Source organism: Manis javanica, chromosome 6, assembly GCF_040802235.1.
Source record: "Manis javanica isolate MJ-LG chromosome 6, MJ_LKY, whole genome shotgun sequence".
NCBI classification, from domain to species: domain Eukaryota; kingdom Metazoa; phylum Chordata; class Mammalia; order Pholidota; family Manidae; genus Manis; species Manis javanica.
In genome coordinates, this window is record NC_133161.1 from 73,969,258 (window position 1) to 75,122,690 (window position 1,153,433).

Here is a 1,153,433-nt window from a genome sequence, read left to right on the forward strand (position 1 = left end):
CATGAGTTAAGAGATTATCCTTACTTTTCTGCAACAAGAATTTTAGATAAGATTTGCATTTGGTGTGTTTATATTGACATTTGAGAGCTAAACAAGAAGGATTAAAGTTTCTTGGAAGAAATTATCAGCCACCAAATCAAAAACATTTTAAACTAATAAAAACAATAAAAGCAAAAGAGATGGATTAAGCTTTATGAGTCAAACTTTTTCTCAGATTTAGACCACCTATTAAAGATATAACAATTTGCCAACCAGGAAGTGAAAAGTGTACATAAATGTTAGCACATGGCAAATGTGTATACCTTAATCCAAAATATTTGGGTTTTCAATCTAGGCTACATGACTATTAAAATGCTGACCCAAGGTAATTATTCATTTACTTCCTTATCCCTGAGATGTATCCATCAATAATGGGTTTTAATGAAAGATATGCCACATTCATAGAGATACAAATAAGTGAAATAGTATATGGAAACTTCTTTGAAGTAAATGAATGGAAGAAACAGTGTGAATCATGATATAAATATCAACAATATAGTTTATCATTTCCATTTTGGGAGACTGGAAAAATAAATCCAATACAGGTGAAATGAGTTAGTCTGAAGACTGCTACCAAATAAGCAGAGAACTATAAACCAGTGGCCACGCCATAAGCCATCCCCCACTTGCACCTCCATTTATATCACTCCTGTCTCTCTTTTTTTTAAGCATATTGTTCTTCCTCAGATTTCTTGGATGTAGGACTAGCACAAGTCAAAATTTCCCTGGTTTCTGCCCCTCTTTTAAAATCAAATTCTTAGGTTGAACATAATAAAATGACTTCTTTATCCACTAGCCATTTTGGGCTAGATGGACAAAAAAAAAGCTTAGGAGACAAGTGAGCTGGACTTGACATTCCCCTGTCTACACCTCCAGGTGGAGTGGTGTTGGAGTGGGCAGGCAATGTGGCAACTAAAACCTCAGATACCAGAAGATGCTTAGTTTTCTTATACAAAATTTTAAGTTTGAGTAATTCTGGCTCTGGGTATCAGTTAGTTTCCTACTTCTCATTGGCTTGGTTATTTTGTTCAACACTGGAAGCATCTAACAGTCACTGTGCAAGTATATCCACTAATTAATTTAGAGGTGTGATCTGCAAAGCAATGTTTAATATTTTTGTATCTACAGTCATAGGCAAGGTCCTTTAAAAAGTACCTGACATTGTTCTGGAATACCTGGCCATGCCATATAAGTCATGCAAAGTCAGAGTTGCCCCTGTCTAAACAGACCATTCAGTAAGAAAAGTAAGTTTTCTTATTATCTCTTCATACACACAGATATAGTGGATACAGGGGGTGCAACCCAAGTCTCTCTTCAAGAAAGAACCTGCTCCCCCGGCTGCTGGGAGTGCTGACAGCAGACAGCTTCCATGGCAGCTCCTTCAGGGATGGTCACAGCTGCAAAGAGCCACCGAGTCTTAGGTCACGCACCTCTTGGGGGTGACCTATGTGCAGTCACCAAACACCATGCGTACAGAAAAGCACGGTCAGGCCAGCTCAACACAGCTCTGAAGGACCTTCCAAACTCTCAGACTCTCCAGGCTGATGCAGCTGGAAGTGCCCAGTAGCTCACTCCTACCCCTGCCCAACTCTGCCTTCTTCCCTTTCGTCCCACCCATGTTAGAGGATGCTCAACTGCACGCTCAGCTCTGCTCAGGTCTGCTTCCTGGGCATACCTGTCTGTGACAGGATCTCGCCATTTTTTTACTTACCTCAAGGTCCTCAGGCTAAAACGTCATTCTAATCAAATAGTTACAATGAGATCTCAATCTGAGAACACATGTCTAGGCATCTCTGCCCACTGCCTTAAGATGATCCAAATAACATCTAGTAGAATATAAAATTCAGGGAAAATGTGCACCATAGCTAGATTGCCGAGATTATTGGCACGTAAAAATTGTTAGCTTAATATAAAATAATAATAAAGTAATTATAATCTGGAAATGCAAGGAAGATTTAGTATAAGAAAATTTAACCTAACATGCTAACATTCAGAGTTCCATACTAAGAAACACCATATATTATAGTGACAGGAAAAAGCCATTAAATATATTTCCATGTTGATTTTTTTAAAATCATAAATGAGAAACTGAAAGGAACCTCCTTAATTTGACAAAATGTATTTGCTAAGACTATAAAGAAAACATCTTACATAATTGTAGCGCTTTAGACATTATTTGCATGAGACCTAAGAACAAATAAATTCTATTTTCTAATCAATTATATTAAGTAAAAAAGGTGAGCTACAATAGTAAATATATATGTATATATTTAATATTTATATATTTATGTCTATAAATATTATATTTTATATTATATAACATGTATATGCTAGTATATTTGTATTTACTATTATATATATATTTTTGATTATATATTTATTATTTTGTATATATATATATATAAATGTGTGTGTGTGTGTGTGTGTGTGTTGTGTGTGAAAACTGGGAAAAAATAAAACCTGGAGAAGTGTTCAAAAATACTACTTTATTAATATGAAAAAAATCTGTAATTTGAGACATGTATGATTTTTATTGATGAGTTTCAAATAGCTTCAATTTATTTATATTTTTATGAAACTAGGATCAAATCTTTAGTTTTTCATTGAATATGGAAAATTTATTTTAAAATCTACCTAGAGAATTCAAGTTCAAACATCATTAAAGATTGGACTCACTATACTGTGAGCATAGGACTATACCACCTCCTTGGACAAACATAGTATAAGCATATCTTTTAATGAGAAATGGTAAATGTTTCAGTAGAAAAATAGCAGGTAATTAAAATAAGGAAACAAGACTGGTCAATAAAAATGAGTTATATATACAACCGTGTAAGGAGATACAAATTAAACCATAAATGAGATAACTACTTTATACCCACTGAATTATCTGGAAAGTATAGAAACCTAATAATACTAAGTATAGTCAAGGAAGTAGGGAAAGTTGTCATTGCATATATAAGATAATGCATACTTGTATATAAATACTGAAATTCACTTTAGAGAGCAATTTGACATTAGCTAATGTTTAAGCATGCATAAATGATTGCCTAGCAATTCCATTTCTTAGAGTAGACCAGCACTTTATAATATAGTAGCTACTAGCCACATGTGACTGTTTAAACTATTTGTATTAATTTAAAACCAATAAAATTTAGTTCCTCAGTCCCACTAGATGCATTTCAAGTGCTAGTGGCTATGTTATTTGGCAGGACAGATTATACAATAGTTCCATTATCACAGAAATTTCTTACTTGACAGTCCTGGTTTAGACCCTAAAGAAACTAACACGTGTATTGGGAGGTAGAGATATATGTTTTATATTGTTTCTATGGCTGTAACTACACAAGAGGAGGGTGGAGAGGAAGGTAGAGAGAGATAAAAGAAAAGAGGGAAAAGAGAAAAGAAAAGGGAGAGAGAAAAATGGATCAAGGAAGGAAGGAAGAGAGTATGAGAGGGAGGGAAGGAGAAAGCAAAGGAGGATAGAAAAAGTGGTCAGTGCTCAGAGTAAAGTCAATATGGAGAGGAAGAAGGTAGATACCAAGATTCCAGGTAGGGTCACATTAAAGTTCATATGACCATAAACTTCTCCAGCAGGCATGCTGAGCAGGAATTACACAAGGTTGGAACTCAGGCCAATGTATTTAAGGCCACAATCCACTTGTTAATTGAACTTGTTGAATTGTTCGACTTGTTAAATTACCTTTGACAAACCGTTGTTTAACTTGTTAAATAACTTTTGACAACAAGGAAGTTTCACTGGAAAAACAACATGTAGTTTTTCCAGTAAAATGAAATAAAGGGTTAGATATTTATGACTTGCTTCCATCACTAACACTATCAAGAGTTAAGGGTGTGCGTGTGTGTGTGTGTGTGTGTGTGTGTGTGTGTGTGTGTGCAGGGGGAGGGGGAGGGGGAGTGCAGCACATGTGTGCATTGGGAAGGAATGGAAACAAAATTTTTAATGAGTATATAAAGATTTTTTGAAGATATACTTTTATCTACTTTTAAAATAAGAGTAGAAAATAATCTGAACTTTACACATAGCAAACTTGCTCAAATGCCATATCCACAAAATGAAAGGGCCTGTTCCTGTTGTACACTCTTCCCAAACATCAGATAAGTAGAAATATTTGTTCTTTTTTTATGAATGTGAGGTGGATGAAAGTGATGAGATTATTCCCATACTCAGTTATTTTCAAACATATAGGCAAGACTCAGGAGTCCATTTCTATGAGGTATATATTATTGAAATAAAGCATAAATCACTTTTAACCCTGTTTCAAAGACAACCTAGAATTTGATATCTCTTCATAAGGTAATGTTAAAAGGCATGCTGGCAGTGCATCTAAATAACATGAGAAATTCTGATAAGAGGCTTAAAGATGATTTTTCTTTTGACTATGCATGTTTTATATTGAGTAATAGTTGAATAAAATATAAACCTCTGATGTTTTACAATGTAACCAGAATTTGTTAGTACTTTTGCTGATGTATTCCTCAGTAAACATCTTCCAGAAATGAGTTCCCTTAGGCTAGATACCACTGTTTCCCCCTCTTTCTCTAATGAAAAATATATAAATAAACAAAATATCAGGCAAAATTCTGTATCCCTTTTTCTTATCTAGCTTCAGCCTGATGGAAATTTTGAAAATTTTTATTTAAAGAGATTATTTTTTTTTTGTCACTGCAGTCAAATATCTATTAGCATTTCCATTCAAAAGTGCTTATGCTTAGAGAAATCTTCTGCATCCGTGGATGTTTTGCTGCCCTTGTCTAGCTCGGATTAATACTTAGTCCATAGGCACACACCTGATCATCTAACATTTGCCCTCTGACAGCACTAAACTATGTTTTCTACCTTTATCTTGCATCTACCTACCACTTCAGCATTTTATTAAAAATAAAAATAATAATAATAATAAAGGGAGAAATGTGGGATCAACATATAAATCAAGTACAAAAATCAAACGAATATTCATATTTGACCTGATTGTTTATAGTTCATAATGCGTGATCAAAACCGAAAGTTTCTGTGATGACTGCCCTTGTACTGTTCACCATGTAAGAATTTATTCACTATGTAAGAATTCGTTCACCATGTAAGAACTTGTTCGTTATGCTTCAGAAGATTGGAGACTGACGAGAATTAGGCTTGGGGTGGATTGATGATTGTGCATTGAGCATTGACCCCCCTATACAGAATTTTATTGTTGTTAACAACCATTTGATCAATAAATATGAGAGATGCCCTCTCAAAAAAAAAACCAAAAAAACAAAAAAAGCAAAAAAAAAAGTGCTTATGCTTATGGATTTTAAATTTAGGTATACACATGTTGTGGCAAGGGCCTAGCAAAAGACTGTCCTGATTTTCTTCAGATACTTAGATCTCATTAAGAACCGGTTGATGCTAAATATAGTAAATATGCATAATTATATGTTATACACAATCCATTATATATTTTCATTTTGAAATATTAATTAACAAAACAATGTGCTTTCTCAAAGGAATTTGCCATCTGCACTTTGCGCTCTAAATTGGGAAGAGTATTAAAGGTGGTATGATGCTAATGAGAATGAGAGCTGTTCTAGACCTAATAGATTACTGAAATTATCCTTTGGCATCATAGCATTGATGCTTGTATATACCATCCTCAGAACTGAGACCAGGGAAGATGGGTGTGTACAACTAGAGAAGCAGAGACAGTCACAAAACATGGGCTCACCCTCCCATTTGCTTGTTTTTGCACATTTCCCTTTTCCTTTTTCTCCCCTTCTGTTCGCCTTCTCTTTCTGCAATTTCCTTCCATCCCCCTCCCCGTCTTCCTCAAACACAAAAACGGTATGTATTAGGAGGTTTGGGAGTAAATAATTATTGCTCTATTTTCCACCCTGACTGGAAGTCTTGGGTCATTGCTGGTCATGATTTTATAGCTATATATTTGTTCTTAAATGTCCATCATCTTGCAGCATCCCAAAATTCACATGTTGAAACTACTTCCAGAAATCAGTTTCAACTGGAGGAAACCTCATTTTTGCATTGTAACTGTTACTTGGCAGACCCCTGGTTAATGAATGGGCAGCATGCCCCTTTTGTTTTAGTCTCCCCTTTGGAGAGCTGGGATTGAAAGCTTTAGCTTTACTGTGAGCATAAATTACAGAAATAATTGAGAAGAGATTTTCAGAACTAAGAGTCCTTCTGCCCATGAAGTCATCAGTTATAACTCATTCTCTTATTTTTTGAATAATAATTTGATTAATAAATTTAAGGCCCATGAAGCTAACAGCATGGAAGTCTAAATACAGCTGTTTTTTAAGTCTTGTTTCTATGAGTTATTAGAACTTTTCAGAATGTATGATCTTTCATAGTGTGCATTGCAGGTAGCTGTTTCCTACATGTTTCTGGAACATGGCATTATAAACAGTTTTGTCGCAGACAAAAGTGGTGGAAGCAAGTTGTGATTAGGTCATTTTTCAAATTTTAAAATACAACCTTTCACTCTTACTCTTCACCTCCCAGATGTCTCTCATCCTGCCAGCCAGTCTACTTTATTGCTTTTGGGGAAGGAAAGCCAGATTTTGTATCATTACATAAACTAATTTGTTGTCTATGCATTACCTACTGACCCATATCTTTTAATACTCAAAGCTAACCTTTTTACACCAGAAAACTTCTTTTCTCCTTCAAAAATATCTATGATTTAAAATCAGAAAATATTTTAAAAATGATATCTTGCTATGAGTTATAAGAAATATATTTAGATTCTCAGCTAGCTTTCTTATTTTTACTGGATTATCTCAAATCTCCCTATTACTGGGGCAAATATGTGCTTCCTGAAGTAAAGAAGACTTTTAATACAATGAATCATGGTTTGTGAGCCAATGGTAAAAATCCATGAAAGAATAGCTTATGAACTCAGTATCACATCTCCTGTCCCATTTTAACATTGTTATAACCCATAGAAATAAATAATGGAATCATCCTTCAGAAGGTCTCTTTGCTATTCTGAGAGCCAAAAATTCTATCAATTAGGTAAAGTGATCTCTAAGAATTTGGTGGCAAATAATAGCTTAATTTCCAACTTAATTCTTCTTTGTATTATAAATAGCAGTGCTTTTCAAACAAACTACATTATTTTTATTACAAATAATCCATTAAGAAAAGTAAAAATTACATAGTAAATGCTTAATTGATTTGTAAACTATAATTGTGTTATGATAATGAATATAATGTTTAAAAATATATACATGCCTGTGAATATTCTAATATTTCTCCTGAGGTTAGACATAATTTTCAGATGAGATCTATCACAAAAGGATAGAATCTGAAGAATAATTTCACATTTTACATATATAAATGAGCAATGGTGTGTTTTCTAAGTTCTCATGGTTGTTAATGTTGAAATTTTAAGTTCAGGTGAACAAAAGTCTTGGTTGTGAAGATTTCTCAAGATCAAATACAATAGGTCTCCTATTTATATTCACTTCTTAATTGTATATTAATGGAGCATATACATTAAACCCTATTTTTAATCTACACTTCATTAGCTTTTTTTCCCCCCAGAATATTGCTGGTAAGTAACAAAGGTAACTAACTTGACTCCCATTTTACCACCCTTTCTCTTTCCATCTGGTGGACACAATCATGACTAATCAAATTACTCAAACACTGGTAGTTCACCAGGACAAAACAGCCTGGGATCTTTGGAATGTTGTTTAATTTCTGATGAATTTCATTCCCTCCCCAAAGGGCGACTACCCACCTTCCCATGGTTTTTCTGTTTTCAGACTCTATTCATTCTACCTTTGTAGTGTTCATTTCTGTCTCCTCTTTTTATTTCTACCACAAAACTCATTCTTTTCTCTCTTGCGGACAAACTATTGCAGTAGCTTCTTAACTAGATACCCTTTTTCCATGTTCTTACCACTGCCATCTCTTCCCTTTATCATTATCAACATCTTTCTGAAATAGATGCCAGATGAATTCCCTACTTAAAAAAGAAAAAAGGAAAAAAAATTACATTTTCCCCATTAGCTGTTGACTAAAGTCCAAACTTATTAGTAGGGGAACTTAAGAGCTCTTTGCAATATCTACTTGATATGTAAACTTTTCCAAAAAGATTTCTGCAGTCCCCCTTTGTTATAAAACATTATTAATTTTATCTCTTATTTAGCATTTTCATTTGTGCTTCACTTTTGTCAAGAATCATAAGATACTTTGTATTATAACCACTTCAGTTATTATATATCATGCCCACTAAACATAACCTATTTAGGGACAGATATTTCTGAATCTGCCAAATCACATATTGAAGGTACTAAAATAAGATTTAATTTGTGTGTGTGTGTGTGTGTGTGTGTCTGTGTATCACAAAGGATGAGATGAAAAGTTTCATCTTTGTAACTTTAACTTTGCCTTTCTATATTTCCCAGAATTGGATTGACTTATCATAAATGTTCATGTTTTATTTATATAATTGCCTAAATATCTCTTTTTTTTGTCACTGACAATGAGGTTGTTCCCCATGGTGATGTTATAGTTAATTTGTATAAAAAGAATTACCTACCAAAATTATAGGATTTAATTTCTCTACCTAGTCATTAAGGCTCTGCTCACCATTTATTTATTAATGTCTAATAATCCATTTCCAGCACTGAGCAACCAAAATGTACCAGACTTTAAATTACATTTTATATATAATATTTTGCTTTATATATTGTAATATATATAATTACATATATATATATACACACATATATATAATATATACACATATGTGTGTGTGTGTGTGTGTGTGTATATATATGTATATATTCCCAAACAGGTATTATTTCCATTTACAGATAATGAAGTTGAAGCTTGGAGAGGATAATTAACTGCATCAAGTCACAGGAGTGGAATTTGAACCTCCGTTTTTCTGTCTTCAAAGCTTATGCTCTCTATATTGTCCATACATTCTCTTATTTTCTGCTACTTTGTCCACCTTCCTTTCCTTAACACACACAGATCATGCTTATTTTCAGATTTCTACCTTCTCCCATTCTATTGTCAGTACTTCAAATTTCATTTCTTGTGGCTAAGTCCTTCATTAAAACCCATTTTCTGCAGAAACTTTCTCTGATTCTCTTAATGCACTCAGTGATGGAAATGATGGCTACCTCTCCTTCACATTGTTTGTTCAGTGCTTCTTGTGGGCTAAGAACTTTATATCCTTTATATCTTAATTTTTCTTAGGGCTTTGAGGATATAAAAATTTTATCTCGACGGGTGAGAAAACTGAGGCTTAGGGTGATTTTGTCACCAGCCAATCACCAACAGACACTATCTCTTATCTGACCACAAAACCTATATCTACATACTGTTCATTTTATCCCTCCTTTAAACTTGATTAAAAAAAACTAGACAGAATTGTTATCAAATTGTTTGGGGGTAATTTCAGCTTGGTTTCCCAAAATGAATTATAAATTTTTTTGGTGTCTAGCTGCTCTATTCAAACAACAAAATAGATACTACACAATTAAAAAAAAAGCTAGTTAAAAATTCCTACTTATAGACACATTTGGACACAGACTTAACCAATACAGATAATTAAAAATTGTAATCAATAAAAATGGTTGAGTTTTTAGATTTAAAAAAATAAGACTGTGTATTTCTAGGGTCTAATAACATAAAGGTCTGGTGACTTAATGTCAGATTTGATTAATTATTTGACCTCAGAGTACAGGCAATATAAACCATGAGACCCTCAGTGATAGTTTTCCTTTAAAACTATAACTGATGCTTCCACCTGCCATAGGTGGTGTTTCTTCTTTGTTACTTCAGAAAGAAGACATCATTTATTTTTTCAGTTAGATCTTCAGTAGTGGGAGTAGGGGTGTATTTGTAAAAGGTCTAAATGTGCCAACAGTAAAACATCTTGTTTCCCTCGTTGCCAATCTAAGGGGTGATTTATTAGTTCAAAACACATTATTAGCATTTGCATACTTTAATAAGGCATTATCAAAACTGATTTCAATATCTATAAAAATGGTAAATTATGATACAGCAGCAATTAAACCCTAGACTTCAGGGGCTTATCAAACACAGGTTTCTTTCCTGGTCATGTTAACATTTAATGTGGATCAAGAAGCTCTCCTAAATGATTCCCCTTCAAGTGGTGGTTCCTGAGGCCAAGCTTCTCCCATCTGCAGCTATGCTACCTGGCTCATGGGGCCACAAAAGTCACAGCAACAGAGAAAGAGAGGTGGGAGATGGGATGGGATGTTTCAGATGGGCATACGTGGAACTGGTTTATATTATTTCCTCCCACAAACCTTTGGTTATGACAAAGTAGAGCAGTTCTAACAAATTTTAGAGGGTGAAAACTCCCATGACAGACTGTATTAGTTTATTATTTAGTGCTCTAATAAATCATCATACACTTAATGGTTTAAACAACACAAATGGACTATCTTACAATTCTGGATATCAAACTCTGAAATGGGTTTCAATGGGTTTAAATAAAAGCCTGTATTCCTTCTAGATATTCTAGAGGAGAATCCATATCCTTCCCTTTCCCAGGTTATAGAGGCTACCCATACTCCTTAGCTCCTGACCCCTTTCTTCCATCACATTGGGCCAAGTCCACATGCTTCCCTCTCTCTCTTCCACCTCTTCTAGTTTTCAGAATTCTGTGGTTACATCAAGCGTACCCAGATAACCTAGGTTAACCTCCTTATTTTAGGATCAGTTGATTAGCAACCTCAAATCCATCTGCAATCTTACACATGTAACCTAACACATTCACAGGTCCTGTGAATTATGATGTGGACATCTTTCGGGCCATTATTTTGCCTACCACATATATCTTTTTACCTTAAATCTCTACGGTTTAAATATTGCAATTAAATGAAAGATAATGTCAAGTTGCCTTAAAAAAAAGTAAAACCAAAAATGTGCTTCAATAAGAAATTCAATTTTTAAATGTAAAAATATAGAAAGATTAAAAGTAAAATAAGAAAATGATATACCACACATATACTAAATAAAAGGGAGCTGGTAAGCAAAGAAGTGAAAGACCTATACCCTAAAAACTACAAGATACCTTAAGAGAAATTAAAGAGGACACTAACAAATGGAAACTCATCCCATGCTCTTGGCTGGTAACAATTAATACTGTCAAAATGGCCATCCTGCCCAAAGCAATCTACAGATTCAATGCAATCCCTACAAAATTACCAACAGCATTCTTCAATGAACTGGAACAAATAGTTCTAAAATTCATATGGAAATGCCAAAGACCCCGAATAGCCAAAGAATTCCTGAGAAGGAAGAATAAAGTGGGGCGGGGATCTTGCTCTCCAACTTCAAGCTCTACTACAAAGCCACAGTAATCAAGATAATTTGGTACTGGCACAAGAACACACCCACAGACCAGTGGAACAGAATAGAGACTCCAGACATTAACCCAAACATATATGGTCAATTAATACATGATAAAGGAGCCATGGACATATAATGGGGAAATGACAGCCATTTCAACAGATGGTGCTGGCAAAACTGGATAGCTACATGTAAGAGAATGAAACTGGATCACTGTCTAACCCCATACACAAAAGTAAATTTGAAATGGATCAAACACCTGAATGTAAGTCATGAAACCATAAAACTCTTAGAAAAAAACATAGGCAAAAATCTCTTGGACATAAACATGAATGATTTCTTCATGAACATATCTCCCCAGGCAAGGGAAACAAAAGCATAAATGAACAAGTGGGACTATATCAAGCTGAAAAGCTTTTGTACAGCAAAGGACACCATCAATAGAACAAAAAGGCATCCTACAGTATGGGAGAATATATTCATAAATGACAGATCCGATAAAGGGTTGACATCCAAAATATATAAAGAGCTCACCCACCTCAACAATCAAAAAGCAAATAATCTAATTAAAAAATGGTCAGAGGAGCTGAACAGACAGGTCTCCAAAGAAGAAATTCAGATGGCCAACAGACACATGAAAAAAAGCTCCACATCACTAGTCATCAGAGAAATGCAAATTAAAACCACAATGAGATATCACCTCACACCAGAAAGGAACACCACTATTCAAAAGACAAACAACAAATGTTGGGGAGATTGTGGAGAAAGGGGAACCCTCCTACACTGCTGGTGGGAATGTAAATTAGTTCAACCATGTGGAAAGCCGTATGGAGGTTCCTCTAAAAGCTCAAAATAGAAATACTATTTGACCCAGGAATTCCACTTATAGGAATTTACCCTAAGAATACAGCAGCCCAGTTTGAAAAAGACAGATGCCCCCCTATGTTTATTGCAGCACTATTTATAATAGCCAAGAAATGGAATCAACCTAAGAGTCCATCAGTATATCAGTAGATGAATGGATAAAGAAAAGGTGGTACATATACACACTGGAATATTATTCAGCCATAAGAAGAAAACAAATCCTACCATTTGCAACCACATGGATGGAGCTAAAGGGTATTATGCTCAGTGAAATAAGCCAGGTGGAGAAAGACAAGTACCAAATGGTTTTACTCATCTGTGGAGTATAAGAATAAAGAAAAAACTGAAGGAACAAAACAGCAGCAGAATCACAGAACCCAAGAATGGACTAACAGTTATCATAGGAAAAGGGACTGGGCAGGATGGGTGGGAAAAGAGGGATAAGGGGTGGGAGAAAAGAAAGGGGGTATTATGATTAGCATGTATAATGTGGTGATGGTGGGGGTTACGGGGAGGGCTATGCAACACAGAGAAGACAAGTAGTGATTCCACAGCATCCTACTATGCTGATGGACAGTGACTGTAATGGGCTTTGTGGTACCTGGTGATGTGGGGTACCTGATGATGTGGGGAGGTGTCTAGTAAACATAATGTTCCTCATGTAATTGTAGATTAATGATAACAAAAAAAAAAAAAGAGAGAGCTGGGAGACTATATTAATATCAGGTGAAGCATACCTGAAGATAGACTATTACATGGCATAAAGAAAAATTTCTAATGATAAAAGATCTATTTCAAGAAGACAAAAATATAAAATTGTGAGGAACTAATAATAGAGCTTCAAAATACATTAAAAATCTGACAGAACTAAAATAAAAATAGACAAATCTATAGTTGCATTTGAAGAATTCAATACTCCTTTTGCAATAATTGAAAGAAAAGAAAAGGCAAACAAAAATCTCTGTGTATAGAAGACTCAAACAATAGTATCAACCAAAATGTTCAAATTGAAATCTATAGCAAACTGTATCCAAAAAAATTCAGAATATACATTCTTTCCAAGGGCACATGAAGCATTAAAAATGATAGATCATATTCTGTGCCATAAAACAAGCCTCAGAAAAGGTTAAAAATAGAAGTCATACAAAGTATGATCTATTAATATAATAGAATTCAAATATAAATAAAAAATAAAGATATCTGGGAATCTTCAAATGTTTGGCAAAGTCACAATATAAGTCACCAGAGAAACTGTTTATTTATCTGAAATAAATCAAAATATCTGGCTACAAAAAGATATGTACTCAAGTGTTCACAACATCTATAGCAGATTTATTAATTATAGCAAAACTGAAAAGAAACAATGTCCATCAACTGACAAATGTATAAGCCACACAATGGAAATGTTGCAGGTTGAGTTTGTTCTTTGTTCTTATCCCTGCGGAAACAAAGAATTGAAAGGCAGTGGTGCACAATGAAGAAGAGTGAAAGTTTTATTTGAATACACTCCAAGGGAGGAGTGGAGCAGAGTAAAGGTAGACAAAGGCCCAGATCCTTTAGGCAGGAGGCCTTTTATTATATTCTTGCTAGGAGGTGCCTCTTTGACAAGGTAAGGTCATTTGATTGACAGGTCCATTTATATAGCTATCCCTTAAATTTTGTAAGAAATTTTGGTACTAACTAGATGTTTATGCAATTTTCCCTATGCTCTGATACAGAATATTCTTCTCAAATGCTTGGTTTCCTTTTCTGCTTCTCCTGACCAACCAAGAAAAATATATTATTTTCCTTCAAATTTTCTCTCAACATGTCTTTCCCCAGAATGCACACAGAAGGTGGCAGGTGCAAAACTGTAATTTTATTTTAATGAGATATGGTGAGGTGTGGTTGGGTGGTTCTCAGTTTTGTTAGATTACAGCCATGTTGGGATCTGGTTGGGACTGATTTGGCCTGGTCCCGACAGGCAAGGAAATAATCTCCCTGCAATGCCTTTGTTGTCTTCAAGTGAGACCCTATAATAGGCAGTTTTTTCCCCTGGATCCATATCCTTCCCATCCCCAGCTGTTCACATCTATCTTTCTACCTAACAGGAACATTAAAAAACATAAGAAGAAATGAACTTTTCATACATGCAACGACCTGACTGGATCTCAAAATCACTACGTTGAATCAAAGAAGACAGATGCAAGGAGAGTGCACATGTATGATTCCATCCACCTGAAATTCTAGAAAAGACAAATCTAATGTATTATTTCAGAAAGCAGATCAGATGTTGCCTAGGACTGGGATTGAGCAGGGGTCACTAGATGATTTATCACAGAACTTTTTGTGGTCATGGAAATGTTCTGTGGTGGTGGCTTTATAAATTTATGTGTTGACTGTGGTGGTGGCTATATAAATGTATGTGTTGGTTATATACAAAATTTATTGAACTGCATACTTAAAATGGGTACATACATATATGTAGACTGCATTTCAATAAAGTTGATTTAAATAAGTGTTTTTAAAATGAAGCTATAGCATCTCTCAAAATGGCAATATGGATAAACCAGAAATTACATTTGGCTTTATGAAAACATTTGCAAATAGACCTCTTGAATATATTGGTGTATAAAGAGATCTGTATAATAAATAAATCTGAAGCATCAAATTGGCAACAGAATTGAGAAAGAATTGTTATTTAAAAATCTCTTAGGATAGATGCCCATTATCTCACAGTAGGCTAGCGGACTCAGTATGCATATTTTGATACTTACAGTACTAACAAATACAACTGGGAAGGTAAATATGCTATTAAACAACACATAGTGAATTCCAAAGCAATAGCATTAGAGAGAGAGAGACAGATTGAAGAGAGAGGCTGTGGATATTTGTGTGTTTGTGGAGAAGGAGGAAGTTGGAAACTATTTGCTTTGGTTACTATTTTTTAACAAATTTTGCTACTAACTAGATGTTATGCAATTTTCCCTACACTCTGATACAGAATATTCTTCTCAAATGCTTGGTTTCCTTTTCTGTTTCTCCCAACCAACCAAGAAAAATATATTATTTTCCTTAAAATTTTCTCTCAACTGGAACTTTACAATTTCATTTTCAAAAACGCATTTGTGTATGAGTGGGGTTTCATCAGCTCTGTTTTCAACCTGCTACTAAGTCTATAGACATCAGCTTAATGGACTGGGAGTTGCAGCAAGTTCTAGCTCAAGTCACCCATGGCAAATTGAAAGTCATTCTTGTCCCCATCAGATGATTGCTTACATTTATGAGAGCCCTTGTGATGTTTGCTAAGAAAGAAAATGATTGTTTATTTTATATGGGGACTGTTTGTGAAAACTGGGCACTTTGGAGGGTACCTTTAGATTCTGAGGAGCCACTAGGGAAACAGTGTATGAGGGCCAATGACTGACAAGATTCCTCCCCAGGAAGGTAGGAGCTGAGTTTCCATTCCTCCACCTTTGTTTTTGGTTGTCATGTATTCACTGAGGGCTATTTTTAAGCTGCTTTAACATTTTATTATCTGGAAAATTTATAATTTCCTCAATGTATTTGCAACACCACTTAGAATTAAATAGTGGATTTATTTCAAGATTTCCTTTTCTTTGGAACTCATGAATTCCTTTTACCTTTTCATTAGTCTTTCACACAAAGTGGTCGAACGCCACATGAAAATATTGCAGTCCCAGTAATTAAGGTGCAAGGATTTTGAAGTCATTTACAGTTTAAAATATGCACACACATATACACAAACACATACATCATGGTCACTAGCACAGTCAGAAACAACAACAAAAACCTTGGGTTTTGAAAGCTGAAATGGATTTGCTTATTCAATATTTGTGGTTTGTTTTATGAAAATCTTTTAAGCATAGGGTTTTTTCTTTCCTGTTCTCAATGTTCTCTGGGTTTCTTTGGCATAAATAACACATTTAAAAACTCTTTCCAAACATTCACAAATTGTTGCCAATTTATGAAATAAACAAACTGGTGAAGTGATTTTTTTTCTGTTGAACTTTCTGCCCAACATCCTTACCATGTTCTCCAGAAGGCCCATAGGGCCACAAGCTGGGTCACAGACACACACACACACAAACACAATTTTTCCCTGCCAATTGATACTTGAGTTCCCTTATCTCAGAATCCTTTACAACAACCCTATGATATTATATCCTTATCCTATCTCTTTTAGTATCCCTAACCCACAATTCCCTAATTAGAAATAAGACCTCAAATATCAACATATCTGAGAATGATAGTATAAAAGGATTAGGAAAATTCTAAGAATTGTTGGGAGAGTCTAATCTGAAGTGAGAAATAACACTATTTTGGAGTCCCGAGGATCTTGAAAACAAAATTTAATTATTATCAAATCTGATCAAGATACAGACTCATGTAGGCATGAATAAAATTCGTAGAGGCTACTTATGTGTCTTGAAGAGGTGAAGTGCCCAAATAGCAGGTCACATGAAATGTTCCAGAGAGGAGCCATCTTCACGTCTCTTCCTCTTTCTTTTCATCCTCCTCAACTTCTTCCTCCTCTTATTTTTATTCCAGGCAGAAGGACCATTTTACCTAGAGGTATAAGGTTAGAAATACAGTAAAATCTTGCTCTATCCATTTTTAAATCGCAAGTAATAATGGTCATTTTTAAAGAAATATATGTGAGAAAATTTTGAAATAGTAATAATAGTTATCACTTATTGAATATCTGCCATTTTGCATTCTTTAAATTGATGAATCAAATTAAATATCTAAACAACCTTGCCAGTTAAGTATTAGTACATCCATTTTAAGGGTAAGGCAGCTGAGGCTGAGAGACTATGTGATTCACTGAAGCCACATAGCTAGACCAGGATTCAACTTGAAACAAATACCCTTGTCTCTAAACACCATACTTTTTCCACTTTAGATTTTAACTACTTTTTCTCAGTAAATAAAAGACAAGGTTCATTCTTCTCTACTGCAAGTATACATATTTTACCAGGGAGTTAGACATTGGTATTTTCATTCCGTCAACTTGTAAGGATTAGTATTGACCAGTGACACTTCTCTGGAAATCTCTCCCCATTCACAGGATTCCTTGTCTGTTAATACTCACAATCAAATTCTGGTATTTCCTTTTACTGTGCTTGAATGTCAATGGGTTGTGTAACCCAGAAAGAGGGAAATGAGGACACTGAAGCATTATAAATGAAAACCTTTGGGTTTTTGAAGGAATGAGAAAATATTCCACTTAAGAAACAATTCTTTTCTAGTTGGAACAGGTGGTGTGTGAAACTTACTAAAATGATGAATAATGAGTCCTTTTCCATCTGTACATATTAAAATAACTAACTTATCTGAGATTAATATTATCAATTTCGTTTGACCAGCCTTATACCTTAAAGTAGAAATAACTGTACTCTTGATAAAAATGTATTACTATTATATTTCTTTCCAATTACCATAGGTTATAAAAAAGTCTTACATGAAGAAGTGGCAGAAGAGAAGAAAGAGAGAAACAAGAATGATGAAAAAGAAAAAGGAGCAGCTATAATTATCATACTTAATAGCATTGGATTTTTTGTATTTTTTTAGGTCTGAGGATCATTGAAAAGGTGCTGGCTGACTTTGAAATGATATTTAAGTTTGGCTTACTTGCAGGAATTAATTCTTATCCTTCTTAAAGAGGCGAGAAATATGTGCTGGGAGTGCGTGAAAGCCGGCTTGTGAGTCACATGAAGTCTTGGCTCCAGACGCCCTCCTGGCCTCCACAGCTAATCTCTCTCCATTGCCATGCAGGGCTGAAACAGGAAAAGCACGGAAGCCTCGACACTACTTTTCCTCCATTTTCAAGCACCTAAAAATGAGCGATAGACTACTGATTTTATCTTGTTTGACTATCAAGGACAAAATATATTTTCAGCAGTGAATAGAATAAAGACAGAATATAAATCTGACTTCTAGTTTTAGCCCAAACACGTAAAGAGCTCAGAAGCTGTCACTCCTATCCTTACAAGAAATAGTTGAACAAAGTGGAAATCATTGACTTTTCTTGGATTCATCTGAGAACTGATTTTCTAAGGCAAAGCATCACCCCAAACCTGGAAGGACAGGCCAATTCAGAGTCCCAGGAGAGAACCACTCACCTGGAATAAAAGCTCCTGAGGCCACAAACTGATAGAAACACTTAAGTGCTAATTCTGAGAAACTTCTGGAGCCTGAATGTGAGCTAACCTGACGGTGAGAAATTCCCGAGGCCCAGTCTTTAGCGTGTTAACTCGAGGAAGCAAAGATTCCCTCCTGGTTCAGGCAGTAGGGGAGGAAGAGTAATCACCGCGAAACATGCCCAAAGCATTCTGTTTCATGTCTATTTTCACTCAGGGTGTATTTTGAAGTTGGAGTTGGGTTCCCTACCTCTTAAAGGCAATAGTGACTGTGAAGCCCACGGTAGGGGGGAAGAGGGTGGGAGCTCCTGGTGTTCAGAGACAACACTGCTCTGGCCTGCGGCCCACTGGGACTGAGTGTGAGTGGAGGGCAAGGTATTGGAAGATCAAGGGGGATGCTCCATCGATCAAGGGGGCAGTGATAACTGAGCTTTTGATAACATTGGAAACTGAGAAAAATCAAAATGATGGGCTTAGAGCAGGTATTTCTGATGAAAACAAAGGAATTTCATGGCAGCTTTCAAAAAGTCCCTCACATATTATTCCTCTTATAGATTGTAGTGAAAATCAAGCCTAAAATCTGAATATAGGATGGCAAATCTGGAAAGAAGATTAAATGGGTCATCAAGTCTCAAATGTTAAACTAGGGTCTTGATCAGGGTCCTAAATAAATGGGACCCTAAAACCTGGGATTGTTATATGTTTATAAATAAACCTGAGAATGTCAACTTGATGAATTTTCTTTAATCTTCTTGGTTAGTAAAGAAACCCCTAAAAAATGTGTCAAAAGGGAAAAACCTGCCCTTTCTGAGGAGCTATGTACCAACTTGACCTAAAGTAGAGGTCTTAAAAGATAATGTCTGCTCTTAAAAGACAAAATCTGCTCCTAATATGTCTCACAGGCTCCAGGCCAATCATAGTCTCATCACAGCCCGAGAAGAGAATCCACTCCGCTCTCGGAAGAAAAGACCTAAATGTCAAAGAAGGTCTGATTAACATATGCCAGCAGAAACCAGGAACTAAATGTGGGAGTGGATAGGAACAAAGGTTATAGACCAGGAATATAACGCTGGATATGCTCATCAGTACACAGTGGAGGCAGGGTGGAGTACGTGTCCTAGTATATTCACAGGTGTGTCTTTTGATGCTTCTCTGCCCATTGATAATTGTGAATGAAAAATTTCAGCAGCCATAATCCAACAAAGGCAAATTAAGTTCTCAAATCCATTAAGAATGAATTCTGTGTCACCTCTTGAAACAAGCAACCTTGACCTGTTGAAGTGCTGGGAGAGAGGAAGGGAAAACCGAAAAGTGTCAGTGAAGAAAGAGGACGAGAAATATCAGTGCCATACCATTGCAACAGTTTGAATATGCCTTTGTTTGCCTAACCTCATTAAGTCTTTTTAGGAGAATACACTGACTATCACCTCGGAGGATCAGATACATATCTCTCTTCCCATGGAAAAATGAAATGCAAAGGGTTCTCATGTGAGCTCTGAAGATCATTATGGGCTGTGTGTGAATATGAATTTTTGCCTTCTCTTAACCTCACCCCATCGTCATGTCTCAGCAGTTTACTCTGTTTCCTGGCCAGAATGGCCTTAGCGACGACCCACACCATTACCTCAGTCATAAAGGTCACACAATTTTCACAGGCCAAGTGTCCTCCATACCTTCACAAAACCTTGGTGGAGTCCACTGTGCCAAACACTGGCTGGGCTGGGCTGGGCTGGGCAGGGCTGGGATTTTGGGAGCCCAGAGAGCCCAGGAGAGACAACCTAGAAGTACAAGAGAGCTAACTCATGAGCTAGGCCACAACCTAGAAGTACAAGAGAGCTAACTCATGAGCTAGGCTTTGGCAACAGGAAGCAAGTGCCAAGGTTGAGTCAGCATGTATTCACTATCCTCTCCTCCCTACCTCAGCCGCTGATAGATCCACCCAAGCAGAGTCCCTTACAGCTTCTCCGAACAACTCACACAATGAGTCATGGACTATGCTGCTCTTGAAGCTGTGGTCTGTATGGTTACAAACCAATTTTCATATGTTCTCCTTCCATTATTGTCTCTCTTCCTTTTATCATTCACCTTTGCTTCTAGGGATTCCCCATTTTCTGTCCCTATTAAAACACCAGGAAATAAATTTTTGCTTCAGATTCTGTTTTCCAGAGAACTTAGACCAGCATGGTCTTCTTCTAACTTTGGCCTGGTGAATATTAAATCAATGTCAGGTTTTCAGTGGAGATAGGTGATACATCTAGAATAATGCAAATTAATTCACAATACCATTTTACTTATTTCTCAAAATTCTTGATATTACATAATTTAGTACATTTTAAGTTTTATAATATTTGTATATTTTCATTCTATTTTCTGGCCAGTAGTATATCCTGATTTAGCTATCTATGTAGACACAAATATATGTAGATTTATATGTCTGTATATTTATTGTTATATACTTATATATAAGCACTTTTCTTAACTTTTTCTGTTTTTAAAAATATTCTTATGGAACAGTGAAATCTTGCCATTTTCAACAACGTGGATCAACCTGGAGAGTATTATGTTAAGTGAAATAAGACAAAGAAAGACAAATACTATACAATTTCACTTATATGTGGAATCTAAAAAAACAAAACAAAAAAAAACTAAATACAACACAAAACTCTCAAATACAGAAAACAAATTGGTGGTTTTCATAGGGGATGAGGGTGGAGGAATGGGCAAAATAGGAAAAGGGATAAAAAGGTACAAACTTCCAAGTATAAAATAGGTAACTCACAGGGATGAAAAATACAGCATAGGGAATATAGTCAATAATATTGAAGTAACTTTGTATGATGGCAGATGGTAACTACACTTACCATGGGGAGCATTTCATAGTGTATAGAATTGTCAAATCCCTATGTTGTACACCTAAAACTAATTATTATGTTTTATATCAACTTTATGTCAATGAAAAAAAAATACAATTATTTTCTGTCATTGGAGTGTAAGTGAACTATTAATTCATGTTAGTGTAATATGAAAATAGATTTTTTAAAAGATAAAGATGGACTCAAGGTTAATAAAAGTTTGAAAACCACAGAACTTCCAAAATGTAAGATGTTATGTTTCTTGTACATACACAGGTGATCAAAGTATAATAGAGAACTCATGAGATTTTTGTAGCTGAAAAGGAATGTTGATGCCATTTTAACTTAGGCCCAGAAATATAACTAGGGGTCAGGATGGGAGCCCCACTTTTAGTTTGTTTTTCCCACTTATTGCCTTGGTACAGTTCATGCCCATACATTTTTGTTGCCGTTCTTTATTTCTTCTTAAAAAGAGAAAGAACAGGAGGGTCATTGATTCACTGAAGTCTGAGACTAGGAAATTGCTCTAATCTGTCCTTGGTAAAATGGCCATCATTAAGGTAAAGCAGAAATGAACAGCTTTTCTTTGTGGCAGCCTTTATTAGGAATATTTAAATAAAGGGCAAATTCAAGGGGCAAGTAATGGGGAATTCTTGGAAACATGTCAAGAAATAAACTTTCCGACTAACATAAAAACAGTCCTCACATCTGCTATGCACTAATGATTATTGGATAATTGAATAACATAAAGTCCACCCATTAGGTTATCAGTATGCATCTGCTCATGAGAGAAGATCGTTGCCCAATGCTAAAGCCAAGAATCTTCAGATTTTTCAAAGTGTGTGGACTACTTAGGCAGTATCTGACAGTACATTTTAGGCTGTTTCTTGAACCTTCTCTCAATTTTTTATTTCAGTTTGTTACCTGAAGTAGATTAGAGAATGAATGATGATGTCAAAGCATGGTGAAAGCTTTGCAAAATGTTTTATATCAGAGTCTTTCTTTTTATGAGCATTCCTATCTAATTTCCTTGAGTTCAGTGGTTGGTAAATTTTGGATATTTCAACTAAATTTTTAAAGCTGCTTATTCAAACTATGCCACCTTCCTCTCGCCTGGCAAGTTCATTTTCCCCTGGCCATGAAGCTGGGGGAGATCCTAACATATTATCCTAATTTAAAATCCATGCAGCATACACTATGACTACTGCACAACTTGGCAGCTTTCAAAATGCAGAGAGCATGGTGACACACACCCTGAAAAAGGTACGCAAAGGAATAACTTTAACGCTTGTCTTTCCACCCTCACCTTGATGTCTAGACTTCATTCTTCCCATGAGCAGTGCTATCCAAAGGCAATCTGTTATGAAATCTACCCATTCTGCAAAATGGAAGAATTGAAATGATTACATAATATTTTAGAAAACACCTTTAAAATTATTATTTTGTGGAAGCTGGGTCAACAAAGCCAAATAAAGCCGCCCTAACTGTTCCTCTTTTCTTTGTCTGTGGCTGTTCTCAATTTCTTCCCCAGCACGAGGCCTTATAGTTTGATGTTCTTGATGCTTCTTATTTCAGTTAGAAACAAAAACAGCTAACAGTATGATAATATGATATCTTGATCTTGAACATCTCCCTTGCTCCTGAAAAGTGGGTAGGAGGATATAGTATCATCTAACAATGTATATTATTTTAAAGTTTGAGAAAGACATGCAGAGAGACCTAATTTGAATATGTATAAGATTATGTGTATATATGTGTAGAGGATTATGGAAAGAGTTTAAACTGACTTTTAAAAATATCAATAACAAAATGATAATGCTAACAATATTACTACAAGTACCCGTGGTGTATGAACAAATGTATCAGTTATTTCATTATGTGCTATGAGATAGGAATTATTATTTCCACTAACAGATGTATCATCTTTGCTTGACGCTACCCTCACAGTGAAGCAGAAGAGGCTAATTTGAACCCATACATGTAGTGATGCCAACAAATTGTAAATCCTGCATTGCAGCATAGGTTCACTCAGTATTGCACTTTGTTAACTGAAAATGGAACAAATTCTCATGCCTTTTGGATGCTTAGATATGCATGCCGTGCCCCTAAGTCTACCACCAATTTATTCAATAGTGCTGTGTTAGGCTTATGAATTGTTTGCATCATGAGCCCTTTTGGCCCATTATCAAAGTCTATGTCTCTCCACAAGTCCTCCTTGGCTAGTAACGTTCTCCATTTGATGTGAAAAATCCACCAATCACACTATTTTACCCAATGCCTCCTCTATTTAATAGTCCTTCACATTTCCTCTATTGTGAAGTAATATGAAAGTAATTAAATTTCAATTTTTCACATTTCTGATTGTGACCTCTTCTCTACACGTCTATGTAGATCCTCTGCATTCTTAACAGTTGCATCTTTAGATTGGTTTATTGTTGACCCCAGCTCTGGATGGCCAACATATTATGTTTCTTAGCTTATTCCAGAGTACTCTATGTCCTTGATGTTAGCTTCTGAACTTTTCCCTCAATGGTATTTTCCAAAAATTTATAATGTCTACTACACTAAGTACCAATTGTATTAACAGCCACTATCTTGAGTTTATTCCCATGATATGTTCCAGTGAGGGAAGTGTACTGATTTATCCCTATCAGCTTTTCTATCTCCAGGTGCTCTGAGGAGATAGGGAGAACTAAGGTAATGGTTAAGTTCAACACACTCAAAACCTATGGATTTATCAACAGGCATGAAGCTCTCAAAATATATTATGATACGGAAACTCATAGAAAGGTTTCCTGTTAAACAACTTGTTTTTATTGCTGTTGTTAAGATAAAATACTCTTCTAAGCACTGTTTTCTCCTTGTACTTCTCTTCCAGCTCTGGAACTGTGCTGTGAAACTAACTGGATAACAAACAAAAACAAAAAAAAATTTTTAAAGAAAATTAACATATAAAATTGTGTAATTTATGGGAAATATCTTTGTTCCTTAGAGATGTTGCCTAATTTAATATTTATAACAATTTTATAATATGTTTTATTTTCCCTAATTTTACAGATAGGGAAATGAAAGTACTGAGCATTAAAATGATTTTTCCATGATCATATAGGTACTAAAGGGCAGAACAAAATTTGAAACTAGGATTGAGTGACTTGAAAATCCATGCTCTTTAACCAAATCATATTGTTTTAAATAGAAGATGAATTTTGTAAATGTCCAATTAATTCAAATTTTGATTCACTCTTCTGATTGCACACGGTTTATCAGTGTAGTTCTCAAACTTTTCCTTGTAAGTATACCTAATTGCAGAAGATATTAACATGAAACCCGTACAAAAAAGAAAGTTGGGACACTTAACTCCAAATTGCCCACAAACTAAAACTATCTTTAGTGCCTCCTACTATAACTTTAAAATTCATGCAAAATTTGCATCACATTATATAATTACCTCTTTATTTTAATGTAAAATTTATTTTAACGTTCTATTAACTCATAAACATACAAAAACTAAAATTTCTAACTTGTCACATTGGTTAATAGGCATGATTAGATTTATTCTAAGGGTTTTATGAAATAGGTTGAGTAAAGACTCCATGGCATACCTCCATGTTATATGTATGTACAAGTGTGTGTGTGTTTGTGTATGCCCTCCTCCCTTGGTCCTTAACACAGTCCACAAGGGCTTATATATGTTCATCTCTGACTATTCCTCAGACTTCATTTCCTCCAAATTTCTCAACTGAGTTGAGCCACCTTACTTTCTTGCTGTTCTTCAAATGTTCTAAGCAAGCTTCCACTGTAGCAACTTTGCATTTACAATTTCTCTGCCTGATATTCACATGGCTCACTTCCTCTGTTCAGTTAGACTTTACTTAGGTTTAAATGCCACCTTCTCTGGGAGTTCTGCCCTTACCATGCCTTCTAAAATAGTATCTCCTCTTCTTCTACCCATGCCATTTTTTTCAAAAAAATAGCCTCATCTTATATTTTATGTTGATCAGTTTATTAATTTATCTGTGGTCAGATTATTATTTATATGAGGTTAAGGACTTCTTTTCATTGTGTATATGAATCATGGTTGGTAACTGCAAAAGAACCTAACCCATAGCTACTAGAAAAAGTAATACATTTATTAAAAGCTGGTAGGTTGCTCAAGGACTCTCCAGAAGTTGAGATTACCAGGGTTGGAGGTTAAACCACCAGAAACACTGCCAAAGGGGCCCTGTGGGGATGCCAAGACAAAAACCTACCACTGCTTCCACCTGAGTCAGAAAACACAGTTTTCGTGCTGCTCATCTGCTTATCTGCTTTCCCTGGAAACCCAACTCTTTGCCTATGGGCTTTGACTTAACAAGTAAAACATTTGGAAAAGTATCCCTTCAGCACACACTTCTTCTAGCTGTTTCCTTAGGGCCAAAGTCTTGAGTAAGTGCATCTGATGAGCAAATTCTGAATCACAGAGTGGAGCTCTAGCTCAAGGGTAGCAGGAAAAGTGAGTTTCAGGCTTCTAACTTGAAAAAAAATACTTTCTTAACAGAGGAAATGCCCTAGATGCTTATAAGAATGCTGTTCAAAACATGCTGCATGGGCCAAAAACAGAAAGCAAATATCCACATCACTACTGCATTCCCACCACCCAGAACAGTACAGGCATCCTGGAATGAAGGAACATAAAAGGTCATGTTATAGGTAATGTATGTTTTTGCCTTAGTGTCATAATATTCAGAAAACTGAATTTATACAACTTTGTAGATACATGCAGCAACTGCTCTTTTTTTTTTCAGCGTTATGGAGATCCAAAGCACTGTCAAAAAATAGAAAAGTGGCATTTTCAGAGTTCTTGTTGGTGAACACAGTGTTAAGTGTCACCTTCTTACTGAGTTCAAATGAATTGCATCATCTGATGGCTGATGCGGTCCCAAATTTGCCAGTCTGGCTTTTTTAATCATTTTAGACAAACCCAGATCAAAGTTCTTTTTAGTACAGAAAGATGGCTCGTGATTCCTGTGATTTATTTTACATTAATAATCTGAGCAAGTGAACAGTTTCTTTTCTAAATCCTGTGGAGATATTTTGAGATACAGAATTTTTAGATATTGGAATGTTTATGAGTACCTATGCCATATATTACATAACAACTCCAGCTGAGTCTAGGGTAGCACCCTATAATCAAACCTATTACAATTTCTATAATGAAACATGTAATAACATATCATACCCAGTAAGATAAAGACTATAAATAGCCTCAAATCTGTTCACATCAGGTTTTGTTCCCAATTAAGTTATACAACTGTTTTAGTTTTCAAAAGATCTTGGATGTTGGAATTAAGGAAAAGTTCATAGATCTGTAAATTTATCGAAAACCAATGAATGAAGATACCCACAAGCTTATTGTTGCTGTGAATAACATTAATCATTCAACTTTTCAATTTTTTTTTAATATCTGATCTTGACACAGAAATTAAACACATTCACTTTTTTGGCTGCTTTTTGATTAAAAATATTCAGCTTAGGAAAATATCGTATGTATATATTTATTTCCTATACTTACTTCCTCTCCATAAATAAAAAATTCACATCTTACTAAAGCTTCTGACTACATTCTTCACTTTTCAGATTGACCTGTTCTGGTTTCCTTCACTAGTTCCCAGTGAGTTCCTCACTGACAACATCATTAACACTAGGATTTTTCAGATCTACTTAGATTCTCATGTTACCTTACTCTATTTATTATGTTAAGATGATATTTTCATTACTATTTTTCAGTATTTACTAAAGTTTCCAGTTGACACATAATGTAAAGAGATTGTTAAGAAAAATAGCATTCCCAAAATAAAATAAGGTTTGAAGTATATGAATGAGCAGTAAATCATTCTTGTTCCTGATCATTGCCCATCCAGCCAGAATCAACTCAAATGACACTAAGTGTTCTGAAAAAGCTCTCTATTAGGATATTGATTGTCAAGACCTGTATACCACACCATAATTAATGCCAATTTTCTCCCCTGTACACGTGAATATACATTATTAACTGACAATGATTGACAATATCCCTGGATCTTCAGTACCCAAAGTATTTATCTTTCCTTTATAGCAATTTTTGTCAAAATGTATTAACCAATGTTCCCTGCTATTATTTGATCTCTACAAAGTATAGTACTTTATGAATAAGAGAAACCATTTTTAATTGCAACAACAGGCTTGTTGTCTAACATTTTTAAACTATCAATAGTAAAAGGCATGGAGAGACACAAAGCCTAATACAGGTTTTAATGCCTTGATTAAAGGAGGCCTTTCAACACTAAAATTAGAATTGTCACTTTGTTCCCTAGAATATTTTGCACTCTACCACAATGGGAAGGTTCTGACAGTCATGGAAAAAATTCCTTTTCTAGACTGAGGAAAGAGTAGTTTGGAAAGGAGAAAGGAGAAAAGTGAACCAACTAGAGACATAGACTACAACTGTATATTTGAAGGAGTAAATATGGAAAATTGAAACTTGAATATTATTATTTAGTATTTATGCCTATGCTGCTCTCTTGTAAAGGTTTTATGTAACTCATAGTATGTGTACGCTAATTTGAAAACCAGGCTCTAGGATGACATTTATCCTACATCTTAATCTATTCTCACCCACACAAAGCCAACTCTTAAGTTCTCTGATTGGAAATCCTGCATTTAGATTTTTGACACGAGTGAAGTGTATTTCCAAACTACCTGAGCAAGGCTTGTTATGTGTGTGTATCCCAGATATCATTTGCCTAGAAAGCCTCAGGTCCTCCAACCACATAAAGTCACATTCTTTTTAAAATTCAAAATGAAATAAAATGAAATGGCTAAGGACTCCTAATTGTGGGTTTGTATAACCCTCATTCCACCTTGATGTGATGGTCTTTCCACTGCATTTAGCCATTCTCTTAGTTCTCTTCAAGGACAAATCAAATATTACCACCCTCGTTCCTCACACCATTTCTGGCATTCTATTATGTTACTGAGGTTTTTCTTCCCATGATTCCTTAAGGTTGCTCCAAAAAACTAAAAATTCCTCAACTTTAATCAGAGTAATCCAATTGTCTCTTTATCCTCCTTCTGGCAATGGAGACAGATCACATTAACACTCAAAAAGGTTCTCCAAAAAATTTTCCTAACAAACAAGGGTTATCTTCCTAAAAGGAATTTTTACATTAGCATATTGTTTAAATCTTATGCTCAATATTAGTTTTCCTATCATGTCTTCTTTTTCTTATGACTCTTCATGTTTTGGCTTTTATTTTTTAGCTGAAATGATATAGACCCTATTATCCACAGAATTTTCCCTTTTTCAATTTTGAATTACATAAACTTGGTCTTATGTTGATAATTTTAAAACATTTTCTAAGAACATTTTTAAAGTCATTAAGACCATTCAAAAGATTTGTTTTTCTCTCAATGGATATTTTAATGTTTTCCATTGTATACTAGCTAATGACTTTGCTTTATACATCCATTGGTCTCAAAATACTTTATCCTCATTTGTTTTAATTCAAGTATAGTTGACATGCAATATTATCTTAGTTTCAAGTGCGTAACATAGTGATTTGACATTTAGATACCTTACAAAATGATCACAATAAATCTGGCTACCTTCTGTCTCTATAGGTAGTTAATATATTATTGAAAATATTCCTTATGCTGTACTTTATATCCTCGTGACTTATTTATTTTGTAACTGAAAACCTGTATCTCTTAATCTCTTTTACTATTTTGATAGGGATTGCATTGAGTATGTAGATTGTTGTGGATAGTATGGACATTTTGACAATACTAACTCTTCCAATCCATGAATATGGTGTGGTACATCTTTCCATTTATTTGTGTCTTCTTCAATTTCTTTTATCAGTGTCATAGTTTTCAGGGTACAGGTCTTTCACCTTCTTGGTTAAATTTATTCCTAGGTATTCAATTATTTTTGATACAATTGTAAATGGGATTGTTTCCTTAATTTCTCTTTTCGATAGTTTATTACTGTATAGAAGTACAACAGATTTCTGTGCATTAATTTTTTTATCCTGTAACTTTTCTGAATTCATTATTAGTTCTAACAGTTTTTTGGTGGACTCTTTAGGGTTATTTATAAGAAGTATCATGGCATCTGCAAATAGTTACAGTTCTACTTCTTCCTCACCAATTTGGAGGCCATGTTGGTATAGCCAATTTCTTGCCTGATTGCTGTGGCTAAGATTCCAGAATAAAAGAAGTGAGTGTGGACATCTTTGCCTTTGTCCTAATTTTAGAGGAAAAGCTGTCAGCTTTTTACCATTGAACAAAAATGAGTTAGCTGTGGGTTTGTCATATATGGCCTTTATTATTTAGAGGTATATTCCCTCTATACTCACTTTGTTGAGAATTTTTATCATAAATGGATGTTGAATTTTCTCAGTTCCTTTTCCTACATCTACTGAGATGATCATATGATTTTCACCCTTCCTTTTGTTAACATGGTATATCACATTGATTGATTTGTGGATATTGATCCATACTTGCATCCCTGGAATAAATTGCATTTGATCATGGTGTATAATCCTTTAAATGTATTGTTGAATTAAGTTTGCTAATATTTTGTTGAGGAATTTTTGCATTTACCTTCATCGGGGATATTGACTTGTAATTTGTTTTTTAGTAATGTCATTGGTTTGGGTATCAGAACAATGCTGGCCTCACAGAATGAATTTGGAAACATTCTTTCTTCTATTTTTTGGAGTAGTTTGAGAAGGAAAGCTATTAAATTTTCTCTAAATATTTGGTAGGATTCACTTATAAAACTGTCTGGTCCTGGAATTTTATTTGTTGAGAATTTTGATTCCTGATTCAATTTAATTGGTCTGCCGGGGAATGCCCTGGCAGGGTGAGCAGTGCTAGCAATTTACATGGAGAGTGTCTCAATATGCCCACCAGCATCAAGTAAACTAGGCAGAAGGAGAGGGCAAGTAAAATGGTGTCCATCAACACCTCTGCTCCCAGAGAAAGTTCCTACAGATCTCTATCCCTCTGCACATGAACTAAAGTTAGTCAATAAATCTCTTCTACATATAACCAATGCACTTTTCAAATCATGGCCTCAGTGTTGCATCTCAAAGTGACCCTGTGTGTGGGCCTTTTAAGATCAGAATTTCAGTTTCTTATAGCCTTCTGGCTCTTTTGGAGTAAAGCCCCACTGATTTTCAAAGCCTTTTTCAGACATTACATGGCTCATCTTCTCTGTCCAGGACCCCAGGGAAGGGGATGCCTGATGTGGGGCTTGAACTCATTGCTCCTTAGGAGGGACCTCTGTGCCTGCAATACCTCTCCTGCTTGTGGGTCTCTACACTGGGCGTGTGGATGCTGCCCAGACCACATCTCTGACCTTCCTTGCCTTCTCCATGTGGCTTTTTCTTTATATCTTTAGCTGTGGAAGAGCTGTTCTGCTAGTCTTCCAGTTGTTCTCAGGGAAAGTTGTTCTATATGTAATTGCAGCTTTGGTGTGTCCATGGGAGATGACTCAGAACCCTTCTAGTCCACATCTTTATCCCAGTCCCCTTTTTCCACTTTTAAAAAATTGAGAACTGAAATTATGTTTTCTTTCTTTGTATACATTTAAAGACCTATTATGGTAAGTTAATAGTGAAATATAATGTTTGACCTTTTAATTAGCCATGGAATGTGGAGTTTCTAAATGCAAGAATATATAGAAATTAAAGATTGGGCCTTCAATATATTAATTATTACCTAATAGTGTTGCCTGTTAACACATTCTTCTAAATATCTTTTGATTACTGATTCAATTTAATTGGTCTGCTGGGGTATACCCCAGCAGGGTGAGCAGTGCTAGCAATTTACATGGAGAGTCTCTCAATATGCCCACCAGCATCAGGCAAACTAGGCAGAAGGAGGGCATCTAAACATCTAAAGATGTAGTTTCCTAAAACAGTGTATTTCAATACTGGCTGCTTATTAGAATCACTTAGGGAAGATTAAAAAATATATATAACTATCTGAGGACTACCCCAAGAGATTCCAAATTAATTGATGTTGGACAGAGCACAGTTTTGTTTTGTTTTGTTTTAATTATGAGTTTCTAATGTGCAAGAGAGCTGAAAACAACTATCCTGAAATGAGGCTTTGTTTCTAATTTATTTCCCTTCACAACAACTTCTAATTTTAAAACTATCATTCACAATAACAATGAATATATAATGAATTTAAGAAACAAACCAATAAAATATCTTCAAGAACTTTATGCACAAAATTGTAAAATGTTTTTGAAGGCAATAAGACCTAAACAAAGGGAAAGAAAATAATATTTTTGGAGAATAAGATTTGATTTCAGTTTCTCCAAAGTTGGCATGTTGACTTAATACTAACCCCCCCAAACAGTATTTTTTAGTAGTTCTGAAATAGAAAATTATATATGAGCTCTCTTAGATATATTATTTTTTCAAAATAAAAGATAATCATTCACTGTATCTCTACAACGAACCAGATGTGTTCAGACATTATTCTCATTTAATCCTTCATTCTAAATATAAGAGCAATCATAAGCTGAAAAAATTAAGTAGACAGAAGTCTCAGTGGTATAGGGTTTGAGAGCAGGGTAGCTATTGTGCCTAAGAAAGGCCTTTCCTCCTTAGAAACATGAGAAACTTTGGGGGAAGACCAAGCAAATGGCCAACGCAAAGGCACTGAGGCTGCAGTGAGCGTGTTCTTTCCAGGAAGAGCAGAATGGTCATCGCTCTGGAGCAGAGTGAAATGGGGTAAGTAGGGAGGAGATGTAATAGGGTGGCATCAGAAAAGATTAAATAGGGCCCGTAAGATATCAGGAAGACATTACCTTACTCCACCAAAAAGTATGAGCAAAGGAGTGATGTAATCGGACATGTGCTTTACCAGCACAGGCTGAATAGTTTCTTTTTTGAGCACATTCTCTAGGAGAGTCACAGCAGAGGTAGTATAATTACTTGGGAGATGCCCAGCACTACTGTTGTAGCCATGGAAATAATAATAAGTAATCTAATTCTGAAGTACTGGATATGGTATATTAGGGAAAGTAGAGTTCAGAGTGATTCCAAGGTTTTTAGCTTGAACACCTGGAAGATAATAAACTGAAACCTGGCTACATAATGCCAACCATGCATTTTCCTTTAGCATTTTCTTCCATATTGTCTAGTAGATGAGAACCCATCTGTGTTTATTCCATAATGTAAAGATCAGTACATTATTTCAATGTTCACCTTAATAACACTGGTGATTAAATTTTAAAATTTCTCTAAATGTATGAGAACATGTGGAAGTGTAGATACCCACTGCTAAAATTGCTGATAACCCTTTTCTAACCTTGAGGATATACCAAGCAGAGTTAAGGAGAAAGAAGAAAAATGTCTTGTTCTGCTTTGCTTTTAGGTCTCCCTTTCCAGACATTTCTCTTACCAAAGAGGAGGACCAATATTCGGAAATTGTTTTCTGCTGCTACAGGGAACAGTGATTTTCTTCACTTGTTGCAAAAAGGTCAAGATTACTGCAGGAAAGACCCAGCATGACAACTAATATAATTAGGAGAGAAACTGCACATACTCTGGAAAATTCCACATCCCTTTGGGTATTGTATTATAATGTTTATGCCAAGAAGTTAAGACCAATAGAGGGCATGAACTGATAGTGAAGAGGGCAATTTGTACTTGTGGCAGTTTATTTTGTCTCTAATAGGTGTATTTCAAGGGAGAAAAGGATTAGAACCAAGGAGAAAATGCAGTTGACTTGTTAGAAGATAAGTATTTTACTGTTTACTGTCTGCAGTTTTTTTCCTAATTTTTGCAGTAGTAAATTGTATCAGAATGGGATGCTGTAATATTTTCTTTTATAAAAATAAAACCTTTTCAATAAATGTGAAATCAGTATTTACTAGGAGTGCAACCATACTGTGAGTGCTGTAGGTTGGTATTTTGCCAGGGATATTTATTAAGTCATCATTGCTGATTAGTGCTGTTATGGGCCTCATTAAAAAAAAACAACTAGCTTTTAGGCCCTCTGTACTTGGTGAAGCCTCATTTTCACAAATCACTGCTGACTCCACTGCCCTTAAGTTCCCTGATTGCTGTCTGAGCTTCCTTCCTTACTTTCTTCAGTCCTTCCCCATCCATTTTCTACTATGGATTAAGGCTCTACTCATTGCCACTGTATTTATAACATTGGGTATGTAAGTGTGTGTGTGTGTGTGTGTGTGTGTGTGTAGGAGAGAGACAGAGGAGAAAGATTGCCATCTTATTTTATATGCTTCATATGCAACAACTCATGCCAAATTTCTCACTACTTAAACACTAATCCTTACTGGCTAAAAGTCTCTTTATCTTGTTTACTTTTAACAATAAGCAACTGCCTTTTCTCTCTTAATACTGGATGTTCTCTCAATCCCTTATGAATAAAATAACATAAATCCCATTTCTGGGTGGTCCAGACACAGGAGAAAAGGAAGCTGTGGGGATCCAAGTCAGCAAGGGGTTTTTCCACAAAGGGGAATGGGGATTTTTTAGGAAGAAGAACACCAAACCTTTTGGAAATGATGGAAATGTTCTTTATCTTGTTTTGAGTGGTAACCACATAGGTGTATATGACTGTAAAACTCATTGAATCAAACAGTTAACATCTGAACACTTTAATGTAGATAAATTATACTCCAATGTAATAAATGTTGATTACTTTCCTTCTTCATCCTTCTGCTTGTCAATCCCTGCCTCTTTAGTAACACAATCACTTCTTCAGCTGTCTCTGTTATTTTAAACACATTTCTGGTTTCTAATTCCTTCAGAAACATACTTACTATGTGGCAAATATAAGAAATAATAAGTAGATAACTTAAAAGTAATTGTTAGGGGTCAAATGTCTGGAAAAAAATTAATAATGAACTTTCAAAATACATTTCATAATACCATCTGAGTATCATCACATATGGAAATAAAAACCAGCAGTAGGAAAAATGTTTTTATAACAATTATATAGGGAAGTTTGAAGGATCATGTGGCACCTTCGAAGAGGTAAGTAAGCACAACTATCATCCCCTAGAAATGCCCAGTGCCCTTGATGGTGGATCAGAGAAGAAGTCCTCAAAATGTTTCTTCTAAATCTCTACCTCTCTATGTTTAGATCTGTACCTGTATCTGTGTTTTTATCTGTACCTATATCTAACAAAAGTCTTATGTAAGTATAGAGACTTCAGAGTTCAGAAAAATAATTAGGAATTAAATCTAAGGTTATAAACATTGAAATGAGTAACAGAGATGGACAGGAAGTCAAGATCATTGGAGAAGAGAAGGTAATGGAACTGAGAGGCCAGGTTATTGGCAGTATCTTCTAAATGAATGTGGAAAAAATTTTGACATGAAGATACAAGTATCTTTGATAATAGGGGGTTCAGATTCTAAAGAAGGGCATTCTTTAGACCTCACACCATTTAATAATCTGCTAGATGAATAAATAGGAATTTTCATAGCAATATGTTTCCAATGGCAAGAGCTAAATTTGATGAATCATATTACAATGAGACAAGAATCAAAATCACCAAGGAATGAACCAACAAAGGTTTGTAGAAAACTGCAGCAGGATGAGTAGTCAGTACACAGTTCAGGGGGTGATAGAGAAACAAGGGCAATGAGGCGCCAGGGACACATCCAGACTCAAACACAGTGAGATTAGAAATGTGAAAGAACCCTAATGGGGTGTGACTCTCAGAAGAAAACAAGGTTGCTGTTAAAACAAGATACTTTGAGAAACATTTAGAAAAAGTATTGGAGAAACACAGGATTATAATCTCTAAGGAGTAGGGACATGGTAGAAGTATTTGGAATTTCAGGAGGGGGTGTAAAATGAGATCAGGTAAGATGTTATTAGAGCTCTATGGGGTTGAGAGTCTGGTTAAAGGGTGATGGCATCAGAATTGGGGGCTTCTTGTGGTGCTATGGGGTAAGGTTTACCAAAGGAGACTAGTTGTGAGACTGAGTTTGGAAGAAGGCTTGCTACTGACAGTGTCCCAAGAGGGCTGATACAATGCATGACCAAGCTATTACAAAGGTCAAATTCTCAAATCAGACTTATACGAATAACAGATACTACCCAGAAGCATAATTTGCTGGTTAACTCGAGGATACACTCAATCAAGATACACAAGCAAAACAAAGAGTGGTTTGGAAAATCAAGGACAGTTCCCCAAATCTCATTAGACCTGCACTCTGATAGATTTATATAGATAGGATCCCTAATGAAGCATAAGAGTTACCTTATGGAGCAGAGAGTGTATGAATTATAAGATAAACATTTTATATCCAGATAGCCACATAGCTTATGTAACATTTTCCATGGAGCCGTCTCCAGAATGCATTGATTATACTTACCATAAGGAATCCTAAACCAGGAGCATCCTACTAAAAATGTTGCATAGACAGGGATGCTCCTCTTACCAAACCAGTTAACATCACATTTAAGACGTTACTAGACTGGGCCACCTTCCTTTTTTCTTACCCAGAAAAATTATCATCAGTAATGCAAAATAAATTGATCATAAGCAGTTGTTTTAATGCCTTTCTCTGAGATAGTTATTATTTTATTGGCACTTTTTCATATTAAATTTCAAGTCTTTTTATTATTTTTCCAAAAAAGAGAAATCATGAACAAATATCTGAGAGTTTGTCTAATTACCTCAGTGTAATCCCAAGTGAGATCAACACAAAAGCATTATTTGGCATCTTCTGATTTGAAGATAAATGAGTGTGTTGTCTCTGCTTACAGTTGAGTTATCATGAATGATTTGCATTAGAATCTTTGGGGAAAATAAAGCTAATTTCACATCAGTTAATAGCTCCATGTTAAGTTTTTGAGTGTTCATTTGAAGTTTTCTAAAGACAAATGCATATTGACTTTCCTTTTATAGAAGGATCTGTAAAATTTCGGCAAATGACAGTGTTGTATTTTGTTGAATATATAGAACTGAGGGAATAAAGTTTCATGTACTAAACCATGTTGGACATTTCAGTATTTAAAAAATTTGCTAAATGTGGTTGAAGTGCTAGAAATGCTTCTCTAATTTTTGGCCATGCGTTTATATTCTGGTTTAGTTTATGGTAAATCAGATGCCTGCTGGATTATCTTTGGCTGAATGTGTATATACGTGTGTGTGCATGCATTATAACAAGTTTTAAAACTTGCATCTACTTATCTTAGTCATTTTATTACTATAGGAATAACTTGAAACACAAAAGTGGCCACTTATTTTAATAATGCATATATTATATAGAGATAAATACAAACTTTAAATAGTTTTACTTGAGAGCATAACCAATGCATATTTTTAACCTCACCATTAATTTCCTGCTTCTATACAAATACACACACACAAACTTATCAAAATATTTCCCTAAACGTAATAAACTTTTAGATACCATATAACCAAAGTTGCAGTTTAAAAATCACATTTTCTACTTTTAAAGTTCCCATGTACAAAGAATATCTAGATAACATTGAGGTGTGACATCAAAAAATGTAGAATACCAAAGAATGAATGAAGACGTGGGGAAATATTCCCTGAGAATATAAGGAGAGAACACTTGAGTTTTTATTTTAGTTTTGATGCTGGACAGTTGTGGTTGGCATCAGTCAAGCACCTTTATCCCTTTGCACCTCAGATTTTTAGTTGCTGTTGTGGTTTTGTATTTAATCTACAATTTGAGAGGCTTGAGCAAGTTTACTCTGATTTCCTCAAGCACTAATATTCTGTACTTTGATAACAGGGAAAATGCTATCGCCAGTACAGAGGCACAGGCCCGGTTGATCTTAGAATATCCTGAGGTCAGGCCTGGTGAGCCGCATAACAGCAGACCCAAAAATGGCCTCTTTAGACTCCCTTGGTTTGTATTCTCTGGGTGAAGTCTTTGGGTGCTTTTAAAATATAAATATCCACCAAAACTTTAGTATGTATAAGTATCTCAGCTTTCTTCTTCAGAAAGATGTTGATAAGGGAGGGTAGAGTGCTTTTAGAGTTTCTGGACACAAGGATCAAAGGATCATATGTGAAAGCAGCAGAAATGAGTACTAAACAGGAAGGCAGGAAAGTCTTTCTCCCCATCTGATACGTATCAGGGTTTTCACAGGGATTTCAGGAGGTGCTGAACCTTAGCCAGACTTGGCTATCATCTCTGGCTGTGGAGCTGCTGCCCTTGACCTTCCATGACCCACAGCTTAAGGTGTGAAATTCTCGGGTGAAGAAGCCAAGGCTTGCTGAGCAAGCCGTCTGTCAGAGGCCGAACAGTGGGAGCCACTAACTCATTCAAAGAAAAAAGATAGCATCTTGTGATCTGCTGAAATGTACTGATCTATATGTAACAGGCTATCTGTAAATAGTAATTTCATCTTTAAAAAAGACACATTAGATCTATTGACTTTTAGAACTCCTGCCATCCATTAAATGATTATGTAATTCCTTTTGTCCAAGCAAAATCTCATATGTGCCATCTGCTCCAAGCCCACATAATTGTTGATTCTCTCATTATATTCTAAAATGAAGACTCCAGTCATAAGATGCTATATTAGTGATATGATATTCTGTACCCTGAAGAACTTCCTCAATGCAGAAAATTTCTGCTATCTTATGCAAAGCACAGCGCAACAGCAGAAATTTAACTTGCTTAGACCTACTAATGGTGCAACCCTAATGGGAGGCAAATGTTAAACTTACTCTCCTGGAACTCTAGCTAAAGAGAGAGCTGATCAAATGAAAACAGAACAATAAAAGCTATATAAATTTTGGCAATATCTTACTGAGTTCTTTTTTTAATTTACTTAGAATTCATAAAAATGTAATTTAGGGGAAGAAAGCATATATTTAGTATTTCTTTTCTGGCAACTTTTGGGAACTCATTTTTAGCCAGCTAACTGAACTGTCTGGGCAAAAGTCTCTCTGCAACATAAGGAACCATAGAGATGCCTGAAATGTTACTAAAGTTGATATTTTAGATTAATGACATTGCATAGAATCTTAAATTCAAAATTATCTTTCATATCATCTTGTGGGTATCTCTCAGATTAGAAATTTCTTTTCTGAAATCCTGCTGGAATCCCCCATGTAAAAAAGAACTCCCCATGTAGTAAGGCAATCTATTTTGTTTTAGACAATCCATTTCATTTTTAGAATTTAGTACTTAAAACTATAACTAGAAACATGTTTTCTACATCAAAACGAAGTTGCTTTCTGACCATTTTTTTGTATTGGTCTCAGTTTTGTCCATTGCAATTAAACAAGGGAAGTTTCATTCTAATACCAGATGCTACCAGTTTTTTTTCCTCTTCCTGGATAATTATCTCCAATTTTTCATAGTTGCACAGGTTTCCCAGAACCTTACATTTTACATGTGGTTTTCTCTGGACACGCACATGTTCGCCAATCACCCTTTAAAATTATAGCCTCTAGAAAATACCCTAAAGTGATCAGCAGAGTATGATGGGTTTTTCAGGTAAATTTAAGTTAAAAGACATTTAGTTACTGATTATAAGATTACCTTAGAACATTCACCAAGCTTTGTCTCTATTTCCCATTTCATCTTGTACTTTTCCTTCATTTTCATTCCCACTACTTCTCCATGAGCCCCATTGTATGAAAGGCCACTGGGACACTTTATCTGATTTCCATGAGCAAATGACATGTCCACACAGTACTTAGTATGCTGAAGCTGCATTGAGTGCTCTAGATCCTACTTGTCAGCAAAAGGGACAAGGCGTTCAACACGGAGAAAGGCATACTAACATGGATATTGTCTTTCACCTGTTTGTTAAAACTATGCTGCTAGGTTTATCCTAAGACTGCTATTTCCTTAACTGCATGCTATAGTGAAGTAACTAGTCTGGGAATCAAGAACCCAGAGTTCTAGTTTGATGGTAGTGTGGCCCTTTTCAGACCACTTCAGCCCTTACTTATTTCCAATAACATTGTTCCCTCTCTCATTCACCTTGCCATTGACACCTAAAAAAATAATGGTTTTTCACTGTTGCTGGTCTTGTACCTAATAAGTTCCCTTAACTCTCCCATGCTTCTGTAAATAGTTCCTTCAGCTATCTTATTATTACTGATTTCCTAACAGGGCCTGACTGATAACTTTTCTAAGCTACAGTTTTCTTGTCTGTGAAATGGGGAGGACAATAGTATGTATTTACAGCATTACCCTGAAAGTTAGTGAAATAATACCAACATTTAGTATAGAGATTGGTAATTGTATAATAAATGTGACATATTTTCATTATTATTGTTACTTTTGTTGTTAAGAATAGAGATTATGATTATTTTGCCCATGAGAAATTCTGTTGAATAATCTGTATAGTCCTTTCAGTACAATGATTAGACATCTCACTTCTCAATAGCAAACAGAGTACTTAGTGATGACTGTTACATCATCACCCATAGTTTGCAATAACACTAGAATATAGAATTTTTGAGAAAAAAATTACAATTTCTGTTCTTGGAAAAATAAGTATGAATGTTTAATCAGCTTCACAGTCAAGTTTAATGGAAAAATGGGAGAGTATTGTTGGTTATGGTAATGAGTCTACTAAGTATGTGCATTTACAGTCTTCTCAAAATCCCAATCAATGCTTTGGGTCCACGTTTCCCAATGGATAGCTTAATTAGACTCCTGGCATTATTATAGATCTGATGATGCTTTCCTATGTGTTGAGGCTGGTTTCTCACTTTGCTCATGGTTTCTTTACCTGTACAGAAGCATTTCAATTTGATATATTCCCACTTATTTTTTTTTTTTACTTTGTTGCTTGAGCTTCAGGTGCCATATCCAAAATATCGTTACCAAGACCTATATCAAGAAGCTTTATTCTTATGTTTTCATCAAGAAATTTCATGGTTTCAGGCATTACAGTTAAGTATTCAATCCATTTCAAGTTTATTTTTCTGACTGGTATTAGATATGGGTCCAGTTTCATTATTTTACATGATAATAGCCAGTTACTCCAGCACCATTTATTAAAGAGACTGTCTTTTCTCCATTGAGTATTCTTAACACCCTTGTCAAATATTAGTTGACCATGTATGTCTGGGCTTATTTCTGGGCTCTCAATTATGTTCCATTTGTCTATTTGTCTGTTTTTATAGTAGTACCATGCTTTTCCAATGACTATAGCTTTATAGTATAGCTTGAAATCAGGAAATGTGATATATCTTGCTTTGTTTTTTCTCAGGGTTTCTTAGGCTATACAAGGTCTTTGTGTTTTTGTATAAATTTTAGGAGGGTTTTTTCCTATTTCTGTAAAATATGCCACTAGGATCTTGATAGAGATTCTTTCCCATAAATGGTTTTCAGTGGTATTGACATTTTAACCAGGTTAATTCTTCCAATCCATGAACATGGGGTACCATTCCATTTATTTGTGTCTTCTTTAATTTCTTCCATCAATGTCTTGTAGTTTTCAGAGGATAAATCTTTTTCTTCTTGGTTAAAATTATTCTTAAGTATTTTATTGCTTTTGATGCTATTTTAAATGGGATAATTATCCAGGAAGAGGAAAACTTTTTCAGAAAAGTTGTTTTTGGTGTACAGAGATGATTATTGTATGTTAATTTTGTGCCCTTCATCTTTACTGGATTCATTGGTTTAATCTAACAATTAGTTGTTAGTCTTTTAGGTTTTAGGATTTTTTACATATAAAATCATATCATCAGAAAATAGAAACAATGTTAAACCTTCTTTTACAAATCTGAAAACTTTTATTTCTTTTTCTACCTGATTGCTCTAGCTAGGACTTCCAGTACTCTGTTGAGTAGGAGTGGTGAATGGACACACTAGTCTTGTTACTGATCTTGGAGAAAAAGCTTTCAAACTTTTAGCATTGAGTATGATGTTAGCTATGGCCTTCTTACATATGGCTTTTATTCTATTGAGAAATGTTCCTTTTTTGCCTAATTTATCAAGTTTTTTTTTATCATGAATGGATATTTAACTTTGTGAAATGCTTTCTCTGCACCTACTGAGATCATCATAGGATTCTTTTCTTTCATTCTATTAATGTGATGCATCACACTGATCAGAGATAAATACCACTCGATCATAGTGAATGATCTTTTTTATGTGTTGCTGAATTAAGTTTGCTTGTATTTTATTGAGAATTTTTGTGTCTATATTTATCAGGCATATTGGCCTATAGGTTTCTTTCCTAGTAGTATCCTTTTCTGGTTTTGAGAACAGGATAATGCTGGCTTATAAAATGAGTTTGGGAGTGTTCTCTTCTCCTTGATTTTTTGGAAAAGTCTGAGAAGGATTGGCATTAAATTTTTGTATTTGGTAAAATTCATCAGTGAAGCCATCTAGTTCTGGAATTTTCTTTGTTGAGAGATTTTTTATTATAGATTCAATATCTTTACCAGTAAATGGTCTATTCAGATTTTCTATTTCTTCCTGAGTCCATCTTGGTAAGTTCTATATTTCCAAGAATTTTTCCATTTCTCCTAAGTTGTCCAGTTTGCTGGCCTATAGTTCACTGTAGTCTTTTATGATTCTTTGAATTTCTATGATATCAGTTTTAATATCTCCTTTCCCATTTATAATTTTATTGATTTGGTTCCTTTTTTTCCCCTGGTTAGTTTAGCTATGGTTTTTTGAATTTTGTTTATCTTTTTGAAGAATTAAGTCTTAGTTTGGTTAACCTTTTGTATTTTTTTTCTGTTCTACATTTCATTTCTTTCTGCTTAACCTTTATTATTTCCTTCCTTCTGCTAACTTTGGACAGTTTGTTTTCTAGTTCCTTAAAGCACAGAGCTAAGTTGTTTATCTGGGATCATTCTTCCTTCTTAATGTAGGAGTTTATTGCTATGAATTTCCCTGTTAGATCTGCTTTTGCTGCATTCCGTAACTTCTGGTATGCTGTGTTTCCATATTTGTCTCAAGGAACTGTTATTTCCCCTTTAATTTCTTCTTCAATCCATTGGTCGTTCAGGACAGTGTTGTTTAGTTTCCAAGTGTTCATGAATTCTCCCATTTTCTCTTTATTTCTAGTTTCATGCCAACATAGTTAGAGAAGATTCCTGGTTTGATTTCAATTTTCTTTAATTTGCTAAAAATTGTTTTTTGGCCTAACATATGGTCTATCCTTGAAAATGTTCCATTTGAGAAGAATGTATATACTCTGCTATTGATGCATAGAGTGTACTGTATATATGTCAGTTTAGTTTGGTCTATAGTGTTGTTCAAATTTGCTGTTTTCTTTTTGACTCTACTTAGATGATCTATCTATTATTGAGAATGGGGTGTTAAAGTTCCCAACTATTTTTGTATTACTGTTTATTTGTCCTTTTAACTCTGTTAGTTTTTACTTTATATACTTAGGTACTCTGAAGTTGGGCGCATAAATATTTACAGTTGCTATATCTTCTTGATATATTGATGCCTTTTTCATTATATAATGGTCTTTTCTTCTATTTTTAGTCTATTTTGTCTTATGTAAGTATAGTTACCTCCCTTTTCATGGTTACCATTTGTTTTCAATGTCTTTTTCCATCCCATCAGTCTCAGTATATGTGTATCTTTAAGGCTAATGTGTGTTTCTTACAGGGAGCATATTGTTGGATCTTCAGGGTGTTTTTTAATTCATCCAGCCATGGAGATATTTTATGCATATATAAACAAATAGTGCTTAGCTCACACAATGTTAACATAAAATAGTGCTATATTATGTACATTGATTTGTACTTTGCTTTTTCTCCTTAATATATCTTAGAAGTTATTCCATGGTGATACATAAAGAGCTTCCCCATTCATTTTATGGCTGGCACTCCACATATTGGTTACTTAAACAACTTACTGATGGACATTTTGATTTTTTTCATTCTTTAGGAATCGTAAACACTATTCATATATTCAGTTTATGCCTAAGCTATGCCCATTTGTAATACTGATGGATATTACTAAATTGCCCTCTACAGAGGCTACATCAATTTACTGTCTAACCACAAGTGTGTGATTCCATTTTCCCGTAGTTACTCATAGCACATTATCTTTTTAACCATCTATCTATGTATATTACATTATATATATTACTAAATATATTGTTATTAGATTATAAAGTTATCAGATATAAATTTCATTATTATATTATCTTTGCTAATATGAGAGGTAAAGCATTGAAGATTTTCTGTTTTTATTGAGGCTTATTTCATATATAATAAAAATTTCCAACCCAATTATTATTACATATGTATATACCTATGTAACTGCCACCCAAATCATGACATACAACATAACAAGTACCCCAGAATCTCTTATTTTCAAGTAAATATCCAACATTCAGAGATAAATAACATTCTGACTTTTATCAAAATGGTTTTGCTTATTCTTGAATATAAATTTTGAACATAAAATCATATAATATAAAGGTCTTTGTTTCTGATATTTTTATGCAATACAATGTTCATGCAAACATTGGCAATTCATTCATTTTTGTTGTATATATTAGTACATTGGTCAAATATATCACATCTGTTTTTTTAATTGTGTTTTTGAAGTTTCAGAATGAATTTCTATTTAAGTGCAATTCCTTTTTACATTTTAAAAAGACCATTTGCATTTTTAATGAACTTTTTATGGGTATATTTTGCTCCTTTTTCTATTAGGAATAGATAATTAGACATTATTTTTGTCACAACTATTTTTTCCTGTTTGCCAATTATCTTTTAATTTTCTGTGTAGCATCCAAATATCTCACCTTTCTTGTATAACATTCATCAATATCTAACACTCAGAAATATTTTTCCTATCTAAGATTATAACAAAATTTATGTTTTCAATGATTTTATGGTGCAATCTTCTATATTTAATTATCTGATCAATTTAAACTGTATCCTAGTGAAAAGTGTAAAGTATGTGTTCTACCCTATCTCCTTGGTAATTCTCTTCTTTTGGACTTTGCCTTTCAGATCTTACCATTTTAGAAAGTCATGTGGATCCTTTCCTCTGTGTTGATTACTCATCACATGAAAGCAAAATAGAGTCTGAACATAAGAGGCAGGCAGGAAAAAGGCACCTCTTTTCCTCAAGTGGATGTCAAAACTGTGTAATGCTGTGTAATTAGACCACAAACTATGTAGAAGATAATCCCTTCTAAATATTTTTTGCACAAGTCCAACCAAACTAAACTGGTAATGAGCTTTCAGTAAAATATATTTCTCCTTGAAATAGAGTCTGTCCTCATCCCTGAGTCACCTCCCTTACAGACAGGGAAGATTTAAAGGAGCAAAACTATCCCTGGTAATAAACAGCAGTGTCTTTATCATGCAGTGTAACACTAAGTTCATCAATTTTCATTCCAACAAATATGTTCTCAGTTATTTCAGAACAGAGCCAGCCAGAAAAAATAAATCTATACAAGCTTCTCGGTAGTAGGAAAAGTCTTCCATAATCATTCTATTTTCCACAGACACCACAGAGGTGGAGGAAAGGAAAAGAGATGTAAATCTAAAATTGCAAGAGCATAACTCTGATGTGGTTTATCTGGTTTAAAACAGAATAAAAATGATACATTGTTTTAACATTTAATAGCAGTATTACTCAATTTCTCCAAGCTGCTCTGTCATATTTAAGTAAGATGTACTTTTGGGAAGGTATCATATTGTCTAAAATCATTCTGTGAGCATATTGGCCACTGGTCTGTGGCCAGTATTTTATAGAATGCACAGTGTTTTTAAGAAGAATGAGCCTAGAAATACAAAGAATGCGACTATTTTAAGAGCTGGAAGAAGTACTTGACCGGGTCTTTAAAATATGGTTTCAAGATTTGCAAATGAAGTTAAGCTTTTCCTTACTGTATGATCTCTCCTCTCTGTGGTTCGTACTAGAGGAAAGATCAATCTACCTATGAGAGGAATAGTAATATCTGCCTTTCTATGAGAAAGCCCAATATATAATACTAAATTATTCAGACAACTGAAAAAATGATTACCTTTATATAAGGCTAACCAGAGTCCATCTCAAAAGCAAAACTTCTTTAGTTTATCTTCCGGTTAAATTCTATTACTTTTGGGCAAAGTCTGATATAGAACTTAGGGAGCGAGAGGCAATCATCAGAACAAGCTACCAAGTCAAGTGAATTTCTGACAATGGGCATCTATAACATTTCAGGTTATACCGTAAATAATATCAGAAGAAAAATCCCTCCCCATTGTCAAGTAAATATCAGTTTTTAAATTTTCAATATCTAATTGTGATTTTTGAGAAAGTAAGTGAAAGAAGACATATATTAAACAGTTATATATTTTTCAGTGTAATGGATAAATTACTTGTGAAAGCAATAATTAATGAATGCTAGTTAGAACTTCTATTTAAAGGGCATGTATATAATGGGCCTAGATTCTGTACCTAGAAGGATGTACTGTATTCTGTGATTTAGTAAAGTAAATAAATGGCTTTGTTTTAGTATAAAAGTGTGTATGGTCTGGAAATGAATAGTGATAAAGGACTGTTTGATTTTGAAAAAGATAAATTTCATTAATCATCAAGATCTATGCTTATTAAATTTAATTTTCTGGAACTATAAAATTTGATTCAATTTAACATTTACAAACACTGTATAGACACTTTAAACTTCAAAAAATTTTTTCATTATAAAAGTAGTATGTTAATTTTGCACTTTTAGATAGTGACCTAGTGTTCAAATCTCCCTTACCTGCATATAACCTGAAAATCACAGAAAATATATGAAGAAAGCTTCGTGATACAGACACAGAGTCCTGAAGAGTAAGAGGGATTCACAGCAGATGGAAGCTATAGGGCAAGTGATATTACAGGGTAAGCCCAGAGCTTGCCACCATGCAAGGCCATCTCAATAGGTGGCATTGTCCCACCTGGGAGCACTTAGAGGTCAATCACTCCAGGAGGTCACTCTCTTATGGCCACAGAGGAAGCAGCTATAGCTGCCAGGAGACAGGCTGGTAAGGATTCACAGAAACTGAAGAGGGGAAATCTGAGGAAGGCCAATATTATGACAGAGTCACAACAATAAGGAGGTCTTATTTTGAAAGAGATCAGAAAAATATCAGAAAAGAGCTTTAAAATGAGTATATGAGGCAATTAAAAGAATCATCACTGAAATTAAAACAGGATGCTATAAAATAAAATAAAAAAAAGAGATCTAATGAAGAATTTAGTTCTTGATATGAAAATAAAATAAATGCGTAAAGAGTAGATTTTTACATAGTTGAAAAATAAATCACTGAACCAGATCAAAACCTACATATTCTTTCAGAGTCCAGCAAAAAGAAAAAAATTCCAACATTCAAGTTAGAAATTATATAATAAAAAAGGAGCAGAAAATTACAGATAAAATTAAAGGTTGTTATTTGAAAAGAAGAATAATCTTTATATTTTGCAATTTAATCAGTAAAGGAGAAAAAAGACACCAGGAGTAATTATAAAAACATCAACAAAAAAACAGTAATTATGAACCAGTACAAAAAAGAACTAAGAATTATAAGAGAGTAATGTTGGTAAGTTTATACCAGTAAAACTGAATATTTTAAACAGATAAAATGACAAAGTAGACAAATTTCTACAGGAATAATACCAAAAATTATTGAAAACAAATTTAAAATATCATTAAAACACACACATATACAAAATTACCAAAAGCTCAGGTATCTTTAAAATCTTCAAGGAAAAGATAATTCTCATCTTACACAAACTGTTTTAAAGCAAAGAGTTAGATGGTGACTGAGCAATTATTTTACAAGACATTATCTGTGATATAGTACTAACACCAAAAAGAAGCAGAGACTGAATAAAAGACTGAATTCTTTTCTATAAATGTAAGTGAAGTAAATCAACAAAATCAAAATGCATAGAAGTAATACATTTTAACAAGATGGTTGCAAGCAATATCAACATAAAAATTCAGTATTTTTCTAGATGAAACCAACAAACAAAACTTATGATAGAAAAATAATGGATGTCATCACAGCAATAAAACTAGTGTATTTTACATTTGTAAATGTAAAATAAGTTTTATTATTTATAATACTTAGCAAGAATTTCAATGGAGACAATATAAGAAGATTTGTAGAAAGACAAAAAGATTCTTAAAGTCTAGAGTTTTGCTATTGTGGGGTGAAAGTGCCAGTGTTAAATAGTTATTAATTCATTTTAAATAATTCTATAAATCCAAATTAACACCTTCAAAATCTCATCATACTTTCATGGAACCTTTCAACCTAGTTATAAAAATAATTAAAAGAATGTGTAAAAATAAGAGTTGTTATTTAAAACTATGAGGTGTTTTACATAAAATCATGTAATATAAAAATCAAGGTATCATACTGTAGTAATTAAAACCATGTAAGAGCAAGAGTAGGAGAATGATCAATGCAACAGAGTAGAAAACCCATATATAAATCAAATGTAAACAGTAAAGTAACATGATAGAGGAGCCATGAAAATACAGTGGGGAAAAGACAGTCTCTTCAATACCTGGTGGTAGGAAAACTAGACAGCTTTATGCAAGAGAATGAAACTGGATTATTATCTAACTTGATACACAAAAGTAAACTAGAAATGAATTAAAGACTTCAATGTAAGACTTGAAAGCATTAAACTCTTAGAAGAAAACATAGGCAAAAATCTCTTGAACATAAGCATGAGCAGTTTTTTCCTGCTCAGGCAAGGGAAACAAAATAAAAAATGAATAAGTGGAACTACAACAGACTAAAATGCTTTTGTACAGCAAAGGACACCATCAGCAGAACAAAAGGCAACCTACAGTATAGGAGAATATATTCATAAATTATTTATCTGAAAGGGGTTAACATCCAAAATATATAAAGAACTCGGATGCTTCAACACCCAAAAAACAAATAACCCAATTAAAAAATGGGCAGAGGACTTGAACAGACACCTCTCCAGAGAAGAAATACAGATAGTCAACAGGCACATGAAAAGATGCTCCACATCACTTATCATCAGGGAGATGCAAATCAAAACCACAATGAGGTATCACCTCACACCAGTCAGAATGGCCACTATCCTAGAAACAAGAAATAACACATGTTGATGAGGATGTAGAGAAATGGAAACTCTCCTATACTGTTGGTGGGAATGTAAACTGGAATAGCCACTGTGGAAAGCAGTATGGAGGTTTCTCTAAAAACTGAAAATAGAAATACCATATCACCTACTAACTCTACTTCTAAGAACTTACCCAAAGAAAACAAAATCTCTGATTCAAAAAGATATATACAACCCTATGATTATCACTGCATTATTTACAATAGCCAACATATGGAAGCAACCTAAGTCTCCATCAATAGATGAATGGAAAAAAGAAGATGTAGTACATATACACAATGGAATATTATTCAATCATAAAAAAGAAATAAATTCTGCCATTTGCAACAACATGAATGGACCTAGAGGGATTTACACTAAATGAAATAAGCCATGTGGAGCAAGACAGACACCATATGACTTCAATTATTTGTGGAATATAAAAATTAAACCAAACAAAATAAATAAACTATCAGTAGACTAATAGGCACTGAGAATTAACTGGTGTAACCATGGGAGAGGGGTTGGACTGGGGGGTGGGAAAGCGAAGGGAGATAGTTGGGCACAAAATTCCTCAATCATACTATAAGTCGGTCATGAGCATGGTAGTATAGCTTGAAGAATACAGCCAATAATTCTGTAACATCTTTTAATGTTGACAGACAGTAATGGCACTAGTTGGGGTAAGGATTTAATAATGGAGGTAACTGGTGAGCCAATGTGTTGTATACTTGAAACTAATATAAGATTGTATATCAAAAATATAATTAAGTAAAAATTTTTAAAAAAGAGTAGGAGAATGAACTTTGCTTAGATTGTTATTACTATTGATGTGGAATATATATTTATGTATATTCATAAACAATCATGTGTAGGTATAATTACAATTTATATATATCTAAACCACTATCATATACTATTGATAATTTACCTTATTTCACCCCTTTAGAAAATACTGCAGCACTCTTGTATGTACCCATAGTTCTATTTCATTCCTTTTCATGAAAGTATAATATTCCATTGCATGGATGCAACTTTAGATTAGATAATTTCATTATTTTATCACAGTTCTGTTATTTTTAGTGAGCCGTCTTATCCCAAACTTTCTACCTAATACTAGGATATGAATGAGGAAAATTCCCCTGTTTGGCAATTCAGGAATACAGGAATATGCAAATTTTATGGAGGAGTGTCACATTTTCCTTGTAGATGGTTGTATTTACTATCCCACTACCAGCTGTGTCTATTATAGTATCTATTTAAGGCCAGATATTTAAAATATCTACAATTGAGTTATACAAGGATATTAAGAATTATATATACATATACATATATATACTTGAATACATATATATGTATAGGTACATATACATTTTTTTCTGAAGCATCTAGGCATTTACTCAAAAACAATTTGCTAAGTAGTGATTAATTTTTCCACTGGCATGAAATACCACTACTCTCATATTACAATAGCCTTGGAATTTTGAGCTGTACCTTATATCTGCCTAATTTTCTAGTATCAAACTCTATTATGTAATAAAGTATTTTTTGTGCCTAATATTTTATTATTTAAAACAATGCAATATGTACTTTGCTCATATATCAAACATGTGTGGATATTTTTTAAGATAAATTTCAAGAGGCACGATTGTTAGATCAAATGTTATGAGTATGTCACAATTGGCAATGAAGATATAATAGTTGTAAATTTCTACATAACAAGGACTGTAACAGCACTCAGGAAGTGAGAAATAGAAGAGATACAAAGCAAAATAGACAAAACATCTTAAAAAGTAGAAGACTTCATTCACCTTTCTCAGTTCAGATCAGGCCGAGGTATAGGTTTTGAATACTTGTAGAAGAGATTTCCAACACATCAGTTTCCTCTACTTCTCTGGGACTGCTTCAGCCTCAGTGTTCACAACCAATTCGTCACCACCCCTGCTGACTCCTGTCTCTTCCATTGCTATTCCAAATAAGCTCTCCTTAGGTCTTCAAAGAGTCTGGCTTCATTGAGACTCTATACCCCCATCTATCACACTCTTGTTGTTAACTCGTGGACACACCCTTTATTCACTTAGCAAGTGAAGATCTCAGCTTTTCCCTTCTACACTGTCTGTCATCATTTTGTGTCTTCATTCTCATTGCACATGCCATGTTTGACATTCTGACATTAATCATGATACTCGCCAGCCCAAGTTATAATTTCTTTTTGACTGGCCTATAGTTTCATGGGAGTGGAACCCTCCTTTGAAACTGTTTTTATCTAACAACCACCTAACAGATACTGTTGAGTGGTGTTTCATATTTGTTGAACAAGTGATTAAATGAATGAGCAAATAGTACATTGATGGTGTGGCAGAATTACAGAATTAAAGGTGTTTCATGTGTATTTTTGTTTATAATGGGAATTCAAAATGTACAAAAAGAGAAAAAGAGCTGTAGCAGAGGATGAGTGATTTCATGAAGCAGCCAGTAGAATGGTGAATGGCATATCAGGACATGACTGGCAAGTTGCTTCTGGCTATTGGCAATCTGGCTGTTCCCCTCTACTGTTGACTATCCTTATAATAAAGTTTTATTTCATGTATTTCAATAACAGGTACGGCTAATGCGTGAGTATGTTCTTTTCCTATACATACACACACACACATACACACACACACACACACACATATATATATATATATATAAAACAATATAATATTGTATATAACAATAACAGTTTTATACACAGCAGTAATAGTTGTGTACCTCCATTAGGGTTCTGGGACTCGATTCCAATATCTCTAAGTATGTAGAATAGGGTTTTCCCACATGTAACATCAAGCAATTCTTGAGCACTAGTAGGGGGCTCAAGAATTAAACTCAATTCTCATGCTCTCTGCCTGAAGACAGCACCGAGTTCCCCAGGTTAAGGGCTCCATCCTACAAGACTGCCTTCCACCCCCGACTCCAGGCACCAGTCGCAAGCCGCAGGCAGTTACCTCTGCTTCTGACCTACTGGCTACAGATTGGAGGTTTCAACGACCTCCCTGTTGGGTTTGATTAATTTGCTAAAGTGTCTCAAAGAACTCAGGAAAACACATTTACCAAAGGATACCATAAAAGATACAAGTTAATAACCAGAAGAAGAGATACATAGGGCAAGGTCCCAAATAAAGGGGCTTCTATCCTCGTGGGGTTTGGGACTTGGTTTGGTAGCATGTGGAGGTGTTCTGGTTCCCAAAGTATAGAAGCTCTTCCTGACTGAGCAGCAGGATCCAACAGAGCAGAGAGCAATAAGCCCTTCTCAGGGTTTTTTGTGAGACTTCATTGCATAGTCATGATTGACTCAATTACTGGCCATTGGCTGATTCAGCCTCCAGCCCCTGCCCTTGAGTGGGGGTCCAAAAGTCTCTCATTAACATCATGAGATGCCCATTTCACCTTTAAGACTCTGCAATGTTTTTAGGAACTGTGAATGAAGACCACATATACCTGGGAAATATATATTTAATCATATGAATGACCAAATATACATTTCTTATGACTCATTACATTGCAGCTACAATATCCTCTCCATTTCCATACTAATTACCAGATTTTTTAAGAGTGTCTTTTTTATTTGTGTGTATGTTATTCTATAACTACTTTAAAATCATTTGTCAGAGTAAAAATACCTATTGGCTCATTGACTGGAGGTGGAAATGAATTTATTCATTGATGTGTAAATAACTGATATAGTAATATTGGTGTTTCTACCTAAGAAAAACATGCCTTTCCATTTCCTTAAGTTGCTTTAATACACTTCAATAGAGTTTTAAAGTTTTTCTAACATGGGTTTTGAAAATTTTATTCAGTTTATTCTGAGGCATATTTTTAACAATGTAAATAACATTTATTCATCATATATTCTTAATTAGTAATACTTTCTGAAAACATAGCATTGGATTTAAATATGTTAATCTTATACCTGTTAAACTTAATTCTCATTTTGTTTCTAATGGATATTTTAGTTGATGTTCTTGGATTTGGTATTTATAAAATTAAAACTCCTGTAAATAAAAATTGTTTGAGGTCTGCTTTTCCAATATTTATGTCTTACTTAATTCTTCTTGCTAGTATTTTTTTTGAGGATTTTTGCTACATTCATAAGTTATATCAGTCATCATTTCCTGTGGTGTCTGTCTGATTTTGGAATCAAGGTAGTATTAGCCTTATAGAATGGGTTGGGAACTTTTCCCTGTCTTCTATTTTTTGGAAGAGTTTGTGAAGGATTGGTATTAATTCTTTAAGTGTTGGTAGATTACAGTGAAGCTGAGATTTTGGTTGGTGCAGGGGGCAGCTTTGAAATTGCTAGTTGAATTTCTATTATTTGTTATAGGTTTGTTTAGGTTTTCTATTTAGATTTCTAGGAATTGTCTTATTAGGAATTTACCCATTTCATCTAAGTTATCAAATTTGTTTGTAATATTCCATTATAATTCCTTAAATGTTTCTTTAAAGTAGCACATGGTGTTGAGGGTATATAAACTGAATTGAGGGGCTGAATAGAATGAGGGCCCTATAAACATTCACCTTTTCCATTGGGATCCTTAACAAGTAAACAGAAGACCCAGAGTTAGAAAAACTGCAAGACATACTCAAGACAGTTCAGCCCTGCTTGAGGTTAATGAGATTTTCCCTAACTCATTCCAAAGAGAGGACAAAAGTAAACTTGCTCTGGAAGAAAATAAATCATTCAAAGTTTCTACAGTTTTTCCTAGTTTTGCATCATTAAATCAAAAATTGCCAGGCATTCCAACAAATATGGGCAAGAGAAAAGCAGACATCAGTAGTCAACATACAGATACCCTAGTGTTGGGTATTACCTGCTTGGAGTTTAAAGTGAACATGATTGCAATATTCAAGAAAACAAGTGACAATATAGGAAATTTCACCGTAGAGCTAGAATCTATTTCAAAATTAAAATTAAAATTCTAGAATGGAAAAATGTAATAAAGGATATAAAGATATCAAGAATTCATTATAGTGGTTTAACATAGCAGATGGGAGTATTAGAATTAATGACAAGCAGATAGGAAAATATTCAAGTTGTATCTTAAAGAATAACAGGATAGAAAACAGAGATAAGAATAGTTCTTTTATATGTATATTGGAGTTCCAGAGGGGAGAAGAAAAAAAGACTGAACACAGCAATGACCAATAACTGTCCAAAGTAACTGAAAGGCACTAAGGCACATATTCAAGAAGTCTTTCAAAATATAAACAAAATAAATACAGAGAAAAACAAACTAGGCATACCACCAGAAAACTTCTAAAAAGAGAAGACAAGGAGAAAATCTTGAAATCATTCAGAGGAAAACACAGATAGACTAACAAACACACACATACACACAACGCTAACAACAAAAGGCAGACAAATGCAATTACATTAAAACAAAAGTATTCATAAGGTAGTTTCTGCAAGATGGCAGGATAGGGTGTTTCTCCCTTGTATCCTGCCTCAGCAGCAATAATTTGGCAGCTATTCTCAAACAAGAGTAACTGTGGGAACTCTGGAATCTGTGTTTCCAATTGCAAAACCCAAGTGTAGTACAAGACTACAGTGGTTGCTTTGACACTGCAGGCCCATCCCAGATGGCAGGCTTACTGACGGTGGTCCTGGCGACAGGCTCAGAAACAGCCCTGACCCTTGTAGATTTCACTACAGACTGTTTGACCTTGGTCCTGCCAACAGCAATACCTGCTGGGGACCTGGAAAGAGTCACTCATGGTGCCCATATCCTCCTGTGCCATAGGTAAGAGCACACCAACCTCTGTCCTGACTGTGGGCCTTTGGGATAACCAAGACCCACCTCTAGCTCCTCTCAGCCATGGTCCAGGAGCAGTCCTGGCCTCCCACGGACAAGGTGGGAGATGCTCACACCCATGCCCAGGAGGCAGGCCTATCAAATTTTCTCTTAAATTTGAGGGAAGTTTTAACACAGCTCCACTGGAGTTTCTCCACTGGAAACTGAGAATAGTCCTGGGACCATTCAGGAACAGGACAAGAGACACACCTGTTGGTGCCTTGAGAGGCAGGCCTGCTGACTGCAGTTAGACAGCAGATCCTGAAATGGCCCCATATGTAGCTCCAGCCCCTTTCAGCCATGGTCTAGGAGCAGTACTGCCCTCTCAGAGACAGGGTGGGAGACATGCTCCTCTAGACCCCTGAAGGCAGGCACTCTGAACTCAGTATGACTTCAGGTCCTGACACAGCGCTGCGACCTGACTCCAGCCCCACGTAGCTATGGTTAACGGCATTCTTGCCCACCCAGGAACCTTGCAGGAGGTATGCCTATTTGTTCTCCCAGCAGGCAAGCCTGCAGACATTCAGGAGAGGGTGAAGCAGCCCTATGACTCTTTTCCTCTGCTCTCAGCTGAGGTCTAGAGCCAGTTCTGCCTATTCAGGGGCCTACCCAGTAACCTGGAGGGAATCCTTCCACAGATCAGGCAGGAACCAACCCTGTCTGTGCACCTGATTGTGGATGTGGGTATATTTGCTGAAGTGAACCCTTGTTCCAGGGCCAGCCCTACTGGCCAGGGTCATAGAAGGAGCCTCATCCATCTAGGGACTGGACAGAATCTATGCCCCCTGAGTCCCTGGTGACAGGCTCACCAGCCACAGACCCCACAACAGACAAAGAAGAGATCTATATGATAGTATCATCAAGATGACATGAAAATTCTAAACATATATGCAACCAAGATTGGAGCACCTCATAATATAAAACAAATTCTCATAATTGAGAATATAAAAATTATAAAAAATGAGAAAATAATTCTGAAAGACTAAGTAACAGTCTAGGAGTAAGTAGAAGAATCTAATTATATCCCTCTGCATTAATGCATATATATTACATAGAAAAAGTTGTTCCAATATTTGCCTTAGTTCTAGATGCTCTTTTCCATGACCCTTATCTTAATTCCAAACCCATCTTAATCCTTTCCAGTGTTACTTCTTCAAAAAAGGAAAAGTTGACAGCAGGCCTTAAAGAGGGCATTAAGAAAATAGCAATCAATTCTGAAGTCAAAGAACTGAAAATATATAGGTTTACCAACTGGTAGAACACTTATCAATGAATTACATTTCCTTATTTAAAAGTAACATTTATTCCCATCAAAAGATTAGAAACAAGCTATATATATATACTAAAAAACTATATATATATATTTATATATGAAGCCATATATATTAAAAAACCATGAAATGTTAAAGATGTCATGTAATTTGGTGGTCATTACTATTAGCATCCTTGGAATAACTCTTGAGCAAAAAAAGTGACGTTATTATACACAAAGAGATGATATTTTATGCCATTAATATATGCTATTTTTTTCCTTAAATTGTGTCTTTTTAATGGTCAAATTTAAAGCCTCACCAATTTAGGAAAAGTTCAAATGAGATAATTGTGGAAGTGCTTTAAAATTCACTAAAAACAACTTGATTCATGAAAATTAATAACGTCTAATGAATTTAGAACGACCACACCATATAGTTTGCTCTCATTTATGAACAAACACACCCCATCAGTTCTGTGGACAGTGAGCCACAGATACTGCCCATGACAGGCTCATTTACCCTGGCTTCCAACACAATTCAGGATCCACTCTCAAAGGGGAAACTGACACATTTCAGTGTCAGCCTCAACCAAGCTGAACCAGAAAAATCAACATGCCTTAGAAAGTACAGGTCTCTTGGAGGCAAATCTGTATGACGGGATTGTGCCTGTTTCTCTGGATTGTCTCTGCTATCGCTCCTCTCTAATTAGCAAAGGGAAAGGAGAGTTCACTGAAATCACATCTTGCCCACAGACCATGTTTTATATAATATTTCTCAAGGGCCTTTGCAAAGTTATCTTTGGAAATTGGCAGGCATGTTAATTTATATTCAAATGTGAAGCTATATTCAATGATTAACTATCTATCCAGTGCTGACAGGAACACTGAGTTTGTATGTAAGCAAATTAGTAAGAAAATAGCCCAGTAATAGGAAAAAGCCAGCTGCAACAGTTTACTAAATGTGCCGTACCCTTGCCAGTTTAGTTTATTTATTTATTTATTATTTTTTTACTTTTTACAAAGACTATATGATTTTATTTATATGTGGAATCCAGAAAAAACCCAAACTCATAGAAACAGAAAACAAACTGGTAGTGGCCAAGAGTGGGAAAAATGGGTAAAGGTGGTCAGAGGGTAGAAACTCCCAGATGGGGATATAATGTACCCCATGGTGACTATGGTTAATAATAATACATTGTATATTTGAAAGTTGCTAAGAGAGTAGATTTTAAAGGTTCTCACCGCACAAATAAATTTTAACTATGTGAGGTGATGGATATGTGCTAACTAACCTTATTGTGGCAAACATTTTGAAATATATGCAGATACAAAATCACTACATTGTACACTTACACTTATACACTGTTATGTATCAATTATATCTCAATAACTCTGGGGAAAAGGGCATATTGTCTTGGATTCTTTTTTTTAATATTTTTTTTATTTTGGTATCATTAATCTACAATTATAGAAAGAACATTATGTTTACTAGGTTCTCCCCCTTCACCAAGTCCCCCCACATACACCTTCACAGTCACTGTCCATCTGTGTAGTAAGAAGCTATAAAATCACTACTTGTCTTCTCTGTGTTGCGCAGCACTCTCCGTATCCCCCATGCACTATACATGCTAATCGTAATGCCCTCTTTCTTTTTCCTCGCCCTTATCCCTCCCTTCCCACCCATAGTCCCCAGTCCCTTTCCCTTGGAAACTATTAGTCCATTCTTGGGTTCTGTGATTCTGCTGCTATTTTGTTCCTTCAGTTTTCCTTTGTTCTCGTACTCCACATATGAGTGAAATCATTTGGTACTTGTCCTTCTCTGCTTGGCTTATTTCACTGAGCATAATACCCTCTAGCTCCATCCATGTTGCTGCGAATGGTAGGATCTGTATTTTTCTTATGTCTGTGTAATATTCCATTGTGTATATGTACAACTCCTTCTTTATCCATTTATCTACTGATGGAAATTTAGGTTGCTTCCATGTCTTGTCTATTGTAAACAGTGCAGGGATAAACATAGGGGTGCATCTGTCTTTTTCAAACTGGAGTACTGCATTCTTAGGGTAAATTCCTAGGAGTGGAATTCCTGGGTCAAATGGTATTTCTATTTTGAGCATTCTGAGGAACCTCCATACTGCTTTCCACAATGGTTGAACTAGTTTACATTCCCACCAGCAGTGTAGGAGGGTTCCCCTTTCTCCACAACCTTGCCAACATTTGTTGTTGTTTGTCTTTTGGATGGTAGCCATCCATACTGGTGTGAGGTGATATCTCATTGTGGTTTTAATTTGCATTTCTCTGATGATTAATGATGTGGAGCATCTTCTCATGTGCCTGTTGGGCATCTGGATTTCTTCTTTAGAGAACTGTCTGCTCAGTTCCTCTGGCCATTTTTTAATTGGGTTATTTGTTTTTTGTTTGTTGAGGCATGTGAGCTCTTTATATATTCTGGATGTCAAGCCTTTATCGGATCTGTCATTTTCAAATATATTCTCCCATACTGTAGGGTTCCTTTTTGTTCTATTGATGGTGTCTTTTGCTGTACAGAAGATTTTCAGCTTAATATAGTCCCACTTGTTCGTTTTTGCTGTTATTTTCCTTGCCCGGGGAGATATGTTCAAGAAGAGGTCACTCATGTTTATGTCTAAGAGGTTTTTGCCTATGTTTTTTTCAAAGAGTTTTATGGTTTCATGACTTACATTCAGGTCTTTGATCCATTTGGAGTTTAGTTTTGTGTATGCGGTTAGACAGTGATCCAGTTTCATTCACTTACATGTAGCTGTCCAGTTTTGCCAGCACCAACTGTTGAAGAGACTGTCATTTCGCCATTGTATGTCCATGGCTCCTTTATCAAATATTAATTGGCCATATATGTTTGGGTTAATGTCTGGAGTCTCTAATCTGTTCCACTGGTCTGTGGCTCTGTTCTTGTGCCAGTACTAAATTGTCTTGATTACTGTGGCTTTGTAGCAGAGCTTGAAGTTGGGAAGCGAGATACCCCCCACTTTATTCTTCCTTCTCAGGATTGCATTGGCTATTCGGGGTCTTTGACGGTTCCATATGAATTTTTGAACTATTTGTTCCAATTCCTTGAAGAATGCTGTTGGTAATTTGATAGGGATTGCATCGAATCTGTATATTGCTTTGGGCAGGATGGCCATTTTGACGATATTAATTCTTCCTAGCCATGAGCATGGGATGAGTTTCCATCTGTTAGTGACCTCTTTAACTTCTCTTAAGAGTGTCTTGTAGTTTTCAGGGTATAGGTCTTTCACTTCCTTGGTTAGGTTTATTCCTAGGTATTTTATTCTTTTTGATGCTATTGTGAATGGAATTGTTTTCCTTATTTCTCTTTCTATTAGTTCATTGTTAGTGTGTAGGAAAGCTACAGATTTCTGTGTGTTAATTTTGTATCCTGCAACTTTGCTGAATTCCGATATTATTTCTAGTAGTTTTGCAGTGGAGTCTTTAGGGTTTTTTATGTACAATATCATATCATCTGCAAATAGTGACAGTTTGACTTCTTCTTTACCAATCTGGATTCCTTGTATTCCTTTGTTTTGTCTGATTGCCATGGCTAGGACCTCCAGTACCATGTTGAATAACAGTGGGGAGAGTGGGCATCCCTGTCTTGCTCCTGATCTCAGAGGAAAAGCTTTCAGCCTCTCGCTGTTCAGTATGATGTTGTCTGTGGGTTTATCATATATGGCCTTTATTATGTTGAGGTACTTGCCCTCTACGCCTTTTTGATGAGAGTTTTTATCATGAATGGATGTTGAATTTTGTCGAATGCTTTTTCAGCATCTGTGGAGATTATCATGTGGTTTTCTACTTCTTTTTGTTGATGAGGTGGATGATGTTGATGGATTTTCAAATGTTGTACCATCCTTGCATCCCTGGAATGAATCCCACTTGGTCATGGTGTATGATCCTCTTGATGTATTTTTGAATTCAGTTTGCTAATATTTTGTTAAGTATTTTTGCATCTACATTCATCAGGGGTATTGGATTGTAGTTTTCTTTTTTTGGTGGGGTCTTTTCCTGGTTTTGGTATTAGGGTGATGTGGGCTTCATAGAATGAGTTTGGGAGTATTCCCTCCTCTTCTATTTTTGGGAAAATTTTAAGGAGAATGGGTGTTATGTCTTCTCTGTATGTCTGATAAAATTCCGAGGTAAATCCATCTGGCCCAGGGGTTTTGTTCTTGGGTAGTTTTTTGATTACCGAATCAATTTCGTTGCTTGTAATTGGTCTGTTTAGATTTTCTGTTTCTTTCTGGGTCAGCCTTGGAAGGTTGTATTTTTCTAGGAAGTTGTCCATTTCTCCTAGGTTTTCCAGCTTGTTGGCATATAGATTTTCATAGTATTCTCTAATAATTCTTTGTATTTCTGTGGGGTCCATCATGATTTTTCACTTTTCATTTCTAATTCTGTTGATGTCTGTTGACTCTCTTTTTCTCTTAATAAGTCTGGCTAGAGGCTTATCTATCTTGTTTATTTGCTCAAAGAACCAGCTCTTGGTTTCATTGATTTTTTCTATTGTTTTATTCTTCTCAATTTTATTTATTTCTTCTCTGATCTTTATTATGTCCCTCCATCTGCTGACCTGAGGCCTCATTTGTTCTTCTTTTTCCAATTTCGATAATTGTGACATTAGACTATTCATTTGGGATTGTTCTTCCTTCTTTAAATATGCCTGGTTTTCTATATACTTTCCTCATAAGACTGCTTTTGCTGCGTCCCACAGAAGTTGGGGCTTTGTGTTATTGTTGTTATTTGTTTGCATATATTGCTGGATCTCCATTTTAATTTGACCATTGATCCATTGATTACTTAGGAGCATGTTGTTAAGCCTCCATGTGTTTGTGAGCCTTTTTGCTTTCTTTGTGCAATTTATTTCTAGTTTTATACCTTTGTGGTCTGAAAAGTTGGCTGGTAGGATTTCAATCTTTTGGAATTTACTGAGGTTCTTTTTGTGGCCTAGTATGTGGTCTATTCTGGAGAATGTTCCATGTGCACTTGAGGAGAATGTGTATCCTGTTGCTTTTGGATGTAGAGTTCTATAGATGTCTATTAGGTTCATCTGTTCTAGCGTGTTGTTCAGTGCCTCTGTGTCCTTACTTATTTTCTGTCTGGTGGATCTGTCCTTTGGGGTGAGCCGTGTGTTAAAGTCTCCCAAAATGAATGCATTGCATTCTATTTCCTCCTTTAATTCTGTTAGTATTTGTTTCACATATATTGGTGCTCCTGTATTGGGTGCATATATGTTTATAATGGTTATATCCTCTTGTTGGACTGAGCCCTTTATCATTATGTAATATCCTTCTTTATCTCTTGTTACTTTCTTTATTTTGTGGTCTATTTTGTCTGATACTAGTACTGCAACACCTGCTTTTTTCTCTCTGTAGTTTGCATGAAATATATTTCTCCAACCCTTGACTTTTAATCTGTGCATGTCTTTGGGTTTGAGGTGAGTCTCTTGTAAGCAGCATATAGATGGGTCTTGCTTTTTTATCCATTCTATTAGTCTGTGTCTTTTGATGGCTTCTTTCAGTCCATTTACATTTAGGGTGATTATTGAAAGATATGTACTTATTGCCATTGCAGGCTTTAGATTTGTGGTTACCAAAGGTTCAAGGTTAGCTAGTTTACTACCTTACTGTCTGACCTCACTCACTTATTGAGCTATTATAAACACAGTCTGATGATTATTTCTTTCCCTTCTTTTTCCTCCTCCTCCATTCTTTATATGTTGGGTGTTTTTTTTTTGTGCTCCTTTTAGGAGTGCTCCCATCTAGAGCAGTCCCTCTAAGATACCCTGTCGAGGTGGTTTGTAGGAGGCAAATTCCCTCAACTTTTGCTTGTCTGGGAATTGTTTAATCGCTCTTTCATATTTAAATTATAAACGTGCTGGATACCGTATCCTTGGTTCAAGGCCCTTCTGTTGCATTGCATTAAATATAACATGCCATTCTCTTCTGGCCTGTAAGGTTTCTGTTGAGAAGTCTGATGATAGCCTGATGGGTTTTCATTTGTAGGTGACCTTTTTACTCTCTCTGGCTGCCTTTAATACTCTGTCCCTGTCCTTGATCTTTGATCATTTTAATTATTATGTGTCTTGGTGTTGACCTCTTTGGATCCCATCTCTCATGAGTTCTGTGTGCCTCCGTACTCTGAGCAACTATTTCCTTCCCCAGTTTGGGAAAGTTCTCAGCAATTATTTCTTCAAAGACACTTTCTATCCTTTTTTCTCTCTTCTTCCTCTGATACCCCTATAATGCAGATATTGTTCCTTTTGGATTGGTCACACAGTTCTCTTAATATTGTTTCATTCCTGGAGATCCTTTTATCTCTCTCTGCATCAGCTTCTATGCTTTCCTGTTCTCTGGTTTCTATTTCATCAATGGCCTCTTGCATCTTATCCATTCTGCTTATAAATCCTTCCAGAGTTTGTTTCACTTCTGTAATCTCCCTCCGGACATATGTAATCTCCCTCCAGAGTTCATCCCTTAGCTCTTGCATATTTCTCTACAGCTTTGTCAGCATGTTTATGATTTTTATTTTGAATTCTTTTTCAGGGAGACTGGTTAGGTCTGCCTCTGCAGATCCTTTATCAGGTGTAACTATCTTGGTCTGGACCAGATTTTTTTGCCTTTTCATGGTGATAGCAGTGGCTGTAGGCAGGTTGCAGGTATGTCAGCTGGGAGAAGAAAGTCCTTTCCTCCTTGCTGGATGCCTTGCCCATTTCTGTTGCCTGTGACAGCTACCTGCACTCCTGGAGCAGCCACCAGGTTAATCTCCTAAGCTGCTGTGGGCGGGGTGTCTGTCAGAGCAGTGTGGAGCCCTGCGGGGAGTGGCAGGCATGCCAGGTGAGCTCCTCCGTGCTAGCAGCGACCCTGCCGGGCAGCTTTGTGGCAGCAGCGGCCTTTGGGTCTAGCCTGGGTGGCTGTGCATTGGGCTGGGATTCCGGTTGGCTCCTGGGAGTGCGCCTGCTCCCTCTGGCTCCACTGCCAGTGTGTGTGGGGCTTTTCCGCACAGAATTCTACCGGGCTCTGGCTTCACTGCCGCCGGTGCGCACGAGCTGCGCCTGGGCTGTTTCTTTGCGCTGCTGTGGGCTAGCCCTGTGGTGCAAGGATCTGCTCTCGGATCCTTCTAGCGCTTCCGCCCCCGGCGTGCGCTCCCACTCTCCTGCTACTGGGCCCATGTGTCGGGGCCCGTGCCAGTTGGAGGAATGCCTGGCAAGCTGCCTAGTCCTGTGAGGGGCTTCAGAGCTGTACTGCCTCCATTTAGGGTGCCTAAGTTTCCTGGGTGTTCCCAGCTGCCGGGACAACTTCTTCCAGCTATGGGGTCCCTGTCTCTTTTAGACTTACAGAAAGCACTCACTTTTATTTTGTCTCAGGGTTGCCGGTTGCGGGAACCTGCCCACAGGTTTTCCTTTTCTGTTTCTCTAATATCCAGTACCCCGTGCACCGTGTGGCTGCGTTCCAGGTGCGGATTTCTAGCGCTGGTTGTTTAGCAGTCCTGGGCTTTCACTTCCTCCCCATTCTGACTCCTTTCTTCCCGCCGGGTTTTGGGATAGGGGAACGTTCAGGTCCCGCCTGCTCATGGCATGTTTCTTACCCCCTTCGTGTGATACCGAGTTCTCAAGGATGTAGATGTATCCTGGCTGTTGTAATGCATCCACTGGTGTCTCTTTTAGGAATAGTTGTATTTATTGTATTTTCATAAATATATATGTTTTGGGGAGGTGATTTTCTCTGAACTACTCACACCGCCATCTTTCCGTGATCCCCCAGTTTATTTTATTTTTATGGAAATGTTAATGTTAATCTACTGGGGATCACATTTCAAAGAAGTTTTTACCTCTCATTAAGAGTATTAAACATATTGACTTTTTTATTCATTATTTATTTGTATCACTTCATGTAAGATATATAAAAAGTTGGTCATTTCAAGATTCTAAGTTAGGGGAGGAGGAGGCAGCGGTGGTGGAAGGGGGGACCGAACACAAACCCTGCAAGGTTTTTTTTTTCTTTTGCATTTAATTTAAAAAAAAATTTTGTTTTCTTCCCAAACCCGATGGGTCCTCCCCGGAGCGGGCATGGGTCCGGAGCCTGGCAGAGGCTGACAGGCGGTTCCCATGCGACCAGGCAGTGTGCTGAGTGGCCTGGCCGGTCGGCCTCTTCTGGGTCCCTGCTCTGCAGCCCATGAGGGGCCATCTCCGAGATGCCACGCTGATGGCTGCTTGAACATCAGGGTTTTGGAGCCAGGATGGCAACATGAGTAGAGCAGCAGAACTCTCCTCCCAAAACCACATAGAATTATGAAAATATAACAAAGACAACTCTTCCTAAAAAAGAGACCAGAGGACACAGGACAACATCCAGACCACATCCACACACACCTGTGAGAACCCAGCACCTCACGAAGGGGGTAAGATACAAGCCCCGGCCCGGCGGGACCCGAACGCCCCTCCCCACGGCTCCCAGTGGGTGGAAAGAAACTGGAGCATTTTTTTTTTTTTTTTTTTGCAAGTGCTTTTTGGAAGCCTTAAAGGGACAGGGACCCCAATAACAGGGAAACAGGGCAGTAAGACCGGTGAGTGGGCACCTGAGACCAGCGCCTGTGGACAAAGAAAATCGCGTGTTTTTCCCTTTTTTTTGGCAAGTGCTTTTTGGAAGCCTTAAAGGGACAGGGACCCCAATACTAGAGAAACAGGGCAGCAAGACTGGTGAGCAGGTGCCTGAGACCGGCGCCTGAGGACAAACAATATCGCACGTTTCTCCCTTTTTCTTTTTTGGTGAGTGCTTTTTGGAAGCCTTAAAGGGACAGGGACCCCAATACTAGGGAAACAAAGCAGGAAGACCGGTGAGCGTGTGCCTGAGACCGGTGCCTGAGAACGAAAAAAATCATGCATTTTTTCCTTTTTTATTTCCTCTTTCATTGTTGCTGTTGTTGTTTTGGTTTGGAGAGTGTTTTTTGGAAGTCTTAAAGGGGCAGGACAGGACACTTAGCCCAGAGCCAGGGAATCTGGGGATCTCTGGGCACTCTAGCCCCCTGGGCAACAGGGAGCACAGAGGACCATTATGGAGATAAATAGCCTCCCGGCCGCGCCCCCTCCCACAGGGCTCCACCATTTTGGAGGACTAGCCCCAGCCAGGCCAAGCTCACAGCAACAGCAGAGATAAACTCCATAGCAACCGGGCAGGTAGCAGAAGCCCTGTCTGTGCACAGCTGCCAAGCACAAGCCACTAGAGGTCGCTATACTCCCAGGAGAGGAAGGCCACGAACCAACAAGAAGGAAAGCTCTTCCAGCTGTCACTTGTACCAGCTCTGCAAACTATCTCTATCACCATGAAAAGGCAAAACTACACACAGACAAAGATCACAGAGACAACACATGAGAAGGAGACAGACCTAACCAGTCCTCCTGAAAAAGAATTCAAAATAAAAATCATGAACATGCTGACAGAGATGCAGAGAAAAATGCAAGAGCAATGGGAAGAAGTCCGGAGGGAGATCACAGATGTCAGGAAGGAGATCACAGAAGTGAAACAATCCCTGGAAGGATTTATAAGCAGAATGGATAAGATGCAAGAGGCCATTGAAGGAATAGATACCAGAGAACAGGAACGTATAGAAGCTGACATAGAGAGAGATAAAAGGATCTCCAGGAATAAAACAACACGAAGAGAACTATGTGACCAATCCAAAAGGAATAATATTCGTATTATAGGAGTACCAGAAGAAGAAGAAAGAGGAAAAGGGATAGAGAGTCTCTTTGAAGAAATAACTGCTGAAAACTTCCCCAAATTTAGGGAGGAAATAATCGAACAGACCACAGAAATACACAGAAATACAAAAGAAAGAATCCAAGGAGGACAACACCAAGACACATAATAATTAAAATGGCAAGGATCAAGGACAAGGAAAGAGTTTTAAAGGCTGCTAGAGAGAAAAAGGTCACCCATAAAGGAAAACCCATCAGTCTAACATCAGACATCTCAACAGAAACCCTACAGGCCAGAAGAGAATGGCATGATATATTTAATGCAATGAAACAGAAGGGCCTTGAACCAAAGATACTGTATCCAGCACGACTATCATTTAAATATGATGGCAGGATTAAACAATTCCGAGACAAGCAAAAGCAGAGGGAATTTGCTTCCCACAAACCACCTCTACAGGGCATCTTACAGGGACTTCTCTAGATGGGAGCACTCCTAAAAAGAGCACAGAACAAAACACACAACATATGAAGAATGGAGGAGGAGGAATAAGAAGGGAGAGAAGAAAAGAATTTCCAGACAGTGTATATAACAGCTCAATAAGTGAGCTAAGTTAGGCAGTAAGATACTAAAGAAGCTAACCATGAACCTTTGGTAACCACGAATCTAAAGCCTGCAATGGCAATAAGTACATATCTCTCAATAGTCACCCTAAATGTAAAAGGGCTTAATGCACCAATCAAAAGACACAGAGTAATAGAATGGATAAAAAAGCAAGACCCATCTATATGCTGCTTACAAGAAACTCACCTCAAACCCAAAGACATGCACAGACTAAAAGTCAAGGGATGGAAAAACATATTTCAGGCAAACAACAGTGAGAAGAAAGCAGGGGTTGCAGTACTAATATCAGACAAAATAGACTTCAAAACAAAGAAAGTAACAAGAGATAAAGAAGGACACTATATAATGATAAAGGGCTCAGTCCAACAAGAGGATATAACCATTCTAAATATATATGCACCCAACACAGGAGCACCAGCATTTGTGAAACAAATACTAACAGAACTAAAGAGGGAAATAGACTGCAATGCATTCATTTTAGGAGACTTCAACACACCACTCACCCCGAAGGATAGATCCACCGGGCAGAAAATAAGTAAGGATATACAGGCATTGAACAACACACTAGAACAGATGGACCAAACAGACATCTATAGAACTCTACATCCAAAAGCAACAGGATATACATTATTCTCATGTGCACATGGAACATTCTCCAGAATAGACCACATCCTACACCACAAAAAGAGCCTCAGTGAATTCCAAAATACTGAAATTCTATCAACCAATTTTTCAGAACACAAAGGTATAAAACTAGAAATAAATTCTACGAAGAAAACAAAAAAGGCTCACAAACACATGGAGGCTTAACAACATGCTTCTAAATAATCAATGGATCAATGAGCAAATCAAAATAGAGATCAAGGAATATATAGAAACAAATGACAATGAAAACACAAAGCTCCAACTTCTGTGGGATGCAGCAAAAGCAGTCTTAAGAGGAAAGTATATAGCAATCCAGGCACACTTGAAGAAGGAAGAACAATCCCAAATGAATAGTCTAACATCACAATTATTAAAACTGGAAAAAGAAGAACAAATGAGGCCTAAAGTCAGCAGAAGGAGGGATATAATAAAGATCAGAGAAGAAATAAACAAAATTGAGAAGAATAAAACAATAGCAAAAATCATCGAAACCAAGAGCTGGTTCTTTGAGAAAATAAACAAAATAGATAATCCTCAAGCCCAACTTATTAAGAGAAAAAGAGAGTCAACACAAATCAACATAATCAGAAATGAGAATGGAAAAATCATGACAGACCCCACAGAAATACAAAGAATTATTAAAGCCTACCATGAAAACCTATATGCCAACAAGCTGGAAAACCTAGAAGAAATGGACAACTTCCTAGAAAAATACAACCTCCCAAGACTGTCAAAGGAAGAAACACAAAAGTTTAACAAAACAATTACGAGCAAAGAAATTGAAATGGTAATCAAAAAACTACCCAAGAACAAAACCCGGGGGCCGAACGGATTTTCCTCGGAATTTTATCAGACACACAGGGAAGACATAATACCCATTCTCCTTAAAGTGTTCCAAAAAATAGAAGAGGAGGGAATACTCCCAAACTCATTCTATGAAGCCAACATCACCCTAATACCAAAACCAGGCAAAGACCCCACCAATAGAGAAAATTACAGACCAATATCCCTGATGAATGTAGATGCAAAAATACTCAACAAAATATTAGCAAACAGAATTCAACAGTATATCAAAAGGATCATACACCATGACCAAGTGGGATTCATCCCAGGGATGCAAGGATGGTACAACATTCGAAAATCCATCAACATCATCCACCACATCAACAAAAAGAAAGACAAAAACCACATGATCATCTCCATAGATGCTGAAAAAGCATTTGACAAAATTCAACATCCATTCATGATAAAAACTCTCAGCAAAATGGGAATAGAGGGCAAGTACCTCAACATAATAAAGGCCATATATGATAAACCCACAGCCAACATTATACTGAACAGCGAGAAGCTGAAAGCATTTCCTCTGAGATCGGGAACCAGACAGGGATGCCCACCCTCCCCACTGTTATTTAACATAGTACTGGAGGTCCTAGCCATGGCAATCAGACAAAACAAAGAAATACAAGGGATCCAGATTGGTAAAGAAGAAGTTAAACTGTCACTATTTGCAGATGATATGATACTGTACATAAAAAACCCTAAAGACTCCACTCCAAAACTACTACAACTGATATCAGAATACAGCAAAGTTGCAGGATACAAAATTAACACACAGAAATCTGTAGCTTTCCTATACACTAACAATGAATCAATAGAAAGAGAAATCAGGAAAACAATTCCATTCACCATTGCATCAAAAAGAATAAAATACCTAGGAATAAACCTAACCAAAGAAGTGAAAGACTTATACTCTGAAAACTACAAGTCACTCTTAAGAGAAATTAAAGGGGACACTAATAAATGGAAACTCATCCCATGCTCATGGCTAGGAAGAATTAATATCGTCAAAATGGCCATCCTGCCCAAAGCAATATACAGATTTGATGCAATCCCTCTCAAATTACCAGCAACATTCTTCAATGAATTGGAACAAATAATTCAAAAATTCATATGGAAACACCAAAGACCCCGAATAGCCAAAGCAATCCTGAGAAAGAAGAATAAAGTAGGGGGGATCTCACTCCCCAACTTTAAGCTCTACTACAAAGCCACAGTAATCAAGACAATTTGGTACTGGCACAAGAACAGAGCCACAGATCAGTGGAACAGATTAGACACTCCAAAATTAACCCAAACATATATGGTCAATTAATATTTGATAAAGGAGCCATGGACATACAATGGCAAAATGACAGTCTCTTCAACAGATGGTGCTGGCAAAACTGGACAGCTACATGTAGGAGAATGAAACTGGACCTTTGTCTAACCCCATATACAAAGGTAAACTCAAAATGGATCAAAGACCTGAATGTAAGTCATGAAACCATTAACCTCTTGGAAAAAAACATAGGCAAAAACCTCTTAGACATAAACATGAGTGACCTCTTCTTGAAAATATCTCCCTGGGCAAGGAAAACAACAGCAAAAATGAACAAGTGGGACTACATTAAGCTGAAAAGCTTCTGTACAGCCATAGACACCATCAATAGAACAAAAAGGAACCCTACAGTATGGGAGAATATATTAGAAAATGACAGATCTGATAAAGGCTTGATGTCCAGAATGTATAAAGAGCTCACACGCCTCAACAAACAAAAAACACAAATAATCCAATTAAAAAATGGGCAGAGGAACTGAACAGACAGTTCTCCAAAAATGAAATACAGATGGCCAACAGACACATGAAAAGAATCTCCACATCGCTAATTATCAGAGAAATGCAAATTAAAACTACAATGAGATATCACCTCACACCAGTAAGGATGGCTGCCATCCAAAAGACAAACAACAACAAATGTTGGCGAGGCTGTGGAGAAAGGGGAACCCTCCTACATTGCTGGTGGGAATGTAAATTAGTTCAACCATTGTGGAAAGCAGTATGGAGGTTCATCAAAATGCTCAAAACAGACCTACCATTTGACCCAGGAATTGCACTCCTAGGAATTTACCCTAAGAACGCAGCAATCAAGTTTGAGAAAGACAGATGCACCCCTATGTTTATCGCAGCACTATTCACAATAGCCAAGAATTGGAAGCAACCTAAATGTCCATCGGTAGATGAATGGATAAAGAAGATGTGGTACATATACACAGTGGAATACTACTCCTCCATAAGAAGAGGAAAAATCCTACCATTTGCAGCAACATGGATGGAACTGGAGAGTATTATGCTCAGTGAAATAAGCCAAGTGGAGAAACAGAAATACCAAATGATTTCACTCATCTGAGGAGTACAAGTACAAAGGAAAAACTGAAGGAACAAAACAGCAGCGGAATTACAGAACCCAAAAATGGACTAACAGGTACCAAAGGGAAAGGAACTGGGTAGGATGGGTGGGCAGGGGTGGATAAGGGGGGAAATAAGAAGGGGGGTATTAAATTAGCATGCATGGGGGGGAGGGAGAAAGGGGAGGGAGGGCTGTACAACACAGAGAGAACAAGTAGTGATTCTATATTTTACTATGCTGATGGACAGTGACCATAATGTGGTTTTTTGGGGGGAACCTGATATATGGGAGAGCATTGTTAACATAGTATTCTTCATGTAAGTGTAGATTAAAGATTAAAAAAGAAATAAAGAAAGAAAGAAAGAAGGAAAGAAAGAGAGAAAGAAAGAAAGAAGGAAAGAAAGAGAGAAAGAAAGAAAGAAAGAAAGAAAGAAAGAGAAAGAAAGAAAGAGAGAAAGAAAGAAAGAAAGAAAGAAAGAGAGAAACAAAGAAAGAGAGAAAGAAAAGGGGGATTACTCCTTGATAGGATAAAATAATTGGTAAATCAAAGATTAATGCATGCTTTAAATATCCTTAATGTTGATCACTTAAGGGTGTCAGATGATCAGCTATGGAGGTACTCTTTTCTGATAATATTCCTTTCTCTTAATAAAAATTAAAATTAAAATTTAAAAAAAAGGCAGTTACTGTGTGCTGACCTCCAATGAGTTCTACACAGTGGTATAGAGGGCATGCCAAAGTGTGGGCAAAGGGTCTGTTTGTTTCTATGCAGAAGATCAAGGCCTAGCTTGGCTACCCAGAAAATGAACTAAGATACGATATGAGGAGGAGCTTCCGGCATCAGCACTCTCTGGAGGACTCGTGCCAGTGGATGATCATCAAAAAGCCTACACAGGGATCCGGGCGATGCTGCGGTTGTGGGTGCGTCCACCCCACCATTTCCTGGACTTGCCATAGGAATGAGGAGGGAGATGTCTAGGCTGGCATGTGCATACAGTGAGACAACGAATTTGACCGGATCTGTACTGTTGGAACTCAATCAGGAGTTGGGAGGGGTGCAAGTTGTAGCGCTCCAAAATCTTACGACTACAGACTATCTGCGGTTAAAAGAACATATGTGATGTGAACAGATCCCAGAAATGGGTTGCTTTAATTTGTCTGATTTCTCTCAGACTGTTCAAGTACAGTTGGACAATATCCATCATATCATAGACAAATTTTCACAAATGCCTAGGGTGCCTAACTGGTTTTCTTGGCTTCACTGGAGATGGTTGGTAATTATAGATTTGCTTTGTTTATGTCACCGTATTCCTATTATGTTAATATGTGTGCGCAAGTTAGTTAGTAGTTTAAAACCTATACATACTTAAGGTACTCTACAAGAAGATATGTCAAAGAAATAATCAATCCTCCCATGTTTTCTTCCATATGCTACCTCTATAACTTTTCTTCTTCCTTCCTAATTACAACCCTTAAATAGAATTTGTGCCTCATATCGAATTTACCGAGTATCATAATTCCTCCAGGTGGTAAAGATACCTCGAGACAAGTGCTGGGCATAGAAGCCACAGGGCATAAATCTGCAAAGAAGTAAAGAGCTAACCTTTTCAAACAATATGGCTTCTCTTTCACTTACCAACTTTACATTTCCCTGTATGGCTCCGGAAGAGGACTGGTTAGCCAGAGACGGGTAAGATTCCTCAAGGGAGGAACAACCTAAGAAAGGCACAGTCGCAGGGGGGCCATCAGGTGAGAAATTGGGGAACAACAGTGGTGAAGCTTAGAACCTCACCTTCCCCAGTGTTGAGAGAAAGCTTCTGCATCCATGAATGTTTTATTGCCCTTGTCTAGCTTAGATTAGCACATAGTCTACAGGCACACACCTGATCATCTACAATTGCTCTCTTAAAACACTAAACTATGTTTTCTACCTTTATCTTACATCTACCTACCACTTCAGCAGTTTATTAAAAATAAAAATAATAATAATAATAAAGGGAGAAATGTGGGATCCACATATAAATCAAGTATAAAAATCAAATGAATATTCATAGTTGACCTGATTATTTATAGTTCATAATGCGTGATCAAAACCGAAAGTTTCTGTGATGAATGCCCTTGTACTGTTCACCATGTAAGAACTTATGCACTATGTAAGAATTCGTTCACCATGTAAGAACTTGTTCGTTATGCTTCAGAAGATTGGAGACTGACAAGAATTAGGCTTGAGGTGGATTAATGATTGTGCATTGAGCATTGAGTCCCCTATACAGAATTTTATTGTTGTTAACAACCATTTGACCATTTGATCAATAAATATGAGAGATGTCCTCCCAAAAAAAAAAAAGATTCTAAGTTAGTATCCAAATGGTAATAATTTCTGATATTTACTGGAGTGCATGAAATCAACATGTAAAAATATAATCAAAATACTATAAAATATTCTGGCCATAAAGACTTGCAAAAGAGATGTTAAAAGCAAGAGAATATGCAATTAAGTGTAGAGCTGCATGAAAATCTATTAATAAAAATTAATCTATGAGCTCTGTACTAAGATAAAAGATTGATCATAATTAGCTACTGCTTCTCCTAAATTAATTTTGCAAATTGAAAAAAAAAAACAATTTGTGCTGGGAAGTCCTTTTGTCACTACTCATTGTGTTACTAGTTAAAAGAATTGTTATGTCATTCAAAAATCCTGGCAGCTAATCCATCACTTGCTCAGCTGTAGCCTGAAGAGGTATATAAGGATAACATCATGGGCTTTGAAAACCTTCTCCATGAGTTGGAAGCATCCCACGAAATACAGGTATACAGTCTCATTTGGAACCAGAAGAAAACTTATTCCACCCAAACAAAGGTTTCTCAGACATGACCTTTGTGTTGGCAGGATGAAAAAAGTTTAAACAGCAACTGTACTCTGTAATTGGCCCAGCCTTAATGGAAGGCATTCACCAACAGGGCAGAATACCAGACAGGATTTTAGTAAATGGCATGTTATTTCATAAAGAGCTCTGCTCAAGGTAATTTACAAGTAAGAGAAGGCTTAAAGCCACCACTTGAGACTGTATGAAATTAAATCAATTTAATAATTCCTTTCAATTTTATTGATTTTTCTTGAGCTTTTGTATTTCATAGAGTTGAAATAACAAAAACATCTCTGAGATGTCTCAATTTTATTCCACTTTAAACTCAATTTTTATCTTCTTAATTTTTGTCTTAAAACGTTTGTTTCCATTTCAGACTCTCTGAATATAGCAAAAGAAACAATTTTACTAAAAAAGTATTCTGACAACTTTTGGTATTTAACTAGAGTGTGGGCAGAAAGCCAAAGAACTTGCTCTCCCTATGAAGGGGAAGATGATTAAAATATTTTGTGCTTCTGTTTAGGCTGAAGAGTAGAGAAGAAAGGAGGCCTCAACACATTGTCTTGGGCAAACTGCAGCAAATCATAGGATGGGGCCTGTCACCAGACCTGTTCTCGCTAGGCCTTGGGACCTGATTACCTTTGCAGCTCAAATTTTTCCTCCTATCTGTTAACGTTGGACAATTATTGTCCTGCAACTGATATTTCACTCATTTTCTTCACTTACAGCTTCAGGATATTTCTTGTTAATCATTGTATTTCTTGCAGCAATAAAAGAAGAACATTTTGCCTTGTTACAGCCTACCCTCACCAAATAATAGCTGATGAGGGTTTTAACCACCTCATTCCTTTCCTGGTGGAGTCAAAACTCAGAGAAGCAAAGCATCAGGGACCATTTCCAAAAGTCGACTATCACTGCTCTGTATGAACAACACTGCTAGCCCAGGAGACCAGTGGGAGACACTCTTGTCCTTGTACCCAGAGAGCATGAAAAAGCCCATTATTCAATTCCAGCCCCTCCCAACCACAGCCCATGAGCAACCTATTGGCACAAGGACCATGTGGGAGACAACTGACATCTGCACCTCAGGAAATTCTGAAATGGACCTATTATTCTCAGTTTCAGCCACACCATAATTTTCTGATTGATGTACAATGTGAAAAAATATAAAGTGAGGCCTCAATAGCACAAAGTATGGGGGATGGTGAAGTACAAGTGTCATTTTTGTATATATTTAAAGATAAACTGTCATTAGCTTAAAATAGATTGATACCTACAAGATGTTTCAAGGAAGCCTCATGGTATACACCAAGAAAAACCTACAGCAGTCACACAAAAGGTAGAAAGGAATGAAAGTGTGCTCAACAAATCATAAATCACAAAAGAAATCAGTAAGAGAGGAAGAAAAAAACAAAATACAGACATTAACAAAAAATTTTCTATATTAACAAAATGGCAAGTTTAAGTACTTACCTATAATTAATGAGTGTAAATGTAAATGACCAAATTTTCCAATCAAAAGATACAAAGTAGCTAAATGGATAAAAAATGATATCCAAGAACATGCTACCTATTAAAAGACACATAGAAAAAAGGTGAAGGAATACAAAAAGGTAGTCCATGCAAATGGTAAATAAAGAGAGTGGGGGGACTACAGTTATATCAGATAAAATAGAGTTTTGGTCAAAATCAGTCACAAGAAACTATGAAGGTCACTATATAGTGAAAAATGGGTCAACTCTTCAAGAGAATATAATAATATACATGCCCCAACATTGGAGCAACTAAATATTTAAAGCAGATATTAGCAGAACAGAAAAGGAAAATGAGACAGGGACCTTGGGTGTAGTCAGAGTAGGGTGAGGGCCTCTGGAAAACACAAGGCAGGATATTTGCAGTCAGAGCAATGTAACTACATTCAAGGAAACTCCCTACTAAAACTGTGTTAAACATTCAGCTCTAGAGTCATTCTTCAGTGAGATCAGTTAATATTTCCCAGGTAAAGAAGAGTAGCACATATTTTTATTATGCTAATCATTTATAATCATGTGTAAGATTCACCTTAGCATGCTAAAAGGCCCAGGCCTATGTGCTGTCTTTCCTCCTTCAGATCTGATGAGGTGATATTACAAACTGGGCAACTAATTTACCAGTTAAGCCCAGGAATAAACAACACAGTAAAAGGCAAGAAGTATTCCACCTTAAAGATAAAATTGCATTTTAATACCCAAGAAGTTAAGATGTTAGAAATTCTTAACTTAACTCTTTAGCAAACAATACCTCAGCCCACCTTGGGGGCTGAGCAGGTGGCCTTGTTTCATATGCCCCCAGACCAAGACACTGGTATCTCAGAAAGAAATCATCAGAGGAAATTGCTTGTGTTAAGTTAATTCTAAATATTCAGGGACCACTTAGTAAGTCCACACCCCTAAGCTTTTTTTCATGTTCTCAAAAAATCCTCTTCTGCCTATAAAACTCCAAGACAACACACCACCCGGACTCTCTTGTCCCCTCCTGCCCTGAGCCAGGAGCTCTGTCCTTTCACTTTATCTCTAAAAAACAGCCTGCACCTTGCTCTCCTACGCTGACTGTTTGTGAAGCTAATTCTTCAGCTTTGTGAACTAAAACCCTGGCATCAAAAATCGACAGCAATACAATAATAGTAGGTGACTTCAACAGTCCATTTTAACATTGGATAGGTCATCCAGACAGAGAATTAAAAAGGAAACTGCAGACCTGAATAATACTATAGGCCAAATGGACCTAAGAGACATAGAACATTCCATCCAACAGCACTAGAATACACATTCTTCTCAAGCACACACAGAATCTTTCCCAGATGTTGGGACACAATTCTACCAAACATTTAAAGAGAAATTAATACCAATCCTTGCCAAATTCCTTCAGAAAACTGAAGAGGAGGAACTACTCCCAAACTCTTTTTATGAGGCCAGCAATACCCCAATACCAAAGCCAGATAAATACATTATAAGAAAAAGAATATCACAGGCCAATATTTCCTGTAGAGTGTAAATACAAAACTTCTCAGCTAAATTCTAGCAAACCAAATTCAATAGCACATTAAAAGGATTCTACATCATGATCAACTGGGATATTTCCCTGCAACTGAAGGACAATTCAATTTATGCAAATCAATAAACATGATATACCACACTAATTGATTGAAGGATAAAAATCACATTCTTTTGATAGTTGTAGAAAAGCATTTGACAAAATTCAACACCCTTTCATGATAAAAGCTATCTATGATTGGATATAGAAGTAATATATATCAACATAAAAAGTCCACATATGACAAACCCATAGTTAACATTACAGTCAATGATAAAAGTAAGTTTTTCCTCCAAGATTAGGAACAAGACAAGTGTGGCCACTCTCACAACTCCTTTTCAACATAGTAGTGGAAGTTCTAACCAGACCAAACAAGCAAGAAGAATAAATAAAAGCCATCCAGTTAGAAAAGTAAAATGGTCTCTGTTCACAGATGACACAGTCTCATATAAAAAAAATACTGTCTACACCAAAACATTGTTATAATAAGTGAACTCAGTGAAATTACAGGATACAAAAATCAACATACAAAAGTAAGTTGCATTTCTGTACCTGAGAAAGAAACAAGAACACAGCCCTATTTATAATAGCATCAAAAGTAATAAAATACTTAGGAATAAATTTAACCAAGGAAGTGAAAGATCTCTACACTGAAAACTGACACTGATGAAAGATACTGAAGAAGACACAAATGGAAACATATGTTGTGCTCATAGATTGGTAGACTTAATATTATTAAAATGTCCATACAATAGAAAGCCATCTATAGATTTAATGCAATCCCTATCAAAATGCCAGTGGCATTTTTCACACAAATACAAATGACCCTAAAATTCATATGGAACCACAAAAACTCTGAAGCCAGAACAATACTGAGAATGAAGGGCGAAGCTGGAGGCTGCATTATTCACAATAGTCAAGATATGGAAACAACCTAGCTGTTGGTCAATATGGATGGATAAAGATGATATTGTAAAGATGATGCAATATATATGCACAATGGAATATTATTCAGCCATAAAAAAGAAGAAAGTCCTGCAATTTCCAACAACATGGATGCAACATTAGGTTATTATGCAAATTGGGTTAAGTCAGACAAAGAAAGAAAGAAGACATTGACTTAAAAGTGGAATCTAAAGAAAAAAAGCCAAGCTCCTAAGAACATCCAACTATGGGCTTCTCATATGTGGACTTTTTATGTTGATATATATTACTTCTATATCCAAACAGCAAAGACCTTGAAATGTTCAAGAGAAATATTTCAAACACAAAAGAACACATATGAGGTCATTCCATTCATATAAAGTTTAAGATCTTGCCAAGTCAATCTTTGGTAAGTAACTTTTAACAGGTATTAGTGATCAAGACAGTGAGGCAATGAATGTAGCATCCGTGGTGCTAGAAATATTCTATACCTTGATATCTTGTTTTGTATGGTAACTACATGGATATCTTCCATTTGTAAAAAATTTTATTGACCTATCAGTCATGGATGATTTGTGCAATTTATGTATTATACTTTATTATATAATTTATTAAATATTGGAATGTTCAACACTATCAAATATTATAACTAGTAAAGCAATACAGTAACAGCTAAATGGTGATTTATATATTGCATCAAGGACAACTTTGGTGACAGTTTCATTAGCCATTTGAAAGAAGTAGTGAGAATGGATGCATTTGAGGAATGAAATGAGGACAGAAGCTATTGAGGAGTTAGGTAGAGCAATGTAGGTGGGGACTGCTAAGGTCAATACCAAATACAAGAGAAGTTTCCACTGGAAGTTTATATTAAAGGCACTTAAGGCTTAAGATATGGCAAAAGCATCCTTGAGGAGATGATATTTAAACTTAGTCTTGAAGGTTAAGTAAGAGTTAGTCAGGAGAGGAAGTAAGAAGGTAGCATAGGAAAGGTAGAAATTTCCAGCAGCATGAGTAGAAGCATTGTGGGCTGTGTGGATTCAAGCGACTGCTGGGGTTAATACACTGTTAAGAGTGAAGTGGAGGGCTTGGAGAATTTGGCAAAACACCAGCAGGGTGGACCTTATGTGCCAGGTTTAGAGAGTCAGCCTTTTTCTACCGAATCTAGGTACCTATTACCAGGTTATAAGCAGAGAAGAGTCACAGCTGATCTGTCTTTCAAAGAGACACCACAGAATGGAAGAGGAGGTTTGAGAGCCACGTGCTAAAAACAACATATGGGGATAAATTATTTTTTTCTTAAGTTTTACAAGCTAATATGGGGAAGTCATAAGAGATTAAGAGATCTATGTACAACATCGAGCTCTTAAATATCCAAAAAGATGATTTTGCTCTGAGTGACTTTTTCGCTGACACCTGCCATTTGTTGCGATGTTTACACTGACTCGTCCCTACTTTACCAAGTTTCCTGTTTGGCCAGTGATACATATTGCAAATAATTTTCAACATCAACACCTAACACATTAGGTGCTCGATGATTATATTGTTGATTTTTTGTGCTTGCAGCACAGGGTTAAGAGTAAGACATGGAGCCATGTAATATTTGTTGTTCTTTTTTTCCCTCTGTGTGAAGTTAATTGGACTATGTAGAAACTCAATTCTCAACCTGGCCTGAAAAAACCCTTTTTATCATCTCAGTAGGAAACTCATTTCAGGTCTTTTAAACATACTTTCATGATCTTGATGAGATTATCATTATCATAATCATTATTATTATCCCTCATTACATTCCTGGAATACAAGGACATAGCATCTCAAGACAGGATGCTTTTTAATAGCCTTCACTTTTTTTGTTAACTGCAATAATTACAGCAAATTCTGAATTCCGAGACTCTTTATACTGTCTGGGTTAAAATGCTTCGATCCTTTAGTTGTCTTCATTTTTATAAAAACATGTTGATAGCCTTAAGCAACCAAGTAAGACTTGGTTAAAAAAAAACACACAAAGCTAATAGCTGCTGTGGGAAATATGTACAATATATGATGTTTAACAGGTCGTAAAAAATAGATTTCCTTTAGTTTAAAACTGTAGGATCTGAAGAATCAAAAGTTAGCATAAGTACAGCCATCTTAAGGCCTAAATACCACCCCCTAACCCAGAAGAAGGAAAATCATTAGAATCTTGAAAAACAAGTTAGTTAGCCTGTGTCAATTGTAGTGACCTTTAGTTAGCCAACCGTAAATCAGTTAATCATACATGCCTAGCTTATCTTGCTAGAACCACCCTAGACATTCCGAAGGTGATCTCATCTAACCAGACCCCAGGATGTGGCGCCAGCAAAAGATTTATGAGCCTATAGAAAAAACCCTGTATTGTAATTATGGAAAATTTTACCCCTTTTGAAAATGCTATAAAACCTTCTGGCTTTGTGTGCTCTGGGTCCTCGTTGAGACCCGCTGCGACGGGCTGACTTGGACCCCAACTAGTTGGCTTCCGAATAAATTCCTCTTGCTTGTTGCATCAAGGAACGTCTTTGGTGAGTGATTTGGGGCGGCGCCTTCCTCAGGGGAATCCAACAAAACCTGTTTCTAGTCTAAATAGCTACTAAATCATACAAAGAAATATAACTTAAAGTAATATTAGCCACATCATATGTGAAAAACAAATCTAATATTTGTACTGAACTCTGTGCCAGGATATTTGTTTTCCAATCCAGACGACTGTTGCCACCAATCAATGTAATTACTCTGAGGCACATTTCTGGACATGTACCCTCCATAGGGAAGAAATTCCAATAGATCCCTTTTGTCCACTGGAAAAAGTCTGGCATTCAAATCCCTGTCTGTCAGTTACCAATGGCCAGGCACTAGTCTAGGAGCTATGGATATAACAGTGAAGAGGCATGATCAGAAAGAATGTGCATGTTGTGGCATAAACAGATCACAAACATGAAGAAACATAAAATATTGTTCAGTGCTATGAAGACCATAAAACAAGCTAATGTTATAAAATGACAAGGGAGGTGCTTTAGTTAGTCAGGGAAGGATCTCTGAAGAGAGGAAATTTGAGCTGTGTATGGAAGTTGTGAAGGAAAAATTCATGAAATGATACAGGTACATGGCATTCTGAAGAGAAGAAACAGCAAAGACTTTGATATGCGATGATCTCACTGTGTTTAAAGGATAGGAAGAAGATTGGTTTGCCCAAACCTATCCTTCCAGACATCGTTTCTTCCTTCACTGAAAACTCCAGCCCCAAACTGAAATACATTTTTCATCTTTCTCTAAATAAGTCATATGTTTCCCTCTGGAATTTACTCCTGAGCAACTGCCACATGATGCAGTTGCTCTCGGCCCTGAGAAGCCTTCCTTGTTTTCAGAATCCAGTGTGGCCTGGCATCAATCAGAAGGATTCAAAATGTCTCTAGGGGGAATATGGACTTAATTCTGTGTCTGGATACATCAGTGAGCTTGGATAAAAGACCAAAAAAAACAAAAAAATGTGTAGCAGTGGAGAATTAGCAGAGGTGGAATCTCCCATGTTCTTCCAATGCTGAAGTTATGCTCACTCCACTAGAGAGAGAGGAGGAAACAGATCACCCCAACGAAGACAAGTCACACACGTGTGCTCAGGAAGCTGGGTGCAGCACGGTGTCCCACCTGGCATGCCATGCTGGAGGGAAAATTATCCTCATGGCCATGATTTTCAAGAGACTGGGTGGTAAGGGTTGTATTTAAGAGAATGTGGTATTTTGAGATTTTTCATATTTATATGTTTATGATGTGTTGTTTCATATATATTCCAGTGTTTATATATCCTGTTTTTGTAACTTCATCTGGATGGAAAATATGTAAAATAAGGGAATGTTGGCTTGCAGGATTTCCCAAATGTGCTTGGAAGTGAAGAGAATTCAAACAAAGTGTCATCTATGATTCCATAAGGGCAAAGATTGCAAGAGGTGTAATGTTTTCTTTTTCTCCAAGACAGTTCACATGCCATTTTTTAATTCACTTACTTATTCGTTCATTCATTTGATAAACACTGAGAGCTCACTATATGCCAAAATCAAGTATTTTCTGGAGATACAATGCTGACAATAACAATGGTGGCCTACTATCTTTACTTCTGGATGACAAAGGCCTTAACATTAAGAATATAATTTCATACCTCATTATAATTCTCTTTTGAACCTGTCCATCACATTCATTCAGCAAGAACCTAGTAAGTACTTGGAGAATATCTGAATTTAAAATGAAAGAACCAGAGTTTATACCTGCCTGAATGCAAATGCTGTACAGAAGCAATAGGGAAAGGGGCAGCCTTGCAACTGCTGCGGGAAAGGCTGGGCTGTTCTTTGACAAGTGCGAGGGATGTGGGGCAAGAAAAAGGACAACTGTTCTCAACTGGATTGCTGAGGAAGGAAGGCCTCAGCCAGGGGGAACAGTGATAGCACATCAATGCTTTGATTCTTAGATGCTTTATTGGCATTCTTGTTGGATACACATTTTGACGCCCAGAGAATATTTACTTAGAAGGAATGTTTTCAAAATCAAAGAAAGAGGCATTTGGGCAATTTGTTTAATTTGCAGAAAGACGCCTTCCACCTTACAGAGTCTTATGCTGACTTTTGGGTTTCTAGTCCTGGGGAGTTAGTAAGTTCCACTGCCATTTTGGTAGAACCACTCCCTACCCCCTCAAAAAATTATACAGCCCCTATACTAAAAAGCTAAGACTCACTACAACTCAACAGGTTATGGTGTTACCCTTCACCAACCCAACTGAGATGTCCCACACTGCACATGTCTTACTTCTATTTTCTATAAGCCACATCAAGAAAATGCAGAGAATACTTTGCCACAAAGAATAATTCCCCAATCTCTAAGCATAGATTTTTCTTCATGGAAAAAAAAAATGCAAGTGATACAGGGAAGGGTTGACCATTGTTGTTAACAGCAAGGAGTAAAGGGAAATGCAGGAACACTCTGAGAAAGCTTCACTGCAGCAGCCCTGGAGTGCGGGGCCCCAGCAAGCCCGCGGCTGCCGCAGACCTCTGCATCTTTTATATCGGGACTTGTGCCCTTCTCAGGGCCTTGGTGGTGCCCAGGATTACACTGGGCTCCTGAATGCTTCTGAGGGGTATGACTGCTGCAGATGCCCCCACTGCACCTTGTGTTTCTCATTACACGTCAAGGTGACATAGAAGCCCTGTCATCCTGCAAGAAGTAACTGTGATTTTGCCGGTAGGATTGTCCTTTGAGGTCACTGGTATTCTGAACTGGAATCAGGTGGTATGGATATTGGTCTCACTAGCTGCTTCATATACATGTTATCTCACTATGAACAGAATTATTTCAGTTATTTCAATTTTTGCATAATTTGCACTTACCTACTTTGCAGAGGTAAATGGTGAAAGATTACAAGTGCCTTACCACTGACAATGAACTTACTGATAAGTCATAGATAAGATAGTAATAAAGACATATTGCATTTGGATAGTATTTTATGATCTACAAAGCCCTTTTCATCACTTGTACCATTACAGATCATTCACATGCCAACCCAGAGAAAAGAAGATATTATTTTCTCCATTTTGCAGATAAACACTAAAGTTCAAGAATGTTAGATGTGCACAGTAATACAATAAGACTTTGAAAAGGACTCAGATTCAGACTCTGAATCATAAACTCTGAAGTCTCCCCATTTACATGTGCTGTAGCTTCTTCTTCCTAATATGGGTAGAGCTGCATGGGATCCCTCATTACACTGTACCAAGCAGCACCCTTCTTCCTCTTGGGAGCAAAAGGAGACACCCAGCCCTACACTCCTGGAGCAAGGTCAGGAGGGGCGCAGGGGTGGGCTGGGTGTTTTCCCTGCAGCAGGACACACAGAACCGCCAAGCATGCCATCACCAGAGCAGCCCTGGGGAAATACTGACACCCGGGACTAGCAATTCTACATGAATTCACCTCTGAGAAGCAGTTTGAATGTAAGTTTGGCTTTTTAAAATCAAATGCTGATGGAGCGCCCATCGTGTCTCAGGACTTGCGAGGTGCTCTGGATAAGAGGATGTGGTCTCTGCTCTGGAGGAACCATGAGTTTAGGAAATGAGAGCAACATGTCAACTATGAAACCAGTTCCTAGTGTGGCATGAGGGAGAGAGACCAAGAGACAGCAAGAGTGACAGAGTAAAGCTTTTTGAGAGTGGGGATCAGTTAAACTTTCATGCCACTGTATCCATGGACTTGCTGCTGTGGCTAGGGGCTGTGGGCCTCCCACAGTCTGTGCATCCTCTTTCCCAAAGACTTGAATGTGAGAATTTATTTTTTTCATGTTAGGAAATAAAGCTTTGAGGAAGCCAATGTGATACAAACTTCAGATTCCCAAGAGATGTGATATAACCCAGCTTTAATTTCAGAGCTGAGTTTTTTAAGATAAATTAGACTACCTAGAAAATAAATTCAGCATCAACTGAGTACAAATGGGAAAAGTTCACAACAACCTCCTGATTAATGTTAAAGAAATGCCAATGGTTCAGGAGGTAGAAATCACACTGAAGATGGAAATGCAACACTAAGCTTTATAACAAGAGCCTGGTGAAACTAGCCACATTTTATTTTAAGCGTTAGGTACTGAAGAGTGGTTCTCCTGCTAGACCCTTCTCACTGAGTACCATGCTTCATGGGGCAGGGGCCAAGGGTGCAGTGGGCTGGCTGCTCTTCCTCAGGCCCCTCATCCCCAGACTTCCAGTTAGCTCTCAGCCCCTTGCTGGGCCTCACACCTTGGAGGAACTTTAGAGCCTGGGCACTGAGCAGGGATGCAATGCTCCCTCAAATACTAGGGAGACGCACCACAAAAGTAAGGTCCTCAGGAGCTCAGATACCTGCCTGTGGGTATCCATCACCTGGGGAGAATTGTTTAAGGGTCAGACCTAATGATTCTAAGAGTTGCAGTATTTCAGCCCAAGACTGAGGTAGTGGAAAGCACACATTAGAAGTGTCATGACTTTTATCCCATTGTTCTTCACCTTATAAAATAGCATGAACATACTATATTATGTCAGAGGAAAGAAGTCTAGAATATTGAGGCTGTTCTCCCACAGCAATGAGGTCTGCAATGGGACCCTGTTATTGTTAGCTTTTGGTTCATAAAATACAATGTCTTTCTCATATTAACATTTCAGAGTAAAAACCCACATCTATCCTTCTATTTTCTGTTTATGTTGATATAAGGCATGTACCCATTTCATTACAAAGAAGGGACCAGCAGGAACTTGAAGCTGATGGCCTCATACCCACTTTGTCGATAGATTCTGTCCTTTCTCTCTGGAATATACATGAATTGAAATCTACGGATTTAAACAGTAAAAGCCTATAAGCCATACAGAGATAAAAGGCCAGTGACGCCTTTGAGGTAAAATTAAACATAAGGGAAGAAGAGTATGGTCTTGTGCTTAACACTCTGCACCTGCTGAATATTGGGGCGGAGGTAGTTCAGGCCCTGCATGGAAAGAACCGCTGATATTACTCCATCTTGGTGAGGAAACTGTGTGTGTGTGTGTTTGTGTGTGTGTGTTGTACAAGTGTAACAGTCTGGATGGTAAGAGCTGTACCATGTGGGTTTTGCTGTAGGATTTCGCTGACTGACCTGAACATGCCGGCTGTTCACGGAGTCCTGGGAGAATCAGCAGGGACTTCCGTTAGCACCACAGGGGCAGCAAGACGGCACTGTGCTACACCTGGGGCATTGCTTCATGTTGTCGTGGTTCCATCAGTAACTCTAAGCTCTCGTTTTGGCTACAGTGGTCCTGGAAGTAACCAAGACCTGCAGACCAGGAGGTCCCTGTTGTGGTAAATGGCTTTGAGGAGCACACCTGAACCCCAATTTCACAAAAGATGACTTTCAGTACACAGGAGGAATAAAATATCTATCTTTGTACAGACCCCGGAGGATCCATGGGAGATTTTGCACACAGTGCAAAAGGAGGAGGATGTGGCCCCAACTAACCCGATGGGTATCACCCCTTCATCATGCTGCGCATTTATGCTGAGATCTGAGGCTACAGCAATTATAAAAGTTACCAGTCTAAGTTATGGACTATATGTTCTGCGCCCCCATCCCCCAACCAAATCAATATACTGAAGCTCTCACGTCCAGTGCAATGAATGGTATGTGGAAATGGAGCATTTGGGAGATGATCAGTGTAAGACGAGGTCACAAAGGGCCCCCATGATGGGATTAATGCCCCAATAAGAAGAGAACCAGAAAGCTTACTCTGTCTCCCCACGTGCACACAAAAGGAGGTCCTGTGAGCACCCAGCGAGACAGCAATTGCCTACAAGCCCAAAAGAGGCTTCAGAATGAAAACTACCTTGCTGACACTTTGATTTTAGACTTCCTCATCTTTAGAACTGGGAGAAATAAATTTCTGTTGTGTAAACTGCCCAATCTATGGTATTTTGTTATGGCAGCCGGAGCTAAAACAGGAGGAAAAAAAAAAGTGATTTTTTTTACCTTTTTGGGGCAAATAGAACTAGCAAAACTAATGCCACAAAATTCCACCACATTTGAATGTTTCTAAACGTTAATGAGAAGAATGTGGCCCACGTACATTTGGAAGCTTGGTAAACAGATTATTGTCACTAATTTTAAGCTCAATGCTCTTTTCTATAAAGTCAGTTTTGTGACTGACTTTATCACCATCATTGCTCATCATTTTTCATCATTATCTAAATTAGTAGTAAACACTGATGAAAGCAGAAACAAAACTAAAAGGAAGGTGTTGTTTATGGATTTGGGAAGATTGAGAATATTTGAATGTTCATTTGATTTTATAGATTCCAAGCCACAAGAATAATCAAAGCATAATATTAACGTAGCCTACTGCCCACCCCCTGCTCCAGCACTCTGATCTGCCTCCCCAGTCTGTAACATCTCACATAATTAGTCCTCTATGCTTTATCAGCAAAGATTAACAGTAACTGGGGACTGCGCTTACTTTGGGAATTGTTATTTACGTTCTGTATTGTTAGCATTTGGCTGATAGTTAGCCTAAGCAGAAAAGAATGTAAACATCACAGTTGCTGTCTCTGGGGTTTATTGTAATACTCATGATTGAAGGCATATGGGGTATTCTGAAAATCATTTGGAATAAAAGAAAAAGCAGAGAGGGCAAGTGGAGGATGGGTAAGGAGCCAAATTAGCATCTAAACAAAGGAGATGTTGAAATTGCAGCCCTGCAGAGAGGAGATCCTGTAGAGGAAGAGACACAAGCATCAGGCAGTTTGGTGGCCACGAAGTACCTTCTCACATATCTCACGGTAGGACAGACCCAGGTGATGTACTCAGAAAGCCACTGATGTGTCTGCTTAGGGGCCATGCTTCCTACCAGGTACTCACAGCCTGTGACTGAAGGCATCAGGGATACGGAGCCAGGCCAATTCCTGGGAGACGGGAGACTCCTGTGACTCGCGAGTTTGGCTCAAGAGCTCGGTGGTGTGGCTAAAACTTTCTTTGAACTGCATTGACTTTTCCGACTCAACCTTCCTTACTTTTTTGTCTTCTTCATAAGAATTAGACCTGCACCTTGGTCTAACTATTCTCCCAATCTCTTCTGACTCTCTCCTGATTTCTTGTCACAGTTATTTTCTCCAATAAATTTCTTGAACAGCAAATCCCAATTTGGCATCTGCTTCTTACAAGATGCTAACTCACCCAGCTGGGAAATTGGAGGTCAATAAAATGTTTAATAATAAAATTTAGTAATCTTTGCCAGTATCAATAATTTGGATAGCAAGTTGCCCATTTAGGAATTTTCTCCAAGATAATCAAGGCTTAACCTCCAGGATAGGCCAGATGCTGTGTTTATGTATTTATCCAGTGGGATGTATGACTTAAAGCAGTAACTATGTTTAGGGTCTGGCCAACCTCGGCAATGAGGACGGCCAGAGTTCCATTCTCACCTTCTCTGGAGATAAGCTCAAGGATGGAATAAGTGATCAGTTGAGTCCATCTATAGGGCCAGTGAGGCTCACGGTCTCTCTCTTTTATGCCAAACCCAAACTGATGGCTTTCTCCCCCATCCTTACTACCTTGCTTAAATATTTCGCTTTTCATTGGAAGGTAAGCAGTCACACCAACAGCCAGTTCTTAACTAAACCCTTCTACGTGTCAGACACTTACTAGATGCCTTAAGCTACAACCTCATGAGGTAGAAGTGGTCATTATTACTTTCTAGTAGAGAAAATTGAGGCACAGAGAGGTCAGGTAGTTTCCCACATTTCCATAGCTTGTAAAAGATAGAGCTGGAAACCGGAACCGAGGCTGTACGAGCACAGAGTTCTTCACACTTACAGAATGTCTCTCAGAAGTGACGCTTGCTAAGATAATAAATTTTGGGGGCAAAACAAATTAGAATTTTCTCACATAGCAATTTACTTTAGTCACATTGTGTATAAAACATCCAAGACAATTCACTGTTATCTGGAGCTTTCTTTGAACTGCACTGACTTTTCCAGCTCAGCCTTCTTTGTCTTCTTCATAGGAGCTGTGAGACTCCTGTGACTGGTGAGTTTGGCAGACAAACACCGGCAGGCCCACTAGTCCCTAGAAATACTGCAGAGCCACTTCCCCGAGGACAAAACCCACGGCACAGGTCACTCAGTTTTGAAAGCAGCATGACTTCGCCTGAATGCATCCATTTTTACGTGCTTATATGCTATTAGCATATTATGCTAATTTTCCTGGTTCAGAACTAGTGGGTTTTTTTTTCTGATGTGGTCCAAAGTCATTGTTTTGCTTTATTTTTTAGTAATGCTCAAATGAACCAGAATAAAGTAAAAGTGCTGTATTAGAAAACAGACACAACATCAAAATATTCTCTGAACTGATCTGAACCTGTTCAATTCAAATTCCTTAAAAAAATAATCTTAGTTTTCCTCCCATTGGTCCTTAACTCTCCTTCCATCTTTATTTCTGGCTGAAAACAAGCCTATTATGAAAGATTATATGCCTTATGGTATATGTCTGCATGTGTACATATGTTTATGTTGATATGAGCAACAAAATAAATGCATAAGGAATGGAAGAAATATTTGGGGATTATGTATGATGGATCAGTATACTTAAAATGTATACTTTTTCTTTGAGCAAAAAATATCAATGTGAAATTTCATTGCCTTAAATTCCTACCCCCGCTCTTTTTATGTAACTACCCATCTATTAGTTTTTGTTTTATTGCAATTCTAAGCCACTATTTAAGAATATTCTGAAAAAGCAGTGGCAATGTCTGAGTCTCATCACCTAAGAACACACCACCTTCCTGGAAACCACTGATGTGAAAGAATTCTCCTTCCTCCTCCCTCCCTTCCTGTTCTTCCCCTTTATTCCACATCTATAAACTTGGCTCCTGGGTATAAGAGATCTGAAATGAAGGCTGTGAATAAGATTCTGCTGACAATATGCTTACCTCCAGGATGGGCCACATGCTGTAAGGGGTCCAGTGTAGCTGTGACATCCTAAGTGCCTATTTTGGTGACTTTTCCCTTACTCAGTTCAAGAGAGATGAAATAGTTGTTGAAAAGGCCTTCAGCCTGACCATATCTGCTCATTTGCCAGGACTTTATCAAGCAAAAAGTGCTATAACTATATATAATGGTTGTTAGTCATAAATATGTAATTTCATAGCTCAACTGGACATCACTGGGCACCTACAGGTAAGAACTTATGCCTGTTACCCCTTCTCCCATTAACAGTGGGGCTCACAGCCCTCCTGGGAGCTGTAGGGGCAGCCACTTGAGGTTCCTGCCTAGGGATTCAATACCAGTTATCCCAGGAAACAGCTGAGGACTTCCGGCAAAGGGCTGCTACCCTGATAGGGCTGCAGAGACAACTAGGCTCACTTGCTGGGGTGGCTTTTCAAAACCACAGAGCATTAGATCTCCTCACTGCAAGCAAGGGGAGGAACCTGTCTATATCTAAGGGAAGAATACTGTTTCTATCAGTCAGTCAGGCCAAGTACAGGAAGACATTGCCAGATTCTAGAATCTGCAGATAAGATTCAAACTTTGGGCACAACAGCCTCAAGCTGAAAACTATGGCTAACATCTCTCCTTCTACCCTTAGCATTTCCCCTCATTTTACTGGTTATAGCCTTTGCTGCTGGACCTCCTTTACTTAAATTAACCTGTTTATTCGATTTATCTCTTCCAGGATTCTTGTTCTACATCTGCAAATGGTGATTCAAGATGGCTACCAGCCAGTTCAGACATCTTTACCCACATCAATATAGGACTCTGAATTGACCAGAACCTTCACCTGGTCATGATATCCCAGATCCCAGGCCCCATCGGACTTAACCAGCCATACACTCCAAACCCCAACTCTCAGAGAAAGCACTGGGACCCGGTCTATATACACAGCTCCTACACCAGGAAGCAGCCACAGTGGCTGCTGACTAATAATGCAAAGAATTGGGTCCCAACTACTTGAGGGGGGAAATGTAAGGCAGAAAGATAGACATGAGCAACCAGGGGAATGAGATAAGGTTCAAGGAAAAACGGCCCAAACTCTGCCCAGGTAGGGAGTCCCATGTTAAGAAAACCAAGGCTTTACAGGGAAATAATTTCTTTGCCTATAGGGACCAGGCCAGACTGGTACCAACCTGATCCCAACATGGGCTCAATCAAACAAAATGAAGGACTGCCAGAAACACACCTCATCATAGGAAAGGACATGTGCACTGAGAAGGATGGCTCTACAGGTAGCCCCGTCAATCAAATAACCCCACCTTGTCAGTCAAAGAGGCACTGCCTAGCCAGAATGCAACATACAGGCCACCCACCTAACAGACCTAAGCCTCTGTATACCTAGACTCTGGCCTGCTCCTCCCTTGGAGTGTATTCAAATACAGCTTTCCATCTGCTTGGCTACTGTGCCTCTGCCCTTCAATTCTTTGTTGCAGTGGGAACAAGGACCAAGGAGAATGAACTCAATCCATAAGAACAATGTTATATTGAAGAGCTAAACTGTTTTATTCACTACCAGTTTACCTTGGCAAAGTCATTTGTATTTTTGGGACACATATTAAAGTAAAAGAACATTTTTCACAAATGAAAGCACAATACCAGATACATTCATGCATTCAAAAAATTTTACATCGTTCTTAGTTTACACAGTTACACTGTTATGGGCCCTAAATGAGTTCAAAATCTCCTTAACTATAAGAATCTGTAATTCTTCATTACATGGGAAGAACATTTTACCATGACAGATAGCTCTGAAATGGCTAGTCAACATTTATTTTTTGTTTAAAGAAATATGAAGAATGCAATGACAAGAGACAAGCTCCTAGAGGAGGGCACTAGCTTGATGCTTAGGCAGTTAGATGCTTTGTAGGGGTATATAGGCTTGCAAGTAAAGGAATAAAAACATGATGCATGATGATTAAGGCATGGCATTATTTGTAGCTCATTAAAGAACATGAGCAAGAAACTCACATTCTCATTTTATGCAAATTCCCAAATGTATAACTATATAGTAGATGATAGATGGATAGAAAAATAGATGATAGAAAAATAGATAGATGATACATAGATAGATAGATGATAGATAGATAACTTTTATATGTAAAAAGTAGGAAGTATAGCTAGGAGAATTTCCAAAATTTCTAAGGAGGGAAATGACATCAGCAAATGGCTACATAGGTCTTTTCTGACTTCGTTCCTCCCTCCATAAATATTCATGGACAAGACACCCCTGGGAAAATCCTAAAATACAGGGCTAAGGCTGAAGCACCCCTCTGCACCACAGAGACCACATTAGCTGGGTGAGAGTAGCACCACATTAGCTGGGTGAGAGTAGCAGCTGCATGCTGACCACACGCCCTCCCCTTGCCAGCGCACCACCAAGCCGGGAGGGCTCCCAGAGCCGAGCTTGCGGAGCCCCTGAGCTCCCCACTGGGAGAACCCAGGGTGCACAGCCCTCTCCCCCAGCATCCTGGGTTGATTTTGGGGGTGCCCCATCTGGTCTTGCCCCCTGGGGATTGCTGGGGAATCTCCGGGACTCAGAGGAAATCACTTTGCGAGGGAGAAGGGGGAAGGGATTTGCAGTAACCAGCCTGCGGATCTTGACAGACCGACCTCCTACCTGCAGTGCTGGAGTGGTGACCCCGACCAGCGGCTCCCCTCATCTGAAGTACCAAGGTGGTGGTTCAGTCTGACCAGGGAACGTGTCCGGGTGGCGTGATTTCGGTCCTCAAATACTTTGCCAGCCCCAGAGGCTGTTTGGTCTCCTGCCCAGGCAAGGTTGCTGAGTCATAGCCAGGCACCCACGCCCCCTGCTGCTTGTGTAGCTCCAACCCTAGGTGCATTCTCGCAACCCTAAAGCCTAATAGGAACACCTGGAAGCTGCATAGCCCAGCAGCACGTGAGCAGAGTGTTCTGCAGGCAGAGCTGATAGCTGGCAGTGCAAAGTCAGGCCACGATTTGGCCAAGGGAACTTGGGGAGCAAGTCAGCTTGAGTGAAGACCACAATCAAAAAGGCTTGCTTGCCTTGGAGGGTTCCCTTGCTGCACGGGCAGAAAAGCTAACCCATAGCCCCACTCAGCTCAGTGTGTAGCTCCTGGCCGCTCCCAGCTAGAAGACCTCACTGGGAACACCTGGGAGGCTGCTGGAGCTCTTCTCCTGATTCTGTGGTTAAACCTGATCAACTCATTCAGTAGTGTGTGATTCAAAATGAACATACAGTGAAGAAGAAATGTTAATAATACGGGCTTCTGAGCAGTGCCTGGTCTCAATGCCTGGGTTATCTATAACACAGACCTGATTTATGGTCTGTATGGCAAACATTCTATACCTGCTTTAGGTCTGAAGAGTTTAACAAAATTACTCTGTGCCTAGGTAATGATCAAAGAAATACTGCAAAGCATCAATTTCTGTGTGTACTAATCTGAAGACTGTAGCTTTTGACATCATGACTTAACATCGTTTCATTAGAAAGGGTGTGTCACCTTGTAAGACAGCTCTCATCTCTGGAGCACTTTTCTTTTTCAGAAGGACTTTTTCTATCAGGCAGCTCTCCTAAACCTGTGATCAGATAAAATTTTTATATCTCTTTCCTGCAGTTTTATTCCAGTATTTTCTTATTGTTGGCAATACAAAAAACAGGAGTATTTTTATATACTAACAATGAGATCTGAAAAAGAAATAAAATCATCATCCCATTTATAATAGCATGAAAAACAGTAAGTTAAGAATAACATTAATCCAGGAGATGAAAGATCCTTATACTTTATCTTTTCTTTTTTCAGATGCATGGGAAATATTTTATAATTAATTCTTAAAAATCCTAGCCATCTAGTATGGTAGGAAAAAATTATATGGCGGAACACATCAGTATTTTTAAACAATATAAAACATATTTCACTAGAGTATAACAGTAAGAATTTAACAAGTGTAAACTTAAACTTCCTCACATTTTTTCCTAGAGCAATTAAACAATAAAAATATATCAAGAAAGAGATGAAAGAATACCTCAAATGCAGAATTCCAAAGTCAAATAGCCACTTACGTTAAGAGATGTACCAAAACTGAAAAATTAAAAAATAACAGCAAAAGGTCACAAAAAGCCTATTTCTTTGATAGCATCACAGCTGATTATTTAAGCAGGTAAGGAAGGTACTGTAAAGAATGGTTAAAACTTGGCCTGAACTGTCTCCTGGTCATTAATAATCCCATTGTTTGTAGTTTGTTGTCCAGGGACATATGCTCCATGCCACCAACTTCTGCTGACACTTTTAGAGAAGAGTCTGCTGCCCAAAGATGTTGGTGAAAGAAACTGAAGAACATATAAATGAGTAGGAAGGTATCCTCTGTTCATGGATTGAAAGAATTAATATTGCTAAAATGTCCATACTACCCAAAGCTACCTACAGACTCAAAGCAATTCCTGTCAGGATTCCAATGGCAATTTTAAAGAAGTAGAAAAACAATCCTAAAATTTATATGAATCCACAAAAGACCACAAATTGCCAAAGCAATCCTGAGAAAGAACACAGCAAGAGGTCTCACATTTCCTGATTTTAAGCTACATTATAAAATGAGAGTAATTAAAACAGTAATTTAAACAGCACTGGCATAAAAATGGATACATAGACCAATGGCACAGAATTGAGAGCCCAGAAATAAGCCCAAGCATACACTGTCAACTAGTATTTGACAAGAGTGCCAGGACCACTCAGTGGAGAAAAGGCAGTCTCTTAATAAATGGTGCTGAGATAATTCAATATATATGGAAAAGAATAAAACTAGACTCCTATCTTACATCACTCATAATAGTTAACTCAAAGTGAACTAAAGATTTAAATGTAACACTGGAGACCATAAAACTCCTAGAAGAAAACAGGAAAAAAAACTCCTTGACATGGGTTTTGGCAATGCTTCTTTTGACACCTAAAACATAAACAACAAAATAAAAAAAATAAGTGAGTGGGATCTTACCAAACTGAAAAGCTTCTGTGCAGAAAAAGAAAGGATTAGTGAAATGGAAAGACAAACTACAGAATGGGAAAAAAATATTTATGAACTATAGTCTTGCCAGTGGGTTTCAGCCATGGGCAAGTTCACTATGGAGTCAATGTGACCAAAGAAATGACAGTAGAACGTTCTTGGGGTGAAAGGGTTATACCCAACTTGATTCCCATGGTGGCAGGTCAATCACTAGAATCCTGTTCACTCGGAGCGAGTCTGAATGCAGCAAGATGGTCTGTGCCTCTGGGCCTCTCTGTCCTCGGTGCTGCCACCACTCCAGCTTTTGCTCTGGTCTCCTGCAGCCTTGCCAGCCATGCCACCACGTTGCCCAGAGCACTAGGAGGGGCTCTTTATATAGAGTAAATAACGATGTATTGCCCACACATGTGTAGTCAGCTAGCCAACTAGGGCCAGGTGAGAATCCTGGCCATAGAAATCTTCATTTTATCCACAATTAAATATCTAAAAAGAGGTTAACATCCAAAGTATATGAAACTCATACAACTCAACAACAAAAACAATAAGTAATCCAATTAAAGAATAGGCAAAAGACCTTATTATACATTTTTTCCAAAGAAGATATACTATTGGCCAACAGACACATGAAAAGATGCCCAACATCACTAATCATTAGGGAAATGGAAAACAAAACCACAATGAAATAGCACCTTATTACTGTTCGAATGGCTATCATGAAAAAGACAAGAGATAACAAATGCTGGCATGGATATGGAAGAAAGGGGACCCTGTGCACTATTGGTGGGATTGTAAATTGGTACAGCCACTGTGGAAAACATTATGGAGCTTCCTCAAAAGATTAAAGAGAGAACTACCATATGATCCAGCAATTCTACTTCTGAGAATGTATCTGAAGGAGAGGAAAACACTGTGTCACAGAGATATTGGCGTTCCCAGGTTCAGAGCAGCATTATTTACAATACCCAAGACATGATGGATGAATGGATAAAGAAGATGGGATATTTACATACATATGTATGTATATATATTCCATTTAATATATATATGTTTTATTCCATTCATTACAAAAAAGAAAACTCACCATTAGCAACATGGGTGCAACTTGAAAACATTAAGCTAAGAGAAATGTCAGAGAAAGCCACATACTGTATGATATCACTTATATGTGGAATACAAAAAAAAAAAGAAAAAACAAACTCACAGATAAAGAGATCAGATTTGTGGTTACACCAGGCAGAAGGATAGGAGGAATGGGAATTGGAGGAAAGTACAAACTTCCAGTTCTAAGATTAAGAAGCAGTCGGAATATAATATACTACATGATGGCTATAGTCAACACTGCTGTACGGTCTGTGTGAAAATTGTTAAGAGAATAAATTTTAAAAGTGCTCATCACAAGGAAATAAAAAGATTTTTTTCTATTTACATGAGATGATGCATGTTAACTAAACTTATTGTGGTAGTCATTTTATAATATATGCATATCCAATCATTATGCTGTACATTTTACACTTGTATGTCAGTGTTATCTCAAAAAACTGGAAGAACAAACAAAAATAAAATAAAAATTTATTAGGAAAAAACATATAATATCTTTTTGTCTTAAGTTGCCATATAATTATATTATAATAATAGTATATATGGCATAGTAACAATGATAATAATAATAATCATAATCATCATAATTGACAAAGAAGGAGTTGCATGAATTACTGGGAAGATTTTTAATGCATTTCTGACCATGATAAAATTCATTGGAATACAATTTGGTGGTGTAAAGAAAACATTAATATATGTGTGATTTAATCTCAAATTCCAAGAATCAAATTTAGATCCCAGTAAAGGTAAGAGAAAAACTATACATATGAAAATATGTATGGAAACATTGGAATTAACAAAAAGCTGGGGAAGAGTCTAAGTAACAATAAAATGAGAATGATAGCGTGACTTATGATATATTCACTTCATGCAATTTTCTGTGTAATTAAAATGCCAATTAAGAAACAATGCAGCATGAAAGAGTTACAATAGTTAGTTAAATAAAAATAGAATGCAAAAATCACCAGTACACCATTGCTCTAGATGCCTGACCATCCTGGCAAAGCCAAGTAATGTCTGTATCATTCTTGTAGGTCTAAATGAGATACTTGTGACTATTGTCTTTCAACCTGCTGTCAACTGTGGTTACTATGTTCTTTCCTGCTGTATATCTGCACATCTTGATGGAGGAAACATGAATAACACTGGCAACTTCAGGATTAGCTAACTATTTAAATGCCCTTTTCTCTGAAATCTTCAATAAGGACAGGCCCGTCTCACTGGTACATACACTCATTGTCTTTTAATAAACACTATCCCTGGCTCTGTATCACACATGAAGACTCAAGGAGAAAAAGTAATGGTGGAGTGCCTAACACTCAGTTTAGAATTTTTCTCTGTGTCACAGCTGGTTATGGAAATCAAATGTAAATACCACCCCTACAACTTCAGCAGGCAGAATAAAATCCCCACTGGTCAGGGTTCAGGATGCATTTGCTTCTTCAAATTTGACAGAATGATTATGAAAACTCAACTCTGACAGGACTGGCATGTGAGGAAAATTGATGGAGGCAAAACATCTATGACCCAAGAGAAGAGGCATGTCCAGGATGGGCAGTGGGATGCTTCAAGGACATGCCAGAAAAAAGCCTGAAGCACTGAATCATCTTTGTTAAGTATCAACAGCCCCAAACCTCATGCTCCCATCAAGGTGGGACTGCTCCAACTGAAACAAAGGAACCAAGGCTGACCCTGCTGTGATTTACAGTATGATCTTCCCAAGAGGAGCACTGGCTATGGACCCAAAAGACACCTCTGTCTGCATAACAGTGTTGCCAAAAGGACATATTTATCTGCCAGACTTTATTGATAAACTTATTTGTCATTGGCAAAAGCAACCAATCAGAAATCATATAGAGACCTTTCCCAGGTAGTTCAGGTTTTATACTGATGGTTTTATTATTTTCATTCTATCCTAGACTTAGGATAAAAAGGAATCTGGCTCTTACTTAAGTTAGGAAAAAAGTTAACAGTTGGGATAACAAACCGAATAGCCTAGTAAAGGGCTGCTGGCTATATAACAAAATGGCTACACCTCAAAGACATATGAAACATCCTAATAAATACAGCAACTAGTTAAACTGAATGGCAACAGATCCTGGAGTGCCTACCCTCTTTATGAAATGCAATTTCCCTGCAAGTATGCAAAAAACTAGAAGTTTGCCTCATCCATAATTGCTTTCCTAAAACATAGATCTCAAAAGACTACTTCACCCATCATTCTCTGAAATCAGAGTTTTCCCTTTCTGGACATGCATTAGTGGCTGACAAATGCAGGGGGACTCTAACCATAGCACACTCCTACCTATGTAAATATGTCATCAGCCCATATGTCATTATTCTCTCTCTTATGCAGTTTCAGAGTCAAGATATGCTTGACATGGTTGACACTAGGACAACTTTTATAAAGCTTCTCTGTAGGCCATTCAAAAGAGATGGGTTTTCCTCAACTTACCTTCCTTCTTTGAAGAAAGTCACCAAACAGACAAGCATCATTACTTAACTGATCATAATTTCTATCTTATGTATGTCACATAAGAGAGCAAACATGGTTTGGGGAACAAAACAAGAGACCTGAGTACAAATACAGGCTCTTCCGTTATGCACAGACTCCCATTAATTTCTTTAGCACTATTATTATTTATCCTACCACATAGTTTGCTTATTATTTTGTTTTTCCTCTTCTTAAAAGTGATTGGTATACTCAAGATTGTAATTAAGTCAAGTTAAAGGAAATTTGAGCTTCGACTGGATGATGTAAAATTCATTATCCTAAACTGAGAGTTTGGTAGTTAGTGTCGGTGCATACAGATAAGGGTGAATGTCCAGATGAAAGAATGAGCCAAGAGGACTAGACTCCTTGCTTACTTTTTCCACTCATCACTTAATTTTTCCTTTGTTTTAATCAACACTGAATGATCCCCCAATGACTATTTAAATACTTTAAATAGGACGTGAGCTGAATGAGTGACTTAATGAGGGAAAAGTTATGTCCCAGTTATTTCCTAATGACCTATCTATACAAAACATTTTCTTTACTCTTAAAGTCTCAGAAATATGGAGGAAATCTATGTAGCCACAAAATATGAATAACTAATGACAAAGGACAAATGTCTATTCAATGTCTTGATCATGAATGAAACAATGCTATGAAGAGACACTGGTGTGTCATCCCTTCTCCGAAGATGCCATGCTTTAAATCAGGCCAAATAATTGAAATACCATGTCTTTAAACATCCCCTCTAATGAAATGGATGTAAAGAAAATGTTTAATTTGTGAGTTCACCTGATGATTCTGTAAACAGCATAGCATTCTCATGAGTGTGCCCGGCTGCTGAAGAGCTTTCATTTATTTGTTGCTGAGTAACTTCACAAAGTTCTGCTAAGTTTCATCTCTAAGATTCAAACCATAAACAAATGCCACTTGGGAACTGGCTCAATTCTACCATCTGCAATAAGAAAATACAACCTCAAGAATATGTGACACTTATTTTATGTCAGTGTCCAAAATTTCCCTGATGAGCCAAAAATTATACAAAAGGTTTACGAAGCTCAGACCTTGCAGAAGATCCACACATCATGGAGGGACAGGCATTGAGTACACAGACTATACATCACTATTTGCTTCTGTGTGTCAGTGTAATTAGTAATATATCATCTTTCCCTTTCAAGATAAACTTACTTTCCTGCTCAGAGGAAACACAGGAACAAATCTAGTGGGAAGGACATAAGCTGGACAATAATATGTAGTCAATAAATGGCAAGAATTTAATTAAAAAATGAGAGATTCTGTCATGTTCTGCCGACAGTGTGTGAGTGCACACATGTCTTATGTGAAAGGTACTTCTTGGTTACCTAGCATACTAACGTAGAAATAGAGAATCTAGGATAGAAGTTTTGGGAGGCAGGTGATTGGCATCTGAAACATTTCTCCATTGAAAGCTTGGGTTCGACCACTCGTTAGAGCACAAGGCCAAGTCCCATTCCATGAGTGCACGGGTAGTGACAGGGCATCCTATTAAAACTCAGAAGCAAGGAGCTCTTGGGCTTGATTAAATCTTGTTGAAGGGTAAAGGGAAGAGTAAGGACAGATGAGATTAAAAAACAGGAGAGCATCTAGTGATCGTTTCTAGGCACACCTGGTCTGAGATTATGTATTATGTCATACTGAGACCCAGCAGATGAGGGCGCTATACTGTCGTCCTGAGGAGTGCAAAGACAAACATACATGAGGAGTGACAGCTAAGTGGGATCTCAAGTCATATTGTCACATCGTTGGCTGTGCTTGATTAAAGAGATTTCCTAGTGAGCTGAGTCCTTCTGAGAATAACAGCTTATTGGAGTTAATAATTATTTTCAGAGTTTACAATGAAATTATTTCAGAATGCCACCATGTCATATTATGTTATCAGTTAGAGAATACATTCTGGAAACGATTTACACTACTCTACAAAGCACTACAAAGTACTAGATCACAGTTTATAAAGCAATCAAATAGAAACAGAGGACTTCTCACAGTATGTGTGTAATATGCTTCAACAAATAATACTTTTAAAAGTCATATTTATTTTCGGTTTGAGGAAACAACTTTATTTTATAACACTGACATTTTAAGAAACAGTCTAAGAAATCCCAGCCTTTAAATATATAATATAAATATATACAGTAATAAATAAAATGTTAAGTGGATTTTAATTTCAGCAGTGTAAAATACAGAATAGTTCCATACCATTTTGACTTTGATTTTGTTCTAATATTTTGGTATGCTTTTTGTTAGAAATACATGACTAACAAACACTCTGATATACCATTAAGCTTTTTATTGAAAAAAATATTATTGCATTGAACTACAGTCCAAGTAATTTATTGAACAACTTAAAAAAGCTGCTTTGCGTGTACAATAGTGCAATTTACTTAGCCACAGTATAATAAAAAAAGACATTTGTACAGAGAATACAAAACAAAATTATTAGATTATGTATCATATTGCCGAACTATCAACCAGTTTAATTACAAAGTAAGTACTTCAAATAAAATCAAGGTGGGAATTTGTTTTAAACAGCTATAAAACCAATTTACATTATGAAGTATTTTATAATCTCTCACAAAGAGAAAGAACAGACAATTTGGCATGGTGGAAAGGAAGTCTTTCTTGAAGTTGATTGTTTCAATATGTGAATATGGTTTGAAAAACACTATTTTGAACAAAGATCAAGGTCTACAACTAAAAACTAGAGAGTATATTAAGAATACACACTCATTTGAACACACTTATTTTGTACATTTCCAATTTGCCTGATTTATGCTTCTGATGAGATGCTCTCACTATTTAAGAAAAATGGTGGGGTTTGAAAGAAGGCAGTGACTTTGGGAAGGGAATTAGGAAAGTGGATTAAGAGCGTCCATCTGATACAAAGCTGCGCAAAATGAAAGAAAAAAAATGACCAAACTTTGGCCAATCTCTCTAACATTGGCTTATTCTAAACCCTACCATTACAGCCACTGCCTCCATTTTAATAAAGCTTACTCCAAAGCAATACAACAATCACCTTCAAATGTCTACCTAATGGAAGAAGTGGATCACATTTCTGCTAGAATTAAATGGTAACCTTGGAAAATCCTCTAGAGCCAGGCTTATTGGCAAGAAAGAAGTCACATTTTAGTAGAAAATGCCCATTTTATCAAAGTAGTTTCAGTCCGAGACACAAAGTAAACCGTTTTCCTGACTGCTGTATGAAAAGGGTCACTAACTTGCTTTTCAATAACGTGTTTATTTTCCAATGATAGCTCTTCAGGAGTTCATTAAAGAATCAAAATTAAACCTCTTCAGGAGTCCTGCTAGGCCATAGAGAGGCACTAGGTCAATTTCACCCTTAGTGTGTTAGCTATGGGCACTAATGTGTGAGATTTGGGTTCTATAATTGTGATTTTGGAAAATTAGATCTCATATTTACATTTTTTTTTCTTCATAATGTTTAACCATTCTTCTGAAAACACATGGGGAAATTTTCAGGGGAGATTGAGAAATATGCTGCTGGTTTGAGATGCTCAGCCACGTTTTTCCACCAGCAAGGAAGCAGTGAAGTCTCCCATACAGCCTGAGGAGGGCATCTGGATATTTCATTCATATACATCTAAACCACAGGGTTAACCAGTGGTACCTTAGAGGGTAGAGCCATCTCCATATCACCAATTATTGTCACAAATGCTGGAAATGTGTGCTGTTTGGGGGATTGGTGTGAAAGTGTTATGGTAAAATTCAGAAGCTGTGCTGCTGTCATCATCAGGAACTTTGTAAGCAACAACTTCATGCATTAAAGAGACAACCAGGCCTGGCAATATGATCCTTCAATAGTTTTACTGATTAAGTATTCCATTTAATGGGAAAGCTTTATAGGATTAGTTTCTTTGAATGTATTCCTATACAGAGATAACAGAGAGATTCCATTAAGTCCTGGCAGAAACTGAGAAGAAGGAATTACTGTCAAATCGATTTTCTGTAAGTGAAATAGAAATTTCAGGGGATCCTTCTGTGAAATGTCTGTCTGAGGTGGGGAAAAACTCTGGGAACTGAGAACTTTCCAAATTACTCCCTATATTTCAATAATTTCTCATATTTTATAGTTACAACGCACAGAAATGTTAATGCACAGAGTACACTGAAGTATAGTTTTTAAATCTCGTTGTAATTTTTCTTGCTGAATTTGGTAGGGAATGATTAAGAAGATGAACTTTCCTAAATTTCCAGTTCTTCATACAAAGCACTATTTTGTGTAACTATACCCTGCTTCCAGGGAGGCTATCTGATAGTGGACTAGTTCTTTATCTCTAAGAAAAATGTATAGATTGTGTCTGTGTGCATGTGTGTGTAAGGATCTCACAGCCTTAGAACATTTTTAGTTTTTAATTGACTATTAAAAGTTTAAGACAGATACAAAAACATACCTCAATGAGCTAAGTGTGGAAGAGTAATTTCATAAAGAAAATTACTAAATGAATATCAAACAATGGGCATAAAAGAGTTTAATGCTGAAAATCAACTGTCAATTATGTAAATGGAAGGAAACAGGCACTGAAACTATAATCAATCACAGTGGCAATTTTTAAAAAGATCTATTTCAGAATTCAGTATGTATTTAGAATTCTATTTTATTTTTTTTCAGAGTATGTTTCACTTAAGTAACATAAAAAATAAGTGTTTGAGCTCACACTCACGAATTTTGGGAGAGGATGGCTCAGAATGTCCTCCACAGAAGGAAAGGAATTCTGAGTATTATCAGAAAAAAAAAGTTAATCCAAAACTAAACCCTATAAACCAAATCATCTGAAATTTGGAAATTATCCTAGAGAATAATTAGATATGTTATTGATCACAAGTAGAATACTAATAAAACTGTTCTGAAAATCTCTTAAGATTTTTTGCTCTAATGTCCAACTGTTCTTGCATATTTCAGTGATGAAGACTTTATACAAACAACTCAATCTGTCAAAGTCTTCTGCATGTTGAGTCAAATCTACAGATTTCTTTCAAGTGTCTACCCTCTCTGCCCTAAAGAGAATAGATATGATCTCCCACAGTAGACAGTGCCATACTAGTATGCAGACATTTAAAGTTAGAAAGTTATTCCCATTTTTTTCTTTCCTCGCTCAGCAAGTGTTCTTTTCTTCGAAAAACATGTAGTTTATTTTTCACATGGTACTTAACAGAGTCTATTCTACAGAGCATTAGTTCTATAAGGTGGTCCATGGGAAGAAAATGTTTGTCATAATTACTTTTGGAAATTCAGTACATTCTATCCTCTTTCCTGGAAATGTCTGGTAAATATAGTTTGTCAAGTGTTCTTGATTTTTGCTGAAGTAATGAAATGAACCTATTTAACCCAACACTGCCTGGGTATTTGAAAATGGAACTTTTCAGTTAATTTTTCTAATTTTGGTTAATTTGTCTAATTTTCTCCAAGTTGTAAAAGAAATCGTTTTTCCAGTTCTGTGTAATTCCTTCTCTATAACCTAATAGTTCATTACTTTTCATCAGCTTCTTTACATCATTAGGTCATATGAATTTGTAATCTACTAAACTCATTTTATTGATGAACTGGGACTAGGCTCTATCTCTCCATCAATCTATGTGCACAAAATATTTTAAGTTAAAAATAAGTGTAAGATTTGGCATTTATTCATACTAAATTTTGCCTTTCAAATTTTGCCCCATTTTTATGCTTTTTGGATTTTTTGCACGTTGTATTTTGCTCATCACTATATTTGCTAATCCTCTTGGGTTTTGGTATTCCTCCAGTTGATAGACATGTCTTTTATGACATTTTCCTTGTCTTATGAAAGGTTGGCTGTAATAGGGTACAACACAAAGTCTCATAACCATTCTCTACAACCTTCCCTCCAATTTGAAATTACTTAGTCCAGGTTTCAATACTCTTTAGGCATAGTTGTTTAACAAGCTATAAAAACACATTCACCACGGAGTGCTGACTATTATCCATAGGATATTTATGAGAATCATAAAATGACTCTATAAAATTTCCCAGGTATTTTACTACCTTTTGCCCCAGTCTCTCCACCGCAATGTCTCTGGTCAGGTAATGAGCACTATCTAACCAAAGGGAACAGTTGATTGTCCATCTTGTTCTTACCTGACACAGCAACATGTGACAGAGGTTATCGCCCCCACTTTGGACCACTTTCTTGCCTTACAAGGCACACACTGTGCTGATTTTTCCCTCTGTAACTCGAAAGTTCATCATGGGTCTCATTTCTTGATTTCTTCCCTGGTGTCTACTTTTAGAGTCATCTGGGGCTCAGTCTGAAACTTTTAGCTACCCCCTGACGATACTATCCAGGCTAAGAACTTTATATGCTTTCTATACATTGCTGATTCCCCCAAATGTATGTCCTTTTCACACCTCTACTCAAACTTCAGACTCGTATTTCCAACTTGTTCAACTCAGTATCCCCACTTCACTGTTTAATAGGCATCTCAAACAGAATACTTAAACTGATCATCCTCCTCTCCTGTGCCTCCCACACTGCTCCCCACTTCAGTTAAAAGTAAATTCAGCCTTCCAGTTACTTGTGCAAAAACCATTGTGTCATCTCTGATTCCTTGTACCTTACATTCAAGAAAGCACATTTTCTCAGCCCTGCCGCGTCCCAGCTCGGCCACTAGATGGTCACTGGGCAAGCCACTGCATTTTTTGTCTGAAACAGTCTGCTAGCTGGCCTTCCTATTCTTACCTATACCCCTAGAGATTGTTCACAGTGCAATCACTGCACGACCCTGGTAAAATCTAAGACGAATCATGCTCCTCCTCTGCCAAATTATCCAATAGTTTCTCATCTCACAATAAAAGCCAGTTGTTAGAATAGTCAACAGGAGCCTACATGATCTTGCTTCACTGTTACTTCTCTGGCCTTACCTCATATTTCTCCCCCTGATGCCTTCTTTCCCAGTAGTCTTGGGCTAATTTTTGAGCATGGCAAGCACACCCAACAGATTGGTGAAACCTGCTCTTCTCTTAGCCTAGAATGCTCACTCCCTCACTGATTTCAGGTCTTTGCCAAAACGCCACTTGTGTAGTGAAGTACAAAATTGTATTTGAATCATAACCTCCTTCCACACCCCTTTTGTTGCCCTGTTATTTTCCTCAGTAGTGTTTCTTATCATCTGACATGGTATGTATTTCACTTTTCTGTCCTCATTTTTGTCTGCATGACTCAACTAGAATTAAATTATAGTGTGGCATTATTTTTGTTACTTTTGATCATTATTATATTTCTGGAAGTTAGATTACTGCCTAGCATATATCCCTTAACAAATATTTGTTGAATGAGAATGAAAATAAAGTATATAAATGAGAAATAAAATACTTTTATTTTTGTACTATTTGTTTTCAAAGTACCTGCTATAGTTACCAGGTACTTCTTTTCATTAACCTTTCTCCTTAAAATTTTATTTATAAATATACTAACTTTTGAATCAGTAATATTTCCATTTAATACTTCTCCTTTTATTAAAGTAGAGATGTTTATTCAAATTTCTGTTCTGCTTGTTTTCTCAAGGACAATTGATGTCATTAGGCCCTCTTTAGGCAAATCTAATACTCTGTGGTACAGTTCTTCTAAACACAGGGATTCAAATTTACTTGAAGTGGCCTGGAAATAATTTTCTTTGTATGTTCCAAATTTCTTATCTATATTGGTTCTACAATTTCCACTTTGAAAAACTTCGCTCTTAGGGAAAACAAGATGAAATCAGATATAAGTAACACTGCCTTTCCTTTTCTTTTTTCATTAGATCTGCCCCTAGCAGTAAGCAGGAAACAGAAGCAAGAGATTTTCTTTTGATTTTCCCAATAAATGGGCTATTAAAAAAACATTCACCTATTTTCTTTTCATTTTGATCCATGGCTACTGTGCTATTGTTTATGCATGGATAAATGGCACTTTAATTACTCTGAATGTTTTCCTGCTTCAGTTTATATTGGACTGTTCAAACGGCTACATTTTTCCTTCTTATTGGACTCTTTTATAATTGTAGCTTTCTTCTGCTGCTGCTAACTTTTACAATTTCTCACCCTGCAGTACAAACTGCTATTTACTTAAAATGGTGAAGTCTGCTTTCTCATAGTCCAAAATAGTATATCCAGTGAGCATTTCATCACTGATAATACAAGACAGTCATTTCCACATCATCTACTCTCGTCAATCAAAATTAACTGTCCAGTAGAGGTTCTCTGGTCAAACCTTTTGAGAGATTAAATTGCCACAAAGACAATTATAAAAATTAGTTAGGTGCTTTCTTTTTCATAATGGAGCTTTTAGTGAGTGTCCATAATTACTGTATCATGGACCTTGGTCAACTCTGTAATCTGTTTTAGGAAACAGACATCTGTATTACTTTTTTTAATCTTCTGGGCGATTTGTCATTTATTTTTTATAAGAAATATCCTCTTTATTTCACTTCTTTTGACTTACTCGATGTGTATACATGTTTTTTATAATGCCTTCTATGGAGCTCCATGCAAGTATACAGTTTCTTGCTATTTGAAGCCTTTCCTCCATTTCTCTGTTACTGTTAGATGACCTAGACATTCTCACTGCCTATTCCACACGTTTCTGGTGATACATAGGAAACAACATCTTTTCTTTATATTAAAATTTCAAATTCACTTTATCTCCATTCTCTCTGCCTCTGTCTTTCTCTCCCACCAGAATCAAAGATACCCTTTTTTACTGTTTTCCAAATGTAAAGAATTTAATCTTTCAATTGCATTTTCTTCATCTGACAATATTGATTCAAAATACAGCTATTAAGATTAAATGAAACAATGTGGGCCAGGTGCTTAATCTGTCTCTCTACCTGACACATAATAGGCCTTCCATAAGTACAGCTCTCTTTCCTGTGAAGCCAGGGCCGAGTAAGATATCCACCTCATTTTCTAATGATAGAGAAGTTCACATAATCATACACACAGCAGTGGATGGCTGATTACCTCCATTTCTGTTTAGTGTGATTTTCTCTGAAACTAATGTTTGTGAAGAATATGCAGTCATACAAATTTTATTTCATTTAAAAAATATAGAGCATTAATCCTAACTGGAAGTCCACTCAGAATATTACTGTAAGAAATGTGGATTCTGTGAGCTGGAAAACATTTTGAATGAATGTTTAAAATCATTTGCAAAATTCCATGAGTGATGATTTTATTCATCACTCACTGTTTTATTAATATCTAGTATATTGAATAAAACACACCAAATAATTTATAAGATTTTCTCAATGAATATCATGTAAAAATTCTGAATTTCCAAAACTTTACCTTTCCACTTACTCATATATTGGCTGAACACAGTAAGATTTCTGTGTAGAAGAATAAAGAAAACTTAGGATTTCAGTTCTTGTAATATTCGAAAGATTGATGAATATATTCAAAATGTTGAGTGTATTTCATTTTGTATTACCAAATGCTAAAGATGGTTTATATGTTTTCTTATACAAAAATTAAACATTCTTAATTTTAGATATGGTTGCTTCTTACAATTACAGACTTCTCAACATAAATGTGTGTGAAATGATGATAACCCGATTTTTCACAAAAACTCATCAAAACAATCTGTGTAAAGATTGTTTTTCACTGAAGAGTAGTTTTCAACTTGAATTAATCAGAAAATTTCTTGCCATCTCTTATATCCTATGAAAATATAGGGTATATTGATGGAAACAGATTACATTGATTGAAAGCTTAGTCAATAGTTACCCATAGGAATTACTTCCAATAATTAGTTCATTTCACTGTTATCATCCGATGAATAAAATCAAATGTGCATTCATTCACTCAACAAATACCTGAAACATACAGTATTACGTTCCATTTGATTTTCTCTGTAATATTAATGACCAGCTTGCATATTTTATATCATTTATGATGTTATAAATTATAACATTATATGAGAACTCATCCCAAACAGACCTTTAACACTTCTCCCTTTACTTTTCCATAAAATTATTTATAATTTGCTTTATTATTTATGCAAATTAAAAGAAATTCTTGAAATGCTCCTATTTCAATATTGGCAATTCAGTTCATAATTATATATCACATTTTGACCTGGCACCAACATTTAAAATCTTGTAACAATCAAATAGACCACTTTAAATACATCATTTTGTAGGTAGTGACAATTTGTTTTACTATCCACAAGAGGGGCATTAACACCTGTTAGTTCAACTGTGCTGATACATTTAAGGCCTCTTTCACTCCATTTAATTGTTGCATCTGACTGGAGCAAGTATGGTGGCAAAGATCTTGACCTTGAAACACTGGCTGGATTAAAGGATTCAAGTGGATGATAGAAGCTGTGGCTGGGTTTAAGTGAGGACCAAACAATGTGGGAATAAAAGCTGCAGGGGGCAGGGGCTGAAGTGTTATGTGAGGTGAGTGTAAGGGGGCGGTTGTCACTAAATGCAGGGGGTGACCTGCTAAGAAAGTGGGGTGTGCAGGGATGATGGCTGGAGTCAGAGGTGAAAATGTGAATGGAGTAAAATGTGGCTGAGAAAGAGGATGTAGATGAGCTACAGGGAGGTGGCTACTGTGTGAATTTATGGATGCAGAAACAGCAAAATGCTGCAGGAATGTGTGGCGGATGGTGGTGATAGAAGTGTGCTGGTGACCCGGGACCGTCTGTACAGCTGAGGCCGGAGAGAAGGCAGTGGGCCCTGCAGGGGGCAAAACCCGAAGATGCTTTGACAGGAGCTGTTTCTGCATATGCTGCTGAGCTTGTAGCTGTAGGAGCTTATATTTATCTATTTCATCAGGAGAAAATGTTATTGGCTGTTGAGTTAAAGGGGGAGAGACAGATTTAGGACACAGTTCTAATTCATCTTCCACTGGGTCATGTTTCTGCATAGCTCTGTCATAGTAAGAGTGGATATTTCCCTCTACATGATGCCTGTGCATGCTTACATCCTGTAAGGCTAGATCTATGTGGTCCTCTTTGGTCTCTGTAGAATCAGTAACACCAGGGTATCTATTAGATGGAAGAGCACCGGGGAGATCATCTGATACTGGGTCACAGTTTTGAATAAAATGTTGAACTTCACTAATGAAAGGTTTTACTTGTTTTTTTCCTGGGTTCTTTTTTGTGTTTGGTGACTGAGACTCTGTTACTACATGAATTATACCTTTAGCAAGATGGTTATCACAATCAGGATCTACTAAAACAGTAAAATTATTTGTCTGTGAACTTTTGACTCCGTCTTTCTCAGGAGTTCTTTGAACTGCACTGCCTTTATCATTTCTTGTTTTATTTGTGTTCTGCATTTTTTCTGACAAAGGCAATGCTGGTCTGTTGCAGCCCAGTGGGGCAAACTGAATTGTGCTCTGAATTTGTGAATGAGTCTCTGAGTCATCTCTACAACTGCCTGAAGAGACCTCAAGATTAGCTGATTGTTCCTGACACCTCTTGGCTTGTACTCTTTCTAAGAGGCTTTTGGCTGTCAGGGGGGTCTTCTCTCCTTCTGCCATATTCACCTCTGTGGTTTCTGAAGGGATGCTGGAACCATTGCTCAGCAGGCAGCTGATATTCCCAGAGTTATGCTGCCTGGATTTTACTTTGCCCAGATCACTAATTTGAGGGCTGTCCAAACACTCTTGATTTCTTTCATTTTTATTTAAATAATAAATTCGCTCTCTTGAGTAAAAGCCCAACCTACTGTGCTGAGGTCCCTGGTGATTAGGTGTTTTACTGTTCCCAGCATAGGACACTTGTGAGCTAGAATCACACTGCACGATTCTCCTGGTTTTCAGCCCTGAAAGTTGTTGATTTTTGCCCAGTTGATATTTTTCTCTGCAGTGGCCATATCTATGTTTTGAGTGCTTTTTATTTTTGAATGACTCCCATACTTGGCAGTTCTCATCTCTCTGTGTATCAGACGGCAGGCAGCTGTTCTTTGCTATCTCCCCAGACAAGCAGAGGCAGCTGCATTTTCGGCGTTTCCCTTTGTGCCCTTCATCTGAATTGCACTCTCTTCTACAGAAGTAGAGCAAATTACCTCCGCCATCTGAACTGGACCTATAAGCGGAACAAGTACTTCTTAAGCTGGACAGACTGCCAGGAGATGTGTCTGAAGGGCTAGAACTTCTATTCAGGGACAACTTTGGAGAACTCCTTTTGTAACTTCGGTTTCTACATGCAGAAGCGCTGCTGGTCATGCCGATGTGGTTACTATTCAAGATTACATGAAAGTCCTTCTCATGATCTCGGTGACCTCTTACTGTGAAAGGCCTAGAATTCCAGGTGAAGTGATTTCCATCTTCAAAATCCGAATGAGGGCTGCAAGGAATCAGTTTATGCTTTTTAGTCCTGGAGATGTAAGGAGAAAAATACAGGTCCTCATTTGCATCATTTAGAATGACCGTACGGCAATTTTGCTGATGGGTCCTTGAAGGGTTCTTAAATTCATTACCACTATTATTATTGTTTCCTACCCAATTCTTTAGAGAGAAATCAAGGTAAGCAGGCACTTCAGGATTTTTCCTTTCCAAATCACTTGCACTGAAATTATGTCGACTTGTATTTGGCTCAGAATCATTGTAGCCCAAATTATATTTCCTCTGGAAATTACCCCAATCTGGATTAGCTTTCATTATCTTTGGTTTCAGAGATAGAGTATCATCTTTGATCAATTTTTGTTGGTCTTTGATTAAACCTGAGACTTTGCTCTCTTTCGTAGTCTTCATTTCTGAGGGCTCCTTAATCGATTCTGTTTTTAAGTCCTCTGGATCACAGCCATCCTTTGCATTCCGAGAAAGTTTAAAATCAAAATATAATGGGTTACAGCCGTAAGAGATGGAGGGCTCTGTTTTTGTGAAGAGCAGAAGTTCTGTAGGCCATTGGAGAGTGGTGTGGCCATCCTTGCCCTGCACATGGAGGAAAGGCAATGGTTTGGGCTTTGCATCATGGGAATATGTTTCTCTTACAAGTCTTTGCTTGTTTTTGCTCACTTTTTCTGTTTCAACCAAAGATTTTTCTTTTTTTTCCATACTGGAGTTGTGATTCAGATGCATTGTACTGTATAGTTTACTTGGCTTTAGTGATGGAAACGCATCCAGACACTCAAATATCCTGGCATCACTGTGCTTGTAAATGTTTGGTGGGCTGGAGGGAGCATTCGCTTGGTTTAAGCGATTAACGCAGTGTTCTGAAATGTTCTTCAATGTATTTCTAGTTTCTTTTTCTCTACTGGAAGGAGTAAAATCTACATTTGAAAGATGAATGTTAGATTTAGAGAATGAAGCATGAATGCCAATAGAATCTTCTAGTGTCTCATCAACAGAGTCATTTTTATCTTGCATAACTTGAGAGCTTATGGAGAAAGTATTGTGTAAAACACTTTCCACATGGCTTGGTGGGATGTTTTTATCTCTTTCCTTAGTGAGGTGTGTAGCCTCATTTGCTAACCTGCGGCACTTGCATTTCTCCACAGTTTGTTTTGTCTTACAGATGGGTGACTTGTTACAATCATAGGTTTCCTCTGTGTTCTCACTGAAAACTGATGCTGAAGATTCTAGCTTGAGATGCACTTTCTTGGAAAAAGAAAATGATACACCTGTCCTGTGATTTGTATTGCCGAGATCAGAAGATGTCTGTGATACCCGATTTCCAAACAAATAATGCCTGTCCATTTGTAACTGGTGTCGATTTGGCATGGTGGACCTCTGTTTATCAGAAATGCTTCTGGAGAGGTTCTTTCCTTTAAGGAGAAGAGCACTCTTCGTGCATGATACCTTTCTGCCATTCTTAACTGGGAAAATTCCTTGTTGGAGTTGCTTTTCTATGGCTATCCTGGGGGCTTTGTATGCTGGTCCATTTCCAGAAATGCTGTAAATACAACAAATATTTCAATAATTAAGACATTAGATTTGAAGTTTCATCTACTGTGAACATTTCATAGTGTTTCTATGATGGGTTATGCTACTATTTATGAACTATGTCTACTGTAATTCAACCATTTCATTGTGCTTATATAATTCAGTTTATCTGTGTTTCCCAGCAGTTATTTCTAAAATTTATCATTTAAGTGTGTTCTTTTGAAATTAGCAAAAAGAAATAGCAGGTGAACATATTAAGCTAGTGCTGCAAAACAAAACAAAGTATTGTATTTACATTGCAATATATATACCCCAGAACCTACCAATTGTTTGGAATATACATTTAACATTTTTTGACAAAGAGTTTTTCAATCAGTGCTTTCACATAAAATAAGAAATTAAATAGAATTAAAAGTCACTTCCAAAGTATACAAATATATCACTAATGTTTTTTGTGTGTAAAAAATTTTTCTTTCCTTAGTTTTAATATTCCTTCATGTTTGCTTCTTTTTGAAAAAGGGTGGTTAGTTTTTCATGACTTGTCGATATCCTAATTATAATAAATGCATAATAAAGTAACACACACAAGCCATCTCAGTGTCTTGAATCATTTCAAAATTCTTTCTTTTGTTCCTTACTCACTGAGATACTTTTTTTCTACCTTGTGTGTATATATAGTTTTATCTTTTAACAGTTTTTTAAAGATTGTTCTTTTTACTGAGCTTAATTAGTATTTCAGTCAGAAAAAATGAAAACAGAATACATATGAGATGAAAATATAGATTAAAATTGTCTCTTTAATGTTTCACCTATAAAACCTCTTTCAGGCCTTACTGGGGGGAAGACAATACAAATCATGCCATTTATCTGTTTATGTTGAGCTGGCTTTCTTTTACTTTTCCCATGTGCTTACATGTGTTTGCTGTTTTCTAGCTTCGATTTTTAATCATTTTTTATTCAGTCATTTGTCACTTAAGTATATAATACTAAAGTAACTGATATCTTTGCCACATGCAGCATAAATTCTAATGGAGTAGAGTGCTTTCTGAGCCCTTGATCTGAGAAATTCTTTGTTGTTGTCTTTATGACTATTTGGCCAATTAGCATAGAATTCTGAAGTTCTTTTGTCCACCAAACTTATGTACTTTGCTTCGTTGTCTTTACATGTTTAATATTGCACATATCTAACTAGCCTCTTTTCCACTTATGAAATGAATCTGCGCATTGGTATGATTTTGTAATTTTTATTTTTATCTATATTTTTATTATATTCATATTTTTATTTATATTTTCTATATTATATATAATATATAACATACTAAATTATATATATATATTTTTTTTTTTTTTTTAAACCAGACCATACTTACACATTGATTTCTTTCTTCTGGTTAATTTTTGCTAGGTTTTCTTCACACTTTCAATTTAACTTTCTTCAACTCACTCAGAAACATTTTCTTCTCTGATTTCTCTGATTATTATTTCTTCCCAATCCTAGCATTTTGTCCTGGAATTTATATGTTAAACTTATTGGCTCTCCTGATTATTTCCTTTAGGTCTTATTATTTATCTCAATATTCTATAATCTTCATTTTCTCTAATCCAGAAAGAATTTGCTTTTAATTTTTTTATGAATTCAGTTTTTTGCACTGTCCAATTGGTTTGCTATGCCCATATGGATTTTAACTTTCAGACAATAATTTTAGCCACCGTTCAGTCTTTAATAATTTCATATTGTCCCCTCTTCATAAACTAACATATGTAGTTTAAGAATTATTGTGTTCCCCTTACTCTTGTGAGAACTAAATTTAGAAATTTTCTAAAAGTATATTCTGTTCTGTCAGTAACTGTTTCATAATGAAAACTCTCCTCTTATTCATCACATTAGTCTCCTTTTTTGAATCATTTTTAATATTCTTTAGAGAGGGTGTTAGGCATATTTAATATGAAGAATGGCAGGAACTCTCTAAGACAGTGTATGGTGACTAAACATTTCCTTCAAACATAATGGAAAATAAGAAATATAGCGGTTTACTATAAATTTTAGTCTTTTAAAGTGCCTGCAGTCTGGAGAATAGAAGGATGAGGTCCAGAAACATCTGCATTGCTGTATTTTGCCTCAGTGCCAAAGATTCTTTTCCATATTTGTAGCCACACTTCAAATGAAATAGCTATACTTCTGTATTAAGTTACCTTCTCTGGGCATTTCAATCAATCTGTGCTAAACTTAGCAGAAATTATTCCAAAAGCCTGGTGTATGGATATTACCATTCTACCCCTCTTGATTCCATTATGAGGCAGATTTTTACTATTCTTATGTTCAATATTTTTTCCTTAATATGCTTGTTATCTCGGCATTGTTTTGTGTATATTCCTGCTTTGATTTATGTAAGCCTAAATATTATTTTACTGTATTGCTGTTTTATTTTACCATTTATCTCTGAATGTTCCTTCTACATTCTTTTAGATATTTCCTATCATTTTTATTTTATATTTTGCTCTTCTTGTCCTCAATTCTTGTTCTCACTTTACAATCTAATCTGCATTTACAATTATATTTTTTCAAAAGTTTTAACATTTTACCCTCATTATTAATCTTTTATACATGTTATTTTCATGCTTTAAACTTTTTATCTCATTACTTTATGACCTGATTTTGAACCTAATTTATTTTTACAATTTTGGTAAATTCTAATTTTCTTTGTAGTTTTAAATTCTATTATTTTAATACAAGTTTATACCTTATAACGTAAAGGTTTAATTTTTATAGTTGTATCCTCATTTATGATGTCACTACTTCCTCTGTAACTTTTTTTAGTTCCTTTCTGTATATTTCTACCTAATTATTTTTATTCATAATAAAATTGTGACTATACAGGTAACCCTTTAATGCTTATTAATGGACTTGTTCCTTACAATAGTTGTCCAAAAATTCTAATTCTTGGCAACTGAACATATGCACAATTTAATTCTCTTCTGTGCAAAAGTATACTTTCCAAACAGAAAACCAAACATGTCAAAACATTTTTTAAGTGATATAATTCCCTAATGTTCCACATATATAGCTCTTATATGAGGAACGTCATATGTTCAGAGTCAATGGTCCTACAATTTTTGAAATTTGGAAAAATATCCAGATCAAGATGCACCATACTTGACTTACATATAGTAGAAGTTTACAGATGGACTCCCTGAACCCCTCACAATAACTGATCTTGCTGAGGACCAAGGTTGGTTTGAGCTACCCCAGGAGTGGTCAAAGTTGATTGCCCTTTATAAGGTCTGATAACAGTTTTCTGCCATCATTTGTTTAATCAGTCTGATGCAAATATTCTTAGTACTAGTAATTCACCTCTTTTCTCCATTGGTCATAGAAGAATCTTCTTGTTATATGCATCATCCTACTCAGAAGCCCTCATTATGAGAATAAAGGACAAAGAAATGTTGTCCAATAACAGGGTAATACAGATGCTTTTTTCTGTTTCATGTTATTTCTTATTTTCATTTGTCAATTCACCTGCTAAAATGAAAATACTTATAATTCTATTAAGTAACTTCCCTTAGGTCATGAGACTGCTTAAGCAGAGAACTGTCTGGAGGGCAGATGGTGGGTAGTAAAAATGAATGAAATCATTTTCACAGTTCCAAGTTCTGTATCTGGAAAACAGAACACCTATCATTTTCCCAACAACAGGGATAGGTTAGAACCTACAGACCCAGTCACTTTTTAAACGATGTGCTTAGTTTTTGTTTGCTTAGTTAATATGATTTCCGGAGGGACAACTTGACTCTGATAGTGTGGATCTTTACATTTTTTTAAATTGGGAAGACATTTAATGGGTTGCTCTACAAACCTTGAATCTTTAAACCAAACATCACACCATTATCATCAAGACTTCTCTGATCCTTTGCCTGTTTCTCCTGAAGGAAGATAGGGAACGAGTGAGGAGGAATGCAGAAGTGTGGCAACTTTCATAACAAAGAACCAAAGTTATGTTTAGTAAGATTACTCAGATTTTCTGTTGCGTTATCTTACAGGATCTGTCTGAAGAGTAACTCACTATGGTGAGGTTTGCCCTATTTTGTATAATCTGATTTATTTCACCTCATAGTGCACGAGCATATTAACCATTAGACTTTTCCTTTTAAGTCCTGCTTTGACAGGACTGTCTGATATCTTACTGACATGTGTTCTAATAACATATTACAAGATTCTTGTGCTGGCAGGTAAAAAGCTCAGTACAAATGTGTTCCTGTTTCTATGATTGTACGGGACCTCAGAACATGCATTTTGTATTAATCTCACCTCTGGCTGCATGTTTTTTCAACCTTTATTTTTTTTCTTTATACCAATTTCTCACTAATTTTCAACATGATTATTTTTATGCATTTTCATATGTTAAATTATTCTAAGATAGTGGTACAAATACATGAATGTATACAAGCTGAATACTAACTAGGATTTTACTCATAATTGAACCTAAAAAATACATATTTTCCTAGAATAAAATTTGAGGTCTAACATTTTATGGTCCTATAATTGAGTCATTCTTTCCAAAGTTTACTGTATAGTCTTTCTCATTTAAACAACAGGGGTTTAAAATCTGGCATAGAGCTATAAATTTCACAATTCACCAGGTTGCTGTCAACTACATTAATTAGCTACATTAGTGTTCTACATTATGATTCATATGAACACAAATCACAATCTGCAAATGTAATTGAGTTCCAGGTAACCATCTCCTCAATTTGAAACATTTAGCAGTTTCAAGCTTGTGCAAAATTGCTGTTTTCAGCTACAGGAATGTATTAGTGTAATGCTTGTTATAATTATCAGTTTAAATGGCACTGCGCAGTAAATTTAACTGCATTAATTACATCTTGTTTGGTATCCAGACAATGATAGTGTCATTTATTCTAGCTTCAGGTGTGTACAGGGGACTATAGAAAAGATTGAATTCTTCCCAGAAAAGATGCATTCTTATTTATGGTTTTAAAATTATTATTACAAAACTTAACAATAATTATTAAAAAGCTATACAGGTCCATTTAAATCGGCTTTAAGGAATAAATGTTATTTATTCTATCTAATAGTATATTAGAATCATTCTTATTTCATTAAAGAGCACATTAAAGTAACAATGTTGGGAAGGAAAAAAAATTGGATGCCAAAGTAATTTATGAACCTTTAACTATTAGAAACATTTGTCCTCAGATATATGTTGGCTAGTTATAATTTGTTTACATTGTTATAGTGAACAAAGTAAGCTTATGGCTGAAATTTCCCCAGAGGCTGACAAGTTTTGACCCCCCCAGAACACCTCTAATTCTTACCATTCAGACTGTTGCCTTAACTCAGCCAGTTGGTGCAGTCGTTTAAGAGCTTTTTCTTGTTTCTTTTCATCTTTCCATGACTTGGAAGCTACGTTCCGAGCAAATTCCCGTTGCTTTAATTCTTTCAGTCTCTGTGGACAAAGAAGAAAAACAGAAAGAATACTATAAATAAGTAACATATTCTTTTCCATCCACAAGGCTCCTTGTTCGTTTGTTGAGTGCAGAGGTGACTTTCTGGATATGGAAAGTAAAAGCACCTGCTCCAATGATATTATTTTCTGCTCCAGTATAAATTTAGTCATCAACTGGGTAATTCATCAAAGTTGTCATAATCACTACAGAAATGCTCTGCAAAGCTGGCACCCCCCCCCACCGTCCTTGTGGGGACCACCCTAACTTCCTAACTGCTATCATCTGCATGCCTGTGAAAGTAGTAACGATGTGCGGTATATGAATCGGTAGACAGGGTGAAGACGTTATAGGATGTGTTCTACCCACTGCTTTACTTTTTTCACATCTAAAACACACTTATTCTTATTCATGAAAATTGATATTATTAAATACACTGGGTGAAATGAGCTTACTTCAGTAAACAGCATCTGTTATTGTGGAAGATTTAGTTCAAAGCTCCAAATGTGATTCTTCACTTACTTTTTTCTGATGGATATATTCATCCAATGCAGATTTGTATATTATATCCAGCAGGACAATAATGGGTCAAGTGTTTAAAGTCAGGGTAAAGGTTTGGCCTTGCTTGATTTAAATTAACCTACCACTTCTTCCAGTTAATCTTTTCTCTAAAATAATTGGCTTACATGCAAATTGGATGCTACCCAATTACCTGTTTAGATTTCTACTTCAGAATCTGCCACTAAGTACACCTAATAATATTGAACAAACTAAAAAATGGCTACAATCCAATGAGCATCTTAAAGTTTGGGGCTTAATCCTGAGTTGAGAGTATATTTGAAGATTAGCCTCTCTTAACCCACACAAACTGGTTTTAAACTGCTTGAAATCTATATCCATTTAATTTGTTTTCATTTCCAAAATCAAGTACTAAAAATGTTTCCCAGACCTGGCAAAAACCATACAGCTATCAAGTGAGGTAATAGCACTATAATAGACTATTTTCCACCCATAGAGCAAGGGCCAAGACCTTTGATGATCACTGGCTTCATCAAGGTGGTGGCCAGATAACCGCACCTGGGCTAAGTATCTGATGAAGAAGGCAGACCATCCTTTCAAAGAGAGAATATTCTGAGCATAAAGAACAAGAGTTTTGCAGATCTAGAAACAGCTACAGGGAGAAGAGTGGAGTCTATCAGAATTCAATTTTTGACAAACATTTCAAAGCCTTTTAAAAAATTGTAAATTTCAAGAAATAAAGTTATGGCCCCTGTGTTAACAGAATAAAAAAAAAGGATCAACAGTCCTCTAGGGCTGATAAACAGCAGAGGCTTAAAGCCTTAAAATCTCCATTTCTATGTATCTTCCTACTTATACTTACTCAACCCCTATACATAATAATCTAGTTCTTGTGAACAGATACTTTTATAAGATAGTGTTGAGTTTCTTAACAGGAGTGGAAACAAGATGCTTTGGAAGCACATGGGAAAAGTTAAGAAAGGCTGGCAAATGGGAGTGGTCTGTGATGAGGAAGTCAGCAAAGTTAAAATGCTTTTGAGGAACCGGAAGAAAAGAGTTTGTTTACAGACTCTAGCCACAGATTTGGCTTAGCCAATGCTGAGTGCTCAAGACAGCACAGAGAAAAATCTCCAGTGATCTGTGGAGGGATCTCCACACGTTTTCAACAGACTAGCAGTGCAGGTGTGTGAGGGAACTACTCTAACTCAAGAGCCACTTGAAAGTATCAAAGGCAACCATGACGAGCATTCATACAGGATCCAGAATAGTGTCTATTCTCACCAGCAAAACTGGAAAATGTCATGGGATATTTGGTACGGAATTCAGGGAGGTCTCCCTTCCTTAGAGAATAATTAGCTATACTATTATTAATGCTACTTTGGATTTACCTAACAAATCATGAAAATAAGAAATAAAAGGATACACATGATTCCAAGTAACTGCATTTCAGAATCAAATTCAAGAATATTTATAGAAATACAAAAATATTTAGCAAAAACAAGTAAGTGATACCTAATATCCAATGAAAGGTTATCAGACATAGAGAGCAGGAAAACACAGCTAAAAATAAAGAAAATAATCAACCAATCCAAACCAATGCAGAACTGACATAGATGCTAGAATTAGCACACACGTGCATTAAGAGAGTTCTAATTGTATCCCATATGTTCAAGAAGTAAAGAATAGGTGGTGATCTATTGGACAGATGCATACTTAGAGGTTCTGAAGAAGGGGGAGGGAATATTTGTGAATATAATGGGTGAAAAATCCCCAAATTTCCTGAAAACTATAAACCCCTATATATCCCTCAAATGCCTCAAGTAAAGAAAACCATACGAAAGCTTATCATAATAAAAATTTTCAAAATCAGGAAAAAAGTGAAATTTTTAACAGCATCCAGAGAGAAGTGACATATTTTTGTACACAAGAATAAATAATAGAATGGTAGAAGAATTATCACCAGAAACAATACAAGTGACAATACAGTGGAGCAACATCTTTAAATTCCTGGGAGAAAATGAAAAACTTATTAAAATAAAATGTTATACCTAGTGAAAATACCTTTTTAAAAAGTTGGTGAAATAAGATGTGAAAATCTGAAATAATTTAACAGCAGCATGCCCACATAATAAGGAATGTTAAAGAATATCGTTGGGTAAAAAAAAAATAATATCAGATAGAAATATGTGTTTACACAAAAAAATGAACACCAGAGATGATAACTACAGGATAAATAAGACATATTTCTTATTATTTAAATGTATTTAGACTGTTTTTTAAAAAACCAAAAACTATGTTTTTGACTTTTATAACAAATTTATAAATAAAATGTTTGATGACAGTATAAAGCCTAGGGAGGAGAAATGACAAATAGAATATTTTACGCTATACAGGCACACCTCATTTTATTGGGTTTCACTTTATTGCACTTTGCAGATATTGCACTCTGTATAAATTGAAGGTTTGTGGCAAACCTGCATTAAGCATCTCTATCAGTGCCATATTTCCAACAGCATTTGCTCACTTTGTATCTCTGTATCACATTTTAGTAGTTCTCATATTTCAAATTTTTCCATTATCATTATATTTGTTCTGGTGATCTACAGTCACTGACCACAGTGACCACAACTCACTGAAAATTTAGATGATGGTTAGCATTTTTTAGCAGTAAAGTATTTTTAGTTAACTTACATACATTGGGTTTTTTTATACGCAATGCAACTGCACACTTAATAGACTACAGTATAGCTTAAATGTAACTTTAATACATACTGGGAAACCAAAAAAATCATTTGAGTTTTCATTTTATTGTAATAGTCTGGAACTGAACCTGCAATATCTACAAAACTCTGCCTGTCCAGGAAATGGTGTGTAACAATTGGAGGTAGACTGTATAGTTTAAAAAGTATACTATATACACTACAGCAAACATGAAAACAATATAACAAAGTGTTTTAGTCAATAGGACAATAAAGAATATAAATGGAAATCACTAAATTCATTAAATACAAAAGAAGGCAGAAAAAAGTGAAAATGCACATATACTAGGTGGGACAATTACAAAACAGCACGATAACGACTAAAATGTAAACATATCACTAATCAAATGTAAATATTCTGAGCAGTAGAATTCAAAGTTAGAGTGTGTCCATTTGGATAAAAAAGCAAGTTCCAACTATATGTTGACTCCAAAAACAAACTTTAAAATAAAGACACATTTGGGTTAAAAGAATAGAATGAAAAGGATACACTATGTCAACACCAGTCAAAAGCAAACTATAAACAGGAGATTTTAGAGCAAAGATGTATTACTAGGAATAAAGAAAGTTATTTTATAATGATAATGGAGTAAATTAATCAAGCTAACAAAATAAGCCTCAATGTTTATGTACCTAATAACAGCACTTCAAAGTACACAAAGCAAAAATGGAAAAAACTGCAAGGAGAAAAAGTTAAATCCATAATTTTCTAGGAGTTTTCAATGCTCCTCCATCAAACAACAAAATGTTAATAGCAAATATACTTCTGGATAAGGTTACACTTAAGTGATCATGCCTATTATAAAAGACCCATCAGTTTATTTGACTAATGGAAAAAGGGCTCTTTGAAACTGGAGAGAGAAGGAAAACTTCCAAGAATCCAGAGGTCAGATTTTACCAATTTCATATTTTAGCTTGGGTTTTCCTGATTTTCTACTTTTCTTGTCCTCTTCTGATAAAAATACATTTATTTAAACAATGGCATTAACTATAATTGTCAGTAATCTTTTCCAGTTTAAATAAAAATAAACCAGTCAGAAAAAAAATAAAAGTTCTTTGAGGATACATAGTACATGAGCTCTTATAGAGAACAGTTAAAAAAACATATTTCAGAAAAAAAAATGCTACCTCACACATTTACAAAGACCTGTGGAAAACTCAATAATCGATTTCTTTTTAGCAGGGTCTCAGGGTAAACAGGTTAGGCAAGTGAGAGGTTGAACTGTTAGGGTCCAGGCTTCCGAGGCTTCCCCAGAGAACAAACTACACAGGCATAGAGATGTAAATTCAAGCAAAGTCTTTATTCAGCTAGCTAGCTGAGGTCCAAGTCAGCCCGATGCAGCAGGTCTCAACAAGGACCCCGAGCACTCAAAGCCAAGGGTTTATATAGCATTTTCAAAACACTCAACTCATAGTAATTTTCCACAGCTGCACATTATTCTTGCAAGACATACATCCTGGGGTTAGGCAGGAGCAAGATAAGACCACTCCTCAATTGTCAGGGAGGTTCTGCACGATAAGCTTGGTATGTAGGATTAGCTGACCAAGGTTAGCTGACTAAAGGCCACAGCTGCCCACCATCTGGTGTTTATGATTAGCTTGTTTTTCAAGGCCTTACCTAGTTCCAGTTTTTCTTTCTAAGTCACATACTCAGAAAATGGCTTCTAGGCCTTTAAGATGGCTATGCTTATGCTAACCTATTTCTATTCTTACAGAACTTCACTGGGATGGGGTGTTGAAGAAAACAAAGAACAGTAATAAATGTAGGGAGGAAATAAAGTGACTGTTTCCAGAGGTGTTTGGGTGGTAGACAACATAGTAAAGAGGTTAAGAGAAGGATTCTGAAATCAGACAAATTTAAGTTTGTATCTTGTCTCTGTCACTCACTAACTTTGAGACTCAGGTAAAGTTACTCAACATTTCCTAGTTTCAGTTTACACATTTGTAACTTGGTAGACTATCAGTATGTATCAAGTACAGTTCTTGGAATTATTGGAGCTGAGAAAAATAAAACACTGAGCACATGATCAGATATACAGCAATTGCTCAATCAGGGTGAACTACTACCACTTTGAGAGGTAAGGTATGGTCAGATTTTATAGAACTTTGGGAAGCAGGATGAATAAGAAACGCTTGGGTAATGGGGAGCCATTAAGAACAATTGATTCATATTCTTACTGAAAATAGAGTGAGTAGTTTTCATCTGGATAGTTTTTCTAAAGAAGAAAAAAGGAATCATTCTGGGTACATTCATCATCCTTGTCTTGAATAATTTATAATGTTTAATCAAAACAATTCTAATTTCTATAAATCTAAAATCATATATTACTACTGAAGAAAATTATAAATTTTGGGTTATAGCATGATTTATTGTCAGACATTTCTTTGATACATCTTATTTGAAGTTTGCTTTGGGTATTGAAATCCTAAATGGACCTTATTCAGGAAAGAGGGTAGAAGACTGGACATCTAATATTTCCTTGAGGGAAATAGGGACATCTAATTCATGTCCTTGTATTTTCTAAAGGAATTAAAAGAGAAATTGCAAAGCAGATGGTTGGTCTTCATGGTCCTAATGGGAGGCCATCTGCAATGGTCTTTGCCCAGATCCAAAATAATGCAATGGCAGAGGTCAAGTTAAAGAAAGAAAAGTAGTCCTCCTATAGCCTCTCCAATTTTCACAGTGCATTTCATTTTTCTCTCAGCAATAAGTGAAATAAAACTTATAGACATAGATTTGCTAAAATATATTTATGAAATATCTGGAATTTGATTTTCTTCCCAGGTTCATTTTAAAAGCACAAACTAGGCAATCTTTATTTCCCTATTTTTCCACATGCATTATAAATGGAATTCAACTGTGAATAAATAAATGAAGAGGCAAATCGATCAGATCAGTTAGGCTCTACATGTTTGGAAGAGCAGTACTCTCAGTATCATTGCTTACCAGCCTGAACACGCATGTGAGCATCTGCCCACCTGGTAACCACTCTCCACTCAACCTCACTGAAGCAGAATGGACATGTGAGACGAATTTACTCAAGTGTATCTACTTTTTCTTCTCTTAAATAGAATAACTCCTTCCATCCCTGCACTTTCATCCGTAGATCTCAGTGTACTTTGTAGGCACTGATGTTTTTCTTTACAGCAGAGTAAAACCCCAATGCAAAAGGTCAAAATTATTAAACTCGTTTTAGAGACAAAGAAACAAACATATAGAAGGTTAAATGACATGCCCCATCCCAAAGGAGGGACCAAAAAAAGAACAGTGACTTGAAAACAAAATGTCTGATCTTTCTAAGACCAAGGAAAAAATCATAAGAACATATGTAAAATTCTAGACGTATATAATAGTTTCATTTTGTGAAATCAAAAGTTTATCCAGTTTTGAGATATTATTGTGTGTAAATGTTTTTGTCAAAATGATTTGGAAGACATTTACTGCTCATTAGCAATAATTTAGAATAGGAGAGGGTATAATTGAACAACAATATGATCAATACATAAGAATTAAACTATATAAAAATACTTATTATTTCTCAGAAGAATTCCTCACATTGAAATGAGACTTTTCTTATTTTTCTGCTTTCTTTGCATGTCACTATTTTTATGTGATCTAGTAACCATACAAACACAGATACTGATATGAACTAAAATATTTTTATAAGATCTCCCACCTTAGAAGCTACAGTTGGAACTACCAATCAGGATGAGTTTCCTGCTGTGTTCTGAAATGAATGCATCTTAACATATTTCCTCTGATAGCATTTCCTGCTCCATGGAAGAGCAGGAACAAGCTAAGAATGGGTGAGAAGAAATGAACCTGGGGTTAATACTCTGCCCTCATCCTTCTCTTCACAATTGCTAAGTTCAATGCTTTACCGCAGGATCTGGAGGATTCTTCCTACACATGCTGGACTCTGCTGGACTCCAAATCGCATTGCTTGTGGTCAGTCTGCTGTGCTTTGAAAATCTAGACCTAGAGATTCTTCGTTGGACTCATTTCTGGACTCTCTAACTGGCTGAGCCCAATGTTCAGGAGAGATATAGCCAGGCCTGAAGACACCAGTGTTTATGTGCTAGTTTGGGGATGTTTCTAGATTCTAGGACAACCTGACAATGTGGTGAATGTAAAAGGCATTTCTTTTTCATACCCAGAGGTAGCCTGAGACCCCTCTGGCTTAAGGATGGTCCTATACTCAGGGGCTTAAGGTATGTGTCCCAGGCAAGCCACCATACCATCCTCATTCAAGGCCCAGGACTCCCAGAGAAGTCCTCAAAGGGCAAATGGAAAGCTCTAGAGTTCCCATTACTTCCGAGAACCTACCCAGACCCTTCTAACCTCTAGCGGTTATGATCGAGACCCCAGCTGCGATACAAGGCACAGATCTTTATTTGGTTTTAACTGCAAGGTTATTATTTTCTGCATGTTGATACACCCAGAGCTAAAATTGGTAGTACATTTGTAAGAATATAGGCAAGAATATAGCCAATACTATATCAATATCAGTATCTCCAGTGACTTATTATGAAAGAATTAACAGCATTAAAAAGGAAGGGCTTTGGTGATGAAAGGAATTGCTTTTCAGACTGGTTGAGCAGTAGAAGTCCAGAGCTTTCAATCTCCACCCTCCTCCATGTTTGCAGTGTGGTAAGAACACACCTTCCACAATCGAATGATACTGGTTTCCACAAAGTATCTGCACAGAGTATGTTCAGGTTGGGAGAATTCCAGCATTTGTGGAATAGTCAAATGTAAATTCATTAATTAAAGATTATGACTTGAGTAAATATTTGATTAGATTAATAGTTAATTAAACCTCAGAAAAATTAATTTTGCATTTCATCATAGTCTAGACTATGGACAATTAAGTTCATTATGAGAAACTTAAGAAAAATTCTAGACCAGGAAAATCCAGACACTTTTCCTCATGTAACAGGGTTTCAAAATTATCACTATTTCCTTAGAGAAAAAGTAGAGTGTAAGAATGTTTCACACATTCTTTAAAATCTAGTATGTAAATTACTTTAAAAAATTATTTTGAGAAGTGCCCTTCATGACCAAAAATGTCCAAGTAAATGTCAAAAATCTCTGTCTTTTAGAAATACTTCTAAGTTATAAAATTGGAGTTAAAATGGGTATCAAAAAGAACTGCTGAGGATATTTTTCTGTGTGAGGTTCATCTCTATGTCTAGTGCTCTGAGTCACATGTGAATGAGACCTAGGCCTTAAGGGAATCCTTTGTTAATAATTTTAACCCTCAAGAGAATTAATCACAGTCTTTGTGGGAAGTGGATGTCTTTGCACTAGGCCCTACGAGTCTAACACAGAAATCTCGGGAATCTCATGTCAAATTCCTGCACTCCTGGAAGACTGTGTGGTCACTGTCAGGAGGCCATTTTCGGCAGGTTCCTAATCTGCAGCATTGATTCCCAGCTGTGGGACTCCTCCTGGGGCACTTCCTACCCACTCTGTTCCTAAGGGAAACTTGACTTACTGCATTCTGACCCAGCTATCCAGCTGTTTATTTAAGAGCAATTTCTTGTATTTCAGAATCTTGTACAACCTAACATTATATTGATTCCTAAAAGCTCTTTCAATTTCCACTTCATCCTCGCACTCTTTTATACCCTAGTTTAGGGTTAGCAATGCCTACTGAGAATGTTGCATTCAGAAGGATTTAATCTGAACATATCTGCACACTAACACTGTCTTAGTATAGGGAAAGTATTTCTGAGATTTTCTCAACTTTCTACCTAAATGTTGTTCTGAAATAGAACTGTCTTTGAGAGGAAGTCATTAAATAGAGACAGGAACAGAAATGAGACATTAATGAAATTAAACTCTGGTGTAAAATTGAATTTTGGGATCATGTTACTCCCAATAAATAAAAAGGGATTATATTTTAAAGCTACACATATCAGTTAATATTGAATTGAGCTACTTGTATCAGAAACTCAGCTGCAGTGGCTTAATCAAATGAAGTTCATTTTACTCTTAACCAAGAATCTATATTCAAGAACACCACCTTCTTAAGGAAATCCAGAGCCCAATCTTCTCTCAGCTTTCAGTGTCCTCCAAGTTAGACCTGTAGCTTTATCATACTCGTTGTAAAACTTTAAGAAATGGCAGGTAGCAAAATGGCATTCCAGGAAGGAAGAAAGGAGAGCAGACCTAAGGGCAAAAGCTGATTCTGTATTCTTTTTCAACCTTAAAAGCAACAACCTTTTGGAAGCTGCTCTAGGTAGACTTCACTTGCATATCATTCATATCATTTGCTAATGGGAAGTCATATGCTATTGACATAAAAGTAAGGAGGTTAGTAACTGCTGACTTTTAGCTAGGCATATGGCCGCCCCTCAAAGAAATTAGAGAGAGGGTGGAATGGACTGTTGAGCAGGTAACCAGCAATGTCTGCTTACTGAAGATGCTTCATGTTGCCAAAAGGGATGGCTGCAATTCATGTTCAGCCAACTGCACTGCTTCTTTCAGATACAAAATTCCTCTGTACAAGCTCTAAGCTAACTGGGCTGCAAAACAGAAAGTGAAGTTTCCAGATCATCTTACTCTACATCCTCATAAAGGCCTTAATTAAAAATTACTAATTCTATTAAAAGATTTTGAATTGATTGTCTACTTAGGTAGATTGTAGTAGAAGTAGAGGTCGGCAAACCAAAGCCCATAGGTCAGTTTTGGCCTTCAGCCTGTTTTTATAAATAAAGTTTATTGGAACACAGCTATGTACATGTGTTTACATCTCCTCTCTGGCTACTTTCAGGCTAAAATGACAGTTAAATCCTTGCAACAGAGACCATATGACTCCTAAAGTAAAATACGGGAGTTTTTTAGTTTAGTTTGTAGCTTACAATCTCACCCTTTCCAGAAAGTTTGCTAACCCCAATGAGAGAAACAGCCCTGTTCTTGTTAGGATGAGGGAGATAGTTAGTTCCAAATTTACACACCACAGTGGATAATCTCGCAGAGAGAAGTAGCCAGATCAAAGGAAAAACTAAAAAAAGCAGAGAGTGGTGGGAGAAAGACATAATGGTATTTGGAGGAAAATGCCAGGCTTCTTTAACTGATAGTAGTAAATCTGAGACTCCAAAACAGAACTACCAGTGCTTACAAGGTAACATTTAATATTCCCGTGAAGATGTTGACCTATCTTACTTTAACATTCCCAACTTCCTGTAGAAATTCTGAGTGGATCAAGCCTGACTTTGTTAACAGATCAAGCCCCGAGTGCTTTCACTAAACAGAATCCCATAGAGCTATTAAATGCACAACTAATTTCTGAACTCAACAGATTAATTCATTTCTTATTGCAAGTGTTGCACTGGTTTTGCTCACAGAAAACATTAGGCAGATAGGAGATTTGTGGTCTTTTCTATGTTTTGCCTGTCCTTGCATGGAGGTATCTCTGAGCAAAGAAATAAGGAAAATATAGGTAAGGGTGTCTGGATGGTCCTAGAATAAGAAGTGCTGCATTTGAGGAATACTGAAAGGACTCACTGGTTTAGGGTGTTTTGTTTTTGTTTTTTCCAAGTGAGACTTATGAGTAGTCTCAAATATCTTTATTCTGTCTTTGATTTTCAAAGTATAATTCCATTTATTAAGTGTGTGTCAAATGCTCACTGCTAATTGCAAGAGCCTGGGAAAGTAGAGTTTTAGTTGAGAAAAAATGGATTTTAGGGAAGGCTGTGCCAAAATCTACCCTAATTTGACTCTTGATTTCTTTATCTCCTTAAATAAATTGCATTTTATTTATTGTTGAAGAATTCATTTTCAAATTTTTCATTTCCTAGACTATAAAAACAAATTTTTCTATAAGCTCACTTTAGTTATTTTGTCAATGATTAGTGCCTCTTTGACAAGCAAGTATTGCACTGGAAATGTATCATTTTTAAAATTAAAATTATTTGAACAAAACTTTATCAATACCCATTGCTGTTACTATTCAAAAAATAATTTCATGCTTTTTTCTTTCAGTGGTTGAAAAAGCATCTTGGAAAAATATTCCAAGTGAGTATGTTATCACTAAGATCAAATTTCTACTTTAATTTGTAGTGGCAAGATACTTCATAAATCTTAAAATTCCTAAATACTGAAAGAGTTGCTTTATTTCAAAATTAGCCACTCTCAGATTATTCAGTAAAATATGGCATTTAAGCAGAATATAAACATATGTATGCATTTATAACATTTGTATAAAATTTACCCAGTGTTTGACATACAATTTGATGAATGATACTTACTATTCTTAAAATTTATTAAAACAAAGGCTATTTTTATTTATGTCTATAGTTTTTTAACATATTATTCATTGTGTTTTGTATCTTCAAATATATTTATTACATAAAACTTTTACTTTGAAATGCAGAAATACTAAGAAAGGTTGCTTAGATTTACTTTGACTTTTAAAAATAAATCTCATTTAGAAAGAAATATAACCATCAAGAGTCTCATGTTTTTCACTTATTAAACTAACAAAGTCATAATGTTTTATAATACCAAGTAGCACCAGGCATATGAAGAAACAAGTACATTCATTCACTCTTGGTGTGAATATAAACAGATGCAACCCCTTCAGAGGGCAATTTGGCAACATAAATTACATTTCTACATGTACCATTGCCCTGACTTGGCAATTCTACTTCTAGAGTGCATCTCTCAGAAAGAATTACACAACTGAACAAAGGCTGTTCCTTGTAATAGTGATGGAATTAAGTGTAGGTGGGAATAAAAGCTTCTAATTCCTGGGTCCCTGTTCTTAAGAACTATCCAAATTGCCTGTGATGGCTTCTTTTTTGGAAATGATACACAAGTTATAACATGCCTACAAGCTGTATTATTTTGTATTCCTTTGTATGTAAGTCTCTTCTTTGCCTTTGGTTCTGGAAGTAGCCAAAGTAAAATAAAAAGAGAAAGTCTACCACATTACTTTTGCTGTTTTTTTGTGGCCTTAAGAAATATTTGAATATAGAGAAAAAGTCATTAAACTTGGTACCTAGAAAATCAGTGGCCTCAAAGTGTTACCTTCTCAAGGCCAGTCACATAATACCTCAGCTTTTAACACTTCTAGAAAAAGATGAAATGAAGTAAAATAATAGTGCATCAGTTGGAATGAGGGTGTTTTAAGCAATTAAAAATTAAACGTCACAAATTGTAAGTCAAAGAAAAGTGGAAATAAGATTTGCAAAGTTGGGTGGAGTAAGAGCACAGCAAGATACAGGCAAGGCAAAGGCAGGGTCCTTGGCCTTGGAGAAAATATCACAGGGTCTTTCCTGTTCCTTCCCTATGAAGTATTCAACTCGTTACATTAAAATCTCCAAAAAAAAATGATAAAGACCCAACTATAATGGAATAAAATATTTAATGTGATTATGCAATTAACTAAATTTGTAATTCAAATTAAAACTATCCACTTCGACATCTGAATTGGTTGTTGATTGCAGACAAATTATGCCTGGAGATAAAATCTGTTTTCAGCTATTAACAGCTATTTCGTGGTGCTCTTTATTTACCACTGTTTCATTTAGCCTATTTTAATCAAATTGCCTAAAACATATTTCATTTAGCCTATTTTTAATCAAATTGCCTAAAACTTATTAATTATGGTAATTCAAAATTTGGACAAAAATGATTAAATCTATTAGAAGTGGTAACATCAAAAGGTCATACATTTTAATTTTCTTATAAAGTGTTAAAATAAACGTGGAGATCATAAATAAGCACACATCATTAAGGTATAAGTAAATAGGTATGAAATTGTGAATTAATAACTTATATGAATCTTAAAATAAATATAAGTGGGCTGAAAAACATCTCCCTTGAAAAATTAATACCAGAAATAAAAAAATATGACAAGTGTATTAATTCCTTTAATCTTCACAACAGATCTATGATATAAATGCTGTTATTATCATTCCCATTTTTTTTACAGATGAGGTGAAGACAGCAGGGACAGAACCTGGCAGCCTGATCAACATAGAGTGTGGCTCTAACCAGCCACAATATCTGTCTCTAATGCAAATCTGACCCTTTCTGAAGTTAGATTCCTATTCTTCCACAGAGACTGAGATAGGAGCTTTCTGTCCTTCAATGATTACATTTCAAAGATATGACTCCCATGTCTTGACAAAAACACTTCTGGATTGCAGAAGATTTACATCTCAAACTGGCAGAGAGAGAATTTACAGTTTCAAATTTTCTAAAGTAAATACTCTAAGAAAATGGAGTTCAGGGGCCTCTAGTCAGGAAGAGACCTATCTATAGTTTAATCAAGCTGAGGGGAACAGTTAGGCCATCTTGGTCAGTAGAGTTTGGGAAATGAATCTACACCAGTAGAAAGAATTAAAAATATTCATTAACCTTATTTATTATTAAAGATTCCTGCCAACATTTGGTGTTTGCGCTTTCAATTTTTTTATATCACTTCTTAACAAATATAAAATATGCCATACAGGCAATTTTATTATTATTTCCATTCAATTCTTATCAGAGCTATGAAATAAGTGGAATCAGATGAAAATCTGTCTATAATGACTACAATAAACCAAGCACATACCCTGAATAATGAGATTGTTACATGTCAGGCATTATGCTAAGCCCTTTACTTAAGTAATCTGGTTTAGTTTTCCCAAAAACCCTCTAAGTACTGTTCGTACCCACATCCTACTTTTTTAGGTGAGGAAATTGAAACTAAGAGGTATTGAGTAACTTGTTCAGAATTATACAACTAACAATCAGTTTTACAGAATTTATTTGAAGTCCAAACTGCCTGACTCCCAGGTCCTAGTTTGCACACTCTATTTTCTCTGATAGATTCATTACATACTTTGCGATTCATTATTACTCTCCCTTAGAATCATACACACACACACAAAGAACTGTAATACATAACATCATATTCAAATGATAGCTCAAACTGATGTCATGAATTTTTCACATATAGTTATAGGATTTGAAGTAAGAATTAATAGATATATTGACACCTATCATTAACTTAGTGCTTAATTTATGCCAAACACTGTTACAAAATTTGTTAAAGCATTATATTACTTAATTTTTAGAGCAGCACTACAAAGTAGATACTATTATTTTCCCCATTTCAGAAAAATTGCAATTATTTATTGGTAATTATGAAAAAAAAAGGTAAGAACTTGCAGGAGATCAAACATCTAATAAATTAAGAGAGGCAAGATTCTAACGCATATTTCTTTAACTAATTCTCTTAACCACTATGCATTACTGTCATTCCAAGCCCTGATGATGTAGGAATTTTGTTAGAGAGATAGGATTCTAATATTTCTTGTGGAAGAGTACAAGAGCAAAGCGAGAGGATGGTAAAATTCTAGATATTTAAGCAACACGGAGGATCTATGTTTCGTGTGATGGCAGGGCATAGAGCTTACACAGTGGGTTGGGAGGGGAAATGAGGAATCATAAGAATGTGGCTAGGAGACTATTGCACTATCCTGTCAAGATCATCTACTGCATTCCATCTTACTTAACTAATATAAATAATAAGAATCTTGCAGCCTTTCATGGATGAACTTGGATAGCCAAGAAATCAGCTAAACAAGGCAGAAAGCTGTCAAAAGTGAGTGGTAAGCTTTGGGTCTCTTACTGTTTCTTGTGTATCAGCTGTAATCATTTCAGAAAAAAAAAAATGCAGAAAAATACCCATCTTTGAAATTCTCTGCTTAAATGCAAGACAATTTTTCTCAATTCCATATCCATCAAGAGCCCTATTTGACTCTACCTTCTAAATTATAGCCTACAGTTAATAGGTTTTTTGGTCTCCAGTGCTTCTACCCTAACCCAGTCATTATCATATCCTTCCTAGATACCATAATAACTTTCTGTCTGGTCACCTGCTAATTTCAACTTCTCTCATATCTACTCACTGTTCACAAAGCCAACAGAATAATAAATTGAAAATACCATTCAGATTAAGCATTTAACCTGATTAAAACTTATAAGTAATCTGAGACTAAAATTCAAAATCTGTGGAATGGTCTGTAACGCTGCGATATTATGTTTCATAAGAAATATATTTGGGTCATCTGAATGACCCAACTATACTTCTCATATATATATTTGGTCTTGCTTTGTTCCTGGCTCACAGCTCCCCAAACTCTTGGAATGTCTTGTGTTGAGAAGATAAGGTATCTTTTGTTATGTGAACGAAGTGACTTTTCTATCCCATTTAAGGATGGAGGGTGGTTTCTACGAGAATTAACTTTGTGATTAAAGGGTTGGATTTTCAGTACCATCCCGACGACCTCCAAGGGAGAGGAAGGAGCTGGAGGTCGAATCAATTGCCAGTGGCCTATGATTTAATCAGTCTTGCCTATGTAATGAAGCCTCCATAAAAACACAAAAGGACAGGATTTGGAGATCATCTGGGGTGGTGAACACATGGAGACTGGGAAAAGTGGCATTCCTGAGAGGGCATGGAAGTTCTGCACCCTTTCTCCATACCTTGCCCTATGTATTTTTTCCATCTGGCTGTTCTGAGTTACATTCTTCTATGTAAACCATTTTTCTAGTAGGTCAGATGTTTTACTGAGTTCTATGAGCCTCTCTAGAAAATAAATTGACCCTGAGGAAGAGGTGGAGGGAACCCCTGATTTGTAGCCAGTTGGCCAGAAGTATAGGCAGCAATCTAGGAATGCAAATGGCTGTTGTTATCTTTGGTTGGGGGTGGGAGCAGTCTCGTAGGACTGAACCCCTTACCTGTGGAATCTGATGCTCTCTCTGGGTAGATACGGTCAGAATGGAGTCAAATTGTAGGACACCTAGGTAGTTTCCAGAGCATTGCTTGTTGGAGGTGTGGGGAAATCTCCACCAACCCTGCACTGAAATTTGGTCCAAGAACACTAATGCAATTTACACACTCCGTACCTCTCCAGGCTCATTTTCTATCATTTTCCTTACCTGGTCCCCCCATTCTATTGCTCTTCAGCTTAGTGATTTATTTCTATTTCTTAGATACTCCATAATCTTTCCCAACTCAGGAACCATGCCCTTGCTGGACTAACCTCATTTGTTCTTAGAAAGCCAGTATATTCTCCTCTTTGAAATCTATGACCTGTCATCAGAAAGGCTTAACCTAACCACTAATTAAAAACAGCTTGCACTTCCTTCCCCTAGTCAGTAGCACATTATGAAAGAGTATTAACTGGTAAAGGGCAAAAGCTGCTGGAGAAGTATTTCGGATCAAGGAAAGAACATGAACAAAAATCCACACACAAGAGAAGTGCACCCGTAAGACTAGAATCTACGTTCAAGTAGAGATGAAAAGTGCAGAAAGGTAAGAGATGAGATAGGAAAAGTAAGTGGGATATGCAGGGCTTTTTAAGTAACATAAGGATGTTGGGCTTTAATTTGAACTACAGTTTATTAGAAGGAAGATGGTGAAATGTTTTAAACAGAAGAGTGATATGGCCATAACTACAGTTTAGAAAGATGAAGGGTACTACTGTAGATAAGGGTGGGGTGGAAAGGAGGCAAGACTGGAGGCAAGGAAACTAACCAAGCAGGAGATGAGGGTAGCTTAAACCTAAATTCAGAGGCAGTTCTGGGGAGGGGTTAGCAGAGGGTAATACTTTAGCAGCAGAATTAACTGTTAGGAAATTACTCATCAATTAGAGATCTATTTGCACTCTTGACACTACTATTACCAAAATAATTCATTTATTTCAGTAAGATGTTTTCCTTTGGTTAAAGCTATTAGTGGTTTAATTAAACAAGTAGTTCTTTTCTTATCATCATGAGAAGAAGATGTTGTAAATAGACTGATATCTTGTATTTTTAAGAACTAAAAGGGAGGAAGCAGTGAACCCTCAAACCCTTAGGGAAAATAAAACAAAGTATTATATCAGATGCTGGGGATTTTAGCAACAAGTCAGGGCAGAAGTGTTGAATCCACAATGACCACTAGATGATTCCCAAATGAACAAATAACTAAAAAATACTTATAATGACACAACTGGGTTTTGTTGTTATTGTTGTTTCAGAATGTTTTTTACATTTGTTTTTGAAGGTTTACAAATACGGTATCTCACTGCTTCCAAAAATGTTTTCAATTGCCATGGACGAATAAAACTTAAAGCAGAATGAGAAATCAGAATTCTAGGAAGCAGCAAGAATTCCCATTGTAAAGATCAATGCAGATTTCAGGAGCAATGTCACTGAGGTGGCCACATAGGAAACATTATCCTTGAACCCCTCTACTAAGATGAACAATTAGACAGCTATCCATGAACAAAAACAGCTCTTGGGGAGCTCTTGAGTCCATTTAAGAAACTTCAGCAACATGGTAGAACAAAACATTTGAGAATGTCTGCATAAAAATGGAACAAAGATAACTACATTTTGCTTGCATCATCCCATCTGCCAAGCTGCCACTGCTCAGTACCAAGAGGGAACTCACCAGCCAGAAAGTTTCACTCACAGGGAAAGGGACAGTGGGATGAGTAAACAGCCTCCCCAGCACAGCACCAGGCCCTATTCCAATTTCACCCCACCAAGACCCAGGAAGGCAAGACATATAGAACCAGACAGGAACAAGAAAGAAAACTAGAGGCTACGAATAACAGGCACAAAATGAGTGACTTATATACCAAACACTTTAAGATATTTAGGGAAGAAATGAAGAAGACACAAATAAATGGAAAGATACTATATGTCCATGAATTGTGAGATTAATATCATTAAAATGCTCGCCATCTATAGATTCAATGCAATCTCCATAAAAATTCCAGTGGCATTTTTCATGGAGATAAGAAAAACAATTTCAAAATTCATATAGAACCACAAAGACCCTGAATTGCCAAAATATCCTTGAGAAGGAACAAAGCTGGAAACATCACACTTCTTGATTTCACACTATATTACAATGTATAATATATAAAACAGTATGGGACTGGCATAAAAACAGTCACCTAGACTACTGGGACAGAATCAGGAATCCCAAAGTACACCCACACAGATGGTGAACCAATATTTGATGAAGGAGTTAACACTAAATGGTGAAAGAATAGTCTCCTTGATAAATGGTGTCAGCAAACCAGATATTCACATGCAAAGTAATAAAATTGTACTCCTTACACCACTCAAAAAAATTAACTTGAATGGATTGAGACATAAATGTAAAACCTGAAACCACCACTCCTAGAAGAAAACATAAGGGGTGAGGTCTTGGTGATGATTTTTTGAGTATGACACCAAAACACAAGCAACACATGCAAAAGTCAACAAGTGAGCACATCAAACTAAAATGCTTCTGCACAGCAAAAGGAACAGTCAACAAAATGAAAAAGCAACCTATGGAATTGGGGAAAATATTTGCAAACCATATAGTTGGCAAAGAGTTAATATCCAAAATATATAAGAAACATAAAACTCAATAGCAAACAAATCAACAATCCATTCAAAAAATGGGCAGAGTACTTGAATAGATATTTTTTGAAAGATATGCAAATGGCCAACACATATGAAAAGGTGCTCAACATCACTAATTATCAGGAGTTACAAATCAAAAGTACAATAGGATATCACTTCATACCTGTAAGAATGACTATTATCAAAAAGATTAACAAGTGCTGGCAAGGATGTGGAGAAAAGGGAACTCATGTATATTGTTGGTGTGAATGTGAATTGGTATAGCAACTATGAAATACAGTATGGAGTTTCCTCAAAACTTAAACACAGAAGTGCTATATAATCCAGTATTATCAATTCTCGGTATATACCCAAAGAACTTGCAGTCCTTATCTATGAATGGATAAAGAAAATGTGGTGTATACAGATAATGGATATTATTCAGCTGCATAAAAGAAAGAAATCATTTGCGACAATGTGGATGTACCTTAAGGGCATTATGTTAAGTAAAATAAGTCAGGCAGAGAAAGACAAATGTTGTATGACCCTACTTATATATGGAATCTAAAAATACTGAAGTTACAGAAACAGAACGGTGGTTGCTGTGGGTGGACAAGTAGATTAGAGAGATGTTGGTTAAAGTATACAAACTTTCAGTTATAAGATGAAAAAGTTCCGGGGACCTAATGTACAGCATGGGGATTATAGTTACTACTACTGTATCACATACTTGAAAGTTGATACTGAGTAGAGCTTTAATGTTCTTACCACAGCAGCAAAAACAAGCTGGTAGTTAGGTGAGGTGAAGAATGTATTAACTAACTTTTTTGTGGTAAACATTTGACAATATGTATGTGTATCAAATTCACATTCTACACCTTAAATTTATACAATGTTATATGTCAAATTTCTCTAAAAAAAGCTGGATAAAAAAGATGAATAAAGTTTCAATCTTGAAATAACAACAACAAAAATGAGGTCTTCATTTAAATTTCAAATGAAAAACCAGATGAAATCTATGAGTAGCAAAAAAAATATGTTCCAGATAAATGGTATGTGGGCTGTCTAACCTGCTAATAGAACATAACATACAACTCCTGGAGCATTGCATGAATTGTTGGTCAAATGGACCCTGTTCCCTAAATGTCAATTGTCTCAGATAAGCTTGTGATAAAAACTGGAAAGCAAACAATTAACTCTTAAGATCTTAAGACAAGAATTTACAATTTTAACAATCTGTAAATAGGTAGATGATAAGCTTTGGAAAACAGGTAGAAAGAAGAGCTAAATATTTTTTACAAAATTTGAGAAATTTGACTAGTACTGTTATCAAGGTATTGGTGTGTTTTCTGTGAAAATGGGCCATAAGGGTATCTAGGTCTAATCCATCATTTTTTTGGTATCATTAATATACAATCACATGAGTAACATTGTGGTTACTAGATTCCCCCCATTATCAAGTCCCCACCACACACCCCATTACAGTTACTGTCCATTAGCATAGCAAGATGCTATAGAGTCACTCCTTGTCTTCTCTGTGTGATACTGCCTTCCCTGTGCCCCTCCCCCCACCTTATGTGGGCTAATCATAATGCCCCTTTTTCCCCTTATCCCTCCCTTCCCACCCATCCTCCCAGTCCCTTTCCCTTTGGTAACTGTTAGTCCATTCTTGGGTTCTGTGAGTCTGCTGCTGTTTTGTTCCTTTAGTTTTTGCTTTGTTGTTATACTCCACAGATGAGTGAAATCATTTGGTGCTTGTCTTTCTCTGCCTGCCTTATTTCACTGAGCATAATACTCTCTAGCTCCTTCCATGTTGTTGCAAATGGTAGTAATCCATCATTTTCTTAAGTAGTTGTGTGGAATTATCCCAATTCTAAAACAAACCACTTCTTAGAATTTTTTTAACCTGTTCTAGAGGTGAGAACTCTCACACATAGCATGTAGGAAAGTAAAGTGAACCAATCGCTTTGGAAACAGTTTTGTCAAGTCTTTGAAAAATTAAACATACTTTTACCCTATGATATAGCAATCACATTCCTAAGTATTTACTCAAAAGAAAGAAAAATACATGTGCACAAAATATAATAAAATTTGTGCAAAAAGTTTTAAAGTAGTTTTACCACAACAATTCAAAAGAAGAGCACTTTCCAAACAATTCGAACTGCTGTCAACAAGAGAATGTATATACAGATTGCTATATATGCAATATATACTCAGTCATACAAAGTATGACTATGCCTGCAAAATCATGGACAAAGTCATGCTGAGCCAAAACAGCACATACTATATATAAGTTTCTACTTATCAGGAGATCTGAGATGATGGAAATGTTCTATATCTTAACAGTAGTCCTGATTACGTAGGTATAGGCATTTGTCAAACTCATTAAATATGTGCAGTTCACTATATGGAAATGTTACCTAAAAAAACATATAGGGCATGGGCTAGCAGTATTTCAGTATTTCGCACTAAAGACATACAAGGTGATTAGAAAATAGTGGTATCTCAGTCTTAGATTTCCTGACTTTGTAACTCTCCTGTTTTATGTAAAATAACAGCCTTACTCTTAGAAAATGCACACTGAAGTATGTAGAGGTAAAGAGGGATGGGGACTTCAACTTATCCTCGAAAGGTTAGAAAAAAATTACTTCTATATTTCTACAGAGACAATATGATAAAGAGTATAGGGAAAATACAAACAACTGATGAATCTAGGATATATGGGAATTTTTTGTACTATTTTTGTAAATTTCAAATTACATAAAAATGAGAAATATCCCCTACACCCACCAGAAAAAAAAAGAGAGATAAATGTGCTACTGAAATTTCAAAGTTCTACACAATATATAAAATATGGCAGAGTTGATTTCAGCCTAACCTCTTTCAGAAACAAAATTTCTCTGTCATGGATACAGCAGAATTTCAGACAAGCCTCTATGGATCATGCTTAATCATAAGCTTGGGTTTCCAGAATTGATGTATAGGGAGGAAACTTCATTTTGGAGAATAGCTTTCAAGGGTGATGATTATAACTTAGCATAATTAATATTAAGTGATTCTTACCTATTTAGATACCAAGATCAGTTGCCTCTGGGAATGACATAGTCCCTAAAGAAAAAGCATTTCATCAGCACAAGAACACATGTATTTTTAATTTTATTACTCCAGGATAGCATGCGTCCAATTAACTGAACTTAGTAAGAGGCCATTAAAAATGAATTCTAGAGGAGGGAAATTAAAACCTATTTCTAGTATACGCTATTTGAAGCTGTGACTTGGTTAGTCAGAGCAATTTTACTTATACTAATTCACTTATACTGATAAAAGATTTAGATTACATGAAAATATTTAGAACTTAAAAGCTATGTTAAGTGTATACTGCTTGGCTCTTAGCCCAATTCTGTGCACATAGTTATTGGCTACTGCAAAGCAATAAAAGCTACAAGCCTTCATATTTGACTCTTCATCGTTTTTTAACCAAGTGAGTTTACAAGTCAGTATTATATAGCTGAGAGGGAAACCTATGCTTTCCACATGAATGGCAGGAGATAGGCTTTGGCCAATAGCTCCTTAAGGAGAAAGTTGTGGGCTCTAAAAAGTTAAGAGTACTGTGCATACCCTAACTAAAAATACACGTTAAGCAAGTACACCTTAAAATATCCCTTCTTTTTTAGCTCTTGACTCTCACCAAGAGGAAAGCTTCAGAACACTGAAAATTAGATGAAAAGAAAAAGGTCAAGAAAAAAACAACATAAATCTAGATAAACTAAGAAAGGTCCAGAGTTCTCTTTTATCCTGAATAGTGCAATTTCAAAATACTAATTGATTTACTAAACAAGGAAGTTGAGTGTTTAAAAATATTTTTTATCTTTATAAAAATTGTTTTTTTTAGAACACTCAACTTCCTTGTTTATTAAATCAATTAGTATTTTTTAAACTGTGAGACTAATTCAAATTTGCATACTATTTACAGAAAATTAATCTGTATTTTTCAATCTCCCAAAATCCAATGAAATGAGAGAAGATATAATTTCATAAAATACTAAGTTACTGATAAAACTGGAAAACAAATAAAAAAAAATATCATTAAGGGTCTGATTATTTTGACCATTTCAGGAAGATGGAAAACAGAGAAACTCCTTAGTAGGAAATAGAAACAAAATATTTGCAGAAAAAGACCTTCAAGGTGAGAAAATTTCCAGGTAAAATGCAAAGTCAGAGTCAACAGAAGAGATGTAAGGCAATCCAAAGAGTGAGTCTCTGCAGAATTTCATGTTAAGCAACTGTACTATCCAGCATCTTGTACAAAATGGTGGGCGGCAGTGATATTTGCTCAAACAGCAGGGATGGGTACAGGCATGGAGAATGAGCACAGGTGTAAAAATGAGCCCAGGTAGTTACTTGCTCCTAGGTCAAAGGAAGCAGCCCTCACTTTCAAAATAGAAAGTATCAGAATTCTCTTATCAGAATCATAGTACATTTTTTTCTACATAATTACCAGAGGCAGGATAACATACTCTGAACTACTATCCTTAGATCGGTCAGCAGGAATTCTCAAATCAAAAGTGACATACTGCTAAGAAGAGTCAAATAGTTGAGGAAAATTAGTACCATGAAACTCTTCACACAGATGAACTGAGGAAACACACTTCTCATTATCAAAATTGGGTACTAGGCTACAAGGCAACAGGACTATAATTGATCTGAAGAAAAATGATTTTGAAGCTCAAATTTGCACTTGGTTAAATTAGAAATTGCATGTGGAAGCAAAATCCAACTGTTTTCAAAAACATTTGGTGTAAATCTAAAATAGACTTCTGGCTTCTGTTTAGAATGTAGAAATCTGGCAAGCTTACTTTGCCCACTAACCATAAGAAAAAGCCAGAAAAATCTCAGTAAAGTTAATTTCCTTTAAGTCCATGTTCTAATTAATTCTGTTAGTTGTATCTCTTATTAGTTCTCTACAGTTGCTGTAACAAACCACTACAAAGTTGGTAGCTTAAAACAATAGAAGTTTATTCTCATGTAATTCTGGCAGCAGAAATCTGTTTCACTGGCTGAATTCATGGTATCGATAGGGCCGAACTCCCTCTAGAAGGCCTAGGGGAGAATGTGTTCCTTGCCTCTTCCAGTTTCTGGTGGCTGCCAGCATTCCTTAGTTTGTGGCTACATCACTCCTGTCTCACCTCTGTGATGACACAGAAGAAGCTCTTCTTTGTGTCTTCATATCTCCCTTTTATATATGATTGCATTTAGGGCAGTCCTGATAATCCAGGTTAATGTCCCCATCTCAAGATACTTAATCATGTCTACAAAGACCTTTTATCCAAATAAGCTAGCAATGACAGGTTATGGGGATTAGGGCTGATGCTTTTGGGAGACCATTATTCAGCCTACACTTTTATTTGATTTCTTCCTTGTTTTGTATTTTATTTTAAGGCTCACTTTGAGAGGAAAGTCTTTATTTTTGCTATTGTTTTCTTCTTTATTTTTGTCAACTATTCATTTTCATCACTTTTTAAGTTATCTGTCCCTGGGTTTTCCATCCTAATCAGGTCTCAGGGTAGCAACTGGCTTTTCCCCTTATGATGTTTGCAGTATTAGAAGCACATGCACTGTTCCTAGTCATACAGGTAGTCTCCCTGGCTGGTAGCTTTGGTCAAAAGCAATAGCCAGTCTATGGTTTGCTCCTATTAGTTATATTTTTCTTGTTTTTCTTGTGTGAGAAAACCTATCCTAGGGCCATATTTCAAGCAGAGAGCTTAGACGCCATCTGAGCGGATCATATTTATTATTCTTTACAATTATGGAAATAATTTTGCTTGCTTGGAATCCACAGCCTAGCAAGACTATGCCATCTTCATGTTTCTGAGCGATTTCTAGTCTACAGAGATATTTATTCATTAGGAATCCTACAATATCATTTGTTTTTATTTTGTTTTGTTTTCTGGTTGTTGTCTATATTCATATTGTCCTTGGTTTGCCATGTGTTTGTAGCACAGGGTTAAGTGATAACCTACTATAACATCAGGGCCAGAAATCCAAGTTGTTTTAATTATACTGTCTTCTTTAATTGTATTAATTGGAAAAAAATTGATATTTTAAATTTTACAAATTATCCTAAATGATCCTGGTTGGTATATATCCATGTTAATGTCATATATATATATATATATCTCCTTAGGTGTTCCACTGTAAATTAGCATTAGTTGTGACATATAAAATGTTATCATAACATTTGAGAGAATACTGGTGAAAACCCAGTTCTCCAGATGTTACTAAGACTCTTACATAAATCAATTAATATAGAGCTGTTGTTTTTGTCCCCTGGGAGCCAAATAAAAGATTATTATTTGACATTTGAAACCCAACTTTGATAATAAATTTATAACCATGCCAACCTATCACTTACAGCTTTCATGATATGCAGATATTACAGAAACATCCCTTGAAGAAATATTCACCAAAACAAATCCAAGAGCACCAGGACATTTGATTAGCTCCACAGGACACAATTAATGCTGCTAAATTCTCACCATCAATCATGAAGTGAAAGGTGCAGAGGATCATGGTATTTTTAAAATTTACTGTAAGATACTAATGGTTGACCAAAATTAGGTATTATTTAACAGATCATAAGATATAAGCATCTTGAAAAAATTCTTCTTTGTTTTTGATGGTGTATCTTAACATCAAATATGATTGATAAGCTAGATTTACTTACACCATACACACACATTAGTACTAAACTGAAAAAGTCAATTAAATTTGATCAGCAACCAACACTGTTTTGAATTATCTGTGTGTACATTTCTTCGTACCTATGCAAGCAAGTTCAGGATATACACACATTCCAAAAACCATAAACATATGCACTAAAACACAGATGTAATGTTTTTCTGGAAAAAGGAAAATATAACTTCTTAACATAGCTTTTGTGATTTACAGCATGCTTTCTACATTGTTCAACACACTGAAGTGATAAAAAGACTATGAGGGCTTTTGCAACACCCGTGGTTCCATACTTAGTACAAATACATGATAAAATTTTTAAATGATAAATTCTACAGTTAATTTCAAAATTAATTTAAATATGCTGTAATGTCCAGTTAAAAAAGTATTGTGATTATAATCCTATCTTATCAAAGAGTCTCATATTCAATTATAATTACTGGATTAAATTTTTATGATTTTATTTGATTTATATTTAAATCTTGCCTCTTGAAACATGCATAAATAGCTTTTAAAATATATCTTTATTTTAACTTATCTAACTTATCTCAGAATTTTCAATTCTACTGTATTCCCAAAAATAAACATTTTGTTGTAAATTTGAAATTAAGCTAGTGTTTATGTTTTACTGAATCTCCCCCATAAAAATACAATAGATATTCTGAGAATTTGCATTATAGACCTATTTATCACTCAACCTATATACAGTAGATGTAGGCATATCTAAAGTCTTTTATGTAAACAAGCTACCTTTGTAACTATACATTAGGCAATTTATGTAAAGCCACGAGGTCACTTTTTTTTTTCTGAAGGACATTATGTTTACTAGGCTCCCCCCTTCACCAAGTCCCCCTAGGTCACTTTTAAAATGTAGAGTGGGTGCCAGTAAACTTTCTAGATGGAGGAGATATATTAATAACAGGAACAAAGAATAATCTTCATCCTCATGGACCTTACTTTTTGGTTGTAGGAAGACAAAAAATAATAATTAAAATATATAATATAACAGGTTAAAAATCTGTAAAAAACAATATGGTAGGAAATGGGAGATGTGAAATTACAAAGGAATAGGTTGCAAATTGAACAGGTACTCATGAAAGGCCCTTGAGAAAGATGGAATTGGAGAGAAGATATGAAATAAATAGAAGAACTAGCTATGTAGATATCAGGGCAAGAACATTCCAAGCAGAAAAAGAACTGCAAGTGCAGGAGCCAAGAGGGCAAGTAGCTAGAAGGCTGATGTGTCTAGAGAGCAATGAGTTAGAGGAAACAGTATGTGGCCGTGAGTCTTTGTTAGCTTTGGCTTCTAGTTTAAGAGAGATGCATAAGAGTTGGAGGGTTTTGGTCCAATAATAGGAATTATTTGACTATTTATTATAAATAGATGAAAAGGGGCATGGTCAAGAGCAAAAGTAGATAGACTTGTTCTAAGGCTCTTGCAGCTATTTGGACAAGACCAGAGTGGTAGTCAACAAGGTGGTAAGTAGTTGCTATATTTTTAAAGTGATAACGTGTTTTCCTGATTTTATGAGCAAGGAGAAAGAGAAAAGTCAAAGTTTCTGACCTAAAAAACTGGAAGGCTGGACTTGCTACTTTTTGGTAAGAGAAAGACTCAAGGAAAAGTAGGTTTTTGAAGAGATGAAGAGTAAGGTTTTTCATGAGATACCAGATTATTAATTCATATAAAAGACTGGAATGAGGAGAGAGATTCTTGTAGCACTGTGTATTTGGAAGAGCGACATAAAGATAGAAGACATAAGACCCGTCTTGACCCAGGACATTCCAGCACCAAGAGCTGGGAGACTAGAAGGGATCCACAGGTGAGCGTGACAAGGAGAGGGAGGGGAGCAGGGGTGAAAATCAGGGCAGAGTGGGGTTCTGGAAGGGAAACTTGAATAAGTAAGTAGATGAGAAGGAAAGAATTGAAAACAGAAGAGTGTATAGAAGGCTTTCAATGCATGCACAGACTTTTTCATAATAACTGCAGTGAAGGCAGAAGAGCTGATCACAGAAGCAGGTAGGTGAGCTGTGTGGTGTTGGGAGTTTGGAAAATTTCTCTCCTTTAAGTGCCTGTATTCTCACTTAAATAGGAAAAATGTCATCAGCTGAGAATGAAGATTGGAGAAGTAGTGCTGGAACTTTTAGTAGAGAGAAGATGATGATGTGAAAGAGTCACATGAAGGATGGATATCTCGTTATGACTGCTCTTTATGACCAAGGCACAGATTTGGAAAACTCCTCTTAGGAATATTAGGTACAGAATGTGGTGAATGATTTGAGAAAAAGGGAAAATCTTTTATCAGATTAATGTGCAACCTTACTGATACAGAAAATAACTGCCCCAAATATGTAAAGAAATTTTGTTACCAAGTCCAAGCTCAAAGCTGTTGCGGCAAGGAAAATGTATTTATTAGGAAAACCAGCAGACTGAGAAGATAGTGGACTAATATCCTAAAGGACCATCTTAACTGAAGGGTTGATTTCCAGCTTCTTTTGTGTTAGGGGAAAGGGGAGCACGATAGGGAGCAGGTTAGGGAGTGCCTGAAGGTGGCAGACATCTGGGTGCCAGCGAGGGTCCCAGCTGAGCTGAGAAACCCCATGCCTTCATCTTTGGTTAGGTGACTCTCTCTGACCTAGGTCTGGTCATGATGTTCCTAGAATTCTGACAGAATGATCATTATTTTCATACATATTTCCCTATTTCAAGCTTCAGGTAAGAAGCTATTTGCAGAAATCTCAAATGGTAAGCAAAATTTCTTATGATGATTAACAAGCCTAAGTGCAGCGCTAAAGGGCTAAGCTGAAGCTTTCTGACTCAAAGGTTAAGCAGCAAGGGAGACAGATACAATATGAAGGCAGAGATGCCAACTTTTTCACTCGGTTACAATTTTTATCATTCTTCAGAGAGATGCTCGTATTTTGTTTTGTGTCCCCTTCAGTGTTTTATTTGTTGGAAATACTAATGACTTAAGAAATGAGAATTAAATGGGAATTTTGGGGAAAATTTAAATCTACCATCCAAAACATCATGCAATGGCAGATCAATAAAATATTAAGTATTTGAGCATCTAATATGTGCTATGTATCAAAGTGAGATTTGCAAAGGGAGCTTCATAAATAGGAAAAATATTCCAGAAATAGAAGATGAAGTCCCATCTTGATGAAGTCAGTTATCAATTTCCTAATCACATCTGCAAATGGAAAATATGAAACTGAGCTTGTTTGAGAGCTTCTGGTAGTAAATATTTATAAATTGGCTTAATATGAATAAAATTCTAATACTGAATTAGAACCTTATCACCTTCAATAATTTTAAGTTGGACATTAAGTAATAAAATGAAATATTTAACCAATAAACCCACTTCACCATTTACACTTGCCTTTCATCTGTAACCCAGGAGATGCCATTACATTTTCTAATAAAAGCATTCTCTGAAAGAAAGAAGATATTTCATGACTTCTTTTCATTTGACTTGGCATGGTTCCCAATTTGATGGCCCTAATATTTAATGCTGCCTCTTTGTAGTGAGTAGCAGAGGTCACTGCTTTAGTCTGTCAATTGAAGTTGAATTTTTCCTTTAAACTCTGGTTTTAATAAAATACCCTCAAAATTATGTGTAGGGCTATGCATGCTTATGGGGACATGGTGATTAAAGTTGCTATAAAAATTGATTGATTATTATTTTGTAATTACGTGCAAGAACAAGTCTTTTATTCAGTTAAAATATTTTTTAGAATCACAAGAAAGCACTGCTATTTTTTAAACCTGAAGCTACAAAAACATTTGAAAACCAATTTAATAGTATTTGCTTTTCTCTGCTTCACAAACACTGTCAAAAACATGAAGGCAGTATAAATGCAATGTCTGTCCAAAACCTGGGGAGTAGATAAACAGGTCTGGAGTTGGCCTTTCCAATGTTCTGTCTGAGAAAGTTAATTAAAGGCTTGTTTGGTTTACTTGATCTGATGGTGGGTGGTACATATATTGTTTCTTTATGAAAAAAATAACTTTCCACCTATAAATCCAAGATAGGGAGAGAGATGAAGTTGAAATAATTTTTTTTCCTTCTACAACTCTTAGAGAATTGCCATGCTAAAAAAAAAATTCAAAGGATCATTTTAAGAAGTGACAGGAACATAAAGGGATAACACAAAACTCAATAGTTATTCTGTGGAGTGTACTAAAAAATAATGCTCTGAGAAGGTATCTGTTGTTTTGAACCCTGCATTCAACCTCAATTACTTTTATTATAATTATTAAGAATGCCTCTCCAATAATTAACCCATAGATGTGTACATTAGTTTTTTGGCTCCTATTTCATTTGTTTTTATGGAACAGGTTTACCACTTTAGGCATCATATTATCATTATCACATGATTAAGATATGCAGTGCTCCCCCTTATCTGCCAGGGATATGATCCAAGACCCCCAGTGGAAGCCTGATCACAGATAGTACTGAACTGATCACAGTAGTAAAAAACAAACACTATGGTTTTTTTCCTGTACATATATACCTATAATAAAGTTTAACTTATAAATTAAGCACAGTAAGAGATAAACAATAACTAATAATAAAAAAAAGTTTAGTGAATCTGCTCTCTCTCAAAATATCTTATTGTACTATGTGCAGCCTTCTTCTTCTTGTGATGATGTGAGATAATAAAATGCCTGCATGATGAGATGAAGCAAGGTGAATGATATGGGCATGGTAATGCACTGTTAGGCTACTAGTGACCTTCTGACAATATGTCAAAAGAGGAACCATCTTCTTCCAGACCATAGCTGACCACAGTTGGCTGAAACTGTGGAAAGTGAAACCACATAGAATGGAGAATGTTATACATTTTAATTAACAAATTTTAATTAATTTTCAAAAAAGCCACCTTTATTTTGCCTGTGAGGTACTCAAGGCATACATCTTATCCCAAGTTAGAAAATATGAAACTAAAGATAAACTAAGAACCATCTAATTCATTCATTCGTAGATACATTCAATACATATTTATTGAGTATCTGCTATGTGCCAGGTACTTTCTAGGCCTTATGGCCTAGGAGATTGAGTATAAGTTCAGTGTGGAAGGGTGCTCCCAGTAGAATGAACAGTATGAGTAAAGATGTGGAGATGTTAAAAAGCATGGCATGCTGGAAGAATGGCAAATACCTCAATGTGACTGAAATATGGAATGTGCAATTGTAGAACTATTACAAGAAAAGACAATTAATCGAAGACTTTGATCATAAGGAGTTTGAATCTTATCCTAAAGGCAGCAGTTTTAAAAGATTTTCAGTTTCCTAAAAGATGGATTTGTCTGGTAGAAAAAACAAATCAGGTAGAATTACATATGCCACGTGGAATGGAGGAGACTGGAGACTGCAGACAAATTAGGAAGCTACTGGGATAGTTTAGGGAAGTTCTGATGATTGAAGCTGTCTCAGTGTTGACGGAGAGTAGAGAACGGACTCTAGACGCATCTGAGACATGAGCAGGATTTGTTGACATTGAATATGCAGAAGAGAAAGGGAGAAATCAGTGTTGGCTCTGAGCTTTGTAGGGGCTTTAACTGAGAATCTGGTAAAGTGATTAGACAGAAACATAGGAAGAGGAAGAGATTTTGGAGTGATTATAAAAAGATAGATTTTTTAATTTATTCTGTTTGTGTGTATGTGTGTGTATGCCTATTGATAGGTGGTTTGAAATGCAGGTGTGCCACAGGATAATATTGTGGGCAAAAGATAAAGAAGTTCCTCTTACTGTCATTTAGATATAATCAAAAAAGAAATAAAACATGAAGGGAGATTGCCTATTGGAATAAAAGAATAGAACTCTAGGGAAAATTTATTTAATAAATAGCAGAAAAGCAAAGGAAAGGAATTCAAAACAGGAACGAGTTAGAAAGATATGAAGGACTGTGTTATAAAGGCTAAGGAAGGAGACAGCTTTAAGGCAGATGCAAGGCTGAACAATGCCAGTGACAATGTGGTCAAGTACTATGAAGAAAGAAAAGCAGCCACTAATTCTAGGAGGATAGTGTCTTTAATCTACTTAGGAGGAAAACTTTCAGCAGACTATTGAGCCAAAAGGTCTATCACAGCAAAGTGAAATGTGGGCAACCACAAAGAGAGAGAGAAGGTAACGTGAGGAAAAAATGAATAATTAATTAGGGGATAATACAGGAATGTTAAGAAACAAACATATTTAGAGGACTCATGTTACTTGTATATTCTTTCCCTTTTTTCCTTCTAATGAAGAAACATCTTTCTATTGGTAAATGAGTCCTTTCCTTCTACCCTTCTGTTTGAATCTGGCAGTAGTTCCATCCCAAGGCATATGGGCTGGCTCTGGACAACCTAAAATCTTGTCTTTTCTGCAATTACTGGCTTGGAGGATAAGGTCTGAAGCTACTTAGGTCCACACCAGATCCCATGTGGACTTAGACCATAGTTGGTAGAAGCAAGTTTGACCAACACACAGAGAGAGGTAGAGAGTGAAGATAGGGAAGAAAGGTGTTCTCATTTGAGCCCCTGGATACAGTCTAGGATGAGCTCTTTCTTTAGTGTTCAAATTTGTGAACCAATTTATCCTTTTTTTTTCACACTACTTTGACTTGCCATTTATAACCACCAGATTCCTGATACTATAGCCCGATGTCAAATAGCTACCACAAAGAAGGTAAAATATACAAAAGAGGGAACTTCTGAGGATAGAATAGAACCATAAAAGAGGAGAGAGGATATCAACTCACCAGCAGGTGGGAAATATAACCTTGAAAAGAAGCAGGGACATTTCATAGTTCAAGGGAAAAAAATAAACAAAATATCTATATCAACAAAATGAAGGGAAGGAATACAAGAATATAAAATAGGCTTTAAATCAAGATCTGAAGAATGATAAATTAGCCAAATTACTCCAAGCAGTCAACTCCTCAATTCTGAGAAAACTTCCTTTCAATCGAATAATCTTTCCAATTTAGTACTATATATCTATTCCAAATGAATACAATTCAATACATGAAACTTTAAAAAAGTTCTTTCCACTGTACATACAGCCATAACAAATAAACACACACATACATATGATAGTATTACTAAATTTTTTAGCCATTTTCACAACTTATTTATTTCCTAAGAAGAACTAAATATTTTTTAATAATATGCCTGATGAAAACCTTACATTTCAAACCAAATAAGGAAACATAGTGAGAAAAGATATATGGATAAGGATATGTGGATAAAGTAACAAATTAAATACAAAGTCTGATTCCTCAGGGTGAAAACAAAGCTCACCTTGAAGTTAAATGAGAGGTCAGTGTTAGGATAACATCTGTGGGATGATCCATGCAAGAGGAACTTTAGAATTACTGGGACTATACTTGCTATTTTGGCTTCATATGTAGAACTGTATATTAGAGAAAAAAATGGTATAATTATTAAATCTGCATCATTGTAAATGGAAAGGACCACTGATATGCAGCCCTTATATAAGTCTTGCTGAAGTATATTTATTTACAATGAAGGCTACTTGAAAATTGAGAGCCCATATTATTTATAATATACATTATTTATAATACACAGATTATTTATAATATAAATTATAATATAAATTTTGAGTGGCAGTGCAGTCCCTCAAATTCTGAAATGTAAATATGACCTTCATCATGAGCTGTCTGAAGATGGAAAAAGAGAAAAAATAAGTCAATCTTGGTGCTAGACTGGCAGTATCAGAAATAGCAACAGCAGGAGTGTTAGGGCAGCTATTCTGGTGGCTTGTTAAAAACAAATAGGCAAGTTACTCAAAAGAGAAATGAGAAATGGCCCTGTTGCTGAGGTCAGTGAAAGCCCTGAATGACATTTTCAAGAGTCAATTTGCAAACTTTTAATCATCTGACAAATACTGGAAGGAAAATCTAAGCATAGACAATAGTAGAATACTTGCATCAATTATTCGTGCTTATGGCTGTAGAGAATCCATAATACTGTCACTTCTTCCATCAGCCGAGATGCCTGCAGTGAAGTGGAGTGACCAGAGGTCTCTCCCTACAAGGACTGCAGTGTGGCACTTACACTGTGGCACTAGTGGAAACTAACATGGCTGCACCCACTCCAGAGTTGGGTTCCATCTCTGCCTGGAACTATTTCCAGGGGTCAAGGAACAGATAGATAGTGAATGACATTGCAGAAAAAAGATGTATTACTCCTGTTATTCCTATTTCTTAATTAAAGTGGAAAAAAATCTGTATTTTTACAAATGTTTCTAGTTTCTTAGCATAACTAATACAGTTCAACATTGTATTATTTTGCTCTTTCCAATTACTCTCTAAGATAAGTTTTTGTTTTATGTAAACATAATGGAATAAAACAAATTCAATCAGTACAAGAAAAGATAGGATTCTATCTTTTTGTATTATCCTAAATACAGACTGTGTCACTTTGAGACAGGGACCATGGATGTAGTCAGAGTAGGGTGAGGGCCTCTGGAGGGGGCAGGGAGGGATATTTGCAGTCAGAGCAATGTAACTACATGCAAGGAAACTCCCCTACTCAAACTCTGTGTTAAACATTGAGCTCTAGAATCATTCTTCAGTGAGATCAGTTAATGTTCCCCAGATAAAGAGTAGCACATGTTTTATTATGCTAGTCATTTGTAACCATGTGTAAGATTCACTTTAGCATGCTACAAGGCCCAGGCCTATGTGCTGTCTTTCTTCCGTCAGATCTGACAAGGTGATTTTGTAAACTGAGCAACTAACTTAGCATGCAGATGCAGCTGTAAACAACATGGTAAAAGGCAGGAAGAATTCCATCTTAAAGATAAGATTGCATTTTAACACCCAGGAAGTTCAAGAGGCAAGATTCTTTATCAAGTAGACAATACCTGAGCCCACTTTGGGGGCTGGGCAGGCAGCCTTTTGATATGCTCCCAGACCAAGGTACCGGTGTCCCAGAGAGATATCAAGGAAGGAAATTCCTTACAGTTAAGTTAATTTTTAATATTCAGGGACCACTTAACAAGTTCCCACCCCTAAGTTTTTTCATGTTCTCGAAAAATCTTCAACTGCCTATAAAACCCCCTAGACAACACACCACTACGGACTCTCTTGTCCCCTCCTGGCATGAGCCGGGAGCTCTGTCCTTTCACTTTATCTCTAAATAAAAGCCTGTACCTTGCTCTCCTACCTTGACTGTTTGTGAAGCTCATTCTTCGGCTCCGCAAACAAAAACCCTGGCATCAACTTGGCATGAATGTTCTTAACTAATTAGGGCCCAACTTAAATTTCTCCTATCAGCTACATTTTAACACAAGTTTGAGCTCTATGAAAATTAAGTTTTCAGCTTTTTTTTAGTTTTCCCTCAGTTTCCTTCCATTTCTTTCTGATTTTGTTCCCATTGCCTAAAACATCCTTTTTGTGCTCATCCATTTTCTTTCCCTATAAAAATGTATCACAAATCACAAACACAACTTGTCCTGTGACTTTTATACTGCATGATCCTGGGAAATAAATTCAGGGTCAGATGCTGCTACACTCCCCCACCCTTGCCCCTTAGTCTATCGCTCATCAATCACAGCAGTCTTTCTTCTGACTCTGGAGGGGACCTCACTCTCCCAGCCCTGTACTTCAGGCAGCCTCTACAAATCAATAGGACATGGTGCTTGAGATAAAAACAGTTGATCATTCTACATTCTATTTTACATCCCATACACCAAAATAAAATAATTGCTTAATCAGTTACAAAGATATAATATGGGGGGGCACACAAAGAGTTCTGGGTGCTGACCGTATTCTGTTTTCTAATTGTTTGAATGGAGAGTGTGATCACAAAAATGGGTAACACAGAGTCCAGGTTCAGTGTAGAGATGGGAGGACACCGAAGATAAAGGTTAAAGTCTGAAATGCCTTTGGCAGTTGGATGTTCAGGACTGAAGCCCCCAAATAAGTTCTAAGTTAGGATATATTTGGGAGTCCCTAGTGTAAAAACTGAGGAAAAATTATGGATATGACCATGTAAAACGAGAAGAAGAGAGGGACAAAGACAGAACCTTGGATGATGCTCCTGGTATTTAAAGGGTGTCTGGGGGAAAAAAAGCCTGTATATGATCAAAAAGGGACAGTTAGCCAATCAGAAGACATATGAGAGACTGAGTAGAAACTGGATCTCCATGCAAGGGCAGGGGTCAAAGTGAAATGCCAAAGTGAGGTCAACTGAAATAATAATTGAAAGTGTATTTATGCTTTGGAAATGTGAAGGGCATTGGCACTGTAAGCTTCCAGAGGCATGCCAGGCTCCAGAGCGAGACTGCATTCGGTTGAGAGAGATGATTCAGAATGCAGACTGAGTGTAGGCTCACAAAGACAGAGTGTAGGGCAGAAATTGGAGGATGATGTGTTAAACCTGAAGGATTTTTTATTTGGCTTGGCCATGTTCATATGTAAAAGAAGAATTTCTTTTAGATCATAAACTGGGCTCAGTTGGTAGAGCAGAGGCAGTAATAGAATAAGGTCACTAATATAAAGTTAGCTTTCAATAGTAAGAGGGATGAGGTAGGTAGGTATGGATGTAGATAAAAAATACATTTTTAAGTTATGAGGAGGAAATTAAGGAAACTTTCATGTACCGGTGCCAATTTTCTGTTAAGTTGGAGGCAATATTTTCTGCTGATCTTTACATTGTGGGTATTCATGGAGGAGGATAACTGTATTTGTTTCCTAGGGCTTCCATGACAAATAGGACCTTGGTACCTTGAAACGATAGAAATTTCTTCTCTCACAGTCTAGTAACCAGAAGTCTGATACCAAGTGTCAGCGGGGCAGCCCTCCCTCTGAGAGCTTAGCAGGTGTCCTTCCTTGCCTCTTCTGGTCCTGTGGTGCCGAGTGTTCCTGGCTTGTGGCTGCAGAACTCCAGTCTTTGCCTCCATCTTTGCAGGGCCTTCCCTTCCTTCTTCCTGCATGTCTCTTAAAAGGACATTAACGGATTTAGGGCCTATCCAGATAATCCAGGATGATCTGCTCTCAAGATCCTTAACTTAATGACATTCACAGAGATATATTTTTTTTTAACAAAATAGGTCATATTCACAGGATCCAAGAGTTAGGACAGAGACATATATTTTGGGGGTTACCAATTCAACCTACTATATCTATAGAATTCTGCTTCAAGGAAGAAGGCTTGAATATATGATACAATATTCTCTTTCTGCTTCAAATTCATAAATAATTGTCTTACATAAAAATAAACACATAGCTCCCTTCTAAAACAAAAAGAGTCATTCCAGATAGCTGAAAAATCTAGAGGTTCCTTGACAAGCAGAAAGCAAAAAGAAAAAAGCCATAGAGCCAACCAGAGCAGCAAAATATAGAGGCAGCATCATGATGCTCTACCCTAGGAGATGTGGAGGTGTGAGTAGGAGGGGACTGAGAGGGAGTGAGCAGTTACTAGTTCTGGCACCACAGCAGGGGTAGGAGCAGTCAGGCAGGTCACCATTGGCGAGTGATGGAAAATACTCCAGGTAGAAAGGGTTAAGTACAAGAGTTTAGAAAAGGGGAGGCATAAAATATCCCAAATGGCTAACAACATTTGGTTGAGAGTACCCACTCTCAGAAAACCAGCTACTGAGGGATGCTGCTATCAGTCCCTATAAAAGAAAACAGCCACAGAGGGGCCAGCATGCACACTACCAAGAGAAGAGCACACATAGCAACAAATATTAAACAGAATCCGGAAAGGGACAGATCATTTAATTAATAGAAAACTTACACGTGTCAAAAGATTTAAGAACAATTGAGTTTTTAAAATATATTCTTGCTATATATTAATACCTATGGAGAGATAGCAAATATCACACCCATAAGAATAGGTAATTGTGCAACAAGAAATTATTAGACATTTTTGAGATGTAAAAAACACAGTTATTTAAGGCAACAAAAAAAGACAGAATAAATGATTATACAAACTAAAAAGGAAGATGGATACTCAGCTGATGAGCACCTAAGTGCCTTGAAGCACCAACTCAAGGAATGAACTCATAATGTAATTCCAAAGGTTATATAGATGGAAAGCATTAAAGAGGCATGGAAAATGGATGAAATATTTACACATCTATATAAAACTAAATTTAGTTGTAAAATGAGGACAAGCACATACATACAACTTAAAATATACCAAGCGGTCTTCTAAGCAGCTGACATTATACTAATTAGTTTAATCCTCACCACAGGCCTTTGAAGAAGAGAAGTTAGTAAATCACCTTCTAAGGTCACATAGCCAATAGAAAAGCTGGGAATATAGATTTTAGCAACCAGGCTCCGAGGACAGCACTTAACCGTCTTGCTAAACTGCCAGAGCATGAGTATTATAAGCATGGACAGGAGGCATAATTCAATAAGTGATAGTAAAGAAAACTCCCATAATTGAGAAAGACATGGAGCTTTTCTGAGAAGAAAAACAATTAAGCAAAGCAAAACAAAACTAATGACAAATGATCTGCCTCTATTCAATACTTTTCTTCTTTTTTTTAGGGTTCCAGGCTATCAACAAAGTTGACAAGCAGGGAAGAATGTCGTTTTGGTAACTCATAAAGTGTTTTCATTCTTTTAAAAATTTTCAAAAGCCACCTTCTTTAAATTCATGGTTAATGAGGGAGAGGTTCTTAAGTCCTAGAGTTGTATTTTCCAAAAATATTTCTGGTTAATCAACATGAAAACATAAATACAAGCATTATAATGGATCCAGAGTGACTCAGAGGAAAGGATTCCCACATCTCAGCTATAGAATACCATACCCCGAAACAAATATGCCTATAAAGTTTCTTATTGTCTTCACCTATATCTGATTCTCCACTGACAAGCAGCATTGCCTTGACTATGGAATAATCATTTTTCATCCTAGCTTATTTTTCCCAACTTATTCTGTTACAATGCAGCTACGTAGTCAACATTAATTATGCTACAATGCCGTTATTACACACAGCTTCACTGGTGTGTCTAAATGTTCATTAAGTAGCACAGGAGAGTAGGATCCTAAGAAATTAAGGGATTTGATGGGGTATTGTTCAACGTCAGCAAATTTGGATGGGAGAATTTCATGAGATATCGAGGTCTAAATAATACACCTCAAAAATGTGTAGAACTTCTCACTGAAGAAATGTGATTAAAAATGAGGAGTTTAATTCCTTTCATATGTAAAGGGAATTACTATTAGTATAATTTGATATGACTATTCACACAACATAACAAAGCATGGGCATTAAACACATGATGAAATTAGTATTCAGAGATTAGGTTTATAAAGAGACAAAACCAACATGAACTGATACCGTGATTCCTCTCCTAGTATTCTTTCCACTACATTATCAAATATAGCATTTTATTTGGGAACAACTATCCAGAATTTATACATGATACATGAATTTTAAAGCAAATTTTAAAAGAATTCATATGAATATATTTGATAGTTTACTTAGGAATTAATTCTAGTATTTAATGTCACTGTGTAATTGCGGGAAATTTCTCCTGCTACAGGAGATAACCCAGCCTCTTAGTTCAGGTTGTTATGTGAATGTTTAATTAAACTCAGCACAGTTGATGAGAAGGAAACATCCTAAAATTTGCTCTTTAATGAGCCGTTTTATAGAGTAGCAACACTGTAGGAGCAGCAGCAACTTGTCTACCTCAATCCCCTGACCCTCAATGACATTTTAAGTTTCGTACAAATGCTATCTATTTTCAAAAGACAATTCTTACATCTATCATAAATTAAAAATAAACTAAAATTAAATATATTCAGCTTAGAGGATAATAATTTTAAAAACACCTACATAATCACTGTCAGATTTCAGACAGCGAATATCATCAGCTGCCAGCTCTATAAAAGGCCTCTGTTCTACCGACCTGCATCACCATCCTGAAGAGAGTGTAAATCATGCACTTAACTGTCATTATAATGTTACCACCTATGTATGTAGGCCCGTGTGCGTATGTAGGACAGCATGCTGTTGCTTCATATGTTTTGGAGGCTTATGTGAATAGAATCATATCCTACACATTCTCCCATTGTTTGCTCAGTATTATGTTTTGAGGTTCATCCATCTGGGTGTAGTAATGATAGAATGTTTATTTTTGAAGCTTTATAGTGTTTCACAGTGTAACTCTTCCTCATTTTGCCAACCAGTTTTGATAGCTTATTTGGGTTGTCTCCGATTGCTTGCTATTACAAACAATTTTGATAAGAGTATACTCTTGTAAACCTCTCCTCAGGCAAAGTGTAAGAGGTACTTTAGTCTATATGCATGGGAATGGATTTGCTTGGTCATAAAGCATATCTATGCAGAATTTTTGTAGTATAAGTCACCAAACTGTTTTTTATCTTTTATACTTGTCCTAACATTAATACTGAGAACATTTTTAATTTTTGTAATATAGTGACTGTGTTTTGGAATTAGGTTGTACTTTAATTTCAAGTTCCCTGATACTATTAAAGGTTTAGATTTTTAAAAAATAAAGTTATGGAAGGTCTATATTTTCTCCAAGGAATATTGACTTGTTCCTTGTTCCTAATTTTAATAAAGGGAGAGTTTTCAACATTTGTTATTAATACGATGCTCATTTTATTTCAATAAGAATTATTTACCATGCTAAAGTAGTTCCCTTTTGTTTTTATTTTCTCAGGGTTTTTTATCATGAATGGATATTGAATGTTAAATTTTTGCCCTACATCTTCTGTAGGAAAAATGAGATGAATTATACTAATTCATTTACTAGCAATAAACGGATATTGCATTCCTGAGATAAATCCAAATTAGGTTAATTTATGTATTTTGATTTCATAAATTGCTGGATTTAGATGCAAATAATATATTCAGCATTCTTTTTTATCTGTTCATGAATTACTTTGGCCTGTAATTTTCCTTTTCTCCTTTTTATTTTTTATACTATTCTGTTTTTGCTGTTGGCCTTTCTTACTTCCATGGTGTGGAAAGGAGTTTGTGTAATATCAGAATTACCTGAAAAAAACTTACTTTTGAAACTGCCTGAACCTGACATTTCCATGATGAGAAGACTTTTTTTTAATGTGTTGGTTATTTTGATGGTGATAGAACTACTCAGACTTAGCATATTTTCTGGAGTCAGTTTGGATGAGTTGAGTTATTATAAGAAATAAGAATTTATTTCATTTAATTTTCTATGTATAAAGTTTTCAAAATATTACTTTACTACTGCATAATACCAATAGCATTTCTACTCATTCCTATCTTGTCTTTCAAATTAGTGTATTCATTGGTCTCTTTTTGCTTATATATTTAATTAGTTTATTCAAATAACACTCTTTGTTGATACTCTGTTGCACTGTTTATTAACTTTCAACTGTTTCTTTTTTCTACTTTCTGCAAATTGCTTTCTCTAAAAAATTGAATTTCTTAAGGTGGATACCTGGCGTATTAACTTTTAGCCTTATTTCTGTTCTAAATTAAGCTCTTAAACAATAAATTTCCTTTTAAGGACTATCTTAGTACATGCCAGAGCTTTGAAATGCAGTTATTTCATATTACTTAATTACAAATATTTCCTAACTGCCTTTATTAGTTCTGATGTTTTCTTTGCTTCAGAATTCAGATTTTTTAAATTTCCAAATATGTTTTCTAGTTGAAACTTACAAATGATTTCTAATTTAATTCCCTCACAATCAAAGACTAGCCATTTTAATGTTATACTATTTAAAATTATACTTTTCACCTTATTCTTTTAGTGATTAACTTAGCTATTTTGACATGTACTCCAATGAATCACTAAGTTAATTAGTATATTTTCTCTTCTACTGAACAAAGACTTTATATATATTTCAATTTTACTCATATCTTCCTACTTTACATGTTGCTTTTGCCCTGTGCTTTAATTCTGTTGTTTTCTTTCGACATTTGGAATGTATAATTACTATTTTAGACAGTGATTTTCTTTTAGAATGTATGCACACATATTTGAACACCTTTTTTCCAATTTTTTGTTATGCAGACTCTACTTTTGTTATCATTTTTGTTATTCCTGAAATTCATTCATTGGAATTTAATTTAGTAAGAGTCTATAGGCAGTAAATTTTCTCAATGTTTATTTTTTTACTAAAAAATTGCCTTCATCTGACCCTTATTCTTGGTAGTTTAATTGCATCTAAAATTCTAGATTGACATTTATTTTTTTCAACCTATTAATACTTTTTCATTGCCTTCAGCCTCTATTATTGTTTCTGAGAAGCCAGCCATGTCAAATTGCTGCTTCTTTTTTGGGTAAATTATCTTTTTCCCCTGCTTGCTTTTATGATCTCTCTTCCTCTCTGATCATTTTGATTATTTTAAATGTGGATTTCTTTTTGTTTTTTACTTGGATTTGCTTTGCTTTACTTTGAAACATGTCTTTCAATAAAGTTGGAAAATTCTCAGCTATCATTTCTTCGTACATGGACATTCCCCTACTACCTATTTTAATTCTTTCTAGAATTCCTATTAGATACACCTTAGGAGATATCTCTATGTCTCTTACTCCTTTTTTCTATTATACAGAGAAAAGTTGCTATGATGAATTCTGAGTAATTTCTTCAAGTCTATCTTTTCAAATTCTTTCTTCAGCCATAGCTAATTATTAATTGAGTTTATTTTATTTTAATGTGTTTCATTTCTAAAACTTAGTTCATTATTTTCCAAATATTCCTGAGCCTCTTTTTACTTCCTTGTATTTCTAGGCTTCTCTTGCGTTACAAAAATCTTCATCAGAATTAAGTTTAAGATTTTGATATTGCATTTGATGTGTGATATTTTCAGCTTTATATCCTTGTGGGTATGATTTTAATATTTTACTCATGCTCATTGAAGGAGACTATTTTCCTGTTCCACTTCATGACTTTTGTCCATTAGTCATTCATCATCCTTAGAAATTTAACTTGAGTATTATGTGAGGCCAAAGTTTAAGTTGCGGTTCCTCTGGAGAAGAGTCACATTTACTTCTGCAAGTTGTCTGACATGAATTTTTTTAATTTATGTATAATTGAGATACAACATCCTATTACTTTCAGATGTAAATCATATGATTCAGTATTTTTATGCATTACAAAATGATCCCTGATATAACTCTAGTTATCATCTATCACATGGTTATTACAATATTATTGACTATATTCCCTCTGCTGTACATTACATCCCATGACTTCTTTATTATATAACTGAAAGTTTGTACTTCTTAATTCCCTTCACCTATCTTGCCTGCTTTCTAGCCACTACCCACTTTGGTAACAAACAGTTTGTTTCCTGTATCTATGAATCTGTTTCTGTTTTATTTTGTGTGTTTTTTATTTTTTATATTCCACATATAAGTGAAATCATATGGTATTTGTCTTGCTCTGTCTGATTTATCTTACTTGGCTTAATACCCTCTAGGTCCATCAATATTGTCACAAATGGCAAGACTGAATTCTTTTTTCATGACTGAGAAATATTACATTGCATATATATCTCCACATCTTCTTCATGCATTCATCTATCCATGGATACTTAGGTTGCTTCCATATCTTAGCTATTGTAAATAATGCTGCAATGAACATAGGAGCACATAAGTCTCTTTGAACTGCTGTTTTTATTTTCTCTGGATAAATACCCAAAAATGGAGTTGCTGGGTCATATGATAGCTCTTTTTTTAATTTATTAAAGAACCTCCATTATGTTTTCCATAGTGACTGCACCAACTGACATTCCCACCAACAGTGTACGAGGGTTCCCTTTTCTCCATATTCTTGCTAACACTTGTTATTTCTTGCCTGTTTGAGAACAGTCAATCTGACAGGTATGAGGTGATATCTCACTGAGGTTTTGATTTGCATTTCCCTAATGTTTAGTAATATTGAGCATTTTGTCATGCGCCTGTTGGCCATCTGTATGTCTTTGGAAAAACATCTATTCAAATCCTTTGCCCATTTTTTAATCAGGTTGCTAGTTTTTGTTTTCTGTTTTTGATATTAAGTCATAAAAGTTCTTTATATATTTGGGATATTAACCCATTATTAAATGTATGATGTGCAAATATGTTCTCTCATTCAATAAGTTGTCTTTTCATTTTATTGATCTGACATGATTTTACAATAAGTAAATTTGAGGTTCTTCTTGTCAGAACAACTGTGAATTACAATCTGCTGATGTAGAAGACTTAATTTTCAGTTATTTATTTATTTATTTAACTTTTTCCTCCTGGTATCAAGATATAATGGACTAATTTCTTTGGAAAGTTTTTGTCCATACTTTTTGATACTTTCATTTTGTCCCCTTCTTTCCACCCTCTTCCTCTGCTGCCCCCTCCACCACCACACTGAGGATGGAAACATTATGTCCCAGGTTTGTATTCTAGACTCCGTACTCTGGGCACTCCTCAGTCTTTAACTTTTGTCCCCAGGTCCCACAAAACTGCTTTTAGCAAGATCAAAGGCTCAAAGATGCCACAAAGTTCTTCAGCTTAAGATTATTTTTGGTCCTTACTTTCCACTCAGTCTAGCTTTCTTCATATTTTGCCTTTGTGGATTTCTTATTTTTGTGCTATTTCAGCAATGGAATTTTATTTTATCCAGCATTATCATCAGGAGGGTTACACTGAATATCTAACAAAACATACTATCTGAAAAGGAAGTGCTTATTGCATTTTCAAACATATTAATATCTTAAAGCATATGTAATATTAAAATAGATGATGTTTGGAAATCAGTAAGCAGAGCGCCTCACATGGACTAAGTTTTGAAACGTTTTATCCATGTGTGATCACTATAATTGAACTATGGTATGTATCGTCCTCTATTCACAAGCTATGTAGGAAATACACAAAGATCACATCCATCACTCCAGATTTCACAGCTACTAAATATTACGAGAGCTACAATGTTGAAAACAGCATTATTATGAATGCAGACTTGTGTTATATTTACATTACTTACAAAATTGAAACAATTTGATTAGATAATATTGTCAATTCTGATTTTCCTCATTTCAGTTACATTATAGAAAAATCAAAACAGTGCAGAATTTCTAAAATGGTGGTGAAATAGGAACAGTAATGTCTTCTTCTTTGAATTTATTACAAAATAGATATATTAAAGCTAATTAATATATAAACATTTTCGAATTTACATCCAATTTAGAAATGTAAGAACCCACCATGACATGTTATGCTAAATAAACTTCCTTTTGCAGCCTTGTTCCCTGGTTTACATTTACAGTGTTTATTTACCATGTGAATATTTTTTTAGATCGTACAACATTATATTAGCTTCATGTGTACAGCTACCATGTGAATTTTGACCCCCAAATAAATACACTTTGTATGTTCAATGACAATAGAAAATTGAAGTTAGCAATAAGCAAAATTATTACTTTTTTTCCCTGTTTAACTTAACACAGTGGCTAAAACTACATTCTAAGCTTCCCTTGAAAATATCTCAGAAATATTTCTTCCTTTATGCTTCCTTAAATGCAGAGTAATCAAATTATTAGAATAATCAGCTTTTTAAATAATTCATACAACTTCCTTTTCCACGATGTAGGATTGCCAGATAAAACAGAATATCCAATTATATTTGAATTTCAGATAAAAAAATTAACTTTTTTCTAGCATAAGTATGACCCATGCAATATTTTGAATATTCTATACAAAATAGGATTTGTTTCTCTGAAATTCAAATATAGCTGAGCACCCTTTTTTTCTTAGTTTGCTAAAAATACCAACCCTACCATTATGGCAGCATCCTGTATTACATAATATGTACACCTGGAGAGCAGCCCTATTATTTCTATTTTTTCTAAAGTACCAATAAATTATGCTCCCATATGCTTTCTTAAATGCTTAGCTGGTTCCAAATGATTAATTTTCTTCTTTGTAACAGCCTGACCTCATTTATGTTTTAGTTAATATATTTAAGTATATTTAGAGAGGCCAATTTCTATAATATTGATAATGAGAGGGATTCTTTTAATTACATTAATAATTTTACAAAAGACCAGGTGTTTACATAGAAGATTAAAGCCAAGTGGGGAGAAGCTATCCAAGCACATTTTATAATCCTGCAATCCCAGCAAATAAGATTCTCAAGCATTTGTCTCAGCATCTGTTAAAAAGAAAGCAAAACTTCTCTCATAGATATCACTTAAATATATATCATAGATTCTAAATACCCCATATACATCATGTATCATATACCACATATATATACCATATACATTGTATGCACCATATATATCTTACATACCATATATACCATATATATATATATATATATAATCATCCTGATGCTGAATCTCCTAATACATATGTTTGATTTTTTTTAAAAGATAATTGTTACATTCAAAATACCAAAATGTATGGCAGATTTTACCTGTGATCTTTAACACAGATACACAGGTAGATTCAATAAAAATCAAGGATAGTAGCAACTTTACATATTGTCCAGGAAATTTCATATATGTGTCTCTTCTCAACATTCAGATTATGCCTAAATGTCAATCATACCAACAGAACTCTTTTGAAAAGCATTTGAAGGGGGTGTGTACATGAACACACTGCCAATGCTTTTATTATTTTTTTAAAGAATTGAGCAGATCAACAGTCATTTAGTCATCAGGAAAACATATCTACTTTGGTGGTGGTTTGCAATTATAAATATATTTATAGAACACAAATCTAAGTGCTACCTCATTTTCTTGACAAGGAACTGAAGCCCTGTGAAGTCAGTAACGTCTGTGAGGCCTCACAGCTATCCCACAGAACCTGGGCTGCTGACTGCCGTGTAGGTAGTTTCTTCCTCTTATGAAGCTTTTTTCTCAGCACCCGCCTAGTAGTTCATTAAATATAGGAAGATTTGTGAGAAAAGATGAAAATGTACTTTTCAAGTTATTTCAGCAGATGAAAAAACTCTGCCTTTTGGCTTCCAAATTTGTTCACTGCATTTTCACTTGAGAACAAAATAAGTATTATCAGGTTGTTCAAAGGTAGCAGGACATTTCAGAGATGGCCTATAAAGGCTGAAAATGTTAGTTAACTATATTACATCCCTGACTGACACATGCAAAGCTGCTGGATATTTTTAAAAATCATTTGATGAGAAGGAGTGTGGTTTTTTCAAAAGCACGCAGAATTGTGGATGGACATAAGTGGGTTTGAATCCCAGCTCTCCCTCTCTACTTTTTGGTTTTGATGATCTTTTCCTTTGGGTTGAATAGCTCTCTGCCTTACACACTGCTGGCATTTTTCCATCTACTCTGGTTGCTCCATATAAAGATTGATGCTGACCCTTCCTTCTTTATCTAAGCTTAAAGGGTCAGAATTCCTCAGGGATGGGTTGTAGCCATCTTTTGATTCAACAGTTTCTCCCAAGTGATCTTATCCAGTCTTGTGACTCAACTCATATTCTAAGTGGATTACTTCCAGGAGTCCTGACCTCTCTTTCTAGGAGTCATCACACATGTCCACACAGATATCGAGCTGCATTGATTGCTGCCCTTGCTCTATGATGCACTCCCTGCACAACCTCACATGGAAGTCCCCTCTGGAGATCTGGACCTGCCTATGTAAGTGTGAACTTAGATCTACATGACTGGTTGGTACTTAGATCTTTAACTCTTCTCTTAGGGTGAGAGTCATGGCTTAGTAAGGATTCACCAAACACAGCTCCCTACTCACACACCCTCCTCAGTTACCTTGGTAAAGTATAACCATCTTCTGCATATAGTTGATATTCAAGGAAGAATCTTCTAGTGTCAGTATACAATGATCACTCAGAATGTGCATTGGCATTAGTTATCAGTTTAAGTTACATCTTCTCACTGAGACTAAAAGTGGACTAAAAGTATTTGAAATATTGTAAGTGCATAATAAGTATGTGATGAAAGAAATATTTAGCAAATGAACAACTGACCAGGTCAGGGTTCTAGACCCTGCATGTAAATTGAGAGATCAATACCTGAGACACTGACAGAGTGGACCTCACTGGCATCTCAGATTTTCTAACCCTTTCTAATGCTAAAAATGTAATGTTGGTCAACATCAGAATACCAAGAGACTTTGTTAGCTGGAGATATAGCTACAAAACCCCAAAAAGCCAAGGAGCAGGGCAGGCCTGACTTTCAAATTTGGAGTAGAAAAGCATTTGGTGCAAAATCTCAGTGTTCTGGGTAAACTCTGTTACCCGAATTTACCCAAATCTGAACTTAACTGGTGTAAAGAAAGGTATTGCAAAAACCCTTTCTCTGGTACCATCCCACCTAACACAGCCAGTTTCCAGATCTGGATGTTACTGTTTTGACTCTTCTGGCAGAATTAAAACATCAGTATGTAGACAAAAGAATAAAATGTTCTCTGCCAGAAAGATCTGGTATTCATTCTGTTTTAAATACAAAAGTCTGATAATGCGTTTCTGTAATTTCTTATATAATGAAATATGAAGAGTCATCCTATAATGATTTGGCCATTGCCAAACAACTATGAAATTAACTGTCAAGGATTTTTTACAATTTAAAGAGGGTTATGTTGCTCATTTGCATGTTGATTAGCATTCAGTTTAAAAAGTGGCAAATGTGATTCCTCTGTATTCAACATTTACTGACAAATTTAACTCAACTAACCATTAAATTTAAAGGGATAACTGCTCTGTTTGCTGGATAGTTTTAGAGTACTTGGTAATGATTAAAATAAATTCATTATTCCAAATATATTGTTTCCAAGTATTTCAACCACTGATTTATTTGCTCTCCTTGCCATTAAAAAAACATCTTTCCCAGTGTAGCAGGTACAGCATCTATTAATAAAGTCAAACTGTCTTCACAAATGTGTATGTTTAAAATAAAGAATTACATAAGCTGACATTTAAAACTGGAATTTGTTGCCGTAAGACAAAAGCAGTCACTGGCCTGTGTTCAGTGGCATTTGATAATTCAAGTTTTTTCTCCTGCAGCTCATACAGTTATTTAATGAGCAAGTCAAGAACATTATTTAACCTTCTATCAAAGTAAGAAGTTCTATGTTCCAACATTTAGAAGATCAATACATAATAAAGTGAAAAATTATTACAAACATAACAATGAAATTATTAAATGTTTATGTCATATATGCTTTCAAAATAGTATGTATTTTGATATCAAGGTTTTTCTGCTTTTAGCTAAGCAGAAATTAAAGGAAATTAAAATATTGTATAGTTTTTAGTTGTTTTAATATATTTATTTATCTTTCTATGGAAAAGGCTTCTTTATACCTAGAGTCAAAAATATTAACAGATTAACCACCAGAAGAAAGTTCAATATTACTCAGATGCTGGAAGCAGGGTAATACAGTTAAATGAATAATTTCATAAAAGTAGGAATGATAAATGAGAAAGCAGGTAATCAAATATGTTCATTTGAAGCAATGGGATGATAAATATTATGAAAATAACTAAAACCATTTCAATATATCTAGCAATAACTTACTTATTTCCAGCAATATTCATACATTTAATCATTATCTAACAGTTCAGTGTCTGTGCTAAATTCTGTTGTAGGTGCTAGAGTTTCAATAATAAATCCAGTTCTAGTGATTCAGTGTCTTGCTAACAGGATAAACAGGAAGTTAACAGTTCAGTAGATTATATGCTCAGATAGGAACAAATATTGGGAGCTATGTCAGCTTGTAAGAAAAGGTAACCAAGAAGCTTTGAAGGATCAGGACAAGCTTTGTAGAAGACCTGTAAACTGAGTTTTACAAGATGAACAGGAAATAGACTGGTGAAGAAAAGGTGGTGGGAAGTGTGAAAGAGCATAGTGTATTGCTCTTCTAGGGGGAAAAACAAGAGAAAAAAGAAATTGGCTCATCCACCATCTTTCATGAATATTATCCCTCTCTGTAGTGTTTGTAGTGATTCAAATAGTGCTTCCGGAAAAGACTGTTCTCACTGCAGGAAAATATGTGATGATGGAATCACAGGCATCAGTGACAGAGCGATATGTGAACTCTTCATATGCAACCCTCAAATTCTGTCACCGTGGTGACCGCTGGCATGGCCCTGTCCGCGCAGTATAAAATGGCTCATCCTACTGAATTTAGAGGAAACAAAACTGTACCTGGGAGAGTATTCAGCAGTAATACCAAAGAAAAGATACCAAAGAAAAGATAACTTTTCTTTTAACTAGATTCAATGGCATTAGAGTACGTACTATGAGTCAGAATATGTACATTTATTTAATTCTCACAAAATTTAAGTGTCTTTACTTGTTTATAAATGAGAGAACTATAACTCCAAGAATATTAGTGAAACCAACTCTTGAGACAAGGATTGGAGGGCAAGTAGTGTACAGGGGACAGCCAGGAAAAACTGTCAGGGAGTGGGGGGTGGCACAGAGAAGGGAAGAAGTCCCATCAAGGGCGGGCTACGGAACTAGCTACTCCAGCGGGCAACCGAAGCTCGTGTCACAGGAAGTATAGGGTGAGGGGTGAAATCCATGTCTCAGAGTTCTCCTGTCTGTGGAGAAAGGGATCTTTACACTTGGTAGAGCAATCGCTTTGGGATTCCTGGGGGTGGGGTAGGCTTATGCCAGCCTCTTATCTCTTATACATAAGAACAGGATGGCCTTTTGTGGTTTTAGGTAGAAAAACAAAATCAAAAAAGTCAGGGACAGAGGTGTAGGTACAATAGTTGGGAGAAAGCCAGGAAATAGGTCTGAGTGATGAGGCTGGTCAATGTCAGCACCTGTGGTGCACACTGTACCATTTGGCATAGTAATTAAAATCCACACAAAGGATAAAGCATGGTGAGGAATGCGCTAAAATGAGGTCCATCTATCATGTCTTTGAAACAACATACTAAGCATATTTTGAAATACTGAAGACCTATCTTCTTAAAACCAGAGAATAAAGCAATTAGAGATGACAATGACATAGGAAAATTTTAAGGGCTGAGCAAGAAATTATGCTCTGCCCCCAGGGTTTGAAACTATGGTCTAATATTAATACTTGGAATGTAGAGTTGAAGAAGAATATGAAAGTAAAAAAAGAATCTAAAGTAAATTTAAAAAGCAGTTGAGATACACCAGATATAAAATGAAGAGTATAGGCAGAATGTCTAAGAACTATTTCAATTATAAATGAAGTTAGAGGTCAGTGAGAAGAAAATTCATTTCTAAATTATAAATAGCAGAGATTATTTAGGGAGAGACAAGATACATGGCCAACTATATAATGATTTTTCACTTAAAAGAAATAGCCATAAGACTTCATGCCAGTGGCACAAAAACACTTTTTTACAGAGAAAGAAGAGAGGGCAAAGGCCTTTCACCCCACCGTGGGCTTTGTAAACAAATATAGGCAAAGCTCACATAACCATGAGGGAGTTTATAGACACAACTCTTCTAAAAATACTTCAGAATTAACTCGCAAAAATTGAAGGGAGATAAAGTATATATCTAAACTAGAAATAAAAGCTAGGTTTTACCAGAGCTAACTAGCAAAATTACTTTGGAAAATCATTAAACATCTAGAGACCCCAGTTTCCTACTTACAGACAGTTTGCCTATGATAATTTATAAGCTAATACGTTTAAAAGGCTTCCTTTTCAAATATATTAGTAATTAGAAACCAGAACATTTTGTTCAACATATTTATAATTAATGAAATTTTATGTCAACCCTACTAATGAGTAATACAGTCACAATGATGGAGAAGCATTCATTTTACTTTAGAGTTTAGATATGATTTACCAGTGTGAGAATGTGCTTGCCCCATATCGAATACTCACTGAAGAAGATAACATGTGTCATGACAGTAATCTCAATAAATCTTTGGGTATTTTTAATAAGATTCTTGAAACTAGAATAAAAAGTCAATCTGTTAAATTCTATATGTATCAAGAAACTCTGCATTGTTAAAAAATTAGAAAAAGTATAAGCAAAACTTCTATTCTTCATGTCAGCATTATCTACAAGTATAAATAAACTGATGTATGTACAGGAGCCCCCATGGATGGATGGGTCTATCCCTATTACCAACTACAGAATCAGCCACTCCAAATCAATTTGCATATCAGAATACTTTTAAAGTGCTTAATTTGAAATTCAGCTGATAAGTACCTTACATGTTTACAAGCACAACAAACCAGGCAGTGATATACATCTGAGGCACTTTAAAGAGAGCAATATTGAGAACTGGATTTAGAAGAGACATGTTAAAGTGTTACACTGTTCTGAGGATAATGAAAGGGCTAAAAAACCATGGCTGAGAAAAAGCTGAATATAAAGGAGGAGTAAGGATGTCAGAGGTCATGCTCCTGACCTCCAGAACATGAGGCTCTCTCTCAAGGCCTAGTGGCATTCCAAAGAGAGGGTGGAAGAGTTCAGACAATGACTCCATGATTTCCACTTTGTTTCATGATTTGCATTTACACTTACGTTCTGGCCTCTGCTGATCCACATGCCTATTCCATACACTTTGGGCATCCTCAAGCTCACTTAACTCTGTCCTGCACAAACCAACCCTTTACCATGCTCAGAGCTTCAACTAATTTCTTGTACCTGTCTCTACCAGTATCTGGGCCTCAGGGGCTATCAGATTAAGCCTCTACATTTAGACCCAAATAGATCCAAGTGACAACAGCTGTTTTCAAATATATAAAAATCCTAATTATACAGAAGTGATTAGATTACAGTGTGGAACCAGAGAGAACCATAGATATTACAGTAGACATTAACAGAAGGTAAACTTGAGTCTCAATGGAAAGGATATTTTCCAACAGCTAAAGCTGTTTAAAAACAGACGATCACCCTGCAACAGTCTGGAATAGCCTCAACAACCACCAGGACATCTTCACTTCCCTACATTTTACCTCCACTTGAAGAAAGGCAGAGCATTGTACTGACTGGCTCAATATACATCTAAATCAGCAAACTATCCCAGCTCTATTTGTCTCCAGGCAACATTTTTATTCAGTTCATAGAGATTCTCCAGTTTAGTGCCTTTTGGATTTTTTTCATTACACTCTGCAGAAAGAAATTCATTTTATGTCATGACCCAAGATATTCATATATATATATATATATATATATATATATATATATATATATATATATTTAACTGCAACAAAATTTCATGAAACAATGTTTACCCTTACAAAATACAGTATACTCTGGCATTTTCCATCCTATTCTATTTTCGAATATACTAGCTGCAACCCAATGAAGTGATTTTTATGACCAAATAGTGAGCCTTGAACCACAAATGGATCATAACCCTCTGTCTGGAAAACCAGTAGTTTCATGACTTAGGCATGTATGTTCAGTAACTAACTTCTAAGTCAATATGATAAGACACAAATTTCTTCAACTTCTTCTACATTTCAAAATATGCATTTCTATAAACATTCTTTAACTAATGCCTTGTTCTCAGAGTTCCACCCCTCTCCTTTCAAAATCTGCTTTGCTTGTGCTTTGATCTAATCCCACTTCGCCTACTGAAAATTTGTCGCTCCATTATCCCCACTCTCCTTTACCCAGACCCACCTTTTCATCCTGAGTGACCTTTCCTTCCACTTGATTCTCCCCCTCTATGGACAGATCTGCTCAGGTCAAGCCTCTCATATTTTGCAAACAAAAACCAGCTTCCTTGAGTCAGCCTCCTAGGAAAAGTACCTGTTTTCATGACTCATCATTTGTCAACTAACAGCGTATTCTTTAAAACTTGATACATGGTTTTAAAATCCTTTATTCTTATTATGATTTTCTGCCTTCATTTATTATTTCTCTGCCTGGATTGTAGATACCTTGAGAGCAGCAATTGCATATTACAGTTTTTAGGTACGTACTTTCCCTGAATTATATAGTGTTGTGTTGCCAGCAATCAGCATACACTAAATAATTGGAATAGTTGGAAAACGGCATGACAAGGTGGTTCTATAGTCAAGCTTCTCTAAAACTAGTATTCTAGGGTCAGGCTTGGAAGCCAAAGACAATCTCACCCCAGCTTTTCCGGACTTTTCTCATCACTGCAACTTCCTACCTTGTGTCAGGACAACATACACATGGATTTCTTTAGGAAAGTCAGGATGAAGAAAATTAAGTTTTGTTTGTTGAATATTTATTGAGTACTTTAACATGTATGTTCTTATCATTGTCACATCAGCCTTTTCAGGTAGACAGGGCAGGTCTATGAGCTCCACTTTATGTCTGAGGAAACCAAGAATTTGCTAAGCTCTAAAGACTTGGCTGAAATAACAAAGCAAAAAAGTGATTGAGCCAGGGCTCCAATCTAAGTCTTTTGACTGTGAAAGCATGGCCTTTACACTTTCAGGCTTCTTCTATAGTCAAGAGTCAATTATACACCTATTTACTTCCAACCAACTAAGTATGTATGTATACATTTTGAAATTTACAAGTTCCACATAAATGCTGAGTTATGAATGTTTTTGTTAGTCATATTTACATAACATCCTATATTTTTTGAGCTCTAAGTTTTTTTCACAATTACTTTTCCCTATGGGATAAGTGAGACAGGTATTATTATCAGAGTTTTTAGATGAAAAACTGAAACTCAGAGAAACTTTCCCAAATTCTCACTGCTCATTAGTGGTGGAGTCAATTTTAAATTCCAGTCTGGCATTCTGCCCACCCTTCCATATTCCTTTTAAGTCCTTACCCATGTTAAAATCCTTCATGATATTTAACAGATAAAATTTGAAAAACATATTTGGATTGAAAGAATTAATTAATTAGAAAACAATATTCTAACCCTAAAAACAAGACTGGGATTCTAAAATTAGTGACAAGACCATTTCAATGGCACTGCCAAAAATGTATTATGAGATATAATTTACTAATATAAGCTATATTCATTTCCTTATGTAATAGTACCACCTCCAAATTCCAAGAAAATTATTTTATAAAACTAAATGGCTGTGTGGTTTTATATATTTTATTTTCATATACATGAATTTTAAATCTCACTACAAATAACAAAATGCTTATTTCTAATAACACTAAATGTCATATATGCTTTAGACATATTGGAAAGTTCTACTTTTAATTATCTTGAAATCGAGTCAATTCTTCTCTGTGTGTTTGAATGGAACTTCATTGTACATTAGTCAACTGCATATTGATCTTCTCCTCTTTACTTTCAATCACCATGGAAATTTTTGTAACTCTCATAATACTTGGTCCAGTATTTACTCTCCTCTTCTCACATCTCTTCTCTAGGCATCTTTACAAATTGTCCAAGACTTCACCAGTTTCCAAAATGAAACCAGGACAGTTCATCAGCATGCGTGTGTAAGCTTCCCGAAGACCAGAGACACATCTTACTACAGTTTCCCCTTGAATCACTTTGGATAGATCTTTGCAAATGGTATGGGCTAAATAAATAGTAGTTGAATTTAGTTACATTAGAAGGCTGAACAATAATAAGAATTTACCTGTTATGGTCAATGGCAAATGCAATTAGATGCACTACACACTATAATATGATTTGAATTTAAGGATCTCCAAAAACTTGGGAATAGGCTTTAAAATAGATACCTGGTGCATAATTAAACATTTAGAAAGTATTTTGCACTCAAAACCACTTTCTTTCTGATTTGTTCAACATACTTTAAAAACATTATTTTTAACATTTATTTAATATCCATTATTAAACATTTGTTCTGGATGCAAAGACTGTAGAAAGTGTTAAAAGAAAACCATTTCATTTCAGTTTAGCCAATTATTCAATTCTTCCAAAAGACTAGTTTGGCCTAAATTAAAGTGGTCATCAGGTTTTTCCTGCACAAGAAGATACATTTGATATCAATTATTGTATTTTTAAAAACTCTCCTAAAGATTAGGTGACTGGCACTATTTAGTATTATGGCCAATTAACTCATTTTTTCAATTATATACCAGAATATTTTTTGTAAAAGGCAGCTTTTAAACTGCTCAAATTTTATAGACAGTAGCTCATTCAAAACTGGATTGCAAATATGTTTCAGTTTTCTTAATGCTGCATTAAGCATATGGAGTTACAAAGTCTGAGTATCACTCAGACTTTCAATATAGATTTAGTTCGTATTTATCTTTGCTTTTGTGGGAAAATATCTTTTTTTTTTTTTACTTGCTTTTAGCTTTCAACTCTGTGAGGAAGACTTGGTTATTGTGTAAGAAATGAAAACTCAATATACTACTCTGTCTGCTAACGCTCATGCAAGTTTTATATCTTAAGAGTCTTTAAGATTTAGATCCTTCTGTATTTCTCTGGACAGATCAGATAGCAATTTCTACTAGTATGAAGAAGCGCTTGATTGTTTTTTTAATGTTTAGTTTATCAGTTGATGATATTTGATGAGCTAGAAAACTGACACTCCCTCTAAGAAATAGGACTATAAGAATTCTATTATATATAGACTTTTTAAAGAGATTTTATTACAGAAGTAATATTTATTGGGTCAAGCACTACACTGAGCAATTTCATGATGGCATTTAATTTCATGGAACTCCTATGAAGGAGGTAATCATTTACTGCTCAAAGAGGTTACGTAGATTATTAGATTTAGAGTTAGAACCTAGTCTGATGACAAAGAGTCCTAACTACTCTGGCCTTGGAGTCATGTCATTTCAATATAATTCCTCCCATGGAGTCATGTCATTTCAATATAATTCCTCCCATTAAGCTGATTATTACGAAACAAATTACTTACCACAATTAAACAAAAGAAAATAATAATAATTACATACAAAAGGAATGATTTAAGGAATGGTTTTACATAAACCATTAATTGGCTTATATTCATTTAACAATTCCATTTTGAGAACAACCTTATATTATCTGGTATGTGTTGTTTTATACTTTATGTTGGGGTATAAGTCAGAAAGTCTTACCACTTGAGTTAAAAATTCTAATGGTTATTTACTAAGTTATCATCAATTGACAACTTATGTCTAAGTTAAAGATACAATTAACTTTTTACAAAAGATATAACCTCATTTGTAACAGTCTTCTGTCTAAAATTAAGACTCTCCACTATAAAATATTGTAGAGGTTTTTACTCTACAGTGGAGTAGACACAAAACTACTTCTTAAGAAAATCTTGGCTCAGTTTTTCAATTGTTCCTCCAACTGACCCCCCCAAACAGAAGCCCATCTCCACACTGAGATTAACTTGGGCTTACTTTCTTTTGTAGCAAGAACAAAGCACAGGGGTATGACTTTAAACTGGAAATGAAATGGCCATATTCATACTTACTAAGAAATCCTCAAATTCATGGTTACGTCATACTTATTAAAGGAGTATTTTACTATGTGTTAATTTTTCAGCTCAGAATTACTTTCTGAGTAAGTCATACAACTACAAGACTACAAGTCTGTATCCTGGCAAAATTTTATTGGTTCTCCCATGGAATTACCTTTAAGAAAGCCATTAGTAAAAAATCTTTTAGAAAAAAAGGTTATCAAATTTGTGGCCATAGAGTTGTTGATAGTATGCCTTTATTAGCCTTTTCATGTCCATGGGATCAGTATTGATGACTCCTCTTCAATTTATAATAGTAAACTTTGTTTTTTGTTTTTTTTCCTGTTTTTAAGTTAGCCTGGCTAGAGGTCTATAATTTATTTGTCTTTTTTAAAACCCAGCTTCAGGTTTTACTTTCTCTATTGCCTTCCTGTTTTCAATTTCATTGATTCTGCTCTAATTTTCATTTATTTCCTTCTGTTTAATTATATTTGCTTTTTTCCCTGTAGTTTCCTAAAGTAGAAACTTAGATTACTGATTTTAGATCCTTCTTCTCTTCTAAGACGACATTCAATGATATAAATATTCTTTCTAAGCTCTTAGTTGGTTGCATCCCACCGATTTTAATAAATTCTTATATTATTTTCATTTAGTTCAAAAATATTTCTAAATTTCTCTTTTAGATCTTTCTCTTTGATTCATATTATTTAGAAATATGTTGTTTAATTTCCAATTAATTTAGAGGTTTCTAATGATCTTTCCATTATTGATTTCTAATTTAATTTCATTTTAGTCTGAGGGAATATTTTGTATTATTTATATATTTTTAATTTGTTAAGGTGTGTTTTATGATCAGAATATATTCTATTTTGGTGAATATTTTATGTGAATTGAGAAGAATATGTATTCTGATTCTGTTGAATGAAGTATTCTGTGGATGGCAATTGATCAAGTTGATTAACAGTACTGTTGAGTTAAATTATGTTCTTACTTATTTTCTGCTTGCTGAATGTGCCAATTACTAATAGAGAAGTGTTGGTATCTTCAAGTTAATAGTGGATTTTTCTATTTCTCCTTGCAGTTCTATCAAATTTTGTCTCACATATTCTGATGCTATGTTATTAGGCACATACGTATAAAGTACTGTTATGTCTTCTTGATTTGACCTCTTAATCATTATGTAACACCTATCTTAACTCCTGATAATTTTCCTGGTTCTGAAATACATATAGCTACTCTGGCTTTCTTTTTTATTATTATTAGCATGGTATGTGTTTCTCCATCACTGTAGTTTTAAGCACGCTGGGTCTTCAAATTTAAATGGGTGTCTTCTGAACAAAATACGGTTCATTTTCTTTCTCGTAATAAACTCTGGAAGTTTCTAACTTTTAGTTAATGAATTTAGGTCATTAACATGATCTAAATTACTTTTACAGATAACTGATATACTTGGATTAACATTTATAGGACTTACTATTTTCTACTCATTGCTTTTATTCTTTTATTTCGTTTTAATCTTTCTCTGTCTTCTATGACTTTAATTGGACATTTTACATGATTCTATTTTTTCTCCTCTGTGCATATCAATTATACTTCATTTTTACTTCTTTTAGCAGTTGCCCTTGCATTTTCAAAAAGCATTTACAACTTAGCCATATCCAGTCTATTGATGACCCCCTCGAAAGCAATTTTCATTTCCACTACAGTGTTTTTCCCTAACATTTCCTTTAATTCTTTATTAGAGTCTCCATCTCCCTACTTACATTACCCATCTATTCTTGTATATTGTCCACTTTTTCCATAATAGTCATTAGCATATTAATCATAGTTGTTTTAAATTCTCAGTCTGATGATTCTACATTTCTGCCAAGTCTTCTTTCAAATAGCACTGTAACACTTAATGGGTAGTGCAAGTATCTTAGGACATAGTATTTCCAATGCCTTTTTCCTGTCTTTTTAAACACTGCTGTCATTCATTTTTCTTATCTGTAAGCTATAATCACTGAATACACTGATGATATTGTTATTTTGAACAAATTGTTATCTGTTAGATCAAGGAAGAATAAAAAAATAAGGCTTTATTTTACCTTCACTATTCCTTCTTTAATGCTTTTCCTTTATGTAGATAGAGTTTCTGACATGTATTTTCCTTCAGTCTGAATAATTTCTTTTAACATTTCTTGTAAGGCAGCTCTACTGGTGATGATTCCCTCAATTTTGTTTGTCTGCAACAGTCTTTATTTAGCCAACACTTTTAAAGGACAATTTCACTGAATACAGAATTCTGGACTGGTATTTTTTTTCTTTCAACATTTCAATATTTCATTCCATACTTCTTGCTTGTATGGTTTTTGAAGAGAAGTTCAATGTAATTTTTTCCTTGTTCCTCTAAGGCATTAAGCTAAAGTGCCCTAACACTCAGTTTCTTTCAAGAGCTGCTCTTTGTCTTTGATATTTTGCAGTTTGAATATGCTATGCATACATGTGGACTTTTTATATTTTTGTCTCTGAGCTTCCTGGATCTGTAGTTCATTGTCTATAATTAATTTTGGGAAATTATCAGTCATTATTACTTCAAAATTTCTTTTTTTTCCTCTTTTTTTCTTTTCCTTCTGGTAATACTATTACATGTATGTTACACCTTTTGTAACTGTCCCACAATTATTGGATATTCTGTTCTGTCCTTTTGATTATATTTTTTCTCTTTGTCTTTCATTTTGGAAGTTTCTACTGACATTTTTTCAAACTCAGTGATTCATTCCTTAGCCATATCCAGTCTATTGATGACCCCCTCAAAAGCAATCTTCATTTCCCCTAGTTTTTTTTTCCTAACATTTCCTTAAATTCTTTATTAGAGTTTCCATCTCCCTACTTATATGACTTTAATCATAGTTGTTTTAAATTCACAGTCTGATAATTCTACATTTCTGCCATATTTGAGTCTTGTTCTGGTTCTTGTTCTATTTCTTCAAACTGTGTTTTTTGTCTTTTAGTATGTCTTGCAAATATTTTCTTGAAAGCCAGACATGATGTACTGGGTAAATGGAACTGAAGCAAATAGGCCTTTAGTGTAGGGTTTTATTTACATGACTAGGGGTTTGGCTGTGTTTAGTATTTGCTGTATCTTAATTGCCACTAAAATTTCATCTGGTGTCCATTTTTTTAGCTCCTCTGTTGACTTTAGTTTTCCCTAGAGGCTTCTTAAATACAGCTGCAGATTTGCTCTTTTTTCTGTTGTATTCCCCCATTATTTTTCAGGAGCCCCACTGATGTCGTGGTAAGTGATCAACAGGAAGAGGTAGTTCTGTAGGTCTATGATTAAGTCTCAGTCTCTAGTGATACCCTACGACTTTCACAATTATTTCTCAGGGCTGATTTTTCCCTTTCCCACTGCATTAATTGAGAGAGAAAGGCTAGAATTAAGGAAGGATATTTCCATTCCCCGAGGTTGATTAAGCTCTGACAATAGTTTTTCTTGAGGGAGGTCCTGCTAAGAAAACCAGCATGTCCAACACATTTTTAAATGGCTACTTTTCCTTTCCCCCTGCCAAAAACACAAGGAGACTTTTTTTCTCCTATCATCACTAAAAGAAGATAGAACTTCCACAGGTAAAATTAATAAAAGTATGGTGGCCTGCCTAAGAGTTCCCTCTCCCTGGACTTTAAATCAAAGTTGTTCACACTGAGCCTCTAGTAATTCTCCACTTATTGTTTAGGTTTTCCTGTACAATTCCTATACAACTGATTCCCTCATAATTTCTGCACTTCAGCTTAGGTAAATTGAAATTCTCTGTATTCACTGGTTTGTCTCTCCAATTTGCAGGAAAACAATTTGCCCTGTAACCTCATTTCTCTGATGACTCTAAGAAGATTTGTTGATTTTCATCATGTTCATTTTTTTGTTGAGTTATGTGGGTAGGAGTGACAGTATTCAAGTTCTATACATAATGGACCAGAAACTGGAAGTGTTTACTTATTTATAGAATCTATAGAATACACAGTACTTAGCACAAATGATTTTTGAACAAAGGACAGAAAGAGTGAATTACTGAATAAATGACAAATATGACTGGAAGAATTAGATGGAAATAGGAGAGAAATAATGAATTAAAGCTGATTTACATGTAAAGTATTGCTCTCCTTTCTATCCTTTGGCCTTATCATTAACATGTGTGGGCAGTGAGCTCAAGCCTGACCTACAACTCTGCAATAACTGCCTATTTGACTTAAATGGTTATAATTTTATTACTTAAATTTACTGGTTGATTTATATTGTTATATGGAGAACTCCTCTAGTGCCAGATACTCAACAGATAATAATACTTAATAGATAAGGAGAATAATATTGCCATTTGTAAATCTTGAATGAGATAATAAAAGCTGTCTTTAAACATTGCAGGATTAATTTCATGCACAATTCACTCAGTATAGAGCTGTCATAACATGCTGAAATATTGTTTTAAGAAGCTAGAATATAAGTTGGAAGAATTAAAAAATAGGCTAGGAAAAGTAAACCTATGGATCTGCAAATGGAAAAAGCATACACCTGGTAAAGAATCAAGACTCTGCTGTGTAGTTTTTCAAGCTGTCTGACATCTGATATATATCAAAGTGAAGTCACTAAATTGTGTTCAGGAAGCAAAAGGACAACTAGATGTTATAGCTCCAGGGATCTAACATCAGCAGCAATTTTTTTTTCTTCCTCACTGCCAAGTCTAGGCCTAAGAAAAAATTAAATGAGGGAAAGTTATATTTAACTACAAATTTATACAATCACAATTTCAGAGATGAAAGATTTATTAGTAGTCCTTCAGTTCAGCTTCTCACTTCATGAAAGACTCCCTCACCCAATATTCTAGAGAGTGGCCCTCTACCTCCCTTGGAAGGTACACCTTGGGAAAAAAATGCCTCCAGCAGCTCTACTGAGTTCTTACTGTATGTTAGGGAAAGGATTTATTCATTCAATTATCACAATAACACTCTAAGGAAGGTAGCATTGGTCCTATTTTATTGAGAAATAAAAGAGGGAGGGAGGGAGGGAGGGAAAAGTAGAGGGAAAGAGGAAAGATAAACAACATAACAGACAAGGCAGACCAAACTGCGTAGGAGAGGATAAGCTGATGTTAGTCTGGCAAACTCCTGCTAGAGTCCGGCAAACTGACAAGTGAAGGCTGGGACTACAAAAAGCAGACTGGGCTAAAGTATACAAAAGAGGAGATGGGCCAGCAGGTCTCTTAGCCTACTCTGTAGAAGACAGAGGCTTGCTCTCTGGAAAAACCAAACCAGGTAGGATCTAGGTTTAGGAGCATCTGATACAGCTTAGGGGTAAGCCATTAAATTACTTAAAGTAAGGAGATTAAATGAAAATGTTCATACTGGTGGGACTCCAATTTTCCTTTTCTGTTCACATCTTCCAAAAGATCTCTAGATGTTGACATTTGGAGGTCACCCAATTAGGATGAATTACTATCCTATCACACCATGTTGAAAGTTGTTGTGCACCAAACTCAATTCATGCACATAACCTTCCAATCAAATTTTAGTCCCTCCATTATAAATAAGAATGTCAGTCAAGTGCTACAAGGTATTTGGGGAATGCCTCTAGAATCTACAACCATAGAAAAAAACAAATGTGCGTTCACTTTCTCTCTCTCTCTCTCTCCTCATATACACAAATATACATATAATGTTTAAAAATGTTCAGTAGAAAAGTTGGAAGATAAAATTATGAAAATCTCCTAGAACACTGATATGAAGACAATGAAAATAGTAAGAAAATGAGAAATTTGGAAGACTTATTCTGGAATTCTAATATCCAAATAAGAGGATTTTGAAAGAGAAGAAGGAGTAGAGGAGGAAATTGTCAAATAAATAATTTTTAGAAAACTCCCCAAACAAATGACGTGACTTTCCAAACTAAGTCCATGGAATGCCCTATATAGTAATTGAAAAGTAACTTACATAAAATTGAATCACTTTGGAATATTAGACTCTTAGGAGTCTGTGGAACACTGTGCATGGCCCTATTTTCCAGACTTTGTGCTTGGCATTCCCTCTGCCTGAAACACTCCGATAGACCACTGTGATCTATGGTGCCCTTACAGCTTTACAACTTTTGTTTATTACTGCCTTTTGTTTAAAGTCTTCACTGAAATCTCTAATTAAAAATATATTTGCCCCACAGCATTCCTTATACACTGCACTTCTTAATTTTCCTCCATAGTATGCAAAATCATCCAATGTTCTATATATTTTATTATTTATATCTTCATTTTCTGTTTTCCCACATTCTATGGTGTCAACTCCCAAAGAGGGAGGTGATTATGACAGGTTGGTTTTATACTGTATCCCCAGTATTTGGAACAGTGTCTGGCACATAGCAAGCAATAAATAAATATATGTTGTAAGAAGAAATGATGAAAAGGAAAGTCTAAAAGTTTCCAGAATAAAAGTATTAGGACTGAAAATGACATATAACTTTTTAATAGCAATACTAAAAGCTGAAGTCCTTCAATTGTGAGGGTAGAGTAAACAGGGTCGCACTTACTGATAGAAGCTTGCACTTTCTTGAAAAGCTTCTGGAGAATAGGTACCACCAAAAGGAGGAAATAAAATAAGATACAGAAGTCAAGAGTTCAAGAAAATAAAGAATATAACCTGGAGAAAAGCAAAAGCATTTACAGGATGATGATGAAAAAAGTTCCAGAACAACAGCTGTGCAACCAGCCTGGAATGCAACCTGCCCAGGCTGGAGCAGAGAGACAGAGGACTCTACCAGATACGTCTTTAAAGAAAGAGGCAAAGCACAAAACTGACCTGTTATCTCACTTATCTGTTGTTTTGTAATGAGACTTTTGTTTTCTTATATGGTAGATAGCTCAGAGTTGAATTAATGATAGGTAATTATATAAAATAAAGCAAATAGGAATTAGGCAATATCTAGCTCTAGGAAAAAATAGCTGTACAAGAAAGAAAATATAATCATAGTTATAGTAACTATGAGGCTCAGATGAAAAAAATTTTACAAGTCACAATGATATAAATTTTGAGAATTGACAATGACACAATAAAATGTAAATCAATATGAACTGACAAGATATGTGAATACATAAAAGGCAGAATATATGCACAATATAATCACATTTTACATTTATGTTTTATATAAAAGTTTATGATTTGATAATAAATGCTTACAAACTTATCCAAAAAGATATGGACCAAATTGTTATTATTTTTGTAAATTTCTAATTTAAATATTAAAATTTTAATTGTTAAAAAAATAGATCCCAAACATATTTTTAATTTTTACATAGTATTCAAGTTGATGTGCATCATAAGTTAGCCACCACCTTTTCATTGTATGTTTAGATTGCTGCCAGTATATTTCTATTTTAAGCATACTTATATATACATGTTTGGAATTCATTTGATGATTTTTCTATAATACTTGCCAGATGGAATTTTTGAATGAAAAAATTCACATTTAAGGCTTTTGATAAATAATCCAAAGTGGAACATCAAAAGATCAAAACAATTTATATTCCCACAAGCAATGTTTAACACAAGAAAGTGTCTATTTTCTTACATCTTGTCAACACTGGGTAGTAAACTTCTCTTTTCATATTTGACAACCTTGAAAAAAAAAAACCTCCAAGTGTGTATTTAGTTGATAGTGATGTGGACCATGTGTTCTTATGTTGTAAGCCACTGACAATCTTTTGAATATAATACCTCTCACTTCCTTCCTCGTCATGCTATAAAAACTCTGATCATCTATTTTGGATTTTTAGCCTCCCCTCTGAATGCAGAGTCAACACTCCTCCTGGTGTATCAATCCTTTAACTGCTTTTAGCTTTATTCTTCTGAATCACAAATCTGATCATACCACTTGCTTGCTTAAAAGTCCTTGAAGACTAGCAATTTCTCATGAAGTAAAGCCTAAAATTCTGAGAGTGGCATAACACATCAGCATTAGTATGGACTCAAGTATTTTCTTCAACTATAAAAATGAGTTTTCTTGACAGCCTTTGTCAGTACTTACAAAGAACTTGGTTCAGGGTTCCCACATTGTTTACTACAGTATTCACTCTATCTGCTTAAATGATTAAGGAGTGACATCATCAAGATGGTAACACAGGTTGTTCCTGAATTTGTTCCCCATCATAAAAAGAACAGCTAACAACTATTCAAGAACAAGGTACCACTGAGAGAATCCTAGAATACTGGAGTGAGTTTGAAGCAGCCCCCCGTACCCCCTCAATACCACAGAGACCAGGACGAACTGCACTAGACGGGTGAGAGAAGCCCCTGATCTTTGACTGCTTTGCCCTCCCTGAGGCCAGTGCAGTGCCACCCAAGCTCTCCCCTGAGCCTCCAGTTCCTCCAATGGGGAAAACCAGCTCCCGACAGCATTGTGGGTGAATCTGTGGGAACCCTTACTCTGATATCACTCTACAGGGACTGCAGGGGAAATCTGTGGTGCTCATGTACTGGGAAGCCGACTGTGACAGAAAAGGGAGCAGGAGCTTCCAACGACCAATAGGTAGATGTTGGCTGACTGAGTTCTTATCTGCAGTACCCAAGCAATAATCTCAACCAGCAGCTTTGCTAACGTGTAAAACCAAGTTGGTGATGCACTCTGATCAGAGAACTCAGCAGGGTGCAAGTCTGCTTGATAAGGGTCCTCAAAATTAGAAATTTTGCTGGTCCTAGGGCCTGATTTGCCCACACTCAGGAAAGGAGCTGAGTCACAGCCCCACTCACTATCAAGAGTGTCTCCCCGCTATATCTGACCAGAGGGGCTTCTGAGAACACATGGAAGCTATGCAGCCCAGCACTGCTTAAGCAGAGAGGCAGGCAGACAGAGCAGGTTGTGCCCAAAGCAAAGCCAGAACCAGGTTTGGAAGGATCTCATGCCGTTTACAAGCAGGAGAATTCATGCCAATGGAGAAAACCTGCTTGGGAAATTGAGAGTAGCCTGGCATGATTCCTCCCTTTCTTGCCAGGCCCACAGCCCCACCCACTATGGAGAGTATCTTCCTGCCCCATCTGAACAGAAGGGCTGGTGAGAAGATCTGTAAGCTATGCAGCTCAGTAGCACTACAGCTGAGAATAAGGCAGGCAGGGCTAAGAGCTGCAGGGCAAAGCCAGTGGGCCTGTTTGGCTAGGGAACTTGGAGTGTGGGTCAGCTTGAATTAAGACAAGTAGGGAACTTTAATATTCCACTCTGAACAACGGATAGATCACCCAGGCAGAGAATCAGTAAGGAAACTGGATTTGAACAACACTACTGATCAAATGCACCAGAACATTCTTTCTAACAGCAGAATTCACATTCTTCTCAAGTGTATATGGAACTTTTTGTAGAATATACCATATGTTAGGGCACAAAACAAGTGTTGGCAAATTCAAGAAGATTGTAATCATACCAAGTATCTTCTCTGAACACTATGGCATGACACTAGAAATCCACAAGAGGAAAAGTGGAAAATTCATGAACATTTGGAATTGAAACAACACTCTTCTGAAAAAATGGATGGATCAAAGAAGAAATTAAAGGGCAAAAAATTTCTTTAGACAAACATAATAAAACTATAACGTAACAGAACTTACGGGATACAGCAAAAGCATTCTAAGAAAAGCTCATAGCACTAAATGTCTACGTTAGCAGCAAGAACAATCCCAATAAACTAACTCTCCACCTTAAGGAACTAGAAGAACAAACTTAGCACAAAGTTAGCAGAAAAAAGGAAATAATAAGATTAGGGCAGAAATAAATGAAATAGAGAAAAGAAAAACAATAGATAATATTAACCAAACTAAGAGTTGGTTCTTTTTAAAGACATACAAAATTGGCAAATCCTTAGCTAGACTAACCAAAGAAAAAGAAAAGGACCCAAATCAACATAATTATAAATGAAGAAAGAAACAACACAACTGATATCACAGAAATACAAAGGATCATAAGATGTTACTATGAACAATTATAAGCCAACAAATTGGATGACCTAGAAGAAATGGAAAAATACTTGGAAACATACAACTTATCAAGACTGAATCAGAGAGAAACAAAATCTGTATAGACCAATGATTAGTAAGGAAATTGAATCAGAATTTAAAATCTCCCAATGAAGAAAACTGTAGAACTAGATGGCTTCACTGATGAATTACACAAACATTTAAAAAATAATTAATACCAATCCTTCTCAAACTCTTCCAAAAAGTCAAAGGCAGGGGAACATTCCCAAATTCACTTTATAAGGCCAGCATCATCCTAATACAGAAACCAGGCAAGGACACCACAAGAAAAAAAAACTATAGGCCAATATCCCTAATGAATACAGATGGAAATATTCTCAATAAAATACTAGCAAACCTAATTCAGCAGCACATTAAAAAGATCATTCACTATTATCAAGTGGGATTTATCCCTGGAGTGCAAAATATTCCAATATATGCAAATCAGCCAATGTAATATATAACGTTAATTAAATGAAAGATAAATTAGGCATAGAAGGAACATATCTCAACATAATAAAGGCCACATGTGAGAAGCTCACAGCTAACATCACACTCAATGGTGAAAAGTTGAACGCTTTTCCTCTAAGATTAGGAGCAAGACAAGATGCCCACCCTCAGCACTCTTATGCATCATAGTACTGGAAGTCCGAGCTAAAGCAAACAGGGAAGAAAAAGAAATAACAGTTTTCAGATTTGTAAAGGAAGAAGCAAAACTGTCTCAATTTGCAGATGACATGATTTTTATACTTAGATAATCCCAAAGATTCAACCAAGAAAACTTTTAGACCTAATCAATAAATTCAGTGAAGTTACAGAATAAGATTAACATAAAAAACTGTTGCACTTCTATATACTAACAACAATTTTCCTGCAAGAGAAATAAAGAAATTTATCTAACTTTTAATAGCATCAAAACCAATAAGAAACTTAGGGCTAAATTAAACCAAGGATGTGAATGATCTGCTCTTACAACTATAAAACATTGATGAAAAAATTCAAAGAAAACAAAAGTAAATAAAAGTGTTTTGTGTTCACAGATTGGAAAAATTAATACTGTTAAAATGTAAATTCTACTGAAAATCAGCAATAGATTCAATGGAATCCCTATCAAGATTCCAATGGCATTTTTTATAGACATAGAAAAAAGCAGTCCTAAAATGCATATGGAAACACAAATTTAGCTAGATATCCTAAGAAGAACAAAGCAGGAGGTATCACACTTCCTGACTTAAAGCTATACTATAAAGCTAGAGTCATCAAAACAGTATACCACTGGCATTATTACAGACAAATAACCAGTGGAAGAGAGTTGAGGGCCCCAAAATAAACCAAAGCCTGTTCAATCAACTAATATTTGACAAGAGAGGCAGAATACTCAATGGAGAAAAGACAGTCTCTTGAATACATGGTGCTGGGATAGTTAAATACTCACATGTAAAAGAATCATACTGGACTCCTGCCTTATACCACTTATAAAAATTAACTTGAGATGGGTCAAAGACTTAAAAAGAAAATCTAAAATCATGAAATTCCTGGAAGAAAACACAGGAATAAAGTTCTTTGACATGGCTTTTGGCAATGACTTTTTTTGGATATGACACCTAAAGCACAAGCAATAAAACTAAAAATAAACGAGTGGGACTACATCAAATTAAAAAGCTTTTACATAGCAAAAGAAACCATCATCAAAATGAGAAGACAAACTAAGGAATGGGGAAAATTATTTACAAACCATATATCTGATAAGGTGTTAAAGATAAAAAAAACCAAATAACCCAACCAAAAAATGGACAAAGAACCTGAATAGATATTTTTTCAAAGAAGATGACCAACAGGTACATGAAAAGATGTTCAACATTACTAATCATTAGGGAAATGCAAATTAAAACCAGTGAGATAGCACCTCATATCTTGTAGAATAGCTATCATCAAAAAGATGAGAGATGATAAATTCTGGCATGGATATGTAGCAAAGGGAACCCTTGTGCACTGTTGGGGGGATTGTACACTGGTACAGCCACTAGGGGAAATAGTATGGTGGATCCTCCAAAAATTTAAATTAGAACTACCATATGATCCAGCAATTCACTTCTGGGAATATATCCAAAGGAAATGAAAAAACTAACTCAAAAATATATCTGCATTGCCATGTTCATAGCAGATTTATTTACAATAGTCAGGACATGGAAACTTTTAAATGCTAATCAGAGGATGAATAGATAAAGAAATTATGGTATATATATATATATATATATATATATAATGAAATATTATTTAGCAATTAAAAAGTGAGTAAATCGTACTATTTGTGAAAATATGGATTTTGAAAGCATTATGTTAAGTGACATCAGTCAGATGGAGGAAGACAAATACTGTATAACCTCACTTGCATATGAAGTCTAAAAAAAACAAACTCACTCATTGAAAAGACATCAGACTTGTGTTTACCAGAAGTAGAGATTCAGGAGAAGGGGAACTGGAGGAAGGTGGTCAAAAGGTACAAACTTCTAGTTATATGATAATTAGTATTAGGGATGTAATGTACAACACAAAGGCTACGTTAACTCTGATATGTGATACACAGGGAAGTTGTTAAGAGAGTAAATCCTCAAAGTTTTCATTGCATGAGAAATTATTTTTCTTCTTTCTATTCTTTTTAGAATAGAAATGGACAAAGAACTCTATATATATGAGACAGTGGGTGTTACTCAATCCTTCTGTTGCAATCATTTCACAATATATGTAAATTATACCTTCATGATGTATGCCTTAAACTTATAGAGCAATGTATATCAGTTATTTCTCAAAATGAGAAAAAAGGTAGTGAATAATTAATTATGGATGAGTTTGTTGATGTAGGACAGAGTGTCATGGTCAATTCTAGAAACTCACTTATTCAGTTATTCATTCTTAAAAGTATTTATTGAGTCATTACTATATGCCAGACATTGCTCTAAGTTTTAGGGACAGAGGGACATATGGCCAACAGACGATGCCCTGCTCTTCTCTTCTGAGCTAATAGCAGGGAGGCAGTGGAGGCAAACAATTCAAGAAGTAAGCACAAGAACACTTTGTTGTTGTTTTAAGGATAATAATCAATGATGTGCTGGTGTACCAACACTCTGGAAAAATAAAATAAAACATAAGAAGCCCTATTTGTAGTGTTTGTGGATCCCCATTATGGCTGATTTCAAGCTACCAATGCTTTACCAACCAGCTCATGGAATTCTCATATATTGAACTGTCTCTGGAGAGCCAGTACACATTGACTCTGGACACCACTGAGAGTGCCAAGAGGATATTAGGGATTTGGAGAACTAACAGCTGACTTGGGTTAGAGTGCAAAGGAAAGATCCTGAAGAAAAGGCAACATTGAGCTAAGACACAGATGAAGAGAAGTACCAGCAAGTTGAAGGTCAGATGGAAGAAAATTACAGAGAGAGATTGAAAATGCCCTAAAGTGGGAAAGCACTTGACACATCTGAGAGACAGAGGCAGAATCTAGATTTTTAATTTATTTTTCATTTGGGAAACAATCTTGAGCTACAAGTGTCTCTTCGCCAGGGTAAAAGCTGTATTTTAGGAAAGCTGAATTATGAGCTAAAAGGTGTTAACAGTTCGGGGTCCTTTGTAGTTCATTGATGATAGAAGTTCCAATTACTACTGAGTAATTTCAGAGGGGGGGACACACATATGTATATATAAAACCATCAGAAAAGTACATTTACAGAATGAAAACATAGTGGGAGAATTATTTTATCTTACCAACATTTGTGGTTTGAGGGTTTTCATTCCTGATACTCATGTCTGTATTTTTTCAATACAGCTGACCCTACAGATCAACAAGACTTTGAAGTTTTGTCACCATGTTAAGAGTACTTGTAACTTAAACACAGTACACTGAAATATATTATTGGGCCAATTTGTGCACTATTTGGAGAAAATAAATATCAGATTGTAGGAACAAAACATGAAGTAACTGGACTGAATTCATTTAACAGTTTTTGGAGTCTTTTCCTCTTGGGGGACAAGATGACAAAGATAGTTCTGTTCTGTTATTTTATCCTAAGCAGGGAGAAATGGGAGAAACCAAAGCAGTATTTTAAGCATGAATCAGTTGGAGTTCAAATCCAGGCTTAACAACTGAACAGCTCCTCCTGAGTGAAAATAAATCCTATTGTGAAGCCAATGACGATTAGGAGGATTAAGTGTCACATGTGGAGGATCTGAAAGTGGATTTGTTTTTTATTATTGAAGATACTTTTATGGGTTAATTGTATGAGGATCCAGCTCATTTGTGTTTTCTAAAGTGAGATAAACTAGAATGTCTCTGGGGCAGGAGAGACTTCTAATGCTTGTGAGGATGTGTATATTTTGCTCCAGTTTTATACATTTGCAACTAACCATCTTGGGAAAGGAATTATGACTCCCTAGGTAGTCTCAAAAGGAATCAGTTGTTACTGACATATTAGCTATATTTGTAGTAGTTACAGTGCTGTCTTTATCCAAGTGATTGTAATTTCTATACACAGTCAAATTGCTTTCACAGTAGTGCTCAACACTTGCAAAGAATTAAAAGAAGTTCAAAGCAATAGCTAAACAAATTGAATTATTTCCCCAAACCCAAGTTTATATAGAATGGGTTGTCAAAGCTAGAAATTCGTTTTTTCTCCTTGTTGAAGAAATACAAAAAATTCAGTTTTTTTACTGATAAGCTATCTTTCTCTATAAAAAATACTTAAGAAAAATATCTCAATTTTTGATCAAATTATAGAAAAAATATTAAATGACCAATGGAATTAATGTAAAGCTATGAATCTCAGACTATTTTACTTTGTTCTTTAAAGTTATGTATTGACTTATTTCTCTAGAGTTGTAATAAATTTATGAAAACAATCTTTATAATAAAATAAACTAAACATCTGATACCATTATTTACATACAAGGTAATATAAAAGATTTAGAAAACACATACTAAATGAAGGATCCTGCATAATTATGAATCAGAGAAGGAAAAGCAGAAAGGAGAATTCCTATTACCTTCTTTCTAGTTTTAAGCTGTTCTATTAGTGAATAATAGAATTAATTCCATGTGAATTTGGATTCACTTCTAAGTGTACCAAAAAGACCATATTATTAGAAGTTCAACAGAGGAAGCCAGATATTTTTTCTGAATCCACATAGAAAATAAAATTAGGGGAACTGTTCATATTACTCAGGCCAAAAAATACTCAGCCAGATCCTCACAACCATCATTATAATCATCATTGCAAGAAGAACCCTTACTAAAGCAATAACCAAATAGATATATTTAGCTTCAGAATTTGAGTGAAAAAAGATTTTTGCCTGTTTCACTTTAATGAATATTTAATGCATATTTAAAGTGCACTTTAATGCATAAAGTCATTTAATATGATTTTTTCTATAATTTGATCAAAAATTAAGATATTTTTCTTAGGTATTATTTATAGAGAAAGATAGCTTATCAGTTAAAAATGTTGAATTTTTTGTATTTCTTCAACAAGGAGAAAAAACAAATGTATATCTGTATGTAAATTCAGTTTCATTTGAAAGGGAAATTGTTAGCTTAACTTCATTTAAAATTCAGGTAATTTTCAAAATATTTTGGGCCAAAATAAATCTTTAGACAGCAATATTTCAACATCATCCAAAAAAAGCAGTCATACAAGTCTATAGCAAATTGAATTATTCCATTGTTTTCTAAAGTGGGCATGTATAAAATTCTGCACAATTTTATAAGTTTTGCTAAAAGGGAATTGGGAAAATGCTGTTAAATCAGCTTACCATGAGATCTTAGCTCTTTTAATATCCAGATATAAGTTGTCAGTCTATGCATTAAATATGCAGAAGTATATGTTAAAATACATAAACAAGATGGGAGGGTTTCCCAGGCAGAGCGAAGGTCATGAGCCAAGATGAGCAGGTGGGAACGCACAAGGTATCTTTTGAGAAATTGTAGGGAAATTCTGGAGTTGCAAGAGATAAATCTGGAAATGGAAGGGCCAGACTGTGGATGGTTTGAATGACAAAGTAGTTGAAACTCTAAAACATCAGTCATCACCACTGAAGATTTCCAAGTAGGGGAGTGATAGCGACGTGGTAGTATGGCAAGATTAATCTGGCCATAAATGGATAGGTTGGTTTGAAGCAGGGAAAATACAGGAGGCAGGCCATCCAGTAGAAGGCACTAGCAAAATTTCAAGAGTGGGATTAAATACGAATGGGGAAGAATGAATGCAAAAATGAAAAATGAGAGCAAGATCTATTGCAAAAGAATGAGAGATATGAATACAAAGATTTTTTAAGGAGCTCCCTAGGAGATTGATGGTAACTTTAGTGGCCACGGTGAATCTTTTGCAATTTCTCTGTGTTTAGGTCATGCTTTATAACTGCCCCCATGCCTTGGTATAGGATTTCTACCTATCATTCTTGACCACATGGTTAATTTCAATTCATTCTTTAAGAATCCCAGCTTACTTGTCATCTCTTCTTTATTAAATCAGTTATACATGTTCTTTTGGTGTCCTAAGGATACACTTTCTACATTTAAAAAAATGTACTTTAAAGATTTATTGATGTGAATGTCTCCTCCCTTATATTACAGGCTCTTTGAGGTTAGGGACCAAATTTATCCATTTTCCACAACTAGCACAGTAGCACAGGAGGAACTAAAGCATTGATTGATGAAGCAGCACGACTAGCAATGTTAGAATGCTGGGAAGCCTAAAGAAAAACCACAATGGGTGCATCAATGAAATAGAAGAATTGAAGAAAGGCTGTTTTATCAACATGTTGGAAAGCCAATGGAAATAATTATAAAGTGATCAAAAGGGAATTGATTAGGCAGAATTCCACAGTGCAAGGAAGGATATGGTATGCAGAACAGATATGGAGAATTCACACCTCAGTTAGTCCAATCCTTTCTACAGTTTTCAAGATGTCTCAGTCTTTCATTTCCTCACCTTAGCTTCTTGTGTTTCCACTGCCAAGAACGCCATCCCATCAACACCTACTTATGCATGCTTAATGCGGGTATCCCTCTGAACCTTACCTGGACATTTATTTCTCTGAATTCTCAGTGATTTTTTTTCTTAATACACAGTCTGAAGACCACCTTTATAAAATCTCCTGGAGGTGACACTTATGAGAAACTTATCTTTATGGATATATTCCATCTAACAAATAACAAAAGCTATTTCTAAAAACAGAATTAGAAATATCACTTTAAAACTCCAAATGAAGTAACTGATTTAAGCAAATAGTCACCTATGGCTACAAAAGCCATTAGGGGAGAAACATTGGAGGGGTAGTTAGTAACGGATACATCAAGCTGATTGTACTTAAACCCACTTCCCACACTTAAATTATAAAAAGACAGACGAATAAACATCACATACCTCCTTATGTTTGGACACACTACGCCCTCTAATATATTTTTTCCAAGGAAAAAATATTTTGTATATGTGAAAGAAATAACTTGCATATGTCCTGATCTCTGTCTGTAACAAGTAGTATACAGGGAAAACAGAAGACAGAGAAAATGTGAAAAGACAACAGCAGGTTGCTTTCAGCAAAATCCTGAATGTGTGAAACATCTAGTTTTTCAACAAATAAATTGCAAGGAGTGAAATTTAAAGAGAGAATAGTTTCAATATACAACAAAAGAAACTTGAAGATGAGTCAACCAGAAATGTGGATATTTTTAGATCCTGATTTCAACAAACCCAAATTTATATATTAATAATGAAAAGAATTAATGGAACAAGACTACTAGCTGATATTATGATATTGCTGTTAATTTTTAGGTATGATAATAGCTATGATGTTTAAGAATCATTATACATCTTGAAATACTTTCAGATGAAACGATATGATGTCTTGCTTCAAAATAATGCACAGTGGTAGGGGGTGATGAGTGGTGGTGGCGTAAATGAAACAAGATTGTTATTGTTGATGACAGCCACATAGTTCATTTTTATGTTTGAAAATGTCCATTTTATATCATTCTAAAATGGAAGTTTGGGGGCCCCATCTCAGAACTATTGAATTAGAATACCTGAAAAGGAGTCTGAGAATCTGCATTATTAATAAATTCCAAAGTGACTAAGATTTGGAAATCACAGTCCTAAAACATTTCATCCCATTGTTCTTTCTTTTGTCATAGAAATAAAGTAATTTCTATACATATGATGAATCTTTAAAGATAGGAACAATGTTTTGCATCACTCAAGGCCATATATTTTATATGCACTCAAATATGAGTGATGTTAGTCAAAATTATTGTTATTCACTCTGAATAAATATTTTAGGTCCAGATTAAACAAGACTCAATGACATATTACAAAATATCAGGTCCATTTGGCATCAGGAGCATGTACCCTCTCACAGCTATTAGCAATAATCTTCTGGCCTAGTTGCATGGAATTTCCTTCTTGGTGGTATTTAACACTCCTTATTCTTAAATAGCAAGTATCTCCATACCTCATGCAGCAAAGATAGAATCTATCAGGATGAGAACAATAGCCTTCTCTTTCACTGAGAGATGGAAATATTAGCAGCCATGTATAGAATATCTACATGGATATGTTTAAGAAAAAAATGAATGTTGTCATTACCCCTCAGTTTTGTCTTTCTGAGTTTTTGTTTGTTTTCTTGCAATGGTTCATTTATTAAGTAACTTCTTTGACTCTCCTAAGAGGGTAATCTGTGGAAGACATTACGTTTCATGGATAATGATTTTCTGAAAGACCTAATACTTCCTATGCCTTGGAAGTCTTGAACAACTCTGGAATAGGTTGTGTCCTAGTACTAGTCCAGTGTTCTAGTTCTGCCACTAACTAGCTAAGGGGTTTTGAATAAGACACTATTTTTCATGGGTCCTGATTTACCCATACATATAATTCTAAAATAAATGCCAGTCTCCTCTTAGATCATTTCCAAGTCTACCCACAGTTTTATGTCACTTCTAGAAAAAAATATTTCACCTATTAAACAGAAAACACAGCCTTTCAAAAAAAAATGTTATAAAATGGTTTCACCTCAGTATCTTAGATGACAATATATAAGGCCAAATGCATATATTATGTTCTGAAGGTATAAATCCAGGAATATCAAGGACTTTTTCCACTTTGACTTACCTGCTTATGAGCATGATCGTAAGAGTTAATATGATTGTCAAACTCCTGGTGTTTGTGATACTGCTTGTCACATAATTCACAATAAAAGTTTGCGTTTACATCTTCCAGGGCCTTTGCTGTGGACTTCTCCTTTTCTGGAAAATCCTTTAAAACAAAGGCAAAAATGTTGGTTATATTCTTTAATAGCATAACCAGATCTCATTTTAATCAAGCTGGTATTTAATTTTACTATGACTGAAAGAATATGGGTAGACTTATCACTGTTTGGAAATTCATGGCACTATGGAAGTAACTTTCAGCTCAGCATTATTCTTAACTTATCAATAAACATACTGAACTCTCCCAAAGAAGCCTTCAGCTGCAGCCTGGTCATTACTCACCCTTCTTACCCCCCATTTCCAGGTTGTGGTTGTGCTGACTCACCTAACTGGAATGCTCACCACCACTTCCTCTGCCTATCCAATGACTCATCTCAAACACCATCCCCCACTATGGCCTCGGAGCACCATTACTACAAGGCCTCTCTACTTCAGTATTTTATTGGAACATTGATTACGTTACTTTATGCCATTCACTTACTGCTTCATATATTTTAGCCTCATTGAGATGGTCAGTGTTAGGATTTGCCATTGGCTCTGTACATATTGCCTTTCCCGTCTCATTAAGTGGGTGAACTCCTCCTACTCTCTCCCAGCACACAGCTCTTTGTCCTCTTACCTTACCAGACACATCTATGATCATTCCTACTTTGTCTCCTTCAGAGACATTTATTCCTCTTATATTACCTCTTACATGCTTGTGTTACACACAGTTCCATCTTCAGTCAACTGATCTATTTACTCCATTCACTTGCCCTGGGTGACCTCGTTCATACTAGAGCTAGGACTTTATTTATCCATAATCTCAAACTCTAGCCTAAACTCCTTCCACAAATATCAGTTCCTGCTAGACACTGCCAATTGATTTATTATATATTTTGCAAAAGTATTAATATTACAATTTTGGTTATGCTCTATCTCAAACAGAGTTTTGACCACATCATTCCTTTTGCTTAAAATCCTCTCTGGTCTCTCATTGCCTGTAGAATAATATCAACAAATGCTTATTGAGCACAAACAATGTACCAGGTATTAAGCTAAGTATATGAATTATCTTCATTTATTCTTCACAACAACTGTATAAAAATATGTTCTATTTTAATATACATTCTACAGATGCATCAACCAGTGCTTAGAGGGATCATACACTCATGGTTACTGAGTTTGTAAGGAGTAAGGGGATTTGAATAGAAATAACCTATGCCTAGCTCCCTTGTTAATATTAACAGCTGTGCTTTACCATCTCCCTTTAAGGTTAATTACTTTAATGTACCATACAAGCTCCTTCCTACCATGTAAGTGCCATCTTGTGCCAGTCCATGTTCCATATTACCCTCTTTAATTCTATCACCAGATCTGTCACATGATATTAAATGACTTGTTTTCATGCACAATTCTTCCATAAATCCTTTGAGGACAGGAATTGTTTTATTCATTTTAGTGTCTACAATGCCAAACATGTTGTCTAGCCCAGCACAGTTGCCTATTTAATATGCATTACATGAATTAATGGATAATGGTGGCTCACATATCCATGCCTCTTACCACTGTGCAAGTTTTCTCTATCATCCTAATGCCTAAATAAAAGAATGACTGGTACACAGAGGATACCAAATAAATATGCATAAAGAAGGATGAACAAAATGAAGGAAGGATTTTAGTTTCATTTTATATAATGACTAAACCTCTAAAGAAAGAAATCAGGCTATAAACCTAATTCATACGGGCATCACTGACCAGATGAGAAAGCAAGCACAGGGAATCTAGGCAGATTATCACAGGGCTGGGTGATCTCATGGCACAATTAATTTAGACGTGGGAACATAATGATTCAAACCCAAATACAAAAGGCTAACACACATGGCAAAAAGGCAGGAAAACATGAGTACCATTAACAAACCGCAAAACTAGACCAAATTTCTCAATTTTCCTATCTCTGAGAGTTCAGGCAGGAATTTGGTTACATTCTAAGCTAATGGGGGATTTAAAAAAAGAAAAAAAACTACTGGATAGGATATATCCAATAATAAGAATATGGACTGCAACCTAAGGACATAAACCAGTTGCCCAAAGACCTGGGATAATGGCCTGTTATTGTGATACTTGAGAATTGAGGCAGAGGTATAACACCGAGGTAGAGTTAAATCTTTTGATTTAGTAGGCTGAGAATCAGGGGGAAATCATTATTTGTCATCCAGTCCTTCTCACTAGGATTTCTTTTTTAAATATTGTTTCTTAGTATTATTTCAAGGACTGGATTGGATCTAGGGACTACTTTGGTTTATCCATAGTTTTTCTTTCTTTATTACAATATTGGAATAACATCTTAGAAAACTAACCATGTGCCTTGAATACTGAGTAACTCTGCCTCGATGCTCAGAAGTGCCTCAAACTCACTAACTGGAGCTGGAGTTGCGGTGGCTGCTGAGAACTATTCAGAGTGGCTAAAGAAGCATTCTCATATGATTCTAGCTTATGTAGGGCTTTTATGATAACAGCTCAATGTCTGGGAGTGAGGCTCCTCCAGGTACTCTTGGTATCTCCATTTAAACATCTTTTCTCTCTAAAACATGCTTTATAATGACATAACATGACTTTCAATGAAAAATTTCTGTAATTATAAGAGACTTTTACCAGCAACTTATTCATATGCCACTTCCTTTGAGTAATCTGACAAAGTCATCCTATGAAATTACATACCCCATTTCTTCCTTCATTTTTCTTGCCAGGAAATGGTGCTGATTTCCCAATTCCCTGCTCTCTAAGGGATTAATGAGATTCCCTAGGGCATTTCCTACTCCCCTTATTAAGAGAGGAAGAGTGCACAGATGGGATATAAATACCATTAGAAAGCCGTACAGAGTTCACAGTCCAGTATGTCTACCAAATCCAGAAGAAAGAGCATAAACCCAACAGTGGCAGGTGACTAGGGAACAAAAAGGGGAAGCTGAGGCCTGAGAGTAGAAATCTCAGGCAGAGGGGGAACACAGACCAAGAGTAGGGTAGGGCTAGGGGAATCACAGAGGAAAAGTAAAGACAAAAACATTCTTTAAGAATCTTTGGCAAAACTTGAAAATTGAGATTAGGGTTAGAGCTGACTTTTAGTAAAAGAACCATAACCCAGTAGCCAATGATATTACCCAGTATAAAGTAAGCCTATTCTCAGGTGTGAAATGTACCATCCACGAAGATGGGATTGAGTTGGTTCAGCTGTATATACCAGTAGGCTAGAGGGTACAGTCTCAGACCAGTACAAGAGGTATCATAGTCTAAATACAACATTTAGCAGAAGAGGCAACTGATATTTAGCAATTGCCCAATTTGTATAAAATCAGTAATGGTGAAGTAGGGGCACACTTTCATTTGCATCATTCTGCCTCATCCATGAAACCATTCATCCATTCATCTAATCATACATTCATCTGGCTAATCATTAAAGTTATATATTCAAATATCTCTTATTAAGCAACTCCTAAATGTCAATTTCTTACTCGGTCCTGGCCTCAGAAGTTCACAGTTTAGTAGGGGTGAATTACATGTAAAGAAGTAAACAACTATAAACTTAAATAGAGTGATAATCACAAGTTGCAATAGAGGGTTACCTGGCTCAGACTAGTAAACAAGTCAAGGTTTTTTCTTCTTTCTCTCATAGCATTAGATACACTATAAGCACTCAGAATTTCTTGCCTTTTTGTTGAATGGCAGGATACTTTTACTGGTCAAATAGCCTTGAAGGCAAATTAAGGTGACATTTACTCTCTCAAATAATTACAGTCTTTAAGGATATTTAGAGATGTAGAATATATATGAAAGGAGTAAAAACAGCCACCTATTCTCAGTATCAATACAAATACATTTGAAAAATGGAAAATGAATAACATTCACAGTAATACAGTAGACATACAGGATGTGACATATAACTCCATCATTGACTTGCTAGTTATTCAAATTTCTTTTCTCATAGTTTGCCTAGAAGAGGCCTCAGAAACTCATTAACAGAAAAAATAACATTTATTAAATAAAAGAAAGCTTTTTGTTAACCATTCTCAGTGATCATTAAAAGACTGAAAATGAATTATAAATTGAGATGACAGTTATCTTAAGAGTCATTTTAAAAGCATTACTTATTGTCAGTGAACATTTTATGTTGCAGTTCAATAAGAATTCTGTACTAATTACTTTTCATAATTAAGATTGTGGGTGTGAGAAGAGAATAATGTACTTTTTCACACCAATAATTTTACATTCCTGCCTATAACGGGTATGTCTGTAATGTGGCAAGTATTCTGACTAAAGTAGTTCATTTTATTAGAAATATGGGGATTTGTTACCAAATTAGCTTATTATTGTAGTGATGATTACACTAACACCTATTGAGTTCTCATAGTAAATCAGAGAACTGCCAAACACTGCATGCTTGTTAACTCTCTTAATCTCCACAGTAACCTTATATAGTGTGATCTGATATTAACCCATATAAATATAGAGAAAGCAAAGCACAAACACATTTAGAAACCCACTCAACACTAAAGAGCAGAGATTTGGATTCAGATTTGGGTTTGCCTGACTTCAGAGCTATTAATCACCAGGCTCAAGCCTAACCCAATTACTCAGCATTTATCCAGATGCCACATAATTCCGAGCCGTCTGCTAACTTCTTTGGAGACTTGGGATGAAACAGACACCAAGCTGAGAGTAAAAGGAGTAATTATAATTTAAAAAATCTACTAAGCTCTTGAATCTGAGATATAGGCACTAGGAAAATACAAGGCGGTAGTCTTGTTTCTACTGGTTGTGACTATGTGCCCTGATTCTTAAAAAGGAAGAGAAAAAATCAATTGCTGTTCTCACATCTCCTTGATGGTAATACCAGCTTGGAGCTTTGAGGATTGAATTCATATTCTTTGCATGACAGCTCGCATTTGACCTTTCACTCTATGTGTAAGAGATTGCTTTAAGAATTCTAATATTCTCTAACCTATTCTATACTACTAGTTCCAAAAAAAATTCTGCTGCAAAGAGAGTGCATTTTCCCCTCCTCTGATCAAGTGGCTGTCACTGATTCAGAAAACTCTTTAGATTCTTATTGTCTTCCTGAATCTTTGTAGCAGATTGGGTAATAGGAAACTCACTTTATCCACTACTTATTTTATTTTTATAATAGAGTAAAAAATTAGTTTCTGAAGCCTGATGAGCTTGTATCTTAGCCTCTTTCTTAAGCAGTTTGAGGTCTCAAGATTCCAGTTATTTCAGTATAAATTAAGGGGAAAAATGAGTAGCTTCCAGTATTGTTGTTAGTGAGATCATTTTTATGGAAATGCTTAGTACAGTGCATGGAAAAGTAGGAACTTGGTTTTTGGATATTGTGTGTGTGTTTCATAGTATGCATGTGACACTAGAACATTATTTAAAAATAATAGCATACTTCTATGAGCCTACAGTTCAACTTTCATGTTCTGATGGAAATTGAGCAAGTAAGAGGAACCCCATCATCTTCAGCCACCGTCTCATATGAAAGTACAAACCCTGCTAGTATATTCAAATTGGTTTAAATAACAGGGATTTTTTCAGAAGTTTTTATATCACAATATATATTTTTTTTAACTTTTGGACTCTTTCAGAATTCCACATATAGTCAAGAGAATATCATACATGCTCAATTAACATTAATATTACCATTGTTGATTTCCTTAAAGATGCAAGTGGCTTCCTTTATAAAAAGAATGGTCTTTGCATTCTATAGCATCTAGTATGGTACTTATTACTCAGAAGAAACTCAGTACTTGTTGTGTAAGTAAAATTCATGAATAAAAAGCAGAGAATGCCTATACAACCACATAACAAGTAACTTGGCCTACCAAGCAATGTAAGTGATAACACGGAGAATAAAATTGTTGAAGTGATGGTAGAATAAGTAGAAGAGTATGATTCTAAACACATGGAACTTTTAGACTTTCAGAACTGTATATCTATTTGAATGTAGATCCTGAGGTCCACGGAGAATGTTGAAGAATTAGCCCAAGTGAGGGAGGGCAGCGACTGCGCAGATTCAGAACCAGAGCTACTGATTCTTTACTTTCAGTACTTGCCCCGTCTTACCATAATCAATTGTTTCCTTACAATTTGCTGAGAATTAGGTATTGGTTTTCCAGACTTGAAATAGGACATGACCAAAGTTAGATCTTTCTATCAACAGGAAGTGTAATGCTAGCTACTTCCTGGATTGAGAGAGACCTTTCCACCTCTTATTAATAATTTATTCAAGCTGCCCAGGTTAGAAGATGAATACAACCAAATTAAATATGTGAGCTTGTTTCTGGGTGACATATTTAGGGGACCATTTAGCATCATTCTAATTTGGAAAGAATGATACATTTCTGGCTTACTGGAGAGATCCAGAGTGATGACTGCATTTTTGCTCATGAAGTAACAAGTTTGCCTGCATAACTGCTTATTTTGGAGGAGCTTCCTAATTGGCTGCATTTGAACAGACTATTTTTGAAAAATCACATGGATTTCCATCAGAATCTCTCATCAGTATCTCTCATCAGTATTCTACACCTTCCTCAGTATAAATTAATACACAGTTCCTCCACTAGAACAACACTTTAGAAAGAACATAGGGCAGTCCCAGGTGCACCCTAAGATAATCATAATAAAGCTGTTGCTTTATTGCTTAATTATATTTGTCTGCCATGAAGAAAAAACAGGGGCAGGTGTAATTTCCAGATTTCTTATCAATCGAATACAGATGCTATACTTTACAAGTTTATAAAGGTCATGGATTGATTTTCAGAATTTTTTTTTCAATACCAATGAAACAGTACAACACACAAAAACCAATCGGCCTTCCTGGACACAATATAGTATTAGGACATCAAGATGCAAGGACTAACATTCTGTAAGAGAGAGTATCCCAGCTTTCAACAATAAAACTAAATATTCTTAGCTGGGGGAGAAAAAGAGGATGCATGAAAAGATACGTAAATTTACTCAATGTCAGGAAAGTGGTTGAATCCATTAAATATCAGTCCTTGGCCTAGAGTTCATGCCTACCAAACATCAACAATTGAATGCAAGAATGAATAAATGAATGAGGGAATGAATACATTCATTTTCCTTCTTACTTTTTGCCTGATTATTTGTTATGCTAAAGAGGTGAGAACTTGGAAGCCAGAAATATCCATGGTGGTGTCAAAACCCGTATAACTGTAACTCAAACGTGAGGCTCAACAATAGACTTTAGCATTTAATTATGTATCAGTATAAGTTCAACAACTATAACACACAACTCGACTACACTAATGCAAACTGTACTTCCTGCCCTATTTTTCTGTTAACCTAAAACTGCTGTTAAAAAACAGTCTGTTATTTAGAAAAAAAAGTGTACAACTAAATCATATTTTAATAGTCCTTCTTTCATTGAAATCGGAGAAAAACAATGTATGGTGTAAGAATAATCTAATCTGTGCTGTGTCAAGCCTACAGCTGAGCTCAAGGTATGCCAGTGACAAATGAGAACTGCTGTGTATGGAGAGATCTTGAGACTCTCAGTTCTCCTTTGTCATCTTGCAGGAAACAGAGAGCAACCTACACCAACCTTTGAGGGAAGTAGGGGCTACTGATATTAGATAAACATAAACATTAGATCCACTGGAAATTCAGGTGTAGAATTTCTGTATTTGAAAGAAAGATTTTAGAATGTGTCTATGGTGTGGGTGTGTAAAATATGATAAGGAAATAGATTTTCTTTCTCCAGACTGGCAATACTGCCTCATTCATAAAGGTAGTAATTACCACCCCATCAGTTCAGCCCGCAGAGAAGTATAACAATAATGAATATAGACATACTGCATTCATCTAAATTGAATACATTTAAATGAATACATCCATTGTGCATAGACAGGAAGTACTTTCATTTAGCCACTATTCCTGCTGTAACTACTTACTGTAAAAATGCAATTAATAGTGTCTGACATTTCATTTTCTAATATAAGAGAAATCAATGAAAAATGTCAGGTAAGCTTTCTAGAAAGTTGCTAGTGATACCTGCTCAATTACAAACCATTTTTTTAAATTCAATATTTGTAACAGCCATCTAGGGGGGAAAATGGTCATTGCTTCACCTTTGCTTAAGAATTGGTTGCAAATATGTTCCCTCCAAATAGAATTAAGTGACTGCCAAGTAAGGCTTCACATGCAGAGGGCTTCTCAGGTAGTTCTGGTATTAATCTGCACAATTCCAAAGAATTGTGTTTACATTCTACATATGCAAAAAACAGGTCTGTGGACTCTTGAAGTGATGTACTACTGAAATAGCATAATGCCAACAATGGCTTTGCTTTTAAGGACATGCAAACCAGATAAATGTCAAAACTCCAAGGGCACACTCTCTGTTTTCCTGAATGTTTGCTAGCAAGTCTGATTTTTAAAAAGTCTGTTATTTTGGTTTACTTGTTCTATAACCAGAAATATTTAAAAAGTGATTGTGCTCACAGAGGTGCTTCATTATTTCAAACTGGCTGCTCCAGGCTTCTACCTATTGAAATTCTATAGGTAATTTACTTTCAAATTTAGAGAAAATTAGCAATTGTGAACCACGTATGCTATTACAGAAGCTCTCTGTCTCAAATCTGGAAATATTAACTTAAAGCTGGGAAAATGTGTCAAAGTAAGGAAAATCTATTAAGATGCTAGTTTACTTTGAGAGAAAAGTATTCATGTGGGCTTAAAGAAAAGCTATAAACTAGATTATGTTCATTTCAAAATCATGAAGTAATGTACAAAATCTTGGGTCCATTGTCATATAATTTGGAATAAATATTTTCACTTATATTTTGTCTATTAATTATTCTCATTGCACTTTGCAAAATTTGGATGACTTCAAAAATCATCAAAAAGAAAGTAGTATGCAAGTTTTATGGATACACATTTGCTTTTTTTTAATTAAAGTATCATGGATATACAATCTTATGATGGTTTCACATACACAGCACAGTGGTTCAACATTCACCCATATTATCAAGTCCCTATGCACTCCATTGAGGTCATTGTCTGTCAACGTAAGACGTTATATAGAGTTATTAATTGTATTCTCTGTGCTGTGCTACTATCCCCATGACCTACATATATAGTGATTGTGAATTGTAGTTCCCCTTAATCCCTTTCTCCCTCACCACACATCCTCCCCAATTCCTCCTCTTTGATAACCACTAGTCCCTTTTCGATGTCTGAGTCTACTGGTATTTTGTTCCTTCTGTGTTGCTTTGTTTTATACTCCACAAATGAGTGAAATCACTTGGTATTTGTCTTTCATCATTTGACTTATTTTACTGAACATAATACCCTCTAGATCTGTCCATGTTTTTGCAAACGGGAAGATTTCTTTTCTTTTTATGGATGAATGGTACTCCATGGTGTATATGTACCACTTCTTTGTCCATTCATCTATTGATGGAGATGTAGGTTGGTTCCATATCCTGACTATTGTAAATAATGCAGTAATAAACATAGGGGTGCATATGTCTTTTTGAGTCAGAGATCTTGTTTACTTTGGGTAAATTCCTAGTATTGGAAATTAATGGGTCAAATGATACTTCTATTTTAGTTTTTTGAGGCACCTCCATATTGCTTTCCACAGCTGCTGAACCAGTTTACATTCCCACTAACAGTGTAGGAGGGCTCCCTTTTCTCTGTATCCTCATCAATATTTGTTATTTCTTCTCTTTTGGATATTGGCCATTCTAACTGGTGTAAGGTGAGATCTCATTGTGGTTTTAATTTGAATTTTCCTGATGATTAGCGATGTGGAGCATCTTTTCGTGTGCCTATTGGCCATCCATATTTCCTCTTTGCAGAAGTGTCTGTTCAGGTCCTCCACACATTTTCTAATTGGGTTATTTGTTTTTTGGGTGTTGAGGCATGTGAGTTCTTTATATATTTTGGATGTTAATTCCTTATTGGATAAATCATTGATAAATATATTCTCCCATACTGTAGGATGCCTTTATGTTCTGCTGATGATGTCCTTTGCTGTATGGAAGCTTTTTAGTTTGATGTAATCTCACTTGTTCATTTTTGCTTTTGATTCCTTCACCCGAGTAGATGTGTTCAGGAAAAAGTTGTTCATATTTATATTCAAGAGATTTTTGCCTATGTTTCTATTTTAGTTTTTTGAGGAACTGTGAGTTTCTTCTATGAGTTTTATGATTTCATGACTTACATTCAGGTCTTTGATCCATTTCGAGTTTACTTTGTATATGGAGTTAGATAATCCAGTTTCATTCTCTTACATGTAGCTGTCTGGTTTTCCCAAAAGCAGTTGTTGAAAAGGCTGTCTTTTCCCATTGTATATTCATGGCTCCTTTATCATATATTAATTGACCATATATGAGTAGATTATATCTAGGATCTCTATTCTGTTCCATTGACCTATGGGTCTGTTCTTGTGCCAGTACCAAATTATCTTGACTACTGTGGCTTTGTAGTAGAGCTTGAAGTAATCTCTCAGCTTTGTACTTCTTTCTCAGGATTTCTTTGGTTATTCAGTGTCTTTGGTGGTTCCATATGAATTTTAGAACTATTTGTTCTAGTTTGTTGAAGAATGCTGTTGGTATTTGGATGAGGATTGCACTGAATCTATAGATTGCTTTAGGCAGGATGGCCATTTTGGTAATATTAATTCTTCCTGTCCACAAGCATGGGACACCTTTTATTGGTGTCTTCTTTAATTTCTCTCATGAGTGTTTCATAGTTTTCAGGGTATAGGTCTTTCCCCTCCTTGGTTAGGTTTATTCCAAAGTATTTTATTTTTTTTTGATGCAACTGTAAATGGAGCTCTTTTCCTGATTTCTTTCTGCTAATTCATTGCTAGTATATAGGAATGCAACAGATTTCTGTGCATTAATTTTGTCACATTTGCTTTTTTGAAAACAAACTAAAAACACTTGTAAACTAAAGTCAAAAAGGCTGACTAGCTGGAACTGTGGCCAAAGTTAATACATGTCAAAATGGCAGTACCAATCATGCAGCCACCCACATTGTGGTGAACAGTCTACATGTTACAGATATTCATAGCTGCTTGAGCACTTGCAGGAAACATACTTATTGTTAATACTAGTACCAGTAACCCCTATAGCTATGCCCCAATCTATTGTGTATGTGTCAATGTGTGTGTGTTCACATGCATGTATGGGTGCACCGTGTACAAAGCTAGTCTAAAAAGAAAGTGAGCTACAATAGAACGGAAGTTGTGGTTCTGTTATAAAAGAAGTGGAATACAGGCATGTACTTGGAAGGGATCTCAGAAATTCTTCTGCAGATAAAGAAATTTAATCCAGACAGTCTTTAGTTTGCTCAGATTATTGTAGGATGATAAGCAGAAGATAAAGGATGGGAATTCAAGCCCTTGACTCCTATCTTTGAGGCTTGTTTTGGAGCAATTAATTCTATGAAGTTCTCTTTTCTCATTTGGAAAATGAGGTTGATCTAAGGGACTGATTTGTGTCTCTCAAAGTCAAGAGGTATAAATGAATACCCAGAGTCTTTAAGCTAATGTAGATGATATATTGATATAGATTATAGATGACATAAATATGTACCTATACTCTTTTTCTTTTCTTAAACCACACAGTCAAAATCTGTTTAACAACACATTTAGAAATTATGCTTTTACAATTGGAATGCCAGAAATAGAAAATTTCCAGGTTTATACTATCTAAAGAAGGAGATAGAATCATCCTCAGTAGAGGACCTCCTCTTCCCTTTATTCCCCTAAACTTTAAGAAGAGCATTTAGAGGTTTACCAGTCCGTAGATTATTAGTTACGGATAGTTGTAGTAGACTGAGCACTGAACTTAGCCAGTACTAAAGACTGGCTTTAGAAAGGATGAAGCTACCTTCTTTTTGGACATTGGAGGGATATCTGAGATGAAAGGGAAGAAAAAGTGAAAGATAAAAGCATTCATACTTAAGACCTTTTTAAAAAAACTTTTATGCTGCACTTGAAAGAGTTTGGTGTAGGGTAGGGATTTAGTTGTGTTGTGAAGGTTTGGATTGCTTACTGTGTTATTCGACTGTGCAAGACAAAAGACACACAATTCCTGTTTTCAAAGACTCTCAGACCACCTGCAGGGACAGGATTAATCCACAAATTGCAATTGCCCACACAAAGGGATATATAATCGTATGATGCGGATTTAAAGTGCAGTATGTATTTAGAGAAGGGGAATAGCTGTGCTGCTCTGCAATGTGCACACAAACCTAAGCAGAATAAACCTAGCAAGGTATCATCTTATAATGAATCTAAATTAATAGTCCTGGATTTAACTCTTACATATAAACAATAAATGACACTTGATGAGCTCTTTAATTCTGGAGTTCAAGAAGGTGATGTAAAGTATTGCTGAGAATGAGTGAGCATATATTTTGTAATGAGAATCACAGATATTACTTTAGAATGCATAGTCAGCTAATGTAGGTAAAACTAATAGAGAAGAAGCCATACAATCTTCAGAGAGGATGTGATTTCTATTCCACATTTCCACTTCTATTACAGCTGGTACTATTTCTGGTTAGTAGCTAAGGTAGGAATTATCCACATTGTTCCCCTTATACTCTGTGTTATTATCTTCCCAGGATATTTCTCTTGGACTTTCCACTTATTTTACAGCCTTTACACAAAGTCTGAGCTCAGGTTGGATAGCCAAAGCACAATTAAGTAATTTTTAAAAACTGATTCCTATAGATTTTTTTGCTTCCATCTATCATGCCACAGAAAATCCTGACTGGCTGCTATCTACTTAAATACTCAGGGTTAAAATCTGTATCCTCATTAATGGCTGCATTTATCAGAAAATCTCTATACAAGCTGTAGTGATGGGAAGGGCCATTTAAACCCTTTTAGCAGAAAAAAAGTCTCTTCTGTAATATGGAAAGAGAAAAGAACCTTCATTGATAAGAAACAATGACCTGAAACTTCTAAATAAAACTAGGCACTACATAGGAGTAACAGGCAACACACAGGCAAAAGCATTTTTCTACATTTTTTACTGCATGCTCAAACATCACAATGGCCTTCACTTTGGACACTTATCTGGGGAAGAAGGCCAAGGGTCAGAGAAAAAGAGGGAAGTAAAACTTAGATGAGGAATATGAACAAAGACATGGAAGTAAAAAGAGAAAGAGATATCTGGGGTACATAGAAGAATCTGTGAATTCTCGTAGAGGTGTGGAACAGAAGGCTAAAGAGGAGGAAGGAATCAGGCATTGGGAAGTAGAGTTTAAATCATATATTGGAAGGGAGAGAAAGGATAAATCAGGAATATTTTTCTCAGTCCTTCGTAACTTTTTAGCCAAAGGTTATTGTGAGGGGAAGGGGATACATCTCTCTCAGGATTGCCCATGATTTGAAATCTACCTGAGGGAATTTGAAAGGGTAGGAAGATCAACAACATTTACATTTCATATGAATCATCTTTACCTTGACATTCTCTGGGACTGATGAAAATCATATCAATGTCCCTAAATGGGAAACCCTTTGTCATGGGACATCTTTCAATATCCTCATATTTGGTAGTAAATTTAATGTCTCAGCTGGAGATCTTACAGACCAGGACAAGAATTCAAAGATTGGAAATATATATTTATTAAGCTCTTGCTGGGTTGCTATCACTGTGTTATGCGCTGTAGGATCTGTATAGGACTTACAAGGTTTTGAGGGATTGTCCCTATACTAAAAGAATGTATAGTCAGCTAATGTAGGTAAAACATAAGGAAAATAAGGGAGAACTTTACATATAATAAAACGTTAGACATTTAGGAGGAACAGATATTTGGGTAAAAGTGAATCCTAGTTCAACTGTTTGCAATCTCCATTACATTCAGTGCAATACTTATCTTCTATAAAACAAGGATAAAAATGTCACTCTTACAGGATGCTGTAATGATTAAATAAGTTCAAACATAGAACACATGTAACACAGTTCCAGGCACCACACAACACTCAGGTAACTATAAATGCACATATAAACTATAGTCTTAAATGCTGAGAAAATGGCCGAAATGGAAAAATGCCAGCAGGAATATCATCTAGGAAGGTCTAAGTTTTGAAATTAGTTGTTAAAAATGGAGGAGGCAAGATGTTCTTATGGTTAGGGGCATAGTTCTGTCTCAGATGGCCCAAGTAAAAATCAGAACTCTGTTCTTCATGGGTGTGGGACACTTAGCAATTTGACCAGTATTGGTTCCTGCTTCGTAAAACAGGAGTGGATGGTAACAGTAACTAACTCCATGGGCCATTGTACTGACTGTGGGAAAAAATCAAATGAAATATTTGGAATAGTAGCAGTCTCACATTCCTATTTGTTCTGTTACTTTGTTTATAATTCAGATTTTGTTTTATTTCATTTTACTTTTACAGAGTTTAACAGCAAATACAAAACTATGGCATTAGATTTGAGGGTAATATTCTGCGACAGTTCAAGACAGATGTTGGATCAGTTAGAGCACAGGTGTCTGGGCTGGGAATGGAGACTGGAGGGATCATCCTTGAGGCCTGCGCAAACAATGCTGGCCCTGCCGGGAAGGGGAAGCCAAGTCTCCCATAATCAACACCTAAACCATGTAAGTAAATAAAGAACAGGTCCGCAAAGTCCAATAAAAAGAATTTCTTCTTACAGGGAAGAGATGTAGTTTTCTGTACCCAACTGAGTGATTCTTCCTACAGGTTTTTCTTCCCATAAGTTTTTTCTTCCTAAGGGACCTGTCTTTGCAAAGCAAACTAAAGGGAAAAATATTCAATGCAAAAACAAGTGGAAGCTTCAGTCAGACACTTAATCATGCCCCTCTGAGGACACTAGTGCCCTTTATTGCTGACTCTTTTATTTCTGCACTCCCCATGGTGCCATATTCTTGATAAGTTACTTGTTAGAAATAATGTTTTTTGCATTAAACATACATTTTCCTTTCTGGAAACAGGCTCTATTTGCTACTACAGATGGTGAGCTGAGCTGGCTCCTTGACCTGGCCTTTACTGTGTTTTTGGATTTCTGCTTTTGGCATGAGTACAGACAGGCTAATGTTTTTATGTTCCTTCTTTGTTATTGAAAAAAAAAAAGCTTTAGATATTTTCTGTCACATTTGTACTATCTATAAAAAACTGTAATTTTAAGGTTTATCAATTTATAACATATAGGAATCTACCTCCCAGATTAACAATAAATAATGTTTACACATTCTGCAATGGCATGCATTAATTAGTACTACATTTATGTGAAAATATTCCTTAGGTGTTATGACAAATAACCACAAGGACACTTTTTTCTTTTGGTTGAAATTCATGCTACCTTACAGTTTTTCTTTTTTTTATTGTTATAAAAAAAGTTATCTACAATATTTAAATGCTCACCTCAACCAGTGTAGTTACTGACAACATAGGAAGATGTTACAAAACTCAGTTTTTCACTAATTGCAATATGACCTAATTTATTCTATAATGTTTTCATTAAAAGAAGAAAAAATGTAGTCTTACAAAGGCTTTTAATATTGTACAGAAATAAGCACTCACTAAGGGTGACCACAAATTTGGGAGGAGATTAGAAATGACTTCGAACATTATGCACTTTATTGTTAATAACAAAATGGCAAGAATCAATTTTTAAAAGCTCTAATTCAGAAGGCTGTCCAGACCAGCACCAGTTATTTTGTCCATTTAGCAAGCAAAAGCTTTTAAAATGGCTTATGTCTGTGTAGTAGCATTCCTATAAAATATTCCCACTTAACCTATATGCCTTAAATCAATTCTTTTTATTTCCAGATTCCCCATTGTGCCATATTTTAGATAAGTTACTTATTAGAAATCATGTTCTTTGAATTAAATGTACATTTTCCTTCAAACTCATTAGTTGATCAAGCTAGTATTATGATCAACATTGATTTTAAGGGTTCAATTGTTGATGTTTGTCGGTTCTTCTGTTGTCCCTGTAGTTAATATTTTCATGGCAACATGGATAGTCTAAGGTCAGTGTTCATTTATAAATCTTTAATGATTAAATCTGTATGTCAAAACACACCAATAAGAAGGCATTATTTTAAAAGATGTTTAGTATCATCTAAGCATTCAATTTGTTAATACATTGAAGAACAATTTATTCAAATAGAAATGAGGTCATGTTTCTTCAATATTCAAAACTAAAATGTAGGAAATTTCCCACTTTCTTGAGTCTCCATTTAACTTAAATTAAATTTAACTTCACCAACCTACGTATAAACTATTATAATAATAAGGAGAAAAATTAAGACTGTGTTCTTAAGAGTTGACTATAAATTCCAATGAATTATCAAGTAACAAATATTTTAAAGACCTAAGATTCCTGTTTCCTCATAAGTAAATTTTCAAAAGTACTTTTCTTTTTTTATTATAATGCATAAGTTACAAAATGGAGATAACTAGTGAAAATTCATAACATATGCAAAATACGATTGTAATCAGATAACCAATGGAAGAAAAAAAGGAAAAAATGCAAGAGCTTTAATGCAGATATGTTCTTTGGTAGTAGACAAATTAGCAAAAAGAATCCATCAACGAATGGAGGGCTGGTGGTGTGACAAAAACTTTTGCATATTTTGCATCTCCTTTTTATCCTTTTCCTGTCGGGTTTTTGTGAGCACCTGAATTAGCTCTAAAAGAACAGTAGGGCACTGAGGACTTTTTTGTTCTATTTTATTTTGTTTTGTTTGGGCATTTGGAACTGAAGGGTATGAAGCTGAATTCTTCATTCAACAACTTCTGCACCTTACTAAAAAAGACTAACTAAAACAGTATTTTTGTCACTGTAGAAGAATTTGCATTTAAGGTTTTATATAGATGGAATCATACAGTATTTGCTTTTTTTGTCTGACTTTTCATTTAGCATTATTATTTTGAGTTTAATCCACACTGTCTCTATCATGTGTTCATTTTTATAATCGGATGGCATTCCATTGCATGGCTATATCACAAGTGTTTATTATCCATTCCCCTGTTGATGGACATCTGCGTTCTTCCCAGTGTACTGTTAACCTGAGGGAAGGATGGAAGGGGCCAAAGTATGGAACTATAAAGGATCATAAGGTAGCATTTGGTGATGATATATATGCGAAACTATCTTGATTGTAGTAATGATTATGTGGGCATATACATCTGTCATAACTGATTGAACTGTATATACTTAAAATATGTGCAGTGCTAAAATATTAATGATTAGTTTTTCTAATTTATTTCCTATACTCCTGATAAGAATTCATTAGTCTTCTACTGTTGAGCAAAGATCTGGGCAGATATTACCCCAAGTATAATAGCACCAATATTTTCTTCCAGAATATAATTATTTCTTTTTTATCCCATTCTAAAGTTAAAAGTTATTTTCATAATTTTGTATAAATGTCAAGAATAATTTTGTTGTCAGATAGAGTTTTATACACACATTTACCTTTCTGTGAGTAGGGTATAACTTCATATGGAAAATATGCTTGGTAGATGTACCTCTGAAACATCCATTTCAGATTTCTCCACTTGGCCACAGCTTTCTTATTTTCTTCCTCTATAATGTCCTTAGGCAATTATTTTTCTCTTTTTCCATGTATTCTGTTTGGTCTGATGGTATATTTTACCTTTATTTTATGGAGGTGGTAGAGAATGCTAAAGTTCATTACATAAATACTACTGGAAATCATTCAATAAAATTTTTTTTTTCCTAAACTGTCACATTTTAATAATTCTTTTTTTTTGGCAGTTCAACTTTTTTTTTTTTGAGAGGGCGTCTCTCATATTTATTGATCAAATGGTTGTTAACAACAATAAAATTCTGTATAGGGGACTTAATGCACAGTTATTAATCAACCCCAAGCCTATATATCAACAGTCTCCAATCTTCTGAAGCATAACAAACAAGTTCTTACATGGTGAACAAGGTCTTACATAGTGAATAAGTTCTTACATGGTGAACAGTGCAAGGGCAGTCATATCACAGAAACTTTGGGTTTTGATCACGCATCATGAACTATAAACAATCAAGTCAGATATGATTATTCGTTTGATTTTTATACTTGATTTAGATGTGAATCCCACATTTCTCCCTTATTATTATTATTATTTTAATAAAATGCTGAAGTGGTAGGTAGATGCAAGATAAAGGTAGAAAACATAATTTAGTGCTGTAAGAGGGCAAATGTAGATGATCAGGTCTGTAACTATAGACTAAGTATTAATCCAAGCAAGACAAGGGCAACAAAACATCCACGGATGCAGAAGATTTCTCTCAAAATAGTGGGGGTGAGATTCTAAGCCTCACCTCTGTTGATCCCCAATTTCTCACCTGATGGCACCCCTGCGACTGTGCCTGTCTTAGGTTGTTCCTCCCTTGAGGAATCTTACCCGTCTCTGGCTAACATTCAATAAAATTTTTAAAACACAGATTTCATGATTCACAGAGAGATTAAAATATTACTGAAGTGATAACAAGTGGTTCAGTTGGTGCAATTGTTAATTCATACCCTGTAGGTATAACAATATCAGTTCATGAGTTATTGAGCATTTAGTTAAAAGCAAATTCAATATTTTTTTGCATTTTATCAGCATTTATGAAGCATTAACAGTATTCAGGTGACAATTTGGTGTTATAAAGGACAATTTCTTGTATTTTATAGTCATTTAATAATGGCTGCTGAACATCATGGCTAATGAACATTGAATTATATATTGAAATCAACCTCTCACTTGCATATTTGATAGATTTATAATGAATACTGAAAATCATAATATTGATATTTACATTAAAATTCCCAAAACTTACTTTTGTGAAATACATGTGATAATTCAATGCTTAAAATGAACATTTAACATATTTCATGCAAATTTTAATTTGTGTGATTCTTGAAAACTTGGTTTCACTTAAGTTGACTTTTTAAAAAATTCTGTTTAGCCAAGATTTACCTTATCTAAATTGTACATATCATTTTAAAAAGTCATTCATATGAAGAAAATGCAATAAATGGTGTCTGTGTCCTGTTCTGAGGTAAGAAATCAAGGAGCACTTAGTTCTCTCTTTACTACTAGCTAGAGGTGGGTGCCTTCCCTCATTCTGAGCTTTCCTGTCTCAAAGAGAGGGGTTTGGTTAATTGGAAAGTTTCTTCTGAACTCTAAGACTGTGCCATTAATTTTTTCTTTTTGGAACAGGTTTCTTAAATACTAAAATGTATTTCTGAGGAGAAAAATGATTGGTTAATAGAATATTTCTGACAAAATATGAAGGTGAGGAAAGAGTTTTGGGGCCCGGATGTTGAATTATTCAGGCTCGCTGGTTTCCACAATGATTTATTCATTCGTAGAACGAATGAACATTCACTTAATTATACAACACTTGGCCACTGTAGATAAAGCTGATGGTAGAAGGCATTACACTATATGTCACCTGTCACACTTTCTTAAGAGTTAATAACATATCAAAATCTTTCAAGTATCTAGAATCTAATTATTTGTGCCAAAATGAAAGATGTCTGATTGTACAATTACAGTTTAAATGTGTGACACCCACTTATTTAGCCTGTTTTTTTACTTGATTTTTATTACGTTTGTTTGGAGTTCCCTTAGTTTCTACTCAATTAAGATAAATGACTAAAAGAAATGAATGTAATGTTTTTAGTGATGTACTTTCACATTTTCAATTTACTAGTGAGACAGAATATAGTGGATTGAAATTTCTAAGGTGGAAATATACTCTTCAATTAAATGAGCTTCTGAGTCAAAAAGACAAAAGAAAAAAATGTCTTGGGTTCCTGGAAATCATGAGTATCCATCCCAACTATTAAAAGCTAAATTCTCTGACAATGGTGGTGAATCCGCGATTAGAGTAGATACACCTTTGCATTTCCAATGTGGGGTCCCACACAACAATATCCCAAGTCTAGAGTCAAGGATCAAGCCAATTTCCAAAGAATCAAAGTACTCTGATATTTGCGCTTTTGCAAATAAAATGCTGAGAGTAACTTCGGAATTACATTCCGAGACAGTGATCAAGGTTGACAGAATCTATCGAATCTTGACTGAAAGATTTAGAATAGAAAAGCAGCGGCTAGAAAAGTTGGCTTGTCCATCAAGGCCCTTGAAATGATTATTTCCTCAGAGATATATTGCAAGTGGCTCTTATCAGTTTCAAAATAAACTAAGGAAAAGTGATTTTCTCAATTGCTGAAAAATGTATTTATATATGCCACACAACGACTAAGCCTTATCATTCAAGGCTCATGAGTGAACAAACAGATTGTTTTCTTTGTCTGAACATATTTTTTAATCAAGGAAAGATTGCAACTGGTGGGGGAGGGTATTTATTTTAATATCAGATGGCTGGCATAGGGCTTACCAGGAAGTATTCCTTAGATATGGACAAAGTTGCTTGCCCTTTTACACACAGAAGAGGAGGTGGGTGGGGGATGTAAACTTTACCAGGAACCCAAATAGAGAGAAAAATGTATTCTTAAAGTGTTTACATTAGTTGTTTGGCTTTATGCATTTGGCTGCATGACAGGAATACTTTTATTTCTTTCTATTTTTGCTCCTAATTTGGGGAGGATAGTTCTTATAAAACAGTATCATACAAATCTTACTACACCAAACAAGGAAAGATATGTCTACACAAGAATAAAAATGCTGTAATTTGTAATGAGATAACTTTTTATTCACTCAAATACTAACTTTTAGGTGGTACAAAGTAAATATACTTTTTAAATGTTCATCTAAAAAGAACATAAATTACTACTTTAGCAGTACTGTGTATAATATTTCTAAGATACTCCTATTTGTAACAAGGGTGATCTGTTTTATACAGACTTTTATCTGTTTATATATGTGTGATGGTATTTTTATGAATTTTTACTTATAAAATCATTTGATCACTACTGAAATTGACATATATTCATATTCTTATTAATTGTTAAATTTTCACATTTTCTATTCAATAGTTAACTTTTCATTGTATATGTACAAAGTTCAAATTGTCACTTTAGCATATCAACATATGTATGTAGACACTATAAATTTTAATCTAATAGAATTGCTTTACATGCCTGCCATATTTTAAATGCAATATGGCTTTTACAGCACTAACTTTAATCAAAACCAGAAATCCAGATTTTCTGGAATAGTCCTAATATCATATATCCTGCTTGGTTGTCCCTGAGGACAACCAATTTTAGTTCTAGAAAATATGTTGATTATAATATTGATATTAAATAGGCATCTAAGTTAATATTTAACTTGTGGGCTGTCTCAGAGATGGTTCTCTAGAGCAACTTCAACCTTAGCCTCTAAACATGGTAATGGGTGGGGTAGAGTAGCTTCCATAAGAAGGGTAAAAGTCATAGAAACTACAGAGCTCAAGGATGAAATCTATGTCTCTAGTAAAGGAAGAGAGTCAGCAGTATTCTTCAAATAGCAGAAAAAACAAGCATTATTTATAAATCAGAAATTATGAAACGACATGAACACAGAACTCAAAGAGAATTTAGCAAGAGAATGAACTGACATTCTCTATGTTAGTTTACATACCCTATGTTAGATATCTTTTAAGAATGCATTACATTAGTAACCATTTATTCTTCTCTAAAAACAAAGCTGGGGGAAGAAGAGATTAAAAGAAAGTCACTTATCCTTCCCGAAACTGTTACATCATCCATGAAATGAATACATAAGCTGCTGTACAGCCTGCAGTGACCATTGTCACTTATCAGGGAAAAATTCTATGCTGTATTTAAAGCAGACCAAAAAGGTACTGCTTTGATTGGAGTTTGTGTGTGTGTGTGTGTATCTGTGTCTGTGTGTCTATATGCAGGGATGGAGTCCTGCAACCCAAAGGCTTATCCAAAGTACTCCAGAGCATCTTTGTACAATGTGAATGCTCATGTAGGTCATCTCTATGGGCCCTTCACCTTACAAACTCAATGATTCTACCATCCTGTTCTGATCCTGTGCTGAACCACTTTCCATACATCCAAACTTACACCAAACCAGCCTTGTGCACAATGAAGAGTGAAGAAGCTGCCTGTTTACTGGAATTTGCTTGATTCCAACATGACAGTAGCTCATAAAAAGACTAACTGTATAAAAGATTAGAATTAAGGGCCTACAAAAAGATTTGCTGGTGCCTGTCATTCCTGCTGGCTTCCGAAAGACTCAGGCCTCCCAACAAGATCCTGAATTTGGAAGCTGCATATTCAAATGCCAGAAGGATTTAGACATGAATGTGCAGATGGCTGCATAAATAAAATGACTGTTAGTGACTTCTAATTTTTCTTCATAAAATGCATGCTATGATTCTGGCTAATCTTGTCACAGCCATTTCACCATTAAGGAAGGCATTTGAAAATTAAAAGCATTCAGTTTTTCATTCATATCTGAGATTTACTCTACCCAAGCTTACAGATGTACTCAGAAATGCAGTAAGTGGAGCTAAAGAAAAAAAAATGGCTAAGGAGTAGAGAAAAAAAGAAATATTTTTAAAAAGGAAATGAGTTTTGTATATTTTTTTCTACCAGAATTTATCTCGACTTTTCTTCTGCGTGGGTGACTACTTCTCCTGCAAGGAGGATATTCCTTTGGGGTTCTCAAGGGTCCTTTGTATGCTCCAATCTTTCTTACATATGGCCTCTAAATAAACAATGTCATTTGGGTTACTTGCCTAATGAGCAAAATACAAATGCTTAATTCTTTCATGATCTGGCTCCAGTACACTTTCCAATCTTATTCCTAATGGTGTTCCTATACATATCTTATGCTCCAGTCAAGATAAGTGACTTACTATTACAACCAATACCCATTATTTCCCCTCTTCTGTACATTTGTTCCAAATCTACTTTCTGGAATACCATTCTCATGCCTTCTTCATTTTCATGTTTATTTCAGCCAACATTCAAGACTCCACTCATCAGCTATGCCTATCCCATTAAGCCCTTTTTGGTATCATGCCAAAAGTAATCTTTGGTCACGAGCCCCCAGTGCCCTTTATTCTTTTCCTATGACCTGTAATAAATTTTTCCTTGCTTATATATCTTGTCTTTAGTGTTTATTTCTTGAAAACACAGATCATACATTCATTCGCATATTTTGCTAGGATTTATCCTTTTCCGGGTACAGAGTTAACATGCAAAGTATGTCTTTGAACAAATAAACAGGAATGTCTTTTCCTAACATGTGGGAAAAGAAACTTTAGATGTAGCCAGAATACAGTTGCAAGAAGAATCAGATAATCAGTAGATCAAATCAGAAGATATGGATCAGCAATGAAAATATTCAATTCAACTCTGATAATTTCTACTAAAGAATAAATTTCCATAATCATTGCACAGTTCTCTCTACTACACACCCATTACATAAACAGAGGCAGAGGAGTCACGCTCTCTCCCTTAGTTCTCTGGAGGAAGAGTCAAGCTTGCTTTCTACAAAGAACAAGAAAAACTGAATTTAATATTCCTTCTTTTATGTCATTTCAAAATTGTGTTTCTGATAATTAATTGTAAAAGCATATTACCAGGGAGTTTTGGTCAATAAAAGAGATTACTTCTCTCATTTTTACCTAATACATGCTTTTCATAGACAGTAGCTACAACTACAGTAGTCCTCTCTAGCCATGTCCTGACATCTATAGCACTGAATTCTTCTACTGGCATGTATAATTCTCATGAACATCATAGTATGTTGCATTTTCTGATTGCTGATAAGGTCAAGCTCAAATCATCATAGCCTTACTTAGAGAATGTGCTTTAACAATACCTCTAAGTGTCTTTTCACATGTTATCTCAGTTTTTGATTCATTAATGCTACCCACAATACCATGCTCCTTAAAAACAGAATGAATGAAAGCAAGTGGTTTAGCAAATAGTTCTAAAATTCAAATGAAACCACAAAAGACCCCGAATAGGCAAAGCAATCCTGAGAAGGAAAAATAAAGCAGTGGGAATCTCGCTTTCCAAGTTCAAGTTCAACTACAAAGCCATAGTAATCAAGATAATTTGGTACTGGCACAAGAACAGACCCATTGACCAGTGGAACAGAAGAAAGAGTCCAGATATTAACCCAAGCATATATGGTCAGTTAATATATGATAAAGGAGCCATGGATACACAATGGGGAAATGACAGCCTCTTCAACAGCTGGTGTTGGAAAAACTGGACAGCTACATGTAAGAGAATGAAACTGGATCACTGTCTAACCCCATACACAAAAGTAAACTCCAAATGGATCAAAGACCTGAATGTAAGTCATGAAACCATAAAACTATTAGAAGAAAACATATACAAAATTATCTTGAATATAAACATGAACAACTTCTTCATGAACATATCTCCATGGGCAAGGGAAACAAAAGCAAAAATGAACAAGTGGGACTATATCAAACTAAAAAGCTTCTGTACAGCAAAGGACACCATCAGTAGAACAAAAAAGCATCCTACAGAATGGAAGAATATATTCATAAATGACATATCACATAAAGGGTGGACATACAAAATACACACAGAACTCATGTACCTCAACAAACAAAAAGCAAATAATCCAATTAAAAAATGGGCAGAGGATCTGAACAGGCACTTCTCCGAAGAAGAAATTCAGATGGCCAACAGGCACATGAAAAGATGCTCCACATCACTAATCATCAGAGAAATGCAACTTAAAACCACAATGAGATATCACCTCACACGTTAGGATGGCCACCATCCAAAAGACAAACAACAACAAATGTTGGCGAGGATGTGGGGAAAAGGGAACCCTCCTACACTGCTGGTGGGAATGTAAACTAGTTCAACCATTGTGGAAAGCAGTATGGAGGTTCCTCAAAAAACTAAAAATAGAAATACCATTTGACCCAGGAATTCCACTCTCAGGAATTTACCCTAAGAATGCAGCAGCCCAGTTTGAAAAAGACATATGCACTCCTATGTTTCTCACAACACTGTTTACAATAGCCAAGAAATGGAAGCAACCTAAGTGTCCATCATACCATTTGCAACAACATGGGTGGAGCTAGAGGATATTATGCTCAGTGAAATAAGCCAAGCAGAGAAAGACAAGAATCAAATGATTTCACTCATCTGTGGAGTATAAGAACAAAGAAAAAACTGAAGGAACAAAACAGCAGCCGACTCACAGAACCCAAGACTGGACCAACAGTTACCAAAGGGAAAGGGACTGGGGAGGATGGGTGGGAAGGGAGGGATAAGGGGATAAAGGGGCATTATAATTAGCACACATAATGTAGGGGGTGGGATGCATGAGAAAGCAGTATAGCACAGAGAAGACAAGTATTGATTATATAGCCTCTTACTATGCTGATGGACAGTGACTGTAATGGGGAACATGGTGGGGACTTGATAATGGGGAGAATCTAGTAACCACAATAGTATTCATGTAAGTGTATATTAATGATACCAAAATTTAAAAAATTTAATAAAAAGCAAGTGATTTAGTATCTATAATTAGGTAGCACACCACTGTAATAGGATCTTTAAGAAAGGGCAATTTCCTATTTGATCTTGCTTGAATTAAATGTCACCTGCTCAGAGTTAATTTGTTGCAGGATTTCAATTAATCTTCAATTCAAAAAGCTTACAGGCTGATGTATTAAGAATGTATTTGATTGATTTGGTGTCTTATAGGGAATAAACTGGTACATAGCAGTCTTAAAGGAAGTTGTTAGCAAGTACATTTTTTAAAGTGCATCTTTTATTAAAACAATTTCCATAGAGCAAGAAAACAAACTTAAAACCAAAATGGACACATCCTTTTGAGCCAACACCCAGATCAAGAAATAGAACATTATCAGTGCTACATAATATCCACTGAGCCCTCCTACAGCCCTTCCCCTTCAGTGATAAACATTACTGCCTTCGAACTATTGTAGTCCAGTTTGGCCCTGATTGATTGTTTCATAGTCCATCTGGGCTGCTATAACAAAAATATGACTGAAACATTCCTTTCTCACAGTTCTGGAGGCTGGGAATGCCAATACAAAGGCACCAGCGGATTCGGTGTCTTGTGCGAGCCCACTTTCTGATCCATAGAATGCAGTCTCATGTCAGAAGATGTGTTAAAAATAGTCATAACAATTATATGAATGGTTCATGCTGTGTCTTCACATGGAAAAGAAGCAGGGGAGCTCTGTGGGCACTAATCCCATTCGTGAGGGCTATACTCTCATGACCTAATCACCTCCCAAAGGCCCCACCTCCAAAAATCATACTGGAGATTAGAACCTTAACATATGAATTTGGGGGAACAAAAATATTCAATTCATAACAGATAGGTAGGTAGATAGGTAGGTAGATGATTAGATAGGTAACAATAGATAGTTTCATCAGTAGTTGAGTGTGTGGTTTCTCTTACTCAAAATTATGGTCATCAGGTTCACTTATATTATTGCCTGTGATGATATCTTGTTTGTTTTCATTACCGTATGGTATCCCATTATAGGAATATACCATCATTTAGTTATCCATTCCATTCTTGAAACATTTGAGTTGAATTATAATTTGGGACTACATCAAATAGAACTCTTACGAATATTTGTAACATATATTCTGAAATGCAATTGCTGGGTCATAGTGTACACATTATATTCAGCTTTGTTGAAAATTTTATGTACCATTTCAATGTAACTATTTTCATACTTATATGATATTCACTAGTCTATAATACCTTATGTTAAATTACTGAAATATTAAAATTTGGGTAAATATGGAGGATACAAGTACCTCTATAATAATTAAAAAATGCAGAGAAGAAATGAGATTACTCTCCCCTTTTACTAATAAATACGAAGATGGGTGGCTGTGGGATATAAAATAAAATTCCATAACTTTGAATCACAGTTTATAGAGAGCCAGACACATGTTTCACATAGCCAGGGATTAACTTTGAGTCAAAGAAGTAATACCATTTATTTTAGGTCCTTCGTTAAGTAATGTGGAAAAGAAAGAATTCAAAGGATTAAATGATGCCCCAGGAGAATTCATTCAGCAGCCTCAGATTGCGATCAGTGCCTTGAATTGTTTCTAGAAACCGTAGGTCTCTGTGGTGCCACTGGAATCACTCATCATCTTCTGTTTACTGCCTTCTCACCAAGTACTGTGATAAAATCCATTCTACTTTTCCAAGTTTACTCATTTTGGGGTACATGAAGATGAATGTACATTATTGGTGAATTAAAATGTTTGCTTAAACTTTTATTCCAATCAAAAGCCAATTTGAAGGCTAAGACCATGTTTTATTACTTCAAAGTGAAGTGGGGTGTGGCGGGGGAAGAAGCCTGCTATAATAGTGAGATAGATACAGTTATCTGAGCTGTATTTCACCAAAATAAATTCTGGTTATTTATAATACCTCTATATCAAATATCAAGTCCCACAAATGTAAATTAAGCACATTAAATTTACTATGTTGCTATAAAACATACCAAGTTTGTTCTATTTAGGTGGCAAAAAAAAAGGTGAAACTGCTGACAAGGCAAAAGGGAAAAAAGAACACTGTAGGGAAGTAAATGAACAAGGAGTATGCTAGGTGACCTTCTATTTATAGTCTGAACTGACGGACATGGGCACAACTATTCTAGACATGATTTTTGCCTTCCTGCAGAGTCTGACTGGGCTCTCACTAACCATTCTGAAAGACAGGCTATACTAACTGCTGTCACTTTCTCACTGCCCATGTAATCTTAACTGTAAACCACTGTCCTCATCCATCTTCCGCTGATATACTCTCCAAACGTCATCAAAATATTCTATTTTCAAAATCAAATGCATCTTCTAAATCCTCATTCAGATATTCTATTTTCATTTGTTTCTTCATTTGGTCTATGAGTGTCTCAGTTACCAATCCCTAACCTATCATGCTTCCTTTCTTTGACTAGTTTTAGTTAAAATACAGTGCCAAGAACTCAAATGCCCCTTCAGCTACAGAGTTTGACAAAACCTTGAAGTCCTTCGCAGCAATCCCATACTGAAGATCAATTACACAAGTCCTGTTGTGAAAGGGTCAGAGTTTATCCTTCAAATAGATCCTTCTATGATTTCAAGACTCTACTGTCTGGCATCCCAGAATTCTTTCAAGATTGAAATGACTCAACTATTAATTAGAGGAAGAAGTATATTTTAGAATTACGTCTTTGAAGTCAGATGACTGAGGTTTGAATCCCATTTTTGCCATTACTAGCTATTGGACTTTGAGCAAATTAATCCTCATAAGACCTGGTTTCCCATGTATAATAATAAGGTGCTATTTATAGTATGTGCCTGCCACACAGAGTTACTAGAAGGAATAAGATAAAGTATATAAATACCTGAAATGATTTGCACTCTTTAGGTCCCAAATAATCTATTATTATTGTTATTTCACTTTTTCTTTTCTCATTTTAGATAGAATGGACAGCATAAGCACATCTTGTAGATTAACCAGAAACCAGAGTTCAGTTCAGGCTAGAATCAGACCAACCTTACTGACCATTCATATACACATTTTTCCTGATGTACTTTGTCCTATAGTGTTAATCTTACTATAAATAAGCCCAGGATTTGATCATATCAGATATTCCTGGGTAAATAAAAGACAACTCCCCAGAGGTGTTGACCTTTGAGCTGACTGATAAAAGATGATAAGAAATTGCTGAGTTCCTGAATGAAGGAAGTGTTGAGACAAGGGAAACCCCATCCCACAGGTATAAAGGCAGAACAGCACTGACCTGGGAGAGCAAACCCAGCTGGCTAAGTGTTGCAGGAGGTGGTGCCTATAGGAGAGAAAGTACTAAAGGCCGAGAAGAGTATTCTGTTTTGCTTTAAACAACAGAATGGGACTCATGTTAGTTTTCCTTTATAAGCCTACCACCAAAGCAAGGACCTCAGGAAAAAACTTTATCCTTGTTAAGAGCTTGAGTTACAGAGCTTGAGGACTGGAGTCCTTTAACTGAAGGAGGCGGGCTGTTCAACACTTCCTTCCCCAAGTCCATCAAGTTCTCATTCCTAGCTCACCCCAGGGTATAAACTGAAAGAAAGAAAAATTCACTCTTTCTCAGGTATTAGGTTTAATCAAAATGACCAAGCCATACTCAGGGAGGCTTAGAGGTGAAGCCACCTGCATTTTTTGCTCACTACTATAAAGAACAAGGGCAAAGATATTGGTATAGCCATAGGTTCTGCAGCCAGATGTCCATCACTAAAGGAAACGGATGGGCACATTCATTCATTAGGCAAACCATTCTGGGCCATGATGTTAAATTTAAGGTATCACTATAGCCTGAAAAAGATAAAATATCCATTTTTCTCCATTTTGAAAAGAAGAGTACATATCTGTGTTTCTGGTCATACCTAATTCAACTGCATACATGTTTTCATACAAAACTTAAAGAAAATAAAATGTTTAGTAACTTCATTTTAAAGTCAGTAAATAAAATGTAAAAAAATCAGTAATAAATAAAATTTCTAAACATCTATTTTACAGATCTGTTCAGTCTGAGTTCTAAATGTACATACAGAAAGTGAAAGTGTATCTGAAGTGCCCTAAAGGTTGGTTTCTCATTTGATCCAGAAGCCTTTGAAGTTCTTCAGTAAAAGCACTCTTCACTGATCTCTAAAGAATTGTCTTGAAGGCTTACCAGTAGCTCTCGTCCCCTCCAAACCATACTGTTGGAAGTCTAGCATGTGCTGAAGGCTTGTCCTGGTTTACTATCCTTCAGCACTTGAGCACTTGACCTCTCACCACCCAAGCTGTATGCTTACAAAAATTATTAATGTCTGTTCCCCCACCTGTTTATGGCATTTATTCTTGCTATTGCAATTATATTATTTAATTGAATATTTTATATACTGATAAAATATATGTTTTAAGTGAAAGAACTGTTTCTATAAAAACCAGGTTCAAAATCATTGGAAAAACTCAAGAACTGATGTATTTGAATTATGTGGGAGGACAATGACACTAAAATATTGGAGAAAATAGCACAAATCTAGAAAGATCAGGCATTCCTAATGTTTCACAAGTATCATGTTCTCACTCTACTGCTAATAGCCCAAAGAAATTGTGGATGATGAATTAGGTGTGTTTTATATAAGCAAAGACCCAAGTAACTCTACTCCAATGAGCAGATCCACACTCAAAGGAGAGTACTTAGCTCTACTACAGAAGATGAAGGAATATTCTAAATAAAAGTTGCCAACTGTTTGTGTCATGTCTCATAGTTTCTGGCTTTAATGGATAGATTTTTATTAACCACCAACCACCAACAATTACAGTCACATTAGTTAAGAAGGCTTCAACTGCCCATTAGGATTTCTGAAGCAGGAAGCAAAGTATATCAAATTCCCTCTTAAACTTATTTTAAAAAATAAGAGATATTAGCACAGCTACAGTTCAATCCTTTACTTTTTTCCTCCTTCAATTTAGCTCTGAGATATGCTAAAATATTGTGGGAGAACAGTTTGCCCATATATCTAAAAATAACCACAAGAGAGATTTCATTTAGCTTCATTAGGTCTGTGAACAAATATTTACTTTCACGCCATTGGTTTGTGTATTCTTAACAGGATTTAGTCCTGGAAAAGCTTACAGTAATCAGCATATAAATACTATGAAAACTACAAAATGAATAAATGAAAGAAAAAATGCCTACCTGACAGAATGTAATGGGATAGTTATTTTCTCTGTGGATAAGGCTAATGTTAAGATGGTTAGTTTCCCTAATCATTTCATTGAATGCTGTGCTTAAATACAAATTATTGGTACTCAAAGTTAAGCACATTTTACTGATTTTGTTTGATTATGTACTGTTTGTTATTATTATACCTTTGTATCTGTGCTTTAATGACTATTTTACTTTACTGTTAGTGCTAGAAAAAGGTCTTTTTGGTGGTTTCTTTAGTTTGTATTTAAGATATAATAAAAGATGAGAGATAATAAGAGAGTTTATGACAAGTTGTATAATTTAATGGTCACTACTCAGGCCCCTCATTTTTCTGTTTGAGATTCAAGCCAAGTTTAATAATGAATGCCATAATTTGCATTTTACCTGAGTTTGAAGAGGCAATGTTCAATGAACTCTAAAACAATTTTATAGCAGGACTTTTCTTTTATTCGCCTCATAAAAGTCATTCTTTAATTCTGGCAATTCTTACCCCAACTGTTCACGTCTTCTAAAAGCACTGTAAAGCAGGTACACTCTGCATATGCTTTAACTTCCTTCATTCGGAATGAGTTGCTTTGTTTAAAATACAACTTGGAGATTAAGTCCAGTGCTTTCTTCATGCATAGAAATTCATTTCATGTTAGAACCCCGAAATATAAAAAGGAATATGCAATAAAATGGCATTTCAAGCAGTATGATTTGAAAACTTAGCATTTGCTGGGACCAGAAGGTAGAATACCAGTCCAGAACCTCCTTTTAAGAATTCTGCAAACTACAATGGCATTCTGAAATCATTTCTTTAATAGCCACAATTAGTACAAAAGTCACTTAATGAACACCTGCAATGTAATTTTAAGGAATAAATTTAAATATTTTGTAAAACTACTCAAAACTCATTCTGGTAATAAACACATGGGAAGATTTGCAATAGGTCAACAGGGACTTGCAGTTACTCTATTTAGGAGCCCTCTTATTTCTCATCTAGAAGCATTTAATCACATTATTGTGTATTTGGTTTTTTTAACTCCATAGTTCCTCAGAGAAGGTGAATCAAGTTGACGTCTCTTTTTAAAACTGGGTTTCTAGAATATAAACTAGGCATTGTACTTCACAGTCACATTCTTTAAACAGATTCTGCTGTTTTGGAATGCAAAAATTCTTCACAGGCTGTATTAAAATAATTACACGTATAGTCTTTCTATTAATTTCAGGAAGACAGAGGCCAACACATAAGACATTTATTTATTTATTTATTTGTTTGTTTGTTTACTTATTTATTTTTAATTTTTATTTTGGTATCATTAATGGACAATTATATGAAGGACATTATGTTTACTAGGCTACCACCTTCACCAAGTCCCCCCCACATCCCCGTTCACAGTCAATGTCCATCAACATAGAAAGATGCTGTAAAATCACTACTTGTCTTCTCTGTGTTGCACAGCCCTCCCCGTGCCCCCCCAACACTATACATGCTAATCATAATGCCCCCTTTCTTTTCTTCCAGCCCTTATCCCTCCCTTCCCATCCATCCTCCCCAGTCCCTTTCCCTTTGGTAACTATTAGTCCATTCTTGGGTTCTGTGCTTCTGCTGCTGTTTTGTTCCTTCAGTTTTCTTTTGTTCTCATACTCCACATACGAGTGAAATCATTTGGTACTTGTCTTTCTCCACCTGGCTTATTTCACTGAGCATAATACCCTCCAGCTCCATGCATATTTTTGCGAATGGTAGGATCTGTTTTTTTCTTATGGCTGCGTAATATTCCATTGTGGATATGTACCACTTCTTCTTTATCCATTCATCTACTGATGGACATTTAGGTTGCTTCCATATCTTGGCTATTGTAAATAGTGCAGCAAAAAACATAGGGGTGCATCTGTCTTTTTGAAATTGGAGTGCTGCATTCTTGGGGTAAATTCCTAGAATTAGACTTCCTGGGTCAAATGGTATTTCTATTTTGAGCATTTTGAGGAACCTCCATACTGCTTTCCACAATGGTTGAACTAATTTACATTGCCACCAGCAGTGTAGGAGGGTTCCCCTTTCTCCACAACCTTGCCAACATTTGTTGTTGTTTCTCTTTTAGATGGTAGCCATCCTTACTGGTGTGAGGTGATATCTCATTGTGGTTTTAATTTGCATTTCTCTGATGACAAGCGATGTGAGGCATCTTTTCAGGTGTCTGTTGACCATCTGAATTTCTTCCTTAGAGAACTGTCTATTCAGCTCCTCTGCCCATTTTTTAACTGGGTTATTTGCTTTTTGTTTGTTGAGGTGTGTGAGCTCTTAATATATTTTGGATGTCAACCCTTTATCAGATATGTCATTTACGAATATATTCTCCCATACTATAGGATACCTTTTTGTTCTATTGATGGTGTCCTTTGCTGTACAGAAGCTTTTCAGCTTGATATAGCCACACTTGCTCATTTTTTCTTTTATTTCTCTTGCCTGGGGAGATATGTTCATGAAGAAGTCACTCATGTTTATGTCCAAGAGGCTTTTGCCTATGTTTTTTTCTAAGAATTTTATGGTATCATGACTTACATTCAGGTCTTTGATCCATTTTGAATTTACTTTCATGTATGGGGTTAGACAGTGATCCAGTTTTATTCTCTTACATGTAGCTGTCCAGTTTTGCCAGCACCATCTTTTGAAAAGACTGTCATTTCTCCATTGTATGTCCATGGTTCCTTTATTGTATATTAATTGGCCGTATATGTTTGGGTTAATGTCTGGAGTCTCTATTATGTTTCACTGGTCTGTGGCTCTGTTCTTGTTCCAGTACCAAATTGTCTTGATTACTATGGCTTTGTAGTAGAGCTTGAAGTTGGGGAGCGAGATACCCCCCACTTTATTCTTCCTTCTCAGGATTGCGTTGGCTATTCGGGGTCTTTGACGGTTCCATACGAACTTTTTAACTATTTGTTCCAGTTCATTGAAGAATGCTGTTGGTAATTTGATAGGGATTGCATCGAATCTGTATATTGCTTTGGGCAGGATGGCCATTTTGACGATATTAATTCTTCCTAGCCAGGAGCATGGGAAGAGTTTCCATTTTTTAGTGACCTCTTTAATTTCTCTTAAGTGTCTTATAGTTTTCAGGGTATAGGTCTTTCATTTCCTTGGGTAGGTTTATTCCTAGGTATTTTATTCTTTTTGATGCTATTGTGAATGGAATTGTCTTCCTGATTTCTCTTTCTGTTAGTTTATTGTTAGTGTATAGGAAAGCCACAGATTTCTGTGTGTTAATTTTGTATCCTGCAACTTTGCTGAATTCTGATATTAGCTCTAGTAGTTTCAGAGTGGAGTCTTTAGGGTTTTTTATGTACAATATCATGTCATCTGCAAATAGTGACAGTTTGACCTCTTCTTTACCAATCTGGATTCCTTGTATTTCTTTGTTTTGTCTGATTGCCATGGCTAGGACCTCCAGTACTATGTTGAATAACAGTGGGGAGAGTGGGCATCCCTGTCTTGTTCCCGATTGCAGAGGAAAAGCTTTCAGCTTCTCACTGTTGAGTATGATGTTGGCTGTGGGTTTATCATATATGGCCTTTATTATGTTGAGGTACTTGCCCTCTATACCCATTTTGTTGAGAGTTTTTATCATGAATGGATGTTGAATTTTGTCAAATGCTTTTTCAGCATCTATGGAGATGATCATGTGGTTTTTGTCTTTCTTTTTGTTGATGTGGTGGATAATTTTGATGGATTTTTGAATGTTGTACCATCGTTGCATCACTGGGATGAATCCCATTTGGTCATGGTGTACAATCCTTTTGATGTATTTTTGAATTTGGTTTGCTAATATTTTGTTGAGTATTTTTGCATGTATGTTCATCAGGGATATTGGTATGTAGTTTTCTTTTTTGGTGGGGTCTTTGCCTGGTTTTGGTATTAGGGTGATGTTGGCTTCATAGAATGAGTTTGGGAGTATTCCCTCCTCTTATTTTTTGGAAAACTTTAAGGAGAATGTGTATTATGTCTTCTCTGTACGTATGATAAAATTCCGAGGTAAATCCATCTGGCCCGGGGGTTTTGTTCTTTGGTAGTTTTTGATTACCGCTTCAATTTCATTGCTGATAATTGGTCTGTTTAGATTTTCTGTTTCTTTCTGGGTCAGTCTTGGAAGGTTGTATTTTTCTAGGAAGTTGTCCATTTCTCCTAGGTTTCCCAGCTTGTTAGCATATAGGTTTTCATAGTACTCTCTAATATTTCTTTGTATTTCTGTGGGGTCCGTCGTGATTTTTCCTTTCTCATTTCTGATTCTGTTGATTTGTGTTGACTCTCTTTTCTTCTTAATAAGTCTGGCTAGAGGCTTATGTATTTTGTTTATTTTCTCGAAGAACCAGCTCTTGGTTTCATTGATTTTTGCTATTGTTTTATTCTTCTCAATTTTATTTATTTCTTCTCTGATCTTTATTATGTCCCTCCTTCTGCTGACCTTAGGGCTCTTCTGTTCTTCTTTTTCCAATTTCGATAATTGTGACATTAGACCATTCATTTGGGATTGTTCTTCCTTCTTTAAATATGCCTGGATTGCTATATACTTTCCTCTTAACACTGCTTTTGCTGTATCCCACACTAGTTGGGGCTTTGTGTTGTTGTTGTCGTTTGTTTCCATATATTGCTGGATCTCCATTTTGATTTGGTCATTGATCCATTGATGATTTAGGAGCGTGTTGTTAAGCCTCCATGTGTTTGTGAGCCTTTTTGCTTTCTTTGTACAGTTTATTTCTAGTTTTATGTCTTTGTGGTCTGAAAAGTTGGTTGGTAGGATTTCAATCTTTTGGAATTTACTGAGGCTCTTTTTGTGGCCTAGTATGTGGTCTATTCTGGAGAATGTTCCATGTGTACTTGAGAAGAATGTGTATCCTGTTGCTTTTGGATGTAGAGTTCTGTAGATGTCTATTAGGTCCATCTGTTCTAGTGTATTATTCAGTGCCTCTGTGTCCTTACTTATTTTCTGTCTGGTGGATCTGTCCTTTGGAGTGAGTGCTGTGTTGAAGTCTCCTAGAATGAATGCATTGCATTCTATTTCCTCCTTTAATTCTGTTAGTATTTGTTTCACATATGTTGGTACTCCTGTATTGGGTGCATATATATTTATAATGGTTATATCCTCCTGTTGGACTGAGCCCTTTATCATTATGTAATGTTCTTCTTTGTCTTTTGTTACTTTCTTTATTTTGAAGTTTTGTCTGATACCAGAATTGCAACACCTGCTTTCTTCTCTCTGTTGTTTGCGTGAAATATCTTTTTCCATCCCTTGACTTTAAGTCTGTGCATGTCTTTGGGTTTGAGGTGAGTCTCTTGTAAGCAGCATATGGATGGGTCTTGCTTTTTTATCCATTCAATTACTCTGTGTCTTTTCATTGGTGCATTCAGTCCATTTACATTTAGGGTGATTATTGAAAGGTATGTACTTATTGCCATTGCAGGCTTTAAATTTGTGGTTACCAAAGGTTCAAGGTTAGCTTCTTTACTATCTTACTGTCTAAATTAACTCACTTATTGAGCTATTATAAACACAGTCTATGATTTTTTATTGCTCTCCCTTCTTATTCCTCCTCCTCCCTTCTTCATATGTTGGGTGTTTTGTTCTGTGCTCTTCTTAGGAGTGCTCCCATGTAGAGCAGTCCCTGTAAGATGCCCTGTAGAGGTGTTTGTAGGAGGCAAATTCCCTCAACTTTTGCTTGTCTGGGAATTGTTTAATCCCTCCTTCATATTTAAATGATAATCGTGCTGGATACAGTAATCTTGGTTTGAGGCCCTTCTTTTTCATTGCATTAAGTATATCATGCCATTCTCTTCTGGCCTGTAACGTTTCTGTTGAGAAGTCTGATGATAGCTTGATGGGTTTTCCTTTGTAGGTGACCTTTTTTTTTCCCTTTGGCTGCCTTTAATACTTTGTCCTTGTCTTTGATCTTTGCCATTTTAATTATTATGTGTTTTGGTGTTGCCCTCCTTGGATCCTTGTCATGGGACTTCTGTGTACCTCTGTGGTCTGAGAGGCCATTTCTTCTTCTAGTTTGGGGAAGTTTTCGGCAATTATTTCTTCAAAGACACTTTCTATCCCTTTTTCTCTCTCTTCTTCTTCCGCTATCCCTATAATGCGGATATTGTTCTGTTTCGATTGGTCACTCAGTTCTCTTAAAATTCTTTCATTCCTGGAGATCCTTTTATCTCTCTCTGCATCAGCTTCTCTGCGTTCCTGTTCTCTGTTTTCTAGTCCATTAATGGTCTCTTGCATCTCTTCCATTCTGTTTTGAAGTCCTTCCAGAGCTTGTTTTATTTCTGTATTCTCCTTCCTTAGTTCTTGCATATTTCTCTGCAAGTCCATCAGCATGGTTATGACTTTTGTTTTGAATTATTTTTCAGGAAGACTGGTTAAATCTATCTCCTCAGGTTCCTTCTCAGGGGAAGATGTAGAAGATGTCAAAGCTGTCTGGGTTAGTCTTGCCTGGATCAATTTTTTTGCCTTCTCATGTTGATAGGTGCAATGGTGAGCTATTGACTTTCTGTCAGCTGGGAGAGCCAAGGCTTTCCACTTTCTCCTGGCCTTTCTTTACTGGGACAACTGCAACCCCTAGTGGCTTGTGATGGGCAATTGCGTGTAGACTGGGTCTCTCTATCTTGCCCGGCCGGTATGGAGGAAGTTCCCTTGCTGTGGGCTTGGCCTGCCTCAGGCTGCTGCTCTGCTATGGAGGGACCCTGGAGTGGTAATGGACGGGGGGCTGTTTGGCTGTTTACTTCCATGAGGGGTCTCAGAGTTGTTTCCCAGGGAATTAGTGCACCCAGAGTTCCCTGGAATTTCCAGCTGCTGGACTGTGACCCGGGATGCTTCCGTCTAGCTGTGGTGTCCCTGTCCCATTAAGACTTTCAAAAAGCACTCGCTTTTTCTTTGTCACAGGGGCGACGGCTTCGGGACCCACTCGAAGATCTTGCTGCCCTGTTTCCCTAGTTTCCAGCTCCCCATGCAGGAACTGTGTCTGTGCTCTGGTGCAGATGGCTAGGGCTGGGTGATCAGCAGTCCTGAGCTCCCTCTCCCTCCCCGCTACGACTCCTGTCCTCCCGCCAGGAGTTGGGGGGAGGGGCGCTCAGGTCCCACTAAGCCGGGGCTTGTATCTTACCCCTTTCACCAGGCGCTGGGTTTTTGCTGGTGTAGATGTAGTCTAGCTGTTGTCCTGTGTCTTCTGGTCTCTCTTTTAGTTTTAGTTGTATTTGTTGTATTTTCAAAAATATTTATGTTTTTGGGAGGAGATTCCCACTGTCCTACTCATGCCGTTATCTTGGCTCCACCCTCCATAAGACAGACATTTAAACATGTCTCTACAGGTGCTTCTAGATGTTGCTTTTTGGTGTTGCCATTCAATTTAGTGAGATTACCTTTTCTTTGACTTTTTTAATAAATATGAAAACAGTATCTTCCTGTAAGTTCCATGTCAAAATTCCTGCCTTAGATCACTTTGGAACTGCAACTCAGAGGGGTTTCTAACTTAAACAAATATTATTAAAATCTCCATCACTGGAAAAACATGGTCCCCAAAACTCTCTTGTTTATTTTAATTATTTCCTCAACTTTGTACATTTTTATATTTTTATTTTTACAAAATACAATTTTACTATTATCTTCTTCAATCCAGTTTAACCCACTTACATATATCACCTTCTGAAATTATTCTCTGTACCCTCCATACCTTGTATAAACTTCAGATGTTTCACTATGTATGTAGTTTACACCTTATGAGCAGAACTCCTAAAATTCAGAGGTAGCTCAGTGGCAAACAGAGTACCCCAGTTATATGTATAATTCCAAGCTGGAGGAAAGGCAAAAAAAAGCACTATAAAAATCAAACTAATTCCTTTTGTAGCTTTCTAATAGTAGTATGAAGCAGAATAAACAGTTTTGAACACAAGCTTTGAATCTGGTAGACGTGACTTCGAATCCTGACTATTCTACCCACCAGTCATGTAATATTGGGTAAGTTATTTGATCTTAATGAATCACCATTTCCTCATGTCTAAAAGTAAGGCAGAAATACATGTCATATATACCTGATGTGAAGATTAAATGACATAACATATGTAGAACATGTGGTATAGAACCAGACACATAGAAAACACTTTATAAAGAGCCACTATTAAATTATTCTCCTTACTTAGCAGAAAGACAAATGGTCCTGAATACCTAAAGGCTATCAATGTATGGTATTAATGTTCAATATAGTAAAAGAGGATTATGCTATGCAACTAAAGCATCAAAATTATGTTTTTATAGTCTTTAAGAAAAGAGAGATGCCTGTTGGAAATTTTAGAAAGTTTGTCATCCAAATAAAAATAAAGCTAAACTTGGAATTGAATAAACACATAAAGAGAACATTCTTTTCAGGATTGTTTAAATACATGATGGAGTTTCTGGGAAAATCAACATCAAGAGTGACAAAGAGCATAAACCATGAACTTACTGTCGCCCTATGCCACACACCACACAAAGGGTGCCACTGAAACTCCCGAAACCGCCCTGGGAGCTGGCCTCTCATTCCACAACAACATAAACAGGGTTGCTTAGCATTTTGCTGGTGTCACAAAATATCCAATCTACCAAAGTTTATTTACTCATAATTTTTCCCAATTCCCCACGACATTTTCCTCAGAAATGGAAAGAAATAGGGTACTTGTAAAAGCAGATGAATCCTGACATACAACTACAAGAGGCTCTGTTCAGTGTTTCTCAGATTGCTGTCCTCAGGATCACAGTGCCACATGAGAGTAACGGTGAGAGAACCATATTGTTGTAGTTATTCTCAGGGTCACTTGTATGATATTGCCAATACATACTCTTCTAGACTCTCCTACAATAGACTATGCAATATCATGAAAACACATTTAATCACAAAATGAGTATATTGAATGATATACTTCGTTTACTTATTTTTTAATTTTTTTCCCAGTCTTACTGAGATATAATTACCATATGACATTGTACTAGTTTTAGGTATACAACATGATGATTTGATGTATGTATACATTGGGAAATGACCACAATAAATTTAGTTAAAATCCTTTACCTCCCACAGCTACAATTAATTTTTCTTGTAAAAATTTTTAAGATCTACTCTCTTAACAACTTTCAAATACATGATGCAGTATTGTTAACTCTGAGTGATATATTTTGATGCTCTTGAAGAATGCTTGAGGAAACACTGAGAAAGATTAGTTTAGTTGTAAAAAGAAATCCTCTCAAACTAAGGAAACGCAAAATGGCTATACCCTTCTGTGAAAATATCAGCTAGTATTCGCTAAGATATCCGGGGGAAAGGAAAGGAGGAAGGAAAAGAGGAAGAAAGGAAAGGAAGACGGAAGGAAGAGAGAAAGCAAGGAAGGAAAAGGGCAAGGAAAGAATAAAGGGAGGAATGGAAAAAGAAAACAGTTCTAATTGATCAAAAACACAACGTTTGCACTTAGAATCTTTTTTCTTTTTCACTTTAAGGTCTAGGGTTATGAAGCAGTTATAGATTCAATCCATTGCCCTACTGTCTACTCAACTCTGGATAATACATTGAAAACCCACAAATGATACATAAAGATACCTTTTTCTTCTACCTAGACAACACTTTCAGGTCCAGCTGCTTTTTTTTTTTAATTTTTGGTATCATTAATCTACAATTAAATGAGGAACATTATGTTTCCTAGACTCCCCCCATCACCGAGTCCCTCCCCGCCACATACCCCAGTACAATCACTGTCCATCAGCATAGTAAGATGCTAGAAAGTCACTACTTGACAGCTGCCTTTTCTTGACTAGATGTACTACTGATAGCCTAGTAGTGATGAAATAAAATAAAGAAGCAAAGGAAAGAAGGGTTACGTTAGATGATATGGAAGCATGAGCATTGATTCACTTCTGTCTCTCACAAAAAGGTATCATCTCATCGTACTGCCTGATGCTTTAACACTTTCTCTGCCTTAGAGACAACAAATTGATACATTAAACCCCGCCCTCCCCCCACAAAAAAAAGGAAAAAAGAAAGAAAAAGACAAAGAAATGTTTCTTAATTTAAAAAAGAAACATATACTAAACAAAGTTTTTAAGTTAAGGAATACTCAGTGCCTGTCTTTGTCAACTGTGATCGTCCTTAAAACCACTAGTGGCCTCTGCTGGCAGCTGTATAGTAAAAAGAAAAAGATGGTAGTAAATGAAAAGAATTAAGATATTTTTTCCCTCCAAACTAGACGGAAACTTTACCTGAGAATTGTTGCACTGATTTATTACATTGAACCAACAACTGCACTATATTTTCCTAGATTCTATTTTTGGCTCAAAGGCTAGTTAGGAGTTTGGCTTTGGCCATATAACTAAAATGCATTTGAAAAACTACAGGGATAGAAGGTATCTTCATAGTCGCTTCTGATGTTAAATTTAAAGTCCTGCGTATATTCATATGGTAAATTTACAATAAAGCTTCAGAACTATTTAGGGAGTTAAGTGATTGGAAAAAAAATTGGAGAGAGAAGAAAGCAGCTTAGAGAGAGATACGTATTTGTATTTCTTATGACTGGTTGCAGCAAATTATATTCACATTCAAAAAACTTTTCTCTTCTTCCCCAAAGGACTAAAGCACACAGACACTAATATCTGGCTCCAGAATAACAGATATTGTTAGAATGTCAAAAATAATACATCATGTGATAAATCCTAAATATATTCTTCTGATCTATGTAGGCCATTATCAATGTTATTTTTTAGAAATTACATGACATATAATAAAAGTGAATAAAATTTATTACCTCACATTGGTATAGAAATTAATCTTTTATATATTACCATCATAATACATTTTGAAGATCAGACTTTCAAGTCCTAACTATATGAATGGATGCTTTCATAATTTAATCTCTCTTCAAACTGGAATTAATGTTTACTGTTACCCAAATCTTGGGATATTTTAACTAATTTTGTAAAAAGGCAAGAAATTCTTTACAAAAACTTTTCTCTATTTAGAAAATGACACTTGTAAGCAAAAGTAATAACATTTTTCTGTTTCTTCATTAATTTCAATTCTGAATCACCACCTCCAAGTGAAATACTAATAAAATCATGAATGCTTTATATTGCATTAGCCCTTGTTCCATGTGTTTATTCCAATAACATTGTTTTTAATATGAAAGTGTACAGTTTTGAGTTCATGTCACCTAGGGAATGCTCTGTGGGCCTCAGTTTTAAAGCCAAATTCAGTATGTATATGTTCAAGAAGAGTGTTGACAGGGCTTTCTCTGGATGAATCCTGCTGGGCTTTAGAAACTGCTTGATTTCAGAAGTCATGCTGTGCTACTAATCAGAGTAAAATTGCACAATATGCTTTCACATGCTACAGAGGTCTTTCTGCACAGCTGTGGGAGTCTGGCTTCAGTTCTCAGGCAGAAATCATGAGCCCTTTCCCCCTTCCTAGTAAATGGAATTCTACCCATGAGGCAGTCTCTCCAGGAAAGGTGACTGGAGTGTCCAAGATACGGTGTCCTGGCAGGATGTTCAGCTTTGTCTAAGGGGAATGAGTATCGGGGCCTGGAAACTGCAGTGTTTATAAGAAGCACAAAATATCTGGATTCTAGTATTAGTTCTACTAGTTATTAGCTATGTGACCTTGGGCCTGCTAATTCTACTCTCTCAGCCTCAGTTTCTTTAACTAGCAAATGGAAATAATGATATAGAATGGCAGCAAAGACCAGGTGCTATAATATGCTTAGCATTAAGAGAACATTCAGTTCAGAAACCAGTTTAATAGTTGTAAAAATAATGACTCCTTCAGGAAACAGAACAGTAAAAAAAGTCAAATTTAAAAAAACCCTTATAGATTAAAGAATTTTAATTTCTGATAAATGTCTTTATTCTTTCTGATCAGTGTGTCATAGCTCCAGTCTGTTCATTCATATGACATAAGGTACCTCTTTCTTGCAATATAGCTATGTTCTATTTTATAACTCAGAGCTATTTAATGGTTACTGATAAACTTAATGTGAATTTTTCTCAGTGAATTTGGTACTATAGCCCTAAATCGATCATTTCACCTCAAGAATTTCCTTTTGTAAGGGTTACTTCAACATCTTGGAAGTACACATAAGGTTTTGAAACCACTGCAGTGCATAATTTTTGAGCATTCTCCAAGATGTCACCACATACGGTTATTCATCACCACATCCCACAGCATGTCAAATTTTATTAGTGTGACATGATGGAATGTGACAGGAGAGACACTATTGAGCCTGATTTATTGCACACATGCATACATACAAAGCATAAACAGACATCATATGAAACACTGTCTCAAAATGCAGTTGCCAAAATTATGGATTTTCTAAGCCAAATGAAACTAGAATAATTAATTATCAACTAAGAACAGCTTTAGAAATATTTTTAACAATGGGATATCCTAAAGGATAGTGTCTTCCCTGGAATCGTCATTGTTAAAAGGTATCAAGAAGAAGAGAAAGTGATGAGTAGATGTGATCGCCACAGCAATGCTGGGACACACAAACACTCTTGTAACATCACTCAGCTAGATAGCTGTATCTGCATACCAGATACTAGTTGATTTAAATTCTTTGTTTTGTGAGCTCAGAAAGGGTTCCCATGGTCCTATAGGAAAGAGAGCTGTCTGAGGAACTTTCCAAATACTCTATATTCCTCAAATTGGTTATCATTCTTAAATCTTCCCTACATAAGATTATAAACCATGGATGGAGAGCTCTTATTCTACCAAGTACATTTTTTCCTTTTAAAGGATTACTGAGCAGGTGCTATGTAAGTATTTTATTTCAAGTCAACAGAATTCTATGCTTATAGTTGAAGATTTCAGGGGTTAGGTATTAGAAGCAAGAAAGTACTCATTTATGGATTATCACCAGATGCTGACTCATGCAGTTAGAAAATCATAAGGGTTTGTAATAACAGGAGCCATCACGTTATAGATGCCCACTCTGTTCTGTGCTTTACCTTCACCATCTCATTTAATTCTCCCAAATCTCTATGGCCATTTAATCTTACAACCATTTTACATGTGAAAAACCTACAGCTCAGGCTTATTAGGTAACATGTCCAAGATCATAGAACTAGAAACTGACATAGCCAGGCTTTACGCCCTTGCTCAATTCCTTCTGCAGAATGCGCTCTTTGACACTATAAAGATCTTTGGGCCAGAGGATTTCCAACTGTTCATCCACTTTGGGGTTCAGTATACACCAGCTCAAGTTATCTCCAGGTTTAGGTTGGAGAGTAAGGTACACAGAACTTGTAGATGGTAGTGGAGGACTAAATGATTAATGGAGCTCATCTTTTCTTTGGCCAACACTTATTACTGTTCTCTTATATATAATGCACCATGCTGGTGGTTGGGAATGAAGAGATGACTAAGAAAATCCATTGCACTCAAGACATTGGGAGCCTCAGGGACCCTATACCCAAGAAAATAACTCAGAAATTTAGAGTGGAATCCTGGCATAAGTCAGTTTTGTTCACATGTTACTCAAGTGATTCTGCTAATGAGCAAGTTTAGGAACAAGCTATGTATTACATGATAAGATAAATATTTTCTAAAAGTACTGATGAAGTTCACATCAGGAAGTATTTAATCTTAGCTGAGGTTTTAGGAAATGTGTCACCAAAAATAGACATTTGAACAGTCTTGAAGAATGACTATTAATTTGCCATGTGGAGAAGGACATATGTAAAGTTGTGAAACGGAATTTTTAGTAGAGGGAAATCTTTTTCAGACATGGAGATTGAAAAGTTAGACTGGAGAAGAGAAGTAAAAAGTGTAGGAGATAAATTTAGGGAAATACTTTAGAGTCAGATTATAAGATACTTGACATACTTTAATTAATATAAACTATAATCAATTGGGGAATAAGTAGGCTTTTAAAGCAAGAGGAGAAGAATATTTACATTCTATACTATTATTTTGGTGGCAGTTAGAAGGAGAAGCAGAGTGGCTGAGAGTAGGACAAAGATACCAATTAGAAAGTCTTAGCAATTAAGTTAGAGAAGATGTCAGCAGGAACTGACATAATGGTCCTGCGAACAGAAAAGAGAAAATGATCCCAAAGGTGTTTCACAGATGATGCTGACGGAACCTGGCAACAGACTGAGTGTGGACGGTTAAAGGGGGATGCAGGAGTGCTGTGAGGGTTTTAGCTGAGAAGGTTATTTGGAGGACACTACCTTTAGTTAAAAGAATATTGTGTGATGATTTGAGAGATGAGAAATTCAGTGGCAAGTATTTTGAATTAATGAACCATGTGGAACATTTAACAGATGTTCTGGAGTTCAGCCATGAGCTCGGAGTCTGGAGCTCAGAAAAGAATTTGATGCTAGAACCAAGAGTGACTGAAACCAGAATGATACTGTGAGTTTGTTGAAATACATCCTTTTGTTAAGCCCCAAGTTAGGGTTGGGCTAAGTTAGGCTTGTTGTCATAAGAACAATTCTATGAAGCTTTCTGAAATTAACACATACATTTCATAATACTGGAAGAATAGGCTATTAATTTCCATCAACTGTATTTTATGCTATTAGTTATTACACTAAGTATATTTGGCAAGTTCATCCAAATCACAGTATCAACTTTCAGTGTATCTTCCACTTCAGTTTCAATTACTTATTCTCAGCCTTTTTTGAAAGGAATTTTTCAAATCAAACCTGCTTTCCTGGCTCAGAATCAAGTTTGCATCTGACCTGTCTTTTCCCTTCCCTACATATGTGTGCACAAAAAGTTAAGATGAAAAATATTGCTTCCCATTGGGTTAGTTAATGAGCTTCTTTCCAAGTGAGGCATACCTGGAAAGCTGGGTGAAGCCCAGTGTGGTTAAGCCTAGGAAATCCTGATGGTCATCTGCACACAATCCATTTGTGCAACAACCACACTGTCACCTGTTCATGCTGAAGGGCCAATGTCAATTCAACAGTAGACACAGGATTAAATTTTAACATCATAAAATGATTACAGGGCTGTGCTTGCTTCACTGCACACTGCCTTTCAAATATAGCTTTTTGTGTTTAAGAATCTTCACCAAACATAATGGATATTCTATTTCCCTTAACTCTATAACAACATTCACCTTTGGATTGGCTCTTCATGGACTCAGAGCAAGATGACTACCAAAGGTAATCACTCCACCGTGATTAATGAATCCTTTTCAAAACTGCAGTCCCCAGACTGGAAGTCAGATAACTTTTATAACACCAAAGAATACTTTTATCAAAAGACATTATTCTCTATCATTTAGTTGAAAAAAGATTTGATGTCCCATGACATTTTAGTAGATGACAATATGTTCATCAAAGCAGTGTTTTAGTACATGGTTTATAGCTTATAAAAAGAAAAGTGACAGCTACAACAATTAAAAGCTTTCTCACTAATTGTGGATGAAAAATAAGTCAAGAAAGATGAATCGCTAATTAGCTTAGGAGGTCTTGACATTTTTTTAAATTAAATAGAATGTGTTAACTAATTTGTATTTCAGATACCATAATTTTGCTTTAAAATGATTTGAAAGAATGAGAGAAATTTTGAATTTAACTATGCCCAACCTAAGTGTATTTCATATTTACAGGGAGCTACCCAGGTACTTGTTTTCCACAACTCATATTTTGTGTCCTTGACCTAAATATAATCAGTATCACTAGCAGAGAGCTTGCTCCACACGTTTTGTTCCTACCACTCCGCCTACATTTGTGCTAGTCTCAAGTGCATGCAACTGATCAGAGTGCCAGGTACATGGGCAAGAAAAGGCAAAAGAAAGGCAGACCCCACAACGGCTTCTCTCCCCTCCCTGGATTATCAGCTTCTGTATTAAATGCCCAGTAAATGCCATCTTTGGAGAAGAAAAATAACATAATCCCTTGAGCCTGTTCTACCTTTGACAGGTGTAAGACTTCAGTCCTTATATATGCAGGTACCCTCATTTACTACTTTCACTTTTTCCAAACCTAGGCATAACTTTCAAAAATATATTTTTTTATGTTGTCAAAGAGAGGTGGTACAAAAACAGCTACTTAATTAAAGAAATTCCTCCTCTTCCTCCTCCTCCTCCTCCTTCTCCTCTCATAAGAGGAGATAGGTTTCTACAAAGATGCAGACATAGGAGAAAAGAGTCAATGCGGGATTGAACAACCACTATGTTCCTGGCATTTGCACAGACCTTATCTCATTTTACTCTCACAGCAATGTTCATAAATCTGTGTTATTACTTCCATTTTATAGCTGTGAGGTGGATTATCAGAGAAGACTGTAATATGGCAAGTTTGCACAACTGGAAAATGTCTACTAAGATTTCAAAGTCTGGTTCTCCTGCAGGTCCATATTGTATCCTCTCAAAGAAATGTTATTTCTCATTTATTCTTTTCTTGGAGGGTGGAGAGAGTCCTGGGCAGTCAAGGGCCACTCTGTAGGTCCCTAGCACCAATGGGGGGCATGGATGAGCCTTGAAGATGGGGCTTGCTTTTCCAGATTTGTTATTTGTTTCTTTTCTTTTTCTGGGTCCGGCTAAAACACTACATTTTCCAGTCCCCTTTGCAATAAGGTATGGCCACTGAAATGAGAACTAACCACTGAGCCGGACTTTTAGAAGAGCTCTATTAAGATGGAGAGGAACACCATTTTTACCTCTTTTTTTTTCCTTCCTTAGTGGCCTATCATAGTGTATGGCACATAATAGGCCACAAATGAGGCTGAAAAAATTACAAGTATCATGCTGCTTAAATTCACTATAAATTAAGCTACTGTTTTTATTTTATTATTTTTTTTTCCATTTTCCTAGGTTGTCTAGTTAAGTGCTATCATTATGAGTTCAAATTCTCAACTCCAATATATTCCATATAAAATTGTAAAGTATTGACCTAACCTTGCCCTGATTCCACAGCATTCTTTACCTGTAATAAAGCCCCAAAACTTCTTACTTTGCCTTTCTCTATATAGACATTTTTAGCTAAATTCTGAAAAGTGGAAAAACTAGGATACTAACAAGATAGATTCCATTTCATTATTTTTAATAACACATTTAATTTTTGGTCTTGATAGAGAATTATAAAAGTAATTTGCTATTAATCTATTAAAAATATAAAGGGATAACTGAAAAACATTTTGGTATCAACTGATAAGCATCAAAGCTGATCTTGCACTCAACAGAAAAAAATGTAGAATGGATGCTATCATTTTGTTTCAATATGTGTATTTATTCATGAGCTGTGTGTATACATTATGATAAAAATGCTAGGTTAAAGATGGCAGCATGAGAGGTGAGACAGAAACCTCCTTCCAAAACCACATATAATATAAAAATCTAGCAAATACAACTAATTCTGAAAGAGCAACAGGAAAGGAGGCTGTGACTGACTGCTTACATCTGGGGAAAAGAGCAGACCCCAAGGAAAGGGGTAAAGTACCAAAGTTGAGAACTAGCAGGACCCAAGCCCTCCCCCCACCCCAGCTCACTGCAGGAGGAATGGAGTGGGGAGGCGGTAGAGGCCTAGGACTGCTGAGCACCCAGTCCTGGAGATCTACTCTGGGAGCACAAACCTATATTACATGGTGCTCTGGAGATGAGTGGGGTTGGAAAGCTAAGACAGGTGGAATACTTGGAGAAAGTGAGATTCCAGACACTTATGGAGAACAGGTACTAATAACTGGCCACTCAGGGACAAAAGAAAGGCAGGAACTCTGAGAGATTTCCCAACAGTGAGAGAGCTGCTAAAGGGGCACGGATTTTACAGGGCTTGTTGCTCAGCAGAAAGGACAAATGGATGAAATCATCCAGGTGCACTCAGCCCAGCACATTGGGAACTTTCAGGAGCTTCAGGTGCTCCATCCCCATGGCTGGCAATGCAGCTTCAAGGCCCCCACTATGATACGCAGCCTGCTGCTCCTTCCTCCCGGCCAGCACAGGCTTGCAAACCTTCTGCCCTGCCATTATGCCCAGCTTGCCAGAGGACGGCCCCACCTAAGGCAGCTATAAGTGCATAGCATAGAGGCTCCTCCCTGCAGCAGGCACTGCAGCCAGGGAGCAGGGAAGAGCTCTTTCCTCCCAGAAGGCAGCAGTACCACTCACCTGCTACCCACACCATTGCTCCAAGTGTTGAGAAGCTCCAGAGAGTACAGCTTCTGGGCACTAGAAGGCACTGCCTATACCAAGTTATTATTACAAATATGAAATGTCAAAAGAACCTAGCACAAACCAAAATCCCACAAGTACCAGAAAGAGGGCAAAGTAAAAATAAACTCACCAATCTTTCTGAAAGAGATTTCAAAATAAAAATCATGAACATGCTCAGGGAGCTACAGAAAAATAGTCAAGACCTCAGGGAGGAATTCAAAAACTAGATAAAAACTTTGAAAAATACAGTATCCAAAATGAAACATACAATGGAGGGATTTAAAAACAGGTTAGATGAAACAGAGGAAATGGTAAATGAAATCAAAATTTGAGAACAGGAATACAAAGAAGCTGAGGCACAGAGAGAATAAAGGATCCATAGGAATGAAAGAATGTTAAGAGAACATTGTGTGACCAATCCAAACAGAACAATATTTGCATTACAGGGGTACCAGAAGAAGAAGAGAGAGAAAAGGGGATATAGGTAATTGCTGAAAACTTCCGCAATCTGGGGAAGGAGATAGCCTCTCAGACTGTGAAGGTGCAGAGATGTCCCAACACAAGGGACCTAAGGAAGACAACACCAAGACATAATAATTAAAATGGCAAAGATAAAGGATAAGGACAGAATATTAAAAACAGCCAGAGAAAGAAAAAAGATCACATACAAAGGAAAACCCAACAGGCTATTATCAGACTTCTCACATGCCTCAATACCCCAAAGGCAAATAACCCAATTAAAAAATGGGCAGAGGATATGAACAGACACTTCTCCAAAGAAGAAATTCAGATACTAACAGGCACATGAAAAGATGCTCCACATAGCTAATCATCAGAGAATTGCAAATTAAAACCACAATGAGATATCACCTCACAGCAGTTAGGATGGCCAACATAGAAAAGACTAGGAACAACAAATGACAAGGATGTGGAGAAAGGGGAACCCTCCTACACTGCTGGAAGGAATGTAAATTAATCCAACCATTGTGGAAAGCAATATGGAGGTTCCTCAAAAAAACTAAATAGAAATACCATTTGACCCAGAAATTCCACTCCTAAGAATTTACCCTAAGAAAACAAGATCCCAGTTTGAAAAAGACATATTCACCCCTAGTTTATCACAGCACTATTTACAATAGCCAAGATATGGAAGCAACCTAAGTGTCCATCAGTAGATGAATGGATAAAGATGTGGTACATATACACAATGGAATATTATTCAGCCATAAGAAAAAAACAAATCCTACCATTTGCAACAACATGATGGAGCTAGAGGGTATTATACTCAGTGAAATAAGCCAGGCAGAGAAAGACAAGTACCAAATGATTTACCTCATTTGTGGAGTATAACAAGCAAAACTGAAGGAACAAAATAGCAGCAGACTCACGGACTCCAAGAAGGGACTAACAATTATCAAAGGAGAGGGGTGATGGAGGGTGGGTGGTGAGAGAGGGAGAAGGGGATTGAGGGGTACTGTGAGTGGCACACATAGTATGTGTGTGGGTCATGGAGAAGACAGTGTAGCACAGAGAAAACAAGTAGTAACTCTGTAGTATGTTAGTACACTGATTGACAATGATTACAGTGGGGTGTGGGGGGGACTTGAAAGTATGGGTGAATATAGTAACCATAATTTTTTTCATGTGAAACTTTCCTAAGAGTGTATATTAATAATATCTTAATTAAAAATTCTAGGTTAAAAATACAAAATAATATTTACTGAATGAAGTTGAATAAATCAATTGTTTTTTTATGAAATGATTCAGATTTCAGTTGAACCAACATATTCATTCATTTAACAGATTTCTTTTTAACCATTTGATTCACTTCACCCATTTCTCCTACTCCCCTGCCCCTAGTAATTACCACTTCTTTTTATCTATGAGCTTATTATTTTGTATTTTTTAATTTTTTTAGATTCCACACAGAAGAGAAATTATACAGTATTTGTCTTTCTCTGTCTGAATTATTTAACTGGCATAATACCCTTGAGGCCCATCTATGTTGTCACAAATGGTAAGATTTCATTCTTTTTTTCTGATTGAATAATATTCTATTGTATGTATATACCACCATTTCTTTCCATCACCCATTGGTGGACATTTAGGCTGTTTCCATATCCTGGCAACTGTAAATACTGCTGCAATGAACATGAGAGTACATATCTTTTTGAGTCAGTATTTTTGTTTTGGAATAAATGCCCAGAAGTGTAATTACTAGATCATATGGTAGTTCTATTTTTAAGTTTTTGAGGAACCTCCATACTGCCATAGTGTTGTCCATAGTGACTGCACCAATTTACATTCCTGCCAACAGTGTACAAGGGTTACCTTTTCTCCACCTCACCAACACTTGTCATTTCTTGCCTTTTTAATAATAGCCATTCTAACATGTGTAAGATGATATCTCATTATGGTTTTGATTTGCATTTCCATGACTCTTAGTGATGTTGAGCATCTTTTCAAGTACCTGTTGACCACCTGGATGTCCTCTTTGGGAAACTGTCTATTCAGATTTTCTGTCTATTTTTTAATCAGATTGTTTGTTTGCTTTTTGTTATTGAATTGCATAGGTTCTTTATGTATTTTGGCTATTAAACCCCTTATCAGACATTATTTACAAGTATTTTCTCCCATTCAGTAGGTTGTCTTTTCATTTTGTTAATGGTGTCTTTTACTGTGAAGAAGCTTTTTAGTTTGATGTAGTCAGCCTTGCTTATTTTTTGCATTTGTTGCTTTTTCTTTTGGTCTCATATTCAAAAATTCACTAAGACCTATGTCAAGGAGTTTACTGCTTATGTTTTCTTCCAGAAGTTTTATGGTTTCAGGTCTTACATTCAAGTCTTTAATCCATTTTGACTTAATTTTTGTATATGGAATAACACAGTGATCCAGTTTCATTCTTTTGCTCTTTGTTGTAAATTAACTGACCATATATGTATGAGTATTTCTGGGTTCTCTATTCTGTTCCACTGATAACTGTGTCTTTTTTTCTAATGCCAATGCCATACTGTTTATTTACTATAGCTTTGTAAGAGTTTGAAATCAGGGAACATGATGCCTCCAGCTTTAAGATTGCTTTGGTAATCTCTTTATTGGTACATTCTAAAAAATATATTGTTAAGTTCCTCCTATATACCTCTACAGGCGAATAGGAGTTTACAAAATGAAAAACATGATTCCTGTCTGCAAGGAGACTACAATCTAGAAGAGAGGATCGACCAAATGACCAAATAAGTGAGATAACAATGTCAGTGCTATTAAGGAAGTAATGCTATAGGACAGCAAGGGAACACACACCAAGGCAATAAATTCCTCCTTAGAAAATGGAGGTCAGGAAACTTCTTTGAAAAAGCAACATTTAAAGAAAGTTTTTTGGGGGGAAAAGCAAATGTTTATAATCAAAGGAAGTCATTCTAGACCCAGATCATAGAATGGACAATGACATACAAAGGCACAAGAGAGACTGCTCTGGTAATAAAGCTGTAAGGATTTTGGGGTGGTTGAACTAGTAACTACAGAGTAGAGCACAGGGAGAGAAAGACTGATGAGATAATTGAAAGCGAGATACTAAAGGGCCTCCAAGATATGATACAGACCCAATGCAGTAGAAAATGGAGAAAAACAGTGGCAGAGAACAAAATAATCAGGTTTGCATTTTAGAAGCTTCAATGACAGCAGAGTGAAAGACAGATTTGGAAATGCAAGGCTGTAAGCTGGGAGTCCGGGTAGTAGTCTATTGCAATTTTCCTGATGAAAGATGGTGAGATAGTCAGCTAAGACTGTAGCATGGGTTTTAGGTAAAAGATGATATTTTAGGGACGTGAAGTTGTGGAGGCATTCTGTAAAGGTAGAAATCAGGGCATACTGCTTTCTATTTTGTTGGATGATCAAATGGATGTATTGGATTTACACAGTGTGAAGTAACACAGACCAGCCAGTTAGAGACATCAAACCAAAAGCTGACGAACTCCTCCCTCTTTCCTTTCTGTGATCCCTGTTGGAAACCCAGACTCCTTTCCTCACCTCTCCTCAGTTCCTTATTCTACTAGAGCTCTTGAGTCAGGTCATCTGATTAGAGTCCTCCCCAAGATTCAAACAGCTGTATGATAAATGAACTGTTTGTGCACATATTATTTCATAGTGATGATATATAAAAAAAGATACAATATTTACAAAATAGTATGTTTTTGAGTCTTAATTTCTATTTTTTGTCATCACATCTTTTTTATTGTGGTAAAATATATGTAACATAGAACTTACCATTTAATTATTTTTAAGTGTATGGTTCAGTGGTACTAAGTATATTCATTTTATTGTACAACCATTACTACCATCCATCTCCAGAACTCTTTTCATCCTGCAAAACTAAAACTCTTTAGCCATTAAACAGTACCTCTCAATGACCCTCTTCCTCAGCCCGTCAGCCACCATTCTTCTTTCCTTTTTTCCCTCCTCTTTCTATTTCTCTCCCTCTCTTTCTTCTCCCTTTTCTCCCACACCAGGCTCTGGTAGCCACCACTGAACCCAGGGGACATTATACTAACTGAAATAACCCAAATACAGAACAACAAATATTTCATGATCTCACTTGTATGTTGAGTAGGTAAATAGATAGATATAAAACTAAATTCATGACAACAGTATAGAATGGTGGTTATCTAATAATGTTAAAATAGTTTATAATCTTCACTTAAAAATACAAATGACATTTCAGTTTTTGTTGTCAATAAATACCATGTATATACCCACAGATGATATCTAAAATGCTTAAAGATGAACAAAGACCAGTCAGAACAGATGGCCAATGATCTGGAATAGATTCCAACCTTCATTCCCTATGGGAGCTTGTCATCTGAACATTAGCCAGTATGAGCTCAAGATACATAGAAAGATGTCAATCAGCAGCAGCATTATTTAGGGTGTATTTTGGAACAAGAAAATTTACCTTGAAACAATGTAAATTTAGTTTAGTTGACATTAGCAGCAAGAAGATAAGTTACTATATCTTGTATTTTTATAAAGAATAATAGCTTTCTTGTTAAAAGAATGATGCTTATGAAAAAATCAGGCAATAGAAAAGACTAAGAGAATAAAATTTCAAATCACCTAAAACTGAGAAATAACATTTAACAATGTGTGAACATTATTTAGATACCTCTTTTCTGCATGTGTACAGACAGAATGCTCAATGGGGTAAAAAACAGGATCATATTGACACACAAATTTTAAACAAAATTGTTTTAATTTTACTTGACTTTAGCAGAAGAAAAGAAAGTACACTGAAGCTGAAGAAATTGCTGAAATTCAGACAAACGTTTTCTTAGCAAGACTTATGAGTTCCTAAAATATCTCTCTAAAGTAAGGCCCCATTTTTTGAAAAGCAAATTGGTAGTTTAAAGAAAAATGTGCTGTTGACAGCATTAGTTGACTCCTTACTATGAAAGACAAAGAAATTAGCTCCCTATCTTACTTACAAATATATGGGAACACTCTAAACAAAATACAGTAAGCTTAATCCATGTAAATATAAATAATAAAATAAGTAATGTAAATTACTTGTAAATCAAGATAAATAATAGTGCTTATTGACTAAATTGGGTTAATCCTGGGAATGTCAAGATGGTTTAACATTGATACTTCTGGTGTAATTCATATGTTAACAGTTAAAAAAGAGAAAACAATGAAAGATTATCAAAACTGATGCCAAAAAATTTCAGTAATATCCAACACCCATACATGACCCAATAGGCAAAAAAGTCAATGAACAAAACCACCTCTGCGTCCTGTCGGGTGATCCTACGCAACGTTCTCCCTTGGGGTAGATATTGAACAGCAAAGGTGGTCTGTAAGCGTGACTTCTCCTGCAGTGCCATCGTTGCCACATGCCTGTGCCAGGATTTATAGCTCTAATCAAAGACTCTAGACAGGGCTCTTGGGATAGTGCCACTTATTCTGGGGGAAATTGCTTTCTGCAGGAGGCCAGGATAGGTTTCATTTAGATGTTCATTTTCTACCACATCTTGGTCTATATTCCTAAATACTTGACAATTTGACACTTTGTAGTAAATCCATCTACCATCTTGTAGCCAGAAACACTTTATGAATGGTGAAACTTAACAGTAGTAATCACGAAAAACCTGTGGTCTCTCTACTCAATGAAACAAGTTATTTTCTGTGAGTTCAGTTCGACACTGGTGGTTAAATAATTTCTTAAGAAGAAAGACAGTAAGAGTTTTTAATGTTTTACAGCTATATTTCTAGAAGAAGTACGTGTCTTATAGGGGAATGGATGGGTGATGGTACCACTGACAGATCAATTATTAAGTAAATTAATAAAATAAATAAATGGGATCAAGGAGTTTCTAATCAAAGCAGTAAAATACTCATGTAGTTCTACTAGTAACAAAGAAGTTTTAAGGGTCAAGAAATACTACATTTTGTCTTCCCCAATTCTTACTTGAACATTAAATACAGTATTTCAAATTTCAGATTTGGTAGTGGCTGGGAAAGGAGAGATTCAATTGAGTCTTCTATTTTTTAATTTAATTACTTTGAAAAATGGATCAAAATAGGCATTTTATTTTCAGAATCTAAAATTTGATTTCCAAATCTCTTTCACCTAACCTTTTATCATAGCTACATTAGTTCTAATGTACCAGTTTCAATTGAATTTTTATAACCTGTCCTTCTCTCTTTAGACTAACACACCCTAAGCACAGAGTCCAGATTTGTATGCTAGAAGTATTTAGAAGGCACATTGTATTTGTATACTATACACACTAGGAAGACACTTACTAGAAACTAACATGATTGAATAATAACCAATCAGTAACAACAGCTAACATTTATTGGAAAGGTACTATGCATAAGGTGCCTGCTAAGCAATTTATAAGATGTAACCTTATTAACCATTTATAAAAATCCTAAGATATAGATATTATATCCCAATTGTACATCTAGGTAAACTAAAATTAACAGAGATTGACTTTTCCAAGGTTACAGGCATCAGAGGTAATAGAGATGAATATGGCTTTACAGCAACCTGACTCCTGATCATATTCTCTCTGCTCTACATTTCTTCTTGCTAAATGAATATAAAATCTGTAATAATTGCTAGTTACTGTATTCAAGAATTTTTAAATACAGCTATTTAATTCAACACAGCAATGATTTTGACATTTTGCCCCCTTAATATGGGTGACTGTCTGTATCATCTGCTAGCACTTGGTAGTAGGAAAACAAACAGAGGTGCAAGATGAATAATGGAATTATCATCATCCTTTCAATGATAACAAAATCAACAGGTATCTGGCCTTTGCTCTCCAATATCTGGGTTACAGAATCTGATGATGATTGATTGGTGGTTGGAAGCATACCCATGGCATGTCTATAATATGATAGGTTTTTTTCCAGGACTGCTTCTAGAACCACTTTGTTGTCATCTATTTTTTGTACTTTACATGTTCATATATAACAGCTTCATTATACTATTTAACACTTTTAATTTACCTAGAATTTATTTCATTGTGGTTCAACTGAGCCACAGAATACATCTGTCCCAATTACAGTTACCTTGACTCTATGGATTTCCTTAGTTTAACAAATGTACACGAATTAATTCTGAAATATTTCAAAGTATAACATTTTGAGGATTGTCTATGTATATGGAAGTCTCTAGGAAGAAAAACTGACCGCTAAAGTCTGAATGGTTTTATTTCCATAAGTCTACAGGACATCTACAGAGAAACTACGTTTGGCTTGTCAATTACAACCATTGCAATTTAGGTGGCTCATAATTTCAATACAAGCACTCTTAGAAATTCTTGACTGGCAATTTCAGTTGCCATGTTCATTATCCCGACATTTAGATTAATGTCACATCCTTACATGTTTATAAATAATTCTGTAGTTTCATGAGTACATTATTGCATCCTACAAGATGAGCTTCAGCTATAAGATCTTTTTTCTGTCTCATTACTGATAAATGTTCATTGACTTTCTTCATCATCTTTTGAGTATGTTTAAATTTACAAAAATGTGGATCCCATCAGTATCTCTGACCACGTACTTATGTTTACAGATGTTCCATGGTAATAATGTTTCTAGGGGATAATAGTTTAATGTTTCCCTGTTGGAGGATAATGAGTTTAAACATCATTTGGAAGCTCAATGATCTCTTTATTTGGAGACTGATTCAGAGCATGCTAAAGATCCCATTTCATTTTGGTATTCTGCCAAAACCTTTTTGAGAGTGGTGAATGCATCACAGAATTCAGGAAGTAAATGGAAACTCTATCAAATTTTTGTGACTTTCAATTTAAAGGTTAAGGAACAGATTTTATTTTTTAATTCCCTAACCTAAGCTTTACAGAACTAAATGAAAATGAAACAAAGAGGATTTATCCTCTGGATTAGTGCACTGATCCAGAATCAATTATAATGAATGTCTCTGAGCAACGTGGGGAAGGAAATACATTGTATTCATCATCTCTGTTCACTAACATGGAGCACAGGGTCTGGTCTACAGTAGGGAATAAGTATATGTAAGTGAAGAAATTAATATATTAATTGATTATAATTTATAGTTTTGTTTAATACTATAATTTATTTATAAAGTACAAACCACTCCTTAGATAAAAATCAGATGGTTTTAAAGGCTAAATAATACTACAACTAGAAAACCAAAGAATGGACTGTGTCTACTCTTATCTACCATAGTACTGGACACATTGTATATGTAAAGTAAACATTAATGTATGGATACATTAGGTCATCAAAGCAACTATAACATCAGTGTTTAATCTATCACGTTACTGATCACAATGTCACGCCTTTGTGAACAAACCTCTAATTGCTCAAATGATTGTGTTATCAAGAAATAACTATGGTTTCACTCCTGAATCCTGAAATACATTTATTTATTACATAAAACAGTACCTCCCTTTCCTTTTTGTTATTGTTCATTGGTGGTATTTTTGAAATGTTAAATATATAATCATGCAGTTTTAATTGAGTTTTTTTGATATTCCAATATCATTTTAGACTTTAGAGTCTTCTTGAAAATAAAACTGAAGGTTATGAATTATTTTTTAGAAGAACAGAATTATAGCAAATTCCTCCCAGCTATTATCGACTTTGATCTACTCATTACTTTAAGAGAAGATAATGCAATTAGTTCAGATCTTAAAGCTTACTCCTATTTGTGTTATATTTATTTTCTTCTTGAAATAAAATGACATGTATTTGTTATAGGATCCATGAAAAATAAAGAAAAACATAATGAGAGAATTAAGTACATGTGAAATTTCTACATCAAATAAAAAATTTTGTACTTATCTAAGCTAATTCAAATACATTTTCCCTGATGTTGGAGGATGGTGAATGATTCATAAATCCTACTGAGAGTTCAGCAAGATAAATGCCTATTTTTTTCATTTACCAGGAGTAATTTTGAATAGATACTCCTCAGAAAAGAATGAGTTGAACAGAATATATCTATCTAATGCTATTAGTAAGAATATATCTACATGGTATGACTTTTATACCAGAATCAATTTAAAACAATTTCCACAACTCATGTTAAAATAATGGGAAGAAAATGACATATTTAGTATATCAAAATTAGTAGGGAAAAAGTGTTTATGCAGTTCTCCATAAATTATTTTGGTACCTAAAATCCTTGAATTAAAAAAAAAAAGGAAAATTTCACACTGCTTAGATTAGCTATTATCCAAAAAAGAAAAAAAAAAAAAAGAAAGAAAAAGGCAGAAAGGCAGGCAAGAAAGGAGAAAAAGACAAGGATGGAGAAAAGCATAGGCGAAGATGTGGAAAAGCTGAAATGTCTGTGCATGCCACAAATAAACTCAAAGCTCATAAACTGTGAGTATGTCATGGTTAAAAATTAATACAAAAACTAAAGTGCACTTGGTATTTCTCAGTTTTCTGTATGCTGTGATATAATCCACTAATGAAGAATATTAAGCCAAATGAGAGCTTCATATTCTGTTACTTATGCCAGTATTAAATTTATGCCAGGAGAATATAAAAATCATTGATTTTGTCTTCTCTTCTGTGGTAAATAAATACACCTAAGGTGGTGAGAGGCCCATTCATGTGTCTTGTCCGAGAAAATATGTGGTAATATGTCAACAATAGATAGGCGTTATGAATATCTTTTCTCATAACTAACATATATGACAAACATTAAAATCAAGTTTGATGGTGAGACTAACATGACAATGAGCTAATAGAATGCCTTCATATTAATACCATCTCTAAGCATCAGGTTAGATACATGTTTTATGAACAATACAAGAAGAAGGTAAGAATATCTACACATCCATCTAATGGCTTGTAAAAAGAATTCACAACTAACAAAGACCTTTGTGGTATCAGTCCTGATAGGAAACAGCTACACAAGCTAAAGCAAATGTTATTCAATTATAAGGTTTCAAAGTAAAAACATGTGGTGAATCAAATTAAACCTTTATACAGACAGAAGAACACTTGACAATCAAGAGATGCTGAGGAGTAAAGGAACATATGAACGGGGTGTTCACTTTGAAAAAAAGACAGTTGCACAGACAGCTTTATGCAATATTTGGACAATACCCACAATCAGCAAATATTTCAGCTACTTTCTTGCTTATATGGCTTATATGGCTCCACACTTTATATAAACATGAACCAGAGAATACCCAACTTTCTTAGGTTTTTCAAATCAGAAACAACACCTTGGGGATCAACATTTGTAGATTTCTACTGGACGTCAGGCATGGAAAAAAAAAGTGATGAATATTTAAATTCAGTCCTCATTACTTTAGAACAGTTTGTTAATTACCAAGTCCAATCAGTGCTTTTTACCAATCACTTTGTAGCTGAGAACAAGGGCTCATATTGAATGATTTAACAGACATTTAATGTAGGGTCTTAAATCCAAACATCCTTTTCCCTACCACTGAAATATGTATCTAAAGAAATAAGGACAAGGTAATGAAGCTGTTTAAAATAACAAATCTTAATTATTGGTCAAAGATGTGTACCCATAAAAAAAGCCATATTCAATAGTTTAAAAATATTTTCCCTTTGAAGGTAGATAAACAGGAGAATAGGATGTTTAGCAATACATAAAATTAAGAGCAATGAAAATGCGAGGTATTATATCTAGGAGTAAAGATCAAACACACTGAGTTAGATGTTTTACACAGAACTGACACACAAAGATAACCAAAGAATCCAGGCATTAGAATCTTCCAAAATTATTCAGTAATTCCTGAATCTACATATCTGAGACAAGGCAAGGGGTTAGGAGAGATTGGAAGGGTTGTGTGAAAGGTGTGCAGAGAAGCAGTTAGGTCAAATTCTCTATCTGTGGTCAGTGGTATGTGAATACCTAAGAGTCAGTGGGCTCCATTGCAATATCCTTAGAAACCCTTAAGTGATCTATCATTCTTCATTCTGGTCATTTCTGGGTGCAGAGGTCACGTCCTGGTGAGGATGTCAATTTGTCATTGAGTAGGGTCAGTCTAACTGAGACATTGGAGGCCAGACAAGGGCAGCTCCATTCCCACTCTATCACATATTTGCCTATAAGCCTCTGGTTTCCTACATTCTCTCTTAAAAATTTTGTCTTTCTCACCAATAACTTTCATATAACTATGTGTGAGTTACTCTAATGGATAGTCAATAGAATATAATCTGCTCCTATTTGTATATATTAAGTTAAAACAAGTCTACAAAGTGTTGCCAAATGTGTATTGAAATATGTTAAGGGGTAATTTTGTTGGTTTGTTTTTCCCCAGGGTAGGGGTGGTGTGGGGAGTAGCGGGGACACTTGTTATATTTGTTTTTTTTTCTTAACTCAAGTACTAATTTCATAAGACAATCAGCTAATTCACTGAAACAATCCTTTCCATGAAAATGAATAATCCACTTTTATGTACTGACAAATCATACAAATTCCCTATGACTTATTTAGGTTCTTATACAAAAATTGGAGAAAATTATGCTTTTTGCATACTTCTCAGTGGTACTCAAGATAGTAATGAGATAGTATCTGTAGAGCACTTGGAGTTCCCCAAGGAGAGGTACAATATAAACTCAAATTACCACTCCATTATGATTTATCTTTGCTTTATATAAACTGTTTACTGTTAGCAGCATTTTCCTTGTAGAAATCTTTTGTACTGCCAAAGCGCATTAGCCATGAAGTTTATTTCTCCTCCTTGCTTGTAAAGGATTCGAGACTACAAAACAGAGCTCTCAACTGCATTAGGAGCAACTATTGTCTTCTAGGACTACTTTGTCCTTCCTTAAATGATATTTGTTCAGCAAGCAGCTCAGAAAATGTGAGCAAGAGCTCCCAAAGGACAAGTGAAATGCAGCACAGGGTAACAGGAAAGCTAATTTCCAATCTCATGGAAGCAATGGAAGATACATCCAGCCAACACTGTAACAAACACAGAGACAAACTACAGCAGACTCTTTCAGCCCTGGTCTTACTTGAATGGAGCCAAGGTGCATTTTGCTTTCTTTCCCTATCAGCCCTCTGAGCATCTATCATTCTCTTAGTCATTTGGACTCCTTAACCAAGAGTCATGCTTACTATCTTTCATGTTCAGGGCCCAGAAAAAAAGTCTTATCCATGTGCTTTCAGCTAAATGAATCTAGTGCACTGTTTCTTTCTTCTCAGGTCTTGGGGCTGTCATTTTAGAAAAGAAGTTCACTTGCCTCACTGTACCTAGAGTATTCAAGCTGCTGCCAACTGCCAACTGGCTGGTATTCCTGCAACTGACCTCTTCTACTTTGAGTCCATCTAGGTAAGCCTGTGTTTGATCCTTGGCTCAATCTCAGGACCCTCTAAGAGTTCATTTAAAGTATTGTAATGCAGCAACTTAAAACACTGGGGTCAAGGCCAAGAGGCCTCACTCAAACTTTTATCCATTCCTTTCTAGATGCAGAATTCTTGAGAAAATTGCTTAAGTCTCAGCTCCTCATCTGTAAAGTGAGAGAAAAGATACTTCCCTTTCTGGGCAGTGGTGGTCAAGAATAAAAGAAAATGTAGGTAAACTGTTAAGCACAGTCTTTCACTCATTCTGTAACAAGTATTAGTTGCTGTTACATAATTTGGCTCCATTCCAGCCATGAAAATTACATATTTTAACAGTGCACTACAACACTAACATAACACTAACTTTAGTTGAATGCTTTCTAGGTACTGGGTCCTAGTGTAGGTACTTAACATACGGTGACTCATTAATTTTCAAAATGTTCTCTTAAAATGGTATGATAGTTGCCTTCACTTTACTGACAATGGAAGTGCAGCACAGAATGATCCCATGATGCCTAGGATCACACCGGTGTGTGGGGAGGCTGGGGCTCAGTCCAGGCAAGTCTGGCTCCAGAGCCTGGGTTCCTAGCAACTATGGTTCACTAATCCAATGTCCTTGCCATTCTCTCCCTTGAACCTGTGGGCTGCTCTGTCTCTTTCTCAAAATTTCCTCCCTCTCAATCTCTGGATTGGATTGCCATGTTCTTTGTATCTTTCAAGCCTACTTCAAGTTCCCCCTTTTCCAGAAAACCCTTACAGTTCTCACTGCATTGATTTTCTTCTGAACTCCTATAATCTTGTGTTACGTAATGTAGTACTTACACACTGCATCATATTTAAAAATTTTTCTCAGGGATGTTATTTATCTTTTCCTGTAGTAGCCTTCTAGCACCTTGAAAGCCAGGACTTGTCAACCTTTCCATGCAGAGCACAGTATTGAGTTCATTTCAATAAATTATCAATGAATACATGGAGGTTGTTACATTTAATAATCTTGTCCATAATATCACCTTGCCTGTATAATGCTGTCTGATTCATTTTATATAACTTATTTCATTTGAAATTGTGTGTAATTATTCATACACAAAAATTACCCAACTAGGTTTTGATGAGGTTTTAGGTTAAATTCTGTGTTATTAGGCTGGAATGGAAAGCAAGTTGTATAACTCCCTGGAACCCCTTTATTAACCTAAATGAAGACAAATCCTGAGGTTTCCTTAGAAGAATGAGGAGCTATGAGAGGTAAAAAGAATTGCTCAACAGTATGAGAATACTAGGCTTAAGCTATAGAATTCTTAGTTATATCCATTTTTATTTAACACATTTTGAGAACTTACAATTTCCTAAGAAGACAATTTCCTTAATAGTCATACTTAAGTAGAGCTCTTAACCACCAAGCAATTTCCTCTGACATTTTCTTTAAAGTTTCCCATCTTTTCCCTTCATCAGATGATCCCTCCTTGCAGCTTTTGGTGTTGTGCTGAGCACGTCCTTCCCCCTTCCTCTGTGATTACTGCCTTCTTACATGGCTAGGCAGTTATGAAGTCTACCCGTTAATCAACATGTATCCATGTTTGGCATAATTGGCCTTTTCATCTTGCCTAGTTTTTTGTAGTGGTGATGAGCTGCCTATGTAGGCTGGCAATATTTTATTACTTTCCATTAATATCTGCCCTCTAAAATTAAAATAATTTAATGTTTGGATCATTTTGGCAGCCTTTCTGGTTTTCAGTAAATTGTGCTCAATATAAATCCATGTTTACTGAGAGACCTCCCACAGTGTTGAATATATTTTGATTATCTTTTAAATTAGAACAAAGCAGACTTAGATATTAGGTTTTTCTTCCATCTAATTCTGTGCTGCATAAAGTTAATTTCAGTTCTTTGTTCTCTCAAATTAAAGATCTTCACAGATATGTGAACTTGCCTCTGTCCTTTATAAGGAGGACAGACATAATTCCAAAGCCATTCTACTTTTGGCTTCTGTATTTATGACAATCCAAAGACTGGGAAACATAAAACATGCTCTCATGTGTCTATACAGAAAATAGAAATGAGTCAGATTAAAAGTAGTTGATGTAGTGGTTCTTCAAAAGTATAGGCTATATCTGGGTTCTATACATGGGCTCATGAAAGAATTTCCTAAAACTTAGTCTCTCACTTCCTAAAATACAGGAAAGTAATTATAACAAAATTTCTTTCATTTTTGTTTCTTTAGTAATGTTTAAAACATCTTATTTTCTAAGGAAAAAGATAAACATTTATGAATAGTACTCTGTGCCAAGCAGTGTTTATTTTTCACAGTCATTATATAACTTTATCTTAGATATTTTGGAGGAGTTTTCAGCCTGCTCCATGGATAGTGAAATAGGCATATCTCTCTCAGTGATATCATCAGAATCAAAATTTTTAACGTTGTTTTTTAAAGGGGCTTCAAACGATGTATACATTTGAACTGTGACATTAGTGTCACTGAGCTGCAGTTGTTGAACAAGGTCAGGGGAGCTCAGAAAGGGGCCTGTCTTCTCGCTGTCCCATTCCAACAGCTCTATAGGTGAAAATCTTTTCCACTCTGGGATGAGAACCATGTTTCTTAGTTTTTCCTATCACTCTGGGGAAATAAATAAACAGTCCTTTTGTTTTTTATTTAAAACAAAGAAGGAATCCAGTTCTTTGTCATTAAAAATGTTCAATATATTCTTTGAAGTTCTTTTTTTCCCCTCTCTCCGCTTGGGCCAGTCCCAGACTGGAAACCCTGTAGTCGGAGATGCTTCTTCTCTGTAATTCATTTCACCTCCTTCTTTCTTCATGATGCTACTGTTGACCCTGAAGGCCAGAACCAAGGAAGAGAGAAGATTCACAAAAGCCAGCAAGGCCTTAAATGGCTGGGAGAGCTGGGCATTGCACCAGAGACTTCTCCATGGCAGGGGCCTCATCTGTATTTCTTTCTTGGGTGTATCTGTGGCCTTTGGTCTTCTCAGAGATACTTTCTCTGAGTCATCTTCTGCACTGCAACTCCCTCGATGTGACCAATGCCTCCCCCAGCAAGCTGCCCCGTTTACCTGTGCTGCCTGCATGCTCCGAGGTTGCCTCTGTTTATGTCACCCTCCAGGCACATGCCCCTTCAGAGCGGCAGAGGATCCACAGTAAGCTGGTTAACATGAGTCCCTCATGTTGCCCCTAGAATAAAGGACCCCTCAGCTACATTTCAATTGGGGTGCAATTCCTCTCTCTTCACTCTGTTTCTGAGCAAACCATTCCAGTTAGTCTTTTGCTTCTTGACTTCTCCTGGGGAGATTCAGATACCAATGTAGCCCCCAAGCTGCTGGGGAAATGTATTAAAGTTTCCAAGAGGTTCTCCAGAAATCTTTTTCTTCTTTAAAGTGAGGGGGAAGACTACACAGTATTTTTCCATGAGGGGCTAAAGGGACTAATGATTTTTCTCCAAATAAGTCCTCACTGTTAATTCTCTAAACCTCTGTGTATACCCAAACACATATTTTATCTTTGTGGGATAATGCCACTGGAACTGATTTCATAAGTTCTCAGGATATAAGAAAGCTGCTATGGTTTGGTAGTTAGAGCACATGCTCTGGGGCCAGCTGACTGACTCAGGTTCAGAGGATGTCTCTGCCACCAAACTGCTAAGTAACCATATAGAAGTTCCCTAAATTCTCCGAGCCGCTATCCTCATCTGAGAAAGGGGATACTGATAGGTCTTAGTGTTTTACCTCATGAAATAATAGTGGGGGTTAATAAATAGAAAGGTCTTAGTAAGTTCTTGGAATGTAATTAGCACTCAAAAAGTGTTAGCTATTACTTCTGTAAGAGTTTGGCACTTAGCCACGTCATTCTCAGCCTTGGAAGCTTCAAGTCCAACTAGAAGGAGAGACGTTTCTGAGATTTTTGTTACATCAGGTTACCTGAGGATGGCACATTTACTATTATTTCTTTCCTGCTTCCCAAATGCTTTATGGTACCTTTAATAAGTTATAGATATGCAATAACAACATTAAAGTAAGGATGAAAGCCTTGTAACTGTCATGTAACTGACAGAGGTAGGTGATTACATCAGAAACATAAACTAATGGAATTTCCTAAAATTGAGCATTAATTTTAACTTTAGACAAATGGAAGCCATATGAGCAGAGGAAATATGATGCTCTGGAGTTCTCATCTAATAAGAGGCTCATTTCCCTGAGTTACTTGAACATCATAAAGCATTGAATGTGTAAGAGAATCTTTTCCTATAATGCCTCAAGTAAAGAGGAGAGGTCACTAAAGTGAAAAAACAAAAAAGACCTCTAAATGGTCTCTTTAATACTCATGTCTTGAATATATGCAGGGATTAATATTCAAGTATTAATGAAGTCAGGGGTTCTCAAACTTTAACATGCATAAGAAACTCTTAGGGACTCAACCCAGGTTCCTAGGCCTGCCCCTGGAACTAACAGGGCTGTAGAGCAACCAGGGATGAGCTGTGGACAAGCACTACGATTTCTGCCGCCCACTCAGAACCACTCAGCCAAACGTGGGCGTGACTGCTTTCACCGTGGCACTAGCCACTTCAGAGCTGCAGATAAGAGACAGTTAGGAAGACCTTATTGCCATGGTTCAGACTCTCAGAGTTCAGAAGGCCCAGATCCCACTCCCATAAGCTCCCCCATTATTTTCAGAGTAAAATAGGCATCTACTTTTTAATGATGCACCAAATGCCAAGGCAATGATTTCGTTATGTAGCGGGGGAAGAAAAAGACAGATGAGAAACTAGCTTAAATAACAAAGTGTTAGTATGCATTAGAGAAAAACCAATGAGTTATATAGAAAAGGGGGGAAAAGAGAAATTAACATATTCTATATAAGAGAGAAGGAATGGTCAATAAGCATAAGAAAAATGTTTGAGGCTTTGTTGTTAATAAAATACACTCAGGCTGAAATAATGAAACATCATATTTTATCCATCAGATTGGGAAGGGAAAAAACCTGTTAACACTTACTTCATAAGAGAGTATAGGGAAAAAGGCATTCTGATATATTTTTGTTAGAAAATTGCTACATTTTTCTTAAAGGAGATTTTATTAATATATATAAAATTTTACAAGTGCCAAACTTTGACTAAACTTAATAATTATAAATCTAGGGCTTGATCCTGAGGAAATAATTGTCTAATGTGCAATGATGTTCATTTAACAATGTTCATCAGAGGAGCTTTTACATGAGGAAAAAAATTAAACACCTTAAATATCTAATAAGTGGAATTGGTTCAAATTTATAATATTTATTACAATGGAATACTGTGAAAATACTAAATACTATGATGTGTAGTAATTATGTCTGTGTAAGTGATCACAAAAATATTTAAGTGCCAATATGTTACAAAAGATGGTGTATAATATGGCCTTATTTTACTGAAGAAAACTGGTCACACATGGTAGAAAAAATCTAGAGAATTTTACATCAAAATGGTAATGACAAATATTTTTAGATATCATAAAATGAATATTAGATGACTTATTTTTTATTGCCTGAATACATCATCAGAGTACAACTGTATCTTTCTTTTTAAAAATAAAACACATTATATATAATACATAGGTGAATTGATCCAATAAAATATGTGATTTGTGTGAACCTCAAAATACATTATTCAGCAGCATAACACTATAGTCTTTCTATGGAATCAAAGAGACTGCACGTCAGCTGGGTTAACAGTTCCTTCTCTTAACTACTTCCTTAGAGATCCAGCTGTTGTAGAAGTACCTGGTAGTTACATAAAAATCAAAACTGAGTGCAAAGATACATTCTGACCTGTACTTTTAAAAGTACTATGTAACGTTCCTAAAAAAGAAACATTCTGATCATTGAGGCACTTTCAGTATATTTTCTTCACTGCCTCTGAGATTTTCACTTAAAATAACTCTACCTTGAGCAACACAAAAACTTTTAAAAAAAAAAGCAAAACTGTTTTGGGATTTCTGTTCTTCCAAAAGTAAGAAGAAACAGAGTCCAAAAATAAACCCCAAACAAAAATCATCACTTTTAATTATTTTTACTTTCACAGTTTCTTGAAGAGCTGATTTCTGAATTTTTAGAAAGCTCCTGAAAATCAATAGCAGTATTTATCTCTTCCAGTATTTTCCCAAAGTGAATTATATTTCCAAGTAAACATTTACCTTGACACAATTTGTATTTGCATCAGAAAATTGTCTTTGGTTTATATTTGGTTGACTTCTAAGCTGTATTCTATATTCTGTATTTCTATATTCCAGAAACTATCAGGTACAGTTGGGAATCACGAACACGATCATTACCGAAGTTCCTTGTCTTCAATAGGCTCTTTTGCAATTTATAAAACATTTTCATACACAGTTGGTTATTTTCATTTTTATTTTCTGACATCCCTGTGAGGCAGGTAAAGCAGGTATCATTTTCTTTGAATAAATCTGAGTTACAAAAGGTAAAGCTATTGGTGTGAGATCTATTTATCTTATCACTATTTCAGCATACCTACAGTGATTTAACAGCTTAAAGGTCTTTATATGAGATCATATAGTATATCATTTACAGGAGATAGAACACCTAGTCTCAAATTATCTTGAAAAATAAATAAGCTGTGGACTTGGAGCCTGTGGAAGGAGATGAACCCTTTGATCTTTGCGTGTTCCAAAAACCAGAGGGTTGCCAGAAGAAGGTTTAACTTTAAAATGTGCAGAAAGTAAAAGTAAAAAGCCTTTCAATTCTAACAAAGAGATATAAAATTCTCAAACTACTTTTTAAAATAATCAGTGATATTCTCCTGACTGGCATTCAGGTTTTTGACATGAATAAGTTCCAAAACTTATTATTTGTAAAACAAGTAGAGCTTATTAATAAAACAGAAACTCAGTAATCTTTGTGGGGATCACTTTGTATATTGACTAAAGATTGGTTTTAATCCAAAACTGTCTTTAGCTCATCTTCTCAGAAGCCTCAAGACTCTCTAATCCAATATTTCCCAAAGGATATTATATGACCACGGAATCATCATGAAGTCCTCTTGAAAAGAGATTTGGAGCTGAGTATTTTTGGAAAACCCAGTACATGGCACTGCCTTTTACACATTCATAAAGAAAATCAGCATACTATAGACTAACATACAAAGAACTTTATTCAGTATGGATTGCATAGAACTTTTTCAATTTCCTCTCATAAAGTCTATTTATTAAATAATATGTATTAACATTTCATGGAAACAGAATACCAGCATGTTACCTGAGTGTTTTTGCCAAGACACTCAAATCACTTTTGAAATGATTGAATAAAAATATCTGCTTTAAATTACATTTTGTTCTATCATAAACATGATGTGATACTCATTTTAAAGTATCTTAGCTCATCAGAATTTCTACATAGTGCTCTAAAATTAGCAGTTGCAGTCACTTGGGAGCAAAAGAGGCAAACACAAACTACTGATTGTTGTAGTTTGTTCACTCTGTTCTGTAACAAACATATCAAGACCTATAGGCGTGCACCGAAGTGGGAAGAGGATCACGACTACACTGGAAGTAATATAAGCTTAGTCATTAAGCATTCAGAAATAGTATGCTTAATTTTTACATTTTCTTTTTACAATTAAAAAAAATTTAACCTAAAACCCATAGCCAGGTTTCTTCCCTCCTTCTTGGACTACTTCAAAATGTTTGACAGATAACCAATATTGGTTAATTAAGACTATTAGTATTATTCTCTAATGAAACTGAAAAACTCCAAATTTACCTTAGAAGCTGGTTTCTTGAACTAAAGGATCAAGGAGAATGCAAAAGCAAGAAGCTTAGAAGTCATTTCAAGCATAACTTATTTTGATCATTTCTATTCCTGACATGCTAATTAAGCACATGTTATGTATATGTCATACATATAATATACAGTGGTGTATATAAATTATATGTTGTTAATATAATATTAATATTATATACAACATGTACTTAATTGGCTTATATACATATACACACTATATATAAATATCATACATCTATTTCATATCACTATATCATACAGTAGAGCATCTTCATAAGACCACTTCAGAAATGGACTACTGCAGTTTGCAATAATCTTATTAGTACACCATTAAGTTCTAAACATCTATTTTGCTCTTCCCCTTGGTGCTACTCACAGATGCAACAGCCAGCTCATCACCAGACAGAATCAGGTCAGTTGTTAGACACCCCCTTAAGTTTAAGAGATTAAGAAGAAAGCCAAGCAGTGTCCCTGACATCTGCCATACTGACATGCCAAAATTAAGTACAGCAGGAAAGAACCAGGAACATTGTCTTTAGAGTGTTCCTCTTGAAAAGAGTGAAGGTCAATCATGATGCCAAACTTTAGTCATGGGAGCTATAAAAAACCTAATACTACCCACAAATGTGGACAAAGAGAGGAAGGATGCTTGAATGCAAGCAAGTCCTTCTGGGCTGAGACTGCTCCTAACATTTTCTTCAAGGACCTCAAAGTTATCGAAGACCAGAAATTAGAATTACCAACCAGATTGTTTTGTGCATTTGGTCTTAAATAAAACCACAAATCTCTATTGACCTTCACCTACAGACCACATCGTAAAATTATAATCACTGACTTTTGAGACAGGCTGATAGAGCTTTGTTATTTTCCCTTCACCTAAACTTTGACAAGTTGCTTATTCTCACTAAGCCTCAGTCTTCTTATCTATAAATGAGGGATCACTATCATTTCACAGAGTTGCTATGTGGTTAAAAGTTAAATATGTGAAGCCTTTAACACAATTACTAGCTTACAGTAAGCACTCCATAGGAGCTAACATTATTCTGTTATTGGCATTCAAATCTACCCCTTGTGAAGGCAGAGTATGAAGAAAACATCCTTTAGTCCTGTTATTTTGCTAAGTATGCTTTTATCCATGGATGATCACAACGCACCCCCTAAACCCTTCTCCTTGGCTTCCTCTCCTGCTTGCTTATTACCATGGCCAGTCCTTCTGTGTAGGACAGTGATTTTGCAGCTGGACTGGGAAATTGCATTTTTATTTCTGAGGATGCCTGGATACCCGGTTTTGAATCTTTCAGAACACTGGGATTTATGATTCGCTGTTTAAGTCCAGAACTCCCCAGCTAACCCCAGAACTAATTTGTTTACTAATGCTTTTCACCCAGCATAACCAGTTAGACAGCTCAGCTTAACTAATGACTAGAGGAGCATGACATACCTCACTGGGAACTTCTGCCTTAAGCTCTCCCAAAGCCAAGACTCATTGCACAGCTCTTGGCAGTTCAATCTGGAGGCAAAGTCCACATGTGTGTGAATAAGGACCTGAGGGGAATTTGTACCTACTTGTGACTCAGACCCCAGTGATTGCTTATACTTTCTCTTACTACACTACACAGCTTCTGTGTTAAAATGAAAGTAATATATAAGTATGCTCTGTGGAGTCTTACAAAATCTTACAAATATATCCAAAATTGTCAGACTACCTACATATAAGCTCAACTCCATCAGTTATCATCTATGTGACCTTTGGCAACTTATCCTCTCTGTGTCTCTGTTTCCTCACCTGTAAAATGGAAATAATGTTAATATCTGCCTCGTAGGCTCTCATAATAACTTAATGAGGAAATACATGAGAAACACATAGTGCTGGCAAATTGTGAGTGCTAAATGAACATTCACTATCATTATCATCATAATTATGTTTAATTTTTTTGTGTCTTGTTCTAACAAATTTATCTCTTAAAATATCTTTGTTAACTTGGTATCCTCCATTGCTAGCACAGTGCTTAAAACAAAGCAAGCCCTTTATTAGACTTTTTACCCCTAATTGAATAGAGCCATGAAGAGTTTCAGGATATTGATCTTTAACAGATTATCAATATATTTGTAATAATCTGAGCATTAGGGAGGATCTTGACACATGCAGAATAATTTGCTTAGTAATAATACATCTTTTTAGTGCATCTGTAATCTTCATCATGTAGCTAACATGCACACACTTTAATTGCTGGTTCTCTTGACCCTACCCCTAACTCACACCTAAGCTATTAAAAATAATGATAAACCCCTCTCTCTTCTTTCCTTCCTTTCTTCCAAAAATGCTTACTTAATAAATACTACACACAAGCACTGAACTGAGTTCTGGGGGTCAGAATTGAATAAGACTTCTTTCACATTTTCTAGGAATTGATACTCTTTTGAGCATAAGAGACAAACAAATCCACCTTTTAAGTACACTGTGAAAAGTATGGAAGCAGTATGCACCGGACATTACAGGGGCACAGAGGAGGGTCACAGATAACTTTCTGTAATCTTGGGGTGGCTATAGCCAGAGCAGGTGTGGGAAAGATAGATTATAAAAGAACAAAGAATGAATGGGACACAAGCAGGACCATGGAATATTATTTCAGGAAACTAGAATGTGAACAGAAATGTAATGGTTCAAAGTTGACAAGCAATATAAGACCAAGCCAAGGTACAAGAATGGGAGTTTATGTAAGGGTATCAGCTTGCTTAGACTCCCACAGTGACTTGCTAGTAAGTAGAGAAAAGATGGAGAACAGTTGGAGCACGGTCCCTGAGCGTGCAGCATAATCTGGCATCTAAACCATGTTCATCATGCCCTGCATAAAGCCTGAGTAAGAGGGTGAGGAGTTTCTCTGTCACCCCATACCTGCAAGAGTTTAGATGAGAGCCCCAGGAGTAGTAGAATCTGCAGGGCAGCAGCAAACCCAAGGCAGGCCAGTGGGAATGACATGACTACCCCCTGATGTAGGCACTCAGGGGTGCATGGTCTGCAGAGAATTTTTATATAATAATAATACCTACTAAAAGTCAGCCTGATCTTTATCATTCCTTTGTACTGGTAATACTAAACAATGTTAGTGATAAGTAGTTATCATCAATAAAATTTTTGGCTGATCTAAGTTTTACATCAATGCTGCCCAACAAAATATTATGAAATGATGGAAATGTCCTATATCCGTGCTGTTGAATACTGAATACCACAGTCACTAGCCACACATGGCTGATGTGACTAAGGAACTGAAATTTTAATTAAATTTTAATAAATTTAAATTTAATGTAAGTAGCCACATGCAGCCAATGGCTACCATATTGGACAGCACAGTTCAAAAGTTATGTTTAAGTACAGAAGTAAGTAAATAAATAGGTTAAATAAATTATTTAAAACGTATTTTATTATTTTTACACAATTTTACATATAAGTTAATTTATACATGTACATGTATAGATATATGTATGCATCTGTATATTTTTAAGTAGTAGGATTTTTACTTATCTTTCACTAAACATTGTATTATACATGGAAATTAAATCAGATAATTCCCAGGTATAAGCTTGACCCTCAACCCACATAGACCCAGCTACACAAAATTAGCTTTGAGAATAAGTTCATAGCTTTTCAGTAGGCACCACATAAATGGTAGCCATCATTAATTTTCAAAGTCTGGACAATCCTGATGTGCAGCCAGGATGAGAAGCCACTGTTAGTGATACTAGAGACTAGATGGCCATGTGAGATCATGTATGCTAAATGGTGGCTCTATTTTTATTGGAAAAAGCAAAGTGGATTCTCAAACTAATTCAGCATGTTGGTCATTAACATACTCAACCATCTTCCTACTTTTAAATCATAATCACTACCACCATGATTGTTATCTTCCTTTGAAATATATTTGAAGAGTCATCAAAAAATGGTATCTTCTGCCACACCAACACAATCAAAGTAAAATGAGAACAAACCTAAACTAAAATCCAACTCATTGAACTGTCGGTGCTGATGATTAAAGGTAGTTTGGTAGTGGGAGCAGGGGGTTTGTGTGCTAATCTTGTGGAAGAGTTTTTTTTTTTAATCTTTGTTTTTAAAAAGTTGGAAAAAGCTGCCTCTGAAACACTATCATTTTAAGAAAATAATTTGGTGATAATCTCTTCCGCGCCTCATGAAAGCCATTGCTTGAATCTTACCAATAAGTCTAACTTTGTTCCATTTCTTTTTTCTGTCTTTAAGATGGGAAAATAATGCTAGACATGTTAAAGGAATATAACCCACTTGGGAATAAATTTTGCTAGTAATATTGATCATGTTGGGTAAACAAACAAAAAAATTAGGGTGAAAGAACCAATAAAAACTCATATTTTAAAAATTATGTAACTTTAATTGATTTTTATGTCTTAGTAGTTTACCGTGTTAGGATTATCAAATAAGGTCAGCCCTGCCTGGGTAGTTAGCTTGCTTGACGGATATAACAGGGCACAGCTAGGTCCTATGTTTCATGTTCCCTATTCTAATTTCTAATTCTCTTCTCTGGAACTCCCCAGACCAGATACATGCTTTTGACACATAGAAGGAAACCGTAAATTGAATGCAGAGAAGACAAACTAAAGTCTGTCAGAGTTAGAGGTGAGAGTCCGTTGTGTAAGTAATTTTATGATTATTGATATATTTTGATTATGAAGAAGAATGAGGGAAAGCAAACTGGATTAATATTTCATTACTTCATACTTCATAGAGGTATTTTTGCCAGAAAGGTCACTAGGTATAGAAAGGCCTCCTGAATTTTATAAGCTGACCATTAGAGATAATACAAAATAATATTTTTACCTTGAAGCTGATGGTCCTTCCCTACCCCTGGCTTCATATTTTAACCCATTTGGGAGACTTAGAAAAATATACTAATGCTTGTCTCAGACCTCTTGAAAGATGCTGATGAGATTTCCTAGGGCGTTCCTTGGGTAGCCATCATTAATTTTCAATGTCTGGACAATCCTGATGTGCAGTCAGGATGAGAGGTCACTGTTAGTGATACTAGAGACTAGATGGCCATGTGAGATCATGTATGCTAAAGGACCCAATCCAGTGCCTGGAGCATAATAAGTATTCAAAATGCTCTATTTCCTCACTCATGCACTGAACTGAGTCTAAAGAGGATGCATTAGTTGATGCAATTGGCTTGTAAAATTTAAAAAGAGTGCGTATATTGAAAGAAATCTGACTTTGCCCCAGAAATCACTGGGAAAGGATTACAGAATTCTCCACGTTTGAGCTCTTCTTCATGCCATATGTGTCATCATTGCCTTCATCATCACCCCATCACTGACCTCCTCTCATCTTTATAGACCTCTTCCTGGCAACTCACGTTGGACAGAATTGTGACAAGGACACATTTTGCAGATCTTAATGAGGACTTAGAATTTTGTAACTTCCTGTCAAAATAAGTTTGAGCCTGCTTACATTTTATTTAACAACTGAAATAATAAAAATAAATAGCTTGTTAGTTCACTTTAGGTTGGAACTTAATTTCATAACGTTAAATGTATGAGAACCAGGTGTACTTTATGTCATTTTTCTTTTAAAGACTTCATTACACTGTATTGTAAAATTCAGGAAATAACATTCCATTTTCATTTAATCAACACTGGGCCTTATTTTATTATTGGCTATATGACAATTTTTTCCTGTAATTTCTTGGAGAAAATGAGTTTTGCTAAATGTGCAAATACTCAAAAATTCATTTCCCTTATGCAAAGTTAAATGGCCCTCAGAAATATGGGATTATTATAGTAATTGATGAAGTGACTATATTATTCAGGTAATGCTGAATGGAGAAAGGAAATAGGTAGACCTGACATCCAGTCCTGACTTATGTTCCAACGAGATGATAGTGAGATGTTCTGAGCCTTAGTTATGTGGGTTTTAAAATGGGAATATAATTACTTCATAAAATAATTGTAAGATTAAGAATTTAGTGTGTGGTACTATTGAACAAAATTTTTTCAAACTTAAAAAAGTGTTTTCAGTCTACATGTAAAAAAGGTATGTTCAATTTCCTTCCAGTCTAGGTTAAGATTGGTTGCTTTTTGAATGCAGAAACCTTCTTCCAGGCATAAAAGAATTTTCCCTATTGTACATCAAGCCTACAACACAATCAAAAGTCTGCTGACAAATGGTACATTTTCCATCATTTTTTAACAGGCAGCTGAGAAGAAGAAAAAGTATTCATGATCAACCTTGAGAGAATGTCACAAAACTCAAAACTGTAAAAACTTTACTGGAAGATTTTTAGAATTTCAAAGTATGACTTTATATTTATGTGCATACTATGAAAGAAAGCATCATGATTAAAAGCTTGTTTTTCAACAGTCACATGGTTTATGAATATGAGACTTTGAGTATGAAATTTTCTCACTGCCAAAAATACTGTAAGTTGAATATACCTACAATTCATTCAAGACAGCATCAACATTATGGCTGAAAGCATCACAATTTGAATCTTTTCAGACTTCACCCCACTGAGCAAATTACTTGAACTTATCCAACTGGGCATTATACTGGGTAATGGCTGTCTTTTGACTCATGATTGGAGAAAGTTTTCACAAGTACAATTTTAATTATCTTAAAAGATAACCAGGGGAGTTAATCAATTATGGTAAATAAGCCATAACAACACAGAATGTAGTTTAAAAAAAAGATGAACTTGGAAAATTCCCTTATCTGAGTAATATTCAATCTGAAAGAAACATTCGAGAATCACACTGGCCTAGGAACCCAGGTGCTGTCATAACATCTTTGACTCTAGACAGATGATACATGGTTCATGTATGAGAGTCCTGTGGCTGCTGTAATGTGGTGGCTTAAAGCAAGAGAAACTTGTTCTGTCACACTTCAGGAGGTCAGAAGTCTGAAATCATTATCACTGGGCCACAACCAAGTTGTCAATTGGGGCACACTTCCTCTATAGTGGAGAATATGCCCCTTGCCTCTCCCAGCTTCTGCTGAAATTTCTTGGTTTATGTCACATTCCTCCAGTCTTCAAGCCTGGCATCATCAAACCTTTCTCCTTCTTCTCTCCTTCTCCTCTCTGTGCAGCCCAGTCGCCCTCCATATCCCTCTTATAAAGATGCACGTGATTGCATTTAGGACCCACCATGATAATCCAGGATAGTATCTCCATCTCAATATCCTTCACTTAGACATATCTGCAAAGTCTCTGTCCATACAGGTAACATTTACAGGTCCTGGGCATTAGCACCTGATATCTCTGGGGTCATATTTCAGCCTACCATAGTGCTTTAATGGGATACAGTCCATTCAATAGTCTACTCCTAACAACAACAACAAAATTCTTCCAAGTGTTACCACCAAGTTTTACTGTTACAAGAAGGAGATACAGGGAACTATGCTGGTAAATAAGTTAAGAATGAAGACTATGGGTATAAATCACTAACTTTCATGAAAACAAAATATCCACACTATTAGCCAGTATATTGATGAGAAGGTTTTATTATCTCTAGAACCAAAGCTTAATCTTGGAAACCCTTAAAATGAATTTTGGGTACAATTTATTCCATTTACTTCAAAATTATACAATAAATAGTTGTAGGTAATTTCATTTTAATCACAGCAATTATGAAGATTCAAAATACCCCATATTGGGTATTTAAGGGCCAAATAAAAAAATGGAGGCTCATTCTTTTAAGGTATTTTCATATGGAACAGGAGAAGCAGAATACTGCATTATAATGAAACTACCTTATGTTTTCCAAATCTTTTAGTTAAGACAGTAATATAGATTTTTATAAGTGTTTCTGTCATAAATCATATACCTATTGAACCATAGACAGCATAATGTTTTATCTAGGAGTCATGATCTCTTTTTGCCCTCAATTAAAACAAATATTTTCCATTGACCTTTTAAATAATTGCTTCATTAATACTCACTGATAGTGATGACTATAATTAGCCAAATACTTGATTCTCCATTAGGAAATAAGGCATCTTTGCAATAGGTAAAATCCTGTAAAGGACTATTATTTCTTTCTTAAGGTCACAGTACCATTTTCTTAGACCTTTATCGTTATTTAGATATGCATATCTTCTTAATATAATCAAATATTTGTCCAATCAGTGAACTATGAAAAAGCTAAGGGAGAGAAAACACCAATATTCTAGTATCTACTGATACTCTCAAGTGTAATAGAGCTGAGACAAACAGAACACTAACAGTTTAGAAAAATAAAGAAACATGTTTCAAAAATTATTTACCTATTATTTCCTAGGATAAAAAACATATTAAAACAGTTAAAAAAACATAAAGAAAGAAATAAAACTTTTCCATGATGAAAATGCTTCACTTTTCATAGCTACTAGAGCCTAAATAATGGGGAAATTGGCCACATACTAAAAAAACAGAGATTTATTCTTTTAATCCATTCTGTACAGCATGGACAGAGGTTAAATGGGAATAGAGTTGTTTGGATTCAAAAGAAATACCTTACTCTTTTTTATCCTGAGAGGATGAACAATGAATTTGTATTAAATAGTAGGGATTTCCATGGACTTAGGATTTTTGCACGTCTGTATTGAAGGCAAATTCTGGCTCACTAAGACGTCCACCCCTTAAGATCCAATCACCAACAGCCAGATGGTTGTCCCACCCTTTAAGATCCGATCACCAATGGCCAGATGGTCATTCCACCCTACACCTGCTCCTTAAAAACAAACTTCCTCACCCACAAGCTGCTGCTCTCCACCTAGAGACAGCCATTCTTTCTTTCAGCCATTGAAATCTCTTGTGTGGGTCTGTGCCTCCCTGACTTATTTCAGGGTAGGGAGGGTCACGGCGAGATAACCTATCAATGGTGCCATGACTCAGATTGAGGCTTTCCCATTGATCTTGCTCTTCCTCCAGGAATTTGAGCTGCCTTGGGAGCCCTCACTCCCCGATCCTCCTCCACAAACCCACCTTCCATCTCCATGGTCACTTGATCTCCCGCCCAACCCCAGCCTCTGATTTGGTAAGTTTCCCTTTGGGGTTGACTTAAATGCCCCTGTGGAACCCAGGAAGTGACTGTTGAGTGTCTGGCACCCCCATGGTCTGCTCCGGGGCAGGATAACCCCCAGCCACAGCCTTCATGGCCACGGTTGATCCCATTAGTCAACCCTTCTCTGCCTCCCATAGTGAGAATCCTCATTCATTGAGTCCTGGTCTCCCTTTATCTACTCATAAACTCCTGGTACAAGGTATTGAGGCTCCTCAGCATTTTTTACCTCGATTGCCCAGTTAGAGATGGAGACAACCCCCTAGCTGTGTTCGGTCTTCTCCTCAACCTCTCCTTATCACTCTGGGATGCCTTTGCAATCTGTGAATGGTCTCATTCTCACCATGGGAACTGGCCCTGACATCCCCGTGGACTCGCCATTGGGATGTTTACTCAATAATCTCAAACCCCTCAGCCTTCCTCCTAACCTCAAACCTTTCAAACTTATTTGTTACTGTAATGAGGTCTGGCTGCAATATTCTCTAGATAATCAGTCCAAGTTGCCACCCAATGGCTCTTTAGATCCTAATGTTCTCCAAGCTTCCGAGACTTATATAACTTCTGTGAGCATACAGGCAAATGGAAAGAGATTCCTTATATCCAGGCTTTCTCCTACCTCTGAACCAAGCCCTCTCTCTGTCCCCCTGCAATCCTAAACACCTACTACTCGCCTTAAAGTCCTCACCCTCCCAGAAACCAGATCCCACTACATCCTCTGACTTTGACCCCGCTGACAAACCCCCACCCTACCAACCCCAAATCCCTATGGCACCTCCTCTTCCTCCTCCTCCTCAACCATCCGGTCTGTTCAGTGCCACCACAGAAACTTCCCAGCCTCCTCCCTCTCAACACCCACCCCCAGGTCTTCTACCACAAGCTCCCATCAGTGGCGGTATAACAATGCCACCTCCTCAGTCGTAACCAGTTCCCCTTACCAACTCCCCCAGTTACTCACTCTCGTACCCAAGTCATGGCCCCACTACTAGAGGTAGCGGGCACAGAAGGCGTTATTCAGGTCCATGTCCCTTTCTCCCTCTCCGACCTGTCTCAAATAGAGAAAAGATTGGGCTTCTTCACCTCCAACCTGGCCACTTATATAAAGGAGTTCTAGTACCTGACCCAATCATATGATCTAACCTTTCATGATATACACATGATCCTCTCCAATACCCTTCTACCGGAGGAGCGCAGGTGAGTCTGGGAACAGGCTAAAACTTATGTCAATGAAGTCCACCAAACCACACCTGCTTACCCTATCAGTGCTGAAGCAGTTCCTGATGGAGACCCAAATTGGGATTACAACACCCCCGGGGGAGTCATTAGCTGAGATCAATTTGTCACTCGTCTCATGGCAGGTCTCAAGAGGTCAGCCAATAAAGCTACTAATTATGAGAAACTCTAAGAAATTATCCAAGATAAAAATGAAAATCCCCCCATGTTCCTAGACCATCTTACTAAAGCCCTTCTACAGTATACCAGTTTAGACCCTGAGACCCCAAATGGGATACAACTACTTATGACTTACTTTTTCTCCCAGAGCTTCCCTGACATAAAAGCCAAACTTAAATGCCTGGAGAAGTGACCCTTGACTCCCCAGGCAGAGGTCCTGGCAGTAGCCTTCAAGGTGTACAATGGAAGAGATGATAAGGCCCATAAAGAAAAATACCAAATGATGGCTAAGGTCTTTCCAGCCTGCCTCACCCACTAGTACCTGGGTAACCCCACTTCTCAAGAAAGAACCAGGAGGACCTCCTGGTCCATGTTTTAGATGTGGCCTATCAGGATATTGGGCTAGAACTTGCCCAAATCCCTGGAAGTCCTCCAGTCCATGCCCAAAATGCCATCAGGAGGGACATTGGGCTGTTGACTGCTCACACCAAGAGGTGGCAGGCCATCCAGCTCTGACAACCTACCTATAGACCTTCTAGGTCTGGCCACAAATGACTGAGGGGGCCTGGGACTCCCACACCTGGCTACTAACATCACTTTGCAGGAGCCCAGGGTGGTCACTGTGGTAGCAGGCAAACCCATCTCCTTCCTAATAGACACCAGAGCTACTTACCCAATCCTGAAGGACTTCTGGGGGCCCACCTCCCTTTCACAGTCCTCTATAGTCGGGGTAGAGGGCATACCCTATCAGCCTTTACAAACTCCCATGCCTCACTGCTTCTTTAAGGGCATTGCTCTCTCTCACTCCTTTTTAGTAATTCCCCATTGTCCAGCTCCCCTTATGGGAAGGGACCTATTGTCTAAGCTAGGGGCCTCCTGTACCTTTACCCTTAGCCCACTCTTTAACCCCGACTCACCTTCGATCTCTTTTCTACTTGTTCTCCAAACCATTCCAGACCCACCTCCCTCCCTTTTCCCTTACCCACTTGCCAAGTAAACCCCATAGTATGGGATACCTCTATCTCCTCCATCGCCACCTGCCCACCCGTAACCATCAAACTCAAAGACCCTACCTCTTTCCCCTCACAATCTCAATGCCCCTTACCTCTCAAAAGCCTATTGGGTTTACAACCCATCATCCAAGAGATCCTCTGAAAGGGCCTTTTGAGACCAGCCAGTTTCCCTTACAACACCTCGATACTGGCTATAAAAAAACCTAATGGCTCCTATAGGCTAGTTCAAGATTTAAGAATTATCAGTGCAGCTGTTATTCCAATCCACCCAGTAGTCCCTAACCCCTATACTTTATTATCCACTATCCCTGCCTCTTCTACTTACTTCTCCATCCTCGACCTCAAAGATCTCAAAGATGCATTCTTCATGATTCCCCTCTATCCCAACTCTCAAGACCTTTTTGCCTTTATATGGATTGATCCCATCACCCAAACCTCTACTCAGTTAAACTGGACAGTCCTTCCTGAAGGTTTCAGGGATAGTCCCCACCTCTTTGGACAAGCCTTGGCCCAAGACCTCAAATCCTCACTTTCTCAGGCTCTACTCTTCTTCAATATGTTGATGATCTTCCCTTATGCAGCCCCTCCTTACAAACTTCTCAGCAAAATACTCTTCTCCTTCTCAACCTTCTCTCAAAACATGGGTATCAGGTCTTGCCTTCCAAAATCCAACTTTCCACCTCTGACATAACTTACTTAAGGGTTCTACTTACCCCCGTCCATAAAGCTATTACCTTGGACAGAAACTCATTCAAAATATACCTGTTCCCCATACAAATAAAATGAAATCCTCTCCTTTCTAGGACTTGCCAGGTTTCTCTGCTCATGGATTCCCAATTTCTCCCTCCTAGCCGCTCTGCTCCATTCAGCATCCCGAGGATCCACTTCAGAACCTCTCCTAACACCTGTAACCAAGCCCTTTCATACACTTCAAGCAGCTCTTTTCCAAGCCCCTGTGTCCATCTCCCTGATCTCATGCGCCCCTTCTCCCTGTTCATCTCAGAAAATCAAGGGTTTGCTCTGGGAGTCCTAGGCCACAGGTTAGGGTCCTCCTTTGTCCCCATCACCTATCTTTCAAAACAGCTGGACCCCACCATTCGGGGATGGGCCCCCGGTTTGCAGACTCTGGCTGCAGCCGCCATCCTCATCCAAGAATCAAAGAAGCTCACTTTTAGATCACCCACCACTGTTCTTTCCCCTCACCATCTTTCTGAACTCCTCACCTACAACGGCTTACAAATTCTTACCCCTTGCATGATTCTGTCATTTCAAGTCACTCTGATTGAGATACTTCCATCAAATTTGAAGTCAGCTCTCCCCTCAATCTTGCTACTCTTCTCCCATTTCCTACCAAATCACGGGAAAAAATAGAATCTTCCCCTGACTCTCATAGCTGCCTACAAATCCTAGATGAGTTACTGCCCTGTCCTTCTCATATCCAGGAGGGAGCTCTCCCTCAGGCCACACATACTTGGTTTACTAACGGTAGTTCTTTTATCCATGAGGGCATCCATCAAGCCGGTATGCCATTGTCTCCCTTGATCAAACTATTGAGGCAAAGCCCCTTCCTCCTCACACCACAAACCAACAGGCAGAATTAATTGCCCTCACCCATGCTTTTACCTTAGCACAGGGATCTTCAGTTACCATCTACACTGATTCCAAGTATGCCTTCCATATCTTACTCTCCCATGCAGCAATCTGGAAAGAAAGGGGACTCCTCAATAGAAAGGGCAGCTCCATTACCAATGCTAACTACATCATACAACTAATAGAGGCCTCACACCTACCAACTGCCACAGTCCTAGTACACTGCTGCTTTTTCATCAGTCAGATCAATCTTCCATCACTCAGGGAAATAACAGAGCAGACAAAGCAGCCAGATGGGCAGCAGTGATTTCTATAATAGGTGCTCTCACTTCTATGCCTAATGACCCCTCTCCTGCTAACTCTAAATCACCTTCTACTAAGGCCATACTCTCCTATCTACATAACCTATTTCATCCTATTCTCCAATTTTTACAACACTTTCTAAAAATCCACCTACCTCTCTCCTCTTCAGACATAACCTTTCTAAAAATGATTACCATCTCATGCGAGCTCTGCCAAAAGGTCAACCTAATTCACCTTCTTGACCTCCCTCCTTTCCCACTCATCAAGCACGGGGACTCATTCCTGGGACCAAATGGCAGCTCAACTTCACTCATATGCCCTCAGCAAAGCGCTACCGATACCTTCTAGCACTGGTAGACACATTTTCAAGTTTGGCTGAAGCCTTCCCTACAACGAACAAACAAGCTCAGACAGTCTCCACCATTTCGTTATCAGAGATCTTCCCCAGTTTTGGAGTACCTACTTCCTTACAATCAGACAATGGCCCTGAATTTATCTCCCAAGTTTCCCAGACAACCGCTAAAGCTCTTAATATCCCTTGGTATTTCCATATCCCATACCACCCACAATCCTCAGGTAAGGTGGAGAGAACCAACCAAACTCTTAAATCCATCCTTACCAAACTATCCATAGAACTCCATCTTGACTGATTAAAGCTTCTCCCTTGAGCTCCGCTCTGACTCAGGGCTCTACCTAAAAAGCCCACCTCACTTTCTCCTTTCGAGCTCATGTACAGCTGCCCTATGCTTCCATCAGGTCTTAACTCTGAAACCCCCACTCTTCCCTCTCATCTTATATCTCCACTTCTCCAACAAATCCACTCTCTACTCTGGTCCCATGTTCACCAAAACCTCATGACCCTCCCTCTCCTATTTTTTATCAACCCGGAGATTCAGTCCTCCTCTCTTCACCTAACCAGGTACCATCACCCCTAACTCCTAAATGGCAGGGACCCTATCAAGTGGCCTTACCCACTCCTACTGCAATCAAACTTACAAAATTTCCTCACTGAATCCACAATTCCCATATAAAACCGTTTGTCTCATCCTCTCCCCCTTCCTCTGAATCTCCCACAGATTCCTACTTCTCCATCCCAATGGGACCACTTAACCCTTCAACTCCACAGACTACAAATCCTCCAGTAATCTACTGTACAACCCAAACAGGACCTCTCGGAATCTGGTTTTCATCTCGGCCTACATTGAATACCACATCCCCAAAGATACAAGAGGATAAGTACAACATCTACATAATTTTACTCATTTCCTATGAGCCCAAACTTGCATAACTTTGCTCATTTCCTAGCCATCTTATTAGAAGAACTTCCCCAATACTCACCCTCTACCCCCTTACATATAATAATTCAAGATTTATGGCTGCAGGGAATCCTTCCAGACTTCTCCCCAAATGAAATCACTACCTTTCTCTCATGCATTCTCTTACTTCAAGCCTTATTCTCTTAATAACACTTACTCACTCAACCTCTAACCCTATGGCTCAAACACTTCCCACCTACGTCAATCAAACAATATCTCACACAGTCCAAATCATCCAAAACTTTAATGAAACTATCCAACCCCCTTGCTGAGTCTTTCACCTTTCTCAGTTAGCAGACTCAGCAACCCCTGCTCCCTTAACAGTCTGGGTCAATACTTCAGCAGAACTTCTCTTTGACAAAACAGCTAGCCCCAGAGGCACAGCCCTAGCTGAGGGATCTGACATCAGACCACCGGTAGCACTAAAGAGCATTAGACAAAGCTTGAAAGCCCACCAACTTCCCCAATGAGCCATTATTGGCCCATCCCAAAGTAAACTTCATATGACCCATCCTGCCCCTTTGTGCATTTCTCGAGCCCAACAAGAATACTATATTCCAGTAGGCTCTCTAGATCCTTCCCTCTGCAAACACACCATCCAAATCCTTCCACCATCAAACCACCACAATACTAACCATCTGGGAGCTCTCATAAGAGTCCCTGGATATCACTCCTTCCAAGGCAGTCTAAATGCCACCACATCCCAATATTGCCAAGACAGAAGAAAAGACCCCCTAAAGGACACTCCCCTAGCCCATTGGGGAAAACAAGAATGCAAACAACTTGACATACCCGAAGGCAGAATCTTCTTAAACCAAACATATGCAGCTCTCAACCAAGAAAGTCCAGTCAAGATACAACCAGCCTCACCTCTATCCTCTCTAACAGTTGCAGCATTAAGCTCCTCTTTTCAAATATGGCATAAATTTCAGGCAGTCCAACATTTATTCCCCAAACCACCCCAGATCACCTCCTCTTATTCTGCTTTGACCTCATAGGATGTCTATCCTTGGAAACAGGCATCTTTTGGGTATGCTGAGATAGAGCATATGTCTGCCTGCCAACCAACTGGACTGGGACTTGTACTTAAGTTTCCTTACTCCCACCCTTTCCTTAGTCACACCTGACCTACCCATTCCTGTCTCCCCTATAACCCACATCAGAGTGTGCCGTGTTGTACAGTTAGTTCCCTTAATTGCTACCCTAGGAATAATTACAGGTACTGGAACAGGAATTGGAGCTCTAGGAATATCCCTTTCAGAATTTGCTGAACTATCAAGGGAACTCACAAAAGGGCTGAAAGAAGTCTCTAACCAATTAGAACACCTACAAGATCAAATAGACTCTCTAGCCTCAGCCATTTTCCAGAACTGCTGAGGTCTAGACCCCCTTACAGCTGAGCAAGTTGGCATATGTGCCCTACTCCAAGAACAATGCTGCTTCTACACCAACAAATCCAGTCTCGTCCAGGATGGCACAAAACTCCTCCACAAACAAGCCTCCAAACTTCTAGAAAACTCCCCTAACAATCAGTTCCCTTACCCCTACAATTGGCTCCTGCTCCTCTTAGCCCCTATTATTTTTTATTATTCTTCTCTTTTTCCTTCCCTGCTTCATTAACCTATTGCAAAAATTCATTCAAAATTAAATTTCAAAAATTTCTAACCATACTGTCAAACAGTTACTCCTTCAGGACTATCAGGCCTTCTCATGAATAATAATGAAACCAGCTAGATGACATCACGAATCATCTCAAGATGCTGCCCTTCCCCAACTCTATAGCAATAGCCTTGCCAACCCCAGAATCTGGCACGCTAAGACGCCTACCTCTTATGATCCAATCACCAACAGCCAGTTGGTCGTCCCACTCATTAAGATCCAATCACCAATGCAGAACACACCCTACCCCTACTTCCTTATCCACGAGCTGCTGCTCTCTACCTAGAGACAGTCATTCTCTCTTTCAGCCATTAAAATCTCTTGCGTGGGTCCGTGCCTCCCTGAGTTATTTCAGGGTAGGGAGGTTCGCGGCAAAATACCCTTTCATGTATGCATGCTATACTTGAACAAATAAGGTAACTGAACAAAACTTTAGAAAAAAATATATAAGTTTACAATGCCTTTCAAGTCATTTAACTTCCTTTTGACATTATGTCCTTTGAGTACTTAATAAATTCATTATAGTAGTTTAAAGGAAATTTATAACTGCAATATAATTTGTTTTTTCAAATAAAATAACATTTTATAGATGTTTGACATTGTGTAAGACAGAATGATGCTATTTGGAAAGCCAAATTATGTGAAAAATAAATACTTATTTCCATTCTGCCCAAAAAATAGGTGTAAAGACAGTAATACTTTTGAAACAGTGTTCACTAGTTGATTGAATCTTTCATACATTCTATGAATGGATTTAAAATTTCAGGACTAAAACAGATAAGCCCTAGGATAAAAGGATTAATGCTTGTTTGGGTCTCAAATTAGTTTTGTTGTTACTAATGTAATTATTAAATGAGATTTTAAAAGATTGAGATGAAGAATGAGACCAAACTAACTTGCATTTCTGGACCTAAGCCTGGCATGGGGGTATGTGACTTAAGTCAAGAAGAATTGTGCCCTATTCTCATTGGGGTATTTAGCTAGACAATGCCCTATACTCTCTTGACAGGGCATTAAAATAATCAAGGCATAATGGCCAGTTGAGGTAGAAAGAAGGCTTAAGACAGTCTTTCCATTTGCTCTTGCCTATGCCAAATAATATAACAATTTACCAGAAGCCTCTAGTTAGTGATAAAGAAGACCTGAGAAGACCTGAAACTTGGAAAGATGCCAGAGGTTGAGAGGAAGAAGTCTCAGATACAAGATCTGCCAGAAAGAGATAACAAATTCACTTCACTTGCCTCAAAAATGGAAACTATCACACCAACCAACATCCCAGACACCTTCATAGGGTGAGATGGATACCTTAAGTGAAGCCAGCCATAAGTCAGAAGACAGCCACTGAACACATGCCATCACGCCAGCCTCCAAACTGTACACATGGAGACTGGAAATGGAAAACTCTTTGCAAGAGGAAAACAATTCTCAATGGACACATTAAATATTAAAATTGAATCATAGTGATCACTTCAAATTATAAAATGATGATCTTTAAATCACTGAAGGTCCATGCTACCCTCATTCACATTAATAGGATAAATAGAAGATTTTGGAGCAAGGTGAAAATATTATAGAAAATAATGTGGGTTTTTTTTGCATGCTTTATCTGAGTGTAAGATTAGACTCTCCTATACTTTCTAAAAGTTATCTATAACAGCAGTTTTCAAAATGAAACACACATACACGTAAAAGTTCAAAAAGGCTTCACAAGAGATACAGGGTTATGATATACATATTTTTTAAATTTTTTATTAAGGTATTATTGATATACAATCTTATGAAGGTTTCACATGAGAAAACAATGTGGTTACTACATTTACCCATATTATCAAGTCCCCACCCATACCCCAATGCAGTCACTGTCCATCAGTGTAGTAAGATGCCACAGATTCATGTTTCCCTTCTCTGTGTTACACTGTTTTCCCCATGACCCCCACACCATGTGTACTAAACATAATACCCCTCAATCCCCATCTCCCTCCCTCCCGACTCACCCTCCCACAACCCTCCCCTTTGGTAACCATGAGTCCCTTCTTGGAGTCCGTGAGTCTGCTGCTATTTTGTTCCTTCACTTTTTCTTTGTTGTTATACTCCACAAAAGAGGGAAGTCATTTGGTATTTGTCTTTCTCCGCTTGGCTTATTTCACTGAGCATAATATCCTCCAGCTCCATCCATGTTGTTGCAAATAGTAGGATTCATTTCTTATTGCTGAATACTATTCCACTGTGTATATGTACCACTTCTTCTTTATCCATTCATCTAGTGATGGACACTTAGGTTGCTTCCATATCTTGGCTATTGTAAATAGTGCTGTGATAAACATAGGGGGGCATATGTCTTTTTGAGTCTGAGAAGTTGTATTCTTTGGGTAAATTTCAAGGAGTGGTATTCCCAGGTCAAATGGTATTTCTATTCTTAGTTTTTTGAGGAACCTCCATATTGCTTTCCACAATGTTTGCACCAGCTTACATTCCCACCAGCAGTGTAGGAGGGTTCCCCTTTCTCTGCATCCTCACCAGCATTTGTTGTTCTTAGTCTTCACAATGCTGGCCATCCTTACTGGTGTGAGGTGATATCTCATGGTTTTTATTTGCATTTCCTTGATGATTAGCGATGTGGAGCATCTTTTCATGTGTCTGTTGGCCATCTGAATTTCTTCTTTGCAGAATTGCCTCTTCATATCCTCTGCCCATTTTTTAATAGGGTTATTTGCTTTTTGAGTGTTGAGGTATGTGAGTTCTTTATATATTTTGGATGTTAACCCCTTGTCGGATATGTCATTTACAAATATATTCTCCCATCCTGTAGGATACCTTTTCATTCTGCTGATGGTGTCCTTTGCCATACAGAAACTTTTTAGTTTGATGTAGTCCCATGTGTTCATTTTTGCTTTTGTTTCACTTGCTCAAGGAGATGCATTCAGAAAGAAGTTGCTCATGCTTATATTCAGGAGATTTTTGCCTTTGTTGTCTTCTAAGAGTTTTATGGTTTCATGACTTACATTTAGGTCTTTGATAAGTTTCGAGTTTACTTTTGTGTATGGCATTAAACAATAATCCAGTTTCATTCTCTTGCATGTAGCTGTCCAGTTTTGTGAACAACAGTTGTCAAAGAGCTGTCATTTCCCCATTGTATGTCCATGGCTCCTCTGTTGTACATTAATTGAGCATATATGGTTGGGTTTATATCAGAGCTCTCTAGTTGGTTCCATTGGTCTATGGGTCTGTTCTTGTGCCAATATCAAATTGTCTTGATTACCGTGGCTTTGTAGTAGAACTTGAAGTTGGGGAGCATAATTCCGCCAGCTTTCTTCTTCTTTCTCAGGATTTCATTGGCTATTCGGAGTCTTTTGTGGTTCCATATGAATTTTAAAACGATTTGCTCTAGTTCATTGAAGAATGCTGTTGGTATTTTCATAGGAATTGCATTGAATCTGTAGACTGCTTTAGGCAGGATGGCCATTTTGACAATATTAATTCTTCCTGTCCATGAGCACAGGATATGTTTCCATTTATTGGTATCTTCTTTAATTTTTCTCATGAGTGTCTTGTAGTTTACAAAGTATAGGTCTTTCACTTCCTTGGTTAGGTTTATTCCTAGGTATTTTATTTATTTTGATGCAACTGTGAATAGAATTGTTTTCCTCATTTCTCTTTCTGCTAGTTCATCATTAGTGTGTAGGAATGCAACAGATTTCTGTGTAGTAATTTTGTATCTGGCAACTTTGCTGAATTCAGACATTAGATCTAGTAGTTTTGGAGTGGATTCTTTAGGGTTTTTTATGTACAGTATCATGTCATCTGCAAATAGGGACAGTTTAACTTCTTCCTTGCCAATCTGGATGACTTTTATTTCTTTGTGTTGTCTGATTGCTGTGGCTAGGAACTCCAGTACTATGTTGAATGGAAGTGGGGAGAGTGGGCATCCTTGTCTTGTTCCCAATCTTAGACCAAAAGCTTTCAGCTTTTCACTCTTAAGTATAATGTTGACTGTGGGTCTGTCATATATGGCCTTTATTATGTTAAGGTACTTGCCCTCTATACCTATTTTGTTGAGAGTTTTTATCATGTATGGATGTCGAACATTGTCAAATGCTGTTTCAGCATCTATGGAGATGATCATGTGGTTTTGTTCTTTCTGTTGATGTGGTGGATAATGTTGACAGATTTTCGAATGCTGTACCATCCTTGCATACTTGAGATGAATCCCAGTTGATCATGGTGTATGATTTTCTTGACATATTTCTGAATTCGGTTTGCTGATATTTTGTTGTGTATTTCTGCATCTATGTTCATCAGGGATATTGGTCTGTAATTTTCTTTTTTTATGGTGTCTTTGCCTGGTTTTGGTATTAGAGTGATGTTGCCCTCATAGAATGAGTTTGGAAGTGTTCCCTGTTTTTTAACTCTTTGGAAAACTTTAAGGAGGATGGGTATTAGGTCTTCACTAAATGTTTGATAAAATTCAGTGGTGAAGCCATGTGGTCCAGGGGTTTTGGTCCTAGGTAGTTTTTTGATTACCACTTCAATTTCATTGCTGGTAATTGGTCTGTTCAGATTTTCTATTTCTTTCTGGGTCAGCCTTGAAAGGTTGTATTTTTCTAGAAAGTTGTCCATTTCTTCTAGGTTATCCAGTTTGTTAGCATATAATTTTTCATAGTATTATGTAATAATTCTTTGTATTTCTGTGGTGTCCGTAGTGATGTTTCCTTTCTCATTTCTGATTCTGTTTATGTGAGTAGACTCTCTTTTTTTCTTGGTAAGTCTGGCTAGGAGTTTATATATTTTGTTTATTTTCTTGAAAAACCAGGTCTTGCTTTCATTGATTCTTTCTATTGTTTCATTCTTCTCTATTTTATTTATTTATACTCTAATATTTATTATATCCCTCCTTCTACTGACTTTGGGCCTCATTTGTTCTTTTCCTAGTTTCATTAATTGTGAGTTTATACTGCTCATATAGGATTGTTTATCTTTCCTGAGGTAGACCTGTATTGCAATGTAGTTTCCTCTTAGCAAGGCCTTCACTGCATCACACAGATTTTGCCATGTTGAATTATTGTTGTTATTTGTCTCCATATATTGCTTGATCTCTGTTTTTATTTGGTCACTGAGCCATTGATTATTTAGGAGAATGTTGTGAAGCAACAATGTGTTTGTGGGATTTTTCATTTTCTTTGCATAATTTAGTTCTAGTTTTATACCTTTGTGGTCTGAGAAACTGGTTGGTAAAATTTCAGTCTTTTTAAATTTACCGAGGCTCTTTTTGTGGCCTAGTGTATGATCTATTCTTGAAAATATTCCATGTGCACTTGAGAAGAATGTGTATTCTGCTGCTTTTGGGTATAGAGTTCTGTAGATGCCTGTTAGGTCTGTCTGTTCTATTGTGTTGTTCAGTGCCTCTGTGTCCTTACTTAGATCCTGTCTGGCTGATCTGTCCTTCAGAGTGAGTGGAGTGTTGAAGTCTCTAAGAATGAATGCATTGCATTCTATTTCCCCTTTTAATTCTATTAGCATTTGTTTCACATATGTAGGTGCTCCTGTGTTGGGCACATAGATACTTGTAATGGTTATATCTTGTTGTTGGATTGACCCCCTTATCATTATGTAACATCCTTCTTTGTCTCTTGTGACTTTCTTTGTTTTGAAGTCTATTTTGTCTGACACAAGTATTGCAACTCCTTTTTCTCTCTATTAGTTGCATGAAATATCTTTTTCTGTCCCTTCATTTTATCCTGTGTATGTCTTTGGGTTTAAAGTGAGCCTCTTGTAGGCAGCATATACATGGGTCTTGTTTTTTTATGCATTCAGTGATGCTATGTCTTTTGACTGGTACATTCACTCCATTTACGTTTAGGGTAATTATCAATAGGTATGTACTTATTGCCATTGCAAGCTTTAGATTCATGGTTACCAAAGGTTCAAGGTTAACTTCCTTACTACCTAAGAGTCCAACTTAACTCACTCAATATGCTGTTACAAACACAATGTAAAGGTTCTTTTTCTCTCCTCCTTTTCCTTTCCCCTCCATTCTTTATATATTAGGTATCATATTCTGTACTCTTTGTCTATCCCTTGATTGACTTTGGGGATAGTTGATTTAATTTTGCATTTGTTAGTAAATAACTGTTCTACTTTCTTTACTGTGGTTTTATTACCTCTGGTGAAAGCTATTAAACTTTAGGAACACTTCCCTCTATAGGAATCGCTCCAAAATACATTGTAGAGATTGTTTGTGGGAGGTAAATTCTCTCAGCTTTTCCTTACCTAGAAGTCATTTAATCCCTCCTTCAAATTTAAATGATAATCTTGTCAGATAAAGTATCTTGGTTTGAGGACCTCTGCTTCATTGCATTAAATACATCATGCCACTCCTTTCTGGCCTGTAAGGTTTCTGCTGAAAAGTCTGATGATAGCGTGATGGGCTTTCCTTTCTATGTGATCTTATTTCTCTCTCTGGCTGCCTTTAATAGTCTGTCCTTATCCTTGATCTTTGCCATTTTAGTTACTATATGTCTTGGTGTTGTCTTTCTTGGGTCCCTTGTGTTGGGAGATGTGTGCACCTCCATGGCTTGAGAGACTATCTCCTTTCCAAGATTGCAGAAGTTTTCAGCAATTACCTCCTCAAGGACACTTCCTATCCCTTTTTCTCTCTCTTCTTCTTCTGGTACCCCTATAATGTAAATATTGTTCTGTTTGGATTGATCACACAGTTCTTTCAATATTCTTTCATTCTTAGAGATCCTTTATTCTCTTTGTGCCTCAGCTTCTTTGTGTTCCTCTTCTCTAATTTCTATTTCATTTATTGTCTCCTCCACTGCATCTAATTTGCTTTTAATACCCTCCATTGTGCTCTTCAATGATTGGATCTCTGCCCGAATTCATTCTTGAGTTCTTGGATATTTTTCTGTACCTCCATAAGCATGTTAATGATTTTTATTTTGAAATATCTTTCAGAAAGATTCTTGAGGTTGATTTCATTTAAATTTTCCTCAGGAGTTGTATTCATAATTTTACTTTGAACCAGGTTTCTTTGGCGTTTCTAATTTCTATATGGCGCCCTTTAGTGCCCAGAAGCTCTACTCTCTGGAGGCTCTCAGCCCCTGAAGCAATGTTGGGGGTTTGCCAGGGAGTGGTACTGGTGCCTGGGGGGAAGAAAGAGCTGTTTCCTGCTTCCTGGATGTTTTGCCTGCCTCCACTGCCAGAATTAGTGGGTCGAGCACACAAGTATAAGCCCCTATGCTTTGTGTTTGTAGTTGCTGTGGATGAGGCTTCCCTATGGCTGGCCTAATGCCAGAGTAGCGTTTGCTGGTTTCTGAGCTAGGTGGGGCTGGCTGGGAGAAAGGCACAGTAGGCTGTCTATCATGGAGGGGGTCCTTGGAGCTGTGTAGCCAGCCAGGGAGCTGGAGCACCTGAAGATTGAGAAAGCTCCCAACCTGCTGGGCAGAGTGCACCTGGACAATTTTGTCTACCTGTCCTTTCTCCTGAGCAGTAAGCTCTGTGTAATCCTTGCTCCTTTAGCAGCCCTTTTGCTGTTAGGAATTCTCTCAGACTTCCCACCTTTCTTTTGTCCCAGAAAAGCTGGATATGGATTCCTGCTTTCCACAAATGGCTGTAACGTCAGTCTCTTCAGGTATTCTGCCTGTCTTAGCTTTCCAACCCCCTAATCATGAGAGTACCATGCAAGTACCATGAAATGTAGGCTTGTGCTCCCAGAGAAGATCTCCGGAGTTAGGTATTCAGCAGTCCCAGGCCTCCACTCTCTCCCAGTTCTGTTTCTCTTCCTCCCACCAGTGAGCTGGCATGGGGGAAGGGCTTTGATCCCACTGGGCCACAGCTTTGTTACATTTCCCTGTTCCGGGAGGTTTATTCTTTTCTCCTGGTGTGTGCAGTTTGGCACCCACCTCTTTCCTGTTGCTCTTTTAGGATTAGTTATGTTAATTATATTTTTGTATTATATGCAGTTTTAGGAGGAAGCCTCTGTCTCACCTCTCACACTGCCATCTTTAATGCCAGGGTGATATTTTTACATGAATCATTTTTTAGACACTCAACTTCCATGTAGAATTTTTCTAAAACATATCTCCTTGAAAATGCATCTGTGTTCAAAAAGTCTTGCTCTTCTTCTCTCACACATTACCTCGTCTCTCACTACATGTTTCAGGCATAGTACCACCTATGCATTATCTTAATATGGTGCATCTCCATGGGGTGGGAAAAGCCCCCAGGACACCAGGCAATAGGCATGCTCAATATACCGGTCCGTGTGAATCTGAGAGAATAAGTCTGTGGTAGACTTCTTCCTTACCTTTCTGCTAAGAGTAAAGTCTGGTGTCAGAAACTGGATCTTGTGGACCATGTTTGGAAAGTCCTGAATTTAGATATACTGTTGAGTGGTTGGCAGAACTGATGGGAATTTTCATTTAAAACCCTCTTCTCCCCTAGAAGCTTGTCATAGAATGCTCTTGGTGGAAAATTCACTTTCCAGGCACAATTTTTTTTTGCCCTCAGTTCCCCTTTCCACTCCTTTGTGTACTATGCTGTGCATTTAAGGGAGCTGCTCCCAACTCCCACCCCATTCTGCCCCAGTAAACTACATTCTCCAAATTCCTTAGCCAATTTCCTTCTACTAGAAGAACTCATATTAAAAAGGAAGAGAGGAAGATAGAAAAAAGACTCTCTTACTGCCAGTCTCTATAGACATGATAAAGCTAAATGTTCAATGTGTTTTTGCAGTTTTTGTAGTTATAGCACAGAACCCCAGTTATAGCACTGAGCTCAGAGCCTCTTAGAGCTCCCCACACTTTCATGGGTTGGCCTCTTCTCTGTGCATAGACTCTAGGACACCCTCCATGGTTCTCAGCACTAGTAACTTTGAATTCTACTATTCTTCCCCAAACTGTGATCATTTATCCAGGCAATTAAAACCCAAGATGTTTTTCTGCCTTGACTTTTTGGTCTTTTTCATATCTTTATAATTAACTTCCTGCATTAAATTCCCTATGGTTGGATCCTGACTGACTGTGAAGAGAGTGTCAATGAGAAATTCTGAAACCAGAGGCAGCATATTTAATTCAGGAATAAACTCATGTCCAGATGCCACTCCTCCTCCATCCATCCATATGAGAACTGGACTATTTAAGATTTGTAAAAAGTATGCTGGAAAATATAAATTTGCAATGTCTGACATTGCTGAATTAACCATTACTCTGAGTAATGAAAAGCAGCCTGGTTGACTCATGTCTCAATTTCACCTGCATATTTTGCATGTTTTCAGTGAGAAGCTGAAAATTTCCACATTTTACCATTAAGAAACCAATGCTATGTTTTAAAGTAAAACACTGGAGGTAAGTTAGTTTAATATTTTGAACATTTATTTAGGATCAGAGGAGAAATATTGGTATTAACTTTAGTCAAATGATTATTATATTTTAAGAATTTACATTCAGTTTTTCACCAGGGCCCAAATATCATGTTTGCTACCATTCTTCAACCACTTCCCTATTTTTTTATTCATTGCGTCAGAGAAAAATGTCCTTTTTCCAGGCTCATTCTTGCATTAGTGCTTGGAATCACATTCCTTTCCATCACATTGGGAAAACATCCATGCATCTCACCTTCCAAACTTCTACTAGTTCTTTACCCTTAATATATAAACAACAGTCCAATATACTTATTGGAATATAAATATATGATGCTAAATATATGAGTTAAATTTATGAATCTAAATAATGATGATTACTACAATGATGCCAGTGTTGCCAATAGTAATAATGATGATAGAACTCTCACAGCCCCTCCATCATCACTCTTCATTTATATTGCTCCCTTTCTCAAGGTAAGCATTTTTTATGGGTTGCCTACATATATAGCTTTATTACTTTATGCCCATGAAATACGGGTTTCCCTTGCACTTTTACTCTTTATGATATTTTATGACATTTGGCACTACGAACAAGTTCCTTTCTTGAAATTCTTTCTTCTTGTGGCTTCCAAAACAATCATTTCTGCAGTTTATTGTTTCATTTCATTTTACCACTGGCATCTTCACTGTGGTTCCTTTGTGAGAAATTTTTCCTCTATCCACTCTTAAATTTATGTATTTTCTAATGGCTTGTCACATATTCTCTTCTCACATCAAATGTCCCCTGGGAACATTATGTATGCCCAGGGATTCAGTTACATATATGGTAAAGATTTCCAAATCTTTATATCCTGTCTAGTCTCCTGTTTACAGGTCCTTTTTTTCAATCATTATGTTCATTGTATTTATTTATCTGGTTTCCTTGTGGAAATTTAAATTCTAAATATCCAATATATAATTTACCACTTTAAAATCTTATGCCCGACTTAATGACATGACCCATCTACTTGCCCTAATGAGAGATCTAGGAGTAATTCCTGTATCTTTACTCTCCACTTCAAATAAACATTAATATGTTAAGATGTCAGTTCTTTCTAAATGGATCTATAGACCCAACACAATCCCAGTCAAAATTCTAGTAGTTATTTTGTATATACTGATTCTAAAGATTATAGAAAGAGGCAAAAGACCCAGACTAAGCACCATAATCTTGAAGAAAAAGAACAAAGCTGGAGGACTAATGCTACCCAACTTCAAGTCTTACTATCAAAGTATAGTAATCAGTGTGATACCAGTGGAAAAATAGACAAATAGATCAATAGAACAGAGAGCCCAGAAATAGACCACACACATATAGCCAACTGATATTTAACAAAGGAACAAAGGCAACTCAATGGAGAAAGGATAGTCTTTTCAAGAAATCGTGCTGGAGTAACTGGACATTGACATGCAAAAAAAAAAAGTATCTAAAAAATACATATTTTATGTATCTCACATCTGTTGCTGTATTAGCCCTTTATCTAGTCAATTTGCCTTTAGTTCATTCTACTTAAATCCATCCTCCACACTGCTTTCAAAGTATTTGCTCCTAAATTGAAAATTTTATCATGGTACTTTCTTGTTTCAAAGGTTTTAGTGCTTCTCCATTAGCTCACTATTTAACCCACATGGTCTTTTACCACCTGGCATTAGTGAATAACTACAATTTTGTGGTGCTATTTTGTTTGTAACAATCCTGGTTCAGCCACCCACTGGTACCTAGCACCCCAGCTACCAACTCAACCTTTCTGAAGCAATAACTTACTCTTTCATCTCTGTGCTCTTTTCCTGAATTCTACGTTGGAATCATTGGTTTATTGTCTGCTTGCCATACCAGACTGGTGTACTCCTCCAGGGCAAATGCCATGGATCTTTGTCTTTCTCCCAGTCACCTAACCATCGTTACATTACTAACATCTAGAACAGAATTTGGTCCAAATAAACATATAAAACATTTATTTTCAACATACAAATTAATTAAATATATATAAATTAAATGAGACAAGTGACTTAAGCAATGGTAAGATATATAAATTCTCTTTAGGGGCAGATGGCAAATATTATTTTTCATCTGTTAGAAGGGAAAAATAATCAACTAAGGGATAACAAAGGAGAAGCTCAGAGGTGCTAATGATTTTTTAAAAATAATGATTAAAGATGAGCTTACAGAAGATTTAGTATTGGAGTAAAGGAGAAAATGAAAGGAGGAAATGTGACAGGAGACTAATACCCTGACTTCAGCAAGAATGCAGAAATGTGGCAATGAGGGTCTGTGGAAGGGAAGTCACCTTGAAAAGAAATCAGAAGATTTCAAATTTTGTCAGAAAATTCAGTGGTTTCTGATGAATGGGTCCAAGAGACTGTTATAACCCAGATTCTGATGGGTGATCAGTAGCTAGCACTGGAAGAACTGACAGCTTGCAGGAGTATTTACAGAGCATTTTTCTCTTTAGAAAAAGAGACTTAAAATAAATTGATATCATAATAGAAAATTAAATGTAAAGGATGTTTTGGCCATTGTCACAATTTTTTAGGGAACAGACAGTTCTTTACTATCTCATAGTATTCTTATTCTTAGTTCAATGTCATGGCATAACAAAGAGGCAAAAAATACATCACAAGCATCATGTTTTCACTCCAAATAGGTAAATTAAATAGCATCACGTTGTCAAATTACTGCAATGATCCAAGTATTCTCCCAGTACTTACATCTAATGCATGATTTAGTCCAGGTCTTTTAGTAGATTAAAAATATTTTTCTCCTTTATTGATACTCTTCTACTAATTACACTGAAACATGAATTACTTCAAGGTTGTGAATAGATTATAACTATTAGTCGGGCATTTTTTCTCCTACACTAATGACACAACTCTGCAGGAAAGCCTTTACTTATAATATACTTGTTGCTTAAACTGCAGCAATTCAGAAACTATTTTTCTTCTCTCCCTTCAGTATTTTCAAGAAGTATTTCTTCATTGGCATCTTCCCCCTAGCCTACATTTTATGTAGTTTACTTTTTCTAACTCTTGCCCTTGTGCAAATCACTTTTTTGTGGGCACATTTCTTGGTCTATATCCACTTCTTACCTTCTTTTCTCACTTATTTTTATTTAACTCCCTGAAATTTGTCTTCTGCAAGCCCTTCTATAAACATGGTTCTTTAAAAAGGTCAGCATTGACCTAGATCTTGCCACATCTAATAGGATCAGTTTCCTTGACCTTCTTTGGCACTGGGTAGATTGTTAAAAGTGTTTGCTGTGTTGTTATGGCTTTCCAAGTAAGTACGATAATCTTTCCAGACATGACCTGTGAGATTGCTTAAGGAGAGTGAAATCATTCTAGAATAGGGAAAGTTTCTTAAACTGAGACCCTTTTCAGCCACGATATGGAATTACTCTATAGCACCCAAAGTATTTAAGATATTTCTTCCTTAAAATTCTTTCCTTACTTATCCTCTCACATCACAGCTCATACTTCTTTAGAAGCCACTGACCCCATTACAGCCTTATTCCTCCTCTCTCTAACTGAGGATACCCTGGAAGATCGGTGATCAAGCCTATGCTCTTCTCTCTGTGTACTTTGTTTTTGAGATGTAAGCCACCCATTCCAGCTTTTTATAGGTGGGAAGAGAAGAAAACTAATTGATTTCATAATATCATAGTTAATGCCCACTAATAGGCAAAAGGGGGGGAGACAGGTAAGCTCTTATAATCTCAAATTGTTCATGCTTATATTCCCCATTTTTCATAGAGCAACATTGCATTCTATTATCAGCTATTCATATCAGATCACATGCTTTAAGATTGCCTTCTCTTCCATCGCTGACTCAGCCCTTCTTTGACTTGTTGGCTTTGACAGTCTTTGAAAACTGAGATTCTTCTTTCTCTAGCTCCAGACATATGATCTACAACTTTCTGAAGCTTAGCTCTTGACCCTAATCAGGAAACCACCTGGGAAGACTAACTTCCCATATTCATAGGGTAGGGAAGAGAGTGCATATGACACACTGCCTCTTTCTTTCTTTCTTCTTCCCCACACTATGCACCCTCATCCCCGACTTCTCTCCAGCTCAGATGGTCAAAAATATTGTCTAACAGCAAGAAAAATGATGATTTGGTCTACTCCTATGTATCAACTTATAAATCCTGCCTTTTAAATTTAGAATCTTAAAAATGTAATGTCTTTGTTTTCAGCTATGGATACTTCCTAATGCACCAAAAATCCTAACACAGAGTTGCTAATAAGGGAGCACCAGTAGCTGAAACAAGAAAGCTAGAAAAATCTCATCAAATTCACATCACTCCACCATAGATACCTCATATATGTACAAAATATGACAAACATATTTAATGGAAATGATTAATATAGTATAAATTCATGTAAAAGAATCACTTAGTTCATCTTTTATCAGTGTATTCTCAAATCAACACTCATTAAGAGAATAATCATTATCATGTATGATGTTGAAAAGTGATTCTTAATATCAAAAGAATTGGAAATCACTGCATTAGTGAAATCCATGAACTAATGACATTAATCGTAAGTAAAAATGTTTTACTTATTAACTAATATTTAAAACTAGTACATTAATGTCTCTTTGGACTGCATTCTTGAAAGTCCAACCCATTTTCTTCAATTTATTTTCCTTTTAATAACTACACCTTTAACAATGTAGCTCCATCTCCATACATGTCTTTTATCTGAGTTACAGTACAGTATTTACAATAATCATGTTGATAATTTTTAGTAGGAGTCACACAGTCATCAAATCCCAATTTTAAACTAATCAGCTTACTCCCTCCAAAACCCTGGTGTCCTCAGTGTTTTCAATGATATTACCTGCTTCCTGCAACAGTATCATCTATCTCCTGCTTGAAAACCTGGTATGTCCTTTGTTTACCTACTGTAGTCTCTCCTCTATACTCTGTTGGTACTGTTCTCATCTTTTAAATGTAGCACTGAACTATCTCTTCATTCACAGATTTCTCCTCCCACCATCCCAGCCCAGCCATTTTAAACCTCATGCCTGCATCCCTAGAGTAATGTTCTCCCTGTCTTCCTAATTTCCAGTGCCTTTTCATAGAAGTAATGGACTTTCTTAAAATATGATGTTCTTTTCTAATTTTATTTCTCTTCAGTAGAATTTAAAATATCTTTTAACTGTATTAGCAATTATCTGTTTAGAAGTCTAATAGTCAAGCCTCTAAACAATAAGCATCCACTTTTCTAACTCTTTAGTATTTTTCTATATGAACCCTCTACCTTAGGCTAGCCTCCAAAAGCATCCATGATCATTTCCCTAATCACCCTTCTTAGTTTATGTTATATATTTTGCCTTAAAAGCATTTTCTTTGTTTTTCCTCATTCTATTACGTATTCTTAAAAACTACATTTCAATTCTCTGACTTCTAAATACTAAGTTGAGTGGTATAAAGTCTAAAATTTGAGTATTTTTCTGTCTCATCTGACTTAAAATATTGATGATATAGTACACGCTACTAAAAATCACTAGTAATGCTGTAGTATAAACACTGATACCTAGTATTTTAAATACCTATATGTAAGTTTCACAGAATACCTCAGGATAAATAGTTATGCTTTAAAATCTGCTACAGAAAAAATACATGACATTAATTTATTATAAGTATATTAAATTTGCTTTGAATTCATGCATTCAGTGAGTTTTTCTTGATTGCCTATATAAACTTGACTCCATATTAAGTACTAAGTGTAAATAGGGAATAAGACATACTATCTCTGTCATCTTGGAAGTTATATTTCATTTAGAAATTCATTTAAATAAATTTCTGACATTATATATAAACTAAATGTGAAAAGCAATATATTTTCACATTGCTTTTACACAAACTATTTAAAATCAATTATGATTTTACATTAAAAATTAGTAAATTTTTGTATTTTTTAGCTGTTGTAGGAAATTGAACTTTCACTCATTTTATAAGTGTGAGTTAAACTTTGTAGTCTTAAAAGTGAAAAATACTTACCATGTTTGATTATAGTAAATAGATATGATTTTATATTTTAAAGGGGAGTGGTTATTTATGTTCACTATTAAGACTGCACTGTTTATCAAATAGAGAATATCATGATGAGAGTTTTGTAAGTGTAGCAATATTATGATAAATGAAATATATTTGATAATAATGCAAAATATTCACTTCTGACATGTCTGTTTGAATGCCAACCTTGCCTAATTGGGCATATGCACACCAAGCAGACAGCTCAAAGATAAGCATGCCTGCTAGGGTCGCTGGTGTATATAATGAATACTGATTATTGAGTTTTGCTGTAGTGACTGTAAGGAAATGAAATGCTTTTGATTCTGTTTCTATGCACTAAAACTGCTACATTAAAGGATTTCATTCTGAAATTACATTGCGTTTTGTATTCCATTAATGAATTCTGGTTTGAAGGAAAATGATTAAAATAGGAAGAAGCTATTCATTTATTTCTGGGGTGGCTTAATATGAATCACATTTGACATTTTCTGACAGAACAGAGGTAAAATAATGTATCTAATACCAATATAAGCCTGATATACATACCATATATATCGTATATAACCTTGAAACCACCTTGATTTCCTGATGTCATTTTCCTAAGGGAAAATCTGTTAATGAAATACATATGTTTGAAATACTGGTTTGATTTGAAGTTGTTTAAATGCACATTGTTAGCTTCCACCTAGATTAAAGACTTCAGAATTTTCCTCTTCTTTCAAATGAGCTATATGGTCCAACAACTAAAGATTGAAGCCTCTTTCTCAATAAAAGAGGATAAAAATACTTTTGTGGAACTATCTGGGAATCTGCATGAGGTCATCCTTGCAGGTAATTCAGTCCAGACAACTGTCACCCCATTATTGTACCCAAGCTACTTCTGCTTTACATCTTTGGATAGTATGAGGCTTATGTCATTTAGAAAGAGCATGGAGTTTAAAGTTAGATTGGAATTTGAATCTGAAGCCATTTAATAGCTATATAACATTTGTGATATTATTTAACTACCCTGTACCTCAGTTTCTCATTAGTAGAAGTTCCTACAATGGTCTTCTGCTTTACATGAAATTTGTAAGAACACAGATTCTGAAGGTAATCCTACACTTAGATCTAGTTTCCAGGTCTTACTGCACATGCACTTGGAGAAGTTACTTAACTTCTCGGTACCCTCCCCACCTTTAAAATCAAAATAGATATTGTTCCTTGTTCTCAATTCAAAGGACTTTTGTAAAGACCTGAACTAGATAATGTATGTAAAGTGGGTGAGCCAGTGTTCATGCTAATGCCCACAAGCATTGTTACATTATTATATAACTTCTGAATGTATCTTTTAAATATTAAGCATATAGCAGCTCAGTGATATAATGAAATAAGTACAACCTGATCAAAGTAGATATTTTACTGGAATGTTTTATGAGCAGTTTACACAAAAAATAGGTGGTGCATTTGTAGTAAAACAAAACGAATTTCCTGGAAGAAGATTCATCATAAAATAAATCAGAGTTTGCATCTTTGTGGGACTTCTAAGTCAATAAAACTGTTACAAATTGAAGTGAATGAGAATATTTCTACAGGGATATAATCAGTATTTTGTGTTGTGCTTTTTTTCAGTTTTGATAGGCATTCTATCTCTTTCAAAATATAAACCATTATTATGTTTCTATTAATCTCTTGTTAGGTTTTATTTGAGCTGATAGCTTTTGTGATTTTCTTTAATAACTGTCAAACCATGTCCTGATTGGACTGCTGATTCATTATTCTATTTAACAGATAGTTTTCAGCTTGGTTCTTTGCTCCTAAATTATTTAATATTTGTCTTCATCTAAGTTGATTGGGTGCCTGTTGTCACTCTTACTCAAACCCTCTTCTCCTTGAATCAGACTTCATTGCCCTTCATTACTTTCTCTGCAACCGATTTCAACTTCATCTGCAGACTCAGAAATTTTGTTTCAACGCCTTAATCCAACTCACTTATGTATATTACAAACATCCATGCTGCTGAAATTGATCTGTGGCCCAAGTACAAGAAAATTCAGCTTCCAAGTAAAGTAAGCCAGCAAGAAAGAGACTCTCAAACAGGGTGTGTGCTTTGTTCTGAAGCAGCCACAACAGTCCTGGAAATGCTTAAAAGGGAGGCGGGGGAGGAATGAAGTGGGGGAGGAATTAAGTGAGCAAGAAGGCCAGATCCACCCAGAGATGCAGCGGCACGTTTCTCATTAATGTTGGTTGGAGACTCAGCATGAATCTGAATACAGGATTTAGCCTGAAGCTATCTGTGAGGCTTTCAGAAAGTTAGCCCTGGCGAGTAAAATGACTTTCATAATAAGCAAAGATTAAGGATCAACAATGCTAGGGATGAAACCTAGGGAGGGAATAATTCAACACTGCAGATGGGAGGATGATCTGAGAATCCGGGGACAGCATTTGCTGGGAAGCTCTACAGCTGAAGAAAGTACCAGCTTCACTGCATAATTTCAACTTGATTTCATTTTATAGACATTTCCCTAGCAAGGGCCTGTTGGCCATTTAGATTAAAATTAACTAATTAATCAACTTGGGAAAACTATGCAAAAGAAAAATAATGAAAATTATTTTGAAGAGGAGTGCAATAGGAAGCCTACATTCAAAAACATACATGGAGTAAGTTTTTTAAAGGACATAAAAAAGAATAAGGCACCTTTCTGAAATTCCACACTTATCTTTTGAACTGGATTATCTTAAAATCAAGAACTGGAAAAAACAACCATCTGAAGAGAAATTTAGGAAGTAATGATGATGAATATATGACTTCTCATGCCTCAATGCATAAATCACTTTTGGATTAAAAATAACTACAAAAAATGACTAATGGCTCTAAGCAAGGCCAGTGAAAAGGAGCATCTGCTAAGAACCATTGCTCAACTCCTGCCTAAAGATCAGTTCCCCCACTAAGCACCCCTCCAATTCATGGACAACTGTCATCTTCATGGTCCTTTGCTATCAAACTTCCTTTCAACCTTCCGCATCCTTGCCTAGTTACCCTTACATTCTGTTCCTGCCTATATCACCAGACCTGACATAGTTCTACCCAGGGCTCAATTTTGACACTCTCTGGTCCCATCGAGCCTTAGATTGATCCATTTCTCACTTGCTGGGAGACTGATTTTTAAACTTGGTTCTACAAGCATGGATTTTTGATGAGTCTTACAGAGAACTTTTGGGAAAGCTGCAAAGGTTTGACCAAAAATATTTTTGTATATGTATTTTTAAAGAGTTTAAAGACTTGTAAATGTAAATGTTTCGTGTACCAAATTTTCACGTTGGAATTCTCTGCTGACTTGATATAGTTACTTGATAAATTCAGTTTCATACAAAACTTGTAACAGTTTTTCATGTCTTCCCAGAACAGACATGCAAACTTTTATAAAGTTATAGTCAAGAAGACTGATGATTTACACTGACCTTTGTTTTAACTCACTCCTGTATGTCTATATAATCATTGTTCTAATATTAAGCAAGGATAAGATGTATCTTGGAACACATGCTCTCATTTTGGCATGATTGTCTCTTGTACAAGTATGTACAACAGAATATACTGTACTGTGATAATAGCATGTTATAAGAATTGTCATGTTGTGGGTTTTTTTGTTACTTATTTTTAAATTTTTATATTGAAAACATATAGTCCATGATTGATATGGCTAGAGACTTAACTTTGAAAAGGAAAATTGTTTACTGCTGCTCCTCCTTGATGCATCTCAATCAGTTTAAATTGTATCATGTCCTGAGACTGAAGGTGAACTGTCTTACAAAGTCTATTACCATAAGCAATGACTTTTTAATGTGAAAGTGTTATTAATACTTGTATAAGCAAAACTTTAAAAATTCAAATGATATTTAAATTGATATAAAAGTGCAATCATCATCTAGGTTTGGGGGAAGGACATAGATTCAAAACTTGTAAGTAAGTCTTTGCTATTAATAAGAACTGCATTGTGGGAAAGGAGAGTGCCCACTAATCATGTTCTGAAAACTTGCTCTTCAGCTACAAATGCACTAAAACTCCAGCCATTTTTTGAGAACCTGAGTATATCCAAGATATCCTCCAAGAACTGTTTATTATAGACAGCAGGACAGAAGTGGAGATGGTCTCTTGGGACACTAACAGTAGAAACAGACCCCTCGATGCTTAGAAGTTATGAGAAAGGTGGACCTTATCATTTAGAAAACTTGAAGAAGCAACTGGAAAGAGGTCCTGATAGGGCATATTTTAAATAAGGTCAGGCATATGTTTGTTTTTCCCCAGCTTGAGATATAATTTTCCCAGAATACTGTGTAAGTTTAAGGTTTACCACATGATGATTCAATACACATATATATTGCAAAATGTTTCCAACATAGTATTAGTTAACACATCCATCACTTCACATAATTACAACTTTTTGTGTTGTGAGAATATTAAATATCTGATTTCTTAGCAACTTTCATGGAGTGTCATTATCTATAGTCACCATGCTGAATATTAGATCACCAGAACTTATTCATCTTACTCATCTGAGAGTTTGACCTACACTTTGACCAACATCTCCCCATTTCCCCACACTCCAGCCCCAGCAGCCACCCTTCTGCTGTTTCTAAGAGTTTGACTGTTTTTTGGATTTCCCATGTAAGTAAGATCATACAGTATTTGTCTTTCTCTGGCTGACTTATTTCACTAGCATAATGGCCTCAAGGTCCATCTGTGTTGTCGCAAATGACAGGATTTCCTTCTTTTTCAGTTGAAAAGTATTCCTTTGTATGCATGTATAAACACATAGGACATCACATTTTCTTTATCCATTAATATGTCCAGAAACACTTAGGTTGTACCATGTCTACTATTGTAAATAATGCTACAATGAACATTAGGATGTAGAATTTCATCAAGATGGTGATTTCATTGCATTGGACATATTCCCAAAAGTGGAATTGCTGGATCATATGGTAGTTTTATTTTTAATTTTTAAGGGGACCTCCAATTTCCTATAGTGGCCGCACCAATTTACATACCCACTAAGAGTGCAAAAAACTTCGCAGGGAATTGCTGTCTTACTGGGTTGGAGTCAGTTATGGGTCTGTAGTTGGTGGGCATGGATCCTACCTGTTCCCCGGGTGACGGGACTACCTCCAGTGTCCTGTTTGTTCCACAGGGGCACTGCAACAGGGATCCACTTCAGCGTCCATGGATGGGACTCTGACAGTGGGCTTATTGCCAGATGTGCAGCAAGTGTGCCTCCTGCCAGTCCATGGGAAGTCTGCTGCCTGGCCACTGAATGGGTCCCGAGGTGGGCAGGACTGGCCCTAGACCATGGCTGAAAGGGGCAGGAACCAAATACACATCCTTCTCAGGGTCTCCAGGGGCACCTATGGTAGTATCTCCATGGGACCCTAGACCCTCGGGACTGTTGGCCAACTGGTATATTGTAGCCGTAAGGAAGCTGGAGCTGTGTAGAAGGCCCTTTCAGGATCTCCAGGGGAAGAGGCAGGAATAGCTCCTTCTTGGTCCTTGAGCCAGCAGGCTAGCTACGTCCTGCAGCTGGGAGGGCTCTGAGGCCTGGGAGGGGCCCTTTCAGGATTTCTAGGCACACAGATGGGAGTGTCTCCTACACAGTCCCTGGGCCAACAGGGCTCTTTGCCAACTGTGGCTGGGATGGGGTGGAGCCCAGTTATAGGGCCTTTTCAGAATGTACTTTCTGACAAAGCTTGCAGGTGTACTCCAAAGGCTCAGAGGTGGGAGAAGGGCCGGTCGTGGTTCGACCACTTTAGAATGCACAGCCAGGACTGAGGGCTGTCTGGCCATTATCCTTTGCAGTGATGGGTGTGACGCCTCCCCGGTACCTTGGCCTAGGGTGATGGTGACAGACCCAAAACCAGGTGGCACTGTAGCTGAATCCTCACGGGCACAGCACTGTTTCCGCCTCTGTGGACAGGGCCACACCTGGGAGTCACTACCTCATGCGGACCTGCCTTCCCAGGATAGCTTGCTTGATCGTGGACTGTATCACGGCTTTAGAATCTCCTACTTGGATCCCAAACTACTACAAAGCCACTTTTGTCTGTGCACAGATGCCAAATTACTGCTGTTGAGTGTGGAATACTTGTGAGGGACATTTATTCAGCCATTTTGCCAAACTCATCATATATCCATTTGAAAGAGGTAAAATACATATTTGAAAACAAAGGAAGCCACAGTACTGCTTCAGAAGAAAGAATGAAGATGGGAGTTGACAATTTGTATCTTTTTCGCGGCCAAAAAACAAAGTACCAAAGTAAAATCTTTGCTACTTGAGAGTTTCAGAACTTTTCGAATTTGTGATATGAAGAATCTGGAATTTAACAGCTCTCAATAAATACTAGCCTTGTTTTTCTTTTTCTGCTCTTCCAAATGTGTTTAATAGTACCACAGAGTGCTTGTAGTGTTCTTGACTAAAATATGTCTGTATATTTATGGAATTAAATAGCAAACAGTAAGTTGCCTACCCTAACGGACCTGTGAGTCCTGTGAACCAGAGTAAGCTGTTGACAGCAGGAAAAGGTACCACAACAGAGTGGTTTCTCAAAGCTCTAACTCAGAACTGAGGTCATTTTGGTTAAGTGCCTAGGTCCTGAGCTAAAAGATGTTTCAATACCTGAACCACTAAAAGACCAAGTTTGGACAATCAGTACCCTCTATGCCCACTGATGGGCATCCTTCCTAGAAAAACAGCAGAAACCTCAGTGGCTCCTTCACACATGCCCTACTCCTATGCATACAAGGGCATAGGTTTAATTTTTTTTCAGTCTCCCAAGAAAGAACATGTTCTCAAAAATGATAGAGTGAAATTAACAAAATACCAGTCCCTAAGACAGCCTGACAAACAAGACAATGTGAACACAAACAAGGAATTTTCAGGTCACTGAAAGTATTCTGTCTGACACTGTAATGGTGGGTACACAAAGCTCTACATTTGTCAGTACCCACAGAACCTTAAAGCATAAAAACCAAATTTTAATGTATAAAATTTAAAAAATATCATTTAAAAGTTCAAGTAGGTCATGGAATGAAAAGTTGAATGTGACAAAAGAATCTCACTAAATTACAAATTATGAAATAACCTCACTTATTACAAGAGTAGGGGAATAGTGTGCTGGCCTAAATAACTTCAGAAATGAGAGGAATCTTTAAGACTAAAGGCAAAAGCAACTATACATAGCTCTGTACTCTCACTGATGAAGTTGCTTCCCATGGAGGCAGAGATAACAGTTCTGAAATCACTTTTCGTGTATACTAGAGGTCACAGAACCAGGGAGGGGAGCAGGCTAGAACAATCCATATGGTAATGAGTAACATTGGAGATACCAGAATAAACTCCTTTTTAGTCTAATACAGACACAGATGGTTACATATAAAAAAATTTATAGACATATGTAAATGCAATGGGATAGTATACACGTATCTATTATCTTGCTGTTTCACCTGAGAAGGAAGCAAGCCATGACATGTTAGCAGTGATGAGTAAACCCAACACTCGTATCTCTAATATTATTCAATAAAAGAAACTAGGAAACCTTGGCAATATACAAGATGAGGTGAAATATCTTATAGTACAAACAAGTAAGGAAGTGCTCGAAATAATAATAACAACAATGACGACAGTGATGGGACTATGCAGAGGGGCCCAAGAGCAAACTGAAAGAGTTCCCAATAGCCAAAGCTGGGACAAATTGACCAATAAAATGAGTAATCATTGGAATATAACCCAAAGTATAAAATAAATATCAGAAGTCGATATAGACATATATAAATAGGAAGAATAGAAAAATTTCCTGTGCATAAGAATTCCACATAATTTATGTAGATTACTGTACCTCAAGGAAGTGGCACATAAGACTCTGAACAGGTATATGCTGATGAGGAAAAAGAAATTTAAAAATGACTGGAACTCACAGTTTCACTCATCTACTGAAACCCTGGCAGGGAAGCCCTGAGCCCACAGTGTGTCATGGAAGGCACTGGCTCTTTATGGATGGTTTCAGTGAGAAGGAGAATAAACCACAGAAGGGAAGTGAAAAGATAGAATCAAGCCCATTAGTCCTCTGTCTTGTCTATTTTTGCAAAATAAATTCAAAATTCCTAGGAATCAAATGAGTATTTACCTTTTGATTATGACCAAGTTTCATGCTCTCATTTTCTTTTGTTCATGCTTTCCATTTGTCTGAGGCTAATTATCTAGGCTCTATTTTCCTGAGAAACCCTCTTTAAACTCCAGTATTCATTCAAAGCTCTGAATACTCAGAACAAGAAACTAAGGCAAATCTGGCAGAAGAATCTTATAAGAAGCCATATGCTTGTATGATGAAGATGACCACACAATTGTTTCTTAGCTAGGTCTTACCATGTTTCAAAGGAAATTGTCTCTCTTTACAAGGATGTATGACTTACGACTGATTTACATCTAACTTGGCTAATCTGAAAGACTGGCTAATCTTGTCCCAACTGGCATTATCCTAGGGTTAATGGCATCCCTAAGCCATTGAAACATGCTACAAATCGGTAAAGCCAAACTTTTATATTATCTAGTGATAAAGCTACCATCAAATGATTCTGAGAAAAATGAAGTACAATTCAAAAGAAGAGGAAAATGAGATACATAATGAAAATTAAACAAAGTAATATGTAAGATCTGCTCTTCTCTCTGCTCAGTGCATATCCAAACCTGCCTAAAAAGGTGCTACTTGCTGCCTGGTCCAGATCACCCCTTTATTCTGAATTGCATATGTGAGCCCTCAGTATTTCTGCATATGACTTAGTCTTTCATACATGTGTATTTGAGTTCAGTCTACCAAAATAAATTACAAAATTCTTAAAAACCAGAATGGTATCTTTGAATTCTTTTTTTACAGGGAGGAACTGGGGAATAAGAAAGACTTTCAAAATTTATAGTTGTATTACAGAGGGCTGAGCAGCCAAAGTTCTCAAATTACCAGTCAGGTAATTTCAGGTAATTCTCTTCTTGGTAAAGTAGACAAAATGCTGAATTTTCTATTTTTCCCACCTCAACTATTTAATAGTCATCACAAGGCAACTGAATATCCAGAAGTAGTCAAGAAACCAAAGCTATACCTATATACAACCTTTCGGCTTAAATTTATTTTACCAAATTTATGTTGATAATGCTTGTTTTCTTTGTGCTAACCCATTACATTATTCACTTAGGATATAAAGAGAAATTAAGTAATCATATCCTGAAAACACATGCTGAGTACTTATCATTCTCCTCTGACACACCATCTGTTCTCACATTTTTTCCAACATGTTTAATTTTCATATTTATTCAGGCCACAAATATTTATTGAACATCTATTATATGCCAGGAAACTTTCTATGAACTGGAGATGTAGCAGTACACAAAACAGATATTCCATTATGTGGAACTTATATTCTCTTCTACTTAAATATTGAAATTTTGATGAGAAAAGGTCAGCACATGAAGCATTCATCCATTACTCAATAATGATAATAGGAAGAGAAAGCCCAATTGCCCACTACGTGTTTAAATCTTAGAATGTCCTTTGTGTTTAATTCCTTTTTGTGTTTCACAGTTGTAATGAACAGATATATTTGTTACACTTTCCCTAAATTGAGCAACTACTTTCAAAATATGAGAAAGAACTCAGGCTTTGAAATTATTTTTCTAAATAATCCAAATACACAGATTTCTGGAAGATTCTCCCCCATATGTTTCAGATAGCACAGCCTAGAATCCATTCTAAGTAAATACTGTCTAGCTGGGGATCTTTCAGTATAATTTCCATAAAAATCAGTACATGAAATGTCTTCAGAGAGTATAGTTAGCAGAAAATACAACATCTGGATGTTGAATATGCACATGTCACCTGCATATTTGCAAGTAGGATCAAATTAAAATAACACTGACCTGAGAATGAATTGAATCCATTTTAATTATATTTGAATATTTATATTCCAACATATTTAGATGTTTTCTTTGAAGGTGTTTCTATCTTTGTGGTAGGTGAGTGCATGCATGTGTGTGTACATGTGTGTATAAAAAAGATAAAGAGTTTTTTCTCTGACTCTTTGAAGCATTCTAAAATAAAAATAGTTGATTTAGAGTACCACTCATTCTCCCTTTATAAAGGGAGCTATTAGGACATTTTCCAGACATTATTTACTATCACAGCAGAAAACAGATAAAAACATATACTTAGGCATGTGATTCTATATATACCTATTTAAAGAAATAGGAAAATGTTCCCCAAGACATAGTACTCTGCATCTAAGCACAGCACATTTTTAGGTAATGAATCCAACACAATAAAACATTACATCTTGTTCCATCAATAGGATAGTAATTTTAACATTGTAGATTTCCTTGTTCAAGAATAATTACTAAGATGAGAAATACATTCTACTATATAACATATGACAAAAAATCAGTTATTGAGGAAAATTTTTGGAAACCACTGCATGTAATCATCATAGGAATCAAAGTGCATTTAGCTATTATGCTATGGAGTAGCTCTCTTTAGATTTCTCTTTTCCCCTGAGGAGAGAGCATGCGACACAAACTTATGTGACAACACTTTCCCCAGGAGCACAGGGGAGGAGTGAGCATAAAAGGGAAGAGGCAGGGGTATGGGAGGGGCAGCAAACATAATGGAGAGGATTGCTGAGCTGGCCACAGCTCTGCAACAGGTTGACTGTTCAGCCTCATCAGTCATTTTCAGAAAGGCATTATGTAGCTACTGTATCTCTAAAAAGTCTAGTTATGGGAAAAAGAAAGATGTCTGCTAGCTCTGTTCACAGTCTGCCTCCAGGAGGTGTTAGTCCCCAGTATGACTGTGCAATATGGAGCTGCTCCAGGCGACAAGGAAGCCGGAAGATAAGAAGCATGGACCAAAGTAGGATTTCGCTCCCACACAACAAAAACAACATCAGAGGCCGCAGCCATGATCTATTTCCAGATGCAGGGGTAGTGCAAATCATTAACAAGGCCAATCTGGCCAGGGAACAGGTACGTGCAAGGAACTGGGGTCCAGCCCACATTACATGGGGCCTTTGCCTGTACTCTACTTTACCATACATCTCTTTACTCTTCTTGAGAATTAACTACAATTCATTCTTTAAGTTGAGCAAAAACATGTTAGTAGATAAGCAGTAGTTTATAATAGATTTTAAGTGACTATCATATACTCTGGACTTTTAAATGATTTGATATCCATTACTGTCTCCAGTTTCTACTTTGTCTTTATTTTCCAGGTTTTCATGGTTTGAGATTTATTTATTTGTCATTTCCTTTTTAGGATTTGTCTGATTGCCTGCTCTTGTTTCCAGATATTTTTCCCTGTCTGTTTGATCTTATTTCTCATGCTTTAACATTAATAATCACCAAACCATAAATCTTACAGTGGAGACCAGCATAGAACAATGGTAGGAATATAACTTCTGAAGTCATCCTGACTGAATTGGAATGCAGGCTCTACTCTTAAAAACTATGTGATCCTCGTAAAAATTCTTTTTCCTTGTCTGTAGTATCAAATATGCTTATCCTGGGAGTTGTGGGGTGAATTAACTAAGTTAACATATAAAAAACACTTTAAGAAGGGACTGACACAATCTATGTGCTATATAAAACACTGCTATACATTTGTTGAGATCTTTATTGCTTAAGTTATGTAACTGAGCATGGCCATCTCCTCTACAGTCTCTTTTAATTTGGGTTTGGCCAAGAAGAGACGACTCTGCCCGTCATGTAGTCTGTATTTCTGGTAGTAGATAAGAAGGAGAAAGCAATAAAAGATTTGGGAAAAGGGAAAAGTGGGAAGTGAACCCCTAATTACACAGCTATGTATGTTACATGGAAGCCTAAATGGAACACTTGAGAGTAAAGGTTTATTGCCAATGTGCTCCAACTTTTAGCAAAATTTTAGTTTAGTTAACATTTAATGATCAGCAGACACTAAAATATAGAATCAAATATATGATCTTTGTGGTGAAGTCTATGAATAAAAACATTTAAATATATATCAGAACTATGTGAGTAAACAGTTACACTTGCATATTCAAATAGCTTTAATATTTGTTTTATATTGATTTTGTAGGTGGTTTTATTAGTGTTGATATTTATTGCTCCTTCTGTACCTCATTATTCAAAGGATTTGAGATGACTTTTGGGATTTTGAAGCTTGGTAGCTACATTTTTTACTTACAATTCATAACCTTGTTTAATAGTCAGAAAATACACAGTAATTAAGGTTAGTATCATGATACCATTTTGGCATAACTACGATTTAAGGGTAAAACAAGAATTGAAAATGATTACTGTTTGCCTTACTCAGTTTCATAGTTAAGCTTTAAACCTTTTAGTGGCATTACCAAAAATGGAATCCATTTAAACCTCTGAGCATACATTAATTTTGTCTTGCCACTTCACTGGTGCATTGTAAAAATCAATAAGTATACTGAGGTTTTTGAAAATTGTGTTTCTTGTCATTTTGAAAATCTGTTCTATGAACACTAAAAAGAATAATTCGGCATGAATTTCATTTTATACAAATTTCCATTATGACTGTATTGACAAATTACAAAGAAGTTTCCAGCAGAATTAACTCATAATAAAAGCCCGTAGTAGATCTCACTTTAGCAATCTTGAAACAGCATTCATAAAATTTTGCATCCTGTAATTCCACCATCTGCTGCATGGTGCAACATTAGATCACCTTTGCCCAGTATGATTGTAAAGAATCAATTATATTTACAACTAAGATAGGACAATTTTATTGCAAATGTATTAAACATAAAAAGGTCCAGACACTCTGTCTTATCTCTACCCCCATTTTTTGCATTTTCGTATCTTTGATAGTGTTCTTACATCAATAAATAATTCCCACTATCCAGACTCCTTGATTGGCATAATTGAGTAATTACAGTATACCTTATACAGGAGTTGCTTGGTAAATGCACTCACTATAGAGGAATGAGATATGGTCTCAAGATGTATATTTGTATGTAAATTGTAATTTTCATATGTATGGGGGCATATGCAAGATCTAAGAATGCTTTGTTATAGAAAAAATAATGGCTGAACATTACATTTCTATATCATGAAATGCATAATAAACCATGTTTACAAATTTACTTCATGCTATCACAAAATCCTAAAAAGGCTTAGTTTGCCAGTACCTGAATCGTCTTCTTAGGAAACTGCACAGTGAAAGCCTACTACTTGTAAATTAAAAAAAAAAAAAAATCAAATCACAGTAGGCAAGCAGAATAGGAAATGGAAATAACTTCTCACTGCCCCACCAACTATCTCATATTTATTCAGTAGATTAAGTCATGGAAGAGTAAACCAGAAGCTTGCTCAGGGCATGTGAAAATTTCAAAATACTTGATTTGCAAAAATGTAAAGTATGAAAGAGGAAAAATGGGTTGGAAAAGCAATCAATTTTAATAAGTCCCTGAAGAATCTAAATATCATTCTATTACATTTTTGAAGGATTGCCATAGTTTGAAGATAACCCATTAAATCTATCAAAATAACCAACAGGAGTACAATCCAAATGATAAAGCCATTCTAATGAAATGCAGACCAAGATTAAAAAGAATTAAAAGTGACAAAGTCCATTAGAGAATTTTACTGTAATCAGAAGATGATGATTATTTACCTTGTCAATTAGCAGCTGTGTGCCTCCTTTGCACATAGACAAAAGATCCTGCAAAGTGTCACAGAGACACTTGTAAAACACACAAAATGTGGTCATTTGAGTGGTATGCCGAGTATCCATGCTTGCAAGTAAAACATCTAAATGTCACTGAATCTACCAAAACCACAATTAACTATGCTTCAATGGGTTAATGCTCGTTTTTGCTGAGTGCACAAAGCAGATTTTGAAAGTAATTAAAAGTGAGAAAATTATTACACTTTGACTCCTCAACTCCAAGAATGTTTCTCAACAAAGAGAAAAACTCAACTTAGGTGGGGAAAAAAGTTCCAGCCCAAAATTATTCAGAAACTTTAGGTATTTAAGAGAAACAATAAATGAGATTCTCTGTTTGGAGTACTATAAAACTAAAAAGCCAGTCATTCTTTTTGCCAAACTATAGTAAACTTTAAAGCATGTAGAAAAAAAGAACTCCTCAAACACAGAAAACATATCAATTTATAAATGTTCACTAACAAAAGCAGCACTGATTTTTCAAGGAGCTTTGATTTGGACAAGCATATCGTAAACTCACAGAATGAATGCACAATAGGATTACTTGATTTGGGAAGATTAACTCAGAAGAGTTCAAGGAAAATGAAACAGTACAGAATCAATACATCGCCATGAAATGAAAAAAGATATAGGACATTTTTTCCAAAGTCTATATTTGTCTTTTCATGACAATAAAATGATAGTATAAATGATTATTTACAGAAATTGCCATGCTCTAAGTTTCACCATGATACTTACTAGAAACCACTAGAAAATAATATTTTATTAAAGAAATTTTAAAAATATGGTCTGTGAAAGAAAAATAAGAATATATAAAATAAAATCAGATAATTAGCAGTTACTTTAGAGAACCCATTTAATTTAGAGAAAGTACTTTGTTAAATATTACTACTTGCTATTATCTAAACATTTAAGGTATTTATAGAGACATTAAGAAATGAGTATCAGTTATGCATCCTGAATACCTGACCACGTTGATACAAGACACATCATTTTCAGTAATACTAAATAAATGATTAGAGTCTCAGCACTGATGGAGTAAGACTATTTTCTGGTGTCATTGAAACTGACTTCGCATGCTCAGCACTGTTAAGCCTTCCTCCTGGTGGAAAATAGGATTACCAACCATCACCTGGAAGAGCTGGCGCAGCCTGGAGTCAAAATGCCTGAGATGAGGGCCCATCTATAGATCTTCTGCTTAACCCTATAGCCTGGTTCATGCTGTGTCATCCAACATCTCTTTCAGTGTCTCAGTTTCACAACAGTTGGTTCTCCTGGGGTTTGAGCTTTCTCTTGAAATCTAATCACCTTGCTAGTGTTCTCTGATTCTGTCTCCCACTCCTTTACCATTCTCCACTCACCCACTCGTACTTTCTGAGACTGGCAAGAGGTACTCACTGGCTGTGAAAACCTCACAGAATTGTGTTTCTTCCATAATTCAGGGCATTGGACAACTGAGTTACTCCACCTTCTGTGCTCTACCTATAGAGAAAGTTTGTTTGCATAACCACCAGATTTTTGATCATAGTGATCACATCTGGACAGCTCACCAATGCCAGTCAGGCCTGCAAACTATCCAGTTATTCTTGGACTAGTCCATCTATCCCCAGCTTTTATCTTCCATTTCCCCAGGTGTTCTCACAAGGCTTTATAAGCAAACCTATGAGAGACACAAAATAGGCTGAAATCATGGTCCTTTACTGACTCTGGGCCTTGGGCATCATCACATATGCCCTACCCACATCTGAAATGCACTTGGAGTCCTTTAAAAGCTATCCTCTTGGATTCAGTATGAAGACAAACTAGAGAAATAAGTTTCTTTTTTAGATAGGAACTTTATAGGTTGTAGCTTTTAATTTCTGAAAACAAAATGATCTTCAAAGGTTAGACATCTGAATATGTGTCATTTTTATTAATATGCTTACATTAAGTTAGAGGAAACATTATTTACACTGGTTGCAATTCTTTTCAAAGTGTATTGGTTTTGGTGAGCTGGAATATGTGAGCAGGTCTTAATTAGCCATATAGTGTTAGAAGATACTTTTATTCTCAAATACATGGATATCTGAATAAATATTATAATAACCAATTTGGGGAGAAGTAGAAAACAAGAGTGTTTAGAATGTACAATAACAATTAGTGTATTTGTTCTTGATTTTGTCCTTCATTTCTTGATAACATTGCTGAGTCTCTAACATTACAAAGGCTGCCCCCGAATGATTAGAAAAATCCAGAACTAGGAGAGTTCATTTGGAAAGGAGGCAGTCAATGAACTGAAATTAATAAAAATTTTGGTTATAATTGTTAATTATAGAGCTATTTCTTATAGAGCTCACAATCTTTCAGAAGTCCAAATAATTTCACATATTCATTCAGAAAAACCTTGTAATATTGTATTTTTATTAGGGTTTGTCTGTGTGTGTTTGTGCAAGTGTGTATACATAGGCTCCATACTATACTATTCTCTTTACCTGTGCTAGGACAATTAGCTCAAATTATATGGTAGAATCCTCTTTGCTGCAAAGAGGATCTTTATGTCAAGGCTTTACAGAAATAAAATCCCCTTGGAAACTCTTAATTCCAAATAGTATTGAACAAAAAGCATCGAATAAAACATAGGTTTCTATTAAAATACTTTTTCTGTTAATAGTAGCTATCAGTCCTCAAATTGCCAATAAATGTGATTACCTACAAATTGAATATCAAGGGAATTGTCAACTGCTGCTAATTTAGTAGAAGATCTGAAATTATCTTTAGGGAGTTAATTTTCTTTACAGCCCAGAAGAATTTCCATTTTATGCTTATTCAAATCACTATGAATATTTTCCATTAAATATAGTGTACGATCCCTGAGCATCATATTTTTCCAAATAGGAACTGCATAGGAGTTTATGTATTTTATTTTTAATCACTTAGATGGGCCCTACAGCTTAGCTTAGTTAAAGGAAAATAATGATAAGCGTTCAGATCTAGGAACCTCAAACCCACTCCCACTCCCATCTGCAAAGTGATGATCAATGGCATTTCAAATGAAGGGAGCTTTTTTTTTTTTAATTTCATGTAGGTGATACAACAAATTATATAATACAGTCTTCTATTCCTTAGTGTGAGAAAGACTAAAAATATTTTATTTTGTTTTGAATTTTAGATTTAAATGGGAAATGTAAAGAGAATACTAGGACAATAGGTGCTTGTGAGCAAAAGAAATTGGTAAGGAATGCTTAAGACCATTTTTGCCTACTTTATAATTTTGTACAGTTCAAGAAAGCCTAAGAAACATGTGAATAAAATAGAGACACTCTGCATCTTATTTTTGATGATTTAATTATTTAAATTATCTATTTTGCATTTGAACATACAATTATATACAAGTTGTAAAGTAAGATTACTCATCAGTTGTCATTTTGCACTTCTTTCATTTCATCTGCTCAATATTATTATTAGTTGGCATTTACTAATAATATGTAGGGGATATTTACCAATATCCCTTCACATGACTTTGGGATGATATTTTGATTGCTCATGGAGAGATAAGTGCTGAATAGATCTTGAACAATTGATATAATTTAAGTCCCAAAACTTACCAGCAGAAAGGCAGATGAAAACTTCACTCCATACTCCATCAGGAAATAATTCTTAGAGTTGGAGAATGTTAAAGCTTCCAGAAAACTTAGAAGTCATTTAGTTAAATTTATGGAGTTTGAGGGAAGTGAAAATGGCCCTTTAGATTGGAAGAAAGGAATAAATAGTTTCAGATATAAGGAATGTATGAGAAAAGAAACTAAAGTTGAGTATAGAGTCACTTGCTTTTCACAGGTCATTGACAGATTGACCCGTAACACTAAAATGCAGCAAGATGAACAATTTGCTCAATAGAGATGGGAAAGTGAGAAGAATGAATGCAGTGAGATTTTTTGAATAGTGAGGGCATATAAGGAAAATCCCTTTCCAAAGATGATCATGTTAGACATCATGTAAATCCACAGCTGTTCCTAAGAATGGTCTTCTTTTAATTTAAAATTAAGTTGCTTAAATATTGATCCTCGGATGACCTATTTTCTTTCACCTCTCCCTCATTGCCTTCAAAAACTACATACCATATGCTGTGCTTACATATAATGTTCCTCATGGTGAACAAAATCAGCCTTGGAGGAATTTATAAACTTGTAGTGGATTAGCAGTAAGCAATATTGATAAAATAAGTAAATAAATGTAAATGTATTACTCTGATAAGGAAAGGTACAACAAGTTATGAGAAATCCAGTGGAAGGAGATACATCAAGTGGGATAGGTTGAAATCATTTCTGACTTACCCATTGCCCTGCTCAGTTCCTCCGCTGCCTAGTTGCTAACCAGGCTCAATCCTACTTCAATTTTGTATATTTTTTCTATTTTTCTGACACAAAGTTTCAAAACTCCGGCTCTGAAATTGACCAGTGTTCCTCAGGAAGGCTGATATTTTTTTCCCTCCAAAGAAGAGAAGCAACCTTAGCTCAATTTGATACACAACAGCTCATTTCTGTTACTCCAACATCCCTAGATTAACTGTTGCAGGTCCCCGAAAGTCTAGCTTTGTGAAAGCAATTGTTAGATCTCCTTGGTTAAATTTTATGTATCAAATAAACACACAAAGGATACATCAAACTTCACATTTCAGGGTAGGGAATATCATCAGTCCATTAATTTTTTGACAGATTTTCAATCTGTGGATGGATTGGAGTGTGTACTTAAGATTCTGACACTTCCCAATAAGTTTAGGGCATGTATGGGGGGATCATTTATTAAAAAACAAAAATAAAAAACCCCATAAAACCATGCTTTAGATTTGCCACAAAATGCTTAAAATGTACAGGAAAAAGAGATTTCCTCTCCCATTCCTGGCGATTTCTAGATTGAACATGTTGAAGCAGAGCTGATTTGATCTACTAGTCAAAGAAAATCTTCCTCAGAACACACAACCAAACATGTGTCTGGGAGGCAGTGGTATGAGATGGTTTCCTTGCAAGTTTTCTTCAAAAGGAAGCATTAACTTCTGAATATCTTCAAAAAGGACATATTACCTCCTAAAAGTAATGTAGCCCTGCATATACAGTCTCTGGCATAGTCTGATTATAACTAGTGCAAGGGATGCAAACAGCAGTAACTGGAATTGATTTGATTCTTAGATGTATTTCACAGCAATCCCATAGGCAAAAGAGAAAATGATATGCTCATTTATTCAGTGACTAGACTGTAAGTGCATGATTCTTCTCATTCTCTCACATGCACAATAGGTCTTTTTGCAAATTTAATCAGTTTCAATAACATTTGATTGAAGTAAATTCAAAATATATCTCCAAACTGTGACTACTTCCCACCACCGCCACCATGATCCAAGCTACCACCATACTTCCCTTCAGTTATTGTAATATCTCCTAATTGCTTTCCCTGTTTCTGGACTTGCCTACCTTCAGTCTATTCTCAACCCAGCAGCCAGAGTGATCACATAAAAATGCAAGTCAGATCATGTCATACCTATGCTCAGAGCTTCGCTGGCTTCCCACAACCTGCCAAGTACTCCATAGTCTAGCTCCCAGATGACCGTTTTCATCTCACATTCTACAACCACCCTCAACCTGTTCACTGTAAGCCAGCCAGGCTGGCCTCTTGCTGCTCCTTCAACATGCCAGTATCAATCTCATCTTAAAGCTATTGGACAAACTATTTCATCTTTTGGAACGATTTCAACCTGCATGGTTAATTTACTAAAACTCACTTCTGAAAAGGCACCTCCTCTGACCACAGTATCTAGTATGTCAGTGCTTTCACATCAGGTCTTATCCCTTTTTTATGTGTTTTCTTCTTGCATTTAACATCTAAATGCTCTGTATTTTCTTTTCTACCTTTTTAAACAACCTGTCTGTTTCAATTAGAATGTTAATACTCATAAGGGCTGAGTATTCATCAGTTGTATTCACTGCAACATCTATAGCACACATAAGAATATTTGGCAAATAGGAAGGGTTTACTCAATATTTGTTGAATAAATAAGTGAAGAGTCCAGATGTTAAACAGTTTACCAAAGGCCATATGGCTAAGAGTGAATGGATCCTTGTATTCAAATTAGGGCTTTCATATTTCATTGTGTTTTACTTATTAATGTCTGACACCCATCTAACTTCCTTAAGCTACGCTTGATACCTACTGAACAAAACTGCAGAAAGAATGAATGTCCAGATACGAAATATTTACCCTGGAGCCTGACTCTGCATAGAGAAATGACCAGGTAACATTTAATCCTTCAGTTCTAATGAGAGCACCTAAAAGCCATATTCAAAGAGGATGAAGTTTAATCACTATGTTCTCTGCTAGGAAAAACAAATCCCAAGTTTTATCTTCCTTTAGCACAGCATGAATCACTGGAAATATTCAATTAAGAATTTTAGAAACTGTTGGTCTTGCTTCTAACTTGCTTTATCCTCTAAAGATCAGTGTGCAATAGTCTTTGGAATTAATAGATTGTTGAGAAAATAGAATATTTTTTATTGGCTATTAAATATGTTGTATTTGTTTTCTTATCATTGCATTTTACTTATTAATGTCTGACACCTGTCTAACTTCCTTAAGCTACATCCTGCACTTTAACTTTATCCTCTATTCCCAAATGGTGTCTTTACACTGTGGCCTTAACAAAAATGTGTTTTTTGCTAAACAGGTATGTATATTTTGGAAACGCAATGGGGCATTGATACATTTTAATGTGAGAGTGGTGATTATGCTTTGAGCCTTTTGAAGTTGGTAGAGTTATGGGTAAAAAATTAAGGAAAATAAAGCAGAGAAAAAAGAGCAACAGGAGTTATAGCTACTCGTTTGGAATTGCCATAATTAACAGCTGGCTCCTTGCTCCATCTCTTTTCATCTCCTAAATGAATAAAGTTGGCCTTACTGAATCTCATATAACAATGGTTTAAATCCAAGGGGAATTTTTGAAAACTTTTTTTTTTTGAAGGACTATAATGGTGGAAGGAAATGGAAGTAAAGAAAGGCCAATTCTATTTCTCAGACTCCCTAGTTACTTCTTCAGTTGTCATTTTACTCCCTTTATGGAGGAACAAACAAAACTGGAGATACTTTTGGAGGCAACTGAAAAACTCTAGTTAGAAAGAAACTTAGATAGGTAAGGAACTCCTAAAAGCCAGCTTTAGCCAAATTGTAATGCTTTTGTTTTATATTGCCCTAACACCCTCTTTTGTTCATTTGATTAAAAAATATTTAGCTAATGTTGTAGGAAAAAACCCTTAGGTCTTCTGTCATTGTAAATATCCCTTATCAGTGGAAATAAAATGTCATGAAAACTTGTGTGTTAGTGGAGAATGATAAGAAAACAAATACAACACATTTTATAGCCAATAAAAAATATTCTATTTTCTCAACAATCTCTTAATTCCAAAGACTATTGCATACTGGTCTTTAGAGGATATAGTAAGTTAGAAACAAGACCAACAGTTTCTAAAATTCTTAACTGAATATTTCCAGTGAGTTCATGCTGTGCTAAAGGAAGATAAAACTTGGGATTTGTTTTTCCTAGCATAGAACATAGTTATTAAACTTCATTCCCCTCAGCACTCATATCACTGATATAATAATATACTTTGAGGGGCTGTGGAAGTCTGACAGTTAGGTTGTCTTCATGGTAAGATTCACCTTCCAAATGGGAAATTACTTAGACATTTGAGACACTGTAACTCCTTCTCCCATTACTTGGTTTGTAAACACTTAATGCTAATAAAAATCATGTTCTCTTGATTCTCTATGGTCATGGAAAGTTTGAATTAGAGAATAATTTCTTCTAAATATTGCTCTTATTAACCTACTTTTTACAGAAACTATTTTAATATAAAAATGGTTCTGGATGAGTGTGTATAGTTAGTTAACCTGAATAAATGTGAGAACAATAGTTCAACTGGATGTCATATAATAAAGCTAGTGGTATTCTCTGGAAATACTTTTAAGGTGGAAAACACTCTAGGTGCTTTTATTTATATTGATGTAGTCAAATATTTTTCATTTTTCATTCACCTTATTTCACTTGAATCCCCCCATGGATCTTAAAAAAGGGAGAACATTGGGCATACTAGTATAACAATTGTCATTAAAAAGAATTTATATGTGATTAGGAAGAAACAACATTTCTAAATAAAACTGAGAGTACAGAAATTTTTTTAAGTACCACACAATCATATTTTCATATGCAAGAATTTTAAAAAGTTATCTTTTGAAACCGAAGATAAGAATTGCTATAACACCAAGGACCACAGGGTTTTTCCTCTCTTCCTCTTTCTTTCTGTTATTCCAAAATATTACTCGAGAATAAGCCATTTCTTTAAATCACCTCTCTCAAAACAACACCCAATTAAAACACAAGTTGTTGTAATTTTTAAGTGTGTAATATTTTTCAGTGGTGAAAACATTAAGTACATTAAAAAAATTGTCAGAAACCACAAATAAAAATGAGATATCACCTCACACCAATAATTTCTATGTGACCCCCACACATTTCCACAAGGGAGGTTAATCTCCAGTACATTTTCTCCATTTACTTCCTTCAAAGAACAGAATACAATCTAAAATAATCTAGTTTACTCATTTGTTTAGCTGATAACTATCTGTGGCAATAGGTATCAGTAAACAAAAAATTCACACCCTTTAGAATCATTTTGCTTCCACCCTAGAGAAATAAACAGTTAACAACAGTTAACATGTATCAAGCACTATGTGTGGCAAGCATTACTGTTTTATTCCTAATAACTCACTTAACTCTTTCAAACCCTGCAATAGACACTATTATTTTCTTAACTTTGAGATGATGATAACTGAAAATTTGTGAGGAGAAATAATTTTCAAGATCATTCAAATAATAAGTAGCTTCAAAATGCCAATTCTAGCCCCTGTCCCTTTAAGCATAATGCTGTATACTGAAAAAAAAAGATGTTGTAGAAAAGATGTATAGCAATGATTTCCAATAGTGTAAAGATAAACTATAGCATACAGATCCAAATATAACAATCACAAAATGCAGTATTGTGCAGTCATTAAAAGAATATTTATAAAGATCAAAATGCTTATTGAATGTCAGTGTTTGAAAAGTATTGAAGGGAATGAATCAAATAGTAATAGTGTTTGAGTGACTGAACTATGCATATTTATTTTTTCTACTTTTAAAAATGTCCTTATTATCTTTAATGAACTCTTATTACTTTTCTAATGGTGTGAGTTTTTAATTTCACATACAGTCTCATCTGAGACAATTACACTCTTGATACATGAGTTTTCCTGTACCCTTCAAGCCCTTTCTACTGCTTCAACTTCTATCTAAACTGAACTGTCTGGATAAAGAGGCTTAAAGGATTTCTCTTTTACCTTGGCCACAGTCATTATGGTGCAGGCCTCCTACATGTTCACTTCTTCTGTAAACACAGATACAGGATCAAGAAATAGGCCAACTCTGGATACGCCCTCTTTTGTCTTTTGCCCAGGGGGTATTAGCAAGTCTCTGCAGGTTTAGTGACTTAGGAAAGTGCCTGCCCATCCTCTCAGTCCTCTGATCATAAGCCACGTTCAATGAAGCCTAGTCATCAGCCTTGAGCACCAGACTTAAGTCTCTTATTTCAGAGGTACTGGCCTCTTCCCTTGGGCACCAACTCAGCTCAGCTTCTAGACCTGTCTGCAGTTTCTGAAGTGTCTCTAAGCATCTTCTTCGTGATTCAAATTTCCTAAACTAGTTGGGCACAACATTGGCTCTTTCTCAATTACACATTCTTGGAAACTGTGGAATTAATTTGTTAATATAACATTTAATAGTCAGATTCTCAGTCATAATGCAGATTTTTAAATGGGAAATGACAAATTTAAAAAAATTCCAGCTAGACCTCTTACATGCTGGTACAGTAACAAATAGAGTCCATGACATTATTCTTCCTCTTCTAGTACTTTGCCTCTATCTCCAGTACAGTACAACTAAAACTTGCATAAGGCAGTAGTCAGAAAAATGTAAGGATAACTTTTTTTAAAACCAAGTGTTTCTTTTAGGTAATACACTAAAACTTCTGATCACATTCACTCTCCTTGTGAAGAGATCAGGAATAGACATATTTATAAATTATTATATAATAACCCCAGGCAAATATTTGGTTTTTAGTGGCATTGTTTCTACTTTATAAAATATTCAGATAACACACCAGAGTACTTCATTAAATAGAATATAATAAAAATAGTATCAGGTTGCAGTAATATATATCATTTTCAATCTCATACTTAATGTAATATATAGAAAGTCACAAAGTGGGGCATGTTGCTACAACTTTAAAAGGATAAGGATTGCAGTATTTTTCCTAATCACTTTACTCTCTCATTATAATTTTCCAATAATAGTTATAAAGATTAAATGAAATGGTATACATAAAGTAATTATGTATGTTATCTAGTACAAAATAGTTGATATTTAAATTCTCTTTAACACCAACATTTAAGTATGTTTTCATCCACAGTGTGTTAAACACCTTGCATGGATTATCTCACTTAAGCTTTTCCTAACTTTTAACATAAACTCTCTAAGAAGTTCTGCTGCAGTAACTTGCCTAAAGTCACACAAATGTAATGTGATGAAGCCTGGATTTCAATCTCAACTGTGTGACTTCAGAGCCCCCATTTAACAACTGGTATTAACCTGTTGCAATTTGTAAGAATTTACTGGCTGGGATATGTATGAAGCTAACAAGGTAAAGAGCCCAAATTGTAAGAGGGTGGCAGTCTTCCAAATCTCAATATTCCAAAAGGGTCAATGTTAGACTATAACTCTGAGTATTGTCATGAATTGTCAACTTGGCTAGGCAAAGCTATGGGAACAAAGGGAAGGGTAGCAGTCATTATGCACACACCTTATTCCAGTTATTCAATCAAACACTAATCTAGGTGCTGCTGTGAAGGGATGGCTACAGATATAATTAAGGTCTTAAGTAGCTTATTTTAAACAAAAGAGTTTTTCCTGGATGGACCTGACCTAACTAGCGAGTCTTTAGAAAGAGTTGAATTGAACTCTTCCTGGTGATAGACCCAACCAGCAGTTTGGTCTAAAAGAAGGCAGAAGATGAGAAGAGCAGAGATGTAAGGATGGATCCAAAGGTTAGAATGAGATGAAGGGGCCTTCAGTGGAGAAACACAGCCAGCCTCCAAAAGTTAGAAAAAGCAAGGAAACAAATCCCCTCAAGAATCCTCTAGAAGAAACACAGTCATGCCTACAGCTTGGAGTGCAGCTTCTGTGCTGAAGAACTGTAAGTGAATACATTTGAGTTCTCACCCATTAAGATTGTGTCATTTGTACAGCAGCACAAGGAAACTAACACTCATGTACATGCATTGCTGGGCCCTTTCTGGGGCTTAACAGTGAGGGATTGTGACACTATGCTGAAGTACAAGCCTTATCATACAGATACAAAAATACAAAAACAAAAACAAAACCCTGTAGACACTTCCATGGAGTAGCTCTGAGAGGTAGTGAAGGTTGAAGAGTGCCATGGGCCAGCTTGTAATGTGCCTCCCCTACAAGCAATAGATTTTTGTCAACATTCATGTGAGGAAAGCTCCGTGCTGGCTGCAGCAGACTGCCATCAGGGCTGAGCAGAAAGTCAGCCAGTGGTGATATGACTCTAATTTAGTTCTAACTCAGTGTGCCCTCTTCTAAGCACATGCTCTGCAGCTGCTTTACTGACACACCTCAGAAGGCAGCCACTCTAGCAATTTCCTCTCACAGGATTCTTCCTCTGGTCAGGTGGCTCTTCAAAGTATGCCTTCTAATCATGTGCAATACTGTTTCTGAGAGACATTGTGGTGATCCTTCTTCCCAACTCATCATGTTTCCAGCAACATTTTAGCAGCTTTTGTGACCTGGCACCCACCCCAAGCAATGGCCCTTCTGACCTGCCCCTTAATGCAACCTGTGCCAACCCTGATGTTGCCTTTTTGGATGGCCCTTGGATATGGCTCCAGTGTGATGCAGAGAGCAGAGAATCAGCTTAGGAGTCAACCAGTCTAACCCTGCTTCTGCCACTGACAGTGTGGCTGCTTTACTGCTTAACCTTCAGCAAAAATATCTTCGACTGTGACTAATAACAGGGACCACCAACATTTAGTAAGGATTAAAAATAATCATAAGGAAGCCTCTGGTTTGCTACAGGCAGCTAGTGGGTAGGGGACAGGGATGCTACCAAATGTCCTGCAGGGCACAGGGTAATCTAACCAGGAAGGAACACCAGGTTTCAGAAACTTTGAATTAAGGCAAAATTCAGTACTCTTGTTCCATGGTTGTGTGAAGAAACTTTTCTAATGAAACAATAAATGAATGAATATATGAGCAGCCAGCCATCAGATGTGAGCTCCCATCAAGCCACATTTAAAATTTACCTAGCTTGTGTTTTCAGTTAGGTGAGCCAATATTAGTTAAGCCAATTTGAACTGTTTTCAGTCATTGCTTCTAAGAGCTTCCTAACTATTGTGGTAGACATGTGGCTGTACTGGGCAGCTCCCCCTTCAAGGAGGGACTTGTTAACCCAGATGCAGGGCATGCAGTTGGCACATGGCAGCGGTCAGTACTTTAAGGATTGTTTCTGATATAGAGAACTCCCTCATCCAAAGTCATGCTTTCCTGGAGCAGGCGATATCCAGTGACTGGTTGAGGCATGGAGAGGAAAGCTCAGCCATTTGAACCCAATCTATGACAACTCCGAGAGGTTATTTAAAGTCCAGGGCTCCCTGTGGGGTCAGCCATGGCTGCTATTCTGGCCTGCACTGGGGCTCAGTCTGTCCCTCAGCTGAATCCTGCTTCCTATCCTTCCCTAACAAACATCCTAAGCACTAAACTCTTTCAAAGTCTGCTTCATGGTGGACTCAACCTGTTTTCACTGATACACCAGCAACTCTAAACTGTCCAAAGAATAAGAGTTGATAGTTTATTGAGAGCACTACACAATGCTGGTAGTCCTAAAATACAATCTTCAAAAGGACAAGACTTCATCATCTCTTTTATTCATTAGCTATAACTGACACCAAGAATAGTGCTTAGCTACTCACACATTCATTCAATAAATTGTGTGCAGTGCCTTTTATGTGCCTGGGTACTCAGTACATGCTTAGAGAATAAACAAACAAGTGAATGGATGTTCAAATGAAATGCTGTGATCTTCCTCCACCGATGCAAACAATTTTAGTGAAATCATTCAAAACCAAGGAAAATATCCAAGAATTTTTCATGGTCCTTCTTTTTCTCCACATGAAGCTATTCTCCATTCTTTTCACTTTCTATAAATCGTAACAGTTTAGGGTGGTTTACGTATAGTTCCCTGGTTGTCCACCTTGTTCACTATCAATCATCCTGCATTATAATCATCTGAACAGTGTGAAACACCCGCCTTTGATTCCCACATAGATGATACCTAACAGGTGTCTGTTGATTGATCATTTGTTCTACTGACATTTCAATTTATATTTAAGGTAGGTCTCTGTTTTGCTTCCAATGCATATTTAATAATATGAGCATTCATTTAATATTGTTTTTCAGGCAAGACTGTAGAGAAGGGGTAAAAATGGTGAGGGAAGGGAGGTGGGGGCAAAAGGCCAGAAGCTGCTGGAGAAGCATAGGTCTGACCAGGGGTGCCTGGCACTTCACATCAAGAAGTTCAAATGCTCTTTTTTCAATAATGGAGACCCATGGAAGGATTTCTAAGTAGGCAACTGACAGGACTGCATTTCAGAAAGCTCACTTTGGTGACAGTGTGAAAGATGGAACAGAATGTCCTCAGGTTGGAAGCACAGTTCATCTGGAGGTTATCATGGTGGCTCAGGCTGGACAGGACACAAATCCAACTCAGGCATTGGCAGCTGGGAAGACAAGCATGGCACTTTTGATAAGTATAGGAGGCTTAACTGCTAGACCCTCAGGCACTAATTGGATGGAATGGATTTCTGGAAGAAACCAAGGTCACTGGTGTGGATAATAGCTGGCACTGGGTATAGTGAAGAGAGAGAGAGATGACATACAATAAGTTTAGACATTTGTGAGACATCCTGGTGGGAATGTATAATAGGCAGGAAAAATAATATTAATAATAAATATTATCACTTATGCAGCACTCTTCTTGGCATTTCATATATATTAGCCCTTCTAATTCTCACCAGCCTTGTGGATCGGGGCTGGAACACAGAGAAGGAAGTAAATCACACACACTCACACATACAGCTGGTGTGTGGCACAGGGGCCAAAGCTACCTTATGCCAAAATTTTCACTTTATGGAGGGCTTTTGGAGCTTGTTGAGTCCTTGTCAACAGGGGTGTTATATTCAGATAGCTTTAAAGAAAGTGTTCTATTGCTGTGTGAAAAAATGGCTACATGGGCAATACTGATGGGAAGAGTTGTGTTACTTCACCTAAATCATCAACATAATTATAAAGTGGCAAAGCTTCTTTAAAATGGGTCTTGTGCCATTTGGTACAATGAAGCAAGGAGAATTTGAGATGGAGCTAAACACAGAGCCTGGCACAAAGCATACATGAGATGTATTTTAGTTTCTCTTCACCCATTTCTAATTTCCTTCTTTTTTTCTGCCTTATATATAAAAAAAAAGTCCTTGCTCTAACGCGCCCCATCTCAGAAATAAGTGCGATTCTCAGGAGACAGCATGGGCTGGTTTGGATATGCACATTTAGAATTATAACTTACATAGGTGGCAGGTGAATCTTTGAACACAGAAAAGCTTAAATTCACATTCTGTGATGTATTCTTTCCTCTGATATCAACACACACAAGAGTTTTCATTGTACATTCTTAATGTGTTTGCAAGGGGCAAATGCATTTGACCAAAACAGAATTATCTTGCCTTAAAAAGAATCATTCACTGAAGAGTTCTGAAGGATAATTTTGACTCCTTCCAATGAAGCACAACCTCTGTCTCTTAATCTTGCCAGACCTCCCTGTTCTTCATTTTGCATCCTCAAGGTAAGTCTGGTAAAAGCTAAAACTTTAAAATGCTTGCTTTAAATAAAAACAGAATGTTTATTTAGCAGGAATGTTGTAACATGCTACAGGGTGGATAGTATATTATAGTAAAAACACTAATCCAATGTGTGGGAAGTAAAATCCATTAAGATGTGCTTTTTGTGAATCATTTTATGGTGATAATATCAATATAAAATAATGTTAGACCATAAAGGATCTTCCTCAAGCTTGTGCTGAATTTTCTGTTTTATGATGTTTAAACAATTAAAAAGCTATAAAGGTAGAAACCCAGTGACAGTAATTATTAAGATATAACTGAAATCATTAACCTCTGCCATACTTAAGCAGTTTTGAAATGTCCACATATTTCAATACATTAGCTTATTTGTAAATCTGTAACATAAAGATTACTTTTCTAATAAATATAAGGAAACCATATCATTACCATTTAATAGGGGCAAGTAAGCATTCTGAAGGATGCAATCAAGTCAGTGAAATGGGATGCTATATTAATTTTTGATATTATTAAACCTGAAAATTGACCTCCTTGCAGAAGCTCTGCAATACTCATGACTGAGTCGTTCCCTTCTCTTGCACACCCTCAGGTAGGTTATGTCATCAGCAAGGTGAGTTTCTGCAACGATGTACTTTTCTACCCACCCTTACATTTCTTTATGTTTGAGATTGGGATCCCTTAGCCTAATCCGCCAGGTAGAATTTTCTCTCAAAGGCAGGCACTAAACTCTTCAACCTGTAAAGGAACAGAGAGGCCTTAGACCTGTAATTTAATAGCACAAGATTAAACCAGAGAATCATTCATTCATTTCATTCATTTATTTGGGTGAAAAAAATAAATTACCACTTGTCCCCATTCTAGCCCATTCCACAGACAAACTGTTTCCTTTCTTGGCCACTTAGCATCAGATTCCTTTAATTCTATTTGGGCTCATCTCTCTGCATCCCCAGTTTCACTAGGCACTCTTGCCCACCTCCATCTTCACCCTTCCTTACAAGACAAGGAGTCTCTGGAGCCAAGTATTCACACTCCCTAACAGCCCACAGCCCATTTCTATCTCCCTTTTCACATACAGGAACCATGGAATTTCCTGCCCAAATGCCCAGAGTGTTCACTGGCACATATGAGGTTTCTCACAGAGTGGAAGAAGGTCCACAGTGGGACAGGAAGGAGGTTGTTGGGCCAGGACCCTCCATTTGTTCTCTTACTCCAGGCCCAAAAATGTTCACGGTGGGCCTGGACATCCCACTGCTAATGATCATTCATTCACCCTGCCCACCAACTGATCTCTCTGCTTCCACTGCTCCCCCACAACCTTTTCTCCACACACAGCCAAACTGCAAGCCAGATCTCAGCCCTTTGCTGCTTGTAACAATCCATTTGCTTCCCATTGAATTTACAGTGGCCTTCAGGATCTAGACAACCTGAACCCACCTAATGCTCATCTTCCAACTTTCTCTCTTTTACTCTCCATGTTCTGTGCACTAGGGTTTCCTTCTCTAGCTCGGTGCTTTCTCAGTTTTCCTTCCTCAGACCAGATCTTACACAACTGCCTCTTCTCTTTTTGTTGTTCAAGTTCTGTCTCCAAATGTATCTCTCAGGTAGGTCTTCTACATCTACTCAATCTAACTTAACACTCAACAATACCCCATCATTCCATAACTTATTATTCTAATTTTTATGGCAATAATCACTACCTTAGATTTTGCATTTAAGTATTTGTTGTATTTTAACTATTCATCTCCCTGCTGTAAGATGTGAGGCTGCATGGTAGCACAGGTCTGGCCCATCGTGTTTGTGGATCTATGTCAATGCTTGTGAAGCATGGCGGACTTGACAGCAGTTGAAGAAAGGAAGGAGGTAAGGAAGAAAGAGCAGATGGGAGAGCGGGAGGGACAAAAGGACAGGGGCTGTCAGGGAAGGATGTCTGAGAGTCTGTAACTGCAGAGAGGTCAGCCTCCTGGGAAACACCTGACAGCCTCCTCATCCTCCACGGTGAAAATAGATGAATGTATGACTGCGTCTGTAAGGCTGGTCTGACTGTGAGGAGAGGCAGGACGTTTGTCTACTGGAAGATTGGGATATTCACACACAAGAGCTGCCTTTCCCTGGTGTCCTATGTCCTATGTCAGTTGAGAAATAACAAAATGAGAAAAGATTTCTTCAGTGCTTAGTTGTGCTGTCCTACTTTTCATTCCTCAGTTTCCTTCATTTCACTTCCATGCCAGCACCTCTTCCTCAGCCATGGTATGGTGCTGGAGTATCTCCAAACACTTAATCTTTAAAAGAAAACCTATTTTGTCATGATTCATGCATTCACCAATTCATCAAATATTTATCAAACTTTTTCATACTTGACACTGTACATGCAACTGATTTTTTTCTCCCCAGAAGTTCTGCGTGGTTCTATTATTACATGATAAGCATACAAAGGTAGCTATCAATTTTCTAAAAGACAGTGCGGATGGCAGGGTAAAGATAAACACTGAGGGAGAGGACCAGGCTAATAAAGACTGCTCTCTTTGGAAGGGACTTACCTGTCTCCACTTTGTGTAGGAGACAGGGTTCAGAATTCTGCATGAAACTTGGTAATAGCACATTTTAAGAAGCAACATGGGCTACAGTTGTGAAAATGTAACTGTACAGAGTAAAAAGAGGTAAAAGCCATATATGCTCTCCCTATCTATGACAGTGCTAGCAAGAGAAAACCAGTAACCAGCCAACTACCAGTTACATTGGAACTTCAATTTCTACCTTCAATTCTCATATTAGTATCTTCAGTACGAGAGATTCACTTCTCAGGTCTTGTGATTTATTTTCTGAATCAGCAAGAATATCTAATTTGTGAAATTCAAAAAAAAAAAAGAGTGAGAAAGAATAAAAGCAATGGGAGGAAGGGAGGAAGGAATTAAAAAGAATGATGGCTTTAACAGAAAAAACAATGACTAAAACTACAATAAAAATGCTAAGAAATGTAAGGCCTTGTCAAAAATAGTATCATTTATGTGAAGCTTCTATGATCCCTGTTGGAAAGTTCAATACAAATTAGTTTACTCTTTATATTATTGTTAACACTGACTTCAGTGGAAGTTCAAATGAAAACCTGAAGACAGAATTCATCCATATCAACTTGGCTGTTCAGTGATTATATAATCGCCATTATATATTGTTTTCCAGATGCTGGAGTTAAACACAGAAATGAGAGTACCTGGGGTAAAGGAAAAATGACAAGAAATACCTCCGAGCTCAGCCACAAGACTCCAAGTGTCTGTCAAATTAGAAATTATGACTATATGTTGTAGAGACAATGAGGAGATGAATACAGTAAGGGCATGGTTTTGACTAGAGTAATGTCACTCATTTCATTTGACAGACTATCCTCCTAATATATAGAAATCACAACCCAAAATGTCTTTTATAAAATTCTCCCACAAGAAATAAGTTCCATTCAATTTTATAAAAATATTATAAGTAGGGGCTCTCTTGTCCCCTCCAGGCGTGAGCCAGGAGCTCTGTCCTCTCGCTTTCTCTCTAAATAAAGCCTCTGCTTTGCTCTCCTAAAAAAAAATATATATATATATATTATAAGCTGTTATATCTAAATTTAACAGTTTGAATGAATAGATACAAAGTTTTAGTTCTGGTAATTTTTAAGATATGTTTTAATGCTACAGAAGAAACCAATGATTTTGTTAAGCACAGTTGATTTTAACTAAACCATATTATTGCAACAAGGCAATATCTATTAAATTTTAAATTCATATAACAATAACTCTACTGAGATTTCTTTTACTGTGATAAAAGCACAAACACATGCACACAACACAGCACTGCTAACAGAGGAGAAAAACACAATCCGAAGGTCTGTGAGTAGGTGAATGGCTGAAAAAATTGATACATCTGTGTTGTGAACCATTATGTAGTCATTAAGAATTAATAGAATCAGTGTCTACTGACGAGGAGTGATACACATAATATATTTTTACGTAAAATGCTAAAGTTGGAGAATAAAGTTTATGCTGTTTGTTTTTCCATCTCAGGAAAACCTCAAAATAATAAAATGTGTATTTGTATGTGTATATGTAAAGACTGGGAAGCAATGAGAAATGATGATTGTCAAAAGGTGTTAGCACAGGAAGGTAAGAAGTAAGAGGGGCAGGAGTAGGGATTATTAATTTCTTTTCTCTAGTCATCTTTATCATTTCAATTGTTATAACAAGCAAGTTTTGTTAAATGAAAAATGAGCCCTATTTTGAAAAAGAAGAAAGAGGGAGAAAATTTACTAGTTATTTCATTGAAAGCTCTTTTAATAATACCCTAGCAGATGGATGTATTTAGTACACCTTTTAAACATCAGCATTGTATTCTCTGTTAAGCCTTAAAATATCTGAAGGAAGAACTGGGTATCATATGAGTGCTGATGGATACGTGAATTAATGACCATCAGGGACATGAATCCAAGGCTCATGCACTTACATAGAGAGATAGTGGTAAAACCATTATTCACAGAGCAAGCATTGGAATTTTGCCAATTTCCCATTTGAATTTTTTATAGATTGAAAATGGTGTGACTTTGTTTTACAGGAATAATTATTTTAGACCAAGTGAGTATTGATTTATTTTAAGACTGATTTTATGGTTTCTTATGTGGCAATAAACTACAGTCCCCTTTCATCTGGGACTGGAAAAAGTCTTAAAAGTAAGTTCATGATGCTGTATTAATGTATAAAATTCCATATGTAAGTCATTTGGTAAATACACTAAAATCTTTTTGTCATCCCCACTAAAATTTTCCTAAAATTTTAATCTATCTTCTAAAATATGCTTTCAAACTGAAAGCACCAGTGCTTTTAACCTAGAAAACACAAGTTTTGGTAACCTGCTCATTATTGAAAAATGTCTATTTCTCCATATGCTTATTTTAGGCTTAGTGAGAAATTTTCAACTGCTCAAAAGGAGTTGTATTCAGACAGTGTAGTTTCAGCTGCATATTTTTACATTTCCTTCACTTGAAACTTGATAATAAAGAAAAAATATATTTATCAGGGTCCTTGTTGCTTCTGGGAATAGTTTAATTACAGAAACCAGGTTTTCTCAATCCACTCCTAAAGTTGATTCCTACACTGTAGTGATTTAATAGTGTCCTAATTCCTACCCCATAGCAGTTAAATTTAGGATTAAGTAACATTTACCTTGGCTGAGTATAGAAGTTGTGGAAGTGAACCAGACATGCTAATAAATTTGAACAATATGATTGTTTGGGGTTAGAGGCACAGAGGTATATTCCAACTTACGTGGTATAAATACACCATGGCCAGTTTAAAGCTGCCAAATATTTGAAAACCAGGTAGCAAATTTCCAAAAAATTTAACAATCAGCTTTTGCAAACTAATACAAGCTTGATGAATCAGCACATCACTGAAGTGAAACTTCAGAACATTATCATTCTCACTTTCCAACTATGAACATGCTAATAAGATAGACAATGGCACTTTCCATTTGGTGGAACATTGGCTTGGATGAGAAATATCAGTTCTTACAGTGTACCCGGCATAGCCTATGCATTGACTTTGTACTAACCAAAGCAATTCGAAATTCTCATTGTATATATGGTACCTCAAAGAGTCTCAGAATTTGGGGAGATAATTATTAGGGCTCACATGAGAATTATTAATGATATAATAATGACAGACAACAACTAGTTTGAATCCATAGAGAGGTGCTTGGGAAATTTGACTACAAATACGTTTGTCTATTTACTCATAAACTAAAAATGTATTTCTACTTTGTCGACAAGAATTTTATACAGACGTGTGCCCCTGAAACTGAAGCAAAGAGCAAGACAATTTGTCACACAAATTCCATATTTAAGACTCTATTTGCTTTCTCTAAAAGGAATCCTTATTCTGCCTTGAACTTGGTCTTGGTTCATTTCATAAAATCCACAAGCGTAGGTTAAGCAAAAACATTAAGTAATTCAAAGAAAAGAAATAATTCAGAGAAGCATTTAGGGAATGGTGAGAAGGTACTATCAACCAGTTAAATAAAGGAGATTTCTGTAATAAAAAAAACTAAGAATTTTCTATCTTTACCATCTTTACATTACAGTATTTCTTATTTCAAGATCATCTTTCAACCACGTAACAGGCTTATATTCTAATTAAATTACCTTCTTAATATAAATGAATTGAAGGCTTAATTTTTAATTATAACATATTATCACTCATAGTCATCATAATAATATATAATAAGTCATCATCATAATAATGTTACAATAATATGTAATAAGATAATCATTATTCTTGATCTTTTAATATACATTACCTCTAATATTTATGGTAAGCTTGGCAGGTGATTATTATTTTCCCTATGAGTAAGTAGAGGAAATTCGAGTTGGAGAAATTAAATAACATTTAAAATCACACAGCTAGTATGTCACTGCCAGGATATGAATTCAGCTCTGTCTATAGTGATAGTTTATGCTATATTTTCTATATGCTTCTAATAAGAGAACCTGTTTCTGCATTACTAAGATTTGCCTTTGCTTAATGGCATTTGATTATCTAAATCCCCCCAACAGTCAACATCACTTCCAATACACCATAAAGTCCAAAACATGGAGTCTTGTAAGGATGATGTTTACTGCTGTTATGGGATTATCTGTGGATGCTGGTGTGTGTCTGCAAAATGAGGGAGGTGAGGAACATGAGGCATGATCTAAAACTTGGAGTACACCATGGAAATTTAACATAATTTTATACCTTGAAACAAAGGAAAAATTCTTCTATCTGTAAAAATTACCTGCTCTAAGGAGTAGTCAGAAAACAGATAACTTTAGACATATGCACAAATTTAAGCTCATTAGTTTATTCAGGGTATAGTCTCAAGAATATATGACTATATCCAAATAATTGAAGCTATTAAAGTAAGTGAGAAATAATGATTGTAAGAAATGAGGTATTATTGATCATACTAACTAGACTAGATCTAATTACCTTCTCTCTTGTGGGTATATTTGCCTTTGAATTACCCTCTATGGTGGCTAAATAACAGCAAGTAACAGGATTTCTCCAACGTTTGGGGGAATCAAGAACTATCTGGGCAATAGCAAACTATTCTGGTTCCTTTTTTAAAAATTGTTTGAAATAGAAACAGAAATATCCAGTCAAAAATTTTCAAGGTCAAAAATATACCTTCTAAATCATTTGCAATAACAATAACTTCTTGATGCCAGCAAGCCTGAATGCTATAGAGAGATACATTTAGCTAGTCACCTATTGATACTAAAATCCAGCTAGCTAGGCATTATTTCAAACAATCATAGGAGAGAGGCCTTTATTCAGTCTATCAAAAACCCTACTGTTCAGCTTGTCACTACTGGGTATGTTAGCTGTGGGCTTGTCATATATGGCCTTTATGTTGAGGTACATTCCTTCTGTACCTGATGTGTTGAGATTTTCTATTATGGAAGAATGGCTGCATTTGACAAATGCTTTTCCTGCATCTATTGAGGTCATCACATGGTTTTTATCCTTTATTCTGTTAATGTGGTATATCATATTTATTTTATTTTCCTATGTTAAACCATTTTTCATCCTAGGGAAAAGTCCCACTTGATCATGGTGATTGATTCTTTTAATGTGCTGTTGAATCCAGTTTGCTAATATATTGTTGAGGACTTTTACATGTATGATCATCACAGTATTGGCCTGTAGTTTTCTTTTCTTGTAGCATCCTTGTCTGGGTTTGGTATCAAAATAGTAATACTGGCCTCATAAAGTGAGTTTTGAAGTGTTCCTTCCTCTTCAGGTTTTTGAAGAAATTGATGAGTTTGGCATTGATTATTCTTGTTTGGTTGAATTCACCAGCAAAGCCACCTGGTCCTAGAATTTTCTTTGTTATGATGACTTTGATTACTGACTCAACCTCATTACTTTCTGTTGGTCTGTGCAGATTTTCTAAATCTTCATGTTTCAAACATACAACTAGTAAGTTGTATGTTTCTAGAGATTTTTTCCATGTCTTCTAATTGTTCACAGGTCTATTATAATCCTTTTATTTCTGTGGTATCTGTTATAATGTCTTCTCTTTATGATTTTATTTATCTGAGTCTTCTCTTAGCCTAGCTAAAGGTTTGTCAGTTTTATGTATCTTTTCTATCATAATTGTATCCTCTACTTCATTTATTTCTACTGTAATCATCATTACTTCCTTTCTTCTGCTAACTTTGGGCTTAGTTTGGTCTTCTTTTTCTAGTTCCTTAAGTTGTAAAATTAGATTATTTGAGATTTTTCTTCATTTTTAATGTAGGCATTTATTACTATGACATAGCTTCGTAGAATTGTTTTGGCTGAATTCCATTAGGTTTTAGTATATTGTTCCTATTGAAACTTTAGTTAACTTGGCTTTAAATATGTACATACCATATATACTTATCTCATAAAGTCTGTTTAGATAAATTAATCATTCTTCAAAAGGCACAAATAAACATGCCTTTAATTAAGTAATTTAGGCAAAAGTTTTAAGGGGTCAATCTTTATGAATAAACAGATTTCAGCAGTGGATGCAACCATAACTTTTAATTTTCTAGGGAAGGTGATAGCAATTAAATTACAACAGTGGGAATTTTTTAAGAGGTAAGGCAAAATTACTTTGTAACTTATTTATACTTAAGTTATATAAATGAGTTCTGACTTTCCAAACCAGAACTCAGCCTCTGAAACAAAAATAAAAATCTACTTACATTGAACATATATAAAAGTTACCATTTAAATATAAAATAGGTACCAACATGTTATGATCCCCATCCAAACTTGATCTTAATTACTGTCACTCCCTTGAAATGAAATGAAAAGGGATTAAATAATAAACTATGCAAACTTTGTGGAAAAGCTATTTAATAGTCACTTCTCTTAATATCGACCAATAAAATATGGGTCAGATTCTCTCGTACATGATTTTAGAATGTATTAAAAACCCAGTAAAGTTTAAAAACCACTTGTCTTTTCCTACCATTCATTCTACAGAGACTTAGTAAAACTGAGTGCCCTGTTTAGAGTCCACCAATAAATTAGCAGAGTCAGAATATAATCCAGGCCACCTAACGTTCAGTTAATCTATCAATCAATAAATATGTATTAAATAGGGCAAAATCTGACTTTGCCTACGAGCTACAAAGTTGAATAATACTTATTTTAAATACAGTAAAGTAAGAAAGGCAAGTCAATAAATGATAAGACAGTGGATGACTAATACAAACAGTTGTGTAAAAGGAGCTACAAAGAACACAAAGAAGAGATTAAGTAACACTTTAAAGAGCTCCAGATGAGAAGTATAATTTGAAGTAATTTAATAATGGTTATTTTATCAGAAAGCAAAAGAGAGGAGGCCATTCAGGATGTGCAAAGATCTGGAAGCAGGGAGAGCAATAGGTAGTTGAAATGTGAGCAAAAGGGCTGAAAAGGGCTGACTTAGACAGGAAGCAGGGTTAGAACATACATTTAAGAATGCTTTCTAAACCCTTAAGCACCATGCCAAGGAAGCTGACCTTAATTTGTGAGATGGGAAGTCAATCAAATATTTAAGGAGATGTATTTGAGTGTGGTTCTAAAGTTCACTCTGGCCATAATGCAGAGAATGAACTGATGGAAGTCACAGAGATGACAGGAAAACTACAAGAGAAGAGACACAGAGCAGAAAGGACAAGGCAAGTCCAAGATCTGGATTTGTTTGGACATGGAGAAGACAGACTTTAGAAAGGACTTCAGAATGAATGAGTTTTGTAACTGAACAACTATGCAGTGACACTCCTATGTAACTGAACAACTGTGTAACTGACACCACCAACTGACAAGGCATAAGAAGAAGAAGAAATAACCGGAAGAGGAGTGGAGAGAGGGGGAAATAAGTACTTTCTAAATATGAGGCTGCTCTGAGAATATCCTGGTTGATAATAGGCAGCACAGCCACATTATTTAGATGTTTTTTCTTCTATTAACTTATTTTAGCTCCTAATATCCCTTAATATGTATTCAGTGAAGCTGGTCTTATTACAAGGAGGTGCTGACCCAGTTTAGAGGTGGCCGATGCTCTGAATTTAAGCAACAATCCTTACCGTTCGTAAGTAAATGTTGTAGCTTTGTATTCAGCGAGCACTTTCCCCCTAGCCAGATCAGCAAATAGAATGAATCATAATTGTTTTTAACTGTAAACCACATAGTGATTTTAAATATAAACCACAGTACATTTGTTAAAGTGTGTTCCCATAAAGATTTATGGATTCAAAGTGTACATTTGCAGAAGTTAATATAGAAGTCCTATGAATGGCTTTCCGTTTCTTATCAACCATGACACTTTATGGCTGATGCTATATTATGTTTCTCAATGACATCGTTTCACACACTTTCAGAGCTAAATGTACCCTATAATCCACTCAGAAATTATTCTATTTAATTAAACATAAAAATAACTAGATGTTTGTAATTAAAGTAGCACTTACTTTTATTTTGCCACATTTGAAACAATGAAGGTTGAGCATGTACAATGATATGAACACTACTGTGTTTGACTGTATTGAAGCAATTTCTGCCTCAGGCTGCAAATATTTGTAATTAAACAGTAAGACTTGGGCATGCATATCTTTAAAATGACCCTCATCTTATGTCAAGAAATTAAGTTTTTCCTTGTTTATCCTACTAGCTTGCCTCAGAGAACCCTGGTATTAATCAAGAGGAATGTCAGACAACCATGAGTAGACTTAAGTCATTTTACTTTTTCTAAAGGAGAATCCAAGTTTCTTCTTTCAGCATTTTGACTTTGATTTATTTTACAGCCATCCTTGATTTGCATTTTAGTTTTACACATACAATTCCTGGCATAGAAGTCAATAAAAAGGGCATATTTTAAATAATGGAATATAGAAATAAATATGCCATCACATTTTTTTAGAAAATATTGAATCACTAATTCAAATTGCCTTGTGTATATATTGTATGAAATATATTATTACATCTTATCAAGCTTTTAAAAACCTTCTCCTATCTCATATCCCCACAATACAGATATCATATATTCTGGTCTATGAAAAAAAATATTTGGGGGCTATTTTTTGTCTAAGAAGCAGGAGAAGATAGAACTCAGAAATGCTAGATTACAATATCAGTGATTCACTTGGGGAATCTTAGAGAGAATGAAGAACTCATTAAGTAGAACATATTCCTATCATATCCTTCAGAGAAGGGCTAGCTCTGCACTGGTCCCAATTTATTATACCTGAAATTAGAGCTCATTTCACATTGAAACCTTTTTTCCCTAAGACTTAGAAAGATAACAACTTAATTATGTAGGAAAACAAAGTATAGAAATCATTAGGAATTCAAGCCCTTAAATATTGCTCACCGTCAGCAGTGAAAAATCTCATTTGGCAAACATTTTAAGGCAAACTATTCTCTCTGTATGAATCAATACCAAGTAAGTTTGTCCTACATCTTACTCAAAGCGAGACAACTTTAACAATATTCTTGATGAAAAATCATGAAACTCCTCAAACAGGTTTCTTTCATCTGTCCAAGTTAGAGGACTTTAATCAGAACTTTCAGAAATGTTCTAACATTTCTGTATACAGCAAGTACAAAGCAAGTAAGTATTAAAGCTGAGACTAAAATCTAATTCCTTCTCTGTCTGAATCCATGGCTAGAATGTGTGTTCTTTAACCAATACTTGCTATTATCAATAGTTGACCTGAACTAGAAAAAGGATAATACATTTTTCAGCCTTCTTTGATCTTCTGTCACACTTTGACTCCACTGGTAAGAATGATTTATTCAAAAAATTACTTTGAATCTTAACTTTAAGTTCTACTTTATAATACTAATATTCTAGACACACACACAATACTTTTAAATTTATATTTAAATGTGATACGTGTGTTATCGGTTCAATTACAAAAAACACCACAATCAACAGCTTTTTCTAGTGTGATGATATTTATTATGTGCTAATAAAATACAACTAAAAGCAACAGTCTGGCATCACAGAACAATGTCAACACCATACTTGCACTATTTAGAGGACTTTTTCAATCACATTAATCTGTGCTAGTAATCTTCAATGGTCAGTTTATTTGACTTCCTACTGGTATTTTTAAGAGCCAACTCATTCTGACAGGCCAGTTTGAAAACAGTTTTACTGAAATTCAGACTTGTCTATACAACTCACACAAATATTTTTCTTTTTCTTTTTGGTGGGGGGAGTTTAAAATGCTTTATTGATAACATCTGTCCTTAAATTTTCTTTAGGTTAAAATCTCCTCATCCATGTGATATAGCAAGTAATTAAATAGATTTAAAACTCATTTTGCAGGAAAATATGAGCTATACCCATAGGCATTTTAGAGACTCACTGATGCGAGAAAACAGATTTAACCTCATAGCAAGAAAATGATTTTGGTTTCCACATCTTCACAAAGAATGCCAACTCTGACTCTTTAATTCCAGTAACTTAAGCATATATATTTCACATTAGTCAACAAACACAATAGTGCCTCTTCACTTAACAGAATTAAACTTAGAAATAACTCCAGCTATACATAGGCTACCTAAGAGTCCTAGTGATTGGAAGGGGCAGCATAATGGATTCTGTACCCCAAGTTCTCTCTCTTTACTCCTGTGTTAGAGTACCAGTAAGTCAGGTGTCCACAAAGTATTCTTTTATCAGTTGCCATGGAAAGGCATTTTCTTTGTTATGTGTTAATGCTAAGGTCTCAGTTTCTGTGGAGAGCTGGTAAAAGAAATACACTCTTGTAGAACATATTCATATTCCTCTTTTTGAACATTACATGTAAATAAGAAGCATGTCATATAAACCAATTTCCATTCCATTTACCCTGGGCATAAATGTTTTTTACTGACTTTGCTGGGAGTAAATGATGAAGAAACTCCCTATATAAGTTACTCTATTTTCATTTTCAGACAATATTATCATTATTATTCACTGCTAATATTCATTGAACTTATACTGAGCACTTGGTTTGTGGACAGCACTTTCAAAGCATCTTGTATATAGAAACACCTGCAATTCTTACTACAGCTCCATGAGTTAGGTATTATTGTTAACCCTTTTTATGCTTGATGGTTAGAGGAGAGAGAAAGTAAATACTTTGCCTACAGCTATTAAGTGGATGAGTCAAAATTTCAGCCCAAGAAGTCTAACAGCTATATACCCAAATGTGTGTCCCATTTTGCTTTCATTCCCAGGAAATTCAGATATAAAATTAAGTGTTCAACTGCAGGAAACATCATAAGTGCTTCATACTGCATTTTGTTCTGCTGCTTTTACCTAGATTCCTGTGTTTAGTTTTGCAATCCACAAACAAATGTAGAGAAGAGTTTCAAATTGTATATAAATAATGAGTCGTATGTATTTAGAATAACTGCAAAGATCCTAGTTTATTGTTTTTCCCATATGTTGTAGACCCAACACACTGACAAAAATACAGCATTTGAATGTGTCCAGTATGCTTGAATTGATGTATTCATAGATAACTGCAAACTTTCTTCCTCATTCATACGTTTTTGAAAGAGGACCATGCCTTAAGCAATGTCTGGAAGTCTAATTGACTATTAATTGGTCAAGAAATTGTCTCAGGATAAGAAACATTAATCAAAAGCTTGTCACATAAAGCCTTGCCCAGAACACATACTTTGCTCCCAGGCTTTAATTCCAAAGATTTATGTCTCACTCAACTCATCTCTTCCATCATGTCACATGTGAAACATACACACACAAATGCTCCACTATCATCAAAATAAAAAGCGAATCCAGATGATTAAAAAAATACACCATCTTGTTACTCTAATAACACAACCAGCTCCTATGGCAAGAAATCAGAATTACACCCTGAGGAGGCTTTTGAACTATCATGAAATGAAATTAAACTATTCATTGCTAGTGATGGAACCTATGAAAAGAGATTTTTATTGAATCGTTTGTGATATTCCTGCTCATGTAACATCCCCTCTGAATGGATAATTACAACAGTAATCATGTTTGCTCTTTGTCTTTGAGCAGGTGGGTCTTTTCCAAATAGACCGTATAGTAAAAAATAAGCAGTATCTGGTTTAAAACACTTATTGAAAAATTGCATAAAATTCCATCTCCTAAAATACTACTTTCACCATATTTTTCCAGTATGGTTATGTACATATACACCTACTCCCAGAATGTAATTGTCTAGGGCAGTATGAGAATATACAATGTGTGTTTGCAATGATTTGGTTCCTACAGTTCCCTCAATAGAAAACTTAGAGAGTGATAAATTATCAGCTCAGGATTTTGAATATGAAGAGAGCAGGCAGATGGCTGAATAATCAATAAATTATGCAGGGACTTTATGCTTTCATTTTTCTAGTACATGACATAAAACAAAAGAGGAAAAGATGTATTCAAAGATGCTACATTATGTTCAGAGGATGTGGTTTGATGTACTTAAGAATATTTTTCTACCTGATTATAGTACAGAAACTGAATTGTATTAATCTATAATTTCCAATGTCCACAAGATCTAATGCATGTGGTACTCAGTAAATGCTTATTGAATCGATTAAGCATAAAAATTTTGAAATTATTTGACTGGGATTTTCTGCCACCTAAACACCATGTATGAATACATAGAAAGAGATAAATTATAATTCAAAACTTATTTATTTTAACATATTTTCATATGTTTTATATATGTTTAAAAAAGAACAATGAAATGTATTTGTAAAGGCTGATGCTATACTAATGACAGATAATATTAAAATGATGCAGCCAGTGATGTTTATAATTAATTCCTTAACCAGTTAATGATTCATCTCATAAATGATATGATTGGAAAATGTGAAAGTTCAAAAGAGAAGGACCTCTCACATATTTATTAATAAATTTCTCATTATTTCCTTATTTATATTCTTAAATTTAACCCTAACTAGATTTTGAAGCAGTATTTCTTTTCCAGAACTCTAAGTTATTCATCTAAGATGACAATTTTTTTCTTTATTGGGAAAAACACTCAAATAGGTTTTCCACAAAGTCATGTTTTAAATTTCATGTTACATGTAAAAGGAATGTATTTTTTTTGTACTAAGGTAAAGGGTTCTGCATTCCCAGTAGGGTCATGTTGGGGAATTTAATAATTTCACATCTACCTTCTACACACTGATAACTTTTCTGCTTTCAAACCTATTTTCATCCTCAAGGTTGCTCAGTCTGTGAAGCCCCACTCCTTCCCCTGAATATGTACCTGCACTCCTTTTAACAGCCATCTTTATGGGTATTGTCATGTTCCTGAAAGTGACACCTTTTTAAAATGTAAACATTCCTCTTAAATAAAGGTGATCACAGAACTTTCAAAACATTCTGAAACTGAGATAAACAAAGGAAAGGAAATAAATCTGTCTTGTCTGCCTCATATAGCATGAAAACTCATTACACTTTTTTAAAAAAATTTTTTATTAAGGTATTATTGATATACACTCTTAATGAAGGTTTCACATGAGAAAACAATGTCATTACTACATTTACCCATATTATCAAGTCCCCACCCATACCCCAATGCAGTCACTGTCCATCAGTGTAGTAAGATGCCACACATTCACTATGTGCCTTCTCTGTGCTACACTGTTATCCCCGTGATCCCCCACACCATGTGTACTAAACATAATACCCCTCAATCCCAAACTCCCTCCCTCCCCACTGGCCCTCCCACAACCCTTCCCCTTTGGTAACCACTAGTCCCTTCTTGAAGTCTCTGAGTCTGCTGCTATTTTGTTCCTTTAGTTTTGCTTCATTGTTATATTCCACAAATGAGGGAAATCATTTGGCACTTGTCTCTCTCTGCCTGGCTTCTTTCACTGAGGATAATATCCTCCAGCTCCATCCATGTTGTTGCAAATGGTAGGATTTTTTTCTTTCTTATGGCTGAATAATATTTCATTGTGTATATGTACCACATCTTCTTTATCCACTCATCTACTGATGGACACTTAGGTTGTATCCATATCTTGGCTATTGTAAATAGTGCTGCAATAAACATAGGGGTGAATATGCCTTTTTCAAACTGGGATCTTGTTTTCTTTGCGTAAATTCCAAGGAGTGGGATTCCCGGGTCAAATGGTATTTCTATTTTCAGTTTTTTGACGAACCTCCATATTGTTTTCCACAATGTTTGCACTAGTTTACATTCCCACCAATAGTGTAGGAGGGTTCCTCTTTCTCCGCATCCTCACCAGCATTTGTTGTTCTTAGTCTTTTCAATGCTGGCCAACCTTACTGGTGTGAGGTGATATCTCATTGTGGTTTTAATTTGCATTTCCCTGATGATTAGTGATGTGGAGCATCTTTTCATGTGCCTGTTGGCCATCTGAATTTCCTCTTTGGAGAACCATCTCTTCATGTCCTCTGCCCATTTTTTAATTGGGTTATTTGCTTTTTGGGTGTTGAGATGTGTGAGATTTTTATATATTTTGGATGTTAACCCCTTGTCAGATTTGTCATTTACAAATATATTCTCCCATACTGTAGGATGTGTTTTCATTTGTTGATGGGGTCCTTTGACATACAGAAACTTTTTAGTTTAATGTAGTCCGATGAGTTCACTTTTACTTTTGTTTCCCTTGCTCGAGGAGATGTGTTCAGGAAGAAGCTGCTCATGCTTATATTCAGGAGGTTTTTGCTTATGTTGGCTTCTAACAGTCTTATGGTTTCATGACTTACATTCAGGTTTTTGATCCATTTCGAGTTTACTTTTGTGTATGAGGTTAAACAATAATCCAGTTTCATTCTCTTGCATGTAACTGTCCAGTTTTGCCAACACCAGCTGTTGGAAGAGGCTGGCATTCCCCCATTGTACGTCCATGGCTCCTTTATCATATATTGATTAATCATATATGGTTGGTTTTATATCAGGGCTCTCTAGTCGGTTCCATTGGTCTATGGGTCCAATGTACCAAATTGTCTTGATTATTGTGGCTTTATAGTAGAGCTTGAGACTGGGGAGCATAATCCCCCCAGCTTTATTCTTCCTTCTCAGGATTGCTTTGGCTATTCGGGGTCTTTTGTGGTTCCATATGAATTTTAGAACAATTTTCTATAGTTCATTGAAGAATGTTGTTGGTATTTTGATAGGAATTGCATTGAATATGTGGATTGCTTTAGGCAGGATGGTCATTTTGACAATATTAATTCTTCCTATACATGAGCACAGACTGTGTTTCCATTTATTGGTATTTTCTCTAATTTCTCTCATGAGAGTTTTGTAGTTTTCAAAGTATAGGTCTTTCACTTCCTTGGTCAGGTTTATTCCTAGATATTTTATTCTTTTTGATGCAACTGTGAATGGAATTGTTTTCCTCATTTCTCTCTCTGCTAGTTCATTGTTAGCATATAGGAATGCCACAGATTTTTGTGTATTAATTTTGTATCCTGCCACTTTGTTGAATTCAGAAATTAGATCTAGTAGTTTTGGAGTGGATTCTTTAGGGTTTTTTTATGTACAATATAATGTCATATGCAAACAAGGACAGTTTAACTTCTTCCTTGCCAATCTGGATGCTTTTTATTTCTTTGTGTTGTCTGATTGCTGTGGCTAGGACCTCCAGAACTATGTTGAATAGAAGTGGGGAGAGTGGGCATATTTGTCTTGTTCCCAATCTTAGACCAAAACCTTTCAGCTTCTCACCATTAAGTATATCATTGATTGTGGGTTTGTCATATATGGCCTTTATTATGGTGAGGTACTTGCCCTCTATACCCATTTTGTTGACAGTTTTTATCATGAATGGATGTTGAATTTTGTCAAATGCTTTTTCAGCATCTATAGAGATGACCATGTGGTTTTTGTCTTTCTTCTTGTTGATGTGGTGGATGATGTTGATGGATTTCTGAATATTGTACCATCCTTGCATCCCTGGGATGAATCCTATTTGATCATGACGGATGATCTTTTTGATATATTTTTGAATTCGGTTTGCTTATATTTTGTTGAGTATTTTTGCATCTATATTCATCAGGGATAATGGTCTGTAATTTTCTTTGTTTGTGGTGTCTTTGCCTGATTTTGGTATTAGAGTGATACTAGCCTCATAGAATGAATTTGTAAATATTTCCTCTTCTTCTACTCTTTGGAAGACATTGAGGATGGGTATTAGGTCTTCACTAAATAATTGATAAAATTCAGTGGTGAAGCCTTCTGGTCCAGGGGTTTTGTTCCTAGGTAGATTTTTGATTACCAGTTAAATTTTGTTGCTTGTAATTGCTCTGTTCAGATTTTCTGTTTCTTTCTGGGTCATCCTTGGAAGGTTGTATTTTTCTAGAAAGTTGTCCATTTCTTCTAGATTATTCAGTTTGTTAGCATATAGTATTTCATACTATTCTTTAATAATTCCTTGTGTTTCTGTGTTTTCTTTAGCAATTTTTCCTTTGCCATTTCTGATTTTGTTTATGTGTGTAGACTCCTTTTTTCTTGATAAGTCTTGGTAGGGATTTTTCTATTTTGTTTATTTTCTCAAAGAACCAGCTCTTGCTTTAATTGATTCTTTCTATTGTTTTATTCTTCTCGATTTTGTTTATTTCTGCTCTAATATTTATTATGTCCCTCCTACTGACTTTGGGCCTCATTTGTTCTTCCTTTTCTAGTTTCATTAATTGTGAGCTTAGACTGCTCATATGGGATTTTTCTTCTTTCCTGAGGTTTCCCTGTATTGCAATATACTTTCCTCTTAGCACAGCCTTTGTTGTGTCCCACAGATTTTGCTGTGCTGAATTATTGTTGTCATTTGTCTCCATATTTTGCTTGATCTCTGTTTTATTTGGTCATTGAGCCATTGGTTATTTAGGAGCATGTTGTGAGCCTCCATGTGTTTTTTGGGGGTTTTCATTTTCTTTGCATAATTTATTTCTAGTTTCATACCTTTGTGGTCTGAGAAACTGGTTGGTACAATTTCAATCACTTTTGAATTTACTGAGGCTGTTTTTGTAGCCCAGTATATGATCGATTTGTGAAAATGTTCCATTTGCACTTTAGAAGAATGTGTTTTTCTGCTGCTTTTGGGTGTAGAGGTCTGTAGATGTCTGTTAGGTCTATCTGTTCTTATGTGTTGTTCAGTGCCTCTGTCTCCTTATTTTCTGTTTGGTTGATCTGTCCTTCAGAGCGAGTGCAGTGTTGAAGTCTCCTAGAATGAATGCATTGCATTCTATTTCCCCTTTTAATTCTGTTAGTATTTGTTTCACATATGTACGTGCTCCTGTGTTGGCACATAGATATTTATAATGGTTATATCTTGTTGTTGGATTGACCCCTTTATCATTATGTAATGTCTTTCTTTGTCTCTTGTGACTTCCTTTGTTTTGAAGTCTATTTTGTTTGATACAAGTACTGCAACTCCTGCTTTTTTCTCCCTAATAATTGCATGAAATATCTTTTTCCATCTCTTCATTTTTAGTCTGTGTATGTCTTTGGGTTTAAAGTGAGTCTCTTGTAGGCAGCATATAGATGGGTCTTGTTGTTTTATCTGTTCAGTGACTCTGTGTCTTTTTATTGGTGCATTCAGTCCATTTACACTTAGGATGATTATCGATAGGTATGTACTCATTGCCATTGCAGGCTTCAGATTCGTGGTTACCAAAGTTTCAAGGTTAACTTCCTTACTATCTAAGAGTCTAAGTTAACTCACTTAATATGCTATTATAAACACAATCTAAAGGTTTTTTTTTTCTCCCTCTTTTTCTTCCTCCTCCATTCTTTATATATTAGGTTTCATTTCTCTACTCTGTCCCTTGATTGACTTTGGGGATAGTTGATTTAATTTTATATTTGCTTAGTAATTAGCTGTTCTACTTTCTTTACTGTGATTTTATTACCTCTGGTGACAGCTATTAAACCTTAGGAACACTTCCATCTATAGCAGTCCCTCCAAAATAGACTATAGAGATAGTTTGTGGGAGGTAAATTTTCTCAGCTTTTGCTTATCTGGAAATTGTTTAATCCCTCCTTCAAATTTAAATGATATCTTGCCAGATAAAGTGATCCTGTTTCAAGGCCCTTCTGCTTTATTGCATTAAATTCATCACTGCCACTCCCTTCTGGCCTGTAAGGTCTCTGATGAGAAGTCTTATGATAGCCCGGTGGGCTTTCCTTTGTATGTGATCTTATTTCTCTCTCTGGCTGCTTTTAATAGTCTGTCCTTATCCTTGATCTTTGCCATTTAATTACCATATGTCTTGGTGTTGTCTTCCTTGGGTCCCTTGTGTTGAGAGATCTGTGCACCTCCATGGCCTGAGATACTATCTCCTTCCCCAGATTCAGGAAGTTTCAGCATTTACCTCCTCAAAGACACTTTCTATCCCTTTCTCTCTCTGTTCTTCTTCTGCTACCTCTATAATGCGAATATTGTTCCATTTGGATTGGTCACACAGTTCTCTGAATATGCTTTCAGTCTTAGAGATCCTTTTTACTCTCTATTTCTCAGCTTCTTTATATTCCTCTTCTCTAGTTTCTTTTTCATTTATCTTCTCCTCCACCATATTTAATCTGCTTTTAATACCTCCCATTCTTCTCTGCAATAATTGTATCTCTGACCAGAATTCATTCCTGAGTTTCTGAATATTTTTCTGTACTTCCATGAGCATATTAATGATTTTTATTTTGAAATCCCTTTCAGGAGATTCATGATGTCGAATGTCACTTAAATTTTTCTCAGGAGTTGTATTCATAATTTTACTTTGAACCAGGTTTCTTTGGCATTTCAAATTTGTATATGGAACCCTCTAGTACCTAGAAGCTCTACTCTCTGGAGCTGCTCAGCCCATGAAGCAATGTTGTAGGTCGCTGGGGAGTGGTATTGGTGCCTGGCTGGAGGAAAGAGCTGTTTCCTGCTTTCCAGCTGCTATGCCTCTCTCTACTGCCTGTACCAGTGGGCCGAGCACGCAGGCATAAGCCTGTATGCTTTGCATTTGTAGTTGCTGTGGATGGGGCTTCCCTCTGGCTGGCCTAATGCCATGGTAGCGTTTGCTAGTTTGCGAGCTAGGTGGGGCTGGCTGGGAGAAAGGCGCAGTAGACTGCATATCATGGAGGGGGGTCCTTGGAGCTGTGTAGCCAGCTAGGGAGCTTGAGCATCTGAAGATCATGAAAGCTCCCAACCTGCTGGGCAGAGTGCACCTGGACAATTTTGTCTACCTGTCCTTCGTTCCTCCTGAGCAGTAAGCTCTGTGCAATCCTTGCCCCTTTAGCAGCCCTCTTGCTGCTAGGAAGTCTCTCAGACTGCCCACCTTTTTTTTGTTCCAGAGCAGCCAGATATGGATTCCTGCTTTCCACAAGCATCTGGAATCTCAGTCTCCCCTGGAATTCTGTCTGTCTTAGCTTTCCAAACCTCTAATCATGAGAGTACCATGCAAGCACCATGAAATGTAGATTTGTGCTCCCAGAGAAGATCTCTGGAGTTAGGTATTTAGTAGTCCCAGGCCTCCACTCCCTCCCCTCTCTGTTTTTCTTCCTTCCCCCAGGGAGCTGGGGTCACGGAAGGGCTTGGTTCCCACCGGGCCACGGCTTTGTTATATTACCCTATTCCATAAGGTTTATTCTTTTCTCCAGGTGTATGCAGTTTGGCGCAGTCCTCTTTCCTGTTTCTTTTTCAGGATTAGTTGTATTAATTACATTTTCATATTATATGCGGTTTTAGGAGGAAGCCTCTGTCTCACCTCTCATGCCACCATCTTTAATCCTCTTGAAATCGAAAACTCATTACTCTTTTTATTATTTTCTGACATATATTTACTTTAAAAACAAGTCAAATTTTTCCTAATCTCTCTCAATCTCTCTCTCTCTCTCTTTCCTGTCTCTCATTCTTCAGATCCCTGGAATATATTGCTAAAAAAAATTTCATGGCATCCATTTCCCACAACTGAAGCCACAAAACTTGAAATCATTTTTGGCCCTCTTTGAATACTCATATCACGATGATACAGAACTTGAGTAAAAAATCAGTGTCCTGAAAATGTTGCAGAAGATTAGCTATTCCTATCATATGTAATAGCTTGGGGTTTATTCAGTTCAAAATATTTCAATTCCATTCAATTCAGTTCAATAAACAGCTTGTGTGATCTTCGCCTGAAACTTATCTAATATATTATTCATACTCCAAAAAGTAGAGCTTGCAAACAAATGAAGTTGTAGAGTATTTGCCTCCAAGCCACAACAGGTTGTATAAGGGAAAGAAAAAACTAGTGTAGAAATATTATAAGCATTTGCCAATATGAAATCTAGCTATGCCAGACAAATCTACTCCCTTTATGTAGCTCAGCCTTGGAACCACATCTATTTTTGAAAAGGTTACCTTTTACTTAAAGATATAAATTCACCTTTAACAGCCTTTCCTAGGAGTAGCTGACTAGTCTCTGGAATTTGATATTTATACGATATGATATAAATTATTTGAAAAATAAGGTCACACTGCTATTTGAAGAGACATAAAAAGAGTTTATTCAGTTTATTTCAGTGGTTGCAATACTGCCTTAAAATTATAAGGTAATTTTTACTGAAAAGGAACTTGGATATTACCTACTCAATTCTTTCTGTAAATTTAGGGAAAACAGAAGCCCATAGAGAATATTTGCTTTTTTCATATCCTATACATTTTAATGACAGCACACAAAAAAGAAATGGGGAATATTGTTTATGCTCCCATTTATACTACCCTGTTGATGAAATTTTTTATCTACATTACATAATTTGTAAATTAAGTTAAACAAAATTTTATTTATCTTTTACCATGTCAAGTCTTTTGGAGATTAAAGAAAGGGGATTGAATGTGCTGTGCCCTTAAGGGGCTCACAGTCTACTGGTTAAGGTATTTACATAAACAAATGATGGTAAGAGAATGTAAGACCACCATAATGAAATATTGTGCATCGTGGAACAGGGGTAAGAGTAAGCAACTGAATCTAGATGAGACCTAGACAGGAAGAGTTTTATAGTGGAGGAAATATATGAGCAATTTTGAAGGAAGAACCAGCATTGGACAAGGATGAAGGCCAAAGGAAGGGCATTTCAAGAAAGGTTTATGGTATTTACAGAGGAACATCAGAAAAAAGCTGAATGATACATTTAACAGCTACAACTACAGCTGCAGCACAGTGTGGGAGGGAGAAACCACAAGTCAGTAAGAATGGAGAAGGAGTCAAGGTCAGTTCCCAGATAGCCCTTTATTAAGGGCCATTAATGTTAAGTGAACCTGGGAGCCCACAGCAGTAATTGAACAGGAGTGATGTGACTTATTTGGGTTTCAGAATGGTCTTTTGTATATACTGTGGAAAATAATTTAGGAAAAAAACAAGGGAAATGGAAAACACTTTTTAATAAAATTTAATTGAGAAGTAAGGCTGGACCAAATTTAAGGCTAGAATCATAGAACACCAGACTGATGAGTATGGGAGAAGCAGCAGAGAAAGGAGATTAGCGCAGGAAACCGTGAGTCGAATAAAGTGCAGCTGACCCCTGGACAACACAGGTTTGAACTTCATGGGTCCATTTATACTTGGGTTTTTTTCAATAAATACTGTACTATATTATAAATGTATTTTCTCTCCCTTATGATGTTCTTAATAATATTTTTTCTCTAGCTTATGTTTTTTGTAATAATACAAATATATAATACATATATCATATAAAATATGTGTTACCTGTTTGTTATAGGTAAGTTTTGTGGTCAACAGTAGGTTATTAGCAGTTAAGTTTAGTGGGAGCACAATTTTTGACTCTGTAGGAGATCGGTGCCCCTAACCCTCATATTGCTCAAGGATCAACTGTACTTATGGATCTACTTATTTTTCATCTTGTTTTCTTTGTCATAACCAACCATACATGCTAATTAATAAATCAATATACTGTCTGACCTAACAATTTGATTCAGGATGGGTAAAATGACTCCCAACACCTAACTCCCACTCTCTACCATTAACATTATTAATCCACAAGCTGGTTCACATTCCTTTGATCCTTAAAAATATACTAAAAAATTAAATAGGAAAATTAAAACTGCTTAAGTATTAATAAGGCCTCAGACGGAGCTAAATTATCTTTCTCTGGGCTTCCCATTGGTCGCGAGCTTTTTAGAGAGGCTGATGTTGCAATATAGCAACCAAAAGTCAGAACTTTTCTCAGCCCTTATGCTATTTCCTGATATGATCACAGTGACTCATCTCATCAGAAGACTGTGCTTGACTTCCTTCTGCACCTCCCTCAGCCAAATAACTTCATTAACTCTTTAATAATGCAGTCATGACTAATGGTTGCAGCTGTTAACTTAAGCATAACCCCAATATTTTTAGTTGTTTTGTTCCCAAAATAAATCTCTTATATATCTAATATATCAGATTTTATATCAAAGTTGATCCTTGTCTTTTTGTGCAGAATTGCTGTTCCTGTTACTTAGGCAAAAGTCAAAATACTACTAACATAGTACCACTTGAAATCCCTAAGCAGCACCCCCCACTCCAACTTCTACCATGCAAAGAAATTACATTACTGGATGGAGAATTTAAGCAAAATGAAAGTTACAAATAGGAGGTAGAAAAATCACTGCTACTGAGGTGCTCTGTCTTATTATTTTAAGTCTAATAAAGGAAAGATAAAAAGAGACTATGAGGATGACAACAGTAACCTCTGGAATAAAGCTGCTGATAATGGTGAGAGTAATAACCAAACATCTAACTCTTTAGTGAAAATTACATGCAATCATCACCACAACTCCATGAGCTGAGTACCATTATATTGATTTTGCAAATAAACAACTTGAAGCTCAAGTTTTTTAGTTCTTTAGCAACTTGCTCAAGATCAGCCAGCTAGAAACTCAGTCTGATTCTGACATTTGTTTCTGTTCTTTTTTTTCTTATTTACCCCACATTGCCTCTCAGAATATTCTTCATCTGTTAATAATAGCTTTCTCAAAAAAAAATCTATTAGCTTATCCATTGTCATTCATTTGTTGAACAAAGAGTTAACAAGTGTGGTGGCTCTGTGTCAAGCCCATACTAAGCTCTTGAAAATATAAAGATAACTTTGAAAAGTAATGTGCAACCTAGGAGGAGATCAATTAATGTAAATAAGTGATAATATACATTATAAATATTATAACAATAGCAATGACAATAAGTATGACTAACTTTAATTAAACACTTAAATTGTGCCACAGGCACTGCTTTAGATTCATTTTATGTGTGAACTCATTTAATCCACAAAGCAACCCTATTAAGTAGGCATTGTTATTATCCATATTTGACAGGCAAAGAAACTGAGGCAAAAAGAACATGAGAAACTCACTGTAAGAATCAACTCAAAAGAAGCACAATTTTAATCTTTTCAAGAAGTATTTATGGCATGTCTACTGTGTGCAAGCCTTGTTTGTGGATTATGATGATTATGAAAGGCCTCACAAAGAATGAAGAATATGAGTTGATTTTTGAAGGGTCAAGTTTCTCTTAATGAACAGATGAAGTCAAAAAGGGCATTCATAAACAGAGATAGCAGCACTATAAATGTACCAACAGAGATGCATATTTTACAACTGCATGCAGTCAATCATGTCCCTATATCATACTGGTTCTAATTTAGGTATTTCATTCATTATCTTGGTTAAATTTATTTCTAGGTGTTTTATTCTTTCCAATGCAATTGTAAATGGGATTATTTTCTTAATTTCTTACACCAAATATAATGCAACATTGATTAAAGAACTTGAAGTCACAAATAAATGAGAAGATATTCCATATTCATGGATTAGAAGAATTAACATTGTTCAATATTACCCAAAGCAATCTATGGAATCAATATAATCCTTATAAAAATCCAAATGGCATTTCTTCAAAAAAGCAAACCAAACAATCCTAAAATTTGTATGGAACCACAAAAGACTCTGAATAGGCAAACAATTCTTAAGAAAGAACAAAGCTGGATGCATTGCACTTCCTGATTTCAAAATATATTGCAAAGGAATAGTAATTAAAACAGTATGGCATGGCATAAAAGACATATAGATGAATGGAACAGAACAAAGAAACCAGAACTAAACCTGTGCATATACAGTCAACTTATCTTCAACAAAATTACAAGAATACACAATGGAGAAAAGACAGTCTCTTCAACAAACGGTGCTGAAAAAACTAGACATTCACAGGCAAAATAATGAAATCTGACCCTTATCTTGACACCATACAAAAAAATAAATTCAAAATAGATTAATAATTGAAATGTAAGTAAGACCTGGGTTTATAAACTCCTAGAAGAAGACATAGGTAAAAATATTCATAACATTCGACTGGGCAATAATTTTTTGGATATGACAAGCAAAAGAAGCAAAATTAGATAAGTGAGACTATATCAAACTAAAATGCTTTTTCACAGCAAAGAAAATCAACAGAGTGAACAGGCAACCTAAAGAATGGGATAAAATACTTGTAAACTATATTTGATAAAGAATTAATGTACAAAATACACAAGAAACTTCTATGACTCAATAAGAAGAAAACAAAGAATTTGATATAAAAATGGGCAAAGATCTTGGATAGACATTTCTCTAAAGACATATAAATGGCTGTACATGAAACAATGTTCAACATCACTAATCATTAGGGAAATGCAAATCAATCAAAACCACAATGAGATATCAGCTCCACATTTTAGTATGGCCATTATTATAAAAACAAAAACAAACAAACAGAAAACAGAAATTAATAAGAGCTGACCAGGATGTAGAGAAACTGGAACCCTTGTGCAATTTTGGTGGGACTGTAAAATGGTTCGGCCTTTATGGAAAACAGTATCGAATTTCCCCCCAAAATTAAAAATAGAACTACCATATGATCCAGCAATCCTACTTTAGGTATACACCCAAAAGAATTTAAATCAGGATCTCAAAGAGATAATCTGCTCTCCCATATTCATTGCAGCATCATTCAAAATAGTCACAGTATGGAACCAACCTAAATGTCCATTAACAAATGAATGAATAAAAAAAAGGAAAGTGGTATATACATAATTGTTTTTGAAGGGTAAAAAATGAAGTTTTATTTTTATAAACTACAGGGAAACAGAGCAATTAATATAATTTCTACTTTATAACAGTAGTTTGAGATTACTCCCACAGAGAATATACATACTTTTTCAAAAGTCTGTCTTACTAAACATGTGAATAACCTTAATGCAGCTTACTTTTATATATAGTGAATTAAAGTAAATCATATTTAGTTCTAGAATCATCTCCCATAGATGGCATCTTGAAAATCTAAAGAATAGCACACACACTTTAGTATAAATTATTATTAACTATAACTTACTCTGTAGCCTGTCAGTTTCCAAGATAGATAATAGTTTCATAGCAAATGACAAGCTAAGGGTTCAAATCATAACATAATTTATACTTTTGTTTTAACTAATTACAAGTAACAAGGCCTATGTCACTCAGCAAGTGCAACACACACCTACTCAAATTCCATTTAAAAGCAGAGTCTATATTTATTGCCATGACTGAGCTGACTCTGAAGGTTAACCTCTGAGTTCTATTAGTGCCAACTCAGTTTATGAGTACTTCAGTCAAGAAAATGTTTAAGACTTGTTAGATCACTTCTTGAAATTGTATAGTAAGTACTGAGAAGAAAATTGGAAAGGGTTGAGTAATAATATAAGTGGGCAAAATCACATATTATTATAGGGGGTTGTGTGATTTCCTCAATAGGCACTAGACACTTGAAAGTGTCCATCTCTTCCCTTTCCCTAAGGACCTGAAATGGGGCCTATACGTTTCTGTCTAGATGCACTTCCTAATTGGTGGGGTTAGCATAGGCCTTAGGGCCTCTTAGCATTAATCACCAAAGCATTTTGGTACTATTGATAGCAATATCAAAATATGGCACAGAAATCCGAAATATATTTTTTCCCCAAGGGACAACCTCAAGCTTAGAACCTATCCTAATTCCTCCTGTCACCAAGCTTTTAGGGCTTTCTTTGAAGGACAACTCTAAATGGATTCTGCAGTGTAGAGGCCAGAGAAAACTGAAACTAGTGAATATTTGGACATTAAAGGTAAAGCAAATGGCTTGTCTTCACAATGCTGCCTTAGAGCCATGTTTCTTGTTACTAGTGCTTGTCAGGATATCCCAATTCTCTCAAACATTGCTTGGGGTTAATTTTTTATTTACATTATAGGAAGCAGTAATAATTTCAGGTATAACTCAATATGTTTCTGTCCTGATCCAAAGGTTGATAATACCTGGAATGCATAACAGCAACTGACTTGGGAAAGTACCAACATTGCATATTTTGAAGTAGCAACTGGGAAGAAATTTGAGGCAGCATGAGTTAAGTTTTCTGGGAATAAACATTGTATATTTCACCTAATCCCAGGTGGCAACGCTGTCATTCTCCAAGCCACTTTCAAAAGGACTGTACAATGCTCCCTACTTGTGCTCTTAAAATCTCAAAAGTATCTCTGAATTCCTGCCATGACCTTGAAAGGAAAATTAGTTTGAAAAGGAAAAGAATGAGGAAGGCAGAGCTGTGAGTCCTTTCCCTACTACCTGCTTTTTTGATTAGAGGTTGTTTTGTTTCTTCTATTCTGCAGTGATTTGGGTTGACACAAAAAAGTAGCCCCAGAGACTATTCCCCATGAATACTAACATGTGGAAGTCTTCAGTGCCATATGTGACTGAGCAATGGGGAGCTGGTAGCTGGTGGGTCGTGCAGGTACATGGAAAGTGATATCAGTTGGGACTTTCAGTCTACCTTAAGGATTGGCCATGCTAATAACAGGAAAAAGAGTGATACTCTTCTCTGAGGGGACTCTGGAAACTGTAAAGAAAGTACTAGTTTTCTCAGCAAGAAAAGAGGTAGATATAGGGTCCCCAAATGACTGTGCCACTAGTTCTAAGTGAACAGTTAGATGTATGTGAAGGTGGTGATTGTCCAGACTTTGGAGTGGACAGAGCCCTAGTGACAGTCAAATGTTTACTGCAGCATGCCAAACATATTATCATCTGCATGTGTCATAATATGTACAAGTACTGGAAACCCTAAATTAGTAGGTTGCATTGTTAGTTCAACAGGGAGGGGCCAAAACTCCATAATAAAAAATTGGCAAGAACTAAGAAATGAACACACCTATCTGTGTCTTATATATTAGCCTGAAAAATATATAGCTATCTGATATTGTAAATGAAACTATAGAGTAGACTCTGCCAGAAGAAATCATGCCTGCTTTCAGCCACAAATAAATGGTTCTTCATGGTCTAGTTTCATGGGGTCTAAGTTACATCTCATCTACTCGGTGGGATAGTATTGGACATGAGAGCTCTGCAAAATCATGGTGCTTGGCAAAGAAGTCCTCACTATTTTAATGTAAAAAAGAAGCATCTAAAGACATAGCTTTGGGGTGTGAGAAGACATATGGTGAGGGTCAAAGCACAGCTCCAGACACTTCCGCTTGACAGGGTGCTGCCCACAACTTGGCAAAGTCAGGAATCCACTGTCAATGTGGTTTAATTATAATGTATTATCAGTTTAAAACTTCCTGTTCCATGAGGGAAAAAAAATGACATGAAAAATGAGAAAATGTGATGTTGCGCCACAGCCAAGAAATGTCTAGGTACATAAGCCAAGGCCTGAAACGAAGTGGCAGCTAAAATGGGAATCAAGAATGGTCAGACAAGGAACTTAATGAAAAAGCACCACATAGGAAATTACCTCTCCCTGGATTTCCTATGTCATGCAAATCTGTATGAATCCTGAATGTCTTTGGTGTGAACAAATGGATTTTTCTTTATCTACTGATCTGGGAAGACTTGAGACTTGCCCAAGACTGCATGCCTAAGGAGGAAACTATAAAATTTTGGTCAAATGTCCAAGTACATTGAAATTGCTAATAGAGGTGAATTAATCAATGTTTGGACCAAATGACATCTTTAATAAGTATTAGTTTAGCTCAACTTCATGTGTGATCTTATTTTACTTCTGAATCATCAGTAAAGAGAGCTGTTAAGGTATTTTCCCCTGAAGTGGAGGAATGGTAATCTGTGAATGTCAAGACATCCTGACCACTGTGCTCAGGAAGGGAAGATATCTATCATCTTAACACATTTTCCCACTAGAGACTTAAACACAGAGGTTCAGTTTTTCCCCAGTCGGGTATTTGAACATACTGAGCCATTAGGTTCACTAGTTAGAAAGACAAACACAGTGCAAACTCACACTACCCTGCTCGCTGTTGGGAACTGCATTTGAAAAAATATCTAAGGTGCCCACCACCCACCTAACCAAATTTTAAAGATAGGGTGGTAGAACTGGAGGATTGTATTTATTTACCTGTCTAGTTAAATTTTTCTTAGAGTGAGATTTGTTTTATGGATTAACATGGAATAATGTGGGTTATTATTTATAATACTTTATTCCCCTTCTAGTTTCTATTTCTCTCTAACCATGGTTTCCTTCTTAATTTTGCTGGGCTTTACCCACATGTAATCCATGTTCTCTTTCACTGTGGAGCAAGAAGGGGATATGAACAACTTAAGTATTTCTGTGATATCTAGCCTTTATTAAGAATTAGTTTACTAAGTAACCTACAAGATTCCTTTAAAGGAGAAACTACAATAAAAAACAATCTCCTCTTTAGGAGTCCAAAGACCTGTATACTGTTAAGTAATCCTTCAGAGCAAAAGTAAGCAGACTTATTTAAATTAGATTTGCATAAACAACTTAGAATTTTAAGAAAAACTAAACTAATTTAAAACAAAACAAAACCTTCAACAAAATTCTAAGATATGGCATGACAACTGAAACTCTCAGATATTCCAACTGAAGTACAGAAAGGCAGGTATGTTCTGCATGAACAGGGCCCTCACAGTGAACTGATGCTAGCTGTCCACCACCATGTGAAAAACAGAGATCATACTGGTAGATTCACTGCTTTGTTTTTAAGTAAACTACTCATCAGCTAGAAATTTGTTATAGTGAGTACTAGCTTTCTAATCCACTTATTTCTTCTTTTTTAATTGCTGTCAGGAATGTGATTAATTAAAAATGACTTACCTCTGATAAAATCTTACTACTCTCAGGACAAAACACTGAAATGACTATATTTTTACTTTATCAAAAACTTTTGCCCGATAACAAATTATCTGTATAGAACAGAACATCCTGGACTTTTCCTGTGAAGAAGCATAGCCATAAAAAAATCTAACATTTTATAGAAAAAAAAATCTTTCAAAGTAAGATTTTAAAAGTTCTAAACTTTATATGACCTTCAACAGCCTTAGACTCTAGTTGAAACACACAATAGTTTTAGCTCCCTCATGGTGGATGAAAAATGCAGCCCTTGAAAGAGAGAGCTTTATAAGATGTAACATTTTACAGCACAGATATCTGCTGTCCCTGTTTTGGGTGGAAAAAGAAAGCAAGTCACACTAACAAAATATTTACTTTTTCAGAGTAGAGCAAGAGAAGCCTATTAAATTCTTTTGTAGAGACTGTATTTTCAGTAAGCAAATATGGCCCAGTTAATGTACAAGCTTCTCAAGATTTCAAATCATTTTGTACTCTAAGAATCCTCTCCTTCTCCTAGGAATTTTCATGCTACCTAAATATGAAAGAAAAAGAGAAAGAGTATCACTATACTAAGAATTAGTAATTGCCAGGTTTAGTATAATAGTTAAATAGGTGTTTAAATTTTTTTTCCAGGTTGTATCATTCTGGATGACTAAGCAATTGATGAATATTGTAATGAAGCATTGAATGTAAATTCAGGCAACACAATTTCCTGTTCTGTCTCTGTCCCTTATAGGCTATAAAACCTTGAGCAATACCCCTTGACCTTTCAAAACTTTAGCCATTAGATTAAATTACAAAATAAATATTAAGATGCTCTGAAAATTATAAATTTCTGAGATATGTTATTAATAGTATTTCTTATTATTCAATAGATACTCCAAGGGTCTGAGAAAAAGAGAAATAGTCCTTTTGTTCAGGAGGCTTACATTCTAGTTGGAAAATAAAGTATGTACACACAAAAGAAATGAAAAACAGTAAGTATAATCCTACTCTAAGGATTTGCTGATGAATCTGGAGCTGAGGACAAATTTGGGAAATAAAGATTCAATAACATTGTATATAGATAATTAAATGGAAGTCTTCTTTTCCATGATATTTGGAATGATGTGTTAACATTGATTAAAACTAGAGTGGTCCAAAAGTAACTCCATTTATGAAACAATACAATGTTTTCAGTTTGAAATGTAGTAAGTTTGTCATGAGAAAATATTTTTCTTGTGAGCAATTGGAATAATGTGACTAGAATTTGAGAGTTCAGCCTAGAGACATGGTTGGATCAAGAGTTGAAACAGTGAAAGTCTGAGCATGGCTCACATTTAGAAACTGATCAAGAATCAAGGGCAGAGGTCTTAAGATAAATGTTGTAATGACTGGATGAAGAGAGTGGCATGAAGAATGTAGAGAACCAGGAAAGTGCTGTATTGCAGATGTAAGAAAGAAAACTGAAAACCAAATGCCAGTATTATATGAGTTGTCAGAGAATCCTGAGACCAGAGGATGTTTGGCAAACAGAGGTGAACCTCAAACTCCAGAATTGTTTAATAATGAAATTAGCAACAACCTTATTGAAGCAGGAAGGAATCATCCAGGAGTTCAGCAGACATAAGAAGAAAAAAAAAAACTTCATAGTGAGAAAGGTAGCTGAGCTAGGTAAAAAGTGCAATATAAGAGAAACTCAGACATGTTCAAAGGTAAAAAGGAAACAGTCACTGGAAGAGGAAAACTGAAAACACCTAAAAATGAGAGGTTAACCCAGGGATATATGCAAGGAGATGAGACTGGAAAGAATAGAAGGGTTCCCTTGAAAGAGAAAGAAAATCTTTTCCTCTTAGGTTGGATGGAATTTTGTGAGGAGTGTTCGAGTGGAAGGTGGGAATACAAGAGGAAAAGCATACCAGGTGGTCTCAATATTTCTTTTTAAGTTAAAGAGAATGTCATCTGGTAAAGGTGAAAATGTGGAGACCAAGAGAGATTGAAAGCTAATGAGAGAGACTCAAATCTGCCCACCAGCTGTACAGGCTGTGCTGGAATCAGTGAGCAATTAAAGACAAAAAAAAAAGTTATGAGCATCAGGAAATACCTGGTGAGAAATCCACATCAATAATCTGTAATTTTCATGTCAACACAGCTTTTTGTTTTCCTCAAATCCCTTACTGAGTCTCAGTAGCATGGGCAGATGTACCACCTTGCTTATAGAAAGCAAATCTTGACTGTGAAATTCCCAGTGAATGGCTGGCATACTGAGTTGGTTTGTTCCTTCCGAATTACCATAGATTAAATTTTATACCAATTTAGGGTAGGACTTTCAATAATCTTTTTTTTTAATAATTACATATATGGAAACATTGGTTTATTCTTTGTAATTTTTTTTTTTTACTTTAGAGATAGGTTTTTTAATGCAGTACATTTAGATGAGGTCAGGAAAGATTGCTGAGGACTTGGAAATTAGCAAAAGAGATTGCTGGGTGTCATTTTAATGGAGTGGTAGAAGTTGCCTAGTAGATTTTCTGCATATTATGACATTCAATAAGAATGTAGAGTAAATTCCCAGCCAGGACTCTCACCTGACACTGGTCTGCTTCCCCACTGTGCAGGTACAATGCTAGCAGGCACAGGCTTGCACACATGTGGCCCAGAGGCAGATGAAATTCTAGTGCTTAATCTGCCACTACCAGAATTAATTTGGGTATAAACCCTTTCACCCCAAGAATGTTCTGTTTTCATTCTTCAGTCTCCCCAAATCCATAGTGAACGTGCCCAGAACATGCCCTAAATTCCCATCAGGACAGACAGGGCTCAGACTCATTACCTGTAGTCCATGTTCCATTAACTAGGTAATTGCAGCAGTTGAGGTTAATTTGTACAAAACTGATTATCATGCAAATAATTATTGTCCATAGCAATGCAAATGTATTTTATCTGATCTACTTGAGATATAATTTATTTCCTGTCTCTAAAAAAACATGACATTTTAAAGGTCATTAACTAGTTTTACATTTATTAGCAAACTTATTTCAACATTCTTGACTGCCTATATCCTTTAAGTTTCTCCTTTGAGGTTATCTTAACATCTTAAGTTCTCATTAATTTATTTGCTTCTGTACAGCTGTCTTGCCAATGGGTTTCAGCCCTAGGCGAGTTCACTATGGATTCAATATGACCAAAGAAATGACAGTAGAATTTTCTTTGGGTGAAAGGGTTTATTACTCGGCTTGTTCTTCTAGCAGTAGGTTGAGCACTAGCATCTCTACCTACCCACAGAACACTGGGCCGAACTCTTTATATAGTGACTGAGTCAATAATAGCTTATTGCCTATGGGTGTGGAAGCAGTAGCCTAGCAACAGGCCAGTTACATCATTAAGTGGTTTAGGTTCAGTGAGGATCCTGGCCATAGGAACCCCAACTTTCCCAACACTCCACCCCTCCAGGATTCTCACCTCACAATCTACATGCTCTCAATCTTCCACAATGATCCCTTTGCAAGAAAGCTGGAGCACTGCAACCAGATTTCACAACAGCAACAGAGGCTAACAACAACTTAGAGATAATCACAAAAATTAAGATACAACAAGATTTTGATACAGGTAACAAAAATTATAATAATCCTCAAGCCAGAGGAGGTTCCCAATCCACAAAGACCTTAAGAGTGATAAGACACATATTTTAATGACATCAACATATGCAAATCTTCTCCACCAGGTAGGATGCATGCAAGAGTGGTCCTGTGATAGGACTGAAGAAGGAAGGGGGTCCCTTCTAGGTCTAGTACACCATACTTTTACTCCTCTCCCCATGGGAGTTACTGAAGGGTCTATATATAATAGTACCGGAGGTACATGCACTGGCCATCATGATAAAATGAAAATCCCAAGTAAGAAGCTCCTACCTTCAGGATATACTACTGTGATCTTTGGGGGCCACTCTGCTGTTACTCCAGGAATACACAGGAAGCCAGCTTCCAGGCCTTGTCCCGAAGGGGCCAGGAGAAGCAGCCATCATTGATTCATGTGTCAAAAGGTCCAAGACTACGTCCACTCAATGGAGTCTCCAGGGTTCAGTGCAGTTGGTGCTGGCAGCAAGATGTTATTCTGGTGGCCAAACCTCAGCTTCAGTGATTCTTCCCTGGTTTGTATTTGCAGTTGAATAGGGGAGGCAGCAACATGTGCTAACATGTCTGCAGGACTCAGGGCTCCCTTTTGGGGTCTCTCATTCAAATGCCATAGCACTATGCATAAGTGGACTGCCCATCCCCACAAACTATTGGTATCTGACTTCAGTCTGGATTTTAACAAGACATTGTGCCTCTTTATCATGCCTGCTATGGTAGGATTGTATGGCATATGAAACTTGAATTAGATTCCCAACTGTTGCACCCATTCTTGCAGTGCATGTCCAGTAAAATGGGAGCCCTGATCATTCTCAATTATCTGTGGTCAGCCATAGGCAGAAAAGAAGATGCTCCAGGCCTCTTTTGGTCATCTGCTGGTCTGTACAACATGTAGGAAAAGCAACCAGGTATCTGTGTCCACAAAAAGTCATGGCATACTGATATCCTTCTGACAAAAGTAGAGGCCTAATATAGTCTATCTGCCACCTGATCAGGGTTATTAGCCCCTTAGCTGTTGTCCATGCTGCTGTGGAACTTAGTGTAAGTCCATTTTAGAGCATATCACACACTCCTGCAGGGCTCTACTAACTTCTTCAAAGGTCAAAGGCAAGCCCCACCAATGGGCTACAGCCCACATTGTCTTTTTCCCTGCATGCAACAAACACTGATGTAACCATTGGGCTATATCAGGGGTAGGCTTTCATTCTACCCAATGTATCTGGGCCAATTTATCTGCTTCATCATTTCCTAGGGATACCAGTGGCAAATGACCTGTCACATGATATACTGTAACTGTTTTAGTCTGACCACAGGCTCATAAGTCTTGCCACAATTTTTGCCCCCAAAGGAGTTGGTGACCAACTAGCCAGCTGTCATGGTACAATGTTGGTAGACACAGGGTCAAGCTCCAATAGACAGCCCAGCTGTCAGTACAGACAACAAGAGGGGAGGGCTCCTGGCTTATCACAAGCCACACTGGGGAATTGAAAGAACTATGGGTGGGCTTCATAACCGAAATTTTCCAGTTCCTGGAGTGTTTCTCCAATTTCTTTATGCCCTCCATACATTTTGTATTGTTTGGTATTAGTTACCCACTGAGGTACAGGCAAAGCTAATACCTCAGGCACCTAGCATGTCCCCTCAGAACTGCTTACACCACATGTACTCTCAGTCTGAACTCATCTGCAGTAGTCTGCAATCATAGACCCTGCAGGATATCAATCCCCAAAACATACTCAGGGATGGGAGATATATACACAGTATACTCTTTCAGGGGTAGACATCCTATTCCCAAAGGGATTTGGGCTTGTTTCACTCTGATAGCCTTATCCCCATATCCATCTAAGATAGTGGGGGTCCTGGGAAACCACTCAGGGTTACCATAAATCAGTGAACATTCAGCCCCTGTGTCCACCAGAGCCAGGACACATTGTATGTTCACTGGGGACCAATGAAGAGCTATTTCCACATGTGGCATCCAGTTCTCCCCTGGTCCCTCAGGGCTGCTACTTCAACTGTCCCCTCAGTAGAACTGTGTTCTTCAATCATCTTTCTGTGTGGGCTAGAGTGAGGTTGGCTTGCTCTCCAGCAGTAAGTCTTACAAACACACAGGCTGGACTTGTGGCTCTGTCTCTGACCTCTGCCCCTTTGGTCTTAATGGTTAGAACTGCTGCTCTGGTTTCAGCTGTTGCCATAGCTCCAGTAAGATCCTATTTGACTTTCCATCTAATTTTCTTCTGTCTGCTCTCCCCATATTAAATCAACCCACATCTGGGTCCTCATAACTTTCATGGGGCCCTTTATGTTCTTCTTGTGAGTAGCAGATCTTATTTCTTTCCATGTTGTCATTGCTTCAGCCTCTCCTAAGTCTTCTACTGTATATGTAATCTCACTAATGGGCTGCCCTGAGTGAGGGGCAAGAATGGCCACTAGAGACCCAAACAGGAACGTGGGAGCTGTGTGAAGCACAATATTTCTCATCCCAGTAGTGAAAGGCTCCTTCCTGGGCCATGATTTTCTGGACTACCGATGGCATTTTTTGTGCCTAGCTCTTATAACACCTGTTGGAGTTTAGCATACATCTGCCATCTAGCAGGAGAGGATGGTAGATCACCCTGACTGGGCCTTACAGCATGAAGTGCAGTCATAAGCCAATTGAGAAGGGCATGATTACCTGGAGTCTGATGTGTATTTTGTAATTGCTGCCTCAAGGCAGGCTGCACTGTCAGGGAAGACAGCTTTCCCATCTCTGATCCAGACAGAACAATTCCATTCACCCCTAAGTCCCACGGACTCAGGAGCCAAGCTGATATTGCCTCTGAGGGCTTCTGCCTAAACAGGGAGCCCAAATCTATGAGCTCAGGCTGAGTATAGGGACAGAGCACAGAGTGCTCCACAACCTGGGGAGGGGCTACACCTCTCCTGGGGGAACTCGGCTGCTCTGTCTTTATTACATTTACAACCACTGAGCATACTTTCAATAGAGGGGTCAATGCCCACAGCACCACCCCTTCATCCTTCCCCAGCTCCTCCATTTCTGGGGCTGATGGCACCTTTCTCTCCCCTCCCCCGAGTGCCTCCTCTGCTACAACCTTTACCTTTTCTCCCATGCCTCACAGAATGCCAGCTCAGTCTTCAGCAGCTCTCTTACCTTCACCTCAATGCTTCACAGCTGGCGTTCTCATGCTGCCTCCTCCTGTGCACCCCTTAGGAGTGCATCTTTTTCCTCTATGGCCTTTTCCTCCCTCAGAGCACCTGGCAGCACTGCTGTCCTATTCTGTAAGGAATCTTTTACCTCCTCCACTGGACCTCGCAGCTCACATTCTCACACTGCCCCTTCTTGTGGTTTTGGCAGGGGTCTTTCCTTTTCCTTCACGGCCTTTTCCTCTTCAACAGCACCTCACTTCCAGCGTCCTTGTGCTGCTTCCTCTCATATCAGTGCTATTTCCTTCTTCAATGAATCCACAGAAGTTCACAGTTCACATTCTTGTGCCACCATTTCTTGTGTCTTTTTCAGAAGTATGTTCTTCTCATTTGCAGACTTTTTTAATAGTGTGAGAAGCAGTCAATCCACAGTCCCCGCTGCCTCACAGTCACTCTGCTTCTCAAAAGACCTACTTAATATACCAAGGGTCACCCCTATAGCCTCAGGTGTCACCTCCACTTGCCTCCAGTCCTGGGATGGGTCCCAGCCCTCTAGGAGGCAAGCCACCTCAGATCACATACCCACTGGGGGACAATCCACTGTCTCCCCATTCACAGGAGCAGCCCGCTGAAGCACCCCTCCCACAAGGGCAGCCTGTCTTTTTCCTTGGTCAACAGTGAATCCTACTGACTATGCCAATTGCCTTGCCAGTGGGTTTCAGCCCCAGAAAAGTTCACTATGGATTCATTGTGACTAAGGAAATGACAGTAGACCATTCTTGGGGCAAAAGGGTTTATTACCCAGCTTGTTTTCCTGGCAGTGAACTGTGAACTTGAGCACTAGCATCTCTGCCTCGTCCCAGAGCACTGGGCCAAACTCTTTATATAGTGACTCAGTCATTAATAGCTTATTGCCTATGGGTGTGGAAGCAGTAGCCTAGTAACAGGCCACTTGCATCATCAAGTGGTTTAGGTTCAGTGAGGATCCTAGACATAGGAACCCCAACTTTCTCCACAACAGCTATACTTTCTAAATATAAATATTTTAAAAATTGCAGGAACATACATATTACATTTATATATCATGAGTTATATTAAGACATATATAGTATACATATATATTTAATTGTATCATAGGCTTTTATGGAGGACCTCAGGTGAGTTGATTAGCTTGGAGAAGTCTCTCCTGAAAATGTGTCTCTTTGGAAAGCCTATGTGAACACTGCTTCCCACTTAGAAGGGTATTTTAGTAATCCAGTTACGAGTGGTGAAGGCCTGAATAATAATGGTGTTTGTGCAAAAGGGCTAAAGTTGGAAGTTTTTAGAAATCTCATAATAAAGAATAGCAAGTAACTAGTGATTACAGTGAATGTCTAGTAGAAAATTTTAAGAAATGCAAATATTACAGCCTGGGAAATAAGGAAGATGGTGGCTCCATTAATAGACACTTTTTGTTTAAACTAGAAGACTTGCCCCAGACCTTCTTTTTGTTATTTCATACCTAAGTATCTAAAAGGTGGAAACACTATAAAATCATGCAGTACTTTCATTTTAATAGCAATGACTTCTAACTTAGGTTCCACACGTTAAAAGAATAAATAATAAAACCACTAAAAATATTCAGTACTGTATAAAGAAGCAAAAATTGATTGAACAATAGTAGTAGTCATGGTTACCTGCATGCCATCACACTATGATTATACAATTCATTCCTATGAATAACACAATTATAGCCTAACATAATACAAAATAATCTTTCAACAAAGGTATGAAAAAAAACACCCAGAAACTATTTAAATCAACAAGGCCCTTAGTTTCTTAATATAAACTCACATTCCTTATGTAATTCAATTGTTCGATATGCATCATCTTAATTTTATGATCACACTTTACATAAATAATAACTAAATTATTCATGGAAGCTCAAAATCTAGAAAGTCGTTTTCTGTAAAGATAAAACCAAATTCTGAAGAGGAAAAAAAAATTCACCCTTGCCTAGATAGGCTGTTTTTAAGCATCAACTGTTTTAATTAATGATTATTAAATGTTACTTTTAGATCATTTAATTTTCATTGATATACTTTTCCTAAGCCATTTTAAAATCTCTAAATAGATATTTATCAATGCCAAGTCCACCAACCCTTGCCTACCACAAAAATAAATTTTGATTTGTTTTAATGTCTTTATCTTTAGATGATTCTGTATTGCATTTTCATATTATATTTTAAAACTTCTCTCATTTCATTAGTTACCTGGTAAACGGAACATACAAATTTATGAATAAAACTCCCTTTCACAATAGCCATAGAAAATTGCTCCTCCTGAGACTATGGTATTCACAGGTAATCAGAGTGGACTCTGTTACATGTTTAAACACAATAGATATAACTGAATTGATACCATAAAGGGACAGGTTTTCATCTTCATGGTTGATATAATGGCTATGAAAAAAGAACAATTGAATAATTGTATCACATTTGTGAAGCAGAGGCAGTTTAATATAGGAGGCAGCACGAGGTACTCAATAGAGCATGAGACTTTGAAACTGAAAACTTAGATTCCATTCTAATTCTGACACCCAGTTGACTTCAGGAAAGTCACTTAACTTCTTTGAGTCTTAGTTTTTCCATCAATAAATTGAGGGAGTTGATGCTAAATGACTCATTCTGGTATTGAAACATTATGATTGTAAGTAATTGTGTACTGGACACATAGTTCTTCAGTTTCTAGGAACTATATGTAAAACTTTTGCCAGTATCATCTCTTTGACAATTTGTCTCAGTTCTCACATGCACTGGGCCAGTTCCAAATCACAAATTATCCCACTGAGCATTTTAGACCTGGAAAAATGTAGCATACTCTTCAAAATATCTGCACATGTCCAGCAAAATAACTGGTGGTATTATTTGGGCTTTCCAAAATCACATCTGTGCTAAATTTGCAGTGACTTATTCCCACATTCAACCATGACTCTTTCTCCTAACATGTACCATATCCTACATTCCTGTATCCTAAAGAAGCGAATGAACCTCTGAATGAATCATATTCACCCTTTTTGTGCTTTTATAGTCCAAGAAAACTTCCCCAAATATGAAATAGTTAACTATTACTCTGAAATGCATGCAGTGGTATATCTGCTTACCATAACCTGGCCTTGGAAAATTTGTAAGGATTTTGAGAAAAGAACATGATAGCTGTGTGAAAGCAGTTGTTATTGGTGACCGTCTGCAATAGCCATGCCTCAAATTGCCACTGCAGACTCCTTCAGAATTATACTGAATTCACATTCAAGAATTGAATTGACTTCTATACCAGCATAGGCTCAAGTTGCACCTATAAAGAAAGCAGTTTAATCAGTTCATTTTTAACAGTTGTTGGATTTATTCACCTGTGCCTTTGTTTTTTCTTCTTTATTATATTGTTCCTAGAAACACATTTGGCTCACTTTGCTTTTTTCTTGGTCAATTGCTTATTGTACTTAAAGCTAGCTTGAGGATATACTTTAGCATGAGATGGAAAGGAAGGCTACAGCTGATTTGGGTCCCTCAATACCATTCAAGGGCTTTTAAGTCTATGAGAGGGACCATCAATAAGAGGCTAAGAACATGGTTCTTGGAGGTAAATACCCCTAATTCCAGCCCTTCTCTAAGATTTGTAACAAGGGATTCAGCTATTGCACCATCACTTTGGTCATCTACAACATGTTGCCACAAAAACTTCACCTACTCTGTTGGTTTCTGTTATAACTAAATGAGGTAATTCAACAAATATGTAAAGTGCTTAACAGAGGGCCTGCACATAGTAAGTACTCAATAATAAGGAAAGCGAGAGAAATGCAAACACATTACTGAGGAAAAATATGTTATAAAACATTAGATTTTGTTTATAAATTTCTGAAATAAGATTTGCAAGCTGTTGTTCAGTGTAAAGCTCATTACATTTTTCTATGTTTACTTTCTAACTTAACTAATTTAAGCACTAAACGCAAAGATGATGGCCCTATCTATATGTTACACTCCAAAATCATTTATATGTTAGATGCTTGAAAGTGTTTTAATTTAAATATATTATCAAACTTGTACAGTTCCAAATGTTAGTTAGGGTTCAAAGAATTTGGCTTCTGTGCCTGGTGATGGCAGCCATTTTATTTATAGAACAAGAGTTTGTACAGTACTTTTAAGTATAAAGTACTTTTGAGAACTTTATTTCACTTTGCTTGCAATTGAAATGGCTTGTTTCCAGACTACCACTTTTTCATGTCAGTGTAGATATGGTCTCCTGATAGTAATCTTTCCTGAAATTAGCTGGCAAATGGAACTCACAAAAGTAGTGATATGTTTTCAGGGACACTGTAAGTATTGTACTATTATGTGAAGGCACTGTGAGACCCTAAAGAAGAGAAGTGACTTGCCTACGGCCACAGTGGGATGGACTAGAACTGAGATCTTCAGGGTTCCATACCAGCCGCTCTCTTTACATCAGCCTCTTGTTTCCCTCACACTCACAAAAGAAAATGGGAAATGATTCATCCTTGCAGAATGTGAAGTAGTAATAACGTTCTCCTCCCATTTCATTTAAATGGACCTATGTAGAGCAGAGAAGCAGATAATTATCTCCTTTCTTTTCTCCCTCAGGTGTCTCTAGAGCATGTGAGGCTTTGCTAGAAGGGTCTTTCTTTCTTATTTCCCCTCCCTTCCCAAGAGTGTGACAGACCTAGATTTAAGCAGATCACCCAGATCACAGAGGGGCTCTTCAAAGGCCCAAAGGAGAACAAAAGTGGCCGTAGGGTCCTGTGGAATGCTCCAGGAGCACGCGACTGTGGAGTCGACTTTCCACTCACTCAGTTTCTGTGTTAGCAACAGAAGATTGCTCCCTTTATAGAAATCAATAAAAATATTAGGAAAATATTTTATAAGATATATCATGTACCCTTCATCAGTATTACAACTGTTTGAGGTTCTCAATAAATACGTGTTGAATGAATGAGCAAATGTTTTTGCACTGTTAGCATTACAGAGCTAACAGCCTACATTGAATAGAAGCTTACAGTTCCCCTTATGACAACGACACCTGCACTGAAATTTTCTTTATTGAACCTTTACCATTTGTTATGATATATGGGACTAATAGAACACCAAGGGACATACTCATTTATATTACAAGGAGAAAAATAGGAAACTGTTACCAAAAGTGAGAAAATTTGATGAGACCATTATTGATATAAAGAATTTAAAGAATTATTTAACTTTATAATTACAAATTATCTTGCCTAAAGGTAAAATGAATGTTAACAATGCACTTTTCCTCAGATTGGACACCTATATATATCACAGCATATAAAACTATATTTCTTAAAACTATACTTTAAGACAGGTATATTTTGGATAAAGATAACCTTAATCACTACCAAGAAAACTTGTCTACCCTTTTTTTTGTGTCCTATACATGAAAAGATCTTGAGTTAGGATGGATTCAGTGAAAGGATATTTAGGAACAGTGTCGCAGACCCTGATGCCCTTTAGGATCCTCTAGGGACAGCTGAATTGTGTTAAATAACCAGTGGCTTGCTAAGAGTCTTCTAGAACCTTACATTCTTTCTTAGCAAATAAGGTATTTCTAATTTTTACTCAAGGAAATTTTGTATTTAATATACAAGGGATTTCTCACTTACACTGAGTAAAAAACATATTTTACTGTTACATATCCTGGGAAATGAAACAAAGGATCTAGTTGTTAACAAACTTTCAAAGGGACTGGACTAAGCTAAATATTAATTATGTGCCTAAAAAAAACCTGGAATTATTTTATTTAGTAAGTGACTGTCAGAACATACACAGCCAAGCATCCCTTTGCATATCCCTTTGTAATTTTTTTGAACTTCTAAAAATAAAATAATCTATTTATGAAGAGAAATTTCATCTTGATGTACTGATTCATTTCATTCCCCATTCCCTACAAAATGCTATTTTTAAATTCAAACAGCTATTAATTTTTAATTAAGAAAAATATCAACTATATGAGACAGGCAATAAAAATACTTTGCTTACAATTAATTTTTATGTTCAATGAATGAGAAAGAAAAGTCTTTATTGGAGAAATAATAAAGCTGTAAATACTACAAAACAGGTTATGAAAAGTTATTTAAACATGAATTGCCCTTGTCCACACTTTTCTAACAGTCCAGATTATAAATCCAACTGAAAAAAAGCAATCATAAATGCTGAATAAGTGAATTACATTATTTTTCTAAGTTCCAAAATCCTCACTAAATAAGTAAATCTTTAGACTCAGACAGAGACAGCAATTTTACCATACCATCCATATGGGACATTACAGTACTATTAAATATGTGTTTTTTATAAGAACTTTTAGTTAAATTTTGCTGTGTTCAAATTTTATCAGTAAGGAACAATCTAGCATGAGTCTCTAAAAATAAATTTATAGTCGCTATAGCATAAACGGTTGGCTATATTGTAAAAGCTGATTGAAATTTTGTGACTTCTCCATATCATGTTACTCAATGTTTTTAAGTCCTCTCTGCTAGGCTAAGAAACTAAGATTGGGAAAATATAATATACTTATGCCTAAATACTAATAGCAAATGATTGCTTCAGAAAAGAAAACATCTCTCAGTTTTTCACGTTTTCCTTAATGGTTAAATGTATTTAACAAATCTTGGTAATCTTACTGCAAAAGCGTTTTTACTATTATTTTACTGCAAACCATTTGCAGCCGGCAGTTAATGCAGGCTCATTAAGGAAGCCACAGCAACTCTGTGCATTAGGACTCTGCTCTGCACCCCTGCTTTTAGTCCAATTATCCCATTTTGTGGGATAAGGAAGGACATTGTTCCTGCTCTCTAGTTCCCTTGACATTTTATGTCTCTGTGACATTACCATCAATTTACCCAGAATTTCTCAAAATTAACTAATCATAAGGATCACTTTGGAGCTTCTTAGAAGCAGTTTTCTATACCACTTCCTCAAGGGATAATTATTTGCTTGGCTTAAGGTGGGTCTCCTGAATCCACATTTTAACAAGTTGCTAAAGTACTTCTTATGATCAAGTAAATCTGGAATAATATCCACTTCTCTGCTTTTCTTATCTCCTGAGATGATATCTCTCAGCCCATTTGATTCCAGTCTATTGGTTATTGTTTCCTTGCACATTTCCATCCAATCTCTCTTCTGTCTTTCTTCTCATATATGCATATTTGGGGCTGGCACCTTATGCTTTCATTTTGGAGGGCAAATCTCACTTCCCCACTTTCTTCCAAACCCTCTGGGATTAGAGTATCTTCCCCCAAAGCTATGAGAATGTGAGGAGGTACTGAGTAGAGGACTAGCTAGGATTACATGGATTGGGAGAATACTAGAAACAGTAGATGCTCAAAGCAAAAAGATTGAAGGAGAAAGAGGACGAAGCAGGACATGTGCAAGAAGAGCACAAGTTTACAGAACAGGCTGGAAACATAAGGTTGTGGTCAATGACATTATATGGATGGCACAGTGAAGGGCAGATGCTCCACTCAAGCAGTAATGGGCTACAAGGGGCAAGAAGACGTGTACAGGGGCAACAGTTATTCCAGGCAGAATATAAAATAATCTCAAAAATGATTTTTAAATTACTAGCATTCTGAAGAGGGAGAGATCATAAATATTTGAGAGAACTAGGATCAACTTAATGGCAAAATGGTATTTAATCTGAGTTCTGCAAAGCGGGTCATATTTTGAAAGGTACAATAGGAGAACAAGGTGTTTTAGCAGAGTGAATTAATGAATCAATGGCTGAATGAATCAATCTGTGAACAACAGTAATTAATTTAAGCAAACATTAATAGCACAAATATTGCCCATCTCTTCTAGATAAGTGATTTTTTTCAGGTTTCTCTGTGGCTGTTACTGCCAATAGTAATGACATTCCCGAAAGACATGCAGATGCTGATGTCCTACAGACACCTTACTCAAAGCTTCTAGTAAGAATATATATCACATGTAATCCTTTGAAAGTACTATTTTGATTAAAAATGGAACTTCAATTAATATCTAAAAGCGAGAAGCAACTGCCAGCAATCTCTTTAATAAGGATTCTGTTGTTCCATGTTTAAAAAAAAAAAAAGATTGTGTAGAAGTTTAAAACTTCTTGCCTTTTAAAGAAATATTATAATTTTCTTTGAAACCCTAAGTGAGGCTAAGCCACAGCTAGGAAAATAAGACCAGCAAAATTAACATATTTGTGAAGTTCAATCATATACCTTATTAACTGGATGCAATGATAACCACAGAATAAGGTGAGCACACTTTAAATAAATAAGTGAAGATAGGCAGTAAAAAAAATGTTGATTCAATGGCTGATTAGATGACCCCTCAGATCTTGACCTCGTGCTGGGTGAAGCAAACACCTGTTAATGGTTTGGGACAGTGGCCCCAGCTCACACTTGAAACATTCCAAGGGTGTATCAGAAAACACAGTACTTTTAAAAAGTTATGCAGAACATTTCTAAGAAAACATTGCATTTAGTGTGCTACAGTAGGCTTAGTTTATGCACACGCACACACATATGTATACTCTGTGTACACATATTTTACTTCACCATCTGCTGAGTCAGATGGAAGGAAACTGCAGATGTGGATGTTTCCCACCCTAAATGTCATGGTAGGGAGGGCCTCACTCCTGGCTCAGGTTCAGTCATCTTTGTGCTTTTTATCTCACTATGTTAAAATTTTCAAATTCCCCTTGAGGCTATCCACACATTTGCTACTTAATAGAGTACAGATTCATTTTTTTCTTTGTCATTCTATGTTGTAAATTTTTTACATGACTTAATAAGAAAAAAGCCATATTACAACTTTAAAGTCAATAGTATGTGATGATCAGACTCTTAATAGAGCACAGAGTTTAAATGCTGCCAAATTTAAATTGCTACATTTAAAGGGTATTGTTCCAGAACTGCCCACTCAGAGTTATCATCCAAAAGCAAACATTGGTTCAGGTAGATGTAGTAAAGGTTACTTAATAGATGATTACTAAACCACTTGAGGCAGATAGATAACTGTGTCTGTTCAGTAAAATGTGTCAGAAGGAAACTCCAAGATCATCAAATAGAGTAAGAATTGCATCCAAGAGCCAGTAAACAAGAACATGAGAGAACCTTCTGGATGTGAACACTAGCACTGCAGTGACCCAGAAGAAATAAATGCAATGTTCTTCCCAAAGACCAAAAGGTTTAATCTTATTATACAATTACCTTTAGGCAAAATCATGTGTGATCACTAGTTCTAGGTAGAAAATAGAGAAAGGAAGTACAAGATATTTCCTTTGAAAATGCAGAGACTTTCCCTGTTTATCCTATTATTAACATCATGTTAGTATTGCACATTTATAACAATTAATGAACAAATATTGATACATATTATCTATTGAAGTCCACAGCTTATTAAGATTTTCTTAGACTGACTTAATGTTTTCTATTCAAGGATCCCATTATGTTTAGTTGTCATGTTTTCTTAGACCCTCTATGCTGTGACTGTTTAGCAGACATACTCTGCGAAATGGGATCCTCTCAACTGGCAAAACAAGGTAATATATCTGTGTATACTAGCCTGTATAAGTGTGTGTGTGTATATATATATATATATATATATATATATATATATATATATATATATATATATATGAATATATATACAAATCTAAACATATTTCTCCCCTTGCTTTTCTATTATCCCCTGCTCCAACAGTAAGAAATCTGCCTCCCACCTTTTACCATCAACGATTTTCTTAATTATTTAATTTCCTACTGATTCATCTTCAGTCAAATCTTATTGTGTGTGGTATTTTTACTCTATGTCAATAGCATCTAATATGTAAAAATAGAAATATACCTATCCCATTCTCTCAGGGTCTCGGATGACCCTGACAGTTTTGAGCACTGGTCAGGTATTCTGCACGTCTCTAACCTGGGAATTGTCTGGTGTTTTCCCCATGATCAGCCTAGGGTTATGTGGTCTGGGCAGGAAGGTCGCAAAGGTAAATAGCCAACAGCACCACATCATAGCAAAGATACGTATTACTGACATAATTTATCATTGCTAATATTAAACTTTCTCACCTGGATGAAGTAGTGTTTGTCAGGTTTCTCTACTGTAAAGTTACTCTTTTTTTCCTTCCTTTTAATATTATGCTCTTTGGAAGGAAGTCACTAGTCATGCACAGCCCAGGTTTAAGGAGTGGGCAGTTATGCAGTTATGTTCCCCCTCCTTGAGGGCTGACTATCTCTATAAATTATTTGGGATTCTACTGCACATAAGGATTGTCTATTCTCTCATTTATTTATATTGTTATGACCTCACATATATTTATGTTATGGTTTGGGTTATAATCTAAAATCACTTTATATATTTTGTTGCTCAAATTATTACAGTTTTGGACATTGAAAGATGTTTCAGTTGACTCCTGTGTCTTTTTGATATACACCTTTAAATGTGGCATTTTGTAGCACTGCCTTCTTTTCTGGCATAACAGGATAATTTTGTATATTCCCTGTCAAGTCCTAGAATCAGAAAAACATTCATTTCTCCACTGAACCTTGGTTTCTTTTTTTGAAGAATGACATGGGTTCTAAATGTGCTCATTGCTACTGTGGTGTCATTGCTTTCTAGATCCTCTCAGCTGGCAAAACAAGGTAATATATCTGTGTTTACTAGCCTGTATAAGTGTGTGTACATATATTTATACATGAACATATATACAAACCTAAACATATTTCTCTCTTTGCTCTTCTATTGTCCCGTGCTCCCACAGTAAGAAATCTGCCTCCCACCTTTTACCATCAACCATTTTCTTAATTATTCAATTTCCTACTGATTCATCTTCAGTCAAATCTTGTTGTGTGTGGTATTTTTACTCTATGTCAATAGCATCTAATATTTAAAAATAGAAATATACCTATCCCATTCTCTCATGTCCATATCACCAGCCACATGTGTTTATAAAACCAAGAAAATTTTGCTTTGAGGCTTGCTGTTGTTCTCATTTAGTTGTATAACCTGTGAAACTACAGTTCAAATAGGTTATATTCCAAATGGTTGCTCTCCAGTTAGTTATTTGGGATTTGTGACTTTTGTTTAATTGAAAAAACTTTACAAATAATGGAAGGGTTTCTAGGCTAGCCCACAAAGGCCTATGTAGCCCAGAATACAGTTGTAAGGGTGCATATTTGCAATTAAAAAGAATAGAAAGTAATATTAGTAAGTAACAAGAGGAAACATTAAAACAATTAAGTAAGTAATGTAGTATTCATCTTAGATGCAGATGTCTAGGCAAAGCAGGAGGTGCTGACAGTAAGAAGTCCATTAAATGCAGAGAAAACATCTGTAAAGGGGCAAACCAACATGGCATCTTCTGAGATTGCTGGAACATACAGGGTGTGATATAGAGTGGATTTTAATGAGGCTGGATAGGCTAGCAGTGACTTAATTATAGTAGGCTTTATATGCCATTCTAAGATTGGATTTAAGTTCAAAGGAATGGAAGTGAATAAAGAATTATATGCAAAGGCATAGAATGATCTGATTGACATCTTAGAAAAAGTCACTCTGATGCTAATCTTAAGGATGGATAGGAAAGGGGTGCCGATGGAGGCAGGATCAATTAGGAAAATACTGAAATGGAGAAAAGATGAGACGAAGGTCTGAACTAAGTCAATAAAGAGAAGACTGGTCACATATGAGAGGTGATAAAGAGATAGACACCTGTTTTCAGTGACTAGTTGCTGGCACTGGAGTGAGGAAGGAATGAACCTCTATGACTTCCCTTTCACTGGTTTGAGAAATGAGGAAGCTAAGGTGGGCATCTTTTGGTGCAATTAATCAAGACATAGAATACAGTAGGAAGAGAAGTTTGGAGTTAAATGTAGTAAGTACTTTAATATCATGATACCCACTAAAAGTATCTTATCTTTCAGTCATAATTCTGGTATTTTTGAAGTAATTATAGTGGGAGTGATTTCCTAAGATACTTGGCAGACAATGGAAAATGGAGGAAGTACAAAGGTATTATGTGGAATTCATGTGTATTTATAAGACTATTAAAGATGTACTTTCATAACTATAAGGAGTCCCAAACAGAAGAAATGAGGTGAAGGCAGCATACACTGGATCTCCCTGAGAGTGCCGAACCAGGGTAAGACAAGCCCAAGGAGTCACCTAACCAGGCTCCAGCCACAAGTTCGCACCTTCAGTCCAAATGAAGGCAGCATGTTTGGGATTTAGGGGAAGAAATGTGCAATGGATGGTCTCTTTGCACAAAATCCACCTTGAGTCAGATGCATGTTTTTATGATAGTGGAACAGCACCACAGATCATTAGTTGTGATTTCTACTCATAAGTATTTCCTAGGGATCTCTTTAGAATATAATTTGATAAAATTAAAGCCTTCATTGGCAGATCGTATATCTATAAGCTCTGTAACTATTGTGTATTCCATTTGTGATTTAAATTTCATAACTACTTATGACATAGGTTCAATTTTCTAACCACCTAACATCATCTCTGACCCATCTATTTGCCCACTTGCAAATCAAAGACCTTCCTTCTATGACACCTTTACCATCCCTCTCTCATTTATTCTTCTAGGTTTATCATACCTGTGGGTTCACAGAGAAAAGAACTAAGGTAATAGAAAAGCAGGTGATATGCCAGGATCTTTGAAAATGTGAAGTTTTCTTGAAGTACTAGTCATCAGTTAGTACCTATTTTTTCTTCCAAAAAACAAACCAGAATGAATGATATTATCCACAATTAAATCAATCTACTCCAGACCATCAGATGTTTCTTCATGTGTGTTTTAACTGATTCTAATCCAGAAACTGGCATAAACCTGGAGTTAGTTTTTATACTTTGTTTCTTCTCTATGCAAAATGCATTCAGAGGGAATTGATAAACAGACTGTTTTTACACACTTCTATATTCATTTTATTATACTAATGAATATGATGAAAATAAATGAATGTGATTAAAATGAAGCAAAAAACAATTTAATGAGTGTTTCTAAGAAATTCTGGCATCAAATTCAAATATATGACAAACCAATAAGATGAGGAATATCTTTAAATATAATTATTATTCCTGAAGGATGGTGTTAAAGACAGGAATGTTTCCATGGCAGATGTCTGAAGTATGGACTTGAGTCAGATATAATCCAATAAGTACAACAGTAATATCTTACTAAAGGTTTTAGCTAGTGAAAAATGGTAACTAAAGACTACACTGATAAAATTTTCAAATCTTCAAGGATAAAAGCTCAAAGTTTAGTTTATCACTTGGAAACTTCCATGTCAATGAATACTATCTGCTTTTTATCCTAAACACATTTATCCAAATATTTCTGAGGCCATGTATATATATTCAAACAAGCACAATAAAGGTTAAGAAATATGCATTAATTCATTAATTTATTAAAACTTTGTGAGTCCTAATCTGTTACGGGAATACCAGACAAGCAAAAACATGTGAACAATTTAACTAAAGAGACAAATGTGGACACTGATAAAATACAACACTATGTTCTCTGGTGTCAAGGAAAGATTCCCTATCTCACTGCCTTGGGTTAATTTGAAATACTGTACTGTACATAAAACTGGAATAGGAATCTGTGGAGATATAAAGATGGGCAGCGGATTCTAGATAGAATTGAGATAATACAAATGATGGAATGAGAGCCTGACGGAGCTCGGCGTGAGTGGGAGTTGTGAGAAGAGTAACAAGGCTCCTGAGCAGGACTCAGGTGACACAAACGGCAGACACAGAGCCTGGAAATGGGCTGGGCACAGATTGTGCAAACCTGTGAACACCAAATTAGTTTTCTTTTTGTCTTGGGAGATTCAAGCTCTAAAAACCTGAGAATTGATTTTACACATAACTTAATTCCTTTATAAGGTCATTATTTTTCAGTAGGTAACTGTATCAGTCAAGTGAAGGATGCACTAAAAATGGAGAAAGTGTGGGGAAAAGAAGACTTAGAAAACTTGGCAGCCATGTAACTATAGCCAATGACCTATATCCCTGAGGCTGGGATAACTGGGAAGACGGAGGAGAACAGACATTCTCTACAGTGCCAGAAAATAGCAGGGCCTCTAGCTGGTGTCATGTCAGGCTTAAACATTGCTTACACTCGGCTGTTGAAATGTATATTAGACCAGTGAAACTAAATATAGAGCAAAACATTACCTATTTTAAAAAACCATAATGCCCAATGACAAACTGTGGTCTATGAAGACTTAAGAAAACCATGGAGACACCTCAGTTGCTGCCAGAGAAACAAAGGGGAAGATTGCCGAAGGGTAGCCTCTGAGCTGTGCATGTTTGCTGGCCTTAACTTCAATCAATGCCAAGTCTTTCCTGTTGATTTTTATTTAACTTTACATATAGAGCTTCTGTTTAAGGTTTTAGTAGCATAAATATTTCCATGGTTAAAAAACAAAATTGAAAACCAATGGTGTGCAAGGTCCATATTTTCCAAAGTAGATTTTTTAAGTTTCCTTTATATATAATTCCCAAAGGATTTTTGATCCTTACAGTTTCATTTATATTATCTAAATTAGCTTCATGAAACACTTCTGAGTTGTCTTCAATTTTCTCATCCTGCCATGAAGACTTTTCCATGAACTACAAGTCTTTGGACCACCTCTGGAAATGACAGGTTTGGGATGAGCAGAAACCATATGGACCCACTTTCCCACGTGGTATTTACAGTGTATCCCAACAATGAGGGTCAGATATTTGAAGTGTGTTGCTTTCAATATCGAGATGCTTTCAGGAATGTATTCTGGACACAGAATTCTCAAGTTTATATCTTGACTTTGCCTTTATCCTAGCAAAATATGGGGATAATTTAATTAATCTGTCTTGGTTCAGTTGTCTTATCTTTAAAATGTGGGTAGTAATAGTATCTCCTACCGGGGATGACTGAGGACTGAAAGAGTTGATATGTGCAAACTACTTGGAGCAGTGCCTTTCCAGAGTAGGAGCTGTTTTATTATTTGTTTTTATTATTGGTGTTATGGTAAGCCTTGGGTCTTACTAAGAAATTGAGCCAGCTTTCGGACTTCCTTATCAGCATCTGCTCAGACTAGTACACCATCTGGCAAGTTGTTTATTTGCATATTGTTTGTCTCTTCCTACTGTAATGTATACTCCCTGAGAGTAAAGATTTTCATCTATTTTGTTTTTTGCAGTTATCTCCAGCATTTAAAAGGGCACCTAAAACTCATAAAGATTTGTTGAATTAATTAACAAACAAACAAACAAATTAATTAATTAATTCTTATTCCTCTGAACTGGAACTAATGCAAGTGTCCCTTCAATGGCTCATGTGTTGATAGTGATATATTTACAGAGCCATAAAGCAGCTACAATATACCAGATGGAAGCAAGGAGATACAAAACCTATTTATTTTATCAGAGCTCAGGGCAGGTACAGCTTTAGACTCTCACATATTAACTTGGGGAGCCACTAAAGTTTTCCAAATTGCTCATACAAGATAATCCTTGTATCACAAAGAGTGCTGAATCCAAGGGTCAAGAGGAGGAAAGAGGGTTAGTACCTTCCCTAGCAGACCGACCCCAGGATATAGATTAATATGTGCTCAACTTTTTTAGCTACTATCTTCACCCATCAAAAATTTAGGCACAGCTGTGCATACACCAGGAAATGGAGGTAAGCCATCTATATTATTTAGGTGCTACTGAGAGAGTTTAGTAGTGTGTGTGTATGTGTGTGTGTGTGTGTGTGTGTGTGGTTAGAGGAGGCAAGACAAGGGAAGAGCTCATTTTCACCATACATACAGACAGAAATGCTCAATCAAATCCTAAGACTATAACAAGAAAGGCTCTTTTCTAGTTTGTCCAATCATTCTTTTGTTGAACTGATTAGATTCAAACTTAGAGAATGAAGTAGGACAGAGAAGGGAGAGATTGTTTCCTATGAGAAGGGACATAATGACATTCCTGGAAATAGAAAATAAGCTAACGTCTGGGGAGGCGGGAGGCATGTTTGAGAAAGTCAGAGAAGATTTTGAAGTTGACTAGATGAAAGGAAACCTGGAGACAAATTTGGACGGTTTTTGAAAAGTGTGGCTGTGTACAGTGTGGTGGAATGCTCCCTTTTCCATTTTGCCAAGACACTATGGTAAAAATTAAATTACTTTTAAAGCTTTTGGAATTCCCATTGGCATAATATATTTGGAGACATGACCTTACAGAGCAGGCCATCATGGGATAGCAGCATGACTGCTTTTCTTTATCCTGGTGCACATGATTGGTTTACACTGAAATTCTACTTCAAATTGTTTGTATAATCAGTAAAATAAATAATTAGCAGCAGTAACTTCATAAGGGGGAATGTAAGTCTTGAGCTGAGGAACTTTTAAATCTTCTAGGTTTTCGACAACTTTAGTAAAATCACTATAAATTTTCTCTAAAAATTAGTTTCTAGAATTAGGCATCTAGAATCAAATTGATTGTAAATGTTATAAAGTGACTTAAAAAACAATTTCACTTGCATGTTTTAATGTCAAAAGCACGTAAAACAAATGAATAGTCATTATCATGGTATATTTAATATGAAAGAGCTACTATAGAACTAGGAAAAATATATTTATAATAAAACTGCCACTACATTTTACATAAACACCCTGTGTCATACCATATTTCAAAATTTTTCTAGAATTGATGGCATAAGGCAGAAGGCAGTTGAATAAAAGAAGTTAATGGAGAACCGTTTGCATGTGATGAAAGAATTAAATAACTCAGATTTCAAGATATTAACTCAAGCAAAATTAAATGTAATATAATATTATTTCTAATAAAATTCCTCTAAGATGAAGAATCAATGAGGCAAAACTGATTTATGAAGAAATTGTAATAGCACAGAAAAACACGTTATAATATTTAAGTGAATAAGTCAGCATATGCATATATGATCAAAACTCTGAAAGATCTGCTTAGAAAGAAAGTCTAGAATAAACCCATCCAATATTATACTGACAGTGAAATCTTTTGGCAGACAGCCTGGATGATCATTTGTTTCCTTTCAAATTTTCTAAATTTTTTCTCCATTGCTTAAAATAAGGAAAATGAATTTGTTTTATTTATAAAAGGAATAAAATCAAATACTTATTTTTAAAATGAATAAAAGTCTTGATCTGATAACGTCATTGCTTTTCTGAAAACCCTCTATGAGACAGTATAGTTCTATTTATACATATTATGTAGATGTTCAAGCATGTATGTGGATTTTCACATGTTTGAAATGAGATGTTCATCTCTGGTTACTTTATTAATACTTTTTTGCAGGGATTTGGATAGTAAGCTTTGTATGAATATTTGGGAGATGACAACAATTCCGCCATATCTTTAGTGAACACAGGAACAACTCTTCGTGGATCATTGACCTTTTCCTTATTCTTTGAATTATGTAGGCCAAGTAGCTAATACAAAGGTAGTATTTCATTTTACTGGTTCTGAATTTAATCAACTGTTCTTTTCCTCTACTTAACTTTTTTTGGTGTCAAATGTTAACCTAGCCTCACCCTCACTTTGCAAAACACCGATCTGATCCTCAAGGATTTGGGAAGGCTAACAATCTGCCTCAAATTTTCTGAACTTCAACATTTTTAGAAGGTGATTCAAATGATTTTAGGCTAATAAATAAACAAATTTATACAAAGAAAATAGTGTTACTTCTTTCATACGTTCTTAAAAATGACAAACACATTTTGAAAAAAATAAAAGCATTGTTTCCTATATTTTAAAAGCATTGGAATTAAATGCCAGATTTCATAATGTAAAAAAATGCATGTGTAAATACCAAAAACCTATGTATTTTTAAACCAGCATTTTATAAATATTTCAGGCATTTCCTTCATAGTGCTACCTTCTTTTAATAAATCATATAGCCTCTGTAACAAAATCAATAAATATAATGAAAAAAATTTATCCTCTATTTTCACAATAGTTTAAAAAGTATAAATATTTTATCACTAGATTAAAGTCACAAGTGTCTATAAACTTTGATACACACTCATATGGCTAATATAAACAAAAGAATTATACAAGTCCCAAGGGTTAGTCTTCTGATTTAAATAAGAAATTGTTTTAGCTGGAATTCTAAAAATAACTCATTAAGATTATGTGCCCTAATCCCTGGAACTCTGAATATGATATGTTTAACACATTTGACTATGTTACATGGAGATCAATTTAGGGTGGGCCTAAAATACTCACCAATGCCGCTTCTGAACAGTTTTATCCTATCAGTGACAAGAGACAGTCAGAGTTCCCGTGAGGTAGATGGGACCATGAAACAAGAGCTGAAGAACTGTAAGCCTACAGGAGCCGAGAGCAGTTCCTGGCTAACAGGCAGCAAGAACACAAAGACCTAAATCCTGCAACCACAAGGAAATGAAATCTGTCAACAACTTCAGCTTGGAAGTAGATTCTTTCCTAGAGTCTATAGGTAAGAGTCCAGCCAGGCTGACACCTTTGAAACCCTGAGCAGAGCACCCAGTTAAGCTCATCCTGATTTCTGATCTGCAGAACTTGAGATAATAATTGGGTGTTGTTTTAAGCCACTAAACTTGTGCTTCTAAGACATCATAGGAAACTAATACAGAAATTAGATTTTAAACCTGAATGGAGCCTTAAACAAGCACAGGATTCTCTCCGTAATCCAAGGTGTAAGGAAAGACAGGTAGGAAGAAGATGACAGAGAGGATTAGGGACAGAGAGCATTGCAAAGAGAAAAAAATAAATAAAAGTTAATATATAACCACTGATATTCAATATACAATTTTTAAGCAATATAATCTACTTCAAACCAAACTGTTGAAGTGGGGAAAGACTGAGGATTTTCTAGCATGCTTTGGCACTACTTAATATATCAAAGACAAGGTCTCATGCTGAACTTTCTCCCATATTGTCCATCTCAGGCTTAACCCTGAAACTGGAAGAAAGAGGAGTCTGGTGATTCCCTGGAAGTAAAATAATAGCTTAGGCCTTATTACCCCTGAGGATTATGGGAGAGTAAGGCAGAAGAGGGATATAGGTAAAAAAGAGCAATGTCAGTATTTTCATATTCCTTCTCATTTTAGAAACACCATCTCAAGGATTCTCTGTGTTTAGCTCCATATTTAAAGCTATTGAATGAGAGACTTCATGGGTTGTGGCCATACGTGAGAACGGTAGTGTGAAATGTTGAAGCAAAAGCCTTGATATTTAGCACTCTTGACCCATTCCTGTTTCCCAGGCCAGAATGAAATCCTGATCCTCTTCAAGTCTGGCTGAAGAGCCAGGTACCCCCACAGCAAGGCTGTGAGCTGGATCCCCTAGAGAAAGTCGCAGAGTCAGGCCCACATCATCCACTGAGTCCACCCTGGGAGGCTCCCAGAGGATCTCTGACTTCAACTGCAATAGCTCTATACTGTACAAGGGGACCACATCCATTTACATGGTGGTCTGTACATTTATTATGACAATTGCTTGACAGATGGAAATCAAGTGCATTGATTGAGGAAGGGGTACTTTTTCTAATATACAGAAAGGCATCATCTGGGCCAGCAGTGGTCCTAACTTCTGGGCTCTGGCCAAAATCATGAGGAAAACTAAATCAGTGTTACATCACATTTTTAAAGTTTCATTTCCTCTACACCTGAAAATTACAGAGTGAATACATTTTCAACACCGGCATTCTTAAGGAGTTTACTGGCATCACCCACTGTAGTATTTCTTAATTTTTCTAGTCCTATAAAGTTATTGACAAGTAATACTAATTTAAAATAGCTTTATGATTTTCTGTATTCTCAATATTATTTGGGCTTGATCATCCTACTTCTGAACAAAGAACAATAGGCAATTCCCTGAGAGAAATCAGAGTTTAGTTATGGAAGAATTTTTACAGTTTTCCTGTGTCCCTGATGGAAAGGCACTAATGCAAAGAGGCCAAATTACCCTATTGCAATGGTTAGCTGTTCTGGAGATACAATAAAACCTGGGGAACTTAAAATGGAATCAAATCTGAGGGTGGAACCTAGGCATCAGTATTTTATAGAAGTTCACTAGGACACTTCAAGGCACACTCAATGATGGAATGCAAGGCCTACTCATGTATATACTGAGAAAGCAGTATTGATCCTTGTTGTATGAGCCAGTGTTGAAAAATTATTTTTCTCTTCCCCAAGTTTTCTTTAATCATACTGTTGTATCAACTTTCCTTCTTCCTACAGAGATAACCTTCTTTATCTTCTGTCATTCCTATTTTCTGCAGTTGCAAAAATAACATTTTCAAGATTTAATGAATCAATTAATCAATTTCTAAAGCTCCACATCACTGTGTTTTTGTTTTTCAAGAATACTGGAAGTGGTAAAAAAAAAAAACAATTCTTTGTAGAACTGACATAATTCCTCTTAAGAGATCAGTTATGGATTTTCTATTGTTCCTGTCTGATCTCTGCTCCTTTTGTTATTGTATAAAGCTTTGCAATAACTATTGTTATAATTAAGTATTTATGCTGTATACATATCAGTTAATACATAATATCCTTTGCAACTATATGACAATGATGTTTCAACTATATGCTATTATATCAAGTATCATTATATGCAAAAGAGCAAATCTCTCTGTTGTTGACAAACAATTCAGACAGTAACTCTGAACAACCAAATCCCTAGATTTTCAAAAGAACAAATAAAGCTTTGACCTATCCCTGGTGATATTTTATTTTCATTTCACATCTCATTTGTTTGTCATTTGAATCCATACTCACATGATATAAAAAGCTTTTCTCTTTTCTTTTTTATGCGTGATTAGGTTTTTAGTGTGTTCTTACTCCTTAGGCTACAAACAAATTTTGTTCACCACACTAATAAGAAGTGTGTTTTCATAGTAATATTTAAGTACAAAAAGGAAGACTAATGATTCTTTACAAAGCCAGACTGCTGGTGTTTGCTATGTTCCTATCAGGGGGCATCCAGAAATGTGGTAGGTTTTTAAGCAACACAAACACATTATGGACATAGTTAATTTCTTTCTTGTGCTTGGAGTCAAGTGTGGGACATAAACCTTACATCTGAAAATTCTCCTCAAAACAATGTAACAATATAAGTTCCATACAGATCCAGCTCTACCATTTGCACTCTGAAATAAGTGAGGCTATGGGGTTGCTGTGGTCAAGGTACGTTGGTTGCTTTATGAAGGGAGCTGGAGCTAAAGGATGTTTTCAAAGGATTACAGAAGTTCATTGATAAAGAAGAAAACATCGTCCGAAGGTAAAAGCCAAGCAGTTGACAGTCCTGTAAATAAGTACCTTATGGGAAAATCATGGGGAAAAAAAAAAGCAGATTATATTACCTAGAGCTATTTGATGAAGGATTTTGAATAACAGACTCCAAGGAAAGGAATGACTCACTTGTTTCAAGTTAAATCATCACCGTTATTTCAAAAACAGATTTACTTGGAAATGAGGTACTATTAAAAAAAGCTCAAAGTAGTTCAGCCTTTTCAACTTTGTTCAGCTTTAGACCCACTCCTCCTTAGTAGGATGAAATAGGGCCCTGAGGTGTAGAACTAGGTTTGGGGGTAGAAGAGAGAATAGACATTCAAAGACAGAAAAAGATAATGCTGCCAGCAAATGCAGATCACAAGCTAAGGTCTGTCAGAGGTGAAGGCCAGAGGAGGTGCCTCAAAGTAAAAGGGAAACTAGGGGTGGGAGGCAAACAAAGGAAAGTATAGGACGTATGATGTCAGTGACAGGGAATAAAGTAAGCTACAGAGCAAGGCCGGGTAAAAGAGGGCTGGAATGTATGTACTGGGATCCCTGGAATTTATTTTTCCTGGGTACATGGTTTTTAAGTGTATGAGGTGGAGTGAAATGCTCAGTGTGTATGTAGGCAGTTGGCCTTGAGCACATTGGGAGGGCATTGATCAATTTTACCTCTTTGGATGAAGAGCTAAACAGAAAAAGCAAGAAACAGATTGGTATTATTTGTGCTATGGGAAAGAAAGGAGGTTCTGCTATTACTAAAAATAAAGTGAATCACAAATCGTCATTAGTCAATAGCTCCATCTTGCTCTGAAGAGGCTAGAGGTATGAAAAGAAATAAAAAACTGAGGCTGTTAGAAAATAGCTACCGTTGGACGAGGACTAGAAAAAAGCAGAAGGAACTGAAACAATTAGGCAGTCCATCTTGGCTCTGTTGGTTTGAATTTACATTGATGCATGTTATGACTATCAGAGCCTTTCTATTTGCCAGAACTTACATATGCCCTGCTAGCATTTTATAAATGGAGGATGCATCCAAAGAAATAAATTATCGGTAGTTATGTTTTCAGTTATGTGGGAATATTTGAGGCACAGGATGCATCATTTTGAAGAAATACTTAAGTTTATTGGTCCCTATTAGAAGAAAGTGTATCCTATGGAATGCCTTCCGTAATGGCATTGTTTATATCTGAATTTACTTCTGTTTCCACTCCATTAATCTTGGCAAGTATGCAATCAGTTTATCAATGAAAAAGAATCAATAGATCACCTATGGTAGGCATAGAATGTTTTAATACTGCCAAAAGGTATGTGTTTGTTAAAATCCAGCATTTCTGATTCCTGACCTATAAGGCATGCCAATTCACATCTTTCTATTAAAGGAGGAGCTAACTTTTTAGAGCTTGAATTTTGGTGTTTCTTCCACTTTTGGTAATGGAGTCTTACCAAGCCAAAGGCATGGGTAACCTAGTTCCTATAAATGAACCAATCACGAAGTTGGGAGCTAACTTGGGATGAAATAGTCAAGGATTTTTCCATTGACACTACCTAATGCTTTACACCCTTACCTGGGTTTTGACCACTCATGAAATTAGAGTAAAAAAGGGTACTAGGCATTCTGGTACAAATATTGAGGAAAGAGCCAAAGTTAGAGTCCAGTTACACAGAATGTATGTACTTCTATTAAATATTAACTATAAAAATAATAATGATACAGTATAGCCAGTGGTGCCCCAGGTCTGACAACAAAACTGAGCTGGCATATTAGCAAAAAACAGTTTAATGCATGTAAAAGTGCTAACATTTGCAATATGAAGAGTTAGGCTTCTTCATTAAGAATAAATTATTGCCTTGCTGGAAAAATAAACTGCTGCTAAACATATTTACTCTTAAGTGAAACTGCTACACACTTATGAAAACTTGAGCAGATAGGTTCCAAATAATTCATAGGAACAAACGTCTACATATCGCTGGGTTAGAGTGAAGGCTGCCTGGTGAAGGGAGTGTGGACTTGGACATCAGATAAACCTGTCCTTGGATTTCACTTGCTAGTTAGAGGTTAGGTTTCTCATTTGGAAAATGCAGATAGTAATATCATTTTCATAGTATTTTTTTATGAGGATTAAACAAGCTATCTTACATGTGTCCCAGAAGCTGAAGTTGCAATTTTCCTTGAGATGCCAAGATCTGTTGGATATGGCATACCAAAGGGGCATGACCAAAATAATAAATTTGCAATTGTAGGTTACCAAGAATAAGTTTCAGAAGTCCAGCAGGAATCCCTCAGCCAGATGGAGATCAAAATAAAGAGTACTAGACAATAGAAATACAATGTGAACCATATATGTAATTTTTTAGTCATCACATAATTGCTAGTAGTCACAGTAAAAATAGTAAAAATAAAAAAAAGTAATTTTAATAATATAACTCATTATAATTAAGATATTAGCATTCCAACCGTAATGAACTTAAAAACTATAAATGTGATTTGTTACATTTTTTTCCATACTAAGTATTTGAAATCTGGTGTGCATTCTATATTTATAGCACATCTCAATGCAGAGCACATTTCAAGTGCTTGATGGTAATAATGCCATGTGACCTTGGGTGCAATATGAGACGGTGCAAGTTTAAACACAGTGGTTCTCAAAGTGTGACTCCTAGTCAGGCAGCATGAGCAGCACCAGGAAATTTGGTTAGAAGTGCAAATTCTCAGACCCCATCCTAGATCTAATGAATCAGAAACTCTGGAGGTGAAGCCTAGCATTTTGTGTTTTAATAAGCTCCCCAGATGATTATGATGCCCACTGAAGTTTGAGCACCACTAGTGTAGAACGGCATACTTCTCAAATGTTAATGTGGATATATGTCATTTAAGGATCTTTTTAAGTGTGGAATTAGATTCAGTAGGTCTCATTTGGGACTTGAGCTGCTTCATTTCAAACAAGCTTCCAGTGATGTGGATACTTTTGGTTCAGATGATGCTCGAACAGGTAAGGGACAGAGCAGTGCTGCTCAACCCCAATGCAATCCCGAGGGTTTAGTAACACAGGTCTAGAACCCACAAGAGGGTACAGGGAATTTGATGAGATGGATTATTAGAGAGAGAGCTGAAAATCCCTTCCTCAAGGCAGCCTAGAGTGTTATTCCTTTCACCTAAAGCTTAGCTAGAGGGACTTCAAGGAGACTATGTGATATTAATTGCTTATCTTTGAATTATTGTCAGAATTAGATATTCAAACTTCATTGTTGTACTATTATTTTGACTTAAATTAAACCCAGAGCTTTATTAATTCTAAGAAAGTCCAGGAAAATCATGAACATGGCACTGTTTTTTTACAGGAAGAGGAGAAGGGACAATGAAGAATAAAGGGTATTTGGGTCAATGTCAAGATGATACCTTGTGAGTCCCACTTGTTCAATATATTTTGCTTTGTATGAAGTCCTGTACACACTATCTTCACATTTCTATTCCTCAGATAAGCAAAGGCTACATGAAAAGGAAACCACTGATCATTAAGTCAATTATAAATAAAAGTTGAATCCTAGAAGTAATGCTGAACTTATCATGGCATCATGAATAGTCAATAAAATACACATTTCCTTTCAAGATCAAGAGAGTAGGTCACTATAGCATTATAAATTATTTACTTTGAAGTCTCCTATTAACATTATATCTGCATTTTGTAACTTTGCGTCAAAAGATCTTTCCTAAAAAAGGAAAATAATTAATTCAATTTCAAAGTACTCTAGAAGAAAACACTACCTGCTAGGAAATTAAACAGCACAATTAAGTAGGTTTGAATGTCTTATTTATGCATGTTGGTCTTTGATCAAGACACATCACCCTACAGGTTTAAAACAAAAAAACATAATCAAGTAAATATACCAAAACTGACTTGATTTCCCTAAACATGTTTCTTGTGGCTTTTGATTCCTATTATTTCATGTCTTGCAAGCTTTGAAGTGAGCCACCCTGGTGATATTTATCACTAACCTTTAGTTACAAGGGCACAGAGCTCCTCCCTAGAGAAGATAACTTTACATTGCTAAAGGGCATGATGGATTACAATTAGAACAGAAAAACCCTCCACAGTGTTTCAGTGAATATCTAAAACTGAAGTTATCTGAGACACAACTGCTATGGGAGTTAAGAGTAGCAGAATGTTCTTTAAGAGAAAAGATTAAAATACTCATAATTATTTCAACATTCAATCAGTGATTTGCACAACTTTATTGCTAGAGGATATCTATATGTCAGGAACTGTCTCTGGAAGATATGAGTATATTCCTCTTAGGAATTATAAATAACTAGAGTAACACAGTCTCATATCCCATAATTAAGGCCTTGTTGCCTTAAAATTTGTAGAAACTCATTCAGTAAGTCTAATTACCCGCTCAAAATACTGTATTTACTCAAATATATTTCCTTTCTCCTACATATCTTCTATTTTCAATTTAAGGTCAGGTATACTATTAGCAAGAAGAAGTACAGAGCCTTGGAGTTCTGTCAGACACAGCAGTCTTCAAATATTGTTGATACTAAGAATCCTAACCAAAAAAATTTTAATGACTTAATAAGTTCTAACAATGATTAAGTTTTGATCTAAAAGTATTCTCTTAGATCAATATCCTCTATTTTTTCAAAAGAATATTATATTTTCTGGTTGAATGTATGTTTATGAAACAGATCATGAACGTTAGATTTCTAAAAAATCATACTCTTCCACTAATATTTATTAAGTGTTTATGCTATGCCATGTAGGCACTATGTTAGAGCCTGGGAAAAAAGAACAATGAAACACAGCTTCCTGACCTCAGAAAGCAGACAATTTAGAAAGAGAGTCTGACAAGCAAATACATAATTCATAATAAAATGTTAATTGCTGCTACCAAGAGATGACCTCTATTTCAAAACAGAGGTTAGAACAATTAGCCTTGCCTGGAGAACTTGGAAATGGTTTCAAAAGAGAAGACATTTTAAGCTGAAGAGAAATGGGACTCTACAGGCAGCTTGGAGTACATTTGTGAAATAAGAGTGATTGAAAGATGGAGAAAAAGCACACAATTCAAATTCCATGTTCACCAAAGCTCAAGGCTTGGTATTATTGATTAGCATAGTGCCAGACATGTAATAGCTTCTCAATAAATATGTGATGATTGAAATGATTCAAGAAGAAGGATAAGGAAATATTGGTTCCTCATTCTGTTCTTGCATAGGTTCACAAATTTACCCTTCTTTAGAAAAACCTGCAGCTCTGAATCCATAGCTCTGGTGAACTAGGATAGACGTCACAGATAAACCAGCTGAGAGAGTGATGAGTTCTATTTAACCACTTCTACTCCAGGCCCCCAGAATATTCCATTAATTAATGCTCATTGTGTCCTCAGAGCCAAAGTACATGCTCTAGCAGAAAAATTCTAGTGCAACACAGCTCTGTTTAAAGTAGAATAAAAATGTAATGTTTAAAAAAATGAAAAATGTGTAATTTGAGTTTAATTCAAAAAGTGTGAAAGAATACAGGAGGATGACACAAATAGAAAAGAGGGAATAATTATGTAAAAGCAACAATAATAGAAAGATTAAAGATGGCGGCATGAGAGGTGAGACAGAGACCTCCTCCTAAACCATATATAATACGAAAATATAATTAATATAACTAATCCTGAAAGAGCAACAGGAAATAAGGCTGTGCCAGACTGCATATACCTGGAAAAAAGAACAGAGCTCACAGAACAGGGTAACGCACCAAAGCCATGAACTGGCAGGACCCAAGCCCTTCCCAAATTCCAGCTCACTGGTGGGAGGAAGAGAAATGAAGCAGGGAGGGAGTGGAGGCCTGGGACTGCTGAACACCTAGCCCTGGAGATCTGCCTGGGAACATGAACTTACATTGCATTGTGCTCTGGTGATTAGTGGGGTTGGAAAACTAAGACAGGCAGAATATCTGGAGAAACTTAGATTCCAGCTGCTTGTGGAAAACAGGGATCCATATCTGGCTGCTCTGGGTGAGCAGTCTGAGAGAATTCCCAACAGCAAGAGGGCTGCTAAAGGGGCAAGGACTGACAAAAGTATCTGGGCACACTCTGCCCAGCAGGTTGGGAAACTTCTGGTGCTCCATTCCCCTGGATGGCTACTCAGCTCAAAGACCCCCCACTGTAATACACAGCCTGCTTTGTCTTCCTTCTGGACTGCCGGCACCAGCTCGCAAACCAACAACCCCTGCCCTGGCATCAGGACAGCCAGAGGGAAGCCTGGCCTACAGTAGCTCCAAAGGCAAAGCATAGAGGCATACACCTGTGTGTTTGGGCTACTGGTTCTGGGAGTGGAGACAGGCACAGCAGCCAGGAAAGAGGAAAAAGCTCTTTTCTCTCCCCAGGCACCAGCACCACTACCCTAAGACCCCCGACATCACTTCAGGGGCTGAGCAGCTCCAGAGAGTGGAGCTTCTGGGCACTAGAAGGTGCCACAAACAAATAATGAAATGTCAAAGGAAACTGGTTTGAACAAAAAACTCAAAAACACCAGAAAAATGATCAAGTGAGACTGAACAAATCAATCTTCCTGAAAGAGATTTCAAAATAAAAATCATAAACATGCTCCTGGAGGTATAGGAAAACATTCAAGAACTCAGGAATTAATTAAGGGCAGAGATCCCATCATTAAGGAACACAATGGAGGGTTTTCAAAGTAGATAAGATACGGGGAAGGAGATCATAAATGAAATAGAAATTGGAGAAGAGGAATACAAAGAAGCTGAGGCACAGAGAGAAAAAAGATCTCTAGGAATGAAAGAATATTGAGAGAACTGTGTGACCAATTCAAACAGAACAATATTCATATTATAGGGGTACCAGAAGAAGAAGAGAGAGAAAAAGGGATAGAAAGTGTCTTTGAGGAGGAAACTGGTGAAAACTTTTCTAATCTGGGGAAGGAGATAGTCTCTCAGGCCATGGAGGTACACAGATCTCCCAACACAAGGGAGCCAAGGAAGACAACATAAAGACATAATAAATAAAATGGCAAAGATAAAGGATAAGGACAGAGTATTAAGAGCAGCCAGAGACAGAAAAAAGATCACATATAAAGAAAAACCCAGAAGGGAGTTCCATGATATATTTAATGCAATGAAGCAGAAGGACCTTGAGACAAGAGCACTCTATCCTGCAAGACTATCATTTAAATTTGAAGGAGGGATTAAACAATTTCCAGATAAGCAAAAGCTGAGAGAATTTACCTCCCAAAAACCATCTCTGCAGTGTATTTTGAAGGGACTGCTAAAGATGGAAGTATTCCTAAGGCTAAATAGCTGTCACCAGAGGTAATAAAACCACAAAGAAGAAACTAGAACAGTTAAATACTAAGCAAATGCAAAATTAAATCAATTCACCCAGAAGTCAGTCAAGGGAGAAACAAAGAGTACAGAATATGATACCTAATATATAAAGAATGGAGGAAGAAGAAAAAGCAGGGGGAAAAAACCTTTAGATTGTGTTTGTAACAGCATATTGAGTTAAGTTAGACTCTTAGATAGTAAGGAAGTTACCCTTGAACCTTTGGCAACTGCAAATATAAAGCCTGCAATGGCAATAAGTACATACATATCGATAAACACCATAAATGTAAATGGTCTGAATGCACCAATCAAAAGACAGAGTCACTGAATGAATAAAAAAACAAGACCTGTCTACATGCTGCCTACAAAAGACTCACTTCAAACCCGAAGACATACACAGAATAAAAGTGAAGGGGTGGAAAAAGATATTTCATGTAACTAATAGGGAAAAAAAAGCAGGAGTTGCAGTACTTATATCATTATATAGATAAAGGGGTCAGTCCAACAAGAGGATATAACCATTATAAATATCTATGCATTCAACACAGGAGCACCTACATATGTGAAACAAATACTAACAGAATTAAAAGGGGAAATAGAATGCAGTGCATTCATTATAGGATACTTGAACACTCTACTCACTCCAAAGGAGAGAGCAACTGGACAGAAAATAAGTAAGGACACAGAGGCATGAACAAACAACACATTAGAACAGATGGACCTAACAGACATTTACAGAACTCTTAGAACAGTTGGACCTAACAGACATCTACAGAACTCTACACCCAAAAGCAGCAGGATACACATTGTTCTCAAGTGCACATGAAACATTTTTAAGACTAGATCATATACTAGGCCACAAAAAGAGCCTCAGGAAATTAAAAAGGTTGAAATTGTACCAACCAGCTTCTCAGACAACAAAGGTATGAAACTAGATTATGTAAAGTAAACAAAAAAGTCCACAAACACATGGAGGCTTAACAGCATGCTCCTAAATAACCAATGGATCAATGACCAAATAAAAAGAGAGAGATCAAGCAATATATGGAGAAAAATGACAACAATAATTCAACACCACAAAAATCTGTGGGATGTAGCAAAGGCCATGCTAAGAGGGAAGTATACCATAATACAGGCCTACCTCAGGAAAGAACAATCCCATAATAAAAGCCTAAACTCACAATTAATGAAACTCGAAAAAGAAGAACAAACGAGGCCCAAAGTCAGTAGAAGGAGGGACATAATAAAGATTACAGCAGAAACAAATAAAACTGAGTAGAATAAAACAATAGAAAGAATCAATGAAATGAGGAGTTGGTTCTTCAAGAAAATAAACAAAATAGATAAACCCCTAGCCAGAGTTATCAAGAAAAAAACAGTCTACACACAAACAGAATAAAAAATGAGAAAGGAAAAATCACTACAGACACCACAGAAATACAAAGAATTATTAGAGAATACTATGAAAAATGATATGCTAATAAACTGGATAACCTACAAGAAATGAAAAACTTTCTAGAAAAATACAACCTTCAAAGGCTGACCCAGAAAGAAACATAAAATCATAACAGATGGATTAGCAGCAATGAAATTGAATTGGTAATCAAAAAACTACCTATGAACAAAATATCTGTACCAGATGGCTTCACCGCTGAATTTTATGAAACATTTAGTGATGACCTAATATCCATGCTCATTAAAGTTTCCCAGAAACAGAAGAGGAAGGAATACTTTCAAACTCATTCTATGAGGCTAGGATAAACTTAATACCAAAACCAGGCAAAGACACCACAAAAAAGAAAATCACAGACCAATATCCCTGGTGAACACAAATACAAAAATACTCAACAAAATATTAGCATACTGAATTCAAAAATACATAAAAAAGATAATCCATCTGGATCAAGTAGAATTTATTCCAGCAATGCAAGGATGGTACCACATTTGAAAATCCATCAACATCATCCATCACATCAATAAAAAGGACAAAAACTACATGATCATCTCCACAGATACTGAAAAAGCATTCCACAAAATTCAACATCCATTCATGATAAAAACTTTCAACAAAATAGGTATATAGGGCAATACCTTAACATAATAAAGGCCATATATGACAAACCCACAGCCAACATCATAATTAAGAGTGAGAAGCTGAAAGCCTTTCCTTTAAGATGGGGAAGAAGAAAAGGATGCCCATTCTCTCCACTTCTATTCAACATAGTTCTGAAGGTCCTCACCACAGCAATCAGGCAACACAAAGAAATAAAAGGCATCCAGATTGGTAAGGAAAAAGTTAAACTGTCCCTGTTTGCAGATGACATGATATTGTACATAAAAACCCTAAAGAATCCACTGCAAAATGACTAGATCTAATATCTGAATTCAGCAAAGTTTCAGGATACAAAATTTATACATAGAAATCTGTTGCTTTCCTATACGCTAATGATGAACTAGCAGAAAGAGAAATCAGGAAAACAATTCCATTCACAATTGCATCAAAAAGAATAAAATACCTAAGAATAAACCTAACCAAGGAAGTGAAGACCTATACTCTGAAAACTACAGGACACTCATGAGAAAATTTAAAGAAGAATCCAGTAAGTGGAAACACATCCTAATCTCATAGATAGGAAAAACTAATATTGTCAAAATGGCCATCCTGCCTAAAGAAATCTAGAGAGTCAACACAATTCCTATCAAAATACATTCTTCAATGAACTAGAGCAAATGGTTCTAAAATTCATATAGAACCACAAAAGACTCCAAATAGACAAAGCAATCCTGAGAAAGAAGAATAATGCTGGGGGTATTACCCTCCCCAACTTCAAGCTCTACTACAAAGCCACAGTAATCAAGACAATTTGGTACTGGTACAAGAACAGACCCATAGACCAATGGAACAGATTAGTGAGCCCAGATAAAAACCCAAGCATATATGGTTAATTAATATAAAATAAAGGAGCCATAGACATACAATAGGGAAATGACAGCCTCTTCAACAACTGCTGTTGGCAAAACTGGACAGCTACATACAAGAGAATGAATCTCGATTATTGTCTAACCCTATACACAATAGTAAACTCAAAATGGATCAAAGACCTGAATGTAAGTCATGAAACCATTAAACTTACAGAAAACAACATAGGCAAAAATTTCATGAATATAAACATGAGCAACATTTTCCTGAACACATCTCCTTGGGCAAGAGAAACAAAAACAAAAATGAGCATGTGGACTACATCAAACTAAAAAGCTTCTGTACAGCAAACAACACCATCAACAGAACAAAAAGGCATCCTACAGCATGGGAGAATATATTTATAAATGACATATCCGACAAGGGGTTAAAAACCAAATATATAAAGAACTTAGATGCCTCAACACCCCAAAAAGCAAATAACCCAATTAACAAATGGGCAGAGCATATGAACAGACAGTTCTCCAAAGAAGAAATTCAGATGGCCAACAGGCACATGAAAAGATGCTCCACATCACTAATTATCAGGGAAATGCAAATAAAAACCACAATGTGATATTACCTCACATCAGTTAGGATGGCGAGTATCGAAAAGACTAAGAACAACAAATGCTGGCGAGGATGCAGAGTAAGGGGAACCATCCTACACTGCTGGTGGGAATGTAAGCTAGTTCAATGTTGTCGAAAGCAATATGGAGGTTCCTCAAAAAACTAAAAATAAAAATACCATTTGACCCAGGATTTCCACTCCTAGGTATTTACCTAAAGAATACAATTTCTCAGATTTAAAAAGACATATGTACCCCTATGTTTATTGAAGCACTATTTACAATAGCCAGATATGGAAGCATCCTAAGTATCCATCAGCAGATGAATGGCTAAAGAAGAGGTGGTACATATACACAATGGAATACTATTCAGCCATAAGAAAGAAACAAATCCTACCATTTGCAACAACATGGATGGAGCTAGAGGATATTATGCTCAGTGAAATAAGCCAGGTGGAAAAAGACAAGTACCAAATGATTTCCCTCATTTGTGAAGTATAAAAAAAGCAAAACTGAAGGAACAAAATAGCAACAGATTCACAGACTCCAAGGAGGGACTTGTGGTTACCAAAGGGGAGGGGTGGGGGAGGGCGAGTAGGGAGGGAGAGGAAGGGGATTGAGAGGTATTATGATTGGCACACATGGTGTGTTGGGGGGAGGGGATCATGGGGAAGACTGTAGCACAGAAAAGGCAAATAGTGACTCTGTGGCATCTTATTACACTGATGGGCAGTGATTGCAATGGGGTATGGGGGTACACAATAATATGGGTGAATGTAATAACCACATTGTTTTTTCATGTGAAACCTTCATGAGTGTATATCAATAATACCTTAATAAAAATAAATATATAAATAAATTTCAAAAACAATACTACTAGTCTTAACTTGTAGCTTTGTGGCCTGTTAGCTAGGAATTTTTTCTACATATCTCAAAAGTTTAAAGAATAGTGATTTCATACCTACTACTGCTTCATTCTTCAGAGAATTATTAATTTGGAGAACTTGAAAGGCTAAAGGTATAAGTATTATATCATAGCACACCTTATAAAATGTGAGTGATGAAATGATCATATCTCTATTAGAGTTTGGTACATTATATTAAAATCTATATCTGTATATTTCTTTATTGTCAAGAGTTAACAAGTTTTCTCTTTTCATCACCTAGTAAGGCACCTGGCACACAGGAAACAATTAAGACAGATGAATAAAGGAATAAATGTCTAAATGATTAACTATCATATATAATATGAGGCAGTCACCTTCCAATCAATGATAGAAGGTCAAAATATCAAGATCAATGTATGCTCTTGTGTAATGCTTGGCAAACTTTTGCTGTAAAAACATAGACAGTAAACATTTTAGGCTTTTAGCAGCTTCTGCAACCACTCAATTCTGCCACTGTAGTATAAAAAGAGCCATAAGGAATAAATAGGTAAAGAAACAGACATGGCTGTTTCAATAAAACTTTACCTACAAAAACAGGCACTAGGAAAAATTCCTAGCCCCAGGGCATTTTGCACATATTTTCTTAAAGACATGAGTAAGAAATAAAACTTTAAAATAATTAACTTGATATCATTAAAAATCTGCTTTGATTTTGAAAAAACAAAATATTAATTTTAGATCTACAAAATCAGAAATAATTTCAGAACTCATTCATTACGTTTAGAATATAAAGTTCTATTTCCCTGCTCCTTTGATCTAGAGGAGTATAGGAAAAGAGTGTTATGCAACATACCACTAAATTATGTGGTTAGAATATTTCCTTTCACTGAAAACAGCATAGACCTTGCACTATTACTACACTGTGGAAGAGAGCTGGAAGGAGGAAGGGCCACAGAGAGGAAGGAAGGAGAGGAGGGAAAGAGTGAGAGGAGAGGCCCGCTGAGGGCTACAGCCTCAGGTTTTATATCTGCACTCAAATGTACTTGACTGTTAAGATTAATATTTTCAGAAATAAATCTATTTAATATTCTTTTACAGTACTAAAGCTACAAGATTTTTACAACTCTGATATTTATTCAATTTATACCGAAAGTATCTGTCTTGTTTCAAAAACTGGAAGAAAGCAACTAACACCATGACACAAAACACAGCTCTAGAAAAAAAACCTCCCTTTTCTCTAAGAAATCATGTATATGGCATATAATTTTAACTAATAAATTCAAAGTGTTTCATGTGCAAAGTGCTGGCTGTGAAAATGTATTGGTTGCTTCAGCTACGTATGTGTAATGAGTTTGATTTACAGGCACCATAATTTAATGTCCAAAGTAAACACTTTATTCTCCTTTCTTCCTACCCCATGTCTTTCTGAGATTTGACTAGGGATAGAATAAAAAATGTCACTCTAATGACAGTTATTTTTGCTAATGGCAAGCGTGCTGTAAAATTAGCCTAAGTATCCATTTAAAAGCAAACTTTTATGTGTTTTGCTAAACTATTAAGGCTATTAGTTGAGACATGGAATTGATTTATTTTACCCATTGCATTAACCTCATCTTGCATACTCATCAGTTTCTAATACAGGGCAAAGTAAATGCACCTTGATGTTTTATAACATTGAGTTTAACATCAAGACATTCACTATTAAAAGCTACACATTGCTGTAACAAGAGGGTGACTAAAGCTACCAGAATCTTCATTACTAGTAACTAAATGGAGCTTCAGTAATAGAGTCCTCATGGAAAATGAATTTCATGTCACAATATACTAAATATAATTAGTAGAAAATAGGCTTTATTTTGATGGTTTTATAGATTCTTTGATCCATAAAACCAAGAGATAGTCACTTTTTAACCTAACTAAAAAAAGTCAGAGAAAGATCAGGGGCTTTAACAAAGACTCTATTTTCACTTGATAATGAGAAAGGAAATATGTGATCTGATAAAGGGTTAATATGAACACAGTGTATGGAAGACAATAATATTGTCAAAATGTAAAATGTTTATTTAATAACAAATATATACATAAAAAAGACATATGTCCAAGAAATATTGTGTATATTCAGAAATAAAATCTAACCCATGTAATACAGACCAAGGATGTACAAAGGGAATAGTCAACTACCCAATGCAGCACAGTGCTCTGGTCTCTGCTCTTGACTAGGAAGCAGTCTTTATCAGTATAGTCCTACTGCTATAATTAAATGTTATGGAGCAACATTTCCTGTTTGAAAAATCTCCTTACACTTATAAAGCAATTTATGCATCTTTCCTTTCTATAAATCCATTCATTCACTCATACATTGTTCATTCATAACCTAGCCCATACTAGATACCTCATTCATTCTAGGCACCATGTTCTAGGCACTGTGTGAACCAGTTACACAGCATGTCTGTCTAAACTAATCAAGCTTATAGATAAGGAAAGATAAGAAGCAACAATATATCAAAGTGTATCCACCTATGAAAGTGGATGGACCCAGCCAGATAATAGGAAAGCAAAGAATAGGGAACACTGGAGAGCATTTACATTTACAGAAAGGGACAAAGAATGACAAATTAGTGACAGGAGCAAAGAGATACAATTAGGAAAGGAGAGGCTGAATGAGGGTTTTTCGCATCATGGAAGGTACAATTTGAGCACTGATTCTGACCATTCAGAGCCTCCTTGCTGCTTTAACAAAACTTACTGATTAAAAAAAGCTTGATGGTGTTAGTAAACTTCAGCACAATGTTAGGTCCCTAGCAACCTAATTATTGCCTTATTAAATACCACTAGCATAATAAATATATAACATCATTTTTTGGTAATTATTACTGGTGAAAAAAATTAAGTAAACTTGAAAAAATTAAGTTAACACTAACTTAATTTATATTATTACATTTCAATTAATCTAGAAAGGACTCACCCAAAATAAACTTAAAGAGGTTAGAGTAACAGCATCATATTAATATGTTTTAAATGCTTTTATAAGGTCTAGTTAAATTAGTATTAGAGGAAGGCTACAATATTCTGCCATACTCTTCTCCAGCTTCAGAAACACTCTGGGGTAAGCGTACTTGAAAATCATTTAAAATTCTTTGTTATTAACTTCCCTATGTGTCATCCTACCTTTTCACATGGTTTTCTTAGTTTATCAATTCTAGTCACCATTCATGACTCCCCACTCAGAAAGAAAAGAACACATCCCTTATATCACTCATCAGCTGCGCTCTCCTGCCTCCTTACGTTTCTTATTCTTTTATTTTTTTGAAAATTATTTTTTATTGAAGAGTAGTTGACACACAGTATTACATTAATTTCAGGTGAGGTGGACAACACAGTGATTCAACATTTATATACATGATAATTCTAGCGACCAGCTGTCACCATACAAAGTTGTTACAATATTTTGACTATATTCCTTATGCTATACTACATTACATCCCGGTTACTTAGTATTTTACAATTGGAAGTCTGGATTTTTTTTTTTTTTTTTTGAGAAGGCATCTCTCATATTTATTGATCAAATGGTTGTTAACAACAGTAAAATTCTGTAGGGGAGTCAATGCTCAAGGCACAATCATTAATCCACCCCAAGCCTAATTTTTGTCAGTCTCCAATCTTCTGAAGCATAATGAACAAGTTCTTATATGGAGAACAAATTCTTACATAGTGAATAAGTTACATGGTGAACAGTACAAGGGCAGTCATCACAGAAACTTTCAGTTTTGCTCATGCATTATGAACTATAAACATGCGGTATGAACTATAAACAATCAGTTCAAATATAAATATTCGTTTGATTTTTATACTTGATTTATATGCGGATACCACATTTCTCTCTTTATTATTATTATTTTTAATAAAATGCTGAAGTGGTAGGTAGATGCAAGATAAAGGTAGAAAACATAGTTTAGTGTTGTAAGAGAGCAAATGTAGATGATCAGGTGTGTGCCTGTAGACTATGTGTTAATCCAAGCAAGACAACGGCAATAAAACATCCACGGATGCATATTTCTCTCAGAACAGAGGGGGGTGAGGTTCTAAGCCTCACTTCTGTTGATCCCCAATTTCTCACCTGATGGTCCCCCTGCGACTGTGCCTGTCTTAGGTTGCTCCTCCCTTGAGGAATCTTACCTGTCTCTGGCTAACCAGTCATCTTCTGGGGCCATACAGGGAGATGTAAAGTTGGTAAGTGAGAGAGAAGCCTTATTGTTCGAAAAGGTTAGCTTTTTACTTCTTTGCATATTTATGCCCTGTGGCTGCTATGCCCAGCATTTGTCTTGAGGTATCTTTACCACTTGGAAATATTATGATACTTGGTAAATTCGGTATGAGGCACGAATTCTATTTAAGGGTTGTAATTAGGAAGGAAGAAGAAAAGCTATAGAAATAGCAGACGGAAGAAAACATGGGAAGATTAATTATTTCTTTGACATATCTTCTTGTAGAGTAACTTCAGCATGTATAGGTTTTAAACTACTAATTAAATTGCGCACACACATTAATATAATAGGAATACAGTTACATAACCAAAGCAGACCTATGATTACCAGCCATCTCCAGTGAAACCAAGAAAACCAGTTAGGCACCTTAGGCATTTGTGAAAACTCACTTATCTATGATATAGTGGATATTGTCCACCTGAACTTGAACAATCTGAGAGAAATCAGACAAATTAAAACAATCCATTCCTGGGGACTGTTCACATCCCATATATTCTTTTAACAGTAGATAGTCTGTAGTTGTAAGATTATGGAGCGCTACAACTTGCACTTCTCCTAATTCTTGACTGAGTTCCAACAGTATAGATCCAGTCAAATTTGTTGTTTTACTGTATGCACAGGCCAGCTTAGATATCTCCTTCTTCATTCCCATGGCAAGTACAGGAACTGGTGGGATGAGTGCATCTACAACTGTAGCAGCGCGTGGATCTTTGTTGGGGTTTTTTGATGATCATCTTCTGGTATGAGTCTTCCAGAGAGTGCTGATGTTGGAAGTTCTTTTTCATATTGTATCTTAGTTCATTTTCTGGGTAGCCAAATTAGGCTTTGATCCTCTGTATAAACACAAACAGACCCTTTGCCTACACTTTTATATGACCTTTATACCATTCTGTAGAACTCATTGGAGGTCACCACACAGGAACTGCATTCTTTTTTTGTTATCATTAATCTACACTTACATGATGAATATTATGTTTACTATGCTCTCCCCTATACTAGGTCCCCCCTATAAACCCCTTTACAGTCACTGTCCATCAGCAGAGCAAAATGTTGTAGAATCACTACTTGTCTTCTCTGTGTTGTACAGCCCTCCACTTTCTCCCATGCCCCATTCATGCTAATCTTAGTACCCCCCTTCTACTCCCCCCCTTAAACCTCCCTACCCACCCATCCTCCCCAGTCCCTTTCCCTGTGGTACCTGTTAGTCCTTTCTTGAGTTCTGTGATTCTGCTGCTGTTTTGTTCCTTCAGTTTTTCCTTTGTTCTTATACTCCACAGATGAGTGAAATCATTTGCTATTTCTGTTTCTCTGCTTGGCTTATTTCACTGAGCATAAAACCCTCCAGCTCCATCCATGTTGCTGCAAATGATAGGATTTGCCCTTTTCTTATGGCTGAGTAGTATTCCATAGTGTATATGTACCACATCTTCTTTATCCATTCATCTATCGATGGACAGGTAAGTTGCTTCCAATTCTTGGCTATTGTAAATAGTGCTGCAATAAACATAGGGGTGCGTCTGTCTTTCTCAAACTTGATTGCTGCGTTCTTAGGGTAAATTCCTAGGAGTGGAATTCCTGGGTCAAATGGTAAGTCTGTTTTGAGCATTTTGATGTACCTCCATACTGCTTTCCACAATGGTTGAACTAATTTACATTCCCACCAGCAGTGTAGGAGGGTTCCCCTTTCTCCACAGCGTCGCCAACATTTGTTGTTGTTTGTCTTTTGGATGGCAGCCATCCTTACTGGTGTGAGGTGATAGCTCATTGTAGTTTTAATTTGCATTTCTCTGATAATTAGCAAGGTGGAACATCTTTTCATGTGTCTGTTGGCCATCTATATTTTTTTTTGGAGAACTGTCTGTTCAGTTCCTCTGCCCATTTTTTAATTGGGTTATTTGTTTTTTGTTTGTTGAGGCGTGTGAGCTCTTTATATATTCTGGATGTCAAGCCTTTATCAGATCTGTCATTTACAAATATATTCTCCCATACTGTAGGGTTCCTTTTTGTTCTATTGATGCTATCTTTTGCTGTACAGAAGCTTTTCAGCTTAATATAGTCCCACTTGTTCATTTTTGCTGTTGCTTTCCTTGCCCAGTGAGATATGTTCAAGAAGAGGTCACTCATGTTTATGTCTAAGAGGTTTTTGCCTATGTTTTTTTCCAGGAGTTTAATGGTTTCATGACTTACATTCAGGTCTTTGATCCATTTTGAATTTACTTTTGTATAGGGGGTTAGACAATAGTCCAGTTTCATTCTCCTACATGTAGCTGTCCAGTTTTGCCAGCACCATCTGTTGAAGAGACTGTCATTTTGCCATTGTATGTCCATGGCTCCTTTATCAAATATTAATTGACCATATATGTCTGGGTTAATGTCTGGATTCTCTAGTCTGTTCCATTGGTCTGTGGCTCTGTTCTTGTGCCAGTACCAAATTGTCTTGATTACTATGGCTTTATAGTAGAGCTTGAAGTTGGGGAGTGAGATCCCCCCTACTTTATTCTTCTTTCTCAGGATTGCTTTGGCTATTCGGGGTCTTTTGTGTTTCCATATGAATTTGCTCCAGTTCATTGAAGAATGTTGCTGGTAGTTTCATAGGGATTGCATCAAATCTGTATATTGCTTTGGGCAGGATGGCCATTTTGACGATATTAATTCTTCCTAGCCACGAGCATGGGATGAGTTTCCATCTGTTAGTGTCCCATTTAATTTCTCTTAAGAGTGACTTGTAGTTTTCAGAGTATAAGTCTTTCACTTCTTTGGTTAGGTTTATTCCTAGGTATTTTATTTTTTTGATGCAATTGTGAATGGAGTTGTTTTCCTGATTTCTCTTTCTGTTGGTTCATTGTTAGTGTATAGGAAAGCCACAGATTTCTGTGTCCTGATTTTTTATCCTGCAACTTTGCTGTATTCCAATATCAGTTCTAGTAGTTTTGGGGTGGAGTCTTTAGGGTTTTTTATGTACAGTATCATGTCATCTGCAAATAGTGACAGTTTAACTTCTTCTTTACCTATCTGGATTTCTTTTATTTTTTTGTTTTGTCTGATTGCCGTGGCTAGCAACTCTAGTACTATGTTAAATAACAGTGGGGAGAGTGGGCATCCCTGTCTAGTTCCCAATCTCAGAGGAAAAGCTTTCAGCTTCTTGCTGTTCAATATAATGTTGGCTGTAGGTTTATCATAAATGGCTTTTATTATGTTGAGGTACTTGCCCTCTATTCCCATTTTGCTGAGAGTTTTTATCATGAATTGATGTTGAACTTTGTCAAATGCATTTTCAGCATCTATGGAGATGATCATGTGGTTTTTGTCTTTCTTTTTGTTGATGTGGTGGATGTTGATGGACTTTCGAATGTTGTACTATCCTTGCATCCCTGGGATGAACCCCACTTGGTCATGGTGTACGATCCTTTTGATGTATTTTTGAATTCGGTTTGCTAATATTTTGTTGAGTATTTTTGCATCTATGTTCATCAGGGATATTGATCTGTAGTTTCCTTTCTTGGTGGGGTCTTTGCCTGGTTTTGGTATTAGGGTGATGTTGGCTTCATAGAATGTGTTTGGGAGTATTCCCTCCTCTTCTATTTTTTGGAAAACTTTAAGGAGAATAGGAATTGTATCTTCTCTGTATGTCTGATAAAATTCCGAGGTAAATTCGCCTGGCCCAGGGGTTTTGTTCTTGGGTAGTTTTTTGATTACCATTTCAATTGCTTTGCTCATAATTGGTTTGTTTAACTTTTGTGTTTCTTCCTTGGTCAGTCTTGGGAGGTTGTATTTTTCTAGGAAGTTGTCCATTTCTCCTAGGTTTCCCAGCTTGTTAGCATACAGGTTTTCATAGTACTCTCTAATATTTCTTTGTATTTCTGTGGGGTCCATCGTGATTTTTCCTTTCTCGTTTCTGATACTGTTGATTTGTGTTGACTCTCTTTTCCTCTTAATAAGTCTGGCTAGAGGCTTATCTATTTTATTTTCTCAAAGAACCAGTTCTTGGTTTCATTGATTTTTGCTATTGTTTTATTCTTCTCAATTTTATTTATTTCCTTCTCTGATCTTTATTATGTCCCTCCTTCTGCTGACCTTAGGCCTCATTTGTTCTTCTTTTTCAAATTTCAATAATTGTGACATTAGACCATTCATTTGGGATTGTTCTTCCTTCTTTAAATATGACTGGATTGCTTTATAATTTCCTCTTAAGACTGCTTTTGCTGTATCCCACGGTAGTTGGGGCTTTGTGTTGTTGTTGTCATTTGTTTCCATATATTGCTGGATCTCCATTTTGATTTGGTCATTGATCCATTGATTATTTAGGAGCATGTTGTTAAGCCTCCATATGTTTGTGAGCCTTTTTGCTTTCTTTGTACAGTTTATTTCTAGTTTTATGTCTTTGTGGTCTGAAAAGTTGGTTGGTAGGATTTCAATCTTTTGGAATTTACTGAGGCTCTTTTTGTGGCCTAGTATGTGGTCTATTCTGGAGAATGTTCCATGTGTACTTGAGAAGAATGTGTATCCTGTTGCTTTTGGATGTAGAGTTCTGTAGATGTCTATTAGGTCCATCTGTTCTAGTGTATTATTCAGTGCCTCTGTGTCCTTACTTATTTTCTGTCTGGTGGATCTGTCCTTTGGAGTGAGTGCTGTGTTGAAGTCTCCTAGAGTGAATGCATTGCATTCTATTTCCTCCTTTAATTCTGTTAGTATTTGTTTCACATATGTTGGTACTCCTGTATTGGGTGCATATATATTTATAATGGTTATATCCTCCTGTTGGACTGAGCCCTTTATCATTATGTAATGTTCTTCTTTGTCTTTTGTTACTTTCTTTATTTTGAAGTTTTGTCTTATACCAGAATTGCAACACCTGCTTTCTTCTCTCTGTTGTTTGCGTGAAATATCTTTTTTCATCACTTGACTTTAAGTCTGTGCATGTCTTTGCGCTTGAGGTGAGTCTCTTGTAAGCAGTATATGGATGGATCTTGCTTTTTTATCCATTCTATTACCCTGTGTCTTTTGATTGGTGCATTCAGTCCATTTACATTTAGGGTGATTATTGAAAGGTATGCACTTATTGCCATTGCAGGCTTTAAGTTTGTGGTTACCAAAGGTTCAGGGTTAGCTTCTTTACTATCTTACTGTTTAACTTATCTCGCTTGTTGAGCTATTATAAACACAGTCTGATGATTCTTTATTTCTCTACCTCTTATTCCTCCTACTCCCTTCCTCATATGTTGGGTGTTTTGTTCTTTGCTCTTTTTAGGAGTGCTCCCATCTAGAGCAGTCCCTGTAAGATGCCCTGTAGAGGTGGTTTGTGGGAGGCAAATTCCCTGAACTTGTGCTTGTCTGGGAATTGTTTAATCCCTCCTTCATATTTAAATGATATTCGTGCTGGATACAGTAGTCTTGGTTCGAGGCCCTTCTGTTTCATTGCATTAAGTATATCATGCCATTCTCTTCGGGCCTGTAGGGTTTCTGTTGAGAAGTCTGATGATAGCCTGATGGGTTTTCCTTTGTAGGTGACCTTTTTTTTCTCTCTGGCTGCCTTTAATACTTTGTCCTTGTCTTTGATCTTTGCCATTATAATTATTATGTCTCTTGGTGTTGCCCTCCTTGGATCCCTTGTCATGGGAGTTCTGTGTACCTCTGTGGTCTGAGAGGCCATTTCTTCCCCTAGTTTGGGGAAGTGTTCAGCAATTATTTCTTCAAAGACACGTTCTATCCCCTTTTCTCTCTCTTCTTCTTCTGGTACTCCTATAATGCAGATATTGTTCCATTTCGATTGGTCACTCAGCTCTCTTAGAATTCTTTCATTCCTGGAGATCCTTTTATCTCTCTCTGCATCAGCTTCTCTGCATTCCTATTGTCTGTTTTCTAGTCCATTAATGTTCTCTTGCATCTCGTCCATTCTGTTTTGAAGTCCTTCCAGAGCTTGTTTTATTTCTGTATTCTCCTTCCTTAGTTCTTACATATTTCTCTGCAAGTCCATCAGCATGGTTATGACTTTTGTTTTGAATTCTTTTTCAGGAAGACTGGTTAAATCTATCTCCCCAGGTTCCTTCTCAGGGGAAGATGTAGCAGATGCTGAAGCTGTCTGGGTTAGTCTTGTCTAGATCATATTTTTTTGCCTTTTCATGTTGACAGGTGCTATTGACTGTCAGTTGGGAGGGTCAAACTTTTCACTTGCTACTGCCTTTCTTTACTGGGACAACTGCGACCCCTAGTGGCTTGTGTTGGGTAATTGCGTGTAGACGGGTCTTTGTGTCTTGCCCGGCCGGTTTGGAGGGAATCTCCCTTTCTAAGGGCGTGGCCTGCCTTGGCCTGCTTCTCTGCTTTTGCAGCGCCTGGAGGGGTAATGGACGTGGGGGCTGTTTGGCTGTTTACCTCCATGAGGCATCTCAGAGCTGTTGCCCAGGGGTTAGTGCGCCCAGTTTTCCCTGTAATTTCCAGCCACTGGGCTGTGACCTGTGTTGTTTCAGTCCAGCTGTTATGTCCCTGTCCCTTTAAGACTTTCAAAAAGCACTCGCTTTTCTTTGTCACAGGGGCATCAGCTTCGGAACCCGCTCAGAGGTCTTGCTGCCCTGTTTCCCTAGTTTCCAGCCCTCCACGCATGCACTGTGCCTGCGCTCTGGTGCGGGTGGCTGGGGCTGGGTGTTTAGCAGTCCTGGGCTCCCTCTCCCTCCCGCCAGGAGCTGGGGTGAGAGGCGCTCGGGTCCTGCTGGGCTGGGGCTTGTATCTTACCCCTTTCACCAGGCGCCGGGCTCTCGCACATGTGGATGTAGTCTGGCTGTTGTCCTGTGTCTTCTGGTCTCTCTTTTAAGATTAGTTGTATTTGTTGTATTTTCAAAAATATATATGTTTTTGGGAGGAAATTCCCACTGTCCTACTCATGCTGCCTTGTTGGCTCCACCTCCACGTTTCTTATTCTTTTATGAGTAATTCTGTTGGTTACCTTTACAACTTGAATCATACTCTTACACCTCTACTTCTTGTACCACCGACCTTAGCCATTAGCATGAAGTTGCCTTTCCCTTGCCCATCATTCCTCAATTCTCCAACCCAAATTTATTAGCCACAGTTTTCCTTTTACACTATCGAAGCTGAAAATTTTACATTTTATATATGTAAATATATCTGTAATATATAAGTCAAATGAAAGAGGTTCCAACATGACCATTTAGAAGGTTGGTAAGTGTCCTTTTGACTTTGGAGGACACCAAGGATAGTGTTTGACTCAGACCTGAAAAACCTAGAATGCTGGATTCTGAGGACAGCTGGCTTCTCCAATATGCAACAAACAGCAAGTTCAATCACTAAACATGTGCTGGGGCAAGGCTTTAATTCTGACCAAAGCTCACTTAGAGATATTTATATTACACTTGTCTGGATATATCAATAACTGAACTGAGAATATTCTGTGTGTAGATGTAAGAGAGGGAGTGTGTATATATGTGTATGTGCATGTGTACATGTGTGTGTGACCAGATTATTACTGGAAAATGACTCTAAATGTCATGGAGACTACCCAAAACTCCCATTGTAAGAAACCAGCCTGTCAGTGTGAGTTTAGAAGGACAGGAAGGGTATAAACCCATCTTGTTTTATTTATTCTATCTATGGGTTACAATAACACGTATGTTAGAGAATATTATCTAATACAGAAATGCTGAGGTAACACTTGTATGTTAACTGGAGAAAGCAAATGAGAATTTCCAAGAAGAGGTCTTTTAAAAATACAGATGATGTTTAGCTTCACCCCAAATCTACCAAACCAGTTTCAAAAAGGAAAGCTTGGGCATCTGTCTCTTTCAGCAGCTACCTGTGTGGTTTTGTTGTACAGTTTTCATTGGTTACAACAGTTATAAATGAATATTAGAATCATTTTAGTTAATAACTACTTGAGTTTTGGGTAGTCTCCATGACATTTAGAGTCATTTTCCAGTAATAAAAATCTGGTTACACACACATGTACACATGCACACACACACACATATATATATATACACTCCCTCTCATACGTCTACACTACTTGACAGTTGTGCTTCATTTGGGATTATACACATAGGGAAATTTGAGAAAAGTCAAGTGATTCTGGCTGATGATCATATCAATACCTGTTTGCGTTGTATTACTTAAGATAACTGATATGCCATTAAATACCAAAATCATCTTCATAAGTAACAAACACTCTCAGTTTGCTTCAGTAAGGGAAAGTTGTGGCTGTAACTCACAAATGGCTTGTAAAGACAAAGTTATGGAATGGTAGAATGCTCTTAGATTTCAATTTACATGACTGACGCTTCTTTCAAATGCTCTACAATTCATATAGACAGAAACAGATGGGCCATCTGTTTTCAAGTTTCTCATCTCTTTATAGCTCAGACATATTTGTGATAGCCCAACATAAAAGAGGAAAAATGTCAATATCCATATATGGTCTGCCATCTCTTATTGTCTCCCTTTCAAGGTTAAGTTTTCTTGTGAAGGACTATTCAACCTTCTAAGAGCAGAGAATAGCTGCTATCCATACATCCCCTCCATGTGTGGGTTTATACAGGCTTATGCAGGACTATTTCTGCGTATTAGAAAATCCCATTGACTCAAGTTCCAAAACAGATAGAGAAGCCATAGAGAATCTCTTTGATCTATATAATGTGTCCAGTTCTCTGAACACATGATTTTAGTCTATTACAATTCAGGGGGGGAAAGTTATCCTTTTGAGGAAAACAAGTGCTCAGTCAAGGTGAAATCTGTGATGATAATATGATGAAATAAAGGTAGAATAAATATACAGTCTTATCAGAAAAATCAACTCTATTAGTTATATTGTTTCTACCCTTTAACATTTAGGAGTTCAAATGTCTAAATTCCTTCTTGGGTTATTAACCCAAGATTCTATCAGGGTATTGACACACTGCATGTTACAAATCTTCATATCTTACAAAATCATTTCTCAAACAGAAAAATCTTGCCCAAGAGTTCTCACTGAACTGCAGTGAATTCTTAGGTAAATCATGGTGGTAAATTTTTGAAGAAGCTTTATAAATTGTCTTGTCTAAATGCAGAATTTCCTTGAACTTACAGAGTTCTGCCCTCCTCATAGCTCAAGTAAGCTCTACGAGCCTTTATCTGCCCCACAGTAGAACAGCAAGTGAGGAGCCTTAGTTCAAAGATGAACACTTATAACACTGGCGATGTTAATACCAGAAACGTTTTACACGTGTCTCCTTGTTTTTGTGCTTCATGGGTCTTTTGCATATGTCTGCTAAAATACAAACAAAATTTACCATTTTAATCTTGCTCAGTGTATAATTCAGGGGTATTAACTACATTCACATTTTTGTGCAACCATCACCACTATCCATCTCCAGAATTATTTCATCATTACAAACTGAAACCAAGTACTTGTTAAACATTTACTCTCTAGTTCTCCTTTCCCTGCCCAGTACCTGATAACCACTATTCTACTTTCTGTCTCATGAATTTGACTATTCTAGGTACCTAATTTAAGTGGAATCCTAGAATATTTCTCCCTTTGTGCTGGCTTATCTCACTCAGCATAATGCTTTCAAGGGTCATTCATGCTATAGCATGTATCAGAATTTCATTCCTTTTTAAGACTGAATAGTATTCCATTTTATGTATAACCACAACTCGTTTACCTATTTACCTACTGATGGACATTTGGATTATTTCTACCTTTTAGCTATTGTGAATAATATGACTGTGAACACTGGTGTACAAACATCTGTTCAAGTCCCCTGCTTTCAATTATTTTGGATATATACCTATAAAAGTAGAATTGCTGGATCATAGATAAGTGTATGTTTAACTTTTTGAGGACCTGTCATGTCTTCCATATTGGCTACACCATTTTACATTCCCACCCATGATGTCCAAGTGTTCCAATTTTTTCACATTCTCACCAACACTTGTTATTTTTTTTGTTATATATTAGCCATCATAATAAGTGTGTGGTATCTCATTGTTATATATTTGTTTTGTTATATATTAGCCATCATAATAGTGTGTGGTACCTCATTGTAGATTTGACTAGCATTTTTTTAATGATTGGTGATGTTCAATATTTTTTCATGTTCTTAACTGTTTTGGAGAAACATCGATTCAAGTCCTTTCCACATATTTTAATTTAGTTACTTTCTGTTTTGTTTTAAGTTACAGAAGTTCTTTATATAATCTGGATATTAGACCCTTGTCAAGATAGATGATTTGCAAATAGTTCTTTTCCAAAGGTTGTATTTTACATTCTCTTGATAGTGTCCTTTGATGTAAAGAAGTTTTAAGTTTCGATGAGGTCTTATTTATCAATTTCTTTCTTTGGCTGTTCTTTTGGTGCCATATCTAAGAAATTACTGGATCCAATACCATGAATATTCCTCCTCCTGCTTTCTTCTAAGATTTCTATTGTTTCAGCTTTACAGTTAGGTCTTTCATCCATTTTGAGTTAATTGGTGTAATGGTGTATATGATGTAAAGTAACGGTCTAACTTCATTCTTTTGTATGTGAAAATCCATTTTTCCCAGCACCATTTATTGAAAAGACTGTTATTTCCTCATGACTGGTCTTAACAATCTTATCAAAAATCATTTGACCATATATATGAGGGTTTATTTCTTGTCTCTCTATTTATTCCATTTGCTTATGTCTGTCTTTACAGCAATACTATACTGTGTCTAAACTACTATAGCTTTGTAATAAGCTTTAAAATCAGGAAGTATGAATCCTCCAACTTTGTTCTTATTTTTTCAAGAACATTTTGACTATTCAGGGTTCTTTGAGATTCCATATGACTTTAGGGGATGGGTTTTCTATTTCAGAAAAAAAATTATTGAGATTTTTATAAGGACTGCATTGAATCTATAGATCTTTCTGGGTAATACCAACATCTTAATATTACGATTTCCAACCCACAAACAGAGATGTTTTTCTTTCTCGGTTTTGAGACTACCCCAGACATTATTAGCTTTCTAGTTGAACTACTTTATTTCCAAAATTCAAGACAATAACTGTCTTGTTTTTATTGTTGTTTTTCCTCTGAGACACTAAAAATAAATGACTACATAAGTAGCTGTACCTGTTGGGTACATACTTTAATGTCAGTTCTCCACAAATTTCCCTATTACAGAGAAAACTAGTGAAATAATGTTTAGATGGAAAGCTTTCTCTCTATTTAAGATATTGTGACACTGATACACATAAATAACTGAAGTCTGCAAATAAAATTAGCTGACATCTCTCCATATGTGAATTATTTATCTATATCTATACATAATATTTTTAATTTAAAAAAAAGGCCTAAAATGGAGTCACTTGTGCTAAGCCCAACATCAGCAAAGACTTCATATCTAAACTAATTACAGTTTCAGCCTCTCCCAGGAATGTGACATCTAACCAGGCAATGTAGAACTACCTAATGAGCACTAGTGAGGTTAATCTGCACAATAAACCCCTGTCCTTCTCCCAAAAGAAGGTGACCTTGCCTGAAACAATCCACTCTTTGTTAGAAACCTTTTTTCTTCCCTCCTCTGCCTATAAAGGCTTCCATTTTGTAGAGCTCCTCGGATCTCGTTTCTATGTGCTAAATGGGACAGTGCCTGATTTGTGAGTCATTGAATAGCCCACCTGATTTTTTTAATCTACTAAGTTGAAATTTGTCTTTTAAAACCATATATATGTAACATAAGAGTGTTCAATAAGCTGCTCTGAAAAGCATGTCAAAGAGCCACTTTTGTTAACTGCACCCATCTGTAAGCAAAATAAATTTTTAAAAATGTGATTTTTATATTTTTAATTACCTTAAAACTGTAGACATACTTCTTAAAACAGGACAGTTATGAATAATGCTTCCTCCTAAGTATCAATTTATGGCCAGTTTTCTCAGCACTGCTCCTACTGTGCCTTTTGAAAAATGACCTAAAATGGAGCAATACTGAGATTAGTGAGGAAAAACTCAAATCAGTCCATAGCCCAATTACTACTCTTCTTCAAAAACCTGAATAATGAGGTATGATTGTTATTTTGCTACAGCTATATTTCCTCATTAGAGTATCTGCTTGCTACATAAACTGATGCATTAGTTAGTATATGTGAGTGAAGAGAAGAACTCTACAGAAGCTATGTGAAGAAGTGAGACCACAATTTATCAGTACAAACAATGTTCTATAAAAAGCATCTTCCTGCTCCTTAAGGAAGTAAGCACACAGACAATGCATTTCAAGTCTATAAAAACCTCAGGACAATGAATTCTAACTACAAATTCCTTCAATGCAATTAAAGATTTTGCAGTCGGATACCATTCTGACGATAAAACTAGGTAGCTTTTACAAGGAAAAGCTTTCCTAGGCAGCAGAGTATGTTTTAATCAAATTTCACACTAAAAGCTTATATACTATAGAAAAAATTTTAAAGTAAAATTTAAAAGGCACCTTCTTTTGAAAAATTTACTGTTTGGTATTCCCTAAGTGAAGGTGAAATCTCCTTTTCATAGGAAATAGCACTCCAAAAAGAATGATGAAATGTGGCAGGGCAACATCAAGGCTTTGGGACCTTTAATTTAAAATGCCTCTCTCTTTCATCCTTTAGTATAAATTGCTGAGCTAACATCATTTTTCTTTACCTTTTATTTTTGGTAATATAGTTCATGTCATGCCAGGATCATAGTTCCCTGACATTAATTACAAACAACTGAGATCTACTTTTTTACCTTACACCCATGAGGGCAAATTCTGTGAGGTGATACGGTATAAACCAAATACTTGAGCTATTCTTGAAAAATTTAATTCCAGCTCAGTCCTTTACAAACCAGTGCTTGATTTTTTATTTTTTTATTTTAAAAGCTATAAAGAGGCCACTCCTGCATTCAGGGCTATGTATTGTTGGAAACTTCAAAGAATAGTCATGTAGAATAAAAAAAGACATCCCCAAAATGCTTCCCTTGTGCATACCTCAAAGTCCTCAAAGTCAAGTTCAGGAAAACAATCAGTCTTCATGTAGCATCCAAACATTCATAAATCACACAAACTATGAAACACAACTGAAGATGACCAGCAACCACCCATCTCAAAAATCAGTCAAGCACACCCCAACAAAACCAAAGTAGATATATATTGAACTTTTAAAATCATAAGACACTAAAATTCTAACAGTAATTTTTAAATATATGGATATATATTTTAAACATCATTACTCTTTATCTAGAAAACTTTTCTTTGAACAGCAATAGACATATTTGATTTCATGCCAAAAATCCTTTGGAATAAATTGGGCCTTTTCTCATTATCTGAGTGTTCCTTAGAGATTGTGTGATAAAACTGGAGGTTTGACATATACTCAATTTTTTAACATCTAAAATATATTTCACACACTAAAACTCTCTGAAGTTAATATCTATTCAACAGTACCATGTTGAATAAATCTTATCTTCTAAGGCTGTTTGTAAATGACAAAATCATTGGTGTATACAAAAGGAAGGAAGTGTCAAACCTTATGCTTGCTTTTTAATCCAAACAGAAAATTATCACCCAATTTACTTTTTTCAGTATATTTATTGTTAAAACCCAACTACCCGCTATCTAAAGGAGATGAAATTCTGTTCAGAAATACAAAAGATATTGTGTAGGTGTCCTTTTCAACTGAATATATTTTCACAAAGTTCATGGGATTTAATACTACAGTTTGGAAAGGTAAAAGATATCTTGACTTCGTGAGAGTGATAGAAGAAAATTTCGGAATATCACAAAGATCATGTTTTAAATAAAATGATCTTGAAGAAAGTCAACAATACTGTGTGTATTTTTTAAGCCAGCTTTCACCTGCGTCACCTTGTTTTTCATCCCTCCCATTCCTACATTTCTTCCTCGTGTTCTTCTCTTATTCTCCCTCCCTCTTACGCCCCAGTATCTCTGATTATATCCCCCTTAAGAAGTTTCCTTGACCCCTTTACCTCACTTCCAGGTTAGATAACACCGCTGATATTCCCACGTTTTGGGGGGGCTTGCTCACACCACACTGCGGCCTGCTTTGCTTGTCAGGTTACTGCTCCCTCCACCCTGGTGGACTGTGAGCATTTTGAGGGCAGGGCTGAGTCTTGCACAGATCATCACCCATAATCTTCTAGTGACAACCAACAAACACATCTTCAAAGTGATGGATGAGTAAATAAAGTACTATATGAATGACTGTATAACAACAATAGAAAGGTGAGAGTAGGAGAGGACTTAATATGATAACTTGTATGAAGGACACATTTTATAAAAAGGAAAACAAATGACCTTTTGTTTAAGAAAATACCTCAATTTTTTAAAATTTTATTTTAAACAAGCATATTAAAAGTCAAAATTGCCATTGTAGAGGAGGGAGGGAGCTAAGTTTTGAGTACAATAAGCTATCATGAATTTCAGTGTCAGAACTAAGAACTAAAGAAGGTGGAGGAGAAGATGGCAATTAACATGGACCAGAGGGCAAGCTTGACCTGCAGGAGGTTCACTCTGGCATGAAATGGATGAACCTTTGAGTGATTGCTGATTTTAAGTTGCTGCCTACTATACAGTGCTATAAACCATCCCCATTACCCCAAATACTGAGTAAAACTTTGATTACATACATTTATCATGAATTTGTGTCACTAGAGGTGGAAGGAGATTAAGGTATCTATAAGTGAACAAAGGCTGAAGCTATCAAAGAAGCAGATGAGGAAGGGACTCAGTGTGAAGACTGAGAAATTGGTAAAAATATGGTATCAGAGCAAGAGTTGAAGGTACATAACAGCTCTCAGAGAACACCTGAGGATATTCTTGAGGACATCCTCAACTAAGTTGAAGGGAGTTTCTAGCTATTTTCTTTGAATATTAAAAACAAGAGTTCTGAGAGACCAAAAGATTTGGAGATGGCAAGGTTGAATTACACACACATAAAAGCCTGGTCTGACAAAAATTTGAAAGGCTTGGAGGGTATTTTGTGATTAACGAAGCATTTCTACCAACAATCTGAACCCATATATTTGTTAAAGTAACAGTTAAATTGATACATAAAATGTATTAATAAAAGAATACAATAAGGTTGAATTGTCCTCTTCTCAAAACACACTTGAAAGGGTAAACTTGCTGTAAACATTGGCAATACATGAAACACAGTGTGCAAGGTAACAAGAAAAATCTATGAATCTTACTACAATTGAAGGAAAAACACTTCAGAGAGAACAATCTTGGTATGTAAATGAGTAGTCAGGCCACCTCTAGACCAATCGAGAGTCTGAAACAGTGAACAAAGCTGAGCACATCAGGTAGGCGAGCAATTCCCAGTACAAGAAAGACTGAACTCTTTTCTTGCAGTCATCTATGAAGAAAGACCTGAAACGGTACTACATCTCTAGGAGCCACGGTTCCATCTGGGGGGATTTGGTTTGAATTACAATTCTGTGAAAAGACAGTATGAAAGAGAAAACATGTCCACCTCTCTATATTTTAGATTAATGCAGAATGGAATGGGTACAGTAGAATTCCTCCCAATACCAGCATTACTCTGCTTTTTTTTTGGTCAAGAAAAAGATAATAAATAACACAGGCATCCTGCAACATGAGGCATCCTGCAACATGAGAATCACATTGTTGTCATATGTGACATTCAATCTGAAAGTCTCCAGAGGTGAATTGAGGGTCATACTGTGTATCTCTAACCATAAATCAAAATAAAAAATATTATGATTAGACATATGATAAGGCTCAAGGAGGCCAGTCATTTTAAGAGCATTATGCATACTTTACAATGACCAGAGTGAACAGGATGGAGCAAATGCTATGAAGTTAGCAATACTTAATGACATCTGTGGATAGTTTTGTGTATCTCATACCTCACTATTTTTCTCTTTTAAGGAGCCAAAATATAATAATATAAAAAATAAGATATATGAAAAGACTAAAGTTATAATATAAGCATTATGATTATTTAAATGTGCATTTTATCCTATGTATGAGGGAATATTCATTTTTGTGAATAATTTTTAGGGTATGATAAACCTTCCAGTTACATTATATTTTTATTTGTCTGGATCTACTGAATTTAAAAAATAAAATATTCGTATGAGAGAAATGAAAACACATGAAGATAAATTACCAACTATTATCAACAATTGAATTGCTAAGGTAAATTCTAGATCCAATGGGCTTCAACTAGTTAGCTGCTGTTTTCCATGATAAATATTCATGGTTTCTGCCACTGAGTTGGTGACTTACTTCTGTGGATAAGAAATCTAGATTAGAATGTAACAACCTGATGTCAGATTCACTGCTGTGGGATGTAATCTTCCTTTAAAAAAATGTTGTCAGCTGTTTTTGCTTTCCAAACTGAATACATCTGTAACTATAGAATATAAGTAGTTCTCTCACTCTCTCTGTATATAAACATTTATGTATGTATGTGTGTGTGTGTGTATATATATATATATGCACACATATTCATATGTATATTTATATGAATGCAGAGACTAGCTCAATATTTGAGAAGTGAATTACCAATTGTAATTTCCTTTCAGGTGTATCTCTGCACTTAGACAAATGCTTTTAGAAAGAATTAAGCCCAAGAAGAAAATTTAGACACAAAGAAGAAAGAACAATGAAACTCAATAAAATCATAGTTTAGAGTTGAAGTTAAAAATTTTGGTTCAAAGTAATAAATATCTTTTTTCTCAAAATCCCTTCTGATTAAAAGCCAAATTCTTTCAATAGCAATAATGGTCTAAAAATCTTGAAAAATTTAGCCACAGTTCTCTTTCATATCTTAAGTGAGAATACCAGAAAAGGAATTTTATCTACTTACTATAGGCCTAGAATATTTATTTTCTTAATTCATACATTTGATAACCTGCATTAAAGAAATATACATACACACACATACACATAATATCCTTCAAATAATATTTATACACTAATGCTGTATCTGTGTATAACTGTGCTGGAGGCTATGTACATTAACTCACTTTAGTCTCTTATTCTGTCTATAAAAAAACACACTGAAGCAAAAAGCATTGTTCTCATAGAAAATCAGACTGTAGTAGTTGTTAATCAAAGGTTTCTTAATTATTGGATTGGAAAGAAAGCAAGGCTTAGAATACCTCAGTGAACACAGCTTTGAATATATTATCTAATTATACCATAAAAATAGGGCTTCTGGACAAACATTCACCTTATTAAAGAGAAAGGAAACAAAGCACCAGAGGGACCAGAGCTTCCAACTTTAAAAGGGCTTCTTTCTATAAACACACAATATTAGTGTTCAGTCCCAGACTGAGATAAGGCAAGGCGATATGTGCAAAGCCCAATTATTGAACTTTCTACTCACTTGCAATTCAAAGTGTTGCAAAGGAATTTGTTCATCAATATGAGAGATAGAATATCAGAGGTCTCAAGTTTTTAGGCAATATTCATCTACTAAGAAATAAAAGAAGTTCTAATTATTGCAGCATGAATGAGTAAGACAATAAAGATAGTTTACTTCATCTGAAACTGAACTTTGATGCCATGAGAAAGGCAGATGCAGCGAAGGGAACACAGTACCATCAGCATTTATAGACATTAGGGGAACCCTGAAGGGCATGGAGTCTCACCAGTATGATCTCTGTAGTAAGAGATAACATGTACAGAATCATTAATTTTCTATTAATATGTTCATAATGAATTCCAGAGGGAAGTAAAATCAACTACAGTTAATATTTCCCTTCTCCTTCTGTCCATCACACTAGTAAACTATCTTCAAGTTATGGGTAGCATACCTGAGTGCCATTTTCTGTTTTCAGATTAATTTAGTTTAGGATATTAAAATTTTACATGGCAGAAACTTCTCTAAAACCGAAGACATTATCATCTTCTTTACTTTTAAGTATAAAGCTTAAATTGTTATAATATAGAAATAAAGTGTGTCATGAAAATTGTTATTGTTATATTATTAATTCAAGCTTTATAGGCAAGGTGATAACCATGAGGCTAAACTTTGATTTATGTGAAAGATACCCAGAGCACAGACTTACAAACACTCCTATTATTTTTCCCTTTAATATCATATGTATTATAAAGATGCTAGAATGAAACGGTCTATAGACTGAACAAGCTCTTTACCCTCTTTCAGACAGAACTATATCCAGTACCTCAGCATCATAAAAATGTAAGTCCAAACTAACAAACAAACAAAAACTGACTCAGATAATCACTTTGAGGCTGGCTCTAATCCAGGGCTTCAGAAGACCAAGAGACAGTTTGACAGTGAAATAATTATTGATTGATGTAATCATCTAATTGAGAAAGTCAATGTAGAGGGTCTGTACTATCAAATTGATGAAATGGTTTTATCTGAAAAACAAATATATTAGGGATAACCTGCCACTGGACAGTCCTGAAGAGACAGATATGGGGGGAAATGCTACACCTGATGTTTTGTTTGTTTTTAATTAATGGACTATTTTTTACAACAGTTTTATAGGAAAATGGAGCAGGTAGCTCTGAAAGTTCCCATATACTACCCTTCTCCTGCATGGTCTCCTGTTATTAACATATTGTTTAGTGTGGTACATTTGTTACAATTAACAAGCCAACATTGATCACTTACTATAACTAAAGCCCATAAGTTTACATTAAGGCTCTTTGTGGCATACAGCTCTAAGGGTTCTGACAAACACATAATGTCATATTTCAATCATACAAAGTAGTCTCACCAAACAAAGTCCCTTGTGTCCCTCCTATTAATCTCTCCCTTTCTCTCCCAAGCCACTGGAAACCACTGATACTTTCACTGTTTCTATAGTTTTGTCTTTTCCAGAATATCATATAGTTGGTGTCATATAGTGTGTAGCCTTTTCAGATTCACTTCTTTCACTGACTAAATACTTACAGTTCCTTCCGGTCTTTTGTAGTTTTGACAGCTCATTTCTTTTTATCACCAAGTAGCATTCCATTGTATGGATGCAACACAATCTGTTTACCCATTCATCAATTGAAGGGCCTCTTGGTTGTTCCCATGTTTTAAAAATCATGAATAACATTCCTGTGCAGGTTTCTGTGTGGATAAATTTTCAAGTCAATTGGGTTAACGTTCAGGAGTGTGATTGCTGGATCCTATGGTAATGGTATGACTACAAAGGCCAAATATTGTAAGCCTTCCTTCTTTTTTAACTTCAGCATTCCTCGAGTACAACGTAACTGATGTTTTTACAGGGCAGCAAATGTATTACATTTCTTTGCTCATGTCAAGAGGTGGGGGAAAAAACCTGCTTTAAAAAGGGTTCTTATAGCATGGAATTGTCATTCTTCTGAGAGACAATATAAAGTTTAACTTTAAAGAAAAGAGATGCACATCTCTATTAGTAAGCTTAAAGGATTCCGTTAATTACAACTATAAACCATATGGATACTATTTCCCTCTGTTATGTTTTGAGCCTAGTTTTTGCTGAATTTCATTTATTTTAACATAGTAAGCAAGAAAAAGAAAGAGTGACAGCTTGAAACAGTTCACATCCCTATTTGGGCTGGAATGGCTACAGAGTGAGACAGACAAATTCGTTTTCTCTGGCTCTTCTTCCAGAAAAATAAATTTTTATTCACTTTAATAACACAGTTAAATTAACATTAAAACTAGAAAGTAAAACAAGAAGATCCAAGAATTAAACTTTTCTGAAAAGATCTGTGTTTTTTTCTCTGTGTCTAAGCTATAAATATTTCGGCAGCCAGATTGTCAAATAATGATAAGGAAAATATTCAAAGAGGGGTCCGCATTTTAATGTAGCAATTTAGTTTCAAACAATGTAGCTTAAGGAAAGAATCAGAATTAGACACAAGATGTGCACAAAGATATCCACAGAGGTGACACTCACAATATAGAAAAGATAGAAGAAAACCAAGTAATCAAAAATAAGGAGTTGGTGATTAAAAATATGTTATATCCATATAATAAAATATAATGCAGTTGTTAAAAAGCACACTGTAGTATAAAATGTATTTACATTAGGAAGGAATGGAAATTGTCCCTCTTTCTCTCAAAATAAAAAGGTAGGCAGATTTTTTGTTCCGATTTCCTCATTATCCTAAGGGACTGTAAAAAGGCTTGAGGTTCTATGATCTGGAGCTTCTCTAATGATCACACTCATCCTATTGGATAACTAAGCTCTATCATACAACATTCATTCAGCATTTATTTCTCAGTCACTTTCTCTATGCTAGATTCACTCCAAACAATGAAAACATAGAGGTGAATAACAAATGAGCTTATTTACATGGAGTTTAAATTCTAATGTGAGAATGAAGACAGACAATAATAAGTATATAAATAAATACCACAAGGCTACTTTAAAAAATACATGCTATTAAAAAAATACGGTCAATAAAAGGCAAGGTGTTGATTAGACAGTTACTTAAAGGGGGTAATCAAGGAAGACTTATTTGAGAAGTAACATTTTCATTGAGAACTGGTAAAGATCAAGAGAATGAGCATTCCAGACATGCTAATACAGCCCAAGGGCCCTGAGTCAAGAATAAGTTGGATATGAATTGTTCAGGGAAAACAGAAAGAAAGAATGTATGTCAGGCTCTTACTAAGCAAAAGGGAGAACAATAAATGAACAGGGATTGGAAGCCTTGAGCCAAATCATGTAAGGCCATGTAGGTCATTTAAGTCCCACATAAGAGTGTAGTGGGGAGGAAAAAATAAGAAAAGTTCTAAGTCTGGAAAACATGTGAGTCAATTCTGACACCAAAGTGGAGTTGACAAGGCAGTGGGAAGGCTCTAACCTGGGGGACCAGGAAATGAGTGTTGCCATGGGCATCAGCAGCATGTCCAAGCAAGAAGACACAGCCAAGAACCAAGGTCCAGGGATGAAACACCAGCACAGTTTATTTCATAGCTTAGAAGGATTCCTTTCATTGCCTATACTCGAGTGTATCATCTGCAAATCAACCATGAATGGTATTCTTACTCTATCTGCCACTCTTATTTACCTACTCACTAGAATTATAGCAAATGAAATAAAGAATATCACAAACCAAAATTGCACATTCAAAAACCAGATTCATTCTGTTCTGAACCACATTATTTTAACATGTCCTTCCTATTTCTGTAACTTGGCCCCAAGCATGGTTGATAATAAAATGTTTTTGTTTTAAAAATAAAAATGGACATGACCTTCAGTCTGAGGCCTCACCATCAGTCTGTTCCTCTAAAAACACCAAAAAGGTTCAGAGAACAAGGAGAATACATGTATATTAATGACATTAATGACAATAACTCTATCAGAGCAGATATGGCATAAACCCAGTCAAATCGTGCTACTACATACAGCCTGGTCAACAAGGCCATCAGGACATTACAAGACCCATCAATATGAGAACTGAGCATTACAGAGTCTGCCACAGCACAGCCACATTTCTTTCTCTTATACTCAAGGACTCCTCAAAATGACGTTTTAGAGCTGGAAACACCATTGCTCATAGCTACATGAATATTCTCTTAAGTATTTGATTTGCAAGATATGAATTTCCAGGAATGACATACCACCCTCTACCAGTGGGGTACAGACATAATAAAGAGAAATTTACCCTTGGGTAAAGAGTCTTTTTTTTTTTAGTGTTTATATATTTTAAACTTTGAGTTTCATTATTTGCTTTTTTAAAAAAATTATCCTTTTCAGTTATTCAGAAATATGTTGAAGAGTATAAGGCTTGCCTATGTTTGCATAAATTGGTATTTAAAAAAATGTTTGAGTTCAATGCAATTGGTGAGTACCAATGGTCATTTAGATTATCTCCAAATGCCAAGCTCTTCCATTCATTCATAGATAGTTCTATATATGCATAAAACCTCACAAAACGTTTTATAATAAAAAGGTGTACTGAAATTTTTTAATGTAAGAAGAATTTCAGTCATAGAGTGATCTTAAAATTTCAAAATTTTTAAATAGATGATCAATAAAAAGCATTATTGCTATGATAGACTCAATAACAAAAGATAGTAATATATGTTCTGCATATACACACATTACTATATAGATATAGATTGTGTGCATGTGTGTGTGTGTGTGTGTTTATAAAATCTATTGACCTTTGAAGCAGTAATGTAAAGAGTAGGATTCAAATTCATTTTCCAGTCCAAATAAAAATTAGCATTACTGACCAAAGGTTCTATCTTAACACTAAATGTTGAAATCCACAACCACAAGCTCCTACTTTTAAGTTTTTTCTTTAAATTTCTAATCAAAACTGTTTGAGAGAAAACAGAGGAAGGATTAGAACTGAGACAGCAGAGTGAGCACTGATATAGGAAAGAAGCACCATCCTTCTCGCCATGGCACTGCATTCCGCAGACCCCTGATGTCATTTTGCCATGTTACAGTCCTCCAAATATTTCTTATTCAACTGAACTTGCAAAGAAAAAATTCCTGCAAAGTATAAACATTCCTTAAGCATTATGTGCACTGAATGGATGCTACTTAAAAGATGATATTCTTAACCTCATAAGAACAACACTTTCCTAATTGCTTAGGAGTTCTTTCAGAGGTACCTTATGTAACAGTAACTAGAATAAATAATAGCAGCAAAAAAAAATAGCTCACTTTTCTTTCTTTTTGAAGGTTTGAAGGTTCTGTGGAAATTTTCTGTATCCCTAGAAGCACTGCCACTTTAAAAAGTATTCATGGAGTATATACTGCATGCATAAACCATATTACTAACATCTGTCTCTTATCTTATCATCTTATAGCTCAAAATATGATTTCATATATATAATCTAATTTGACCCTTATTAACAAATATAAGGCTTCAAATATAGCTATCAACTTCTTGAAAACTGCAAAGACATTAAGAAAAAAAATTTGTTTTTCAAACACATATAATTATTTTGCTACATGGACTGAGATTTTGCTGAAGATTTAGAAAGCTCTAAGAAAATATTAATCCTATAGTAACAGTAAGAAGAAGCTGAGTAATTTTCAGTCATAATTTTTCTTGAACTCATAAGAAAGCCGAGATTGCTAAACAAATATAAAATAACTACAATCACAGAGGATATGTTTTTGCATATTGGAAATAAACTAAGATGGCAATCAATAACCTACTTCTAAGTACCCATGTATCAAAATGGGAATTAAAAGGGAAAGTAGAATGTATTTAATTGGGGGACAATTAAAACACAATTTGTGAAAATCTGTAAGATGTATTACAAAGCAGTTTTTAGAGAGAAGTTTATGGCATTAAATATTTATCTTGGAAAAATAAATATCAGATTAATAATCAAAGATTCTACCTTAAGAAACTAGACAAACAGCAAATTAAATCCAAAGCAAACAGAAGGAAGTTAATAATCAAACAAAACAAAACAGATTAAAACAACAAAAAGAAGGTAGAAATTAATGAAAACAGAGAAAAACTGATGACACAAAAAGATAGTTCTTTAAAAAATTTCAATGAAACTCAAAAACTTCTAGTTATACTGACAAAAAATTGCCAATGTCAAGAATCAGAGTTATCACTACTGATAAAAAAAGATAATAAATAAATACTATGAGTGCATCTGTCCAAATACTTTGATAACTTAGATAAAATGGACAAATTAAAGACAAAATGCCATAGCTCAACAAATACATCGAGTGTAATACAGATAACTAAAAAAGTTCTTCTCGTAAAGGTCTTCTCAAAAAGTTCCAATCCTGAGGGGTTTTTCTGCCCCTCAGGGGCAGAAAATTTTGAGGAAGAAAAATACCAATTCTACACAAACCTACAGAAATTAGAAAAGAGTACCTGACTCAATATATGATGTCCATATTACTAAAATACCAAAATCAGAAAAAGGCATTACTAGAAAAGAAAACTACAGGGCCAAATCCCTAATGAACATAGACTCAAAATATTAGCCTTAAGATATTAGCAAATAAAATCCAGCAATGCATGCATACAGGGAAAACACATCAAGACCAAATGAATCTTATAAAGAGTCTAGCATCAATTTCAGGTTCAAAATTAATGAACATTATTTACCTTACTAAGAGATTAAAACAGCAAACCATAGTCTCACTAGATAAAGAATAGAGTAAATGTAGAAAAAATCATTTGATAAAATATAATACTAATCTCCGATTTAAAACTTTCAGCAAGCTAGGAATTAAAGGAAACCTCTTGAAGTTGCTTAAGGGCATCTATCTGAAACAAAAACAATACCACTGAACATAATATAATGATCAGAAAATAAATTCTTTACTCCTAAGAAATAAAACAAGAATGTGTACATTCACCATTTCTATTCAACCTTGTACTGGAAGTCCTGGATAGTACAATAAAACAAGATAAAGAAATAAAAGACCTAAAACTTGGAAAGAAGAAATAAGATGCTATTGTACGCTAATGACACGATTGTCTACATAGAAAATCCTAAGTATCTACTAGGGATTTACTAAAACTAATAAGTGAGTTTTAAAAAATTGCAGGGTACATGGTCAGTATACAAAAAACAATTATGTCTATATATTAGAAATAACCAGGAAGTAAATTTTAAAACATCATTTACAATAACAAAAAATATAAGGCATTTAGGGATAAAGTGAGCAAAAGATCAGCAAGAGCTGTATACTAAAAATTACAAAAGAAGATCAAGTAAATGGCAAGATATTCCATATTCATAGATTAGAAGATTGACTAGTGTTTTCATGTCAGTTCTCCCAAATTCATTCAAATATTTAAGGAATTTACAACCAAACCCTTAGCAGACTTCACTGCAAAAATTTGTAAGCTGATTCTAAAATATAAGTAAAATAACAAAGAACTAGATCAGTGGCTCTCAACCAGGGGCAATTTTGTCCTTGGAGGACATTTGGCAATGTCTGAAGGCATTTTGGTGGTCACTAGTAGAAGAGCTGTTACCACAGCAGCTAGTGAATAGAAGCTAGGGATGCTGCTAAACAGCCCACAACACCCAGGAGAGCCCCACAATCGTGAACTATCTGGTGCAAAATGTCAGTAATTCCATTGTTGAAGAACCCTAGACTAGAATAACTTAACAGTTCTGAAAAAGAACAACACTGTAGGACTCACATTACCTAACATCAGTATGATACTTGTGTAAGGTGGATGTAGATATCAACAGGATGGAATAGAAAATCCAAAAATACATCCCTATATGTATGACCAATTAATTTTCTAAAGAAGATATCAAGAACTTCTTGACTCATATACTTCACACGATACACAAAATTAATTTTAAAAATTAATTTTAGTTTTTAAAAATTAATTCAAATGGATCATAGATCAAAATGTAAAATCTAAATCAATAAAATTATAAAGAAAAGATAAGATAAAACTGTAATTTTCAGTTAGGCTAAGATTTCTTAAATAAGATTCAGAAAGCACAAACCTAAAATAAAGATCAGTAAGCATGACTTCATCAAAATTAAAAAACAAAATGAAACAAAACAAAAAATAACCTTTGTTCTTTGTAAGACATTCTGAAGAAACTTAAAAGACAAGCTACAAACAGGAATAAAGTGTGTGTACACACCTATATGATAAAGACTTGTAACCAGGATAAATTAATCTTCTAATTCAATAATTACAAGACAGAAAAGAAAGACAAAAATATTTGAAAACTTCCTTTTATATATATATATATATTTATAGCAAATAAGCATGTAAGTTACTCAACATTATTAGTGATTAGGGAAAAGCAAACAAAAATTGCATTGGTTTTTTTAATAACTACAAGTCCTGGCAAGGCAAGGCTGTGGAGCAATCTGAATGCTCATATTTTGCTGGTGGGACTGACTTTGGAAAATGCTTTGCGATATTTTGTATAAAGTTAAACAATTACTCACCAAAATTTAGCAATATCTCTCCCAGGTTTTTACTCAAGAAAAAGGAAATATTTTCAAGATAAACTTATTTGTAAATGCTTACACCTATTTTATGTATAATGGCCCCAAGCTGGAAACAACCTAAATGTCCAACAAATGTTGAATGGATAAAGTTTAATACATCACATATTGGAATTCTATTCCCTCATAAAAAGGAGCAACTTATGATACATAATATATAAAGATATATGGATAAATCTCAAACATTTTATGCTAAATGAAAGAAGTCAGTACACAAGGATGCATAACTATGATTCCATTTATATGACATTTAGAAAATTCAAAATTATAGGGGCAGAAATTAGATGTTTTTCCTAGGTGCTGCGGTTAAGGGTGAGATTGATGACACAGGGGGCCAATGGAACCCTTTGAAGTCATGGAAATTTACTATATTTTGGTTGTAGTGGTGGTGGCACTATTTACATTTATCAAAACTCATTGAAATGTACCCAAAAAAGGGTGAATTTTATTTTATGGTAATTCAATAAACCACACTAAGAAAGCAAGCAAAAAGCTAGGCTTAGGTTTTCCTATAAAAGTGAAGAACATATATGCAAGAGAAATTAAAGCTCAAACTTGTTTACTTCATATTCAATTTGCTGTCATATGGCTTAGGACATCCGAATTTAGAAATTACAAAGCAAAGTATTTCAATATAAGGACATGCTTGCTAGCAGCCCAAATGGAGTACTGTGCTTACAGAGGATTTTGTGTGCTTCATAAATCATATTATAATAGCTGTAACAAAGGAAAAATTCTACAGTCAAAAAATATTGGGAAATGTTGGTTTAAACAATATTAAATGGGTATTTTCTTACAGATTATATCAAAGCTTTTAATTTGTGGAAAATACAATCCCTGAAAGGGACTGTAATATTATTAGGTAGTATAAAGGTGATGTTATAGGTGATGGTTAGATTAAATGTTCTTTAAGTTTCTTTCTAATGCTAAGACTGTTAAAATTTTATTTTTCTAAAAATCTATTGAAGATCTTAGGCAGTGGCTTATAAAGAAAGAATCATCAGAAATATAAATTCTTAACAGTAAGGACTTGTAGCATTCATAGTGACATGGACAATATGCTCTATTTCTTTTCTGTCCTTTATGATATAGTGAAAAATAGTAAATATTGACTGATTTCGGTATCAATAAAAGTTCCATCAACAGAAAAACAAACCAAACACAGAAATAAAGTTGTACTGCAAGAGTGTGTGGTATAAAATACACTATTCTTGCTATCTTTCCTAAAACACATTTGCTGTTATATATACAATCAGAGCATTTTCAGAGCCCACAGTTTGACTCTGAAAACACAGAAATGAATCCACTTGATTCAGTATGAAGAGACATGGTATCAGGGAGAAATGGCATTATTTCTTGTTCCTCCAATTCCTATGCTGATAATCACATTCCTTTAGTTTATACGTCACTACTTTTAAGGTCCAGAGAAGGGTGGCAGAGACTGCTGCTGGGTAATGAGCTTCAATAGAGATTGTTTCCAACTTCAATTATATAAAACAGAGAAATATCTTTTCTGAAATAACAAAACTCTACTTAATCCTGATAAATTACTTTTGATCTTCAGTATTTAATAAAGTTAACCTAAAGCAAAGAGAAAGAAGCTTTATTCTCTTTATAACTTGCTCTATTAGAATTATTAGAGATTTTCTGTGATTATTGTTTACACCTGACAAACATAATGGTAGACTGCATCAGCATGCATGACAAGTCACACCCACACATTTATGTATACAATATACAATTCTGTACTCTGTACACAGCTGTCATTTGGATCTTTGGGAAAGAATAAATAAATAAATCTTACTGCATTTAAGTGTTGTATGACTTCAAATCAATGCAGGTTAATAAATGAGTTCTAAAAATGAGTTCTGCTACAGTCACTGCCATAAGATACTCAGTGGTGAATATAAAAAAGGTGAATATGAAAAATACAAAGAATTGAAATGTTTCTAAAAAATAACAAGAAAAAACAATATAAATAACGCATAACAACTCAAGACTAGAAGAGGCTTCTTTATATTTTCTCTTGGTGGTGCACTTGGTCTAGTCTAAAATACCAGTGTCTTCTGTCTCATGTAATTCTTTGTTCACTCATACATGCATTAGAAATGATTAGTTGGGCACCTAAAATACGCTAGGCTTTCTTTCCAGGATGGAAAGCCATGTGAGTGAATAAGACAAAGACCTGCCAATGTGTAATTCAATGAAAAACAAACAAAACAAAAACAGAAACAAAATAAAATGTAAACACCTACCCCAAAACACAATGTCTCTTCAGTGTGCTTTATTCTACTTCACTTAGCCTTTCACACACACACACACACACTCCACAACAAAATCAAGTTACTAATTTCAAAAGAAATTCCTAAATGGTCTTACAAGTATTAGGAAAGCATCACAACACTATTCATTAATTTGTGCCATGTTCTAGTGAACACTTGGCAGAATGTTAGTGGATGATAATACAATGAAGAATAAGATGAACAAGAGTCTAAGGCAGAGGCAGAAACACATAGATCATTTCAAAAGGCTAATAAAACAATAAAGGATCCACAGAACACCATGGAAATTCAGAGTGAAAGATATAAAAATACATAAATATAAGGTCTGAATGCATTTGTTTATTTCCATATTTATGAATTTTTTCACTGTGATATACCACATTAACAACAGGAATGATAAAAACCATATGATCATCTATTCATCAATCTATTCATGATAAAAGCTCTCAACAAAATGAGTATAGAGGGAAAATACTTCAACATAATACAGGCCATATAGGATAAATCCACAGCTAACATCATACTCAAAGGTGACAAGCTGAAAGCTTTTCCCCTAAGATCAGGAACAAGACAAGGATGCCCACCCACTCGCACCACTTTTATTCAACATAGTGCTGAAAATCCTAGCCTAGGAAATCAGACAAGAAAAAGAGATAAAAGCAACTAAACTGGTAAGGAAGAAGCAAAATTGTTACTATTGTAGATGACACGATACTATATATAGAAAACCCTAAAGACTCCACCAAAAAACTATTAGAATAACTGGATTCAACAAAGCTGCAAGATACAAAACTAACATATACATATCTGTTACATTCTTATATACTAACAATCAACTAGCAGAAAAAGAAATCAAGAAAACAACTTCAGCAAATTCCAGCAAATTTACAATTACAGCAAAAAGAATAAAATACCTAGGAATAAACCTAACCAAGGAGGTGAAAGATCTGTACTCTGAAAACTGTAAGACACTGATGAAAGGAATTGAAGAATACACATATAATGGAAATCTATTGAATGCTCATGGATAGAAGAATTAATACTGTTAAAATGGCCATCCTGTTCAAAGCAATTTACAGATTTAATATAATCCCTAACAAAATACCAATGACATTTTTCAATAAACTAGAGCAAATAATACTAAAATTTATAAGGGACCACAAAAGACCCCAAATAGCCAAAGCAATCTTGAGAAAGAAGAATAAAGGTGGGAGTATTATACTCCCTGACTTCAAGTTATACTACTAAGCTACGGTCATCAAAACACTACAGTACTCGCACAAGAACAGGCCACAGGTCAGTAGAACAGAACAGAGAGCCCAGAAATAAACCCACAGATATACATGGTCAATTAATGTGTGACAAAGGAGGCAAGAATATACATTATGGAAAAGAAAGTATCTTCAATAAAAGGTAGTGGGAAAAAGGACAGCTACATGCAAGTGAATGAAACTGGATTACTCCCTAACACCATACATAAAAACAAACTCAAAATATTAAAAACCTAAATAAAAGACATGAAACTATAAAACTCTTAGAAGAAAATATAGGCAAAAATCTCTTGAACATGAGGCATGAGTTGAGTTATTCTTTTCTGGACACATCTGGCTGGGCAACAGAAACAAAAACAAAAACAAACAAGTGGGCTACATCAAACTAAAAAGCTTCTGTACAGCAAGAAAATCATCAACAAAAAAAGGAAAGTATAGGAGAATAGGAGAATAAGAGCACCCCTACAGTATAGGAGAATATATTTGTAAATGATAAGCCCAATAAAGGGTTAACAAACAAAATATATAAATAACTCAAAAAACAAATAACCCAATTAAAAAATGGGCAGAGGACCTGAATAGACATTTTTCCAAAAAGACATACAGATGGTCAATAGGCATATGAAAACAAGATCCAGATTAATCACCAGGGAAATGTAAATGAAAACCACAATTAGATATCACCTCACACCAGTTAGAATGGCCATTATCCAAAAGATAAGAAAAAGTAAGTGTTGACAAGGATGTGAAGAAAAGGGAATCGTCATATACTTTTGGCAGGAATATAAATTGGTATAACACTGTGGAAGTAATTCCACTTCCAGAAATTTACATGAAGAAAACGAAATCTTTGATGTGAAAAGATACATGCAGCCCTATGTTTACTGCTGCATTATTTACAATAGCCAAGATATGGAAACAACCAAAGTGTCCATCAATAAATGAATGGATAAAAATGTGGAACATACATCCAACTGAATATTATTCAGCCATAAAAAGAAAGAAATCCAGTCGTTTGAGACAGCATGGATGGACCTAGAAGGTGTTATGCTAAGTGAAATAAGTCAGGTGGAGATAGACAAATGATTTCACTTATACGTGGAATCTAAAAAACAAAACAATGAACAAAACATCAGTAGACTCATAGACACTGAGAAGTGACTGGTGATTACAATGGCAGAGGGTTGGGTGGGTGACACAGGTGAAAGAGATAAAAAAGCATAAAATTTCAATCATCGTTTAAGTCACCAGGATGAAAGTACAGCATAGAGAATATAGTCAATAGTTGTAACATCTTTCTATGTTGACAGATAAAAACTACAATAGTGGGTAAGCATTTAATAATGTATATAACTGCTGAATTACTATTTTATATTACAAAATATATATACAATATAATATTGTATATCAACTATACTTCATTAAAAAATGTTAAAAAAGAAATTGCATATGAACTCTACTTTAAACTATTGTGCAATGGATTTGAAGGCATATGTATACACATGAATAAACAAATTTTATGTTTTATTATGAAAATATTCAAACATATCAAATTCAGAAATCTCCATTAATCAGGTCTAACAAATGTTAGTATTTATTCAAGATTTTTTAAAGAAAGTAAATATTGTGGATAGAGCCAAAGCTCAGTTTTTATGGCCTCTCCATACCATCTCCATTCCATTTCTCCCCATTCCCCCAAAAAGGTTAAAGTAACTGCTATTCTGATGTTTATATTTTTACTATATATATATTTTTTAAAAGAAAAATGTCTTTCTTTTACTACACATATATGTATATATGTACATTCATATTTCTGTAAACTAGTTATATATACACACACATACATCCTCACATATATATAGTCTAGTTATATATACACACACATATATAATCATCACATATAAACCCTTCTTTTGGGGGGTTTGAAATGTACAAAGAAATGTAATATATCATACAAGCATTTTGTGAATTAATTCGTTTCAATTAACTTTTTTAAATCGGTATATGTAAATGTACTCAGTTATATTTAACTGCTTTACAGAATTTAGCTGCCTGAAATTTCCAACATATTATTATCAACTACCCACTTTCTGCATAAGGTTGATAATTGACATAGGAACTTGAATCAATAAAAGGTTGAAGGTAATGGTCTAGTAGAAAATGAAAAGTTGATGATAGAAATAGAAGTGATTGCTAGTGCAATAATCTTAATTAGGCAAATACAGAGGGATCTAATGCAGAGTTGGGAGGACTTTCTTTTTACACAGGAGTACTGATAGTTACATGGGATAAAAGTATGCAAGCAGATAATTATTAATGGCTGAATATTTTGTGGGAGTTTGTAGAGGTTCTTGTCATATTAGTTTTTTGGTAGAGTGAGAAACAAAACCATTACTTTCGGGAAAATAGAAGCACTTCCTCTAGTTCAGTATAACTAAAATCCTTAGACACTATATATAACATAAACAGAAAGAGATTTTGAAAGGTGGAGATAATAAAAACAACTGACAAAAGACTTCAGGATCCAAGGAGCAACACGAGGGTGAGTTCCTGGGTTTTCTTTTCAGATATTACAGAATTGGAGCAGAATAAGTTGGCAACTCAGAAAAGCCAATGGGTGCAAACAGAAAAAGTCACAACCAAGAAAGAGGCAGGCTACCAAGGTTAACCTCATATAGTAACTGTTCCACTACAGCCAAAACAGGAAAAGGACCTGTGGCTACAACCTACACCCACATCCATACCAGCAAAGGCAAAATGAAGAGTCTAAACTTTGACCCTCTACAAGTTGTAACAAAAGAGCCCAATCCCCCTGCTGAGACGGTGTTAGAAAAAGCCAAGGAGACAATGGGCTTTCATCCATGTTCCACTGTGCTCACCTCCCCAGGGTCAGGGGAGAGGGAATCCTAGTTCCGCCCCAACAAGATACATATGCATCATCAGGAAAAAATACCCAACTCTGTTTGGTAATATTTTGTTATTGCTAAATATAATTGTATGGCTGTACAAATAAATTGTTAGATTTAGCTAGTTAATATTTATTTAGGGTTTCTGAATCTATTGTCATAGATGGTATTTAGTTTTTCTTTCTTAAATTGCCATTAATCTGTTCATGATATCAAGTTAACATAACCACAAATGGAGTTAGGGATTTTCCTTCCTTTTCCTTCCTTGTAACATTTTCTATGGTAAAAAAAAAAGTATTATAAATACATGTGATGATTTATTCTTAATGCTTATAGAACTAGAAAGTTTTTTCATTTTTTCATGAGTTAGTCTTCATAAGTGATTTCATCTAGTTTTGCACTATCAAAATGAGTTTTCCATAGTTTTTAAAATGACTGTTGAATCTATAAACTGCCTTGTTTTAAGCATAATTTTTACCTTTTCTTCAAGCCTTACTCAAAGTTTTTCTATTAGTTCAATGATATGCTCATTTTTAAATAGATTATATTTTTTTTAGAGCAGTTTTAGGCTTACAGCAGAACTGAGCCCCGACACATGCAAGCCACCCCACTATCAATTTCCTTGTTTTTTTTTTATTGTCTCACTTGGGACTCTGCGATTTTCAGTATGGAGATATGGAGATGTATATTGATTGTTTTATTTCTGAAAACATTATTGATGACTATATCTCATTGACCATTGGTTTTTATTCATTTCTTTTTCCCTTTAGACATCTTACCAGATATATTATTTATTTATAGAAGTTTGATGTGCTCTAGGTTATGGAAATGCCATTGCATCGTAGTCTGGGACTTGTTTTTGCCCAGTGCTCAAATAGCACCAATTATCCTGGCTCCATTTTTATAATTCATAACCTGTAGATTCCTGCATTCTGTAGTTAATATAACCTCAAATTCTTCATCCATGCATTGGGCAACTGGGGTTTTAATTGATTATTAGTGATTCTCCCTGTACAGACCCAAATTGCTGGATGAAACAGCTTCTTTTGCTGTTTTTTAAGTCAATGGGTAAAGTTTTTCTACTCAGTAAGAGCAGAAAACAATCTCAAGCTCTTTGCTTAATATACAGGCCTAGGTTCTAGTCCATTTTCTGAGATGAAGCATTTCTTTATCTAGAAATGAGCATTAGACCTCCAGACCATAGTCCTTATGGCCTATACCTAGTGCCAAAATTCTAGCAAGATACCACTGAATGGGCCTCCCTATGTCATCTTCTATTTAATTTCTCTTATATTTGGCTCTTGGGGAATCTTTCATTCTGTCAAACTTAGCTATGTGGGTAAAAATACCATTTCTTTTTGCTATTCCTATAATATTTCCAGGATTCCTATGTACTTGTGGCAGAAAGAAGGCTTATCTGCATCAGCCTAGTCTCCTGTTTTGCTAGTATTCATTTTATCACACTAATACATTTTCTATGTCAATAAATATGTAGATTTCATTACTTCTGTCTCATTTCTGAATATTTCTTTGGCTATATTTCACAGCACGCTTAAACATAATGCATATAAATTAAGAGACACCAGCTATTTTTGAAATAATAGTGTAATACTGGGAATATCATTGCTCTTAACTTTTCATCCTGAAAATCAGGTGGTTGCTTCCCAAGATTGCTTCAAGAATAGTATTCTGGGACCACAGGTAGATGTTATGAAACAAACAAAAATGAGAGAGAGATGGGGGTGGGAGAAGAAAGAGGAGAGAGAGGTAGGAAGGAAGGAAAGAAGGAAGGGAGGGAGGAAAGAAGGGAGGGAGGGAGGAAGAAGGAAGGAAAAAGAAAGAAAAGAGGGAGGCATTTAAGGGGAAGGAGGAAGAGAGAAAGAAGGAAGGAAGGAAGAGTAATACTCCAAATCATTAGGAAGATTAAAGTCTTGAAACCATTATTAGTTGAATTAACTTCCAAGTAGAATGAAAAGGCACACTTAAAAATAATTTTCATACAAATGTACAGCATCTACTAAGAAAATAGAGAGCTATAGTGAAGGAAAATATATTTATTTTTTCTCTTTTCCTTCTTGGAAGTATCAACAGTTCTGGAAATAAAATTTATCACAGTCTAACTTTTTCTTAACATGTTTCAATTGATCAAGTACGGTCAAGTATTTTGAATTTGTTTAAATACCGAATTCAGTAACTGATTTATTCAACAAATATTTATTGAGAGTTTATTAGCTCTCAGGTAAGGTAACAGATTCAGGGATGAGGATGAACAAAACTCAACTCAACTCTTGATTATGTGGAGCTCACAGTAAGATGCAGAATACAGACAATCATAATAAATATATATATATGATTATAATTGGAGTCAGAGCTATTAAAAAGTTTATGTCAGATTATATGAGGGAGAACTGCCCTCTTATTTTTTTAAATGAGGAAAATATACACTGACAATTAACATGGTATTAAAGATTCATAAAATTTCTTTCTATAATGGTGGGATGGTCTTTATATTCTGCCTATATCATCGTCTAAATAATCAAGGCAGTGGTCTTTGCACATCAGTTAAACTATGCTCTAGCGAATTTAAGAAACTATAACAGCAATCCCACTTTCACAGAGAGACCCATGCATAAAATCTTTGTTCTGAAACCCTGAACTTGACTCAAATATAAATATAATTATTTACTTCTCTGAAGTATTATGCACAAATTCACCATAGAACTGACTTATGGTCTTCATTGCTAAATTTTAGATATTCTAGGCTAAAATTGGAATTATTTTATGAATAATTGTCTTATGGCAAAGAAGCATCTTTCCCAAAAAAAGTCTATACAGTATTTGCAACTCCTACAACAAGAACATCAATAAAAGCAACTCACTGAAGCAAAACATGCACATCAAATTCCCCTGAGCCAGTGACGAAGTAGACAGGTACAGAAACTACTAAATTATAAATGCTATAGTCCAATTCCTAAACTATTGACCAAAATGAGAAGGCCAATGCATGGCTAGTGATGGCTGGACTGTATTATCTATTGATGACAGAAGGACATTTTCTTGTAGAGGAAGTTTGGTAACTTTCTACATCATTTCAGCACTTGCAATATAATCTCACAGGTATAGTTACAAAAATAAAGGAACACCTCTATAATTCTGAGTGGTGGTAAAAGGAAGATTCTAAGATCCTTAATTTATTTCATGAATCATTAATGCCAGAAGAATCAAAAGTTTTCCTGTTCTTAGTGGATGCTCTCTTGAACAATCCATAAAAAGTCAGCATGCTAGGCCATTAACTCTTCCTCTCTCCCTTATCAGCTACCGCAAAACAGTGTCATGCATACACATCCAAAAATTCTCTTTAATGGTAATGAACGTTCAATACATTAATCATAAAGAGAATTGAAGAGACATGAACTGAAGTGCTTATAATCTGGGACATTTTTTGGAACATAAATCTATGTTTATGTTCATATACTTGTTCAACTAGAATGTATGGCTGCTTTTTTAAGATATATTTTTCTTCCCAACTATCTTTCTTAGAGATTATCAAGGAGGTTGCCTTTTAAACTGTCAAAAGGTTAGCAGGCAATTTCTGATGAAATCTGACACAGAAATCTTTCCATTTCTCTTCAAAGATGTTACTTACTAATGGCAATATTGCTGAAATTCTTCATTGTTGCAACTGTATGCCCGCAGACCATGAAGTAAATTTCTCTTCCAACTGTATGTTTAAATGTAATTTAAAAGGTAAGACATTTGTGACAAGATATCAAAATTAGAACTAAGGAAAATTTGTTAAGTAATATTACATGTTTCTACAACTACAATTCAACTCATAGTTAATTCTGAAACCTAACCCTTTAGTTTTATGAACTTTCTAATATGTTCTGTAAACAACAATATGAAAAATTTAAGATTTCTGTAAATTTTTACATGCATTTGCTACAACTATACTGAAAATAACCTAAACATACATTTTACTGAACCATCTTTCTTTAAAAAGAATTAAATACATTTTTTGAACATTGGAGAAAAAATCTTGGATTGTTATAAGTTTGAAATGGTTTGGAGTCATATATGTTTAAAGATGGATTTCTGATATTAATAAGTTGAATCCTTTATTAATTTAAGTCAGTAAGAAAAGGCAAATCATAGAAATGTAATATCTTGAAACTATTTTTAAATCACTATTACAGTTATGATAGAATTGCAATAGAATCCCTCAGATTGTTTCCAAAACAGAATTTTTTTTTATCAAATAATACACTCTCTTATCAGAACCAGGAAATGCTGACAGCAACCCAGTACTATCACAAGGCGAGAATGAGAATTTCATGGACATGAAGCAAAAGTGGCAGATTCCTTAAGGAAGTCTTAGGCATCAGGTGTTCTTATACAAACTGTAAAAGATGTGACATGGAGCTGACAGAAAGCAGTGCTTTCTATGCCAGTAACCCGTAGTGTTATTGGAAGTCAGAGGTGATAACTGTATAAAGATCTGTTAATGAACAATACTCAACTTTTAGTTACTAAACTCTACTGATTAACAAACTTTTATGTTAAGTGTATAAATTTGAGACACTTCTTAACCTACAGGAGCACACTCACATGCACCCTCAGTCCCTCCCCCATTTCCATGCCTATAGGAGGCTTTGGTGTTTCCATTTCACTGATGGTCATAGAAAATTTCAGCCTGAGCTTTGCATATTATAAACAGACAATATCTAGGAGCTCAATAATATATTCAATTTGAGATTAGAAGTGAGGAAATATTCAGAAAATTGGGAATATTAGGACTAAAATCAAAAGATAAACATAACACGAAATTTTATTTTTCCTTGGATTTCACTCTTTTCTCATTGAGCTACTTATGACAAAGATTCAACAATATACTGTACAAAATACATATGCCAGATGTGAGCCAATCAAAAAGAATTAGCTGGAAGGTTTGTAATGATTAGCCAATAAAAGTAACTAGGAGAACGGTTATGGCAGTGGTACACTCAGGACTGCAACCAATACACAAAATACTTTTAATGCTAAATTCTGTGTTTTACCATTCTTAATTGGATATTACATATCATTTTTCTTCTACAGGTTTCTGATTACCTATGATTCAAAGCTAAAGTCAGGCATCATGACAGTTTTAATTTGAAGGGCAGACAGAGGAAAGGGAGAGAAAAAACTTAATAGATTACCTTGTTTATTAAAAGTATCCTACCATTTTTTACTTCTTTTTTTAGGGAAACACCCTGGAACTCTTCAGAAATCAAAATACAGACTAAAAATAGGACATTCTAAAATTGTATGCCAGATGTATCATATCTAGGGCTTTTATCACCCCAGGGTATTTGCCTACTCCTCCTTGACACATCCCTAATATTTCTAGCATTTCAAAGTCTCTTACTTATCGCTTGCACAGCTGGTAGCTAAAAATACTTACACTGTATAATGCCTCTTTATGTCAAAGATTGTCTTTCTAAGTATCATTTATTCAGAATATGCTCTTATAATTAGAGTTCAGGCGGAAACAGCATGGCTCAGAGCAGAGAAGATCAGACCAAAAAAACCTAAAAAATGCTTTGAACATAGGAATAAAGTCAGTGGTCAGTGATGTTAGGACAGACAATTGACTGTGTAAATCTAAAGGAAGGTATGAAAAGTTAAGACCATACCACAAGAATGAAGAGGTAGATGGCACTCAATTAGTTAAGTTTTCCAAAGAATTCTAAAGACTAGGTTGTCCATTGCAGCAGGAGTTGCCCTAATATCCTGGAGATGTACAGATGGGTGATAACACTGATAAGGTTTGGCAAGAGATATCGGGGATATCAGCATGGATAAACTAGGGTCCAGGGAAAGAAAATACAGGCTTGTAGAAGACTGGACCACAAAATGATTCAGTTATTAGAAAAATAAAACACATATAGAAAAATTTAATGCATGGTAATTTAAGGACAAGGTAGAGTTTCTATTACTGTAAATGAGGAGATAATGAGGATATGACTGCGAAACTGTCAAGGGCGCAAAAGTCACTTGGAAACATCTGTGCTCAAAACAGAAGTGGTGGTCACTTGGGAAAAGACCAGAAATCAATTACTGGAAACTGATATGGAGACCAGAGAGAGGACCAGAGAGAGGACCAGAAGAGGGGAGAAGGAACAGGTAATAGTGGGGGAAGGAGACAGAGAAACTCTAGAGTCAATCAACTTGTGTCCTATGATAGGACTTGTCACAAGGACTGGGATAAGGCCAATTTTTAGGCTGCCTGTAACATGAGAAATACATAAGGTGATGGATTCAAGCAGTTCTCTATGCATGCTTAAGTAATGACTCCAAATGAACATGGCATCTTAGGCCTTTGACAAAGTGATGCTCCTCTTCATGTGCTGAAAAGCTTTGGAAAAAATTCCCTCAGTTTAAACCACAGTTTTTTAGTACAAGCACTAACCTTTACTAAGATGAGTCTGCTTTTCTTAGAAACGCATCTAATTCTCTGAAACTCTCTTTTGAAAAAGTATCTTTATTTCTATATCTAATTCAATCAAAGTAGTTAGCAGCATTTGATTCTACAGAATGACCATTCGCTCATGGCTGCTCCAGTGATTGTTTTTAATAGGGCAGATTTGAAAGTTGGTTCTGACTCACCATGTTAAAATGATAAATTCTAAAAATTCTAAAAAAAAAAAAAACCTGCCAATTTTGCCATTGGCTTTTATGATCAAGGCACTCCTGGGAATACAGGAACATTTCCAACAAGATCTTGAAGGACCTAGTTCCTCTTCACTAAATTGTATGATCTTCCACTCATTTTTCATTCTTTTGAGGAGATCTGCAGTTATCTAACAAACTTCAGAGCAGCTGTTTCTTTATGTCTTCCCTGGCAGACATCTAACTCTGATCTGTAATTTAGTAGAACCTACCACATAAGAATAAAGCAGCGTGTTTTTTTGTAAAATGAGATATGAGACAAAAAATTAGCAAAAATACAAGTTCTATATAAATATAAGTCGGAGTTATCTTAGATTGGTGTTATAGGTAATTCTGAAGCAGAAAATAAGACAATCACCCAACAGCTGATATCATGTATGTTTCAATGTCGGATAGGGGAAAGATGGATTAGAAAATGCCAGCTAATAACAGTAGGGTATGCTATGACATCCCTCCCACCTCCATTTGGGACACTGTAAAAAAAAATCATATGATGCAGACAATTCCTTTCGTTTTAAGTAAAGAATAAAGCTCAGTTAAATATGTCTGCCTTAGGTTCTCCAGAGGATCGTGACAGAAATCACAGATGGTCTCCACCTTTTTCCTCAAGCTGTGCCTGCATTAGAAGGTTTACCAAGTGTTTCAGCTTGCTGTCTGCAACTCAATAATGAACTCCAAATGGTCACATATTGCCATAGTCACAGTGTTTCCTACTCGCTGCCAGCCATGATGACCTGGTCCACAGAACAGAGCTCCCGTTTTAAGCTTATGGCCTATAAAACCCATTTCTTTCTGGGATCTGACTCCAGTCTGTAAGGGAGGTCCCTTAGCATCCTGTGTAGACTTTCCATCTCATGCCTCCTATTTTATTGTGCCTCACAGACCATGCCATGATTGTGAAGATCACCAAGAATGATCATCTTGCCACTTCCTCTGCCTTCAGTTTTTCCTACTCCCAGGGCTTTCTCTTCCGCCATGCTTTGTCTTGTCCACTGGATTAGAATCCTCGCCATGGACCCCTGACTGCCCTCAGCGAGCTTGTCCCCTCCTTGCTCTTCTGTGCCTTCAGTGGCACAGCTGCTCCTGCGGGGCTAGGTGTGCAGCCAGATTGGTTGCCTCAGCGTCTCTCAGAAAGGCATCCAGCAATGACTTTTCCTCTTTTCTATGATCTATGTTTTTTTAAGTTCCTAGTATCCTTTATATATGAGTCATCTGCATCTTTAGTAAAATAGAGACGAATAGAGGTACTCCTAAATGACATATGAATTGTTCTCAGAATCCTCATTTAGGAAGGCACTTTTCCCTCAGAAACAATGATTTAATCAGTAATTGTATCATATCTTTAATTTATTATGTATTACCCAAAACATTTAAATCCTAAGGAAACTAAACTGCAGGTATAAAGGGATACTGCAAAAGATTCCTGACTGTACCACGAGAGTCTAAACCAACCGTACATCTTTCCTTTTATTCATGACCCTTGGAGGCCATGCTATCCTCAAGCTGCCCCCACAACACTGCATACGTAGGAATGACTAAGACTCCTTGGACATAGAGAAAAATCAGAGTCACTGAGGATGAGGCCTCTTTATAAGTTCAGGCATATGGGTTATGTCCAGTGAAAGAGCAGGGATGTTGTGGTGAAACAGTCTGCTAAGGTTGCCATGATAAATGTCACAGAACAAGTGGCTTTAACAACCAAAAGCTTTGTTCTCATGGTTCTGGAGGCTACAAGCCCAAGATCAACATTTTGGCCAGTTAGTTTTTTCCTGAAGCCTCTCTCCTTGGCTTGTGAGTGGCCATCTTCTCCCTGTGTCCTCACATGGTCTTTCCTCTGTGAACATATCCCTGGTAACACCTTGTGCGTACATATTTCCTCTTCTTATGGACACTAGTCAGATAGGATTAGGGCCCAACTTAATGACCCCATTTTAACTTAATCACCTCTTTAAAGATTCTTCTCCAAGTAGGATTACAGTTTGAGGGTTAGGACTCCAACATATGAATTTAGGAAGGACATAGTGCAGTTCATAACGTGTAGGAAGCCCCAGGCTCCTCACTGGTGGCACAGCCCCTAGAATGGAATGATCCTTGTGTAGTGACGAGGGCCTCAGAGGACAGCAGTGACTGGAGGCCTTATGTTTAGCTATAAAACCTAATTATTGCTAAAAACCTTACTGATGTGAAACTTGGGAATAGTAAGTAAAGAATAGTTCACTTAGTTATAATTGGGACTAATATTAAATAGTGCCTATATAACAGTACCCAATAATTTGGGAAAAGGAAATGTTTTAACCAAATGCAGACCCATAACACAGTCCTAGGTCAGTTTTGTTACAAGTTACTTGAAAAATTTCAGTGACTTCTACATACATTTTTAAAAATTGAGGCACCATAAATTAAGATTAAAAAACAAATAATTTATTCATCAAATCTGAAGTATGTACAGTGTACAGGCAGTTTTAGAAGCTGGGGGCAAAGAGGTTGACAAAGCAGATACCTCTGTTCTCACAGAAACTTGTACAACAGAGAAGATTATGCACCAACAGGTAGACACATAACATACAGTAATGAAAAATGCTATTTCTGTGAATAAAAATATAGCTGAACATGGACCAAGAGTTACAAAAGTGTAATTTACGTCCTAAATAAAACAAGGGAATCTTGTGCACCATGTAGGGAAGAGCTTTCCAGGTGCAGGGTGTAGTGGGTGCAAGGTTTGGTTGTTGAAGGAATATTCAGGAAAGCAGAGTGACTGGAAATGTGAACTGGAAGTAGAGGAGTAGGATTAACGATGCAGAAGAGGTTGCTGGTCTCTTATTATGAAAGGACTTAACTAGGTTGAATATTTTAGTGAATTGGCCATTCTGAACAAGTTGAATCAGTTATTTATCTTTGATAAATGAAACCTTACAGATTTTTCCATTTATTCTGACAGCAGAATGATTGGAAGACAATTGTCCAGAAGTGAACAGTATAAATCTCATGTTTTAAATAAAACTCATGAAATAAGCAGATTTTAACATAATGGGGACATAATAGTATCTTTACCCATTGAAGGGAAATTATTATCAGACAGTCCTATGGCACAGACCCCAAAATACCATTGTAGAAGTTTCTATGAGCTCCAATATACAGACAAACTTAGCAATGAATACATTCTTTCTCTAATGTCTTTAGTGAGACCACTCATGTCATCCATGATATGGTAACAGAAAGCCTTACCTTTGTTTTCAGTTATTAACAATGAGATTCTATGCTGAGCCCTGTAATTAAATAAGAACATAAAATGATGACAGGCAGGAAAAGCTATGGAATATAAAGTGCACCTCTGTGATGAGTTATTTTGTCCTCAATAAGTACTTAATCTATGAATAGAATTGTATGTGGCTTAAAGTCATGTCATTTTATATGTTCTTTATTGACACTCATATGTTGTTTTGCTCTCCAATTTTATTAATGTAAGATGGATAACTTGCATCTGTCTAATGACCATAAATTGAATTTATTCTTTCCTCAAAAGCAAAGTATAATTGAAAACAAAGACTAAATATAACATTTAATTCTGGTCTTTTTAACTAATTCCTTATTATTATGAAAGTCAAAATTATATAACAGATTGATTCTGTGACAATGGGTATTTGTAAAGATCACACTGTAAATCCTTTACAAGTATACATTTATTGATGAAGCAAATCAGAAAATTGTTAATGTCTGTAATTAGCTTCCAATTAAAATAAAAATAAGTGCTAATTTTTGTAAGATTTGAGAAGAATTACCTTTGGTAAATAAATGTCATTTTATAAACATATGTGTACAGATATGAATTATATAGATACCTTAACTCTCTTGCAGTCTCACCACAATAATTATAGAACTGCAGCAGTCTAGTAAACATTCATTTAATTCATAAGAAGTGAAATTTCAAATGCTAACTTTACTTCAAAACTGTGACTTGAGATGACCACAGCATAAAGTCAAAGGGATAGAGATGTCTTAGCTAAACTCTCATAAAAAGAAACATTTTCAAATCATTGTATCTAATTAAGAAGTATGGCAGTCTCCTGTAACAACTGTTAATAAACTATGCCAGAGGAAAAGGATAATACTGATAAAATGAGTTCTAAATGCACATCTTATGCTTTACTTTGGATATTACTCTCAACATGCACAGACAGTAACCAGATAGGAGAATAGAGAAGGTGAGGAAAGTCTGAAACTCACTGATCCTGAAGCTCTATAATAATCTGGTGTCATTTCTTTCTCACTGTACAGACTGTTCCCAGAAAGCACCATCTAAGCATGGAGACTGAAAGGAAGTCAGAGGTATCAACTTTGAATAAACTATATTTTCATTTAGAACGTTTGGTATTTTTCAAACTTAAATGTAAAATCTATTTTGCTTAGTGATGAACAGTTCAGTTATAGTTCAATGTAAACCAATCCCACACAAATTTTAAAATTTTGTTGCCATGAAAATAGAGCCATATTTCAAATTATATCCTATCATCTTGCCACATCATGTTTGTTTTTAATTTTTTCCTCATTTCCTAAGAAAGAGTTTTAGCAGCTAGTGTATGATCTATTTCTCTACCCATTGTTGGAGACACTTAGGAAAATAAAAGGAGGCGGGTGACCTGGTCTAATCTTCTAGTATACATGGTGGTAACCAGCCTCCCAAGAAACAAAGAAAGGGCATTTGCTGGTACAAGAGTCATGTAACTCTTAGGAGGTGGTCCAGGCTTTGGAATTTCTGCATCTCTTCTAGGAAACAAACTAGAATCTATGGATTTATAGGTTATGGCTCCCTATAAATCTCACTATACAACTATTTGTGCATAAAATGGAAAGGTTTCATAACCTACAATGCTCCCTGAGTGAAGTAACCTGTACATCTCACACAGACACCTCTTCAATTTTGGGGGGATAAAGGTGTGTCAGACCTGAGAAAGAAGGAACTTAAGAGCTAACAGTGGAGTCCCAGAGGCCTCCTAGATTCATTCATCTCTCTCAATTGTTAATGTCTTAGAAATTATGCGTAAACCTTAATACTGAACTTGACTATCCAGCCCTTTGGGTTAAATCACTCCTCTTTCACCGGCCATGTATTTTGTCTATCCTTACCTGACCCATCTACCAGGTCTCAGTTGCCACCTATTCACAAGCTTTCCATCCTTCCAGCTCACAATCACCATTCTCTGTCATAACAGGATCTTAACACCGTAGAGCCAAAAACGACCTTGGAGATGATCTAAGTCAGTTCCTTAATTTTGTTGATGAGAAGAATCCTGATTCTGAGAAAAACTTTGGGAGCTCTGATAATAATTTTGAGTTCAGAGCTTTTACACAATATCATAGCTCTTGATAACCATACCACTGACTTGCATAATATGTTCTCTGCTGACTTGGGTTGTCATGTAAATACTTAAATATCTCATGTCCTTAGGTTATAAAGCCTTAGCATATAGGAACTATATCTATTTTTAATTATTCTCAGACAATTTTATATCTACATTTTAATGCTCAATATGCACATGGATAATTTTTAGTATCTATAAAATGAATTTTGCACTAGATTATGGTCAGCCTATATATTTAAATCATCAGAATCCCCTAGTGATTTCTATTAAAGTTTAGTTTTCCAGTTTTTTTCTTTCCAACTTCTTATTTGAAATACCCACACCCATTTTCACCAAGTAGATCCAGATTCAATAGATTTGCGGTAGAGCCTGACACTCTCTTACCATACCCCAGGATATTGTGGTGATGAACCAGGTTTAATAGCAAATGAACTAGATAATTCAATAAGCTGACTTTTAAGAGTAAATCTAACATTTAGCTAATCTACTTATGGAAGAAATAATTCAAAAATTTAGGGGTCTGTTGTACTCTACATGTATTTGTAAGATGTATTTTACTCATGAGGATCTTTAGGTAAATTGGTATAAGCATTTTTTATAACAAATAACATCCTAAATGTACATGTCTCATAGGAAATAAGTTAGAAAATCATCTTTATATATTTGCTTTATGATTTATAGTCAGAAATGTAACATAAATCTTTATTATGTTGTATTGAGAGGAAGGATTAAATTCGTTGGCAAAGAACATATGTGGTGTTTTTTCCTCTTACTGATGTGCTGTATGTAGGGTTGGGGTTGATTTGTTCTTTGTCATATCCACACATATGGAGTGTACTTCCTGCAAGAATGTTGCTGAAATTTATTAAAATTAGAGTTTTCTTTTTATTAGGCCCATAAGAGAAATATCTCTTATATTTCAGTATTTCTAGATAACTGGTTTGTTTTTATATAGTGGGTAGAGTGAAATAACTGATCTTTTTTTTTTTCACATTGTTCCCTAGAGAGTTGAGAGTCAAATTTAAGGCTCACCTCCAGCAAAACTAAGCAATTTACAACACCCATTTGGTTTGCTAACTTTACTCCTAGCTTCACTTTAATTGTTGTAGCCATATTCCTGTGTCTCCTAGATTTCATGTAGTTACTTTCTCTTATTTAGTGGACACTGTTTTGCAGACTGCCTTGAATAGTTGTTAAAATGGTGTATGGATAAATGTATTCATAGTTACATAAATGCATTTATTGCAAGAGTCTATTGGATATTATATATGCAAATAAACTTTAGAGTCAGTTGTCACGATGAACTGTAATGTAGCTCATTTATCACTCAGCCCCACAGAACACTGCCTTTCCCCATCAGATCAAAAGCTGGTAGTAGGGAGATGGTACACCTATCTTGAAAGTCAGAAAGTGAATGTTGTTAGTAGTAGTGTTATATTAGTAGTAAGAATCTCTTAACATGATTCCAGTTATGTAAAATTAACTATAAAACCAGGAGCTAATTTCCTTCTGAATAATAAGAATATGTAACTTTTATAAACTACACTTTCTAAATTATAAGACAGTTATATTAAGGAGGGTCCTGATTTATGACTTTTTTTTTAATTATACCTTTTAAAAATTTTAATTTTCTATATGTACTTCAGGACATATAGTGGTTACATTTTATCAATAAGAAGCACTGCCATCCTTTACTATGCTTGAATTGTATTTATCTCAAATTCTTTCTACATCTATAAAGCTTCCTTCATAATATGCAGGCTCAGAGCTCTTGATGTTTTCTCTTTTGAACGGCTTTGAAGGATAGACCTTCACCTTTGGTAGGTTCTGTACTTAACACATGTCTGACTACAAATTCAACTACTTTTCTTCTCTACTGATCTGTGTAATGATTAGGATATGGGAGGCCATGACTGACATTCAGAATCAGGCTTGTCTCACAACTTAGGCTATTAATCAGAATTACTACACTAGGGACATCTATTGCTTTTGCAGTTTATGTAATGCTATGATAGAAGTATATTTGGATCACAGATCCTGAGTCAGTCTAGAACCAGATCTCTGTGACACAGGAAACAAACTATACTAAAGCCATTTCCATTCCATTTTCAAATTTTGGGGCCACAGAAATAAAAATGTAGCTACTTGTGAACCAATACAGCAAGTATTTTTAAAAAGAAAAATCATCCTCCTGCCATTGTATGTAGCTTTAGCGTAATCTTAAACTTTGTATTAGTGGAGAGTGCTTCCTTTGAAAGGGACCAAATGGATGTTAAAATGTATTACTTAAGAAAACTGTCCTCTTCAATATATAGATTATCACTACTCCTTTGTTCTATAGTAAAACATCCTTTTCGGGCTTCCATTTTTTCATGCATGATGAAAACTGCTTTCCCTCTCTATTCAGTGAATGAATCTGGTTCATATTACCCAAAGGCTAAAACCCAACTTTTTTTTTTGTATCATTAATGTACAATTACATGAACAACATTATGGTTACTACACTCCCCCCACTATCAAGTCCCCACCACATACCCCATTACAGTCACTGTCCATCAGCGTAGTAAGATGCTATAGAATCACTCCTGGTCTTCTCTGTGTTGTTCTGCCCTTCCCATGCCCCACCCCATAAATTATGTCTGCTAATCATAATGCCCCTTTTCCCCCTTATCCCTCGCTTCCCACCCATCCTCCACAGTCCCTTTCCCTTTGGTAACTGTTAGTCCATTCCTGGGTTCTGTGAATCTGCTGCTATATTGTTCCTTCGGTTTTTTTCTTTGTTCTTATACTCCACATATGAGTGAAATCATGTGATACTTGTCTATTTCTGCCTAGCTTATTTCACTGAGCATAATGCCCTCTAGCTCCATCCATGTTGTTGCAAATGGTAGGATTTCTTTTCTTCTTACAGCTGAATAATATTCCACTGTGTATATGTACCACCACTTTGTTAAACATTCATCTAATGTTGGACACTTAGGTGGCTTCCATATGTTGGCTATCATAAATAGTGCTGCAATAAACATAGCGGTGCATCTGTCTTTTTCAAACTGGGCTCCTGCATTCACGGGGTAAATTCCTAGGAGTGGAATTACTGGGTCAAATGGTACTTCTACTTTTAGTTTTTTGAGGAACATCTGTACTGCTTTCCACAATGGTTGGACTAATTTATATTCCTACCAGCAGTGTAGGAGGGTTCCCCTTTCTCCACATCCTTGTCAACATTTATTGTTGTTTGTCTTTTGGATGGTAGGCATCCTGACAGGTGTGAGATGATATCAAATTGTGGTTATAATACACATTTCTCTGATGATTAGGGATGTGGAGCATCTTTTCATGTGCCTGTTGGCCATCTGAATTTCTTCATGGAGAGGTGTCTGTTCAGATGCTCTGCTCATTTTTTAATTGGATTATTTGCTTTTTATTTGTTGAAATGCATGAGCTCTTTATATATTTTGCATGTCAACCCTTTATTGGATATGTCATTTATGAATATATTCTCCCATACTGTAGGATGCCTTTTTGTTCTAGTGATGGTGTCTTTTACTGCACAGATTTTCAGCTTGATATATAGTCCCACTTGTTCATTTTTGCTTTTGTTTCCCTTGCCCAGGGAGATATGTTCATGAAGAAATTGCTCATGTTTATGTCCAAGAGACTTTTGCTTATGCTTTTTTTCTAAGAGTTTTATGGTTTCATGACTTACATTCAGAGTCTTTGATCCATTTCAAATTTACTTTTGTGTATGGGGCTAGACAATGATCCAGTTTCATTCTCTTACATGTAGCTGTCCAGTTTTGCCAACACCAGCTGTTGAAGAGGCTGTCATTTCCCCATTGTATGTCCATGGCTCCTTTATCATATATTAATTGACTATATATGTTTGGGTTAATGTCTGGAGTCTCTATTCTGTTCTACTGCTCTGTGGGTCTCTTCTTGTGCCAGTATCAAATTGTCTTGATTACTGTGGCTTTGTAGTAGAGCTTGAAATTGGGAAGCAAGATCCCCCCTGCTTTATTCTTCCTTATCAGGATTGCTTTGGCTATTCAGGGTCTTTTGTGGTTCCATATGAATTTTAGAACTATTTGTTCCAGTTCATTGAAGGATGCTGTTGGTATTTTGATAGGGATTGCAATGAATCTGTAGATTGCTTTAGGCAGGATGGCCATTTGACAGTATTAATTCTTCCTACCAAAGAGCATGGAAAGAGTTTCCATTTGTTAGTGTCCTCTTTAATTTCTCTTAAGAGTGTCTTGTAGATTTCAGGGTAGGGATCTTTCACTTACTTGGTTAGGTTTATTCCTAGGTATTTTATTCTTTTTGATGCAATTGTGAATGGCATTGTTTTCCTGATTTCTCTTTCTGCTAGATCATTGTTAGTGTGTAGGAAAGCAACACATTTCTGTATATTAATTTTATATCCTGCAACTTTGCTGAATTCAGATATTAGTTCTAGTAGTTTTGGAGTGGAGTCTTTAGGGTTTTTTATGTAGAATATCATGTCATCTGCAAACAGTGAGAATTTGACTTCTTCGTTACCAATCCGGGTGACTTATATTTCTTTGTTTTGTCTGACTGTCGTGACTAGGACCTCCAGTACTATCTGAATTAAATCTGGGGATAGTGGGCATCCCTGCCTTGTTCCCGATCTCAGAGGAAAAGCTTTCAACTTCTCGCTGTTCAGTATGATGTTAGTGTGGGTTTACCATATATGGCCTTTATTATGTTGAGGCACCTGCCCTCTATACCCATTTTGGTAAGAGTTTTTATCATGAATGGATATTGAATTTTGTCAAATGCTTTTTCAGCATCTATGGAGATGATCATGTGCTTTTTGTCCTTCTTTTTGTTGATGTGGTGGATGATGTGGATCGATTTTCGAATGTTGTACCATCCTTGCATCCCTGAGATGAATCCCACGTGATCGTGGTGTATAATCCTCCTGATGTATTTTTTAATTCAGTTTGGTAAAATTTTGTTCAGTATTTTTACATATGTGTTCATTAGGGATATTGGTCTGTAATTTTCTTTTTTTGTGGGGTCTTTGCCTGGTTTTGGTATTAGAGTGATGCTGGCTTTATAGAATGAGTTTGGGAGTATTCCCTCTTCTTCTACTTTTTGGAAAATGTTAAGGAGAATAGGTATTATATCTTCTCTATATGTCTGATAAAATTCAGTGGTGAATCCATCTGGTCCAGGGGTTTTGTTCTTGGGTGGGTTTTTGATTACCAATTCAATTTCACTGCTGGTTTAGATTTTCTGTTTCTTCCTTTATCAGTCTTGGAAGGTTGTATTTTTCTAGGAAGTTGTCAATTTCTTTTGGTTTTCCAGCTTGTTAGCATATAGATTTTCGGAGTATTCTCGAATAATTCTTTGTATTTCTGTGGTGTCCATTGTGAGTTTTCTTTCTCATTTCTGATTCTGTTGATGTGTGTAGATTCCCTTTTTCTCTTAATAAGTCTGACTAGGGGTTTATCTATTTTGTTTATTTTCTCAAAGAAGCAGCTCTTGTCTTCATTGACTTTTTCTATTGTTCTACTCTTCTCAATTTTATTTATTTCTTCTCTGATCTTTATAATGTCCCTTCTTCTGCTGACTTTGGGCCTTATTTGTTCTTCTTTTTCCTGATTATATAATTGTGACTTCAGATTATTCATTTGGGGTTGTTCTTCCTTTTTTAACTGGGCCTGGATTGCCATAAACTTTCCTCCTAAAACTGCCTTCGCTACATCCCACAGAAGTTGGGGCATTGTGCTGTTGTCATTTGTTTCCATATTTTGCTTGATCTCTGTTTTAATTTGGTTTTGATCCACTGATTATTTACAAGCATACTGTTAAGCCTCCATGAGTTTGTGAGCCTTTTTGTTTTCTTTGTACAATTCATTTCTAGTTTTATACCTTTGTTGCCTAAGAAGTTGTTCAGTAGAATTTCAATCATTTTGAATTTACTGAGGCTGTTTTTGTGGCCTACTATATGACCTATTCTGGCAAATTTTCCATGTGCACTTGAGAAGAATATGTATCTTTTTGCTTTTGGGTGTAGGGTTCTGTAGATGTCTCTTATGTCCATCTGTTCTAGTGTATTATTCAGTGCCTCTATGTCCTTACTTATTTTCTGTCTAGTTGATCCGTCTTTCAGAGTGAATGATGTGTTGAAGTCTCCTAAAGTGAATGCATTGCCTTCTATTTCCTCCTTTAATTCTGTTAGTATTTGCTTCACATATGTCAGTGCTCCTGTGTTGGATGCATACATATTTATAATGATTATATCCTCTTGTTGGACTGACCCCTTTATCATTATCTAATGTCCTTCTTTATCTTTTGTTACTTTCTTTGTTTTGAAGTCTATTTTGTCTGATAAAAGTACTGCAACACCTGCTTTTTTCTCCCTATTGTTCACATGAAATATCTTTTTCCATCCCTTCACTTTTAGTCTGTGTATGTCTTTGGGTTTGCAGTGAGAGTCTTCTAAGCAGCCTGTAGATGGGTCTTGCTTTTTTACCCATTATATTACTCTGTGTCTTTTGATTGGTGCATTCAGTCCATTTACATTTAGGGTGATTATCAATAGATATGTACTTCTTGCCACTGTAGGGTTTGGATTCGTGGTTACCAATAGGTCAAGGGTAGCTTCTTTACTATCTAATCATCTAACTTTAATGCTCTTATTACACTATTAAAAACACAGTCTGATGACTCTTTATTTCTCTCCCTTCTTATTCTTCTTCCTCCATTCTTTATATGTTAGGTGTTTTATTCTATATTCTTTTGCACTTCTTTTGTCTGCTTTTGTGCATAGTTGATTTTATTTTTTGCCTTTAGTTAGTATTTGATTTGTCTGCTTTCTCTGGTGACATCTATTTAGTTTTAGGAGTACTTCCATGTAGAGCAGTCCCTTTAAAATATCCTGTAAAGGTGGTCTGTGGGAGGCCAGTTCCCCCAACTTTTGCTTATCTGGAAATTGTTTAATCTGTCCTTCAAATTTAAATGATATTCATTCTGGATACAGTATTCTTGGTTCATTCTTGGCCCTTCTATTTCATTGCATTAAATATAACATGCCATTCTCTTCTAGCCTGTAAGGTTTCTGTTGTGAAATCTGGGATGATACCCTAATGGGTTTTCCTTTGTACATGATCTTTTTTCTTCTCTGGCTGCCTTTAATATACTGTTCTTGCATTTGATTGTTGTCATTTTAATTATTATATGTCTTCTTATTGTACTCCTTGGGTCCCTTGTGTTGGGAGATCTGTGGCTTCCATGGTCTGAGAGACTATTTCCTTCCCCAGCTTAGGGAAGTTTTCAGCAATTATTTCTCCAGAGACTTTCTATCCCTTTTTCTCTCTTCTTCTTCTTCTGGTACCCCTATAATGTGAATATTGTTCCATTTGGATTGATCACACAGTTCTCTTAATATTCTTTCATTCCCAGAGATCCTTTTATCTCTCTTTGCCTCAGCTTCTCTGTATTCCTGTTCTCTGATTTCTATCCCATTAATAGTCTCTTGCACCTCCTCCAGTATGCTCTTAAGTTCTTCTATTGATTGTTTCATTTCTGTTATCTCCCTCTGGACTTCATCCCTTAACTCTTGCATATTTCTTTGCAGGTCCATCAGCATGGTTATGACTTTTATTTTAAATTCTTTTTCAAGAAGATTGGTTATATCTATCTCCCCAGGCCATCTCTATGGGGTTGTCTGAGTGATTTTTGACTGGACCAGATTCTTCTGCCTTTTCATAGCAATAGAAGTGATCGCCGGCAAGTGGCATGTGTGTCAGCTGGGAGAACAAAGTCCCTTCCTGCTTGCCTTGTCCTTCTCCACTTGTCCTTCTCCACTGCCTGTGCCAGTTACCCACACACTGGGATCAGTCTCTGGGATAATCTCCTTAGCTGCTGTGAGCGGGGCTGCCCTAGGGATAGCCTAGGGCACTGCAAGGGGCTGCAAATGCACCGGGTGTGTTCTCTTGCAAGAACGGTGCCTGTTTGTGCCTCCGTACCTTGCCCCGGCTTCCTCTGTCTGTGCCAGGCAGCTGTGCTCTGGCAAGAGCCTCTAGGTCTCTCCTGTTTTTTTGCACACTGGGAGAAGACTCTGTGTGGTTGCTGTGGGCAGGGCTGCTCCTCGGCTGCTCCACAGCTGTGGCGGGTCAGTCAGTTTGCTTGAAGTGCCAGCGTGGGGGAATGAATGGCAGGCTGCTTATCACTGTGAGGGGCTTTGGAGCTGCATTGCCCCCCAGGGGGTTAGGGCACCTAAAGTTCCTTAATATTCCCAGCCTGCTGCACTGAGTGTGCTAGAACAATTTTATCCAGCTGTTAAGTCCTTTTTCCTTTAAGACTTTTTAAAAGCACCAGCTTTTTTTTTATCCCAGTGGAGCTAGCTGTGGGGACCCGCTCACAGTCTCCATCTCGATTTTACCTTTCCATTTGTCTAATATCCAGTACACATGCAATGTGTGTCTGTACTCCCGATGCAGATTACTTGGGCTGGTTATTTAGTAGTTCTGTGCATCCACTCCTTCCCCACTCTGATTCTTTTCCTCCTACTAGTGAGCTGGGGTTGGGGGAGTGTTTGGGTCCTGCCCGGTCACTGCTCTGTATCTTACCCTTTTCGTGAGATGCTGAGTTCTTGCAGATGTAGATGTAGCCTGGCTGTTGTTCTGTATCTTCTGGTCTCTCTTTTAGGAATAGTTGTATTTGTTGTATTTTCAGAAAAGGGGTATTATGATTAGCACACATAATGTAGTGGGGAGGGGCATGGGAAAGGCAGTATATATAGAGAAGACAATGATTCTATAGCATCTTACTACACTGATAGACAGTGACTGTAATGCGCTATGTGGGGGGGACTTGATAATAGGGAGAGTCTAGTAATCATAATGTTGTTCAAGTAATTGTACATTAACAATATCACAATAATAAAAATAAAAATAAATAAAAAACATATATATATATATATATATATATATATATATATATATATATGGTTTTGGGAGGAGATTTCAGCCACCCTACTCATGAAGCCATTTTGAGCTGTCCTAAATTCCAACTATTTTAAGATTTTGTATTTTCATTACATTCCTTGACAAACAAGTTTGGCTTAAAAACATCAACAGTTTATAAGAATAAGCTCCATTCAAGACTTCCCAAATACAGGAAGAAGAATCTAGAAATACAGCTTATGATGATACCTACATGGTCATATTTAAACATGAAGCTCCAAAGTAAAATACAGTACATCCAGATATAATAGATAAAGTGACTGAGGTTTGAAAGCTGAGCAGTATAACCTCCCAGCAAAAAATAGACCATTACTTTGAACTAACTTGATTTTCCCAACCCAAGTCAACTCAAAATGGTCAGCAGTTCTGTTTGCCTTTTGCTGAATCCACATATTCCTTTGATGTTTTTAAATTGCTTTCCACTCTGTAGTTAAGATACATAGTCAAAGAATTCACTATGAGAATAGATATACATATATTTAAGTTTACGAGGAAACACTCATTTTACTAAAGAATCAGGAAAAATTGGTATTTTTTTTCCCTAGGCCTTAGACATTGAATACATAGAATATTTTACTGAAATAAAAATTAACCTTGATTTACCAGTATTTGTACAACCAGTCTATGTCCCATTCTGGAAACAATTACATGTTTGGGAATGGTATCATTAATTGCATTAACTTTTGAATTTAACAAAGCATGAATGACACTGTACAATTCATTTTCTAGTATAAGATCTTAAATCTGATTGCACAATTTTATGGCAATATAAATATTTTCTGTAAATGTTTAAAATGAAGTCCAATTCTGGTGAAACAAGATGCTCTTACTTCTCAACTCTGTCCAGCAGATATAGCAATAACTCATGCAGAGTCATTATGAAATTTAATGTAACACATGTACTTTGAATAAAACAGCCAGTGATGCTCCTGAATTTTGACTTGATAGTAAGACATCTAAAGTCCCATAATCATTATTTAACTGAACCAAAAAAGTACAAATATAATGGCTTAGATAATTAAAATATTGCCAATAATTCTAATATTTTATACTTTTTTGAAAGCACATGCCAATATATTCTTATGTTTCTTTAAAAAGATTTATTGAACTATGAAACTAAAACTAAAATTTCCTAACTGCTTATCTTGTCCTTTCTGCACATTAGCACCATTGTTGATGGTTTATCTTGCTGAGTTTCAAAATGCTCTCATTTTGAAAAGAAATCCTATTATCTTTCCATGAGAGATTATTCTATTTTATTACTCAAGTTTCATTACCAAGGTAGTTTTTGCTGATAATGACCACATATTTCTTATCTTAATTTATTTTTATTATTTTTAGATAAATCTCAATTTAATCATTTCTTTCCTTAAATGCTACTTTCCTCTTTTTTCAGATATTGACTAAGTTTGAATTTGCCTACTCATTTCCAGATATATCTATGTATTCTGAACAACTCTAACCTATAAATCTTTTTGGATTTCCTTCAATTTGCTTGCAAATTGCTCCTAATTAAGAAATAAAATAGAATCGAAGAAGTGCCAGTGGTTTTTTGGAGCAATGTCCCAGAATCATGTGGCACAGAACTACCCATCCATTCTTCTGTAGTATATATTATCAAAAGTTAGTACTTAAGCATTATATTTAGCCTGGAAATCTTGAAGCAACTTGTAAGATTCCAGAAAATACCTTACAATAATCATTTTACTTAAGAATAGCTGAATGTATATAAGAGTTGTATAATGGCTGCCACTATTTTGAGAATAGAATCTTGGTCTCCTGATTCCAAAGATACACTTAAAAAGAGAAAGCTGCTGAATCTCCTTTATTTCCACTTGAAACAAATAATATAATAAACAAAAATATACACAACTGTAGAAGATCTATAACAGAAATGCTCAGAAGTATTTTCTGCAGAATATTTATATTGTTCATTAGTTTCAACATGTACAAACGCAGCCTTTGTACAAATATTAGCATTTTATTATGTTCCAACTACAGCAATGACACCACGGTATTCAATGTGTTCAGGTTATTTAAATTTAAAATTTTAAAGCATATTATGTTTCAGCTAGTTTTATCATCTGAAGAATCTAGGTCTGCATATTTGAATAAATAATTTTTCACTAAAAACACTAAAAATTATATTATTGAAACTCATACATACACATATAGCCTTAATATGAGTGATACCATATTCTTTCCAAAACCGTACTGCATAACTTTCTTAAATTTTGAGTTGATGTTGGTGATTCATCTGACAATGTAGAGTATTCCACTCCATAATTTAACAAACTAAAGTATCATTAGATAAAGGACCCTATAACTATAATATTTCAATATTATCATGACAGAAATAACAGCCACGAAGAAATACGATATAATCTAACTTGTATATATTAAGTAGGCATTCCTCTAGATTTTTTATTGAAAAAGACATAAGCAGCACATGATGCTTATGTCTTAATCTATAAAGTCAGACATAATTGTTACCAGTCTTTAGTTTTTCTTAGCCACAGTAAGACTTCAAAGATGCATGAAATCTCCTAAGCAGTTTAGTAGCAATACAATATAATATAGCAATTATGGTCAGTTGGAGCCACAGGCATTGTTTTCATTACTAATATCATTATAACAGAATATAATATACAAGACCCTCAGAAAATACCTTATGAACATCATTTTACTTAAGAAATCCTGAGTATTTACAAGAGTTAATGTTTAAAATTCATTTTTACTTACTAGGTAAGTGTGACTGTTCAAATTTGAGCTATCTGTATTTTGACCCAATATCTGACACAACCTATACATAAACAACCTCGGGCTCTATACACTAATTTTAAAATAAATAATGGGGATGAGGATTCTGGGAAGCCAGCAGAATAGGAGGTTCCTTAGATCACTCCTCCCACATACACACTGAGGCAGCAACTACATGTAACACACTCACTCTGAAAATGACTTGAAGATTGGCACAACAGATCTTCCACAGTTAATGACAGGGAAATGGCCACAACAAGAAAGGTAAAGGGGCAGCAGACCCCACAGTTAGAATCCAACTTTCTCTACCCCCAGCCCACAAGTGGGAGGGAGTAAGGTGTGAGAGGGCAGGGAAGGAATAAAATCCTGTACCCAGCATGCCGGGCCCTGGGAACCTACACTGGGAAGATGAGCCCCATAACATCTGGCTTTGAAAATAAGCCAGACTTAATTGCAGGAGAACTAGGAGAACTGAAGGGCTGTGGAAAGGCTGATCTCTGCTCTTGGAGGGTTAGAAAGCTGACACCCAGCACAGAAGCAGCAGCTTGAAAGCAACTGGGTTATACATGCAGATTTGTTGACTAACTTTGGGATGTATGCCTGAGGGGCAGGGATCTTCAGAAGCTTTTTCCACAGTGGTTAGGTGCCATTTTTCTTGCCTTCCTTTGCTTAGCTGGCCCTCACATGCAGAGGGGACCTCTGACATTTTCCATCCATTGAACTGGCACTGCTTGCCCTGCCCAAGTGCTCCCCTGCAGACTCACCCCACTCAGCCCACCCTCTAATGTGACTTACACCCCTGATACCCAGCAGACAGCCTCAATTGGTTCACCACTACTCCAGAGTAACTCCTGCCTCAAGAAGGGGAGAAGGTGGCAGAGCTCAATAGCACACAAGCAGTGGGCACATCTGGGCCTCTCAGGCATCTGCACCAGAAATAAGCCCTTCCAGTGTACTCACAGTCATTCAAACAGCAATTGCTGACTGTCAGGCTGAGGGCTGACCTGACCATCAGGAATCCACAGGGGATGCAGCCAAGTCTTTCACATCCACACTGGGAGCACCAATCATTACTGACGGCCAGGCAGAGGTTTGGCCTCATCTACCAGCCCACTTGTAGCAGTCACAGCTCAACCACAATAGGAGAGTACCCACAGACCACATAGAGGACAGCCTTGGAACACCTGATTCTGGTGACCAGCGGGTATTTTGCTGTTGGGCACCATGGGTGCTTACTACATCAGGTCACTGATTTAAAGACCAGGAGACATACCTAATACAGAGAAACAAAGAGTGCCAGAAAAAAATGATGACACTGAGGAGTATGTTCCAAATGATAGAACAAGACAAAATACCAGAAAAAATTGCTAAATGAAACAGAGATAAGCGATCTACCTAATAAAGAGTTCAAAGTAGTGATCATAAGGATACTCACCAGAATAGAAAAAAGACTGGATGAACTTATTGAGAATGTCAACAAAGAGAAAATATAAAAAAGAACCAATCAGAGCTGAAAAATTACAATAACTAAAATGAAAAATACAACAGCGGGAATCAACAGCAGATTAGAGGATGCCAAAGAATGGGTCAGTAATCTGGAAGACAGGGTAGTGAAAAGCAACCAAGCTGAACAACAAAAAGGAAAAATAATTTAAAAATAGGAGAAGTTATATCTCTGTTACAACTTCAAGCAAAGAAAAAATTCACATTACAGAGGTTCCAGAAGGATGAGAGAAAGAGGCAAAACATTTATTTAAAGAATTAACAGCTAAAAATGTCCCTAACCTGGGGAGGGAAGCAGATACCCAGATATAGGAAGCAAAGAATGCCCCAAACAAGATGAACCTAAGGAGGTCCATACCAAGACATATAATAATTATCATGGCAAAGATTAAAGATGAAGAAGGAATCTTGAAAGCATCAAGAGAAAAGCAAACAGTCACATACAAGAGAAATACCATAAGGGTATCAGTTTTTGATCACCAGAAACTTTGCAGTCTAGAAATGAGTGGTACAATATATTCAAAGTGATGAAAGAAAGAAAAAAAAACTAGAACTAAGAATACTCTACCCAACAAGGTCATCATTCAGATTTGAAGGAGAGTTTTATGGACAAAGTTAAAGGAGTTCATCACAACTAAACCAGCCTTACAATAAAAGTTAAAGGGATTTCTTTAAGTTGAAAAGAAAAGGCCATAACTAGTAATAAGAAAATTAGGAAAGAAAAATAGTTCACTGTTAAAAACAAACATAGAATAAATGTAGCAGATCAATCATTTATAAAGGTAGAATGAAGTTCAAAAGACAAAAGTAATAAAATAATTATATGCACAAAAATTAGTCAAGGGATACACAAAATTAATCGATGTAAATTATGTCATCATATACATAATATGTGAAGTAATAATAAAAAAGTGGTGCTTTTAGAGTGTGTTCAAACTTAAGTGGCCATCAACCTAACACACACTGCTATATATGTAGAATGATATATTTGAACCTCACAGTAACTACAAACTAAAAACTTATAATAGATAAATAAAAAATAAAGAAAGAAGAGCCCAAACATAACACTAAAGTAAGCCATCAAATCACAAGGGTAGAGAGGCAGAAAACTACAAAAAACAAGAGAAAACAATTAACAAAATATCAACAAATATATACCTATCAATAAAACTAATGTAAATGTAAATGGACTAAATGCTCCCATCATAAGACATAGGGTAGCTGAATGGATAAAAAATAAGCCCTATCAATATGCTCCTACAAGAGACTCACTTCAGACCTAAAGATACATACAGACTGAAAGTGAAGAGATAGAAAGAGATGTTCAATGCAAACGGAAGTGAAAAATAGCTGGGGTAGCAGTACTTATGTCAGACAAAATAGACCTCAAAGCAAAGAAAGTAACAAGAGACAAAGAAAGCATTCCATAATGATAGAAGATCAATTCATCAAGAGAATACAAAAATTATAAATATCTATGTAACCAACATAGGAACAACTAAATTTATAAAGCAAATATGAATAGACATAGGGAATAACTAAATAAGCACAGCAAATGTGGACAAACATAGGGTCTCTAACACCTGACTTACATCAATGGATATATCATTCAACAGAAAATAAATAAGGAAATAGAGACTTTGAGCAACACATTAAACCAGATAGACTTAATGGAGGTATATATAGAGAGAACATTCCATCCAAGAAGAACAGAATACAAATTACTTTTAAGTGCACATGGAATGTTCTCCAGGAGAGATCATACCTTAGGCCACAAAGCAAATCTTAATAAATTTAAGAAGACTGAAATAATACCAATAATCTAACTTATGACCACAGTAGTATGAAACTAGAAATTATTTATAAGGAAAAGAAAACTTGGAAAAAATACAAACACATGGATTCTAAATGACAAGCTACTAAACAACTGATGGGCCAATGAAAAAAATCAAAGGAGCAATGTAAAAATATACACAAAAGAAAACAGAACACAAAAGTTCAAAATCTTTGAGTACAGCAAAAGTAGTTCTTAGAAGTTTATAGGAATTCAGTCCTACTCAAGAAACAAGGAAAACCTCAACTAAACAATCTAACCTTACACCTAGAGGAAACACAAACAGAAGAATAAACACAGCCCAAAGTTAATAGAATGAAGGAAAGATTAAAGATCAGAGTGCAAATAAATGAAATAAAGATAAAAAATAAAACAATAGAACAGGACACTGAGAAGCAATATTCTTTGAAAAGGTTAGCTTTTTACTTCTTTGCAGATTTATGCCCTGTGGCTTCTATGCCCAGCTTTTGTCTTGAGGTATCTTTACCACTTGGAAGAATTATGATACTCAGTAATTTTTGATATGAGGCATGAATTCTACTAAAGGGCTGTAATTAGGAAGTAAGAACTTATTCACTATGTAAGAACTTGTTCATCATATAAGAACTTGTTCATTAAGCTTCAGAAGATTGGAGACTGTTGAGAGTTAGGCTTGGGGTTGATTAATGATTGTGCATTGAGTCCCCTGTACAGAATTATATTGTTGTTAACAACCATTTGATCAATAAATATGAGAGATGCCCTCTCAAAAAAAAAAAGAAGACTGAATGTAAGAGCAGGTTCTTTGAAAATATAAACAAAATTAATAAGCCTTTAGCTAGACACATCAAGAAAAAAAGGAGAGGGCTACAAATAAATAACACCAGAAATGAAATTCTGCTGGAATTCTACCAAGCATTTAAAGGAAAGCTAATACTTTCCTTTCTTAAACTATTCCAAAAATAAAAGAAGGAGGAATGCTTTCAAATTTATTCTATGAAGCCAGCATTTCCCTGATACCAAAATAGGACACTTTGAGAAGATAAAATTGCATACCAATATCCAATAGGAATAGATACAAAACTCCACAATGAAATATTAGCAAAACAATTCAAAAATACATTGAAAGGATCATTCACCATGATCAAGAGGGATTTATTGCAAGGATGTAAGGATGGTTCAACATCTGTAAATCAATCAATGTAACATGCCACATTAACAAGGGAAAAGGATACAATCACATGATCATTCTAATAGATGGTGGAAAGGCATTTGATAAATTCTACATCTTTTCATGATAAAAACTGTCAATAAAGTGGGTATGTAGAAGGAGCATATATCAACATACTAAAGGCCATACATGACAAACTCACAGCAATTATCATACTCAGTGGTAGAAAGCTGAAATCTTTTCCTCTAAGATCAGGAACAAGATAAGGATGTCTAATCTTATCATCCTAATTCAGCATGGTACTGGAAGTCCTAGCCACAACAACCAGACAAGAAAAATAAATGAAAGGCATCCATATTGGTTAAGAAGAAGTAAAATTGCTACCATATGCAGATGACATGATACTACATATAGAAAACCATAAAACTCTGCCAAAAAACTATTAGAACTAATAAAGGGATTCAGGAAAGTGTTGTGTTTCTATACGCTAAAAATGAACTAGCAGAAAGAAATTAAGAAAACAGTCCCATTTACAATTTTATCAAAATAAATACCTAAGAATAAATTTAACCAAGAAAGTGAAAGACATGTACTCTGAGAAATATAAAACACAGATGAAAGAAATTGAGGATACCAATAAATGGAAAGATATATATACCATGCTCATGGTTGTAAAAATTAATTCTATTAAGATGTCATACCACCCACAGCAATCTATAGATTCAATGAAATCTCTATCAAAAACATCAATGGCATTTTTCACAGAGCTAGAAAAAATCATCTTAAAATATGTATAGAACCACAAAGACCACAAATAGCCAAAAGCCATCTTGAGAAAGGATAAGGCAGGAGGTATCATGCTGCCTGATTTTGAGCTATACTACAAAGCTATAATAATCAAAAAAGCATGGCACTGGCACAAAAATAGACACATAGATCAATGGAACAGAACAGAGAACCCATAAATAAACCCACACTTATATGGTCAATTAATGTATAATAAAGGAAGCAAGATACACAAGGTACAAAAGACAGTCTTCAATAAATGGTGTTGGGAAAACTGGGTAGCTACATGCAAAAGAATGAAACTGGATCACTGTATCGCACCATATGAAAAAATAAACTCAAAATGGATTAAATACCTAGCTGTAAGACCTGAGACAATAAAACTCCTGAAACAAAATAGGCAGTAAACTCTCAAACATCAGCTTTAGCAATGTTATTACCAAGACACAAAACAAAAGCAAAAATACATGAGTGGGAATTCATCAAACTAAAAAGCTTCTTCACAACAAAGGAAACCATCAACAAAATGAACGGCAACCTACTGAATGGGAGAATGTATTTGCCAGTAATATATCCAATAAGATTTAATATTCAAAATACATGCAGAATTCATACAATTCAACACCAGAAAAATAAATAATCCAATTTAAAAATGGGCAGAGGAATTGAATACACAGTTTCCCAATGGCCAACAGACACATGAAAAGATGCCCCACATCACTAATCATCAGGGAAATGCAAATGCAAATCACAGTGAGATATCACCTCCCACCAGTCAGAATGGCTGGTATCAAAAAGACACCTAATTACAACTGCTGTTGAGGATGTAAAGAAAAGAAAATTGTCATATACTGTTGGTCAGAATATAAATTTGTCCAGCCACAATGGAAAACAGTATGGAGGTTCCTTAGAAAATTAAAAATAGAAATACCATATGATACAATAATTCCATTTCTGGGTATTTACCTAAAGAAAACAAAAACAGTAATTCTAAAAGATATCTGAACCCCTGTGGATACTGCATTATTTACAATAGCCAAGTTATAGAAGTAAGTTAACTGTCCAGCAATAGATGAATGGGCAAAGAGGTGGTATAGATACACAGTGGAATATTACTAGGCCATGAGAAAGTATGAAAATCTTTCCATTTGCAACAAGATGGTTAGACTTAGAGTGCATTATAGTAAGTGAAATATATTAGTAAAAGAAAGACAAATACCATATGATATATTTACTTGTATATGTAATCTAAAAAACAAAAGGAACAAACCAACTAAACAATAATATAAAACAAAACACCAGAAACAGACTCATAAATACAGAGAACAAATTTGTGGTTGCCAGTAGGGAGCAGAGTGGGAAATAGAGGAAATTGGGGAAATGGACCAAGAGGTACAATCTTCCAGTCATAAAATAAATAAGTCACAGTGGTGAAAAAAGTACAGCATAGGAAAGGGATATAGTCAATAATACTATAATAACTTTGTATGATAAGTACACTCAGTGGTGAGCAATTTCAAAAGGTATATAAATGCCAACTTATTATGCTGTGTACCTGCAACTAATATATCAAGATCACTTCAATAAAAAAGTTTTTTAAGATAATATTTGCCTAAAAATATAAAATGGAACACATAAACTGAATAGTCTCCTCTATAGCTCAAGAGCTTCCCTCAAAAGAGCTTCCATTTTAAATAATATGTTTTTTATGCCCACGGAAATATTTTGCTTTCTTTACAAGATAAGTTTAAGATGATTTATATTTTTAAATGTATGCATTTGAAATACTTGTTATTTGAGCCATTTGATTTATTTTTCATAGCACTAATTAATTAGTACTTTTGTTATTAGGGCACAAAGTCCTTCATGACATTGTGAATATATAATATTAAATATATTACATCATAGGCATTGTTGCAGTACTCATACTTTTGTGATGAATTTACAATTTCAGCATTTCTTTAGATTTTGGTAATGAATCTTAACTACTGACATTAATAACTAGTACCCATTCTTTCTTTTCTATTTCTAATATAACACTAAATTGTTTTCTAGATTATTTATCTGTATCAAAAGCTAAGTTCTAGCCAGTATTGAAAATTATTCAGTGTCCATTAACCTGCTTTTCAGAGTTTAGTGTCTGCAAGGTAATAAAATATAAAAGGTAAATTTAAAACAAAAAATCGATTTCTGAAAATTGAATAATTTATAAATAGATATCTGGTATAATTTTACTTCATTACTCTTCCTTCCATTTATAAAATCATAGTCCATCTCATCAATTAAATTCAGCCATGTAATTTATTCATAATGTGCACTCATTTTAAATTTTCTGGTTAAGGTGGAACAGAATCTCTACTGGGAATATTTGTCCAAGAGCATTTCATGCATAACCATGGGAGGTTCAGTGTCACTGATTCTGTTTGTGACATTATATCCTTTGGAAATTTAAAATTCACAAACCAACATTATTAATCAGAACAGGTAAAATTATTGGCATTGTATAGTATAAGGACATGTATCTGGAAAATGTATTTCCTAGAAGTGCTATTAAATAAAAGTCAATGATAGTAGAAACTCCCATTAAAGATAAGCAAGTTATTTTCTTCTAATACTTAATTAATACAATCAAAATGGTGCCCAGCTACCTAAAAATATACACAGAATATATCTAATCCAGCTCTTGTCAGGAGATCAATAAATAATAACTGCTTGCTAAAAAAGGGTGGGGATATATGTACTATATGCCATTACAGATTTTTTTAATGGATTGGATTAAATCTAAACCTATATTCCACTCAGAAATAATATTTCCATTAGAAATATTTTCAATTCTAACTTAGAGTAAAGCATTTTTATAAGAATATAATACTGTGTATGCTGATAAATCCCGATTTACATTTTCTTCCTCAACTTAAATTGCTTCATAAACTAGACACAAACCAAAATCAAAGTCATATTTAAGTTAAAACATAATGTTTATCAACAATGTTTTTTGAATAAATATACCCTTGCAGAGTATACTCTTTCCATTTTTTATCTATTAATGATTCTCAGAAGTTTCCATGTAATTTAAATGTGAAACATAATCATTAAAACATATGAATGAATTGTGCAAAGAAACTAAAATTTTATGTTTTCTGGCCATTATTTGTATGTTAAGATTCTACTAATTATTAAGTTGGGGGTTTAGTACTCAGAGCAGTGGCTAAAATATATCAGAGATGACCAGGCACTGATTAGGGTAAAAAATAAAAAAATGTTGCTTCCCATCTGGTGTTGGTCATTCATCCCTAGGAAACAAAACATTTTGGGGCCACATTTATCTCATTTGTAACTAAAGGAAGAGCGTTAGCAGGTATATTAGTAGAAAAGAGTAAAAAACAAAGGGGAATAGGGAGGCCATGCCAAACCTGGGCCCTCCCAGAAACTAAAAAATCCCAGGCATCTCTGTAAACTATTTTAGGTTTCTCTTGATTGGAATCAAATGGGAGACAAACTTTGTAAGACAGGAGCTTCATTTCCATTCTCAAATGTCTGTGAATTTGTCATCTTTAATTATCTGAAGTCCTGAAATTAAAGAGGAACTGGTGTAAAGGAAGTTGTAGAGAGATAAACAGGCAGAACATCTGCCCGAAAACCTTCTCAAGTACCAAGGACCCCCTTAGCCACATTCAGTGGGGATTGGTAAGTCTTTTTCCCAGAATCCAGACCTCAGTTACAACGAGTGCTTTTGGTTTACTTCCCCTTTTTTGGAAAAGTCTGCAAGTTTCCCATGGCAACTTGGCTCAGTCAGCCCTATTTACAGCCTGCCACTTTAGCAGGACTTGAATGTCATAGCCTCTTGGCATTCCTCAGGCATTCACAAAGTAAAGTTACATTTCTTGGAAAGCAGGTTATCTTTTACTATTTTTGCTAGAAAATAATTACCATTTTGACAGTTAGCTAAGTGACTTCATCAGTAAATCCATTTGTGTCATATAGACAGAATGACAATACACTGTTAAAGTGTTCAGATGATGCTTAAAAATGTATCAGATTCCAATCTCCTTAAGAATAGAAATGATACTGCTCTTTGTGCCATTTCCAGAAACTGGCAGGAGTAATGAATTCAAGTAATAAATTTTTTGAAATATACATTGTCTTCAGACACAGAGGTATAGTATTTTTAACTATTTCAAGGATTTCATTAACTCTTTTACATCCTGAATTCATCTCTCAAGGAATCATAATGAGGTAGGACATGGACATGGGACAAGCATTGTGATTAATTTTTCCTGTCTATGATGAAAAATGCCAAGATATAAACAGTATAGTAAGAACAGGAGGGATCCCATCTTAAGGCTAAGATTCCATTTTAAAAACCAGAGAGATAGGAAGTAACAGTCGTAACATATTCGTTGGCAATCAGCCAACAACACATCTTAAGGCAGGGCAAGCAGTCCTGATATGTTCCCAGTGCTTGAGGGTGACCACAATAAACTCCTTGTGTTAAGTTTACCATTCAGAATCATCTAGAGGACTGACGGTGGATAGTGACATGTCTCTCACCAAGAAAGTTATCATGAGGCTATATGTCAAACTATACCACCCAGCCCCTGTCCTTTGCCTGTTCTTGAAAGCATTAAAAGAATCCTAAGCATATGAGGGCATCTTCTCTTTGAGGACACCTGTACTCCCATCTGAGTGTGTACTGACTTACATCAAATAAACTTTCCTATTATAGACACTAATTGCCCTTGTCTCTGAACTCTTCTCCAAGATAAAGACAACTCACCAACCTCCACCTCTGGTGGTAAATGTCTTTGTCACTTTGCTCTTTCATTCATCTTTCTGGTCTTAATACAATCCTTTTCTTTCTCCCTGTTTGACTTCAAAACAGCAGGCAAGTGGAAGTTTTCAGAATATAATCTCACTCTATCCAGTGCTCTGTAGCTCTCCCAAATTCTGGGGTGGTAGGGCCTTATTTCCCTCATTGTGCAGACTCAATTGGACACTGGACACCAAGTGACCCTGGCTTCCAGAGTTGGCATGGGATCTGCTCCATGCCAAGCAGGAGTTCAGTGAGCTTCCCATTTCTCCCTCTGTTCTTCCTTGTTCTCTACTGCCTGTAAAGCAGCTGCCATTTGCAGCTACACACTCTTTAATGAATTCCTTCCTTACCTACACCTGTCCAACCTGCTAGAGAATTCTTTCTCACTCAGTAAAGAACCCTCCCCTGCCCTGGTAGAGGTTTCACCTAGTATGTAGGGAAAGACCTCACCAGACACAGCTGCCAACAATACAACAACATTAAAGTTAAGTAAATGAAAATATATACAGTAAAATAACTGAGATAATTCCAACAACTACCACTGTTTTGCCTGTGAACATACTTCTGTGTAGACAGGATCTCTGTCTTCAATGGCTACAAAACTCTCTGCTGTTGATATTGCTAGCAACCCCATCTAATGTTTTGTAAACATCAATACCAATCTAAATTCAAAAGGTTGCTTCTGATAGCTTCTAAGAGAAGCCACCTAATAGCTATTGACCATTTTTTGTAGTTTTCTCCTTTGGTTCCACCTACAACTCTTATTAGAACTTGTGATTCATTTTTTTATTCTGGTATCATTAATATACAATCACAGGAACAACACTGTGGTTGCTACATTCCCCCCATTATCAAGGCCCCACCTCATACCCCATTACAGTCACTGTCCATCAGCATAGTAAGATGTTAGAGAGTCACTACTTGTGTTCTCTGTGCTATACTGCTTTTCCCTTGTCCCCCACTACATTATGTATGCTAATCATAATGCTCCTTAATCCCCTTATCCCTCCCCAGTCCCTTTCCCTTTGGTAACTGTAACTCCATTCTTGGGTTCTGTGACTCTGCTGCTGATTCATTCCTTCAATTTTGCTTTGTTCTTATACTGCACAGATGAGTGAAATTACTGACTACTTGCCTTTCTCTGCTTGGCTTATTTCACTGAGCATAATACCCTCTAGCTCCATCCATGTTGTTGCAAATAGTAGGGTTTGTTTTCTTCTTATGGCTGAATAACATTCCATTGTGTATATGTACCACATCTTCTTTATCCATTCATCTACTGATGTACACTTAGGTTGCTTCCATTTCTTGGCTATTATAAACAGTGCTGAGATAAACATAGGGGTGCATCTGTCTTATTGAATCTGGGATCCTGCATTCTTAGGGTAAATTCCTAGGAGTGGAAGTCCCAGGTCAAATGGTGTTTCTATTTTTAGTTTTTTCAGGAACCTCCATATTGCTTTCCACAATGGTTGAACTAATTTACATTACCACCAACAGTATAGGAGGATTCCCCCTTTCTCCACAGCCTCGCCAGCATTTGCTATTGTTTCTCTTTTGGATGTTGGCCATCCTAACTGGTGTGAGGTGATAGCACACTGTGGTTTTAATTTCTCTGATGATTAGCAATGTGGAGCATCTTTTCATGTGCCTGTTGGTCATCTGAATTTCTTCTTTAGAGAAGTGTCTGTTCAGATTCCCTGCCTATGTTTTCATCAGATTATTTGCTTTTTGTTTGTTAAGGTGCGTGAGTTCTTTATACATTTTGGATGTCAACCCCTTATTGGATATGTCACTTAGAAATATATTTTCCCATACTATAAGATGCCTTTTGGTCTACTGATGGTGTCCTTTGCTGTACAGAAGCTTTTTAGCATGATGTAGTCCCAATTGTTCATTTTTGCTTTTGTTTCCCTTGATGAGGGAGATATGCTCATGAAAAAGTTGATCATGTTTATATTCAAGAGAGTTTTGCATATGTTTTCTTCTAAGAGTTTAAAGAGTTTTGCCTATGTTTTCTTCTAAGAGTTTAATGACTTAAATTCATGACTTACACTCAGGTCTTTGATCAATTTCAAGTTTACTCTTGTGTGTGCAGTTAGACAGTAATCCAATTTCATTCTCTCACATGTAGCTGTCCAGTTTTGCCAACACCAGTTGTTGAGGAGGCTGTGATTTTCCCATTGTATATCCATGGCACCTTTATCATATATTAATTGACCATATATGCTTGGATTAGTATCTGGGCTCTCTAGTCTGTTCCATTGGTCTATGGGTCTGTTTTTGTGCCGGTAAGAAATTGTCTTCATTACTATGGCTTTGTAGTAGAGCTTGAAGTTGGGATGCATAATCCCCCCAGCTTTATTCTTCTTTCTCAGGTATTTTGTGGTTCCATATAAGTATTAGAACTATTTGTTCCATTTCAATGAAGAATACTGCCAGTATTTTGTTAGGGATTGCACTGAATCTATAGCTTGCTTTAGGCAGGATGGCAACTTTGTCAATATTAATTCTTGCTATCCATGTGCACAGAATGTGTTTCAATTTATTAGTGTCCTTTCTGATTTCTCTCAAGAGTGACTTGTAGTTTCCAGGGTATAGGTATTTCACTTCCTTGGTTAGGTTTATTCCTAGGTATTTTATTCTTTTTGATGCAATTGTGAATGGAATTGTTTTTTCTCTTTCTGCTAGTTTGTCGTTAGTGTATAGGAATGCAACAGCTTTCTGGGTATTAATTTTATATCCTGCAACTTTACTGAATTCAGATATTAGTTCTAGTAGTTTGGGAGTGGATTCTTTAGGGTTATTTATGTATAATATCATGTTATCTGCAAACAGTGACAGTTTGACTTCTTCCTTACCAATCTGGATGCCCTTTATTTCTTTCTGTTGTCTGATAGCCATGGTTAGGACCTCCAGTGGTATGTTGATTAAAAGTGGGGAGAGTGGACTTCTTTGTCTTGTTCCTGATCTTAGAGGAAAAGCTTTCAGAGCTTTTTACTGTTAAGTATGATGTTGGCTGTGGGTTTGTCATGTATGGCATTTATTATGTTGATGTATTTAACCACTATACCCATTTTATTGAGAGTTTTTATCATGAATGGGGGTTTGAATTTGTTGAATGCTTTTTCAGCATCTATGGAGATGATTATATGATTTTTCTCCTTTTTATTGATAAAGTGGATGATGATGATGGATTTTCGAATGTTGTACCATCCTTGCATCCCTAGAATGAATCCCACTTTATTATGGATAATCCTCTTGATGTATTTTTTAATTCAGTTTCTGAATATTGTTGAGTATTTTTGCATCTATTGTTCATCAGTATTATTGGTTGGTAGATTTCTTTTTTCGTGGTGTCTTTGCTTGGTTTGATATTAGAGTGATGCTGGCTTCACAGAATGAGTTTAGAGTATTCCCTCCTCATATTTTTTCAAAAACTTTAAGAATAATGGGTATTATATCTTTGCTAAATGTCTGATAAAATTCAGCAGTGCATCCATCTGGTCTGGGATTTTGCTCTCGGGTAGTTTTTTGATTATCAATTCAATTTCATTGCTGATAATTGGTCTGTTCAGATTTTCTATTTCTTTCTTGGTCAGTATTGGATGGTTGTATTTTTCTAGAAAGTTGTCCATTTCTTCTAGGTTATCCAGTTTGTTAGCATATAATTTTTCATAATATTCTCTAATAATTCTTTGTATTTCTGTGGTGTCCCTAGTCATTTTTACTTTCTCATTTCTGATTCTGTTTATGTGTGTAGATTCTCTTTTTCTCTTAATAAGTCTGGCTAGGGGTTTATCTATTTTGTTTGTTTACTCAAAGAACCAGCTCTTTATTATAAACACAGCCTGATTTTTTCTATTGTTTTATTCTTCTCAATTTTATTTTCTTCCCTGGTCTTTTTCTTGATGGTCCTTCTGATGACTTTGGGTCTCATTTGCTCTACTTTTTCCAGTTTCAATAATTGTGAATTTTAGACTATTCATTTGGGATTGTTCTTCCTTCTTTAAATAGACCTGGATTGCTATATAGTTGCCTCTTAGAACTGCATTTGCTGTATCCCACAGAAGTTGGGGCATTGTCCTGTTGTTTTCATTTGTCTCCATATATTGCTTGATCTCTATTTTAATTTGGTCATTAATCCATTGATTCTTTAGGAGCATGTTGTTAAGCCTCCACATGTTTGTGAGCTTTTTTTCTTTGTACAATTTATTTCTAGTTTTGTACCTTTGTTATCTGACAAGTTGGTTGACACAATTTCAATCTTTTCCAATTTGCTGAGGTTCTTTTTGTGGCCTAGTATGTGGTCTAGTCTGAAAAATGTTCCATGTGCACTTGAGAAGAATGTGTATCTTACTGATTTTGCATGCAGTGTTCTGTAGATATCTGTTAGGTCTATCTGTTCTAATGTGTTTTTCAGTGCCTCTCTGTCTTTACTTATTTTCTATCTGGCTGATCTGTCCTTTGGAGTGAGTAGAGTGTTGAAGTCTTCTAAAATGAATGCATTGCATTCTATTTCCTCCTTCAATCTGTTAGTATTTGTTTCACATATGTAGGTGCTCCTGTGTTAGGTGCATATATATTTATAATGGTTATATCCTCTTGTTGGATTGACCCCTTTATCACTATGCAATGTCCTTCTTTGTTTCTTGTCACATTCTTTGTTTTGAAGTCTATTTTGTCTAATACAAGTACTGCAACACCTGCTTTTTTCTCCCTATTGTTTGCATGAAATATCTTTTTCCATCCCTTCACTTTTAGTCTGTGCATGCCTTTGGGTTTGAAGTGAGTCTCATGTAGGCAGCATATAGATGGGTCTTGTTTTTTAATCCATTCTATAATTCTGTCTTTTGATTCATGCATTCAGGCCATTTACATTTAGGTTGATTATCAATAGATACATACTTATGACCATTGCAGGCTTTGGATTCATGGTTACCAAGTGTTCAAGGGAAGCTTCTTTACTATCTAACCATCTAACTTTAACAGGATTCACAAAGCACTAACCATAAAAGGAAAAACAATTATATATTGTATTCAGCCAAAATTAAAAATTTGTGCTCACCAGAAAGTAACATCAAGAAACTTGAGAACTTTAGAAAATGAAGGGGCATGCCACAGATTGGGAAAAGTATACTCACTAAATATATCTGACAAAGGATTATATATACAGAATGTAATAAAAATTCTTAAAAATTGACAATAGAAAAATAAGCAACCTTATTAAAAAGGTGAAAGATTTGAATAGACACTTCACAAAAGATATAGTAATGACTAGGAAGCACATATTAAAGTGTTAAACATAATCTGTCATCTGGGAAATGCACATTTAAACTACTATAATATAATGCTGTGTCACAACCAGTAATATGGCTAAAATAAAAAAGACTAGCAACAGTAAATGTTAGCAAAGGTAGGAGAACAACTGGAACTCTCACACATTTCTCGTGGAAGTGCAAAATATTACAACCAATTTGGAGAACTGTTTTGTGGTTTCTTATAAAGTTAACATGCATCAACAGTTTCCTAATTGAAAATAACCCAAATGTGTGACAGAAAAAATGGGTAAATTTCTGTATATTCATACAGTATAATACTACTTGGTAAGCAAAAGAGCAAACTCTGAAACATTATGAAACATGACAGCAAAGATGAACCTCAAGAATTATTATGCTGCTTAAAAGACATACAGGTACACAAAATAGATATATGCATGTGTGTGTGTGATATACATATGTAAGGAAAGATATATAATATATATATTATAATATAATATGTAATATATAATAACCATATACATATAGAATAACCAGGAAAACTAATATATAGCAATGGAATTCAGAAAAAGGATAAGGTATTGTCTACTAAATGGCACTTTCTATACCCTTCTAGGAGATGGTGTGGTTACACATGAGTGTGCATAATTATCAAAACTCATCAAATTGAATGAATTAAGATCTTTGTTTTCCTTTTGCATGTACTTTATACTTCAATTAAAAATACAGCAAAAATAAAAGTTTGTCTTAAAACAGTAAAGGATTAATTGTTAATCAGTGGACCAGAAAAGACATATACTATGGAATGATGTAGCTTTATAATGTATTAAGTGAAAAAAAATCAGATATGTAATTATATGTATATATATGTATGTATACATATATACACACATACATACATGACATATCAATAATATATAAGTGATAAATAAATATATGTGTATATTTATAAATGGGTTGTGTATTTGTGTTGGGCCTTAAAGAAGAAATATAATTTGAATGGTAGAATATAAGCAGAAGGCCTTTTTCAAAGAGGTAAATAAATTAAGAAATATTCAGATACTGAAAAGCCTTATCATTTCATAAGAAATTCAAAGTCATCTTATTATTGTCTGTCAAGATAAAATTCTACCTAGGCTATGATTTTGAACCTTTCTGCAAGGTTTGGATATATATATCAATGGGTTTTAGCTCTTAAGCAAACACTTCTTACATGTGGTGTTTTAACCTCAGATCCCTGTGGGGGCTGCTACTCTAATAAAACATACAGACAACTACGACTCTTTGAAGAACTGTTGTCCCCATTCAGTTTAGGTCCATCATTCCCCTGTATCTTCAAGGCAAGTGTCCTTTTACACTTCTGTTAATTCCTCTGTTTTAGGCTCTGTGCCCATCTTAACCTCTGCTTCAGAAAAACTGAGATCCTAGCATTGTTTTTCTGACAAAGCCTCCATAAATTTCTCCAAGACCAGGAATAAGACCACAAATAAAACCTTTAAATTTTCCATGATTATATGAGCTTCATGTTGAGTACTCTCTTGCTTTATCATATAAATATCAGTTAAAATGTTGCTTCTATTCCAAAGCTGTATCAGTAATACAAGTATCTATTACTCTTGTATATTTGCAATTTTCTAATACTTATGGCACTTGGAAAAGTCAGGCATGCAAAAAGGATCACTGAGAGAATATTGTTTTCACAGCTGATAGGATTACCAAATGTAAAGAGATTCTTTTTGCAGAACACTGTTCCTTTTGATTCATGGGATCTAGTCAGCATAAACACTGAGCAAAAAGGAGCATTATACAAGGCTGCCTAAGGTAGAGGACAGATGAAGCATACTCTCACCTAAATATGGAGAGGTGTAAAGACTCCAGTTTGAGTCTCAAATTGTAAAACAGATCCAAAGCTAGCTTATCCACACTGAATGAGCATCTACAATTTACCAGCCACTGAACAAACCCCTTCAGAGAATTAGTTTTCCATACTCCTAAAATATGATAGGGTTAATATTTCAGTGTTATAATATTTACTAATGTATGACAGTTTATGGAATTAAGCAAAGCATTTATTTAATCTAATAGACACACATCCCATCAAATTTCAGAGAACTATTAGAAATATAGTATTCCAAGGAAGCTTCTACTTCACCTTGAAGCAATTTAAATTGAGGGACCCTTGCTTCAAACTCTCTAAGCTACTGAAGGGTTTATTTAGTTTATCAGTGCTGTCTGAAATTACTTTCAGAAACAGAGAACATTTTTAGCGACCTAGCTTATTATTTTTTTTAATTCACACGGTGAGAGATAAACCGGATATGCAGGTTAATCCTGCTGTGTTCTAAGATAGCCTAAAGCTGTAGCTGTCTCTACAGTCTGTCTGTATCTACCAACTCAAGTCTTTCCTGTGGTTATATTTTTTAATCTACTGGGGATCTTTTTTTGTAAGTTATAATGTATCTCATGATAATAAATTTTTTACCTTCCAAGTTAGAAATGAGCAAATATAAATTCAAATTATTGTCTACATTGACAGCAAGTATATAAAAACTTAAAGAGGCAATTAATTACATTAAGTCTTTTAATAATAGAAACGTGAAATTTGAGAGGAAAAACAAATTTGCATGTGAACATGAAGGTAATTAGCACACTTAGGCAATCTTGTAGTATCAACAGGTCAGGAAGTAAATAGCAATCAAGTCAAACTGATTGGTAGGAAGTAGGGAAAATAACTCTGTAAATGAAATTCAAGTGAAGGGAACTTGTTAGGATGCATAACAAATATCAATCAAACTAAATTGATTGCTAGGGAATAAGGGCAGTAACAAGGCAATCAAGCGAACCTCAAGCCTGTGCAACAGAAAATCTGAATTAGAAAAAGTTGAACAAGAGAATTGGTGAATGACTTGATTTACTAACAAATCTGTGTTGTTGGAATGTTTAGAAGGAAATAAATGAAGTCTGTTCTGTAATTTCAGGAAAGGGAGAAATATAAGACCAACAAAATCTACTTACAGACCTGCCTTGACATTTTCTGCTTTTTCAGAGTTTACTGAAGTAAAATGAAATACATCCAGTAACTCAGATCTTTCACCACTATCCTTTCCATTAGGTTGTTAAAATAATTAGCAATCTGGCTATAATAACCCACAAGAGTCAAAGAAACAGTATTCTTCATACTTGTTAATCACATGTAGAGAAGGAAAGATACTTTTCATAAGATGAACATGTTTTAAATTATGGTCATCTTCTTAACTAAGAGCAAAACTACGAAATGAAGAAAATTCAGGGAGGGAACAACTTTGTTTTGGATTCTGTCTTGCCAGTGGGTTTCAGCCCCGAGGAAGTTCACTGTGGATTCAATGAGACTGAAAAATGACAGTGGAACATTCTTGAGGTGAAAAGGTTATACTCAACTTTATTCCCATGGTGGCAGGTCAATCACTAGAATCCCGTTCACTCAGAGTGAGTCTGCACGCAGCAGCGAGCTGGTCGCTGCCTCTGGGCCTCTCTGCCCCCACAGCCCTCTCAGTCTCTGTCCTTGGCACTGTCATCACTCCAGTTTCCGCTCTCCTTCAGCTGTCCAGCCGCTGGGCGGCCATACCACCATGTTGCCCAGAGCACAGGGCAGGGCTTTTTATACAGAATCATTAACAATGTATTGCCCACACATGTGCAGTGAGCAAACCTACCAGGGCCAGGTGAAAATTCTGGCCATAGGAACCTTCACTTTCTCCACATCTTTCCCTTAACTATTCTCAGAATATTTGGCTTTATTTTGTAACCAATATTTGCCACAGACTTGGCCTTCATTTGTTTCAACTAGTAACTTCTTAAAAATAAATTTTGATTATTTCTTCTCATCTACTTTCACTGAACGGTAATCTTTTTTGAGGTCAGGATACTTGCCACATAAATCTTTGAATTTCCCATATTTGCAGTGGTATAAATCTCAATAAATACTTCAAACAGTGATAAAAGTTCACACTTTTTCTGGCCCAATCCTATCATTTTCTAGATAAATACACTGAAGTGTTGATGGAGAAACAGAATTATAAGAGAACGGCAGATGGAGAATGGGATAATTCCCTAGTCCAAGCTGGAATTATTCTCATCATGTCATGCTACCACAAATAAGTGGTGAATACACTTTTATAAATAATCACATGATATTTATTGTGGGGGGAATACTCCCCTTCTACAAAGTCTTCTACAAAGTCAACTAGGGAAGGGGAGAATTGACGAAGTATAAATCAGCACTAAAAGAAAACGTTATTCTACATTTAAAAAAGCAGTCTTGAAGATTCTCTTGAGTTCTAACAACTCATGCTTTAAAAATGATGGATGAATATATGAACAAAGGTAAAAGTGTCTTTTTAGTTGGGCGACTCACATTTCAAACATTTATTCAGATAATTAAAGATGTATTGGCCAAAGTTTAGTACTACTGTTTTTAGCCATCTGTGAAAAGAAAAGCTGTGATTTTTTTTTTCGTATTATAACATGCAGGCATTAATTAGTTTTCCTGAAATCAGTATAATTCATAAGAATAACAGGGCCAAAAACTATAAAACTGACCAGAGTATAAAGCATATATCCATTATATTTAGACTACAGAAAAGATCTTTAAAAATATGCCTCATGTATCATAAAGATCTCAGAATAGTATCTCCAAGCAAGCACCCATTTCAAAGTATTGGAGATCAAGACTGTAAGTTTCCCACTAGACGGCAATTACTTTAGCATCCAGGACCGAATGTCGTGCATCTTTTTTTACCTTCCCAACCTCTCAGAAGGCATTCTGTAAATGTTGTTGATTGACTAAGGAATATCACCAAGATTGCTTGTTCCCAAGCTTCTAATTCACAATGAGGTTGCTTTTGCATGTAGTCCCAATCAATTTAGTCAAATGGCCAATACAGTTTAAAAAAACCGAAGTGAAACCAGGTCTTTGAACAGACTAAATTTTTTTGACTGAATAAATTATCTGTTAACATGGACTTACTTAATAGGTGATTAAAATTTATCTCTTTAGCTAATACATGGTTTTGGCAGGGGATAACTGAGAGCTAAAATACAAGGACCCCGGATTTGGTTTCATGTTTTGTAAAAAAGTACCAAGTACTGGTTTAGAGCATGGACTAGAGCCAGGCTACCTAGTTTTAAATACAAGGTTAAAGGCCTTGGCTAATTAATCTCTTTGTGCCTCAACTTCATCATCTATAAAATGAATATGAGTAATAATACCTCACTCATAGAAGTTATGTAAAGGATTAAATGAATTCCTGATACATAGTAATCCTATAGCTTTGCCTTTATTCTTTTTATAGTAGTAGCAGTAGTATATTAATATACAAAACGTAAATGACTTTTTAAAAATCACAAATTGGTATTCCACATTTGGAAGAGAAGATTCACATTGCTTTATTTGTGGTGAAAAAAGGCAAATGTCATTTTGGAGTTTACTGCTTTTATTTCTTGTTTTGACTGACTGGAACACAGAAATAAATAAATATAAAACCATAATGAAAAAGAATGTAACTATACTCTGATGCATTAAAATATATTTTCATTCAACAGAACATTTAAATAAATTTAGTTTTAGAACTGATGGTATTTAAAGTAGCAAAGAAGTAGAAAATTATTTTTCTCTAATAAATGCAAATTTTTATTTAAGCTCTTGAAAAAATTAATTACTCTTCCCTTAATGGACTCTCTACAATAACTTTTATTCAACATCCACAACCCTGTAATGCAATTTACTGAAGAGTGACAAAACTGTGTTTTTATTGACTAATGCCCACTCACTTCTGCTCCTACTGTGTGAGTTATATGTATCCAGAATCAGTAGCCTCTGTTTTCCCAAATAATTTGCCATTTACTCTTTTCTTGCATTTATATAATTAAATTTAGAAAGTAAAAATATAGGAAAGAGGAATGTAAATACTAAAGTTGTTTTTGCTCTTATTTGCAGGCGTGATTTCTGCTGGTAATATTACAAATTTTATGGAATGAGGAACAAAAAATAATTCAAAGATCTGGTGAATTCTATAGAAACTGATTATTTAAAAATTCTAGAAATTTCAGCCTAGTAAATGAGATTAATATACTTGGTCATAAATGATTAGTTCTTATATTTTAGATTGAAATACTAACTTAGAAAAGATACTGAAATAGTATAAAAATGTTGAGCTCTAATTCTAAAGAATTAAAAGAGAACTCATAAAATTTCTACTTTTTTTTTTGAAGAAAAAAATCATTGATTCAATATGATTATACCTTTTGAGTCCCAAGAGATCAGTCTGGGAAAAAGATGGAAAGGCTATAACAACTTGAGAAAAAGCAACTGAAAAACAGAGTATGTAAATGTATATTAAAAATAGGAGGTCACCTACCTCTAGAACTATTTGTCATTAAAATTACTTTTTTGAGCAATCTTACAAAATGGCTATTGTAAACATATATTTTACCTTTGTTTGCATTGAACATAAACAAAAAATAGGACAACTTCATAAAACTTTTTCTCCATGGGTCAATCCGATAATGCAACTAATCTCTTTTTCACTTTAATAACTAACTTAATAAGCAGGAAAGACACATTTGCTGACCATATGAAGTACAAAAGACATTGCATAAATTATTTTTTATATAGCTCTATTATAGGAATTGTTACTTTGCATTATAATTATTAGTTCATATGTTTGTTTAAACCTTGATAAATAGAATATATATTGCACACCTTAAAGAGCAAGGGGATTTTTGTCTTTGTTCTCAACATTAAGCACAATGCCTGGTACACACTGGGTGCTTAATACATGTTCTTGGAATTGCCAAATTTAGTTAAAATGTATTATAAGAATTTAATAAATGAAAATGGGAAAATATTCCCCATTTGTAATAGTCCTTCAAACTATTTCTTAACTATTCTTGCTTCTGTAAAGTTTTGAATGTATTTTTGTTCTAGACCCTCTTTTAAAGTCAGTAAAATTTCTAAAGCATTAGAAATGCAATATCCATATATCCATATCTTTATTTTTAACTAAGTGTATCTTTCAGGCATCTGAATGGTTCAGCATGTGTAATGATTTTTAATCCAAGAATCACATAAAAGAATCTAAATAAAAATGTACATGAAACTACAGGCAAAGAAAGTGAGTGTCTGGAATATTTGTTATTGTGTAAGTTTCAAAGATACCATGGATCATTTTTCACATGCTTTTCAGTTATTACTAAACAGATCAGTTTTAATGTCAGTAAAAGGCCTTTATATTCAAGCTTTTAAAAATATTATCCTATGTGTTGTAAGTTTATACATTCATGGTGACTGGGTAGACATAAATATTTATAGCATGCAGATGATCCTTATGTTTTCAAAAGAAGCATAAAAAGTATAGAAATCTAGAGTGCCATGCTTATTCTTTCATTTATTCCATTTATTCACCAAATATTTATATAGTTTCTACTGTGTGCCAGACATGTTCTAGATATAGGCATGCAGCACTGAACAAAACAGAGCTTAGAATTTATCATATTCTTGGGAGGACAGACAGTAAGGGATAGAGTACGTCAGAGGGTGCTAAATGCTATGGGAAATGAATGAATCAAAGAAGGAGTTTTCTATTTCCATTACTTGTTCAGAGATGGCCTCACTGAAGTGCAGACAAGAAGGAGATGAGAATGTGGACTATGAGAATATATGAGAGAAGTGGATTTCAGACAAAAGACACAGCAAAGAGGCAGAATAGGTCTGCTGAGTTCCAGGAACTTTGAGAAGTCCCCAGTGGCAGAAGCAGAATGAAGGAAAGTAAAAGGAAATTACATTAGAAGGACAATAAGGGCCAGACTGAATTATTCAGGCAAAACATTATTGGAATGTGCACTTTTACTCTCAGCAAAATGGGAAGCCACTGACAAGGGATATGATTTGACATTCATTCCTAAAGGATAATCTGCTTCTATGTGAACAGACTATTACGGGACAAACAGCACAGAAGAATTCACACATTGAAGTAGTGAGAGCCTTGAATGTTGATTTTTTTCTATGTTCTCATCACATGTAATTTTGTCCCATATAAATTTTTCTTACACTAAATCCTTATATGATGCAATATAATAATTTTTAATCCCTCCTGTTTTAGAATTTAGATTACATATGTATGAAATACATACAGGTTATAATTCATTATTGGTGTACTATATTTTTCTGCAGATTAACTATTCATTTACATCTGCTTAATGACAGGATACTCTCCAGCTCCCAGCAAGCAAGTCTCTCTGTTTTGCATAATTTTCTTTTCAGTTATGCCTTCTCCCCACTACCTTCTTACTACTTCACCCTCGACCTTGGCTGTCACAAAGGCATTTATTTCCTTACTGTAAGTGACTGATATGATTTAACATATCTTCCTGAAGGACATTTTTTTTATTTAAAACTGGGACAAAATCCATTGACTATAGTGGATAAACCAGGTGCTTATAGATCCCCATCTATGGCACCATTCTTGTCCAGACACCTGCATCAAAAAACCCCCGGGCTGGGAGACAGTAAGGCTCATTCTTGGTAGTTTCTGTCTGCCGGTTTGTGTTGCCAGTGATTGTGGTCATCATCTGGCACTCTCCTGGCTTTCCACTGCTACCAGAGAGTATCCAGCCTGAGAGTATCCAGCCTGCTCAGGGTGAAACTTTTCCTATGATAAGTTTCTCCATGTCCATGTCCATCTTAGAGTGCCACTAAGAGCACAGATTTTCTCTACTTATATATATATACATATCTAAGAATATTAACTTATTCTTGCATACACTGATTCAAAAAATACACATTTCTTTAAAGTCTAATATGTCTAGACCATGCAAAAGCACTAGGAATAAAGATGAACTCACATTTACAATATATATTAAGATACTAGTGAGCTAACAACTGTACTTAGAAAATTTAAAAAAGGTTTGACCAGGGAATGGGCGATGAGAGGCAGTATTTAGTAATATATGAGCAAGATTAAGGAACAACAAATGCTGGCAAGGATGTGGAGAAAGGGGAACCCTCCTACACTGCTGGTGGGAATGTAAATTAGTTGAACCACTGTGGAAAGCAATATGGAGGTTCCTCAAAAAAACTAAAAATAGAAACACCATTTGACCCAGGGATTCCACTCTTAGGCATTTACCCAAAGAAAGCAAGATCTCAGAGCCAAGATATGGAAGCAACCTAAGTGTTCATCAGTAGATGAATGAGTAAAGAAGATGTGGTACATATACAAGATGGAATATTATTCAGCCATAAGAAAAAACAAATCCTCCCATTTGCAACAACATGGATGGAGCTAGAGGGTATTATGCTCTGTGAACTAAGCCAGGTGGAGAAAGACAAGTACCAAATTATTTCACTCACTTGTGGAGTATAAGAACAAAGCACATTGAAGGAACAAAACAGCAGCAGACTCACAGACACCAAAAAGGGACTAGCAGTTACCAAAGAGAAATGGGTAGGGAGGGTGGGTGGGTGGGAAGGGAGAAGAGGATTAAGAAGCATTATGAGTAACACGCAAAATATGGGTGGGGTGTCATGGGGGAGGCAGTAGAGCACAGAAAAGACAAGTAGTGACTCTACAGCATCTTAATATGCTGATGGACAGTGACTGCAATGGGGTGTGTCAGGGGAATTGATAATATGAGTGAATGTAGTAACCACAATGTTGCCTATGTGAAACCTTCATAAGATTATATATCAATGATACCTTAATTAAAAGAAAGGTTTAGGAATTGGAAAGGGAAAAAAATATGCATGAGCAGGATTAGATAAAATGATCAGATAATGTGAGAGGCAGGGCACAAAACATGCAAAAGGCCTGATCGAATAAGAAAATACAGTGCCCACACTACTGGTTCTATTTTCCAGTTATATTATTTGAACTGACCAAATACCACATTGCTTTTCATAACTCTACTGGTTTTTCTAGCCATAGTCCTCAAATTAGACACATATCAAAACTATATATGCTCCACGTTTTTATTGTATTTTTACTTGGCATTCTGTCTATCATTAATTATCTAGCATGTGACTTATCCAGTCAGCTTCTTTGCTTCTGGTTTTCCTTCTTACTGCTGTTAAGCATTAGGCCATTATCTGCCTATGAATACTAACATCATAAGATGAGCAAGGCATCCGAGATGGATAAACTATTATTTGTAGTTACAAAATTTTCTACTTATTTGATCCTCACCTAAAAATTCTAGTGGAGGGGGGACAATTAAAAGCTTGTAGTTAAAATAGAGTTTTGTTGTATATGAATTTTTCACTTTAGAGTAATAACAACTTCTGGTCTTATTCCAATGGGCAATGAAAACATTAAGATCTATATTTTGTCATTTATTCTCCCAGCTAAACCTCAACATGGAACAACACACTACTTTTAAATTTTACTACACATTCATTAATCTTAGCATAAATGACTCTATCAATTTTTCTTACTCAAAGCACTAGTATTTAAATAATATTTATATTTTATAGGAAAATAGTTTCCTGTCTGAGATATTTAGAGTTTATAATGAGACATGAACTTTTCATGAGATAAAAAGCTTAACTAATTAGTGTCACTTTTACTCTGAGAATATATTTTCTTTATTTTAGCTAATTTTGACTGAATTGCTTTGGATTAATTCCCTTCTCACTGAAGAATATCACAACCAGTTCTTCAAAAATCTATATATTGTTACTTGGGTGAATAAACAATTCCACAGGGAAGGTACCTCAGGTGATTTCCTAAACTACTTTCTGTAATATAGTAAATCAATTTAGGATGCATCTCTGTTTACTCCCTGCCTGTCTCTTGTTGTTCTATCTCATAAATCAAAAAAGAACCCAAAACTTTACATGCAAAGTAAGTATTCTGGCTAATCCTGTTGCTCTAAAATTTATTTTTAAAACCTGTGTCTTCTGATCCCAAAAGAAACTGGGCCTCTCAACCTACAGTATTAAAGAGAGTCTTAGAAAACAAGCTCATTTTTTCAATGTACTATTCATGAAATTTGAATACTGAGAAACACAAGAGTCATAATACTTTTTGTCACATAGAACTCAGTGTTTCAACCTGAATGCATTTTAATCTACATATGATGGCCACCTGTCAATTGAATAACATAAAATATTCAAGCCAGCAATGAATAAAGTAAGGACTTGCATTTTTCCCCTCCTTTAAAAAATAGATGTCTATTAGCTGCACAGACTTTGGACTAGTGAATTTTACATATATAGTAGACTTGGGTAACTGAGGATGTTAGTACTGAAGTTTAGACTGGAGTGTTAGGTTGCAGCCATTTTCTAGAGGACTTTATATTGAAATTTTTTAATTACATGAAATTGACCTCATAAGTAATGAGGAAATTTTTAAATTTTTTTAAGCTTTTAAAAAGTTTTTTAAGCAAAAGAGCAAGTAATACACCATTGTTTTGAAAAAGAAAACTGTCATAGTTGTAGAGAGAAGGGGAGAGTCTGCAGGTGTGAAGACTGGTTAGGAGCTGAGACAATGTCTCAGATGAAAAGTGGTATAGTCCTGGATGAAGAATATGACACTGAAAAGGAACAGGAAAAGCAAGCTTTGAGAGATAGCAATCAAAGCTATGTCATCAAGAGATGATGTAAAACAATGCCAAGTGAGGCATAGTTTTAGAAATTTCTAGCAGCTGTCTTGTCCATATATAGATATGCATATAACCTTGAAGCAGGTTTTCCTTATTATGGAAAGTTAGATAAGGTGACTAGGTAATTTACCTGACTTGTTTTACTTGCTCCTTTCTATTATCTCAGAGCGCATGGAAGTTATGAAAAAAAATTGCTTAAAATACCATATGTAAGGAAACCAGACTTTCTGGGAATAAAACTTCTGGTGTTTCAAGAACAATACACTGACCTCTTCTTCTCAGAATATTCAAGTATCAGAAACTATATCACTGTGAACCCAGATTGTTTATAAAGGAAAGGGCCCTGAAATGGAATCCACCATAAATTGGGGGTGGGGGTGGGAAAGTGTGTCTGAGTTGTTGTCTTGGACTCAGAATGGAACTTAAGAGTTGGGTTTGGAGATTCAAGATGGCAGTGTGATAGGTGAGACAGAGAAATCCTCCCAAAACCACATATAATATGAAAATATAGTTAATAGAACTAATCCTAAGAGAGTAACTGGAAAGGAGGCTGCACCAGAGTACGTACACCTGAAGAACAGAGCAGAACTCACAAAACAGAGTCATGTACCAAAGCCATGATCCGGCAGGACCCAAGCCCTTCCCTCACCCCAGCTCACCGGCGGGAGGAAGAAAAACGGAGTGAGGATGGGGTGGAAGCCTAGGATTGCTGAACATCCAGCCCTGGAGATCTGCTTCGGGAGCACAAACCTACATTCAATGGTGCTCTGGAAATCAGTGTGGTTGGAAAGCTAAGATAGGCAGAATACTTGGAGAGACTGAGATTCCAGCCATTTGTGGAGGACAGGGATCCACATCTGGCTGCTCTGGGACAAAGGAAAGGTGGGCGATCTGAGAGGATTCCTAGCAGCAAGAAGAAAGCTGAAGGGGCAGGAATTGCATGGAGCTTGCTGCTCTGGAGAAGGGATAGGTGGACAAGGTTGTCTGGGCTTGCTTTGCCAGGCAGGTTGGGAACTTTCAGGAGCTTCAGGTGCTCCATCACCCTGGCTGGCTACTCACATCCGAGGCCCCCCAATGTGATATGCACTCTACTGCATCATCTTCCGGGACTACCCGCAACGGCTCACAAAACAGCAGTCCCTACCCTGGCATCAGGCCATCCATAAGTGAAAGACCTATACTCTGAAAACTATAAGACACTAATGAGAATTTAAAGAAGATACCAATAAATGGAAAACACATCCCATACTCATGGATAGGAAGAATTAATATTGACAAAATGGCCATCCTGCCTAAAACAATCTACAGATTCAATGCAATCCCCATCCAAATACCAACAGCATTCTTCAGCAAAATAGAGCAAATAGTTCCAAAATTCATATGGAACCACAAAAGACCCCAAAAATCCAAAACACTCCTGAGAATAAACCAGGGGGGATTATGCTCCCTGACTTCATGCTCTACTACAAAGCCACAATAATCAAAACAATTTGGTACTGGTACAACAACAGACCCACAGACCAATGGAAACAAATAGAGAGCCCAGATATAAACCCAAGCATATATGGTCAACTGATACACAATAAAGGAGCCATGGATATAAAATGGGGAAATGACGGCCCCTTCAACAACTGGTGTCAGCAAAACTGGACAGTTACATGCAAAAGAATGAATCTGGATTATTGTCTAACCACATACACAACAGTAAAATCAAAAAGGATCAAAGACCTGAATATAAGTCATGAAACCATAAGACTCTTAGAAGAAAACATAGGCAAATATCTCTTGAATATAGACTTGGGCAACTTTTTCCTGAATGCACCTCCTCAGGCAAGGGAAACAGAAGCAAAAATGAACAAATGGGACTACATCAAGCTAAAAGTCTTCTGTACAGCAAAGGACACCATCAGTAGAACAAAAAGTCATCCTACAGTATGGGAGAATATATTTGTAAATGACATATCCAACAAGGGGTTAACATCCAAAATATAAAAAGAACTCACATGCCTCAACACCCATAAAGCAAATAACCCTATTAAAAAATGGGCAGAGGATATGAACAGACACTTCTCCAAAGAAGACATTCAAATGGCCAACAGGTACATTGAAAGATATTCCACATCCCTACTTATAAGGGAAATGCAAATTAAAACCACAATGAGATATCACCTCACATCAGTTAGGATGGCCAACATCGATAAGACTAGGAACAAAAAATGCTGGCGAGGATGCAGAGAAAGGGGAGCCCTCCTACACTGCTGGTGGGAATGTAAATTAACCCAACCATTGTGGAAAGCAATATGGAGGTTCTTTAAAAAACTAAAAATAGAAACGCTATGACCGGGAATTCCACTCCTAGGAATTTATCCAAAGAAAACAACTCAGATTAAAAAAAAGGAATATGCACATCTATGTTTATCACAGCACTATTTACAATAGCCAAGATATGGAAGCAACCTAAGTGTCCACCAGTAGATGAATGGATAAAGATGTGGTTCATATGCACAATGGAATACTATTCAGCCACAAGAAAGAAGCATCCTACCATTTGCAACAACATGGATGGAGCTAGTGGGTATTATGCTCAGTGAAATAAGTCAGGCAGAGAAAGACAAACACCAAATGATTTCCTTCATTTGTGGAGTATAACAATGAAGCTAAACTGAAGGAACAAAATAGCAGCAGACTCACAGACTCCAAGAAGGGACGAGTGGTTACCAAGGGGTAGGGGTGGGGAAGGGTGGATAGGGAAGGATGGAGATTGGGATTGTGGGGTATCATGATTGGTGCACATGGTGTGTGTGATGTCATGAGGAAGACAGTATAGCTCAGAAGAGACAAATTGGGACTCTGTGGCATCTTACTACACTGATGGACAGTGACTGCAATGGGGTATGGGGGGGAACTCGATAATAAGGGTGAATGTAATAACTACATTGTTTTTCTTGTGAGACCTTCATAAGAGGGTATATCAATGATACCTTAATAAAAAAAAAGTTGGTTTTGGTTGATTCTGGAAAAGACTATGGTTAAGACAGCACACTTTTAGGACCCACCACCTTGGCCTCTGTGTACAGCTCTAACAAACAACATCTAAGCATTATGATGTGAACCAAGTAAGCCACAATCAGGGAGCTTGAGCCCACAGGCACCTGCAGCCTGTGCTGGGACCTGGACCAACAATGACATCAATGCACAGTAAACAAGCACCCAAGCCTCTATTAAGCAGCAACATCATGGCAATGAGAAAGCACATCTAGCATTTAGAAGAAACAATGACTTTCTTTGAACTGCATCAGTTTCTGGAATGCTTTAAAGTTTCCAAGGGTGGGTAAAGCCTAAAGATGGAAATCCTAGAATTACTGGTAATAGCAGTAGGAGAGGCTTCTAGGTTGTGGGAGAGTAGAGTGGGGGAAAAGAGATGGTCATATAAGTGAAGTGTGATTGCTCATATATGGATTCTAAGTGAAGAACTTCATATATGAATAATCAGATTTCCAGCATATGTGTACAACAGAAGGGTAAGTCATGGATGACAAGGTTTCTAGCTGGAGATTAGAAAGGAAGATCAGAGGCAGAAAATATAAAGTAGATGATGAAGCTGCAACAATCCAGATGCAGTATAGGCAGTGGGGCAGGTTTGACAATGTGGATAATAAATTAAAATTTGGACATTCATGGTTTAAAAGGTCTTCAGGGTATTTAGGTGGACATGAAAATGTGTTACTAAATACTTGGATTATTTCATTTACTTCATGGGGCAAAACTCTAGGTTAAGTACTGTTACTCTACACATATTGCTGATGAGGGATTCTAGGCAAAAATGAGTTACAATTCCTTCTCAAGATGTTAGGTAATGTTGCCTAGGAGGTGATAAAGTAAAATCCAACTGAGGAAGCTTAACTCCAGGGCTAGTGCCTTACACTGGGGGTGGTAAGAGTTGGAAGAATATCCTGAACTTGATTTCAGCTGCAAAGTCCCTTACACCATATAAGGTAATATATGGTTCTGAGGATTAGTTTATGGATATATTTAAAGAGACATTATCCAGCCTAGTACAATGCATGTACAGTGGCTGGAAGAATATAAGAGTAATATTCACATTAATAACTAACAATAGCAATAGGTATTCACTGCCTCTCTCTCTCTCTCTTGATCAATTCTCTATGCACAACTTTTCACAGGAGTGGGAAAGGAGTCAACTTGTGATTGAGCTCATAATAGGCATAAATAAACTGTAGCTATTATTATCACTATGAGTATTATTGTTAACTTTTCCAAAGAGAATCTGCCAAATAAATTTCTCACATCTGAAAGATGACATTCCTAACTCCTCTTAAAAAAGTACTGGGCACAACACATAATTGCAGTTTCATACTCCATCTTCATATCCAAATCAATTATATCTACAGCATTCCAATTAAGCTCATTGGCCAAATGACCAAGTATTAACTTCCAGAAAAGTCTCTCTGATTACCCCTTAAAATTTCTTTCATCTCTGTGCTATTTATCTTAAGGTATTTGTTACTTTTTAAAAAGCTGTAAAATATACTTACAAAAGATAATGTGAAGTACACATGAATAATAAAAATAAAAATATAACTACCACCCACTTAGTAAAATATTACAATCTTTGTGAGGACCCCCATGTACCTCATTCCTCTCTCTCCTCCCTTCTAGATGTAAGTACTATCCTAAATTTTTATTTCAATATTCCTTTGATTTTCTGTGAAGCTTTAATAAGCTTTTTATTTTAGGATAGCTGGAATTTATGGAAAAGCTGCAGAGATAGAAGAATTCTCATAAATATCTCACACCCACTTTCCCATATTATGAGATCTAACATTTGTATAATCTACTTGACACAAATAATGAATCAATCGTGATAAATATCATACGTAAATTCCATATTTCATTGGATGACCTCAGTGTTTTTCTCATGGTTAGACTGGTTAACTGGGTTTTTGGGAGGAAGACCACAGACGTAAAGTGTCATCTCAGCCCATCTTACTAAAGGTACATTCTCTCTGCATGACACACCGCTAATGATAAGCTTAATCACCTGGCTAAGGTAGTGTTTGCCAGGTTTCTCCACTGTACTTGCTCTCTCTACTCTCTACCCTTTAATTACTCTCCTCTTTGGACTGAAATTGCTATGTGCAGCCCACAAGTAAGGAGTGGGTGTTATGTTCTACCTTTTGGACCAGACCTTGTCTACTATTTGGGATTCTCCTGCATGGGAGATCTTTCTATTCTCTCCTATTTTTTTTCAATAATTTATTTATATCAGTACAAACTCCAGATATTCATTTTATACTTTTGATTATAATCCACTATAGTTTTATTTTGTTGCTCAAATTGTTTCAGCTTTGGGCACTGGAAGATTTCTCAGCTGGCTCCTATATACATTTGACATGTCTATTGTTTTGTTTATTGAGCAGTTACTCTCTACCACTACAAGATATTCTAGGCTCTTCTTATATATTCCCTGCTCTAACCCTAGAATCAGGCATTTCTTCAAGGAGCCCTCGTTTCTTTTTTGGAGAATGATATTAGAGGCCAAGATCTTGGTGCCAGATGTACTCTTTCCTAACAGGATAGAATTGCTACTAGGTCTGTTCAGAGGACAACACTGGAAATTATGTATATACAGTACACCATGTTTACTCTAAAACTTATCTATAAATATTCCTATGTCTATATATCTGCGACTGTGTTTAACCAAACATGAAGTCATGTTGATGTCTCCAAGTCTAAAGCATTATCAACAAGGTTAACTCTAGCCTTCCCCCTTTTTAACTTCCCACTTCAACAGGGAGAAACGTGCCTCCCACTATCTGACATCCATTTACACATTTATTCAATTCCCATATACAAGTACAGTGGCTTGAGTATTGTTAACCTAAAGTCTTTTGAGAAACAACGTTATTAACTGTTTAGTATTTATGTATAATTCCTTTTATTATATTGTTTTTCTCCACTAATTTCCTAAATTACTTACATTAGTTATAACAAGTAAAGCAAAGCAAAACAAACTTTAATACCCCTTTTCAATGAGATTGTTTTAAACATCTTAATACAATTATGTTTGTCATTCTGTATTCCATCATTTGGACCACAACATACTAGTTGTTTTTTATTTCTGTATTATTTATTTACTTTTTATTAAGGTATCATTGATATACCCACTTATGAACGTTTCACATGAAAAACATTGTGGTTACCACATTAACCTATATTATCAAATTCCCCCCATACCCCATTGAAGTCACTGTCCATCAGTGTAGTAAGATGCCACAGAGTCACTACTTGTTTTCTCGGTAAAACACTGTCTACAACATGACCCGCCAAACCATGTGTATGGATCATTATACCCCTCAATACCCTTCTCTCTTCCTGCCCACTCACCCTCCGCCACCCCTATCCTTCAGTAACCACTAGTCCCTTCTTGGAGTCCATGAATTTGCTGCTCTTTGGCTCCTTCAGTTTTGCTTTGTTGTTATACTCCACAAATGAGTGAAATCATTTCATACTTGTCTTTCTCCACTTGGCTTATTTCATTGAGGATAATATTCTCTAGTTCCATCCATGTTGTTGCAAATGGTAAGATTTGTTTTTTTTCTCATGGCTGAATAGTATTCTATTGTGTATATGTACCACCTCTTTTTTTTTTTTTTGAAAACCTACTTGATTTGATTACAGTTGGGCATGAGTAGATGACATGAGTATTCCAAATTGTATTCTTTATTCTTTTTAATTTTTTATTTCATTTTTTATATTTTGCTATCATTAATGTACAATTACATGAACAACATCATGGTTACTAGACTCCCCCTATTATCAAGTTCCTACCACATACCCCTTTACAGTCACTGTCCATCAGCATAGTAAAATGCTATAGAATCACTACTTGTCTTCTCTGTTATACTGTCTTCCCCATGTACACCCCCTACATTATACATGCTAATCATAATGACCCTTTTTCCTCCTTATCCCTCCCTTCTCACCCATCCTCCCCAGTCCCTTTCCCTTTGGTAACTGTTAGTCCATTCTTGGGTTCTGTGAGTCTGCTGCTGTTTTGTTCCTTCAGTTTTTGCTTTGTTCCTGTACTCCACAGAGGAGTGAAATCATTTGATACTTGTCTTTCTCTGCCTGGCTTATTTCACTGAGCATAATACCCTCTAGCTCCATCCATATAGTTGGAAATGGTAGGATTTGTTTTCTTTTTATGGCTGAATAATATTCCATTGTGTATAGGTACCACATCTTCTTTATCCATTCATCTATGGATGGACACTTAGGTTGTTTCCATCTCTTGGCTATTGCAAATAGTGTTGTGATAAACATAGGGATGCATAAGTCTTTTTCAAACTGGGCTCCTGTGTTTTTAGGGTAAATCCCTAGGAGTGGAATTTCTGGGTCAAATGGTATGTCTATTTTGAGTTTTTTGAGGAACCTCCATACTGCTTTCCACAACAGTTGAACTAGTCTACATTCCCACCAGCAGTGTAGGAGGGTTCCCCCTTCTCCACATCCTGGCCAACATTTGTTGTTGTTTGTCTTTTGGATGTTGGCCATCCCAACTGCTATGAGGTGACATCTCATTGTGGTTTTAATTTGCATTTCTCTGATGACTAGCGATGTGGAGCATCTTTTCATGTGCCTGTTGGCCATCTGAATTTGTTCTCTGGAGAAGTGTCTGTTCAGCTCCTCTGGCCATATTTTAATTGGCTTATTTGCTTTTTATTTGTTGAGGAGTGTGAGCTCTTTATATAATTTGGATATCAATGCCTTATCAGATATGTCATTTATGAATATATCCTCCCATACTGTAGGATGTCTTTGTGTTCTACTGATGGTGTCCTTTGCTGTACAGAAGCTTATTAGTTTGATATAGTCCCGCTTGTTCATTTTTGCCTTTGTTTCCCTTGCCCGGGGAGATACGTTCATGAATAAATTCCTAGTGTTCATTTCCAAGAGATTTTTGTCTATGTTTTTTTCTAAGAGTTTTATGCTTTCATGACTTACATTCAGGTCTTTGTGTACCACCTCTTCTTTATCTATTTATCTACTGATGAACTCTTAGGTTGCTTTCATATCTGGCTACTTTAGACAGTGCTGCAATAAACATATGGATGGATATGTCTTTTTGAATCTGAGATCTTGCTTTCTTCAGGTAAATTCCTAGGAGTGGGATTCCTGGGTCAAATAGTACTTCTATTTTTAGTTTTTAGAGGAACCTCCATACTGCTTTCCACAATTGTTGAACTAGCTTACATTCCCACCAGTAGTGTAGGAGGATTCCCCTTTCTCCACTTCCTCATGAGCATTTGTTGTTCCTAGTCTTTTCAATATTGGCCATCCTAACTGGTGTGAGGTGATACCTCACTGTGGTTTTAATTGGCATTTCCCTGATAATTAGCGATGTGGAACATCTTATCATTTGCCTGTTGGCCATTTGGATTTCTTCTTTGGGGAAGTGTCTGTTCGTATCTTCTAGTTTTTAATAGAGTTGTTTCCTTTTTGGCTGTTTATGCATGTGAGTTCTCTATATATTTTAGATGTTAACCCCTTGTTGTGTATGTCATTTACAAATAAATTGTCCCATACTGTAAGATGCCTTTTTGTTCTACTGATAGTGTCCTTTGCAGTACAGAAGCTTTTTAGCTTGATGTAGTCCCATTTGTTCATTTTTGCTTCTGTCTCCCTTGCCCAAGGAGATGTATTCAGGAAAAAGTTGCTCATGTTTATATCCAAGAGATTTTTTACTATGTTTTCTTCTAAGAGTTTTATGGTTTCATGACTTCCATTCACATCTTTGATCCATTTTTACTTTACTTTTGCATACGGGGTTAGATAATAATCCAGTTTCATTCTATTACATGTAGCTGTCCATTTTTGCCTACATCAGATGTTGAAGAGGCTGTCATTTCTCCATTGTGTATGTATGGCTCCTTTATAGTATATTAATTGGCCATATATGCTTGAGTTCATATAGGGGCTCTATTCTTTTCCACTGACCTATGAGTTTGTTCTTGCGCCTGCACCAAATTGTCTTGATTACTGTGACTTTGTCTTAGAGATTGATGTCAGGGAGTGTAATTTCCCTGGCTTTGTTCTTCCTTCTCAGGATTACTTTGGATATTCAGTCTTTTGTGCTTCCATATGAATTTTAGAACTATTTTCTCAAGTTAGTTGAAGAATGTTCTTGGTATTTTAATTGGGATTGCATTGAAATGCTTTAGGCAGGATGGCCATTTTGACAATTCCTATCCATTATCATGGGATATATTTCTGTTTATTGGTATCTCCTTTAATTTCTCTCATGAGTATCCTGTAGTTTACAGAGTACAGGTCTTTCACTTCCTTGGTTACATTTATTCCTAGGTATTTTATTTTTTTGATGCAATTGTGAATGGAATTGTACTTCCTAATATCTCTTTCTGCTAGATGATTGTTAGTATATCATAATGCAACACATTTCTCTACTTATTTTGTATCCTGCAAGTTTACTGAATTCATTTATCAGTTTGAGTAGCTTGGGGATGGGTTCTTTAGGGTTTTTTATATACAATATCATGTCATCTGCAAACAGTGATGGTTTAACTTCTTCCATACCAATCTGGATGCCTTTTCATTGTGTTGTCTGATTACCATGGCTAGGACCTCCAGAACTATGTTGAGTAAAAGTGGAGTGCATAGGCATCTTTGACTTGTTCCTGATCTTGGAGGAAAAGCTTTCAGCTTCTTGCTGTTAAATACGATGTTGGCTGTGGTTTTGTCCTATATGGCCTTTATTATGTTGAGGAACTTGCCCTCAATAACCATTTTGTTGAGAATTTTTATCATGAATGGATGTTGAATTCTGTCAAAAGTTTTCTCAGCATCTATGGAGATGATCATGTGATTTTTGTCCTTCCTTTTGTTGATGTGGTGGATGATGTTGATGGATTTCCGAATATTGTACCATCCTTGTATCCCTGGAATTAATCCTACTTGATCATAATGTATGATCCTCTTGATGTATTTTTGAATTTGGTTTGCTTAGATTTTGTTGAGTATTTTTGAATCTATATTCATCAGGGATATTGGTCTGTAATTTCCTTTATTTGTTGTCATTGCTTGGTTTTGGTAGTAAAGTGATGCTGGCAGAGTGTGTTTAGTATTCCATTTTCTCCTACTTTTTGGAAAACTTTAAGGAGGATGGGTATTAGGTCTTCACTAAATGTTTAATAAATTCAGTGGTGCAGCCACTTGGTTCAGGGGTTTTGTTCTTAGGTAGTTTTTTGATTACCAATTCAAGTTCATTGCTGGTAATTGGTCTGTTAAGATTTTCTGTTTCTTTCTTGGTCAGCCTTGGAAGGTTGTATTTTTCTAGAAATTGTCCATTTCTTCTAGGTTATCCAGTTTGTTAGCATATAATTTTTCATAGTATTCTCTAATAATTCTTTGTATTTCTGTGGTGTCTGTAGTGATTTTTTCCTTTCTCATTTTCGATTCTGTTTATATGTGTAGATTCTCTTTTTTTCTGGATAAGTCTGGCTAGGGGTTTATCTATTTTGTTTATTTTCTGAGGAACCAGCTCCTGCTTTCATTGATGCTTTCTACTGTTTTATATTTCTTGATTTTATTTTATCTTCTCTGATCTTTAGTATGTCCCTCCTTCTACTAATATTGGGCCTCATTTGTTCTTCTTTTTCTATTTTCGTTAATTGTGAGTTTAGACTGTATATATGGGATTATTTTTCTTTCCTGAGATAAGCCTGTATTGCAATATACTTCCCTCTTAAGCACAGCCTCTGTTTCATTCCACAATTTTTGTGGCGTTAAGTTATTGTTGACATTTTTCTACATATATTGCTTGATCTCTGTTTTTCTTTGTTATTGATCCACTGATTATTTAGGAGCACATTAAGCCTCCATGTGTTTGTGGCTGTTTTTGTTTTCATTGCATTATTTATTTCTAGTTTCATACCTTTGTGGTCTGAGAAGCTGGTTGGTACAGTTTCAGTCTTTTTGAATTTACTGAGGCTCCTTTTGTGGGCTTAGTATATGATCTACTCTTGAAAATGTTCCATGTGCACTTGAAAAGAATGTGTATCCTGCTGCTTTTGGATGTAGGGTTCTGTAGATGTCTGTTAGGTCCATCTGTTCTAGTGTGTTGTTCAGTGCCTCTGTGTCCTTACTTATTTTCTGTCTGGCAGATCTGTCCTTTGGAGTGAGTGGTGTGTTGAAGTCTCTTAGAACAAATGCATTGCATTCTATTTCCCCCTTTAGTTATGTTAGTATGTGTTTCACATATGCAGGTGCTCCTACGTTGGGAGCATAGATATTTATAATAGTTATATCCTCTTGTTGGACTGACCCCTTTATCATTATGCAATATCCTTCTTTGCCTCCTATTACTTTATTTTGAAGTCTATTTTGTCTGATAAAAACACTGCAAATCCTGCTTTTTTCTCTCTGTTTCATGAAATATCTTTTTCCATCCCTTCACTTTTGTCTATGTATGTCTTTGGGTTTGAAGTGAGTCTCATGTAGGCAGCATATAGATGGGTCTTCTTTTTTTATCCATTCAGTGACTCTATGACTTTTGATTGGTGCATTCAGACCATTTACACTTAGGGTAATTATAGATAGGTATGTACTTATTGCCACTGCAGCTTTAGATTCATGGTTAACAAAGATTCAAGGGTAACTTCCTTACCATCTAGTAGTCTAATTTAACTAACTTAGCATACTATTACAAACGCAATCTAAAGGTTCTCTTTTCTTTTTTCTTCCTTTTTCTTCCTCCTCCATTCTTTATATATTAGGCATCATATTCTGTACTCTTTGTCTATCCCTTGACTGTCTTTGGGAGTAGTTGATTTGATTTTGCATCTGCTTAGTGATTAATTCATCTACTTTCTTTACTGTGGTTTTATTTCCTCTGTTGACAGCTATTTAGCCTTAGGAATACTTCCATCTATAGCAGTCCTTCCAAAATACACTATAGAGATGGTTTGTGGGAGGTAAATTTTCTCAGCTCATGCTTATCTGTTAATTGTTTAATCCCTCCTTCAAATTTAAATGATAACCTTGCTCGGTAGAGTATTCTTGGTTCGAGGCCCTTCTGTTTCACTGCATAAAATATATCATGCCACTCCCTTCTGGCCTGTCAGGTTTCTGTTGAGAAGTCTGATGATAGCCTGATGGGTTTTCCTTTGTATGTGATCTTTTTTTTCTCTCTGGCTTCTTTGTATTCTCTGTCCTTGTCCTCAATCTTTGCCATTTTAATTATTATATGTCTTGGTGTTGTTCTCTTGGGTCCTTTGTGTTGTGAGATCTGTGTACCTCCATGGCCTGAGAGACTATCTCTTTCCCCAGATTGGAGAACTTCTCAGCAATTACTTCCTCAAAGACACTTTCTATCCCTTTTTCTCTCTCTTCTTTTTCTGGTAGCCCTATAATGCAAATATTGTTCTGTTTGGATTGGTCACACAGTTCTGTCAATATTCTTTCATTCCTAGAGATCCTTTTTTCCCTTTTTGTCTCAGCTTCTTTGTATTCTTCTTCTCTAATTTCTACTTCATTTACTGTCTCCTCTGCTTCATGTTTCATTTCAGATACTGTATTATTCATGATTTGTATCTCATTCTTAAATTCCTCCCTGATTTCTTGAATATTTTCTCTATCTCTATGAGCACGTTTCTGATTTTTGTTTTGAAATCTCTTTCAGAAAGATTGATGAATTCAGTTTCACTTGGCCCTCTTTCTTATTTATGTGGGATTTGGGGTTGAACCAGGTTCCTTTGATGTTTCATATCTGTAGGTGGCTCTCTCTAGTACCCAGAAGCTATACTCTCTGGAGCCGCTAAGTCCCTGGAGCAATGGCAGGGGTCGCAGGCGAGCAGCACTGGTGCCTGTCAGGAGGAAAGAGCTCTTTCTTGCTTCCCGGCTGCAGTGCTTGCCTCCACTGTCAGGACCAGTGGGCCAAGCATGCAGGGAGAAGCCTCTATGCTCCAACTTGTAGCTGCCGTAAGCTGGGCAATCAGTCCTCTTGCTGGCTTACACAATGGTGGGGGCAGTTGGTTTGCAAGCTGGTGCCAGCCAGGAGGAAGGTGCAGCAGGTTTCCTACTGCAGTGGGGGGCCTCATAGCTGCATAGCTAGCCAGGGGAATGGAGCGCCTCAAGCTCCTGGAAGTTCCCAACCTGCTGAGTGGAGTGCACCTGGACAATTTTGTTTACCTGTCCTTTTTCCTAAGCATCAGGCTCTGTGCAGTCCTTGCCCCTTTAGCAGCCCTCTCACTGTTAGGGAGTCTCTCAGACTTAGCACCTTCCTTTGGTCCCAGAGTGGTCAATTGTGGATATGTGCTTCCCCAAGTGGCTGGAATCTCAGTCTTTCCAAGTATTCCACATGTCTTAGCTTTCAATCCCCACTAATCTCCAGAGCACCACGTAATGTAGGTTCATGCTCCAAGAGCAAATCTCCAGGGTGGGTGTTCAGCAGTCCTAGGCCTCCACCCCTACCCACTCTGTTTCTCTTCCTCCCTCTGATGAACCAGGTTTGGAGAAGGACTTGGGTCTCTTTGGATCACTGGTTTGGTACTTTAACCTTTTCCTTAAGGTTTACTGTTTTCCCAGGTGTAGGCAATCTGCTGCAGCCTTCTTTCCTGTTGCTCTTTCAGGATAAGATATATTTGCTATATTTTCATATTATATGTGGTTTGGGGATGAGTTTTCTGTCTCACCTCTCATGCTGCCATCTTTCCCTAGTTGGTTTCTAAATGTGCATATATTAAAGATTCGCTCTCTGTGGGGTATAGTTCTAGAGATTTTTAAAAAATACATTAGTAGCACATATCCACCATTTCTGAATCACACAGAATATTTTCACAACCCTAAAATAATTCCCTGTGCTTTACCTATTCATTTCTCCCCTCTTTCCAAACCCCTGACAACCACAGATCTGTTTCCCATCTCTACAATTTTACCTTTCCCAAAATGTCATACAATTGGATTTATACAGTATATAGCCTCATCAGACTGACCTCTTATATTTAGCAATGTGTTTAAGGTTCCTCTGTGGCTTTTTGTGGCTTGACAGCTCCTTTCTTTTCATCACTGAATATATTCTAGTATATGTATTGCACCACAGTTTTTTTATATATTAACTTACTGAGAGACATCTTGGTTGCCTCGTTTGGGGCAATTATTAATAAAACTACTATAAACACTTGCCTGTAGGTGTTTGTGTAAACATTAATTTTCATAGCAATTAGGTAAATATTTAGGATCATGATAGTGAATCATATGGTCAGACTATGTGTAGCTTTGTAAGAAAATGCCAAACTGCCTTCCGAATTGGCTGTATCATTTTGTATTCCCATCAGCCATAAGGAGATCTCATGTTACTTCACATTCTCACCAACAATATTGTCTGAGTTTTAGTTTTTAATAATTTCAATAGGTGTTTAGATTTCTGTAGAGTTTTACAGAACAGTTTAGGTAATTAACAATTTATTATTTAGTTGCTTCTTTTCAAGTTTATAAGTAGTACTATATTGTATAGAATCTTATGTGACTTTTTTTTGCTTCAGTATATTTTGCAGTCACATAGGTTGGTGCATATAACTGTAGGCCCTTCCTTTTCATTATTGCATATTATCCAACTGTATAAAATTCCCTTGCATAAAATACACCACTATTTTGCTATCCCATTTTTATTAAGGACATATGAGTTGTTTTCAGTTTTCCACTTATTCACAACACATGATATTTCCATAAAAGGCATATGCATATGTAGATTTGTTCCCAGATATAGTGACTTTTTGCTATCGATACAAATAGTGCCTTTTCAACTTTTTGTCAATTCTCATCAATTAACATATCTATTTATCACCTCCACCCCCAGAATATGGGCTAAAAGTCAGAATTGTTTTGTGTCGTTTGCCAGTGTATCCCTACAACCCAACAGTGCCTGGCACGTAAAAGACCTTCAATTACTAAATGATATAGAAACATAACTGACTTCTTTATGTTAGGGTTGTATGTGAAAACCTAGACAATGTTTATTAACTCTATTATTCCTACTGATGATAGATACATCCATTGTTGCTTTAAGTATGTTGAGGCTGCTTTATTAGGGCACGCACATTTATAATTCTCTCTTTCCAGTAAAGTGAAATTTTAATCACTATGCATTTATTCCTAACAAAGATTTTAAGTCTATTTTTCCTGATATTAATAATAGCCTCACCCAGTTTATTTTGTTATTTGACTATTACATCATTTTTCATGTTTATTCAAACTTTGCATGTCCTTATGCATTGTGTCTAGTACATCATTTATATGTCTTTTTAATCTAATCTGATAACTTCTTTTATCTGAAGATCATATTACTTTAACCTTTATTGAAACCACTGGTTTAGCTGAGTAGAATTATATTACTTTTTTTTAACTTTAGATTTGTCCTTAAATTTATATAAATTGATTTTTTGAAACCTTTGTCCTTTTGGATCGTCAAAGTTCTGATCTCCCTTCTTTTCCATTTTCTTCCCCTCTACTACTAGTTGTATAGCTATTCAATCATTTTGTTTTTTATTAGTAAAACTTTAATGTTCACATTTTTAATTTTAATCTGCAAATTTAACATGCCAAAGTCTAAAGTGAGTATCTTTACTGTCTTTTTTAGCAACAAAAGTCCATAAAATGTTATATCAAAAAGCCCTAATAAATGCTTTCATTGGTGGTGTTTGTTAGTTAGTGTTTATTTAAACCAACTTCTTTGCATGTTTCCCTAAATTCTTTGCTTTCTATTTTCTCCTAGCATCTTAAGCCTTACTTTTCAGGGAATTTTCATTATTCTTGAAGTACAGTCAGTATGTGGTGCTTCAGGAAGTGTTAATGCTTTAGATTTATTCACAAACAGTTTGTTTCTGTGTGTAAAGACCTTAATATCACTTTCATTTGTGAAAAATAGTTTTGTTGGGAGTATATTTCTAGCTTAGTAGCAATTTTTTCTCATTCTACTGTCTTCTGCCTCCCATTATTTTTGTTGGAAAGTCATTGTCATTCTAAGTGCCAAACCTCTGTATGTACCACCCTTTCTCAGGCTCCTTTTATAAGCTCTACAGCTTCATTATCACTAGTCTCATTGTAGACTTTTTAAGAAATGTATCCTTCTTGGGAATCAGTGGACTTCCTAAAAAGGCAAATTAAGATCATTCATCAATTCTGAAAAGTCTGAGGCATTATTTTTTTCAATATTAAATTTTTTACCTAATCTCTCTCTGAAATGTTCTCCTCCCTCTCTGTCTCTTAAACTTTCATATCTTCTATCTTGTCACTTTGTTCTGGAAACACACAGGGGACACTATGTTGGATCAATTAAAATGGAATAGTGTTGCTGTTGTTGTTTTTAACTATATAGGTATTGTTACTTATAGTCCCAAACTTGTTTATATGTAAGCTTGTGGTCAGAAATTCTTAAAGGGAACATTTTTTTTTCCTACTTCTCTCATTGTTTTCTTTGTCAAAATAATATTTTTAACTAATTTATTTGCAGAGGATATTTCCCTTTATGACATTTATATTTGACTTTTAATGGTGATTTCAAATGTGACCTATTTGCTTAGTTTCCAAGTATTGTTTCACATCCCTCACATGCTTTGGTCATTACATCCATATGCAGGTTAGCAGCTATCAAGAAATACTTCCAGGGTATGTGCTAGTTTCAGCACTTGTCAATATAATACTAAAAAAATGAAAGGCAGTTATTGTTACTTGTAAACCTTACTATTTTAGAAATACGTAATTTTAATTTATTGGTTATAAAAATACTAAGAACAGGGCATTCTTCCTTGGAGCCCCTCCTGGGTGGCAGGAGCTTCCTCTTTTCATTCATTAAAAGAGGTTTGCTGGTTGCTCTATAAAAAAAAATACTAAGAACACAATTTGTTTACTATTATACAAATGAATAATTTAAAAATTCTCAGTTAAAATTAAGGAAATGAAAAGAGTTGAGACAAAAATTTAGTAATCATTTGTAGACTACCTTTGTACTTGGGTGACAATGTACTGCAAAATTTCTAAAATTAATCCTAATTGAAAGTACATTAAATAATCTGTCACTGTATAATTTTATTTTTTAAAGTTTACAATGGTAAGTTGCAATGACCAGTTTTCATTGTATTTTAAGTAGCATTTTCTTTCTCTCTCCAATTATAGGCAGGATCAAGGATCAACAACCAACCACTCTATAGCAGTATAATTCATAAGTGAAAGAGCATAGCATGGACAAAACAATAAAATATCTTTCATTCCAAACATCCATAAAACACTGGCAACAGAAAAATATTTCAGTTTTCCCATATGGAATATATGATAGGAAATGAAAATTTTTATATCATTTCTTTATTTGAAATAAAATGTTTCAGATGTGTTAGTTGTACAACTTCTGGTGTTAATCACCTTTCTGAGGTAAATTATGGATATAAAACCTATAAATATATAAGTCAATTGTAAAATTATCATTAAAATACAAATCACTGTCAATACTAATTCATTTTTCCAGGTGATAGATTATAATAAAACTGAATTTTAAAATGTCTTTTAGATAATTCTGTGCCCTTCAAGGGGACTACTGTAGAGCTGGTAAAGAAAATGTGATAATAGGTATTTACCAGCACTGAAATTTTCCATACTTTTTATTAAAATAGCAAGTCTTAGATATATATATATTGGTAGATGATATTTTCCCATGTTTTTCAAAGAATATATATGTATGTATATGTTTCTCAAAGAATGTGTGTATATATATGTATCATATGTATATATATATATATATATATATGTATATATATTATATATGTATATATATATATATAAACAGAAAACAACAATATCAATGCCAGTGTGTTTGTGGGAGACTGAGTAGATTATAGTGAGGAAAAAGGAGAAGAGGTCATGTGTGACAGGAATACAAATTATGCTCTTTCATGCAGTAAACATAATAAAGAGTCTATTTTAAAACTCTAAAGCACAACCTGGCATGGTGTGAGTATGATCAATAGTCACAATTGGGGTGTGTGGAAAGGGCTTATGTTTTTTAAGGAGTGGTATAATGAAGGTGTTTTATATTATCTCCAAGAAACAACAAAGATTCCAAGGAATGAGCACCTCAGAAGTGGGGCATGGACCTGGCATAGGCCATGCTCCTTGGTGGGCAAAAATATATTAGAGTGAGACAGGCTTAAGATATGGGGCATGTGCTGAACTTTTATTATTTATTTTCATTTCAAGTCCAGGTAGAAAGTGAAGTGACAGTAGTAAAGGGAATTTAAATATTTTATCTGGTTTCATAGTATTGGGATATTGAGGGCATAATCACTTATTAAAAAATCAAATGATTTGAGATAAAGAGATGGGTTTAAAAGTTGATTAACTATAAGGTACCATCAGTAGTTTGATCACTCAATTATATGATATGTAGATTATACTTGAGAGTTTTTTCCACTTTGTGAGACATAATTAAAGATATTTCTTCCCTAATGAGCCCAGACAAGCAGGAGCTTCCAGTGTTGCTTGAGATGGGAAAGCAAGACCAGGAGGAGGTAGAGTCACCAGAAATAGTCACTTCAGACCTGTGATGTGGAGAGAATTTTGGGCCCATATGGGAATACCTGTAAGGAACATTATTACATGGTTGACTGTTTGACCCAGGTTATAATATCAACAATAATAGTAAGCAGGGAGGAAAAAACATGGTGGCATGAGAAGTGAGGCAGAAATCTCCTCCCAGAACCACATACAATATGAAAACACAGCATATACAACTATTCCTAAAAGAGTGACCACAGATAAGATTGCACAAGCCAGGAAAATGGTAAAGTAATAAAACTGAAACCCAACAGGACCCAATCATTCCCTCCCCAACCCCCCGCCCCAGGTCACCAGCTGGAGGAAGACAATCAGAGCTTAGAAGGAGTACAAGCTCAGGACGGCTAAATACCCAGCATTAGAAATCTACTCCGGGAGCACAAACTCACATTGCAAGGGGGTCTGGAGATTAGAGGGGATGAAAACCAAAGTCAGAGATGAGACTGTGAACAGGTTCCCACAAAAGTCTGCCCTGGGACAAAAGAAAGAGTGGGTGCATTGAAGGACTTAACAACAGTGAGAAGGCTGCTAAAGGGGCAAGAGTTCAAGAGAAGGAAAAGGTGGGAAAAAATCGTCCCAGCAAACTCAGTTCAGCAGGATCAGAACTTTCAGGAGCTCAAGGTGCTCCATTTTCCTGACTGGCAATGCAGCCCCAAGGCCCCACACTGTGATAAGCAGCCTACTGCTTCATCCTCCCAGCCAGCACCTGCATAAACCTGCTGCCCCTGCCATCACTCCAGACTAGAAAAAGGGCAGCCCTGCCTATGGCAACTACACAGGCTTAATGCAGAGACTGTTCCCTGTGCACAGCTCCCTGTACCTGACAGTGGAGGCAGGCACTGTGGCCAGGAAGCAGGAAAGGGCTCACTCTTTAGGGTAGGCACCAGCACTGCTTGCCCTAAACCACTATCATGCTTGAGGTACTGGGAGACTCCGAAGAGCAGAGATTCTGGACACTAGAGGGTGCTGCATACACAAACCTATCATTTCTCAGTATCCAATAGGATTATGAAAAGGCAGAAGAACCTTGTTGAAACTAAAATCCTTCAAACACCAGAAAGAGAGCTCAGTGAGACTGAAATCACCAATCTTCCTGAAAAAGAATTCAAAATAAAAGTCATAAACATGCTAATGGATATACAGAAAAATATTAAAGACATAAAGGATGAATTCAGGATGGAGATACCTTAAAAAAATACAGTAGCTGAAATGAAACATACAATGGAGGGATTTAAAAGTAGATTAAATGAGGTAGAAGAGACAGTAAATTGGATAGAAATTAGACAACAGGAATACAAAGAAGCTGAAGCACAGAGAAAAACAGGATCTCTAGGAATGAAAGAATATTGAGAGAACTGTGTGACCAATCAAAAAGGAACAGTATTCACATTATAGGGGTACTAGAGGAACAAGAGAGAGAAAAATGGATGGAAAGTGTCTTTGAGGAAGTAATTGCTAAAAACTTCTCCAATCTGGGGAATGAGATAGTCCCTCAGGCCATGGAGGTACACAGATCTCACAACACAAAGGACCCAAGAGAACAACACCAAGACATATAATAATTAAAATGGCAAAGATCAAGGACAAGGACAGAGTACAAAAAGCAGTGAGAGAGAGAAAAATGATCACACACAAAGGAAAACCCATCAGGCTATCATCAGACTTCTCAACAGAAACCTTAAAAGCCAGAAGGGAGAGGCATGATATACGCAATGCAATGAAGTAAAAGGGCCTTGAACCAAGAATACTCTACCCAGCAAGATTATCATTTAAATTTGAAGGAGGGATTAAACAATTTACAGATAAGCAGAAGCTGAGAGAATATACCTACCACCACCCATCTCTTCAGTGTATTTTGGAGGGACTGATCTAGATGGAAGTGTTCCTAAGGCAAAATAGCTATCACAAGAGAAAATAAAACCACAGTAAAGGAAGTAGACTAATTAATTACTAACCAAATGCAAAATTAAATCAGCTACCACAGAGTCACTCAAGTGATACACAAAAAGTACAGAATAAAACACCTAACACATAAAGAGTGGAGAAAGATGAAAAAGAGGGAAGAAAAAAAAGAATATTCAGATTATGTTTATAACAGCATAATAAGCGAATTAAGCTAGACTGTTAGATAGTAAAGAAGCTACCCTTGAACCTTTGATAACCACAAATCCAAAGCCGGCATGGCAATAAGTACACACCCATTGATAATCACCCTAAATGTAAATGGACTGAACAAACCAATAAAAAGACATAGAGTCACTGAATGGATAAAAAATTAAGACCCATCTATATGCTGCCTAGAAGAGACTCACGTCAAACCCAAAGATATACACAGACTAAAAGTGAAGGGATGGAAAAGGTTATTTCATGCAAACAATAGGGAGAAAAAAGCATGAGTTGCAATACTTGTATCAGATAAAATAGACTTGAAAATAAAGAAAGTAACAAGAGACAAGAAGGATATTACATAATGATAAAGGAGTCAGTCCAACAAGAAGATATAACCATTATAAATATTTGTGCTCCCAACATAGGAGCACTCAAATATGTACAACAAACACTAAAATAATTAAAGGGGGAAATAGAATGCAATGCATTCATTATAGGAGACATCAACACACCACTCATTCCAAAGGACAGATTAACCAGACAGAAAATAAGTAAGGACACAGAGGCATTGAACAACACAGTAGAACAGATGGACTTACTAGACATCAAAAAAATACTTCATCAAAAGCAACAGGATACACATTCTTCTCAAGTGCACATGGAACATTTTCCAGAATAGGCCACATATTAGGCCACAAAAAGAGCCTCAGCAAATTCAACAAGATTGAAGTTGTTCCAAACTACTTCTCAAATCACAAAGGTATGAAACTAGAAATAAATTGTACAAATTAAACAAAAAGGCTTACAAACACATGGAAGCTTACCAACAAGCTCATAAATAATCAACAGATCAATGACCAAATCAAAACAGAGATCAAACAAAATATGGAGACAAATGAGAACAACAGCTCAACACCCCAACTTCTGTGGGATGCAGTGAGGGCAGTTCTAAGAGGAAAGTATACAGCAATTCAGGCCTATTAAAGAAGGAATAACAATCCCAAATGAACATTCTAATTTCCAATTTGTGAAAATGCAAAGAGAAGTAAAATGAGGACCAAAATCAGTAGAAGGAGGCACATAATTAAGATTAGAACAGAAATACATAAAATTGAGAAGAATAAAAACAATAGAAAGAATTAATGAAACCAAGCTGGTTCTTTGAGAAAATAAACAAAATAGATAAACCCCTAGGCAGACTTATCATGAAAAAAAGAGTCTATACACATAAACCGAATGAGAAATGAGAAAGGAAAAATCATGATGGACACCACAGAAATACAAAGAATTATTAGGGAATACTATGAAAAATTACATGCTAACTAGATAACTTAGAAGAATTGGACCACTTTTTAGAAAAATACAACCTTCCACAGCTGACCCAGGAAGAAACAGAATATCTGAACAGACCAATTACCAGCAATAAAATTGAATCAGTATTCAAAAAACTACCCAAGAACAAAACTCCTGAACAAGACACCTTCACCACTGAATTTTATTAAACATTTAGAGAAGACCAATCACTCACCCATCCTCCCTAAAGATTTCCAAAAACTAGAAGAGGAGGAAATATGTCCAAATGCATTCTGATGCCAGCATCACTCTAATACCTAAACCAGGTGAAGACACCACAAAAAAAGAAAATTACAGACCAATATCCCTGATGAACATAGATGCAAAAATACACAAGAAAACATTAGCAAACCAAATTCAAAGATACATCAAAAAGATCATCCATCACGATCAAATAGGATTCATTCCAGGGATGCAAAGAGGGCACAACATTCAAAAATCCATCAACATCATCCACCATATCAATAAAAAGAGGGACAAAAATCACATGATCATCTCCATAGATGCTGAAAAAGCATTTGACAAAATTTGAACCCATTTATGATTAAAAAACCTCTCAACAAAATGGGTATAGAGAGCAAGTACCTCAACATAGTAAAGGCCATATATGACAAAACCACAGCCAACATCATACTGAACAGTGAGAAACTCAAAGCTTTTCCTCTAAGATTGGGAACAAGCAGGGATGCCCACTCTCCCCACTTCTATTCAACATAGTATTGGAGGTCCTAGCTATGGCAAGCAGACAACACAAAGAAATAAAAGGCATCCAAATTTGTAAAGAGAAGTTAAAGTGGCACTGTTTGGAGATGACATGATATTTTATTAAAAAAAAAACAAAAAACCCTAAAGAATCCACCCCCAAACTACTAGAACTAATAACTGAATTCAGCAAAGTTGAGGATAAAAAATCAGTACAGAAAAATTTTTGCATTGCAATATACTAACAATCAACTAACAGAAAGAGAAATCAGGACAACAGTTTCATTCACAATTGCATCAAAAAGAATAAAATACTTAGGAATAAACCCAAACAATGAAGTGAAAGATCTCTACCCTGAAAACTACAAGACACTCAGGAGAGAAATTAAAGAAGATACCAATAAATGTAAATACATCCCATGCTCATGGATAGGAAGAATAATATTGTCAAAATGGCCATCCTGCCTAAAGTATTTCAATGCAAGCCCTATCAAAATACCAACAGCATTCTTCAACAAACTCGAGAAAATAGTTCTAAAATTCATATGGAACCACAAAAGACCCCGAATAGCCAAAGCAATCCTGAGAAGGAAGAATAAAGCCAGGGAGATTACACTCCCTGACCTCAAGCTCTATGATAAAGCCACAGTAATCAGGATAATTTGGTGCAGGCACAAGAACAGACTCATAGGTCAATGGAACAGAATAAAGAGCCCAGGTATAAATCCAAGCATATATGGCTAATTAATATACGATAAAGGGGCCGTGAATATACAATGGGGAAATGACAACTTCTTCAACAACTGGTGTTGGCAAAAATGGACAGCTACATGCAAAAGAATGAAACTGGATTATTGTCTAACTCCATACACAAAAGTAAACTCAAAATGGATAAAAAACTGAATATAAGTCATGAAACCATAAAACTCTTAGATGAAAACATAGACAAAAATCTCCTGAATACAAACATGAGCAACTTTTTCCTGAACGCATCCCCTCGGGCAAGGGAAACAAAAGTAAAAATGAACAAATGGTACTACATTAAGCTAAAAATCTTCTGTACAGCAAAGGACACTATCAGTAGAACAAAAAGGCATCCTACAGTATGGGAGAATATATTTGTGAATGACATATCTGACAAGAGGTTAACATCCAAAATATATACAGACTTACATGCCTCAACACCAAAAAAGGAAATAACCCAATTAAAAAATGGGCAGAGGATCTGAACAGACACTTCTCCAAAGAAGAAATTCAAATGACCAACAGGCACATGCAAAGATGCTCCACATCACTAATTATCAGGGAAATGAAAATTAAAACCACAATGAAGTATCACCTCACACAAGTTAGTATGGCCAACATCAAAAAGACTAGGAGCAATAAATGTTGGCAAGGATGTGAAGAAAGGGGAGCCCTCGTACACTGCTGGTGGGAATGTAAATTAGTTCAACCACTGTGGAAAGCAGTATGGAGGTTCCTCAAAAAATGAAAAATAGAAATACTGTTTGACCTGAGAATTCCACTCCTAGGAATTTACCCAAAGAAAGCAAGATCTCAGATTCAAAAAGACATATCCATCCCTATGTTTATTGCAGCACTGTTTACAATAGCCACATATGGAAGCATCCTAAGTATCCATAAGTAGATGAATGGATAAAGAAGAGGTGGTACATATACACAATGGAATATTATTCAGTCATGAGTAGAAAATAAATCCTCCCATTTGCAGCAACATGGATAGAGCTAGATGGTATTGACTCAGTGAAATTAGCCAGGTGGAGAAAGACAAGTATCAAATGATTTCACTCATCTGCAGAGTATAACAACGAAGTAAAATTGAAGGAACAGCAGCAGACTCACAGTACCCAAGAATGTACTAGTGGTTACCAAAGGGAAAGGGGTTGGAGAAGGTGGGTGGGAAGGGTAGAATAAGGGATTAATTGGTATTAGGATTAGTACACATAATATAGTTGGGGCATGGGGAAGAATATATAGCACAGAAAAGATAAGTAGTGACTCTACAGCATATTACTATGCTGATGGACAGTGACTGTAATGTGGTGGGGACTTGATAATAGGGGGGAATGCAGTAACCACAATGTTTCTCATGTGAAACCTGAGCATAAGACTGTATATCAACAATACCTTAATAAAAAATAAAATAGGAATGCCCGGCGATATGGCCATGGCAAAGTGGGGAGAGCCCACTGTGTTACCCAGCATGTTATTGACACTGGAGTAAACTAGCAGGTGAAGGGCAAGGTTCTTTTGAGAAGAAGCCATGCATGTATTGAACATATTAAGCACTCTAAGAGTTAAGATAATTTCCTGAAATGTGCAAAGGAAAATGATCAGAAAAAGAAGGAAATCAAGGAGAAATGTGTCTGGGTTCAACTGAAGTGCCAGCCTATTCCACCTGGTCAAGCACACGTGTTGAGAGCCAACGTAAGAGCTGATGCACTGGAATCCATTCCCTGTGAACTCGTGGCATGATAGGTGTAACAGACAACAAAGACCTCTGGAGTGAAAAAAAAACAAATTAAAATAACTAACATTAAACAAAAACAATAATAGTGACAGTAGAGTATGATTCCATAAGGTTCAATGCTAAGCCAAAGGATGACGAAAATGCATTTCATGGCTTAATATAGATGGTACCAAGAAGGCTCTCAGAGAAAGAGACAGAAAGCTCAGTAAATAATAACCCAATTTGGTAAGTGCTATAAGTAAAGAGTTTTGACAACTCAGATAAAATAGCAATTACTATCTTCCTGAGTGTTAGGAAAGCTAACATTGGGAGGTGCCATCAGCAGGTGATGAGTAGGTGAGTGAAAGACAAGGCAGGACTGGCATAAGCAGTGCTGCAGACCCACCCATGGGCACCTTCTAAATTTTAGCTATAATTTTGGAATAAGTACCTGTGAAAACTGTTACTTTATGTGTGTTAACAATCCCATAAATACATGCTCTATTGTTTTGAACTAACCTATCCTCTAATTCTCCTAATACTTTATGGTCAAATTTGAGATATGTATATTTGTGGTTAATGGAAAATTAACAAAGGGCCTCAAATTCTTGAGGAGTAGAGACAGATACAACACCATTAAATCTGACTTCTCATCTAAATATCTGCTCTAGTAATAGATTTCAGAGCAAAAAGTTAACTGAGAAATTCAATAAAGAACATTGTGTTTTCTTAGTGGCCTAAACACTAATCTAATCAATAATGCATCATTTTATTGCACACAATATATGGGGATTAATTTCCAATTTCACTATAATGTTTCTTCAGGTGCGAACAGATGCACATTAGATGGCTTTTATATGTTACAGATTTAACAATGAAAAAATAGTTTAGGTATTCTGATAAGTAATTTCAAGAAAGCTTATGAAAAGTAAAAATCTGATTTCTGACACAGTCAAAAGATAAAATTCATAATAGACTTATTTTCAATAGATTTCCCATACTTAGTATGCTATAAAATTGCCCAGAGTTGCTTTTTTGTACTTTTGTATTTTTAATATAACCCAAGTTAGGAAAGAAAGACTATTCAAGTGGAAAACACAAATTTTCTAATGGGAAATGGTATACAGTTGTACTGAATTATCTGATTTGGTCCTTTTTAACGAGATTTCAGCAATAGTGTATCGTTCAATCAAATTTGTTATAGTGAGGTCAATACCTCACTTTAACAGCAGCAGCCACAGAGAAAAACCTGTATTATTTTATGAGAAAAGATTTACTACCATACTAAATGCAAGCTACGATCTCATTTAGAGATTTGGACTCTATAAACCATGAATACCTCAGTATCTTGTTGAAGAAAAAGAAAAGACAATTTTTATCTAGAATAGAATATTCCTGCCCAGAAAAAGATGGCAGGTAATCTAATGTGATCTCCAGGTATTTTTACATTGATGACAGGATCGTAATTATTAAACATAAACTATGGATTTCACTGAAGTAACAATTATCAAATATGAGTGACTAGAAATCAAATGCTGTATTTGAAGTAGGGATACAATTATATATGCATTCAAATGCTTTCTCTTTTGCATTGGCTGATGGGAGGATTTAGTGTGGTAATGTATTCAGGAACACTTAGAGCCCAAAGTGGAAAAGCATTAAGAAAAAACTATTATTAGTATCTTTCTAGGAAGGAAATGCATGCACCTTGATTCAATGGATAAGTACTAATATGCATAATTATATACTGCCACTAAGGAACTTTCACTCAATGGTAGCAGCATTCTGATGAAAATTTGTTTCATAATAAAATAAGAAGTATCTATAGGAAGCTGTTAATTATAAAGGATTGTCTCACAAGCTTTAATATTTTGTAGACAAAAGAATATGAAGGAATGTAAATTGCGATGCAATTTATGAGGTGAATGATACCAGGCAAGCAGGTTATTACATCTAAATTCTGTTCCTTTATCTGTCATATGGAATTCAACATAAATGGCTATTTCAAATATTAAATTTAGAGAAAATGCCAAGCTGTTTGCCTGAATATATAATAATTCCTCAACACACAAATAGGAAAACACGAGGGATGTCAAACCCATGTAGATATATATAGTATCATAGATTTTTTAAACTTTGAAGAGAAAAGACTGAAATTTATTTTATAAAAGATACAAAATAACTCATATAAGTCAAGCATGTAAATTAACAAGGTTACATGTACTTCACATTTGAAAGTCTCTTATGTGCTTAGGAAACTGAATAATATATTGTGTTTAAAATATATTATATGTATATTTATATAAAACCCAGGGATTATTTTTCTGTAATACTCTGAATTATTAGCATTTATGAAGGCTGAATTTTTCTCTATTTTATAAAGGAGGTAAAGAATAGGAAGAGACTTAGAAAAAAATCAAAAGAAATCATTCTGCAGACATAAGAGAGTACTTTAAGGGAATGGTAGAAATAGCCAGTTTTTGAGATATAGTGGCTAAGAAAGTATGGTCAGACATCTGTCTTCATTAGAATCTGAATGGAACTAGATGATATCTTGAGATCCAATTTCCTTTTTCTGTGATCTTTAATGTTATTTTCTTCTAAAACAAACATACATAGCTATAGATACAGATATAAATGATGCATAGTTGATAACAAATATTAGCATTAGAAACACTGAATATTAAACACCCCCCCACACACACACACATTCAGTGTTTCTCAAAGTGCAGACCCAGAATCACACAAATCAAAATTGCCTGGAGATTATTTTTAAAAGCAGATTCGTGAGTAACTCCCTTAACTGAATCAGAATCTATGGTTGTAGGACTTGAGAATCTGTAGGTGTAGTAAGCACACAAGATGATATGTACATGTATGGAACTTGGAGAGCCACAGGCTTAGAGCAAGATGTCTGTTTCTGTACATTTTTTTTTGTCAATTTCAAGGTCACTGCAGTGATTGCCTCCCTATAAACCAGTCTAAAAAAGGGAAAAGAACTTGGACATGTGTGTTGAAGATTTATGAGCCAGGTACTGATAAATGCCTTTTACTCATATCCTATTAACTGTTATTCAGATATATGGCCATGCCTTATGAGAAAGTATCCTACAAATCTAGTCCAGTTGTGTGCATAAGAAGAGGAAACAAACCTCTGCCTAATTCTAACTACATGGATGACAGAAAGAAGATTCCTTTTCAGAGTTTCTCAAAGTATGGTCTATATAACCCCTGGAGCTTCCTAAACTTCACCCTTACAGGATTAGAATCTCTGGCAGTGGGGCCTAATTAATCATTCTAAACAATTTTCTCATGATATTCTTAGACATTTTCAAACTTGAGAAACTCCCAGCTTCTCTCTTTTCTCTTTATTTTCTACAATGCGAAACCTCAAGAGTAATTTTTTTCTAATTTCCTTTTGCTTTTCCAGGATATAAATTTTTTAAATGATTTTGAGGACATGTTTTAATGAAGAATTGTACCAGTATTAATTCCTAAAATGAAGGCAACTTTAAATGAAAGTGAAGAAAGAAGTGCTCATGAGTTGATGCTGAGCAAGAAGGTTTTTGTTGTTCACTCCAACAGAGGCCTTACTCTGTGTGAAAGGTAGAATAGATACAATTATAGCTTGTTTCTATTTTATTGAAACAAAAAAATTTAAATTTCTACATTAGCTATGTTTTCTATTAAAGAGCTCTTCTAAAACAAATGCTAATGTTCTTAGCTGTGGGATGATTATTCAACATACATTCAACACACATTTGGTAAGTAACTACTAAACACTCCTAGTCCCCATGACACAAGATATACAACAGTAATCTAGTAATTTCAGTTACCTCTTGTCAAGATCAGTATCTTCAAAAATGACCAGAACAGAAACATAATCTAATACTGTGAATCTGTTATGATATTTTTGGGAAAAGAAATCTCTAAGATTACTAATTTATTTTTTCTTTAATTCCATAAATTGAAGTATAGTACAATTGCATTCCCCAAGCAACAGGACAGACTAACAAGGCCTTTGTAACCTAAACCATTTTAATATGTTTTTTCAATAATCAATAAATATTATGAAACATGTTCATGTTGCCTTGGACTCAGAACTTTCTTTGTGGAGGGAGTAAGAAAGTTGTACTAAATTCAGATTCTATCAAATATTGGTACAGTATCTATTACGTGCCAGGCATCTCACTGAGAATGTATGCAGGACCACTATTCCTCTGGGCCTAAACAGGCAATATATTCTCATGGCACATTCATAATTAGAGACTAAAATCCTTATTCAGATATAGGTTTTCACTGTTCAACAAACTACCATTTGCAACAACATGGATGGAGCTAGAGGGTATTATGTTCAGTGAAATAAGCCAGTCGGAGAAAGACAAGTACCAAATGATTGCACTCATATGTGGAGTATAAGAACAAAGGCAAACTAAAGGAACAAAACAGCAGCAGAATCACAGAACTCAAGAATGAACTAATAGTTACCAAAGGGAAATGAACTGGGGAGGATGGGTGGGAAGGGAGGGACAAGGGAGGGGAAAAAGAAAGGGGGCATTACGATTAGCATGTATAGTGTGTGGGGGGCACGGGGAGGGCTGTGCAACACAGAGAAGACAAGTAGTGATTTTACAGCATCTTAGTACGCTGCTGGACAGTAACTGTGAAGGGGTATGTGGGGGGGACTTGGTGAAGGGGGAGCCTAGTAAACATAATGTTCTTCATGTAACTGTAGATGAATGATACCAAAATAAAAATAATAAAAATAAAAAATAAAAATATTATTTGTATGACAAAAGGAAGTTATATGAAAATAGCTTATTATAAATTCTCTCTCCAAACAACCCATTCACTCCATTTTGTAAATTAACTAAATTAAGATTTTATGCCTGCTGTCATAATTTAAAATATATCTATGATACGTTAATAAAGATATTCTTTAACTTTAAAACACTATTTGAAAAATGGGGAAATCAATATACTCATTTTACAATGAGAGAAAAAAGTTATGAGATATCCTTTGTTCAATGGTTCAATAATGGCAATACAAATCTTTAACCAAATAGCATTAATTTGCTTCTATTACTCTATCTTACTAAATGCCTTAATGTTCAAGCAATTTTCAATTAATATAATGTTCACTTGACATTAAATTAATGTAACAAATACTGGAATACTGCAAGTATTAATACATGTAGAGACCACAAAAGAAGCAAAACTTCTAATCACTGTATTAAAAATGGAACGTCATCAATTTTTAATCAAGGCTCGCCATCACATTTAACTAAAATTTAATTAAAATTGCCCTTCTTGGTTTGACCTATTGTATATAATAAGTTGCTCCTACTTTGTATCTGCTCTTAGGTTACTCTACTACATCTGGGACATTTGGCTGGATAATATTTTAAAATTGAAATAGCAAAAATAAACTAACACTAAATTTAAAAAAATAAAATGAATAGAACACAGCAAATTGTTTAAAGGAGTTTGAGATATACATTAGACCTAGTGAAATTTTCTTTATTTACAAATGCCTTTACATATGAAGGAGAAAGTGACAATCCAACAGAGGTTGTCCAAAGATTAAACTACAGCATTTCAGGAAAAAACACAATTAGATAACCTACATAGAAAAATGCTCAATCTCCCTTAAAATTCATTTCAAATGAAGCAAAATTATTTACCTGATTTGACTGCAACATTAAAATATGCCTAGTATTTAGGTTTGTCTAGTGTCTGAAAATGTGAAGCAGCCTCATAAACTATTGATGGGAGTGAAAATTTATACAGTAATCTTGAAACACAATTGTCAACATCTGTCAAAAGTTTAAATTTACTTACAAATTTCATAATTTCATTCTAGGATTACTTTTGTATTTAGGCAAAGAGCCTCTAGTTCTGTCTTCCTTTTCCTTGGTTTGCTTGCTTGTTTTTCTTTTTCTTTTCTGTCTCTCTCTCCTTATTCTGCCAGAATCATTTCCAAGCAGCTTTCCTAAGATGAATACATGAAATAGTTTTCTAGTTCCTAGATACCTGAAAACATTTTTGTTTTGTCCTTCTCAGGGAAAATTTGTATCACTAAGATACATGCAAGGGCAGGATCATGTTCTTAAGTAAATGTAGTTTTCAATCCAATGGAATTTCAGCAACTTTTAGAGTGATTTTATTTCCTCATGAGGTTTGAAGATTCTTGAGGTATGTGAAAATATGGGGAAAAGGTATTTTTAAAAGAAAAGATGAGAGAGACTGCCTTTACTTAAGCATGTAGGCCTCACTAAGATTTGGTCATTAAATTTAATGAACTTCATAGGCAATTACCATCTTCTGAAGGATAGTCACATGGTTATGGGCAGAGACCATGGCTCCAGAATCCACATCTTTATTTCTACTTCTTCTCATTTCATGCTCTTAAGACAGTTAACCTTTTTGTTCCCCAGAGTCCCTTTTCTTCCAAAGTCCTGCCTTTTCCCATCTCCTCTCTGTAGGTTTTATAGGCTGTAGCAGTCAGTCATTCTCTCTGATTCATTCAGTTTCCCTGCTACGTTGGAGCTAAGATTCAAAAGGTTTAAGAGAGGTATGATAGAGACTTCCTGACGGTACTACCTCAAGCTAAACAAATACTAATCTTCTATTAGGAAATTCCCTATAGTTTATCACGTTACAAAGAGTATTTCAATTTGTAAGAACTGCCCTATATTCATTATCTCCAGTTTCTAAATGCAATTCCCTCTTCTTTCTTGCTTCACCAAAATAGCTTTAAGGAAACCAATGATCTCCATTCTAATGAGTCCAGTAATTATTAGTATGACATTCTTCAACTTCTCAGCATAATCAGAAAATGTAAAAATCAGCCTCTAACTGGAATTTTGTCTTGCCTCTAATAGCAATGCCATTGTTCACTGGTGTTCAGAATTATCTTCTATACCATTTTCTTTGGGAGCTAATTCCATGAGGCTTAGTCCACAGAACCCTTATTCATTATATATATATATATATATATACCTCTCCCAGGTAAGTAGCTTTTAATCTGAGTCAGACTTTAAAATGGAATTTCCATGAGGTGGGGCCCAGAGAGTGTTTCAAATCTCTCAAAATGATCTTAATGTGAAGATGGAGTTGGAACTCAGGACCTGGTGAACTCATCTACCCAGATGCCCTCAATTCTTGTTTGTGCACTGACTCCCAAATGACAGACTGATAGATACAAACTGAGATTATTTTAGGCGAGTATTTTACATGTCTAGAACAAACATCACTGTTTCTCATCAAACAAGATCCCTCCAAGGATTTTTGTATCAGTAAATGGCACTAACATCCAATCAGCTACAAAAGCCAAACACTTGGAAGAAATCTTTGTCATACCTGCTCTTTGAGTTCCTGGGCCAAACCACTCAATCCTTCCTATTCTTCTTCCTGAATATCTCAGGGATCTGCCAACATTTCATCATCTCCCTTTGCAACATCCTAACACACCATTGCCTGCATATAGCCAACAGAGTGGCTTTTGGCCTTGATGTATTGAAGCATGACTATGACTGATGGAGAGGAAGGACAGGTATTTGGTATAACTGCATATGCTAAGATATGGAAACAGGAATTGAAGTGGTATATGTAGGAAATAGCACAGACAAAAAATTAATTGGGAAAGAGGGTGAATTAGGTCACTAAATTTAGACACATTTTACTACTTTCTAGTTCTTATCAGTCAGTCAATACTAAATAACTTCATCATTTTGTTGTTTAAATATTATGTTTTTCCAAATAAGCTCTATATAATTCCCCATACTGTTTCAGATGATGTTTACAAGGTGAAATTCACTGTGATATTTTCTGTATGAATTATTTGTTCTTTAAATTCCTATCTCTAACATGCTACAATAATCAACATTAATTTCACTTCCCATTTTAAATACTTTTCAAGTGATGTATCTTTTACTACCATTTCTAGATAAAGATTTTGTTAGAGCTAAAGTATACTGACATGGAAATTGTCTTATGTGTAGGCATTGCAAATAAATAATAAGAAGAAATCATGGACCATATTTTCAAGGAGCATACAGCCTCTCTCAAGAGAAATAATTAAAAACATAAACTTAACAGCAAACTGTGTAAAATAGAATTCTGCTAAATGCAACAAGAGAGGAAAGCACTGGGGAAGAGAGTGGATTATAACAGACCTGGTGGTTAGAGAACTTATTGACAGAAAAGGTAAGGTTTGGTCTGGGGTCACCAGAAATGCCTAGGACTTGGTCATTGGATAAATGACAGAGAGACAGACATTTTGGCTAAGGGGATATTTGTAAACAAAGGCACAGATGCTGGAATGAGCATCCCTGGTTCATCAGAATGTGAGAGACTGGACTCATTAGAGGGGGTTGCATTGAGAAGGAGAAAATAAATTCAGCTAAAACTAGATAAAACCATATTGCAGAGGGTTTAGCAAGTTTAGATCTAATGTGACAGGAAAGAGACATTCACAGGACCTGCTCAAGAGAAAGCAGAGATCTGGCAGGTCTGCAAAGTCTGGATAGAGTGAGAAAGCCTTGAGTCCAACACATTGTTACAAAAGGGAAAGAAGAAAAAGATATGGAATTAAGGAAAGAAGGGAAAATTATTTTCATCAGCCCACATTCAAATCAATTCCTCCAAGTATGAATTAGGAGGTAGCATAGTGAAAAGATCATAGATTTTAAATTACTGCTTCAATTTTATCTACATCGACCCACTGCTTGGATCTGGATAATATTTGACTCTGCCTTTTTAAATTTCCTGAATTTCAGTTAAATGTGTTTACCTATTTTAGTGTTTCAAGAAAAAAGAAGGAATGAAAAATTCCTACTGAGGTCTCATAAGACTCTCAAGAAATGTTGTTTTAGTTTTCCTAATTAAAAAAAAAACTTGGTTATATTTGACTATAATATTGTTTACCATGCAAATCCATTACGTACATTTGCAAACCACAAAATTTCCTACATAGTATTTATTTTACTTCATTTTTTGCTTTTATCATAGTTCTCAATTAGGCAGGGCATTCCCAGATAGTAATTTTGAAATTTGTAATTGAAAAAAATCCTAAAATCAGCATCACATTGTTCAATGAAATTTAAATATATATTTTAGTTATTTACGTGTTTGTTATATTTGCCTTTTCTCAGATTCACTACAGTACTGCTTTATATCATTCACACATTTTATATTACTATTGATTAAATGAAAATTTTTTAACATATATTTGCTTTACTCTTTTCAGAATTTGATATTGCCCTCTTTTACTAAGGTAAATTGCACTTGATTTTTCCAAAGTAATCTCAATATGTTTCCCTCCTTCTCTGCCATTAATTGTACTGAACTTAGGAGCCTTTTCATACGTCTGCCATTAAGATTTCTTTGTATTTGCATAATCCATTAGAGATGGTTCAAATTACCATACTTGATTTTACTTAATCACTTCAGTAAGAATGAAAAATAGCATGTTTTATTTTTCCGACATCTTTACCTCATTGCAGGAGCCAAGTTCACATATTAAGTATTTATTTCTCAATGGCTCCTGGGTTTATCTGAAAATCAGTTTACACTATTTTATCAAATTCTGCAGACTTGATTTAGAATTACCAATTCCTTCACAGGGAATTTTTTGAAATTAATATGAATTAAGTTTAATACAATGAGAAACAAGTGATATTAAATTACCTTATTACTAAATCTTACTAACAGTTAATATATTTCCTTATGGCAAACATATTATATCTTAATATCTAATTGTTACCATCAGTAATACATAAAAACAAAAAAAATGAAGAATAAAGACAGTATAGGCCCAAACATAATGTTCTAGTTTACAACAAATGATTCAGGAATATTTTATTCATATATGTAATACTTTCTTTTGCAATGTGTAACTGTTTAGGTCAGGGGTAATAAAACAGTTCTTGAGTACTTGCATTCGGAATATAACATCAGGATTAACTCCCTTTGGCATCTCTTCCAAAGTCTTTCTGTATTACGGGGTACAAAAAGCTAAGACCTACATGGTCAGTATTCCCTTGCAGCTAGAACTCGGAAAGTGACTTAGGTTCTGACAATCATCTGTAAAATTTTATTTGGATTTGAATTAAAGTTTGGATTGGAGGCAATGGCTTCAACACAACCATTTCAGTTGATGTGGTTCTAACAAGATAGCAGGGAAGTTGCCTGATTTTTTAATCTTAGCTAAGACCAACAGGAAGTGGCCATTTTCAAATTGTCTAGCTTTCTGATGGTGACAACTGGCAGCATCCACCGAGAGCCTGTTCTATACTGGAGTGACGGTAGCCAGCCTAGAGCCTGGTCCTTCAGTCTTTGCAAAAATTCTATAATTATGTATTTCCTTATTTTTAAAACCATTTCTTCTTAAAATTGCTAGGCTGCTTTCAGCTGTCTGTAGTTGAACTCTGTCTGATGAATCCCCCAAAGCCAGGGGAAACCTAGGTAACCAGAAAAGCTTTCTTCTCTTTAGGAAGATACGGGGGGATTTTCCCTTCCCTACAACACTCCCTCCAAGTCTACATGTCAGTAATACTTCCAGATCTACTCTTGGATTAAATATGCTATTCCAGAGGTCCTTTATCCTCAAAACAGTTCCCCACACATTTTCTAATACTAAATTATATATATAAGAGAGGTTAAAATCTTATATTGCCACAAAATTTAGAAATAGAACTTTAAGTATAAATTTTAGTGAAGCATTTATATAGTTTAAAATAGTCTATTTGCTTTGGTTTACAACTAAGCAATGGAAAAATAATGGTTGTCAGCATTTGTTTTCCTGTTCTTATGGAGTGAGGGGGATGGTAAAAAGAAAAAGTAACAAGAAAAAGAGCAGACTTTCTAACACCTGCACAAAGAAGAAGTCTCCAGAGATGGATGTATTGAAAAATGCCATAAATATCAAAGGAGGGCTGATTAATAACTCTTAGTTTTTCCCACAGTAAACATTGTTCACTTTAAAAGTGACGGGTTATTGCTGTGAGCTGAAAGGCTGAGGGATGTGTCCCAGGATAGATTAACCTGGTAGGGAGTGAATGGGACTGGGATAAAGTTGAAAGGCATCAAAACTAATGTCATAATTTATATTTACATAATGCCAGCCCTATTCTCCAAGGAATTATGGTGAAAGCTTTAAAAAATACTCTTAAGCCATATGAGCACTTTATTTTGCTTTTGTTTTATAATTCAGATTAAGAATTACTGTTACCAAGGCATCCTCTGAGATGAAAGCATGTGATTTTTACAAATACTTAGTTTCTCCAGAATGTAACAGAGTTGAACTTAAAGAAGAAAAACAGACTAAATACTGTTTTTCTTTCACAGCAAAGCACCTATATTAGGTGATTCTTCTCACTCCACTAAAAACTAAAATAAACGTGTTGTACAAGTGATATACCTAGACTTATATCATTAAAATGAGATTTCCTTCTTTTTTCTTCCACAAGGAACAAACATCTAAGAAAGCTTTTGAGTTCTTTTCAAACCCACATTTCAAAGCTACTTTGCTGACTGAAATCTAGATTTGGCTTAGCAGATTCAACCACTGAGTTCAAACATAGCTCTAAATTTGACCCAGTATGTTTTCCTGTCTTTAGATATGCTGCAAAGCATCTGAGATTAATGAAAAACATGAATAAAAGGTCTTTGGTCCTGAAAACATCAATAAAGACAGTCAGTTAACTGAAGCTGACAGTGGTTGGCATGGTGTATGTCAAATAAATTGCCAGAGGCTTGGAGCAGACAAATGGAATAATGTTTGGTATGTGTATATGGGTGTATATAGCTGAATGGTTAAATCTACTTTTCCAACCCCTCCTATTCCAGTCCCCAAATGTCTTCAAAAAGTGATCACAAAGGCGGTAAAAAGAACTTTTCCTATTTGGAACACTAGATGATAATTATTAACTGGGACAGTAATAAGGAACAAATAATAGATTTTGCTAGACTCAGTATGTCTTTCTTCTGTCCTAATACCAGATTCCTGCCCTTCAGTAATGGATATATATGGCCAAGTGGGTTCACAGGCTGCTCAGTGAGCAGTGAGGGGTCTGGAGAAGTTCACTATACTTACAACATCTAGATAAGAGACAGAAGATGGGGAAGGTAGGCATGGTCAGGGTATCAGTAAGGGGATGCCATTTACCAAAGCTAAGCACTATCTCAACATTCCAAAGCATCTTGGAATGACAGTATACAGTTAAGAAAAAGAAAAACAGAAAAGCATAATATATACTTATATATATATACACATAGCATGTTTATGAATACTATATACACATTATAATGTTATATTTTATATACATATATATATTTAGCTAGGGGGGAGCCAAGATGGTGGCGTGAGTAGGACAGTGGGAATCTCCTCCCAAAAACATATATATCTTTGAAAATACAACAAATACAACTATCCCTAAAAGAGAGACCAGAAGACACAGGACAACAGCCAGACTGCATCCACACATGCGAGAGCCCAGCTCATGGTGAAAGGGGTAAGACATAAGCTCTGGCCTGGCGGGACCCGAGCGTCCCACACCCCAGCTCCAGGCGGGAGGAGAGGAGTCGGAGCAGGGAGGGAGAGGGAGCCCAGGACTGCTGAACACCCAGCCCCAGCCATCTGGACCAGAGCGCAGGCACAGTGCATGCGTGGGGTGCTGGAAACTAGGGAAGCAGGACAGTATATATTTAGCATAGGTGAATATACAAACAGAAATTACATATTACTACAACTAGTAGTTAACAGTTAACAGTGACAGCTTTGCTATCATACAACCTAGTTTCAGTTAGGCTCTACCTCTTGATGGGTAGCTTGGCACAAATTTCTTAACTTCTCTATTTTTCAGTTTCACTGATTGTAAAGTGGATTTGATAATAGTAACTATCTCATATGGTTGTTCTGAGTACTAAATGAGATACTATTTTCTATGCACATATAAATATTCAGTTTTCTTTAGGTTATCGTCATTACTATCATTAGACAAATTATTCGAGTCACATGATGTCAAGTTATTAAGTTTATTCTTAATTATGCCAGTGTTTTTACTTTACTTAGGGTCTTTTCAACCAGTGTTCTTTTCTCACATTTCTTCTGTCCTCATCATTCAACTAATGAAGGCCTACTGTGTGTCTACCACCACTGGGCAAAAGGCACAGTTCTTTTCCCCCATTTCATAGCACATTATATAATGTTTTACTAACAGAAATACTAAGTAGACTCTTGTCAACTAAATGACCATGCTTGACTGTAACTGAAGCTAGTGCCATTATCAGAAAACAACTTTTTTTGGTACTAAGTTATAAAGTTGAAATAGACTTTCAAAGGCAATGCAAAGCTAAATATGGTAATTCAGTAATTCACTGATGTGTAACAAATGACCTACAATGTTTTGGATTTAAACAACAATTCATTATTGCCTATGGTTCTGTGGGTTTAGTTAGCTTAGCTGAATGGATATTGTTACAGGTGGCACTGACTGTCATTATATGAATGGATGTTCTGTTATAGGTGGCACTGTTATTATATGAATGGATGTCGTTACAGGTGGCACTGACTCATTATATGAATAGATGTTACAGGTGGCACTGACTGTCATTATATGAATGGATGGTATTACAGGTTGCACTGACTGCCATTATATGCTTGTATGCACTTCACTTGGCTGCAGAGCTGAGGTGAAAAGCACAAAGGGCTTCATTCACATACCTGGTATATTGGTATGACCTCATGTGGCCAATAATGTCTACATAACTAGCTTGGTCTTCCTGACAACATGGTAGTATCAGTGGAGATATATCACTTAGATTGCAGCTAAATGCCCCCAAGGTAAAACTGAAAGCTTTTAATCTTCTTACAACTACTTCTTCCACATTTTGTTGACCAAAAGAAATCATAAACCTAGCCTAAACTTAAGGGAGGGGAAATTACTACCGCCTCCTGATAGGAAAGCAATTTACATGGGAAGGGGAGTAATTGATCAGGCCCACTTTAACAACTATCGTTGATAATCATGGCTTTAATAGATTCTTAGAATATTATTTTTATTGTAATAAAAACATAGGCTACTTTCTTAGTGATAGAGTGAAATTGGAAATAATATTTTCTGGTCTTTTTTCCCCCCAGGTTAAAACTATAGAAGACAAAAAAATTGTTCTATCTTGTTCAAGATTTTTGGACCATTTAGTCCAACTAACATAGTTTTGTTTAACCAACATTTTTCTGCTGTTTAATATAGACCAAATATTGAACCAAATGACAGATATATAAAGATGAATGAAAAAGTGAGCCAAGTCAATCTTACAGCATGTTTAGGGGTATGTATAAAATATACCATATTAAACCAATGTGGTATTATGATTTATTTAAGAGCAGGATGCCATGATAACCAAGAGTAGAAATACAACATTCAGACTGAGCTGGGAAAGGGTCAGTGAAGGTTTTCTAGCATAGATGCCATCTAGACTGAGTCATACAAAGAGAGAAAAGTAGAAAAGTTCATTAAGGTAGAGGTGACAGCAGGATCAAAGAGACTGAAGCCAAGTAAGAGCCCAGGGACATATAGGATCTAAATGGGGGCTGGCCCTTCATGGTGTGTCAAATGTGAGAAATAGAGAAGCTAGACATGAGTTTGGGCAGAAAAGAGAGAGAAAAGTAGGGTAGAAAATTGAAGGAGCCTTTAGGGTCACAGGACTTGGCTTTTGCTTTTATTTTTGTTACTTTTTTAGGTTGACTTAAATATTCTTATGGCCTGAGGAGGAGACTAGAATGAAATACAGTTTGGAGATTTCATTAACCACTTCTTGTGTACCTTCTCAGAGTCCTTCAAGCTGTACCTGTACCTCAGGCCCTTGGACATTTGCTTTGCCATGGTTGCCACCGCAGTGACTCACGCCAAGTGGGCACAGGGCCCACTGCCTGAGAACACCACCACATCTCTGCTGCTTCCCAGTGCATCTCAAGTAAAGCCCAACAGGGTATTTTAAGTAAGACTTAAGTCTTATCTCAGGTTCTGTTTTCCAGGAAACTTCAGCCAACACAAAAATAGAACCTGTAGCAGAGATAAGGCATATAGGTATTCCCTGTCTCATTCACTGAAACAAATTTTTATTAAATGCTTATTAGGTTATTATGCCAGGCATTTAAGTGAGCCATTTGAAATATGTAAATGAATCAGAAAGGGTCCCTCTCCTCAAGACACTGTTGGAAAGAAGAGAGGTGTAAAAACAGATATGAGAGAGTATTTTCAAGTTAAGGAAAAACATGAATGCATTAACATGGAATTACAAAGAGAGAATCATTTCTATCCAGGGTAAGCATGGGTGTGGTATCTGTATGGCAGGGATGGGCAGGAAGCGGGAGGGAGGCATCAACATTTTTCCCAAAGGAAACTGCTAAGCCAAGTTTTAAAACTTAAGTCAGTAAAAGAAACCTCAGAGACGAAGGAGAAGGAGCTTCCGCCTCAGACACTTTGCAGGCTGAAGGAGACAGGTGCATTGTGGCCAATTTAATTAAATCTGCTGCCTTGGTCTTCCTCTTCCTTCCAAATGCCAAGGCCAGAATTTGCACGGGCCTTTCCCTCTGCTTGGAAGTTCTAATCCCAGTATGATTGGCTCCCTGACCTACCTCATGTCACTTTCTAACAAATTATCTTATTTTATGTATATCAACTATGACTATGAGAAACTGTATTTTTAAATCATTTGATCTATCAGTGCCACATAAAAATTACATGGTCATTATGTATCTAATAAAAATAATACAAGAAATATAACAAGTAATTTATGAAGGGATGATTTTAAGATATATGGAGCAAGTTATCACCCTGAACATTTTATGACTTTCAATTTCTGTATATATACAGTGATAGCTACAGTTTATAACAATGTTTTCTATGTTCATTGGGTTCAATTCTCCCTTTTATTCTCTTGGCTTTCCAGCATTATTCTTAGGTCATTATTAACCTTGTCATGAATAATTAGATGCTCTCTAATCAGAGGGACAACTGCATCATTGGGTCAGTGGTGAGCTTCTTAAAGGCCTTTCGTTTTTGCATTCTTTGCATTCTCAGTGCCAGACATGATACCTTGAATCTACAAAGCTTTTTTTTTCAAATTTATGAAGATCCAGAGGGACTGAGTAACCCTAAAGTAGATTTTGAATGATGAAAGAGCGTTTAAAATACGGGCTGCCTAATTTTGTATTGCATGTCTTTGAAAGCACATAATGCGATCTCAATGTTATATTGAACAGAATATTTGATTTATAAAACATTCCATTCCCTAACCATGAGAGATGGTAGTTTGCTATAGAACTGATGTTGTAAGTGATTGAGTGAGGCTGGCCAATGGGAGATGTTGAAGTGATTGTAGGATGCCTTTCCACTGTCTCGACCCTGACACACCATTGACATTACCCCAGAATAGTTTGCTGCATCTTCTTCTCATACCCATGAGTCTAGTCTTTTTTTATTAATAAATACCCAATGGATATCACGTTGGCTACTGGAACATGTTGCTTCTGTCCTCCCTTTTACAAAATGGTTTTAAAGTATACTCTACCTACCTCAGATTCTGCTAAGGATAAAAATGAGATCTTTTATTTGAAACATTGCTGAAAATGTAAAGAATGAATACAGAGTAAAACTATAAGGATTATTATTACAGTGAAAATATACTAGAGATTATGGGTATCAAAGATTTTAGGAACCACAGTAGAAAACCTGACAGATATACCTGAGATAGTCATAATATACACACAAAGAACACCATGTTATGACTTCCCACTTCTGCTAAGTATAAATCCCAAATCCTTAGCAACATATACAAATGCTTTACAATTAGATACTTATATCTGCACTGTTCAGGTCCCAGCCTCCATGCCCTTCTACAGTCTGACTTAAATGTCTTTCCAGCAGAAAGTCTTCAGCTGGCAAAGTCCTCTTTCTCAAGTGCACTGCTTTCTCCTTTCTGAAGCCTCCCAGTCCAACCTTTTCCTTTAATTCCATGGCATTCTATATCCTCCAACACTATTAGAATACTAGGGGAGTTAGTGGTATCATTTAATAGAGTCTGGTGCACAACTAGTGCTTAAACTGGTAAGTATTCATCTTAAAAGTCCATAGTACTTCACATACAGGTTTTCTCTCAGGAGACTGAGATGCCCAAGGGGATGGACTACATCTCACATATCTGTGTTTCCTGGCCCTTAAAACAATGTCTCCAATACTCTGGTAGATTAATATATATTTGCTGAAAAAAAAGAAACTACAAATAAGGTAAAGACTAATATTTTAAATCAAGGCACTTCAACACCTGGACAGGAATTTAGTGTGACTAGCTAGTGTGATTCTGTGATAGACCTTGCCCAACTTTTATTTCCATCAGGAATAAATAACTTACTTTACATGTGGAATAAAAAGACCTTGCCCAACTTTTATTTCCATCAGGAATAAATAACTTACTTTACATGAGGAATAAAAAGACCTTGCCCAACTTTTATTTCCATCAGGAATAAATAACTTACTTTACATGTGGTATATATACCCTGGTGGGAAGCAAAACCGTATCTGAAGAAGTCAGCATAACCAAATTTTAAAAGAAATGATATGACATTATAACTTAAAAAGTTTGAATATAAAACATCACATATTAATCTTACTATTTTCTATTATTTTAAATATTTACAAATTGCTGTTTTCTTAACAGAGAAATGTACACACTTAGTTCTATGATAACTTTATTCTTTTTGAGATAGATTAGGAAATTTACATTATTCAATTGAATGCAATAAATTTTAGAAAATATTGTTTTGACTATAAGCACATTTTTATATGATTACTCAAATACCTATTATATACTAATTTACTTACTAGCCATTATTTTACATCTAACTAAACCTAAATTTATATTACATATATACAAATACATTTGCAAATGTTTCTTTGGGATCTTAGTTGCTCATAATTATTCGTGGAAAATATTTTTGTCTTGGTGGTTCTGATGATTTACAAATTATTTTATGAATTGTCAGCTCTAAATTACTAGGTCTAAACTAAACTACATCATTTACCTATGTATTATGTATGTATGTATGTTTATACATCTGTAAATTATGATGCCAAGATGTTTTCAAACTAATGAGAGAGAACATTAAAGAAAGGAGCACATGTATTCTTATTCCCCAAATAAAATTTTGCTAAGTCATCTTTGCTCACAAAAATAGATTGAATTAACTATGATTTTTAAATGCCTGATAATATTCCCAGTTAGAGGAAAGCTTCTGCCTTTTATTATCACAGTATTGTTTATACTAACTTCTGCAAAACAGAAGTAAACATGGCCTGACACAATGTTTGTGTCTTACTATTTTATTCATTAATTTACTTGGCTAGTAAGTCACTGAGTTGTTTAGTAAATATTTACTGATAAAACACCACCCCCAGGTATGACCTATACAGAAATACCTCCCCACACACACAGAGCTCTCGATGTAATATCCCCACATTCCCCCACTTCATGTTATTGATGAAGATGGTTGCCTGAAGATAAACCCAATAAAGTCTATCTGCTCATTGAATAATGATGCCAAATGTTAAGCACAATATATACATAAATGACAGTATTAGTATTTCATGCTTTCATAAGTGTTCATTTATTCATCTATTCTTAGATATGCAGGAAATGCTTATAAGTCTCCTCATTAATAATCTCTCTCTCAAGCTTTTTTGTTTTTGAAACCACTGTTGAAAATACGTCCACCTTACAACTGTAAAACCAGAAAAACAACATAGAGCTGGAAAATATTGGCATAATTAAGTCCAAAGTTTTCTGCTGTTGGGTTTTCCCAAAAGCGTAATGCTGTAAGTTATTTTCAAAACTATTACTCCTTGGAACATCACCATATTCCTGTATGCTATCACTTTTCTGAAAGTCTTTCAAATGATACAATATAATTTTTTCAGGCTTTATGTTTCAATACATTTAAAAGCATATTTTCTTGCTTTTTGAACTAGATTTTCATCTTGTACTAGGATCCTCAAATTGCATAAACAGCCCTGCCTATGCCTTTCTATATGCTCTTCTGGGCTTCCTTTCCTCCTTTTAGTCATTTCTTTATATTTAACTATCATGGTGAGCATTTAATAATGTATATAATTGATGATCACTAAGTTGTATATCTGAAACCAATATAGTTTGTATATAAACTATGTTTCAATAAAGATTATAAAATTTATTTTAATATATAATTCATTATGTCAATGATTTTCTTTACCATGCCGGTACTTGCTCAAAGTCCTTCATTGTATTCATGGTATGCTAGGATTTCAGGCACTATACTTTAGCTCATAATTTGGCAGCATTTGTTAATTATTTTCTGTATTTTTCATCTATAATAGAATATTCATCAAATTCAGTTGCATGTTCTATTCTCTCTGTTCCATCTTAACTATTATCAACTGTAGAAAAAGTGGTCAATGTTAATCCCATAGAAAGAATTATAACCCCATCTCCATTCTTCAATTTCAAGTTATTGGAGTGTTTAGGTTCCCTTTTTTTTTTTTTTTTTTTGCTTAAGTTATTTTCTATCTTTGCAAGAAAGGATATAAAGTTCATCAAATTTAACTCCTACTGCCACAAGAGGCTTTATACTCAAAAAAGAACCTGGAAGAAGAGAACTTAACTGTATAATACCCATCTAGAACACACCAGAGATCAGTCTAGTGTGAGGAGGAGTGAGTATCTAAACTCTTTGCTATTTATGAATTAGAGAAATTATGGGTCAGGAGGAATAATTATAGGTAAAGAAATGCAGCACATAAAAGCAAAGCCTCTGGAATCAAACTTCCTGATTTTAAGCTTGCTTCCCAGTATTTTCTAAGTGTGTAAAAGCTTAATTCCCAGTACGTTTCTAGGTGGACAAATAACAACTTCCTTTAACCATCTGTTTTGCATATATGAAAAAGAGGTAAAAATACTTAATTCACACAGTTACTTGAGGATTAAATAAAATAACCCTTGTTGGATAATTCTTCTCTAGCAACATTGTCCCACTTTAAGTAAAAATGACTATTTACTACTATTATGATTAGGTTGTAGGACCCATGAATTATGGAAACCATAAACTTGTTGCACAATTTTATGATTTTTTTCTCCTGCAATTCTAACTGCTCATATAGAAGATCAGATGAGAGAGGTAGGTGGTATACTGCTCTGGGATGAGGATTTGCAAGATTTATAAGGATCTTCAAAGGATAAATCCTATATTTAGCTTAAAAATAAAAGCAGTTAAACAAAATTAAAAAATTACTATTGTTAACTATGTATCCTAATTGTTTTCTTCATGGATTTGCATGTTATTGTTTTTTTTAATGGGCTAGATCTAATTATAACAGACTTTAAAACATGTTAATCTCTTCATCATTATCATTAAACACACATTTATTAAGTCCCCATGTGTGTTTAAAGTTCTGAAAGTTAGAATTAAATAAGCACAATTTATTTTCAAGGAGGTCATACCATCTTAATATCTAAGGTGTATGCCTATTCATCTTTATGAGGGTGAGTATACACTAGTCAAATTCTTGGCCAAAAATTAAATTTAAAATTTGGAGGAACTTGATATATTGCTATATCAAGGAAAACATATATAATGTTCATGAAATATTCAAGAGGACTAAATTTTTATATCTTTTGGGTTATTGCACTTTAATCTCATACAATATCATTTATCCTATATATTTTTTTATATCTCATTGTGGTTTTAATTTGCATTTCCCTGCATTTATCCTATATTTTAAAATAAGCATTTTAGAAACATTATGGTCTCTGTTGAGCACAGTAAATTTTTAGATAGAATGTGGAAAATCAATGTTAGCATAACCCAAATATCTCTCAGGTACCAACTGTCACCTCTCTTCATTCTCCAAAGTAATCCACTTTACCAAGAACACTTTGGAGAACAATGCAGATTTTACTTAAAATTTTATAGAGACTGGATACATACAACCCTCCTTACATAACTAATCTATAATGTATCTTATCTGCCAAGTCTGCTGGCTCCACTTCCTACTGTGTTCTTCCTTATTCATCCTTCCCTTGTCTTAGAGAATCTAAAATAGTCTGAAGGCCACTATTTTAACTTGTCCCAGCATATGTTTGTCTGACTGATGAGAGACTAAACTAAACTTCTAATTCTAGGAGAAATAAAGGTCATCTTTTCTGAAGATAATTCTTTTAACAAAGACATCAATTCACAGAACATGTCCAAAAGAAAAACAGACATGTACAAGCATGTGCATGTACATACACACACACACACACTTTTCATGTTGTCTTTTGTTCCACCTGAGGTTTAAGAAGAGTGAGGAGTAGAGTTTCTTATTACTCCAGCAGCATGTGGTCACTCCGATGGCTCAGAAAGGGGCTGGAGGGGAAGAAAACCATTGTTCACTGATAGCTGTTTCTAAAAAGCTATATCCCATCTATTCTGGCAATAAAAGAGATGTTTGATCAGTTTAGATAACAGGTAGTACAATGTAGGGACTAAGAGCATGACTTTGGAACAATACTGCCTGGTTTGAATCCAAGAGCCATCATTTGCTAGCTCTGTGAATTTGCCGTTACTTATGTGCTTAAGTCATCTTGTCTGTAAAATAGATAGCATTGGCCTCATAAGGATTATTTGGTATGTGAGAATTAAGTTATGTATTATATGTAAACTGTTTAGAATCACGATGGAACAGAACATGCACTGTTAGTTATTGTTACCAGATGTTTCCTGAGGATAGCAATAAGAACATAGCATAAGTCAGGTGTGTGTCTTGGAGAGTCAGCCAGTGGGCCCTTTCCTCATGGTGTGAGCCAGGTTTAATTTGTCTTCCTGGGAGTGGAAAGGTAACAAGAGCTGGACAGCAGAACTGCATGCAGCATGAGTGCTGGTATCTATAGGTCAGAATGACTGAGCAAAATAAAGGTAGTCAGCCTTTCAAAGATGTCAATCTAGGCAAAAATTTCTCTCAACTTGTCTTGAAACACACAGCTAATGAATAGAATATCTCTGCAGTAATACATAAACTATTTATTGGTTTCTTGTAGGAAGGGAAACAAAGTACAGGAGAGAGAAACGGGAGAGAATATTTTTATTGTACATTCTTTGAAACACTAAATTTTAAACCTTGAGAATTTGCTGCTTACACAGTTAAACAATTTTAACTAACTAGTTAACTAAGTTAGTTAAACAATTTTAAACATAGCTAAAAGTTAACTGCATACTCATTTTCAAACAAACCTTCATTGCTTAAGTTCAAACTGCTATGCCTCAATGAACTTGCATCAGTCAATTTTTATAGCTAAGGTCAAGGACTTTACTCTCAGAGCAGTGGCTTCCAAACTCTCTTGACCATGAGTCAGCAGTAAAAAAATATATTTTACATTGCAATAAGGACATATAAGCTAGAGATCAAATAGCAGTTTACTGGTCCCCATATTCTACATCATGACACATGCTATTAAGGGTGCCATGCCTCAGCTTTGCCCTGTCTGCAAAGGAGAACCAGATGCTGAATTGTTTTTTTGACTTTCACATTCCCTCTTAAAGACATTCTCCAAATTTCTCTTTTAATCTTATGCCTAATGTCTTCCACAATGTCTACCGTGATGAACGACGTGCCCTGCCATCACCACCACATGCTAATTACACTTGAAGAAGCTCTCCATAGAAAACAAGAGACGTTTTAGAGCAGCCATTTACCTCTCTGAGGCTTTCGTACTGGGTAGTGCTCATTCCAAGGAATTGCACAGGAATGATCACTTGGGGACACTGCCTCTCTGGTTGTACTCTCCTTTCTTCTGTGTTTTTCTGTAACCCAATTCCTAGCATATCTCTAAGAGAACTGTATACTGACAATTTAAAAGAACACAAAGTAGCTTGTTCTTCCTCCCAATACTTGAGGGGGAGAAGGGAAATAGCTCAAATAAGGTTTTTTTTCTATTATTTGGTCTCTGCTTCCTTCCTTTCACATTTCATAGTCAAATATCCTCTGAAAAGTATGAAAAAAAAAGATTTTCTTCCTTGATTTTTCAGTGTTAGCCAGTTCATAGGCAAATGACACATAAAGTTATACAGAAATTATGAAGTGGCCTTTGTATCATAATTCAGCACATTTCTCTACATGTCTCTTTAAGGTATTGAGGAAAGTGTTGAAGAATGTGATGTGACGGGGGATTCAGGCCAGTTACGAGATGCAGACAAAGCCAGCCTACAAGAAGCAGTGTCTTTTTATAGTATACAAACACAACAGTACTTCATATTCATTAGTACAAGCACAGTACAGGCTTCTATTTTCTTTAGTGTACTTCATTGTAAGAACACAGCACATAATATATACAACATATAAAATATGGCTAATTGGCTTTATGTAATCAGTACAGTTTCTGGTAAAATGTAAGCTGTTAGTACTTAAGTTTCTAGGAAGCCACAAGTTACACATGGATTTTCAACCACATAGGGGTCAGCAGCTCTAATCCTCACATCATTCAAGGGTCAGTTGTACATTTATTACCATCCTCTCACTTTTTCATTTACCCTTTTACTCATAACATATTTTTGCCTTTAGTTTTAGGTAGGTTTGCTATAGGCAGCATATAGTTGAGTCATTCTTTTTTATCCAATATGACAGTGTCTGCCTTACATTAACTTTATATTTAATGTGATAATTGAAATGACTGAATTTTAAAATACCATCTCGCCATATTTTTCCATGTGCCTCAACTCTTCTTTGTTCCCTTTTTCCTCCTTTTCTACCTTTTGGATTATTTTTATAATTCTATTTTCCCTTCTTAGCTACAATTTTTTTTGTCTCATTTGACTGGTGGTAAAAAGGATACATCCTTAATTTAACAAGATATACCATGAAGTAGCATACTACTTCACATATAAGAATTGTACAAAAATATGCATCCATTTCTACCCTCCAATATTTTGTACCATTGTTTTTACATATTTCATTTCTGCATATGTTATAAACTCCATCACACATTATTATTAGTGTTGCTTGAAAGAATTATTTGTAAAGAAATTTAAATAGTAAGAAAAATCTCTTTATGCACATAGTTACCATTCCCGTTACTTTAATTCCTTTGTGTAGCTCCAGATTTCCACTTGGTAATATTTCTCCATTCTTGTACTGTGAGACTGCTGACTATGAATTCGTACAGCTTTTGTATGCCTGAAAAAGTCTTTATCTCACTTTTGTTTTTACAAGATATTTCTGCCAGGTAAAGAATTCTAGGTTATGGTTTCATTATTTCACTATCTTAAAGATGTTTCTTCACCGTCTTTTAGTTTGCATTGTTTCCAAAGAAATCTGTTGTCACCATTCTCTTTGTTCCTTTTTTTCACAATGTGTCTTTTTTTCCTGTGGCTGCTTTTAAGTTTCTTTTTTTATCACAGGTTTAAAGCAACTTGATTGCAATGTGCTTTGGTGTAATTTCCTTCATGTTTCTTGTGCTTGTTGAAGTGTGTTTATGGTTTTCATCAAACTGAGAAAATATTCAGCTATTATTTCTTAAAATATTTTTATGTCCTTGCCCCCTCTCTGGATATTTCAATGATGCTTGAAGTTGTCCCACAACTCATTAATGTTGTACTTATAATTTTTAAGCCATTTTATCCTCTGTGTTTCCCACTGGGTATTTTCTATTGCTTTTTAAAGTTCACTTATCTTTTCTGCAATGCCTACTCTGCCATTAATTCCAATAGTATGCTTTATTTTACATTCTCAGGCATTGAAGTTTTCCTCTCTGGTAGTTCAATTCGTATCTTTCATGACTCTACTTAGTATGTCCAACTTTTCCTCTAGCTTTTTGAACATATGGAATATAGTTATAATAATGCTTTAATGGCCTTTCACTAATTTTATCACTTCTGTCCTTTCTCCATTAGTTTTTATTGATTTTGCTTCTATTTTCCTCCTTTTTTGCATGCCTTGTAATTTTTGCTTGATGCAATTCAGTGTGAATTGCAATTCAGTGCTCAGACTGAGCCATTTGTCATGGGTACATTTTACAGTGGGGCCAGAAGGTTTTCAGTATTCTCCTGTGAATTTCAGAATTTTCCACACTGGCTAGTGGAATAAGCATTATTCCCAAATGTTCTTTCTAATCATTCTGGGTGATTTTTTTCCCCAAGTCTCAGGTTGTTTCCACACATATATGAACTGATCAGAACTCTAATTAAAAATCACAAGGGGCGTTTCTGTGTGTGTATCTCTCCGCTTTGGTACTCCTTCCGCAGACTTCAGTCACCTTGGATTCCCTGAAATCCTAGCTCCTCCCTTAGCCCAGGAAAACTGCCAAGCTCCAGTTGTGTTCTCTCTTCCTCTGCTGTGCCAAGAAACTTTCTCCAGGAAATACTGAGGTGCTCATTTGGTACACAGCTAACCTTGTTTTTTTCCTACCTTATAGGGATCTCTGTTTTCATTGCCTAATATAAAATGTCTTAAAAGACATTGTTTTAGATATTTTGACATTTTTGTTTTGCTTGTTTAAACTCACTCCATACATAGGGTAAATACAGCATATTATCTGTGGAGTCTCTCTCTTTTTTTAAATCATTTCATCTATCTTGGGAAAAATCTTGGCATTGAATTATACTCAAGTATTTTGCTGGTGCATTTTTATTATATTTATAATGGAAGGCAAGAGGGTATTAGATTCCTTTCACTAGACAAGAATATAAGAATATTTTAACTCTACAATATTAAAATAATCTTGCTTAATTGCAATTACTATTTGTTGATTTTTTATAGATCAAAGTAATACTTTAGTTGAAATGGCTTTGAATAAACACTATGAATAAAACCTTACATTTTTAAGAAATAATTTTTAACATAGTACTTTTTCTTGTATTCCCATTTGTTAATCAGTTTTTCACTTCTTGTTACCTGTTCAGTATTTATGATAAAAATATAAAATACTAGATTGAGTTTATACTTATTTTCGTTAATCTTGAATCCTTAATAAAAGGTAAGCAAATATTTCCTTTTGAATAGACAATATCCCTTCCTTTTGATCAGTTTTGATCTGAAAATCACGGAAATACAGGCATACCTTGTTTTACTGTGCTTTGCTTTATCATGTTTTTTACAAGTTGAAATTATGGCAACAATGCACTGAACAAGTCTACGAGCACCATTTTCCAACAGCATTTCCTCACTTTGGGTCTCTATGTCACATTTTGGTAATTCTCAAAATATTTCAAACTTTTTCATCATTATTTTTATATTATTTATGGTGACCTGTGATCAGTGATCTTTGATGTTACCACTGGAATTGTTTTGTGGTACCACCAACTGCACCTATATACAATGGTGGACTTAAATCAGTAAATGAATGCATTCTAACTGCTCCACCAACCAGCCATTTCCCCATCTTTCCCCATCTCTCTCCCTCTCCTGGGGCCTCTTATTCTGAGACACAACAATATTGAATTTTGGACAATGAATAATCCTTAAATGGCCTCCCAGTATTCAAGTGAAAGGAGAGTCTCTCTCTCATTTTAAGTCCAGAACTAAAAATGAGTAAGGTCAGTGAGGGAAGCATGACATAAACTGAGATAGGCCCGATCAAGGCCTGTTGTGTCAATTAGCCAAGTTATGAATACAAAGGAGAAGTTCTTGAAGAAAATTAAAAGTGCTACCTCAGTGAACACATGAACGATAAGAAAGCACAGCAATCTTATTGCTGATGTGGAGAAAGTTTTAGTGATCTGGATGGAAATCAAACCAGCCATAATATTCCTTTACACCAAAGCCTAATCCAGAGCAAAGCCCTAATTCTCTTCAATTCTAGGAAGGCTGAGAGAGGTGAAGAAGCTGCAGAAGAAATGTCTGAAGCTAGCAGAGGTTGGTTCCTGAGGTTTAAGGAAAGAAGCTATCTCCATAACATAAAAGTGCAAGATGAAGCAGCAAGAGCTAATGGAGAAGCTGCAACAAATTATCCAAAAGACCTACCTAAGATAACTAATGAAGGTGGTGACACTAAACAAACAGATTTTCAATATAGACAAGTAGACTTCTATTGCAAGAAGATGCTATCTAGGATTTTCATAGATAGAAGTCAATGCCTGGCTTCAAAGCTTCAGAGGGCAGACTGATTCTCTTATTAGGGGGTAATGCAGCTGGTCACTCTAAGTTGAAGCCAATGCTCATTGATCAGTCTGAACATCCTAGGGCCTTAAAAATGATGTGAAGTCCACTGCGCCTTTGCTGTAAATGGAACAACAAAGCCTGAAGACAATACATATGGTTACAATGTGGTTTACTGAATAGTGTAAACTCACTACTAAGACCTACTACTCAGATTAAAAGATTCCTTTCAAAATATAACTGCTCATTGACAACGCTCCTTATCACCCAAAAGCTAGATAGAGATGTACAATGAGATGAATGTTGTTCTTTTTTATTATTTTGGTATCATTAATGTATAGCTACATGAGCAACACTATGGTTATTAGACTCCCCCCATTACCAAGGCCCCCTCCACATACCCCATTACAGTCACTGTCCATCAGCAAAGTAAGATGCTATAGAATCACTATTGTCTTCTCTGTGTTATACTGCCTTCCCCATGCCCAACCCGCCTATATTATGTGTGCTAATAGCAATGCCCCTTTTTCCTCCTTATCCCTCCCTTTCCACCCATCCTCCCCAGTTCCTTTCCCTTTGGTAACTGTTGGTCCATTCTTGGGTTCTGTGAGTCTGCTGCTGTTTTGTTCCTTTAGTTTTTTCTTTGTTATTATACTCCACAAATGAGTGAAATCATTTGATATTTGTCTTTCTCCGCCTGGCTTATTTCACTGAGCATAATACCCTCTAGCTCCATCCATGTTTTTGCAAATGGTAGGATTTGTTTTCTTCTTATGGCTGAATAATATCCCATTGTGTATATGTACTACATCTTCTTTGTCCATTCATCTACTGATGGATACTTAGGTTGCTTCCATTTCTTGGCTATTGTAAGTAGTGCTGTGATAAACATAGGGATGCATGTGTCTTTTTCAAACTGGGCTCCTGCAGTTTGATGGTAAGAGATGAATGTTGTTCTTATGCCTGCTAACACAAAAACCATTCTGCAGCCATGGATCAAGGAGTAATTTCAACTTTCAAGTCCTATTATTTAAGAAATACATTTCATAAGGCAATAATTGCCATAGATAGGTATTCCACTGAGTTGCCTGGGAAAAATTAAGTGAACATCTTCTGGAAAGGATTCACCACTCTAGATACCATTAAGAACGTTTTTGACTCATAGGCAAAAGTATCAACAATAAAAAGAATTTGGAAAAAACTGATTCAAGCCTCATGATGACCTCACTCAAGACTTCAGTGGAGGAGTTCACTGCAGATATGGTGGCAACAGCAAGAGAACTAGACTTAGAAGTGGAGCTTGAAGATGTGACCTGATAGTTTGAATCTCATGATAAAACTTCAACAGATGAGTAGTTGCTTCTTACTGATGAACAAAGAAAGTGGTTTACTGAGCAGGATCTTGAGGTAGAATATATTCCTGGTGAAGATGCTGTGAAGATTGTTGAAATGACAATAAAATGTATATAACATAACACTAATTTCATTTATAAAATAGTGGCAGAGTTTGAGAGGATTTCCTCCAATTTTGAAAGCATTGTACTGTGAGTAAAATATCACAGCATCACATATGCTACAGACTTAAAGAAATTGTGCAGCCATCCCAACCTTCAGCAAGCACCCCGGTCAGTCAGCAGTCAACACCATCAAGGTAAAACCCACCACCAGCAAAAACATCACAAGATTTGAAAGCTTGGATGATGGTTACCATTTTTTAGTGTAAAGTATTTTTAATTAAGGTATGCACATTGTCTATTTAGACATAATGCCATTGCATACTTAATAGTATACAATAATAGAGTATAGTGTAAACATAACTTCTATATCCACTAGGAAAGAAAAAAGTTCATTTGACTCGCTTTACTGAGGTGGTCTGGTACTGAGCCTGCAGTGTCTCCAAGGTATGCCTGTACCCAGGTCAGTTCGAATCATGGTAAGTGAAGTGAGATATGGAAACACAAAATTGGAGAGAATCCTGTGGCAATGGCAAGAGCAAAATAAATCACTGAGGTGTTGGGAAATGTGTTCAATGAGGAAAGGCCAAAAGACTAAGTATACATACCCAAGAAAATTGAAAGAAAACTTAATAGCACATTTCATGTACATGAAGGAATATTTTATGGGTGGCAGTGAGCAGCTATTTTGTTTGTAAATTGAGGGCAAAACTTCAATAGTCTCCTAGCTGACCACCCTGTCATATGCCTCATATTCTCCATGCTTTTATCTACGTAACATAGGGCTGTAGAAACAATAGTACTCAAACCCCATTTTCATTTATTTCTCTCCAATCAAGGAAATTATAAGGACTCCCTCTAACTCACTGCATCAAATCTAAACTTCCAAAAACTAGCCTCCAAAGCCCTCCATCAAGCAATGCTATATTGTTCTACCTCATGGTCAATACTTCCATTCTACTCCTAATTTTTGACCTCTCTTTTCCCATTTTTTACCCATCTACAAGTCCTTCCTAGTCCTTTCTTCTAATCATATCTATAATCTATAAAATTAAACACAAACTTGTTTTTTTTAAAAAAACCGTTTTATATTAAACATCATCTAAACCTTAATCTACTTTACAACCACTTGGCTTTCCCATGTTCTCCATACAGTACAGGTGCAGACGGTGTCCTCACCGCGGCTGGTCGTGGAGGTGGCTGCCTCATGTGTCACCAGGAAAAGTGGACTGGAACCTATGTGAATGTGCCCCCTAAGATTGGTGCCTAGTACACCTGAGCGCTTGCGTGTGTGCACCTGCATTTTTTCTTTTTTATTTCCTCATCACTGATAATACTCATGCTATCCATTTACTCCTGAGGCTGGTATTCAAAGGCACCGCAAACCCCCATCTGTGCAGATTAACCGCCCATCTCCTTGCACTTCTTCCTTATCACCTCAACTTACATGCTTTAGCCAAGGCTTTCTCAGGCCTGGCATCACTGACATTTTGGGCAAAGTAATTTTTTGTGGTGAGGGATGCTCTCTCTGTATTATAGAATGTTTAGTAGCATCCCCAGTTGAGGACCACTGATCTAGCCATCCCAAAGTAGTAATGATTCCCCAAGCACTACATGCTGATTCCCATTCCAATGCCTCTCTCCACCAGCATGTGTCCTTCTGCCGTTTATACTCTTCCTTTATGTGAAGACTTGAAGAACTCTCTTCACTCTTACAAGTCAAACCAACAGAGAAACAAGGCAACAACCAAAAACAAACAAACAAACAAACACACTACAACTACCACAATAACTACAAGAGTTTAGGTGCCACTACCTTTAAGAAGCATAACTAGATGCACAGACAGAATTTATCTTCTCTTCTAATAGCATTATATATTTAGATCATGTTCATTTTCGCATACTGCACTCATCACACCTCCTTCTAATTTATGTAATTAAAATCCATCCCACCTAATGGGATGCAAGTGCTGTGAAATAATGTGAATCTAAACCATCCTTGTAGTCCCATGCTGGGCACATATGTTCTAGAAAGTTATTAAAGAAAACACTCAGTATTACCTTTTCCACTGATTGTCCTGATCAAGCAACCTATACACATATTATTCTAAGCTTATTAAAAGCTCTTACTATTTATATTTTTTAAAACTAGTAGTTTAAAAATCAAACTTTAAAAATCAGTATCTAAAAAAAGAGTAACAGTTTAAATATTGTTTCATATGTCAATATCTTTTTTTAAAAAGAGAAATTTTGTTGAAGGAAGGAATCTTCATTTCATAATACAATATTGGGAGCTAAGTTTTTATTCAAATAAATATTTTTTGACAGGATACTAACACAAATGATAAAAACATTATGCTTACAACAGTGAGACTCAATAATATTAAAGTGAATAAAATTTTTTCGAAGAGTTTTCTATGCTTAGGTTTTTTTACTTCATATATATATACACACACAGACCAATTTTTATGTTTTCTAAAATATAAGCCATTTTGCCAAATTCAATAAACTCTACTTTAGACTTAATGCATCCTCAAGTATTCCAGATCCATTGTCAAATTTAAAATATAACTTTTGTTATAATCTTTGCCAAAAATCAAAGGACTGTTTCCAGTTTTGCTGTCATTTTCTATTTTCTTCTAAGTTTCTGAGGCAATATTTGTTAGCTGCATGTCCTTAAATAATTGTGTATGTATGTGTATGTATATATATATTTAGCTATATATTACATATTATTAGTTCCACATATAGACATATGCCACTTACTTCATTTTCATCATCCCACTGAAAATACGAAATCAAGGAAGAAATGAATCCTCATCCTTCCTCTTCCTCCTCATGCCTTGGGGAAAAAGTGTTGGAGCAGCTGAGCTCCAGTCCCAGGTCATCTGATTCTCAGTTACTGTTAATAAGCTCCAAGTGAGCGTGCGGATAAATGCCTATTTGCAGATTATACTAGCACATCCCTGAGATCACTGAAGAAATGCCAGATAACACTTGTTTTTGGGGAACTCATCTTTCACTCTTGGTTCCTCTCTTATGTAGAGGCTCCATAAACTTTCAGAAAGCTGGGGACTTTCTGGTCTGTCCTTGATACCTTTCTTTCATAAATATTCTTTTTTGGCAGTCATTTCTGCTCAGGTCAATAAGCATACCTAACACCCACTACTGACTCTGTGGGAGGTTTTATGAATACAAAATCCATTAGACAAAATTCATGCTCCAGCATACCATACTACAGGATGCTCATTTGAGACTTTCAAACAAAAGGGATTTCTCAGATATCAAGAATTATAAATGGTTAAATTAAAATGTTCAACTTAATGCAAAATGTACTGCCAGTGTCAACATTATCTTTCTACACTGGAAATTGGTGGTATTCCAAAGTCAGAAACTTAAATCAGATCTCATACCATTGTAGCAATTACCCCTCTTTTCTTCTTTTTACCTATTTTCAGCGTTGCAGAGGCTTACATAAAAATTTTATTCATGCATCCAATATTTATTGCTTACAGGATTGTAAAAACTAACAGGGATGAAAGATATGGTACCTGACCCTGAGGGCCTCTAGTTTAGAGAGAAAACAGTTACACTAACAGATCAATTGCAAACTGGTAAATTCTACAAGAAGATGAGAGAAGGTAGCTTAGGAAAGGCTTTAGAGATGAGATCACTTGTGTACTGCCTTTAAGAATAATTAAGAGTTTTCATAGCAGAAAAAGGAAGAATAGTCCCAAGAAAGAAAAAGGGCCTGAGCAAAAACCAGCAACCTGATAGAAAGCCCTACTTGAAAAATGATAAAAACCTTTTATCGACCATGCTTGTAAGTTACACTAGCAAACTTCACAGGCAGCCTGCTAGCCTTGTACTGAGAGAGCTGCAGTGATCAGGACCACCAGCTTCTTCTCCAGGGGTGATGCCATCTGAGGGAGTCTTGGGCCCCTTCACCATGTACTAAGATTCATGTGGACAAGAGGTGGCCCTTTTGTGTAGTATATGTTGTTATTTGTGATTTGCTTATGTGTGTGCTTGTATTTGTTCTATTTATAATATTCAACCTTTTAAATAAAATTTTACACAGACTCAGAAGTCCAACATAAAATAGATGAAGATGGAGATGATCTGATCTGGCTGAGGGGAGAACCATTTGCTGGATGCTGTTCTCTGAACCACACTTGCCTCACTAAAGCATCAAAGACTCCCCTTGTAAATTTTCCCTGAGCAAACCCTGCCCTGCCTGCTTTGTGGAATTAGAAAAAGGAAGAAACTAAGTTCTTTCAAAAATAAACCTACAGAAAAGGACTTCTATGATGGTTTTGCTTTCTTGAGGGAACTTCAGCTTATAAACTACAAATATTATGAGCGCTTTTTTATTTTTCACAAATCTGAATTACAATATGGCCAAAAACAATCAAAGATTAACTCCCCATGTCTCCTATTATAAATCCCAGAATTGCGTGTCAAACTAGGAAAATATAAAATAGAATGAATGTGTGTGACTTGGAGAAATTAGCATGAACACTCAAAATTAAAAATGTATAGCCTCCAGTTACATTTTCTACAGGAAGATCCAGATGGGGAAGGCAAAAGCACAATCTACCAAGGATCCAGGCTGTCACCACCTGAATCTGCAGATCACACTCAGCACAATGAATGATGGGACAATCAGATTTTGTATATATCCAAATGGAATATAATGAGCCTACAGCATCACTTATAAGGATCCTTTAAGCTCATTTTAACCAAGCTGCTAAATCTAGCTTCTTGGTTATCAGTAAGTAATTAAAGGAATAAAGGGACAAGTTAGATACTAAAAGAGGGAAACAATCAGACAAATAGGTGGAACCTGCTTTCATCAAGTCAGTGTTTAAAAAAAAAAAAGATAGACAGAGGGTAGGGAAGGAGGGGTTCTGGCACTGAAGAAATCAAAGAAACAACTAAAAACAGTGCCTTATCTTAACTGGATCTTTGGTTTAAACAAATTAACTTTAACAGACATTTTTTTGGTCAATTGATAAAACATAAAAATGCAATGGATATTAAATGATATTAAGAAACTTTTCTTAATTTTGTTGAGTGCAATAATCATACTGTCTGGTATTTTAATGGTAGAAAAGATCTCTAAATTTTAGAGTCAATGCAAAAATATTTAGGTTTGAAATGTCATACCTGCAATTTACTTTAAAATCACTTGGGAGAAAAAAAAATTGTGGTAAAACAGCACCTGTTGAATTTAGGTAATGAGTGTAAGGGACTCATTTTATGATGCATATTTTTTCCATATATTTGGAAGTTTCCATAAAAAGGGAAAACTTTTTAACTGATGAATTTAAAATGTGGTTTTAACTAAGTAGTTTCTTTGTTTTTTTTATCTAAATGAACAATGGCATTAAAAGAAATCTTTTAATGTTAAGATGTTTCTGAAATAGCTAAAAAAAATCAATTTTATAATTGCTATTGTGATTTAGATGTAAGATACAAGTTTGACATTCACTTCATTTGTTCATTCATTCACTTGTTTATTCTCTTCATTCAATAAATACTTTATAGGGGCACCACAGGAAGACCATTCTCCAGCAACCATACTGGATTCTTTATTTTGATGCCCCAAAGTTCAAGTTACCAAAACCAACTGGGGTTCAATTTTGTCATCTATAAAATGAATGTATTAATAAACTTTCATAATTATATGAGGAATAAATAAGCTAACAAGTGTAAAGTGCTAGAAATCAATGATAAGTGAATGGTGGTCACTGACACCAATAATATAATTAAAAGATCCCTTACTACACTATCTTCCAAAATATTCTTACTGCTTCAGAACATTCCCCATCATCTGTTTAACCAGGCCTCCTATTGAGAAATCACAGCAAACTTTAGTGCATGTGCTATATTAGTTATTCTTAAAAAGTAGCATCAAAGTCCTAAATTCTTTCTATAATTTAAAGATTACAGATTATAAAGACGGACACATTTCATTGAAGGACTTTTTTCTGTATTGCAGAATCATTAAGGTTATCTCTGTTAGTGAACATGTAAAATAAAGATTATCAAATACTCAAGTTTTCAGAGCTAAATTGCAAAGACTCTATTTTTTTTAAATACAAAAAAAATTGTATTACATTTTGAACAGGTACCAGTTGAGTTTCCTCAACAAATTTGGGTTAGAGGTTATAGATAATTGGTACAAAGCAGTGCAATTATTTCATATGTTCTTTTGAAACAAACAGGACCAAGGAATCGCTGGACTATACATTCTAAATAAAATGGCATGCTGTTAACAAGTCTCAATTTCCAGAAACATTTGATTTCAGAAACAAACTACCTAATTAAACAGATTATGTGCAGGGAGATCAGGTGGCAACCTTCCTTAACTGATTTTTAACATTCTGTAACTATAGGGCTACCATATTGTGCAGCCATAATTAAAGACCCATTGTTTTTAATTTTCACTCTCCATTTTCTGACCTGTTCATAAATGTCCATTGCAGGCTGAATCCCATAGTGTAGGGTTTTATTAATAATGGATTTGAGATATATAACTGTGATAGAATTTATGCTCCCCCAACGGAGTTGGCCACTTTCCACTTCACGGAAGAGCTTATTGCTGTAATCTTACTTCCCAACAAATGACAATAGCTGAAGTAGAATAAGTAGGAGCTAATCAAATGGAACCAAATTACTTGGCTGGTTCAATTCACTCATACAATTGATGAGGACACAACAAAATAATTAGTCTTGCTATTCTCAGGTCAATAAAACAACCTTAGGAAAAATCAGAGAAAAAGTTCCAAACTTGTGTTTGATTTATCCCATGGAAAAAATAAAAAACTGAGATGGATTTGGAATAGGATATGACTATTTTACCGAAATATTTATATTTTATCACTTATGAAAAGATAAATTATTTATATTGTACAGTCTAATCAGAATGCAGAATATGGCTGGAACTATGACCTATTGTTATCAGTGAAATTTCTGGAGTGATAAACTAATCATATGTATCAGGTAGACATGTAGTAGATAATAAAAAGAAATATCATTTGAGTGTTTGATTGTCTCTACCTAAGAAATATAACATGCCCAAAATACAGTAAAATGCTACTGCATAAATTTAGGCTCAGAAAATTCAGACAGGAATTGAGGATTTAACAGTATTATTATTTTTATTAAGAATACCCAGTTAGCCAAACAGTGATGCTTGAAGGCATAGTCCCCAAAGCCACCCTAAATTCTGACACCAACTGCAAGTTCAGGGGTGTTCTCAAAACCACCTTCAGGTTCAATAATTTCCTAGAAGGAGTCATAGAACTTCCTGATAGCGATTTACTTGTAGTTACTGTTTATTATAGGGAAAGAATACAAATTAAAGTCTGTCAAAAGAAGAGATGCATAGGGCAGAGTCTAGGAGGATTCCAAACATGAGGCTCCCATTGTCCTCCCTATGTCTAGAACCTCACAATAATTAGAGAAGCAGTTCTCAAACTTTCTGGTCTCTGAAAACATTTACTGAGAACCTAAAGACTTTTGTTTGAGTCAGTTCTACTTATCAATATTTACCAAATAAGAAATTAAAGTTGAAAAAATTAAGACACCAATTCATTTAAAAATAGCTATGTAATTGTCAAAGCACTATGCCTATACCTGAAACCGATATTTTATATGAACTATAACTCAATTAAAGAATAAATGAAAATAAATAAAAATAGCAATAATAAATGCTTTATGTTGAAGAAAAAGATACACTTTAGTAGGAAATAACTATTTCTCCCCCAAAATAATGAGAATAGTACTATTTTGTATTTCTGCATCTCTTTAATGTCTCGCTTCATAGAAGATAGGTAAATTCTAATTGCTTCTGAATTCAATGTGTTGCAATATGTTTGGTTAAGAAGAAAATCCAGCCTCAGATAGACACGTAGTTGGAAATAAGAATATTTAAATAGACTTTTCAGAAAACTTTGGATATTCTTCCTGATACCACACCAAAGCTTCACTGCAACGTGCAATCTAAAACCAAACCAATGAGCACTGCTAAACTCTTTTGCATCACACTCTGGTATATTAAACGGTCTACTGTGTACTTTGGTCTTTTACTCTTGCATGACTTTCTACCACTGATCACTTGGAAAATTTGTTTACTGAGTTATATGCAGTTCTTTCAAATATGAACATATTTTATTAAACAAAATGAATATATTTGTTAATATCACCACCATCTCTATCAGCAAAGTCTGTAAGGATTGGGAAGCTCCCAAGCGTACAGTGGTTGTCCCATTTCCCAAAATTCTAATTTTCCCTTAAAATCATGAATTTCATCATTGTCAAAAAATATTATTTGATTTCCTCTGAAGTGACAAGATGAATTCTTTCACTTTTAAGTAAAGATTTGCCAAATACCCAAGTATTAAAAAACCAGTTTGTCTGTCACTTGATCTTCCAAGTAAAAACTGTGTTCCATGAAAAGAAGGAGGTTGTTTAGCTCTCAGCCCGAACGGACAAGAGCTTTTTCTTAAGACAACCATCATATTTCACTATGTAGCAGAAATGCTTTTTGTGTACTTATTTTGTCACACAGAACATTAAACAGACATGTGCTCTCTTGCTTCTGGATAGGATTTATCCTCCCCACTGTAACAACGAAAAACACCAAACAAAATACGTCAATTGAAAGTTTTCAAAAGCACAGGATGTCAGCCAACCAAGAGCATTGTTGCCTTACAGATGGGGAACAAATAGATCCAGCCCTTTATATGAGCTCGAACTCATTCCTTTGAGTGTCCAGCTCACGGCACAAAAAGAAGGAATGAGGCAGGGCCCACGGACTCTCTGAGTTAAGGAGACTGAAATCCAAGTAGCTAAACAGTCATAGGAAAGAAAAAGAGTGAACTGCATAGAGAACAGCCCTGGAAATCTTCAGACATATCCCTCAATTATTCATTAGGTTGCTGATCAGCAATTCACTTATTTTTTATTTTCATATTCATTCATTCATCTTGTTATTATAGTATTATTCCTCATCTTATACCCTCTTGAGGGTTAGTATTTTAATAGTTATTTATTTTGGAAACTTCCTACAATACCAGTAATTTTACCAACCTTAAAAATAGAAAGAATTCTACCTCAGATTTAAATGTTATTGTTGATTCTGGCTTAAAGATCAAATGATTCTTCACATAACTCAGATAATTTGATTTGTTGCATCATTGGACAAGTCCAATCCTCTCATATCATTTAAAGAAAAGATGCGTTATTTACTATTTAATGGTCAGTACTATCTAAGTCATTATCCTTGCATAGTTACCTATACAAGTCTTTTATTATGATTAAAACCTTCTTATGGCTCTATCTATAATTTAAAATCATTGGAATGCTCATCCAATAACTTTATCCACTAAAAATAAAGGTCCAACTCTAACCCAGTAACTTTTCCTTTTGAAATATGGCTAAACTCTGAAGCAGGATGGTAATTAAAGTATACAACCACCAAAGTTGATCAACTGATGTATGATACTCTTTCTACCTAATTATTATGTGCTAGAATTATTTGGTGAATAGGCATCTGCTACAATGCCCTGTCTTAGAGTTCTTGGCAGAATTCCTGCTCTTACATGCAATATTTGGCCCCACCAAAATCAGTCCTCTTCACTCTTTATTATACATTCTTATTGCTTACAGACACATACACACACAGACACACACATATGATCTGCATATGCAGGAAAAATAAACTCAAAATATTTATATTTGCTTCCTCTTTTAGGCATATGTTGCCATCTTGCCATCAGTAATCAATTAATAAACATATTACATATATATATATATATACACACACACACGCTTAAAGACAGAAACAAAGATATATGTGTATGCAGATACATATATACATGCATTCTATTTTATGTATTCAAATCAATATAAACCAGCCATTTACTATCAAGGTTACCCTTTCTGTGCTATTACAACTACTCCACTGCACACTGAATTTTCACTCTTTTTTGTGAGTTTCCTTTTGAATTCATAGCCTTTTACAGACTTGAATTATTTCAATTACTTACAATTTCAAGCTTACATTTTCATCTTTTACCTGGTGGCAGCCTCCTTCAGCTGTATTATTTGTCCTTGTAGTAATAGTCCTGATATTTTTTTAAATATTTCTTGGTTTTGGACAACAATAGAAAGTTTTTGCCCATTCTAAAGTATCTCTGTACTTGAATAGAATCAAATCTCTAAGAAACTTTAGTCCCCTTTTAGTGGGATTAAAAATAGAAACCTTGGCACGAGGGGGCGCATGTGAGTACTAAAGTGTGATGATGTAGCCGCTTCTGTTACCACCTCTGGTTTTAGGCTAATATAAAATCAGTTGATTAAAGCAAATGAGTACTGTAGTTCTGTTCAGCAGTGAGAGTACTCTGAAATTCCATGGATGTCCTTTTCATACGAGCTGCTCCATTTCTTTTTTTTATTTTGTATCATTAATGTACATTTACATGAGCAACATTACAGTTACTAGACTCCCCCCACCAAGTCCCACCCACATACCCCTTACAGTCACTGTCCTTCAGCATAGTAAGATACTATAGAATCACTACTTGTCTTCTCTGTGTTGTACAGACCCCACCATGCCCCTCCACACACATTATGTGTGCTAATCGTAATGCTGCTTTTTTTCACCCTTATCCCTCCCTTCCCACCCATCCTCCCCAGTCCCTTTCCCTTTGGTAACTGTTAGTCCATTCTTGGGTTCTCTGATTCTGCTGTTTTCTTCCTTCAGTTTTTCCTTTGTTCTTATACTTCACATATTAGTGAAATCATTTGATACTTGTCTTTTTCTGCCTGGCTTATTTCACTGAGCATAATACCCTCTAGCTCCATCCATGTTGTTGCAAATGGTAGGATTTGTTTTCTTCTTATGGCTGAATAATATTCCATTGTGTATATGTACCACATCTTCATCCATTTATTTACTAATGGACACTTAGGTTGCTTCCATTTCTTGGCTATATCAAATAGTGCTGTGATAAACAAACGGGTGTATATCTCTTTTTTAAACTGGGCTCCTGCATTCTTAGGATAAATTACTAGGAGTGGAATTCCTAGGTCAAATGGTATGTCTATTTTTAGTTTTTTGAGGAACCTCCATACTGCTTTCCACAATGGTTGAACTAACTCACATTCCCAACAGCACTGTAGAAGGGTTCCCCTTTCTCCACATCCTTGTCAACATTTGTTGTTGTTTGTCTTTTGAATGGTGGCCATCCTGACTGGTGTCAGGTGATACCTCATTGTGGTTTTAATTTGCATTTCTCTGACGATTAGTGATGTGGAGCATCTTTTCATATGCCTGTTGGCCATCTGAATTTCTTCCTTGGAGAAGTATCTGTTCATATCCTCCCACCATTTTTAATTGGATTATTTGTTTTTTGTTTGTTGAGGTACATGAGCTCTTTATATATTTTGGATGTCAACCCTTTATTGGATATGTCATTTATAAATATGTTCTCCCATACATGGAGATGCCTTTTTGTTCTATTGATGGTGTCCTTTGCTGTACAGAAGCTTTTCAGCTTGACATAGTCCCATTTGTTCACTTTTGCTTTTGTTTCCCTTGCCCAGGGAGGTATGTTCATAAAGAAGTTACTCATGTTTATGTCCAAGAGATTTGCCTAAGTTTTTTTCTAAGACTTTCATGATTTCATGACTTACATTTAGGTCTTTGATCCATTTCAAATTTACTTTTGTGTATGGGGTTAGACAATATTCCAGTATCATTCTCTTACATGTAGCTGTCCAGTTTTGCCAAAACCACCTGTTGAAGGGACTGTCATTTCCACATTGTATATCCATGGCTCCTTTACCATATACTAATTGACCATATATGTTTGGATTAATATTTGGACTCTCTAGTCTGTTCCATTGGTTTGTGGGTGTCTTCTTATGCCAGTACCAAATTGTCTTGATTACTGTGGCTTTGTAGGAGACCTTGAAGTTGTGAAGCAAGATCCCCCCTGCTTTATTTTTCCTTCTCAGTATTGCTTTGGCTATTCGGGGTCTTTTGTGGTTCCATAAATTTTAGAACTATTTGTTCTAGTTCATTGAAGAATGCTGTTTGAATTATGACAGGGATTGCATTGAATCTGTAGATTGCTTTAGGCATGATGGCCATTTTGACAATATTAATTCTTCCAGCCAAGAGCATGGGATGAGATTCCATTTTTTAGTGTCCTCTTTAATTTCTCTTAAGGGTGTCTTGTAGTTTTCATGGTATGGGTCCTTCACTTCCTTGATTAGGTTTATTCCCAAGTACTTTATTCTTTTTGATGCAAGTGTGAATGAAATCGTTTTCCTGATTTCTCTTTCTGCTAGTTCATCATTACTGTGTAGGAAAGCAACAGATTTCTATGTATTAATTTTATATCTGCAACTTTGCTGAATTCAGATACTAGTTCTAGTAGTTTTAGACTGTAGTCTTTAGGGTTTTTTTATGTGCAATATCATGTCATCTGCAAACCATGACAATTTGACTTCTTCTTTACCAATCTGGATCCTTATATTTTTTTGCTTTGTCTGATTGCTGTGGCTAGGAACTCTAGTACTATGTTGAATAAAAGTGGGAAGAGTGGGCATCCCTGTCTTGTTCCTGATCTCAGAGGAAAAGCTTTCAGCTTCTCACTGCTAAGTATGATGTTGACTGTAGGTAGGTTTGTCATATATGGCCTTTATTATGTTGAGGTACTTGCCCTCTATACCAATTTTGTTGAGAGTTTTTAACATGAATGGATGTTGAATTTTGTAAAATGCTTCTTCAGCATCTATGGAGATGATCATGTGGTTTTTGTCCTCCTTTTTGTTAATGTGGTGGATGATGTTTATGGATTTTCGAATGTTGAACCATCCTTGCATCCCTGGGATGAATCCCACTTGATCATGGTGTATGATCCCCTTGATGTACTTTTGAATTCAGTTTGCTAATATTTTATTGAGTATTTTTGCATCTGTTAACCAGGGATATTGATCTGTAATTTTCTTTTTTGTGGGGTCTTTGCCAGGTTTTGGTATTAGGGTGATGTTGGCTTTATAGAATGAGTTTGGAAGTATTCCATCCTCTTCTATTTCTTGGAAAACTTTAAGGAGAATGGGTATTATGTCTTCTCTATATGTCTGATAAAATTCAGTGGTGAATCCAACTGATCCAGGGATTTTGTTCTTGGGTAGTTTTTTGATTAACGATTCAATTTTGTTGCTGGTAATTGGTCTGTTTAGGTTTTCTGTTTCTTCCTTGGTCAGTCTTGGAAGGTTGTACTTTTCTGGAAATTTGTCCATTTCTTCTACACTATCCAGCTTGTTAGCATACAGATTCTCATAGTACTCTCTAATAATTCTTTGGATTTCTGTGCTGTCCATTGTGATTTTTCCTTTTTCATTTCTGATACTGTTTTTGTGTGTGGATTCTCTTTTCCTCTTAATAAGTCTGTTTAGGTGTTTATCTATTTTGTTTATTTTCTCAAAGAACCAGCTCTTGGTTTCATTGATTTTTTTCTATTGTTTTATTCTTCTCAATTTTATTTATTTCTTCTTTGATCTTTATTATACCCTTCTTCTACTGACTTTGGGCCTCATTTGCTCTTCTTTTACCAGTTTCAATAATTGTGACTTTAGACTCTTCATTTGGGACTGTTCTTCCTTCTTTAAATAGGCCTGGATTGCTATATACATTCCTCTTAGAACTGCCTTCACTACATCCCACAGATTTTCGGGCATTGTGCTGTTGCTGTCATTTGTTTCCATATAGGGCTTGATCTCTGTTTTAATTTGGTCATTCATCCATTGATTATTTAGGAGCATACTGTTAAGCCTCCATGTGTTTGTGAGCCTTTTTGTTTTCTTTGTATAATTTATTTCTAATTTTACACCTTTGTGATCTGAGAAGTTCACTGGCAGAATTTCAATCTTTTTGAATTTACTGAGGCTCTTTTTGTGGCCTAGTATGTGGTCTATTTTGGAAAATGTTCCATGTGCACTTGAAAAGAATGTGTATCCTGCTGCTTTTGGGTGTAGAGTTCTGTAGGTGTCTGTTAGATTCATTTGTTCTAGTGTGTTGTTCAGAGCCTCTGTGTCCTTACTTATTTTCTGGTGGATCTGTCCTTTGGGGTGAGTGGTGTGTTGAAGTCTCCTAAAATGAATGCACTGCATTCTATTTCCTCCTTTAATTCTGTTAGTATTTGTTTCACATATGTCAGTGCTCCTGCGTTGGGTGCATATATATTTATAATGGTTATATCCTCTTGTTGGACTGATCCCTTTATCATTATGTAATATCCTACTTCATCACTTGTTAGTTTATTTGTTTTGAAGTCTATTTTGTCTGATACAAGTACTGCAACACCTGCTTTTTTCTGCCTGTTGTTTGCATGAAATATGTTTTTCCATCCCTTGACTTTAAGTCTGTGTATGTCTCTGGGTTTGAGGTGAGTCTCTTGTAAGCAGCATATAGATGGATCTTGCTTTTTTATCCATGCTATTACTCTGTGTATTTTGATTGTTGCATTCCATCCATTTATACTTAGGGTGATTATTGATAGATATGTATGTATTGCCATTGTAGGCTTTGCATTCATGGTTAACAAAGGTTCAAGGGTAGTTTCTTTACTATCTAACCTTCTAACCTAACTCTCTTATTATGCTATTATAAACACAGTCTGATGATTCTTTATTTCTCTCCCTTCTTATTCCTCCTCCTCCATTCTTTATATGTTAGGTGTTTAGGTGTTTTATTCTGTACTCTTTTGTGTTTCCTTTGGCTGCTTTTGTGGATAGTTTATTTTATTTGTTGCCTTTAGTTTGTGTTTGGTTTGTTTTCTTTCTTTGCTGTGATTTTATTTTCTTTGGTGACATCTATTTAGCCTTAGGAGGACTACCATCTAGAGCAGTCCCTTTAAAATACCCTGTAGAGGTGGTTTGTGGGAGGCAAATCCCCTCAACTTTTGCTTGTCTGGAAATTGTTTAATCCCTCCTTCAAATTTAAATGATAGTAATGCTGGATACAGTATTCTTGGTTCAAGGCCCTTCTGTTTCATTGCATTAAATACATCATGCCATTGTCTTGTGGCCTGTACGGTTTCTGTTGAGAAGTCTGATGATAGCCTGATGAGTTTTCCTTTTTAGGTGATCTTTTTTCTCTCTCTGGCTGACCTTAATACTCTGTTCTTGTTTTTGATCTTTGCCATTTTAATTATTATGTCTTGGTGTTGTCCTTCTTCAGTCCCTTGAGTTAGGAGATCTATGCGCTTCCATGGTCTGAGAGACTATTTCCTTCCCCTGCTTGGAGAATTTTTCAGCAATTATTTCTTCAGAGACACTTTCTATCCCTTTTCTCTCTCTTCTTCTTTTGGTACTCCTATAATGTGAATATTGTTTCATTTGGATTGGTCACACAGTTTTTCTAATATTCTTTCATTCCTAGACTTCCTTTTGTCTCTCTCTGCCTCAGCTTCTCTGTATTCCTGTTCTCTGACTTCTATTCCATTAACAGTCTCTTGCACCTCCTCCAGTGTGCTTTTAGGTCCTTCTATTGATTGTTTCATTTCTGTTATCTCCCTCTGGATTTCATCCCTTAGCTCTTGCATATTTCTTTGCAGGTCCATCAGCATGGTTATGACTTTCATTTTGAATTCTTTTTCAGGAAGATTGGTTATATCTATCTCACCAGGTCCCCTCTCTGGGGTTGTCTGAGTGATTTTTGACTGGACCAGATTCTTCTGCCTTTTTGTGGTGATAGAAGTGATTGCCAGCAGGTGGTGTATGTGTCAGCTGGGAGAACAAAGCCTCTTCCTGCTTGCTGCTCACCTTGCCCTTCTCTGCTGCCTGTGCCAGTTACCTGTACACAGGGAGCAGTCTCTGGGATAATCTCCTGAGCTGCCATGGGTGAGGCAGCCCTCAGGATAGCCAATGGCACTCGGAGGGTAGCCGATGCACCGGGTGTGTTCTCTTGTGAAAACAGTGGCCCTTCATGCCTTCTGGACCTTGCTCCAGCTTCTGCTACCTGTGCCGGTCAACCAAGTGCAGAGGTTAGACTCTGGGTTAATTCCCTGAGCTGCCATGGGCAGGGCAACCCTCAGGAGAGCCTATGGCACTGCAGGGGGTCATGGACATGCCGGGTGTGTTCTCCTGCAAGAATGGCACCCCTTTGTCCCTTCCAGACCTTGCTCAGCCTTCCTCTGTCTGTGGCACACAGCTGCACACTGGCAGCAGCCTCTGAGTCTGGCCCAGTTAGCTGTGCACTGGGAGAAGACTCTGTGTGGTTGCTGTGGGTGGGGTTGTTCCCTGGCTGCTGTACAGCTGTGGTGGGTCAGCCAGTTTGCTTGCAGCTCTGGTGGAGGGAAATGGATGGCAGGCTGCTTATCACAGTGATGGACTTTGGAGCTGCATTACCACCCAGGGAGCTAGCACACCTGAGGTTCCTTAAGATTCCCAGCCTGCTGGGCAGAGTGTGCCAGGATGATTCTGTCCAGCTCTTAAGCCATTGTCCCTTTAAGACTTTTAAAAAGCACCCACTTTTCTTTTGTCCCAGGGGAGCCAGCTGTGGGGACCTACTTGCAGTCTCCATCTCAGATTTTACTTTTCCATTTCTCTAATATCCAGTACACCATGCAATGTGTGTCTGTCCTCCTGTGCAGATCACCAGGGCTGGTTACTTAGTAGTCCTGTGCTTCCACTTCCTCCCCACTCTGATTATTTCCCTCCCACCATTGAGCTGGGGTTGTGGGAGTGCTCAGGTCCCACTGGGTCATCCCCTTTTCATGGGATGCTGAGTTCTCGCAAATGTAGATGTGGCCTGGCTGTCGTACTGTATGTTCTGTTCTCTCTTTCAGAAATAGTTTTATTTGCTATTTTCAAAAATATATATGGTGTGGGAAGGAGATTTCCTCCATCCTACTCACACTGCCATCTTGAGTCATCTTTCACTTCTCCTCTTTGTAAAACTATTTTCCATCAACCTTACTTCCATTTTCTATTAAGAGTCTGTGGGAGAACCACCCACGACCACACAAAGGCCTTCCAATTCGGTGCCCTGAGCAGTGGCAGCTGAGACTGGTCCTCAGTGGCCAGTTGTCTCATCTTCAGTAAGGAACCACTGAGCAAGCACAGGGGCACCTGCCCCCTTCAGACCTGCCTGTGCTCTTGGGTTACATAGTAGTCAATTCAGCAGCTGGAGTAGTCCATCTACCCAGAAATTCCTCCTGGCCACAACCTTCTCAGCAGCAGTCTGTTCTTACTTTCAGTCACTTCAGAATCTCTAGATGCTGTGAAAATTAAGGGAAAACTCACTGACATGTGTCAAGAGGCCTGAAGGGGGGCAGCCAAGAGCAGTCACACGTAAATCTCAGACGCCATCAGACCAAAGGGAGACCACGTGCTATGCTGCAGCTTTAACTACTTTACTCAGCAGCAGGAGAAAGGCTTCCTCCGAGGCCTCCTATCGCCCAGCTAATGAGAGACTGTAACAGCTCAGCCAATTAGAAGCCACGATACATAGGCTTTCCAGCTTCGCCAATGGACTATTTGCTTGGAACAGCCCTCATAACTCAGCCCTTTCCTCTATAAAAAAGCCTTGATCCCTTTTATTCTCCAGACATGCATATTGTTTTTTGCATTAGCGCTCCTGTCCTGGATTGGAATTCTCTGCTATTACTGAATAAACCTGGTTTTGGTGGTAAAGTAACTTTTGTTTTTAAGGTGAACTTAATAGAGATTAGAGTGACCTCCTACAGATGTTTACAGAAGATGGTGCCACACAGGTGCAGAACTTCCCAGGACAGCTTCCCCCTCGGACTTGCTGAGTGAGCTCTTTTGTGGTGGCATGGGAAGGCAATACCCACATGGCGCAGAAAAGAGTCTGTGTTACACAGAGCAATGGCAGGCAGGGTAACATAAGATTCCTCTCTGAGAGGCCATGGCTAGCTCTAGGATCAGTAACCACAGGAAGTGGCTCATGGAAGGCTGCCTGGATCTGGCGAGTGAAGTTTCCAGAGTGAAGCAGCCAGCTATAGGAGTGGCTCCAGTGGGAGCATCAAAGTTCAACACAGCTCACTGGCCAGTATTCCTGGAGGATATGACACTGACAGTGGCCAGATTTTCAATGGCATGGGCAACCAGCAGAAGCTTCTCAGGGTTCTCTTCAGATGTAGCATGTAGATACCATTATATTTTGTTTAGTAGATGTACTACATTCCATTTGGATGTCAAGTGTGCCAGCTAAGTGGATTGTTCCTGCAAAGAATTTGAAGACATTCTCATTTGAAGAACATCAGAGGGCTTTTGGGGAGAGGATTAAAGATGGTGGCATGAGAGAAGAGACAGAGGCTTCCTCCTAAAACTGGATACAATTAGAAAATTTAATTGGCACAACTATTACTGAGAGCAACAGGACTGCACACACCTGGAGAACAGAGGAGACCTCAGCAAACGGGGTAACGTACCAGAGCTGTGGCTCCAAGGGACCCAAGGCCTTCCGGCACCACAGTTCACTGGGGGGAGGAAGAGAAATGGAGCAAGGAGGGTGTGGAAGGCTTGGAACTGCTGAATACCTAGCTCCAGAGATCTGCGCTGGGAGCACAGTCCTACATTTCATGGTGCCTTCATGAGACTTGCATGACTACCGGGTTGGAAAGTTAATACAGGCAGAGTTCCTGGGGAGACTGGGATTCTGGCTGCTTGTGGAAAGCAGGGATCCATATCCAGCTGCTCTGGGTAAAAAACATACCTGTGTGACCAGCCCACTGGTTCAGAGAGTGGAGACAGGCACAGCAACCAGGAGACAGGGAACAACACTTTCCTCCCCACAGGCACCAGTGCGCCTCCCCTGCGACCCCCCAACATAGCTTCAGAGGCTGAGCAGCTCCAGAATAGAGCTTCTGGACACTAGAGGGCACCATATACAAACATGAAACGCCAAAGGAACCTTGTCCAAAGTAAAATTGTTAATACAACTCCCGAGAAAGATTTAAATGATATGGACCTCGTGACTCTTCCTGAAAGTGAGTTCAAAATAAAAATCATCAACATTCTAATGGAGGTACAGAAAGACATCCAAGAACTCAGGAATGAATTCAGGTCAGAGATCCAATCATTGAAGAGCATGATGGAGGGTATTAAAAGCAGGATGGATAAGGTGGAGGAGACAATAAATCAAATAGAAAATAGAGAAGAGGAATACAAAGAAGCTAAGGCACAGAGAGTAAAAAGGATCTCTAAAAATGAAAGAATATTGAGAGAACTGTGTGACCAATCCAAGCAGAACAATATTCACATTATAGGGATACCAGAAGAAGAAGAGAGAGAGAAAGGGATAGAAAGTGTCTTTGAGGAGGTTGCTGAAAACTTCCCCAATCTGGGGAAGGAGATAGTCTCTCAGGCCATGGAGATCCACAGATCTCCCAACACAAGGGACCCAAGGAAGACAACTCCAAGACACATAGTAACTAAAATGGGAAAAATCAAGGATAAGGACAGACTGTTAAAAGCAGCCAGAGGCAGAAATAATATCACATACAAAGGAAAGCCCATCAGGCTAACACTAGACTTTTCAGCAGAAACCTTATAGGCCAGAAGGGAGTGACATGATGTATTTAATGCCATGAAGCAGTAGGGCCTGGAACCAAGATTACTTTATCTGGCAAGATTATCATTTAAATTTGAAGAAGGGATTAAACAATTTCCACATAAGCAAAAGTGGAGAGAGTTTACCTCTCACAAACCATCTCTGCAGTCTATTTTTGAGGGACTGCTATAGAGGGAAATGTTCCTAGGGTTGGTTATCTGTCACCAGAGGCAGTAAAACCACAGTAGGGAGGGTGGAGCAGCTGATTGCAAGGTAAATGTAAAATTAAATTGACTATCCCCAAAGTCAAACAAGGGATAGACAAAAAGTACATAATTTGAAACCTAACATATAAAGAATGAAGGAGGAAGAAAAAGGAGGAGAAATAGAAAAGAACCTTTAGATTGTGTTTGTAACAGCATACTAAGTGAGTTAAGCTAGACTCTCAGATAGTAAGGAAAGTAACCTGGAACCTTTGGTAACCATGAATCTAAAGCCTGAAATGGCAATAAATACATACCTATCAATAATCATATTAAATGTAAATGGACTGAATGCACCAATCAAAAGACATAGAGTCACTGAATGGATAAGAAAACAAGACCCATCTATATGCTGCTTACAAGAGACTCAAACCCAAAAACATGCACAGACTAAAAGTCAATGGATGGAAAAACATATTTTAGGCAAACAATAGGGAGAAAAAAGCAGGTGTTGCAGTACTAGTATCAGACAAAATAGACTTCAAAACAAAGAAAGTAACAACAGATAAACAAGGACATAACATAATGACAAAGGGCTCAGTCAAACAAGAGGATATAACCATTATAAATATAAATGCAACCAGCACAGGAGCACCAGCATATGTGAAACAAATACTAACAGAACCAAAGAAGGAAATAGAATGCAATGCATTCATTTTAGGAGACTTCAACACACCATTCACTCCAAAGGACAGATCCGCCAGACAGAAAATAAGTAAGGACACAGAGGCACTGAACAACACACTAGAACAGATGGAACTAATAGACATCTATAGAACTCTACACCCAAAAGCAACAGGATACACATTCTTTTCAAGTGCACATGGAACATTCTCCCGAATAGACCACATACTAGCCCACAAAAAGAGCCTCAGTCAATTCAAAAAGACTGAAATACTACCAACCAACTTTTCAGACCAGAAAGGTATAACACTAGAAATAAATTGTACGAAGAAAGCAAAAAGGCTCACAAACACATGGAGGCTTAACAACGCTTCTAAAAAGTCAATGGATCAATGACCAAATTCAAATGGAGATCCAGCAATATATGGAAATAAGTGACAACAACAACACAAAGCCCCAACTTCTGTGTGATGCAGCGAAAGCAGTCTTAAGAGGAAAGTATATAGCAATGCAGGCATATTTAAAGAAGGAAGAACAGACCCAAATGAATAGTCTAACATCACAATTATCAGAATTGGAAAAAGAAGAACAAATGAGGTCTAAAGTCAGCAGAAGGAGGGACATAATAAAGATCAGAGAAGAAATAAACAAAATTGAGAAGAATAAAACAATAGCAAAAATCAATGAAACCAAGAGCTGGTTCCTTGAGAAAATAAAGAAAAAATATAAGCCTCTAGCCAGACTTATTAAGAGAAAAAGAGAACCAACACACATCAACAGAATCAGAAACGAGAAAGGAAACATCACGATGGACCCAACAGAAATACGAAGAATTATTAGAGACTACTATAAAAACCTATATGCTAAGAAGCTGGAAAACCTAGAAGAAATGGACAACTTCTTACAAAAATACAACCTTCCAAGACTGACCAAGGAAGAAACACAAAATCTAAACAAACCAATTACCAGCAAAGAAATTAAAATGGTAATCAAAAAACTACCCAAAAACAAAACCCCCGGGCCAGATGGATTTACCTCAGAATTTTATCAGACATACAGAGAAGACATAATACCCATTCTCCTTAAAGTTTTCCAAAAAATAGAAGAGGAGGGAATACTTCCAAACTCATTCTATGAAGCCAACATCACCCTAATACCAAAACCAGGCAAAGACCCCACCAAAAAAGAAAACTACAGACCAATATCCCTGATGTACTTAGATTCAAAAATACTCAATAAAATATTAGCAAACCAAATTCAAAAATATATCAAAAGGATTATACACCACGACCAAGTGGGATTCATCCCAGGGATTCAAGAATGGTACAACATTCGAAAATCCATCAACATCATACACCACATCAACAAAAAGAAAGACAAAAACCACATGATCATCTCCATAGATGCTGAAAAAGCATTTGACAAAATTCAACATCCATTCATGATAAAAACTCTCAGCAAAACGGGTATAGAGGGCAAGTACCACAACATATAAAGGCCATATATGATAAACCCACATCCAGCATCATACTGAACAGCGAGAAGCTGGAAGCTTTTCCTCTGAGACAGGGAACAAGACAGGGATGCCCATTCCCCCCACTATTATTCAACATAGTACTGGAGGTCCTAGCCACAGCAATTAGACAAAATAAAAAAACACAAGGAATCCAGACTGGTAAAGAGGAAGTTAAACTGTCACTATTTGCAGATAACATGATATTGTACATAAAAAACCCTAAAGACTCCACTCCAAAACTACTAGAATGGATATCAGAATACAGCAAAGTTGCAGGATACAAAATTAACACACAGAAATCTGTGGCTTTCCTATACACTAACAGTGACCCAATAGAAAGAAAAATCAGGAAAACAATTCCATTCACAATAGCATCAAAAAGAATAAAATACCTAGGAATAAACCTAAAAAAGGAAGTGAAAGACCTGTACCATGAAAACTACTAGACACTCTTAAGAGAAATTAAAGAGGTCACTAACAAATGGAAACTCATCCCATGCTCTTGGCTAGGAAGAATTAATATCGTCAAAATGGCTATCCTACCCAAAGCAATACAGAGATTTGGTGCAATCCCTATCAAATTACCAACAACATTCTCCTACGAACTGTAACAAATAGTTCAAAAATTCATACGGAAACACCAAAGACCCCGAAAAGCCACAGCAATCCTGAGAAAGAAGAATAAAGTGGAAGGGGTCTCACTCCCCAACTTCAAGCTCTACTACATAGCCACAGTAATCAAGATAATTTGGTACTGGCACAAGAACAGAGCCACAGACCAGTGGACAAGATTAGAGACTCCAGACATTAACCCAAACATATTTGGTCAATTAATATTCGATAAAGTAGCCATGGACATACAATGGGGAAATGACAGTCTCTTCAACAGATGGTGCTGGCAAAACTGGACAGCTACATGTAAGAGAATGAAACTGGACCATTGTCTAACCCCATACACACAAAAGTAAATTTGAAATGGATGAAAGACCTGAATATAAGTCATGAAACCATAAAACTCTTAGAAAAAAACATGGGCAAAAATCTCTTGGACATAAACATTAGTGACTTCTTCATGAACATATCTCCCTGGGCAAGGAAAACAAAAGCAAAAATGAACAAGTGGGACTACATCAAGCTGAAAAGCTTCTGTACATCAAAGCACACCATCAATAGAACAAAAAGGTACCCTAGAGTATGGGAGAATATATTCGTAAATGATAGATCCAATAAAGTCTCGACATCCAAAATATATAAAGAGCTCATGCACCTCAACAAGCAAAAAGCAAATAATCCAATTAAAAAATGGACAGAGGAGCTGAACAGATAGTTCTCCAAAGAAGAAATTAAGATGGCCAACAGACACATGAAAAGATGCTCCACATCGCTAGTTATCAGAGAAATGCAAATTAAAACCACAATGAGATATTACCTCACACCAGTAAGGATGGCTACCATCCAAAAGACAAACAACAACAAATGTTGGCAAGGTTGTGGAGAAAGGGGAACCCTCCTACACTGTTGGTGGGAATGTAAATTAGTTCAACCATTGTGGAAAGCAGTATGGAGGTTCCTCAAAATGCTCAAAATAGACTTACCATTTGACCCAGGAATTCCACTTCTAGGAATTTACCCTAAGAATGCAGCACTCCAGATTGAAAAAGACAGATGCACCCCTATGTTTATCGCAGCACTATTTACAATAGCCAAGATATGGAAGCAACCTAAGTGTCCATCAGTAGATGAATGGATAAAGAAGATGTGATATATATACACAATGGAATATTATTCAGCCATAAGAAGAAAACAAATCCTACAATTTGCGACAACATGGATGGAGCTAGAGTGTATTATGCTCAGTGAAATAAGCCAAGAGGAGAAAGACAAATACCAAATGATTTCACTCATTTGTGGAGTATAAGAAAAGAACAAAGGAAAAACTGAAGGAAGAAAACAGCAGCAGAATCACAGAACCCAAGAATGGACTAACAGTTACCAAAGGGAAAGAGTCTGGGGAGAATGGGTGGGTAGGGATGGATAAGGGTGGGGAAGAAGTAAGGGGGTATTATGATTAGCATGTATAATGTGGGGGGTGGTGTAAAGGGGTGCAACACAGAGACGACAAGTAGTGATTCTTCAACATCTTACTACGCTGATGGACAGTGACTGTAATGGGGTTTGTGGGGGGAACTTGGGGTAGAGGAGAGCCTAGTAAACATAATGTTCTTCATGAAATTGTAAATTAATGATAACCAAAAAAAGTATTAAAATAAATTAATTAATTGAAAATAAATGAATGAATAAATAAAACGACTTTTGGACATTGTGAAAGTTTCCCTTTAAGTCATGATGTGAACAAAGAACAATGCTGTAACCTCTCGGAGTAGCACCTTTTACATAATGTTCCTTATGAACTCCATAGAGCACTGGTATCTTCCATATATATACCAGACTGTTATTGTGTATTGTTTTAAGATGTTATACAAGTATTTCATCATCCCTTTTATTAAGAATTTGTTGTTTGTATTTATTTCCCAAGGGCTGCATTTCTAGTAACCAAATATTTATCAAATTTACATAGGATAAAATGCATACATTTTATGTACAGCTCAATAAGTTTTGATAAATTACAGAAGCCCATAATACTACAACTACAATTAAGAGAATTTATCAACTATTACAAATTTGACTAAAAGGATTGTAATTTTCTTTAAAAACTTTGTTTAAGTCCATTGTCATGTGTCTTCTCAATCTGCATTCTCAACATTATTATAATCATTTGTTTACTAGTCAATTAGAAAGAACTAGTTCATTTTCCTCATACAGACTATACTGGGCTTCAGAAACATCAAGTGATGTGTATCATTGGTTTATTGTCCGAATGTAGTTTCAGTCTTTAGCCAAATTTGGGGGTTATAATATCTATAATATATATATAATATCTACTATACAATTCAAAAGTAATTCATAATATAGCCCGTATTCCTGTTATTTTTGTTATTACTATGTAATATCTACAAATCAAAAGTAATTCATAATATAGCCTGTATTCCTCTGTCATTTTTATGTTACTACAATTGCATTTAGTTAAAGTAATAGTTATTTATAATAGAGACTTCTTGTGCAAAATGTTTCTTAAAAAGAAACATTTTCTTTCACATAGAACTGCCACTTACTCTCAAGGTAGCTTTAACTTCCTGTGTTCAAATGACTTACTATAACCTCCCATTTGACCCCATACTTCATATGCAAAGAGTTCACTGGTATACATTAAAAACTAAATAGATGTTGATAACTAGCCCCATTCCTGGAGAAGAACTATGTAATATTTTTTAAATTGTATAATTTACCTGAAAAATGTCTGATCTCACTTTCTCAATAGTGTTTCTGGGAAAAATAAGTAGATCAGCAATTTTGGCGTAAGTGTGAAATGTGTAATAATATATAAGTCAACCAGGAATGTGGATCTAGCCCTATTCTTGTCACTAAAACCCTGAGAAAGTCACCTCAAATCTCCTGTTTTGTTTCCTCACCACAGTGAGGATTCACGAATACAAAATCAATTATTCTTAAACTTGTTTACTTTTTGGTTTTTATTTTACAAATAGGCACAGATAATTTGAGAAGCTTGGCCTTCTCACAACAAGAATTAAGTTTCCCCCATTAAATAAATGATGAAACATTCAAATAGGATGAAATGGATTTTTTTCCGTTATGCTATTAGCAGAAATAATGGAACTGAAACTATAATGACCTCCTAGAACTAGTGTTTTCAAACCCTTAGACTAAATTTCTGTATCCTGTATTGGTCCTAAAATTTCCTGAGAGTAAACTTCCTACCTTCTACGTCTTAGTATTTGAACACCCTAGCAACAAGCCACATGCATGAAATCACTTAATTTTCTTTATAATTCAACTGAAATACCTCAATCTTCACTACCGCTTTAAAAGACAAATTTTTTTCAATCTATTTATTGATTAGGAAAATAGGACCAGAAAGGTTAATATCCTCAAAAATCTCACAATTGTAAATGACAGAGGTTAGATTGCATCCTCAAATCTTCTAAAGTTAGAAAAAGTGGATAAATCCAATACAGTGGTAAACATTTTTTCCTTGAATCCCTTAAATGGATTCATTTAACCTCATCAATAAGATTATTTTTTCTAAAAAAAAAAGAAGATAGAAGAGCAAAAGAAAGCAGAGAGAGGATGGGAATTTCCCATTTGCAAATCTGCATTACCCAAGTATAAATTCACATCAGGTTAAAAAATAAAAGCATTAAATAAAAATAATTAGAATTTAGCACTAAATAAACCATTCGAATTGGCCTGACCTCACTGTACTAATAATCTATTTTCAAACTGACAGTCCAGCCTAAATTTCTCAGAGTTGGTAGTTGTATTCTTGAAAATGTGGTAAGAGAATAGGTCTTTTAAGTGTTCTTATTACAACAAAATATTTTAAAAGAAAAAAGAAATGGCCAGACCAGATGTGGAGCAGCTCTGCCTCTTCAGTCTGGTAATCAATCTGTTCCTAAAGACAATATGGTGGGAGAAGGTGGATTTTGTTACCAATATTGCTTTGGTTCTCCCAGGGTGAAAGTACAGCTGGGGGTTTGGCTGGGTTCAGCCTAAGAGAAATTGAAATATCAATGGCTAAGCCAGTAACACTTAAGATGACTGATTTAGAAAATGCCAGACAATCAACATATTTGTTAGGAATAATCCTTTCCTTGATTTTTTTTTTCTGGGGGAAATAAGAATATTTGTGGGTCTAATTATAAACCTGCAGCAGAAAGGAAAAACAAGTAAACAAAAAAAATCGATTCCTGCTTGTTTCTTGGTTCTAGGAAGAGAATATTTAGTATAGGTTCAAAGTTTTTGATTTGTCCCCAGAATTTAAGAATGAGCTATGCTCACCTTCCAAATAGATCTTCCAGTCAATTTCCAATTGAAATCGAAATCGTCTGGGTAGGAAAATGTGCTGGTTGTCTGAATTGCTAAACGAACTTGAGCTGTGTGTCGTAAGGTGGAAAAAAAATTGATGGTTAATATGGGAGATTCTAAATCAGTAAATGTTTGATGAAATGCTGATTTAAATAACTTTAAGCAGAAGCAAATGCACATGATAAATTTCTGTCTTTATGGGATCAATACCTAGCATAATACCTATTACCAGTTTTCCCTGGACAATTTTCACTGACGTGTTTTCTGAGCAGGAATAGTACCCATTCGGTCTGACATGCATCACTATTGCCTTCTACAGAATGCATATATCAGACCTTGTTAATAAATTGGGGTAAGAGAGTCCAACTTAATACTTGTTAAGTCAGTAAGTTCCAAATATATTAATGGGTAAAATGAAAAACATAAAAGATTCAGAAAAACATTTACTTGGGTGTATATATAATATATATAGATTAAAATATAAAATGTTGATATAGTTATATATTTTAAGATTTTTAAACATAAAGAGCAAAAACAAGATTAAAATGTAGACAGCTAGTAGAGAGAAAAATAGGCAAAAAAGATGACAGAAAATTTATTAATACATTTTACAAATAAAGAGCTATTAGGAATCAGTTAGAAGAACTCATTTAAATTTTAAATAGGTAAAGAGCATCAGTGAGCAGTCCAACATCAAAAATTACAAATACCCAATAAATGTGAGGAAGAAAAATTTAGAATCCCTGTTAATCAAAGAGTTAGAGTCATCTTTCAAGTATTATTTTTTTCTAAATACCTAATTCTAGTTTTTGGTAAAGTTTCAAAGGACATCTTCTATTTTTGAAGAAAGTTCAAATTAGAAATATGTTTAAAGAACTTTTTGGCAAAAATGTGACAAAAGCTTTAAAAATGTATTTGTACCTTAACCAATAATTTGATTTCTTAAAATTTATCTTCAGAACATGAACAGAAATCCATCTGAATTTTAATTGAACATACCATTCCTGGTGTGAAAATATGGATATAACCTAAACACTTAATAATCACCTATTGCTTAAGTAAATATTGAAGCATTACTATCATGGAATATACAGCTGTTGGGGCTCAGGGAAGGTTGCCCCAAAATATGCCACTTCAGCATATTGATTATTTTGATTTAAAGTTACTTAAGAAATAGCCAGTACAAAAAGGACACTGACTCTCCTCTGTGCCCCTAACAGCAGGAAGTAAATTGCCTATGTGAAAGATACCCTCTCTGCACCAGGAGGAAGACATCCTGATTGCCAGAGACAAGGAACTCAGGTCCCAGAAGGCTGTATAACCAAACCCTGTTATTTTTACTAATTCACTACTGCCACCTAAATTCTGTTTAGAAATCCTTACTAACTGAAATGTCCAAACAGAAGTTTTCTGTGTCCTGTGAATTCCTCAGACCTATGTTTCTTTGTCTAAAAAGGATAAGAACTGCCTGCTTTGGTCACTTCTAAAATTCCGTTATCTATGAGCCCTCTGTACATACAAAATAAATTTCATTTTCTGTTAAATGGTCTCATGTCAGCTTAATTCTTAGACCAGCCAGAAGACCTTTGAAGGGTAGAGGAGATTTTTCCTTCCCAACACAGTCATTTAGCAGTATCATATTGTATTAGACTAATCAAAGACAAGGAGAAATTTCTAGAATATGCAAATGTTCAGCGACAGGAACATTGGTGGTTTGCTAAAGAAAGAAGATTTAGGTAGGAAACAGAGTGAGTGCTAATGGCAATGGGGTTATTTTTTGGGTGGGAGATGACAAAAATATTCTAAAAACTTAGTTGTGGCAATGATTGCACAACTCTGAATATACAAGAAAACTGAATGAATTGGGCACTTCAGATAGGTGAAGTATATGGTGTATGAACTATAGTTTAATAAAGCTCTTATTTTTTTTTAAACTCCATGAAAAAGGTCAAAAGACAACAGACAAACTAGGGGAAATGGTTGCATTATATATCACAAATAAAAAGCTAATATCCCCAATATTTAAATACCTCTTAAAATTTAAGGGAAAAAAATACCTGAAAACGACATAGAAATGGGCAAAGACATGAATATAATTCACATAAAAATGAGGCTTAACCTTATGAAAAGATACCTAACTACATTCACCATAAGAGAAATGAAAATAAAAGCTACACTGACAATGCGTTCACAGAAACAGAAAGATATACACACACACACACACACACACACAAAATGAGTACATGTAAAAACTGGCAAAATCCAGATAAGTTCTGTGGTTTAGTCAATGATATCATACCAATACTATTGGTTTCCTGTTTTTGACATTGTACTCTGGTTATATAAAATATTATCATTGGGGGAAGCTGGGCACAGGGTACACAGAAAATGTAGTATTTTTACAACTTTAATGTGAATCTAAAATTTCAAAATAAAAGCTTTTTAAAAGATGTAAAGAAGGGTTATCAACATATTGAGTTTAAATGTTATAAAAAGGCATGCACATAGGGTTCCATATGTGAAACTGTAGGCTACAAACTAAATAAAAGGATAGAATGAAAACTTAAAATCTTTAAGTGACTGAATTTTAAATGATTTGTATGGTATGTGTGTGAGTGTAAATGGGTAATTCTGTGTTTCCTAAAATTTCTAACTTGAGCAGTTTGTAATGGGGGATATTCTTATTAAAATAATAGAAAAAATATTCCATTAAGTGCTTAGCTATAAGTTTGCCTGCCTGAGAGCAGTAAGTGAACTGGATGAGGTCTGTGCATTTGATTTTCACTTATCTTTCCAAAATTCTATAATAAACCAACTGATACATATAACTTTTCAGACAAACCAAAACAATTGCTGCTGGACTTTCCAGGAGGAAATTATATTTACATATAAGATAATATATAACTGATTTTTATGTCCATGTCCAAAATGCTACTTCAGAGAAAACCTGTTATGCATCATTCAATCTGACAAGCTTTTAAAAAAATATAACTTTGCATCCCTATTACAGATCACTTTGTGCTCTAGTTAATTGGATCAACACAAACACTTAAATTTCATCATCTGAGTTCCCTAATGCCCTTTTGGCAACACAAGCCTCAGTCTAATTCCTTTTTAGTAATCAAGTATGATTTGGTTTGCAAGAAACTCTCCAGAAGAATGTGTGCTATTTTTCTTTCCCTGTTAGCCTATTAGAGAATGCTCATTAAACAAAGTATGCCAGTGCAGCACTGTGCCAAATGTCAGTGAGTACACGACAGATTCTAAAATCATAAATCAGTAATGCAATCAGTTAGCAGCTTAGCTAACTTTCTACAAACAGCTCATATATAGTGTACAAATATGTTTAATATGTGAAAAAATCCTTAAAAATACAAGATCAATTAAGGTAAGTATAAGCAACAATGTAATTTATACTATTATTAGTCTAATAACTCAGAGTACAATAGTATCTTATTAAAATAAATAACACAGCTTTTAATTTTCATTTCAAAGAAGCTTTTAGGTAAAAAAATTAATAAATGTCTTAACTCTTTAACATTCAACAAACAAATGACTGCTTCCAATCTACACCAGGTGTTTGGTGAGCTCAGGAAAAAAAAGTTCCATAAGCCATTAAAATAACACACTACCAACTTCTTTTTATATTTATTAAGCTAAAACAGTTGGTGGGATCTTAACTAGTTTACTTACATGAGACTTCCTTAGGCTTCCTCAGAAAAGGAAATTATTTAAATTACCATTTGCAAAGTTAAATTTCAAATTCTGGCTGAAAGGAGATTTTTCACTTTCCCTTTAGTAGGACCACACTCTTTCACTAGTTACTCCTTCAACTGCTTTTCTTGAGCTTTATGATTCATTATCGCCAGAAGCGATGGCTCACCAAGGAAGCGTTCCTGACATGATTGATATTTAATTGGAGAAGAGGCTCAGGCCCAGGTGGCTATGGCAGGATGGTTCAGTACCGAGTTCTGGTCAACACAGCCCTCACAGTGACCTCACAGATCACTTAAAAAAATACATCTACTCTCAGCATTAGATATGGGATGAAAAATAAAGGATAATGGATATGCCCAGCAAAACAATTACCTTCTCTTTGTCTTTTCTCCATCCTCATAACAGTTCAGTAGCCAAGTAAAGACAGACTTATTCCGTGTGGCAGTATTAGGAGCGCAAGGCTCTCCTACAACTACAGAATATCTTCTCTTTCTGATGATCTAATTTTTTTTCCTAAATCCTACCTTAAGAAACTCACTGACCAACCACAAAGAAAATCTAGTTCTTGTGGTTCCAGGCAATTGTTAGAATGAACAATTTATCTTCTTCAAAACTGTACTGATATTTTTTGAAAACTGGCAGAACTGTTCTCCATTTTTCTGACTTTATTACAGATAAATCTTATTCTTTAGACTTCTTATTCATTAAAATAATAACTAATATTGATTGATTGGCTACATGGTGTGAAACAAAATGAATTGCTTATTGCCCCCCACGGTGGCTATACAAGCAAAGTGAACTGTGCAGGCTGCAGAATTCCTAAGTTATCTAGGACAACTCTACTGTGCTGTGAAGATGCCATACAGACATCTGGCCTGCGTCAGCAAGAATGACCAAGAGAAACAGCCTGGAGTGCTCCAAGAACATAAACTAGATGGTGCTCATGTCCTTGGTAGAATTCTCTAGGAAAAAGTTAATAATCCTGATCTTTGTTTGCCTCCTCTCATACATAAATAGCATGGAAATGTGCATAGTATATTCTTTCAGGACATCAACCCGAAGTATCCTTGCCATTCTCCTTGATATACTAATAAATGTGACCTCTTTTCTGCATATATCTCCTGCTGTAAAAAGTACGTAAACTATTTTCAGACACAGGCTTTGACGCAGTCTAAGCAGAACATACCCTCTGATCAACTGTCATTCCAGTGGGACAGCTATGGCCCTCCATTTGACTCCAAATAAATTATATCTTTCTCAATACAACCACCATGTTGATTTTAGTCAACGATGACTAGGCACACTTTTAAATGGCTAAACAAATGGTGGTTAAACTGAAAGTGTGTGAGTAAGAGTTGGTGGGCAATTTGTTGTGCATTTAGAGTTGGGATGGGGTGGAGGATCCCAGGCACAAGAAACACGGGAGAATGTTTCCTCATGAAGAGACCAGGGAATCCTCCATTTGAACTGACAATAAACTTTAAATCATGGGAACCAAAAAGTCCTAGGGGTGGGGTTAAGGCCAAGTAAAATGGGGTTCAAGGGAGCTTTCTAGGGAAGTGATGTTCTATATCCTGATTATGTAGGTATATTAATTGGTCAAAACGTAGCAAAGTGCTCATTTAAAATGGTTGTATTTTTATTGTCTATTAATTACATCTCAATGAAATTGATTTAAAAATTAAAAAGGGAGTTCAGCACCAGAAAAGCCTAGAGTGCTAAACATCATTTAGGACCTTGTAGCCCATATTAAGGGTTCTGGTCTTTTCCTTTAAGGAAGAAACTAGTAGAGGATATATAGACAGAGGTAAGGTAGTGTTTGTGTTTTAAATATTTAATTGACATGACATCAAGAAAAAGAACTTGAAAAAGAACATTCAGAGAGATAATTAGGAGGCTAGTACAACAGTACATAGGAATGAGGTCAGTAATTTAACCTAAGCTTGTTGACAGCAGAGATGAAAATAATGGGATAGATTTAAGAGATACTTAGAAGGTAAAATCAGGAAGACTTAGTAATTATGTAATAATAAACGGTGGGAAGAATGCCTCCAAATTTCTGACATACATGACAAGGTGCTTTTTACTTATGAGACAGAGCATATTAAAGGAGTAATCCTATGTCTTAGATTTTAAGAGTGGAGGGGAGAGGAAGGTGGGCAACTGATGAAGAATTTAGGTTAGTCAGTCAGTTTTAGATAGTGAGACAGTGAGATAGTGAATTTTAGATACTAACTAATACATTAAAAAGTAGACCTAGAGTTTGGCTTAGAGGAAAAACTGAAAATGTAATTCGAGCAGACAGCCCAGGAAATCAAAGTCTAACAACATTATTACAAAAGTTCTAAATATTTGCCTAAATAATTGTTGGTTTAAAAATAAGTGTACACACACACATATACAAACACACAATTTACACAGACAACTCAAACCACAAAGATTTTTAAGCTAGAAGTTTTATGAGACCAGAATTTAAAATCTTTTGCTAACATCTTTTCTTTATATTTATTAAATTATATTTTAATTTGTATTGAAATTCATTAAGGTTCATTAATTAATAAGTTTATTTTAAAAAACTGTATGCCAGGGTGGAGCCAAGATGGTGGCATGAGTAGGACAGTGGGAATCTCCTCCCAAAAACATATATATTTTTGAAAATACAACAAATACAACTAATCCTAAAAGAGAGACCAGAAGACACAGGACAACAGCCAGACTACATCCACACCTGCGAGAACCCAGCGCCTAGTAAAAGGGGTAAGATACAAGCCACAGACCAGCGGGACCCGAGCAACCCTCACCCCAGCTCCCAGCAGGAGGAGAGGAGTTGGAGCAGGGAGGGAGAGGGAGCCCAGGACTGCCAAACACCCAGCCCTAGCCATCCGCATAAGAGCGCAGACACAGTGTGTGCGTGGGGTGGTGGAAACTAAGGGAAGCAGAACAGTAAGACCTATGAGCAGGTCCCAGCAGCTGGCTCCCCTGTGACAAAGAAAAGCGAGTGCTTTTTGAAAGTCTTAAAGGGACAAGGTCCTCACAGGTGGACAGAAGCATCCCAGGTCACAGTCAAGCAGCTGGAAATTCCAGGGGACTCCAGGCAACTAACCCTTGGGCAACAGCTCTGAGACCCCTCACGGAGGTAAACAGGCAAAGAGCCCACCATCCATTATCCCTCTGGGGCCCCCCATAGCAGAGCAGCAGCCTGAGGCTGGCCATGCCCTCAGCAAGGCAGCTTCCTCCATACTGGCCGGGCAAGATACAAAGACCCAGTCTACAGGCAATTGCCCAACACAAGCCACTAGGGGTTGCAGTTGTCCCAGTAAAGAAAGGCCAGGAGCCAAGTGGAAAGAGGCTTGACTCTCCCACCTGATAGACAAGCCAATAGCACTCCACTGCACCTATCAACATGAAAAGGCAAAAAAATTTGATCCAGACAAGACTAACACAGACAGCTTCTACATCTTCCACATCTTCCCCTGAGAAGGAACCTGGGGATATAGATTTAACCAGTCTTTCTGAAAAAGAATTCAAAACAAAAGTCATAACCATGTTGATGGACTTGCAGAGAAATATGCAAGAACTAAGGAGGGAGAATACAGAAATAAAAAAAGCTCTGGAAGGACTTCAAAACAGAATGGATGAGATGCAAGAGACCATTAATGGACTAGAAAACAGAGAACAGTAATGCAGAGAAGCTGAACCAGAGAGAGATAAAAGGAGCTCCAGGAATGAAAGAATTTTAAGAGAACTGCATGACCAATCGAAATGAAACAATATCCGCATTACAGGCGTACCACAAGAAGAAGAGAGAGAAAAAGGGATAGAAAGTGTCTTTGAAGAAATAATTGCTGAAAACTTCCCCAAACTGGGGGAGGAAATGGCCTCTCAGACCACAGAGGTACACAGAACTCCCATGACAAGGGATCCAAGGAGGACAACACCAAGACACATAATAATTAAAATGGCAAAGATCAAAGACAAAGGACAAAGTATTAAAGGAAGCCAGAGAGAGGGAAAAAAAGGTCACTTACAAAGGAAAACCCATCAGGCTATCATCAGACTTCTCAACAGAAACCCTACAGACCAGAAGAGAATGGCACGATATACTTAATGCAATGAAAACAGAAGGGCCTCAAACCAAGGATACTGTAATCACCACGATTATCATTTAAATATGAAGGAGGGATTATACAATTCCCAGACAAGCAAAAATTGAGGGAATTTGCCTCCCACAAACCACCTCTACAGGGCATCTTACAGGGACTGCTCTAGATGGGAGCACTCCTAAAAAGAGCACAGAACAAAACACCCAACATATGAAGAAGGGAGGAGGAGGAAAAAGAACGGAGAGAAATAAAGAATCATCAGACCATGTTTATAATAGCTTAATAAGTGAGTTAAGTTAGACAGTAAGATAGTAAAGAAGCTAACCTTGAACATTTGGTAACCAAAAACTTAAAGCCTGCAATGGCAATAAGTACATACCTTTCAATAATCAGCTTAAATGAAAATGGACTGAATGCACCAATCAAAAGACACAGAGTAATAGAATGGATAAAAAAGCAAGACCCATCCATATGCTGCTTATAAGAGACTCACCTCAAACCCAAAGATATACACAGACTTAAAGTCAAGGGATGGAAAAAGATATTTCATGCAAACAACAGGCAGAAAAAAGCAGGTGTTGCAGTACTTGTATCAGACAAAACAGACTTCAAAATAAAGAAAGTAACAAAAGATAAAGAAGGACATTACATAATGATAAAGGGCTCAGTCAAACAAGAGGATATAACCATTATAAATATATATGCACCCAATACAGGAGCACCAACATATGTGAAACAAATAATAACAGAATTAAAGGAGGAAATAGAATACAATGCATTCATTCTGGGAGACTTCAACACACCACTCCAAAGGACAGATTCACCAGACAGAAAATAAGTAAGGACACAGAGGCACTGAACAACACATTAGAACAGATGGAGCTAACAGACATCTACAGAACTCTATATCCAAAAGCAACAGGATACACATTCTTCTCAAGTGCACATGGAACATTCTCCAGAATAGACCACATACTGGGCCACAAAAAGGGCCTCAGTAGGGAGCCAAGATGGCAGCGTGAGTAGAGCAGCAGAAATCTCCTCCCAAAACCACATATATCTATGAAAATATAACAAAGACAACTCTTCCTAAAATAGAGACCAGAGGACACAGGACAACATCCAGACCACATCCACACCTGCGAGAACCCAGCACCTAGCAAAGGGGGTAAGATACAAGCCCCAGCCCTGCGGGACCCGAGCGACCCTGCCCCCAAGTCCCAGCGGGAGGAGAGGAGTCAGAGCGGGGAAGGGGAGGGAGCCCAGGACTGCTGAACACCCAGCCCAAGCCAACTGCACCAGAGCACAGGCACAGTGCATGCGTGGGGTCCTGGATACTAGGCAAACACGGCAGCAGGACTGGTGAGCAGGTGCCTGAGGCCGACGTCGGAGAACAAAGAAACGGAAGCGGCCATTTTTTTTGTTCCTTGGCGAGTGCTTTTTGGAAGTCTTAAAGGGACAGGGACGCCAATACTAGGGAAAAAGGACAGCAAGACTGGTGAGTGGGTGCCTGAAGCCAGCACCTGAGGACAAAGAAAATCGTGTGTTTTTCTTTTTTATTATTTTTTAATTAATTATTTAATTTGTTGTTGTTGTTGTTGTTGTTCTTTTGGTTTGGCAAGTGCTTTTTGGAAGTCTTAAAGGGGCAGGGTGGGACACTTAGTCCAGAGGCAAGGAATCTGGGGACATCTGGGCACTCTAACCACCTGGGCAGCAGGGAGCATGGAGGCCCCTTACAGAGATAAATAGCCTCCTGGCCACTCCTCCTCCAATGGGGCTCCACCATTTTGGAGCACCAGCCCAAGCCAGGCCACGCCCACAGCTACAGCAGAGATAAACCCCATAGCAGTCAGGCAGGAAGCAGAAGCCCTGTCTGTGCACCCCTGTCTGTGCACAGCTTCCCAGAACAAGACACAAGAGGTCACTGTTCTCCCAGGAGAAGAGGGCCACCAACCAACAAGAAGGAAAGTTCTTCCAGCCGTCACTCATACCAGCTCTGCAAACTATCTCTTTCACCATAAAAAGTCAAAACTACAGGCAGACAAAGATCACAGAGTCAACACCTGAGGAGACAGACCTAATCAGTCTTCCTGAAAAAGAATTCAAAATAAAAATCATAAACATGCTGACGGAGATGAAGAGAAATATACAAGAACTAAGGGATGAAGTCCGGAAGGAGATCACAGATGCCAGGAAGGAGATTACAGAAGTGAAACAAACTCTGGAAGGATTTATAAGCAGAATGGATAAGATGCAAGAGGCCATTGAAGGAATAGAAACCAGAGAACAGGAACGCATAGAAGATGACACAGAGACAGATAAAAGGATCTCCAGGAATGAAACAATACTAAGAGAACTGTGTGACCAATCCAAAAGGAACAATATCCGTATGATAGGGGTACCAGAAGAAGAAGAGAGAGGAAAAGGGATAGAAAGTGTGTTTGAAGAAATAATTGCTGAAAACTTCCCCAAACTGGGGGAAGAAATAATCAAACAGAACATGGAAATACACAGAACCCCCAACAGAAAGGATCCAAGGAGGACAACACCAAGACACATAATAATTAAAATGGCAAGGATCAAGGACAAGGAAAGAGTTTTAAAGGCAGCTAGAGAGAAAAAGGTCACCAATAAAGGAAAACCCATCAGGCTATCATCAGACTTCTTGACAGAAACCCTACAGGCCAGAAGAGAATGGCATGATATACTTAATGCAATGAAACAGAAGGGCCTTGAACCAAGGATACTGTATCTACCACGACTATCATTTAAATATGATGGCGGGATTAAACAATTCCCAGACAAGCAAAAGCTGAAGGAATTTGCTTCCCACAAACCACCTCTACAGGACATCTTACAGGGACTGCTCTAGATGGGAGCACTCCTAAAAAGAGCACAGAACAAAACACCCAACATATAAAGAAAGGAGGAGGAATAAGAAGGAAGAGAAGAAAAGTATCTCCAGACAGTTATATAACAGCTCAATAAGCGAGCTAAGTTAGGCAGTAAGATACTAAAGAAGCTAACCTTGAACCTTTGGTGACCACGAATCTAAAGCCTGCAATGGCAATAAGAACATATCTCTCAATAGTCACCATAAATGTAAATGGAATTAATGCACCAATCAAAACACACAGAGTAATAGACTGAATAAAAAAGCAAGACCCATCTATATGCTGCTTACAAGAAACTCACCTCAAACTCAAAGACATGCACAGAGTAAAAGTCAAGGGATGGAAAAACATATTTCAGGCAAACAACAGCGAGAAGAAAGCAGGGGTTGCAGTACTAATATCAGACAAAATAGACTTCAAAACAAAGAAAGTAACAAGAGATAAAGAAGGACACTACATAATGATAAAGGGCTCAGTCCAACAAGAGGATATAACCATTCTAAATATATATGCACCCAATACAGGAGCACCAGCATATGTGAAACAAATACTAACAGAACTAAAGGGGGAAATAGACTGCAATGCATTCATTTTAGGAGACTTCAACACACCACTCACCCCAAAGGATAGGTCCACTGGGTAGAAAATAAGTAAGGACACAGAGGCACTGAACAACACACCAGAACAGATGGACCTAATAGACATCTATAGAACTCTACATCCAAAAGCAACAGGATATACATTCTTCTTCTCAAGTGCACATGGAACATTCTCCAGAATAGAGCACATACTAGCACACAAAAGGAGCCTCAGTAAATTCCAAAATATTGAAATTCTACCAACCAATTTTTCAGACTACAAAGGTATAAAACTACAAATAAATTCTATTTGGAAATAGAATTTCCAAATTCCAAAAACAAAAAGGCTCACAAACAGATGGAGGCTTAACAATGTGCTTCTAAATAATCAATGGATCAACAAACAAATCAAAATAGAGACCAAGGAATATATAGAAACAAATGACAACAACAACACAAAGCCCCAACTTCTGTGGGACGCAGCGAAAGCAGTCTTAAGAGGAAAGTATATAGCGATCCAGGCACACTTGAAAAAGGAAGAACAATCCCAAATGAATAGTCTAACATCACAATTACCGAAATTGGAAAAAGAAGAACAAATGAGGCCTAAAGTCAGCAGAAGGAGGGACATAATAAAGATCAGAGAAGAAATAAACAAAATTGAGAAGAATAAAACAACAGCAAAAATCAATGAAACCAAGAGCTGGTTCTTTGAGAAAATAAAGCAAATAGATAAGTCTCTAGCCAGACTTATTAAGAGGAAAATAGAGTCAACACAAATCAATACAATCAGAAATGAGAAAGGAAAAATCACGACGGACCCAACAGAAATACAAAGAATTATTAGAGACTACTATGAAAACCTATATGCTAACAAGCTGGGAAACCTAGGAGAAATGGACAACTTCCTACAAAAATACAACCTTCCAAGACTGACCCAGAAAGAAACAGAAAATCTAAACAGACCAATTACCAGCAACGAAATTGAAGCGGTAATCAAGACACTACCGAAGAACAAAACCTCCGGGCCAGATGGATTTACCTCAGAATTTTATCAGACACACAGAGAAGACATAATACACATTCTCCTTAAAGTTTTCCAAAAAATAGAACAGGAGGGAATACTCCCAAACACATTCTATGAAGCCAATGTCACCCTAATAGCAAAACCGGGCAAAGACCCCACCAAAAAAAAAACCTACAGACCAATATCCCTGATGAACGTAGATGCAAAAATACTCACAACATATTAGCAAACCGAATTAAAAAATACATCAAAAGGATCAAACACCATGACCAAGTGGGATTCATCCCAGGAATGCAAGGATGGTACACATTCGAAAATCCATCAACATGATACACCACATCAACAAAAAGACAAAAACCACTTGATCATCTCCACAGATGCTGAAAAAGCATTTGATAAAATTCAACATCCATTCATGATAAATACTCTCAACAAAATGGGTATGGAGGACAAGTACCTCAACATAATAAAGGCCATATATGATAAACCCACAGCCAACATCATACTGAACAGTGAGAAGCTGAAAGCTTTTCCTCTGCGATCAGGAACAAAACCGGGATGCCCACTATCCCCACTGTTATTCAACATAGTAATGGAGGTCCCAGTCAATGCAATTAAACAAAACAAAGAAATACAAGGAATCCAGATTGGTAAAGAAGAAGTTAAATTGTCACTATTTGCAGATGACATGATATTGCACATAAAAAACCCTAAAGACTCCACTCCAAAACTACTAGAGCTAATATCGGAATTCAGCAAAGTTGCAGGATACAAAATTAACACACAGAAATCTGTGGCTTTCCTATACACTACCAAAAAACTAATAGAAAGAGAAATCAGGAAGACAATCCCATTCACAATAGCATCAAAAAGAATAAAATACCTAGGAATAAACCTAGAAAAGGAAGTGAAAGACCTATACCCTGAAACTATAAGACACTCTTAAGAGAAATTAAAGAGGTCACTAACAAATGGAAACTCATCCCATGCTCCTAGCTAGGAAGAATTAATATCGTCAAAATGGCCATCCTACCCAAAGCAATACAGAGATTTGATGCAATCCCTATCAAATTACCAACAACATTCTCCTGTGAACTGGAACAAATAGTTCAAAAATTCTTATGGAAACACCAAAGACCCCAAACAGCTAATGCAATCCTGAGAAGGAAGAATAAAGTAGGGGGGGATCTCACTCCCCAACATCAAGCTCTACTACAAAGCCACAGTAATTAAGACAATTTGATACTGGCACAAGAACAGAGCCACAGACCAATGGAACAGAACAGAGACTCCAAACATTAACCCAAACATATATGGCCAACTAATATTCGATAAAGGGGCCATGGACATACAATGGGGAAATGACAGTCTCTTCAACAGATGGTGCTGGCAAAACTGGACAGCTATATGTAAGAGAATGAAACTGGATCACTGTCTAACCCCATACACAAAAGTAAATTCGAAATGGATCAAAGACTTGAATGTAAGTCATGAAACCATAAAACTCTTAGAAAAAAATATAGGCAAAAATCTCTTAGACATAAACATGAGTGACCTCTTCTTGAACATATCTCCCCAGGCAAGGGAAACAAAAGCAAAAATGAACAAATGGGACTATATGAAGCTGAAAAGCTTCTGTACAGCAAAGGAAACCATCAATAGAACAAAAAGCTATCCTACAGTATGTCTGATAAAGGGTTGACATAAAAAATATATAAAGAGCTCACACACCTCAACAAACAAAAAGCAAATAACCCAATTAAAAAATGGGCAGAGGAGCTGAATAGACAGTTCTCTAAGGAAGAAATTCAGATGGCCAACAGACACATGAAAAGATGCTCCAAATCACTTGTCATCAGATAAATGCAAATTAAAACCACAATGAGGTATCATCTTACACCAGTAAGGATGGCTACCATCCAAAAGACAAACAACAACAAATGTTGGCGAGGTTGTGGAGAAAGGGGAACCCTCCTACACTGCTGGTGGGAACGTAAATTAGTTCAACCATTGTGGAAAGCAGTATGGAGGTTCCTCAAAATGCTCAAAATAGAAATACCATTTGACCCAGGAATTCCACTTCTAGGAATTTACCCCAATAATGCAGCACTCCAGTTTGAAAAAGACAGATGTACCCCTATGTCTATCACTGCACTATTTACAATGGCCAAGATATGGAAGCAACCTAAATGTCCATCAGTAGATGAATGGATAAAGAAGCTGTGGTACATATACACAATGGACTATTACTCAGCCATAAGAAAAACAAAACAAAACAAATCCTACCTTTTGCAACAACATGGATAGAGCTAGAGGGTATTGTGCTCAGTGAAATTAGCCAGGCGGAGAAAGAGAAGTACCAAATGATTTCACTCATATGTGGAGTATAAGAACAAAAGAAAACTGAAGGAACAAAACAGCAGCAGAAACACAGAACCCAAGAATGGACTAATAGTTACCAAAGGGAAAGGGACTGGGGAGGACGGGTGGGAAGGGAGGGATAAGGGTGGGAACAAAGGAAAGGGGGCATTATGATTAGCATGTATAGTGTGCAGGGGGCACGGGGAGGGCTGTGCAACACAGAGAAGACAAGTAGTGATTTTACAGCATCTTACTATGCTGATGGACAGTGACTGTAATGGGGTTTGTGGGGGGGACTTGGTGAAGGGGGGAGCCTAGTTAACATAATGTCCTTCATGTAATTGTAGATTAATGAAACCAAAATAAAATTTTTTAAAAAACTGTTTGCCATATTTCTCCTAGAGACTAACAGTATCTATCACATACTAGAATGTCAAGGCTTCTAAAAATTCTGTAGTTAAAATATGACTCAATTTGTTTAAGCCAGCATTTCTTACATTTATTTGGAAATGATGCACATTTCTGAGCAATGGGTTTTTGCACAGTATTATTTTTAAAATAGTAAAGTACACAATTTTCACAGTAATATTCACAGTATTATTTTTAAAATAGTAATCTATACAATTTTCAAAATTGCCATTTTGCTACTCATTTCACTGCATGACAGGAATAATGGTGTAACTATTTTATCTTAGAAACAGATTCACTTTTATTATCTAATCCCTAAATATTTCTTTCTGTTAGAACATTCTCCATATGATTTCTTCCAATTAAGAAATCAGTTCCATATATTGCCTCATTTTTAGCTTTGTTCCTATACCAGTAAGTCTGCATAAATTTTCCTGGACTCCTTCTGATTCTAAAATCGTATAACCCTATGCAAAATATATTCATCATTCTTCCTTGTAAAAAATTCCTCATTGCCAAAGTCTTTCTACACTATGAACTTATAATAGGAAGATGGTAAGACTCTATTGTAAAGCAACAATATTGGATCCATGAAATAAAGATTCTTTGGAATTCACCCAAGCTTAGTAATATTTTTAAGGCCACCATGCAACTAAGGCTCATGAGAAAGACCTTAGCATAAATTGAATTTATATCTAAAAGCCTCAATTAGAGCCCTGTTGAAGCCATTATAATTAAGTTTTTATTGTGCCTGGTTGCTAAAATAGTTGTTCTCACTGGATACAATAAATGAGAAGCAACATCACATCATGACATTTTTAAACTGGAAGGCACCTTAGAGATCAGCTATTTCAACCTCTTCAATTTATGGATGAGGAAAAGAAGTCCAATGAGGTTAAGTGACTTGCTTAGAAACAGTTTTCAAAATCTAAATTTAGGTATTTAGAGTATATTATGTGAACCATTAAAAGGTTTTGACATGTTACAAAGTATTTTATCTGATCAAATACATCAGTTGTAGAGAAGAAAAATAAATAAAAGCACTAAACCCATTGGATTTAAGTATAATGGTTGAAATTACAATGTTTTCTAACATTGTATCTTTATTCCCGAGTATTCTGTTTCCACGTAGTTCATTTCTGATTACTTTAAATGCATATATCATCAAAACTTGCAAAAATCTTGAATCATCTACATTATGAGAAAATTTCTTCCTTAAAAAGCAAAACTAACTTGTTCTCAACAAAATATTTGCTGACTTTGCAGGTCAAAACTGAATTCTCAAAAAGGATATAAGCAAATAAAGTAGGTACTCTTCATTCTATATTGTTCTGTTCTAGATGAGGCAGGTATGGACCAGGTCAGTGTTGATTCAAAAAGAAACTGAGTCAAGCAGAGCTTGGTGGATATTCACTGAGACACAGGAAGGGCAGAGAGAGGCACATAATCATATGTTTTCTCAAAAAAAATCAAAGTCAAAGATTTGCATTGTTGAAAGAAATGTGAGAAATCATCTAAATTTGACTTATACTAAACAAGGTGAGAAAACTGAGGTCCAGAGAGGAACAGCGACTTGCTTGGGTTTTACACTAGTCAGTGGATAAGTCAGGCTTAAAGACCAGGTCTCCTAGGTGTGGGTAGAATATACTGCTCAGCCTCCCCACACCATGGAGATTAGAGGACACAGGTATCTGCAGGTCACCATATGCACAAAGAAGTCAAGCCTGGCTGGTGCATCTGGTTCTCCATTCTCCATACTCCATATGCTAAGAGGCTAGTACCCTATGGTCTTTGGATTCCGTAAACTAAAGTCATTTCTCACTTGCAATCCCTTCCTCCTCAGCTGTTTGTAGGAGATGGTTGAGAGAGTTCATAAAGCATGAGCTGTGGTCTCATCACTGTCACCAACTGCCCATAAACACCTGACATTCTGAGATATGTGATTCTGCAAAATGGGATCATATCTTCACTTCTGCACCATGATCACCTCACAGGATCCCACTCGGCTTCTCCCACTCTCCCTAACCCAGCCTTCCATCTGCCTTTTCAAAATGGTGACCCTTTGAACACAGAACTAGATGAGGACAAAGAGGCACCAGAAAAACCTTCATCTGTCATGTTTGCCTTTTAGGCTTAGGGTTTCTAAGCCTTTGACAAACTTTGCAGACCTAATGGTCAAGGCTCAAAGTGGGCATTGCCCATGTAATACTCAAAGTGATGATGGTTTTCAAATAAATCTGGGAAATACTGGCTTAAACAAATTAAGTCATATTTTAGCCACAGAATTTTTAGGAGTCTTAATATCCCAACATGTGATAGATACTGTTAGTCTCTGAAAGAGATATGGCACACAGGTTTAAAATAAACTTGCTGATCAGGGGTCCTTTAAGAATGTTGACACAGATTAAAATGTAATAATTATAAGGAAAGGAAGTCAGTGTAAAGTTTTCAATTCTGCTCTGTTTCTTTCTGTGACATGACTAATCTTGCCTTCTCCACTAAGAACTATTATAATCCAGTAGCCATTTGTCCTAAGCTTCCTTTAGAGACCCATTAATTCATTATTGCTGATTGTCAATCTCTACCTCATATTATTTTGGCAACTACAGTCACCTAAAGGATAGGACAAACCACTTGAATTTGGGGATAGGGTTTGAGGTTCTGGGATGGATCACATGCATTCTCAAAATTAAGAACAGACCCAGAAAGCCAATGATAATAGAAAGGGGCTGTTTTAGAAGCTCTTACAGGAGATTGCAAAGAAGCAGGCAAAATATAAAGGGGCCAGGAACAGGACAATAAGTTGTGTTTAAACAATATTAATTCAAAAGTGCTAGATAAGATAAGGTTTCTGCATTCAATGAATTAGCAATCTTCATATACCAGATACTCAACCTTTCCACTCTGTCTTTTTAAAATCTCTCAGAAAAATGGGGTTTGTGGAGAACGATACTATACATAAACCAGACCAGAGAGCGAGAGTCAGCACAGGATCCCCTCTGTGCTGCCGCCTCCCTCTCTCCTTTCCCTGCAGGTCATGGAGTTACTGCTCATTCTTTCTGGTTCAACACTGTGGACATCCTTGGCTTCTGTTGCCCCTGAAGACTTGATGCCACAATCAGTAATTTTGTTGTTTACAGACCTTTCCTTCTCACTTTTATCTCAAACTAGTAAGGAAACACCTTTCCCTTTTAGTGTCCAGCTGTCAGAGTGTACAGGCCCCAATTGCAGAAGCTGTCCTTATCCATCTAGTGCTTTTCAGTTTGTCACAAGATCACGGTGTCTGTGGACTGAGAAGGACTGTAACCAAGTGTTTTCAGCTCACCGCACTGGAAACCACTGTGTTCCCCCACCACAAGCTCCTCACCACTCCTTCCTGCACACCATTCACACCCTGATCCCGAGGCTGGTGTCCACCACCAGACTCTAACATTCTCCTGGCGATCATTTGGCCTTAGGAACTTCTTTGTCCCATCTTGAATTATGGCTTCAGTCAAGGGATATGAATTTTCCAAACATGCCAGTATATGTCTGAACCCCAAGAGTGAATCAACTTCATATTCTCACACCAGCAGAAGGACCACTGCCCAGGCTGGGCTGTAACTGGCCATCGAGACGGTTTCTGAATGTTTCATTTTGAGTGTTTTGCACTCTGATGCCACCCCTAATCTGAACATGCACTGTGTCTATTGCACTTTTATTAGGTAGACAGGTAATTCTAACAATGTACCTTGTCATCTCTTACACAATTCTTTCTACCAAGGAAATGCTTGGTCAGCAGACTCTTAATTACTCAAGATAACAGAACCAAAAATGCGATTAAATCAAAATGGAAAATCATTTATATTGTGTTTGCTTATTTTATTTGTATTTACAAGTGGCCGTGAACAGAGCTATTCATTGAATTTATGTCACTTCAGAATTGTGGTGCTGTCAAGCCTCATCAAATTGTATCATCTTCCACCCCGCTTCTCTGTGGGATTACCTCTTTTTCTCTCTACAGTATTGATTAACAGGATCAATTTTACAATTGAGGGAAAGCATCAGACTAAATAGAACTTTGCTCAATTGTTCTTACACTAAAGCTCACTATCTCTTTGCCCATACTTTTCTAGGCTGAAAGAGATAATTAAACATTTTAGGATAAAAGGTCTTCCCTTTCAGCACCAGCTGGCCTGTGGGCTGCACTTAGTGAAAACTATAACCAGGGGTGGAAATAATGTTAATGAACTTTAAGCAGAGAAAATGACTAGATAAAAAAATCAGGATTACTTGTGGATAGACCATCATGAGGCTATCTAATCAATGTTTAATGTCCTTTTTTTTGATTACCATAAAAATAAAATTTTTGTCATTTCATTTTGTAAAAATGTCTTCATAAAACTGCAGTCTCCAGTAACCCCAATAAAAGCCCTCTTTTGCATAGTTGCATTGCCTTGAAAACTCTGATTAGAACATCACTATGATAAAGAAAGATGAATAAATATAATATCATTACTTGGTCTCATGCTCACATAATCTTTTAAATAGTGTTGTAGCTTGACTTGGATATGAACCAATAACAGTTCATACTAGCTTCACACCATACAGAAAATTTTTTTATTTTCACCTACTGCAAACTATTACATTACAGTACCAGAACTGAATGTCTCCAAAAGCCAATGGTGCTTCAGCATCCCTTCTCACAACAAAAAGAGCCTCAAATAAAGTAAAAATAGTATAAATTATGGCATATTAAACTCAGTAGAACTGTGATCTAACACTACTTACATGTAATAGGATGGACTATGTTAACACAAGTTATTATAATAGCTCATGTTCCCCAAGTGGCAAAAAAAAAATAGATATTTTCTTTAAGAACTGTAGGTTTTTTTCCTCTGACTTTTATAAAAATAAAATTAGTAGTAGGAAATGAAATTTTGAAAGAAACCCTTTCATTTTCTAAAAGGAATGTTTGACTTTCAGAATTACCTGCAAGGGCTGGTTATGAGGCTGTAAGTCTAAACTTCTCCAAGTGCATGGTAGCCAAATAGTGTTTAGAGATGAGTTACTACTAGGTGAGTAATTGGCATTGTGCTTAAAGTTGCAACCCCTTAGCAGCACCAGCGTTGGCAACACTGTATTTTCCTCATTCCTATAGTTCTGCATATACAAGAGACACAATTCAATATTTAAATCTGTGCTGGAAATTTGGGGATTTATGAACACCATTTGTGGTAGTTGAAAACACACAGAAAAACAAATGAGACATTGGAGAGAAGTTCAGATATAGATTCTCTTTACCTGGCCATTTCTTTAAATAATTCTGTCACTTGAAGTAAGTTTTCAACAAATATAAATTGCAGTCTTGGAATTACTAGGAGCATTTAGCAATGCCTGCTAGGCCCGGACTTGTTGATTTGACTTGACTAGGCACTGTTATAACCAGGGAGTTATGGTTTACTATAATTTCTTTGTAAACACACATTACAAAGGTGATTCTTGATATTTACACAAAGGATACTTTTGTGTATTATGAACTCATCCCCTAAACCAGCTGCCATAGGCCAAAGTCAAAATTTCACACTAGAATTAATTGAGGATGATTTATAGAACCCTACAGAGGTTTGGGCCAGGGAAGAGAGGTCAGGGTCCACAATGCGGCCATGGTATTTGTAGACTGTTATTTGTAGCAGCACCAGCCATGCCAAAACACCAAACACTTTCTGACCTTACTCATCACAGCACATCCCGAGTCTGTTCCCTTCCTCTCTGTCTTCCAAGTCGAGTTCTGTGCAGATTCCTGGACCACAGGACACTGCAAGCTGTCAGCTCATGTGTCGCAATGACCCACAGCTCTCGTCCCCCAGCCCTAGTCAGTCTTCCCTTTCCTTCCAAACCCTGTCTTCCTCCTCAGTTCCAACTCAGCACAAGGCTGTGAGAACGACTGACAGTGCTCCTGAGGAAGGCAGCTGGCAGCCTCCTCTCCCAGGTGCCACACACACAAGTCGGGGATGGCTGCCTCACTCTCTTTGTCTTCATCATGCTCCAGAAGGGGTGGGCATCTAGCGAAGCAATTTAAAGACTGAAAGCCAACATCCCAACCAAGGCCCTGTGGAAGGGATCAGACAGGGGCCATAGAGCTGTGAGATGGAGGTTCCTGGTTCCATGTTTCCGATTCCCAGTAGGTAGCTGGCAGGATTGCATTCTGCGTTTGCTTCCCCTGTGCTTGCAAAGGTTCATGCCCACCCACTGGAATGCCTGCAGGGATGGTATTTAACAGTATACTACTAATTCTTCTCTAGCCAAAAATGGAACACCACACCCACTCCACACAAAAAAAATCAAGAGCTTTTGTATGCTTCTCAGACATTGGAGTCCTCAAACATATTTGAGAATATATTGTATAATAAAGCATGAGCTGCTTCTATGCTGCTAAAGAAACCACCAAACTATATGCCCACCTTAAAATTCTTAAATTATTTTCTAACTAAAAGAAATGCTTCTTTCATTTCAGGTCTTGCCCATACTGCTAAAATAAGAAGTGGCAAAAAAAAAAAAAATCCTTTATTTATTACTTTGTTCTTCCAGACAACATGCAGGATAGAGCTTTCATTACAACTTAAAAGGACACTAAGTTCTGAAAACAAATTAAAAGTGTCTGGAAGGTCTTAAAAGTTACCTTTAAAAAGCTTAACAGGACAAACCACAGTTCTTGAGCAAAACTTGGATCAGTTTACTAACCTTGCCAAAACACATGGGTCAACTATTGTGAGGAATCTTCAATAAATGCCAGGCTGTCAATTAAGCAGGAAAACTGTAAGCTCTTACAGTGTTCAGAACAACTGTGCTACACTTACTGGAAAATGGGCCCTTTTATATATATATAGATCTTTATAATGACTTTCTATGTAGGAGCCCAGGTTCTTCATATAATTATTCAAGGGGGAAATTCATAACAGATTTTTTTCCATCTTCACGGATTTTTTAAACTTATAAGAAAACACAAAGTGCATAACTTATGAGAAAGCATCTAAGTTATAAGCATATAATTTATGAGAAAGCCCTTTTGTGTCTCTGGGACAAATCTGTAAGGAGGAAGCATCCAAATGAGTGTATGTATCATCTAATGGAGGAGGCAGAAAGTTATGGGATCTATCATGGGGTGACAGCTCTGAAATACCTCAGGTACCCCACTCTTCAATGGAACGAAGAAAAGATGAAGGAAACACAGGCCATGGGAATGCATATTCACAGAGTATCACAGGGACAGCATATGCAGTCAAACCTCTAATATTTACTGATGCTGCTACTTACAAAATCTGTTTTTTAAAAAAATAACATTGAAAACTATGTGAACAGCCTAAAATGTTCTGATGATGTCAACCCCATTGTTCTAACATATATCTAAATAAATAACATGGAACCAAATAAGAATCCTGATTAGTAATTTCTTTTGACATTTTGATAGACCTGCCCATTTTCTCAGTGATTTCATAAGCATTACTTCAATGTAGATGCACAGGTATAATTAATACCCCATTTTACAGATGATGCAGAGACACCACACAGCATCCTGACATTCAGGAGAAACTAAGTGGCAGAGCAGAAAATCCACTAATCCTGCTGACTACCAGCCTAGGTTTCCTCTCACTGTACCTTTTGCTGCAGAATGCCTGCAAAATGAACTGAAATCATCAAATCTCATTGGAATTTGCTGCTGAGTGTATTTTCTACATTATCAACTCATTATTCTCCTTGATACAAAATATTTGTTCAAATAGAAAGAAGGGAAGAGAAGTAACATTGGCTGATAACACAGTCTTAAACAGGGAATTTTTATGCTTGTCTGAAGTATTCTAACAAGTGTATTAAAATTCACTCCCATCTCAAATTAAAACTATTTCAGCTAGGAAAAAAATAGACATAATTACTATCATCGCTTTGCTTTTGAAATTATTCGCCATAAGTTATTCATTTAATTAGGATAAGCTCTAATTTCTCAGCAGTCATTTTGTAGAAAATCTAACCTGCAGATTGTTTTCAAATATGACATTTTTATGAATACTAAATTTAACAACTCATGAAGTTGACATATTGTTGTGCTTCATAGACATTTAATAAAACATTTATTCATTTAGATTTTGCAGTTTTCTCTTCAGTTACCAGGGAATGATTTTTTTTTCTCAGTCTCAGGTTTTGTTTTTTGAGACAACTGAAAAATCTGTAGTCCCCTAACACTATGACTCTGGTTAATAAAGTGGCCTGGGCAACATGTGAGGCACTTTAAGGACCTTATGGAGTAAGATCACCTTATGTAAAAAAAGTAGGTGGAAAAAAGCATACTGAGCTACAGATAATAGGTTGGTATAGCAAAAGTCAAGAAAAATCTCTAAATAAGGAGGATGATCTCCTAGGGAATTTCTAACACATCAGCAATTTCAGTGTTCCTCTATCTGAATACCAGTTGAGGCCAGTGGGAGACTCTGCAGTGAAGATAAAACATACACTTAAGACATGTGTATAAAATCCTTTTTCCCTGAAAACTACAAGACGCTCTTAAAAGAAATTAAAGAGGACACTAACAAATGGAAACTCATTCCATGCTCTTGGCTAGGAAGAATTAATATTGTCAAAATGGCCATCCTGCCTAAAGCAATCTACACATTGAATGCAATACCTATCAAAATACCCAGAACATTCTTCAACAAACTGGAACAAATAGTTTTAAAACTCATATGGAACCACAAAAGACCCTAAATAGCCAAAGCAATCCTGAGAAGGAAGAATAAAGCAGGGGGTATCTCGCTTCCCAACTTTAAGCTCTACTAGAAAGCTACAGTAATCAAGACAATTTGGTACTTGCATAAGAACAGAGCAACAGAGACCAGTGGAACAGAATAGAGTGTCCAGATATTAACCCAAACATATATGGTCAATTAATATATGACAAAGAAGCCATGGACATACAATGGGGAAATGACAGTCTCTTCAACAGCTGTTGTTGGCAAAAGGGGACAACTACATGTAAGAGAATGAAACTGAATCATTGTCTAACCCCATACACAAAAGTAAATTCGAAATGGATCAAAGACCTAAACGTAAATCATGAAACCATAAAACTCTTAGAAAAAACATAGGCAAAAATCTCTTGGACATAAATATGAGCAACTTCTTCATGAACATATCTCCCTGGGCAAGAGAAACAAAAGCAAAAATGAACAAGTGGGACTATATCAAGCTGAAAAGCTTCTGTACAGCAAAGGACACCACCAACAGAACAAAAAGCATCCTACAGTATGGGAGAGTATATTCATAAATGACAGATCTGATAAAGGGTTGACATCCAAAATATATAAAGAGCTCACACACCTCAACAAATAAAAAGCAAATAATCCAATTAAAAAATGGGCAGAGGAGATGAACAGACAGTTCTCCAAAGAAGAAATTCAGATGGCCAACAGACCCATGAAAAGATGCTCCACATCACTAGTCATCAGAGAAATGCAAATTAAAACCACAATGAGTTATCCCCTCACACCAGTAAGGATTGCCACCATCCAAAAGACAAACAACAACAAATGTTGGTGAGGTTGTGGAGAAAGGGGAACCCTCCTGCACTGCTGGTGGGAATGTAAACTAGTTCAACCATTGTGGAAAGCAGTATGGAGGTTCCTCAAAAAGCTCAAAATAGAAATACCATTTGACCCAGGAATCCCAGTTCTAGGAATTTACCCTAAGAATGAAGCAGCCCAATTTGAAAAAGGCAGATGCACCCCTATGTTTATCGCAGCACTATTTACAATAGCCAAGAAATGGAAGAAACCTAAGTGTCCATCAGTAGATAAATGGATAAAGAAGATGTGGTACATATACACAATGGAATATTATTCAGCCATAAGAAGAAAACAAATCCTACCATTTGCAACAACATGGATGGAACTAGAGGGTATTATGCTCAGTGAAATAGGCCAGCCTGAGAAAGACAAGTACCAAATGATTTCACTCATATGTGGAGTATAAGAACAAAGAAAAAAACTGAAGGAACAAAATAGCAGCAGAATCGCAGAACCCAAGAATGGACTAACAGTTACCAAAGGGAAAGGGACTGGAGAGGAGAGGTGGGAAGGGAGGGATGGGGGGTGGGGGGAAGAATGGGGACCTTATGATTAGCATGTATAATGTGTGGGGTAGCATGGGGAGGGCTGTGCAACACAGAGAAGACAAGTAGTGATTCTACAGCATCTTACTATGCAGATGACAGTGACTGTAATGTGGTTTGTGGGGGGTACCTGGTGATGAGGGGAGTCTAATAAACATAATGTCCCTCATGTAATTGTAGATTAATGATACCAAAATAAAAAAAAATTAACAAAAAAAATCCTTTCTCCCCGTTAAAAATGTTTCTTAGAAATGTTGATCAAGTGTTTTAAACAGAAGAAAATGACCCTGATCATCTTCTTTTTACCCTGTCCCTTTCCTTCCTTTACCTTCATGGACAATTGAGTTGTGAAGTCATTAGGTGGACAGTGCTAACCAGCTATGCAGAAAGCAGCTTAGGGAATGATGGATCTAAAGCAAGGCAAGCCAGTCATCTATACAGGCAGAAGGAAAAGGTGCTTCCTTGCTATAAAGAAAGTAGTTACAAATATAGAAAAAGAAAACTAGAACCCTCCCTGTGGTGATATACTGGGATGGAAGGAATCAGCATGAATGGATGGTTTTCAATATGCATAAATGAATATCAGTGTAAACGTGTCTGTGTGTGTTAGCTGTCCACTGTGCTGGACCTGAGATCAATGACAACTGGTGGACCCTGTGCACGGATACTAATTTATAAATATCATTCTCAACTGAAAGAAACTAGGGCCCTTTGGAGAAACAGCTGATACCAGGGCTAGGGCAGGCAAAGTATAACATGAAACAACTACCCATGGTGCAGAAAGCAAGAAAGTATTCAAAGAATGAGGGGAACATGTCAAAACGATATAGGAGCCAGCTTGCAAGAGTTCTTATGGCCAAATGTGACATGGTAACAAATAATAAAGTAGTATTTGTCTATACTGATACACATTAATAAATGAATAAACTGTAATTTGATAAAGAAAGATACTTGGTTTTAAATTAACCCTTGGAATAGGCAGTGAACCCCTCAAGGGCATAGCTTTCCAAATGACCACGTCCTTGTGACTTATGTCACATTTGTATATATGCTACATTATGTCACAAAGGAACTTTACAGATGTAATTAAGTTTACTAATCAATTGATCACAAAATAGGGAAATTATCTCGGATTGTCCTGAGTGAGGAAGTCAGAGAAATTCCCAGTGTGAAAAACATTTGACTCATAGTTGCAGGCTTTGAGATATAGAGGCTTATGTGACTATGGATTTGCCAGAGGTCTCTAGGAGCTTCTCTGTTAAGTTTCAGTTTATATATATATGTATGTATTCAAATATGTAAATACATATATATGCACATGTGTTTATGAGTAAAATGTATTAACTTTCAGTCTAAAAAATATACATGTGTGTATATGTGTATGTACATGTATGTAATAGCATCCTGACAATATTTTTTACTTATAATCTAAAAAGGAAAGAGTTTGACTTGAAAAATTGTACTGGATTTCTGGTTCTTAACACAGTAAGCTTATTTTCTATGTCTAGCTTTTGTTGAAGTTGTATTTTGTCATGCTGAGTTTCTACAGAATAATGTGGATAGCATAGATTGCTAAAGAAAAAAGTTTTATCAGAAACATGAAAAATTGCCCTATGCAAAAATGGCTATATTAAGGGATTTTATTAGTCTAGATAAGGGAATACAATACAGTAACATTTTAAACTGTAATAGACACGTTTATAGTTATATATATTTACATATTTAACCAAGAAACTTGTAGGACCAGTTTAATTCCCAACAGGATAGCCAATACCCATTCCACTAAGAGATGAGGATAAAAAACAGGTTTCTGTTTACACTTTTTCTCATCTTTCTTCATTAAAGAACCTGACAGTCCTTTTTACAACATGAAGGAAAACAAGGGGAAACAAAAGTGAATGCTGCAGCTCTCCCTATGGGGAATGAAACAGAAGAACTGGACTTTCATTGGATGTCGGACATAACACTAAGCACTTAATATTATCATGTTTTGCTCTGTATAATAATTCTAGGTAGGTATTGCCATCAATTTCCACTTTAAAAAATAGAAAATTGTCTAAGAGACTTAATTAATTGTCTAAGAGCTTAAGGATCCAGTTGTAATAAAAAACAGGCAAGATCTGACTCCAAACTTGTCTTCGCATGAAATCCATAGTATGTTCAATGATAAGTTGCCTCAATTAAACCTCACCAGAATCTTATAGGGTGGAAAAAGCAAGTGCTATCATCATTAACCTCTGTGTGTGTGTGTGTGTGTGTGTGTGAGAGAGAGAGAGAGAGAGAGAGAGAGAGAGAGAGAGAGAGAGAGAGAGAGAGAGCACAAAAAGAAATAGACTGACTTATATATTTGTATACCAGGAAGGTTATATATATTATTCTGTCTGGTAAGATAATTGCCAAGTATACATCTATATAAACTGTTTGATTTTAGGAAACACGTATAAGAGAATGCACACTATTTTTTCCTAAGAAACATGAATCACCAACTCACTTGACAAAGTTTCCCACATAAAACATTTAGCTATGTTATATTAGCCAATATCCAAAAGCTCAGTATGTAAAATATTAGAGTCAAGGATATGTACTGTAAGTATCAAATCTGCACAGCTTTCTCTCAAACCGGTCTTCACAAACCCAGAAATGTCTTCTTTCTCTTTCTTTTGTTTCTTTCTGAGTACTATCAACTCTGATGTTGCATTAGTTATGCATGTCAAGGATAGTAGAAAACCTGGGTCAGTTCACAATTTTTATTTAGCTTTTAGAAACCCAAGTAATGATACATGTAGAATTTTTGCACGGGTCTTAAACATATTTATAACAATTAGATAACTCATTTACCACCTTTAACAGATAAAATGTTCTGCAGATAAGAAAGTACATAAGTTTATGTGGCCAACAGTCTAAAAAGGAAAGAGTTTGACTTGTACTGGGTTTTTGGTATTTCACACAGTAAATTATTTTTAATGCCTAACTTTGCCTAAGATACATTTTGTTATGCTGAATTTCTAAAGAATAATACAGAAAGTGATGACTGTTAAAAGGAAAAAATTTTATACCAAAAACATGAAAAAATTGATCCTGAGTAAAAGTAGCTATGTTGTGACTTTAATCTAAAGGAATAAAATAAAATTACAATGTAACATTTCAAAATATTTTTAAAACTTTGCACATGGAGAACTAATACTTTTTTTCTTTTTATCAAGACTTTAATTTTTTAGAGCAGTTTAAGGTTCACAGAAAAAGTGAGAGGACAGCACAGAGATTTCCCAAAGTTCCCATCCCCACATGTGCATGGCCACCCTCATTATCAACATCCCTCACTAGAGAGGTACATGTTACAATTGATAACCTATGTTGACACATCATAATCACCCAAAGTCCTTAAATGGGGCTCACTCATGATGTTGTATATTCCATGAGTTAGGAAAAATGTATAGTGACAGGTAACTATCATTCTGGTATCATAGAAAGTGTTTTCACTGCCCTAAAGAATCCTCCATGTTTTTCCTGTTCATTCCTTCTCCCTCCACCAACCCCTGCCAACCACTGACATTTTTATTGACTCCATACTTTTGCCTTTTCCAGAATGTCACATAGTTGGAATCATGCTCTATGTAGCTTTTACAGATTGGCTTCTCTTACTTAGTAATACACATTTAAAGTTTCTTCATGTCCTTTCATGACTTAATAATTCATTTTTTTATCACTGAATAATATTATATTATCTGGATGTAATCCAGTTTACTTATCCCTTTGCCTACTGCAGGACATCTTGGTTGCCTCCAAATTTAGGCAATTATGAATAAAGTTGCTTTAAACATCCATGTTCAGGTATTTGTGTGGATGTAAGTTTTCAACTCCCTTAGGAAAATATCAAGGAGCACAGTTGGTGAGTCATATGGTTAAAAAAATGTTTAGTTTTGTAAGAAACTGCCAAACTGTCTTCCAATGTACCTGTACTATTTTGCACCACCTCAGCAATGAGAGTTCCCGTTCCTCCTCATTCTCACCAGCACTTGGTGGTGTTATGTTCCAGATTCACAGGGATGTAGGGGTATCTCATTGTTTTAATTTGTATCTCTCTGATGATACATCATGTGGAACATCTTTTCACATGCTTAATTGCCATCTGCTTATCTTCTTTGGTGTAGTGTCTGTGACTGTCTTTTGTCCATTTCTTGCGGATGGACCTAGAGGGTATTATGCTAAGTGAAATGAGTCAGACAGAGAAAGACAAATACCATATGATTTCACTTATTTGTGGAACATAAAAACAGGACAAAATAGCAGTAGACTCATAGACATTGAAAAGTGACTAATGGTTACCATGGAGAGGTGGGTGGGTAGGGAGAGTGAGGGGGATAAAAGGAGACAAAAATTTTCAATCATACTATACATTGGTCACAGGACAGTAGTGCAGCATGGAGAATATAGCCAATGATTCTATAACATCTTCCTATGTTGACAGATAGTAACTGTACTAGTGGGGGGTGAGAATTTAATAAAATGGGTAACTGTTAAACCACTGTGTTGTATACTTGAAGCTAATATAAGATTGAATTAATACTTTTCAAAAAAATTCTACATGATAATAGTGTGACACACACTTATTTTTAGGTTTTTTTCATTGAGACAGAATTCACATTACATATAATTTGCTATTTTCTTATTATGGTAAAAACATATGACAAAATTTACCATCTTACCATTTTTAAGCATATAAATTCAGTGTTAAGTATATTCCCATTATTCTGCAACCCATCTCCAGGACTTTTCATCTTGCAAAACTGAAACACAATACCCATTAAACAACTACTCCCTTTTAGTCCCTACCTCCCTCCAGCCCCTGGTAACCACCATTCTATTATCGGTTTCTATAAATTTGACTACTTTAGCACCTCATAGTGGAATCCTATAATATGTGTCCTTTTGTGACTGGCTTATTTCACTTAGCATAATGTCCTCAAGATTCATCCATGTTGTGGCATGTGACAGAGTTTCCTTCATTTCTATGACTAATATTTTATACTATACAAATACCACATTTTGTTTATCTATTCATCTGTGGATTGCTTGGGTTGCTCCCACCTCTGGGCCATGTTAATGATGCTGCTATGAACATGGGTAGGCAAATGTCTCTTCAAGACAAGACACTGATTTCAATTTTTTGGATATATATCCAGAAGTGGAATGGCTGGCTACTATACTAGTTTTATTTTTAATTGTTTTGAGGAAACTCCACAGCATTTTTCATAGCAGTTGTACCATATTACAATTCACAAACACTGCACAATGGTTCAAATTTCTCCACATCCTCACCAACACTTATTATATTCTATTGCTTTTTTTGTTGATTGATTGTTTCTTTATGGTAATCCATCCTAATGGGTGTGAGGTGCATACCTATTTTTAATATGTGTATGGACACCAGATTACTGGAAATTTTACTTAAAAATTGAACAATTTTTTAAATTAAATGGGGTGGATAAAGGTTAATTACTTTTGGAATGGATGAAGGCCTGTTTTCCTTAGATTCATAAGGACAGATTATCGGCTGGTCCCCAAGTACCCAACTATTGTACTATGAAATCTATCTTTGAGTTAAATAAAACTGTATCACCTCCACCTGATTTCAGCTATTCTGGTAGAGGCCACCATGAAGAGCAGCAGCAGTGGAGAAAGAAGGAGAGATCTTCAGTGTACATGAGACGGCATCAATATATGAGACATACCAAATGCATACAGGAAACAATCAAAAGACACTGCTGCCTGGTATATGATAAGCAGAAAGTTTGCAGACTGAGATTTCTGAAAGTCCCAAAGCAAATCCCTGACCTAAGGACAGTGCCTTTGCGGAATTTGGTCAGAATTGATACCAGAGCACCTCACACTTAAAGTTAACTGTTTCCAGTAACAAACTAATATCACTATTATTTTTAAGTTTAAAAAAAAATCCTGAGATATTGCATTCTAATTTTGATGGGTTACTCAGTTTATCCCAAGAGCTAGTAATTTTTTTCTTATCCCTGGGTTTGAACAAATTCAGAATTTAGCTTCCAGGCAACTCCTAAGCACTAAGTAGCTCATATTTCTAGAGGGGAAGTTGACAGTATGTGTCCAAATTCTTACAAAATACATACTCACTTTTTCAGATATTTCACATCTGAAATTATCTTAATGAAATTGTGAAATGGATTAACAAAAAAATGAAGATTCAAAGACATTCATATAGTGTTGCTTATTTTAACAAAAAAGCAAGCTATTTAAAATACTCAAGAGTGGGTGGTTGGCTAATAAATGCATCTGTACATTGTCATCTATGTGGCCATTAAACATAATTCTCTTGCTTCATTTCAACTTATTAATAATACCTTTTTATGTCTTTTATATGCTTTTATGAAGGTTTTTTATATACATTTTATATACTTTTAGTACTTATGTTTTATTAACACTAAAAAGTATTCATAATATGTTATAATGCAGGGTAGAAAACCATAACACAAGACAAAAAAGTGTGTGTAACATCAGTGATGTATGTTAAGTACCTCATGATGTATGTTAATTGATACATGTTACATGTAACTCAGATGTAAACTAAACACATACCTACACATGCTTGCAGTCATAAAATAGAATCACAGAATATGCATCATTATTCATTATTCTGTATTGTGAGGTTGAAGTAAGTATCTTTTTACTTGCTATCTTTGTTTTCTAAATTTTCTATAAGAAATGTATACCACCTGTGTGATGTAAAGTAATAAAGGAGTGGAAACCTGGCCACCATGCATGTGAGCCATTTCTCAGGCTGGTCCATCTTGCTTAGTGAGCTACCCAAGAGGTAAGGCTGACCACTATTATTGAAGATGGCAACCTTCTACACCAGCAAAAGCAATCAGGTTGAGGGCTGAGGACACCAGGATAGGAGGCATTTACTCTAAAGTAACTGAGAGTGTTGACTGCTCTCTCCTCACGATAAGGAATAAGCCAAATAAATGTCATGAAAAGTAGTTCTGTGCCCTTGAGGAAAGCTTTAATGCAGAGGAAAGAACTTCATAGGCTTACTTTAGTTTGACAGTTTAATATTAAGTGTTAAAGTTGAAAATTTTTAAGCATTTCTCACCCTTAAGTTTTTATCATCAATTTATAAATTATTAGTCTAGCATATTCTAATATTACCTTATAAGGAGATTTCAAATATCACTGGCCCAATTTAAAAATTCCTTTCTTTAAAAGTGATCCATTGAGAAATTTCCTGCTTGATAAACTGATAGATACATAGGTTTGCAGGTAGGTAGATAGATAGATGATAGTAGATTATGTATACTTACATAAACTTTTAAATGTTCCAATGCTATATATATATATATATAACTTGGAAATATTTCAATGTAAAGTAAGCCAACCTAGAAATTGAATTCAATTGCTCAATTACACATTTTAAGATGCAATTAAAAGGTTAACTTGTTACTTGGTAGGGGAGATCCTCTTATATATTAGAAATCCTTACAATACCAATTGTCACAAATCTCAACACAAAAGTATTATACTGCTAAACATTTAATTCTTTTATTATTTTTTATGTAAATTATAAATCTCCCAAGATATAAAGATCTTTATCCAAAGAAGTGGTACATATATACAGTGGAATATTATTCAGCCATAAAAAAGAATGAAACCTTGACATTTCTAATAACATGGATAGACCTAGAGGAGATTATGCTAAGTGACATAAGTCAGACAGAGAAAGATAAATACCATACGATTTCACTTATATGTAGAATCTAAAAAAACAAAACAAATGAACAAACAAAACAAAAATGAATACATATACCAAAGGCAGAATTGCAGCTGCCATAAGGGGGGAAAGGAGGGAGATGAGTGAAATAGGTGAAGGGGAGAAAAATGAATGAGAAAGTTTGATATCTTGATCTGGGTGATGGTTACATGAGTAACCATGTAACACATGTCAAAATTCATCAAACTGTACATTAATATTTATGCATTTTATTGTATATACCTCAATAAATTTTTAAATTTTAGTTTAGAAACAAGACATTTATCCACAGAGAACACAATGCTACCACTACAGTTTTGAGTTACCTTCTCAGCCAACTGAAGTTGTATGTTAATTGAAAATTTCCACTAAGTTGCTGACTGGATTTTTATCAGTGCCACTAAGGGTCATCTTTAACCATATTCATAGTCTATAACAGGGACTTCATAAGTTAATGAGGGTTCGGTTCAAAACCCTTGAAAGCCATATAGCTCATATTCCAGACTTATTGATACCCTTATTTTTAAGTTAGATTAACTTTCATCCTGCTCACTATACACTTAATTAAATACAACATGGTGAGTAACTGCTTCATTCAGCTCTGAATTCTCTTAAGATCAGTTCTTTCCATTAGGACCACCATGCCTATACACATTACATTTGATTGGATTTTGTATCTCTCTCACAGCTAACAGTCACAACGTCTAAAGTCTTTCTCCTGACAAATATGTATGTATGCGATATATTTTGGAGACATACAGTAGAGTGAGAAGATGGTTAAATCACCGCTAAACAGTTCAGTTTAGGGCCAAGGAAACCTCACTGACTTCTTACTGCACTACTTTCTACTATAGGCAAGGTGATATTATAACACTTAGTGACAAATTTTAGGAAATAAGTTCTACTTATTTAAAATTTATGTTATGGATTGATTTTTTATTTTTTAAAGAACCAGACCTCTTTGGAAGAGGGAAAAAGAATATGTTTCAGTGTGAGCTCATTTGGTTGGTCTGCGACGTGGTATCATGGGGGCTTATGGGGTTCGTTAGCTGCGTCAGAACTGCCAGGCTGCCTTTCACCCTACAGTAGGCACCGACAGCAGGGTCCTGACACCCAGAGAATTTAGCACCTTAGTGAGGACTTGTTCACTTCAGTTATAGGTACTCCATTGACTAGAGAATTTAATAGTGAGAGAGAAAAAACTGCCTTAGATTTAGAACAGCTTGCTTATACCCTCCCGAGAGCAGAAAGGTAGACTTAATTGTGCTCAAGGATTTATTTTTAAAGCAATTATTTACTAATTCTCTATCCCAAAATAATGTTGAAAAATCTAAAAGGCAGTCCATACTAATATAGAAGAGTTGTATTCAGAGATCCTTCATATTGCATAGCACTCTCCGACCTGGGAGAGCTCAGTTTTATCTGTGCCATGAATAAAAAGATCCAGCTCCAGGATTATCATCTGCCTACTCAGAAAAATGATTAATTTAAAATAGATGCCAGCTTCACACATACTGATTATATTTCCCAGATACTGCTAGAGCAACTCTCGCTCCACTCAGACTTTATAAAGTATTTAGAGAAATTGGTCTTTTCTACTCAAGTAACACAGAGACTCAGGATTTAATCTAGCTCCCCATATGGTGTGGATGAATTTTATTTCACTTTACCATCACCCTATCAATACAGATCTTTCCCTGTTTAATTTTACTTTCCATAACACAAACCCTTTTGTTCTCCTCACTGCCCACCTTTGTATTTCATTATATAAAAATGGCTTACCTATAAAATATGATTGTAAAATTACATCACTTAAAACAAGTAAATCCAATCTAGAATAACAATCACAACCTGATAATAATGTTTTTAATTTTGCAGATCTTGACTTTGCTTTAGCTTCCCTAAAAATATTTCATTTTTTCTAAAGATTAGCTTTTTAAAAGTATAAGTTATGAGTACAGTTGTCTTCAGTCAAAAAGGCTATTGATTCTTTCTTTAATCCACAAGGAAAACAGCTTTTTGAAGGCAAAGAGAATATGCAGTAGGCCTGAGACCTACACTTAGATTCCAAAATAATGAACATGACCAAGAAGAATATCCCTCCTTTTATGAGGCATAGGTCTTGGAGAAAATGACCTTATAAAAAATGTAAGACTAGCCTGGTCCTCAAATACATCACTGGAGGCAAATTTCTAACAACTAAGGATGAGTTACTGAACACCACTCACATCATTGGCCTCCAACTCAGGAAAATCATCAAATATCACTTTCCACCAACCATACTTTGAGCCTGGGATCCAAAATAGGACCCTAGTCAAGAATCTTAAAAGTATATTTTCTTTTTACTGTGATTCTGTCCTATTATTGATAAGTTATACACACACACACACACACACACACACATGGTTGTTAAGATTAGAGATTTAACCCATCAAGCAGTGACTAGGCCAGAATATGTCTCTACCTTGTAAATAGGTTTCATAAAACCAACAGATAAAGTAATCTTACACTTTCAGGTCTTTTTAAAATAGAAAACAAAGATACCCTTCCCATCAAACCATAACCAAAAAAGAGTGGCCACTCTCAAACTACTCTTAATAAAGATTATAATTATAAAAAAATATAATCACAGCAAGCACAATAAATACTCAAGTTGTTTGGCTAAAATAGTTGAAAATTCTAAGGAGTGGTTGATCCAAACCACCTAATATTTGATTCTGAAACTTACTATATAATTCTGAAAATTTTGCCTTTATAGTTATGCTTTTATTCATCTTGTATTATTAATAGTTATTTTTCTCTAAGTGTATCATAACTGAACAGGAGAGTGGTTTAGCCAACTAAAAAGTAAAAAGTTTCCTAAGAGAAAATAGTCACAAGGAAATCATTTTTCCCACTAACTAGCTCATTTGGATTCAGAGTTAAGACCATCTAGTTAGTACAGCCTATCTAAATCTTGCAAAATGTTATACTTAGAAACTCTCAAAGCTAAAAGAGGTACAAGATGATTATTTATCCACATTTCAGTACACAAAGGCACACAGAGTCCAATATAGCTTTGTCTCAGAACTCTTCGGAAATAAGTACCCATATTGAAATGGTTTTTCCATGAGGCCAACAGCAGCAGATAAGAGGCTGAGAGGTGCCTGTCACAGAGAAAAGGAACTAGAGTGACAGATGAGGCATGGGCCAGAAAGGCACTGATGCATGTCTAGCAGATGCCAGCACTGAAAAATGAGGGAGGACCAGATGCTGTTCTTCCCCACTGTGATGTCACTGTGGACCCCGGGAATTTGTCCTCAGAAATGAAGTAGTCACCCCAGTTTATTTTCATTGCCTATAACTTACTTTGCAAAAAGTAAAAATAAATGACTGTAACTTACGATGACATAAATTAAAAGCCATATTTAGCACCCTATGAGTCTCTGAAATGCCTACAATTGCTAATGTTAATTGGCGTAGTTTTTGAAGAAATATGAACTATCCTGAATCAGAATGGGCAAAAGGGCTTAAAAATTAGTTTTAAGGTTTAGTCTTAAACTAAAATTTACATTTTTGTTACAGGATAATAAAGGCTTATTGGATAAATTAAAGAAAACCTGTTTAGATAACTAGCACATAGCCAATCTTAAAAATTTTTCTCGACATTCTTATTATATTGTTGCTCTGGTTACATGAAATAAAAGTGATAGAGTAATATTACCCTTACTTTAAAAAGAAATACTTTTTTTTTTTGAGAAGGCATCTCTCATATTTATTGATCAAATGGTTGTTAACAACAATAAAATTCTGTATAGGGGGGTCAATGCTCAATGCACAATCATTAATCCATCTCAAGCCTAATTCTCATCAGTCTCCAATCTTCTGAAGCATAACGAACAAGTTCTTACATGGTGAACGAATTCTTACATAGTGAATAAGTTCTTACATGGTGAACAGTACAAGGGCATTCATCACAGGAACTTTCGGTTTTGATCACGCATAATGAATTATAAACAATCAGGTCAAATATGAATATTCGTTTGATTTTTATACTTGATTTATATGTGGATCCCACATTTCTCCCTTTATTATTATTATTATTATTTTTATTTTTAATAAACTGCTGAAGTGGTAGGTAGATGCAAGATAAAGGTAGAAAACATAGTTTAGTGTTGTAAGAGAGCAATTGTAGATGATCAGGTGTGTGCCTGTAGACTATGTGTTAATCCAAGCTAGACAAGGGCATTAAAACATCCACAGATGCAGAAGATTTCTCTCAAAACAGGGGCAGTGAGGTTCTAAGCCTCACCACTGTTCATCCCCAATTTCTCACCTGATGGCCCCCCTATGACTGCGCCTGTCTTAGGTTGTTCCTCCCTTGAGGAATCTTACCAGTCTCTGGCTAACCAGTCATCTTCCAGGCCATACAGGGAGATGTAAAGTCGGTAAGTGAGAGAGAAGCCATATTATTTGAAAAGGTTAGCTTTTTACTTCTTTGCAGATTTATGCCCTGTGGCTTCTATGCCCAGCACTTGTCTCGAGGTATCCTTACCACCTGGAGGAATTATGATGCTTGGTAAATTCAATATGAGGCACGAATAAAAAGAAATACTTTTTAAAGTCTTAACTTGCAGCCTAAATCCTCACTACATGAAGTACAACATTATCTTAGTAGGTATTTCTGACTCTAAAATCTTGCTTTCCCAAACATCCTGAATAAAATGATTAAGACCATTAAACATGGCCCCATTGTGTTACTTCTCTGTGTAAAAACATTTAATGGTTCTCTATTGAGTATTACAAAATTCAGATTCCTATAACTGTTTTTAATAGCTTGAGCACCACTTACTTATTGAAACATTTAGCATATTTCCTGAAAAGAACACAAGTAAGAAATACCATGTTTTGATATTTCATGTATATGTTTTATATATATATACACACACATATCCAACCTCGCTATAAGGTAGGCAAGTTGAGGACAGTAATATCAATAGCCTCTTTGAGCCATGTTTTCCTTAAATGTAAAAGAATATGTTATGTTGGTGGTACTAAGTTCCCTTCCAATTCTAAGTTTCATTGGTTCAATTTTCTCCACTCTGCATAGTACATTGATCGAAGTTAAACCAAGGTAATGACTAAAATAGATACTAGGTCACTGATGAGGTATTTTAGCATAACAGATTATGTGGACCAGAGTAGATACTTGTATTGAAATTATGAAGATATTACACCAATCATAATTACCTTTGTGTGTGGAAAGCAACTTGGTGATTAGATTACTCAGACTTTTAAAGTCATGAAAAACTAGATTAAGATGTGTTGTGTGTTATGTCACATGACATAACATGCACCACCAAGAGTTAGTAACTCATATGTCTTTAGAGCTCTTCCATCTGCCAAAGCAGAAAATAAATTTGATAAAAGAGAAAAAATAAACATAATTCAGAGTTTAGTTTTATTTGCAGTCTCCAAAATCCCTGTATAGAACTGACAATCTGAAAATATTATCAAATCATGATACAGCATTCCATTTTCAGACTCCACCTTCCAGGTTAGACACATGGCAGTTTAGAAAAAAACAGCTTGCTAGTTTTTAAGAGGGAAAAACCTAGGATCACTGTAGCATAATTACCTCATAATCTTCCTCCTCTGTAACTTACTGTCAGAGTGCTTTCATTCTTCTTGCTGCCAGCTGGTTTGGAGAAGGGTCTACTCTTTGACTGTGTATTGTACACTGACTCACTCAATGACTGCAACCTGGCTTCCCTCAACCATTATAGGGAATCATTTCTTTTTGGGGGGCTAAGTCTGGGAAACTTATAATTGCCAATGTTAAAGGTCACCTCAGTTCTAAAACTTTTTGAACTCTCTTTAAAATTTTACCATTATTGCCCGCTTTTAAATCCCTTTCTAAATTGACCTTCATGGCCCTGTGTTCTTAGCTTCCCACCTCTCTCTGATGTTTTGTTGCCTCTGTCCTCATGCTACTCTTTCCCACCTTCTTTCCTGTATCTCACAATTGCCTGGGTTTCCATGGTTTCCTTTCTTCCCCTAGCAGAGATGACTATCAAATTTGCACCACAATCCTGACTTTTCCAGACTCCTAACTGCATTTATATATGCATGTTCCTACAACAACTCTGCATTTACATAATATTTACAAACATTTTTCTTTCTTCAAATCTGGGCTTTTTTCTCTACCCTCCACATATATAAAAAAATCTTGGTCCTCCTAGTTGCTGACATTGAAACCACAGTCTCAACTTTAAATCCTTGCATACCTCATCTCCCACGTCCAGTTGACCAAGTCCTAGCTTGGTGATGATTTGCATATCTTTCTCTGTCTGAGCAAGTGCCTTAGTTCAGTCAGACTCTTAACACTCCAACTGGGCTAAAATCTTTAAAGACTCACCTTTCTCTTAGTAGCAGGCCTTAGGCTAGCCTACAAAGATGATCTCACTGCATGCAAGGTTTTCTTGAAATGCAGCTCAGGACTGTGTCTTGATAGTTGCTCTATCTTCCATCTTCATGTGTTTCTATCTTGACTCTCAGTCAGTAACCCCAGACATCCCTGAGCATTGATCCTCCTTCTTCAACTTGGTCCAGAATCTGCCATCTTACAAGTTCTACCCATGAGCAGTTTCTCAAGCTAGACTATCCCAGACTACAAACAGAGCAATACATACATCACCTTTCACCTAAACATTACCACTGCCTTGTTCTCTTTTTCCGGTGGAATAATGTAAACATGCTTAAAAATTTGAAAAGTGCATAACATGTATGTGGGGAAGTTGGGGTTCCTATGGTCAGGATCCTCACTGAAACTAAACCACCTGATGATGTAACTGGCCTATTGTTAGGCTACCGCTTCCACACCCGTAGGCAATAAGCTATTATTGCGCTATAGAGAGAGCTCAGCCCAGTGCTCTGGGTGGAAGCAGTGATGCTAGTGCTTCAACTACCCGGGGAGAACAAGCCGGGTAATAAACCCTTTCATCCCAAGAACGTTGTACTGTCATTTCTTTGGTCACATTGAATCCATAGTGAACTTGCCCAGGGCTGAAACTCATTGGCAAGACAATTATCACCACCAATTCCACAAACAATTGCCTAGATTTCTGTCTGGTTTCTGTATCTTTTTTAAAATAAAATTGGGATCACATGCTATATATATTTTGTATATCATATTATTTACTTTAGTGAATATTTTTCCACGCATTTAAAATATTCTTCAAAAATGATTTCAGGACACCAGACTATTCCATAATTAATTTATCTAGTCAATTTTCCAAAGTTCTCTTTTAATCCCTATAATAACCACACTTACATTAAACTGTTTGTCACTACTTTCACTTTTTTATGGTATGTACCTAGCAGATGCATTATTTAGTCAAAGAGTATGAAATTTTTAAGCTTGTGATCTATGTCATCAAATTACTTTCCAGAAAAGCTGAACCAATTTACTCGGCAACTGGCAGAAAATAAGAGCACTCACACCCTAGCTGCAAAGTCTGTAGAAGTGCTCTGGCTGCCTCCAGTATTCCCCAGCTCTAATTCCGCAGCATTTCACAAACAACTTTCCCAAACACAGTCATGACTACAAGTACTCAAACACTCCCAGTGATACTCCACGACCCACAGAGTAAACTTCAAACCTCTGAGCAGGGCCTCCAAGTCCTCCACAAACTGGGTGCAGCTTCCTTTTTCTCCTTGTCGGTTTCTCCCATCTGCTCAGCTTCTAGCCTAGGCCAGCAGCTCTACTCCAGGCTACCTTAGAATCACCTGGAGAAGCCTTCACAAATGCAGATATTAGAGCTCCATTGCACACTAATTAAATAAGTACCAAGAGCTGGCTTGCTTTTTAATTCTCCACCAGCTGATTCTAACAGAGCCAGCATTTAAATCACCACAGCTACCTCATTCTTCCTTAAAATGAAATAGGTAATAACAAGAACACTTGTCAAAATGTAAATTCTTGGGTCTCACTTTAAGTATATTAACTCAGACTTTTCAGGGCTAGAGACCAGGAAGCTGCAATCTGGCAAACCTGCAGGTTCTGTGGTTTGAGAATTACACTCTAGTTCAACTAACTACTGCTGTTTTCTTAATAAAGTGCCATGTTTCCCAACTCTGCAGCTTTATGCTTCAAGCGTATGGAGTCTACCCTATACCTTCCCTGTTCCCCATCCCCTCCAGACCATAAATTATTTTCATGCCCAGCTTAAGTGCTGATTCTCCAGCCAGGTTTAATTGTTCCAACATTTTGCATTTTCAGTGTTCATTGTTTATATTTTTATGATAATATTTCTTCTCTCCAGCCTGTGGGGAAGTTGGGGTTCCTATACCAGGATCTTCACTGAACTTAAACCACCTGATGATGTAACTGTCCTGTTGCTAGGCTACTGCTTTCACACCTTTAGGCAATAAGCTATTATTGCACTATATAGAAAGCTCGGCCCAGTGCTCTGGGCAGAGGCAGAGATGTTAGTGCTCAACCTCCTGCTGGGACAACAAGCTGGGTAACTGTCTTGCCAATGGGTTTCAGACCGGGGCAAGTTCACTATGGATTCAGTGTGACCCAAGAAAATGACAGCAAAACGTTCTTGGGGTGAACAGGTTATACCCAACTTTATTTCCAGGTGGCAGGTCAGTCACTAAAATCCCATTAACTCAGAGCGGGCCTGCATGCAGCAAATCTGGTATTCAAGGTAGAAATCTGCCTCTGGGCCCCTCTGTCCGCACAGCTGTCCTCTGGGCCCCTGTCCTCGGCACTGCCACCACTCCAGCCTGTGCTTTGCTGTCCTGCAGCTTTGCAGCCCTGCCACCATGTTGTGCCTAGAGCACTGGGCAGAGCTCTTTTTATAGAGTCAACAGCCATGTATTGCCCACACGTATGCAGTGAGCTAGTCAACCACCAGGTGAGAATCCTGGCCACAGGAACTCTCATTTTATCCACAGAAACAAACCCTTTCACCCCAAAGAACATTTTGCTGTCAATTTCTTTGGTCACATTGAATCTATAGCGAACTTGCCCAGAGCTGAAACCCATTGGCAAGACAAGCCCTGTACTGGATATAGCTGTGTAGACCTTAAGCTCCACTAGTGGAATTGAATTTTTCATGTGTAGATACAATATATAATTCACAGGAATATCTCTATAGCATTTGGCATACTTTTCTATAAATAGTAGACATATATTAAATGTCTGAATTGAGTAACAGTATTCCTCTCCTTGATTAATAATTGTAAAGCAATGCTCCATGTTTTTGAAAGAGAGAGGCAATGTGGAAGAAAGTAATCTAGTCTTCTTATTTTATAAATCTTCGAATATCCAGTGAGTGCTTCAGTAACTAACATTACTCTGGTTTGCTCTGCTAATCAAGTCTACAGTTGACTCTTGAACAACATGGGAAAGAGAGGTGCCTACCCTCACCAGTCAAAAATCTTCATATAACTTTTGACACCCTCGGAATTTAACTACTAATAGCCTGATGTTGACTGGAAATGTTACTGATAACAGATTGTTAACACATATTTTGTATTTTATATGTATCATATACTATATTCCTACAATAAAACTAGAGAAAAAATGTTTTTCAAATTGCTGCAAACCTCCAAAAAATTCCAATATATTTATTTTTTTAAAAATCCACATATAAGTGGACCTATGCAGTTCAAACCTATGTTGTTCAAGGGTCAACTGTATTTCGTTTATTAGTTTATGTGTATACTCTTAATAAATGCTCTACCCAAGTTGTTAGCCATTTATTTAGACCATGAATTCTCTTACACTGATTATTTAGGTATGTCAAATCACAGAAAAGGTTAGCGGAAGGATTTAGTGTTTTTTGTTTCTCTAGTACATGAGCACAAGGGAATGGTTAAAGTAGGATCTGGTATTCAAGGTAGAAATCAAGTTCAGTTAATGCATATCCTCACATCCTAAAGGAATGAATTCAAGAAACATTCACAAAGCCATTCCCCAAGTCTATTCTCTGAAGGCATGCCCAAATAAGAACTCTCTGATTAAGCTTTCCAAGAAACCCCAGCTACCCTTTTAACCTTGGTGTTTCTAAAGCACTGAGCATCATTTGCATGGTATTTATTACATTTTTCCCTGCCTTGTGGTGATCATGGAAATCTTAATCAACTTTACTAGACTATAAACTCCTAAAATTAGGGACCAGATGTTTTCATATTTGTGTTTCTTACAATGCCTGTGATATGACCTGGCACACTAAAGGTGTAGATAAACTGAGATGAATGAGAAGAAAAAGACAGTGCATCAATTTTGTTGAATCCCAGGTAAGATACAGGAGTTTTTCTATCAATTTACTTTATCCAAACCACAGGCTATCCTCCATTTCCAAAGATTTGTCATGTCACAGAGGAGCAAAGAATGACCCTGCAACCAAGGATAGAGAGCAGGAATAATTTATCTTCTCTTTACCCTATGCAGACAGAGTAAGAAGGCTGTTGAGTTGTATTGCAAGTTAGTTAAATACTTTAGTTTCCCCTTCTACGTATTCTGGGAAAAGTGTTTATCTACCTTACAGGGTTGATGTGAAGATTTAATTAATTAATATGTGTAAAAGCATCTAGTGCACTACATGGTAAACAAACAATTAATGGTATTTAATCCTTTTAATCCTTTCTATCTTCCTTACAAAGAAAAAGGGACATTGGAAATTGTTTTTCAGGGACATTTGGTTCCAGAGAATAAAACCAGAGCATAAAGTAAACAGTGAATATTAAGGTACACTACTTGACATGAGTTACAAATGTTATGTTGTATATTTATGTGAGATAATTGGATAACAAGAATGGACAGGTAAATAACTGAAAGAGGATTCCTTAGCATCATAAGTTTCAGTTCAGGTTCTGTCACCTGTCAGTTGTCTGACCCTGGATATCTACTCTAAAGAGATCACCCTGACAGGAACAAAACTGATGTCTCTTTAACCCATTGGATGGATAGAAGAGCTCTGCTAGAGTCACCACCTGAGGGTAAATAACTGGCCCTTAATAGATGGAACAAAAGGACTGGGGCATCTGGGAAATCAAATGCTGAATGTTCATTAAAAGGAGAGGGTACAATTTTAATTATATACACCAGTCAATCAAAAACTGTCCAAAATCTGTGTTGCTTCTATTATTATCTGCTCACAACTTGACACTTAGGAGTATGCTTGATGAAAAGCAAGAAAAAAAGGTAACTTACCTTTCAATGTTTCAGATAGCCATGTGACAATGAAACTAAACTTTGGAAGAAGTAAACCAACAAGTAAAAATGCACTGAGAAAAGGAAAAATACATTGGGAAAATATAGGTCGAACTATTACCTATGGTGGTAACAACTATCACTTCTAGTTGTGTTAGCTTAAGCCACACAAGATGGCCAATACCAGGTTTTAGCTTATAAAAATGGCAACTTCATATGGTTTAAGCTGATATCAACTAGAAGATTATCACTCTTTTGAAGAAGGGATGCCCTAGTGATTATTTTGTGTAGTTTACATGAGGGATAATGATGAAAGATTATCACTTTTCTATTAGATTTATATTGAAGGCACTACAATATATTAAAGAAAGGAGAAACTAAAAGCACACATGGAGAGAAAAATCATAATTAAGGTCCTTTTCATAAGGGAAGAAGAATGTTACCTATGTATAAAAGGTTAGGTTTGTGCATTCAAAGGGGCTTCTGGATAGCAATGCCCCACATATTCTCCCACTGGCTTTGATCAATGTGTTAGGTAACAAACCCAGCAGTTTCAGGTCCCCATTTTCTCTCTGTTACAATTCATCACTGTGGATTAGAAGTGCCATAAATCTCTCTGAGCCTGGTGAAGTCAAAAACTCCTCTCCTAGCATTCTATGGGGTGGGGAGGGTGCAGGAAAGGGGGGCAGTGTTAGTAAGCAGGTGAGAAAATCTAGAAAAATAAGAAGGTAAGACTCCTATTCATAATCCAAATAAAGAGCAAGCATTACGAAGTGGGTAGTGGAAATCAAGAACCCATGATACAGAGTTGGGATATAAATTTTAGGAAACTTCATGAAAAGATAAGACTAAGGTTACTGGCCTAGGACATGAGCAGAAAATGTTAATAGAGACATAAATGGGGGTATTTGTAAAGGGAAATATGTAGAAAATAACAGTTATAGTGTTGGCATTTTAAATTTGAAGAGGTGGAGGTATATCCAAGGAGAAGAGCTGTATATAAGATTACAGTTCATGAGTCTTCTGTGCAGAGAAAATATTGAGATGGGAACTCAATTTTTACTTCTTTGTCACCTCCAACAACTAGTTGTATTTTCCTTGCACCTGAGATTGAGAAGAGTTCAAGTCCACAGCTGGACTCAGCAGGAGACTCCACGGTCAGTCAACTATTTGATTTGGAGGTTAAGAGTGACAGCAAGGACCTCCCATTGCCCTCACAAAGGAGAAACACAGATGGTGCCAAGCTAATTGGGCAAGAAGGCAGAGTGAGGGAAGATCTGCCTGATGGGCAAAGAGCCTCAGTGTGGGCTGAGCCACAGAGTCACAGATACCAAGGTAGGAGAGGAGGTCATACAGGGGGAATAGTAAGCACAGTCACATTCAGCAGAGCAGTAAGAAGAATGAGCGTGAGAACAGTGCCTAGACAGGACAATGACAAGGTACTGTGCATCGAGGGCAAGACTGCCATTTCAGGGACCAATGAAGTGAAACAGTGAGAATTAGTCAACTTTGTGTACCACACAATGAAGAAATTAAGTCATTCTCAGCCTTCACTTTCTGGGGTAATTAATCAATGAATATCGTTAAAACCAGATCATTAGTTTGCATAACACAAACCTTTGGGGCAGCGGAAACTATCCTAAGATTTCATTTTCAAAAATAGTGTTTTCTAACTTTGTTTTACAATTATGGGTTAGAGCTCAGGTGAATGCAATTTTAGGATGTGATATATTTTTATTCTAAAAATTAACTTAAATTCACACTGGGTAAACCAACCTCTAGAGGAGAACTTTCTTAAAAGTGCCACCATTACACAGACTTTAATATGTGTTCTTATAGGCTTTAATTAGTGCACAAATACCTCTTCACCCTCGGCAGTCGGGAGGTTGTTGGAAGCATGTTTGAATTGTATGAAAGTTATATTCCATGCTTTAGTTTTCTCTCCCATAAGCTGTGGACAGAAAGAAAAAAAAAAAAGGTAATATGTCTAGGAAGATGCCGTTGTCCATCTGTCTCACTTGCAAAAGCACCTGGCTACAAATAAGCCATTCCAGGAAAGAAGCTCTCACGTCCTCTACAGAAATGTTTCAGCGCCTTGAGATACTGTGATGAAATGAGATATGGGAGTCGGGCAGCGCTCCGGCCCTTTAACCCCAACGACACTCCGAGTCACTAAGGCACCATGGCAATCAGAATGGAACACAGGACAGCTACCCCGCCCCACACACTGGCAGCTGGAAGAGCCTTGCAGGCCAAGCGGGGCCTTGAGGGCAGGGGAAAGGCGGAGCACTTGAAGAAAGAAGTGTTAAGTTCATCTAGAGGGAAGAAAAGGAGATTTGTAACAAGACATGTTAAAAGTAAAAGAATTTTTTATTTGACCACCTATAACAACAACCAAAAAAGAGAAAAGGAACAATTTCTGAGTTTCTTGATAGGAGAAAAAAAGAATCAAAACTAGTTACTTCGAAATTTACTGTTATTACCGAAGCAACACCATTAACTTTTAATGTTCTCAGCGAAGGTTAAATAAGCCAATTAGGACTTAAGAGATCTCCAGATTTTTTTTTTTAATTACTGACCGGTTACATTTATAAAAGAAATTGGGGATTACCATAAAAATGCCACTTTTTTAAGCTCTGACAAATTAAGGATACTCTGTCATCACCAGTACATAAATGAAAAGACATTTATTTTAATGTGGTACCAATGCTACTTACCATCAGTGACCCTCAGCAGTTCTGTTCCTCATGTGTGTGTGTATGTGTGTGTATGTGTGTGTGTGTGTGTGTGTGTGTGTGTGTGTGTGTGTGTGTGTGTATGTGTGTCTGTTGTGAGAGACAGCAAGAGAGAGAAAAGAGCGATTCAAAGATGGGACTGAGAGACAATATAAGTTGAAGGAGAAAATAATAATAATGTAAACCAAAAAAGCATGAATTACTCTGAAGTTCTCTTTTCTCCCCACTGCCCAGTTCATTGGAGACCTTTTCCCTAGGACGCGAGTGTTATTTCATTGTGAACTTAAAATCTCTATGATTTGAGTCTTATTTTAACCTCTTTCATTTCAGAGACACAGTTTATCGATAAACCTGTGGAAGGAGTTTACTATTCATTAGTACTTGACAAACTGAGTAAACTCTTTTTCTTTTACAAGTTCATCACTGAAGAGGTATCCTAATAATGTAAATATTGTAATAATTTAAAAACAAATCATCTAGAAGAATAAATAGGACTCATCATGTCCTTCTCAGGCCCTTCCCAAAAAAACAACAGAAGGTCTTTTGCATTTGAATCTCTTATAATGCCTCAAATTCCTCGTACCAATTACTTGCATTTTCAGGAAGAGAAGCAAAGACTACAGATGAAGAAATTTCTTCTTCATAGGATGTTTCTAGTGGCCAAGATAACACCAAACACAGAAAAAAAGGCTATTGCTGAATACTACGAACAAGTGTTTCAGTCCATTCTGAAGCGTCACCTAGGAGAAGCAGTGACAGGACTGTTGCTCATATACCCAACTTCCATGGTGCATATCCTTGAGTCTTCTAGTGATACTCTTTACCAAATTCTTTTAGATTATCTAAACCATAAAAAGAATGAAACGGACTTTTTCATCCAAGAAATGAAAATTATAGTTGTGTCCCATAACATCCCAACAAGACTGTTTATGCAATGGCATGCTTCAGTAATAAAAGGGTCAGTCATGTATCTTGATGATGTGACCCAGTCACAGTCCCTAGAAGAGGTCACCACAGAGTTTCTCACCCAAATCCATAAACTGGCACTCCACCTTTTTAAAACGGTTAAAGTGGGAACTAAAGGACCAGGTGATAACTTGCACCAACTCATACCTGAATTACTCCTCCCAGAACAAACTGTAAAGTACTTCTGCAGATCTGAAGAATTAATGGACCCAGAGACTTTCATAAACATGTACAATAAGCCCATACATGTGACTTTGGATTCTGAGGTGGTATGGCCCACTCCTTCCCGCTTCTAGGATTGAGAGCGAGGATGTGATCAAATCTCTTAAGGAATAAAATAAAGGAATAAAAGGAAAATATTTCTAAAGTTACTCTTCAAAAAAGAATCAGAACACCACAACATACACAAAGGTAATATAGTAATCTTTACAGAGTATGTTAAGCTAAACATAAAATTTTAACTGTTGTGATATTAAGTTCAGTAAATGATTTGAACAGGCAGAGGAGGTTAATAATCTAATAATAAATTCTTAAATGTAACATCATTTTGATGGAATGACAAATTTTTAAAGAAAAGTATAGATGAAAAAGCACAAACTCATGATTCAGAATCTCATTCATTCTCTCAGTGGTCAATGAGCAGCTGTCAGCACACAGGACCAAAGTTTATGAAAGATCATTTTGTTCTGAGTACAAAATTTAGGGGAAAAAAATACTACTCTTGAGTCACTTGGAACCTAGTTTGGAGTAAAAGTAAATATGATAACATATGATCGTTATTTTAGCAATAAAAAAGAAAATCCTTTAAGAGTACAAGTAAAGGAATAATCTTTATATTAGTCCTGAATTCAGAAAACAAAACCTAAACTTTGAAAATGGTTCCAAAGCTCACATATTCTGAACTCCATAATCAAGAATGTTAAGACCACTATAAAACTAAAGAACACAATAGGTTTTTGAAATGACCAGAAAATATATCATAGGAAGGCACTGTATTTTTTCATGCAAAATCATATATTGAGCACCTTTCACGTGACAGACAGTTGCCAGGTGCTAGGGATAAGACAGGGTACACAGAAGACATGATTCCTGTTCACTTGTAAAACTTTTTTATAAATGATTCCACTAAGATAAACAAATTGGTTGTTTTCAGTTTACTTCCTCTAAAGAAATTTATGTGAAATTTCTATGTGATCTATTTCAAGTTGGCCTCCCCCTTCCTTTACACAAGATTAGTGCACTTTTGCATTAAAAATTTTATACTTTATTGGAACAAAGTCACATTAATATTTTGACTTCAATGATTTTTATACAAAATTAATTCCATATCTTGTAAAACAGACTGGATTTAATGGAAGAAATACTGTTACATTATTTTAGCTTATTTTTTACTGTTTATTTGATTTTCAGTCCCTTTGTGATGGGGGAAGCAATCTCGGTGTGAACCTCAAATTTGTAATAAGCAGGTCACTGGTCATTCTTTGTTCACATCAGAATAAATTTCAAGGAAAGATCATTCCTGTTTTTAAATTTGGTAATACAGATGTAGACAGAGAATGGCATTTCTCACTTTTGGAGGAGCTTGAATTTCTGTACATTTAAATTTAATAACAGAAAGAGTATATTGTAGGTAAAATGAGAAGTAATTTTTCTGCCAAAAAAAGCATGTAATTTACAAACCTTTATCAATTTAGCAAGTATTATGTACCTAATATTTGTCAGTAATGTGCTATTTACTCTTTGAACTGAGAAAGACACAGGCACCCATTGAAAGTAAATGTTCAGTGACAAAATGAATTGGAGGTAAGAGTAAATACTTTTCAGGCCAAAGTGAAAACAAAAATAAAAATAAATAAAAATGGAGAAAATAAGAAGTAAGCATTGGTCTAGGCTTTGAATGGATGTAAGGAGAGGTTTGAAGGGCAGACAAATGTATTTGAGAACAGAGAACAAACAGAAATAGGAAAGAGAAAAGAATAAATGTTCATTGGATTGAACAGAATCCAAATAGTAGGGTGAACTTTGTTTGGGAACAGTGTGTTTTAAAGCTAGCTACTGAATAGAAGTATGGTTTATAAGTAAAATGACATTTATACATAAATAAGTATGGCTCTTTGTATTTTCCAAAAATGGTCACTGTAATGTGTCCCATCCCACGAGCTGTTCCTACATGTGACCTGAACATTCCTCCCATCAGGTGGTGGCTTCGAAGCCCCTCCCCTTTAAGACAGGCAGACCTTTGTGACCGTCTGGACCAACAGAATATAAGGAAAGTTCTCCCATGTGACCTCCAAGGCTGGGTCCTAAAAATGCCAAGCTCATGCCTTGATCACCGGAATCCTAGCTCTCTGAACCTAAACAATATGCCATGAGCAGTCCAAACAGTCTTCCAGATGATATCGATATCCCCAGCTGAGGTGTTAGCCAACAGCCAGACTCACCACTAGATAAGTGAGTGAGTGAACCTGTCAACTGTACCCTTTCAGTTAACCCTGGATTTCAAGTGAGCCCAGCTGACATTGGGGGGAGTAGTGGCGCCCTGTATGAATCGCCGATCTGTGAACAACATAAATGACTGCTGTTAATTTAAACCACTAGGTGTTTGGGGTGAATGATAATAATCTATTATTAATAATCTATAAAAGGAATAATTACATCTATTATATTTATTTATAAATATATATATAATTTCATATCATCTATGTATTCATTCATTCATGAAACTAATATTTGCTAAATATCTACTAGTAAATATTTACCAGGGGGCCAAGGACTGTGCTTGTCACTGGTTATACAAGTGCAGTAAGATGCATATCTTCCACACTGCCTGGCATAGATCATTTATTGGTCGAGAATACTATCTGTTGTGAGAAATATTGATAGAAAATTAACTAATTAAGCCAAAGGAACTCTAAAAGTCATTTTGGAGGATATTATAGAAAATATTTAAATGATAATATTAACGATTTACTTAGATACTGTTATTGTATATGTGAAGGATTCATGAAATGTCAACTGTGAAAATTAATGGAAAATAAGCACAAAGAGACTAAATAAACTACTTATACAGTAATAGATGTATTTTAGCGAACACACTAGAGTGAGTTTTTTCAAATGACAGTAATCCTTTCTAGTAGTTACCTGAAGACTTATTCCTATTCCAGTGATGTCATTGCCGAAACATTGTTACTCTTTAAGACAAATGAATTAAGAAGTTTGTAAATCAAAGGAAGTTTAAATATTTTAGTTACATACAGTTCTTTGATTCCCAAATAATACATACAGTCCAACTTGTATAGTGACCTTAATACCTTCAAGATACTGAAGGTATTTGAGATATTGGTGACCTTAATACCTTAAATCTTCACTCACAGAAATGTTTTGCTTTTTAAAATACTACACTCACTCTCAAACCAAGATTCCCTGTCTCTGAATATCAAGAGTATGACACTGACTCTAAGGGGGAATAAACAAATGTTTTCAGGAAAGGCTGTATTATTGAGATTCCTATAAACTTACTTATATCAAAGGGGACAACACTCATTTAGCTGTGTACGTTTGGGTACATTTGATAAAATGAAGAAATATTATACCTTAAAAATGTAATTTAATTGTATAAACTCCAAAAATATGACTCACTAATCCTTAGAAGGATTCATAAATTAATTCTCAACTCAATGAGAGTCATAACTTCCTTACAATAAAACTTTACATAAAAACAGAGTCCCGAAGTAAACCCAAACAGAAAATGAGTATTTTAACATTCAATGTTCATGTAAGATTGAAAATATAGCAAATATATATATTCAATGAACATGTAACATTGAAGTGGTTTGGCTGGTGTCATTCCAATCCTGTTTTGATAGGCAATAGACTGATGTGCTGATATGTTTTTTTCAGAGTAACCAAGGACTTTCAGGAAGATTATAGTTTGAAAGAAACTCCCCCCACCAGGGTGAATTTGAAAATTCTACTGTCTTTATTTTAGCTAAAAAGGTACCTGGATTCTTTGTGGAGAATTATTGCTTAATACAAATAGATTTTTACCTTCAAGGACCTTACCAAATCTTCAACAACACAAAACCTCATTTCAACTCAACTAAACATACTTCTAGCAGTAAAATTCATCCAGCTTCTAAGAGGAAGAAAAATTGAAGCAGCCTATCACCAACTTCATACAGCAAAGTACTTTTAGATTATTTCATATTGAAAAAATGACAGCATAGAATCAGAGTTCTCCCCTGTGGTCAATTATGTAAATTTCCAGATTACCTGCTGATAGGACTTACATAATAAAAATAGTGCATAGTTTTTATGTATTTAAAAGAACTCCCAAAGGTACCTTTCAAATATTTGCTCTACTCCCCTTGTTTTGCAGATAAAGATTCTGAGACCCAAAGATATAAAGTGTTTTGCCAACAGTATAAACAAGAGTTGGTAACAGTAGGGCCCTATTTCTACTTTCCCACTTAACAAAATTAATTGTGGTCATGGTTAGAAGTCTGTATTTAATTCTAAGCATTCTCTTCACTACTACACCACACCCTTCCATTCCTCACATAGTGCCTTCTCGAGATGTCCCATTGGGTTTCCACACATATCTCCATCTCCACATGCTCTAGGTAGAATGTGTCATTCCCGCCACCACCATTCCTTCAATCTGTTCCCCTACTTAAACGCCTTGTTGCTATAAAATGGACCGTGCTCCACATAGTTTCCAAGTCAGAAGTTAGATATTGTCCTAATTTTCTCCATTTTTATCACTGACCAACAATCAATCCAAGCCCCACCCATTTTCTCAATAAGTATTTCTAGTGTCTGGTCTGGTTTCTGTGCCCTCCTTAGGAATCTCCATCACTCCATTCTCTTCTTCCTCTTTTTCTAGTCTACATAATATTCCTACCAAAGATAAATGTAGTATAGTACAAAAGAGAGCCACCTCTGATATCAAACAGCTGTACTGAAAAGTGTATCAGCAACTCTGTAGAGCTGATATTTGTTTCTTTACTTTTTTACACCTCAGTTTCCTCAACTACAAAATGACTGGGTTATCAGTATCTACATTGTAAGATAGGGAATGGGGGTTACATGAAGTAATGGTATAAAGATCCTGGCATACAGTAAGCACTCAGTAAATGTTATTCCTTGGATCAGAACTCTGCAGTGACTTCCATTTCACCTCCAGGATTAAAAAGCAAGATTGTGTTATGATCTGCAAGGCCTTGATCTCTGATGCATGCTTACTTAGCTCCTGGGGCCTCATCTCATACTCACAGCTCTTTTTTCTCACATGTTGTTCTCTCCCAATATGACCATTGCTCTTTGCCTTTAACTTCCTCTCTTCTCTTAGCAGAATTCTGCTTATCAATCAAATTACAGGGAAGACTGGCAAACTGGAGAAACCCTTTCCTGTCCTTATTGTACATGGTACCCAACCACATGCTCGCCATTCTCCTGTCATGCTGCTGTTTGTTCCAGTCATTTCCCCACCAGCAACTCATAAGCAATTATCATGGCAGTTTTTGGTACATGTATCTTTAGTTCCTCATTTTGAAAAGGAGTCATTCAAAATATCTTTAAAAATGTCTCCATAAGGTTAATTTTACTTTTATCAAAATGGTTGAGAAATTTCAATATATTAAAATGTTCCTATATGAGTCACTGGGATTTGGCCATCGCCATAAAGCTCTTTAAGATAGGTCAAAACATAATAGTTGATCTTAAGTCTTCAGTTTTACCCACATAATAAATTATTCCACTCTAATTTGGAAGGATACTAAGGATATCTCCCGGAAATGAGTCAGTCAAACTTTCATATTTACATATTACTACTCACTGAACCAAGTATAGGATCTCATTCCCAATTCATTGGATTAAAAATACTTTTTCCTGTTGGAGCATCTGAGCAAGCTAGTAGTAAGATATACCATCTTTATTCCATATTTTAAATCTGTTTTCTTTATGTTCTTCAAGTTCTGGTTTCACTAGCCACAGTTATATGTTTGTTGAGATTTGTACTTGATAAGACCAGTTATCTATGATCTACACTTGGTTAGTTTATTACAAAAGTGTAAATTTGATTCCATTTTAATTATATAGTTCACTTTCCTGATCTGTTTTTAAAATATTTAGCCATTTTTAAAGATAGAATTTTTTAAAATAGTACATTAAATGTAAAGCTTTGATTAATGGAGGAAGAATTACATGTCTGAGTATTGAACATATTTATATTTCACGAAAATGCGTCTAGTGCAATGACCTCCTCCGGGATCTCTCACCCAGGCCTCACTTTCCTCCTCTCTCTCTCTCTTCCTACTTTATGCTATATTTTGCTTTTGACAGCAAAAATAATAGACTGCTGCTCTACAACATGGTTTACTTTATTGTAGATAAGACCACATCTTGTAATGCTTTTTTGATTTTTCACTTTCTTTGCAGTGACAATTCTTGAGCATATACTCTTTTCTAGCCAAAATCATGAAAAAGTGAAAAGAGCATTGAAGGGAGCTGACTGACCTTTGATATGTACTCTATTACTAACTCATTATGTTACTCTTAACACTAATTTATTTTTTAAGTCTTCATTCATCTCCATTATGGAATCTACAACCATCATAAAGAAGTCTATGAATCCCTTGAAATATTATCCAAAAATGTATCTGGAAGGAAAGACTATGCTATCTTACAATCAGGCAGAGAGAATAGGACTAAAGTGCTTCTATTTAAATTTTGAAGCTCAGTGTCTGAATGACTGAGTAACCCACACTTTCAAAGATTAACTGTCGGCAATACCAACATTTTCCTTTCAAAAAATCTATCCTGGTTGCATCCATTTTAGTGCAAAGATGGATGGGAAGCTGAAAAGCCAGGCATCTGTTAGATCAAGACTTCCTTATAGCAAGTTAGGGAACACTATGCAGCCAAAAGAAACAGTAAAGAATGGAGCATTTTTTTAAGATTTATGGGAAACCACTGAAGATTTTAAACAGGTCATAATCAGATTGGTTTGGCTGCTGAGTGAAGAATGGATAGGCAGGGGACATGTTGGTACAAACGGACTCCTTATTTGTTACAAGTCTTCTAACCAATGACAATAGCTTGGTATAGATTAGCGACTGTAGAAATGGATCTCAGAGGACCAGTTTAAGAGCTAATCAAGAGATAACTAACCATAGGTTATTTAGGAGGGAAAGTTGTCAAATATATTAGGCCTCTAGTTTTTTTAAACAAAATGGTACCATTCCTGAGGTAAGAAATACACAAGGAGTACAAAGTCTGTAGGGGAAGCTTGTGCTCTAAATTACTGACATGTAGCTATATACATATATGCATCAGGTTGGAATAATTTTGTTTGGTTTCCCCATTACTAATATCTTTGGATGATGTGGAGCACTTGCATTATATTGAATCTCACACTTTGCAGAAATGGCTAAGTACTAGTATGTATTTTCTGATATAAGTAACCTCTAGGAAATAAAAGTGAAAACAGTTTGATAAATTAAGCTAAAGGAGAAATTGCCCTAAAGATTAACTTGAGTCTGATATTCACCTCTACAGCTCCCCTTAATCTCAAATCTGCATTCAGAGGAGCCAGAAATAAAGCAAGCAGCACTCACTGAGTTTAATTCCACCCCTTAGTCAAATAAAAGGCATTCAAAGCACTAATTTAATAATTGTTTATTGATTGCCTCCTATATGTACAGTCATATATTAGGGGTCACATAGACACATAAAAGGCTCCATGGGGCTCTCCCCAAATTCACTGGTATATCATTTATTCCATTTGCAAATAAAAATGCCCTTGCATTATACTGAAATGGCTTGCCCTGTTTTTCTCAATTGGTTGTGGGACAACATGACACACACTGAATTTTATTCTCTTCCTGCATTAATTTTAGTCATTCAGCAAGTATGAACTGAAAAACTGTCAGGCACTTTTTCAGGCATGGGGGCCCAGGGGTACAATGCAATCATGAGAAAATAAGCATAATTTCTACCTTAGAGAGCATGCAGTTTCTATCTCCCTCTACCCCAGGCATATAAAAGAAAATTAAAGAATTATAATAGTAATATCATGGATATGCAAGTTGCAGTAGTTTCCTAATTTTACCAACCGTAGAAGACTAGGGACTGCCTTTGAGGGAATAAATAAGGATTTCTCAAAGTTAAATAGAAATGAGCCAAATAAAAGGCAAAGAGTAGGAGGGGAATGTTCCTGGTGAGGATATATATATACTCTATCAGAGAGATGTTCTAAAACCTAAAGGCAAGAAGATCCACAGTGTGCTGCAAGAATTGAAAGAATTTTTCTAAGGTGGGACATGAAGGACAAAGGAAGCCAATAGAGATGAGCTGGATAGGTGGGCCTGGGACCAGATTACACAGACATGCAAAGCTACATCAGTAGCATGACTTCATCTCAGCTGAAATGGGACCCAGCTGTTTTTTAATCAGAGCAATGTCATGATTAGATAGATATTACAGAAGGACCACTTTGAACTGAGAGAAGAGACTGGAAGAGAATGACCTAAGTAGACTGGATACATTTAGGAGGCTATTACACTAATGAGGGAAAGATGGAAGGAAGTCTATACAAAAATAACAAGAATAGAGAGAGGTGGCAAAAATCCAGTTACGTCAGCTATTTGACTGAAAGTAGAGAGTGTCAAGGAAGGGAAGTAGTCAGGATGAACACCTGAGAGATGGCAGTGACACGGATGGTGCCAGGGAAGCCAGGAGAAAAGAACACTTGTAGAGAAGAGAGTATTTAGCAACATTAATTTGTCTCAAATTCACGTAAGTAAAGGGCTACCAAAGAAATTATAGGTGACTTGCAAAGGATAGGAGGCTGAAATGTGAGAACTGGGTGAGGAAACAGAAAACAAAATACAAACAGTATTTCTAAAAGCTTGACTGTTTAGTTGTTAGTGAATTTGCAAATTCCATTTAGGAATGCAGAAGGCTCTTTTAAGATCCTACAATGTTTACTGAAAGGAGGACCACCAGTTTATCCTGTTTCCGGGAAGGAATCTGTCCTTTCAGGTGAGAGTAAAGGTCCCATAACAGCCAGAAGGGAAAAGAGCTCTGTCCAGTTTTGAATGGAAAAGATCCTGTCTCATACCTAAAGGTCCTCAAGTGACTATTTGTACAGTTCTAGAAAAGAAGACTTCCTCAGTAAACGTGTGTTGAGATAAATAATTGTACTCATCTCTAGAAGAAAGCTAGCTATGAAGAAAGTGACTTTACAGTACGTGTGATCTCTGATGTTACAGCTCCAACTGTGGGTTATTCCATTGGAATTTCCATGGTCAAACTTTTATGGTTTACAGAGGATGCCATGTGCTTTATCTCCTTTATAGATCAACCACATTGCACTTGTAAATTCTGCTCTGAAATCTGGCTCTTATCCAGATTGCTTCCTTCTTTGCCCAGTGAGGGCATACTAGGAAATTGCAAATAACAGTCAAATCTCAATTTTCCAAACTAATGATTTTAAAGAGCAATAATGCATCATCCAAAATGATGGTGAATTCATGAACCATTTATCTCTGTAATGTATATTCATTAAATTTGACTATAAGTACATCTATGTGGCATTCACAACAAAATGATAAAGCATTTCAACTGAAGTGACTCACAGGTTTTTCAATTTCCCTATTTTGGCTTCCTACTGCATGCTATTGCTTATATCACCTTTCATGTTTAGGTGACTCATGAAAGTAATATACCCTGCTTTTAGGATGGAAGAAATAATCAAGTTTCTCCCACTCCTTGTGGAATTTTCTTATCATTGTCATCATTCTCTGCAGCTATGTTTCTCTGTCTCTATCCAAACAGCTTCACAAAAGTAAAGAGAATATAATGAACCCATGTATTCATCACCCACCTTCAACAGTGATCTGCATCTCTTTTGAAAATGTACTTTTTGGTAAGAAACATGACTATCATCTTTCTGAGATATTTCAGATTAAGAAAGCATGTAAATTTAAAACACGGGGAGCTTTAGATATTGTCTCTTCCAGCCGAGGCCTTTGGTGAGGAAAATGAAACAAGACTTAATAAATAAAGCACATAGCTGACTGATAGGAAGGCAGGAGCAAGACATTACCCACGTCTTTCTTATTCCCTCTGGTGAAATTAAGACACCACCTCTACTGCCTTATTCTCAGTATGGAATATTTCAAAAATCCACACATTTCTAAATGTTAATTTCCACAGTCTTACAAAGCAAAAACAACATGCAAAAACTTGAAGTGTTTTAATGTCTGGGGTATTAGCCGCATGATTATTGGGTTGAATTTTTAGGGGTGAACAGCAGAGTGATGAGTTGAAGAGACAAAATTCTTACCTTGCATGTTTTTGAACCAGGACATCATCCATGAATGTACTCGATATTCATCTTTTTTATGGAATGATTTTAGCAGTTCCTGTATTCCTTTCACCACATACGAGGGGAGGTAATTACTGGTTTGACATTGTCACTTTTGACCTTGTACAAGTAGCAAATGTTCTTGTAAACTGAAAGATGTTTAGGGCTTTCAGATAATATTAAGTTGAAATGAGTGTGGTGTTTTCCTCTTGTCCGTAACATCTGCTTTGTGGGATCACTCTTAGGAGAGCCACTCTCCCATGGCTATCACCGCAGATGTTCACTCAGGTTGACTGTGCCCTGTCGGAGCAGCTGGACACTGCAGCTTAGGGGAAGGACATTCTACTCACAGAAGCACTGTTTCTTATCTCTGGCACTACCTGGTTCTTGCTAATATTAACCAAATGATAGTTGTATAAGTACGAGTAATTAGTACACAAATGACAATAAGGCAATATTTTCCCTATTGCATTATAGATGAGACACCAAAATCTCTCTTTGATGAAGATGACTCCCAGTTGATTAACAGGAATAAAATGCTTGCATAAATAGAATCATATGTGTATATCTGGAATATAATTATAGAGATATGTGTATACATATATATATAATATATATATATATGCATATATATACCTATGTGTATATACATACATCTCTTAACCTAATCTAGAGAAACCAACTGAGATACATAAAACTGCTCCCAATCAAGTGGGGAAGCCAGCGATTTCACCATCAAAGTTCAACAAGTACAGGACAAGAAAGGCTTTATATGAATGATGTAGACCGTGTCTCTACCAATCACGTCCTCCCTACCTCCACTCTGACTCCCAGCTGAAAAGCTACCCAGGCTCCTTTCTCAGTGACTTCTCACAGCTCTAGAGGAGTCAGGGTCACAGACTTGGGGAGACTGCCGCCCTCCCTCCCACTGTCTCTCTCTCTGTTTCTCTCTCTCTTTCTCCCCCCCACTCTCCTGCTCTATTACATGGACACACACAGCACACAGGCTGGACTAGTCATTTCTACCAAGGGCAGAAAAAGCCCATTTGTAAGACAACAAATGATGAAGCTAAAGTAAGAAACAGAGATGAGCTAACTGGGAACACGAGAGATAAAGAGTCACCTCAGCTCCTGATTCCATTTCCCAGTCCTGACGAAAGCCTGGTAGCATTTTCTACCTGTGAAGTCTTTCTGACAATCAATTCCTCTCTTTTGCTCAAGTCAGTTAAAGTGGTTTGGGGTTTTGTTTTGTTTTCCTTGTGAAGCAAATAATTCTTTAGTAGCCTGACAAACATTTTAAAAAGTAACACATACAAAGAATTCCAGGTTTCACATTCAATTTGTGTTCAAATCTCCTATACTCTTCTGGCTAACTGACCTTGAGAATTTTAACTGTTTAACCTCTCTGGGCCTCTGTTTTGTCACCTGTAAACTGAATGAACATCCAAATATTAAATGAGGTAAGTTATATATGAAAATAACCAGAAACTCAATGAATGCTTGCTGAATTCATCAGTATTTAGAGTATGCTCTCCATGTTTGCAGTTTCCAGAATGCAGTTATGACAATAAACTTTGTGACAAGGACATAAGATAGTTTGAATTCTGACCAACACTCTAGGGAGACCTCAGGGATGTCAGGCCAATTAGTCAAAGTGCTGCTATAATCCTTCTGCAGCAAGGATCCAGTAGTCTAAGAGATATTTTAGAAAATCTCCTAGCAGGGTAAAGTACATGGCAAGTCCTTCTGCATGCTTTTGCTGCTACTCCTAATATTCTCTGGAAGAATCCAAGCTACCTTTGATAAATGCTTAAATGCCAGTTCAGACAACTGGACCCTGATCAGTTAATTAACTTTTATTAATATGTGTTATGAATACACTACTTATATTCTTCAATAATAATATGAACATTAGAAAATCACCCACCATGGCAATTAAATGCTTTCATATACTTATGAAGGGATTTATTATTATTATTTCAAAGAACTCAAATTCTAATAAGATGAAAATGGACTTAAGTTGGTTTTATGGATTTTTGTTTCCATTATATGTTTCTAACAAGAAATCGGTTGTCTAATCATATGCACCTGAAGGAATAAGGTAATAACACTACTGTCTTATTGCCTGACAGACATAAATTGATTTTTAATATTCTTACCCAGGAGCAGAATTAGTATATGACAAAATAAGAAAGAGTACATAATGATAAGGGGAACAAAACACAGATTTTTATTTCCTCCTAAGAAGAGAGATAATTTGGGGTTTTCACCTTGAAAAATTATAATGTTATTTGCAGTTTAAGTGAGATAACATTTTTTTAAAGTGTTTGCTTCATGTTTGAATTGTAATGCATTCTTAGTGCTTTTGGATTCTTGGAACGTGCCTTTATGGTTTTGTATAATTGTTAATAATGAGAGTTTTTATCACTAGTTACTTAATAAAGTCTGAACATTAATTATACCTATACATTGACTACTATACATAGGAAAATTTGCCAAAGTTTTATCCTCTGATTTTGCGGTATGCGTACACACCCAAATTTTACCTTTACTTTAATATTTCCATTTTGACCCACTCTAATCAATTAAAATTGAATAAATGAATAAAGAAATGACCCAAGGGACAGAGTTTCATGGAGTGCCTACTAATTGACAAATCCTGAAGCACCCAGGCTTTTACCTGGATGAAGAAAGCACAAACCTTATTGCCAGGAGGCTCAAGAAAAGAGAAACAGGTATGTGGACAATTAAAATGCCATTATGTTGTAATAAAGGAATGTGAAATCCATGGTGATGCAGAGACAGAATAATTAATTCTCAGTAAAGCAGTTTCTCACCTGAGCTCTAGAATCTGAAGGTTCTGGATCCAAGCCCTAACTCTCTGTCACTCAGTAGCTGTGAATTGCGGAGCTTCTTCTCCTCTGCAAAATGGAAGATAACAGTGTCTACATCTTAGGGTTGATTTAAGAATTAACTAAGACAACATATGAAGGCTTGTTTGTCTGACATAGAATGAGTGGCTTCCCTCCCACCTGGTACTGTGACTGTGAACTGGGCATTAGAGAGGTATTTATGACACTGGGAGAGCTTCAGGGAGAAGAGCATCCTGCAGGAGTTTCCAGTGGAAAAAGGAGAGGATAGAGTTAGCAAATCATAAAAGCTTCAGCCTCTGGCCTCTGGATTACAAATAAAGGGAGTATTGGTGAGCTGACAGAGGTTCGATAATTTCATCCTGTACATTTGTGCAACACACTATGGGTTGCTTGTTTCAAATGTACGTCTCAGGCCCAGCCGCAGGCATTCTGATTCTATTAAATCTAATGGGGGGCCTCACGTACACAGTTTCACCCCATTTAGACAATAACTGATGAAGATTAGCTCCAAAGGCTATTCTAGCTTGATCTGATTACCGGTAACTATGTTGCCATATTTGACATGTGATACGGCAGTCTTATTGTTCATCTTTATATTCTAGAATCAGGAGAAAGGGCATGTGGGGAAGTTAGGGTTCCTATGGCCAGGATCCTCACTGAACCTAAACCACCTGATGATGTAGCTGGCCTGTTGGTAGGCTACTGCTTCCACACCTGTAGGCAATAAGCTATTATTGCACTATATAGAGAGCTCAGCCCAGTGCTCCAGGCGGAGGTAGAGACACTAGCGTTCAACCTACTGCCAGGAGAACAAGCCAGGGAATAAACCCTTTCACCCCAAAGAAACGTTCTACTGTCATTTCTTTGGTCACCCTGAATACATAGCGAACTTTCCAGGGGCTGAAACCCCAAGACAGTGCACCTATACACATTGATTGCATTGAAATCAGCCAACTTGACAGCCTTTCTCTAAATATACACATTTTTTAACAGCAAATTTTGAAAAATAAGCCATAATCTGAAAGATCAGAAATGTCCTCTTCCAGGACATTTATCATACAGGTTTATTTGTTTAATGTGTTTTCTATTCTAGACTTTTAAGTTCTACTGAGGCAGATAACATGGTACCCCATTCTCCTCAGCAGTTCCACCAGCTAGCGCAATGCCAAGTACAGTTAATCAGGAAGTATTCTGTTTTCAGGAAAAAGGAAAATGTTTGCATTACTTGGCAGGAGGTAAGAGTGGGAGGAGAGGTGCAGGGCAGGTGTAGAGTGGAGAAATATTTGAGAATTAAAATGAGATTTACCAATTTGATGGGAAATTAAAGAAAAACACTTTCAAACTGCAAGCTCAGATTGTGGATGCAGATGATGTCCCCAACCAGGAAGAACACACTTGCTGGAAGATCAGTTTAGTGTTAGAGATTATGTGTTTGAGGTGTCCATGGGAGGTATTTACCAGTGAATAACCACAGATGCATATGAATCTAAAATTCTGAAGTGTGGGAAGTAGAACGATGGCCCTCGTAGATGGCCCATGATCGAATTCTCAGCACCTATGAATGTTACCTCACATGCCAAAATGGACTTTCAGATGTGATTACAACTAAGGACCCTGAGAGGAGAGGAGCCCCAAGAATCCAGGTGGGCCCCATCTAATCACATGAGTCTTATAAAGCAGAGTTTTTCCCCAGTTGTAGAGAAGTAGAGAGATGGCAGCTGGAGAAGAACTTGCTGGCTTTGAAAATGGACGTAGGCAGGTGGGAGCCAAGGAATGCAGGCAAATTCCAGAAGCTGGAAGAGACAAGGAAATGTATTCTGCCTTAAAGCCTCCAGAAAGAAAGATAGCCCTGCCTGTTTCTTGATTTTAGCACAATAAGATCTCTGTAGGACTTCTGACCTACAGAGCTGAAGAATAATACATTTATGGTATTTTAAGCTACTAAGTTTGTGGTACTTGTTTATAGCAGCAATAGGAAACTAATAAAAATGAGGTCTGGGCTGAAAATAAATATTTGTACCCACCTTTCAGATTTCTATGTAACAGAAAATAATTTCCTTCATTAGTTAATACCTCTTCCTCTTAGTTTCTGCAATCTCAAAGCACATGATGTGAATACAGGGCTGGGTATTTCTCCATTGGCCAGCAGATCTATTGTCACCATTCCTACTCTCTTCCTAGACCAGGAGCCTATAAACCACTGGCTGGAAGCCTATGAACTGTATCTCCCCTGGGTTTTGTGTCAGCTGGGTTCTGCTGAGGTCTGCCAATGGAAAGCCCTGGTGGGAGTGTGGAACTTAAGAAAAGGGAAGCAGCCATGATTTTTTACTTCTGCTTCTGGTTCCAGCTGTTTTGGCATCTCCACGCTCATGGGTTCTGGTAGTCATGGGCAGAAGCTGCAGGCACCTGCCCTGTGGGCAGTGGGTCCAAGGATACCAGCCCCTGGGAGCTCCCAGTTGCCCACAGGCAGTGATGGGGTGGTTTCAGAAGCAGCAGCAGGTAAGGCTGGTGGGGCTCAGGCAATACCACTTTCCCCTTTGCTCCCTCAGTTCTGGGGGCTGTAGTGACTTCCTGCAGTGACTAGTCTCTAGATAGTATCACCTTCTCCTCTCCTCTCCCTCAGGCTTTTCAACATATTTGTAAACAATTCCTTGCATTGTACTCCCTCTGTTTGAAAAGCTGAGAGTGGTTTCTCTTATCCTGACAAGACACTGATACAAATGCTTTTTGCAACATGAAGTGGCAAATGCTGTATATGGATTGAATGTTTTCTGTATGTGCTGTGGGCACCTATAAAAAGCTTGTATTAACACACAGACCTTAATACTTGCTCATGATGTAAACGTAAGTATGACATACAGCCCTTTGTCACATTAATATTTCTATCAAATATTGTACTGTTTAAGTGGGTTTTTACTGGGGAGAGAGAGGGATGGAGAGAAAAACACCTGAATGGTTCATTAGAATATCCAGAGGCAGTGAAAAATATCTAAACACAGTAATGAGGTTGGATGCTTATCAGCACAGAGACAGTAGTTTTAGCTTACATATTTCTCCCTAGTGGAAAAAAGGAGAAAAATTCCTACTACATGGCAGCAGGATCATAAAAACAACTCTTCTACTTAACTCAATTCACTTTGACAAAAACAACCCAAGAAATAGAAAAGCCACTTCAAATGTATCACTGTCTTGAATTAAAGATAAATCAGAAATGTCAGGCACACTGAGCATTTTCATTATGAAAGCTGTGAAAATACAGGGATGCTACTTGCAACAGTTGTGTTCAACAGCAAGCCAAGTGGCCACCATGCCTGCACTTCTCTTCCAAGAAAGCACAACTAAATACAATAAAGAGCAACCTTATAGGGCCAAACAAAAGAATAACAGCTTCAACAATTTGATGTAGAAGTACTAAGTTCCCAGTCAGTGCTGAGACATTTTAAGGGGTCAAGAAAACCTGTTTTTGATAGGACGAGCCAACTGCGCTAGGAGTAACCATAGGCTGCCTTTCACTGTGCACTTGCGATTTGTCAGACACTGTGCCAAACGTTTACTCTTCGTCAGCTCATTCCCTTAAATGGCCCTGTAAGGCGAATAACATCACCAGTGAACAGGCTGAGGCTCAAAGTGGTGGAGCATTCACACAGCTAGTGGGCACTGGTGTGGGACATCATACCAAGTCAGGGGAGTCCAACTCTAAGATCAGTGTGCTTACCCACCTAGCTACACTGAATACCAGAAGGGAAATGCCCATGCTCACACCTTAACACTGTAGGGGCAGGAGGGGTAAATGCATAAAACATGGCAAAATATATACATAAATGATATCACAAAACCCTACACACATCACAGTTTTTACCTTGTATTTTTAAATAAACATTAAAAACATGCAACTTTGGTCACCAAGCAACACTGGAAGGGACTCATCTTTTAGTGGCCACATGTGCATTTCACAGATGAGGAAGGTGCTGCATCCAAAGAAGTCAATGATTATTACCTGGGTCATCAATGTTGTTATATCAATGGCCTCTAATTCCTTTGATCAAATTTCCTTAACAAAGACAAAATGAGTCCCTATAATTGATTAAAACCATTCTTAAAAACCTCCATTTTCCTTTCTTTTCTTGACAGGAATGTTAGAGTTTTCTTAAATAACAGAGTTTTCCTAAAGCAAGAAAACTCTTTTGGCCACTACAGATTCCTCTAAAGAGGCAAAGAGGAGTATTTGGGTGAACTTCAAATCATAATATCATTCCTGTGCAAATATCTATAAAGTTAATGCTCTATTATTCTCTCTTTATAATAATGGGCCAATTTATGATGAATTTACAGTAACTAAAACCAATGATGACTCAACTTCAGTAGTCTTTATTTTCTTATTTATAAATCATTTCTGGTTTTGTCTGTAATGATAACAACAAAAAAGCCATAGTTCCCTACCTCATTTGGCACAACCCATAGGAATTAAGTAGAAGTTCTCATGTCAGAACTACAGAGTATCTAGCTCTGTAGTGAGATTAAAAGCCAATATTTCTACCTAAGACTCTTTATTCCTCTGTTGCATGGTCAGCAGGATCCTACATGGTAGGTTGGCCCTTTCCTGCCAGTCCCACCTCATCTTGCACCCCCTCAGCCCCTCAGCCCCTCAGCCCCTCAGCCCCCTGGCCCATGCTGCAGCCCAGGGGAGCCTTTCTCTGGGTCCTGCCTTAGGGCTCCATGCGGTGTAACTCCTACTCATTCTTCAGGCCTCAAATTAGCCGTCATCTGTTCTGGGAAGCCTTCCCTAATTCTAGGACTGGTAGGCTCACCCTGTTATATCCCTCTCTAACATCAGTTACTTTTTCTTCATACAAACTTGTAGATTTATAAACAGCTTTCTGAGATTAAAAAAAATGTGTAATTCCCTGTCTGTAGTATCTGCTGGTGTTTACCTCATTATGAGCAGCTCCTGGTTGGTACCTGCCCAGCATGTAGTACTTCAAAATGGCTTGTGAAAACTTAGGATATGAACTCCACCAGCTTCCGGGCAGAGCAAAAACTGCCCTGAGAATTTTCCTCTGGGCACCTGCAGTGGCAGGAATGTACATCTTCCAAGCAGGGCAACACAGAGCTCTGGAGGCTAGGGCCTTTAAATCTTCCTTTTTCTCTTAGGGGCTTCCTCTTTGGGGTCTCTACTCTTTTGGGGGTCCTAGAGCCATTCAAAAACAGAACCTTGAATTAAAACTTATCTTGGGTGCTGACCCAGACTATGCTTTTGCTCTCCTCTCCAATGGATTCCCTTTTTTCTTTCAGGGACCTAACTAGCAGCTGAGGTATCAGGCTAAGAGAATAATCTTTCCCAGATATTTATTCACATTGAAGAGTAAATAAGTAGCAGGATGAGGAGATGCTTCTTATGAGTATTTGCCTTTAATCAGAATCTAAACTATCTGGCATCTGCCACTAAGAATGGAAGTGTCTCCACACATCAGATACGTGACCTTCCCTATGGGTGGTGGCCAACCATGCCTCTCCACGAACAGATCTCCAAGGAAAATGGCACACTCAGACCCTCTTACCACACAAAGCCCATTTAAATGTTCTAATACTTACTCTCTTCTAGGTTCTATCTCCACAACATCCCTTAATCCCATAGATCATTATAGTTTGGAATTGGCCCCTTAGGCTGCATCCCACAAGGAGAACAGCAGGATTACAGGAAACCTGCCCTCAACTGCTGTCATTCCCTTGGTTTCATGTATACATCTGAGGTTTCAAAAACAAAAATCCACTAAGAAATCCAAAAGAAAACAAAGCCAAAAAAGACAAAATTGAAAAGTATGCAGATAAAAGTTTAGACTTGTCTAGGTCTAAATTAATTTTAACTCTGACCTAAGTGCTCAATGCCATGGACCAACTGAACCCCATCCACAGGCAGTGCCTATCTCAGGTCATCCATTTCAGATACCCTCCTTGCCTTTTCTCTCCACTTATTTAAAGGAGTATGGCCACACACCAAAGCCTGTAGGTAGTACTGGTTCCTAGAATTATATGGTTCACAGGAAATATGTCTTCTTTTCCCACAGAAAAGTTTTGCTATATGGTCAGCAAATCCCTGGAATATAGCAAGTACCTAGCAAATAGTAGACCTTTAATAATAATCATTCAATATATGATTAAAGGAATGAAGGAATGACTTACTCCCTATTCAAAATGTTTTTTATGTTTTCAATTCCTTTGAAATGTCAGGCTTCTCCTGGACTCCCCTTTTATATCTAGATTTCTGTCCCCGCATTGCTATTTCTCATTATCTCTATTTAAAATAAACCTTCACTCCTCCTTGGTCACTCAGTTCAGGGTAAAATTTCTTGAACTTCCTTGAGCTTATCCATTAAGGGGTTCCTGGCTCCCAAGGTCATCTTAATGGTTTTTCTTATAAAAACTACAAACATAGAGTGAAACTAATATACTATCAGTGTCTAGTGATGGAATTAATTAGCAATGTGTCAAACAGCCAATTGAGTTACCCCATGTAAGATTCATACATTTTAACTATGTTTTGGAAACATCCCCCTTCACAGTCCATCTCAGTAGTATTTAAATCATCCAGGGCTTACGCCCAGGTGCATCTTCCCTCTCAGCCTCCTTGGCCAGATACAGAGAACAGGAGGGGTCTTTCACCAGCCAACACCTTCCTTCCACCATCAGCCAAAGTAGTTCTGCTTCTATTTTGCTCCTAGGATTTCCTTTGAACAAAACGTACCTATCACAGCTTTAAAAACCACCTGAAAACACTGGGCAAACATTAGTGAGTGGTTTCCAAACAGGGCGCTAAGAAACATTGAGGTTGTGGGTACTTTCTGCACTTCATTACTCATCAAGATCAGAAATTGAATACCAGGGCTGGCCTTATATTCATGATTTAATGACGAATTTAAAACTTCACATACCCAAATTTTTGCCACATAAGCAGACCACCTGTTGTATTCCAGTTACTGTCTGTTTAGTCTAACTCTAAAATATCAAGTAAGTGATGCACTTATTGTGTAAATCCACCCAAGGCCACTCCCTGTGAATGTCTTTGTGCCAATTACAATTTCTCTCCATCTATACTGTCTCACCTGTTCTACTCCCTATGGAGGACAGACTGGTTTTCCTTATCACTTTCAGGATGGAATCTATCCTGATGATCACAGAGAATGGAACTGAGTGTGATTTTAGAAAAATCAAATTCACAGCAAAGTGACCTACATAAGGAAGGAACACATAAGAAAGGTTTCTTACTCTTTACTACTTCTTCTCTATAATGCAATCTCACAAATCCTCCTTCTGTGATTATAAGAAGCAAATCACCAGTGATTGTCACCAAAGATTTTCCAGTAACATCATACAGAACTCTTGAACTCACACTATATAGCATACAGATATTGGAAGATGAGCATTTCATTTCATTGAAAAATATATGATCAGTCCTTTAAATATATTTAAATTCATTTAAATTGGGATTGATTAATATAAGCATTGTTTGAATTTATCTATAATCTTCTTGGCAATAATCCTGTTTCCATAGTAACACAAACTTGCATTTTATCCTCGTGCATGTGTGTGAATTATTACAACTTTTGTAATAAAGTTTACATGTCATTTGCACATAAATTTCATTTTTTTTATGAGAAGTCCAGGCTAGAGGTTTCTTTCCTTTAATCATTTATTGTTATCTTGCCACTAAGCACATAATTCACATCTCCTCTCAAGTAATGAAAACTCAACAGAGCCATTCCTAACCACTTGCGAGAGATTTATAAATCTATGTAATGGTCACATCTTTGAATTTCAACACATAATACTAAGGAAAAGATAATGTAATACTTCACAGATGTCATCCTGGATATAATCCATGTGTTGTATTAGCATAAATCCATTCCTTCTTACTTAATCAGTATTCTTTTTTTGTCATTTGTTTCAAATAGTTAGCAAGTTAGTTTTGGTCAAAGTGAAGTGGAAACACTAAGAGCAGCTGAAATACAATTTAGCTACCTACCCCTACCCAAAAAGGAGGGTCTTAATTCAATAGTTTGCATCAGTTAAAGTTAGCTGCAAATACACATGTTCTTTACTAAGGCTCATTTTCATGTCATCAAAATAAATAAGGCAGTTTATAATCTGATGTTAGGACAGTCCTTGACTTTGGGGTGTGTGATGCTTGGTAAGTGGTACACCTAGGGCTTCCAAGGATCTGTAATGTTCTATCTACATCTATATCTGGGACATTAAAAAGTTGTACACTTCTGATTTGTGACAATTTATGTATTACATTATTCTTTAACATAAAAATTATAAAATAACTTTTCTGTTTAGGTAACCCACTGTAGCATAGAAAATATTGGCGATTTCATGAAATTATAATTACTACTTCAATTGATCCCATAACACTTTATTTAAACCTAATGATTTCTCTTCTTAGGGAAATTGAATATATCTAAATCAAACACTAAATAAACTAAGAAAGACAGCCTTAAGATATGCCTTTAAAGTGATCTGTTTTTTGTGTTCTTTTGTTTACCTTCTGTATAAATGATATATATAGTATAAAAAGGAAATATCTGGAAAAAGCAGGCACTATTTGAAAGTGTGGATGGTATTTTTCCAAATATATGATGTTTTACTGAGTTTTCCACCTTTCAAAGATACAAGAACCACCAGTGTATTTTGAAACTTGTATTACATAAAAAAGCATAATAAAGCATTTGAGTTGCAGGAAGTTCAATTAATACAGAAGAGAATAATCCAAGTGATGTACATGGAAGATTAGTTAGTTCTCACAAATATTTTAGTCCTTTACATGATTTAACAATGGCACACTGAAACCCAGCGAGCAACAGGAAGAGGGAGGCAGAGACCATGGGTAGGGCAGAGGACTCATCATTCACGACTTTAGTCTCACAAGAGGCTCAGTCACTTTAGTGAACAGAGAGGCCCCCCACCATTGGAAATACTCTCTCTTGTTAAAAGTGGTTGCACTAGTTTCCTTTGACTGACTGCTCTAACAAATTACCACTACTTACTGGCTTAAAAAAAAACACAAATTTACTATCTTACCCTTCATTCAGTCAGAAGACATACTGGGAAAAAATCCAGGTGTTAGCAGGGCTGTGATTTATTTAGGAGACTCTATGGGAGAATCCACTTTCTTGCCTTTTCCAGCTTCAATAGGTTGCTTACGTTCCCTGGCTTATGGTCCCCTCCTCTATCTTCAAAGCTCTCTCTGGTTCTGACACTTCTGCTTCCCTCTGATAAGGACCCTTGTGATTACACTGTGCCCACCTGCACAATCCACGATAATCTCCTAAACATCCTTACTGTATTCATATCTGCAAAATCCCTTTTGCCATGCAAGATTCAGATTCTGTAGATTATAACATGGACATCTTTCAAGGGTCATTATTCTGCCTATCAGTGATATATTAAAAAATACATAGTGGGAGACTAAACTAGATTGCTAAGGACCCTTCCAATGTTTATATTCTATAAATAAGGCAAAGAAATCAAATATTTGTTAACAACTGTAACAGAAGTCTATTTGCATTTAGAAACTGGCCATATAATAATAAACCTGATTCTCTCCACTCTAGAGAGTATTACTCCTTATGTCCACCCTAGATGACTGGATATTTAGATAAAACTCACTGTTTAGAAGAAGTCCAAACTCCTCCTGGGATAGTGGCCACATCCTGACAGATCCAAGGAGGACAAGTGTTAATAAAACTTCATTGGAAAGTGTCTGACTGATAAATTCAGGCACTTGGAGAGTAGTGGCAATTATGCAACAACCACCCTCTGGTGCTTTCTCAAGGGCTATGGGAGCCAGTGGTCAGGGAATTACTGTCTCTCTTTCAAAAGAAAGCAAAAGGCAGGCAGGAAGGAAGGAAGGCAAGTTGTAATCATCACTATTTTTCCACCTATTACATCCACTATTTTTCCTTCCTAAATAGGAAGGAAATGGTCAAGTTCCTAAATTGCAATTCATTTCCTAGAAGCTATTAAATATGTTCCCATGAAAAATGTGGTTTAACTAATTCATTTATGAATTTCATCCATTTTATATAGAGCCAATCTTCAGTCCCAAGTGGCCTTTAACAAAAAATGTTCTGAAGTGGTTACATGGAATAAAGCATTCTGCAGTTTGGATTAATAGGAGGGATTAAATTATACTTGAAGCAATTGACCAAATGATCTCAGTAGATATTCAAGTGAGAAGCATTACCATGAAAACAGTGACCACTTAATCCATCAGTAGAACAGTGTGCATTCTGAAAGATTCTGACTAACTTGGGGAAAAAAAAATTCTCTAAGGAAAAGTTTTCTTATGTAGTAGGGCCAAAGGGAGTATGTGTTTATCATTTATATTTCTATTGACATCTTTTTGTTTTCTATTAAAATCAATAATAAACCAGAAGCTGTACTTAGGTTTGGGGATATAAGAACAACAGCAGACTTGACCTCAGGCCCTCACATCTCCTGGAGAAATGGAAAACAACAAACAAATACTATTCAGTGATACCCCAGGCAAACAGTGGCTATAACAGCAGCCTGCAAGAGAAGCTCCTGACCCATGACAGGAAACTCAGTGTAGACCCACATGAAGACCCAACTCTACAGTTAAGTATGAAAGAATAAATAAGACATAGCCCAACAAATTAAGGCAAAAAGAGGGTTTGTAGCAGAGGGGACAGCATGTGCAATGGCATAAATGTCTATAAACACCCATCATGGTCAAGAACTCTGAATAACTAATATGGCAGGAGCCCAGGATCAGGTGGAAGAATAAATAGAGTTAAAGCTGGAGATGTAGGTAGGGTGTGGATCATGAAGACTCTCAGATACTACCCAAGGCATTTGAATATTTTCTGCTAAATGTGAATATAACTAATATGGCCACCTCTGTGTCTCCTGAACTCACATTCAGGTGAAGCAAATCAATAGGAAGGGTCAGACTTGAGTGGAGCTTCCATCCCCTCCATCATTCAAAAAAAAAGGTTCAATGGTTATTTTCTATTTAAAATCTGGTATTTATCTCATTCACAAAGAGGAAATGCAGACAGCCTTTGCTTGCCAAGAAAGATGTTAGAGAATATAATTATTCCTAGCAAAATGGAGATCCGGAAAGGACATATGTGTGCGGAGGGAGGGTACTGACGGTGTTTGTCTGTTGCTGGGGAGGTGGATGGGGCAAGTGAAGTGCTGAGTAATAGGTGTGGGAAGGAGGGTAAAGGAAGAACACTGGAGGCAGGGTCTGAATGGAGATATGGGGGAAGATCTAAATTCTGAGCTAGAACTGAAAGTTATGTATGGATGGGAACTTGCGTGCTTGTGGCAGGGATCGGACAGAATGAGGTGGTTTTCTCCATTTGCAGGGGTTTGTGCCTCTGGAGTTAGAAGTGTCAGTATTTACGCACGAACCAAAAAAGGTATTTAAAAAATGATAATCACGTTAATGAAAGGACTAAGGATCAATGGCAAGAACAATCAAATGGAAAGAAAAGATTGTTTAGAAAAAATCCTGGCAGTATCCATTTCAAAATAAATTATATTCTGCCTCTTACACCCACATTAAAGTGAAATAAAATTTGCCAAAAGGAATTTGCCAATTGTCAAAGCAAGAAATTGGCAGCCCTAATTATACTTGCTACAAATGAACCAAGTGAATACTCTCCATGAATCACTCTCAAAGCTGTCCAGTACAAAATCCTGAACGGCATCCCTATATTTGGGCTTTCTATATTTATTATTTACTTATAGCCTGACATGCCTTCACAACAGGCCTAAGTCATCTAAAAGAAATTTTATACATTAAAACAATAAAATATGAATTTGAAAGAATGAGAGCCATGGAAAATAAAATTAAAATAAGAGCTAGACTAGGAATAGATGAGCAAAGATAAAGACATCATGGTGCTCTGAAGGCCAATCAATCCTGTCACTTTGTTAAACCACAGATTTGTCTCTCAGATTCCTATCAGCCAAAGAAAAAAAGAAAAATAGTTAACCATACAGCTGTCTTTATCTGTGAACAACAAGATGATCAGTTTTTCAGAAGTGTATGTTGAGATTTTCAGTATCAAATTTGAATGAAAGAAGAGGTTAGTTTTATGCATGTTATCAGGGTCCATCCCAGGAAAAGTAAGATCATTAGTGAATATTTTTAAAAGCCCTTCTCCATTTAAAGTACTATATAATGTTCGTTTGCATTTTTGTCTTCAATAAGCTAACAATGCCTTAGTTACAACTTAGAATACTATGCAAGGTATAATTCATCTTTCCAGAATACCTTTTGAACTCTAATAAGTACTTCCAATTCAAGACAGACTGGAACTTGGTGATTAGTATATTCTTATTATCATTGTAACTACAGTTTTTCATGAAAATTAGGCAAATATTTAATTTCTCTCTCCAGACCTTATCTAAGTTAACTTGATTTATAAAATCTGTCTACAAAATGCTGTCAACCATTTTATTAACTGAAAAAGTTATTTGTTAAAACCAAGATATATTCAAAAAAGCAAAGTAGCATTTTTATTTTAACTTTGATTCTATTATTTTCTATAAAATATGTACATATATGCACCAAAGAATTATTCTGAAAATGCTATTTTGAATAAACCAAATTCACCCTGAAATACCCTTCATGAAGTTGTTTGAAGTATCTATTACTCTTCTTGTTCCTTGCTCCCAATATAGCCTGAAACCTACTGACATTTCAAACTCTGTCAGTACTTAACACGTGAAAAATATTTATCTTAGATCACACACATTATATAACAAAGACTTCACAGTTACAACTAACACTAAGTTTTTTTTAAACTAAAAATGACTAAATTCTATGTTAAATACCACTTCTGTTTAATATAGACATGATGCCAAACATTTTATTTTGTTTCCAAATTATGGGGCAGAAACCTAAAATATACTTTATCTTAATTGCATGTCTAAAAGAAACAAAACAAAGGATTTGGCCCATCAAATTTTAATTATGAACAAAATCTAGTACAATTGAGAAAAGTCACAAATTTTAGCACCCAAAACTCACTTGATTCTTCTTATCATGGAAACTTTCTAACATCAGAGAAACACGAATTTGTTTAAGACCTAAAAAGTTGACACTTACTTTTGAAAGCAAAAATGTCAACTGCAATTTTCTAAAATCAGTTAGTTTGGGGAAAGAGGAAAGGGTTGAAAAGGCAATGAGAAGAAAGGAGGTCTCTTGGTACAATATTTACATTATCAAAGGAAATGTGTATTTTTAAAAAGTGTAACTGAGTCTAAAAGTTTCTATATGAAAGGCAGTATTATGCATTCATGAATTCAAGAAAAGGAGGCAGGTGACTTCTCTACAGGAGAGCATATCTTCATAATTATATTTGGCATATGAAAAGTACATCAGTTTGAGAGCATTTTTGGATGTGTTTAACATCTACTCATTAAGCATAATGAAAATATAGACAACTGAAGATTATAGGCTTTAGAAAAAAGAACAAGGTTGTAACAACACTCATTTCCTCATTAAGGGCTCTCTAAATAGATGCACCCACAAGGTAACTAATCTTTTCTCAAACTTCCTTCATTTATATATATGCATTCTAATTTTTCAAAGGGAGCCTTCTAGGATTTTTTAATCCACTTAAAATGGTTGTTGGTTTGTATGTCACCTCCTCCTATTAGTCAATTTAATCAAATATATCTTAGGATCAGATCACTAAACAAAACACAATAACAACAACAAATGCAAGGACCCTGATCTGTTGCTCAGATGAAAATCCAAAGAATTTACTTAATATCCAGTGTTTCTGGGGAAGACAATAGGCATTTCCAGAAACAGATATTCCTAGATGTCTAACTATGGCGTTTACAGAAATAAACACACCTTAAGAAGGGTAACTCTATCTCAGCTTCAAAAGAGTAGTAATAAGCTAAACATGTATCACAGATAAAATATGAAACTATGATTATTATTAACATTTAATCAATAGAAATCCTGAATGATAGTATTATTATTAACCCCATTCAGATTAAGTAAACTATAAGAAACCATACTGGAATCTAAATTTGAGCTATTATACATTACCTAAAATAAGAATCTATTCAAAAAACTTTGATACTACATACATTATTTGTTTCATTAAATGCAAACATGGTGATAGAACTTCAAAATTCATACAAAAAATGAATCCATCTTAGACTGCTTTCTTAATGAATACTTCAATTATTGTAATGAAGTTTTACCATTAACACATTTGATGATAAAATACTCTATAATGTAATACCATAGGTAACATGCTGGAGCATTCATAATGTGTGTATCTATGTGCCTGTGTGTGTGTGTCTGTGTGTGTGTGTGTGTTTGTATCTCACACTTGGATTTTTTTAAGTCATCATTCAGTCATAGTATTTTAGATTTGTGATAAGGTGGAAGATAAATATTATAAAATGTAGGAGGATGAACATTTATTTTCTAAAATTAGAGACTTTTACCATTAAGCACCATGCAGTACTCTCTGCCATTTTTTTCTTTTCTTTAATCTACCCCTAGATTTAAAATAACATAAACTTTCTCAAATTAATCACTCACACTCTAATTAGGATGGAAAGCAGTATGTTATCTTTTCATATCTAGTCCCACAAAAGATGAGAGATGCAACAGACAAGACATTTATATGTTTTTACTTTGAAGAGAGGAGATGAATTTCACTCTAGGATTTTTAATTTACTGATTTATGAAATTTGTTTGGGGGTAAAATGCTTTATTTATTCTATTATTTATTCCATTAAGTATTTACAAGAATTCCATATAATGAATCAATATTTTCTAAATGAAATCCTTTGAAATAAATATGTATATAAATACAATCATTCCCTATTGTGCTGTCAGTTTAATATCACGTGTTCAGATTTTACAGACACATGATTGGAACATGACAAATGTATATAACCACTTTAACTGTATAACTGAAGAATTGTATCTGTAAGACACTGAAATGTTAAATTCATATTATTATCCAGATATATTTATATCAGAACTACAGTAGAAGAAACTCTTATTATATCAAAAGGAATTGATATAACAAAGTTACAAAGTTACAAAATAGTCTTTCTATAACAAAGTTACAAAATAGTCTCATTCAATAACTGTTATGTACTACCTTTAAACATCTCTATTAAAACAGAAAATTATGGATTGAAATAGAAAAGAGGGACACATTAAAAGAGTAAGAACTAAAACATTATAGAATTTAGTGATACTGAGTTAAAGCAGTGAGTCTGTCCTAATCCATAATCCCCAGATAAACTGAGTCTTGGTGAGTGGAAATAATTATAGTCGCTAATGCAGAGGTCAACTTGAGACCATGCTGGGCATTAAATATGAAAAAAAAGGTATTGTGAGAATAGCTATGCTTCAAGAAAAATAAATAATTATTATAACTTGTGGATCTATGAGTTTAATATTTATGCTGATAAAAAAACAATAAATTTATGCCAACCAGTAAATAACTGGGAGGTGAGGGATGAATTTGAATATAAAAAGAAGTGATGAATAACCAGTTTTTAGTTTCATGCTTCAGCGCTCATTATAAAGAAGGCAAACATAACTCATCTAGACTAGGAAACTGTTACTTAAATAGTCAAGGGTCTAGGATTCAAAATAAAGTAAACTATTCTAATTTAGGTAGGAAGACCATGTATTATGTAATGTGAAGGCAATTCTGACTTGTCTCAACAACTGGCCAATGACAGAGAATGAATGAATATCAATTTTCACACATTTCCCAGGTCCTGTAAGAAACTATTAATATCTTGAAAAAGTCACTCAATTCCATAATAAAATATAAAAGAAGAGAAATCAGGTTTAGGAAGTACATATACAGACTAATTTAGATATTTTTTAATGATGCAAATGTATTTTAAGTGCATTCAGATGTGTAAACATTGGAGAGAACAATCCAGTAAGTCGAAGTGTAATGCTTAGATAAAAGTAAATGAATTAATATTTCAGTAAAAACCAGCCCAGCAGTGAATAAATAGAGTGTCCTGTGGGTGTGGGCACCTGGTCAGCCAGCAGAGTCAGGTGGAGATGAGCCGGCTTCTCACACCCACATTCAGTCATACAGTCCTTGTGGGATAAGTCAGGCTCTTAGGAGATGAGTGACCATGGCTGGCAGACGAAGGACACTTTTTGACCACATGACAGAAATTTCCTCTAACAAACACTTTAGATTTGGGGAGATTAACACCATACTCTAACCAACTTAAACAGAACTAAACAATGTAGAAACTATGAAGTAATTCTCTCTTTATTTTGTGAATTATTAAGACACATAATACCACAACACACTATCCAATTCAGATTTCCATAACTAATGAGAGAGTTTTGGAAGACAGCCACAGAGATTATCAAAAGGTTAAAAAATGATGTCTATGAGAAAGGTGGAACACTCGAGGTTTTCAAGACAAAATGAGCTGAAAGAAGAATTTGAAGGATTTGTTGGCTGTAGGAAGATTCTGACACAGTGGCTTATTAAACATTAAGGTGGTTTGCTGAGACGGCACAAACTACAATCCTGAGAATCTTTAAAAATAGGAAGGATTCAGACCAGCTCCTCAGAAGGACTGAATGTGGGCTTTACTCAACTAAAGCTCTCCAAGACCCTTCTAACCCTATGATCATGTTTAATTTTAAGTGCCAATATAAAACAATATACTCCATCTAACATTTCTGATTCAGTACCATCTAATTGTGGGGTGAGAGGAATTGCAAAGGCCCACTTTTTACAGAGCATAAAAGCATGTGAGGCAATAGTTTATCATAATTAGGAGTCCTGTTGCTATCTCTGGGTACTTGCACTTTCTGATTTTAGAGTTCTCATGCAAATCACATATAGCACTTAATCAAAGGTTTTTATAGTATATTGCAGTTGTGAATAATTCATGCTAATGAAGCATTAAACCATAATGGAAAGTACAAAAAATACATAAATAAAAATCAGGCAACTTAACATTTACCTTTCTTACAGTCTTAAGATACTGGTTTTACATTAAACTAAAAAAGTTGTTCTTTAAATGTAGACACTTAGTCCCAGTAATTGAAAACTTTGAAAAATAAATCATGACATGCTTTTTGTTTCTTAAAGCACATTTGAATCCTTAATACTTTAGTCTATTGTATATACCAAGGAATAAATTAATAATATGTTGAAGTCATAAACTCTGGTCAAAATTATTTTACAAAAACACTTGAATAAATCAAATAGTAAACTAAATAGAATAGTTTGCTAAGTTAAATCTCAATCGTTCAAATTGTAAATATATTTATATATAGTACAACAACCTATCCTATTCACAGTTCCACTAAGAATTCTTTCCTTTCCAGAAAGAACCTTTCTTCATAATTAAGCATTAGATCTAATCAAGTTTTGCATCACCTTTCCTTTTGCAAAATCTTTAAAGAGTTTATTTTTCTACAAAGGAACAGCAGTATTATTACATTAATTCCAGCTGATGACTTCACAAAGCTTGGTTATAAAGTGCCACACAAACTTCCTACACTGCCCATATCAGCAGATTCATAACTTGACAGCACTCGGGAGCTACCTTCACAGCCCTGCAGTTCACTGCATTCAGTAACTATTTGCATCCACAGCCCTATAGATGCTAATGAGTGTGTTGAAAACACACATGTGAACACATACCCCTCGCTGTGTAACAAGTCCGTCAATAAATTGTATAAACGGACACAATTCACCTATGGGTAAGGTTAGGTATCAACCACCCACTCATTGTGCCAGGGCAATATCTCTTATTGTTTACGTTGATTTTGAACGTGTGCGTGCGAATGAGTGCGCAGGTTACCGGAGAGCGAGATCCGTCCTTGCGGAGCGGCCCTCTGAAGACTCCTTTAATGCCCCGGTAGTGCCCATTGCTGAGATGTCTCGAACTGATGACCAGGTAACAAGCCATGCGGGTCCAGGCAGGAGGCGCAGAGCCTCAACTCCTCACCAGGCGACCGACCGTGGAAATGCGGGCGGGTTTCTCAGCAGCGACAGCGACTGCCACCTCCCGAGAGGCGGCCAGCAGTGGGCAGGGGCCGCGGCGGCCGCGCGTCCCCGCTCCTCGCCCGCGCGGGGCTCTTGCTGCCGGAGCGGCTGCTCGGACGGCGGCGGCGGCAGCCACAGAGCGCTTAGGGGAGCCGGCGAGCCGGTCCACATGCTGCTCTGCCGAGGGGGCTGCTCAGCCGCGGGCCGCCGAGATGTTTGCTTACGGACAACTTCCTGGGTCCCGCAGGGACCCGGCGGCCCCCCCGCCCCCTTCCCTCCCGCCCCCCGCTCTCGCACCGAGTGCACGCCCCGGGGAGCGCGGGCGCGGGGCCTCGTCGTCTGGCCTGTGCGCGGCGGCGCCGGGGCTCGGGCGCCCGCCGCCTGTGCGGGGAGAGCGGGGGGCGTCCTCGCGAGCGCAGAGCGCTGCGCGCGTTGCAGGGCGGGGGCGGCGGGGGCGGCGCGCCGGCCGGTGAGCGCCGGGAGCTGGGGACGCGGCGACTTGTGAACGGCTGCGCTTAGCGCCTCGGCTCAGAGCCATCGGCTCCGGGCCGCCCGGGAGGCGAGGGGTGCGCCGGGCGGCCGCGCCGGGAGGTGACAACTGCCGCGGCGCCGGCGAGGGGCTCTCGGGGCTGCGGGACGCGCGGCTCCAGCATCCTGCCATCGGCCGCCCTCGCGCCCCGGTCCCTCGGCCCCGTCTCCGGGCCAACTTTGCGCTGTGTTCGGGGGCGGGGACCGGGATGAAGGGGAGGGCCACGGTAGAGGAGGGCAGCCGGGGGGGAGCGGTTTCTTTACTCTTTCGCTGCCTGCTCGCCTTCAGTTTTTCTTCTGCGCTCGGGCTGACCGCGGCGTGAGCAGCCCTGGCTCCCCAGCCGGCTGCCAGGTGAGCTGCGCACCCTACACAGGGCGGGCAGATCAGACGCGCCGTGCTCGGCAACGGGCGCAGGAGAAAGTAAGTTTTAGACAGAAAACTTGTGTAAGGAATTGAAAGGAAACATGCATGTATGTGTGTGTGTGTATCTCCAGAGCTGTAAGGATTCATCTACAAGTCCTTCTATATCCTTAAAAAGGCAGATCGTTTACATCTGTATAGGACGTTTGTTTCTTCACATTCCCCAACAATCACCCCCTTTGAAGTGTTTTTTAACGGACGCCTTATCATTCGCTGTAAATAAAGCCACCAGGGAGCAAGCTACACAGAGAATAAAAGACTTGGGCAGAAATATGCTCTGCAAAGAGAAGGAAGCACTTCCAGAGCCAGGAGACCATTGCATCTCTTCTACCCCTAGTGGGGTTCTGTGAGTCCTCTCGCCCCACCTTGCCAGGTCTGTGCTGGAGAGACGAAGGGGCACCTCCTTTCCTCTTTCGACTTAGCGCTGGAACGAATAAAGGTTAAGGCTAATGCTCCCAGTCCTTCCCTGAGTTTCTCCTTTCCTGCCTCCCATAATGCCCCATTCACATCCTGGTTGATATTGAGGGCCTCTCACAAATGACAAAAATAGCTAAAAGAAAACAGGTAATTTCCTTATTCAAGCAACTCATAAGAGCTCTTAAGCAAAAAACATCCCACTTAACTTTTGTAACTACCCAATAAAGCCTTGACTTTTTGTTTACATTATTACAAGAGTTTATATCCTTAATATTTTATTAAGAAGCACATATTTATCCTTTTAAAGGTTTTAGTCTTTTTAAAATGTTTATATACCAGAAAGCATCTTAGTATGCAAAAATGCTAATTCCTTGCAAACTTCGAATTCAAAATTACTGAAACTGAGATGATAGCACAATGTACATCTTGTAGGGATTGCTTAATTATTTTGTAACCATCTTGTTGGTAAGAACTTTTGAAATAAAATTATCGAGCAGTGACAGTAGATAAAACACATCCATCTTTTCCTTTCTGTTAAGACGTGAGGTGTTTAACAATATTGTGCTTATTCAATTCAAAGCTGTAAAATGTTTCATGAAGCTGATTTACTCTTGTATAGACATTAGATATATTCCATTCAAAGAAAACAATGTATTTGCAGATAGTGAAATTTCAAAATCAGGCAAAAGCTTTGCCAAAAAGTGAATCAAGTAGAATTTTAAAAGGAAATAGTATAGCTCACTTTAACTACTATTTCACTCCTCATAAATACAAGTAGCAAACAGCATTGAAGACTTAAGTATAAGCATCCTTGAAAAATTGAGTAGAATGTATAAAGAGTTCCCATATACTCCTCACTTCTCTCCCCACACACAGCCTGCTCTATGGCACATGTCTGTTGATAAGACAGTACTGATATAATATTAACTGAAGTCCATAATTTACTTTAGGATTCATTCTTTGTGTTGTATTTTCTATGGGTTTTGACAAGTGCACAATGACATGTATCCACCATTATAGTGCCACACAGGATAGTTTCACTGCTCTAAAAATCACGTCTGTTCACCTACTTATCCCTACTTCTATTCCTCCAAATCCCTGGCAACCTCAGATCTTTTCACTATCTCCCTATTTTTGCCTGCTCAAGAATGTCATATAGCTGAAAGCATGCAGAATACAGCTTTTTCAGATTTGCTCCTTTCATTAAGCAATGTGCATTCTAAGTTTCCTCTGTGTCTCTTAGTGGCTTGATATCTCATGTCTTTTTATTGCCGGAATAATGCAATACTTTAACAGTGTTCTGTTTTGTTACAGGTTGAATTACACACCCCAAAAAAACCAACTGAAGTCCTGACCCCCCTGTGAATGTGACCTTACTTGGAAATAGGGTTCCTGCAGATGGCCAAATAAAGGTACGCACTAGGGTGGTCCCTAAGCCAATATGATTGTGTCCTTATAAAAAAGGAAAATTTGGACACAGAGACAGAGGGAAATGACTTGTGAAGGTTGAAATTATGCTTCCACAGTGTGAACCTGCAAATTATGCTGGTGCAGGAAACAACAGGGACCATAGTGGGCACCTATAAAGCCTCAGGGATATGAGACCTCAAGCAGGATGTTGCAGAATCCTTGCAATATTTTAAAATAAATTAAAAAATCTATATCTCCTAAGATTTAAATATTGATAACCAACAGAGTATATATTATATTACTATACTACTGTGGGAATTTTCAGCAAAAATATGAGTGAAAAGGCAAATTGCAATGCTAAAAGATACTGACAATACAGATACAATAAAGAATCTATCTCTAGACTATATGAAGAACTACAGTCAATAATAAAGAATTAAAAAGTTGAGAGACTTCAAAGACACTTCACCAAGGAAAATACTGACATAGCCAATAAACATAAGAAAAGATGCTCATCAGAGAAATGTAAATTGAAATAGCAATGACACATAACTACCTACCCTCCTGAATGACTGTAATTTTTAAAAACCAAAGCATCTGGAATTCTCTTACATTGTTGGTGTGATTTTTAAACCAGAAAACTCCATTGGGAAAGTGTTTGGTTGTATCTACTAAGGTTAAACTTATACTTCTAAGATTCAGCAGTCTTATTCCCAGATAAACACTATAGAGAAATGCATACTTAAATCCACCAAAGACACATAAAGGAATATTTATAGATGCTTTATTCCTAGTAGCCAAAAGTTGGAACAATACAAAAATGTTCATCACCAAGATGGACAAATTAAATGTAGAATATGCATTAAATGGACTGTTACACTGCATATAAAAGGAAATAAACTGCTATGTTGAATAACATTGATTAATATCGGAGATGTAGAAAAGCAAAAGAATTGAGAGAGGCATGATTAGAAACTGTATGACTCATGTATATGAAATTCAAGAACAACCAGAACAAATCTTTGATGAAGGAAGTCAGAATAGTGGTTATCACTTGGGTAGGGTGTACTCACTGAGAATGGATAGGAGAGAGCCTTCTGGAATCTTGTCACTGCTCTATATCTTCATCTGGCCTGTGGTTGTGTTTGTGTGAATGTGTGTGTAAAAATTGAGTTATACACTGAAGATTCAATGAGATACTAGCACACATCCACCAGAAAGGCTAAAATTAAAGAGACTTGTAGTACCAACTATTGGCAATAATTGAAGAATTATTCATAATAGCTCTAAAATGCAAATAACACAAGTGTCTGTCAAGTGTAGAATGGATTAAAATTATGGCACATTCATACAGTAGAATATTATGTAGTGATAAAAACAAGCAAACTTCTACACACACACACACACAAAAAAAAAGATGGATGAAACTCTGGACATCTAACTGAACAAAAGAAGCCAGACACCAAAAAGTATAAATATATAATGTATGATTCCAGTTATACAAAATACAAAAACTGGCAAAAACTTATCTATGATGTCGGAAGTCAGGTTAGTGATTATGTTTAGGGAGAATAAAGAAAGGAGAACAAAGGTTGATTCTGGCGGGGGACAGATAATATGCATTATATTATTTGCTCATTTCCTTAGTCTATGTTATAAAAACAATTTTTAAGTTATAATTCTGTAAAATTAATTCCCTTATTTTATAGTTCAAGAAACTAGGTGCAGGGAAACTTAAAAATTCATGTCACACAAATTGGAAATAGAGGAGTCCCCCACTGCCCAGCTCTCTGGTGGATTTTTTCATTTGTTTTGTTTCTTGGGGCTTTCTTTCCCCTGACCAATCTTAGTCAGTCAGTTAGCCAGCTAGCTTGTGCCATCTCCTGCCACAAGGAAAGGGATGGAAGATCAGTACATGGTCCTCATTTGATGTGAGTGAAGAAGCTGAGCTTGAAGTCTCATACACTTTTCTGATCCATGTGCAGAGTAATGGTCCAAACCAGTGCTGTGGGCCTCTGTGCCTGGGTAGCAGTCCCAGTTCTCTTTATCCACCTTCATCACTGGTGGGAAGTGGATTCACGTGAGGGTTATAAATAGGCAAGGGGCTGGGTCTGATGTGGAACAGGGGTAGAGGATGAACTCAGATGTCTTGTGCTCTTCCGGAAAGCATTCACCATGCTCACTCCCATCCCAGGAAGCACAGTGAAGTAGGTGGTGACCTTCCAGCTGCTGGCTGTGTAGGCCACCCTGGCAGTGGCAGGACTGAGCTAGCAGCCCCGAACCTGGGCCACCGCTGCTGCCCCTGCACTGACCCGGACCACCACAGAGCCACAAAGGGGAGCATACCTCCATTTTCTAATTGTATCAGGTATATGTGTAAAAGAGACTACAGAGAGACACTGTGATTCTGTCTTTTCTTCAAGTGTATGGTCATGACAGTAAGACTATGAAAAGTTACACATTTTTAAAAATAAGTTCGAGAAATACTTTTTGAAGAATACTTCAGAAATTCTACAAATTTTAACATAGATTTTTGTTTCTGAAACACTTCATCCAATTTATCTCATTCTAAGTTGCCTTATTGGCTTACTAACTACATTTCTTTTCTCATATTGGCCTTTTTAAAAAAATTTTTTTATGGCTCTGTTCTATTTTACCATAATATTTAGCTGAACAGAGGTTTAAAGTTTTGAAATAAGAAAAAAGCAATATTCTTCAATTTGGCTAATATCTAACTTAGCTTATATCTCCAATAGAGCTTTTCATTCTTTATATTTACCTCTAGCCAGTACCTGATTCTAACTCAAATTATAACCACAGGGAACCCACCAGGCTACGCTCACTGAAGGGCTCCAGTGTGAAGTTTGAGTCACCACGTGCTTGACTTCAAGTTGTCCCAGCAACGTGGACCAACTTACCAATCCTCCTTTTTCTAGGCCTTATTATTTCAAACCAGTTTCTTACAGATATAGTTTACCTGCACAGGCATACCAAGTCAGTTAAACAGATGAAGACCTTTAGTATTTTCACAGCAGCAAATCTGAAAGTAGTATAAACTTACATTTGTGCTTAAAGCATACCAAGGAAAAGAAGGAGGGGAAGGAGAAAGAGTGCTTTCTTTTCTTAGCAGCATCTTTAAAATCCTTATGATAATGCTGTCCCCATCCGCTCCCCAGTGAAATGAAGCCAACAGGGTTAAAAAGTGGGATGAAAGTGACTAAAGGGTCCTGTGGTCCCTAAAACAAAAGGTGTAATGTTCAGAACACTGACTCCTAGAATATCAAATAACAAAGAGTGAGATGGTGATTTAATCAAAGTCAAGAAAACAATTTAGGATAAGGTTCCAGCAGCCTTAGATTCAATCACTATTTTTTCAAAAAAAGACACCAGAAAGTCAGATAGCTGGATTTGCACATGAACTGCAAATACAGGGCAAATTATAAGAAATCAAACTGACCTCAGGGATTTATTTAAAAAGCATTCTCCAAGATATGCCTTCAAGTAAAACAAACAAGAAATAGTTCCAGTTCAATAGCTTGGATTAATTAAAACTACTACAGAGGAACTATTGATACTGACTGATGTTTCCCTGAATCAAGAGAAAGACACAGCCTCCCAGTAGTAGTTCAGACATTCACCACCAATCAGTCACAACCTACCCATTAATCCCCAACCACAATAGCACCCAATGCCATTCCGCACCCCTTGCTCTCTTCAAGGAGGAGTCCCAGAAGCACAGGAGGTGGAGAAAGCATCAGATCACAGAATCATAAAGAAAGGGAAACTGGAGTCGCTGCTGTTTACATAGCATTTTGGTGTTCTTATTCCACTGTTTCCAAAGCTATGGTGCCAGTTTGACAAAACTGTGGAGAGAGAAGAGAGGCTTGCAGCCAGCAAATGTGGTCATCATCATACAGCCTGATGCTCAGAATCCCAGTACAGTCTGGAAGGATGGTAATGTAATTCACTGTAGTTGAGACCCTCTTCTGCTTCTTCTGGAACTTTGCCATATCACATTCAAGGACAGGAACCATTCATTTAAACAAAAAGTACTTTCTCCAAAGTTTACTGTTCTCATTTTCAGGTGCCACACTTCTACAATCTTGTTGTATATATTCTTTAAATTTATAATGGATCTCAGTATACTTGAAATATTTATAAAATCTGTTCTCATTACTTTGGAGATGATACAAGACATAGGTTAAAGCTAGCAGACAAACAATTCCTTTTTTTTTCTTCTCTCAAACTCTTTGCATATTTAAAAAAAGAAACAATGGCAAAAACCCACTACTGGCTTCATTAGAAGGAGGATAGAAAAGGAAATATTTATAGAGTGCCACCCACATGCCAGGTAGTTTATATGCACTATATAATTTCATCTCCACAACAACTGCTTTAATGTAGACAAATATTACTGTCTTTTTTAAAGAGAAGGAGACTGAAGTCTGCAGAATTCACAAAGAGTATCTAAGGTCACAGAGCTAAGTGGTTGAAGTAGGATTCACACACTTACAACTCAAAGCCTGGACTCTACACTATGTTGCCTTTTATCCTCTATCATGCAGCCTCCTCAGATAATACAAGGATAAGCCACAGGGGTTCCTACTTTGGCACGGGGAGGGCTGTGCAACACAGAGAAAACAAGTAGGGATTTTATAGCATCTTACTATGCTGATGGACAGTGACTGTGAAGGGGTATGTCAGGGGGACTTGGTGAAGGGGGGAGCCTAGTAAACATAATGTTCTTCATGTAACTGTAGATAAATGATACCAAAAAAAAAATCCTCTGGAAGAAAAGTAGCAAATACGCATGATATAATTTTTACTAAATTAAATACATGAGAGTCAAATGTAATGCATGATTCTAGATTGGATGCTAGATTTTTTTTTAACTGTTACCATTTTTTTTTAATTAGAGGACAATTGACATATAACATTATATTAGTATCTGGTGTATACAGAGTCAACATATGTATATACTGGAAGTGATCACCACTGTTAGGTCTAGTTACCATCTATCACCTCACATATTTAGACATTTTTTTCTTGTGATGAGAACTTTTAAGATTCAATCTCAAAGCAATTTTTAAATATACAATGTATAATTATTAACTACAATCACCTTGCTGTACATTACATCCCCATGACTTATTTACTTATAACTAGAAGTTTGTAGTTTTTGACTCCCTTCACCCTTTTTGCCCGCACAGCACTCCTCTCTCTGTTCTCTGTATCTATGAGCTCGGCTTTTTTTTCTTTCAATTAAAGTATTATTGATATACAACCTTATGATGGTTTCAAATAGACAACACAGTGGTTCAACAGTTATACCCATATTATTAAATCGTCACCCCCTCTAGTGTGGTCATTATCTATCAATGTAGTGAGTTGTTATAGAATCATTAACTATTCTCCATGCTGTATTATCATCACCCTAACCTACTTATATTGTGGTTGCGAATTATAGTGCCCTTTTATCTCCTTCCCCCTCTCCCGCACCCCAATCCCTCCCCCTTAATAACCATTGATTACTTCTCAATGTCTGTGAGTCTACTGCTATTTTGTTCTGTCTCTCTGCTTTGATTTTATACTCCACAAATAAGTGAAATCATATGGTATTTGTCTTTCCCCTCATGGCTTATTTCACTGAACATAATTCCCTCTAGGTCCATCCATGTTGTTGTAAATAGGAGGATTTGTTTTCTTTTTATGGCTGAATTATATTCCATTGTGTGTATGTACCACTTCTTCATCCACTCATCTACTGACAGACATTTAGTTGCTTTGCTTCCATATCTTGGCTATTATAAATAGTGCTGCAATAAACATAGGGATACATATGTCTTTTTGAATCAGGGATTTTGTTTTCTTTGGGTAAATTCCTAGGAGTGGAATTCCTGGGTCAAATGGTATTTCTATTTTTAGTTTTTTGAGGAACCTCTATACTGCTTTCCACAATGGTTGCAGCAGTTTACATTCCCACCAACAGTGCAGGAGGGTTCCCCTTTCTCCACATCCTCACCAGCATTTGTTATTCTTGTTTTTTGGACATTGGCCATCCTAACTGCTGTTATCTCATTGTGGTTTTAATTTGCATTTCCCTGATTATTAGTGATGTGAAGCATCTTTTCATGTGCCCATTAGCCATTTGTATTTATTATTTATTCTTTGGAGAAGTGTCTGTTCAGCTCTTCCACCCATTTCTTAATCAGGTTATTTGTTTTTGGGGTGTTGCGGCATATGAGTTCTTCATATATTTTGGATGTTAACCCCTTACCGGATGAGTCATTTATGAATATAGTCTCCCATACTGGAGGGTGCCTTTTTGTTCTGCTGATTGTGTCCTTTGCTGTACAGAATATTTTTAGTTTTTTTTTTGTTTTTTTTTTTTTGAGAGGGCATCTCTCATATTTATTGATCAAATGGTTGTTAACAACAATAAAATTCTGTATAGGGAACTCAATGCACAGTCATTAATCAATCCCAAGCCTATATATCAACAGTCTCCAATCTTCTGAAGCATAACAAACAAGTTCTTACATGGTGAACAAGGTCTTACATAGTGAATAAGTTCTTACATGGTGAACAGTGCAAGGGCAGTCATATCACAGAAACTTTCGGTTTTGATTACGCATCATGAACTATAAACAATCAAGTCAGATGTGATTATTCGTTTGATTTTTATACTTGATTTATATGTGAATCCCACATTTCTCCCTTTATTATTATTATTTTTTTTAATAAAATGCTGAAGTGGTAGGTAGATGCAAGATAAAGGTAGAAAACATAGTTTAGTGCTGTAAGAGGGGAAATGTAGATGATCAGGTGTGTGCCTCTAGACTAAGTATTAATCCAAGCTAGACAAGGGCAACAAAACATCCACGGATGCAGAAGATTTCTCTCAAAACAGGGGGGGTAAGGTTCTAAGCCTCCTCTCTGTTGGTCCCCAATTTCTCACCTGATGGCCCCCCTGCGACTGTGCCTGTCTTAGGTTGTTCCTCCCTTGAGGAATCTTACCCATCTCTGGCTAACCAGTCATCTTCCAGGGCCATACAGGGAAATGTAAAGTTGGTAAGTGAGAGAGAAGCAATATTCTTTGAAAAGGTTAGCTTTTTACTTCTTTGCAGATTTTATATATACCCTGTGGCTTCTATGCCCAGCATTTATCTTGAGGTATCTTTACCACTTGGAAGAATTGTGATACTTGGTAATTTTCGATATGAGGCACGAATTCTACTTAAGGGTTGTAATTAGGAAGGAAGAAGAAAAGCTATAGAAGTAGCAGATCGAAGAAAACATGGGAAGATTGATTATTTCTTTGACATATCTTTGACATATAAGCATGTATAGGTTTTAAACTACTAATTAAATTGCGCACATACATTAGCATAATAGGAATACAGCTACATAACAAAAGCAGACCTACAATTACCAACCATATCCAGTGAAACCAAGAAAACCAGTTAGGTACCATAGGTATCTGTGAAAACTTATCAATGATATGATGGATATTGTCTAACTGAATATGAATAATTTGAGAAAAATCAGACAAATTAAAACAACACATTCCTGGAAACTGTTCACATCCCATGTGTTCTTTTAACAGTAGATAGTCTATAGTCACACGATTTTGGAGCGCTGCAACTTGCACTTCTCCTAATTCTTGGTTGAGTTCCGACAGTATAGATCCAGTCAAATTTGTTGTTTTACTGTATGCACAGGCCAGCTTAGATATCTCCTTCTTCATTCCAATGGCAAGTCCAGGAACCGGTGGGATGACCGCAGCTGTGCCAGGATCTTTGTTGAAGTTTTTTGATGTTCATCTTCTGGAATGACTCCTCCAGAGGATGTTGATGTTGGAAATTCTTCTTCATATCGTATCTTAATTCGTTTTCTGTGTAGCCAAATTAGGCTTTGATCCTCTGTATAAACACAAACAAACCCTTTGCCCACACTTTGATATGATCTTTATACCATTGTGAAGAACCTATTGGAGATCACCACACAGAAACTGCTTTTTTTTTTTAAGAGAAAGGAATATTATCAGAAAAATGTACTTCCATAGTTGATCATCTGACACCCTTTAAAAGATCAAAATTAAGGCTATGTAAAGCATGCATTAATCATTGATTTGCAGTTAGTTTTATCCTATCAGGGAGTAATCCCCCTTTTCTTTCTCTTTTTTTTGTTATCATTAATCTACAATTACATGAAAAATATTATGTTTACTAGGCTCTCCCCTATACCAAGTCTCCTCCACAAACCCCATTACAGTCACTGTCCATCAGCATATCAAAATGTTGTAGAATCACTACTTGTCCTCTCTGTGTTGCACAGCCCTCCCCTTTCTCCCACCCCCCACATTATGCACAGAATATTTTTAGTTTGATGTAGTCTCACTTGTTCAATTTATTTTGTTTCCCTTGACCAAGCAGATATGTGCTGGAAGAAGTTGCTCATGCTTATATTCAATAGATTTTTGCCTATCTTTCCTTCTAAGGGTTCTGGATGCTATATTTTAAAAAATCTGTAAAGGACACTTGGGGATTATTAGACAATTGTGAATTGAAATAACATTAGATAATTTTATTTTACCAACTTAAAAAATCTTGGGTGTAGCAAGGTTATGCAAGAGAATGTTTTAGGACATGCAAGCTGAATTATTTAGGTATGAAATGTCAATAATATCCATAACTTATTTTCAAATGATTCAAAAGAAATATATGCATGTGTATGTATGAGAGAGAAAATGTACAGAGAGAGAAAAGTAAATGGTATAAAATGTTGATAATCAATAAATCCAGGTGAAGTGAAGTATACAAGAGTACTTATTATGTTTTTTTGTCTGTTGGCAGGAGAAAATATGAGGGCATACAATGGAGCTTGCAGTTGAAGCTTCTAAAAGGAAGAAAATTACAGGAGTCGTATGTAGTCCAAAACCAAAATTCATGTGACCAGTAGGAAAACCATGCCATTTTCACCCTTGACAATTTCTCTTTGTCAGCTTAAAGTTATCCATAAAAGATAAGAAAGAATAAAATAAATAATAAAATTTTTCCAGAGGGCTGAAATTTTTGGATTAATGGTAACTGATTATCTTAATACAAGCATCTTGGATACAGTATTTGGTTATAGGCAGGGCAGCTACATAATTTACAGGGCTCAGCACAAAATGAAAAGGAGGGACCTCTTGTTCAAATCTTATTAAGAATTTAATGAAAGCCATACCACAATATTAAACCAAGTGTGGGTCCCTTCACAGTGCAGTGCCAGGTGCAACCACACAGGGCCCATACCCATGGAACTCACCCTTATTAAAAGTAGACATGCTGAATATGTCACACCTTTACTCCCACAATGATAAAAAATCCAACCAGAATAAAGACTGTATTTAACCACCACACCTGTGTCAAGAACCATAGTTGAAATAAATGAGTTCCATAATGCATTCATTCTATATATGGCCCATATTTTATTCATATTATTTTGCCTTAATACTATTTGTACTATATTATGTATTCCAAATATAAATTCATATATTAATCATATCACATGACCCAGGGCTATTATATATTGTATTATATGGAATACATATAAAGAGTTACGCCATCAGCCACATTTTAAGTCCTGTGTGAGTTGTAAAATGGATGTGGTCTTTTTATAGGTATCCATGCTTTCAGAGAGAAGGAAGCTGAGAATGTAATCTAATGATTTAATAATAATATGTCAGAATATATGAGTTTTTACTATGTTTATTTGCACATTTTCAATTATTTACAGATGAACTGATTTTCAGTGTTTGCATTTAGACTGTCAAATTGTGCTAAACTGGTTATTTGCCTTGTGATCTTGTACTCTTTCTAGAAAGAAGTGAAACTATAAGACTTTGTCCTAGAAAACTCGTATTAGGGGTAAACAAATCAAACGAATAAACACCAGCTAATAACTTTATCTGATTACCATTTCACATAGTTGTTTTACATCACAAAATTTCAATGAATCAGGGGTTTTGTTCTTGAAATGTTTATCCTATAAAATGTTCTTTGGTTAGGATAATTTTTCATCTTGCTCTACCTGTAAGGCTATTTCTTTAGTTATCATTAATCATGCTTCAAGCAAATCAACTGCACAGGCAAACTGTCCATACAAAAAGGTCTTAAGGAAAATTTAAATCTTCATTTTATAAATAAAAACTTCCATTTTGAATTAGACCTTAGTGATTATAAGGCATAATATCTAATTAGCTTCCAGATATAGTTTCATTCCTCTCCCCAAAAGCTCCATTTCCTGACTTCTCGTAATATCAAGCATTTCATTTTAACCTTTCAACTTTATAAGACATTGCATCTATACTTCTTGAAGGTTTCTGGACTTCCATACGAAAGGAAACACAAATGTAAGACCGATGCAGTTGTCAGGGTTGATGGCCATACATCTGGTGATTTTTCAAGACAGGTAAAATCCCTGCAACATACATGTGTATCTGAATTTAAATATAAAGGGAGCCCTTCAGATAATAGTATTTACTATAACTTTATTGTAAGTGGTAAATAATCACATATTTCTTCTCAAAATATACCTGTTTGTCAAAAACAAAACAAAAATTACTGAGCTTATGGATATGGAAGCAGATCTACAGTTGCCTGCAGCAGGGGTTGTGGGGTGGACAAAATGGGTGAAGAGGATCAAAAGGTACAAATTTTCTGTGGTAAAATGAGTAAGTCATTTGGACATAATGTACAGCATGGCAACTATTGTTAATAAGATTGTACTCCATATTTGAAAGTAGCTATGAGAGTAGATCTTGAAAGTTCTCACCACAAGAAAACATTTGTAACTATGTATGGTGATGGACGTTAACTGAGCTTATTATGATGGCCATATTGCAGTATATACAAATATTGAATCATTATATTGTATACCTGAAAGTAATATAATGTTTTGTCAATTATACCTCAATAAAAATGCACCTATTTTTAAGCATAATGGAAAGAATGACCTACTGACTAGTATTTATTGAAAAATATTTTTACATAAGTTGCTCTGTAGAGGTGGTACAGTGCCCATTAAAATAGTTTCCAATTATTTTCCTGCCATTTAAAAAATTATTTTAAATGCAAAAAATAGTAAGAGATATTATCAAAAATATTTTTAGTAGAAAAACTGTGAGGCAGGGCTGCCAACTCAATCAGACATCAAGTTAAATATAAAACAGCAATAATCAAAACAGTATGCTGCTAGAACAAAAATTAGCATGAAGACAAATAGAACATAGTGGAAATGTCTGAAGGAAATTTTGTAACAAAAATCTTTATTTAACATAGGCAACACCTAGAATAAAAGATGAGAATCTTAATAAATAAATGACAAGAATTAATTAACAATCTATGGAAAAATTAATATAAATACACAGCTCATATACCCTACATCAAAGTTCCTGATAAAAAGGTGAACTGGGTAAAAAAACAAATCTTAGAACACTCAATTAAATACAGATCACTAGAAGGATGTTCCATCTGTAATATATACAGTTTATTCAAATCAACACCCCAACAAATAAATGGACAAAGATAATATATAATTTACACTAAAGAAATTTAAGCCCATTTGGAAACACATAAAATTCAATTTTGATACAGAGTAAATGCAATTAAATTAACTTTGAGGTGAAAATTTCTTGATACTGAAAAAAAATGTTAATATCAAGACACAATGAATTTTGGAATCAAAGTGACTTACTCTCATGAGAATGTCTTTACATATTCCTTATGAAAGGCAAACTACAGTCCATAAGAATTATAGATTTATTTGTACTATTTTTCTGAATTCCCACATTTCTGGGAAATTTTTATAAGGAAATAAATTAACTTTGGGCATTTATACATACAAAACAGTATACATAACAATAAATAATTTGAATACTATATAAGGTTTAAGAGTGAAGTGATACTATTGGACATAAACATGAGCAACTTCTTCATGAACATATCTCCCCGGGCAAGGGAAACAAAAGCAAAAAATGAACAAGTGGGACTATATTAAACTAAAAAGCTTCTGTACAGCAAAGGACACCATCAAACAAACAGACATCCTACAGTATGGGAGAATATATTTATAAATGACATATTTGATAAGGAGTTGACATCCAAATTATATAAAGAGCTCATGCACTTCAACAAACAAAAAGCAAATAATCCAATTAAAAAATGGGCAGAGGAGCTGAACAGACACTTCTCCAAAGAAGAAATTCAGATGGCCAACAGGCACATGAGAAGATGCTCCACATCTCTAGTCAGCAGAGAAATGCAAATTAAAACCACAATGAGATATCACATCACACCAGTAAGGATGGCCAACATCCAAAAGACAAACAACAACGAATGTTGGCGAGGATGTGGAGAAAGGGGAACCCTCCTACCCTGCTGGTGGGAATGTAAATTAGTTCAACCTTTGTGGAAAGCAATATGGAGGTTCCTCAAAATGCTCAAAATAGAAATACCATTTGACCTAGGAATTCCATCCCTAGGAACTTACCCTAAGAATGCAGGAGCCCAATTTGAAAAAGACAGATGTACCCCTATGTTTATCACAGCACTATTTACAATAACCAAGAAATGGAAGCAACCTAAGTGTCCATCAGTAGATGAATGGATAAAGATGTGGTACATACACAGAATAGAATATTATTCAGCAATAAGAAGAAAACAAATCCTACCATTTGCAACAACATGGATGGAGCTAGAGGGTATTATGCTCAGGGAAATAAGCCTGGCAGAGAAAGACAAGTACCAAATGATTTCACTCATCTGTGGAGTATAAGAACAAAGAAAAAACTGAAGGAGCAAAACACCAGAAGACTCACAGAACCCAAGAATGGACTAACAGTTACCAAAGGGAAAGGGACTGGGGAGGATGAGTGGGAAGGGAGGGATAAGGGGGAAAACGGGGCATTACGATTAGCACACATAATGTAGCAGGGGCGGGGGAACACAGGAAAGGCAGTATATACAGAGAAGACAAGTAATGATTCTATAGCATCTTACTATGTTGATGGACAGTGACTGTAATGGGGTATGTGGTGGGGACTTGATAACAGGGGGAATCTAGTAACTATAATGTTGCTCATGTAATTGTACATTAATGATATCAAAATTAAAAAAATAAAAACGAGCGAAGTAATGCTGAAGTCAATAATTTTGCAGCAGCTGCTGTCTTAACAACTCCCTTAAGACATTCTAGGACAACTGGCAATGGATTATAATGACTGTGTGGAAGTGCAAATGTAGGAGCACCCCTAGAAAGTGCTGGCAGAACTTTTCTGGCGAACTTCATAATGGGCCGTAAGCATTTAAGTACAATCTTGGTTAAAAAGCAGTAAGGATATCCTCAGTGCTTAAACTTTGAAAAATGTAATCTAATGATACATATCAAAATTTCTAAAAACACGTGTTTATCTGGCATAGACACTAAATCCTAAAATTATGGTCCTGGGCCAAAGGGTGGCCTCCTCCACCTGGTGGCCAAGGAGCACAGGTTTCCTCCATCCTTTACACTACCTCCTCTGCTGCCTCCAGGTGGCCCAGAGCAAAGAGGATCTGGGGAAGTAGACCTGCTTGTTGATAGCCTTAGCCCAAAGATGGCACCCAAAGAGTCACGCTCTTCTGTCCCGCTGGCTAGGGCTCATTCACAAGGCCATGCCAAAATGCAAATGAGTCTGGAAAATGAGCTTCCTGGGGCCCAGTAAGCAAAGAACAGAGTTTTTGGTAGACAACTAGAAGTTTCTGCTACAATATATATTTTCTATGATCCAGCAATTTTATCTTTGAGAATTAATCCTGAAGAAATTACCATACACATTCCTAAGGTTGTGTATGACCAAGTACGTCTATCAAGTGTTTGTTAGTGAAAATAATCTTCGATGGTAACTTATAGTACATCAAAACAATGATGTATTATATATATGTATTTAATACATAGAACGGTACTATTATAAAACAATTTAAAACGAAAAGTACAACAAAACTGGAGAAATAAACATTTCAAGTATAGAAAAATATGGAATAGTGGAAGTTTTGTTACAATCAAAACTATAAATAAATGTAGGTGCAATTATGGATTCATATGTACATGTGGACATAATTGCATGAGAAAAAAGAATGTATGTGTCTCAAAATTGCTTTGATGTGTGTGGGAGAATTTCAGGCAATTAATTTTTCTCTTCTATTTAGTTGTATGTTTTACACTGACTACTTATTTCCTAAGTCATTAAAATGAAAAATAAAAAATAGTAAATTTTTTTAAATACTAAAATATTTTGAAAATTTTTTAATTTTAAAATAAAAAGACTTATTATATGTTAAAATTAAGTAAAGCATATGGTTATAAAGTACATCATGATTACAAATATGTACATTTGCATACACATGTACACAAACATATGCACAAAGATATAAAGGTACTTATTTAAATACATACACATTTTTATTTTTTTGGTATTATAAATAATTTCCCTATATTTAAAATGTTACATTATTTTAACAATTTTTAATGGATTGGGGTCTTCTCATGAGAAGAAAAATATCATTTTAAATGTGATTGTAATTTTCTCTAAAAGATCTAGAAGGATGACAGAATATTCTGAGGGGCTAAACTTTTTTCTTTAAATTGCAGGAGAGTAAAGGATGTATGCGTCTCCAAATTGTTTGGGTGTGTGTGGTAGAATTTATTAAAATTAAAAATTAAATAGGTGCTTTTTAACTGAAGTATAGTTGGTGTACATCTTATATTTGTTTCAAGTATACAACACAGTAGTTTACTAGTTACCCATATTATTAAACCCTCACTCCAACTAGTACAGTTACTATCTGTCAACATAGGAAAATATTGCAGAATCACTGGCTATATTCTCCATGTTTTAAATTGGGAAAACACTTCCATGGTCCATATCTCATTGTGAAAGTTGAGAAAACTGGAATCTGCTTATATTGACAGTGTAATGGGTTGGATGATGGTCCCCAAAAGATATGCCCACACCCTAATTCCCAGGACCTGGGAATGTTGCCTTATTTGGAAAAAGCATCTTTGCAGAGGCACTTACATAAAGGATCTTGAGATGAGATCACCCTGGATTACCCAAGTGAGATTAAATCCAATGACAGGTGTCCTTAGAAGAGATGGAAGAGGAAAAGACAGAGAAGAGAAAGTCATGCAATGAGAGAGAGGCAGAGGTTGGACTGATAAAACCACAAGCCACAGGCCACCATGGACTGAACCACTATGAGCCACCAGAGGCTGGGAAGAGGCAAGGAAAGGACTCTCCCCTAGAGCTCCTGAGGGAGCACAGCCTGGCTGACACCTTGATTTCAGACTTCTGGCCTCAAGAACTGTGAAAGAATAAATTTCTGTTGCTTTAAGCCATACAGTTTGTGGTAAATTACTATAGCAGCCATGGAAACTAATACAGAATGGTTTCACAAATTGACATAAATCACTCTGTGTATTAAAGTACCAAGAACATAGAATATTTTCCTAATCCCTGGAGAATGTTTCGGGGGTCTCCACATGGGGAGAAGAGGGGGATATGGCAAACAATCTCTAGTAATAAAATAATGTGGCACTAATTGGCAAGCAGGACTGAGGTGGGTATGACAAAGAAGCTGTCACACTGAATAACAGTGTTGCTCTATTGGTATTATCTGGGCAGTGCTGTTCTAAACTTACTCTTTATCCTTCATGTCCCATTCTTCAGTGAGTTTTTTCTTAAGAGAATAGTGCTTTAGGAATTGAATGGGCAGAGTTTGTGTTCCATGCCCACAGAAAAGCAGGATGAGGAAGAGAAAGTTGTGCAGGGAAGGTGAAAAATGGAAGGAATCTGAGCACAGCAGCAGCGTGGGAACACTCACGAGTAGTGAGCTGGGAAAACAGAAACCTGAACATCTGCAGAGACTCAAGGAGGCAGAGGTCCTTTTATACTACCTGGGATGGGGCCTCAGTGAGTACATTAAAATAGCACAGGGAAAATTCCTACAGAGCCTGCTGTAGGCTGAAGGATTATAGAAGAGCCGCACACTGACAGGTAGAGGCTTAGAATTCATGAGGAAAGGTCAATCTTCACCACTTAAATCCCAGGTTTCCTTCACAATCAGCCACACAGAGCCACATCTCTGACCTTCCTTTCTCTCTCTTCCTCTTCCATCTCTCTCAGGTTATAATAAAGACTTTTCTTACAATGTTGGGTAGTGGGAACTGTGAAGTTAAATTGAATAGAGTCAGCACCAAAAAATTGCTACCCACCCAGGATGTTAGTGTGAACAAACTGTCTAAGCACAGAGATCATGAGGACTCAAATCATTGTAAAATAATGAATTAAAGTTGCAGTCTTTAAAACATCAAGTTTGGGGGGGCAGTCAAAAAGGAAAGGAATGTAAGCAAAAGATAGCAGTAAAAAAGAGTGGCTTGTGGAAATGGGCAAAGGGAGGAAAAATTGGACAAGTAGGAGTAAAATAGTAATAGAAGTGTGGTAACAATTAAATAAAGAATGAGGTAAGGAAAAGTTGTAAGAAATGGGGAAGAATTCAGCAGGAAAAGGAAGCAGAAGTGGCAGAGGAAAGAAAGCTTAGACTACAGAGCACCATATCAGGATAAGGCAGCTTCTATTAAACATGAATAATTTTAGAGCCCATATAAAATCGTTTCAACTTTCTAGCTTTTACAAGAAGTGCAGTCAATTTAAATTTTAATTTAAATAACACTATATAAAGACCATAACATTTTGGACTCAGTCACGATTTACTACACTCTAGGCGAAGTCAGGTACTTTGGAAAGGCATCAATTTCCTTATGACATTTGGCTTTTGCCACAGAGCTGATTGTTTGCTAACTGACTCCATGACCTAAAAGAGCTCATTTATTACCCGAAGTGAATATTTATCCTTAGGGAGCATCTTCGTATTAGGAGACTCCAGTTCAGGTTTGTGGAGAAAGGTTAATGATGAAACAGCCCTCCACCACTTCTATTTTAAATTAATGATTAGCCTTTTCTCGTTTCAATATTAATTTTGTTATTTATGTGAATTAATATAAACTGAAAAACAAACTATTCCATGATATAAATTTTGAAAAATGTGACTTTGGAAAACTTACATCCATTTTACTTTTACAGGAAAGAAGTTCTTTTCAAAAAGATGAGATGTGAAGGTGATGAATATGTAATAATGTTTTCATACACTTGCCAATTTAATGTGTTTGCATAAATATTTAATACATCAATCTTTTCAAGAAGAACATGTTCTGCATTTCGATGTGTCTTTTCTTTTTCATTAGATTGGCCTATTTGTAAAGTCCCCAGAGAAAATTCTATTATTTGATGGACATTTTCAAGGCAGTGCTCAATTCTTTTTATTTTATGAGTATATAAGAAAATGAAATTTTTTATTAAGACTGTATGCAAAAACAATCATTTCATATATATGTGTGTGTGTTATGTATAAGAATAAAATCTGCCTTAGTTAACTGTTATATAAAAAGCATGGAAAGCATAATTTGACCAAAATATATAGAATGAAGCAAATGTGTTGTGTTGAAATTATTTCAAATTTCAATCCAAAGTAGGAAGGTTTTTTGTAAATGTTAATTTTACACAATTTTGTCCAAGTTTGAGGTATATGTATAAAACACATGAACTTTTTTCATGAAATATAGTTTGGCTCCATTCAAATTATTATCTTTTTAAGGTTCTGTTCAGCTAAACACATTTCCTCATTAAACTGATCTCTCTAAATCTCATTCAAATTCAGTTATTTTTCAAACATGCATTCTGAAATCATATCTATATGCCTGATTACTGCATAGACAGTTCCTCTCAACAACTATTTTGCATGTGTTTCTTTACATGTGCTCTTTGAGGTTGTATTTTACATACATGCCCTTGCTGTTTTACAAAAAAACACCTATTTTATGCCTCATGTTGTTACTCTTGTTTCATTTTCTCTATACATCTTCTACAGAGGCATATAATTTTGGAGCAACACTCATCTGTCCAGGTCTTCTTAAGCTTAAGAGGCAGCCATCTCAGTTTTTGACATTTCCTACAAGTCCTAAAGGTCAGGAAGACAGAGCAACCCTCCCAGGACTCTGCACAGGAAGATGGGCATTACTTTCCCTCTAGAAAATCACAGGTGCGCAAGGGATGAGCCCCTCTGAGAGTGGCAGAGTATTCTTCCTGTCTCCTTCAACAAAGAAACAATTGGGAATTGGAGGATTAACAAGCATTCAGGATGCCATTTTCCTCAGAATCCCCTAGCAAAAGGTTTAGTTTAGTGGTTGTAAAATTTGAAGACACGTGCAGGGGAAGGGCAGAGAGAGGGAGACAGAATGTGAATGAGAATATCTACTTTTGAATGTAGAACATGAACTTCTCTGGAGACAGAGATTTTGTCTCATTTAATATTCCTCTGTGGTTAGAAAAGAGCCTTGTGTAAACTAAATAAATCAGAGGAAGACAATAATTTTAAAAGGAAAAACTGAGCAGTTTTGTGATGTGCCATTTATAAGATTGAATAATGAAATGAAACTCTGTAGATCAGGACTCAAAAGGCCAAAATTGCAGAGTCTTGTCTGAAAATCTACTACCAAATAACAACAATCTCCTTTTCCTTATATCCCAAGAGTTTTGGTTTCTTATAACTGTATTCAACAAAGTTCAGTGTGAGAAAGAAGAAAACAAAATCTAATTAATTAAATTTTATAGAACACCTCTTACTGTCAGTCTTGTGTTAAGAAAGATATGCAAGACAACTTTGAACCACTGAGGCCAGAAGGTGTTCATAAAAAAAAAAAAAAGTGGATTTTCAAGAGAGCACAACCTAAACTATGTGTTATGTTTTTTTGGCCATACATAATCACTTGGACCCCCCTTGACAGGATGACTCTGTAACCTAAATTAAGTTTTCTATATCTGAATTCATATGTTGGCTCTGTTTCTGGATCTTAACAGAATTATATTGCAGCCAGGTAGGACATATTCACTAAAACAACATAAGCAACTTCATAACCATGCATTCTACAAATATTATGAAAAGAGGCAGAAATAAAAAATTATCCAAGAATAAATTATAGTGTTTTAACCTCCAAACTCTCTCCAACAGAGAATAAGATCAATATTTTTACTTTTTGCCAATTTGTTAACTCAAATAGGATATCTCATTTTATTTCAAATTGTATTTCTTGCCATAAATTAACAATCATTTTTAAATATTTCCTCTAAAAATTCTCTTCAATATAAAATGGTATGTAATTTGAAAGGTAAAAGGAATGTCCACAAAGGCAGTCATACAAGCACATAAATAAAGTCTAATATATTCAAGTAGAGTCTGTTAAAATTGTATGGCTTGTTAAATTGAATAAGTCTTCTTAAGAATGATTATTTAGCCTTCTTTGTTGAATGTGTTTGTATATTTCTTTCTTACACTTACTCTCACAGGCTCATCAATAAATTGTATTTTTGCAAATAAGAAATATTTATAAATATTTCTGTTTGGTGTGAAATGCCAATAATTTCATTCTAGTTTGGGTATGATATTTTCTGAAGATATACCTCCTCTCCAGGAAACTGTATTTCTCTTCTTTTACTTAGGAATGAGAGTACAGTGGACTTACTTGCAATCATTTATAATATGTAATAATAAAATTAAGAATTTCTAATCTAACTTCATAGGTATATCATTTTGCCTCTGTTTGCTATGAGAGGACAACCTTAGATAAATGCATGACAATCTTGAAACCATTTTGGACAAACTCATGACTTTGGATACTCTCAATCTCCAGAAAAATTCCTCACTTGCATCTCCAAGTCAAACCTCCTCCTAACTCAAAATTAATAAATTCAGATTGCTTACTTAACACCTCCAGCTATGTAACTGAGAGGCATCTAATTTAACATACTTACAACTGAGCTATTAATCTCCACCTGTCTTTTCCTTTCCTGGTTCCACATCTCAGTAAATGGTAAGCCCATATTCTCCAGCTCATCATATAAAACATGGGGGCATAATTGAGTTTTCTCTTCTCATAACTATATACAACCAACAATAAATACTCTCAACATTTGAAGATATATCTCCAAAATACATCCATAACTGAATAATTCTGGATGATCTAATTCAAATTGCCTCCATGTCTACCACCTTGGTCAAAGCCACCATCATCCACTTCAACTTCCTGCTCTGTCTGTACTTCCATCTGTGTTTCCAAACAGTCTGTTCTCCACACAGTGGCCACAGTCCTCCTTTTAAAACAAAAGTCAAATCATATTATGTCTCTGCTTAAAAACATACCATGGCTTTTCATTGTCCTCAGAGTGAAAGCCAAAAGCTTTGCCACAGTTCACAGGCCTAACCCAATGACGTCGCTCTCTGATCTCATCACTGACCACTCCCTCCTTGGCTGTTCCTTGGCACACTGGCATATTTTCTATTTTCTAGACTACATCTGGCCCTCACACACCCCATGAGCCTGTGTTCCCTTTGCCTATGAATCTTCTTTCCCAGACATCAATATTGCAGGCCTTTTGAACTTTCTTTAGATTTCTGTTAACTTATCATAGAGGCCTCATATAAAATAGAATATTAAGGAGGTAGAGCCAGGATGGTGGTGTGAGTAGAGCAGTGGAAATCTCCTCCCAAAAACACATAGAGCTATGAAAATATAACAAAGAAAACTCTTCCTAAAATAGAGACCAAAGGACACAGGACAACATCCAGACCACATACACACCTGCAAGAACCCAGCACCTTGCGAAGGGGGTAAGATACAAGCCCCAGCCCAGCGGGACCCGAGCACCCCTCCCCCTGGCTCCCGGTGAGTGGAAAGAAACCGGAGCGGTTTTGTGTTTTTTTTTGGTGAGTGCTTTTTGGAAGCCTTAAAGGGACAGGGACCCCATTGCTAGAGAGGCAGGGTGGCGGAAACAGTGAGCGGGTGCCTGGGACCGGCACCTGAGGACAAAGAATATCACGCGTTTTTCCCTACAGGACCGGTGGGCAGGTGCGTGAGACCAGCGCCTGAGGACGGAGGAAATCACGCATTTTTCCCCTTTTTTTTTCTCTTTTTGGCGAGTACTTTTTGGAAGCCTTAAAGGGACAGGGACCCCGGTGCTAGGGAGGCAGAGCAGCAGGACCAGTGAGCGGGTGCCTAGGACCAGCACCTGAGGGCAAAAAAAATCGCGTGTTTTTTCCTTTTTTTTTTTCTTTTTTTTTTTCTGTTCCCTCTCTCATTGTTGCTGTTGTTGTTTTCGTTTGGAGAGTGCTTTTTGGAAGTCTTAAAGGGGCAGGACAGGACACTTAGACCAGAGGCAGGAAATCTGGGAATCTCTGGGCACTCTAACCCCCTGGGCAACAGGGAGCACAGAGGCCCTTTACAGAGATAAATAGCCTTCCAGCCGCTCCCCCTCCAACGGGGCTCCAACACTTTGGAGGAGCAGCCCCAGCCAGGCCACGCCCACAGCACAGCAGAGATAAACTCCATTGCAAACAGGCAGGGAGCAGAAGCCCTCTCTGCGCACAGCTGACAAGCATAAGCCACTAGAGGTCGCTATTCTCCCAGGAGAGGAAGGCCACCAACCAACAAGAAGGGAAGCTCTTCCAGCGGTCACTCATACCAGCTCTGCAAACTATCTCTATCACCATGAAAAGGCAAAACTACAGGCAGACAAAGATCACAGAGACAACACCTGAGAAGGAGACAGACCTAACCAGTCCTCCTGAAAAAGAATTCAAAATAAACATCATGAACATGCTGACAGAGATGCAGAGAAAAATGCAAGAGTAATGGGATGAAGTCCGGAGGGAGATCACAGATTCCAGGAAGGAGATTACAGAAGTGAAACAATCCCTGGAAGGATTTATAAGCAGAATGGATAAGATGCAAGAGGCCATTGAAGGAACAGAAACCACACAACAGGAAAGTATAGAAGCTGACAGAGAGAGAAATAAAAAGATCTCCAGGAATGAAACAATACTAAGAGAACTGTGTGACCAATCCAAAAGGAACAATATCTGTATTATAGGGGTACCAGAAGAAGAAGAGAGAGGAAAAGGGATAGAAAGTGTCTTTGAAGAAATAATTGCTGAAAACGTCCCCAAACTGGGGGAGGAAATAATCGAACAGACCACGGAAATACACAGAACCCCCAACAGAAAGGATCCAAGGAGGACAACACCAAGACACATAATAATTAAAATGGCAAGGATCAAGGACAAGGAAAGAGTTTTAAAGGCAGCTAGAGAGAAAAACGTCACCTATAAAGGAAAACCCATCAGGCTATCATGAGACTTCTCAACAGAAACCCTACAGGCCAGAAGAGAATGGCATGATATATTTAATACAATTAAACAGAAGGGCCTTGAACCAAGGATACTGTATCCACCACGACTATCATTGAAATGTGATTTCGGGATTAAACAATTCCCAGACAAGCAAAACCTGAGGGAATTTGCTTCCCACAAATCACCTCTACAGGGCATCCTACACTGACTGCTCTAGATGGAAGCACTCCTAAAAGGATCACAGAACAAAACACCCAACATATAAAGAAAGGAGGAGGAGGAATAAGAAGGAAGAAAAGAAAAGTATCCCCAGACAGTTATATAACAGCTCAATAAGCGAGCTAAGTTAGGCAGTAAGATACTAAAGAGGCTAACCTTGAACCTTTGGTAACCACGAATTTAAAGCCTGCAATGGCAATAAGTACATATCTCTCAATAGTCACCCTAAATGTAAATGGACTTAATGCACCAATCAAAACACACAGAGTAATAGACTGAATAAAAATTCAAGACCTACCTATATGCTGCTTACAAGAAACTCACCTCAAACTCAAAGATAAGCACAGACTAAAAGTCAGGGGATGGAAAAACATATTTCAGGCAAACTACAGCAAGAAGAAGCAGGGGCTGCAGTACTAATATCTGACAAAATAGACTTCAAAACAAAGAAAGTAACAAGAGATAAAGAAGGACACTACATAATGATAAAGGGCTCAGACCAAAAAGAGGATATAACCATTCTAAATATATATGCACCCAATACAGGAGCACCAGCATATGTGAAACAAATACTAACAGAACTAAAGAGGGAAATAGACTGCAATGCATTCATTTTAGGAGACTTCAACACACCACTCACCCCAAAGGATAGATCCACCGGGCAGAAAATAAGTAAGGACACAGAGGCACTGAAAAACACACTAGAACAGATGGACCTAATAGACATCTATAGAACTCTACATCCAAAAGCAACAGGATATACATTCTTCTCAAGTGCACATGGAACATTCTCCAGAATAGACAACATACTAGCTCACAAAAAGAGCCTCAGTAAACTCCAAAATATTGAAATTCTACCAACCAATTTTTCAGACCACAAAACGTATAAAAGTAGGAATAAATTCTACAAAGAAAACAAAAAGGCTCACAAACATATGGACGGTTAAGAACATGCTACTAAATAATCAATAGATCAATGCACAAATCAAAATAGAGATAAAGGAATATATAGAAAAAATGACAACAACACTAAGCCCCAACTTCTGTGGGACGCAGTGAAAGCAGTCTTAAGAGGAAAGTATATAGCAATCCAGGCACACTTGAAGAAGGAAGAACAATCCCAAATGAATAGTCTAACATCACAATTATCGAAACTAGAAAAAGAAGAACAAATGAGGCCTAAAGTCAGCAGAAGGAGGGACATAATAAAGATCAGAGAAGAAATAAACAAAATTGAGAAGAATAAAACAATAGCAAAAATCAACAAAACCAAGAGCTGGTTCTTTGAGAAAATAAACAAAATAGATAAGCCTGTAGCCAAACTTATTAAGAGAAAAAGAGAATCAACACAAATCAACATAATCAGAAATGAGAATGGAAAAATCACGACAGACTCCACAGAAATACAAAGAATTATTAAAAACTACTATGAAAACCTATATGCCAACAAGCTGGAAAACCTAGAAGAAGTGGACAACTTCCTAGAAAAATACAACCTCCCAAGACTGACCAAGGAAGAAACACAAAAGTTAAACAAACCAATTACAAGCAGAGAAATTGAAACAGTAATCAAAAAAGTACCCAAGAACAAAACCCCCAGGCCGGACGATTTACCTCGGAATTTTATCAGACACACAAGGAAGACATAACACCCATCCTCCTTAAAGTTTTCCAAAAAATAGAAGAGGAGGGAATATTCCCAAACTCATTCTATGAAGCCAACATCACCCTAATACCAAAACCAGGTAAAGACCCCACCAAAAAAGAAAATTACAGACCAATATCCCTGATGAATGCAGATGCAAAAATACTCAATAAAATATTAGCAAACAGAATTCAACAGTATATCAAAAGGATCATACACCATGACCAAGTGGGATTCATCCCAGGGATGCAAGGATGGTACAACATTCGAAAATCTATCAACATCATCCACCACATCAACAAAAAGAAAGACAAAAACCACAAGATCATCTCCATAGATGCTGAAAAAGCATTTGACAAAATTCAACATCCATTCATGATAAAAACTCTCAGCAAAATGGGAATAGAGAGCAAGTACCTCAACATAATAAAGGTCATATATGATAAACCCACAGCCAGCATTATACTGAACAGCGAGAAGCTGAAAGCATTTCCTCTGAGATCGGGAACCAGACAGGGATGCCCACTCTCACCACTGTTATTTAACATAGTACTGGAGGTCCTAGCCATGGCAATCAGACAAAACAAAGAAATACAAGGAATCCAGATTGGTAAAGAAGAAGTTAAATGTCACTATTTGCAGATGACATGATATTGTACATAAAAAACCCTAAAGACTCCACTCCAAAACTACTAGAACTGATATCAGAATACAGCAAAGTTGCGGGATACAAAATTAACTCACAGAAATCTGTGGCTTTCCTATATACTAACAATGAACTAATAGAAAGAGAAATCAGGAAAACAACTCCATTCTCAATTGCACCAAAAAGAATAAAATACCTAGGAATAAACCTAACCAAAGATGTGAAAGACCTATACCCTGAAAACTACAAGTCACTCTTAAGAGAAATTCAAGGGGACACTAACAAATGGAAACTCATCCCTTGCTCATGGCTAGGAAGAATTAATATCGTCAAAATGGCCATCCTGCCCAAAGCAATATATAGCCAAGAATTGGAAGCAACCTAAATGTCCATCGGTAGATGAATGGATAAAGAAGAAGTGGTACATATACACAATGGAATACTACTCAGCCATAAGAAGAGGTCAAATCCTACCATTTGCAGCAATATGGATGGAGCTGGAGGGTATTATGCTCAGTGAAATAAGCCAAGTGGAGAAAGAGAAATACCAAATGATTTCACTCATCTGAGGAGCATAAGAACAAAGGAAAAACTGAAGGAACAAAACAGCAGCGGAATTACAAAACCCAAAAATGGACTAACAGGTACCAAAGGGGAAGGAACTGGGGAGGATGGGTGGGCAGGGAGGGATGGGGGGAAGAAGAAGGGGTGCATTAAGATTAGCATGCATGGGGGGGAGGGAGAAAGGGGAGGGTGGGCTGCACAACACAGAGAGGACAAGTAGTGATTCTACAACATTTTGCTAAGCTGATGGACAGTAACTGTAATGTGGTTGTTAGGGGGGACCTGATATAGGGGAGAGCATAATAAACATAATATTCTTCATGTAAGTGTAGATTAAAGATCAAAGAAAAAAGAAAGAAAGAAAGATAAGGGGGATTACTCCTTGATAGGATAAAACTATTGGTAAATCAAAGATCAACGCATGTTTTAAATATCCTTAATGTTGATCACTTAAAGTGTGTCAGATGATCACCTATGGAGGTACTCTTTTCTGATAATATTCCTTTCTCTTAATAAAAAAAAAAAAAAAGCAGTTACTGTGTGCTGACCTCCAATGAGTTCTGCACAGTGGTATAGACGGCATGTCAAAGTGTGGGCAAAGGGTCTGTTTGTTTCTATGCAGAAGACCAAGGCCTAGCTTGGATACCCAGAAAATGAACTAAGATATGATATGAGGAGGAGCTTCCGGCATCAGCACTCTCTGGAGGACTTGTGCCAGGGGGATGATCATCAAAAAGCCTCCACAGGGATCTGGGCGATGCTGTGGTTGTGGCTGCATCCACCCCACCGTTTCCTGGACTTGCCATTGGAATGAGGAGGGAGATGTCTAGGTTGGCATGTGCATACAGTGGAACAACGAATTTGACCGGATCTGTACTGTTCGAACTCGACCAGGAGTTGGGCGGGGTGCAAGTTGTAGCACTCCAAAATCTTATGACTATAGACTATCTACTGTTAAAAGAACATACGGGATGTGAACAGATCCCAGAAATGGGCTGCTTTAATTTGTCTGATTTCTCTCAGACTGTTCAAGTACAGTTGGACAATATCCATCATATCATAGACAAATTTTCACAAATGCCTAGGGTGCCTAAATGGTTTTCTTGGCTTCACTGGAGATGGATGGTAATTATAGATTTGCTTTGTTTATGTCACCATATTCCTATTATGTTAATATGTGTGTGCAAGTTAGTTAGTAGTTTAAAACCTATACATACTTAAGGTACTCTACAAGAAGATATGTCAAAGAAATAATTAATCCTCCCATGTTTTCTTCCATATGCTACCTCTATAGCTTTTCTTCTTCCTTCCTAATTACAACCCTTAAATAGAATTCGTGCCTCATATCGAATTTACCAAGTATCATAATTCCTCCAGGTGGTAAAGATACCTCGAGACAAGTGCTGGGCATAGAAGCCACAGGGCATAAATCTGCAAAGAAGTAAAAAGCTAACCTTTTCAAACAATATGGCTTCTCTCTCACCAACTTTACATTTCCCTGTATGGCCCCGGAAGAGGACTGGTTAGCCAGAGACGGGTAAGATTCCTCAAGGGAACAACCTAAGACAGGCACAGTTGCAGGGGGGCCATCAGGTGAGAAATTGGGGATCAACAGAGGTGAGGCTCAGAACCTCACCCCCCTGCTTTGAGAGAAAGCTTCTACATCCGTGGATGTTTTGCTGCCCTTGTCTAGCTTGGATTAATACTTAGTCCATAGGCACACACCTGATCATCTACATTTGCCCTCTTACAGCACTAAACTATGTTTTCTACCTTTATCTTGCATCTACCTACCACTTCAGCATTTTATTAAAAATAATAATAATAATAATAATAAAGGGAGAAATGTGGGATCAACATATAAATCAAGTATAAAAATCAAACGAATATTCATATTTGACCTGATTGTTTATAGTTCATAATGCGTGATCAAAACCGAAAGTTTCTGTGATGAATGCTCTTATACTGTTCACCATGTAAGAACTTATTCACTATGTAAGAATTCGTTCACCATGTAAGAACTTGTTCGTTATACTTCAGAAGATTGGAGACTGACGAGAATTAGGCTTGAGATGGATTAATGATTGTACATTGAGCATTGACCCCCCTATACTGAATTTTATTGTTGTTAACAACCATTTGATCAATAAATATGAGAGATGCCCTCTAAAAAAAATAGAATATTAATGAAGACTAGGACATGCATAATAGTAAACGTTAACTATATCTATCAGTACATATTACATGCAATTAAATGTTATATATAGAGAAATACAGTTTCAATGTAAAATGAAACTTTACATTTTACTTACTGAACACTGTTCTCCTGGAATCTAGACTCCTTGTGCATATTAAATCATTTTATCATTAAAAAAGCCCTAGGTAGTAGATCATTTTATTCCCATTTTACAAATGAGACACTGAGGCAAAGAGAGTTAAGTAATTTGTCCAAATCACATAGAATAAGAGCTGTGATTTCAATCTGCGATGGCTTCAGAACTACACCCTTGACTACATTCTTAAACACTATCCAAATCATCTCTATACTTTCAGGTTTCTTCAGAGTAAAATTCCTTAGATTCATCCTTGATAAACAAATGTACCATTCTGAGAAGTGAGGTTGATAATGTGAGAGGCTATGTGTGTGTGTGTGGGTATAGGGGTTTTATGGGAAATCATTATACCTTCCTCTCAATTTTGTTGTAAATCTGAAATTGCTCTAAAAAGACAGTCTTAATTCCTTTAGGAAAAGTAATTAAAAGGCCCAAACAAGTTGTAAAGTAAAATTAAAAGTAAAGACATGTATGGTCAGCACAATTCCAAGATGCCCCCAAGATCCCTGTCCTTTGGTGTACACTTCTGTATAATCCCCTCTGTTGAGGGAGACAGGCTTTGGGATATGTGACTCCTGTTACTAAGCTTTGCACAGCTGACTGTAAGAAAGGGAGGGAGATTGTCTTCAGTGGACCTGAGCATAGGTGAGGATAAGTTAAGTGAGTCCTCTTCCTGGAAAAGATTCAAATCCTTGCTCATGAATCTGATGCTTAGGAAGTTCTCCATTGCTGGCTTTGAAGAGGGAGGGGATCATGTGACATGGACATGAGGACAGGAGTGTGACCTTCCAGCAGGCACCCATCAAGGAACTGAATTCTGCCCACAACTTGAATCGGTTTGTAGGAGGACCCTGAGCTTCAGATGAAAACACAGCCAACTGAGAACCCAGCCTCTCTACACCTGGATTTATGACCTACAGAACTGTGAGATCATAAATTGGTATTCTTTGCAGCCATTACGTTTGTAGAAATTCTTTACTTGACAATAGAAACTAATACAACAGGCATTCCAGTTACATCAATGAATATAATCATTTAAATTCACTTGAAAAAGAAACTGATTTGTCTGATTTGGATTAGGGAACTATATTATACCCAGAAGAAATACATCAAAAACAAAATGCTGCAGAAATACGGAATATAAAAGAGTAAATAAAAGTATGCTAAATGTTAAAAAAGTAAAGAAGAAGTGTCAATACTAACAGTGCATTGGAAGAAAAATTGCAAAGGCAACAAGGATTGTTTATATTGACCAAAGGGTTATAATCAACCATATGGCTATGACAGCCATACACTTCTGTGTGTGTTACACAAAAAATGCATAAAGTGAAAAACTGAGAAGCACAAGAAGAATTTGACAGAGATGTTTGTGAGAGCATTCAATACATCTTTGTCAAGCTCAGATGGGCCTCAGAGTTGGTGTGTTTATGGGAGCACGGGGTTGGTGGCAGCAAGAACAGATGAGAAACAGCGTGGATGGGGATTGCTGTTGATCACTTTTGCTTAATTTCTGTTCTACCCTTTGTTCAAGGGCAATCTTAGGGGGAGAGCCTGAAAGGACACTAATTTCTTGCTCTTTTCCCTATGTTTGACTAAAATATATTGAATACTGACTTGAGTAGTTAAGCTCTTTTTAATTTTATAATTTCTTTATCCTGGCTTACACACAGTTAGTGTTTGGGTGAACACTATTAACAAAATATTGAATGGAAAATACATATAGTGTGACTGCAATTAATCTGAAAGCATCTTGCATTTGGTCCACTGTGGATTTGAATTACTTTCATTAATAGTTTTCTTGTTTTATTGAAATTAAATACCTTACGTATTCACTCTTTTTTAACTAGACTGCAAAGTCCATCATGTGACATGGAGCTAGGGTCTTCACACTGGGTTGGATAGAAATAGCCCAGAGGGACCACAAACACTTTCCAAAGGGTTAAAGTTTCCAAAGGACACTGATGCTTTTTCAGATCCTTAGTTTCTGTGCAGATTCTTCCAATGTTGACGTGAGGAATAGTAAGTTTTGCTGATTCTTCATTCCTAACATAACCCTTTCTCCTACTTCACACAAATTATCTCTCACCAACCATAATCTTGCTATGAACTGTACCTGTCCCTAGTCAGTTTTACACAAATTATCTCTCACCAATCATAATCTTGATATGAACTGTATCTGTCCCTAGTCATTAAAACTATCCCACGTATCAAATGAAGGGTCAGTTTGATTGAAGCATTAGTGTTGATGTTGACAAAGTAAACGATTCTAATGACTATTTAACAACCTGATTTGTAAGTCAGTTGAATTTAAATTCTTTGTTTTCAACAAAATTAAGGAATGCCCTATCAAATTAATAACATTATTAAAAATTATTTCTGTGACTTTTGGCATATGTCTATTAAAACTTCAAATGAATTGAGTAACATTGATACTTCCATTCCCATCCACTTAATTATGTAAAAAAGATTCTCAGCAATTACATTATAAAAACAAAAACTAAAGCCAAAAGATATGATTGAACTCTATCTTATTCTAACAATTCTTAATATTCACCCATAGATAGAAGTGATAAATAAAAGATGTCAAACATAAAAAAATTACATTAAGGAAAATTTTCTGTATATTATAGAATGGAACTTAGAGATCTGGGTGGAAAAGGGGTTATATAAAATTCTTAAACATACTGTCTGTGTACTTTTTAAAAAATAAATGTGTGTATCAAATCACTGTGGTATTTAGGTTCAATTGGAAATTTTTAAGAGTGATCTGGATATTAATTTTTAAATGAAAGTACTTGCATTGTGTCAACTTGCATCTTTATAACTATTTAAAATTTTATCTGTCAACTTAAATGTGCATGATGAGGAGAAAATTTTTCACAATTCATTCAAAGGGTATATGAGCAATGAGGCTTGAAGGCATCAACATAGAGCAAGGAGTTTTAGATATTGTCATTCTTGAGATATAATAATTTCTGTACTGCTTACTTACCAAGAGCCTATTTCATCACCTACAAAATGGAACTAATAACTCTTTCAATGTTGTTGGGAATAAAAACATAATATCTATAGCTGACTAACATGCTTGGTATGACTACCTTCCACTACAGATAGCATGGTGCCAAATCTATGGTACTACTAAGTGGATTGATTTGATTTCAAATAATCAGATTTAGCCAAAACAATCCATAGAAAAAGCTTCTTGTGATGTCAGGAAAAGTTCTAGCCTCTGATCAGAAAACATGGATGTCATTAAAACAGCCGGCTTTTTCTCCTCCTTTCCTAGTATCATAGCTCCTTCTATCTTATTCCTCTCTTTATTTTTAAATTGAAATATAGTTGATGTATAATATTATATTGTTTTCAGGTATATAACATAGTGATTCAACACATATATGTTACTAAATGCTCACCATAAATGCAGTGACCATTTGTCAACATACAAAGATATTATAATATTATTAACTACATTTTTCTGCAGTATTTTCATTCTGTGACTTATTTTATAATTGGAAATTTGTGCCTCTTTATCACTTCACTTATTTTGCCCACTCCCCGACCCCCTTCTGCTATGGAAACCACCAGTCTGTGCTCTGTGTTTATGAGTCTACTTCTTTTTTGTTAGGTTTGTTTGTCAGATTCCACAAGTGAAATCATATGGCATTTGTTTATCTCTCCCTGTTTTATTTGACTTAGCTAATAACCTGTAGGTTTATCCATGTTGTCGCAGAAGGCAAGATTTCATTTTCTATGGCTGAGTAATATTACATCATATGTATTTACCATATCTTCTTCATTCATCTACAAATGGACACTTATTGCTTCCATATTTTCATTACTGTAAACTATGCTGCAATAAACATAGAAGGGCATATATTTTTTCAAATTAGTGATTTATTTTCTATGAGTAAATTGCCAGAGATGAAATTGCTGGGTCATATGGTATTTCTATTTTTAGTTTTCTGAGATACCTCCATACTGCTTTCGAGAGTGACTAAACGAGTTTACATTCCCACCGGGTAAGCATGAAGGTCATCTTTTCTCCACATCATCACCAACACTTATTTCTTGTCTTCTTGATATTAACCATTCTGACTGGTGTAGGGTGATATGTCATAGTAATTCTGATTTGCATTTCCCTGATTAGTGATGTTGAGCACCTTTTCATGTGTCTGTTGACCTTCTGTACATCTTTGGAAAAATGTCTATTTGGACCCTCTGCCCATTTTTTAATCAGATTTTTTTTGTTGGTGTTGAGTTGTATGAGTTATTTATATATTTTAGATATTAGCCCTTTTTCAGATATATCTTTTGCAAATATATTCTCCCATTCCATAGGCTACCTTGTCATTTTGTTGATGGTTTCCTTTGCTGTGCAGAAGCTTTTTAGTTTGATTTAGTCCCACTTATTTATTTTTACCTTTGTTTACCTTGCCTGGACAGACGTATCCAGAAAAACATTACCAATGCTGATGTTCAAGAATTTACTGCTTATGTTTTCTTTTAGTTTTATGGTTTCAGGTTTTATATTAGGTTGTTAATCTATTTTGAGTTTATTTTTGTGTGAGGTGTAAGACTGATTTAGTTTCATTCTTTTCATGTAGCTGTCCAGTTTTTCCAAAACCATAAATTGAAAAGACTGTCTTTTCCCTGTTGTATATTCTTGCATCCTTCATATATTAATTGACCATATGGATGTGTGTTTACTTCTGTACTCTCTGTTCCATTCATCTATGTGTCTGTTCATGGGCCAGTACCATACTATTTTGATAACTATAGTTTTGTAGTGTAGTTTGCAATCAGTGAGCATGATACTCCAGGTTTTGTTCTTCTTTCTCAAGATTGCTTTGGCTCTATTCAGCATCTTTTGTGGTACTGTACAAATTTTAAGTTTATTTGCTTTAGTTCTGTGAAAAATGATCATATTTTGATAGGGATTTCACTGAATCTGTATATTGCTTTGGGCAGGATGGCCATTTTGACAATATTAATTGTTCCAATCCATAAGCATGGAATATCTTTCCATTTATTTGTGTCTTCTTCAATTTTTTTCATCATTGTCTTACAGTTTTCATAATATAGGTTTTTCACTTCCTTGGTTAGATTTATTCCCAGGCATTTTATTCATTTTGATGCAACTGTAAATGGGATTGTTTCCTTGATTTCTCTTTCTTTTAGTTTGTTATTAGTATATAGAAATGCAACAAGTTTCTGTATATTGATTTTGTATCCTACAACTTTACTGAATTCACTTACTAATTCTAATTGTTTTTTGATAGAGTCTTTAGAGTTTTCTACATATAGTATCATGTCATTTGCAAATAGGGGCAATTCACTACTTCCTTACCAATTTGGAAGCCTTTTATTTCTTTTATTTGCCTGATTGCTATGGCTACAACTTCCAGTACTATATTGAATAACAGTGGTGAGAATGGGCATTCTTGTCTTCTTCCTGATCTTGGAGGAAAAGCTTTCAGCTTTTCACCACTGAGTGTGATGTTAGCTGTGGGTTTGTCATATATAACCTTTATTTGCTTCAGATTTGTTCCCTCTATACCCATTTTGTAAAGAGTTGTTATCATGAATGGATGCTGAAATTTGTCAAATGCTTTTTCAGCATCTATTGAGATGATCATATGGTTTTTATTCTTCCTTCTGTTAATGTGGTGTATCACACTGATTGATTTGTGAATATTGAACCCATCCTTGCATCCCTATAATGAATCCACTTGATTATGGTGTATGATCCTTTTACTGTATGGCTAAATTGGTTGACTAATATTTTATTGAGGATTTTTGCATCTATGTTTATCGGAATATTGGTCTAAAATTTTCTTCCTTTGTAGTGTCTTTATCAGGTTTTGATATCAAGGTGATGCTGGTCTTATAGAGTAAATTTGGAAGCTTTTCTCCTCTTCTATTTTTGGAATAGTTTGAGAAGGATGGGTATATTAATTCTTCTTTAACTGATCTTCACCTGTAAAGCCATCTGATCCTGGACTTTTATTTGTTTTTGATTTACCAGTCAATTTCATTACTAGTAACTTGCCTATTCAGATTTTCTACTTCTTCCTGGTTCAGTCTTGGAAGATTCCATTTTTCTAGGAATTAACCCTTTTTGTCTACATTATCCAAGTCACTGGCATATAAATTTATATGAGTAATCTCATAATTGTTCAGATTTCTGTGGTGTCAGTTATAATGTCTCCTCTTTCATTTCTTACTTTGAGTCCTTTTTTTTCTTGAATCTAATTTAAATGTTTACCAATTTTATCTTGCAAAAAACAAGCTCTTACTTTCACTGATCTTTTGTAACTTTTTTTGTCTCTTTCATTTATTTTTACTCTGATCTTTATTGTTTCCTATAGCTTTAGGTTTTGTTTTTCTTTTTCTAGTTCTTTGGGTATAGGGTTAAATTGTTGACATATTTATGTTTCTTGAGGTAGGCCTGTCATAGAAATGTTTTCACTATGTCCCAAAGACTTTTTAATAATTTTGTTTCTGTTTTCATTATTCTCTAAATATTTTTTTATTGCCTCCTTCATATCTTCATTGACCCACTGGTTGTTTACTAGCATGCTGCTTAGTATCCAAATGTTTGTGTTTTTTCTGGTATTTTTCTTGTGATTGATTTACAGTTTCACACCATTGTGGTAGGCAGAGATTTTATATGTAAATGATGGCAGACCTATCCTTTCCAATCGAGGGTTTTTGATCATAATGAGCAACTACAATTTATTAGCTTCTGTAAATTAAAGTCCTTCATAAATTAATTTAAAAACAATGTCTGATAAATGGTTCATCGGTTATATTTCTGATTCATCATGGCAGCTAAAGGTGTGGGTCTCTGTTTGATTCTCATAGAAAGAATCCTTAAATCTTTTTGGTTGACTAGACTCTGGGCAAATGGGAAGGACAGATTCACTAAATACAATTGTGCTTAACCAGATAAAAGACAAAAGCACTCCTATATCAACTGTCATACAAATATAACTTTAAAATATTTTTTTGACCATCCTTCTAGAAATTTGACTTTTTAATGTAAAAAAGTGAAATTCACCTAAACTGTGGAGTCAAGTATTTCAAAACAGATAAGTATTTTTGATAAATCTGACTAATTATGAATCAGTCTTAACAAGGAGATTCTTAAATGTTTATGTCTAATTTTAGTTAATCACCTATATTCACATCTCTTTATCATCCTTTTTCTTAGGATTTTTGTAAATCATAACTACTTATGCAAAAATGTAAACTTCTTGGAAAGCAGTCATTTAAAGCTAAGTAATGACAATAGTCAGAATCAGATGAACCATTCAGTACTAGCAAAAGGTTTATGCCCAAAGATTTTATAACATTCAATTCTATAAAAAGAAGCAAAATGTATGTTAGAATATATATTCTTGCCTGATTTTATGCACACTGTATGTTCTAATTAAAACAATCTAATTTATAAACAATACATGCTGTGATTCTGACAGTGAATCTGTGATGAAACACAGAGTACAAATTTTAATTACATACAGTTCTAATACAGTGAACACTGCAGCATTTCTGTCATCTCTGAAATGGCAGCAGAATGAAAAAAAGTTTTGAAATATGAGCATGAAGGTAATGAGATCAATAAATGTCAACTAGAAAAAGTAATCACAACTCCTGAGACTCAATGACCTTTCTACAAATTCCAGAAATAATAGAGTAGCTTGGGATGAGGAATTCTTTAACAATGAGAAACTGATACAATTATAAGAAGAAAGGGAAGCAGAGATTGCCCTATGACATCAAAAACATTGCCTATAAAGGTAACTTTGACACAATAATTTATCCCTTGATTTTTCTTCTAAGGTCACCACCAACATTGATCACAAATCTTTGGTCTTTACAGAAGCAAAATTCCCATTGAAGTCTTCTGAATACTTGCTTCATAAACATTTAGTTTGTTTCATAATGTTCAGCATCTTATTAAAGGTTAATCATATAGTTGGTTTATTTAAATGCCTAAAGTGAAAAACACTCTATTTTCATAGTTGGGAAGTCACTCTATCAGATTCTGAATATAATTTGAAAAGAATCAATTTTGGAAAGTGTTTGAGGAGTCTTTGGAAAGATTTAATCAATGTGAAATATTCAGTATTTGAGTACAAAATTAAATATTGAAAAACTCAGACGATTTTTATTTATACAGAATTTTAGGAAATACTGCAAATAAGTCTTCCAGAATGACTAAAATTCTACAGGACCAGAATAAAGTAAGTTTTCAGTTATTATCCTTTTATCCTGAGGGTAGACTGAAGTTGGTACCATAAAAGTAGCTAAAATTTCAATAGAAACCCCAATCTTTCTATACTAGGAGATCAGAAAAATGTTCAGGGAAATCTCCAATATTCAAAAGTGAAGATGAAATTTAGGAAATAAGAAAGCCAGAGATGTGAGTCCGAAAGTTTGCTTATATACCCTGTTCACATATTTGGGTGACTCCTGAAGTACACATGCACTGGGAAAACTTTACTTACATCTAAAGATACAAGAACTGAACGAGGTTTAAGATGACAGCCAAGAGGCACAGTTTGCTATTTGACTCCAGCCCAGTTAATTACCTACCAAAACAAACCATCAACACACTTCTGAGAAATATAACAAAATCCAGAGACTCCACAATATAAAATCTAAGATGCCCAGGATACAATTAAAAATTACTTGACTCAGGAAGAATCAGGAATGTATAATCAAGATCCAAGAAAAAAAATTCAACTGAGACCCAACCAAAAAAGAGCCAAGTATTGAAAATTATTGGAAAAGGGCTTTTAAATAACTGTTATAACTACAATCAATAAAATATAATCACAATGAAATGAAGAAATCAAATCTTGGAAAAGAAATAAAAGCTATAAAAGAGAACCAAATGAAAGAAGATTCTGGGAAGATGGTAAAGTAGGAAGTAGCAGTCCTCTTCTTCCTTAACTAGACCACAGAATCTGTCCAATGCAATTATTTTGTAACTGTAGAGTCTTTTGAAGGCTTGCAACTTGCAAGGGATGGATTGAATACTAAATTGCAGTTAATTTCAGCTCTTAGCACAGTGGCAGCTACCATCCCACACCCTCAGCCCCATGATAGGTAGCTGTGCACCTGTTTCTCAAGCAACCAGAACATAGCTTATAGGAGTCAGGGTAAGCACACATAAGGAATATTCAATAAGATTTTAAGATTTCTCATCAGAAACTTTAGAGGCCAGAAGGCAGTGGGAAGATAATATTCAAAGCACTAAAGAAAAAAAATTCTATCAGCCAACAATCATATATCCTGTTAAACTGTCCTTCAAATTATACCTTAATTTACATTTCTAAGAAAAATAAAAGCTGAGGGAATCCTTTACCATTAGATCTGCCTTAAACGAAATTTTGAAGGAAGTCCATCAGGGGGAAATGAAAGAACACTATACAGTAACCCAAAGCCAAATGAAAAAGTAAAGATCTCAATAAAGATAAATAAATGGACAATTATAAAAGCTAATGTTATTATAACAATGTTTTATAACTCTACTCTTTGTTTCCTACTTGATTTAAGAGACTACTGTATTTTTTTATTAGTCTAAAAGCCAGTATTATGTAACTTTGGTTTGCAACTTCACATGTTGTTTTCTACATAATTTAAAAGACTAATACATTTATAAGAATTTTTACTTTATGTATTTGGGCACACAATATAAAGATGTAATTTTGTGACATAACACTGAGAGGGGTGAGATACAGTGCTGTAAAGGAGCAGTTTTTGTATGTTACTAAAGGTAAACTGGCATAAATTCATTTTAGGATGTTATAGCTTTAGATTATTAAACATAATCCCCATGGTAATCACAAAGAAAATAGCAATAGAATATATGTAAGAGGAAATGAAAAAGGAATTTAAATGTTTTACCACCCAGAAAAGTCAACAAACACAAAAAAAGAGAATAATGCAGGAAATGGGGAACAAAAAAGCTATAAGGCATATAGAAAACAAATAGAAAAATGACAAAAATAAGTCCTTCCATATCACTAATTACATTAAATGAAATGGATTACACTCTCCAGTCAAAAGACAGAGATTGGCAGAATGGATAAAAATACATGATCCAACTATATGCTGTCTATATCTAAAGACACAAATAGATTGCAAGTGAAAGGAAGGAAAATGATATTCCATGAAAATAGTAACCAAAACGCAGCAAGGGTAGTTATACTAATATCATACAAAATAGACTTTAAATAAAAAAGGTTACAAGAGACAAGTAGGATATTATACATTAATAAAATGTTCAATGCAGTAAGAACATAAAACAATTATAAACATTTTAATACCTAATAACAAATCAGCAAAACATATAAAGCAAAAATAAACAGGATACAAGAAGAAAGACAGCTCTACAATAATAGTTGGATGCTTCAATACCCCAGTCTAGAAAATAGATAGAACAAACAGACAGAAGTTAAGAAAGGAAACAGAGGATTTAAATAACGCAACCAACCACCTAGATCAAACAGACATATACAGCACACACTCTTCTGAAATGTGCATGGGATATTTTCCAGGACAGCTCATATGTTATGCCACAATTAAGTCTCAATAGATTTTTAAATTACAACTCTGTAGAAAGTAAACATCATACTCTTAAACAACGAATGGATCAAAGAAGAAATCACAAGAGAAATTAGAAAAAACTTGGGGAAAAACAAAACACAACATACCAAAATTTATGGGACTCAGTGAAAGTGGTAGCAAGAAAGAAATTTAAAGCTATAAATCCAGAAATTAAGATAGTTCCAGGACAAGATGGAAATGCAGGAAGATCTTGAACTTACCTCCTCCCATGAATACACCAAATCTACAGCTATATATGGAGCAAAAAAAAAAAAACCCTAAAAACTGGCAGAGCAACACCTACACAATGGACAGACAGAAGAAAACTACTATTAAACTACTATTAAAGAGGGTATGAAAGTCTGAGAAATAATCTTGCAATAACCTCCCCCACTGCCCCTTGCACAGTGACCCACAATCAGGAGGGAACTCAAAACCTGGAACTTCTCCCTGAGGAGCAAAGAGTTTATACTCACATTGGGCACCCTAACTTTTAAGATGGGTATGGGAGAGGCAAGACCCCAAAACATTTGGCTTTGAAGACCAATGGGATTCACACTCCTGAGATTTGCAGGGCTGTGGTGAACTGAGAAATGGCCCTTAAAGGGCTTGTGCACAGACTCACCTGCCCCAGGTCCAGGCACAGAGGCAGTTCTTTGAGGAGTATCCAGACTGCATGAAAAAGAATCACTTCCTAATTTTAAAGCACTCGGCTGAGGGACAAGAGTCTGCTGGGACACTCTCTAGAGTCAGGCTAGTGGGCATCATCATCCTTCTCCCTTTGCCTTACTAAAGTCAGCAGTCGATAGACACTTAAAAGAACTGAAAGCAGGATCTCAAAGAGATATTTGTACACTCATGTTCATAGCATTAGTCAAAAGAGCTAAACATGGAAGCAACCCAGTGTCCTCAATGGATGAATGGATAATGAATGGATAATAAAACTGTGGTACATACATAAAATGGAATATTATTTAGCCTTGAAAAGGAACACAATTCTGACATATGCCACACATGGCCAAACAATTAAATAATGATAAGTGAAATAAGCCAGTCACAAAAAGACAAATACCACATGGGTCCATTTATATGAGGTACTTAATCAAATCAGAGAGAGAGAAGTTAGAACTGTGGTTGTCAGAGGCCAGTGACATGAGGGAATGGGGAATTATTGTTTAATGGGTATAGAGTTTCAGTTTTACAAAATGAAAAATTACACAAAACAAAAATTTTAAAGAACCAAATGAAAATTCTAGAACTGAAAAGACCAGTGTCTGATAGATATTCTTTTAAAAATTGGATTTACTGAAAAACAGAATGAGATGACAAAAGTTACTGAACTTAAAAATAAATATTATGATCTAATTATTACAAAATGAAAAATTACACAAAACAAAAATTTTAAAGAACCAAATGAAAATTCTAGAACTGAAAAGACCAGTGTCTGATAGATATTCTTTTAAAAATTGGATTTACTGAAAAACAGAATGAGATGACAAAAGTTACTGAACTTAAAAATAAATATTATGATCTAATTATCTATTGTGAAAGAAAAAAAGTTGAAAAATAAACAAACAGTATCTCAGGGAACTCTTTGACAAAAGTTAAAGGTATAATATAAATGTAATTGCAGTTCCAGAAGAGGTGATAAAAAATGAAGCACAAAAAATACTTAAAGAAATAATGGCTAAAATTTTTCCAAATTTGGTAGAAGACAAATTTACAGATTCAAGAAGCTCAGTGAACTCCACATGGGATAAATATGAAGAAAACCAAGCCCAGGCATATCACAGTCAGATTCTGAAAGAAAATCTTGAATGTAGCCAGGGAAAATTTATATCATATCAATAACCTGAATGGCCAATAACTTCATCAGAAACTGATAATCCAAGACCCTGGAATATAATGATTAAAATATTGAAAGAAAAAACTATCCAATGCAGAATTCTATATTAAGCAAAAATATTCTTCAAGAATAAAAGTAAAATAAAAATGTTCTACGATAAAGTAAAACTAAGGGAATTCATTTCCAGCAGAAATTTACTACTTCAAGAAATATTAAAGGGATTTCTTAAAGCTGAAAGGAAATGATACTGCATGAAAACTCAGGTCTTTGAGAAGGAATATAAAACCTTAAAGAGGTTTTTAGGAAAAGTGAAAAAGACAAGTATAAAAGGCTATATTTCCTTTTAACTTTATTAAAACCTATAGGACTGTTTAAAGTAAATATTCCAGTATCTTGTGGGATTATCATGTATGTATATGTAGTATATGTAATAGCTATAGCACAAGTGATGAAGGGTGGCAGAGGGAGACCTATATAGTTACAAGTTTACTACATTTTCCATTAAATGATAATATATTATTTCTATGAAAATGCATAATCTATAGAGAAACCAAAAAAAATAATGCAAGAGGAATAGCTAAAAAGTCAATAGTTAAAATAGGCAAAAAATACTCAAATAACTCACAAGAAGGCAGAAAAGGAAGTATAGAGGAACAAAAAACAAAAAGGGACAAACAGAAATAAATGTATTAAACATGACAATTAAAAGGCAGATACTATCCACAATAGTTTTTTGTTTCTAAGAACAAGACCCAAGTATATGCTATTTATGAGACACATTTTAATATAAAAACAGAGATATGCTGAAGGTAAATAGATAGAAAAAACATATCATACGAATGATAAACATAAGAAAGCGAGTATGGCTTTATTACTATCAGATATGGAATATCTGATATTAAAATAGACTATAAGATAAAAGAGTATTACCAGAGATAAAGAGTCATATTTCCTAACAATGGAAGAATTAACTTCCCATGAAGACATAACAATCATAAATATGCATGTGCCCAATAACATAGCTTCAAAATACATGAAGTCAAAAGCCATAAAACAAGTCTCAAATTTTGCAAAATGATATACCACTAAACAGGAATCAAGACAGCTTAATTCAGCCATTTACCAGCTGATAGGCCTTGGGAAGCTCATATTATCTCTCTGAGAAGTTGTTTGTCCATCTTATTGCCAAGATTTGTTTTGAGGATTGAAGATAATGAAAATGAAAGACCTAGGATAGCATCTAGTAATCCACTGGAACCTAAGAGATGCTTATTACATTTCTTAAATCAGAATCTTATTCTATTCTCACCAGTGCTGAAATCAAGGTGAGAAATTAACACTTAATAAACAATTAGTAACATGTTAGACAATAACACTGATGAAACACTTACTAGGGCAGAGGGATACATGGCCTTTAATGATATCATTCCAAAGCAACATGGCTCTTGGCATCTATTCCTCATCTGAGATCCTAAGCCAAAAGGGACTTTTACCAATAAAAGGATCTTCCTGGTCATATCTGTCTATCAGAAGCTAAAAAAAAAAAAAAAAAGGTAAAATAAAAGCTGCAGGGCCTGAATAATACATAGAAGCCAGTCATGAGTTTAATAGACAACCTAGGCAGATAGGATTTTGTAGGACATATTAGCAGGCAGCAAAATCACTGTAGAATTTACCTAAGTTATGGTATTTAGTGTCAACTTTGAGTACTTGTTAATTTGAGAAAATGCGAATTTTTGGCAACTAACAATATAAATAATGACTATCACAGTATCAAAATTTAGTACAACCATGACATGGGTAAAAAAAATGACATTGGACACATGTAAGTGCATGAAGAGAACAAAATAACACACACAGAAATGCTATCTAAAATAATAGAGTTCACTGCCATATTTGAAGTACCATATTTGAAAGCTAAGAGGATAATTGGGTATTGATGTCAGCACTCCATAATATTTTATTTGTGAATACATGTTCATTTTCAATTGCTATTTTTGTTCTCTTAATAAATTCCTAAGATAGAGAGTTGAGCCTTCTGATATATCTAGATATATGACTTGGGTGACCTGTACCTGAAAACAGTAGGTAGAGATCTGATGTTCAGAGTAGCCAAAGACTGAATAGAGCACCTTCACAATAATTCCCACTTTCTGGGGTTACTACACATGGCAACTGCATTTCCCAAAAAGAATACTGTTAATACATTCCTATTCCAGAGTCATGTCTGATACTTCATATATGGGCAAAATGACAAAAATTCAGGATAAAGACAAGACACTGACTTACACCAAAAGTTCCTGGTGTTTCTACTAACTTAAAGTTTTTATGAGGCCATTTCTACTATTCTACAGAAAAGATAATTACCTGATATCCATGCAACCTCTGAAAGACCTCAGGAAATAAACACATACATCAAACTGTCATACTATGATTTCTTGATAGGTCAAATTTCACTCCAAATGGCTTACAAAGTGCTGAGCATATTACCACCTGCTATGTAAGTGTAAAATAATTTTGCTTCAGTAATAACTCAGGCTCTACCCATGACAGTAGGAAATCAAGCAATGACAATTTTTTCATGAATCTGTTACTTATTTAATAGGAAAATTATAATTCTACCTTAAAGAATTCATTTTATATATACATATATATATATATATATATATATATAAAACTATTTATTTATTTATTTCCTGGTAGTTAAAAAATACGTACTTAAATAAATATTCGCAAGCAAAAGAGTGCAGTTCTTTCAGATACGCCTGTATTGTGTATCTCCCATAAGTCAGTAATTTAAAATTGTCTTTAAAATGTTCAACAGATTTCCATCTAGTATATAACTAAGCCATTGTGATTTTCTGCATCAGATAACAGATCCAAAATTACAAAAAATTCCCTTACAGATACTAATATAGGACAAAAGGACCATAGTGTGATGTCACCCACCTTCTGAGTGATTAATTAAAGAGGATCATCTTAAATGTGGTCAACAGAGAAACTTTACATGTCTGCCTGAACTTAAAAGCCCACAAAAGAATCACTTAATCTAATTAACATGGCTGCTAGAAATTTCGTGAATGTGGTACTAATAGACCATACTGGAAAGGAGTAACCATGGATTGGGTGGTTATGTTTGAGTGTAAACATGAGGCAACCTAAGGGACAGCATCAGTAATATTAATAAGGACTCCATAAGTATGAGCAATATTCACTAAACAAAGCACTAGATTACAGGTCACTCACTGAAGATTTCAGACCTACAGAAAGTATTATCAGTAGGAGCATTTTTATATGGAATAGAATAGTATATGCATAGATAAAATGCTATAGAGTTGTATAATCGCCATTTACAACATGGAGGAATAAGGTGAAGAAAGGTTATTTTTGCACAGAAAGGCAGCTATGAAGCTGAAACCATAGCCCATAGGAGAGAAAATTTACAGCTTTCAAATACCTGAAATATATCTTATATGGTATATAGTATTTGCTTCACACTGAGCTACAATTTTGTTCTTACTGTGGGACAGTTAAAAAAAAAGCAAAACAAAACCCCACACACACATCTCCACCAAATGTTTACAGCTTTTGGATTTTCTTAAGAACATAATCACTGCAAAGGTGTATTTCAGCAATAAGATGTTCCCACTACTTCTGTTTTGAAAAAAACATGCATTTTTACCATAGATGAACCCTTACATAAAGGAAAATATATGTATTTTCCTTTGATACTTTCATTCCAGTGACATTAGGTTTATAATTACTAAAAAAAAAATGCTGTTTTGCACATTCCTTAGTAAACTGTCTCTTAAAATTTTGTGAAAAAAATCTCTACACAACATTTCATACTTCAAGAATATAGGTTCTTTTTTTAAAAGTCAACCAATACAGCCTTCATCCAAAATAACAATGGGTAAATCACTTCGATTTAAAATTGAATTATAATACTGTGACACTCAAAACCTACTTTTTTATTGCTCTAATTCTATATTTTAAAAATAGGTTGTCAAAAGAAATCTAGCTAGAAAACAGAAGAGGGAAAAAACTTTCTTATTATAATAGCAACACTGTGTTTAATGATTAGACCATTTTAGGAATAAAAAAAGACATTCTTCCCTTTACCTCCTGTACTAGATATATATATAGTTGCTATTCTTTTATTCACTAGCCAGTAGAGCATCCCATTATATTATTTCCTCCCTAAATTGGTATCTTGATGTAAATTCTTTGCAATTTTTTTCTTACCTGATGTACCAGAGGAATATATATATGCAAAATGAAAATCCATTTACTATTTTTAAAGAAAAATCATTTTGATAAGGTGCATGATAGAAGCATGCACTAGTGTTTACTTATCAATATCCACTTAAAATGGTTTTTCAATTATCAGCAATTATTCATTATATAAACATATTTACAATTATACTTTCCAGGTCAAACATATAACCACAACTCTTGAAAAATTTGCCATTGAAGTGGTATCTCTAAATAACATGTTTAAATCTTGAGAAACTGATGAATAATAACTGAAACAAATATTGTTTTACACATAAAGATGATAGAAATGTGCTCAGCATTTTTCAAACCATTAGTAGTAAAGTTTGACCTATTAAGAAATAAAAATATGACACATTGATGCATGTTTTTATTGTTTATTGAACCACTTGGTCAGTATTTACTTTATCGCAATTTGGTAAATACTGTTCCTTACTGATCTATTTAGTATACTATATCTACTTTTCCTTTCTTGCACAAAATATTATCTTTATTGACCTAATAGTCTATGTACTTATCACTATTAATCTCTAAGCAATTCACAGTTATGTAAATCTTTACTCAATATTTCTAAACACATCAGTAATGCTCACATACCATCTTCACAGAGATATCTCTCCCACACACCCCTGACTTGCTCATCCAGTCAAGTTGCTCTGTAGTTATCTTCCTCATATACCTCTTCATCCTCATCCTGGATATTCTGTTTACCTTTCCCATTTCTTGGGTCCTACATATTCTCTCTGCTTTGCAATGAGCACATTCTTCAATAGTTTCCTGGAAAAGGATGTGTGTTGCATCTATTATGTCTGAAGTGTTCTATGTTTACTCTTACATTTGATTGATTGTATAGAATTCTAGATTGGAAGTAATTCTCACTGGAATTTTCAAGACAGTCTTCTAGCTTCTAGCATTGCTAAGAAGTCCTGTATTATTCTGATTCTTAATTTATTGAAGGAAACATATTCTTTCTCTCTGGAAATCTGTACAGTCTCTTCGTGGCTCAGGTGCTCTCACTTGAACATGGAACAAGAAGCATGTGTGATATGAATATAATCTCTCTGGTCCATGATTTACCTGTTTTGGGCCTTTCAAACTGCTTGTATACTTAAAGGGAGAAGCCAGAGGGGTTAAGTCATGTTTTAAAGATCTCATAAACCTAAAAAGCAGTGAACTCAGAAGCAACATATCTTGGCCAGGGTTCCAATTAGTATTTGTATCAATTCTCACCATCAAAATTAGAGCCTATTGAGACAAGATGGTGGCATGAGTAGGGAACCGGAAATCTCCTCCCAAAACCACATATATTTTTGAAAATACAACAAATACAACTCTTCCTAAAAGAGAGACCAGAAGACACAGGACAACAGCCAGACTACATCCACACCTGCGAGAACCCAGTTCCTCATGAAGGGGATAAGATACAAGCTGCAGCCCGGCAGGACCTGAGCTCCCCTCACCCCAGCTCCCAGTGGGAGGAGAGGAGTCAGAGCGGGGAGGGAGAGGGAGCCCAGGACCGCTAAACACCCAGCCCCAGCCATCTGCACCAGAGCACAGACACACAATACGTGCATGGGGTGCTATAAACTAGGGAAACAGGACAGTATGACCTGTGAGTGGGTCCCTGCAGCTGGCACCCCAGGGACAAAGAAAAGTGAGTGCTTTTTGAAAGTCTTAAAGGGACAGTGACCCCACAGCGGGATGGAAGCGTCCTGGGACACTTAGTCCAGCAGCTGGGAATCCTGGGGAACTCTGGGCGCCCTAACGCCCGGGGTGGCAGTGCAGCTCGGAGGCACCTCACAGCAATAAACAGCCTCCCGCCCATTCCCCCTCCTTCATGGCTGCATCATATTGGAGCAGCAGCCTCAGGCAGGCCACGCCCATAGCAACCGAAGACCTTAACTCCACAGCCGCCAGGCAAGATTCAGAGACCCGGCTGTGCGAAGCAGCCCAGCACAAGCTGCTAAAGGTCGCTGTTCTCCCAGGAGAGGAAGGCCACAAACCAGCAAGAAGGGACATTCTCCCAGCCATCACACGCACCAGCTCCACAAACTATCTCTACCACCATGAAAAGGCAGAAGAATTTGATACAGACCAAAATCACAGTCAACTCCTGAGAAGGAGATAGACCTAACCAATCTTCCTGAAAAAGAATTCAAAATAAAGGTCATAACCATGCTGACAGAGCTGCAAAGAAATATGCAAGGGCTAAGGGATGACATCCAGAGGGAGATTACAGAAATGAAACAATCTCTGGAAGGATTTATAAGCAGAATGGATAAGATGCAAGAGGCCACTGATGGGATAGAAACCAGAGAACAGGAATGCATAGAAGCTGAGGCAGAGAGAGATAAAAGGATCTCCAGGAATGAAACAATATTAAGAGAACTGTGTGACCAATCCAAAAGGAACAATATCCACATTATAGGAGTACCAGAAGAAGAAGAGAAAGAAAAAGGGATAGAAAGGGTCTTTGAAAAAATAATTGCTGAAAACTTTCCCAAACTGGGGAAGGAAATACTCAATCAGACCACAGAAGTACACAGAACTCCCAACAGAAAGGACCCAAGGAGGACAACACCAACACACATAATAATTAAAATGGCAAAGAACAAGGGTAAGGACAGAGTTTTAAAGGCAGTTAAAGAGAGGAAAAAGGTCATCTACAAAGGAAAACCCATCAGGCTATCATCAGACTTCTCAACAGAAACCAAACAGGGCAGAAGAGAATGGCATGATATATTTAATACAATGAAATAGAAGGGTCTTGATCCAAGAATACTGTATCCAGCACGATTATCATTTAAATATGAAGGAGGGATTAAAAAATTCGAAGACAAGCAAAAGTTGAGGGAATTTGCCTCCCACAAACCATGTCTACAGGGTATTTTAGAGGGACTGCTCTAGACGGAAGCACTCCTAAGACTAAATAGATGTCACCAGAGAAAATAAAATCACAGCAAAGAAAGCAGACCAAGCAAATACTAACTAAAGGCAAAAAATAAAATCAACTACACACAAAAGCAGTTAAAGGAAACACAAAAGAGCACAGAATAAAACAAATAACATATAAAGAACGGAGTAGGATGAATTCAAAGGGAGAGAAATAAAGAATCACCAGACAGTGTTTATAATAGCTCAATAAGTGAGTTAAGTTAGAAAGTAAGATATTAAAGAAGCTAACCTTGAACCTTTGGTAACCACAGATCTAAAGCCTGAAATGATAATATGTACATATCTTTCAATAGTCACCTAAATGCAAATGGACTGAATGCACCAATCAAAAGACACAGAGTAATAGAATGGAAAAAATAGCAAGACCCATCTATATGCTGCTTAGAAGAAACTCACCTCAAACCCAAAGACATACACAGACTAAAAGTCAAGGGATGGAAAAACACATTTCATGCAAACAACAGGGAGAAAAAGCAGGTGTTGCACTACTAGTATCAGACAAAATAGACTTCAAAACAAAGAAAGTAACAAGAGATAAAGAAGGACATTGCATAATGATAAAGGGCTCAGTCCAACAAGAGGATATAACGATTATAAATACATATGCACCCAACACAGGAACACTAGCATATGTGAAACAAATACTAACAGAACTAAAGGAGAAAATAGAACGCAAAGCATGCATTTTAGGAGAATTCAACACACCACTCACCCCAAAGAATAGATCCACCGGACATAAAATAAGTAAGGACGCAGAGGCACTGAACAACACACTAGAACAGATGGACCTAACAGACATCTATAGAACTCTATATCGAAAAAGCAACAGGATACACATTCTTCCCAAGTGCACATGGAACATTCTCAGAATAGACCACATACTAGGCCACACAAAAAGAGCCTCAGTAAATTCAAAAAGATTGAAATCCTACCAACCAACTTTTCAGACCACAAAGGTACAAAACTAGAAATAAATTGTACAAAGAAAACAAAAAGGCTCACAAACACATGGAGGCTTAACAACATGCTCCTAAATAATCAATGGATCAATTAACAAATTAAGATAGAGATCAAGGAATATATGGAAACAAATGACAACAACAACACTAAGCCAAAACTTCTGTGGGACGCAGCAAAAGCAGTCTTAAGAGGAAACTATATAGCAAGCCAGGCATACTTAAAGAAGGAAGAACAAACCCAAATGAATAGTCTAACATCACAATTATCGAAACTGGAAAAAGAATAAATGAGGCCTAAAGTCAGCAGAAGGAGGGACATAATAAAGATCAGAAAATAAATAAATAAAATTGAGAAGAAAATAATAATAGAAAAAATCAATGAAACCATGAGCTGGTTCTTTGAGAAAATAAACAAAATAGATAAGCCTGTAGCCAAACTTATTAAGAGAAAAAGAGAATCAACACACATCAACAGAATCAGAAATGAGAATGGAAAAATCATGACAGACTCCACAAAAATACAAAGAATTACTAAAGACTACTATGAAAACCTATATGCTAACAAGCTGGAAAACGGAGAAGAAATGGACAACTTCCTAGAAAAATACAACCTTCCAAGACTGACCAAGGAAGAAAACAAAAGTTAAACAAACCAATTAAGAGCAAAGAAATTGAAGCAGTAATCAAAAAACTACCCAAGAACAAAACCCCGGGGCCAAATGGATGTACCTTGGAATTTTATCAGACATACAGAGAAGACATAATACCCATTCTCCTTAAAGTTTTCCAAAAAATAGAAGAGTAGGGAATACTCCCAAACTCATTCTATGAAGCCAACATCACCCTAATACCAAAACCAGGCAAAGACCCCACCAAAAAAGAAAACTACAGACCAATATCCCTGATGAATATAGATGCAAAAATACTCAATAAAATATTAGAAAACCGAATTCAAAAATATATCAAAAGGATCGTACACCATGACCAAGTGGGATTCATCCCAGGGATGCAAGGATGGTACAACATTCGAAAATCCATCAACATCATCCTCAACATCAACAAAAAGAAGGACAAAAACCACATGATCATCTCCATAGATGCTGAAAAAGCAATCAACAAAATTCAACATCCATTCATGATATAAACTCTCAACAAAATGGGCATAGAGGGCAAGTACCTCAACATACTAATGGCCATATATGATAAACCCACAGCCAACATCATACTGAACAGTGAGAATCTGAAAGCTCTTCCTCTGCAATCGGGAACAAGACAGGGATGCCCACTCACCCCACTGTTATTCAACAGAGTACTGGAGGTCCTAACCACAGCAATTAGACAAAACAAAGAAATACAAGGAATCTAAATTGGTAAAGAAAAAGTTAAACTGTCACCATTTGCAGATGACATGTTATTGTACATAAAAAACCCTAAAGACTCCACTCCAAAACTACTAGAACTGATATCGGAATACAGCAAAATTGCAAGATACAACATTAACACACAGAAATCTGTGGCTTTCCTATACACTAACAATGAACTAATAGAAAGAGAAATCAGGAAAACAATTCCATTCACAATTGCATCAAAAAGAATAAAATACTTAGGAATAAACCTAACCAAAGAAGTGAAAGACCTATACCCTGAAAACTATAAGACACTCTTAAGAGAAATTAACGAGCACACTAACAAATGGAAACTCATCCCATGCTCTTGGCTAGGAAGAATTAATATCGTCAAAATGGCCATCCTGCCCAAAGCAATATACAGATTTGATGCAATCCCTATCAAATTACCAACAACATTCTTCAACAAACTGGAACAAATAGTTCAAAAATACATATGGAAACACCAAAGACCCCAAATAGCCAAAGCAATCCTGAGAAAGAAGAGTAAAGTGGGGGTATCTCACTCCCCAACTTTAAGCTCTACAACAAAGCCATAGTAATCAAGACAATTTGGTACTGGCACAAGAACAGAGCCACGGACCAGTGGAACAGATTAGAGACTCCAGACATTAACCCAAACATGCATGGTCAATTAATATTCGATAAAGGAGCCATGGACATACAATGGGGAAATGACAGTCTCTTCAACAGATGGTGCTGGCAAAACTGGACAGCTACATGTAAGAGAATGAAACTGTATCACTGTCTAACCCCATACACAAAACTAAATTCGACATGGATCAAACACCTAAATGTAAGTCATGAAACCATAAAACTCTTAGAAAAAACAAAGGCAAAAATCTCTTGGACATAAAAATGAGCAACTTCTTCATGAACATATCTCCCCAGGCAAGGGAAACAAAAGCAAAAGTGAACAAGTGGGACTATATCAAGCTGAAAAGCTTCTGTACAGCAAAGGACACCATCAATAGAACAAAAAGATACCCTACAGTATGGGAGAATATATTCATAAATGACAGATCCGATAAAGGGTTGACATCCAAAATATATAAAGAGCTCATGCACCTCAACAAACAAAAGCATATAATCCAATTAAAAAATGGGCAGCGGAGATGAACAGACAGTTCTCCAAAGAAGAAACTCAGATGGCCAACAGACACATGAAAAGATGCTCCACATCGCTAGTCATCAGAGAAATGCAAATTAATACCACAATGAGATAGTCACCTCTCACCAGTAAGGATCGTCACCATCCAAAAGACAAACAACAACAAATGTTGGCAAGGTTGTGTAAAAAAGGGAACCCTCCTACACTGCTGGTGGGAATGTAAGTTAGTTCAACCATTGTGGAAAGCGATATGGAGGTTCCTCAAAAATCTCAAAATAGAAATACCATTTGACCCAGGAATTCCACTTCTAGGAATTTACCCTAAGAATGCAGCAGCCCAGTTTGAAAATGACAGATGCACCCCTATGTTTATCGCAGCACTATTTACAATAGCCAAGAAATGGAGGCAACCTATGTGTCCATCAGTAGATGAATGGATAAAGAAGATGTGGTACATATACACAATGGAATATTATTCAGCCATAAGAAGAAAACAAATCCTACCATTTGCAACAACATGGATGGAGCTAGAGGGTATTATGCTCAGTGAAATAAGCCAAGTAGAGTAAGACAAATACCAAATTATTTCACTCATATGTGGAGTATAAGAACAAAGAAAAACTGAGGGAACAAAACAGCAGCAGAATCACAGAACCCAAGAAGGGACTAACAGTTACCAAAGGGAAAAGGACTGGGGAGAATGGGAGGGTAGGGAGGCATAAGGGCAGGGAAGAAGAAAGGGGGTATTATGATTAGCATATATAATGCAGGGGGTGAGGGAAATGGGAGGGCTGTTCAACACAGAGAAGACAAGTAGTGATTCTGTAGCATCTTACTACGCTGATGGACAGTGACTATATTGGGTTTTGTGGGGGGAACTTAGTGAAGAGGAGAGCGTAGTAAACATAATGTTCTTAATGTAATTGTAGATTAATGATAAGAAAATAAATAAATAAATAAACAAACAAATGAGAAAATATATATATATATATATATATATATATATATATATATATATATATATTAGGGCCTATTAATAGGCGGACCTCCCACCAGGCTGTTACATTGGGACTTTATTCTCTTGGCTTTTTTAATCCTAAAACTCAGTCAGAGGGAAAGAGGTCTATTTTGAGGGCCTGAATATGTCTTTGTGCCTAGAAACATACAGCTTAATTATAGTGGAAGCTGACATTTTATTTAAGTGGCTAAATCATAATGAACAATTAAAAATTATCTCTAAATTATTATAGTCACAATACACTGATGATGACTTTCAGTGTCCCTTTTTCCAAAGAGAATCATTCAAAAGACTTAAACACACACACACACACACACACACACACACACACACACACACACACACATACACACAAACACACCGAGGAATTATAAAGAAGGTCACTTAGATAAAAGCCTACGTTATTTGTTAATACCATCCTTTCCTCAATTTTGTCTCTAAAATTAAGAATTTTATACATGGTTTTGAAGGTACAAGAAAAGATCGATTTCAGAATAATGAAAAAGAAGATAAACCAAACATTTTTGAGATTCAATATATTTTACTTGCTTTATTGACAATATTCTTATTTTAAAAATTCAGATTAGAGGTTTGAAATGTACCTCAGAACTCTTAATCCAGTGTTGTCTTTATTACTAGCATAATTTAAACATAGTAAACTGTATTATTTTCTGTATAGATTATTATGCTAACTTTTAGGATCAAAGAATGAACCTTGTTCACTTTATAGTTTTGTGCAGAATTTTCTATGCCCTTGATTTCCTTATGCTTCACTAACATCTGTATGTTCATGAGATAAAATTACAAGAACTTACTTTGGGGAATTTTTCTAGTTTTCCAAACAAACTTTTTTTTTAATTGAAGAAATACTATATTTGTAGGCACAACAGTAGTCATCTTCATTGTCCATCTCATAGTATTTAATGCTCAAATTCTCACTTGAGTACTGCATAGTAACAGTCTAATCCATTTTGACAAATTTTAGAAAACTGAAGTTCAGAGAGATTAAGTATGATGACCCACTTTCCAAAGTTATATGTGGAAATATCACAATTTATACACAAGTTTTCTTTTAACTAAAATCTTAAATTTTCCCTGTTTTGTTGAGTAGACTTAAAAAACATATGATTATGTTTGCTTGGCTGCCACTAATAGAATAGTCAAATGTTTAAGATATTTTCCTTCCAAGGAGAAGGGCATACATTTTTTTTGTATTGCTTTAAAAACTTAATAACTGTTATGAAAATGTGGACAAGTTATCAATAAATATTAAATAAATAATATTAAATAAAATTAATAAATATTAATATCAATTAATATTAAAAAATATTAAAGATCACTTTTATTATAGAAAGTACCTCTGTTTCACATCTGCTTCTGAAACTGGTGATCCAGGTAGTTTAGATTAAGACCCTGGCTAAAGATGCAAATGGAGAACAAATACTTATCTCTAGACATTCTAATGAAATACAAATATATGGATGTGGGGTACTACCAGTAGGCCAAGAAGTTCAGCAAATTTCTGGAAGATGGAAGGCATACTGGAGCATTTCTCTTGAAAAAAACAGGAGAGAGGATACACTTTATGAGAACCACAGAGTTGTCCAATCTGCCCTTTGAAATCCCAAAGGAGCAGGTGCAATGGAGGGTAGAACAAGATATGGGTCTGAAAAACAGATAAATTAACTGAAGATCTGTGTACAGAATATACCCCCTTATTCTTTTCCCCTATCCCATCTCAAGACAGGCCTCTGGCATTTGCCCAGCCATATCCAAATCCTGAATAGTCCCTCTCTAAAGAAATCATTAGGAAAGCTAGTGTAAAAATCAGCCCCCAAATACTATTCTGACATTTAACAGCCTGTAGTCTGATACCTAATTCCCCACTTGTTCATTCAGCCTGTCTGGAGTCAATACAGGAAATAGAAACTGCTCTGGGTTGTTTATGTTATTATTTTTAAGCATCACAGGATTAAATAAAGGGAATTAGGTGGCTGTAAAAATCAGTGAAGTGATGGGGCAGCAGGACCTCCATCAGCTTTCAGACATGACTCTCAGAGCAGTGTAGAACTGATCCACAAGGACAGTTGCTACTTCTGTGAAAAGCAGAACTACGGATATTAGGAAACTCATAAGCACATAGAATATAAAATAGGAATTGGGAAAGAGCTGCTGCTCCAAAAAGCTGGAGATGAGAAACTAGAGCATTGCTGCAGATGTGCATCTCCAACACCTTCACTGTGAACAAAAAACAGTCAAAAGATAGCAGAAAGTCTTTTTTCTAATGTGTAGAACTTACGTCACTCCCAAAATCTTTACTGCTAAGAATCCAAGGAATATACAGCTTCCAGCTTTCCAGTCAGTGCAAAAAATAAGGCTTACTGGAAGGAGGTGGATCCTAATGCTGGAAGCAACTGGACCACATCCACCAAACTCACCCCAAGGAAGAGCCTCATGCATTGCTCTCCAGAGAGAGTTCCCAGTCACAATACCAATCAGGGCAGGGACCAAAAAGGAAAACACAGCTATTTCCGCAACAGTAAAGAACCCACACACACCAGTTACTCATCTCTTCATCCCTTCATGTAATCATCATTAAAGAAAACCAAAGGTCATCTGGCATAAAAGGAGAACCAACACTGTCAAAGAGAATAAAGACCAAAATAAGAACAAGGGAAACTTAAATCACTCAGAAGGCAGAAGAGAAACCTCTGACATGATCAGAGAAATGAAGTAAAGCTGGGGTTCCTGAGAAAAATGTCAACTAGAGAGGGTGAAAGCATGCCTAGAGATTTATAATAAAATTGCTAACATTAAACTGCATAAAATATATTCTAGTACAGAGAAGAAAATATGGGCAGAAAACATGTATGAAAAGAGGCCAATAAAAGATCAATCCAAGAGATCCAGCCTCCAAATAACTGGAGTTCCAGAATAAGAAAATAAGAGACACTCAATTGCAGCCGACACAGAGAACATCCGGTCCACACTGCAGCAGGGCAGACAGCCTCCAGGAGGGGAAGATTTCAGGAAGAGGAGAGTCCACACACCAGATGGCACAATGCAAAACCAAGACCCTAGAAACATTTCTCCTAAGAGCAATCCAGATTTGGGGATATTGTTCCTAGGAAAAGAAATCTGATCCTAACATGCTATTTGACAATGAATGTGATAGAAATGTACACTGATTCTTCACTTTTAGAGTCTACCTGAAATCATCCAGTTCTTAAATGTCAGCACAAATGTATTAAATACTTTGTACATCAAATAAAACATATGTACAGGATGAGCCCAGGCCGCAGGCCCCAGCCAGCAACCAATGCAGAAACCTTAGCTGACAGAACCTCCAAGATGGTGGTTTTATAGTTTTCAGAACTTTTGTCAACATAAGCAGTTTGCAGTCATTATCACAGGGAGGGAAAGAAAAGCATATGTAACATGGTTGTAGTTTCAGAAAAAGAATATAGAGGTCAACCCATTTAACCATATACAAGTAAAGCTATAGTTGATTGACAGTGGGAAGCAAAAGTTGGGGAAAGGTGAAGGAAAGGGTAGGGACTTTGGGGTCTTTATCTTCTGAATGGCGAGCCAAGAGATGCTAAGGTAGTTCTGAGTACACACACAAAAAGAGAAGTGTAAACTTGGCATTAGAATTGCAGAGGAGATCAATAAAATAACTAAACTATAAATATTTGAGAGAAGGAGGAGAAAAAGTGAGCCAAATGCTTATCTTTCAGGTAAGGGGTCAATAAATGTTTCTTAAATACTTACTCTGTGCCAGGCCCTGAGGACACAAGAATGCACATGGGAGGGGGAGGTGCAAACTGAGGTTTGAAATGCTTCTTATTGTTGTCCACCCCTCTCTTCTGCCTAGATATTTTACCATTTTTATTTCCTGGCAAGCTTCTATTCCTCCAAAGCCATGCTTAATTGCATGGAATCTGACCATGACCAAAAAAATGGAGGGTAAAAATATATGGTCTAGAGCTCTGGGAGTAACCACTAGAAAATACCAAAACAGAAACCACAGAACAAGCTTGCCTGTGGGTAATCAAACTGGTGCTAATGAGGGGTAGAGATTGCAACAGTTCTTTCCCTGAAATGCTCTCTGTACTGTCATTAGGACCCTGTGATAGAAGCTGATGTGTGTCCCCTTCAGGGCCCGATGTTGCCCTGCTGCTAGGAGCCTGTTGATAGACTGCCTGCAGCAGTCAGCCCCTTCAGCAACTGTCCAAGCTGAAGAAAGCCATTTCTCCCAGAGGAATGCACCTTCCCAGGCAGCCCACATTTAATGACTGACTGATTCTGAAGTTGGGCTTGGCCATCTCAACCCATATTGAAACAGATAAGGCAAAAAGGCCATTCTAGCTCCTGAGAGTCAGCTGATATTTTCACTGGGCCTGCACTATTGCTTGACTTCTCCTTCTGTCCATTTCTTTCTTCCATTCCCTTCTGCGAGGGTTAATCCCATGGGTGCTGAGTAATAAATGATCTCTATACTAAGCTGTGTCTCACAACCTGCTTCCCAGGAAACCCATTCTATGGCAATCATTTTGTACAGGTATTACAAGGATCTATGCAAGTTTAAATGCTAGAAAAGTGCCAGTGATGCTTTATTCAGTGTAATGCACAACTGAATAATCAGCAATAAAACAGAAATATGTGTGATAACAGATACATGTGACATAGATTACTTCCTTAACATAGGTTTCTCCTTATTTTATTGTACTTTATTCTTTTTATTTTTGTGTTTTTATGAAGAATGGACTGCCTGCTACCTAATATTTAGCCCCAAACATGAAACTGGGTATTGTTGTTGTATACACAGAAAATATTACTAGTTGTTTATTAATGCATGTGTCCTTTCTATTATACACTTTAATCTCATCATACTTTCATCATGACAAGATATTATCACTGATTGGGAAAAAAACGTATTTCAGTTATGAAATCCATTGACGCAAAATTATGTTTGTAAATTGATCACCAAACAATTGTGAATTATATTCACTTACCTCATTAAAAGTATAAGGATTCTTGGCATATAAAGTAAATATCATAAAAAATAATGACATCACCGATAAAAAAGACAGTAAAATGCCCTTATTTAGAATGCTGACAGTATGTCAAAAAAGATAATTCCTCAACTTTATTATGTAGGTATCCGTTTACTAGTCTTTATTTTCAGAAGTACTACCAATAAAAGTAATACTTTCTGTGTCTGTTCCTTCATAACTCTTGCTTTGAAGTATATCTCTACAAAGCAAAAATTCTAGCTTTATTACTTACGTATATGATTCCTAAATATTTTATATAAGGCACATGGTCAATACATTTTTAACACATGAATGAATGAAAAAAATGAATGAATGGACTTGCTTCATACAATATTCTATCCAGAAGTCTAACCCCTTATTAGCATATGCTGACTTGCTACTTTCCCCGACATATTCTAAGTTCCATGTATGTCGATCTCTTTGCAGTTTCTGGACACTCCACGTGCCCTTCTCAACATTAAACTCATAAATAGTTATTAGATACCTACTCTGTGCTGGGCAGTATGCCAGACGCTGAGGTTCACAATAATGTGCATGTAGTAGGAGAACCAATGTTTGAAATGCAGCTTATTGTTGTTCACCCTCTCCCTTCTGCCTGAGATGCTTTGTCATTCTGGCAAAGTTCTATTATCCTCCAAAATGAAAACATACTTAAGAGTATAGAGTCAGACCACCAGCATTCAAATACTGGCTACCTACTTACTAGTTACGTGATTTTGAGCATGTTCCTTAACCTCTGAGTCTTTAGTGTTCTCACATGTTAAATAAGGCTGATGATGATTCATCCTCACACAGTTGTTGAGAGGATTAAGAGATATAGCTTTTGTAAAGGTCTCAGCCTAGCTCCTGGTTCATAACTGTTCAATAATTGTTAGCTATTATTGCTATTATTATTATGCCCTGCTACTAGAAGCAGGTAAGTCCTGACAACAAATTCTAAAGATAATAGATGCCACTGAAGCAAAGTGACTTTAGAACCTCAACAAAGCCCTTTTACTATTTTTTATTAGAAAATTTAAAAGATCTTCTAAAAATAAAATACTGTATAGTATGTGCAATAAAATAGAGTATTAATAATCAAGCTGGTCTACCATATTATTCAACAATCAAAGTTGTGGAAGGAATGAAAGGATAGCAAATTTTGAAAGGAAGCAAAGGAGAATCCACATTGTTCTAGGTTTCAGGAAAGTATTTCAAGAATAACCCTAGACTTTATTTTGTTCTTCCATCAAACCTAAGAGACAAATAAAGCTTCTAAAAATGTCCTCATTACAACTCTGAAGGCTCAGACTTGGAAACATTAAATTTCTTTCCTGGTTTCCTTTCATTACAGAACAGAATGAGACTAGAAATCAGATGCTATAGCCTCTCATCAAATGTTCTTTCTACTACCCAAAGTTCTCACGGACAGGGAACTTTAGATCAAAGCCTTAAAAAGTTCCTTCCTGGGCCAAGCTAAAATGATCTAAATGATTACTGTGCATTGCTTACACGAGTGCATAGATGTGCAGCCTCTCCACCAGTACAGCAGAGTTCCACAAAAGTGATGATGTGGGAAGACATGCTGAGGAAGACAGCGATGCTACGCCCCCAGCCTCCTCTGGCAACCCAGTCAGGCAGTCAATCAAGAGCATGTATTAAGCACCAATCATGTAAGCAGTCTGGATAATTTAAAAGTTGAACCTGATGCTAATTAACCTGCAATTTAGTTGAATGTCGAGGCTCTGCCCATGAAACAATGAATATTGTTTGGATGAGTAATGGTTCTTCTGCTTTGGGGTCCTGGATGCAAGTTCCTTATCTGCAGCAATATCTAATTTCCAGAGTTGTTGTGAGGACTGGTTGAGATACCTTATGAAAGTCACTAGCACACTGCCTTGCACATTCCAGGAGCTCAATAAATAGTAGCTAGTTCTGGGTAATGAGAGCAGCATCTGTAGTAGTGAACAACTAAATCTAAACAGTTGAAACCTCACAGGTTCAAATGGGAATAATATGTTCATAAAAGCATTAATCTGCATTAGTTTGGTGTCTGCTTTCAGAGGTAGAGCTAGCATCAAGTTCTTTTCTTTTTTTTTCCTAAACGAATGAGCCTTTTGTGTCCATTTTCTAGGGCTGCCATAACAGAATACCACAGACTGAGGAGTTTAAACAACAGAAATTTACTATATAACAGTCCTGGAGACTCGTAGTCAAAGCTCAAGGCAACAGTTTGATTCTCCTGAGGCTTCTCTCCTTGGCTGGCAAGTGGCTGCCTTGCTGTGTGTACACAGGTTGTCTGTGTGTGCATGTGTGTCTGGGGTCTATGTGTCCACATTTCCTCTCCTCATAAGAGTTTCCATCATACTAGATATGGCCCCTACTAAAGACCTCACTTAACTTAATCCTCTCTTTAAAGACCTTACCTTCAAATATGGCTACATTTTTTGTTGTTGTTGAAGTATAGTTGATAATGCAATATTATATGGGTTTCAAGTACACAACATAGTGATTCAACAATTACCTACATTATTAAATGCTCACTCCAATAAGTGTAGTTACTATCTGTTAACATAGATATTACAGTATTATTGACTATACTCTCTATGCTATACTTTCATCCCCATGACTAATTTATATTATAATTGACATTTTGTGCCTCTTTATCCCCTTCTTAAATATGGCTACATTCTGAGGTAGTAGAGGTTAGGACTTCAATATACGAATTTGGGGAGAACACAGTTCAGCCCACAACATCTTTGCATGGAGGTGCAGACTCACAGAGATGGGTTATGGACAAAAAGCTTTATATTGACTTGTCCAAGGACCCAGTAGAGATGAAAGGAAAGAATCCTTAGCCAAAGTTAGGAAGATAAGGGAACAGTCTCCAACCATTGCAGAAGGATTTGGTACACACCTGAAGTATAGAGAGTGGTTTGACATCCTATAGATGGAAATTTTGCCCAGTTTTGCAGAGGAAGGAAGAATGAGTTTTTCTCAGGTCTCAGAAGGTATAATTGTAGGACACAGAATGAGTGCATGTTCTAATGCCTCAGTGCCTGGAGACATGGTCATTAGACAAGCCAATCTCCTTCTCATAGGCCAGCATTGCTTTCTTTCCAGAGTCACCAGGCAACAAAGAGGGTACCTAATGGTATTTGTAGTGCCCATGCTCTAAGGGTCTTGAACTGCCCAGGCAAAATAAATATACCAATACTATAGAATACACTTACATTTCTAAGAATGAATGATTATGGAAGTGCCACAGCAGGTGTTACTTTCAAGTGTTATATTCTGGAGCAACCTTAGGCACAATTAAAGGGGTGTGGTTCCACAGAAACAGTATATATAATGATTAAGACTCCAGGCTCTGGCTCCAAAGTTTCTGGCTCATAGTAAGAATGTTTACTTATGAGCTGGGTGACTTTGGGCAAGTTACTTGACCACTGTTTCTCAATACCTTCACATCTAAAATGGAAATAAAACTGGTTCTTACATCATGGGGTAGCTGTGAGGATTGCCTGAGTTAAGATGCTAATAATATTGTATTATGACCAAGAAACCAGGAGTGACACACTCAGTCTCATTAGAGCAATGGAGAATTCCAAAACGTTCTATGTCAGATATAGCATGGATACCCAGTTAAATTTTATTATCACATAAACAAGGAGTATTTTTAGTATAAGTATGTCCCAAATACTGTATGGTAACTTTTATACTAAAAATGTATTTGTTCTTTAACTAAAATTCAAATTAATTGGACTTCCTGTATTTGATCTGCCAACCCTAAAGGAACCATATTGGAGTGATATTGGGAAAGAAAGCCAGAAAGCGTAATTCCTGAATGTCATAGTTATATAATAAACATGTCTTATGACTGACAGAAGAACTTTCCTAAGGGACTATGATGTAGAGAAATGGAAGCATTTGTATTGATCTGATACATTAGGAAAACTAGGTAGCTACTTAAGATTCCAGCACAAAAATGAACTACTAAACCTCATACCAGTAACTGAATAATAATCTCAGTTCTCTAGCAGGATTTATGGCATTTAGGAGTATTCAGTAAAAGTTTAATATATGATGAATTAGTGAATGAATAACAACAAATATTTGAATGGACACCGTATTTGAGAATGGTAATTTAGAAAATATGGGGTAAATGAAAGGTATAATGGAATCAGGGAGATAGGAATGACTTGTGGTAATCCTGCTGGAGACAATGAGGAACAATCTAAAATAGACGGCATTGGAATGGAGAGGAGAGAGAAATGTCTAAAAATATTTCAAGACTGAAGTCACACAATAGGGGAACTGATAGGGGAACTCTGTTCCAACTTTATTGTCATCATCCAGCTGTGAATACTTTCTGCAGAAATGGCTTGGTTCAGTTGCCTCAGGGTTTATATAAATTATATTCTAGGGGAAAACACTTCATGTGAATTCATGTATTTCAAGGACTATGGGTTAAATATAATAATAAAACAAAACAGTTGCTATTTGCTTTTTTTAAGCACAAAAGAAGAAAGTTTAATCATAGTCTAAAGTAAATATTAATTAGACTGTGAAGAGTCACACTGTCTCCAAGAGGACTTCTTAAAGTAAAATATAAGGTATGTTTGTGCAAGCATTTGAAAGCCTCAATGTAAATAAGCTTCATCTGAGATGGTTGTGCAGTATTCAGATCTCTACACATACCAGAATCCTTCCAAACACTCCCTCCTCTTGAAAACAACACAAGAGAACAATATACTTCAACCTACTCAAACTGGGGAAACACAAAAGATTTTCTCTTCTAAAAGGTACACACATGTGGCATTTATTGTTGCTATATCATCACAACTGCTAATGCATGAACTAACAAAGGAATAAGATCTTAAAGAAAATGGTCATAAGGTTTATTTATATAAACAAAGTAGTCTCTCATAAGCACAGAATGGTTGACTTTTTCAAACTGGTCAGAAATTATGTGTAACATTTCTTTAAACTTCACAACTATGGAAAATCTGAAGTAGGAATCATTTTTATTATTTGTATTAAATATAAGCATTATCACTAATGTCTATTTTGAAATTCATGGGGAAAGTACAGTGATTTTTTTGTCAAATATTTGATGGTTTGGGCATATCACAAAACAATTTTTGAAAGCACTGTTCTATAATTTTCAACTCACTTATCTCAAAAGAAATATAATCATGTGTTTCTGATGTAATTAACCCAAGCTCAAATTTTTGGACTCTAACTGATCTCATTAGTAGACATTTTTTTTCTCTTTTAACTCAGAGGGGAACAAAAGCTTTTCCAAAAATCCCCAAGTAGTTATGGGTTGAACTTTGAAGTTTTTTTCTATGGAAATTCTAACAGCAAAACAGGTTGTCTAATATCACACATTTAGCTGCATGGTATTAAAAGTATTTCTATAATCTCATAAGTGATTAGGCCTTATATTCACACAGTGCCACTTTTTATCCCCCTCATAGTTTTGCCAAAGAATGTTGTTTTCTCACTGTCACATATTTATAAATCCAATTTCATATCTTCTGAATAGTCTCTAATGCAGCATTTAGGGAGTATAATTGCAGTAAGGGTAGAACAAAATTAGAGCAGAGAGCCAAATGCAGATATCAAGAACAACATAGCCATTACTATTGTCCCGCTAAAGTAAGGCCAAGTTAAATATCCTTAGCAGTGATATGAAAGTGGAAATTTCAAGTTCAGCCTATGTTCTATGATGAAATTAAATGCTGGCTGCTAATACCAGGCAATTAACCTAAGCAATATTCAAAGTGAACAGCTAAGAATCAAAATAACACAAAAAAATGTTTTTTCAAATTCTTACTCTTGTTATAATCTTACAATTAATTGGGCCCATAGAATGATGAGTCCCCTCAAAAATTACTGATAATCTTGTTACAAGAGATTCAAAAGGCAGAATTACCAATAAACCAAACTTTGTTATTATTCATTCAATATTCAGTAATCCATAATTCAATGTGCCAGGTATTATATTAAGTATACTAACACAAACATATTAGTATATTATATTAAGTATGGCACATAAATAAGTCTCTAATGCTGTTTCAAGAAATTTTAATATAACGACTCTAGTTAGAGAAACACATTTGATGGTGCTCATGCTGCCATGCTGTGAGTACAGATGCTTACAGTATTTGTTTCTATGAAATTTAGCTCTTAGCCTGTGATAAAGAATGTTACCTAAATTAACATATCATCCCATATTAAACAACTTATCTTCCAAGAGAAGTATTAGCTTTCTGTAATATTAAGGAAGACAAACATAATAAGCCACAGGAGATCATAAATAAATGAGAGATCTTCAGCTTGGAAAAAATAAAGGTAATATTCCATACTACCTTAAATCAGAATCATAAGCTTTGCTACAAGTGAGTACACAGTTTCTTAGGGAAAATGACTACTATCTAAATAGCTATAATACAATATAGAACATGATTAGTTGCCATAAAAGAGGGCCAGACTATGAGATGTAAGTTCAAAGGAGGAAGAGAAGATATCCAGTTAGGGAACCTGTCATATTCCATGGGGGGAAAAGCATCTGAATCTGAGTTGTGTGTCAAAGTCTTGGGAAGGATTAGGACCCATAGAACCGAGAAGGGCATTCTCCATCAGGTGAAACTGGAGAAGTAAGACGTTCTGAGGCATGTACCACTAAGTCCAGAGACTAGATCCACTGGCAAAACATGCTATATCTTAAGGGGTAATCGGAGTGATAATAGCAGAGGAATAGTGAGCACATGTGAGAAATAAGACTTCCCTGGATATTTTGAGCTCTCCTGTAAAAAGCCCTAACCTCCTGAGACATAGATATATGAAATGCTTGCCTTCACTTTCCCTGAAAACATATTTACTTTCCACATACCATGAGAATTAGATCTGTGCTTATTTGTACAATTAATTGCTCTGATCCAAAAGCATGGTAAAATTTCTTTTATCTCCCCTAGAAAGCCAAATGGTTACAGTTGGATTAGCCCCCTAAAATAGAGTCCCAAGAGGACTGTCTCCCTGGGAATTTATAATTCAAAGGGGATGAAGCCCAGACCTTGGATACACCTTAGGTCATAAAAGCTGTACACCCTTATTTCTTTCTTGTTTGTTCATTTGTTTTACTTTTTAGATTAAATATGGAGAACAAATTGGTGATTGTATGGGGAAGTGGGTAGCAGGATAAACAAAATAGGTGAAAGGGATAGAGGGACGAACTTCCAATTATAAAATAAACAAGTCACATAGATGAAAAGCACAGCAAAGGGAATGTAATATTGTAATGTCATTGCACAGTGGCCGTCGGCAACTATACTCATGGTGAGTAGTTTGCGATGTACAGAAATCACTATGCTGTACATCTAAAACCAAAATAACATGTATATCAACTATATTTCAATTATTTAAAAAGCAGTAGGCTTTTTTGTTTGTTTTAATTTTTTTTAATGCTGTAAATAGACCAGGGTTTACTTGTTCAAGGTTAGAGTGTGAACACAGGATCCTTTACATCCCATTTCAAAAGATCAAAGGGTTTTTTCTGTCCTTTCAGAAGGGGAGAGCGGCAGCTGTCTTTCTCCTGAACAAATCCATTGTTCTGCATCTCTCCTGTAGGTAGTGAAACTCACCACCCGCCTTGAAAGTTTCCATAGGAGATCATTATGTTGCCTGAGGTCTAGCTGTTGAGGACCAATGCCGCAGTGTTACTGCAGATCTGGTTTTGCGCATCAGTAGGGAACTCTTTTCCTGACCCAGATGCTTGGTATTTCTGCAGTATTCATGTACGTATACACACGCACACGCACAAACACACACCAAGAATAATATCTCAGGACCTTAAGAGTTTCGAAGAAGACAAAGTCAGATCATGAAGAACTTTACTAACAAGCCAACAGGTTTAATTTTAAAATGTTTCCTATTTCACTGTGTCTACACCTTTCAAAAGCTGTAGGAAAGTGGTGCCTTATGCCTGCAGATATTACAACTGCTTTCAGCATAACTTCACCTCAGCAAAAGAAAAGCTCTATGAAATGCTCCTGCCGTCCACAACAGAATGCAGACGCAGGTGGAAATCAGAACAGAGGTTGAAACCTGAGAATTCTGTTCAACAAAACTCAATTCTGTTCAGTTAATTCTCCTCTTGGGGATGTGGGGATCCTAAAGAAAAATATCATGAACTGACATTTTTTTTTCTAGTGAAATGAGAAATACACACCCAAACCAAACTAGTGTTAAGGTTTTTCATTCAGATTGTAGTAGGTAAAGATGATTAGGAAGGGAAAACTCAACATGGTTAGAAGACCATATTTCTGAAGGAGGGGTGTTCAGAAGACTCTCTTCTTTCTTACTTTGTAATTAGTAATTCCATTATTTTTTAATTCCCAAAATAGAACTGATTAATTCTATAAACTACCCACCTGCCACCCTTAACACTCTCCCAAAGCACCAGATGTCAAAGAACATAAGGATAGGAACGGCTGGTTGACCAGGTTAGAAATCCTTTATAAGCGTGCCTAGAATTCTCTGGCTTTTTCTCATTCAAGACCCTTGCAATTCTTGCCTTTGGGGTGAGATAAGCTTGAGTTTGATCTTGGACAGTTTCCATAATCTCTCTGAGGCATATTTTCTCTGTGAAATGATGAGGCTATGAGGATGAAATGAGATGCCAGGTATAAAATGCCCATCACATCATCTGACTCATAGATACTCAATATTGCTCCCCACCCTCCTGAAGCCACTCCTCTCATCTACCCCTGACTCTAGAAATGCCTTTGAAGTAAAATTTGGGGCAACAGGGATGTGATTATGTTGGATAGAGGTGGAGAGTCAGCAGTACAGTATATAAGGACATAAAATTGCTTATGATTTTTAGCTTCAGTCATAAATATGAAAAGTGACAGACTAGGAAAAATATTGAGAGAGAGTTCCCTAAGGTTTTGCAAGCTGCCAAATCAGGGAAAAGATGAAAAGCAAATGTTTGAATTGTTTCTCCTCAGTGAAAAAGTAATAGCAATGACAGACATACAAGCAGGGAAGGCCATGGCCTAATCAAATCTTTAAAATATATAAGCAAGTGGGAATGTATTTGGTTACAGGAAAATATCACTAGCCCATAAGGTGATCAAAAATGTTTCTAGGTTAAAGGGCAAAAATAAAATTAAGAAAAAATCCATGGTCTCTTAGATCTATTTTTGAAAATTTTATCTTAATTGGCTCTGATTTTCAATAAACTGCAAGATTTTTCTAGGGAGAAAGAATAAAGAATAAACATTAATCAGATACCAATTGTGACAATTACATTTAGATGAACATATGTACTCTACATTTAGATGAACGAGTTTCCTGAAAATATGGAAACTTGGGGAAGTCTGATTCACTATAGAATTTCTTGCATACTGAAGCCTGGGTTAATTAACTTTTCTGGTAATACGCCTTGTTTCAGGTCTGGGATCACTGTCATCATTTGATGGAGAGGAACTTTTTAACTGTAATAAATCAATATGTTTTCTTGGTGCTGCCTAGTTGTAAATCTGAGATGACATCAGGCACATGCTTTCTTTACAAACCTTAAAGTTTGGAGGAGGTACAAATCTAATGTGGTCTGAGAATAGTATTTTTGTTTTTCAAGAAAGACTATGCTATATAACAGTTTCTGTTTGTCTGTTTTATATAGGTCTCTTCTAAAAATCTATTGGACTTACTGATTTGATGCCAAGATTTTGCTTTCTAAATAGGGAATTTTCAAGCTTCTCCTTTTTCATCTGATCAGTTTTAACCTGCTGAGGACAGGAATTTTGTGCCTCACAATTTTTCTATATATAGAAAATATATCTATATATATCCAGTTTATATTATATATCCAGTTTGGTAAAAATTCTTGGTCAATTTCCCTCAGGCTTCAAGTCCCCTTAATACCCAGAATGCATTCACTGTTTCTCTCTATCTTGGGAAGATGGGAATAACAAATTCATTGTGTTAGTCTCTTAAGCACAACCACCAAATTGCATACATTTCTCACACAAATAAATTTTACATTATTTCAAAAAGTTTGCACAAGTTCCAGTCAGAAACAATCTTATAGAAAGGTGCTTTTAAATGGTGCTATTAAAGAGCAGAGAACACCTGTCCATTGAAATTGCCTCTAATGAGGGAATGGAATTATGATTAGATAAAAGCAATGCCAAGGGAGGCTATGATAAAGCTGAGAGTCCCTGCCTCGGGGGTTACCAGTTTCCTAAATCTTTTTATCCTAGTATAACAGAAATACACAAGTCATTGTATATAATCAATGAATTGCCACAAATCTCCATACAATAACTCGCCTGTACAATAACAAGAAAGTTTCCAGCATCTCCATAGCCCCTTAGAAACTAGGGTTTGGCCACCACTCCTCCCCAAAAGAATAACACTATCCAAACTTTTGAACAACAGATTTACTCTGTCTGTTTTGAAGTTTATATAAATGCTCTTGTATACAGTTTATTTCGTTCGTGACTATGTTATGAGATTTAACTATCCCGTTGAAGATGGTCAATTTCCCTTTTAGGCATGAGACTGTTGTGGACAAATCTGTATTTTCTGCCTCCCAAATTGGTGGACATTCTAAATCTGCCATATTCATGTAGAATGTTTAAAACAGTGGAGTAATAGCTTTAAATTTGATAAAAGTGTCAATTTATTATGGAAATTATTAAGCCTATATATAAGTAGAGAGAAGAATATAATGAACTCACATGTAGCTATCAGCTAGTGTCAACAATTTTATAAACTCAGGAATTTTTGTTTCATCTGCAATTCCACTTGCCTGTCCCTCTTCACACTACGAGGTGGGATTTTGTTTAATATCACATCATCTATATATCAGCGGTTAACTCAGAAAACAAGAACTCACTTAAAATGTAATTTCAATACCATTATCATACCTAAAAATAGAGAATTTCTTACTCAGTGGTCTGGTTTACATTCAAATATCCAAATTTTCTCATTTTCCCCTGTTTTATTTGTCTGGTTGATTGTTTAAAGCATTGTCCAGATGAATTCCATGTGTTTTAAATGGTTAATATGTCTCATTTACTCTCTACTCAACCCCCACCTTATTTTTTCCTTGCCAATTTTTTGAAATGGAATTATTTGTCCTGAGGAATTTACCACATAACGGACTTTAATGCTTGCCTTCTCTTGGTTCCATTTTTTTTTTTACTTCATTATCTAGTAGTTTATTTATTTTGTATGTTTTTCCCCCAAAGAAACAAGCTTTTATATTTATTCATTAGTTCAGTTGTTTTTGTTTTCCAACTCATTAGCTCCTGTTTATCTTTATTAATTCATTTTCTTTTAGTATATTCTTTTTCTAGCCTACTGACCTGAGTGTTCATTTATTTTCTTCTTTGTTTCACTTACATAGGTATTTATACTCTACATCTTTTGTAGTTATTCTACTGTTATTCTATAGGTTTTTATATATCATACTCTACCTTTCAGAAAGAATTCTGTAATTTTATATTTTTAGTTTCACCCAAAAGTTCCTTAATTTTTTTCTCTTTCCTTTCCAAGTTGAACAGCCTATTTGGTTTTTTGTTTCCTGGGTTTTGTTTATGGTTTTTCTTTTTTGCCACTTTTTTTATAAGTGTGTCCCTGTACATTTTTCTTTGAATCATCCTACATTTTATGCTTTATAATTATTGCTGTGTATTAAATGTGTTATAATTATTTAATACACATAAATATTAACAAGTCTGTTAAGCTTATTGTGACTACAGCCTTTATGATTTTAAAATGCTCTTATTTCCATCTCTGATGGTTAGTGGTTTGACTTCTGCCATGAGAAATATAATTGTGAGCCCTGCTTTCTTTTGATTTGTATTCACCTAGTATATCTTTGTCGATCTTTTATTATTTTTAAGTAGCTTTGTAGAGATAATTCATATACAGTAAAATTCACCCTTTTTAGGTACAATGTTCTATGAATTTAGACAACCAGAAATAGTCATGTCACTGGCACCACAAGACATAGGATAGCTCCATCCCCATAGAAAGTTCCTGTTTGTAGTCAGTTTGGCTCTGATTTTCAAAAAGATTTCTCCCTAGAAAAATCTTAGGGAGAAAGAGTAAAGAATAGGCATTGATCAGATACAAATTGGACAATTACATTTATATGAACAAAGCACTAACCCTGAAAATGTGCTGAAAACTCAGGGAAGTCAGATTCACTACAGAATTTCTTGCATACTGAAGCCTGGGTTAATAAACTTTTCTGATAATACTCCTTGTTTCAGGTCTGGGATCACTGTCATCATTTGATGGAAAGGAAGTTTTAAACTGTAATAAATCAGCATGGTTTCCTGGTGCTGCCTAGTTGTAAATCTGAGATGACATCAGGCACATGCTTTCTTTACAAACCTTAAAGTTTTGAGGGGGTATAAATCTAATGTGGTCTATTGTACAGGTGGGTTATTATACAGGGATTTGTGGCAATTCACTGAGTTATATACAAATGACTTGTGTATGTTACAATACGATAAACAGGTTTAGAAAACTGGTAGAGGTGGGAGCAAGGGCAAGGGTTCTAAGCTTTATCATAGCCTCCCTTGGTGCTGAGTTCAGTCAGTTAATCCACCGTCACCGCCTGCCAGTACTGACCTGATTTTCCCCCATAGGGTTTCTGTCTCCTTGCTTTCATAACTTAGCATAAAGCTTTTGAAAATTACTCATGTTGTTGTATGGATCATTGATTCATCCATTTTTTTTGTTGTGTAGCATCTGTTATATAAAGCACCACATTTATTTATATATTCACCAGTTCAGGACGTTTGTGTTGTTTCCATAACTGGGCATTTGTGAATAAAGTCGCTTTAAATATTCACGTAAAAGTTTTGTGTAAACAAGTATCTTCATTTTCCATTTAATTATTTTACCCTAAGAGTGGGATAGCTGGGTCATAGGGCAAATGTATGTTTGGTGTTGTGAGAAACTGTCAAACTGTTTTCTAAAGTGTTTATACTGCTTTGCATTCTCATCAGCAATAGACTGGAGTTCTAGTTGCTGTCAGCTGTACTTTTTTCTTTTTCTTTTTACCCCTTCCCCCCATTTCCCTTTCCTTCCTTCCTCCCACAATTCTAACAGGTGTATAGTGTTATCAAATTGTAGTTTTAATTAGCTTTCCCTATTGATTAATTATGTTGATCTTTTCATGTGCTTATTGGCCATGCATTGCTGTTCTTTGATAAATGTATGTTCAAATTTGAGATTTTGTGTCATTTATTTTAAGTTGAGTTGTGAGAGCTCTATGCATATTTCAGATACCAGGTCTTAGTTATGTGTTTTGCAATTATTATCTTCCAGTCTGGCTTGTCTAAATTTCTTAAAAATGAATTTAGAACAGCAGATACTTTAATTTTAATGATGTTCAATTTATCATTTTATTTTGTTATGATGTGGGTTTTTTTGTGTTCTATCCAAAAACCTTTGCCAAATCTAAAGCCACAAAGATTTTATCATGTTTTCTTCAGGCAGTTTTACAGCCTAACTTTTACATGTAATTCTTTGATTCATTTTGAGTTACTTTTTTGGATATGGGTGTGAAGTATGGGTCAAAGTTCATCATTTTTCATATGGATGTCAGATTGCTCCACCACAGTTTATTAAAAGACCATTCTTTCTTCACTGAATTTCCCTGGAAATTGTTCAAGGTTAATTGACCACATTTGTGTGGGTCTATTCCTGGACATTCCATTTTCTTCCATTGTGTCTGTCTTTTCACTAATACTACATTCTTCTCTTGATTAGTGTTACTTTCTAGTAAATGTTGAAATTAAATAGTTTGTGTTTTCAAAATTTTTTGTTCTTTGGGATTGGAATTGTAATGAATCCACAGATCAGTTTTGGAAGAATACATATTAATAATAATGAGTTTTCCAATCTATGAACATAATATATTTGTTCATTTATTCATGTCTCCTTTGATGTTTATTATCAAAGTTTTATAATTTTTAGTATAAAATATTTCACACATTTTGATAGACTTATCCCCTAAATATTTTGCTTTTGGTGCTATTATAAATGTACTTTTTTGTTTCGTTTTTAAATTGTTCATTGCTAGTATGTATATTTGTATATTGTGCTTATATCCTGTGACCATGCTCATGTACCTAATTAGTTATGGCAGCTTTTTTAAACATCCTTTGGAACTTTCTCAACAATAACATTGTTGGCAATGTGTCTACAAAGAATTTTATTTCTTCCTTTCCAGTCTATATGTTATTTATTTCTCTTTCTTGTCTTATGACACTGGCTAGGACCATCTATGTGATGTTATGGAAATGTTGAAAGAGGAAACCCCCTGTGGAGAAACAGGAACCCTTGTACACTGCTCCTGGGAATGTAAATTGATGCAGCCACTTATGGAAAGCAGTACAGAGGTTTTTAAAAGAAACTAAAAATAGAAATATCATATGACCCAGTAATTCCACTTCTGGGAATTTATCCAAAGAAAATAAAGTCACTAATTTGAAAGATACATACACTCCTATGTTTGTCGCAGCATTATCTACAATTGTCAAAATATGGAAGCAACCTAATTGTCCACCAATAGAAGAATAAGGAAGATGTAGTACATATATATCATGGAATATTAATTACTAAGTCATAAAAAGAGTGAATTCTTGCCATTTATGACAACATGGATGGACCTAGAAGAAATAGGGTGAAATAAGTCAGAGAGAAAGAGAGACAAATGCCGTATGATTTTACTTATGTGAAATCTAACATACAATACAAATGAACAAACAAAAGTGAAACAGACTCATAAACATACAGAACAGACAAGTACTTACCATACGGTGGGTGAGAATGTTTGATATATTGATCTGAGTGATGGTTACACCATCATGAGTATATGCACATGTCAAAATTTATTGAGCTATACATTTCTATACATTGAGCTAAGATTTATGCATTTCATTGTATGCACCTCAATTTAGAAAAAAGAAAAAGAAAAAGGAAGGGACATCCTTGCCTTATTCCCAATCTAGGGAGGAAAACATTCACAAATGAATATGGGTATTAGCTGTTGGGTTTTTTAGATACTCTTTTTCCGCTTGAGGAAGTTCCCTTATTTTCCTAGTTTAATTCCACTGTGGTCAAACCTCATAATTTTTAGGACTGTAATCTTTTGTAATTATTTTTAATAACTCAGAATATGGTCCTCTTGATTAATACTCCATTGTATATTTGAAAAGAATGTGTGTTCTCTTGATATTTGTTATTCTATAAATATCAATTAGGATAAGTTGGTTGATAGTATTTTTCTATCTCCTGAGTGATTTTATGTCTATTTGTTCCATTGATCACAGAAAGAGGAATAATACATACTCTAAGTATAATTGAGGATTTGTTTATTTTCCATCAATACTATCAGTTTTGATTCACATAATATGAAACATTGTCGTTACAAGCAAACACAAGTAGTATTTTTATGTCTTCTTGGTGAATTACTACATTCATCATTATCCTTCCTTTATCTATAGTAATATTCCTATCTGAAGTCTACTTTGTCTTACATAATAAATAGAGTCACTCTAGCTTTTTTTAAATTAGAACTCGCATAGTACAACTTTTCCCACACCTTTTAAAAGTTCTTATTTTTAAAATAATTTTAGGCTTACAGAAAATTGTAAGAAGAGTGCTAACACTTCCCTTCCCATTCTTTTATAATCTAAATATCATATAAAACCATAGAATATTTATCAAAAAACAATAAATTAACATTATATTACACTAGCAACTAATCTACAGCTTATTCTTTTTTTTCTTCTCATTTTTCCTATTGGTGTCCTTCTTCTGGTACAGGATTCAATTTAGGATCTCACATTTCATTTAAATGTTGTCTCATTATTCTTCAATCTGTGGCCTTCCTTATTTGTGTGTGACATTGACACTTTTTAAAGTACTGGCCACTTATTTTGTAAAACACACCTCAATTTGACTATGTAATATTTTCTCATGAACAGACTGAGGTTATTATTTTTGTCAAGAAAAACACAGAAATAATGTGTACTTCTCTAATAATATCAAGTGGTAAGTGATGTTGAAATGATGTTACTGATACTGTTAATGTTGATCTTTTAAAAACTTTCTTCTGATGCAGTGCTTACCTACTTTGAGCTTCCTTTCTTACTTTATTGGTCAAGTTAACTTAGTGGTTTGTCTTCTTTGCTCACTTTTTTTTTAATGGGATTTTTGAATTATTAACTAGGTCCACTATTTTTCTCTTCTTGATCTCATTAACTTTAGCTTTATCATTATTATTTAACCTTAACTTTATCATTATTATTTCTGTCCTTGAGCCTTTCGGTAGGCAAAATAACTATCCCTCTCAAAGATATCCATATCCTAGACTACAGAACCTATGAACTATGTTATGTTACAAAGCAAAAGGGCATTATGGCTGTAGATGGAATTAAGGCTGCTAATCAGTTTTCTTGGTTTATCTGAGATCTAGTTTTCCAAAGGTTGGTTCCCTCTGATGACTGCATTTCCAGGCTCTACCTTCATCTTCACATGGCCCTCTCCCAGTGTGCTTGTCTTTGTCCAAATTTCCCCTTTTTATGAAAACACTGGTCATACCAGATTAGTGTCTCACCTTACTCAGTATGTCTTCATCCTAAATTAACTAATTACATCTGCAAAGACCCTGTTTCCACATAGGGTCACATTCTGAGGTACTGGGGGTTAGGACTTAAAGCTATGAATTTGAGAGAGACATAACTCAATACAAAACAAAGGCTATAGTTGCAAATTTAGTCCAGTTAAGTTACTTCATAGTGCCACTGACACACTTGGGCTGTGACTTCTCATCTGTGCATGTATGAATATTGCCATGTGTATACACTACTGCTTCCCAGTTGCCAGTTAGACCCATTGCAATGCTTCACTCCATCCCTACTCCTGTACCAGCACTTGATTCTCTATTTTTATCTTCACCCCAAATATTTGGCAGAAGTTCAGGACTGTGACTTTTGAATTAAGGCTATGCATGTGTTGTAGTCTCCTCTGATCCTTGAGTTTTCCCTCCTCCCCAAATGCTTATTCCATCTGGCCACACTCTGATTTACAAACAAATCCATCCACTCCTATCTGAGAGGGACAGTAAGTTGCAAATTATCCATTTGTTCTTAGCCTACCATTGCTCTGCCTTGGTAGTTTCTTTGGATTGGCAAATTTGAGCAAAGGTTCACTCAGATAGCCTTTCTAAAAATAAGGTGAGAAGAGAAGGAAGAGTGGTGTTTTGATAAATGTTCAACAGCTATGACTGGGGGAAATAAAAGTCCTGATTTGTTGTGTTTTCCAACACTTACGATATAAACACTTCCACCAACATCAATTTCAAGCTACCAAAGTAAAGTCAACTAGCTTACAAAATTTCTGAAAATGTAACCATGGAGAATTTTTTTTAATTCTATTTTGGAAAACACTCCATTATGTTTACAAATAATTTATTATCTATAACTAACAAAATCACACTATTACTGGGCAAGTAACTTCATGCTTTCCTTCTTTTTCTTTCATTCTACAAAGCAGTCCTAGAGAAAAAAGAAAACTGACTTGACCCACTACTAGCCTTTCTAACTTCATATGGGCCCCCTCAAAACTTAGTATAATATTGCTTATCTCTAATTGATTATCTGTTGTTCATTCTATCAACTGTTCAAAATCCTTTCTCATCAGGTCAAGCTTTCAATCCCGTATTCAAAACCACTGGTTTTGGATGATAACTTCACCTCCTAAATAAATAATATATAATTAAATTCAATTAAAAGAGAGCTGATATACGTTTTCTTTGTTGCCTTCAATTCTATTTCAAGCTACATCTGATTCTATTTTCTTTCTCTCATTCTTCCCTTGAATATCAGAAACATGGGTCTGCCTCTACTTAGTCTGACTGCTTGTAGTGCCTATTAATCATAATTCCAATTATTTGCCTCATCAGTGATCTCATTCTCTTTTCTTATTTCTCTCTCTTCTCCACTTGAACTTTTCTCTCTTAATCAAATATGCCCATATCTCCCACATTTAAAAAAATCACTTTACACCCAGTACCCAGATGGTAGTTTCTAGTACCATTTTATGTTTAAAGAATCCAGACTTCCTTGGTTAAATGTAGGCGAAGTACAAGATTACTTAGAGTATCTTGAAGTACCAGAAAGTAAGAAAGTGTTCAAAAACAATCTGACAGGGCCACATCAAAGGGACACAGGAACAAACCTGACAAGAGTTCTAAATGGCCAAAGCAGGAACAACACAATAAACAATAGGGTAGTGGGTTATAATCGCGAGTATAAAATAAATATATACAATTCTACATTGATTAAATAAATATATGGCTGACTGAATAAATAAATATGAGGAAAAGAGACAATATTTCCTTACCAGGTAGAACTTAATTCTTCCCACTCCCACTCCCACTCCCTCTGAGTGTGGGCTGGCTTTAATGACTCACTTCCAAGGAACAGAGGGTGGAAATAGAAAAACAGTAACTTTAAAGTGAAAAAATCTAGCAATACTAACTTAACCAAGTGATCAAGATTAACATGACCAATGATGTCCTGTGGATGTCATGTACCCTTAATATAAAGTGATGAAAAAGAAGCATTATCTCTTTAATATTCTTTCTAAAAGTTCATAACCCTAGTCTAACTATGAGAAATATATGAGACAAACCCAAATTGAAGGGAACTCTACAAAATGCCTGATCAGCACTCCTCAAAACTATAAACATCATCAAATACAAGAAAAGACTTTCAAAAATCAAAGGAGATGAAGGAGACAAGATAATTAAACAAGATATGACAGAGTAGGTTGGATTCTGGAAAAGAAAAAAGGCATTAGTGGAAAAACATAAAATTCAAATAAAGGGAAGCATTTAGTTAATAGTAATGTACCCATGCCAGTTTCTTGGTGTTGACAAATGTACATAATAACATTAGAGGAAACTGAAACTGAATGAGGAGATACATAGCAACTTTCTGTACTATCTGTGTACATCTTAAATTACTCCCAAAATAAGAAGTTTATTTCTAAAAGTTACTTTATCCCATTTTCTCTTCTAGCTATTATCTCCACTCTCCATCTGACAAATAAGTCATGAAAATATTGTTACAAAATGAACTTTTCTCAGAAGCATTTGAATGACAACTAAGCTATAAAATGAAAATATACATTATAAATTTTAAAAATATTATTAAGTTATGCAGCGATAAAATAATGTATTACTGAAGGAAACTGCCCAAAACTTTAGTCTTCAAGGGCTCCTAAAACAGTCCATCAAATATTTTAGTTAAAGAAGAAAATAGGATTAAACAAGAAGCACTACGTTCTGTATTAAGTCCTAACTTCAGATCTGCAACAAATTTTAGAAATTGAAATTACTTATTATTTAGCATTTTTCATCTTTGAAATGGCAAATATCACGTTACTATCAAAATATATAAACAGTTCCTTTGACCATTTTCATCTATTTTTTAACAAAAGCTATTGAGATAACTGTAATATACAAAGAAGTACTGCTCAGGATTAAGAAAAATGTGGGACGAGAATAAAACCTTTGTGTCACCAAGTTTTATAGCTGATAGCAGCTAGAAAATACTGTGCAGACCTTCTCAAACTGGCATCTCAGAAATCCTTTGTGTATGACTAAGTGTCTGGATAAACTGCAATTACATTTGCAGCAAAAGGTGCTGGAGAGGAAAGGGACTGACCCAGGGAAAATGAAAAATCCCCAAGGCACTCTGAAGCCATTTGTGACCTGACTTACATAATCAAGAGTATGAACACAGCTCCTTTTAGCCATTTAACTCTTGAATTCATTTGCTGAACTGCAGGTGTGTGATATCAAACAATTCAGAAAAAATAAAATCAAACTGTTACAGAAGGATATTATAATAGCGTAAATTTTAGATCAATATAACTGGTTGGATAATGCTAAATAGTTAGCCTTTTTTACAATGATGTCATTTTTAGGTGATTATTAAAATTTTAATTCAAGTTTACTATTATCAAAATTTAATATACACACATAGTTTCAAGAATCAAACAGATACACAAAGCTTGTTATAAGAAACAGCAATTCCCTATCTGACTCCATCCCTGTTTCCCAATCTTGAAGTAACCAATTTTGTTTGTTTTAGATGATTCTTTAGTATATTAATCTGATAAATTTTTACCTCAATATGTTTATTTTATTTGTTAGGACAATAAACATTAGATTACTGTACCAGAAGCAGACCTATTATTTACTTACAGATTATCTTGCCTCCATTCTCCACACTTCATTTTCATCCACAGGGCAACCAGATAATGGAAGATACCCCTTCACACACAAAGGGTCTGTATTTCTAAATCCAGAAATTATGAAATTTGGAGTTTATATAGAATCTGTCGCCTCTGTTCCTCCTTCCCTCCAGCAAGAGACAGAGAGCCTTTCTCAAGGGCCCAGGGGAAAGTGGCTACCCTCAAATATAAGTACTGGACAGTTGTAGAAATAAGAAAGGTTTTATTATCTTATTGCCCTTTGAATGGAAGCAGATGGCTCCACAATGAAGGACAGGTCGTTACTCTAACACCGTTAAGGAGGTGAAGAACAGTTGGGTCTGGGAAAAAGGAAACCTCTGTTTTTACAACATGCCTACACTTCCATGGCTCAGAAAGCCTCGACCATGCAGAAACAAAGATACTCACATTGCTTCCTGATGTGTTCTGCATTTCTAAGTGATATAGTTAATATTGGTACTTCTAACTTTCAAAATTTTAGTCACTATTATTGGAACCTCAATCTTTACACACCCACAAATGAATATTCTCTGCATCCCTGTTTTATGGATCACCTTTGTTTCTCTTTCTTGGTTTTACCCTCCTTTTTTGTGGAGCAAATTTTTCATTAGTCTCCTAAGAAAGTACATCTTTAGAATTTTGAAGATAAGCTCCAATGTTTTCTGGTTTCTAAGATATCCAATGCTTTCTATTAAATATTTTGTTAAAACAGGTTTTTTCCAAAGAAAGTTATAAAATCTTCCCTTTTTCCTTAGTGTTCTGGAATACCAGTGATGTGTTATCATACATTCACTTAGGAAATTAGTAGAAAATTCTGGAATCTCATATTCTTATTCTAGAAAATTCACTTGAATTAACTTTTAATGATATCTTTTCCTCCATTTCTTTTTTCCCCTTCCTAGAACTCCTATTTCACAGAATCTGGACTTCTTAGAATAGTCTTCTAGTTTCTTGATAGTTCTCTTTATAGTATTCTTCTATTTATCATCTTTTTAAAAAAAACTGGAAGAGTTCTTCAACTTTATCGTGCAGTTCTTTTACTGAAGCTTTAGTTCTTACTGCATATTTTAAATTTCCAAGAGCTCTTTTTGTTCTTTGACTAATCCTCTTCTATTTCACCGTGAATGAGAGTCTTATTCACATATTCTGTGTCATCTTTTCTCTCTGTGTGTATAATAATAAGGGTAGAAGTGTTTTTTTCCCTCCCTGAAATTGCTTCCTCAGAGCTACTTTCATATTTAATTTTAAAGCACCAGAAAGCTGATCGGGTCTTTGTGTTTGTTGTCCACTGAATTTTCTGCAAGGTAACTGGGCTCATCAATTTGTAGGGGCTCTTTCCCTTTGGCTGCCCTGATTCGGGATAGGAGAATGGGCAATCTGCTGCCTGGGAGGGTTAGGTATGTCTGCCAATGCTCTGGACTGGGGTAGAGAAAGAAAAGTGGAGGCCTCGTTCAGACAATGCAGAAATTCTGATTTATTTTCCCGAGAGAATAAAACTGCTCTTTTCTGCGAAAATGGGAGATGAGTAGTGACCCAGTTAGGTGGAATAGAAGGGATCTTGTGCATCCAACTGTTTCTTTAAGAATCTTTCAACTAATCATTCTGGTTTTAGCCCCTCCTTCATGTCTAGAAATAACAAATTGGCAACAAGAAGTAACCGAAGCCTGAGCCTCTGGGGAAATTCTATTTGTAAACCGGATATCTTGAGCACTGCTGGTATTGAATTCAGGGATCTTGGATCTGTTAGTTCATTTACCACTGGTCTGTTTGCTTTCCAATGAACAAGATTTTGTTACTTTCTCCTCTCTCCTCTCCCAACTCTGTCCATTGTGCCTTATGCCAATTTTAAAATCCCATTACTATCATTTAGTAATATTTCAGGAGGAGGTGATATTTTTTGTGCTCAATGTCTTGATTTAGCTGGCTGTGCTATGTTTTCCAAAGTAATAAAATGTTCTTACACTATTTAGCAGAAATAGCTTATCTCTTTTATTTTCTTAAACAATGTTTATCATGTTACTTTTTTGATAATTTATGTTAATTTATCAAGTACAGTATTTTGGTGCAGTAAATGATACCTCAGGATTTTATCTCATTTAGTTTAAGATAAGTAGGTGAAGTTACTTATCTTAAACTAAATGACCCCAGTGTTTCTAATTTTTCTGAAGTTCTATACTTGTTTTCTAAAATTCTTTGGTTTATTTTTAATCAACTTTTGTATCTTATTACTGACAAAATGAATTAGTGGCTTCTATTTACCTTATTACACATACAATTTTGAAGGCTAGAATGGCTCTAATTGACAAAGGAATAAAGTATTAAACAAAACTTTTTGATAGTTACTTTCTTGGAGGTCCATAGCCCTCAATTTTCCGTCTTTTGCATACAGGTTGACAACTATTTTTTAACATGACTGATATTATTATAATATAGTCCTTGAATAAGTGAGGCTTTGTTTTACCTTAATAACAATAATAAAGATGATAGTAATAACTGTAGTAGTAATAGTTTCTAATATTTGTTGAGGATTGAGTGTCAGACACTATTTTAAGTGCCTTACATGCATCATTACAATCCTATAATGTAGTTAGTATCATTACAATCCTATAATGTAGTTACTATTGTACAGAAAAGAAAACTGAGAGGTAAAGAAATGATATTGCCTTTTCCTAGGGTGACTGCATGTGCATGTGGAATTTTAATTCCATTCTGACTCACTCCAGTCCCTGTTTTCCTACTACCATGCTATATAGGCTCTGCAAAGCATCATAATAGATGTCATAATGGGCAATGGATATAAAAAATGCATTTTTATATGACTTACAAAGTTTGGTTCCCAAAACTTTAAACCACTGGCTAAGATTAAATCAGTGACAAGAAGCTCAATAAACATAGACATTGCAGTCACCAGATGCTTGCCACAGTGTAGTGAGGTGCGTGGCTGCCAATCCCCAATCTGTTAAGTCACAAACCCTCTCCTGAGTGTTGCATATACATAGAATCTGATACAAAAGATGTTGAATGTCCACTGTGATCTTCTTGAATCAAACCTTCTTAAGTTCTTCTATATGCACTTACTAACAATTCACAGTATACTGAACTATGTGAGATAACTGAAAAACTGGGGAGAGAAAGAAAAGAAGATATGTATGCTCTGCCTTCCAGGGACTTACAATATAGTTGGAAATATAAAAGTGATAGGAAAATCCTAAGAACTTTACAATATAATAAACTTCTTAAAAGATTTGAAGTGTATGTAGTACAGCATCCCTTCAGGAGACAACTGTGTAGGGAAGGCCTTGAGATGGGTGGTGGTATACAGGAGGCAGTTCTCAAGTATAGTCTGACATGCTATGCCGCTTGTAGATTGATAAACAGACACTAGAGGGTTTGTCATCAGGTGGAGAGATCAGATGAAAGGCAGCTCTGAGAACTGTACAGACAGCTGCATGGAGAGAGGAAGAGACACAGCAGAGGACTCCCTACCTACAGCAGAGGAGTGTGAGCCATACAGTTTGAGAAGAGAGGCAAGTTGATAGAGTGAAATGTCTTGCACAGAAAATTACTCCACAAATATTGGTCAGAATTGAAGACACCTAGCAAATCAGGCTTAGAAACTGGGCAAATATCTTTTGGCTAAAGCAGAAATTTCATAGGTTCCTTCTAAGAGGAATGACACAATGAGTCTTAAAGTTTAGTAAGAATAATCAGAAAGTGATATATATGAAGTAATTAGAAGAAAGGCAAAGGCCTCTCATGGCTAATAAGATATCAGTTAGGTTGTAATCAAGAATTCTGGGCTTGATGTTATAATTGCATAGATACACAAGAATGAAGAAATGGAGAATGACAGCCTACTTATCTATAAAGAAAAATTAGCAGGTTTCATGGCTGATTAAAAAAAAAGAAAAAGTTAAAAATAGCTGTCAAGTTTTCAAATAAAGTCATCATAGATATTTACAAAGCTCCCAACATTCAGGATATACAACGTCTTAGTCATCACCACTGGACAGGCATCATGCCCCTCTGAATTCAATCAGTATTTGATTTGAGCCCAGCTTGTGGTTCTAGGATCTTTGCCAGAGGATCTAGAGACCAACTCAATAATTACATGTTGATTAGCATATGTAATTTAGGAACACAACTTGAAAAACTAACCCAAGACTTCTTAGAATGAAAGAAACTTTATTAAACACATAAATACATTTAATTTATTATTTGAATCTATCCTGGAAAAGAGTAAACTTTTTACATACAAATTATACAGGACGTCTAATAATTATTTAAACACTCATTTAAGCAACTAACATTCATTCAAGAAATATTATTTGGATTACCTACTACATGCAAGGCATTGTACTAAGTATTGAAGATAGAAATAATTGTAAGACAATATTCCTCCCCAGGAGGCCCTTAGATTAGTCAAAAAAGTAACACAGGATGCTGGGAAATCTCAGAGGGGTGGCACTTCCCTATGTTGCCTCAGAAAGTGGCAGGATTCTAATGTGGAAGAGCAAAAAGTGTTGTATCATTTAAGTGAAATTAGTTTGGCTCTTTTCCTCTTACCCTAGAGTCATCTTTTACTTTCCTCTTTCTTTATATATAGCATCTAATCCATTATCAAATCTTACTAGGTCCACCTTCACAATCTATCCCAAACTGGAATGTTTCCCATGCTCTCCACTGCTATGTATGAACCTGGTTGATTTTCTGCTCATCTCACATGTAGACTACTGCAGTCTTCTCACTGGTCTTCCTGTCTCCCTTCCTCCCTTCCTAGCATCTTCTCGACCCAACATTCAGAATGAGCCTTATGAAGTTAATGCAGATCTTGTCACTCCACTGGTTACAAACTACACTCATTTAGAATGCAATGCAAAGTTCTAACAATGCCCTATAAAGGCCTACCTACATAGACTGCATTTGTCTCCAACCTCATTCCCCATTCAAACTTCACATGTGACATATCTCTTTCTTGCTGTTCCCCAGCAAACCAAGCACAGTCCTGCCCCAGGGAGTCATGCTTACTGCTCACTCTGTGTGGAATGCTCTTCCTTAGATACCTTCTTTTTTAACTTTTTTTTTGTCTTTGTATAAATATCATATAACGTACACATCTTCTTCTAACTATCCTATAAAAAGAGTATTCCCCATAAATCTCTAGTCCTATTACTATTTTTCTTTGTCATCATATATTTATTTGTTTATTATTTGTCTCTCTCTGCTGGAATGAAAATGCCAGAAAAGCATACACTTGGTCTATTTTGTTTGCTGCAATATCCCTAAAAGAATGTCTGGCACATAGACTGCCCACAGTCACTAATTGTTGATTAGTGAGGAAAACATAACTAATGTGGGCTTAGGGATTTTTTTATTTTCAGTATACCTAAGTGAGCAAATAAACTAAGGGTGAGTACTAAAGAAATAACCCTCTTTTATAGTCAGTGAGTCTTTAACCTATAACCCCTCAAAAGTTTAAGGAGCCCATGTGTTACTATTTTTTATTGTAACATTTAAATAGGATTTTACAGAGATTGTGACTAAAAGGTTATGCAAGCCATTTTAAGAAAATTTTAAAACATATAAAAGTATGCTTTTAAAAATCACCTAGAAACTTATTTCCCTGTGTTATCCATGGCTAATCTTCATGAGGGAGTCATATTATATGTAAAATTTTACACTCTGGTTTTCGATATATATTATTTAGATTTTTCTTTCTGTTGTCTAATTAAAGTTTTTTGAAGCTATGATATGTGTGTATATATGATGAGCATGTGTGCATATGCATTTATATACAAACTGTTTTCTAGAAATGAAATATACACTTGGATGAGCACATGTGGTATCTGTCTCACCTGCCAATGCTGAGAGTTGAGGCAAGGTAGCTGAGTGATTGAGAGCTGAAAAGCCAAAGCTAGACTGCCGAAGTTCTCATCCCAGCTGCACCATTTACTAGCTTTGTGACTTAGTGAAACATATAATTTCTTAGGGCCTCAGTTTTCCTAGTTATGGAAAGGAAATAATAACAATATGAAGCTCATAGATTTGTCATGAGAATTAAATTGGGTGAATATATGCAGTCTTTGGAATAGTACCTAGTAAAATTTATTGTATAAACAGCTGTGAATGTGAAGAAAGTAAAATACAATATTGCATATGAACATTTAAAATGTTTACCAATATGGGGGGAAATGATAATACCTACCTATTTCTTTGGTTATAAATGCTACCAAATAAATTTTTATTTCTTGGCCATTTTCATTCCTCTTATAATTAGTCTATTTAAGTCCTGTCTTCCCTACTTATTCATTTGTAAGGGTTATTTATATACTAACTCTTCATTTCTTTGAAAATATTTCTCTAATATTATTTGTTCACTAATATTATGCATTATATTTGTAATGTTCAGATAATATTTAAATTTATATTGTCAATAGAGAGGCTTAAAGATGGCGGCATGAGACGTGAGACAGAAATCTCCTCCTAAAACTACATATAATACAAAAATACAGAGAATACAATTCCTGAAAGAGTGACCAGAAAGAAGATTGCAAAGGACTTCCTACTTCTGGGGTAAAGAGAAGACCTCATGGAAAAGGGTAAAGTAGCAAAGCTGTGATCCAGCGGGACCCAAGACGTCCCCTGACCACAGCTCATGGGAGGGAGGAAGAGAAACAGAGCAGGGAGGGAGTGGAGACCTGGGACTGCTCAACACCCAGCCCTGGAGATCTGCTCTGGGAGCATGAACTTACATTACATAGTGCTCTGGAGATTAGAGGAGTTGGAAAACAAAGACAGGCAGAATATTTGGAGAGACTACAATTACAACCACTTGTGGAGAACAGGTACACACAATGAGCCACGCCAGGAAAAAAGAAAGGTGGGCAAGTCACAACAGACAGAGGGGTGCTAAAGGGAAAAGGATTACACAGAGCTTGCTGCTCAGGAGAAAGGACAGGTGGACAAAATCATCATGGCATAATCAGCCCAGCAGGTTGGGATCTTTCAGGAGCTTCAGGTGCTCAATCCCCCTGGCTGGAAACATGCACTCCAGCCCCCAGTGCAATATGCAGCCTGTCACTCCTTCCTTCTGGCTGGCATCAGTTCTCAAACTTGCTGCCCCTGCCATTGTGCCAACCCAGCTAGGGGGTGGCTCTGCCTAAAACAGCTACAGGGGTGTATAATGCAGAGTCTCCTTCCTGTGTGCTTGGCCAACTGGCCCTAGAAGTGAAGGTAGCACTGCAGCCAGGAAGCAGAAAACAGCTTTTTTCCTCCTGACAGGCAGTAGCACCACTCAACTGTGACCCCTGCTATTGCTCCAGATGCTGGGCAGATCCAGAGAACAGAGCTTCTGGGCACTAGAAGGGCACTGCCTACACAGAGCTATTATTCAGAGTAATCAATACAAATACAAAATGGCAAAAGAATCTGGTACAAACCAAAGTCCCACAAACACTAGAAAGAGGGATAAGTGAAACTGAAATCACCAATCTTCCTGATAAAGATTTCAAAATAAAAAATCATAAGCATACTCACAGAGCTACAGGAAAATATTCAAGAATTCAAGAAGGACTTCAAGAAAGAGACAGAAACTTTGAAAAACACAGTTTCCAAAATGCAACATACAATGGAGGGATTTAAAAGAACAAGATGAGGTAGAGAGGATGATAATGAAATAAAAATAAGAGAATAGGAATACAAAGAAGCTGAGGCAAAGAGAGAAAAAAGAATCTCTAGGAATGAAAAAATAATAAGAATTTTATGGATCAAAGACATGAAAATAATGTTTAAATTTTATCATTTAGTGAAGACCTATTACTAATCCTCCTTAAAGTTTTCCAAAAAGTAGAAGAGGAGGGAATACTTTCAAACTCATTCAATGAGGCCAATGTCACTCTAATACCAAAACCAGGCAAAGATACCACAAAAAAAGAAAATTAAAGACAAATATCCCTGAACATAGTTGTAAAAATACTCAACAAAATATTAGCAAACTGAATTCAAAAATACATCAAAAAGATCATCCATCATGATCAAGTAGGATTTATTCCAGGATGCAAGGATGGTACAATATAAGAAAATCCATCAACATCATCCACCACATCAACAAAAAGAAGGACAAAAACCACATGATCATCTCCACAGACGCCGAAAAAGCATTCAACAGAATTCAACATCCATTCATGATAAAAACTCTCAATAAAATGGGTATAGAGGGCAAGTACCTCAACATAATAAAGGCCATATATGACAAACCCACAGCCAACATTATACTTAACAGTGATAAGTTGAAAACTTTTCCTGTAAGATTGGGAACAAAACAAGGATGCTGACTCTCCCCACTCTTATTCAACATAGTTCTGGAGGTCCTAGCCATGGCAATAAAACAACACAAAGAAATAAAATGCATCTAGAATGGTAAGAAACAAGTTATAAGCTGTCACTGTTTTCAGATCACATGATATTGTACACCAAAAACCCTAAATAATCCACTCCAAAACTACTAGATCTAATATCTGAATTCAACAAAGTTGCAGGATACAAAGTTAGTATACAGAAATCTGTGGCATTCCTATATACTAATGATGAACTAGCAGAAAGAGAAATTAGGAAAACAATTCCATTTATAATTGCATCAAAAAGAATATAATATCTAGAAGTAAAACTAAACAAGGAGGTGAAAGACCTATACCCTGAAAACTACAAAGCACTTGATAGTGAAATTGAAGAAGACACCATTAAATGGAAATACAGCCCATGCTCATGGATAGGAAGAATTAATATTGTCAAAATGGCCATCCTACCTAAAGCAATCTACAGATTCAATGCAATCCCTATCAAAATATCAATAGCATTCTTCAATGAACTAGAACAAGTAGTTATACAATTCATATGGAACCAAAAAAGACCATGAAAAGCTAAAGCAATCTTGAAAAGGAAGAATAAGGCTGTGGGCATTACACTTCCCAACTTCAAGCACTACTACAAAGCCACAGTAATCAAGACAATTTGGTACTGGCACAAGAACAGAACCATAGATCAATGGGACAGAATAGTGTGCCAGATATAAGCCCAAGCATATATGGTCAATTAATATATGATAAAGGAGCCATGGATATACAATGGGGAAATAATAGCCTCTTCAACAACTGGTGTTGGCAAAACTGGACAGCTACATGCAAGAGAATGAAACTGGATCACTGTCTAACCCCATATACAAGTAAACTCAAAATGGATCAAAGACCTGAATATAAGTCATGAAACCATAAAGCTCTTACAAGAAAACATAGGCAAAAATCTCTCAAATATAAACATGGGCAACTTTTTTCTGAACACACCTACTTGGGCAAGGGAAACACAAGCAAAAATGAACAAATGGGACTACATCAAACTAAAAGGCATCTGTATAGCAAAGGACACCATCAGTAGAACAAAAAGGCATCCTACGGTATGGGAGCATATATTCATAAACAACATATACAACAAGGGTATAACATCCAAAATATATACAAAATGCACATGCCTCAACACCCAAAAAGCAAATAATCCAATCAAAAAATGGGGGAAAGGATATGAACAGACACTTCTCCAAAGAAGAAATATAGATGGCCAACAGGCACATGAAAAGATGCTCCACATCGCTAATCATCAGGGAAATGTAAAAAAAAAAAAACCACAATGAGATATCACCTCACACCAGTTAGGATGGCCAGCATCCAAAAGATAAGAAACACCAAATGCTGGTGAGGATATGGAGAGAAGAGAGCCCCCCTCACTGCTGGTGAGTATGGAAATTAGTTCAACCATTGTGGAAACAATATGGAGGTTCCTCAAAAAACTAAAAATAGAAACACCATTTGACCCAGGAATTCTACTCCTAGGAATTTTCCTGAAGAAAACAAGATCACAGATTCAAAAAGACATATGCACCCCTATGTTTATCACAGCACTATTTACAATAGCCAAGATATCAAAGCAACCTAAGTGTCCATCAGTAGATGAATGAGTAAAGATGTGGTACATATACACAATGGAATATTATTCAGCCATAAGAAGAAAACAAATCCTACCATTTGCAACAAAATGGATGGAGCTAGAGGGTATTAGGCTCAGTGAAATAAGCCAGGGAGAGAAATACAAGTACCAAATGATTTCACTACTTGTGGAACATAACAACAAAGCAAAAGTGAGGGAACAAAACAGCATTACACTCCAAGAAGGGACTAGCAGTTACAAAAGGTGAGGGGTAGGAGAGGGCAGGTGGGGAGGGAGGGAGAAGGGGATTTAGGGGCATTATTATTGGCACACATGGTGTGGAGTGGGTCACAGAGAAGGCAGTGTAGCACAAAGAAGACAAGTAATGACTCTATAACATCTTACTACGCTGATGGACAGTGATTGCAAGGGTGGTGGGGAGGGGGACTTGATAACTGGGTGAATGTAGTGACCATGATGTTGCTCATGTGAAATCTTCATAAAATTATATATTAATTATACCTTAATTAAAAAAATATATTGTCAAACCTATCAATTTATGCTTTAAAATTTCATCCATTATTTTATATTGCTATATTTTCTCGAGAATTCTGTAACTCAAAGTTTTACATTGAGTTCTTTAATTAATCTGAAAATAAGTATTGGTGTGGTGTGAGAATTTGCCTTGAATTTCTCTGGAACATATTTTCTCAATATCATTTATTTCAAAGTTCATCCATGCCTCACCTCACCTTGCCTCGCCTCAACTTGAGAACTAAATGCTATTTCAGCCGCCCAGGCTCCGCTACTTTGCAGCAGCCTGAGCTAAAACATTAACCGAGAAATCAAGGGCAACATTAGTTAATGAGAAGATGCCCTGACTTGTGCCCTGACAGGGTAACTAAGAGGAGCATGCACCCCAACCGCGCGCGGCATGGTTCTGATCCTGAGACCATGAACAGAAGGCGTCCTACAAAACCCCAGAGCAGCTAGCTCTTCCGTCACGGGCAAAGGAAATAAGGGGAGGGCCCAGACTTGTCAAAGACTGAATAACACAGAGGAACCGACCTGCATCTGGGGCAGAAAAGGGACATGAGTGGGAACGGTGAAAGGTGAGCCGAGCCTGCAGTGAACAGCGCCAAACCCGCGAGCATGTCTGAGGTTTGAGAAATACACTGTGGCCGGGCCCAGGAGCAGTTGGAGTGGGAATTCTCTCATTGTTTCCAGCTCTTCCCAAGTCTAAAATTATCTCAGAATAACGAGGTTTCAAAAACTAAAAAAATAAAAATTACTAATTATTATTATTATTTTTTTGACTGTCATCAAGCAAATATTTATACTCACAGATCCCTAGAAACAGGAAGCTGCCATGCCATGCTGGGGCCTTATGGGGAAGCACCAGGGTTGGTCAGGAAGGAGAAAGATCCAGGGAAAAGCATGGGCAGAGCCTTATTGTGGTTTCCACAGGAAAGGGCAAGACAGGGCAGGGCAAGGCAGGCAGGTTTAGGATTAGCTAGTTTGAATCATTTTAGCAGGCTCCAGGTAGAGGTTCTGTCTCTAGTTACCTGGGACTTGGCCCTGGTAAGTGGGGGTGATCAGGGCAGAGGACTACTGCCTCCTGGACTCAGAGAGCCAGACGGAGGTGGTTCACAGCACTGGGGTCCGGATTGGTAGGTTTGTATCTGAAAGGTGTGCTCCCAGATGAGTAGTTTGCATCTGTAAGAAAAGGCTAGTCCAGCAATTCTGGTTGCAGTGCAATAGACCCTGGGTATGTTGCTGGGAATCACTGCCTCTAATAGCCACTGTCCCTTTCTTCCTATTAGCATAACCCTATTTTGCTTGGGATAGATTTTCAGCTAAAAATCGTAATTTGTTAGGCTTCCTTGCAAGTAGAAGTGGCCATGGACATCTCTGGACAAGGAGATATAAGTTGAAGTCTACATGGTGGGACTTCCAAGAAGGGGACTTCCTGAGACAAACTCAGTGACATGTGTCTCCTGCCCTTTGTCCTTCCTCCTTGGTCTTGTCTCGGACGTGGATACACTGGAGCTGCAGAAACCAAATGGCAGCCTTGGAGAAGTAAGTCACCTGGGGGCATGGACTAGGCCTAGCCTAGCCTAGCCTAGTAAAATCAGTAAATAATAAGCATAAAAGTAAAATGAAAAATTTTAGTGAGGAAGCATCTCTTTAAGAGATGTGGAAGGATTTATTTTCTCAACTACTCAGATATCTATATGTTAAAACTAGTTATTGCCAGAAGAAGTTATTTCACATTAAAAAGTAGATTCATATAAAAGCAGAATTGATTTTAACACAGGCACTTAATACTGTACTTCTGAGTTACAAAAACAAGAGGAAAGACTTGATAATTACCAAATTAGTTTTAATTATCTTCTATCACCTCACGACTAGTTTAGATCCCCCTTCAGTTTTATTGAAAGAAATCAGAAACCCCTGATTTGAATTAGACTCATTTACTTTCTTAACAGCTGGGTAAGGCCTGGCCTGACCTGGCCTCACCTCGCCTCACTTCACCTTGCCTCACTTTACAATACTTCCTTTATATTAATTTTATATGTATCATATGTGTATATATATATATGTGACATATATTATATATACGCACATACATACATACATATCAAAATTCAATTCTATATCCTAAGGATTATTTTAAATTTTGTATTAATATTTTCAGAATAAACAAATAAGTGAATTTGAGTTAAGTGGACAATAAGGATAGAAAACGCATTGGTATGGCTTTGCCCAATCAAGCCTAAATATTTCCTTCATAGGGAAATTTTAACACAAAATTCCAATTAAAGATGGAAAGCACGTGTGAGAACCTCCTGCAGCATTTTCTGCATGCAGATGATTTTTGCAATGCTAATAGCTTTATACACTCAATGTGATCATGCATGAGCTTGTTACTAATAAATCCACTCAAATAAGCTGGCTAATGTATAGCACAATAAATAGAACAATTAGAAATGTCACAGTATCAACCAAAGCACTGTGAGATTCTAATCTTTTTTTCTAACCATTTGGGTTTGTTTCCCTGCTGTTGTTGTAAAGCCTACTTTCTCATTAACAGTGAAAGTAACACAGGTTTTCAAAAATATAGACCTGCTCATGATCACTAGCCCTCATATTTGGAATGAACTTGAATATTTGAAATTAAACGAATCTTAAGTGCACTATCCTGAATTCTTTCAAAATGAGTATGCAGATCCAATTTTTAGTTCTTCAGTTATTAGAAATAAACAAATGAAGGCATATAAATAGATCAATCAATCAATCAATCATTCAAAAGGCCATCCATTGCCTGTCTTGTACTGTCGGACTAGATGACTACAAGTAAACTGTTGAGGGCCCCTCTGCTAGGGAGGAAGTGCAGCCTTCCTCTGGGCATCCAGGATGAGAGATACCAGGGCTAAGGCTTGAATGCTTTTGTAACATGATGGAGAAAGCAATAAATTTAAAGGTTCTTGCATCCATATCATACATCCTTTTTGCTTCACTTTTCACTAATCCTTCCTGGTCAAAGTTGCTATAGTATGATGAGCCTGCCTCCTACAGGATTTTTTATGAGATAGAAAACCCAACCCTGATGTTCATTTTCATTTTGTTTCATATCATGGGGAAATAGCCTTAGTATCTTCAGTAGGTTTAAACATGTCAATAGGCTTTTTTTTCTTTTTTTCTGCTTTCATGTGTTCTTACAAATATTTGTGATAGATGTAGTGATAAAGGACTTACTTTGTTAACATTTCTTGCACTATTTTCTTTGTTTTAATTCAACACATAACCTCATCTGTTAACATGAATTGACTCTAATTAGGGAAAAACATGGAGAAACTATTTTGGAAGATGTATATATGGCATACTGCATGGTATATACATGATGCCGATACGCAGCTTGCTAACCAGGAATAAAGTCTCACCGGTCAACTTGTAGAGACATATGTCAGTCAAAACTCCTCACAAAATAAACTGTCAAGGCATTGTACCACATTTAATCACCAGATGATGAAATCTTTTCACAGAATGATGCCCAGGTGCCACATTATATTCAGAAAGTCCAGAGTAAGCTGTAACAGAAAACAGGGCCATTTGCAGATATGTCCATCAACAGCTAGGAGGATAAAACAGTCACTCAAGGTTGTGGCTGTGTTCTTTCTGACTCTGGTCATAAAACACCTACAAGGTAAGATTATAGTGTAAACTCTGAGTGAACTTCAACTGAAACTCTTATGTATGAACCATGACCACAAGTTATAATCAATCAAGTATTCTATTTTCCTAGGAGGAATTGTATTTAACTTATTAATCATGCCCAACCTACGAAGAACTGGTCATCACAGCAGCTTCCCCAGATACTAAATTATTTCTCTCCAAAGAACATTCCAAATTAAAATACCTCATATCTGAATACCTTACCTTTTGTATTCTCTGATGTGTCATCTAGGTTTTCTAGGATTCTGAATATGGTTGGTTGTTTTGGTAAGGTGCTAATCACCAGGGTACCAAAAATAAAGAATATAAGAGAGAATCATTCACAGAATCCTTCTTCCCTTTACTACATGATGAATCCAAGTGAAAAGAGAGAAACAGGAAATCAGACCTTTCAATAGAATCTTCTTAATTAACTTCATTAGTATTGTTGTGGTTCAGACAATGTGCAGGATACACAGTGACACACAACACTAACAGAGAGGGTTAGCATCATAAGATTCACTAACAGCAACTCAAGATCACAACATAAGGATCCCCTGATGTCTCATTTCTGTTCCACAGAGAGAGGTTCCTGGGCTGCAGAGCTGGACCTGCTGGTGGAGGGAAACAATTTACCAGTTGATAGGCTAGCAAAAAGTGAGAAGGGGACATCCAATATTCTACATAACAAGATTTCAGATCTCCTGACCCAGGAAATGCCTCAAGTTACTCAGGATTTCATGATGTCCACATTGCTAACATAAGCCAGAAGTCTTATTTTCCTTCCTAAACACCAAAATAAAACAATGGGAAAAGAGAGCCATGGCCAGTGAGATCAAAGATAGGTCTCCCCTCAGAAATCCATAACTTTCCTGCCCCAAATTAAAATAAAACAAACAAACAAACAAAACCATGTTCAGCTTCATAAGTTTCCACACTGTTGAGCTACTTTACAGACCCAAGAAAAAGTTATTTCTTGAATTGAATTTCAATAAATAATGACCACTATTTTCTGTTCCTGATGCTTCAGCTTACAGCAATCCTGCACAGGCAAGGCACACAGAGAAAATGATAATACTGATATTACACACTGGACCAAACTGGATTGAATTTGGGGACAGGTAGAGGGAACTTGGTATAAAAAATTAAGTATGTGTTCTTATATAATTATAACAAAAACAAATTAGGAAGAATTAATAGACAAGCTTTGAATTTATATAAAACTTGCAAAGAAAATCTTAAAAGAAATTCAAATTTAATAAGAAATGAGATTGTTTTTATGTTGCCAACTTTTTCAATGTTTAGAATACCTACACACAATTCCTGACTTAGGTATTTTAATATCTTAACTACCTTCAAATTCTTGGTAGTCAACATTAATGAAATGCTTTCTGAACACATGATAGCAAATTACAGAACTGCATAGATAAAGAATAGCCAATACAAAACTGAAGAACAAAGTTAAAGAATTTACATTATTAAACTTCATACCTACTATAAAGCTATAGAAAATAAATCAATGGAACAGAAGAGAAAGTCTAGAGATAAGATTGCATTTAACGGAGAAAGTTTATATTTTTTTAACAGAAGATGCTGGAACAATAGGGCATCTATTAATAAATAAATAAAATTTTTAAATTTTACAAAACCCTAAACCCAGACCTTACACCTACACAAAAATTAACTCAAAATTAATTTCAGTCCTAAATGTAAAACACAACACTACAAAATTTCTAGAAGAAACATAGGAAAAAATCTGCTGCTACCATGTGTTTTGTAATGAATTTTTAGATAGAACACCAAAAGTGAAATCCAATTAAGAAAAATTGGTAAGTGGGACTTTATTAAAACTTAAGCTTCTACTATATAAAGGACACTGATTATGCTATAAAAAGACAAGTCATATACTTAGGAGAAAAAAATCTGCCCAAGACATTTCTAATACAAGACATATACAAAATACGAGAAGAACAAAAACTAAATATGAAAAGAATGAAAAACCCAACAGTAAGAAAGCAAACAACTCAATTTAAAAAAACAGGCAATGAATATGAAGACATCCCTCACCAAATAAGATACAACAAAATCACTGGTTATTAGAGATATGCAAACTATGATAGCAAGATAGCACTACCCCACTATAAGATAATAAAATCCACAGGTGGGTAATATGAATTGTTGGCAAGGATATAAAGCCATGAGGACTCTCATTCCCTTGCTGATGGGATACAAACTGGCACAGCTACTTTTGAAGATCGCTGAACAGTTTTTTACAATGCTAAACATACTTTTATCATACTATCAAACCAGTGTGCTCCTAGTTATATACCCAAATGGTTGGAGAATTTATTTCAACCTAAAAATATGCAATAGAATGTTTACAGCAGCTTTATTCATAGTTGTCCAAAATTAGAAGCAATTAAGATATTCTTCAATAAGTGAATGGATCAACAAACTATGGAATATTCATACAATGGGATTTTAGTCAGTGATTAAAATAAATGAGCTATTAAAGCATGAATATAACAAAGAATGGATCTTAACTGCATATTTCTAGTGAAAGAAACAAATCTGAAAATGCTACATACTGCATGATTCCATTTACATAACATTATGTAAAAGACAAAACAATGTGGGATTAAAGTTGGCGGCGTGAGAGGAGACACAGAGGCTTACTCCTAAAACTGGATACAATTAGAAAATTGAATTGGTGCACCTAATCCTGAGAGAGCAACAGGAAAGAGGATGGCATCAGACTGCACACACCTGGAGAAAAGAGCAGACCTCACCGAATGGGGTAACATACCAGAGCTGTGGCTTCACGGGACCTTAGCCCCTCCCCCACCCCACCTCACCAGTGGGAGGAAGACAAACAGAGCAGGAAGGGAATGGAAGGCTTGGGACTGCTGAATACCTAGCTCCGGAGATCTGCTCTGGGAGCACAAACCTACATTTCATAGTGCTTTCATGAGACTTGCATGAATACTGGGTTGGAAAGTTAATACAGGCAGAGTTCCTGCGGAGACTGGGATTCCGGCTGCTTGTGGAAAGCAGGGATTCATATCTGGCTGCTCTGGGACAAAAACTTATACCTGTGTGACCTGCCCACTGGCTCAGGCAGTGGAGACAGGCACAGCAGCCAGGAGGTGGGGAACAGCTCTTTCCTACCCCCAGGCACCAGTACCGCTCCCCTGCTTCCCCAGACATTGCTTCAGGGGCCCAGCAGCTCCAGAATAGAGCTTCTGGACACTAGAGGGCGCCATATACAAACAGGAAATGCCAAAGGAACCTTGTCCAGAGTAAAACTGTTAATACAACACCCGAGAAAGATTTAAATGATATGGACCTCGTGACTCTTCCTAAAAGGGAGTTCAAAATAAAAATCATCAACATCCTAATGGCAGTATGGAAAGACATCCAAGAACTTAGGAATGAATTCAGGTCAGAGATCCAATCGTTAAAGAACACGATGTAGGGTATTAAAAGCAGGTTGGATACGGTGGAGGAGACAATAAATGAAATAGAAACTAGAGAAGAGGAATACAAAGAAGCTGAGGCACAGAGAGAAAAAAGAATCTCTAAAAATGAAAGAATATTGAGAGAACTGTGTGACCAATCCAAGCAGAACAATATTCACATTATAGGGATACCAGAAGAAGAAGAGAGACAGAAAGGGATAGAAAGTGTCTTTGAGGAGGTAGTTGCTGAAAACTTCCCCAATCTGGGGAAGGACATAGTCTGTCAGGCCACGGAGATCTACAGATCCCCCAACACAAGGGACCCAAGGAAGACAACAGCAAGACACATAGTAATTAAAATGGGAGAGATCAAGGGTAAGGACAGACTGTTAAAAGCAGCCAGAGGCAGAAATATGATTACATACAAAGAAAAGCCCATCAGACTAACATCAGACTTCTCAGCAGAAACCTTACAGGCCAGAAGGGAGTGGCATGATGTATTTAATGCCATGAAGCAGAAGGGCCTGGAACCAAGATTACTTTACTTTATAAAGCAAGATTATCATTTAAATTTGAAGGAGGGATTAAACAATTTCCAGATAAGCAAAAGCTGAGAGAGTTTACCTCCCACAAACCATCTCTGCAGTCTATTTTGGAGGGATTGCTATAGATGGATGTGTTCCTAGGGTTGGATAGCTGTCATCAGAGATAGTAAAATCATGGTAGGAAGGGTGGAGCAGCTGATTGTGCGACAAATGCAAAATTAAATTGACTATCCCCAAAGTCAATCAAGGGATAGACAAAAAGTACAGAATTTGATACCTAATATATAAACAATGAAGGAGGAAGAAAAAGGAGGAGAAATAGAAAAGAACCTTTAGGTTTTACTTGTAACAGTATACTAAGTGAGTTAAGTTAGACTCTTAGATAGTAAGGAAAGTAATCTGGAACCTTTGGAAACCACGAATCTAAAGACTGAAATGGCAATAAGTACATACCTATCGATAATCATCCTAAATGTAAATGGACTGAATGCATCAATCAACAGACATAGAGTCATTGAATGGATTAAAAAAACATGACCCATCTATATGCTGCTTACAAGAGACTCACCTCAAACCCAAAGACATGCACAGACTAAAAGTCAAGGGATGGAAAAAGATACATATTTCATGCAAACAACAGGGAGACAAAAGCAGGTATTGCAGTACTAGTATCAGACAAAATAGACTTCAAAACAAGGAAAGTGACAAGAGATAGGAAGGTCATTACATAATGATAAAGGGATCAGTCCAACAAGAGGATATAACCATTATAAATATATATGCACCCAACACAGGAGCAGCAGCATATGTGAAACAAATACCAACAGAACTAAAGGAGGAAATAGAATGTAATGCATTCATTTTAGGAGACTTCAACACGCCATTCACTACAAAGGACAGATCCACCGGACAGAAAATAAGTAAGGACACAGAGGCACTGAACAACACTAGAACAGATGGACCAAATAGACATCTATAGAACTCTATACCCAAAAGAACAGGATACACATTCTTCTCAAGTACACATGGAACGTTCTCCAAAAGAGACCACATACTAGGCCACAAAAAGAGCCTCAGTAAATTCAAAATGATTGAAATCCTACCAACCAACTTTTCAGACCACAAAGGTATAAAACTAGAAATAAATTGTACCAAGAAAGAAAGCAAAAAGGCTCACAAACACATGGAGGCTTAACAACATACTTCTTAATAGTCAATGGATCAACAACCAAATTAAAATGGAGATCCAGAAATATATGGAAATAAATGAAAACAACAACACAAAGCCCCAACTTCTGTGGGACGCAGTGAAAGCAGTCTTAACAGGAAAGTATCTAGCAATCCAGGCATATTTAAAGAAGGAAGAACAAACCCAAATAAATAGTCTAATGTCACAATTATGAAAATTGGAAAAAGAAGAACAAATGAGGCCTAAAGTCAGCAGAAGGAGGGACATAATAAAGATCAGAGAAGAAATAAACAAAATTGAGAAGAATAAAACAATAGAAAAAAATCAATGAAACCATGAGCTGGTTCTTTGAGAAAAAAAACAAAATAGATAAGTCTCTAACCAGACTTATTAAGAGAAAAAGAGAATCAACACACATCAACAGAATCAGAAATGAGAAAGGAAACATCATGACGGACCCAACAGAAATACAAAGAATTATTAGAGACTACTATGAAAACCTATATGCTAAGAAGCTGGAAAACCTAGAAGAAATGGAGAACTTCCTAGAAAAATACAACCTTCCAAAACTGACCAAGGAAGAAACACAAAATCTAAACAAACCAATTACCACCAAAGAAATTGAGGCAGTAATCAAAACAATACCCAAGAAAAAAACACCCGGGCCAGATGGATTTACCTCGGAATTTTATCAGACATACAGAGAAGATATAATACCCATTCTCCTTAAAGTTTTCCAAAAACTAGAAGCAGAGGGAATACTCCCAAACTCATTCTATGAAGCCAACATCACCCTAATACCAAAACCAGGCAAAGACCACACCAAAAAAGAAAATTACAGACAAATATCCCTGATGAATATAGATGCAAAAATACTCAATAAAATATTAGAAAACCGAATTCAAAAATATATCAAAAGGATCATACACCAAGACCAAGAGGGATTCATCCCAGGGATGCAAGGATGGTACAACATTCGAAAATCCATCAAGATCATACACCACATAAACATAAAGAAAGACAAAAGCCACATGATCATCTCCATAGATGCTGAAAAAACATTTGACAAAATTCAACATCCATTCATGATAAAAACTCTCAACAAAATGGGTATAGAGGACAAGTACCTTAACATAATAAAGGCCATATGCAATAAACCCATAGCCAACATCATACTGAACAGCGAAAAGCTGAAAGCTTTTCCTCTGAGATCAGGAACTAGACAGGGATGCCCACTCTCCCCACTGTTACTTAACATAGTACTGGAGGTCCTAGCCATGGCAATTAGACAAAACAAAGAAATACAAGGAATCTAGACTGGTAAAGAAGAAGTTAAACTGTCACTATTTGCAGATGACATGATATTGTACATAAAAAAACCCTAAAGATTCCACTCCAAAACTACTAGAACTGATATCGGAATACAGCAAAGTTGCAGGATACAAAATTAACACACAGAAATCTGTGGCTTTCCTATACACTAACAATGAACTAATAGAAAGAGAAATCAGGAAAACAATTCCATTCACAATTGTATCAAAAAGAATAAAATACTTAGGAATAAACCTAACCAAAGAAGTGAAAGACCTATACCCTGAAAACTATAAGACACTCTTAAGAGAAATTAACAAGCACACTAAGAAATGGAAACTCATCCCATGCTCTTGGCTAGGAAGAATTAATATCATCAAAATGGCCACCCTGCCCAAAGCAATATACAGATTTGATGCAATCCCTATGAAACTACCAATAACGTTCTTCAACGAACTGGAAAAAATAATTCAAAAATTCATATGGAAACACCAAGGACCCCGAATAGCCAAAGCAATCCTGAGAAAGAAGAATAAAGAGGCGGAGATCTCACTTCCCAACTTCAAGATCTACTACAAAGCCACAGTAATCAAGACAATTTGGTACTGGCACTAGAACAGAGCCATAAACCAGTGGAACAGATTAGAGACTCCAGACATTAACCCAAACATATATAGTCAATTAATATTCGATAAAGGAGCCATGGACATACAATGGGGAAATGACAGTCTCTTCAACAGATGGTGCTGGCAAAACTGGATAGCTACTTATAAGAGAATAAAACTGAGTCACTGTTTAACCCCATATACAAAAGTAAATTCAAAATGGATCAAAGACCTGAATGTAAGTCATGAAACCATAAAACTCTTAGAAAAAAACATAGGCAAAAATCTCTTGGACATAAACATAAGTGACTTCTTCATGAATATATCTCCCCGGTCAAGGGAAACAAAAGCAAAAATGAACAAGTAGGACTATATCAAGCTGAAATGCTTCTGTACAGCAAAGGACACCATCAATAGAACAAAAAGGTACCCTACAATATGGGAGAATATATTCGTAAATGACAGATCCAATAAAGGCTTGACATCCAAAATATATAAAGAGCTCACGCACCTCAACAAACAAAAAGCAAATAATCCAATTAAAAAATGGGCAAAGGAGCTGAACAGACAGTTCTCCAAAGAAGAAATTCAGATGGCCAACAGACACATGAAAAGATGCTCCACATAGCGAGTTATCAGAAAAATGCAAATTAAAACCACAATGAGATATCACCTCGCACCGGTAAGGATGGCTACCATCCAAAAGACAAACAATGACAAATGTTGGCGAGGTTGTGGAGAAAGGGGAACCCTCCTACACTGCTGGTGGGAATGTAAATTAGTTCAGCCATTGTGGAAAGCAATATGGAGGTTCCTCAAAATGCTCAAAATAGACCTACCATTTGACCCAGGAATTCCACTTCTAGGAATTTACCCTAAGGATGCAGCACTCATTTGAAAAAGACAGATTCACCCCTATGTTTATTGCAGCACTATTTACAATAGTCAAGAAATAGAAGCAACCTAAGTATCCATCAGTAGATGAATGGATAAAGAAGATGTGGTACATATACACAATGGAATATTATTCAGCCATAAGAAGAAAACAAATCCTACCATTTGCAACAACATGGATGGAACTAGAGGGTATTGTGCTCAGTGAAATAAGCCAAGCAGAGAAAGACAAATACTAAATGACTTCACTCATCTGTGGAGTATAAGAACAAAAGAAAAACTGAAGGAACAAAACAGCAGCAGAATCTCAGAACCCAAGAATGGACTAACAGTTACCAAAGGGAGAGAGACTGGGGAGAATGGGTGGGTAGGGAGGGATAAAGGCGGGAAGAAGAAAGGGGGTATTATGATTAGCATGTGTAATGTGGGGTGTGGGGGAAAGGGGAGGGTAATGCAACACAGAAGACAAGTAGTGATTCTACAACATCTTACTATGCTGATGGACAGTGACTGTAATGGATTTGTGGGGGGGACTTGGGGTAGGGGAGAGCCTAGTAAATGTAATTTCTTCATTTAATTGTAGATTAATGATAACAAAATAAAATAAATAAATTTAAAAAAGACAAAACAATGGAGATAACAAACAGATCAGTGTTTGCAGGGGTTTAGTGGAAGTGGGAAGGGATGAACAGGTGGGGCACAGGGAATTCTTTTAGGGTGGTGAAACTCTCCTGTGGGCACTGCAAACTGCAGGATACTATGGATTTGCCAAAACAGAACTGCACCACACAAAAAGTGAACCCTAATTCATGGATACATATTTCTTAAAAAGCATTTAGGAGATTGGGTGGATGTCATGATGTAATACAGATGGTGAAAAAATAATCTGTTTCACAAATACAGTGAAAAACAATCTCACTAAAGTGAATTGGGCAAAAGGATGTTCACCTAAGTCATTTTGGAAATAAGCAGACTGTAAGACTGAAGTTAAAAGGGACAGTACCATAAGTACTATACTATGGGTTATATATACTTCACTATAATATATAAATATAAATATATATAATATATATATATATAAATAAACATATTTAACAAAATAACTTTGTATTTTTAAAATAACACTTCACTTCAATTGTGAAATTAAATTTAATAATTTAGTAAATGGATGGCAGATGGTGTGAGCCAGGCTTCTCAGTGCTGGAGTGGAAGTTTACATATAAGCAAGGATGAAGGTTGGAAAGATCCATGTAATATTGGATTAGAGCTGAAGACATCAGTATAAACTCATGTTAAATTTAACATAAATACATACTGAAATAGTTGTAGGTCTATGTAAATACATGGGTTAGGAAGAAAACTATTATGATAAGGGTATGTCAGTGGTACATGGGAGCCAAGTATGAGAGCTCCTCCTAACCAAAGATGGAAGAATTTTTGCTACAAAGAAAGTACTTTTGGTATGATTAGATTATAATTCAAAGTGTAAAATTAGGGTCTCTGAAGCCATACTAATAAAAATAGGTGAATAAAGACATAAATCTGGAAAAATAGTTTATGTTGATGAATGCAAACAACTTTTATAGATATTACACACTCAAGAAGCTATAGCATAACTCCCCTACTCCTTAAGTGTGGGCTATGCAGTGACTTTTAAAGAGTATAGTATGGAACAAGGGAGGAAAAGTAACTTTTAGTAAGGGGAAAATTGACAAACACGATAAAGAAGATGTGGTACATATACATAATGGAATACTACTCAGCCATAAGAAGTGGAAAAATCCAACCATTTGAAGCAACATGGATGGAGCTGGAGAGTATTATGCTCAGTGAAATAAGCCAAGCGGAGAAAGAGAAATACCAAATGATTTTACTCATCTGAGGAGTATAGGAACAAAGGAAAAACTGAAGGAACAAAACAGCAGCGGAATTACAGAACCCAAAAGTGGACTAACAGGTACCAAAGGGAAAGGAACTGGGGAGGATGGGTGGGCAGGGAGGGATAGGGGAGAGAAGAAGAAGGGGGTATTAAGATTAGCATGCATGGGGGGGAGGGAGAAAGGGGAGGGTGGGCTGCACAACACAGAGAGGACAAGTAGTAACTCTACAACATTTTGCTAAGCTGATAGACAGTAACTGTAATGTGGTTGTTAGGGGCGACCTGATATAGGGGAGAGCATAGTGAACATAGTATTCTTCATGTAAGTGTAGATTAAAAATTAAAAAAAAAAAAGAAGAAAGAAAGAAAGAAAGAAAGAAAGGGGGATTACTCCTTGACAGGATAAAACTATTGGTAAATCAAAGATCATGCTTTAAATATCCTTAATGTTGATCACTTAAAGGGTGTCAGATGATCAGCTACGGAGGTACTCTTTTCTGATAATATTCCTTTCTCTTAATTAAAAAAAAAAAAAAAAGCAGTTACTGTGTGCTGACCTCCAATGAGTTCTGCACAGTGGCAAAGAGGGCATGTCAAAGTGTGGGCAAAGGGTCTGTTTGTTTCTATGCAGAAGATCAAGGCCTAGCTTGGATACCCAGAAAATGAACTAAGATACGATATGAGGAGGAGCTTCCGGCATCAGCACTCTCTGGAGGACTTGTGCTGGGGGATGATCATCAAAAAGCCTCCACAGGTATCCGGACGATGCTGCGGTTGTGGCTGCATCCAGCCCACCGTCTCCTGGACTTGCCATAAGAATGAGGAGGGAGATGTCTAGGCTGGCATGTGCATACAGTGAGACAACGAATTTGACCAGATCTGTACTGTTGGAACTCAACCAGGAGTTGGGAGGGGTGCAAGTTGTAGCACTCCAAAATCTCATGACTATAGACTATCTATGGTTAAAAGAACATATGGGATGTGAACAGATCCCAGAAATGGGCTGCTTTAATTTGTCTGATAGTTCAAGTACAGTTGGACAATATCCATCATATCATAGATAAATTTTCACAAATGCCTAGGGTGCCTAACTGGTTTTCTTGGCTTCACTGGAGATGGATGGTAATTATAGATTTGCTTTGTTTATGTCACTGTATTCCTATTATGTTAATATGTGTGTGCAAATTAGTTAGTAGTTTAAAACCTATACATACTTAAGGTACTATACAAGAAGATATGTCAAAGAAATAATCAATCCTCCCATGTTTCCTTCATATGCTACATCTATAGCTTTTCTTCTTCCTTCCTAATTACAACGCTTAAATAGAATTCGTGCCTCATATCGAATTTACCGAGTATCATAATTCCTCCAGGTGGTAAAGATACCTCGAGACAAGTGCTGGGCATAGAAGCCACAGGGCATAAATCTGCAAAGAAGTGAAAAGGTAACCTTTTCAAACAATATGGCTTCTCTCTCACTTACCAACTTTACATTTCCCTGTATGGCCCCAGAAGAGGACTGGTTAGCCAGAGACGGGTAAGATTCCTCAAGGGAGGAACAACCTAAGACAGGCACAGTCGCAGGGGGGCCATCAGGTGAGAATTTGGGGATCAACAGAGGTGAGGCTCAGAACCTCACCCCCCCTGCTTTGAGAGAAATCTTCTGCATCCGTGGATGTCTTGCTGCCCTTGTCTAGCCTGGATTAATACTTAGTCCATAGGCACACACCTGATCATCTGATCATCTACATTTGCCCTCTTACAGCACTAAACTATGTTTTCTACCTTTATCTTGCATCTACCTACCACTTCAGCATTTTATTAAAAATAAAAATAATAATAATAATAGGAGAAATGTGGGATCAACATATAAATCAAGTACAAAAATCAAACGAATATTCATATTTGACCTGATTGTTTATAGGTCATAATGCATGATCAAAACCGAAAGTTTCTGTGATGAATGCCCTTGTACTGTTCACCATGTAAGAATTTATTCACTATGTAAGAATTCGTTCACCATGTAAGAACTTGTTCGTTATGCTTCAGAAGATTGGAGACTGACGAGAATTAGGCTTGAGATGGATTAATGATTGTACATTGAGCGTTGACCCTCCTATACAGAATTTTATTGTTGTTAACAACCATTTGATCAATAAATATGAGAGATGCCCTCTCAAAAAAAAAAAAAAATTGACAAACACTGCCTCCACCAGATGGTCATGGTTAACATCAAGAGTGAAAAGTCATGTTGATAGAATGTGCCACTGATATTATGTGATTGGAATGGCACTTTACCTCCATGGTCTGCCTCCTAAATCCATAACCCAGTCTAACCATGAAAAAAATCAGACAAAGCTAAAGACTCTATGAAATACCTGACTCAACTGTCAAATTCTTCAAAAATAAAGCAAGCTGAAAACATTGCCACAGCCAAGGGGGCTTAAAGAGAATTGATGACTAAACGCAATGTGATATCCTGTAACAGAAAAAGGCCATGAGGTAAAAACCAAGGAAATCTAACTAAGGTATGGTTTTTAGTTAGTAATAATGCACAATACTGGTTGATTAATTGTGCAAATACAGCACACTAAGTTAAGATTTTATTAATAGAGGAAACTGGGTATGAGGTATATAAGAGTTTTCTATAGTTTTCTATAAATTTAAAACAATTCTAAAAATTTGAAAGTACTAATGTATTTTGGGTTATTAGCCCCTTATTCAATATGATTTCCAAATATTTTCTTCAGTTAAGTAGGTTGCCTTTCCATTTTGTTGACTGCTTCTCTTTCTGTGCAGAAGCTTTTTAGTTTCCTATGTCCCACTTACTGATTTTAACCTTTGTTGCTTGTCCTTTTGGTGTCATATCCAAGAAAATAATTGTTAAACCAGTATCAAGGAGCATCTTCCCTATGTTTTTTTCTAGGAGTTACAGTATAAGGTCTTATACTTAAGTTATATCAAGAGCTCATCCAACTCAATATCAAAAAGCAAACAGTCCAATTTAAAAATGTGCAAAGGAACTGAATAGACATTTTCCAAAGAAGATATCAAATGGCCAAAAGATACACAAAAAGATACTCAGCATTATTAATTATCAGGGAAATACAAATCAAATTTACAATGAGATACCATCTCACACCTATTAGAATAGCTACCATCAAGAAGACAAGAGGTAACAAGTTTTGATGAGGATATGGAGAAAAGCACTTGGGAACATAACTGGTGCAGCCACTATGGAAATCAGTTTGGAGGTTTTCCAAAAAATTGAAACTAGAACTACCATATATAGTTCAGCAATCCTACTTCTGGATATATATCCAAAGTAAATGAAAATAAGATTATCAGAAAAATATCTGCACCCTTACATTCATTGCAGCATTCTTCACAATAGCCAAGATATGGTAACGACCTAATTATCTATCAATGGATGAATGGATAAAGAAGACATGGTTTGTCTGTATATATATATACATATACATACACACACACACATACATACATACATAGATGCAATGGAATATTATTCAGCCATGAGGAAGAAGGAAATCCTACCATTTGCAACAACATGAATGGACTTGAGGACATTATGCTCAGTGAGATAAGTCAAACAAATACTGTTTGATATCACTTACATGTGGAATCTAAAAAAGCTGAACATGTAGAAACCAAGAGTAGAATAGTAATTACCAGGTAATTACCAGGGGGTTGGAAGAATTAAGGAGCTGCTGGCCAAAGATTACAAACTTGTAACTAGAAGATGAATAAATTCTGGAGAGCTAATGCACAGCATAGTGATAACAGTCAACAATACAATATTACATACATCAAAGTTGCTAAGACTAGATCTTAAATGTTCTCACCACAAAAAAATTACACTTATGTGACATGAAATAAATGTTAACTAAAGCTACTGTCATGATCATACTGTAATACATAAATGTATCAAGTCAACACACTGCACACCTTAAACTTACAAAATGTTATATGTCAGTTATATCTCAAATAAAAAGTATTAATAAAATGCAAATAGTGAATTTTTCCCTGTAGCTGACACTGATTTTCCTCTATAAATTTTAGATAATTTGTCTTAAGGATTCAAATTCTAACCCAAATTAAATATCATTAGAAAGCATTTTAACTTCATTTTTTCAAAGCTGAATTCTGACTGAATTCACAAACCTTTCCAGTAACATATATAAAACATACACATATACATATGTATAAATATATACATAGTCTATAAACTATATATATAAAACTGACCTTGTACTTTTCTATTTATTTTATTTGGCTATTTCAAAATTTCCATTAGGTAAATCATTGTGGGGAGGCAATAACTCTCTTTCAATAACACCTCCTAGGTGAGAATCACACAGATGCACTCAACACACACACACACATTACAGTTCTTTAATTCACAAACTCTTGACAAATTTCTTTCTTTTTATAATCAGCATAATTTAATATGAAACTGGAGTGTGTTTTTCTGATCCTATTTCTTTAAATAGAGCTGAAAATAGAATTGGAATGTTGAGGCTTAAATTTTAATAGGTTTATGATTTGGACAACATTATTTAATGTAGATTCCAGAACTCCAGGCAAACCTTTAAAGAGATTCTCTGTGAATAGAAAAATGTATCACTTCAATTTCAGAGTTTTCAAATTAAACCTAATATATAAAGCTTTTACACCTTCCTATTACAGCTGCACCATCAATATACAAACCTCTGCAGTAATATAAAATAATATAAAAAACTAGGAGATGGGAATGGGGCTTCCATAAACTGACAAAGGAATGGGTAGAATTAAACTGACTGCTTAATACCTCAGATACAAGGAGAGGACTCAGAACTTCCCAGAAATGGAGGTTAAAGGGACTTCAAAACTGTAGCCTCTCCCTTTGAGATTAAGATCATAAAGCAGTTGGTTCAACAGGGTAGCCCCTGAAGAGCACTAGCGAGGCACCTCTGATTTGCATTCCCTACACAATCATTGATACACCCAACACAGTTCAAGCATTGAAGCCATTCTACTTCCACTGCAATATCCTAATATCGTCCAAGCAATAAAATACTCTTCATTGATTTGGAAACATTTCTGGATCACTAACATACAGACATTCTATAGGACCTATATGGCTTTTCAACCAAATAGGAGACCTAAATATGGATAAAAATAACCTCTGCATCTTTCAAATATGAATCCCATTTTTCCTCCTGAAACTAGGTCACTCAATCCGCAGTAGCATCTTCCCCCATATTTTTATTTTCCCTTTATAGAGGGTAACCAAAGCAAAATATTTGAAGGATTATGGAGCTCCATTAACCAATGTATTGCTTAATGCCTTGGTGAAGGGCATGTCCACCAGACCCTTCTAGATATACAGTTAAGGACTGACTGAAGTAGTTGTATATAAATATGTCTACTCCAATATTACTGCCTCACTAATCCTTAGAATTCCTTCCTTCAAAATATATAAAGGAAGGTCTTGCATCTTACCTCACTCTAAGCAACAATTGCATCCAAACTTCAATTAAACAAGCTAGTACACTTAATACTACCCCAAGTTGCAAAAGCCAACACATCCTGATTTCCAGGGAGTATACTCATAGTGATTAATTCATAGTGATATACTGATACAACTGTATCATGTATTTCATACTCTTTGTTCTTTGGTTTATGACCATTCAAAGCTTTTTCCATATGCCTCCCAGGTACAATGGAATCAACAGTAATTTACAACTCCCTAGATATTTACACTACCTTTTCTAGGAACAGTCTTTGCAGTTATCTCTGTTGAATATAATGGTATCAAATACTTGTTTTTGGTCTAGCTAGGAATGGAATGCAAAAATAAAAATAAAAATTGATGAATAAATAATTTTTGTTAAGTTTAATTAACACTGGAGAATAAATAATTTTTTGTTGTTAAATTAACACTGGAGAGTAAAATTATATTAAGTAGAAGTAGGACTAATATTTTAGAAACAAATAATAAGGAAAACAGGAAGGCTCAGTGAAAAATTATACATAAATTCTTATAATGGGAAAAACAATAGTGATATTGTAAACAAATGTAAACTTTAAGAGAAACTATTATTTTTAAATCAGATTGTTAAAAGAATGTAAGGATAACTACAAAAAAAAATACAATCTCTGACATCCAAACCAGCTGAGGAAATAAAAAAGTTTAAATAAGGAAAAGATCACCAACCTAAAAGAAGGTAGGAAAGAAGATGAAGTTAAGTTAAAGCAGAGCACCATAAACAAGAAAAAAATGGTGGAAACAAGAGCACAATTATAAGTAATAAAGACAAATTGATCCATACTAATATCATCTATGAAAAGACAAATATTATTAGAGTGGAAAATTCTTTAGTCATTGAATTAATGAATTTACTGTTTTCTGACATCTCTACCAGGGGTTACTTGAAATAGAGACATGACATTTCACTTTTATGTCAGCTAGAAGGAAAGGCTATGTGGTATGCATGTCAGGGCCACTATGGTTCAATATAAATACCTTAAATATAAGTTGTAATGTTTGTGTTAGGTTTGTCTAGAAAAAAACTGTTAATCAGAGGCTCATTATCATCTTCCCAATTAGTGGCACCAATATAATTTGTAATTAAATTATTAAATTGAAATTCTGTTTAGTGGCATTTGCTATATATAGATAAGTTTGAGTTAGACAAGATAAGTTTGAATGTTGCACTAATTTGATTAAAAATACTACCAAATAGTAATTCTCCTGAATCCAGTTACAGTGTTTTTTTAAAGCATTCACCCATTCTTTGCCTTCCTTACCTTCCCAGTTGTTGAGCCCTATGGTTGATTGTCTATGTTTTAATGTTTATATAAACATTTACACATTAGCCTCTTTGTCCATTAAATTTTTTATTCCTTAGAGTATTAAAACATATTTTTTTCTTTACAATACAGAGCTCTGTTCCTAATGGATGCCTTTTTGCTATTTCTAGAGGGGAATAATAAACCAACATTTAAGGTGGGTGTTCACTAGAAAGCCTCATGCTCTGTAAGAACTGCTTTACTCCATATAAGTATCATCATCACAATGATTTACTTACCTTGCCTATATATGGGCTTATACCCTGTGGAAATAAGTACACATTAAAAATCCTAAATAATGGCAATGAATTTGCCTAGAAATTATGCATGTGGGTTGTATAATGTTTTGGCACACCTCAAATTCATCATAATAGATTTGGATGCCTTTTCATAATAATTTACTTAGAAAAATACATTCAAATTTTCATATCCTTGGATAATGCAATTCATGTCAAGAAAAGGATTACTAATTCCCTTAATGATTCATCTATACTCAACCGCAGAGAATGCAGGAGTCTAGAAAAAGGTATCATTTTGCAATAAATGTCAAAAACATGTTTTATCTAAATAGCTCAACATACAGTACTGACAAAATTTAGTTAGATATAATTTATACCCTTCAGTGGCCAAGTAATCAATGGGTTTCTTCAAATTGCTTTTGTCTATAAAATAAATTCAATTTGCTTTACCACATGAAGCACAAATTTAAAGCAATATTTCATAAATCTCTGTCACTGAAGATTAAAGTAATCTTTAATTTACAAATACTGCTATCAGCCTATGAGCTTAATGTTGTTGGGGTTTGAAAATTGAGTTAGACAATATAAAGCTGATTTTCAACCTTACCTGCTAGTAAAGGCAAGATTTCTCATAAAAGAAGAAGAGATAAGCCATTATTAAATGTCCCCAAAGATCTCATATGTGCACTAATATGGTTCGAAGCTCTTGTTTGTCTGAACAGAAGTGTATTAATAGAGGATTAAGCTGAGGCACTTAAGATGCATCCACAGTTATCTGTAACAGTAACTTCACTTGATAAATTTCATATAATGTTTACATCTGCTGTATAAGGTCAAGGAATTATGTAAGATCCTTTAGCCCTTGTTGGAAAATACATATTATGAGTAGATTCTCTCATTTAAAGTGATCATTTCAACACTGCATACCATTCACAAGCCCAATGTAAAATGCAATGGAATTAATATTTTATAGTAATGTATATATTAACTTTCTAGTAGCTAGCATATCTGTCTGTGTCAAAAACTTCCAACTCAAAAACAAATGCAAGGAAGACACCCAAGATGGCAGTGTAGGAAGATCCTGAATCACTTCCTCTCAGGGACACACAGAATCTATAGCTACGTTTGCAATTCATCTGAAAAAGACCTGAAAACCAGCTGAACAGCTCCTTCACAAAAAGCAAAAGGCTCACGTCAGGACAGGTCGGAAAGTCAGAGAAAGTCTCACCAAAACCCCACTTCCAGAGCAGCAATGGACAATCAAGAGGGAGCTCACAAATCTGCAGCTTCTCCCTGAAGAGTGAGGAATTCATGCCCCACATCAAGGACCCCAACCCTTGGGACCTGCAACAACAAACCTCCAAAGCATCTTCCTTAGAAAACCAGTGGGGCTCATGTCCGGGGGACCCAAAGGGCTGTAAGGAACTGAAATACTTCTCTTAAAGGGTTCAATATGCAGACTCACTCACCCTGGGGAACTGGTACAAAAGCAGTAGTTTAAAAAGTGACTAGAGTGCATGTAAAGGAGATTCATTTGCTAACCTTAAAGCATCTGCTGGAAGGGGAGGGTGTTAGGGTCCAGGACTCCAGGGTTTCCCAGAGAACAAGACACACGGACACAGAGATGAAAATCCAAGCAAAGTCTTTATTCAGCCAGCAAGCTGGGGTCAACAGCACCTCCCCTGACATGCAGGCCGAGTCCAAGCTGCTGACCCCTAAGCAACTTTAGGTATGGTTTATATGGGATTTCTACAGTCATTGCACCAGAGCCTGCACATTACCCCAACCAATGAATTGGAAACACATTCTATACTTTGGCCAATAAAATTGGAAGAGGGATACACCAGGTGCCTGACCTTTGCACAAGCATTCCTGTGTGACTTATCACGAGTTTTGACCCCAGGGGGGTCGTTTACTTCTAGTTATCTAACTTAGGGCAGGGTCCAGGAATGTTAGCCTCACATAGTTTCTACAAAAACTGGGTGGCTCAGCCCTGTTCCCTGCATTCCTCTACATTCCCCCCTTTTCTTGATTAAACTGAGGAATCTTCCACAGCAGCATCCAGGGCCTGATATCTATGTCGAAGGACCAGAAGTTGGACAGCGTTAACCCTTTCCCGCACAAACCTAAGTAGCCTATTTACTATGCACGGACCAATCGTAAGCAATAACAGCAGGATGACCAGTGGCCCTGTAACAGCCGAGAGTAGGGTAGCAAACCAAGGTTTGTATTTGAACCAAGAGTCAAACCAGCTTTCGTTACTGTCATATTCTTTACGCCTCTTCTCTAGGCCTTTCTTTAGTTTGGCCAGGGAATCTCTGACTGCACCTGTTTTGTCTACATAGAAGCAACACTCTTCCTTTAAGGCAGCGCACAGTCCACCTTCTTTTAAGAACAGGAGGACACACAGGAGGTGGAGCCAGGATGGCGGTGTGAGTAGAGCAGTGGAAATCTCCTCCCAAAAACACATAGAGCTATGAAAATATAACAAAGAAAAATCATCGTAAATAGAGACCACAGGACGCAGGACAACATCCAGACCACATCCACACCTGCAAGAACCCAGCACCTTGTGAAGGGGGTAAGATACAAGCCCCGGCTCGGCAGGACCCGAGCGCCCCTCCCACCGGCTCCCGGCGGGTGGAAAGAAACCGAAGTGGTTTTTTTTTTTGGCGAGTGCTTTTTGGAAGCCTTAAAGGGATGGGCTCCCGTTGCTAGGGAGGCACGGTGGCGGGACCAGTGAGCAGGTGCCTGGGACCGGTGCCTGAGGACAAAGAATATCCCGCATTTCTCCCTGCGGGACCGGCGGGCGGGTGCCTGAGACCAGCACCTGAGGACGGTGGAAATCGCGCGTTTTTTCCCTTTTTTTTTCTCTTTTTGGCGAGCACTTTTTGGAAGCCTTAAAGGGACAGGGACCCCGGTGCTAGGGAGGCAGGGTGGCGGGACTGGTAAGCGGGTGCCTGGGACCGGTGCCTGAGGACAAAGAATATCCCACATTTTTCCCTGCGGGACCGGTGGGCAGGTGCTTGAGACTGGCACTTGAGGACAGAGGAAATCACGCGTTTTTCCACTTTTTTTTCTTCTCTTTTTTGCAAGTGTTTTTTGGAAGCCTAAAAGGGACACTGACCCCGGTGCTAGGGAGGCAGGGTGGCGGGACTGGTGAGCGGGTGCCTGGGACCGGCACATGAGGACAAAGAATATCCCGCGTTTTTCCCTGTGGGACCGGTGGGCGGGTGCCTGAGACCGACACCTGAGGACGGAGGAAATCGCGCATTTTTCCCCTTTTTTTCTCTCTTTTTGGCGAGTGCTTTTTGGAAGCTTTAAAGGGACAGGGACCCTGGTGCTAGGGAGGCAGGGCGGCGGGACTGGTGAGCGGGTGCCTGGAATCAGCGCCTGAGGACAAAGAATATTGAGCCTTCTTTCCCTGCGGGACCGGTGGGTGGGTGCTTTTTGGAAGCCTTGAAAGGACAGGGACCCTGGTGCTAGGGAGACAGGGCAGCAGGACCAGTGAGCGGGCGCCTGGGATGGGCACCTGAGGACAAAAAAAAAATCGCGTGTTTTTTCCTTTTTTTTTCTTTCTGTTCCCTCTCTCATTGTTGCTATTGTTGTTTTCGTTTGGAGAGTGCTTTTTGGAAGTCTTAAAGGGGCAGGACAGGTCACTTAGACCACAGGCAGGGAATCTGGGGATCTCTGGGCACTCTAACCCCCTGGGCAGCAGGGAGCACAGAGGCCCGTTATGGAGATAAATAGCCTCCCGGCCGCTCCCACTCCAATGGGGCTCCATCATTTTGGAGGAAGAGCCCCAGCCAGGCCAAGCCCACAGCAACAGCGAAGATAAACCCCATAGCAACAGTGAAGGAAGCAGAAGCCCTGTCTGCACACAGCTGCCCAGCACAAGCCACTAGAGGTCGCTATTCTCCTAGGAGAAGGCCACAAACCAACAAGAAGGGAAGCTCTTCCAGCGGTCACTTGTACCAGCTCTGCAAACTATCTAAATCACCATGAAAAGGCAAAACTACAGGCAGACAAAGATCACAGAGACAACAACCTGAGAGGGAGACAGACCTAACTAGTCCTCCTGAAAAAGAATTCAAAATAAAAATCATGAACATGCTGACAGAGATGCAGAGAAAAATGCAAGAGCAATGGGATGAGATGCAGAGAAAAATGCAAGAGCAGTGGGATGAGATGCAGAGAAAAATGCAAGAGCAGTGGGATGAAGTCTGGAAGGAGATCACAGATGTGAGGAAGGAGATCACAGAAGTGAAACAATCCCTGGAAGGATTTATAAGCAGAATGGATACGATGCAAGAGGCCATTGAAGGAATAGAAGCCAGAGAACACGAACGTATAGAAGCTGACATAGAGAGAGACATAAAAGGATCTCCAGGAATGAAACAACACTAAGAGAAATATGTGACCAATACAAAAGGAATAATATTCGTATTATAGAGGTACCAGAAGAAGAAGAAAGAGGAAAAGGGATAGAAAGTCTCTTTGAAGAAAAAATTGCTGAAAACTTCCCCAAACTGGGGGAGGAAATAATCGAACAGACCATGGAATTACACAGAAACACCAACAGAAAGGATCCAAGGAGAACAACACCAAGACACATAGTAATTAAAATGGCAAGGATCAAGGACAAGGAAAGAGTTCTAAAGGCAGCTAGAGAGAAAAAGGTCACCTATAAAGGAAAACCCATCAGGCTAACATCAGACTTCTCAACAGAAACCCTACAGGCCAGAAGAGAATGGCATGATATACTTAATGCAATGAAACAGAAGGGCCTTGAACCAAGGATACTGTATCCAGCACGACTATCATTTAAATATGATGGTGGGATTAAACAATTCCCAGACAAGCAAAAGCTGAGGGAATTTGCTTCCCACAAACCACCTCTACAGGGCATCCTACAGGGACTGCTCTAGATGGGAGCACCCCTAAAAAGAGCATAGAACAAAACACACAACATATGAAGAATGGAGGAGGAGGAATAAGAAGGGAGAGAAGAAAAGAATCTCCAGACAGTGTATATAACAGCTCAATAAGTGAGCTAAGTTAGGCAGTAAGATACTAAAGAAGCTAACCTTGAACCTTTGGTAACCACGAATCTAAAGCCTGCAATGGCAATAAGTACATATCTCTCAATAGTCACCCTAAATGTAAATGGACTTAATGCACCAATCAAAAGACACAGAGTAATAGAATGTATAAAAAAGCAAGACCCATCTATATGCTGCTTATAAGAAACTCACCTTAAACCCAATGATAAGCATAGAATAAAAGTCAAGGGATGGAAAAACATATTTCAGGTAAACAACAGTGAGAAGAAAGCAGGGGTTGCAGTACTAATATCAGACAAAATAGACTTCAAAACAAAGAAAGTAACAAGAGATAAAGAAGGACACTACATAATGATAAAGGGCTCAGTCCAACCATTTAGAGGATATAACCATTCTAAATATATATGCACCCAATACAGGAGCACCAGCATATGTGAAGCAAATACTAAAAGAACTAAAGAGGGAAATAGACTGCAATGCATTCATTGTAGGAGACGTCAACACACCACTCACCCCAAAGGATAGATCCACCGGGCAGAAAATAAGTAAAGACACACAGGCACTGAACAACACACTAGAACAGATGGACCTAATAGACATCTATACAACTCTACATCCAAAAGCAACAGGATATACATTCTTCTCAAGTGCACATGGAACATTCTACAGAATAGACCACATACTAGCTCACAAAAAGAGCCTCAGTAAATTCCAAAATATTGAAATTCTACCAACCAATTTTTCAGACCACAAAGGTATGAAAGTAGAAAAAAATTCTACAAAGAAAACAAAAAGGCTCACAAACACATGGAGACTTAACAACATGCTACTAAATAATCAATGGATCAATGAACAAATCAAAATAGAGATCAAGGAATATATAGAAACAAATGACAACAACAACACTAAGCCCCAACTTCTGTGGGATGCAGCGAAAGCAGTCTTAGGAGGAAAGTATATAGCAATCCAGGCACATTTGAAGAAGGAAGAACAATCCCAAATGAATAGTCTAACATCACAATTATTAAAACTGGAAAAAGAAGAACAAATGAGGCCTAAAGTCAGCAGAAGGAGGGACATAATAAAGATCAGAGAAGAAATAAACAAACTTGAGAAGAATAAAACAATAGCAAAAATCAACGAAACCAAGAGCTGGTTCTTCGAGAAAATAAACAAAACAGATAAGCCTCTAGCCCAACTAATTAAGAGAAAAAGAGAGTTAACACAAATCAACATAATCAGAAATGAGAATGGAAAAATCACGATAGACTCCACAGAAATACAAAGAATTACTAAAGACTACTATGAAAACCTATATGCCAACAAGCTGGAAAACCTAGAAGAAATGGACAACTTCCTAGAAAAATACAACCTTCCAAGACTGACGAAGGAAGAAACACAAAAGATAAACAAACCAATTACAAGCAAAGAAATTGAAACTAATCAAAAAACTACCCAAGAACACAACCCCGGGGCTGGACGGATTTACCTCAGAATTTTATCAGACACACAGAGAAGACATAATACCCATTCTCCTTAAAGTGTTCCACAAAATAGAAGAAGAGGGAATACTCCCAAACTCATTCTATGAGGCTAACATCACCCTAATACCAAAACCAGGCAAAGACCCCATCAAAAAAGATAATTACAGACCAATATCCCTGATGAATGTAGATGCAAAAATACTCAATAAAATATTAGCAAACAGAATTCAACAGTATATCAAAAGGATCATACACCATGACCAAGTGGGGTTCATTCCAGGGAAGCAAGGATGGTACAACATTCGAAAATCCATCAACATCATCCACCACATCAACAAAAAGAAAGACAAAAACCACATGATCATCTCCATAGATGCTGAAAAAGCATTTGACAAAATTCAACATCCATTCATGATGAAAACTCTCAGCAAAATGGGAATAGAGGGCAAGTAACTCAACATAATTAAGGCCATATATGATAAACCCACAGCCAGCATTATACTGAACAGCGAGAAGCTGAAAGCATTTCCTCTGAGATCAGGAACCAGACAGGGATGCCCACTCTCCCTACTGTTATTTAACATAGTACTGGAGGTCCTAGCCACGGCAATCAGAAAAAACAAAGAAATACAAGGAATCCAGATTGGTAAAGAAGAAGTTAAACTGTCACTATTTGCAGATGATATGATACTGTACATAAAAAACCCTAAAGACTCCACTCCAAAGCTACTAGAACTGATATCGGAATACAGCAAAGTTGCAGGATACAAAATTAACACACAGAAATCTGTAGCTTTCCTATACACTAACAATGAACCGACAGAAAGAGAAATCAGGAAAACAATTCCATTCACCATTGCATCAAAAAGAATAAAATACCTAGGAATAAACCTAACCAAAGAAGTGAAAGACTTATACTCTGAAAACTACAAGTCACTCTTAAGAGAAATTAAAGGGGACACTAATAAATGGAAACTCATCCCATGCTCATAGCTAGGAAGAATTAATATCGTCAAAATGGCCAACCTGCCCAAAGCAATATACAAATTTGATGCAATCCCTCTCAAATTACCAGCAACATTCTTCAATGAATTGGAACAAATAATTCAAAAATTCATATGGAAACACCAAAGACCCGAATAGCCAAAGCAATCCTGAAAAAGAAGAATAAAGTAGGGGGGATCTCACTCCCCAACTTCAAGCACTACTACAAAGCCATAGTAATCAAGACAATTTGGTACTGGCACAAGAACAGAGCCACAGACCAGTGGAACAGATTAGAGACCCCAGAAATTAACCCAAACATATATGGTCAATTAATATTTGACAAAGGAGCCATGGACACACAATGGCAAAATGACATTCTCTTCAACAGATGGTGCTGGCAAAACGGGACAGCTACATGTAGGAGAATGAAACTGGACCATTGTCTAACCCCATATACAAAGGTAAACTCAAAATGGATCAAAGACCTGAATGTAAGTCATGAAACCATTAAACTCTTGGAAATAAACATAGGCAAAAACCTCTTAGACATAAACATGAGTGACCTCTTCTTGAATATATCTCCCTGGGCAAGGAAAACAACAGCAAAAATGAGCAAGTGGGACTACATTAAGCTGAAAAGCTTCTGTACAGCAAAAGACACCATCAATAGAACAAAAAGGAATCCTACAGTATGGGAGAATATATTTGAAAATGACACATCCGATAAAGGCTTGACGTCCAGAATATATAAAGAGCTCACATGCCTCAACAAACAAAAAACAAATAACCCAATTAAAACATGGGCAGATTAACTGAACAGACGGTTCTCCAAAAAAGAAATACAGATGGCCAACAGACACATGAAAAGATGCTCCACATCGCTAATTATCAGAGAAATGCAAATTAAAACTACAATGAGGTATCACCTCACACCAGTAAGGATAGCTGCCATCCAAAAGACAAACAACAACAAATGTTGGCGAGGCTGTGGAGAAAGGGGAACCCTCCTACACTGCTGGTGGGAATGTAAATTAGTTCAACCATTGTGGAAAGCAGTATGGAGGTTCATTAAAATGCTCAAAACAGACCTACCATTTGACCCAGGAATTCCACTCCTAGGAATTTACCCTAAGAACCAGCAATCAAGTTTGAGAATGACAGATGCACCCCTATGTTTATCACAGCACTATTTACAATAGCCAAGAATTGGAAGCAACCTAAATGTCCATCAGTAGATGAATCGATAAAGAAGATGTGGTACATATACACAATGGAATACTACTCAGCCATAAGAAGTGGAAAAATCCAACCATTTGAAGCAACATGGATGGAGCTGGAGAGTATTATGCTCAGTGAAATAAGCCAAGCGGAGAAAGAGAAATACCAAATGATTTCACTCATCTGAGGAGTATAGGAACAAAGGAAAAACTGAAGGAACAAAACAGCAGCGGAATTACAGAACCCAAAAATGGACTAACAGGTACCAAAGGGAAAGGAACTGGGGAGGATGGGTGGGTAGGGAGGGATGGGGGGGAAGAAGAAGGGGGGTATTAAGATTAGCATGCATGGGGGGGAGGGAGAAAGGGGAGGGTGGACTTCACAACACAGAGAGGACAAGTAGTGACTCTACAACATTTTGCTAAGCTGATGGACAGTAACTGTAATGTGGTTGTTAGGGGCGACCTGATATAGGGGAGAGCATAGTAAACATAGTATTCTTCATGTAAGTGTAGATTAAAAATTAAAAAAAAAAAAAAAAGAAAGAAAGAAAGAAAAGGTGGATTACTCCTTGACAGGATAAAACTATTGGTAAATCAAAGATCATGCTTTAAATAACCTTAATGTTGATCACTTAAAGGGTGTCAGATGATCAGCTATGGAGGCACTCTTTTCTGATAATATTCCTTTCTCTTAATTAAAAAGAAAAAAAAGCAGTTCCTGTGTGCTGACCTCCAATGAGTTCTGCACAGTGGTATAGAGGGCATGTCAAAGTGTGGGCAAAGGGTCTGTTTGTTTCTATGCAGAAGATCAAGGCCTAGCTTGGATACCCAGAAAATGAACTAAGATACGATATGAGGAGGAGCTTCCGGCATCAGCACTCTCTGGAGGACTTGTGCCGGGGGATGATCATCAAAAAGCCTCCACAGGTATCCGGACGATGCTGCGGTTGTGGCTGCATCCAGCCCACCGTCTCCTGGACTTGCCATAGGAATGAGGAGGGAGATGTCTAGGCTGGCATGTGCATACAGTGAGACAACGAATTTGACCAGATCTGTACTGTTGGAACTCAACCAGGAGTTGGGAGGGGTGCAAGTTGTAGCACTCCAAAATCTCATGACTATAGACTATCTATGGTTAAAAGAACATATGGGATGTGAACAGATCCCAGAAATGGGCTGCTTTAATTTGTCTGATGGTTCAAGTACAGTTGGACAATATCCATCATATCATAGATAAATTTTCACAAATGCCTAGGGTGCCTAAATGGTTTTCTTGGCTTCACTGGAGATGGATGGTAATTATAGATTTGCTTTGTTTATGTCACCGTATTCCTATTATGTTAATATGTGTGTGCAAATTAGTTAGTAGTTTAAAACCTATACATACTTAAGGTACTATACAAGAAGATATGTCAAAGAAATAATCAATCCTCCCATGTTTCCTTCATATGCTACATCTATAGCTTTTCTTCTTCCTTCCTAATTACAACGCTTAAATAGAATTCGTGCCTCATATCGAATTTACCGAGTATCATAATTCCTCCAGGTGGTAAAGATACCTCGAGACAAGTGCTGGGCATAGAAGCCACAGGGCATAAATCTGCAAAGAAGTGAAAAGGTAACCTTTTCAAACAATATGGCTTCTCTCTCACTTACCAACTTTACATTTCCCTGTATGGCCCCAGAAGAGGACTGGTTAGCCAGAGACGGGTAAGATTCCTCAAGGGAGGAACAACCTAAGACAGGCACAGTCGCAGGGGGGCCATCAGGTGAGAATTTGGGGATCAACAGAGGTGAGGCTCAGAACCTCACCCCCCCTGCTTTGAGAGAAATCTTCTGCATCCGTGGATGTCTTGCTGCCCTTGTCTAGCCTGGATTAATACTTAGTCCATAGGCACACACCTGATCATCTGATCATCTACATTTGCCCTCTTACAGCACTAAACTATGTTTTCTACCTTTATCTTGCATCTACCTACCACTTCAGCATTTTATTAAAAATAAAAATAATAATAATAATAGGAGAAATGTGGGATCAACATATAAGTCAAGTACAAAAATCAAACGAATATTCATATTTGACCTGATTGTCTGTAGTTCATAATGCGTGATCAAAACCAAAAGTTTCTGTGATGACTGCCCTTGTACTGTTCACCATGTAAGAACTTATTCACTATGTAAGAATTTGTTCACCATGTAAGAACTTGTTTGTTATGTTTCAGAAGATTGGAGACTGTTGAGAATTAGGTTTGGAGTGGATTAATGATTGTGCATTGAGTCCCCTATACAGAATTTTATTGTTGTTAACAACCATTTGATCAATAAATATGAGAGATGCCCTCTCAAAAAAAAATAAAAAAATAGAACAGGAGGTCCAGGCCCCTTCTGTTTTGTAGGACCACCTCAGCTAAGGAGGTAAGAGATTGTTCCAAGTCTGATATTGTCTGTCGATGTTGTTCTAGGTCCCTGTCAACAGCCCGCCTCAGAGCTGTGAGCCCCTGTTCTCGAGTTACAAGGGCTGCGACACCTGTGCCAGCCCCTGCCATCCCTAGGGCAAAAAGGGCCCCAATGGTCAAGGCGGTAATAACTTCCCTTTTTTCCCTGTGGGGGTTTGGCCATTCTTCCCAATAAGAAAGGAGGGTCTCATGAGAATGATATACTAGGCATGGTAGAATGGCCACAAGTACACAAAACTCACTGTTAGCATTAAACACAGAGGTGGATATGGCCGGGGTGAGGCCTGTCTTTAAACAGAGCCACCAACCCGAGGAGGGTATAATCCACTTGTCCTGCTTCCATGTATTGTACGTGTAGGACGAGCATAACTGGCTCCGGACTATCGGGACTGAGCTTACACACGTTCCCACAACTGAGACCTGAGCGATTGTAAGTCCCCTCGGCCCCCTGTCCCAATAAGTGGGATAGGAGTCATTAATGGTGTAGGAGCCATTTATCCCGATTGCCTCATAGAAGGGGGGTGAACCTGGATAGCATAACCAACAGGGATTGGTGAGGGAGGGAGTGGTGCGATTCACAGTCTCTGTGAATGCCTGCACCATTTCCCATAAGGGGTTACCTAACCCGGAGAAACCCGAATCCGGTTTTCTTGCGGGCCCTGGAATCAGCTTCACCAATGTAGCTTCCTCGAGAGTCCATGTGAAGGCACTTATCAGCAGGATCCCCTTCATTTTCAGCTTAGGTGTATTTTCAGGGGATTCACAGGATGCGGCTGCACTTTCCACTCTTCCTCATGAACACCCGGGTTTTTGTGAGGCAGTATTTTCTGAACGTGGGTGTGATGCACCCAAGGAGTGATACCGTCAACCTTGAGAGCAGTAGGGGGTGGTAAACAATACAACATAAGGTCCCTTCCACCTGGGTTCAAGAGTCCTTACTTGGTGTCTTTTGACCCATACCGTATCCCCTGGGACTATGCCATGTTCCGGGCTTGGAATTTTCCTGCCCTCATAATATGCTCTGATCAGAGGCCAGATTTCCTGCTGCACTTTGGCAAGAGCCTGCAACACATTCAGAGAGTCAGGGGCCGGGTTCTCTGCATCGGGAAGCTGCACTCGCCGAATTATGGGTGGAGGAGCCCCGTACATTATCTCAAATGGAGTTAAACCATGTACATAGGGGGAGTTCTGAGCGCGGAAGATGGCTAAGGGAAGGAGGGTCACCCAGTCCCCGCCAGTCTCCAATACCAATTTAGAAAGGGTCTCCTTTAGGGTCTGATTCATTCTTTCTACCTGCCCAGAGCTTTGTGGGTTATAAGCACAGTGTAACTTCCAATCTATTCCCAAAGCTCGGGCTAATCCTTGCAGGATTTTGCTTATGAAAGCTGGGCCATTATTGGAACCTATAGCTTCAGGGACCCCATACCTGGGGATGATTTCCTCAATTAATCTTTTTGCTACTACCTGGCTAGTCTCATGCTTGGTTGGAAAAGCCTCCACCCACCCAGAGAAGGTATCTACCATAACCAGCAAATACTTATATCCATACTTTCCTGGTTTTACTTTGGTGAAGTCTATTTCCCAGTTCCTCCCTGGAGCTCTCCCCCTTTCCAGGATACCTGCTGGGTGCAGCCCTCTTGGGGCTGGTTTTAGCATTGCACAGCTACCGCATTCTTTTGTGATCTGACGAGCTGCCTCATTTTGGTGGGGAAACACCAACTGCGCAGACCGAAAAAGGCTGAGCAGCTTTTTCCAGCCTAGATGGGTAGACTTATGCAGACTAGCAAGCATGTACTGTCCGAATGCTTCTGGCAGGATCAACCTACGTTCTTGGTCTCTACTCCAGGTTCCCTCCCCAGACACTTCTCCCAATACTTGTTTCCTAATCCACTCAAGATCCTGGGGGGAATACTCAGGTTTGGGTGGCAAGGCGGGCAGTTCAGGTATGGGTATTTTGAGGGCTGCAAGTACAAGGGAGTCCGAGAGGGCTGCCCTCTTAGCTTCTGCATCAGCATGACTGTTGCCAATGGCCTCAGGTGTCTTCCTTGATTGGTGGCCCGGTACATGTATAACTGCTACCGCTTTGGGTTTTTCGACAGCAGCTAGTAGTCTTTGGACTTCTTGCAGATTCCTCAGTCCCTTCTCTTCCGCAAAACGGAATCCTCTTTCTCAGTAGATGGCACCGTGGACATGGACAGTGCCAAAGGCATATCTGCTATCTGTGTAAATGTTCGCCCGCTTGCCTTCTGTTCTTTCCAGGGCGTCAGCGAGAGCAATAAGTTCTGCCTTCTGTGCTTAGGTGCCAGGGGGCAGAGCTGGGCTCCAGACAACTTCCCCTTTGTGGGTTACTACTGCTGCCCCTGCTCTCCTGACCCCCTCCTGCACAAAGCTGCTCCCATCTGTATACCAATTTAGCTCACAGTTTGGTAATGGTGTGTCTTTCAGATCTGCTTGCACCTGGATAATTTCGGAAAGGATGTCTCTACAGTCATGAGTGGGGGTCAACAGATCTGGGTCCAGCAGAAGGGTGGCAGGATTTAGGGTTACCGGGTCAGAGAAGGCAATTCGTGGAGAATCTAGTAGGAGCCCTTGGTAGTGGGTGAGTCTTGCGTTCATCATCCATTTTCCTGGAGGATGCCTGAGGATCCCCTCTACGGTATGTGGGGCTGTTACTCTCAGGTTCTGGCCAAAAGTCAGCTTGTTTGCCTCCTTTACCAGTAGAGCGATAGCTGCTAGGATACGCAGACAAGGTGGCCACCCGGAGGCCACTGGGTCTAGCCGCTTGGACAAATAGGCCACAGGTCTTTTCCACGGGCCCAGCTGCTGAGCCAGGACTCCTTTAGCCATTCCCTTCTTTTCATCTATAAACAGGATAAAGGGTTTTTCTGGGTCTGGCAGAGATAGGGCGGGGGCCCGGAGGAGAGCTTCTTTTAGTCTGTCAAAAGCCTCTTGTTGTTCCTGAGTCCATTGCCAGCCCGGTCCCTCTTTGGTCGCTTCATATAGTGGTTGGGCTATTTCTGCGTACCCTGGAATCCAGAGCCTGCAAAACCCGGCTGAGCCAAGAAATTCCCTCACTCCCCGGGGTGAGGAAGGGACAGGGATAGTCAGGATAGTTTGTTTCATGGCCTGCATTAGCCACCTGGCCCCATTAGATATTTTGTACCCCAAGTAGACCACTGACCTCTGACAGATGTGGGCTTTCTTGGCGCTGGCTCGATATCCCAGTTCGCCCAGTTCAGCCAGCAAGTTCCCCGTGGCTTCTTCGCACTCCTCATGGGTTTCCGTGGCCAGCAACAGGTCATCCACATACTGCAGCAGTGTCACATGGGGGTGGCTCCTGCAAAAGGACTCCAGGTCCTGGCTTAGGGCTTCATTGAATAAGGTGGGAGAGTTCTTGAAGCCCTGTGGTAGTCTAGTCCAGGTAAGCTGCCCTTTTCTCCCCCCCCACCACTGGCTCTTGCCACTCAAAGGCAAACAAAGGCTGACTAACTTCATAGAGTGGGATACTAAAGAAGGCATCTTTCAGGTCCAGAGTAGTATACCACACATGCGTAGGTGGCAGGTGGCTGAGTAGGGTGTAAGGGTTGGGCACTGTAGGATGGATGTCTTCTACTCTCTCATTGACCTTTCGTAAGTCCTGCACCGGTCTGTAATCTCTACTGCCAGGCTTCCTCACTGGAAGCAGGGGCATATTCCATGTAGATTGGCAGGTTTTAAGGATTCCTGTCTCCAACAGTCTATGAATATGGGGTGCTATCCCTTTCCTAGCCTCTTCCGGCATTGGATATTGCCGGGCCTGGATGGGTAGAGCCACGGCTTTGAGTTGAACAACGACCAGGGATAGATGTTTAGCGAGACCAATTCCTCCGGTCTCGGCCCATGTGGAAGGGAACCTCTGCAACCAAGAGTCCATTTCTCCCTGGCCCCCCTTTTCTTGATCCACCTGAAACAGGTGATGTTCGTCGGCCTGGGACAGAGTTAACACATGCACTGGTTGTAGGGGCTGCCCTTCTTTGTCCATGATTTTTATCCCTTTGGGTTCAAAATGAATGTGCGCCCCAACCTTGGTTAGTAAGTCTCTACCTAACAACAGTGCAGGGCTCTCAGGTATGACCAGAAATGAGTCAGAGATCTTATGCCTTCCTAGGTCCACTTTTCTGCTAGTGGTCCAGGCACATTTCTTGGACCCTGTCGCTCCCTGGACTATACTTGTGCGTCCTGGGTTCAGGGGACTGTGGGCCTGGTTGAGAACTGAATATTGTGCCCCAGTATCTACCATGAACCCAATGGGAGTCCCCTCCACGCACAGGGTTACCCAGGACTCGGAGAGGGGTGCCGAGCCCCATCCCCATCAATCCTCTTCTCCTAGATGCAGGGTTTTAATGGGGTTCCCTCCTCCTTGTTCCCCCTTTTGGGGGCACTCCCTCTTCCAATGTCCATATCTCTTACACAGGGCACATTGATCTCATCCTAATCGGGATTGATGGGGTCCTGTTCCTCGAGGTGGCCTAGGGCCCTCCTTCACCCCGGCGAAGAATATCCTGGCCATCTCCTCCCTCTGCTTCTTGTTCTCCCTCTTCTGAAATTCTATGTCTTCCTTCCTATTTTTCTCCTGCATTACCCATTTCTCTTTCCTCAGCCTTTCCTCTCTATCCTCTGGAGTTTCCCTAGCATTGAAGATCTTCTCCGCCTGCTGCAGCAGTTCCCTAATAAAGATCTCCCCCAGGTCCTCCCGCTTGTGGAGTTTTCTCTGGATATCGGGGGCTGCCTGGTTGATGAATGAGAGGACTACAGCTGATCTATGTTCCTCTGCTTCAGGGTTTATGGGGGTATACTGCCTGTAAGTGTCAAACAGCCTTTCCAGATACGCGGCTGGGCTTTCCATTTCCCCCTGAACAATAGTTTTTACCTTATCCAGGTTAGTGGGCCGTCTGGTGGCCGCCTGGAGACCGGTCATCAGAGTCTGGCGGTAGACCCAGAGACGCTCCCTACCTTCTGCAGTCCCGAAGTCCCAATCCGGGCGCGTAAGTGGGAATGCCTCATCGATGATGGGCTGGAGGGTAGTGGATCTTCCATTCTCTCTGAGGACATTTCTCCTGGCCTCATTGATGATACGCTCTCGCTCTTCCATCGTGAAGAGAGTATGGAGCAATTGCTGGCAGTCGTCCCATGTGGGACGATGGGTAAACATAATGGACTCCACCAGACCTATAAGACACTTGGGGTCCTCTGAGAAGGGAGGGTTCTGAGTCCTCCAATTATACAGGTCACTAGATGAAAAGGGCCAGTATTGATATTGTTGAGCGATGCCTGTACCGATGGCATGCACAGGCAGAACCGGCACTGCTCCTTCTGAGGTGGAGGAGGGAGCCTCCCCTTCTTGTTCCCTGGCTCCCCAAGGCCTTAACTGCATTCCTCCTGCTCTACCTGGAGCCCAGAATGGGGCCAGGGCAGGGGAGTGTGAGGAAACTCTTTCCGGCCTCCTGCCTCCCTCTGCTGAAGAGTCTGGGGAAGCTGCGGCCGCCTGGTTCCCGCTGGGTTCCCCAGCCTCGTTTTCTATCCTCCTGGCAGCTTCACCCCTCTCCTCCGTATATGGGGGTGGCTGCTCAATCGGCAGAAGGGGGTAAAGAGGAGAACTGTCGGGGAGGACAGACGGCGCACTCGGGTTTTTGGCCCTGCGATTAGGGGACTTTAAATCTTCCTGGGTAACTAGGATGGAGGCTCTTGGTGGGTCGGTGTGAGGTTTCTCCACCAAAAAGGGCCTCAGCCAGAAAGGGGGATTCTTAGCCAAATTTTCCCAAACAAGGATATATGGAAGTTGGGCAGGGTGGCCCTCAGGGTTTGGCAGGGAGATAACGGCTTTGACCTTGTCAATAAGGTCCATGGAAAGAGACCCCTGGGTCGGCCACTCAGCCGAGCAAAAAGCATCGAGCCTACCTTTCTCGATGTTAAAACCCATATTCAGGGCCTGTTTCCTAACCTTCGGAAAGTGGGAAAGGATCAGACCTTTAGGAGTAGTCTGAGTCTGGCCCATTGTGAAAAATACGAGGAAGACAAGGGTAAAAGGTAGAGATGCCACTCTAACAAGATGACTGGTGTATGTGCTTGTGAACAGGTGCCTGTTGTTGCACAGTTTTTCTTCTGTGGGGGATGCGAATTTATCTGGGATTCATGGCTGTGACCCCCTTATCCTGTCACGGGAGTCTTCTAGTGGCGGGCGCCCTAATGGCTCTTAATTGCCCGACCCGTGCCCGCAGAGAATGATTTAGTGGCAGAGAGGAGGAACGGAAAGAACAGGGAACCTTAGAACAGGGAGACTTAAAATAAAAAGCACAGAAAGAAATATAAACTGAAACCAAAACACAATAAAACAATCAATGATAACACTAAGCACACACACCACATCTGATCGCACTTGTTCAGACGGGTCCTTCTTTCACTCTGGTACGCACCACACTCACCACTTTCAGGATCCTCAAAAACTCTCATGATTCTCCCGAAAGGGGTCCACTTGGACTGCCGCAGGGTGACGCGCTCGATCCCTTCCTCCTTGGGCGCCAGGTTTCTGCCGATTGGACTTGCTTTCCTAAGGCCACGTCACTCAGACCCTAGGGCCAGGATTAGTCACCTGGACTTCACCCAGGGTCACTAACCCGGGGGCCGGGACTACCAACCCAGACTTTCTCACTCGGGGTCACTAACCTGAGACCATACACAGGATGGCGACTCCCGCTTTATAATGGATTTATGCAGACACGAGGGGGCGACCCTTGAATTACACCGCCCCGTCCGGACAATTAGACCTTGCCTCCAGCCGTCCTTTGTTCTCAGGGAAGCCGCACGGATCCCGGACGAGCCCCCAAATGTTAGGGTCCAGGACTCTGGGGTTTCCCAGAGAACAAGACACATGGACACGGAGATGAAAATCCAAGCAAAGTCTTTATTCAGCCAGCAAGCTGGGGTCGACAGCACCTCCCCTGACACACAGGCCAAGTCCGAGCTGCCGACCCCCAAGCAACTTTAGGTATGGTTTATATGGATTTCTACAGTCATTGCACCAGAGCTTGCACATTACCCCAACCAATGAATTTGAAATACATTCTATACTTTGGCCAATAAAATTGGAACAGGGATACACCAGGTGCCTGACCTTTGCACAAGCATTCCTATGTGACTTATCATGAGTTTCGACCCCAGGGGGCTCATTGACTTCTAGTTATGTAACTTAGGGTAGGGTCCAGGAATGTTAGCCTCACGTAGTTTCTGGCTTCTAGTTATCTAACTTAGGGCAGGGTCCAGAAATGTTAGCCTCACGTAGTTTCTACAAAAACTGGGTGGCTCAGCCCTGTTCCCTGCGTTCTTCTACAGGGGCAGGGAGTTGCACTGGTGTGAATGCATGCACTGGGGATGAATGCACTGGTGGGTGCCATTTTTGTGCTCTCACTTTACCCTGACAGCATGGGCAGATGCACCCCAGCCCTATGCACTATAGCTGCCACACTAAGGCTGACAGGGTGCTGCAGCCCTGTGCACCACTGCTGCCTTGCTAAAGCAAGAGGGCATTTGCAGTCAAAACAGGGATGTTCCTTGATCACCTGGCTCTGGTGGCCGGGGGGCTTGCATTCCTGGGTTTCATCAGAGACTTATTTACAAACTACCACCCCCAGGGCAATGCACAGACAGCAGACGGAAACACACCCTGAGTCCTTCTGTGAAAAATGCCTATTTACTTGTCTTGGATCGTCAGCCTGAGCAGCAAACATCAGGTTTTTTACACATCTACAGGCTCTCAAGGAATATAAGCCAGAGCACATGATCTTTGTGCTTTCCTCTGGACCCACTACAGCTCACTGGCACAGCTATACACTCTTCTAAAGCCCCAACTATTGCAACTGTCATCCAGGGACACCACCAGATCACCTGGTATGAAGGCCAGCAGGGTTTATGACTACAGTCCCACTGGACTGCATATATTAGCATAGTTTAGATGCTGATGCCTGAGGTCCCGGTTTCCAATCAGCCTGAAAGTGACTGAGATCAGGAGCTGACTAAGATCCCTCCCTTTGGAACACTGACAGGTCTTGTTAACAACTGGGACCTATCAAGAATAAATTAAATTACTTGGACAATCACAATGATTCAGGAGACAACCAAGAGTTAGGGTATGGCTGAACAATAAGTTTCATCTCCTATATAAGGCCATTTCTTCAAACCTGGGAGAGGTAACTGTTTCATCTAAACACAGAAATTAACACAGAGAGTAAAGCAAAATGAAGAAACAGAGGAATATGTTCCAAATGAAAATATAAAATGTCAGAAAAAGCCATAATGAAATGGAGATAAGGAATTTACTTGATATAAAGAGTTCAAAGTAATGATCATAAAGATGCTCACCAAACTTGGGAGAAGAATGGGTTAACACAGTAGTAACCTCAACAAAGAGATAAAAAATATAAGAAAGTACCAAAGAGAAATTACAGTCCCAAAGAATATGCTAATTAAACTGAAAAATAACACTAGAGTGGTTCAACAACAGACTAGATGAAGCAGAAGAAAGGATCAATACTTTAAAAGACAGGACAGTGTAACTCACCCAAACAGCAGAAAAGGGAAAAAAAAATTAATGGTAGCTTAAGGGACCTATGGGACAACATTAAGTGCAATTATATTCATATTACATTAAATGGAATTACATTCTTTTCCCTGAAGGAGAAGAGAAAAAGAAAAAGGCAGAAAACTTATAAGGGTGAAAAACTTCCCTAATGCAGGGAAGGAAAAAAAATCCAAATCCAAGAACACCAGATAGCTCTAAATAAGAAAGGTCCAAAGAGATCCACACCAAGAAACATGATAATTTAAATGTCAAAGCTTACAAAGAGAGAATCTTAAAAGCAACAAGAGAAAAAAACAACTTTTACATACTGGAGAATCCCCATAAAACCATCATCAGATTTTTCTGCACAAATTTTGCAGGCCAGAAGGGAGTCACACAATACACTCAAAGTGATGAAAGGAAAAAGCTTCTGACTAAGGATACCCAACAGCAAGATTATCATTCAGAATTAAAGGAGAGATAACGTTTTTCAGACAAGCAAAAGCTAAATGAGTTCATCGTCACTAAACTGGCCTTACAAGAGTGTTAAACAGACTTTTATAAACTAAAAAGAGAGGGCACTAATTAGTAACAAGAAAACAGGAAAATATAAATCTCAATGGAAAATGTAAATATATAATAAAGATACTAATCACTTATAAAATTGCTATTAAGTTTAAATGATATAACTAGTAAAAACAACTAAAACTATAATATTTAAAGAATACACAAAATAAAAAATGTAAAGTGTAACATCAAAAACTTAAAACAGGGGGTGAGGAGTAAAAACATAGAGTTTTACAATGTGTTCAAACTTAAGTTGCTATCACCTTAAAAAAGTTTGTTATAGACTGTTACATGTTAGCCTCATGGTAATCACTAAGTAAAAACCTATAGTAGATACACAAAATATAAGTAACCTAAGCATAACATTAATGAAAGTCATCAAACTACAAGATAAAAAAAAAGAGAAGAGAGGAACTACATAACAGATAGAAAACGATCAACAAGCGGCAACAAGTACAACCTACCAATATTGACCTTAAAGATAAATGGACTAAATTCTCCAATCAAAAGATACAGTGGCTGAATGGATTAAAAAAACAAAACAACATCCAAAATATATAAAGAGCCCATGCACCTCAACAAACAAAAAGCAAATAATCCAATTAAAAAATGGGCAGAGGAGCTGAACAGACACTTCTTCAAAGAAGAAATTCAGATGGTCAACAGGCACATGAAAAGATGCTCCACATTGCTAATCATCAGAAAAATGCAAATTAAAACCACAATGAGATATCACCTCACACCAGTAAGGATGGCCAACATCCAAAAGACAAACAACAACAAATGTTGGCAAGGATGTGGAGAAAGAGGAGCCCTCCTACACTGCTGGTTGGAATGTAAATTAGTTTAATCATTGTGGAAAGCACTACGGATGTTCCTCAAGAAACTAAAAGTAGAAGTACTATTTGACCCAGGAATTCCACTCCTAGGAATTTACCCTATGAATGAAGGAGCCCAGTTTGAAAAAGACAGATGCACCCCTATGTTTATCGCAGCACTATTTACAATAGCAAACATATGGAAGCCACCTAAGTGTCCAACATTAGATGAATGGATAAAGAAGTGGTGGTACATATACACAATGGAATATTATTCAGCCATAAGAAGAAAACAAATCCTACTATTTGCAACAACATGGATGGAGCTTGAGGGTATTATGCTCAGTGAAATAAGCCAGACAGAGAAACACAAGTATCAAATGATCTCACTCATCTGTGGAGTATAAGAATAAAGCAAAAACTGAAAGAAAAAAAGCAGCAGCAGACTCACAGAATCCAAGAATGGACTAACAGTTACCAAAGGGAAAGGGACTGGGGAGGATGAGTGGGAAGGGATAAGGGGATCAAAGAGCATTATAATTAGCACACATAATATAGGGGGGCACAGGGAAGGCAGTATAGCACAGAGAAGACACGTAGTGACTCTCTAGTACCTTACTATGCTGATGGACAGTGACTGTAATGGGATATGTGGGGGAGACTTGATGATGGGGGGAGTCTAGTAAACATAATATTGCTCATGTAATTGTAGATTATTGATACAAAAAAAAAGCTCTTTAAGAAATTTTTAAAAAAACAGGACTCATGTATATGCTGGCTATAAGAGACACACTTCATATGTAAATACACACACAGGGTGAAAGTAAAAGGATGGAAAAAGATGTATGCAAATGGAAAACAAAAGATAGGTGAAGTAGCTATACTTATATCAGACAAAATAGACTTTAAAGCAAAACTGAAATGCAGATGAAGAATATTACTTAAAGACAAAGGGATCAATCCAGCAAGAGTCTATAACATTTGTAAATACTTATGCAGGAGGCCTCAAATATAAGAAGAAAATACTAACAGACCGGAACAGAGAAATAAACAGCAATACAATAATATTAGGGAACTTTAATACCCTAGTTAAATTGGTAGATAGATCATCCAGTCAGAAAATCAATAAGAAAACATTGGCCTTAAATGACATATTAGAATAGATGAACTTAATAAATATATAGAGAACATTCCATCCAAAAGCAGCAGAAAACATTCTTCTCAAGTGTACATGTAACATTCTCATGGATAGAGCATGTGTTTTAGGCCACAAAACAAGTCTAAATACATTTAAGATGAACAAAATCCTATGAAACATATTATCTAAACAAAATGGTATGAAACTAGAAATCAATTACAAGAAGAAACCTGGAAAAGTCATAATTATGTGGAGATTAAAAACATGCTACTAAACAACCAATTGGTCAACAAAGAAATCATAGGAAAATTTAAAATAGCTTAAGATGAATGAAAATGGAAATACAACTTACCAAAATCTATGGGATACAACAACACAACAAAAGTAGTTCTGAGAGGATATTCATAGCATTATAGACCTACCTCAGGAAAAAAGAAAAATCTCAAAAAATCTACTTTCATACCTAAAGGAACTAGAAAAATAAGAAGAAATGAAGCCCAAAGTTAGTAGAAGGAGGGAAAAAATAAAGATCAGAGTGAAAAAAAATTAAACAGGGTAAAAAAAAACAATAGAAAAGACTGATCAAGCTAGGAGCTTGTTCCTCTAAAAGATAAACAAAATCGATAAACCTTTAGTTAGACTCATTAAAAATTAGAGAGAACTCGATGTCAGAAATGAAAGAAAAGTTACAACCAACACCGCAGAAATACAGAGGATAGTAGGAGGTTACTGTGAAAAACTATGTGCCAACAAACTGGACAACATAAAAGAAATGGATAAATTCCTAAAAACATACAATCTTCCAAGACTCAACCAGGAAGAAACAGAAAATTTGAAGAGAAAAACAGACCAATTACTAGCAAAAAATAGAATCATTAATCAAAACTCTTCCAACAAAATTCTACAACCAGATGGTATCACAAGTGAATGCTAACAAATATTTAAAGACAACTTAATACCTATCCTTCTCAAACTATTCCAAAAAAATAGAAGAGGAATGAAAACTTCCAAATTAATTCTACAGGGACAACCTCATGTTGAAACCAAAATCAGACAGAGTACAAAAAAGAAAACTACAGGCCAATATCCCTGATGAACAAACATGTAAAAATCATCAACTGAATATTGTCAAACCAATTTAACTATACATTGAAAGGATCATACACCATGATCAAGTGGATTTATTACAGGATACAAGGATGATTCAATATTCACACATCAATCAATGTGATAAACCACATTATCAAAATAAAAGATAAAAATCATATGATCATCTCAGTAGAAACAGAAAACGTTTGACAAAATTCAACATCAATTTATAATAAAAACTCTCAACAAAATGATTATAGAGAAAACATACTTCAACATAATAAAGGCCATATATGACAAGCACACAGGTATCATCATACTCAATGGTGAAAAGGTGAATGCTTAACCTCTAAGATCATGAACAAAATAAAGATGCCCACCTCATCTCCATTATTCAACATAATACTGGACATCCTCCTCAGAGAAGTTAGGAAAGAAAAAGAAATAAAAGGCATCCAAACTGGAAATAAAGAAATTAAACTGTCACTATTTTCAGACAACATGATTTTATATACAGAAAACCCAGAAGACTCCACAGAAAAATCTGTTGGAACTAATAGCTGAATTCAGTAAATTTCAGGATACAAATTCAACATGCAAAAAATCTGTTGCATGTCTATACACTAACAACTAAATATCAGAAAAGAAAGTAAACAATCCCTTTCACAATTGAACCAAAAATAATAAAATATATAGAGGAGAGGATTAAAGATGGCATGAGAGGTGAGGCAGAGACTTCTTCCTAAAACCACATTTAATACAAAAATATAATTAATACAACTAATCCTGAAAGAACAACAGGAAAGAAGGCTGCGCCAGACTGCACACACATAGAGAAAAGAATAGACCTCACAGAACAGGATAACATACCAAAGCTGTGATCCAATAGGACCCAAACCCTTCCTGAACTCCAGCTCACTGGTGGGAGGAAGAGAAATGGAGCAGGAGGGAGTGGAAGCCTGGGACTGCTAAGCAGCTAGCCCTGGAGATCTGCCTGGGAGCATGAAACTACATTGCATGGTGCTCTGGTGATTAGTGGGGTTGGAAAATAAGACAGGCAGAATACCTGGAAAGACAGATACTGCTTGTGGAAAACAGGGATCCATATCCGGCTGCACTGGGCGGGTAGTCTGAGAGGCTGTCTAAAAGCGAGAGGGCTGCTAAAGGAGCAAGGACTGCACAGAGCTTACTGCTCAGGAGAAAGGGCAGGTAGAAAAAACTGTCTGGGCCCACTCTGCCCAGCATACTGGGAATTTTCAGGATCTTCAAGTGCTCCATCCCAATGGCTGGCTACACAGTTCCAAGGCCCCCCACCGGGATACACAGCCTGCTGTGCCTTATTCCTAGCCAGCCCACACCTGGATAGCAAACCAGCAACCCCTGCCCTGGCATCAGGTGAGCATGATGGAAGCTCTCCTACAGCAGCTACAAACACAAAACATAGAGGCTTACACCTGTGTGTTGGGACCACTGGTTCTGGCAGTGCAGATAGACATAGCAGCCGGGAAGCAGGAAACAGCTCTTTCCTCCCCTGAGTCACAAGAATGACTCCCCTGACACCCCTGGAATCACTCCAGGGGCTGAGCAGCTCCAGAGAGGAGAGCATTTGGCCACTAAAGGGCACCACATACAAATATGAAATGTCAAAGGAACCTGCTTCAAACCAAAATCTCAGAAACACCAGAAAAATGAACAAGTGAGACAGAACTAATCAATCTTTCTGAAAGAGATTTCCAAATAAAAATCATAAACTTGCTCCTGGAGGTATAGAAAAATACTCAAGAACTCAGGAACGAATTTAGGATGCAGATCCAATCATTAAAGAACACAACAGAGGGTTTAAAAAACACATTAGATATGGTAGAGGAGACAATAAATGAAATATAAATTACAGAAGAAGAATACAAAGAAGCTGAGGCACAGAGAGAAAAAAAGATTTCTAACAATGAAAAAATATTGAGAGAACTGTGTGACCAATCCAAACGGAACAATATTCATACTATAGGGGTACCAGAAGAAGAAGAGGGAGAAAAAGGGATACAGTGTGTCTTTGAGGAAGTAATTCCTGAAAACTTCTGCAATCATGGGAAGGAGATAGTCTCTCAGGCCATTGAGGTGCACAGATCTCCCAACACAAGGGACCACAGGAAGACAGCACCAAGACATATAATAATTAAAATGGCAAAGATCAAGGATAATGACAGATTATTAAAAGCAGCCAGAGAGAGAAAAAAGATCACATAAAAAGGAAAACCCATCATGCTATTATCTGGCTTCTCAACAGAAACATTACAGGCCAGAAGGGAGTGGCATGATATATTTAATACAATGAAACAGAAGGGGCTTGAACAAAGAACACTCTATCTGGCAAGATTATCATTTAAATTTGAAGGAGGGAATAAACAATTTCCAGATAAGCAAAAGCTGAGAGAATATCCCTCCACAAACCAACTTGACAGTGTTTTTTGGAGGGACTGCTGTAGATGGAGATATTCCTAAGGCTAAATAGCTGACACCACAGGTAATAAAACCACAGAAAAGAAAGTAGAACAGTTCAATACTAAGAAAATGCAAAATTAAATCAACTACCCCCAAAGTCATTCAAGGGATAGACAAAGAGTACAGCGTATGATATTTAATATAGAAAGAATGCACAAGGAATAAAAAGGAAGAGAGAAAACAAAAAAGAACTATTAGATTGTGTTCGTAATAGCATACTGAGTGAGTTAAGTTAGACTCTTAGATAGTAAGAAAGTTACCTATGAAGCTTTGGGAACAACGAATCTAAAGCCTGCAGTGGCCATAAGGACATACCTATCGATAATCACCCTAAATGTAAATGGTCTGAATGTACCAATCAAAAGACAAACTCACTAAATAGATTAAAAAACAAAACCCATCTATATACTGCCTACAAGAGACTCACTTCAAACCCAAAGACATACACACACTAAAAGTAAAGGGGTGGAAGAAGATATGTCATGCAACTAATAGGGAGAAAAAAGTACCAGTTGCAGTACATGTATCAGACAAAATAGACTTCAAAACAAAGTCACAAGAGACAAAGAAGGACACTACATAATGGTAAAGGGGTCGATCCAACAAGAGGATATAACCATTATAAATATCTATGCACACAATACAGGAGTATCTACATATATGAAGCAAATACTAACAGAATTAAAAGGGGAAATAGAATGCAATGCATTCATTCTAGGAGACATCAACACTCCACTCACTCCAAAGGACAGATCAACCAGACAGAAAATAAGTAAGGAGACAGAGATGCTGAACAACACATTAGAACAGATGAACCTAACAGACATCTATAGAACTCTATACCCAAAAGCAGCAGGATACACATTCTTCTCAAGTACATATGGAGCATTTTCAAGAATAGATCATATACTAGGCCACAAAAAGAGCATCAGTAAATTCAAAAAAATTGAAATTGTACCGACCAGCTTTTCAGATCATAAAGATATGAAACTAGAAATAAATTACACAAAGAAAACAAGAAAGCCCATAAACACATGGAGGCTTAACAACATGCTCCTAAATAACCAAAGGATCAATGACCAAATAAAATAGAGATCAAGCAATATATGGAGACAAATGACAACAATAATTCAACACTGCAAAATCTGTGGGATGCAGTGAAGGCCATGCTAAGAGGGAAGTATATTGCAATACATGCCTACCTCAGGAAAGAAGAACTATCCCATATGAACCGTCTAACCTCACAATGAACGAAACTAGAAAAAGAAGAAGAAATGTGGCCCAAAGTCAGCAGAAGGAGGTACATAATAAAGAATAGAGCATAAATATATAAAATCAAAAAGAATAAAACAATAGAAAGAATCAATGAACTCAGGAGCTGGTTCTTCAAGAAAATAAACAAAATAGATAAACCCATAGCCAGACATATCAAGAAAAAAAGAAAGTCTACACACATAAACAGACTCAAAAATGAGAAAGAAAAAACACTATGGATACCACAGAAATACAAAGAATTACTAGAGAATACTATGAAAATTTATATGCTTACAAACTTGATAACCTAGAAGAAATGGATAATTTTCTAGAAAAATACAACTTTCCAAGACTAACCCAGAAAGAAACAGAAAATCTGAACAGACCAATTACTAGCAGTGAAATTGAATTCATAATTAAAAGATTACCTAAGAAGAAAACACCTGGACCATAGGGCTTCATGATGAATTTTATCAAAAATTTAGTGAATATCTAATACCCATTCTCCTTAAAAGTTTTCCAAGAAGTAGAAGAGAAGTAAATATTTCCAAACTCATTCTATGAGGCCAGCATAACCCAAATACCAAAACCAGGCAAAGACAACACACAAAAAAAATTATAGACCAATATCCCCGATGAACATAGATGCAAAAATACTCAACAAAATATTAGCAAACCGAATTCAAAATTACATCAAAAAGATCATCCAATCATGATCAAGTAGGATTTATTCCAGGGATGCATGGAGGGTGCAATATTAGAAAATCCACCAACATCATCCACCATATCAACCATAAAAATGACAAAAACCACGTGCTCATCTCCATAGATGCCAAAAAAGCAGTCAATAAAATTCAACATCCATTCATGATAAAAATTCTCAACAAAACAGGTATAGAGGGCAAGTACCTCAACATAAAAAGGCCATATATGACAAACTCACAGCCAACACCATACTTAACAGCAAGAAGCTAAAAACCTTTCCTTTAAGATCCAGAACAAAACAAGGATGCCCACTCTCTCCACTTTTATTCAACATAGTCCTGGAGGTCCTAGCCATGGCAATCAGACAATACAAAGAAATAAAAGCCATCCAGTTTGGTAAAGAAAACTTTAAACTGTCGCTGTTTGCAGATGACATGATATTGTACATAAAGAAGCCTAAAGAATCCACTCCAAAACTACTAGATCTAATATCTGAATTCAGCAAAGTTGCAGGATACAAAATTAAAACACAGAACTCTGTTGCATTCCTATACACTAACAATGAGCTAGCAGAGAGAGAAATCAGGAAAACAATTCCATTCACAATTGCATCAAAAAGAATAAAATACCTAGGAATAAACCTAACAAAGGAAGTGAAAGACCTATACTCTGAAAACTACAAGACACTCGAGAGAAATTAAAGATACCAATAAGTCAAAACACATCCTGTGCTCACAGATAGGAAGAATTAATATTGACAAAGTGGCCATCTGGCCTAAAGAAATCTACAGATTCAGTGCAATCCCTATCAAAATACCAACAGCATTCTTCAACGAAATAGAACAAAAAGTTCTAAAATTCATATGGGACCACAAAAGACCCCAAATAACCAAAGCAATCCTGAGAAGGAAGAATAAAGCTATGAGGATTATGCTTCCCGACTTCAAGCTCTTCTACAAAGCCACAGTAATCAAGACAATTTGGTACTGGCAGAAGAGCAGACCCATAGACCAATGGAACAGACCAGAGAGCCCAGACATAAAACCAAGTATATATGGTCAATTAATATACAATAAAGGAGCCATGGACATACAGTGGGGAAATGACAGCCTCTTCAACAACTGGTGTTGTCAAAACTGGACAGCTATATACAAGAGAATTCAACTGGATTATTGTCTAACCCCATACACAAAAGTAAACTCAAAGTGGGTCAAAGACCTGAATATAAGTTATGAAACTATGAAACTCTTAGAAGACAACATAGGAAAAAATCTCCCAAATATAAACATGAGTAACTTTTTCCTGAATGCATCTCCTTGAGCAAGGGAAACAAAATAAAAAATGAACACATGGGACTACATAAAACTAAAAAGCTTCTGTACAGCATATGACACCATCAACAGAACAAAAAGGCATCCTACAGTACAGGAGAATATATTCATAAATGACATATCCAACAAGGGGTTAACATCCAAAATGTTTAAAAAAACTCACATGTCTCAACAACCAATAAGCAAATAACCTGATTAAAAAATGGGCAGAGGATATGAACAGACCTTCTCCAAAGAAGAAATTCACATGGCCAATAGGCACATGAAAAGATGCTCCACATCACTAATCATCAGGGAAATGCAAATTAAAACCACAATGAGATATCACCTCACACCAGTTAGGATGGCCAGTATCGAAAAGACTAAGAATAACAAATGCTGGCAAGGATGTGGAGAAAGGGGAACTCTCCTACACTGCTGGTGGGAATGCAAGCTAGTTCAACCATTGTGGAAAACAATATGGAGGTTCCTCAAAAAACTAAAAATAGAAATACCATTTGACCCCCGGAAATCCACTCCTAGAAATTTACCCAAAGAATATAATTTCTCAGATTCAAAAAGATATATGCACCCCTATGTTTATCACAGCAGTTTTTACAATAGCCAAGATATAGAAGCAACCTAAGTGTTCATCTGTAGATGAATGGATAAAGAGGTGGTACATATACAAAATGGAGTACTATTCAGCCATAAGAAAGAAACAAATCCTACCATTTGCAATGACATGGATGGAGCTGGAGGATATTATGCTCAGTGAAATAAGCCAGGGGGAGAAAGACAAGTACTAAATGATTTCCCTCATTTGTGGAGTATAACAATAAAGCAAAGCTGAAGGAATAAAAACAGCAGCAGACTCACAGACTCCAAAAAGGGACTAGCAGTTACCAAAGGGGAGGAGCAAGGGAGGGTGGGTGGGGAGAGAGGGGGATGGGGATTGAGGGGTATTATGATTGGCACAGATGGTGTGGGGGGATCATGGGGAAGACAGTGTAGCTCAGAGAAGGCATATAGTGACTCTGTGATATCTTACTACACTGATGGGCAGTGACTGCCATTTGGTACGGGGGAGACATGATAATATGGGTGAATGTAGTGGCCACATTTTTCTTCATGTGAAACCTTCATAAGAGTGTATATCAATAATACCTTAAAAAAAGAATAAAATATGTATATATAAGAATACATTTCACCAAGAAAGTTAAAACATTGCTCTTATGGTACCCTTGTTATAGTTGACTGTACAATGCTATTAACCAAAATCCATATTTTACATTAGGGTTCACTTTTTATAAATAGGATTCTGGATTCATTTTGTTTTATTTTTATTTTTTTATTTAAGTATAGTTGATATACAATCTTATATTAGTTTCAAGTATATAACATGGTGGCTCACCAGTTACCCACATTATTAAATCCTCATAGGGTTCACTTTTTGTGTTTACAGTTCCATCAGCTGACAAATGCAAAATGTCAAGTATCTGCCATTTTAGTACTATGCAGTAGTTTCCCTGCCCTAAAAACTACCTGTGCTTCACCTGTTCATCCCTTTTCTCCCTCCTGCTGAATGATCATTTTACTGTCTCTGCAGTTTGGCTATTTCCAGGATATCATATAGTTAGAATCACATGGTATGTAACCTTTTGAGACTGGTTTCTTAGCAATATGCTTTTAAAGATCCTCTCTGTCTTTTCATGACTTTATAGCTCATTTCTTTTTATCACTGAATAGTATTCCTTTGCTTGGATGTGATAGGGTTTATCCATTTACCTAGTGAAGGACTTTCTGGTTGCTGTGGATAAATGAACATGGACTATCTCTCCATTTATTTAGATCTTTAATTGCCTTCATCATAGTTTTTGAGTTTTTCTCATGTTGACCTGGTATGAATTTTGTTAGATTTATACCTAAGTGTTCCATTTCAAAACACAAGTGGTATTGTGTTGCTTATTTCCATATAAACAGTGTTATCTTTTTAATTTCAAATACAGTTCTTCACTGCTGGTATATGGGAAAGCAACTGACTTTTGCATATTCACTTTATGTCCTGCAACTGTGCTGTAATCATTTATAACTTATAAACTAGCCTTAGTGTACTTCATTCTTTGGGATTTTCTATATAAACAATGATGTCATCTGTGAACAAAGACAATTTTTTCCTTTCTTCCCAACCTGTACCCTTTTCATTTCCTTTTTGAGTCCTATTCTGTTGCATTAGCTAGGGCTTCCAATATAATGTTAACTAGAAATAGTGAGATAGGACATCTTTGCTTGTTTCTGATCTTAGGGAGAAAGTTTCTAGTTTCTCATAATTAAGTATGATGTTAGCTATAGGTTTTTAGCAGATGTCATTTAACAAGTTGAAGAAATCCCCCTATCTTCCCAGTTTGCTGAGAGTTTTTGTCATGAACAGGTGTTAGATTTTTTCAAATATTTTTTCATCATCTATTGATATGATTATGATATTTTTCTTTTTTAGCCTCCTGATATAATGAATAAATTAATCATTTTTGGAAATTTGAACCAGCCCTGCATACACAGGATAAATCTTGGTCACGTATATAATTCTTTGCATGCATTGTTGAATTTGATTTGCTTATATTTCATTGAGGATGTGTGCACATAAGCTCGTAGGAGATATTGGCCTATAGTGCTCCTCCCTTACAGGGTCTTTGTCTGGTTTTGGTATTGGAGTACATTTGAAACCCTAAACTGAACCCAAAACCCATGCTCTTAACTACTATGTTCACCACCTGAATGGATTGAGTTTCAAAACTTCAGTTTCTACCACGAACCATATTGTTATATATTTTCACATATATTTCATACATACCTGCATTTTTTGAATCATGCAGTAACAGAAAAGATAATCCTGGCATAAATAAATTTGTCTCATTTCTAAAGTGAGTATAATATAGTAATATAATAGTAAAATATAAACCTCCTTGTGAGGTTTGTGTGAGGAGTAAGCTATGCAGCGAATGATAAACACTTAACACAGTACTTGAACACTTTAAAACATAATGAGGTGACAGTCATATCATAATTGAATTATTTTGTGCTTTAAATCAATATCTATGCTACTATTAGACATTTCCACTTAGATGATCCATTGGTTCTTCAAAATCAGTCTCTCCAAAATTAAATCTCTATTTCCATCCCTAAAACCTATTCTCATCCATGTTTCCTTTCTCCTTTAACAGTTTCAAAGCTTACCTAGATACCAAGCCATAAAATGTGTTGTCATCTTTTTAATTCTCCTTTACCTCAAACCAATTGATCAAATCATGCCTACACCCTCTACTGTGTGGTGCTATTTGTTTTAATTTATATTATCCATACGGTTTCCTTTAACCATGGAAAGAGTTTTCTAGAGCATATCCCTAACTTCATTCTTTAACCCAATGCATTTTTACCAGCTTACAGAATCACATTTCTGATTAAAGTCAACATTGTGCTTAAATCCACCTTAGCCTATTTTATTATAGCATTCAATAATGTTAGCAAGCTATGCAGATTAATCACATATCCAGCCACATATCTTAACCTCTTACCTTCATACTTCCCACTCAAGCCAAACTATGTTATTCTCATTTCTCATTTCAAGGATAGAGCCCATGTATTTATGCATACTGTTTTTTAATACACTATGCCTTGTCTCTTTCTCTCACTTCCAAAATACCCCATTCATCCATAAAAGCCCCAAAGTGACACCTCTTCTCTCCTGAAGATTTTATAGATATTACTTTAATACAGCTCTTTGCTCCAGATTTCCACATCTCTTTCTTGAACAACTGATATAGCATTTTGTAATAGTGCTTTACAGGTTTATATGCTTGTCTTCCTGCTACATCTGAGTTCCTTGAAAGCAGGAATTACATAATTGATTTTGTATACACAGTGCTTAACATAGTGCTTGGCACATAATTGATATTTAACAAATCTTTCTGAATTGAATGCATAAATATTTTAAATAATACTCCCAAATTTCACTTTCCTGTTTTTAAAGCAAGTTAAGATTTAAAACTGAAGATATCTTACAAATGGTGATGGTTAAATGAGAAATGTAAATCAAATATTTCAAAATGTAATAATAAAAATATAGATCACATTTCATGATGCAAAATATATGTGTGAATTTCATTATCACTGTAAATATGAAATGAGATGCCTTTTTTTAAAGAAACATAAAGACCCCATTAGAGATCCCACTTCAAACATTTAGAGGGTCTCTTTTTAGATTACTACATTGAGATTATAGAAGAGCATAGAAATCTTTCATCAATACATATTTTTAGTAATACATTAATATAAAACTGCAAGGAATGAAAAAACTAATGCTTCCAGAACAATCGAATTATCATTTAATCATTATTTCCTATCAGTGATCATTTTTTCAAATTCCACCATCCAAGATCACTAAAATAAAGGACATTGTCCTGCTTACCTGCTTACTAGGGCACAGTAGAGGAACTCTACAGACCCAGCTGCATTCCTCAGTAGTGGCAGAAGAGGACCATGCCACTGTTCTTGCTGAAGTTTCAACATGACGCCTAAGCATCGATCTTAGAACTAAGCAAAATTTTTTACTCATGAACCTATGTGTGAAATTCTATTCTTACTCATCAAAAGAAAGGAATAAGATGTTCTAGAGCAGGGGTAATACAGCTATATCCAGCCTGCAGTCTGTTAGTGTACAATCCATGAGCTAAGAACAGGTTTAATTTTTATAAATAACATACAGTATTTATAAATATAAATAAAATAATATATAGTATGTATAAAAATATATGGTATTTATTTTTAAAAGGTTGTAAAAAAAAAAGAAAGAAGAATATGAGACACAGACCATGCATAGCTCAATTAGGCAGAATATTTATTATATGGCCCTATGGTTTGACAACCCTTCTTTAGAGCACTGCTGTTTAACAGAACTTTCTATGGTGATGGAAAGGTTCTATATCTCTGCCGTTCCAAAATGGTAGTCACAAAACTCATGCAGCTATTGAGTATTTAAAATGTGATGAGTACAACTGAGGAAATGGATTTTAATTGTGTTTAATTTTAATTAACTCAAATTTAAGTAGCCATATCTGTCTGGATGCTACAACTTTGATCAGCACTGCTCTACAGGAGAAATTTTAGAATTTCGTTATTCTAGCAACCTAACTACTCCAAAAACATTCTCCTTTCTTCCATTTCATATCCTCTATTATTCCATCTCACCCACGTCCTTCCAGTGTATCTCCAGCTACCTCGCTACCCCGTTCTCTTGTGTTTTAAATGGAAAAGCAGAATACAAGCACAATCTAGGTCCTACTGCAGAGGACAGATATATTTCTGCAAGACTAAGTTAAAACTAAATCACTGTCCTTGAAGGAGTGTGGCAGTTGGAGATTAGTTTTTCTTGTACTTGGTTGAATGACACAGAACTCTCAGACATACTATATGAATGTGCCTAAGATGCAACCATCATGTGTATTGTAATTTCTGTGAAAAATTTTGCTCTGAGTTCCAAACACCTAACCTAAAAACTTGTCTCACAGTTTCTGACCAATTAGGAATACATTGTGTATAACATAAAAACAAAAATGACAGGATTAAAGATGGCAGTGTGAGAAGAGAGACAGAGGCTTCCTCCTAAAACTGGATACAATTAGAAAATATAGTTGGTGCAACTAATCCTGAGAGAGCAACAAAAAAGAGGACAGGGCCAGATTGCATACACCTGGAGAAAAGAGCAGACCTCACTGAACAGGGTAACATAACAGATCTGTGGCCCAGCCGGACCCAAGCCCTTCTCCTACCCCAGCTCACTGGTGGGAGGAAGAGAAATGGAGCAGGGAGGGAGTGGAAGGCTTGGGACTGCTGAATATCTAGCTCCAGAGATCTGCGCTGGGAGCATAAACATACATTTCATGGTGCTTTCATCATACTCTTCTGATAACAGGGTTGGAAAGCTGGGACATGCAGAGTTCCTGGGGAGACTGGGATTCCAGCTGCTTGTGAAAAGCAGGGATCCATATCTGGCTGCTCTGGGACAAAAGCTTATAGCTGTGTGCTTGGCCCACTGGTTCAGGAAGTGGAGACAGGCACAGCAGCTGGGAAGCGGGGAACAGCTCTTTCCTCCCCCCAGGCATGAATAGCAGTCCCCTGGGACCCTCAACATTTATTCAGGGACTGAGAAGCTCCAAAATAGAGCTTCTGAACACTAGAGGGCGCCATATACAAATATGAAATGCCAAATAAACCTGTTCCAGAGTAAAATTATTAATACAACTCATGAGAAAGATTTAAGATATGGACCTCATGAAACTTCATGAAAGGGGGTTCAAAATAAAAACCATCAACATGCTAATGGAGGTATGGAAAGACATCTAAGTACTCAGGAACGAATTCAGGTCGGAGATCCAATCATTGAAGAGCATGATGGAGGGTATTAAAAGCAGGTTGGATACGGTGGAGGAGACAATAAATGAAACAGAAACTAGAGAAGAGGAATACAAAGAAGGTGAGGCACAGAGAGAAAAAAGGATCTCTAAGAATGAAAGAATATTGAAAGAACTGTGTGACCAATCCAAATGGAACAATATTTGCATTATAGGGATACCAGAAGAAGAAGAGAGACAGAAAGGGATAGAAAGTGTGTTTGAGAAGGTACTTACTGAAAACTTCCACAATCTGGGGAAGGAGATAGTCTCTCAGGCCATGGAGATCCACAGATCTCCCAACACAAGGAACCCACGGAAGACAACACCAAGACACATAGTAATTAAAATGGAAAAGATCAAGGATAAGGACAGACTGTTAAAAGCAGCCAGAGACAGAAATAAGACCACATACAAAGGAAAGCCCATCAGGCTAACATCAGACTTCTCAGCAGAAACCTTACAGGCCAGACGGAGTGGCATGATGTATTTAATGCCATGAAGCAGAAGGGCCTGGCACCAAGATAACTTTATCCAGCAAGATTATCATTTAAATTTGAAGGAGGGATTAAACAATTTCCAGATAAGCAAAAGCTGAGAGAATTTACCTCCCACAAGCCATCTCTGCAGTCTGTTTTGGAGGGACTGCAATACATGGAAGTATTCCTAAGGTTGAATAGCTGTCACCAGAGGTAATGAAACCATGGTAAAGAAAGTAGAACAGCTAATTACTAAGCAAATGCAAAATTAAATTAACTATCTCAAAAGTCAATCAAGGGATAGACAAAATGTACAGAATATGATACCTAATATATAAAGAATGGAGGAGGAAGAAAAAAGGGGAGAAACAGAAAAGAACCTTTAGATTGTGTTTGTAACAGCATACTAAGTGAGTTAAGTTAGACTCTTGGATAGTAAGGAAATTAACCTTGAACCTTTGGTAACCACAAATCTAAAGCCGGCAGTAGCAATAAGTACATACCTATCGATAACCACCCTAAATGTAAACAAACTGAATGCACCAATCAAAAGACATAGTCACTGAATGGATAAAAAAACAAGACCCATCTTTATGGTGCTTACAAGAGCCTCACCTCAAACCCAAAGACATGCACAGACTAAAAGTTAAGGGATGGAAAAAGATATTTCATGCAAACAACAGGGAAAAAAAACAGGTGTAGCAGTACCAGTATTAGACAAAATACACCTCATAACAAAGAAAGTAACAAGAGATAAAGAAGGACATTACATAATGATAAAGGGCTCAGTCCAACAAGAGGATATAACCATTATAAATATATATATGCACCCAACACAGGAGCACTAGCATATATGAAACAAATACTAACAGAATCAAAGGAGGAGATAGAATGCAATGCATTCATTTTAGGAGACTTCAACACACCATTCACTCTAAAGGACAGCTCCATCAGACAGAAAGAAAGTAAGGACACAGAGGCACTGAACAACACACTAGAACAGATAGACCTAATAGACATCTATAGAACTCTACCTCCAAACGCAACAGGATACACATTCTTCTCAAGTGCACATGGAACATTCTCCAGAATAGAACACATACTAGGCCAGAAAAAGAGCCTCAGTAAATTCAAAAAGATTGAAATTTTACCAACCAACTTTTCAGACCACAAAGGTATAAAACTAAAAATAAATTGTACAAAGAAAGCAAAAAGGCCCAAAAAACACATGGAGGCTTAACAACATGCTCCTAAATAATCAATGGATCAATGACCAAATTAAAACAGAGATCAAGCAACATATGGAAACAAATTATAACAACACAAAGCCCCAACTGCTGTGGGACGCAGTGAAAGCAGTCTTAAGAGGAGAGTATATAGCAATCCAGGCATATTTAAAGAAGGAAGAACAAACCCAAATGAATAGTCTAATGTCACAATTATCGAAATTGGAAAAAGAAGAACAAATGAGGCCTAAAGTCGGCAGAAGGAGGGACATAATAAAGATCAGAGAAGAAATAAATAAAATTGAGAAGAATAAAAGAGTAGAAAAAAATCAATGAAACCATGAGCTGGTTCTTTGAGAAAATAAACAAAGTAGATAAGCCTCTAACCAGACTTATTAAGAGAAAAAGAGAGTCAACACACATCTACAGAATCAAAAATGAGAAAGGAAACATGACGACAAACCCCACAGAAATACAAAGAATTATTAGAGAGTACTATGAAAACCTATATGCTGACAAGCTGGAAAACCTAGAAGAAATGGACAACTTACTAGAAAAATACAACCTTCCAAAACTGACCAAGGAAGAAACACAAAATCTAAAAAAACCAATTACAACCAAAGAAATTGAAGCAGTAATTAAAAAACTACCCAACAACAAAAACCCAGGGTCAGATGGATTTACCTCGCAATATTATCAGACATACAGAGAAGACATAATGCCCATTCTACTTAAAGGTTTCCAAAAAATAGAAGAGGAGGGAATACTCCCAAACTCATTCTATGAAGCCAACATCACCCTAATAACAAAACCAGGCAAAGACACCACCAAAAAGGAAAATTACAGACCAATATCCCTGATAAATGTAGATGCAAAAATACTCAACAAAATATTAGCAAACTGAATTCAAAAATACATCAAAAGGATCATACACCATGACTAAGTGGGATTCATCCCAAGGATGCAAGGATGGTACAACATTCGAAAATCCATCAACGTCATCTACCACATAACCAAAAAGAAGGACAAAAACCACATAATCATCTCCATAGATGCTGAAAAAGCATACAACAAAATTCAACATTCATTCATGATAAAAACTCTTAATAAAATGGGTATAGAGGGCAAGTACCTCAACATATAAAGGCCATATATGATAAACCCACAGCCAACATCATACTGAACAGCGAGAAGCTGAAAGCTTTTCCTCTGAGACAGGGAACAAGACAGGGATGCCCATTCTCCCCACTATTATTCAACACAGTACTGGAGGTCCTAGCCACAGCAATTAGACAAAATAAAGAAACACAAGGAATCTAGACTGGTAAAGAAGAAGTTAAACTGTCACTATTTGCAGATGACATGATATTGTACATAAAAAACCATAAAGATTCCACTCCAAAACTACTAGAACTGATATCGGAATACAGCAAAGTTGCAGGATACAAAATTAACACACAGAAATATGTGGCTTTCCTATACACTAACAATGAACTAGTAGAAAGAGAAATCAGGAAAACAATTGCATTCACAATTGCATTAATAAGAATAAAATACTTAGGAATAAATCTAACCAAGGAAGTGAAAGACCTATACCCTGAAAACTATAAGACACTCTTAAGAGAAATTAAAGAGGACACTAACAAATGGAAACTCATCCCATGCTCTTGGCTAGGAAGAATTAAGATCATCAAAATGCCCATCCTGCCCAAAGCAATATACAGATTCGATGCAATCCCTATCAAATTACCAACAGCATTCTTCAACAAACTAGAAAAAATACTTCAAAAATTCATATGGAAACACCAAAGACCCTGAATAGCCAAAGCAATCCTGAGAAGGAAGAATAAAGTGGGGGGGGGGGGATCTTGCTCCCCAACTTCAAACTCTACAATAAAGCCACAGTAATCAAGGCAGTTTGGTACTGGCACAAGAATAGAGCCACAGACCAGTGGAACAGAATAGAGACTCCAGACATTAACCCAAACATATATAGTCAATTAATATATAATAAAGGAGCCATGGACATACAATGGGGAAATGACAGTCTTTTCAAAAGATGGTGCTGGCAAAACTGGACAGCTACATGTAAGAGAATGAAACTGGATCACTGTCTAACCCCATACACAAAAGTAAATTCAAAATGGATCAAAGACCTGAATGTACGTCATGATACCATAAAATTCATAGAAAAAAAAACATACGCAAAAGCCTCTTGGACATAAACATGAGCAACTTCTTCATTAACATATCTCCCCGGGCAAGAGAAATAATAGAAAAAATGAGCAAGTAGGGCTATATCAAGCTGAAAAGCTTCTGTACAGCAAAGGATACCATCAATAGAACAAAAAGGTATCCTACAGTATGGGAGAATATATTCATAAATGACAGATCCGATAAAGGGTTGACATCCAAAATATATAAAGAGCTCACACACCTCAACAAACAAAAAGCAAATAATCCAATTAAAAAATGGGCAGAGGAGCTGAACAGACAGTTCTCCAAAGAAGAAATTCAGATGGTCAACAGACACATGAAAAGATGCTCCACATCGCTAGTTATCAGAGAAATGCAAATTAAAACCACAGTGAGATATCACCTCACACCAGTAAGGATGGCTACCATCCAAAAGACAAACAACAGCAAATGTTGGCAAGGTTGTGGAGAAAGGGGAACCTTCCTACTCTGCTGGTGGGCATGTAAATTAGTTCACCCATTGTGGAAAGCAGTCTGGAGGTTCCTCAAAAACTTCAAAATAGAAGTACCATTTGACCCAGGAATTCCACTGCTAGGAATTTACCCTAAGAATACAACAGCCCAGTTTCAAAAAGACAGATGCACCCGTATGTTTATCGCAGCACTATTTACAATAGCTAAGAAATGGAAGCAACCTAAGTGTCCATCAGTAGATGGACCAGAAGATGTGGCCCATATACACAATGGAATATTATTCAGCCATAAGAAGAAAACAAATCCTACCATTTGCAACAACATGGATGGAGCTGGAGGGTATTATGCTCAGTGAAATAAGCCAGGCAGAGAAAGTCAAGTACCAAATGATTTCACTCACCTGTGGAGTATAAGAAGAAAAACTGAAGGAACAAAACAGCAGCAGAATCACAGAACCCAAGAATGAGGTAACAGTTACCAAAGGGAAAGGGGTAACTGGGGTGGATGGGTGGGAAGGGAGGGATAAGGGCGGGGGAAAAAAAGGGGTCTTACAATAAGCATGTATAATGGTTGGGGGCATAGGGAGGGATGTGCAACACAGAGAAGACAAGTAGTGATTCTACAGCATCTTACTACGCTAATGGACAGTGACTGTATTGGGTTTTGTGGAGGAGACTTGGTGAAGGGGCGAGTCTTGTAAACATAGTGTTCTTCATGTAATCGTAGATTAATGATAAAATGAATTAAAAATACAAAAATCACATACAAGTTGTGTACAATTGTGAGTCATGGAAAACATTTACTTAAGTACAATGGAATTTTTTCACAATTTCATATAGGATTCAAATACTCTGCATTGAGAACTAGCTAATGCTTTAGTACTTGCTTGCCCCTGACAATCACCTATATTCCAAGGCAGTTTTAGTCCATCTGAGTGACACTTTCAAAATCAAACACATCCTCACCCTAAAAGGTAAGAAAAGTTTACCGCAAAAAGAGTTGGAATACAGTACCACTTTTCTATAGTTGCATTCCTTTCAACATTTTGTTTCATAAAGCTGCATTTCTTTTACCATTTTGTTTCATTAAGCACACGGTTTGGGACAAGATTTTCTGTGTAATGTATGTGCCTTGTTTCTTAGAACTTAGAATTACAGATCCAATTTGCTGATTCCAAGTCAATTCATTCAGAGAGTGAAAATTAATTTTTTGTGCCAAAGAAATTGTTTCTGTTAGAGTGTCTTTTGAACTGTAGTTAGCCTATCTTCAATGCATTTCTTTGTTAGGCAAAAACAGAAAATGGGCAACAGATAAATACTGAGAATGTCATTCAATCATTTCTTTTTAAGTAACTGTCAAATGCTGCATTTAGAAAGCTTCTCAAGGGGAAATGGCTAGGTCTAGAGTAAATAATACAGAGCATCATAAAAATATGTCAAATGATTTTTATCTATCAAAAATGGCAAGTAAAGGAAAAGTACAACATGTATTTTAGAGAGAGAAAAGAAGGAAAGGTGAGAGGGAGGGAGGGAGAGAAAGGGAGATCTGTTCCTTTACAGTCTTTTGTATGGGAAAAGGAAGTGTGTGCTTACATGAATGTTTGAAAATTCCAGGGTTCTTTTCATAGAAAGACAATGTACTCAGACAATTCACTAAATTTTTTACTTTTTACAGGATATTTTACTATCATTAATATTCAGACAAATCCTCTAATAAAAAGAGTGTCATATAGGTCTACAATAAGAAGTTAACAGTCCACCATGAAAATGATGGGCTCTGAGGACTGGGGGTACACATATGGTCTGTTACATGGCAGATTAATAAGATACAGATCATAGAAACACTGTCAATAGAAAAAACATACCTGTGCCTATGATTTTAATCTTGACTTTGGTATTTAGTTTTCTGAAGTTATTTTCTTCCCTCACACAATGTTGTCATAGGATTTGATAAGAAAATTAAAATATTTTGAAAAATAGGTACTATAAAAGCCCTGATATTGTGATTTAGCAAGTCATGGTGCTAGTGGCAGTGATAGACTTGCTTTCTCATGAAGATTTTCCTTGAATAAAAAATAGATTGATCAAGATGTGGGCTTGGGGTACCGGAGGCGGAGCCAACATGGCAGCGTGAGTAGGACAGTGGGAATCTCCTCCCAAAAACATATATTTTTGAAAATACAAAAAATACAACTAATCCCAAAAGAGAGACCAGAAGACGCAGGAAAACAGCAAGACTACATCCACTCATGCGAGACCCCAGCGCTTGGTGAAAGGGGTAAGATACAAGCCCCGGCCCGGCAGGACCCAAGCACACCGCCCCCCAGCTCCCGGCAGGAGGGAGAGGGAGCCCAGGACTGCTAAACACTCAGCCCCAGCCACCTGCACCAGAGCACAGACACAGTGCATGCATGGAGGGCTGGAAACTAGGGAAATAGGGCAGCAAGACCTCTGAGCGGGTTCCGAAGCTGATGTCCCTCTAACAAAGAAAAGGAGTGCTTTTTGAAAGTCTTAAAGGGACAGGGACATAACAGCTGGATGGAAACAACAAAGGTCACAGTCCAGTGGCTGGAAATTACAGGGAAAACCAGGCGCTCTAACACCCTAGGCAACAGCTCTGAGACCCCTCACGGAGGTAAACAGCCAGACAACAGCCCCCCATCCATTACCCCTCCGGGTGCTGCGAAAGCAGAGGAGCAGCCTAAGGCAAGCACCACCCTCAGAAAGGGAGTTTTCTCCATGTTGGCCAGGCAAGACACAAAGACCCAGTCTACACGCAATTACCCAACACAAGCCACTAGGGGTCGCAGTTGTCCCAGTAAAAAAAGGCCAGAAGCAACTGAAAAGTTTGGCCCTCCCAGGTGACAGTCAATAGTACTGGTCAACATGAAAAGGCAAAAAAATATGATCCACACAAGACTAACCCAGACAGCTTCGGCATCTACTACATCTTCCCCTGAGAAGGAACCTGGGGAGATAGATTTAACCAGTGTTCCTGAAAAAGAATTCAAAACAAGTCATAACCATGCTGATAGACTTGCAGAGAAATGTGCAAGAACTAAGGAAGGAGAATACAGAAATAAAACAAGCTCTGGAAGGACTTCAAAACAGAATGGACGAGATGCAAGAGAACATTAATGGACTAGAAAACAGAGAACAGGAATGCAGAGAAGCTGATGCAGAGAGAGATAAAAGGATCTCCAGGAATGAAAGAATTCTAAGAGAGCTGAGCGACCAATTGAAAAGGAACAATATATACGCATTATAGGGGTACCAGAAGAAGAAGAGAGAGAAAAAATGATAGAAAGTGTCTTTGAAAAAATAATTGCTGAAAACTTCCCCAAACTAGGGGAAGAAATGGCCTCTCAGACCACAGAGGTACACAGAACTCCCATGACAAGGGATCCAAGGAGGGCAACACCAAGATACATAATAATTAAAATGGCAAAGATCAAAGACAAGGACAAAGTATTAAAGGCAGCCAGAGAGAAAGAAAACGGTTACCTACAAAGGAAAACCCATCAGGCTATCATCAGACTTCTGAACAGAAACCCTACAGGCTAGAAGAGAAAGGCATGATATTTAATGCAATGAAACAGAAGGGCCTCGAACCAAGATTACTGTATCCAGCACGAATATTATTTAAATATGAAGGAGGGATTAAACAATTCCCAGATGGGCAAAAGTTGAGGGAATTTGCCACCCACAAACCACCTCTACAGGGCATCCTACAGGGACTGCTCTAGATGGGACCACTCCTAAAAAGAGCACAGAACAGAACACCCAACATATGAAGAAGGGAGAAGGAGGAATAAGAAGGGAGAGAAATAAAGAATCATCAGACCGCGTTTATAATAGCTCAACAAGTGAGTTAAGTTAGACAGTAAGATAGTAAAGAAGCTAACCCTGAACCTTAGGTAACCACAAACTTAAAGCCTGCAATGGGAATAAGTTCATACCTCTCAATAATCACCCTAAATGTAAATGGACTGAATGCACCAATCAAAAGACACAGAGTAATAGAATGGATAAAAAAGCAAGATCCATCCATATGCTGCTTACAAGAGACTCATCTCAAACCCAAAGACATGCACAGACTTAAAGTCAAGGGATGGAAAAAGATATTTCATGCAAACAACAGAGAGAAGAAAGCAGGTGTTGCAATTCTGGTATAAGACAAAACAGACTTCAAAATAAAGAAAGTAACAAAAGACAAAGAAGGACATTACATAATAATAAAGGGCTCAGTACAACAAGAGGATATAACCATTAAAAATATATATGCACCCAATACAGGAGCACCAACATATCTGAAACAAATACTAACAGAACTAAAGGAGGAAATAGAATGCAATGCATTCATTTTGGGAGACTGTAACACACCACTCACTCGAAAGGACACATCCACCAGACAGAAAATAAGTAAGGACACAGAGGCACTGAACAACACACTAGAACAGATAGACCTAATAGACATCTACAGAACTATACATCCAAAAGCAACAGGATACACATTCTTCTCAAGTGCATATGGAACATTCTCCAGAATAGACCACATACTAGGCCACAAAAAGAGCCGCAGTAAATTTCAAAAGATTGAAATCCTACAAACCAAATTTTCAGACCACAAAGGTATAAAACTAGAAATAAACTGTACAAAGAAAGCAAAAAGGCTCACAAACACATGGAGGCTTAACAAAACACTCCTAAATAATAAATGGGTCAATGACCAAATCAAAATGGAGATTGAGCAATATATGGAAACAAACGACAACAACAACACTAAGCCCCAACTACTGTGGGACACAGCAAAAGCAGTCTTAACAGGAAAGTATATAGCAATCCAGGCATATTTAAAAAAGGAAGAACAATCCCAAATAAACGGTCTAATGTCACAATTATCGAAATTGGAAAAAGAAGAACAAATGAGGCCTAGTGTCAGAAGAAGGAGGGACATAATAAAGATCAGAGAAGAAATAAATAAAACTAAGAAGAATAAATCAATAGCAAAAATCAATGAAACAAAGAGCTGGTTCTTTGAGAAAATAAACAAAATAGATAAGACTCTAGCCAGACTTATTAAGAGAAAAAGAGAATCAACACAAATCAACAGAATCAGAAACCAGAAAGGAAAAATCACGACAGACCCCACAGAAATACAAAGAATTATTAGTGAGTACTATGAAAACCTACATGCTAACAAGCTTGGAAACCTAAGAGAAATGGACAACTTCCTAGAAAAATACAACCTTCCAAGACTGACCCAGAAAGAATCAGAAAATCTAAACAGACCAATTACCAGCAACGAAATTGAAGCGGTAATCAAAAAACTACCAAAAAACAAAAACCCCGGATCAGATGGATTTACCTCAGAATTTTATCAGACATACAGGGAAGACATAATACCCATTCTCCTTAAGGTTTTCCAAAAAATAGAAGAGGAGGGTATACTCCCAAACTCATTCTATGAAGCTAACATCACCCTAATACCAAAACCAGGCAAAGACCCCTCCAAAAAAACAAAATTACAGACCAGTATCCCTGATGAACGTAGATGCAAAAATACTCAGCAAAATATTAGTAAACCAAATTCAAAAATACATCAAGAGGATCATACACCATGACCAAGTGGGATTCATCCCAGGGGTGCAAGGATGGTACAACATTCGAAATCCATCAAAATCATCCATCACATCAACAAAAAGAAAGACAAAAACCACTTGATCATCTCCATAGATGCTGAAAAAGCATTTGACAAAATTCAACATCCATTTATGATAAAAACTCTCAGCAAAATGGGAATAGAGGGCAAGTAACTCAACATAATAAAGGCCATATATGATAAACCCACAGCCAGCATTATACTGAACAGCGAGGAGCTGAAAGCATTTCCTCTGAGATCGGGAACCAGACAGGGATGCCCACTCTCCCCACTGTTATTTAACATAGTACTGGAGTTCCTAGCTACAGCAATTAGACAAAACAAAGAAATACAAGGAATCCAGATTGGTAAAGAAGAAGTTAAACTGTCACTATTTGCAGATGACATGATACTGTACATAAAAAACCCTAAAGACTCCACCCCAAAACTTTTAGAACTGATATCGGAATACAGCAAAGTTGCAGGATACAAAATCAACACACAGAAATCTGTAGCTTTCCTATATACTAACAATGAACCGAGAGAAAGAGCAATCAGGAAAACAACTCCAATCACAATTGCATCAAAAAAAATAAAATACCTAGGAATAAACCTAACCAAAGAACTGAAAGACTTATACTCTGAAAACTAAAGGTCACTCTTAAGAGAAATTAAAGGGGACACTAACAGATGGAAACTCATCCCATGCTCATGGCTAGGAAGAATTAATATCATCAAAATGGCCACCCTGCCCAAAGCAATATACAGATTTGATGCAATCCCTATGAAACTACCAGCAACATTCTTCAATGAACTGGAACAAATAATTCAAAAATTCATATGGAAATACCAAAGACCCCGAATAGCCAAAGCAATCCTGAGAAAGAAGAATAAAGTAGGGGGGATCTCACTCCCCATCTTCAACCTCTACTATAAAGCCATAGTAATCAAGACAATTTGGTGCTGGCACAAGAACAGAGCCACAGACCAGTGGAACAGATTAGAGACTCCAGACATTAACTCAAACATATATGGTCAGCTAATATTTGATAAAGGAGTCATGGACATACAATGGCAAAATGACAGTCTCTTAAACAGATGCTGCTGGCAAAACTGGACACCTACATGTAGGAGAATGAAACTGGACCATTGCCTAACCCCATATAGAAAGGTAAACTCAAAATGGATCAAAGACCTGAATGTAAGTCATGAAACCATTAAACTCTTGGAAAAAAACATAAGCAAAAACCTCTTAGACATAAACATGAGTGACCTCTTGAATATATCTCCCCGGGCAAGGAAAACAACAGCAAAATTCAACAAGTGGGACTATATCAAGCTGAAAAGCTTCTGTACAGCAAAAGACACCATCAATAGAACAAAAAGGAACCCTACAGTATGGAAGAATATATTTGAAAATGACAGATCCGATAAAGGCTTGACGTCCAGAATATATAAAGAGCTCACATGCCTCAACAAACAAAAAACAAATAACCCAATTAAAAAACGGGCAGAGGAACTGAACAGACAGTTCTCTAAAAAAGAAATACAGATGGCCAACAGACACAGGAAAAGATGCTTCACATCATTAATTATCACAGAAATGCAAATTAAAACTATAATGAGGTATCCCCTCACACCAGTAAGGATGGCTGCCATCCAAAAGACAAACAACAACAAATGTTGGCGAAGCTGTGGAGAAAGGGGAACCCTCCTACACTGCTGGTGGGAATGTAAATTACTTCAACCATTGTGGAAAGCAGTATGGAGGTTCATCAAAATGCTCAAAACAGACTTTCCATTTGACCCAAGAATTGCACTCCTAGGAATTTACCCTAAGAATGCAGCAATCAAGTTTGAGAAAGACAGATGCACCCCTATGTTTGTCGCAGCACTATTTACAATAGCCAAGAATTGGAAGCAACCTAAATGTCCATCAACAGATGAATGGATAAAGAAGATGTGGTACATATACATAATGGAATACTACTCAGCCATAAGAAATAGGCAAATCCAACCATTTGCAGCAACATGGATGGAGCTGGAGGGTTTTATGCTCAGCAAAATAAGCCAAGCGGAGAAAGAGAAATACCAAATGATTTCACTCATCTGTGGAGTATAAGAACAAAGGAAAAACTGAAGGGACAAAACAGCAGCAGAATCACAGAACTCAAGAATGGAGTAACAGGTACCAAAGGGAAAAGGACTGGGGAGGATGGGTGGGTAGGGAGGGATAAGGGGGGAGGGTGAAGAACAAGGGGGGTAATAAGATTAGCATGCATGGGCGGGGGTGGGAGAAATAGGAGGGCTGTACAACACAGAGAAGACAAGTAGTGACTCTACAACACGTTGCTATGCTGATGGACAGTGACTGTAAAGGGGTTTATAGGTGGGACCTGGTATAGGGGAGAGCCTAGTAAACATAATATTCATCATGTAAGTGTAGATTAATAATAACAAAAAAAAAGCAGTTCCTGGGTGGTGACCTCCAATGAGTTCTACACAATGGTATAAAGGGCATACCAAAGTGTAGGCAAAGGGTTTCTTTGTGCTTATACAGAGGATCAAAGCCGAATTTGGCTACCCCAAAAATGAACTAAGATATGATATGAAAAAGAACTCCAACATCAGCACTCTCTGGAAGACTCATGCCAGAAGATGATCATTAAAAAACTCCAACAAAGATCCACGCGCTGCTACAGGTGTAGATGCACTCATCCCACCGGTTCCTGGACTTGCCATGGGAATGAAGAAGGAGATATCTAAGCTGGCCTGTGCATACAGTAAAACAACAAATTTGACTGGATCTACACTGTTGGAACTCAACCAAGAATTAGGAGAAGTGCAAATTGTAGCCCTCCAAAATCTTACAACTACAGACTATTTACTGTTAAAGGAACATAAGGAATGTGAACAGTCCCCAGAAATGGGTTGTTTTAATTTGTCTGATTTCTCTCAGACTGTTCAAGTTCAGTTGGACAATATCCACCATATCATAGGTAAGTTTTCACAAATGCCTAGGGTGCCTAACTGGTTTCCTTGGTTTCACTGGAGATGGCTGGTAATTATAGGTCTGCTTTGGTTATGTAGCTGTATTCCTATTATGTTAATGTGTGTACGCAATTTAATTAGTAGTTTAAAACCTATACATGCTGAAGTTACTCTACAAGAAGATATGTCAAAGAAATAATCAATCTTCCCATGTTTTCTTCCGTCTGCTACTTCTATAGCTTTTCTTCTTCCTTCCTAATTACAACCCCTAAATAGAATTCGTGCCTCATATCGAATTTACCGTGTATCATAATTCCTCCAAGTGGTAAAGATACCTCAAGACAAATGCTGGGCATAGAAGCCACAGGGCATAACTATGCAAAGAAGTAAAAAACTAACCTTTTCAAACAATAAGGCTTCTCTCTCACTTACCAACTTTACATTCCCCTGTATGGCCCCGGAAGATGACTGGTTAGCCAGAGACGGGTAAGATTCCTCAAGGGAGGAACAACCTAAGACAGGCACAGTTGCAGGGGGGCCATCAGATGAGAAATTGGGGATCAACAGAGGTGAGGCTTAGAACCTCCCCCACCCTGTTCTGAGAGAAATCTGCTGCATCCGTGGATGTTTTATTGCCCTTGTCTAGCTTGGATTAACACATACTCTACAGGCACACACCTGATCACCTGTATTTGCTCTCTTACAACACTAAACTATGTTCTCTGCCTTTATTTTGCATCTACCTACCACTTCAGCATTTTATGAAAAATAATAATAATAAAGAGAGAAATGTGGTATCCACATATAAATCAAGTATAAAAATCAAATGAATATTCATATTTGAACTGTTTATAGTTCATAATGCATGAACAAAACCAAAAGTTTCTGTGATGACTGCCCTTGTACTATTCACCATGTAACTTATTCACTATGTAAGAATTTCTTTTCTATGTAAGAACTTGTTCGTTATGCTTCAGAAGATTGGAGACTGACAAAAATTAGGCTTGGGGTAGATTAATGATTATACATTGAGCATTGAGTCCCCTATACAGAATTTTATTGTTGTTAACAACCATTTGATCAATAAATAGGAGAGACGCTCTCACAAGAAAAAAAAAAAAAAGTACACACTCCCAATTGTAAAATAAATAAGTAACTGGGAAGTGATATATAGCATAAGGAATATGGTCAAAATATTGTAACAACTATGGTGATAGCTGGTACCTAGAATTATCATGTATATACATGTTCAATCACTGTGTTGTACACCTGAAACTAATGTAATACTGTGTGTCAACTACCCTTCAATAAAAAATAATTATCTAATAAAAAAAAAATGATGTGGGCTTGGGAGTATAAAAAAACAGCCAATGTATCTTAAACCATAATGTATAAAGAATCATTTGGTACCTTCTTTAAATGCAGATTCTTTGTATCCACCCTCAATGATTTCCTTTCATTCACTAATTTGTGTTCTGCATTTTACTCCTACATGAAATACAATGGGCAACATTTTGAGAATCAGAAGTTTGGTCCCAAAATAAGATAAACTAACTCTAACATAAAATATGAAAATGTTAATGATGAAACAATATTTTGTAAACATTAGAAATAGAGGAATAATTTAAGAAGCATAAAAAGTTTTGTTGATAATAAATATATACATATTCATATATATGAATATATAGAAATATAAGGTTGTCTACCCATTTATAGGTAATAAATATACATAAAGAGATCAGATGTCCTTCTGACTATCTTAATAATTGATAGGGATTGGAAATAGTACACAAGCAATTGGGGGATCATCTGAAAGAAATGATTGTCAACATTACTCAGCCTAAGGCTGGCTCATTTACTTGGACAATATCACTTTAACAATAGGACATATTTGCCCAAATACACTCAAAAAAACAATCTAGGTGCCTCAAAAATCTCACTTTTTGAGTTACAAGTAGAGGATAGAGAAGTTGTATTTGGGAAGAATTTATATCAAAGGCTGGATATAATAGAAGTTAGCACCACTATTTGCTAGGTGACTATGGGCAAGTTGCTGAGCATCTGGATGCCTCACTTTTCCCTCTTTTAAGAAGGGGATAATAATATATGTATCCCTTGGCTTCAAGATGTTCTGTGGATTAAATAAGAAAAATGATAAGAAAGTACTTTTGAAACTATTCACACTACCACATGGATGTATCATCAGAGTCTCACTATCTAAAACCTGCTTCTTCAAATGTCAGAATCAGTTAAACCCAGAGAAAGTTACTGGCTTCAGGGGAAATAATGACAGGTTCTGGGCACACCTTTCAATCTCATACATTTCTTTCAGAGAGGTGGAACTCAAAGAGGAGGGTGACTTACACATACGGATGCAAAATAAACTTTCACCTTCTGAATGGGTGGGTTTCATGGTGACCTTTATAGCACATTTTACATCATCATAACCATAACTGACTCTGGGAGACTAAACACTGGGATACATTGGCTAATAAATTCTGAACATCCCAACCATTTGCCATTATTATGAAGTTCTCATCAGAATGTTCTCACAGCTGAGTCGCAGTAACACTTGTGCTCAAGAGAGCTATAATGTTCTAAGCTTGATTAAACTGTAGATGACCCTCGGCCATTGATCTTCCTTTTACTAGATCATTTACTTATTTTAAAAATCATAATTGCAAATTATTTCTTTATCCCTTTGAGATTTTAAAAAATTAAGGGTTATTGTTAGTTTCACAATCCAAAACTACATTTCTCCGGGATCTGAGAGCCATGTCTTTGATATGTAAACATCAAGGAAAATAGTACATCAGATATTCCTATTTCCCAATCTCTGGGGCAGGAGAGGAGCCTGCCTTCAGTGAATGCCTTCCTCCACATTATAAAATAACCTCCTATCCCAAAGGTACAAGCGAGAAACAGCCAATTTGCAAACACAGCCAGTGTTCTCTTTCTCACCCCAGTGCTTATAAATCTCCCCCATCCTCTGTTTCAGTGGAATTGAGTTCAGACTTTAGTCTGGTTTTCTCCTCAGTTGCAATAAATACAATCTTGAATAAAATCTTCCTTACCTGTGTAATTTCATCCAGAGCAATCTTTGCTTTGAGATTCATGAACCTGTTTAGGACAGAAAAAATACCTCTCATTTGCAATCATGAAAAGGCAGACTAGAAGTAGCATTTGATAAAGATATTAGCTGTCAAGAAGCTTAGAATTAATATAAATAAGGCCTAAATATAATTGATCTTGGGCAAAGAAATTTTATAACACTGTTCAATAGAACCAGTTCTGTCTTTTCTAGATTGCCAAAACTCACTCAACACATGGCTGATAGCTGGAGATTTGGCAAACATGAAATATTGCTAAAGAAAATGTTGCCATCTGGTTAGAGAGGGTAAGGTGGTGGGATGCAGTCTTTTCTATTTTTTTTAAGGAGACTCTACATATTCTGTTAGACTAAAATGAGCATATCCAAATACAGAAAATTTTCCCTTTTTATTTTTATAAAGTATGAAGGAATTCATTAAGTGACTGTATACTTGCTACTCTTCCATTATTATTTTTAACAAATTACATCTCTATATAATATGCTAATGAAAACATGATCTGGCTCATGTGCTGGTCTGTGCAGGCACAAAGTGTAGCTGTAACTATTCAACTACTGTGTTGCCTTTCCATTACTGTAAACGTATATGATCATTTAAAGAATGTTCTCAAGTATTACATGCCTGATGAGTTTTAACTAAGTATAAATATTTTTTCAAATCGTTTTAAAATTACGTAGTAAGGCATATATACTTTTTTTAAATGTAGTGCCATACTATACAATCTCATTAGTGAGTTATGGCAGCTTGTCCACTTGAAAATCATTTAACTTTTCCTCCTTTTGTTATGTTTCACTGGTAGGGAGAGTCATATTTTGCAATTAAAGACAGTATGTGGTTAATATCTATAATTACAAGATGTGACTAAATTAAAATCAATAACCTCTTTATTTGTAGCAGATAACTCTTAAGCCTCAATTGCTGATTTATTAGTTAACTGAGAAAATCCTTGTTAATGATCTGATGTACTCTGAGGAATGTTAAATGAGTAAGAGATTCTTCTCCAGTAGAAATAATTTCCCCAACTGTGTATGGCTGATCCACAAGACAGAAGTGTAGAATGGGCAGTGGAATCCAGGGGTTCAATTTCTCTCAGCCACACAGACACACATGACACACACACAGAAAATTATGTATTACAAATCATTCATCTCAATGAGAATTCTGATAAAGGGCACTATTAATATATATTGGAAAAATTCAGTTACAGTGATAAGCCTTAGAATATATTTTTTAAGAATATACAGAACACATTTTGTTATAGAACACCTCTCAGTTTACAGAACACCTCTCAGTTTATCCTTTCTAACCTCATCTTTTGCTTGACTACCTCTTTCTTCCTTACCACTCAGGGCTTACTTGGCTGCTGAGATCATTGTTCCTGGAAAGGAGACTGTTAATACTTCCAGTGGCAAAATTCTCCGGAATGAAACATCTGATCTCATGTGTGTTAGCCTCCTTTTTGCTAGTTTAAAAATTATTGCCCTTCACAGCCTTTACAGAATTTCTCATTTTAAATTTGTGTTATTTATGAAACAAATATAAGCAGTTTCATGAAACAATCTCTCTTTGTAGAAGAAGGAAGCTTCATTGTAGCCAAAAGGTGCCATATATTGTCCTAGGTATTTCAAATACAGTATTTACTCTAATTCTGACAATCACCATGAAAGTATTTATTATTTCCAAGTTTTAGACTAAAAAACAGGAAAAAAACTAAGGCTCGTGTGTTAAATAACCTGCTCAGAGATCAAATGCTAGTGAATAATGAAACAACGATTTGAAAGATGACTTCAAATCCATGTGTGTTTTTCCAACAACAGGATGCAGCTCCAAGGTAATTTGTATTTGGAATAGAAACACTAGGATTGAAAAACATGTTTTGAATTAAGTATGTTTGGATGCATACTGTAATGTGTTCAGGTCAAAACTCTTGATACATGTCAAATAATGTATATCCACATTTCCTAAACTAGGCAACTGTGCCCTGGGATGTCACAGCAAATTCACCAGGCACTACAGAATATTTAAAATTTTTTTTTTTTGAGGGGGCATCTCTCATATTTATTGATCAAATGGTTGTTAACAACAATAAAATTCAGTATAGGGGGGTCAACGCTCAATGTACAATCATTAATCCATCTCAAGCCTAATTCTCGTCAGTCTCCAATCTTCTGAAGTATAACGAACAAGTTCTTACATGGTGAACGAATTCTTACATAGTGAATAAATTCTTACATGGTGAACAGTACAAGGGCATTCATCACAGAAACTTTCGGTTTTGATCATGCATTATGACCTATAAACAATCAAGTCAAATATGAATATTCGTTTGATTTTTGTACTTGATTTATATGTTGATCCCACATTTCTCCTGTTATTATTATTATTTTTATTTTTAATAAAATGCTGAAGTGGTAGGTAGATGCAAGATAAAGGTAGAAAACATAGTTTAGTGCTGTAAGAAGGCAAATGTAGATGATCAGATGATCAGGTGTGTGCCTATGGACTAAGTATTAATCCAGGCTAGACAAGGGCAGCAAGACATCCACGGATGCAGAAGATTTCTCTCAAAGCAGGGGGGGTGAGGTTCTGAGTCTCACCTCTGTTGATCCCCAATTTCTCACCTGATGGCCCCCCTGCGACTGTGCCTGTCTTAGGTTGTTCCTCCCTTGAGGAATCTTACCCATCTCTGGCTAACCAGTCATCTTCTGGGGCCATACAGGGAAATGTAAAGTTGGTAAGTGAGAGAGAAGCCATATTGTTTGAAAAGGTTACCTTTTCACTTCTTTGCAGATTTATGCCCTGTGGCTTCTATGCCCAGCACTTGTCTTGAGGTATCTTTACCACCTGGAGGAATTATGATACTCGGTAAATTCGATATGAGGCACGAATTCTATTTAAGGGTTGTAATTAGGAAGGAAGAAGAAAAGCTATAGATGTAGCATATGAAGGAAACATGGGAGGATTGATTATTTCTTTGACATATCTTCTTGTATAGTACCTTAAGTATGTATAGGTTTTAAACTACTAACTAATTTGCACACACATATTAAAATAATAGGAATACGGTGACATAAACAAAGCAAATCTATAATTACCATCCATCTCCAGTGAAGCCAAGAAAAACATTTAGGCACCCTAGGCATTTGTGAAAATTTATCTATGATATGATGGATATTGTCCAACTGTACTTGAACCATCAGACAAATTAAAGCAGCCCATTTCTGGGATCTGTTCACATCCCATATGTTCTTTTAACCATAGATAGTCTATAGTCATGAGATTCTGGAGTGCTACAACTTGCACCTCTCCCAACTCCTGGTTGAGTTCCAACACTACAGATCCGGTCAAATTCGTTGTCTCACTGTATGCACATGCCAGCCTAGACATCTCCCTCCTCATTCCTATGGCAAGTCCAGGAGACGGTGGGCTGGATGCAGCCACAACCGCAGCATCGTCCGGATCCCTGTGGAGGCTTTTTGATGATCATCCCCCGGCACAAGTCCTCCAGAGAGTGCTGATGCCGGAAGCTCCTCCTCATATCGTATCTTAGTTCATTTTCTGGGTATCCAAGCTAGGCCTTGATCTTCTGCATAGAAACAAACAGACGCTTTGCCCACACTTTGACATGCCCTCTATACCACTGTGCAGAACTCATTGGAGGTCAGCATACAGTAACTGCTTTTTTTTTTTTATTTTTTAATTAAGAGAAAGGAATATTATCAGAAAACAGTACCTCCATAGCTGAACATCTGACACCCGTTAAGTGATCAACATTAAGGATATTTAAAGCATGTGTTGATCTTTGATTTACCAATAGTTTTATCCTGTTAAGGAGTAATCCCCCTTTTCTTTCTTTCTTTCTTTTTTTTTTTTTTTTAATTTTTAATCTACACTTACATGAAGAATACTATGTTTACTATGCTCTCCCCTATATCAGGTCCCCCTAACAACCACATTACGGTTACTGTCCATCAGCTTAGCAAAATGTTGTAGAGTCACTACTTGTCCTCTCTGTGTTGTGCAGCCCACCCTCCCCTTTCTCCCTCCCCCCATGCATGCTAATCTTAATACCCCTCTTCCTCTTCCGCCCCCTTATCCCTCCCTGCCCACCCATCCTCCCCAGTTCCTTTCCCTTTGGTACCTGTTAGTCCATTTTTGGGTTCTGTAATTCCGCTGCTGTTTTGTTCCTTCAGTTTTTCCTTTGTTCTTATACTCCTCAGACGAGTGAAATCATTTGGTATTTCTCTTTCTCCGCTTGGCTTATTTCACTGAGCATAATACTCTCCAGCTCCATCCATGTTGCTGCAAATGGTTGGATTCTTCCACTTCTTATGGCTGAGTAGTATTCCATTGTGTATATGTACCACATCTTCTTTATCCAGTCATCTACTGATGGACATTTTGGTTGCTTCCAATTCTTGGCTATTGTAAATAGTGCTGCGATAAACATAGGAGTGCATCTGTCTTTCTCAAACTTGATTGCTGCATTCTTAGGGTAAATTCCTAGGAGTGGAATTCCTGGGTCAAATGGTAGGTCTGTTTTGAGCATTTTGATGAACCTCCATACTGCTTTCCACAATGGTTGAAGTAATTTACATTCCCACCAGCAGTGTAGGAGGGTTACCCTTTCTCCACAGACTCGCCAACATTTGTTGTTGTTTGTCTTTTGGATGGCATCTATCCTTACTGGTGTGAGGTGATACCTCATTGTAGTTTTAATTTGCATTTCTCTGATAATTAGCGATGTGGAGCATCTTTTCATGTGTCTCTTGGCCATCTGTATTTCTTTTTTGGAGAACTGTCTGTTCAGTTCCTCTGCCCATTTTTTAATTGGGTTATTTGTTTTTTGTTTGTTGAGGCGTGTGAGCTCTTTATATATTCTGGACGTCAAGCTTTTATCGGATCCGTCATTTTCAAATATATTCTCCCATGCTGTAGGGATCCTTTTTGTTCTATTGATGGTGTCTTTCACTGTACAGAAGCTTTTCAGCGTAATGTAGTCCCACTTGCTCATTTTTGCTGTTGTTTTCCTTGCCCGGGGAGATATGTTCAAGAAGAGATCACTCATGTTTATGTCTAAGAGGTTTTTGCCTATGTTTTTTTCCAAGAGTTTAATGGTTTCATGACTTACATTCAGGTCTTTGATCCATTTTGAGTTTACCTTTGTATATGGGGTCAGACAATGGTCCAGTTTCATTCTCCTACATGTAGCTGTCCAGTTTTGCCAACACCATCTGTTGAAGAGACTGTCATTTTGCCATTGTATGTCCATGGCTCCTTTATCAAATATTAATTGACCATATATGTTTGGGTTAATTTCTGGGGTCTCTAATCTGTTCCACTGGTCTGTGGCTCTGTTCTTGTGCCAGTACCAAATAGTCTTGATTACTATGGCTTTGTAGTAGAGCTTGAAGTTGGGGAGTGAGATCCCCCCTACTTTATTCTTCTTTTTCAGGATTGCTTTGGCTATTCGGGGTCTTTGGTATTTCCATATGAATTTTTGAATTATTTGTTCCAATTCATTGAAGAATGTTGCTGGTAATTTGAGAGGGATTGCATCAAATCTGTATATTGCTTTGGGCAGGATGGCCATTTTGACGATATTAATTCTTCCTAGCCATGAGCATGGGATGAGTTTCCATTTATTAGTGTCCCCTTTAATTTCTCTTAAGAGTGACGTGTAGTTTTCAGGGTATAGGTCTTTCACTTCTTTGGTTAGGTTTATTCCTAGGTATTTTATTCTTTTTGATGCAATGGTGAATGGAATTGTTTTCCTGATTACTCTTTCTATTGGTTCATTGTTAGTGTATAGGAAAGCTACAGATTTCTGTGTGTTAATTTTGTATCCTGCAACTTTGCTGTATTCCAATATCAGTTCTAGTAGTTTTGGAGTGGAGTCTTTAGAGTTTTTTATGTACAGTATCATATCATCTGCAAATAGTGACAGTTTAACTTCTTCTTTACCAATCTGGATTCCTTGTATTTCTGTGTTTTGTCCGATTGCCGTGGCTAGGACCTCCAGTACTATGTTAAATAACAGTGGAGAGAGTGGGCATCCCTGTCTGGTTTCCGACCTCAGAGGAAATGCTTTCAGCTTCTCGCTGTTCAGTATAATGCTGGCTGTGGGTTTATCATATATGGCCTTTATTATGTTGAGGTACTTGCCCTCTATTCCCATTTTGCTGAGAGTTTTCATCATGAATGGATGTTGAATTTTGTCAAATGCTTTTTCAGCATCTATGGAGATGATCATGTGGTTTTTGTCTTTCTTTTTGTTGATGTGGTGGATGATGTTGATGGATTTTCGAATGTTGTACCATCCTTGCATCCCTGGGATGAACCCCACTTGGTTATGGTGTATGATCCTTTTGATATACTGTTGAATTCTGTTTGCTAATATTTTATTGAGTATTTTTGCATCTATATTCATCAGGGATATTGGTCTGTAATTTTCTTTTTTGGTGGGGTCTTTCCCTGGTTTTGGTATTAGGGTGATGTTGGCCTAATAGAATGAGTTTGGGAGTATTCCCTCCTCTTCTATTTTGTGGAACACTTTAAGGAGAATGGGTATTATGTCTTCTCTGTGTGTCTGATAAAATTCCAAGGTAAATCCGTCCGGCCCCGGGGTTTTGTTCTTGGGTAGTTTTTTGATTACTGTTTCAATTTCTTTGCTTATAATTGGTTTGTTTAACTTTTGTGTTTCTTCCTTGGTCAGTCTTAGGAGGTTGTATTTTTCTAGGAAGTTGTCCATTTCTTCTAGGTTTTCCAGCTTGTTGGCATATAAGTTTTCATAGTAGTCTTTAATAATTCTTTTTATTTCTGTGGAGTCTGTCGTGATTTTTACATTCTCATTTCTGATTATGTTGATTTGTGTTGACTCTCTTTTTCTCTTAATAAGTTGGGCTTGAGGATTATCTATTTTGTTTATTTTCTCAAAGAACCAGCTCTTGGTTTCGATGATTTTTGCTATTGTTTTATTCTTCTCAATTTTGTTTATTTCTTCTCTGATCTTTATTATATCCCTCCTTCTGCTGACTTTAGGCCTCATTTGTTCTTCTTTTTCCAGTTTTAATAATTGTGATGTTAGACTATTCATTTGGGATTGTTCTTCCTTCTTCAAGTGTGCCTGGATTGCTATATACTTTCCTCTTAAGACTGCTTTCGCTGCATCCCACAGAAGTTGGGGCTTAGTGTTGTTGTTGTCATTTGTTTCTATATATTCCTTGATCTCTATTTTGATTTGTTCATTGATCCATTGATTATTTAGTAGCATGTTGTTAAGCCTCCATGTGTTTGTGAGCCTTTTTGTTTTCTTTGTAGAATTTATTTCTACTTTCATACCTTTGTGGTCTGAAAAATTGGTTGGTAGAATTTCAATATTTTGGAATTTACTGAGGCTCTTTTTGTGAGCTAGTATGTGGTCTATTCTGGAGAATGTTCCATGTGCACTTGAGAAGAATGTATATCCTGTTGCTTTTGGATTTAGAGTTCTATAGATGTGTATTAGGTCCATATGTTCTAGTGTGTTGTTCAGTGCCTGTGTGTCTTTACTTATTTTCTGCCCGGTGGATCTATCCTATGGGGTGAGTGGTGTGTTGAAGTCTCCTACAATGAATGCATTGCAGTCTATTTCCCTCTTTAGTTCTGTTAGTATTTGCTTCACATATGCTGGTGCTCCTGTATTGGGTGCATATATATTTAGAATGGTTATATCCTCTTTTTGGACTGAGCCCTTTATCATTATGTAGTATCCTTCTTTATCTCTTGTTACTTTCTTTGTTTTGAAGTCTATTTTGTCTGATATTAGTACTGCAACCACTGCTTTCTTCTCACTGTTGTTTGTCTGAAATATGTTTTTCCATCCCTTGACTTTTAGTCTATGCTTATCTTTGGGTTTAAGGTGAGTTTCTTGTAAGCAGCATATAGATGGGTCTTGCTTTTTTATCCATTCTATTACTCTATGTCTTTTGATTGGTGCATTAAGTCCATTTACATTTAGGGTGACTATTGAGAGATATGTACTTATTGCCATTGCAGGCTTTAGATTCGTGGTTGCCAAAGGTTCAAGGTTAGCTTCTTTAGTATCTTACTGCCTAACTTAGCTCACTTATTGAGCTGTTATATACACTGTCTGGAGATTCTTTTCTCCTCTCCCTTCTTATTCCTCCTCCTCCATTCTTCATATGTTGTGTGTTTTGTTCTGTGCTCTTTTTAGGGGTGCTCCCATCTAGAGCAGTCCCTGTAGGATGCCCTGTAGAGGTGGTTTGTGGGAAGCAAATTCCCTCAGCTTTTGCTTGTCTGGGAATTGTTTAATCCCGCCATCATATTTAAATGATAGTTGTGCTGGATACAGTATCCTTGGTTCAAGGCCCTTCTGTTTCATTGCATTAAGTATATCATGCCATTCTCTTCTGGCCTGTAGGGTTTCTGTTGAGAAGTCTGATGTTAGCCTGATGGGTTTTCCTTTAAGGGTGACCTTTTTCTCTCTAGCTGCCTTTAAAACTCTTTCCTTGTCCTTGATCCTTGCCATTTTAATTACTATGTGTCTTGGTGTTGTCCTCCTTGGATCCTTTCTGTTGGGAGTTCTGTGTAATTCCATGGTCTGTTCGATTATTTCCTCCCCCAGTTTGGGGAAGTTTTCAGCAATTATTTCTTCAAAGAGACTTTCTATCCCTTTTCCTCTTTCTTCCTCTTCTGGTATCCCTATAATACGAATATTATTCCTTTTGTATTGGTCACATATTTCTCTTAGTGTTGTTTCATTCCTGGAGATCCTTTTATCTCTCTCTATGTCAGCTTCTATACGTTCCTGTTCTCTGGCTTCTATTCCTTCAATGGCCTCTTGCATCTTATCCATTCTGCTTATAAATCCTTCCAGGGATTGTTTCACTTCTGTGATCTCCTTCCTGACATCTGTGATCTCCTTCCGGACTTCATCCCACTGCTCTTGCATTTTTCTCTGCATCTCATCCCATTGCTCTTGCATTTTTCTCTGCATCTCTGTCAGCATGTTCATGATTTTTACTTTGAATTCTTTTTCAGGAGGACTAGTTAGGTCTGTCTCCCTCTCAGGTGTTGTCTCTGTGATCTTTGTCTGCCTGTAGTTTTGCCTTTTCATGGTGATATAGTTTTCAGAGCTGGTACAAGTGACCGCTGGAAGAGCTTCCCTTCTTGTTGGTTTGTGGCCTTTTCCTGGGAGAATAGCGACCTCTAGTGGCTTGTGCTGGGCAGCTGTGCGCAGACAGGGCTTCTGCTTCCTGCCCAGTTGCTTTGGGGTTTATCTCCGCTGTTGCTGTGGGCTCGGCCTGGCTGGGGCTGTTCCTCCAAAATGGTGGAGCCCCCTTGGAGGGGGAGCAGCTGGGAGGCTATTTATCTCCGTAAGGGGCCTCTGTGCTCCCTGCTGCCCAGGCGTTAGAGTGCCCAGAGATCCCCAGATTCCCTGCCTCTGGTCTAAGTGACCTGTCCTGCCCCTTTAAGACTTCCAGAAAGCACTCTCCAAACCAAAACAACAACAGCAACAATGAGAGAGGGAACAGAAAGAAAAAAAAAAGGAAAAAACACGCGATTTTTTTTTTTTTTTTTTTTGTTCTCAGGTGCCGGTCCCAGGCACCCGCTCACTGGTGCTGCTGCCCTGTCTCCCTAGCACCAGGGTCCCTGTCCTTTCAAGGCTTCCAAAAAGCACCCACCCACCGGTCCCGCAGGGAAGGAACGCTCGATATTCTTTGTCCTCAGGCGCTGGTCCCAGGCACCCGCTCACCAGTCCCGCTGCCCTGCCTCCCTAACACCGGGGTCCCTGTCCCTTTAAGGCTTCCAAAAAGCACTCGCCAAAAAGAGAGAAAAAAAGGGGAAAAACGCGCGATTTCCTCCGTCCTCAGGTGCCGGTCTCAGGCACCCGCCCACCGGTCCCACAGTGAAATACGCATGATATTCTTTGTCCTCTGGCGCCTGTCCCAGGCACCCGCTCACCAGTCCCGCCGCCCTGCCTCCCTAGCACCGGGGTCCCTGTCCCTTTAAGGCTTCCAAAAAGCACTCGCCAAAAAGAGAGAAAAAAAGGGGAAAAACGCGCGATTTCCTCCGTCCTCAGGTGCCGGTCTCAGGCACCCGCCCACCAATCGCACAGGGAAAAACGTGGGATATTCTTTGTCCTCCGGCGCCTGTCCCAGGCACCCGCTCACCAGTCCCGCCACCCTGCCTCCCTAGCACCGGGGTCCCTGTCCCTTTTAGACTTCCAAAAAGCACTCGCAAAAAAGTAAAAAAAAAAGGGGAAAAACGCGCGATTTCTTCCGTCCTCAGGCGCCGGTCTCAGGCATCCGCCCGCCGGACCCGCAGGGAGAAACGCCGGATATTCTTTGTCCTCAGGTGCCGGTCCCAGGCACCTGCTCACCGGTCCCGCCACCCTGCCTCCCTAGCAACGGGGGCCCATCCCTTTAAGGCTTCCAAAAAGCACTCGCCAAAAAAAAACCGCACCGGTTTCTTTCCACCTGCCGGGAGCCGGGGGGAGGGGCGCTCGGGTCCCGCCGTGCCGGGGCTTGTATCTTACCCCCTTCGCAAGGCACTGGGTTCTTGCAGGTGTGGATGTGGTCTGGATGTTGTCCTGTGTCCTGTGGTCTCTATTTTAGGAAGATTTTTCTTTGGTATATTTTCATAGCTCTATGTGCTTTTGGGAGGAGATTTCCACTGCTCTACTCACGCCGCCATCCTGTCTACCTACTTTTAAATGCAAATATTTTAAATTCTTAAGGGAAACACAGTGATATTCGACATTTTTCAGATTGCTGCAAATACTAGCTTGAGATAGTTCGGTTTCAGGAATAGACTGAGCTATACCTTTCAATTGCATACCTTTGCATGGCTGGATTTTCAGTGACTGCTGCAGTGAAGACCAAGTGCCAAGCAAAAGCAACAGGCCACAGACAGAATAAGGGTCCATAATCTAGTTGGATTCCAGTATCTGAGAAGTTGTGCAGCACTCAACAGATACATACACTCCATTAGCGTCTTTTTCTTCTGCAATTAAGAAGTCATAGGATTTGTACATATAGGTTAATCATGTTAATAACCCAGGGATAAATTAATATTTCTCTAAAAATACTTTAATATGTTCACTTTAGAGATAAGTCAAGGTAATTTTATAGAAAACTGTATTCCAAACAAATACTATTTTAAAAACATTTCTCGGAGGTGGAGCCAAGATGGCACCATGAGTAAAGCAGTGGAAATCTCCTCCCAAACCCAAATATATCTATGAAAATATAACAAAGACAACTCTTCTTAAAATAGAGACCAGAGGACACAGGACAACATCCAGACCACATCTACACCTGCGAGAACACAGGGTCTCGCGAAGGGGGTAAGATACAAGCCACGGCCTGGCGGGACCCGAGCGCCCCTCCCCCCAGCTCCCAGTGGGAAGAGAGGAGTCGGAGTGGGGAGGGAACAGGGAGCCCAGGACTGCTGAAACACCCAGCCACAGCCATCCGGACCAGAGTGCAGACACAGTGCATGCGTGAGGTGCTGGATACTAGGGAAACAGGGCAGCAGGATCAGTGAGTGGGTGCCTGAGGCCAACGCTGGAGAAAATGAAATGGGAGCGGTCATTTTTTTGTTTGTTTGTTTGTTTGGTGAGTGCTTTTTGGAAGTCGTAAAGGGACAGGGACCCCAATACTGGGGAAACAGGGCAGCAAGAACGGTGAGCAGGTGCCTGAGGCTGGTGGCTGAGGACAAAGAAAATCGTGCATTTTTCTTTTTTTTTTATTATTATTTATTTAATTTTTTTTGTTTTGTTTTTGTTGTTGTTGTTTTGGTTCGGCGAGTGCTTTTTGGAAGTCTTAAAGGTGCAGTGCAGGAGACATAGTCCAGAGGCAGAGAAGAATCTGGGGATTTCTGGGCACTCTAACCCCCTGGGCAGCAGGGAGCACGGAGGCCCCTTATGGAGATAAATAGCCTCCCGGCCGCCCCCCCTCCAATGGGGCTCCACCATTTTGGAGCACCAGCCCGAGCCAGGCCACACCCACAGCAACAGTGGAGATAAACTCTATTGCAGCCGGGCAGAAAGCAGAAGCCCTGTGTGCACGCTCCTGTCTGTGCACAGCCACCCAGCACAAGCCACTACAGGTAACTGTTCTCCCAGGAGAGGAAAGCCACAAACCAACAAGAAGGAAAGCTCTTCCAGCCCTCACTCATACCAGCACTGCAAACTCTCTCTATCACCATGAAAAGACAAAACTACAGGCAAACAAAGATCACAGACTCAACACCTGAGAAGGAGACAGACCTAACCAGACTTCCTGAAAAAGAATTCAAAATAAAAATCATGAACATACTGATGGAGATGCAGAGAAAAATGCAAGAGCAATGGGATGAAGTCCAGAGGGAGATCACAGATACCAGGAAGGAGACTACAGAAGTGAAACAAACCCTGGAAGGATTTATAAGCAGAATGGATAAGATGCAAGACGCCATTGAAGGAATAGAAACCAGAGAACAGGAACGTATAGAAGCGGACATAGAGATAAAAGGATCTCCAGGAATGAAACAATACTAAGAGAACTGTGTGACCAATCCAAAAGGAATAATATCCATATTATAGGGGTACCAGAAGAAGAAGAGAGAGGAAAGGTGACAGAAAGTGTTTTTGAAGAAACAATTGTTGAAAACTTCCCCAAACTGGAGGAGGAAATAATCGAACAGACCACAGAAATACACATAACCCCCAACAGAAAGGATCCAAGGAGGACAACAACAAGACACATAATAATTGAAATGGCAAGGATCAAGGACAAGGAAAGAGTTTTAAAGGCAGCTAGAGAGAAAAAAGTCACCTATAAAGGAAAACCCATCAAGCTATCATCAGACATCTCAACAGAAACCCTACAGGCCAGAAGAGAAAGGCATGATATACTTAATGCAATGAAACAGAAGGGCATTGAACCAAGGATACCGTATCCACCACAACTATCATATAAATATGATGGTGGGATTAAACAATACCCATAAAAGCAAAAGCTGAGGGAATTTGCTTCCCACAAACCACCTCTACAAGGCATCTTACAGGGACTGCTCTAGATGGGAGCACTCCTAAAAAGAGCACAGAACAAAACACCCAACATATAAAGAAAGGAGGAGGAGGAATAAGAAGGGAGAGAAGAAAAGAATCTCCAGACAGTGTATATAACAGCTCAATAAGCGAGCTAACTTAGGCAGTAACATACTAAAGAGGCTAACTTTGAACATTTGGTAACCACGAATCTGAAGCCTGCAATGGCAATAAGTACATATCTCTCAATAGTCACCCCAAATGTAAATGGACTTAATGTACCAATCAAAAGACACAGAGTAATAGACTGGAGAAAAAAGCAAGACCCATCTATATGCTGCTTAGAAGAAACTCAACTCAAAACCAAAGACATGCACAGACTAAAAGTCAAGGGATGGAAAAACATATTTCAGGCAAACAACAGCAAGAAGAAAGCAGGGGTTGCAGTACTAATATCAGACAAAATGGACTTCAAAACAAAGAAAGTAACAAGAGACAAAGAAGGATACTACATAATGATTAACGGCTCAGTCCAACAAGAGGATATAAGCATTCTAAATATATATGCACCCAACACAGGAGCACCAGCATATGTGAAACAAATACTAACAGAACTGAAGGGAGAAATAGACTGCAATGCATTCATTTTAGGAGACTTCAACACACCACTCACCCCAAAAGATAGATCCACTGGGCAGAAAATAAGTAAGGACACACAGGCACAGAACAACACACTAGAACAGATGGATCTAATAGACATCTATAGAACTCTACATCCAAAAGCAACACGATATACATTCTTCTCAAGTGCACATGGAACATGCTCCAGAATAGACCACATACTAGGTCACAAAAAGAGCCTCAATAAATTCCAAAATATTGAAATTCTACCAACCAATTTTGCAGACTACAAAGGTATAAAACTAGAAATAAATTCTACAAAGAAAACAGAAAGGCTCACAAACACATGGAGGCTTAACAACATGCTTCTAAATAATCAATGGATCAAGGAACAAATCAAAATAGAGATCAAGGAATACATAGAAACAAATGACAACAACAAAACAAAGCCCCAACTTCTGTGGGATGCAGTGATAGTAGTCTTAAGAGGAAAGTATATAGCGATCTATGCACACACAAAGAAGGAAGAACAAACCCAAATGAATAGTCTAACATCACAGTTATCAAAACTGGAAAAAGAAGAACAAATGAGGCTTAGTGTCAGAAGAAGGAGGGACATAATAAAGATCAGAGAAGAAAAAAACAAAATTGAGAATAAAACAATAGCAAAAATCAACGAAACCAAGAGCTGGTTCTTTGAGAAAATAAACAAAAATAGATAAGCCTCTAGCCAGACTTATTATGAGAAAAAGTGAATCAACACAAATCAACAGAATCAGAAATGAGAATGGAAAAATCACGACAGACTCCACAGAAATACAAAGAATTATTAAAGACTCCTATGAAAACCTATATGCCAACAAGCTGGAAAACCTAGAAGAAATGGACAACTTCCTAGAAAAATACAACCTTCCAAGACTGACCAAGGAAGAAACACAAAAGTTAAACAAACCAATTATGAGCAGAGAAATTGAAACAGTAATCAAAAAAGTACTCAAGAACAAAAGCCCCAGGCCGGATGGATTTACCTCGGAATTTTATCAGACACACAAGGAAGACATAACACCCATTCTCCTTGAAGTTTTCCAAAAAATAGAAGAGGAGGGAATATTCCCAAACTCATTCTATGAAGCCAACATCACCCTAATACCAAAACCATCAAAGACCCCACCAAAAAAGAAAATTACAGATCAATATCCCTGATGAATGCAGATGCAAAAATACTCAATAAAATATTAGCAAACAGAATTCAACAGTATATCAAAAGGATCATACACCATGACCAAGTGGGATTCATCCCAGGGATGCAAGGATGGTACAACATTCGAAAATCCATCAACATCATCCACCACATCAACAAAAAGAAAGACAAAAACCACATGATCATCTCCATAGATACTGAAAAAGCATTTGACAAAATTCAACTTCCATTTCATGATAAAAACTCTTAGCAAAATGGGAATAGAGGGCAAGTACCTCAACATAATAAAGGTCATATATGATAAACCCACAGCCAACATTATACTGAACAGCGAGAAGCTGAAAGCTTTTCCTCTTAGATCGAGAACTAGACAGGGATGCCCACTCTCCCCACTGTTATTTAACATGGTACTGGAGGTCCTAGCCATGGCAATAAGACAAAACAAAGAAATACAAGGAATCCAGATTGGTAAAGAAGAAGTTAAACTGTCACTATTTGCAGATGATATGATATTGTACATAAAAAACCCTAAAGACTACTCCAAAACTACTAGAACTGATATCGGAATATAGCAAAGTTGCAGGATACAAAATTAGCACACAGAAATCTGTAGTGTTCCTATACTCTAACAATGAACCAATAGAAAGAGAAATCAGGAAAACAATTCCATTCACAATTGCATCAAAAAGAATAACATACCTAGGAATAAACCTAACCAAAGAACTGAAAGACCTATACCCTTAGAACTACAAGTCACTCTTAAGAGAAATTAAAGGGGGCACTTACAAATGGAAACTTATCCCATGCTCATTGCTAGGAAGAATTAATATTGTCAAAATGGCCATCCTGCCCAAAGCAATATACAGATTTGATGCAATCCCTATGAAACTACCAGCAATATTCTTCAATGAACTGGAACAGATAATTCCAAAATTCATATGGAAACACCAAAGACCCCGAATAGCCAAAGCAATCCTGAGAAAGAATAAAGCAAGGGGGGACCTCACTCGCCAACTTCAAGCTCTACTACAAAGTCATAGCAATCAAGACAATTTGGTACTGGCACAAGAACAGAGCCACAGACCAGTGGAACAGATTAGAGACTCCAGACATTAACCCAAACATATATGGTCAATTAATATTTGATAAAGGAGCCATGGACATACAATGGCGAAATGACAGTATCTTCAACAGATGCTGCTGGCAAAACTGGACAGCAACATGTAGGAGAATGAAACTGGACCAGTGTCTAACCCCATACACAAAAGTAAATTCAAAATGGATGAAAGACCTGAATGTAAGTCATGAAACCATAGAACTCTTAGAGAAAAACATAGGCAAAAACCTTTAAGACATAAATATGAGTGACCTCTTCTTGAACATATCTCCCCGGAGAAGGAAAACAACAGCAAAAATGAACAAGTGGAACTATATCAAGCTGAAAAGCTTCTGTACAGCAAAATACATCATCAATAGAACAAAAAGAACCCTACAGTATGGGAGAATATATTTGTAAATGACAAATCTGATAAAGACTTGACGTCCAAAATATATAAAGAGCTCACATGCTTCAACAAACAAAAAACAAATAATCCAATTAAAAAATGGGCAGAGTGACTGAACAGACAGTTCTCCAAAAAAGAAATACAGATGGCCAACAGACACATGAATAGATGCTCCACATCGCTATTTATCAGAAAAATGCAAATTAAAACTACAATGAGGTATCACCTCACACCAGTAAGGATAGATGCCATCCAAAAGACAAACAACAACAAATGTTGGCAAGGCTGTGGAGAAAGGGGAACCCTCCTACACTGCTGGTGGGAATGTAAATTAGTTCAACCATTGTGAAAAGCAGTATGGTTCATCGAAATGCTCAAAACAGACTTACCATTTGACCCAGGAATTCCACTCCTAGGAATTTACCCTAAGAACGCAGCAATCAAGTTTGAGAAAGACAGAATCACCCCCATGTTTATCGCAGCACTATTTACAATAGCCAAGAATTGGAAGCAACCTAAATGTCTATCAATAGATGATTCAATAAAGAAGATGTGGTACATATACACAATAGAATTCTACTCAGCCATAAGAAGAGGGCAAATCCTACCATTTGTAGCAACATGGATGGAGCTGGAGGGTATTATTCTAAGTGAAATAAGCCATGCGGAGAAAGAGAAATACCAAATGATTTCACTCATCTGTGGAGTATAAGAGCAAAGGAAAAACTGAAGAAACAAAACAGCAGTGGAATCACAGAACCCAAGAATGGACTAACAGGTACCAAAGGGAAAGGGACTTGGGAGGATGGGTGGGTAGGGAGGGATAAGGGGGGGAAGAAAAAGGGGGGTAATAAGATTAGCATGCATGGTGGGGGAGGGAGAAAGGGGAGGGCTGTACAATACAGAGAAGACAAGTATGATTCTACAACATTTTGCTATGCTGATGGACAGTGTCTGTAAAGTGGTTTATATGGGGGACCTAGTATAGGGGAGAGCCTAGTAAACATAATATTCTTCATATAAGTGTAGATTAATGATTAAAAAAAAGAAAGAAAGAATAGGGGGATTACTCCCTGATAGGATAAAACTAACTGTAAATCAATGATTAATGCATGCTTTAAATATCCTTAATTTTGATCACTTAAAGGGTGTCAGATGATCAGCTATGGAGGTACATTTTTCTGATAATATTCCTTTCTCTTAAAAAAAAAAAAGCAGTTCCTGTGTGGTGACCTCCAATGAGTTCTATACAATGGCATAAAGGGCATATCAAAGTGTGGGCAAAGGGTCTGTTTGTGTTTATACAGAGGAACAAAGCCTAATTTGGCTACCCAGAAAATGAACTAAGATACGATATGAAGAAGAACTTCCAACATCAGCACTCTCCAAAAGAGTCATACCAGAAGATGATCATCAAAATAACCTCAACAAAGATCCAGGCAATGCTGCAGTTGTAGCTGCATTCATCCCACCAGTTCCTGGACTGCCATTGGAATGAAGAAGGAGATATCTAAGCTGGCCTGTGCATACAGTAAAACAACAAATTTGACTGGATCTACACTGTTGGAACTCAACCAAGAATTAGGAGAAGTGCAAGTTGTAGTGCTCCAAAATGTTACAACTACAGACTATCTATTGTTAAAAGAACATATGGGATGTGAACAGTCCCCAGGAATGGGTTGTTTTAATTTGTCTGATTTCTCTCAGACTGTTCAAGTTCAGTTGGACAATACCCACCATATCATAGATAAGTTTTCACAAGTGCCTAGGGTGCCTAAATGGTTTTCTTGGCTTCACTGGAGGTGGACGGTATTTATAGATTTGCTTTGTTTATGTCACCGTATTCCTATTATGTTAGTATGTAAGCGCAAATTAGTTGGTAGTTTAAAACCTATACATGCTTAAGGTACTGTACAAGAAGATATGTCAAAGAAATAATCAATCCTCCCATGCTTTCTTCCATATGCTACCTCTATAGCTTTTCTTCTTCCTTCCTAATTACAACCCTTAAATAGAATTCGTGCCTCATATCGAATTTACTGAGTATCATAATTCTTCCAAGTGGTAAAGATACCTCAAGACAAATACTGGGCATAAAAGCCACAGGGCATAAATCTTCAAAGAAGTAAAAAGCTAACCTTTTCAAACAGTATTGCCTCCCTCTCACTTACCAACTTTACATTTCCCTGTATGGCCCCGGAAGATGACTGGTTAGCCAAAGACGGGTAAGATTCCTCAAGGGAGGAACAACCTAAGACAGGCACAGTCGCAGGGGGGCCATCAGGTGAGAAATTGGGGATCAACAGAGGTGAGGCTTAGAACCTCACTCCCCCTGTTTTGAGAGAAATCTTCTGCATCTGTGGATGTTTTATTGCCCTTGTCTAGCTTGGATTAACACTTAGTCTACAGACACACACCTGATCATCTACATTTGCTCTCTTACAGCACTAAACTATGTTTTCTGCCTTTATCTTGCATCTACCTACCACTTCAGCATTTTATTAAAAATAATAATAATAATAATAATAATAATAATAAGGGAAAAATGTGGGATTCACATATAAATCAAGTAGAAAAATCAAATGAATATTCATATTTGACCTGATTGTTTATAGTTCATAATATATGATCAAAACTGAAAATTTCTGTGATGACTGCCCTTGCACTGTTCACCATATAAGAACTTATTCACTATGTGGGAGCTTGTTCACCATGTAAGAACTTGTGTGTTATGCTTCAGAAGATTGGAGACTGACGAGAATTAGGCTTGGGGTGGATTAATGATTGTGCATTGAACATTGAGTCCCTGATACAGAATTTTATTGTTGTTAACAACCATTTGATCAATAAATATGAGAGATGCCTTCTCAAAAAAAAAAAAAGAAAACATTTCTCACTGATGGCATGTGGCCAAGCCTTTTGAGGCTATGCAACTGGCAAATTTACTTTCTGAACTGGGCACATCCCTTGGTGCTGTATAGTGCATGGCAGAGAGGACATGACGCCAAATTCCAGTTCTGTCACTTGCTGACAAAACTAGACACAAGTTAGCCATGCTGTACTAGGCTGTGGAATGACTAGAATTCAGTTAGAAGCCCTGCTTCATATACTTCTATTATGAGAATTAAAAATTATATGAACCAAAGTTGGTTTCAAACACAAAGTAGATGCTAAATAAACATTACCGTCTCCCTCCTGGGTCCACCCTTCCAAGGCAAAGAGGATCAATAATCAATATTTATACCTTATAGCCAAAGAATTACCAATATGTCCTTCAATTTTATTTGACCAGGATTATGTACTACAGATAAGAGAACTACTCTCAGAGAGTCCCTCCAAGATTTTATACATTATTCAGTCAAGGTTCATATTGATTCTCTATGAGTCATTTCTACCATCTCCCAACTGATACTGGTTCTCAGTCTATTTTGTTCTTTGTCCTGCCCACAAATATAAAACCAATATCCTCAAAACATAAATCCAAATACAACAACTACCTCTACTCAAAAGTCTTCAGTAAGTCCAAATGATTGAGGCCAACCACCACGGTCCTCCATTACAAAGCCAAACTTCCTATTTTAATGCAACATAGTCCAAGACTTAAGAGCAGATTCCAGCGTTAGATTTCCTGAAATCAGAGCTCTGTGAATTTAAGCAAGTCATTCACCCTCTCCATTCCTCAATTTCCTCATCTGAAAATGGAGAAAAATAATAGAACCCACCCAAAATGGTGGTTTATAGAGAGTAAATGAGTTAAGAACTTAGAGCTGTACTTGGCCCAGAGTAAATACTGTTTAAGTTAGATTACTCCCAGTTATTATTCACACACGTCTAACTTCAACAAACAAAACCACATGATACTCTCTGAAAAAAACCATATTTTTGGTGAGTTTTCATATGATTTAACATGTGAAAATGTACCTGCTACTTAACAACAGATTTCCTTTTCATTTTATATGTATGTACTACAAACAGTTCCTCTCACTGGTAGATTTTTCCCTTATATGGTTCAAACATTCTTTCCTTTCAATATTATCTGTTTTGTTTATAAAATTATATAAAGAGAATACTGTTTTGATATATGGCTTCAATTTGTTAAATCATACGAAAAAATGTCTATTTGCTTCATTATGATTGATATAAATATTGGATTAAAATCAGTAAACCTAACTCGTATGGTTTAAATATCTGTATATAACACAGCCAGACATCTTTGAGAAATCTTTAAGAAAATATGTATTGCTACAGAAGTTCAGCTCAACAATGTTTTGTTTTTATTATAGCCCCTACATATTTTTCCCATGATACAAATGTGTGAGTATATTACAGGATATTTTTTTTAAGTTTTCAGAGGAAACACAGTAACTGAGCCAGGAAATATGAACAGTAATGTGAGTGTAAAAATATTTATTTAATAAAACTAAAAGTAAAATTAAAGAACTTACTGTTTAGAGGTACATAAACGTGTGATGAAACTACAAGCATTCATGGGAAGACAAATACAAAATGCATTAGGTGAATCTTTTGGGGGAGCGGCAGAGTAATGGGAAGGTAGGAGCACATGGGAGACAAAAATGTTTGGTGACATCGTTCTCAGGTTTTGTGGTTGGCTCAGGGAGGTCTTTATATTTTTCCTTTTTTATATTTTTATATTTTTTCCTTTGAATACACATATATTATTTACATTTAAATATATTTGAAAAGATAAAATTTAAACCACTGCATAACATTAAAAGAGGAAAGAAAAGGAAGATGAGAAGAAAAAAGAGAGAATTGAATGAATTAAAGCTACATAAATTTAAAAAAGGAATTTCTAGATACCTTCTGCTCCACAGAGTAAAACTGGCATGTGGACAAGTCAGAGGCCTAACATTATTTACATTTTATTTCTGTGTATGCTTACTTTCTATTTATGGGAAGAGATGACAGACTTTTCCATTTATGACTATAAAATTTCCTTTTAAAATAAATATATTATGCAAAAATAACAAAAGCGTTTTTTCTAAACTGATAGTATCTGGGGCCTAATTGGGCTTTCAGCAGTTTTTTGTAAGATAATATGAAAAAAATCATAAGTGAGGAACCATCAACAAATATTTTTCAGGAGCCAGACTCTTACAGACTTTTGATAGTAAGATTGCTTTTCACAGTGGGGAAAAAAATTATATGGTTAGAAGATTATGTGGCAGAAATGGCTATTTTTCTCTCACTATCTGTTTGGCCTTTGATATCTGTTTCCCCTTAATATTTGGTTGGACCATGATACCCTAGAACAGAAGCTACATTTCTTAGCATATCTTGTAGCAATAAGGAAGTAACCCTTGGGTTCTGGCCAATGGAATATAAACAGAAGCAAGTGTAGAACTTCTAGAACACGCCACTTCTACTGGCAGGAATGATATGCAATGTTAGAAATGGAGCATTCATCTCATTCCACGAGGTTATTTTGGGAACTGAGGTCTTTGCAGAACAAAAAGGAGAAGTCATGTGGTTTTCTGACTCTGTAGGGTGTCATCGCAACTTTCAATTATCTCTTGTTTCAGACTTGTCAATTTTTTCAGGCTTTTAAGAAAAAAATAAACTTATTAAAACCATTGTTGTATGGGATTTTCTTTTATATGTAATAAGTGAACCTAGTCCAGCTAATACACAGTCATAAGCAATCAGATTTATTCATTTTTTTCTTTTTTAAGAACATCTTCATAATCTAAGAGCAAGAGAGATATAAAGTCCCCTAAATTCTTGTGATGCAGTTATTACAATGACCTCCCAAAATATAATACTTTGAGATTTCATTTGTTTAAATCTGGCATGTATTATCAATTGCTTGAACTAAACTGAGATTATGTTTTATCTCTTATACATTAGAAGTATTTAGCCTATTTCAGTTGCATCTAGTAATTGTGTTCAGAGGAAATGTTGACTTCTGGTGATCTAAGCTGGACCAGTCATATTCTTTTCTTCAGGAACCAGAAGGCTGAGACAAGATACACAAAGCTGGAAGGGGAGATAGGTGAGTAATGCCAGGGCAGCCCTGTAGCAAAGGCCCGAGGTTCCTGCTGCTGCAGACCTTGGGATGCTCAGGGTCTAATTATCCAGCTATTTCACTTTGAAAACTGTAGTACCACTTACCTTCCAAGAAACATTCCTTTTTTCTCATGTTAACCAAAATTTGTGAGTCAATCTTCTAGAAGATTAGGTTGGAGGCTTGGAGAAAGGAAGAATTCTGATATAACATTCTTATAGAAGGTACAAATTATTGTGAAAAATGCCAAAGATACATTTTTAAGACAATACACTGGGAGATACAAAGGTAGAAGATTTGGGGTGAGTGCTTTTCAAGACTCTCCAGGTTGGCACGGACAACTTAACTAGGTTGGTAGAGATGATACTCACCAGGCCTTATATATCAGTAGGTCATGGGAAGCCACAAGAGGGCTTACAGAGCTCTTAAACCATCAAATTTATGGCTCTGAAATTATAGCATAATGACTTTCTATGATTGTAAAATCATTTAGCAAGCCAGGTCACCTCGATCTAATACCCAAGTTTCATGTATAATTTTTTATTATGCCACAAATGCCACTGTCTGCAGATTATAAAGTAATGAAAATGTCTATTATTGTATTTACAAGATATGCATCATAACCATGTAATGATGGCCAGTCTGTGGGAATGTAGCATCAAAAGACTTAGCCAGGCACTATCACAAGTGTGTCTATTGCTTACATTCACAAACCCCTCAACAATTACAGAATTAGACACAGGGAAAGGGACAATGGCTAGAGATTCTCAGAAAAATTTATCTTTTTAGAATTTGGTATTAGATTGATGTGAGCAAAAAAGCACTGGGATACTGCCTCATTTTCTAAGATAGGAGAGTAACTGCCCATAATACAGAGCAGAGAATTAGCCAATCACGTTAAGGCCTCTGATTACTAGAGACACAACAAAGAATGAAATATTCCAGGGCCACAAATACCACTGCTCTACGAAATGGCATGAAGTAACTTAATGTGAAAGAACTCCAAAAACCAATCTTGAAAATCCTACCTCAAACCTCAGACTGATACTAAATTCCGGTAGGTTACCATGCTAAAAAAAACTTTTATGTCCTGTAGCCAGAGCTAAAGCTGCTAAAAATCAATACAGAAATTGATTCCATGGGATGCTTAATTAAAATATCACTTAAATTCACAACTTTAATAATTCTTTTATATGAAAGATATGATGTTGATATGAAATTAGGGAATCTTATCACTGAAATAAGGGTGTGCAGGAGCGTCCATAGGATGTAGAGCCCCAACCCCTCGAACTGCTCTGAAATGTTTCCGTGAGTCTTCCTTGCTATACAGCTCTATTAATTTACCCAGTTCTAACATTTATAGCCTTTCAACTGCCCCAATATAAAATTAGAGTAGAGTCTATAACAAAAATACCCAGAAGAAGTTTTATGGACTTAAAAATTTATATCATGAAAAAGTGAGAATTTGTAGGTAAGTATTTTGAGAGCATTCATCATAAAGAGCAGACCATGATCTTGGATCAGATTAATAATTTGCAACAGGTGAACAAAAAGCAATTTGAGATTCAATAGCTTATAGACAGCTAACTGTGATTCTAATAATTTATTGGTTTAGTCAAAGCAAAATTACATCAAAAGGTAACCCATGATAGGTAATATCAAAAAGCCAGAAAGCCCTTGGTTTGATATAAAAGAAAGAATTCAGAGACTACAGAAGAAAGTAATGTTAGATTGGATGCATCCTGCACCTTTCATCCACACATTCCCTCCCTCTGTTCATTACCAGGGTTCAGACAAGTCATCACTTTACTTTTCAACTAGGAACAACAATCAGTTTCTTTGAGAAGTCCTTTACTAGGCTAATAATTCTAGTGAACAAGGGTAGAATAAAAACATGACCCACGATCTCACTAGGGATGGAATAAACCAAACCCAGTGGAGCCAAGACTCTTATTACCCTCCAGAAACAAAATGCCACCCTATCATAAGATTACACAGTTCTTATGATCTCCATCTTCCAGATGTCTCAGTTCAACTTCAAATTCCAGTGACAATAACTACGATTATTTAAATGTGGCTCTGGTATCTGCCCTAGAATTAATCAGTCATGACTACAGATAGGGCTCGGTTACAGTCACTAAGACATCGCTTTGAGTATGGAGTGTGATCCTACACTGGTCTACTATGTTCTTTTTTACTTAGCTCTCAACACATGTACGCACACACACGCACACTCTTGTTCCCTTAATCTAAAAATGTCACCACCTAATAAGATTTAAACTGTCCCATGCACATGCACTTCCTTTCCACCAGCACACAATTTCCAATTCACATCTTGCAACTCAACCAGAGATCTTTGCCCTATAGAAATACCCAGAATTCTTACTTTACTTTCCCAACATAACAACTCATATTAAAAACTAAAGGGAGCCAGTAATAGGGATTTGTTATTTGCCTTGGGCTGGTAAATTGTTAACAGCAGTCTGTGGGGAAAATGTATTGATTTACAGTGTTTGCAGACTTGCATAAGAACTTCCATGATGGCTAACTTCAAGCTACCAATATAAAGTCACTGAACCACAGAGTTAGAAAGAAATATACTTAATTGGCTCTGTAAATAAATACAACCTGGCTCCAGTATACCTATACAATGATAAGTTCTGGAACTGGGGGAAATTCTGGAGTTTGATGCCCTATTGGTTCTCTCCTTAGGCATGCGTATTTCATTTTCATTTTTCCTTTTAGCCTCAAAATCTCCCCTTACTGGTGGAAGTTAGTGATGTTCTGTAACATGAAGAATCAGTGCAAGTATGGAGCCAGGATCCAACAGCCTCCCCAGAGTTTTTGTGTATCTCCTTTCTATTTATTTACTAAATTAACCCATCCCATTTGAACAGAGATTGGAAAAACTTTCACAGTATATACAGTTAGTGTTATAAAAGTTTCACTTTCTTAAGCATCTTTTTCAAGAAGGGAAGCTGCTCAGTTTAGAAAATTGAGTAATAAAATAAGAGTATCTGGTTCAAGTTTCAGGTCTCTCAGACTGGAATTTTTAACAGTTTTTCTGCAAATAGAGTAGAGCTTACTTAATTCAATCAAGTAGCAACTGTCAATTTTATTTTCTTAAAATGATGATAAACTGACTATAGCAGACATCTCTTTTGCCAGAACATGCCCTACATTGGGAGTACTTACTGAACCCCATTATGTAACCATTTACCTATTTTGCTTCAACTACAGTCATTACAGTGTAAGTTCCATAAAGGCAAAGGTGTTGTATGTTTTGTTCCAAGAACAGTTTCTGGCACCAAAAGAATGGAAAGAAATAAGGAAGGGTGGGGAAAAGAGAGAGAAATGTTGAAAGATTATTCAAAAATGGTAGAAACATAGAATGCTGAGGCTTGAAAGTGCCTGATGTTATCTCATCCAGAAGTCTCATTTATAGTTTAAGAAATGGAATACTGGAGGTCAAAATACTTTTCCATGGATAGTCCATCTATAAATGCTAAGTCAGAATATAGGTCATAGAACATAGGTTTCTGGATCCTATAAAAGGCAGTCTACTTTTAGGAAAGACTAAAATTGTGATAAAGGATGGAAAATTACCATGGAGATATACAGATAGGTATACAGATAGGACAGGACAGAGCAGAAGAGAATAGATATTTTTCTTATACACCAGAATTGTGTAATAATCACATCATTCTTTGGAACTGGAGTAGGTAAAATGCACCAAAACTCTTGAGTCATTGCTTTCAGCTTTCTGATTCCTGGTCTTCTGAGTGAATTTTAAAGTGCTGAAGTTGACAATGGAGCTTCTTTTATCAAAAACACAGATGACTTCCTCCAGGTGACCTCCAGCACTTTCAATGGGGAAAGGTCATTTAAAACTGTGCTTTTTGCTATTTCACTGTTTGAAGGATCACAAACCATTCACAGGAGCAGACAGATTCTACATGTTTGTTTGAAAGGCAAAGTCTTTGTTATATTCTCCTGCATTTCTCCTGAATAATCCAAATTTTTGTACCCCGCAAATGAAAAGATAAAAGAATCATCTGATTCAATTTAGCAAGGTCATTCTTTGAAACAATAATCTACTAAAATTTCACTAATAATATACTATAATAACAAAATTAATTGAATTTTATTCCTATATTTTGATCTATGAATCAAAATCTATATCTCAATGTGTAAAATTGATCTCTGAATGAATAAATCTTGCTTTATCAAAATGCCAAATTAAAGAAACACAAAAACCTAAGTCACACTGAGTATCAGACTCAATTCTCTCATCTCCTGTGACCAAGAAATGAGCCATATCATCACTGGAAGGTAGAACATCCAATTAAGCTCTCTTAGAATTTTAGGTAGATTCTTTTCAGGACCATAGTCCTGTAATGATGCTCAGTAGATGAAGCTTTCACTTTCCCTAGTTGAAAGCTGATTTTTTCTTAGAGAAGAAAATTGTATTAATCAAATTTGAATTTCTCTAGAAGAAGTAGGTGATTTAGGAAAAGGGCAATGCATAAGATTTTTAGCACTTTAAAAATTGTTACTTCAGTAATCCTTCCAATGTACCATTAGCTGTAAAGGTATATAAAGGGTCTAAAAAGAAAAAACTGAATAAAACAGGATGGTTGAATAAGCCCAGGGAAGGATGGGTGAGTTATGGCTGACAAAACTGACACATTGGAAAGATTTAGATAATTTTGATAATAATTCACTCAGTCTCTCTGTGATCAAAGTAATCCAGCCTATCATTTATGGAATGATGATGAAGAGAAAGAATTGTGAACCCAACACGCACTCTGCAAGGGAGTGGGTAAATTACAAATCTCTGACATAATACAATCCTATTGGGAAGATGTGCCAGAAAGGTAAGATGCTAACAGAGAAGGAGCTTTGTAGGATGAGGTGTTTAGACAAACCTTCATAGAAGACATAGGATTGAACTAATCCTTGAAAGTTCAGTAGGATATTTAAAACCAGTAAAGTAAGAGCAAAGGGTGATAATATTACAGCTTGAAGACAGTAAAAAAAGACAATATAAATAACACTTCCACAGATCTGGAATCATATGCAACTAATTCTGCCCTAACATTTACAAGTTACAGGAATCTATTACTTACATCAATGCAAAACAATAGTAGTAACAATAAATGCTAAGTGCTTATTACCAGCCAGGGGTTGTTTCAAATGTTTTTACATGCATGAGCTCATATAATTTTCAAAAACCTCTGAAGTCATTAGTATGATTATCCCACTTGTACAGATGCTGAAATTGGGACACACATATGTAAACAAATTTGCCCAAGCACATACAGCCAGTAAGTGGTGCTGCAGCTTTTCCAACACAGGTAATTCAGTCAATAGAGGCTATTTTCTTAATTAAAATATTTTTAAATAATAAACTAAAAGTTTTATAAAACACTGGATAAAACAACTCTTCATATCTAACAAACTTTGCAAACTCATCATATTTTTATTGCAGAGTTATCCCATGTTCTTCATTGAGATTACTGTATTATATATATCTTGTCTATAGACAGAGCAAGTTACATAGAAACGGAAATCCATCTAAAGTATTTGTTAGCCAGGAGTCATTGTTCTACTCAAAATTACTGGGTATAGTAAATTAACCTAGGACAATATTGTACTGCTGTATTGAAGTGAAAAAATGTGAGTAATTTCATGAGTCATTTATCAAATGCAGCTTAATAAACCAATGAATTCAAACAAACTATAGGCAACACATGTTAGGAAAAAATTAACAAATGCTTAAGAAAAAAAACATTCAAGATTGTACATGTATTTGTAAACAAAGTGTGTGCACATGTGTGTGTGTATCTTCACAGCAATCTGCACACACATTACAGATTGCAAATTTTGATGTTTAAATTCATTATAACATACAGTGTTTAGTGTGTTTGCTTCTGAAGTGCCATTTTGTTATTTTCAACCAAATAAACTAGGTGGATCAATAAAGAGCATCTCAATGACACAACTCAATTAGATGAAAGTATGTAGAGATATTCATGAATATCCTGTGATCTTAATCAGTTCCCAAGAAAGACTCTAAAACTGCTCTTTTAACTTGCAAGTTTCATTCCTAAGATAAAATCTGTTTCTTTCTTTAAGACATTTTTTCATATTTGAGGCAAAGTGTACAGTAATTTCCTAGACATGTCAATTGTTTTAAAACTGAATATGTTATTTCTTTAATTGTTGAGGTCTAAAAAAGATTTCAAGGTCTCCATAAAGCTTTCAGGATAAAAATCTGGGATCTTTCTTTTTCTATACCTAATATCCATCCAGAATCTGTGCCTCTAACTAACTCTCTCAGTTTCAGCTCCCAACACTCTCCCACTGTCACTCAGAGTTCCTGATTTAATGTAATATATGCGGCTTCAAGTGTTTTCGAGCCCTGGCACCTGCTCTTAACAGCATTCTCAGAAAGTCCACCCTTCTCTCTCTTACTGATCTAGCTAGATCATGTTCACCCTCTTACCAGTGTCACCTTCATCCAGAAGCCTTTCTTTATCAATCCCGTATGACTCTGTTTATGGTTCTAAGAAGGCGTATGTATCATAGAACTTGTACTGTGTGGCACCATAGCAGTTATTTTTTTTGTCTCCTTTGCAGAACTAAGTTATACAAGGACAAACATGATGTCTTACTTCTTTTTTTTTTAATTTAACCAAATTTTACTTTATGGTGGCAAAATACACGTAACATAAAATTTACCGTTTTAACCATTTTTAAATGTACAGTTCAGTGGTATTAAGTACATTCACAGGGTTGTGCAACTATCACTTCTATCCATTTCCAGAACTTTCTAAAAAAGTTGCAATCTATAATGTGTGTACAGATTTTTTTGAAAGCAGTTTTAGGTTCACAACAAACTTGAGAGGAAAGTACAGAGATTTCTCATACACCCCCTGCCCCCACATGTGTACAGCCTCCCTCATTATCAACATCCCTGTCCAGAGGGGACATTTGTGGTAACTGATGAACCTCCATTGACACATCATAACATCCAAAGTCCATAGTTTACATTAGGGTTACTCTTGATGTGGTACTGTTCTATGGGTTCGGACAAATGTAATATAGTGTCATGTATCCATCATAATCCACATCATCCATCACATGCTATTTTCACTGTTCAAAAATTCCTCTGTGCTCTGCCTGTTCATCTTGCCCTGCCCTCTCCCACTCCACCCAAGTCTCTGGCAACTGCTGGTCTACATAGTTTTGCTTTTCTCCAACTTTTCATCACCGCAATGCCCATTTTTAAAAAAACAAATTGTTTATCTTTCTGTTGAGTTGTAAGAGTTCCTTAGGAAATCTGGATACTTGACCCTGATTAAATATATGGTTTGCAAATATTTTCTGACATTCTATGGTTGTCTTTTCATTCTCTTGATAGTGTCTTTCAATGCACACAGGTTTTAATTGTTATGAAGTTCAATTTATCTATTTTTTTCTTTCATCATTTGTGCTTTCATTGTCATGTTTTAAGACACCATTGACTAATCCATGGTCATGAAGTTTTACATTTTTGCTTCCTTCTAAGAGTTTTATAGTGTTTCCATTTTGAGTTAATTTTCGTATATACTGTGAGGTAGGGATCCAACTTAATTCTTTTGCATGTGTCTATCCAGTTATTCCAGCAGTACTTGTTGTAAAGACTCTTTCCCCATGTAATGGTCTTGACACCCTTCTCAAAAATCCATTAACTATAGGTGTATGGGTTTACAGCTGGACTCTCAGTTTTATTTCATGATTTAAATGTCTGTTCTTATGCCAATGCTGTGTAATTTGATGGTTGTAGCTTTGTAGTAACTTCTGAAATTGATAAGTGGGATTCCTCCAACTTTGCTCTTTTTCAAGTGTGTTTTGGTTATTCAGGGTCCCTTGCAATTCCGTATGAATTTTGATATCATCTTGTCTATTTCTGCCAAAAAAGCACCTGGGATTTTGGTAGAGATTACACTGGATCTGTACACATGATGTCTCATTTGACTGCTCTGTGACACCTGGTTGTTGCAGAATGACTTATTAACCAATGTCAATAATTCACTGTCTGGTTTAGTTCTTCATAATCAGTCTACAGGGTTCAAGTTATTTAAGCATGTTTTTAAATGGAGCCTTAGATGTCCACTTTCAGGGCATGTGTGCTGAAAAGGGAAAGAAAGAAATGAACATCAATTTCTCAGTCTCTGCCACCCCACCATACCTCCCTTTCACCGTCTTTCATCCAGCTGGCACTCTAAGAGTTGCTGATGAGCCTGAAATTGCTCTCTGAGGGAAAGTTGTGACTCAGTGGAAGTAATGTCAGTGGCTCATCCTTGGTAGAAAGATCCATCTTTCTAAACCTGAAGAAAATAAGGTTCCTTCTTGAGATATCACCGTAATGGAACAAATGTAATGCCAAAGATAGCTGACTTCTATAACAACCCCTCAGAACTCCTGTACATAAAAGTACAATGCACTTCTCAGCCTCTCAATCCAATATTGTTCCGTCAGCCATAGCAGATGAAGTGATTACTCTGATTTTTTCCTTCTAAGATTCACTGGTTCAAAAACCTTATCAGTGACTTCAAGAGACAGATGTAATAAATGAGAATATGCTACCAGCTAGGATCTTTTGAACCAGCATAAATTTATTTTTAGTTCTTGAACACATTTGGAGTCAAAATATGCTTATTGTTTAAATATTAATATTGTTTCTTCAGTCTTTCCCAAGGGATAGAAAACTTCAGAAAGAGATCCCTTACAAAGATTGACTGTTGTCAACTTTTTCTTTCTAACCCCCAAAGTAAAATAATCAAAATTGAATATAAAGCAATTTTACTTTCACTGAACATATTAGACACTGTTAGGTTTCAAGATAATTTCTTTGACTGTGAGATAGAATCATAATATCTTCCAAAAAATAATATCAATTGGCATCCATATGGTTCTTGGCTCAGTGCTTAATCCCATGCCATCAGAAAACAATTCTGGAGCAATTGTTGAAACAAGCCTTACTGAAAAACTCACCATAGCTTCTTGTCAGTAATGTTGGTTCAGTTCATATGAAATAATGCCTCTCCCAACAGAGCAAGTATATTTGCTTAAACATGTGTCATAAGAAATGCACTCAATAAATATTTCTTCAATAAAACCTAAATAAATCTACGAGATAGACTATAAAGTAATTGCACTATAATGCCAAGTCCAATGTATGTCATTTTATATATTAGTTTTAAACTTTTTGTGATTAAATTCAACAGTGCTCTTTACAAAAAAATAAGGGAAGACTTTTACACTGATTTTTAATGAACATTTTTATGAAGCAAATAACTACTGTAATTTGTTTCCTTTATGTAACATCTATTCTCTATTCTTACATTTATGATTACCCATTCTCTCTGCTCAATACAAGGGTAAGTAAACATATAGGCAAAATAATTTGTCTTATACAATCAGGTCAAGGACAGAAAGGTCATAAAGTTTTGGAAGATGGCAAAGAAAATTATCACGAGCACTGCCCTGCTTTAGTGCCTGAGGACACAGAAAGGTAATTTATGATATTTAGGTTGTGGATCAGGATATCTTTTCTTCTGAACAGGTCAATATGCATCTTTGAAAGAGTTATAAAATTCTGGGATTTGAATGTCTTGCAAATGTCAGCATATTATCATCTGCTTCAAGCTCTATATAACTACAGTACATTTTTTTCATATAATTTCTACAAGATGAAATTCTGTTACGTTGTTGTCAATCATTTTAAATTCCAATGAGTGTTATTCAGCTTCAGATTCTCACATGAAGTTTAGACAGAGATTCATTCTTGCTATCTAAAAATTTGTTCATACATTCCAAAAAGCTTATACAATGCCTTAAGCAGCTTGCTTTCAAAATAAGAAAGAAGAGAGCACCTTACTAATTAAAAGCCAACGAATCACACTGTTCAACAGCAAATACTAATAGTGGCTATATTAGGGACATAAAGCTATTGATGACTTACTTTTACCTTTTTTTTTTTTTTACTTTTTCTAATTTTCTTTAATGGAAATTATTTCATTCTTATTATTTTTACTCTGGAAACTATTTTACAAAGGAAACTATTTCATTTTTAATGAAAATTTGAGATATGTGTTTTAAACCATGATCCTTTGCATTTAGATGATGAAAAGCAATTGCAGAATCAGTGTTTATACCTTTAGAAACACTAAGTAAGGGTACTAAGTAACCACCTATTGGTAGAAAAATGGCAATATAAAAAGGAGATTATGCCAGTGAGGAATGAGTTTCCTTTGTAAATGCATACAGGTGACAACTGTATGGCCAAAATACTAGATTTGAACAGTTCAAATATAAGTTAGGTTCATTACTGCCACTTCATTCATTTTTATTCATATGGACTATAAACAATGCAGCAATCATGGTAAATTTTTTAATATCATGCAAATTACCAATTCTTCCCTTGGGTTTTAGTGGTTTTATATAAATACACAAAGCTAAAAATTTAAAGATATTACTAAGAATGAAAAATTTCATTTTTAAGAGAAGTCCATGAGTCTTGGTTTTTGAACAGAAAAGTTGAAAACAAACATTGAGTTCAGAAGAAATGGTAAGGAGAAAAATTATTGAAAATGCTCAGCTCTGGGAAGAACAGACACTCCATAAGGAATGATGACTGTTTTCAAACGAGAAGAACAAGTTGAAAAAAAAATTGACCAAAACAAAATTTAACATTTTCATTGGAAAACAGGATTAGGTTTACAAAAATTGTTTACTCACACAATAATGGAATACAAAGATGGAATGAATTTTATTCAACATTGTCAGATGAAGTGGAAGGTCACAGTATTAACTAGTCTTGTAGCAAGTACAGATTTCCAAGGGGGCTCAGTTGTATCTATTCCACAAAAACGTCTATGTATTAAACTTATGCTGTCAGAACTGTTTTGTCACCTTTTATTCTCCAAAATTAAACTCTTCTGGTGCAATAAAACTCAACTGGCACACACGGAAAATGACTGATTTTAGCTTCAGTTGATTTCTGAATATATACAGCAATGAAAATAAATGAGGAAACAACATATAGTGTGTTGGCTGGTAGGTATAAGCTAATTATCACTTTCCACTAAAAATAAATAGCACCTGGAAACTTCATATGATTCCCTCATTAAACAATATGTGTTAATTATAACAAAATATTTCATTTCTTCAGACTCCACTTAGCATTTGAAGGCTTAATTTAACAAAACTCAGTGGGATTGTCAAATGTTTAATTCATGCTTTTCAGAAATTTATTAGAAAATAAATGAAGTGTGATAATAGTTTTTAACGTGAAGTTGACATGTATCAAAGAGAAAAGGTAATATCATGTAATTAATGAATAAAACATTTAAAAATTATAAAATCACAAATTTTAGAGCTCAAGGGGGCTTTAGAAATGATTTGGAATCAATCTTCCTATTTTATGTTGAGATAATTAAAGACCAGAGAAGTGAATTTACTTTATCCAGCTCACACAGTAATACTCTGCCCTTCCTATATAAGAGATAATGATGATCAAGAAGAAACCAATCATAGGAAAATGAGTCCCTTCAGACACATAACATTTGTTAAGGCTTGCCATAGCAAGCAATTTACATGTGTTGGCTCATTAATCTTCAGAGAAGCTCTACAAGTTATGCATTATTATGTCCATTTAATAAATGAGAAAATTGGTTCAGACTGTAAGTACTTACTTTTTAGTACAGTGAGTGGTGGAGCCAAGACCTGATGCTAGCACATCTGATTTCAAATCCCAAACTCTGTCCACTATGCCTTCCGGACTGCTGCAAGAATTTTACGGCCTCATTTCTAAGTTCAAGTCTCAGTATGAACATCTATTTGATGGTAGCAACACATACCACACGGATAAAGATGAGAAGATTTAGAGTGTCCTAAGAGTAAATCTTAGATGAAGGACCTCTGTAGGAGACCTACAGGAAGCACAGGCAGTTTTGCCTCTCAAAGGTCTACAAGCTTGGGAATTCTAGGAGACAGTACTTGGACAGGGTGGCAATTGGCCAATGGAGCAACAGAAAACTCTGGAAGATGTGATGGAGCTGAGTGTCCATGACAGAAGCTCCTGGTGGAGCTCTGGCCACTCTGCAGCCTGAGATTTGCTCATGAGCACAAGCCAGACACTTCTAGGACACTTCAGACATACATGGGTGAACTTTTAAAGGGGCTGAGATCTGTTGTGAAAAAAACAGAGAAGAAATATGTTCAGTGAAGGCTGGGTAGAAATGCTAAAACAACCTAATTTGGTGAGGCTGGCGAGGGAGTAAAATCCAAGTAATACTATAAACTACAGCTTTTATGAGCACAAGTTATTGAAGCTGAAATGGTTTTCACAAGTTACACAGTTCAACCTCTTGGATTTCAGGTGAGAAACCTGAGGTCTAGAAACAGTATTTCTTTGGCAAGGTCAAACAACCAGATAGTGATAGAGCCCGAGCTTTTCATTGAATCATTCTGCAGCTTTTCCTCACTGCTGCTCTGCTTCATTTATTTAAAATAGCTTTGCATTTAGTATTCTAGGGGTTCTTTAAATTTCTGAGAAGTGAGAATTTCTTTAATAGAATGTGGGTTTTGCAGTTTTAGAAATACTAGTTATTGTAAATACTAAATGTTACCCTGAACTAGCTCTTTGAAAAAGCTTTGATATAAAAGTTCTTTCTAAAATAACTCCTTTGTAATGTGAGAAAGGGCAATTGAGGATAATTTACCTTTTCTATGCCGTTCATATAATATCCTTATATTTAAAGTGCTAGTACAGAGTTTTGATTACAAGACAAAAATCTTGAAATCAAATGCATCATTGACTAGAAAATGTATCCAGTTAAATCTTGCTGCTGCCTGTGGTCTTTTTTTTACTTTCAGAATGAAATGGTTTAAAGTCAGAAAAATGCTAAATGCTAACTGGGAAGTTAATAATAATTTCAAATTAAATATCATATGCTAAAGTGTAGTTAAATGTTGAATTGAGAAGGATATGGCCACTATGTATATATATATATATACACACATAATTAGCAGGGATCATCTTCCTGCTTGGGAGTTCTAGGAGACAGTACTTGGACAGGGTGGCAATTGGCCCACTCCTTATCAGCATTAGAGTAGCAGTAAGAACTCTTGTGTTCTAATTTTAGCTCACTTTATAATTGTGATTTGTCATATGTAATATGGTTACTAGAAGAGTATATATGTGGCCTTTCTAATCTAACCTAATACAGTGCCACAGTTGGTATTGATTTACAAAGGCAATGAATGAGTTATTGATGTCCAATATAATATGGAGTGATACTGTCTCTTCCAGAGTATGAGCTGTTTTAGGTAACCAGAGAACAGTGCACTTCTACCATATATACTTACTTCACAGTTCAGGAACTGTGCTGATGTTCAAATAAAAAAATATATGTGGAAGCTTGCTTTAAATATTAAAATTCCACTGAAATTTATTATCATTATTATTAATAGCTACTGAATAAATGTTCTCATATAGTTTTTGAGGATACTCTGCTAGCAATCCATCCCATCAGTGTGGTGAGCTTGCAATTGGAAAGCAGTGCTCTGAGAGTGAATTAGAAGATGTATTCCTACTTCATTTTGAAATACTCTATGGGTTGCTGATAATGTGGGCCATGCTTTATCTTGACTGAGAGAGATTAAAGACATCTCTCAGAGATATTATGAGTTCAGTTCCAGACCACTGCAATAAAACAAATATGATAATAAAGCAAGTCAAATGAAGTTTTTGTTTCCCTGGCCATATAAAAGTTATATTTATACTATCCTGTAGTCTATGAAGTTTGAAGTATCATTATGTCTAAAATACAATGAACATATCTTAGTTAAAAAAATACCTTATTGATAAAAAAGTGCTAACCATCATCTGACCGTTCAGCCAGCCATAAACACTGATCACAAAAAATATATAAATGAAAGAGTTCAAAATATTATGAGAATTACCAAAATGTGACACAGACACAAAGTGGAAAAGTGGGGTGAATAGACTTGCTCAAGGCAAGGTTTGCCACAAATCTTCAATTTTTAAAAATACAATATCTGCAAAGTACAATAAAGCAAAGTGCAAGAAAAATGAGGTTTGCCTGTACTCTATTATCTTCATTAAGCAACTGTGTGGTCACTTCCTTCTCCATGAATCCAAATCCTATAAGTCTGTGCTGAGTTTGAATTTTTTAAATTTTATTTCAAAACACAAAATATGACAAATCCAAGCCATCACCAACCCATGGTCCCTAGAACTCTCTACTCGCAGTATTCCAGCTGGGCTATGGCCTGTGTCTCTGTTCCAGAGCTGCTGTTGCCTCAGCTGGTCATCTGATACATAAAGTGACAATCAGGAATCAAGACCATTAATGTCATTCTAGAGACAGATGCTATGTCTGGCCCATCTGTCTCAGAGGAGAGCCCACCCATCTCAGTAATCTAAGTCTTCCCTGTCTTGACTGATGGTTTTTAGTATGTACTACAAGCAATTTTCTATCTAGCAATAAATCAACCCTGTTCGTGCTTAACAGTTTAGTCAACACCCTGTTCTATCATCATTTGGGCACTTTAGCAAGTAGCATATGAATATTGCTTCCCATTCTGTATGGTGTGTTGTGCTCAGTTTTCTGTAAGCATCAACTTGTTACCTTTCATACAGTTCCAATGAGCTGACCTAGATTATCCTGAAGTAATTCACTTCCTTCACCTATTCTTAATGAAACTCAACTAATCACATCTTCAAAAGAAGCAAATAAAAGATATGAGAAATCTCCAACATGTAGAACAAAGGAAAACTTAATTTCTCAAAAAGGGGAACATAACTAATAGAGAACAGAATTAGCTTAAATTCATTCTCTGAACTCCTGTAACACTATGTCACTCCTCTGTTGCCTGCTATATTCTTTAAAGCTTGGTCCTTTTGTGCTTACTTTGTCTCATTTTCCAGCCTCAAAGACTGAGAACACACTTCTGTCATTTGAGTAAGCCCACATAGCATCCAGTAGACCAGTACACATAGCGATTATTTGATAATTATGCATTTGACCTTTTGTACTTACAATGAGCCCACAGATGAACAATTCGTCTATTAGACTTAGAACAATGTTGTGTATAAAATTATTCAGTGAACTCTGTTTGTTAAATCAATATAAAATAACTCAGTTTAGACATCGTATTTCCATTTGCAATGACCATTTTACAAATTGCCACCTGTGAAGTTCGGTGTACGATACCTCAGTATTGAAAATTAGTTAATTGGCATTGAACAAGTGAGAAGTTTTACCCCCTTCCCATCCATACAATCCGTGGTAATAAAATACCCAAAGGGAGAAGAGCAAGAAACATGTTTGGATGTTGTAATAAATTCAATTACAATAACACCAAATTAAGCCTATTTTCATTTCGATATTATAAAAAAGCAGCAGGAGATTTGACTAGATGACTTGCTTTCAGTTTATTAAATTCCTTATGTTACAGTCAGCTGGACTGAGTGCTCCCTAGGAATGAATTAAGAACATTTGGGGCCTTGTCTTTACACACAAAACAGTGTGGCTCCAAGTCAGGCTTTTAGAATTCACGTCACTTAGGCTGCCAGAGGGAGATTAAGGAGAGCTCCCCAGTTCCTTGGCTGTTTATTGCCTTCTTTATGCAGAAGGTTTTCCTCCTACCTTTAGGCCATGAACTTTAATAGTATGGCAGCAGGCAATAGAAGACTGACTTGTCCCAACAGGATCATCTCAGTTGTCTAAGACAAATGTCATACAAATATGGGAATTGTCCATATCCCTAGCCCAGAGGGAAGTAAAACCCTACAGTCCTACCTCCTTTCAGTCAACACAAATTTATGGCTGTTTTGTTTCACCTCAATAATGCTAATTAATTAAATGCTTGCTTAGTGGCCTGAAAGAATTAGTATACCTCCCGAAGCTTTAGGCAGACACTTTGAAGCTTTAGGATTTACAGTCTGGCAGTAAAGGAAAAATGCACTTACAAAATGTTAGAATCCTTATTCACAATGGAATGCTAGGACAAGAAAAAAAGTCACCTAAATAAACCTAAGTCCTTACGCAGTTCGTACCACTAACATTAAGTCCATCTCCATCTTCCACCAAGTCTAATGCACAGCTTTCTGATGGTCCTGCCACTTTCTCTTTTCAGCTTGCTGTTCCTTACATTCTAGCTGTTCAAAATCTATTTTTGTAGCAGATTTATTACATTAAATCTCATGACAGTTGGCACACTTTGACTGCAACCATTTTATGAAGTCAGCCATACATTATCTTATTATCAATTGCCAGGGATGTGAATCTTGTCCATTGTTAAGGATTTGATTTGAGTAAAACATGCTTTCCTATAGCAGCTGCATGAGAGCATTCATTGAGCTGGAAAGGGAAGCTAAGAGGCAAGACCAGCCACCAGCCAAAACCCAGAGGGACCACCATGGGGTCCAGTGGGGTGCCAGTCTTCCTTCCTGAGACAGAGAAAGCATTTTTCTCAATGTGTTCCCTCTCAGTGCACAACTTCTAGATTTTTCTCAGGGCCAAATTGTGGACTTCAGAATAGGAAGGGATACTTTCCTGCTCAAGAACAAAGCAAGAAGGTATTTTTCAAATCAGTGATCAAACTGACTGTGGAGAAAGGCTCCTGATACCTAGTATGTAGTCCATAAACTTTTATTGAAATAAGCACAGGAAAAGCAACCTTCAATTTTCATAGCATATTTTACATGTCTCCTTTGTTGAATGCCACTTAATTAATTCTCAACTGTGGATAAAATGACAGTTCCTGTGGCCAGGATTCTCACCTGGCCCTGGCTGACTAGCTCACTGCACATCTGTGGGCAATACATGGCTTTTGACTCTATATAAAGAGCTCCGCCCAGTGCTCTGGGCATGACACGGTGGCAGGGCTGCAAGGCTGCAGGAGAGCAGAGGCTGGAGTGGTGGCAGCTCCGAGGACAGAGGCCCAGAGAACAGCTGTGTGGGACTGCTGTACAGAAAGGCCCAGAGGACAGCTATGTGGACAGAGGGGCCCAGAGGCAGAGACTGGTTTGCTGCATGCAGACTTGCTCTGAGTGAATGGGATTCTAGTGACTGACCTGCCACCTGGAAATAAACTTGGGTATAACTCTTTCACCCCAAAGAGAGTTCTTCTGTCACTTTCTTTGGTCACACTGACTCCATAGTGAACTTGCCTGGGGCTGAAACCCATTGGCACAACATCAACACTGAGGTATCGTACACAAGTGGCAATTTATAAAATGGTCATTGCAAATGGAAATATGTCTAAACTGATTTATATTGATTAAATACTTCACTAGATGATTTTATATGCAACCTTATTTTAAGTCTAATAGAAGAACTGTTCATCTGTGGGCTCATTGTAAGTATAAAAGGTCAAATTCAAAGAGTTAACTAGGAAAAGGGGACATCACTGAATTTGATGCACAGCAAAAAAAGATAATGCACTGATGGGATACATTGGCTGTACTATAAATTGTGCTAAATAAGAATATTGACCAACAAGAAAGATTTTCACATTGTAAAAAAAAAAAAGGAGAATGCTCACTATAATTGCTAATCACTCCTTTTCATGGCACCTGCATTCTCTGCTTCTCTCTCATACCCACTTCACATAACATTAGCCCTGATGAAATCCACCTGCCTGCCTCATGCACACTTGCACCTGAGGATCAGGGAGCTGCCAAAGAAAAGCTCTCAATCCTGCTGGCTGACTTCACCTCATATTTCTAAGCACAAATCTCAAGTTGTGGATAAAATGAGAGTTCCTGTGACCAGGATTCTCACCTGGCCCTGGTTGACTAGCTCACTGCACACCTGTGGGCAATACATGGCTGTTGACTCTATAAAAAGAGCCCTGCCTAGTGCTCTGGGCACAACATGGTGGCAGGGCTGCAAGGCTGAAGGAGAGCAGGGCAGAGGCTGGAGTGGTGGCAGCTCTGAGGACAAAGATCCAGAGGACAGCTGTGCGGGACGACTATGCAGAGAGGCCTGGAGGATGGCTGTACAGACAGAGGGGCCCAGACGCAGAGACCGGCTTGCTGCATACAGACTCGCTCTGAGTGAATGGGATTCTAGTGACTGACTTGCCACCTAGAAATAAAGTTGGGTATAACCCTTTCACCCCAAAGAGTGTTCTGCTGTCAATTTCTTTGGTCACACTGAATCCATAGCGAACTTGCCCGGGGCTGAAACCCATTGGCAAGGTAAACCCTCAGCATGTCTCTACTCATTTGGTTCTTAACAGAAACCAAGATGCTATTTCAGACCTTCTCTTTATTCAAAGTGCCAGTGTGCCCCCCCCCTTACTCCGACAATCCTTCTATCACCTCATCAGCCTGTTGGCCTCCCTGCATGTGTTGGCAAATGCTCTCCTTTCTCTCCGATTCTAAGAAGTATACTGTCCCTATTTATTTTAATAACGTGTACTTGTGTAAGTCCACTCTTCTCATTCCCTGGATCCTATTATCTCCTTCCTTGCTCATTTCAGTACTTCGCACCTGCATTTAACCTCTCACCCACCTGTTTCTCTTTCCATCTCTGTATCACCCAGCCCCATGGTTTAAATATATCTGTTAATTGGCAGTACAATACACAATTTATATCTCCAGTTTTGATTTCTCCCCTGAACTGTACAGGTTTGTATACATAAATAAGAGTTGTATTAAACAGAGCATCTTTCAGCTATGATGGGTAACTTAAATGTATTATAACCAAAAGAGAATTATGTATTCCCCACCTCACCCAAACATGCTCCCCATCACTATTCTCTTTCTTAGGAAATGGTATGTAACCAAATTATTATTCCTGCGGCTCACACTGAAAAAAACCTGGTGTTATTTTTTACCACTCTCTTTTTCTCAAAGCCTATATTCAAATTGCTAGCAAGAATTGTATAGCTGTACAAAATACAGTTTAACAGTAGCCACTCCTTACCTACCACTTAAATTCAATTTATCCTCATTTTTCATCTAGAATAACTTTCTAACTGGTCAAGCTTTCCTGCTTTTGTTCCCAAAAGTCACTCCTGCACAGTATCTAAAGTGATCTTTTTGAAAAATGTAACTCAGATCATATCACTCATATGACCAGACCTTACGATTACTTATATATAGTAATGCTTTTTGTATTTTTCTTTTTAATATATTCATGGTCATATGATACATACTACTCTGCAGTTTTTTTAAAGATTAAGTAATTTATCCATTCAGCAAGTATTTGAATGTCTGCAATGTTCCAGGCACTCACCTAGCCTCCAGAAAAACAAGGATGAAGAAGAAAAGAATTCTGTAAGTAATTACACTATCTCCTTGGACTTCTCACAGCACACAAACATTTATTTTCCTGTTGACAAAAATAATACATGTTCACCATATAAAATATGGAAAACAGAAAAGCATATAGAAGAAACATAATATATTACATGGTTATACTGATATTATTTTCATTTTTTCTTTCATGCTTTTCTGTATTACCCCTGTGTTCTAGCCTATGTTCTCTTCATTCCCTAGTATCCAGGTCAAGACTGTCCATCCCTATTGGGTTTTAGAATTTACTTCAACCCTGAGCTGGCTACTGAATGGCTGAGATCACTCTTTCCTCACCAAGGTCTCATGCTCGAAGGGGCCAAGCCTCTGCTTCTGCCTGTCTTTCTAGAGAACTCTCTCTGGTGTCCAGTGGCTACATTGGTATTACGTCTACTGCTCAGTTAAAAAGGTAAGAGAATCCCCAAACTTCAATTGTATGTCTTAATAGTTTTGTTAATTTAACCTCCAGAGTTAGTGAAGGGAAGGAGTTGTTGATAGTTGTTCTTTTACAAAACAGCCAAATCAGAAATACTGGAGGATTTCTTGGTTGATTCTAAAACTGTCATCAAGTTTGTGGTGCCATTCATAAACATTAAGAAATAGACAACTCAAGTGAAAACATGAAAAGTTCAAATAAAATTAAAAGCCCTCTGAGAGTGTAGTTTTACTACAGAACTACAGCACAGCCTGAAGTCATAAAGAGAAGCACCAGGGAACTGATTAACTAGGACTGTAGTGACAGTAAGCTAGAAAATACATTTTCTCTTCAAAGGCAGAGCATCTGATGGCCCTGGCATGATACAGTGCAATGCCATACACATCACGGACAACAATTTGAATTCAAGCAGGGTCAGTTGTCAAAGCAGAAGTCATTTGTGCCCAATAGCATTTTATTAGCCCATGTAAAATGTTTCAAAGTTCTGAACCTAGTTCTTAGGGGATGTAATTACATCATCAAGAATATTACTCAATTTGTTCTCACTTGGCACCTCCATCTATATACCATATCCACATAACTCAAGAGAAGAGGCTAGTGAATAATGGGTAGCAAAATAGTTCAATTTTATAATAAGTATAACAGCAACAAAAATATGTTGTATTTATGTAGCACTTTACATTTTACAAAGCACTTTTATGTTTATTATTTCTTTTAACCACCTTACAAAAATAACTAATTTATGAAACATTATTGCTTTCATTTTATAGGGGTGGAAAATTGAAATTCAGGTTTGCTAAGTAACTTGTCACCTAAACTCAAATCCTAACCATTAACAGGACAAAACTAGGACTCTAACTCATGCTTTCTGATTTCAAGTCTAATATTCTCTCTTGAACAACATGTTGTCTCTTTTTCAGAGTCTTTTTAACAACTCCGTTCTTTAGAATGAAGTAATTTCATCACAATTTAGAGATAAACAGTTTTTTTTTTGTCCAGATATTTTTTTCTTGTGTGGAAATACCATGTTCTTTCATAGAACAATTATTTGATACTTTCAGAATAACCATTGAGCATGCTATGATTATTCACAGTAGAAAATTTATATTTGTTCTTTCAAGTTAATAATAATAAAGCTAATAATTTAATAACAAACATGTACTCTTGACATGTGACAGTCTTTATTTTTAAACCTCATAAGAGCTTAACAAAATGAGCACTATATCCTATTTTTCAGATAGATGCTCAGGCATAAAATGGTTAAGGAAATTGAACAAGCTCAGAGAAAAAGTGGCAGAGCTAGGATATAATTCCTATCAGTCTGGTTTCAAAGCTTGCACTTGGTCATTACAGCTTCACCAAGAGGATAAGCAGCAAACAGCAGAATCCTTAAGGAACCTCCTCTAACGATGGTACAAGAAAAACCAGACTATGAAAACCTGCGTTACTTTTTTAGGATTCACCTTATCAAGAAAAAATATACAATGTTATTTTCTCAAGTACTATTTTACCAGAAAAAGTATCAAATGGTATAAAATTTACAAATACAACTAACATGATATACTGACACAGAAAAATTCAAGTATGATATCCGTTTAACAGCAAACATTTGCTGGGGTAGTATTGAGTGCAAAATACTGTGAACTCTACAGTCTTAGCAGCATGAGGAATTCAGGCTTAAAAGGAAAGGACAGACATACCAGCAGCCTTGGAAAGCCCTTGGAGGAATCACTGCAAACAACAAACTGCAAATGAAGTACCAGTTGTGAGAAACATGGTTTCCAAACTCAAGTGGCATTGGCATCACCTGGAGGACCTGTCCGATAACTCCTTGGGCCCCACCCCCTGAGTTCCTGATGCAGAAGATCTGGGAATGTCTGAGAATCTGCATCTCTCACAAGCTTCCCAGGATGCTGATGTTGCTGGTTCAGGGACCACATGCTGTGAACCCCTGGGATAAAGGTTCGAGAGAATTATGAGCAAGCACAGAGGGAAGTGTAATAAGCCTTCCAAAGCAGAAGAAAACATGGAGGGCTCAGCCTTTGAGGGGGGCTTTGACAAAGCAACAGACTTTCAGGTAATGAGATTATGTGCTGCTGTCTCAGGAGGAGGCATAATTCTTCAGGCACATCCTGCTTTCATCTTAGTGGCTTGGTGACCTCACTTTGTTCTTGCAGAAAGGAATGAAAATTATGAAACCATGTCTCCTTGCCCAACAACTCCTATGCACCAATGTTTTCATGGTTTCAACCATGGTCCTGCCATTTCAGAAAGGAATAAAAGAACAATTCTAACACATTTCAAGCCTTATTAAGTTCCTTCTTTATTCCATTTCAAATATACAGTTTCTCTGAAATTCTGTATTTGCTTTATTTGGTCCCAACACGACTCTCGAATTCCAGATGATAAACAATGTGAATGAGATGTTGGTCAAGTTTTCTTTAATATATTAGTTTGATTGTAATGGTTGAAATACAACTTCCTGAGTAAATATTGTTCCTAATCTTACCCCAAGAGACAAAAAGAGACATGTAAAAATTTTAACTATATGTTGGAGCTGGAGAATAATCAAAGAGATAATGTACTGATGCATGAGGATAGTTTTATTCCCAATTCCTCTATCATTTTACCAAATGTTCCTTAACAAGTTATTTAACTTCTCACTGCTCTAATTTTTGTATGTATAAAATTCAGGATATTTGCCATGAGGCTTAATGTTTGAAAATGCTTTGGAGATCATTTGAAAAGAAATTAGTAAAATACTATTACTCTAAATCGAACTTTGGAACTCAAACTATAAAACGAGGAATCTACACTTTCAGCAAGAAAAAAGTTGAAAAAGCATTTTCTGCTGCTAAGCTGTTCATTGTCATGACAAATGTATACTGAACTCCAATATTGTCAAGTAGTTTACAAGCATTACTTCTAATGGTTTTTATTCCAATTCTCTTGCTGATGGAACAATTACTGGGAATAATAATTGTCTTGCCTGAGGGTTTCAGCTTCAGGCAAGTTCGCTCTTGATTCGGTGAGACCGAAAAATGACAATGGTACGTTCATGGGGTGAAAGGGTTTATACCCAGCTTTATTCCCACGGTAGCAGGTCAATCACTAGAATCCTGTCCACTCAGAGCAAGTCTGCATGCAGCAAGCAGGTCTCTGCCTCTGGGCCTCTCTGTCCTGCAGCCGCCTCAGTCCCTGTCCTTGGCGCTGCCACCACTACAATCTCTGCTCTCCTGCAGCCTTGCAGCCCTGCAGCCATGCAACAACCATGCAGCTATGCCACCGTGTCGCCCAGAGCACTGGGCGGAGCTCTTTATATAGAGTCAATAATAATGTATTGCCCATGTGAAGTGAGCAACCTGAGCAGAGTCAGGTGAGAATCCAATAATTCAAATGTTATTTGTCATCCTAAGAGTGAGAAACCTTTTCCATAAAAGCCAGGTAGTAAATATTTTAGACTTTGCAGGCCACATATGAACATGTGATCACATATGATCATGATCAAGAGTCATATTTAAAACTGGGACAATCATCACTAATGATTATCAGTTTTACTTTTCCCATAAAAAGCATCACTATCCATTCATTTTTCCCATCTTATTTTATTACTTATTAAGATTTGATCAGTAATAAATATTTAGGTAGAATTAACTACCTAAATATTTGCTTTTTTAGTTAAAAAGTTGAGTACTTTTTAAAATACTACTGTTGCTTTCAAGCTCTGGTTGGGTTCCCAAAAATAATTTCTAAATCATGCTAGTTTATTTTAAAACCCCAAACGCAAGCCATTCTGTTTCACTCAAATTGTCTGTTTTGTTTTGCTTGCTGCTCCATTACTTATGTTTCCTCATGAGCCTTTAGGGAAAATAATGTTATTCCTTCAGATGTGCAAATTGAAAACCTGTTTTTAAAGAGCTGCATCCCAGCTACTTTGATTATCCTACATTCTATTCCCTCTTCATTTATTTAGAAAAAAGACTATCTATAAGTCCCCATACCTCTCCTGAGAGTAGTTGTAGAAACTTGTTTTATTCTTATTAATACTTTTACACAGATTTCTTTTTGTTTCCTTATTGTAGTGATAAGTTTACCTTCCTGTTGACTTTTCTGTTTACATCTCATTTTAGAAGTTTTGTCTAAAGTGCTTTATATAAAGACTCCTAATCAGTTCTCCTTTTCACACAACATAAAGTAGAAATAGAGAGTTTCACAATTTAAGTTATAAGAGTTTACAAAAGGTAAGTAGTTTAAAGATTCTTGCTTCCTTGTGGTTATAGCTAAGATTTTTTTTTTAGATTAAGAGGTTCTCCTTTAACTGAGATGAATTTCTACATCAAATTCCTCATAAATCCATGTAAGTCCATCAAACATTTCTTACTGTAAGCTAATATAAAGCAATTCTCTTTAGTATTATTATAGAAAATGAGACACTTATTTTTAATATTTAATTGTAATTTCACAACTTAATATATTTAAAGGCATCTTTCTGGTTTTCTTTCTCTGCATTGTGCACTTCAGAAATAAGCCTATCAGTGCTGATACATGGAAGCCACCCTGTCATGTTTTCCTCGAGTTCATGCCATAACTGGAAATCAATCAGTCATAGAATGGCTTCACAGCCCTGTGATTTAGCATTATGTCCTCAGTCTTTATTGAGGGCTGCTATAACAATGGGCTCTATGAAGAAACTCTGTGTAGTTTTGAAATACTGCTACTGAAGATACCACCTATTATGTTGTTCAATATTCTTACATAAATACTCATACTTTCTGTTTTTCCTCAAGGTTCCTAGCAAGAAAAAGGCTTTGCCTCTTGATGATTTTATTTGGTCTCTCTCTTATAATTTAAAAAGAGCTAATTAAACTAAAACAAATTCAGCAAATTTGCAGGATACAATATCAATATATAAAAAGCAGTCACATGCCTATACATGAACAATTATGAATAATCCTAAAAGGAAGTTAAGAAAATGTTCCCAGGGAAATGAAAATCAAAACCACAATGAGATATTACTTCATACTTGTTATGATGACTATTACCCCAAAAAATGTAAAATAACAAGGATTGGTAAAGGTGTGGAAAAATTGAAACACATGGACTATTGGTAGGAATATAAAATGGTGTAGCAACTATGGAAAACACCTTATGGAGTTTCCTCCCAAAATTAAAATATAAATACCATATGATCCAGCAATCCCTCTTCTGGAAATACATTCAAAAGAATTGAAAATGGGATTTTGAAGAGATATTTGTACTCCCACGTTCTGTGCAGCATTATTCACAATAGTCAAAAGATAACAACCTAAATGTCCGTCGGTGAATGAATGGATAATAAAAATGCAGTATATACATATACAGAATATTATTTGGCCTTAAAGAAGGAAATCCTGTCATATGCTACATGAATGAACCTTTGAGGACTTTATGCTAAATGAAATGTCAGAGAAGGACAAATACAGTGTGATTCCATTTACATGAGGCATCAATAGTAGACAAACTCTTAGAGGCTGAAAGTAGAATGAAGGTTGCCAAAAGCTGAAGGAGGGGAAACGGAGTTGTGAAGGAAATTTTCAGTCATGCAACATGAAAAAATTCTAGAGATCTTCTGTACAACATTGTGATTACAGTTAACAATATTATACTTGACACTTAAAATGTTGTTAAGAGGGCGGTTCCCATGTTACGTGTTTTTGAACACAATAAAAAAATTAAACTACAAAACATTTAGAGAAAAACATGAGAAAATCTTCATGACCTAGAGCTAAGAAAATACTTCTTAGCTACATCAAAAAGCATGATTCATAAAGAAAAAATTGGTAACTGAATTAATCAAAATTATGTACTTCTACTCTTTTATGATGATCCAAAAATACCTCTTGGCTGACTACATTAAAAGACAAGCTGCGGCTGGAGGCGGAGCCAAGATGGTGGCGTGAGCAGAGCAGTGGAAATCTCCTCCCAAAAACACATAGAGCTATGAAAATATACCAAAGAAAAATCTTCCTAAAACAGAGCCCACAGGACACAGGACAACATCCAGACCACATCCACACCTGCAAGAACCCAGCACCTTGCGAAGGGGGTAAGATACAAGCCCCGGCCCGGCGGGACCCGAGAGCCCCTCCCCCCGGCTCCCGGCAGGTGGAAAGAAACCAGAGCATTTTTGTTTTTTTTTTATGGCGAGTGCTCTTTGGAAGCCTTAAAGGGACAGGGACCCCGTTGCTAGGGAGGCAGGGTGGCGGGACCAGTGAGCGGGTGCCTGGGACAGGCACTTGAGGACGGAGGAAATCACGTGTTTTTCCCCTTTTTTTTTCTCTTTTTCGCGAGGGCTTTTTGGAAGCCTTAAAGGGACAGGGACCACGGTGCTAGGGAGGCAGGGCGGCGGGACCGGTGAGCGGGTGCCTGGGACCGGTGCCTGAGGACAAAGAATATCCCGCGTTTTTCCCTGCGGGACCGGTGGGCGGGTGCCTGAGACCGGCACTTAAGGACGGAGGAAATCGCGCATTTTTCCCTTTTTTTCCTCTTTTTGGTGAGTGCTTTTTGGAAGCCTTAAAGGGACAGGGACCCCGGTGCTAAGGAGGCAGGGCGGTGGGACTGGTGAGAGGGTGCCTGGGACCAGCGCCTGAGGAAAAAGAATATCGCCTGTTTTTCCCTGAGGGACCAGTGGGCGGGTGCTTTTTGGAAGCCTTAAAGGGAGAGAGACCCTGCTGCTAGGGAGGCAGGGCAGCAGGACCAGTGAGCGGGTGCCTGGGACCGGCGCCTGAGGACAAAAAAAAAAATCAAGTATTTTTTCCTTTTTTTTTTTTTTTTCTGTTCCCTCTCTAATTGTTGCTGTTGTTGTTTTGGTTTGGAGAGTGCTTTTTGGAAGTCTTAAAGGGGCAGGACAGGTCACTTAGACCAGAGGCAGGGAATCTGGGGATCTCTGGGAACTCAAACCCCCTGGGCAGCAGGGAGCACAGAGGCCCCTTACAGAGATAAATAGCCTCCCAGCCACTCCCCCTCCAACGGGGCTCCACCATTTTGGAGGAGCAACCCCAGCCAGGCCAAGCCCACAGAAACAGCGAAGATAAACCCCATAGCAACCGGGCAGTAAGCAGAGGCCCTGTCTGCACACAGCTGCCCAGCACAAGCCACTAGAGGTCGCTATTCTCCCAGGTGACGAAGGCCACAAACCAACAAGAAGGGAAGCTCTTCCAGCAGTCACTTGTACCAGCTCTGCACACTATCTCTATCACCATGAAAAGACAAAACTACAGGCAGACAAAGATCACAGAGACAACACCTGAGAAGGAGACAGACCTAACCAGTCCTCCTGAAAAACAATTCAAAATAAAAAATCATGAACATGCTGACAGAGATGCAGAGAAAAATGCCAGAGCAATGGGATGAGATGCAGAGAAAAATGCAAGAGCAGTGGGACGAAGTCCGGAGGGAGATCACAGATGTCAGGAAGGAGATCACAGAAGTGAAACAATCCCTGGAAGGATTTATAAGCAGAATGGATAAGATGCAAGAGGCCATTGAAGGAATAGAAGCCAGAGAACAGGAATGTATGGAAGCTGACATAGAGAGAGATAAAAGGATCTCCAGGAATGAAACAACACTAAGAGAACTATGTGACCAAGCCAAAAGGAATAATATTCGTATTATAGGGATACCAGAAGAAGAAGAAAGAGGAAAAGGGATAGAAAGTCTCTTTGAAGAAATAATTGCTGAAAACTTCCCCAAACTGGGAGAGGAAATAATCGGACAGACCATGGAATTACACAGAACCCCCAACAGAAAGGATCCAAGGACAACAACACCACCAAGACACATAGTAATTAAAATGGAAAGGATCAAGGACAAGGAAAGAGTTTTAAACGCAGCTAGAGAGAAAAAGGTCACCTATAAAGGAAAACCCATCAGGCTAACATCAGACTTCTCAACAGAAACCCTACAGGCCAGAAGAGAATGGCATAATATACTTAATGCAATGAAACAGAAGGGCCTTGAACCAAGGATACTGTATCCAGCACGACTATCATTTAAATATGATGGCGGGATTAAACAATTCCCAGACAAGCAAAACCTGAGGAAATTTGCTTCCCACAAACCACCTCTACAGGGTATCCTACAGGGACTGCTCTAGATGGGAGCACCCCTAAAAAGAGCATAGAACAAAAGACACAACATATGAAGAATGGAGGAGGAGGAATAAGAAGGGAGAGAAGAAAAGAATCTCCAGACAGTGTATATAACAGCTCAATAAGCGAGCTAAGTTAGGCAGTAAGATACTAAAGAAGCTAACCTTGAACCTTTGGTAACCACGAATCTAAAGCCTGCAATGGCAATAAGTACATATCTCTCAATAGTCACCCTAAATGTAAATGGACTTAATGCACCAATCAAAACACACAGAGTAATAGAATGGATAAAAAAGCAAGACCCATCTATATGCTGCTTACAAGAAACTCACCTTAAACCCAAAGATAAGCATAGACTAAAAGTCAAGGGATGGAAAAACATATTTCAGGCAAACAACAGTGAGAAGAAAGCAGGGGTTGCAGTACTAATATCAGAAAAAATAGACTTCAAAACAAAGAAAGTAACAAGAGATAAAGAAGGACACTATATAATGATAAAGGGCTCAGTCCAACAAGAGGATATAACCATTCTAAATATAGATGCACCCAATACAGGAGCACCAGCATATGTGAAGCAAATACTAACAGAACTAAAGAGGGAAATAGACTGCAATGCATTCATTGTAGGAGACTTCAACACACCACTCACCCCGAAGGACAGATACACCAGGCAGAAAATAAGTAAGGACACAGAGGCACTGAACAACACCCTAGAACAGATGGACCTAATAGACATCTATAGAACTCTACATCCAAAAGCAACAGGATATACATTTTTCTCAAGTGCACATGGAACATTCTCCAGAATAGACCACATACTAGCTCACAAAAATTGAACATACTGAAATTCTACCAACCAATTTTTCAGACCACAAAGGTATAAAAGTAGAAATAAATTCTACAAAGAAAACAAAAAGGCTCACAAACACATGGAGGCTTAACAACATGCTACTAAATAATCAATGGATCAATGAACAAATCAAAATAGAGATCAAGGAATATATAGAAACAAATGACAACAACAACATTAAGCCCCAACTTCTGTGGGATGCAGCAAAAGCAGTCTTAAGAGGAAAGTATATAGCAATCCAGGCACACTTGAAGAAGGAAGAACAATCCGAAATGAATAGTCTAACATCACAATTATCAAAACTGGAAAAAGAATAACAAATGAGGCCTAAAGTAAGCAGAAGGAGGGACATAATAAAGATCAGAGAAGAAATAAACAAACTTGAGAAGAATAAAACAATAGCAAAAATCAACGTAACCAAGAGCTGGTTCTTTGAGAAAATAAACAAAATAGATAAGCCTCTAGCCCAACTTATTAAGAGAAAAAGAGAATCAACACAAATCAACATAATCAGAAATGAGAATGGAAAAATCAAGACAGACTCCACAGAAATACAAAGAATTATTACAGACTACTATGAAAACCTATATGCCAACAAGCTGGAAAACCTAGAAGAAATGGACAACTTCATCGAAAAATACAACCTCCAAAGACTGACAAAGGAAGAAACACAAAAGTTAAACAAACCAATTACAAGCAAAGAAATTGAAATGGTAATCAAAAAACTACCCAAGAACAAAACCCCGGGGCTGGATGGATTTACCTCGGAATTTTATCAGACACACAGAGAGGACACAATACCATTTCTCCTTAAAGTGTTCCACAAAATAGAAGAAGAGGGAATACTCCCAAACTCATTCTATGAGGCCAACATCACCCTAATACCAAAACCAGGCAAAGACCCCACCAAAAAAGAAAATTACAGACCAATATCTCTGATGAATGTAGATGCAAAAATACTCAACAACATATTAGCAAACTGAATTCAAAAATACATCAAAAGGATCGTACACCATGACCAAGTGGGATTCATCCCAGGGATGGAAGCATGGTACAACATTCAAAAATCCATCAACATCATCCACCACATCACCAAAAAGAAAGATAAAAACCACATGATCATCTCCATAGATGCTGAAAAAGCATTTGACAAAATTCAACATCCATTCATGATAAAAACTCTCAGCAAAATGGGAATAGAGGGCAAGTACCTCCACATAATAAAGGCCATATATGATAAACCCACAGCCAGCATCATACTGAACAGCGAGAAGCTTAAAGCATTTCCTCTGAGATCGGGAACCAGACAGGGATGCACACTCTCCCCACTGTTATTTAACATAGTAATGGAGGTCCTAGCCACGACAATCAGACAAAACAAAGAAATACAAGGAATCCAGATTGGTAAAGAAGAAGTTAAACTGTCACTATTTGCAGATGATATGATACTATACATAAAAAACCCTAAAGACTCCACTCCAAAACTACTAGAACTGATATCAGAATACAGCAAAGTTGCAGGATACAAAATTAACACACAGAAATCTGTAACTTTCCTATACACTAACAATGAACCGACAGAAAGAGAAATCAGGAAAACAATTCCATTCACCATTGCATCAAAAAGAATAAAATACCTAGGAATAAACCTAAGCAAAGAAGTGAAAGACTTATACTCTGAAAACTACAAGTCACTCTTAAGAGAAATTAAAGGGGACACTAATAAATGGAAACTCATCCCATGCTCATGGCTAGGAAGAATTAATATCATCAAAATGGCCATCCTGCCCAAAGCAATATACAGATTTGATGCAATCCCTCTCAAATTACCAGCAACATTCTTCAATGAATTGGAACAAATAATTCAAAAATTCATATGGAAACACCAAAGACCCCGAATAGCCAAAGTAATCCTGAAAAAGAAGAATAAAGTAGGGGGGATCTCACTCCCCAACTTCAGGCTCTACTACAAAGCCATAGTAATCAAGACAATTTGGTACTGGCACAAGAACAGAGCCACAGACCAGTGGAACAGATTAGAGACTCCAGACATTAACCCAAACATATATGGTCAATTAATATTTGATAAAGGAGCCATGGACATACAATGGCAAAATGACAGTCTCTTAAACAGATGCTGCTGGCAAAACTGGACAGCTACATGTAGGAGAATGAAACTGGACCATTGTCTAACCCATATACAAAGGTAAACTCAAAATGGATCAAAGACCTAAATGTAAGTCATGAAACCATTAAACTCTTGGAAAAAAACATAGGCAAAAACCTCTTAGACATAAACATGAGTGACCTCTTCTTGAACATTTCTCCCGGGCAAGGAAAACAACAGCAAAAGTGAGCAAGTGGGACTACATTAAGCTGAAAAGCTTCTGTACAGCTAAAGACACCATCAATAGAACAAAAAGGAACCCTACAGTATGGGAGAATATATTTGAAAATGACATATCCGATAAAGGCTTGACGTCCAGAATATATAAAGAGCTCACACGCCTCAACAATCAAAAAACAAATAACCCCATTAAAAAATGGGCAGAGGAACTGAACAGACAGTTCTCTAAAAAAGAAATACAGATGGCCAAGAGACACATGAAAAGATGGTCCACATCGCTAATTATCAGAGAAATGCAAATTAAAACTACAATGAGGTATCACCTCACACCAGTAAGGATAGCTGCCATCCAAAAGACAAACAACAACAAATGTTGGCGAGGCTGTGGAGAAAGGGGAACCCTCCTACACTGCTGGTGGGAATGTAACTTAGTTCAACCATTGTGAAAAGCAGTATGGAGGTTCATCAAAATGCTCAAAACAGACCTACCATTTGACCCAGGAATTCCACTCCTAGGAATTTAACCTAAGTACACAGCAATCAAGTTTGAGAAAGACAGATGCACCCCTATGTTTATCGCAGCACTATTTACAATAGCCAAGAATTGGAAGCAACCTAAATGTCCATCGGTAGATGAATGGATAAAGAAGATGTGGTACATATACACAATGGAATACTACTCAGCCATAAGAAGTGGAAAAATCCAACCATTTGCAGCAACATGGATGGAGCTGGAGATTATTATGCTCAGTGAAATAAGCCAAGCGGAGAAAGAGAAATACCAAATGATTTCACTCATCTGAGGAGTATAGGAACAACGGAAAAACTGAAGGAACAAAACAGCAGCGGAATTACAGAACCCAAAAATGGACTAACAGGTACCAAAGGGAAAGGAACTGGGGAGGATGGGTGGGCAGGGAGGGATAAGGGGGGGAGAAGAAGAAGGGGGGTATTAAGATTAGCATGCATGGGGGGAGGGAGAAAGGGGAGGGTGGGCTGCACAACACAGAGAGGACAAGTAGTGACTCTACAACATTTTGCTAAGCTGATGGACAGTAATCGTAATGTGGTTGTTAGGGGGACCTGATATAGGGGAGAGCATAGTAAACATAGTATTCTTCATGTAGGTATAGATTAAAAATTTAAAAAAAAAAAAAAGAAAGAAAGAAAGAAGGAAAGAAAAGGGGGATTACTCCTTGATAGGATAAAACTATTGGTAAATCAAAGATCAACGCATGCTTTAAATATCCTTAATGTTGATCACTTAAAGGGTGTCAGATGATCAGCTATGGAGGTACTCTTTTCTGATAATATTCCTTTCTCTTAATAAAAAAAAAAAAAGCAGTTACTGTGTGCTGACCTCCAATGAGTTCTGCACAGTGGTATAGAGGGCATGTCAAAGTGTGGGCAAAGGGTCTGTTTGTTTCTACACAGAAGATCAAGGCCTAGCTTGGATACCCAGAAAATGAACTAAGATACGATATGAGGAGGAGCTTCCGGCATCAGCACTCTCTGGAGGACTTGTGCCAGGGGATGATCATCAAAAAGCCTCCACAGGGATCCGGACGATGCTGCGGTTGTGGCTGCATCCAGCCCACCATCTCCTGGACTTGCCATAGGAATGAGGAGGAAGATGTCTAGGCTGGCATGTGCATACAGTGAGACAACAAATTTGACCGGATCTGTACTGTTGGAACTCAACCAGGAGTTGGGAGGGGTGCAAGGTGTAGCACTCCAAAATCTTATGACTATAGACTATCTAAGGTTAAAAGAATATATGGGATGTGAACAGATTCCAGAAATGGGCTGCTTTAATTTGTCTGATTTCTCTCAGACGGTTCAAGTACAGTTGGACAATATCCATCATATCATAGACAAATTTTCACAAATGCCTAGGGTGCCTAAATGGTTTTCTTGGCTTCACTGGAGATGGATGGTAATTATAGATTTGCTTTGTTTATGTCACCGTATTCCTATTATGTTAATATGTGTGTGCAAATTAGTTAGTAGTTTAAAACCTATACATACTTAAGGTACTCTACAAGAAGATATGTCAAAGAAATAATCAATCCTCCCATGGTTCCTTCCATATGCTACATCTGTAGCTTTTCTTCTTTCTTCCTAATTACAAACCTTAAATAGAATTCGTGCCTCATATCGAATTTACCGAGTATCATAATTCCTCCAGGTGGTAAAGATACCTCGAGACAAGTGCTGGGCATAGAAGCCACAGGGCATAAATCTGCAAAGAAGTAAAAAGCTAACCTTTTCAAACAATATGGCTTGTCTCTCACTTACCAACTTTACATTTCCCTGTATGGCCCCGGAAGATGACTGGTTAGCCAGAGACGGGTAAGATTCCTCAAGGGAGGAACAACCTAAGACAGGCACAGTTGCAGGGGCGCCATCAGGTGAGAATTTGGGGATCAACAGAGGTGAGGCTCAGAACCTCAACCCCCCTGCTTTGAGAGAAATCTTCTGCATCCGTGGATGTTTTGCTGCCCTTGTCTAGCCTGGATTAATACTTAGTCCATAGGCACACACCTGATCATCTGATCATCTACATTTGCCCTCTTACAGCACTAAACTATGTTTTCTACCTTTATCTTGCATCTACCTACCACTTCAGCATTTTATTAAAAATAAAAATAACAATAATAATAAAGGGAGAAATGTGGGATCAACATATAAATCAAGTACAAAAATCAAACGAATATTCATATTTGACCTGATTGTTTATAGGTCATAATGCGTGATCAAAACCGAAAGTTTCTTTGATGAATGCCCTTGTACTGTTCACCATGTAAGAATTTATTCACTATGTAAGAATTCGTTCACCATGTAAGAACTTGTTCGTTATGCTTCAGAAGATTGGAGACTGACGAGAATTAGACTTGAGATGGATTAATGATTATACATTGAGCATTGACCCCCCTATACTGAATTTTATTGTTGTTAACAACCATTTGATCAATAAATATGAGAGATGCCCAGTCAAAAAAAAAAAAAAAAAAAAGACAAGCTGCGAAGTGGAAGGAAATATTTGCAAATCACATATCTAATAAAAGACATATGTACTGAATATATGAAGAACTCCGAAGACATAAGAAAATTGGACAAAAGGTTTGAAAAGACAGCCCACAGAGCAGGATACATATGTACAGTACACCAAATAAAGTATACAAGTAAGCACATAAATGTATACTCAATATCATTTGTCATCAAGAAAATGAGATGCCACTAAATACTTATTAGAATTTCTTAAACATTTTCACTGTATAAAGTGATGGTGAAGCTGCAAAGTAAGAACGCTCATATGCAGATGGTCAGAATGTAAAATGTCACAAACACTTTTGAAAATGGATAGTTTCTTAAATAATTAAATAAATATACATATACATATATATATATGTGTGTGTGTGTGTGTGTGTGTATATATATATATATATATATATATATATACCACATGACATAGCTATTCCAGTATTTGTATTTACCTAGAGCAGCTTTATTAATATAAGCCAAAATTCAAAATATCCCAAATGTCCACCAAAAGGAAATGGATAAATAGAGAGACATTCACATAATGGAATACTACTGAGAGCAATAAAAAGAAATAGCTACTGGATAAATCTTGATATATTATAATGGGTGAAAGAAGGCAGAAAAAAAGAGTAGACACTATATGGTTCAACTTACATAAAACTCTATGAAATGTAAACTAATGTGTAGTGACAGAGAGCAGATCAGAGTTTGCCTGTGGATGGGACTGGTGTTGACTAGTGCAGGGAGGTTGGAGGAAGGGAATACAAAAGGACTCAAGGAAGCTGTTGATGGTAGTAGTTATGTTCATTATCCACATCGTGGTGAAGGATTTGCAGGTACATACATGTGTCAAAACTCATCAGATTGCACACTGTAAACTTTTTTAGCATGTTACTTATCAATTACACCTCAATAAAGCTGTTCAAAAGTGTCCTCACGCAGCTCTGAAATTATCTATGTTGTGCTTAGAAAGGGCTAATGTGAGGCAACATTCTCTAAGATAAAGACATAAGGCTAGGGCTCCAGTGAAGCGGTGATCTGCAGGGTCCTGTGAGTTAATAAGAGTCTAGGGGGGAGTCGTTTCTGTGGGAATGGAGAATAAATTATCTTAGTTGGTACTAATGACTCACCTAAGAGGAAATTTCCCTATTTCAAAGACAAAAGCTGCAAACTCATTTGGCCCCTAAAAGCCCATTGCAGATTTATGAAGCATAATTCCTTCAGTCTCAGTGTCAAGTTTAAGATAATTTTTGGAGTCCAGGAAGGCATAGGAATACTCCATAAACTTCACCATATAAATTAAATTAATCCTCATGTATTCAACCAACAAGTATCTTTTGATCACCTATTAACTCTGCACAAGGCTCTAGACTAGCCTCTAAGGCATTAGGGAGTTCCATTCACGTGTGCTGGCAGATGGGGACTGCCATACACATTTAGCAAGATGAACAACAGAATTAAACAGCTACCTCACAGAGCCAGTAGTGAATTATCAGTCTGGTGTTGATGCCCACGGTTTCCCAGTTTGGTTCTAATTTGCGTCCTGTGTAATTATAACATGTAATTGTTAGGGTATTATGCATGTACCAATTACTGCATTGACAGGCAAGAGTCCAAAAGTCTAACATCTATCTTGAGTGACAGCTTTGTGCTCTACATCAGCCCTTGTTCTCTGTAGTCAGGCTGGCCTCAGGACAAATAAAATTACATATAAATGCAACCCTCAGTTTTATTTTCCCCTATAGGTTCTAAATAATTTGGCTGTAACTCTTTGGGGATAACATTCATGAAAAACCCTATAATCTTCATTATTGTGTTTCTCAGCAGCCGGTACTTCCAAAGCTGTGATTTATTTAAGTTGCACTTTTGTCAAAGGGTTATAAAGGGGATAATATGAAAAGTCTACTGGGGTATTGTTAGTAAATTTATAAAATTACTTTCTATGTCCAGTTAGAACAAGTAATTTTTTCACTGGTTGCTTTTAGGGCAGGTTTATGTATCATTGAAGGCTCCAAAGGAATAAAAGTTAAGCATCCAAACTAAAGATTCTTTGTCTAAAAGCATGTCAGGACAAAGTTATCATTTATGGGACTCACAGATAACCTTCAGATGAATGAACAATCTAAGCCTAATGCTGCAGAACTACACACATATTTCCAGAATTTTTCCTTGTGCCCACTTTATGCCATTCCCCCAGATGTAGTGGTGAATTATTGGTCTCAGTGCCATATGCACACCACATGCACATGCTCACTGCTCCTTGATCTGACTAAGGTTGCAGTTCACACCATGGGGCTTACTGCAAAGAAACGTCTGTCTTGTATAATAGATGCTCTTAAGCACTGCCATCCCTTTCTGTGTCAACAAGAAGCTGGTGGTACAAAATACTGAGGAGGGTCTGACATCTTCTAGTCTTATGTCATGAAGTCTATTGCATTTACAATATTAAAGCTACACACAGTTTTGGAACATCAACTTACTTCTTCGTGGTGTTGAGCAGTCAGTAAATATGAAACATTTTAGCTTCTGCATTTTGTAACCATTATAACCATATGTCTGGAATCTTTTAATCTTAGCCATTCAGGAAATTTCTGTGGACTCACAAGAAATGTAAAAGGTTCATGAGCCAGAAGTAGTTAGCATAAAGCCCAGAGGTAAAGCTAGCTGGGACTAAGAGTCAGATAATTGTGTGTATTGCAAAGCAGCAGTTTTAGCAGCAGGTAGATGATAAAGCTGGGAAAATAGTGAAATGAGAGAGCAGAAGAATTATCAAAACCAGAATAATTCTTTGTCTATTTTCTAAGTCATTTCAGTTTAGTTCACATAGCTGTTGGGTTACAAAACTGAATAAGAAAAATAAGGAAAGATAAATTTTCACAGATAAATTGTCACAAATCAGCAGAGACTAAGAAGAAATGACAACTGTATGCGAAGTGGCATGCCAGATTGGATTCTAAAACAGAAGGAAATTAATGGGAAAACCGGTACAATCTGAATTGTCTGAAGTTTAATTAATAGTTATGTGTCAATGTTGGTTTCTTGGATTTGACCAATATACCACAGCAACATAAGATGACAGCCTTAGAGAAATGGAAATTGGGTGGGGGTTTTACAGGCATCCTCTGTACTATTTTGCAACTTTGCAGTAAGTCTAACATTTCAAAATAAAAATTTTTATCCAAAGTGAGTAAGACAAGATTCCTATCCTGGAGCAGTTAGAGCATAACTGGGGAGATGCAACAATAAGGAAACCAACTCAGTTGTAGTACTAAGTGGTTAATGAAAGGGATCACAGGATGCACTACTGCCTAGAACGTTGCAAAGCTCTTAGTCCAGTGTGGGTTTAGAGACTATCTGAGATCAGCCCTGTACAATATGCAGGATTGAGCAGGAAAGGAAAGGGCAAGCAGAATTACAGGGAGAAAGCAGAATTACACGAGGCATACGGAGAACAAGACGATTTGGAAAGGCAAAGGCTGAGCCCAAAGAGAGGAACAGACCAAACCATGAAAGGCTATGTGCCTGGAGAAGGAGCTGGAACTCTACCTGAGGATGATGCTGAATACAAGGATCGTATCTGCAATAGCACACAGATATATTTTTGGAGACAGGGTGAAATAGGAAGACAAATTAAGAATCTTTTGTAATAGCATGAATCAGGCAGAAACAGTAGATACGGAGAAGAAAGTGCAAATTTGAGAAATAGCGGCACTTAGTGAACTTGACCTAAAGCCACATAATGCAGAGGATTACCTAGCAAACAAAAACTGTCTTCAGAACATCACATGATACAATAAGCAATTTTTAAGCACAAACATCTGACCTGGGAAGAAAAGCTGTAATTATGTTTAGTGTATCCTACTGAGAATACCATACAAAAATGTGCAGTCAATAAGGCACCAGAAATTCATACTTTTTAAAGGCCTATGCCTGAAACACATAATGGTGATCAATAAAATAGAAAAAGGGAAAAGCACATAGCTGGCTTGAAAATAAGTTAAGCATCATTGTTAAGAATGAACCCCAAATTGTGAGCAATACTGAAGTGATAGGCCTCCAGGTTTTGCATAAAGCAGTCCGCAGTGGTTCTACCCCTGCATGGTATCAGTAGCTAACTTTGCTCCAAGCTTAAGAGGACAGAGTAACAGAACCATTCCTGTGCTTGAAACTGGCATTGGAATGTGAACCAGTGACTTAGAAAAAAAGGCTGAGAAAAATGAATCAGACCATAATGTCTAGTCCATGGTTCCAGACGGCCATGGCCTTACCTAAATATCATCAGAAGACAGGACCACCAATCATCCTCATAAGACCTAATTCTGAACTGGAGGCACTGAAGTCCAAAGAGAGTAAAATCAAAACCAATAGATAAAGAAACGAGAGGAGACACAAAGAAATAGAGAAATGAAAATCCTCTAAGGCAAAATAAGTCTGCAAAGGACTCAGAGTTTAGAAAGTTAACAGCAAAACAGTAAGCCACAATAAGAATATGAATTCACTCTGGATAAATTAATTTATAGTCCAGTCTTTAAAATATGTATATTTAAGATATTCAAAGAGAAATAAAAATTAGCATCATTTTGTTGTTCTTATTTTTAAGCACAAAACAAAATCAAGCAAAAAGTGTAAACACAGAAAGAAAGAAATTAAAAAGATTGGGTAGAACGTAATCATTAATCAAAAATAAAAAATAGTGGAGAGAATAAAAATGTTTTTTCTAAAGCCAATATTTAATTAAACGTACTGCTTTTTGAAATATATTTCAGATCACATCACTATTACTTGTACTCATGGCTTCATGATGGGTTTACTTTCTTCTTGCAAATCATGTCTTTTTTGAAAGTCTGTGGGTATAAATTTCATTAGCCTTTGAACCCGTGATGTCTATATTTTACCCTCATATAAAAATATAATATAGCTGGTAAAAACTATAAATTGATAATTATATTCCCTGAGTACTTCGAATATTAAATCCATTGTCTGGTATTTAGTGTTACTGTTAAAAAGTATGCTATCAGAAAATATATCATTGAAGTATTCACTTCAAGAATATAAAAAATATTGTATGCGTGAATAAAATAGAATAAAAATTGAATATGAAAGATTTTATTAATTATATAAAAGCAGAGAAGTAAAGAATATCAACAAAACCAAATATTGTTTCTTGGAGAAATTTTTGAAAAGTAACAAATCTATACAAGTAATGTTTGAGAAAAAAGATACAAAAAGAATATTAGAAAGGAAAATGGGTACACAATACAGAAACTGGATGAGACATTATAAGCAATGGTTTCTCAAATACTTAAATAAAAACTGTAAGTCCTGAATTATTTTTCAAATAACTGAGATGACTCATGTTGAAAAAATGATCCTGGGGAAGGTTGAACAGGCAATATACAAAGGTTTTTTTAGGGCAATGAAACCATCTTTTATGATATTGTAATTGTTAATATAAGATATTAAACAAAACCCATAGAACTTCATAGCATGAAACCAACAAATCATTTAAGAGTTTGGCCAATGTCAAAATGGAACACAGAATATGATAAAAGAATCTAAATATATTGCATATGTATGAAACCTCAGTGAAGGGAGTGCGAGAGTAGGGTGCTGACCTAAGTAACTGGAAATGAGAGAATTCTATAATTCAGAAATAAAAGGAACTATTCATAAGCACTATACTCTCTCTAGTGGGTAAAGCTGTTTCACACAACAGCATGAGTTAACAATTACTGAATCCACCATACACATACTGGTTTTGAACAATTAAATACATGATGGCAAATGCTGGGAATCAGGTATCTCATAGTTGAAGTGGAAGGTTATAGATAAGTAAGGGGAGGAGGCTAAAATGATCAGTGTGGTCCTGAAGTTTAATTAGAGTTGGAGACATCAGTATTAAGTCACGCTTAGCTTATTACTGATATAGATGGTTGCATACAGAAAAATGTATAGGTATGGGCATATATATGGGTTAGTATACATACATATATTTCCTTGCTCTGAGAGCTGAGGGGATGTAGAAGCAATGGCATCCAAGGTGCAATAAACATACCTAGTGACCAGATTTTGGTTTCTAATATCTTTATCCACTAACATGAACAAGGTCTCCTGAGAGAAATGGCTGATTCTAAGACTTTGCAGAAAATACATAAGATGATCCTGGATCCAGAAAAATTAAGAAAGTGCTAAAAAAGAAAAATTCCGCAATGGTAGATATATGTCAAAGGGATACAGGAACCAACTGAAATAGCTCCAATGGTCAAGTTAGAATAATTTGAGTAAAAAAATTAATAAAATAGTATTGGATTACAACCCAACATAATAAATATCCATCAGTCCACACTGACATGATTGAATAAAGAGGTAATGGGGGATAAGAGACAAATCACTCATGCAGAAGAATTCTAAATAATTTATGTAGATACTCGAGGCAGGGGGAATATAACTCCCACCCTACTGCTTTAGTGTGGGCTGCACATAGTGACATTCTTCCAAAGAGTACAATATGAAAAGTGTAAGTTAAAAAAGAGCTTTACAGTGAAGTAATCTGACAAACATGACTTTACCCAGGTGATCAAGATCACCAGCAATAAATCATACTGATAGAATGTACTTCATATGATATAATGAGAATGGCACTTGGCCTCTGTGATCATCCCCCCTAAGAAACCATAATCCCAGTCGCTCATGATATAAACATCAGACCAACCCAAATTGAGAAACATTTTTAAAAATGCCTTCCATACTCCTTAAAACTGCCAAGGTCATCAAAAACAAGGAAGGTCTAAGAAACTGTCAGTCTAGAGGACCCCAAGGAGACATGACTAAATACCACACGGATGGTATTTTGCATGAGTCCAGAACAGAAAAAGACATTAGGGGAAAACTAAGGAAATCTGAATAGAGCATGGACTTTATAGTTAACAATAATGTATCAATATTGGTAAATTAATTTTAACAACTGTACCACACAAATGACAAATGGGTAAAGTTATAATAGAGGAAAGTGGGTGTGGGATCTACAGGAGCTCTCTGTATTATCTTCACAATAACTCTGTAAATATTTAAAACTGTTTGAAAGTTAAAAGTTAAAATCAGAATATAGAAACCAAAATTACAATAAACATTTTTAAAAGCCAGAAAGAGGAAATTTTCAAATTTCAAAAAAACAGAACCTTTGACAAAAGCAGAGTGAAAGTAGAAAATGCATCATTGCATCACTGAAATTCTGTACATGGGAGGTTATTTCCGTATCTGCTGATTTCCTTGGGAAATTGATCATTTCTATATCTAAGGATTCTTTTGGGGTATCACCAGTACCAGGATCTCTAGTTGATTATTAGATGATTTCAGCAAGATCCTTAAACTCAGTAAATCTCCTATTCTTTTTCTATAATGGATAACAGTGCTATAACCTAAGAATTCTGTTTTCGTTCAAGTCCTTCTATAGAGCCTGATACATAGCAAGCCCTCAAATATTCTATTATTATTCCCTCAAGCATCAATGATATTTTCTGTTATTATTTATTATTATTATTATTATTATTATTATTATTATTCAGGACTTGTAGATCGTGTTAGAGATGATCCAAATTCTGAGTTAAACTATTTCCCCTTTCTCACTATCCTCAGTGAAGACCTGCATGCTCTCACTTTGTTCTGATTTCCAAAGGCCTCTGAGTATTTAATTTCCCCTTTCCATATTTAATTTCACTTTCCAAAACACATTCCTTCTTTTCCCAATAATAAGCCCTTTTTTATTATTCTCTTAATAGTGCCATCATTATTCCAGGCTTGAAACCTCAAAGTAATCTTTTAATCTTCTATCTTATTGTGCAATCCAATTAGCCATCATCAAAAAAACAGTGTCCTTTAAGTTTCTTTCACATCTGTCCATTTCTCTCTGTTGCCCTCACCAGCTTTAGGGTTTTAAAAACTCATTCCTAGCTAGCTGTTAGTATGCTTTGTCTGATTTTCTTATTTCCCATGTCTTTTCATACTAAACTTCCCCCTTCATACAGCAATATGTAAATATTGTATTTAATCAGCTGGACTCAGTAGGGTGCAAGCAAAAAGGATCTTTATTCTTTCTACCATTCTACCTTCAAATATGCTTATGGACTAAAAATTTCGAGGCCGTTTGGTCACAAATGATCTCAATCTGGTCCAAAACAATGAAAAAATCTTCCCCATCCCCATCCCCCTGCCCTCCATCTGGTCTGTATCAGATTTAAGCCTGCAGTGGAGGGCGGGGGCCTTTTTGTTTCTTCTCTAGTTCTTTCACCTTCTCCACACCTGGTTATTCTGACTGATACCTCAAGAGCCAGGACCAAGAAAAAAGGTAGAGATATGCAGTACCACATGGCTCTCAGAGGAGTTCGTCCTTCTGGATGTGATAGATGCACAAGTACTATTTCACTACAATTCATTTTTCACTTGAGGAGCACTTTCATAGTTTTCCCCAAGTCCCTTTACTAGGACTGCTGACTGCAGTTCTCAGGACATTGTCCATAGCTCCCCACCCCACCATGGTAAAGGACAGATGGACATATAATACACAGGCACCCCCGTCCATAAGGGTGTCCTCTAGTCTCTTCACCCCTACCCATTTAAAAGTTAGAAGCAAGCATTCATGACACAGGCAGCTATAGGTTTCCAATCTGTTAGTATGCTCTGCCAAGGCAGTCCTGCAGGTTCCAAACAGGTATTTGACCCCTACTAAATCCTTCTCAATTTCCACTGAAATTACAGTGAAAACAATTCCATTTTATGGTGTGTTAAAACTAGTTTTTTCAACGCATACTTTTATGAAAAATTATATGCTCATTAAGCCCATAGGCTATTTTCTTATTCTAAGATTCTTAATCTAAGGCCCTCTCTAAATGTCTCTGACTGGTCATTCTTATCTATTACCTACTACTGATCTCCTTCAAACATCTTTTGCTGACCCAAATTTAATCATTATTTTCTAAATTCTGGCCTTATTGTATCTCCATCCTCCATTCCAGTCTCCATCTCCAGCCAGGATTCTTTGTTTCAGACAACTGAAACTAAATTTGGGTTAATTCACGCCAAAAAGATATTAATTGGAAGGATATTAAAGAGTTCACAAAAATCAGCTGGAAAGCTGGAGAAGTGTATTTGGAGGATATTAAGGAAGGGAAAAATCCAAGATTCTGTCATAGGAATGATCCATTTGGGAGATCCCCCAATGTCATCAAACACTCATCATTGCAACACCGGGCTCTCAAGTCCTCTGTAACTACAACAAATAATCTCTCTCCCTGGCCTTTCCCTTTGCTTTAATTCCACCAGATTTAAACTCCCAGGTAGAAACACACACTTAGTCAAGACTAATTCACATATCCACAGCTCAAAAACCATGGGGCAAGGGAAATTTACTTAGTCTCAGAAATTAGTCAAATACATTATTTTGGGCACACAGTATGATTGATATATAAAACCCCAAGAGAATATATTAAAAATAATTAGAATACATGGGAAATATCCACAAAGTGACTGGACACAAGACATGTAAGCAAAAAATCAAAAACAAAGAAACTACAGTGAAAAAGATGTCAATCACTTTAAAAGAAAAACAAAATATAAACCTTTATGAAGAAAACTACAAACAGATGTTACAGATGTATAACAGGAGAATTGAATAAATGAAGAATTCTTCATTTCTGAATGGAAAAATTGGATATTCTATCTCCTTTTACTTTATCTATAATTCAGGATGAATTTGGACCAAGATTTGTAACCATGAACAATAGAGATTTTGTGTGTGAATTAAATTTGGTTAATTTGAGTGAGCCTGTTCATCTTTTTTGAAGGGAAGGAATGTGTGTGTATTCTGGAAATGATTTGAAATTGGCCTAAAGACATAGGGATATATATAGAATTACAGATATTCAGACCAATGTACTTTATATTAAACATGAAATAAACAGAAAAAAAATCTAAGTTCATGGTAGAGTTATAGCGTCCATATTACCACCCAAAGAGGTGTTCATATTTTAAGTCTGAAATCCTACTAAGGAAATTGTGTTAACTTTTAGCTTATTTTCCAACCTGTCAATCATTAAATATGGTCACTTATTGATGGACACATTCCATTGTAGCTTCAATCTCATTCAGAAACTATAAAGTTAGATTATTCTTAGTTTTCCTGTGTTACTTTGTTCTGATATTACGGCTCTGGGTAGATGGCAAGATAGGATCTAAGACTGGTAAATCTCAAGTTAAAGAACCTCATATCTAATTATTAGCTCATGCCCCAGACACAATGCCATTATTGATAAAGGTTTTATAAGGACTGGAAATTAATGCAAAGTTAAGTCAAGAACAATCAAACAACTATTAGCAAATTGCTGGCAAATACAGGATATATACTGATGTCCAGAACAAGACTTGTTATTTACTCCCCTGCTCCTGTTAACATCTTCCCTTCAGCAATTACTGTGGCTGAAGAATATCAGAATGTCAAAAGCCTTGTGTAACCATTTGAACCCTGACGTCTTGCCTGATACCACTGTCACTGTCCACAAGTGATTTTGCTCCATCTCCAATCCTGACACATTGTCTGCTTGGTCTTAAAGCTATCTGAGAAGCTGAATACCCATTGCCGCACCCACTGTGCCCCAGTCCCCACGCTCTCTCAAGAGGAACATGTCAATATGTTCACATTATTCATTTTTATCTTGGTGAATGGGTGGATTTGTTTACAAAAATAAAAACAAAAACAAAACAAAGAAACAAAGGAACAAAATGGGAGTGTTATACACCTAAAACTTTCCCCCTCAGATATAGAGTCAAGTAGTTACTTAAGTCCATTTGTTATTTAAGTCCTCATGGTAATTCCTCTGACTGAAAAAATACTTCTTACATCAGCTAAGAATGTTTAAGCTCCTATTGTTTGTAGAGAAGATATAATATAAAGAACTGCCAGGGCTAAGTCCCTTATTAGCATTTTGTGGTGGTCTAGTCATCCCTGATGTGGAAGGGATTGCCCTCCCACCCACCCATTCAGAAGGACAAGGCATTCATTCATTCCACAAGTATTTACTGAACAAATACTAATACAAAACCTGGTTATTTGGTAGTGATTAAAAAAAAAAAGACAAAACTCCATGTCCTCATGGACTTTTACACTCTGGTGGGGAGACAGATAATAAACAAAATAAATAAATAAGCCACTCGCTGGCTCTACATCAGCCTATTTCACCACATTGTTCCTGAGGCTGCAAAGGTTATAGTGTCCACTGACTCCCAGCTGGGGATCTTGTTTCTGGTAATTTTCTCTGCTCCTTTTCCTTCTTGCTGGGTATCTCTGCTCTGGGGTTTTTCTTTGCTCCTACATCCAATTCCAGAAACGTCTGCAATTTAATGAGTTTCTGCTAAAAACAGTACTGCCCCCAGCAAGGCCCATTAAACACAGAGGTGCAATGACTGGAAAAGAGCCATTGTTTATTATATTTCACGAAGAAATAAGCTAGGAATATACAATATTTATGAAATGTTTTTGATGCCATCCAACACAACCATAAATGTAAACTGACAAAACTAATGAACACAGCAGCTGTTTCCCTCCACCATCTCACTGCTCAACTGTTTTAACTGGTAATTCAAGTTTTAATATTTTCACTCTTTAACCATCTTTGGTATTAATTGACCTAGCAATACACTAGTCAATCTTCATGCAAGATCTGATTACATAGCCAATTAAACACAATAAATCATACATTCAAGATATAAAAAGATAAAACATTCTGAAACAACTTCAGTAGAAATGAAAGTTATAAAACCTTATTGGGCACTGTGAATTTGGTGGGTGTGAATGTTCTAAGCTCTGAACTCAAAAGCTAAATTTCTAATTTGGCTTTTTTTGAAGTGATGCTCTTCCTGTCTGTTTCAACATTTCTGGTGTGAAGATAAGTCTTTGCAGAATTAGAAATAAGTTAACATTGCTTTGGAAGTATTTGCACTTCATCTTTTTGATAAGTGTCTTTTAAGAACAATAAAGGAATTTATTTCTATCAAGTAGTGAAAATATTATGAGTGCTCTTACTACTTTTGTATTTCATCAAAGGCACATGTATCTATGGCAGTTGAAACTTGAAAGAGGGAAAAATGAACAAAGTTTATTAAGCAACAGAGAGTACAGCAGGGAAGGGAGCAGAAGGGAGATGGTAACCATTTGTCTTTTCCTAATGGACTGTATAGTTAGGAAAATCAAGCAAATTATATCTGTAAGAAAATGTCTATTAACAAATTCATCAATTATAGTACTTTTTATAGTTCTATTGTAAAGGGCAATCATTTTTCAGATTAGAATTCTGTATTAAGAACTCCACTTTATTAAAAATTTGGATTATAAAATGTTAAATGTAAATTTACCCAAAGAAATTAAACACTTCATTGAGTTATGATAGAGAAGCTACTAATGACCAGTAATCTATATAGAGTTGGGAATGGAAGGGCAAACATCATTCTAAAGAATGGATTTGTTCATATTTGTCTCTCTTTTCTGGCTTATTAGCCTTCCAAGAAAATAACATTATATAAATGAGCATACTCACAATGTTGCCCATGACTTAACTGCTGGTCCACAAGAGAGCAGAGGAACTGAGAGAATGTATTTCTATACTTTTATAACTATTTGACAGAGTAACTGCATATTTGTTTAACCTAATAAAAATTCTGCACTTGTATTTTTTTTATTTTTTACATTTCATTTTTCTAGTAATTCACTTTCACTTTATTTGACTGAAGTATCTTCCTGAAACATACAGAAAATTTTTAAAAAGAAAAAACACTCCTTGACCAATGACAGCCAACAACAACAAAAATAGGTGTGGGGAAACAGAGGTTTGGTTTTGTTTTATTTGTAAAGGAAAAGTTTTGACAAAAATTCTGACACAGAGGTTGAGTAAACTTCTTGGAGGGTTTATTTTTTCAATTTCCTTCCTCCCTCACTTCCTGGTTTGCTTATAAGTGTAGGAAATTTGCTTGGGCATTGATTTGATTGGTCAAGTATATTACTTCTATGAGCTTCAATAAAGCAGATTTTGTACTTTCTTTTTTGTTCACTTTAGTTTAATAACCATCTCAACAATTTTCCCCTCATTTGTTTGTGTAAGCATATATTTTTAATAGTGGTGTTAGGCCTTAACCAGAGCCACTTCCATATCCTTGGTATTACAGTAGGTAATTGGTTGCTTATCTATTTTTTTCACTCCTGCTGAAGATTTATCCATACTTGAGGAGTGTCGGTTACAAAATATACTTGGTCTTTGTCAAACTTTCTTTTCATAGGCTTTTTCAATGGTTTAGAACTGGAAATAATTTTAAAATTCTTGTAATCAAGAAGCTATCCTCTCACCACTATCACATCAAAATAACAGAAGCAAGCAGTCATATCCGCTTAGTTATCTGCTCTTCTCCACCCTATGTATTGCCACCACTGTCTGTAAATGACAAATATTCAATGAACAAAGAAAAATAGCAGGTAAGGAAGGCTGACTATTTTCAACCCCATGCAATAATCAAGTTCTTTACCTCATAAGCAAATTCCTGTTGCAATAAGGGCAAGTAGAAGTCAGGGTTCTAAAGGACAGCTAAGAAAAACACCCTGAAATAGTAGGTTCTAATATATGGAAACTCAGTTAAAATTCTACCTATAAAGGGAGCCAAGATGGTGCTGTGAGTAGACCAGCAGAAATCTCCTCCCAAAACCACATAAATTTTTGAAAGTACAACAAATACAACTATTCCTAAAAGAGAGACCAGAAGACACAGGACAACAGCCAGACTACATCCACACCTGCGAGAACACAGAGCCTCACGAAGGGGGTAAGATACAAGCTGCCACCCAGTGGGACCCAAGCGCCCCTCACCCCAGCTCCCGGCGGGAGGAGAGGAGTTGGAGCAGGGAGGGAGAGGAACCCCAGGACGGCTAAATACCCAGCCCTAATGATCTACACCTGGAGTGCAGACACACAGTGCATGGAGTGCTGGATACTAGAGAAATGGGACAGTAAAACCTGTGAGTGGGTCCCTGCAGCCAGCGCCCCTGGGACAAAAAAAAAAGGAGTGCTTTTTGAAAGTCTCAAAGGGACAGGGACATCACTGCTGGATGGAAGCATCCCTGCCCACTCAGACCAGCACCTGGGAATCCTGGGGAACTCCAGGCGACCTAACCCCCTGAGCAACAGGGCAACTCTGAGGCCCCTCAAGGTGATAAACAGCCTCCCACCCATTCCCCCTGTGGCGCAGCCGCGCCATAGTGAAGCAGCAGCCTGAGGCCAGCCATGCCCACAGCTACTGTGGAGCTTAACCCTACAGTGGCTGGGCAAGATTCAGAGACCCCGTCTGCGCGCAGCTAACCAGACGCCATTCTCCCAGGAGTGGAAGGCCACAAACTAGCAAGAAGGCATGTTTTCCCAGATGACACACATGCCAACTCTCCATAACTACCTCTATCTCCATGAAAAGGCAGAAGAATTTGATACAGACCAGTCTAACCAAGACATACTCCCCTGAGAAGGAATCTGGGGAGAAAAACCTAACCAATCTTCCTGACAAAGAAATAAAAATAAAGGTCATAACCATGCTGATGGAGCTGCAGAGAAAACTGCAAGAGCTAACCAACAGAGTAGGGAGGGACACTACAGAAATAAAACAATCTCTGGAAGGACTTAAAAGAGAATGGACAAGATGCAAGAGGCCATTAATGGAATAGAAACCAGAGAACAGAAAGCACAGAAGCTGATGCAGAGAGAGATAAAAGGATCTCCAGAAATGAAACAATATTAAGAGAAATGTGTGACCAATCCAAAAGGAACAATATCCACATTATAGGGGTATCAGAAGAAGAAGAGAGAGAAAAAGAGATAGAAAGTGTATTTGAACAAATAATTGCTGAAAACTTCCACAAACTGGGGGAGGAAATAGTCACTCAGATCACAGAAGCACACAGAACTCCGAACAGAAGGAACCCAAGGAGGACTACACCAAGACACAAAATAATTAAAATGGCAAAGATCAAGGACAAGGACAGAGTATTAAAGGCAGTTAGAGAGAGGAAAAAGGTCACCTATAAAGGATAACTCATCAGGCTATCATCAGCCTTCTCAACAGAAACCTTACAGGCCAGAAGAAAATGGCATGATATATTCAATGCAGTGAAACAGAGGGCCTTGAACCAAGGATACTTTATCAAGCACGATTATCATTTAAATACGAAGGAGGGATTAAACAATTCCCAGACAAGTAAAAGTTGAGGAAATTTGCCTCCCACAAACCATCTCTACAGGCTATTTTAGAGGGACTGCGCTAAATGGGAGCACTCCTAAGACTAAATAGGTGTCACCAGAGAAAATAAAATCACAGCAAAGAAAGCAGATCAACCAAATGCTAAAAAAGGCAAAAAAAATAAAATCAACTAATCAGAAAAACAGTGAAAGGAAACAGAAAAGAGCACAGAATAAAACACCCAACATATAAAGAATGGAGGAGGAGGAATAAGAAGGGAGATAAATAAAGAAATATCAGACAGTGTTTATAATAACTCAATAAGCAAGTTAAGTTAGGCAGTAAGATAGTAAAGAAGCTAACCTTGAACCTTTGGTAACCACGAATCTAAAGCCTGCAATGGTAATAAGTACATATCTTTCAATAATCACACTAAATGTAAATGGACTGAATGCACCAATCAAAAGACACAGAGTAATAGAATGGATAAAAAAGCAAGACCCATCTAAATGCTGCTTACAAGAGACTCATCTCAAACCCAAAGACATGCACAGACTAAAAGTTAAAAGATGGAAAAAGATATTTCATGCAAACAACAGGGAGAAAAAAGCAAGTGTTGAAGTACTAGTATCAGACAAAATAGACCTCAAAACAAAGAAAGAAATAAGAGATAAAGAAGGACATTACATAATGATAAAGGGCTCAGTCCAACAAGAGGATATAACCATTATAAAAATATATGCACCCAATACAGGAGCACCAAGAAATGTGAAACAAATGCTAACTAAAGGAAGAAATAGAATGCAATGCATTCATTTTAGGAGATTGCAACACACCACTCACTCCAAAGGAGACATCCACCAGATAGAAAATAAGTAGGGACACACAGGTGCTGAACAACCCACTAGAACACATGGACCTAACAGACATCTACAGAACACTACATCCAAAAGCAACAGGTTAACATTCTTCTCAAGTGCACATTGAACATTCTCCAGAATAGACCACATACTAGGCCACAAAAAGAGCCTCAGTAAATTCCAAAAGATTGAAATTCTACCAACCAACTTTTCAGACCACAAAGGGAAAACACTAGAAATAAATTGTACAAAGAAAACAAAAAGGCTTACAAACACATGGAGCATTAACAACATGCTCCTAAATAATCAATGGATCAATGAACAAATTAAAATAGAGATCAAGCAACATATGGAAACAAATGACAACAACACAAAGTCCCAACTTCTGGGGCACGCAGTGAAAGCAGTCTTAAGAGGAAAGCATATAGCAATCCAGGCATATTTAAAGAGGGAAGAACAATCCCAAATGAATAGTCTAAAGTCAAAATTATCAAAATTGGAAAAAGAAGAACAAATGAGGCCAAGTGTCAGCAGAAGGAGGGACATAATAAAGATCAGACAAGAAAAATAAAATTGAGAAGAATAAAACAATAGAAAAAACCAATGAAACCAAGAGCTGGTTCTTTGAGAAAATACACAAAATAGATAAGACTCTAGCCAGACTTACTAAGAGAAAAAGAGAATCAATACACATCAACAGAATCAGAAAAGAGAAAGGAAACATCACGACGGAACCCACAGAAATACAAAGAATTATTAGAGAATACTATGAACACCTATATGCTAACAAGCTGGGAAACCTAGGAGAAATGGACAACTTCCTAGAAAAATACAACCTTCCAAGACTGACCCAGAAAGAAACAGAAAATCTAAACAGACCAATTACCAGCAACGAAATTGAAGCGGTAATCAAAAAACTACCAAAGAACAAAAACCCGGGCCAGATGGATTTACCTCAGAATTTTATCAGACATACAGGGAAGACATAATACCCACTCTCCCTAAAGTTTTCCAAAAAATAGAAGAGGAGGGGATACTCCCAAACTCATTCTATGAAGCTAACATCACCCTAATACCAAAAGCAGGCAAAGACCCCACCAAAAAAGAAAACTACAGACCAATATCCCTGATGAACGTAGATGCAAAAATACTCAACAACATATTAGCAAACTGAATTCAAAAATACATCAAAAGGATCGTACACCATGACCAAGTGGGATTCATCCCACGGATGCAAGGATGGCACAACATTCGAAAGTCCATCAACATCTTCCACCACATGAACAAAAAGAAAGACAAAAACCACTTGATCATCTCCATAGATGCTGAAAAAGCATTTGACAAAGTTCAACATCCACTCATGATAAAAACTCTCAGAAAAATGGGAATAGAGGGCAAGTACCTCAACATAATAAAGGCCATCTATGAAAAACCCACAGCCAACATTATATTGAACAGCGAGAAGCTGAAAGCTTTTCCTCTGAGATCGGGAACTAGACAGGGATGCCCACTCTCCCCACTGTTATTTAACATAGTAGTGGAGGTCCTAGCCACGGCAATCAGACAAAACAAAAAAATGCAAGGAATCCATATTGGTAAAGAAGAAGTCAAACTGTCACTATTTACAGATGACATGATACTGTACATAAAAAACCCTAAAGACTCCACCCCAAAACTACTAGAACTGATATCGGAATACAGCAAACTTGCAGGATACAAAATCAACACACAGAAATCTGTGGCTTTCCTATATACTAACAATGAATCAATAGAAAGAGAAATTAGGAAACCAACTCCATTCACAATTGCATCAAAAAAAATAAAATACCTAGGAATAAACCTAACCAAAGAAGTGAAAGACTTATACTCTGAAAACTAAAAGTCACTCTTAAGAGAAATTAAAGGGAACACTAACAGATGGAAACCCATCCTATGCTCGTGGCTAGGAAGAATTAATATCATCAAAATGGCCATCCTGCCCACAGCAATATACAGATTTGATGCAATCCCTATGAAACTACCAGCAACATTCTTCAATGAACTGGAACAAATAATTCAAAAATTCATATGGAACCACCAAAGACCCCGAATAGCCAAAGCAATCCTGAGAAAGAAGAATAAAGTAGGGGGGTTCTCACTCCCCAACTTCAAGCTCTATTATAAAGCCATAGTAATCAAGACAATTTGGTACTGGCACAAGAACAGAGCCACAGACCAATGGAACAGACTAGAGAATCCAGACATTAACGCAGACATATATGGTCAATTAATATTTGATAAAGAAGCCATGGACGTACAATGGGGAAATGACAGTCTCTTCAACAGATGGTGCTGGCAAAACTGGACAGCTACATGTAGGAGAATGAACCATTGTCTAACCCTATATACAAAAGTAAATTCAAAATGGATCAAAGACCTGAATGTAAGTCATGAAACCATTAAACTCTTGGAAAAAAAACATAGGCAAGAACATCTTAGACATAAACATGAGTGACCTCTTCTTGAACATATCTCCCTGGGCAAGGAAAACAACAGCAAAATTGAACAAGTGGGACTATATTAAACTGAAAAGCTTCTGTACAGCAAAAGACACCATCAATAGAACAAAAAGGAACCCTACAGTATGGGAGTATATATTTGAAAATGACACATCCGATAAAGGCTTGACATCCAGAATATATAAAGAGCTCACATGCCTCAACAAACAAAAAACAAATAACCCCATTAAAACATGGGCAGATTAACTGAACAGACGGTTCTCCAAAAAAGAAATACAGATGGCCAACAGACACATGAAAAGATGCTCCACATCGCTAATTATCAGAGAAATGCAAATTAAAACTACAATGAGGTATCACCTCACACCAGTAAGGATGGCTGCCATCCAAAAGACAAACAACAACAAATGTTGGCAAGGCTGTGGAGAAAGAGGAACCCTCCTACACTGCTGGTGGGAATGTAAATTACTTCAACCATTGTGGAAAGCAGTATGGAGGTACATCAAAATGCTCAAAATAGACTTATCATTTGACCCAGGAATTGCACTCCTAGGAATTTACCCTAAGAATGCAGCAATCAAGTATGAGAAAGACCAATGCACCCCTATGTTTATCGCAGCACTATTTACAATAGCTAAGAATTGGAAGCAACCTAAATGTCCATTGATACATGAATGGATAAAGAAGATGTGGTACATATACACAATGGAATACTACTCAGCCATAAGAAAAGGGCAAATCCTACCATTTGTAGCAACATGGATGGAGCTGGAGGGTATTATGCTCAGCGAAACAAGCCAAGCAGAGAAAGAGAAATACCAAATGATTTCACTCATCTGTGGAGTATAAGAACAAAGGAAAAACTGAAGGAACAAAATAGCAGCAGAATCACAGAACTCAAGAATGGACTAACAGGTACCAAAGAGAAAGGGACTGGGGAGGATGGGTGGGTAGGGAGGGAGGAATAAGGGAGGGGGAGAAAAAGGGGAGTATTAAGATTAGCATGCATGGGGGGGGTGGGAGAAAGGGGAGGGCTCTACAACACAGAGAAAACAAGTAGTGATTCTACAACATTTTGCTCTGCTGATGGACAGTGACTGTAAAGGGGTATATAGGGGGGACCTGGTATAGGGGAGAGCCTAGTAAACAAAATATTCGTCATGTAAGTGTAGATTAATGATAAAAAAAAAGCAGTTCCTGTGTGGTGACCTCCAATGAGTTCTACACAATGATATAAAGGGCATATAAAAGTGTAGGCATAGGGTCTGTTTGTGTTTATACAGAGGATCAAAGCCTAATTTGGCTACCCCGAAAATGAACTAAGATACGATCTGAAAAAGAACTTCCAACATCAGCACTCTCGGGAAGACTCATACCAGAAGATGACCATCAAAAAACCCCAACAAGGATCCATGCACTGCTACAGGTGTAGATGCACTAATCCCACCAGTTCCTGGACTTGCCATGGGAATGAAGAAGGAGATATCTAAGCTGGCCTGTGCATACAGCAAAACAACAAATTTGACTGGATCTAAACTGTTGGAACTCAACCAAGAATTAGGAGAAGTGCAAATTGTATCACTCCAAAATCTTACAACTACAGACTATTTACTGTTAAAAGAACATATGGGATGTGAACCGTCCCCAGGAATGGGTTGTTTTAATTTGTCTGATTTCTCTCAGACTGTTCAAGTTCAGTTGGACAATATTCACCATATCATAGATAAGTTTTCACAAATGCCTAAGGTGCCTAACTGGTTTTCTTGGTTTCACTGGAGATGGCTGGTAATTACAGGTATGCTTTGGTTATGTAACTGTACTCCTATTATGTTAATGTGTGTGTGCAACTTAATTAGTAGTTTAAAACCTATACATGCTGAAGTTACTCTACAAGAAGGTATGTCAAAGAAATAATCAATCTTCCCAGGTTTTCTTCCACCTGCTACTTCTATAGCTTTTCTTCTTCCTTCCTAATTATAACCCTTAAGTAGAATTCATGCCTCATATCGAATTTACTGAGTATCATAATTCTTCCAAGTGGTAAAGACACCTCAAGAAAAATGCTGGGCATAGAAGCCACAGGGCATAAAATATGCAAAGAAGTAAAAAGCTAACCTTTTCAAGCAATAAGGCTTCTCTCTCACTTACCAACTAAACATTCCCTGTATGGCCCCAGAAGATGACTGGTTAGCCAGAGACGGGTAAGATTCCTCAAGGGAGGAACAACCTAAGACAGGCACAGTTGCAGGGGGGGCCATCAGGTGAGAAAATGGGGATCAACAGAGGTGAGGCTTAGAACCTCCCCCACCCCCGCATTCTGAGAGAAATCTTCTGCATACGTGGATGTTTTATTGCCCTTGTCTAGCTTGGATTAACACATAGTCTACAGGCACACACCTGATCATCTACATTTGCTCTCTTACAACACTAAACTATGTTTTCTACCTTTATCTTGTATCTACCTACCACTTCAGCATTTTATTAAAAATAATAATAATAAAGAGAGAAATGTGGTATCCACATATAAATCAAGTATAAAAATCAAATGAATATTCATATTTGAACTGACTGTTTATAGTTCATAATGCATGATCAAAACCAAAAGCCTCTGTGATGACTGCCCTTGTAATTTTCACCATGTAACTTATTCACTATGTAAGAATTTGTTCTCCATGTAAGAAATTGTTCGTTATGCTTCAGAAGATTGGAGACTGATGAAAATTAGGCTTGGGGTGGATTAATGATTGTGCATTGAGCATTGACCCCCCTATACAGAATTTTATTGTGGTTAACAACCATCTGATCAATAAATATGAGAGATGCCCTCACAAAAAAAAAAAAAAGTACACACTTCCAATTGTAAAATAAATAACCGGGATGTAATGTATAGCATAAGGAATATAGTCAAAATATTGTAACAACTTGGTACGGTGATAGCTGGTACCTAAAATTATCATGTATATAAATGTTAAATCACTGTGTTGTACACCTGAAACTAATGTAGTATTGTGTTTCAACTACCCTTCAATAAATATAAAAAAAAATAAAAAAAGTCAAGTATGTAACTTCCAATTGGATAATTTGATTTTTAATTATCTTTTTATTTTTAAATTTACTTTAGCTGTTGCAAAAGGTGGAAGATAATTTGGAGGCCCCCATTATTGTGTTCATGGGCCTCTGCTGGTGTTACAGATTTGGAACCACTAGTTCCAATAAAGTCCATTTGCCTTTGTATCCTAAACTCTGAATTCCGGGGTGAATTCCACTGTTATGTCAGGGGAGCATCTCCATAGCCAGAATTTTCATTCAAATATACCAGCAGGAACTGAAATAGAGTAGAACCAATGAGCACATGGTTTGTTTCCTTCAGGATCACTGTACTGTTTATTCCCACAGAGTCCAACAAGTGACTATTGTCAATCCCATGAGATTCAACCATGCTTGTAAAAACAGTTTTGAGAGTTCACATATTCATGTAATCACAGAATTTAAACGAACCATTATTAATTCATCCAACTGTAGCCTTAATTTAATGTCTTTGTTTACATCAATCCTGCACAATATTTGTCCAAACTATGCTTCAATAAATTAAACTGACAGGGATGTTTATCATGTTCCATAATTAAAATCATGCAGACATCTGTAAAAAAAAAAAACAAAAACAAAAAACATTCTTCTCAAGTGCACATTGAACATTCTACAGAATAGACCACATACTAGGCCACAAAAAGAGCCTCAGTAAATTCCAAAAGATTGAAATTCTACCAACCAACTTTTCAGACCACAAAGGGAAAACACTAGAAATAAATTGTACAAAGAAAACAAAAAGGCTCACAAACACATGGAGGATTAACAACATGCTCCTAAATAATCAATGGATCAATGAACAAATTAAAATAGAGATCAAGCAACATATGGAAACAAATGACAACAACAACACAAAGTCCCAACTTCTGGGGCACGCAGTGAAAGCAGTCTTAAGAGGAAAGCATATAGCAATCCAGGCATATTTAAAGAGGGAAGAACAATCCCAAATGAATAGTCTAAAGTCAAAATTATCAAAATTGGAAAAAGAAGAACAAATGAGGCCTAGTGTCAGCAGAAGGAGGGACATAATAAAGATCAGACAAGAAAAATAAAATTGAGAAGAATAAAACAATAGAAAAAAATCAATGAAACCAAGAGCTGGTTCTTTGAGAAAATACACAAAATAGATAAGACTCTAGCCAGACTTACTAAGAGAAAAAGAGAATCAATACACATCAACAGAATCAGAAATGAGAAAGGAAACATCACGACAGATCCCACAGAAATACAAAGAATTATTAGAGAATACTATGAACACCTATATGCTAACAAGCTGGGAAACCTAGGAGAAATGGACAACTTCCTAGAAAAATACAACCTTCCAAGACTGACCAAGGAAGAAACACAAATCTAAACAGACCAATTACCAGCAACGAAATTGAAGCAATAATCAAAAACTACCCAAGAACAAAACCCCCAGGCCAGATGGATTTACCTAGGATTTTTTATCAGACATACAGAGAAGATACAATACCCATTCTCCTTAAAGTCTTCCCAGAAATAGAAGAGGAGGGAATACTCCCAAACTCATTCTATGAAGCCAACATCACCCTAATACCAAAACTAGGCAAAGACCAAACTAAAAAAGAAAATTACAGACCTATATCTTTGATGAACACAGATGCAAAAATACTCAACAAAATATTAGCAAACCAAATTCAAAAGTACATCAAAAGGATCATACAACATGACCAAGTGGGATTCATCTCAGGGATGCAAGGATGGTACAACATTCAAAAATCCATCAACACCATCTACCACATAAACCAAAAGAAAAACAAAAACCACATGATCATCTCCATAGATACTGAAAAAGCATTCAACAAAATTCAACCTCCATTCATGATAAAAACTCTCAACAAAATGGGTATAGAGAGAAAGTACTTCAACATAATAACGGCCATATATGATAAACCCACAGCTAACATCATACTGAGCAATGAGAAGCTGAAAGTTTTTCCTCTGAGATCGGGAACAAGACAGTGATGCCCACTCTCCCCACTGTTATTCAACATAGTACTGGAGGTCCTAGCCATGGCAATTAGACAAAACAAAGAGATACAAGGAATCCAGATTGGTAAGAAAGAAGTCAAACTGTCACTATTTGCAGATGACATGATATTGTACATAAAAAAACCCTAAAGATTCCACTCCAAAACTACTAGAACTAATATTGGACTTCAGCAAAGTTGTACAATACAAAATTAATACACTGAAATCTGTGGCTTTTCTATGCAGTAACAATGAACTAATAGAAAGAGAAATCAGGAAAACAATTCCATTCACAATTGTATCAAAAAGAATAAAATACCTAGGAATAAACCTCACCAAGGAAGTGAAAGACCTATACCCTAAAAACTACAGGACACTCTTAAGAGAAATTAAAGAAGACACTAACAAATGGAAACTCATCCCATGCTCTTGGCTAGGAAGAATTAATATTGTCAAAATGGCCATCCTGCCCAAAGTAGTATACAGATTCAATGCAATCCCTATCAAATTACCAACAGCATTCTTCAACGAAGTGGAACAAATAGTTCAAAAATTCATATGGAAACACCAAAGACCCCGAATAGCCAAAGCAATCCTGAGAAGGAAGAATAAAGTGTGGGGGATCTCGCTCCCCAACTTCAAGCTCTACTACAAAGCCTCAGTAATTAAGACAGTTTAGTACTGAAACAAGAACAGAGCCACAGACTAGTGGAACAGAATAGAGACCCCAGACATTAACCCAAACATACATGGTCAATTAATATATGATAAAGGAGCCATGGACATACAATGGGGAAATGACAGCCTCTTCAACAGGTGGTGCTGGCAAAACTGGACAGCTACATGTAAGAGAATGAAACTGGACCATTATCTAACCCCATATGCAAAAGTAAATTCAAAATGGATCAAAGACCTGAATGTAAGTCATAAAACCATTAAACTCTTAGAAAAAAACATAGGCAAAAATCTCTTGGACATAAACATGAGCGACTTCTTCATGAACATATCTCCCCAGATAAGGGAAATAAAAGCAAAAATGAACAAGTGGGACTATATCAAGCTGAAAAGCTTCTGTACAGCAAAGGACACCATCAATAGAAGAAAAGGCATCTTAGAGTATGGGAGAATATTTTCATAAATGACAGATCTGATAAAGGGTTGACATCCAAAATACATAAAGAGCTCACGCACCTCAACAAACAAAAAGCAAATAATCCCATTTAAAAATGGGCAGAATGGCTGAACAGTTCTCCAGAGAAGAAATTCAGATGGCCAACAGACACATGAAAAGATGCTCCACATCACTTGTCATCAGATAAATACAAATTAAAACCACAATGAGATATCACCTCACACCAGTAAGGATTGCCACCATCTAAAAGACAAACCACAAATATTGGAGAGGTTGTGGAGGAAGGGGAACCCTCCTACACTGTTGGTGGGAATGTAAATTAGTTCAACCATTGTGGAAAGCAATATGGAGGTTCCTCAAAAAGCTCAAAATAGACATGCCATTTGACCCAGGAATTCCACTTCTAGGAATTTACCCTAAGAATACAGCAGCCCAGTTTGAAAAAGACAGATGCACCCCTATGTTTATCGCAGCACTATTTATAATAGTCAAGAAATGGTAGCAACCTAAGTGTCCATAAGTAGATGAATGGATAAAGAAGATGTGGTACATATACACAATGGAGTATTATTCAGCCATAAGAAGAAAATGAATCCTACCATTTGCAACAACATGGATGGAGCTAGAGGGTATTATGCTCAGTGAAATAAGCCAGGCAGAGAAAGAGAAGTACCAAATGATTTCACTCATCTGTTGAGTAGAAGAACAAAGAAAAAAACTGAAGGAACAAAACAGCAGCAGACTCACAGAACCCAAGAATGGACTAACAGTTACCAAAGGGAAAGGGACTAGGGAGCATGGGTGGGAAGGGAGGGATAAGGGTGGGGAAAAAGAAAGGGGGCACTACAATTAGCATGTATAATGTGGGGGTGGGCACGACAAGGGGTGTGCAACACAGAGAAGACAAGTAGTGATCCTACAGCATCTTACTACGCTGATGGACAGTGACTGTAATGGGGTTTGTGGGGTGTACTTGGTGACAGGGGGAGCCTAGTAAACATAATGTTCTTCATGTAATTGTAGATTAATGATACTAAAATAAAAATAAATAAATAGAAATAAAAAACATGTACTCCCACACAAAAAAAAATTCTGCCTATACCTTTTTTTTCCACTTTGTTTAAAACATACTGTAGGTGGGCTTTCCCCTTAAACAAAGAAATTGTCTTCAAGGTATAATTAAAAAGACTCCTAAAAGGTGATTCTTTACTACTGAACTGCTGATACTCACAAGATGGATGAATGTCACAAACATTATGCTGAATTAAGACAGACACAAAAGAGTATAACATGAATACATTTATATGACATTCTACCAAAAAAAAAAATACACTGGTCGCAATGGGGAAAAGCATCACTATAATGATTACATCCTGAGTGTGATGGGTAGAAGTAAGTATGGACTTAGAAGGGAACTATCTGGGATCATGATAATAATATCTTAACTGGAATTTCAACTACACATGTGTATGCATTGTCAAATCTCATAAAACAGTACATTTATAATATATGCATTTCTCTATATGTAAACTATGCTTTAAAAATAGGAACATAACGAGTATAGAACCAGGTAATTATAAACATGCTGAAGTATGTAGTGGGGTAAAACATTCAGATGTCTGTAACTCACTTTGAATTTTATTCAAAAATCATGATAGATTGATGGGTAAATAAAGATAAGGACAAATAAAGAGATAAGTGATTAAGCAAATACAGCAAAAATATTAATTATAGAATCTAGGTGGGAAGTATGAGTGTTCACTGTACAACCCTTTTAACTTTTCTGCATCCTTGAAATTTTTTCATAATAAAAGGTTTGTTGGGCAAAGTGCAAATTTTTCCCCCTAAGCCCAAAAGAATATCCTTAAACTGTCAGGCCCTCTGAAATGTCCCCCGTATAAGAGCTGTTAGATTATTTTCCAGTATCTTTCTTCTGAAATGCAAACACAGATGGGGTGTAAAAAAATAAGTGGCTAGAAGAAGATAAACTATGATTTAACAATTATTATACCTCGTACTAGTATTATCTATTTTAATTCTTGAGAGAACTTTTTAAATTAAATATTGTTTGGGGTACAACATCATGTTTTTAGTAACAGTGTTTCCTTATGTTCTTTGGTAACCTAAATGAAAACAGATTCTTAGTGTTTCACACAAGATGATATATTTAGAAATATCTTCATGCATTTGAGGAAAGGGAGCAAAAAAAAAAAAAAACTGAAAAAAGCTTCCAAATAAACATTCTGAAGAATCATTTAAGAAAGCCAAAAGCATCTTCTTCATCATTCCACCATAACCCAGTCCCTTATCTTAGACAGAGAACACCTGAGGAGACTCTGTTGGTCTTCTAGTGAACCTCAGCCACCTGCAGCATCTAACCCAACATGCTGGTGCTTGGTGATCATAGCCAAGCCAAGTATTACCCTTTAAAAATAACAAGAATTACAATCATGCAATGTCTTTTGTCTACCAATATTTCAGATCCTGAAGAACTGCAACTGGCTACAAGCAAAAGAGCAAAAAGCATGGGCTGAGTGTGCTCCATGAAAGATGATTTTTGTATGGGAGATAAAATGTCATATTCTTGGCTTAAGCTCGTAAAATTGAGGGAGAAAACAGATTCTCAGGTTCATACCTCTCCAAGTTGGTGTCCACCAAATTTCACTTTGTTCTAACTGAACATATTCCTTTAAGCCCATAAATAGATAATGATCTAGAAAGTTATAGAGAGACCAACAGTTTAGAGAGCTCATGAAATTGTCCAGAAACACACGGCTAGAGCATAGGGACTGACATTCAAATACAGAACTGTTTGATATTTTTAAAATGTACTTTTCCTCTTAACCAAGTTATAATTTATACATAGTGTAAATTTGTTTATTGGATCACTTTCTAGATATGTAGCTGGAAACCGAGCATTAAAGACAATGGCAGTTTTCATCTGACAAAAGAATAATATTGACATGTAAAACCTGCCTAGAGATGGCAGGACCAAATGGAGCACAATAAAAGAGAAAGTATCAAAAACAGTGAAAAGTCCATAGAAAGGAAAAGAGGACGACATCAAAAATAATCATCACCCATTGCTCAGCTTGTCAACCCCACACAGTATTCTAACTGGTTATTTCCATAACAAGGATAGGATTGCCATACATCACAGTTTGCCCAGGATAGCCCTAATCATGCCTGTTGTCCCTGTTGATTATAAATTTATGGTCATCCCTTTAGAAAGGAGAGGTATATAATGACAAATGATTCATTAGGAAAAAAATTAATCTTATGAGAACGACCCTTTTTAAGTTGAATGTAATTGTAATTAAATGGTAGCCAAAAGTATTTCATGAAGCTGCCATTTTAATGACCCCACTCTTGACCCCCTGATATATTACTTCTCACAGAATCAGTCCAGTGAGGATGACTGTTCTATAGAGAAGTTTTGAGCTCATAGAAAATGTGTTTTTCTCCTTTCAAAAAGCAGTCTCTCTAGTCTAGGCATATTGCCCAGATTCCCAGGTAATTCTTGCCCATCTATCATACTTACATTGTTTATAAATATCTATTTCAGGTTCAATATGAATTTTCATTTATACTTTCAAATTATGACATGAAATCAATTTAAAGAATGGAAACCATTACCTCTGGTTCTTAAAATTTAGTCTAAATCTATCTCGCATTTATATCTTATTATATATATATACATAGTAACAATGTTTTAAAGATGAAGTGGACTGAAGAAAATCTCATTTAAGTCCTGCAAAAACAAGATAACCTAAGTTTGTTGAGATATTACATAGTAACAGTTTGTTATAAGCCATTTATACTTTGTCAAACTGCTACAAAGATATGCGTTATCTGCATCATGCAAAAGGATTCTTTTGGCAAAATTCAGGGCTAATTCCGATTGTGCACACCAAGTCATCGATAAGACTGATGGAGGAAAGAAGGAAATGTTAAGTGTATATCTCCTTAAGGGATCTCACTAAGAACGAGATTCTCCTCTTCACACCACATCATCAATTAACTCTGTAATCTTGGACATGTCATCTCACTTTTCTAAATATCAATTTCCTTATTTGTAGAATTAAGATGGTTCGTTTAGAACCTTTCCAGCTGTGAATCTCCAGAAAAGCAATGTAATATTTTGATCATAATTTTAAAAAATCAGAAAAGAAATCAGTGTGACTTTAGATACACTGTTTGCTTAGTGTGCATCAAACACAGTGCAGGTACTTCACTTCTGTTGTGGTGTTTGGTACTTAAAATAATCCTCTGAAGAAACAGAGAAGTAATGACATACCCAAGGATAAGATTCAGAAGAAGAAATTGACCACAGAGATTTAGAAAATCGCCCAACTATAGAGTAAGTAAGTGACATCACTAAGGGTCAAAGCCAGGTCTCCCAACTCCAAATCCTGTGCTACCACTAAATATGATATTCTGCCCCTTCTCCCCACAAACTTCACCTACACCTCCACTCGGGCATGTGGGGTTGGGACTCTAAACAGCTATCTGTTGCTTTGACACTAAATAACTATAAATTTTGAAAAGTCTTTTCCACTGGGGGCCGAGCTTACTAATTTTAAGTGATAGACTCAAAAAGATGGTTTCCTAGATCTAACCATTTCTTATTCTGTAACAATTGTTTGAATGGCTATCACGTTTAATCTCGTCTTTTTTTCTGATGCCCATAAAATCATGACTTAAGAAGTTATATAATTCAATTTCTTATTGCAATGATCCGAGCAAGTAAGTCATAGTTCAAAAATGATTATTATGGTGATGATGGAGAAGAGTGAAGTGACTTAAAAGATATTCAGGAAACAAAGTCTATGGACCAGTTACAGAATGAATATAGAACATGAGAGAAATGAGAGAAGGACCCTTTGGTTTCTGGCTTTTATTAAAGGGTTATAGTGGTATGATTCATAGTTGGCCAAGAGTATTTAATAAAGGGACAAGGACATTTAGTATAGACCTAATTTCCAATTTCATAGTTAAAAAATTGTGTTCAGTCTACGAATTGCTGCTGGTCTTTCTCAGTGAGAGAACAGCAAGTATATGAAAACACACTTGTGCAACAATCTGCAGAAGTAGAGCTGTAAGGGGTATGAAACAATAAAGACAAAGTGTCTTAGTCCTTTCTCCTCAATCTACATGCATTGTATATAGATGGATAGATGAATACAGATGACAAGTGTATGGGTCAAAAGATCTAAGATCAGAGACCTACACACATGGTTCCTGGCTCTTAGTCTAGAGTCTCTCTGCAAGTCAGCCATCCTCACATACACAATGTGTTCTGTGGATTTATAAGCACCTCGCTCCCAGGCTACAGTGAAAAAATCAGGATTAAAACTTCACAAATGACAGGTGCTTACTGGAGTTTTCCCTTTCTTCCACACAATTCAACCCAAATGTTTCAGATTTCAGTTCATAATCCTAACTGTATTTTCACAGGGTGATGTTCTGCTGAGTAATATTCAAGAGGAATAAGATGGTTGGCCCCCTATGACACTCAAAAACAGGAAAAATCTCATAATAATGGTAATATGGGCAAGGCCCTAAGTATCTATTTTGAAATTTCTCCATAAAATTCCCCATAAGCATGTTTCTTCAATTCCTTTGTTATTATATCCTTTATTTGGGCCAGACATAATATAATTAATATTTAAACTTTGCAGCTGCCTAGGAAGGAAGGAGGATTTCACTTTGTGTAATTCTACAAGATGCTTAATTGCTGCTAAAGCAGTTCACTATTCCTGAGTTTCAGCATGATAAAGATTAATACATAGATCATTTTAGTTTTCAAATGTCACTTGTGATGGTATCTAGAGAATATTTTTGAATTACACTTTTCAGGGGTTGCTAGGAGGCAGACCCTAATGGTTTATGATTCTCTTTTCTGTAACAGCCAAGGGAGCATTAATACCAGTAGTAGGAATAGTACATAATATTAACACACACAATGTCATCTATTTAGATACATCATTTTCCAAATGCATGTAATTTACACTACCATCTTGATATTTTGCAATAATCATGTATACCTCTACTGTTATTTACTTTATTTTTCTTTGACTCAATATATTTAATTAAATTATTTATAAAGAAAATTATATCATTATAGTTTAAGTGAAAAAAATGAATCTTTTTCAAATATGCACTAAGATAAATTCATAACTACTTTTCATAGACAGCTTTTAAAGATGGTCCTTAATGATCATCCCTGATGTTCATGCCCTTGTGTAATCTCCTCCCCTTGAGTGTGGACTGGACCTAGTAACTTACTTCTATTGAACAGAATACAGCAGAAGTGATGGGATGTCACTTCCATGACACCCTGAGCAGCACAATTAAATCTGAAACTTTAGGGATGGAACCCAGGAATCAGGAGTTTTTAAGGTCTCCAGGTAATTCCAAGTCAAAGTTAAGGAACACCACCTGAAATTTAGAACTTCCCCAGAAAATGGCCCTTGGACCTTCTCTTTTCTCTATCAATCATTATTCCTTTAGTGATCTCACCAGAGTTTCACTACTTAAATGCCATTTAGGGCTGGTAATTATAGATTTGCTTTGTTTAAGTCACTGTATTCCTATTATGTTAATATGTGTGCACAAGTTAGTTAGTAGTTTAAAACCTATACATACTTAAGGTACTCTACAAGAAGATATGTCAAAGAAATAATCAATCCTCCCATGTTTTCTTCCATATGCTACCTCTATAGCTTTTCTTCTTCCTTCCTAATTACAACCCTTAAATAGAATTTGTGCCTCATATCGAATTTACCGAGTATCGTAATTCCTCCAGGTGGTAAAGATACCTTGAGACAAGTGTTGGGCATAGAAGCCACAGGGCATAAATCTGCAAAGAAGTAAAAAGCTAACCTTTTCAAACAATATGGCTTCTCTCTCACTTACCAACTTTACATTTCCCTGTATGGCCCCGGAAGATGACTGGTTAGCCAGAGACAGGTAAGAGTCCTCAAGGGAGGAACAACCTAAGACAGGCACAGTCGCAGGGGGGCCATCAGGTGAGAAATTGGGGAACAACAGTGGTGAAGCTTAGAACCTCAACTTCCCCCCCACCCCCACCCCCATGTTGAGAGAAAGCTTCTGCATCCATGGATGTTTTATTGCCCTTGTCTAGCTCGGATTAGCACATAGTCTACAGGCACACACCTGATCATCTACAATTGCTCTCTTACAACACTAAACTATGTTTTCTACCTTTATCTTGCATCTACCTACCACTTCAGCAGTTTATTAAAAATAAAAATAATAATAAAGGGAGAAATGTGGGATCCACATATAAATCAAGTATAAAAATCAAACGAATATTTATATGTGACCTGATTGTTCATAATTCATAATGCGTGATCAAAACTGAAAGTTTCTGTGATGACTGCCCTTGCACTGTTCACCATGTAAGAACTTATTCACTATGTAAGAATTCGTTCACCATGTAAGAACTTGTTCGTTATGCTTCAGAAGATTGGAGACTGAAGAGAACTAGGCTTGAGATGGATTAATGACTGTGCATTGAGCATTGACCCCCCTATACAGAATTTTATTGTTGTTAACAACCATTTGATCAATAAATATGAGAGATGCCCTCTCAAAAAAAAAAATGCCATTTAGGTGCCTGGACTCCCAATCTAGATAGATAGATTAGATAATTAGATAGATAGATAGGTAGGTAGATAGGTAGATAGATTAGATAGATAGATAGATAGATAGATAGATAGATAGATAGATAGATAGATAGATAGATAGATAGGTAGATAGGTAAATAGATGAATAGATGATAGACAGGTAGATAGATGGGTAGACAGATAGATAATTTTCAGCATGGATTTCTCCCTTGATAGCCAGACTCTTATACCCAACTACCAACTCAATTGAATACTATTTTAAATTAATATTTTAAAACTGAACACTAGACCTAACCCCTAAATTTGTTCCTCCACTTTCTTCCCCTCAGTAATTGACAACCCCACCCTTCAAATACTCAGGGGCAAGAAATAAGTATCTCACGTGAAATCTATCAGCAAATCTTGTTGGCTTTACTTTCAAAATATATACAGACTTCAACCTTCTTTTTGTCCCCTCTACTACTACCACCTAAGCCACCATCATAAATCACCTGAAATATAGCAGAATCCGTATAACCACCTCAATTGCTTTCCTTCTTGCCTCTTACAGTCTGTGATCTAAACAGCAACCAGAGCAATTCTTTCAAAAATGTTAAATTATTTCACTTATGAGATCAGTGGTTCTCACTAAGAGTAAAAGTCAAAGTCATTACAGCAATCTATAAGGCCCTATAAGATCTACTTTTCCCAGCTCTGACCTCCCTGGCTTCATCTTCTATTATACAATCCAGCCACAGTGACGAGCTTGATATTTGTCAAACACACCAGGTTATGCCATCTCATGGCCTTTGTACTCTATGGTCATTCTGCCTGGAACAGTTATCCTTCAGAAATCTCTATGTGCATTTCCTTATTTTCTTCTCATCTTTGCTCAAATATCACCTTCTTGGTGAAGCCTTTCCAGACCCCATTTAAAACTGTAAAAACTCCCACCACTTCATACTGTTTTTCCTCACTTTGATTTTCTTAATAGTTCTTAGCATTATTTAAACATATGTACATACATGCAACTAAACACAGATATGCATGTACATGTAGGTAAACACATGGGGAGAAAACAATTTCTTCTACCCTTCAAGATTCTTCTGGCTGGTCTAAGAATTAATTTACATGAGACAGATCTAATTATGTACATAGGGATCCTTATAAATAAGAGGATTCCAAAGACAGTCAGGCAGACTGAGGTATCTGTCATTCTGGACTAAGGAGGAGGGGTCTGGGGCTTCAAAGAAAAGGAAGGCAACTCACAAGTAGAATGGAAATGGTAAATTTTTGGTGGCAAGTGTTCACTGAGCCACACAGAAACCACGGGGCATCAAGAGGACTTTGATCAAACGGACCCCGCCAGGTTCCTTCCTGCCTCCCGTCACACCCAGATCATGGTATGCTGTAGAATTCTGTGGTGACAGCTGCCTCCCTGGAACAGATCTTCCATCTAAATCCTTTCAGCCAGTTACTGAGGGAAGCAAAAAGAAAACCTTCTTGAGTCTTCTGTTTCTTAGATACAATCAACCTAAAATAATACACACGCCAGAGACACATTTTAGCGTGGCAGATTTTTCTGTCCTACAACATACATATGCACCTTCCTCAAGGGAAGAGATTTCCGTCAGCTTTGTTCACTGTCAATTTCGTTCACAAGAACAGTGCTTGTCATAGAGTAAGCACTTTATTATTATTTGCTGAATTTTATATGAATTTTTAGTAAATTTCATTTCAGAAAAAAATTGTGACATACATATTTTTGCCACTCCTCTAAAGAATGGCAATTACATAAACCTTGAAAAATAAAAACGTGTTTTCAAATTTAGAGATAGACTTCACTATATTTTACTTAGAATCATTCATGAATTTATAGTAAGATGCTCATCTGAAATCGTGGCCTTAGATTCTGTGGACAACTTCTCATTTTCGTAGATGTACTATATTATATCCCTCTGTCACAGGTTACACTGCTGGGGTCATCCATGGAGTTGGGCACTAAAATAAATTCATATAGATGTTTAATTACAGCTAGCTTCCCATTCCTACCCTGTGAAATACATGTTTTTATACAGTAAAGAAAAACTATAACAGCCACATACTTTATTATTAATCACCATTTATTCTTTTGGGTTCCTTACTTGTCAGCAACATCATTTTTCAACATGATGTGATTATGCTCCAAGAACCTAAGCTATTGCTTTAGAACCCACCATTACTTCTCAAGGTTATTATCTTTAAAAATTAACTATTTAAATTTCTACAAGTTATTACCTAAGTCAAAGGGATCTGTTTTTCGTTCATTTAAATGGAATTTCCCATTCTGTAGATTAATATAGACCCTCTTTTTGTCTGAAAAGCAAATTTTGTGACAGAATACTGTTGCTGAAAATTCCTTTTAGCACATAGTTAGTGGTAGTCTGCACTGATAGGCTAGGGAAAAATATTCCAAGATAAATGATTCTGAATAAAAGAGGTCAATAGGATTCTAAATAAAAGAGGTTGACAGAATGATTGTATCTTTGCAAAGTGGAATAATTTCTAATGTGATAATGGTTACAATTTCATTAATGCTTAATATATGACAAAAACTTCACACCTCTTTACTCACATACCCCACACAATGTTCTGTGAGATGCGTCTTATTATCCCATCTTACAATAACAAAGAAAAAAGGCCTGACAAGATCACACTGCTTATAAGATGCCAAGATCCAACAAATTTTCTTTCAGAAGCTATTTGCCCTTAGGCACTATGTCAATTCCACTGTCAAAATAGAACAAATAACTCAAAAACAGCTAGGGACAGATTTGTTTACTCATAGTATTACTATGCTGTTATTGGGACGATTTGGACCAAAAAGTTCCCCAATGATTAAAGTATTTTTTGAGTTTCTGTATAATTGAGGTTGCTATAAATCCTAGCAAAATCAGTCTTGAACCTGGGCAACACTTCAAATCAACTACTTTGGTGCTTTGCAAAAGGCAGAAGTTCTCCATTAGCAGCAACAGCATTCTCAACATGAAACTTGCAGCTCTTGGGTATGATTTTTTTACAGACAGAATTCTATATGGATTTCCCACTGATTCTACTTCTAGTACTTCTTTTTGTACTTCTACTTCCTTTGTACTTCTCTCACCTATTTCTTTCAGATTTTAACATTTTATGAAGCCCGAGTCAGTTGTGAAGGGTCCCCACCAATAAGATGGCAAACTTCCCGCTTCTTTTCGGGGTCCTCGGTTCCCGCCGGCGCCACCTGAAGCCCAATTACCTCTCGCCCCCCTCCCAATCCCAGCACCTAGCCAACAGCCACCAGCCCCGTAGAAGTAACACCACAATCACCCTATGCCCCTTCCTATATAACCCAGCACCTTTCCCTAATAAAGCGGAACTCTCCGGTGAATTACTGCTGTGTGTCACTCCTTTCCTTTCAAGTTGCAGTAACAAAAAGAGAATTGGAGTTTTTAAAACACACTGGAAGCAGGTCTAATTTTTCTCCCACCATGTGGATATCACTTAAGAGTAATAGAATAAGGCAGGTGGGCATTCGGCTTGGCACTATGAATCTCATCTGCAAGTGTGCTCATAAATACAAGTCACAGCTCTTACTAATAATGCAGGTCTGTGAGGGTGAGAATTTATACCAGCAAAGGAATGCTCCTTCCAAAGGATTTCTACCAACTACAGACACTGATGTATGACTGTCATTGAGTTTTAGAAGACTTTGTCATGAAGATGAAGAGTGCTGAGGCCTCAAAAGAGGAAGCCAGGTTCAAAGCAGAGCAACTGTGACCTGTCCAAAGGGTTGGACCCCTGACAGTGGCTAGGAATCTAGTGTTATGACAGTGTTCAAAGACTAGAGCGTCTCCAACCAGATTTGTGCGTGCAAGTGGAAGCATCCCAAGGGTCACTGGTTTTCCGTCATGGTTCTCATGAAAGCAAATTCTTCCCCCATCATAGAAATTATGAAGATCTAATAATAACAATAATAACAACAACATTGAGTGCTTACTCTGCACCAGAGACTTTTCTACAAGAATTATGTCATTAGGAATTCACAAGAGAACTCTGAGATGAGTGTGGATGAGATCTAATTTCACAGATAAAGAAACCAAGAGCTTGTCTAGTTTACACAGCAAGACAGTTAGAGGCAGAATTTGAACTGAGGCTGTGCAGCTCTAGAGCTGAGTAATGTACCACCCAATGGTATACTGTACTTACTCATCTCACCCAGCATTAGATTCACAATATCTAGCAAAGAGCCTAGTAGGAGGAATTCAAGAAAGATCAAGGAGATACATTAATGACAGAGGCAATATCCTGACCATAAGATGGTTTATCAAACACATTAGTCTATCAAAGACATTTAAATGTAGAGTGTCAAAACTTTGTTCCTTTAAAATAACTTAAGTCCACCAAAGAGCAAGTGGAAAAAAGATAAAACATATGTGATATAATATATTCAGAGACCACCTCTAAACCTAGGTGTCGCAACCTTTTCCTAAAAGGTCGGATAGCAAATATTTCAGGCTTTGCAAGCAACACAGATGTCTGTAGCAACTTCAGTTCTGACGTGGTAAGGAAAAGCCAGCCATAGAAAATACGTGGGTTAATTAAGAGTAGTATGTCACAGTAAGGTTCTATTTATGAACATTAAAATTTGAATTTTATGTAATTTCCATAGGCTGTGAAATATTATCCTGCTTTTGATTTTTTTCAACCATTTAACAATGTAAAATTCATCCTCAGCTCTTGGGCCCCATAAACAAAAGCCAGGCAAGCCGTCTGGACTCAGACCATAGTTTGCTGGCTCCTACTTCAAGCCACTTTTGCAGTCTCCTTACAGTGAGATGTTGAAAGAGAACAGACGTGTAATTACAAATTGAATGAGATTTGCCCAAACGTGCTGTGCTGTGTTGTTGTTTTTGTATGAAATCACACAGGAATAGTAGTCATTTAAACATCAGAGTTGCAAAAGATGAACAAGGCAAAGGTCAGTAAAGGATGAGAGGAAGATTTTTGTTATTCGGTTAAGTAGCAGGAATTATGTCATTTCTAAGATAATGAAAAGAGACTAGAGGACATTTATTTTAAGCACCAGGCCTATTCAGAAATAGGTAAATCAGAAAGATAACATCAGTCTCCTAAGGGCTAACTATATCTCCTTCAGCTAAGATGGCAATTAACTGATTCTTTTTAAATGAGCTGATTCAAATGCTTTCTGCCTAATCATTAAAATGCACCTAAATAGCTAAATACATAAGAAGAGAGAATATAGGTCTGAGGTTCTGTTTCTCCATCTACACCAGAAAATTGAAGGAGCCCCATTTCTATCAAATCAAGTTTTTTTCCCCCTTTTCAAAACAATTCTGTACCCAGGGCAAATTGCTGAATGGTGCTGCAGAAAATCACACGACTGTGCAGGTGGAACTGATGCAAAACCTCTTCTCCTTGGCCAGATCCTTCTCCCTTCTTCACAAAAGCTACATGAAGATTTCCTTGCCCATCTCAAGCAGCAACCCCACCACCTCCCTCTCTCCAGCTTTCTTCTCTGCTGATGACTTTGTTTCAGTTTCACAGAGAAACTGAAGCTGTCAGAAAGAATACCTTTCAACTTCCTGCCCTCTGACTGACAAACCCCATGCTCTCATTTCACTCCAAGTATCAGAAGCTGAAATGTCCCTTTGTCTGGTTTCAGGCCAGTCCCTCCACCTGTGTCCTCAATTCCACCTGCCCTTCTGTCTCATCTGGAATGAAGACTTCACTACAACTCTTGTACCCCTCTCTTCTGCATTTTGAATGTCCCCCCACCCCACCCCCCGACTTTCCCTGCTCTTTCTGCACAGCCTGGGAACACACTTGGGTCTTTCACAGGTTAAAAGCAACTTCACAAACCCAGATCCTCCTCACCTGCTACGTCCTCCAGCTACCCCCTTACCTCTCATTTCGCCTTCACATCCTGTCCCGCAGCACCATCAGCTCTTGCTGATGGAGACATGTGAACCCCCTGTTCACTCATGGAAAACCCCGTGGCACACCATGGCACTGAAACATCTAGGGCAAATACGCCCAGTGCTTTTCCTTTCCTCCCCGGCATTGTGTGGAATTTTCTCGCTATATTTATGGAAAGTGGTAAACATAATCCCCTACTATTTTGAACTCCTTGAAAGTTTAGTTACTATTTTTTAATTCTCATGAAATAACCTCAAACCAAACATTAAGTTTTGATGGCCCTCATAACTGTCATGCAATTGTTGGGAAGGATTTCAGTTCAGTGTCACAGGGAAGTCGGACAGGGTGAAACCAAAGTCAAGAAAGCAATCAAGTTTATTACACTCCATAACAGAGCAACCCCAATCTAATGTTCAACAGGCTCCAACTGCCTACTGTGAGGCTCCTTTTGTGGCATTTTTGGCAGGGCAGAGAAGTCCCTGACTGACCGTTTCTGGCCTTCCTGGCCTGAGTTGGTTGGTGAAATGAGCACATGGGCTGCATTTGCGCTCTGATATTTCTTTATTTGCAGGGTATCTGGACATTCCCTGAGTCATTCCTGGCCTTTGTGGCTTCATCTGATTAACTCCCTGAGTCATTTTTGGTGGGCTCTATTCTTTTTCCATCCCACTCATGTTTATCTTTCTGCCTAACACAATGAAAATGCACTGTTTGTTTTGTAGAATCTAAGCATTAGTAAGATTAGTAAATTAGCATAAGCATAGCCATCTTAGAAACCTGGAAACCATTTTCTGAGGGTGTGACTCAGGAAGAAGAAAAAAAAAAAAAAAAACCTGGGCCTGGGTAAGGCCTTGAAAAACAAGTTAATCATGAGCACCTGTGGTGGGCAGCTGTGACCCTTGGTCAGCTAACCTTGGTCAGTTAATCTTACATACCAAGCTTATCGTGCAGAACCTCCCTAACCATTGAGGAGTAGTCTTACCTGCCCTTGCTTAACCCCAGGATGTATGTCTTGCAAGAATAATGTATAGTTGTGGAAAATTACTATGAGTTAAGTGCTTTGAAAATGCTATATAAACCCTTGGCTCTGAGTGCTCAGGGTCCTTGTTGAGACCCGCTGCGTCGGGCTGACACTTGGACCCCAGCTAGCTGGCTGAATAAAGACTTTGCTTGAATTTACATCTCTATGCCTGTGTAGTTTGTTCTCTGGAGAAGCCTCGGAAGCCCAGACCCTAACATTTGGGGGCTCGTCCGGGATACGAGCGGCTTCCCTGAGAACAAAGGACAGCTGGACGCAAGGTCTAACTGTCCGGATGGGAGTGTAATTCGAGGGTCACCCCCTCGTGTCTGCATAAATCCATTATAAAGCGGGAGTCGCCATCCCGTGTATGGTCTCGGGTTAGTGGTCCCGAGTGAGGAAGTCCGGGCTGGTAGTCCCGGCCCCCAGGTTAGCAACCCTGGGTAAAAGTCCAGGTAACCAATCCTGGCCCTAGGGTCCGAGTGACTCGGCCTTAGGAAGGCAAATCTGATCGGCAGAAAACTGGCGCCTGAAAAGGAAAAGATCAAGCTCGTCACCCTCCGGCAGTCTGAGTGGACGCCCTTCGGGAGAATTACGAGAGTTTTTGAGGACCCTGAAAGTGGTGAGTGTGGTGCGCACCAGAGTGAGAGAAGGAACGGTCCGAACGAGTGCGATCAGATGTGGTGTGTGTGCTTGGTGTTATCATTGATTGTTTTACTATGTTTTGGTTTCGGTTTATATTTCTTTTTGCACTTCTCATTTTAAGTTTCCTTGTTCTAAGGTTCTCCTGCTCTCTCCGTTCCTCCTTTCTGCCACTACATCATTCCCCGCGGGCATGGGTCGGGCAATTAAGAGCCATTAGGGCGCCTGCCGCTAGAAGACTCCCGTGACAGGATAAGGGGGTCACAGCCACGAATCCCAGATAAATTCGCGTCCCCCACGGAAGAAAAACTGTGCAACGACAGGCACTCATTCACAAGCACATACAACAGTCATTTTGTTTGAAGTGGCATCTTCATCCTTCGCCTTTGTCTCACTCATATTCTTTTTCCTTCTTCTTTCTCACCATGGGTCAGACTCAGGCTACTCCTAAGAGTCTGATCCTCTCCCATTTCCCCAAGGTCAAGGAACAGGCCTTAAGTATGAGCCTTGGCATCAAGAAGGGTAAGCTCTACACCTTTTGATCAGTCGAGTGGCGTTCCTTTGGAGTAGGCTGGCTGGCCCAGGGGTCTCTTTCTTTGGACCTTATTGGCAAGATCAAAGCCATTATCTCCTGGCCAGGTCCTGAGGGCCACCCTGACCAACTTTCCTATATTCTTGTCTGGGAAAATTTGGCCGAGAATCCCCCTTCCTGGTTGGAGCCCTTTTTGGTGGAGAAACCTCATACTGACCCACAAAAGACCTCCGTCCTAGTTGCCCAGGAAAAATTAAAGCCCTCTGATTGCAGGGCCAGAAATCCTGTGCGCCCAAGTGGGCCGCCTGTCCTCCCAGACAGTTCTCCTCTTTACCCCCTCCTGCTGATTGAGCAGCCACCCCCGTATGCAGAGGAGAGGGGTGAAGCTGCCGGGGGAATAGAAAATGTGGCTAGGGAACTCAGCGGGAACCAGGCGGCTGCAGCTTCCCCAGACTCTTCAGCAGAGGGAGGTGGGAGGCCGGAAAGAGCTTCCTCACACTCCCCCGCCCTGGCCCCACGCTGGGCACCAGGTAGAACTGGAGGAATGCAGCTAAGGTCTCGAGGGGCCAGGGAACAAGAAGGGGAGGCTCCCTCCTCCACCTCAGAAGGAGCAGTGCCGGTTCTGCCTGTGCGTGCCATCGGTACTGGCATTGCTCAACAATATCAATATTGGCCCTTTTCATCTAGTGACCTTTATATTTGGAGGACTTAGAATCCTCCCTTCAAAGAGGATCCCAAGTGTCTTATAGGTTTAGTGGAGTCCATTATGTTTACCCATCGTCCCACATGGGACGACTGCCAGCAATTACTCCACACTCTCTTCACAACGGAAGAACGAGAGCGTATCCTCAATGAAGCCAGGAAAAATGTCCTCGGAGAAAATGGAAGACCCACTACCCTCCAGCCCATCATCGACGAGGCATTCCCACTTACATGCCCAGATTGGGACTTCGGAACTGCAGAAGGTAGGGAGCGTCTCCGGGTCTACTGCCAGACTCTGATGACCGGTCTCTGGGCGGCCGCCAGACGGCCCACTAACTTGGCTAAGGTAAAAACTATTGTTCAGGGGGAAATGGAAAGCCCAGCCGCGTATCTGGAAAGGCTGTTTGATGCTTACTGGCAGTATACTCCCATAAACCCGGAAGCAGAGGAACATAGGTCAACTGTAGTCCTCTCATTCATCAACCAGGTAGCCCCCGATATCCGGAGAAAACTCCACAAGTGGGAGGACCTAGGGGAGATCTCTATTAGGGAACTGCTGCAGCAGGCGGAGAAAGTCTTCAATGCTAGAGAAACTCCGGAAGATAGAGAAGAAAGGCTGAGGAAAGAGAAATGGGTAATGCAGGAGAAAAATAGGAAGGAAGACAGAGAATTTCAGAAAAGGGAGAACAAGAAGCAGAGGGAGGAGATGGCCAGGATATTCCTGGCCGGGGTGAAGGAGGGCCCTAGGCCACCTCGAGGAACAGGACCCCGTCAATCCCGACTAGGACAAGATCAGTGCACCCTGTGTAAGAAATATGGACATTGGAAGAGGGAGTGCCCCCAAAGGAGGGAACAAGGGAGAGGGAACCCTGTTAAGACCCTGCACCTAGGAGAGGAGGATTTACGGGGACGGGGCTCGGCACCCCTCTCCGAGTCCTGGGTAACCCTGTGCATGGAGGGGACTCCCATTGGGTTTATGGTAGATACTGGGGCACAGTATTCAGTTCTCAACCAGGCCCACGGCCCCCTAAACCCAGGATGCACAAGTATAGTCCAGGGAGCAACAGGGTCCAGGAAATGTGCCTGGACTACTAACAGAAAAGTGGACCTAGGAAGGCATCAGGTCTCTCACTCATTCCTGGTCGTACCCGAAAGCCCCGCACCGTTGCTGGGCAGAGACTTATTAACCAAGGTCAGGGCTCACATTCATTTTGAACCCGAAGGGATAAAAATCATGGACAAAGAAGGGCAGCCCCTACAACGGCGCATGTGCTAACTCTGTCCCTGGCCGACGAACATCGTCTGTGTCAGGTGGATCAAAAAAAGGGGGGCCGGGGAGAGATGGACTCTTGGGTACAGAAGTTCCCTTCCGCATGGGCCGAGACCGGAGGAATTGGTCTCGCTAAACACCTACCCCCGGTTGTTGTTCAACTCAAAGCCGCAGCTCTACCCATACGGGTCCGGCAATATCCAATGCCAGAAGAGGCTAGGAAAGGGATAGCACCCCATATCCATAGACTGTTAGAGACAGGAATCCTTAAGACCTGCCAATCTGCATGGAATATGCCTCTGCTTCCAGTGAGGAAGCCTGGCAGTAAAGATTATAGGCCAGTGCAAGACTTGCGGAAAGTCAATGAGAGGGTAGAAGACATCCATCCTACAGTGCCTAACCCTTACACCTTACTCAGCCACCTGCCACCCACACATGTGTGGTATACTACTCTGGACCTGAAAGATGCCTTCTTTAGTATCCCACTCTCTGAAGTTAGTCAGCCTTTGTTTGCCTTTGAGAGGCAAGAGCCAGGGGGAGGAAGAAAAGGGCAGCTTACCTGGACTAGACTGCCTCAAGGCTTCAAGAACTCTCCCACCTTATTCAATGAAGCCCTAAGCGAGGACTTGGAGCCCTTTCGCAGGAGCCACCCCCACGTGATGTTGTTGCAGTATGTAGATGACCTGTTGCTGGCCACAGAAACCCGTGAAGAGTGCGAAGAAGCCATGGGGAACTTGCTGGCTGAACTAGGTGAACTGGAATATCGAGCCAGCGCCAAGAAAGCCCACATCTGTCAGAGGTCAGTAGTCTACTTGGGGTACAAAATATCTAATGGGGCCAGGTGGCTAACACAGGCCATGAAACAAACTGTCCTGGCTATCCCCGTCCCTTCCTCACCCCGGGGAGTGAGAGAATTTCTTGGCTCAGCCGGGTTTTGCAGGCTCTGGATTCCAGGGTACGCAGAAATAGCCCGACCGCCATATGAAGCAACCAAAGAAGGGCTGGACTGGTAATGGATGCAGGAACAACAAGAGGCATTTGACAGACTAAAAGAAGCTCTCCTCCGGGCCCCCACCCTATCTCTGCCAGACCCAGAAAAACCCTTTATCCTGTTTGTAGATGAAAAGAAGGGAGTGGCTAAAGGAGCTCTGGCTCTGCAGCTGGGCCCATGGAAGAGACCTGTGGCTTATTTGTCCAAGCGGCTAGACCCAGTGGCCTCCGGGTGGCCACCTTGTCTGTGTATCCTAGCAGCCATCGCTCTACTGGTAAAAGAGGCAGACAAGCTGACTTTTGGCCAAAATCTGAGAATAACAGCCCCACATACCGTGGAGGGGATCCTCAAGCATTCTCCAGGAAAATGGATGACGAATGCAAGACTCAACCACTATCAAGGGCTCCTACTAGATTCTCCCTGAATCGCCTTCTCTGACCCAGTAACCCTAAATCCTGCCACCCTTCTGCCAGACCCAGATCTGAAGACCCCCATCCATGACTGTAGAGATATCCTTTCCGAAATTATCCAGGTGCGAGCAGACCTGAAAGACACACCGTTACTGAACTGTGAGCTAAATTGGTATACAGATGGGAGCAGCTTTGTGCAGGAGGGGGTCAGGAGAGCAGGGGCAGCAGTGTAACCCACGATGGGGAAGTTGTCTGGAGCACAGCTCTGCCCCCTGGCACCTCAGCACAGAAGGCGGAACTTATTGCTCTCATTGAGGCCCTGGAAAGAGCAGAAGGAAAGCGGGCCAACGTTTACACAGATAGCAGATACGCCTTTGGCACTGTCCATGTCCACGGTGCCATCTACCGAGAAAGAGGATTCCGTTCCGCAGAAGGGAAGGGACTGAGGAATCTGCAAGAAGTCCAAAGACTATTAGCTGCTGTTGAAAACCTAAAGCGGTAGCAGTTATACATGTACCAGGCCACCAATCAAAGAAGACACCCGAGACCATCGGCAACAGCCATGCAGATGCGGAAGCTAAGAGGGCAGCCCTCTCGGACTCTCTTGTGCTTGCGGCCCTCAAAATACCCATACCTGAACTGCCCGCACTGCCACCCAAACCTTGAGTATTCCCCTCAAGATCTTGAGTGGATTAGGAAACAAGTCCCGGGGGAAGTGTTTGGAGAGGGACATTGGGGTAGGGACCAAGAGGGTAGATTGATCTTGCCAGAAGCATTAGGACAGTACCTGCTTGCTAATCTGCATAAGTCCACCCATCTAGGTGGAAAAAAACTGTTCAGCCTTTTCCAGTCTGCGCAGTTGGTGTTTCCCCACCAGAATGAGGTAACTCGCCAGATCACGAAAGAACGCAGTAGTTGTGCAATGCTAAGACCAGCCCCAAGAGGGCTGCACCCAGCAGGTACCCGGGAAAGGGGGAGGGCTTCAGGGAGGAATTGGGAAATAGACTTCACCGAAATAAAACCAGGGAAGTATGGATACAGGTATTTCCTAGTTATGGTAGATACTTTCTCTTGGTGGGTGGAGGCCTTTCCAACCAAGCATGAGACTAGCCAGGTAGTAGCAAAAAGATTAATTGAAGAAATCATCCCCAGATATGGGGTCCCTGAAGCAATAGGTTCCGATAACGGCCCGGCTTTCGTTAGCAAAGTCCTGCAAGGACTAGCCCTAGCTTTGGGAGTAGACTGGAAGTTACATTGTGCTTATAACCCACAAAGCTCTGGGCAGGTAGAGAGAATGAATCGGACCTTGAAAGAGACCCTTTCTAAATTGGTATTGGAGACTGGCGGGGACTGGGTGACTCTCCTTCCCTTAGCCATCTTCCGCGCTCAGAACTCCCCCTATGTACATGGTTTAACTCCATTCGAGATAATGTATCGGGCCCCTCCACCTATAACTCAACGAGTGCAGCTTCCCAATGCAGAGGACCCGGCCCCTGACTATCTGAATGTGTTGCAAGTTCTTGCTAAAGTGCAGCAAGAAATCTAGCCCCTGATCAGAGCATATTATGAGGGTGGGAAAATTCTGAGCCCGGAACATGGCATAGTCCCAGGGGATATAGTATGGGTCAAAAGACATCAAGTGAAGACTCTTGAGCCCAGGTGGAAAGGACCTTATGTTGTATTGTTTACCACCCCCACTGCTCTCAAGGTTGATGGTATCGCTCCTTGGGTACACCACACCCACGTTTGGAAGGTCCTGCCTCATAAAGACCCAGGGGCCCGTAAGGAAAAGTGGAAGGTGCAGCAGCATCCTGCCAATCCCTTAAAACTACACCTAAGCCGAAGATGAAAGGAGCCACATCTCGTCGAGGCAATGGGACCGGCTCCTAGAAGTTGTCCATCCAGGAAGCCTATTGGCCAGAGGACCTTTCGGTACCTCATCAGTTCCGGGTGAGAGACCCTGTTTACGTGAGACGACACAGAACGGGGACCCCCGCCGGGCCCGGATTGGTGGGTAACTCAGACTAATAACCCCCTCAAGCTTCGCTTGTATAAAAAGAACCATGCTATTGGTGATTCTGATGCTCCTGCTACCTCCAACCCACCAGAACCCTAACCCCCATGTCCCCTATCAGCTCACCTGGGAAATAGAGAACTGGGAAACTCATGAAATATACAACCGCACTTCCCACACGACTCCCTTAGGCATGTGGTTCCCTAACCTGTACTTTAACCTAGATAGAGTAGCGGACTTAGAAAAGAGAGGCGGAAAAGGCAAGAGTCAGCATTCAGGCCTCCCTCTTCCCTGCGCCCCTCAGTTCTGTCCTGTTGGAATGGGAGGAGGAGACTGGCGAGAAAAGCAGCGCAGAGTCTCTGTGAGTCAAAATGGGTTTTATACGTGCCCAGGGTTTCGAACAGGGCCAGCGAAGCAGCAGTGTGGAGGGGCTGAGGCCCGATACTGTGCACGCTGGAGTTGTGTTACCACCAATGACGGGGAGTGGAAGTGGCAAGTAACTCCCCAGCTCATCACTCTCTCATTTGTTAAACCGTGCACCCGAACTAGGTACAGCCCAGACTGTAATCTGCTCAAGCTCCAGTTCACAGAACAAGGAAAAAAAAATGCCCAATGGCAGACAGGGTTAACCTGGGGCCTATATCTTTATCAGACCCCTCCCTTTGGAACCCTTATCTGAGTCAAATTAAAAGTTGAGCCAATAGTCAAGAAAGCCTTAGGTCCCAACCCGGTCATAAATCCTCAGAAACCTTCAATCCAAGACAAGGGCCTGAGTAAAAAGGATGAAAAAATGCCGACCAGAACGCTTGCTCCAGAGCCTAAGAGAGGACTGGGTCCATTGACCTCTGAGTTATGGGCCCAGCACACTCCCTCCGGGTTAAATAATCCCATGTGGGGAATGGTGCAGGCTGTAGCAGAGACTCTTAACCACACCACTTCCTCCCTCACCGATCCCTGTTGGCTATGCTACCCAGGTTCACCCCCCTTCTATGAAGCAATTGGGATAAATGGCTCCTACACTATCAACAACTCCCATCCCACTTACAGGGATGGAAGGCCGTGGGGACTTACTATCACTCAAGTCTCATTCGTTGGTACGTGTGTAGGCACAGTCCCGACAACCCAGCACCAGTTATGCTCCTCCTATAATAATACTACGTGGGAGCAGGGAAAGTGGATTATACCCTTCTCGGGCTGGTGGCTCTGCTCAAAGACAGGCCTCACTCCAGCCCTATCCACCTCTGTGCTCAATGCTAACAATGAGTTTTGTGTGCTTGTGGCCATTTTACCTCGCCTAATGTATCATTCTCATGAGTCCTCCCTTTCTGATTGGGAAGCCCAGCCGACCTCTTACCGGGAAAAGAGAGAGGTTGTCACCGCCCTGACCATTGGGGCCCTCTTCACCCTAGGGATGGCAGGGGCAAGCACGGGGGTTGCAGCCCTTATAACTCGAGAAAAGGGGCTCACAGCCCTGAGGCTGGCAATCGACAGAGACCTAGAACAACTCCAACAGACAATATCAGACCTAGAGCAATCCCTCACCTCCTTGTCCGAGGTGGTCCTACAGAACCGAAGAGGCCTGGACCTCTTGTTCTTAAAGGAAGGTGGGTTATGCGCAGCCTTAAGAGAAGAGTGCTGCTTCTATGTAGACAAAACAGGTGCAGTCAGAGATTCCTTGGCCAAACTAAAAAAAGATTTAGAGAAGAGGCGTAAAGAATATAAAAGTACCGAAGGCTGGTTTGAGTCTTGGTTCAAATACAAGCCTTGGTTTGCTACCCTTCTCTTGGCTGTTGCGGGGCCTCTCGTCATCCTGCCGTTGCTGTTTACGATTGGCCCGTGCATAATTAACAGGCTTGTTAAGTTTGTGCAGGAAAGAATTGACACTGTCCAACTCTTAGTCCTTCGTCAAAGGTATCAGGACCCAGATGCCGCTGTGGAAGATTCCACAGTCTAATCAAGAAAAGGGGGGAAATGTAAAGGAGTGCAGAGAGCATCAAGAGTCAGTAAAAAGAACTAATAAAACTTAGCTAAACCTTAACAGCAGACCATTCCGGAATAGTAAGAGATTCAATGTCTAAACTTAGAGAGAGGCTAGATCAAAGGAAGAGAGAGCGAGAGGCCAGCCAAGGGCTATTTGAATCCTGGTTTACTAAATCCCCATGGTTTACAACCCTGATATCCACCCTGGCAGGGCCCTTGCTTATTTTTATACTGCTTCTCACTTTAGGTTCCTGTATCTTAAACCAGCTAATAGCCTTTGTTAGGGAAAGAGTGAGTGCTGTTCAGGTGCTAATGCTGAGACCGCAGTATCATTCACTCACACAGCAGGAAGAAACAAACATTCCATTATTGGAATGGTCAAAGGAAAGTGGGGAAATGTAGAATCTAAGCATTAGTAAGATTAGTAAATTAGCATAAGCATAGCCATCTTAGAAACCTGGAAACCATTTTCTGAGGGTGTGACTAAGGAAGAAGAAAAAAAAAAAAACCTGGGCCTGGGTAAGGCCTTGAAAAACAAGTTAATCATGAGCACTGGGTGGTGGGCAGCTATGACCCTTGGTCAGCTAACCTTGGTCAGTTAATCTTACATACCAAGCTTATCGTGCAGAACCTCCCTAACCATTGAGGAGTAGTCTTATCCTGCCCTTGCTTAACCCCAGGATGTATGTCTTGCAAGAATAATGTATAGTTGTGGAAAATTACTATGAGTTAAGTGCTTTGAAAATGCTATATAAACCCTTGGCTCTGAGTGCTCGGGGTCCTTGTTGAGACCCACTGCATCGGGCTGACACTTGGACCCCAGCTAGCTGGCTGAATAAAGACTTTGCTTGAATTTACATCTCTATGCCTGTGTAGTTTGTTCTCTGGAGAAGCCTCAGAAGCCCGGACCCTAACAGTTTCTATGTGTTTAAGATCATTTGGAGTCTAAATTGACACAAATTTGGACTACACTAGTTTCACTATAAGAGATATCAATCATTCATGACTCCAAGCTTTAAACACAGACAAAGCCACAAACAAAAGACATCAGTTGTCTGTCTTTTTTGTATTTCTCATATTTTCTGTATGGAGAAAATGTAAATTTACAACCAGAACTCTCACCTGGCTTTAGTATCACCCATTGTCCTGAGTCACGGCAGTACCAGCTGTGGGATGGGTAGAGAGGAAACACACAAGCTCCTGGCCTAGACATAAATGGTTGGTGTTCACCAGCCACCATAGAAGACCTGCCCACAGAGTTCCTCCCATTACTAGGGGTGGGGAAAGAAAGAACCAGGAAAAGGTGGTGAAAGCAAAAATGCAGAAAGCTTACCAGGTGGAGACAAGCAAGCAGCAGGAGGGAAGAGCCGCACAGCCCCAGTGCTAAGAAGGGAGAGGAGAGCCCCATGCTGGGAGGCAGGAGGGAGGGCACAAGAGCCAGGCGACACTGAGATGCTTGTATATAGCCAAGGTGCCCATGGTAAGAATAAAACATGGTATGAGCCCCTTTGAACCCACAACTTTCTGTTGTCTTTATTTAGTCTCAGCAAATTCATAGTGAACTTGCCCAAAGTAGGGAATCCCCTCCTTCCAGAGCAACAGTCTGTTTTTAATAACTATAATCCATAAGAAATATTAGAAGTCTTTCCATACCCCCACCTCCCCTAAACAGTTATTATAATCGCCAGTAATCCTCCTGGACCTTAATCCATATAAAACATGTAAGTATATATGCATGTGCAACCTATTTAAAAATTCTAATTAATTCTTTTTGATTCTTACTGTACCTGACATCTTCTTAACATTCGACACAGTTGATTGCTTCTTTCTTCTTGAAACTCTCACTTCTCTTATTCAATAACATTGATCTCCAACTCATCACAGACACCTCAAAAGACAATGTGGGCCCATCGGTGTGCCTTGTCTTTCACCTTTGAAGAAGTCAGCCAAGCCTGGAAGGAGTACCCTGCATGTTGTGCAGATCAGCAAACCATCAAGAGGGACCTAGGGTGTCTCTCTGCAGCCTATGGTCAGTCGCTGGTTACTGAGAGTGATTAAGGTACACACTTTACTGGACATGGGTTGCAAGGATGGCTACAGCAATTAGGAGTAAAATGGATGTGGCCCTGGACATTTTAACACATGGATTGGCGATGGCTGGCTCTTCTGGCACCTTGGGGAAAAGGCCTGGAAGCTGGCCTTCTGTGTATTTCTGTAATAACAGCAAATTGGCCCCCGACAATCACAGTTATTTGCTTCTACGGTCTTTGTGTCCTGGATGCGCCCCCTGGCTGCAGCTGCCACGTGATGACTGGAATGGATGAGCTTTGGACTTAATCTGCATGGGACTTTGAACCTAGCTGAATCCTCTGGCTTGAGAATTATGATTGTATCGCTGTTGTCAAGAAAATAATGTTTAAAGAGAGGCTTGACTTTGTCTAATGTTTGGTAAAAGTTTTGTGAGCGATCTAGCATGATTGTTAGGAATTAGTAAACAAGTGTACAAAAGTATTTTGTGCTTGGTGAGAGATTGTGCTGTAAAGTACATTTGCTTAATCTGCATAGGCTGAATCCTCTGGCTTGAGGATTATCAAGATTTTATTGCTGTTACTATTGCATGTTACTAGATTGGTCAGAAGAGGGGAATCGAGTAAATTGTAAGGCGAGATTTCTGTAGGGGTGGATTGTGGGTAAAATCGTTACATTTCCAGAATATCTAGCCTGGCTTTAGTATATCTGCATATCAATAGGCATTCAGAGGTGGAAAGAAGTATGGCTTTAGTGCATTTGCATCTTTCCTCAGGGGTGGAGAAGTTCACCCCATATCAGTGGGTGAATACCTGGGTAACAGAGGGCTTATCTGTACCTGAGAGGTGAAGGGGGAGGGCCAGTGTGGCTGCTGGAGCAAAGAAGAAACATGACTTGGGACTGCAGTTTGTGAGCAATAAATGGGTTTTAAACTTTATTTCTCCCTTTGACTGATTGTGATTTTTAGGGGTATTTTGCCCTGGGATTTTCTTTCCCCAGACTTACAGAGCCCTTAGTGGGGAATTGGTCTAGGGTAAAGCACCTCCTAGAGGGGTCGGGCCTGCCCCAGAACTGGGGAATGGTAGAAACACTGGTAGCTGCAGAATTAGCCCTCCATGAGATAGAATACTGCTTATCTGGACCAGAGAGGTTGGGGGAAGTATTTGCTAGCTTCTGCTGCAGCAGGAGAAAGATGCAGGATGACTGCTTGTAAGCAATAAATGGGTTTTAAACTTTATTTCTCCATTTGACTGATTTTGGGTTCAAAGGCATTTTGCCTCAGAATTTTCCCACCCTGTATTTACAACATATATATATGATATGGTAAATATAACATATTTTAGCAGACTTGTGCATTTGTACCTGGATCGCACTTTTTGAGGAAGAAATGGAAGGATGGCAGATACCTGTTCATCATCTCGAACGGGTGAGACAGAATTCACAGGGATCACATGAGTTTAATGGTCCTCTGTATATGTGGAGAAGTAGCAGTTAGACCCTTGGGTCTAACAAATTAAAGGAAGAAAAGAAATGCTAGGAGTGAAGCTGCTAGCAGCCATTGCAAAGCAGTCCCCAGCTTGGCAAAGGGTAGTGAGAGAAGGTTTTAACTTTAAATTACTTTCTAAGTTTTGTTATTAATTGACTATACATTCTCCTTACTGAATTAAGATGAATTATTTAAAGCAACTATAATTCTTCCTCTTACCTAACAATGAACAGAAAAGGTATGGAGTCTGCCCAAGTTTGTATCCAATGATATGGAGGGTACTATCCCTAATGAGTAGTATAAAAAGATCAGCCCTTTTTAATAGGGTTACTTTTATGTTATAGTTCCTGCCTGTGTATCATTTCTAAAGGCAAAACCTAGACTTAAACTGAGGGATGGCACCAGTCAGTCCAACAATGAGAGTGAACTTAGAGTTGAAAAGCTAAAGAAGGGACCGGGGAAATCCCCTGTATTTATGGGAATCATTGAGTAACTCCTGGAGGAAGGAATGTCACTTAAAAATGCTGAGAAGATTTGGACATCACCCAAGTTAGAACACCCAGTGTCCCCTCTAACTCCTGACCCTCCTTCACTGTCCATATGCAGCCAGTCACCAAGTCCCATCCACACTACTCCCACAGTGTCCTAGAGCAGCTGTTCTCCACCCCACCACTCTGGTTGTGCTTCTCAAGTTCTCATTCCTGGCTCTCCTTGCTGCTTTTTCTTCCACAGAATGTAACCACAATCATTCCTCACTCAGATTCAAGAGAGTAGAACCATGGTTACTAGGGTAGGGAGATTGGAGACATGGGGAGATGTTGGTCAAAGAGTCCAAAGGCATTGTTATGTAGGATGAATAAGTCTAAAGATCTAACATGATGACTATAGTTAATAATACTATATTGTACACTGACAATTTGCTGAAAGTAGATTTCAGGTGCTTTCACCACACACACATACACACACACACACACACACACACACACACACACATGAAAGATAACTGTGAGGAGATGGATGTGCTAATTAGCTTGACTATAGTAATCATTTCACTATGTATATCAAAACATGTTGTATACCTTAAATATATACAGTTTAGTTTAAAAAATAAAAAATAAAAGAGCTATATTCTTAAAGCACAAGTTTGAACATGTCATTCTCCAACTTGACATTGTTTCAGGGCACCTGTTTTTTGACAATAAAATCTAAACACCTTAGCACGACATTCTGGGCTCTCCATGATCTAGCCCCAATCTTCACTATTGTACTTATTGCCTATTACACACACACACACACACACACACACAGATACAATCTTTCTGAACTGCTTGCCATTGCTCAAATAAGGCATGTATTTTCTTATCACTCTGCCTTTTCTCATATTTTGTCTTCAATCTCAAATATTCTTTCCTCAGCCCCTTCTATTCTCTTCCTTTCCTAATTCTGAAACCCTACACAGTGTTCTAGGTCCACTGACATCAGAGCTCTGTGAAGCATTATTTGTTTTTCCAGTCAGAATTATTGCTCCTTCCTCTGTGGCTCTGCTGTTCTTTACTACACTTACTTGTACCACTTATTTCCATTCTAAATTATAATATAGATTGTTTTTGTCTGTCTGTCTCCCCAGCCAGTTAGTGTATCTCTTGCTGGTTTACCTAGAATAGATAGCCAATGGATATTTGTTGAACTGGATTAAATGCTTACTGACCAAAGCAGTTTCCTCCACACCTTTAATTTTTCTAGAATACACCATTCTCAGATTTTCTTCCTATCAGTCCCTCCTGCTTCAGCTGAAAAGAATTAGAAAAAGCAATGGGGTTTTTGTTTTTTTTTACAGAACTCAGGACCAACTTTTAAAAATACATAGAGATGAAACAATAAAAATGTACCTTTTTTAAATCAAGTATTGCTAAAGGTAAATAGAGTAATCTCTAAGAACAGTGATTTCCCTATTTGAAGCAAAGGTCTGTTTTTAGAGAAAAGCAGCTTAAAAATAATCTAAACTTGGTTTTAAAGATACCCAATAATTCTGATCACAAAGCAAAACATTTTTTTTTCATTTGAAAGAAACAGCATATAGTCTTTCTTTGTGTCATTTTTTTTAATGGTTCACTTAGGTGTTACCCTTTTAAGTAGACTGGGACAAAACTTACATGATAGAAAAACTCAGTGATTTTAGAACTCCAAAGCCTTATGATCGAAAGCCCGTTCACACAGTTCTCTCCAGTCCGCCCCAGCAGAGGTAACCATCCTCCCCTCTGTGGCAACCACAGAACTAATCTCATCTACTGGAGTTCTGTATTCTCTTTCTCTACTGAATCTTGGATTCCTTAAGGATAAAGACTGCTCTATTCATATGTGGACCCTAATAAGCACAATGATTAGCATTGTAACTCGACAAATATGTGCTAATTAAATGAAAGAACAAAAGGGTAACAATGAAGTTTAACAGCAACCTGGTATAATGGGGAAAAAAAGGGGTTTTGGAGTCAAAAGACTTGAGTGTAAATATTCACATATTCCAAAGCACTTTTGCATACGAAGCCCAGAATCCAAAGAAGTTATAAGGTAGCCATTAGTACTGTTGGCAGAATAAATTTGTCTCTCTTCTGTTTATTATAGAAGTGCATTTCCTGGCTCCCTTGGGGTTGGGTGGGACCTTGTGAGCAGTCATTAAGTTGAATATGCAAGTGAGATTTCTCATCTCCAGACTAGAGCATTTAGATGGCAAAGACAGGCATCATTCAATATGCTCTGTCAGCTTGGGTCCCTGAGTGACTACAAAAACAGCTCCACCTTCTCCTGCCAATTATTGAGGGACATGTTGCTTAGGTGATCAAAAGTTTTTTAAATATTCTCCAAAGCCACTAAGATTTGTAGGTCATTTTATTAACATAGCATAACCACCATATCTGACTGATATAGATGGGCAAAACAATCATTTTGCCTCCACATTTAATAGACAACAAGACTGAGTTGCAGACAAACTAAGGGACATTTCGAGACTATTAGTCAGTAACAAGAAGGGTAGTAAGTAGCAGAAAGACTTCAATACCAGATTTTCTAACCATACATGAAGGCCATTTACACATCAATTTTAAAGGAAAAAAATGTTAATATATTTAACTGAGCACAACTGTATAAGTAGTATGTGTGTGTTATATATAGATACAATGCATATGTTATTTTAAAGCAGATGTAGGATAAAAGGACAGTAATCAAAATAATAAATTGCAGGATAATTATATCAAAGTATTGTTTAGTTTTAGTCTTCTTCAGCAAAAACTTTTAAATTTATTTTAAATCTAAAATTGCTTATAGTTTAATTAACAAAAAAGTCTGAAATTCTAGAATTGTTTATTCATACCAACTATCTTGAGTTTTTTGAAATTATCTCCATGTTTTCAAAAAAAGTACATTTGTTTTTAATTTAGAAAATGAACTTGATTTCTAATTAAGCTATGTTTAGGTACTTCCTCAGTAATTAGATATACTATACATTTTTGTCAAAGTTGCATGCATCTTTAGAAATATTACCTGAATAAGAAGTGGTTCATATATTTACAATTATTAAACTAAATGTTATATGGATCATGAACTAGAACAGACTTTTCTGTTTTTGTTATATAATTATAGAATTTGCATCTTTGTTGCTGAAATTCAGGATGCTTTTCCTTACTTTCATTAATTGTGACAAGTAATATGTAAACAAACTAATCTTTCTCTTGAACAATAAAAAGCATTTTCAAAAACATTAATTAAATATCATTTATATTGTGCTGTGTAGGCTACCATGAATATCCTTCCCTTTCTACCAGCAATTTCTATTTTCAGGAAACTGTAAACATTTCCTCTGGTTTTAATCTTATTCTTCAAGGACAGTATACAAAGGGACAGGGGAACAATATACATTGCTGAGAAGCCATTTCCAGTAAAAAATATCCCCATACACAAAACTTAACACATAGGATGGTTTTCACGATTGTATTCCCCTGCAAAATTTAACCACTGAATGGTCCCAGATCAATTGATAAAGTACCTATTCAGAGGCTTTATAGAGAAAAAGAAATCTGCAAAACAATACTTATCAGATAAATAATTTATATCCCCCACCACCATTATCATTCTCAGAAATACCAGTATCAGAACACTAGGAAAGTGTAATGCTAGAAAAAGACAGTAGAGTAAATCAGTTAAGGATCTTTGACTGAATGCAACAGAAAACAACTCTTATTAATTTAGGAAAAGTGAATGTATTAGAAGGATACTGAGTATCTCACATAATCCCAAGGAAAAGTTAAGGTTTGGGGAAAAACAGGGATCAGTAGCTTGGATGCTTTTCTAGCCCTGTAACAAAAGGAGTTTCTTCAGGCTACCATGACCAGAATGAATTGATTCCAAATGTTTTCTGTCCTTGTAACAAGGTCAAGATTCCCACAAGGAAGAATCTCAATCACGCACACAAACCCTAGCCAGCGATAGGGGTATGTCCCTTCCATTGATCACCAAAACCAAGCAGGAAGAATCCTTTTCCAGGGGACAGTTGACATGCTGTTAGCAAAATAAAGGGAATGCTGAGCATTCAGAAATCAGATGCCTGGCTATTTTAGGACCTAAATCTGTAAGAGGAGCTCTTGGAGGCTGCGTTATGCTCTCATCTTAATCCCTCTGAGATACCAACAAAGTTTTGAATAATAAGACAGGATAACAGATAAGGTTCAGACACAGAGAATGCTTACTTTTACACACCCCTGTTCTCTAAGATTCTATCTTTAGGGGTCTGTAAAAGTTAACAGAAGATGTAAGGAGTACTGAAGTCTCCTTTTCACTGGATCGATTTTCCTAGTAAACTCTGGGATTCTAGCTGAGGAATCACCTTAGCTAACTGACAATGATCCTATTTTCAAGTAAGGTCACATCCTAAAACACTGGGAATTAGGACTTCAACATATGAATTTCAGGGGTCACACTTAAACCCAGTGAGATACTAGCCTCATGACATACCAAAGGGTATCTTGATTGTTATTATCCAACTTGCCCAGCTAACCTGTTGAGAGAGTGGATGATCAGTGGGTTCTTGCACCCTGCATTTTTGACCGGGCATAAGCCACATAAACACATTTTACTCTTTCTAGTATCCTCACTTTATATACTAGCTACCCTCACACACACTTTGCTGGTGTACATGTATTGACACCCCTTAACCGTACCAATTAAAATCAAAGAGAAGACCTAGGACTAGACTCAGCAGAAAGTATTTAAATGATTAGGTGAGGCTGAGGGGGATCTGACTTTTAGCATATGAAAAAAGTCTAATTTTCGACAGCCACACCCTACTACACAGGCTTCAGCTGCTCACTCCTCTATTTAGCGCAAAACTGCAGGCCATGTGACCACAGAGAAGCACCCAGGTTCTCTCACACATCTGACTCTGTCATAAACTTCGTGATCTCTCAGGGATGTTCAGAGTCATTCAGTTACTAGGTCTCATCCTAGGTCTACCAACTATTAGAGTCCCTGCTTTAGAAAACAGCAAGTTAATATATAACTTGATAACCACAGACATAAGTACATGCCCATTTTATTGACATGGACTTCACTGTAGAGAAAATCTGCCAAAAGTCCATACTTTGCTGTGTGTTTCCTTTATATGGCTTTTCATGTAATCTGTGACTTTGTAACATTTGGTCTTTACACACATACTAGATCTCTAATTATATTGTTTAATTTATTTCAGCTGCATATAAATGGTGACCAATCCATGATTTCATTGACCAATCATATTGGGCGAAAAGAACTTTCTGTTTCTGTTTTAATGTGTTTAATACCTTCTAGGAGAACTTCCCCCTCCAGTATTTTAAGCTTAGTATTATAAAACCACTTTTGAACTCTGTGTAATTAATACTGTGTTAAAAATTTGTGTGGCCTCTTCTAGGATTAGAACGAAAAGGAGAAACACAATGGAGGAAATAGATTCTACTTATAATTAGGTCCCTATGAAACACTTTCACTAAAACTCAGATTACTTGAAAAGATCCTTGTTTTGGCTTCATACCTGAATTTGAAATCAGGAAGGCTCGTTCTGATTAGTTTTAAAATAGAACTTCAGGATTAATTGCTATATTCACTGGAGTTTTCAACTGGAGAAAGTTCCACCAAATTATTGTGAAATGCAAAAGTACGTGAAATAGCATTTATTCTTTGGGTGCCATTTATGGGGCAATAATTGCAAGTCATATCTGTCAAACACAAACATGAAAGGTACTGGGGTCAAATCAGATTGGGAGCAATTTCATCCAGAGGGAGCAAGAATTAAGTCACATAAATATATGTATATAATTTGGTTAATCAAATTCATTATTTTCATGAGGTCACAGAGAGGTAAAATGTATAATTAAACCTAATACCTACTTCATTTTATATTTTTCAAAGCATCTTGAATAATTTTCCTTAGTTATTCCCTACCATTCAATTATATAGTTTAAATCCCTTTAACTTTACATTTTCTTAAAATAAATAAGGTTGACAATATAATTACAGAGTAAATCTCATTTGCCTCTCCAGATTTCCTCTCTATTCTTTTTCACTTTGTTCTGTGCAGCTCAAGGTGTGAAAGGAGAGTCATTGCCTGGATTAGCTGCATTAACATTTTCTTGAGGACTTGACCAGCATTAGGCACCAGAGATGGCAGGAATAAGAAGAATTGGTTGCAGTACTTATTCCCCTGGTTCTCTCCTGCAGGGTTTCCCTGGCTGATCCTGTCTATCCAACAAAGACCCAATTCCTGTCAAGCACCCTCTCCATATATGTACAGCTTTCTTCATCTCCAGGCAGTAGTAATCATGTCTTCTCTTCACACCTCAAGGCCTAGGATCAGTAGTCTCCTTACTAGCACTACCATATGCCCTATCCCTTGTGGTATATCTACATTCTTCCCATATCTTTGAAAATAGCCCTTTATTAAACTATATTCAAAATATCTTGACTATCACATCTAATCCCAGCTGGAACCAGGGCTACTGATATTCTTGTCAATCTAAGGTTCTACATATATATATGACAGGGTCAAATCAGGTTGGGAGCAATTTCATCCAGAGGGAGCAAGAACTAAGTCACATAAATATAGGTATATAATTTGGTTAATCAAATATATATCTGCAGAGGAATGGTTATTCAGTTAGAGAAGTTGAGAAAATGAATCCTAAGCTGACAGTGAAATAAACTAGAAAGAATGAATATACCAGAACTTTCAAATAGCTCTCATAATAGAGGTAAAGATGACCAAAATAGAAAGGTTGAAAAATCTGTAGAAGAACATTTGGACTTCCAGATTCCATCCTCCCACTACATGTAGCCTTGTGGCTGCCCCTCCCTAGCCCTAGCAGAAGAACAGGCCTTTGTCGAAATCACAAAGTCTCACTTAAAAGCTTATAGAACCTGATAGTAAACAAAGGAATTAAGGGAAGATAAATACCCTGAATAATTAGGTGTCTGATCTTCTTCTCCAAATTGGCTCCCAGAACTGAGGCAAGAGCTTGGAAAATCACCTGCAGAATTCAACAACCTCCAGAGAAGAGACCCAAAGACACAGATAGCAGGAATTTCTTAAAAGGCAAATTTGGAATTACTGTATAATGGACTCCACAATTGCCAAACCCTGTCTATGAGAACAGAGCTATCAATATGCTTTTTTAATGTCCCATTATTAAATATGAGCATATAGTCAAGCAACACCAGATACTGATAAAAGGTTCTACTATAAAATACAAGGGTCAAAGCAACCTCTAGAAATAAACAACATGGAAATACAAAGACTGTATATAGAAGTAAACTTGAAAAAAAACTAGTAATATCTTCCAATAAATAAGGAAACATCTTGTATCCATTAACAAAAAGAGAATGCCATAAAAAGAAATATTCTGAAAACAAAAATATGAACATTAGGACATTTAAAATACAAAACAGAAAATAAATACTGAACTGGAGAGTGTTGGGAGATGAAGTTGATAAATTCCCCCAACAATACAAAAAAATACAGTTTTTAAAAATAGGAGGAAAAAAATGAAAGAAAAAAATACAGGACCAATGCAGAAAGTCTAATATCTGAATAGCAATAGTTACAGAAAACAGAAAAATAATAGAAGTGGCAATCATCAAATAAAAAATTAAAGAAAATTCTCCATAACTGAAAGACTTGAGTTTTCACACATAAATGACCAAACTGGGCAACCATTAGATCAAAATGAGACTAAAGCACATTTAGAACACCAAGGGGAAAAAACTATAAGCTTACAAAACAGGGGGAAAGGGGTCATAAAGGTCTCAAAAATTGTCATAAGACTTCTCAAGAGCAAGCCTAGATACTTGAATATAAAAGACCAAAGTTTTCAACATGAGGGAAAATGCTGTACAAGGTAGAATTCTATATCCAGCCAAATTATCAGTCAAGTGTCAGGATAAATCAATGTCATTTTCAGACATGAAAGGTCTGAGAAATCCAACTGTGTAGAGAGGACAACAAGTGTGGGCAAAAGCAGTTCAGAATGCTCTGAGAAAAACTTCCAGATGCTGCTGATGTTAATACCTGAAGAAAATGAACAGCTAGAAAGAGATTTAGGTATTTGGCAGAGAATTTGAGATTGATATATATATATATCTTTCAGAAATCAAGCAAGAACAATGAAGTCACTAATACCACAGAAACAGGTAAGGTTGCGTTAGTAAAAAATATATTTTAAAATTAAGTAAAACAATATAAATAACTACAATAAAGCAAGAAATAAAGAGTGATCATAGTTTACTACATAGCTCCATTCTAAATAATTTGCATGTTCTTAGGAAGATAAATATGAATATTAATATAACCAAAATGATGAATAGCTATATACTGGAACACTGGAGGAATGGGAGATCAATATTTAAGTAGTGACAGAATGGGGATGTTTGGTAAAACACAGCTAACTCATTAGTGGGAAGTTAAAAAAATCAAGTCTAAAATTTTTTAAAATATAAAAGGGAAATAAAAGCATGGTACTTAAAGATATAGAAGTTAAGAACAAAAGAAGCAAGTAATAAATTGTTAAAAGTTTAATAGCTGGTTCACTATTCCCAGGTTGAAATCTTGAACTAATTAGTTTCAGCGTCTCAACAACATTTCCTCCCTTCAGAATGTGCAATAGTTAATAAAACCCATGTTTTCCAACCCAACTTTTAGGGCATAGATCCTCAATAAGTTATCCAACAAAGACTGAATTTATTCATTTATTATTATATTTGAATTATGGAAATGTATTCCTTATCCTACATTACTCTCAATGGCAGGCAAACATGAAGAGTCCAGCCACTATTTCACCCTTTCCTAAGCTATCTACCATCTGACCTTTCAGAGGTACTATAATGTTATTTGGGAGTCGGCCTTATCACACATTTTCCAAAATTTCTCAAGCCATGAGAAAATTTACATCAGTCTTTCTTTGTTGAAGTTTGGGTTTTATGTAATCTTTTTTTGATATTTGGCACTGAAAATTTAATCATCTTTCATATAAGAGTTAGTTTCAATATCAGAACAAGAATTATCCCTTATTCCCATACTAAATAGGATATTATGTTATCTATGAAGAGCTTTAACCAATAGTCAAAGATAAGAGGTTTCTTAAGTGAACAAATGTTTCAGCCACACACAAAGTTATTCAGGTCCTGTCACCAAGTAGGAGTGCTACAGTGCCAGACTTCATGAGCACAAGATGAACATCCAGGAATGAGCAATGCATAGGCACTTCCCCAGATGTACAGTCAACCCACTTTCTGCCTGCCCCCAATGTTACATATCTTTCCTTACTTCTAAGACCTGAATGTAAAATGCAGTAGTCAGGGAGACCACATGAATTTATGGCCTTTTCTGTGGCACTGGGGGACTCATGCCCTGGGCAAGGATTATAATCATTCATATATGGAGGGTTTCTTTTTTCCTCTGTGGCTGATTTAACATTGATTTCTTACTTCAGGAAGTCACGTAAACATGCTTCAAATCAAAGATATAAGTGAGAAACTCATTTAACTATTTCTTAGCCCAACTACAAAATTAAACTAAATGAAAAGGAGGACATGAAATAGTGTTCCTCACAGGTGACAATGCCTTTAATGAAGCAGCTACATTATACTTACCCTGAGAGCAATTCCTGGTGAACACTTTAACATGAGGTTAGGTACTTTAACCCCTGTGGTAAGAGAGGCTGGCAGAAGGGGTCGAGTTTAAGGAAGGAGGAGGTGGTAACTTTAGTATTTGCCAACTTCAAGTTCATATCAAATTGAAACATTCCATATTTCATGATCCTCCCCTAAAAATCCCTAAGACCACATTATATGGCACTTGTACAATCATGATGCAGTGCCCATGGGGGGAAAGAACAACACTATCACTTAGCCCATTATGATCCATTCCAATTCTTCAACCAACATATTGATGCCAGGCTCTGATCTGGGCACCTGATGTACACAGCCTCAAGTCATCTTCCCAACCACACGAGGCAGGTACTGTGATTCTCACTCTACACAGGACCCAACTCGATTTCACAGAGGTTGAGCACCTTGCTTACAACTCTCACAGCCCTGATTAGAAATCAGCGTTACAGTGCCAACTCCTCACACACCAGTGACAAAACGTGGAGTTGTTTTCCTGAGAGAAGTCACACTTGCTCAGATCATCTCCTTAGACGCCTTTCTCTGAGAGATCTCTCATCCTCAAATACATCCATTTTTCATCTCATGACCACCAAGAACAGAGGATATGAAAAAGGAACGGGGAAATAAGGTTGATAGATACCAAGGACAGAGGGGAAGGTGATGAGGAGGTAATTTTAGGTTTTATTTAAAAATAAATAAATAAAACAGAAATGTTAAGCAAATTTGGAAAACAACCAATGTTAATTCTAAGTAGCTGGTATATTGGTTTCTGTTATATAATTGTTTTACCTGCCTGTATGTTTTAAATGTTTTATGTTGATTTTAAAAAACATTTATCTACAATAAAAAGTAGGTCTGGGCCAATGTGGAATATAAACATTAATATCACACTGATGTTTAGACTGTAGTCTAAAAGTAATAGTTAGTGAAAATTCCTAAGAAAGAGAGAACAATCTCAGGACCTTGATAATTCTTATAGTTGAGTGAAGAATGGATTCAAAGGGAGAAAGATAAAGGCCAAGGAAAGGAGACAATCTGAGACATGGTGAAGGCAGAGCAAACTGAGAGGACAGGATGGAAGTGAGAAATTTCCGGTAGTCGGTTCCATGTGGCTTTGTGATTGATGGACTATCAAGTACAGGATTAGGCAGGAGAATCAAATCTCAAACTTTACAGGGTTGTTGTTTAAGCTGCCAAAAAAAAAAAAAGGGGGGTGAGGGGAAAGCGGCACAGGTCTGAAAGGAAAAGCTATCAATTCAGTTTGGCACTCCTGTTTAGAAGTGCTGACAGAATATCAAGAGTGAGATATCCACAGACAACTAGAAATGGGGAGCTGGATAGAGCTCTACAGAAAGATAAGGGCTAATGATAGATAATCAAGGGTCTTCTGCATAGATGTGATCACCAAGGCCATGAAGACAAATAAGGCTGTTCAAAAACGAGAGCAGAAAAAAAGAAGAAAGATAGAAATACCTCAGTGGTATAACAGTGGTATAACAATACACCTGTTAAGAAATATCTGTTTCATGTAAAAACACCCTCAGCAAAGAAATTCTCAGGAACTTAAATCTATCTTCAGGGAGTCCGAGCAGGAGAGAACTGCCAGTATACCTGTTATGTTCCATGAACAACTGTAAGTGGAATAATATACTCCTTATTTTCCCTCCCAACAGATACTATGATACCAATTTTACGAAAGAGGAACCTGAAGCTCAGAGACAGGAAGGAATTTACCCAAGGTCACACAACTAACAAGTGGCAGACCTGGGATTCAAATCCACATTTGAATGATTCCATAGCAGATATTCTTACCTATGAGTTGTGAAATAATCCATCTGAAGAACAATTTACATGTTTCTGATAGGTCATATCTTTTCAAAAGACATGGAGTAATTCAAGTGTGCTAAACTCTTTACAGCATGATTTTTGACAGTACTTTTTATTACTTTAAATAACAATTTGTTTGGATTTAAGACTGCCTATGACTTAGCCACCTTCCTACACTAGCTTTTTGTTTGTTTTCTTTTTCTTTTTTTGTTGTTTTTCTGTTTTGTTGCACTGTGTTTGTTTTGCAGAGGGGAGTGGTTACAAAGAACATGCATTTGGTCCAGATATTTGTTTCTATAACAAGGGAATCAGGGCAAAACATTTGTTTCAAGTCAATTCTTCTTCCACGCTGAAGCAGTGTTCAGTCAAATCAGCCACAAACTTGGGAGGCCCAATAGCACTGGCGGTGCACTTGTTAGCTGCACACAAGCAATGAGTGAGAAAGTGAAAACTAAGGACTCTGAATCAGGAGCAGTGGATAAACTGCTGTACCCTGATCTTTAGCAGATGCCCAGTGGTTACCATCCACCTTAACAACCCCAAATGCTCTCTGTAAACCTCAGTACAGAAAATAGGTGAGAAAGAAATATACTTTAGAAAAAGCAGTGCTGTTCATAAGTTTTGTCTCTCACAGTGGAATCAGTGAGTATCTGGGTTTAAGCCTACAATTCTCATTTACACTTTGAGTCTCAACCCATTCCATATGGCTCACTGGCAGCTCATGGTGCTCTCTGAAAGGTCAGAAGAGACAGAATGAGTTAAATACCAAATCTGTATCTGGTTCACATTACTGCCCAAGAGGTGGGATAATACTGACCAAGTCCAAGTTCTCACACTAGCATTCAATGAGTAACAATTTTTTTAAAACCCCTAATTTAAAAGGTCCACAAAAGACATCCTTTGAAAAATCTGCCGCACTCTAAAAATGGCTCCTTGATATTGCATTGTCTTAAATATCAGGAATACTGTGTCACCTGAACTGCTCAAAAGACCTATGACCCTTAACTGGCCCATATACAGAATAAATTTTGCATAATAATTAGATAATATTCTTTACTTTGGTCTTTGGCCTTGAAAGATGGAAATTATCAGGAAGCTGAAGTACTAGTGTATGACTTCACATACATATTTGTTTACTGCCATTCTGGGTGACCCTCATCAGAGAGTAGGCTACAAAATATTTAAAGGACATGGAATGGATCTGGCAGATGACTATAAGATAGAACTGTTGCCAGCACAACATTAGTAAAGTACCACAAATCTTTCTAGACACACTAAGGAACTACACAAACGTTGTCATGCATTTCTCTCTTTGGGTGTGGAAATGATAAACAGACTGAAAATCAACTTTATGCCCATTCCGCTCTTTAATGCACTGACTTGTTAATCTAATAGCTTACTTTTATGGGCCAGCTATTTCAAATCAAGAGTCACACTTCACAAACCCATATTTTACAACACCAACTGTGCACCAGATATAAACAAGTACAGTAAGCACGTGAATCAATGAGACACATGAATAAACATGTCCATGTGGCAGGAGAGTACTGTTAAAAGGAAACAGTAGTTGAAGAAAAAAAATAACTCTGCTTAGGGAACTTATATTCAATCTTCCTCTTTTTAATGACTTTGAAAGTTGAAAGAAGAAAGATATAATACATCACTAAAATACTAAATATTCCTGTGTTATTTTACATAAAGTGTGTATACTCATTTTGGTTTCTTTAAATCTCTCATTCTTATAAACATGGACTCAAATCAAAAGAAATACTGATATATTGGAGGTGCTCTGCAGAGCTTATTTAACATTTTAGCTTTGCATTAAGTAGTTTTGTAAACTGTATGTTCTATTTCAAGTCAGCTCAGTAAACTACAGCACATAACATACACATGCATGAGTACATTTTGAATGTTAAAAATGTTTCAACTTGCTAGTGCCTTAGGAAACACCAGAATTTGAATGTAAATTGAAATTCTGCAACTTAATACTGGTTTAGTTTCAGGATGTAGTTCATGTCCATGATCAAGGGACCTATCTGTGGGATGTATAATCTATACTCATTTCCCAGATTTGGCCCATTTGAAACAGAAGCCAATTGGTATTGCCAAGAATGTCTGGGAAATCATTAATATAGCTCAGAAATGTGGATGGTCTTGCCTGCTGCCTCTCTGGTTTAATCTCAAACTATCTTAACTCATGGGTGAAGGAAAAAAGCAGACTCACCTATTTTATTACCATATTTCATCAATTCTAAGATATTTTTGCATATTTAACCCCCTAAAATTGTAATATCTTTAATCTATAGCATCTTAGATTTAATTAGAAGCATTTTTCTTTCTTAATAGCATATAAAATAAATGTGTTTGCTACTCCTGTTGGCATTTTTGATTAGATGAAATATGATACAGTTAAGTCTCACTATCTCTTAGTATAATAAATATCATTTCAAATTAGTAAAAGCAAAAGATTTGAATTAGAGAGTATGTTTTAAAATACAGTTTTATTACATTTAGCTAGTCTTAATAACAGTTTGCAACTCAAAGGCCTCAGAGGGATTTTACTATATGAATGCACTGGGGTGATTATATTTAAGTTAACAACAGGAAATATAAGCACTTAATATTTACTAACCTCTACGTTATAACCTTTTTATATGCATTTTTCTTATTTAGCCATCTTACAACCCCATCTGTCAGGGATTTAAACAAAACAAAGGGAACAAAAATCTTTTCCTGGCCTAAGTTCTAAACAAATAAAAAACAAAACCAACAGCAAGATAGATGGCTGATTCAAATAGTACCTTTATTACTGATAGGACTGATGTGTGAGAATCTGGCCTATATGCGGATAACAGGGCTGACCCAGAAGGAAACAGCAAAGTTGGAAAATACTTGCTCTCTACTGATACATGTGAGGTAGGAATAATATTATTTTCAGTATAAAGAAAAAAACTGAGGTGTAGAGAGCTCTATTGGATGCTAGAAGGTAAAACAAGAGTTACTTTTCTAAAATCCTATTGACAGATTCTCCAGTCATTAATTTGTTCAAACTTTTTCTTCACAGATATAAGGATGATTAGCATGCCGGCCTCCTAAATACCGAGAGCACTGGGCAAGTTGCTTAACTTCTCTGTGCCTCAGTTTTCTCAACTATAAAATGGAGAAGAGTAACAGTATCTACCTTAAAAGATGTTACAAAGAAGATGGCTGAAACCACATAACATCCTAGAAAAGAGTCTGGCAGTAGTAAGCACTCAATAAATATTGGCTACTGATAGGCTGAATGAATCATATGAACTTGCCATTTTTTAAGTCAAAAATGTTCAAATATGAGCAGTTTCTTAGGGTTCATCCCCTATTATCTGAAAGGCTTATATTATCATATCAGGGTTCAACACAGACTAACTATGGTATCTTTAACCAAAGAAAGTTATTGTCATGAAAATGCTTCAGTTCTCTCAGTACAAACCGGCAAAGTTATGGTTCAAACAAAATGAAAAGGAAGTTTCTCTGATATAATACAATCCCATTCAAACACTTCGCCAGATGATGGTGTTGCTCTGATTATTAGGTTTTCTATAGTTAAAGTAGGCGGGAAAGATTTGCAAGGAAAAGATGTGCACAAAAAGCCTTCAAGGAAGCCACTGTCCATACTGTAGTGTAAGCCTCTGTAACAATTAAAACACTAACAATTAAAACACTAAACATAATCTTTCCCTTAGAAAGGTTTTAGTCCTCCAAGTTTAGGAAAGAAAATTAAATATAAATTATCATTTATCTTCCTTATCTTTTTGAATTTGTAGAAATAAAGTAGAAGAAATAAAAACAATTTTTAGAAGCCTGGGATGTACTTAGAGACCATCTCACAACAACTTCCCTTTTCAAAAAATAATGCTTGGGTTTTTAAAATTTTATTAATGTTCATTTCCATCTTACAGGTATTTGTGTTTCTTATTTCTTATTTCTTTAGACTCTTAGAGGCTGGAAACAACTATCTTGTGTCTTTGGTGATCATTTGCATCTTTGAAAGCTTAAGAAAGGTTAAGCTCACTTCTTTTCTTGTTACAATATTTCTTAACCTGATTTTGTTATTTTCATTAATTCCCTTCTCCATTTCATTCATTTTTTGCCATAGAACAAAGCATCTTATAAATTCACATTCTGAAATACACAACAAAAATTTTTAAGAATACCCTATTCCAACACATCCTGTGCTCATGGATAGGAAGAATTAATATTGTCAAAATTGCCATACTGCCTAAAAGAATCTATAGATTCAAGGCAATTTCTATCAAAATACCAACAGCACTCTTCAATGAACTAGAGAAAATCATCCTAAAACTCATATGGAACCACAAAAGATCTCAAATAGCCAAAGCAATCCTGAGAAGGAAGAATAAAGCAGGGGGAATTATGCTCCCCAACTTCAAGCTCTACTACAAAGCCACAGTAATCAAGACAATTTGGTACTGGCACAAGAACAGACCCATAGACCAATGGAACAGACTAGAGAGCCCTGATATAAACCCAACCATATATGGTCAATTAATATATGATAAAGGAGTCATGGACATACAATGGGGAAGTGACAGCCTCTTCAACAGCTGGTGTTGGCAAAACTGGACAGCTACATGCAAGAGAATGAAATTGGGTTATTGTTTAACCCCATACACAAAAGTAAACTCGAAATGGATTAAAGACTTGAATGTAAGTCATGAAACCATAAAACTCTTAGAAGACAACATAGGCAAACATCTCCTGAATATAAGCATGAGCAATTTCTTCCTGAACCCATCTCCTTGAGAAAGGGAAACAAAAGCAAAAATGAACTCATGAGACTATATCAAACTAAAAAGTTTTTGTATGGCAAAGGACATTATCAACAAAACAAAAAGGCACCCTACAGGATGGGAGAATATATTTGTAAATGACATATCCGACATGGGGTTAACATCCAAAATATATAAAGAACTTACACAACTCAATACCCAAAAAGCAAATAACCCGATTAACAAATGGGCAGAGGATATGAAGAGACAGTTCTCCAAAGAAGAAATTCAGATGGCCAACAGACACATGAAAAGATGCTCCACATCACTAATCATCAGGGAAATGCAAATTAAAACCACAATGAGATATCACCTCATACCAGTTAGGATGGCCTGCATTCGAAAGTCTAAGAACAACAAATGCTGGCGAGGAAGCAGAGAAAGGAGAACCCTCCTACACAGCTGGTGGGAATGTAAGCTAGTTCAACCATTGTGGAAAGCAATATGGAGGTTCCTCAAAAAACTAAAAATATAAATATCATTTGACCCTGGAATCCCACTCCTTGGAATATACCCAAAGAACAGAACTTCTCAGATTCAAAAAGACATATGCACCCCTATGTTTATCACAGTACTTTTTACAATAGCCAAGATATGGAAGCAACCTAAGTGTCCATCTGTAGATGAATGGATAAAGAAGATGTGGTACATATATACAATGGAATACTATTCAGCCATAAGAAAGAAACAAATCCTACCATTTGCAACAACATGGATGAAGCTGGAGGATATTATGCTCAGTGCAATAAGCCAGGCGGAGAAAGACAAATGCCAAATGATTTCCCTCATTTGTGGAGTATAACAATGAAGCAAAACTGATGGAACAAAATGGCAGTATCACAGAGATGGGACATAGTGGATCTCTGGCAACTTGCTGCACTGATGGACAGTGACTGCATTTGGGTATGGTGGGGTCTTGATAATATGGGTAAATGTAGTAACCACATTGTTTTTTCATGTGAAACCTTCATAAGGTGTATATCAATCATACCTTAATAAAAAATTAAATAAAAAAAAAGAATCCCCCATTCCTTTGTGAATGGTAAATTCAGTACTGACTTAATAGAAAGGGACTCCATTTTATGTCTTGCTCCTTGTAATTCTGGTTGTCATTAGCCATATTTAGACCTTTGAAAGTAAGCTCCAAAAAGAATAATACCCTACTACTCCCTCTTTCCACTCTTCTAGCTCTAGCTAAATACACATTTCTTCTTTCCTAATATTTATCACAACTCATTATGGCAAGGCTTAAAAAGCAGAGACTTTTGAACATTTTTATTTCCCATAGAAATGAGCATAGTTGCAGCATATTTTATATGTTCAATACATAGCTGGTAGATGAATTTGCCTTCCCTACAGCTGAATGTGTTGGGGAATTTCACCCAACCTGAATTCTGACCTTACAAGGGGCCTTGGGGGTTGGTTTCCTAAAGAAATTATCTTTCGGTGGTGTGCTGAACACATGAAGAGGAAATTGAAAGCCAAATGTGGGAGAAGATGGAGGAAACCATTTAACTCAAATAACGAGAAAGACAGCATAACCATGAACAAGTCAAAAATTGTACTGGAATGAGATGTCTGGCCAAAAGGGATAAAACTGGAGCCATCGTTTAATGGAATGAATGATAAGGGGTATAGAAGATGCTGTGACATGATCAGACAAATGTACCAGACACCTAGAGTACTTAATCCCAGCATATACTATACTCTCTCAGGAGCAGCATCATTACACTGAAAGAATGTCAGGCCACTTGGAATAAATGCTCATCCATTTTACATGGCATTGATGACACTGTATAATTTATGGGTGTTGCCATCTGGACTTTACCACCATTCTTTTGCTGTATATTTCTATTAATAGGTGTATTTCTCTGCTGAACTCTCTACAAATTTACTGGTTTAGGAGCTGTTTACAGGAGAAATTTTTAGGAGAGGATTGTTGGTCTTTAGATTTAAGTGACAAATTAGTTTTGTGCATGGGGCTTTTTTAGATGTAAAAATGCAAACTGTTCTTTGGAAAAATTCCAGATCTCAAGGCACTTATTAAAAGATTTACTGTTGCATCACTGTTCACCATCTATTCCCATCTTTGTTCTTAATTTGCTATAAAACTTGACCAAGTTATTTAAGTCTCTTTTACTCTTACTCTTTCTCCAACAAATAGAGGATTGGCAATTACCCTGTGAGCTAGTACTATGTGGTCAGCAAGAGAATTTGGGTTAATGAGTGGAATTTTAATCCTAGATAATCCAGTGACCCTATCTCTGTGTATGAAGATTAGAATAGAAGAGAGCAATTGACTTTCCAAGGACAGATGGCATTAGATTACAAATAACACCAGACTCCTCTAAATAATGCATGAAAGTGGAATCAAAGGTCAGTACTATTTTAACCCCAATATCTTTAAAAGTCTCTTGAAATCTAGAATGAAAAAAAATACCAGATACTTGTTTAAAATTTATGTGTTTCAGGAAACCTCTAAATAAAATAGAACTTAGATTTACTCAGCTTGGTATTACTTATTCTGATAGACTATGCAGTTTGTCTCTCTGACTGGCCCTTATTCTACTGCCCCTATGTGCCAAGCCCCTGTGTGGATGAGTTCAGCCAACGAATGCAGGCTGCAGACAGGCCTGTCATGAGCCTCACCATATAGGAATGTTCATGTGGCTCCCTACTCAGCAAATATTAAGAACCCACCATTTGCCAGGCCCTCAAGATTCCATAGTGAATAATAATGAGCTCACCTTTCAATACTTTCCTATGTATATTTTTTAAGGCACAGTGGTTGTCCTCATGGAAATGGAAAGAAGAGACTAGTCCAAGCTGAGTGCAGGAGGGTATGAAGTTAAGTGAAACAGCTAAATTATAAGTAGACTCACAAATCACGGTCATGAAGAAGGGTCTCTCTGTAGGGCCTAGACCTTCTGTGGAGTTATGCAACAACTTGCAGCTCTCCAAGGCTCCGTTACAGTGAAGATTCCTATTACATTACAGGATCCTTATACATCAGTACCGTGTCCTCTGCATTTTTAACAAGTTTCTGCTGAGCCACATAAAGCATTGCTGACACTAGATGCCCCTTATATTCATTTTATGAATATCCATGGAGACTATGTGCAGAATATAGTGCATATGCCAGGTTGGAGGGCAGAGAACAGAATAATGAGTAAAAAGTGGGTCCCTAAATCACAAGGGGATTACATTTAAGGGAGGAGAGATACACAATTATGTAATACGGGCTATTCAATATGGGATTATGGACAAGAGAGTAATTGTATTTATTGGTGGGAACTTACTTGTGAAGCAGATTTACGAAAGCGGTGGCATTGAACTGAACGTGGGGAAAGGGCAGAATTTTGTTAATAAAGAGAAAGGACATTCCAGAATATCTTAATTATATTTGTGGACGTGGGACAGCACCAGATGTTTTCAGAGAATAACCAGTACGGTACTCATTCTAGCTGGTTAGAGTGAGATACTGTTGGGAGCAGTCTGGAGCCAAAGCAGGAAAATCTGTGAATGCCCGGCTTAGGGACAAGTATTACACCATAGGCAATGGAGAGTCAAATTTAACAGAATAGATATTTTTGCTGGGAGTATTCAGCCCTACTCTCTATCGTAGAGAAAAAGAAATTAAAAGAGAGGTTTAGTGCTTTGGCTGACACCACACAAATAATTAATAGTGGACCTACTGAATGTTTTTCAGTAGGGGAGCCCAATGACCTGGTTCTCCTTCACAAATGATATTTTTAAAGTATGTTATAGAATGAGGTAGAATAGGGAGAGATTGAGGATGGGGAAATCAGTTAGAGAGATCTATCAGGAACTAACACAATATAATGAGAACCTGAAACAGGATAGATGTGAAAATAGAAAGATTGGAGATGATGATAGTGGTGGTGGTGATAGCAAACATGTGCATAATGATTACTATACTAGGTGCTATTTAAAATATATTACATATGTTAACACATTTGGTCATAATTATGACCCTATGGGGTAGATGCCAACATTATCCCTTTTTACAGGAGAGGGAATATAATCAAAAGTAATAAAGTCATTGCCAAGTGACAGAATTTCATTGGAGGACTCAGGATTCAAACCTGGCATTCTGGCACTAATGTCTAATTTCCTAAATAACGAATATGAGAAACCTCATGGAATAGAGTCTACAGGGAGACCTACATATACTGACATTATGGTTGAAAGAGGAGGATTTGAAGTCATGATAAAAGGTTCAAATTTGGATAAATGGAAAAATTGTGTTTTTTTAATAAATGGAAATGGGGACGTCCTTCGAAGAGTATTTGAGATTCTTTTGGATATTTGATCCAAGTGTGATATCAAGGGAGAAAAGGAGAAATATAAAAGTAATGTTTAAGAGAAAGATTTTTAAGCTCAGAAGAGTAGATGATAGAGATAAACACTGGAAGTCAACCTTAGAGAAGTAAGAGTTCAAGTCACAAGAATGAGTGAAATCCTCAAGGAAAAAAAACTGAAAAGAACTAAGGAATCAATGGAAGATGAGTTCATGACTCTGAGAGCCCCTCTCAGAGAACAAGGGAAACCAAGAAGGTGCAGTGCAATGGAATCCAGGAGTAGAGCACTTTGAGAAAGGTCTTGTGTTGAGCAGAACCCAAAGAAGAGGCAAATGAGAAAAGGTGATGTGGCTGATAGAGGAGTCCCTGCTGACCGCTGATGGGGCTGGCATAGAACGGTGGTGAGGGCAGAAATCAGATTGGAAACCATTTAGAAGAGGCGGGTGCCCATGATGCTGGATACTCTGGTGATAAAAGGAAGGAGTAGACTGATAACTTGAGAGCAGCAGACCACCTGAGGTTTACAGAACTGCTGAGAGGCAACTATATCTATAGACAAATGATGTCTATATTGACCATGTGATTTTTTTTCTCAGCATTAATATCATTTCTAAAAAAGGTAACCAAGTTACTGAATGAGTTCAGAGAGGTACTAACATATCTTATCTGGGAAGTAAAATAATTGTTCAACAAAACCACCAATGAAGATAATGGTGATATTAATGCATAAAACACAAAGTCTCTAGAGGAATTTTAACTGTGGATCAATCACTATTATTACTGCACATAAATAAGATATCAAGAATACGACATAACATGTTTTTTTTAAATATAACATGGCATGAAAATATTTAAGGAAGTAACACTAAAATGGCAAACCATTTTACTGTCCTCATCAGCAACACAAGAACCACCGACCTGAAACTGACATCCTTCCCTCTTACAGCAGCATTCCTGTATTACTGCACTCACCACCAATTCTACTGTTACTAGATTCCTGCTGAAAGTAAGAGTGTCTCCTTTATTCCCATTCAGATACTTAAGGAATGTTTACTAGGTTGAATTGTGCCAACTATAACAGACTTGAAAAGTGCAGGGCTTGAGAAAAAATATGAGAACCATTAAAACCACAATGAGCTATCACCTCACACCAGTTAGGATGGCCAACATAGAAAAGACTAGGAACAGCAAATGCTGGCAAGGATGAAGAGAAAGGGGAACCCTCCTACACTGCTGGTGGGAATGTAAGCTAGGGCAACCATTCTGGAAAGCAATATGGAGGTTCCTCAAAAAACTAAAAATAGAAATACCATTTGACCCAGGAATTCCACTTCTAGGAATTTGCCCAAAGACAACAACTTCTCAGATTCAAAAAGACATATACACCCCTACATTTATTGCAGCACTATTTACAATAGCCAAGATATGGAAGCAACCTAAGTGCTCATAAGTAAATGAATGGATAAAGAAGAGGTGGCTCTAAGAAAGAAACAAATCCTACCATTTGCAACAACAAGGATGGAGCTAGAGAGTATTATGCTCAGTGAAATAAGTTAGGCAGAGAAAGACAGATACCAAATTATTTCCCTCATTTGTAGAGTATAACAATGAAACTACACTGAAGGAACAAAATAGCAGCAGACTTACAGACTCCAAGAAGGGGCTAGTGGTTACCAAAGGAGAGGGGTGGGGGAGGGTGGGTGGGGAGGAAGGGAAAAGGGGATCGTGGGGTATCATGATTGGTGCACATGGTGTGTGGGGGGTCACGGGGAAGACATTGTAGCTCAGAGAAGACAAATAGGGACTCTGTGGCATCTTACTACACTGATGGGACAGTGACTGAAATGGAGTATGGGGGGAGGGAATTTGATAATAAGGGTGAATGTAATAACCACATTGCTTTTCTTGTAAAATCTTCTAAGAGTGTATATCAATGATACCTTAACAAAAATATGAGAACCACAGTTCCACTTTTCTAAGCACTTTCATTTCATCAAAAAAAAAAAAATGCAGTGTATAGTGGTTAGAAGCATCAGCTATGGTATCAGAAAGACCTGGCCTCAAATCCCACCTCTCTTTTGCCTATATATTCAAGCTTAGAAAAATTTCTTTAATTTCAGTAAGACCCAGTTTTCTTATCTGTAAAATAAGGCTAACAGGGCTAAGCCAATAGGCTTACCTTTTAGATAGGGTTTTTGTGAGGATTACGAGCTACTGCATGCACAGTGTTTAGCACAGATCTTGATGCATCTTAAACTCTATTACTGCTAACTTTTTTCCCCTTGCGTCCTGAGTAACACTGTGACATATCCTCTAAATTGCTTTTATGAACCATCCCCTCATGTTTTCTTCTTTCCTTCTCTTTGCTACAGCTGCTTCTCCTCCTCCTCCTCCTCCTCCTCCTCCTCCTCCTCCTCCTCCTCCTCCTTTCTTCATCCATCTACCTCTTCCTCCCTCTCCCTTTTTCCCTCCATCCCTCATTCTCTTTTTCTCTCATTTTCAAGAGGAATGAGTATCATCAGGTTTGGTTAAATGAATAAGGAAATGCATTTGTTTGCTCAGACTGCCACAATAACATGCCACACACTGAATGGCTTGAACAACAGAAATTTATTTTCTCACAGATCTGTAGGTTAGAAGTCCAAAAACCAGATGCTGGCAGGTGTGGTTTCCTCTGAGGCCTCCATCCTTGTCTTGCATGGTCGCCTTCTCCCTGTGCCCCGCAGCAGCAAGGCCCACCCTGCCTGCATACATCCCATGTCTCTTCCTTTTCTCATGAGGACACCAATTAATATTGAACTGGAGCCCACTCATATGACCTCATTTAACCTTAATTACCTCCTTAAAGACCTTCCTCTAAATACATTCACATTCTGGGAGTTAGGATTTGGAGAAGACACAATTCAGTCTCTAACAGGAAGGAAAATATATATTTTCCATGCTTTGTGCCTATTACTTACACTAACTTGGGTAGAAAGAATGCCACTTGTAAAAAATAACTTTGAATATTATTAAATAGACCATTTATTTCCCCTTGGTCAAGGTCATTGCTTATGATATAAACAACATACGCAGAGGTTGAATATAATTTCTCTATTGTAAAGAAGTATCCCCTTCATATAATATGTTTTAATTTAATCTAGTATTTACTTGGCAAAAAATAATGGCATTAGCACTTTCAGAACTGTATCAGAGATACTGAGATGAATTCCTAAGTACACAGAATACATAGCTGCATTTCAATTATACTTTGTTGGTTAAGGAAAAGAATATGCAGGTGTAAACACACCACTTAAATACAAAACATCAAAAAGGCATTTTTTTAAATGTACAACAGTTGGCAAAGTCTAAACACAGAATGCTGATGTTTTCCATGATTCTCCTTAAAATGCTGATTCAAGCAGCAGAGTGCAAGGTTATCAGTTTTGACAAGCTCAGCTGAACTGAAGACTGCCTTTCAAAATAGGGAGGGCAAGGAGCCCAGAAAAAACCTCATCCTGAAACACATGAATACATCAAACACTTGACTCTTTTTTAATATACATCAGCTTTGCAACAAACTTAGAGAAATTATTTTAACATATGAATATGCTTTCGTGAATCTTATAAACTGTGCTTCATATTTATTAAACACCAGGAATTAAGTTAATATGAAGTATCCTCCTAACCTATACTGGGAAAAAAGTCTTCAATCCAACCTTTAGACTCTTTCATTATTTAATGAAAATTAAGATTTTAATGTATAGTTTTATTTAAATTATAAACTGATTTTATTGAGTACCATATACTGAAGAACATCTGAAACTAAATACTGAGATACCCTAAAAGATAAGGAGAGATCACAGAATATGCAACTCTTGATAGCTCTTTATTAATATTGAAAGAGAACTTGGCACAAAACAAATTAAGAAAGCAAATGTAACGATGGTATTTTTGGATGGTAGATTTTTAAAAACTGAAAATCCACCAATCATTTTTTTTTAAAGAAGAAAGGTCTTAATTTGATCATTTGATTTGCTGTATAAGTAAAATCCTTCTACATTTAACTTGAAAAAATGTAAGAATAACATCAAATGACATAAGATAAACCTCAGCTGGGAATTAACAGTTCTCTGCAATAAAATCTATTCCTATTAATTTAACTGTACAGAGTCTGGAAATTCAACTGAGTTACATATCCCCCACATAATAATTGAATGCTGAGAGCTCAATTAGCAAAACAGATAAATTATTTAGTAGAAGAGCCACCCCCTCATAACCACATTATCTCATTTCTCTACTTTCTTTCACTAAAGCACTGAGGCTTTTCAAAGTAATTGGACTGTCCAAATGAGTAGCAGGAGAAGCCACCTTTACTGACAGGTAGTAATCAGCCATAATAGGATTTCCAGGGTAAAAAGTTTATCTGCCTCAATCACATCCTTGATGGAGGCATGCAGTCTTGCAATTTGTCTCACTGACTCAGCTATTGAGCCAGCAAAAAAAATGGAGGAGTGTGGGAGGTGAGGAGTAGAAGAGAAAGGCAGGAGAAGACTGGAAGGAGAGGAGCAAGAAGAGGAGAGGAAGCAAGCCCAGTAACCTCCAGACACCCAGAGTGACATGAAATGTTGCAAGGGACTGAGTTACCCCTGGACCTTGCCTTGCGTGTTATCCAGCCTGGCTGAGGGGGAATAGTAATAGAAATGGCATATGATACCTCTGCATACATGCTGCCAAAAGGCAGAACTGAGCCTTCCTGGAAGAAATCTATAATCAGCAATTATGCTCAGGAATGTAAAGAGGAAGGCATGTTAAAGCAACCAAGCTAATAACATGCACTCATACAATGATTTATAACTGACCAATAACAAATGACACCAATTCAATTTATTTAACTGTCTGTGTACCACATCGGGGAAAGAGAAGACTTATAAATTTGTTGGGCTGATAAATGATTTGTACTTACTTGCAAGGCTGCATTAAGTTGTACATGATTACTTCCCTAGCTATTCCAATAGGAGCACCCTGAGCAAGTGGAATGCCTAGAATGTTCTTCCCATATTCCACATATAAATTCAGGCTAGCTTGAAATTTGGCAAGGATAGTGAAGTAGAGTAGACCATATGAGAAATACTGTAGCAGTGACCCTGATAGACTTAATTTAAAATAAAAACAGGTTCCAAATAAATTTCCTGAATATCTACTCTTAGACACACACACACATATTTATATTAGACATTTAAATAAACACATACTTTATTCATTCAATAAGCATCTATTGAACATCTCCTAGGTGTCAAGGAAAGTACTAGTTGCTAGAAAAAATTAATAAAACATCATTCTTCTCTTCCGAGAAGGTGGAAGAGAAAGGGTGATATAATTTGAGTATCTGTCATGCACCTAATGTATGTGATCACAACACTGCTGTGAAGTTGGTACTATTTTCCCCCACCTCACTGGTAAAAAACTCAGGTTCAAGGAAACTGTTTACTATTTCCCAGTTAAGTAACAAAGTCCGTATTTCAACCAAGATCTGTCAAACTATAAATTCCAACTGCTCGCCACCAAACAATAGTTTAAGGAAGATGAGAGTAAACCTTGTAATAAAAAATGTACAGCAGTGTAACAGAAATGTGTACAGCATAAGGGCTAAAAGAAGAACAGTAAATTCTGCTCTGGGTGAAGGGAAAGGATAAAAGTCTAATGAGCTTTCCAAAGAGAGAATGTTTGAACGCTGTCTTTAAGAACAAGCAGCAGCTCTCTAATCACTACTGGGCCATACAGAGCTATGCTCCTATTAATCTTGCAATCCCGAAAATACGCCATACCCTTCACTCCGTTTTCTCTTTGCACATGCTGTGTGCTTTGCAAGAAATCTCTCATCCTCTTTGTTCACCTGGTGAAGTTCTACAATGAAATCTAGTGGACTTAGAGAAATGAAAATGTATAGAAATTTATCTAATGATTTATTCATCCAGAAAAAAATTATGGGTCCATAGTTATATACCAGATACTGAACATTTAGAGACAAGCACCAATAAATCTTGACCTGCTGAAAATCTAGTGGGGGGTATAAAAAAATTAAATTTATGATTGTAACAAAATACTTGCTATGTTAGAAAGAAGCACAAGAGATACAGAGAACAGTAAGAGCCACCAAAGGAGGCTTCTCAGAGGATATTGTGTTCTGTGTCTTAAAGAGTAAGTAGTTGTTGATGTTTAAAGAAAAAGATAATTAAAACAAAAAAAATCTCTTCTTGGTGTTTTATGTATTGTTGGAAAATATCATCAGTCTTGGCAATGCTGCAGTGAATTGTTAATTGTGTAATGAACAGAAGAGCTGATTAAATGCATGAGACTAGCAAAGTGACATACAATAACAGTTCCAAAGTCAAGTTTATATCTTCCCTATGCACCAGCCAGAAGGAATTTGACAATGATGTGTTTGTTCATCAGAGGAAAGAAAATTCTGAACCTAAGAATCTATGAAACTCAATTTACTAACAATATCTATTTCCTGATTTAATCTGTAAATGAAGGGAAATTTAGTTGACTGGCATCAAAAAAAGAGAAATAATCCTGACTACTCTGACAGCAGAACGATAACTATATTCTGACTTGAAAGCCATCTCTATGTGAAGAACTTCTATAACATCTTAGCCCAGCTAAAGGATATTTACTCCAGGTTCTATGATTCTCTCCCTCTCTCCTCCTTCCTCTCTCTCCCTTCTGTCTATCTCCTTCTCTCTCTCTCTCTCTCTCTCTCATAGTATATATGTGTGTGAATACACATACAAACACACACACACACACACACACACACACACACACACCTTTCCTTCTGTATATTCACTGAGTCACTGTAATGAATAAAGCGACAAGTGTTGAAATATCTGAAGCCTGGAACCAAGCTAGCAGTATCATTAATTTCTCCACTTTCCAGTTTTCTCAGTGAGGGATGTTAGCATTCACCTTCCAGCTAAAAGGTCTTCAGTACACTGTATGTTTTTATGAATACTGAAAACTCTTTTTTAAAATTCAATAGTAAAAGTGTAATAAGAAACATTTGGCAGACACTACCTTCTTCTGAGACTTTTACTTGTATTCATGATTTTAATCCAAACAACAACCCTATTAGGTAAGCACTATTATTATTATCCCCATTTTACAAATAAACTTGCCAAAAATCACACAGCATTCAAAACAAGAGAAATAATGGTCAGAATAAAATTAGCTATTATATTCAATCCTTTCTGAGCACTAAGTTTACTGAAATAATATATAGAGATATTGTCCTTTTAAGGAACTAAAAAGGTGATCTTATAGAATAATAAATATGGGTAAGAAATATGGGCAAAAAAATGTCAAACTGTATTCTGGGAAGACAGACAATCCTATCCCAATGATAATAATTTCCCTTCACTGTCACTTATCACAGTCTAATTTTAAGCATTTTAATTTTCAACACACTCAGTTTCAAACATCTTTTGGCTCTTACATCTGAATTATAAGTACAAGCCTATACTTCACCTACCTTTGCAGTGGAGCACAGTTTAGTTTTCAAGCTTTTTCCATTTAGATTTAAATTTTTTAGATTTAGATTATTATAATCTCAATTCCATTTTTTTAGTTTTATTACTAGCACTATACTATTTTTCTGGTCAAGCACTTTCTAAATAAATGTACAAATTCATTTGCAAAAACCCCAGTGTATTATAAGGATTATGGCAACATATTAATTATAAATATTTTCATTTAGTAATGAGATTGCTTTTGTATTCACGTCTTTAATAACAAAGTAAGGTATAAATATAAATATTAAAATTCAAAAGATGTGAGGGAGTAAATAGCACATAAGTCCTAGAAGGGTCTTACAATACTTGAATAAAAAACTAACATTTTGAGAGGTGGAGCCAAGATGGCGGCGTGAGTAGAGCAGTGGAAATCTCCTCCCAAAAACACATAGAGCTATGAAAATATAACAAAGAAAAATCTTCCTAAAATAGAGACCACAGGACACAGGACAACATCCAGACCACATCCACACCTGCAAGAACCCAGCGCCTTGTGAAGGGGGTAAGATACAAGCCCCAGCCCGGCGAGACCCGAGTGCCCCTCCCCCCGGCTCCCGGCGGGTGGAGAGAAACCGGAGCGGTTTTTTTTTTTTAAGCCTTAGAGGGACGGGCCCCCGTTGCTGGGGAGGCAGGGTGGCGGGACCGGTGAGGAGGTGCCTGGGAACGGCGCCGGAGGACAAAGAATATCCCGCGTTTCTCCCTGCGAGACCTGGGGGCGGGTGCCTGAGACCGGTGCGTGAGGACGGAGGAGGTCGCGCGTTTTTCCCCTTTTATTTTTCTCTCTTTTCTGCGAGTGCTTTTTGGAAGCCTAAAAGGGACAGGGACCCCGGTGCTAGGGAGGCAGGGTGGCGGGACTGGTGAGCGGGTGCCTGGGACCGGCATCTGAGGACAAAGAATATCCTGCATTTTTCCCTGTGGGACCGGTTGGTGGGTGCCTGAGACCAGCACCTGAGGACGGAAGAAATCGCGCGTTTTTCCCCTTTTTTTTCTCTCTTTTTGCCGAGTGCTTTTTGGAAGCCTTGAAGGGACAGGGACCCCGGTGCTAGGGAGGCAGGGCGGCGGGACTGGTGAGCGGGTGCATGGGACCAGTGCCTGAGGACAAAGAATATTGAGCGTTCCTTCCCTGCGGGACCGGTGGGTGGGTGCTTTTTGGAAGCCTTGAAAGGACAGGGACCCTGGTGCTAGGGAGACAGGGCAGCAGGACCAGTGAGCGGGTGCCTGGGACCGGCACCTGAGGACAAAAAAAAAAAAAAAAAATCGCTTGTTTTTTCCTTTTTTTTCCTTTTTTTTTTCTCTTTGTTTCTGTTCCCTCTCTCATTGTTGCTGTTGTTGTTTTGGTTTGGAGAGTGCTTTTTGGAAATCTTAAAGGGGCAGGACAGGTCACTTAGACCAGAAGCAGGGAATCTGGGGATCTCTGGGCACTCTAACCCCCTGGGCAGCAGGGAGCACAGAGGCCCCTTACAGAGATAAATAGTCTCCTGGCTGCTCCCCCTCCAACGGGGCTCCACCATTTTGGAGGAACAGCCCCAGCCAGGCCAAGCCCACAGCAACAGCGGAGATAAACCCCAAAGCAACTGGGCAGGAAGCAGAAGCCCTGTCTGCGCACAGCTGCCCAGCACAAGCCACTAGAGGTCGCTATTCTCCCAGGAAAAGGCTACAAACCAACAAGAAGGGAAGCTCTTCCAGCGGTCACTTGTACCAGCTCTGCAAACTATCTCTATCACCATGAAAAGGCAAAACTACAGGCAGACAAAGATCACAGAGACAACACCTGAGAAGGAGACAGACCTAACTAGTCTTCCTGAAAAAGAATTCAAAATAAAAATCATGAACATGCTGACAGAGATGCAGAAAAAAATGCAAGAGCAATGGGATGAGATGCAGAGAAAAATGCAAGAGCAGTGGGATGAAGTCCGGAAGGAGATCACAGATGTCAGGAAAGAGATCACAGAAGTGAAACAATCCCTGGAAGGATTTATAAGCAGAATGGATAAGATGCAAGAGGCCATTGAAGGAATAGAAGCCAGAGAACAGGAACGTATAGAAGCTGACATAGAGAGAGATAAAAGGATCTCCAGGAATGAAACAACACTAAGAGAAATATGTGACCAATACAAAGGAAAAACATTCGTATTATAGGGATACCAGAAGAGGAAGAAAGAGGAAAAGGGATAGATAGTGTCTTTGAAGAAATAATTGCTGAAAACTTCCCCAAACTGGGGGAGGAAATAATCGAACAGACCATGGAATTATACAGAACCCCCAACAGAAAGGATCCAAGGAGGACAACACCAAGACACATAATAATTAAAATGGCAAGGATCAAGGACAAGGAAAGAGTTTTAAAGGCAGCTAGAGAGAAAAAGGTCACCTATAAAGGAAAACCAATCAGGCTAACATCAGACTTCTCAACAGAAACCCTACAGGCCAGAAGAGAATGGCATGATATACTTAATGCAATGAAACAGAAGGGCCTTGAACCAAGGATACTGTATCCAGCACGACTATCATTTAAATATGATGGTGGGATTAAACAATTCCCAGACAAGCAAAAGCTGAGGGAATTTGCTTCCCACAAACCACCTCTACAGGGCATCCTACAGGGACTGCTCTAGATGGGAGCACCCCTAAAAAGAGCACAGAACAAAACACACAACATATGAAGAATGGAGGAGGAGGAATAAGAAGGGAGAGAAGAAAAGACTCTCCAGACAGTGTATATAACAGCTCAATAAGCGAGCTAAGTTAGGCAGTAAGATACTAAAGAAGCTAACCTTGAACCTTTGGTAACCACGAATCTAAAGCCTGCAATGGCAATAAGTACATATCTGTCAATAGTCACCCTAAATGTAAATGGACTTAATGCACCAATCAAAAGACATAGAGTAATAGAATGGATAAAAAAGCAAGACCCATCTATATGCTGCTTACAAGAAACTCACCTTAAACCCAAAGATAAGCATAGACTAAAAGTCAAGGGATGGAAAAACATATTTCAGGCAAACAACAGTGAGAAGAAAGCAGGGGTTGCAGTACTAATATCAGACAAAATAGACTTCAAAACAAAGAAAGTAACAAGAGATAAAGAAGGCCACTACATAATGATAAAGGGCTTAGTCCAACAAGAGGATATAACCATTCTAAATATATATGCACCCAATACAGGAGCACCAGCATATGTGAAGCAAATACTAACAGAACTAAAGAGGGAAATAGACTGCAATGCATTCATTGTAGGAGACTTCAACACACCACTCACCCCAAAGGATAGATCCACCGGGCAGAAAATAAGTAAAGACACACAGGCACTGAACAACACACTAGAACAGATGGACCTAATAGACATCTATAGAACTTTACATCCAAAAGCAACAGGATATACATTCTTCTCAAGTGCACATGGAACATTCTCCAGAATAGACCACATACTAGCTCACAAAAAGAGCCTCAGTAAATTCCACAATATTGAAATTCTACCAACCAATTTTTCAGACCACAAAGGTATGAAAGTAGAAATAAATTCTACAAAGAAAACAAAAAGGCTCACAAACACATGGAGGCTTAACAACATGCTACTAAATAATCAATGGATCAATGAACAAATCAAAATAGAGATCAAGGAATATATAGAAACAAATGACAACAACAACACTAAGCCCCAACTTCTGTGGGATGCAGCGAAAGCAGTCTTAAGAGGAAAGTATATAGCAATCCAGGCACACTTGAAGAAGGAAGAACAATCCCAAATGAATAGTCTAACATCACAACTATTAAAACTGGAAAAAGAAGAACAAATGAGGCCTAAAGTCAGCAGAAGAAGGGACATAATAAAGATCAGAGAAGAAATAAACAAAATTGAGAAGAATAAAACAATAGCAAAAATCAACGAAACCAAGAGCTGGTTCTTTGAGAAAATAAACAAAATAGATAAGCCTCTAGCCCAACTTATTAAGAGAAAAAGAGAGTCAACACAAATCAACATAATCAGAAATGAGAATGGAAAAATCACGACAGACTCCACAGAAATACAAAGAATTATTAAAGACTACTATGAAAACCTATATGCCAACAAGCTGGAAAACCTAGAAGAAATGGACAACTTCCTAGAAAAATACAACCTCCCAAGACTGACCAAGGAAGAAACACAAAAGTTAAACAAACCAATTACAAGCAAAGAAATTGAAACAGTAATCAAAAAACTACCCAAGAACAAAACCCCGGGGCCGGACGGATTTACCTCGGAATTTTATCAGACACACAGAGAAGACATAATACCCATTCTCCTTAAAGTGTTCCACAAAATAGAAGAAGAGGGAATACTCCCAAACTCATTCTATGAAGCCAACATCACCCTAATACCAAAACCAGGAAAAGACCCCACCAAAAAAGAAAATTACAGACCAATATCCCTGATGAATGTAGATGCAAAAATACTCAATAAAATATTAGCAAACAGAATTCAACAGTATATCAAAAGGATCATACACCATGACCAAGTGGGGTTCATCCCAGGGATGCAAGGATGGTACAACATTCGAAAATCCATCAACATCATCCACCACATCAACAAAAAGAAAGACAAAAACCACATGATCATCTCCATAGATGCTGAAAAAGCATTTGACAAAATTCAACATCCATTCATGATAAAAACTCTCAGCAAAATGGGAATAGAGGGCAAGTACCTCAACATAATAAAGGCCATATATGATAAACCCACAGCCAGCATTATACTGAACAGCGAGAAGCTGAAAGCATTTCCACTGAGATCGGGAACCAGACAGGGATGCCCACTCTCCCCACTGTTATTTAACATAGTACTGGAGGTCCTAGCCACGGCAATCAGACAAAACAAAGAAATACAAGGAATCCAGATTGGTAAAGAAGAAGTTAAACTGTCACTATTTGCAGATGATATGATACTGTACATAAAAAACCCTAAAGACTCCACACCAAAACTACTAGAACTGATATCGGAATACAGCAAAGTTGCAGGATACAAAATCAACACACAGAAATCTGTAGCTTTCCTATACACTAACAACAAATCAATAGAAAGAGAAATCAGGAAAACAATTCCATTCACCATTGCATCAAAAAGAATAAAATACCTAGGAATAAACCTAACCAAGGAAGTGAAAGACTTATACTCTGAAAACTACAAGTCACTCTTAAGAGAAATTAAAGGGGACACTAATAAATGGAAACTCATCCCATGCTCATGGCTAGGAAGAATTAATATCGTCAAAATGGCCATCCTGCCGAAAGCAATATACAAATTTGATGCAATCCCTCTCAAATTACCAGCAACATTCTTCAATGAATTGGAACAAATAATTCAAAAATTCATATGGAAACACCAAAGACCCCGAATAGCCAAAGCAATCCTGAAAAAGAAGAATAAAGTAGGGGGGATCTCACTCCCCAACTTCAAGCTCTACTACAAAGCCATAGTAATCAAGACAATTTGGTACTGGCACAAGAACAGAGCCACAGACCAGTGGAACAGATTAGAGACCCCAGAAATTAACCCAAACATATATGGTCAATTAATATTTGATAAAGGAGCCATGGACATACAATGGCAAAATGACAGTCTCTTCAACAGATGGTGCTGGCAAAACTGGACAGCTACATGTAGGAGAATGAAACTGGACCATTGTCTAACCCCATATACAAAGGTAAACTCAAAATGGATCAAAGACCTGAATGTAAGTCACGAAACCATTAAACTCTTGGAAAAAAACATAGGCAAAAACCTCTTAGATATAAACATGAGTGATCTCTTCTTGAACATATCTCCCCGGGCAAGGAAAACAACAGCAAAAATGAGCAAGTGGGACTACATTAAGCTGAAAAGCTTCTGTACAGCTAAAGACACCATCAATAGAACAAAAAGGAACCCTACAGTATGGGAGAATATATTTGAAAATGACAGATCTGATAAAGGCTTGACGTCCAGAATATATAAAGAGCTCACACGCCTCAACAAACAAAAAACAAATAACCCAATTAAAAAATGGGCAGAGGAACTGAACAGACAGTTCTCCAAAAAAGAAATACAGATGGCCAAGAGACACATGAAAAGATGCTCCACATCGCTAATTATCAGAGAAATGCAAATTAAAACTACAATGAGGTATCACCTCACACCAGTAAGGATAGCTGCCATCCAAAAGACAAACAACAACAAATGTTGGCGAGGCTGTGGAGAAAGGGGAACCCTCCTACACTGCTGGTGGGAATGTAAATTAGTTCAACCATTGTGGAAAGCAGTATGGAGGTGCATCAAAATGCTCAAAACAGACCTACCATTTGACCCAGGAATTCCACTCCTAGGAATTTACCCTAAGAACGCAGCAATCAAGTTTGAGAATGACAGATGCACTCCTATGTTTATCGCAGCACTATTTACAATAGCCAAGAATTGGAAGCAACCTAAATGTCCATCTGTAGATGAATGGATAAAGAAGATGTGGTACATATACACAATGGAATACTACTCAGCCATAAGAAGTGGAAAAATCCAACCATTTGCAGCAACATGGATGGAGCTGGAGAGTATTATGCTCAGTGCAATAAGCCAAGCGGAGAAAGAGAAATACCAAATGATTTCACTCATCTGAGGAGTATAGGAACAAAGGAAAAACTGAAGGAACAAAACAGCAGCAGAATTACAGAACCCAAAAATGGACTAACAGGTACCAAAGGGAAAGGAACTGGGGAGGAGGGGTGGGCAGGGAGGGATAAGGGGGGGAAGAAGAAGGGGGGTATTAAGATTAGCATGCATGGGGGGGAGGGAGAAAGGGGAGGGTGGGCTGCACAACACAGAGAGGACAAGTAGTGACTCTACCACATTTTGCTAAGCTGATGGACAGTAACCGTAATGTGTTTGTTAGGGGGGACCTGATATAGGGGAGAGCATAGTAAACATAGTATTCTTCAGGTAAGTGTAGATTAAAAATTTAAAAAAAAAAGAAAGAAAGAAAGAAAAGGGGGATTACTCCTTAACAGGATAAAACTATTGGTAAATCAAAGATCAACGCATGCTTTAAATATCCTTAATGTTGATCACTTAAAGGGTGTCAGATGATCAGCTATGGAGGTACTCTTTTCTGATAATATTCCTTTCTCTTAATTAAAAAAAAAAAAAAAAAAAAAGCAGTTACTGTGTGCTGACCTCCAATGAGTTCTGCACAGTGGTATAGAGGGCATGTCAAAGTGTGGGCAAAGGGTCTGTTTGTTTCTACGCAGAAGATCAAGGCCTAGCTTGGATACCCAGAAAATGAACTAAGATACGATATGAGGAGGAGCTTCCGGCATCAGCACTCTCTGGAGGACTTGTGCCGGGGGATGATCATCAAAAAGCCTCCACAGGGATCCGGACGATGCTGCGGTTGTGGCTGCATCCAGCCCACCGTCTCCTGGACTTGCCATAGGAATGAGGAGGGAGATGTCTAGGCTGGCATGTGCATACAGTGAGACAACGAATTTGACCGGATCTGTACTGTTGGAACTCAACCAGGAGTTGGGAGGGGTGCAAGTTGTAGCACTCCAAAATCTCATGACTGTAGACTATCTATGGTTAAAAGAACATATGGGATGTGAACAGATCCCAGAAATGGGCTGCTTTAATTTGTCTGATGGTTCAAGTACAGTTGGACAATATCCATCATATCATAGATAAATTTTCACAAATGCCTAGGGTGCCTAAATGGTTTTCTTGGCTTCACTGGAGATGGCTGGTAATTATAGATTTGCTTTGTTTATGTCACCGTATTCCTATTATGTTAATATGTGTGTGCAAATTAGTTAGTAGTTTAAAACCTATACATACTTAAGGTACTATACAAGAAGATATGTCAAAGAAATAATCAATCCTCCCAAGTTTCCTTCATATGCTACATCTATAGCTTTTCTTCTTCCTTCCTAATTACAAACCTTAAATAGAATTCGTGCCTCATATCGAATTTACCGAGTATCATAATTCCTCCAGGTGGTAAAGATACCTCGAGACAAGTGCTGGGCATAGAAGCCACAGGGCATAAATCTGCAAAGAAGTAAAAAGCTAACCTTTGCAAACAATATGGCTTCTCTCTCACTTACCAACTTTACATTTCCCTGCATGGCCCCGGAAGATGACTGGTTAGCCAGAGACGGGTAAGATTCCTCAAGGGAGGAACAACCTAAGACAGGCACAGTCGCAGGGGGGCCATCAGGTGAGAATTTGGGGATCAACAGAGGTGAGGCTCAGAACCTCACCCCCCCTGCTTTGAGAGAAATCTTCTGCATCCGTGGATGTCTTGCTGCCCTTGTCTAGCCTGGATTAATACTTAGTCCATAGGCACACACCTGATCATCTGATCATCTTTATTTGCCTTCTTACAGCACTAAACTATGTTTTCTACCTTTATCCTGCATCTACCTACCACTTCAGCATTTTATTAAAAATAAAAATAATAATAATAATAGGAGAAATGTGGGATCAACATATAAATCAAGTACAAAAATCAAATGAATATTCATATTTGACCTGATGGTTTATAGGTCATATTGCATGATCAAAACCGAAAGTTTCTGTGATGAATGCCCTTGTACTGTTCACCATGTAAGAATTTATTCACTCTGTAAGAATTCGTTCACCATGTAAGAACTTGTTCGTTATGCTTCAGAAGATTGGAGACTGACGAGAATTAGGCTTGAGATGGATTAATGATTGTACATTGAGCATTGACCCCCCTATACTGAATTTTATTGTTGTTAACAACCATTTGATCAATAAATATGAGAGATGCCCTCTCAAAAAAAAAAAAAAAAAAAAAAAAATCAAATGACCATAGATATGTGGGCTTACTCAAAACTCTCAGTCAAAAAAAAAAAAAAAAAAAAACTAACATTTTGCTTAAAATACTCGGATAATTCCCTCTAGTCTTTGTTTTCTTTGCTGGGATAGACCTGCCCCATCTCTCTAAAAGTATTTCATATGACTTTTCATGAAACATCAATGATAAAATTATCATTTTTTATGCTTATTTTTCAGATAAGACTATAGGTAGAAATGAAAGCCTCAATTTAGGATTTTGGAGAGGAAAATGTTCCATTATCAACTAGACATTAAGCAACCAGTATAGAATTTAAAATCTGGGAGAATTTCCATATGAAACTGAATCTAAATAAAGTGCTGGTATATTTTCCCTTATAATTTTAGCACTGAAGTATATTACATACTCCCCAGCATCTACATGACTGCTTAGACTCACATTCCTACTGATGTTCTTCAGAAATGCAAACTAAGACAGGAGTTGGCAGCTTCCTGAAAAGATGAAAGAGGCTTTGGAGCCCAAGCTGTGCACCTGGCTAGTTTCCAGATGAGTGGTTTCTTCCTGAGAGGAGGCTGAGTCAGCCAGGAATAGCTGAAGGGCAGGAAAAGTGAAGAGCAAATTAGTAAAAATGCAGTAAAATAACAGAAGATTAAGGGGAGACATAATATTTGATCTCATTTTATACCAAAGATTTGTCAATTATAAAAATCTGATCCTTTGATTGTGTTTGTTGCATTTATGTTCAGAATGGAAATGTGTGCTACACAGCAAAACTCAATGAGCAATTCATTTCTTCAATATTCTTTTCTCTCAGAATGAAAGGATACTCATCTTGAGAAGCAAACATAAAACTGGTTTACAGGAGTAGGCCCATGGTGGCAAGAAAGAGCTGTCTTCATTTTCCAAAATAGCTGTAAAAAATTGTCAGTCTGTACATTAGTCACAGTTCCCTAGAGAAACAGAATATATAGAGAGAGGGGTGGGGTGAGCTTGACTCATGCAACTATGGAGGCTGACAAGCCCCAAGATCTGCAGGCAGCAAGCTAGAGACCCAGGAGACACAATACTGTAGTCCTAGACCGCAAGCCCAGATGCAAACATCCAGGAAGAGCCAGTGTTTCACTCCAAGTCTGAAGGCAGAGGGACAAAAGATGTTCCTGCTCGTGGCAGTCAGGCAGGAGGACAATCCTTATCTGCACAAGAGTCAGTCTTTTTGTTCTAATCAGGCCTTCAACTAATTGAATGAGGCCCACCCACAATTAGAGAGAGCAATCTGCTTTACTCAGCCTACTGATTCAAATGTTAATCTCATCCAAAAATACCCTTAAAGACATACCCAGAATAATCTCTGACCAAACATCTAGGCAGCCCATGGCCCAGTCAAGCTGACACATAAAATCAGCCATTACAGTGTGGTAAGACACAGGAAGAATAATAAGACATCATCTCACCTATGCAAACTTTATTATTTTTAATTTCTGAAAACCAAGCCACCAACATTTCCAAGAAGTTGTCCAAATCCGTAAAGATCATTAGTATTGAAGCTGGAATTAGATAACAGATGCCTTGACTCATGTAATTGTGTAAATTGCACCATATCAGTTTTCAGAAAAGGTATATTTGAAATTTGAAAATGCTATCTTTTTCTTTTTTCTTTTTTTCTTTTTGATTTGTCCTCATTAAATGGAGAAATACTTTCTCTAGCAATTTCAAACAATTTTAATCTGCTCCCTAAATTCACACTGACCACCTTTTAAAATTCAGGAAATAAAAACTACTGACAAGCAATCTCATTAGACTGCCCTCAAAAATCTCCTCTCACTTAAAAAGATAAAGTGCATTCTGACACTGAAAATAACAAATGCTTAAGTTTGGGCTGAGGTGGCATGTTACTCCAAAGAGTACCAGTATCTCACAGGAGACAGAAAACCAATTTCAATATTTGTCTTTTACAGACAAAAAACAAATGATGCAAACCAGCATGAACAAGCCCAGATTCTTTCTTTCCCTGGATGATTACAGTAAGTTATCTTAATGATATGCAAGGTAGGCCTTGGCCACATTGTCTTGAAGGAAAGGTCCACAACTCAGATTACACATGCCACTTTGAAATGTTAACCTCATGTTTCCAGTCTCATTTCTGCTGTCTACACAGACTATAATCAGGTTCTAAAGCTGTCACAAAGATAACCAGCAGGTCTAAAAGACCCCTGGGTAATTCAGACCCAGGATTTGTTGTCTCTTTCTATTCGTCACAACTAGCAATGGTGACAACAGATATGAATAGAAAAGAGTAAGCACATCTCTAACACAATAGCCCCCATCCCATAAATAACCTCTGATCATCCATGGGTTCCCTGCGACAGCATTCATTCTGCACTTACTGCATGTAAGCATGAACAGTATCAAATCTTAGGCTGAAATAAAATACAACAGGAGACCCAAAAGAAAGATTTTTTTTGATGTTGTTTATTTGCATTTTTTGAGGGTTCAGAAGAAGCCACAGCCCTATTCCCTGTCTGAACATAATATACATAATATAATGTGTTCAACAATAGCTCCTTCACATGCTCTGAGAGGTTCTTCATCACCTGGCCAGTATCGTCCCCTACCCCATCTCCTAGGAATCTCAGTGTCTCCTCTCTATTCCTGTCATGCTGACCTTGCTCCTTCCTGTCTCAGAGCCTCTCTAGATGCTGTTCTTTCTGCCTGGATTATCCATCCCTCCACTCTGTAGCAGGATAACATATTTTTAAATATATATCCTTGTCTGTAATTTGAATTTTTCTGGGCAGCTCCTTTGCTATTTAAGACAGGTATGACGTTAGAACTTATTTCTATAGGTACATGGAGGGCAAATACAATCTTGGGAAACCAAAGAAAATGATTTAGGAAAACCCCTGCCTGACAAGAAGAGAAAATAAAGAAAGACATTTTAGATTCTTGTTTCTGTAAAAACTACATCTCTTTTCAGAGAAGACTAAATCCTTCAGCTCACAGTTAAATCATTACTTCCCAAACCTCCTCCGCAGGGTAAAAGTTCTCATGCACCATTTAACTTCCTTCCCAGCAATTACCTCAGTTCCAATTTCATTCTTACTTGTGTGATTATTTGCATAACTCCTAGCTCTCTTTCTTGCAGAGACCAAATGGCTTGGGTTCACCATTTTAGTGAGTATCTAGACAAATATCTCAAATATAGTAAGTACTTAATAAATATTCATTCAAAGAATGAATTAAGGAATTAACATGTTTTCTTTGGTTAAATTTTCTCATTCCACCCAATGATCCTTTTCTTAGTATTTATTCATTTAAAAGGTTTTACAGTGGGCCTATCATGGTGAGATTATGAAGTAGAATCTGAGTGATCATTTTGTATTTTTCAAAATGTTTATTCAAAATTTGCCAGAAATTCATGTTCAGTTTATAAATCTATAAATGTTGGGGAAAATGATACAACAATCCAATTACAAATAAAAGAAAAATATATGAATTTGGATTCGAGTAGGGAGGCACAGAAGAAAACCAATGTGCAGAACCTGTTTATAGTCCCCTTAATATCCAACCTCTGCTTCACTCTCAGAATATTAAGTTTAGCTCAACCTAACCTCTGAATGTGCAGATTAAAGAATAAATCCCTTATTATCATTTGCAGCAATAGACCTTTGACTAAGGTCTGCCATCAAGATATAAGAACAGATTATGTCATTTCTAGATTATATTCTCAAAGGGAGGGGCATGCCCTTTTTCTCTGCTCTCTTCCATCATGCTGCTTGGAACATAATCACGGTGGTAAGCCACACTAGACAATGCAGATGATGACAGCATCCTAGTGGAACTCAGAATGGAAGGACTAAATGAAAACAGGATAACAAAAAGATATCTAGTACTCCCATAGATATCTAGTCAAGATGTGTAAACAATTGTCTGTCAACTACATGTAGAATCTAAAAAATCCAAACTCATATTGTGGTTACCAGAGACTAGTGGGCAGGGGAGTAGGGAGATGTTGGTCAAAGGGTACAAACTTGTATTTAGAAGATAAATAAGTTCTGGATATCTAATGCACAGCATGTGGTTATAGACACAGTAACAATACTGTATAATATACTTGAAAGTTGCTAAGAGACTAGATCATATATGTTCTCACCACACACAAAAAATGATAATTATGTGACAGGATGGAGGTGTTAGCTAATGCGATGGCAGTAATCATATTGCAATATATAAATGTATCAAATCAACACTTTGCACAATTTAATGTTATAAGTCAATTACACCTCAATTAAAAAATAAAGATGGAACTAGTATAGTTCTCTATATACATGAGGTGTTGTATCAGCTGTCAAACACCTACTGAAAAACTGTTAATATGTCTGATAAAATGAACTCTTAATTTAACCACTGTTTTTTTAGTTTGTTTTGCCTGCAGCTGAACCTATCTCTTTGGACCTTTGATTTAACCAATCAATAGTTTAATAAATAATTAAGAGGAAGAATAAATCAGGAATCAAAAGGGAGATCTCTAGAAATCTCTTACTAAAAGAATTTAATAAATTCTTCCTCCTCCTTTTTCTTCTCCTCCTTTTTATCCCCTTAATCAAGACTTTAATAAAATTAAGAGACTAAATAATAGTCAGCAGCATTCAGGGGAGTATTGTGTGCATGTGAATCTCATCAGTCTTGGATGCTGCAATGGAAAACAAGGTGTCAGGATTTAAACACAGAGTCTGAGCCTAGACTCACTGAAAGCATGTAGCTATTATTCTATCATCTGCTCACATTAGTGAAGCCAGATCATTTTGGGGATTTTTATATTCTTTCTAGGTTTTATATGATTCTTTAGAAGATGAACAAAAATAATTTAACAGTCCACTGACTCTTACTTTCTCCAAGCAACTGGTCATTTTCTTTCTGGTTACTATTATTTTATTATTACTATAAAATATAAAATTCTTATTAAATTTAGTATTTTTAATGTTAAATAAATTTAAACAAAATTTAAGTATTTTATATGTTAAAACTAAGTACTTCCCATCATACTATCAACATCATTTAACAAATTTTTTTTAATTGAGACTCAAAGAAGCTAAATAATATGTAAACCTTTCCTAGGAAGTTTTAAATGTGTTCAAAACCCAAGATTCTTAGTTCCTGGTTCCTGAATCCTGAACTTTTTCCTTCTTCCAAAGATACCTTAAAATATATTTTTTAGTATTTTTTAAGCAATTTATATGAGCCTCAATTTAGTCTGATCATTTTTCTCTATATTACTAATCATTGCTAGATAATGCATTTTATATTTTTTGGACATTTTTTTTTTTTACTTTACATTTACCAGAATGCTCACTACACATATATATCCTATATATCTAAGCGATTTAAATTTTTCTTATCCTTGACCTCCTCTGACACCAAGAAATCTCTAGGCTTAAAAGTGACAAGGGACATCACAACAGGAATGATAAATGTAATTATCTACATTGAAACATATAAAAGGCAAGTAAAAAGAGAAAACTATTATTATTATATTTACATTTAAAATAATGGCACTAAAATAGCAATAAACATGACAATATCCGTAACAGATAAATAGCTCATAAAATCAATTAAAAAAGACAAAGACCCCAGCAGATAAGTGGGCAAAAGAATGAACAGATGCCTTATAAAACAGGACATAAGTTTGTGAAAAAAATATTTACTCAACATACTAGTAACTTCTAGTTCTCCTGCCCATATGGCAACTTAACATGGGGCTTCTGGCTCCCTCTGTAAAATTAACCCTGGAATAACTAAAGAAGTGAGAGGGAAAAGTGTATTCAGAAACTAATTGTTCCATATTGATGCTAAAGCTGATTTAAACAATGTGTTGAGGGGTAAGCTGTCTGAAGCTTGGAACAGAGGACAGCTGGAGGAGCAATGAGAAGATATGCTGGAATGAAACTATAAATACTGCATCAGCCTCTGTGCTGCATGTTTGGGGCAATCACTTCCTACACCTTCACTGTAAAGACCAATGGCACCCTTTCAGATGCCAGTACAGATGTTCAAAGGCATTATCATGTAAAAGCCTGTTTGAGGTGGGTGGTCTATATAAACAGGTACCCACCAAATAGCTGCCCCAGACATTCATGTTAACACCCTCTCTGTCCAATCCTTTGGGCCTGATGAAGTACAACCTAGGGAGGCATCCTCCTGATGCTTTTCTCCTTAAGGCTTTACAGGGGCAGGACAGAGATGATATGCAGGAGGAAAATGGGAGTAATCAGGACTGGGTCTGTTGTGTCTGAGGCTCTCCCCACTGGGGTTCCACCCCTCCATTCCCCATACACAGGTAAAAGAAACAAATTCAGGAAAGGCTGCAAGAAATGTGGAAATTAGGGCTTATCAATACCTTACTAAATTGATTGCTATGTTTTTAAAACTAAGATCAAAGAATAGAAAAAGAAAATACATAACTAATAACCCCAAAATTGACTGTGATGGGGCTGGAGAATCCCTGGGAAAATAAAAGCCATCTTCCTAAAGACTCCAATAGCTACAGGCAGGCAATCGGGAATGTCGGGAATGCACAGCGCATATGCAAGGCCAGCAAGCATATTACAAGGTGCTAAAAATCATTCATATTTGAAGAAATGTAAATTAGATCAATGAGGCAGTATATGTCTTAGCCTGACAAAATTAGAATACCAAGTGTTGATGAGGATATGGGTATATAGAAAATCTATTGTACTGCTTAGAGAAATAAATCTTATTGTACTATTGAGTCAGATTAACTACTGCATACACAACGCTCAAAAATTCCATGGAAATTCTCACATAAGTCCATAAGGGAATGCGTGTAAGGGTATCCTAAGCACCATTTATTTATGACAGTGCAAAACTGAAATTTTTTATGATGGATGCCTGGAAATCCATCACAGAAAAAGAGAAATGGGCAAAGTGTGGCACACCATTGAGAATTTTGCATCAGTAAGAGCAAAGGATTTGCTATACAAAGAATAACATGTATCTTAGAAATTAATGTTTAATGGGAAAAAATAGGAAATAGAATGAAATACAAATGGTTAAATGCATAAATTAAAATGCATATACAAAAATAATACCTATTATGCAAGAAACTTTTTTAGCAAACGATATACATGGAACAAAAAATGGTTACAAACCGGAGGAATGGGAGTGAAGTATGGAGACATATAGGTAGATACATAGAGATGATGGGTGGATAGATAAATGGATGGTGGATAGATGAATGGATAGATAGCAGAGTCTTGCATGTATGCATAATAACAATGTGCCATAATCCAACGAGTAAAAGTAACTCAAAAACTTGCACATGCATTCCAAAATTAAAAAGTTGACTCTCACTAATAATTAAGGCAAGGCAAAGGAAAATAAGATACCATTCCTTTTTGCTTTTTAATTTGTTAAGGATAATAGCAAGTTGAAAGGAATATAGAATAACTTCACTTATAAATACTGATGGTAGAAGTATAAATTGGTATAAACTTTTGAGGGAATATTTGATGATATATAACAATAACATTAGAAATGATCATGCTCTATGATATAATAATTCTTAAAAATCTACCTTTACAGAATTATCAGAAATTAAGAAAACTTTTTGCACAAAGGTATTAATCTTAGAAATACTTATAAAACTAAAAATCTTGAAGTAATCAAAATGTCTAATTAAAGTTTGGTATGATTTTCCCCTAACTAGTACCAGGGAAATAATGAGAATTGCTGCTTACACTTCTGGGACAAGAAACACACAAGAGCTGGGAGTATTTTTCTTTGTGCCAGAAAGCAAGGAAGACATCCAGTATAAACAGGTCATGTCAAAGGGACACAGGTACTAACCTTTAAAGGGATTCCCACTCACCAAAGATGGCAACTGGATTATCGAAAAGAATAAAAACAGTATGAAAATGCATTGATTCACAATGAAATTAGAAAGTTAAAACACCTCTTTGGTCACCAGTGGAGACTGCTTAGTCACCAACCCATTACCAGGAAAAGTGAAAAAGGAAAGAACATGTCATCTGTACAAACTCTTTTGGAGAAACCAAATGGTTAATGAGCAAAGGTTCTTTGTGGATCATAAATGAAGAAGGGAAGATAGAATTAGAAAATTAACATTTTGCAATCCCTAATGAAGTTATGGATCTAATCAATCCTCATCAATGGATGTTAAAAGAAAGATTGAGGGGAGTTCGATGGGGCTGATAATACCTCATCTGTCTTAGCATCACTGACCAAGGGCAAACAGATAGTATGGTCCTCATATGCACTGTAATAAGGAGGAAACAGCACAAGCTATGACATAGTCTTTACAAAAAGAAGTTGAACCTTACTCCAATCAAGGTAACTATTAGTTTACAGGAAATACAGAAGTGAGAATAAAGACTAAAACAAATCATGAAGAATCTCAGTCAAATCAAGGATGTGGGACACACTTTGGGACTGTTCTCTTTCCAAATAAATGACTTTAAGAAGTAGGGAGCTATTATAAATAGTCCTGCAATAAACAAAGGGGTGCATATGTCTTTTTGAAACTGGGCTCCTGCATTCTTAGGGTAAATTCCTAGGAGTGGAATTCCTGGGTTAAATAATATTTCTATTTTTAGTTTTTTGAGGAACCTCCATACTGCTTTCCACAGGTGGGAAGGGAGGGATAAGGGGAAAAAGGGGCATTACAATTAGCCCAAATAATGTGGGGGTGGGGGTGCACGGGGAAGGCAGTATGCACAGAAAAGACACGTAGTGATTCTATAGCACCTTACTACGCTGATGGACAGTGACTGAAATGGGAATGTGGTGGGGACTTGATAATGGGGGTATCTAGTAACCACAATGTTGCTCATGTAATTGTATATTAATGATACCAAAATTTAAAAAAATAAAAAAAAGAAGAGGTAGGGAGCTGGAAGTTTGCTAGAAAATAATTCAGACTGAACAAACATAACAACCAAATGTAGTATTTGGCCTCTATTTAAACAAGCCAACTATAAAAAAGATATTTATTGAGATAATAGGGGATATTTGAGTATGAACTTGAGTATTGGGCAAATTAAGAAATTATTGCCAACTGTTTTAGATGTGAGGTCATTTTAGTTACACAAAAATCATTTACAGATATGCATCTGGAAGTATTTAAAGTGAAATTATGTCTAGAATTTAAGGTATTCCAGTTGAAAAAGAAAAACTTCACTTTAAAAAAAAAACACCATTGGGATCTATGAAGCAAGATTGTCTAAATGTGGTTAATTGCACAAACTTGAGAATTTGTTTTACTATTTTCTTTTTATGTGTGTTTGAAAACATTAAAAGTTTTAAGAAATAATAAAATTAAAAGTGATACATTAATATGACAGCTTCATATGCTACCCAAAGATGACACTTTATCAACTTTCTAATAAAATGGTGAAATACAGTTCTATAATGATATGCCTGTAAAAAAGGCAGAAAACAAAATATTAGTATGTTCTCATGTATACAACAAATTCAAATAGGGGGAAAAAAAGGCCAAGAAAGAAACCTAGAAAATATTCTGCTTTCAATTAGTAGGATAATGAGTATTATTTTCTACTGTACTATATACTTTTCTGTAGTTTCCAAATTTCAAAATTTCTAATTTTTATCATCAGAAAATACTTTTAAGACTATACAATCTCCCCTTTTTCTCACTGGATTGATGAAGATTGCCTAGTCAACATTTTATTTTTAGGGTTTTCTATCCCTCAAGAGCCATACAGTTTTTTTAAATCCTCATCATGACAGAATATCTATGTTTCCTTGATCTTTTTGGAATAGGATCTTCTAGTATCAGTTATAACATAAAATGTCTTTAAAAACCCTTTACTCAATGTACTGAGCTTCAAATTTTCCTTCTCATTTCCTCCCCAGCTATTAACTTCATATAGCAAACCATTTTTCACAGTAACTGACTGAGCTACAGAGCCACAATGTCTATACACTAATGTCTTGAGACATCAAAATGACAATAATTCGTTTTTAATCAACAGTCATCTTTTGAGTCCTAGCTATATGCTATACAATAATGGCTAAAACATGTCAAGATAATAACCATAATGTCTGACAGAAATTTATTCCTAATCAACTCTGCTTCATTAAGAAACTATGTAAATTAGAACTTAGAGCATATCTCAAGAATGAGCGCATTTGTTTAGTTGTTTGAAGACCTTTTAACAATGTTGCGACAGCTATATAACCTTTCCCAAAGTAATAAGTTTCCTCCCAACTTGTTTTTCCTCAACTCTGAAGAATAGCAGTGAAATCCATCTGTTCCTTCTTCTTCAACTAAAAAGCATACATGATATTTCAAGTTTGGTGCCATGAACTACTACTGAGAGGATGAAATCTGGAAATATTATCAGATAGAGTGCCTATTAGACTTCATCTCCTACTCAGACAATACCACCTTCTCTCATTTGCACAACTGAAATAGTCTCCTGACTCATCATCTGACATTCACTCTCGCCCAATCCACTCTCCAGAGTAAAGTTAAAATAAAAAGCAAATCTGATCATGTTACTTTCTTAAAACTGTTAGTACCCCCATTGCATTTAGGATTTTTAAAAGCCTAAAATTTAAATATGACCTACATGACCCTGTTGGGCCTGGCTGCTGATTGCCATTTGCCCAGCTTTATTTCCCATCACTTGCTTTCACATTATCAGTTCTTCCCTATCTCCAAGCTCCACTCCCTGTGTTTGGAACCTGCCCCCGTCTTCCTTCATCTGGCCAATGCAATTTCACACTTCATCCCTAAGATTAAATAGCACTTCTTCAGAGACCGCAGGAAAGGCTTCCCCAACTCTGCTTGTTTCTTGTTTTATGGCCTCATAGTTCCATATTTCTCTTTCATAAGTTATTTTTTAAACTAGGCTTAAATAATTACCTAAGTACTTGTTCAATGTCTGTCCCTCACCCCCTCTATAAATGTAAATTTCTGAACTTGATCAACTCTATATCACCAATAAGTAATCTAAATGCTTCTTCTATCTTTGCTTAGTTTTCTGCAAAGTAAATTGCTTCAGATGAAATATACAATCTTTATTGTGATAATACCTATGGAGGCAGTGGAGTTTATTAGGGAAAGACTTGGAGCAATGGTATAGAGGGTAAATGCCACCTGGAGGTGACACTAAGCCATCAACCCCTGCACTCAGATGCTGCTGAGATAAATTTTACACACTCATGTTTTTTCAGTGTCCCCACAGACTGATGCCTGCGTGTATATATGTCCCACTGTGGCCACCTTCTCTTCAGAGGAAACTGTCAGCTAGACAATAAATTCTTCTCACCCACAAATCTTTTAATGACTTTATTTCCCATTCAGGCATGCTTTAGAAACATTGTTGGAGTGTTGACTGTAGTGGGTGTGTGAAAATTTGTAGCAGAAAATTGTTTGCATTAGTCAAAACATACGCATTTTATCTGCATTATATAAATTCCACTTTCTAGACTACTCAAGATTAGAGAAAAAAGCATTAGCTAAAATATTAATTGTAAGTAGATGACTATATAAAAATTATATTTAACAATAATATGTTAAGAAAAAGAAAATGGGCTTAGGAGACAGTGAGAGAGAAAAGCACCTAGAATACTGAGAAAATAGTAAGATGGGCCTGTAAGTCAGAGAGGGGGAACAAAAACAGGATTTTTCATCTGGAGTTGGTTTGAACAGCTGAGTCTCAAAAATCTAGGCTCCTGGCTTTAATTTCATATGCCAAATGATGCCCTCTGGGTATCTATTAGAATGTTCTTAGACCCAACTGCCAATGGGTGGGAGCGTTCCCCACATCAATAAGCAATTCTCTAGACACCAGCTGGGTGTCCTGTAACTCAATTCTGATACCATCTACCTGGAGACAGCATCAGATTGCACAGGTGAAGGGAACAGCCTTCACACACCATTTCAGATTCTTCTCGAAAGTCAAGGTTGTTACCTCTACTTCTGACCAACTGGCTCTAAGTCAAAGTTCCCATAGCCCCCTCCCCAAGTTCAATTAATTTCCTAGAGCTGCTCACAGAACTCAGAGAAATCTTTTACTTATAAAACACTGGTTTATAATAAAAGGATACAACTCAGAAACAACCAGATGGAAGAGATGAATAAGTATGGGCGAATTATGGGGAAAGTTTCCAAATCCTCTCTAGAGGTGTTACTCTCCCCACAACTCCACGTGTTCACCAACCTGGGAACTCTCCTACCCAGTCCTTTAGGATTTTTATGGAGGCTCTGTTACATATCGGCCTGATAGATTAAATCACTAGCCACTGGTGACTGAACTCAACCTCCACATTCTCTCCCTGTCCCAGAGGTTGGAGGGTGGGACTAAAATTCCAACCCTCTAATCACAACATCCAGTTGATTCTACAGGCAAGCAACCCCAACCTTTGGAGGTTCTGAAAGTCACTTCATCCAAATAACAAAAGGCCTGTATTGCTTTCATCACTTTGAAAATTCCTAGGGATTTAGGAGCCCTGTACCAGAAATGGGATGAAGACCAAATATGTATTTCATATTATAAATCACAATATCACAGAAGGTAGAAAAACTTTAAGCAAACCACCTCAGTGAGATCACTCGGTGAGACACTTTTTTCCTTGAAAACTGCCTCCTCACCCCTCAGAACTGTTTGTTCTAAAATTTTTGTAGTTTTTGTATTCTTTGAGCCAAGGATTAAGAAACACACACACACACACACACACACACACACACACACATCTGAGAATCTGAGAGTGGGGGATATTGTGGGCCTTAAAAATTTATTAAAGAAGCCTTAGTCTATCATCCCCAAGTGGTACAGGAGCAGAGTGTCATTACAACAGAAATTGTATGCCTATTTGGGATTATGGATTTTAAATTCAAATCCAGCGCAGGAGGACACAGAGTATCTTCAAGTCAAAAATGATGGGCAACCAGACACAGGGATGGAAGTACAGCATAGGGAATATAGCTGACAATATTGTAATATCTTTGTGTGGTGACAGATGGTAACTATACTTATCACGGTGAACATTTCATAATGTATATAATCGATGCATCACCAAGTTGTTCATGTGAAACCAACATATTATTGTATATAAACTACATTCCAATAAAAAATTACTTCAAACAAATGATGGGCAACCTAAGAAATTCACATAACCTTGCTTGACAGTGACACCACCACATGAACTCAGCATCAGGCTTCTTGGAAATCTGGCAAAGGAACTCCTTATGGAAATTCCAGACACACTACCTATATGAAAGTCAGGGTTCAACAAAGTATTTATGACATAAAAGGAGTGACTGTATTCATATTGCACGTGTGAAAAGAAAACTATTTTGGTTATAAACATAATTTAGACTTTATTTAGTTTTATGTAGCTATTATTTGCTATATTTTTTATGCCATTATAAGAAAAGTGCCCACAATGCTCAATTAAGTTTTTGGTGAGTTTTAAAATAGAAAGTCATAGAAACCCCATCACTTGTGATCTACTTTGCATGGTCTGGTGAGTATTTTTACCACTGTTAGAAGTGGAATTGAGTGTGATATATATTCTGATATATCAATATCACTCAAAATTTCACTCCACAATTATTTGATAATAATAGGCACTGAAGTAAGTACAGAAGATATTTAAAAGATTGCCTAGGCTAGTTATGCTTTTAAAATGCACCAAAAATGCATAAGAGGATGAGACACTAGTTTGTTACAAATTTTAAGTAACTTATATTGGACAGATAAAATCATCTGTGGACTATCATACATATGAACCACTTGTGAGTATCCTAAATGGATGCAATACCTCTGGTACTAGATGAAAAGTTTCATAATTAACGTAAGTCCTAAAATTTCACCCATAGACTTCATTTTCAAATATATTTCCACTGGCAAAAGATACTTATTTCTCAGCATTTTCTGAATATTTGATAATCCAAAACCTTAAATAAGGCCTAATCTAGTTACTCTAAAATGTTACTTCAATCTAAGAAAAGGAAATAGTCCTGGGGTATTCTGGTCAAGTACATAAGAAAAAATATTCAGTAACCAATTTAACTAAAAACATTTTGTTATTGTCATATATAGCTTATCCTTTATATGAATTTGTAAGGTTGGTCCTAAAACTTAAGTCTACACACAGGTTAAAGGATGATGATACATAAATAATCATTGGTAAGATATATTTGAGAAGAAACATTCCCACTAAAATAAAATTAATTTTCCTTCCCAGAAGATGTGAATTTCAACCAAAGAGAATAATATCACAAAAACCAATGAACAATTCTTAATTTTCTATAAATGGAGGTGCAGTTGACTCACCTTCCTGCATAAACTTCTCCAATGTCCATTTTTGGCTTCCCTGCCTTTATTTGTGACCCTTTGCAAACTTCCTGGCCACAGAGGGGAAATTTCTAAAATGATAATCTGATCTTGTCTCTTTCCTGCTTCTAGTACTTCACTGGCCAATCCCCCACAGGCCAACTGCCAAATTCCATCATGCTGCAGATGGGTGGACTAATTTCCCAAACATCTTCCAGCAACTGGGACAGCTTACAGCATCTCAGGCATACCGTGTTGTTCACATGTCCATGTCATCAGGCATATCCTGTTATTTACAAATAATGTTGCCTCTCTTAGAATGACCACCTTCTCATTCTCCTGCCCCAAACCACCTACATACACACATCTGTATTCTTTCTGGATAATACCCATTCCAGCTTTAAAGCTCAAACCTGCTTCCTTCCAAAAGGCTTCACAGTCACTTGCCTCTGGTAACTCAGAGGAGAAATAATCACTCCTTGCTCTATGTAATCTTCTATGTATTTTTTACACACATTTGCTATTACAGTTTTTCGTGTGTTATTAATAATATTTTGTCTCCTGCATCAGATTATGAGCTTCTTGCAGGCAAAGCCTGTGCCTGATTTACCCCAGAACCTCCTCCCACATCAGCACACAGGAAGCACTCCCATCAAGTGCCCACTTGATTGGCTAGATTCAAAGGGACGTTTAAAGAATATTTTCTTGCTTTTGTTCGCCTCAAAGTCACATAGGAATTTTGAGATCTCAGCAGACCCTGTTCTGTATAAAAAGGCCTTTATCAATATTGAGTCACTTAACAAAGTAGCTCTTTCTGAAAATGTTAGAACCATGTTCATTTATTTTATTTCCAAAAACCTGAAGTAGCAAACCTAACAGCAGCCTCTGAGCAAATCACATGCCCTATTTCTGCTTCTGAATTTTTATAATTTCTCAGAGCAGATGTGAGGAGAGAAATAAAAATGCTTCTTCAGATAAAGGATGTGAGCCTGCTTTAAATCACTTAGAAGTTCTGCTCTATGGGGCAAAAATAATACTGAAACAAAATATTTTTACCAAAAACAGAATTTAAAAGGTTCTACATTCTTCAAAGTGACAACATAATGGCAAATTATGATCCACCAAACTCAGAGGTACAACATTATGTCTGAAGAAATACAGATCAAATCACTGCTAAGCAGTGAGCCTTTTTCATAGAAAATTAACAAGGTAATCACCCAGGCTTCTTTCTGGGTGCTGAATCACTTCCTACCGGATGCCGAACTGGTCCTGGAGAAGAGCAATGAATTATCTCAGAAAGCTCCAAGCCAACCATGTATCGCATTTGTCCAGATTTAAAAAGTCATGACCAGGGTCATCAGTAAACAATAAACAGGTGTTTATATGCATGCAGAGACTGCAAGAGTCCTTATGAATAATACCCAAGTGATATAAAACCTAATCCCTGTCTTCAGTGAGTTTATAGTTTGGCAAGGGAAGTAAAGCTTAAACTTAAAGAGAAAATGCAAATAACATGCTGAGTGATTCATTCCACTAATATTGATTGAGTCTGACTGAATACGTAATACTTTGCTTCAGAGTGATACAGATAATGGGAACAATGAAATCTCAAAGGAATGAGATCTAGGTTAGACTGTTGTCAGAAAATTCCAAGGAGATACTTGAACTGAGTATTCAAAAATAGGTAATACTTAGATTTGCAGAGAAAAGGGGAAACGGCCCAGAGAAAAAGCAACTATGAGTTAAAATGTGTTGCTAGGAGCCAAGATGGCGGCGTGAGTAGAGCAGTGGAAATCTCCTCCCAAAAACACATAGAGCTATGAAAATATAACAAAGAAAAATCTTCCTAAAATAGAGACCACAGGACACAGGACAACATCCAGACCACATCCACACCTGCAAGAACCCAGCGCCTTGTGAAGGGGGTAAGATACAAGCCCCAGCCCGGCGGGACCCGAGCGCCCCTCCCCCCGGCTCCCGGCGGGTGGAGAGAAACCGGAGCGGTTTTTTTTTTTTTTTTTTTTTTTGGCGAGCGCTTTTTGGAAGCCTTAGAGGGACGGGCCCCCGTTGCTGGGGAGGCAGGGTGGCGGGACCGGTGAGGAGGTGCCTGGGACCGGCGCCGGAGGACAAAGAATATCCCGCGTTTCTCCCTGCGAGACCTGGGGGCGGGTGCCTGAGACCGGTGCCTGAGGACGGAGGAGGTCGCGCGTTTTTCCCCTTTTTTTTTTTTCTCTTTTTGGCGAGTGCTTTTTGGAAGCCTTGAAGGGACGGGGACCCCAGTGCTAGGGAGGCACGGTGGCGGGACTGGTGAGCGGGTGGCTGGGACCGGCGCCTGAGGACAAAGAATATCCCCCGTTTTTCCCTGCGGGACCGGTGGGCGGGTGCCTGAGACCGGCACTTGAGGACAGAGGAAATCGCGCGTTTTTCCCTTTTTTTTTTTCTCTTTTCTGCGAGTGCTTTTTGGAAGCCTAAAAGGGACAGGGACCCCGGTGCTAGGGAGGCAGGGCGGCGGGACTGGTGAGCGGGTGCCTGGGACCGGCACCTGAGGACAAAGAATATCCCGCATTTTTCCCTGTGGGACCGGTGGGTGGGTGCCTGAGACCAGCACCTGAGGACGGAAGAAATTGCGCGTTTTTCCCCTTTTTTTTCTCTCTTTTTGCCGAGTGCTTTTTGGAAGCCTTGAAGGGACAGGGACCACGGTGCTAGGGAGGCAGGGCGGCGGGACTGGTGAGCGGGTGCGTGGGACCAGTGCCTGAGGACAAAGAATATTGAGCGTTCCTTCCCTGCGGGACCGGTGGGTGGGTGCTTTTTGGAAGCCTTGAAAGGACAGGGACCCTGGTGCTAGGGAGACAGGGCAGCAGGACCAGTGAGCGGGTGCCTGGGACCGGCACCTGAGGACAAAAAAAAAAAAAAAAAAAAAAATCGCTTGTTTTTTCCTTTTTTTTCCTTTTTTTTTTCTCTTTGTTGTTGTTCCCTCTCTCATTGTTGCTGCTGTTGTTTTGGTTTGGAGAGTGCTTTTTGGAAATCTTAAAGGGGCAGGACAGGTCACTTAGACCAGAAGCAGGGAATCTGGGGATCTCTGGGCACTCTAACCCCCTGGGCAGCAGGGAGCACAGAGGCCCCTTACGGAGATAAATAGTCTCCTGGCTGCTCCCCCTCCAACGGGGCTCCACCATTTTGGAGGAACAGCCCCAGCCAGGCCAAGCCCACAGCGACAGCGGAGATAAACCCCAAAGCAACTGGGCAGGAAGCAGAAGCCCTGTCTGCGCACAGCTGCCCAGCACAAGCCACTAGAGGTCGCTATTCTCCCAGGAAAAGGCCACAAACCAACAAGAAGGGAAGCTCTTCCAGCGGTCACTTGTACCAGCTCTGCAAACTATCTCTATCACCATGAAAAGGCAAAACTACAGGCAGACAAAGATCACAGAGACAACACCTGAGAAGGAGACAGACCTAACTAGTCTTCCTGAAAAAGAATTCAAAATAAAAATCATGAACATGCTGACAGAGATGCAGAAAAAAATGCAAGAGCAATGGGATGAGATGCAGAGAAAAATGCAAGAGCAGTGGGATGAAGTCCGGAAGGAGATCACAGATGTCAGGAAAGAGATCACAGAAGTGAAACAATCCCTGGAAGGATTTATAAGCAGAATGGATAAGATGCAAGAGGCCATTGAAGGAATAGAAGCCAGAGAACAGGAACGTATAGAAGCTGACATAGAGAGAGATAAAAGGATCTCCAGGAATGAAACAACACTAAGAGAAATATGTGACCAATACAAAAGGAAAAACATTCGTATTATAGGGATACCAGAAGAGGAAGAAAGAGGAAAAGGGATAGAAAGTGTCTTTGAAGAAATAATTGCTGAAAACTTCCCCAAACTGGGGGAGGAAATAATCGAACAGACCGTGGAATTATACAGAACCCCCAACAGAAAGGATCCAAGGAGGACAACACCAAGACACATAATAATTAAAATGGCAAGGATCAAGGACAAGGAAAGAGTTTTAAAGGCAGCTAGAGAGAAAAAGGTCACCTATAAAGGAAAACCAATCAGGCTAACATCAGACTTCTCAACAGAAACCCTACAGGCCAGAAGAGAATGGCATGATATACTTAATGCAATGAAACAGAAGGGCCTTGAACCAAGGATACTGTATCCAGCACGACTATCATTTAAATATGATGGTGGGATCAAACAATTCCCAGACAAGCAAAAGCTGAGGGAATTTGCTTCCCACAAACCACCTCTACAGGGCATCCTACAGGGACTGCTCTAGATGGGAGCACCCCTAAAAAGAGCACAGAACAAAACACACAACATATGAAGAATGGAGGAGGAGGAATAAGAAGGGAGAGAAGAAAAGACTCTCCAGACAGTGTATATAACAGCTCAATAAGTGAGCTAAGTTAGGCAGTAAGATACTAAAGAAGCTAACCTTGAACCTTTGGTAACCACGAATCTAAAGCCTGCAATGGCAATAAGTACATATCTTTCAATAGTCACCCTAAATGTAAATGGACTTAATGCACCAATCAAAAGACATAGAGTAATAGAATGGATAAAAAAGAAAGACCCATGTATATGCTGCTTACAAGAAACTCACCTTAAACCCAAAGATAAGCATAGACTAAAAGTCAAGGGATGGAAAAACATATTTCAGGCAAACAACAGTGAGAAGAAAGCAGGGGTTGCAGTACTAATATCAGACAAAATAGACTTCAAAACAAAGAAAGTAACAAGAGATAAAGAAGGACACTACATAATGATAAAGGGCTTAGTCCAACAAGAGGATATAACCATTCTAAATATATATGCACCCAATACAGGAGCACCAGCATATGTGAAGCAAATACTAACAGAACTAAAGAGGGAAATAGACTGCAATGCATTCATTGTAGGAGACTTCAACACACCACTCACCCCAAAGGATAGATCCACCGGGCAGAAAATAAGTAAAGACACACAGGCACTGAACAACACACTAGAACAGATGGACCTAATAGACATCTATAGAACTTTACATCCAAAAGCAACAGGATATACATTCTTCTCAAGTGCACATGGAACATTGTCCAGAATAGACCACATACTAGCTCACAAAAAGAGCCTCAGTAAATTCCACAATATTGAAATTCTACCAACCAATTTTTCAGACCACAAAGGTATGAAAGTAGAAATAAATTCTACAAAGAAAACAAAAAGGCTCACAAACACATGGAGGCTTAACAACATGCTACTAAATAATCAATGGATCAATGAACAAATCAAAATAGAGATCAAGGAATATATAGAAACAAATGACAACAACAACACTAAGCCCCAACTTCTGTGGGATGCAGCGAAAGCAGTCTTAAGAGGAAAGTATATAGCAATCCAGGCACACTTGAAGAAGGAAGAACAATCCCAAATGAATAGTCTAACATCACAACTATTAAAACTGGAAAAAGAAGAACAAATGAGGCCTAAAGTCAGCAGAAGGAGGGACATAATAAAGATCAGAGAAGAAATAAACAAAATTGAGAAGAATAAAACAATAGCAAAAATCAACGAAACCAAGAGCTGGTTCTTTGAGAAAATAAACAAAATAGATAAGCCTCTAGCTCAACTTATTAAGAGAAAAAGAGAGTCAACACAAATCAACATAATCAGAAATGAGAATGGAAAAATCACGACAGACTCCACAGAAATACAAAGAATTATTAAAGACTACTATGAAAACCTATATGCCAACAAGCTGGAAAACCTAGAAGAAATGGACAACTTCCTAGAAAAATACAACCTCCCAAGACTGACCAAGGAAGAAACACAAAAGTTAAACAAACCAATTACAAGCAAAGAAATTGAAACAGTAATCAAAAAACTACCCAAGAACAAAACCCCGGGGCCGGACGGATTTACCTCGGAATTTTATCAGACACACAGAGAAGACATAATACCCATCCTCCTTAAAGTGTTCCACAAAATAGAAGAAGAGGGAATACTCCCAAACTCATTCTATGAAGCCAACATCACCCTAATACCAAAACCAGGAAAAGACCCCACCAAAAAAGAAAATTACAGACCAATATCCCTGATGAATGTAGATGCAAAAATACTCAATAAAATATTAGCAAACAGAATTCAACAGTATATCAAAAGGATCATACACCATGACCAAGTGGGGTTCATCCCAGGGATGCAAGGATGGTACAACATTCGAAAATCCATCAACATCATCCACCACATCAACAAAAAGAAAGACAAAAACCACATGATCATCTCCATAGATGCTGAAAAAGCATTTGACAAAATTCAACATCCATTCATGATAAAAACTCTCAGCAAAATGGGAATAGAGGGCAAGTACCTCAACATAATAAAGGCCATATATGATAAACCCACAGCCAGCATTATACTGAACAGCGAGAAGCTGAAAGCATTTCCACTGAGATCGGGAACCAGACAGGGATGCCCACTCTCCCCACTGTTATTTAACATAGTACTGGAGGTCCTAGCCACGGTAATCAGACAAAACAAAGAAATACAAGGAATCCAGATTGGTAAAGAAGAAGTTAAACTGTCACTATTTGCAGATGATATGATACTGTACATAAAAAACCCTAAAGACTCCACTCCAAAACTACTAGAACTGATATCGGAATACAGCAAAGTTGCAGGATACAAAATCAACACACAAAAATCTGTAGCTTTCCTATACACTAACAACGAATCAATAGAAAGAGAAATCAGGAAAACAATTCCATTCACCATTGCATCAAAAAGAATAAAATACCTAGGAATAAACCTAACCAAGGAAGTGAAAGACTTATACTCTGAAAACTACAAGTCACTCTTAAGAGAAATTAAAGGGGACACTAATAAATGGAAACTCATCCCATGCTCATGGCTAGGAAGAATTAATATCGTCAAAATGGCCATCCTGCCGAAAGCAATATACAAATTTGATGCAATCCCTCTCAAATTACCAGCAACATTCTTCAATGAATTGGAACAAATAATTCAAAAATTCATATGGAAACACCAAAGACCCCGAATAGCCAAAGCAATCCTAAAAAAGAAGAATAAAGTAGGGGGGATCTCACTCCCCAACTTCAAGCTCTACTACAAAGCCATAGTAATCAAGACAATTTGGTACTGGCACAAGAACAGAGCCACAGACCAGTGGAACAGATTAGAGACCCCAGAAATTAACCCAAACATATATGGTCAATTAATATTTGATAAAGGAGCCATGGACATACAATGGCAAAATGACAGTCTCTTCAACAGATGGTGCTGGCAAAACTGGACAGCTACATGTAGGAGAATGAAACTGGACCATTGTCTAACCCCATATACAAAGGTAAACTCAAAATGGATCAAAGACCTGAATGTAAGTCACAAAACCATTAAACTCTTGGAAAAAAACATAGCAAAAACCTCTTAGACATAAACATGAGTGATCTCTTCTTGAACATATCTCCCCGGGCAAGGAAAACAACAGCAAAAATGAGCAAGTGGGACTACATTAAGCTGAAAAGCTTCTGTACAGCGAAAGACACCATCAATAGAACAAAAAGGAACCCTACAGTATGGGAGAATATATTTGAAAATGACAGATCTGATAAAGGCTTGACGTCCAGAATATATAAAGAGCTCACACGCCTCAACAAAGAAAAAACAAATAACCCAATTAAAAAATGGGCAGAGGAACTGAACAGACAGTTCTCCAAAAAAGAAATACAGATGGCCAAGAGACACATGAAAAGATGCTCCACATCGCTAATTATCAGAGAAATGCAAATTAAAACTACAATGAGGTATCACCTCACACCAGTAAGGATAGCTGCCATCCAAAAGACAAACAACAACAAATGTTGGCGAGGCTGTGGAGAAAGGGGAACCCTCCTACACTGCTGGTGGGAATGTAAATTAGTTCAACCATTGTGGAAAGCAGTATGGAGGTGCATCAAAATGCTCAAAACAGACCTACCATTTGACCCAGGAATTCCACTCCTAGGAATTTACCCTAAGAATGCAGCAATCAAGTTTGAGAAAGACAGATGCACTCCTATGTTTATCGCAGCACTATTTACAATAGCCAAGAATTGGAAGCAACCTAAATGTCCATCTGTAGATGAATGGATAAAGAAGATGTGGTACATATACACAATGGAATACTACTCAGCCATAAGAAGTGGAAAAATCCAACCATTTGCAGCAACATGGATGGAGCTGGAGAGTATTATGCTCAGTGAAATAAGCCAAGCGGAGAAAGAGAAATACCAAATGATTTCACTCATCTGAGGAGTATAGGAACAAAGGAAAAACTGAAGGAACAAAACAGCAGCAGAATTACAGAACCCAAAAATGGACTAACAGGTACCAAAGGGAAAGGAACTGGGGAGGATGGGTGGGCAGGGAGGGATAAGGGAGGGGAAGAAGAAGGGGGGTATTAAGATTAGCATGCATGGGGGGGAGGGAGAAAGGGGAGGGTGGGCTGCACAACACAGAGAGGACAAGTAGTGACTCTACCACATTTTGCTAAGCTGATGGACAGTAACCGTAATGTGGTTGTTAGGGGGGACCTGATATAGGGGAGAGCATAGTAAACATAGTATTCTTCAGGTAAGTGTAGATTAAAAATTTAAAAAAAAAAAGAAAGAAAGAAAGAAAAGGGGGATTACTCCTTAACAGGATAAAACTATTGGTAAATCAAAGATCAACGCATGCTTTAAATATCCTTAATGTTGATCACTTAAAGGGTGTCAGATGATCAGCTATGGAGGTACTCTTTTCTGATAATATTCCTTTCTCTTAATTAAAAAAAAAAAAAAAAAGCAGTTACTGTGTGCTGACCTCCAATGAGTTCTGCACAGTGGTATAGAGGGCATGTCAAAGTGTGGGCAAAGGGTCTGTTTGTTTCTACGCAGAAGATCAAGGCCTAGCTTGGATACCCAGAAAATGAACTAAGATACGATATGAGGAGGAGCTTCCGGCATCAGCACTCTCTGGAGGACTCGTGCCGGGGGGTGATCATCAAAAAGCCTCCCCAGGGATCCGGACGATGCTGCGGTTGTGGCTGCATCCAGCCCACCGTCTCCTGGACTTGCCATAAGAAGGAGGAGGGAGATGTCTAGGCTGGCATGTGCATACAGTGAGACAACGAATTTGACTGGATCTGTACTGTTGGAACTCAACCAGGAGTTGGGAGGGGTGCAAGTTGTAGCACCCCAAAATCTCATGACTATAGACTATCTATGGTTAAAAGAACATATGGGATGTGAACAGATCCCAGAAATGGGCTGCTTTAATTTGTCTGATGGTTCAAGTACAGTTGGACAATATCCATCATATCATAGATAAATTTTCACAAATGCCTAGGGTGCCTAAATGGTTTTCTTGGCTTCACTGGAGATGGCTGGTAATTATAGATTTGCTTTGTTTATGTCACCGTATTCCTATTATGTTAATATGTGTGTGCAAATTAGTTAGTAGTTTAAAACCTATACATACTTAAGGTACTATACAAGAAGATATGTCAAAGAAATAATCAATCCTCCCAAGTTTCCTTCATATGCTACATCTATAGCTTTTCTTCTTCCTTCCTAATTACAAACCTTAAATAGAATTCGTGCCTCATATCGAATTTACCGAGTATCATAATTCCTCCAGGTGGTAAAGATACCTCGAGACAAGTGCTGGGCATAGAAGCCACAGGGCATAAATCTGCAAAGAAGTAAAAAGCTAACTTTTGCAAACAATATGGCTTCTCTCTCACTTACCAACTTTACATTTCCCTGTATGGCCCCGGAAGATGACTGGTTAGCCAGAGACGGGTAAGATTCCTCAAGGGAGGAACAACCTAAGACAGGCACAGTCGCAGGGGGGCCATCAGGTGAGAATTTGGGGATCAACAGAGGTGAGGCTCAGAACCTCACCCCCCCTGCTTTGAGAGAAATCTTCTGCATCCGTGGATGTCTTGCTGCCCTTGTCTAGCCTGGATTAATACTTAGTCCATAGGCACACACCTGTTCATCTGATCATCTATATTTGCCTTCTTACAGCACTAAACTATGTTTTCTACCTTTATCTTGCATCTACCTACCACTTCAGCATTTTATTAAAAATAAAAATAATAATAATAATAGGAGAAATGTGGGATCAACATATAAATCAAGTACAAAAATCAAATGAATATTCATATTTGACCTGATGGTTTATAGGTCATATTGCATGATCAAAACCGAAAGTTTCTGTGATGACTGCCCTTGTACTGTTCACCATGTAAGAATTTATTCACTCTGTAAGAATTCGTTCACCATGTAAGAACTTGTTCGTTATGCTTCAGAAGATTGGAGACTGACGAGAATTAGGCTTGAGATGGATTAATGATTGTACATTGAGCATTGACCCCCCTATACTGAATTTTATTGTTGTTAACAACCATTTGATCAATAAATATGAGAGATGCCCTCTCAAAAAAAAAAAAAAAAAAAAAAAAAAAAAAACTAGGAACCCAGAAAAGACCCAGAGTTAATGAATTAATAAGTTAAAGCTCAAAAGGCCAGGAGCAATTTGGCCTGGAATGTTTGACTATTCCTCAGATAAAGAAAAGTATCTCAGCAAAAAAAAAAAAAAAAAAAAAAAAAAAAAATGTGTTGCTAGGTTACATTTTTAATTTTTATTCAGATTTAAAAATGACCTCTGGCTAGATGTATTTCAAGCCTTGGACTTGTGCATACACACACAGTGGAATTCCCCTGTCCTTCTTCCTTAACACTAATTATTTGGCATTACTGTGCTCTATGATTCTACCCACTTTCCTACCTCTTTCACAACAGAAAAGGAATAGAAGAAATCTTTCCTGAATTAGAAGAAGACACAGTGTATAAAACTGCTTGTGTGTTAATGGAGTATGTGAAGAGAGAGGGATGCACAAAGCTAATGTGGTTGGAATGCTTACTTGCTGAAAATTGTAAATATTCCCTGTAGCTACTAGCTAGGCTCATGTAATAAACATATTAAACACTTCAATAAGTAGCATATATTTCTACTTGCTTCTTGGAGATTGCTTTCATTCAGTCAACTTGCTCAAAGCTCTTCAAAGACAAGTAGCCAGATTTTCCACAGTTCTAAGTCACTCCCTGAAGTAATTTGGCAGTTAAGGACGTGCATTAATTCTTTCAGGGCATAAGGTACCCATTTACTGAATATATAGTCAAAAGTCAAAAGAGAAACAAAATTCCCCTGGGGAGCCCCAAAGAAGGGTGAGATCTTTTCCATGGGCCTATGGGGAAAATCAAGCCCTCTGCACCTTGCTGATTACCACAAAGGAAGTAGAATTTTGCATTTTGGTTTTACTAAAACCAAGCAGAATATCAACCAATTCCATTTTGTCACTTTCAGGTTCTGAAAATAACCAAATGGTGATCAGTGGACATTTCAGAATAAGATTCTGATATGAATCATTCCTTTACTATTTAAATACTGTGCAAAACAATTTCCAGGTATAACTGTAGCAGCCAATCAAAAACATCAACAATAAAAATGAATCAATACACCACCAATGACAAATTGTACCCAAAGTTTAGAGCTATCAAATTTTTGTTAATTGTTTTGTTCCTATACTTCAATTTTATTTCCCCTTGCTTATATATAAAGCAGTTTGCAAAAACACTTACCTACCCCAGAGGTCTCCCAAGACACAGAATTGAGACTTACTCAATTCTGATCTTGAAAGCACTTTAGAGTATCACTTAGCCTTGTGAAAGCAGATCCAGACAAGCACCCACAGGGAAGAATAAAAAATTAAGAAGGAAGTCTTCTTCCCTGGTAACAAAAACCTCTCAAACACCTAAAATCAAGGTTGTGAGAAAGAAAGCAGAAGTCATTAGAGATGAAAATTGAAAGGAAGGGAAGAGTCATTACCTGTAACAGTGAGGGGACCACTCCTATTCCAGCCCCTTGGTTGGGCTATTGGCAAAAGAACACTATGTATCAAATGCCAATTCAAAACATGTATGGCAACCTGTAGGACAGCATCACCAACTCACAGGTATCATATACCCCAGCTGGAACCATACTGAGTTTCAGTTAACTATTCCACTATTCTATGAAGCCAACTTTTTCTGGGTGACAGGGTAAATGTATGACTAGAGGATTCTGTCGCACACTGGCTCACTTCTGCTCAGAAATTATTTCCTTGGTCAGATACACTACTGTGTAGAATAACCTCATGTGAAATAAGTCACTCCATGGGTCCTCCAATGATGTATTGTCAGAAGCATTTTTCACAGAGAAGATGGGTGAAGTGTGTGAAGAACTCTGCACTATCTTTACAATTTTTTCTAAGTCTGAAATTAACACATAATTAAGTTTAAAAAAGAAAGAAGACTAGGAAAGAGAAAAAGAGTTGTTTCTGCTGACAAGTAGACTCAGGAGGAAACTGAGGATTCAACGTTTAGCAGAGACAGGGATAATATATTAATCAAAACTGCATACCTTCTTTGTATTCAAAATAAATAACTATTAAATGCACTGGTGTAACATAGACTTTAACTTATTTGAAACTGTCTTGAATTACATAGGGTTTTTATTCCCATCAGACCTATTCAAAGTCAGGTCAATGTCAGTTTTTGGTTTTTAACTCTTATCGCCAGGGCAACAAAGTCTTTATTTCTTACCACAGATTTCATTCATTGGGCATAGTTTTCTGTTGTTGTTGTTGTTTGATATCATCAATCTACAATTACATGAGCAACATTATGGTTACTAGACTCCCCCCATCATCAAGTCCCCACCACATACTCCATTACAGTTACTGTCCATCAGCATAGTAAGATGCTATAGAATCACTACTTGTCTTCTCTGTGTTGTATAGCCCTCCCATGCCCCCCACCACCTACATTATGTCTGCTAATTGTAATGCCCCTTTTCCCCCCTTTCCCTCCCTGCCCACCCATCCTTCCCAGTCCCTTTCTCTTTGGTAACTGTTAGCCCATTCTTGGGTTCTGTGATTCTGCTGCTGTTTTGTTCCTTCAGTTTTTTTCTTTGTTCTTATACTCCACAGATGAGTGAAATCATTTGGTACTTGTCTTTCTCTGCCTGGCTTATTTCACTGAACATAATACCCTCTAGCTCCATCCATGTTGTTGCAAATGGTAGGATTTGTTTTCTTCTTATGGCTGAATAATATTCCATTGTGTATATGGACCACATCTTTATCCATTCATCTACTGATGGATACTTAGGTTGCTTTCATTTCTTGGCTATTGTAAATAGTGCTGCAATAAACAGAGGGATGCATCTGTCTTTTTCAAACTGGGATGCTGCATTCTTAGGGTAAATTCCTAGAAGTGGAATTCCTAGGTCAAACAGTATGTCTATTTTGAGTTTTTTGAGGAACCTCCATACTGCTTTCTGTAATGGTTGACCTAATTTACATTCCCACCAGCAGTGTAGGAGGGTTCCCCTTTCTCCACATCTTGACCAACATTTCTTGATGTTTGTCTTTTGGATGGTGGCCATCCTTAACTGGTGTGAGGTGATATCTCATTGTGGTTTTAATTTGCATTTCTCTGATGACTAGCGATGTGGAGCATCTTTTCATGTGCCTGTTGGCCATATAGATTTCTTCTTCGGAGAAGTGTCTATTCAGCTCCTCTGCCCATTTTTTAATTGGATTATTTGCTTTATGTTTGTTAAGGTGCATGAGCTCTTTATATAATTTGGATATCAACTCCTTATCGAATATGTCATTTATGAATATATTCTCCCATACTGTAGGATGTCTTTTTGTTCTTTTGATGGTGTCCTTTGCTGTACAGAAGTTTTTCAGTTTGATACAGTCCCACTTGTTCATCTTTGCTTTTGTTTCCCTTGGGCATAGTTTCCCTAAAGTTTTTGAGAAAAAATTTTTTTTTGAGAGGAGCTTGTATTTTCCAAAAAGTTTAAAATTTAAATACCAAAACAAACTGATTCTTAATAAATAGTAATATCTGTATTCTTTTGGAATTTCGGCTAATTGCCTGTCCAATTGTTCTCTGGGCTGGTAACCTGCACTATTGCTTCAACTGGCATTTTGAATCTACTCTATCCTTTGAAAAGTGCTCAGTGGATAAACCAATGCTGTTTGTGTTTTTATTTTCACACAAAGGCACCATCTCCTTTAGTAATAGAAACACTTTTTATTTTTGTCCAGTTATGAGAAGAACTGTACATAAATATCTGAGATTACTGGTTCTACATTTCTGATTCATTCCAATCACATCTTAACATCTCTGACTGGTATCTAGAACTAGCTAACCAACAGACATGGCATTAGCAGAGGAAAGAACGTATTAGAAGACTGAAGTAGTCTGGTTTCTGACACCACTTTCCCCATTTTTAAAAAATAATGCAGCACTCAACTTCTGTTCACTTGAGGTTTCTTGGCAGTTCAATTTTTAAGTCATAAAAGGACAACTGGGGAGCAATGAGGAAGGCAGGAAAAGACAGCCAAAGTGATCAGACAGTGAAGGACCTGGTAAGCAATGCCAAACGCACTGGGGAATCTGGGCTTGAACTTAATGCACTGAGGAGCCAGGAAAGGACACCAGGCAGGGGAATGGTTTGAACAGACTGGCATTTTCAAAGTTTATTTGGATTACAAGCTTCTTTTTCAATATGCAAATATACCTGAGAGGTTAAGTTTTTGTCATTCAAACTTGCTATGAGTTATTTTGATCAGCTAATCAGAAGGCAGCTAGAACTAGGTTTTCAGGAGGTGGAGATGGCCAGTGCCCAAAATACATTTTGTCTAGAGCTTGCTGTCTACAGTATGTGACTCCTGAAAATTGTCCCCTGTCACCTTTAGCAAATGTTCTTAGTTGTATAAATATAAGAGTTTAAGGCCAGCATGTGCAATTTTGCCCCAGGATACAGCCCTGAAACAATTATTTATGCTCCTTTTTTTCAAATTAATTGTGGGATTAGACTGAGTGGAATATGATTCAAGCAGAAATTTTTATGAATGTTCCATACATGCAATCCTACTCAAAAGGGTTTGTGCAACAACATGGACATTGCTAGCGGGTATTATGCTCAGTGAAATCAGCCAGGCAGGGACCAAATGATTTCCTTCATCTGTGGAGTATAACAACAAAGCAAAACTAAAGGAACAAAACAGCAGCAGACTCACAGACTCCAAGAAGGGACTAGTGGTTACCAAGGGGAGGGCTAGGGGAAGGCCGGTGGGGAGGGTGGGAGGAGGGGATTGAGAGGTATTATGATTAGTACACATGGTGTCCGGGGCAGATCATGGGGAAGACAGTGTAGCACAGAGAAGACAAGTAGTGACTCTGTGGCATTTTACTACGCTGATGGAGTGACTGCAATAGGGTATTGGGTGGTGGGGGACTCGATAATATGAGTGAATGTAGTAACCACATTGTTTTTCATGTGAAACCTTCATAAGAGTGTATATCAATAATACCTTAATTTTAAGAAATTGTAATAGCAAAAAGGAAAAAAAAATAACGACACCTAATCTAACCCCCTCACACCACATCTTCAAATAAGTAGCTCAAAAGCTACTAAGTACACTGCGAGTATACTTTTAAATGCAGGATATCAAAGAACAGAGCCAAGACTTGTTTGTAACTTAAAATGTCTTTTCAATCAGTTACTTTGCTCAACTTTCAGCATGTGCAACTCACATTTTAAAAGGTTATTTTTAATTTACTTCCTATACATCATTTCCTGAAAAAAGCAAAATGTATCTCTGATATCTTTATAAGCAGCTCTAGTTTTGAATTGGTAATTTGCGCATCCAGATTATGCTCAGCAAAGCATGAATCATATAGATCCCACTATGTGGTTATGCAAATGTATGCTAAGAATACAATTACAAGCATATATGGGCAGTGAAAGTTAATTAATTATTATGACTTAAGTTCACTTGCTCAATGTAGTTTTATTAACTAATAGTCCACAGATGTGTTTCCTCTCTTCATTCATTTACATTTTAATACCATGTAGAAATGGTAAATTATTGTAACAGCAGATGATAAAAGCAGATGGAATAAACATAACTGAACCCAAATATTTGAATTGAACAGTTTGTGTATTTAAGCCAGTCTTTAATGCTTTATTCTTGTATTGTGGCTATTTAGGAAGAACTTCACAAACACACACACAAAGACATTCAAACCAACCACGAGCATTTAAAAATGCATACTGAAAAGCTTCTAAATAGCTTTTAAATTGATGAGCAATTACTAATTATGTTTGAAGGTAAAAATATTAAAAGACAAAAGTGATCAAAAAATATCATAGTAACCTAGGGATCATAAAAGTTATCAATAAACATTAATGCTAAGTGAAGTGAACATTTGACAAATTAATAGGTATACTTGAAAATCATAGATTGTCCTCTGGAGCGCTACATTCCAAACTTAAATAATTGATGATATTTCTAAAGAAGAAACCTAAAACCATCAGAATCACTTTATTCCATTCAAAAGTTGTGTTTGTATGTGTGTACATATGTATGCATCGCAAAGTTCTTTAATGGGCATACATTTGAACTGACACACAGAACTACTACTCCTATTTGTTTGAAATTCCATCAAATAAAATTACAATTACATTAAGAAGTCATTATTTGTAGCATCAAATTTCTTACATCCAAAGGTGAAAAAAAATTGTTTGTCAAAAATATAATAGGAATAAAATAGCATGTGAACTGTTTACCAAAAAATAACTGCTCAGTGGTCCATGGAAAAACCTTCATTCCCATTTATATCATATGCTATTCCTGGCAGAATCCTTTTAGCAGGAAGTAGAGGATTATAAATATGTGGATTTCAAACTACTTCACTCGAACAGTTATTTTAACCATAATTCATCTCTCAGGTGGTATCCTCAACCTTAATACTTCACTTCTAGTTTTACGTACACAGCACTAAAAGAAAGAATCTAAAGTTGTGTAAACAGGAAAAGAGTATCTTCTAAAATTGAGTTACTTTATAGTCAAATAAGCAAATTATTTTAAAATGCTAGAATAGATATTTCTATTTAGGGCTTCATAGTAGGACTTTCTGCCATACTGCAGAAGAGAATTTTTTATCCATGGCTTGCCTTTGGGACTCAAAAGATACATGAGAACTGGACTAACCCTTTCAGGTTGAAAAGGCTAAGTGTATTTGAGGGGAAGTCAGTAAAGCTGATTAATATTGCAATGCCAGAAGTAGACCTCTTAAACTACACCATCTAGGGAAGAAGGAACCAGCTGCAGACAAGTCAAAGACTTAAGATATAATTTAATTTGAACAGCAGAACTGAAGTAGGTAAGATTTAACCACTTGGCTGTCATCATGTTGGGGGAAGCGCTGTGTATTTTCCTCGGTTCTTGTCCCCGCGGCAACAAAGAATTGAAGGGCAGAGACAGTAAATGAAGCAGAGTAAAAGTTTTAATTTAAGTTACTTAAAGAGAGAAAAAGTGCAACAGGCAACCTCAGGGAGGAGAGGTGCCTTGAAAGGTTTAAGTGTTTCTGAAAGAGAGGAAGTCAACACACTTGGGCGAGCAACTTCAGAGAGAGGAGCCCCCTGAAAGGTTTAGGGTCTGGGGTTTTATACGCAGTTCAGGATTTTCAGGAAACCAACAAAGGGCCAGGTGCAGACCGGCCAAATTGCCCCAGAATGTTCATCTTTGATAAGACATTTAGTTTCCTTTTTTTTTTTTAACTCAGCACAAGAAATATACTGCTTTGATTTCTTTCCAGGATATCAGCTTCTGTCTGGAAGCATATTAATCAAGACTGCCTGCCCTGCCTCCAAGGTGGACTGAGCCACTGCCTGTTTGATTAAAATGCAATCTTAGCTTTAAGATAGAATTCTTCCTGAAGAAGCTGGGCCTTTGAGCAGGTGCTAAATCTTACAATGGTATGTTCTAATTGACACAGTGAAAACATAGGCTATGCTGAGATACTTTTCTTTATCTGGGGAGTATTCAAACTTTTAGGCCAAGTTGCTCTTGGCCTTCGAGCTTATTATTAACTGGTTAACTCTTTGAGTCCCTTCTAGTGCGTTTACTGGCCTTATTCTCTTTCCACCCTGCTCATATCTATTTTCCTGCCTAACAAACAGACAGAAATTTTTTGTTTTGTTTCAAAACTTACAAAGAAGTATAAGGCTCAGCAGGTATGGTGAAATCATCTCACTAGAAAGAGAATGATGATTAATATTTATTCATGAAATCACATATTATGCCTTAGCTACTGTCATCATTTGTGCTTGAGTTAAGTACAGTATCTTATTTTTTATTTCCAATTATATATTTGAAATAAAAAGATATAATGGACTGTGGAAATGGGATGTGACATCTCTCCCATACCCACACCTCAAGTCTGCATTCACTTTCCTTGCAACCCATTCCTTTACCACTTTTATCCTCTTCTCAGTGTCATCAAAAAGCTTGTTCAATGGTTAAAAATAAAACAGAATGATTGTGATGAATTGGATATAAAAAAATACCTACCTTAAGACCTCATGAACAACTTTAAAGTTGATAAATTTTATGCTTTAGTTTAATCTGTTTTCTTAGCAAATACACATTTGTTGGCTTATCTTCCCTCAAATAACCATAAGAAAGTCTTAAAATATTGATAAAATTTCTGGGAATTATACTACTTTTCTGAATTATATACTATTAAGCCACTATTATTGGTAGCAATAAAAAGTTTGCATCTTCCTAAATAAAAAATCTTTACAACATCAAATCCATACTCTCCTCAATAAAGTTTGATTTATAATAACTCTGATATGCATGATGAACCAAGAAAATATGCTTTATGGTGACATCACACCACCTTTGTGCTGGTGCTCAAAACCTAGGTAGAGACCTCATACCATTGGCTTGTATGACTAGACTGATGGCTTTGAACAGCATCATCAGAGTCATATCCTATCTATGTTGCCAACTCTGCCTGCATTTGCAGCAACAATTGTCATCCCCATTGTAAATAAATAATAACCATCATAAAGAACCATCATAAATAAATGTGTTCAAAATGGTTTAAATGTCATCCATGGAAAATAAGAACTTGTAAATTTCCTGTTCATAGCTATATTTCCAAACATTATAAAGAAGTAAACCAATTATCTCTCTGTATCACACAATCCTGCTTTTACCTTCATTCATAGAAATTTACAATACTGTTGTTATAACACCTCTACAAATTCTGATTCAAAACCTTGGTTGCTGTGCCAAGCAGGCCCCAGCAATCAAGCAAGCAGACTACAGATTACATTGCATATTCAGCTTCTTTGGGGCTCCACAGATTCAATAGCTTTGATAATTTGTTTTTATTTGTTTTGTTGCTTTATTTTCTAGTTCTTTAGAACCTTTGTTGATTTCTACTCAAATCAAATTGCCTGTGTAAGATATCTTAGCTCTATATCTTCTGTGATTTGATAGGTGACTCTCTCTGGGTCATGTGGGCCCTTCAATTTACCAGCATTTTGAGATTCTCTGCAATCTTTACAGAAGACCAAGAGATCCAGCTCACCCATAGTCAGGGGTTTCTGGACAACCACATCCCCTTGCCAAATTCCATATGAGGCATTTCATTCTGAACTACTTGGTCGGCAGTACCTTTAGGGAAACTGGAGACTTAATTCTGAAAAGCTATTTTCTATTTCAATTGGATGCATGTCCACTGACTCTCCTTCACCTTCTACTCAGCTAAAAAATAGTCATGACTCTTCAAAGTCAGCAATGTAACTTGTTTATTGTATGCTAATATGATACCTTCCTAGGTCTGTGGTGTTTAATATGCCTTACTTCATGATCCAACCATTAACCATCTCCAGAATTCACCACTCACTGCCCTCCTACTACAGTATACTCCAAACCCCTCTGGTCACCTTACCTTCCTTTAACAAAGGAAGTTCATTCGTACTTTAGAGACTTGCAGTCATTGTTTCTAGAAATATTTTCTCCAAAATCATCCCAACTTGCACTTTCTAACCGTTTAAGTCTCCGATGAAACATCATTGGTGCATTACATGATTTCCCACTCAGAATTAGTATCCCCACCCCTATGTACCCATCACACAAGTAAGGAATTGCCAGAGATTGTAGGGGCCTCCCAAAAGAAAGTTAGAATGACTAGCAGCTGAAACTGATAAACATGCCAATAATTTGTAAGGTCAAAGCTCTGAATGTTAATTAATTCTTTCAGAGTTTCAGAAGTTGATATAGGTTAAATAAGGTCTTAGCTTTTTCATAATATAGTCCTGAAGTACTTTCTATATGTAACTCCAGGGGGAAAAACTCGGGCAAATACCTTTGAAACCAAAATCAGTCAAACAGAGAAATAAAGTTTATTTCTTACATGCAGTCATCCACTTATGTTCCCCTGGATCTCTCGCAACCAGGCTGCAGAAGAAGAGCCCCCCACCCAGCCTCTCTGGTCCAGATAAGCCTTCCCTTGCTTGCCCTTGTAAATACCTATTCATATAGAGATGGACTAACCCTCTCCACCACCTGGAAGCACCCATTGTATGGAGATGCGAAAAGCCAAGTGAAACATTCTGGAAATACTACAATTTTACCCACATTATAACAATAATAATCTGTATTACTTTCATGATGGGGGCATTTAATTTCATTTAAATTCTTCACAAAATAGCATTGTGTGAGAAGTTCCATGAGATAAAGAACAAGTGTGACAACTTGTGAAGGCACCTAGTACTGGGCCTAGGACATAGCAGATATTTAATAACCTCTGCTGACTGACTATACATGTAACATATTTTAAAATGACAATTAGGCTCTCTGACAGGTCCAGGGTATGTAAGTCAACATTGTAGTATGAGTTAAGGAGTACTGAAATGAGATACAGCTGCAAAACCTCTTTGTCAGGTTAATGCTACCAAGAGTATGTCTTTTTGAGTCATTTCTTACTGTTTCCATTAGGGTTTTCTCCTTGAAATGCAAAGACTTCAGGATATTACAGCAAACCCCTGTTGGGTGGTCTATTCAGGCTCTCTTCTACAAGAAAGGCCAACTTGATGCCAACCAATAGTGTGGCTCCTGGAGCCAGGTATCTATTACATTATGTGATTTTGCCCTAACTAGGCCAGTCAGACTTTTTCTTCCAGGAATTTAAGATTCTGATATATAAGACACAAACATTGAGTTTCAAATCTTTGTCAAGAAAGAAGCAGAGCTCTAGAACATTCTCCAGAAAAGACCACATACTAGGCCACAAAAAGAGCCTCAGTAAATTCAAAAAGATTGAAATCCTACCAACCAACATTTCAGACCACAAAGGGATAAAACTAGAAATAAATTGTACAAAGAAAGCAAAAAGGCTCACAAACACATGGAGGCTTAACAACATGCTTCTAAATAATCAATGGATCAACGACCAAATTAAAATAGAGATCAAGGAATATATGGAAACAAATGACAACAACAACACAAAGCCCCAACTTCTGGGGGACGCAGCGAAAGCAGTTTTAAGAGGAAAGGATATAGCAATCCAGGCATATTTAAAGAAGGAAGAACAATCCCAAATGAATAGTCTAATGTCACAATTACAAAAATTGGAAAATAGAAGAACAATTGAGGCCTGAAGTCAGCAGAAGGAGGGACATAATAAAGATCAGAGAAGAAATAAATAAAATTGAGAAGAATAAAACAATAGAAAAAAGTCAATGAAACCAAGAGCTGGTTCTTCAAGAAAATAAACAAAATAGATAAGGCTCTAGAAAGACTTATTAAGAGAAAAAGAGAATCAACACACCTCAACAGAATCAGAAACGAGAAAGGAAAAATCACAACAAACCCCACAGAAATACAAAGAATTATTAGAGAATACTATGAAAATCTATATGCGAAGAAGCTGGAAAACCTAGAAGTATGTCTTTTTGAGTCATTTCTTACCCTTTCCATTAGGGTTTTCCTAGAAAAATACAACTTTCCAAGACGGATCAAGGAAGAAACACAAAATCTAAACAGACCAATTACAACAAAGAAATTGAAGCGGTAATCAAAAAACTACCCAAGAACAAAACCCCCGGGACAGATGGATTTACCTTGGAATTTAATCAGACATACTGAGAAGACATAATACCTATTCTCCTTAAAGGTTTCCAAAAAAAACAGAAGAGGAGGGAACACTCCCAAATTCATCTATGTAGCCAACATCACCGTAATACCAACACCAGGCAAAGAGCCCACCAAAAAAGAAAACTACAGACCAATATCCCTGATGAATGTAGACACAAAAATACTCAACAAAATATTAGCAAGCCGAATTCAAAAATATATCAAAAGGATCATACACCATGACCAAGTAGGATTCATCCCAGGAATGCAAGGATGGTACAACATTTGAAAATCCATCACCATGATCCACCACATAAAAAAAAGGAAGGACAAAAACCACATGATCATCTCCATAGATGCTGAAAAAGCATTCGACAAAATTCAACATCCATTCATGATAAAAACTCTTAACAAAATGGGTATAGAAGGCAAGTACCTCAACATATAAAGGCCATATATGATAAACCCACAGTCAACATCATACTGAACAGTGAGAAGCTGAAAGCTTTTCTTCTGAGATCGGGAACAAGACAGGGATGCCCACTCTCCCCACTGTTATTCAACATAGTACTGGAGGTCCTAGCCACGGCAATTAGACAAAACAAAGAAATACAAGGAATCCAGATTGGTAAAGAAGAAGTCAAACTGTCACTATTTGCAGATGACATGCTATTGTACAAAAAAAACCCTAAAGACTCCACTCCAAAACTACTAGAACTAACATCGGAATTCAGTGAAGTTGCAGGATACAAAATTAACACACAGAAATCTGTGGCTTTCCTATACACTAACAATGAACTAATAGAAAGAGAAATCAGGAACACAATTCCATTCACAATTGCATCAAAAAGAATAAAATACTTAGGAATAAACCTAACCAAGGAAGTGAAAGACCTATACCCTGAAAACTACAAGACACTTTTAAGAGAAATTAAAGAGGACACTAACAAATGGAAACTCATCCCATGCTCTTGGCTAGGAAGAATTAATATCGTCAAAATAGCCATCCTGCCCAAAGCAATATACAGATTCAATATAATCACTATCAAATTACCAACAGCATTCATCAACGACCTGGAACAAATAGTTCAAAAATTCATATGGAAACACCTAAGACCCCAAATAGCCAAAGCAATCCTGAGAAGGAAGAATAAAGTGGGGGGGAGGGGTCTCACTCCCTAACTTCAAGTTCTTCTACAAAGCCACAGTAATCAAGATAATTTGGTACTGGCACAAGAACAGAGCCACAGACCAGTGGAACAGAATAGAGACTCCAGACATTAACCCAAACATATATGGCCAACTAATATACGATAAAGGAGCCATGGACATACAATGGCGTAATGACAGTCTCTTCAACAGATGGTGCTGACAAAACTGGACAGCTACATGTAATAGAAAAATTCTGGATCGCTGTCTAACCCCATACACAAAAGTAAATTTGAAATGGATGAAAGACCTGAATGTAAGTCATGAAACCATAAAACTCTTAGAAAAAAACATAGGCAAAACTCTCTTGGACATAAACATGAGCAACTTTTTCTTGAACATATCTCCCGGGCAAGGGAAACAAAAGCAAAAATGAACAAGTGGGACTATATCAAGCTAAAAAGCTTCTCTACAGCAAAGGACACCATCAACAGAACAAAAAGGTACCCTACAGTATGGGAGAATATATTCATAAATGACAGATCCAATAAAGGGCTGACATCCAAAATATATAAAGAGCTCATGTACCTCAACAAACAAAAAGCAAATAATCCAATTAAAAAATGGGAAGAAGAGCTGAATAGACAGTTCTCTAAAGAAGAAATTCAGATGGCAAACAGACATATGAAAAGATGCTCCACATCACTAATCATCAAAGAAATGCAAATTAAAACAACAATGAGATATCACCTCACACCAGTAAGGATGGCCACCATCCAAAAGACAAACAACAACAAATGTTGGTGAGGTTGTGGAGAAAGGGGAACCCTCCTACACTGCTGGTGAGAATGTAAATTAGTTCAACCATTGTGGAAAGCAGTATGGAGGTTCTTCAAAATGCTCAAAATAGAAATACCATTTGACCCAGGAATTCCACTCCTAGGAATTTACCCTAAAAACGCAGCAGCCCAGTTTGAAAAAGACAGATGCACCCCCATGTTTATCGCAGCACTATTTACAATAGCCAAGAAATGGAAGCAATCTAAGTGTCTATCAGTAGATGAATGGATAAAGAAGATGTGGTACATATACACAATGGAATATTATTCAGCCATAAGAAGAAAACAAATCCTACCATTTGCAACAACATGGATGGAGCTAGAGGGTATTATGCTCAGTGAAATAAGCCAGGCAGAGAAAGAGAAGTACCAAATGATTTCACTCATCTGTTGAGTAGAAGAACAAAGAAAAACTGAAGGAATAAAACAGCAGCAGACTCACAGAACCCAAGAATTAACAGTTACCGAAGGGAAAGGGACTTGGGAGGATGGGTGGGAAGGGAGGGATAAAGGCAGGAAAAAAGAAAGGGGGCATTACGATTAGCATGTATAATGTAGGGGGGGGACACGTGGGCTGTACAACTCAGAGACGACAAGTAGTGATTTTACAGCATCTTACTATGCTGATAGACAGTGACTGAAATGGGGTTTGTGGGGAGGACTTGGTGAAAGGGGGAGCCTAGTAAACATAATGTTCTTCATGTATTATAGATTAATGCTACCAAGATAAAAAAAATAAAAATAAATTTAAAAAAGCAGAGCTCTAGATCTGTCCCACATAGTAGCCACTAGTCACAGGTGGCTATTTAAAATTAAACTTCAATTTCAATTCCAATTAACTAAACTAAAAATTCAGTTACTCAGTTGTATTAGCCACATTTCAAGTGCTCACTATTATAGAATATTTCCATCATCACAGAAGATTCTATAAGCAGAGATGTTCTAAACAGGATCAACAAACTACACTCCATGGGCCAAATATTTTTGTGTGATCCATGAAATGAGAATTTTTTCAGTTTTAAATGTTTAGGAAAAAAAGAATATTTAAAGACATATGAAAATTATACCAAATTCAAATATCTGAGTCCACAAACAAATACTGGAACATGGCCACGCTCCTTCATTCACATATTACGGACAGCTGCCTTCATGCCACAGTGGCAGACATGAGTGTGACAGAGACTGTATGACCGGCAAAGTCTAAAATATTTACTATTTGGCCCTTCATAGAAAAATTCTGCTCAACCTCTACTAGAGGGAGGTGCTAATAAGGTCTCCAAAGCTTTCTCAGATTCTGAGAATTTATGAGAACACATATTACTTACACTGAGATATTAATGACTTGTTAGGTATGTAGAATGGCTTTTCATTTCTGTCTTGGAGATTGGAAAGGAGAAGAACCACTAATGAGTGTGTGTGTGTGTGAAGAATGTGTTGGCATTGAGGGGATGGAAAGGGAAGGCTGTCTTCTTCCCCAGTACCAATGGGACAAGGCGCCGCAGCATCATACCTTACTGTACACACTGCAGAGTGCCAGAGCCCACCACTGCCAAAAAAGGGGTGGCACAAAAATAGAAGCTTTAGTAGTCCTCTAGCCTAAGCAAGGGTTTCCTAGGTCTCCTCTGTGGGAGTCCTGCTAAATGCCCCGTAAGTGAGCACAAACTAACAGTCCCTGCAGCTGCACAGCCAGACACACAGGCCAGACCTGATGGCATAATGAAGCCTCAAACCAGGTGTAAGTGCAACCCAAGTGGAAAATACACAACAGCATCCTTGGTGAACTGTGAACTCCTCTTCCCTGCCCCACAAGGAGGCACACTGGTGGTGTGAGACTGTTTACAGAAAAGATTTCATTACATAGGGATAACTGTCACCAGTCAAGAAATGTCCAGAGTCATCCACATTGTAGGAGTTATACTTTACCAGGATTTGCCATAAATTGGTAAAAAAAAAAAGGAATCACAAGCCTTTTTTTTAATACTTTACCAGGGTTTGCCATAAATTGATAAAAAAGGGATCACAAGCAGAAGGACAAAAGACATCAATATGTGATTCCTGAAACGGGTACAGAAATTAAAGTGCCTCGGGGCTCAGAAGAAAAGCTGTGCTTCACGGGAATTCTGGGTCATTTGGCATGACAAATAATTCTCAGCTAAGGATTCTCTCATAGAAGGCTCCAGAGAATCTTCTTTCTAGTAATGAGCCTGACAAATCATGTTCCATTTTCTCAAGGAGGTGTCAAGTAATCACTTTGCCTGTAGCTCTAATCTCATCTCCATGGGAAAGCAGGTTAGAGCACTCGCATTTTATCAGATGGTCCCTACTTTCCCAGCCTGCCTTGCACTTAGGGCTTGTCAGGTGCCAGTTTCTAGTCACTGAGATCTTAAGGAGAAAGGTCCTGGATATGAGGGGAGGGTGAGTGTGAAGGCAGTTCTGGGAGTTTGGTTTTCTCAGATGGCAGGCAACAGACAATGAAGTAACAAATATGAAGAAAAGGCCACAAGAATTCCAAAGTCATAACCATAACACCCCTCAGCCACTGAACCAATAACCAATATTCTAGATTCCTTGTGCTGTAAGAAAAATAAACCTCTACCTATCTTACTGTCACACATTCACATTCCTAAAAATGAATTAAATAGAATAAAGGTACTAATTTTAAAATTGTACTGATTTAAAAAAAAAAACTAATTCCCTAGGAATTTGCTAGTCACCATTATGGGAATGGGAAAAGAAAGAAGTGAAAAATATCAACTAGAGTTTCCTTCCCTAACAATTACCTTCTGGGGAGTGTGTCTGTAAGCCCTGCTTCTCTCCTACCCTGTTAGAAATCTGCAGTGCTGCAGAGAGACAGTCATGGTGGCCACAAGCAGGCACATTTTCCTCAGGTTGGGAATCATCTGTGCTACAGGGAGATTGGCATAAGGACAATAAAAAGGAGCCAACACTTTTCCAGTGCTTACTATATGCCAGTGATTGTTCTAAGAGTGCTATACATATTGACCCATTTAATGCCATCATCCACTGATGACAGCAATATTATTAACCCCATTTTACAAATAAAGAAACTGAGGCACAAAAGAGTTAAATAACATGCCTAAGGTCACAAAGCTAGAAAGTGATGGAACTAGGATCCAAACTCAAGCAAAATGAGCCTCTGAATTTAAGCACTATGTTCTAGTACCTCTCTCCCTCTTAGATGGCAATAAGCCCAAAATACAGCAGGATAAGGACTTGGAATTGATCTAGTAAATTGGTCTGGCAGACCTTTAAAAACCCCTATCTAATATTTTGCCAAGTCATCTGTTTATCAGGCTTTTCAAGGTATCCAGCTTACAAGGAAATAGGTCAGTCAATTTAGAAAGTTAGACAATCTAAATGCCAACCAACTACCGGAAGGTGTTTAACCTTGAAAACAATAATGAAAAGACCCATCTAAGGGGAAAGAAACTCTCCAGAAAATAAATATAAAGGTAACAATCCAGAATTCAGAAGGCTGCATAATATTTATCCCCCCCTATATCAGCTCTCTTGGCAGCCAGGATGTGGCTTTTATTCTCATCCACACCCCCACCATGGTTGCAATCCACCCACCACCACCATTCTCAGCATCTCTCCTGAGTAACTGCTGCTCTGCTGGCTTAAGCAACAGCTTGGAAGTAGAGCAATCTAAAGCTCATCTGATTGTCTACAAGCCCACTGTTGGGGGTTAGGGGAAGAGACAAAACATTCATTTGGACAAAGTTGTCCTGTTTGGGATGAATAACTCAGTGCAACAAGACAATTGTGAGTTCTCTTTTCACATTGTACCTTAAATAATATATAATTTCATTTTAAGAGAAAGGAATGTTTAAGTGAACAGTAAAAGCAACTTTTGTGCTATTGGCTCTTGGTAATTACTATATCATTTCCAGTGGAGCCCTAATTCATGTATTCCTTGTATATTCCTTCATTCTAGATACAAACTGTTCAGTTCTTGCAATGTGACAGGCAAGGTGCAAAAATCATATTAACAAAACAAGAGATGTACCCCACATCACTTCTGTGTCTTTCTATAGGTTTAAGATTGGGTACATTAATGTATCTTGTATTTGTTTGTACCCATGAAACAGAACCTTGAATTCTCTGATAAGTACAATGGTGGCAGAGCACAGATAGGCAGCTCTTTTCTAGAGAGGGCCTATTTAGAAATTATTTAGTAGCATTTGAGTTGAGAACTGATTGATAACTGAGGACAATAAAGTATTTAAGGCAGGGGTTCCAACAAGGACAATCTGACTGCTAAAGCATTTAATAAATGCCTGAAGGATTTCTACCCTCTGATCTACTCTCTTTCTCTGACACACCTATACCTTCCTTTATTCATTCCATTCCCAAGACTGTCTACTGTTCTCAGAGACACCCACAGCAATGACTATCACCATCCACCCTAACCCCTACCCCAAAAACACAGATTTAGGGAATTAAAAACTGTTTTCATTACCCTCAACACACGAAAGTCTGCTGTATTAATGTCATCGCTAACTTGCCATTTCAATGTGTGACAATCGCTCTGAAGAAATCTGTCTACATGTATTTTATTGGTCACCTTTAAGAAACCCAGCAAACTCCTTAATTCCAACCACTTTTTAAAGAACAGAAACACATTCTGCTGTCCTAAAGTACAAGAGGCCACAGTAAGGTTATTTTAAGGGGGGAAAAAACCACCTGCCCACTTAAAAAGAGAGAGAACACATGACACCATCCAAATTTATGTCAATAACCTAAATCAAAACAGACTGATTAAATTCAGATTCCCCGTTTTTGACACCTAGAAAAGGAAAGGAGTCTAGCACCATGAAGAACATTATTCTCTCGATTCTGGAAGAATGACACCGAATGAATGTGAGGAGGTCATGTGGCAAGTTAGGCACAAGTTTTATCTTCAATCTAGGAGATATGTGTGTTTCCTTCTTTGTAGCCATGTGATGATTAATTGATCAAAAAGCCTCATGAGCAAGTATCATTTCCTGACAACACAATGTAAAATATTATTCATACCAATTCACTAGAAGCCTCCAACTCTCATCTCATGGAGATGAAGGGAAACAATTCAGGAAGAAAACTGCAGGTAGTTCCACCATTCACCTCCCCTCTGGATTTGTAACAACTGCTTTGTGTTCAGGTTTTGAACCCTTTTGGCAGTGCCACTTGCCAGGAACTTTTAATAGAGCTGAAGAGAAGAGAAACTGTCAGCTGCAATAGCAGGCCACAACAGATGAATAATACATTTCCAAATTAATTGAGTAAGAACATTTGGCCATGTCTGCCAGATTTTATTGTATGATTTGCAGGCTAATAATGAAGACTGAGTTCTTAATTATAAGATTTGCATTCCTCCACTCCATCATAAAAGAAGCTCATATAAAAACTGTTTCATTGAAATAAGGGTTCGAATGCATGATGGGGAGAGGATGGGTTGGCAAACTAAACGCCTTCCTAACTAATATTGCCTTAGAACTAAACATCATTCTCAAGGCACCAAAAGCTATTAGTTATAAAACTCAGCTCCTGGTCTCACATTTCTTGTACTACAAGCAAGAAAGAAAATGTGATACAAACTGATTGCATGCGAAAAAACCCATGTTAACTCACCATCACTTGATATATGCATGGTGAGTCATTTTACAGTGTGGATTTTAGTTTAAGCTAAACACCAATTATAAATGATTTGACAGGTAAGAGGTGACAGATGAAAATGGGGATATTGCCCCAAACTCCAGAACAAAATGTATCTAATAGGTTCACAGCTAAAGAGAACTCAGAATGCTAACCTTAAAAACCTTTTAATGCAAAATACTGACCAGCTGCATAAACTTCCACTGGTCAAAGCTGACTCACTGGAGGACAAACTACAGCTTTATACAAATGCATGGGAAGCCCCGCAATGGCAGACCAAAGCAAAGGGTTGGCAATTGCCAATATTTTAGGATGATACAAGAGGAGAGAAGATACAACTTGTTCCTGGCAAAGGGATTTCTTAGGGACAGAGAACCAGAGAGAGACCACACAAGAAGAGAATGTTCTTGAGGGTAGAATAAATTGGAGCTTGTGAAGAGACTTGATTTCAACTTCAGCTACTTAGAAAAAGTTGAGTAGAAAAGGTTGAGAGCTACTTAGAAAAAGGTTGAGTAGAGAGAAATAAGAATTCATATTTTTTGAAGTTACTGAAAAAGAGCATCGAAATATGCATCTGAATCACATTCAGGTATGCATGTTAAAACACAGATGCTGTGCCCCACTCTGACGAGGAGGCCACATTAAGGATCAAGATGTACATGTCTAACAGGTCCCCAGGGGATGCTTGAAAGGAAAGGAGCGACACACAACAGCAATTCACTGGAGAGTTCCGCTTTATTAGGGAAAGGTGCTGGGTTATATAGGAAGGGGCATAGGGTGATTGTGGTGTTACTTCTACGGGGCTGGTGGCTGTTGGCTAGGTGCTGGGATTGGGAGGGGGGCGAGAGGTGATTGGGCTTCAGGTGGCGCCAGCGGGAACCGAGGACCCCGAAAAGAAGCCGGAAGTTTGCCATCTTACTGGTGGGGAACCTTCATTCCCCCCTTTCTCCTCTATGGGTTTGTGGACGTTGCTTTCTCTCTGACTGCTTCCTGCTGAACAGGGGCGGAGAAGGGAGTGAGGGTTTGAGGATTGGGAGGAAAGGGTTGATAGGACTCCCCACAGTAAGGATGAGTAGATGTGGACTTCTTCAGGTTGGAAATCAATGAAGGTTCCCTGTAACCATAGGTTGAGGACCTGTTGATTCCAATGGTGCCAAGAGGATATGGGTGTCAGGAGCCAGGCGTCTGCGGCCATTGTTTCCAGGAACAGTTTCCAGCGGAGAGAGGGGTCCATCTCAGCATGTGGTGAGGAGGTCACGTGAGGGTGAGGGGTCTTCTGTGGCCAGAAGCTGGTAGTTCCTGAGTAAAAGCTGGTTGAAAGCTTGATTAGAGATTTTTCCAACTTGGGATTTGATTAACTTTATTATACAGGGTAAGAAGAGACAGACGAGAAGAATGACTATTATGGGGCTTGCAATGGGCCAGAGCCAGGTGAGGAGGGGGTTTGTTAGTATTGAAGAGAATGGGTTGGAATTGGAAGCAGAGTGGAGGCTGGAGGCAAGGTCAGTGAGTTTGGTGATGTCAGTTTCTACAATGCCGGATTCGTTGATGTAATAGCAGCACTCTTCTTGGAGGAAGACGCAGGTGCCGCCCTTCTCGGCTGTAAGCAGATCTAGGGCCCGCCGGTTTTGAAGGGTGACTTTAGCTAGCGAAGTGACCTGTCTTTGGAGAGAGGCTAGGGAATCGGCAGTGGATGTCAGGGCTCCCTCAAGTTTCACGTCGAGATCTCTAACTGCCCATAGAGAGTGACCCAATGCTCCTCCCGAAAACCCCACCCCAATGGCTGAGGTGATTAAAGAGATACCGACTATGATGGGAAGGAAAGCAGCCCTTTTTGTGCGCGAGTGCAAGGGAGGTTAGAGCTCAAGGAATTCTGCCATGCTGTAAAGTGTAAGCTGTGGGATTAGGGTGACGAGAATGCAGGGTGTATTGGAGTTGAGAGGTAGTGAGTTGAAAAGGCTGCCATTACACCAAAAGAAGTGTCCCGGTTGTGTAAAAGTCTTAGAGCCGGAGGTAGGGGTGTAGATAGAGAGGCAGTGAAGTGCACTGGAGGGGGGTGGAGTTGGGCCTACACAGTGGTGGATGGTGAGATTATCTGGGTATTCTGGTTCACATAGGGGTATGTCTGCCAGGGGACGGAGGGGTTGTCCTTCTGCATGGAAGGAGTAGTTGGAAATATTGAGGGGCACGGCAGCCAGCAGTGGGTGCTGTAGTGATGCGCACAAGAAACAATTGGCGGTGTTGAGGGTGTGGTTAAGAAAGATGGTGGTGTCTTGAATGAGCTGTAACCAAGAGTAGGAGGAATAAGAAGATGAAGAGGCGCCGTCAAGAGTTTGCATAATGACTTTCTCGGAATGTCTGATATCTGATGCAACTTGAGAGATCTGGGAGCGAGAGGGAACATACTCTCGAGAGATATGAAGGGTACCATGGGGGGTCGAGGACCCCTTGTAGTAAACTGAGGCTGTTACTCCAGCAGCCCATCGAGAGTCCCATGGATCTGGGATTGATAAGGAGAATGAGCCGTTGGGATATTTCATGAAACGGTTGGAGGAGTAATACTGTGGGTACTGGAAGTCACCCATGTAGTGAATGGTGCAAGACCAGTAGGGGCATCCCTCGTAGGTGTCTTGCCATCGCCTGCAATAGGCTTGTCTTTGGATATAGAGGAAGCAGAGGTAGGGAGAATAAAGGTAGCTGTAAATGAATATTTCGGTGGAGGGAGGAAAGTGGAGGTACAAAGGCTCAGAGCAGCCTTTCAGAGGGCATTCTGATGTGGCAATGAGGGCAGTAACTTTTGTTTGATGCTGTGTGTAAGTCTGCTTGACTTTGAATCGCCATACAAAGGAGGGTGGGGCAGCAGGGAAGACAATAGGAATGAGGGAAAAAAGCAAGAGAGCAGTAAAGGAGGAAAAAGTCATGATTCAGGTATGGATGGCAAAGAGGGTGCACGGGAGATGTGGAGCTTCAAGGGATCAGAGGGATGAGGCGTGGTAGAGTAGACAGCATCTTGGGCTGTATCCGAAGGACTCTGGATTGTGACTGATGGGTCTTGGGTGTCCAGAGAAGGTGGGTCTTGGGTATTTGGTTTCAACCTGGAGATATGAATCCAAGGGGTGACAGAGTTATCAGGCAGTGAGAGCTTGGCGGCCGAGGGGGTGCAGAGAATAACTGGGTGTGGACCTTCCCATTTCGGGGTGAGAGAGGGCTGATCCTCTGGTGGCTTATAAAACACTAGTTGGCCGGGCTGTAAGACAGGAGGATTTTGGGAGGCGGATGGATCAGGAAGGAGCCAATCCTGATATTTCCACAATTCAGTGAGGAGGAGAGAGAGTAGTGGAAGGGCTATATTGGGAGGAATTGGTCCTTTGTGGGAAGGGAGCCCCGGGGGTAGAATCAGGCTGCCGTACATGATCTCAAAGGGCGACAAGAAGGAAGGTTTCTTTGGGAGGGCTCGAATGCGGAGTAGAGCTAAGGGAAGTAAGCGAACCCAGTCAAGGTGTAGTTCTAGAGATAGTTTGGTCAGGATGTCTTTTAGAGTCCTATTGGCTCTTTCTACTTTTCCTGAAGCTTGTGGTCGATAAGGACAATGTAAATGCCAGGGGAGCGAGAGCGACTTGAAGAGGTTCTGGATAATTTGGGCAGTGAACTCAGGGCCGTTATCTGATTGGAGGGAAGTGGGCATCCCGAACCTAGGAAAGATCTGGGTGAGGAGGATAGAGGCAACTACGGATGCTCATTTTTTAGTGGTGGGGAAAGCTTTGACCCATCCTGAAAATGTATCTACTAGCACGAGTAGGTATCTGGTACGTCGTACAGGGGGCATGTTAGTGAAGTCTATTTGCCAATCTGCAGCGGGGACATTACCCCTTGCTTGATGAGCCGGGAAGGGTCGGGCTTTGAGGGGGGTATTAGGGTTAGTGCGTTGGCAGATGGTGCACTTGCAGGTGATTTGGTTAAGTAGGGTTTTGTCTTCAGGAGAGAAAGGAAAAAAAGATTGTAAAAAATGGATTAAGGATTGGGGGCTGGGATGGAACAGGTCATGTAAGAGGCGGAAGAGAGACTCTTTGTCCTGAGAGCAGAGGGCGTCTTGTGATAAGGCTAAAACTGCAAGGGCAGACGGATTGTTGTCTGGTGCGTTTTCTGATAGGGCAACTGACCGGGCTACTCTGTCGGCCTTGTTGTTACCTTTTGCAATGGGGGAGTCATCTTTTTGATGTGATTTGCAGTGGACTATGCCTAGTCGGTGTGGGAGTTGTGAAGCCTCTAGAAGTTTAGTAATTAAGGCTGAATTAGTTATGGAATTCCCTTTTGTGGTGAGGAGGCCTCGTTCTTTCCATACTGCCGCGTGGGACAAGAGAATGTGGAATACGTACTTGGAGTCAGTGTACAATGTGAGAGACGTGTCCTGGGCCAGAGTGCAGGCTCTGGTGGCTGCAATGAGTTCAGCTTGCTGATTGGTTGTACCAGGGGGTAGGGCTCATGCTTCAATGACATCTTCGAGGGAGACTACTGCATATCCTGAGTAGTGGATGCCCTCATGTTTAAAGGAGGACCCATCAGTAAACCAGATGAGGTCGGAGTGTGAGAGGGCTCCTTCGGAGATCGTGGAGTGGCACAGAAGGAAGTTGTGAAGGGCTTCCAGGCAATCATGCGAGGGAGTATGAGGAGAGTAGGGCAGAGGAAGAAGAGTGGCCGGATTCAAGGGCGGGCAGGGGAGGAAAGAAATGTTTGGATTTTGGAGGAAAGAGGACAGTAAGGTCAGGAGTCTGGAGGGAGGGAGAGTCTGTAAACTTTTGTAGGTTAAGAGATCTTTTAGGTGATGTGGGGACAGAATGGTAAGGGGCGCTCCGAATGTTAGTTTATGAGCTTCTTTCTGCAAGAGCTGTCCAGCGGCTAATGCCCGTAGGCAGGGGGCCCATCCCCGAACTGTGGGGTCTAATTGCTTGGAGAGATAAGCTACTGGGGCAAAGGATGGGCCATAATATTGGCCTAGGACTCCTAGAGCTTGACTGGACCTCTCATGAATGTATAATGAGAAGGGTTTTGACAAATCAGGGAGATGGAGAGCTGGAGTTTCTACAAGGGCTTGACGGAGCTTAATGAAGGAGTGTCAGGGTGAGGATGATAATGGTTCTTCAGGGGGGCCCTTGCTGAGGTCGTATAGGGGTCTTGCCAACAGGGAGAAGTTAGGGATCCACGCTCTAAAATACCCAGCCAAGCCTAGAAAGGAAAGGATTTCTGTCTTGGTTTTGGGAACGGGCAGGTCAGAGAGGAGTCGTTTTCTGTCTAAGGTAATGGACTTTCTTTGCTGAGACAGAAGGAATCCAAGGTAAGTGACAGAAGGGGAAGAGATTTGAGCTTTGACAGGGGATACTCGGTAACCTCTGGAAGCTAGAAAGTTAAGTAGAGACCCAGTGTCAAGTTGAGACTGTTCCCACGAGGGACTGCAGAGCAGAAGATCATCTACATATTGTAATAAAGTGGACTCGGGGTGATCATGGTGAAACTGTTTGAGGTCTTGAGCTAGGATTTGTCCAAAAATATGGGGACTATCTCGGAAGCCTTGTGGTAAAACTGTCCAAGTAAGTTGTACAGAATGTCTGGTGTATGGGTCCGTCCAGGTGAAGGCAAAAAAATCTTGGGAGGAGGGGTCTAGAGAGATAGAAAAAAATGCGTCCTTGAGATCTAGGACTGAGAAGTGGGATGCGGAAGCAGGGATCTGTGATAAAAGGGTGTATGGATTTGGAACTAAGGGATGGATAGGGACAACGGCTATATTGATGAGGCGAAGGTCTTGGATAAGGCGGAAAGTTCCGTTGTTTTTTTTAACAGCTAATATGGGGGTATTAAATGGGGAGTGAGTGGGTCTGAGGTAGTTTTTGTTTAAGAGATCTTGAATGATGGGTTGGAGGCCTATGAGGGCTGAAGTGGTTAGGGGGTATTGGGCCTGACAGATATACTGAGAGGGGTCATGTAATTTGATAGAGGCAGGGGGACATAGGGCCACGGAGGGGCTTGTAATGTCCCAAACTTTGGGATTTACAGGGTGTATAAGGGCAGAACTGGAGCTTTCATTGGGTAGAGGGGGGTTGTCGGCTATGAGGGCCATCAGAAAGGGAGTACTGGGGGCTGTGGGATTGGATATAGTTATGGAAACATGGAGGAGGGAAAGGATGTCCCGTCCTAGTAAAGGGATGGGACACTGGGGCATAACTAGGAAGGAGTGGGAGAAAGGTATGGGATTGTCTAGGATTGTCCATAAAAGGGGGGGGTTTTAATGGGAAAATCTGTTTACCTCCTACCCCGACTATAGGAGTAATGGCTGGTGTGGTAGGGCCCCGGTATTCTCGCAAGACTGAGAAGGTGGCTCCTGTATCTAGGAGGAAGGAGATGGGGCGACCGTCTACTGTTAAAGTAACCCTGGGCTCCTGTTTGGTGATGGAAATGGTCGGGCGAGAAGCCCCCGGGCCCCGTCAATCTTCTTCTGCCAGCCCCACTACGGTGGGCTTAGGATGGGGGTTGTTCGTCCAGCCTCCCCTTAGGGTGGTTGGGCAATCAGACCCCCAGTGGCCCTTTTTGTGGCATCTGGGGCATGGGGTGGTAGGAGATCTGGGGGAGGGGCATGCCCTTGACCAATGTCCCTCTTTTCTGCACTTGAAACAAGCTCCTGGGGGGGGCTTGTCTGTAGAGGGGCGCCAGGTTGTGGTTTTATCAGCTGGGCCAACATCTGGAAATTGGCCTGATCAGCTTTTTGTTTACGGCGTTCTCTCTCCTCCTCCCGGTTATGGAAGACTTTAAAGGCCACTGTTAGGATCTCAGTCTGTGGGGTAGCGGGGCCCTGTTCTAACTTCTTGAGTTTAGCTTTAATGTCGGGGTAGCTTTGAGCTAGGAAGTATGTCATAAGGACCTGTCTTCCTTCAGGTGTTTCTGGGTCCAGGCTGGTATACTGTAATAGGGCTTGAGTGAGTCTATCTAAGAACTCGGAGGGGGTTTCATCTCTCTTTTGAATTATGTCTTGGAGCTTTTGAAAATTGACTACTTTATGAGCTGCCTTTTTTAGACCTGCTATTAAGCAGGAGGCAAAAATATCTCGAGAGTGGAGACCCACGGCGGTGTTATAATCCCAGTGTGGGTCTTGTTCAGGGACAGCAGTGGGACCAGGGGGACAGGTGGGGTCAGTCCTGTGGGTTTCGGTAGCATGCGTTTGGGCGAAGTCCCAAGCTCGTCTACGCTCCTCAGGGAGGAGAGTATTGGCCAGGAGCATGAAAATGTCATGATGCGTGAGGCTGTAAGACTGGAGGGTCCATTGAAACTCCCTGATGTAGGTCGTGGAATCAGTGGAAAAGGAACCTAGGCGTTTCTCTAGTTGGGCTAAATCTCCTAAGGAGAAAGGGACATGAACGCGCACGATGCCTTCGGATCCTGCTACTTCCCGGAGCGGGGCGATAATTTTGGGAGGCCCTCGGGACCGAGTCTGAGGGGGACTGAAGGGTTCTGGCTCAGTCTGTGTGGGGAAACAGGTGATGGGGGCAAAGCTGCGATAATTTTGGGAGGCCCTGGGGACCGAATCTGAGGGGGCAAAGACGGACGAGGCTCTTGGAACTTAGTTAGAGGGGGGCTGAAAGGCTCAGGCTCGATTTGCGGGAGGGGGGAAGGTGAGGGGGAAGGAGGAGGAGGTGGTGAGGTGCAGGAGGAGATGGTGGAGGAGGGGGAAGGGAGAGGATGGGAGGCTTCTGCGGGGGTGGAGGCGGCGGTGGTGGCGGCGATAGAGGAAGGGGGAGGGGCTGTTGTAGGAGAAGAAGGGGATGGGAGAGGACGGGAGGCTTCTGCCATGGGGAAAGAGGCGGCAGCGGCGGCAGAGGGTGGAGGGGTTGTAGGAGGGGGAGGGGCCGAAGGGGGAAGTCTGTATGGCGGAGTCTCGTCGGCCGGGTCAAAGGTAATTGAAGAGGGACTGGGAGTGTGTGGAGGGGAGGGAGACGGCTTGCAGGCTAGGAGAACTTGGGGCAGGGAGCAGGTGGTGCAGAGGCTGGGATTTTGAGCTAGGAGGCGAAAAGCTTCGATATAGGGAATCTCCTTCCATTTTTTCAGGCGCTGGCAGTAGTTAAAGAGATTGCGAGTGATGTTAGGATCAAGAGTTCCCCCTGCGGGCCATTGGTTGTTATTGTCTAGGGGGTATGTCGGCCAGTCTTGGGAGCAATATTTAAGGGGAAGTTTTGGTTTTATATCAGGCGTCAGGGAGAGGGTAGCCAGATGCTTAAGCAGGCATTCAAGAGGTGAACTTTCAGGGAGGGATGAGGAGGCTCCCATGGCTAAAGGACAGAGAAGGAGACAAACAGGGGAAGACGAACGGAGATCCTCGGACTGGAGGCAGACCACAAGGAGACAAAGGGCATCCCCGATGATCCTTGGTGGTCTGTGGAAACTCGTATACGAGTCAGAATTTCTTGGGAAGTGTGGGTCGTCACCCAGACTTCCCTAAGAAGGCAGAGTGCCGGAGTCACGAGGTACCTAGCGCTAGGCGTTTTCAGCAGACCGAACAGGTTTCGGCGGATGGAACAGAAGGAGGAGGGGGCGGGAAAGGGAGCGTTCTCATCCGCAAAGGAGTCACCTCGTTTATGGCTGTTGGAGGGGGGGCTGAGAGTCTGCTGCAGCTGTGAAGGCCTGAGGTGGGGGTTTATGGCTTTTGGAGGAGGGGCCTGAGGGTCCGCTGCAGCCGTGAAGGCCTGAGGCGGGGATTTATGGCTGTCGGGGGAGGGGCCTGAGGGTCCGCCGCAGCCGTGAAGGCCTGAGGCGGGGAGCGTTCCCTCCTCGTCCCCAAGCGTCAGGGCCTTGCCGGACGATCACGGTCAATGGCACTGCGATAGCTCAGGGAAGAGTGGCCCACCCCGTGGGTGGGGAGGGAAACTTACCTAAAGGCCAAAGAGGAGTGGTGAGTGTGATGAGCCAGCGCCGGAAAAAGAGGACGAGGGCAAGCTGCTGCTGGTGTTGGGGGAAGACGGGGCCCAGTTGGGGTGTCCCATCTCCCGGGTTTTGGCACCATTGAAAGGAAAGGAGTGACACACAACAGCAATTCACCGGAGAGTTCCGCTTTATTAGGGAAAGGTGCTGGGTTATATAGGAAGGGGCATAGGGTGATTGTGGTGTTACTTCTATGGGGCTGGTGGCTGTTGGCTAGGTGCTGGGATTGGGAGGGGGGCGAGAGGTGATTGGGCTTCAGGTGGCACCGGCGGGAACCGAGGACCCTGAAAAGAAGCCAGAAGTTTGCCATCTTACTGGTGGGGACCCTTCAATGCTGATGCTCCTGGTCTGCAGACCACACTCTGAGAACTCCAGCAAAGTTGCTCAGTGTCTGCAATGCTGGTGTTGTGGGACCCAATAATTCTTCTGAGGTGATGTCCTGCACATTGTAGGCTGTTCGGCTGCACCCCTGGCCCCTACCCCATAAGGTGCCCAAAACAATGTCCGCACACATGACACCCAAAAAATGTCCCCAGAAATTGCCAGATGTCCCACAGGGGGAAAACTGCCCACTGAGAACCACTGATTTAGACAAATAGCAAAATAATATCTTTTTATCTCTGAATGCAAATTTTTCTATTTTTTTTAAAGTGAGGAGTTTTACCCCAGACTCATTTTTATTTTTCTGAAAAACAATTTGGTAATAATACATATTCCTCCTTTCTTTAAAGGTCAGGTGAACAGAGAGGGGCAAATTTTTCAGACTAAAAGTCATGCCTCAGTTCTGATTTATTAGGCAACAGAGGATGTAAAGCAACCTTTTCTACCCATTCTATGACCTAAGGTTCTTCCCTAAATCTCAAGTATTTGGGTATATTTGGGATGTATTCCTTAAACTGCTTTCAAGTTCGAATATTTTACATAATTCCCTAGTGTAAACAATACAGACTATATTCTGGAGTCACCTTAAATCAGGAAAATAATGCTGACATAAAAATAACAAAAGGGAGTTAAGACACCTGTAAAAAATACCCCGAAGTGAAAAAATAATTATCAAAGACAGGTGAAATACCCAGGAGGGAGGTGAAGCACACTGACACTAAAAGCAAATAATAAGCAACAGTTCATCACAAACTTTTTATTGAAAAAGTAAATCAACTGTGAATATACATCTTTGGGATGGAGACAGAACTAAACATCTAAGAACCTCCAAACCAACTGCCCTCAAGAAATGTAGTGTGTAACTATTTCTTCTTTAGGGTTCACATAAGTGTTATTAATTTAATATTAAATTTAAGATGAAAAGGATTACTCGTAAAAAAAAAAAAAAAAAAAAAAAAAGCAAAGAAAGTCAGTCCAGCAGCCCACCCTCTGACTGTAAGATTCAGTTCCTCTATCCCTTCTAGCAAGAATTTCTGGTCTCATTCAATAGAAGGAACTAGTAAGGGCTATCGTACATTAGGGTCTTAGTGCACGCTAAAGGTAGTAGTTAAATGTTGGAGACCGCCTTTGTCTTCTCACATGTTTGTAGGCAGAATGGGAAAGCACCTTCCCCCATGTCTGAACGCAGCATGGGAAAGCACCAGGTTGAGAACAACCCGTGCAGTCCTTGGAAGTTCTCTCTCCACAGAAACATATCTTGTCCTCGAAGACGAGCCAAGACTCCTCACTCTGAAAATAGGGAGACATTGAAGATGTGTGGAAATACCGTCCCTGCTTCTGGCTATGCCCTTCCCCCACTTGCCGAAGTGGCGGGAATGGAGAACAAAGAACATTCTGTTTCCGCATTCTGAGCAACTAACTGGAACCCTGCTGAGCCTACCTTTGCCAGGCTACCACTGTCGTCAATACTGTGCTTGATTGTCTATTGGATAATGCTATGTCCTGGAATCATGTAACCCCACTGCATTATATAAACCCTGGACCTTCATTAAAGTTTTGCTGGCGATGTGTGGGAGTGTCAGCGCTCCCAATTCTTTCTGTCTTTCTTTCTTTTCTTCGCCCCGCTTCCGCACTTCAGGACCTGCTCGACTAGGCGCGGCTGGACTGCGGCAGTTAAAGTAGGAACTCCTTTTCCAGTTTAATTCCTTCCCTACATGCCTCTTCTTTAACTTAGTTGGGGCACTCCTGTTCCGTAGTTTGCTGTGTTCTCTCTTATTTGTTTGGTCTGTTTAGGGTAAATGCACAGGCAAGCCACACAAAGAAAAGTCCTGTAAGATTAAACAGCAAACATGTCACGTCAAGGTTTCAACAGATGCCTTACAGCCTTGAAGTATGTCTCTAAATTACAATTCAGTGACCTTTTGAAGAGGAGAGATTGGGAAAGACATTTAATTGTTTCCTACATGTCGACTGGCCACAAGGGCCAGAAAGAGTTATAGAGTAGAATAGCGGGCTCTGTGCAGAAGGAATTCATCAGAACTGTGAGGAAGAATAAGATGACAGTGGATCAACAGACCTAAATGGGACTTGCACTTCAGACACACCCTAGCTCATGTTTTGGTTCCAAACATGGTTCTCAGTGTGGCAGGTGAAAATAAGAATGGGAAGATAGGAGGAATAGTCTTTTGTGTTAGTAGTGCCTCTTCAAACTGCAAAAGACATATTTTATACATGCTGCAGAATTGAATTATTTTTAAATTTCTCATTTTATTTTTAAAAAATCAAGAATCTGGGCGGAGCCAGGATGGCGGCGTGAGTAGAGCAGTGGAAATCTCCTCCCAAAAACACATAGACCTATGAAAATATAACAAAGAAAAATCTTCCTAAAATAGAGACCACAGGACACAGGACAACATCCAGACCACATCCACACCTGCAAGGAACCAGCGCCTTGCGAAGGGGGTAAGATACAAGCCCCGGCCCGGCGGGACCCGAGCGCCCCTCCCCCCGGCTCCCAGCGGGTGGAGAGAAACCGGAGCGGTTTTTTTTTTTTTTTTTTCTTGGCGAGCGCTTTTTGGAAGCCTTAGAGGGACGGGCCCCCGTTGCTGGGGAGGCAGGGTGGCGGGACCAGTGAGCAGGTGCCTGGGAACGGCGCCGGAGGACAAAGAATATCCCGCGTTTCTCCCTGCGGGACGGGCGGGCGGGTGCCTGAGACCAGTGCCTGAGGACGGAGGAGGTCGCGCGTTTTTCCTTTTTTTTTTTCTCTCTTTTTGGCGAGCGCTTTTTGGAAGCCTTGAAGGGACGGGGACCCCAGTGCTAGGGAGGCAAGGTGGCGGGACTGGTGAGCGGGTGGCTGGGACCGGCGCCTGAGGACAAAGAATATCCCACGTTTTTCCCTGCGGGACCGGTGGGCGGGTGCCTGAGACCGGCACTTGAGGACAGAGGAAATCGCGCGTTTTTCCCCTTTTTTTTTCCTTTTCTGCGAGTGCTTTTTGGAAGCCTAAAAGGGACAGGGACCCCGGTGCTAGGGAGGCAGCAAGGCGGGACTGGTGAGCGGGTGCCTGGGACCGGCACCTGAGGACAAAGAATATCCCGCGTTTTTCCCTGTGGGACTGGTGGGTGGGTGCCTGAGACCGGCACCTGAGGACGGAAGAAATCGCGTGTTTTTCCCCTTTTTTTCTCTCTTTTTGGCGAGTGCTTTTTGGAAGCCTTGAAGGGACAGGGACCCCGGTGCTAGGGAGGCAGGGCGGCGGGACTGGTGAGCGGGTGCCTGGGACCAGTGCCTGAGGACAAAGAATATCGAGCGTTGCTTCCCTGAGGGACCGGTGGGTGGGTGCTTTTTGGAAACCTTGAAAGGACAGGGACCCTGGTGCTAGGGAGACAGGGCAGCAGGACCAGTGAGTGGGTGCCTGGGACCGGCAACTGAGGAAAAAAAAAAAAAATCGCTTGTTTTTTCCTTTTTTTTTTCTTTCTTTCTGTTCCCTCTCTCATTGTTGCTGTTGTTGTTTTGGTTTGGAGAGTGCTTTTTGGAAATCTTAAAGGGGAAGGACAGGTCACTTAGACCAGAGGCAGGGAATCTGGGGATCTCTGGGCACTCTAACCCCCTGGGCAGCAGGGAGCACAGAGGCCCCTTACGGAGATAAATAGCCTCCTGGCCGATCCCCATCCAACGGGGCTCCACCATTTTGGAGGAACAGCCCCAGCCAGGCCAAGCCCACAGCAACAGCGGAGATAAACCCCAAAGCAACTGGGCAGGAAGCAGAAGCCCTGTCTGCGCACAGCTGCCCAGCACAAGCAACTAGAGGTTGCTAGTCTCCCAGGAAAAGGATACAAACCAACAAGAAGGGAAGCTCTTCCAGCAGTCACTTGTACCAGCTCTGCAAACTATCTCTATCACCATGAAAAGGCAAAACTACAGGCAGACAAAGATCACAGAGACAACACCTGAGAAGGAGACAGACCTAACTAGTCCTCCTGAAAAAGAATTCAAAATAAAAATCATGAACATGCTGACAGAGATGCAGAGAAAAATGCAAGAGCAATGGGATGAGATGCAGAGAAAAATGCAAGAGCAGTGGGATGAAGTCCGGAAGGAGATCACAGATGTCAGGAAAGAGATCACAGAAGTGAAACAATCCCTGGAAGGATTTATAAGCAGAATGGATAAGATGCAAGAGGCCATTGAAGGAATAGAAGCCAGAGAACAGGAACGTATAGAAGCTGACATAGAGAGAGATAAAAGGATCTCCAGGAATGAAACAACACTAAGAGAAATATGTGACCAATACAAAAGGAAAAACATTCGTATTATAGGGATACCAGAAGAGGAAGAAAGAGGAAAAGGGATAGAAAGTGTCTTTGAAGAAATAATTGCTGAAAACTTCCCCAAACTGGGGGAGGAAATAATCGAACAGACCATGGAATTACACAGAACTCCCAACAGAAAGGATCCAAGGAGGACAACACCAAGACACATAATAATTAAAATGGCAAGGATCAAGGACAAGGAAAGAGTTTTAAAGGCAGCTAGAGAGAAAAAGGTCACCTATAAAGGAAAACCAATCAGGCTAACATCAGACTTCTCAACAGAAACCCTACAGGCCAGAAGAGAATGGCATGATATACTTAATGCAATGAAACAGAAGGGCCTTGAACCAAGGATACTGTATCCAGCACGACTATCATTTAAATATGATGGTGGGATTAAACAATTCCCAGACAAGCAAAAGCTGAGGGAATTTGCTTCCCACAAACCACCTCTACAGGGCATCCTACAGGGACTGCTCTAGATGGGAGCACCCCTAAAAAGAGCACAGAACAAAACACACAACATATGAAGAATGGAGGAGGAGGAATAAGAAGGGAGAGAAGAAAAGAATCTCCAGACAGTGTATATAACAGCTCAATAAGCGAGCTAAGTTAGGCAGTAAGATACTAAAGAGGTTAACCTTGAACCTTTGGTAACCACGAATCTAAAGCCTGAAATGGCAATAAGTACATATCTCTCACTAGTCACCCTAAATGTAAATGGACTTAATGCACCAATCAAAAGACATAGAGTAATAGAATGGATAAAAAAGCAAGACCCATCTATATGCTGCTTACAAGAAACTCACCTTAAACCCAAAGATAAGCATAGACTAAAAGTCAAGGGATGGAAAAACATATTTCAGGCAAACAACAGTGAGAAGAAAGCAGGGGTTGCAGTACTAATATCAGACAAAATAGACTTCAAAACAAAGAAAGTAACAAGAGATAAAGAAGGCCACTACATAATGATAAAGGGCTCAGTCCAACAAGAGGATATAACCATTCTAAATATATATGCACCCAATACAGGAGCACCAGCATATGTGAAGCAAATACTAACAGAACTAAAGAGGGAAATAGACTGCAATGCATTCATTGTAGGAGACTTCAACACACCACTCACCCCAAAGGATAGATCCACCGGGCAGAAAATAAGTAAAGACACACAGGCACTGAACAACACACTAGAACAGATGGACCTAATAGACATCTATAGAACTCTACATCCAAAAGCAACAGGATATACATTCTTCTCAAATGCACATGGAACATTCTCCAGAATAGACCACATACTAGCTCACAAAAAGAGCCTCAGTAAATTCCAAAATATTGAAATTCTACCAACCAATTTTTCAGACCACAAAGGTATGAAAGTAGAAATAAATTCTACAAAGAAAACAAAAAGACTGACAAACACATGGAGGCTTAACAACATGCTACTAAATAATCAATGGATCAATGAACAAATCAAAATAGAGATCAAGGAATATATAGAAACAAATGACAACAACAACACTAAGCCCCAACTTCTGTGGGATGCAGCGAAAGCAGTCTTAGGAGGAAAGTATATAGCAATCCAGGCACACTTGAAGAAGGAAGAACAATCCCAAATGAATAGTCTAACATCACAATTATTAAAACTGGAAAAAGAAGAACAAATGAGGCCTAAAGTCAGCAGAAGGAGGGACATAATAAAGATCAGAGAAGAAATAAACAAAATTGAGAAGAATAAAACAATAGCAAAAATCAACGAAACCAAGAGCTGGTTCTTTGAGAAAATAAACAAAATAGATAAGCCTCTAGCCCAACTTATTAAGAGAAAAAGAGAGTCAACACAAATCAACATAATCAGAAATGAGAATGGAAAAATCACGACAGACTCCACAGAAATACAAAGAATTATTAAAGACTCCTATGAAAACCTATATGCCAACAAGCTGGAAAACCTAGAAGAAATGGACAACTTCCTAGAAAAATACAACCTCCCAAGACTGACCAAGGAAGAAACACAAAAGTTAAACAAACCAATTACAAGCAAAGAAATTGAAACAGTAATCAAAAAACTACCCAAGAACAAAACCCCGGGGCCGGACGGATTTACCTCGGAATTTTATCAGACACACAGAGAAGACATAATACCCATTCTCCTTAAAGTGTTCCACAAAATAGAAGAAGAGGGAATACTCCCAAACTCATTCTATGAAGCCAACATCACCCTAATACCAAAACCAGGAAAAGACCCCACCAAAAAAGAAAATTACAGACCAATATCCCTGATGAATGTAGATGCAAAAATACTCAATAAAATATTAGCAAACAGAATTCAACAGTATATCAAAAGGATCATACACCATGACCAAGTGGGGTTCATCCCAGGGATGCAAGGATGGTACAACATTCGAAAATCCATCAACATCATCCACCACATCAACAAAAAGAAAGACAAAAACCACATGATCATCTCCATAGATGCTGAAAAAGCATTTGACAAAATTCAACATCCATTCATGATAAAAACTCTCAGCAAAATGGGAATAGAGGGCAAGTACCTCAACATAATAAAGGCCATATATGATAAACCCACAGCCAGCATAATACTGAACAGCGAGAAGCTGAAAGCATTTCCACTGAGATCGGGAACCAGACAGGGATGCCCACTATCCCCACTGTTATTTAACATAATACTGGAGGTCTTAGCCACGGCAATCAGACAAAACAAAGAAATACAAGGAATCCAGATTGGTAAAGAAGAAGTTAAACTGTCACTATTTGCAGATGATATGATACTGTACATAAAAAACCCTAAAGACTCCACTCCAAAACTACTAGAACTGATATCGGAATACAGCAAAGTTGCAGGATACAAAATTAACACACAGAAATCTGTAGCTTTCCTATACACTAACAACGAATCAATAGAAAGAGAAATCAGGAAAACAATTCCATTCACCATTGCATCAAAAAGAATAAAATACCTAGGAATAAACCTAACCAAAGAACTGAAAGACTTATACTCTGAAAACTACAAGTCACTCTTAAGAGAAATTAAAGGGGACACTAATAAATGGAAACTCATCCCATGCTCATGGCTAGGAAGAATTAATATCGTCAAAATGGCCATCCTGCCCAAAGCAATATACAGATTCGATGCAATCCCTCTCAAATTACCAGCAACATTCTTCAATGAATTGGAACAAATAATTCAAAAATTCATATGGAAACACCAAAGACCCCGAATAGCCAAAGCAATCCTGAAAAAGAAGAATAAAGTAGGGGGGATCTCACTCCCCAACTTCAAGCTCTACTACAAAGCCATAGTAATCAAGACAATTTGGTACTGGCACAGGAACAGAGCCACAGACCAGTGGAACAGATTAGAGACCCCAGAAATTAACCCAAACATATATGGTCAATTAATATTTGATAAAGGAGCCATCGACATACAATGGCAAAATGACAGTCTCTTCAACAGATGGTGCTGGCAAAACTGGACAGCTACATGTAGGAGAATGAAACTGGACCATTGTCTAACCCCATATACAAAGGTAAACTCAAAATGGATCAAAGACCTGAATGTAAGTCACGAAACCATTAAACTCTTGGAAAAAAACATAGGCAAAAACCTCTTAGACATAAACATGAGTGATCTCTTCTTGAACATATCTCCCCGGGCAAGGAAAACAACAGCAAAAATGAGCAAGTGGGACTACATTAAGCTGAAAAGCTTCTGTACAGCGAAAGACACCATCAATAGAACAAAAAGGAACCCTACAGTATGGGAGAATATATTTGAAAATGACAGATCTGATAAAGGCTTGACGTCCAGAATATATAAAGAGCTCACACGCCTCAACAAAGAAAAAACAAATAACCCAATTAAAAAATGGGCAGAGGAACTGAACAGAAAGTTCTCCAAAAAAGAAATACAGATGGCCAAGAGACACATGAAAAGATGCTCCACAGCGCTAATTATCAGAGAAATGCAAATTAAAACTACAATGAGGTATCACCTCACACCAGTAAGGATAGCTGCCATCCAAAAGACAAACAACAACAAATGTTGGCAAGGCTGTGGAGAAAGGGGAACCCTCCTACACTGCTGGTGGGAATGTAAATTAGTTCAACCATTGTGGAAAGCAGTATGGAGGTGCATCAAAATGCTCAAAACAGACCTACCATTTGACCCAGGAATTCCACTCCTAGGAATTTACCCTAAGAACGCAGCAATCAAGTTTGAGAAAGACAGATGCACTCCTATGTTTATCGCAGCACTATTTACAATAGCCAAGAATTGGAAGCAACCTAAATGTCCATCGGTAGATGAATGGATAAAGAAGATGTGGTACATATACACAATGGAATACTACTCAGCCATAAGAAGTGGAAAAATCCAACCATTTGCAGCAACATGGATGGAGCTGGAGAGTATTATGCTCAGTGAAATAAGCCAAGCGGAGAAAGAGAAATACCAAATGATTTCACTCATCTGAGGAGTATAGGAACAAAGGAAAAACTGAAGGAACAAAACAGCAGCAGAATTACAGAAACCAAAAATGGACTAACAGGTACCAAAGGGAAAGGAACTGGGGAGGATGGGTGGGCAGGGAGGGATAAGGGGGGGGAAGAAGAAGGGGGGTATTAAGATTAGCATGCATGGGGGGGAGGGAGAAAGGGGAGGGTGGGCTGCACAACACAGAGAGGACAAGTAGTGACTCTACCACATTTTGCTAAGCTGATGGACAGTAACCGTAATGTGGTTGTTAGGGGGGACCTGATATAGGGGAGAGCATAGTAAACATAGTATTCTTCAGGTAAGTGTAGATTAAAAATTTAAAAAAAAAAAAAAAAGAAAGAAAGAAAGAAAAGGGGGATTACTCCTTAACAGGATAAAACTATTGGTAAATCAAAGATCAACGCATGCTTTAAATATCCTTAATGTTGATCACTTAAAGGGTGTCAGATGATCAGCTATGGAGGTACTCTTTTCTGATAATATTCCTTTCTCTTAATTAAAAAAAAAAAAAAAAAAGCAGTTACTGTGTGCTGACCTCCAATGAGTTCTGCACAGTGGTATAGAGGGCATGTCAAAGTGTGGGCAAAGGGTCTGTTTGTTTCTACGCAGAAGATCAAGGCCTAGCTTGGATACCCAGAAAATGAACTAAGATACGATATGAGGAGGAGCTTCCGGCATCAGCACTCTCTGGAGGACTCGTTCCGGGGGATGATCATCAAAAAGCCTCCACAGGGATCCGGACGATGCTGCGGTTGTGGCTGCATCCAGCCCACCATCTCCTGGACTTGCCATAAGAAGGAGGAGGGAGATGTCTAGGCTGGCATGTGCATACAGTGAGACAACGAATTTGACTGGATCTGTACTGTTGGAACTCAACCAGGAGTTGGGAGGGGTGCAAGTTGTAGCACCCCAAAATCTCATGACTATAGACTATCTATGGTTAAAAGAACATATGGGATGTGAACAGATCCCAGAAATGGGCTGCTTTAATTTGTCTGATGGTTCAAGTACAGTTGGAAAATATCCATCATATCATAGATAAATTTTCACAAATGCCTAGGGTGCCTAAATGGTTTTCTTGGCTTCACTGGAGATGGATGGTAATTATAGATTTGCTTTGTTTATGTCACCGTATTCCTATTATGTCAATATGTGTGTGCAAATTAGTTAGTAGTTTAAAACCTATACATACTTAAGGTACTATACAAGAAGATATGTCAAAGAAATAATCAATCCTCCCAAGTTTCCTTCATATGCTACATCTATAGCTTTTCTTCTTCCTTCCTAATTACAAACTTTAAATAGAATTCGTGCCTCATATCGAATTTACCGAGTATCATAATTCCTCCAGGTGGTAAAGATACCTCGAGACAAGTGCTGGGCATAGAAGCCACAGGGCATAAATCTGCAAAGAAGTAAAAAGCTAACCTTTGCAAACAATATGGCTTCTCTCTCACTTACCAACTTTACATTTCCCTGTATGGCCCCGGAAGATGACTGGTTACCCAGAGACGGGTAAGATTCCTCAAGGGAGGAACAACCTAAGACAGGCACAGTCGCAGGGGGGCCATCAGGTGAGAATTTGGGGATCAACAGAGGTGAGGCTCAGAACCTCACCCCCCCTGCTTTGAGAGAAATCTTCTGCATCCGTGGATGTCTTGCTGCCCTTGTCTAGCCTGGATTAATACTTAGTCCATAGGCACACACCTGATCATCTGATCATCTACATTTGTCTTCTTACAGCACTAAACTATGTTTTCTACCTTTATCTTGCATCTACCTACCACTTCAGCATTTTATTAAAAATAAAAATAATAATAATAATAGGAGAAATGTGGGATCAACATATAAATCAAGTACAAAAATCAAATGAATATTCATATTTGACCTGATGGTTTATAGGTCATATTGCATGATCAAAACCGAAAGTTTCTGTGATGACTGCCCTTGTACTGTTCACCATGTAAGAATTTATTCACTCTGTAAGAATTCGTTCACCATGTAAGAACTTGTTCGTTATGCTTCAGAAGATTGGAGACTGACGAGAATTAGGCTTGAGATGGATTAATGATTGTACATTGAGCATTGACCCCCCTATACTGAATTTTATTGTTGTTAACAACCATTTGATCAATAAATATGAGAGATGCCCTCTCAAAAAAAAAAAAAAAAAAAAAAACCCTAAAGACTCCACTCCAAAACTACTAGAACTGATATCGGAATACAGCAAAGTTGCAGGATACAAAATTAACACACAGAAATCTGTAGCTTTCCTATACACTAACAACGAATCAATAGAAAGAGAAATCAGGAAAACAATTCCATTCACCATTGCATCAAAAAGAATAAAATACCTAGGAATAAACCTAACCAAAGAACTGAAAGACTTATACTCTGAAAACTACAAGTCACTCTTAAGAGAAATTAAAGGGGACACTAATAAATGGAAACTCATCCCATGCTCATGGCTAGGAAGAATTAATATCGTCAAAATGGCCATCCTGCCCAAAGCAATATACAGATTCGATGCAATCCCTCTCAAATTACCAGCAACATTCTTCAATGAATTGGAACAAATAATTCAAAAATTCATATGGAAACACCAAAGACCCCGAATAGCCAAAGCAATCCTGAAAAAGAAGAATAAAGTAGGGGGGATCTCACTCCCCAACTTCAAGCTCTACTACAAAGCCATAGTAATCAAGACAATTTGGTACTGGCACAAGAACAGAGCCACAGACCAGTGGAACAGATTAGAGACCCCAGAAATTAACCCAAACATATATGGTCAATTAATATTTGATAAAGGAGCCATGGACATACAATGGCAAAATGACAGTCTCTTCAACAGATGGTGCTGGCAAAACTGGACAGCTACATGTAGGAGAATGAAACTGGACCATTGTCTAACCCCATATACAAAGGTAAACTCAAAATGGATCAAAGACCTGAATGTAAGTCACGAAACCATTAAACTCTTGGAAAAAAACATAGGCAAAAACCTCTTAGACATAAACATGAGTGATCTCTTCTTGAACATATCTCCCCGGGCAAGGAAAACAACAGCAAAAATGAGCAAGTGGGACTACATTAAGCTGAAAAGCTTCTGTACAGCGAAAGACACCATCAATAGAACAAAAAGGAACCCTACAGTATGGGAGAATATATTTGAAAATGACAGATCCGATAAAGGCTTGACGTCCAGAATATATAAAGAGCTCACACGCCTCAACAAACAAAAAACAAATAACCCAATTAAAAAATGGGCAGAGGAACTGAACAGACAGTTCTCCAAAAAAGAAATACAGATGGCCAAGAGACACATGAAAAGATGCTCCACATCGCTAATTATCAGAGAAATGCAAATTAAAACTACAATGAGGTATCACCTCACACCAGTAAGGATAGCTGCCATCCAAAAGACAAACAACAACAAATGTTGGCGAGGCTGTGGAGAAAGGGGAACCCTCCTACACTGCTGGTGGGAATGTAAATTAGTTCAACCATTGTGGAAAGCAGTATGGAGGTGCATCAAAATGCTCTAAACAGACCTACCATTTGACCCAGGAATTCCACTCCTAGGAATTTACCCTAAGAACGCAGCAATCAAGTTTGAGAAAGACAGATGCACTCCTATGTTTATCGCAGCACTATTTACAATAGCCAAGAATTGGAAGCAACCTAAATGTCCATCGGTAGATGAATGGATAAAGAAGATGTGGTACATATACACAATGGAATACTACTCAGCCATAAGAAGTGGAAAAATCCAACCATTTGCAGCAACATGGATGGAGCTGGAGAGTATTATGCTCAGTGAAATAAGCCAAGCGGAGAAAGAGAAATACCAAATGATGTCACTCATCTGAGGAGTATAGGAACAAAGGAAAAACTGAAGGAACAAAACAGCAGTGGAATTACAGAACCCAAAAATGGACTAACAGGTACCAAAGGGAAAGGAACTGGGAGGATGGGTGGGCAGGGAGGGATAAGGGGGGGGGAAGAAGAAGGGGGGTATTAAGATTAGCATGTATGGGGGGGAGGGAACAAGGGGATGGTGGGCTGCACAACACAGAGAGGACAAGTAGTGACTCTACAACATTTTGCTAAGCTGATGGACAGTAACCATAATGTGGTTGTTAGGGGGGACCTGATATAGGGGAGAGCATAGTTAACATAGTATTCTTCATGTAAGTGTAGATTAAAAATTTAAAAAAAAAAAAAAAAAAAAGAAAGAAAGAAAGAAAGAAAGAAAAGGGGGATTTCTCCTTAACAGGATAAAACTATTGGTAAATCAAAGATCAACGCATGCTTTAAATATCCTTAATGTTGATCACTTAAAGGGTGTCAGATGATCAGCTATGGAGGTACTCTTTTCTGATAATATTCCTTTCTCTTAATTTAAAAAAAAAAAAGCAGTTACTGTGTGCTGACCTCCAATGAGTTCTGCACAGTGGTATAGAGGGCATGTCAAAGTGTGGGCAAAGGGTCTCTTTGTTTCTATGCAGAAGATCAAGGCCTAGCTTGGATACCCAGAAAATGAACTAAGATACGATATGAGGAGGAGCTTCCGGCATCAGCACTCTCTGGAGGACTTGTGCCGGGGGATGATCATCAAAAAGCCTCCACAGGGATCCGGACGATGCTGCGGTTGTGGCTGCATCCAGCCCACCGTCTCCTGGACTTGCCATAAGAATGAGGAGGGAGATGTCTAGGCTGGCATGTGCATACAGTGAGACAACGAATTTGACCGGATCTGTACTGTTGGAACTCAACCTGGAGTTGGGAGGGGTGCAAGTTGTAGCACCCCAAAATCTCATGACTATAGACTATCTATGGTTAAAAGAACATATGGGATGTGAACAGATCCCAGAAATGGGCTGCTTTAATTTGTCTGATGGTTCAAGTACAGTTGGACAATATCCATCATATCATAGATAAATTTTCACAAATGCCTAGGGTGCCTAACTGGTTTTCTTGGCTTCACTGGAGATGGATGGTAATTATAGATTTGCTTTGTTTATGTCACCGTATTCCTATTATGTTAATATGTGTGTGCAAATTAGTTAGTAGTTTAAAACCTATACATACTTAAGGTACTATACAAGAAGATATGTCAAAGAAATAATCAATCCTCCCAAGTTTCCTTCATATGCTACATCTATAGCTTTTCTTCTTCCTTCCTAATTACAACCCTTAAATAGAATTCGTGCCTCAGATCGAATTTACCGAGTATCATAATTCCTCCAGGTGGTAAAGATACCTCGAGACAAATGCTGGGCATAGAAGCCACAGGGCATAAATCTGCAAAGAAGTAAAAAGCTAACATTTGCAAACAATATGGCTTCTCTCTCACTTACCAACTTTACATTTCCCTGTATGGCCCCGGAAGATGACTGGTTAGCCAGAGACGGGTAAGATTCCTCAAGGGAGGAACAACCTAAGACAGGCACAGTCGCAGGGGGGCCATCAGGTGAGAATTTGGGGATCAACAGAGGTGAGGCTCAGAACCTCACCCCCCTGCTTTGAGAGAAATCTTCTGCATCCGTGGATGTCTTGCTGCCCTTGTCTAGCCTGGATTAATACTTAGTCCATAGGCACACACCTGATCATCTGATCATCTACATTTGCCTTCTTACAGCACTAAACTATGTTTTCTACCTTTATCTTGCATCTACCTACCACTTCAGCATTTTATTAAAAATAAAAATAATAATAATAATAGGAGAAATGTGGGATCAACATATAAATCAAGTACAAAAATCAAACGAATATTCATATTTGACCTGATTGTTTATAGGTCATATTGCATGATCAAAACCGAAAGTTTCTGTGATGAATGCCCTTGTACTGTTCACCATGTAAGAATTTATTCACTATGTAAGAATTCGTTCACCATGTAAGAACTTGTTCGTTATGCTTCAGAAGATTGGAGACTGACGAGAATTAGGCTTGAGATGGATTAATGATTGTACATTGAGCGTTGACCCCCCTATACTGAATTTTATTGTTGTTAACAACCATTTGATCAATAAATATGAGAGATGCCCTCTCAAAAAAAATAAATAAATAAAAAATAAAAATATATAAAAAAAAAAATCAAGAATCTTAAACAGGCCTTTCATCAGATGTACCTGGACCTAAGTGGGTCCTAGCAGCCACTAGGTCACTATATATTTTTTTCCAAGGAAAAACAGATTGTCTGAATTTGCTTCTATTTGCAACACTACTTACTAAATAAACAGGGGATGTGCCAGCCATAAAACTCACCTCCTAATTACATATGCACCATATCCAACAAGTCCAATATACAGACTATTGCTTTTTGGTCTTTGAGTGTGTTCCATGAAATGACAGTCCCATGGGGTGTTAGTAAATGTTACATTAAAAAAAAAAAAAAGATCTATTTTCAAACAAAATTAACCACTGGACTAAACAAATTTAGAAATATTTCTTCTTACTACACACGTTTTCAAACCTTTAATACCTTTTAATGTTCTTTGTGACTCTGCAAGAGGTATATATTAAGTAGAAATTCCCAAAATCACTTTATCATGAGCCTCCATTGTAAACAACAAAGCATCTTGGGAGAGTATACATCAGCAGACCACAGTTTCAAAAACACTGAAAGGCACATCTTTGTCTGCACCTTGTATTCAATGCCATTTTCTCTTTGGGGACTGAGAATGATGATAGTGCATGTAGCATTCGGTAAATATTAGCTCATATCCCTCTTCTTTTGTCCACACAGGGTTTCCTCTCTGAGCTTGTCCTGATACTCTTGGGTGTATAAGATTAGTGCTGAAGAAAGTGCAAATTTTGTCTGTGTAAGGTTTTCTGGATTGGACCCAGAGGTTTTTAACTGCTTCAGTCAATTACTTGTTCCTTAAAGCCTGAAGTATCATACCAAAATTGTTTAATTGAGCTGAAAAAGGTTATTTACAGTATTTTCCACATAACTGACTTTTTCAGCCAACTGATTTGCATATAGTACAACATTGCTAATTTATACTAATAACTGAGAGAACACTGGAGGTTACAAATTTAAGACTGAGAAAGTACAGTAAGTGAAAGCATGAAATTAAAAGCAATTAGAACTGTCTCATCACAAAAGGGACTTGATTATTTCATGCTTATTATTTATGGTAGTGATTTATAATATGCCATCATTTATCCTGTAATGAAAGCTTCATGATGTGACATTTTACTAACATCCTACAAGAAAGATGGACAAAGCTGCCATAGAGTTGGTAAAGCTTGTCAGCTTTCCTGATGGACCCATTCATTCACTCAGCACTAACTGTACAATGCTTCTGCTCTATGCAAAATATCTTTAAGCACAATTTTAATGACTTTTGTCTACAACTGTAAGACTAATAGTTTTTTGCTAGAACCTGGAAAGCACTGAAAATACTAAGAAGAAAATAGAAAAGAACACGATTAATCCCATCATGTAGAGATGGCCACAGCTAACATTTGCTGTGTTTACTTCCAGTACTTTCCTCTGCTTATATGAAGAAAATGTTAAGTATATAAATATGTTTGCATAATTGAGATATTTTATTTTCAATTTTGCATTCTGGTTCTTCACTTAGCTGTTGATGAAGAGATACCAGATTATATACAAAACTTAATTATTGCTGCATATTTAAAGTGTACCTTAAAGTCATCATTTATGTCAGCCCAGTTAATACTTGGAAATCAGCAGTTGTTTAGTTTCAGTTATTAAAAATAAATTAAAATCATTGCAAAAGTCTAAACTGGTTTTGCCTCATTAGAAGTATAACATTTGAATATGTTCCTGAATAGGTGAAAATAACTCAGTTTGGAAGACTGGACAAATTCAATTCAAACCTGGTATTACTCATACTTGCTACAAATAATGTAGCAACTTCCCTGTGTAAGCAGTAGCAACTCCAGGGAAACAGGAAACAGGCAATGGCTCAATCTATACTTAGCCTTCTAATGAAATTGAGCTTCCTCAGTAGTTAAATTGCATTATAATTTCCATAGTCAATTTCAGCCCACCTCAGTTTGGGGGAACTTCGATTAAAAGCTCCAGAAAAATAATTCTCATTTTCATTGCTACTATTTCTATTTCCAAGGTGAATTAATTGCAGCACTAAATGGGTGATTTTTATAGGACTACATAGGGATTGAATTTCTTACCATTCCTAAGGGTTTTTTTTATCTTAGATCTCCTACACACTCCCTCAAATGAAGACCGAAGCTGTGCCTACAGGAAGCAGATGTGGTACAGTCATTCTCCATTGAAGCTATGGCCACCACATGAGAATAATTGGCATTAATTATGCATTTAACAGTTTAAGCTGACTATGTATTTGCACACCTCCCCTGAAACCTTCCTAACAGCATCCTCTGAAGTGCACCTAACAATCACTTAGAAAGTCCCTTAGGAGCTCTTCAGGAGTCTTGATAGAAATATTTTGCCCAATGGTAGGAAAACACATTAACTTTTAGTAGTTCTGGAATTTACAAGTCCCATTGCTTTGATGTTCCATGCTACAAAATACCTAATACCTGCTCACAGTAGGTTCTCAATAAATATTCATAATCACATAGTCTTAGTGAAATTTAAATGACTACTGAGATTTTTTCATCTCCAGGACTGATGATGTAGTCTTCTCATTGATATTCCCTGGAAAGCTGCTGTAGTCTTGCTATTTCTATTGTAAATCTGAGGCATTCAGAGTTAATAATAGAGATGAGGTCCTTTGTTCGATTACTTCTGGCTCATAAATTAATCTCTTTAGTGTACATGCATACACTGAGGCAAGTTACATTTATCTGTGATACCCAGGAAATAATATTACTTAATGCAGAGAGTTCTCTCTCAAGAAAAGAAAATTCACCCAGGCTCTGTGCCTGCCCTGGTCTGGCAACTTTACATACAGTATCTCATTTGAGCCTTACAATGACTGACAGTGGAGAAAAAGAGAAGCTTGGAGGTGTTAAGTCCAGGATCTGGCCTGATTCAACATCCATCTGACTTCAAGCTTTTGTGTTTATACTTCAACATGAACTAGTTAATGATTACTGTATAACCCAATATATTCCCAATGCCACAGTATATGCCATGGGGCCATGAGGTCCAAGGAGTGGACTGCAAAGGAGACCCATCAGGTTCTTCTGCTTCCCAGTAAGTATATCCTAAAATCATGTCACTGTATAAGAATGCAAGGTCTAGGTAAAGCCAGGAGTTTCTCACCCTCATTTGTTAATGTGCCAGACAGGGTGCTAAGTATGTGGGATACTTCTGTAAGATCTTAGGAAAATAGAATTTTACAGTCCTCCAAATGAAATCCATACCTGGCCAGGGCTCCCCAAAAGTCCCCCACAGAATATGTTGACTGTCTACAGCAAAGAGTCATCTCAGATCAAAAATAGATAACCACGAATCCCAAAATGCCCTTATGTCACCCCTGTGAATAACTGCATCCCTAGGGCAGGAGGGTTCCTAAATCATTTATTCATTCAACAAATGTGTTTTCAGCATCCACTTTTTGCCTGGTACAATTGTAGACACTCAGGATATGTTAGTGAACAAAGCGAAAAAGAAAAAAAAGATTCTAGCCCTCGGGCAGCTTACATTCTAGCAGGTTAGAGACAAGAAACAATAGATATAATAAGTAAATTATACATCATGTATCAGGAGGTGACAAGAAAGATATCTAGTATTGTAAAGGGACTCTGGAATGTGTGTGTGGCAGAATTTGCAATTTTAAACAAGTGAGATTAGACCCCATTGAGAAGTTGAGATTTGAGCAAAGACTTAAAATAAAGTCAAGTGATTAACCTTGCACACTTCTGGGGAAAGAAAGTTTCTGGGAGATGTAGAAAAGCCTTAGGACATAAGCATGCTTGACGTGCTGGAAGAAGCAAGGAGCCTGTGTTGCTTTAGTGGAGTGAACACGAAGTAGGGTAGAAGGATATAGAGAGAGAGATGAGGTCAGATTACGAAGGGCTTTGTAGGACAGTGTAATGACTCTGGGTTTTATCCCAAGTGGGATCTATTGCTAGACTCTGAGCAGAGAAACGACATATGACTAACATATTACAAAGGTTCCCCCAGGGTGCTGTGTTTCAAGGAAAGAGTAAAGCAGTGGTGGGTAGTCAAAGGGATAAGGGAAGTAGCAGGAAGCCCATGTTACAAGGCCACTACAGTACATAAGGTGGGAGGTGCTGGCGCCATGGATCAGTGAAAGTAGTAAAAATAGTGAAAAGTGGTCAAATTCTGGAGATACACTGCAGCAAGACCTAGCAGTATTTTCTGATAAACTGAATGTGGGGTATGAGATAAAGATGAGTGAAGAATGACTTTTCTGGTCTGGGCCTTAGCAGTTGGAAAGATGGATTTTCTATTGCCTAAAATGAGGAGAGCAGGATTTTTTAAGCAGTGGACTAATCAGAAGTTCAGTTTAGGTACATTAAATCTGAACTATCTGTTAGATATATAGGTAGAAAACAATTAAGCAGTCAAAAGTATCACTCTGGAGTAAGAGGGGTCTGATAGGATGATGCAAATTTGGGCATTACTTTTTATTTGTTTGTTCATTTAAGCCACAAGATTGCATGAAATCACAGAGTAAATGAAGACAGAAAAGGCCTCCAAGAACTCTGCCCTGAGCACACTAGTGAGGAGGGGTCTGGGAGACAAGGAGGAGCCAGCAAAGGCACCTCAGAAGGAGCAGCCAGGGATACCCAAGGACAAGAGAGAGCATGGTATCCCAGAAGCCAAAAGAAGGAATTATATTAAAGATAAGAGAGAGATTAATGTGCCAATTGCTACAGTATTAAGATGATGACTGAAAACTGCCCACTGTATTGAGCAACAGGAAGGCATTGGTGACCCAGACAAGAGCAGTTCAAGGGCAATAGCGGGGATAAAACCAGACTGAAAAGAGATGGGAGTAGAGAAATTGGAAATTGAGCTTAGATGATTCAGCTTCAGAGAGTTTTACTGTAAAGAAATTGGGCAATAGTTGGCAGAGGCAGTGGAGTCAAAGAAGAGTGTTTTTGTTTGGTTTGGTTTTGGTTTTGGTTTCTAATATGGTAAAAATAGCCACCTGTTTGCATGGACATAGTCATGACTCAGTAGACCAGTAAAAACAAAAACCAATAATGTCAGAGAGGGAAGAAAAATCTTCTGGAAGAAAGTCCTTGAGTAAGTGAGAGAAGATGAGACCTAATGAGGTACAGACGCCTGTGGGCACAGCCAGAAACCATGGAACCAAAACCATGAAGGCCTGGACACAGCCAACACAAGCCTCTGCTTCTCATCCACTGTACAACTTTGCTCAAAATCACATTATCTCTTTTTTTTCTTCTTTCAGTACCTTTTTGTCTCCCATGTACAATTTGGAAATAATACCTTCTTAAAATTAAATTTTAAATATAAAACTGCTTTTATATTTACAGTCTTTGTAGCATATGTGGGTGCAAGATGCTGGGAGGCTTCAAATGCAGATGTCACAAGAGCTTATGGAAATCCTTTTCCAAAGTCCCAATTTTCTCTGTGAAAATGAAGGTAGGGATGAAAATGTTGACGCTTGGGAAAGAGGAGAAGGTAAAATAGCAATCAGGCACTGGGAAAGAGTGAATAGATTAGCAAAGTTTGGTGTGATTACCAGTGAGCACTAAGAGCCTAACTGAGGATCAGGGTCATGAATGTAAAGACAGACTAGTCAGTGTGACTATGTATTTCTCTTAAGTCACATGCGTGCTGGCCTGGAGAGGTTAGAGAGTTGGAGTTAACCACAGTTGTGATTTGGAAAAGACAGTATGATGAAGGACATGGGACAAAAGAGAGACAATGGCCACTAAGCATCAAGGTTAACTTGGACATGGGAGCAGTAAAAGTGGCATAATCACCAGTTGATTAATTTCACCTCTTTGACAGATTCTGAGAAGGGGACCCAAAGTAGCATGTGTTAACATTCCTTATCAGTGCCCCTGTACATTCAGGCTCTGGAACCAAAACCATGAAGGCCTGGACACAGCCAACACAAGCCTCTGCTTCTCATCCATTGTACAACTTTGCTCAAATCACATTCTCTCTTTTTTTTCTCCTTTGAGCACCTTTTTGTCTCCGTGTACAATTTGGAAATAATACCTTCTTCATGTGATTCTGTAAACTTAATGAAAACATTGGTAGACTTCAAAGTCCTTTAGTAAAAGCATAAACATTATGATAAATTAAGAATTAAATTAAAACTGCTTTTATATTTACAGTCTTTGCAAAAGTGTGTTCTCCATGTGGTTTATACAAAAATACATTTATCCTTATACTTGTATAAATAAATCTTAGTATTAACATCAATTGTTTCAACTGCCTTTCTTTTAAATTTTATTCAATTTTTGCCAATTTAATATCTTGCTGATGTTCAGATGCCAAGAACTGAATGCAGAATTTAGAATAGGCTTACTAGTTTCCTGGCAGATTTATTATGTTAGGAAACAAAAGAAAGGGAATCACTATGTGACAGACAGTACATATTTAATATTCGATTCAATCTTCAAACACTGCTACGGGTTTGCTATTATTATCAGCTTCATTTTACAATGAGAAAACTAGGCTCAGAGATTATGTAATTTGTCTGAAGACAAAGACTGTAACTGGTGAGTCCAGATTTGAACACAGTTATACATGATTCCAAATTATATACCCTTACATGTCATTCTATTTCAATAAAACTTGAAATGTATGAAATGGATTAAAGCCAATGTGGTTCCACTTTACAAAAATGTTCCAAAATATAGAAACTGAGAATTCTGAAGAACCTGCGCTACACTACTCAGGGAAGTAAATTATTCAAGTCTCCACACAGAATGCATTCCAAGAGCCTCTTTTCTTGTTACCTGTACCACCCACATTCCCACCACAGAGGAAGAGGGTCATCCACAGAGAGGAGAAAAGGGAAGGACTCAGAGAGGAAATTCAAGAGTTCTCACTGCCAGTAATATGGGAAATTATAGGATTACTTGCTCAGGAAGGTAAATCTAGATTTTGGTAAAGGCCTGTGTCTTGCCAGTGCTCAGCACTGACTACCTAGTAAAGTTCAGTTCAATGGCCAGAAGTACTGGTAACACTGGTGAAAAGACCAAAGGGAACGTGGGTTCAACCTGTACGAGTGATTTGGAATCCTATCATACACTGAATTCCATTTATATTTTTTTTACATTGTTGTTTCTAAAGGATGTTTCATGTCCTTGAATTTAAGGGCTCCGCATCATAGACAAAAGTGTAAATAAGGGGGGAAAAGATCACACTCGGGGCCAGCAAGTTTCCCAAATAGCTGAAGCCACATTGTAAAGTGGTTTGAGTTGCTAAAAACCTAGCTGAATTAAGTTAGGTTGGTGTGGATTCTATCTGAATGAAGTAGAAAACATGACATAGAATTGAACGATAGCTCTTTGAATGCCTTCTATTGGGGCAATAAGCTAAGAGAAAAATGTAAAGGATTTGGATTGCCAGATTGCTATAGCTAAATTCATTTTATAAAAACTAGAATTTCCTCAGGAAAGGTAATATATAAAATCATGATTTTACTATAATCCCTGTCTATGCTAAGAGAATATTTTCTTTTATGATAGATGCTACTTTAGAGCAAATTATCCCACAACTCTCTGCAGGAGGGAAGGATGGGGCAAGTGGGTGTTTAGAGTATGTTGTTGCTTAACTGCCCCTACTTGTAGACAATTCTCTGCCATCCCATAGTCCAGGCAGTGCCCACCCCTCCTGAAATCACAGGCAGACCGACTGTGACAGTAAACTCACACTTGTAATGCTCACATCAACCAAATAGACCTTTTTACCCAGTCAGCCTAGGACGAAAGAACTTGCTTTAAGCCCAACCATATCATCATAATTATCAAACTTTAAGAAAACTTCCAGTGGGGAATAAATGCTTGTGGTCCAAAATCAACCTCTTCTCATTTTTACAGACTGCAAGGATGCTTCTCTCTGGAAGTTGTGCTCCAGGCAGAGAGGTGTCTTCTCAGCACATCCTTGAAGTGAATCAGCACATGAGAACACGCAGCCCGGGAGTCATGAGAGCCCACGCTGCCATCCTCATCACACTCTCTCCCAGATACAACCCTAGTGAACAGCCCCACGGAACTGCTTCTGTCGTCAGTGTGCAGTGCAAACAGCATCCCTGTCAACAGAGGAGGACATTCTCTGGTCCCACCAGTTCCTCAGCACCCAAGGCTCCATTCTATGTGGGATATCTATCACTTTGAGGGAAAACAGTGTTAACTTAGGAGCAACAGAAGCAGTTTCCTGGGCCCAGTGGCAAATTTCAGTTGACACTAGGTCTGCCCACAAAATTGGTCTGCCTGCTGTAGACAAAACATCCCTGAGGCTTATGTGTTCTCTTGAAACTTACGTGTTCCTCTCCATGTAACAACGCAAGTGGATGGTTTCTGCATAGGGTCTGTGGCCAGACATTACCAGCACGGAATGATGTGGTCTGAGAACGCACCAAACCCCAGGCTCCTCTGATGGCTGCAGTCACTCATAAATCACAGGTTTCCTGCCATGCTCTGATTGGCGTGTGACACTTTATTTTCTCAGAAGACATAGTGCAGTTGTGTTTTACCTAGTGAAAAGATGATATAAAATAATCTTATACCAGTGTCAAGAGACTTAACTAATTTAAAACACTTTTCTTCTTAACCAAACAGTAGTATACATAAAAGATGGTGGTATATTCCACCAAATACAGTAAAAGCCCCCAAAAAAAGTATTTCAAAGACTTGGATGACTCTGGTATGAATACCTACTCGGGGTAAAGAGGATAAGTGCAGGAAAGGAGAGTACAGGAAGGTAGAGAAAGAAGTGAATAGGCACAGAAGAGAGTCACCTGTTGGATGAAATCCAGTCCCTTAATCCCTGGACTCGGAAGAGAAAGGGAAGGGAAGGGAAAGGGAGGGGAGGAGAGGGAAGGGAACAGGGGAGAAAAAAAACTTAATATCACTCAGAAGTCACTGACCCAGAAAATAAGGATGTGGCACTTATGGGACTTGGAACCAAATCAGATCATCTGCTGGGAAGAATGAATTATGGCTAAGAAATATTCTGAAGAGAGTAGGCAGCTGGAATAGGATAGCAATTCTCAAGAACAAAAAGAAAAACTTGTCTGACTTCTGAAAAGAAAAAGCCAATAAGCACACAATAGATGTGCAGCTAGACAATGGGTGTATAGAAAATGCCCAAAACTTCTTGCCCAATTAGTTCACCAGTACTTTGTGGCTTTCTGGTAACCCACTGTTCTGAGGGCAGCAAACACAGGGCAAGACATTTTACAGATAGATGATAATGGCTTTCAGTGTTTCTCAAATGGACTCAAAGCCCATACTGTGTAAACTGCTAAAAGCCCATATGTAATTCTGAACCTCTTGCAGGCCCCCGATACTCTGTGTGCTGGTAATAATTACACAGACTGGATAATTAACTTCTGACATAAAAAGGAATGAAGGTAAGAGAAGAAAATGCAGACCTTATTGACTTTTACTTAAAGCAAGGGGACAAATTATCAAAAACCCTGGGGCATTTATTTGGGAAAAAAACCCACTGTATTCTATCTCTCCAATGTTTTCCTATTAGATGAGAAGAAATTTCTCCATGTTCACATTACTCTTCTGATATTTCCCCGTGTTACAGTCTTATTCATTTTAATTTTTGTTTAGATATTCTTGCCTTATGAATTCTTGATTCCTTGGAGAAGACATAGAACTAAGTTGCATGAGAGTATGTAGTGTCAACATTCACTCAGGAACAGAGGACTGACCTCCATCTGCAGTAAGAACAGGGGCTGCAATGAGCCCTCTGCATAATGCACTGTGTTGAAGAGCTGTCACTTCCATGAAAAAAGAATTTGAACAGCCTGGGGAAAGAGCAAGAAAGTCTTTCATCTGTCCGGGGCTCTAAGGAGATATAAGAATAAACTCAGGAGACATCAAACCCCATGCATGCAGGGTCTCAATCTACACTAAATATAAAGTAAGGCATCCCGAGATAAGAAATTAAGATACAGACTTATCCACAACCATTAAAAATGGTGATAAGAAATTAAGATACAGACTTATCCACAACCATTAAAAATGGTAAGATTCTGGCAGAAGCATCCATAAAACTACTCTAGGGATGTTTTCACAACTGGGGTCTCAAGAGACTCCTAGGGGGAAATGTAGCTCAGGTGAAGAACTCACAACAAACATTTTAAATCACCTAAGGAAAGGAAGTGCCATAAGGGACAAAACAGTTTCCAAACACAGATGAAGTTAGGCCCTGATTGCTGAAGAAGACAATGAAATAAGTTTTTAGAAATATTAAAAAGTAAAAGATGAAATTAGAACTATAATGAAAGACCAGAACACTATGAAGAAAGCTCCAGCTGAGCTTTAATAGCTGAAGAGAACTGCAAACATAAAAATGAAGCTATTATAATTTAAAATTCAATAGATGACAATAACCTCCACAGGAGATTAGGAAATATATATTTTCATAAGTAAAAATAACAAGCAGGTAGAAAACAGAATGGAATAAGAGGTCCCATATGTAATAGCATTGAAAAAAGATAAAATATCAATGACTAAATATAAGAAATGTATAAGATCATTATGAAGAAAACTTTAAACACCACTAAAAGACCCAAAAGAAGACCTGAAGAAATGGAAACATATACCATGTTCTTGAGAATGAAGACTCAGTATAATAATCTTAGTGCTCTTTAAAGAAATGTATAAATTTAACACAATCCCCAAAAATTAACTTTTAAAACTACATGATTTTATGTTAAAGTTCATATAGAAAAATAATCAAATAGAATAATCAGGAAAAAAGTTGGGTGAAAAAAAATCAATGGGGGAGATTATTTACCAGACATTAAAACATTTTATTAAATGTCAATAATCAAATCACTGTTGCAGTGGCAAATGAAAAGAACAAATAGAAAGCAAATCTGGGAATAGACACAAATATCTATGGTAATCTACTATATGGTAAAGATGAATTATCATACAAGTGGGGATAATAGACTAGTCAAGAAATGAAACTACATTGGGAAAATTCAGAAGCCATCTGAAAAAATAAAGTTAAATCCCTAATTCTTACCTCACACTAGCACAAATTACAAATGGAACAAAGATTTAAATATATTTTTAATGAAGTAATAAAACAAGAGAAGACATGGGGAAATTCCATAATAAGGTCTTTTTATCTATGATTCAGAATCCAGAATCTATCTGAGATGAGGTGGATATATATAAATACACAAAAATGTATGGAAATATTTTAGGCAATAAATATTATAAGCAAAAGCAAAGGATGACAAAAAAAATACTTTCAACTTATACTGGAGACAAAGAATAATAACCTCCCTAGTACATACAAGGTTCTTGGAAATTGATAAGGAAAAGAAAAACAATATAATAGTCAACAGATATGAACAGAGAGCTCACATAAATATAATGGCCCACCTAACACACTGAAGTGTCAACTTCAGGCAAAGAGAAAATAAATAAGTTGAAATTTATGGAGAAGGAAATTAGAGGCTATCTAATGCTATACATCTCAAATATTGATGAACACCATCACCAAGAAGTATTTCTATGAATTCTAAGGTCCAATATATAATCTATAAAATATGGTTCTCCAGGAAGATGGCTAAGCAATATATTTAAAATTAACAAACTCTATACCAAAGTCAGAGGTTCACTGGTCAAAAGTATACAGTAGTGTTTCTTGAAATATGGAAAAGTAATCTACCTCCAGTGCTTCAGAACATTAGAGATTCCTTGATCCTACCTAAATGTCTTTTAAGCTATCCCTCTGATGCTGGTGCCCTGGGAATCTGCATTTTAGCAAGCACCTCAGGTTATTCTGATATAAGGTTTTTAGAAACATTTGATGGATTGTTGATTTTTTTCTTTCTCACTGAGTAAGAACTGTGCTCAAGATATAGCTGGAGGGATGAAGGCTAAGTATAAGGTAAGAACTGATTAAATGTCGAAAGGTGTTTCCAAAGGAAGTTATAAAATCTGTTCTGGAAATGCTGAAAAATGCAGCCTTGCTTGGAAGCAGAAGGCTAAACTAATGACCTCTGGGAAGCATTCACAGCCCTATAATGCTTTAGATAAATTAAATACCCAAAAGTAAGTAAGAATAAGACATTGAATAGGTTTTTGGATGATACATTACTAATACAATAATGGGCTAGGCAGGAACAATTTTGGTGTTCCTTTGAAGCTGCACAAGTCTTCAAAAACTTTCAGACTAAAGAAGAAAAATGTGGTATCTTAAGCTTCTTTAGTTAGCCCACAGGATAGTAGCTGAGCAGAACATGTGCTTTATTTCAGCTGCACAGCTTGCCATGGCCTCCTGAGCTGATTTTGCCATTGTGATCTTGTTTTCCCCTAAGCATTACCTCTAGTACCTGGCAAACAGAACATACACAACTGGATTTAACATAGCCACACACACATTCAGAGCTTCCCCATAAACACAGTTTCATCCAAATAAATTAAAAGGGCCTGAAATTGAGAGAAGGCAGATGTTAATTTTCATTAAGCTCAAATTTTTGCAGCCCTGCTGCAATTATATAAAAGGGTTATCAACTTCAAGCAACTCCCTGACCCTTCTTAAACTTCACAGCATCCCATGTGTGTACATGTATACACACACACACACACACACACACACACAGGTATACCACGAAGCATGTTTTTTGAAAAAGAAAAGCAATTGTACTTGTACTAAAATGATCAACTACACATTCCTTCCAACCCAACCACTTTGTTTCATAGACTGAAAACATGAGTAAATATGTCATAAGGAGAAAAGACTGGGTTTAGAATTGAAACTCTGAGTTTTAATTTGGATTCTAACCTTTACTAGATATATCATTTATACCCTGTTGTATGTGTAGCAGCTTTAAAATGCCTTCAGTACATGATATTTTCAATAATAACTGAGGTAAAGATAAAATAAAGCAGGAATTGAAATAAAATCACTGTAATATCAGCACTCAAATAATGTCATTATTGCTGTAATATTTTGTTTTTATAGGCCACAAATTTAGTTCTGAACCTCTAGAAGACAATAAAATGAAAAAGCATGCTCAGTTACATGATTTGCAGAGTCCATAAGATCAAAACAACATTTTTCAAGAAAAGTCAACTATTACTGAGTCCAGTGAGAAATTTTTCCCATTGGGTTTTTATAATGAGGATTAATGCAGTGAACAGCATCCCTCAAAAGCCTTAGAATAAATGCAAGAATGAGTTGCTTATCATGTACTTCAGGTACATGATAAGCCAGAAGTACAATGTTCCAAAAGCACAATGCTGTAAAGCCAGTTCTACAAAGGAGACTAAATGATATTAGATACTGTCCCAGATGGTGTCTTGAAGTATCTAGAGTGGATGTTACCTCTGCACAGAAAATAGGCTACATTCAGCCTGTAGATATATTTTCTTTGGTCCATGTAAGGTTCTTTTTTTTATTATTGCCTACATTTAAATTAGGAGTTTCCAATAAAATTCAATTCCAACAAGCATTTTTAGTTAGTAGACCTAGCCCCAGGGGGCTGACATTCCCACATTAGGAGGTCACTGGGAATTAAGGAGCAGCTATTCCATAAGCCACTATCCCCTCTCTGCCCACCTCTGTCGTCAACTCTACCTGCTTGGCCTCTGTAACTCACATGAGTTTGAAACTTCTCCCCTGGAGAAATGGGTAGAATATATTTACCTCTGACAGGGAAGCATTAATATCTCTCTAAGCTTTGACTAAGTATTGAACAGCAACAAAACCCATGTGTGGCCTCCAGCAAGTGATTTAATCATCTCTGAGCCTCCGGTGCCTCACCTTAAAAAAGGAACCAATAATACTTACCCCACAGAGTTGAGATTATGAGGATTAAATGAGATGTTTAAAACACTTAACTGATAATTACTATTCAAATGAACCATATTATAACCAGAAATTATCCACAATGCTAGTTTACCTCATCTTAATCATATGGATTTTTAGGAATATTTTCTTTACCAGGTGATTTTTGGCTTTTGTGTAAATCTATACTATTTCTGTTACCTATTAGAGTAGAAATAGCTGTGTACCACTTCAGAATCCCCTTGGTCCACCTCTTACACCAGTCGCTCCTGCATTGACAAGTTCAATGGAGGTTCAACCAACTTAGTGCAAGTGCCACCTGGCAGCCCTCCACCTGGGGTCTCCTACCCCAGGGCTCCTCCAATATACAACATGGGATGTCATCAGAAAACAGCTTGACACTCATCAAACACATCCCAGAAGTTTAATGCCTTTGGAAGCACCCTTGACAAATAGGTAAATGGGAACTGATAGCTAACTACTCGACCTTTTGTCCTACAGATGAACAGTTCTAACACACATTTTATAAAGTTCTTCAGAAAGTCCTAGCAAGGATCAAGTACCAGTCAGCCACAACAGTGGCTGCCCCAGATACACATCACTGTTGTCTTTCCCTCATTCCCTGCTTCTATCTCACTGTCCTTCACTCCTGCTCCTTGATATTATTTCAAAATAACCCCCCTGTGTATAAGCTTTGTCTTCACATTTGCTTTCAGGGAAGTCCAGGTTTGGATATCTTCCAAAATATGTTCTTAAACAGAAATTATCCTTCAAAGGACTCCATCAAGAAAAGGAAAAGATAACCCAAAAAAATAGGAGAAAATTTTTCAAATCATATATCTGCTAAGGAATCTGTATCCAGAATAAAAAAGAAATCTCACACTTCAATAATGAAAAGTGAAATAACTCCTGACATTTCTCCAAAGATTTACAAGCGACCAATCAGCACATAAAAAGATGTGTGACATGAGTCATCAGGGAAATACAAATCAAAACCACAATGAGAAACTACTTCACGTACACTAAATGGCCAAAATCAAAAAGTCAGATAATATTAATTATTTACTTAAGTGTCAATGAGGGCGAGGAAGAATCAGAATCTTCAAACACTGTTGATGGGCATGTAAAATGGTGTAACCCCATGGGCAAACAATCTGGAAGTTCATTAAAGTTTAAAAATAAAGTTATCGTATGATCAAGCAACTACACTTCTATGAATATGTGAAGAGAATCAACACATATCAACCTGAGAAGTTGTACACGAATGTTGACAGCAGCAGCACCATTCACAATAGCCAAGAAGTGGAAACAACTCCAATGTCCACCAACTAAAGAATGAATAAATAAGGGTTGCCCACACTCCCCACTGTTATTCAACACAGTACTGGAGGTCCTAGCCATGGCAATTAGACAACACAAAGAAATACAAGGAATCCAGATTGGTAAAGAAGAAGTCAAACTGTCACTATTTGCAGATGACATGCTATTGTACAAAAAAACCCTAAAGACTCCACTTCAAAACTACTAGAACTAACATTGGAATTCAGCAAAGTTGCAGGATACAAAATTAACACACAGAAATCTGTGGCTTTCCTATACACTAACAATGAACTAATAGAAAGAGAAATCAGGAAAACAATTCCATTCACAATAGCATCAAAAAGAATAAAATACTTAGGAATAAACCTAACCAAGGAAGGGAAAGACCTATACCCTGAAAACTACAAGTCACTCTTAAGAGAAATTAAAGAGGACACTAACAAATGGAAACTCATCCCATGCTCCTGGCTAGGAAGAATTAATACCGTCAAAATGCCCATACTGCCCAAAGCAATATACAGATTCGATGCAATCCCTATCAAATTACCAACAGCATTCTTCAAGGAACTGGAACAAATAGTTCAAAAATTCATATGGAACCACCAAAGACTCGAATAGCCAAAGCAATCCTGAAAAGGAAGAATAAAGTGGGGGGTGGGGTCTCGCTCCTCAACTTTAAGCTCTACTACAAAGCCACAGTAATCAAGACAATTTGGTACTGGCACAAGAACAGAGCCACAGACCAGTGAAACATAATTGAGACTCCAAACATTAACCCAAACATATATGGCCAATTAATATACAATAAAGGAACCATGGACATACAATGGGGAAATGACAGTCTCTTCAACAGATGGTGCTGGCAAAACTGGACAGCTACATGTAAGAGAATGGAACTGGATCACTGTCAAATCCCATACACAAAAGTAAATTCAAAATGGATCAAAGACCTGAATGTAAGTCATGAAACCATAAAACTCTTAGAAAAAAAATAGGCAAAAATCTCATGGACATAAACATGAGTGACTTCTTCGTGAACATATCTCCCTGGGCAAGGGAAACAAAAGCAAAAATGAACAAATGGGACTATATCAAGCTAAAAAGCTTCTGAACAGCAAAGGACACCATCAATAGAACAAAAAGGTATCCTACTGTATGGGAGAATATATTCATAAATGACAGATCTGATAAAGGGTTGACATCCAAAATATATAAAGAGCTCACACACCTCAACAAACAAAAAGCAAATAATCCAATTAAAAAATGGGCAGAGAGCTGAGTAGACAGTTCTCTAAAGAAGAAATTCAGATGGCCAACAGACACATGAAAAGATGCTCCACATCGCTAGTCATCAGAGAAATGCTAATTAAAACCACAATGAGATATCATCTCACACCAGTAAGGATGGCTACCATCCAAAAGACAAACAACAACAAATGTTGGCAACGCTGTGGAGAAAGGGGAACCCTCCTACACTGCTGGTGCGAATGTAAACTAGTTCAACCATTGTGGAAAGCAGTATGGAGGTTCCTCAAAATGCTCAAAATAGAAATACCATTTGACCCAGGAATTCCACTCCTAGGAATTTACCCTAAGAATGCAGCAGCCCAGTTTGAAAAAGGCAGATGCACCCCTATGTTTATCACAGCACTATTTACAATAGCCAAGAAATGGAAGCAACCTAAATGTCCATCAGTAGATGAATGGATAAAGAAGATGTGGTACATATACACAATGGAATATTATTCAGCCATAAGAAGAAAACAAATCCTACCATTTGCAACAACGTGGCTGGAGCTAGAGGGTATTATGCTCAGTGAAATAAGCCAGGTGGAGAATGACAAATACCAAATGATTTCACTCATATGTGGAGTACAAGAACAAAGAAAAACTGAAGGAACAAAATAGCAGCAGAATCACAGAACCCACGAATGGGCTAATAGTTACCAAAGGGAAAGGAACTGGGGAGGTTGGGTGGGAAGGGAGAAAGAAGGGTGGGGAAAAAGAAAGGGGGCATTACGATTAGCATGTATAATGTGGAGGGGGTAGGGGTGGGCTCTGCAACACAGAGAAGACAAGTAGTAATTTACAGCACCTTACTACGCTGATGGACAGTGACTGTGAAAGGGTATGTGGGGGGACTTGGTGAAGGGGGGAGCCTAGTAAACATAATATTCTTCATGTAATTGTAAATTAATGATACCAAAATAAAAAATTAAATTTAAAAAAATAATTAATTAATTTTAAAAAAGAATGAATAAATAAACTTTGGTATATCTTTACAATGGAATACCATCCAGCAGTAAAAGGAAATGAAATATTAATATGTACTTAGTTAGGATGAACCTTGAAATATTATGCTAAGTGAAAAGCCAGTGAAAAGGACCACATAATGTTTGACTCCATTTATGTAAAAGGTCCAAAATAAGGAAATCTGAAAGTCGATCAGTGGTGGCTTAGTGCTGATGGGGATGGAGGAATCAAGGGGGTAGTAAAGTGGTAAAGGGATTTTCTTAGGGGTAATGAAGTATCCTAAAATTCATTTGTAGGGATGGATACAAAACTTTGTGAATATACTAAAAGCCATTGAATTCGTGAGTTGTTTGGGATATGCATTATATGGCAATAAAACTGCAAAAAGTAAAAGTCATCCCCATCTATATGCTGCCTATAAAAGACACATTTCAGACCTAAAAACAAATACAGACTGAAAGTTGAAGGGAATTGAAAAAGACATTCCATGCAAATGTAAGTGGACAAAAAAAGCTGGAGGAGCAATACTTACATCAGACAAAATAGACTTTAAAACAAAGAATGTAACAAGAGCCAAAGAAGGGCATTACATAATGATAAAGGATTAATCCGAACAAGAGGATATAACAATTAAAAATATACACCCAACATAGAAGCACCTACATATATAAAATAAATGTTAACAGATGTAAAAGGAAAATTGACATTAATAAAAAAATAATATTATTACTTACCACTTACATCAAAGAATAGATTATACATGTGGAAAATCAATAAGGAAACAGTGTCTTTGAATGACACACTAGAGCAAATGAACTTAATAGATATATACAGAGCATTCCATAAAAATCAGCAGAATACACACACTTTCCCAGTGCACATGAAATGTTCTCAAGGATAGATCACATGTTAGGCCACAAAAAATCTCAGTAAAGAGGAAGACCGAAATTGTACATAGCATCTTTTCTGAACACAGTGGTATAAAATGCAAAACCAGTTACAAGAAAAAAACTGGAAAAAAACACAGATACATAAAGGTTAAATAACATGCTACTAAACAATCAATGCATCGATGAAGAAATCAGAGAGGAAATCCAAAAATACATGGAGACAAAGGAAAATAGAAACACAATGGTTCAAAAGCCTTGGGATGCAGCAAAAGTAGTTCTAAGAGGGAAGTTTATAGCAATACAGGCCTATCTCAAGCTGAAACCAATCTCAAATAAACAATGTAACCTTAAAACTAAAGGAACTAGTAAAAGAAGAATAAATCCAAAGTTAGTAGAAGAGTAGAAAGAGGGACATAACAAAGATCAGAGCAGGAATAAATGAAATAGTGACTAAGAATGTCATAGAAAAAAATCAATGACATTAAGAGCTGGTTCTCTGAAAAGATAAACAAAACTGATAAACTTTAGCCAGCCTCATCAAAGAAAAGAGAGGACTCAAATAAATAAAATCAGAAATGAAAGAAGTTACATGAAGTCACAACTGACACCACAGAAATACAAAGAATTGTAAGAGAAGTCTGTGAAAATTATATGCCAATAAATTAGACAACCTAGAAGAAATGGATTAATTCTTAGAAAAATGATCTTCCAAGGCTGAATCAGAAAAAAATAGAAAATCTGGACAGACCAATTACAAGTAACAAAGTTAAATCATTAATCAAAAATTCCCAGCAAACTAAAATCCAGACCCAGATGGCTACACAGGCGAAGTCTACCAAACATTTAAAGAAGAGCTAATACCTATCCCTTTCAAATTATTCCAAAAAAATAGAAGACAAAGGAATGCTTCCAAACTTCTTCCATAAGTCCAGAAATACTGGTACCAAAACCAGAAAAAGACACTATGAAAAAAGAAAATCACAGGTCAATATTCTTGATGAATATAGATGTCAAAACCCTCAACAAAATATTAGTACATTGAATTCAAAAGTACATTAAAAGAATAATTAAGCATGATCAAATGGGATTTATTCCAGGGATGCCAGAATGATTTAACACCCACAAACCAATGTAATACACCACATTAACAAAAGGAGGATAAAAACGATATTATCATCTCAACAAATGCAGAAAAGTATTCAACAATATTCAACATCCACTCATGATAAAATCTCACAGCAAAGAGGGTACAGTGGGAACATAACTCAACCTTATAAAGGTCATAAATGACAAGCCCAGAGTTAACATCACATTCAATAGCAAAATGCTGATAGTTTTTCCTCTAAGATCAGGAACTAGACAAGAACAACTACTCTCACCACTCCTATTTGACATAGTACTAAAAGTTCTAGCCATAGCAGACAAGCAAAAGAAAGAAAAGGTATCCAGATTGGTAAGGAAGAAGTAAAACTCACTACTTAAAGAAAATATGATGCTATTTTTAGAAATCCCTAACAATTCCACCAAAAAACTACTAGAACTAATAAATGAATTCACTAAAGTCACAGGATACAAAATCAATATACAGAAATCTGTTGTTTCTATATAAAAATTACAAACTAGTAGAAAGAGAAATTAAGAAAACCATCTTATTTACAATTGCACCAAAAAAAATAAAATACCTAGGAATATATCTAACCAAGGAGGTGAAAAATCTGTACTCAGAAAACCATAAGACACTGATAAAAAAACTGAAGATAACATAAATAAATGGAAAGATATGCTGTGTTCATGAAATAAAGGAATTAATACTGTTAAAATGTCCATACTACCCAAATCCATGTACATATTCAGCACAAGCCTTATCAAAAACCAATGGCATTTTTTAAAGAACTAGAACAAATAATCCTAAAATTTGTACAGAATGACAAAAGACCCCAAATAGCCAAAGCAATCTTGAGAAGGAACAAAATTGGAGGTAGTATGTTCCTGATTTCAAACTATATTATAGAGCTGCAATAATCAAAAGAGTATGGTACTGGCACAAAAACAGACACATAGGTCAATGGAGCAGAAAAGAGAATCAAAAATAAACCCAAACTTAAATGGTTGACTCAATCTATGACAAAGAATATATAGTGGGATAAAGACAGCCTCTTCAATAAATGGTGTTAGGAAAACTGGACAGCTACATGCAAAACAATGAAACTGGATCACTTTCTTATATCATACAAAAAAATAAACTCTAAATGGATTAAAGGCCTAAATATAAGGCCTGAAACTGTAACACTCCTTAGAGAAAAAATAGGCAGCTCTGAGACATCAGCCTTAGCAATTTTTTTCTAGGTACATCTCCCCAGGTAAGGGAAACAAAAGCAAACTACATCAAACTAAAAAGCTTCTGCAAAGTGGAAGAAACCATCAAAATGAAAAAGTAACCTTCTGGATGGGAGAATATATTTGCAAGTGATATACCTAATAGGGGTTGATAGCCAAAACATATAAAGAACTCATATAACTCAACATCAAAAAAATCCAATTTAAAAATGCACAGAGTACCTGAATAGACATCTTTCTAAAGAAGAAATCAGATGGTCAACAGGCACATGAAAAGATGCTCAATGTCACTAATCATCAGGGAAATGCAAATCAAACACACAATGAGATATCACCTCACACCAGACAGAATGCCTAGTATCAACGAGACAGGAGACGAAAAGTGTTGGCCAGAATGTGGAGAAAAGGGAGCCTTCCTGCTCTGTTAGTGGGAATGCAAACTGGCGCAGCAGCTATGGAAGACAGCGTGGGGGTTCCTCAAATAATTTAACATAGAAATACTATTTGACCCAGTAACTCCACTTGCAGGTATTTACCTAAAGAAAACAAAAATACTAATTCAAAAAGATATACACACCCCTATATCTATTGCAGCATTATTTACAATAGCCAAAATATGGAGGCATCCTAAATGTCCATTGATAAATGAATGGATAAAGATATGGTGTGTGTGTGTATACACACACACACATACCATCCTTCCCTCCCACACTCTTGTGATTAAGTTCATACTCACATCCTCAAAGCCACACACCCCAAGAGATTAAAACCGGGCTTAGAATGCTTTAAGACTATTATTGTTCCTGAGGACTGAAGCTATAGAAGTAAGCAATACAGAAACCACACTCAAATTCCAAAACATGAAATAAGAAGCAAGGTGGGCATCTCCATGTAGTCAATATCCGAAATGACACAGAAAAGGTGGAAAGGTTTATGAAAAACTCCCTCACGTTGGTTTCACTGTGCATCACTCTAATTATCTTATGCCTTGGGTTCTACTTTGTATTTCATTTGGGGTTGGGTGGGGAGAAAAAATGAGTGCTCAGCCTTTTTGGAAAATGATATTTACCATATCTCAGCATAACAACAGACATTTCTGGCATTCTCCCTTTTTAGATCTAAATCTTCTGATACTCCATTTATGAGTATTCTTAGCCTTAAAGTGGAAGGAATTTATGCCAAGAAATTATTGTCATGGTAGCAAAAAAGAAGGATGTATTGCCTACAATCTTAGCTGCTGATAAAAAGAGTAGCTATATTTTTCAGACAGTTTGAGAATGGATTTGGACTTAAATTCCTCAGATTTAACATCAGGAAATACTGTCTCAACAAACAGTGATCCCAACTTATATCCAATGAGTTGAAATAAGTTGATTTAACTGCCCAATGTCAGCATATGAACCTGATCTCGGAAAGATGGATCAAGAATTATGATGTTTTATTGAATGATACTGGTTATTACTACTATTATCCTGAGTCTTTGTTATTTCCTTTTATCCTCAGCTTTCATCCAGACCTGCTGGGAAAATAGAAAGAGGAGAAAGAAGACTTGTTTACCATAATGTCTTTTCAAGCTGGGCACAGAGTTATTACAATTTTAGTCCAGAAATAGCCTGAATTAACTACAGAAAGGTGACCTATCCCTCACTTTACCTTTTCAAATCACAGGTAACAAGGGCTTGGAAATACAGTTCTTAGCTTTTCAACTTCTCCAAATTGGAAAAAAAAAAAAAAGGATCTTTAAAAAATTCACCCCATCAGGAAAAAAATCCCTCACCTCACATATATTTATAAATTTTATATAAACAAACTGTACTCATACTATATATACTATAAACATACAAAAAAGAAATTATAAATGAAAGATTAACATGGAATTTGGAGACAGTTTATTGTATCTATTAACAGTTTATTGTATCTACTAACAGCACTGAACTGTTTTTCTTGTACTAAAAATAATAATAAATATTTTAGTGAGGCAAAATAGGGGTGGTGTAATCACCTCATAATGCAATTAAAAAAGAAACTCAACTCATAAAATAGGGAAGGTGTCTGCTCTATCATTTTCTTATTATTCATTTGTGTCAGGATTTTCAATCTATAGTTCCTTTCCTGAAATATTAAGTCATTTAGCCATATTGTGAAGATTAGTTTAGCTAAAACTAGAGAATATAATTTGTAGCTTTTCTTAACCAGACAAGTAACATAGTAAATGCTGCAATATCCTAAAAACAAACCAAAAACTGAAGATATAACCACCAACCCTTCTAGGTTGTAGAATTTCCCTTGGGATGCATGACTGTCCAACATATAGACTCAGGTACAGCAGTCAACTCAGTAATTAAATGTAAGTAAATCTTAACTTCTTTCTTGCTACATTATAATGGATTTTTAAAAAGAAATGTTCTGATATTTTCATCTTATATCCCAAAGTATTTTGTGCATACTGTGGCATATACTTACTCATTTTGGAGGCCACTACTTTAGAAGTTAGCCTCCTTACAAAGTAACAACTCTGATTATATATCAAATCCTTGAAATAAAATAAACATTAAGAAATACATCATTAGAAACAGGGTTTACTACATGTTACAGGTACACAAAATAGAATGACTTAAACAAGACAGAATTTATTTCTGTCTCCCATAAACAGAGTTTGGACATAAGCAACCAAAAGCTAATTTGGCACTCCATGGTGTCAATCTCCTGTCTTGCTCCTCTGCCATTCCCACACATTTACCCTTCATGGTCCAAGTGGATACTTGTACTCCAGACACCACATCTACATTCCAACTAGCAACAAAGAGAAATAGACAAATAAAGACACTTTTCATAAGTTTCACACAATACTTTGATAACTCCCTATTGGAGAAAAATTATTCAAAAGTCTATACTTAGCTGCAAGGAATAATAAGGGATTTTATTCTGAAAGAAAGCAGCCAAGGGTCTCAGCCACAATATGTAAAGATGTATTGATACATATACAGAGAATTACAGGAGTTCTAACCTTTATCATCTTCTTACTCAACCACTGTGGTCCATTAGAAATAAAAACTCCTGACCTGTAAAGACTATCCAAACAAAATGGTCTAATGTCTCACAAAAATATAACAATCCAGTTGTAAAATAATAAAATTCCACAAAATACATTTCTTTCTCTTGAATACAGTCTAGTTTGAGAATTGTGGGATTATATTATAACAGAAAACCTTTTTTCCCAAAAATAACTTCATCTGCCTTCTAAGGGCAATATAGAGTTTTGCTTTAAAATGCACCTTTCTGAACTAGTGTCTACAATTTTGCATGTGGGAGCCATGCCAGAACTCAACTGTTCCACATAATAGAGGGCAAAAGTTGTGAGTTGAAGGAGGGCAGAGGGTAGAATCCAGGAGGAAAGGAGAGTAGCCATCAAAATAGAGCACTGACTGGAAAACATTCAAAGAGAGACTATCCATGGTACACTACTGAGAAAGGATTTCATTTAAAATGGATTTTGTTTTCTGTGGGGCATGAGATAGAAATCCCCTCCTTCCTCTTTTCTTCTTCAGTAAAATCTGCTTTGCTTACTCATGCATTTCTCATGACTGAAAGGAACTTGAAGTTGTGAATTCTGTGACCAGTTGACTTAGGGCTCTGATAAACATGGAAATTAGAGGACAAGGAAGGATTGACATGAAAAGGACAATAATGATGTAAAAAAAGAGACAATCACATACTCATTAAAGCCAAATTTATATACGATTACATAAAATAGATTAGGGACTTTCTTACTTTTCCTCTAATAGAACCAGAATTTAAATATGGATCTACTCCCATGCCTTGAAACATTTTTAAATGCATTTAAAATTTACATTGAACATTTTGCTTAAGGTTAGAAAGCTTTCCACACTGTAAAATCTTCAGGATTTATTTAAATGAATGCAGTGTAGTTTAAAGCATTGAATATGAAATGTCCTCTAAATAGGGTCTGCCTGAACAAAGCAAAGGCAGGAGAAAATGAGCAGAGACAATGAGGCTGATTCAGGGCAAAAAGGAGAGCAGTACACTTGCAACAGAGACAGGCAGGTCTGCACAGGCAAACTGAAGAAAAGGAGAAAAGTCCACTGGTATGTATAGAATCAGACTGGATCTTGGTAAAAAAAAAAAAAAAAAGTGAAAAGCCCACTGATATGTGAAGAGTCAGACTGGATGTTGGTCCGGGGAGAGATCATTTCCAAGACTCGGGCAAATGGCCCAGTAACTTCGTCACAGTCTCTGTTGACACTGCTGGCTGACGTCTATCCACAGCATACCTATCCCATCCAAGGACTGAGCTAGTGCTGATCACGTGACCTACAGGAAGCCAATAAGATGTAAGCAGAAATTGCTCCACTGAAGCTTTCGGGAAAGCTTTCTCATGGGGAAAGAAGCATGTGACATGCACATTGCCTTTCTTCTCCTGAGAAGGTAAAAGACACAGCAGCCATCTTACAACAAGAGTAAAAATCACAAATTAAGAATGGAAAATCAAGAAGACAGAAAGAGCCTGGATCACTATGAATGTCTGGACACCAAAGACAAAAACAAGAAATCTTATCTGTTTAAACCACTATTAATTTGGTTTTCTGTCACTTAACAACTGAATGAATTAATAACTGATTCAGACAGAATTTGGTGTCCAAGGGCAGGGTACTGCAAGTAAACCTAAAGGACAGAGTTGCCTAAGAAGAGGAGATAGTACCAAATATTAAAGACACAGACACTTCAGGCTGCAAGGTAGAGGCCTTTGTTATGTGGTGGTAGAACACTTGCTCAAATTGTGTCTTGACCCATTCTGGAATACAGACCAGGAGTTAACAACAGATGTAGTTTTAAAATGAGAGATTATGATGGTTAGTTCTTGAAATTTCAAGCCATGTCCTACAACAAAAGGATAAACTCAGATTATAGCAAGTCATTCTGCCAGCAGAAATGGAAAGGAAAGTAATAGAACATTACTGACATGTACTTTCCCTTCAGCATGCAATCCAGATTGAATGAAAATCCCCAATTAGGATTCTTATAGAGCAAAAAAAGTCACTTGCTTCTGTACCCCACATTGAAACTCTTACAAGTAGTGAAGTGGCAGCTTTGACAGAAAATGAGATTGGTGGCCCTAAACTTGCTTAGACACATTCCATTAAAAGTTTTCTGGCAGGAAAAAACAGTTAAGTCCACAGTGAGGGTAGTCATCCCATCCAAGAAGATATTGAGAATTCCACAAAGCAAAGGCCATTCAGCTAATGAGGGTATTTAAAGCACAGAAGCCAAAAGTCAAAAATTCTCAGGCTTCAAACTTCAAATTTGTTCCAATCCCTCACATTTAAATCTACTGGAAATAACTAGACTAGAAGCCTACTGTTTCTCAGGGAACCACATTGGCAAGGAAAATGCAAGTCTCACTGGTATTGACCAGTAACTTTATTACTCCTGGATAATCAATCACCAGGATCACAAATGAGAATTGGATGCCATAAGCATAGAAAAATTCAGAGAACAGCAACAAAAAAAAAAGGTGCTTAAATTTAAACCAATAACATTTTTTAAAAACTTACTACAAGAATTGGAAGGTAAATTTGAATAAATAAACCAGAAGATGTTTTTTTTTTAAAAAAGAAAAGACATAGGGATGGAAAGTAGGAAACAAAAAGAAAGAAAACAATAAGGTCCAGAGAGTACAACAGTCAAATAATAGGAGAACCAAAACAAAAGAACAGAGGGGAGAAAAAGAGAGTATTAAATTGTTCAAGGTGCTCAGAACTGAAAACTGTGTCCAAATTAAAAGGAACCATCAAGTTCTCAGCATCATATGAAAACAATTTCCACCAAGGTGGAAATTGCAAAATTTGAAAATACTGGAAACAAACAGGAAACCTTCCAAGGTCCAGAGGGAAAAAGAAGACTGCAGTCAAATGAGGAGAAAGATAGCTTCAAATTAGAAATTGGAAGCAATGCTTCAAAATTCTGAAGGAAGTTATTTCCAACCTGGAACTCTCTAACCAGCCATAATCCAGTCAAGCATATAGGTAGAAATAAAGACATTATCAGACTTGTAGAATCTAAAATTTTAATGCCATTCACCCTAGAACATATAAGTATGCATTCCACCAGAAAATGGAGTAAACACAAAAAAGAGGAATGTTTGAGGTATAGGAAACAGGAAATACACACTAAAAAAAAAATAAAAGAAATTATATGGATGAGAATACAGAGAAATACTGGGACAAAATCTAAGCTCCAGGAATAGAAGGCTACCAGTCCATACTGAAGTAAGTTAAAACTCTCTGGGAAAGAAAGGAAGATGAATTTGATAGAATACCAAATACAAATGAGATTCAAACTTGGCAAATAATTTGAAGTTGAGTTATTGATAAACACATATAAAACTAAGCAAATAAGATTAAAAGTCAAATTTTGTAAAGACTTTCAACCAAGGAGAAACAAGAAATTGTATAAGAAAGGATATTAATCATAGTTTAATATGGTTCATCTCTGAAAATACATATTTATAATAACTCAATGAATATTGATTTAACCAAAATGATGGTGTAAATACAGTACGAAAATAGAAAGATGAGCATGTACTTGCTGGAGAAATAATGGGGGAAAGACCTGCATCTTCATATTCCATAATGGGAAATCAATTGACCAGTGTGTCTTAGACATGTAGAGATAAATGCCAGGAAGAATCAGCCCAAAGTATTGAAAGTAGTTTCCTCTGGGGAAAAGGAAATAGAGGTAGGAAGAATGAAATTGCTGTCTTCTTTAACAAACTGTTCATCTGAGCAGACCCTAATGACTAACTTGAATGTTCTATTTTTTCCACATTCTTCTTAAAGAACTATAACATTGAAAAAATAAAACAGTGTGAGGTCAAAAAGTTGTCCTTAAATTAGCAAAGGTAATAATAATTTATTATTTTGTCAACAAAGATTTGAAAGTAGTGTACCAAGCTGATTTGTTAAAAGCTAGATAGGATCAAAAGACCTTTGCAAATTGGTACCTTCCTTTGGATTTCTCTTAAATGCAAAAAATATTAACACTGGCAGTCATCCTAGGAAGCAACAAAAAGTGGGCAGAAAATGTCACCTTAGAGGACAGTCTTCAGGAAAGCAATAGAAGGGATCATATGATTCTCTCTGACTTACCAGGGTGTGGGAAATGTGGACTCTTCCCCCATGTAACAATGGGACTTTCTTACTCATTCTCTCTAGGTCTCAGTTGAAATGTCATTCAGTCAGAACCACCTAATCTTCATACTTTTTAACCCAATAGATTCCTCCTCACCACTGCTTATCTTTCTCTTCTGCTTAATATGCTTTGTCTTCGTAACACTTAGACCATCTTCTGTCTCATATCTACCTTTTTCTTCCTATGCACTAGAAAGTAAACTTTGAGGGGGATTTTATACATCTCCAGCTGAGAAGAGTGGTCAGCACATAATAGGGAGTGGGTTAAATATCTCTTGAATAAATAAATGACTACATGAGAGCTCTACCATGTGTTTGGAAGAAAAAACTAGCCTTTACCTATGGAAGGGTCTCAGCAAGAAGACCTTTACCCCCCAGAGGGACATGTGATGGCCTTGGGCTCACAGGCTTTGAGTGCAGCCATACTGATCACCCCACTGTAAGAATTTCTGCAATGTAAGTCTTTTAGAATGATGACCCCATGCCTTCACTAGGGCCTTAATAAATGTTTTAACCTGTCTCAACTATTCCATTTCATTCATTCATTGGAGAATAATGAGATAATAATATATGCTTCTTTTACTACTTAGGAAATAACTTGGGACTGGAGCCAGTCTGTAGCCAGTGGCTCCCTTGGAACTGTGCCCATTCCCCTACAACCTGCAATCTTTCAAGTCTCATATGAGTCATTGACTCAAGAAGCATTTCCTGACCCCCAAACCAGGTCAAATGCCATGACTAATACCTTCTAGTGCCTTGTAAACTTCCTCCATTACACATTTCACACATGGAACTCCAAGAAGTCAAGTATCAGCTCAGGTAGCCCTCTCTGCATACCCACTGTACACAGTGTCCAGCATGTAGTACCTGCTTGTAGATATACAGTAAATGAAAAATTGATGTAATGAATGAAGTGGGATTATTATCTCAAAGAACCCACATCAATATACTCAATAGTTTTCTTACCCATTTGTACTACTGTTGTTCAAATGCATGGAAATGCTTTTTGCATTCATGAAATATAAGTTGACTTTAATGCGTTATTGAACTGATAGTAGCTTTTTGAAACTCTGTGTTTTGTCAATGTGTGAATGCTAAAAACACTGCTACTGTCATATGGGAATTCCAGTATTGTTTTGATTTTTAAAAAAAGATTCTTATACTTAGAGGGTTGGAAAATCAGTGAGCTAGAATAAGACAATGAGATAAAATTCACATATAGAAAGGTATGATATAGGCTGCAAACATATTGGCTCTACTAACTAAGCATATGAAGTTTACAGAAAATTATTTAGTCGTGATTTGGATTGACTCAATATAAATGGAGAAACAGACTCATGTTAATTCCTCTCATAGACTATATATTTTCATTTCCTTCTGGTGGGAATCTCTCAGTTGCAACTCAATTACTTATTTTCTTCCAATGCATGTGACAATACCCTTTTCACCTACCACATAGACATGAACACACAGCAGCAGACACTTAGACAATCTCACATATATTATAACCAAACACAAACTCCTACAACTTTTACTCCATTAAATGAAAGGACCTAGCCAGATAATTTTTAAGATCTTCTCCTTAAGTTTAAATTTTGTAACCTCCAAAGAAAACTAGTTGAGAGGTTAATTTTACTGTTACTTAAGGGAGTCTAATGATTAAATCAGCTACAATATAGTCAATCTAAAATTATTATAAATCCTATGGAAAATAACCACATAGATTATTCATGCTGACTTATTCTTGTATTGATAATAACAGAACTCAGTCATTTTCAGGGAGGTGAGGATATGTCTGCACCAGCAAGCTGCTAACAAACTTGGTAACTACAGTGGTCTATTGTAGTAAAGCAATTATGAGCAAGTTTGGAACCATACAGACCAAGATTGAAACCCACTTCTTGGTCACTTATGAGCCACTGACTATTGGACAAAACATTTAAGACCTGGAGGACTATTTCCTTCACTATAAAATGGAGATCACTAAACCTACTTTGCAGGATATAAAACAGTGCCTGGATCTTGGAAAAAAACTAAATAAATGGCACCTTCCAACATACCTACTGATACACTTTGACCTTATCTAAAGCAGGTGTAATTGAAACATCTTACCTGATCAATGCCTTGATTTCTGAGCTATAGAATATGCTGCCACTTTCCAACCTGGAAATGAGTAACGCTCATTTTTAAGTTCCTCATCAGTTATAAAGAAGTGTTTGGTTCAAATCTTGTTAATTACAGGACCCCTCCCCTGAACATGAATAAATAGTGCACTTTGTGCTCTACATCATCCCCTGGATTGTAAGACCAGAAGACTCTACAAGGAAGAGATTCCTCCCCTGGTAATCTGCCATCTCATGATTAAGAAAGGGAGAAAAAATCCTTTCTAAGTTTTACATAAAAGGCTAATGTTTTCATGCATGACTTTAGCAAGGAGACAATCACTATGTTGGTACTTTGCTAATTACAAGACATATTTAAAGTCCTACATGCAAAGGTGTGATATAGGTTGTGAGTGTACTTGCATCCACTGAGTAAATACATGGATTTTAGAGCAAATTAATTCAGTCATGATTATGATAATTGACTCAATGTAAATGGAGACACAGACACATGAATTAAATGCTGAATACTTACATTTTCATTTCCTATCAACAAACTAGAGAATTATTTAATGATCTCTCTCTCTCACATACACACACACAAACACACACTCATATACTTTCAAGAATTTTCCATAATGGCCCATTAATCTATAGACACAAGGATTTGAAAACTATAATACTCTAAGAAACAACTGTACAATCAATAGTCCAGATTTTTCTGCAACTTCTCTGCTGAGGTCCTAAAATTGGAATCCACCACTGCAGACCCAAAGTCACATAAAGGAATCAAGTAAGTGAAATCCTTTTTCCAGAAGCCTCTGGCCAGACTATGCTCATGGAAAAATCAATCTGAATTCTAACCAAGGTTAGAAATGAAAAATAATAGAGCAATTTTTCCCTGGTGGAGAAAGCTTTTGATCCTAGCACCTACAAAATGCTACTGCTACTGTTCTTTGCAGATTTTGATTTATTCAGGCTCTGAAAGTTGTGACTCAAAAGTAGTTGAGTGGGGAGGAGCCAAGATGGTAGCATGAGTAGAACAGCAGAAATCTCCTCCCAAAACCATATATATTTTTGAAAATACAACAAATACAACTATTCCTAAAAGAGAGACCAGAAGACACAGAACAACAGCCACACCACATCCACACCTGCGAGAACCCAGCACCTCATGAAGGGGGTAAGATACAAGCCACAGCCCGGTGGGACCTGAGCACCCCTCACCCCAGCTCCCCGGCAGGAGGAGAGGAGTTGGAGCAGGGAAGGAGAGGGAGCCCAGGACTGCTAAACACCCAGCCCTAGCCATCCACTCCAGAGCACACACAGAATGCGTGGGGTGCTGGATACTAGGGAAACAGAACAGTAAGACCTGTGAGCGGGTTCCCACAGCCGGCACCCCTGGGACAAAGAAAAGTGAATGCCCTTTGAAAATCTTAAAGGGACAGGGGCCTCACAGCTTCATGGAAGCAACCCAGCGCAATCATCCCAGTAACTGGGAATCCTGGAGAACTCCGGGCACCCCAACCCCCTGAGTGGCAATGCAGCTCAGAGGCCCCTCACAGTGATAACCAGACTCCTGCCCATTCCCCCTCTGGCGCGCTCCACCATAAAGGCAGTGGCCATGCCCACAGCAACAGGGCAGAGCTTCTCCCACAGCAGCCAGGCAAGAATCAGACACCGCATCTGCGTGCAGCTGCCCAGCACAAGCCGCTAGAGGTCACTGTTCTCCCAGGACAGGAAGGCCACAAACCAGCAAGAAGGGACGTTCTCCCAGCTGACAAATGCACCAGCTCCCCACAACTACCTCTATCACCATGAAAAAGCAGAAGAATTTCATACAGACCAGACTAACCCAGACACCTGCCCCTGAGAAGGAATCTGGGGAGATAGATCTAACAAATCTCCCTGAAATAGAATTCAAAATAGAGGTCATAACCATGCTGATGGATCTTCAGAGAAATATGCAAGAGCTAAGGGATGAAGTCCAGAGGGAGATTACAGAAATGAAACAATCTCTGGAAGGACGTAAGAGCAGACTGGATGAGGTGCAAGAGGCTGTTAATGGAATAGAAATCAGAGAACAGGAAGACAGAGAAGTTAACACAGAGAGAGATAAAAGGATCTCCAGGAATGAAACAATATTAAGAGAACTGTGTGACCAATCTAAAAGGAACAATATCCATATTATAGGGGTACCAGAAGAAGAAGAGAGAGAAAAACGGATAGAAAGTATATTTGAAGACATAATTGCTGAAAACTTCCCCAAAATGGGGTGGAAATGATCAATCAGACCATGGAAGTACACAGAATTCCCAAAAGAAGGGACCCAAGGAGAAGAAAACCAACACACATAAAAATTAAAATGGCAAAGATCAAGGACAAGGACAGAGTTTTAAAGGCAGCCAGTGAGAGAGAGGAAAAAGATCACCTACAAAGGAAAATCCATCAGGCTATCATCAAACTTCTCAACAGAAACCTTACAGGCCAGAAGAGAATGGCATGATATATTTAATGCAATGAAACAGAACGACCTTGAACCAAGGATACTGTATACACCAGGATTATCATTTAAATATGAAGGATGGATTAAACAATTCCAACACAAGCAAAAGTTGAGGGAATTTGCTCCCACAAAACACCTCTAAAGAGTATTTTAGAGGCAAAGCTCTACATGGGAGCACTCCTAAGACTAAATAGGTGTCACCAGAGCAAATAAAATCACAGAAAAGAAAGCAGACAAATGAAATACTAACTAAAGGAAAAAAATAAAATCAACTAACCACAAAAGCAGTGAAAGGAAACACAAAAGAGCACAAAATAAAACAACCAACATATAAAGAATGGAGGAGGAGGAATAAGAAGGGAGAGAAATAAAGAATCACCAGACAGCATTTATAATAGCTCCATAAGCGAGTTAAGTTAGACAGTAAGATACTAAAGAAGCTAACCTTGAACCTTTGGTATCCATGAATCTATAGCCTGCAATGGCAATAAGTACATATCTTTCAATAATCACCCTAAATGTAAATGGACTGAATGCACCAATCAAAAGACACAGAGTAATAGAATGGATAAAAAGCGAGATCCATCCATACGCTGCTTACAAGAGACTCACCTCAAACCCAAAGACATGCACAGACTTAAAGTCAAGGGATGGAAAAAGATGTTTCATGCAAACAACAGGGAGTAAAAAGCAGGTGTTGCAGTACTAGTATCAGACAAAATAGACTTCAAAACAAAGAAAGTAACAAGAGATAAAAAGGACACTACATAATGATAAAGGGCTCAGTCCAACAAGAGGATATAACCATTCTAAATATATATGCACCCAATACAGGAGCACCAGCATATGTGAAACAAATACTAACAAAAGTAAAGGAGGAAATAGAATGTAATGCATTCATTTTAGATGACTTCAACATGCCACTCACTCCAAAGGTTAGATCCACCAGACAGAAACTAAGTAAGGACACAGAGGCACTGAACAACACACTAGAACAGATAGACCTAATAGACATCTATAGAATGCTACATCCAAAAGCAACAGGATATACATTCTTCTCAAGTGCACACGGAACATCCTCCAGAATAGACCACATACTAGGACACAAAAAGAGCCTTAGTAAATTCAAAAAGATTGAAACTCTACCAACCAACTTTTCAGACCACAAAGGGATACAACTACAAATAAATTGTACAAAGAAAACAAAAAGGCTCACAAACACATGAAGGCTTAACAACATGCTCCTAAATAATCAATGGATCAATGAACAAATTAAAAAAGAGATCAAGCAATATATGGAAACAAATGACAACAACAACACAAAACCCCAACTTCTGGGGGATGCAGCAAAAGCAGTCTTAAGAGGAAAGTATATAGCAATCCAGGCATACTTAAAGAAGGAAGAACAATCCCAAATGAATAGTCTACTGTCACAATTATCGAAATTGGAAAAAGAAAAACAAATTAGGCCTAAAGTCAGCAGAAGGATGGACATAATAAAGATCAGGGAAGAAATAAATAAAATTGACAAGAATAAAGCAATAGAAAAAATCAGTGAAACCAAGAGCTGGTTCTTCAAGAAAATTAACAAAATAGATAAGCCCCTAGCCAAACTTATTAAGAAAAAAAGAGAATCAACACACATCAACAGAATCAAAAACGAGAAAGGAAAAATGATGACAGACCCCACAGAAATACAAAGAATTACTAGAGAATACTATGAAAACCTATATGCTAACAAGCTGGAAAACCTAGGAGAAATGGACAACTTCCTAGAAAAATACAACCTTCCATGACTGAACAAAGAAACAAAAAATGTAAACAAACCAATTACAAGCAAAGAAACTGAAGCGGTAATCAAAAACTACCCAAGAGAGGTGGAGCCAAGATGGCGGCGTGACTAGGACAGTGGGAATCTCCTCCCAAAATCATATGTATTTTTGAAAATGCAATACAACTAATCCTAAAAGAGAGACCAGAAGACACAGGACAACAGCCAGACTACATCCACACGTGCATGAGCCCAGCGCCTGATGAAAGGAGTAAGATACAAACTCCGGCCCAGCAGGACCCAAGCGCCTTTCACCCCAGCTCCCGGCAGGAGGAGAGGAGTCGGAGCGGGGAGGGAGAGGGAGTCCAGGACTGCTAAACACCCAGCTGTAGCCATCCACACCAGACCGCAGACACAGTGCATGCGTGGAGGGCTGGGAACTAGGGAAACAAGGCAGCAAGACCTCTGAGTGGATCCTGAAGCTGATGCCCCTGTGACAAAGAAAAGCAAGTGCTTTTTGAAAGTCTTAAAGGGACGGGGACACCACAGCTGGATGGAAACAACACAGGTCACAGTCCAACAGCTGGAAATTCCAGGGAAACCCGGACGCACTAACCCCCTGGGCAACATTTCTGAGACCACTCATGGAGGTAAACAGCCAAACAGCCCCCCGTCCATTACCCCTCCTGGGCCCGGCCATAGCAAAGAAGCACCCTGAGGATGGCCACTCCCTCAACAAGGGAGCTTCCTCCATAACGGCTGGGCAAGACACAAAGACCCAGTCTACAAACAATTGCCCAACACAAGCCACTAGGGGTCGCAGTTGTCCCAGTAAAGAAAGGCCAGTAGCAAGTGGAAAGTTTGGCTCTCCCAGCTGACAGTCAATAGCACATATCAACATGAAAAGGCAAAAAAATTTGATCCAGACAAGTCTAACCCAGACAGCTTCAGCATCTGCTTCATCTTCCCCAGAGAAGGAACCTTGGGAGATAGATTTAACCAGTCTTTCTGAAAAAGAATTCAAAACAAAAGTCATAACCAAGCTGATGGACTTGCAGACAAATATGGAAGAACTAAGGAAGGAGAACACAGAAATAAAACAAGCTCTGGAAGGACTTCAAAACAGAATGGACGAGATGCAAGAGACCATTAATGGACTAGAAAACAGAAATAGGAACACAGAGAAGCTGATGCAGAGTGAGATAAAAGGATCTCCAGGAATGAATGAATTCTAAGAGAGCTGAGTGACCAATCGAAACGGAACAATACCCGCATTATAGGGGTAACAGAAGAAGAAGAGGGAAAAAAAGGGATAGAAAGTGTCTTTGAAGAAATAATTGCTGAAAACTACCCCAAACTAGGGGAGGAAATGGCCACTCAGACCACAGAGGTACAAAGAACCCCCAAAACAAGGGATCCAAGGAGGGCAACACCAAGACACATAATAATTAAAATTGCAAAGATCAAACACAAGGACAAAGTATTACTAGCAACCAGAGAGAAAAAAAAGATCACCTACAAAGGAAAACACATCAGGCTATCATTAGACTTCTCAACAGAAACCCAACAGACCAGAAGAGAATGGCATGATATACTTAATGCAATGAAACAGAAGAGCCTCGAACCAAGACTACTGTATCCAGCATGATTATCATTTAAATATGAAGGAGGGATTAAAAAATTCCCAGACAAGCAAAAGTTGAGGGAATTTGCCTCCCACAAACCACCTCTACAGGGCATCTTACAGGGACTGCTCGAGATGGGAGCACTCCAAAAAAGAGCACAGAACAAAACACCCAACATATGAAGAAGGGAGGAGGAGGAATAACAAGGTAGAGAAATAAAAAATCATCAGACTGTGTTTATAATAGCTCAACAACCGAGTTAAGTTAGACAGTAAGATAGCAAAGAAGCTAACCCTGGACCTCTGGTAACCACAAACTTAAAGCCTGCAATGGTAATCAGTACATACCTTTCAATAATCAGCCTAAATGTAAATGGACTGAATGAACCAATCAAAAGACACAGAGTAATAGAATGGATAAAAAGCGAGATCCATCCATACGCTGCTTACAAGAGACTCACCTCAAACCCAAAGACATGCACAGACTTAAAGTCAAGGGATGGAAAAAGATATTTCATGCAAACAACAGAGAGAAAAAAGCAGGTGCTGCAATACTAGTATCAGACAAAACAGACTTCCAAATAAAGAAAGTAACAAAAGATAAAGAAGGACATTACATAATGATAAAGGGCTCAGTCCAACAAGAGGATATAACCATTATAAATATAATAAATATATATGCACCCAATACAGGAGCACCAAGATATCTGAAACAAATACTAATAGAACTAAAGGAGGAAATAGAATGCAATGCATTCATTCTGGAAGACTTCAACACACCACTCACTCCAAAGGACAGATCCAACAGACAGAAAATAAGTAAGGAAACAGAGGCACTGAACAACACACTAGAACAGATGGACCTAATAGACATCTACAGAACTCTACATCCAAAAGCAACAGGATACACATTCTTCTCAAGTACACATGGAACATTCTCCAGAATAGACCACCTACTATGCCACAAAAAGAGCCTCAGTAAATTCCAAAAGATTGAAATCCTACCAATCAACTTTTCAGACCACAAAGGCATAAAACTAGAAATAAACTGTACAAAGAAAGGAAAAAGGCTCACAAACACATGGAGGCTTAACAACACACTCCTAAATAATCAATGGATCAATGACCAAATCAAAATGGAGATCCAGCACTTTATGGAAACAAACGACAACAACAACACAAAGCCCCAACTAATGTGGGATACAGCAAAAGCAGTCTTAAGAGGAAAGTATATAGCAATCCCGGCATATTTAAAGAAGGAAGAACAATCCCAAATGAATGGTCTAATGTCAAAATTATCGAAACTGGAAAAAGAAGAACAAATGAGGCCTAAGGTCAGCAGAAGGAGGGCCATAATAAAGACCAGAGAAGAAATAAATAAAATTGAGAAGAATAAAATAGCAAAAATCAATGAAACCAAGAGCTAGTTCTTTGAGAAAATGAACAAAATAGATAAGCCTCTAGCCAGAATTATTAAGAGGAAAATAGAGTCAACACAAATCAACAATCAACAGAATCAGAAACGAGAAAGGAAAAATCACGACAGACACCACAGAAATACCCCAAAGAATTATTAGAGAGTACTATGAAAACCTATATGCTAACAAGCTGGGAAACCTAGAAGAAATGGATAACTTCCCAGAAAAATACAACCTTCCAAGACTGACCCAGAAAGAAACAGAAAATCTAAACAGACCAATTACCAGCAATGAAATTGAATCAGTAATCAAAAAACTACCCAAGGACAAAATCCCCGGGCCAGATGTATTTACCTCGGAATTTTATCAGACAAACAGGGAAGTCATAATACCCATTCTCCTTACAGTTTTTCAAAAAACAGAAGAGGAAGGAATACTCCCAAACTTATTCTATGAAGCCAACATCAAACTAATACCAAAACCAGGCAAAGACCCCACCAAAAAAGAAAACTACAGACTGATGAACGTAGATGCAAAAATACTCAACAAAATATTAGCAAACAGGATTCAAAAATACATCAAAAGGATCATACACCATGACCAAGTGGGATTCATCCCAGGGATGCAAGGATGGTACAACATTTGAAAATCCATCAACATCATCCACCACATCAACAAAAAGAAAGACAAAAACCACATGATCATCTCCATAGATGCTGAAAAAACATTTGACAAAACTCAACATCCATTCATGATAAAAACTCTCAGAAAAATGGGAATAGAGGGCAAGTACCTCAACATAATAAAGGCCATATATGATAAACCCACAGCCAACATTATACTGAACAGTGAGAAGCTGAAATCATTTCATCTGAGATTGGGAACTAGACAGGGATGCCCACTCTCACCACTGTTATTTAACACAGTACAGGGGTCCTAGCCAAGGAAAGACAAAACAAAGAAATACAAGGAATCTAGATTGGTAAAGAAGAAGTTAAACTGTCACTATTTACAGATGACATGATATTGTACATAAAAAACCCTAAAGACTCCACCCTAAAACTACTAGAACTGATATCGGAATACAGCAAAATTGCAGGATACAAAATTAACACACAGAAATCTGTAGCTTTCCTATACACTAACAATGAACCAATAGAAAGAGAAATCAGGAAAACAATTCCTTTCACAATTGCATCAAAAAGAATAAAATACCTAGGAATAAAACTCACCAAGGAAGGGAAAGACCTATACGATGAAAACTACAAATCACTCTTAAGAGAAATTAAAGGGGACACTAACAAATGGAAACTCATCCCATGCTCGTGGCTAGGAAGAATTAATATCGTCAAAATGGCCATCCTGCCCAAAGCAATATACAGATTTGATGCAATCCCTATGAAACTACCAGCAACATTGTTCAATGAACTGGAACAAATAATTCAAAAATTCATATGGAACCACCAAAGACCCCAAATAGCCAAAGCAATCCTGAGAAAGAAGAATAAAGTAGGGGGGTTCTCACTCCCCAACTTCAAGCTCTATTATAAAGCCATAGTAATCAAGACAATTTGGTACTGGCACAAGAACAGAGCCACAGACCAACAGAACAGAATAGAGAATCCAGACATTAACACAGACATATATGGTCAATTAATATTTGATAAAGAAGCCATGGACATACAATGGGGAAATGACAGTCCCTTCAACAGATGGTGCTGGCAAAACTGGACAGCTACATGTAGGAGAATGAACCATTGTCTAACCCTATATACAAAAGTAAATTCAAAATGGATCAAAGACCTGAATGTAAGTAATGAAACCATTAAACTCTTGGAAAAAAAACATAGGCAAGAACCTCTTAGACATACACATGAGTGACCTCTTCTTGAACATATCTCCCCGGGCAAGAAAAACAACAGCAAAAATGAACAAGTGGGACTATATTAAGCTTAAAAGCTTCTGTACAGCAAAAGACACCATCAATAGAACAAAAAGGAACCCTACAGTATGGGAGAATATATTTGTAAATGACAGATCCGATAAAGGCTTGATGTCCAAAATATATAAAGAGCTCACACGCCTCAACAAACAAAAAACAAATAATTTAATTAAAAAATGGGCAGAGGAACTGAACAGACAGTTTTCCAAAAAAGAAACACAGATGGCCAACAGACACATGAAAAGATGCTCCACATTGCTAATTATCAGAGAAATGCAAATTAAAACTACAATGAGGTATCACCTCACACCAGTAAGGATGGCTACCATCCAAAAGACAAACAACAGCAAATGTTGGCGAGGCTGTGGACAAAGGGGAACCCTCCTACACTGCTGGTGGGAATGTAAATTAGTTCAACCACTGTGGAGAGCAGTATGGAGGTTCCTCAACATGCTCAAAACAGACTTACCATTTGACCCAGGAATTCCACTCCTAGGAATTTACCCTAAGAACGCAGCAATCAAGTTTGAGAAAGACAGATGTACCCCTATGTTTATCACAGCACTATTTACATTAGCCAAGAATTGGAAGCAACCTAAATGTCCACCAGTAGATGAATGGATAAAGAAGATGTGGTACATATACACAATGGAATATTATTCAGCCATAAGAAGAGGGCAAATCCTACCATTTGCAGCATCATGGATGGAGCTGGAGGGTATTATGCTCGGTGAAATAAGCCAAGCAGAGAATGAGAAATACCAAATGATTTCACTCACATGTGGAATAAAAGAACAAAGGAAAAACTGAAGGAACAAAACAGCAGTGGAATCACAGAACCCAAGAATGGACTAACAGGTACCAAAGGGAATGGGACTGGGAAGGATGGGAGGGTAGGGAGGGATAAGGGGGGGAGAGGAAGGGGGGTATTAAGATTAGCATGCATAATGGGATGGGTGGGAGAAAGGCGAGGGCTGTACAGCACAGAGAGGACAAGTGGTGTTTCTGTGGCATTTTGCTCTGCTGATGAACGGTGACTGTAGGGGGGTTTGTGGAGGGGAACTGGTATAGGGGAGAGTCTAGTAGACATAGTGTTCTTCATGTAAGTGTAGATTAGTGATAACAAAAAACAAAAAAGAAAGAAAGAAAAGGGGGATTACTCCCTGATAGGATAAAACTAACTTTAAATCAACGATTAATGCATGCTTTAAATATTCTTAATTTTGATCACTTAAAGGGTGTTAGATGATTGACTATGGAGGTACATTTTTCTGATAATATTCCTTTCTCTTATAAAAAGAAAAGCAGTTCCTGTGTGGTGACCTCCAATGAGTTCTACACAATGGTATAAAGGGCATACCAAAGTGTGGGCAAAGGGTCTGTTTGTGTTTATACAGAGGATCAAAGCCTAATTTGGCTACCTAGAAAATGAACTAAGATACGATACGAAGAAGAACTTCCAACATCAGCACTCTCAGGAAGACTCATGCCAGAAGATGATCATCAAGAAACCTCAACAAAGATCCAGGTGCTGATACAGTTGAGGCTGCATTCATCCCACCAGTTCCTGGACTTGCCATGGGAATGAAGAAGGAGATATCTAAGCTGGCCTGTGCATACAGTAAAACAACAAATTTGACTGGATCTATACTGTTGGAACTCAACCAAGAATTAGGAGAAGTGCAACTTGTAGCGCTCCAAAATCTTACAACTACAGACTATCTACTGTTAAAAGAACATATGGGATGTGAACAGTTCCCAGGAATGGGTTGTTTTAATTTGTCTGATTTCTCTCAGACTGTTCAAGTTCAGTTGGACAATATCCACCAAATCATAGATAAATTTTCACAAATTCCTAGGGTGCCTAACTGGTTTTCTTGGTTTCATTGGAGATGGCTGATAATTATAGGTCTGCTTTGGTTATGTAACTGTATTCCTATTATGTTAATGTGAGTGCACAATTTAATTAGTAGTTTAAAACCTATACATGCTTAAGTTACTCTACAAGAAGATATGTCAAAGATATAATCAATCTTCCCATGTTTTCTTCCATCTACTACTTCTATAGCTTTTCTTCTTCCTTCCTAATTACAACCCTTAAATAGAATTCGTGCCTCATATCAAATTTACCATGTATCATAATTCTTCCAAGTGGTAAACATACCTCAAGATAAATGCTGGGCATAGAAGCCACAGGGAATAAATCTGCAAAGAAGTAAAAAGCTAACCTTTTCAAACAATATTCCTTCTCTCACTTACCAACTTTACATTTCCCTGTATGGCCCCGGAAGATGACTGGTTAGCCAGCGACGGGTAAGATTCCTCAAGGGAGGAACAACATAAGACAGGCACAGTTGCAGTTGGGCCATCAGATGAGAAATTGGGGATCAACAGAGGTAAGGCTTAGAACCTCACCCCCCCCCCCCCCCGTTTTCAGAGAAATCTTCTGCATCTGTAGATGTTTTATTGCCCTTGTCTAGCTTGGATTAACACTTAGTCTACAGACACACACCTGATCACCTACATTTGCTCTCTTACAACACTAAACTATGTTTTCTACCTTTATCTTGCATGTATCTACCACTTCAGCATTTTATTAAAAATAATAATAATAATAATAAGGGAGAAATGTGGGATTCACATATAAATCAAGTATAAAAATCAAACGAATATTCATATTTGACCTGATTGTTTATAGTTCATAATGCATGATCAAAACCATAAGTTTCTGTGATGACTGCCCTTGTACTGTTCACCATGTAAGAACTTATTCACTATGTAAGAATTTGTTCACCATGTAAGAATTTGTTCGTTATGCTTCAGAAGATTGGAGACTGACGAGAATTAGGCTCGGGTGGATTAATGATGGTGCATTGAGCACTGAGTCCCCTATACAGAATTTTATTGTTTTTAACAACCGTTTGATCAATAAATATGAGAGATGCCCTCTCAAAAAAAAAAAACTACCCAAGAACAAAACCCCTGGGCCAGATCGATTTACCTCAGAATTTTATCAGACATATAGAGAAGACATAATACCCATTGTCCTTAAAGTTTTCCAAAAAATAGAAGAGGAAGGAATACTCCCAAACTTATTCTATGAAGCCAACATCAAACTAATACCAAAACCAGGCAAAGACCCCACCAAAAAAGAAAACTACAGACCAATATCCCTGATGAACGTAGATGCAAAAATATTCAACAAAATATTAGCAAACTGAATTCAAAAATACATCAAGAGGATCATACACCATGACCAAGTGGGATTCATTCCAGGGAAGCAAGGATGGTACAACATTCGAAAATCCATCAACATCATCCACCACATAAACAAAAAGAAGGACAAAAAGCACATGATCATCTCCATAGATGCTGGAAAAGCATTTGACAATGCTTCCATTCATGAGAAAAACTCTCAGCAAAATGGGAATAGAGGGCACATACCTCAACATAATAAAGGCCATATATGATAAACCCACACTAACATCATACTGAACAGCAAGAAGTTGAAAGCTTTTCCTCTGAGATCAGGAACAAGGCAGGGATGTCTACTATCCCCACTATTATTTAACATAGTACTGGACATCCTAACCATGGCAATTAGACGAAACAAAAAATACAAGGAATTCAGACAGGTAAAAAAGAAGTTAAACTGTCACTATTTGCAGATGACATGATATTGTACATAAAAAAAACCCTAAGGACTCCACTCCAAAACTACTAGAAGTGATATCAGAATACAGCAACGTTTCAGGATACAAAATTAACACACAGAAATCTGTGGCTTTCCTATACACTAACAATGAACCAATAGAAAGAGAAATCAGAAAAACAATTCCATTCACAATTGCATCAAAAAGAATAAAGTATCTAGGAATAAACCTAACCAAAGAAGTGAAAGACCTATACCCTGAAAACTATAAGACACTCTTAAGAGAAATTAAAGAGGACACTAACAAATGGAAACTTATTCCACGCTCTTGGCTAGGAAGAATTAATATCGTCAAAATGGCCATCCTGCCCAAAGGAATATACAGATTTATGCAATTCCCATCAAATTACCAACAGCATTCTTCAACAAACTGGAACAAATAGTTCAAAAATTCATATGGAAACACCAAAGACCCTGACTAGCCAAAGCAATCCTGGGAAGGAAGAATAAAGCAGGGGGAAATATGCTCCCCAACTTCAAGCTCTACTACAAAGCCACAGTAATCAAGACAATTTGGTACTGGCACAAGAACAGACCCTCAGACCAGTGGAACAGAATAGAAACTCTATACATTAACTCAAACATATATGGCCAATTAATATATGATAAAGGAGCCATGGGCATACAATGGGGAAATAACAGTCTCTTCAACAGATGGTGCTGGCAAAACTGGACAGCTACATGTAAGAGAATGAAACTGGATCACTGTCTAACCTCATACACAAAATTAAATTTGAAATGGATCAAAGACCTGAATGTAAGTCATGAAACCATAAAACTCTTAGAAAAAACATAGGCAAAATCTCTTGGACATAAACATGAGTGACTTTTTCATGAACATATCTCCCCAGGCAAGGGAAACAAAAGCAAAAATGAACAAGTGGGACTACATCAAGCTGAAAAGCTTTGGTACAGCAAAGGACACCATCAAGAGAACAAAAAGATACCCTACAGTATGGGAGAATAAATTCATAAATGACAGATCCAATATAGGGTTGACATCCAAAATACATAAAGAGCTCATGCACCTCAACAAAAAAAAAAGCAAATAATCCAATTAAAAAATGGGCAGAAGAGCTGGACAGTTCTCCAAAGAAGAAATTGAGATGGCCAACAGACACATGAAAAGATGCTCCATATCGCTAGTTATCAGAGAAATGCAAATTAAAACCACAGTGAGATATCACCTCACACCAGTAAGGATGGCTACCATCCAAAAGAGAAACAACAACAAATGCTGGTGAGGTTGTGGAGAAAGGGGAACCCTCCTACACTGCTGGTGCGAATGTAAACTAGTTCAACCATTGTTGAAAGCAGTATGGAAGTTCCTCAAAATGCTCAAAATAGAAATACCATTTGACCCAGGAATTCCACTCCTAGGAATTTACCCTAAGAATGCAGCAGCCCAGTTTGAAAAAGACAGATGCACCCCTATGTTTATCGCAGCACTATTTACAATAGCCAAGAATCGGAAGCAACCTAAGTGTCCATCAGTAGATGAATGGATAAAGAAGATGTGGCACATATACACAATGGAATATTATTCAGCCATAAGAAGAAAACAAATCCTACCATTTGCAACAACATGGATGGAGCTAGAGGGTATTATGCTCAGTGAAATAAGCCAGGCGGAGAAGACAAATACCAAATGATTTCACTCATATGTGGAGTATAAGAACAAAGAAAAACTGAAGGAACAAAACAGCAGCAGAATCACAGAACCCATGAATGGACTAACAGTTACCAAAGGGAAAGGGACTGGGGAGAATGGGAGCAATAAGGGTGGGGAAAAAGAAAGGGGGTATTATGATTAGCATGTATAATGTGGGGTGGGGGGCATAGGGAGGGCTGTGCAACACAGAGAAGACAAGTAGTGATTCTACAACATCTTACTACATTGATGGACAGTGACTGTAATCAGGTTTGTGGGGGAGTCTTGGTGAAGGGGGGACCCTAGTAAACATAATGTACTTCATGTAATTGTAGATTAATGATAACAAAATAAAATTTAAAAAGTAGATGAGGCACTCAAGTTTGTCAAATACCTTATGCATCCCTTTTCTGTGCTACCTGCTGTCCGATGGGCTTCCCTTAATGGGTGAAAGTACTTAGGTGAGTTAATAGATCCTATGTTTACTTTGAGCCCAGTGTTTCTTAATTTGCTACCTTTATAACACATATATCTTTCTACCACTGCATTGTTAGTTTTCTAATATTCATACACATTTAGCCAATTTCTAGTTATTCCTACACTGAGATCTTGAGCAAGAAAATTAATGTTTCTGTTTACTACATTAAATATATTCCAAAGAAATATTCTGGAGTTGCAAGTGCATATCCCTCATTCTCAAAAGATTGTTATCCTTGAAGAAATTCCATACAAAGAATAGACTGCTGAAGGCACTTAATAATTAGCAAAGAAGAAAATGAGAAAAATCAGAGAAAGATGGGGAAAATAGCAAGTTTGACTTGTAACACTTCACCTTACAAAGAAGCTGGCTGTTTCACCAGAACAAGAATGTGTCAGTGACAGCTGAGTAAAGGGAATTCCTGATAGAACATGTGCAGAAGAAAGGATAAGACTATTGGACAAAAGGAATATATCAGAATGAAATTAAAACATTTTGAGGACACTGACAGTTAACTAAGTTTGTTTAATAGTTGTAATTGCCCATCAGAGCCACCCTATTGGTTATTATATAGTTGGATTTTTAAGAAAAATTAGAAATTTCAAATGCAAAATATCCTTAAACATACTAGCTAGATAGAAAGTGGAAAAAAAAACTTTTCTTTTTAATATTGACTTCAGTGAGTGATAGTGTATTAGAACAATTGTTTCACTTTAAGGATTAATGGAAGTATAAAATGTTTTACAGGTTCCTAATTCATTACTGTCTGCTCTAAATGCAGTACTTGCATTTTATATGATATACTAGTTGGGTGTCTTGTCAAGGGATAGGTACATAATGTAGCACATAAATGCATGTGACATATTCAATTCATATTTGCTATCCACTGTCTGCAAACTGCATTACCTAATTGTTCAATTTTGAAACATAGCTGTATTTCCATAATACATGGTTCTCATCCATACCTCCAACTTCAAAATAAGGCATTGGTACCACTGGAGACAACACTAGAGCAAATATACCTAATGTTTACTCTATTATATTAAAAGAAACAGTATATGCATATTAAAATAGGTATATCAGATCTACGGATCTGAAACTCCATAATGGCAGATTAACTTAAATAAAACGAGCAACGAATTAGGCATGAAGCAAATGGGCCATATCTGCACATTCAATATGTGTACATAAAGAACCAGCTCCCTTCACCAAGGTCACTGACCAGAGTCTCCTACATGGAAGCTCTATCAGAACAAAGATCCACAGAACAGACAGAATATAACTCACCAAATTTCTACCCAATATTGTATATTCAATAATAACCCTATTATTAAATACATAGATACTACTGAGGGTAATAAAAGGACTGTAGTTACTCCAGCTTTCCTCCATTGTGTCAGCATAACTAACATCACTTAAATCGAGGCTTTTACTTACTAACAGATTTTAGTGATATATCATAAAGTAAATATTCATATTCTATATACTCCATAGCAACGGACATCAAAACACTCTGACCACTTCTTGAAACCTCAGGTCTCTACCTTGAAAAATAAAGAGCCTTCTGTAGGTAGGGGGTGTAGACGCATCTAATTCACATTTATTCTCTCAGACAAGTAGTCCATTCAGAAAAGAAATAAAAACAGTCTCTCCTATTAGCATACCCCTAAGATAAAAATTTAGGAGTCTGAAATGTAACTTCAGCTACTCTGTTGTCTGCTTTCTCCTCTAGTCTTATATCTAGTTTAGACCCTCCCAACCTCCCCACATGGCCCTAACCTCTATCACTGCCTGCCCTCCTACAATGTCCAGATTGTTTCTCATGGTGCAAGTTACACTGGAGCCATTATTGTTTAATTTATCATTATTTAGAACAGAAGCATCTGTTCATTTGTAGTTCTTACCACCAATTTATTCAACATATACATATTCTGCTATTGTTACATGTAGATATTTTTCTCGTCACTGGGGAGACAAGTGTCAACAAGAAACTTCTGACTTGCTCCAAGGGCACTTAGAAATGCCACCACTCTACCAGATATCATGGCAGTGGGGCTGGGATGATAGTGAAGAAGACAAGAGGAGTGATGAGTGGAGCCAGGAGCCCAGCCTCCAATCTGTGGTGCTGGGAAGAAATCAGGCAGCAGTGGAATGTATGAAGCAATGATTATGGCTGTGGCTGGCTCCATCCAAGGAGCTGCCAGGCCAGATCTCTAGCAGCCACTGGAAATAGCCTTTAGCACTACCCTTAGCCACACCCCGGATTTCCAACATCAGCCATAATGCTAAATATTAGATGTCATCCATCTTTTATTTTCAATTTTATTTTTAAACCACAGCCCAAGAAGGAAATGAGTCTTTAACTTCTTTTATAACTTTCCAAGCTACTCCATTCAGTTTCCCAGGCACAATGGAATATAATACATTTAACTAATTTCATTTATTATTGGGCTTAGTTAAGAAAAGACTTGAACTCATCCAGTTTTACATTTATTTCAAGAACCTGGAATTCTACCTGAACCAGAATTATCTACTGAGTACCTGGATTTTGATAGTTTTTATGGTGTGTTACGTTTTATATGTCATGGTTATTGAACTGAGTTGACAGTTTTATGCATTACAGGAAATACATACTGTACCTAATTTGTGGGCCTCTTTTGTTTTGGAATGGTCTGTGTTCATTTACCTGCTATTAAGAACACATTTGAACCCAGAGAGGTGGATAGCTTGAAAGCCACTATTTTTCCCTTAACTGGAAAAAATATTAGAGGTTGAAACAGAAAAAACATTTGAAAATGTGTATGTACACCCATCTCTTCTGCAGGCAAAATGACTAGAAGTGTCTTAAAAATGTTATGAGTGGGCCACTATTTAAATTTCCCAAATCATGGATGTTTTCAAGACTATGACAAATTTTACTTTGAAAAAAAAAAGTGATATATTCAATATTTATCAACAATTCCAACTTAGAATTTATACGTACAAAATTTTCCAATTTGGGAATGTTACTAAATCTATTGTTAGTGTGTTTTATCTAATATTTTATGTTATATTAATAACTTACAATATAGAAGGAATAGTGCTTAATGACATAAAATATTTGAGTTTTCACACAATATTTTAACCAGAACATCCATGCCAAAAGTGGCACAAAATATCTTTGTGTTTTCTTTATTAGATTAACTTTATTAAAGTATAATTGACATACAATGAAACTGCATCTGTATGTGTACAAGTCCTCTAAGTTTGACTATGTATATGACCATGTGATCAGCTAATCAACATCACAGCCCAGAACATTTCCATCCCATCAAATTCCCTTATATGTTTTTGGAATCAATCCAATCTCTAGCCCTAGGCTACTATGAATCTACTATTGTTATAAATTAGTTTCATTTGTTCTATAATTCCATATAATTGGGGGCATATAGTGCATATGCTTTATAATTGGTTACATTTACTCAATATAACATTGTTACAATGTATCATGCTGTCACATGTATCAGTTTATTCCTTTTCATTGCCTACTGGTATTCAATTATATAATATGCCACAATTTGTTTGTACATTCATCTGTTGATAGACATTTTGTTGTTAAAAGATATTTCTTAAAGGCACTCTGTCATGGCAGTCATCACAGCTGTGTGCACACATGCAATCTTCCAAGTCTCTATGTCAGTTTCCTAGTGCTACTGTAACAAATTACCACAAATGGGGTGTATTCTGGGGTGTGGTGGGGGCATTGCATGGTATGTGAGATGTAGTGTTTTTGGTCATGTGTAGGTTAGAGGCAAAATATAAAAACAGCATTTTCAATAAACTCTAGGATACTGCTGGCTACCTGGTGACAATGGGCATTTTAATCTGAGCTAGAAAAAGAAATGAGTCTCCCTTCAAAGAAAAAGAGAGAAGAAAGAATATTTCCGGTTAGTTCAACTTCGGAGTTTCTTTCCCAAATTAGGCTTCTTAGGCAATTCCCCAGTCTTTGATTTGCTTACATAAACTCAGAAACCTTCTTAGTATTAGCAGTTTGACTAAGAATAGCTCGGGAGAGCAGTAGTGGATGACTGTGCCAGTAGCAAAGCTCCAAATGCACCACGTTCTAACGTAGCCCTGGATGCTCAACTGACCCCCTTCTAAGCTGATCACTGGAAGGCATGACTCACTGTAAAGACGACCAGAGCTTCTCCCTGCCTCTGACTGCTCTTTTGCGGAGGTTATCTGAGAGGGAAGGGGATCAGATTTCCATGAAGGCATCTTATTGCCGGGGGCCCGAGGAGGCCAACACGGTGGTCTGCTGACCCAGGTGGGATCTCTCTTTTCTGAGGCTTGTGAGTGGGTAACGGCCAATCCACCGAGTCTCTGTGTCAGTTTCCTAGAGCTACTATAACAAATTACCACAAACAGAGTCACTCAAAACTGCACGTATTTATTTTTTCACAGTTCTGGAGGCCAGAAATCTAAATGCAATTTGTTGGCAGGGCTGCGTTCCCTCCGGAGGCTCTTGGGGTGAACCCATTCCTTGCCTCCTCTCACCTCTGGCCGTTGTGTTATTCCCTGGCCGTGGCTACATCTTTCTCTGCTCCAGCTTTGTATTTCTTGCTCCTCTGTGTGTCTGTACCATCTCTGTTTGCCTCTCTCTTATAAGGACACATGTGATGGCATTTAGGGACCATCTAAACACTCCAAAGTTATCCTCTGATCTTAAAATTCTCAATGCGATAACATCAGCAAAGACTCTTTTTTCAAATAAAGTAATATTTAAAGGTCCAGGAATTAGGACTTGATACTTTTGGGGAAGCATTATTCAAACTACTGTAACCTTGGTCTCACAAAAATCACTTGTCCTACCTGAGACGCAGTGTCCTCATATACAAAATACAGTCGATGGCATATAATTCTTTACTCACCAACAAGTCAGGTTCCAGTTTCCCCAGTTTGTAGTCTAAACTGACAAAGAAAGGTTTGATTTTGTAGGCCCCAATGCATTTCTACAACATAAGAGTATAAATTTTTTTCTTCAAAGCCATAGATACATTATCCAGATATATTATTTTCCTATTGCCATAGATGTATTAATTATTAATTCATTCTACAAATACTTACTTCCCCTCTCTTTGCCCAGAACTCCTTGAGGCACCAAACACCCTGCCCTCATGGAGCTATATTCTAAAGAAGATAATCTCCAGGTAAATGTGCTATTTTGTGGTTGAGTAAGATAGGAAAAGAAGAAAAGCCAATTAAAGAGTTTATTATTGAAGTAGTTGCTGGAGCACCAGGGGCTCAATTCTGCCAAAACCTTCAGGAATGCATCCCAGAATTGTCCATGAGAAAGACTGGAGCCTACAGCATTTATCCACAGCCTCCTACCAACCATTGTGGGAGGCTGCCTCTTAACTTCCTTGCACTTTGGGTTACACTTGGGTGTAGTCTGAGCACACTCCTGACAGTCCAGAGAAGACCCTGGGACAGAATACACAGCATTCTTCAGGATGACATGGGTATGCAAATGGAGTCTGTGCCTGCACAGAATGGTCTACTATGGCAACAGCAGAAATCCAGAGTGGACCAAGGAGACATGACAAGCGCACCAGAGGCATCTGCTACACTTACCTAACAGGCATTTACCGCACTCCATCTGTCTTTGCACTTACTGCATATGATGCAGTTAATAATATTTGTGAAATACTCAAACTAAACACAAAGATTACATACGTTGACTATGAGCAACTATAGAGACCCAGAGTAGCTACATACAGTGCACAACCACCATCGCCATCTGTTGGTGGAAAACAGGATTGATACGCTTTTATTCTGCAGGGTAAGTAGCTCCAGTTGGATTAAGCAAAATTTATAATTGCAAGTTTATAAGCAGAGGAATTTCTGTAATACTAATATCACAGGGATTTTGTGAGGTATAAATAATCCATGAGAAAGCACTTTTTTCTCTCATAAAACATTATGTAAATGTTAGCTTTTACAAATTTACAGGAGAGTTTAAAGCCTCACCTCTGTTCCTAGTGCAGATTAAAGGGCCCACCACTGTAGCCAGATACCCAACAGATATCCTGGAGTTCATACAATGCTTTTCTTCTTTTTTGCCTTTTACCTGTAACATCATTTCTATGATTTCCGCCTGCTAAACTCAAAGTCCAGAGCAGATGTAACCCAGGGAAACATTATTTTCTTCCACGTGTTTCCCTTGCATTGTCACTAATACAGCACTTTGCACATTAAATTGTAGTTCATTATAGACATTTCTCTGTCCTCAGTAGTGAACTTGAGGAAAGAACTACACCTGATTCCTCTCTGTATGCCTAGCACACAGCACTATATTTGTCATATATTATGCTTTTGATAAATATTTGTTGAAATCGTTGAGTTAATTTGCCATCAAACAATAACAGCCTCTTTCCTACTTAGCTGTGTTTCACAGCAAGCAGCCAGTCCCAGCAGGGTGGAAGAGATGAAGGGAATTCATCTAAAATCTATTTATTTGGGGATAAAATGTACAGTATTCAATGAAATGATTCAGTTTCATCTGTTTTGTTCATAGTTTCAGGGCTGTACATGATCATAATTTTATGTCAAAAACAAGTCCCTTAAGTCATGCAGAGATATATTACTGATTTGTATATAGTGTAACACTGTAAAAACAATACTAAAAATCCTGGAGGAACTAAATCCCAAAGTTATATATAGTGAAAATACTAAGAGTTCACCTGGTAATGGCTGAGTTTTACAGTTTAAAAGCAAACAAAAAACTCCTACAAACTTCTAAATACTCAGATGATACACATACTCATAGAACTATCAATTTTAAGAAAAACTAAGGCATCTCTTTCAAAGGAGAGTATGGATAAAATGAGAGTTCCTATGGCCAGGATTCTCACCTGGCCCTGGTTGACTAGCTCAATGCACACCTGTGGGCAATACATAGCTGTTGACTCTATATAAAGAGCTCCACCCAGTTCTCTGGGCACTACATGGTGGCAGGGCTGCAAGGCTGCAGGACAGCAGAGCAGAGGCTGGAGTGGTGGCAGCGCTGAGGACAGAGGCCCAGAGGATGGCTGTGTGGGATGGCTGTGCAGGCAGAGAGGCCTAGAGGATGGCTGTGCGAACAGAGGGGCCCAGAGGACGGCTGTGCAGACAGAGGGGCCCAGAGGCAAAGACTGGCTTGCTGCATGCAGACTCGCTCAGAGTGAACGGGATTTTAGTGACTGACCTGCCACATGGAAATAAAGTTGGGTATAACCCTTTCACCCCAAAAATGTTTTGCTGTCAATTTCTTTGGTCACAATGAATCCATAGTGAACTTGCCCAGGGCTGAAACCCATTGGCAAGACAATTGGCAAAAGTCAGTAGGGTTCATTGTTGACCAAGGAAAAAGACAGGCTGCCCTTATGGGAGGGGTGCTTCAGCGGGCTCCCCTGTGAATGGGGAGACAGTGGATCATCCCCCAATGGGTATATGGTCTGAGGTGGCTTGCCTCCTAGAGGACTGGGCCCCACCCCAGGACTGGAGGCAACTGGAGGTGACACCTGAGGCAGTTGGGGTGGCCCTTGGTATAGTAAGCAGATCCTTTGAGAAGCAGAGTGCCCAGGAGGCAGCGGGACTGTGGGTTGGCTGCTTGTCACAGTCTTAAAAAGGTCTACAGAGGAGACCGAAGAAATGGCGGCACGAGAACACTAGCTGCAAACTTCTGTGGATTCCCTGAGGAAGGAGATGGCATTGATACAAAAGGAGGCAGCACGAGAGTGCTGGCAGCAAGGAGCCATTGGAGGTGAGACGGCAGCGCTGCCAGGTTTTCTGAAGGAGGACAAGGCCATGAAAGAAAAAGACAAACTCCTGAGGGAAGCACAGGCAGAGGTGGCACAAGAATGTCAGCTGTGAAACATTGAGGTGAAGATAAGAGAACTTCTGAAGACTGAGCTGGCATTGTGAGGCACTGTAGCAGAGGAGGCACTTGGGGGAGTGGAGAGAAAGGTGCCATCAGCCCCAGAAATGGAGGAGCTGGGGAAGGATGAAGGGGTGGTGCCGGAGGCACTGGCCCCTCCTGTATTGAAAGCACGCCCAGTGGTTATAAAAAAAACAAAGACCTAGCAGCTGAAAGTTTCCCAAGGAGAAGAGCAGCCCCCTCCCCAGGTAGTGGAGTACTCTATGGTCTGCCCCTATACTCAGGCTGAGCTGGTGGCTGTGGGACTTAGGGGTAGATGGAATTGTTCTGTCGGGATCAGAGATGGGAAAGCTGTCTTCCCTGACAGTGCAGCCTGCCCTGAGGCAGCGATTACAAAATGCTAGGTGACTCACAAGAATTTAAGGGGCCCCAAAAAGATTACAAGGACCCAGATGTGGGTTGACTTAATACAGGCCAGGAGCAGATGGAAGGAAATTAGACAGGAAGCCAAATAGGATCTTACTGGAGCTATGGCAACAACTGAAACCAGTGCTGCAGTTCAAGCCATTAAGACTAAAGAGGCAGAGGTCAGAGACAGAGCCATTAGTCCGGCCTGTGGATCTGCGAGAATTTTTGCTGGAGAGGCTGGAGAACAATGTTCAAGCTTCCTTGCACAGGGACCATTGCAGAGGACTAAGGGCACATAGATTGAGAGGAGAGAATCCTGGAGGGGTGGAGCATGGATAAAATGAAGTTCCTGTGGCCAGGATTCTCAGCTGGCCCTGGTTGACTAGCTCACTGCACACCTGTGGGCACTACATGGCTGTTGACTCTATATAAAGAGCTCCGCGCAGTGCTCTGAGCACAACATGGTGGCAGGGCTGCAGGAGAGCAGAGCAGAGGCTGGAGTGGTGGCAGTGCCGAGGACAAAGGCCCAGATGATGGCTGTGCAGAATGGTTGTGTGGACAGAAGGGCCCAGAGGCAGAGACTAGCTTGCTGCATGCAGACTCGGTCTGAGTGAATGGGATTTTAGTGACTGACCTGCCACCTGGAAATAAAGTTAGGTATAACCCTTTCACCCCAAGAATGTTCTGCTGTCAATTTCTTCGGTCACATTGAATCCACAGTGAACTTGCCCAGGGCTGAAACCCATTGGCAAGACATCCTTATACAGTACTCACTGCCCACATGTGAACAATGGACTTGTATCTTAGGGCCAGGTGAAGATACTGGCCACAGTAACTTCCCTTTTCCCCACAAATATCATTTTAATATAGGCCAAGTCAAAGGCTAAAGAGTTAGCTCACCTGAGACAATGTTGTAATGTAGCTGGCCTCATTTTCACTGCTCTCCCACTCCTGTGCCTTCACCTGCCACTCAGAATCTAGAATCCTCTGCTGAGAAAGTGGCAATGGCAGAGTCCCTCTGCTCCTTGCCTACTTGACCCCATCTCCTTACAGAATGTGCTGGCCTTGCTCACACCCCAGTCCCTTCCAACCTACAACTCCCTGCATTTGCATGCTGTTCTCAAGCTGGCATTTCCTAATGTGCTACCCACTAAGGTAACATTTCTTTTTAATAGAGGTTTTCTGGAAACAATCATTAGAGTCATTCTAGCAGTAGACACTGACAGTGAGGAAGATACTCTCTACAGTCCCTTTAGCACTACCCTGGTCACACCATAAACAGTTTGTCACTCTGCCTGCATCCAGGGAAACCTTCCTGGTGAGCCACAGAAGGATGGGGCTTTCAGGTCTCAACCACTTGCCAGGAGCACTTTGGGGAGCTCCCTGTAACAGTGATACCCATCTCCTTGCCCCAAGAGTCTCTATTACTGTCATCCCCTGGCCTTGGAAACCATTCATGAGGAAATAGGGAAGTAGCTCCTGACAAGGTGTTAGTAAAGTTATTGCCAACAGTCAGCCAGTAAAATCCTTATAGAACAGTTTGCCATTGTTGCAATTATTTTTCATAAAGTAACACAAAGTTGCATGATGGGTTGGGAACAAGGGATACATACATACACCCCCATTTTCCCAGAGGAAAAAAAGGTTACTTATTTCCTTGCAAATGCAATTATTTGGAAAATGTTAGCCATTTTAAAAAAAATGCGGGAGACAGAAGTTATCCTCGTTTTCTCCCTGAAATCCCCTTCAAAAGTTGTAGTTCTTTCTCTCCAACTGCCTCAGCTTTCTTCATGTCATCTTTTAGAACTTCTGGAAAAGTTCTAAAGTTTGGATGGGAAACAGAATTCTGGGACTCAGAGGAACACCATGCCTTTATAGAAACTTTGCTCAGGCCCAAGGCCTCAGCACATGTGCCCCTTCCATGAAACATGTTAGCCTTGCCTTGCCTACAGTTAGAATCCTAAAAAAAAAAGAATGGTCATAGATGCGTGACTGAAGAGAACAAAAACACACCAGAGTCAAACACAATGTAATTATCCTCTCAGGGAAAAAGAACTTTGTAAATACATTTTACTAAACTGAAGTTAACCAATTGCATTCTAACCTTTCAAGGAAAAGACTGAATAAAAGATAGTCAACATACTGCCCTTGCACTGTTCACCATGTAAGAACTTATTCACTATGTAAGAATTTGTTCACCATGTAAGAACTTGTTTGTTATGCTTCAGAAGATTGGAGACTGTTGAGAATTAGGCTTGGGGTTGATTAATGATTGTGCATTGAGTCCCCTATATAGAATTTTATGGTTGTTAACAACCATTTGATCAATAAATATGAGAGATGCCCTCTCAAAAAAAAAAAAAAAGATAGTCAACATAAACATGGAAGGAAAAAATGAAACCCGAGAAGTCTGTAAGAATCTGAGGTGACACTTCTTCCCAGCACTTTCCAGGGGAGGAATACTCTGAATGTGATCGTAAGGAGCACGTACAGTTGTCTGGGTAGTGGAAACAGACTCATTTAGCCTCATGTGGTCTATAATAAATACTGAATCTATAACCTCAAGCATTCTTTTGATAATAAAATTGAATTTCTAGGTCTTTCAATACCTGGAAAATAGATACTTTGGATAAAAGACACAAGCATTCTATCATTGGAAAAGTTAACCAGCCCTTGGGTACTAGTAAGTTAGCTTCAGGGTTTACTCATTTTCTCATACAAGTTTGGTTAATTTATATCTATTCCAAAGATATTCTCATTTTAGTCACATAGTTCAAAGCTGAGAACCATATCTCTAGAACTTCTCCAACAAATAAAAATAGCTATCATTTAACTCATTCTTACCAGACATTCTCTGAGTGGTTTATATGCAACATATTTTACCCTCACAACAACCCCTATACAGTAGGAATTATTATTATCCCCACTTCACAAATGAGGAACTTGCTTATGATAACAGATGGTAAATGGCAAACTCTGGCTCCCAATCCTTGTTCTTAAGTTCTACCCAATACTGCCTTAGAAGGTGGCGTGCGCCCTGGCAGCCCTTTTCTAGGTCTCTAACCAGTCCATCCAAATGCTGCCCTCTTAAGTTCTACAGCAGATGATGTATTAAATTTTGAGTGAATACTGTAACTTATATGCAGCAAATAAAACTTTTTCACATGTCCCCCTTAATATTTGATAATTACAAAAGAATATATGTTACATTGTAAGTTATAAGCATTACTTGTTCTAATTCCATGGTCTCCCAATAACTTTGATTAATGGCTGATTTTCCATGTAATTCTTCTTGTAGAGGGAGAATGCATCAAGAACAAGGACTTTAAGTATTTCCAGCCCCTCTGCTAAGATACCTTATTATAAATTAATAAAACCATTTCTAAATACTAGTTTTCTTCCCATACATGATAAGAGGAGTGTATCTGTCTACTTGGTATGCTAAAACAAAATACCATAGACTGGGTGGATTAAAAAAACAGACATTCCTCACAGTTGTGGAGGTGGGGCAGTCCAAGATCAAGGTGTCACTCAGTTCTGCTCCTGATGAGAGGTCTCTTCCTGGCTGTGGATGGCTGTCTTTTCTCTGGGTCCTCATATGGTGGAAAGAAAGCATTCCTTTGTCTTTCACATTGCTGACAGTTTTGAAGAACACAGGATAATTATTTACAGAATGGCCTTCTATTTGGATATCTGATGTTTTCTTTGAATACATTCAGTTATATATTTTTGGAAGTTGGAAACTGCTCCATCTTCCATTCACTAAAGCACTGATGCAGCCTCTGAGTCACAGTGAGCACAGAATATTGTGTTCTCTGTCTAGGTCTAGAGTCCTCTACTTTCAGGTCTGGTGATAATTTTTGTGTGTTGTGTGCAAATCCAATTCTAAGTTTTCTGGCAAACTGCACAAAATGTTTTGTTGTCACTCATGCACTGCTTTCCTCTAACATGTTCTGTAAACACTGGCTTCCTCCCCTATTTACTAAAAAAAAAGGCTGAGTGAATCAGTGACTTTCTTTTCTCCAGCGAACCTCAGAAGATATATGTTAGGTCTTTGTTCTCTCTGCTATAGTCAGCATTAGAATTCTTCATATTGTGATGGTACCAAAGTATTCTTACCCTTTTTTGAAGGAAATGTTACTTCCTATTTGTTGTCAAAACTGAAAATGCCTTCTTCTACATAGTGCAGTCCTTGAGTCTTTGTAAGTGATACCATTAACCAACCTTGGTCCCACAACACCCACCTTCATCCCATACCTGCCATCAGGGGACATATGGCTTAATGTATTTCATTTATATATGTGTGTTAATATACTATGCTTTCTTTATCTGAAAGAAATGAATTTATTAAAAACTATTTAGTAATTTCATTCCTCAAATCTTGAAGGCTACTTCTGTACATATTTTTGTACTTAAACTTTTTAAGTATATTTTAATAGATTATTTCTTAGTTTTCTAGACAGAATTTTCATTTCTACATTTCATTCTTTGTTAGCTAACTCTCCTAAGCTTCTTCCCCCTTCAAGGGGCTTTATTTTGCTACTTCCTCAGTATTCACATAGAGCACAGATCTGACCTGTCCATTTTTCATGTCTTCCATTCTGAAGCAACTGTTTCTTAAACTCATCAATTGCATCAATATTCCATTTCTCAAATATTTATCTGCAATATAGTTATATGTCAAGTCTGTTTTTTCACTTCCAAGATTTGGTCATTTTGTAACTGATTTAGAACTAAACAATGTCATTCATTTTGCAGAAGCATCGGGCTATGACATTTCCTGTAACAAAAAATAACACTACTTACTGGCAAGAAAATCATAGATTATGAAATGCAGTTTTCTTTCCTTGATTCTAATGGTGGTTTTTTTCTTAACTAAAAATCAACTATAAGATTTAACTATTTCATAGTTGAATGTATTCTTCCTTTTTGATTTCAGCAAATAATGAGCAAGCTTTACTCCTAAGTAAACAATCTAGTTTTCAAAATACCTGCTCCCATAATCACACATCACCATGCTCATTCTAATGCTTGACTTTGTTAAGAGGACATAATATCACCCACCCATCTCACGGTTTGCAAATAGTTTTGTTCACTGAAAAGAACAAAGGATCCTTGGAGAAACAGCTGCATCCCAAATCTGGAATTAAAAATGCATCTGGAACATCTTGAGCCAGAAATAAAGGGAGTGCTCCAAAAATTGTCAGGGAATAACCAGAAGACTCAAGACAGCTTGGTGGGCCTCTCACTGGTCAAATCTAGAATAATTTTGTCATCAAAAGAAATACACCAAAAACCTGCAGACAGATTTTTATAGAAGTTTTATTCATAATAGCTAAAACTTGGAAACAAGATGTCCTTCAGTAGGCGAATAGCTGTACATCCAGATAATGGAATATTATTCAGTGCTTAAAACAAAGAGCACTTGAGCCATGAAAAGACATGAAGGAATCTTAAATGCATATTCCTAAGTAAAAGAAGATAATCTTAAAAGACTACATACTGCACATGTGATTCAAACTATATGACTTTCTAAAAAGAGCAAAAGTAAGGAGGCAGCAAAAAGATCAGTGATTGTCAGAGGATTGGGAGTCCAGGGAAGGCTATAGGTAGAACACAGAAGATTTTTAGGGCAGTGAAACACTCTGTACGACACCATAATGGTGGCTACATATCATCATACACTTGTCCAAACCCAAAGAATTTATACCATCAAGGGTGCACCCTAATGTAAACTCTGGACTTTAGGTGATTACAATGTGTCAATGTAGGTTCATCAATTTTAAGTGTATCACTCTGGTGGGTAATGCTGATAATGAGGGAGACTGTTTGGGGGCAGAGTATATATGGGGAATCTCTGTACCTTCCTCTCAAATTCTCTGTGGATCTAAAACTGCCCTTTAAAAGAATCTTTAAAATAAATTTTAAAATAAATACAGAGGGTAAAACATTATAACCCACTGAATTCAATAAGAATCCCTGGGTCAATGTTTATAATAAACAAAAGAATAAACAAATAAAAGGGAGAGAAAGCTCTTCTTTACAGTGAAATGCCAACAAATAAATACAGAAGCAAGAGCAGAGATTGAAAAGCACCATTTTACAACCAACCTAGTAAAAACTGACTCAGGAAAGAATCATCAATGGATATTAAATCTAGTGGCAAAAAGTTCACAAAGAAGAGGTTATTAAATATTCTCAAAGTGATTTCCCACAAAGTACTTTCTAGTTTCAAAAATTTTTTTAACAGTAGAGAGACTGAAAACACCTATATTAAATGGTCAAAAGTAATATCACCAATAAGATGTTCTTACGGATGTGAACAGGAAAAACAGCTCATCAGTAATAGTCTGCCCAAAATATGTAACTGAAAGTAGTCAAAGAAAACATCAGATATCCAAATAGAAGACCATTCTGTAAAATAATTTCCTGTGTTCTTCAAAACTGTTAACAATATGAAAAACAAAGGAAGGCTGAGGAACTGTTCCAGTTTAAATAATACCAAAGACATATGACAAGTAAATGCAGTATATCTCCAATATCTCCAAATATATCCAATTCATAATTCATGAATTCAATGGGTTATATATACTGAAAGAGATTTATTATAAGGAATTAACTCAAGCAATTTTGGAGGCCAGCAAGTCCCAAAATCTGGAGGGTGAGTTGGCAAGCTGGAGACCCAAGAGAGCCAGAGGTATAGTGCCAGACTGAAGATCTGCAGGCTCAAGACACAGAAGGAGTTGATGTCTCAGTTGAATGTGAAGGCAGGAAAAAGCAGATGTCCCAGTTCAAAGAACACTTCAGGATTGAAAAATTCACTCTTAGTGGGTGCCTTTGAGGGTCAGCTTTTTTGTTCAGTATAGGCTTTCAATTGATTGGATGAAGTTGACCCAATTAGGGAGAGCAGTCTACCTTACTCAGTCTACTGATTTAAATGTTAATCTCATCCAAAAAACCCTCCAGAAACATGCAGAATAACATTTGACCAAATCGCTAGGCACCCTGTAGCCTAGTCAAGTTCAAAAAGTTTTACCTACCACAGACACTATGAGGAAGTTGAAAAAATTAGAATATGGCTAACAGATTAAAGTATTACATAAATATTGTTTCCTTATGTTGTAATTTAGCTATATAAGAGAATATCCTTGATTTCAGAAAATAAACACTGAAAAATTATTCAGTAAAGAAGCATGATATATGCTCTAATCTTCATTATGTCTCTCCTTATACTAACTTTGGGCCTTATTTGTTCTTCTTTTTCGAGTTTCTTTAACTGTGAGTTTAGACTGTTCATATGGGATTGTTCTTCTTCCAGAGGTAGGCCTGTATTGCAATATATTTCCCTCAGCACAGCCTTTGCTGCATCCCACAGATTTTGCCATGTTGAATTATTGTTCTCATTTGTCTCCATATATTGCTTGATCTCTGTTTTTATATGGTCATTGACCCATTGGCTATTTAGGAGCATATGGTGAAGCCTCCATGTGTTTGTGGGATTTTTCATTTTCTTTGCTTAATTTATTTCTAGTTTCATACCTTTGTGGTCTGAGAAGCTGGTTGGTACAATTTCAATTTCTTTAAATTTACTGAGGCTCTTTTTGTGGCCTAGTATATGATCTATTCTTGAAAATGTTCCATGTGCACTTGAGAAGAATGTGTATCCTGCTAGTTTTGGGTACAGAGTTCTGTAGATGTCTGTTAGGTCCATCTGTTCTAGTGTGTTGTTCAGTGCCCCTGTGTCCTTAATTATTTTTTGTCTGGTTGATCTGTCCTTTGGAGTGAGTGGAGTGTTGAAGTCTCCTAAAATGAATGTGTTGCTTTCTATTTCCCTCTTTAATTCTGTTACTATTTGTTTCACATATGTGCGTGCTCCTGTGTTGGATGCATAGATGTTTATAATGGTTATAACTTCTTGTTGGATTGACCCCTTTATCATTATGTAATAATTAATGTCCTTCTTTGTCTCTTCTGACTTTCTTTGTTTTGAAGTCTATTTGGTCTGGTACAAGTACCGTAACACCTGCTTTTTTCTCCCTATTAGTTGCATGAAATATCTTTTTCCATCTCTTCTCTTTTAGTCTGTATATGTCTTTGGGTTTGAACCAAGTCTCTTGTAGGCAGTATACAGTTGGGTCTTGTTTTTTTATCCATTCAGTGACTCTGTGTCTTCTGATTGTTGCATTCAGACCATTTACATTTAGGGTGGTTATTGATAGGTATGTACTTATTGCCATTGCAGGCTTTAGATTCATGGTTACCAAAGGTTCAGGGTTAACTTCCTTACTATTGAAGAGTAACTTAACTCACTTAGTATGCTATTATAAACACAATCTAAAGGTTCTTTTTTTTTCCCTCCTTCTCTTCCTCCTCCATTCTCTATATATTAGGTATCATATTCTGTACTCTGTGTCTATCCCATTTTTATGATCTCTGGTTAACATCTATTTAATGTTAGGAACACTTCCATGTATAGCAGTCCCTCCAAAATACACTGTAGAGATGGTTTATGGGATGTAAATTCTCCCAGCTTTTGCTTATCTGAAAATTGTTTAATCCCTCCTTCAAATTTAAATGATAATCTTGCTGGATAGAGTATTATTGGGTCAAGGCCCTTCTACTTCATTGCATTAAATACATCATGCCATTTCCTTCTGTCCTGTAAGGTTTTTGCTGAGAAGTCTGATGATAGCCTGATGGGTTTTCCTTTAGTATATGATCCTATTTCTCTCTCTGGCTGCTTTTAATAGTCTGTCCTTATCCTTGATCTTTGCCATTTTAGTTACTATATGTCTTCATGTTGTCTTCCTTGGGTCTGTTGTGTTGGGATATCTGTGCACCTCCATGGCCTGAGAGACTATCTCTTTCCCCAGATTTGGGAAATTTTCAGCAATTACCTCCTCAAAGACACTTTCTATCCCTTTTTCTCTCTCTTCTTCTTCTGATACCCCTATAATGTGAATATTGTTCCTTTTGGATTGGTCACACAGTTCTTTCAGTATTCTCTCATTCCTAGAGATCCTTTTTTCTCTCTGTGCTTCAGCTTCTATGTATTCCTCTTCTCTAATTTCTATTTCATTTATTGTCTCTTCCACTGTATCTAATCTGCTTTTAATACCCTCCATTGTGTTCCTCAATGATTGGATCTCCATCATAAATTTGTTCCTGAGTTCTTGAATATTTTTCCTTACCTCCAGAAACATGTTTATGATTTTTATTTTGAAATCTCTTTCAGGAGGATTTATTAGTTCAGTCTCGCTTGATCCTTTTTCTGGTGGTGAGATTTTGCTTTGAACCAGGTTCCCTTGACATTTTTTATTTGTATGTGGCATGCTCTAGTGCCCAGAAACTCTACTCTCTGGAGCTGCTCAGCCCCTGGAGTGATGTCAGGGGTTGCAGGAGAGTGTTTCTGGTGCCTGAGGGGAGGAAAAAGCTGTTTCCTGCTTCCCAGCTGCTATGCCTTTCTCCACTGCCAGAACCAGTGGGCTGAACACACAGGTATAAGCCTCTATGCTTTGCATTTGTAGCTGCTGTAGGTGGGGCTTCCCTCTGTCTGGCCCCATCCCAGGGCAGGGTATGCGTCTGCAAGCCAGGTGTGGCTGGCTGGAAGGAAGGCACAGCCATCTGCGTATCACTGTGGGGGGCCTTGGAGCTGCATAGCCAGGCAGAGGGATGGAGAGCCTGAATATCAACCTGCTGGGCATAGTGCACCTGGATAATTTTGTCTACCTGTGTTTTGTTCTGTGCAATCCTTGCCCCTTTAGCAGCCCTCTCACTTGTAGGAAGTCTCTCAGACTGTCCACCCAGATCAGCCAGATATGAATCCCTGTTTTCCACAAGCATCTGGAATCTCAGTCTCTCCAAGTATTCTACCTGTCTTAGCTTTCCAACCCCACTAATCACCAGGGCACCATACAATGTAGGTTTGTGCTCTGAAAGGATATCTCCAGGGCTAGGTGTTCAGCAGTCGCAGGCCTCCATTCCCTCCCTGCTCTGTTTCTCTTCCTTCCCCTGGTGAGCTGGAGTGGGGGATGGGCTTGGGTCCCACTGGGTCATGACTTTGGTACATTACCCTGTTCCGTGAGGTCTGTTCTTTCCTCCAGATTTATGCAGTCTGGCGCAGCCTTCTTTCCTGTTGTACTTTCAGGATTAGCAGTACTAATTATATTTTCATATTATATGTGGTTTTAGGAGGTGGTCTCTGTCTCACCTTTCACACTGCCATCTTTAATCCTATCTCTCAGGAAATAATTTTATTATTCTGGAATAGGAACTTCAAGAATCATGACTATTTACATTTTACACTAGAGCTAAATCAGCCTAAGCAGAGATTTATGACTTCACCTGATCCAATGGAGATGTGGTATCCTTATACATCCCTTCATTCTTTCCACAAGCATTTGATGAACATCAACTCTCTGACAAGTATAATATAGGTATATTTATAATCTGAGAACTAGTGTTTGGCAAGTACACAGATTAAAAAGGTTGACCTCCACACTGAAGCCATCTGTGAGGACTATTAGACCCACCTTTCCGTCACTGCTTCAAAGTAAAGCTTTGATTTAACCTCTTACTCAACCTTATAATCAATTCTCAAGTTCTGTTCTAGGTAATAACAAACACCTCCAACTCCAAGATCTTTAATGAATGTTAATATAATTATAAACTCAAATGGAGCATTCCAGTCAAAAGTTGGGTGACATGATGGATCAATTTTTAATTCAGTATTCAATAACTGTCATTCTGTATCTTTTAAATAGATACACAGAGAGTAGTATAAGTGGGCCACTGAAGAACTCATAAGAGATAAAGTAGAAAGGCATTTAAGAAGATGAACAAGCCCTTGGAGTTTATCAAAAGTGATGAACAAGTTATGTTGTATTTTACCACACAGTGGACTACACACACTATTTCCTGATCACAGTATGAACATCATACCTAGATTAGTGCTTTGATACTTCCCACCCTTCAACTGGGAATCCCCTTTCCTTTCTCTTCCTGGAAAAAATCTATCTGATCTGAAATGAAGCTTCCTTATTTAAGACACACTTTAGTCTAGTAACTCATCTTATACTTAGTGGGCTGGTTTTTTATTTTATTTGCTTGATTGTTTTTGCTTTTTGGGAATCTATGTCACCCATAAATTATTAACTCTTCTAGGACTAGACTGAGTCATATCCATTTTTTATAGCCTCAAGGGCCTAGCAAAGTGCTTTGCACAGTGTAAGACCCAAATAAACATTTGCTAAATTTGAACTAGACTGAAAGGAACACTATCACTCTGAATTACTAAAACAAAGATTTTTTAGATCATTGAGCAGATGCTGTTAGAGAAGGAAGAACATTTGTAAAAATTATCTGCCCGCAGCTTCTGACAAAAAGAAAAAGATATGGCAGCAAATATTACTACTGTTCAATCCAATTAGCAAAACATACAGTCTATACTCAACCCACTGCTTTTACACATTCCTTAAGGAATTATATAACTCCTGTCCCCATGATATGTAGCAAACAATTAGCTTTAAATGACAGTCACATTGTGGTCTGAGGCAAGATACAGCATTTAATAACATATACTGTAGCAGGCTGCATCTCTCCAGCTTATGGCTGCAGATTCAAATAGAATAAGTTCCATATTCCCTCTGGGAATTCAAACCAAGTCAAGGTTATTAATAACCCTTTGGTCCTGGAATGTTTACCCATGCACCACTTTCCTTTAGTCAACAATGAGTATTTAGCTAGTCCCACAAAACTGACAGAGAGTCTATTATAGCTCTGTCTGTGGTCAGAATGGTCAAACAAAAAGCCATCCTTTGATTTTTTGGCTTCTTTAAGCCTTTAGGATTCTAGCTTGCATACTCCATAACTGAAATCACTGTCTCCTTAGCCAAAACTAAAGATGCTAGGTCAAACCCAGTTCAATGAAAATTCTTTAACTTTTCCGAAAAAGATTACACCCAAGCACTCATCTTTACTCTGTTCTATTTCAAGGCCATCTGCATGGCCAATTTATCAGCCTGCATTATTTGGAAACTAACATGGTTTTATACGAATACATTTTCATACACTTTCAAAGGAACTATCTTTCAAGTCCAGGTGAGGGAACTGTGTTCACTTAAGAAACCAAAGTCCAGTTTCTAAAGCTTTACCTGGTTAGAATATTCATATTTAGAATATCAAATAAACATAACTCGAATGACTTTCAAAGATCTAGTCTCATCCAGTAATACTAAAAAAAAGTTGGTTATTCATAAATTTACTTAGTGTCATTATAATTTGAACAAAATATAAACTTATTTTGCAATTAATTTTTTTAACCTAAAGAACATGAGTATAGTCAATAATATGACTATGAGTATAGTCAATAATAGTTTAAATGCCAACGTTTCAGATAAAATAAAGCATTAGTATTAGAAGAAAGCCCTATTCTTTATCAATTTCATGCTAAATAATGTATGTCACAAATGAGAATTCATTATTACATTGCACTGAATCAAACATTGAATTTCTTTCTTCTGCTCAGTTATTTTGATGCCTAAATTGTCACTCTCTTTTCTTTCTATTCCATTTTTGCAGATCAATATCAGATCATGGTGAAAGGTGTAGACAAAAAAAGAGACTGAAATTTATATTCTTAAATGTATTTTTGTGTTCTTCTAGTTACCTAACCTCAACTAGTAATTCAGAACATACAATAAAATTCAGTAATGAGAAAATTGTATTTTATCCATCTAATTCCTATTCATATTTTCACTTCAGATATGAAATTGGAAAATAATCACTGCAGGATTCATTTCAATTAGAAATTGGTTGAAGGGAAAGGAGAGGGGGAAAAAACTTATGTGATGCTAAGGGTCATTGCCAATTAATCAGACATTAAATTCTAGAAGAAAATATTTCAGTCTCAGTGGAGATATCTCAACTCATAATTTGTTTGAAATATTTGTCTAGATGGTATTTAATCCAGAGTCATAATAGTAATAACAAACCACTCAAATGCCTCACAACAAATGAAAAAAGTAGGTACTATCATTCCTCTTGCTTTACATGTAAGGACACAAATTCAGACAGGCTAAGTAACTTTCAAACATTACACAGGGGAGCTGGGGCTCCAGTCAGGGCATCTGACTCCATGGCCTCTATTGCTTGCATATTTCCAAGTCACTTCCAGACAGCACGTATTCTCAGATTCAGCCCTGCATCCCAATACCAAGGTCCCAGAAAGTAGGGATGTGAACATCCTAGATGATGTGAACAAAATATAATTAATTCACTTAATTTTTCTATCCAACTTTAAAACTTGGTGTCTATAGGTCACTCTAGAACCCAGTATTCTATATAGTTTTATGGTTTGTTTTAAAGGACCCCCTTTATATATAAGAAATATTTTATTCCAAAAGCTCTGATTTATTGATCCAAATCTGCCTATGGACAAACAGGACAAGAACTCACCATTCATGGGGGAATTCAAATGATCAGATTGCTGCCAAACAGAAGAGATTATTATTTTTTAAATGATAAATGAGAATAATAGAAAGGAGGAGGGGATTCCCAGAGTTTTCAGGGCAGGGATGAGGAACAAGAAACAGTTTTACACTGACAAGGTTACAAATGAAGAGACCTGACAGGATGCCTTGGAATCTACAGGTGCTTTGTTGTTACATTGCTGCAGTAATGATATGATGAGATGTGTAAAAAAATGCAGCAGAACAGAGGAAATAAATGGACCTGATGCTCATAAAGCTGCATCAAGCATTTAATCCAATCTACCACTGAAACTGACTATATCTCTTTGAACATACAAAAGGATAGAATAGATGGTATTTTTAAAACAGGAAAGAGAAAAACCGTCAGATCATTTCCTGACTCCAGTACCACTGGTTGTTACTAAATTAACCGAACATTTCATACGTGAGCAAATTATCAAATCTTTAAATACAGTTGTGGTACATTTTAAAATATCAGTTCTAATTATATTTTCTTTTGACAAAGTAATTATACTTCAAGAAACTGTGATCAGAAAAAATTTTCACTGCCAAATCTGAGAACAGAAGGTGGAAAAGGTGCATTTAGATGATCTTACAAAAAGCAGGCTAAACTTTATATAACCTTCTTTCCTAACTTTACAAAAGAAAGGCTTAAAAACAGACTAACAAACACAAATTTTAATCTTTCAAGGCACTCATTGATTTGTACTTTAATGTTCTTTAGTACAATGGTGGTCACACACTGTAGCTTGCTTTTTCCTCCATGAATATGTTTTGTTCATATTTAAAATCACATGGTAGAGCCGGGAGCTTTTTTCATTATTAGTCCAAAACAAATGAATTGAACCTGAGGCTTCTTTTTCCCAAGAGAAAGCAATACAATGCCCTTGGCTGGTACTTTATAGACTTCAAATTTGCAGCAATATCTCTTTCCAGGAGTCTATATTTCTTTCCTTCAGAAGTCCCAAGCCCCCTCCACTTCGTCTTCCCCTCAACTTATGTCTTAATGAATAAATGTTTTCCTCTTCACCTGAATGGGATTCATTTTGCCTCTCTCTGCCAGGAAATTGCTCCCTCGGGATCCTATCTGACTCTCCTGCAAAATCCTTCACACAAAGGTTTAGGGGCAGCCTACAGCTACCAGCCCTAATATTCCTGTTTTATCCTTCCGTTGGTAGTTTTTCTTCTCCCAACACGGAAAAAAGGTCTATAAAATGCAAATATGCCATGAAAAACCAGAGTGCAGACATACTGGTTAAATTGGTGCAGCATTTTCTCTCTATAGTTACTGTGATTTTTAAATTAAATTCACCAAGAATTTAGCAGTAAATACTAAGAATTATCTCTATCTTCCGGGTTATGGAGAAGGGTCAGAGAAACAAAGGTCACGAGGGAGGAACATAAGTAAAAAGAAATATAAGTCACAGTCTTTGCCCCCAGCAGACTTGAAAACTGGAAGAATATATTTATATGCATGAAACACTTTGAAAAGGACAGAAGACAGCATATAAAGTACCAACTTATGCAACACTTTGGCTTTTTTAGGTGGATCTGGACATGTTAATAACCTCACTAAACTATCAGATGCTTCAAGGTTGAGTGTGTTCCCGCTAAAGATAGGAAGAATTAGAGCTGACACACACCTGAAAGGGGAAATTGAGGAGGGATTTCAATTCCAGGAACTTCCATCACCAGCTGAGAGCAAGTCATTGGTCAGCATACCAATGATTTACAAGTAATAAAGATCCTGGATTTAAAATTTTCCATTCCTATCCTGTTGGAGACCATAAGTGAAAATGTATTTTTGTGTATAGGCTAAGAATTAAACATCCTAAAGCTGGAATGATATGGAAAACATACAGCAAGCAATCAACTTTGCCTTCTTATTTGACTGCTCCTAATCACCTTGGTAAATGAGTCTATTTCATTTTTAAAAACCTCTAAGTATCACTATCTTTTCCCTCTTTCTATAAATATTTAGAGGTGTTCTGCACATCACAAAAGCATGCCCATTTTGTGGAACTATCAATTAAGTAATATGGTCTGTCCTATGCTAACAAGTCATATACTTTAAAAGATACTAAAATTTGAATGACACACTTCTTTTTCTCCTCTTCTAACATTTGTATATAATTTGTATTTATGACAAACTAGAAAGAAGTTCTGTTATTTATTGTTTTTAAGTCTAAGGAAGGAGAACCTTGCTTAATCTTATTTATATTCAATCTTCAATGGAAAGCATAGGCCTAAAAATCTCCCTGATTTATTACAGTATTTTATTACGTTCTGTTAGTTGATCTCTTATCCAATAGTTGAATGACTAGGCTGTATAATAAAAAAAAACTCTCCTGGATAGTTGGCATTAGGAAAAACAATCTCCTTTTGGTGGGACTCATGAAAATTGGGCAAGTCGAGAAATTTTTAGTGATTTCTTGTCTTCAATTTCAGTATTTTTTGCCTACACATTCTTAAAAATCTAGCACAAGTCCTGAAAAATACAATCCACATCTTTTTTCTTACTTTAACCACACAAAAAAAAGTTACTGGCAATGCTAAGCAAATCAATTATGTAATCAAGAAGAATTCAATGATCCAAGTTCTCAAGATACCTAAACCTTCCTAAAGTCATCAATCAGCTGCCTAGAGAAGTATTCTGAAGTCAGTTAAAGTATCTAGAGTATTGCACAACAAACAGAAATTTCACTATACTAACTAAAGGGTACACTAGCCCTTTCTGACAATTCTAAACATAATTGTACTTAAATTCCTAACAAGCATTTAACCCCAAGCATGGTACCTGGCACAGCTTCCCGGCTTAAAACTCTTCTTTCCCTGGAATGCTTCCCAGGCCTGATCATCTATGCTTGTGGTCACCTTTCTCTTAATTTAAGCTTTTACAGCACTTAGGAACTCACCTGTTCTTTACCATCAAGTGTTTGTCTTGGAATCATTCTCAAAGTATTCAGTGATTTCTATCTTGTGCTCCTCAACTAGACTGTCACAGGCAGAGAGAAATTGTGACATCTTTTGTATTCCTCCAGATCCTAGCAGAATCCAGGCCCAGCAGTCATCACTCTATAAATGCTTCAGGAATAATGAATGAATAAACAGAAGGACCTATTCATTACTCAGAAGCCCCAGTGTTCTAGTACCCGAAGGAAAAATACTGCTTCTACTCATGTACAATGTACAACTGATAGTCAACTTTGTCATATATTTTGATTTGTTTGACTTCTTGTATTTCATATTATCAACTTGGGTGGTGACAGGCAATGGTTTTGGTTTGATTTTATCACCTTGCTTTGTTGCTCCTCTTTAGCATTTATACACCTATATGGTATCTTATTGAAGGAAGACAGACAGTTGGCCTTTGTGTTCAGTAAACTGATCAAATATAAGTAATTCCATGTGGTTCAACCTAAGAATTTCTTTTTTTAAGATTTTTATCAGTTTCAGCCTCATGGCACCAAATGTGACGTGTGTGTGTATGTTTGGGTCCCGGGGATCAGGAGGCTGGGTGAGGTAATTTGAAAGCTGGCAGAGAGTAACTGAGAGAAAAATGAAACAATCTTCCCAAATACTATTCTGCCTATTTCTAAAATCAAAAAAACAAAACAAAACAGTTGAACTTCTGTTATGGTCTGAGTTCTGTGAGTTTTGTTGTTGTTTTAAACTTGTTTTTGTGCAGTTTTTCTCCCTCAAAATTGTTCCATATTCAGTCTTTTCCCTAAGAATACAAGTCAAAATGTCCTGAAGGAGAATCTATGAAGGAGGAGGTCTAGGGATCCAGAACTCCGATAGGTAGGAAGCCTCGGGAAGATCTGGGAGCTGTAGGAAGGAAAGGCACTGAACTCAGTGTACGGCCAGCCATAGTAGACATACTGCAAGCTGGGCTCTCTCTTGATCCAATAATTTAAACTTGCTTGGTGATTACATGAATGTGTAGTTGTAGAATTGTTGTTAATGGGTCAGGAACCTATTTAAGCTACTATCAGACTAAAAGGTATTTTAATTCAATATGTCTGTCAGTTCTGAAAAAGAATCCTTTTGAATGATGATTTTGTTGGGTGGGGCAGGCAGTTGAGTTTATTTTTCTCAGTTCTTGTCACAGCAACAAAGAATTGAAGGACAGACACAGTAGTGAAGCAGAGTAAAAGTTTTATTTGAATGCACTCCAAGAGAAAAGCAGGCCTGAGTCAAGGCCTGAGTCCACTCTGAGAAAGGAGTGAACCAGAGTCATAATAGACAAAGGCACATGTAACTCCGGGGAAAGGAAATCCGGGGCAAAATACCTCTAAAACCAAAAGTAGTCAAAGGGAGAAATACAGTTTAAAACCCAATTATTGCTTACAAACTGCAGTCTGGGGTAGTCTCTCTTTCCTATTCTGGCAGAAAAAAAACAGCCCTCTCCCTCACCCCTCAGGTTCAGATAAGTCCTCCACTGCCCAGGTAATTACCCACTGATATGGAGATAAATTAATCTCCATCCCTGAGGAATGCCTGCTGATATGCAGATGCACTAAAGCCAGGTGAGATATTCTGGAAACATTACAATTTTACCCACAGCAGGTTTACTTGATTAAAGTAGAGAAGAAGGAAAAATAGAAGAAGAAAGGGGAAACTAATTGAACTGCTGCTTAGCCTAAGGGCATAATCCCTTGCCAACTCCTGAAGCCAGTGTCACATGGCATCCAGTGTCCACTTCGATCTGCACAGCATGGGAACTAAGTCCCTACCACCCTAGGATTTGGGGGTGCTGCAGAACACTGGATGGAGTGAGATTATGTTTGGAGAACTTCCTGGAGGCACAGAAAGAAGACTTTCAGGCAGGCTACTAAGGAGCATGATCATATAGCTGCAGTCCTGTCTGGGTCACCCAGGCAACAGGAACTTGCAAGCCCAAATCAGAGCTCTCAGCAGCCTCTCCTACTTATCTGCAGTAGGGCAAAGAGAGTGACACACTCGAAGTAAGGCAAGTGTGGGCAATCTCAGAGAGGAGGCACACTTAAGGGTTTGGAGTTGTAACTCTGGGGGAAAATCCCAGAGCAAAATACTTCTGACGCTGAGATCAGTCAAAGGGAGAAATAAAGTTAAGAAACTGTTTATTTCTTACAAGGAGTCATCCTGTCTCTTTCCTGACCAGGCTGCAGCAGCAGAAAGTGCTCCACCCAACCTCTCCAGACCAGATAAACCCTCATAAACCCTTACAATTACCTATTGATATGTAAATGGACCACTTCTCTCTCCACCCCTTAAAATACCTATTGATACGGAGATGGACTACTGCTCTCCGCCTCTTGGAGATAGTCTGCAAATATTACCCACAGGGGCCTAGGGTTTTATAGAGCTTTCTTGGGTAAGGGTCAGCATAAGGCATGATGTATACAGGAGATTTATAGTTCCTTTGAAGCTTTGTCTTTAGAATGGGGTTATTGTTGGTTTGGGACTTCAGCATTCTTTATCTACATAGGTTTATTTACACTTGTGAGATCTGTCTCCTGCCATGGTTACAAAGCTACTCGATTAGGGGCTGGAGGAAGAGGAACAAAACAGCATATAGGTTAAGCTAAAGAATAAACTGGGCCTTTTACATGCTAAAGTAAATCTTACAATGGCATGATCTAATTGACACACTAAAGACATGGGCTTCGCTCAGGTACTTTACCTTATCTGGGGAATATCTGGACATTCCAAGTTGTTCTTGGCCTTTGGAGCTTCAGCTGATTAACTTATTAACTCTGAGTTCTTTCTGGCTCTCTAGTTCAATCTGGTTAACTCTTTGAGTCCCTTTTAGAGAGCTTTACTGGCCTTATTATCCTGTTACCCACTCATATCTATTTTCTGCCTAATAATTTGATAATTTTTGCTTTAAAATTTTTTTAAGCCAATGAAAACTTACTTAATTTAGCTTTGTTTCCTAAAGGATTCATTAATTATTTAATTAATAATTCATTAATTATGCTCTTTTTCTTCTAGCTAAATTATTGTAAAATTAGTATTAATATAATTGTAAAATTAGTATTAATATATTTATAGATAAGCAAAAATGCTGTTTTATCTCATGGGATTTTTTCATCACTTAAGCCAACTGTATTATGATTACTTTAATGATCTTTAAATTCATTCTAAGTTCTATTCCAAAATGAGTATTTATTAGAATTGTGGAACATCATTCCACTATGTCTGATTACTGTCTATTTAAAACTCAAAATAATATTCCAGGAAAGTGTAAAAAAATACTTATAAAAAACTTAATAAAAAGGGAAATAATTTACCAGTTGTCCTATTAAAATAAAAAGATGAGCAAATTGATGGCTTTTGAAGAAATGAGTATCTTCACTTACAACTAAACAAATGCAAATCAAAACAATTTTAAGCTGCCATTACACAGTTATTAAACTACCAAAAAGAAAATAAAATTTAAAAGCTAACACTGGGAAGATTGGAGGGAATAAGGAAGGTGGTTCTGAAAACTGTTCAAACTCTTTCTGGAAAGCAATCTGTACATGTGACAAAACCTATAAAATTAAGGGCAGAAACCGTATCTTTTTTTATTTTGGTTTGCTGATCTGCACAACATGCAGGGCACTTTTTCTGGGCTCGGCTGACTTCTTCAAAGGTGAAAGACAAGCCACACCGATGTGCCCACATTGTCTTTTGAGGTGTCTGTGCCACGCCACTCTGTGGCCTTTGGGTCCAGTCTTGCACCCACCCCGCGATGGAATAGGAGGTTATTACCTTGGTTGGAGCTGTTCTGGTGATGGGCTCTGTAGCCGGCAAGGCGTGGTACACAGCAGCCAGTTGCTTCTCTATCAAGCTGACCCAGACCTCTGCTCTTTTCTATAGTTGTGGCCAGGCTCTGGCCGGCTTATAATCACCATCATAAGCCCAGAAGCTAGCACAATTTCTGATATACATCAGGAAATGAATAAATATTTGATGAAAGAATGAGTAAATGAAATGGTTCCTGACCACTGACTTGTAAATTCCACTTTGGGGAATAAAGTCAAAAGAATTAACCTACAAGAAAAATTAAGACTTTTCACAACTATTCATAGTAGTAAAAAATTGGAGACATTCCATATGCCCAATAGGACAATATACAAATTTGATTAAATTTTGCCTGTTGCATAGTGTATGGACCATGTTTAAACAACACCAAAACGCGTGCATGAATTAGTTTTAGGTCTGTTTGTGCAAACTGAGGGAGTAAAAGTGGACAGAGCAAAGGAGGGAATCCAGGTGGGTTCTGTTTGGGTGGCCTGAGAAGAAATGTCAGTTATCCAATAAAAAAATTTTGAAAACTTTCCACAATGGTTTCCACAACAGCATAGAATCATCAACATATGAAATAGAGAACTCTTTATCATTGATGACAGATGGGAGGAAGAATTGGAACATCCCCACAACTCACCCTACCCTGTAGATTTATAAAGATTTCATTACTTTTGATTACCTACCTTTATGGATAAAATAGTTCTAGAGATTTGAAAAGAAAATTTACAACTGAACAACTAAAATTGAACTGCTTAGAAGCTATGATCCACAATCACCTCATTATTAAATTTCTCTTTTAAGAAAATAACTTAAAGTCTGTACAAAGCAAGGTCTTAGGTGAGGTGCTGCAAGGAAGGCATTTATGGTGAGGACACAATAAGGCTGCAAATGCTCACTGATAATGTTAACAGTGATACATTTAAGAGGGCCAAGGACTTTTTCACTCAACTGATGTATGCTGAAATATAACAATGGAGCCTGTGGGTAAAATTGACACATTTCTAGAATATCTCACCTGGCTTTAGTATATCTGCATATCAATAGGCGTTCAGAGGTGGAAGGAAGTATGGCTTTAGTGCATTTGTATCTTTCCTCAGGGGTGGAGAAGTTCATCTCCATATCAATGGGTAATTACCCGGGCAACAGAGGGCTTATCTGTACCTGAGAGGTGAGGGGGAAGGTCAGTGTTGCTGCTGCTTGAGCAGAAGAAAGATGGTTTGGGATTGCAGTTTGTGGGCAATAAACAGGTTTTAAACTTTATTTCTCCCTTTGACTGATTTTAGTTTTCAGAGGTATTTTGCCCTGGGATTTCCTTTCTCCGGACTTACAATTAGTGTAATCAGCAGGATTCCTCTTAACCCGAAATCTGTTATAATGGGTGCGACCTTTGGGAGGGCCGCCCCTAGAAATGATGGGGAGAAGTTGCGCTCGCACCAAGGGACATGTGTCTACACCCGTGTGGTCATGGAGGTGCCACCACCGCTGCTGGCCACACCGACCCCAGCCCATGGCCTGAGTCTTAAGGATACTGCTTCTGCCACTGCTGCTGTTCTTGCTGCCAGCCAGAGCCTGGCCACAACTATAGAAAAGAGCAGAGGTCCAGGTCACCTTGATAGAGAAGCAACTGGCTGCTGTGTACCACACCTTGCTGGCTACAGAGCCCATCGCCGGAACAGCTCCAACCAAGGTAATAACCTATCCCATTGCAGGGTGGGTGCGAGACTGGACCCAAAGGCCACAGAGTGGCATGGCACAGACACCTCAAAAGACAATGTGGGCCCATCGGTGTGGCTTGTCTTTCACCTTTGAAAAAGTCAGACAAGCCCAGAAAGAGTGCAGATCAGCAAACCACCAAGAGGGGCCTACAGCGTCTCTCTGCAGCCTATGGTCAGTCATTGGTTACTGAGAGAAATTGAGGTACCCACTTTATTGGACATGTGTTGCAAGGGTGGGTGCAGCAATTAAGAGTAAAGTAGACATAGTCCTGGACATTTCAACACATGGATCGGCGATGGCTGGCTCTTCCGGCACCTTGGGGAAAAGAACTGGAAGCTGGCCTTCTGTGTATTCCTGTAAGAACAGTAAATTGGCCCCTGACAATCACGGTTATTTGCTTCTATGGTCTTTGTGTTCTGGATGTGCCCCCTGGCTGCAGCTGCCGCATGATGGCTGAAATGGACAAGCTTTGGACTTAATCTGCATGGGACTTTGAACCTATTTGAATCCTCTGGCTTGAGAATTATGATTGTGTTGCTGTTGTCAAGAAAATAATGTTTAAAGAGAGGCTTAACTTTGTCTAATGTTTGGTAAAAGTTTTGTGAGCAATCTAGCATGAAAGTTAGGAATGAGTAAACAAGTGTAGAAACATATTTTGTGCTTAGTGAGAGATTGGCTGTAAAGTACATTTACTTAATCTGCATAGGCTGAATCCTCTAGCTTGAGGATTATCGAGATTTTATTGCTGTTGCTGTTGCATGTTACTAGATTGGTCAGAAGAGGGGGATCGAGTAAATCGTAAGGCAAGATTTCTGGAAGGGGTGAATTCTGGATAAAATTGACACATTTCTAGAATATCTCACTTGGCTTTAGTATATCTGCACATCAATAGGCGTTCAGAGGTGGAAAGAAGTATGGCTTTAGTGCATTTGCATCTTTACTCAGGGATGGAGAAGTTCACCTCCATATCAATGGGTGATTACCTGGGCAACAGAGGGCTTATCTGTACCTGAGAGGTGAGGGGGAAGGTCAGTGTTGCTGCTGCTTGAACAGTAGAAGAAAGATGGCTTGGGACTGCAGTTTGTGAGCAATAAACAGGTTTTAAACTATTTCTCCCTTTGACTGATTTTAGTTTATAGAGGTATTTTGCCCCGGGGATTTCCTTTCCCCAGACTTACAGAACCGAAGGCCAATTTTCAATTGATTAAGTGTTACTGTAATTCCTAATATTTAAATAAACTTAGACAGAAACTTTTGTTATTTTTTGACACTAAAGTGATCAAATTTATTGAGTTTTACAATAATGGGACGCTAAATGTATCAAAATAACTAGGCCTCTCATGCTTACTCTGTATTTTTAGTTCAATCATTCAAACTATTAAAGTAAAAAGAATAGATTAAAATAGTTTTATATATGACATGTAGGAATTAATAATAGCATAAACATTTCTTTACAATGTTTGACAGGGGCTGCCAAATTCCACAATTAATATGTAAGAAAACTTTTTAAATCACATTAAATGCCCACACAATTCCTGAGCCCATTAAAGAGATTAAAATATTTTACTCTATAATCAAGAATGAGAGCCTTCTGTTTATCTTTAGTAACCTATAGCAGGTCTTACGATAAGTACACATCACAGGTTTAAAACAAAAGGTTAGGAAAAGAAAAAACATTTATTAAATTAAGCTTCAGGGCTTTGGATTTTTGTTCCTGTTAAGCTTGATTGCTAGCGAGAGCAGTCTATTTGTCCCTTTTGAGACAGGGACCTTGGGCTTAGACAGAGTAGGGTGAGGGCCTCCAGAAAAAGCAAGACAAGATATTTACAGTCAAAGCAATGTAACAATGTAAAGTCCCTATCGAAACTCTGTGCTCAGCATTATGCAAAGTCAAGGTCACACTAATTCTCTAGGGTAAAGATACCAGACTAGGAATATAGACATCTTCAGTGAGATCAGCTAAAGATCAAAAGGACAGGAGCTACTTGGCCTGGAATGTTTGAGTGTTCTGCAAGGTATCTCAGCATAACCTGTGACTTCACTGTAAACAGCCCTAGCAAACAAATAACAACCCAGCCCACCTTGAGGGAACAGCAGATGGTACAAGTCCACACCCTAAGCCTGACTCAGTTCCCAAAATCCTCAACTGCCTATAAATCCCCTAGAAAACGCACCACCTTGGTCTCTCTTGTCCCCTCCTGGCATGAGCTGGGAGCTCAGTCCTTTCACCTTATCTCTAAATAAAAGCCTCTGCCTGGCTCTCCTGCCTTGAGTGTGAAGCTCATTCTTCGGCTTCATGAACAAGAACCCCAGCATCACTATCATGAGTAGATCCAGAAAAAAAGGGAAATTTGTTCTTTTAGTACATGACTCTTACTTAAGAAAAATAACTACTCCAAAATTATCCTAAATCTTGTGGCTTATAAGAATGGAGAAACCATTGTAAAAGGTCAGAGGTAGGAGAAGTCAGCTAAATCAGGACTCAACTGCAGGTAACAGAAACCATTCTAGTACCATTAGATCCAGGAATGGATTTAATGCCAAGAATTAGGGCCTTATAACATTGTTGGAAGGGTCTGAGAAGCAGGATTGATTCTCAAACACTGTCACCAAATTACCCTGACAAAGAATCTTCTACCACAGCTATACCAAGAAGTGTGTCCAGGTTCATATCATAATTAGCCATAATCCAGAAAGCTGTTTCCAGGACTGTTACTAAGAGACCTACAGAGCCTACTTCACCTGGCAGATGTGCTACAGCAAATGAGTTTTATATTTCCAGGTTTCAGTCTCCTGCAGGTGCTACTGATTGGCAGAACTTAAACAAAAATAGGGATCTCCAGCTGCAAGACTGTCTGGAAAATGAAATGTTTAGCATTCCAGGGAGAGTGAAAGAGATGTTGAGAGAGTCAATCATATCTGTCACAAGTGAGTAGACAATTCTACTATTATGCTAAAGCGCTTTAACATTAATGATTTTTCTTCAGTGTGTAACCAATTTATAGGAAAATAAAGATCATACAAAAGCTTGTCAAGAGACTATTACTCTCAAATTCAGATGGGTTTATTTTCAGATTTTTTTCAATAAATTAGGAAAAATAAGACTATAACTAAGGACTTTTGGGTTTTGTCTTTCAGTAAGGTTAAGAAGAAAAGGACAGAATACAAAAGAGAATGTTATAATGGTTGTACACATATTGAACAATAATAAAAGTGAATATAAGTATTAACATAGTATTTCTGAGCAGGAAAAAGATCACCAAGTTCACTTCCTTAGCCTGTAGCTCAAAGTATCAAAAGTGGTTGCAAGCTTGGGCATTAAGTCATTGGAAACAGCCCATCACATTTTAGCTTTGTGATTCTGATAAAGTTATGTCACCTCTTTTAGCCTTAAGCTCACTTCCTATTAGAAGAGGATATGGCAATACCATATCATAAGTTTGTTATGACAGTTAAATTATTATATATTTGATGCTTACCATTTCTTCAATTATAGGATGCACACTTTATGATTTCTGAAATCTGGAATAATATTTTTTTTATTATTTTAAAACACTTGAATGCACCCGAGGAGAATAATAATTGTCACTGCCAGGCACCTAGCTTCTGTGCTGGCTTCTAGCTTCAGTTGAGGTTGTTTCTGTAGGCGTTTTGGTGGTGGTATTATATAACTGAGTTTTTTGCAAAATTGCATCTCTTGTTCCTTAAAATGCTTTCCAAAAATCACACTGGTATAAAGCTTTGGGAAAAAGGTAATTGTGCAAAAGTTATTTTAAAGCTGGGAGTTGTTGGTATGTCAGTCTAGTTTGTATGTGTTGAAGCCTTGTCAAAACACTTTGAACATCTATTTAGCAAAAGCTTCCAGCTGGCTTTCAAGATATATTTAATGTCCAAGAAGACATAACTCCATTACAGAAAAAGATGAAACCATAAGTTAACTAAATATTAACACAAAGAGACCATAGGTGCTTTTTGATATGCTTTATTGTAATCCTAGAGATGCTTTAAAAACATCAGAACCCCAAATACTGCTGCCAGAAAGTAGTAGCTTCCTGGAGTGCTAGGCATGACTGCCACTGGCCAAAGTGACTCGAAAAAAAATCTTTAGATTGTTGGTGTTGAACCAGATTCAAACTGTGGTTGTAATACATTAAAGGAAAAAAAATTAGTTCTAATGTTTTAGTGTTTCTTTCTTCCTTTCATCTTCCTATTTTTTCCTTATTCCAAAAGTTGTTATTAAGTAACAGCAAATTATTGTCTACTTGTGTGAGAGGTGAGCAGTTGCTAGTGATAAATCCACTCCAACATTCTTATATCCCTAATACTCTGGATTTTTTCTTTATATTTTGCCCAGGAATTTTGGCTATCAGCTTCATTCAGTGTAGGCCACATAGGTTTAAATCAGCCAACCAGCAAACAGGTTAGACCAGTTCAAGATGCTCAAGATAGTATACATTTAATTCAAAGAAATAAATTCAGCTCAATTTAAAGTACACTTCCCCTTCCTCTCCCAGTTTAGGCCCTCAGAATTCATATCTGCATATATTCTCAGGTCTCTCTGTGGGTAAAATGGCAATATTTCCAGAATCTCTCACCTGGCCTTAGTGCATCTGCATATCAATAGGTGTTTCCAAGGAGTGGAGACAAGTAGTCCACCTTCATATCAATAGGTAATTACAAGGGCAAGTGAGGTCTTAACTGGACTGGAGAGGTTGGGTGGGGTCTTTTCCTCTGCAACCCAGTCGTGAGACATGGGAGAGCAGAACTGTACTGCTTATAAGAAATAAATGGGTTTCTCCCGCTTTATTTCTCCCTTTAACTGATTTCGGTTTCAAAGGTATTTTGTGCTGGAATTTTCCCCCAGAGTTACACTCATATATATTTGCAAAATTTTGTTAATGACTTACTCTGCTGTCTTATAATACGTTGATTATTAAGGTAATAATTAGATACCAAGACCCAAAAAAGCAGGACAGCTTGACCCAGATCACAAAGAAAATTAATGGCAAACCTCACAAAGGTATATAGTCAGCACATGTTGTTATTCCCAATTCCAGTGACAGACGTGGTTCTCCCAGCTGACCTTAAAACAGACCAAGGCTTTGTCTCCTGACCTCTACTGTTGGGCAGGTAAATGCTACTTGTGCTTCTTCAACTTTTACTTTTATTGCACAATCTTTCCACTATCAAATCACTCTCAAAGCTACTTGTGCCAATTTATGTCTGACTCAAAACAATTTATTTTCTAAAAATATACCCCAAGCACTCCTATAGTTACAAACTGCTAGGCACAGGTAACAGAATGACAAATAGGATAGATAAATTGCTAGCCACAAAGAAGTTTCCAGCACTTTACAAATTTTTTCCTAGACTTCAAAGCCCCTGTAGGGTTATTTTGTTGTTCCTTAGCAAGAGTTTTAATTTTAAAATTTTAAGTTTATAAAGAAACAAAATATGGTTCAGCCTTATCTATAATTCTCATTTTTCCATCCCTCTCTATTTATTTACTAGTTGCTTATGGGTCAGAAAAAATTGTCTTGACTTACACTAAAAAGGACAATTTAGTGAACAAGCATTTAGCAAACTCCTCAAAAACTGCCAATACAATTGATTCTCTTTACTCACTGTAGTTATGTTTTATAGTCACTGAGTGCAGATTGCTTTCTCTTTGTCTTTAGCCCCTATGTAGGACTGCATGTAGAGTTCTTTCTCCTGTTCTTCCTTCCTCTCTTCCTCTTTCCTTTAGTCTTCCTCCTTTCCGATTTGAGATTACTTCTGAAGGTGCATATCCATTTCCAAAATCATAGCTACACTTTTAGTTAAAAAAGAAAAAATCTCTAAGTCTCAAATTCAGTAAGATTTGTAATCTATGGGATTAATTCATATTAATAAAAACTACTTTCTTTTACTGGCATGTACTATATGCCATCACAACAATCCAGAAAGGTAGGTGGAATTCTTATCTCCATTCTATAGGTGACAAAAATTAATTTGGTCTAAAAAGGCTAAGAATTAGTTGTAGGCCTCACAGCTAGGAAGTCAAAGAATTCCAAAGCCAGTAATTTAACCATAATGCTATTCTGCCTCTGGACAGATACAGGCCATGGGCATTAAAGGGATGCCTGATCCCAGTGCTTCATTAACATTCTTCCCACTAAAGGGAACATCATGATTTTATCTCTTCTTAACATATTACTTACAAGGTTGTTGAAGTCCTTTAAAATATTAAATATTTAATTAGTCCTATTACGGCATCTCCCTGAGGCAAATAGCCTGTGTAATTGTTATGTTGGTTAAAAAGAAGTGCAAAGGAAGCTTGAACATAAATTAACAATAATAAAACAGATCATTACATTTCATGCCTGGAAATTAGTATGGATAACTTGCTTCAAGTAAAACTGTAATGTGACTATTAAGATCAGTCTTTACAGATGACCTTAGTCGTTACATTTTAACTGGGTCTCCACACAGCCAAAATGACCAGTCAATCCATTAAATATAAGGTTACCATTCTCATCCATTATTTCTCAAATTGTCCACCAAAGACTCCTGTATCTGAATCACCTGGGGGTTTTCTTTTAAATGGTGATTTAATACTCAACATGAATTATATGTCTCATTTTTAGCAAGCTTTTCCAAGTACCAGTTTATTAGGGCTGTGTCCTTAATAATAATATAAATGTATAAAACATCATTCCTACTTAAATAATAGTTAAGAGAGCTTTATTCCCTTACCAGTCTAAAAATACATTGAGATTTGAGACCATGCTTTATTCAATAATTATTCCACTGTTTAACAAACAAAAAAAAACTGGGCCACAAACATCTTTAATTCTGAATGACACAATCAACATGGTTGACTGGATTTTTAATTTTTAAAAATCTGCTTTCATACATACACACATGTTAACATGTAGCCATATTATTTAATAACCGTCTAAAACAATTCTGAGAAAGGTACTTGAGATTTGCTTCTTTTGTTACATGGTTTAAGACTAACCAATATGTTCTCAAAAAAAATGTTCTCTTCATTATCTAATCAGAACAGGTTTGAAACAGTGAGTTTCCACTAAGAAAAAAATGCTTTTCACAATGGGGTGTCAACATCCCTGCATGTTCTAAGCCTCCATGAGCCAAGAGCAAAACATTTTATTATTTTACACACTGATCTGAAAACTCAAACTTACTAAGATTTAGCACTTGCCAAAAAGCCCACTTCAGGTATACCTAATGCAGGAGGGAGGAACTTATTAAATTGCACATTTAAATAACGCTTCTTAAGCTCCTGTCACTATATTCAGTTGTGTGATCATAAAGAAACAATATACTACCATCAAATTACGTTCATTCCCTTCCAAAAATCATTTCAAAATCTAAATTTCATGATCTAAGCACTTATTGAAGATTAACCTAAGGTGTATTTTTAAATGTTTTTCATTTTCTTTTGCAAAAATATGACATTGTATGTCATGTTACCTTATGAACTTTTGTACAAAGAGACACCTAATATATTCTTTCAGTATTCAGTAGCAGGAAAATGTGTTTCTGTCCAGATGAACATGAATGATTTTATTCATTCTACTTTGAGAACTTGGCAGCCTCTTACATTTCTCTGTTTGACCACTGCCCAAAAGATGAGAATTAAGTTCAATTTTCAACTACAGCAACTAATACATTTCATATGCTTTATATAAGTATGTTTCACCTCCTTAAACTTGTTTCTCTAGTTTTTCTTTTTATCTTGCCTGTTTTAAGTGGGTTTTGTCAGTGCAAGTCACTTCTAATGTTTTATAGGAGTAGACAGGGAAGAAGTCAAAAAAATTTTTTTAAAGAATTAAACAAGCAAAGGTAAATCTGGAGGAGTATGTGACAAGAAGATTACCTGGATACATGGAAAGATCAAGCAGTTAGGACAGAATCAATGTTCCGTGTTTTACAGCCACAAGGCCATTTCAACTCCACCAAAACAGATCACTAAGAAATGTCACAGAAGCCAGCCAACACATAACCCTTGTTAGATTAGCTCGAAGCCAGATGCAGAATAGCTGAAGAATAATGAAATACAATCTAACTTGTAATTAGGTAAAAATCATAAAGGCCCAAAGATGAAAAGCATCTCAAATGGAATTTTTTCACTGTCATATATTTAAATGCCTAAAACCTTTTTTTAAGAACCATACATCCCTTCTCAAATTTTAATGCAATACAGACTTGTATCCCATAGTACTAAGGCCTAGGATTCTACATTTTAACACACTCTCAGGAGACATTGAGGCAGCTAGTCCAAGGACCACGCAAGGAGTGCTGCCTTTAGAGCTACCCATGACTGAGTCAAGCCCAGCTTTACCACTTAAAAGCTGTGACATTGGCCAAGTCCTTTAACATCTCAGACCTTCAGTTATCTTAGTAGGTGTATGGTGATAACAAGATCTACCTTGAACAACCCTTGGTAGAATTTAAAAAGTGTGTGATCAAGTAAGGCCCTCAATGAGTATTTTTTTAGCGAGAAGGCTATCTTTGTTATGACAGAGCATCATCTTAGGATTTAAATGTTATATTTTACATTTAAGTAGAAAAATATGCAAGAGGAAAATCCAGATTCTATCAAGTAAATTATATCTGTTAAAGGCAGATGTGAGGGTATGTGTGAGTGAAGTTATGCTTACAAAAGTTAAGTTTCACACTCCCTGTATTGATTACTATATAACCAGAACCTGGGATACTACCCAGATTTTTATCTAGTAACTCAGAATCTCTGTAAGAATCTAAGGTAAAATGGTCACTGCCTGGAAAGTAACTGAGAAAAAAGGGCTCCATATTTGAAAGAAAAGACAGACAGCAAAGGTGAGCAATTAAATAACATTCTCAAGCCCATCACTATTTCAAATGACTCTTAAATCCAAGCTCTCATCTTTGCATTCTTTAAAAAAAAAAAAAAAGTAGTGGAAAACCAGCACAAAATGTGGTTTGTCAGCTTAGACTCTTCGTGGAGCCAAACAAGGTTGACGTCAACCACTAAATAAATGAATAGAATTTCTAAAATTGCACAGAACCATATTAATAATCTTGTGAGTTTAATTAAGAAATGTGTTACTAATGACAAGAAAACTTACCAAAAAAACTTTCAAACAGCACTCATGACCAATTTCTGCTGGCTTTTCAACTGATTTTTGACATCAGGTTATATTCAGGCTCCAGAACACTTTTTTCTGCTTTGAAAAATCAGACCCTGGACTGAAGTAGACAAAAATCTTGGAGAGTTTCATTCCAACAAGCAGGAATGGTGCTATTTTGCTATACCTAAACTCTGATGAAATCTCTAAAACTGCACAGCCATGAGCAAAACCCTCTTGAGACTCATAACACTTTAACATTTCCAGTTCACATGTGAATGTTAATTCCACTCTCTGAAAAGAACCATCAAAATGGCATTCATTAAGATTAAAGCCATGTTACTATAGAAATGGGAAATTTATATGCATGCTTCCTATAAAATGCAAATATTGCCAAAGAATGGGTCTCCACTGAGTTCTCACCTATTCCTTTACAAAGTTAAATCACACTGGTGAAGCACCTTTCATAAGGGCAGTATACGATTACTATGCAGCAGGCACTTGCTGCTCTGCCTCCAGGGAAGCCCAGCAGGCTGTTGACAATGCGTGCACCCCTGATGAATGCCCATTCATGGAACAACAAAAAAGCCCTGGTAATGGGGGCAGACATAAACATTTCAGAATTTCAGTCTATAAAAGTGGAAGAGGCTTCTACAAAACACAACTTCTGATTGGAGTTGTCTTGCCTCAGATCAAATGTCTTACCTGGTTAAATCCCTTGGAAAATGTGATTTGCAATGGCTTTTTGCCATAACTGAAAAACCACGCACAACAAAAATCAGAAAATGATAGAGCTGTATTTTTTTCACTGTGTTTTTAAGATAGTATTTTTAAGAAGTTACTAATAAACTACAGTATTGAAATTAATGATTAAATAACTACTGGCCCTGCTTGGTCTAAAGGACTGAAAAGGAGAGATGAGAAAGAGTATAGTTTTCAAGAGGGAGTAAAGCATGAGAAAAATAAGTAGGAATAATAGTAGGTGCTAAAACTTATAGTGCTTTATTTATACTAACCCATATGCTCCTTCTAAGAATTCCACAGCATGAGTGCATTTTCTGTCATCCCAATTTTACATATGAGAAAACTGGGGCACAAGGTGGTTAGAGTTCATGAAGCTCACAATGTAATCTGATTCCAGACTATCGGGCTGCTGAGACTCTGCTCTTACACTTCACCGTGCTGCTTCCTGTTTACTTCAGTATTAATGGATGCCTGCCACACAGCAGTGCTCAATGAACACACGTGAAATGAATGAGAGATTTCACAACCCCTGTGGCCATCCTCTACTAAATACAATGTCCTTGAGAGAACGAATTTATCTTAATCTCCAGCACTTAGCACAATGTCAGTCTCATATAGTAGGTACTATACATCAAAAAATTGTTTGATGAATAAATGAATGGATGAAGGTAGATCACATAACTGTAGATAATATGAACCATAAATATAAAAAATCACATGGTAAAATGGGGAAAAGTAGGTATAGTTCTGTCTCCTCTCAGAGTTCTATGTGGTAGTCTAGAATAATGAACACAATGATCAATTTTACTATCCAGTTTCTATCAAACTGCTAATTGGATAACTGGATAACAGAATAGAAACCCTGAATTCCTCTTTGTAAAAGAAAGCCCCATTTTTGTGATGTAATAACAGATCACTGAAGCAGCTCTACTTCTAAAAACATGATCATTTCCACAAAAATAACTAAGGAAATACCCAAATCAAAGTTGAATAAAAAATTAGGTATACAAGCAGTGCTCCTAAACCCTGACCAGTAACCTTAGTAACATAGGAAAGTAAATACTTTCCTCTGGACATAGCTAAAAGCAGCCCACTTCAGTGCAAAACTTCATAAGGGCTCATATTTATCTTTAAATTCATCAATTTTTTGAGTCTGAGGTATGCTCATTTTCCTTTATCACAAAAATAATGTTTTTATTATTTACCATTATGGAAATAAAAAGGCCACTACCTTTATCCTGTTGTGTTTAGCACCCTGTGGAATATGTTAGCCCATTTGAGAAACCAGGGACCATAGCATCTGGTAAAGACTCTCATTTAGAAGCCCAGACATTTAAAAGTAAATTACAAATGCATTAAGTGACATAAATACAGACCCAAAATGAGCATAATGAAATTAGGATAATTTGGCATGAGATTTGGCATCTGTGCATTTAGCAAATACCTCCTTAATAACCATCCTGAACAACCCCATATAAAAGTAAACAAATTCCAAAGTTGGTTGTGATTGATACTGCTCATGCTCAGGAATACTTTTGCTTTTCTTATGCTACATAGGAGGATCAGCTTCCCTGAGTCCCTAAATCTGGCATGGCTGTGATTGGCTGGGCCAATTAGATGGTACTAGAAGTCACCTATGTCTATTCCAAGAGAAAGCATTAAAGAGTTAACCTACAATTGCCCACGTTCTCTCTTCCTTACAGTACCCACTAACAAGGCCATGTGTTCTACACAGAGCAGCTCTAAGATGGTGGCACCTTCCTTAGCCTGGACAAACAAGTTCTCATACACGGACAACTGTCTGGGAGAGTCACTCAGATAAGACCAAAGAAGAAATAAACCGTGGCTGGGTTAAGCTAATAAGATGTTGTTACTGCAGCATAATCTAGCCTGTCTTGTCTCTTGTCTGATACTCTTCCACATGTTACATTCAAATTCGAAGAGGGCAAGCTCCCTAAATATTAAATAGCCCTCCCTTACTTCCATCTTATTATTCTAGAGCTATAAAGCAACAGTCTATAAACAATATGGTTATTTGTATTCTCCACCCAACAGTTTTGGCTAAATTGACTAAAAAACTGCTCTTAAAAAAAACTGTCAGACTGGGTATTTAGAAGTATGTGAACAGTGAGTTGACACTTTTCTTTTAAAACCACTTCTGCTGGTTATAAAGGGAAAAACGTATAGCACACCACAAAGTTCTCTATGGACACAGACAATATTGGTGAACATACTACATTAAACACTCATTTGCACCTAACTACCAACAAATCTTATCACAAAGCAAATACAAACTACCAAATTTTTTTAAATCACAGGAAAGTGTATTATTTTAAAAATTCTGATGTCCTCCTCCTTTTACAGTTCAACCAGGAAGGTACATGAATTTAGCTTTTTTATGAAGCTTTGTTCATCTGTACTAGAGTTTCTTAACCTTAGCACTATGAACAGTTCAGACTGAATTATTTTTGTTGAGGGAGGTGGCTGTTCTGTGTATTGTAGGATGTTTAGCTGCATCCCTGGCCTCTCCATCCTAGATCCTAGTAGCACCTTTCCAGTTGCAACAATAAAAAATGTCTCCAAAGATTTCCAAATGTTTCCTGGGGGGAAAAATTACCCCCAGCCGAGAATCACTAATCTACTCCAATGGTCCACAAAAACTAAAACATGAATTCTATCCTCCAGCCATATTCTTGCCTTACTGAAGAGACTTAACAATAGCACATAAAAAGTGAAATGACAGGATTTTACTTTCTTTTATTGTTACATAAAGAAAACATGTATTAATAGTTAAAAATTAGAAAATAAAATTTGCCAAACTAACTAGTAATTATTTGTAATCCCTTCTTGGTTGGCATGTTTACAGACAGGTCTCCTGGATCCATTCATTCAAGTTACTGACTGCTTTGTGCAAGACACTGTACTAGATAGAATATTAAGACAAATAGAATCTAGCCCTCCTGGAACTTACAGTTTTATGGGAGAAACACAATAAGCACCTTAAAAATCAATGGCAAACAATGATAAGTATCATAAAGAAAAGTGCAGGCTCCTAGGATAACACAACACTGGTTTAAGGTGGTGTCTCAGAAAGGTGTCTTTGAGGAAATGGCATCTTAATTGAGGATGGAAGAGTATAATAATAGTTAGCACTCAAATAAAGCTTACTACTTGCCAGGAATTTTTCTAAGAGGCATAATAACTCATTTAATGCTCTGAACAAGCCTATAATTATCCCTGTTTTAAAGATGGAACATGGATATGGAGAAATTAAGTACCTTGTCCCAGATCACAAAGCTAGTATATGGAAGAAAGAGAATTTGAACCCCGTCTCTGTGCCTAATGATAGGACAAGGACCATTTGACCCCAACCCCAAGTAAGCCATGAATGACAGGAGGAAGAGGGGTCCAGGCAGAGGAGGCAGTATTGCACTATTTTCCTAGGCAAGGAGTGACCTTCCAGTCACCAAAGAGAGAACACTGAAATCCACCTCATTATATATTTATGGTAGTTTCCTAGGTTAAATGCAGCCTCCTTAAATCCTTTCTTGGGAGAAGACGGGGTATAAATTATTTATAAATTAATTAATTATGATGGGAATTAAGCAACATAACAGTCTAAAACTGAAATTGAAAAAAGAGGTGGAAAGTTCCAAAAGGCTGAATTCACAACAGCAACTCCCTCAAATACATATTTTGATTAGTCGGGAGGTTTGACAGAATTTCTAGGCTAACAAATTAGTATGTTACGAGCTGAAATAAATGCTCTCATTTAGCTCCTATAAATTGTACTTAAGTAAACTGAAATAAACTCACCTAACTAAAATTATTTCCAATAACTTAAATGATTTAAGTCACACTATGATGATGACATAGCTAATCTTTTAAATTTAAGAATATTTCACTGTGATAAAAGAACTTCAGTACTACTGACTACATTCTTGTTATTGCTGTTATTGTTTGAAGTACTCCTGGTCTAATTTCTCTATGACCACATTATATATAAATTCTAAATGTTTAAAGAGAATAAGAAATGAAACTATTTTGCTTTTTAACTTACTTCTTATAAGGATGACACTTCTCAAAATTTACAATATATATAATTATCTCTTGGTTAAAATACTAGGCTAATAAAACTATGTTTATGTATTTGATCCACATGTCATTTTGCTCTGTGGACATACCTGCTTTGGGCACCTTAACACAATCTATTATCAGATTTGGGAAATAACTCAAAGGCATTAGGGACCACTAATTACATTTTTATGTATGAAGCATCTTATAGACACCAAAATCTTAGGGAATGAGGCAATCTGATTAATTGCATTTTCTAATAATTAAGACTTACCTAGAAAAGGCTTAGTACCTCTTCCTTATAGTTGAAAACATTCACAAAATAAACTAGATGTTTGTGCCCTAGTAAAAAGTATTTTAATTTTGTATGAGGATGGATGACACAAAGGGTGACCATATGTAAATTGTAAAATTAAAAAATAATTTTACAGTATTGCAAATGGAAGTGACAGAAGAGCACAAGATGGAATAGAATGTGCCCTCATCTCAGGACACAACCTAACAGTTGTTTTTGAAAAATATACTGTTATTTCATTCTACTATAACTTGTTCTGTTATGTAAAAAACTGCAAAAGAAAATGGGCTTAAAATAAAGAAGTAGGACTACATCAAACCAGAAAGCTTCTGTACAGCAAAGGGAACCATCAACAATATGAAAAAGTAACCTACTGTATGAGAGAATATATTTACAAATGAAATATCCAACAAAGGGCTAATATCCAAAATATATAAAGAATTCATATGACTCAATACTAAAAAAATAATAATCTAATTAAAAAATGGGCAGAGGAACTGAAGAGACCTTTCTCCAAAGAACAAATACAGATGGCCAACAGGTACATGAAAAGATACTCCACATGGCTAATGATCAGGGAAATGCCATTAAAACCACAATGAGATATCACCTCACACCAGTTAGAATGGCTACTAGTTAAAAGACAAGGAATAACTAGCATTGGTGAGGATGCAGAGGAAAGAGAACTCCCCCTACACTGTTGGTGGGAATGTAAATTGGTCCAACCTCTATGAAAACAGCCATGAATTTCCTCAGAAAACTAAAACTAGAAATACCATATGACAGTAATTCCACTTCTAGGAATTTACCTAAAGAAAACAAAATCATTAATTGGAAAAGATGTATGCACTCTTATGTTTCTTGCCACATTATTTGTAATAGCCAAGATACGGAAGACACCAAAGTGTCAATCAATAGATGGAAGGATAAAGAAGATGTGGTTCATACACACAATGGAATATCATTCAGCCATAAAAAGGCCAAGGGGAACTTGCCACTTGCAACAACATGGATGGACCCAAAGGATATTAAGCTAAGTGAAATAAGCCAGGCAGAGAAAGACAAATACCACATCATCTCACTTATATGTGTAATCTAAAACAAAACAAAACAAATGTACAAAACAGAAATAAACACTGCTCATAGATATTGAGCAGTGACTAATGATTACCATGGGGGAGAGGCTGAGGTGGGTGGGTGAGTGTGTGAAAAGGGGAAGGGGATAAAAATCTCAATCACAGTATAAATTAGTCACAGGGATGAAAAGATAAAAATACAACACAGAGAATATAGTCAATAATTCTGACACATCTTTCTGTGTTGACAGATAGTAACTACACTAGTTGAGGTGAGCATTTAATAATGTAGATTACTGTTGAACCACTATGTTGTATACTTGAAACCAATATAATATGGCATATCAAGTATACCTCAATTTAAAAAAAAATGTGCTTGATTTGTATTAGTGTTATTGCATGATGAATAACAGAGAGATCAAAAGAATTTGATTGATTATTTTAATTCCCATAATATTTTTATTTCCCTCTAACATGGAAAAATAACCTGCCTTTTCTATTACTATTATTTAATTTTCAAGTATTTTGGAAATCACATAACAGTCTCTACTATAATTCTGATATTGCTGAACTGTATTGCTGCTTATTTATCAGTCAATTAAGAAGAAGCGATTTAAAACATGGTATATGTGTGTGTATTTGTACTTTTAAACTACCTTAGGTGTTCTGCCAAAATTCAAGTCTTGTTGGACTTCTGTTATAATCCCTTCTTGCTTTTACCCTTCTGAGTATTTTTTTCTTTTTAAGGAAATGTATTAAATAATTTTGTTGAAACTAACAAAAGGTATTAGCTCTTTTTATATTGTGTGTTGTAATTCCTACCTACATCTTACAGAAGTGACTGTATAACTCAAAGGGCAGTAGCATGTTCATAATTACACCCTTAATTCATGAAGTTAATTCATACTCTCTCGCCTGGTGATTTTCAAAGTCTAGTCCCAGATGAGCAGCATCAAAACCAGCTGAGAATTTGTTAGGAATGCACATCTTAAGGCCCCATCCCAAACCTACTAATTCACAAACTCTGGGGATGGGACCCAGCAATGGTTTATGAAGCCCTCCAGGTAATTTTGATGCACGCTCAAGTTTGAGAACCACTGCTTTAGGCTGAAGAACATTGTGAAAGATAAGGAGACTTACCCAAAGTTTTACTTGGGTCAGCAGCCACTTCAAGACGAGTGCTTCCCATTTTCAACATCCTGTTGTACAGACTAACTCTCTTACCACTTTCTGAAACACCAGAGCTTACCTGCCATCAAGGAATGATCAGTGATTCCACCTAGTTTTCTCTAAACTCACGAGGAAGGGATGCCCAGATATAACCCAGAGGACACTCCCTTACACTATGAATTTACCCAAATAATTCTGACAGCATTTGGTCATTCTCCTCACAGCTGTGCCCCTCACTAGCTCACTGTGGAGGCTCTAGTAGAACCACAAGGTGAAGGTTAGAGTTGCTGCAATTGTAGCCAATTAGGAATATTTGCCCTGAGTGTCCTAGTTTGACCAGATTTGTAAAATATTGTAAGTCATGCATGTATTATTCTCATATTAGTATTTTACATTGCTTTATGAAAGTAATATTGTAATTGCTAGAAGAATAAAATTGTATCCAAAAATCTCAATGCACTTTAATAAATGGAACATATTTTCCTAACAAATTGAAACATACATAGCTCTTTGCATACATAACCTGATCCGGAAATTGAGTCAGAAAAGATTTTCTGACAAGTTGCCATTTCAACAAAGAACAAATACTCAGAGTTCTACAGCCTTCCAGCCAAATGATTTCCTTTAACTGCTCTCCTCTTGCCAGTGGGAGGGAAGTGTGGATTGGAGAGGGAGGTAAAAAAAGGCAGGATTCCAGGCACAGAGAGGAGAGGCATGAAATCAATGGACTGAGGAACTAGAAGATTCATTAATGATGTAGGGCAAAGTATGGGAAGAGAGATCAACCCAATGATGCCAAAGTAGGCAGGTACTTATCAGGAAGGACAAAGTGAGGTTTCATTCCTAAAGGTGGACAGAGTCCACTATAAGATGTTAGTAAGACAGTGACATAAGCAATCTAGCATTATAGTACAATCATTTTGCCAAGAAGTGATAGAAGGATGGATTCCAGAAAGAAAATGCTGGCGAGCAACTGCCATCAGGAGAAAGGTATTAATAACCAAAACCAAAAAGCAGCATCAGTGAGAGCAGACAGAAGAAAATGGGTACAAGGAATACACAGGAGGTAGAATAAACCGTTTCTGCTAGGGAACTCCACCTGGGAAATGACCATGTGTCTCCAAGCTTCTCTCAAGCGTCCCTGCACTAAAAAAAGTACACTCCTGAATTACACTGACATACAAATGTATGTTGAGTGGAATGGGAGCATCACACACACACACAGAGTACCATTAGAATCTGGCTTACACTGAGGTGGGAAAGGTGTCTGTCCAAACCACCTTCCTCATTGCAGTCTCGGCATTCTCTCTCCTCCAGAGCCAATCCTACTCCCAGTGCAGCCAGTTCTGCAGGTGGTCTCCTGGAATTGCTGTCTATAAATTGAGCCCACCACTCCATTTATAAATTTTCAGATTACTTCCAGTTCAACTTTTAAAATGCTATTATTATTTCAAAGAAAAGAACCTTCAGTGGGTAACATTTCGTTTTAATCACTTTCTTTTTCCAGTAGTCTCCCCTCAAAGTTATGCCCTTCATCTTTCCATCTTTTCCATCTTTCCATCAACAGCTAGTTGTCTGGGTATTTCACAGGTGAGAATGGGAGCAGTTTCACAATGTTATTACTGTTTTACTTTCTGATTTTTGAGTACTATTTGGGCAGCACTCATGGTTGGTTGCCAAGGCATGGTTACCATGGTAACATCATCAGATGGCATTCTTTTTTTAAAAAAAGCAAATTAAAAGCTTGTTTTAAATGAAACAGTGAGCAAAAATAGGTAAAGCTAGATAAGAGCCAGACTACTACTGAGTAATTCCCCTCTGCTGGGCATCCAATATTTTTTTAAAAGCAGCCATTCTCCAAGGGAACAATAAAGATAAACAGTCTGCTTGTTTGTTTTTTACTTATCTCCCGTGTATTTTTCAGGAGGGAAAGCTTCTGATTTTCCAGTAGTTAGCCTCTAATGTGGAATGAATTTTGTCTGCTTGCCCATAATATTGTTGCAGACCTTTCTAAGCATTTCATTGAGGTCAAGGTGGAATTCTGCAGTCCCAGAACCTCTCAGAGAAATTTGTTCAGCCCTTCATTCTTTTACCTACTCTCTCAAGAACTCATGTACAGAAATTCCACTACAGGAAAACTTCAACAATGCAGAGTAAAAATAATGAATGCATCAGTCCCCTGGCAGCTGATACTAATAACTGGCCCTTATGCAAAACTAATTTATTAAGTTGGAATTGGTTTATTGTGTGAGTTACTGTATTATATAATGTAATATTTAGCTGTCCTGTTAAGTAAGAATTTTTCCTATTCTTGGCAAGTAAAAAAGTTTTATAATTAAGTTATGCAATTTCCATGCCTTTCAATATCTTCTTGCATGCCAGTGTTACAGAAAGCCCGATTTAAAATATAAATACATAAGCAAATGTTACATTTTGTACAGGTAGATATTCCATAGTGATCTGAACTCTTTTTTTCATTTTAAAGTATGTATCTTTTCAATGCACATGTGATAGCTCCTGCATTTTCATAACATACGAATTCTGAAATTGTAAGCAGCAAAGCTGCAGGAGCTGACCTACTGCAATTTTACTGCCATGGCAAATCAGCCCCCTTATTCTAAGCTACATATTTTCAAAGACAGTCTCAGCAGTATGCTTTTTTTATGACTCCAGTTTATGCAACTTTTCTGTAGGACCTTAGCTCATCCATATATCTGAGGTTCTTAAATGCAATGAGCTATCAAGTAACAGCATTATTTTATTTTTCATCAGTAAAGTATGAGTACAGAGCAGATTATGAGGAATAAACTGAGGTCACAGAGACATGCTGGGCATGCATCCTCTATGACATCCATTAAGACATTATAAAAATGTAGGAGCTGATACTTGTATATTTAAAAGTACGCACATTCAAAAGGGCGGGGGTGGAAAGAGTTCAAATCATTGCAGAAGTAGGGTTCTTTGAGAACGAACAGTAAGGGACCCTAATGGTTGTTGTAGGCCAGAGGTGCACAGTGCCACAGCTGAAATTAATAGTGAGCTAATTTCTAAGCAGTACCTCCAAAGGGAATGATTTAAAAATGGAAAGCCAGACTTCATGCATTTTCTCCCTGCCAGAAAACTGGGGTCTTACAAATTCACTGAGATATCCAATGAGAACACAACTGAGATTCTTCCACTTGCAGAAAAATCAAAGATGGCCATGTGGAAAGGATGAGAAGCAGGCTTCTTAACCAGGGGCGGACAGGACTGGACAGGACTATTATTATCAAAGACAAAAATGTCATCCTTTGAATACTTAAATGTTTTCTGTGCTCCTATAAGTGCCTGGAGCTATAAAACTAAGGCATACCAACACAATTTCTATATATTTTGTGAGTCTTGTATATTTCTGTCTTTGTCCTTCACTAAGCATTCACTTGGAAATGTCAGTTTGAGTAGAACCCTGGAAGTACGAACCTAATTCTATTACATGGGATCTAATGACAGAGAACTGTAAAGAGGAATTTCCTTTAGACCTTAATACCAAATAGCTCTGACCTCCCATATGTAGAGTTCTCCTGTAATTTTGTGACTATAGGGATACCAAGGAGAGTTTCAAAGAAGAGGAATTACTCATCAAGCAAACAAAATAAAGATCCATTCGACCCAGTAGTGTAAAATCCAGTAACTACATGTCATAATTTTCAAGGCAGCTTGTAAAATCCAATTTTGTCTTTCACCAACATGTTGCTGATAATGCTTGTCACCGGGATGGCCTACAGATGTTTTGTTTTTTTTTTTTAGAGGGCATCTCTCATATTTATTGATCAAATGGTTGTTAACAACAATAAAATTCAGTATAGGGGGGTCAACGCTCAATGTACAATCATTAATCCATCTCAAGCCTAATTCTCATCAGTCTCCAATCTTCTGAAGCATAACGAACAAGTTCTTACATGGTGAACGAATTCTTACATAGTGAATAAATTCTTACATGGTGAACAGTACAAGGGCATTCATCACAGAAACTTTCGGTTTTGATCATGCAATATGACCTATAAACAATCAGGTCAAATATGAATATTCGTTTGATTTTTGTACTTGATTTATATGTTGATCCCACATTTCTCCTATTATTATTATTATTTTTATTTTTAATAAAATGCTGAAGTGGTAGGTAGATGCAAGATAAAGGTAGAAAACATAGTTTAGTGCTGTAAGAAGGCAAATGTAGATGATCAGATGATCAGGTGTGTGCCTATGGACTAAGTATTAATCCAGGCTAGACAAGGGCAGCAAGACATCCACGGATGCAGAAGATTTCTCTCAAAGCAGGGGGGGTGAGGTTCTGAGCCTCACCTCTGTTGATCCCCAAATTCTCACCAGATGGCCCCCCTGCGACTGTGCCTGTCTTAGGTTGTTCCTCCCTTGAGGAATCTTACCCGTCTCTGGCTAACCAGTCATCTTCCGGGGCCATACAGGGAAATGTAAAGTTGGTAAGTGAGAGAGAAGCCATATTGTTTGCAAAGGTTAGCTTTTTACTTCTTTGCAGATTTATGCCCTGTGGCTTCTATGCCCAGCACTTGTCTCGAGGTATCTTTACCACCTGGAGGAATTATGATACTCGGTAAATTCGATATGAGGCACGAATTCTATTTAAGGTTTGTAATTAGGAAGGAAGAAGAAAAGCTATAGATGTAGCATATGAAGGAAACTTGGGAGGATTGATTATTTCTTTGACATATCTTCTTGTATAGTACCTTAAGTATGTATAGGTTTTAAACTACTAACTAATTTGCACACACATATTAACATAATAGGAATACGGTGACATAAACAAAGCAAATCTATAATTACCAGCCATCTCCAGTGAAGCCAAGAAAACCATTTAGGCACCCTAGGCATTTGTGAAAATTTATCTATGATATGATGGATATTGTCCAACTGTACTTGAACCATCAGACAAATTAAAGCAGCCCATTTCTGGGATCTGTTCACATCCCATATGTTCTTTTAACCATAGATAGTCTATAGTCATGAGATTTTGGGGTGCTACAACTTGCACCCCTCCCAACTCCTGGTTGAGTTCCAACAGTACAGATCCAGTCAAATTCGTTGTCTCACTGTATGCACATGCCAGCCTAGACATCTCCCTCCTCCTTCTTATGGCAAGTCCAGGAGACGGTGGGCTGGATGCAGCCACAACCGCAGCATCGTCCGGATCCCTGTGGAGGCTTTTTGATGATCATCCCCCGGCACGAGTCCTCCAGAGAGTGCTGATGCCGGAAGCTCCTCCTCATATCGTATCTTAGTTCATTTTCTGGGTATCCAAGCTAGGCCTTGATCTTCTGCGTAGAAACAAACAGACCCTTTGCCCACACTTTGACATGCCCTCTATACCACTGTGCAGAACTCATTGGAGGTCAGCACACAGTAACTGCTTTTTTTTTTTTTTTAATTAAGAGAAAGGAATATTATCAGAAAAGAGTACCTCCATAGCTGATCATCTGACACCCTTTAAGTGATCAACATTAAGGATATTTAAAGCATGCGTTGATCTTTGATTTACCAATAGTTTTATCCTGTTAAGGAGTAATCCCCCTTTTCTTTCTTTCTTTCTTTTTTTTTTTAAATTATTAATCTACACTTAGCTGAAGAATACTATGTTTACTATGCTCTCCCCTATATCAGGTCCCCCCTAACAACCACATTACGGTTACTGTCCATCAGCTTAGCAAAATGTGGTAGAGTCACTACTTGTCCTCTCTGTGTTGTGCAGCCCACCCTCCCCTTTCTCCCTCCCCCCCATGCATGCTAATCTTAATACCCCCCTTATTCTTCCCCCCCCTTATCCCTCCCTGCCCACCCATCCTCCCCAGTTCCTTTCCCTTTGGTACCTGTTAGTCCATTTTTGGGTTCTGTAATTCTGCTGCTGTTTTGTTCCTTCAGTTTTTCCTTTGTTCCTATACTCCTCAGATGAGTGAAATCATTTGGTATTTCTCTTTCTCCGCTTGGCTTATTTCACTGAGCATAATACTCTCCAGCTCCATCCATGTTGCTGCAAATGGTTGGATTTTTCCACTTCTTATGGCTGAGTAGTATTCCATTGTGTATATGTACCACATCTTCTTTATCCATTCATCTACCGATGGACATTTAGGTTGCTTCCAATTCTTGGCTATTGTAAATAGTGCTGCGATAAACATAGGAGTGCATCTGTCTTTCTCAAACTTGATTGCTGTGTTCTTAGGGTAAATTCCTAGGAGTGGAATTCCTGGGTCAAATGGTAGGTCTGTTTTGAGCATTTTGATGCACCTCCATACTGCTTTCCACAATGGTTGAACTAAGTTACATTCCCACCAGCAGTGTAGGAGGGTTCCCCTTTCTCCACAGCCTCGCCAACATTTGTTGTTGTTTGTCTTTTGGATGGCAGCTATCCTTACTGGTGTGAGGTGATACCTCATTGTAGTTTTAATTTGCATTTCTCTGATAATTAGCGATGTGGAGCATCTTTTCATGTGTCTCTTGGCCATCTGTATTTCTTTTTTGGAGAACTGTCTGTTCAGTTCCTCTGCCCATTTTTTAATTGGGTTATTTGTTTTTTGTTTGTTGAGGCATGTGAGCTCTTTATATATTCTGGACGTCAAGCCTTTATCAGATCTGTCATTTTCAAATATATTCTCCCATACTGTAGGGTTCCTTTTTGTTCTATTGATGGTGTCTTTCGCTGTACAGAAGCTTTTCAGCTTAATGTAGTCCCACTTGCTCATTTTTGCTGTTGTTTTCCTTGCCCGGGGAGATATGTTCAAGAAGAGATCACTCATGTTTATGTCTAATATGTTTTTTTCCAAGAGTTTAATGGTTTCATGACTTACATTCAGGTCTTTGATCCATTTTGAGTTTACCTTTGTATATGGGGTTAGACAATGGTCCAGTTTCATTCTCCTACATGTAGCTGTCCAGTTTTGCCAGCACCATCTGTTGAAGAGACTGTCATTTTGCCATTGTATGTCCATGGCTCCTTTATCAAATATTAATTGACCATATATGTTTGGGTTAATTTCTGGGGTCTCTAATCTGTTCCACTGGTCTGTGGCTCTGTTCTTGTGCTAGTACCAAATTGTCTTGATTACTATGGCTTTGTAGTAGAGCTTGAAGTTGGGGAGTGAGATCCCCCCTACTTTATTCTTCTTTTTCAGGATTGCTTTGGCTATTCGGGGTCTTTGGTGTTTCCATATGAATTTTTGAATTATTTGTTCCAATTCGTTGAAGAATGTTGCTGGTAATTTGAGAGGGATTGCATCAAATCTGTATATTGCTGTGGGCAGGATGGCCATTTTGACGATATTAATTCTTCCTAGCCATGAGCATGGGATGAGTTTCCATTTATTAGTGTCCCCTTTAATTTCTCTTAAGAGTGACTTGTAGTTTTCAGAGTATAAGTCTTTCACTTCTTTGGTTAGGTTTATTCCTAGGTATTTTATTCTTTTTGATGCAATGGTGAATGGAATTGTTTTCCTGATTTCTCTTTCTATTAATTCGTTGTTAGTGTATAGGAAAGCTACAGATTTCTGTGTGTTAATTTTGTATCCTGCAACTTTGCTGTATTCCGATATCAGTTCTAGTAGTTTTGGAGTGGAGTCTTTAGGGTTTTTTATGTACAGTATCATATCATCTGCAAATAGTGACAGTTTAACTTCTTCTTTACCAATCTGGATTCCTTGTATTTCTTTGTATTGTCTAATTGCCATGGCTAGGACCTCCAGTACTATGTTGAATAACAGTGGGGATAGTGGGCATCCCTGTCTGGTTCCTGACCTCACTGGAAATGCTTTCAGCTTCTCGCTGTTCAGTATAATGCTGGCTGTGGGTTTATCATATATGGCCTTTATTATGTTGAGGTACTTGCCCTCTATTCCCATTTTGCTGAGAGTTTTTATCATGAATGGATGTTGAATTTTGTCAAATGCTTTTTCAGCATCTATGGAGATGATCATGTGGTTTTTGTCTTTCTTTTTGTTGATGTGGTGGATGATGTTGATGGATTTTCGAATGTTGTACCATCCTTGCATCCCTGGGATGAACCCCACTTGGTCATGGTGTATGATCCTTTTGATATACTGTTGAATTCTGTTTGCTAATATTTTATTGAGTATTTTTGCATCTACATTCATCAGGGATATTGGTCTGTAATTTTCTTTTTTGGTGGGGTCTTTGCCTGGTTTTGGTATTAGGGTGATGTTGGCCTCATAGAATGAGTTTGGGAGTATTCCCTCTTCTTCTATTTTGTGGAACACTTTAAGGAACACTTTATGTCTTCTCTGTGTGTCTGATAAAATTCCGAGGTAAATCCGTCCAGCCCCGGGGTTTTGTTCTTGGGTAGTTTTTTAATTACTGTTTCAATTTCTTTGCTTGTAATTGGTTTGTTTAACTTTTGTGTTTCTTCCTTCGTCAGTCTTGGGAGGTTGTATTTTTCTAGGAAGTTGTCCATTTCTTCTAGGTTTTCCAGCTTGTTGGCATATAGGTTTTCATAGTAGTCTTTAATAATTCTTTGTATTTCTGTGGAGTCTGTCGTGATTTTTCCATTCTCATTTCTGATTATGTTGATTTGTGTTGACTCTCTTTTTCTCTTAATAAGTTGGGCTAGAGGCTTATCTATTTTGTTTATTTTCTCAAAGAATCAGCTCTTGGTTTCGTTGATTTTTGCTATTGTTTTATTCTTCTCAATTTTGTTTATTTCTTCTCTGATCTTTATTATGTCCCTCCTTCTGCTGACTTTAGGCCTCCTTTGTTCTTCTTTTTCCAGTTTTAATAATTGTGATGTTAGACTATTCATTTGGGATTGTTCTTCCTTCTTCAAGTGTGCCTGGATTGCTATATACTTTCCTCTTAAGACTGCTTTCGCTGCATCCCACAGAAGTTGGGGCTTAGTGTTGTTGTTGTCATTTGTTTCTATATTTTCCTTGATCTCTATTTTGATTTGTTCATTGATCCATTGATTATTTAGTAGCATGTTGTTAAGCCTCCATGTGTTTGTGAGCCTTTTTGTTTTCTTTGTAGAATTTATTTCTACTTTCATACCTTTGTGGTCTGAAAAATTGGTTGGTAGAATTTCAATATTTTGGAATTTACTGAGGCTCTTTTTGTGAGCTAGTATGTGGTCTATTCTGGAGAATGTTCCATGTGCACTTGAGAAGAATGTATATCATGTTGCTTTTGGATGTAGAGTTCTATAGATGTCTATTAGGTCCATCTGTTCTAGTGTGTTGTTCAGTGCCTGTGTGTCTTTACTTATTTTCTGCCTGGTGGATCTATCCTTTGGGGTGAGTGGTGTGTTGAAGTCTCCTACAATGAATGCATTGCAGTCTATTTCCCTCTTTAGTTCTGTTAGTATTTACTTCACATATGCTGGTACTCCTGTATTGGGTGCATATATATTTACAATGGTTATATCCTCTTGTTGGACTGAGCCCTTTATCATTATGTAGTGGCCTTCTTTATCTCTTGTTACTTTCTTTGTTTTGAAGTCTATTTTGTCTGATATTAGTACTGCAACCCCTGCTTTCTTCTCACTGTTGTTTGCCTGAAATATGTTTTTCCATCCCTTGACTTTTAGTCTATGCTTATCTTTGGGTTTAAGGTGAGTTTCTTGTAAGCAGCATATAGATGGGTCTTGCTTTTTTATCCATTCTATTACTCTATGTCTTTTGATTGGTGCATTAAGTCCATTTACATTTAGGGTGACTATTGAGAGATATGTACTTATTGCCATTGCAAGCTTTAGATTCGTGGTTACCAAAGGTTCAAGGTTAGCTTCTTTAGTATCTTACTGCCTAACTTAGCTCGCTTATTGAGCTGTTATATACACTGTCTGGAGATTCTTCTCTTCTCTCCCTTCTTATTCCTCCTCCTCCATTCTTCATATGTTGTGTGTTTTGTTCTATGCTCTTTTTAGGGGTGCTCCCATCTAGAGCAGTCCCTGTAGGATGCCCTGTAGAGGTGGTTTGTGGGAAGCAAATTCGCTCAGCTTTTGCTTGTCTGGGAATTGTTTAATCCCACCATCATATTTAAATGATAGTCGTGCTGGATACAGTATCCTTGGTTCAAGGCCCTTCTGTTTCATTGCATTAAGTATATCATGCCATTCTCTTCTGGCCTGTAGGGTTTCTGTTGAGAAGTCTGATGTTAGCCTGATTGGTTTTCCTTTATAGGTGACCTTTTTCTCTCTAGCTGCCTCTAAAACTCTTTCCTTGTCCTTGATCCTTGCCATTTTAATTACTATGTGTCTTGGTGTTGTCTTCCTTGGATCCTTTCTGTTGGGAGTTCTGTGTAATTCCATGGTCTGTTCGATTATTTCCTCCCCCAGTTTGGGGAAGTTTTCAGCAATTTTTTCTTCAAAGAGACTTTCTATCCCTTTTCCTCTTTCTTCTTCTTCTGGTACCCCTATAATACGAATATTATTCTTTTTGGCTTGGTCACATATTTCTCTTAGTGTTGTTTCATTCCTGGAGATCCTTTTATCTCTCTCTATGTCAGCTTCTATACGTTCCTGTTCTCTGGCTTCTATTCCTTCAATGTCCTCTTGCATTTTATCCATTCTGCTTATAAATCCTTCCATGGATTGTTTCACTTCTGTGATCTCTTTCCTGACATCTGTGATCTCCTTCCGGACTTCATCCCACTGCTCTTGCATTTTTCTCTGCATCTCATCCCATTGCTCCTGCATTTTTCTCTGCATCTCTGTCAGCATGTTCATGATTTTTATTTTGAATTCTTTTTCAGGAGGACTAGTTAGGTCTGTCTCCTTCTCAGGTGTTGTCTCTGTGATCTTTGTCTGCCTGTAGTTTTGCCTTTTCATGGTGATAGAGATAGTTTGCAGAGCTGGTACAAGTGACCGCTGGAAGAGCTTCCCTTCTTGTTGGTTTGTAGCCTTTTCCTGGGAGAATAGCGACCTCTAGTGGCTTGTGCTGGGCAGCTGTGCGCAGACAGGGCTTCTGCTTCCTGCCCAGTTGCTTTGGGGTTTATCTCCGCTGCTGCTGTGGGCTTGGCCTGGCTGGGGCTGTTCCTCCAAAATGGTGGAGCCCCGTTGGAGGGGGAGCGGCCGGGAGGCTATTTATCTCCGTAAGGGGCCTCTGTGCTCCCTGCTGCCCAGGGGGTTAGAGTGCCCAGAGATCCCCAGATTCCCTGCCTCTGGTCTAAGTGACCTGTCCTGCCCCTTTAAGACTTCCAAAAAGCACTCTCCAAACCAAAACAACAACAGCAACAATGAGAGAGGGAACAGAAAGAAAAAAAAAAGGAAAAAACACGCGATTTTTTTTTTTTTTTTTTTTTTTTGTCCTCAGGTGCCTGTCCCAGGCACCCGCTCACTGGTCCTGCTGCCCTGTCTCCCTAGCACCAGGGTCCCTGTCCTTTCAAGGCTTCCAAAAAGCACACACCCACCGGTCCCACAGGGAAGGAACGCTCGATATTCTTTGTCCTCAGGCGCTGGTCCCAGGCACCCGCTCACCAGTCCCGCCGCCCTGCCTCCCTAGCACTGGGGTCCCTGTCCCTTTAAGGCTTCCAAAAAGCACTCGCCAAAAAGAGAGAAAAAAAGAGGAAAAACGCGCGATTTCCTCCATCCTCAGGTGCCGGTCTCAGGCACCCACCTACCGGTCCCACAGGGAAAAACGCAGGATATTCTTTGTCCTCAGGTGCCGGTTCCAGGCACCCGCTCACCAGTCCCGCCGCCCTGCCTCCGTAGCACCGGGGTCCCTGTCCCTTTTAGGCTTCCAAAAAGCACTCGCAGAAAAGAGAAAAAAAAAAGGGGAAAAACGCGCGATTTCCTCTGTCCTCAAGTGCCGGTCTCAGGCACCCGCCCACCGGTCCCTCAGGGAAAAACGTGGGATATTCTTTGTCCTCAGGCACCGGTCCCAGGCACTCGCTCACCAGTCCCGCCACCCTGCCTCCCTAGCACCGGGGTCCCTGTCCCTTTAAGCCTTCCAAAAAGCGCTCGTCAAAAAGAGAAAAAAAGGGGAAAAACGCGCGATTTCCTCCGTCCTCAGGCGCCCGTCTCAGGCACCCGCCCGCCGGTCCTGCATGGAGAAACGCGGGATATTCTTTGTCCTCAGGCGCTGGTCCCAGGCACCTGCTCACCGGTCCCGCCACCCTGCCTCCCTAGCAATGGGTCCCGTCCCTTTAAGGCTTCCAAAAAGCACTCGCCAAAAAAAAAAAACCGCTCCGGTTTCTTTCCACCCGCCGGGAGCCGGGGGGAGGGGCACTCGTGTCCCGCCAGGCCGGGGCTTGTATCTTACCCCCTTTGCAAGGCACTGGGTTCTTGCAGGTGTGGATGTGGTCTGGATGTTGTCCTGTGTCCTGTGGTCTCTATTTTAGGAAGATTTTTCTTTGTTATATTTTCATAGCTCTATGTGTTTTTGGGAGGAGATTTCCACTGCTCTACTCACACCGCCATCTTGGCTCCCCCCTACAGATGTATTTTAAAGATAAAAAAGACATTGAGTTTAATTTACATCTTCTCTAAAAACAATAGAGCTCCTTCTGAAGTTCAGAGAGAGTACACTTTTTCAAATTCAGATAAACATTAATCACATTAGAAAAGGAATGATTTTTCTATTTCCTTCATAATATTTAGTTAAAGTATTTGCCTTGGCCTCAATTATGAACCACATACATAACTAGTTAGAATTTCTGAGAGAAGAATTCAAATAACTGCTTTAGTTACATATTTTATTGTTCAAAATAAAAAGACTTTAAAGAACTTTAACAATAATAAAGCTACCTTTTAATTATTCATGGAAAAATGTTAACGATGGGAAAGTCTGTTTTACTTTCAGACTTTCACTGCCATGATTAAATAGGGAAATTAACACAATCATTTGCCAATTACTCTTCTGCTGTATTTGTATTTGTGCTCTTCTGCTTATCATTTTAAACCAAAATATTTTAACATCCATGCTACCTGGTGAAAGGGGCAAAAGATAGTACACCTTACATTGGTGATTTATATTTCTCAAAAAATGACATTATAAAATCCCAACATGGATGGAGAAGCCGAAAAGCCAGCTGAGTTTCTTTTTATTAGATGACTCGATTACTGTATATAAAATTTTTAATTCCCACACATTTCAATAAAACCAGTGATAATAGATAAACTAAAGACACATTAAGATGCTAGAACAAATACTTATGGATTATCTACACAAATGATACTTCCCCTACAGGAAGACAATCTAAAATTGACATTAAATAACTATGTATTGATTGAGCACACACTCAGCATGACAGTCTAATACACGGAAACATTAAAATTTATTTCTAATTCAAAAACCAGTCTGGCAGAAGGAAATCACTGACAGTTAGCCTTGCACAAATATAAAATTGAATAGACTAATTGTTTATATTATTTCCATGACCTTTCTTCAACTAGGAAGACCTTTCTGCATTTCATAAAACTGTCTCCCCTCATTAAAATACCATGATGCTTTTGATAAATTGTGTTGTTATACTGAAATGAAAGGTTTGTAAACTGCTGTATTTTAATATTACAAAATGAAGATTCTTTATTCTATATTTGCAGTAGCAGGTATGTGTATGTTTGCATTTGAGAACAAAAACTAAGCCAAATACATATATTTTCAGAACTGACAAATTAAGCAGTACATCTGTTCAAACATGGAAACAAATTGTTGAAAACAGTGTTATTTACAACAAAACCTCATGACTCATTTTGCAATGCCTAGGCTCAGGGAGGAAAGAGAAGAAAGTATGTATTAACCATACATGATGAATGACTTGACACTTCCTGGATATTAGGATGAAGTTTTGAAAGGTGTTCCTGGGAGGTTGCTTCATGCTTCAGATAAAGATGTGTTTCTTCATATTTTTACATTTAAAAAACTTTTAATAAAGATGACAAAAATACGTTATAAATTTTGCCAAATAGGAATACACACACACTCATGCATGTGCACATGCACACTCACACACAAATATTATTCATATTTAATTGCTCTCAATATCTAGAGTCAACCTCTGGGTTTTTACAAGAAAGATGGATGGTCCCTATTTCTTCATGTGCCTATGATAACCTAATAATTCTATTTCTCCCTCATGTTCTAGATAATAGCTTGCATCTTGTTAGTGTTTAATATCTCCTTCAAAAATCATGACTAACACACTGCAATGATACTGATGTATACAGTAAAATTATGATTACCTATGAGATAGGGAATGGCAAAAAACAACACACATTTGAAAATAACATTAACCCAAAAGCCTACTTCCAAATATTGTGTCAATATTGACCTTTACCTTAAGATTGCTCCATTATAAGATAATTAGACCTATTCAAATATCTGCTATTTCCAAGGCTGTAAATTCAAACTATCTCAGTTTTTCCCACAATCACATACACCAAATACTCATACAATAAATCAGGAGACTTAAAATCCCCAAATCTTAACCAATTATCTTCTTCCTCCTTCCAAACTGAATTTAAAAATGTAAATTTTATCTCTTTCCTCATGGTCTTATCTCAGATTTCAGAACACACATTGAACATACAGTGATGGGTGTTGCAACAGAGAGAAACAACAACTGACAGAGGAAAAGTAGTCATTCTGAATCATCACAGATACTGCAGACTGGCCTTTATATCCCTGAAAGTAATTTCCTAATAAACCAGATTATAATTATAGGGCACAACTCTCCACGTTTTTTTGCTGGAGAGGTTGTCCTGTGGTATGTAATACAGAGATAATCTTGAAATAATGCATGAAGCTGAGCTCTCGTACTTTGTCTCCCCTCAGCTCAAGCAGACCACCTACACAATTAATTTATCAACAAACACCATAGCTCTCAAAGGGAATGACTCCAGGGAAACAGTAGGCTAATCATTAACATCCAAGAGCAGGCATGGTGTCTTACTCTATTTTGTATCTATAGTTTGCAACACAGTGCCTGGCATGTAATAGGCACAAAATAACTGTACTGAATGAATCAATCCTATTTATAGTAGTATCTACTGAAGCCTATGTAATATTTCCAGAATCTTCAAAACCTAAGGACACTGGGATTGTTTCCATTATGTGTAACTAGCCGTAGAGCACTGAGAAGACCTGCAGTGGCCTCAGCAAGAATTAGAACTTCTTTTTCCCACCGAAAGGTCCCACTGCCGGTCCCCAGGGACCAGGATCCTTTCACCACAGGAGAGAGGGAGGGAGAGGGCAATGTATAGGGCAGTTCAGCAATTCAGTGCAGAGAGGAGCAGGACAGGATGTGCAGCCAAACAGAGCTGCCCCAGCAACAAGAAATCTACAAGGCCTGCAGAAAGGCTCCTGTCCTAGAAAGGCTCCCTGACCCCAAGAAGTTCCACCAACTCACCACTGGGAGGATAAGCAGAAAAGAAAGTACATGTTTCCCCATTTCTTCACCACCTTGGGGATGGAGAAGAGTGTATTAAATTAAATATTGGCATTGAGATTGGCTGTTTCTGTGTAAGAAAGAACCAAAGAACCACCTGTATATTTCTTTTTCCATTTGTTTTCAGGTAAATAGATCTGTGGGTACCTAGTAAATACTTAAAGCTCTATCTCCTTTGTCTTCTTATATCACTATCCACATGCTTCCCAATTAAATTATGGGTCAGAGATCATTGAGAATAAAAGAATTTGGCCAAAATATAAAAAGATGAGGACAGTGTGATTTTTTTTTAATTTACCTCTCACATTTTCTATTTGTTACAGAAAAAGTTGCCAAAATATCACTTTCTGTGACTTCTCTCTGATTCCTTTTGTTGATGCTTCTTTAGGGCACCAACTTTAACTAGAATCTGTTATCACAGAGCTCTTCCAGGAATCAGGTGGGGAAAACACACCTCCTCTCCCCTTGCCTCTTTGAAAATCAACTGTTGGCAATTGTCCATGCTGATTTTCAAGAATGCACCAGAATTCTCCTACTGAGAAGCTATGTCAGAGTGACCAGGCTTAAGTGTACCTGTCAGAACTCTGTGACTCCTCCCCCCCCCAATTAAATGATGGAGAGTTCATTTAAACAGCAAGGCATAAAAAGCTGTTAGGAAGCAGCAGAGTCACAGAACCCAAGAATGGACTAACAGTTACCAAAGGGAAAGGGGCTGGGGTTGGGGGTGGGGGGGTGGAGGGGGGGAAGGGAGGGATAAGGGGAATAAGGGGCATTACAATTAGCATATATAAGGTGTGGGGGGCACAGGGAAGGTAGTGTAGCACAGAGAAGACAAGTAGTGACTCTATAGCATCTTACTACACTGATGGACAGTGACTGTAATGGGGTATGTGGGGGAGACTTGATAAAGGGGGGAGTCTAGTAACCACAATGTTGCTCATGTGATTGTATATTAATGATACCAAAGCAAAACAATGGGATGGGGAGGCGAGGGCAGAGGAGGACAGAGGAGGGCAGAGGAGGGCAGGGGAGGGCAGAGGAGGGCAGGGGAGGGCAGAGGAGGGCAGGGGAGGGAGGGAGGGAAAGAGGAAGAAAGGAAGGAAGATAGGAAGGAAGGGAGGGAGGGAGGGAGGGAGGGACAGAAAGCCAGCTGTGAGGAGGCCTGGTCACTGTCTCAGATTCTAGTGGTCTCACACTCCTAGGATCCAAGTTGTTCAACCTGAATAAACCAATCTAACTTGTCTCAGTACCTCATGAGGCTCACATTCTGGCATGTGGGGTACCTAACCATGTGCCAAGCTCTGTGCCAAGCACTTTACCACAATTTGCTCAGAGGTGCCACTGTTATCTCCAGATCACTAAGCAAAGCTCAGAGAGTACGTAACCCACGGACACACAGCAGGTAGGGCAGCTGGGATTCAAACCCAGCCCGTTCCAAGTTCTGCGTCCGGCCAGCTCCGCTCCCAGGCGGCCCCCCGGAGGTCTCTCCACCCCACAAGGGGCACTACTTCTCAGCACCGAGGGGCCAGTCTCTCAGGAATGCTCTTTTTAAAAACTTAAGTGCTGTATTACACATTCCTGCCCTCCTATAACTTTTTTTTAAGGGGGGCGGTATACATGGGCCTAAAAATATGAGTTAGGCGTTTGTGCTCCGAGCACCACTACCAGCCTCGGTGAAGGGCAGCCCGCGCACCCGCTCACGCCGCGGGCGGGCGATTATATCCCGGGAGCGGCGGCTGCTTGCGCGCGCGGCGAGGCGAGGCGAGGCGAGGCGCGGCCGCTCCCCGCGGTGTTCCTCCGCCACCTAGAGGCTGCGCGGGGCGGCGGGGACCGGGCCGAGGAGGTCTGAAGGGCGTCCTTGGGCCCCTGGGCAGATTACCCGGTTTTGAGATTTCGGTCTTCTTTTCTCCTTTGTTAAAAACAAGGTCGCTTTCTTCCTAAATTTTCACGCTTAATACTAACAAAGCCCAGCTATATTAAATAAAACAGGATGCTGATTTACTCACAGTACTGAATTTGTTGGAGAAAGCGATCATAAGAAAAAGGCTTATTAAAGAGCTCTGATGGCATTTAGGAATATCTGCACCACTTTCCATACACGTGATCAATTACCAGATTATGTGAGGGTGATTCAGCCCTCTGGATTTGTCCAGTATTTGAATGTTCAGCAGATAAGTTGCTAGATATTTTCAAACAGCAATAAGAAATATTTCTCAAATACGGATAAGTAATTTTAAAAAAAGAAATCAGCAAGACGTAATTTCCTAATATTTGCCTTATACAAAAAATTCAGAGGAAAAATTGCTAGTGAAAATTTTATCTGACCATTCACAATGATAATAAAACCAATGTTTACTGAGTCCTACTGTGTTTAGATAGCTTTACCTGTTCATATATTATTTCTAACTTCATAATAATTTGAAAATGATTAGTATCATTATTTGAGAAATAAGGAAACTGCAGCCCAGATAAGTGATAAAGCTGACAATTACCACCAATAACTGATGAAACCGGTATTTAAAACAAAACCCCCAAAAATCCATTTTTTCCACTAAATGAGGTTAACTTGAAAATAATAGATACTAATTATTTATCCAAAGTGACAAATAATAAGTTAATATCATTAAACATTTTGCATTAAAGATAACCAATGAAATTATTTAAGTTGTTTACAATTTGAAAGTCATTGAACTAAGATAAATGTTAAAACTGAGTTTACAGTTTGACCTACTGCCATGGCAAATGAAATTGCTTACTCCAAGGAATAACACAGAGTGAATATAAGAGAGAACAGAAATGGGGCATGGAGAAAGCAGAGGTGAGGGTGACTTCACACAATAATATTGTGGGATGTTCTTAAACATTTTTCGAAATTAAAGGCTCTGCTTCCAGATTCATCAACAGGTAGGCTGGTTCTTGATAAAGAGCTGCACTATAGCATCTTCCATTCCAGTGGATCCTGATCCTTCCATAGTGAGGGGCTAGATGTTCCTAAAGAATACAGGTCAACATCGCCATGTCCACCTCTGATATCCATTCTCTAGGTAATTTTGCCTTCTACAGAATCTGCCTATTGTTAAAGATTTTGGCTGAGATTTACATTTTGTGATGTTTTATTCACTTAAAGATACTTTCACAAAAATATGTCATGAATGTTAAATGTCCTGTTGAATATTGAAATATTGATTTTTTAACACAAATGTTTACATATAATAACAAATTCTTATGTATTCCTGTGGAAAATATATGTCCTGCTAGCTCTAGATGGAAAAGGAAGGAATAATTATAAATACTTGTAGAAGTATCCACAAAAGGGAGGGAAACAATTATTTTTGTTAGTATATAAATGTGGACTCCTTGCTATTTTTTAAATTGTTAAAGTAGCATATCAGCATTATGTTCTTAGGATGTTAAAACTAGAAGAGATATAAATATCATCTATTCCCATCAACTTACATTTTTCATAGACAAGAAAGCTGAGGCCCACAGAGATGAAAGAACTTGCTTGATACAATAAGAAAAGGACAAACCCAAGCATAGTATTTACTGTCCCAACTACCAGTCTTTATCTTTAACAGACTGTGCAAAATGCATACAAAGTCCTTACTACTCACAAACAATGTAGGTAAGTTCGATGAATACTCAAATATCTGTCTCTGCTGGACTGTAATATAAACAATGGTAGTTGCCTAGAACAGTCCCTGAGACATAAAAGGCACTTGATGACTATTGGTTGAATCTTGAATGCCTCTTTGAATACATTCACCTGTTGGCATCTACTACATCATCTATGTAGAAGAGAATACAGTGGACAAGATGATATCCAGATGACAATTTTTGACAAGAAAATCCTCCATTTTTTGCTCTTCATGTGATGGAAATAGAAGGAGAATCTCAGATTTGCCATAATAAAAAAACATGATCCATTAGTAACAATTTCAAAGAATCTGTACAGCAAAAAGAAACTGTTTGGCATCATAAATAAAGCCAATGATTTAATAGAACTGGTAGTCTTAGAATACATAAATTATCAGAAAAAAATTAAAAATAAGTAGTTAAGAAATTCTGTCATTTGATAAATATTGGACTCACTCTGGGAGAAATAAAGTAACACTGGCTAAACATATTAGCTGAGCTGTGTTAACTTTGACATCCAGACACAGTCAGTGGGAGCTGGAGGCCCTCTAAGTGGGGTCTTACCTTCCAAACAGCCCCCATATAACATCATATTGCCTAAAATTTTGAGAGTTCAAGTAGCAGAATCAATAGGAATTCAAAAAGCCCAATCAAGATTGAACCATAGATTTTATCCTCATTCACAAAAAGAAAAATGTGAGTTAAAACTACACCATTTTTACCTATCACATTGTTAGAATTAAAAATTGTGATGACACTCTGTTGGCCAGGCTGTGGGGAGATAGGCACTCTCATATGCTGCTGTTAGGATTCACCTGTGAAAGCTAATTTTCCAATATCAAAATGAAAACTGCATGTACCCCCTTAATCCTGAACTTTCACTTTGTGAATTTATCCTACATATATGCTTGCACTTGTGCAAAGCATAATGCTTAAATGTTTACATGGTTGACTATTTATGATAGTGAAAGAATGGAACCAACCCAAATGTCTGTCTCTATGGGAATAGTTAAATAAATTATTGCACACTCATATGGTAGTGAATAATAATTACAGCTGTAAGAAATAGTAAGCAATAAGCTAGTTCTTTGTTAACTACTATGAAAAGTTCCCTCAAGGAAAATTGCTAGTGAAAAGACCAATGTGTTACACATCACGTATAGCATCACCTCTTCAGTCTAAGAAAGAAAAGAAAATAAGATATAATATTTGCTTGTATATAATTTTTTTTAATTCTGAAAGAACACATAAGAAACTGACAGCAGTGGATAGATGTGGTGGGAGAAGATAAAAAAATGGGTGGATGGGGGAATTGTGGCACGCAAGATTTTCACAGTATACTTTTTTATTTCCTTTAAGTTTTGAAAAATTTGAATTGTCTTTTAGAAAAGGGGTGGGTGGGTGAAGGAGATGGGAGGAAATCAATCATACACTCTAAAATACTTACACCCTGAAGTTTGGTGCCCAAACTTGATGTGGAGCAGCTGAGTCATGAGTCCTGGGCAGATAAGCAGTTGTAGGGGTAAGTGGGGGCCCTACACTTACCTACTAGGGACCAGAGCAGTCCTAGAAAAGCCAAACTACTGCATTCACAGTTGACTCAAGACTGGCAAGTGAGAGGAAGATGATGGGGCTGTTGTAATTTGGGGACATTCTGACCTCTGAAATGTATGTACTTTGATACAGAATCTGGATCTGGCTGAGTTTAAATTCGACCAGTCTTGAAAATACCTTTTCTTTTCAATGGACAGCATACCTTCTCTGGGTGGATGATGTGGGAAGGGACAGGCTTATAGATAGGCATAAAAATGAAGGCAAATGGATTGGAAGAAAACAAATCCTACAGTTTGCAACATGGATGGAGCTAGAGGGTATTATGCTCAGTGAAATAAACCAGGAAGAGAAAGACAAGTCCCAAATGACTTCACTCATCTGTGGAGCATAACAACAAAGCCAAACTGAAGAAACAAAACAGCAGCAGACTCACAGACTCCAAGAAGGGACTAGCAGTTACCAAAGGGGAGGAGTGAGGGAGGGTGGGTGGGGAGGGAGGGGGAAAGGGATTAAGGGGCATTATGATTAGCACACATAATATGGGGGGGGCATGGGGAAGGCAGTATAGCACAGAGGAAACAAGTAGTGACTCTATAGCATCTTACTACACTGATGGACAGTGACTGTAATGGGGTGGGGCAGGAGGAACTTGGAAATATGGGTGAATGTAGTAACCACAATGTTGTTCATGTGAAACCTTCATAAGATCATATATTAATGATACCTTAATTTAAAAAAAAAATGAAGGCAAATAGGTATCCTCCCAAAAAGTGAAGTACACACATTCTCATATATGCAATGTCTAATATATATAAGGCCAAGTATTGTAAATCCTAAAGCCAATATATTGTGAATCCATTTTTACTTAACTCTAGAGAAATAGAAATAAACTTACCAAACAACCAAAGGAAAAAAACAGTACATGTGAAGATCTGTTGACAGAAGCATATTAACAATACAATGTTTTCAATCCTACACTTGGATACTATAAATTAAAAAATGTGGACAAGAAGATGAAAATATGATTCTCTACTGCAGCATTACTGAGAAAAAGCAGAATTTTACTCCCATGGTCTCTGGCATAGTTAGGCATACCAAGAGATTTCCAAAAGCTGTTGACAACTTGTTTCTCTCTAAATATAAATGTTATTTTCTTTTTTGAAGTGGAGTCAATATGAGAATTACACAATTTACACTTCAGTTACATTAAGAATAATTTTGAAACCATGCCTTTGAATTCTGTGGGCTTGAACACAGAAAGGCCTTCTAATCCCTATTCCTCTCTATGTGTCACTAAATCATAGCACTGGGAGTTCACAAGAAGACATTTTCTCTGGCCACTGTCTTCCAGATATATGATATAATTAAATAATACATGTTAATAGTATCATTTGATTATTTTTCAGAAAGAGGAATAAGTAAAAATTCAATCAAAAACATGCCATTTTCTAGCATGGTAACTATCAGATGACTGTAAAAGTGGGCTTTCCTGATTTATAATTTATCTGTGACTATGTGTATGCTCAGAACAACTTTGCTTCCTTTGGATTTTGTGTGTCATATAAAGCACTTCACGTACCAGTGAGAAAAGAAGTCTCACATATAAAGTTGATTCAGTTTTTTTCAAATTGGTAGAGATACCAAAGGCTGGTTCTTTTCCATGACTTCCTCACCTTTTAAAAAATGGGTTCTGAAAGTCAAAGCCTATAAAATTCAAAACCTAAGCTGACATCTATGCTGTGAGTCACCTTGACAATTAAAGAGCCTGAGCCAGACTCCACAAGCCAGTGAGCTCTTTTAATGTCCCTCTCCGTCCAGTGCATAGATTCGCATCACTGTCACTTGTGGGCCTTATTTTTATCCCTGAAGGACAACATTTCTTTTATCTCCTTACCCTACTGCACAGCCTCATAGAGGAAGCTACAGCTCAGAATATGTGAGCTGAATGTTTTAAACTCCCAAAGAGTGAACCAGAGGGATCCAAACATCAATTAAAGAAACCTGGAAACAAAATAAGGCCCTGTGCCATTTAGAGGTTGGCTAGGAGATATTTTCTAGGATCCTGTGTAAACCCTCCCTCCTCTCCTGAAGACTGATTAGAACATGCACAGCTCTTACTGATGAAAAGCAAATTTTGAAGAACACTGATACTGACTCACTTTTTTCAGCACCTTATGATCTACAAATATCTCATTCAATCTTCATATCAATTAGGCATTATTTGTCATTACTAGTATTAATATTATCAGTGTTACTTCTGTAGCTGAGAAGAGGCTCTAGTGAATTGGCAAAAATGAAGGCATGAGTTCAGAAGAACTGACACCGTTTTTTGTGTGTCTTTCTGCATAAATAAAAGAAAACTACTCCAATTTCTCTGAGGATCTGTGTCATGAATAGAGATGTCCTACAATATCTATGTCATAGACTTATAGGAAGAATTAAACAATACAAAATAACTGAATGTGTCCTACACAGTGCTCACGACACTATTTAATCCCATTTTTAAAATGAGGCTTGTTTATTTGGTTTGGTTGGGCCCATTATTTTTAAATGAGGACTGATGGTTCAAAGAAATTAGAGGATTTGCCCTACGCCTCCGCATCTCGTATAGTAGATCAGAACTGAAAGTTAAGTCTTTGGAGTGGATGCTGGAGCGGACCAACCAGACGCTCCCACTCACTCCACCGACGGCCAGTGGCACTGGTGGCTGAGCCCTCGCAGCTGCATTCCTCTCAGGGCAATACTGTAGGCCTATAGGAGCTTCCTCACCAAACTTAAGCCCTTTCTCCATACTGGTCCTCGCTGGCTGCTGAGGCCTGGGTCCCTCGCCTCACCTCCAGATAACACTGAAGGTCCATTCTAGCTCCAAAGGTCCCTGTGGGATCAGATGAAACATTTGTTGCAATTGCATCATAGTTTACTTTCTACCTCTGCTGGGACTTGCCTCCCTCCCCCTTTATAGGTGCTGATCCCTAGAACATTCCCTCAAAAAAATCCTGCTCACAAAACTACATCTCAAGAGCTTTCCAGGAACCAGACTCTATACAGTCTCCTAACTCCAAATTCCATGTTCTTGTCACAGCAGTCCATGTGAGAGTGGGCAAATATCTCAGAACAATAAACTGTATCTGCCTGTCAAATCATCAGCAAGTCTTTTAAGAATGTAAAATAAAAGCTATAATTTTAGCTAGTTGTGGGGCAGCTTCAGGATCATGAAGAACAGGGCCTGAAGCAAAATTAAACACCAAAGTATCCTTTGTCCTTTATTTTGTTGAAGGAAGTTCAAAATGGGATGAAAATGGCCCTTGCTGCCAAGGGCTTTGCAACCAAATTGCCCAGGGTATCAATTCTCCATAAAGAAAGCAAGCAGAGACATGGCTACTACCCAGAAGCCCCTGCTTCAGTAGTCCACTTCCTTCAAAGTGCATAAGCAATATGGGTGACTGTCCACGAGCAGTCACAAACCACTCTGCACTCTACAGAAGATTTTTTTGTACAGCATTGTCTTTGGGAACCATGCACCTCACCCACAAGGGTCTTCTCAGAGCATTTCTGCTGTCACTGTGCCCCCAGTTAGAATCAAATGGTTCAGAAGAGGACATCTAAGTCAAGCTGAGCCAATCAAAATCTCTCTCCCAGTAATCTGGTCTTTTAAACAAAGGGACCCAGGATCATTGTCTCAATAACATGAAGCTGCAGAAGAGGGACCACAACTGGAGTATGGCTAATGCCCCTGGAGCAGCCCTGCTTCCCAAGGTCTAGAAGGACCTCTTCCTTGGATTCTCAGAGACACCATCAATTTTCTGGTGAAGTTTGCTAAAGCAACCTAAGTTGATCCTTTTACTTGAAAGCCAAAGAAACTTACTACTCCAATTGCTCTGTAAAGTTTTATCTAAAGCCCCAGAAATTTTAATTATGCCTTCAGCAGAAAGAGAATATCTGTCTCTCTAAACTGCCTCCCAGAGGTGATACTGATAAAAGCAGAAGAAACTTTGAAAATCTGTCCTCCTGTCTAAATGTCATAGGGCAAGACTGTGAAAGCAGAATTAGAAAAAATTCACAGTAGCAACACAAGTTTAAAAGATCACTTTACTTCTTTCCCAAAAGCTTCCACTAGCCTGCTATCACACTTCAAGTAAAATCTGACTTTTTTATCAGCTGGACCCTTCATTACCTACCTTACCTGACCTTTAGCTATGTATGGCCTCATCTCCTATCCTTCCTTCACTTACTCCATCCACACACACTAGCCTCTTTGTGCTTCTCAAGCCCATACCACCTCAGGGCCTTCACACTTACGGTTTCCCCTGTCAGGGCATCTATATGTCTACAGTTATCTACATGGCTCATTTCCTCTCTTCCTTCAGGTCTTTGTTGAAATGCTGTTCCTCTTGAAAAGTAGCCTCTCTGTCCCTCTCTCTTTATCTTCATATTCCACTTAATTTTACTTTATAGCACTTGTTACTATATAACACTACATTTATGAAACTGCTGTATATTTGTGACTTATCTGTCACCCCTGCTAGATTGTAATCTTCATTTGTATAATTATTCAATGTAGAATCCATGCCATTTAGAAGTAACTACCTGACACATAAAAAGTTCTTAACTTATATTTATTAGTTGGATGAATAAATAACGATTAAAATCTAAGCCCTGAAATATTTCTATTGTGAAGCAGAGTGTCAAGAGTGTATGTTCATTTTGCTATGCTGATGGACAGTGACTGTAAAGGGGTTTGTTGGGGGGTACCTGGTATAGGGGAGAGCCTAGTAAACATAATATTCTTCATGTAATTGTAGATTAATGATAACCAAAAAAAAGAAAGAAAAGGGGGATTACTCCCTGATAGGATAAAACTAACTTTAAATCAATGATTAATGCATGCTTTAAATATTCTTAATTTTGACCATTTAAAGGGTGTCAGATGATCAGCTATGGAAATACATTTTTCTGATAATATTCCTTTCTCTTAAAAAAAAAAGCAGTTCCTGTGTGGTGATCTCCAATAAGTTCTTCACAATGGTATAAAGGGCACATCAAAGTGTGGGCAAAGGGTTTGTTTGTCTTTATACAGAGGATCAAAGCCTAATTTGGCTACCCAGAAAAAGAATTAACATACGATATGAAGAAGAACTTCCAACATCAACATTCTCTGGAAGAGTCATTCCAGAAGATGATCATCAAAAAACTTCAACAAAGATCCTGGCGCTGTTGCAGTTGTAGCTGCATTCATCCCACCAGTTCCTGGACTTGCCATTGGAATGAAGAAGGAGATATCTAAGCTGGCCTGTGCATACAGTAAAACAACAAATTTGACTGGATCTATACTGTCGGAACTCAACCAAGAGTTAGGAGAAGTGCAAGTTGCAGCGCTCCAAAATCTTGCGACTATGGACTATCTACTGTTAAAAGAACATACAGGATGTGAACAGTTCCCAGGAATGTGTTGTTTTAATTTGTCTGATTTTTCTCAAACTATTCAAATTCAGTTAGACAATATCCATCATATCATTGATAAGTTTTCACAAATGCCTAGGGTGCCTAACTGGTTTTTTTGGTTTCACTGGATATGGCTGGTAATTGTAGGTCTGCTTTGGTTATATAGCTGAATTCCTATTATGTTAATGTGTGCACACAATTTAATTAGTAGTTTAAAACCTATACATGCTTATGTTACACTACAAGAAGATATGTCAAAGAAATAATCAATCTTCCCAAGTTTTCTTCCACCTGCTACTTCTATAGCTTTTCTTCTTCCTTCCTAATTACAACCCTTTAGTAGAATTCGTGCCTCATATCGAAATTATCAAGTATCATAATTCTTCCAAGTGGTAAAGACACCTCAAGACAAATGCTGGGCATAGAAGCCACAGGGCATAAATCTGCAAAGAAGTAAAAAGCTAACCTTTTCAAAGAATATTGCTTCTCTCTCACTTACCAACTTTACATTTCCCTGTATGGCCCTGGAAGATGACTGGTTAGCCAGAGATGGGTAAGATTCCTCAAGGGAGGAACAACCTAAGACAGGCACAGTCGCAGGGGGGCCATCAGGTGAGAAATTGGGGATCAACAGAGGTGAGGCTTAGGACCTCATCCCCCCTGTTTTGAGAGAAATCTTCTGCATCCGTGGATGTTTTGTTGCCCTTGTCTAGCTTGGATTAATACTTAGTCTAGAGGCACACACCTGATCATCTACATTTCCCCTCTTACAGCACTAAACTATGTTTTCTACCTTTATCTTGCATCTACCTACCACTTCAGCATTTTATTAAAAATAATAATAATAATAAGGGAGAAATGTGGGATTCACATATAAATCAAGTATAAAAATCAAACGAATATTCACATTTGACCTGATTGTTTATAGTTCATAATGCGTGATCAAAACCAAAAGTTTCTGTGATGACTGCCCTTGCACTGTTCACCATGTAAGAACTTATTCACTATGTAAGAATTTGTTCACCATGTAAGAACTTGTTTGTTATGCTTCAGAAGATTGGAGACTGTTGAGAATTTTGCTTGGGGTTGATTAATGATTGTGCATTGAGTCCCCTATACAGAATTTTATTGTTGTTAACAACCATTTGATCAATAAATACGAGAGATACCCTTCAAAGAAAAAAAAGAGTGTATGTTCAGGATATGAGTGACTTTGCTTCAGTCCATCATGTTTCTTGGGCTGTACAATGACAGCAGCCATCTCTCCCAACAAGAGTATAGGCTGAGGCCCACAGAGAGCCGCCCTCCCTTCTGATGTCACTTCAACACTTACCTGCTATAAGACCAGGTGATGAGTGCCTTGAGACTTTAGGAAGGTGAAGGGCCTCTGTGAGGTGGAAAGCCAGGTGGTTTTAATGGCTGCAACCAGAGCAAAATAGTAATGGGTGCCGATGAGGGTAATCCCAGTCTGAGGTGTGGGAGGGAGACTTGAGACTTGGGAAGGAGGCAAAGAAGATGTCAGACTAACTAGCTCTATGAAGACATCTGCTCTGAAGAGTGCAAGGTCTCTCCTACAGGTCTTTTCCTTTTTGCTAAACAGCTCTTCGTATAACTATTCATACAGAAACTAGGCACATTCTCTTCCAGTTCTGAAATCTACACAAAAATGTGCACCCTCACCTTTATCTTATTCTAGTCTCACTCCACCTGCAAAATAGTTTCCCTTAGGTCCAAGGGGTAAATCAAGTTCTTATATGTTAAATTCTATGTCTTACAAAATGAATTTTTTTTGAGAGTTTTCTTTCTTTAAAGCCCATTTGCTTGCAACAGAATAAGCTAAATCTGTACGTAGTCCAACTGCCTCTCTGATTTACACTGCAATGGCTAACTGGGTTGCATTATGACCTCTAAATAAACATGGAACAGCACACTCTGAGGCATTCATGCCACATAATGGCAGATGCTTTTCCTGCCACACTTACCAGACCCACTGGACATGGGCAGAGGACCCAGGTTACAAGGGGCTTGGATAAGAAACTGTTCCAGAGATATGGATTCACACCATTGCTAAATATCAGTTTTCTTTTATAAAACACAATATGTGAAGATAAATTTTGACATATGCGTCCTTACTTTACTTTCTCAGATAGGTAGAGTTTTACTTAGTGGTTAGGGATCATAGTAGCTGACAACTGAGTATAAAATTCATGTTGACACAGCAACAAAAAATATTAAAATAAATGCCCACCGAGTAAAAATAGGTGTGATCTCCACCAGAGAGAAATATATCAAAAGCCTCAAAAATGTACTGCTCTTTGATCTAGTGATTTTATTTCTGCAAATTTCGATTAAAAGAATAATCATAACTGTGCTGAAAAATCCAGTTACAAAGATGTTGGCATTGTGTGTAATTGTAATCATGAAAATTTGGAGATAATGTAAATGTCTAACAATAGGGGCTAAGAAAAATAAGCCATGAACATCCATGCAGGGAGATATAATGAAACCATTAACATGATGTTAAAATATTTAGATGTTTTGAAAAGTAACTGCAATATAGTTTTAAGTTTAAACACATATTCTATTTTTAATATACTATAATGTTAACTTAGTTAAAAATAAATGTGCATTTTTACTCAAGCAAAACATTCTGGAGGGAAATACACCAAATGTTATTATAGTTGCCCCTAAGTATTTAAATTATACATAATTTTTATTTATTGATTTTACACCTTTACTCCAAAATCAGTTTTAATGTATATTACTTTTAATAAAAAATGCTGTATATTTTTAAGTTACATGATAAAGAAAATGTACTTTATATGCAGCAGAAGATTAAAAAGAAGAGCAGCTGTTCATTGCCATGACAGAGAATACTTTGTGTGATACCTCTGAGAGATGTAGTTCTATCTTGCCACCTTGATATAATAATAAATAACAACCATTCTTACAATGAAGCAGTGTTAGAGAACTACAATGAAGAGCCAAAGTAATATTAATAGTCCTAAAGTCATATGTCAAGCAAATGCAAAAGTTCCCCAGAGAAAGATGCTGGCAGAATAAATAATCAAGAATAGAAGGATGTACTTCTGGTAACTAGTACTCTTTATAAAGTTGCATAAGCAAAATATGTTTTATTTTAAATAAATATTTATTAATTTATTTTAAATATTTTTAAATCCTTTCTTTAAACCACTGTACTAATTTTTTTTATGTATGGTGATAAATACTTCAACAATTTTGCTACTAGATTCATATAATCACCACATAGGAGTTTGGGAAAAGAAACATTTGGAAAATTTTAGTCCATATAAACATCTATGAATTTGTTGGTATTAAAAGGTTTATAAAATCATTTTATCTGCAGGTTTATGAATATATCTATACTTCAAAAGCAACTTCCTTCCATAATTTCTCACTGCCCTACCCAAGCTTGCATGTTCCCCAGTGTGTGCACGTCCACGCACGCACACACGCACACACACACACACACAATCCCATCCTAGCTCCATGACTTTCTTTGCAGTTTTACCTGGTAAATTTTCTTCTCTCTAGTTATCCAGTTAAAACAGTGGCTAAATTTTCTGTTTTTGCTATCTGGGGAAAATCCAGAGGAAATTGAGTTTCTGTGATTCATAAAGCCACTGCTAAGCTTATGAGCTTCTCTTTTTCATTCAAATCACATTGACAGTAAATTGAATAAAGAAGAAGGGAATCAGAGTGAAGTTTAATAGAAATAGTCAGCTTTTTCTCACTCATTGCAAAGAGGAATAGGATCAAATCTGCACTTTCATTCCATCCCAGGAGGACAAATTCTCTTACACTTAATGGTTTATACAGGCTTCTTACTGTCACACTGGGAAGAACAAAGAGCGTGTGTTACACTCTGTTTTGGGAGAATCAGGAAGTTACGTCAGCAGAGGACAGAATATTCCAACCCCTGTGGGATCCTTCAAATAGGCACAGTCTGTTTTTGTTCTATTTCTTGTTCAATGCCATTTAACTCACAATCCCTACCAAGAATTCCTAAGGAAAAGGCTTCAGTGTTTGTAAAAATTAAAGAGTGTTTTAGTTTAGGTTCCCCAAAAAGTAGATCCTGAGGCAAGGATTTGAGACCTCTGATTTGGGAGGTTGACATAACTCCAGCAGCAGAGTAGGAGAGAAATATAGGGAAGGGAAGGCAGCCAACAGAGTGAGTTGTTAAGCAAGTGTGTTGGTTAGTCAGTGCCAGATAACAAAACACTCCAAACTTACTGACTTTAAAAATGAACATGTAAAGTTTCTCACATTCCTATGAGTCATACAGATGGCTCTTCTTGTGTAAACCAGCTCAACTGATTTCTGTGTTTAGTTGGCCACTCTTCCAGGACTATATGGTCTTCAGTGCTCAGACATATACATCTAATGGATGGCCTAGGGGGTGTCAGCTGGAACAGCTCATTGCCATGTCACCTCATCCTCTGGCAGGCTAGCTTGGGCTCTTTTAGATGGTGGTCTCGGGTTCCAGAAGTGACAAGAAAACAAGCTCCAACAAGTAAGTACTTTTCAAGCCTCTTGGGTCATGTTTGCTAATATCTCAATGGCCAAAGCAAGCTCACATGACCACCTAGATTCAAGGCTGGGGAAACGGATGCCATGTTTGATGGGGAATCTGCAATGTCACATGACAAGGAGTGGGACAATCTGTGGTTATTTTACAACCTACCACTACTGGCAATCATTAACCCAGCAGGGAATTGCTGTATTAATCTATGCTTTAGAATTAATTCAATATATGCAAATCTCCATCAGTAATTAGAGGACCACTCCAAGGTTGCTAATTCCAGCAATTCCAGCTGGCTGCACCAGCGCAGGTATAGTGGTTCACAAACAGACTTCAGGCACACTGATCCAGATACTGGCAGTTGGGAGTCTTCCAGTGCACCCTGAAATATAAGTCCTCAGGATAATAATGAGACCTTGACTGTGAACGATACAAAGAATGTATATTTACCATTCAAAGTGACTTAAACCATCCAAGGTGGATAGCTTCAATTACTTGGTTTCCAATTATACCATTTGTTTGCTTGTTTTTTTTTTTTTATGAGATAATAAAATACCTGGCATGTGGCATTCAACAGCCCTTACCTGATTTCCAAGTAAAGGGCATAGTTGCTATCTGGCCCCATTAAGCAGCCACATACCAATTGGAAATGTCTAACTGAGAATTCAAAATAAAAGTCAACTCGTTCAATAAATACTACTCAGTGTTCACAGATACCATTTCTCTTCACTTAGAGAGGAATGAGCTATACACGTTAGCTTGGTTTTAGACAGTGTCACACTACACTTTGCACTACACCAATAAGGAAGAATCAACTCATTGGCAAATACTTTCTGAAATGGGTTTATTGGAGGTGTAATAACATTATTTCACTCATTTTGAATCAGGTGTTATGAAAGACTCATATCCATAAGGTCATGTTAGAAACATAACACATTTTGTTTACAAAACACTAATATTAACATAGTAAGAGATGATGTAGTGTAGTGGTCAAGATCATGAAATATGAAATGAAATGTTTGGATTAGAATCCTGGCTTGGCCCCATACCAGCTATGTAACTTTGACAATTCACTAAAGCTCTGAGTGTCTCCTTTCCCTCATCTATAAAATGAGGATGATACTGTTTTCTACCCTAAAGACTTATAGTAAGGATCGATAGATATAATACTCTCAGAACAATACCAGGCAATATGATGAATATTAGCTATTTTTAATAATGAATTACCATTTCCACATACTGACTCACGCTCTATGGGCTTGAGTTAACAAGAATTATTTGAAAAGAGAAGCTAAAAAAGAGTTTACAGATATTATTTAATTGTATCACAGTATTAATACCTTGAAGAAATTAGACTCTTTAAAAGTTAGAAGCAAGCAGTTCTGACTTCAATAGATTCAAACTTTTTTCTCAATGAATTCTTGGTAAGAAATAAATTTTCCATTGCACACAGACACCCATTTACATTATTCACATCCACACCCACACATACACACACAAACACCTTTGCACATATACACCTAAAAAATATTTCATAAACCAGCCCTCATTGATATTTTCTACTCTCTTTTATTTCAGTTTATAAAAATGTTGGTAGCAATTACTTTTGATTTCCCATCATTAACAGGTCATGACCTTACATTGGAAAAAGTACTTTAAAATAACCAATCCTTTCACTGAGATAATTACATGGGGAAAATAGATGCTTTTCCCATTTCTGGCTACTGTTCAGCCCAGTCCTGCCCTGTAATACCAGGGTTAAGCTCTCCCATTGTACAAAGGGAAACAGACACTATTCTAGATCTTCTCAAAGATTCCCATCTAGATCAGACTGTGTGACCTCTGATCCCTGCATCAGTCACTGATCCTTCTCAGCACTTCCCTGAGCAAGCAGAATGCAGGGAATGAATGCTCTTGCCTGGGAAAAGGAAGACATCTCTATGACCTAAAGTTCTGCCTGTTGTGTACATGGGAGACAGGAGGTTGTACCACAAAGGTGTCATCTAACCTCCAGAGAGCTGTGAAGATCTTTCCAGCCCCAGAATAGAAACGATGACCACTGCCTTCTTTTTTTTTTTTTTTAAACAAATATAACAGTATATATAATATAACAAACCCCACATATTCACTATACAATTTCAATAGTTATCAATTCATGGAAATCTTATTTCAACTATACTCCCTCCTATCAGTATAATATTGAAGCAAATCCCTGATGTATCATTTCCTCTGAAAATATTTCAGTGTGTATCTAAAAGATGAGGCTTATTTAAAAAACAAAACAAAAACTACAATACCATTGTCACGCCTAGAATTTTTTAACAATAATTTCATAATATCACCAAATAATGTTCAAATTTCCAATTATCTCCATAAAGTGTCTTTTTTTTTTTTTTTTTTTTTTGAGAGGGCATCTCTCATATTTATTGATCAAATGGTTGTTAACAACAATAAAATTCAGTATAGGGGGGTCAACGCTCAATGTACAATCATTAATCCATCTCAAGCCTAATTCTCGTCAGTCTCCAATCTTCTGAAGCATAACGAACAAGTTCTTACATGGTGAACGAATTCTTACATAGTGAATAAATTCTTACATGGTGAACAGTACAAGGGCAGTCATCACAGAAACTTTCGGTTTTGATCATGCAATGTGACCTATAAACAATCAGGACCACTGCCTTCTTATCCAATTTGTGGCCACAGCAGCACACAACACAATGTCTAATGTAATCCACAGCAATTAACCACATTACAAAGTTTTAGGGGACAAAGCCAAATGGAGTGCATTTTTAGATAAGTGTGCTTATCTCCTACCACAAAATCACTTGAAACAGAGTACATTTGCTTTTCTGTCTTTTTCTACTCATGACATTGGACATCACTAAATTCTACCTCTAGTCCTGATTCACATTTCTTATAAAGCAGCTCTATTCTTTGATTTCCACACTTGGTAGATTGAATGAGAAAGAAGAATTTCACCTCTCAAAACAGTACTAATCAAGAGTTCTGGAGATAGATGGTGGTGAAGGTGATTGCACAACAATGGTGAGACAGGGACCATGGGCTTAGACAGAGTAGGGTGAGGGCCTAAAGAAAAAAGCAAGACAGGATATTTACAGTCAGAGCAATGTAACAATGTACAGTCCCTATTGAAACTCTGTGTTCAGGATTATGCAAAGTCAAGGTCACACTAATTCTCTAGGGTAAAGATACTAGACTAGGAATATAGACACCTTCAGTGAGATCATTTAAAGCTCAAAAGGCCAGGAGCAACTTGGCCTGGAATTTTTTTTTTTTTTTTGAGAGGGCATCTCTCATATTTATTGATCAAATGGTTGTTAACAACAATAAAATTCTGTATAGGGGGGTCAATGCTCAATGCACAATCGTTAATCCATCTCAAGCCTAATTCTTGTCAGTCAACAATCTTCTGAAGCATAATGAACAAGTTCTTACATGGTGAATGAATTCTTACATAGTGAATAAGTTCTTACATGGTGAACAGTACAAGGGAATTCATCACAGAAACTTTCGGTTTTGATCACGCATTATGAATTATAAACAATCAGGTCACATATGAATATTCGTTTGATTTTTATACTTGATTTATATGTGGATCCCACATTTCTCCCTTTATTATTATTTTTATTTTTATTTTTAATAAAATGCTAAAGTGGTAGGAAGATGCAAGATAAAGGTAGAAAACATAGTTTAGTGTTGTAAGAGAGCAATTGTAGATGATCAGGTGTGTGCCTGTAGAATATGTGTTAATCCAAGCTAGACAATGGCATTAAAACATCCACGGATGCAGAAGATTTCTCTCAAAACAGGGGGTGTGAGGTTCTAAGCCTCACCTCTGTTGATCCCCAATTTCTCACCTGATGGCCCCCCTGCGACTGTGCCTGTCTTAGGTTGTTCCTCCCTTGAGGAATCTTACCCGTCTCTGGCTAACCAGTCATCTTCCAGGGCCCTACAGGGAAATGTAAAGTTGGTAAGTGAGAGAGAAGCCATATTGTTTGAAAAGGTTACCTTTTTACTTCTTTGCAGATTTATGCCCTGTGGCTTCTATGCCCAGCACTTGTCTCGAGGTATCTTTACCACCTGGAGGAATTATGATGCTCGGTAAATTCGATATGAGGCATGAATTCTATTTAAGGGTTGTAATTAGGAAGGAAGAACAAAAGCTATAGAGGTACAATATGGAAGAAAACATGGGAGGATTAATTATTTCTTTGATGTATCTTCTTGTAGAGTACCTTAAGCATGTATAGGTTTTAAACAACTAACTTGCGCACACATATTAACATAATAGGAATATGGTGACATAAACTAAGCAAATCTATAATTACCAGCCGTCTCCAGTGAAGCCAAGAAAACCAGTTAGGCACCCTAGGCATTTGTGAGAATTTGTCTATGATATGATGGATATTGTCCAACTGTACTTGAACAGTCTGAGAGAAATCAGACAAATTAAAGTAACCAATTTCTGGGATCTGTTCACATCCCATATGCTCTTTTAACCATAGATAGTCTATAGTGGTAAGATTTTGGAGGGCTACAACTTGCACCCCTCCCAACTCCTGGTTGAGTTCCAACAGTACAGATCCACTCAAATTCGTTGTCTCACTGTATGCACATGCCAGCCTAGACATCTCCCTCCTCATTCCAGTGGCAAGTCCAGGAAACAGTGGGATGGACGCAGCCACAACCGCAGCATCGCCCGGATCCCTGTGGAGGCTTTTTGATGCTTATCCCCCAGCACAAGTCCTCCAGAGAGTGCTGATGCCAGAAGCTCCTCCTCATATCGTATCTTAGTTCATTTTCTGGGTAGCCAAGCTAGGCCTTGATCTTCTGCATAAAAACAAACAGACCCTTTGCCCACACTTTGACATGCCCTCTATACCACTGTGCAGAATTCATTGGAGGTCAGCACACAGGAACTGCTTTTTTTTTTTTTTTTTTTTTTTAAGAGAAAGGAATATTATCAGAAAAGAGAACCTCCATAGCCGGTCATCTGATACCCTCTACGTGATCAAAATTAAGCATATTTAAAGCATGCATTAATCTTTGATTTACCAATAGTTTTATCCTATCAAGGAGTAAGCCCCCTTTTCTTTCTTTCTTTTTTTTCCTTTTTTTTTTAATCTTTAATCTACATTTACATGAAGAATACTATGTTTACTATGCTCTCCCCTATACCAAGTTCCCCCTAAAAACCACATTACAGTCACTGTCCATCAGCATAGCAAAATGTTGTAGAATCACTACTTGTCCTCTCTGTGTTGTACAGCCCTCCTTCCCCTTTCTCCATCCCCCACATGCATGCTAATCTTAATACCCCCTTTCTTCTTCCCCCCCTTATCCCTCCCTGCCCACCTATCCTACCCAGTTCCTTTCCCTTTGGTAACTGTTAGTCCATTTTTGGATTCTATAATTCTGCTGCTGTTTTGTTCCTTCAGTTTTTCCTTTGTTCTTATACTCCTCGGATGAGTGAAATCATTTGGTATTTCTCTTTCTCTGCTTGGCTTATTTCACTGAGCATAATACCCTCCAGCTCCATCCATGTTGCTGCAAATGGTAGGATTTTCCCTCTTCCTCTTCTTATGGCTGAGTAGTATTCCATTGTGTATATGTACCACATCTTCCTTATCCATTCATCTACCGATGGACATTTAGGTTGCTTCCAATTCTTGGCTATTGTAAATAGTGCTGCAATAAACATAGGGGTGCATCTGTCTTGCTCAAACTTGATTGCTGCGTTCTTAGGGTAAATTCCTAGGAGTGGAATTCCTGGGTCAAAATGGTAGGTCTGTTTTGAGCATTTTGATGAACCTCCATACTGCTTTCCACAATGGTTGAACTAATTTACATTCCCACCAGCAGTGTAGGAGGGTCCCCCTTTCTCCACAGCCTCGCCAACATTTGTTGTTGTTTGTCTTTTGGATGGCAGCCATCCTTACTGGTGTGAGGTGATACCTCATTGTAGTTTTAATTTGCATTTCTCTGATAATTAGCGATGTGGAGCATCTTTTCATGTATCTGTTGGCCATCTGTACTTCTTTTTTAGAGAACTGTCTGTTCAGTTCCTCTGCCCATTTTTTAATTGGGTTATTTGTTTTTTGTTTGTTGAGGCGTGTGAGCTCTTTATATATTCTGGACATCAAGCCTTTATCGGATCTGTCATTTTCAAAAATATTCTCCCATACTGTAGGGTTCGTTTTTGTTCTATTGATGGTGTCTTTTGCTGTACAGAAGCTTTTCAGCTTAATGTAGTCCCACTTGCTCATTTTTGCTGTTGTTTTCCTTGCCCGGGGAGATATGGTCAAGAAGAGGTCACTCATGTTTATGTCTAAGAGGTTTTTGCCTATGTTTTTTACCACGAGTTTAATGGTTTCATGACTTACATTCAGGTCTTTGATCCATATTGAGTTCACCTTTGTATATGGGGTTAGGCAATGGTCCAGTTTCATTCTCCTACATGTAGCTGTCCAGTTTTGCCAGCAGCATCTGTTGAAGAGACTGTCATTTTGCCATTGTATGTACATGGCTCCTTTATCAAATATTAATTGACCATATATGTTTGGGTTAATTTCTGGGGTCTCTAATCTGTTCCACTGGTCTGTGGCTCTGTTCTTGTGCCAGTACCAAATTGTCTTGATTACTATGGCTTTGTAATAGAGCCTGAAGTTGGGGAGTGAGATGCCCCTACTTTATTCTTCTTTTTCAGGATTGCTTTGGCTATTCGGGGTCTTTGGTGTTTCCATATGAATTTTTGAATTATTTGTTCCAGTTCATTGAAGAATGTTGCTGGTAATTTGAGAGGGATTGCATCAAATCTGTATATTGCTTTGGGCAGGATGGCCATTTTGACGATATTAATTCTTCCTAGCCATGAGCATGGGATGAGTTTCCATTTGTTAGTGTCCCCTTTAATTTCTCTTAAGAGTGACTTATAGTTTTCAGGGTATAAGTCTTTCACTTCTTTGGTTAGGTTTATTCCTAGGTATTTTGTTCTTTTTGATGCAATTGTGAATGGAATTGTTTTCCTGATTTCTGTTTCTATTGGTTCATTGTTAGAGTATAGGAAAGCTACAGATTTCTGTGTGTTAATTTTGTATCCTGCAACTTTGCTGTATTCTGTTACCAGTTCTAGTAGTTTTGGAGTGGAGTCTTTAGGGTTTTTTATGTACAGTATCATATCATCTGCAAATAGTGACAGTTTAACTTCTTCTTTACCAATCTGGATTCCTTGTATTTCTTTGTATTGTCTGATTGCCATGGCTAGGACCTCCAGTACTATGTTGAATAACAGTGGGGAGAGTGGGCATCCCTGTCTGGTTCCCGATCTCAGAGGAAATGCTTTCAGCTTCTCGCTGTTCAATATGATGTTGGCTGTGGGTTTATCATATATGGCCTTTATTATGTTGAGGTACTTGCCCTCTATTCCCATTTTGCTGAGAGTTTTTATCATGAATGGATGTTGAATTTTGTCAAATGCTTTTTCAGCATCTATGGAGATGATCATGTGGTTTTTGTTTTTCTTTTTGTTGATGTGGTGGATGATGTTCATGGATTTTCGAATGTTGTACCATCCTTGCATCCCTGGGATGAATCCCACTTGGCCATGGTGTATGATCCTTTTGATATACTGTTGAATTCTGTTTGCTAATATTTTATTGAGTATTTTTGCATCTACATTCATCAGGGATATTGGTCTGTAATTTTCTTTTTTGGTGGGGTCTTTGCCTGGTTTTGGTATTAGGGTGATGTTGGCTTCATAGAATGAGTTTGGAAGTATTCCCTCCTCTTCTATTTTTAGGAACACTTTAAGGAGAATGGGTATTATGTCTTCTCTGTGTGTCTGATAAAATTCGGAGGTAAATCCGTCTGGCCCTGGGGTTTTGTTCTTGGGTAGTTTTTTGATTACCGTTTCAATTTCTTTGCTCATAATTGGTTTGTTTAACTTTTGTGTTTCTTCCTTGGTCAGTGTTGGGAGGTTGTATTTTTCTAGGAAGTTGTCTATTTCTTCTAGGTTTTCCAGCTTGTTGGCATATAGGTTTTCGTAGTACTCATTAATGATTCTTTGTATTTCTGTGGAGTCTGTCGTGATTATTCCATTCTCATTTCTGATCCTGTTGATTTGTGTTGATTCACTTTTTCTCTTAATAAGTTTGGCTACAGGCTTATTATCTATTTTGTTTATTTTCTCAAAGAACCAGCTCTTGGTTTTGTTGATTTTTGCTATTGTTTTATTCTTCTCAAGTTTGTTTATTTCTTCTCTGATCTTTATTATGTCCCTCCTTCTGCTGACTTTAGGCCTCATTTGTTCTTCTTTTTCCAGTTTCGATAATTGTGATGTTAGACTATTCATTTGGGATTGTTATTCCTTCTTCAAGTGTGCCTGGATCGCTATATACTTTCCTCTTAAGACTGCTTTCACTGCATCCACAGAAGTTGGGGCTTTGTGTTGTTGTTGTCATTTATTTCTATATATTCCTTGATCTCTATTTTGATTTGTTCATTGATCCATTGATTATTTAGAAGCATGTTGTTAAGCCTCCATGTGTTTGTGAGCCTTTTTGTTTTCTTTGTAGTATTTATTTCTAGTTTTATACCTTTTTGGTCTGAAAAATTGGTTGGTAGAATTTCAGTATTTTGGAATTTATTGAGGCTCTTTTTGTGGGCTAGATTGTGGTCTATTCTGGAGAATGTTCCATGTGCACTTGAGAAGAATGTATATCCTGTTGCTTTTAGATGTAGAGTTCTATAGATGTCTATTAGGTCCATCTGTTCTAGTGTGTTGTTCAGTGCCTCCATGTCCTTACTTATTTTCTGCCCAGTGGATCTGTCCTTTGGGGTGAGTGGCATGTTGAAGACTTCTAAAATGAATGCATTGCATTCTATTTCTCCCTTTATTTCTGTTAGCATTTGTTTCACATATGCTGGTGCTCCTGTATTGGGTGCATATATATTTAGAATGGTTATATCCTTTTGTTAGACTGAGCCCTTTATCATTATGTAGTGTCCTTCTTTATCTCTTGTTACTTTCTTTGTTTTGAAGTCTATTTTGTCTGATATTAGTACTGCAACCCCTGCTTTCTTTTCACTGTTGCGTGTTTGAAATATGTTTTTCCATCCCTTGACTTTTAGTTTGTGCCTGTCTTTGGGCTTGAGGTGAGTTTCTTGTAAGCAGCATATAGATGGGTCTTGCTTTTTTATCCATTCTATTACTCTGTGTCTTTTGATTGGTGCATTAAGTCCATTTACATTTAGGGTGACTATTGAGAGATATGTACTTATTGCCATTGCAGGCTTTGGATTCGTGGTTACCAAAGGTTCAAGGTTAGCTTCTTTAGTATCTTAGTGCCTAACTTAGTTCGCTTATTGAGCCGTTATATACACTGTCTGGAGATTCTTTTCTTCTCTCCCTTCTTATTCCTCCTCCTCCATTCTTCATATATTGTGTGTTTTGTTCTGTCCTCTTTTTAGGAGTGCTCCCATCTAGAGCAGTCCCTGTAGGATGCCCTGTAGAGGTGGTTTGTGGGAAGCAAATTCCCTCAGCTTTTGCTTGTCTGGAAATTGTTTAATCCCGCCATCATATTTAAATGATAGTCGTGCTGGATACAGTATCCTTGGTTCAAGTCCCTTCTGTTTCATTGCATTAAATATATCATGCCATTTTCTTCTGGCCTGTAGGGTTTCTGTTGAGAAGTCTGATGTTAGCCTGATGGGTTTTCCTTTATAGGTGACCTTTTTCTCTCTAGCTGCCTTTAAAACTCTTTCCTTGTCCTTGATCCTTGCCATTTTAATTATTATGTGTCTTGGTGTTGTCCTCCTTGGATCCTTTCTGTTGGGGGTTCTGTGTATTTCCGTGGTCTGTTCGATTATTTCCTCCCCCAGTTTGGGGAAGTTTTCAGCAATTATTTCTTCAAAGAGACTTTCTATCCCTTTTCCTCTTTCTTCTTCTTCTAGTACCCCCATAATATGAATATTATTCCTTTTGGATTGGTCACATACTTCTCTTAGTGTTGTTTTATTCCTGGAGATCCTTTTATCTCTCTCTTTGTCAGCTTCTATACGTTCCTGTTCTCTGGTTTCTATTCCTTCAATGGTCTCTTGCATCTTATCCATTCTGCTTATAAATCCTTCCAGGGTTTGTTTCACTTCTGTGATCTCCTTCCTCACATCTGTGATCTCCCTCTGGACTTTATCCCATTGCACTTGCATTTCTCTCTGCATCTCATCCCATTGCTCTTGCATTTTTCTCTGCATCTCTGTCAGCATGTTCATGATTTTTATTTTGAATTCTTTTTCAGGAAGACTGGTTGGGTCTGTCTCCTTCTCAGGTGTTATCTCTATGATCTTTGTCTGCCTGTAGTTTTGCCTTTTCATGGTGATAGAGATAGTTTGCAGAGCTGGTACGAGTGACAGCTGGAAGAGCTTTCCTTCTTTTTGGTTTGTGGCCTTCCTCTCCTGGTAGAATAGCGACCTCTAGTGGCTCATGCTTGGCAGCTGTGCACAGACAGGGCTTCAGCTACCTGCCCAGTTCATTTGGAGTTTATCTCCGCTGTTGCTGTGGGCGTGACCTGGCTGGGGCTGCTCCTCCAAAATGGTGGAGCCCTGTTGGAGGGGGAGTGGCTGGGAGGCTATTTATCTCCGTAAGGGGCCTCTGTGCTCCCTGTTGCCCAGGGGGTTAGAGTGCCCAGAGATCCCCAGATTCCCTGCCTCTGGGCTAAGTGTCCTGTCCTCCCCCTTTAAGACTTCCAAAAAGCACTCTCCAAACCAAAACAACAACAGCAACAACGAATGAGAAAAAAAAAAAAGTGAAAAACGCGTGATTTTCTTTGTCCTCAGGCGCCGGTCTCAGGCACCCGCTCACCAGTCTTGCTGCCCTGTTTCCCTACTATTGGGTTCCCTGTTCCTTTAAGGCTTCCAAAAAGCACTCACCAAGAAAAAAGGGGAAAATGCTCCATTTTCTTTGTCCTCAGGCACCAGTCTCAGGCACCCGCTCACCAGTCTTGCTGCCCTGTTTCCCTACTATTGGGGTCCCTGTCCCTTTAAGGCTTCCAAGAAGCACTCGCAAAAAAAAAAATCACTCCCATTTCTTTGTTCTCCGGCATCAGCCTCAGGTACCCACTCACCAGTCCTGCCGCCCTGTTTCCCTAGTATCCAGGACCCCACACATGCACTGTGTCTGCGCTCTGGTCCAGAATCCTGGGGCTGGGTGTTCAGCAGTCTTGTGTTCTCTCTCCCTCCCTGTTGACTCCTCTCCACCCACCAGTGGCCAGGGGGAGGGATGCTTGGGTCCCGTTGGGCCGGGGCTTGTATCTTATCCCCTTCGCGAGGTGCTGGGTTCTCGCCGGTGTGGATGTGGTCTGGATGTTGTCCTGTGTCCTCTGGTCTCTTTTTTAGGAAGAGTTGTCTTTGTTATATTTTCATAGATATATGTGGTTTTGGGAGGAGATTTCTGCTGCTCTACTCACGCCGCCATCCTGGCTCTGCCTCCTGGAATGTTTGAATATTCTGCAAATAAAGAAGGGTATCTCAGCATAACCCATGACTTCACTGTAAACAGCCCTAGCAAACAAACAACAACCCAGCCCACCTTGGGGCAGGCAGGTGGTACAAGTCCACACCCTAAGCCTTCAATTCCCCAAAATCCTCAACAGCTTATAAATCCCCTAGACAACACACCATCCCAGGCTCTCTTGTCCCCTCCTGGTGTGAGCCAGGAGCTCTGTCTGTCCTCTCACTGTATCTCTCAAAAAATTCTCCCTGTCTCTCCTACCTTGACTGTTTGCCAAGTTCATTCTTTGATTCTGCAAACAAGAACCCCGGCATCAATGGGAATGTACTTAATGCTACTAATCTGTATACTTAAAAATGGGTAAGAGGATAAATTTTATGTTGTGTGATTTTACCACAAATAAAAAAATAATCTAAAATTATTACGTAGAAGTTCTTTCTAATTCAGATTATGCATTTAGACCTGCCTCCCACCTCCCACTTCATTACTAAAAAAGGAAGAAAAGAAGCATTGCATTTTATATTTTGTCAAGTAAAATTTAGTAAGTTACTTAGATCGTTAAATCTAACTAACTGACATCCATCAATAATTTTTCCGGTTGTGGGGAATAGTCAGAGGAAATAGAAATAACCCACTTAAACTCTTATTTACTCAAAAGTTTCCACACATCCAAACACCCCATCTCTCTAAACGTGCTCTATAATAAACATGTATCTATAAATAGACTGTATTTGTACTGATGCTAGAATTGACATGTATTATTTTTGTGTGTGTGTCAGAAACCTATTGACTTACACTAACTGAGTAACCAAAAACTAATAAAACTATATTCAAAGAATTATGTAAATATGCTATCCCAAAAAAGTATGAAAAGGGAAGACTTGTTCAAAGTTTCTGCTTGGCTACACCTTGAAAATTCAAGAAATCAAGGACATTTTATATGGGTGCCTCTATTAAATGAGGCCTTGAAGAATGCCCAGGGAGCAGTTCATTTAACATATGTTTCTCATTGACCTTGTGAAGCATCCATCCAGCATCTTTAATAAAATAAATGCTGTGAATAAGTACACTCTCTTGCCACTGAATTTTGATGGCCTTATAAGCCATTCAAGCTTCACCTTTGTGGTTAATGTGTCATCAGAAACTATTTCTAGTCATTTGTGGATAGCTTCGTTGTAGCTTCCAATTACCATAGTATATATGTTTCTCTCTTGCTCATCTTATTATCCAAACAAAACATTCTAAAAACAAACTTACTTCATGTAAGATTCATTTTTAAATCTCTTACATTTAAGCTTTCTTCACAGTGCTCAAAAAAAGCATTTAACACCTCAGTCTAAATTCTAGTCTTGAAACTACCTCATTGAAACCTAATGGCTTAACAGCACTCTCAAGCTCTATCGCACCCCTCATGACTTCCTAAAATAATTAATGATATGAGAAGGACAGTACAACTGCAGGAATGAGGAAACTTAAAATTCAAGGCTCTGCAAGCACTTTTTTTCAATGCACAGGTCTGCTTAAGCTAATGCACTATCTTGTTGCACTATCTTGATCTGGAACTAAAGGAAGTTCTAGACAAAAACAGCAAGTTAAAATTTCCAATAAAAAATTCTGTAGTTCTGTTCTGTTCTATAGCATACAACCACTGTACTACAAGTTGTTGGAGGGAAGTAGTCAGATATATCTAGCATTTCAAGGCCAAACAGTACAAACAACCCTGACTAGGTCATATTCCATGCAACTACCAATGACCCAATTATATCAACAGCAAGATTGAAAAAAAAAAAACTTTCCAAAAGAGATTTTGAAATTAACATGATAACCAAAAGATAAAGACTTATACATGTACACCTTGAAGTATAAATTTCTTTATAAATAAGGAAATATCAAACTTGAAGCCCTGAATGCCCAAATCTATAAACAACGAAGTGGAGCTCACCCAAAATATTAATAGCACTTTATTTACACTGAACAAACATCTATAAAATAGCTAAGAAATCAAATGTTTTTCACCCTTTGGCCAGTTCGCATTCCCTTCACCTTCGGATATTCCTGAGACCTCTTAGACCCACATCCAGGGAATGCTTCCAAATCATTCACATGTGTCAAATTCATGATTATCACAGTCTACCCTGCTTGGTCTAGTGATTTCCAAGAACCATTGCTTTTTCAACTCTCAATCCTGACTCTGATGATTTCTAATACCTCTCACCCCTCAATTTAAGAAGAAAACAACTGGGATTAGGAAAGTGAAAGCAGGAAGGGAAAATGGGGAAAACATGTTAGGAATCAATGGAAGGAAAAAACAAGTAAATTCATTATTACAAT

At 37.0% G+C, this 1,153,433-nt stretch overlaps 2 protein-coding genes and 3 long non-coding RNA genes across 6 annotated transcripts; 3 read left to right on the forward strand and 2 right to left on the reverse strand.

The window, feature by feature from the left end:
- Positions 1–98,739: 98,739 nt before the first annotated feature.
- ZNF804B (zinc finger protein 804B) lies at positions 98,740–640,563 on the reverse strand. Its single transcript, XM_036990648.2, has 4 exons — positions 640,115–640,563; positions 191,761–191,904; positions 115,831–115,961; positions 98,740–110,506 (listed from the first exon to the last, which is right to left on the reverse strand). Exons 1-4 carry the CDS (start codon positions 640,220–640,222, stop codon positions 106,846–106,848), a joined length of 4,044 nt encoding a protein of 1,347 aa, XP_036846543.2. The 5' UTR covers positions 640,223–640,563; the 3' UTR covers positions 98,740–106,845.
- On the forward strand, positions 607,516–609,329 carry TEX47 (testis expressed 47). The gene is made up of 2 exons (XM_017647980.3): positions 607,516–607,648; positions 608,357–609,329. The coding sequence occupies exon 2, from the start codon at positions 608,527–608,529 to the stop codon at positions 609,286–609,288; it is 762 nt and encodes a 253-aa protein (XP_017503469.3). The 5' UTR covers positions 607,516–607,648; positions 608,357–608,526; the 3' UTR covers positions 609,289–609,329.
- On the forward strand, positions 640,095–652,129 carry LOC140849919 (uncharacterized). Its single transcript, XR_012132319.1, has 4 exons — positions 640,095–640,210; positions 642,980–643,077; positions 646,917–647,029; positions 651,931–652,129. It is a non-coding gene; the product is annotated as an uncharacterized lncRNA (long non-coding RNA).
- Positions 652,130–1,003,221: 351,092 nt separating this feature from the next.
- On the reverse strand, positions 1,003,222–1,074,502 carry LOC140849920 (uncharacterized). Of its 2 annotated transcripts, none has more exons than XR_012132320.1 (3): positions 1,074,037–1,074,499; positions 1,025,520–1,025,732; positions 1,003,222–1,004,116 (listed from the first exon to the last, which is right to left on the reverse strand). It is a non-coding gene; the product is annotated as an uncharacterized lncRNA (long non-coding RNA). The 2 variants fall into 2 exon arrangements; XR_012132321.1 differs by lacking the exon at positions 1,003,222–1,004,116 and adding an exon at positions 1,023,662–1,025,288 and having other exon boundaries at positions 1,074,037–1,074,502.
- Positions 1,003,851–1,025,229, forward strand: LOC140849921 (uncharacterized). The gene is made up of 3 exons (XR_012132322.1): positions 1,003,851–1,003,966; positions 1,020,201–1,020,271; positions 1,025,077–1,025,229. It is a non-coding gene; the product is annotated as an uncharacterized lncRNA (long non-coding RNA).
- Positions 1,074,503–1,153,433: the final 78,931 nt, after the last annotated feature.

Excerpts from the sequence above, each read along its gene's own strand:
- TEX47 (XM_017647980.3), top strand. The coding sequence starts at position 608,527 with ATGTCCTTCTCAGGCCCTTCCCAAAAAAACAACAGAAGGTCTTTTGCA.
- ZNF804B (XM_036990648.2), bottom strand. The coding sequence starts at position 640,222 with ATGGCTTGTTACCTGGTCATCAGTTCGAGACATCTCAGCAATGGGCAC. Across the intron at positions 191,905-640,114 it reads AGGACGGATCTCGCTCTCCG|GATTTTCCAGAAAAGGAGAA; the intron begins GTAACCTGCGCA and ends TTTGTTTTAAAG. Across the intron at positions 115,962-191,760 it reads ACGATCATGCTCATAAGCAG|AGACTGAAAGAATTAAAGCA; the intron begins GTAAGTCAAAGT and ends CTTTGTCCACAG.